Source organism: Lissotriton helveticus, chromosome 6 (assembly GCF_964261635.1).
Source record: "Lissotriton helveticus chromosome 6, aLisHel1.1, whole genome shotgun sequence".
Classification (NCBI taxonomy): Eukaryota; Metazoa; Chordata; class Amphibia; order Caudata; family Salamandridae; genus Lissotriton; species Lissotriton helveticus.
Window position 1 is genome coordinate 1637876406 of NC_136067.1, and position 1153433 is coordinate 1639029838.

Sequence of the window (1153433 nt, forward strand, 5' to 3'; positions counted from 1 at the left end):
CTATCTATCACCCTCCCTCTATCTATCGCCCTCCCTCTATCTATCTATCGCCCTCACTCTATCTATCTATCTATCACACTCACTCTATCTATCGCATCACCACAGCATCACTCAGCACCACCACAGCATCACTAAGGGGCACCACAACATCACTATGCACTACCACAGCATGACTGAACGCCACAGCATCACTCGTCACCACCACAACATCAATCTGTGCAACCATTCAACAATAACTGGTTCAAATATGTTCTCTCAATGTTTCAAGCTTTATTACAAATGTCACAAAAAGAGGTTAATATTTCACTTCTGTTCTTGAGTTTTCGTCACAATAAAATACACTGAACATAATCTTCACAAAAGTTATTTACAAAAGTTTAAGCTATTGCCATTATAAATTACAATAACTTTTATTTAAGTATTATTTATTAAAAAAATTAAAAGCCATTGTAATTTGTAATATCAATACATCTGATTCACGTAAATACAACACATATTGCATTACAAATGCTATAGGCGTCATATTTGCGAAAGTTATAACTATTGGCATTATAAATGACAAAGCTATTATTTTTGCTATTTTCAAAACCAACACATAAATAAAAAAATGTGTCATTTACAATACCAATAGCTCAAACTTTCCTAATGCGAGACCTATTGCATTGCAAATGCTTGTTATAATGGGGGGCCCGGGGCTTTAATCGTACGTATGCGGGGGGCTCACGGCCCCCCCGCAGCCCCGGGGACCGCCACCCCGGGGCTTCTATTATTTTATAATAAAGGGGAGCCCCCAGCCCCGGGGACTGCCACCCCCCGGGGCTTTAACATTATGTGTGGGGGGCTCACGGCCCCCCAGGCCCGGGAACCACCACCCCCGGGGCTTCTAAAATAAATAAAAGAAACCTGTGTGGGGGGCTCAAGCCCCCCACACGCCCCCGGGACCGCCACCTCCCCTGGTCACTACATATTTAAATTGGGGTGTCCGTGACAGACCCTCCAGCCCTGGGGACCACCACCCCCGGGACTTTTAAATGTTGGGAGGGGGGCCGCGCTGCCCCCCTCCTGGAGCCTTGTGGTGGCCCTGGGGACCACCACACCCCAGGGCCAGCTCCTGCAGTGTCCCGGGATGCCCACCACCGGGACACTGCTGTTTGCTATGGTCTCCCGCCCTACCATAGCAAACTGCTATGGTTTTTGGAAGAGAGAGCAGGAAACCTGCTCTCTCTTCCAAAAACCAAAGCCGATTGCTTTTCTACATGGGGAGCAGCATGTTAGCTGCTCCCCATGTAGAAAAGCAATGCCGGCTCCCACAGGATGCGGGGAGCCAGCAGGAACCGTGGGGGGCTTGGGAGGGGACCACGCGCCCCCCCCCCCACCCCAAATAATAATAAAAAAATATTAAAAAAACATGTGGCAGGCTGGCCCCGGAGGATGGGGTCCCCAGGGCCTTAAGTGGCATGAGTACGGGGGCTATGCAGCCCCCCTCCTTAATTTTTTTTAAAAAAAATGTGGCCATGCCCCGGGGGATGGGGTCCCCGGGGCCTGGAATTAGCCACAGGAGGGGGGCCATGCAGCCCGCTTCCCGTTAAAATAATAAAATAATAAATATTTGAGAGTCAGGCCCTGGGGGATGGGTTCAAAAGAAGAAAAAGAAGGGGGGCTACACAGCCCCGCTTCTTAAAAAAACACAAAAAAAACAGGATGGGGAGGAGGCCATGCCCCCTCCCTGCATCACTCTGCAAACGCGCCCCTTGGCGCGTTTGCAGAGGGGGAAGTAATTCCCCTTGAATACTGGGGGTCCCTGGGGGCCAAGTAGCCCACCAGGAACCTCCAGTATGCGCCAGGGGGCTGCGTTGCAGAGAGGTGTAATGAGGCTACGACCCTTTTTACACCTCTCTGCAACGCAGCCCCCTGGCACATACTGAAGGTTTCTGGTGGGCTAGTTGGCGCCCATGGACCCCCAGTATGCAAGGGGATTTAGTTCCCCCTATGGAAACAAGCCAGGGGGCTGTGTTGCAGAGAGGTGTAATGAGGTCACGCCCCTTTTTACACCTCTCTGCAACGTAGCCCCCTGGCGCATATTGGAGGTTCCTGGTGGGCTAGTTGGCCCCCAGGGACCCCCAGTATTCAAGGGGATTTAGTTCCCCCTCTGGAAACGCGCCAGGGGGCAGCGTTGCAGAGAGGAGTAATGAGGTCATGCCCCTTTTTACACCTCTCTGCAACTCAGCCCCCTGGCGCATACTGGAGGTTCCTGGTGGGCTTGTTGGCCCCCAGGGACCCCCAGTATTCAAGGGGATTTAGTTCCCCCTCTGGAAACGCGCCAGGAGGCTGTGTTGCAAAGAGGTGTACTGAGGCCACGCCCCTTTTTACACCTCTCTGCAATGCAGCCCCCTGGAGCATACTGGAGGTTCCTGGTGGGCTAGTTGGCCCCCAGGGACCCCCAGTATTCAAGGGGATTTAGTTCCCTTTCTGAAAACGTGCCAGGGGGCTGCGTTGCAGAGAGGTGTAATGAGGCCACGCCCCTTTTTACACCTCTCTGCAACGCAGCCCCCGCCTCATACTGGAGGTTTCTTGTGGGCTAGTTGGCCCCCAGGGACCCAGTATGCATTCAAGGGGATTTAGTTCCCACTCTGGGAATGCGCCAGGGGGCTGCGTTGCAGAGAGGTGTAATGAGGCCACGCCCCTTTTTACACCACTATGCAACGCAGCCCCTGGCGCATACTGGAGGTTCCTGGTGGGCAAGTTGGCCCCCAGGAACCCCCAGTATGCAAGGGGAGTTAATCCCCCAACTTAGAACGCGCAACGGGCGCATTTGCACAGTGGTGAAGGTAAGGGGCGGGGCTTGATGTGATATGTGTGTAAACATGCCCTGTGGCGCATTTTAAGTTGGGGAATTAATTCCTCTTCAATCCAGAGGTCCCCTAGGAGCCAACTAGCCCAACAGGTACCTCCAGTAAGCGCCACGGAGCTGCGTTGCAGAGTGTTGTAAAAAGGGGGCGTTGCCTCTGAACACCTCTCTGCAACGCAGCTCCCAGGCGCATACTGGAGGTACCTGGTGGGCTAGTTGGCACACAGGGGACCTCAGGATTGCCATAATCCTGAGGTCCCCTCTTTGTAAGTGTAAATTCTTAATAACCGGCAGATTAAATGGAAATAAATATATCAAATTATCACAATAAATCAGTCTTTTTTAATATTGTAAATCAAAACTCAAAAATATATAATGTCCCTTTTTTAGATAGGGCCTAGACAGCGCATGCGCTGTCTGGAAGACATGCTGTATTCAGTATGTGGGCTTTTTTCCCCCCTCACTGCTGAATGGCTAAAGAGAGTTTCACTCGCAAAACCTTGCTTCTGAATGGTCTTTTTGCCTTCTATGTCTGCCCTTCTTGTGTTTTGCTCCTTCCCTGGAGCATTAGCCTATTATGATATCCTTTCACAAAAGGGATATTTCCCTTTATATTTGTGCACTCTTTTAGTTTTGCAACGCCATTTTTTTTTTATGACGAGCGCTTTTCATTCAGCACGCGTGAGCCGGCCTACTACATGCTGCAGGACACAGTCCCACTTACCGCATTCTTCATTGCAATCAACCACTTTGGATGCTGCACTTGTAATGTAGTACAAAAGGGGGTGGTGATGGACGGAGCATCTGAACCAATCAAACGCTCACTAAGCCACTGGAGTCAAGCTATCCTGGCTGAAGACGGCTGATAGCCAGAAACCGGTCCTAGGATGCTTGAATCCGGTCCAGGGAAGACATGGCTTGGCAGTTCGGTCTGGACTGTTCCCATGAGGCACAGGGTCAAGACTGAGTTGCATATGGCCATGTCTGAACTGGGGTGGCTTGGTGAGCAAAATAACGATGGATTAAACCCAGATCTGTGACTGGGGGTGAATGTTTTGCCATTGTGCAACATTCCGTCCATCATCTTGTGTGTTTTGCACTTGTAATGTATGCACATGCTTATGCTATTAAAAAAAGATGTATTTATGCTTATCAGCACACAATATGTTCACTCTCTTCCCAGTGCACCGTGTTCATCAAAGAAAGCTGTGCACCCTCTTACTCGCACACGCCATTATTCCCCCTTTTTGTTTTGCTTGTTTGATTTAAGCTCGCTCGATTTGTCAATATAGAGCTCCGACAGCATGGCATAGGAATCTGTGCCTTTTATTTTCTCAGGATGAGCTGCCCTTCATGTTTTAGCACACTTTTTATTTTATCTGCACTGTATTACAATACTAGAGTTTGCAAACATCTGCCATCACTGTTCCACGATCATCTATTGGATATCATTTACTTGTACAGGTCCTTGTGCTTGATGTAACTATGTTACGTAAACATCGCCAACATGAATATGTGCAGTTCGCGGACATGTTTAAGTAGGGCTGTGATTGTCAGCATCCCAACACCACCCATTCTCCCACTGGACGATGATTTGTTTACATGCAACTAAGGAACACAGCAAGTCGGTAGGATGCCTTTCCAAGTTCAAGTATTATCAATTGTCAAGTTGGGCAAGAGAACTGGGGAAAGTAGAGGAAGGAAGGAGTATGAGATAGAACATCAATTAAGACCCCCTCAAAGGAAGGAAGTTGCAAAATGGTAATGGACGCTGACAGAGGTTGGGGAGAACCCCATTCTATTCTGGGAGAGTTCTGGAAGAGGGACCTGCCAAGCCTAAGATGAAAGACTTATGGCAAGTATCGATGACTACTTTTTGGTCAACCATTAAGGCTGCACCCCTCAGAAGAAATCCTCTCATCACAGTACACAGGATGTACTGGACCCCGAAGAAACTGTCCAAGTTGGGGAGACAAAAGGAGAGAAAATGCCCCAAAGGCAGAAAAGAGAAGGCCGATGATACTCATATGTTTTGACGGTGCCCTCTGATAGTGACCTTATGGGAAGATGTGGGTATGATGGTGTAGGAAAGGAGAATCTGCTTTTATGGTTACCCCCACTTTTTGCCTTGTGCTATGCTGCTTCTGAATAATCTGACTGGCATCTTGCTACCATTATCCCCTAAATTGGTTATGGTAAATACTTAGGTACATCCCAGATTGGATACTGGTTAACCCTTATAAGTCCCTAGAATTTGGTACTGAGGTACCAAGGGCATAGGTTCCCCAGGGGTCCCCCATGGGCTGAAGCATGTATTATGTCACCAATGGGAGACCACTCAAACTGTAACTACAGGCCTGCCATTGCACTATGTGTAAGCTTGTTCTAGCACCACTTACGAAATATATAGGTTTCCCTATATCTAATGTCACTGCACTTAAACCCTATTAGCCACCCCTAAAGCAGGTCTTTCAATCCTGAAGTCAAGGCGCTCGGTTCTAAGTGTGAACAGGAAACCCCTACAACCTTCGGAGTCCATTTTCCCGGGTTGTAAGTGCACCAGTTATTACGATACATAGAGTGTCCATGCGTCATTACGTGATGACTATCTCTAAACTGGCTGTAACGAACCCTGTCATGTTTGGTATCAAACATGTTGGAATCATACCTCCCACACCATAAACGGTGTGGGAGGTATAATTCCATGCACTTTAAAGCTCCTCCGGGAGGCCCTCAGTGCTTCCAGTACCAGTCTCCTAGACCTGGACAGCACAACATGGCTTCTGTCGACCAGAGACACGATTCTGCCCTCCTGCTGCTGAGCCAAACTTGAGCAGGGAAGGATAGAACAATAGGTATATGTGTGTGACCATCTCCCAGACAGGGTTTAGTGTATTGAGGCCGGGTGGGAGCGCTGGCCTGCGCCATTCAGTCTGCTTGACGGGCTCATTTGGTACCCTCCTTGCATAGTCCCGTTCAAACCAGCCGCCCTGGCACGAAACTGTACAGAGAACATGGTAGTATCCTCCCCAATGTCTGACCCCTGCCCTGGGAGAAAACTTGAATCGTCCCAACCCTTTCCTTAGGGTACTTAAGGGCTTACCTGTAGGTGGGTTCCTAGATACGTCATGGGACAAGATTCTTTTCAAAACACCACTTCTTCTTTAACCGTCTGCGGAACTCTAGACTTCGCTCTGGGCATTAAGACTGCAACTGGGAAGACTTCTGGTCTCATCGCCCTGCTCGTCTGCTGCAACGTCCATGCCTGTGCTCCATACAGGAACCTTCCAAGGCCTGTGGACACCCAAGACACCTAAAGGAATCTTCCTTGAAGTAAAGGAGTCACTTCCCTGCATGTGCAGGCACTGCAACAGAGCTGACCGGTATGATGATCCTGGGCTCCGATGGATTCTGAAAGGATCAGGAACACAGGTGATGATTCTTCACATCCTTGAGGTCTGCACTGTCCTCTCACCAAGTTTGAGGCCAGTATCCCACGTTGGAGTCGCTGGAACTGGACCCTTTTGAACCGCATCAACTCGCTGTTGAAAAGGCCTGTTGGAGTCCTTCCTCCAAGATCTTTGGGCTCCAAGTAGCCCCAACCTCAAGCATGTGACCAAGATCTTTGTCCTCACTGTATCACTTGCCTTCTGGGCCTGCATCTTTCGTGTGCTGCTCAAGGTCCTCTTGCGTCTCCAGTGCCTCCGGCCTGTGGGTCCTCTAGAGGATTTCAGCAGGCTCCCTTCATTGCTTGGGCCCTGCTCTGACTCCCCTGCCTGTAGTGAGTCCCCTGGACCTTGCTGGTCCTGACACTGCACCTTCTTCGCTATCCACATTGTTTGCAATTGCTGAGGCTTGTTAGTGCTCCCGACAGACACCGACCCCCCTCAACTCTCGATATCCGACGTGGAACAGCTCGTGAATGGCTTCACAGCATCATCTGGTCAGGACAGCTGCAGCTCCAATGTCACCGTCAACCCTCCTGCAGCACCCGACATCAGTGGATATTTGTCTCCCGTGCCTCCTGGTCACTCCTAAGTGGTATAGACTCTGTTCGCTCTGCTTGCAGGGATTTCTCATGTTGAATCTACCTTTGGGTTCCACCTGACACTTTCACCCTCTCCAGCAGCGACAGCTTCCTGCAGTTCTCCACTGAGTTCGACAACGGTTTACGACGCCACTTTACACATATGCACCCAGCTTCCCTGGTGTAGGTATTCTGGTTCCTAGAGTATCCATGGGTGGGGTGGCTCTCCAACCTTCTGTCTTTCACAGGGTTTCTTCAGGATCAACTGGGAAGGGTCCTTTTTATTTAAAATTGCAACTGTGACTTACCCTGGGTCCGTGTTCCCTCTCTCCACATGGCCCCTGTGGTTTTCCTGGTTACTTACCTCAGGCACTTCTACGTCTTCTGGGTATAGTCTTGACTTGAGTCGTGGTTCACATACCACTATTTTAGTATATGGTTTGGTCTCTCCCTGGCGACCACTGTGTATCTGTGCTACTTAGCTGTTTTTCTTGCAAAGCATTGTGTGCATTGTGTACATCTCTGGGTAGGAGATATCTGTATGTTAGTTAGTGTCTTATAATAAATACATATTTTTATTAATACACTATGTGGTTCTTTTTCACTTAATTTAAACCAATAAGATTATGCTCTGGTAAAATAAGCTGCTTTACACTCCTTCTGGACTAAGCCTGAAGGCTGCTTTCCCCAGCTACCACTTGAAGAGCTCTCTAAGGTTGTCTAAGACCACTAAAATCACCACAAGGGTTGTCTGGATTGGTGCAGGGTGCCCACTTACATAAGTGTGCACCATAAATCAAGCCAGCATCTCACAGATGGTAAATGAGATTATAGATAAAGACATTAAGGTAAGCCTAGCAATGATAATATTTGGGGTTGTACAGGGAAGTCATAAATCAGTGACGTTACTCAAGAAACAAAAACCTTTACTGTTTGTGCTAATGTTGCTGGCAAGAAGGGACATATGCATAAAATAGGAATTGAATACTCCTCCGAAAAAATCGAATGGGAATTATCAATCTGGAGGATAAAATCTCTAGCTCATAACGGTTCACTGGAAAAAAGAGCAAACTTTTGGGAGAAATGGGATATTTGGGAAATGAAAACTAATAAACACGGAGGGTGGAGAAAGTGGGACAAATGAGAAACTGGTCCTATGATTAAGATATCAAAAGCTAAATTTTTGGGAGGAGGAACCTCACCATCAGGATATACAGCTAAAGTGGCTTTGGAGCTGGTTTAGGGTATAACATGGACGATACTCTTGTCCCTTATCTTCTAAGGGAGAAAAAAAACTGAGTTGCCTTCTTGATCTGCCATACGTCTATTGATGTAATGTGAGGACTAAAATAAAGACTACGTTCATTTAGTCTTTCATGGGTGACCGTTGCTTGTACTGAAAAAAAACCGTTCAGAACAGCTTGGCTGCTGGATGACAGGCTTTTACTCTTCCTTGGTTTCTATACTATAAAACCCCAAAGCCTCAGCTTCCACCGGAAGCTTCAACCTGCGCTGCACGCTGGGTCGGGGCAGCCTAGCATTGTGGAGTTGAGCAAATGGTGGGATAAAGCTGACATCGCCGCTGTGTACCTTGAGGCATAATGAGGCTGCAGTGTGAGTTGGGGGTCGTAAGCCATATGCTGCCCACCTTCGGCAGGAGCAACCGAGGCAAAGGCACCTGTGCCGTGCTGTCCATCAGCAGACAGCTGCTCCAGAGCAAGTCCAGGGGCATGAGTGCTGCTGTCTACTTGATGATCTGCACACTTAAAGATAAGGCGGGTTTAAAGACAAAGTAAGGGCTCTCTCCAAGAGGCGTGGGTCAGCTATGCCTCTTTCTTGTCTAATGTCTTCACTTTTAATCTATTCAGTGCTAATAAACCATATACAGGCTTATGCATCAAAGTAAATACCGGTCGCAAATGGGCAGATTCTCAGAATCTGCCCCTTTGCGACCGTTATTTTTGCATTTGGGATGCATCATCCCAAATGTATAAATCGCAATTTAACCCCTTGCACGCTGATGACGAGCTGGGCTCGTCATGAGGTAGCCTCCTGCTACGCTGATGACGAGCCCAGCTCGTCACGCAACATGCGGTTTCGCAAAAGTCAGCGTACGAGCGGAATTTCGCCCGCACGCATGCGGTTAAGAAATCTCTAAATTGAGATTCCTTAAATTGCGATTGCATTTAAGGAATCCCAAATTGAGATTCCTTAAATGCAATGCGTAAAAGTAAAAAAAATAGCAAATTCGCTAATAGGAGTAGCAAATTACCATGAAGTTGAACTTCATGGTAATTTGCTAAAACTTTGAAAAAAGCACTTTTGTGCATTTTTCAAAGTTTCATGTTGTGCACACGCATGCCCTTAGGGCATGTGTGTGTGCAACATATGCGCAGAGATCAATTTCAGGGGGGCAACAGGGTGTCATTTTGACACCCTTGCACCCTTGAAATTGCATGAGCAATTTGGGAGTACCTACTGGTACTCGCAAATTGTTCATGCAATCTCCAATTCATATCCTATGGGCCTGTAGGCCCATAGGAATGAATGGTACAGCATTCCTTAATTGCGACTAGCAATTTGCGAGTTTAAGAATCGCTATTTTAATAGCGATTCCTACATGCAAAGGCTTTTGCTATTCCTAAATAGCGATTCCTTAAAAATCGCTATTTAGGCTACGTTGATGCATCTGCCAGCTTGTTTTTCTTTGTTCTCTACCTCACCCCTTCCCTTCCAACTTTCATCCTGTTACTCTTTCCCTGTTAAACTTTTCTGGTTCCCTTCTAAACCCACTCTTTCATGCCCAGATTAATTTTATTCTTTACGTTTTTTGTTTGTACCATTTTGCTTTCTGTGTTAACTTGCTTGTACTTACGACTTTCTTGACATTTTGTTGCCTGTTCACTAATCCCTTTATGTTTAACTTCTCACATCCCCCATTCATTGATTGTATTCTCTTTTCCTTTTCTCATTTACATTCAGACTACAAAATCCTGCTGAAAATCTTATATATCTAGTTAGTTAACACTCCAAACCAAAACACAAAGGTTTAACACATTGTGATTTACAACGCCAGCAGCTCTTAACTCTCACAAAAGGAAGATCAATTGCATTGCAAATGCTTGTATTCAATGTCCGGTAATTGAAGCAGTATAACCCTGGCCTGTACAGGAAAGCAGTCACTAGCCTGACCTGACTGAAGGGGTTGCCTCCTCACAGTCTCTTGTGAAAAATTGCCTGAGGGAAGCCAAAAGAAACAATTCTTCCAATTCCCCAGGATGCTGCAGTTCAACGTGCGACCACCAGTGAGGAAAGGCTCCCCATCTTCTCTGTGCGGTGGCTGCAGAGTAACACGCCTGAGGGGAAACTCTGAGCGCCCGTGAAGAATAAACGAAGATGTGGCTTCTAACACACGTACTCTCCCTGGGAGGAGCGACAGTAAAAGCAGCTTTAAACAAAATATTAAATTAGAGCTGAAACTAGTGGAAAATTAATCAAAACAATATATGACAAAATAAGACAGACACAAATGTGCACTACTAATCTCTGCTAGGGCATCAAAGAAGAGGGAGCTTGCTGCTCTGCAGAGACGATTATACTGTAATACGTTTGCTGATTGGTGAATGGTGTATGGGGTCACTGGCACTCTGCACTGCTAACCCCTTCGTGGGGCCTCATGTGAACTTTTTCTTCCATATTATATGGATAAAACAAGTTTACTTTGCTGTTAGAGTTAAACCACTAATGAAGATAAGTCATAACCAAGCCTCCGGTCTTGTATTAGAACTACCTGACCCAGTCTTCTAAAGCCTGACGCTGACTGCTCATGATTAAGCAAACCTTAATAGCCCACTCAGGTTCGATGTCTAAGGTAGGAATGCATCTTTCATCTCAGAACCGCTAGCCGACCGTAGAAAGGGGGCATCCAATTTTCAAGGATATATCAGGCATTCCCTAGCCATAACGACTACTGCCACAACACAGTAGTTCTATATTTGAGTTACACACAAAAGTACATGGTGTTTAATTCTTTAAATATAACAGAACGGAAATACATCAAAATAATATATACTAACTGAATTTTCTCTGAGTTACAAAAATACCAGCTCTTAAAAAGAATGGTACAATCAATGGCTCAGGGACTATAGGGAGCAGTACATCTCAGGACTGCCAGTGTGTTGCACTTATTTACCACCACCGTAAGCTACATGTTTGCCAGAGTCACTCTCCTCTCCTGCAGCATCCCCAGTGCAGCTGTGCAAATGTTTTGTGCGTTCAAATCCTGCCCAGGCTCTGGATGCCCGAAAATTGTTCCTCAGGTTCTCTCAACTATTCAACCAATCCCACCAATTCCAGAGAATTGAAAAAGATGATCTTGCCATCACATTTGACTTTGAGGTCCGCTGGCTACACTAGCATAATTTAGGATTATTCTCTGCCAGTTTATGTTTCACTGTGTTGTGTGATTTACCTTGTTGCTATGCTAGTCTGGGAATATCAAAATAGATAGACCTTTCTTTTCTGCTGACTAACCCTTTGTGTGTGCTTCTATTTATATCCATGTTAGGATTTCCCCTAGGGGTGCCACTGGCATTGGAGGGAAGCTCTATGGAAAACAAATTTGGGAGCATTCTGGGATTTCAGGTCTTGAGGAAGAGATCTGCAAAAGGTCCATCTGCTGACTTGGGAAAACCAGAAAAACTGAGGTTATTGCACTGTGTCTTGTCTTCTATATCTTCCATCCTCCTTTCAAGAGTACCTGTGGCTTCCTTCAATTGAGTACATGTATCACACATTTTAGCCTTACTGTTTGTAACAGTTTCAACTGCATCTTTTGTTGCATGCATTCTATCAGCAGTCTTGAGTAGATCTGAACGGATAAAGTTAATTTCTACCAAAAGTGCCAAGTTTGTTTCGTGTGCAGTTTGGACTCTCAACTGGCTTTCAGCAGGTTCGGCAGAGTGGGTTCAACACAGCACCTTATTCTCCTTTGCAAAGTGGGATGGCAGTGCCCCTGGTGACTGCCATGGACTAAACTATGTTGTTGCTCTGTTCAACTCTGGGTGTTTATCTTTGACCAACCTGTGAGCAGAGGACATCTGGTACATCTACCCTGCTAGGAGGGGCTTGTCTACACCGGACAGTAAACACCACATTTAGTGTGGCACAGAATCATTCTATATGCTACTAACACTGCATCTGGAGCCCCATGGAGCGTTCCAATGTGCAAAACAGTGATGCACAAGTTGCACACTGATTAGTTTGTGATTGGGAGTGTGATTTGCCATACAACCAATTTACTAATCAGTGTCACTCTAAACTGTATTTTTGCAGACGGTTACAAAATGACCTGCCTAACAATTAGACAGGTTGCTGATTGCGACCCTCTGCGATTGGCTGCACATGAAGGATTGGAGGTATGTAAGGCCCAGCATTTGCTTTCCCATCCGGGAAACATATTTTCAAAGCAACCTCTGGCCATTAAAAGGACGGGTGTTGCTTTAAAAAGAACATTTTTACCCCTTTTAAAAGACATTGGAGGGAGTACTGCCTGGTTCCCCTAAGCCACAATTCCCAAAAGGAAAGCTATCCACTGGGAAGAGTTTCTCCTTTGCGACTCAGTTATCAGCACATTCTAGGGGTCAGTAACTAATCAATGGTTTGTGACTACAAGTGCGGTCACAAAACATTGATCCATCACTGCTGATTAGAGGGGGAGCATCTTTCATGGCCCTCCTATTTATGATTTGTGAAGGGATGTAAAAGCCGTTTTACCAGTTGGACAGAATATTTTGACTTGTAAAAGAGAGTTTGTACATCCTAAAAGCACTTCTGCTGTTGCCTATGATTTTGCGAACTGCATGGTTTGGATTACTGTGAGGGGTTTCCTTGGAAATTTCAAACACTCCTGTGAATCCATTCATACCCTGGAAATAGATTTACTCCTGTCATTGGCAGGACTACAGGAAAACTACACATGGGCCTGGAAAACTAGACAGGGCTTTAAATTCTCATTTCCTACAATGCCCTGAAATATACAAATATCTTTAGAGGCATCTTGACTATTGGCCTTTTTAGGTCGAGGGACCTATAAGCTGCGCAAAGCGCAGCTTCCGGTCCGGAGATTTAATGTTACTTAGTAGGGCTTTAGAACCTGCCTCCCTGCATTGTCTCTCCTCCATTGGCTGGCTTCCTAAACGGAGGCCAGCCATTGGAGGAGAGAGCCATCCCTCTGTCTTTTTCGGATTCGGGGGCGTAAGTTTTGCTGTTCTTTAGCTCGTGACGTCGTCCGTCACTCAGGACAGCAAAACACGCCCCCGAATCCGAAAAATTTCGGAAGCTTGAGGCCGCCATTTCTGCCCGACCACCAGACGCGACAGACATTGCCAGCCACGGCATGATCGATCGCATCGCGGTGGGCGGGCGGCGCAAAATACTAGTGCAACCGGCTCAGCAATTGCTCTTCTCGTTTTAAGACCTCTCTTGCAATGTCATTTGTTTATGCAGGTACTTCAAGGCGCTGTATTTCAAGCCGGCAACCAGTCCCCGGCTACCACTGTCTCCTTTACCTGTTGCTATGCCGCCCAGTTTATTTGTTAGGGTGCCCGTCGGCATCTGATCCCTAGCGCGGTCCTGTCCTGTGGTCTCTTCACAGGCCGTATCAGATTCGATCTCTGCCGCAATGTAGGAGAGCTTCCTTTGCGGCCTTGCGCCTCTAATCTACGCCGAGATCGCTTTAACCTTGCGTGGCGGCTTAAGTTCCCCAGCTTGGCTCAGAGACCGGATCACTTCCCAGGCAATATTTCTCCTGGATTCTACCACTTTACTGGAGGGTTCTCTTGTTGCCTTGCGTTACTATCGTAACCTGGTGGTTTTATCTCGCTAGGCTTATCCCATCCACAATGGCCTCGGACTTGCGTGACGTTGCCTCTCACGGCATGGTGCAGTGTCAGGGGGACCGAGCCAGTTTTGCGTTTCCGATTCAGTAATTAGTCCGCATTCTCCGAAGTTCAGTCTTTAGTTTTGGGAAGCCTCGATCACCATACATAAGTTGCTGCTGTTATATTTCATCATAGTGAACTCTTTGGGCAGGATTCGAATGGATATTTCTGCCGAGCTGCTGGAGCCTCACGGAAGTGCGGCCCGGCAGCTCGTGCGCCACCTAGCCCCCCGGCAGTTTTAATTTCTTATGTCAGATGCTTTCCTTTATTCAACAGTGGAGGTTTCTCCTTGGTGGTAGCTGAAGCCAGTTATTTTGGAAAGTGTGTGTGATGAGGCACTGTCCCCCTGTCTGGAGCAGACTCCGGAAGGACTCACCTCCACCCATGTCTGCCGCCGCAGCGAAAATGCACATTGCCACCCACCAACGGTGGCTGTAAACTAAACAGGGGGCTCTTTTTTATTTTAATTTTATAAATGTGCTCTTTATGTGTTGGGAAAAGCATGGCACTTCAGAGTGCCAAAACATTAATGCAAGGTATACATAAAAACTCAGTGGTCAGGCCATATCGTGATGGCACGCATTTACAAGTATTTTTTAATGCTTTGTTTTACGCCATTTACTGTACTAACATGTAGGAGAGGGAAAGCAACAAGGGTTGACCGTGGAGCACAATGATGAATTATGTGGCGTGAACTGCAGTTGTGCGCACTGGTTTGAATGGGGGGTTGTTGTTGTTGGTGTGTGTGTGTTAGTGTGTTAGGGGAAGGTGTAGTGATGGGTCTCGTGTAGCCACGAGATATACGGCTCTGTGGTCTGGTTTTGCGAGGCCGCGCATGCCAGTGGTACACATTGTTGTCATTTGAGTGGTGTGCTGTGTTCGTGGAGTGGACGCCGTCCGCGTCGTGCGAGGCTCGCGCGTGGCTCCCGGTCATAGGCGTTTACTTATTGGAATACATCAATCTTGTTGTATCTACCCCAAGCTGCGCCCAGCCTCTTCATTACAGAGGGGAGGGCACACAGTACACCTACCTCGGTGGAGGGCAGAACCTATTCACCAAACCACCCTCTCACCGCCCTCCCAGGCCCCTTGATTTTGAGTTACTGGTAAAGATGGCCGAGGCAGCGCGGGACGGTTCCTTTACTGTTATAAAAGCTTGCACTACAAACTTTATAAGCAAACATGCCCTTTGTCAAATGTACATAGAAGGCGTTATTCAAGCCATACGAGAGAAGAGCATTTCTTAATTTTTTTTAGTAAATAACATCCGCAGCTGGTGGACCGGGAATAAAAACAGAGAGCACACGGGACAGCCTCTAGTAATGCCCCTCTTTCCCCTGCTAGCCGGGGCTGGTCGAGCTCTCCTTTTTGGGTGTCTGGTCAACAGGCACCTGTGGCTCACAGTGTTTAGAGTTAAGGGAGGGGGTGGGGGGGGGAGAGAAAAGAATCCCTGATTTTACCACCTGTAATTACGTCATCCAGCCTTCCAGTCAGGGGAGAGGTGGAGGGGCGTCATTTGTTGACAGTGGGCGGTTGACGCAATCTGTCATCAACATGATTTATGGTCAGTTCGAGGCTGTGGCTGAAGGGTTGTCGCCTCGGGAGTTAGAGATATCTCTCATACTCGTAGGACCAAGGAACCACTCACTCGCCGTGCATGTTTCCAGTATTGGACTTCTGGGGTGTGACGTGCCAGCCCCAGTTAATCTGGAGCAGAACCCATTGTGCCCAGCTTGCCACCAGCTGACGAAGTGACAGTATAAAGATTATTTCTCCGGCACGCACAATCCCGCGTAGTTTAACAGCGCGTGTTTAAGAGTCTATTTAAAGACCCATTCACTCGGAGATCTTGTTTGTGAAAATGATCCCTGCCTGCGAGTGAAACCGTGCGTGCCATGCCCCTTGCCTGGGGCTTTATTTCCAGATACATCTGCGCTCCTGTGTGCACAACATGTCGCATCATGAGACTCCAACGACCATGTTATGCACATCCGTGTCCTTCACGCTGCCTCAAGCGACGTGATGCTAACGTGCCTTTATAAGGACACATATGGCGCGCATCAGTAAAGGAAAAACTGACGGCCCAGCGCATAATTTGTACAACAAGTGTCGGGCCCAACGTTTTCTCACCCCCCCACCAACCAACTGGCAATGCCAAATGTTGGGATTGTCGAATACCCAGGCTGTGTAGTCTCTATTCCAGCTCATGCCTCTCTCTCTCACTACCTCACTCTCTCTCTATTTCACTACCTCACTACCTCACTCTCTCTCTCTATCTCACTACCTCACTCTCTCTCTATCTCACTACCTCACTCTCTCTCTCTGCTAATGCAATAGGTCTTGCATATGCAAGCAATTAAGCTATTGCCAATATAAATGACAATGCCATTTATTTAGGGATACAAAAAAAATAAAAATAATGAGCAATGCCAATAGCTCTACCTATAATATTGCCGAGACCATTGCATAGTAAATGCTTGTTGGAAATGCTATCTTTTGCACATACATCCTGGCCAAACCAATAGAGAGGCACTAGTTTTGATGTTCTGCATCACTTCACTGTGGTCAGATGTGGTCAACCAGCAGACCAAGGCTTGCTGTTAAGCCTCAGGAGGAGGAATAGCAGCCAGGCAGGCCAGGGTTGAAAGTAATGTCCAAGACATCTGATCCTTGCCCAGAAGAGTGAAATTGTTCCACTAATGCCTTCTCCTGGCTTTAAGATCACTGGACAGTGTCAGCCATACCATCTTGCATTGCAGGGCCTCTATAATGTGATATCTGAGCAGTAAGTAATTCTATCTTAGTATCGTTGTAGGTCCTCAGCAATATGAGCTTCATCTGGAAGCATCTTGTCAATGTGATGTGTCCATGCAGTATGATCCTCCTGCATTGCCGTCTTAAAACGTTAATTCACAGCTACTATCAGATTGCGCTAACAGTACCTTTTCAGTGCTAGAAGGCATACTTTTATACTATAATTATTTCATATTTTTTCAATTTTCACTTATCTACTTTTAAACTCTCCAATTTGTATTTTTCATCCTTGATTATAGGTATTTGAAGGCTGCAGTAGGAAGGTGATCAGAATTTTGAGTTGTGTCAGTAATTACGCGTTGAATCTGTCCCTGCCCCAACCGCCCCCACACCAAAAAATGTTTGTGTCTCCCATTCCTGGTGCTCCCCCTCAACCATCTTCATCCTCTGTGATCTGCTCACTTCCTCTTGACAATCTTGAATACCATTAATCAAAGTCCAGACTGAGTACCATTATACAGATAGTCAGTAAACAAAGACAACACTGAGTACCATTAAACAAAGAAACTTTAGCACATGGTCTCTACAACTCTTCATAAATAAGGATCAATATATGACAATCTGTTGACTGACTGAAAACAAACCCGGACTGAATCCAAATAGAGCAGAGCTAACCTGCATAGCATACACACGGCGGGACTCAGCCACTCTGTAAACTCTCACTCGATCAAAACCTACAACTCATCATAGTCACTGCATATGAAACACTGCAACCTGGTTCTCTACTTACCATTATCTACACAATCCATATTTCTCCTAATCATGGTGGTGATGCTCTCTGTACCCACATTATTATTATTATTATTAGCGGGTTTATAGCTAGAATCGACTCCACAAGGGAGTATCTCTGCGCTGTGGAGCATTCATAAGATGGTAGTGGTGGATACGGAAGACCAAGACAAAAAGACAAAAAAGAAATAAAAGGGGGAAAGAGAGAAGTAATCACAAAGGGTCATTGGAACCTAAGGAAATAGAAGACCAAAGAAATTCAGATCAGCCCTGAAACAAAAGAGGTTTCAGTTTACTTCTAAAACTGGAATGGTTCCCACATTGTCTGAGTGAAAGGGGAAGATCATTCCAGAGCGTAGGACCAATGACAGACAGTGCTTTGCCTCCCTGTCTTGCCTTTTTTATCCTAGGCACCTTCAAAAGCAGCTGATTGCTGGATCGTAGACACCTCATAGGAGCATAAGAGACAAATGTATCTGCTAAGTAGGCGGGCCCTAAACCATTGATTCCTTTATGGACAATACAGCAAACCTTAAATTTAATCCTCTGACGAATAGACAGCCAATGAAGCTTGGTCAGAAGGGGCTTTGAAGGAGTTCTGGGAGGAGCATTTAAGACCAATCTAGCAGCAGCGTTCTGAACCACATCTCTTACAAATTGCTTTCCCAAATCAGGCATCAATGCTTTCAAGCACACCTATCCTTCAAATCACTCTAAATATTTAATGAAAAAGATGAAACACAAAATCTTTTCCAGAATACCCTCTTCGCTGACCAGTAACACTGCATGTGGAAAGGAATCCTCAAGACCGACTTCCTCCTGTTCACCGATCACACCAACCTATGGTCTAGCTCTTTCCAAAAAAAGGCCCACATCTCATCACTGTTAATCATTCCCTTTGGACAAAAACTCAAAAGTACATTGCCCGTCCCAGTAACAATGGAAGAATCATGATCCAAGCCAATGAAAAGATCGTGGCCTTAGTTGACAAACTCCTTCACACTCTCAGACCTCTCCTAACTGAATTGCAGTTAACCTCATCTAGTCTTTCTCCAATCCATTCAAAGCATCTGACCTATGGCTAGCCCACCACCAGAGCACCATCCACCAATAACATCCTTACTCAGCCATGCTATCATGAATTCTGCCTTGTCCCCCACCCAACCTCTAGGGGCCGCCCCATATCCTAGCCATTTCGGTGAGACTATCTCCACCACTCAACCATGGACATTTCTCCACAAATGCCTTACAATTCCTAAACCCTCACCCTCGCCGTCTCCCGCTTCCCCCACCATACCCTCACCAACTTTCTTGTTTTATCAAACCATCTTCCAAACATCCTGCCACTATGAACAACCGCCTATCCTCTCTGCTCCAGCACCACAAAATGACCCTTCCACCTCCCCGTTACTTAAAAACCATCTACCCTCACTGTACTCTCTATCCACCTCGCCCACATTTCGTTCTGCATCAGCCCCATCCCAATAATATTTCCCTGTGGCTCTGCAACAACCCTCAAACCTCAGTCCTCCCCATCTACTCCAAATGGCCTATCTGAAACAATAATCCCCTAAACTTCCCACATCTGCCCTATCAGCCTTCCCTCCTCTGAATTTCCCGAAACACAAGCGCCTCCTGAAACATGCTGCAAAAGAACATCACAAGCCCCTACCCTCCCTCTAACATCACTGGCCCTACTTCACCAAACTCCTGTCCTTTCTCTTACAACTTACGAAAAAATAGACATCCTTACCCATATTTTCTCACTGTTCATCAACTCGCTTCATTCTCATAAATGCTTCCCACAACATCCAGTGTACAACAATAGTCCACTTCCAAACAGTACCCCGAGACTTCTTCCCTAGACCCAAACGAGCACACTCTTCTCTCAATTATGTTGATCTACTCAACCTCGTAGAACGCTATAAAAACACCAAACCCTCCAACATTCAGACCACTAGCCAAACACAAATGCGCCTTCCTATCCTGACCATCATCTCAAACTGCAATCCCCTTAACCCATATTACACTTCCCACCAAAACAGCAATTTATCACCCAGTATGATCCACATCCCCACTCTATTTCCAGAACAGCTAGTGCATACACTCACACAATCTTTCCTCATTTGCGTGCTGTACCACTGCCACTCTGCAGTCAACTTCTGCACTGATATCATTGACATTATGGTCTTCACTGACACTTGCCTCAACGATATCACACGTTATAGGAAACAAAGGTGCTTAGCTTATTCAACATAAATACAATACAGTATAGGAACACAATGGAATACTATACGGTTAAGGTTTCCTGACCCAGCCGGGAAAGGAATTTATTTCCAAGACAAATTGTCTAATGTACAATGCAAAATGAAATAACATGACACAAGCCTGTGCCGTACCAAGAAGAAAAAGGAAGAATAGAAGTAGAGTGAAAGGGGTGTTTTCCAGGCAAAGGAAGGGAGCAAGAGCAGGGCACTGTAGACAAATTAAGGATCACTGACAGTGTCACCTGAAGCGGAGCATACACAATTTCATTTGACAATATTGTAAGTGTACCCCCACTTTTGGGTGTCGACGTTTCGATCCCTATTGCTCATTTAATGCATGGGATCATCATCAGGACTTAGAATAAACAAAGCATGCCTGAATGTAATAAAGCCTCTATTTTTCGAGGTAAGAAGCCTCACGTGGGAGGTTTCCTGCACTCCTTGGTTTGTTTGGCGGGAGTTACGATCAATACGCCAAGCAAGGGGTTAAATTAGCACGGAGGTCCTTAATGGGATCCAGTTGCAATGTAGGTTTTTTCGATTGGGAAAACGTGTCCCGTTTTCCGTTTTCGCCGGATAGCCGTACTTTTCCGCTCTATGTGAGGGTAGAGTACGAGGTTTTTAATGTAGGCATCAAATGGCCGTACACGCAGTGCACCCTCGGCGTGGGGCTCAGGCGTCAGTCCGGATAATGACTCGCCTCTGCTGTGGATACTCGGTCAATGCCGGTTCCGCATTGACCGAGTATCCACAGCAGAGGCGAGTCATTATCCGGACTGACGCCTGAGCCCCACGCCGAGGGTGCACTGCGTGTACGGCCATTTGATGCCTACATTAAAAACCTCGTACTCTACCCTCACATAGAGCGGAAAAGTACGGCTATCCGGCGAAAACGGAAAACGGGACACGTTTTCCCAATCGAAAAAACCTACATTGCAACTGGATCCCATTAAGGACCTCCGTGCTAATTTAACCCCTTGCTTGGCGTATTGATCGTAACTCCCGCCAAACAAACCAAGGAGTGCAGGAAACCTCCCACGTGAGGCTTCTTACCTCGAAAAATAGAGGCTTTATTACATTCAGGCATGCTTTGTTTATTCTAAGTCCTGATGATGATCCCATGCATTAAATGAGCAATAGGGATCGAAACGTCGACACCCAAAAGTGGGGGTACACTTACAATATTGTCAAATGAAATTGTGTATGCTCCGCTTCAGGTGACACTGTCAGTGATCCTTAATTTGTCTACAGTGCCCTGCTCTTGCTCCCTTCCTTTGCCTGGAAAACACCCCTTTCACTCTACTTCTATTCTTCCTTTTTCTTCTTGGTACGGCACAGGCTTGTGTCATGTTATTTCATTTTGCATTGTACATTAGACAATTTGTCTTGGAAATAAATTCCTTTCCCGGCTGGGTCAGGAAACCTTAACCGTATAGTATTCCATTGTGTTCCTATACTGTATTGTATTTATGTTGAATAAGCTAAGCACCTTTGTTTCCTATAACGTAGTTATACCCATGGTCCTTAGCTATCGATTGGGTTCCCCTTGTTTCTAAAAAAATCAACGATATCACAAGCAATATCCTGTCCCAACTCCTATATCCTCTTTTCTCCATTTTGAGTTGCAACAGAGAAGATAGACATGGGGAGGTCAGGTGTTCATTCACAGAAAATCCCTAAGCTGCAGGCTGCTACCCCATATCTGTTTTCAATTCTTTGAGTGTTTATAGATGGAAATCTCCTTACATGCTGACCCATACTCAGGAAGAACGTGATTTATCCCCCTCTTGGACAAACCAACATTTCCAGAGAAGAATGAATTATTCACTTCACAATTAAACAACTCAGACAACAATATCTTTCTTGGGGATTTCAACCTTCACTGAGGCTCCAAATGAAATAAACTTCTGGACGACTTTGCCACATTTCTCAACTACAATGACCTCTACCAACACTGCAAAGGCTCTACGCTGGATCTGATCATTGGTGGAACGCCCTAGCTAGTGACCCCATCCCAGTAGATTGGTCTGACTACCTACAGATCCCATCACAATGTCCTTCACACACACACAAATGCCTTGGTCAACCCAAGAACGAAAAAATGTGGTTCAGGGACACTAGTAACATCGACATCGAAGTCCTTGCTAACTTACCTCACATCCCTGTTTGAGAAATGTGCACCCATCAAGAGCAAATGGAGCAGATTCAAGCCTTCTTGACCTTGGTATTTGAGATTTCAATATGAAAAAATAATTGTATTAGAAAGCTTCAGACATAATGGAGACAAGCACCCTCTCAATTCAGTCTAACTAAGTTACGATCTGCGAGGAAAGATTACAAAGATTATATTTTTAAAGCCAATGCATCATATATTAGAACCCTCCTGGACACTGCCAAAAATAGAAAAAAATGACTATTTGAGGTAATCAAACATGCCAACAACCCTTCCCCCAACCTCCACCCAAAACCTTTTTTTTTTAAACTTCTTTTTATTATTTGAATAATGGTATCATACAAAGCAAGTTGTATCTTACACATATAACATATGCAATATAGTTAGCAAGGTTCTTACAATGGCGATTTTATAATCAAGGAGGAATGTTTTTAGTAAACGGTATAACAACTTAGGCTATCGGCAGTGCTTCAAAGAATGAAATATATGAATCACATTGTAAGTAGCAAAAACATGGTACACAAGGCCAGTGCATCAGTGGTCGGGTGATCGGTTTGGTGACAGAAAACCTTGGCATAGTCATATAAGCTCTATTAGATGCCAAGGGGCAGCACATGCATTCCCAAAACAGAGAAAGCGAGGTAATCACAAGCGATGTATTCGACAGGAGAAACATAAAGACGAACAGTGCATTAGAAGTAACAACCTCGCCTTTGTGCCCAGACCGCCACTCCATCCCTTGGCATCCATGCCGTTCTATGATGTGCTAGTGGGCCCAGGAGACAGCAACGCAGCTCTATCTTGCACCCACTGGAGGAATGGTTCCCAGATGTCCCGAGGGCGAGAGGCAGTCGGCATGGATTCCCAATAAGTTCCAAGTTGAGTGTGGCCATAAGTCACGTCTGATAACCAGTCTGCAAATTTGGGAAGGGTTCTGCGCCCCCAGCGAATTGCTACCTGACGCATGGCATATAACAGCAAAAGAGCATGCAGTTTGCGACACTTGGGTTCCGTGTCAGCCACTCACCCCAATAGTCCCAGTAGCGGGGATGGCGTATCCGTTCTCTTGAGAATCTGGTTTATTGCATCGAAGACTGCCGTCCAGTAGTTATGAAGGGATGGGCAGCTCCATGCCACATGGAGGAAGGAGGCGCCTTCTGCACCACATTTCCAGCAGTTATTATCCTCTCTTAGACCCATTCGATGGAGAGAAACAGGGGTGCGATAAAATCTATGTAAGAATTTGAAGTGGATTAACCGGAGTCTATAATTAGGGGAAAGTTCTAACAGTTGCCTACAGCAAAAGGACCATTGGTCTTCGGTCAGTTGCGGGTCGAGTTCAGCATTCCACATGTGAATAGAATTTGGAGTGACAAGGGGAGATTGCTCTTGCATTGCATAGTACAAACGTGATATCAGCTTTTTCGGGGAGGCTCTGGCTAGAATGTTCTGGAGAGCTTGAAGTTGTGGAGGTTCCTCCGGAAAGCGGTCACCGGAGGCTTTACAAGAGGATTTCAGTTTATGATACATGAACCTGTCTGTAAAGGACGGGGCCGGTCCATCTTCCGCCAATTGTATAGCGCGGAACATGCCATTAGGATAAAGATCAGCAAATGTGTGTAATGTCGCTCCTGCCAAGGAGATGTCTCCTCTACTTTCCTCTAGGAATGGTATCATTGGGTTTTGCTTGAGAGGAATTGCTGGCGCGTATAAAAGAGAAAGACCTGCACGCCTTCGCAACTCCTGCCACGCCCAGCACAGCATGCTCGCAGGGTCTATGTCTAGTGATGGTCTCAGAGTTTTGTGATAGAGGGCTACACTGAGTGGAAGCGGAGATACTGAGTCCATTTCCACCGCCACATGCGGTTGATAGGGAGTGGGGTAGGCCCAAAAGTGTGCAAACTGGGCCTGTGCGCACAAGGCATACAGGTGCATGTCAGGCGCACCCATGCCACCCTGTCGTAACAGCAGCTTCAGGAGTGCCCAAGACAGCCTAGCTTGTCCGCCCACCCATACCAGTGTTAGTAGATGGGAGCGCAAACAGGCGAAAAAATGCTTCGTCAAGGGGATCGGGATGTTAACAAAGAAATACAGAAATTTTGGCAAAACCACCATTTTTACAAGGGCAATTCTGCCGGCAAGAGATAGCGGCAGTTTTGTCCATATGGCAATTTTCCCTTCAAGCCAAGCCACAGCTCTGCCAAAATTTGGAGTCCAGATGTCCTGGAGTTTGTGACTTATCCACACTCCCAGATATTTGACTTCATCTGCCTCCCACCGTAAAGGGAATTCAAATTGTACCTCTGGGGTGTTGTCAGTTAGTGGAAAGACGACAGATTTGGCCCAATTAATTGAAATACCTGACAACCCAGCAAATTTTACAAATTCTCGGAGCAGCGGGTTCAGATTTTCAGCCGGATTCGAGACATATAGGGTCACGTCGTCAGAATACAATTAAATCAATAGGCTGCGGGTGCTAAAACTTATCCCCCGCGCAGTGTGGTGTTGTCGAATTCTGGCCGCTAGCGGTTCCATCGCACTGGCAAATAGGAGTGGGTATAAAGGGCAGCCTTGTCTCGTACCCCGGGAAACAGGAAAAGGTGCAGATATTTGGCCATTAACTCTCACCCTCGCCTTAGGTGCCGTGTAGAGTGGATGAATTAGCGCTATAAACATTGGGCTAAACCCCATGCGTTCCAAAATTCAGAAGAGATAGGGCCATGCAAGAGAATCGAAAGCCTTCGTGGCAACTAAAAATACCGCTGCTGCCTGTACATCTGGATGAAGGTAGTGTAGCACTGAGAAAACAGTCCGTAGGTTATGTGAGGTTGCACGGCCCGGTATAAACCCCGACTGGTCGGGGAGGGCTACCATTGGGAGCAGCGGCAGTAAGCGGTCAGCGATGATTTTCGCATATATCTTCACATCAACATTTATAAGAGATAAAGGCCTGTAGGAATCCAGAGATTTGGTATCCTTGTCCGGCTTCAAAAGCGTGACAATAAGGGACTCTCTCTCATAGACTCCAGCAGTATCCCCTCCACTAGGGTCTCGGTAAAAACAGCATGTAGCCTCGGCGCCAGTTCATCTACATATGTTTTATAGAAGGCTGTGGTGAGCCCATCAGGGCCTGGGGCTTTATTCAAGGGCAGACCTTTAATGACCTTAGCAATGTCTTGGACAGTGACCGGAAGGTCCATATATTTGCGATGGGCATCGTTAAACCAGACTAGAGCGATGGAATCTAAATAGGTCTCGAGCAATTCCCGTGTCTGCACATATGTGGATTCATATAGTTTGGAGTAGAACGTGGCGAAAGTCGTGAGAATCTCCTCCTGGCCTATAATCACGTCCCCATCGGGGTCAATGATGGTATGCACGTAGGCGGGCGTCTCAGCAATAGTAATGAGCCTGGCTAGTGTCTTGCTAGGCCTATCCCCTTCACCATATCTTCGCGCCTCCGCCTGTTTGCCTAGGAACTTAAGCTCGCGTTGCGCTTCCTCGGTATAATCTAATAGCTTAGCTTTCATCTGTGTCGCAAGCTCGGGGGTAGGATTGTCACAAAATATTTTCTCAAGGTCTTTGAGGTCTTTTTCCAACGCGCTGAGGGTACCCCTAATAGCCTTAAGAACACCCGCTTGACGTGCTATGCACTGCCCCCTATTTACCACCTTGAATGCATCCCACAATACTGATTCCGTAGAGACAGAACCAACATTATTGTCAAAGTAATTAGCGATATCTGCTCTTATTTCCTCGGTGAAGGCAGCATCGAGCAAGGCGTGTGGTGGCAAGCGCCAGGTAAAGGCGCGAGTGGGGGCATTGGGGATCCTCAGTTCCAACAGGTAAGGGGCGTGGCCGGACAGCGAGCGGGCCAGACCTTCTACATTAACCGTCCAAGCAGCCACATCTGAAGTTACCAGCCAAATGTCCAGTCTAGACCAGGCCCCATGGTGACTGGAAATACATGTGCCTTACTTACCCCATGGGTGCCGCACCCTCCAAATATCTATCAACGAGCCTTCCTTGAGTATGTCATTTAGGGCTGTGCTTGCGTGCGGGTGTAGAGGTCTGGGGGCACCTTTTCGATCTAGGGAATCATTGAGCACCACATTAAAGTCTCCACCCCAAATAACTGTCGAACAATGCATCAATGTAATCTGGGCCCACACCTTCCTGAAAAACTCTGGATCATCTACATTAGGGCTGTAGACAGCCGCCAGCACTATCGGCTTACCCATGAGGGTCCCATGCAACACCACGTACCGCCCATCCGTTTCACAGGACAACGAATGTTCCCTCCAGTCAAGGCCTTTCCTTACCAGTATCGCCACACCTCGGGCATAATTTGAAAATATAGCAGAGTATACGGGGCCCCATCTAGCGTGTTTAAGTCTGTGTGACGGCGAGGTGTTCAGATGTGTTTCCTGTAAAAAGCATATGTCAATGCTGTGCCTTTGCAGATAGCCATGCAGCAGTCTCGCCTTCCTACTGCCTGCAAACCTCGGATGTTCCACGTTAACACCTTAGTCACCCCCATTCGCCCATTCCTGATCCATTGTGTTCACAATCCAGCCTAACCATAGTATGACCATGTAAAACGGCAGTACAGGACTGAGTATTGAAGCACTGACCTTCAACCAAACAACCCATTACCCCACCCCTCCCCCCTCCCACACCAACCCCCCAATCAAGTTGTGATAAATCCCCCCCCAAAACGCACAAGGCGTAAAAACAGCTGAACAAGTAAACAGCGGGAGACACCCCTCGGGGGCTAGGCATCTCGAGCATACAACCCCGTTTGCACAGGGTGACTGCGTGAATTCAAGTAAGACCTAAGGCACTTAACTACAAAAAATATTAAAGTCCACAGTTGCATAGCGGGAGATCCACGCAGCATAAGCACAGTTTATAAGGAAGCCATGGCAGATATAACAGTCTTAACATCAATGTTCCACATCAAAGTGGAGCGAGGCTCACAACGAAATATTACGCCCAATCAATAAACAAAGCCCCTTACACAAGAGTTGCAGCAGCAAGGAACTGTTAATATTCAGTCATTGTCACTCAATCTCGCCTCTGTTTCTCCATCAGGTACAGTCTTCTTCCTCGATCTAGAACCACATATGTGCTTCGCAAATTTAAGGGCGGAGCGGGCATCCCTAAAGAAATTGGTAGTCCCCTCATGAACAACTCGTAGTTTTGCAGGATAGAGGAGGGAATATGGAAGACCTGCCTGCAATAGTAGGCGCTTCGCCGGTACAAATTCTTTCCTAGCCGCCTGCACCAGTGGCGTGAAGTCAGGGTAGAAGGAAAGATTATTACCTTTATGTGTTATTTTACCTTTCTCTCTAGCCAATTCGAGTATGAGATCTCTGTCCTGATAGTTCAGCAGCTTTACGAGGATGGGCCTCGGCGTTTCTCCAACTGGCGGTTTCTTCCCCAGCGCCCTATGTGCACGCTCCACAGTGAACACAGGTGACAGGTTAGGGTTAAATAGTTCATGCAGTAGGTCAGTGATGAAGACCTCCATTTTCCCGATCGGTGTGGTTTCTGGAATCCCTGTGACTCGAACGTTACATCTCCTAGAACGTGCTTTCAGGTCATCGGCTTTGGCGCGCAAGTCCTCAATCTGTTTCTCCATGTTGGTGAATCGCACCTTTGTGTCATGTTGGAATTCACAGCATTCAGTGTTGCGATTTTCTAGGCAGTCCAGCCTAGTCTCGTGCGTGCTGACCTGTGCTCTCACCGGCTCCAGCTGAGTAGTCATTGAGTCCAGCTTCGTATCTATGCTCCGCAAACTAGAACGCACCTCCAATATCAATGTTTTAACATCTATGTCCTGCTCATCATCATGCGCCGCGGATTCTACAGCCCCCGAGTCCAGAGATGTCTGCTTATTTTGGCGCTTTTGTTCGAAGGTGAGGCGCGGCTGTCGGGGGTACCCTTTGCCCATCCTCCCAGCCTGGACAAGGCGCTAACCCCGCGTCTTCAACAGCCTTCATGCAATATCTTGTAGGTACAGACAGGTCAGGTCCAAGATTAGCTGAATACAGGGTTCACAGGCCACATCTCATGAACATGACTTTTGGCAGTGAGGTGGGTGCTTGTAAATATGGGCTTAGCCGTAATCTTTGTCGACCCTTCAACGCCACCAACAATACCACAGCGCTCGAAGGAGAACAGGCGGCACAGTCAGGAGCCAGGCGCTTTCCAGGGCCCCAGAGGGCAGCCCGTGCAGGCACCGGAAACTTACAGGCTCCACTACAGGCCACCGGTACAGGCCTGTGGTTTGGAGGTGAAGCGTGCAATACAGCGTGCGCAGCGCTGTTCACAAGATCCTGCACAGAGTTTGCCAATCAATGCCTGGCGGCCGGTTGCCTCTTCCCGCCTTCAGCAGGTGTCCGCCATCTTGATTCAGAGCAACCAGGGCCGATCTCAGCGCATAATGGCGGTGTCCAGTTATCACCCCGGGAGGTGTGAGTCATTCCAATCTCGCTTGCGCAGATAGTCACAGCGCCTCAGGGCTACTTCGGATAACGGGGCGAGTTTGCAGGCTAACAGTGTGGCAACGTATCCCCCAGTGAGTGAGCCCAGACTTCAGATTCACAGTTCATCCCAATCCAAGATGGCGGCTCCTATAAATTGTCTAGCTCCGATTTTATAAAGTATATCTTCCAAGCATTACACACCTCAGAGCATTGCTTATGTCGGCCAGCAGAACGGTGGTTTCACCTCCGCCCGTCCGGCTCGATTCCGCAGATCTCGCTGAGCCGAGGTGTGGCGCCACCAGCGCGGCTCTCTCGTCCCCGGGCTCAAGTTGTCTCAGGTGCCCAGAAAGGATATCGCCTCAATCGGCTTCCGCCGTCGCTCCGTCCCGGAGCCAGCAGTCGGAGCGCGCGACTCCTGAACTACACACGCTATGGTCTTCAAAGGGTATCTGCGGGTACCTCTCGCCAACCGCAACCGCACCGTGTAAGGAGTTCCGATGTGCCTTACGATCTGGAAGGATTATTGCAGGATTAATATTCAGCGGCCATCTCGCTGCTCGGTCAGCCACGCCCCCCAACCTCCACCCAAAACCTTAGATACACTTTGGAACACCTTTGTGGAGTTCTTCAACAAATAAGTCAAAAGATATAAGCATCTCCCTTCCGAACACCCTCATCAATATAACAGAGGAGAAGCAGCCCTGCAAGACGCTGTAGACATTGTCCTCTTTCTCCCCAATCTTAGAGGCGGATCTTCTACTAATTATCCAGAGGTAAACCCACAAACCATCTCTATGAAGCCATTCCTGGCTCCATCAGTAAGTCCCTAAACAAACTGCTACTCCCCCCATAGACTCCCAAAACCTCCCTTAAACAGAGCTTGTTCCTAGACCTTCTAAAAGTGTATCAATTCTCTCCTCTTCTAAAAAAACAATCATCAGATCCCAGGCACTTTAATAAGAACAAACTTCATCTAGTCTCCATCCTACCATGTAAGGTGATTGAAATTAGTGTAGCCTCTTAAACAGCCTCCTGCCACACTTAAATCCGGTTTCGTCAGTGCCACCACACAGAGATTGCAGTTCTGAAGATTGTTGACGATAATCTCCACATCCTTGATACTGGAAATTTCTGTCTTCTTTTTCTCCTCGACCTCTCTGCTGCATTTTATACAGTCAACCACCAGGCTTTGTTATTTAAACTGATGCAGCGAATGGGATGTTAAGTGTACTACTGAACATGTTCACCTCCAACCTAACAAACCTCTCTCAAATAGTAAAACTGAGTGGCACGGTCTTGAATGCAGTTAGCTTGCCACAAGGTGCTCTCCAGGGATTGATCCTTTCCCCACCCTCTTCATTCTCTATCTCGAAGTCCTCTTTTGATCCTCAGGAACTCTGCGGAATCCTCTTCATCCTGTGAACTGACAACACACAAATCTACCTGAAGGTTCCCCCCCGATTATTTCATCCTCTAATCTAACACAATAATTCAATCATGGTTGACAAATCACTCTCTCAAACTACACCCAATGAAAATAGAAAACTTTTTCTTATAGAGCTCCGAAGAAACATTGGTTCAAAACTGAATGGAACTATTCCCCGCCCTCAAGGGCTGTTCTTCCGTTGTTCAGAATGCCAAGTCACTTGGTTTTACCCTCAACAAACATTTCAACATCCAGAGTCATAGCGACCCATGACCCTGTCTGCAGGTAGGTCACCCCCCACACCGCGCAGCCCCACCTGACTGCGCCCGTGTCTCTGCCCGTGTCTCTGCCCGTGTCTCTGCCCAGCTGCTGCTGCTGCTGAGGGAAACCGAGGCCCGCCTCCACCCGCAGGCTACCACCTGCGCCTCATCCCTGGTGGCCAGTTGTAGGCCGTAGGTTTGCTTTCCTGCTCTAGACTTGCTTCTGTATTGTACTTGTATTGCGCCCCATCTGCTTTGTGACCGTCTTTTATTGTATTTTGTGCCTGTATTTATCTGCTTCTGTGACCGTTCTTCCCGCGTGTGATTGTCTGCCCTCTCTCCCGTCGTTCCAGTCTTGCATTTGTATTGTATTTTGTATTGTGCCCCATTTTCTCCTGTGATAGTCTTTATTGTAGTCTGTATTTATCTGCTTCTGTGACTGTTTCTCCCCGCTTGTCATTCTGTGCCACTTTCCCCGCCTCTGCGTCCCCTGCGCCCCTGCGCCCCCGCCCCCCGCTCGACCATTTGTTGTTGCCCCTTCCCAGCTGCTCCTCCCTCCCACCTCCCCTTCTTATGGCGGCCGCTGGCGCGCCAAAAGCGCGCCTAAGTCAAGCCTGTCTGCGCCCGTCCACGCCTGGACCGCGCCCAGCGCCAGAACCCCTGACCCCCGCGAATACCACAACGCCGGACTCCGCTACGATGCCAGCACCCTCCGCGCACTCAACCCTGGACGAGAACACACCTGCTACCAGGCCACCCTGAAGCCCACCAAGGACCTTCACCTGCCGGAACTGCAGCTTCACCAGAATCCGGCCCAACTAACCACCAACCAAAGAACCCAACTACCTCAGATGCATTCTTCTCAACACCCGCTCCATCCGCAAACATGCTGTTGAACTCTGGGACCTTTTCGACTCTACCTCCCCAGACGTCGCCTTCCTGACGGAGACCTGGCTGAACTCCACCTCAGCTCCCGACATCGCCAAAGCCATCACAGAAGGCTACAAGATCACCCGCAGGGACTGTACCAACGGCGTTGGAGGAGGAATCGCTATTGTCCATAGGAACACCCTCAGAGTCTCGACCAACACCGACGACACCCTCAGCACCGCCAAACACATGCAATTGCAGATCCACACCGACCCCAACACCACCCTCAGAGGAACCCTCATCTACAGACCCCCCCCGACCCCGACCACAGTTCAGCAACTCCATCGCCGACTTGATCAGCACACACGCCCTCGCCTCCACGGACTACATCCTAATCGGGGACCTGAACTTCCACCTCGAGAACAACAACGACACCAACTCCAACACCCTGATCAACAACCTCGGACTCAGACAACTCGTGAAAGCACCCACCTACGCCACTGGGCACACGCTCAACCCCATCTTTAACGCAAGCCCCCACGTCTCCTTCAACCACACCACCGAACCCCACTGGACCAACCACCACTGCATCCACTTCACCTTCAGGCAGCCCACCAAGCACCACCGCACCCAACCGATGCCTCGACGCGGCTGGAGCAAAGTCACCAAAGACCAGCTAACCACCACCGTCGCCCAGGACCTACCCGCTGATTCCACTGACCCAAACACCGCCGCCTGCAACCTCAGACAATGGATCTACAACTGCGCCAACACCCTCGCTCCACTCAAGACACCCCCCAACAGCCACATCAGCAAGAAAGCGACCTGGTTCACCGAAGACCTCCAGGCCTCCAAACGAACATGCTGAAAACTGGAGAAGAACTGGCTCCGCGAACGAACACCGGACAGCTATGCAGCCCACAAGAACGCCACTCGCAGACACCATCAACTCATCAGAACTGCCAAGAGGGCCTCATTCAAAGACCGCCTAGATAACAATGCACACAACAGCAAAGAGCTCTTCAACATCGTGAAAGAACTCTCCAACTCCAGCTCCAACACCAACGACATCCCACCTTGGCAAGACCTGTGCAACTCACTGGCCACCTCCTTCCACTGCAAAATCGCCGACATGCACACCAGCTTCGACGCCAAACCCCCCGACAACCACCACCCCCACGACCACCACCCACACCAACCACCTGCTCTCCTGGACCAGCATCAACGACGAGGACACCAGCGAGATCATGAACACCATCCACTCTGGATCACCGCTAGACCGGTGCCCTCACCACATCTTCAACAAAGCCTGCACAGCCATCACACCCCATCTCAGGAAAGTAATCAACATCAACTTTGAGACAGCAACCTTCCCAGAAAGCTGGAAGCACGCCAAGATCAACGCATTACTCAAGAAACCCAAGGCGGACCCCAAGAACCTCAAGAACTTCCGACCCATCTCCCTGCTCCCGTTCCCGGCAAAGGTCACGGAGAAAATCGTCAACAAACAACTGACCCGCTACCTCGAGGAGAACAGCTTCCTAGACCCGTCCCAGTCCGGGTTCGGCAGCAACCACAGCACCGAAACCGCCCTCATTGCCGTCACCGATGACATCAGGTCCCTGCTTGACAACGGAGAAACAACTGCCCTCATCCTCTTGGACCTGTCAGCCGCATTCAACATGGTCTGCCACCCCACACTACGAACACACCTACACAAGCCGGAATCCAAGAGAAGGCCCTGGACCGGACCACATCCTTCCTCTCCAGCAGAACTCAGAGCATCCGCCTCCCCCCCTTCCGCTCTAGTGCCACCGAGATCATCTGCAGCGTACCTCAGGGCTCTTCCCTCAGCCGACACTGTTCAACATCTACATGGCACCCCTCGCCCATGTTGCCCGACAGCACGACCTCAACATCATCTCCTACGCCGACGTCACCCAGCTGATCCTCTCCCTCACCAAAGACCCTCACACCGCCAAAACCAACCTTCAGGAAGGCATGAAGGCCGTCACAGAATGAATGAGAAACAGCCGACTGAAGCTGAACTCGGACAAGATGGAGGTCCTCATTCTCGACTCCACCCCCTCAGCCTGGGACGACTCCTGTAGGCCGACAACACTAGGAACAGCCCCGATATCCACCGACCACGCACGCAACCTAGGGGTCATCCTCGACTCCACCCTCTCCATGACTAAACAGGTCAACGCCATATCCTCATCCTGCTTCAAGCCTCTCCGAATGCTCCGCAGGATCTTCAAGTGGATCCCCACCAAAACTAGAAGAACAGTCACCCAGGCCCTCGTCACCAGCAGGCTGGACAACGGAAACACCCTTTACGCAGGAAAGTCTGCCAAGCTCCTGGGACGACTGCAACGCATCCAGAATGCCTCGGCGTGTCTGATCCTCGACATCCCCCGCCGCAGCCACATCACACCCCACCTGAGACACCTGCAATGGCTTGCCGTCAACAAGAGGATAACCTTCAAGCTCCTCATCCATGCACAAAAAGCTCATCACAACACCGGCCCAGCATACCTCAACAGGCGTCTCAGCTTCTACACCCCCACCCGCCAGTTCTGCTCCGCCGGCTCGCCCTCGCTACAGGCCCCCGCAACCGAAGAGCGATTGCCGGCGGCAGATCCTTCTCCCACCTCGCTGCCAAGACCTGGAACACCTTCCTCACCAACCTACAGCAGACCCAAGACCTACTGACCTTCAGAAGACTCATCAAGACCTGGCTCTTCAATTAGTAGCAACACCCCCCCCCCCCCACCTCCCCCCCAGCGCCTTGAGACCCTCATGGGTATGTAGTGTGCTTTATAAGTGTCTTGATTGATTGATTGATTGATAGCACAGCTATGGCTAAGAGTGCTTGGTTTCAGCTAAGACTGCCACGAGAAAACAGACACCTCACCTAAGAACAGGACCTAAAATCAGTCGTCAGGTGCTCAGTCTTTCCATACATGACTACAGAATTGCACACCCCTCTGCCATCCCCAAAGTCCATCTAGGGTCTCTCAGAGCAGTCCTAAAGGCTGCAGCCAGCTTTGTGACCAGTCACAAAAGATTTCACCACATTGCTATTATTGTACTTTCCCTTCAATCTCTTCCAATAAAGGCATGAGCCCAATTCAAAACTACCTGCACCAAGCTGAAAGCATATCACTCTTCCTCACCCTCATACACAACTGAGAAACTGAAAATGTCAGGTGTGAAGCAGAAATCAAAAAACGCTCAATTTCTTTTCCTCGAACCACCCTTCTTAGGGGCCTATTACGATTGCGGTTTTTCAGCATCCTCCAGGCCGGCAGAAGCCACCGCCGGCCCGGAGGATGCGGAAAAACCGCAGCGGACCCATCAAAGATCCACCGCCACATTAGGATGGCTGGTGGGTCCTAGTTTCCGTCCGCAGCTTTTGCGCCACTGTTGGCTTACAACCGCGGCGGAAAAGCTCTAATATGGTGACGGTGTCTCTCAGACACCGTCAGCCATATTAGGATGGGCTGTAAAACATGCTTTTCCGCGGTGGGTTTTCCGCCGTGGAAAAGCATGTGTAACTTCACTGCGGGGGCCCGTTGCGGGCCCCCTGGGTGAAGGGGGAGTGGGGGGTGCACATGGGGGGTACCTATGGTACCCCCCTGCATTTGTATGCAGAAATCGGCAGGCACCGCACGTGCCTGCCGCTTTCTGCATACAAATGCAATGTATGCATTTTTACCATTGCGGCGGATGCAGCTTGAAGCCGCACCTGCCGCAATGGTAAAAATAGAGGATGTGACCGCCAGGGTGGCGGTCACATCCTAATTGCACAGGAGGGAACTACGCAGGCCATGCGGAGGTTCCCTCCTACTCTATGGTGGCGGACGGACTCAGGTCCGTCCGCCATCATAATTGGCCCCTAAATTTGGTTGCGCTGTATGAATCAATCCTTTTCTGGAAGCGCCACAAGAATTTGGAACGCCTTCCCCCTCCAACCACGTCCAACCTCTGACCACGTCATGACACCTTAAAAAAAATATTGCAAACTCCTCTTTGAAAGACACACAACTATGGGGCCACACAAAGCCACTTTGCATGGCTTTGAATAGCCTCATGGATATGGAGTAAGCCATGGCAGCGCAAATCACTGTGTTGCCTTACTCTGCACTAGGTAGGCGTTTCATCGGCGTTGCGGTGGGTGTTCCCATGTAGCACCCATGGATTTTGACGCTTCTCCAGATTTATAAGACCATGTAAACCTGGGGATGCGCCAAAACCTTACTACTCCCCAGGGGAGGTGCAACAAGAAGAAAACATTTTATTTCTCTTCGTTTTATTAACTCTTTCTATGCATGCTGCATTCTGCAGCACACAGAGAAAAAGCCTCCTATGAATGTTTTTGTGCAGGAAGGTGCCCCTTCCTGCACAAAAACAATCCTGCCGACAACACAGGCACCCTTGCAACATAGTGCAAGGGTTCCTGCATTGGCACTAGGCTGCTGAAATGGGTCAAGCGCAGGGGGAAATGACAGGAATGCACCTTATTAGATGAATATGGTGCATTCCTGCCCTTTCACTTTGATGTAGTGCAGAGCAGCAAGGTGACTTGCTGCGCTGCCCTACGCCAAATCCCCATAAATCTGCCCCTAAGTGCAGGGCTATAACGTTCCAGCAACGGGCGCTGCTCGCATGCGGGTCCAAAGACACCAACCCCAGCGAGGGCTCCTTTAGCAAAATAAAATAGCTGCCGCCGCGGCTCCAGGAACAAATCAAATAATTAGTCTTTCCGACTATCCAATCAGCTCTGCGCTCATCCGACCAGTTCCCTTTCTTTTTTTTTTTTTATTGAACATTTTGTGTTTTTATACAGGCAAGTAGAAGAAACAAAGCAGTACATTATGCAATAATAGACAGCGAAAGAGTTAAGATATTCACACATTATCAAATAATACAGCATATATAGCTCATCCCATAATTAGGTATAATCAGATACCATAGACTAGCTCATGAATTTTTTACTCTTTAGCCCAGTTCATCAGCGGTGTCCATATTTTCAACCCCATACTCTTTTTCTTCCTCCCCTTGGTCTTATATATAGCCAGCTCAAGGTTATATTTAGCAAGTAATCCTGCCCGCCAGGTCTCAAAGGAAGGGGGAGAGATGCTAATCCATTCCCGAGTAATACAAGAGCGAATAACTGCCATACATATAAATAAAAATTGTTTTCTTTCTATGGGCATTACTTCGGATGTTACCCCAATCAGGACTAATTCCCCCTAATGGAGACTGCCGATTGCAAAACAATAGTCAAAAAATTTTCTATAGAATAAAACAATTCCTTCAATTTTAAACATGAGAAAAACATATGTTTTGCATCTGCGGCGATCCCTCCACATCTACTACAAGAGGTTCCCACCGACGTTTGCCATTTCGAGATTTGACTGGGGGTATAATAAAGATCAAAAATTACCATATAATGTTGTGATCTAGAGCGCCCTGTAATTAGAATTTCATGGGCTAATTTAATTGATTCCGCTAAATTAACAGATTCCAATTCCAAATTTTGAAGCCCACTTTCTTTGAACTATCTCCAAATCATCAAGACAAGTTTCCAGCAACAGTTTATAATATTGGCCAATTGGGGTTTTCTTGTATAGGCTATCCATAATAGGGATTCTATCTAAAGGTGATTTTAATTTATTAATGTAGCTGTGAATTTGCAGGTACTTAAAGTAGTCAGAGCCAGGAATTTTGTATTTCTCCTGTAGGGCCATAAAAGACAATAAAGACCCATTAGAAATTATGTCGCCAAACCAGCAGATACCCTTCAGGCGCCATCTAGACATCACATTATCTCGCCATATTGATGGTAACAAGTGTGAAGCATCAAAAGGTGTGTATAATGTTGCATTCGGTATTCCTATCTGACGTTTAATTAATCTCCACACACCATGTATGCTGATTTTAAAACCTTGAATTTCGTCTTTTTAAAATAACTAGGCTCAATTTTTTTTGTTACAGCAGTTCTGCACTCCTTTCCCAAAGCAAATTCATATATAGAAGGGGAATGGCACGGAGCTAGTCTTGCTTTATCCCCAATCACTAATGGACCCATATATTGAAAAGCCGCAGCCAGGTAGTAATACAAAAAATAGGGAATGCCCCAACCTCCTCTTTCTTTCAACCAATTCCCTTTCAATATAATCGTATTAATATATATTTTCTTATACTATATGGTGTAATCATGGGGGATGCGGTATTAGCGGCCAACTCTCCACCATTTGGGGGAAGCAGGTTAATAAATGATCCTGAAGCCTATGTGCCAAGGCAACGCTGCACTTCTCAAGTGCCCTGTGGCACCCTGCTCAGACAGTGCTCTGCCCGCAGGGTGACACGCCTCTAGGCCCCGCCCTGTGAGCACACACTGCGCTTGACGCGCGTGGTACTCTGACGTCTGGGTCCATGAGCGCCGCGCGCCCGCCTCTCCAGCGCCTCCAGCTCCTCCTCGCGCTGCTCCTCACCTGTCTGGCCATGGCAGGCACAGCGCGCAAGCTCGCCTCGGTAGACTTTGAGGTGTTTGGCCGCGTGCAGGGTAGGTGCTGGTATTGGCCTCTATTGCTATGCGTTGCGTATGTTCGTTCTGCGTTGTTTCAGGAGCTGTCCCCCTTGTAAATGGATATGTGAGCGCTGCATGGTCCAAAAATAGCCGCCAGCTTTTGGCAGCGTTTGGGCATCCTTTTCATTACTGATGGTTACAGAAGTGCTATCCTAGCTGCACAGAACATGAAAAACAGGCGAGGTATAAAAAACTAAATGTACAGTTTTCCGTACATATAGTTAATAACGCGTGTGATTAATGTAGAAATTAAATATTTAATGCACGGTACCGTGCGTTATTTCTCCACGTCAGGCACCCTACTTCAATCGAAGTTCTCTTTGCGCTCGTTTAAGCAATATCTCGAGGTTTGATTTTATCCTAATGAAATGTCACACCCAACATCTTAGGTTTTCCAATTTAATGTGTTAGAAATTCACCCAATTTAAGTTTTGCTCTGCATTTTGGTAGTCGTAGTTACTCCCTGCTTACACCTCACATTGGACATGTTTTCTGTGACACTCGTACAAATGGGTGAGACTGTTGGCACAGCTACACCTGCTTTTCCTCCTGCAAACCAGTTCTGAAAATAAAATGAAATTGGGCATGGAATACAAACTTTTTACACAAAAAACGTACGTACTTGTCAAATAGTTGTGTTTGTATATTGTTATATTTAATAAAGACACAGAACGGCCGAGGTGGGCCCCATTCTCAACGACGTGCTTTAATAAAACATAGAAATCTAGTTGCGTAGGTCCTGTATTGCCGTACATTTTTTAACTGATGGGTATGTATGTTTAGAGTGGAAGTCACAAATACCCCTCAAGCAGTGTGAGTAGTTAGTCTAATCCAGGTGAAGTCATAAATTCAATAAATACACACACGTGCTTTAGGAAGTCTCGGTTAGATACTCCTATATACACATATGTGTTGTCCCTCATTTACATTGCATCTTCGCAATCCCACAAGGTGACATTCTCTCCTCTTTTCCCTACACCGACCTCTGTGAGGAGAGTAACATGCAAGCCGAGCCCATGTTTCATTCCACTGCTGTGAGTCCCCGATCACGGCAGCAGCCTTGACTCATTGGCCCAGCTTGCCTTCTAAGCTGCCCAAGTTGGGGTGAGCCTATGACCTGCTGAAGGTGAGGAGTAGCCAGTCTTGTCTCTCCCTCTTTTCCCACGCAGAGGAACAAGAGTAGAGCAAGATCTTACAGACACTGTGGTTGACAAATACAAAAAGAACAATTGATGGACGGAATGTTGAACAGTGTCAAACATTCACCCCCCGCAGGGATCTTGGCCTACATCAATCATTTGTTTGCTCCCCATGCCATTCCAGTTTAAACCCAGCCACATGCAAATAAGTCTTGACCCTGCTCCTGATGGGAACAGTCCAGCACGAACTGCCAGGCCTGGTCCTATCTGGACTGGAAACAAGCATCCTGGGACCCGTTTTGGGATTTACCCTTGATCAGCCAGGAGGGGTGACTCCAGTGGCATGGACATTACCAGACCCACTGTGGTTGACGGCATGTCATACTTTATTCTTCCCTTTGCGTGCTGAGCTGACCTTGCAGTGGAGCAGGCAGGAGGATGGAAAAGTAAGAGAGAGTAAGGGAGGAAAGAGAAAAATACAGAGGCCTCGCATTTAGAGTTTGGTGAGGCCAATATCCAGACACTGGCGCCTCCAAGCCTGCCAATAACACTGAGAGCAAGGTAAGTGGTGATGTCTGCCAATCCCTGTGCATCTGGCAGCTCAAACAACCACACCAATATTGAGATGTTATTACTCTGGTGGGGACAACAGGAAGCTAGGACCATATGCTGGCCGATCATTCCCAGGCACATGTGCAGTGCATTTTTTGAGTTGGTGGTTTTCCGTGCTGTGCACCAGCACTTAATTGTCAGCACCAGCACTTATGACAGTCTGCCACATGGTGGCGCTGTCTGTCTAATTTAGGTATGAGCAAAACAACAGCTGTTTATTAATTCAATATACATTAACAATGACCTGCCACTGAAGCCATTCTTATAGCAGTACAGGACTACTAGGGCACCACTTTAGGCTACCCCCCCAAAAAAGTCTTGAAGCCTATCAATTAGTCATGCACTTTATTTTCACACATAGGTCCTGAAGAAGTGCCAACCGATTCCTCTAGGAACATTTAGGCAAAAAACATGTTGACCCTACACTAGTGACAGCCTGGTAGGATCATTTTTAGTCCGACAGGGCGTCCAAATTCCTTTTAATTAGGCAGTATCTACCTTACCATTAAATTTATAGAATCTAGGACTGACCCTGACCTATTTTAGACCACTTCACACATGCACCACACCCCACATTGCCCCCTTACCCACACGCACCCAACGGCTTCTCCAAAAAAGATCTCCGACAAAGAGCCCTGGAAACAGTGAGCCCGTCAAGCATTGACGAGGAGCAAGGCCCAATGATGAAGCATGACACCTCTCGGGTGTGTGAGGGCAACATGACAAAAGTTTTGTCTTTTCCCCTTCCCCTTCCTTCCACCCCTTAGGAACTGCACTCCCCTTTTGTCTGATAAGCACTAAGGCATTCCCATTAACTCTCAGAAGGCGACCCCATTGGTAATATGCCCTGTCAAGAATGTAGCTGTCAAATCAGTAACAGAACAGAACAAAACAATAAAAAAGACGTCATCCAGAAGGCCTTCCCAAATGTTGGGTATTGTGGAGTCTCTCTCACGCTTGAATCCGCTCACCTGGCAAGGGTTAAAATCTGTTAATTGTATGAAAAAGCAAACCACTTTGCCAAAGTATGTCAGTAGTTAGCAGCAATTCTATTCACAGCCAAACTATGTATTTTTGGCTCCAGGTGAGTTTGTTAAACATCTTGAAAGTACCTCTGAAGAAAACCAAAGTGATAAAAGAAGAGCACGATATCAGCTGTGGATGACTGCAGGAAAACCAAGCATGGGTACCCGTTGCGATGCAAACTATGACTCCATGGTAGGTGCACTAGCACACTAGTAGACGTAAGTGCTACAATATGCATATTGCATGAAAGGACTACCAGCTGCACCAGTCCCTCTACAAATGACAACATGCACCAAAGTATATACATACTGCAGTATGTCGCCTCTTCCAGTTGCAGGTACCTTTAAGGCAACAGTTGCTCATCTGCAAAAGTCATTTGGAGCAAAAGTCTTCCTCACACACACAAGGCAACACACTGTACTGCAAAACTGGCAGGGCTTAATCTGTAAAAAAAACAAAAAAAAGTACCAAGGCCACTTACAGGAGGCCACCCCAGCTTGCACCACCCACTGCCACTGCTGTCGCTGCCAGTGACAGTACTTACAAAACTACTAATGATTACATAGCTACAAGTGCGACAATTCAGAGTGTTTGAGGCCCCCAAAGCTGTGAGAATGGCTTGAGAGGTAGTTATTAGATGTTCTAATTACCATTTGCCTAATAAACAGCTGGTGTTGTGGGCCTCTCTATATTACACAAACAGCACCACCATGTGGTAGCTGTCATAAGTCCCGGTGTTGTCAATTAGGTGCCGAGCACCGGAAACCACCGGCTCAAATTAAGCGCTGGAAGCTGCTGAATCTCTCCAATGGAAAACGGCCTTAACAACGCGGGCTCAGCTGCTTGTGCCGTTTCCCTGCAAGCTGAACCAAGCTTGCCATAACGACTCATATGCCTTAAGAACGCATATGCGCGGATAAGGCATTGCACGGTCTAGATGCAGAGTGGATGGGCAGGCACAGAAAGACAGGAAGGGGAAGGATAGGAAGAGGACGTAGTGAGGTAAGTGGGGCTGGGGCTGGGTCTTGGGGGATCGTTTTTCGGGTTGAGGATAGTTTTTAGGGCTCTGGGTTGTTTATATGGCAGGGACCTGTGTTAGGTCTCAGGGCAGGGAGGCTGAGTCGGGGTACTTTAGGTGTAGGGGACAGTTTTTAGGACTCAGGGAGGGGTGGCTGGGGTCGGGGTAGGTTTTAGGGTGTGTGGTCAGTTTGTAGGGCGTGGGGGGGGAAGGGACAGTTTTCAGGGTTGGGGGCAGTTAGACCTCAGGGCAGGGGGGTGGGTTGGGGCAGTTTAGAGGGTTAGGGGTCCGTTTTTAGGGCTATGGGTGGGGTGCTGGGGTCATGGTAGTTTTTAGGCTGTGGAAACAGTTTTTGGAGCTTAGTGCAGGGCAGGGGAAAATGTACAGTTTTATGGGCTGGGGGCAGTCTTAGTTCTCAGGGTGTGAGGGGCTGTGTTGGGGTACTTGATGGATGTTGCCAGACAGTTTTTAGGATCAGGGCTGGTGGGCTGGGGTCTGGTCGTTTTTAGGGCATGGGGTTCATTTTTAGGACTCGTGGTGTAGGAAAAGGGACAGTTTTCAGGGCTGGGGTATGATCTTTAGCACACATGTCCCTTTACCAATCATGTCTTTACCATGAAATTGTGTGGTAAAGGCATGCATGCTAAAGACATGGTTGTAGTTAAGACTGCGTGGTCCAGGCATGCGTTGTTCAGGCATGCATTGTTCCATCATACAGCTCTTTTCAACTGATCATGTTTGCATTGGAAAACTTTGTGGACAACAAGAGTCAATATTCCGCTAAGCTGCACAGGAAGCCAACCTGGACAAGCAGTCACCATCCCTGGTTCAATCATGAACTACGTAAGCAAAAAAGCCTAATAGTGCGCGAAATAAGAGCAGTCTCAAACCAGTTAAAAACAGGGGAAAAACCCAACAGAAGCGAGCTTAAAAATTCAGAAAACAATATAAAAAAATGTTGAGTAGCCAAAACCAGATATCGAGACGCAATATGGAATAAACTCCTTCTGGCCAGTAAACAACGGAACGGAAAACACTTCTAGTAGCAGATAAATTTACTGACACTCAAAGAAAATAGACATCAAAACGCAGGGATAAATGAGGAGCATTGGGTAGCTCACATAATAAGTATGTATAAAGAACCAAAGTTCAAATCAACTCCAGTAAGTCAAATAGTAAAAAAGGACAGCAGGAGGCGTGCAGAACAAAAAATGCAGATTGTTCTTGAGGTCATCGATGCGAATAATAAACCCATCGCCCCGAAATGTAAAAACTCCGACAAATTAACAGAAGTAAGTCAATTAATACAAATTATCAAGAAACTAAATTCAGAAGGTGCAGCAGGTCCCAATGGAATCCCCAATGCCCTCTTCAAGGTAGAAGCTTCATATTGGGCCCATTACTTCACCCCACTCTTTAATGAGCTGTTGGATGGGTGCCAAGTAATTTGAATTTTGGGGATATTTTTTTAGTATTGAGGCTGAGACCACTTCTGAAGTGGAATGTGAGAAGTATTTAGCCAGCAGTTCAGGAGGGATGCATTGAGGTTCATTGCCATGAGCTAGCCTATCTGCTTTTGTTGGTGCTTCATTTCCACGTGGTTCAATTTAAAGTAAACTTTTGAAATCCAGGCTTGCTTGGTAGGTAGGCAGTTCTTTGGGTAGTCAATGTTGCTGTCAGATGTCTCCTTCATGTGGAGCTGTAGATATTGATCGATCGTGATGTTCTTACCAGGTAGGAATACACCCAAATATTTCTATATACAGGTTGAATATGATCAGTGACAGGACCTAACCTTGGGTAAACCTTAGTTCCAGGATATGCAGTCACTTCTTCAGTTTTCTATTCAAATATACTAGTACTGGTCGATCAGGTAGGGGGCAATTCACCACAGGACGATATTCAACCACATTTCTGTGTCAGTTGTGCTGAGCATGGTTCGATGCTCCAAATGCTGCAGAGAGTTTGAAGATAAGGTGAACAGGGGTCATGGTTGCTGTCTCTGTGTTGCACAGTTGTCGGAATCTAAACCAGTGGTCCTGGAGCAGGGTGTTGCCACACTTCGGTAGCTGGCTTGTGACTGATTTCTCCAATGACCCTAACCAAGAAGGGGAGGTTGTTAATTAGGCATTAGTAGGCGTGGCATCTGGGGTCATTCGTTGGCTTTCTTTAGCAGCTGAAGGATGTGTCCGGTTTTGACCTAAGGCACCAAGATGGTGTCTTGGGTGAGGGATGTGTTCAGGCTTAGCAGAAGCATGGGTGCTTCACAGATGATTAACTTTATTATTGATAATGGAACAATGACTTGACCTTGAAGGAATCTAAAATTCCCGAGTGGTAGTTAATGTTTAGAGTGTAGTGGTATCACTTTGGTGGTTAAAGAGGGGCATTGGGGTGATGCATTGTTGTCTAGTAGCACTGATGTTTCTTTTTTTCAATTTTCTCCTCAAAGAAGCGTGCATTTTAATAATCCGTGGAGTGTTCTCTCGGTTAGTATAGTATGTTCTTGATACAGTGCTTGATGCCTTTGAAAAGAAATTTCCCGCCTTTGGTGGCTCTATTAATGGTGTTGGCATAATAGTTTCCCCATACCAGTCTTCTAAGATCACCAGTGTTCTACCCTCTCTATAATACACAACACCTCTATTTCACTTGGTTACCAGCATGATATACCTCCTTAAACCACATCCGATAAAGACAACAGTTTTGTGCCCTAATCCACCCCCCCCCCAAACACCTGGTCTCTAAAGTCATCAATATCCTACCTTTATACTTGCACAGCTCCCTGCTAGGAACAGTTTCCCCTGAGCCTACCTTGGTTCTCCGTTGTGCAATGCATGGAAATGTATCACTCTTCATGCGTTGTTATACACCAAACCCTATACAGTTGTGCAAAATAACACTCTTTTCCCTTTTCCTGGGATTTAATGCCCGCATGCTCTCCTTCCTTAAGGGTCAAGTTGCGATGCGTTGTCCCAGGCACATGGCAGCGTCCCAAATTCTGTTAATTCAAAGCTTGTAGCGGATGGCGGCATACAATATATTACATCCTTGTGGTCATTATTGTGAAAATGAAAGGCAATGACTGGGTGTGTTTGCTAAAATCACACAATAGTGCTGCAAATACAGAAATTTCAGCCTCAAGAGCCATTTCTAGGCTGCTTAACCTAAGTGCACCCACTCATGTTTTGGGGTTGGCGTTTGTTGCCCATGAATGACTCTGTGATCACGTCTGTCTTTACATCCCATAATGTACAAAGCTGCCAAACCCTCAAGCATATGTGTCAAGCTGTGGGTGCTTTGTTGACAATGCAGTAGTGGATTATCTCTCTGCCGAGTACTTTTCCTTTCAAATCCTGATTCCTAATGTGCTCAGTTCTGTCACTACATTGTAAGTACATGTTACCGAGTACGGAGTGAAGTGTGTTCATGAGTCATAGGCTGTATGACACAGAAATAGTTATATAGATTTCTACATCAAACATCTTTAACAAGCTATTTTTCATTGTTATATGTTTTTTTAAAATTCATTATAATTCCCATTAATCCTTATTACTCAGCAAGCCAGTGATTAGGCACGTTTTATGGGACATGAGATCTAAAACAGTGGAGCGGAATCTGAAGTTTAAGTATGGAGTCCGTGGGTTAGAGTTCACAATTCACCTTGAAAATAGTTACTTGGAGAGATGGTCGTAAACAGCATTCATAATTTATTTCAATAATATCAGGTTGAATCAAATTTTGCAAGATTGGTTTCCATCCCCTGAGCAGAGCATATTACATTCCACCACTGTGTATATTTCGGGGGATCTGGGTCTTTCCAATGAGTGAGTATCTGTTGCATGGCAGTCGCTCTTAGAAGGCCAGCAAGCAGTTAACGTTGTCAAGAAACTTATTTGGAGACAAGGATACTAACAGAAGACCTTTGAGAGAAATGTAAGTATTTGGGTTTATGATGAAGCTTATCTCATTAGAGATCTTAGATTGAACAGTGAACATTTTGGTGAAATTGGAGGAGCATGTGCGCTATATTGGAATTCAGAGAAATACATTTCCAGCATTGGTCGTCCCTAAGTAAATCGGTTTGGTTTTAATTTATTAGAGGACCAGATTGATCTATGAGATCGAATAATTCCTCTATTCCAAATAATTTCAGTCTTACAGTCGAATGAGGCATAGGGCTCTAAAGAGTCAGGTATGGATAAAATTGCCCAGAAGACTGATCTTATTGTATCCTGAAGAGGCAGATAGGGTAGTTGTGTTTATTGAATAGAAAGCAGTGAGGTTTTGTTATTGTTACTTATTGAGGCTAACATTTTGTTGATGAAAATAGTAATTTTCAGATTGTTTTTTTCTTCATTGACTGGTAGGTCATAGAAAACTATCACAATTGGGAAAGGTATAAGGCAGCCTTCCTCGAAGAGTTGGAAGACAGAAAGCAGTCCTTCATTTATCCATATGTGCCATTGTGAATACATAAAAATGTCACTTCACCCACATCGATGTTCTCGTCAGTTTATTCACACACAGAACGAGACACCCGGCTCCATCACAGCCAGGCACAGCTCCCTCAACGGTTCCGACATTCAAACATGGAACCTTCGTACGTCATAATGAAGTGCTCCTCTGTCACACCAATCTCAGCCTGACGGTGATTTACTAATTACTATATGACAGCCATAATGTTGGGTTATTTGGGAATTGATTGGGGGTTTCTAATTATAAATTGTACAAACCACAGTAAAGCGATGTGTATATTTACATCAAATAAGTAATCCTTGTAAAGCACATAAAAACATCCAGTTTTATCTTCCACCCGCAACATTGTATGTTACTTTGTCAAGGGCATGACTGCCTTAAAGAAGGGCTTGTACTTGCATCAAAGATAAGGATATGAGAAGCCAGAGACGAACGACACATCAACAGCTAGGAGCAAAGGCAACGATTTTGGGAGGCAATGTAGAAATGTAGCCCTCTCTTTCTAGACTAGAATTGTGTGAGGTGCCCTGAAAGCATAAGAGTGAATTTCCAGATGGGAAGATAAAGCAGGCTACCCTCATACTGATCATCTTTAATGCTCCAATATCTCAGTCCTGGAATGACTTCCTTAAAGGTACTTATTAAGGGGACGGGAATGGACAAAGAATGCCAGTTTCCAGTGGCACAGAGCTGGGGTAGGCTGGGCCAGACCGAAGACAGCAAGAAAGGTAAAAGAGACACTTGGAAGCTTAGGGCAGTGAGCCTGAGGACAGTACTTATAAGTAACTGAGGGAGCATGTACCGAAAATCACAGGCGCAAGCAGGTGTGGGAGGATTGCAAGCAGGTGTTCTGAAAGTGAAGTCATCCTAGCTGCAGTGGCCCAACCGTTGAATGCAACCTGTCTCTTTCTCGAGGTAGGTTCTTGATAGCTGCTTATGTACATCATCACGCCGTGTCCAGGACACAGTGTGAAGCACGCCAAACCTTCCACCGCCAGTTTCAGGTGGGACTGTCCTTTCCACGCTTGTTCTACATGCAGTCCTCAACTTTCAGGGGGCTGTTTTCAATCCCACTGAGGATAGGGATTTTATTTACTCTAAATAAGACCCTTATTATAACTGGCCTTTTATTCTCTCCTCGCTCTCTTATTTTTCTCTTGTCAGTTTATCATTAGAGATATTCTTGGATCACGTGGAACAGCCATATATGTTAACTTTAAATAGGAAAGCATTTTATCAATATGTATTTTGCATATACATACTGTGGATATGTGGACGAGAGTAACTACCTTTGGCTGAAAATATTGCAAACATGCCACCCATTACTTTTTGATTTTTCTCAGTGATTCAGCCTTTTATTCATTCGAGGTATTCATACATCAGTATCATTCAATAATATTACATTCTACATTTTGAGGGAATGTTGCTCTTATATTATCCATTCTCCATGACTAAAGGAAACCCTGGAGGTCGATAGTACAGGGGATTAAAGGCAAAATTAACATTAAGCTACCTTTTAACCTTGATGAATGACATCTGAGGTGAATACAACCCAACTGCATTATTTAAGGACCTTGCAAATAGAGAATCCTCGTTGTAGCAAATTTCTGTTTCGCAGTACAAGCATTGTCCACAGGATGGCGCTACATGCTACATCCATTGAAGGATCTGTGGCTGCCTTTTTTTCCACTCAATTGCGGCAGCTGATTTCATTCCCGTGGAATGCTCCCACCGTGACCCGTGTTTTTTTTTTACAATAAATTCATTTGAACTCCAGAAGACACCTCGAACTCCCAATGGGAAAATCCGCTTAAACGACTTATAAATTAGGAAGTTCACGCTGAGCAGCTTGGCAAACGAGTATACTTTTTTTTGTTAACGCCTGAACTTTGATACGTTTAATCAGAACATGCTAAGCTTGCCAGAGGTCCACATCAAAGAATTGTGAAAAACTGCGAAAATATTTATATTACCGCTGTTCGGCTTTCGCATCGACCAGTTAGAGGGGATGCAGTTTACAGCTGTACTTCGGAGATACTTTTCTTGTATTAGTTTCGTCAGTCAAATTGATCTTTATTTCGGTGATGACCATAAAAGATGTTGCATATAAAAACATTATTAAAAAACATTTTATGATTACACACACGATGTGACAGCTCATTATATTAAAAAGAGGGATTGGCAGGAGCTATACAAGGCTATCTGTTTTGTAGCTGAGAGTGTTGGTAGACTTAATGTAAGACCATCGCCTCCGCCATACAGCGTACCAGAAGCGTGATACCGAAAATACTACTGGGATAGAGGTATCAGATTTCAGTACTCTGTAGGCATCCTTGTAGTTTACAAAGCCTAAGTTGCGGCATACTTGTACAAGCCAGCGTTTCCTAATACATTTGTATGTTGGGCAAAATAACAGAACATGGGTTTCGTTTTCAATTGTAACATCACAGGTTGGACATTCAGATGGAGTGTTAAGGGACCATTTTGCAGTCACGGCCCTGAGGGGAAGGGTACCGAGCCTGAATTGGACATAAAGTTTTCTTGCTGCCCATGGTTCAATATAGTCCAAAAAATCCTCAAATTTATACTCCATTTTGATATAAAAAAATTCTGAGGTCAGTCTGCCCATCCCGGTGGTGTGTGTAACAGCAGTCTGTTAGCCCTATACAAGTTAACCCCTTCGATGCGTTGGACGGCCGGCGGCCGTCCGACGTCACGGTGGGCGTGTGCGGAGGACGGCCGTGGGCCGTCCGAACCACGCCCACATCGTAAATCACCCGCACCGCGGTGGAATTTTCGCCGCGGTCAAGGGGTTAACCAGGTCAATACGTGACAGGTTGGAAACAGCTAGTTCTGGGTTATACCAGAAAGCTGGGATACCGAGAATTACACTCATATTTTTTATATGAGCGAACCAAGGCATTCCAGCAGTACCTGGTAGGCCCAATAATGGTTTGACTTCGTTTTTATAGCAGGCCAGCTCCGGAGTTACCCAGAGCCCACGCCAATAAAGTAATGGCCTCAACGCAACTTCGTCTTGTACAGATCTAATGCCAAGATCCATTTTAAGGGGAATTCAGGGAGTACTGGCCAGTAGGGATCTAAAAAATTAGTTTTCGACTGTGGAGATGTCCTTGATCTTAGAATGGCCCCATAGTTCGGCCCCATATAAAATTGCACCCCGAGCTTGAGCTCTATAGATTTTCATGATGGGGGCAATGGGTTTTATGGTAGAGGCCTTAGGGTTCTAAGGATACCACCACATAACAGGGTAAGGCGTAATTTTGCCTTGGCTAGCTGGGGACACCAATCCATATTATCCGGTAGGGTAACCCCTAAATATTCAAAAACGGTTACCCTATCTAGGTTAACACCATTTAAATGGGGACTCAGACAGGAGGATTTTGGAGGGTTGCAAATCATGTATTTAGTCTTTTGTGTGTTGATTTCCAGACCTCTCAGCTGGCAAAATTCAGAAAAGCTATCCAGGGCATGTTGAATTCCCATCGGGGACTTTGACAACAGGAGGGTATCGTCCGCGAACATTAGCACCACCACCTGTTCATTGTTAAGTTTGGAGGCGTCAATGTCTTTGGAACCCCTTAGGTGAGTAATCAGTCCATTTACGTAGAGGGAGAAAAGCGTGGGTGCCAGGACTCACCCCTACCTGACTCCTCTACTGACGGGGAACCTAGGTGTCAAATTGCCCAATTTGCCACTCCTAACTTGAGCAAAATTGTCTAAATGCAGTCTCTGTATGACTCCAAGCAGGGGAGGGGGAAGCCCCATTTCAAGAAGTACCGCCCAAAGAGTCTGTCGAGGTACCAAGTCAAAGGCGTGTTTAAGGTCAACGAAAATTAGGTTGAGGCTGCCACCCTCTACCCTCACGGTTTTCCAATAAAGAAGTAGAAGTCGTAACAATTGGTCCACCGTGGAAGTTTTCTCCCTAAAGCCCGCCTGGTATGGGCTGAGTATCTGTTGATCCTCAATCCATGCCTGTACCCTGACTAAGATGATACGGGCAAAGAGTTTTTGACTGACATCTATCAGACTAATCGGGCGGTAGTTAACTGGGAGAAGTGGGGAGCCCTTTTTAGGGCTCGGCTATAACGCGCTGAAAGCGCTTTCTCGCCGAGAACTATTGTCGGCGTCTCAGCAGTCTGAGACGCCGAAGGGAGACAAGACCTGGCCGCGCGCAGCGTTTCCCCATAGGATAACGTTGTGCGCGCGGCCAGGTCTTGTCTCCACAACATCGCAGGGCAGACATGATCGCGTCGCGCGCCTCTCTGGAATGCAGGGGGAGTCTGCAGAGGGGCACGCGGCGCTGATAATATTTACTGCTGTTTTCACCCGGTTGCTATAGCGTGCTAACGGTAGTGATAGTTGCACACACTGCTGCTGTCTCCAATCACAACTGTCCCCCCTCCCCCTGTGCCCTCATTCATACAGAAAACATATGGGCTGATGTTCCTTCCAACCGTGCTCGTGTGCAGCGTCCGTTACTCACACACAAGCGAACAGAAGCCCGTGTGGGGGAGGTTTCTACCCCCTACCCCCTACCTCTATAGCCTGTTGTACTCAAACATACATGTATTCATTCAGGTAAAAGTACACAGAGATCAGGACTAGTGACGGATTAAGTTTCCATATCAGAACTCTGTATGGTGAACGGATACCTGCATCAGCCAATCAAAATGCTTCTGCGAACAACTCTTTACTGCCTCTTTAAAGTCAATGAGATTGTGAAGCAGGGATATTAATCAGGCATGGGTCGAGGTGAGAGTTATGTTAGTAGCCTTATGGCATTAACGCTGCCGGGCATTAATAGGTGTTAATTGCCCCAGATCATCTTTACATAAAGGTCTCTTTCATCTCAGGCCAGAATTGCAGGATAGGAAATGAATAGTGGTTAGCGTCATCAGTTTCTGTGTTTCTGTGAACGCCCTGCGCAGAGTGCGATAATAATGCACATTCATATGACAACTAATAGTGTGAAGACGTTAGTCTTCTCAGCACTTCCAATCCACAGCTGTGTTTCTGGGGTTTTCAGTTTACAAACTCCCAACACCAAACACGGGCTCTAAAAAGGACAAACCTCTCTGGAGTAAAAGCAAACGTGACGCTGTACCTTAAATTCAAGTTAAAAGTAATAGGTATCAAAATAGTTTGTATCAGGGGCCAACTGGAAACAAATCAATGTTACGTCATAATACTACTACCTAATTTTAAATGTCACATTTAAGGACTCCACGCTCTTTCTCCCCTCCCTCGCCTCCCCAGGCTACTCTACAACAAACAGCAGACTCATGGAAACAACCACATTTCAAAATTGTTGTGGAAAGGGCACGGTCTGAATGTGGGAGCTTAGGTGGAAATCAGGCCATAAAGTTTATGTCAAAAAGCAGGAGATGGTCACATCTGTTTGAAATACACAGACGGATTCACTGGTTAACACGACCAATAAACTCGCAGACTCCAGCATGGATTGAGAAGAGCAGCCACAGATAACCCAGGGTTATCAGTACAAGGCACCGCTCACCTCCGGTCAGACTAGGAGACCAGGTGCTGCACAAGGAGGGCCCGGCGAGCAGGCGTTTTCAGGGGCCATCTTGCATAGGCCTTATGGGAACTGCAGAGGTATCCAGGTCTAGAACATTATGGTACCCACCCTTATGACGCACATGCCTTCTTGCTGGCCGCTGAACTAGAGCAGAAACTAGTTCATTCATAAAGCATCCTACCACGCAACACCAGACCATTCACAAAGAACCCAGACATTCCACACCGGATCAGTCAAAATGAACCCAGCCATGCAACACTAGTAGATTCAAAACGAATTCAGCCATGCAACACCAGTACATTCAAAACAAATCCAGCCACACAACACAAGTCCATTCAAAACGAATCCAGCCATGCAGCACCAGTACATTCAAAACGAATCCAGCCACGCAACACCAGTCCATTCAAAACAAATCCAGCCATGCAACACCAGTCCATTCAAAACGAATCCAGCCACATGACGCCAGTCTATTTAAAACTAATCCAGCCACGTGACGCCAGTCCATTAAAAACTAATCCAGCCACGTGACGCCAGTCCATTCAAAACTAATCCAGCCACGTGACACCAGTCCATTTAAAACTAATCCAGCCACGTGACGGCAGTCCATTCACAACTAATCCAGCCACGTGACGCCAGTCCATTCAAAACTAATCCAGCCACGAGACACCAGTCCATTCAAAAAGAATGCAGCCACGCAACACCTGTGCCTCGGTATGTACCTCGAGGCGCCATACACGAGAGATGTGCACGATGCATGGTCCTTTCAAACCTGGACACAGTTTTTTGCCCGAACTCCAAGCAGTTCTTGGCAGCTTCGGGCATGTCTGGAAGAACAGGTTGGCGGCGCCAACACACAGCGGTATCGCGATATGAATACAGTGTGTGAAAAGCGCAACACACAATGGGAAGGCCTGTCCCGACTAGCGCACATTGTTTCAGTATTTCACCCTTCTGTTTTTAACGACAGGCTGCTCTGGCCCGCATTGTCGCAGCCACCCTGCAGGGTCAATGCAATAGGTCTCATCTTTATTACACTTAAAGCAATTCTGTTTGTAAACAGGTGGCTTTTTAGCTTTACTTTTATTACTGTTTGTAAAACTTTCATGTACATAACATGCATATATATGCATATGTATGTGTGTATATATATATATATATAATATACACATACAGATATAAACATATATAAACATCTGCATATCTATATAAATACCAATATTAATGCATCCATACATATACATACATATGCATGGTATGTACATAAATGTTAAAAACACACTAATAAAAGCAAAGCTAAAAGCTACCTAATTACAAACAGAATTGCTTAAGCTTCACTAAAGCCGAGACCGTTGCATTGCAAATGCTTGTTAAAAATTGGAATTATTTCTGCGCCAGCCCATGTCCCAGGAATGGGGGCGCCGTTAATTATAGCATTAAACAATTGCAGAAAGTAGGGGATCCATATTTCTGGTTGGTCCTTGTAAAGGTCCCCGGGGATTTTATCTAAACCGGGGGCTTTGCCCAGCAGTAGCTTATTTATGGCTGATTCCACCTCGTTATATGTTATAGGAATGATACTCTCCTTTGGATAAATAAAGTCCTGGTTAGGGGAGGTTAGAGGTGCATTGAGTTTCTGATAGTGATCTATCCACTGTTCCGGTGCTATATTAGGATCATCTGCCACTAGGCCCCATTTAGTGTCTGAGCTAACTATAGCCCAAAAAATCCCTCATGTCCCTTTTATTTAGGGCCTCTTTAATACTTTCCCACTTTTCTAATTCCCAGGTTTGTTTTGCCTCCCTTATCACTTCTTTATAGTCAGTTCGCCTAGACTTCACTAAGGCCCTATTGCCACTTTTTAGAGACTCCAAAAGTGCAGATTTGGCCCCCTTGCATTTAGAGTTGAACCATGATAAGGCCTTCTGGGATTTTCTTGAATTAGTTACCACAGGATTAAAGAGATCGGCTAGAGTAGTCACCAAAGTCATATGTACCCGTATGATAGAAATCATCCTCCTTTCTTGGTTCTCAACAAGGGCAAGAGAAAGATCGGAGAGTGCTTTACAGATGGCATCATAAGTAGATGTCATTTTCTCTGGGGATTTACTGATCGTTGGCCATTTTAAGCGTCTCCTATCATTAGTGAGAAGGGGAGGGTTAGGAATTGCCTCATTAGGGTGGCTACAGGAGTTGGATAATGGAAGCCTAAAGAAGAGCGTTAGAGCATTGTGGTCACTGTCTTGACGGACAGTAACCACAAAATCTTCTAGAGAATGCCAAGCTCTTGCCTCGATCAGAATATAGTCGATGCGGGAATTACTACCGGGGCAATTATAAGTAGGGCGCCCAAGTAAGTCGGACTGTGCACGGCCATTACAAGCTCTTAAGGAGTGTGCGAGGGTCAGGGAGTTATTTTGAAATACAAGAGGGGTCCATGCTTTAATCGGTGGAGTTGTGAGATCTGGGATAGACCACTGAGCATCCTCCTCTCTAGAGATACTATCAATTAAACCAGGTAGCGGTTAAAACTGGCAGTTAAAATTGCCGACCACAATCAATGAACCCTTTCCCGCTACTGAGTGTAGAAAATCATCCAGGGCAGCCACTGTGGGTGATTCGCTCCCTAATCTAGTAGGGCGAGAGTAAACATTGACTAGGATCAGGGTAAAATCACTAGGGAACGATAATACTAGACATTGTAAGTCTATTGTAGGGGTGATGATTTGGGAGACTACGCAGCCCAAATGGGACGCGATAAAGATGGATAGACCCCCAAATGGTCTCCCTCTAGGACCAATAAGTGCTAAATTATTCACCGCATGGAACCCCTGCTTAGTTAACTCTTGCTTGCCCATGTCTCTTGTAATAGACAAATATCATATTGATTGATAAATCGATTCCAATCCGGACAATTTACCTTTTTTGAAATACCTGCCACATTCCAATTTTAAAATTAGTTTTACTTTTTCGTTCATGTTCCACCAAAAAACGCCTTCGCAAATTGTTTGAATTTGGCTACCCTCCGTCTACTTGTTATCAAACAAGAACGAAAGTCACGCTTTCGAAGTACGCGCACTGCTTGAGTTCCAGCGATTTTCAGTACTGGTTTTATTCATAGCTTTAAATGTTGTAGATCACTATACCTCTTATTTATTTAGATGCATCATCTGTCAGATTCCGATCAAAACATATTCCATGGCTTGCTAGGTAGGGTGGGATGCTTTGGTTATCATGTTTTAGCAAGTACCTTTTCTTTCTTCTATTCCCCCGCACTGCACTGCTTATGACCTCACATATTACATCACTCATGACATGGTCAGTGACATCACTCATAACATCACTGATGTCACCCCCACCTGGGCCGATTTCGGCCTCAGGGACCCCATCCCCCAAGGTCTGGCCAAAAGATGATGGGGGAGCGGTGCAGCGCAGCCCCCCTCCCTGGGCTGATTTCCCTGGCCCCACCCAGGGCACTCAGTGTGCTTTGATGGGGACCGAGGGGGAGCCTTAATGCCACAGCAGTCCCAGCCGTGTTCCCGGCTCCTGCCGGAACCGGCATTGCTCCCCTGCGCAGGGAGGTGATACATATGCAGCTCTTTGCATGCTGAAGCAATCTTTCATCTGTTTTCTTGCACACGGGCAGGGAAACATATAAAAACTGCACTCTCAGCAAGCGGGAGCAGTTTGACAGCTCCCGCTTTCTGGGAGCAGAGTTAGTGTTGCTCTCGCTTGTCTGGAGCTTTCACAACTCCCGCCAAGCAAAAGCCAACTGCTATCACATGAGTGTGGGCACCTTGGGAGATAGCAGGAGCCGGCCCTAGGGGCGTGGCAGTCCCAGGACCATTAATGGCTCCACAAGGAGGGGGGGGGGGGCGCAGCCCCCTTCTGTAGTATGCACGGGGTGGCCCCGGGAAGGTGGTCGATTTTGGCACCGGAGAGGGCTCCCCACCCAGTTATTAAATTTGTATTGGGTCACGGGGAGGTGGTGGTCACTGGGGCCCAAGGGTCCACACGCCACTGGCATGTTTATTAATTTAGCCCGAGGGAGGTGGTGGACCCCGGGACATTTTGAAGCCTTTTTAAAAAAGAAAGTAACGGGAACGGGGGGATCCCTGGGGCTTCAAAGAGCCAATGGAGGGGGTCCAGCCAGCGCCCTCAAATATTAAAATAAAGCCCGGGGGATGGTGGTCCCCGGGGGCTAAAAAGAGCCCTTGGAGGAGTCAATATATTCCTACCCTGCCCCCTTTTCTTTCTTTTTCTTGTTTTTGGAACTTGGCTGAAGCAGAGTCCTAAAATGGCTGTTAACACCTCCTGGTTAAAGTGTTGGCAGCCAATCAGATCCCTGCACAAGACAGTCATTATATTGCGGCCACTAATATACACTTTTGGATTTTCTTTAATATCTGAAAAACTAATGAACAGATTTACTCCAAAGAACAAAGAGGGCGCTTTCTGGACCAAGAGCTACTTTTCTGCCAAATTTGGTGTAATTCCGTCCAGCGGTTCGGGCTGCAGTAGTGCCTAAAATCTGTACGGGAATTAACATGGGAAACACACTTTTTTTGACCCCTCCCCCTTTTTCTTTACCCCTGCTTGACGGATCACTCCGAAACTTTCCATGTACAATAAGACTCACTGGCGCATTTTGGGGGGGGAACATTAGGGAAGATTTGTCAAACAGCACTAAAGATATAGGCAAGTCTAAAATGGTTTTCCTATAGAAATTAGGTCCTAACTATAACTGCCTACTAGCAACCACCAGTAGGTAAAACCGATAACCCTGGTTCCTATGTGTCTCTGCATTATCTCCTCATACAAGCTAATATACTGATATTTACTGCTGTGCTTCGCTATTCTTTCTGATCTGCACTATGTTTACCTATTATATGGACTCTAGCCTTTTCTTAACTAAGATTCCACTGACTCGGCTGTGAGAGTTAGGAGATACACTAGAGATATACTCTTTTCCTGAGACTGCTTAAGCAAACCCTGGCAGTGGTGGGCCAAGGCTTATTTTCTCTAACACCCTGAACAGGAACGGCCATTCCATCGATTTGAACGCCTTCTTAACATTGAGTGAAAGGATAGCTGCAGGCTCAGAAACCGTCTGAGTAAATTTTACATAATTGTGCAGTCAACTGAGATTTTGTCTTGATCTGTTGGACATAAAGCCTTAATCATCAGTATGCACAAGGCTTATTATCACTGTCAGGCACCTGTTTGTCAACCCCTTGTTATAGGCACCCGGATGACACAAAAAAAGATGACGTACCTAAAGTTCCCCGACAAGACACCGTCGATCCAGCACCTGGGAATGAAAACAACATAGTTAAAAGAGAAAAAGTCAAGGAAGAATAGAAACAGAAAAAGGACTTGTGTTATCCCCGGGAAACGGCCATTACAACGAAGCCTTTACAACGAAATCGTTAACCACGCATGCAGTACAACGCATGCGTGGTTAACACGAAAGCCTTTACCACACATACCTTTACTACGAGGTTTGTAGTAAAGGTATATGTGGTAAAGGTAAAAATTAAAAAAAGGGGGGCTTGGGGGGGTCTCCCCCCCAAAAAAGAAACTCACCTGAAGTCACGTCGGGTATCAGCGTCGTTTAAGCGAAAACGGAAAATAAACTTCCGCTTTCTCTTAACGACGTATGACGTCACCACGCTAGTAATTGTGCTAAATGTTATGCATGGTAAACGAATTCCGTTGTAACGCATGCGTGGTAAAGGCATGCGTTGCAACGGAATTCGTTGTAACGTCATATATTCGTTATCCCCACAGAAGAAAGCAAGGGAAGTGGACAGAGAAGAAAGACCGAGGAAAAAAGAGGTGTAGCCAGGCAGAGAAAAGGACACCAAGGCCGAAGCAAGGCGCGCAGGAGAAGATTGGCGTTAGGAAGGAGAGGACATAAGGAAGGAGACAGCACCTGGAAGCATCCATGGAGCGCGAAACCAGCATCACTCAAGCAGGAGGCCTACACCTTCACCGAAGTGCCTCTTGACGAAGACACCCTCTAGAAATGCCCTCGGCCCTGCCATGCTCCAGGATGAGCATGGCCTGCCCAGGTCGGAGAATGGGTATGGAGTTGGAGTGTGCGGGGAGGGAAGTCAATGCTGGGTACGCGTGGGGAGGACAGTTGAAGCCCAGCTTGATAGCACCAAGGCTAGTAAAAGGAAGAAAAGGAGGAGAGGACCTAGGACAGAGTCTTGTGAGATGCACACCAGAAGTAGGGTGGATATTGATGTTTTTGAGTCCTAGGGATGCACTGCGACATTTTTGGTGTTCTACAAAAAGAAAGCTGCCAAGATCTGAGCAATACACAGGGTTGCAAAGCGCCACAGTTTAAAGTGCATGCATGTCCTCGAGTACATTTTAGAGCAATGTTTTGAATTATTGACACACTGCATGCTTGTCTGAGCCACGGATACTGGCAATGGACTTCCTTGCTAAGTCCTATGTCACTTTCTCCATCGTAGATCTGTCTTAAAGAGGCCGTTTCTCATGCATCCCGGGTTGCCCACTTTCCAGAGGCCCTTAGACATGTTAGAAAACAATGGTGCAGGTGGAATGTAGCGGCCTTAATAGAGCACCGCCTGCTCTGCCTCGTCACTGGTTATGTGTGAAACAGAATAGGAGTCTGTTAAACAGTCCTAATCATGGAACTTAAAATATTTTTTCAGAAAACTGTAGAAAATTTGCCTGGATAACAAAGGGCCACACTATCAACAAAACTCATGCCTCAGAAGTGTAGAGTTGTAAGTGTTTACTTACTACATCGCTAAACCGTGCTGCTAAATAAAAGCGACAGCAATGCTCTCTAGAGCAAATATAACATTGCAAGGCACCATCCATACATTGGCAGGAATAATTTCAAATTCCAACAAACTTCATGTCAAAGGTAAAAATGCCTTGAATTCGAATTTCGAATGGGAACATGAACAATCTTTTCTTTTCTTACCAAGAAGATATCATATTTGAACACCTGAACACGTTTTGCGATCACTCGTGTACAATGTAATAGAGATTCTTTTCTCCACATCAATTTCTCAGTTTACCCCCTAACAGCTCATCCTTCCATTCAGACATGATGTGCATAGCATCCCCATATCCACTTCCTCTTAGCAACCACACTGCAGCTGCAAAGAAAGTCCTTTCTCTGTCAGTCTGACTGTCTTAAACATCTTCTGTTCCGTTCTTGTGTGTTCCCTTCTATCCATTCCGAGTCAGATCTGTCATTTGTAACAAACTCCTTCACCTCGAACTGATCAGGTGAATGTCAGTGGGAAACTACTCATTGGATTTCTTGGGACATTCAGAAATGACCGAAGCAACCAGGTTAAGAATTCTTTAGGTCAGTAGACGATCTAAGAGTGACTGGTAACTTGTTCTGGAGCTGAGCTGCCTTCACCGTAAAGGCTTGTCTGCCTTGTCCAGTCTTATAGAATCTGGTTACACAGAGGAGATTTGCTGATGCTGAACGAGGGCATCTCCCAGCGGTGTATCTCTTTAGACTCCTTTGCATGGGGGGGCGGCTCTAGGCTCATGGCGGCCCTGAGCAGGGAGAGTAGGTAGGGGGCCCCTGAAGAGGAGGTCCGGGCGGGGCAGAGCGCCGTGGCCAGTGAAGAGGGGGAGGGGTCAGGGTGTTTGGAAGTGGAACAGAGCCGGAGGCCACCAACTCCCTGCCAGGGGCCGCCACGCAAATATGTATCCATCCTCAGAGGATTATTATATTAAGGATATATCTTGGCGTGGTGGCCCCTGGGGTTTGGTGGCCCGTGCAGGTGCACAACTTGCACATGCCTAACCCCGCCCCTGGCATGGGCAGAGGGCTCATGCCTTGGAGGGCCTTGAAGAGCATACACATATACTTGAAGGCTATCCTCTGTTTCAGAGGACGCCTGTGCAGTTCCTTCTTCGTATCAGATGCGGATGATCTACAAGGTTTGTTTAATGCCAGCTTGGCAGCTGACGTTTGAACTCTATAAAGTCTGTTAATAAGAGAGTCCGGTGCTCCTACTCTACACTGCTTAGAATTACACTGCGCACGATTTGAGATTTGGCTTAGGCTGGCAGTAGTTGGAATAACTTCCTAAGACCACCAAGAAGTGCAAAGCAAGTACCTGCTACTTTGTTGGCTTTGTTTTCCAGGGATAGTTTCGTATTAAAAATAACTCCAAGGTTGTGGACCGTGTCAGGAAGAGGCAGCCCTTCATCTGCTGGGAGAGGCAGAAGTTAGAAGGGAGTGTCATGGGGACTTTGTTCACAGAACAGCAGAAAAATTCAGTTTTATCCCAGTTAAATTTGAGGGATTTTGTGTTCAGTCAGTTAATAATGTTTGTCATGCAATTCTTGAAAGCATCAACGACATCCTGCTGGTTATTATTGATGGACAAAATCAGCTGAGTGTCAGTGTAGTTAAAAAGCCTGATATTATGGGCTTTGATAAGTGTAATGAGCGGTCTCATGTAAATATTAAAGAGGATAGGGCTGAGTGCCGAACAGAGCGGTAAAGGGGCAAGGCAACTGCCTTGCACCTATCTGAGAGCTAGGAATGTATTCACTTCATTACGGTACCACTAACTTCAATCAAGGCTAATCTAGCCAAGAACGTTTTCTGGTTGACCGTATCAAAGGCAGCCGGCAGATCAAGCAGTATAATGACCGTGAACTGGCCGCTATCCGCCTTCAACCGGCGTTCATCTATGTCCAGGAGTAGGGCCATCTCAGTACCATGCCCTGGCCTGAAACTAAACTTTTCCTGCTGTAAGGGAGAGTGGTCTTCCAGCTATTGGGACAACTTCCTACTAACAAGGAGCTTGAATATTTTGCCAGGAAAGGAAGAAGTGATATCAGCCTGTAATTTCTGAGGACTAGCGGAGCTTTTCTAGAGTTTTTCAGCACGGGGTGACTATGGCCCTCTTCCACATCCGTTGGACAATACCCGACTCCAAAGATGGATAGCATACCTACAATGTACTGGGAATCAAATCATCTGCCATCTCTTTCCATACTCAGTATGGTAGGGGGTCAAGAGGTGAGCTTGACGATGTGGACATAGCAATGGCCAAAAACTGTAATCAGATATTGGATCAACGATTTCCCACCTGTGTGAAAGATTATCTGAAGGATTAGGCTTATCGTATATGTTTCGATGTTGCTTAACGCAGTAACTTCGATATTAGATGGAATTGATGTGACTAATCCTATACTTGCATCTGGATGTGTTTCACCCTGACCAGGCACTATCGGTTCAGGGGGGTGGCTCCAATGGCCTCCAAAATCTTGCTGATCTTCTTCTCAAAGAAATCATCAAGATTGTCACAGAGAATGTGCAAGGTGTTATTTCCTGTTTTTGACGCTTGGGTTGGACAAATCACGTGAAATGTTAAATACCTTATTTGTGTGTTTGGGAGCAGCAATGATAGTAGTGGCATAGTAATCAGCCTTTGCTTTGCATACCTCTCTCTTATATTAATTCAGAACGTTATTTGATCATTTTGTCCTCTTCTGAATAAGACCCACACCACTTCCTTTCAGCTTTTTTTTAAAGGCTTGTTTTAGAGCTTTTAGTGATGTACTATACCACAGGGCAGAGGGTCAATGACGCCTTTATAAATTAGTGAGGGGTGTTTCTGAGTCAAGTGTTGCTAAGATACCCTCTTCGAGAGCTAAACAATTGTCCTGTACTGATTTCTTGGGTTTTAAAGTATTGGAAAGGTTGAATACATGTCCATGTGTTTGCTTGGTGAGCTTGTGCCAGGCCCTGCCTTTCCTCGTTATGGCTGTGACGACTTCTGGGATTAAGGTTCCTTTCGATTGAGAAGGAAGAATATTCGTGCATGGTCAGTCCAGCACAAGGGTAAGATATATTTTACTAAAATGAACCTGTCCGGTGAAAATAAGATCCAGATGTGATTACCCCAGTGGGTAGGGCCTTGCACTAACTGCTGCAGTCCCAGAATTTCGCAGGCACCTTGCAGTTCTTTAATTGGTACTGATAGCTCCTCCCCGGCCCACAGATTAAAAACTCCTAATAGAAAGAAATTAGAATGGGCAAGGACCATATTGGAGATAACCTCCATAAGTGGTTTAACATATGGGCGCCGTGGGCATGGGGCCCTGTAACGTAGAACTCCAGAAAACACAGAGCACCTTTCCAACTTCAAAGTAAATCCCAATAATTCATGGCCTAATATGCTCCCCTTAGGCACGCGGCACGCCATTCGCACACCCACTGCATGTGTTCACTTCCTGGTTCGCATTGGCAGCCCCCAGTGAGACAAGTTCTACTAAGCTACGCACGACGTAGCCAGCAATTTTCCAAGATCCAGCGCACAACGCCCATTTTGAACGGAGGGACCTCTTTCTTCTCCCGGTTACACCTGTAGGCAACCATACATCGTTAATTATAAACCACATGACCTACCTCACGGTAGCTCCATCACGCCACGCCTCTATCGCCTTGAGGGGCCCACTCCCTGTCTGTTGACCTTAGGAGCGTCAAATCATTACAGATTTCAATTACGTGACCCCTCTGATTTACATTGACCTGAGTTCCCGCCATCTCTAGGCTCGCCTTGCATTCTTTCAATACCCTCCGCAGGCCACAGTAGTCTCCTGTTGAAGCTGTATTCATTTACCTGTATGATCTACCGACCATTTCTCTGGCTACTGTACCCATCTATTCAGCCGGATATACTCCTGTGGCACTCCTGAAGAAGGCACGCTCCGTGCCGAAACGCGTGTAGAGAATTGTAACAACTATTATCAACTGCCACAATATGTCCATTGCCCTCATTTCTTCGCTTTTTAATTCATTGTTGTACAAGTATATTTAATATTTAATTGTTGTCTTTTGATGTATGTATGTATTGGGTCGTTTTTGATAAAAGTGCTCACCGCCCGTTACTCATGGTATATACAACACAACTGATGTATAGGCACCTATATCCATATATATGTCTTTTGATTATTGCTTTTTGATGTTTTCAAAAATAATCTTTTTACAAAAAAAACTTTAATAAAAGAATAACTATCATGTTTTAATAGATGTCCATTACTTGCACTGAGCTTGGGTTATCCCCCCACATCATGTTAAACAAATCTATGTAACATACATGTTTGCCACTGCCTAGGAAAGTTCTTTTTGACTATCGGTAACTTACCCTGTCCTAGGAGCTCTAGAGTTTTACAGGGGGTCCTTTTTCCTTACATTTTTCACTTCCCGGTCGCCCCAGCGTTCGTCCTAGTTTTCCCTGCAAAAAGACTTGACCGGCACCCAAAATGGTAACCGGCGTGTCTCCCTGGCAAGGTGAGTAAAGTGCATGCTGTACAAGCGACATTGAACAACAGTAAATAGTTTTAAAAATAGTTTTTTGCAGTTTAAAATGCCCCCAACAGAGGGTGCAAAGAAAGCTTTAACAGCAAAGTCAAGAGTGAACGCATAAAGTTCATGAGATAATTCCCCTTTGACTGTAGTACATGATTTCTGGTGTTTGTATGATGTAATGAGTCACCTTTATTACAGTGTTTTTGAGTGTTGTTTCAGGGGAAGGCACCTGAAAGTACCTAAGCCACAGAGCAGTTCCTATTATCCAGAAGACAGTTTGTCAGATGTTTCTGCACTCACTTGTATAGTAACCTGTCACCTACTATTTGCTTTTATCCTCTGACAATAGTCACTGCAAAATACATATCTGGTAAATAAAATGGATATGTGAAGATTTGTTCACTGGTGAGAATAGCTCCAGGAAAAGGAGAAAGGGTAATGTAGCCCAAACTCTCCAAGCCAGGAAGATAACCTTCCACCACAGACCTCCATTTCTGTAATCTATAACAACTAAGTATATGGTTGTTATTTCATTGGATACCACGTTATGTGACCAATTTATGTTGAGCTGCAGAAGTGAGAAAGCCTGAGAAGTTATGGTAGAAGGATGACCCACCTTTGAATACTTATTGCAGCATTGCAGCAAACAGGGCGGAGCATACCACAGCATGTATAGGAGGAAATCAAAAAAGATAATGAGAAAACTGAATGTGCACATAATTGGAAGTACGAAATTCCAAAACTCAAGAGGAAAGGAGTTGACCCTCAAAGGTCATTGGGGGTGGAGCTAATAATTCTCCAAGACAGTTGCCTCTGAAGCTGTTATTTGCCATAGATGTAGTGTGGAGGGTCTAATACTTGTGTGCCTTGGCCTATGGGTGAGTGGCACACCTGCTAGGTGTTTCTGCAGTGGTGGGAGCAGAGTGGTCCCGATTTCTACACAAGCAATTGCTCCAAATAATGCATAAAAATGGGAGCACCAGCTACATGCCTAGGTGGCTTAGTCCTCAGGTGATTAGGCTGACACAGATGCCCAGAGGAGGGAACTTTGACATCTGGGGTGTCCCCTGGAGGCGAGGACAAGGGTGTCAAAAGAGACCAATGGGAAATGTGGGGAGCAGGAATAACACATAGAGGAGGGCCAGAGAATCTGGTTGCTGACCAGCTTGCACAGTGGCAAACAGCTTTGTATGTGGAAAAGAGGACTTTTTCTGCCCAAATACATGACCTAAAGGGACACTAGAGAGGGTACAGCAGTAGTGTCTGACGGATCTGAAATAAAATATATTCATGCTGAACCCTTGATTATGGAAACTCTTAGGGACATGCAGGAGACCATACAGACGATAGATTCTATAGTCACTGTGTTGGAGTGATCGTTTGATTTGCTGAAAACGCCTTTACACAACACAGAGAGAGTGGTTGGATTCTTGGAACTAAGGGTTCTGGTGGTGGAAGAATTGGCGTTGGATTCAGACGAAGGCACCAAGATGAGTCAGAAATTTGAGGAGGATGCATACTCCATAATTGTCAACTTTGAATCCAACTTCAAGATGTTGGACAATGCTGAAGCTTCGAGGGTCCTAATCCTGGGCACGCCACAACTGCGGCTGCTGATGACTTTAGTGAAGTGCATTCCAAACAGGGAATTACTCAAGGATGACACTAACACAATGATGATAATGGTAAAAGCCTTGTCCATACCTACTCGAATATCACAGGAAAAAGTACTGAATCTGAGCATGATAATGTAAAAGCTAGCTGACCTGAAACAGTGAGTGAAAATAACCCAAGCGTTGGGGGAGGGAGGAGGGGACCAAATCTTACTATGAAAGTCTCCAAGACTCACATTTTTGTAGAACTGAGTCATGTGAGCCTGATGAAACTGGGTCTGCAGGTGATCAAAAAAGATCTGATTTCTATCTGTGTTTCAGACTCTTTGTGGTTGCCTGCGTACAGGTCGAGGTTGAGGGGGGGGGGCTTGACATTTGTGTTCTCTCAACATGAGGCAGCTAGAAAGTGTCTAACTGCTAAAAGAGGGAATGGAGAAGATGCTCTTGAATATGCCCATTGAGCTTGACCCCATCACACTGCGAGGGGGCTGACAAATAGCCTCTTATGTGTGCTGACCAAATACTTTACTCATATAAGGCCTGAGGGGAAAATACTATGCAAGTTTTGATTGAGAAATGTTTTTGCTGAAAAATTATTAGTTGTTGTTGCTCTCTACTGGAGGATGCATTTTGGATATTTCATTTGTTTACCCCACAACCACTCATCCCCCACCCCATTAGTAGGGTATGATCTTGATACTGAGCACATTTCAGCATTTGGGCCAAAGAGACATGAAAATGATACTGTGTTTATATGCTTCCTGAGTTACCATTAAGCGTAACTATAATAATAATATTTGCATTTATAAGGCGCCTGGTTACACTGAATCAGTGTGTCCCCACGCTGAGGTAACAGCTAAAAAGAGAGCAGCATCCCCGGTAACCTGGTAACAAAACAAATTAAACCACTGGAAACAAATAGGACTTCAGCCCTTTCCGAAAGATGGATTCAGAGCACTCCAGCCGGAGACTCTGAGGAAGAGTGTTCCATATCTGGGCCACCAAGTACCGAAAAGAGCGGACGCCCATCCTAGATCTCATGATTTTGGGGATATGCACCTTTCCTTTCCCACTCGATCTAAGCAGTCTGGTCGGTACATAGCGAGTGAGAAGGTCATGCAAATATGACGGCCCCTTCTTGTGTAAAATCCGATGACTCTCACACATGGCCTTAAACTTCACTCTCTCCCTGATCGGAAGCCAGTGCAGGGATGCCAGCGCTCTTTTGGCTGAGGCTCTGTTAGGTAGCATAACAACTAGTCTTGCAGCTGCATTCTGGATACACTGCAATCTCCGTATGCATTTAGCGGTTGCACCCAAATACAGGAGATTGCAGTAATCCAGGCGAGAAGTCACCAAGGCATGCAACATGATCTCCCTAGATGCCATGGAAAGGGTGTCAAGGGTCTTCCATAAACCCCGCAAGATACCGAAACAGGCGCCTGCCACCACGCCTGGTATGGTAATCGAAAGACAACTTATTGTCCACCCATACCCCAAGATTCTTCGCTTGTTCGCACGGTGTGGGGGTAGAGCCCAGAGTCTGGGGCCACCATGCCGATGACCATACTGACGGAGCCTTCCCTATCACCAGTACCTCGGTCTTGCTACCGTTCAGCTTCAGGCAATTGTTTGCCATCCACCCGGCCAGTTCTTGAAGGCAGGGCATAAAGTTGGAGGCAGCGTCAACCCGGGCTTGAGTCATAGACACAACCAGCTGGGTGTCATCAGCGTAGGACAGGGCATGAATCCCAAATTTATCCGAGATTTTTGCTAGGGGGGTGACATAGAGATTGAACAATGTCGGGCTCAGGGTAGAACCTTGAGGCACCCCCTGCGTCAACTTGATTATCCTGGAGTAATGAGTACCTTGCATAACTTGAAAGCTACGCTCGGACAGAAAAGATTCCATCCACTTCAAGGCCCCGCTGATGACACCGCCTCTCTTTAGATCCTGCAACAGGGTATGGTGGGCAACAGTGTCGAAAGCGGCACTAAGATCTAAGAGAATTATGGCTGCTGTTTGCCCTTCGTCCACATACTTCCGAATGGTCTCAGTGGAGTGTAACAGAGCCGATTCGGTGGATTGAAGGGCACGAAAGCCAGACTGAGAGGGGTGGAGAAGGTTATTTTTACAGATATGTGCTGTAAGCCGTATATTCACAATCTTCTCAGAGATTCAATATAGCATTTTTGAAAAATGTGTTAGTTCCTGCTAATAAATAGATTAAGACTAGGCTGGGTGGAGTACACGGAACTCCGCACAGTGACCAAAAACTCCAAAACGCTATGTGGAGTTCCGCAACCGACGGAGTATGTTAGGTTGCGCTGTTCGCACCGATTTTTAGTGCCAGGTGTTTGTCCTGCACTGGAAAATCAGCACGAACAGCGGCATGCACAGCGCAAGAGGGCTCTCCTTCTTTATGCTGCTCAAGTAGACATTCTACTCGAGCTGCAACTTCTTCAATGTGAACGGAAGGTTTCTCAACATGAGCGGAAACAGCCATCTCGGACCGTCCATGTTGAGAAATCTCGCCGGGAGGTGGTCTGGAGTAAGGTTTTCCTTACTCAGGATCGCCAACTTAATGTTGGCGAGCGAGGAAGAAACTCTACTCCTTCGGAATTCTGCACGGTACGTAGAGCGCAGAGTGGGAAAAGCTCCATCAAACTCACAAGCAGAGTGATATTTCATAACCAGGCCTAATTAAGAACACCACAGGTTGGATTTTCAAATGTGGAGTGGTAGGAAATATGGCTAACAGTAAAGATTGTCTTGCTATGAAACAAACATGCAAACTCTGCCTGTAGGGGGTGCATTGTGTGAAGTGTTGTACAGTCAACAGCAAGGAATTATGTGGAAAGACATACATAGAAAAAAGAATGAGAATGTCTTATAAATTGAAAAGGTGAACCATGGTAATGCCCTGGATAACATTCAGTGACTATTGAAGTGGATATATTTTGTGACTCCTATTTCAGATTGACAACTTTTCTCAGGGTCTAGTTGAAAAATCTTGTAGTCTCAATTTCAGATTTAATAAAAAATGGATAAAAAACTTGTGAGCTAAGAGGAAGCCATTAAAATTGTAGTGTATTTTTAAGTGCGAGTGGAGTATAAAGGCTTCCATATAGAGGGAAAAAGGGATACCATTCTATGCCGGCCTCACCAGAAATTGTTAGGAATAAAGTTAGATCCAAATGCTAATTTCCAAGTGAAAATTTATGAGAGAAGATAAATGATGATAAGGTTGCTTTTCGGTCTGAATTTCTAGACATGTTCAATGGAAAATGAGGTTGCTTGAATACCTATAAATATTAAATTTAAAGCAAATTGCAAACCTGTTATTTGTAAAGTAATGTAACATCCAGCACGGACTAGAGATTCAGTATTTTTTTTTTTTAAATCTTTTTATTGTTTTAAAATCAAAAAGAAGAAATATATACATCCGGCGCCATACATTCACACACAATAATGGATTGGATAGTTACTTTGACAGGATAGACTTGGAGCAACAGGAGGATCCCTGATGCGCCTGCGTTGATAAGTTCAAAACAGCTATTGCGACATTACAATCATGAAACAATTTAAGCACAAGCCATCCAATCCCGCCCACATCATATAATCAGGATAATAAAAGAAGCGAGGCCACCGGACATTGGAATTTAAAAATATCAGGATATAGCACCAACTATTCTAAAAAGGGAAAGACCAAGAAAGACGAAGGAAAGAGAAACTAAGAGAAGGACACACAAAGAAAATAATAAACCCATCCCCCCACCCTGCACCCCTGCATATGGCTGTCACCTAACCCCAACTAGCAGCGTGCCTGTCGCCCCAACTAACTAGGTTCCAAAGATGGAAAAGAGAGAAAAACGTGGGGGAGGGCATATCCGTATAGGCTCCCAGCCCCTTCCCCCCTGCTAGAGACCGGCACCCCCTATGATGAAAATACAAGTGTATCAGAGACTATAGTAGAAGAAAATTAGGGGGAGCCATAATACACCGCCCAGCCTCACGTAAGTCCAACAGTTGCAGATCGAACACTCATTTGAACCAAACCAATTGCCCCGGTCAATCGATCTCAGCCTTGACCCCTCCGAACCATCCCGCGAACCCCTCCCAGCAAGACTAATATGCCAACAAGAGAGTCAAAGAGGAAAATGAATCCAACAGAAATCAGTTCATTACTACTCGTAGTCAATGAGTCCACGGGAACTTCAGCAACACAAAAAAGAGCCCTCCTGGAATGATAGTCCCAATGTAGTTTTTCCCGCAATCGTACAGTCGCCAAGGAAGGAAAGGATGAAGTCAAAGTGAAAGGACAGTCAACAACAAAAGTCTCCGGGAGGGGATCGTCAATCGAGACTTCCAGAGTCAGCAATGGTGGAAGGCTTAGCGATATGCTCATGTCCTCGGGAATACAGTTCTCCAGAGCACCAAACGAGGGTTTCGACACTTGTTTCCTCACGGGGTCCTCGCACAGAATCAAAATGGCTGTTGCTTGAATCGCAGCCGGTTGTTGTTCCAGCAGTGGAGCAGGGTCTGGTTCCCCAAACACCATCTCAGATAGGCCCGTATCTATTTTGTGAATCAGGGCATCCATATACGAATGGAACGCCCCGAGCGCTGCCAGTACTGACCTCAGCGATGGCTCATGCTCCGTTCGGTCCGTTATCTCTCGCCCAGTACCAATCATAATCACCTCCCCCGGTGAATCCGGTATCCCCGGGGGAACAAACAGGACCATGAACGGGCAGCGTCGGAGGGTGACTGTTTATTATATGCGGCAGTAATCTGCCCGTTGAACCGCAGGCAAGTCCCCGACCCCCCGAACCCCGGCGGGAGCCAAAACCCGGGTCCGCGGGATGGGGACCACCACCTACAGTCGATATTGTACCAAGTCACTCCTCCCTCGATGTTGAGTAGGCAAATGATCGCCGACAAATCCGGGCGAAAAAGAAACCTCCACTTCGATGGACCGGACCCTGCTTGAATCACTCGGCCGATGTTGTTGAACTGCAACCCGGCTATGCAAATAGTCGAGGCCCCGGCTTCCCCGCTGGACTAGGCCACAAACTTAGACTCAACGCAACTCCGTCAAACAAGCCGATCAAAAGTTCAGGATTACACCATCGGAGTGCGGAACAGTTCATCTACACGGAGGTAGGGCGTTAAAACAGGATAATGGACAGGATCATCTAGCAGGATACGGAGGTCGGCGGAGCCGGGAGCCTAAGCAGCCATCTTGTTTGCCAGCGTAGCTCCTCCTGAGAGAGATTCAGTATTGAAGGAGCTGTTTAACCACTTGGATGCTAATGACAAGGGTAACTCGTCATGGAGTTTCCATTGATTTCAATGGAAATTGCATTAAAGATCTAAAATAGCCTTGGTTAAGTTACATAAACAGGATTTAATGAACCGGTGGAGGCAACTGAATAGTTTCCTCTAGGTGTGGTTGTGTTAAAGTTCTCAGCTCTGACTTTTATTCTACGCATCTGCTTTTGCATCAGGTGTGTCACTTTGGGGATCCCCATCTGAGCCTGGTGTCAGTGAAGGGCATTCATTGACTGTTCCTAGCTCTTCCCCTGGTACTAGTAATCTTGTTTTCTTTGTTCAGACTGGAAACAGATAATTATGTTGATCTCTTCCTTGCCATCATTTGAAATGGCCATAAGTATTGTATCCTGCGCTTGGTCTAGGTCAGGCTTCCTCAGGCATTTTTTGACGTCCAAGTGTAATAACATGCTTACGCATTCACCCCACTTCCGTATCTCAAATCTCCACCTTGCCAGCCAACCACTCCCCGCATCATTGCTGCTTTCTGCATCACTAGAATGAAGGCAAGATTGGCAAATATGCCGGTAGATTTTTATTTTTAGAGTGCGGGAAGAGGCCCAACAGGCAAACCCCAGGTGGCTACTAGATCATCTGCTGGTTGTTTTGAGTAAAAGTTGAACTCTCTCTCATATGGAAAACTTTAGCTTCTGCATTCCTGCATCTCAGGCACAATGCATTTGTCCGCATATTGTAATTAATATTATTTTGGGGAGTAATGTAGTTTGTGCTTATGATGTTAAATTGTATCATTTACAAGCTTTCCCGGAAACTCCTAGAGCGGTGCTCAGTATTTGTCCCCATTTTCCTCTTCAGCTGTTTTACCAATGTCTGCTTCTCCGTTTATCCTTAGTTCATCTAGTGAACATTAAGATAGAGAATCGTCCGACCCAACAGCGGGGTTGCTTTCCTCACTTTACCTAGTGTGCACCCCGTGTGTGTTTTAATTCTGTGATTAGTGAGCCAAACAGTAGGAATTTCCCCGCAGGGTTTTCATTATTTTGAACCATGACGCCAAATTGTTCAAGACTACTACTCTCTTAAAGATTCCCCTTCGATTCTACACCCTTTTCAGCCCACACCATTGCCTATCTTGGGCCTTTTCTGTGAGAGCTCCAGGCAGTCCCATCAGTAGCATGAGGCATTGATGTGTGTGTTCTTTGGAAGCAACATACTCGTCAATACCTAAGGACCTGCGCTATTCATGACCAGGTTTGAGAAGGACACCTGTCGGAATTTTATTTTGCATCTGCATCCTTCTGAATCACCTAAGCAGTAGGCTGGCTGTTGTATCTCACCTCCCTGATAGTATAGCATGTAGTCAGGGGCACCCAGGCCACCCTCTTGCATTGCAAGCGCAGCTTACTTCTTGCTACCTTGCGCCCGGCAGAGCTTTACACAAAATCCAATAGTATGGTATTGAGGTCTTGGCAAAGCCCTTTCAGAATCAGAATTGGAACATTTCCTAAATAATATAGAAGCTGTGAGAAGACCGCCATTTTCCACTGGGGTTTTCTGCCCACCCCTAACAGTAAAAGGACCTCCAGAAAGTGACCCTTCCCCTTTGGCACTGTTATCACAGGTCTAACATTTGCGCCAGATATGGCTGAATCATAGTGGTAGATATGGACCTGCAGATAAAGAGGCGTGGAAGGTTTCCATTCCAAAGTTTGACAAGAGTGATATCTCCTTGTAGTGGGATGTATTCCACTTTACTTTAAACCCAATATTTTATCAAACTCCTCCAATGCTTTAATAGTCTGGTTGGCTTTAGTGTTTACATCACTGAAAAACCGTAACATGTTGTCACTTTAGAGGGCGTGGACTTGCGTCTCCTCCGACCATTATGCTCCAGTTTCTGGCTTCTGCTCCAGTACATTCACAAAGGACTCTATCTCCAAAGCGAATATCAGTGCCATATGCCCCCTTCAACTGCATCATACGAAACTACAGAGCCAGTACAGACTCCTGCTGAGGAGTTAGAGTACAGACATGAAATTCATTTAAGGAAACCAGATCCTAATCCCTTTTTTCAGTACTGCAAGCAAGAACCCTCAATTTAATGTGTTAAATGCCTTTTCTGCATCTGTGAACTCAATCACCTATGGGGGTTAATCCCTTAATTCACCCACCACCTAGAATAGTCACCTAATGTTAAAATATTGTGTACCCGTGGATACACCCACTCTGGTCCAAGTGTATTATCTGGGGTTTTAGTGGAAGAGGCACAATAGCCAAACGCTTACTATCTTTTTATAATCAGCGTTGAGCATTGATAGTGGTCTGTACAATGCCATGTCTGCCACATCCCATCTGGGCGTGGGCAAAGACACAATGAGGGCTTAGTGAGTTGTGTGGGCAGGGAGTGCTCTTGAAGGGCTGCATTGAACATTTCACCCAACAGAGGTGCTAGTAGTTCTATGTATGTGGATCAGAATTCGAAGGCAGCAAAGGTGTGTCTCTACACTCCTACCAGGTCATCAGATCAGATAAATACTTAGCTGAATCTAGAAATGCTGTCTTCACACAGGCACTCGTCTCACAGGGTAACATGCTACCAAAATACTTAACCCCTCCCATGCTGGTGACGAACCCCAGCCGTCACGCCCCGCGGTGGGCGTGTGCTGATGACGGCTGGGGTTCGTCACGGCCCGCCCTGTTCGTTTGTTTACAGCACAGGGGGGAAATCGCGGCTGCAGCGAAGGGGTTAATGGGTCCAACCTGGATGACAAACCAAGAGAGGAAAATAGAAAGGGCCGTCGCAGGAAGGAAAATAACATTTAGAAGGAGGCGGCCGTGCTGAGGAAAATGATGAACACGCACCAAGTGACGCATTAAAGAGGAACATGCTAAAGAGAGAGTAGGCTACTGGGGAGCTGCAAGAAGGTGAATGGGCTGATGCAGGGAAACAGGTAGCAGGAACCAGATATGGGTCCTAAGAAGAATCTGACGTCCGGGGGAAGACTAGGGGCACGGCAATGGGGACACAAGCAATGCCTTTGATGGTTCCCTGGATTATGTGGAGATACCAGCTGCTAATTCGCTGTCCAAGAACAGATCGAACAAAGTGAGTGCCAGAGGGATTTGGATGGGAGTGAGAGAGAAGGTAAACAATATCTAAATACACTGTTTTGAAGTTCTGTTTGTGTGTGTGCTTGTGTGTGTAGGCATGTGTGTGTGTGCGTGTGTGTGCTGGTGTGAGTGTTCTCCTGAGGGGCAAGCTAATTTCTGACATAGTTGAAGACATCAAGCCCGGCCAAACAACAGCCACTGAAAGTCCTAAGAGAAAGACAGGAGGACTGGGCACAACATTGACAATGGAATACATATCAATATTATTGTGACTACTGGGAGAAACTAAAATAAATCTAGATATAAATAAAGAATAATTTGTTGTTTATAGCCTGAAGGTGCTTTTAGTCCACTCATAGGAGGTGTACCCTACTAATTCCATATCTTTTCTCCCAACTGCTGCAGCAAGGATGTTCGGTGCCCACATTAGCCATTGGAAGAATTGTCTAAGGCCTTCTCATACAGTACTGTAAGGCACTGTAGTCTCACAGGATGTAACGCCACTTCATTGTAGGTTTTGTCAGTGCCGGGGGGGTGTAGGGTTCAGCAACTCAGATTGTACTGTAGCAGTAGCAGCCCCCTCATGACGTTGGTTGCAGTGGAGACAGTGATGTCAGCTATTCAACACATCTTACCAGACCCTAGGAATGTTGAAATGCAGGTGCCCTGATCCATCATGCATCTCATAAGTCAAAGCCCAGAGTCTGTGCCAATGTTGTCCATATCTTTCTCCAGGCAGGTAGCCTAGGAGCGGTGTTGCTGTGTCAGGTCACTAGTCCCCCCTCTTTTTTTGTGCTCTTCGCTTGAGCTGCTTGACCTGTTCATTTTGGGCACCACTTCTCTTCTTTTGTCCACAGTGGGCAGCTGTTGGACTCCTTTCAAGTAGCCGTTACTGCCATCTTGGACAGGTACCACAGCTGAGGTCTCCCTCTCCTTAAGACTTTTGCTGGCTCTTGAATTTTACGCAGGTGGTCCATGTAGAAAGCTGACTGTATATATACTATAGCAAAGTAAGGTATAGTGTGCACAGATTCCAGTGGATTCGCAGAGGCTTTACAGAGGCTTAGGGAGATAATACTAATGCTCTCTTTTGTGGTAGTGTGGGCAAGCAGTTTGGCTTATCAGAGGGCAGTGCTAAGCATTTAATGTATACACTCAAGCACAAAATGATTGCACACACTCAAAGACTAAATCCTAGACCAATGGTTTGTAAAAATATTACTTTGGTACTTTCTTACTAAAACCAAAGAAACTTAGTTGCAGCAGGTAAGTACAGTTTTCAAATTTCCTATACTTTTCAATGCAGAAAATGAATAAATAATGCAAGACTTCTGTTCAGCAATGTACGTACAATTTTGGAAATAGCAATGCTTTTCAATGCAGAAAAATATTAACTTGGTGCAATATTTCAATTTGAGCAGTGTTATGAATCAATCAGTGTCTTAAAGAGTACGGTTATTCACCCGTAAGGGACTCAAGACTGTGGGGGGAGAGGGGAGAGCTGCATGTCCGTTGAGGCGCTGGGGTTCAGCCGAAGAGGTAGGTCTTGAGGTCCTTCCTGAATTGAGGCTGTGAAGGCGATTGCCTGAAGTGGATTGGCGAGGTAGGAGAAGGATCTTCCTCCGGGTATGGTCTTGCGGATACGTGAGACGATAGCCAGGGCAGGTTTGGTGGAGCTGAAGTCTCTGGTGGGTACGTGGAATGCGAGGTGGTGGTTGAGGTACGCAGGTTCTGCGTCTTGTAGGGCTATGTAGGCATGTGTGAGGAACTTGTAGGTGCTTCTTTTGTTGACAGGGAGCCAGTGGTGGTCTCTTAGGTGGCTGGTGATGTGGGTGCGGCGGGGGATGTTGAGGAAGAGTCTGACAGCGACGTTTTGAATGTTTTGCAGCTTCTTGAGGAGGTTCCTTAATAATCGCTATTAAGGACTCGCAAAACGGGACTTTGATGAATCTGGGGGTTAGCAACACTGTCGGTTGAGCTCCCCAAGGCCCAGGGGCTTCGGGTGCAGGGATGTCCTTTAGCGTCGGGATTTTCTTATCAAAGCTGGTTGCGGTTGGGGGAGACTTCGTGTTCAGGCTGCAGGCATCGTCTTGGCATCCAGTGGGGGTTAGCCAACAATGAACTCTTTCTCAAGACTGCTGGGGAAACTTTTCAGGACTGGTGCACCACCTGGACTTGGGTTGGAGGCATCTGGTTCAGAGGTGGTCAGGACTCGCGGTTCTGGAGGGCTCAAACGTCCTTTGTCTTGGTTTCTTGGGGACAGGTCCGCTGACCTCGGGAGTTCTGGTCTTTTACAAAGGCAGGCAGTCCTCCCAGGGGTTTTGGAGGTCACCGGCTGCAGGACAGGTGGTTGTTTCTCGCAGGATCTTTGAGGGCTGCAGACAGGCCTGTAAGGCTGGGACCAACTCAGTTGGTGTCTGTAGTCTTTGTGGCTCGGACGACTCAGTGATGTCCTCTTCCTCCTTCTGGGGTCGGGAGGAGCTGAGGACTAAGGTCAGGGGTGTCCCTAAATACTCAATTTAGGGGCATTACATGGATTAAAAGCTAGTAGCCAATGTGCTACTTACCTTTAGGATGACTACACCCTTTGTATGTCCACTCCCTTTGGGGAGGGGGGCATACCCCTAACCATATTGGCTAGAATCCTCCAAAGCAATATGGAGGGTTCTCAAAGGAGGGAGTCAGTTCACCTTAGGGGTGGTCCTGGCTGAGAGGGGACACACCTCTCCTGCTTACTAATTTTCCCACCGACCTTGCTGCCAAAAGTGGGGCTTGATCAGGTGGTCAGGCATCTCCACTAGCTGGAGGGGCCCTGGTCAGCATAACAAAAGATGGGAAGACCACTTGAGTGGATTTATTATGTTGAATTGAACACTGGCATCAGTGTGGGTTTATTAATCTGAGATGTTTGATACCAAGCATCTTGGGATTCGGTGAAGCCATCATGGACTCGTAGTAACAAGCCCCCAACCCATGTGCTCAGTATGGCTTCACTTTGCACTTATAATGTCTACGAATGGACTTAGACATTATAGGGGCATACCTGGGGCATGCCAGGTCGACTCTTCGCTTTTATCTGCACTAAAACGCGCAAGCTGCAGTGGCAGTGTGCATGTATTTAGTGAGGGGTCTCTCAAGGTGGCATAATACATGCTGCAGCTCTTAGAGACCCTCCCTAGTCTTAAGGCCCTTGGTACCACTGGTACCTTTTACAACAGACTTATATGTGAGCCAGAGGTGTGCCAATCGTGGTAACAATTGTACAGTTTAGGGAAAGAGCACTGGTACTGGGAAAGTGGTTAGCAGGGACCCAGCACTCTACAGTCAAAGTTACATTCCAAGCCAGGCAAAATGTGGAGGGTGGGGGTACTGCAACAGAAACCCACTTTCCTACAGACCAGGTTCAGTAGCAGATCATCCTTGCTAGGTCACACTGAGAGGCTCAAATGCATAGTTCTGAAGGATATTGTGTGGATGGGGTGGAAATCAGCAAGAACAGTAAAAGCTGTGTCACGCCATAGGCTGAAATGCCACACCCCCTAATAGGGTCAGTTGATGCTACTATATTGAACTCATTAGGTTATTACAAGTACTGCTGGATTTGTAACTAGTAGTTTTGATCTTGGAAAATACTGATACTGCAGGGCTGAGTATTTCCCCCCGGATGAAACTATGATCCTTTTATAAGTTTTGTAGGTGCGTATGGTGGAATGACTATTTATCTGGTAAAAATTGTTGAGGGTAAAATACAAGGTCTGTGCAAACTTTGAATACAAGTTATATTTCCGAATAGGGCACAAACACCTGTTTGCACCCAGCGGCAGTGACCAGCCCAGTTGTAATTAGGGCTGTAGCACAAAATCCAGGAGTGAGCCAGAAATATACAAGGAGTACTCCTGGCTTACTCCAGGAGTTCATTAGGTAAGCCATCCATTTGTAGCAAAATCTTTTGAACCAGGCTGAGAAAGTATTACAGTACAGGGATTGATACTATGAGGGGTTAATACTATTGGGGAGTCTCCATTTATTGCCAATTTTCTTATTATGTAGGATACAATTTCGTGCAACAGGGCATATGAAGGGAAGAAGCTGTAAAGATTATTTGCATAAAAGAACTAAAACAGTAAATTAGGAGGTGGGCTGAATGAAGGGGGGTGGATATACTAGAGAGAACAACTTTGTGTGCTCCCCTCCATTTTTTTGGGAAACAGACTTTATTAAGTTTTCATATAATGCTCAGTCACATCTCATACATATTCAACCCCCATACAGTGGCCCTTCAACACTGGATCAATAATTATGCCCCCAGCATGACTTTGCCTCTCCTCGCCGAATCTGGTTTAGGCCAGCAGACTGTTCCACACAAGGAGTGAGGCCTTTCCAGCAGTGAAAATGATATCCCAGTTGACCTGAGATACAGTCCTGCAGGGCTGGATTGTGCTGCTCCTTACTTATGCCAGCACTGCCAGCCACTATGCTTCAGCGCAGAAAACAAAAAACATCGTCCCCCCCTCAACTCAACCCCCCCTCCCCCGATACCCCCCTCCTAACCCTACCCCCCTCCCTTCAGACATTTCGCTTTCCCTAACAACGCGTTCAGCTGCTCAGTATATGTTCCACACACTCCATTTGAGTCCTATGTCAGTAGTCCATATCTCCGCTAAGAGGACGCATCCACCTCCATGGCCACCCCTCCCATTCTCTCTGGTGTGCTCCCCTCCATGTTTGCAGTTGAAAATGTTTAGGTTTACGCCTGCTAGGCATTATTAAAAGGATATCTACCATATGTTGGTCAATTTACACCTAGGTAGTTACATGCTTTGACTGCATACATTTATGCAGGTGTAAGACTTGCGTACGGGATGGGAAGGGCGCATTGCAAGGCATGTTTAGTGTTGGAGATTGTGAATGCCCACAAACCTGTGAGTTTGAAAACTCTTGTCTCACCCTTACACAATCTTTAACAAAAAAAGAGGGGCTCAATGTGACCCAAGGGAAAATGGAGCTCCAGTATACTGTTGAGTAAAAAAGTTTTTTTCCGTTGGGAAGACAATACGTCACAGGTTACAGGTTACAAACATTCACTAGACTCTTTCATTTGTTCTTCACACTTATAACCAATATATTGAGGTTTTGGCAAACACTTAACAAGGAAAAAACCACGTGAAGTCAAATAATGTACATTTATTTATAATTAAAACCATGAATCCATTTACAAATACATTACAATTCATTAAAAACACAGAGACATCTAATGTGAAAGGTGGAGAAGAGAAAACGAGACAACACAACCTGAAAATAGTTGCAGATTTGCACCTGCCGAGGTCTAGAACATATCCCTTTCCAGAGTTGGTAGAGGAACAGAACATCCCCAAACTCGCTGTGATTGTGAGAGAACAAGCATTTACAATGCAATGGTTTTGCCTTTGTTAAAGTTTGAGCTATTGGCATTGCTCTTGACAATATTTTTATTTATGTTTTTTTTAACATAAATAAATGGCATTGTCATTTACAATGCCACTAGCTTGATCTCTCGCAAATGACACACACAAACACCCACAGAGAGCCCCCCCAATACACACTCAGAGGCCTCCCCACACACACACCCACACAGAGCCCCCCACACACACACCCACACAGAGCCCCCCCCACAGAGCCTCCCTACACACTGCGAGCCCCCCCCACACACTGCGAGCCCCCCCACACACTGCGAGCCCCCCCACACACTGCAAGCCCCCCCACACACTGCAAGCCCCCCCACACAGTGCAAGCCCCCAACACACTGCAAGCCCCCCAACACACTGCAAGCCCCCCAACACACTGCAAGCCCCCCAACACACTGCAAGCCCCCCAACACACTGCAAGCCCTCACACACTGCGAGCCCCCCCACACACTGCGAGCCCCCCCACACACTGCGAGCCCCCCCACACACTGCGAGCCCCCCAACACACTGCAAGCCCCCCCCACACACTGCGAGCCCCCCCACACACTGCGAGCCCCCCCACACACTGCGAGCCCCCAACACACTGCAAGCCCCCAACACACTGCAAGCCCCCACACACACTGCAAGCCCCCACACACACTGCAAGCCCCCCCACACACTGCAAGCCCCCCCACACACTGCAAGCCCCCCAACACACTGCAAGCCCCCAACACACTGCGAGCCCCCCAACACACTGCGAGCCCCCCCACACACTTCCAGAATTCCTGTATAATCGTGTCTATTCCTCTTAAATAAAATGCACTGAAACGAAACGCAGTTGTATGAAATACTGAATCGCATTTGTTCATGTCATCTGAGTGTCGTTTGAAGCATTGGATTACATGATGCTAAGAGACGTATTAAAGTTGTCATGTGCTAATCAATACATGCATTCACCCTTATAGCAGCACCTCACCCATCTCTGCCTTTATCTCCAGTTCAAGGATGCGACAACTTGACGCTTCTCAGGTCTCACAGGATCCATTCTATTTCGGACATACGAATAATGCAAAACACACCCAAGCAGTCCCAAAGCACCCAGCACAACTATCATATAGGTGCTGCGGCTAATTCCGCGGCTTCCCAGTTATCTAGGTCAATACTTAACACGGACTCTTCACAATACGCCATGTACCTCAATCCTAAAACAACCCACCACTCACGGCTGATCCACTTTCGCCACTTCTACATCAAAGCCCTTCCCATCCCGCGCTCTTTCCTGCTTTAATTCAGGCACACACAGAAGATATAGACGAGCACGGTGAGGATGAGGAAACAAAACACCCCATAAATCCTTACAATGAAAGCTGTGCATTCCCAGGTGGAGTGAAATACTTGTAAAAGCGCAGGTGATTCATCAGGCACTGGGGCTCAAGTGATTGGTCCCGTGGGACTGATGCCAACTCTTCCTTGCTGCTCAGAGTGACTGTCAAGTGCTGTCCGCGGGGAGATGTGCTTCGGAGCGACCAGCCGCGTCCTTTTTGGTCGCCATGGAGACAGACTAACATGCAAGTCCTTCTTCTACTAATGTAGCCTCAAGCTCATATGCTCAGTGTTATTACAACAGCGCCACCATGTTTCACTGCTGCATTGATCGTGGTAGCCAGTTTCTCAATTTTACACAACTAAAGGAGAAAATAAAATGTCAATAAAAAAGCCTTATTCATCAACTACGTTGTTTTCTTTCTACGTGTTTACTTTGAGTACTATCTAAATGTTCTAACCCTTTGAAATATTGTGCTCATAAAAAAGTAGTATAGCTTCCATCCGCTTTAACACTTATTCAGATAGCTTGCTCCTAAAATAAGTATTACAGGAGAGGAGTTATGCAGTCTGTCTCCTTCCTTCCTTTCTTTTTCAGGGCAGAGTGACCAAGTTAAAATGGCCGCTTTTTGCAATCCAAGATACAGTTAATGCAGGGCATTAATTCCCGGTGTTAAAGTCAGGGAGGCAGCTTCAGTGTGCCCCTGACATTTCGAGTGATGCTTTTTATTTTGCCTCACCCGTGTACAAGCATCTATGGGGAAAGCACGCGGGCACACGGGTGTGAGACATGAGAAAACCTATGCGCGTGTGTTTTTAACTCACATCATTGTGGGGACAGGACATGTTTGCACAGCGTGTTGAATCTGATCCAGCCCTGGATAACATCACATAACAAGCGGGAGGGGGCGGGAAAGGGGGGGTGGAGAGACGCAGAAGTGCCGGCAATGCCGGACCAGATTCGGGGGCGTTCCCGGCTTTCGGCTGACGTCGCGTGACGTCGGCAAAAGCCAAAGAATCTCGGGAACGCCCCCGAATCTGGTCCGGCATTGACGGACAGGCCCCTCGTCCAATGGCTAGGCTCCATTTATGGAGCCAGCCAATGAATGGCGAGGGCCGACCCAAAGCCACACTACAGTTCTCATCAGGTTTTCGCCTGCGCGAAAAAGATGCGCAGAGCGCATCTTTTCGCCAGGCAAAACCTAAAAAACGGTATTACACCTAGTCTCTGGCTTTCTCCAGTGCAGACTTTTAATGTGTGTACAATTCCAGGTTGCGAGATTACTTGCCTCAGGAAAAGCCACCTTACTCTCCAAGGAGTGCTTATGAATACTGCCACTGGGGCAGATTTTCAGAGATACTAGTGAGTATGTCTGTGAATTCCAGAAAAGCAAAAAATAGTTCAAACTATGCACTTTTTGTGAATTAGGCTTGCGTTGTTTATTTTAGAGAATTGTAGATAACCGCCGTGGTCTGTGCAGGTAAGAGCGGTGAGTCGGTGGGGCCGGGTGAGGGGGGATTTCGACGGACGATGACGAGGGAGCATTAAATAAATAATTACTTTTCCCTCTTCATCGTCTGTCGAAACCCCCCCCCCCACCAAACCTGGCCCCACTGCCCCACCACTCTTACCTGCATGGGCCGCGGCTGGAAGATAATCCTGTGACAGTATTTTGTTTATTTTGAGGCCAACAAATACAAATTTGAAGAACAATCAATATTTTTTTTAGAAATGTTTTTATTTTTACAACATTTTTGCCCCTGTATGATCCACTCTTTGCCATAGGGTAATTGAAATGTTGGAGCACTGGATGAATCTGCAATCACTCATACAGCTGGCTAGACGTGTGCTAATCAGTCAATCAATCAGTAGATTTGTAGAGTGCTACTTGTCACCCATGAGGGTATCCAGACACTTGCAGGGTCCAGTTGATTAGCTGAATAGCCAGGTCTTCAGTGACTTTCGGAACTCTGGAAGAGATGGGGAGGTCTGCAGGTGAAAGGGTATCTCATTCCATGTCTCCGCTGCTAGGTAGGAGAAGATGCGACATCCGCATCTGCTACGTTGGATGTGGGAGGTGAGGTTAGAGAAAAGGACAAGGAGCTGAGGTGTCTGGTGGGCTGATGGAAGTTCAAGCTCTGGTTTAAGTAGGCAGGTCCACAGTTCTGTAGGGCCTTGTTTGCATGGGCCGGGAGCCTGAACTGGCATCTTTTCCCTGCTGGGAGCCAGTGGAGTTCCCTGCAGAAGGGGGTGATGTGGGTTCGTCTAGGGCACGGGTACTCACAAACTTTCTCTCGGGGGCCAAATTTACAGTGTGGTTTGTGTCGGAGGGCTGCACCTTTGGGGGTGGGGTCAGTGGGCGGAGGGGGCGGGGCTAGGGGAACAAAAAAAACTGACCATGAGGTTGAACACAGGTCCCTGCAGCGGACGCCTTCGTCCACTGAGCCACCAGACCCGGCATACACACATCTCTTTCTCTCTCTCCCTCTCTCTCCCTCTCCCTCCCTCTCTCTCCCTTTACCTCCCTCTCTCTCCCTCTCTATCCCTCTCTCAACCTCTCTCTTCCTCTCCCTCCATCTCTCCCTATTTCTCCCTCGGTCTCACTCAAACTCTCACTCCCTCTCACTCCCTCTCTCTCCCTGACTCCCTCTCTCACTCACTCTGACTGTCTCACTCTCTCTCTCTCTGTCTCCCTCTCTCGCTCTCTGTCTCCCTCTCTCTCTCTGTCTCCCTCTGTCTCTCTCTGTCTCCCTCTCTCTCTCTGTCTCCGTCTGTCTCCCTCCCTTTGTCTGTCTCCGTCTGTCTCCCTCTCCCTTTCTCTGTCTCCCTCTCTCTGTCTCCCTTTTCCTCCCTCGCTCTCCCTCTGTCTGCCTCCCTTTCCCTCCCTTGCTCTTCCTCTGTCTGCCTCCCTTTCCCTCCCTCCTTTCCCTCCCTCCTGTGGTCTCCCTCTGTCTGCCTCCCTTTCCCTCCCTCCCTCGCTCACCCTCCCTTTCCCTCCCTCTCCCTTTCCCTCCCTCACTCTCCCTCTCCCTTTCCCTCCCTCCCTCGCTCTCCCTCTGTCTGCCTCCCTTTCCCTCCCTCCTTTCCCTCCCTCCCTCGCTCTCCCTCTGTCTGCCTCCCTTTCCCTCCCTCTCTCTCTCTCCCTCGCTCTCCCTCCCTTTCCCTCCCTCTCCCTCCCTTTCCCTCCCTCCCCATCCCTCCCTCTACCTCTGTCTGCCTCCCTTTCCCTCGCTCCCTCGCTCTCCCTCTGTCTGCCTCCCTTTCCCTCCCTCCCCGCTCCCCCGCTCTCCCTCCTTCTCCCTCACCCTCCCTCTCTCTGCCTCCCTTTCCCTCCCTCGCTCTCCCTCGCTCTCCCTCCCTTTCCCTCCCTCTCCCTCCCTTTCCCTCCCTCTCCATCCCTCACTCTCCCTCCCTTTCCCTCCCTCCCTCGCTCTCCCTCTGTCTGCGTCCCTTTCCCTCCCTCCCTCGCTCTCCCTCTTTCTGTCTGCGTCCCTTTCCCTCCCTCCCTCGCTCTCCCTCTGTCTGTCTCCCTTTCCCTCCCTCCCTCGCTCTTCCTCCCTTTACCTCCCTCCCTCCCTCTCCCTCCCTTTCACTCCCTCCTTCGCTCTCCCTCTGTCTCCCTCCCTTTCACTCCCTCCCTCTGTCACCCTCTTCATCTCACCCTGCCTGTGTGTGCCTGAGACAGCTTTCGTGCACACACACACACACACAGCCGCACCCAAGCACTTCACAGGTCTTTAAAAGACCATGTATATGTTAATGAGGCTTTTGTATTTCACTTCTTGGCGCCCCTGCAGCTCCACTCTGACTATCACTGGAATGCCCGGGCCCCCACAGAGCAGCAGAGTCTGGGCGCGCAGTGTTTGCGGACACTCTTTAATTTTTTTATGTTCTTTTTAAACACGGGTAAATTGTCTGCAAGGTCCGCGGGCCACCAGGGAAGGCTTGCTGGGCCGCTGGCGGCCTGCGGGTCGTACTATGAGTACCCGTGGTCTAGGGAGATCCAGGACGGGTCTGGCTGTGGAGTTCTGTATGGCCTGTAGTTGGAGGAGGAGGTAAGCTCCGGTTCTTGCGTAGAGAGGTTTGCCGTAGTCCAGTCGGCTGGAGATAAGGGCCTGGGTGACTGAGCGTTTTAATTTTTGTTGGCCAAATGTACTTTGATAAGAAATCTCTACCCCATTAACGATTGTATCTGAAATCTAACAGCTTGAACTAGGCCACGTCAGCACTGAAATGGCACAGTGCTCTCCACATTTGCCACATCTAGGCTGGAGGCGATAGAAGGCAAGGAGCCTTATTAACTTAGTGGGATTGAGCCTCCCTAATACTTAGACCAAAGTGAAATGAAAATGTTGTATCACAGAGGGTCCCTGGAAGCGATGTTTGGTGAGGTTACGTATTAGGAATTGGGTCTGGCTTATGACGGATAGGGCCTACTTCTAAAAAATGTTGACATGCAGGGAATCACGAATGTAGGTATGGAGCTCTGCTGTCCTTGGCAAATCTCTGGCCCTGCATTTATACACATTTGCAGGGGGTCACAACATCTTAGCAATACAGGAGGTTTGTGTGATCTCCTGAAAGGGCATTTTGCAAAGTGATCTTTTAGTACATAAATTACTTCACAAAATGAATGGTAGTTTGCAAAACACTCAGGGCCAGATATAGGTAATTCCGATTTACCTACTCTTAAATACCGAATCATACTGAATCGGTATTTAAGAGTAGGTAAATTGGAAGTAGGCAGATGTAGGTAATTTTTCTTTTGCAATTACCGATTCTGTAAGATTTGGTATTTACCGATTCGGTAAATACCGAATCGGTATTTCCCATTGATTCCTATGGTCCTTGAAGCCCATAGGAATCAATGAGAAATACCGATTCGGTATTTACCGAATCGGTAAATACCGAATCCTGGCAGGGGGAACGGGGTGTCACTTTGACACCCTGTAGCACCCCAATTGCAGGCTTGTGTGCCATGTGGCACACAGACATGCCCTAAGGGCATGTCTGTGTGTCACATGGCATAGGTGTACATGCACAGATGTGCATGTACACTGGAATTCGGTATTTTACCACCCCATAGGATTGGGTGATAAATACCGACTCCTAAAGGGCCTGTGGCACTCTTTGAGGTGCCAGCTACATCTGGATTTACCGAATCGGTACATATACCGATTCGGTATTTTACCGAATCTGTAAATTTACCGAATCGGTAAATTTACTGATTCAGTAAAATTCGGGCCCCCTACATCTCATAAACCAATTACCGGTCGGTAACGGCCGAAATCGGCTGTTACCGACCGGTAATTGGCGACCTACATCTGGCCCTCAGTGTGCAAGAATCAACCTGCTCTCTGTTCTTTAGACCCGTAATCCTGACATGGTCTTAGCTTTTTAGCTAGCATGGTGCAATGCTGAACTTTTTCACTGTCAGTACCTTCTGACTTGTGTATTTGTGTTTTATAATATTGTGCCATGAGATTATTGAACCCCTGCATGCCTTGTCCTTTATGATTTTAAATAATGAAAGTTGCCTTTTTGTATTTTCTTTCAAAGGGTAAGCCATTCATTCTTGTTTTTCTTTGTATCTTATTTCCTACAGGCGTCTGCTTCAGAATGGTAAGACATGAGCCAGTGTTTTATGCCTGTTTTGCTGCACAGATGTTATTTCAGTGAATCACTAATGGCCGGAAGCCCTCTGCTTTAGTATTGAAACCCAGCTTCCAAATCCTGCTGCTTAGAGCTCCAAACTTTATACCACTGAGTTAAGCAAATACATCTGTTTTAAGACGGCTCTCTGTGTTAAAGTACACAAGGCTAACGAAATATATCCTGCCTGCATGATTTTATTGCAATGTTTGACATTCTAATTTGGTAATGGTTAGTGGGGTGCATTCCTTTTGACTGATTCTGCGAGGACGTTTCTTGATATTTGTTATTGTTTTCTCAGTTACATATATTCTATTATAAAGAACTTCCCTAAATGTAAGCTGTCTGGCTTAGAGGCAGATTTAGCTGTTTGTGCGACTCATGTTTTCAAAGAAAATCTTAATAGAATTATATACCTAAATAGATAAATACATAAATGAAATTTCGGTCTCCCCTTTTCATGCCATTGTTCTGTTCTAGAGCCATTCACATTTTGTTTGCTTACTGCAGCATACAGCATGATACCACGACATTTTTCCATATCACAGGTGCAGAGCCGCCTGAAAAAGAGTGCACTTCAGTGACCGAGCAGAAAGGCCTGGACTGCCGAGCCACTCCTATATTTTTATATATTTTTCAAATATTTTGCCCAATGTATTTTGCATAATGCATATTTCTGCAAAGAAAGTGAAAATAAATACACTCGTGTTAAAGCCCGACCAGTTGGCATTGCCAGTGCTTGTATAAGATTGGGTCTTACTTCCAAGAGGGTGCTGTGCAGATTGATTCAGCGCATTAGATCTACAGAGGCCTAGTTCTTCAGCATTGGATCAAAGAGATTCACCGGCATAGTTGAATAGTTATACAATATGTGAGGATCACTGGACATTTGATTGATTACTGAAAACCTTTAGTAGCCGTGCCACATCACTAGTGACAAAGCCTCCAAAGACCCCTCTTTATTGCACAGACAATATAAATAAACACATCAAGAGACTGTAACCCTTGGTGCCTGCCTTCTGGTTATCCTTGGTAGAAATGGCAACCATGAGGCAATGCATAGTTCCTCATGTGAGTCGTTAGAGCAAAGCGTGGCATAGTCTGTCCTAGGTAAGAGGAGTGGTTTACTAGTGCCTGAATTGTGGAACTTTCTGATTTGTGTGGGCCGTGGTGCCTGTGGACCTTTCCCTGTCCTCCAGTGGCCAATACATATATTTTTTACACTGTTCCCACTGTTTTTCTAACAGCAATAAGTGGATACCTACTTATCTTGACATCCATGATACTGACTATGGGGAACTATATAATGGAAAGTCTTCTCATGATGTAAGGGGTCCCTTTTGGCGCCACAAGCCACACTTTAGACCATCCCATCATGATTCAGATCAATCCACATTAACTTAAATTCTGCGAATTATATACTCTGATCTCTCATATAGAACCCAATGGCCTCCTTATTGGGATGTGACAATAGAGACCCTCAGCGCAACCCACCTACCGGGTGTGTGGGACTGTCTTTACTAATCACCATCAGCGCTACTTCTACCGTTCCTTAAAACTCTTCTTAGACAGAAGACCTTTTAATACAGGTCGAAGAAAACTAGTGAAAATCATGGGCCTTGACCTTTGAGTTAACCTGAAGGTTTCCCTCCATCGCTCCCTTCTGAGTAGCCTTTACTTCTGAGACTCTCAACTGAAAGTGCTAAAACTGATTTCATAGTGGGCTGCCATGTGACCCATACTTCATTTAGTGGACTGGTTGGTTTCTCTGATTGGTGCCCTACACACGTTGTCCACAAAATGTCCACCTCCAAGATCCTCCTAAGACATGATCCGCAACAGAGGTACTCATGCTATGGGGAAAATTCAGAGTTGGGCGGAGTGCTAACCCGAATGCAAAGCGACACTGTGTTTCCCAGCGTGTTTCCCCTGCTGGAAGCAGGGAGAATCTGTTCGCAGACACAGGGCTGGGATTAGGAAAAACGCGCATGTATGACAAGAATGGAGAAGGACATGTGGGATTCGAATTCACAGGAATTAGGGTACCACATGTCCTTCTCCATTCTGGGCAGGGAAACTCAGAATAGCATGAGCAGAGGAGGAATTATCAGCCATAGTTAATAATTCTGTCCCAAGTAATCTGGCCGTAGATATTTGTCACTTTACTAATGGCACACACTAAGGGAAGCAACATTGAGACTATTCTACTTTAAAGCTAAGCATGTAAGCACTGACAAGTTCCAGTCCTGATGAAGACTCACCATAGAGCCTTAACCTAGAACTGGAATTCTCCACAGAATAAAACTATATCTTTTCCAGAAAGAAGCTCTAAGATGTCTCATAAACAACTTTCTAACTACCAGCCAAACCAGTTCCGAAGATCCCCATCATGGAGAATACATGTGCCCCTATAACATATTGGATAAAAAAGGACTTTGCTAGTTGGATATGTAATCATCTCAAGTTATATTATTCCTGAGAGTTGTTATTGTGTCTGTAAACACAGATGGTTAAGACAGTGACTGGTCACATTAACATTAATTCTGATGTAAATAATGTACTTAACATAACTGTATATTAATTACAAGCATTATTTGATTTGAAGATGTATATTTATAGTAAATTTTGAAATGCCCCGAAATCATGTTTTGCTTCTATTTGAAAATGCAGGTGTAAAGTACAATAAATGCAATTTATAATACATTTTGGAGCCGGGAATGATCAACAGCCGTTTAGAATTGTGCACGCAAAAATAGTATAGAATATATAACTTCAGTTGTGGACCTTCATGCTACAAAACGTATTACTTAACCTGCTCCCAGCATTACGAAAAGTAAAAAAAGGCCTTTGGTAGGATATTTCCAACTGCAGATTCCTCATCTTGTTTGAATTCTCCAATGTGCTTGATTGGGCCTGGAGATTTTTGTCAGTATTGTTCCTGTTTGCCAGCAGATGGCGTTGTGCAGCTCTGCATTGACTCTGTCCCACTCTGGATGTGATGCTGGAGCCACAGATAAACACCACCCCTGCATGCCGATATTAGTTTCTTTCTTTCCACGCCTTCGTACATGGACCCAGAGCTAGCTCCTTCTCCTCGCCAGATGACAAGCCCTTTTTCTTCAAAAATATTTTCTCCACTGTGCAGAGGAAATGTCACCTCCTAAAACCACAGGATTTAAATCTTATAATGATTTCCCAAACATATGCCTTTGACAGATCCCCATAAGGTGTGCTTCTGGTATCTTGGGTCAGGCCATAGCTCCAAGTCATGCGGGGTGCATGCCATGATGATTCAGAAGGCGATCTGAGTCCACGAAGCCAAACTTTATATCACCAAACATTGTCGTAAATAAACTAAAGGCCTTCCCGTTTGTAGTCATGGGGTCGCACCTGTTCCCGTTTGCGGTCATGCTTGTGCGACAAATGTTTATTGCACTTCATGTTTTAGGGTACATCCAGATCTAAGAAGAAACACAAGAAGGTAAAGCGGGCTTAGTCCCGGCCTCTTCACTCTCCTTAAGAGAAGTCGTAAGGACGTCAAGGTGCCCCATAGTCGAGCTTCCGGTCCCCTGCTGAGGGGCCAATCCCATGGGTAATTCTGATGCAACCCACGTTTTCAGGTCCATTGATGCTGCCACAGTAAAGTGAGGCATTTAAAGATACCATTGCTTGATATCTCCAGCACCTTGCCAGTTTCCTCTGGCACACCTTTGAGCCCACAGATCTGCGAAGCCTCCAGCTGGTGGGTCCGCCCTTGGCACCGGCTATGCCTTCTGAACCGCTTCAGATTCAGCTGTGATTCTGGAGGAGCTGATCCCACACCTTTTACCACGATCCACACCTGTTCCTGCAGGGTTGAGGTCTGCACAGATGCTGCCAGAGAAGGTCTTCAAGCCCATAGTGCTGTATGAAGAATGCCTTGTCAAAAGTCACCCTCCAGCACTCCAACAACTCTTTGGGTTGGATTCTTATCTGAGCTAACCTACATTTGGTGATGCAGGTTATGGTGGGGATGATTTTTCCCTACAATACAATGATGACACTTTCTATATGTACTGGCAAGAGGCCAGTGTGCTAGAAATGTCCCCTGACACAGAGTAGGTGTCCCCTCTTCGGTCCTTCGACAGAAGAGTCAGTGTCACTTGCCATGGTTATTAGAAGAACAGCCGACCTCCTGGACAGGCAACTACCTTCAATCGATTTAAAGATCAGCGTGCTCACAAAGGTCCTACAACCTCTGTACAATCTTCTTCTGAACCTCTACGCTCTTTTAATGAGGGACTTACTGATACCCTTATAGGCATTTGGGCAAAACCTTGTTTGTGCCCACCAGTGAATGGACATGTAGCACATTGTTAAAAGCCAGGCCCTGGTTACTGTTCCTTCCTTATGCAACACCCTATTTTGGAGACCATGATGGTACAGGCCTCCACCAGCACAGTCTACCAGCACAGTCAATTCCAATTCTTTCATCATGATCACGCCAGAGAGGGGCTTGAAGAGAATAGAGGTGTTCGGAAAGAGGATGTTCTCCATGGCCGGTCTGCCCTTAGATATGCCAACACCAGCTGTTTACTAGGATGCTATTCCCATGCATGATGTGGTGCTTTTTGGGGAACGTTCAGGCATCAATAATGGACATGCTTTTGGCGGCACCAGTCACTTTGGAGATATTACAGTCTCTGCCCTGGCGTGCCTCGAGGAAAGCAGGACTGCAGCATGCTCTCTCGGCCTTTATGTGGCCCTTGCATAAATACCCCCAACAGTTTCTTCCCTCTCGAGGCTTTGTAGGGATTTGGTTCACAGACCAAGCCAAGGCCCACCTCCACAGCATCAGACTCCCCAAGTCCTTTTGAGGCCTAGGTCAGCGATTCAGCCAACAATGTTCAAGCTGTCAGAGGCAGTGCACTGCTCATTCCCCCAGCCCTCCTGCCTCCACCACCAAACCCCTTCAGCTTCACATGGCAATTCCATTGAAGGCAACATAATGGGTGGTAGAGCATTACATCCAACAGGTGGGTACTTCAGACTGTCCAGCAAGGATATACCTTACTATTCCTCTCTAGTCCGCTGCATATTCCACTTATACCAGAGCGACTGTTGGTGGACCATTTGTCCAATGGGGGTCCAGACTGTTTTGGACAAAGGAGTCATTAAGAAGTACTGGCATCAGAGCTAGGCACTGGATTTTACTCCCATTATCTCCTGGTGTCAAAGAAGGATGGAGGCCTTCTTCATATTTTACATCTTCACCCCCTCAATTTCTTCTTGAAAAAGAACACACTCAGAATGCTCACAGTGACCCAAGTTTAATCTGCCCTGGATCCAGAAGACATATGGTAGCGCTGGTCCTGCAGGATGCCTATTTTCATATTCCTGTCCTGCAATCTCCTAGGGTGAACAACCTTTACAACGAAACTTTTACAACATACTACCATTACAACGCGGTCATTACAACGCAAACCATTACAACGCATTGCGCTGGGGGGCGCTCTAGGATAGGGAATAGATTTAATTTACTATCCAACACCTTCCCTAGTGTTCACGGGGACTGGAGTTGGAATAGTAAATTAAACTATTCACTATCCAGCACCCCAAAGCGCTATGCGTTGTAATGGATTGCGATGTAAAAACCGCGTTGTAAAGGCAGGGGTTGTAATAGCCTGCGTTGTAACGTCATACATCCATCTCCTAGGCATTACCTGTAGTTCGAGGTGGGCCAGGAGCATGTCCAGTTTTCCATTCTCCTTTTTGGGCATACCACTGCTGGTTGGGTGTCCACGAAAGTGATGGTGGTTGTTTCAACTCACCTTTGTAAGTTGAGGATACCATTCTTCCCTCACCTTATCAACTGGCGGTTGAAGACAGGCTTGCTACAGTCAGTCGTAGACCACCTCCAGACGATGGTGAAACTCTTAACTACTTTGTGGTTCTCAATCAATGTGCTGAAATTACACCTGACTCTGTCACAGAGGCTCCCGTTCATTAGAGCTGTTCTGGACATGGTGCAGTTCTTGCCTTCCCTCTAGTTCAACGAGTCGAGGACATTCAGGCTATGATCCAGATGTTTCAGCCTCGGTCCTGGGTTTCAGTGATGGTGGCTCTGAGACTTCTTGGCCTCTGTATGCTGCTGGTGGACTTCGTCAGTTGACACAAGCAGGCTCTGCAGTGGGATCTGAAGCCTCAGTGGGCACAGCGCCTAGGGAACCTGTCTGATTTCAGTAAGGTCTCAAAGGAGACTGCAAGAAACCTGCAGTGGTGGCTGATCCACTGTAATTGGACAGGTGGCATGATCCTAACCCACCCAGAGCTGACGCTGGTGACAGATGCATTGCTGTTGCTTCTGGGAAGTCCTCTGGGAGCTCAGAGGACACTGGCCTCTGGCAGAGATCCACCTCCACACCAATCTGTTGGAGCTGCAGGCCATTCACTTGGCAATGAAGAAGTTCCTGCCTTCCATCAAAGGGACGCTGGTCGATGTCTTTACACTACTGCTATGTGGTACTACAGCAAGCAATAGGGAGTCCCTGCGTCTCTGGAACTGGTTAAATATGCATGGCATCTCCCCTGTCATGAACCACCAGGACAGTTAAACTCAACTAGCGATACCTAGCGGATCACGAATGGCAGCTACACTCGGAGATAACATAGGGCATCTTCCAGCAATGCTGAGAATGCGCAATGTTAACACATTTGCTAGTTAGATTTCCTAAAAAACATTCTCTCAGAGACCTAGTCTGTCTAGAGTTGAGCTTGGGATTTTTTATGCCTTCTCACCTCTGCCGCTCCTGCCTACAGTTCAGAAGAAATTAGGAACTAATGGGTCCAAGTCAACCTAGTGGCTCCGGATTGGGTTCAGAGAGTGTGGTATTGTAACTTCTGGCCATGAGCATCTGTCCTACGATCAGGCAGCCGCTTCGGGAAGATCTTCTGTTGCAACAGCAGGGCAGAATCCTGAACCCAGGCCTGTACAACCTACACCTTCATGTATGAAGTTTGATTGGCACAGTTGACTACCTTCGATCTGCCTCCTGAAGTAGTAAATGTAATTCTAGCAGCCAGGCATCCATTTATAAAAACTGTTAAGGCCGGATACTGGGATAAGCTTGTGGCCTGGTGCAGCCGCTACGCAGACCTATTATGGGAAAAGTTGCTGGATGTTTTGCTTTTGCGCTGCCTTGAGCCCAACAAGGACTGGCTTGGGGCACTGTTAAAAGTTATTTGTTGGCCCTTGTGGACTTTTTGTGTTTACGGATCAACCATCCTTATTTAAATCACCTGTTGCGATGAGTGTTCTTAAAGATCTGGTTCCTATCTTTACACCTAAACCTTTTGTAATGCCACAGTGGGACCATAATTTGGTTCTCACTTTCCTTATGTATACTTCAATGCACAGCTGTCCTTTGTGTCCAGTCACTCTCAAAACAGTGCTGCTTATAGTGATAACTTCAGCTGAGTGAGGTATAAGTTCTGTCCGATCATCCACCCTATACTACCCTTTTCCCAGACAAAGTGGTGTTACGGACTAGGGCGGCATTCTTGCAGAACGTTGTAATGCCTTTTCATGTCAGACAATCCATCACCTTTCGGCATTCTTTGCTCAACTTCACCCCTCATAAGAGGAGCAGAGTCGAGTCTTCATCGTATGGACCCCAAAACAGGTTTGAGCTTCTACTGCCTCACAGATTGCAGTTACTTTACATATTCATACAACACTCACACTATCCCTAAGGTTTCATCGATATCCTTTTACCTTTTGGACCAATTTAACCTATTGCAGCCTGGTTTGGGGTAAATACATTTTTTTCCAACAAATACGCACACACAAAAAATGGCATGGCATAAAACATATATGTGTGAGGGAAGGGGCATCATGATTCACTCAAGACCGCCTCTTGAATGACAGGGTCCCTCCCCACACTGAACACTGGTAATAAATCGCACATTATACCTTGTACATCTGCATATATACTCTGTCTGTCTGTCTATCTCTATATATGTCTGTCTATCTCTCTGAAGACTGAAAAGGCAGCACTAAATTGAACGTGATGAATATGTGATTTATTAATTTACCATGGCAAAAACAAAGGTCTGTGCCTTTCAGTTTACAACTTGCTCACAGCCTTTGTTTCTTATTTCATCAGGCACCATATGTAAATAGTAAAACATAGCTATGGAAAAATCATAATCCTGTCTGTATTCAAGAAATAATCAAAATAACCAGAAGTGCAAATACTAATCAATTAAAAGGCAAAAAAGCGCACCTAAATATTCCAAAACAAAAAAAGAATGTAAAAAAAAAACGAACTCTGGTATTATTGCCCTTGAATATATAGGAGTTCTCCAATTATTGGTATGCTATTTTCAAGATATATAAAAAATTGCAAATGCCGTTCAAGTAGTGTGATTAATTTGTCCTTTGAAAATATGGCTAGTTTTGTAAAACCATTGTGTTTTATGCATGTCAAGACCAATAATGCCATCTGTATGCCAAGTCTGCTTTCCTAAACCTAGAAAAAATACTGTTTGTCGTGTATTATCTGCTGCGAAATCTAGTCACTAATAAGCAACTCCACCTAATTTCATCTTAAATTAGTATCAAGAGATGTCTCAAATTGAGTCCATTTCAGATATGAGATCCAATCTTTGCAACAGATGAATCTTTTTGAACTGGACTGGTCAAATAATTTGCCGAAATGCCCAAACTGTCAGCGATGTTCAGCATTCAGCCGCTATTGCTTAATTTGAAATCATATTGGAAATACAATTGAACAGACACATCGTTCCTGAGATCCCTCATGATAGTTATTTTAAAATCCATAATCACACTGTTTGGACGGAAAATTCCTCTTCATGGTAATGGATGCACACTCCTGCCCTGGGTGCCCAGCTGTACTGATATCTGGAACCCTAATGCTGATTTTTGTTGTCATAGGCAAACACGGATTATGCTTGTGCACCATTACCTAGGTCTGTCTTATGGGTTGTGGTCTTGTTGGAACGGGAGGGGTGCCTAAAGCGTTACCCTCATAGTGGTGGCAGGGTACTGCCTTCACCAGAGGTTAAGCAGAACCACAAGTGCTGTGGTGGCAGCATACCTAGTAGTAATCAGTTGGAGTGAACAGGTCCTTTTTAACCTGTGTCACTGGAGTGAGGCCCTCAGACTCACTTACTTTTTAAAGTTCCGCTGCTGTGTGCTTAACTCGTCCTTTAGCATACATCAGTTAGATGTGAAGCGCTGCGTAGCTCAGCAGTGGTGACACTGCGATGGATGTACGTGTTCCTTGGAAGGGTACACTACTGGGTCAGGGAAGGTCTGTGTAGTGTGTGCACGATGAGTGCATGCACTGGGTGTATGTGTACCTGTGAGGCGTGCAGTGTGTGCATAGTGTACAGTATAACACACTAGAACAGAGGGGTGAGAGGAACAAGACCCCCTTCGGCCTCCCGCTCAAATCTATATCACAAAAAGGAAGAGGGATAAAGATAAGTAAAAAAGGTTATTTGGTGTAAATGCAGGGAAAAAGCACTGTTTTTTAAAACTGCCCTCACACACAGCAAGCTGTGTCATGCTTCATCATAGGGCCTGCTAACACACCTCCGTGTTCACCCAACACTGGAGGTGGAGCAATAGAGAGGGGAAGATAATACAACATAAAGTGAGTGATTAGTGTAAACCCATAGTGTACAGCACACACATAGACAGTGTGTGTGCTGGGTGTATGTGTGCCTGCAAGTGGCACAATACAGAAAGGCTACAGTGCTGTGCAGTGCATGTTGAGTGACAGTGTGTCCTGATTGTGTGTGTGACGGCACAATACATGGAGGTAACAGTACTGGACAGTGTATGTTGTGTACATGCACCGAGTGCAAATGTGCCTGTAATGATACCTTACATGGAGGACCCTAAGTTCCATTTTGGTAGACCCAGGCCTGCACGGTGAAGACTTGAGGAGGTAGAGCCCCTACACCCCTCTCCCCAGATAGATTAGTGTATCGCTGCAGTCCTGTGAGCTGGTTGGGACACATTAGCCTCCCTCAGCACACTTCAAAGGGTGCTCTTTGATTCAGTGAAAGATCGCAAGGTAGAGGCCTGGATACATCTCAGGAAGGAGATGAAGCTGATAAGGGAATCATAAAAAGTAGGACTCGGAGCTCAAAATGAACCTTTTGATGTACATAACACTGTGGCGAACTCAAATCACTCCCATGGGATGTGTTGTGGGACTATCAGGATCAGAGTCTCTCCTGCTGTGACAGATAGCTTTTCAAGTGGAAGAGGAGATGTGTATATATTTCAAAAGGAGCAGAATCACAACAGAAAACTTCAAAGACCCAGACCCTAAATCACATTTGGTATCTGGAAATGGAATATAAGAAGTGGAGTTCTTTTTGGTCTTTATCTGGCATTCATCCAGACGGGCTGTGGGAGGAAGAGAAGCTCTGCAGGTTCTTCTGCCTGTGACCAGGCCTGGATGCCAAGGCCTCCTAGTGTCCCTGCTGGTTGAGGAGATCTTGTCCTGGGAAACTTGCCCTGGAGCACCAGAGCATGTCTGCTTACCAAAGCCAATGTAACTTGTGAGGAAGAGGAGAACGTTAGAGGGAGCAAGTTCCACTGGGGAGCCCTGTCAAGTGGACTCCCGGAGTGAGGTGTGAGAGAACGGCTGCTGCACCCATGGGAGCTGTTGCCCATGTGCAGAACTGAGTCGATAACCCCTGTATAGCTGAAGAGGGCCGCTGTTTAGACAGCCGTGAAAAAAGATTGTTGGCCGGTTAAGACAGTAACTTAGCACTGTTGCAGCAAACACATATGGCAGGAGGGGCTGCAGTGGTATAAACTGCTGTGCGGTAAGGGCCAAACGTTGCGTGACAAGAGGGTTGCTGGAAGTATTTGAGTCATGTGGATCATGCAGGAGCTTGTACACTGTGAGCAGTGGTAACTCGTAGGTCACCAAAAGCAATGAGGATTGTTACTGATCCAACCACGAAGAGTGAGCAAGAATGCTAGGGGAGCTCCACCTCCCGAGCCGGGCCTCGAGGACAAGAGCATCAGAACACCCCCCCACTCCCTCCTTTGGGAGCATGGAAACTTATCCCGCTGGAAGAGTGTAGGAACACCTCTGATCACTGTGCAATCATCACGAATGGCACCATGTGCAGCGCAAGCAGGTACTGCTTCCTTTCTGCCGCTCGAGTAGATTTTGACTCGAGCTGTAGTTTTCTCAACAGGAACGGACAGTTTTTCAAAGCGATCGGTCACAACCATACGCGATCACTCGCAATGAGAAATCTGACTGCCCACGTTGAGAAATCGCGCCGGAAGTTTGATTTTCCACGCTCGCTCTCGCCAACTTGCCGTTGACAAACGCATGCGAGGAAAAAAACTCTGCTCTGCATAGCGGAGCAGAGTTTTTCAGAACTCCGCGAGCTCCACGTAACACGGAGTGTGGAAATCTCCGCAAACTCTGCGAGCGGAGCGGAGGGTCTGCCCAAACCGAATGAATATCAGTGCGATATGAGAGACTCGGGAACCCTCATCTCATTCTGCAGGGTGGCTGAAACATTCTGTGCCACACCACCAATGTAATATTTTATATGGACGGTTCTTTTCTGAATGGCTCCAGTAATCATCTGTGCAAAGAGCTCTTGTTTGTAAAGTGGTAAGTGGAGAGAGCACTGAGCAGCTCCTCGTTCTAAATTTATAGATTGACAAGAAATGTGCTGTCCTTCCAATGCAGCACAGCAAGCTATGGAGTACCATTTCCATACGCCCGATAAGTGCAGAATCGTCTACGTTCAACAAACACAGTTTATAGGCACCATTTATGGCAGTAATGGTTATAGAAATCCCAGTGAGCGAAGAGAGAAGATAATCATCAAAGATGTAAAATAACGTTGAGGTTAATATAAACTTTTCTTTTTTGTAAACTCCAGTTCTGGGTAACCCAGCATTAACTGTGGCTTGACAGGGAGAGGATTCCACCGATGGTAAGAGATGAGCTTCACCAACTTTGGTGATATGTTTATGAAGCTAACAATTCGGTCATTAGAGAGAGCAGCTTAAGACAAGCGTAGGGCTAGGGGAAGAAAATAGGTATTGAAATGTACAGTAATTAAAACAGCAGCTACCAGGCGGGTCACTCCCTTTGAGAAACTGTTGCGGAGGGTAAATGAAGATTCCCACCTAATCTTGAAAGTAGTTACACTTCTGCAATGGGGGAAAAGGCGAATTAAAGCTGAAGTGGGAAAAATAGTTAGATCAGAAATTCTCACAAGGCTATTGGGCAATGGTCATGAAGAATGCACACAGGGGCATCAATTGTGCCAAGGAGAGGGAAATAGTACCTAACATTCTATTTAGATGGCATCTTCATCTAAATCATCCATTTGTCATTAGTACATCAATTATATCAACCGACAAGGAGGTGTAGAGTCATGCCTCCTATGTTGGGAGGTGAGTCACCTACAGCAGTGGGTGCAGCAATGGAGAATTTTTCCAGTTAGCTGCTTACCTGGCAGACTCCTTCAATGTGAGGATGAATGCTTTTATTTCTCACTGGAGTCAGGGAGAAGCATGGGGATACCACCTGTCCTCAGTAGCGTTTTATGGAGATGAATACCTGCAGTCAAGTTTGAGGGTTCTGAAAAGAGATCTTTTGAATTGGTCAATATAATGATACAAACTACCAAGCAGGTTTTACTGCTACAATGAGGGCCACATTTATCACCACACATACATGACTGATATCATAGACCATGGAATATTTTGGGAATGGAAAATTTAACAAATGACGTTAGGGGATCAAATCATTTGTTTGCAAAACTATTGGTGCACATTTTGGGCTAATATGGTAGACCGCAGGGGGTTTATATGTCCAAGGACACTGAGTACACTACTGATCTTGCCAATCAAAATGGACCATGTAGTCCCATATCTAATCTTGGCCTTGGGACAAGGACTTAATGTCTTTTGTGATCCTTTCTTTCCTTACATGGAATGGATAGAGTATTGTGGATGTGAGGTGAGATGTGAAGTATATTCACTGTTGAATGTTGATGTTTGAGTTTCAGTTGTAGAATCAATGCAGACTCTAGGTCTGAAATGGCCATAAATAGCTTTCGCTTCTTTGACAAAACATATTTTAGAATCGCTGGATTTAGTCTTGATGACTCCTATCGGCGCTCAGGAGCAACTGCTGGAAACAATTTCCAGATCCAGACTGACACCTGGGGAAATTCACAAGTTGAAGCATCTACAGTTGAAGTATCCACCAGAAAGAGCACTACCGGGGGTAAGTAATTTGTTCATCTAGAAGGGAATCTCTGTGTTCTCCCATTGCTACTTTAGAGCGTGCAATTTTCAGATATACAATAGTGATATAGAGCACAGAGTACTAAGGATATGTATTTATTTTATTTTATGGTAATAAGGAAAATTAAATATTTTTGTAAAGACTACCGTGGAGGCATGTTTCAAGAAGAAGGGGATCTTCATCTACTATTACCGTAAGAACTGGCTATTAAGAGCAGGCACACAACTTGGAGTTCACATGCCACTAACAGAAGTGCAGTCAACTTACTGATTCACAGTCAGGTAGGAGAAATCACTTGTTCGAACGAGGACAGTTCTGTTTTTGACGGGAGAATTACATTCAACAAATGCCATGGCAAAGTCTGACAAAGTAAGAACATTAACCCTTCCATAAAAGGGGAAGATGATCATGCGACTCCAACACTGGCCATGAAAACAATACCAGTTTATGCTCCACATTATGTTCTCCAGCCTCTGTCTAATTTCTCTGGGCTGAGTGAACAAGACAATATTGACCTTAAAAACAAAGGAAACAGGCATCAGGCATCCAGAGTGTTGGAATCCACAAGCACTCTCCAATGAAAATACCACTCAAACGGTAAGTGAGCAGACAAAATATGTCTAAAAACTAGAGCACTACAATATCTCTGATCATAGTCATGGATGCATTGCGTCAAGGCTGAGGAACGCATTTATATTTCAAATTGACAAATCAACAGAACTTGGGATATGAAAGAAAACTCCATGTCAAATCTGATTGTGCTCTTAGCAGTCTTTTAGGTGCTCAACACCTTCTGCTGTACAGTACTATTGAAAACCATGTGCTATAGAAGTGGGCACATCTACATCAGATTATGCTGTTGGCACATCTTCCTGGAGCAAAAAAGCAGTTGCAGGCAGTCTCTCAGGGACATGAAGCATTCTCATGAGTATGACTAGATGGAGTAGTTCAAAACAAATCTAAAACATCTGAGTTTCTCATCTCCAACCTTTTGCAACATCAGAAAATACTAAATGCCCAAATTTAACATGCTGGTTTTGAAACAGGCTTCGTGGGTGAAGCATTTTAAACTAGATTATCCAGAGCTTTTCACTGTGCTTTTCTATCTCTTTGTCATATATTTCAAATAGTTTATTACTTCCAGTAAACAAACTGCAGAATGATGCTCCCTGAGGTGTTTGGACTTGATTCACTATGTCAGGCATCTATGTGGTGAAGTGTTGCGTGACAGTTCAGCATCTCTAAGACTAGGACAGGGCCGACCTGGGAAAAAAGCTAAGATTGTCACTATAGACAAATGAAGGGACCTAAGAGCTTATATACGAGTGAGTACAGTACACATCCCTGAATGAATTTTAAATAGTTTTTAATTACTACTGTTAATATTTTGCTTTGCTATTTTTACTCACAATGATATGTACAGCACTCTGTTTCTGCACTGATTGATTGATGTTTTTTAAATTGTATTCATTTGTCTTTTGCTGTTTTTAAACTGTATTCATCTGTACTTTTATGATCTTATACTAGAAGTATTGAATAAAGTAATTGACTGACTGACTGAGTGAATACTGAAAAAGGTCATGAAGGAGATTCTTTCTGTGGTGTTAGAGAATGCTGTCATATGTATTGACAGATATTCCTTATTTGGTTACAGACAAATAACCTACTCTTCATTCTCTGAACTATCTTCTGTCATATAATTTGCATATTCTCGATTCGGCCCGCATTCCATGTCTACCAGACGCCCCTGACGAAAATGGCAAGAAACAAAAAATGTTTTGAAGAACCCTGCATGTTTGTAATAGCAGTAATGAAACAATTGCTGATCTGCTTTCTAGTCTCATCAAATTGTTAGCACCAAATTAGGATCTTAGTTGGTGTTAGCAAGCACAGTGGAAATTCCTTTAGCCCTGGCAAACCTGAGATATTAGATTATTTTCTCAGAACGTTAATTTTATAATGAATATAAGATGTGCCATGAAATTGCAAGAGATTTAGTATTATCCATCCACAAAACTTTTCTACTAGTCCTCAAGTGTGTGCACATGGTAAAAATGGCGGTCAACAGTAAGTAGTTAAAGTTAGGACCTAGTTTCCATAGGCAAAGCATTTTTTTTGTTTTGGTAATAACTTGAGCGGTGTTTGACGAATCTTTGCGAAATTCTCAAAACTAGTACGTTAATCACTTCAGCTTCTGTCTGGAAAGTTATGGGGTGATTTGTCAATTGGAGGTCGAGAAAAATTGGGTCCCAAACGCATTTTCTCCATGCAATTTCCCATTGAGGTTTTGAACATGACTACAGCCCGAACCGTTGAATGGAATTACACCAAAGTTTGCAGAAAGCTAGACCTTGGTCCAGAAAGAGTGCTTTCTGTAATTTAGTGTAAATCTGTCAGTACTTTTGAAGTTATTAAAGAAAAACTATGTATGTAAATTTAGGGACTCACAGCCTCCGCGGATCCAGGAAGTGGTGGCAGCCATTTTGGGACTTGGCGGAGTGCCAAGAAAAATCATAAAAAAAACACAAGGGGGCAGCGTAGGAATAACCTGACACCCCTGGTGGTGGGCTCCCACAGGGAACTTGTGGGGGGGCAAAAACCGCTTAAAAAAAGAAACTTTTCTTGAAACCGCCAAAGATCGTGTGTGGTGTGGAGTTGATTGCAATGTGGGGCGTTGGCTGTGGGCCTGGCCAAAGGTCAGGCCCTGTGGCCAAAACCCGCCATGCACAGCCAAATACAGTCAGCAACATGGGGTTGGCCGCAGGCGGTTGGATTAATGTATGGTAAATAAATATTACTTAATGTAAAAAAAAAAAAAAGAAATTCTCTGAAAAAAACAAAGGTTACAGGGACATTATAGTTAGGAAATAGAATTAAAAAAAACCTTAGACATTAACTGAAAAACCAAAGCTTACAGGGACTTTATAGTTAGGTTTGGTTTTTACACAGAAAACCCATAGACATTCAGCAGATATAGTTAGTTTTCTCAAGTATAACTCATGCCCTAAGGTAACTAGAACTTGCACCCTTGCCATACAGTGCTAATTACCCCCCCATATTACATCACTCATGACATCGTCTATGACATCATTGACAATATTCCTACAATATTTGCTGTAAAATTATTGATGAGAAAACTGTGCATGACGGGCATGAGTTATTGTTACTTGAGAAAACTCAACTATAACTGCTGAATTTCTATGATTTTGTGTGAGTGTGAAATCTGAACCTAACTGTAACATCCCTGTAACCTTTGTTTTTTTAAGTGCATATATATATATAAGCTCCACGTGCTCCCTTTCATCCGCACTCACAGGTGGGTGCTTGCTCCACAAGGATGCTCTCATGCAAATTTCCCAGCTTCATAAACAAAAGTTCAGCACTCACATGGTGGGGCGAGGGGGTACGTGCACCAATTTTTTTATTGGTTTGGAAATACACTCAAACACGTTTTGGCAATCTGCCTTCGTCAGTGTCCACCAAATATCCAACAAAGGACAGAAGAGCACTGATCGGGTTTCAGACACCATGTATTGCACCCAACAGACACGTTTCGGCGATTAGTGCTTTTCTCAATGTTGATTAATAAAGGTTTAGTCAATTTCACATCCATTTCCTTTAAGCTCAGTGCTTTGCTCTTATCGCATGATTCATCTGAGGTATTGCCGAAGGACTGCAGTATTGTCATGAATCGGACGCTCTCACCGTCGCCATCTTAGTGTCTATTAACCACTATATTACAACATAGGAATGTTTCACAAACCGATGCGCGTTCGTCATTAATTGTTATAGTAACAGTATTTATCCTTCAGTAGGAGCAAATCACATGTTATTCTGGCTCTTTAGTTGCATTTTACAGCCATCATCAATTGTCTGCAATGGAATTGACACTCTAATAATGTCTATAACCCTCGCCCGGCCACACATCCCTCATAGTTGAGGCACATACCTGCAACAAAGATTTGAGTAATCAAAAGTTGCCATTTTGTAATGTTCCAATTTCGCATCAGCAAGGATTTTGCTTCACGAGGATTATGGCTGTTCTGATGGTCTCTCCTATTTCTGCCACCAAATGGCACAGAAGAAGAGCACTTCTCGGGCTTCAGACACCATTTGTTGCATCCAGCAGACGCATTTAGGAGATTATTGCCTTTCTCAATGTTGATTCAATAAGGGTTTAGTCAATTTCACATCCAGCAAATTGAGATCTGTGAGGTATTGAAATAAAAACAAGTTTAATTTAAAAAAAAATATATGCTTATGAGAGAAGATGCACCTTTCCGTCAAGAAACGATCTGGCCAACACCAATCAAGCCAAAAGTTTGAATATCTTATCTAAATTTGTCTGTATATAAATAGGCTTTCAATAGCGCACCATGTTAAAAAAAGAGACGTGACAAAGGAGGCAAGTCACATTAGTGAGTTCATAACTTTATTATTCCTAAGCACCTCCTCCATTATTGAGTTACTCCAACCATCCACACTGCTCTACAAAATGCACATTCTCTTTGTCTCAGCCCTCCAACATTCCTGGAATGGACAGGCCCAGTTTCTACTGTCCAAGAATACAATATACCTCCATGTATTTGGCAAATTATGTAATTATATACACTGTGCACTATACAGACACAATCTTGAATTATAAACAAGGAACATGTTAACATTTAACGCTCCGCTGGTTTGCTGATACAGCACTGCTGAGCGCCCACCTGCCATCGTAAAATGCTCCAGCTACGGTCTGATACAGTTTTTCAGGGGGATATTAATTGAGCGACTGTGTCGTTTTCTCTGTTCCACGCCTCCCCCCCTCTCTCCCTCCCCCCTCTTCTCTGGGCTGTTTGCTCCTCCTTCCTCTGCTCTGGTGGAGCTCGCGCACTCACAGTGGATAACTAACCCTACTTGGGGGACGAGATACCGAAGTTATGCTGCAATTCTATCTGATTGTTCTTTGCACAGAATCAGGGCGTTTCCCTGATGGCTTTTCCTTGTGCGGCTATGTGTGTCATTTCATTTGCAAAATGTGAATACAATAAAAAAAACAAATTAATGCTCTTGGTAATCACTGCACTTCTTTGATGTAACTTTTGTTCTGTGCCTGCTCGTTTCTTCTGTCTTGTTTCATTCCTTGTCTCTAATTTCGTTTCTGGTCCTCACGTACGTGTTTGTTTAACTTAGCCCTTCTGCGCTCAAATTCTGTATACATGATATAATAAATTGGGTTATTGGTTGAGGGGATCAAATCCTACTTGAGCAGCAACCACAATTCTTGTCAGGGTGAAGCCACAAGCAAACCCCAGATTAACCTATGCTTGACCCTCTGGTAGCTTGGCACAAAGAAGTCCGGTTTAACTTGGAGGCAATGTGTAAAAAATGCAGCACTTCAAATAGTAACACAGTGAGAACACAACACAAGAAAAAACACATACTAATTTAGAAAAACAGAGTAAAATGTAATGAATTATCTCATACCAGAATGATAAAAATCCAATTAGTAGAACTAGAGATATGCAATTTTAAAGATTTAGATGAACATAGTGCTTAAAAGCACAAAGCGGCAACTGTGGTTATCAACTCCCGCTGGACTGGGAGAAAGTCATAAGTTTAAGCTAACTGCAATGGAGTGTGGGCCAGATCCAGGAACTAAGTTGGGCCCACTGAACAAAGTACCATAATCCTGGGTGCAGAGCTTTTTGAGCTGTTCCAATGAGCTGCGGAGCTGCGATGCGAAGTCCTACGTCAAGGAAGCAGCACATAGCAGCGGTTTTGCAGATCTGCGGGGTCCTGTGTCGGGGATGCGTTGTGCAGTGTCTGTTCTGCCAAACAGACCACATCTAGTCTGGCACATCAACTTCAGGGCTACTTCCAAGGGACCAGGACTGGGGTGGCACCACTTTGATGGCAAGGCTCACAGAAGGCAGAGTCCAAGTGCAAGGTTCAAGGTGGTTGGAGCTTTTCTGTCTCTGAGGCTCTGATCAGGAGGCCAGTCAGCTAGCCCTTGAAGTCACTCTGGTGGTCCTGGGTTCAAGATGCAGGTTCAGTTCTTCCCACTCAGGCAACAGGGCCGTAGAGTAGCAGGCCTTCTTATAGCAGAGCAACGCAGCAGTCCTATTTCTGAGTTGTCCACATGTCCAGCTATGTACTCGAGTTGGATCTGAGGGTCTAATATTTATACTTGGTGCCAGTTTTGAAGTAGGAAAGGTCTTTCGATGCTTCTTCCCCCTGAGATGTCTGAAGCTTCCTCCTTCCCTGTCCTGGCACCAATTTGTCTGGGAACACAAAACACTTGTGAGAAACCCTTGTCAGTGTGCTGGTGCTGAGCCTTTGTGATGTGCAAGTGTGGTTGGTGACAGTTCCTCCCCTCTTCAATTAAGAGATGGCCTACCAATACCTATTCCCACTTTGTTTTACTGTCTGGGAGTAATGCACAAAGACCAACTGCCAGCTACACCTAGTCATGTGACCCAGGATGCAGGCTGCAGGAACCAAATGGCTGACACAAGAAAATGCCATCTTTTTAAAAGGGGTGTTTTCAGAAGTGTGACTTAAAACCTGACTTTACTATTAAAGAGGGTTTAAAATGTCAATTCTTTATACACCAAACACGACATTCCTCCATGCTCCCAAATGAAAGTTATCACTTATTAAATATATTAAGGTAACCCAATTTTAACCTATGGGCGAGGCATGCTTGCTACAGATGTAAGAGTTTTTCACCACCAGGACATGTAAAAGTTAAAAGTACATATCCACCCTTTTAGATACCGTTCACCCTGCCCTATGGGCTGTTTAGGTACTACCCTAGAGATGACTTATATGTATTAAAAAGGAAGATGTAGGCCTGGCAAAATGTTTGTTGTCCAGGTCAAAATGGCAGTTTAAAACTGCATACACAGGCTGCAATGGCACGCCAAAGACATGGTTACAAGGCTACTTAAGGGGATGGCGCAATATGTGCTGGAGACCCACTAGTAGCATTTAATTTATAGACCCTCATTACAGGTAGTACCACTTTACGGAAGACTTACAAGTAAATGAAATGTGCCAGTTGGGTGTAAGCCAGTGCTCCCATGATTCAGGGTGTGAACACACACACTTTAGCATTGGTGAGCAGTCGTAAAGTTTAGAGAGTCTTAAGGCCAAAACGTGATCAACAAAAACTGAGGCGTAAGGCTGAACATTTGGGGGAAGACCACCCTGAGACTGACAGGTATAACACATGAATTCTCTGTTTCAACAGCATTTGTGAGCAGTTTCATCCCTGTAAATGGTTGAAAATGTGGATAATTTCTGGTTACTTCTGACCTTTTTACTTTCACCTTCTCTACGCAAACTTTGGTAACCACATGATTTTGTTTACTCTAAATCGATCCTCTTTTCCATCACCATCCTTCTTGAGATGTTTCCACATTTCTTTCCCTTGGTTCACCCATTCTGGATTCACTAGTATGCTAGATTTTTCACCTCTAAACAGTTCAAGGCAGTGACAGCATGAGGAGGCCTCATGCACACCTCTATTCTCCTGTGCAACACTTTCCTCTAATTTCACCCATTACTTGTTGCCAACTGTTACCCTTACATTATTGCTTTATTCAGTCTCTCACCCATTCCATTTGCCTCTGTTTGATAAAGAGCACTTAGTTTAAGCTTTAAAGAACATAAATCGCTGTTTTTGTCTCTGTAGTTAACAAGCCTATATTCTGGTCACTTAGAATAAATGCTATTTAATACTATTATGAAATCTCCCTGTATAACTTCCAGTAACGATCTTATTATATGTAGAAACATATCATCCCATGTTCTTCCTGGTAAATTACTGCAAGCCATAAGTTGCATGTTGGGCTTGTATTTTTTATAACTTTGATTGTGTTCTACACACTCCTTTACCACTCTTTCTACTGGTTTGTCTATCACTGGCCACCAATTACCCTCCCAGCCTTCATTTACTCTTACTCATGTCCATACGCCCCTAATGAGCTGAATCTACTAATCTGTTCCTGAAGCAGCTTGAGAGATCTAGTCTCTCTCATCTGTACACTTAACCATTCCTTTTTGATTCACCCCATCCACCAAAACCTCTTACTTGCTATTCTATGTTTAACTTTCCCTCTCCACTCCTCTTTTATGTTTTTTGAACACTTCTTGTAAAACTGCCTGCTTACTTGCTTCTTCTTTCTAGTCTTCTTCTAGTATCACCCCAGGGCCTAGTTTTTCTTTTCTTTGTCATCCTTCTCATGCATTTCATTTTTATCTTCACAATCCAATCTGGAAGGACAGTCTGCGATGTGATTTTTAACTCCCAGTAAGTAGCTTAGTACAAACTCCTGTTCCTGCACTGGCAACACACACTTGCAAATATGATTTGATAATACAACCAATCCATTTTTGCGAAATGTTTCTTGAAATGGTTTGTGTTCCAGTTTATTACTGTAAATATTGTTTACCAAACAAACTTGTAAAATTTATCGATAGCTTGATATACTTTCTCTTTCTAATGCCGAATATTTAATTTTTGCCCCTCTAAGAACTCTTGAAGCAAATATTATTGCTGTTTCTTCCCCACTTCTGCCTTACATCAATACTCCTCTTAATGGGTTGTTACTATCACACTGACTTTATTTGGGTCAAAACTTTTTACATTTGCAACTTATAACAAAAAATTTCTGAATATTACAGATTCCTAACCATGTTTCTCTTGCCATTTGAATCTGCCTTCTTCCTGAGCAGATTCCTCGTATTGTGTGTCTTATTTGCAATGAATGGTCCAAACTTACTATAAAAGTCTGCCGTTCCAAAATACGATAATTCTTTTTAATTTGGCGTGCCGGTTCCGCTGCGGGGCCTCTTTCAAATGCAGTGGGGCCTTTGAAAAAGGTACCGCAACGGGACAGCACAACAAGGTTCCTGCACTGCATGGACTCCAACGTCCATGCAGGTCTGAAACTGTTTTGAATGTGCACAGGGGGGCGCATGTTATACCCCCCTGTGTGCATCCACAAGCGTACGAGGCACAGGGGGCCTTGGAGGACCCCTTTGTTTCTTCTCCAGGGTTTACATGAAGTAAGAACCTCCATGTAAACACTGAAAGAGAGTAAACTCATAATATGGTTGGCGGGACTGTGGCGGTTCCGCCAAGCATATTGCAGCCTCCCAACCGCCACACCACCTCCAGAGAATGGCAGTTCCCTGGGGGTGTCGGCAGTCCCAGAGCAAACCCAGTGCAGTCCGACCGGCCAACTCGTAATGGGGTGGTTGGACCGCCGGTGTGGTGGTGGCTGGACCGCCACGCCCCGCAAGCCTGGCTGTACTCTGACCGCCAGACTCGTAATTAGGGTCTAAGCATTATTGGTGGGATAGAGTTCAGCTCTTGTAACACCCATCAATCTTTTTGGTGATGCCAACTTCTAACACAGCCCCCTCTATCTGACTAGCATATCTTCCCAGCAGTATATCTTTTGTACTCTAGGCATCCCTTGAAATATCTTAACACTCTTTTTCGGTTCTCCACCATACCCTCCTTGATTCACATCTGACTTAAATAACTTCACTTTGTCTTTCTCTGACATGTCTCTTTAAATATTAATTTCAGTCAGGCTCTTAAGTTAATCAGCATAATTATTTTTGCACCCTCTATGTAACCATTGTTTTACGGACCATTTTCTTTGTCTCCTGCATGTACTTTTCTTCCCCTTATTCAATTCTCAATTATTTTATTGCCTTTTCTTATATTTTTTTCTTCTCTGAAGCATTTGACACAATGACCTTTTTTGTCTAAAATTACTACAGATCGCTTTTACAGCTGAGGAATCTTTATTGTTGGCTACTTGTCCCTATAAGCCCCATCTGTCAGATTTTCCTTGAAATGCCTTCTTTCTTTGTACCTTCACACCATGAGGATTTTTTTGTGATTGCTCTCCCTTCACATCTTGCCTTATGATTTTTACTTGTATATTTCCTCTCTAACCATTTTTTTTCTTTATCTCCTCAATGCATGCATACATTATGACAGAATTACACCTTCACTAAGTAAAGGATCATCTTTCATCCGTTACCTTACCATTAATACACCCTAACATGAACTAAACCCTGGTACTCTCATCTACTCAATTTCCAAATTGTTTTGTTCTGTTATGCACTCTTAAACTAACCATCTATTCCGTTGTACTCTCTTTCCAAAGGGGAACAGTTCAAGTATAGTTCTCACTTTGGGAAAATAATGCAGGTAGAGTTTTTAGTTATAGGTTTCTTGTACTAATTTAATCCTGCAGCTTCATTACTTAAGTTAGGTAGGTGAGCATATATCTGGCCCGAAACAGTGCACCAATATTAATAGTTTACTTTCTGAGCTTAGGTTACTCCCACACACTCTGGCTTAATGAGCAAATTATTTTTCTCCATTACTCCCACTACAGTACTGGTTCTCCAGGTAGCTAGAGAAAGAACGGTAGAGCTGTTAAATTCTGCATTATGTTTTGATCGTCCACACTTAACACATCACGTGGCCCATTTACTATGGCACACCGCAAAACAGGCAAATGAAGGTTAACACCACAAAATCCAATATGAGGTCCGAGTATTTACTTACATTTCCACTTAAGTGTGCTTACTTTCTCTTTTTTTGTAGTGTTATGTTTTGCGTTCTAATCTTTAATCAGACTGCAAACGCCTAATAGTACTGTCACTTGTAACTCTGCTTTTAAATATCTTTTTCAGCTCTCTTACTTTGTAGCACATCAGTTTCTTGTCACATTCTGCATCTTGTGAGTGTACAGAACAGCCTCCATCCACACTTAATCCTGCTGAATTGAAAGATGTTTGTTTTTGGAACACTTCAATGTTAATAGAGAAAGTTAAACATTTTACCGTACTTTCCTGTTTAACAGCCTAGTGAATTCCCCTATTTATCTGGTTGCAGGATTCACTACGTCTTGTGATATTCATCAATGTCTAGTTCTTTATGCAGCTCTCCTTGCACAACAGGCACAAACCTATATACTCAGTCAGAAATAAGGCTCGCCACTCTACCATGCAGCGTGTTCTCTGAAATAATGTAATTTCAGATATCATAGGTGTTGTTATCAATGCTATAATTTCACATGCTATAGGTCCTGAAATATGCATGGCGATAATGAATACACGGAGAAGGGGCAAGTTACAGTTAATTTAGTGTGACGAATGAGGTGCCAAGACTTTGTACGGAGGTGCGTGACTTGTAGTAAATTGAAGGCAGCGCGTGAGTTAGAAATTTTGGTCATAACTATTACTTTAGAATTTCTAATGTTTGAATAGTTTAAGCAGGGTTTGTATAGAAGGAATAAATAAAAGCTTCCTAACTATAACTCATCCTTATCCTTTAGTTTTTTCATAATGTTGAGTGTCATTTAATTGAGTGTTAAGTGTAGTGTTATAGAGTATAGTGAAGGACAATATCATAGAGTTTATTGTCATAGTGTCTAATGTTGTAGAGTGCAGTAGAGTGGAGTGCCATTGCGTATATGTATGTAAAGTGTTGTACAGAGGAGAGACGTTGTGTGTTGTATAGTGGGGTGGAGTGTCATAGAGTGGGATGTTGTACAGCGGCGTGGGGTGTCTAACAGTACAGTTGAGTGTCGTACAGTGGAGTGTCATTGACTGCAGTGTTTTGCAGTTGAGTGTCAAGTATAGTCTCTTACATTGTCATAGAGTGGTGAAGAGTGTTGTCAAATGTAATGGCATAGAGTGGAGTACAGTTCAGAGTTGTGGAGTGTCGTCCAGTAGAGTGGCAGAGAGTATTGTAGTATTGTACAGTGGAGTGTTGTACAGTGGTGTGTTGTACAGTGGTACAGTGTCGTAGAATATAGGAGAGTGTCGTAGGGTGGAGTGCCGTGTCATAATGGAGTGGAGTGTTGTACAGTGAGGTGGCATTTGCTACAGTGTCATGCAGTGCAGTAGAGTGGGATAGAGTGGTTGAGTATAGAGTGGAGTAAAGTGTCATATAGTGGTTTAGGGTGTAGTAGAGTCCTGTAGAGTGGAGTGGCATAGAGTACAGTAGGGTCTAGCATCGCACAGTGGACCGGCGTAGAGTAGAGTGTCGAACAGTGGCATAGATTGGGCTCAAGTATCATACAGTGGAGTGGAGTTCATTAGAGTCACGTAGCATAGAGTGGAGTAAACTGTAATACAGTGTAGTGTTATGTTGTACAGTATAGCGACGTGGAATGGCTTGGCATATAATACAGTGTAGTAAAGTGTCATAGAGCGGAGTGTTGTATGGTAGAGTGGAGTGGCGTGTTGTAAATTGCTGGAAAGTTTCGTACAGTAGAGTAAAGTGGAGTAGAATGTTCTAGCATTGAGTGGCATACAGTACAGTGTTGTAGAGTGTGGAAGAGTGTGGTGATACAGAGTGCTTTAGAATTGAGTGGAGTGGCGTATAGTCGAGTAGTGGAGTACAGTGGAGTAGTGTGTCATAGAGTACAGTATAGTGGCATTGAGGTAGTTGAGGTCTTAGAGTGAGTAGAGTAGCATGGAGTTAAGTAGAGTTTCTTACAGTGGCATAGTGGAGTAGAGTGTTATACATTTGAGTGTAGGGTTACACAGTGTAGTACAGTGGCATAGAGTGTAGAAGAGTGTTATAGAGTGGATCCGTGTACAGTGGAATAGCTTGGGGTAAACTGTCATACTGCGGAGTGGAGGGGCGTAGCGTAGAGTTGACTAAAGCATCATAGAGTGGAGTGGTGTCTGGTACAGTGATGTGGAGTACACTGTGCTGGCATAGCATAGAGTGGAGTAAAGTGTTAGAGAGGAGTGGTATGCCGTGTCATACAGTGTGACAAACTGTCATAGAGTGGAGTGCATAGAGTGGTCACCAACTCCTAAAAAAGATGAAAAGAAGCACCCTTGCCTACCGCATCGAAGCAAACTCAAACCACGGGAAGGAGCTCTTCAACATCGTCAAAGAGGTCTTCAACCTCCCAGCCACCAGAAACATCATTACCTCCTCACAGGAAATCTGTGACTCCCTGGTAGATTTCTTCCACCACAAGATCTCCACCATCTACAGAAACTTCGATCCCCAAGACACCAACCTCCTCAGCCATCTTGATACCACGAATGAAGAACATGACTACCTACTCACCACCTGGGACCAGCTCACAATGCAAGACACCACAGCCAATCATGACCTCCATCCACTTAGGAGCACCCAAAGAACCGTGCCCCCACTATATCTTCAACCTTGGGAGAAAGACGAATAGGAGTGAGCTCACCTCTATCCTCAACGCATCGATCACCATGGCCACTTTCCCCAAAGAATGGAAGCATGCAGATGTCAGATGCCTACTCAAGAAACCATCCGCCCCCAACGATTTCAGGAACTACAGCCCTATCTCTCTGCTCCCCTTCCCAGCCAAAGTCCTTGAGAAGGCCATCAAACGCCAACTTACAAAACACCTGGAAAACCACGACCTTCTGGACACATCCCAATCTGGATTCTGCACAAACCACAGCATCGAAACCGCCCTGATTGCAGCCACAGATGACCTCAGATCCATCCTCGACCAAGGTAAAGTGGCGGCTCTGATCCTCCTTGCCCTCTCAGCAGTGTTCGACCGAGTATCACACCACACCCTGATCAGAAGGCTCCACAACATGGGAATCCAAGGAGACGCCCTCGAATGGATTGTCTCCTTCCTCGCAGGCAGAACACAGAGAATCTGCCTCCCACCCTACACCTCAGAACCTAAGAACAACATCTGCAGTGTCCCTCAAGGCTCATCCCTCAGCCCGACCCTGTTCAACACCTACATGACTCCCCGGACCAATGTTGTATGATCACATGGACACAACATTGTATCCTACACCGTTGATACACAGCTCATGATCTCCTTATCAGAAGATCCCTCCACAACACTGACAAACTGTAGCAGATGCATGACAAATGTCGCTCAATGGATGGAACAACTGTCTACAACTCAACACAGACAAGACAGTAGTGCTGATCTCTGGAAACACCATCCAATGGAATACCGCTTGGTAGCCCTCAGACTAGGACCCAGACCAACACCGACCACCTACGCCCGCAACCTCAGCATCAATATGGACAGCAAGCTCAACATGAAAAAACAAATCAACTCAGTCTCATCCGCCTGCTTCCTCATACCTCCGCAAGATTTTTAAATGGCTCCCCATCGACAGCAGATGCACCGTCACACAGGCCCTGGTCACCATCCGACTGAACTACGGTAACACACTCAATGCAGGAATCACCTTGCACCTCATCAAGAGACTGAAGATGATTCAGAAGCAGCCGCCAGACTCATCCTAGACCTCCCCAAGCGGACCCACATCACCCCTCACCTCAAGAAGCTCCACAGGCTCCCCATTCAGAAGAGAAGCCCTCCACAACCAAGGACCATAGTACATCAACCACTGACTGAACTTCCGCCATCACTCCAGACACCTGCGCACCGCCTCTCTCGTTATCGCCCACACCCCCACATTCACCACATTCACCACAGCAGCAGTGGAGGACGCTCCTACCTCGTGGCGAAGTCCTGGACTGACCTACCTCTTCACCCACAGACCTCATATTTTCTACTGGAATTCAGAAAAGGACTCAAGACCTGAAAGTTCGACTAAGCATCAGCAGCAGTACTCTCAGCGCCTGGAAACCCCCATGGTTGATTAGCCATGCTTTACAAATCCAGATAAATGTATTGATTGATTGAGTGGAGTACAGTGTTGTTGAGTGTAGTTGAGTAGAGTAGAGTAGAGTGTGGCATAGAGTGTTGTAGAGTCAAGTGGCATTAAGTGCTGTTGAGTGGAAAATGACATGGAGTGGCATAGAGGAGTAGTGGAGTAGAGTCAAGTAAAGTGGAGTAGTGTGGTATAGAGTAAAGTAGACCAAATTCTGGTGGAGTGCCATAGAGGGAGTTGCCTACAGTGTCTTGGAATCGAATGTCTTAGAGTGGAGTGCAGTTTGGTAGAGTTGCATAGGGTGGACTATAGTGTTGTCTGTTGTCATAGACTGGAATATAATGTTGTACAGGGGAGTAATGTACAGCAGAGTAGAGATTTGGTGGAGGGGCGAAGAGTGTCATACAGCGGAGTAGAGATTTGTAGAGTGGAGTAGACTAGAGTGGCATAGACTGGAGTGGTGTAGAGTGGAGTAGCGTAGAGTGGCATACACTGGAATAGCATATAGTGGAGCGGGGCACAGTTGAGCAGCGTACAGTGGAGTGGCACACGGAATAGAATAGAGTGGAGTAACGTCCAATGAAATAGCGTATAATGGAGTGGCATACAGTGAAATAGCGTAGAATGAATAGCATAGAGTGGAGCAGCATAGAGAGGACTGGCGTACAGTGGATTGTTCTAGACTGGAGAGGTATACAGTGCAGCAGGGTAGAGTGGAAAAGCATACAGTGGAGTGGAGTGGAGTACAGCACAGCAGACTAGCGTACAGGAAGGTGCCACACAGTGGAATAGCGTACAGTGGAGTGGCATAGAGTGGAAATGCATAGATTGGAGTGACGTACATTGCATTGGCGCAAAGTGGCATAGCACAGGCTGAAGTAGAATACAGCGGAGTGGCGTACAGTGTAGTTGCATACACTGGAGTGGCATACAGTCGAGTTGCATACACTGGACTGGAGTACAGTGTATAAGTGTACAGTGTAGTGGCGTACAGTGGAATAGCATAGAGTGGGATAGCATACAGTGGAGTGGCTTTAAGTTGAATAACGTACAGTGGGGTGGCATACAGTGGAATGGCGTAGAGGTGCATACAGTGGAGGAGCGTACAGTGGAATTGCATGGAATGGCATACAGTGAAGTAGGTTAGAGTGGAATAGCATATAGTACAGTGACATGGAGTGTAGTAATGTACAGTGGAGTGGTGTACAATGAAGTGGCATAGAGTTGAATAGCGCAGAGTGAGTTGCCGTAAAGTGTATTAGATTACAGTGGAGTGACATCAGTGGAACAGTGTGGAGTTGAGTGGAATAGCATACACTGGTGTGGCATACTATGGAATAGCATAGAGTGTAGTGGCATACAGTGGAAAAATGTCGACTCTGTGGAGTGGGTGTTCATGCTAACTGTCCTTCGCCGGATGGGATTCCCAGAACCCTTCCTGCGATGGAACACTTCCACCCCAATCAACATCAGTCGTGGAACACAGCAAGGGTGCCCGATCTCGCCACTTCTCTTTACGTTAGCGCTAGAGCCCCTGGCCTGTAATATTCGCCAATTACACCCGGAGTCTGCCCTGCAATATTACCTCTGCCCAATCAGCAGATCTCTCTATGCAGATGACATGGTTCTTTACACACGCCACTTGAATCTACACTTAAACTCGCACATCAGGGAATACATTCGATTTGAACAATCCGCGGGACTAGGAATCAATTGGGATAAATAAATGGTTATACCACTCACGCCCGCCACAACCCAACCTGATCTGGAATTTCCACTCCAATAGCATACTGACCCAGTTGAAATATCTTGGTATATGGATACACTGTGATCCCGAAACGGTGATTAGGGAAAACTACGGTAGGGCCATAATGAAACTAGAGGAACAAGTGGACCCCTGGATAAGATTGCCACTATCTCTAGCAGATAGGATCGCTATACAAAAAAATGGTAGTTCTACTAAAATTTCTATATTTATTTATGAATATCCCAATATGGCTTACACAAGCTTTTTTTCCAAATTGAGATCAGCCATGCAACTACTTACATGGGCTGGGAAACAGGCGAGAGTGGGCTGGAAAACTTTCACCAAACCATATCTTCTAGGGGGGTTTGGGGCACCGGATCTCCAATTATATTTTTATTACGCGCAGACTTCCTGCACATGGCATGGTCATGCCCACCACTTCAAGCCTACTGGCAAGAAATTACAAACACTCTCACGACCATGCTCTCTGAACCCATCCCAAATACTCCTCAAATATGCTTACTAGGGAACCACAGGCTGAAACTGGCCAAGAAACGGAAGCTGCTGGCAGTTGCTCTGTTGCTGGCCAAACGCAGGGTAGCAATAAGATGGGGCGACAAGCGCCCACCGCATTTCAAAGATTGGATATCAGACATGACATACTGCAAGGAGACGCTGGAGACATATGCAGAGGAGATACTGCAAGCTTCCTGACCCAGGGACTTCTGGGAACCCTTTGTTCATTATCTCAGTACCCCATCCGATGCTGCTACAGAGTTCCCACAAATGTCTCCTGATACTTATGCATGATCTATGTCAAAGCTATTACTGGATGCTGGAGGGAGGTGGAGTTGAAATGTGGTGATATGGGACAATACATGTTTTTTTTCCTGTCTGTGATGGGTGGGCCACGAAGATGATATACTAATATCAGGTCTGTTATGGGCCCATGTTATGTGACAATATGTGCCTTTGCCAGTGTGTTTCCTTTTTAGGTCGAGGAACGTAGGCTGCGCTTGCGCAGTTCGGTCTGAAGATTTAATGTTTCTTAGTACGGGGCATTTACCCGCCCCTCTTCTCCATTGGCTGGCCTCATAAATACTGGCCAGCCATTGGAGGAGAGGGGCGTCACTCCCTTTAAGCCCTGTCTTTTCCAGATTCGGGTGCATGTTTTTTCGTTTCTTTCTCGCTGTGACGTCATCATGAAAAAACACCCCCCCCCGTCTGAGAAGGATGGGGCTTAAATGCAAATGGCTGGCGCTTCTCTTCACGATTCCTCCCCTGGTGTCCTCCTCCTGCCCCGTCTCTTCCCACCTCTTCTCTTTCCCTCTGGTGCCTCCCCCTTCCTTCCTCCCTCCCCCTCCCCTTGTCGGAGCCTGCCGCAGTCTGGGATCTCCCTGATCGGCGCCTTGCGGGCGCTCCGCAGACCTGGCGATGTCTTGGCACAGGTAGGGGGGCGCTTCACCTCGGTGCTGCTGCTGTATCTGTATTATGTTTATGTGCACCCGTGGCATGTCTCGCGCGCTTTGCCGCGGGCCCTCTTCACTCAGCCTCGCGCCACACTGTGAGCTTTGCAGTTTTACTTTTCCGCCCTTTTAAATATTGATCCGAGCGCGCAGAGCGTCATTTGTCATCGTTGGCTGAGAAATGCGCCACTGGCAAAACTTCTGGGAGCAGCTGTTGTGCTGTCGTTAACACATATTGCAAAACCGCCTTCCATAAAGTAGCAGATTTGCATTTTTATTCCCGGATGTCACTATAATATTCAGTGGCAAGCGCCTGTGGCCGATTTGCGCTTTTCACTCCTTGTTTAGTTTCAGCGCGCGCTACTGGTATTTATTAATGCTAATATGTGTTAATCACTTACAGCTGTAAATACTGCTGTTTGTGCAGAGGGACCTCGGTACACAGTCGTAGCTCCTTCAGATAAGCAGGAGCTGCTTGAACTGAAATGGAGATTGGTCGATATAAAAAATTAATGGATGTATCAGGCTACAGAGAAGTGCTACATAAGGAACAAATGTGATCCCTATGGGGAGGAATCTGCTGTTGTCAGTGGTTGAGGGGGCTAGTTGGATTGTGGACGTTGGGGGAGCGGTTGGGATTTAATAAAGTAATCCGCAGATTGTCAGGGAAATCTCAGCCCTGCCGAGTTTTGACTCTGTGGAGGTGCTGTAGCAGCCTGAGGTCCAACTTTGCAACTTTGTCCACAGTGGAAAGTTGCACTCCCTATTTATAAGATGAAATCACTTTTGGTAAAATGGGCTTCGCAGAGCTTGTGGTGCAAGCCGGGAACTGAAGATGGCATCACAGATTACCAGGCAGGCAACCCTGGTCAAAAGCTAGAGCAGTTTTTGTTGTGTAGAGAGTCTAAAGCTTGCATTGTAGTGGCATATGCCACTCCACTCCATTGGCAGACTGAGAACATATGATGTCTTCCCCCTGAACCATCCCGGTTTTTCTGTGCCTCTGTTCCCCTGTTTTTTCTGTGCCTCTGTTCCCCCGGTTTTTCTGTGCCTCTGTTCCCTGCTTGCTTCCCGGTTTTTCTGTGCCTCTGTTCCCTGCTTGTCATCCCGGATTTTCTGTGCCTCAGTTCCCCCGGTTTTTCTGTGCCTCTGTTCCCTGCTTGTCATCCCGGTTTTTCTGTGCCTCTGTTCCCTGCTTGTCATCCCGGTTTTTCTGTGCCTCTGTTCCCTGCTTGTCATCCCGGATTTTCTGTGCCTCTGTTCCCCCGGTTTTTCGGTGCCTCTGTTCCCTGCTTGTCATCCCGTTTTTTATGTGTCTCTGTTCCCTGCTTGTCATCCCGGTTTTTCTGTGCCTCTGTTCCCTGCTTGTCATCCCGGTTTTTCTGTGCCTCTGTTCCCCCGATTTTTCTGTGCCTCTGTTCCCCCGGTTTTTCTGTGCCTCTGTTCCCTGCTTGTCATCCCGGTTTTTCTGTGCCTCTGTGTGCGTGGCTCTGTCTGTGTGTGCGTGGCCCTGTCTGTGTGTGTGCGTGGCTCTGTCTGTGTGTGTGCGTGGCTCTGTCTGTGTGTGTGCGTGGCTCTGTCTCTGTGTGTGCGTGGCTCTGTCTGTGTGTGTGCGTGGCTCTGTCTGTGTGTGTGTGCGTGGCTCTGTCTGTGTGTGTGTGTATGCGTGGCTCTGTCTGTGTGTGTGTGCACGGCTCTATCTGTGTGTGTGTGTGCGCGGCTCTGTCTGTGTGTGTGGCTCTGTGTCCGCGAATACTCTCTACTACTCTCTAATGGTCACCTATTGCCATTGTAAATGACAATACCATTTATTTATGTTTTTAAAAAAATGAAAAAAATGTCATGAGCAATGCCAATAGCTCTACCTTTAATAATGCCGAGACCATTGCATTGTAAATGCTTGTTTGTTTTTTCTTATGCTGACCAGCAAAAATAAAATAATTAAAACAAAAAAAGTTTACGGAATAACGCATCTCGGCGAATCTCCGGAAAACTTTGCATCAAATGCCAATGTAGAAAAAGGAATAGGTTTGCAAAATTTCGGGGAGATTTGTCAAATAGGGGCAAAGTTATTAGCGACCAAAAGTATGCGGAATTCTTCTCTCTGGGAATACTAACTATAACTACAGATTGGTTACCGCCACGATGTGTGATATAAGTTGTGCTTGATGACTATTGTATGTGTGTTGTTTTGTATTTTAAGTCTATTTTTATTTACGTTTTTTTGTATGTGTGACTAGTGTTGTGCTTTAGCCTAATAATGCAATGTTTAATTTTCTTTATCTGCATATTTCTCATCAATTTCCAATTATTCTGTAGTACACTGAAGATGAAGCTAGAAAACTTGGAGTGGTTGGCTGGGTTAAAAATACAAGACAAGGGACGGTAATCGGCCAAGTACAAGGCCCAGAGGATGAGGTTGAGACCATGTAAGTGCAATAGTGCCTTCACTTCTTAATTTTGATCATCATGGAGTTCATTCAAAGTACTTTCAAATGTATAATTTGCCATGTGTACAAAGAGGCTCGATATGTCATGCATTTATTTTTTATTTCCTAACCGATAAAATTGCAAAACATTATAATGAGGTGTAATGAGTGATCATCATTTTGTTAGTAAATTTGATTGCATCTGTGTGTAAGTCTGATATATTTTGGTGCAAAAGAATGTTTACATCACACACTAATTCTAGCACAGAAATGCCAGCCTTACATGTCGAATGGGCAGCACACAAAGATGATGGCTAGTGTGATATTTATTTGTGAAATTGCAGAAAAGGGGATTTTAGAACAGAGTTGTCTTTAAATGTATAAAGCATATGTTGTGCTTGGCCGTAGTCAGTGCCCTGGCAAAACTTGATAATGTGTCTTATTTTATTGTATGCTTGAACTTTTATGGATGCGTTGGCCGAACAAAGTTTTATGAAATGTGAAAAAAATGTGTCTTCTTATACAAAGTTTGTCTTTACCTTAATCGTGTGCCTTGGTATTTGTCTACACATCCATTTGACAAATAGAACAGATCCCTCAAAGTGTTTGTTAAATGGTTAAATTACTACGATATTGTTGTCTTTTTCACAGATTATTCCTTTACCATTGCTAGTTATGTGGCTTGATAATGGTGTCTAGGATGGTAACCCTGTTAATGGAGTTCATGGAACCTATTCGATCTAAATAGGTTTCTGCATGCTATGAAGTGGAGTTTATAAAACTAATTAGACCCTAATGTTTTAAAAATAGCCTCCAGGTTTAATCAAGATCAGTGGTGGTCTATGGGATTTTTAAAAACTCATACCCCCTTGCTGTTTAGGGAAGGATGTGCATCCTATCAATGTTGAAAGTTAACTCTGAAATTAAAATGTATAGCTTCAGTTCAGTACTAACTGTTATCCATAGATGTGTGTAATTTTTTTCCTGGGCCTAAGTTTTGTTAACACTATTTTTGTCCTACATGCGAGGGCTGTAGCTACCCCAAAATGAGGGGTACTATCTGGGCCATGTGGAAAGATACCTGAGAGTGTTGCATAGGGGTGGTTGCATGGAGCAACTGTTGAATTCTATAAAAGTCTAAGGGAAGGGAGTGGATTATGCGTTAATTGGGGCTTGGGAAACACGGAATACCAGGGAAACGTATGCCAAATGCATTAATTGACAGGCCTCTTCTCATAGAAATGCTCTGTTGTGACTCTTTTTTATGTACTGTGCTGATTCACATAGTGTAATCCAGTTTTATGGTTTGCAAGAAAATCAATAAAATAAAAAAATAGAAAATGTAGGTACTGTGCACTGAGAGCCTGAAAGGCCATGGCCTCCTTTGAACAACATTTTAAGTAAGTAAATAGATTATAAATATCTTTTTTCTTCAGAATCCTTTAAGATTCTCATCAAAAATCTTTAGCACATCTCTTTTTGGACTGCATAAGGAAAAATAGAAAGAGAAATGCTTTGCTGTTCCAGTTGCTATGTTGTTGTTTTTTTAAAATATTATTTTAGTAGCTATTAAATATAATTGCACCAGGCAAATTCCAAATGTCGCCGATGTAAACACAGCTAAACATTCCAGTTAGTGACTGTTTTTTGTTCATATGAAAATTACATGTTTACCTTCTTATAGTGTGAATGTTGCGTGGTTTAACGAACATTATCGTGACTTCGCCTTCCTTTCTTCCAGTATATACATATTTACAATAGTGTATCCTCATTAAGTTCTGGCCTGATTCTGATTTATTTTTGTCTTTATTGAAAATGTTATATCCATCTGGGCACATGACCTTTAGGCTTATTTATTCATAAGCACTCGATATCCATTCAGAATTCATACACCTTTGTCAACTGCGAAAGGATGAAATGTTGAAGCACCCATGGCGAGATTCAGAGTGCAGCTTTGTGATTTCACAGACTCCGTATTAGTGATTTAACTAGCTGAGGTACTTTACCAAGCTGCAGTCCAGTTATTCACTTCTTCCATCTGTTAACTCGGTCTGGTATGAAACACATGAATGGCTCATCCAGGTTCGGTGACTTATTGGGCTAATGGATGGTTAATAATAAAAATCTGTTATGTCAAAATTAGGTTGACCTGGGTGAACATGCCATTTAAAAAATATACGTTATGTTCGCAAGAATTGTGGATAATTAATTATTTAATAATAACTTTCAGACCCAGGACCCACTCCAAGTATGGAACAGACTGGGTCTTTATATTCAGAAAATCAAACCACCCTGAAACATCCCCTCAACAGATACCCCAGCATAGCCACCACGATCTACATAGTACATAATTCACCGATGTACCACAGCTAGCAAACGACGAAGCTTGTGTACTCACACTGTCAGCACCTTCTATACTCCTGCCGCTCAGTCTATTATATTACTCTCATATTCCTTCCTGCCCCCATACCCCTCTGTATAGACCATGGATTTTATTTCTTCCTTGCACACTTCTCTTTTCCCATCTTTTCCCTTCTCATAAGTAATGTTTTAGCCTAATCAGTCGTCTCAGTGGCTTACCTTAAGTTTCTAATATACCACTTCATGTTTCAATTACTTATACCATGATATGGAATTTGTATATTATTTTACGGCATACCCTCAAAATCAATAAAAAGTTTGGACCTTTAAGGTTTAGTGACTAACTTATAAATACTCTTTACAGGGTGGGCCAATAGTCACCTATCTGCCTATGTAAGGCACACAATCATGTAAAAAATAGACTTCCTCTTGCCAGTTATCTTCTAACCATGTTTAAATTGAGATGTAAGGAGTGAACTATACACACAAATAGAAATTTAAATCATACACTAACCAACATGACTAACTTATTCAGATGAAGCAAACAGAGGTAAGCAATTACAATCATTAAATTGCATAAATCTCTCTTATGGTGTTTTTATCTCTGAAAAACAAGTGAAAATGAATTCAGAAACCTTTATAGTTCAGACATATGTGTGATCATGCCATTTTGTTCATCTAAATGTTTTCATACATGTAATGCATTTCTAAAGGCATTGCAACTTTAAACAAGCATTGGCAAATCCAATATGTCTTGCCCATGCGAGAGCTATGGGCTTTAGCAATGTGTTTTAGCAATGCTGTACACAGCGTGGCTTCTCTTCAGTAAGGCTAAATGTTAGTGGCGTGGAGTGTCACAGAGTGGAGTAGGAGGAGTACAATGTTGAAGAGTGGAGTACGGGGAGTAGAGTAGAGTAGGGGGACTAGATTGTTGTAGAGTGGAGTTGTTGGAGTAGAGCGTTTTAGAGTGGAGTATGGGGATTAGAATTTCTTAGAGTGAAGTAGCGGTGATTTAGAGTTCAGTGGTGGAGAATGCCGTAGAGTGGAGTTGGGTGGAGTGAAGTAGAGTGGATTGAGGTAGAGTGGGTTAGATTGGATTGGGGTAGAGTGGGGTGGATTGGATTAGGGTAGAGTGGGGTGGATTGGATTGGGGTAGAGTGGGGTGGATTGGATTGGGGTAGAGTGGGTTGGATTGGGGTAGAGTGGGGTGGATTGGTTTGGGGAGGGGTGGGGTGGGGGGTTTGGAGTGGGGTGGGGGTTTGAAGTGGGATGGAATGGATTGGAGAGCGGTAGGATGGGATGGATTGGAGTGGGGTAGGGTGGGGTGGAGTGGGGGTGTAAAGAATTGGAGTGGGTTGGTTTGGAGTGGGGCAGATTGGATTGGGGTGAGGTGTATTTGATTGGGGTGAGGTGGACTGGATTGAGGTGAGGTGTATTTGATTGGGGTAAAGTGGGCTGGATTGAGGTGAGGTTGATTTGATTGGGGTGGGTGGATTGGGTTGGGATGGATTGAATTGGAGTGGGGTGATTGGATTGGAGTGGTGTGGATAAGATTGGTGTGGCTTGGATTGGAGTGGGGTGGATTGGGGTGGAATGGATTGTGATGGATTGGAGTGGGGTGGATTCAGTGGGAGTAGGGTGGATTGGGTTGGATTGGACTGGAGTGGAATGGGTGGGGTGAATTGGCGTGAGATGGATTGGATTGGGGTGAGTGAATTGGATGGGCATGATTGGTGTGGGGTGGGGTGGGGTGGGGTGCAGGGCCGGACTGACAACCGGGCTGTTTGGAATGCTGCTGAGCTGGGGGCTGATTTCGTTCATGGAGACCTGCGTGTGCTAAACGAAATTCGTTTTGCTGTAATTATTTCGAAGCACACGCAGGTCTCCATGAACAAAATCAGCCCCCACCGCAGTGAAATCAGCCCCCAGCTCGGCAGCATTCCAAACTGCCCGGTAGTCAGTCCGGCCCTGGTGGGGGGTATTGGAGTGGCGTGGATAGGGGTGTACTGCACTATTATGTGTTAAGGCATCATTTCAGAAATTAGACATAAAGAAACAATGTCGCTTTGCAATATTTAGAACAAGATCATTATTGTCATCTATAGAGAACAGCGCCCACCAGCAAAAACAAAACACGAGTCCGAAAAGTGAGAAAAGACTTGGCAAAATGAAAGTTAAGTGTAGAAAATAAAACTTTGCAATTTTGTTTGCCCTGCTAGCCGTGTTTTTCCCAGTCACACTGATCTTCAAAAAATAATCTGCGGTCTGACCTTGAAAATGCTTGAAAGGGCTCAATGACTTGTCAATAATGCTGGCCTCGCGTGAAAAGCGAGTGTACTTTTCCTGAAACAGGGTTAAGTACAGTTCTGTTCCCATACTCATATATCTTCATGATATATGAGTTCACACTGTGGGTGCTGCTGCCTTCTGTTTGCAGGACACTAGAAGTTAAAAAGAACGAAATAGTACCTCAGTCGCATCTGGAGCAGTGGGCGGGCACCGATTAAGTTGAATCAAACCGTGCTAGGTCCATGCTCCACAAAAAGCAACGGAAATTATGCTTCGCCTGCAATGACCAATTATGAGGTTATAAAGAAGAATGCCATGCGAGCCAGCAAATGGTACGAAATGGGGGGGCTCCATGCCCTTTACATTTACATATGTGTCTCACAGCAAGAGTGCATGCTGTAACTCATGGCTTGCGCAGGCTCGACCCTAAAAACATAGCAAGATTATAATTGCTAGTTACGAAAGATGCTCTCAAAGTGAGGCTATAATGCTAGTTTTCTGTAGCTCAAAGTCATTTACATTGAGCAATCAAATTGTTATAATAAAACAATGTCTTTATAATTATTTGATTTTTGTCTAGATATTTCAATAATCATACAAATGTCTCAACAGTCTAGAATGTGCCTTCCTATTAAAAAAGCATTGGCGCGTTTCGGTGGTTGTAATTATTTAAACGCCACCTTCTTCAGGACAAGAGGTGATATCTCCAAAACTTCAAACCGAATCTGTACATAATTTTCAACATAAAAAAGAAATAATAAATAACAGTTAGCCCCTGATAGATATACACAGTGTATACATTCGGGTGATACTCATCACAACTATTTTCCACTTTCATACATGAAACATACTATAGGTAGCAATAGTTAGGGATCTTTACGAAAGCAAAACTTCGGGTCACAGGAGTACCCTTACACTCATCATTTAAGGTATCTGTCTCCCACATATACCTGACGCTACCTGTGTCTTAATATCACAAATACACATATACCTCCACAGTAACATCAACTATTAATTTGGAACCGGCATCCAGATACCTTTTCTGTATCCTAGATGTCTGTCAGATACAAACGATAGGTGAAACCTTATCGCAACACTTTCGGGGATGAAAAAAGTCTCCTTCTCTTTTTCAGTTGGACACACCTTATGTTCTGTGAAATCAATCAGAACAAACTGTATCATCATCTTATTGTAGATACAGTATATCCTCCAAAATAGGCTATTGTTATATAGGGAGAAAGACTCTTTTACCTCCAACCTCTTTATTTCCTAAACCAGATAGTTGGATTAAGGCAGTTATTTGCCTCTGTACTAAAAAAATACAAAAACAGAACATTAATCATTATTCTGTCCTGTTTTTATAACTCAGGTCCATTATGTGGTCTTACTGCTAATATTCCAGCCACCTTATTTACCTTGACACCAACCACAGGTTTTTTTATGTTGAAAATTATGTACAGATTCGGTTTTAAAGTTTGGGAGATATCGTCTCTTGTCCTGAAGAAGGTGGCGTTTAAAAAATTACAACCACCGAAACGCGCCAATGCTTTTTTAATAGGAAGGCCAATTCTAGACTGTTGAGACATTTGTTATGATTATCGAAATATCTAGACAAAAATCAAAAATTTAACAAATGATCTTGGTCTGATGTGTTTGTCTTTTCCATGACTAGAACTATTTGTCTTGCAGGTTCTACCAATTTTGCACTGGATGATTTGGTTTGAATTGTATGTTCAATATCTGTGATATGTGATGTTTTTATTCTGATGAAAAGTAAAATAACTTTTTAATATTTTGTTGCAAATATTTTTATCTGTGACCAGATGTTTGGTTTGATTCTTAATAAAATAAGTGATTTAAAAAAAATGTATTTTCTTAACACTTGGCCTTTTTGATGTGGTGGTGTTATGTTCTGGTGATACAGTTGTATGGTTGGGTGTACATGTTATGATGTTTTAAGTTATCCAAAGGGGATTACTTTTTTGGCTAAAGTCTAATTGGTGCCCTATTCCTTTGGTGTGTAAGGGCCGCTCTCGTTTATTTGAGATTCATAATTATTACCATTGTTTTCATTAATTTCAGAGAAAAGAGGAGTACTAAGTTCCGCCGTAGAACGCACAATATTTAGTACCCTTTTATTATTCTCAAAATAACAAGTTTGAATTCCAAGGGCAATGTTGCGGAATATCTGAGGTAATTTGAAGTGTCTACATCCAGCTTCTTTCTTCTGCAAAGATTTTTATATTTCAACAACCTACGTGAGAAACATAAAAACAACTATGTTTTTTACCAACTTCATTCTAACGGTAGAATTTCTGCTTTATAGTGTAACTTCACATTTGAATGTCAGAAGTAATTTACACCTGGTTTTGTCAGTAAATAACAGTCCATAGGCTACCGTCTTTTACTTGCAATTTTAGCACATTTTCGGCGTGATCACAGGAAATGTGTTTGGTTTAAATATCGAGTTTTCATGGCATTTTATCCCAATTGGTATGGAAATCATTGTTGTGAATTCTGGTTTGCAAACCTTTATTTTGCTATTATGAACAGCAATGTCTTTATTGCCGGGAAATGTGTTTCTTTGCTCACTATACACCAGTGAAAGCTGTTTGAAGTTCAAGACCTATTCGTTATTGGGGGCAAGGATTAGAGGATGGAAGCAATGCAAACAAGTGTTAGTATGTATATAACAGAGAAATGTAAATGGATCTAAGATGTTGTGACAAATAAATAAGAGATAAGCTTCATACATTCATATAATCCACCGGGGTAGTAAATGCATGTCCCAGATCTACATAATGAACCACAAAGAATAAGAGCGTGAGTGGACTGAAAGCTGCAACAGATTTATGAACTTCAACTAGGTATCACCCATTTAGAGCTAGGATCAAATGTAATGCGTTGGTCTTCTCAATATGACCCATTGTCTTCTAACCTGGTCACTTGCACATATGTGCCTGTAAACCAAAACATAATATCACTGATCCATCATCAAAGCAAACTGTTGCAGCCAAATGCATGGCAAACCGCAGCAGTGCTAGTTGTGCAGTGCACATTCTTCCACAGAGGGATACAGGTAGTAATTGGACCTGGGCGGCTAGATCTTTTTTAGATATCAAAACTTGTATTGGTTTATGTGATTGTCTTGATGACTTCTTATGATCCAAATTAGACGAATCCTTTGCAGACTTATGATCCGATTGTTAATGACCTATGTCATTGATTCCTAAAAATTCACCAGTCTGTCCCTGCTGGGCGGGTGGATTTACCACTGACAGATGGTTACTTTTGAAAGTGGTGGGGAATAACAAGAAATTGTTCATGACTGTCACAAAGCCTACAAGCAAGAAAGACGGACCCAAGGGCGTTTCATATGGTTGTGGAGAGGTGGGCACATTTTTGAAACATCTGGCAAGTAAGAAAACAATACATTAGATATATGCCACTGTGGGAAATTACTTTCTTAATGAGACATATGGTCCCTCATTTCAGTTATTTTATTTTTTAATATTAAGTCAATTATGACTTATTTGATTAGCACCAATAGGTGACCCCCAAACCAGCCAATTTTCACCAAACCAAATAGTCAGGGAGGGAACTGATTTCTTATTCCTCCAAATGCTGGAACGGTACAACTCCTTTAGTTGTAGTTGTTGAACTTGTATGCACTGAAGTGAGTTTTGCCTCAGGCAGGCCATAAACACATGCTCAGCGATCCCAGAAACAACAGAGGTGAAACACAACAACAAAGGCTGCTTCTCAGACCTCCACACCCTTACAGGCATGGCTGTCAGTGATGCTGGGCGTGAAGGGAAGGAGCACACAACCAAACCAAGAACCAGACCTGACCATCACTATGTCATTGGGTGACTTCAACATAAAGCCACACAGTGATTGGTCACTTTGAAGTAATCTTTACTGCAGAGGCGATCCCTATCACAAAACGTCTGTCTTGGCGCGCTAGTTTCCATACCTCTACAGCCCTGGCAGCCCATTACAACGCTGCTCTTAGACTCTTTAATACAATACTTAGCATGAGAACAGTGTGACGATTTGCTAGGGAGGCCTACCCAGCATACCATCGAAGTCCGAGGAGCAGTTCTTGGTTCCCTCTCAAATTATGGATAAAGTACGGGTTCCGAGGACTTAGGTACACAAATCGCAATAGGCATCCAGGGTACAGGAGATTAGTCAGCCTAACGTTCCCTCTACAGCATTGTGGTGGGCTGTAGGAGGCCACATTGTCCCTGCTCATCATAATTTCACTTGCAATGATGGGCCACGACCACTATATGATGCCATCTGAGAGCGGCCCTGTCCTACAGTAAAATGGGAATAAATTGTGAGTCAATGGATATGCAAACTAAACGTTGAAAATAATAGAATATTTGTGTGTGGCGGCTCACATGGGATGGGCAACCCCCTCGTCCAACTGCTTCGAGGGTACATGGCTTCCAGAGACTACTGCTTTGCCATATAAGTAAACTTTCTTCATCCTGGGATTGCACACTTCCCTCTCCAACAGGTCCCGTTTAGTCTGCCATACGTAGGCTGCCCTCTGTTTAAGTACAGTCCTTATCTTCAGACAATGATGGTTACCCCAGCATCAAACCTTTGCCTTCAAGGGCTTTGCTTGCTATCCACAACAGGACTCATCCATCTATGCCTGCACAATCCATGTTTTGCTACTATGCAGCAGGCTTCTCAATCTTTCACCTCAGCGTTCATTTTATTCTGAAGAGGAGGGTTCCTCCTAATTTTCTTTGAGTATATTGACATTACTGGATAGTCCATTACCTAACAGTCTCATAAAGATAATTAAATGTTTTGTTATTTCTCCTCAACAGTGCTTAATTTGTGCCAGTGGTTTCCGTTGCTCAGCACAGGCACGTTAATATCAACGCCGGCACTTATGACAGTGTGCCACATGGTGGTGCTGTTGGTCTAATTTAGTGATGAGCACAACAACAGCTGTTTAATATTTCAGTTTACATTAAAATGACTAATACCTGTCGCCCAAGCCATTCTTACAGCTTTGGACGACCTGGAGTAGTCTGAATTGTAGCACTTGTAGAAGTGTGATGGTTAGTAGTTGTGTTAAAACTGTCATTGGCAATGCTGGCAGGGGCATTCGATTGTGCACGTTTGCATCGTCCTCCTAGCAATGGCCCTGGCACCTATATTTTAACAAATTAAGCACGCTCCCCAAAAAACCTCTGGCACTCAAATAAAAGCTCCATTGTTCTTTATAATTTAAGGAATTTCTTTGAAAATCATCTTAGAAGGACCAGAACATTCCACATTAATTATTAAATGAATCCAAGTTGTAAATGGGTCTTAGTTTGTATTGCAGCATTCTTTATTTGATAAACTCAGCCACAGATTACAGGAATGGTTCGGAAGGGTCTCTAAAAGCAGTGCAAGAAAGGCTGTGGAAGCTTTCTTTAGGGACATGTTTTAGTTTATCTAATTAAATCTGTTGTGGCTCAGGATACAGAGGCAATAACTCAATGGGTCCATAATGCATGCCCTTTCATCCATGAGGCAAGCATCGCTTTGTCTCCTGGAAGACCTCCTCCTTCACATTTATTTGATTGTGTCAGTAATAGTGATCAAGCAGTTCTGCCTAGAAGCAGATAGAAACAGAGGGAAAGCTCTGCATTGCCTTTATAAATACTCACTAACCTGACTCAATCTGTTCGCTCCTTCAATGAGCTTGAGAAAGCCAAATCTGCTTTTTGCAGTAAATTTTGTTGGCAGGTTTTTCTCCGGGCCAATGTTGGTGTCATAATCCTGAGCTAGTCGCGTACAAACAATACTGTTGGTATGATGACTTTCCAAGTGGCAGAAGAATTCAATGGCGAATCTTTCAAACGTGCCTTCCCATGCCACTGCTCAGGCCAGTTTCACGCCAGGGATTGTAGCAGATGGGCACCACCGCACTTTCCTTTTTTCTATTGTTCATGTTATACATCTTATGGCACTTCTGCTGTATCTTCCACTGGCAGGTCAATGGAGGTGCTCCCTTCACAACTGGGCCCTTTTCACTTTCGACCTGTAGGGTCTGCTGATGGCGGGAGACTTCAAATTAATTTATGTTGCTCCTTGTTTGGTTTTGATTGCAGAAAAACTCTGGCTCACTCCTATGAATGGGTCCGCAACAAAGACAAGTTGTGCCACCTGGCCCACAAGGGTTTATTTCCAACCATCTGATCATTTACATGGATGAGATTAGGTTTATGAATAAAGACCAGGACCATCTCTCTGCTGATGTTGGTTACACCACTACTATTTGAAAGGACTTTGGGTTATCCAAAAATCGTTCATAATCCACTGTTTTTCACCCACATGGTGGTGTTGCAGATTCTGTCCATGTCTGCCTCCTTAAGCTTATGTTAAGCAAGTGGAGTATACAAAGAAGTTAAAGGTCTCTTCTCCCCTCAAATATCTCTGAGAACCATGGCCCGCATGATCATCAGTCTTTCCAGTTCAGTTTAGAAAATGTTCCCATGCCCACTGTGCATCTGACATTTCCACGATTTTCTGGCAAAAGCATGACGTCTCACCTGTGAAGCTTAAATCCAGTTGAACAGAGAAGATAATATATGATGCGGAGGCTTGGAATGGTCTAGCACAGCGTTTCTTAACCTTTGGTCCAAGGGCACCTGGGAGTCAGCGAAGCCAATTTAGGTGGTCCCCGACTGCTTAGAAAATGAAATAATATCAACAGATTATTAAAGTCTATATAAATATAGAATCGAAATGTACAATTGAATATTTTAAAACGTTTTGTAAATGTGAAGGAATTTAAAATTAGAGGCAAACATTACATTAGTATCCTCCTTGTTTCGAGGGAGCAAAGCAAGTGCATCAAACAGAATATAATAGTATGGACAACGAGTGGCCTTGTTTGAATTTAGAAAAGCTCAACCTTCCTATTGAAATTTACATGTTGATGTAATAATGTTTCATCATTTATTGTTTGTTTGATGGATGCTTGTTTCTACATTTTTTTGTGGATTGTTTTGCGGTTCAAATCATCGGAAATGCTTAGGCAGGGGTCCCCTGCTTTGAGTAATGACTCAGTGGGAGTCCTCAAGGTCTCATGATGATTTATTATTGGTGGTCCCCAGGTTCCTGTAATGACTAAGTGGGGTCCACATAAGTCAGGAGGTTAAGAACTACTGATCTAGCAATATTCAGTTCTGATCCTCCTCACATGATAATAAAATCAGACAGAAGTATCCCCGGGTGGGATGCCTTATTCGAGATGGTCAATCAGAGATATCAGGTCCTATCAAAAATATCAACTGCATAACAATGTCTTGTAGCATCTGAACGTTTTCTTCACCAGTGGTGGTTTAGCGAAGGACAGAATTCAGTTTTCCTTCTTCTTTGGGATGGGCTACCATCTCCCGAGGTACATACTCACATGACACAGACTTTAAGAGTTCAGAACGTGTGCTAGCTATGTGTAATTGTACCCTAATTTATAAGCTCATAAAGGTAAGAACATGCTTTATTTCCACCCATGCCTGTACATGGATTGAAGCTGGTAAAAAAGCAGATTAGATCAATGCATCTGTTGCAGAAAATCTGTCTGCAGACTGCGAGCTGCAGATGTGAAATGCCGAAAAATAAGTTGATGCAACGTTTCATCCTTCAGAGGTCAACAAAATGAATATCGTTGTTTCATCAGTGACTCTGCTCTGTACAGCTCCTCCCAAGTTGTTCTGCTGTGACTAGAAAAAAGTAGCTAAAAGAAACCAGAAATATTTTTATTTTCCCGTTTTCGTACTACACTATTGTGTTTTACAATGCAGTGTTCAGAAACAGTACTTTTATTAATATTAATTGCTCTTATTTAATTAGCTGTTACTGTCTCGCACTCTTTCTGTCAAGACTGGAACAGTCTTGGGGAAGGTCCTGGCACTGTCAAGACTCCATGCACTAAACTACTCCTTCTTTCAAATTATGTAAATTTCAATCAGGACTACTAGCGCCTGCACACCAGGGCTTCATTTAAGGATCAGTTGTCATGGGCTCCAAGGGCCCCTTTCAAGTGACCCGTTTTTAGCTCTCGCCTAAGACAACGCATGTGATGTCTGTTGTGAGGCATTTTGTTTACCCGTGATTTGCCTCATTCTCACTCTCATTTACTTCCTTTTTATTTGGTGGTTTGTGTGGGCTTACTTCCCCCCTTTGAATGTGTCCCTCCCTTGGAGCTTGAACTCATTACTGTCTCCTTACATTGCATGTTTATTTTAGTGATACTTTTTTCCTTTTATTTGAGCACTCTGCCAGAATGCATGTGTTTTCCAGCTGTCTCGTTTGTGTTCTTCTCTCCACGTCTCTGTGCTTCTCTGCCTTTCCATGTGCTTTTCTACCCGTCTCCTTGTTGCTCTATCTCGCCACGCGCTCTGTGCTCCCTGCCATCTCAGTGTTGCTCTGTCTCTGGGGAAACAACCTTTACAACGCAACTTTTACAACGCACTACCATTACAACGAAACTTTTACAACGCAACATCCATTACAACGCATGCATTTACAACGCAACCATTACAACGCATGACACAACAACGCACACCACTACAACGCATGTCATTACAACTCAGTCATTACAACGCATACCATTACAACACTTACCCTTCTGTTGCACCCTCTGGAGTTAGAATAGTAATTTTTACCCCTACACTATCCAACACTTACCCTACTGTTGCACCCCCTGGAGTTAGAATAGTAATTTTTACCCCTACACTATCCAACACTTACCCTACTGTTGCACCCCCTGGAGTTAGAATAGTAAATGTTACCCCTACACTATCCAATACTTACCAAACATGCAATGTAATGTAATGCGTTGTAATGGTATGCGTTGTAAAGGTATTATGCGTTGTAATGGAATGCATTGTAAATGTAGTTTTTAAAATTTTGTTGTAATGGCATGCGTTGTAATGGAATGCGTTGTAATGGATGTTGCGTTGTAAAAATGCGTTGTAAAGGTGTGCGTTGTAAAAGTGTGCGTTGAAACGTCATACATCCCTGTCTTTGTTATCAATAACTCATTGTGTAACTTTATAAGTACTATAAAAAAACAATGAATGAAATATAAACAAGAGGCTGCAAATCTAATTTTTTCCTAGGCTAGTTTGTGGAAAAAGAAAGCTTAATGCACTGCCGTCATTGTAGGGGAGCGGACAGATTGATTTACAAATAGAAACTGAAGTCACCATATGGTGGGAGTGCAGACGAAATTCACTTTGCGTGTGAATGCAAATACCCTAGCACAGAAAAGTAAGCATTATAGGGAAAGGGAGAAAAAGAGCGAGTTGATGGAGAGCCAAAGAGGAAGGGAAACCGTTCTCTGAACGCCAGGATAGGGAAAACATGTTGCTTTTGTTTATTTTTTTGTTTCCATTAATCTTAGCTGGACTCTTGAAACCATAACAAAAATATTTTCAGTCATACTTGAACTAAGAGCTCTTTGGGTGTAACATTTGGGAGGGCTGCTCTATTTCCGCCGCGTTTGGACTCCTGCCATCCTTTCAAAATACTGCCGGTGGACTGAAAAAAAAAGCCTGGAAGTGGAGCAGGGAAGGCGAGTTGCAGTATGTTCAGACACATGTGCCTCGGCTCAACAAACTGACAAAGCCAACAGTACAATGACAAGGTTTTCTATCACTAACTCACAAAAGTGCTGCAGAGTAGTCCTGCAAACCTCCATTATCCATACATTACTAACCCCCACCCTGCCCCTCCCCCTCTCCACGTCACCGCCTGGCAGGTACTCCCCTACCGACCGCGGCTGGTCCTAAGCAATACAAGATTTCCCTAAAAATGAGCAGGAGCTGTGCAAACGTCCGTGACGTATTGCATTGCATTGTATTGTATTGTAATTGCATTTATATAGCGCTTACTACCCAGTGATCAGATCAGATTAGCTTTATTCGATTTTAGTTTAAAAAACCATAAAAGCAACAACAATACATAAATAAATATCTCAACATTTCATTACGAGGTTAATATCGACTATTAAAACAGGATTAAATCAGTGTAACGAATCAACTAATCAATGTTCAATGTTCATGCATATTCAAGGCTGATTAGAGGCCAGGGGGTTAATGGCACAGAGTACACAAAATCCCCTTCTCCAGGAATTATAGTTCATTGTCATTGGTCTTGGTAATGGAAGCTCGGATAGAAATCAAACAAGTCCCGAATGCAAATGGGGCCATCTCCTTCCTTTGGCTTGCAAAATCGTAGGTAGGGGACAGTGTTCCTATTCTTAAATTTGATTAACACCAAGTCCCCCGAGGTGTCTTTGGGCAACGTACCTAGCCACCCCAACCTCCTGACGCTCAGGATTCCACCATCTAGGTCAGGTGGCAGGGGTCTGTTGTGCTTTAGCCAGAAAATGACCTTATTTAGCAGGTCCTGGTGTGTTTCGAGTTTACCCTGGCTAAGTGCAGGGACCCCAGAGAGGACAGTCACGTATGGGGCGGCTTCGGGAGGTAAATTGATGCGATGCCTTCTTTCTAAAGTGGTCCTGGCCGGTATATGAGGTATTAATGCAGAATATGATGTTAGTTTAGGGCCAGTTGGGATAGGTGTAGTAAGAGGCAGTTCTAGCGTTTGGACGTTCCTACATACAGTGGACTTAGACTTTTCGTGGTTGATGGGAGGATTAGGGCAAATAGGTATAACTGATTTGTTGATTGGTAGAGAGTTCCTTTTAAGTGTTTTTTCAATACTGGTCAGCCTGTCCCCTAGATCGTTAATTTTTGTAACCAGGGGTGATATGGCTGATATTAACAATTGCTCAAACTGAGCCAGTAAGGACAATTGGAGGGGCGATAAAGGATCATCTGTTCTATACACAGCCTTATCCACCTTTGATGTAATTGGGTTAGAGGGGGATGGTGTAGAGCTGGTGCACGATTTTTGAACGTTAGATTGGTTCTCATTGTCTTTTTCCTCATCGTGCTTCCTTTTACAATTTGGACCCCGGGGCAGTGTATTGACTTGAGATTGGTCTTTATTAAAAGGTAGAGGTACATCCCGAGGAGTGCCGTTTAGATAGTCAGCGTCTCTACCTATAATAAGGGGTGTTAATACGTCCGGGACATACTTGGTGCCACACAGGGCATTCAGCTCCTCCCAGATGGACATGGTTAATAGAAATGACAAAACTCCAAAAGTCCAAAAGCGACAATAGGCAGTACCGTGCAAAACAGATAAGAAATTAAAACGACTCTATACCTCCTCCTTGGAAAGAATCAAGTGGGGTGGCCCATCCCATCCTCCTCTGGCCTCTGGGGGCCGTAGAGGGCCCGCCCTTTGCCCGGGCTTAGCCCGGCGCCGACCCGCGCGCGTCCCGCGTTGCGGGACACCTGATGTGGCTAAATAGACCCGATGGGGAGGGGGGAGGGGCTGCCGCTCCTGCTCGCGGCTCCGTTCGCTGCTGGGACACCGAGTCCCGATGCCTGCTCCCACTGCAGGTATCCCCAGAGCCTCCTGGTGCCTGCTCCCACTGCAGGTATCCCCAGGGCTGTCCAAAGTTCCCCACGAAGCGTCTCCCGCGAAGCGGGAGGCGCGAGATGCAATTGAAGTCCCGGTGGGGAGGGGGGAGGGGCTGCCGCTCCTGCTCGCGGCTCCGTTCGCTGCTGGGACACCGAGTCCCGATGCCTGCTCCCACTGCAGGTATCCCCAGAGCCTCCTGGTGCCTGCTCCCACTGCAGGTATCCCCAGGGCTGTCCAAAGTTCCCCACGAAGCGTCTCCCGTGAAGCAGGAGGCGCGAGATGCAATTGAAGTCCCGGTGGGGAGGGGGGAGGGGCTGCCGCTCCTGCTCGCGGCTCCGTTCGCTGCTGGGACACCGAGTCCCGATGCCTGCTCCCACTGCAGGTATCCCCAGAGCCTCCTGGTGCCTGCTCCCACTGCAGGTATCCCCAGGGCTGTCCAAAGTTCCCCACGAAGCGTCTCCCCTTGACGAGGGGTCAAATCGCTTTTTCGGAGAGTAGCACGCTACTCCGCGACCCATGGAGGATTAGTGTTGAATTAGTATAGTGAAACATGCAAGTACATTTTAAGTGGTGGATAGGTTAGCCAGTTATTTGGATTCGGAAGGATAGCAGAAGGATAGAAGAGGAAAGAAGGTTTGTATTTATATAGCCAGGGCCGGACTGGCTACCGGGCAGTTGTGTGTGCTGCCGAGCAGGGGGATGATTTCGTTGATGGGGACCTGTGTGTGCAAAACGAAATTCGTTTTGCTTTTTTTTTTCAAAGCGCACGCAGGTCCCCATCAACGAAATACGCCCATACCACGGAGAAATATCCCCCTGCTCGGCAGCACACACAACTGCTCGGTAGCCAGTCCGGCCCTGTATAAAGCGCTTGCTACCCCTGATGAAGCGGTACAGCACAGAAAAGTTGAAGCATCCCTCGCACACTGAGGAGCTAGCTCACACTACTGCAAGCTTGTTTTTCACACAACCCTCCAAACTCCCCCGTGAAGGTTCAGTGTTGGCAGCACCGTGCAAATTGCCTTACACCCCCATAGGACAGGTGCATCACAGGCACCGTAACCTAATTTTGTCTATAAAACATGAAAATACAAAATAAAAATCATGTTATATAGAATACTGTTTAAGAGGAACTCAAAAACGAGCTATCCCTATTGCAATATCTAAAAATGCCTATTGGTAAAAAATACCGCCGAAGGCTTCTGAAAAGTGGAATCATTTATAAACAAACATGCTTTAAAAACTTTCTACCACTCGCTAGGAACAATGGACAACCCACTAGCTAGGAACAATAGACTATCAACTAGCACGTGGGTCACTGGTCATTCATTAATGCATTTACAAAGCTGGATACCTTCTTTTGCCTGAAAATCTGACCAAAAGCCTAGGACACGGAATATTGGACTACATCCTAAACTAGGTTTTAACTCGCGAGGTCGTAATTTACAATCCAATAGGAAAAGGGTGCAAGGAAATACATTTCTTTTCCTTGCGATTTTAAAGTTAGAGTAATTGATGGTTTCTTTGCTAAATGCATTTTATCCTTTATAAGGTAAATACTCAGGGGCAGATTTACAATAACTGGCGCATCCCTGCATATCAGCAGGGATGCGCCAGTTATTGTGCGCCTCAGCTCCGCCACCCTGGATGCGACGCATTTACAATGCGGCGCACTAAGGGGCAAAAACGGCACAGATGCGTCACGCTTCTGTGCCGTAAAAGCGGCGCATTGCTGGAGTTGCGTCACAAGCGCGACGCAGTTGCATCAAGGCTCTGGGGGGCCCTAGCTCCACAATGCTGCGTCAATCTTTATGCCTGCTTCAAGCAGGCACAGGGTTTTGACTCAGCATGGACCCAAAAGTGACTGAGTGAAATCTTGTAGATTTCACTCAGCCACTTTTGGGAGGCGTTCCTGCGCCGGAACCCCCCCCCCCCTGCGATGGAACGCCTCCTTCTGGCGCAGGGCTTTACAACGTGACGCATCTGGGAGATGCGTCACTTTGTAAATATCCCGCACCATGGTGCATCTTTTGCGCCGCCGCTGCGTCACAAATGTGAAGCAACGATGGCGTAAAAGAGGCGCAGGGGGCTTGTAAATCTGCCCCATAAAGTTGATTTATCAAAATTGCTTTGGCACGGAAATGTTCACAAAAAGAAGTATTGTGTAACACAAATGATTATTTTGATATTTACTTATATTTTAATACTGTTTTTGCCCAATTTATCTCACTACATTGTGTCTCTTTTCAACATAGACATTAAGTTTTATTGTGATTTGCACTTCAAACCATTTCTGCCAAGGAGTAGAACATTATTTTACACTGCATTGACCCTGAGGATAAATTTACAATTAGAATCTCTCTAAAGATCCCCCATGGTACTCTAGGGTCAAGACATAGAAGTTTGGAACCTTAAAGTACCAAGGGACGTATTTTACTCATCTAGACTTTGAGTAGAGGGGCACATGGAAAAGTCACCCATATATGTGATTAAAGTTTATTAATGCACTTAAGGAAAGTGATGCTGTAATCTTAAGGGGCTTTTATTGTTCGCCCTATCCTAATTTCCAGATAAAGTGCAAGCCTAGCTACTTATATGAATTTTCCTATATTCCTTAAAAGTATCAAAGCTGGTCACCATGGATTGCTACACTTGGATTTTTTAAGGAAACATGATCGTTTCATCGTAAATGGAAGCCTGGGAAGGTAAATTCCTACTATTTACACCCATTGTTGTAGCACGGGGTTGTTTATAATAGATTATGTAATAACCTCATATTATACCTTTTTGTTTATTGTCAAAAAAGACAGCCGGTGATAACATACATAGTGACTATAAAATAATATCTTCTAGTTGTGACATCTTAGATGAATATTTCTGGAACATGAATGGGAGTACAGTTTATTTTCCAGGAGCCCAAGCACATTGGAATACAAGAAAGTTAACCAATCTAAGTTAAAACCTAAAAATGGCTATTAAGGAAATGGTTCAGTATGAAAAGTATGTGAAATCTTTTTTGTGGAAGAGATCTCAGGTAGCACAGGCATCTAAGGTAAGATTACAGTGAGTAAATTGTCGCTCAAATACAAGCTCACTATGGAAATAAATAGCCTGGTTAGCTTTCTCTTTATATATTTCTCCACAGTGTTGAGTAAGATAATTAGTCTAATGAAAAGGGGAAGAACTAAACATCAAAGCCTTATGAAAAAAGCTACTTCCAGATCAACTATGGATTGACTTGCCAAAGGCTGCAAGTGTAAACAATACTAGGAGAAATTGGAAGTTAATCTCTGAGTTTAAGGGGCATATTTCTGTGTCCAAGCCAGTCCAAGTTAGTGATGGTGAATGGGTCAAATTCTTCACTGAACCATATGGATCAGATTTTATGGATTTGGTAGATACTCTAGTTCTTTCAGATCCTTCTGCTACCTACATTGGAATATAGACCCTGATAGAGCGCCATGTTACTCTGAAATTTGTAGGGGTGCATCATAATCACCGATAGTCAGCACCCGCATATTTAGAGGACTGTTTTAACGTGTGACCTTTAGGAATGTAGCATTAAAATAGCATATATTAGCATGATTAGAAATGTAACCATGTAGTTTATGTAGACCAAAGTAGAGTTTAATCGAAGATGTACTTTAAGTGATGCAGAATGTATTAGTTTATGTATAAAGTAATGAATTAGGATTAAACATGCACCATATTAAAGTCTGCACATGTAGGTTTGCTCATTCATGTAACGAAATGTAATGCTTTAAATGACTATGAAATGTAATGCTTGTAATGTGATTTTAGAATTATATGTTTAATCGTGTAAAGGCCGGTTTGCATATACGTTCAAGAAAAGGCCTATTTGTGATTTTTTATGTTAGCTGAATATTGTAGGCCCGAAAATGTATTTCCTTGGGAAGGCTCTTTTTCTTAGTTGAATGTAGACTGTAGAATTTGTGTGCGTGCAAGGTCGATTTGCTCACAGGCTTTCCTGTTGCAGGTGCAAGGACACACGCCTCGTTTGGCAGAATAACCCTTCTGTTTTAGGAATTAGGATGGTAGGGGCGCTAGGTGGCGCACTGGTGTATGGACGCCTTCTCGTAAGGCTCTCACAGCCTGGCGCAATTGATCCTGTAATTTATCCTTGAACCGAAGTGTGATCGGGTTGATACTGCTACCACCTGCTGAGGAGACTGGTCGGGTGCTCCGGTGAAGTTTTCAGGCCGATTGCTTATACCCCGAGGCTGGGAGAGGCTCCGTTGTGTCCAGCGACCTGGACTGCCGGAGGGCTTGAAGCAGCTGGCTGGCCTGCTAAACAACGCGAGGCCGAGGATCAAGCAACGGCTGCCGGGCCCTGGAAGGCGCGAAACTGACGGAGCGGCGGTGATGAGACGCGCTGTCAGAGCTCCTCTCCTCACAGCGGCGCATTGAAGATCGCGGTGTTGCTGCTCGGCCCCTCTGTCCCCGCAGGTACCCGTTACCGTTTACTAGAACTCCTGTGCAAACTGCATGCTGCTGTATGCGAACATCGGTCTGCTGACGGCGGTCGGTGGCGGAGGCCATCTTAGGGCTGGCTCCTCAGCCTATCCACGAGACCTCCGGGGAATCTGAATTCACCTACCCCCAAAGCGTGGAAGACATCGCAGTGCATGCTGCGCTGGATGCGTATGCCGTAGGCGCCTGGGAGCTACCGGGGACTCGACTGATCTCGGCGATCCATCTTCTGGCTGCCCCTTTGACAGCGGGGTGAGTGGAGCGCTGTGAAGGGTCTGCGGCTGTGGCCATTATTGGGGATCTACTGCTATTCTCCTACTGCTGGCGTTGGCTGGCTTCTAAAGTGAGAACGCACGGCGGTGTGCATGAGGCTAGAGACGCTGGAGGTACTGACCATTTGGGGACGGCTGGGGTTTGCCATGCACTAAGACCTCGACACTTGCTGATCCTTGTTGATTGTACCCACCGCCCCACACCGGCTAATTAACTTCTTGGGAGAGGACGCTGCTCCATGCGGCTGACTGTGCTGCACGTCTGATTCTTGGGCATTGACATTGGTGCACAACCGCCCTGACATCCTGAGTGCAATTGGTGCACAGTGAGACAGCGGTGGGGTGGTCTCACTGGGAGACCCCCAAGTCAGAGTTTGGGGAGCGATTGGAGTACGAAGGAGACGACAGAAACTGGCATTTACCTTGATTTAAACCCCAATCGAGTGCTGATATCTACTGGCGCTTGTTGCGACGGTACAGTAACTGAGTTGATAGAGCTCTCCGAGCTTGCGTACCAGTGGCGAATTAGCTACCCACTTTACTGCGCACTGTGCTGCTTGTGTGTGGTTGGTGGTGAAGATGGGCCGACCTGACGCGCGTCAGCCAAAGCTTACATTTGATGCCGCGAAGAAGTCAACCCGTACCAGTCCGGAGCAACTGCAGCAGACAGACACCAGTAATCCTACTGGTAGTCAGACGACCAACTCCACAGATATCCAGGAAATACTACGCGAGATGCGACAGGGATTCGCAACTATTGCTGATAAGGTGGACAGAATATCGTCCAGGATGGATGCTGTCGTGCACAAGCTGGATGTCCATGAGGGGAGACTGAAGGAGGCGGAACAGCGGATCTCAGACGTTGAAGATACCTCAGGCCAACATTCAACACGACTAACGCGGATGGATGACCTACTGCGCACAATAGCGGCGAAGAATGAGGATTTGGAGGCGAGGAGTCGCCGTAATAACATACGCGTAGTGGGTATTCCGGAGTCCACCAATGTGGGCAAAATGGAGGACTATGTGGAAAAGCTCCTGTTGGCTTCGGTGGGCTCGGAAGCATTCTCCCCCCAGTTCATCGTAGAGAGGGCGCACAGATCCCTGGGACCGGTACCCAAACCGGGCATGAAGCCGAGACCTATCATAGCCCGCTTGTTGAACTATAGGGATAGAGACACAGCGCTACGGGCGGCTCGGACCACCAAAGCACTTAACTATGATGGAAACAGTTTCACAATTTACCCTGACTTCACTCCTATGGTACAGGAAGAACGGCGCAAGTTTCCGGACGTCAAGGCAAAACTTCGTACTCTTCAGGTCGATTACGCACTACTCTATCCGGCTAGACTGCGAATCACATATCAGGGTCGCCAAAAGTTTTTTACGAAACCGCAGCAAGTTGAGGAATTTATAAAACATTTCAAACGCACAGCGCTCCAGAACAGAGATGGAATGGCTGCACCTGACCGCGGAGAAGACCGCATGGAGGAAGAGGAACAGTGACCTCCTGACTCTTGCATTTCAGATATCGCCCTAGATCCTGTTTGTGAGTACTATGGTGTAGACTACTACGCGGCAATAGACATATTCATCGACCACTATATCTCTTGACTCTTTGTGGTGGGTGGGAGCGTTGGCCTGACACACACTGGTCTCGATCCTCATCGCCAGGCACCCCTCCTTCCCCCCGATGGCTATGGGTGTCCTGCTGTGGGAAACTTGTGGAGGGGAGGGGGTGCTGTGCTGCCACCTAGAATGCTACCTAGCGGGTATTACCCATATTGTTACTGTTGTTACAGGGTGTGTTCTCACCCTCGGTTGTTGAAAGACTTGGGGAGGGGAAGGGTGGAAGACTGCACTGGCGAGTTGGGGATGCCTCTGTGGGTGGTGGGTGGGGAATGGGGGATAACATGGGAGTTATATGATCTGGTTGAATGTGAAATACACGGGCAAGATGACGCAGTGATATGCTGGAGGGATGCGAGTGGGACTGTTGAATATGTTGCATTGTGGCTATGGGTGCTCCATTGTATATATATATATGTATATGTAGTTGAGCTTATATAGCGCACAGCTACCCGCAGTGGGTGTCCCGGCGCTTGCTTAGGGAACCCTTCCTGGTATTCCCCTGTGAGATAGCAGGGTATGCACAAGGTGAAAGTCAGGCATCCCGCCGCGAGGGGCCGTTGTGGAGATTAAGCAAGCTATTGCCCAGAGTCGCAGAGTGTGAACCCGTGAGTCGAGGAGGCACCGGTGCGAGAATTATTGAGTCCGTGGAATTTTTTTTAGCCCAAGACCCGCCGAGGCGGGGAATTGAACCCTGGTCCAGGACTGATCTCAGCTTCCGGGTCTGCTGCCTCTAACCCCTGAGCCACACTTCTCCCTACGATCCTAAAGCAGACTGAAATAGGTTACACTGGGCGCAGGAAATATTAATCAATGCACCTTTATATCTTGGAATGTGCGTGGACTGAAGGATGCACGGAAATGTAGGCAACTGTTAGCATATTGGGATAGACATGGTGTGCAGGTGGTCATGCTGCAAAAAACTCACGAACCCCCAGCGGCTGCTTCCACATTCGGCGCGAGATGGGCGGGTGTAAGGGCTTTCTCGAACTACTCCTCTTATTCCAGGGGTACAGCTATTCTTATACACCGAGCCCTCCCCTTTACACTGCAGGGTCAACTGATTGATAAAGAGGGTAGATATGTGATCGTGTGGGGGAGGTTGGGTGGAGAAACGGTTACCATTGCCAACTGTTATGCCCCTAATGTTGATGATCCTCATTTTTTTGCGCAACTCTGGGGAGGTATACTAGATGTGGGTTCCAGGCACCTGATCTGGGGTGGAGACTTCAATGTTGCCCTGCACCCGAGATTGGATAGAGCGGATGGATGTTCATCATACCATACTAAGGCGAGGGATTCCCTTAGGGGGATAGTTGAGGAGGAAGGATTGATTGATAGTTGGAGACGACTGCATCCTGACACATTAGATGGAACGCACTTTACTCCGCACACTGGAACATGGGCCAGACTTGATTATATTTTTGTATCCATAAATCTAGCACCACATATTTTACACTCCAAACATTTGCCCAGGACACATTCTGACCATTGCCCAGTCTTGACGACTCTAGACATGCCTGGATTTAATAAACCACGCCCACCTTGGCGCTTGCACCCTAGTGTACTGGTAGATACCGTCTTCCGCGAAGAACTTAGAACTGACATAGAAGATTTTTTTCTCCGGAATAAAGATACTGTGGATAATGTAGAAACAGTCTGGGAGGCTTTCAAAGTTACGGTGAGGGGATGGTGCATTGCTAAGAGCTCTGGGGTGCTGAGGGACATTCAACGTGCTCTTAGTAGGTTGGAGGAGGACCTCAAAATACTGGAGGATAGCATGGTTCGAGGGGCTACTGGAGACATACAGTGCGAGTTCAGGGCTAAGCTGTCGGAATACGAGGCAGAAGCGCAAAGGGAGGTATTATTCAAGGGAAAGCACTGGCGGGCCCGCGCTTACAACGAGGGAGGGAGACCGGGTAGAGCTCTTTCCATGGCAGTGCGGGTGGCACGGGGTTCAAATACTATCCTAGAACTGACCACAACGGACGGGGAGATACACAGGGATTCTGCTGGGATTCTGAATACACTCCAAACACACTATGAACAACTCTATACCTCACGGGCGCTCGGTGAAGTGGACTTGGATAACTATCTGGGGGATATTGCGCTCTGCTGGATAAGTGACGTCCATAGACAGTTTCTGGGGGCGCCCTTCGAGTTGGACGAGGTGCGGGATGCTATTATGTCCTTAAGCAACGGGAAAGCGCCGGGATATGATGGTTTATCCGCAGAATTTTACAAATGCTATATAGAGGTTATGGCGCCTGTTCTGCGGGAGGTATTTGAAGATGCCTTAGAAGTGGGTGTACTTCCGAGATCTATGCGTGAGGTGATTATCACGTCTCTCCTTAAACCGGGGAAAAATGCAGCATACTGTGACTCGTACCGTCCATTGTCGCTTCTGAATTGTGATGCCAAAATTCTGGCCAAGGTGCTTGCGATGATGTTATCTTTGCTCATGACTACACTCATACTGCCTGATCAGTCGGGATTTGTCCCAACGAGATCGACCTCACATAACCTCCGTACTGTCTTCTCCCTGATCCAAACGGTGCATCCTGAGATCCCTCTAGCCGCAGTTTTTCTTGATGCATCGAAGGCTTTCGATTCGGTGGAATGGGGGTTCCTATTCACGGTCTTGCGAAGGATGGGGTTCCCCCCGATATTTATAAACTGGGTACGGTTGTTATACACGGCTCCAACGGCGAGAGTACTCGCGAATGGCCAACTATCTGACGCTTTTGCAATAACAAGAGGCACCCGCCAGGGATGTCCCCTCTCCCCCTTACTTTTTGCTGTGGCGATAGAGCCATTGGCCTGTCGAATCCGGCAACTTCATAAGGCTAGCGCCTTCAATTACCATCAGCGTCAGCTCTCTGTTTCCTTATATGCTGATGACGTCACTCTTTACGTTAAGGATCCCAACTCTAACTTGAATGCATTATTGCGGGAATTTGTCGCCTTTGGAGGCCTCTCTGGCGTTTCTATTAACTGGGGTAAATCCCTACTCTTCCCTCTGACGCCAGCTATATCGGAATTCCCGCTGGAGTACCCACTTGAGTGGTGCACCTCGGAACTGCGCTACCTGGGAATCCATATATCGAGAGATAGGGGAGATACCTTAAGTGCGAACTACGGAGTAGCTATTACTAAGCTGGCGGATTCAGTGACCAGATGGATTAAATTGCCCTTGTCGATGGCGGCGAGAATCTCCCTCATAAAAATGGTGGTTCTACCGCGCTTCCTATACTTGTTCCTCAACATTCCTTACTACCCAGGCGCATTCTTCTTCAAAACTTTACGCTCCGAGCTTATACGTCTTGTATGGGGGGGTAAGCAGGCACGCCTCCGCTGGGCAGTTATGACACAACCGTATCGTGTGGGAGGATTCGACGTGCCTGATTTTGAGGCATATTACTTGAGTGCTCAGGCACACTTCCTGTATTATTGGCTGAAACCGTCGCCCTACATGCCGCAGGTGGCAGCGGAGGGTTGGATAGCCCATCCGCTGCCGCTGACAGGCGTGGTTCATGCACCCACATCGGAACTGGATATGCATTCTAATACAGTGACCTGTACGATGGATGCATGGCATCGAATAGGGAAAAAATTGCAGGCCCCATTACTATACACGGCTCGGATGCCGTTATCTTATCACCCGCGGATGGCGCTCCTTTGGAGGTGGGATTCCAAAGGCTGTGTCGTCGGCTACACATTCATACATGGGGTGATCTTTTCCGCTCTGGACTATTTCGGTCTCGAGAGGATTTCTTTCAGGAAAAGGAACACACCCCATTGGAATTGTTTTATTATATACGTCTGCGGGAAGGCTTGAGGGTCTTGCTGCCGGAATACCCTCGCGAACCCCCCAGTGTGGCCCCGCTCACGGTAGTACTGAATAGCGCTGATGGTGCGCATTTAGTGTCTAATTTATATAGAAGCCTATGAGTGGAACTGCCTGTTGTGGAGAGTACGGCCAGGGCACATTGGTCATCAGATCTTGGCAGGGAGATAACGGACGAGCAATGGGAGTATAGTTGTGACCTATCATTATAAATTCCTACATAGGTTATACTACACGCCGGCTAGGAAATTTAGATTTGGTCTGATTGACTCGGACAGATGCGAGAGGTGTGGTCAGGAGGGGGCAGATTTCTTTCATTTAGCGTGGAATTGTCCACGAGTGCAGGAATACTGGTCACAGGTGTGTAAAGGACTCTCCCTTATGATAGGAGATGCCTTGACCTTAGATCCACAGCCGTTCCTACTAGGATACACGGCAAAGATTGCACGAACAGTTAGGAAATATACTGATGTGGCAATATTGCTGGCACGAAGACACGTGGCGTGTAGGTGGGGCCGGGGCAGGGCTCCTAAATTCAAAGTTTGGTTGCATGACATGTTATACTGCCAAGAACAGTACGGGATATTCTCAGAATTGCTGCCTCTCAACTCTAGGCCAGCTGACATATGGGGTCCTCTGCAGGCTTATCTTCTTGCAACTACCACACAAGGGGAGGTGGACAGTGCCACTGAGGATATTACGCTAATGACTGAGCCAGTTTGAACCTGCATGACCTGTATTGACCAGGGATGGATGGGGAGAACTATGATATGTCTATGCTGTTTTCGGATTTCTGTCATACGAGAATTGTTTATGCATGTGATAGTGTCAGATATGTAGGTTTATGCCTGACAACTATAGTCTACTGTGACGACCCTTTGTCCGGTCCCCCGATCTGTCGGCTGTATACCCTGGTTAATAGTATCTCAAATGCATCAAGAGCTGGATGAGTACTTTTTCCCCCTCATCTACTGAAGTGTTGACCTGCTGATTGGTTCCGTTGCCCTCAACCCCATTTAGCAATAGCCAAGCGTTTAATTACAGATACCCTAGTGCCAGACCTGTTCTGCTAGGTCTTACATTTGATTATGACTCTGGTGTATACCCATGAACGATCCTTTCCTATATATGGCACTACTCGACAAAGCTCCACTGTGTTAATGTATGTGTATCGCTGCCGGCCATGTATGGTTGTAGGCACACTGCTGTGTCATTATGTTTGTAAGATAATAAAAGTTTATAATAAAAAAAAAAAAAAAAAGGAATTAGGATGGTAGGGGGAGGCGCCATGGGACTATACTGGAATGCAGATATGATACTCTAAGCGGAGAAGGTGCCTGGGACCCAAGGTTAACCTAACGGTTTTTGGATGAAGACCGAGATTCAATGGAAAACTACTGGAAGAAGACCAGTCTGAAGGGGTGTGCGAAGGGCGCGCCCTACTGTTTTAGGATTTTGTATTAGGGACAGTGCCCCGAGGGAGGAGAGGCAGAATAGGAGGGGAAACAGGAAGGAGCATCTTAGAATGAGCTCTTTAGCTTTGGCTACTTACCTATGCAAAGTGAGTGCACTTCTGAGAAAGTCTTCACTGCTGACCCCTTTTTCTCTTGCCTGGGGATGATGCTAAGTAGGGATACCACTTTAGTCTTAGTGTAGGGATATAGATTAATACTCTTTTTTTCTTTTAGGTCAATGCAGTCAAAGATTCAAGTAGGGAATGTCATTCTTTGCCTGATGCTTTTAAAAATAACGCTCATTCTAATTCTGAGTCGGATGAGACTCCTGCGTAGGATTATGTTTGTATTAGTGCCCGTTTACTTTCTTAAACTCTTGCTGAGGTGCTTGTACATTCAGTTGTTTTTGGCTTTGTAATAAATCTTCAAAACTTTATCTTGGTAGTCAGTAGTTCCTTCGAATTAGATTAATCTGGTCATTGATAGAATTGCGAATGAAAGTGTTTCTTCCCTTTACACTTTATAGCAGACAAAAAGGTCAGATGGAAAAAGGATTCTCAAGATTGGTAAGATAAAGCCCAAACTGGAAAAAGAATTCGGCGTCTTCAAACCCTTACCTTATAACAGATTAAATATTGTATTCTAAAAGTCAGACCTTCAGGAGCTATGGGACAAGATCAAATCCCTATTGCCATATTAAAAAGAGGAGCAATCCATGGTCCACTTTTTTACTCCCTCTATTTAACTAATGCTATCAATAGACAAAATGGTAAGTTCATGGCATTGAAGTATTGCTGTTCCTCTATATAAAAATGGATCGCGTAGTCTCCCTGGTAATTATAGGCAGAGAACTCTATTAGATTTAGTGAGTAAGATTTTTGCAAAGAGTATATTGAAACATTTGAATAACTGGGTAACTGATAATACAATATTACATATCATCTATTACGTTTAATACTAGCTTTGCATGCTACAACCTTATGTCATATTTTGATACGTGGCAATCTAGGTCTTTTTTGGAAAATGGTTTAAAACAAGTTTGCCTAATTGCTCCCTTATTATATTCTCTTTACATATATGATTTACCATGTATTGAATGGAGATACCCCTAAGGTAGAAAATTAATATCTATTGTGTTTGCTTTATACAGATTATATAGATATATTAGCTTTAAGAGATTTCAAAAACGTTTAGCTAGCCTTTACTGATAGAGCACAGATCACTACTTTAAGATCAATTTGATGAACAGTAAAGTTTTCATTTTTAAGGGTAAAAGATATAACCAAAATAACAAAGAACAAATGGAACTTAGTGAATGAAACTTTAGAAGCAGTATAAATTAACCTCTATTTTGGGAAAATGTTTTCTTCTACTTTGAATTATAAAGAACATATATTACACTAAACTCGCAGAATAACATCACTTGCAAATAGTCTTAGAATTTTGTATAACGCTCTTGGTAGACATTTATGTATCGTATAAAAATACCCCAATGTTTAATGTATGCCATCAAAACAATTTTTGTGAAATTATCGGACTTTTATGAATGCTTTGGAGTGTCAGACAATGCGTAAACATAGGGCTAGCAGCTGTTTTTACAATGGGGGGATTGACTTCTTCATTGTGAAGAGAACCATTTGCACAATGTATTGTACCATGAAATATTTCAAACAAAAAAGAAATATAGTATATTCCGCAAAAAAAATCTCTATGCATTAGAACTATATGAGCACAACAGAAAGAATTGAATCAACTGACATTCCATGCTGCAGTCGCATTCCCACATTTCCCCATGGGAGCATGTGTTACATGCTCCCATTTGAAATTGTGAGGTTGTGTTAATCCCTGCACCCCATGGCAGGCACCTTAATGTGCCTGCCACAAGGTGGAGGGATAAACAGGAGGGCACCATAGGTGCTGCTCGTCCCCAAACGGAGGCCCCAAGGGAAGGGGCCCTGCTAGGTGCCCTCAAACACGCTTTCTGACAGGGTTTCCACATCGGAAAGACCGGCATGGAAACAGTGCATCGTAATCTTGGACGACGTAAGCCGCCGTCCATATTCCCACGGAGGCTATTATAGGGTCTGAGTCCCTTGCCTTCTCTTTATCTCTGGCGCCGCATCAGTCAGTGAAAGGATTGTTAGTGTACAGACCTCCTGGTCCTGCAGGTACTTTTTTTGAAGAACTTCAGTCTGTTATGTCAATGCTGGCCATGAGAGCGGAGCATTGCATTCTGGCAGGCGACTTCAACTTTCATATGGACGATGCGTTGGACCCGGATGTGATTAAATTATCTGATATCACGGTTCCTTTGGGTCTAGCCCCCTTTCTCTTTGAACCCACGCATGACAAAGGCCATACGTTGGATCAGGTCTTCTCTTCCTCCCTCATTGAGGTGACGGCACTTTTGCCGGTCCTCTGGACGGACCACCGTTTGGTTCATTTTTATATACTGGGCAATAAGAAACCCCGGAGAAGTGCCCCTAGGCAGCTTGGATCAGCGTCAAGGGCATTGCACCGGGTGACTCCAGAACTGCTGTCACAGGCATTGTGTGAACATCCCTGCCCTCTTACGGGGGTTTTGGACAGGGACCTGGAGTCTTTGCAGGCTTGGTTTGTGGATAGGTTAAATGATCTGGCCCCTTTGAGGGCCCCCCGATCACTACCTAAACGGGTTTCCGCTCCGTGGTTCACTGGTGCGCTGCTTGCTTCCCGTAGGCAGTGCAAGGTGGCGGAAAGGACCTGGCGAGCCCAGTACAACCCAGCTGCCAGACTTGAATATAGAACCATGGTTAAAGCTTACCGCCGAGATATCCTCCTCGAGAAGAGGAGCTATTTTGCTAGGAGGATTGAGGATGCCTCGAACTCCTGCAAAGAGATCTTCACGATCGTTAGGGAATATATTGCCCCACGGTCGAATGTGGCCCAGTCTGCTCCAACACAGAAGTGGGCATCGGATCTTGCATTTTTCTTCACTGCAAAGATTAAGTCGATACAGGATTCTTTTCCACCGCGTCCGGCTGGTGCCCTTCTTTGTTCTAAGGCTGGCCCAGCTCCATCGGTCCCCTCAGGGCCAGTCCTGTCAGACTTTCCGCCTATTTCAACTGCCTCGTCCCTGACACTCTTGGCCAATCTTAAATCTGGATCGCCGCTCGACCCATGCCCGGCCAAATTTCTGGCGAAGATGGCGGGGGTGGTAAATCCGCTGGTCAATCCTCTTCTGAATCTTTCCCTGAGACATGGTGAGGTCCCTTCGGTTTGGAAGCAGGCCGTGGTCATTCCCCTCATTAAGAAGCCAGGTCTGGCCCCCGAGGTCTTGGCCAACTACAGGCCTATTTCTCTTCTTCCTGCTCTGGCTAAGACCCTGGAGAAGCACGTGCATAACGTGCCTTCTAATTTTTTGGAATCAAACGATCTGCTTCATCCCAATCTAAGCACGGAGACGGCGCTGCTGGAGGTGTCTGAGGCCATCAAGGAGACGCTAGACTCGGGTGGGAGAGCCATGTTGATCATGCTCGATCTGTCGGCGGCCTTTGACACCGTCCCCCATGAGGGTCTGCTCATCAGACTTCATGAGATCGGTCTGAGGGGGACAGTGTTCAGCTGGTTTACATCTTTTTTGGCTGACCGCCGACAGTCGGTCTGGGCCTCCTCTGGCTCTGCTGAGATGCCGCCATTGGGAGTCGGAGTCCCGCAGGGCTCTGTATTGAGCCCGACTCTTTTTAACATCTTTATGACCCCTCTGGCGGCTCTGGCCGAGTCTTTCGGGGCCCAGATCGTATCCTACGCGGATGACACCCAGTTGCTCTTTACCTGCCGGAAAGGAGAGGATTTTGATGGAGAGAGTATCCGCGAGTGCCTTGGGGCTGTTTTTAAATGGCTCCAACTGAACAGCCTCAAGTGCAACTCAGATAAATCGGAGATACTCTTCTTCGGTTGTCAATCCGATCCGGACTGGCAGGTATGGTGGCCTGCCGATATGTCTCCTCCGAGGCAGTCGTCTCAGTCAGCTAAGAATTTGGGGGTTAAAATTGATAACGGTCTGACTTTAAGATCTCAGATCCTTGCCCTCACTGGCACCTGCTTTGGTCTTCTCCGTATGCTTCGGAAATTTTTTCCTTTGCTCTCGGAAGATCACAGGAGGATTACGGTGCAGGCCTTGATCGGTTCAAGATTGGACTACTCTAACATCTTGTATCTTGGCCTGCCCGAATATCTCCTGCAACGGATGCAGGTGGTCCAGAATGCGGCGGCACGTGCCATTTTTGGTCTGCATAGGCGAGTCAATGTTTCTGGCCTCCTGCAGTCGCTTCATTGGCTGCCCATCCGACAGCGGATAGCTTTTAAAGCTCTAACCCTTGCCCATAAGGCCTTCTACTCCACAGGAGCCAAATACCTGCAGAAGAGGCTCGTTCCTTATCGTCCTTCCCCATCTCTGAGATCAGAGTCGAAGTTTCTTGCTATTGTCCCTCGTGTGAGGAGGGCTCGCATGGGAGGTCGCTCTTTCATGCTCCGGGCCCCTCAGCTTTGGAACTCTTTGCCCCTGTCATTACGTAGCACCCCAAACCTGTTGTCTTTTAGGAAGGGCCTGAAAACTTGGCTTTTTTCTTCTTAGATTCTTATGTTCTCCTAACCCTGCCTCTTTTATTTTGTTGTGTTTGTCTTTTTAGGATGTCAATAAAAGCGCCGGGACACTCTTTTGAGTAGCCGTGCGCTATAAAAGTCACAAAATAACATAACAAAATAACATAACATAACATATGGATTACGAACCGGTTCCGACGGGCTCCTTAAGCCCATCGGATGCCAGCTAGAATGACCAGACGGTTTCAGATCCATCTGGCTATAACGTAATCAGCCGGTCGGAAACGAAACTGATGATGTCAGTCGTACTTTACAACCGACATTGTAATCGGCCCCTTTCTATTGTACTCAGAGGGATAATGTTAGTACTATTATCGCTTCATGTAATGAAGGAAAAACGTGCCGTGTTAGACTTGGATTATGCAACATATCTGATGGTTCTTTTTAAAGTCTAAATTAATATTTTGCAATTAAGAATTATTACTAGAGCCTGGTAAAAAGTGGCTTTTAAAAATGGAGTATGTGATCGGTGTAATAATGGCATTCAAGAATTGGATCACGTCATTTTGATTTGTCCTGCATTACACTTTAGACCCTGTCAATTTTTGGCACCACTTTTTCTTGGATTTAGAGTACGATCTGTGGATGAGGTTTGAGAATTTTTAAGGTTTCCAGAACATGAAATGCCTTGTTTTTTTAAAAAAAATTGCTTTTTAAAGGCTTTTTTTACATTTGTATTGAAGTGATATTACTTATGTATATTTGCAAATGGGTACAATGCGTTACATGTATGTGGATCTCTATGAAGATCCAAATTTCATACAATAAATGACATAAATAAATTAAATACATGCAGTTTAATATTATCTAGCAACCTAGGAGACTATATAAAGTTTGGTTGTTTTTACGAAAAACCATGATTTAGGCTGTCTACATTCACAGTTAGGTAAATGTAGACAGCAGTAGTAGGACAAGGCATCAAGTTTTCCTTGCAGTCCTACAGCATATCTAGTGATATCAGGTCATCCAATTAGAAGTGAATTAATAATTGATAGTAAGCCAACAGGGATCTTGAAGGGACCCAATTTCTCTCAGGAGCATCCTAGATCTACAAATCAAACTCTGTTCTGAAAGCAACAACATGATCTTTGATTCTAATAGAAACTTCTCACCGCAGATTCCTCACCTTAGAATATCCCCCCATGCATCCGACTGGATCTGGAAAACTTCGAAGCAGTATCTTTGTGAGCCTGGAGGCAGCACTTGCTGCTCCGTGCTGACATCATCCGTGTCAGAGGTGACATGCACGGGCCCATCTAGGCACCACACATGCAAGCTGACATCAGTTACTTTTGGAGCTACCTCTAGTCTCTGACCGAGTTCTTCTAACAAATTCTATAACCAGTGTGCAAGGGATGTCTCCCAACAAATCTACAAGGTTTCACCTGTGTGGGGAATGCCATCCATAGATGTCAGTGACTGACTCCCACTTGCTCTGCATGTAGTTGGCCAGCAATTCTGCGGCCTATGGTGACTACCGGGAGTGTGAAGTCCCCATGTCAAAGTTGCGGGGCGGGCTGATCCTGTTCTTGTTACTGTGACAACTCGCTCGAAGACATCCTGGTCACATTCATCCGGTAAATCCAAGAAAAAGAAGAAGAAATCCAGTTGGGTTCTTTCCCGTCACGCCTCCCTAAGCAACAGAAGGGGTTTGTGAACGTCACTTCTCTAGGACTGCTCCCGCCGTTGTTCCGCAGATCTGGCTCTGAATCATGCTCTGTGCCAGCCGAAGTTCCCCTGGCCCTGAGATGCTCCTGCCCTGATCCAGGATCTTTTGCAAGCAATGGTGTGCTTATTTGCGCTGTCGGCTCCCTCTGGTGGGCTTTTGGACCTCATGGCCCTGGGAGTTTCCCCAACAGAACCTTTTCCAGCAGGACCTCCTTCAGTGTTGGTTGGGCCCCCCGGATCCGGTCCAACTGTGTCACGGACTCCGCCCGATCGCCTCCAACCCTAGCCCAGAATCAGCTATTGATGCCCATGGTGACTTTGCGGGCGTCAAACAACCTAGGTCTGCTGGCCTCAAAAAGCCTTATGCCAACCTCGTCCGAATCCTACTTCAGTGCAGCTGTTGACAAATCCTTCTCATTCGGACACTGTTCTCCTGCTCCTAACCAGGGAGCGTGTCCTCCATGACATTTGTGGGAGTGATTCAGACATGTTAGAGGATGATATTGGCCAGTATCAGAAAGATAACTGATATGGAGAGCTGCAAGAGATCAAAACTAATCTCCAGACAAAGGCACCACAGCCTGGTCACACTTCAGCTGAGCCTCTCCTCTCATTTACTGAGGCCTTGATGGATGTTTTGTTAGAGACCTAGGCCAAACCCTGTTCGGGAGCACCTGTTAATCGCTATCTTACCTGATTACATGTTGTCATTGACCTGCACCGGGAGATCCAATCTTTTTATCTGAACACCCGTCCTCTGAGAGGGTGATGGCGCAGGCTGCCACCAGTGAAATTAACCCAAATTAATTCCCTCGGTGCCCCATAGCAGAGAGAGTAGAAATGCATTGATACGTTTAGGCATAGAGTGTTCTTGTCCATTACTCTGGACTCCAATCCGTGAACACTTCCTGACCTTTGGTATATTTTTCCAATGCCCAATGGGTTCTGTGGCCCAAGTCCTGCCCATGGTTTTGGAGGAAGCCAAGACTATTCTGTTCCAGGCCATTCAGGATAGCCATGATGCAGCTAAGTATTCAATCCGCTGTGGGCTGGACACAAAGGATTCTTTGGGCAAGGCATTGGTACCAGCGTGGCCCTCCATCAACATGCATGGATGTGGCCCACTGGGTTCTCTGTATATGTCAATCTACTGCTATGGACATGCCTTTGGATTGGTCCACTTTAACAATGGTGCAACATTGCGCACTATCCAAACGCACTGCTTAGTTGCGCCGAACTCGGCAATTACTTCAAAAACATACTCCATTTACTTTCATCTGTTCGTTCATTTTGGGTCTAAGGTGGACTAGATTTAAGGGTAGTAGGGCTACGGCACACTCTCTTGGATTGTCGGTTGTCCCATTCCAACCTAGCTTCCATTTCCGCTCGCAGGGGATTAAACAGGGGTTTTATTCTCATTACCGGCCACCACCAGCCCAACCATCACCCCAATCCTTTCGGGCCCACAGGCGGGTATCCCATGATTAACATGGGCAACAGGGACAGCGTGCAAGCCAGTCCACCATCCTTTTGGTGCCACTCCTCTTACGCCTCTTTGATGGGTCTTTACCAGTACAGATACGCCCTTTTGGCTGCAGGTTTTGGCACTTACTACCAGGGTGATACAAAAGGGGATGATGGACGGAGCGTTTGAGCAAATCAAACACTCACCCCCAGTCAACTGATCTGGGTTTAATCCATCACCATTCTTTAGCTCACTCGGCCACCCCAGTTCAGACATGGCTATATGCAAATCAGTCTGACCCTGTGCCTCATGGGAACAGTCCAGCCCGAACTGCCAAGCCATGTCTTCCCTGGACCGGAAACAAGCATCCTGGGACCGGTTTCAGATTCATAATCCTCATCAGCCAGGCTATCTTGAATCCAGTGGCCAAGTGAGCAAGGGACTCACGTCTGAGCATACCCTGCCACACTTAGGGCGAACAAAGCTATACAAAAGGGGATGATGGACGGAGCGTTTGAGCAAATCAAACACTCACCCCCAGTCAAGTGATGTGGGTTTAATCCATCACCATTCTTTAGCTCAATCGGCCACCCCAGTTCAGACATGGCTATATGCAAATCAGTCTGACCCTGTGCCTCATAGGAACAGTCCAGCCCGAACTGCCAAGCCATGTCTTCCCTGGACCGGAAACAAGCATCCTGGGACCGGTTTCGGATTCATAATCCTCATCAGCCAGGCTATCTTGAATCCAGTGGCCAAGTGAGCAAGGGACTCACGTCTGAGCATACCCTGCCACACTTAGGGCGAACAAAGTGATACAAAAGGGGATGATGGACGGAGCGTTTGAGCAAATCAAACACTCACCCCCAGTCAACTGATCTGGGTTTAATCCATCACCATTCTTTAGCTCACTCGGCCACCCCAGTTCAGACATGGCTATATGCAAATCAGTCTGACCCTGTGCCTCATAGGAACAGTCCAGCCCGAACTGCCAAGCCATGTCGTCCCTGGACCGGAAACGAGCATCCTGGGACCGGTTTCGGATTCATAATCCTCATCAGCCAGGCTATCTTGAATCCAGTGGCCAAGTGAGCAACGGACTCACGTCTGAGCATACCCTGCCACACTTAGGGCGAACAAAGCGATACAAAAGGGGATGATGGACGGAGCGTTTGAGCAAATCAAACACTCACCCCCAGTCAACTGATCTGGGTTTAATCCATCACCATTCTTTAGCTCACTCGGCCACCCCAGTTCAGACATGGCTATATGCAAATCAGTCTGACCCTGTGCCTCATGGGAACAGTCCAGCCCGAACTGCCAAACCATGTCTTCCCTGGACCGGAAACAAGCATCCTGGGACCGGTTTCGGATTCATAATCCTCATCAGCCAGGCTATCTTGAATCCAGTGGCCAGGTGAGCAAGGGACTCACGTCTGAGCATACCCTGCCACACTTAGGGCGAACAAAGCGATACAAAAGGGGATGATGGACGGAGCGTTTGAGCAAATTAAACACTCACTCCCAGTCAACTGATCTGGGTTTAATCCATCACCATTCTTTAGCTCACACGGCCACCCCAGTTCAGACATGGCTATATGCAAATCAGTCTGACCCTGTGCCTCATGGGAACAGTCCAGCCCGAACTGCCAAGCCATGTCTTCCCTGGACCGGAAACAAGCATCCTGGGACCGGTTTCGGATTCATAATCCTCATCAGCCAGGCGATCTTGAATCCAGTGGCCAAGTGAGCAAGGGACTCACGTCTGAGCATACCCTGCCACACTTAGGGCGAACAAAGCAATACAAAAGGGGATGATGGACGGAGCGTTTGAGCAAATCAAACACTCACCCCCAGCCAACTGATCTGGGTTTAATCCATCACCATTCTTTAGCTCACTCGGCCACCCCAGTTCAGACATGGCTATATGCAAATCAGTCTGACCCTGTGCCTCATGGGAACAGTCCAGCCCGAACTGCCAAGCCATGTCTTCCCTGGACCGGAAACAAGCATCCTGGGACCGGTTTCGGATTCATAATCCTCATCAGCCAGGCTATCTTGAATCCCGTGGCCAAGTGAGCAAGGGACTCACGTCTGAGCATACCCTGCCACACTTAGGGCGAACAAAGCGATACAAAAGGGGATGATGGACGGAGCGTTTGAGCAAATCAAACACTCACCCCCAGTCAACTGATCTGGGTTTAATCCATCACCATTCTTTAGCTCACTCGGCCACCCCAGTTCAGAAATGGCTATATGCAAATCAGTCTGACCCTGTGCCTCATGGGAACAGTCCAGCCCGAACTGCCAAGCCATGTCTTCCCTGGACCGGAAACATGCATCCTGGGACCGGTTTCGGATTCATAATCCTCATCAGCCAGGCTATCTTGAATCCAGTGGCCAAGTGAGCAAGGGACTCACGTCTGAGCATACCCTGCCACACATAGGGCGAACAAAGCGATACAAAAGGGGATGATGGACGGAGCGTTTGAGCAAATCAAACACTTACCCCCAGTCAACTGATCTGGGTTTAATCCATCACCATTCTTTAGCTCACTCAGCCACCCCAGTTTAGACATGGCTATATGCAAATCAGTCTGACCCTGTGCCTCATGGGAACAGTCCAGCCCGAACTGCCAAGCCATGTCTTCCCTGGACCGGAAACAAGCATACTGGGACCGGTTTCGGATTCATAATTCTCATCAGCAGGCTATCTTGAATCCAGTGGCCAAGTGAGCAAGGGACTCACGTCTGAGCATACGCTGCCACACTTAGGGCGAACAAAGCGATACAAAAGGGGATGATGGACGGAGGGTTTGAGCAAATCAAACACTCACCCCCAGTCAACTGATCTGGGTTTAATCCATCATATAGCCATGTCTGAACTGGGGTGGCAGAGTGGGCTAAAGAACGGTGATGGATTAAACCCAGATCTTTTGACTGGGTGTGAGTGTTTGATTGATTCAGATGCTCCGTCCATCACCACCCCCTTTTGTACCGCTTTTGGCCGCCATAAGAGTGGCAGGGTATGCTCAGACGTGAGTCCCTTGCTCACTTTGCCACTGGATTCAAGCAAGCCGGGCTGAAGACGGCTGGAACGCCAGAAACCGGTCCTCGGAAGCTTGTTTCCGGTCCAGGGAAGACATGGCTTGGCAGTTCGGGCTGGACTGTTCCCATGAGGCACAGGGTCAGACTGATTTGCATATAGCCATGTCTGAACTGGGGTGGCAGAGTGGGCTAAAGAACGGTGATGGATAAAACCCAGATCTTTTGACTGGGTGTGAGTGTTTGATTGATTCAGATGCTCCGTCCATCACCACCCCCTTTTGTACCGCTTTTGGCCGCCATAAGTGTGGCAGGGTATGCTCAGACGTGAGTCCCTTGCTCACATTGCCACTGGATTCAAGCAAGCCGGGCTGAAGATGGCTGGAATGCCAGAAACCGGTCCTCGGAAGCTTGTTTCCGGTCTAGGGAAGACATGGCTTGGCAGTTCGGGCTGGACTGTTCCCATGAGGCACAGGGTCAGACTGATCTGCATATAGCCATGTCTGAACTGGGGTGGCAGAGTGGGCTAAAGAACGGTGATGGATTAAACCCAGATCTTTTGACTGGGTGTGAGTGTTTGATTGATTCAGATGCTCCGTCCATCACCACCCCCTTTTGTACCGCTTTTGGCCGCCATAAGTGTGGCAGGGTATGCTCAGACGTGAGTCCCTTGCTCACTTTGCCACTGGATTCAAGCAAGCCGGGCTGAAGACGGCTGGAATGCCAGAAACCGGTCCTCGGAAGCTTGTTTCCGGTCCAGGGAAGACATGGCTTGGCAGTTCGGGCTGGACTGTTCCCATGAGGCACAGGGTCAGACTGATTTGCATATAGCCATGTCTGAACTGGGGTGGCAGAGTGGGCTAAAGAACGGTGATGGATTAAACCCAGATCTTTTGACTGGGCGTGAGTGTTTGATTGATTCAGATGCTCCGTCCATCACCACCCCCTTTTGTACCGCTTTTGGCCGCCATAAGTGTGGCAGGGTATGCTCAGACGTGAGTCCCTTGCTCACTTTGCCACTGGATTCAAGCAAGCCGGGCTGAAGACGGCTGGAATGCCAGAAACCGGTCCTCGGAAGCTTGTTTCCGGTCCAGGGAAGACATGGCTTGGCAGTTCGGGCTGGACTGTTCCCATGACGCACAGGGTCAGACTGATTTGCATATAGCCATGTCTGAACTGGGGTGGCAGAGTGGGCTAAAGAACGGTGATGGATTAAACCCAGATCTTTTGACTGGGTGTGAGTGTTTGATTGATTCAGATGCTCCGTCCATCACCACCCCCTTTTGTACCGCTTTTGGCCGCCATAAGTGTGGCAGGGTATGCTCAGACGTGAGTCCCTTGCTCACTTTGCCACTGGATTCAAGCAAGCCGGGCTGAAGACGGCTGGAATGCCAGAAACCGGTCCTCTGAAGCTTGTTTCCGGTCCAGGGAAGACATGGCTTGGCAGTTCGGGCAGGACTGTTCCCATGAGGCACAGGGTCAGACTGATTTGCATATAGCCATGTCTGAACTGGGGTGGCAGAGTGGGCTAAAGAACGGTGATGGATTAAACCCAGATCTTTTGACTGGGTGTGAGTGTTTGATTGATTCAGATGCTCCGTCCATCACCACTCCCTTTTGTACCGCTTTTGGCCGCCATAAGTGTGGCAGGGTATGCTCAGACGTGAGTCCCTTGCTCACTTTGCCACTGGATTCAAGCAAGCCGGGCTGAAGACGGCTGGAATGCCAGAAACCGGTCCTCGGAAGCTTGCTTCCGGTCCAGGGAAGACATGGCTTGGCAGTTCGGGCTGGACTGTTCCCATGAGGCACAGGGTCAGACTGATTTGCATATAGCCATGTCTGAACTGGGGTGGCAGAGTGGGCTAAAGAACGGTGATGGATTAAACCCAGATCTTTTGACTGGGTGTGAGTGTTTGATTGATTCAGATGCTCCGTCCATCACCACCCCCTTTTGTACCGCTTTTGGCCGCCATAAGTGTGGCAGGGTATGCTCAGACGTGAGTCCCTTGCTCACTTTGCCACTGGATTCAAGCAAGCCGGGCTGAAGACGGCTTGAATGCCAGAAACCGGTCCTCGGAAGCCTGTTTCCGGTCCAGGGAAGACATGGCTTGGCAGTTCGGGCTGGACTGTTCCCATGAGGCACAGGGTCAGACTGATTTGCATATAGCCATGTCTGAACTGGGGTGGCAGAGTGGGCTAAAGAACGGTGATGGATTAAACCCAGATCTTTTGACTGGGTGTGAGTGTTTGATTGATTCAGATGCTCCGTCCATCACCACCCCCTTTTTTACTACCAGGGTGGCAGGCTATCATCTCGGACAAGTGGGTGCTAGATAGTTCTGTGGAGATAAACTCTCTCATTCTTAGACAGCCAGCTGTCAATAGCGGCTGACAGAGTACCGTATGTCCCTTTTGCGTTAGGAAGTGCAGGCTGAAAAGATTTTTAGGTACAGTTAGGTGTCGTCAGCATACATGTGAATGGATGTTGGATGAATTCAGCAGTTCAGTTAAAGGTTCCATGAATAGTTTAAAGAGACTGGATGAGAGCAACGACCCCTGTGGGGCCCCTGGAGTGACCTGTGTGGGGTTGGATAGGGATGTATTGACCTTATTCTTTTTGTTCTGTTGTGGAGAAAAGAAGTGAACCAATTAAGAACGGATCCAGATAACTCCATCCTATGTTCAAGTAGGTCTAAGAGGCTGTCTTGTTTGACTGTATCGAAAGCTGGTGAGAGGTTGCGGAGGGTGATAAGGCAGGATTCGCTCTGATCCAATATGTTGTGTACCCCAAGCTAGGCCTAGGTAACTACACAACCTCTTACCTACATTTACCTACATTTGTCCTGCCTTGATCCGCATAACGTTTCTAGCACTGACCTTTTACCCAGTTATGTGCTGAATAAATGTCGATCGGTTTAATTGAAAATAGCCTAATTTATTATGCATGAGGATTCTTAGAAAAGTCCCTGCACGTGACTAACATACTCTGTATAAAAGTCTTGGCCATCTTCATCCTAGAGCGAAATAATTACATTGTATAATTGCAGGTATTCATTTAGGCTCATTTACATAATCCTACTCACAACATATCAATTGTGTTAGGAACCCCAAGCCTATCTTTATGGTATAAAACAACCATACCAACACTAGATAGACAGAGGAGAAGCTTCCACGTTGACACAAGACTCTGAGGTCCCGGCTTGCAGAATCTACAACATGCAGCAGTCTGACATCCCTTGCGGATTGTTCAACTCAAGACCAAGACGGGGTCCTTTGTTCTCTCTCATCAGGTAATGGGGTTGGCTCTTTCCTAGGGGATTCTTGGCTTTACACCCACTTCCATTCTAGGTACACTTAGGTAGGGTTTGCATCATTGGAGTGCGCTTGATTACCGTCATGTATATATATGCCGGCATATCTTTACTGTTTTAGCACCATGGTAGAATTCTATCTTTTATTTGCTCTGTTGGTGCTTGTAATATTGTACATTTACTTCTGTTTAATGATTGTCACAGCAAACCTGTTTTATACTATAATGATGCTGGTTCAATAAATGCTTATTGAAAACGTCCCCATCATTTTTACTGTGTACCACACTGAGACTAAGTGAGTACGATTGACTGAACGAAACGTACTGCACTGTTTCCACGATCCCTGAAGAATTAAGGGTTGTCATGTTCGATAGTTGCCAGGAACTATTCGCTCCTTAGTAAGGTTAGGGGGCTTTTGGTGGCACTGTGAGCTAGCTGGTCTAAAGGCTAGCATATTCTTTGGGGGTGTCTGGAATCAGTCTGGACACCAATCCCTTAGTTTATGTTCTCTAAATGCACAGATCCTATGTATTTTAAGGACTACACAGCAAAACATTTTAGGGCATTATCAACTATGAGTGAACTGCGATTCAGTACTGTGGCCCTGGTTAGAAGCCAGATTGGCATTGATATAGAAGGCTGAATTGATCGATATGGTTGCACAGTTGTACATGGACACATTTGTCAAGAAGTTTCGCCTGTGTCATCATGTTAGAGATTGGATGGAAATTGCTGGGATCTGTGTGATCCACTGTGGGGTTTTTCAAAATAGGTGTAACCTGCCCAGCTTTAAGGCAGTTAGGAATCGATCCTTTGAGTAGTGAGGCAATGACTATCTTGGTCTAGGGAGGAGTAGGGACATTTTGATCTCCTTAAAGACATTCGCTGGTACGGGGTTGCTAAAGTAGTTTTAGGGTTTTAGTGCTGTTAGTATTTTGAGAATGGTGCTTTCATCAAAGGTTTTGAATGTGCTCCTAGAGGCATTGTTTTTGGGGGTGTGGGCTGAGAAACATAGTGGCTGAGTGATCCCAAACACAGGTGTGCTAATATGAGGTGTGAGAGAGAGGTATTCCCTAACTGTTTGCCAGTCGCCAGTCAATTCAATTCAATTCAATAGAGACTTTATTTCGGATATATTTCAATCCATAAAAGTACACAGGTAAAATACATTTAGACATTTCACAATTAAAATCACTGTTACTAAAAAACATGTTATACATAATCCATAAATGAGTGAGAAGGCAAAATCATAAATAAAGTGCAAATAGTGCTGGATTTACAACAAGATACATATACAATCAGTAGGAAGTTCATCATCCTTCAAAGGTATATAATCACTGGTCTAGGCACTCTCTCAATTTAACAGTCAATTTCAGAAATTCTATCACATAAAGAACACTATCACTGTGCAAAAGCTGCAAATACACAAGTGCTGGTCTTATTTGTTTAAAATTTAATTTCTTTAAAAGGGTGACAAGATAACGTTTTCGAGGGTATTCATAAAACCTACATTAAAATATAAAATGCAGCATATCCTGTGGAGACTTCCCTTCGCAGCCACAGGGAGCAGCAATTTTACTAAAAATGTCCGACTTTGGTCTAATTAAAAGATGATGGAAGATGTTAAACCTGAACCTTGTCAACAAAATTTTTCAGGAGAAGTGAAGGAGCATGTTAGGTACAGTTCCATAGTGTCACAGGTTTTTAACATGATATATTTCCTAACATTAGGTTTCATGAGCTCAACCTCTTCTCTTTGGGCCCTCCTATCCATGTAAAAAGCCCGCTTAATTGCTGCCACATCACCCTTTACTATCCCACTAGGATTTTCATACAAGTTCAAACATCCAAGCCTTAGAAAATGAGATTTCAAGTATTTTAACCAGGGCACACACTTTGAATTATCATGAGATACAAGGTCTTTCACTATCAGGTGGGTTAGCGGAATATCTTGGTTTAACCACAATTTTACCCAACATATCAGTGGTTTTAATGCAAATATATCAGATAGGTACTGACTTCCCAATTCTTCGTGTACCGCTAGGTTCGATGTGCTAGCTGGGACACAGAGAAGACGTTTAAAAAAATTATTTTCAGTAACCTGTAACTGTTCGCCACTTACATAGCCCCATATCTCACTGCCATAAACAGCGGTAGCTATCGATTTAGCGTTGTAGAGTTTCATCATAGCAATATTTGGCTTTTTCCCCAATTTAGTGGCAAAATTAAAGATAGAGGCATTTACCCTTGTCATTTCCCCTTTCTTTCTTGCCAGATGTGGGCCCCAGCTAAGCTTTGTGTCAAATACAACACCAAGGTATGAGAATGTTTGAGTGATGGGGATCAGAACATCATCTAATTTAAAAATAAAGTTCTTTTTCGGTTGACGGCCAACATGCATTATATAAGATTTGGAATTGTTGACCAAAAGGTCTCTATTAATCATAAAGTTATTAAAAGCATTCAGAAGTGCCTGGAGACCCTTTTCCGTTCTAGAAATTAAAACCGCATCATCTGCGTATAAAAGTACAGGAATACCCCGCCTGCCAACTCTGGGGCAGTCTGATTTTACCTCCTGTAGTGCAGCATCTAAGTCATTAATGTAAAAATTGAAAAGGAATGGGGCCAGGATGCAACCTTGACGCACTCCCTTTTTGATGTTAAAATTACCAGTGGTTTCCCCATTAGTTGAAAACCTAACATTAGCTCTGGTATCGCTGTGCAATTCCACCAGAAAATCCACGATCCCTGTGTCCACACCTTTCTCCCTCATGGTCTGCCACAGCCTTCCCCTGTTGACACAGTCGAAGGCCGATGACAGATCCATGAAGGCAAGGTGGACGGCTCCCTTCTGCACAACAGTATATTTGCTCAATATGAGGAACAGGTTAAGTCACTGTGTTATGGTGGAACGGCCTTCACAGAAGCCATATTGGGAAATGGACATAATATTATTGTCAGTTGTCCAGCTTGATAAGCGCTGCTGTAAAATTCTCCCCATAATCTTGACCATAGAGTCTATTAATGAAATTGGGCGATAGCAAAGGGGGCTGCCCTTGTCTCCTTTCTTGAACACAGGGACAATTGTTGACAATCCCCACGACAGGGGACAGCCCGCTATGGTGGCAGCATTAAAAACAGCTACCAAAATTGGTGCCCAAAAACCTGGATCTGATTTATAAAGATCCGGTGGAATTCCATCAGGTCCAGGGGCTTTCCTAGCTGTTAGTCCCTCTATGGCATCCATTACCTCACTCTTATCAAATTTAATTTTTCCTCCCCTGGGATAAGGGAAAGCATCAACTGTTACAGGGTCCGCTGAATAATACAGTTTTTTAAAATGAGTTTCCCACTCCTCCTTAGTTATGCAGCAATCTAGTCCATCACCCCGTTCTTCTACCAAGAACGGTCTTTTTACTAGCGCCCAAAATTTGGTGCTACAAATTAATTGGAGGGGTCAAGTATTTCATCCCAAGCCTCTCTTCTTAAAAACTCCTTACGGGATGCGATGACAGCCTTATATTCTTTTCTATATAGTTTTACACCCTCCCGGTTTCTCGGGGTGACTGACAAAGCAAGCCTAAGATTACGTGCAGCTTTAGTACAGGCGTGGTCAAACTACCTGGGATCCCCTTTCACCATGTTCTTAACGGGGACTGATAGTAATTCTGACACCTTCTCCGATAAGTTTTGATAAGCAGCTAGGACTTGTCTAGGCTCCCCCCCCCCTCAAGGGTACAGTTTTTAATATCCTCAGTGCATTTATCTGCAATGTTTTTATAGAGAAGATCTGGGGTAACCATTGACCATTTAAGTCGCCTCCTCCCATCTGTTGTGCACAGCCTATCTGTGCTACCGATCTGATTTCCCTTTTTAACCCAGGGTCCCTTTAGACAGATTATTAGAGGGTTGTGATCACTAAATTCAGTCAGCTCAATGCTGAATGAATCCAGGAAAATCTGCATCGTCAGAGAGACTAACATATGATCTATAAAGGTGCCCCTGCCATGCCCATTGAAAGTAGGAATATCAAAGCTTTTTAACGGGTCCCTGATTGTCATCGCTGATGAGAGGTCAAAATTATTCATCAGGTCATTACATAGTTCCCCGTCAACAGTATGTTCCATGTGTATGCCTCCCATACGTTCACAATGCAAGTCTGTTAAGCATTTCTTCCATGGATCACCGCAAGGATGTACATTAAAATCCCCCATGATCATAAGGTTATGACCAAGATCTTTCCAAAAGGTGGTGATGAAAGAATTCAATACAAAAATGTGGTTAGAGCCTGCACTAAGCCCATCACTCCGGTGTGCTTTCATCAAAGGTTTTGAATGTGCTCCTAGAGGCATTGTTTTTGGGGGTGTGGGCTGAGAAACCTAGTGGCGGAGTGATCCCAAACACAGGTGTGCTAATATGAGGTGTGAGAGAGCGGTACTCCCTAACTGTTTGCCAGTCGCCAGTCACTTTCGATCTTTCTTGTTTTTTTCCTGAAGAAGGAGGCAAAGTCCCCACAGTCTAGCTGTGGATTAGAGCTTGTAGTGGCAGGGTTGGGTTGTCCGTTGGATTGTAGCTCGATATGTTTGAACACCTTTCTTGGATAATTTCTAGCATTATCGAATTTGTTGTTGAAGAAATTTTCTTTTGAGAGTCTGATCCATTTGTTGTAAGTGCTCTTCAATGATCTCATGTGTGTAAGATGTTCGTGGGAGGGTGTGAATTTTCATGATCATTCAGATAGTCTGAGCTTACGTTTATCTGCATTTAGGATGTCATAGAACCATGGTTTGGATTCTTTGGTGGACATTCTTTCAAATTGTAATGGTGCTATTGTGTCTAGAATGTTCAGAATTGCATTGTTGTAGGGGTCTGTGAGGTCATGAACATCTGCCATATACAAGGGAGATGGCAATATGTTATTGCAGAAGGTTGTCCGATTATTCAGGTCGGTACTTTGCATGCTAGTTTTCCAGATCTTGGGTTTCTTTGGTTGAGTCTTTTTTGTGCTCCAGGATTCTGTGATGAGGAAAGTGATGCGGTGGTGATTTGCCCATTCACAAGAGATGATGGATTCCAGTTGGATGTTATTACTCTTGGCGATAATGAGGTCCAAAGTTGCCCCCAAATTGTGGGTAAGTCTGAAACAAAATTGTGTCAAGTTAAAGTCAGCTAGGAATGATTTATGGCTGATGACTGGTGGGTCATTAGTGTCATTCCAGTGGAGGTTGAAATCTCAGGTGAAGATCTGGGTGCAGTGTTGTTCTGTGTTGGTAGAGATGGTTTCCTTAATTTGTTCCAAGAATGTAATGTTTCTCCTGGTGGATGGTAGATCATGTTTGCACACTGGATTGTTGTTATTCAGATTATCAATGCCTGAGTATTTACATGAGGATAGGGCAATGCGGTGTGAATGTTTCACTGAGAGGTTGTTACGATGTATACAAGCAATACCTCTGCCTGGTCTTCTGGCTCTATCTAATCTAATGATCGTTGGGTAGAACTAGTAAGTCACGGGTTGGTGTGAAGGAGTCATTTAGCTAAGTTTATGTAAGGAGTAGTATGTCCAGCTTGTGTGCAAGGATGAGGTCCGCTATGCCTGCTGCATGTTTCACTGTCAAGCTGCAATTGAATAACATGCATTTCAAGTGTGCTTTGGTGTCCTCAATGGTAATTTGAATGATTGGCACATGCTCGAGTTTTGACTTGTTTAGGGTTCTGTGCTTGAGCCATCGTTCTCTGTGGGGGTTTGTAAAAATTGTTTGTAATTGATCCAAATCTGCTCTGTTACCGGAATCTGTAGAATTATATGAGAGGAGGAGGGTGTGAATTTTACCTTTTGGAGAGAGGATCGTTGAGTCTTGAGGGCCGAGTGGGGTAGGGTCTTGTTCTCCATCTCAGATGGGGAGACACTGAGAGAGTTGGGGTCCTGTTGGCTGTATGGCCTGAAGGTGGTCTAAAACAATATTTAGTGTCTGGAACCTGATTGTGGGTATTCCTAAAGGGAGTTTTGTTGTTCCATCTGTTGTTTGCCAGTTTTGAGGTGATGCTTATTAGATTTTGTTGGTTTGCTTTAAGTAGTTGTAGTTTCTATGTAATTACATGAAGTATGGATTCTAGTGATATGTGAGAGCAAGAGGTTGAGGTTTGGGTCCAAAGCCCCAGAGAAGGGGGTGCTCAAGACTGTTGTGTTATAATTTTGCTGGTCTGGGATAACAAGCTGAGTCTAGGTCGAGGTGTAGATGGGATGCGGCATGAGAAGGGGAGGAGGAGAGCTGGTGATCTGGGCAGGTAGAAGCGTACGTTGCTTGATATTGTTCTGAAGTGGGTAATCTGGCAATGTGGGTGAGATTGTTTGGGCCAAAGGGAGTGCCTTAAGTGTATTCAAAGTATTCACGAGGGAGTATTCAGCCGTTAAGGGAATAGTTGAGGTGATATGGTTATTTCCTTGGCTGTATCCCTGTGCGTGCTATTTTAGCAGGGTAGTAAGTTGGTAGAGAAGGTTTCATCAAAGATTTCTAGGTTCTGGTCTGAAGATTGGACGAGTATGATCCCCTTATTGTGTAGGGAGATGGTTACCTTAGCTCTACCAACGAGTGAGGGGGCTTCAGAGAGTTTGAGCCCATGTGGAATTTTCCTGGATGCAGTGATCTGGAGCCGAGAAAGTGATTGTGCTCTTCTTTTTGGAGTAGAAAATAAGATCACTTACAATATCTTCTTTTTTTCAGCAGAAATACGGGTCGGAAATTAGTGTTTCTTGGTTGGATTTGAGAAATCTTTGTTTCAGGCTCTTGGATCTATTTTCAGTTAGATTAGGGGAATATACAAGTCCAAAGGAATTGCCACCTACCTGTTCCAATATTTTCTTGATCCAATGTCCAATATGATCTCGATCTTTCAGCCTTGGTCCTGGATCTCAGTGAGGCCGACTCTGAGGCTGCTGGGATTCATGGCTTTCTGCATCCTGCTGGTCAAGCACACCAGTTGGCGTATTCAGGCTTTGCAGTGGGTTCTGAGTTCCCCATGGCAACCACATTGAGAGAACCTCTCCGACACTGTCCAGATTTTGGAGGAGATTGCAAAAGGCCTGCAGTTGAGGCTACAGGACCGCTGTTGGGTCAGCGGCCGACTGCTCTCCCCGCCCCCCTCTACCCTCCTGGAGCTGACAGCGGCAGGCAATGCATCGCTTCTGGAATGGGGTGGCCATCTGGAAGAGATGGGGATCAGAGGTCTCTGATCTCCATCTGAGGCTTAGCTCCAAGTTTACCTGTCAGCTATTTTAGTATTTCTAATGTTGCCAGATCAGCCTTCTCTGTTTAAATCACTGGTTGTGATGCAGTTCCTTAAGGGGCTTCAACATTTGTTCCCCCCTTCACATTTGGTATGCCCCAGTGATATTTGAATTAATTTTGACCTTCTTCATGTGTTATTCATTGGAGCCCATGTATAACTGTCCTTCCAGATTGCTCAGACTGAAAACAGTCTTCTTGGTGGTCATAACATTGGCTCGGAGGGTGAGCAAGCTGTCTCTGTGAACTCTCCATACACTTCCATCTATCCGGACATCTTAGTTCTTTAAACTTGTGACTGTTTTTTTGCCTAAGCTAGAGACTCCTTTGCATGTCAAGCAAACTCATCCCTTCTGGCATTCTTCTCTGCACCCCACCTCTTTAAGGAGGAGAAACAACTTCATTGACTGGATACGAAGAGGTTTTTTGTTTGTATAGCCATCTCACCTGACAGCACTGTGTGGATGTTCAGCTCTATATCTGCTTCACAGGAGCGAACAAAGGAAAGGAGGTGTAGAAAAGAACCATTACTCTCTGGATCATACTAAGCACAAAGATCTACTATACACTAGTGAACAAGCAGTGTCCAGTAGGCTTGCAGGCTCATCCAACCGGAGGCAAAGCTGCTAGCACGGCAGTGGCGCGTGGAGGGCCTATTCTGGACATCTGTCAGGCTGCTACGTGGGCATCCCTCCATATGTTCACAAAGCACTACTGTTTGAGGAGCCAGGTCTGGTGCAACAGGCGCTTTGCCCGTTTGGTCTTACAGGACGTTTTGGTGTGGTTTGGTTTTGGTTTGAGCCAGTTCAGTCTCACCTCCTACTAGTTACTGCTCTTTTCTATTCTAAGGTAAATAATCTGTGGTTAGGAGTCTCTATTAGAAGAACTAGTTACTTGTATTTGGTAACACCTTTTCTGACAGAGACTTTAACCACAGATTTCCCACCGCCCATCCCATCCTACCCGTTATGTGATCTGAACTATTTTTATTTGAAAAGATCCTAATCTAGGAATCTGCGCACTGGTCATGACCAATTTGATTTTGGCTCTGCGTCTACAGGCACAGAAGTGTCAGTAAAGCAACTGATGTCAGCGTGCATGGGTGCCACCTTTATGGGCTTGCACATGTCACATCTGGCACGGACGAAACGTCCGTTAAGCTGCGGGTGCCACCTCCCGAAGTACAGACGTATGGCTTTGAAGTTTACTGGATCCAGTCTGACGCTTGTGGGAATATTCTAAGGGGAGGAGTCTGCAATTCGATAGAGTCTCTACCAGAAAAGGTGTTACCGAAGGTATGTAACTTGTTGTTTAGCTCAATTAATTTACGTACAAAGCCCATAAAACAAATCACTAGCCTTTGCAGAGGGGCCTTCCCGAAAACCTCCCTGCTTTATTGGTTGTAAATCATTGTTTTTGATCCACTCCTCCAGATGTGATATAGTTAATTTGGCTGATACCTTTGAAAATACATCTGTGAGACTAATCAATCTATAATTGCTTGGTAAACTTCCATCTCTTTTTAAAAATGAGTTTCTCTACAGTCCCTTTCCAGGACATTGGAATTTTTCCTGTCTGTGCTAGCCATTGAAAAAATGGTGATACTGTTTTGCCCGCCAGTCTGTTTTGATTATTGCTGCTGTACGGTTATCCAGGCCAGCTGGTGGGCTTCATTTCAGCGATAGTTTGATGTTCTTAATCTTTTCACGGGGCAGTATTTTATTATAGGGTCATCAGTTAGATGCATTACAGATAGTACTATCTTTTTTGGAAGCCTGTGTAAGTCATTTAAGTGAATAACCAAATTTTCCTGTTACCATACAAGCAAGTGATGTCTGGTTTGAATTACAATGCCTACTCACTAATTACCAACATGTCCGATTATACCCTTGCTGCAGGACGTCTACCATTGTATACAAATTACTATTAGAGGAAGCCTTCTTATCTTTAAGGAGCCTCTCATATTTTAGATAATTAATTTCGTGGCTAATGACATTTGATAAGCCACAGCTAAAATAATTTTGCATTTATGTATTTTACTTTTCATTTGTTGGCAAGAGACTTCGAACCATTTTGACTCCAGTGAACATGAAATGTGACTGACTGTGCTAGCCTTCGTTCTAATGAAATTTGCAAGCATGCACCCACGTTATCAGTTGCAGTCTTACACCACACAAGTTTATCTCCGCTTGACAGGAAATCTTCTTGCTCTGAAAGGAAGGCTTGATATTCTAATAATCGTTTTAAATGCATGGGATCGAGTCTTCTTTTGATATACTCTACTAGTAAAGGTCATACTTTATCAACAATTATTTCCTCTTCTAAGAAGTGGACGGTAGAGGCTGCACAGTGATCGCTGTCTTCAAAACGAAGTAGCTTGAATTGCTTGAAAAAACTATTCTGCCATACTGGAACAAACATGTAATCAATAGGGCAAATTAGGCAGCCAAAGCGGAAGGCTTTGCCTGCTGGAGTTCTGAAAAACTTTGATGTAGACAGACCATTCCATTTTCAGGCATCTATTGTACATATTTTCAACTTTCATTGGGAATGCCCAAAACGGAAAATTGGCTGAGAGTACATTTTTCAACTCAAAAAGATCGCCCAGAATGTCATAATTTTTTGTAGGTATCAACTTCATATTAAAAACTCCATAAATTATTAAAATCTTATCTGCGAATTCTATAAATAACAGATTCCAACCTTTCCATGAAATAGAAACATTTATCAAGACAAAAGTGGTCGGTTTTATATTTTTCACCTGCAGATTTACCACACGCTATGGACCAGTGACCTTCAAAATCAGTTCTATGTTCATCCTTTGAGACTTTCATTGAGATTAGAGTTAACAGTCCCGTAGATCGTGGTTGACCTCTTTTTGTCTGTACACATACACAAAAGAATAAAAAAAAAACTTTCCATTAGGGTTCTCTTGCACCTCGGTTCTTGCTACATAAGTATTTGGTTTTGTTACAAATTTAGGCTGGGAAGCCCCCAGCCTTTTAAAATTTATTAGCAACCCTGCACATTCCAACTAATATTGAAGTTGTGGCAGATTTCCTTATATTATGTTGGCTGGGCGTTGAACTCTGCTCCGTTCGTGGAGTTTGCAGAGTTTTCCGCACTCTGAGGAGTTCTGAAAAACGCGGAGCAGAGTTTTTTGCTCGCTTGCGCTTGCCAATGTCAAGTTGCGAGAGTGAGTGAGGAAAACCCACCTTCCGGCGATATTTCTCGACGCGGGCGGTCTGATTTCTCAACGTGGGCAGTCGTGGATGGTTGCGACCGCTCGCGTTGAGAAACCTTCCGTTCGCGTTGAGAAAGCTGGCGCTTCTGTAGAAAATCTAATCGAGTGACAAGAAAAGAAACAATGCGGACCAAACACCCGGCGCTGAAAACCAACGCGAGCGGCATGACCAAACGCAGTCCGCACCTTGTGGAATTCCGCGTAGTGCGGAAGAGATTTTTGGTCACTTCGCGGAGTTCTTTTCGAACTCCGCCAAGGCCTAATATTAAGATACATTATCCAAAAATAAGTGGTGATAAGAATTGTTGTATTACAGTAGGATTGTAAAACTATTATGTTACAAATCCAGCTGCAGAGATTTCCCTGTGTTCTCAGAGATCTAATTTGATAAAACAAACTGCAGATTAGCGCAGTCAGTTGTTTGTTGAATCATGTTATTCAGATTGGCATTATTGATGTAGTATTGTACAGATTGACTTCCCTATGTAAGTCTCCTTAACCAGAAAAAAGACCTGCATGGAACTTCTGAATTTGACCCGGAATCTTTCTGCATTCTTTTCCTGAGAACGAACATCAATTTTAGAATTTCCAGTCCTATATCATTCAGGGATTCCTTAGCCTTATATATGGAGTTCTCTATAAAGGGGGCCAATCTTTCTTTTGTTAACATCTCTCCCAACTGTGATTCCACAAAGCCAACTAATTTTAGATTGGATGAGCTTATATCTGTAAGTTGTGGGATTTGTTCAAATAAAGACAATAGTATGCATCTATAGCAAGGGAGATGTCTCTTGGTCTTTTTGGCTTTCCGGCAAATGTCACAGTGGTTAGTATTTGGCATTAGGTATTTCCGTGTTTAGGCTGGATATTTGTGACATCATTTTATCCTCTTAATATTTGTTACCAGAGGGAGCTGTAGTGTAGTGAGACTGTGTGTGCTAGGACCCTTGCGGTTCTGGACGGACTCAGTAGAGGAAGTACCTAATTGGTTGGGAGGTGTTAAGGTGTGGTTTTTAACGGGTATGACGTAATCAGAAGGCTAGTGAGATTGTGTGCAGAGGAATAAAGATGTACCATCCAGAACTCCATGTGCGGTGTATTTATTTGTATGTTCACAGGCTCGGGAGGATGCTACGACTGGCACTGAGTGTGGGATCTGTGCCCTGAAGAAACAAGACTGCTCTCCCTTAAGGTGTGCAAAGATACAGCAAGCTCCTAGGGTGTGCCACATGAGCCTTTTTCGATGAGAAGAAATTCGAAGTTGAGGTGTGTGGAATTGACCCCCCCCCCCCCGCTCCAGCCCACATATTACTCCCGAAAAAGTTGAAGGTCCTGCAGATGAGCATTTTCGAAATCCACTGGTAAGGCCAAAAGAAGAGATACTGCACCACAGCCTAACAAAGAGAGCTATCATTGGTACAAAGCAAATGCTAAAGGCAGTGAAAAACAGATTCGAAAGTACAGATATATTTACCAATATAAGCGAGGGAAGTGCCACATGACCTTGAATCGGGCGTGACGACCAAGGGTGGTTGAGCCTCTGACACTTGCAAAGTGGCAAGTAGCATCCAGTGCACTGAAAACTCCTTCGGAATTGTGATTTATTTCAATGGCTGCTTAAACAAGTTTGAAGTATGATACCGCCACATTTCTGAAACCACCATCACCATTCGACTCCGCCAAGAAGCAGAATATTGGTGCATGGATCGAAACGTTTAATGACTTCATAGATGCTCTAGAAGAGGTAAATTACATGAAAATAATTAAGTACCTAAAGAAATTTGCCAGTGACAGAGTAAAAGAAGTGCTGAAGAAAATTCAGGAGAGGAGATGGCCTAACGGCTAGGGCGCTCGACCTTGGACCTGGGGAACTGGGTTCGAGTCTCGGTAACGACGCCAAAACCTCCTGTGATTCTGGGCAAATCACTTAATCTCCCTGTGCCTAAAAATGAATGCGTGTCCTCATGTAACGTAACTGGTGCTATGTAAAGCGCTCTGATACCCGGTTCGGGTCTAGTTTGCGCTATATAAAACTCTAAAAAAAAAAAAAAAAAAAATAAATATCGCAAGCTGACGAAATAGCATACCGTCAAGTCAAGGAAGCGCTGGAAGCAAAGTTCAATCCGATGCCGAACGTCAAATATAAAAGGTACATTTTTAATCAAGCATGACATCAAACTGGTGAAATGATAGACACGTTTGTTGAAAGACTTGATGTGCTTATCAAACATTGCAAATTTAGTGCATTAATGATGAAGAAACCATATGTCTCCGAGTAATTGATGGCTGTCTTTCAGACTCCTTCAGAAGTCGCATGTTGAGAGAAAGTACTAATGCCCACCAGGGCCGAAGAAAGAGTGGATTGACAAGCAGCTGACATGGAAGCTGGAAAGTCAAAAAATCAATCAGCGTTGGCCATGAAAAGTAAGGACAAATACTGAGTAGCTGCATGCAAAGTCGCCGTCTACAAAGAAAAAAACTGTGTTTCTGCTGTGGGTTTTCATATCCACAGGAGAGATCATCTATCTCTCCTGTTTTGCGGGATTTGCACTGGCTCCGCATTGAAAGCCGTATTAAATTTAAGACCTTGTGTCTTATTTTTAAAATCAATCAAGGGTCTGCCCCTCTCTATCTTAAGGAGATTGTCCACCCCTATATCCCAGCGCGGCCCCTACACTCAGCCACTCAGGGCAACTTGGTAACATCCAGTTGTAGACTATCCAGAATGGGTGGTCATTCCTTTGCGTTCCTCTGCCCCAGATTATGGAATTCTCTTCCCTAGTCTATGAAGCAGGAACCGTGTTATCTTAGGTTCCGGCGAGATCTTAAGTCCTGGCTTTTTTTCTCAGTAATGAGTTATCTACTTATTCAGTTGCAGTAGTCTAACTACCTGCGCCGGGAAACCCTGCCCAGGGTAGCTGTGCGCAATACAACTTTAATTAATAAAATTAAATTAAAATAAATCCACATGAAGACAAATGTCCAGCCATATGCCAAACATGCAAAGGTTGAGCTAAGGACAGCCACTTCATAATGGTTTGCAAAGCGAAAGAGAAGCTGACTGTGCCACAGCGAGAAGAGAAAATGGACGGCAGAAAATTCCAGAAGCCTTCTCGCCATGCCCACAAAACAGAAAGGCGGCATCAGTTAAGACAAGTAGAAACCAGAGGCGTCATTGAGTGCCAGTAAGGAAAATAGATGTGCTTTGATGTCATTGACGAATGAATGATGGCACATGTAGGTCTGGCTGCTTGCAAGAAAAAAAGAGTGACAAAAGCAAATCACCAAACAAAACAACAAAACTCATTTGGATATTGCTCCAAGATTACAATGAAGGTCAACAGGTTGCCCCATAACTTTCATTATAGACAGTGGTGAGTTGATTAACATCATGCCAGTTGAGCAGTTTTACAACTTATCTCCTGTTCCACCTCTCCATCCCTCAAACATGAAAATATATACGTGAGCAGCTTCTAAACCATTGCAGAGTCAAGAGTCATTCATAGTGACTTTGGGACATAAAGCAGTATCACTGTAAGCTCCAATTCATGTTCTACAAGGAGCTTCGTCCAATGCGTGCTTACTCAGTTTTGCCACCGCTGCTGACATGAGACTGATATCATCTATCAATTACAACCTCTTTACTCAATCAGAAGTTGTGAGTCAGTTCCCTTTGTTATTTCACGGTCTGGGAAAGCTCAAGATAATGAAAGTGTGACTTCACATCATTGAGGACGTTCGCCTTGTTGCCCAGTGGCACCACAGAGTTGCTTTCCACTTGCATGAAGCTGTTGAGAAAGAACTAGAAACGCTGTTGAAGCATGACATCATTGAGCGCTCCACTGGTCCTACGCCATGGGTGTCGCCTATGGTGGTGGTGCCAATAATGGACAGTGAGGGTGCTGTGTGCATTTGTATTGATGTGGACCAGGCTAACAAAGCAACTGAGAGAGAAAGGCACCCTGGTCCACACATAGCAGATATGATCATGCAACTGAACGGTGCCAACGTTTTCTCCCATCTTGACCTGATCAAGGGATATCATCAATTCAATTTGGCTGAGAATTGCAGGTACACCACTACTTTTTCAATTCATGTTGGTTTGTTCACACACAAAAGGATGAGTTTTGGGAGTGTCATTAGGTGCAGAACTATTTCAGGATGTATACGTAGAATAATTCAGCCTGCCACAAATGCTTTTATTACTGTGATGACATATTGGTATTTGGAGCGACACAAAAGGAGCACAACAAGGCTCTAACACAAGTGTGCTGATTACTGGCTGATGCAGGTCTCACTTTGAGCGTAGCAAAGTGTGAGTTTCACAGGACCAAACTCAAATTCTTTGGATATGTTTGTACTGATGGGGGAATGACTCCTAACCCTAATAAAGTAAAAGCACTGTCAGAGACTTGACCCTTGCAAGATGTCACCTTGTTACCATCATTTTTAGGTATGGTCAGTTTTTGCTCAAGGTAAATTTGTGATTTTGCTACTGTGAATACTCCATTGAGATAGCTGACAAAACGGAATGTTCTGTTTTAATGGTCTGTTGAATGTGATTAAAGTTTCAAAAGCATAAAACCATCAAATGAGAATGCAACTGAGATGGCCTACTTTGACTCCAAACTACACACTGAGATTGCAGTGGATGCAAGACTGCTGGGGGCAATTCTTGCTCAACATAATGGTTACCCAAATGCTCAAAGACACATTGTGGCTTATGCCAGTTGGAGCCTGTCCGGCACAAAAAATGCATATTGTCAGCCAGAGAAGGAGAGTCTGGCTGTAGTGTGTGTGGGCCTGCAAACATTTTCATGTTTCTCTGTACGGAAAACATTTCACTATTATCATAGACCACCAAGCGTTACTCACCATTTTCGGAAATCCAAAAGTCAAGATGCCCCCTTGCATTGAGGTGAGATCTGAGACTGCAAGAGTCAGATTATGCAATTTTACACAAGCCGGGTAAAGACCAGAGCCCTGCTGATTATTTTTCAAGAGTACCACTAAATCGCCACAGTTTGAGATCCAAGACAGCTGAGGAGTACATCAACTTCATTGTGACGTCCAGTACACCAGCAGCCGTATCAATCGAACAGATTATTGAGGCCACTAATGCTGACAAGAACATGGATATTCTCAAAGACAAAGTGACTCAACATCCACTGACCATGTCTGACCTTCCTACAAAAGCTTGGGAAAGGATTGCAGTTGATTTCTTTGGGTGTCTAGGAAACAGACATCATCTCATGGTAGTTATTGATAAATATTAATGTTTCCCTTTGGCAGAGGACTTATCAACAATCTATGACAAGATCATTGAGCTCCTATAAAACATCTTTGCAGTGTGAGGTATCCTCACCATTCTCAAATCTGACAATGGTCCTTCATTCAACAGTAAAGAGTTCTTAGTCAAAATACATATCAAGCATCAAGAGTACACCTCAGTGGCTCCAAGCATAAGGCATCGTGGAATGATTCATGGGAACCCTCAAAAGGGTTATTCTGCTAGCATCCCTTGAGGGGATTAAACAGAAGCAAGCCCTGTGTCAAGCCCTTTGTGTTTATCTTTCAACTCCTCACTCCACAACGGGTGAAAGCCCCGCCACTTTGTTCTTTGGTAGAGCCATGAGCAGGGCCGGACTGGGAACCCAAAGCAGCCCTGGCAATTTTGTGGGACCAGCCCCCCCTCCCCCTCACCCTCTCCAGGGGAAGCGGGTGGCAGATGGGATGCACGTGTGAAGCACTGTTGCTTTTGTTACTAGGGGCTGATATTGCAATATTACAGCAACGTTGCAAAACCAGCACCCAGTAATAACAAGCATTGGCATTGCCAATAGGTCTTGCTTGTGGGACCTTATAAGTATTTAGTTTTGCAGCACAATATGATGAGTGGCGTTGCGTGTGTGAGTGGCATTGCGTGTGTGAGTGGCGTTGCGTGTGTGAGTGGCGTTGCGTGTGTGAGTGGCGTTGCGTGTGAGTGGCGTTGCGTGTGTGAGTGGCGTTGCGTGTGTGAGTGGCGTTGCGTGTGTGAGTGGCGTTGCGTGTGTGAGTGGTGTTGCGTGTGTGAGTGGCGTTGCGTGTGTGAGTGGCGTTGCGTGTGTGAGTGGCGTTGCGTGTGTGAGTGGCGTTGCGTGTGGGAGTGGCGTTGCGTGGATGAGTGGGGTTGCGTGGATGAGTGGGGTTGCGTGGATGAGTTGCATGTGTGAGTGGCGTTGCGTGTGTGAGTGGCGTTGCGTGTGTGAGTGGCATTGCGTGTGTGGTGGCGTTGCGTGTGTGAGTGGCGTTGTGTGTGTGAGTGGCGTTGCGTGGGTGAGTGGGGTTGCGTGGGTGAGTGAGGTTGCGTGGGTGAGTGGGGTTGCGTGGGTGAGTGGGGTTGCGTGGGTGAGTTGCGTTGCGTGGGTGAGTGGCGTTGCATGTGTGAGTGGTGTTGCGTGTGTGAGTGGCGTTGCGTGTGTGAGTGGTGTTGCGTGTGTGAGTGGCGTTGCGTGTGTGAGTGGTGTTGCGTGTGTGAGTGGCGTTGCGTGTGAGTGGCGTTGCGTGTGTGAGTGGCGTTGCGTGTGTGAGTGGCGTTGCGTGTGTGAGTGGCGTTGCGTGTGTGAGTGGCGTTGCGTGTGTGAGTGGCGTTGCGTGTGTGAGTGGCGTTGCATGTGTGAGTGGCGTTGCGTGTGTGAGTGGTGTTGCGTGTGTGAGTGGCGTTGCGTGTGTGAGTGGCGTTGCGTCGATGAGTGGGGTTGCGTGGATGAGTTGCGTGTGTGAGTGGCGTTGCGTGTGTGAGTGGCGTTGCGTGTCTGAGTGGCGTTGCGTCGATGAGTGGGGTTGCGTGGATGAGTTGCGTGTGTGAGTGGCGTTGCGTGTGTGAGTGGCGTTGCGTGTGTGAGTGGCGTTGCATGTGTGAGTGGCGATGCGTGTGTGAGTGGCGTTGCGTGTGTGAGTGGCGTTGCGTGTGTGAGTGGCCGTGCGTGTGTGAGTGGGGTTGCGTGTGTGAGTGGCGTTGCGTGTGAGTGGCGTTGCGTGTGTGAGTGGCGTTGCGTGTGTGAGTGGCGTTGCGTGTGTGAGTGGCGTTGCGTGTGTGAGTGGCGTTGCGTGTGTGAGTGGTGTTGCGTGTGTGAGTGGCGTTGCGTGTGTGAGTGGCGTTGCGTCGATGAGTGGGGTTGCGTGGATGAGTGGGGTTGCGTGGATGAGTTGTGTTGCGTGTGTGAGTGGCGTTGCTGTGTGTGAATTGCTGGTTGGGGGAGTGGGGGGGGTGGGCGGGGGAGCAGCAGGCAGATGCGAGTGGAGCACGCGCTGGAGAGGGAGCGGGTGGGAGGACTAGGCAGCGGGAGAGAGGGAGAAAGGAGCGCGAGGGAGGCGTTTTTAGATACATGAAGCCAAAATTACAAGTGAGCATGTTACAAAAGCAAACGTTACGTTACATGAGACAATAGTGACAGTTGTGCAAGTATCAAGAGCAACAAAATACAAGAGGTAGCAAACGATATGCAATAGCATATCTGAGGGAACACGGCCTGGAGGTAGCAAACGATATGTCCTTAGAGGAAACAAGCTTCTCGGCATTGCTGGTTGGGGGAGTGGGGGGGGTGGGCGGGGGAGCAGCAGGCAGATGCGAGTGGAGCGCGCGCTGGAGAGGGAGGGGGTGGGAGGACTAGGGAGCGGGAGAGAGGGAGAAAGGAGCGCGAGGGAGGCGTTTTTAGATACATGAAGCCAAAATTACAAGTGAGCATGTTACAAAAGCAAACGTTACGTTACATGAGACAATAGTGACAGTTGTGCAATATCAAGAGCAACAAAATACAAGAGGTAGCAAACGATATGCAATAGCATATCTGAGGGATCACGGCCTGGGGGAAGCTGGCTGGGGAGGGGGAGGAGAAATGAAAGGAAGGCTGTGTTTGCGGGGAGAGAGAGGGGAGGTGCTGGTGTGGGCGGGGGGAGGTGCTGGTGTGGGAGGAGTGCTGCTACGGCAAGGCTGTGTTTGCGGGGAGAGAGAGGGGAGGTGCTGGTGTGGGAGGGGGGAGTTGCTGGTGTGGGAGGAGTGCTGCTAGGGGAGGAGAAGCCCTGGCCGTGAATGCTCGTGCATGTTCACGTGAACTGCAAGAAAACGCCGGGCTGAAACCCCTTAGCTTGAAGAGGATTTTGCCGACATGAATTCGATCCTATCCATTCCTGCAGAATGGGACAGGCTCGACCTAAAAAAAGAGCCCCTACTTGTGCAAAACTGGCCCCCAGCTTTCCAGGAAAACGCCTGATGCCTGCTATGGCCAGTACGGCCCTGTTGATAGGAGCCATTGTCTAGCAGATTGAACAGGATGTCATTTTTCATGTTCGACTAAGGCTGATTTGCATATGGTTGACCTCAGTCTCTAATAGCACATTTGAACTGAAAAAGTGATGAAGCTAAAACGGAAATGAATAAGAGTCACCTTGAGCGGCATGGGCTTGCCCAGGCAGGAACCAGTGCTCGCTGCACCATGTTATGTTTTCAGGTATGCTTATTATAAGTGACACCTTCATTTTGTTCATTTTGAATAATAATGTTGGTCACTCAGTTTCTTTGTTTGGATTCGTATGCCCCATTGCCACTTATTTTGTGGGATTTTTAGCCCAAATCCCAGCATGTACTGAGGATAACAAATGGTGCTGGGAGCTGAGCATCCCACCAGCCAATAAAAAGCAAAATTGGAAGACTACTGGCCTATGACTGTCAGAGCATTTCCCCTGTGTAATTGTGTGCTGTCTCCTCTGTGCAGCCCATAACTCACCTGCGTGGCGACCCAGAATGTTTTTATTTACTCTATCTGCTCCTCCCCCACCATATCCTTGTGTCTGTCACTGCCTGCAAAAAGTAATTTCTTGGCACATTCCTAGGGTCAAAAATGCAGTACCCAGTCTTGACGGACAGCTGGGCTACTTTTCAAGAAGGAACTGAAGTCTTTCTTCTAAAAGAAACACCTATTTCATATCTAAATAGCCGACTAATGTACTCCATTTGGTATCCCCTCTTGTTTTGCCTGTTTCCTATCGTATTCCTCTACTTGTCCTTCCCCCGCCCCCATTATTTTTATTATATAGTGCGAACTCTACTTGAAGGTATTGGTTGGCATTCCATGAGCAACAGTTATGGTACACAAGAACAATTTAATTTTTGGTAGGCATAGGGAGGATTTAGTGACTTGCCCAGAATCACAGAATGTTGAGCCGAGGCTCGAACCTGATTCCTCAGCTCAAATGTCGCCAGCTCTGGCCGTTACGCCATGTGTGCATCTCACTGTTGCGATCATACACACATGCAATATATGCGCCACTAGACAGTGTAATAACAAGTTGGTATTTCTGTCCAGTGACACATAGAGCTGCATAAATAACCCGTGGCTCCCATGAAGCTAAGCAGGGGTGCGTGTTCTTGTTCTCTGGCTGCTGCCACAAACATACATCACAGATTGAAAGTTTTGTCACATGAGAGGAGCAGTGACATTGACACTCAGAGAAATGGATTCCTCAGATATTTTTGCCCCACAGGTAAATGAGACAAGCCTTTCAGAAAGCAAACACCATTGATAAAGCGACCCTCCACAGCTCGGCACCGCCAGCCTAGGGCTGCTATCAAATCCATACCACTGCAGACAGGGATTAGAACAAGGCCGTGGCGGGCCTATACCTCTTGCTTTATTCCCGGCCCGGTCGTGACGCCCGGCCCGCCCAGCCAGTGCCACTGCCCATGGCCTGCCCATGATGATTGCTGAGTGGTCACACTCACAAATCACCTGCTGCAGGTGGCTGACAGGGGCCCACGGGGCTACCCGGGCTAGGATTGAAAAAATGAAATGATCTGGCCTCAACGGTTCCCCTGCTCTCTGTCTCAGTCCGGTCATCTCTGGGATGCAGTCACGCACACTTGTGCGTGCCCCAATGCGCATGCGGCATGACCCACCAACTCCACACTAAGGGAAGAGTGGCACTCAGACGCGGCGCGGAGGAGACATCTCCGTGCTGCGCACCCGGCACTCCTGATTATTACATTCATCACCCCAGGCTGGCTGCACGCACTGGGTCACGGACGGTTCTGTGCACAAATGCAGTTGTGTTTTTTCCCTACGGAGGAGTAGTAGTCTGTCTGATCTCCGTCAGACTGAGACAGACACAGTCAGACAGACTCTTGCGTCACGGACCGAAAACAAAACCGGCCCCCCTGTGGAAAAACCGGCCCCCACCCACTCCAGCCTACCGGGGGATTGCCCGGTGCCCGGAATTACCAGTCCGGGCCTGGCCATGAGAACCAAACTGCCACAATTGACAGCAAAGCGATCCCTGAGGGCTGGCCAAGAGACAGTCTTCATTGAAGGTGACTTAGTCCTGGTTAGGCAGAAGTAAAAGCTCAAAGCAGACACTCCATCTGCTGTAGATCCTCTGAGAGTTGTGACATGCAGAGGACACATGGTGACTGCACAGCGTTCCGGACAGTCCATAACACGGAACTCATCATATTTCAAAATCCTACCCCTGAGATCGTCAGTACCTACACTTACTGATGTGACCCTGCTGCCGGACAGTCCAGATCAAGCATCAGAACCGAAACCATCAGTGCCTTAACAGAATGCACCTCAATCACTCCCTGTCACTCGATCTGGTAGACTAGTGTGAGCGCCACGATGATTCATCGAAGAAATATAATATAGCTGTTGTTTGTATATTTGATTTAACAAAGGGGGTGTCATGAGACTGTGTGTGCTAGGACCCTTGCGGCTTTGGGTGGACTCAGTAGAGGAAGTACATAATTGGTTGGGTGGTGTTAAGGTTTGGTTATTATCAGTTATGACGTAATCAGAAGGAGAGTGAGGTTGTATGCAGAGGGAGAAAGACATACAATCCAGAGCCCTGTGTCTGGCGCATTTACTGGCATGCTCCCAGGCTGGGGAGGATGCTACAAGAGCCTTCTAAATTAATTTTCCACCCATTTGTTTGGTTTGTTATTACCTGTTATTTTGCCCCTTCTTGATGACAGAGGACCTGGATTGATTGCTGAGGGGTGGTTTACGTGCATTTATTAATTAATTAGCTTTCTTATAGGAAACTTTTACATTGAGGTCACTACAAGATTTTCTTTTGCATCTCTTCTTTTTCGATTTTCTCATATTTATTATTGATTTTGACAGGTTAAGATCAGAGAAAAGAACCTTAGCACCCATACATTTTATATATTTCTATGACTAACAAAGACCAGCAAGAAATACAGACAGATGGAGAAGGATCATTCATATAAGCATTGTTAGATTTGGGGGTCTCCAGTTGGCACAGGTAGGTATTTGTGACAAATAGGGGCCCTTGCCTCCAGTCAGAGTAAGGGGGTACACTCCTAAAATAACACCTGCTCACCCCCTTGGTAGCTTGGCACGAGCAGACAGGCTTATCTCAGAGGCAGTGTGTGAAGCATTTGTGAACACATACAGTAATCAAGTGACAACACTACAGATGGACACCACACAGGTTTTATATAAAAAATAAGTATTCTTTATATAGATTTACCACAAGACGACAAATGACAAAAATCCACAATACTGTACTTAAGATGGTAGAATTAGCTTAGTTCTCTGTAGATCTTAAAATGCGACACTTTGAATAAATATACCTTAAGATGTGACACACAGGGCAACGAAAGTGTTGCAAGAAAGGTGATGCGATAGTCCTTTACACGCAAGGACGGTGATGCGCTGAAGATCTGGTGCAAAGAAACAAAGACTGCGCTTTCTCCTTGATGCGACACGTTTCCCGGCGATGCAGCGGCGTCTGCTGCGACGTCGATCCTCTTCTCCAGCGATGCGAGATGCTTGACACGATGCGACCCCTGACAGGCCATGCGACACGCTTCCCGGTGATGCGGTGGCGTCTGCTGCAACGTCGATCCTCTTTCCTGGCTTTGTGAGTGGATTCCACAACGATGCAAGCCGCGGCAGGCCCTGCGACACTCTTTCTGGTGATGCTGCTGCATCTGATGTGACGCCGATCCTCTACTCCTGCGACACGCTTCCCTGTGATGCGGCGGCGTCTGCTGCGACGTCGATCCTCTCCTCCGGCAATGCGAGGCGCTTCGTGTTGTGAAGTGGCAGCAGCAGTTCGGCGACACGCTTCTTGATCTTGAGTCGCGCTTCCAGCTCCTTGCGACACGCAAGTCCCCCTGAGACTTCAGCAGGAGGCAAGCTCTGTTCTCAAGCCCTTGGAGATCCTTACACCGGTTGATGAAAGTACACACAAAGTTCCTCTCTCCTTTCTTTGGCAGTCAGGCAACCACTGCAGGCCAATCCCCCAAGCAGAACTTCAGCTTAGGGATAGTCTCTCCTCAGTCTCTCTGGTTCCATTCCTCAGGAAAGGTTTCTTTTTGTTGTCCCAAAAGTGATCTAAATTCTTGGGATCAGGGTCCCAATCCTTATACCCCAAAATCCTTTGTCCGCTGAGGGCAGAGGGGCCTTTGCCTAGTCCAAACCAGTTCTGGTCAGTCCTGGAGCCCTCTATTTACATGACTTCTTTTTTCCTTTCACAGTGCAGGGCAGAGACATCAGACGCACCACCGGAGGTGGAGCCAGCATTGTGGAGGGAATGCACAGTCCTATTCAGGTCACAGGTGCAACTCCTCCCTCCCATCTAGATGCAGATATCTCTATTCACCACTGGGCTGACTCACCCTGTCTCCTGGAATCCACCAGCCCTGTCACTCAAACTCCAGATAAGGAATACACAGCCTAGCAGAGGTAGGCTTGGATAGTTAGACAAGAAAATACCTACTTTCTAAAAGTGGTATTTTCAAACACAGAAGGTTAAAATCAACTTCACTAAAAGATTTATTTTATCATTCTGAGTTCAGGCATACTAAACTCGAATTTCTACCATGTTCCCTGAGTCAGTTAGGATTAGAAGATGTAATAATCGAACTGCCAATTCTGGCCTATGGAGAACAGGTAGCCTTGCAATAGTGAAAAACGAAAATGGCTGTAATTAACTATTAAGTCATGCCAGACACACCAGGGCTTGTCCTACCTTATACATACAATGCACCCTGCCCTTGGGCCTAACATAGGAGTGTCTGATTTGAAGAAAAGGGAAGGTTTAGGGACTGGCAAGTGGGTGAACGTGCTCAGTCAACATGGCAGTACCAGACTGCACATAGGCTCTGCAATGGCAGGCCTTAGACACACTTTTACAGGCTGCTTCTGTGGGTGGCACAACCAGTGCTGCAAGCCCACCAGCAGTATTTGGTTTACAAGCCCTGGGTACTTCTGGTGCACTGTACTAGGGTCTGACAGGTAAACCAAACCAGCCAATCATGGAATCACAAATTCACACATTAATTTACAATAGGAAGCACTTGCACTGTGGCACAGTGCCCAAAGCATCTAACACCAGCAAAAACACATGAGGCAACAGCAAAAATGGAAGGGAGACCCACACCAATGGTGCCAGGTCTAACAAGCATGTGATGTGTTTTGTAATTTTTAAAAAATTGACAGTTTTCATGGCAGAAATGTGATGTCTGTATGGTTCATTTTGGGGCCAATCATGTCGCGGGTGCTATGCCAAGCAACACAAATGGGCTACTTTTTTTTTAGGAGAAGTGTGGAAACACTGGGTGTCAGACTTTTATGGATTCTCACAGATTCTGGCACTTTTTCCTCACAGAAATGTGAGAAAAATATATGATATTTGCCAAAGTTTGATGTACTCAGGGCAATCTAGGTAAGGAAACATAGTGGGATCCATGCAGGCCACACAAACCTGGATTTGCCTGAATCTCTAAGTTTGATAAATATCTAGGTTTTGTAGGTTCCCTGGTTGCCTACTGACACAGCTCCTGAATAGCGGGGCCATTCAGCATGGCAAGCAGGAGGAAATTGGATGTACCCCCTCAGTGCCGGCCCATATGTTAAAACTATGTCCAAAAGAATCTAAGTTTCCTCTTGCTTGGATGGAAATGTTCTAGGACCAGGAGGGCAGAAGGACTAGTCGCCTTTTAAGGTGGGTGAGTTGCCTGATGCCTGAGCAGGCCACCTACTCTTCTTTTTAAAAAAAAATAATTTACCTGGGGTAAACACCCTTTGTCTGTCAACTGTGGGGGGGAGGAGCAGAAAGAATAATGGGGTAGGGCATGGCCCAATGCCTCATAGGATTGCTGCCATCTCTTCTTTTTTTTAAATCTATTTTCCCTGTAGTCAAATTGGCCTTCACCCTGCCAGTTGGGAAGATAAGGTGTTATTTCAAGAAGACAAGTTTCTGTTTTAGTGTGGTGGACCAGCCATTCACGTACACTGTACTACAGAGGTAATGCATGGTTTGTCTGGTTAATTGGGTAACACATGTAAGCATAAGCAGTCACAAATGTTGTTAACATGAGTTGCATGCAAAAAAACTGAATATTACATGAAATATTACCTTGTTAGTTTTGTCAATGTTGAGCAACAGTAGCAAAAGTATTGCTTTTTAGGTTTCGCCCTGCGAATCGATCGCGAAGCGATCGTCGAAGCGAAACCTATTGTGATCGTTTCTGCTTTCAAGGAGTCAAGGGAGACAGGAGACAAGTGATGTGCATGCGCAACCTTCCGAACTGGGATCAGGTCGCACGCGCTTCCTGTCTCCTATGGCTCCTTGGAAGCAGGCACACACACGCACTCACACACACACATACAGACCCCCCACCGCTGCGCATACACACGGTCACACACACACACACATAGAGATCCCCCCAACCCCCCCGCCCCGCTGCCGCGCATACACACACGCACGCACACACACATAGAGAAACCCCCCCGCCACCGCCGCGCATACACACACGCACACACACACATAGATACAGAACCCTCCGGCGCTCACACACACACATCCCCTACCTCAGCTCGGCGTGTCTTCCGGCGTGTCTTCTCATCATGCGCAGGGACAGCCAACGTGCACGAGCACGGTGACGGCGTCTCCTGCGCTACAACCGTGGTTTCGGTTTCACGTGAAATGAAATGAAAGACTTGAAGCGTGATGCGTGAAGATGCCTCGTGCTGACTTTAATAAATGCCTACATAACGGTAAGGGCGCAAGCAAGTATGACTTTTGAAATGACAAAAGAGTATAATTAATAAAATGCTCACGTTACGACTTGAAAGACTGGTGCTGAATACCTGCGCCTGATACACCGCTGCTGAAATAAATGTTAAACCCTCCTCTTCACGAAACAGAGCAGGTCACAGTCGAGGAGGAGGCAGAAAGCACACACTTGTATTTTGCGTTTTCATTTTAATCTGCACGGTAGCAGTGATCACGGGATGTGCTTATGTTATTGAGTGAGTGCTACAACTAATTTCTATAGGTGCTGGATCGTCGCCGCTCCATTCCCGGGCAGCTGCTGGGCGCGCCATGCTGTACTCTTTGCTGACTTTGTATACACTGCTTCCCTCTCCTCTTCCAGGCAGCCGCTGCCTAAGAGTCCCGCCAGCTGTTGGGCACGCCGTGCAGGCAGACTCGAACCGTTGTACTCTGTGTTTGTAGATTGGTGCATTGACTACATGAGTTACTCACACTTGGGCTTGTGACACGTGAGAGGTCTTTATGTCACCTAGCAAACCCGCCCATATCCATGGAAGCTTCTTCTGCCCAGTGTTGTTTAAGAGCAAGTTTGGTTCGACCGTGTTTTGCCAAGACCCACGGTGAATCTGCCGGTGCTAGAGTTGTAGCAGACATCTTCCTTAAGATTTCCAGCTCTGGTCTCTTTACAAAGGACACAAGTGATGGGCGGGGGAGGGGTTTGCACAATGTCCCTGTAGGGTCTGAGATAACCTCCTTCAATGAATTGGTTCGTGTTTCTGTTTGCTTTGTGTCCTCGTAACATGGGCTGCGGTTTTGTAAACAGACATCCATTCCTTTCATCTTGCAGAGCCCACTGACTTCTAATGTTTGCGATTTATTTATTTATTTACTTATTTATTTAAAGTTTTATAGAGCGCAAACTTGACCCGGGAGGGTATCAGAGCGCTTTACAGGTTGAAGGAGTAACACAGAGAGAATAGCAATAAGTTAGGGGGGTAAATAGCGATGAGGGTCCTATGGTAGGCAGGGAGTCAAAGGGGTATGTACAAGGAAGGAGGGGGTGAAAAGGTACAAGGAGCATTTTACAGAATAAATAATTATATGTTAGGGAGGAAAGTGCAGGGGTGCTTTACGTTAACACAGTGATCAAGGATCATACATACATCATCATACAATAGAACAGGGTATCACAAAGGTGATAAGTCTCTCGGTGCTAGTGGCACGGGTTAGTCAAGGAATTTACCCATGAGGAAGGATTTAGCCTCCTAAGCGATGTTTAGGGTGAGGCGTTTTCACAGTAAATGAATTAACATGAACACATTTATTTACTTTAAAAGCATTTAACTAGGCAGGACACTGTTGTGGTAGCATGGCGACACTGACCTTTTAATCCATGGGCATTTCCCCAGTCGGCAGGAGCCCTTGGAGATTGGTTTTGAAATTAAAAATTCCAATCCTTCGCTTTCCTTTTAAAAATCATTTTTTTCAGGTGTGTCGGCACCTTATTTCATGAAAAGCAAATCAAACTGCCTCTCCAGAGAAGTGGAACTTTTGAAAGAAAATGTGAAGTCTTCCTTAACTAAAATGTTGCAAGATTTCCGTTTTAATGTCTGGTCAGTTTCCATAGGTTAAACAAGTGTTTGCAATGCAATAGGTCTCACATTTATGCGAGTTTAAGCCATTGGCATTGTAAATGACAATGCCTTTTATTTATGTTTTCAAAACAAATACGTAAATAAAAGGCATTGTCATTTACAATGTCAATGGCTCAAATTCTCACAAATGCGAAACCTATTGCATTGTAAATGCTTGTTATATATGATGCATATACCAGATAAGTAACTAAATGTGACAAACAGCGTGGTGAATGACTGTCCTTCTCAGATGTAAGATATTGCAATGTAATGGAAGCACTTCACTGAAGGCTAAATATACACCTAATAGCTCATAGCATGAGGTGAGCAGTATTGATGCTGTGGTGGAGCCACAGCTCATTCTATGTATGTTTTAAAGAATTGGTAACAATACCTCTTGCAGGCAGATGAGCTGTTAAACCAGACCAACTAAGTGATGGTACATATATTATGTATTGAATTTGTTATTGTATGGTTTGTGTGCTACTAACCAGCAACCTCAATAGGAACCTCATCAGTAACCTCTATCCTTGGTTGTTAGGAGGATTGAGCATCCACATCTGCACATGTTACCACTCTCTGTGCCTGACCCCACCACACAGTAGAACTTACCTATTGAGAATGTTTGCACCTCCATAATAGGTTCTCTCTCCTCCTTTTCCACACCTGCAAAAATATCTGGAAGTTGATGTGATGCTAGGCCCTCCACTCTTGACGAATGTATGATATTACAACGCAAGCATTCACAACGCCTGCCTTTACAACACAATTAGTACATCGTAACATCCTTTACAATGCATACATTTACATTGCATAGCACTCCAATAAATTTTTTTAAACTACATTTACAACGCATTCCATTACATCGCATTATACCTTTACAACGCATACCATTACAGCACAGACCATTACATTGCATTTAAGGTAAGTGTTGGATAGTGTAGGGGTAAACATTACTATTCTAACTCCAGGGGGTGCAACAGTAGGGTCAGTGTTGGATAGTGTAGGGGTACTATGCGATGTAATGGATGCGTTGTAGTGACATGCGTTGTAGTGACATGCAATGTAATGGATGCGTTGTAGTGACATGCGTTGTAAAGGATGTTGCGATGGAATGACTGCGTTGTAAATGCAGTGTGATGTAATGACTGCGGTGTGAAGGTTGTTTCCCCTCTTGTCTTCTGCGCATAATGTTTTTTTCGGGGTGTATTCTTGTCCTACCTAAATGCTTGTTATGACATTGAAATGCTCAGTAGCTCTGCCTCTCTCTGTGTGATCATACATGTAGGATTTACCTCTGTTATATATCACTGTCCTTATAACCTCTTTGACACCCTTCTGGATCATGTCGGCACTGTAGAACAAACAATCTAAACACGCATGAATAAATGTCACAAATGTATGCGCTTGGGCAGGGCTTCTAGCTGCGTTAAGGACAATTTAGAGATAAGTATGCTTCCGAGGGAACATGTGCCTAAGTTAAAATGGCCTTTTCTGAATGGGTAGCCTAATTAAACTGATAACCAAACCGCTACAGAAGCAAAATTCACACGCCTGGTATGGATTTGAGAGAGCGCAAACTGATATAAATATATGAGTACATCACACTTACCTATAGAGAGCATAATTCATGAAGAGAAATGCCATGAGTGCTAATAGTATTTGAAATTATATTCTAAATGTATAGCTAATATAGAGATTTAAGTAGAAGTGGAATTAATACAGAAATGTGTGACATTATATGATTTTAGTAGACGTGATTATTTTGAATCTATGTCGTGTAGCTGTTAACATATAAGATGGTCTGTGGTAAAACGCAGAACGTGGTAGGCCTCAGGGCCAGAGCTGGAGCTAAAAGGGAAGGTGTTTCTTTTCACGACACAGATTGTTTAACGTTTTTGGTCATTGCATTAATGGGCCATGATTTAGAGTAATGTTTTCTAAATAATAGAATAAGAGTTTTAACATGCTTTAATTAAATGAAGAAATAGAATGCTATAATCATAATGTGAAATATTGTAGGCCTGAAATGTTTTAGCATTGATTTACACGTACATGTCTGGGCTGAGAAATGTTGCAAGCCTTTTTAGAAGTCTATGAGAGTTGGGTTCTTGGCGGCAGATATCTGTCTGCAACAGGAAAGGGGGGATCCAATTATAAGTGAATGAATAGAGATCTGTTCAGTAGACGGCCCAGACATGGAGGAGGGTTCTGGAATGTTTAAGGGGTATCAGCGGGCCGGAGAAGAGACTGAGAAGCAAGGTCAACTCTAACGTCTGAGGCCCAATACAAAGCATCATGGAAAAAGCCTGAAGTTGCACCACGTGAGAGGCGTTTCGCAAGGGGCGTCTCAAATGTTGTTGACTATTTTGTATTAGGGACAGCACCCCTGGGTGGAGTTAGAGAGAGACCTGAGGACCCTTTAGAGAGCGGATGGGTAGGCAGTGAGGGGTCATGACTGGAGAACTTTAGGTTTTCACCAAGAGACTTAGAGTGGGTGACTTCCCTTGGGGGTCATTCATTGCTGACACCTTTGTTAGGTTGGGATTTGGTTAAGTAGGGATACCATCTAGAACAGGGTAGGGACGCCTAACCTGTGTTTGTTTTCCTCCAACCTAAATGAAGGAGAGATATGCGTCTATGCTGATAGCTTTGCTATTTTTAGAACTTGTGTTAGTGATTTCTGTTGCTCGTCTGAGGGCTTTTCGAGAGCACATGTATGTAATTGGACCTGTGTATCTCGTGAATCTCATTCTGAGATGCTTGTATTTGCAGCTCATTATATCTTTACAATAAACTTTTGAAACCTAGAAGTTGTCCGTGATCTTTGAGAGCAGAGTCCTTTCTTGGGTGAACTAATTTGCAGATAGGTGTACTGTTTCCTTCCAAGACAGGCAATAAAGGTTCAGTCGACCAGATCGAGGTTTGGATCAATAGAGATAAGTTATCGATCAAAATCTCGCCCCTTTCAGTTGGTAGCTATAGAGGATGGTTGCCTTCTTGAGGACGGTGACCTAGGACAGGTTAGCTTACCCCAAGGCCCCTAGAAATCGATGATCGGAAGAACAGCCCGCAGATGAAGATCCGGATGACGTGAGACAGAAAAAGCAGCAGTATCGGTCGAGAGTGAGTATAAAGGGTTATGCGTGTTAGATTGCGGTGTTTTTGTATTGTGTCTATGTTGTAATGTCTGGCGGAGTTGAATGTTTGTAGAGTGACTGTGGAACAGGTTGTGAGCGCGCGCAACCGGTGGAAATCTTAAGTTCAAGGAGAGCTTAAGTGGTTCGGGTGTATCGGACACCCAGAGTAATTGTCAACTAGTGTGAAGGGGGTCATGAGGTACCATTGATCACCCGAGAGACCGAGATAGGGGGAACGTAAGAGTGAGTGCGTGAGTAACGGACGCTGGTCGGAAGTTACTGTGTGTGTAAGTAACCTATCAGAGAGACGATAGACATCTCGTCAGTTGTGTTGACAATTACAGATAGACTGTGGACGTACAGTCGAGAGAAGTGACCGCTTGGTCGGAAGTAGTCATTTTTCAGTGTATGAATGGGACGCATGCATAACCGGGAGACGAGTTGAGAAAGGAGGGGTGCTGCTGCGAAGCGGAGAAAAGAGACGTCAGGTGGTGTCGCGCAGTGATTGGCTGACCGGAGAAAGACCGCGCTGTGATAGGCCAGCTAGCGAACACGTCATACAGGGTCGCGACGTGATTGGCTGACAGGAGAAAGACCGCGCTGTGATAGGCCAAGCTAGCAAAGCCGCGACAGGATTGGTGGATTGTCATCAGGAAGTAAACAGAGTAGCGAGGCTGGATTTTGTGCGCATAATTATGAAGTGTTTTAAATGGTTGAAAGCGCTGTTTAAGAAAGAGAGGCGAGGATCGTATGAAGGGGAAGAAGCCCCGCCGGAGGGTACGCCAGCTCGTTATATGGCAGTAAATGTTGGGTTGCATACGATCCTTTGGATATCAGAGTGGAGTAAGATTACTGAAGGAAACGAGGAACTGACGTTCCCGAAGTACGGGACGTTCAGATTAGAGGTGTTACATCGATTGAAATCAGTCATGACCTCAAAGAGACCCTTGCCTAGACCAACCCAGTTTGAAGCCCTTGAAGCATGGCTTAGGGCAGCGCATGAAAGGAATATGAACAGACGACAAGAAAGGGTGAAACGCTCGGTAAGGGCAGTACAGGATGCCAGGTGGGATGCGGATGCTAAAAGATGGAGAGTGCATAATTTGGAAATAAATAAACTGTACCCAGTGTTAGAGGCGCCAGTAAATAAAAGCCCCCTAGAAGAAGATGATGAGAGCGAAACAGAGGACAGCCTGATAAACAGATTACTGACAGACAGGCCACCCCCGTATAATAGAGCAGGGGGAGAGGTCGAGAATACTGAAGGAGAAAAGGGGGGCAATGCAGGAGAGCATAGACCGCTTCCCAGTTCAGAGTGGGATCCTGAGCCAAAGAAAGAGTTGCTCCAGCCTAGTCAGGTGCAACAGGTAGTCGGTAGGTTTGTGGTACAAAGAGCGCCGGAAACGGAAAGCGCCACATCCTACCCATTACCAGATGCACTACAGGTACCTGTTACCATAGGTCCTATAATATCGATATATGACCAAGAGAGAGCAAAAGGGGAAGAACGGAAACGGAAAGACAGAGAAAGAGCAGAGCAGGCAAGGAGGAACGATACCACTAATTCCCCAAGTCAGATGCCAATACCCAGAGAGTGGAGCACCCCGATGCACACAGCAGGGGACCCAGGAGAAGATCCTGGGGGCCCTAGATGGCCAATGGATCTGAGGGGATCTGGACGAAAATCCTTTCAAGAGCTAAATGAGTACATGAAGCAGTGGGATGAGGCAGTGAAGGCTCAAAAGTGCATCAATGCTGCAGAAGCAGAAAGGGAAAGTCAGGACAGCAGAGCACGAACTCACTGCGGGGCTGGGGAGAGTAGCCCGGAGTGGGACTGTAGAGGGAGTAGGGGAGTCACCCATTGGGCCCGGAGTGGAGGTAGAACAGACCTGGAGAACGGGGGCCCCGGGAGTGGAGGGGTGGCGTGCCCAATACTCAGTGAAGGGGAGAGGAGAGCGCAAGAGTACAGGAACAGCTTTAAGTGTCCACACTGTGTGCCCGGCACCAGAGAACAGAATGGGAGTTGTGAGAGGTCGCACCATAGTCCCTGTGATGACAGAAATGAGCGCAGCCCAGGGAATATGGGGAACCAGGAAGGATCGTATCGGATACTGAGCGATACGAGGCAAAGGGAGTGTAGCGACCAGAGGGAAAATAACAGAGAGATGTGCGGTGAGAGGAGAGAAGAAGACGAGAGTAGGCAGAGAGAGAGTAGGGATAAAAGGCCCGTGTTCCATCACCTTCCAAGATTGGATGGCCGAGCATGGGACCTGGAGAGATGGGAGCAAGGGAGGCCACCCATTAATTCTCCTGAGCCCAAACGCAGAGCTAGAAGTTGGGATGGTAGGGAGACCAGTGAGCCCCCTTCGAAAGACATATTGCGAGCTGAGATAAAAGCCAAGAGACTTGATGTCTCCAGCTTAAGGTCAGATCTGGATGACATGGTAGATGGTACCCTGCCTTTGGAAAGAATGGAAATGTATGAACAGGATGAAATACTGTATATGGCAAAGGACATCACACGAAAGGCGAGAGCAGTCCATGAGAAGTTAGTCGAACTAGCAGGCAAATATATGGTGGACTTGTCAAGAACCAAAGCATTACAGGGTAACCACAGGCTACATTACTCAGATCGAGATCTAGATGAGAGGAGAACGATTGGGCTGAAAACACACATAAGGGAACTGATTACTGGAATAAGGACATGGAGGGCACTAGATAAATGGGAAGAGAGGTGGTCCAAGAAAGGGACCGGCAGAAGAAGCATGATTGGTATAACACCAGGACAGCAGGGAATAGAAGCTTACCCTTTGCGTGAAGTTGCCAATGGGAGCTATGTACATGTCCCTTGGAGTAGGGGAGATTTAGCTGCTTTTACCACATCTTTCCCCAAGTTACGAGAGAGCCCCGTGGAGTGGTACAAGCAAGTCGAGAGGTTTGTAAAGATCTCAAAAGTCCTATGGATAGATCTGAACACGCTGTTTGACATTGTAGTACCAGGAGATCTGTGGACAGCATGCAAGGTTAGCGCTGAGTGGCCCACAACGGAGCCAGAGAGAGATGCTAGGACTAATGGGCCGTCCGAGATCGTGATGGCAAAATTCGAGAGAGTGATGACTTGGCTGAAAGAAAAAGTGCCAATGCAAGACATAGATTGGGTCAGAATAGATAGAACGAGACAGGAACCCAAAGAGACAGTCCATGAATATTACGAGAGATTGCTGAAGGCGTTTAAACAGTATAGCGGCTTGGATGTAATGGATCCAAAGGACATAGGGCAATTCGTGTCCAAGTTCGTCCTGGGACTGAGACCGGATATTAGTTTAATGATTCAGCAACACTCGATTTGTTGGCAAAGTAGACCCCTAGATGAAATACTGAGATATGCTAGGTACTGCTGTGATGAGGTAGACTCCAAGGCTAAGAAACTAAAAGAGAAGCTGATGGTGGTACAATTGCAGACAGCAGGAAAGGGGGGACCGCAACAACAGCAGCAAGGGACAGGTACAGGAGGTAAGAAGCAGTACAGTCAGAACAAGGGTAATGAGGAGAGTACTACCTTTAGACCCAGAGTAGACATAGCTACCTTGAAGAAAACGACTAGGTGCCACCAGTGCAACGAGTTGGGGCATTGGAAACGCGAGTGCCCTTACAATGTAGAGATCGGAGAGCAAGAGATAGAGGAGGAAGAGGTCCAGAGCGCACCTATGAGAGGGGCGACGCCATACCAAGGAAAGGTGCTCAAAGGGGGGGGGGCTCCTCCCCGAGCCCAGTTCCCGCAACCTCCTCGAGTAGGGAGTATGGGTAAGACCTATAGACAAATGCCCCTGTTTGTGGAAGGTGAAGAATGCTATTATGTGGACCCATTAACCGGACAGAGAGTGGAAAGAGAAGACTGCACCCTCGGGGCAGCCTTAGAGGTAGATCAGAGGGGACCCTATGTGGAAGCAGAAGTAGCAGGGTGCCCTACGACATTTCTGGTGGACACAGGAGCCACTAGATCCACGATCAGATCAGCTGCAGTTCCAGACCTGCCCATGTCTGGAGAGACCATACAGGTGGTAGGGGTCGCAAACAGGAGAATAACCAGCCAATTGACAGAACCGGTACAGGTGAAAATAGGGAAGTACAGCGATGAGCACCAATTTGTGGTTTGCGATTCAAGCCCTGTGTGTCTGCTAGGAAGAGACCTGTTGTGCAAATTGAATTGTACTATATATTGTACACCCCAGGGAGTGGAGGTATTGACTAATGATGATGATGCAGATTTCAAAGTTGCAAACTCAAGAATATGTGTGGAGCTGTACCCTACTTTGACAGTAGACGAGCTTCCCTGGGATTTGAGAGAGACAGTGGCATCAGAGGTATGGGATTTCACTGGGGAAGAGATTGGATTGGTCAAAGGGGTGGACCCAGTGAAAATTGTAGTGAAACCGCATGCTGAGTTCCCAAGAACACCCCAGTATAAATTGACTCCAGAAACGATTGCAGGCATAAAACCCGTGATCGAGTCCATGATTAAACAGGGAATACTGAAAGAAATTGTGGGTAGTCCATGCAACTCCCCGATTATGGGTCTGCAGAAACCCAATGGGAAATTTCGGATAGTACAGGACCTGCGAAAGATTAATAACATAGTCGTTTCATGTTGTCCAGTGGTACCGAATCCATCAGTGATACTGTTTCAGATTCCATTCCAAGCTGAGTGGTTCACTGTGATAGATCTTTGTCAGGCTTTCTTTTCGATCCCTTTGGACGAAGATAGCCATTTTCTTTTCGCATTTAAGCTGGAAAATCGCGTCCTAACATGGTGTCGTATCCCTCAGGGGTATACAGAGAGTCCATCGATCTTTAACCAGCTTCTGAAGAAAAATCTTGAAAGTCTAGTGCTGCCCCAGAAGTCAGTTCTGGTCCAGTACATAGACGACCTCCTTGTGGCGTCAGACACAGAAGAAGCTTGCAGGGAAGACTCCATTGCTTTGTTAAATCACCTAGCTGCCAATGGGCATAAGGTATCCCCGGGAAAATTGCAGTACTGCCTGACAGAAGTGCAGTACTTGGGACACAGAATTGAGAAAGGCAAACGAAAGGTGTCACCAGACAGGATAGAGGCGATCATGAAAATGAACGCGCCTCAGACACAGAGAGAGGTCAGGATGTTCCTAGGGATGGTGGGTTATTGCCGACAGTGGATCGTGAACTTTTCACTGAAAGCAAAGCCCTTGCAAAAACTGACGCACAAAGAGGTGAGTGATCCGGTACCATGGGACAAAGACTGTTTGATGGCATTCTTACAGCTGAGAGAGGACCTGTGTCGTGCTCCGGCATTGGGAATGCCTGATTACAATAAACAATTCTTTCTTTATTGTTGTGAGAGAGAAGGTTGTGCGTTGTCTGTGTTGGTCCAAATCCATGGGAATGCCCGTAGACCAGTTGCTTATTTCTCAGCTACTTTAGACCCAGTAGCCGCAGCGTTGCCCGGATGTCTCAAATCCGTTGCTGCAACGGGTGTCAGCATTGAGAGATGTGAAAATATTGTCATGGGGCACCCGTTAGAGGTGTGCGTGCCACATTCTGTTGAACTGTTGATGACCAGGACCAAAACACAGCATCTGACCAACAGCAGGCTCACGCGCTATGAGCAAGTTATTCTTGCTGCAGAGAACGTGACCCTCAAGAGATGCTCTGTTTTGAACCCTGCTACCTTAATGCCACTTCCAAATGATATTGATGATGAGGATGAATATACAGACCATGACTGTCTCGATGTGACTGAACTATGCACCAAACCCAGACCCGACATCGTAGATGAGCCACTGACCGACCCAGACGAAGTTTTCTTTGTCGATGGCTCATGTGTAAGAGACGAAGTTGGGCAGTTGAGAGCAGCTTATGCTGTTTGTACAATTGAAGGAGTTGTGGAAGCAGGGTGCCTGGAAGGAGTAAACTCCGCTCAGGTAGCCGAGATTATTGCCCTAACACGTGCTTGCTTAGCAGGCAATCAAATTCGAGTCACCATCTACACCGACAGCCAATACGGGTTTGGGGTAGTTCATGATTACGGGCAGTTATGGTCTCAAAGAGGGTTCATGACTTCTTCAGGCTCTCCCATTCGCAATGGAGAGTTTGTGCGCCTGTTGTTAGAAGCATTGCAATGTCCAGCAAGTATCGCAGTTGTAAAGTGCATCGCACATACCAAAAATGAGGACTTTGTTTCAAAAGGCAATAGATATGCTGATGAAGTTGCGCGGTATTGCGCAGAACAAGGTTACTCTTTCACAGAGGTGGATGTGGGTGGAATAAATGTAAGAACTGAATTAGCCATGATACTGGAAACTGTTGATACTTGGGATGAACTGTCAACCATGCAAGAAAATGCTCCTGATTCTGAGAAAGAAACATGGGAAAAGGCAGGATGTGTAATGGGTGAGACTCATTTTTGGGTCTCAGCAGACGGCAGAGCAGTGTTGCCCAATGAGATGGTGAGTCCAATGGCTAGACTCATACATGGTCCAGTACACTTAGGGAGAGATGCTATGCTGAGAGTGTTTAGACAGACTTGGTACAATCCTAAGTTTAGAATAGCAGCAGAAGCAGTGTGCCAGCGTTGTGTGACCTGCCAGCAGCTGAATGTAGGGAAAAGAACACCAGTTGCACTAAGTCACATAGGAAGGTCTGGAGGTCCATTCAACAGAATGCAGATAGATTTCATTGAAATGCCAAGATGCAACCGCCTCCGCTATGTCCTGGTGGTTGTTTGTATGTTCTCCAGATGGGTTGAGGCATACCCTACACGTAGGTGCGACACCCTCACAGTGGCTAAGTTACTGCTTAGAGAACTTATCCCTCGTTTCGGGGTGCCGGCCTTTTTGGAATCAGATAGGGGAACACATTTTAACAGCGAGCTTGTGAAGATGATTTGTGTTGCACTGAATATAGACCAAAAGCTCCATTGCAGTTACCGACCAGAAGCCTCAGGAATTGTGGAACAAATTAATGGCACGATCAAGTCCAGAATAGCGAAAGTTTGCTCCTCAACGACCCTGAGTTGGCCTGATGCCCTGCCATTGGTACTCATGAGCCTTCGTAGTACCCCAGACAGAAGAACAGGGTTGTCACCACATGAGGTGTTAATGGGGAGAGCAATGAGACTGCCATCTATTCCAGCTACTGCACTGTTAAATATCACAGATGATATGATCCTGGACTATTGTAAGGGGCTGTCTGACGCCATGCGTTCTGTGTCCCTTCAGGTGCAGGCTGCAGAGGTTCCAGCGTGCCAGGGCCCTTGCCATGACCTGTATCCTGGGGACTGGGTCCTGGTGAAGAAACATGTGAGAAGAAGCTGCTTGGATATTCGTTGGCGTGGGCCCTACCAGGTCATCCTGATCACAAGTACAGCTGTAAAGGTGGGAGGCCTGCCCAACTGGATACACGCGTCGCATACGAAAAGGGTTCCAGCACCTCTGGAAACAGCTCCTCTCTCGGATGGACGTCCAGCTGAGGACCAAGAAGCCATAGAGGGGGCTAGCCAAGCTGTAGAGGTGCCAGTGGAAGCAGGGAACGAGTCTGACCAAGCTGAGGACGGTCAGTACAACAGCGAAACAGAAGACGCTACAGAAGGAGAAGACAGCTGGGAGTACGAGTCTGACCCTGACAGGTCTGAAAGAGAGCGAGAACAGACCAGAAGGAGAAGGAGTAGAAGGGCACGTGGAGAAGCAAATTGGCCGCAAAGAAGAAGTTCTAGCCTGAGGTCAACTCCAGAAGCAACCCTTCCTCCGATATCAGAAGACTCAGACCCAGAAGAAGGTGCTCAGGGCGCTGAGGCACCGAACCGAAGGAGGTCAAGTAGAGTGCGTGTGCCTAACAGAAGATACTCCACACCTGAGTGGACATATCTGGCGACAAATGTCTGTGAAACCGGAGACAGGGAGGATCCGAGCGGTGGTGGTGTCCAGTTCTGAGCCCATTATCACCGTGGAAATACAACTGTTGGTACCCGGTGTCGAACAAGAAGGGTCACTAACATTCGTGCTCCCCAGACCTCCCCGCCTCAGCAAGTTAAAACACATGTTTCTTACAGAATTGAAATTCCCCGACTTTGGTACCACGATAACAGCACATGAAGAGCATACTCTTCGCATGGAAATATTGAACTATGCTATTGAAGCTGCAACCACAAATCTAATAGTCGATTGTTAAAGGACTTTGTAAATAAAGCAAGCAGAAGAAAAGAAGATTACCTAGCGCCCAGGAAGCAGAGAATTTTAGGGAACCCCTTGAGTGGATGGAGAAGGGCTAGGGTTGTCTTTTTGAACTGTGGAAGGACTTTTTGCGAAAAAGGCTGTCAGCCTCCAGCTGTGTGGATTCTAAAGACAAAAAAGGATTGAAAGAGACTGTAAAGGAACGAGAGGAAAAGAACTTTTTTTGCAAAGAGAAAGGGAAAAGCTAGATTGTCTGACGAAATGGAGGCCGGCACCCCGAACCGCAGAGCTAAATGTATAATAGGTACACTAATAGTAGGAGTGATAATATTAATAGCTTTAGTGGTAACAATTTCTTATGTAAAGGGACATGAGGAAGAGGTAAAGGTAACTGATGCGAATTCTGTAGTAACACTTACACCCACTGTTGCAGGTGAGAAAAGGGAAAACACTCAAGAGAAAGCGTTATTGGCTGCAGAAGCCCGCAGGTTACATGTAGACGAGTCCCAAGGAGACTTTAGGTCAAATGCTTATGCTAAACTTTTGTATGAATACGTGGATGCCATGGAGGTTAAGGATTGCTACGTCTGCATGCAGTTGCCTGCGTCTGTAGATGAAGGAATTCGATATCATCACCTCCCTCTGACATATGGCATTACATGTAGCTTATTGCTTAGTATATTTTATGAGAGAGATAGTTTTGAATACTATTTCTCCAATTATGATTCTGTGTTGCCAGAAGTCCCGAATTATAAGCAGATGAATAAATGGGATTACTGGAAGAGTGAAGACAGATTGGCCAAGTTCTTCATTCCTTGGATTACCTTAGATACTTCACATGCCCGTAGAAATAATCTGACATGCAAGGTGTCAGAAGTCGAGAAAAAGTTCATAGGGCAGGTGGATGATCGTTACAGGAGACAAAAGATTTTGAAAAAATCAGGACAAGGGAAATTAGATTGGACCGAGGAAGAGAAGTCACACAAGAGAAAGGGTAGTAGTGGTCCAATAGCTTTAGATAAAGCGCAGAAAGGAAAGTTATGTCTTCACCGAGCCAAAACGTATTATGAAAATGTATACGTGGGTGAAGTTGACTGTGAACATGCTTTTAATTTAGAGTACTACACTAAGGATTTCCTGAAGGGAATGCAAGTAATTCCAAATGTGTATTTTGTATGTGGAAGAAATGCTTACGTGAGACTACCTGACAACTGGTATGGATCATGTTACTTGGCAATTGTCTTCCCCAAAATATATCATGCACAAGACTTATTGATCATTGAGGGCCAGACATCATCGAGGGGAAGGAGAGATTTAGGCGATGCAGAAATGGTTGGAGATGTCTTTGGAGCTATGTTCCCTCTTTTGGGAATAATCCTTAATGATGTTAAAATTAGACGACTGGCAACAGTTGTCGACAGGTTGTCTGCCAGCACTGCTCAGTCCTTAATGCTGGTAGAAGGAGAGATGCAATCGATAAGGGCTATGGTTCTTCAAAATCGGCTTGCATTAGATGTCTTATTAGCAAAAGAGGGCGGAGTCTGTAAGGCTTTGAAGGTTCAGGAATGTTGCACTTACATTCCAGACCTTTCAAAACCCCTTGAGAAAGTTATTAAGAACATAACTAATATACACAAAGAGATCGAAGACTTGAGTAGAGAAAATGTCTGGGAAAAGGTGGGCCACGGAATGAGTACAGTTGGAGGGTGGTTTTCCACCTTAGGCAAAAGCTTTATTTGGTATATCCTAAAGCCTATCATCATAATATTGATCTGTGGGATAATATTGTGGGGATTGGTGAGGGTATTCAAATGGTACAGAGCAAGAAGGTCAGAAAGGGCCCAAAGAGAACAGTTGCAGAGATTGGCTGCCATACAAGATAATCAGTACAGGAGCCTGAGAGCTCTGGAAGCGCAGAGAATGCCAGCAATAACTGCAGTTTAAATGTTAGTGATGACCCCGAGAGGTCATCAAAGGGGGGAACTGAGAGAGCGCAAACTGATATAAATATATGAGTACATCACACTTACCTATAGAGAGCATAATTCATGAAGAGAAATGCCATGAGTGCTAATAGTATTTGAAATTATATTCTAAATGTATAGCTAATATAGAGATTTAAGTAGAAGTGGAATTAATACAGAAATGTGTGACATTATATGATTTTAGTAGACGTGATTATTTTGAATCTATGTCGTGTAGCTGTTAACATATAAGATGGTCTGTGGTAAAACGCAGAACGTGGTAGGCCTCAGGGCCAGAGCTGGAGCTAAAAGGGAAGGTGTTTCTTTTCACGACACAGATTGTTTAACGTTTTTGGTCATTGCATTAATGGGCCATGATTTAGAGTAATGTTTTCTAAATAATAGAATAAGAGTTTTAACATGCTTTAATTAAATGAAGAAATAGAATGCTATAATCATAATGTGAAATATTGTAGGCCTGAAATGTTTTAGCATTGATTTACACGTACATGTCTGGGCTGAGAAATGTTGCAAGCCTTTTTAGAAGTCTATGAGAGTTGGGTTCTTGGCGGCAGATATCTGTCTGCAACAGGAAAGGGGGGATCCAATTATAAGTGAATGAATAGAGATCTGTTCAGTAGACGGCCCAGACATGGAGGAGGGTTCTGGAATGTTTAAGGGGTATCAGCGGGCCGGAGAAGAGACTGAGAAGCAAGGTCAACTCTAACGTCTGAGGCCCAATACAAAGCATCATGGAAAAAGCCTGAAGTTGCACCACGTGAGAGGCGTTTCGCAAGGGGCGTCTCAAATGTTGTTGACTATTTTGTATTAGGGACAGCACCCCTGGGTGGAGTTAGAGAGAGACCTGAGGACCCTTTAGAGAGCGGATGGGTAGGCAGTGAGGGGTCATGACTGGAGAACTTTAGGTTTTCACCAAGAGACTTAGAGTGGGTGACTTCCCTTGGGGGTCATTCATTGCTGACACCTTTGTTAGGTTGGGATTTGGTTAAGTAGGGATACCATCTAGAACAGGGTAGGGACGCCTAACCTGTGTTTGTTTTCCTCCAACCTAAATGAAGGAGAGATATGCGTCTATGCTGATAGCTTTGCTATTTTTAGAACTTGTGTTAGTGATTTCTGTTGCTCGTCTGAGGGCTTTTCGAGAGCACATGTATGTAATTGGACCTGTGTATCTCGTGAATCTCATTCTGAGATGCTTGTATTTGCAGCTCATTATATCTTTACAATAAACTTTTGAAACCTAGAAGTTGTCCGTGATCTTTGAGAGCAGAGTCCTTTCTTGGGTGAACTAATTTGCAGATAGGTGTACTGTTTCCTTCCAAGACAGGCAATAAAGGTTCAGTCGACCAGATCGAGGTTTGGATCAATAGAGATAAGTTATCGATCAAAATCTCGCCCCTTCAGATTTAAAGTAAGCAGGTACACATGTAACTTAAATTCGCTGTTATACTTTGCTAAAATATTGCGGCCTTTGCCAGGGAGCAGTATCAAAAGGAGTAGTACACACCCCAAGCAAGCTACCAATGTGTTCTGGGTATTTTCTCTCTCTCGCATCAGTCGGTAACACTGAACGTATGTTTTTACAGTCCTTCAGTTTTCATTTTTCCTTGCATTTTCCACTCCTGTGCTTGCTGAGTAGTTCAGTGCTCACACGCAGGCATAGTCCTTAGGTACTTTGGTAAGTTGGTCTCAAATTTAATAAGCTAAATATCGGACTTGCAAACTCTTTCTAATGTTCTGTTTGTTTACTCTTAATAGTTATCCATTGATTCACCCCTGCTGACTCCCAGCCTCACCAGGACGACATCTTCTTATAACAGGCGTATTCCTGTTCTTCCAGAAATGTTGAATATGTCCGCTGGTCACGAATATGTCATGTTAATGAAGAAAACGTTCTTAAGTGAGCTCTCATGATGCGCATGGACATAGGTGTGCCAGGGGGTGATTGCATTATTTTCACAGGCCTGCCATACATGTCAAGGTGCACACTTCGACTTTACTTATTGAAATATCTCGAAAAGTCCTCCGACACACACTTTAGAGTGTCTGCACGGCTGATCGAAATGATGGTTTAGGTGACTAGAGTAAAGTATTTCGACCTTGCAACATATACCTATTGCCAGACTTAACCTTCTTTTTTGATACTTATGAGTCACCGCTAAAGGAAAAGGTAGGCCCTAAAAGCTCAAAGGCCAGGTTGCATGGTACCTAAAAAGTAGGGCGTGTGTGCTTATGTTTTACATGTGGAAAAACTCCTAAAGTTGTTTTTCACAGTACTAAGCCTAACCCTCCAATAGACTAACACTGGGTTACCTTATTACACTTAATAAGGGAAAACTTTAGTTTGGAAGCAGAGAGGAAAATACTTCTTCCACTAATTTAAATCATAATTTAAAATTCCCTTTAATCATCGAGTCTGATCTAAAAGTACTATTCTAAAAATTACACTTTTAGAAAGTTTACATTTTTTTGCCTAAACCAAATATGCCTTTTTGCCAGTTGACATCACAGAACTGTTAATGGCTTCCCTGTGGTTTGATATGTATTCCTTCCAGACAGGGTACAAAGGGGCTAGACAAAAAGGGTGATCCCCACACAAAGGCTGGCATGGGTTTTAAAGTGGTGCACTCCAAACCGATCCTCAGAACACTCCTGGACCTAAGAGGATTCAGAAGGACTGACCTGCTGTCTGAAGAAGGAATACTGGACCTGCTTGCCTTGAACTCAGGATCCCAGAAGTGACTCCCAGGGTCAGTTGGCTGACCTCCTGCTTGAGCCACAGGGAGCCTCAATTTTACAGAGGACTTCCCTGCAACTGCCCAGTTGACCAGCACCATATGGACCAGCCCGAGGCCTGCTGCTGACCTCTGCTGGAGTGAGCCCTCATTACCAAAATGTGCCTCCCCAACTCCTGGAACTTTGGCTGGTGTCAGAGTCTACTCCTCCAACCAGCAAATTGCAAAAAACTGGACTCCTTGTGAAGACCCAAAGGTTCTGGGCTCTTCGCATCAAAAAAGAACTGCCCCAATCTTATCGCAAACAGGAGCAGACTTCACCAAAGCTGATAGTGGACCTGCATCCGACTGTCGACTTGCCCTTTCCAGGTATAGACTCCAGACTTCACTTGCTCGGTGCTCTTTGTGTCAACAACAATGGCCCCGCATTTCCTGCCAACACGAAGCTCCAACAGGCACCCAGCTTATCGTGCCAACAATGACCGCATTGCCAACATGAAACTCTGACGGACTCCTCACGTGGAAGCGAGCTAACTTAGAAGGAAAACTTTCCACTGGGATGACCCTGGTCGCTGTATCCAACCTGTGCTCCATCGCGTTTGGCCTGAACATTTGACTTCTACCGTGTCCAGCGTGCACATCACATGAACACAGACATTCTTTGGACAGCTATATGGCTCTTTGTCACACCTGAGTGCCACCGCAAACCATGCATCAATGTACAGGCACACATGAACAGAGCGTAAGGACACTGTAGCCTTCATCTGACTTTATGGTGCAGAACTACGAATCTGAAGGATCTAAATCCACTGACCGTGCCTCAATCTGGTTTGTGCCTCAATTGTCTTGGATGGCTGAGAGCCAGAGTCGTTTGTCATCCAGTGCTCTATCATGCTGCCAGCAATCTCACAAATCTCACCAACCTTTTGCCAGTGTGCTATAAATGTTAAAGTCACAGAGACATTCTAGAATATTGTGCATGCCTGAACACATTTTCCATTACATAAAGTCATGATGGGATAAGGTATGATGTAGGTAGGCTTGAAATACAGTGCACCCGGATGCCACCATTTCCACATGGTTTCATATGAGAGCTAGATATATGTAGATCACGAGAAGCGTGATGACAGTCGGTCAACATGACATCAAGGAAAGTGAGTGACATGTCAATGGCAGCGTCCATTTTGTCCCGGTTTGTACAGTACCTGTCGGCAATCATGCCACAATCCGTATTGCTCAGGAATGCACGGCACCGTTTTCATAACAGAATTCTCATGTTGTGGTTACGTACAACACCATAGTTAGTTCAGAAATCAAATTTCCACGTCATGTAAGGCCTCATTTCTGTTCAAGCACCACTGCTAAAATACCACCCATCCTAACCTCCCAAATGTTATAATAAATATCATCCTTTTTTTTTTTTCAAAACCAATTTTATTATGAGTTCAAGCAAATTTCAGGACAGCCCTCCACAGTCAGGAGGAGACTGTCAACGACAAATAGAAAGAGACACAGCATTAGTACAGCATAGAACTCAGCGTTATAGACTGAAAGATATCGAACTACCCCACCCACCCAACCCCAAAACGCCAACCAACCCCGCCCGCAGCTACCCACCCCTTATCCCACCCTAACCCAGTGCATGTGATCACAGTTCAGCAACAGGAGATGACCTACAAAGGTGGAGCCGGCCAGCAGCCTAGAGTGCGGGATCCACATCCAGCGGTAATGCATCATCAATATCCACGGGGGGGTCAAGGAGCAGGCCCCTGTAATCCGCCCACCGTTTCCAGATTTTGTAATGTTTGCGGGGACATCCCCGGGCTTCGAAAACAGGCTGCTCCAGACCCATGAGGAAGTCCAGGCCCGCCTTCCAGACCCCGAGTGGGGGGGCGCGCTCGCTCTTCCAGGCCTGCGCCAAATCTCTCTTCGCCACCACTAGCCCCAGCAACAACAAATGGCGTTTGTAAAGATTGCCCCCCACGTTTTCCAGAACATGAAGAAGGCCCAGCCTAGGGGTACGGGGCAGGTCCCATCCCAACACCTCAGATAGGCAGTCCCAAACCCCAGCCCAGAATCGAGTCAGTCTCTCACAGGACCACACAGTATGAAAAAGGGTGCCCTCTCCAGAACCACACCTCAGGCACTCCGGAGTCGCGACAAGGCCCGCCCGCCATAGACGGTGTCTAGTATAGTAAGCCCGGTGGAGGTATTTGAACTGGATGAAGCGGAGGCGGATAGCTATAGCAGCACCACGGGGAGATTCAAGGGCCTCGCGCCAGTCGTCGTCATCCAGGGGACCAACATCATCCTCCCAAGAGGCCTTCAGCGCCGAGAGCGAAGGGGAACAGTGAGTGACCAGAGAACGGTATATCTGAGAGACCTTCTTGTCACCCAGGTCTCCCATAAAAAGTTTTGCCTCGATGGGACTAAAGTCAGGGAGCCGCTCCAAGCCCACCAGGCTAGGAGTAAGAGCGTGGCGAAATTGAAGGTAGCGGAAGAACTGGGTCCTGGGCATGCTAAATTCAGAACTGAGGTCCTGAAAGGATTTTAGGGTAGTACCAGAGAGGACATGGCCGAGGGACGAGATCCCGATCGCATCCCAGCCGTCAAACCCGGACAGGGACGCCAACGCCGGTAATAGGCCATTACGCCACAACGGGGTTTCAGCCGTCAGCCGACCCCACCAGCCCATACGGTGCAGGGCCCGCCGCCAGACCGCGAAGACCACCTGGGTGACCTGTGGAAGTAGTCGCCTCCGCCCGGCCGAATACAACAAGGTGTGAAGGGAGGCGCCACCCATCAGAGAATGCTCCAGTGCATAGGCCGGGTCACTACGGTCCCCATACCACCACTCGTTAAGCACAAGGAGATGGGAGGCCTGATAGTAAGACAAAATATCTGCGGTCGCCAAGCCGCCGCAGTATGTAGAGAGGAAGCATGTGCGCAGCGCCACTCTGGAGGCACCTCCAGCCCACAGAAACCGGCCCAGCACAGAGTTAACAGTACGGAACCACTGCGGGTCAACCTGGAAGGGATGATTCTGCAATTGGTAAAGGAGACGGGGCAAGGCCACCATCTTAAAGATGGCCGATCGGCCGTAGATATTAAGAGGCATGCGCGTCCATGTCTTGACATCCAGTTGGACCCGATCCCACACTGGCTGGATGTTCCGGTCCCACGCCACTGCGGGCGAAGCAGAGAGGAAGACACCCAGGTACTTCACACCCTCCACAGCCATCTGAAGGGATGCAGCCCAAGGGCAGGCCACTGTGTCACTCCCCAGCACCCATATGGTCGACTTGCGCGGGTTAAGGAAGAGCCCCGATGCCTGACCAAACTCCTGCATCAGTTCCAGGACACGAGGACCCGTACGCTGCAGGTCGGACATGAAGAATAGCACATCATCCGCATATAAAGCTATCCGGTCCGAATGATCCGCACCCCAGACGAAGCCACGGTAGAGCTCATCGCGGCGCACCCTGGCGGCCAGCGGCTCCATGGCCAGCGCGAAGAGGTAAGGGGAGAGCGGACAACCTTGACGCGTGCCCCTGGACACTGGGAAACGAGCTGATGCCGCCCCTGAGATACGCACCGAGGCTGTGATCTCGGTGTAAAGCAGCCTGACATAGGAGAGGAAGACCGGGCCGAGGTTCAGCAGCGGCAACAGGGTAAAAAGAAAGGTCCAGCTGACCGAATCAAAGGCACTATCGATATCAGCCAGCAGTAGCGCCGCCGGATCCTCCGAAGACTCAATCGCTTGTGTCGCGGCCTGCGCCCGCCGTATATTGTGTCTCGTTGCCCGGCGCGGCATAAAGCCTGCTTGATCTGGGTGGACAAGGGCTGAGATGTGTGGAAGCAAGCGGTTCGCCAGCGCCTTGGCCAGGAGCTTGGCCTCGAAGTTAATGAGGGATATGGGGCGATAAGATTCAAGACGATCAGGGGGCCTACCCGGCTTCAGGAACACCACGATTTCGGCATGGCGCCAATCCGGTGGGAGGCAGCCATGGTCTCGCGCCTGTTCCAGGGCCCGCAAGTAATGCGGCCCGAGTTGCAGATGGAACTTCTTATAGAATTCGCTGGGGAATCCGCTCGGGCCCGGCGCCTTGCCCACATTCAGCTGACCCAGCGCATCACCCAGCTCCTCAGCCGTCAGGGGAAGGTCCAGGGCATCGCGCACCTCATCGGACACAGCAGATGGGGGAACCGACGCAATATAATCTGCAATAGCGGCGGGGGAGAGGGTCTCCAGGGAGGCATATTGATGCCCATAATAGCGCGCAAAACTCGTTGCAAGAGTTGCTGGGTCCGTGATCGCCACTCCTGCACCATCAACAAGGCCCGGCAGGGTAAGAGGCTGCAGGTTCTGTCGGCAAAGCCTATGGAGCATAGTGCAAGACTTGTCACCCCACTGGTAAACTCGGCTACGGGTAGCCAACCACGCCTGACGAGCCTCGTCTAATAAGACCGAGGAGTAAGACTGCTGTGCCTGCAGGAGCAGTCGCAGCGCCATATCATCGGGTGCCTCGCTGTGTCGAGCCTCAAGCTCCTCCACCCGCTCCGCAGCAGCAACAATGTTTTCCAGCCGAGTCCGGCGAGCAGACGCACACCAAGCAATATCTATTCCCCGCAGGGTGGGCTTCATAGCCTCCCAGACGGACACTGCATCCATCCCCCCAGTAAGGTTGTCCTGCCAATAGTGGGCGATCGCGCTACGTAGATGTTGGGAGTAATCAGGGCGCTGCAGATGCCACGCGGACATTCGCCATCTGAAAGGGGGGCGTGTTTTGAAATATCATCCTTTTTAAATTATTCGTATTAACTAATTGCCTTTTTAACTTTTTGTATACAAGAAGTGTTGTTTTTTAATTGTCATGATTTTAATTAAACAAACAATAAAAAAGAAATTGATTGTATGTTTTTCCATTTCGAGCACTGGGGTTGTCTTGGAAAAAACCTTTAAGTGCGACAGTGCTTCTGTAAAGTGATGGGGTATTTATTTGCAGCCAACCCCTCACAATATGGAGCATGAGCAACCAGCTCAGAATGCACTTCCTTGGGTACCTCCAGCGCTTTTGGTACCGGTCCTAAATGTCAGGAAGAGTTTGTCACTGGGTGTGGTTTCCTTCCATGTGTCGGTGTTTAACACAATAGGGCAATTACTGACTCCTAGGAACTTGGCGTTGAGCGCGTAAACCTGGCCAGTTCTCAAGGGCGTGCTCCAGATGGGTCAGAATGTTGCCTTTGTTTGTGGACATGATGTGCTTAACTAAAATGAGTGATGGTCTTCCTCTGTATTTTTGTCTGATTTGTTCATCTGTTTGCTTTCGAAATAAATGTAACAGAGTGGACCCAAATGTTTTCTTTTATTCAACAGTTGTGATCTTTGCTTCAGATAAATGTTAGTTTGAAAATCAATTTGTTGTTACTAAAATGTCACAAATATAAATGTAGCAGACAAGAATCTCATGGTTTCATGTATGTCATCTGATTTCAGATATTTTGTTTGTAAAAGCTTAAGGCACCTTCCCTTTACACAATCAAACAACAGGAGAGTAAGGGTATAAGTGTTCACTCTCTTACCCCTAGTATTAGTATTATTAAACAACAGAAGAGTGAAACAACATTAAGACACCTCAAAAGATCATGTGAGGGACAGACTAGAAAAAATGGTGAAGAGAAACCACACAAAAAATAATAGTTTTAAGAACCCTCACTCACCAACCTAGTGGTGACATGCTTCATCATCGGGTTCCCACTGGAGGGACCTAGCGTCCTTCCAGTGTGCTACAACGCCTGATTACAGCGGAGCTGGTTCTTGTGTGTGTTGAAGTGGTGGAAATAACCCAATTGTGCTAAGTGAGTGCAAAAAAAGGAGGAATTAAAAATGCATAGTTGTGACTGTAACTATTTTATTAATAGTCCAACCAGCACTAGTTAAAAACAGGTGATGAGTGGACTCATAGGTTTAGTCTCATTTATTAGAGACCCCTAGTCCTCAATTTAATCAAATTTGGTCAACATGTTTCTGCTTGGAGAGCCCGAGTCGCTCAGCATTCTTCAGGACCAGTAGTGTGATTCTCCGGCGGTATGCACGCACTAAGATGCACCCGACCGTGAGGATATTAGTGTGAAAAAAGTAAAATTATTACTTGTACTCACGGCGGTCGCCGTTTAGGCACACTCAGCTATTTGCTGAGGCCAGTTACCTGTAAAGAGAAAATGTATCAGGCAAAAACAAAGGATAAATCAATTCAATGATAATGATTAAACCCTTGTGGAAACAGTATCATATTGCTCCTTTCACCAAGTTGCACCAGTCCCAGTGATCTAAATTAAGGAACAGGTGTGTGAAATGCTAAATATGTCAAGCACTTTCTGCTTCTATTTACAGGCAACATATAGCAATATCTGTCACATAAGCCTATTAACATACGGCAGGCGTAATTATCAAATATCCACCAGAGTGATTATCTGTTGAATAGGGTAAAGTTCAATGTATTTCTTATAACCCGAACTTTTAACCAACTTGAAAAAAGAATTAAAGCAAAAAGCACTAATAAAAACGGAACCTCCATTGGACTCCATTAAGTATTTAAAAACATGGAAGATAAAAGGCTTCTCAACTAACTCACAAGAGGCGTTTGTTACCGCACTGCATGGGCGGACACGGCAGGGGGTTATCTTCACGCCGCGTTATCTGCAGTTGTTTGAAGAAATATAATCAGGACACAATCAATGTATTTTTCAAGAATGCCCAGGCGTGAAATAAATTTATGGTTTGTCGGTCTAAGGGTCTATAAACCTATCCGATATACTGTTAAGTTAGGTTAAATCACCACTTACTGACACGCTGACGACTCCCCACGGGCTACCTAGCCTGTCACCGCCGCGGCCTGGATGAACACTGAACCTGGGCGCCGTAGTTGGAAATAGCGTCGCGTCAGAGTCATGTGACTTGGACATGTGATTTGTATTCGATGTTTCTTACGCTAATTCTTAAAGGGGCCGTGTACTTTTTTCATGTCAAAACAAAAAACGCCCGACTTTATTAGCAAATATTACGAGCAGTCTCTAGCCCTCCATATGTGTAATGTATTTAGCCTTAGTTATTCTAACATTAATGTTGAGGTCAGCAAAACAATGCAGATCGAGATTTATAACCTCTTGAAAAGAGCCTCAGCTGGAAAACGCCCCTAAGTGACATTTTTACAATACAGGTGGAGATTTAGAGAAACCCCATTCGAAACAAACCTCAGCTAGAGAACACAGTCAATGCACAACCTTATTCAGCGATGATATAGTGCTCTCCGTGTTGGAAATATAGTATACCTACAAAACCACAGCTTGATTTCAAAATGCAATCCAGATTCAACTGGAACTAAAATCAGAGTACAGTCTTATATTATCTACTGTAGTCTGTTACCTGCATGGACCAAGAGTGATCCCTTATAAAAATTATTTCGGCAGGTTTTTTTATTATTTCGGAAGGTTGACAAAAGAAAACAAACACGCAAAAGACCCTGCATTAGGGCCTGATTACGAGTTTGGCGGTGTGGGAGCGCCCTGCTCCCACACTGCCAAACTCGTCTGCCGCCCGCCCGCCAGTTTAGGAGTTTTCTCCTGGTCTGGCAGGCAGTGCTTTGGCGGTTCCAGGGGTGAGCCTTAGAAAGCACCCCAATGGGAACACCAAAGCAAGTTTCTGCACGGCATGCAGGACCGGACTGGCCATAGCGGGCACCGGGCAATCCCCCGGTCGGCTGCACGGTTGGGAGCTGGTTTTGGGCCCCTGGGGGCCATTTTTGTTACTGGGCCGTTTTTGCAGCATAGCTGTAAAATTGGCCTTGTAACAAAATCGGCCGAAATCCGGCCATGGCAAATAGCTCAGCCGCAGTCCCAACACCCCGAGCACTTTGGCAGGATTGGTTGCCTGACGGCATGGGCTGTAAAGTCCATGCTGTGCAGGAACTGGTGGTGCATGCATACAGGGGGGCACACCATGTGTCCCCCTGCATGCATCCCCATGGACCTGAGGCAACAGGGGCCCTGTAGAGCGCCCTTAGTTTCCTCACTGCCACACTTTTCATGGCAAGCTCACTGCAACAGCACCACCAGCATATTGCGTGCCTCAGACCGCTGCAAGACCACCAGAGATTGTGGATCCCTGGCGGTCGCAGCGGTACTATAGAGGTCCGACCCCCAAACTCGTAATACGGCGGTGATGGTGCGGCAGTGCCTGCACCGTCGTCGTTGCTATGGTGGTGAGGAAAATTGAATTTTGCCCTGTTATGTGTCCCTACGTGTTCCCCAACATGTAATATATGTGCATGAGTAATATGCATTTTCCCTCCATGACCGAATATAAAGACGCATTTACAGTTGCGTCCAACGTTAGTATGTCAGTTACCCAGTCCTCCTGAAAGCAACGTGAATTAGGCTTTTAGGCCTATGTTGCCAACGTCTTTACATTGTGCACGTTAAATCATCGAGTTGCACCCGTTTCTAGGGCTCCACAGGGCCCGGACACGAGATCCAGGCCTCAAGCCTCCTGAATCACTCCGAGAGATGCAGCCCCGCCCGCATCCCTGACCCTTCCCTTACTTCCTGCCAAGCAGCGCGGTGCCCGGCTCGGCCTGGCCTGCCTGCCAAGAATATGTTATGCCCACAGTTATCTGTTCAGCTCCCCGGCTTCACATTCCTAGCTAACGAACTGCATAAACATATCCATCTACAGTCTAGTCTTCCTGTCTCCATGCAAGTGATTTCCTGAATTAGTATCCATAGAAGATCCATAGTTCACGTAATACATGAAGAAATATATGCATACACTAGTTTTAGTGACAAGCAGCCTTTGCCCTGATGACTTTTAGAATCAAGCAACATGTACTTTAAACACAAGATATCAGATACGCTATAGGTACAGGTCGTTCTGACATCCTAGACTTCAGTCTCCTCTACTAGTGCTAGGAGTCAGCGCCCCACAGCTCTCCCCAGTTACACGTCATGACTCGTTTGAGCGCACCAGTAGGTTAAAGGTTCCGGCTGCCCATGAAGCCCCCTCCATGTGTCCACCCACTTATGACACTTCTGTGACGTCTACATCACACACCTCCGTGCACGCCCTGTGCACGCCTTCTTTTCACGCCCATATGTTCTTATCTTCTTCTTTTCACTTGTTACGCCTACTGTATTCAATGCAACTGTATGGTTTTACTATATATACTGTATGATGTTAATAAGAGATTGTCTCTCCCTTCCTGAACCTTAGCAGGTGATGGAACCCGATGTCCATTGGCTCGAGCCACTTAATTAAAGCCCGTATGACTCAGATACCACGGACTCTGCTTCTCATTTATTGAGCTATCCTTTTTCCGTTAATGCATAGAAAAATAGTACCGGTAATATTTATTTATTTACCACATAATGGCGCCCGAATAGGGACGAGCCCCTTCCCCACGCGCCGGCGATGTAACGCAGGCCCCCTGACCCTTCTACAGCCGTGACGGACCCCTACTGCGCACCTACAGGTTTTCCTGTTAAAACTCCCTCAGGCCCACGGAGGAGACGGAGACTGTGGTCCAGCATCCAGACGAGGCGGTGAGGAATGCGGCGAGTCCCGACCAGAGCCCAAGCCGAGAAAGCAAGGTCCGAGGTATCCTGAGGCCCACCTGTTTCCGAAGCCCGAAGCGCATGCGTAGTGCGTAGCAGTAACCAGACGTCGTAGCAGTCCAGTCCAGTCGAGTTTCCGAGGCCTTCAGTTTTGCTTCCCGGTGAGTACCGTTGCTGGGGACGCATCTAGACGGGTTCATTAATTTGTGCCCGGTCCAGACGGATTTGGGTACACAGATCCGGTCCGACGTGTTCACCTAGGTGGATACGGTATGACATGTCTCTTTATGAGACCGGTATGTTCTGTACTGTTTTAGCAGTGCATCCAGTAATTCTGTTTTCTAGTATTGTCTCTCGAGATTTCCAGTATTATGTTCTCAATGTACTAGGTAGTATCTGTTCGAACTGTTTTTAATGTGTTTTGATGTCGTGGTATGAATGATTTGTTTTGCTATTCATTACTGTGTTCATTGTGTATTGTGTTCAAGTTCGAGTACGTTCAAATATGCCTCTGTTTTCAAAGTTACGTCAGATAGGAACCAGAAAGGGATTACTCGAAGAATCAGTTCCTGTCCCACCTAGGGACAGTCCTGGACATTTCATGTATCATAAACATGGCTTAGATGCCATACTGTACTCAGACTTATGGGTAGACTATACCAAGGATCTGGAAGAGAAATATAGATGGCCTGTTTCAGGAACATGGGATGCTGAGTGCATCATGAGAGTAGAGGAAGCATTATGGAAAAAGAAAGCCAGACAATCCCAGAAAGATGCCATAGAATTGTGGCGTAAAGAATCGCACAAAAGAACAGAAAAAGAAATCAGAAAAGCAGAATTAAGTAGAGAATCATCAGAAAAAGCCCAAGAAAGGGAACTACTAGAAGAAGGTGAACGAGTTAGAGCAGAACAGTTAGACAGACAAAGAAATGCCCTTATTAAAGGCATGTATCCCCTTCTCGCCGAGGGTCTGCCTAAGGCGACCCCGGAAGCACCCTGTAATTTACCGCCACCATTGATCCCGACTAAGCTACGTCATAAACCGACCGCAGCTGAAATTTTCCTTTCTTCCTATTTAGACGACACTGTTCCAGAATATGCAAATCCGAATCCTACCCTGTCTGTTCAACCTCACAACCCTGTTGATAACGCAATTACTGTTCCTCCAGCCACTGGTCCCGGGAATCCTTTTAATTCGCCAGTAACCCAGGACCAACCCACATTACGCTTGCCTACTTTACCAGTCGCATTACCAGCAGCAACTGCACATCCAGTGTTAGTTGACGATTCTAGTTCAGGAGGAGCAGGGGGAGGTATCCCTATCACCCCGCCTCAAACAAAACGAATGACGCTAAGAGACATAGCATTACAGCGTACGCCAAAGGTGGCTACTTACGCAGCCCTCAAAAAGTACCTTACTGATTGTAGATATGATCCAGTACCAGGCGAAGAACACATGATATTATATTCAGTACGTCTACGACGAGTTGCAAGCTATTTGACTATCATACCAGAAATGGGGGAACATTTAGACAGAATATATCATTTCATCCGAACAGGGGAAGGACAAGAAAGTATTCACGAGGCTATGGCACACAGGAAAGTCGAGACTCAAAATATGCTCTTGCAGTTTTTGATAAATTATTTAATAAGAGAACAAGACCAGCCTGGTAAAGACAAAGATGAGATGAAAGTCCTGACAAGATGGAGTGACAACATAGCAGACGGAAAACACAGTAAACAAAGTTGTATAGAAACTATGTATAGAAAGATTCGTAAAGAAATTCTAGGCATACACGAAAGGGAGAAAGCAACGAGACAACCCGAGAAAGAGAATGACACTTCAGACGAAGATGTAGATACAGACAGCCCAGATAGAATAGCGTACGTAGGTAGGGCGAGACCTTTTGACAGATCCACACGCCTAGAATGTAAGAAAACTTTTCTTCCTCCCGTACCAGAACAGTGTTCTCTTGAACATTTATTCCAAGCTACCGATAGAGTCCTGAGACAACGTATAGGTTACAGTGAGCTTAGTACCATGCACGAGCAGGAACTAGCCCGATCAGCAGTCCAATGGACTAGTAATTCCAGTGCATTTAAAGACGAAGTAGTGGCCCATATGTTTCTGAATCTTTCACCAGACGAACAGCGACTGGTGGGTATGTATATGATCCAGCATCTCATTACCCTGTATGAAAGTCAGCATTCCGACCCAGGCCCCTTATATAATGTATTGGACGAGTTACTCCTAAACAGATGGAAAGGCCTAGGTACCGATTTGATTAATGTCATTTTAGAACAACGTCACAAATACAGAACGTTCCTGACTCCACATTTCGTTCCTGTTCCACCCCCAGTAAGGAAGACATTTTACATAGATAGACAGAATCCCTTGCGAGAAGTGCATCCTGTTAAGGGAACGGGAGGTACGCTCGAACGAGTATTTGTTTACACCCCTTTAACGAAAATAGAACTACTGGAAATGAAAAAGTTAGTACCCTGTCACGATAAAGATCCAGCAGGGTTCCACCGTGAATTAAAAGATATGCTCCACATGGGAGAATACACGTATCCCGATATCATTAAAATGTTAAAGGTCCTGTTGCCTGCGGGCATGTATGAAAAACTTAAAGAAAAAGAATGGGAGGTGGGAGAGAAAAAGATTGACTGGGCAGAATTAGAGAACGAAGATAATACACGAGTTCCTGGTACTGGTCTCGGGGAAAAAGCCAAAGCATTGCCCGAATTGTTAATACAAGTCTTGCCAAGATTACTAACCACGAAAAAGGAAGACTGGGATGCCATCTCAGCCTGTAAACAGAAACAAGACGAAGACACTAGTGATTTTTATTCCAGATTTGAGAAATGTTTCATTATTAATAGCGGCTTGAAAACAAGTACTGAGTCGTATCCACATCTTTTTGTTACCAAATTAGTAGAGAATTCTTTACCACAAGCTAAAAATTGAGTACTGAAAGTCGAGAGTACCTGGCAAGCTAATACCCCGTCCCTAATGCTACAAATGTTACAGTACCACCAGAACCGAATCAGAGAAGAGCAAGAACACGAAAGGAGACGTATGAAAGACACGAAAATGAAAGTACTAGTTGCACAGTCTGTTCCGGCAGATAGTCAGAAGAGGGGTACGACTCAGACTAGTCATTCTGCAGCTCCCGTTAAAGGGACATGCAATTACTGTAAACAGCCAGGTCACTATATAAACGAATGTGCTGTTCTGAAACACAACATAGCTACTGGTAAGACGAAAGAGAGACCGCGTCCTCCTAGACAGGAACATGTTCCGCAGAACACGCAACCACCGCAGAACGCACAACAGACAGCGACAGTACCGCAGCCTATAGCTGCCACACAACACGTTACACAGCAGATGTACCAGTACGCACAGTCAGATTATCCAGAATATCAGCAGTATTCATGAAACAGCCTAGAGAGGGAGGTTGGCTTGCCTCTCATCGAGGTTCCTGTAGATCAAGAGGGTCCCTATGTACACAGTCAAGTATTAGGGAAAGACAGAAAATTTCTGATTGATACAGGGGCAAGTAGGACTACCATCAGTCATGACTAGGTTCCAGGGGCTCCGCTCTCAGGCTCAAGAAATGTTTCCCTGGGATTTTCAGGAAAGCCTATTGTTAATGAAATATCGAAACCAGTTTCCCTAGAAGTTGGTCCATTGTCCCGAACTACAGGCTTATTACTAACGAAATCATGTCCAGAAAACTTACTAGGTATTAAAACATTGAAAGAATTAGGTGCAGTAATTTGTTGTTCTCCGGAAGGAGTGAGATTGTTTTTACGTGATTTTAAAGGACATTATGTGTTAAGAGATTTTGATCCAAGATTACTGAATGTACCACAGCATTTATGGGCGCAAGGTCCAACTGATGTAGGTTATATGCACATTACACCATACCGTGTCACCCTGAAACAAGGAGTTGTACTACCACGAATCCGACAATACAAGTTACCACCTGAGGCTGTAGCAGCCTTATCTAAAATTATTGACGAGCTTATTGCTCAAGGAGTGGTTGTAGAAACTGACTCCAATGTATGTAATTCTCCGATCATTCCGATTCTTAAACGTACTGACCCAAATGCACCTCCAGTTTATCGACTAGTGATTGACCTTCGAGAACTTAATAAATGTATCATACCCCAGTACCCAGTAGTTCCAGATATTTCTTCCCTATTGACTGCTATTGATTCCAAAGCAGCGTTCTTTACTGTTATTGATCTCAAGAACGCCTTCTTTAGTGTCCCCATCCATCCAGACAGCCAGTTCCTTTTCGGATTCTGTTTAAATGGAAGAAGCTATAAATTCACACGTGCACCTCAAGGGTTCACGGAAAGTCCCAGTATTTACAGTCAAGCACTGAAACGACAACTAGACAGTATTTACATGCCAACTGACACTGCCCTACTCCAGTATGTTGATGATCTATTGATCACAGCCCGTACAGAACGTGACTGCGAACGTGCGTCACTGACAGTCTTGTATTTTCTGGCAGAAATGGGGCACAAGGTGTCCCCTTCGAAACTGCAATTCTGTGTCCAGCAAGTGGTGTACCTTGGACACTTGCTGTCCAAGAGGGGTAGACAGCTGACACCTGACCGTATCCAGTTAATTGCACATCTTCCACAGCCCAAGACACAGAAGGAGGTACGAGCTTTTATCGGCCTCACTTCTTACTGCAGACAATGGATCCCTCAGTACGCATATCTAGCCAAGCCACTGATACAGTTGACAACACAGGAGGCAGCGACATCAACTGTCCTCCCTTGGACCCAGGAACATACACTTGTTTTCAATGAATTAAAGAAAGCTTTATGTCAAGCACCTGTTTTAGCGACACCAAACTACAGTAAACCTTTTACACTTTTTGTCACTGAACGCGATGGTACAGCATTATCAGTTCTCACACAAGATCAAGCAGGACAACACAAGCCTTGTGCTTATTTTTCTAGCACATTAGATCCAGTAGCCCAGGCTTTGCCTGCGTGCCTCAAATCAGTTGCAGCCACAGCTCTAGCTATCAGACAAAGTGATTCCATAGTGTTAGGACACTCTCTGACAGTACAGGTTCCACACTCCGTGGAAGTTCTTTTAAACCGAACACAGACTCAGCACTTGACTATAGCACGATTGACAGGATATGAACTGACACTGTTTCAGCCACACATAGAAATCAGACGCTGCAACATTTTAAATCCTGCTACACTGTTACCCTTGAGTACCTCAAACCCTGCAACACATGACTGTGTGGAAGTTATTAACACCATGACGAAGCCAAGACAAGACTTGACAGACATTGCATTACCTGACCCAGACCTGACACTTTATGTGGATGGTTCATGTATGAGAACAAGTACAGGAGAGTTAGTAGCAGCATATGCAGTGACTACTGAAACTGAAGTTATAGAAACACATCGTATTGACACCCTGTCTGCTCAAGCAGCAGAGCTCGTCGCTCTGACCCAAGCCTGCATACGAGCCAAGAACCTGAAAGTAAACATATATACAGATTCACGTTATGCATTCGGAGTCGTTCACGACTTTGGAGTCCTCTGGCAAGAAAGAGGTTTTATGACATCTCATGGAGCCAAGATTCAACATGGCCCCCTCATTCAAGCTCTGTTAGAAGCAATACATTTACCTACAGCTATAGCCATTATGAAGTGCAAGGCACATACGAAAGTCACTGACACTATTTCCCAGGGTAATGACCTGGCAGATCGAACAGCCAAGCTTACAGCTCAGACTCCCGACATTCCAGCTGACACGACAAAAACAGACGTTCCAGTCCCGACGACTTGCATGACAGTCAAGGATCCTACACAAGACGTACTAGACATACAGACACATGCTACCCCAGACGAAATCAAGAAATGGTCTGAACAAGGAGGGGTCCAGACAGATCAGGGATGGTTGACGAAGGGAAAAGCCACATGGTTTCTCCCCGACTCTATGGTTCAAGTCATCATTAATACAGCACACAGTCCAGCACACTTAGGAGAAAAAGCCATGTTAGACAGCATCCAGAATCTCTGGTTTAACAAGCATTTACGAACAGCAGCGAAGCAGAAAGTGCGTACCTGCATGATCTGTTGTCAGTTCAATCCAGGTAAAGGTGTCCCCGTAGAACGAGGTGGATTCCATCCTCCTGACCACCCTTTTGAAGTCCTCCAGATGGATTATATCCAGATGGATCGATGTCGAGGATTCAAGTATGTCCTCGTAGTTGTCTGCGCTTTGTCCAGATGGACAGAAGCATATCCAGTCCCAGATTATACTGCCGCGACCACTGCCAAGCAGTTGGTTCGTGAGTTCTTCCCTCGCTATGGTTTGCCCCGGGTTGTGTATTCAGATAATGGACAGCCATTCTCGTCCGAACTCATGAAACAGGTATCACTTCTGTTAGGGTACCAGTGGAAATTCCACTGCGTACGACACCCCGAGGCAGCTGGCCTCGTCGAGCGACATAATCAAACTCTGAAAACACGATTAGCGAAGGTTTGTGCCGAAAAAGGTGTAGATTGGATGGTAGCCCTGCCGGTTGCCCTCTTCTATATGCGAATGGTCGCTCACTCCAGATCGGGTTTGTCACCCTATGAAGTAGTCTTCGGTCGTCCCCCGAACATGTAGGGTACACCTATGCCTCGTAAAATCACCGATATTGACAGTAACATGCTGACAGATTACCTAGCTTCCTTGATGTCTGCACTACTCTCTTGTCGTTCACAGGTCGCGGCTGCCTTCCCGGACAACACCCAGGTGAAACCGCACGAGGTCGTTCCTGGTGATCTTGTATTGATTCGGAATTTTGATCGCTCAAGCCCTCTGGAGCCCCGCTGGAAGGAGCCAAAACTCGTTCTGATGACCACAAGGACCGCCGTAAAGCTAGAAGGAAGAAAAGGCTGGCTCCATTCCAGTCACATCAAGCGTTTCCATGGACTGCGTCCAAAGATTTTTTTCAAGGACTGCCCCGATACTGACTCTAAACTTCCCCTGTTAGAGAAAACTCCGCAGCAGGAGTATAAACTTAAATTGAGGTCTAGTAAGTCAGACAGTGTTTAATTGTTTAAGTCCCCCTCGGGTGAAGCGGTTAGACAGGTTCCTGACATGTATGAGATAGACCCCCATAGTGAGAGAGATAGACGAAACTTCAAGAAAATGAAATACTGTAAAAATCTCCGAAGTAGATGCATCGTCACGTTATTGTTTATGTTTTTTCTGAGTCTTACGATCACATGTATAAGTTGTTTATTACATGTATTCTTTCCTCCTCTTGGTTCACATGTACACCTTTCCTCTAATGATACAGTAGAGCACACATTTAGTGAACTACCCCCTCACGAGTTATCTTACCGACTTGCAATGCGCAACAATACTTTTATTCGTATGTTACACTATTCGCACCAGACCAGCAATGCCACTAACTGCTGGGTATGTGGTCGACTCCCCCCTTTTCCGACAGTGAAGGGAGCTCTGCCACTCTTTCCCTATCCGTTTTCACACAATGGTTCGTGTGGAGCATGGTTTACATTAACGTCATCTTTAGACGATAAGTCCCTTCTGAATAGAACCTGTTTTCCAGACAAGGACGGTCTTTCCCATAGGACAGGGTTAGATCTAGAAAATGAAGTATATGATCTAGGTAATTTTTCCTCTAACCTCATGGTTTTGAATGTTCAGTCCGAGACTAATCCAGACTTGCCTTCTATAACAGTTCTACCAGTGAAAGGCGAATTATGTGTTAGAAAGAATGGTTCAGTACATCTAGGACACAGTGATTGTGATACTGTGGTCGAGTACAGTGACAGTGGGAAATCTACTTTCAAAGCCTCACGTCATTCCTATTTTATATGTGGTCAGACCGCATATGTACGTTTGCCCCTAGATTGGGATGGAACATGTTACATTGCATTCCTACTGCCACCAGTTTTCCTAGCCCCATCCGATTATCACCGAAATACACATCTAGTACACGTCAGACACAGAAGGGAGATCGAGTCCCCAATTGTCGATCAGACTGAAACTGCATTGGAACAGTATACGGATTTCAATAAAGGTTTCTTTTTCTTCATAGGTCCCGTCCAGAATAGTAAATTAATACGTAGGTTAACCAGAACCCTTGAAGCAGTAGTGAATGAGACTACTTCCGCTCTAGGTAACTTAACAGAAGAGCAGTCTGTTATGAGATTTGTTGTTCTTCAGAACCGCCTTGTTCTTGACGTCATACTGGCCGATAGGGGCGGAGCTTGTAGAGTCATCGGATCTAGTTGTTGCGTTTTCATTCCTAATAACGCACCGTCTGTGTATTCAGCAATAACTAGACTTCATAAAATAGCACATCAGCTACACCAGAATCCAGGCACCTGGACTTGGTCCGGCTGGCTCTGGAGTGTAATTTCTGCATGGGGATGGAAAGTACTGTCATTCCTAGGAGTAGTAGTAATGATCATATTCAGTTGTTGTCTCTGTCTACAATGTGGCCCAGCGATTTGCGGCTTGTGCGCTACATCTTGTATTCCACGTCCAAAGTCCCATTCCCAAATGATAAAAGACGAGCAGATGATGCTGTATGAACAGATAGATGGTCTCATGAATATTGATGTTTCCTGAAGGGAACGTAGGGAACAAGGAGGGAATGAGGAAAATTGAATTTTGCCCTGTTATGTGTCCCTACGTGTTCCCCAACATGTAATATATGTGCATGAGTAATATGCATTTTCCCTCCATGACCGAATATAAAGACGCATTTACAGTTGCGTCCAACGTTAGTATGTCAGTTACCCAGTCCTCCTGAAAGCAACGTGAATTAGGCTTTTAGGCCTATGTTGCCAACGTCTTTACATTGTGCACGTTAAATCATCGAGTTGCACCCGTTTCTAGGGCTCCACAGGGCCCGGACACGAGATCCAGGCCTCAAGCCTCCTGAATCACTCCGAGAGATGCAGCCCCGCCCGCATCCCTGACCCTTCCCTTACTTCCTGCCAAGCAGCGCGGTGCCCGGCTCGGCCTGGCCTGCCTGCCAAGAATATGTTATGCCCACAGTTATCTGTTCAGCTCCCCGGCTTCACATTCCTAGCTAACGAACTGCATAAACATATCCATCTACAGTCTAGTCTTCCTGTCTCCATGCAAGTGATTTCCTGAATTAGTATCCATAGAAGATCCATAGTTCACGTAATACATGAAGAAATATATGCATACACTAGTTTTAGTGACAAGCAGCCTTTGCCCTGATGACTTTTAGAATCAAGCAACATGTACTTTAAACACAAGATATCAGATACGCTATAGGTACAGGTCGTTCTGACATCCTAGACTTCAGTCTCCTCTACTAGTGCTAGGAGTCAGCGCCCCACAGCTCTCCCCAGTTACACGTCATGACTCGTTTGCGCGCACCAGTAGGTTAAAGGTTCCGGCTGCCCATGAAGCCCCCTCCATGTGTCCACCCACTTATGACACTTCTGTGACGTCTACATCACACACCTCCGTGCACGCCCTGTGCACGCCTTCTTTTCACGCCCATATGTTCTTATCTTCTTCTTTTCACTTGTTACGCCTACTGTATTCAATGCAACTGTATGGTTTTGCTATATATACTGTATGATGTTAATAAGAGATTGTCTGTCCCTTCCTGAACCTTAGCAGGTGATGGAACCCGATGTCCATTGGCTCGAGCCACTTAATTAAAGCCCGTATGACTCAGATACCACGGACTCTGCTTCTCATTTATTGAGCTATCCTTTTTCCGTTAATGCATAGAAAAATAGTACTGGTAATATTTATTTATTTACCACAGTGGTCCATCGGACTGCCGTGGTAATCAAGCCCTAAGTCTGTAAAGGCTCACATAAGGGGCGGTGGAAGGGCGGCCAGGTCCAAGATGGTCTTGATCGCTGAGCTCCAAATTGGTTCCCCATTTGTTCGCCTGAGCTTGCCAGAGTTACAACATATTTTCAGGGTGTTGAGGTATACACTGGGGCTGCAGAAGTGGAGCCAGGGCCTGGCTGGGAATCAAAAGGAGCCCTGGCAAAAATGTACAAACCAGCTTCCTCCTCCCTCCCTTGTCTCTCTTTCTTTCCTGAAGCCCCCACCAGTGCCTGCTATATTTTCCTGGTAAAACTGAAGAAAGTGACAGAGCCTTCAGCAACAACTCCCTGCCTAAAACTGGCCAGCAAAGGCTCCAGCCCACAGGGGAAATACCCAGCGAAAGAAGCTGCAGGGCCATAGGTCTCCAGGGCAGTGGCGTCACTAGGAGGGTGCGGGGGGTGCGGACCGCACCGGGTGACACCCTCACATGGGGGTGACACCATCTGGTTGCGCCCCCCCCCCCAGCAGGCCTCTGTACATGGCACCCCCTGCACCGCACCCGAAGGCCTCGGAGAGACTCGATCCCCTTTAAAAACAAAAGCGAACAGAGATATTTTCTCACCTATTCCAATTAAAATGTTCTCATTAGTTAAAGTTTGAAAAGTGTAGTAATGAGGGGCCCCCGCCATTTATATGGAAAAGACACGGTGCTAAAGAGGGGGGGGCCGGGGAGGTGGGGTATTAACCGCTTGGAAATTAGCTTTTACTTTAGCTGTTTCATATCGTAAAATTCTCACGTCTACAAACTCGCTGGTGCCTTGTACACAGATTTCTTTTTGCATTTTGAAAAGCTTTAAAAGAGAAACCACATGAAAGCGGCAGAGAGTGTAAAAGGGGAGGTCCTGCCCCCACCCTCCCCCCCCCCCCCGGGGTTTAATGTGCGAGAGAGAGGGAGCTAGAGGGAGTAAGAAGACAGAGAGAGAGAGTTAGAGTTAGAAAGACAGAGAGAGAGGGAGCTAGAGTGAGAGACAGAGAGAGAGGGAGCTAGAGGGAGTAAGACAGAGAGAGGGAGACAGAGGTAGCTAGAGGAAGTAAGACAGAGAGAGAGAGAGGGAGCTAGACAGAGAGAGGGAGCTAGGGGGAGTACGATAGAGAGGGAGCTAGAGGGAGCAAGACAGAGAGAGAGGGAGCAAGACAGAGAGAAAGGGAGCTAGAGGGAATAAGAGAGAGGGAGCTAGAGGGAGCAAGACAGAGAGAGAGGGCACTAGATGGAGTAAGACAGAGAGAGAGGGAGCTAGAGGGAGTAAGACAGAGAGGGAGGGAGACAGAGGGAGCTAGAGGGAGTAAGACAGAGAGAGAGGGGGAGCTAGACAAAGACAGAGGGAGCTAGAGGGAGTAAGACAGAGAGAGAGGGAGCTCGAGGGAGCTAGACAGAGAGAGGGAGCTAGAGGGAGTAAGACAGAGAGAGAGGGAGCTAGAGGGAGCTAGACAGAGAGAGGGAGCTAGAGGGAGTAAGACAGAGAGAGAGGGAGTCAGAGGGAGCTAGAGGGATCAAGACAGAGAGAGAGGGAGCTAGACAGAGAGAGCGAGCTAGAGGGAGTAAGATAGAGAGAGAGGGAGCTAAAGGGAGTAAGACAGAGAGAGAGGGAGCTAGAGGGAGTAAGAGAGAGAGAGGGAGCTAGAGGGAGGAAGACAGAGAGAGGAGCTTGAGGGAGTACGACAGAGAGAGGGAGCTAGAGGGAGTAAGACAGAGAGAGAGGGAGCTAGAGGGAGTAAGGCCGAGAGAGGGGGAGACAGAGGGAGCTAGAGGGAGCAAGAGAGAGGGAGCTAGAGGGAGCTAGACAGAGAGAGGGAGCTAGAGGGAGTAAGACAGAGAGAGAGGGAGCTAGAGAGAGTAAGACAGCGAGAGAGGGAACTAGACAGAGAGAGGGAGCTAGAGGGAGTAAGATAGAGAGAGAGGGAGCTACAGGGAGCTAGAGCAAGCAAGACAGAGAGAGAGAGAGTAAGAGAGAGAGAGGGAGCTAGAGGGACCAAGCCGGAGAGAGAGGGAGCTAGAGGGAGTAAGAGAGAGAGAGAGGGAGCTAGGCGGAGCAAGACAGATAGAGAGGGAGCTAGAGGGAGCAAGACAGAGAGGGAGCTAGAGGGAGTAAGAAAGAGGGAGCTAGAGGGTGTAAGACAGAGAGAGAGGGAGCTATAGGGAGTAAGACAGAGAGAGAGGGAGCTAGAGGGAGTAAGACAGAGAGGGAGACAGAGTGAGTAAGACAGGGAGAGAGGGAGCTAGACAGAGAGAGGGAGCTAGAGGCATTAAGATAGAGAGAGAGGGAGCAAGACAGAGGGAGAGGGAGCTAGAGGGAGTAAGAGAGAGAGAGGGAGCTAGACAGAGAGATGGAGCTAGAGGGAGTAAGACAGAGAGAGGGAGACAGAGGGAGCTAGAGGGAGCAAGACAGAGAGAGAGGGAGCTAGACAGAGAGAGGGAGCTAGAGGGCTCTTGACAGAGAGAGGGAGCTAGAGGGAGTAAGAGAGAGAGGGAGCTAGAGGGAGCAAGACAGAGTGAGAGGGAGCTAGAGGGAGTAAGACAGAGAGAGAGAGAGCTAGAGGGAGCAAGACAGAGAGAGAGGGGGTTAGAGGGAGTAAGAGAGAGAGAGGGAGCTAGAGGGAGTAAGAGAGAGGGGGCTAGAGGGAGTAAGACAGAGAGAGAGAGGAAACTAGAGGGAGTAAGACAGAGAGAGGGAGCTAGAGGGAGCAAGACAGAGAGAGAGGGAGCTAGAGGGAGTAAGAGAGAGAGAGGGAGCTAGAGGAAGTAAGAGAGAGAGCGGGAGCTAGAGGGAGTAAGAGAGAGAGTGGGAGCTAGAGAGAGTAAGACAGAGAGAGGGAGCTAGAGGGAGTAAGACAGAGAGAGAGGGAGCTAGAGGGAGTAAGACAGAGAGAGAGGGAGCAAGAGGGAGTAAAACAGAGAGAGAGGGAGCTAGAAGGAGCAAGCCAGAGAGAGGGAGCTAGAGGGAGTAAGACAGAGAGAGAGGGAGCTAGAGGGAGTAAGGCAGAGAGAGAGGGAGCTAGAGGGAGTAAGACAGAGAGAGAGGGAGACAGAGGGAGCTAGAGGGAGTAAGACAGAGAGAGGGAGCTAGACAGAGAGAGGGAGCTAGAGGGAGTAAGACAGAGAGAGAGGGAGCTAGAGGGAGTAAGACAGAGAGGGAGACAGAGGGAGTAAGACAGGGAGAGAGGGAGCTAGACAGAGAGAGGGAGCTAGAGGGATTAAGATAGAGAGAGAGGGAGCATGACAGAGGGAGAGGGAGCTAGAGGGAGTAAGAGAGAGAGAGGGAGCTAGAGGGAGCTAGACAGAGAGATGGAGCTAGAGGGAGTAAGACAGAGAGAGGGAGCTAGAGGGAGTAAGACAGAGAGAGGGAGACGTAGGGAGCTAGAGGGAGCAAGACAGAGAGAGAGGGAGCTAGACAGAGAGAGGGAGTAAGACAGAGAGGGTGTGAGCTAGAGGGCTCTTGACAGAGAGAGGGAGCTAGAGGGAGTAAGACAGAGAGGGAGCTAGAGGGAGCAAGACAGAGTGAGAGGGAGCTAGAGGGAGTAAGACAGAGAGAGAGGGAGCTAGAGGGAGTAAGACAGAGAGAGAGAGAGCTAGAGGGAGCAAGACAGAGAGAGAGGGGGCTAGAGGGAGTAAGAGAGAGAGAGGGAGCTAGAGGGAGTAAGACAGAGAGAGAGGAAGCTAGAGGGAGTAAGACAGAGAGAGGGAGCTAGATGGAGCAAGACAGAGAGAGAGGGAGCTAGAGGGAGTAAGAGAGAGAGAGGGAGCTAGAGGGAGTAAGAGAGAGCGGGAGCTAGAGGGAGTAAGAGAGAGAGTGGGAGCTAGAGAGAGTAAGACAGAGAGAGGGAGCTAGAGGGAGTAAGACAGAGAGAGAGGGAGCAAGAGGGAGTAAGACAGAGAGAGAGGGAGCTAGAATGAGTAAGAGAGGGAGAAAGGGAGCTAGAGGGAGCAAGACAGAGAGAGGGAGCTAGAGGGAGTAAGACAAAGAGAGAGGGAGCTAGAGGGAGTAAGGCAGAGAGAGAGGGAGCTAGAGGGAGTAAGACAGAGAGAGAGGGAGACAGAGGGAGCTAGAGGGAGTAAGACAGAGAGCGGGAGCTAGACAGAGAGAGGGAGCTAGAGGGAGTAAGACAGTACCTAGCACCATACATTTCCGACAGAGGTGGTCCATGCGGTAAGTTGTGAGGGGGTGACACCATGAGTTACCCGCACCGGGTGACACCAACCCCAGTGACGCCACTGCTCCAGGGAGAAAAGTAGGTTACTGAACCAGAGGCGGCTTTGATGAAAGTGTTACTACAAGCCCCTCTACCCCTGGTTTTGACCATGATGCAATAATATAGCATCTACAGAAACACGGATTATTCACTAGAACCGTATATATATATATACAGCACGCATTAGGTGTTCATGGTTTGTGTCCTTATTACAGGATTCACTAGGAGTGGTACACATGGGGCTAGACCCTGTGGAGTCCTGATGAAGAGCTATTACAGGAGCAGCTCGAAACATGTTGACAAAAACACATTACTGAGACAACCAGACTCATTAAGGTCAGGTTTCTTCTCAGTAAACGACCCCTGATTTTTAACCACACCAACTAGGGGCGGGAATAAAAGAGTGGCCAACTAGTTAGGTATTTTTAGATTTTCTTTCCCTTTCCATTCCACATCACTGCACTACACATAGACTACAATAAAAAGTGCTCTACGTCATTTGCAAGCCACATCATGCCTCAATCTGTAGAGGATTGAGGGGAACCCCAATGATGGAGCATGCCACCTAGGGGCAACCCTGGTGGGTGAGGGGTCTCTAGAAAATAATTATTTTTTCTAGACAAGGGATTACAACAAATTCTTGCTGTATTCTATCTAATTCCCCAAGGGCAGGTTTTCTTCAATGTACTCGATTTTTGTCTAACTACAAAAGAAGTGTTTGCCATGGAAATAACACCAACTTCATGACCTCAGAAACCTCAAATAACGCCAACCCATATCCTGCATGTCAATCATGCACAGTTATGTGTATTTGTAAAGTGCACTATCACCCTCGAGAGTATTCTTCTGCACAATTCTACACTGCCTTATTATATTTAAAAAAGAAAGCATGCAGTTTTTAGATTATTTTAATGGGATCACAGGTAAAGCCCTTGGCACGTTATTCATACCATCATGATCTTTTCTTTAAATGATGTACACATAAAGATATACATTTGTACACGTGTTAAAATGGGAAACGTTTTTAGTTTGCCCCCGCTGTTTAAATTGGCCATGGTACCCAGTAATTTTATGAAGCCATACACTTTGCTTTGATAAGCCATGTTATGGATATTGTGTGGGCATCATACACGCCAGGGAATTTCTGAAATCTGTGTTAGTGATTAACATGCTCCATGGCTGTGTATCTGATGCTGAGTGTATAACGTATTTTTTCAAGCTGCAAACTTTTCCCTAAAAAGTTTTGTATAAAACAGCTGTATCAGTAAGATAGCTGACCTAATCAATGGTTACTCATTTGTTGCCTGATGATGGCTCGGGCATAAATTTGGCATCGCTAATCCTGCTAGGATGGGGTTTTCTAGTAGCTGGCTTGTGGATAGACATCTTTTATCTATCTACGAAGGGGTCATTTATAACTGGGGAGTGGCTTAAACTAGGATCCTTGTTGGATCTTAATATTGGCTGTGATGTAGAGGACCGGTTATGAATAACAGTCGAGGATAACTTTAAAACATATTCAATCTTTGTTTTAGAGTAAGTTCCAGAACTGCTGGACATTGTGGTACAGCTTTATTGATACATAGCTTCTTCTGTGGAACAGAGCACTGCGCCTTGCACTTCTAAAGCTATTGAGCTCTACTGCTCGACTGCGGTAAAAGGCTTGAGCAACCTACGATCACTTACTCCTGCACTTTTACATTGTGGGAAAGGAAAAGAGCCCTTCCCCTCTCAACAGCTGTACATTTTGGGGTGATTTTTGGCATTCAGAAGAAAAGGATATTAGGAGTCCTTTCCCAATTAAATTGGGTGTGGATTATTCCCTGAAACTTTGGAAAAGATGGAGGTGAATCTATATGCCAGTTGCTAAACCATGCTGTGGTACACTGCCATCCTCGTGGGAGGATATGGTGGGAAGATCATGGAGTCAAAGAAAAGCAAGGTGTGTCCTCACCAATGCTATTTAATAGGGCGAGGTGTGGACACCTCAGATTTTGGATTTGGAGTGGGACGTGCCAGAACATAGACCGCTAACCAGTCACTCTTGATACTGCCAGGAGTGACAAGGAATCCCACCAGACATATGCTCAACAAGAACGTCCCACAGAATTTCAGCCTGGGTGGCGATGTTGCCAAGCAGGGCGTGGTGGGTCGGGACGGGACGGGACGGGAAAGGGAAATACTGCCACCGCTGGGGCTTCGGACTCGCCCTTAGTGTCTTGCTCAACTGGCAGTTTCGTAAAGGCTTTTTCAAGGAGCATGCATCCAAAGCTCTCAGTAATCTGCTGCAAAAATGGAACAGTGAGTAACGAGCTTCTTTTGTTTAATCTGTTTAACAGTTCACACTTAGGTATTATAGCATCGCCTTGATTGTTTACGCATAACTACACTCATTTCTACTTTTCCATAGTGAAGCCTTGTGTTTGTTCAGTCACTTATGATTAGCTCTGTTAATTCTGTCTTAGAGGTGACTTATCTTTACTTGTTTTGAAAAAAAATTCACTCAGTTAGGTTTTGTCACTATTCCAACACCTTATGAATCTAACACACACATGAGCTGTCTTTTACCTTTAGAATACAAGTCCTAGTCTCTAGTATTAAAATACACACATCTATCTTTTTCACATATTAAAGCATACGTTGCCCTTCTATCGTTGATGCACCAGTTGTCTTTTCTTTTATTGGTTTAGTGATTTGCTAGTAAAGGCTTTAGTCTTTGATCAAACTTTCTTTCTTTTTTCTTACAGGTTTCTTGCCTCGTCACGTATTGCCAGAAGTTCAAAGAACATTGACTGTGAACGAGAATGAAACTGTTGGATTGACAGACGTTAGATTAGTTATTTTTCTCAAAGTACTGAATCATGTTTCCCTTTTAGGATATGAACTATGAACAATGTTCAAAGTGTCACACGGACAGATATCAGATAAGTATCGCTGTCATAACGTTTCTTAAATATACAATGTTGTTCCTACTTAAATGAGGATCTTTTTTTCTGATTTGTTCTTTGTATTTTGTCTTACCACAGGTCCCTGGGTCTTTTCTTCAGCAAGAGTCGGAGTGGGATCTTCAAAGACCGAAGACTAGAAACCACATCTAGGGTTGCTACTCTCAGGTAAACATGAAGCATAGGCTTTTCTGCCATGTTGTCTTTCCTGATAGGAAGATAAAGACGCAGTGTCACATTCTTTGAATTCTCTGTACAACTAGTAGTTGGCTGCGGTTTGGATGTGGCCTTTACACAACGCTTTACTCAAGATGGCCGCTGAGACTTGTGAGCCCTTGCGAGACTGTGCGCAGGTCCTGCAAGATCGCTGCGAGAATGCACCCTGAAGTGAACCATTCTCAGGAGGTGTGTGCTGTGCGTTAGTGACTAAGTGGGCGTTGTGAGTTTTTGCAGAGACTTGAAAGGACATGCACAGCCACCACCGACAAGTGCTCTTGGGATCGTATGGACACTACGGCTCAGAAAATAAAGCTCTGAAGATTGGGTATGGGCAGCCAAAAGGAGACATCCATTGGGATGCGACATCTGTAGGAATTAATGTGGGTTAGGTGAAGGATTTCTGCCAGAAAGGGATAGAAAGTTATCCCAATGGGTGTGTCACTATTTTTACTCTACAGCACTATCATTTGATGGAAGATATGTGTTCCCTGCACTGAAGGGGTTCCATTTTAAAGACATTTCATTTTCTAACCAACAAGTGAAGTAACAAATTTGACAGCAATCGGAGTACAGTTTCTGTATCATAGCTTGAGTAAATGCTAAACATTTCCAAACAGTGTAATTCCATGATATTTATTTTGTGAAACATTTTTAGTTTCAATCATTTCTTTTAGTGTAACAATACAATATCAATCAATCAATCAATCAATCATATCATTTGTAAAGCGCACTACTCACCCGTGAGGGTCTCAAGGCGCTGGGGTGGGGAATGCTGCTACTGCTCAAAAAGCCAGGTCTTGAGGAGTTTTCTGAAGGTCAGCAGGACTTGGGTCTGCCGTAGATGGATAGGGAGGGTGTTCCAGGGCTTGGCGGCGAGGTGGGAGAATGATCTGCCGCCGGAGGTCGCACTTCAGAAGCAGGGGACTATGTCGGCGAGGTCGGCGGAGCGGAGCTGGCGGGTGGGGGTGTAGAAGCTGAGTCGTCTGTTGAGGTACATTGGTCCGGTGTTGTGGAGTGCCTTGTGTGCGTGGGTGAGGAGCTTGAAAGTTATCCTCTTGTTGACCGGGAGCCAGTGCAGGTCTCTCAGGTGGGGTGTGATGTGGCTGCGGTGAGGGATGTCGAGGATCAGGCCTGCAGAGGCGTTCTGGATACATTGGCGCCGTCTCAGGAGTGTGACCGAGGCTCCTGCGTAGAGGACGTTTCCTTAATCCAACCAGCTGCTGACAAGGGCCTAGGTGACCGTTCTTCTCGTTTCAGTGGGGATCCACTTGTAGATCCTGTGGAGCATGCGGAGGGTGTTGAAGCAGGAAGAGGAGACTACGTTGACCTGTTTAGTCATGGAGAGGGTGGAGTCGAGGATGACCCCTAGGTTGCGTGCGTGGTCAGTGGGTGTGGGAGCGGTTCCCAGTGCAGTTGACCACCAGGAGTCGTCCCAGGCCGAAGGGGTGGATCCGAGGATGAGGACCTCCGTCTTGTCCGAGTTCAGCTTCAGTCGGCTGTTCCTCATCCATTCAGCGATGGCCTTCATTCCTTCATGAAGGTTGGTTTTGGCAGTGTGGGGGTTCTTGGTGAGGGAGAGGATCAGCTGAGTGTCATCGGCGTAGAAGATGATGTTGAGGTCGTGCCGACGGGCGACGTGGGCAAATGGTACCATGTAAGGTGCAAATAAGGCGGGCGTACCCATCTGACTTAGCCTCCCCATCGTAGTTCCACTCTTTCTCATCCCATTATCTGTTAAATTGCTTCTGCCCATCCAATAACTTGTCCACATCGATTGGGTGTGCAGGAGCCGGGTTCCCTTTTATAAATATACTCTGGAACCCTCGGCCAATTTACCTTTTTATACCTGCTTAGAAGTATAGAGGGGAGAAACAACTCATTAGGTGTAATTCACAGGCTCAAATAATCATGACTCTGAAGAATCATAGACTCCAGGTTTCCAATTTAGTGGGTTTATTACAAAGCCAAAAATAACTGAACATAGACACCTCAAGACGAGGTTGTAGAAATACATTGGAACTAATACACAGCCAAACCAATGGGTGAAATTGAGCTTCTGGAGCATGAAAAGAATGACAAGTTCCAAAACCAGAACGCAAGCAATAAGTGCCCCTACTTCAAGATCAGACTTCAATAGAGGTTTGTAAGTAAAAAGCATTAGTCTGTCCCTACACTGCCACTAATGTGACATCCCTACTTAGCATTTCCCCAGGCAAGTCAGGAAAAGGTGTCCGCACGTGAAGACTTCCTAAGAAGTGCACTCGCGCTGTATGGGTCAAGTAGCCAAGAGCTACTGAGCTCGTTTTAAGATGCTCCTTCCCTCTTCATCGATCTCCTCTCTTCCCCTAACTCAATTCCTGGGACACTGTCTCTAATTCAAAACACCAAATCATAAACAATCCCATTAGGTATCGTCCGATGGCTTCATCGTGCTGAGCTCCTCCTCATAGGTAGTTTTTCATTTAGTTTTGATACTCCCAGCTCCTGGCTCGATGACCTTGATTCCCAGGCCTTCTCCAGTGAGAAAGAACACTGTCTCACATTATCAGTACTCCTTGTACAAATGTATTCTCTGCTCCCCGAGCCTAACTCCTAACTCAAAAGAGTTATTCTAACAAACAAAGATGAATTCCTCCACCTGCAACAGAAATGTGAGAAAGAAAAGATTTAACATGCACTTGAACATTACGAACAAAGCCCTTACTAAGAGAGCAAGGGAAAATACATTCCAGGCCTACAGGAATTGGCCAATATAAGAGTAAGGCACATTGGCCTTATGAAAATCACGCACAAATGAACATTTTACTAAGCATTTCCAAATCACACGTGACATGAGCACATCAAATACGTAAGAATTGTAAACCTCATACACGAATTCTACAAGTTATTGTATTCTGCTAAGCATGTTTGAATTGCAGCATTAATTTCTTCACGTTTACATGAAAAGTATACATAACACAACATCTTTCACATAATTACAGTGCACATTCTACTGTCTCATGTCAATACGACAAAGGAATAAATGCAGGTGCAAACTGCACATGAATATAATGCACCCCTACAAATGAAAGAGCACAATCGCGCTCTATCAGTCGCTGGTCTGCTTTTATTATTGAGGGTTGCATCCCACTCCACTTTGCTGACAGTCTTCCCCATAACTGCTGTACTTATCACTGTCTAATAGTTCCATCACTCTTCATTTCCTTGGGCAAATGAGGCCTCTGTGGTCCCAGTTGAGGTAGGTAAGCACAAAAGTCCATAGTTTACACAATGTGTATTCGAATCCTGACATACTGTGTGCTAACTTTGATGCCCTACTAACACCCAAATTCTGTGCAGCCAGAGGTCAGTCCCCCATCTTTGCCATTTACCCTTTGAAGATAGAGCCACCTGTTTTGAAGCCAGTAATAGATGAGAAATTGCCTTTTCCCTGGGTGAACACAGAGGATAAATCTTTCCTAGTCACCATGGTGATATCATTCAGGATTTTCCTGTAGAATTGTTTCAACTTTCAAGGTACCTTCTGCATGGAAACATGCAATGATAGTGCCCTTATTAAAAAAGGGGAATGCTGACCCCAATAACCCATCCAATTTCCGCCCCATCTCACTCCTCCCGGTTTTTTAAAAAATTCTGGAAAAACACATTAACACACAACTCACTCAACATGTTGAATCAAGGAACATCCTACATCCATCGCAGTCTGGCTTCAGGTCCGGCTTTTCGACGGAATCTACTCTGTTGGGGGTTTCGGAAACCATTCGATGCCGAGTGAACAAAGGGGAAACCGTGGCAATCATTTTGCTTGATTTAAGTGCTGCATTCGACACGGTTTCCCATCCCATCCTTCTTAACGCTCTTAAGTCATCTGGCATCACTGGCCCAGCCCTCAACTAGCTTGCTAGCTTCCTCTCAGATCGTACTTTTCAGGTTTTCTCCTCCTCATCGACCTCTCAAATCTATAAATCTGTTTACGGTGTCCCTCAGGGCTCCATTCTGAGCCCCTTACTTTTTAACTTATATGTTAGATCATTGGCCACTATTGCGGAGCAAGCTGGGCTCACCATTTACTCATATGCCGATGATACTCAGATCATCTACTCTCTCTCGATGGGACATCACTCCTCCCCATCCTCTCTCTGCATATGGCTTAGTAACATCGCCGCGTGGATGCACGAAAACAAACTAAAACTGAACGGGGGGAAAACAGAGTTCCTTTTGTTTGGACATAATACTACCTTATGGGGGCCTCACCATTGGCCGACGCAAATGGGCACCCTCCCCGTTCCTTCTAGAACAGCACGATATCTTGGCATCATCTTTGATGACCAGTTATCTATGAAGCAACACGTGGTCAAAACCTCCTCTACCTGCATCACTATCATTAAGTGGCTTAGAAAGATAATTTGGATGCTTCCTCAGGAGACCTAGAAAACCGGAGTCCAGGCCTTAATTACCTCTAGACTGGACTACGGCAACGTTCTTCTCCTGGGGGCATGCAAAGAGGTGACTCGCAAACTACAGGTAGTCCAGAACATGGCGGTCCGGCTGCTCTGTAAACTCCCTAATAAATCCTCCACTTCTATTTCTCTACGTAGCCTGCATTGGCTCCATATTGAAAGCCGCACTAAATTCAAGGCCCTCTACTTTATGCACAGAATTAATACAGGTCGGGCCCCACTCTACCTTAGCACTTTAGTTCACCAGTACTATCCACCCCGCACTCTTCGTTCACCCAATCAGCATAGGTTCCAGGTTCCTAGGGTCAAAAGAGCCAGAATGGGTAGTCGCTCCTTCTCTTGTCTGGCCCCCTCTGTCAGGATCGCACTCCGCAGGATCCGCATGCAGAAGAAATGCTCCACCTCCAGACCCCCCGAACACCCCGACTGTATATCACAGGTGTTCAGGTGATACGGTGAGGGAAAAACCCCAAAAGGGGAAAAAACCCAAAAAAAAAGATAGAAGGAAGGGTCAGCGGGGGAAAAGAAGCTGCAAGAGAAATACACACGCATTAATAATGTTCTAAATGCTACTCTCATTACATTCTCACTATATGTAACGCAACCTGATTCACCTGTAAAGATACACGTGTTTGCCCCTTCATACAGCAGTGTCTTCTTTTGTCCCTCCTGCCCCTGCACAACACAAGAAGCACGATTATGAAATAAAGGCAAATGAAACAACGACCTTCCTGTATAATGCTGTCACTCTAGATACATACCCTACAAAATAATTAGGCTAAACTCTTAAATGTGAACACTCCAAAAGGAAACGAAGACTTCAGTAATCAATCCTCAGAAAAAGGAGTGATGATGAAATTCAACTCAAAGTAAACAAGCAGAATCCTCCTCTGCTAGGGAAACGTAAGGTAAGTCCCAGATTTATATTTTAGTATCAAAAATGAACTAAACACGGCATGATGTAGTTAAACGCACTACTAACATCCGCTTTAGTATTTGTAATCCACTATGTTTAAGTCAATATCCTGTACCACGTTTTCGTGCCGGCATTGCGGAGGACTCCCCCCTGCAATCCGTCACTGGATCATACAACCCCCATCCGGAGATTGCTGGCATCTGTTAAGCAAGCCAACTTTATAGTTCCCAAAACAAGAACTGTGAAAGTCCCTCGCAGCCGCGAGGCTCAGAAACGACTCGGGCAGGAATAGTCCCCGATCTGGTACCAGTTAACACAATCAATGCGCTAATAGCGCGAACACATTACCCGACTGTTCTCCCTTCTGTGGGCTCCTGGAACCTCAAAGTTCTCTTGGTTCAACGTTTACAGGGCATTCTGGAAAGTGACGGGAAACAGATGAATCCTCCGGAACAAACAAAATCACGAGCACTGTTCCCTAGTCCCGCCCCGCTATATCCTGTTACCGCAAAGGAGCATGGGACCTGTAGTTCTTGGCCCGTAAGTCATGGGAGTTGTAGTTCAGGTAGGCGCAGTACGGAGCTAGATCCTGACACCCTCCCTCTGGAACTCTCTTCCCTTATCTTTGCGTACTGAACCATGCTATCTCAAGTTTCGCAGAGAGGTTAAAACTTGGTTATTTAACCAATAATCCCTTCCCTGGATTCTTTTCAGCTGGTACACTCCCTTCATTTGGTCCCTAGCGCCGGGAAACCTCCGGGTAGCTGTGCGCTCTATAAACTTAAATATAATAATAATAATAATAACTTGTTACATGACCATAGCATGTGGAAGATAGTGCCTGCCTCTCTATAGACCTTCCAATCATCTTCTGATTTTGTATTGCCTATTTTGTATTACCTATCTGAGGTCTAGTTCCATCTATAAACGATCTTGTATATCGCTTCTTTTATACCGAGGAGTCTCACACATAATTATTTGCTTCTGTAAAGATGTCTTCCCATTGTTCGAGTTCTAATGTGATGTTAAGGTTCTATTCACTTTGTAGATGCTGAGGGTATTTGGTTGGCATCTCTTGAGAATTTATATCTGTGTATATCTTAGAGTCTAAGCTTTTGGTGGAGGAGAGTGCCTGAAGGAGTTGTTAGGAGGACTTGAGTTCTCTCGTTGCTCTACTGTTAGCCTCCGTGGGTAAGGGCCAGTGTCTCAATTGCAAATATCGAAAGCATTAGTCAGGAGAATTTCATATTTTATGTAACAATCTCTTTACTAAACAGACCAGACAGCCTTAAGCACCCTTGATCTACCCTCCCCAAGTAGTGGTAAGGGAGGTGATTAGAAAGTGGCCAATCTTGCTGTACGAGCTAGGAGATCCCACACATATAGACTTTATCTAGTGTAAGTTTTGGTCTTGTTGGTTCATCAGCCCAGGGGACTTCATCCATTGGGTGGCCAAATTCTGATCTGTGAATCATCATAGTTTATCCCACTCACCCTACAACCATTCCACCATATAACTAAGTTGAGAAGCTTGATAATAATGAACAAGGTTAGGCACCACCAAGTTCCCATTGAGCTGGGGGTTTAGTGCACCTTTTCCAGCTTGATCTAGGACTTTCCCCCAACTATATATATGTGTTGAACAACTGTTAGATTTGGGCGTTTTCACTGTTCTTACCGGTTGGGTCAAAGGCCTGGGAACTAAAATAGAATTTTGGGAAGAGTTGTCATTTTGAAGGCAGTTGTGTGTCCCACCCAAGAAAGTGTGTGAGCCCGTCAGGACATGAGCCAAGTTTTAACTGCCCTCAGTGGGGCAGTGAAGTTGACAATCTCACAGAGGTGTAGGTTAGATGAGAGTCTGGTACAGAGTTACTGCCATTAGACCCAGAGTGGCCTGGGCCTCTTTCAGGTTGGTGAAGACGCATTGCAAGCCCTTAATTTTGAAAATAACTTTAAAGGTGTGGTCTCTGTAGAATGTACATCTTTAGACTGTAGGCAGTGGGGGACAGGCCTGAAGGCTTTTCGTTTTGTCACAGTTGTAGAAGGAAGGTCTTGAAAAAGCTCTAACCAAACCCCATTGAAGAAGATCAAGTCCCCTTGTTGCTTCAAACATTATGGCCTCTTTGTCTGCGAAAAGTGTACTCTTAATGGCACAGGGGGAGGGGGCATCTAGTTACAGGGGGCAATCTTGGAGCCCTGTGCATTTTGATCAGTTCTCCTGATCTTTGTAGGATGGCATTTACTAGGATTAACACATATTACTGGAAATCTCTTTTTTTTCTGCTTATGGGCAATATGTTGTTTCTCCTTGTAGATCATATGGATTTGGAGATGTTCACTGTTGTCAACCTGTATGTTAAGGTTTCCTTCGAGGTTGTTCACTCTGTCTCCCAATTTGTTAACATCCTTACTCAATTTCAGGTCGTGTTCTAAGTCCGCCTTGAAAAACATTTATTTCATTCTTGATTTCTTGGAAGTCTTAAAGCTGAATGTTCTTAGTAACTGTCTGGCTCGCCTTACCACTCCATGGTCCATCTTGTATCTCTCCTCTTTCACATCCATTCTTATGAGGGGCTCGTGGTGGCGTAAATTTACCGAGATTGCCTCCTTGGAAGTGGTTCAGGCATCTAGTCTTGCCACTGGGAAGGAGTTTGCTGGACCCACTCCATGGTCTTTATTTTTCAGGTGAGTTGGGTGCTACTGTGTCACTGCTTTCAGTTGCTAAAAGGTTGTTCTTGTTGCTGAGAGAGGTCCCCCCCCTGGGATTCTTCAGTTTCAAGGTCGGCCTCGCCAATCTGAATCATCACCCTCTCTCAAGCCTTCCCCAGCTTGGCGTTGAGGATCAGTCTCTTCTTGTGAGCTCCAGTTGATGTGCATCAGTGGGATGAGAGGCAGCTACACCATGTGGTGGTGTTTCACATGGGGGACCTTCTGCCTCCAATCTTTATCTGTTCATGCTGCAGGGCATAGTGCCTGACCGTGCCAAGTTGGTAGTGTGGGCTCTTACTGTTGTCCCCCTTGTTGTCACTCACAGCCACATCAAACTTATTTCCTAGTCACGTGCCATTTTGGTGTCTTCTTTGGTCTGGGCCGTAGCGGCCAAGGTATGAGCAGGCCCCACAGAGGTCCTTCCTGTGGCTCTGTCGTACCAACACATGCTAGGCTTTTAATGGACTTCATGAGTGTGCCTTGGTGAAAGTGGTCACCCTAGGTTCCCTAGATCCTGTTACCTCCAGGCATCTGCACCCAACCATAAAAAGCTTGTGCCCCCCAGGCTCCAGCACCACTCCAGGGTCTGTTTACCCTGATTCTGCTACTGGCTTCATGTTCGACTTGAGGGGCAAAGACCTAGATCGAGCTCCCTGTCAACAGCAGACGCTCCCCCACCCTGCACACCTTCAGGAAGTACCTCAAGACTTGGCTCTTCGACTGATCCTGATTTCCACCCCCCCCCCTCCAACCCCCCCTAGCGCTTGAGCCCCTCACGGGTGAGTAGCACACTTTATAAACCCCTGATTGATTGATTGATGCGCTGCTTCTGCTTGTGCCTGCTGTACCCTGCCTGAAGCCTGCCCTCGGGACGATGCTGGGCCGAAATTTCTTTTCAGAGCACTGGGGTGATTGCACCTCTTCACTTTAGGCCCTCTCCCTGCCATCAGTGTTGTGAGCATCCTAGGACCCCCGCACACACCCCAGCCCGTAGTGGCAACAGAGGCAGTCATCTATCTTCCAATGATCTATAGTTTTTGGAGGGGGCACCATCTTGAAGTGCCCAGCGTGGTCTCTGTCCTCTGCCTCTGTTCCAGTGAGCACGGGTTCTGTTGGCAAGATCACTTTGTGAGGCAGCTCGGCGTGTCCGCCCTGCCTGCCGCTGTACCTCTGAGTCTCCCTGGAGAGTTTCAGATTACTGGTGGCACGCGATTCTCAAGCGTCAGGCGGAAGCCCCAGTGTCTGCCATCTTGTGTGCCTGAAACCAGGGCCGGCCCTAGGCATGTGCAAAGTGTGCACCTGCACAGGGCCGCCAAACCCCAGGGGCCGCCACGACGAGGATCGGAAGGATCAATGATACATCGTGGCACTGTGTGAAATTGCCTCCTATCTATCAGCAAAGCACCATGGTCCCAGGCCTCGAAAACATCAAAGGGATTGAAATAATGTAATCATTGTGCCTTAAAACGAGACATTGCACGTTTTGAACAACTCTTTTTCATACGCAGTGATTGATAACATGCTCTAAAATTCAAGACCGAATTTGACGTGTAACAGAAAAAAGTAGTGCAACGCGACTGCTGGGACGGCAGGATACAGGGCAACATCCATTGGGTGTGGGGGAACAGCACGTGTTAGGGAGGGGCAAATGGACAGTGTCTTTCGGTCGACAAGAGTTGGAGAGGACCGAAAATGTGAGTCTATTTATTGTTTTTTTTATTTCGTTCTTCGGTCCTTATATGCTCAGCAGCATTTCGAATGAAATAATAAGACTATATCGTGTGATTGTAAAATTAAAAGATGCACACTTTAACAGCAGTAAGGAAACGACTCCAACTGTAAACCTTTTTGCAAAACTGGAGGGGGCTGTTATTCAGTACACATAAAAGTGGAGATCAGCTTTTGTTATTTGCCTGTAATTTCTGCCTCGGCCAGCACATGCTAGGGCACTCGAACCTTTGAATATGAGAAGGTAGGTTGGTAGTTTGTGTGCAGGCGGAGACATTTTATTTGCTTGATGAACTTTGACACACAGTTTAGTTAATGGCTGTTCCCATATAAGTTAGGCTGTGTCGATCACATTGTTACTGCTTTAGGGTGACTGGGATGTGTATTCTTAATCATTTTGCTGTTTACCCTGGCATCAGGGAGTCAATTGGCAGTATGAATTCATTTCCTGTTAGTAGGCCTTAGTGCCATCTTGGTGTCCATCTTTACAGACTCCACGCTGGTTCTCAAACAAAAGGCGCCTTTGTGTCATTCATTGCATTGGAACAGCTGGTCAGATTCACGAATGAATACCCAGGGGCGCAGCCAGTGGAGCACCGGTACCATCTAGTTTTCCTAGCAGTTGTGTGATAGTATGATAGCTCACCTCTCCACGCCTTTCCGTGGACTGTCCTACGAGGCTTCTCATAACAAGACTTGCGGGTTTAGGTGCAGCGACACTGAAGGCACCACCATCCAGTGTCCCTGCACCTAAAACCTCTCATTATAATTTTAAGAGGTAAGAATAGGCAATAAGACCTAGTCTGTTTGTGAATAGATTTTCAAACTCAGCCTCATTAATAGGCCATTCTCGACTAGAATCTAATACCTGTTAGAAGCAGGCGATCAATGGAACCAGAGAAATCTGTGCAGGTTTAGGTGGCGGGCTGGAGGGATTGAAGCAGGCGGTCAATGGAACTAGAGAAATCTGTGCAGGTTTAGGTGGCGGGCACAGGGCCGGCCCTAGGCATGTGCAAAGTGTGCACCTGCACAGGGCCGCCAAACCCCAGGTGCCGCCATGACGAGGATCGGATCGGAAGGATCAATGATACATCGTGGCACTGGCGGCCCCCTGGCAGGATTTGGCGGCCTCCGGCTCCGACCCCGGCTTCCAATACTAAGTTCCGACAGTCACAGTTCCAAGCCCTGACACAGTGCGTCACCCCCCCCCCCCACCCCCTCCTCCCTTTAACTTCCCTGGCCTCTGGCTCCGAGTCCACACCGACATCGTTCCTGATTGGGCAGCAGGGGCGCCGGGGTGTTTCAAATCATCATGACTGTCACCCGGCTGGCTGGCTGGCACAGACGCCAGAAGCCAGGATAGAGTGATCTGCGGCCGCGCGCAGACTCAACCTAACCTGCTGCTTGACTTCCCCGCGTGCGTAACTAACTTGTGGGACTGGTGGCGTATGACTCTCTCTGCACAGCCCAGCCATTTGGTGGTCGTCGAAGTCGGAGTCGGACAAAAGCTGAGCGGCCCCTAAGCTCAGACTGAGAATAAAGTGAAGAAGTGTGAACGCACCTGCCGGGTAAGGGCAGAATAGATCCATTCTCTCAGATGATTGATAATGATATTTCTGCACATTGTTTGTGGCACTGACTGACTATCGCGACGCGTCATCATGGCAAGCAAGCAAGCGAGTCATATGAAGATAGGTAGGTAGCCGGGCGTGAGTGTAGCTGTTAATGCTTGAGGTCGGAGGGGCGAATTTACTGCAGCCGGGAGTTTTGCCGCATCGAGGTAGGCCGCCCGCTGTCTGTCTTCCAGTGGCAGCGCCGGCCACTGATATCCTTTAGGCCCCTCTCCGCCTGTGCCTGCAGGGCCTATAATAAAGGTGGAGTCGGGGGCTGTACTATTTTGCATTAAATTAAGCGGCAGTATATGGTTCCCAGCCAGCGGAACGCCTAATCATTGCCGAGTATTACATTTCGGAATGACTGACACTTTCTCCAAGGGGGGCCCGCCGCATATTCAATTTGCCGGTGCCGCATCCATCGACTCGTAGGCCGCTGTCTGTCTTCCAGTCAGTGGCAGCGGGCGCGGCCTCCCATGTAAACTGGTGGTGATTGATTTCTTTAGGCCCCCTGCTCCGCCTGTGCCAATAAAGGTAGAGAGAAAGGGTATTTCTGCACTATTAAGCGGCAGACAGTTGAAATAGGGCTCCAAGTCCCAGCGGCTCCTGGGGGCCCCGAGAGCTCGGGGGGCAGGGGAGCGACCGGGCCAACCCGAGCGCTTTCAGTTTCACACAGCCAGGCGCGGGGCCCGGTGGAGCGCGGAGAGTACCTATGGTTACTCCAGGGGAAGGAACTCGCTGCTATCTCTCTCTCTAGCAGTCCTGCTGTCCGTTACTGGGACTCACCCAGCTCTGCCAGAGCACCTCACTCCTCAGCTGGGGCGTCCCGTAGACACATGTGAGATACATAGAGAGGGAGGGAGGTTAAAGGTACATGGAGAAGTAGAACTAGAGTCAGGTTAAGAGAGAGGGTGAAGTGAAGTAAGGAAATAAGGAAATCCCATAGAGTATTTTTTAAATTTAATTGCCACCAACTGCCGGAGAGTGCTAGGGTTAAGGCTAGATTGGGCACGCCAGGCATGCACACCAAGGGGCAGATTTTCTTTATCGCAATGCAGCACAGCAACAAAAGTTAACTTACTGACCTGCACAAGGGTGAGATTAAAGCAGCACAGAGCCGTATATATTAGATATGGCCTGCTGCTGCTCACTACTCGTTCGTCACATTACTTGTCCTGAACTGCGTCCCCAGGGCAGCAGTGGGCGTGGCAAAAACAGGGAGGTCAAAATTACTATTCTAACTCCACGTTTTTCATTTGCCTGCATATCCTACAGTCAGTTTTTGCATACATTGTTATGTATCATTTTAGGACCCTAGTGTAATTTTCCCGATTAATGCCCTTTGCCCTTATATAGGTATAGATCTCCATATCCGTATTATTAAAACACCTTCCTGAGCTCCGCCCCGTCCGGACCCCCTCTTCCGGGGCCCCCACCTACGCTCCCTGCACAGGGCCACCATGAGCCTAGAGCCGGCCCTGCGGGCAAACATGTTTTAATAGCTAATGCTACTCCTTAAATACCTAATGCTACTCCTATAATACCTAATGCTACTCCTTTAATAGCTAATGATTCTCCTTTAATAACTGTGCCGCCTATAAAACAATGCACTCACTTTTATTTTTGTTCCATTGAAGGGACAAATACTTCACCCGACAGATGAATTTTCTCGCGGTACTTGAATAATAGGTATCCTGATTACCCAAGCCACTAGTGCTGATTTTATCTACCTTGGGTGGATGAAAGGCGGAGTCACTCTTTCTGGAATACAAACTTGTTACAGATCTCTACATTCAGTGCTAACTTCTGTGAACTATCTCGCATATTGTCGGTATTGCTGTATTTTGTTATTCACTGCCATTGTTTTAAACTAGATGTCCCCTTTTTATACCCAGAGCTTCGAACGCCAGCATAAGGCAGGCGTTCTTGTATCCTTTGTGTTCTGGTGAGTTCACTGCTTCTTACAATGTAATATAACCCTCTCTGGTTTCTCATATGAAAATAGATTCCACCCTATGAAGAAAGAGCTCTTACCCGATTCTTACAGCTGCCGTAGACGGTATGGAATGAAATGCTTTTGGATGTTAAAAATAAGTATTCCGTCTTGCCTTTCAAAGCCTTCTTTCAAAGTATTCTTGTTCTCTCTTCAAAGTCAGGTCTAGAATATAATATACCCTGCAGAGTCCTTCTAGGTTATGGGCTGTAGGTTCTGTGCACCTTCCCATGCCTAATTAGGCGTCCTGGGGCTGCCAGGGGGGATGGAAAGGGATCCTCTTCGGAGGGCCCAGCCCTGTGGTTATCCCTCCTAACTCGGATGGGGTGGAGTCTTCTTTCTTGGTTTTGTGCAGGGTAAATATAGTAGTGCTGAACCAGCTTTTTTTCAAATTGTATTCATAATAATTCTACTGCCTTCAAATAATAGTACGAATGACTGAATATCGTTTATTGTTCAGTTAATTAAAACCTTAACAAAAATACAGACAATCAGTGCAATACAGAAACAAAGAGTTAAAACATGTTGTTTGCAGAAAAATGGTCAACAATACAAAGATAATGAAAAAGTTAAAAACCTCAAGGTCTGTCGAGTGAGGATGTTGATTAACTCACTAGAAGAAAGTGCACAATAACTTAATTGGTTTCAGGAAACTTTAGGAGGAGTGCATTATGACAACAGCCTAGGGCCCAGGATATTGAGGACAGCACTTGGGGTTCATGACTGATTGGGGCAAAGGCCAGCAGCAGGGTACAGGGGAGTCCAGTTGGAACTAGTTAGCTCAGAAAGCAGGAAACGTTCTCTTGCAGTGTGGTGTGTCCCTGTAGCCCAAACATGAGGTCAGCCTTATGACTCTTAGAGCCCACTTCCTTGTCCTGGGTTAAAGAAGGAAAACAGGTCCAATCGGAGCTCTTCCCAGGCTACAAACATCCGGTCCAATCCTCTTCTGTTCCTCCACAGGTCCACAAATTTTTTGAGGATGGTACTGTGGGTGCCATATTTAAGCCTGGCAGGAGGCTGTGGATGGGGAGACTCCTAGCCACTCCCTAACCAAATGAGGTTAAAGGTCCCAGGGGGTGACCCTACCCACTTTTGCAGCACTTTCTGCATGCTGTATTGCAGACAATTCTACAATGCCCATCTCTGCCCAAAATCACTATGGCAGATCCTCCTTTCCCCTATGCAGAGCTCTTGTGCCCACCCTATAGGTGTGGCCAGGGAAATCAGCAACCCCTCAATTGTGGTCACTCAAAGACGGTTCTGGCGTTAACCTTTCTCCCACTGTGCTTGGTGTCTATCTGGCTATAAGTATGAATGCACAGGTGTTAGCTACATTTGCATGTGACAGAGTAGGTGTACACAATTGGGTTATTGGTTGAGGGGGGTGAAAGCCCCATTTAGGCAACAACCACAGTCCTTGTTAGTTTGAACCACAAAAGTCACTAAATTAACCTGTGATCAGCCCTCTGGTAGCTTGGCACAAAAGCAGTCAGTCTTAACTTAAAGGCAAATTGCAAAGTTTTTATGTAGCACACAAATAGTAAGAAAGTGAAAACACAATGCAAAAAAACTCCCAAAACCATTTAGAAAATAGAGTAAATTTTAATAGATAAAATGGTACCAGAACGACAAAAATCATTCGGTAGAACTGGTGAAATGCAGTTTTACAGTTTTTAGTGAAAATAGCGCCTAAAAGCACAAACCAGTCAAGGTCATCTGGTCGCAATAAACTAGGGGAAAGTCAGATGTTTAGGCCACCCGCCATGTCGGATACAGGGACCACGTTAGTGCCACTGAAAAGCTATCTTCTAAGTATGGCGAGAAGAGTTCTGTTTGTGTTGAAGGAGGCTGCGAGGGGGAGGCCAAGCGTCATCAGCAGTTGTTTCTGTAGTGCGAAGAGCTGGTCAAGTGTCGCGGACAGTCGTTGCTGTAGCTTTGTGTTAGTGGTCGTCGTGGGCTGCTGTTGCTGTAGCACCTGGTGCAGGTCTTTTGTTGTTGGGCGTCACTGGTGATCAGCGTGAAGAGTAGGTTTCACTAGACAATTGTGTTGGTGATCGTTGCTGGTGGCAGAGTCCAGTCGCAAGGAGATAAAACTTCAGGATTTTCACAGTTTTCATTGGAGGAGCTCCCTCTGACGCCAGCCAACGGTCCAGGACATGGTGGGGGGTAGCTCTTGGGGATCAGGACTCACTTCAGCAGAGACCACCAGCAGAGCTCAGGCAGGTCCATTTGCAGCAGGTCAGCTGGGCAGTTGCAGGGGGGCTTCCAAAACTTGTTGTGTCCCTGTAGTTCACACAGAAGATCAGCCAACTGACCCTTGGAGTCACTTTGAGTAGCCTGGGATGAGGGCAAACAGGTCCAATCTTACTTCTCAGCAGTCCTTCAAGTATCAGGGCGGTCCTCTGGTAGCAGAGTAATCCTTCTTCTTTGACTTCCACATGTTCAGGAGTGTTCTGATGAGTGGTTCTGGAGGCCCAGTATTTATACCTGGTGCAGCCTTTGTTTGGGGGGATTTCCTCTCCTACCCCCACATCTAGTTCTGTAAAGTTGTTTCCCTTCCCTTGTCAAGACTCCAAACTGTCTGGGATGACAACAGGCAGGACAGGCCTGGTTTCAGGCTCCTTTTTGTGTACAGGAGGCAAAGCTCTTTGAAGTGTTAAGTGGGGTTGGGTACAGCCCCTCACCACTCAGCCTACCAGAAAGGCCTACGCTGTCCACTCCTAGGCCCCCTTTGTGTTCATGTCTGACAGCAATACACAAACTCTAACAGCAGAGCCAATCACAGTCATGCAATCCAGGACACTGTCAGATGCCACAGATGGTTGGGACAAGAAAATGTCAACTTTCTAAAAGAACAATAACTTAAAGTCTGACTTCACCATTAAAGCTTATTTTAAATTACAATTCATTTGAGTGTAAACAGCATATCTCTCTCTGCTACCAAACTAAAGTTAGCCCTTAATAAATGCAATAAGGTAACCCTATGTTAGTCATTGAGAGAGATAGGCCTTGCAACAACGAAAAAATGACTTTAGGAGTTATTGAATGCCAGGACATGTTCTTAAGCACACATGTCCTACTTTTTAAATACAGTGCACTGTGCTCTGTGAGCCTTTAGTCCTAGCTTAGGGGGGCTTAATAAGTATCAAAAAGCACAGTTTAGGCTGGACAAAGTGTATTTTGACACGTCTAAATAGCAGTTTTAAAACTGCACTATAGGCAGCAGTGGCAGACCTGAGACATGTTTCTTAAGGCTTCTAAAGTGAGTGGCACGATGGGTGCTACTCCCCACTCGTAGCATTTAATGTTCAGGTCCTGGGTACATGTAGTACCATATGCATGGGCCTTACATGTACATTAATTGTACCAATCAGGTATACACCAATTGTACTGTGTTTTAGGGAGAGAGTACCAGCACTTTACCACTGGGTAGCAGGGAAACAGTGCACAGAGTCCCAATACCAACCAAAACTGGATTAGCAATAGAAGGCAAAAAATCTGGGGGAGACCCCGTGAAAACGAACAGGTCCAACATTAGTCCTCTTTGGAGTTAATTAAGTTCCTGGGCAGCCCAGATGGTTGGCCTGTCAGAGTGTCAATACACCTCCCCACACCCAAGGCATTTGTCTCAGATCTGGGAGCAAGTTCAAATCTCATCAAAGCCATACCATGAGGGGATCCACTGTCAGAAGAAGCTGATGAGTGCAGGATCACAGTAGATGGTCGTAGAGTACATAGAAACAGGCGCAAGAGTGGCTGTTGCCATAAGATCTCCTAGAGTGGAGACGCAGAAAGACAAGGCCAGTGGCACTTGGAAACTCTTTGTCACTCAGAGAATGTTTGTCCTGAACACTAAAGGCAAAAATACAAGTCTGGTGGTCTGAGGACCGCCAGACTCGTGGTGGCGCGGTGGTGGCGGATCCAGCCACCACCGCACCGGCAGTCTGACTGCCTGATTACAACTCGGGCAGTCAGACCACCCTGGGACCGCCGGCTCCACCAGGGAACTGTTGTTACCGGGCATAGGAGTGCCAGTCAGAGGCCACAATATGCAATCATATTACAAGTTTCCTCTCTGCCAGGATTTTCATGGCGGTTCCAACGCCATGAAAACCCTGGTGGAGAGGAAACAAAGGGGAGGTGCATGCACACCGGGGGCATAGCAGGTGCCCCCCTGTGTGCATACACATAGGTTCTTGCACTGCATGGACTTTCTAGTCACTGCAGTGTAGGAACTGTGTAGTGCTGTCCCATTGCTGTGCCTTTTTTAATGGCACTGCTGCCTTTTAAAGAGGCATCACCATGGGACCGGCACATCGCGCACCTGCCAGACTACTAAAAAGTCATAATCAGGCGTATGGTGTGAACTTTGGCAGAGCGGTGGTACAGCGGTTTGCACTGTTGCTCCACTGCCCCTCCATAAAGTCGCCCATAAAGTCGCAGTAGGCCCCTAAGTGGCCAAAGAGTGAGGAAGTTCACCATATTAAGTTCAAGCGACGGAAAAGTCCAACTGTACATTCCACTGAGAAAGAGAAGAACTAATGGGAGTTATTAAAGGGTTGTAGACTGACAACTGTTTGAGTGGGTGCATGCAATATTACATGTGGACTGAAAGATTATGGAGGACAGGGAGAGCTCTGGGCTGAAATGAAAACGACTTCAGAGATTGACTTTCAGTGGTAGGCAAGGGTAGAGAGGAGTTTTCCTCCTTGATGAGAGAGACGTAAAGGGTTGACTCGTATTTCTTTTACTCTGCAAAGCAGGCCGAAGAGCTTTCTCCTACATCGCAGCAAAGACCTGAAACGAGCTCCCAGTCAACATCAGACACTCCCCCACCCTGCAAACCTTCAGGAAGCACCTCAAGATCTAGCTCTTCGACTGATTTGGAGTTGCAACCCCCCCTCCCCCCTCCCCAGTGCCTTGAGACCCTCACGGGTGAGTAGCGCGCTTTATAAACCCCTGATTGATTGATTGATTGAAAGCAGTTTTATCCCCAAAACATGTTATTCATCGAAATTCTCCTGAGAAGTGAATAAAATAACATCCATGGTAAATGCCAGCTTGGGAAAGGAGACAGTCTGTAAACATGTTTTAGGAAAGAGTAGGGTGTGTGTAATTGAGGGTAATTTAAGAATATAGCAAATTAAATACCTGCAACGGGGGTGCAGATTTGGGAGATAAAAGGATCAAATGAAGCTTTTGTAAGAGGGATTAATCATATTGGTGAGCATAACAGAAGAACTGAAACCATATGCAATTCTCAGAATCTGCAGATAATTCTTGATAGCCTCCAGATTCCTCTCAAATTCTGCTGATCCCAGGCGATCGGTCAGGAGAAAGAGAAAAGGAGAAAGGAACTTGTCGTGTCTGGTAATTGTGGGAGGATGCTTAATGAAGAACAGAACAGCCTTTATTCGGAACTTGCTCTCCAGCTCCACAATTTACAGATTTTAGCAAAACGTTCTGATAGTAATGGAAAGGCAAAATAACATTATAATTCGTGTGCTGAGAGATATGAAGAAAATGCTTGTCAACACACCATAACTGCATAACAATAACGTCAATAACAATATTAATTTACTGCAGGACTCAGATTCATTAAGTGGGCATTCTTTGATAGCGGTGTACAATCTGGGGTTGTGCTTCTGGGCTTAAGTGAGTATTAGCTAATGAAGTAACCACTGGCTCCTTTTCTGAGCCTCTGAATCAGCATCCAGTGTGTTTGAAGGGGGTAAATCCAGTCTGGGTTTGATCTGGAGATTGTAGTGGGGAAGAGAATGATATCAACATATACTACAAGATTAGGCTAGAGTTTGGACATAGATTGAAATGAGCCCCCGGCACCCAGAGAGTGACTTGTCACAATCGTCAAGAAGGCCCACTTGTATGTTTTTGGTTTTGTCCATGCAAGTGCTGGTGTACAGGGTAAGAACTGCCAGGTGTTGCTTGCGCTTTGGGATCACCAAAAATGTTTTGTTGAGGTGGCAAAAAGAACAGGCGAACATACAGCTGTTTAAGTTGACCTTCCTACTTCGTCAGAGACTGAACAGTATGTTTTATATTCCTAGTTGTTTATAAAGGAATGCAGTGTTTAAGTTGAACTACTTGCCAGGAGTGAATTGTTTTCAATATAATAAAAATGTATGCTAAAAATGCAATTTTCTGAACTTTGATGTATCATTTCTTCATAGGATCTACATCATAGGAGAATATTGTGTGACTTTTAACCACACCACGAGAAAAGGCATGGCATAAATGAGTTACCTTTAGCACTATGCCAATAATTAAACTCATGTTATTCAATGTAGTGCATTGTCAATTAGTAATTCCACAAGCATCTGCAATGCAGCCATTTAAAAACACTGCACTTCTTTCAGTGGTTTATTTGTAAACTCATTTCCTGCCTTTGCTGCGCAAGTAGTTCAATCTGCAGCTTTCCCGAAAATAGGAATTTACATTTTTTTTATTGGTCCCTGAAAACCACTAGTGTACTGCAAATTAGCCCTGGGCATAGTTCGCGTAGTAGCGCTACGCGAAGTGCACTTCGCACTACGTGAGCTACGCGAGCTGTGTAGTGCACTTTGCAAAATACTGTTCACACTGATTGCACAGTGCCCGATGCTTGTCCGTACTGTGCAATCAGTGCAAACCGCATCTTGCACAGTGCAAGTGGTCATTTTCTGCCTCTCGAGTAGTTTTCTACTCAAGCGGCAGTTTTCTCAACACTGACTGGTAGTTTCTCCTCGCGAGCGGTCGCGAGCATATGCGACCACTCGCAGTGAGAAACCTGACCTCCCCGCGTTGAGAATCTCACAGGGAGGTTTATTTTCCACGCTCGTGATCGGCAACTTGATGTTGCTGACCTCAAACGAGGAAAAAGTCTCGCCGGGATGCCATTTTGCTCGCTCGCGGTTGCCAACTTGACGTTGAGGACCGCAAGCCAGCAAAAAATGCCCGCTACACTACGCTACTCATCTTTGCACTGTGCTACGTGCAATTCGCGTAGTGCGAAGTAGCACAAACTTCGCAAACTACGCGAGCGTAGCGTAGTACTTCGCCCTGGGTTACTGCAAATGCTGTGACTGGTGGCAGACCTTGCTAGAGTACCAGATGTGGAATATGTATAATAAGTTTGTTTTACCAATAACCTGTATTTTCTATGTCCCTAGTAAACCAGAGAGCATTGACGTTGCAGCCTTATGAATTACTGATTGTAATGCTGCTTTCAGTATGCAACATGTCATATTTTAAATATTTACTGTGAATTTCTATAAACATGTAATTTGATTAAATGCTGAATTGATACACATTAAATGAACACTAGACAGCTGTAAATTGTTTCCCATTCGTAACAACAGTGAAATTTCTGTCTCTGTATGCACAATTTATCTCTCTTTAGAATGAAGGCTTTTTAGGCTTGGAAATGTGCATCCTAAAATTTCAGCCAGGAAACAATTATTCTTATGCCATTGGCACGGCTGGGGCACCACTTTCCTTGTTTTCTGTACATATTTTATTACACTCATAGTGAACTGTATTTTATTATTCACTATTAGTGTAACAAAGAATGGGTTAAAATCAGCTGGAATATGACCCTCCCTGGAAACTGAGGTATGAAAAAATGCTTTTTAATGTATGCTGTTTGTGTGTTTGAGAGTGAGACCATATCTGCGTGAGAGTGAGTGTGTGTGTGTGTTTGAATGTGTGAGCATGCTTGTCAGTTTGAAAGTAAATGTTAAATGGTGTGTGATGTCACTTCCTCTACCTCTGGCATTTTGATGAATTGACATTCATGGTACTTAGGCCTCGCATTAGGTAATTTTAGCAGGGAATGGTGGGCCTCACATGCAAACATACTCACTCACACCCATGCATTCACACGCATCCATTCATAACACTCTCAAATATTCATACATACAGGTATCAAACATTTTTAAAAGAGTACACTTACCTGCTGCAGCTCTCAGGGGTGGAAGCCTTGGATATCCCAGGAGGGTTGGGCCTGCCACCATCTAATGAGGGGAGACAGCAGTCCCTACCTCATCACAGAGTGGGATAGGGTCAGTGAGAGTTACTGGAACCACCCAGTGGTGTAGCTAGATGTAGGCAGCCCCTAAGTTTGCTGTCTGAGTGCAGGTAATAGTGGGGGGTTGCGGCTGACAGACGACTTGGTCGGGGGGGGGGGGTAGTTGACAGACACGACTCCCGCTGTCCCCAAAAATAGTGCCACCTGGGCCCCCCCCCCCTTATCTATGCCACTGCAACCAACCCAATTGGTGATGTGTCAGTGAAGCACCTAGGTTCGAGCTATCAATGATGTTACCCCTCGTTCGGAGGGGAAGGGCCTTGAGGTGCTTTGCTAGGCTGAAGAGGTTATGCCACAAGAAAAATGCCATCTTCAGTTGGCAAAGTGCAACTCAGGCAGCAAGTAGCCTGCACATTTAGCGCATGTCTAGCTCCTGGCTGCCTGGCCTGAACAAGAAGAATATCTGTCAGGCTGTCCTTTGCACAGCCTGGCAGACACTCTTCTTGTCTGAGTAAAAATTTTGGGGGGGGGTGGCCCCTCCACCCGTTCCAATGGGCCGTGACTAAAACTACTCTTGTATTTATACCCTTTACCGCGCCCGACCCCAGGCGTGCATGCTGACATGACAGGCATAGAGTAGAGGTGGCCATCTACATCTAGCTTCTTGAAACGCGCTTTGCCGCCCATTTTGGGTCTTGTCCGCGCTATAAAAACTCATTTAAATAAATAAATGGCATTGAGAATCGGGCTTGTTATTCAATTTTTTAAAAATCGGTGTAATGGAATAATGATCTATCACCATTATCTACAGATTTAGGAGTTGTGCCAAATGTTGGCGAATGTGTAAATAGTGTGAAAGTTTCACATTTAAGTCACTGGGTATAGCAAATGTGAACAAAAAATATGTTTGGGTGTGTTATTGATGTCTCGTGCAGGTTAAGGCTGCGAGAATAATCTACTAACGGAAAGTGCCATTTTTCAGACTGATGTATATGTGTTAGGACAGGTAAAGGACCTGTAGATGGCGCTGTGGTTCCAGACGAGACTGGTGTGAATGTGGTAAAAGGAGCGCCGGCAGATAAAATACAACTGAACTATATTTCTAATGCCTATGTGCATATGATTCTGTTTTGAAAATCTACGTGCAGGATTGTATAAGGGCGTTTCACGATAAACGCACAAGGTTTAGGATGACAAGTCCCGTCTCCAGATGTTCAGCTGCAGAGCTCTGCCCCTCTCGTAGCCTAGGGAACAGCATCTTAAGGTCACTTGAAGTCAAAAATATCCTGTTGCAGCGGACTGCGAGGTAAACTGCGAGACCTGCACAGTTCATTCCTCGTTAATGTTAAAGTGAACTTTCGTATTCATTCAAAAGGTGGAAACATTGAGACCTCTATCTGACCTTGTCGTTTCTTTCCAAAATACGCACTTGTTGGAATATGCAGCCTGCGAGGAGGCCTCCGTGTTTTTCCTCACCGCGCCTCGCCTGCTTCTCCTCTACGGATGGAGCCACAGACGTCACACTCATTCCCATAGTAACAAATTGTGGTGCCAAGAAAAGACATTATTATCTTCTGGGGAATTTGGAGAAGCGTAAATGTAAAAAAATGATAGGCTTTTAAAAAACAAGAATAACAAACCTTCAAACGAGGCTGGGCCTCGACATAACCCGCCGTGGGAGGGTACATTCTGGAAAGGCAAGAAGCAAAGCAAAACAATACTGTTTTTTCTTAATAATTTACAATTTGTAAAACGTGTGTGTTTCAAAGGGGTAATTTAGCAATATTATTAGGTTCAAGCCGTTTTTGCAAAATTGGGTGCCCGGAACTGTCGAACAGTGTAGTGAGGATAAACAATTAACAAACTGGATGATCTGATTATTTGTATTTTAAAATTTAGAAAGAGACGCTGCTGTCCAGACACATGAATGAATGGTAATGTTTCATTTATTTCCATAGAGGACAATTAGGGGTTGCAGCTGCAATGCCTGGCTTGGACAGTCATACCCTTAGCACTGCCCTTGCTTTCCCTGGGCTCAGAAGTCAAAAGGCCATTAGAGGAACCGAAAGTGAAGCGTTGTTGTCTTGTCTCCCTTCTTTGCCGTCTCTCTATCCCGTCGGCAAAGGGTAGGTTGTTGATGGTCTAATGGTTGGACAGGGACTTAACCCTTTGATGTCATAAGGGTCGGTTGACCACTCTTTCTGTCCCTGGCATGTTGGGTGTCGGCCTCCATGTATACATGTCCTTATTAAGTATGTTTCTGAACAATGGCAGCTCACAGAATATTAGTAAAATCACTCTAACATAACATGTGTATTTGTAAAGCGCACATTCACCCCAGGAACGGGGCATCTTGGCGCTGAAATTACAGATGTATATTGTTACCCAACGGTACTCATTTTATCGACCTCAAATGGATGAAAGGCTGATTGGAATCCCCGGGATTTGAAACTGTGACTATGAGGTCGAAAACAGACCCCTGCAGTGGATGCAATAGTCCACTGAGCCACCAGACCCAGATACCAAAGTTTATTCTGTTTAATTGCATGTGTTTTTTTGCAGTTATCAAAGGTAGAAGATATACCCCAGGGCATGTGCCTGTCAGCCCTAATAGTAGCACTGTGGTTAGTGTGCTGAGCAAATAATCGATAGCCGTAGATTTAGGATGATTTACATTTCTTTCACATGTGGTTCGCTCTCGCACTTGGATGAAACCCACAACGAATTATGGAGAGGTTCGGTTCTACATATTCACATTTCTGCTATTTTAAAAGTCAACTATTTGCTCAGTTACACTGGAAATCTCCTGACATCGTTTCATGTTTTTGCCATTATCAAGAAGAATATTGCCTCTAATTTGGGGTGCCTGTATGCTGCTCATATACCTGTCAGGAAGCGCGTGTGATCCACCACAGGGGTGCTAAATTCAGTAGTGTTTTTCCAACTACCTCGTTGTCCAATATTGCTACCAGTCTGAATATTGATCAGAGAGAGGGGACGCTAGGGGTAAACAAGAAGCGGAAGAGAGGCCAGCTTAATGTTATGTTATGTTATGTTATGTTATGTTATTTATTCTTTTGTATAGCGCAACGGTTACTCAAAAAGAGTGTCCCGGCGCTTTGGGTAAGGAGAACTACTTTGCAATAACATAACACAGTAAAAGAAGAAAGAACAAAATAGACAAGAAACAAAGGACTGCAAAAAAGACCTACTGGGTGAACAACCAGGTTTTAAGACCTCGCCTAAAGTCAAGGAGACCAGTGGCCCCCCGAAGTGGGAGCGGAAGCGAGTTCCACATCTGTGGCGCCAGCAAGCCAAAGGAACGGCCGCCCAGGCGCGCTCTCTTCACTCGTGGGACAACCGCCAAAAGTAAAGATTCTGACCTCAGAGAGCGAGCCGGATGGTAAAAGGCCAGTCTCTTTTGGAGGTACTTTGCTCCCACCGCGTGGAGAGCCTTATAGGCCAAGATCATAGCCTTAAAGGCGATCCGTTTGCGGATGGGTAGCCAGTGCAGCGTCCGCAATAGACCAGAAACGCTGGCACGCCTATTTAGACCATAAATGGCCCTGGCCGCCGCATTCTGCGCTACTTGAAGCCGCTGCAACAAGTACTCTGGTAGGCCCAGGTAAAGAATGTTGGCATAGTCTAACCTGGAGCCTATCAGAGCCTGCACAGTCAACTTCCTGTGCTCCTCCGACAACAGAGGTAAGAACCTCCGCAGCATCTTTAATAGACCGAAACAGGTGCCGGTCACCCCAAGGATCTGGGCTTTCATCGTCAGCCCCTTATCCATCTTGACCCCCAAGTTCTTCGCCATAGGGGAAGAGCAAGACGGCGGGAACATACCGATGGGCCACCAGACCTGCCAGCTGGGCTCCGTGTCGCACCCGAAGAAGAGTACCTCGGACTTATCGGAATTGCACTTGAGGCTGTGCAGTTGGAACCATGTGAACACAGCCCCAAGGCAATCCCGGATACTCTCCCCGTCAAAGTCTGCCCCTCTCTTACAAGAAAAGAGGAGCTGGGTGTCGTCGGCATAAGATACGATCCGGGCACCAAACGACTCCGCCACCGCCGCCAAAGGGGTCATGAAGATGTTAAAGAGGGTCGGGCTCAATATAGAGCCCTGAGGGACCCCGACTCCCAGAGGCGGCATTACGGCGGTGTCAGGCGATGTCCAGACCGTTTGCCGGCGGCCAGCTAGAAAGGAAGAAAACCAGCTGAGCACCGTCCCCCGAAGACCAATCTCATAGAGTCTTGCGAGAAGGCCCTCATGGGGGACGGTGTCAAAAGCCGCCGACAAGTCCAACAACACCAGCATGACTTTGCCCCCGGTATCCAACACCCCTTTGATGGTTTCAGAAACCTCAAGGAGCGCGGTCTCGGTGCTGCGATTTGAGCGAAAGCCGGACTGGGTGTCATGCAGGATCTCGTGGGTCTCTAAAAAGTTGGAGAGCACCGACTGAACGTGTTTCTCCAAGATTTTTACGAGAGCCGGCAACAAAGAAATCGGCCTGTAATTGGCTGGGACCTTCGGGTCAAGACCCGGTTTTTTAAGCAGCGGGATGACCATTGCCTGCTTCCAGGCTGGCGGAACCACTCCCTGACTCAACGAAAGATTCAGAAGAGGGTTCGCCAGTGGATTGATCACTTCCGCGATCTTACCCAAGAGCTTGGCTGGGCAAGGGTCAAGTGGCGACCCAGATTTCAAATTGCCCATAAGCACTAAAGAGGCAGGGGCTGGCAAAGGTGGAAACACCGCCAATGTGGCACCATGCGAGGCCAGAGGGAACGTATCAACCTCAGATTTAAACGGCCTTGCAGGTGCACCAGATGGAAAAGAGTCGTGTATAAGTTGTATCTTGCTTGTAAAAAAACAAGCAAGGTCCGCCGCCCAGGATTCTAAGGGCACCTCTTCTGATGTAATGGTCCGAGGAGAAATAAATTCTCTGACTATGGTGAAGATCTCCTTACAGGAGTTGGAGGCCGCATCAATTCTCCCAGCAAGATAGGCTTTTTCTCCAAGGCGAATGTCCCGGTGGTAAGCCTTGACCACTGCCTTGTAGGCCAACCTGTCCACGCTATCATAGTGTGACCGCCAGGCCCTTTCGGCTACCTTACACTGCTGCCGCTTAGCCCACAGTGCCGTGGTAAACCAGGGGGCCGAAACCCGCTTCGATGACACGCGGGGGGGCAACACCGGGGCAAGGTCGTTAAGCCTATCAGAAAGCCATGCTTGCAGGGACTCCAAATCTCTCTCCAACTCACCGGAGAGAAGACAAGGATGCAATGTTTGACTAGTTGGCCTTCAACTCTGGTACGAGTGTTTTGCCTGCGCTCTATCCTGAACCTGTCCTGAATGAGGACAGAGTGAAACCGCGTTAAGCAATAGAAAGCAAACCAGTTACAATCTGGTGGCAGCAGACTACAGTGATTTAAAAAATATATATATATATATTTTATTGAAAAAGTTCAACACAGTACAGTAATGGGCTACGCGCCCCACATTTCCCCTTCAAACCGAATCGCCGCCCCCGTAGGAAACATCATAAGGATATACCTGCCCGTGCGGGCCAGCAAAGTAGCATAATGGCACATGTAGAACAGTTGTCCATACGAAAAGTACTGTGTCCATAGGTCATCAAGCCATCACTTTCAGGGAATATAAAACATACAAAATACCTAAAGAAAAGGAACCAAGAACCCCCCCCACCCCTCTAAGACTCGGTAACACAGAAAGTACAACCTAGTATATCATTGGCCGCAGCCTAACCCTTCTCGTATCGACTATAGCAGTGCACCACATCCGTGGTCAAACCTGTAATTGCTCCTCAATATAACAAACATCCTTCAAACAGAACTCCTGCAGGGGAGCATTCCATAGTGGCATGGCTCTGCGTCCCAGAGGCCTCTGCCGCAACCTTCCAAAAAAACAGAAGGGCACCGAGCATTGAGAGACATAGTCCATATTACCAGGGAGCTGAATTTAGTGAGCCATTAACAAACATAACTCCCCCCCCCCCCCCCCCACCCCAAAATGCGGAACAGTTCACTGGGTTCGAGTCACAGAAAAACTTAGGATCAGAAGACCAAATGCCTTCGTGGCGCACAGAAGTCGGTCCACAACACCACCCCCCACCATGGGCCCCGCCCGCCCCCTTCTTCCCCACCCGTCCCACCATACCCCCACACCCAAGATCTCCAAATCAACCCCCAGGGAGGTCAGCAGGCGTAGCCGGGGCGTCCAACCACAATCCTCTATAATCAGCCCACCTCTTCCATATTTTGTAATGTTTGCGTGGGCAGCCACGGGCCAGGAAGATGGGTTGTTCCAGCCCCATATTAAAGTCACGACCATTTTTCCAGGCCGAGAGCGGCGGAGCCTGGGCGTCCCTCCATCTCCTAGCAATATCGCGCTTTGCCAAGGTAAGCCCCAGGAGCAACAAGTGACGTTTATGGGCATTGCCCCCGACCCCCTCCATGACATGTAGGAGAGCAAGCAGTGGAGTACGCGAGAGCGTCCACCCCAGGACCTCCGAGAGGCACGAAAACACCCCCCGCCAGAAGATGTCCAAGGCGGAGCATGACCATACCGGGGGCAGGAACGTGCCGTCCTCTCGCCCGCACCGTAGACATTCCGGGGAGGCCACCATCCCCGCCCGCCACAGCCGGACCCTCGTGAAATAGACCCGGTGTAAGTATTTAAACTTGATAAGCCGGAGACGCATGGCTATTGCCGCCCCCCGCGGAGCAGCCAGGGCCTCCCTGACTACAGTGATTTTTTTACCTTATTGTTTAGTCCATTAGCTTCAGGTTTTAGTTTTTTTCTAATCAGTGACCTACCTCAGTATTATTTATTTAACTGTGTCGCTACCTCTGTATTTCTAACTATTCTCTTACTGCGCAACCCACCTGTCTACAAAGTGCTGCTATGAAGCTTGGTCCTCTGGAGTTTGTGCCTAATTCCCGGTTTTGTCACAGGTGTAGGGACTTGTTTTGTCCTAGAGTCTGTTGCCCCACGGAGCTGACTTCCTGAGTCAAGGCTCTGGTAATGTTTGGTGTCCTATTTACTGCACAGAAGCCAAATTCCCATCAATTCTCCGATGTCCAGATTCTGAGAACAGTTGGTATCGTGTTTCAGCACAGGAATATATTTACTATAAAGTCCACAAAGCTATTGATTCAATCACTTGAGCAGACTGAATCATCTCTCAACAGTAGCATTTGTAGTTACAATCAATAGGACACCCCACAATACAGATTGTTTTCTTTTTTGCAAATGTACTTGTTCGCGTGTCTTCTGTCAACTTCAGAGGATATGATTACAAGTCTCGAGGTCTGGAGTGATCTCTTACCCTCTTGCTCCGCCTCCTTTTGGAATGGTGTGTTTGTCCTTGATTCGCTGTGGAAATCTCCTGAAGCTGTGACGCAGGTGGGAAGTGTCGTCAGATCTGGGCGCTTGGCTTATGTAGCCTGAGCATCCAACATGGCTGACCTATTGCTAAAAGGGATGGTTCGCAGGAACTCTATCAAGAGCTCATGGTGGAGGAAACTGAGCTTCTATAAAACTCTGATTCCTGTGTTGTGTATGAAAAGCAAAAGGAGTGCAAGGAAGGAGTGTGTCCTGTAGTCACAGAACACACATGTTAAGTCTTGTATACATACCCTAACTGCTCAGTAGGGCACCGACCTATGCACCGACGACAATAATATAACTTGAAAAACAAGAATAAAAACTGTTGAACATTTGAGTGCAATACCAAACCTTGTTAACTTGTCCTGTGTGCTGCCATTGGAGATCTGGTTGGACACCTCTCCTTGCTGCTGCTTCGTCTCTGTTCTGACATTGCTCCATACTTGCCGGAGTCTTTTCTGTCAATTCTGCCAGTTCTCTTATGTTGCTGTCCTTTCTTGCCTTTGGTGCCAAATGTGCTGCAACCCTGGGGTAATTTGTGTACTTGTGCTGAGACGTTGTCCCTCTGTGTTTGTGTAGGATATACAACAGAATTAAGGAAAATGCCATCTTCCCTAGTTTTGTCTTTGTGCTACTTCTAACTTCATACAAATCCTGACCATACCCTTTATGTATAATTTCTTCTATATATAAAGTGTTACATCCCAGCAATGGTAGTCTCAGAGCGCTTAGGGAGGAAGTAAAGGAGAAATATTAAAACTGACACAAGGTGATCAAGTTAGTCAGCACATTGAAAGCACTGATGAAAGGAGCCCATATCCATGGAAGCAGATGAATGATGTTAAAGCCTTGAGGTATGCAGAACATAGACTCGTTAAATTACTCTAAATTGATGAGGTAATGAGGTATCTGATCAGATGAAGTGCAAGTGAGCAATATGAAGTGTAATTAAACAGCTGCAAGCGGTGCCAATCATAAGCATGGATGAAGTGGCACGTTTTCACGGGTTTTCAGAATTTGAGAATATCTTCTGTGAGTCACAGATGCGGTGGTGGAGTATGTTAAAGGGGGCTCCTTGTACTTTGAAGGATCTTCACCAAAGTGTTTGTATCTGGTGTGATGAGTGGTGAGTAGGTTGAGGTTGTCAGACTGTACTCCTCTTGGCTGACTAGGAATAAGCTGCTTGGTGAGGGAGATTGTTGAAAAACCACCAAGAGCTTTGTTGAAGATACAGAAGGTTTTGAATTTGTGATTTCTCTCTCATCAGTGGTGGGACTTCAGTGCAGGCCACGTGTGATCTTGTTGCATCAGGCCAAATCTGAGGAAAGCATTTGATTCTAAGCTCTGAGTTTCCGGCGATATTTATTGGACAGCCGCCTGTAGATGCCATTAGAGTAACCCAGTCTGGACATGACCTCGCCGAGAACCAGTGAGTTTTTTGTGACAGGAGATTGTGAAATAATGATTTTATTCCGCGGTTAATTTGTAAAAACTTAAGTGCCGGGACTCTCGTCCGGAGGCAGCTTGCACCAGCCCATTTCTGCTGTTAGCTCTGCCTAAAATAGGACCAACCACTAACCATGAAAGTGGGGAGAGAATGTGGCGCAATGGCTAGAGCTCTGACTTCGGAGCTGGGAAACCAGGTTTAAGTCTCGGCGTCGGCTCAACATCCTGTGGTTCTGGGCAAACCACTTTATCTCCCCATGCCTACCATAAATGAATGTGTCCTTAACTGGTGCTCAAGAAAAGTGTCGGTGTTGAAGATTAAAGGCTGGTGCCGAGTACATGAAAACACCGGCGTAAATTAAGCACTGATTTTTATTGACCTAAATGTACCTTGATTCAGCCATTTTTAGGTTTCGCCCTGGGCGTTGGCAACTGCGTAGCAGTTGCCCCGCCCACGGCGAAACCTCATGATTCTACATATGTACTTTGGTTCAGCCTCTGTCTACCATTGGCTAGCTCCATAAATGGAGGCTAGCCATTGGGAGACAGAGGCTGCCAATCACGCTTTCTTGTGAAAACGCGATTCGGGGGCGTTTCTGGGACTTTTTTTAAGTCCCGCCCCTTTTTCCCGGGCCGCGCTGTCATTGGCTGCTGGCCCGGGACACCCCCGTGACGTCATCCCCGGGCCGCGCTGTGATTGGCTGGCCGGCCCGGGACCTGACTTGTTTTTTTTTGCAGTTTTATATAGCGCGTACTTGACCCGAAGGTTTTGGAGCGCTTTACATGCACACCAGTTGCATAACACAAGGATATATTAGTTTGTAGGTAAGCACGGGTGGATTTCGTGATTTTCCCAGAACCACAGGATGTCGAGTCGAGGCCGAGACTCGAACCCCGATCCCCAGCTCCAAAGAACACAGCCGCAGGGCTATGTTCTCTGCGCGCCTCCTGTTCGCATGTTTCCTGTGCACTCGCTGTGTCAAGCAGTGATTTAGAGAAAAAAAGCATGCGGTGAACTGTTTGCTCCGAAAATCTTCGATGAAATAGGCCTCGTGTCATGTGCCACTAAGATGCAGGGTTGACTGTATATCGAAAGGGACATTGATACTAGAAGCAAATACCCCCGAAAAACGGCCTGTTTACTAGTTTGACGGGCAGAGGGCTGCAAACAAAGGGTGCATTATCGAATGTGCTCACTTTTTCATTATATGAAAACCAGATCCCCAGAAGCACTATTTAGAGGAAACCCTGCACAATAAAGGTCACCGACCCATCTGGTATTGCTGTGCATAACACAAGGATATATTCGTTTGTAGGTAAGCATGGGTGGATTTAGTGATTTTCCCAGAACCACAGGATGTCGAGTCGAGGCCGAGACTCGAACCCCGATCCCCAGCTCCAAAGACCACAGCCGCAGGGCTATGTTCTCTGCGCGCCTCCTGTTCGCATGTTTCCTGTGCACTCGCTGTGTCAAGCAGTGATTTAGAGAAAAAAAGCATGCGGTGAACTGTTTGTTCCGAAAATCTTCGATGAAATAGGCCTCGTGTCATGTGCCACTAAGATGCAGGGTTGACTGTATATCGAAAGGGACATTGATACTAGAAGCAAATACCCCCGAAAAACGGCCTGTTTACTAGTTTGACGGGCAGAGGGCTGCAAACAAAGGGTGCATTATCGAATGTGCTCACTTTTTCATTGTATGAAAACCAGATCCCCAGAAGCACTATTTAGAGGAAACCCTGCACAATAAAGGTCACCGACCCATCTGGTATTGCTGAGGTGCCACCTCGACGTCACTTCAATAAAGCTGTCAGTGGCCCTTTGTTCCAGCGAGGACACAGGGGCTTGCTTTGAATATGGTGCTGTAAATCTGATATGGGGCACATGCTCCTAGAGGGGCTGCCTCATGCGATGTGCACCCCTCTCCCTCATACCCAGGCCATAAAATAAAGCGAAGCAATTATGCACAGCGAAGGCTACATCTGTGACTTTTAAACAAAAAGGATGTAGAGTAAGGGGCCTTAACAGAAAATATAAATCATGGTGTAGATTAAAATTGTGCATTTATGGGTTAGGGGCTTAAGAAAGGCCTTGTATACCTTACAGTGCTTAATTTGTAAAAGAAAGACATAACATATATATATATATATATATATATATATATATATATATATATATATATATATATATATGTGTGTATATAATATGTATATTTATATATGCATGTATGTATACATATTTGCGTGTATGTGTGTGTATATATATATATATATATGTTCCCAAAAGAACAAAGGAGGTCGCACTCTTGCAGATTAGTTTCTTCACATTGTTAATTTATTCTTAAATCCATTTGGAACAGGGAACAGGCGATTAACCTACGCGTTTCGGTATAACCTTATACCTTGGTCACGATCGATTTTCCCTAGAGGAAGAGCGTTTTTTTGTAATTCATTAGTCATTACATCATTTCCTGTTCAATTTGAAAATCTGTACACATTGAATTATGGGATATGTAGTCCCTTTCTGAAGTAAAACCTGATAAACGCAAGCTTAGATACAATGAATTTTTTGTTACGTCTGTATATGCAAACTAATAACAATTTACCTTTTATGTAATTTCGCCAACCTTTTGGTCTACAATTATTTTACTTTCTCATTGTTATTGGGTCCATTTTTAAAAAAAAGTTTGTATTTGCATAAGTCTTTATTGTCCCATTTATTTCTTTAAACCCTCCAGTGGGGGGCGTTGAATTTGTTGAATTAATGTAGACATTAGTGTTATGTTTTATCCCTCCAGTGGATGGTCCATTTTTTTCTTGTTTTTGCTTTTCTGGTTTTTTGACCCATTTTCCATGGGTACCCATATGCATATTAAGTTGGGGCCCATTTGTTGTTTCCAAATTGCGTGTATTTGGTCGTCATAATTTTGATTATTTAAAATCATGGACCGTTCTCAAAACCGGGAAGATCATAAATGTATATACAACTCTTCTGATTGCTTCCGATCTGAGGCTTGGCTCTCACTCTCATGCTCTTCACTCAGGAATGAGCAGAAGGCTAGTCTGTGTGACTAGGCTAGGTATGTAAGACCAGCAGCAAGAGACTCATCAAGGTAGTGGGCACTTTATTATTGATGTCAGTCCGTTAAATAATTTCCTAACAAAGGCTTATCCAGGTAAGCAAGCATTCATGCCTGTAATGCAATCAAATGGCAATAATGGTAAATTACGAGCAAAATATTTAAGAGCTATAGAAATGTCTCACATTTGCAAGAGATTAAGCTATTGGCATTGTAAATGACAATGCCATTTATTTATCTGTTTTCAAAACCAACACATAAATAAAAAGTTTGTCATTTACAATGCCAATAGCTCTAACTTTTCCGAAGGCGAAACCGTTGCATTGTAAATGCTTGTTTTCTGCTCTTGCTAACAAATGCTTAAAGGAAGTGTCCGCATCTTATCGTTTAAGCCTCTTTCACAGCATGGCGTCCGAAACGAGAAAGTGTTGATTAGCTTGCATAGCCAAAAATGTTTCTATTCTTGTTATAACTAAAGGTTGCCCTCTTCCTTTCTCATTATCTTAGTCCCCGGACACTTGTATGCTTCCCTTGTTTATTGGTAAACATTTGCTTCCATTGCAGAATCACTGCAAAATCCCAATAAATGTGTCTTGCTTATGTGTAAGCAGCGTACCTCGCTTCCAGCTGTCTAGGGTAGACCCTTGTTGGATGGAACTGTGATTCACTTTTAATTATGTTTTTATTATTGTTAATAAACCCTTTCTGACTGCAGTTGGCGAGTGATGAGATTTGTTTTAGCCAGAGGCAGTATTCCTTTAAGAAGACGTAGGTGGTGGAAGATAGTCAACAACAGAATTTGTATGTGGTAGAAATGAGCGTTCACTACAGATCCAAATTCCCAAATGTCGGGCTCCTTCTACGAGCAGTAGAAGTGGTACCCAGTGATTTCAGTCAGGTAACAGAAAGAGGACTGGAATTTGCATAACGAAGGAGCAGGATCTCTGTTTTGTCCCCATTGGAGCATAGCCAGTTTTTTTCTTCCAGAGCTGGACCTTAGATATGCACAGGATTATGCACAGGGCCACATTGCAAAGATCTACAGAATCGTCTTCGAGCTTGAGATGAAAAGGAGTGTCAGTGACATACATTTTGTATCCATAGATATGGGGGTTGAGACAAGTGGCCAGGTATGAAAATTGACTGTGCCAATACTTGAGGTACCAAATGTTTCTCTTTGGCCTTTCTAGAGAGGAAAGGGTTCATTTGGACTTGACCAATGAGATATAGGAGACAATCATCTTAGTGATGTGCCACCAATGTGGTATACCGGTGCTCTCCCAATTTTTTTAGACCCACTACCCAATTTTTAGAACGACAAACTTTCGCAAACCCACCTAGCTTTGATGAACAAGGCAAGGGCGATTTTTAAATGTAATAAGAGCAATTGTTTGTAAATTCCACAACTTTTGCCATGCCCTTTGATATCAGACTATGGGCATGATATTGATCAGCCCATATAAGTGGCAGAGGGTAAATTGCACTGGAGTCTGAAGCTGGAACACTCTTCAGAGTGTGGTGCTGGCCTATGGCATTCGTTCACTAAAATCACAAGGCTTCTGAAAAATCTTGTAATATCAGTGATTTTACCAAATTTGAGAAACCCCTTCTGAACCGTAGTATGGAGTAAAGGCCTCATATCCATTATTGTGTTTAAACAAGGCCCAGTTGTGTATTTTCGGAATAAAAACAACCCACACTCACAACCCTATTCTCTCCCAACAACTCCCCCCCTCCAGGGACATTGTATAGCACTTTTGCACTGGCGGACAAATAGGGGTAAACATTTTAAATTTTACGCACATATAGACCAGGACTTTTGAGACCCACCAAAAATCGTCTCACGCACCACAAGTTGGTCCCAACACACAGTTTGGGAAACACTGCCTTATACCATTGCCAGTCTCTTACATAGTATCTTGTTGTCATTGATGCCAAATATGGCAGAGAGGTCTAAAATAATTAGACCCATCGTTTTTTGATTGCGAGAGACAAGTAATTCTTCTTGGACATTTAAGAGTACTATCAGTGCTCCTCATTGAAGTAAGAAACCAAACTAAAATCCCATTTAGAAGGCGGTTTGAGCCCAGGTGAAGTGAAAGTTGGCAACTGTGTTGAGTGCTTTGTTAGTACAGTGAAGGCCTTACATTAGTATGTATTTAGAAGGATTTTCTGGCTCTTCTGAGGGTTTCCTCAGATGTTAAATGACAGTAGAATGGGTAAGGGCTTGGAGAATGTCTCCTGAGGTAAGGACGGATTTGATTAAGTTTGTGATCCCAATTGAAATGGTATCAAGGCTTAGGTTTATGACTATGGTATTTCATAAACTCAAGAAAGAGTGGGGAGGTTTGGTGGATGCCAGATATCTTTTATTGTCTAATTCATTCACAGTGTGTAACTTGCACAAGGGAGATGAGCAAGTGAGCAATGTGTTGGAGGGGTCGTCACTCAGAGGCGCTCTGATGACAATTTTACAGCAATAAAATCAGACATGAAGCGTGGTGTATCCCACAGGGTCAGATAATAGGAAATTTCTTCCTTCTTATAGGATTTCCCCGCAATAACCTTTTTGCACGCATGTTTGACATATGCACATCACACCCACCAGCCTCATATCTTCACCTGACTTGCTATACCAAACATTGGAAGCTGCAGCACTGAAGAGTATGCAAATAACAACACAGAGCAGCTGACACAGGGATTCCAAAATTAACAGCAAATTCTATATTCTGCATTCCAATAGAACATTGCCTATGTTCTCATCTATCCTACATTAGACACAGATGCACAGTACATAACAACCTTACATCTCACGTAGTGGGGGTGTGCCCTTTTGGAGATTACAGTTGGTACTGGAGATTGAAAGCAATAATGTCCCAGGCTGTCACCAGTGATTTAAAGAACTGTTATTGTCCATCTTTAAAGACCTCCACTTTTGCAGGGAGAATAGCAGCATATATGTAAGCTGATTTTTGCATAGTTCCCTCTTCACTGGCGTGTAGGGTTTTCTCTGTTGCTGCACCAATTGCTCGTGGTTAGGATATATTTGAATGTTCTGACCCTGATAAATGTGCTAAAGTGCTCACACTGGCCTTCTGGAGGATTGCTTTGCTGCCTGGAAGTTTAAGAATCAAGCTATAATTGTCCAGGGGGATGGGGGGCGGGTTGGGGGGGGGGGGGAGTTGGAGGGGAGGGTGCACTTGCAGCCCTTCTCTGTAGAGAAGAGACCCAGGAGTCCTTTGGGCTCCAAAGTGTCCAGTATCCACCCCTCTAGGAAGGGTTTGACAGATCTCCTTTCAGCCTGTTTCGGGAAAACAAGGAGGAAGTGCAGATTGTTCCTCGTCAACCTCCTTTTGACATCTTCCACCCACTCCTTGAGTCGAATTGTTTTGTCCTGGAGCCTAGTGATGGAAGTTCGAATCTCAGCCACATCTTCGGTGATGGTTTCCAGCTACTTGTCCATCTATATCTCAAAAATTACTGAATGGATTGTGACCAGACCCCAAAAAAGTGATATTATGAGTAAAGTTACAGTTTCATGACAAAGTTGGTAGAATTTCACTGAGCAAAAATTCCTATGCAAGCTTAAATAGGAAATGCAACTTTTTGCCCCCCCCCCCTTTTTCAACCCTGATCTCCATGATGTAGCTGCACGAAGCTGCAGTCCATTTGTGCTTTCAGAACCCAGATACATCTCGCCTTACTCGTTGATTGTAGCTCCCTTTGAACCTATACAGTACACCTTTGCCTTTTGGCTTGCTTCACACTGTACAAATACAACAAACATACATGTGAAATATTTGCCTGAGAGTTCAGAGTAAAAAAAAAATCAATATTAATTTTACCTACCCCAAGATTATTCACATTTTTTTTGTTAGGGTTGAGTGTCAGCTCATCAGTAGTGAATTGTCCACTTGTGCTGGGGCCATCTTGGATTATCAGCTGCTGGTCTGCGGGTCCTGCTTCAATGCCTCGGCAACAGTGACGCTGGATGGAGCAGGAGGAGAGCAGTCTGTACAAGTGATATCATCAGCCCAGGGGCCTCACCTAGACCTACGTGGTGCTTAATTTAAGCCGGAGGTTGCCGGTGGGGGCCACTGGCACTCATTTCAAGAGACAATCTCTTATGTTTTCTCATCAGACATTTACCTAGAGGAAGAGAGGGAAACATACACACAAAGAAGAAAGAATGAGGAAGAGAAAGACAGGAAAACTGTGACAAAGGCAGAAAGTTGGACCCTGCAAGATTGATATAAAAGGCAGGGCTTGTATGGTAGTGGATTAAAGAGGCATGAGGCTTATTCAAGACTACGCAGCCTTGGTATTTGGCGTGCCAATATTTAATAGCACCGGCCGCCGGCTTCTAAGCAGAGCTTTGGGCACAGAGACTCATTCTTTTACAAATTAAGCACTGGTTCTAGGTCTGAAGAAACAGAAAACTGATGGCTTGTCTGCTTCTTGCACGAGAGAATTGTGGACCCTCATAAGGAATTACATATATTTAGAACTTGTTGCTTTACAACTCATTTCTTTCTGCACATTTACCACTCCATTAGTTTTCAGCAATTCTACTACGTATTGCTAACAAACCATGTCAAAGACTGGAACAAACCAATCGGTGGCCTTATGCCATTAATTCAAAGTCAAATTGGAAGATCACTATCAGTGAGGGGCATGTTCATTTACTGTAAAAATATGATCAAATTCTGTTATAGCGAATAGAATTAGCACTATCTAAATTCCCAAACAAGATTGAGTATTATTTTTTCTTTCTTATGTTTCATGTTATTGGCATGTGGAAAAACAAGTTGCGCAGAATATATGGAAACATAGAGATTCTGTCTTTCCCATAGTTACCTAAAGCATGTTAAAATTAAAGCATGATGCCATAAATATCTCCTTTTTGCTCATCACTGTCCAACCAGAAAAACAGGCAGAAGAAGAAGCCAGGTTTCGTTTTTTAAGTGCTGCTTTAATTAAGCCCTGTGACCTGTCTTTGCACTCTGGCTGCTGGCAGCAGGCATTGTGACATCATAGCGAAACTGTAATAAGTTATTACAATTGAGCTGCTTTGCCATTTATTACAGGCAGCTAGGCGCGTTCCCATACTTGTCCTAATAAAACCAGTCCCTTCATTGTGTGGTTGAACCCAGTGACCATGACAGGAAAGGTCCCAAAACACAACATGGACAGATTACATTTTTCCAGTCAAAACCAACCCTATTTGTTGTTACGTAAGTAGCTGTGGAGCCTGAGCTTGGGCTCACTGCCACCCAAGGAAACCTACCTAACCCACACTTTTCTGAAAACTAGACAGTAAGGGGCAGATTTACAAACCCCTTGCTCCACTTTTGCATCACTTTCCCCATGTTAAAAGTGACGCAAATGTGGCGCAATTTTGGGGATCTGTACAGATTCCCAAACTGTCCATCACATAAAAATGAGGAAAGGGCTTGTTTTTGGTATAGTTTTAGGATTTGCAAAGCCTTCTGACTAAAAAGTACACTTTGTGGAATCTGTGCAAGTCACACCACCCTGAACTCCCCTGGGTATCCAGTATTCAGAAAGGACTGGGATTGGTTGGTTTCCTCGGAGAACGTCCAATATTCAAGGATAGACTTACATTGGTTGGTTTTAGCACCTCCAGTAGAGCTAGGTTCAAAAAGCAAGTACTAATAGCATTATCAGAATTTTGAACCCTTATCAAGGCAGCAACCACTTTATGGTCCATTCACACACCTTTTATGCCCCACAACAATGACATTTATACAGCCAACCACGGTCCCAACAAACCTCTTACATCAACATACTGCTGTTATTAAAGGACCCATCACATTAATATGACACAGGACTGAAACACCAATCAAATCGTCACTCGCCCAGTCATCAGTCAATTTGCATACAAACATATCACTAACAAACCTCTACACACATACCACCAGCCGTGTTGTTGTTTGGAACCTCAACAAGTTTCCCGACATCCCAATAAAAAGAAACCTAGGCTAAGCTTTTAACACTGTCTATGTCTCCCTCAAAGTCCTGAGTGATACCGAACACACCCCAAGTGCACCCTGCGACCTCCGGTCTTGTAATGAAATTGGGAGGCGTCAGAGTATGTCTTGTGGCCCAGATTCCACGGACTGTGAGCATATCTACCTTTGAAACTAAGATAAACATGCTGGGCTGACTTTCCTAAGTTCCCTAAAGAGCACTTCCATACCAATAAGGCCTTTAGGATTTGAAACATAGAGCACTCTGAGACAGCAGGGCATGTGTCCTATCCACCTTTATGTGCAGTGCTTTCTCTGTAATGCTCTTGTCATACAGCGGATGAAACATCTATCACGTTTTGATGTAGGAGGAACATGACAAGCAGACCTCAAGCAAAACCAATGTGTTTCTATTTACTAGAGTCAGTAAAGATTCAGTGCTACAAAACGTCCTTTCTCAAGGAGTCTCCCAAACATTTTCCATTCTGTGAAACACAATAAAACATTTGTGGTGGCATAGGGCAGGATTTGAGAGACACTGAGGACAGTAGTACCTGGCCTCTTGTCTGATTTCCATTCTGGCACAAACTTGAAATCTCCATACGTTTGGTGTTTCTTCTCTGTTGGAGGAAGATGTTTGGGAAAGTATCACCTATCGGACCTTGAAACCCACTCCAGCTCAGTTGGAACAGCTCCAGTTTCAACTGAAACAAGTTTTCTGATGACTACCTTCTCCAGTCAAGAATGCACATCTTGCATACAGGACCTGCATGGTAATGTAAAACATGTGTGGTATGTTGCCATGTGGATTAGGTGCACAACCAGCTTCTTATACCAGATGCTGCATTGTATGTCTGAAGCCTCTGCTCATGTTTTTCAACCCCACCCATGTATTTATTGTAGTCCAAAATTCAGGTAGGCTTCTGGACTTCAGCCATCTAACCATGCATAGAGACTTTATGAGGTTGTCTCGTCATGTATAGTGGGCAAACGATACACTTGCCTGTGATCTTGGAATTTGAAGGATAGAAGTGTCTCACAGCATAAAGCACTGCACTGCACTTTTGCAAGCTTCCTGTTAACCAATTCGACTCGAAACCCTAGTCTGTTGCTCCAAATTCCACCACAATCAGGTGTGTCCATAGAAAACAACTCCCTGAAAAGTGGAATGTCATTATAGAAATTGTCTAGACACAAGTGGTGCCCCTTGTTCTATAGGGGACATACAAGATCCCAAACTATTTTTCCACTTGTAGCTAATGACTTCATGGCAACCAGGTAATCCTTTACTGTGCACACTCTCAGGCTGTAAGTATATCCAGTAGAGCCTTCGAAAAGAATGTACAGTATAATACCGTACTGAGCACTTGATGTCGATGCTTAAACAGCAGCCGTCCTTTGTAGGCCTCACCCACAGCTATGTTTTATCCCGCTGTATACATTTCTTTGAAATGCCCGGCAAAGTGGTTTAGCATCTGACGAACTTTGAAAAGCCCATCAGGATCTAGATGGTCTCTGGGAAGGGCCTGCTTGTTATCATTGAAATGCACCATGCACTGCAGAAGCCAAAGACTATCTCTACTTATGGCAGCAGAGAACAATAGCGTGCACCACACTGTGTCATGAGATCAGTAAGAGGACGCTGCTGGTTTATAAATAATGTCCATCAAAAGAGTTAAAGACCCCAAATCCTCCTCAGTTCCTCAACATTGATTGGAATTCACAGGTGCCCCCTTGAATGGGACCCTTTGCTGCACCAAATACAGTTCGTTAGAGGTTGTTTTGAACAACTATTTTGCCAAAAAATCCATCATCAATGAAGATGTAAAAATAATCAGTTGGAGTGACATTGCCTCTGTCAACAGAACAACCAGCTAGCCAAATAAAAGGATTCTCTGAACAAACGCCGAGCCCTTCCAAGGCGTCACCTACTTCGTTGAGGAAGTCTGTGGAGTCTGCTGCAGCCGCCACGCCTCGCCGGACCCGCTCCGCGGGTCCCGCTTCGCGGCTTGTAGCGCTTTCCAGGTCCGAGAAGGGGGGCTGACTTGGACTGACCGGCAGGGCTGCGAGCGACAGCGGTGGACTCCGAGGACCAGGAGTCCCCGCGCGCCCTTAGTCCAGCTGGGCTGCTCTCCCTGCCGGCCCCGCCCTCCCGGTAGCTTATTGGACAGCTACATAGAGGACCTACCGTTCCCGCTGCGCGGGAGCGCGCGGGAGGGCGCCGGGAGAAGCCCGGGACAAGGGCGGGACCGTCTGTGGCCGTCCGGGGCCGGGCCGGGCTCACTCTCTTTGCTCTTTGCTCTTGCAGATTGTAAGCTAGACTTCCCGATTTTTGTCATATTCTCCTGGGAGTTGACTTCTTGGTATATTTGTGCTTTTTTAATTTTAGCGTCTTTTTCTTTTCTTTTTGTCTATCAGACTAGTGTTTCCCAATCCTGCCTCCTGCTTTACACGTCCCCATACGTTCTTAGTGATGTCTACCTCTGAGGGTACCCAGGTGCCTGCCACACAAGGGTCCCCCTTGCTTGGACCTCTGGACACATTTTTTGCCAAAATTAAGACGGATGTAGACCGGGAGCTCACTCTGGCAGAGAAACGAGCGGGTCGACGTTTCTCCATTGAAAAATTAAAATTAAGACCTCTTCAGCCCCTGGATACATCCACAATAACTCTATCGTCCCCCATCGATCTTACCACACCAATAGATCCTGTTAATACTTCGCCATCCATAGAAGGTATTCCCCTCATTTTCCAGACTAGTCCTCCTGTACAGAAGGATATTATTACTATTTCTGACTCTAATTATTCCCAGGTACTTGATACCCAGATTATAGACCTAAGTACTCCTTCTGCGGAACCAGCTCTCCTTTATGATATAGGCATACCTTCTCCCGTGTTTACACCAATTGGATTTGACCACCATACCAAGAGTATCCTCGAGGGCCAGCTTCTAACATCACCGCCAAGGGACTCCATTAAGAGTCTCAAAACCCCCTCTGTTAATATCCCCTTTGGCTCTCCTCCAAGGAAGAGAAGAAGCTTATAATTAAAAGGAGATCCGTTCCTCCCATTCAAGTGCCACACACTCCATTCACTATCCCGGATAAGGTAGGGACTGTAGATCCTGCGAAAGAGATGACCGCCAACTCAATCTCGGTACCCAGTTACGCAGGGTTACTGAATGACATTGATCGCCTCATTAAGGCGTTGATCCTTCCCCTTACTGAAAGGATCAAAAGATTAGGGGAGAATGTCGATAAAATCTTAGAACAAAAGGGGATACCTTGCCCTAAATCGAACGTCACGAGAGAGTCACCACAGCTTACTAAAGAATCTAATCCACCCAAGATGGTGACCGGTATCCCTAAGGCAAACGCTCCATCTATAGCTGGGCCATCAAAACCCCCCCAGAATGGGAACCCCAATGCCAAAAATGGTAATAATAGTAATATCAATACCACTGTATTGGATAAATCTTCGACCGCAGGAAAATCTCATACCATTACAAGGCCCCATAGTACGCATTCCAATAAGAGTATTAATTCAAAAACCCCTCTTACTGTAACACACCAATCTAAGAAAAGATCATCGAATATCGCTGATCTACCACCCGAGTGCATAAACTATGTTATAGCACTTACAGGAGTTCCGTCCCCTGCCAGAAGGTAACCCTGAACATCAGGCCAATCTAAAAAACAAGGTCATCTATTGGTTGAGGAGAAACAGACCTCTCCCGCCACATCTAAATGGCGATATCGTCTCGGCCAGGCGATGCAATTGGGTAGGTAGTAGACCCAAGGATATTGATGGTGATGTGATCTTAGTTAATTTCAAAGACCACAGATTGGTCACTTACATCAGTGACTGGTATCCTGGATCAGGAGAGGGGGGAATTTCAACCCACAACCTGAGCTACTTCTATCCCGAGGGTATGCTGAGACAACTACCAGCTCGGTCAAAACCTCACCACTCCGATAGCTATGGTCGCCTAAAAACCCCCGGCGGCCCCAACATCTCTACATCTCATAAACACCATATGGGCCACAACACTCCCTTTCCCTACCCTTTACACACCTCTGCCCTAATCTCGCACAGACTAGTTGCCCCATATAGTATGGATGTTATGCGAACACCAAGGGGCCGGAATCACTACGGTAATACCGATGATTTCTGGTTGCAGCCCAGTCAGGCACCCCCACCACTGAGAAATCTTTATAACCCCAGACGGCAATGGGGCGATCCAAATCATCACAACCCCAAAGATTTCTGGAACATACCCCTGTCTAATTTTTACCAGCCGCTCTCAGGGTTAGACGACAATGAATGACTTCATAAGACGACTTATAAAGTTAAGCCTGCTGTAGGCTCGCAGTACAGTCAGTGCGTATCGGCCCACTTCTTGTCATCTAGCCAGTCTAAAAAGCAGCCTAAGAGCCGTCAGGGTAGTATGGTGGCGGGGATCGATTCTCCTGGTGAACCCTTGCTACCTGGCTCCACCCAATACTTGCCCCAACCGTCCACGCTCAATTGTTCCACTTCTAATCCTCCCATTCTTTCCCTTACCCGTATCACTCCAACTGAGCAAGCAGACATACCTTGTGCGAATGCGGGCTGCCCACATGGGGACATTAGCAATGTACCCGTTTTTAATTCACTTCTCACATGGAATGTTGCGGGGCTAGCCAGTAAAGTTCATAACAAAGCCTGGTTAGATGTTATTCACATTCACGACATCATATGTCTCCAAGAAACTTGGTGTTGTGAAGAAGTCCATCTTCTGGGGTACCAAACTTTTCACTCTTCGGCCACGCTGTCAGCTCAGGGTCATAATAGGGGGGCCTCTGTGTCTATGTCTCAACAACAGCAAATGTTAAGATCTACAAATTCTTTTCCAACACCCACTTTCAAATTTTATCTTTTAAGTGGGGCAAGTCAGAGAATATTGTACTGGTGAACTTTTACAATAATATGTCTGATATTGAACTGGAATCCACCATGTCACACATGTCACGTCTGATTTTGCATTCTGTGGATCGTTTTAAGGGGGCAAAAATAATTTGGGCAGGGGACTTTAACTGTACAATTTGCCCACAGTCCGATTCTCCTTTGTGTGGTTTCGCAGATTATGGTGAGGAAATTCCAACTCATTTTGTTCACTCAAAGAGGGGGATGCTGTTAAATACTTTTGCTTTTAATTTTGATCTTGGTTTTGCCAACCAGATTTGTTCGTCACCTGTGCAGTTTGAGCCAACCTTTTTTGGCAGAGGTTGCAACTCAACCATTGATTTTATACTGATAACCACTGCTAATCTTGGGTTCTTGACCTCGTGGGCGGTTGGCAAGGATGTATTTAGCGACCACTACCCCCTTTCCATTAGTGTAAAAGTAAAGGAGCGAAATGTTAAAAATCCTACCCATTGCATGTATCCCTATAGGGTAGAACTATCTAAAACTAATGGTTACGTGGTGAAATGGGAGAAGATCGCCCCCAGTGTGTTTCTGAAAAAGCTAATCTCCGACTCTGTAAACAATGTTAATGTTTGCCTTGAGGAAGATGCGGACCCCTCCTTAGTCATGTCAGCTTTTGCCAATATACAATATCGGATTAAAAATCTGCTGACCCGGGCAGCTAATAATTACACACCTAGAGAAGGGTGGTTTGATGGGAAGTGCACGAAAGCACTAAAAGCCCTTAAAAAAGTTTTGGCCACTAAACCGAGGGACCCCCACTTAATCCGCAGCGTTAGGCAAGCATATAAGCGTGTATTAAAAGAAAGAACCCTGGCCTTAAAAAAGCAAGCTTGGGCCACACTAAGAGAAGCAGCCTCCCAGAAAAACACCACTAAATTTTGGAGATTGGTCAAATCTTTGTACCAACCGAATCATAGTGGAAATAAAATAGATTTGGCAATAACGGGCGATAGATGGCTCACACATTTCAGGCAATTATATAAACACACAAAGCCTGCTGACGTTACCATCTCGATAGGGCTGACTCCAATATCTCCCCAAAATACAGAAAGTAGGAGGGACACCCATCTCCCAGTCTGCCCATTTCCGATTGATATTATTTTCTCAGTAGGTGAAGTGCAGGATGCAATTAGGGACAGTGCAGCAGGCAAAGCACCAGGGCCAGACTGTACCCCGGTTGACGTGTACAAAGCTGAACCACACTTCTGGGCCCCTCTGCTTACAAATGTGCTGAACAAGGGCAATCAAAAGGGGTTTATTGAAACTTGGTCGGACGCAATAGTGGTCCCCATTTTTAAAAAGGGCAGGCGAGATGACCCGACCTGCTACAGGCCTATATCTTTACTGGATGGCCTCATGAAATTAGCAGGGAGGATTATTTTGAAGAGGCTCCAGGACTGGGAGGAAGAGCACAACATTGTCTCACACTTCCAATATGGATTTAGGAAGGGCCTAGGGACTGCCGAGCAGTGTCTAAACCTGGCGCTTTTATGTGCGAAATACACTCTGGCTAGAGGTGGGTCACTTTTTATAACTTTTGTTGATTTAAGTTGTGCTTTTGACTGCGTGGACCATATCTTTTTATGGTCAACATTGGCCGAGATGGGCATTGATGCACACATAATCACTTTCATCAGAGAGCTGTATCACAACTGCGGGGCAAGAGTAAGATATGGCAAGCAGGGCGAAAGTACCGATAAATTTGTCCTGTCAAGAGGGGTTAGACAGGGGTGTATTTTGGCCCCAAGGCTATTCACTTATTATATAAATTCAGTGGGCAATTACCTCGCTCTTTTTCAAAATGATTACCCTACCGTGAAAGGTTCACCGGCGCCAATTCTCTTGTACGCCGATGACGCGGCAATAATGTCCCAGACTCAAGTGGGACTACAGAGGGCGGTGACTAAATTTGCAGGGTACATGCAGGATAGAGGGCTGAAAGTGAACATTTCAAAAACATATACCATGCCATGTACCAACAAGCGTAGGAGGGCGCCGTGTAATGTCTCCCTGGACAAACAGAATATAGCCACTGTAGATAAGTTCTGCTACTTGGGCATACTGTTTGACAGGCGATGCCGTTGGAAGCAGGCGATTGAAGCGAGGAAACTGGCCTTCATTCGCACCATAGGCGCTTTACGCGCTTTTTCCAACAGAGTGGGTGGTAAACCTATCAAAGAGCTGGTACAGATATACCGGGCGAAGTGTGTGCCCACAGCCACCTATGGGGCGGGACTTTGGGGTATTGAGAAGGATCAATCTTTGCAGGGCTGTGAGAATCATTTCATCAGTTATCTCCTAGGTGTAGCAAAAACCTCATCCTCATTTATGACGCACATAGAGACAGGAGTTAAGTACCTGAGCGACATAATTAAGACGGCCCCAATTCTCTTGTGGCACAAGGTCTGGACCACAAGGGAAGCCAGTTTCAATAGGGACCTCTTAGAGGATTGCCTGGCCCTAGATGGGGTTGCAAGTTTCCGATGGCTGTCGTATGTAAGATCTTTACTTAATGAGCTGGGTCTCCCAGAATACTATGTAAAACCTAGAACCCTGGAGGGAATATCTAGATCAGCTCTCAAAAAAACACTAATCACCCATTTGGAAACTTTGAGATGGAATGCTGAAAAGAATAAACAAACCATCTTACATTTTCAGGAAGTCACCCCCAATGAAGGCATGCAAATGTACCTAATTGTGGACCCCAGCCCGTACCACAGAATGCTTTTGTCCCGTCTTCGCCTTGGGACCTTCTTCCGCATGGTATCTGTACCGGAGATGAATTATTGGTCTACCTCTAAATTGCCCTGCACCTGTGATAATACCGCTCTGCAATCTAATTTGCATATAATGTTCTTTTGCACTTTCTATTCCACCCCCAGAAAACTTTATCTAAAACCTCTTTTAAATCGGTGGGGGGTAAGAAATTGTAGGCTTGCCTTCTTAACACTATTAAAACTTGAAGATGAGCATGTAATTTTTGCGGTATCTTGTTTTTTAAGATCTGTCATGCTGTTACGGAAAATGTGGAAAAGTAAATTTTGCCATGTTCTGTGTCCCTACGCGTCCTCCATCATATGTTATGTGTGCATGATTAAATATGCATATGCATTCCCTATGTTCGATTAATGACGCAATTACAGTTGTGTCCATCTCTAGTATGTCAGTTTCCAGTTCTCGTGAATACTACGAATATCAGGCCTATGTAAAGTTACGTTGCCACGTTTCTCAGTGTGCACGTTATTCCATTGTAAAGTCCCCGTTTCTAGGCCTCAGAAGGGCCTGCACACCAGTTTCAGCTCCTGTCTCCTGTCTCCTGAAGCCTCGCTGAGGAGCGATACAGCCCCCACCTGTATCCTCGACCCTTCACTTACTTCCTGCCTCGCAGTGCCCGGCTCAGCCTGGCTCTGCCTCTGAGTCTGCCAAGAGTATGTTATGATTCCAGTTATCAGTTCAGTCCTCCTTCTCTGCATTCCTAAAGCTACTGAATCGCATCAATAGTTTCCGTCATTGTCTAGCCTTTACGTCTCCATGTTAGAGAAATACTGCATTTAATGGTCATTTCATATTCTTCATCACGCACTACATATAGAATAATGCATGCTCCAGTCTTAGAGTCCGTTAGCCTCTCCCCTCCTGACTCTTAGTTCATATCAACATGTTCTCTAAACATCAGATACTAGATACTGCTTAGGTACATGTCGCCCTGACTCTCCAGACTTTAGTCTCTGCTCCTAGCACAGAGTTCGAAGCCCCCAGCTTCTCCTAGTAATACGTCATTGCCAGTTTGCGCGCACCATCAGGTTAGAGGTCCCGGCTCCTCAGGTAGCCCCCTCCATGGTTTCCGCCCCATTCATGACATATTCTGTTACGTTTGCATCACATGTCTATGTATACGCCTCTGTTACACCCACTTTCACCCTTATCTTTCGCGACTGCTATTGACCACACCCACTGCTCCGCCTATCGTATGTATTGTAATGCAACTGTTTTAGTATATATGATCGTGTATTGTTATTAAATGTGAGCGCGCTCATCCCAGATCCAGCCCCAGCAGCTGCTGGGCCCTGCCATCCTATTCCTATGCAGGTTGTCCTGTTCCTGTCCTTATGCTGTATTAAACCTGCAAAACTCCTACTACCTCGAATCTTGACTCTTATTTATTGAGCTATCTGTTATTCATTTATTCATCCAAAAATAGAGGTATTATTTATTTATTTACCACATAATGGCGCCCGAATAGGGACTTGCCCTTTCCCCACGCGCCGGTGAAGCCACGCCGGCCCCCTGACCCTCTGCAGCCGTGACGGAACCATACCGTGCACGTGCAGATATTTCTGCTTCAAGTATCCCTCAGGCCCACGGAGGAGACGGAGGAGGCGGTCCAGCATCCAGACGAGGCGGTGGAGGAACGCGGCGAGTCCCGACCAGAGCCCAAGCCGAGAGTCCAAGGTCCGAGGTATCCGGAGGCCCACCCGTAACAGAAGCCCGAAGTTCGTCCGTCCGGCGTCCAAGCAGTCCCGTCCAGTCTGAGGCCTTCCGTTCTTGCTGCCCGGTGAGTACCGTTACTGGGGTAGTATCTAGACAGGGTCAATCTGATTGACTCTGGTCCGTGGGTTGGTGGTACACAGACCCACAAACGAAGTGTCCACTTCGGTGGATGCGGGTCCTGACGTGTCTCTGTATGAGACCGGTAAGTTTCGTACTGTTTCAGCAGTGCATCTAGTTTCTGTTCCAGTCAGTTCTGTTCTCGAGAAAATTCATGTATTCTGTGTTCCGTATTCCAGGTAGTATTCTGTTCGAACTGTTATTTTAATGTTCTTCATGTATTTTAATGTCGTGGTATGAATGGGGAATAAGTATCGTGTTCATTGTGTATTGTATTGTGTCTAGATTACAGTCCAGTCATGCCCTTGTTTTCTAAGTTACGTCAGTTAAAAACTAGAAAGGGTCTGCTGGAAGCAGCAGTTCCAGTTCCGCCTAGGGACAGTCCAGGTCATTTTATGTATCAGAAACATGGCATAAGTGCCATATTATATCTAGATTTATGGGTAGAGTATACCAAACAGTTAGAAGAAAAGTATAGATGGCCCGTATCGGGTACATGGGATGCCGAGTGCATCATGCGAGTAGAAGAAGCATTATGGAAAAAGAAAGCCAGACAGTCACAGAAAGATGCCATCGAGTTATGGCGCAAAGAAGCTCATAAAAGAACCGAAAAAGAAATCAGAAAGTCAGAATTAAGTAGAGAATCCTTGGAACGAGCCCAAGAAAGGGAATTAATCGAGATTGGTGAACGAGTTAAAACCGAACAGTCAGACAGACAGAGGCATGCTCTTATTAAGGGTATGTATCCTCTTCTTGCCGAGGGCCTGCCAAAAGCGACCCCGGAGGCATCCAGTAACTTTCCGCCACCATTAGTTCCGACCAAGCTACGTCACAAACCGACCGCAGCTGATATTTTTATTTCGTCCTATTTGGACGACACAGTCCCAGAATATGCAAATCCTGTTCGCGCTCCGCCAGCCCCTGTAAATCAGGCACTTCCCGTTCCTCCAGACACCGGGGTACCCCTTGCAGTACCTGTTACGGTCCCCCCGGTCCAGCCCGCCATACCAGTTCAGCCCGCATTTCAATTTCCTGCCACACTAGTACGAAGAGGATCAGTCGACGATTCTAGTTTAGGGGCCGCAGGAGGAGGTACTCCTCAAACCCCGCCGCCACATAAGCGTTTAACGTCAGCCGAATTACATGCACAAGCGTCACAGCGTACGCCCAGGTATCAGTCTGTTGCAGAAATAAGAAAAGCCCTTACCGAATGTGGCTATGATCCAGTCCCAGGCGAGGATAGTATGGTTTTATATTCATTACGCGTAAGAAAGGTGACCGAGTATCTAGTCACCCTACCAGATATGAAAGAAGATCTAGACAGAATATATCGTTTCATCCGTACAGGGAATGATCCAGAAAGTATTAGTGATGTCATGTGCCAAAGAAAAGCTGAAGTCCAGCTCATGCTATTAAAGTTTTTGATTAATTGTCTAATACGAGAACAAGATTATCCGACCAAAGATCAAGCCGAAATGAGAACCCTGACAAAGTGGAGTGATAATATAGCCGAGGGTAAGCACAAGACTATCGGTGCTATAGAGAGTATGTATAAGAAGATTCGTAAAGAAATAATAAGGATACACGAACAACGTAAAGCAGCACAAGTAAGCGAGAAAGAAAGTAACTCTGATACTGAAGAGGTAGAGGACGAGAATCCCGACAGAATAGCGTATGTAGGAAAATCTAGATTTCCAGATCGCCATTTACGCCTAGAACACAAGTCTATTTTTCATCATCCAGCACCAGAACAAGGTTCTCTAGAACAAGTATTCCAAGCTACCGATCACATTCTGAAATCACGAATCGGTTATAGTGAGTTAAGTACTATGCATGAACAAGAACTGGTCCGATCAGCAGTCCGATGGATTACTGATTCTACCACTTTTCCAGACGAAATAGTGGCACAAATGTTTCTGAAAATGCCCCCAGCCGAGCAACGACTGGCGGGTATGTATATGATCCAGCACCTCATTACATTGTATGAGGGTCAGCACTCTGATCCAGGCCCGTTACATGATATCCTGAATGAGTTACTCCAGTATAAATGGAAAGGTTTAGGTACCGATTTAATTAGTGTCATTCTAGAACAGCGTCACAAATATAGAACGTTTTTGAACCCGTATTTTGTTCATGTCTCACCCCCAGAAAGTAAACCATTTTACATGGACAGACAGAATCCGTTACGAGAAGTCCACCCAGTTAGAGGAACGGGTGGCGAACTAGAACGAGTGTTTGTTTACACTCCGATTACAAAGATGGAACTCCTAGAGATGAAAAAATTAATCCCCTGTCATGATAAAGATCCAGCAGGGTTCCATCGAGAATTAAAAGACATGCTCCGTATGGGAGAATACACGTATCCAGATATAATTAAAATGTTAAAGGTTCTGTTGCCCGCAGGGGTGTATGAAAAACTCAAGGAAAAAGAATGGGAGGTGGGAGAGAAAAAGATCGATTGGGCAGTTCTAGAAGCTGAAGATAAGGCACGAGTACCAGGTACCGGTCTTGGAGCAAAATGTAAAGAATTACCTGAATTATTGATTCAAGTTTTACCCAGATTGTTAACAACGAGAAAGGAAGACTGGGATGCAATCTCAGCCTGTAAACAGAAACAAGACGAAGATATTAGTGATTATTATTCCAGATTTGAGAAATGTTTTACCATAAACAGTGGCCTCAAGACAAGTAGTGAGTCATACCCTCATCTTTTTGTTACTAAATTAGTCGAGAATTCAAGCCCACAAATTAAAAATCGAGTTTTGAAAGTCGAAAGTACCTGGCAAGCTAATACCCCGTCCCAGATGTTACAGATGCTCCAATACCACCAGAATAGAATCAGGGAAAAACAAGAACACGAGAGAAAGCGTATGAAAGACACGAAAATGAAAGTACTAGTTGCACAATCCGTTCCTCAAGACAGTCAGAAGAGGGGTCCGAATCAAGCCAGTCATCCTGCAGCTCCCGTTAAAGGGAACTGCAATTATTGTAAACAGCCAGGTCATTTTATAAACGAGTGTGCAGTTCTGAAACACAACATAGCTACTGGTAAGACTAAAGAAAGACCACGTCCGCCTAGACAAGAACAAGTTTCACAGATTCCTCAGCCACAGAATGCACCACAGACAGTTACAGCTCCGCAGCCTATCGCTGCAACACAGCATGTTACACAGCAGATGTACCAGTATGCACAGTCCGAGTATCCAGAGTATCAGCCATATTCATGAAACAGCCTGGAGAGGGAGGTAGGCTTGCCTCTCATCGAGATACCTGTAGATCAAGAAGGTCCCTATATTCACAGTCAAGTATTAGGGAAAGACAGAAAGTTTTTGATTGATACAGGGGCAAGTAGGACCACAATTAGCCACGCCGAAGTTCCAGGGGCTCCACTCTCAGGCTCAAGAAATGTTTCCCTTGGATTTTCAGGAAAACCTATCGTAAATGAGATATCAAAGCCAGTTACTCTAGAAGTAGGTCCATTGTCCCGCACTACTGATCTGTTACTTACTAAGTCATGTCCAGAAAATCTGTTAGGCATTAAAACACTGAAAGAATTAGGTGCAGTTATATGCTGTTCCCCAGAGGGAATACGATTGTTCCTACGTGACTTCAAGGGTCACTATGTATTACGAGATTTTGATCCCAGATTGTCTAATGTTCCGCAGCATCTATGGGCGCAAGGTCCAACTGATGTTGGTTATATGCAAATCACACCCCATCGTGTGACTCTCAAGCCAGGTGTAGTGTTACCACGAATCAGACAGTACAGATTGCCACCTGAGGCTGTAGCAGCCTTATCCAAAATTATTGACGAGCTCATCGCTCAAGGAGTGGTTGTAGAAACTGACTCCAATGTATGCAATTCTCCGATCATTCCAGTCATGAAACGTACTGATCCAAATGCACCCCCAGTATATCGATTAGTGATTGACCTACGAGAGCTTAATAAATGTATTATTCCTCAGTACCCAGTTGTCCCAGACATCTCTTCCCTATTGACAGCCATCGATTCCGAAGCCACGTTCTTTACTGTAATTGACCTCAAGAACGCGTTTTTCAGTGTTCCCATTCATCCAGACAGCCAGTTTCTTTTCGGATTTTGTTTAAATGGAAGGAGCTATATGTTCACACGAGCTCCTCAAGGTTTCACAGAAAGTCCTAGTATTTACAGTCAAGCACTTAAGAGACAACTAGACAACATTCACATGCCAACTGACACTGCCCTGCTCCAGTATGTCGATGATCTACTGATCACAGCCCGTTCTGAACGTGCTTGCGAGCGAGCATCCCTTACAGTCTTGTATTTCCTAGCCGAGATGGGACACAAGGTGTCCCCTTCGAAGCTTCAATTCTGTGTCCAGCAAGTGGTCTACTTAGGACACTTACTGTCCAAGAGGGGTAGGCAGTTGACACCTGACCGTATTCAATTAATAGCGAGTCTTCCTCAGCCCAAGACCCAGAAGGAGGTACGTGCTTTTATTGGCCTTACTTCTTATTGCAGACAATGGATTCCTCAGTATGCATTTCTAGCCAAGCCACTGATACAGTTAACGACACAGGAGGCAGCCGTATCGACTGTCCTCCCTTGGACATCTGAACATACACTTAGTTTCAATGAGTTAAAGAAAGCCCTATGTCAAGCTCCAGTTCTAGCTACACCAAACTACAGTAAGTCTTTTACACTTTTCGTCACTGAACGCGAAGGTACAGCATTATCTGTTCTCACACAAGATCAAGCAGGACAATACAAGCCATGTGCTTATTTTTCGAGCACATTAGATCCTGTAGCCCAGGCTCTGCCTGTGTGCCTCAAGTCAGTTGCAGCCACAGCACTAGCTATCAGACAAAGTGATTCCATAGTATTAGGACACTCCCTGACAGTACAGGTTCCACACTCCGTGGAAGTTCTTTTAAACCGAACACAGACTCAGCACTTGACAATTGCACGTTTAACAGGTTATGAATTGACACTGTTTCAGCCACACATAGAAATCAGACGCTGCAATATTTTAAATCCTGCTACACTGTTACCATCAGTTACTTCGAATTCTGCCACACACGACTGTGTGGAAATAGTTAACATCATGACAAAGCCAAGACAAGATTTGACAGATATTCCATTTCCAGATCCAGACCTGACACTTTATGTGGATGGTTCATGTATGAGAACAAGTACAGGAGAACTAGTCGCCGCGTATGCAGTGACTACTGACACTGAAGTTATTGAAACACACCGTATTGACACCCTGTCTGCTCAAGCAGCAGAGCTAGTTGCTCTGACACAAGCCTGCATACACGCCAAGAACCGGAAAGTTAATGTTTACACAGATTCACGCTACGCATTTGGAGTTGTACACGACTTTGGAGTGCTCTGGCAGGAGAGAGGTTTCATGACTTCTCATGGAACCAAGATTCAGCATGGTCTCCTTATTCAAGCTCTGTTAGATGCCATACATTTACCGTCGTCCATTGCTATCATGAAATGCAAAGCACATACGAAAGTTACTGACACCATTTCCCAAGGTAATGATCTAGCAGATCGCACAGCCAAGCTTACAGCTCAGACACCAGACATTCCAGTAAATAAGACACCGACACACACTCCAGATCCGACTACATGTATGACAGTTAAAGACCCTACTCAAGATGTTATAGATATCCAGTTACATGCTACTCCCGATGAAATCAAGAAATGGTCTGAACAAGGAGGGGTACAGACAGATCAGGGATGGGTGACGAAGGGAAAAGCTACATGGTTTCTCCCCGACTCTATGGTTCAAGTCATTATTAATACCGCACATAGTCCAGCACATTTAGGAGAAAAAGCTATGATAGACAGTATCCAGAACATTTGGTTCAACAAGCATTTACGAGCTGCAGCCAAGCAGAAAGTCCGTACCTGTATGATATGTTGCCAGTTTAAACCAGGTAAAAGTGTCCCGGTGGAACAAGGGGGATTCCAACCTCCTGACCACCCTTTTGAAGTCCTCCAGATGGATTATATTCAGATGGAGCGATGTCGAGGTTTCAAGTATGTCCTTGTAGTTGTATGCGCTTTGTCCAGGTGGACAGAAGCATATCCGGTCCCAGATTACACAGCCGCGACCACTGCCAAGCAGTTGGTTCGTGAGTTCTTCCCCCGTTATGGACTCCCTAGGGTCGTATATTCTGATAACGGCCAGCCATTCTCCTCAGAGTTAATGAAGCATGTTTCCCTTTTGTTAGGGTACCAGTGGAAGTTCCATTGTGTACGCCATCCTGAAGCAGCCGGTCTCGTAGAGAGACATAACCAGACTTTGAAAATCCGTATCGCAAAAGTTTGTCAAGAGAAAGGTGTAGACTGGCTAGTAGCTCTGCCAGTTGCTCTGTTCTACATGCGCATGGTCGCACATTCCAGATCAGGTCTGTCCCCGTATGAGGTCGTATTCGGCCGCCCCCCTAACATGTGGGGTACTCCTAGACCCCGAAGTATTACCGATGTTTCAAGTAATATGCTGACAGATTACCTAGCTTCCTTGATGTCTGCCCTCAACTCTTGTCGTTCACAGGTTGCCGCCGCATTTCCAGACAATACCGAGGTGGCACCGCATGAAATCGTTCCAGGATCCATGGTCCTGGTTCGCAATTTTGACCGCTCAAGTCCGCTAGAGCCTCGCTGGAAGGAGCCCCGACAGGTCCTCCTCGCCACCCGTACAGCCGTGAAGTTGGAGGGACGCAAAGGCTGGGTGCACCTTTCGCACGTAAAGAAATTTTATGGACTGAAACCCGTCTCAAAGAACATTTCCCAGGATTTGAAGGATTGCCAAAGTACTATTCTCAAGGACTGTCCCGCAAAGAACAATGATACTGCACCCTCCCCGTTAGAGAAAACTCCGCAACAGGAGTATAAGTTGAAACTCCGGTCTAGTAAAATAAGTCAGCCAGTTTGATTGTCTAAGTCCTCCCCTAGGTGAAACGGTTAGACTGTTTCTGACATGTATAAAACAGACCCCCATAGTGAGAGAGTTAGTCAAAACTCAATCCGATGTATCGTTTTTCTATGTTTCATATTATTTCTCAGCATTATGATTTCCTGCACCAGTTATGCATTTTATCTGTATTTTTCAGTTTCTCATGTAAATAAGTCTGCTAATGCTACAGTAGAACACACGTTTAGTGATCTGCCTCCTCATGAACTCTCTTACCGCCTCGCTATGCGAAATAATTCTTTCATCCGCATGTTACATTATTCACACCAGACCAGCAATGCCACTAATTGTTGGGTATGTGGTCGACTCCCCCCTTTCCAGACACCGAAGGGAGTTCTGCCACTCTTTCCTTATCCATTTTCGCATAATGGTTCGTGTGGAGCATGGTCCACGTTAACGTCATCCTCAACAGATATGTCTTTTCTTAACAGTACATGTTTTCCAGACAAGCAAGGTCTTCCCCACAGAACAGGGTTAGATCTAGAAAATGAAGTGTACAATTTAGGTAATTATTCTTCGAATTTCATGGTCCTGAATGTTCAGTCTGATACTACTCCAGACTTACCTGCTATTTCAGTACTACCAGTCAAAGGCGAATTATGTGTTAGAAATAATGGTTCCGTACATGTAGGACATAGCGATTGTACTACTATTGTCAAGTATAGTGACAGTGGGAAATCTATTTTCAAAGCTTCACGCCATTCTTATTTTATTTGTGGTCAAACTGCATATATTCGTCTGCCCCTCGATTGGGAGGGAACCTGTTACATTGCCTTCCTACTGCCACCAGTTTTCCTAGCCCCATCTGATTATCATAGAAATACACATCTAGTACACATTAGACATAGAAGGGAGTCCCCCATTGTCGATTATACTGAAACTGCCCTAGAACAGTATACAGATTTCAACAGAGGTTTCTTTTTCTTTATAGGACCTATCCAGAATAGTAAGCTAATCCGTAGGTTAACCAGAACCCTTGAAGCTGTAGTCAATGAGACTGCCTCTGCTCTAGGTAACTTAACCGAAGAGCAATCTGCTATGAGATTTGTCGTTTTACAGAATCGTCTCGTCCTTGACGTCATACTGGCCGATAGGGGCGGGGCCTGTAGAGTCATCGGATCTAGTTGCTGCATTTTCATTCCAAATAACGCGCCGTCTGTTTATTCAGCTATAACCAGACTCCATAAAATTGCCCATCTGTTACACCAAGATCCAGGCACCTGGACATGGTCCGGTTGGTTCTGGAATATAATTTCCGCCTGGGGATGGAAAGTCTTGTCCTTTCTAGGTATTGCAGTAGCGATCATATTCAGCTGCTGCCTCTGTATACAATGTGGCCCTGCGATTTGTGGCATTTGTGCTACATCATGTATTCCTAGTCCCAAGCCCCGTTCTAGATCCCGTTCCAGGATAATTCGAGACGAGCAAATGATACTGTATGAAATGATAGATGGTATCATGAATATTGATGTTTCCTGATGGAAACGTAGTGACAAGGAGGGAATGTGGAAAAGTAAATTTTGCCATGTTCTGTGTCCCTACGCGTCCTCCATCATATGTTATGTGTGCATGATTAAATATGCATATGCATTCCCTATGTTCGATTAATGACGCAATTACAGTTGTGTCCATCTCTAGTATGTCAGTTTCCAGTTCTCGTGAATACTACGAATATCAGGCCTATGTAAAGTTACGTTGCCACGTTTCTCAGTGTGCACGTTATTCCATTGTAAAGTCCCCGTTTCTAGGCCTCAGAAGGGCCTGGACACCAGATTCAGCTCCTGTCTCCTGTCTCCTGAAGCCTCGCTGAGGAGCGATACAGCCCCCACCTGTATCCTCGACCCTTCACTTACTTCCTGCCTCGCAGTGCCCGGCTCAGCCTGGCTCTGCCTCTGAGTCTGCCAAGAGTATGTTATGATTCCAGTTATCAGTTCAGTCCTCCTTCTCTGCATTCCTAAAGCTACTGAATCGCATCAATAGTTTCCGTCATTGTCTAGCCTTTACGTCTCCATGTAAGAGAAATACTGCATTTAATGGTCATTTCATATTCTTCATCACGCACTACATATAGAATAATGCATGCTCCAGTCTTAGAGTCCGTTAGCCTCTCCCCTCCTGACTCTTAGTTCATATCAACATGTTCTCTAAACATCAGATACTAGATACTGCTTAGGTACATGTCGCCCTGACTCTCCAGACTTTAGTCTCTGCTCCTAGCACAGAGTTCGAAGCCCCCAGCTTCTCCTAGTAATACGTCATTGCCAGTTTGCGCGCACCATCAGGTTAGAGGTCCCGGCTCCTCAGGTAGCCCCCTCCATGGTTTCCGCCCCATTTATGACATATTCTGTTACGTTTGCATCACATGTCTATGTATACGCCTCTGTTACACCCACTTTCACCCTTATCTTTCGCGACTGCTATTGACCACACCCACTGCTCCGCCTATCGTATGTATTGTAATGCAACTGTTTTAGTACATATGATCGTGTATTGTTATTAAATGTGAGCGCGCTCATCCCAGATCCAGCCCCAGCAGCTGCTGGGCCCTGCCATCCTATTCCTATGCAGGTTGTCCTGTTCCTGTCCTTATGCTGTATTAAACCTGCAAAACTCCTACTACCTCGAATCTTGACTCTTATTTATTGAGCTATCTGTTATTCATTTATTCATCCAAAAATAGAGGTATTATTTATTTATTTACCACATAAACCATGTGGTAAAACATTCTTGCCTGGGTCCCTCTATGCTCATTGTGTCAGACAGTACAAATTGCACCTTAAATCATACTGTATTTGCACGAATTTTGTTAATGATTTGATTATTACATTTGCCGTTTTTAACTGTTAACGCATACGTAAACATATATTAATTGTGATTATTTTTCGATGTATGTGTTGTGCTTTTATGATTTTTTATGAAAATCGAATAAAGCTTATATATTATTATTATTATAAAAGGAGTTAGAACTAGTTGGACTCCATCCGGAGCAACCCAGTTCAGCTTCTCCTCTGCCCTTGCTACAGCAGGCACAAGTCGAAGAGATTGTGGGGTAGCTGCAGGAACCATTACCATGGATGTTTCACTTCCTGCTCAATAGTTAAGGGCCTCTCTGATAGAGAAATCACTGGCAGATTCTTTTCCACCATCAGCATCTGGTGTGATGTCAGTCCTTGATTCTTGCATCAGCACTGGTTCTGTACTGGATTCCCGAATCAGCTCCGGTGCTGCAGCAGAAGACATATATTTTGAAGCCATATGTGAAAGATGAGATTTAAAAAAATCTGAATGGAAAAGCCTGAAAAAAAACATAATGAAAAATGAAAATGAGTGAAGTGAAGCTAAGACATCTAATTTCTCCATCAGTAATAGTGAAGAAAAACAGGAATCACACCAACGAAAAGCACACAATACAAATGATTAAAAAAGAGAAATAGAATCTACACAGAAGAAGCAATGAAACAAAGTCAAACTGTAAAAAAAATCCAACAGTTTAACCTATTCTACCAACTATAAAGCTTATAAAAAAGCCATAACCAATAGCAATACTATAGCAAATCACTCTAATGAAACACACAATACAATTGAGCCAAAAGACCTCCAAAATGCAACAAACCACCAACAAAATTTACAATATGCCTTGCTAAAACAATGTATGTATATCATTACTTACAATCAAAGAAACAATAAGAACAGCAGGAATACCATTAACACAAGCAGTATTCTAAACATTCAAGCTAAGCTGCACTATTTCAAAATCTGTGCCTACCTTCACACGCTTTCACACAAAATGGCAATATAATAGGCATATATGCAACCTTTGCTCAGTGTGCTCTGCTTTTGAAGCCAAAAATTGGATAAGCATATAGTCATAAAACATTTATGACACAGTGATAGGCACAGTGAGAACTTGCACTGCCTTTAACCTCAACTTGAAAGCTCTCAAGTGTGCCCCATCATGAGGACCTGAGGAACAAAGCTCACAGTATCCTCAATACATAGGTAATGGTTGGTATAACACAGTACTGCAACACACCATCCAGAAGAGGCAAATGCATTTAGGGGATGCAGAATTATGTTAAGCAAGATACGTGGTGCCACTCAATTCACACTATCCACATTGCAGGGACATGAAACAGTACTTAAAGATGCCATTCGGAAAAGCCAAATTATGAACAACCAACAACCCAGCGACTTCATGCAACTCAGTTCATGGTATCCATTATGAAGGAGTCACATGTTACATGAAACAGTACTGAAACATGCCATTCAGAAAAAGCTTAAACTTTATTGAATGCAGGACCACGCAGAACATGAAATGTTGAGTCCTATCATCAGTACCCGCAGCAATCTGACCACTGCAGGCAACTCAGTTCACAGTACCCACTGTGCAGGGGGGTGGGGGGGTCACACATGGCATATGGGCAAATTTATGAAATCCAGGATGATATAAAGCATTTACTGTTGAGGCCCATCATGAACAGCCACCAACAACCTGACCAGCGCAAGCAACTTAGTTCACAATATCCACTATGGGGGGGGGGGGGTCATATGTGGCATGAAACAGTACTTAAGCACACCATTTACACAAAGCAAACACCAGTGGGACCATAAACGGACTGTATAAAACTTGGCATTGTGTCAACAATAGAAAATAATAACCATCTTCCTTCCAGAAACTTGAAGAATGAAATGAGTTCTTCAGATTTCTTGAACAATAATGTAGCTTCCGATGTCTATATTTTTATTGGTAGAAGCAAGTTCATGCCTCATTTGACGTTCACCACAAATGTGATGAAAGCCATAATCATTGCACGTGGTGATCACATCACAATGGATTTACTGGCTCATCGCAGGCCAGGAAATGAATGACTGGAAAACTGAGTTTCCCAGCTTTCCATTGATAAGTTCCTTTTGTCACAGCTTTCTGTGAGTGCAGAGAGCAGGGCAGTTTTCTTCCATCTCTGCACTTGCAGGGAAACCAGAAAGGCATATGCTGCTGGTCCTGCTTCTGAAAGGGTCTGGGCTCTTATGTTCAGTTCCAGTCCAATGTTGGTCTTTCAATGGTTCTTTTTAGCAGCATGAAAGTGTAGAGGGGAGTAAAATATCGTAAATCAATTGAAATACAGTGTAACACAAAAAGGCTACTTAAGAAACCAAGGGCCAGATGTAGGAGCCTAAATACTGGCAGATTCGGTAATTCAATTACTGATTCTACCTAAATCTCCCTCCTTCATATTTACCGATTCATAAATACCGAATCGGTAAAATTCGGTATTTATGAATCGGTAAATACGATTTTCCTACATCTGGCCCCAAGTCGACAACCAATTGAAGGTTAGTCAATGTTATTATAAATTCAAAAATAGTTGGACATGGACAAATCTTAGCATGAGAATGTAAAGGTACAGGGGAAATAGAAGAAATCCAAATCTTTTGAAGAGGTTCACTCGATGAAGCATAAAAGGAAAAATATGTTCTATGATGATTCTGCAAGAAATTAGAAAGCAAAATGTAAAGTCCCCCTGCATCTTCACTTCTTCAATATATAGTATTTGCTTCTAACTATCCCTACTCTAACTCTCGAAGTGGCATGTCATAAAGATTTTGCAAGAGCAAAAGATATTAGTAGGTACAGCCTTCCTAACAAGTCACTCCACCATAAGATGGGTCTGAGGCATAAAACTGCAACCGAGGAAAGGGAACAAGTTAGCACTCAGGTGCTCTCTGTCAAGATGGCGAACAGGAATGGGGGGTCTGTCCCTCCCTACAATGCATCATATACTCAGTCATAGTCTGCAAATATCCCATTATGCTTTTCTCACACTTACTCTCCAATGGGCTCAGCCACAAGCTTTTCTATGACGTCGACTCCCTTCACGGCCTTCTCCATGTACGCCCTCTGTAGTAGTTCGTCCTTGGTCTTCTCTCCTGTGTGAAAACACTTCCTTCCACCTTTTCTTCCCCAGGCCAGGCTGACTGTAACTCCTTCATTCCGCAACTTTATGTAATACAACAATACCCCTACTCTTCACTAACAAACATTATCCACATGAAATGCAAATATGAGACAGAAAGCATTCTATGAAACTCACATGAGAATGTAAACATCAGTTTCAGAGACAAGGACATTTCAAAATGTTCTGCAGATGTAGGCCTACGACTAAGGCTAAAATAGCGAATTCACTATGCCTGCGTGTTAGTACTTAGACAAACAATTGCGTTCAATAAGAATTGTTCTCTTAACTAGATTAATAAGTGTCTTACATTACATCATTAGCCTAAAGGCATCTAACACAATTAATACATCACTGAATCACTTTCACTAATGAGGCCTATATAAACTAATTACATTGGTTACATTTTCCAGCACAAGTATTATGCGTTAATTATTGAGCTTCACCTTGAAATGCATTAATTTCGTAGGAACAGGTTACTTGATTCATGTTTCTTTTAGCATCTTATTTCTTGCATAACATTGACTAATATGTGAGCGCTTTCTACAAGCGATTACATTGCACTCCTAACGTATACCCCATATAGGATACGAATTATCCACTCTATCGCTACTGATGACGTTGTGTTAGTGACACAATCATCGTAAGCCAGCCTTGTACCCAACTCCACTGAGTAATTTGAGATTTGTAGCCTGACTTTTACCATCATAAGGAGAGGCCACACCAAACCTCTCACACAACAAGAAAACATTCTGTGCAGAGAGTTTGTATCTAAGCTAGAAACCTATTCTGTTCAAGGGATCACAGCTCAACGTGTTAAAGTGGCTCTTCGCCTGGTCGCTGTGTGATGACCAAAGAAACTGTGTGCTACACAACAGCACCATGATGTCATGTCGCCATGCCTGACCTCTGTGTACAGACAGAGCAGGCATACAGGAAGCAGGAAACAGGAACCGGAATGGGAGGGGTTTGTAGTCTGTAAGTCAGTTGAAGGCTGGCAGGGAATAAAGAAAGACGTCCCTAAGCCAGCTCAGGCTCCGGTCTATTATTTGCAAGGGCAGGCGCGACAATGGCGACGAGGATGGGATCTCCACACTCCCACAACTAGAGACGCACCGCCCAGCCGCACATGCCGGCCTGACCAGGGAGCCCGCAGTTGATTCCACCGGCAGCGCGGAAAGGCGCGAAGACCGGCATCGGAAGCTGCCAAAAGCGGGCACAGAAAGAACGGCACTGTCCGCCCGGGAACAGCGACGCATGCAGCAAGTTCATGCCCGATACACGAGTAGACACGAGGGAGCACGAAAAGAGCCTCGGACACCGTGATCATTGCAAGAGACGGGAACGAGAGCCGCCCACCCGCAGAGACGTGGAAGAAGAAAAAAATAAAAATAAATAATAACAATAAAAGCCCAGCAACGCAGGGTGAGTCCCGCTACCACCACCACAGAGAGAGCGAGTGACTGTGGCAGAGCGAATGCATGCACGTGCATAGAGAGCAGCAGCCTCCTGCACGGTGGCCATCTTGAGGTCAGGCGCTGGCCATTGGTTACACCACGATTTACACCCGGTGGCCATCTTGAAGTCAGGCGCCCTCCACCTCAACTCATAACCTGAAGCGCAAAAAGTGCGGGAAAAACACTCATTTGACCTCCTCAAGTCCCCAGCAACAAACAAAGCACTTGCAGCCAACTCCTGAAGCCCGCAAATGTCTGATACTGAACTTGTCAGCACTTCTGGAGGAAACGCTACAGCAGGGCCAGCAGCACCTACTAACGCAGCCAGAATGTCTCACACGCCCATGGGGGCCTCGTTCCTGCGGCAACCAGAGCCGTTGGTGCTGACGTCTGGCAACAGTATGGGGCCCGCGTGGAAGAGCTGGAGTGAAGAATTTGAGGACTACATGACTGGGTCGTCAGTACAAGACCCCAAGCAGAAGCTTGTTGCGTTAAGAAATCTGATAGGTAGAGAAATAGCACAGATCATTAAAGCGCTGCCAAATGCGGAAACGGCGACGTATGAGGAGACAAAAGCTGCCCTCGACAGCCGGTTCCTTCCCAAGCGCAACGTTGATTACGAACGGTACACGTTCAACTTGGCATCCCAAGAAAAGGAAGAGTGCATGAGTGATTTCATCATGCGTATCAAACGGATGGCACGCCACTGCGAGTTTGACAATTTCAAGACAGAGGACGCACTGCGACTCCGTATTATTGATGGATGCCGATCTGAACCCCTACGCCGGCGACTCCTGAAGAAACAATACAAACTAGAAGAAATTGAGGAACTCACAAGAATTAACGACCAGGCGGAAGAACACGCCAAACGGATGGAAACTCACAAGTCCGACCGGAAAGAACATGCCCTCCGGATGCAGGCACACAAAGTCACCAGAAGCCCTCACAGATCGAGCAAACCAACCCACACTTCTCGAAGAGAACCCTCAAGACGAGAATCGAGACGCCACAAGCCTGCCACAGCGGCACCCGCATGCTATAGATGCGGACAGGACTACCCACACTCGGGACAGTGTCCAGCGATCGGCCAGCGATGCCACCGATGCGGAAGGGACAATCACTTCGAGGTAGCTTATCAGTCCAAACAGTCAACGCGCAAGTCATCGCCCTCTCGACACGGCGCACGACACCATGCACGTGCTGTAAAAGGAAGAAACGGACGATCATCCAGCTCGTCAAGATCCAGTGATCACTCAACAAGCTCGTACCGATCACGAGGCCGATCCACGAGCACTCATCACCCCAAACATCACAGCAGAGACCACCAGTCACGTAGACCAACATCTAGTGACTCGTCATCGCAAGTTAGTGATGAGTACATCTGCATGGTGGCGGATCAAGTTAGTGACGAGTATATCTGCATGGTGGCGGATCCTGACCGCCTGAGACGATACCCCAAACTGGACATCATGATAGGAGATCACCCGGCAAAGTTCGTCCTGGATTCAGGAGCTTCACTGAATTACATCTGCGCACTTGAATACTACAACATGAAACAGAGGCCCAAACTAGAACCAGCAGCAGTCCGCATATTCACGTGGATGTCACGTAAGCCCCTACCGTGCTTGGGTCGGTTCCACACGACTCTTGCATTCAAAGGCAGAAAAATCCCGGCCTACATCCATGTTGTAGAAGGACCTGATATAGCTGACTGTTTGCTCAGCCTACCGACGGCGGAAAGACTCAAATTGGTTGAACTCCTATACATGACTGAGGATGCCCCCGACATCGTAGCAAAATTCCCAAACCTTTTCAAGGGCCTGGGAAAACTGAATCATTTCAAGGTGAAACTGCACATTGACGAGAGTGTGACACCTATCGCTCAACACCACAGGAAGGTGCCCTTCCACTTACAACAAGCAGTTGACGATGAGCTCCAGGAACTCCTACAGACGGACATCATCGAACGCACATCAGGACCCACACCATGGGTATCACCAGTCGTGGTGGTCCCCAAGAAGGGGCAGGACAACAAGGTCAGGCTATGTGTGGACATGCGCGCGCCCAACACTGCCATCGAGCGTGAACGTCATCCGGGCCCCCACATAAGCGACATGATCACAAGGCTAAATGGCGCTACCGTGTTCTCCAAACTCGACCTTAATAAAGGTTATCACCAGCTGGATCTCCACGACAAGTCGAGATACATCACGACATTCACCACGCATCAAGGCCTGTTCCGCTACAAGCGTCTGAACTTTGGCATTTCGTCCGCTGCCGAGATTTTCCAGGAGGCCATCCGGCGAGTGATACAAGGCATCCCCAACGCCTTTAACTACAGTGATGACTTGTTAGTCTTCGGGAAAGACCAAACGGAACATGACACTGCCCTGGACAGAGTCTGTCACGCGCTGCTGGATGCCAACCTAACACTCAACGCCGCCAAGTGTGAATTCCACAAAAACAACCTGAAATTCTATGGACACATTTTCTCCAGGGAGGGAATGAAGCCTGACCCAGAGAAGGTAAACGCGCTCGCCGACACACCTACGCCCCAGGACGTGAGTGATCTCCGCTCATTCCTTGGAATGGCGAGCTACTGCGCTCGCTACATCCGCGACTACGCTACCATCAGCTACCCGCTACGAGAACTCACACGCCAGGGCCAGCCCTTTGAGTGGTCCACTGCATGCGAGATGGCGTTCACCGAGATCAAACAGGCTGTCAGCTCAGCCATCAATCTTGCCTACTTCGACACGAAAAAACGAACTGAGATTACAGTCGACGCCAGCCCGGTGGGTCTGGGTGCCATCCTGGCTCAATACCGGGAAGACTCTGACCAGCGCCACATCATTGCGTATGCGAGCCGCAGCCTCACGGATACGGAGAAGGCGTACTCCCAACCGGAGAAGGAAAGCCTGGCCGTGGTATGGGCGTGCGAACATTTCCATTTGTTTGTGTACGGCAAGCATTTCACGATTATCACGGATCACCAGGTGCTCATCACAATTTTCGGCAATCCCAACGCCAAGATGCCGCTACGCATCGAACGGTGGGGTCTCCGCCTCCAGGACTATATATACACCATCATCCACAAGCCAGGCAAAGCTGACAATCCAGCTGAGTACATGTCTCGCCATCCACTGAGTGTCACGTCAGTCACTCACTCCCTGGCCGAAGATTATATCCATTTTGTAATCAACGCAGCTTGCCCCCCTACAGTCCCTATCGAAGCTGTTCAAGAAGCATCGGCACTGGACCCACTTGTGCAAGCTGTCATGACCCGCATTCGCACGAACTCGTGGCGCCACCTGCCACCGACGCCTCACGACTCTGAACACCACCTCCGCGAACTCACTGCCTTCCAACGCGTCCAAGACGAACTCTCCATCAGTGCCAACGGACTTCTCCTGAGAGGGGGGAGGATTGTAATACCGCACAAGTTACGCCAAGGGGTCATCAACCTGGCCCACGAAGGACATAGAGGTGTGAACGCGACGAAAAAGACCTTACGAGAACGTGTCTGGTTCCCTACACTAGACCAGATGGTCGAGTCCACTTTAAAAGACTGCATGACATGCCAGCTGGTAAGCAGAGAAGAACCACCAGCCCCGCTCCAAATGTCCGAACTGCCAGACGGAGTGTGGCAGCAGGTCGCAATCGACTTCTTTGGACCATTGAAATCAGGACAATACATCACAGTCGTCATGGACGAGTATTCACGATTTCCCTTCGCCCATCTGGTGCCATCCACCAGAGCAACCGCGGTCATTCCAATATTGGACGAGATCTTTGCAGCCTGGGGCATTCCACTACGGGTCAAGTCCGATAATGGGCCCCCATTCAACGGCCGCGAGTTCACAGACTTTGCGGAACATCTCAACTTTAAACACCAAAAAATCACACCACTATGGCCACAAGCTAACGGCATGGTGGAACGATTCATGGGGACACTCAAGAAGGCGATCCAGCAAGCGGAATTGACACATCGGGACATCCAGCAGACCCTGAACGAAGTATTGAGAGCATACCGCACCACTCCTCACAACACCACAAACCAGTGCCCGGCCACTGTGATGTTTGGCAGGGCGCCCCGCACTCGACTACCCACGGTGAGCCACACATCTCAACCGCGAACAATTAACATTGATCACAACACACTAGTTGAGATTGATCATGAGAATAAACGCAAGATGAAAGTATACGCTGATCGGCGCAGGCGCGCCAAAGACAGCAACATCCAAGAAGGAGACTGGGTACTTGTCCGTGGCGATCAGCGAACAAAAGCAGCCAGCCGATATCTGTACCATCCTCTACAAGTCAGCAAACGGAAAGGTACCATGATCACGGCGACAGCTGACCACAAGCAGATAACAAGGAATATATCACACTTCAGGAAATGCAATCCCCACAATCATCGCAGAGCCTCCTCCAGCCAAGTTTCGAGTGACTCATCTGTCCACGATGACCAGAACTATCACAGCCCCATGAGAATCTCCAGCGACACAAACAGACGTGTCCAATCACCAGAACGAGACAGCCGCCCGAGGCGCCAGATAAGGAGACCCCGGCGACTCGTTGAAGAGATATGAGAGACGGTGAGATTTTGTACAAAAGGGGGAGATGTCATGTTGCCATGCCTGACCTCTGTGTACAGACAGAGCAGGCATACAGGAAGCAGGAAACAGGAACCGGAATGGGAGGGGTTTGTAGTCTGTAAGTCAGTTGAAGGCTGGCAGGGAATAAAGAAAGACGTCCCTAAGCCAGCTCAGGCTCCGGTCTATTATTTGCAAGGGCAGGCGCGACAATGGCGACGAGGATGGGATCTCCACACTCCCACAACTAGAGACGCACCGCCCAGCCGCACATGCCGGCCTGACCAGGGAGCCCGCAGTTGATTCCACCGGCAGCGCGGAAAGGCGCGAAGACCGGCATCGGAAGCTGCCTAAAGCGGGCACAGAAAGAACGGCACTGTCCGCCCGGGAACAGCGACGCATGCAGCAAGTTCATGCCCGATACACGAGTAGACACGAGGGAGCACGAAAAGAGCCTCGGACACCGTGATCATTGCAAGAGGCGGGAACGAGAGCCGCCCACCCGCAGAGACGTGGAAGAAGAAAAAAATAAAAAAAAATAATAACAATAAAAGCCCAGCAACGCAGGGTGAGTCCCGCGACCACCACCACAGAGAGAGCGAGTGACTGTGGCAGAGCGAATGCATGCACGTGCATAGAGAGCAGCAGCCTCCTGCACGGCGGCCATCTTGAGGTCAGGCGCTGGCCATTGGTTACACCACGATCTACACCCGGTGGCCATCTTGAAGTCAGGCGCCCTCCACCTCAACTCATAACCTGAAGCGCAAAAAGTGCGGGAAAAACACTCATTTGACCTCCTCAAGTCCCCAGCAACAAACAAAGCACTTGCAGCCAACTCCTGAAGCCCGCAAATGTCTGATACTGAACTTGTCAGCACTTCTGGAGGAAACGCTACAGCAGGGCCAGCAGCACCTACTAACGCAGCCATAATGTCTCACACGCCCATGGGGGCCTCGTTCCTGCGGCAACCAGAGCCGTTGGTGCTGACGTCTGGCAACAGTATGGGGCCCGCGTGGAAGAGCTGGAGTGAAGAATTTGAGGACTACATGACTGGGTCGTCAGTACAAGACCCCAAGCAGAAGCTTGTTGCGTTAAGAAATCTGATAGGTAGAGAAATAGCACAGATCATTAAAGCGCTGCCAAATGCGGAAACGGCGACGTATGAGGAGACAAAAGCTGCCCTCGACAGCCGGTTCCTTCCCAAGCGCAACGTTGATTACGAACGGTACACGTTCAACTTGGCATCCCAAGAAAAGGAAGAGTGCATGAGTGATTTCATCATGCGTATCAAACGGATGGCACGCCACTGTGAGTTTGACAATTTCAAGACAGAGGACGCACTGCGACTCCGTATTATTGATGGATGCCGATCTGAACCCCTACGCCGGCGACTCCTGAAGAAACAATACAAACTAGAAGAAATTGAGGAACTCACAAGAATTAACGACCAGGCGGAAGAACACGCCAAACGGATGGAAACTCACAAGTCCGACCGGAAAGAACATGCCCTCCGGATGCAGGCACACAAAGTCACCAGAAGCCCTCACAGATCAAGCAAACCAACCCACACTTCTCGAAGAGAACCCTCAAGACGAGAATCGAGACGCCACAAGCCTGCCACAGCGGCACCCGCATGCTATAGATGCGGACAGGACTACCCACACTCGGGACAGTGTCCAGCGATCGGCCAGCGATGCCACCGATGCGGAAGGGACAATCACTTCGAGGTAGCTTGTCAGTCCAAACAGTCAACGCGCAAGTCATCGCCCTCTCGACACGGCGCACGACACCATGCACGTGCTGTAAAAGGAAGAAACGGACGATCATCCAGCTCGTCAAGATCCAGTGATCACTCAACAAGCTCGTACCGATCACGAGGCCGATCCACGAGCACTCATCACCCCAAACATCACAGCAGAGACCACCAGTCACGTAGACCAACATCTAGTGACTCGTCATCGCAAGTTAGTGACGAGTACATCTGCATGGTGGCGGATCAAGTTAGTGACGAGTATATCTGCATGGTGGCGGATCCCGACCGCCTGAGACGATACCCCAAACTGGACATCATGATAGGAGATCACCCGGCAAAGTTCGTCCTGGATTCAGGAGCTTCACTGAATTACATCTGCGCACTTGAATACTACAACATGAAACAGAGGCCCAAACTAGAACCAGCAGCAGTCCGCATATTCACGTGGATGTCACGTAAGCCCCTACCGTGCTTGGGTCGGTTCCACACGACTCTTGCATTCAAAGGCAGAAAAATCCCGGCCTATATCCATGTTGTAGAAGGACCTGATATAGCTGACTGTTTGCTCAGCCTACCGACGGCGGAAAGACTCAAATTGGTTGAACTCCTATACATGACTGAGGATGCCCCCGACATCGTAGCAAAATTCCCAAACCTTTTCAAGGGCCTGGGAAAACTGAATCATTTCAAGGTGAAACTGCACATTGACGAGAGTGTGACACCTATCGCTCAACACCACAGGAAGGTGCCCTTCCACTTACAACAAGCAGTTGACGATGAGCTCCAGGAACTCCTACAGACGGACATCATCGAACGCACATCAGGACCCACACCATGGGTATCACCAGTCGTGGTGGTCCCCAAGAAGGGGCAGGACAACAAGGTCAGGCTATGTGTGGACATGCGCGCGCCCAACACTGCCATCGAGCGTGAACGTCATCCGGGCCCCCACATAAGCGACATGATCACAAGGCTAAATGGCGCTACCGTGTTCTCCAAACTCGACCTTAATAAAGGTTATCACCAGCTGGAGCTCCACGACAAGTCGAGATACATCACGACATTCACCACGCATCAAGGCCTGTTCCGCTACAAGCGTCTGAACTTTGGCATTTCGTCCGCTGCCGAGATTTTCCAGGAGGCCATCCGGCGAGTGATACAAGGCATCCCCAACGCCTTTAACTACAGTGATGACTTGTTAGTCTTCGGGAAAGACCAAACGGAACATGACACTGCCCTGGACAGAGTCTGTCACGCGCTGCTGGATGCCAACCTAACACTCAACGCCGCCAAGTGTGAATTCCACAAAAACAACCTGAAATTCTATGGACACATTTTCTCCAGGGAGGGAATGAAGCCTGACCCAGAGAAGGTAAACGCGCTCGCCGACACACCTACGCCCCAGGACGTGAGTGATCTCCGCTCATTCCTTGGAATGGCGAGCTACTGCGCTCGCTACATCCGCGACTACGCTACCATCAGCTACCCGCTACGAGAACTCACACGCCAGGGCCAGCCCTTTGAGTGGTCCACTGCATGCGAGATGGCGTTCACCGAGATCAAACAGGCTGTCAGCTCAGCCATCAATCTTGCCTACTTCGACACGAAAAAACGAACTGAGATTACAGTCGACGCCAGCCGGGTGGGTCTGGGTGCCATCCTGGCTCAATACCGGGAAGACTCTGACCAGCGCCACATCATTGCGTATGCGAGCCGCAGCCTCACGGATACGGAGAAGGCGTACTCCCAACCGGAGAAGGAAAGCCTGGCCGTGGTATGGGCGTGCGAACATTTCCATTTGTTTGTGTACGGCAAGCATTTCACGATTATCACGGATCACCAGGCGCTCATCACAATTTTCGGCAATCCCAACGCCAAGATGCCGCCACGCATCGAACGGTGGGGTCTCCGCCTCCAGGACTATATATACACCATCATCCACAAGCCAGGCAAAGCTGACAATCCAGCTGATTACATGTCTCGCCATCCTCTGAGTGTCACGTCAGTCACTCACTCCCTGGCCGAAGATTATATCCATTTTGTAATCGACGCAGCTTGCTCCCCTACAGTCCCTATCGAAGCTGTTCAAGAAGCATCGGCACTGGACCCACTTGTGCAAGCTGTCATGACCCGCATTCGCATGAACTCGTGGCGCCACCTGCCACCGACGCCTCACGACTCTGAACACCACCTCCGCGAACTCACTGCCTTCCAACGCGTCCAAGACGAACTCTCCATCAGTGCCAACGGACTTCTCCTGAGAGGGGGGAGGATTGTAATACCGCACAAGTTGAATGACATGCCAGCTGGTAAGCAGAGAAGAACCACCAGCCCCGCTCCAAATGTCCGAACTGCCAGACGGAGTGTGGCAGCAGGTCGCAATCGACTTCTTTGGACCATTGAAATCAGGACAATACATCACAGTCGTCATGGACGAGTATTCACGATTTCCCTTCGCCCATCTGCTGCCATCCACCAGAGCAACCGCGGTCATTCCAATATTGGACGAGATCTTTGCAGCCTGGGGCATTCCACTACGGGTCAAGTCCGATAATGGGCCCCCATTCAACGGCCGCGAGTTCACAGACATCTCAACTTTAAACACCAAAAAATCACACCACTATGGCCACAAGCTAACGGCATGGTGGAACGATTCATGGGGACACTCAAGAAGGCGATCCAGCAAGCGGAATTGACACATCGGGACATCCAGCAGACCCTGAACGAAGTATTGAGAGCATACCGCACCACTCCTCACAACACCACAAACCAGTGCCCGGCCACTGTGATGTTAGGCAGGGCGCCCCGCACTCGACTACCCACGGTGAGCCACACATCTCAACCACGAACAATTAACATTGATCACAACACACTAGTTGAGATTGATCATGAGAATAAACGCAAGATGAAAGTATACGCTGATCGGCGCAGGCGCGCCAAAGACAGCAACATCCAAGAAGGAGACTGGGTACTTGTCCGTGGCGATCGGCGAACAAAAGCAGCCAGCCGATATCTGTACCATCCTCTACAAGTCAGCAAACGGAAAGGTACCATGATCACGGCGACAGCTGACCACAAGCAGATAACAAGGAATATATCACACTTCAGGAAATGCAATCCCCACAATCATCGCAGAGCCTCCTCCAGCCAAGTTTCGAGTGACTCATCTGTCCACGATGACAGCGGTGACCAGAACTATCACAGCCCCATGAGAATCTCCAGCGACACAAACAGACGTGTCCAATCACCAGAACGAGACGGCCGCCCGAGGCGCCAGATAAGGAGACCCCGGCGACTCGTTGAAGAGATATGAGAGACGGTGAGATTTTGAACAAAAGGGGGAGATGTCATGTCGCCATGCCTGACCTCTGTGTACAGACAGAGCAGGCATACAGGAAGCAGGAAACAGGAACCGGAATGGGAGGGGTTTGTAGTCTGTAAGTCAGTTGAAGGCTGGCAGGGAATAAAGAAAGACGTCCCTAAGCCAGCTCAGGCTCCGGTCTATTATTTGCAAGGGCGGGCGCGACACATGTGAGCTGGCAGGCTCGGGAATCGGTGCTTGCAGGGCCGGCATTTAGCATGTGTGAGCTGGGCCAATGCCCAGGGGGTGCCGACCTTAAGAAGGGCACAGGAGCTACCGACGTGGCTCCAAAGAAAAGTGCATTTAAACACTGTTTTTTGGGTCTGCTGGTACCCATGTCTGCATTTGACTGCTTTTCTTCTCATGGCTTTCCTTTCTCTTGCCCTCCTCTCCACACTCACTTTCCCCATACTCCTCCCATCTTTTTCAACACACAGACAGTGAAAGAGGATGAATGGGGGTGCAAAATTTAGCTTCGCCCAGGGCACTTTCTGAGCAAAGGCCAGCTCGGTGTGCCTGGACACTGAGAGACACACTGGGTATGGATTCGCATCAGTGGGGCGAGGATGTGGTGTAACGGTCAGAGCTGCCAACTTTGGAACTAGGGAACCAGTTTCGAGTCTCGGCGTCAGCTCAACATCCTGTGATTACGGGCAAATCACTTAATCTCCCTGTGCCTACAAAAAATCAGTGTGGCCTTGTTTAATGTAGGTGCTCAGGTGAAGCGCTCCAATACCTTCCGGTCGAGTTTGCGCTATATAAAACTGCAAATAAAATAAAATAAAAACCAGTGCAAGAAACATCGCTGCTCCCGACTTACATGTCTTCAGACAGCCAAATATCATTTGATGCGGGCACACAGCTCCACTCTGCCCCCCATAGTTTTGCACAAAACTCAGCGTGCCAGAGCTTCTCTGGTTGGATCCACTGGGGTCGCACTGGGTTATTGGCTGAGAAGTGACTCGGAAGGCTTCCTCCATTGGGCTGATGCCAACATGAGGCCAAGAATTTGGGACATTGTGTGCAGTGGAAATCTGAAAGAGGCCTTACTAGATGGGGAGAGAAGTCTGCCACGAAGGTCATTGTGAAAGCGACAGAGCTGTTCCCTGGGGCGAGCGTGTCTCCACGGCGGGGCCGTTCTGGGCAGGCTGACCTTTCTTGGAGCAGGATGTTAGCTGCGCCAATCACAGCAGGAGGCACCACTATAATTAGTTTGGCTTCCAGCCTCTCTCTGTTGTGGGCCTCCAGCCTCTCTCTATTGTTGAGACACACCAGAGCCTGAAGACGCTTCGAGACAAAGGTCAGCGTTTGAAGAAGTGACACAGTGGCCTCGGTGGACAGAAGAGGCAGGAAATTCTGTGTGGAGCAAAATATGAGATATTAGCTGTTGTGTAGAGGAAGCACTGTCGCTTCTTGATTTCAGCAGATGAGCAGGCTATGGCAGTGCTCCATTTTCTAAAAGAAACTCGCATGAAAAAAAAAGTCCATCATAACACTTTTCTGGAGGATAATAGCTGAATATTATTGCGAAGATGAATGGAAATTAAATCTATCCACCAGAAAGTTCACTGCGTGCAGATTTTGTGCGTTCATTTAAAGTTACTTTTTATTGAAACGTGGATGCTTAGAACTGAAATATTTTACCTAACCAAAAAGTAGTATGTACATTTTTGGCAGTTGTGTTTGAGCAACTTGAATGCAGGCTGTGTGACAATGTCCATCAATGGATCATTAAACAAAAAATAGGGAATGATTCATACATTTTTGGTACTTCCAAGTTTAATGTAAAATCACAAAAATGTAATCTCTGGGTGTCCTGGTAGATACTGTTCCCCTTATCGCGATACCAGAATATTATCAGACATAAATATCGTGTCATAACTACGTTTGCAAAAATATCACCCCATTGGACTTTAATTAAAATATATACGCCAGATGGGACAATATTTTTGGAAACGATATTTAAGAGACACTAATACTGCCTGTTATATTCTTATATGAAACCTTCCTATTATTCGTATCTTAAGTTATTGATACCCACAATTATAAGTTACACGGAACATATGCAGTTAGGGTCAAAACAGGAAGAACCCCTACATTTAGCCATGGTTTACCCCAAAAAATTCCATAAGATATAGGGCATATGGTGGGAATACTAGGGCATAATGTGTCGCTGATGGTACGGGGTGGGGAGAGGAAGCGTAACGGCATGTTTCGTTTTATTATGATTTCATTATATTAGTGTACTAATTTATTGGAAAATCAATAAAATATGTTAAAAAAAAATATGCAGTTAGGGTATATTTTTGCAGCAGTGGGTGCAGGCCTAGCGAAGGGAACTCTGATGTAGCCAGTGGTCATTGGGAACACATCGAACACCCACAAAGTTATAACTTTGTGGGTATTTGCGCACCTCTTTTTATTAAATCCATATCTTCATATATAAATGTTCTTCCAAATAAATTGGGAGTAAGTGAGTAAATTAGGAGAATATTTTCCTTAGATAGTTTTGTATTTCCAGGGAATTCAAGAGAAGGGATTGCTGCACAGAGGGCAAATACTGTCTTGGTGGAGAAAAGTAGAATATAATGTTTAATGAACGTTCCCACCACAATTAACCACTGGGGTTCGGATAGTTTTTAGAATGAGTGGTGGGCAGGGAAGCCATTTCATTGAAGACCTTTTATTTATTGTTAATAGTTTTAATTACTAGTTATACTGAATTGGAGAACGTAGTGAAATTCCTTCTCTGGATGAGTATAGGGCCTCCCAACACAAGTTTTGATTAATAGCATTGAGTGAGCCATTGTAAGGAAATATAGGGAAATATTTGGCTAAATGTGGTGTAATGTTATATTTATTTTTCTTTAAAAGAGTGTTAAATAGCGTGAACAGGACCCTTTTGGGTGACAGAGTGCTAACAATAATAACAAAAGCAAGTTATGAATCAAACAATATGCTATGTACACATAAGTGGAGTTGGTCATGCTGCAAAAAAGTTACATAAGCAAATAATAAAATCAGAATAAATAGGCACACATAGTCATTTGAAGTGCCGGCATGGGCAGAGTCCCATAAGTGTGAGGCGGTGTGTAGGCAGCCGGGCAAAGGACAAACTGTGTGGATCTCGGAGATGTGGATGGTTGTAATAAATGGAGTCTCGCATCATTTATCACAGGAGAGGAGAGGTAAGGCCTCAATGTGAGATAAATCTGTTGGCTAGTAGGAGTTTAAATTATTTTCTGAAAATGGAGGAGGAGGGGTTGCACCGGGTCTCTGGAGGAAAAGAGTTCTAAATTTTAGGGGCCATTCTGGAAAAGGATCCATTCTAGGTTTTCTTTTTGTTAAATGTTTGTGGCTTAAGTAGTAAGGAGCTTCTGCTTCTGGAAGTTCTGTTTCCACCAGATAGGGTAGCGTCCAATCGTTTATAGAGAGCTCATTCATTAAAATGGAGTCTTAGCGTTACTAAGTCAACAAACGGAAACCACTGTACCATAAACTTGTAATCTTACTTAATAGTTCAAATGTTGCTCAGCTGAGCCTAGGGTGACCACCTCCCTCCAAGTAATGCAGTCTGGGAATTGCAGTCTTATTTTGCTTCCATTGAACTAATTAGGCTAATACACTTTAATGAATGATTGATAAGTGAAAAGCTCAGGACTCGAAGCAAAGTCTGTAATGTCTTGGAGTGAGCTGGTCACCCTAACTAAGCCACACCTGACCTATTGTTCATCATATACTGTGCTGGCAAAATGAATAATACACACATTTCCCTGTACAATCAAACAGTCGCCTCTGAATTATGTGACTTGTGAGAATTATCCTCTAAATAGGAGTCCAGGCGCGCCCACAGTATACAGGGCCCTGTAATGTGGTCTTAGAATCTCAGAACATTGTACAGTAGGATAAAGTGCTTGTGCATGCTATCTGCTGAAATAAGGATACTTTTATGCAGACATTTACTATTAATTTCAACAACTTAACCTTCATACATTAAATAATGTAGATCCCTATTACCTGGGCTTCTTAATACCAATTTGGGTGGAAGCAGGAGTGCCCACCCACATCATTATTATGATGCATGCCGTACTACCATGTAAGGAATTACCATGGACACTTCTTCCAGAACACATCTAGAGGAATCTGTCAGGACAAAAGACCCGGAATTACATGATATAGTGCAGAAATAGGTGTGATAGCTCCAATGTTCACATGCTACAGGGGATTACGTACAGAGCCGTGGTAAGTCTGCTTCACATTATTTTTGATACACTCTGTGTTGATAATACAGGAGCAGTATTTCTGCATCACAGTTAACAAAGTATCTGTAATGAGGCCTTAGAATAATAATAAAGGCTTGCATGTTATGGGAAGATATCTTTTTTTTATTTTTTATTCTTCCTGGTCCTTATATATCAATGTATTCTCAGAACATGCTGCCAGTACTGCAAAGTGAGATGAGAGAGTAAAACATATCAGTCAACAAGCTTTATTCGAATTCAATAAAAAATTCATAAAAGCGTACAAGATAAAAAGCACAGTAAAAGCAGTAAAATATTCGTTACAAGGACACTACATATACAGAATTAACAAAATTTATCAACAGTTCATTATACTAATAAAATCATTTTTACAGTTCGACAAAAGCAGACCCTAGCAGCTTAATTACAGGGCATAGTCATATCATTTTCAATTGAGTCGGTCGCTAGGAAATAGGGTATATTTGCAATTTTATAATGACACATTTAAAAATAAAACAGACAAGAGCCCTTCTATAAACGGATTTGACAAGTCAGGGGACCAGGTCTGAGCCTTAAGAATAATTATAGGCGGATAGTATGTACTTACTAAATCCAGGGCCACTCCTGCCCAAGCCAGGGTTAATTTATTTGTGTGATTTTGCAGGGGGCAGATATGTAGTACTGGGGTAAAAGTCAAACAGTTCCCATGTAACTACATGTGCTATTAATTTCCTCCTGAGGCTTGAGCCGGGAGGCAGCTTTTTAACTGTTTGCCGCATTTGCACTTTTTCCTGTGTGTCCGCTCCCTCCCCCTCGCTCTTGATTTTAAAATCTAAAATTGAAATTGAACTCCCTCTATATTAGCGCTGCTCGCTTACTGCGCTAGGACATTCTTTTGTAGCGAGATTCCTCTCCTCGACTCGGTCGACTGTCAGACCGGCCTCAGAGGGGACATCTGATTATCAGGGAAGTCAGGCAGCGGCCATCTTTGTGAGGGCTCGCGCTGCACGTCGCGCTTCGAGCGCATAAAAACAGGAAACCCGAGCAGGCCCCCTGATTGCTATTAATTTCCTCCTGAGGCTTGAGCCGGGAGGCAGCTTTTTAACTGTTTGCCGCATTTGCACTTTTTCCTGTGTGTCCGCTCCCTCCCCCTCGCTCTTGATTTTAAAATCTAAAATTGAAATTGAACTCCCTCTATATTAGCGCTGCTCGCTTACTGCGCTAGGACATACTTTTGTAGCGAGATTCCTCTCCTCGACTCGGTCGACTGTCAGACCGGCCTCAGAGGGGACATCTGATTATCAGGGAAGTCAGGCAGCGGCCATCTTTGTGAGGGCTCGCGCTGCACGTCGCGCTTCGAGCACATAAAAACATACGTTCATGGCCCCGCGCAGCGGACGCGCATTGCGAGCGCGCCGATCGCGCGCCGGAGTCAAGCCAGAGTCCTGCCCGTCTGCGCCCGTCCGCGACCATACGGGACGCGGGGCAGGGGACTCTGGCCATAGTACCATCACGCTGGCATCCGAGACTGCGCCCTCTACCCAGCAATACCGCTACACTCGTGAGATGTTACTCGAAATCGGTAAGACCCCCACTAAATCATGTTATCACTCCATAAACCCCAATGAACTATCATCTCAATGCAACTCCTGTAACTTTCGTTTTGTTATTGACCCCAACCCTAACCATCCGGCATCCAATCTTAAAATGATGTTACTTAACTGCAGATCCATGGTTAAGCATAAATTGGAACTTCACGATCTTTTATTAAATCATGACTTTGATGTAATATTTTTAACAGAAACCTGGCTAGAAGAATCCTCATCCCCAGAAATACTTGAGACAGTCCCGCAGAATTACAGCTTACTAAGAATTGATAGGCCTATACAGCGCGGTGGAGGTCTTGCTATGATCTTCAAAAAAGAACTGGAATGCACCCTTACTAACAAGGGCATTACCAACAGTGAAAGTGGCACTTTCACCATTAGAGTGACCCCTGGCATGACCATTACGGGGATTCTCATTTACAGGCCGCCTGGCAATGCCACTCCTTTCTGTAACCAACTTATAGAAACGGCGACGCAACTAGCGATCAAATACAACAACTTTATGATACTAGGTGACCTTAATCTTCATTTCGAAGATTTACATGCTAAGGAAGCTCAACTTCTGAAGACTGCCCTACAAGCTCTGGGTATTACCCTGCTATCCGCCTCCCCCACTCATAAACATGGCCATCTTCTCGATCCCATCTTTGCGACCTGGGAAGGTATTGACATACAACCTCCAGTCCCCATTATTTGGTCAGATCACCATATGATCATGTTCAACATACTCAAGACCAGGCCTAAGAATAATGTCCATAAACCCTTGTATGCCAAACGACGCAATTGGAAAAACTATACCCCAGATCGACTGATTGACGAATTAAAAATCCACCTTCCTCCCCAAGGCCAGTCCCTTCAAGAAACCTGGAATTCATACGAACTATGGCTAAGCAAGGCCCTAGATAAAATCGCCCCTTGGACCTGCAAGCCCCCAGCTAGGAGAACAAAATCTGAACCGTGGTTCTCAGAAAAACTAAAGATAGCTAAAGCTCGTTGCAAAGCGATTGAAAGGAAATGGAGAAAGAACTACTCCATGGAACTGAAGGAGACCTACAAACAAGAACTTAGGGCCTACCAGAGACTTGTAAGGGAGGAAAAAAGTCACTTTTTCCAAAACAGAATTGTAGAGGCTAAAAATCCTTCTAAAGAACTGTTTCGGATCTACAAGGAACTAACAGACACGTCAAGCCTGGACATGCAGGACACGTTCTCTAATGAACTATGCGAAGAAATAGCAGACTTCTTTGTCAACAAAGTAGAGAAAATTCACGCCACTTTCTCCACTCCCCCAACATCTGGCACGACAATTCCCCCTCTTTACAAAACTACTTTTACCCATTTTTCCACTCCTGACAAAGAAAAACTGTCCAGCATAATCAACAGTATCCACTCTGGCTCCCCTAATGACGTATGTCCGTTAGATAAATGCAAAGACATTATGGACATTGCCCTCATGAACCAAATAAGCCAACTCATTACCCTTTCTTTCAATGAATGCCATGTCCCGGAGGCTTGGAAAAACGCCCAAGTCATTCCTCTGAAAAAAAAACCTAATGTTCCGATCACTCATTTCCAAAATCTTAGGCCAATATCTCTACTGCCTCAATGCGCCAAAATAATAGAGAAAATTGTTAACATCCAACTTATGGCGTTTTTAGAGGAAGAAAACATTCTTCACCCCACTCAATCCGGTTTTCGACCAAACTACTCAACGGAGACAGCTGTCTTGTACTCCACGGAATATATCCGCAAGATGGTGGACGAGGGTGAAACAGCAGCGTTGGTCATGCTTGACTTAAGCGCAGCTTTCGATACTGTGTTACATGCCACACTGCTGTCCCGTCTTTCAGATATCGGAGTAAAGGACTGCGCATTGGCGTGGATTAAATCTTTTCTGACTAACAGAACTTTCCAGCTTCATTGCCCGCCCTTAAAATCGTCATCTCGGACCGTCAGCCATGGGGTTCCACAGGGCTCTAGTTTGAGCCCTACATTGTTCAACATCTATATGGAACCCCTGGCTCAGATCATAGAGAACTTTGGGGTTGGCATTGTTAGCTACGCCGATGACACTCAGCTGATGTTTAGGCTTACCCCTAACACCGAGGAGTTCGCCTCAAACTTCTCGTAGTGCATGGCTGCTGTGGCCGTGTGGATGGACAGCAATTGCCTCCGTCTTAATGGAGATAAGACGGAGGTGCTAGTGATAGGGAATCAACCCTCCCTATGGTCTCAAGCGTGGTGGCCCACATCTCTCGGCGAATGTCCCCGACCTGTCGAGAAGGTCAAGAACCTTGGGATCATGATCGACTCGGACCTATCAGGAAAATCCCAAGTTAATAAGATCATTGGAAAATGCATCGGCACATTAAGAACTCTCAGAAAAATCATTGACCTGATACCAATCAAAGCCAGGAAAACCATCGTGCACGCTCTTATTACACCTCACCTGGACTACGGGAATGCCCTCCTTCTAGGCATCAACCAAAAACATCTTCACCAGCTGCAATGTGTTCAAAATGCAGCAGCCCGGCTGGTATTAGGCCTTCCCAAAAGAACCTCTGCCAAAACTGCATTATCCAAACTGCACTGGCTCCCCGTTAAGGAGAGAATAAAATTCAAGAGCCTCTGCTATGCCCATAGGATAGCCCACAACAAAGGCCCCACCTACCTTAGGAGTCTCATGACCATTCACCGCCCTACCCGTCATCTGAGGTCCTCAGGAATGTCCCTTTTCAAACTCCCACGCATCCATAGATCAAAAATCGGTGGTCGCTCCTTTCGCTATCTAGGAGTGAAACACTGGAACGCTCTGCCTACTCATTTAAGAATGGAACCATCGGAAACCTTATTCAGAGCTAATCTGAAAACCCACTTGTTTCCTCAATAATCTTTTCTCGCTTTTTTCCTTTGACTTGACTTGACTCTCGGTTGAGATTCTTCAGCAATTAGCGCGGGGACACACAGTCGTGCAGCCATGCGCTTTATAAGTGTTTTATTATTATTATTATTATTATGTTCCAATTGGGCCATCGCCCATTTGTGGCTGCCAACTTCGGAGATGTTGGATAACTCGGGAGTCCCTAAAGTTGACCAAAACCAGGTCTCCCCGTATATTCTTGGGGGTAGATCCCAACCACCCGACCCTTCTAACATTTAGAATCGTTCCATCAATATTGGGTGGTAGGGGTCTATTCTTTGTCAGCCAGAAGGACACCTTATTTAGCAGATTTGCCGGTCTTTCAGTTTTACTGTTAATAAGCTCTGGCACGCCCGATAGGATACACACGAATGGAGCTGCCTCCGGCGGTAGATCTATGTGGTTAGCCCTTCTTTGCGTGTTATTATGGTTGTTGGACTTCCCCTCTTTCGGTGTAAGTGGTTTGATCTGCCTTTCTCTAAGTGCAGGTTTCTGAGTTATTGGGGGGTTTGATATAGCTGATGTATTAGATGTTTTGAGGGCAGGTACGTGAGTTAGTGTGATATTTCTTTGTACAGGGAGGATGGGAATGTCAGCAGTAATTAGGGTCTCATCTTGATTATTTCCTTCTATTCGTTTTGTGAGTGTTATGTTTGCCCTGGTGATTTCCTCTATGGAGCAGAGCCTTTCCCCTAATGCCTCAATTCTTTTTTCCAGTGGGGAAATTAAGGACCTGATCAGGAGTTCAATCTGGGCCAATAGATCAGGTGGAATAATAATTGCGGGCAACTCCAGATTTGAACATACCTCTGGTGTTTTTAGGGTGTTGTTAATCACCGGAGAGAGACCTTGATGCAATCTTTGTTTTTTAGCTGATCTTCCCCTCTGTTTGGGGCCTTCGCGCTTTCTATTAGAATAGGGTACCTGAGCATTTACTGGCAGTTGTATAGTATCATTAGGTGTTAATAGAGGGGGAGAACCAAGATGGCTTGAATTTAGTTGAGGTGTGGCAACAGACTGAGGGCTAGACATTTTCATTGCATGTGCAGAAGCATTTGTTAGGTCATTCCCATTATCAACATTGATGTACCCAGTTTTACAAAGCATATTTAGTTCCTCCAAAAAAGAAATATTTTGAGTTTGGTCTGATAACACCATAGCTGAATGGGTACTGGGTGTAAGATCTGTGGGGAGAATTTTTTCTGCTCTTTCTATGACGGACTCGATTGCCGATGTGGTCCTGATTAGGTAGTTATCCAATGTCCCCTTCCGCTGCCCCCCCTGGAAGGTGTTATTTAGGTAAAGACCTTTGTCAGTCATGATTTGGATAGCTTTTCTAAATAAAAATATATATATGATAAAACAGTGACAAGGGACTAAGCAAAAGCAGACGTGCACTAATTATCTGGCCACAGGAAGGTTAAAGACTAGTTCAGTGGAGGATACCGAATATGGCAGTCACTTTGATGGAATTAGTTAGTGCATGTTACCTCCCTTTTCCAGTGAGCAAAGGGCGAAGATCGAAAGGGGGTGGCCCGTCCCGTCCTCCTCAGACCTCTGAGGGCCACAGAGGGCCCGCCCTTTGCCCGGGCTTCGCCCGGCGTTCGACCCGCGCGCGTCCCGCGACGCGGAGGGAGCCTCCTCTTTTTCAGCGCCTCCGGGCGCGCAGAACCAGGAAGTAGGAAGTGACCCGCTCGGCCTGCTGGGAGCTGTAGTTCTCCTCCCCGGCGGCCGTGCAGGTGGATGACAACGGCGGCGGGGGGAACAGCAGCGTGTGGGCCCCAGCAGCGGTGTGTGGCGTGTGGCAGGTAAGACTGTCCCGAAATGGCCCCCCGCTCCTCAGTGGGAGCCTCCTCTTTTTCAGCGCCTCCGGGCGCAGAACCAGGATGTAGGAAGTGACCCGCTCGGCCTGCTGGGAGCTGTAGTTCTCCTCCCCGGCGGCCGTGCAGGTGGATGACAACGGCGGCGGGGGGAACAGCAGCGTGTGGGCTCCAGCAGCGGCGTGTGGCGTGTGGCAGGTAAGACTGTCCCGAAATGGCATAAACATATCTTTATTTAGACCGTAGTCTTTTAAACAATGATTCTTTAAACAAGATAAAATGCAAATACAAAGACACTCAATAAAACACAGTTTAAAATGTATTTAAAACTCAATTCATGCAACCATTAAAATCTACATTCACTAAAATCATTTTAAACAGTCAAGCGTTAGTTTTCATCTAATTCAATAAGGCTTTTTGTTATTTAACTGTAAAAATGTATCAACAGATAATAAAAATCGACCCTTGGAACATACCACATCAAAAAATCTCATTTCAACCAATCATTTAATAGCCTACTCCCTATGCTTTATGTCATATTATACAAAAAGATGTTTTAAAAAGATTTTCCATTGGGCTAAAAACTGCAAACAATCCACCAAAGAATGGATTAGATCTCCCTTTGCATTGAGGCCACACTTACAAATTCTTCCTTCACCTAGCATAATACTTCCTCTTTCAGACATTAGAATTTGATTTAGCCCGCATCTAAACCTTAGGAGGCTTCTACACATCTTGTTATTTGGGAGACTCTCTAGATAGGGAAAGGTCTTGCCTCCTACCCTCAAGCTTATCAAGTGGGAGACTGAATGTTTCTTCTCCAGATATGGGAGATCCTCCTTCCTGGAGACCTGCTTTGTCATTCTATTCAACTCTTCCTTACTCACTCCTATTGAATTAGTACCATCTGCTAATTCTATTTTTAGTTCCCTACAACAGGTTTCAAGCCTCCCTCTAACTCCTCGGGCCCAGTTTAGCTCACTTTGTAATACCTCCCTTTTACATAACAGGGATATTTTGGGGACTTCCATACTTTCAATTCATATACAAAATGTTATTATCACCGCCTGTGCCAGATATGTCCACACTGGCAAGCTCCTTTCCAACCTGACTGCCTGCACCATAAAGGAAGAGGGGAGAGAAGGTAGTTTTTTCAGACTCCTATCTTCAGGATCCCAACTTTTTTTGTCCCCTACACCTATCACCTCAGCACCAGGCTGAAATTGTGGCCGTATCATGGTCTGATAGGCCACCAGCACCGGTCACATGGAAGGCCCCGTAGCGATAATTACGTTTCTTTAGACCCCCAATCGATTGAAGTGCCTTAGCTTGTGTTGAGGCCAGGTGTTGCAAAGCGAGATGTACTATCCATTTTCGCATGAAATACTATTGTCCTTTACCTTCTTAAATTATAGACAAAGGTATTTGTTTTTGATTATGTTCTGGCACATCTAGTTCTGGAAGAGCCTTCAGTATAGCCGCGGCCCACCTATGGAACAACCTCCCTGCTGATATTAGAAAAACAAATGAGTTGATGACCTTTCGTAAAAAGGTGAAAACATGGCTTTTCCCTAAATAAAAATCTCTCATAAAAAACTCCCGAAATTTTCACCAAAGAAACAAAAATTCCTAATCTGATTAGCACCTTGTTCACCGCCCTCTTCTGTGTCCTTAGGGTTTAGCTATATGTACTCAGCGCCAGGATGCCCGTAGGGTTACAGAGCGCTTTACAAATGCTATAAATAAATAAATAAATAAATTAATTGATAATGCAGGAAGTCATTGTGAGAAGGAAGAACGCATTTGAGACTACCAGACTCATTCAAAGCATTGTCTTAAACCCCAGACTTACTTAGAACTCTGCTGTGAAAACTCATAGCTGTGTTCCCGAATAACACCAAGAATCGCTCTGCTATATCGCATCTATAATCTCCAGTGTCAGTCCTTTCTTTCACAATATGTACTTCTTGCCTGCCATGTTAGGTGAATGGGATGCTCCACTGGGGCTAGGTACACCTCCTGCATCACTTTCTAGCACTTGAAGAACAGGAAAGCCAACGAATGTCCGGTTCTGTATACAGTTTTCTGTAAGCAAACAAGGGCCTTCCTAAACATCAGTGTGTTAGTTGAGTGTAAATATCTAAGACCTGAGATCTGCTGACAGCTTTTGAACCCTGGGCAACCCAACAATGCACACACGTACAGGTTACATAGAAAAAAACATACAGAAAAACAGTGCTACAAGTATACATGGATATATTGATATACACCGGAAACATATATGCAGGCACCCATTGACACGAAGGCAACACGTACATATGGAGAAAACTTACATGTGGTCAGGTCTGCAGGCAGCAGAAAAATTAATCTTCCCCTTCTGTGTTTATTGCCACTCACTCTTCTTCCCCGCCAGCCAACAATAACATGCTTCTGTGAGACCATATGTTCACCAGTCGGAGCTACCTAAAATCAAAATGGAGCCCGCGTTGACACCACTCTGTCCATTGCCGGAAGAGATACATCAAAGATGTTGATGTTCCTGGGCCTTCAGCTTGTCTCTGCAACATCAGGGACCAACCTCTTAGGGTACATGCACCCGGGGAAGAACTAGAGAGAATGCAATGAGACAACAAAGTCAAATGTCAAGGGGACTGAGATATGCAGGATAAATAGTGGGACAATCAGCAAGTTTAGTGCTGATCTTGTTGTTTGGACACATGCCCAATCCCAAACAAACTTCTTACATTGTAGGTGGTGCCATCCTGAGCATTTATGTCTGAAAGACCCCCCTTCAGACCCAGAAGCTCTCAGTAATAGAGGCCATACTGCTCCTGGATCAGACCATACCCCCAGGTGCACCTTTTTTGACTGGGTCCCTAAAGACGTTATTGCCAACTGGGCTCCAAATTCAAGAATTTTTCCTTTCTACCTTTATTTTTATGCTTTGGAATTTTCTAGATTAGTATTCCAGGACGTGACCCGGGATTGGTTTTCCAGATCCCCTGGCAATAAGGGCTTTGTCAATGTACAAACCGGAGACAGAAAGTAAGTTGGACTGCAACCACCCCACAACCCACTAAGCAATATTTGAGTGAGATGCGTTTCAAGTAACAAGTTTGTGAGGTGTCAGAGGAATGATTGGTGGAACCCAAAAGCTCTTTTATAATAGAAAGGCACGCTCAAGAATACTAGCAAACAACCAATATATTTTAAAGATTTATTTTAAAATTAAAATCCTATCCTGTAGCATAGAATACGAATAGTAACTATGATAAAAACAAACAGGTTAGTATCTACAAGATTAACGAGCAGTGTGAAGAGCAGACACTATTGCAACATATTGATTAATGCATGAAGCTTCCTTTAAGTCCATATTTAAAATCCCACCTTCTCTTCTTTGGCTTACTAAACTAATCTTATCACAAAAGAATGAGCCTCATTCGAGTTTGAAATATAGATCACACCTGCATGCCTGTTTTGAATTTGTTTGACAAAAATAGTTTTCAGAAGATATATTAATAAATTTCATAAAACTCTTAGCTCATTGCCACACCAAATCGATGACATTACTGCCTGCAGTCCAAACCTTTTTTTCTATGGAACTGAGCTCCTGATATTACTAATTCTGGATTCATTTCACATGAGAAACAGGACAAGCAGCAGCAGGATCAAGTGAACCTTTGGAACCATTCCAGGCAATTAATACAGGTCTGGCATTCTTACTAACACGATTTGTGGAGGAGTCACTGACTGTTCTGGACGGACATTTGCAGGAATGGAGCTGCACTGCGGCAAGGATTCTAAAAGGATAAACAAAAAGGCTGCAAAACAGAAATGTAAAAATCACAGTTTAGACAGTACATGACACCATTTATGAAATTCCATTTGTAATTGAAGTTATTGCCGCAAATCAGAACAATACAAACATGTTTAGCTGTTGATGGAGGAGAATAAGAGCAACAGTAAAGTATTTATCTGAACAATTTATCAGTTTTTGTCTGGTCCAGGAGCACCAGTTGTGCTAGCAGACGCCGCCCCTGGCTTGCCCTTGCTCTCCTTGTTAGGTCTCGCCTGAGCCAGCGCATGCGCTGCACTGGCGAGACTTTTAGTAAGTGGGCTTTAAAAATCCGACCACATGCTTTTTGTGTGGCCTAGAGTGAGTGGTTACGCGCACAGTTACGCGCACAGGCACCATCTGGCTTTCCTATCTCTTCCTCATTAAGCACATCGCTCAAGCGCATCGCTCGCGGGCACCCTTACAGCGCGCAATCACTTTCACGGCCGTGTTTTTTCACTGACGCACGGTCAATTCTTGTTTTTAGGAGTCATGAAGGCATCCACAGGAACAGAAGGTAACGCGGCTCTGCTATTTCCATGCTTCCCCTTCCCCTTTGACCTTTTGCAGCAAATAGGAGTCTATTGAGGGGCTAAGGTAGATACAAGCAGTTGTCTCTTTGCAAAAAGTCTGCTGTCGCTGGCATTTTGGATGATCAAAGTAAGTTGTTTTCATCATGAGAGTAACAAACACAACAAAAAGACTGTTAAGTTACTTTATGTGGATTTTTAGCACGTGCAAATCACCCTAAAAAGGGTATCCTGGTGCAAGCATATTACTGGTCTGATGGTAGATGTGAAGTAGCTCCATGAGTTAAGAGCTAAGTTTTAAGATTAATTTGAATTCCTTTTAGGAGCTTGCAGATCGTAGAGTGAGTTAATTCCAGCACTTGGGGGCAAAATAAGAGAAGGAGCGTTCGCCATATCTGGAGTTTAATATGCAAGGGATATAGGCCAGGGGGGGTGTGGACCATGTGGGGGCTGGGTAGAGAGAAGATGAATGTAAGAATAAATGGATTGTTTAGAGTACTGCTCAGGTGCAAAGCAGGACCGTACAAAATACATTTTTCTGCGCACTCACGCATAAAAAGGAGGTACAGAACATCTGTTGCTGACCTGTACACCAATCACCGAAAGAAATCATTCTACCCTAAATATCGCCCAGCGATGCCAAAGGCTAAAACTGCCTGGAAAAGTCCTGCCATAGCTCTTACATATCCACTAACAATGTAGTACCTTTTCACCAGCTTGAAAACGTGTCCTAGCCTGGCTGGAGTTCAACATGGTCTTGGTGCAAGGTGTGGAATTTATACAGGGAAACATACATTACAACGCAGTCATTACAACGCACTCCCTTTACAACGCATTCATTACACGCAATTGCCTTTACATCGCATGCCATTAAACCGCATGCCATTACAACACATGTCACTACAACGCATGCCATTAAACGCATACCATTACAATGCATTATAAGGTGCGTAATTGAGATTTTTTTGTTTTTAGGGTGGGTATGGGTTTTGGGGACATGGGAACATGGGAATAGTAATTATTACCCGTACACTATCCAACACTTTCCCTACTGTTGCACTCACTGGAATGGGAATAGTAATTTTAACCGCTACACTATCCAACACTTACCCTACTGTTGCCCTAAAAGTATTATGAATTGTAATGGTATGCATTGTAATGGTATGCGTTGTAATGGAATGCGCTGTAATGGTATTTTTAAAAAAATGCGTTGTAATGGCATGCGTTGTAAAATCATTCGATGTAATGGTAGTTGCGATGTAAAAACTGCATTGAAAGGCATGCTTTGTAATTGTTTGCATTGTAACATCATATATTCCTCATACATCCGAAAGACCTTTCTAAGCTCAGTGTTCTGGTCACTCAGGGTATTCATGATTTGCATATTATTTTGTGTTTGGGGAGGTTTCAGTTCACATATGTCTTTTCCAGCAGTACAGCAATGCTTTTCCCAGCAAAGTTCAGAACCCATCTTATAGCAATAAAGTATATCTTGTTGCATCACCAGATAGCGCAGAGGAAGGGTCCCTCTCTCCCCTTGCATGTACGTGGTAATGGGAGATAGTTCTAGTGCCGAACATTTTCTTACTAGTTGTCAAGAAGCACTAAAGTTCCAGTCCCTGATCTGTAGCTGGATCATGGACACTTCTATATCCAGGTTTCTAAACCTTTCCTCTCACACTTGAGGAAGATATATCTTTACGGATCCACTACACCATTTTCAGAGCGTACTCCTGTGCCTATGAACTGGCATTCATTCCTAAATAAATGTGTTCCGGGAATTCATTAGGTTGGGCTTATGTAATGATTTTGATTTCTATAATTTCCCTCAACCCATTCACATTAAGCGACTTTGACTTCATGGCACTGTTTTTTAAAAATTATTTTTATTTTACAGTGTTTTATATAGCACAAACTTGACCCGAAGGTATCGGGTATTAGAACGCTTTACATAGCACCAGTTGTGTTACATGAGAACACATAATTTTTTTTTTTGGTAGGCACGGGGAGATTAAGTGATTTGCTCAGAATAACAGGATGTTCAGCGTCATTGCAGAGACTCGAACCCAGTTCCCCAGATTCCAAATCCAACCGAGATGAACAAGGCTATCGAGAGGCCCATAGAAGCTACCTAAATAGCTGTAATGCTGCTAGGAGAGCTCATTTAGGCGCTCGCATACTGGAGGCCAGGGACTCCTCGAGGGAGCTTTTAGCTATCTTGAAGGAGTTCTCTAACCCACGGTCGAATAACCCACTCCCGCCTCCCACACAGGAATTATGTGATCTCCTTGCGACCCATTTCACTAACAAAATTGATATAATATATCGTTCTTTCGGGTCTGTGGAGGATGATAATGACAGTGCCCCTTTCCAGGAAACTCCCTGCTCCCAGAGTTTGGACTGTTTTTCCACCATTACCGGTGAGCAGGTGGGTGCCCTATTATTTCAGACTATGGGGCCCATTACGATGGAGGATTTTCCGCATCCTCTGGGCCGGCGGAAGCCACCACCGGCCCGGCGGATGCGGAAAATCCTCCTCGGACCCACCAAAGACCCACCGCCACATTAGGATGGCTGGTGGGTCCTGGTTTAAGTCTGCTGCTTTTCCGCTGCGGTTGGCTTACAACCGCGGCGGGAAAGGCCTAATATGGTGGCGGTGTCTCTCAGACACTGCCAGCCATATTAGGATGTCTGAATTTCAATGCCTTTACACGGCGGCATGTCCGCCATGTAAAGGCATATGGATTCTTGTTTGGGAGCCCGTTGCGGGCCCCCAGGGGTGAAGGGGTGTACACCTGGGCTGCATTTGCGTGCACAGAGCGGCAGGCACCGCGCGGTGCCTGCCGCTTTGTGCATGCAAATGCACAGCTTTCATTTTTACCATTGCGGCGGATGCAGCTTGAAGCCGCACCCGCCGCAATGGTAAAAATAGAGGATGTGACCGCCAGGGTGGCGGTCACATCCTAATTGCACAGGAGGGAACTCCGCAAGCAATGCGGAGGTTCCCTCCTACTCTATGGTGGCGGATGGACTCAGGTCCGACCGCCATCATAATCGGCCCCTAAATTGGGCTCTACCCTGGACCCAGTACCTCCGGCAACTATGTCTGAGCTAACCCCGGTCTTAGAGGATATTCTCGCTGACATCTGTAATATCTCTCTAGCAGCAGCCACATTCCACGGAAATGGAAGACCGCACCTATTAAGCCACTGCTCAAGAAAGCTCTGGCGGATACTTCTGACTTACAGACCTACAGGCCAATCTCTCTTCTCTCCTGCTGTTCTAAGGTGATGGAGACTCTAATCAATCGACAGTTGTCCATCTATTTAGAACAGAATAAGATTTTGGACCCTTCCCAGCCCGGTTTCCGGGCTTTCCATAGCACTGAGGTAGCCCTACTGGAGGCTACTGATACGCGAAGAATGTCACTTGACAGATCTGTCTGCAGCCTTTGACACCATCTCTCACCGTATCCTATTGAAAAGGCTCCGAGAGATTGGTGTCAGCGGTCTGGTGTTTAAATGGATCCAGAATTATCTGTCCGACAGAACACAATGCGTCCAGTTGGACTCTTTTGTGTCTCATACGGCTGCAGTTGACAAGGGGGTTCCACAGGGCTCTATATTGAGTCCAACACTGTTCAAGCTATATGTAGCCCCCTTAACCTCCATCGTCAGAAACCATGGGTTTGAAACCATATCCTATGCTGACGATACGCAGCTGATCATAAACATAGAAAATGACCCTGAAGTGACAAAAGCCAGGTTTCTAAATTGCATTATTGACATTGCAAGTTGGATGAGGAAGAACTTCTTACAACTGAATTCTTCCAAAACCGAGATACTGCTGTTTGGCAAGGCAGACAAATTGTGGACCGTGGAGTGGTGGTCTCCAGAATTAGGAGAAGGACCCTCCCCTAAAGGATGGGCCAAGAACATAGGAGGAAGAATTGACAACAAGCTTTCCATGGAAGAACAGGTGAAAACTCTTACAGGCACCTGCTTTGGGACAATGCAGATGCTGAGAAAGATCTTCCCCATCCCGCTAAACGCTAGAAAGACCCTCATCCAGTCGCTTTTAGTGAGTCGTCTTAACTCTGGAAATGCGTTGTTGGTAGGAAGTAGGGAAGACCTGCTATCTAGAATGCAGGTAGTACAGAATACAGCAGCGCGGCTTACCCTCAATAAGCCAACGTTAACTCCTTCCCTGCCTCTCCTACATCAACTCCATTGGCTCCCTGTCAGGAAACGAGCCCTGTTCAAGCTGCTGTGCATGTTTTTTAAATCCCTACATGGTCTGGGGCCGGTTTACCTGACAAACAAAATAGAAAGCTACCAACCTGGACGGTGTCTGAGATCCAGTAACCAGTGCCTGCTTCGCAGCCAGAAGATCAGGAAAGTCAAAATGGTTGGCCACGCCTTTTCCTATCTGGCCCACAAACACTGGAATGAGCTTCCAGAACAAATCCGTTCCTGCCCCAACCTGCCAAAATTTAAGAAGATGTTTAAGACATGGTTATTCTAAACAAGTCTGTTCCACCTGACCTCCTTTCGGGCGCCAAGAGATCCCCTTGGGGATGATTTGTTTGCCTTACAAATGAGTGCAATAATAATAATAATAATAATAACCCCCCTAGCCGTTAGGCCAACTCCTCTTCACCTCATTATTCCCTTCATCACTTCGGGTTGGTGCTCGCAGCGACCACGCTTTTCCCCCCTTCTCGAATGCTTGACAAACATCAACTGAACATGAACCCTAGGGGTGCCCCCTCCAGTACAAATATCTTAAATTTCAGTACTGCAAGTGTCATATCTACACACCATTATAAGAAGTGCCAGTCACCCCAACAAGCACCTTTAAAATACGAAGCTGTCAAAGTATGACAACAAAATGCAAACATCACATTGTACTCTGAGCATCTCCCAATCTCTCCCATCATCAAAGAGCATCTGAAAGATTCAGAGAACAGTTAAGTCAAAAGTTTGGTTGAGGTCCGAAGATAAGAAGATAAACCGTCTGTGGTCACCCCCCCCCCCCCCCCCCCGGCAGAAAGTACCCTCTGTTGAAATGAAGGGGGGTATTTTACAGGCCTAGTTTACAGCCATGTAAAGTACAGTTATCACCACCATAATGAAGTCCCAACACTCAACATCGTTGCTCACGAGTCTGGGGTGCAATCTCCTGCAGCTTGATAGAATCCATTGTTTCTTCACTGTTGGAGTGCCAAGTGGTGGTCTTCCTCCATGCAAGTAGACGGGTCCCTTATCCCTGCCCTGCTGCAGACCACATTGCCAAAGTTTTCATGCAAGTCATCAACAGACTTCACCTGCTGGTTGTTGCCTTTTGCCCACCCTGTAGTTCTTTGCTCCTCCACCCTTCAGTCAAGTGCAGCATCTTGTCAGCCAAGACTGCTTTGTTCCACAAACGGAATAGAGGCATATAGCTAAGGCATATCCCAAGCAACTTGCTCTTTCACCAAACTCTGTATTATCTTCTGGGGAGATTTTTTTATAGTCTGAAAAAATGAAGGCCTACGTAATGCATGTTGTGTTACTTTTACAGAGATTTCTACAGCTCTGCATTGCCACTAATACGACCTTATGATTATTAACTGTTGTAGAAGTTCATAAGTGTGTAAATTAATGATTTGGGGGGATTGGCACCATCTCTTTCCTTTCCAACCAAAATAATTTGGAGATGCTGGCACTCTTCTGTGCTCCATCATCCCATTTTAAGATGCATTGCCAAAAAACATACATTGTTCTTCCTTGAACTTTGGTGCATGTCCAGGACTTTCTCAGCACGTTGTTTAGCTGATTTTGGAGTGTCTTCGGTTCAGTCAGACAGTGGACCACCACTTCAATTTCGCCCCTTTTGTCGGTCTCCCTATGCAGGCTAGTTATCAAGATAGTCACTTCAGTATTTATAGTGTGTGCTTTATTTTTTAGATCCGTGCTGGACATTAAGCAAATTACATTGGGACGCCTCATGCGCCACCATCAAAGTTGAGGAACCCCTATCCACTCCTTTGTCCACTTTGTCATACATCCTGATGCTAGACATGGTATATTTGTCCATTTTATATTTTATTTCCCTAATGCAGTTTTTTTGTCACATCAACATATGTTTCATTTGGATTCCAGGACTCACATGCTGTTGCCCCCAACACGTAGGTTGTGGCAGTACGATCTTGAGGACCACAGGGCTAGGGGTCCTTATACCAATATAGCCCTATATCGCTACCCTCTGCAACACTTTGTAAAGGATCAGAAACATATCTGAAAGGGACCTCATGTAGCAGACCCTGAGTCAGTAATTCAGCTGGCTCCCCAGTTTGGATACACAGCTCCTCTTCCTCCCACGGGAACCATAGTGTGGCTCCTAAAATGAGGTTACTAACTCTGTTTGACAACTCTGATCCTGAGAACTTTGTAGGCCCATAAAAAACCATGACTGTAATTCAAATCCATTTATATGTATTTACCTTTCCTCTAAGCTCCATGTGCCACCGGTCTCCAGAAGGGGCACCTCAATCTTTCAGACTCAAATCTGTCTCGATCACAAACGCGGGAGATGTTAAAAAAATAGCTTGACTCTTCCATGCCAAGTCTCTAAGCACCACCTCTTACTGCCTGAGCTTTCAGCAATTAGAGATGCATTTGCATGTCATAGCATACAAAGATCTCACTGATTCAAACCTCTTATATGAGAAAGAATCTCCACAGTACCTTTTCCTCAGCCACATCAAACATACTTACAAAGGGCTCAATACGTCTAGACGTTTACACTTAAATTGTTTCAATGATCTCTCCAAACATTTACTAGGGTCTCTCCCTATTGTGAATGTTAGACCTGCCAGCATTGCGGTGGTCTTACCCCAAACCTTTTGCCTTCACTCCTCCTGTTTATCTGAAATTCACTTTTGTTGGCTTTAGGACTCAGTGCTAAACAGTGCTAAAGTGCTTGGTCTGATTCCTTAAAACATGGCACAATTTCCACATATCATTTACTAATAAGTCCCTAGTAAAGTAGTCCAATTTGCACCAAGGGCCTGTAAATGTAATGATAATAGTGGACCTGCAGCACTTATTGTACAACCCACTTAAGTATCCCCTTAAAACGGATCACTGAAATAATATCGAGGGACAGAATATCGACCAACAAAAATATCGTTGACAAAATATCGAGAGACAAAATATCGAGTTTCTATCTACAAACAGGTAAGTACAAAAATATCGAGTTAAAAATATCGTTTACAAAAATATAGTTGTAAAAAATATCGACTTTAATAAAAACAATGTTTAATTACATTAATATAAAAAATTAATTACTAAAATATACTTAACAATACTTAAAATAACTTTTAATAATTAAATAATTAATGAAAGTAAAAAAATAATATTTTTTTAATCATATTTCTTAGAACATGTATATATATAGTAACAAAATGTAATTAAATAATAGCCAATATTATTAACGTACAAATACAAAAGAGTAAAAATTACTATTCCCACTCCAGTGGGTGCAACAGTAGGGAAAGCGTTGGATAGCGTAGGGGTTAAAATTACTATTCCCACTCCAAGGAGTGCAACAGTGGATATATGACGTTACAACGCAACTTTTACAACGCACTACCATTACAACGTAAGTATTGGTAAGTATATAATAATTTTTATAATTTAAATTATTTAAAATTAATTTAATATAATTTAATTTAATTTAATTTCATTAAATTAAATTAATGTAAATTTAATTTTACTTTATTTTTACACTGTACCCCTGTACCCCAAAAACCCAAAACTGACCCTGAACCCTAAAAAAAACCTTCACCCAAAACCCCAAAACTGACCCTGAACCCTAAAAATACCCCTTTACCCAAAAACTAAAAACTGACCCTGAACCCTAAAAATACCCCTTTACCCAAAAACCCAAAACTGACCCTGAACCCTAAAAATACCCCTTAACCCAAAAACTAAAAACTGACCCTGAACCCTAAAAATACCCCTTTACCCAAAAACTAAAAACTGACCCTGAACCCTAAAAATACCCCTTTACCCAAAAACTAAAAACTGACCCTGAACCCTAAAAATACCCCTTTACCCAAAAACTAAAAACTGACCCTGAACCCTAAAAATACCCCTTTACCCAAAAACTAAAAACTGACCCTGAACCCAAAAAATACCCCTTTACCCAAAAACTAAAAACTGACACTGAACCCTAAAAATACCCCTTTACCCAAAAACCAAAAACTGACTCTGAACCCTAAAAATACCCCTTTAATTTAACATAATTAGCAATTAATCAATTAAATTAAATTAATTACCAATTACATTTTAAATAATTAACAAATATTATTTAATTACCAATTAATTAAATATTACTACCAATTAATACATTTACATATTTAATTAATTATAATTAAATTACTTCCCACCCTATTCCCCTATAAACCCACAACCCGCTACAGGAAATAAATTATTTTAATTTACATAATTAGCAATTAATCAATTAAATTAAATTAATTACCAATTAAATTTTAAATAATTAACAAATATTATTTAATTACCAATTAATTAACTATTACTACCAATTAATAAATTTACATATTTAATTAATTATAATTAAATTACTTCCCACCCTATTCCCCTATAAACCCACAACCTGCTACAGAATAAAATTACACAATAATTAAAAAAATCATTAATTAAAAATAATTATAACATAAAATGACACTTTTCACACATATTATAACATAAAAACACTATAAATAATTAAATCTTATTTAAAAAACGATATTTTTTACTATCTAGATTATATACTTGGATATTTTCACTTTCTATATTATTTACAGTCGATATTACTTCACTTACCTTAAAAACGATATTTTGACTGTTGATATTCTGTCCTGTCGATATTTTGTCCAAACGATATTTAAAACTCGATATTCTGTCCAAACGATATTTTGGAGTCGATATTATGTCTGTGCACCCCTTAAAACATGGCTCAGGCCTGCTAGTGCAGCCTGTAGTGCAGTTTTCAACTGCCAATTTGACCTGGCAAATAAACCTTTTGCCAGGGCCAAACCTCCCCTTAGAATACATATATGCCGCCCTTAGGGTAGGCCCTAAACAGCCCTTAGGGCAGGGTGCCTTGTATTTAAACAGTTGGACATGTATTTTTAAGTTTTACATGTCCTGGTAGTGAAAAGCTCCTAAATTTGTTTTTCACTACTATGAGGCCTAATTCTCCCATAGGATAACTTTGGGTTACGTTATTACATTTAATAAAGTGCTAACCTTTGATTGAAAACAGGTAGAAATATCCTTTTTGGCCTCAAATTAAGTGTAATGTAAAATCCTCTTTAATGGATTTTAGATTATGATTTTGGAAAATACGTTTTTAGAAAGTTGCCATTTTCCTGCCCTAAAGTTTCTGAGGGTATGTACAGGGGGGGTTTTACCCAAATTAAGTCACTGGGACCTGGGTCATAGTAGGTACTAGAAGGAGGGGGTCCCAATGTAGAACACAATTATTTAACACACAATTAAATGATAATAACACAAATAAAGAATCCGCAATGTTTAATTCACACAGCAGACACAGTTAGGATATAGTATCCAGCATTTTTCATTATAAAGATGGTTGATTGGTGCCCAGAAAGGGGGGAAGTGGTAAAGTGAGGTAGGTGTAGGTAGGGAAGGTGACCATAAAACAGACAGTAATCTGAAAAAATGTATCCTGATATGGAAAGTACATATGAACACAAATCACATCAAATCAATTAAGTAACACATGCCCCGAGCAGTACATCAATGTTACAATTTGCGGAGATAGGGGCTGGAATCCAAGGGATTGGTTGTCCCAGGGGATTGGTTGTCGACGTTTCGACCCACTATGTGCAGGAATTCGTAGAACCCTTGCGGCGGGGTCTTCATCAGGACGGGAGAGGGGCTATCAACCTAACAGATTGCCGCTCGACATCTTAGTTGAGACAGTAGGCTTGCTGAGGTTGGACATACACATGAGTTGAGGCCAACCGCGTTCAGGCGGGGGTCAGGGGCGGCCCAGGGACGTGGGGCACAAGGAGATTCTTGAAACCAGGGTTGAGGTTGAAATCAATGTCGTCCCATGTGGTTAAGGCGGCGTGGCGCTCGAGTTAGTCGGTGCCCGCTGCACGATACGGGGGTAATGGTTGTAGTCAGTACCGAGACGCCGGGCGGATTCATTTCCCCGCGCGAATTCCGACAAACTCGAGCGGCACGCCGCCTTAACTACAGGGCCGCCCCTGACCCCCGCCTGAACGCGGTTGGCCTCAACTCATGTGTATGTCCAACCTCAGCAAGCCTACTGTCTCAACTAAGATGTAGAGCGGCAATCTGTTAGGTTGATAGCCCCTCTCCCGTCCTGATGAAGACCCCGCCGCAAGGGTTCTACGAATTCCTGCACATAGTGGGTCGAAACGTCGACAACCAATCCCCTGGGACAACCAATCCCTTGGATTCCAGCCCCTATCTCCGCAAATTGTAACATTGATGTACTGCTCGGGGCATGTGTTACTTAATTGATTTGATGTGATTTGTGTTCATATGTACTTTCCATATCAGGATACATTTTTTCAGATTACTGTCTGTTTTATGGTTACCTTCCCTACCTACACCTACCTCACTTTACCACTTCCCCCCCTTTCTGGGCACCAATCAACCGTCTTTATAATGAAAAATGCTGGATACTATATCCTAACTGTGTCTGCTGTGTGAATTAAACATTGCGGATTCTTTATTTGTGTTATTATCATTTAATTGTGTGTTAAGTAATTGTGTTCTACATTGGGACCCCCTCCTAAAGTTTCTGAGGCCTTCAAGGAGTTTCAAGCTGTTTGGGCCTGTTAATTTTTGCCCCTTCAGAGATACGTATTGAGCTCATACAGTGAACAGTAGAACATGGGTGTAACTGGGAGAGGGCCATAGTGTCCGGATGGGAGGGCGTGCGGAGCTGTTTCTGCCCCATTTACATTTCAAAGGAACTGCCTCAGCACACTCACAAAGAACTTGACAACAGGCTTTTATCACCCCAGACATATTGGGACCTGGGCAGGCAGGAAGGAAATTCCAGAACCACCTATGGGGGGAAAACACCAAACATTTCTTAAATAGTGGACCCTCAGACCAACCCTTCAGTACACTCATGGATGTATGGACATTACAGAAGAAGGACTGCCTTGTTCTCCAGAGGACTGCCCTGCTGCTTTAGGCCCGCCTTCTTTTCCAGAGGACTGCCCTGCTGCTTGAGGTCTGCCTTGTTATCCAGAGGAATGCCCTACTGCTACCAGAGGACCCCTGTACTGTTTGAGGCTTGCCTTGCTCTCTGAGAAGGAAGACAGGATTTGCTACCTTCATCCCAGGCTAAGCTGAGTGACTCCAAGGGCCAGTTGACTGACCTCCTCTTTTGAGTTACAGGGACACAACAACCTCCAGAGGCCTCCCTTTAACTGCCCAGGTGACCTGCTGCAACTGGACGTGCAACTGGACCTGCTGAGCCCTGCTGTCCTCTGCTGGATTGAGTCCCTGATTCCCAAGAGGTGCCTCCCCAGGTCCTGGACCCTTGGCTGTCATCACTTGATCTCCTTTGAAGTCCTGAAGTTTTGAACTCTGCACGCCAGACTTTGAGAAAGTAACTTTTTCAGAAGAACTAACCTGTTCCTGTATCCGGCCCACACTCCATTCAGTGGTATGAACTTGTGTGACTGTGTTTTGGTCTAGCACAACCAGATACTCACAGTTAACACTTCCTGCCTCTTGGTGCTATTTTTTTCTTAAACCTTTAAAATTGCACATCTCCAGTTCTGCTGGATTTTTGTCCTTTTGTTCTCATTATTATTTATTGAATTTAACGCTAACTTTCTAAATTAGCGTGGGATATTTCTTGTTTTGTACTTTCACTTTATTACTGTTTGTGTGCTACTTAAGTAGTTTACACAGTGCCTCTAAGTTACGCCTGACTGCTTTTGCGTTAAGCTACCTGAGGGTTAAACACAGGTAAATTTAGTGACTATCGTGATTCACCCTGGCAAGGACGTGGTTGTTGCTTGAGAAGGATTTTCACCACCCTCAATCAAAAACCTAATTTTGTATGGTGAGCAAAGACCTATAATCTTGTGAACTAAATTGGAAGTAAAACACACTTTACCATCACTGTTCGTCTAGAGCATTCCGCCTTCTCAACAACTCTCTCTTTCTTCAGAGGTTTACAAATTATCTCCTTAATGTAACAGGTCACATGTTCTGTTGGCTGCCAGCCCATGACACGCTGATTGCAGGTGGAATTTTGTTGACCACTCTTTTCCTTACGGATCTTTGATAGTCCTTTCGAGAAAGAGCTCTCATTTCCCCCAAGAACTCATTACCCATTGAACCATAAACTATATCATATATGTACTTTTTGAACCCTAAGTTCGCCACATTTCCTTCTATGCAAGCAAAGTCATAATTTTCATCAGGATAAACCTGCTTTTCCTTAAAGCCAGCTTGGGCTCCAGCTCTCAGGGCCACCTTTCCACTATGACCCATATTGCATTATTTTCCTTATTCCAGCATTTTTCCTGTCTTATCACCCACATCCTCACCTTCAGACAAGGACAAAAAATCCTCCTCAGATGTCTCACTTCTTTTCCTCTCACTATTAGCTGTCATACATCTGTCCTTAATTGAAGCCTTAATCCATTTTTTAATCAGTCTTCTTATCACATCTTCCAGAACTGCCTCACCAAGTACCACATCACCATCTGGCTCAAATTCAACCATAAGTTTACAAGAACAAGGTTACCTTTCCTCTAATCAGACTTTTCTCACCTCTGTTTTTATGTGTGTGTGTTTATACATCATCCAGGCTGAAAAATTCCTCTATCAATTCTTTTCTGTCAATAACTCACTTGGCAGCTCAACAGCTGTTACATCACCACTTAGCTGCTCCACACAAATCACGTTATTGTAAACACTGTTTACTACATATTCAGTAGAAAATTCCAAAATTCCCAGAATGACGATGTTGGTGGGTCGCATTATTCTGTAGATGCACACACCTGTTATGCATGCACCTGTACAGAATGATACAGGTGCCATTATCTTTTAAGTTTTATTGACCAATCTAAGGGGGGACGGAATATAGCAGGCGGGAAAGGACACAAGGGAAATCACATGCACTCTCAGGGAGTGCTCAGTCTGAAAGAAAAAGTAGTTCCCTAAAGGTGATTAGTAGAAGAATACAAGTCAGCCAAGCAAAATAATCGTAAAGATCTGTGATTCATGGGAGGGACAAACGCAAGATGGATAAGGAAGACATTGAATAAGAAACAAGCAAATTAGATTGACAGTAAAACCAACCTACGGTGAGCAATGAGCACGGTAAAATCCACTGTAAGTTCTTGGTACGCCCAAAATAAATATTTTTCAACCAGACAGCTTCCACTGGCTTGTGGGGGAAACCTAAAAACTGCACACATTGTGACCAAAACCAATAACACAACTAGTTGGAAAAGAATTAGAGTGTTTCTTATCTGTCGAAGAACAGCTTTCAAAAGAGGTACACACTGGGAAAAAAGGGGGATTTGACAGGAGAAACATTCTAGGGATGGAAGCTTACTTTGGTTTTAAGTTCTATTCTTTAAAGGTGCAGCTGAGGTATGGCATAACAAAGATTTATGCTTTATGCTAGCTTCAGGTTTTACCATAAAATCCAGGACACAGTGCTGAAATAGTTACCCTGTGTTTTATCAGAGTGATCACAAATGATAAAAAGTTGTCTGTCCCAAACACACTTTTTTGTGACAGGCAACAAACTTCAAACTTAAGTGAAAACGATCTTAAACTCTTCAAATCAACCAAGGGACAGAATGTGTACTTTTCTTGCCTACATTCAAAGGCAATTTGGATCCAGAACATATTAAGGAAATAATGGCTGCGGATTTCACGCTTCTTCGCCACCTCACAGTGGTCTCATCTGATTTCTCACTTGTTATGTCTCTCTGTTACTTCACATAAATAGGATCTCAAAAGGAGCAACCTTCAACCTACTGGCTCTTAACTTGGCTATGTGTGCAGTGGGAAATTGCCTCACTGAGAGAAACTGATGTTATATATGGTGTTAGACTGCTTTGGGCTAGCCATTTATATGAAGGTGATCTAACCCCCACCCAGTCCTGTAAATGTATCACTCCTGTCATCTTATTGACCATTACTTGTCATTGCTTCAGTAGAATCCAGAAGCATAATCCTAGACTGTTGCTGTGTCAGAAGAGGTGGTTTGGTTACCTGTACATATTGTACTCATGCATATGTTCAGAATTGACTTTCTGCGTATAATTAATTTGTTTCATGTTTTACTTTTCTTTGGAAGTTATTTAAGGTTTTTAAGCTATCCACCTACTCTCTAAGGTCGATGCTTGTCTGTACTTGTCATCGTGATGTATCGCAAGATAGAATTATAGGAAGTGCAATATTATTTGTGTTCTATAGCAGCGTTTCCAAAACAGTTGGTTGCGACCTGATTTTTGGCTGGTAGGGAAAGTCCATAAATAAACATGCCTTTCAATTCTGTGTTAATTTTGTCACATTTGCTGGTGCTTCAAAACCAGAGGTCAAATGTCCTGCTATATCTTCTGACAAATAGCAGCTTTTAACACAGGGATTGTTGTTTACTTTCCTTTCTCTGACTGTAAAGCGAGAGAGGTTTCTTAATTGAATTATGTGACAAAAATGTACCACTACAGAGAGTGTGATAGGAAAGGCTGTAGCATGTCTTTTTTTGTATCAGATAGCAAAATGTAAATACCTGCAAATTAACTGTATACGTTCAGGAGTTAGGAAAGCATATATGGTGCATATTATTTTGTAATTGTGAGGTGTGCTGAAAACTAATTTTAATAGGATCAAAACAAATCAAGATTACTTGGTGATTTACAAATGAAGCCGTATTTAACACCTTATCATTTGTGTGCTATATAGTTTTATCAGTAAAACTATATGTCTGTGCAAATTTAGTGACCTTTCAATGGGAAATGTGTTGACAGCGTGCTACTACACGATGCTTCATTCACAATAAAAACTCACCCCAATTCATGTCCGTTAAAGGTAGGTGGGTCAATGAGTGGTGGGCACTATGTAAGTGTGCATGAATGTTTGACCAGGCCCTCTGGGGCCGGCCAAACATTCATGCACACTTTGCATGTTCTCCATGCAGAGTATATTACAGCCTGCATGGAGAATATGGCCACCCTCCCATTCCCAGTCTGAGCACCGAACCACTGCTCTCAGGCCAATCATAACACTGCATTGCAGTGTGACTGGCTATCGGGAGACTGGGAGACGGGTGCCTCCTGCTTCCTTTGCCGAGAAGAAGCCCGGAAGAGGACTCAGGAGAGGATGCAGGAGAGACCCTCTGGTCGGCCGGCAGGTAAGTGTTGTTTTTTATTCTTAACCCCCACCTCCTTCCTCTCTTCCCCCCTCCTATCCCCATCCCACTTGCTGATTCCCTGGAGCAGCCACGCCTAGTTCAGCAGGGCTTTGGGTTCACAGTTACCCTGAAATCCTGAAAAGGAACTTATCTTTTAACAATATATAACACAAAACATTTATGTTCATAGCTTCTAGGATATCAGTGTACCTATGTGTGACATTTCAATCCTATGCGTGTAGCACTTTGAGTGACACTACTATCGCAAGTAGAAGACACTTGTGTCCATACAATAACTTTCAAACAGGGTAACTATAGTACAGAATCGATGTTCTAGTAAATGATTTAAACTGAGTCTAAGTCCTTTGCCAATAGTTGTCACTACCTTATCTTATCCTATCTAAACAAGGTTTTATAAAGCGCTCGCACACCCGGAGGTTTCATGGCGCTTACCGACAGATGCTATGGAACTACAGTTTTAGAAGACTTAAAAGAGGGCTAGGCCATGATCTGGACGAACAGCCAAGTTTTGAGATACCTCCTAAACGGAAGAAGAGTAGAACAGGAGCGAATTTCCATGGGGAGGGAATTCCATAATTTGGAAGCAAGGGTAGCGAACCTTCGCCCACCCTTGCGTTGGAGCTTGTAGCGAGGGACAGAAAGGAGGGTTTAAGAGGCAGAGCGTAGGCTACGAGGGGGAATGTATCTGGGCAGGAGGTCTTGGATGAACTTCGGGCTACGAGCATGTAGAGTCTTGAAAGTCATGCAGGCAACTTTAAAAATAGCACGTTGTGTGATAGGGAGCCAATGAAGTTGCCTCATTAAGGGTCTGGCTGACTGCCAGCGCGGAAGTCGATATATGAGTCTAGCTGCCTGATTTTGGACCATCTGCAGACGTCTACTAAGACCCATGGGAAGGCCCAGGTAGATGGCGTTGGCTTAGTCAAGGTGTTACAACACCAAGGCCATCACCACCTGGGTCAAAGCTGACTGTGTGAGCATCCGACTGATCTTTTTTATTTTGCGAAGCTGAAAAAAACAGGCGGACACAACCGAGTTCACTTGAGGCTTTAATAATAGATCTCTATCAATAAGCACCCCCAGACTTTTAACCGAGCTGGATGGGGTCGGAGGGGGGCCGAGTTCAGGTGGCCAGTAGTGAGAGCCCCAGAATAGCTGGCTTTTGCCGAAGAGGACCAGTTCTGTCTTGTCAGGATTTAACTTTAATTGGTTACCATCCATCCAGTGACGTATATGGAGCATGGTGTTCTGAAATTGGTAGATCGAATCTGGGGAATTGTCGATTGTAAAAATAAGTTGCAGATCGTCTGCATAATTAAAAGTGGTAACTTCAAAGGTTTTAAGAGACTGAAGCAAAGGGAGCATATAAATGTTAAATAGAAAAGGGGACAGTGAGGAACCCTGGGGGACCCCACAAGTGGTGTGGAGTTAGGGAGATAAGAAGGGGAGCAAACCAACTGCCTGCGTGCGGTCACTGAGAAATTACCTGATCCAGTCGTGGGCTGAGCCACAGATGCCGGCTAGTCCGACACGGTCGAGAAGGATGTCATGGTCGACCATGTCAAACGCAGCCAACAGATCAAGTAGGACCAAAGCCTGAGGGATTCCCAAATCTGCGTTATGACGCAGGGAGTCCAAGACCGTCGTGATGACTGGGCCGATCGGAATCCGGCTTGATAGGGATCCAGGAAGTTGGTTTGTTTGATGAAACTGGAAAGATGTGATGTTACATGGGCCTCCAATACCTTGGCTAAATAAGGAAGGAGGGAGATTGGCCTATAATTTGATAGGATGGTGGGCTCCGCACCTGTTTTTTTTAGGAGGGGCACCACAACTGCCTCTTTAAAAGAGTTGGGTACCGTACCTTGAGTTAAGGATGTGTTGAGGAGTCCTAAGATAGGAGAGGGACAAGCAGCAAATAAATTTTTTAAAAGCAGTCTCGAGGGGATCCAGACTTTACCCTATTCAAAAGGGTGAGTAGGGACGGGGTATCCAGGAGAGGGAAGTGATCCAGGGAATGGATACTGGTGACGTGTGTCGGGTCAGTAAAGGTGGGAATGGTAACGAAAATGCTAGATTTGATGGTCACGATTTTGTCCAGAAAGTATTGATTGAGAGTATTACAGAAATCCTGAGTGACCGCGGGCTTGGGCTGGGTTCTTCCCGGGTTCGAGAGTTTGTTGACGATGGAAAAAATTTCCTTGGGGTTATTATTTGATTGCTCGATTATATTGGAGAAGAAAGCAGCTTTGGCTAGAAGAATAGCCTTCATGTAGTCAGCGCGAGCGGCCGAATAAAGGGCCTTTTCAAGAGGGGCATAGGTTCTTCTCCATTCTCGCTCCTTTTGGCGGACATTTAGTTTTTTCGCCTTAAGGTCGGGGGAGAACCATTTGTGAGCATCAGATTGACAAATTGTTTTACGTTTTTTCAGCGGGGCGTATATATCACTTGCAGTTGAAAGCCAGTTAGGGATGTCAGCCACGGTCTGGTTGAGGTCGGTGTTATGAGCGGGTATGGAGTTCTCTAGATTTCCCCAAAAAGCTGGAATGTCCAGGGAGCCCCATTTTCTGATGAAGCCCTCCTTGGTGTCTACATTTGTTTTAGGCTCAGGGATGGAGATGTTGAATTGAATCAGAAAATGGTCATACCAGATACAAGGGGAGACGACAAGAGAGGAAATGCTAAGGTTCGTACTCCAAATCTGGTCTAGTATATGCCCTTTAATATGGGTAGCGGTGTTGATATGATGGCTGAAGTTAAGCCCTGTGAGAAGCTCCGTGAGTTCACTCGCCAAAGGGACACCAAGCTCGCTGTTAAACCAGAAATTGAAGTCACCGATTAATAAGATGTTGGTGTAATCGGTGACCATGGTGGCCAATTGATCACACAAAGAAAAAGGAAATAGGGGCATACTCTGGGGGGGTCTATATATCAATACACATAGAAGTGATCCCTACCTAAAGTCGAGCTTGATAACCAGGTTGTCCACTGCAGAGAGGTCAAGAGATGTCATTTTGGAAAATACATAGCTTTTGTTGATAATGGCAGCTACTCCACCCCCTACTTTCCCTAAATCACGGTCTACCTGTAAGATGTAATAATTATCAGGGAGAGCTGCTAAGATGTCTGGGGATGATTCAATATTAAGCCAAGTTTCCGTAAGAAATAAGATGTCAGGTTTTTGGCATGCCAGAAGGAGGAAGATGTCAAGTTGATGTTTTACTAGGGATCTGGTGTTGAGATAAAAGATGTTTAGTCTTTGGATATCGACCAAAACAGGCTTAGGTGGCCCGTGCCGGTAGAGTTCCTGGGGCAGAGGCCTCGGGGGACAGGGGGGAAGTTGAAAGATGCCTAATAATTTTAATGATCAATGGAGGCTGTGCACAGTGAGCAGGCTGAGCTACGAAGATTTGACAAAGTCTCCGTGGCGTATATTAATGAAGGGGCAGGGGAACAGGCTCCTAGGCCCGGTCTGGCGTGGACGGGCGCAAACGGGCTTGCCTTTGGCGCGCCATTGGCGCGCCCGCTGCGCGGCCGGGAAGGGAGACACATTATATATTGGCTGAGATGATAGTGACAGGAAGACTTCAGCGGCAACTAGGGCTACTCCCAAGATGGCGGCTCCCCTCACAGTCCCAGCAGCAAAGCACAGTGAGGAGGAGAGGGAAGGGTAAGTGCGCAACAAATCAATAAGACAAGTTTTAAAATAACATACGAGTTTTAAAATTGCGATTAAATGGTGCTCCCGGCTTTCCGCCTCAGGAGTTCACAAAGCGTCCTATCGGTGCTGCGCGCGAGGCAGAAAACATGTCTTATATGCTGGCTCAGATGGTAGTGACAGGAAGACTGCAGCGGCAACTCGGGCTACTCCCAAGATGGCGGCTCCCCTCACAGTCCCTGTAGCAGCGCCTAATCGGCTGCACGGGCAAAACAAAGCACAGTGAGGAGGAGAGGGAAGGGTAAGTGCGCAACAAATCAAGAAGACAAGTTTTAAAATAACATACAAGTTTTAAAATTGCGATTAAATGGTGCTCCCGGCTTTCCGCCTCAGGAGTTCACAAAGCGTCCTATCTGCTACAAACTTGATGCCGGCAGCAGTATTCACTCATGACAAGGCCTGGGAGTTGCTCTCCAGTATAGTTGCAAAATGTCCTCATGAAGTGAAGTTTTCAGCCTGCACTGACTTTTTAGCTAATATACTGCTAAATTCTGAGAAATGTAGTTTTGCTTGGATTTGTTTCAAATATGGAGATTTGGCTTAAAATCAATGCCTTGCTCAATGTGTCACACATGACAGCTGGATGTGTGTTAAATACTAGGGTTGTTAAAATAAATCAGCAGTATAAATATATGCCTATTGGTATAAACAAACCGGTACCTTTTGTAGCCATGCGTAGAATTGATAATGAAATGTTTCTTCAGAATAGGACCTTTCCGAGGCTGTCGTGCCCAGACCGTGTGTGAGCTGGTGGTCTGTGATAAGCTGTGGGAGCCCATGCATCATTTCGGCCAGTCTCTTCCCACCCTCCCATCTCCTAGGGACACCCACCTTTTGAGACTGCTTATTGTCCTTCGCCCGCAATGAATGAATCAATAATCTTGTTCAAAACTTAAACAATATCATTTACATCTCACTTAAACAGTTTGCGTGTCATTTGGCCTCAAATAAATGGATACAGTTTCTAGTGCCTAGAGGTACATGAATATGCTTCTCTGCAGCTGAAGGCTGACATTTGTCAGCCACTAATTTCTAGACCGTCTTCTGCAGGGTGACCGTGTCCAGCCTGAAAGCTTTACCCTTCACCACGTTTCACTTGATAGGATCAGGCATGCCTGGGCCCTGCAGATATGCGACCAGCACAGGACTTACCCTCAGCCCTGACAGCAGCCATTCTGCATTTGAAAGAAGCACGAGGGCTCTGCTATGGAGTGAGGCATCAGCTTATGCTTTCCATGCGCAGCCACTGGGGCAATAATCAGCGGAGTGCTGGAGAGGGTCTGAGCCTAGGATCCAGGCTTCATGAACAGTAATTGAAGAGTGTGGATGTTGAGGCCAGCCCTGCTGTCTCCTCCTAGAGGTCAACCTAACCCCTTGCTCTGGGACAATGATGTTAACCAAGACCCAGGCGAGGGAGAAGAGGGGTATGGAGGGAGCAGGAGAGAGATACCCCTGCAGGCTGCTGTTTGGTCTTTGGGGCTTATGGGTGAGAGAACATCATTACAAAAGGGTCGCTAAAATAGGATAGGTGTTAGACTTAAAGGTAACAAAGTTCAGTATTTTCCCGGTGCAACAGATAGGATGCTGTAACTGACCCCCTGGCAAACTGCAAAGCCCTCTCAGGAGCTGAAGATTAAATGCCCCCGTTGCAGAGGAGATAGAAGGCATCGGGAGACAAACTTACAAGAGGATAAAAAGGATGGAACAACAAACAGTAGATAAGGGAACTAGAGAACCAAAGGGAACCGAGGAGCAAATGAGAAAACAACAAAGGTGACGGGACAAAATAACCCAAGTATGAAGTGTAGCAAAAAGTGAGGAGTCACAACAATGGGTGTTGCTAGACAAGGCAACTCCATATCGGTGGGTCCGAAATACCTGGTTTGCCACTATTGACAGGGAAGTGTCCCTGATTGTGCTAGTCCTCTAGCGGCTGTGGGTATGTCTGTGAGTCTGGGAAATGTACTTTCTCGGGTACAAGTGAGTATTTTCAACTGTCCTGTGTGCCATGTCTTCCAAGTTTCCAATCTCCTCTGTCCTAACCAAGTCGCGCAGGCTGAGCAGATGGACTCTGAACCAGATGCCTTTCACTGCCGAAGGCCATTGGTGCAAAGGCCAGGTGGGTCGCCTCAGGCTCCTCGATCTTGCACTAATCCTGTGAGTTCCCTGGGTCAGGGTGTCAAGCAGTGCCCATCATGCTGCACTGCAGAGAGTGGAACAGGAAGGGCTGAAATACACCGCATAGGGAGCGTCATGGAGGCTACAATCTGACACTGGAAGGTGGCTCAGGTAAAACCCATCCTCAAAAAGCCCACCAGTGACCCTACCATTGTCTCTAATTATAGGCCTATATCGTTACTGCCCTACTTTGGAAAGGTACAGGAACACCTAGTTAATAAACGCATCTCCAGTTTCGTAGAAACCCATTCACTGTTAGACCCCTCGCAGTCAGGCTTCCGTGCTGCCCATGGCACAGAAACGGCAGTAACGGAAGTGGTGGACAACATCCGTCTCACCCTGGACAGAGGTGATTCTGCATTTTTGATCTTATTAGATCTCTCAGCAGCCTTTGACACCATCTCTCACAGCATTCTCCATCAACGGCTGTGGGAGATTGGTGTCAGAGGCAAGGCTTTGGCCTGGTTCAAGAGTTACCTTACGGACAGGCATACGTATATTAGGGTCAACTCCTTGGAATCTAGCAGGACTCCTCTCTCTGTTGGTGTACCTCAAGGGTCCATTCTGAGTCCCATGTTATTTAACATTTATCTCACCCCTTTGGCCAGAATTATAAAACCTTATGGTTTTACCACAGTATCCTATGCGGATGATACTCAGGTGCTTATCACCTGTAGTTTAGATGTTCTTGACACCCGCACTAGATTTAAGAGGTGTATGATTCAGATTAGCGAATAGATGACTGGAAATAAACTCCAACTTAACTATAGCAAGAGAGAAATTATGCTATTTGGCAAGGCAAAGACACTATGGTCGCATGATTGGTGGCCTCCAGAACTAGGACCATGCCCTGAGCCCAAAGAAGTGGTTCGTGACCTGGGAATAATGATCGAATCTGCCCTTTCTATGAAGGCTCAGGTTACCCAAGTATCAGGCTCCTGTTACGGTATACTGCGAAAACTGCGGAAGATTTTCAGATGGCTACCCATTGAGTCCAGAAAACCTCTGGTTCAAGGACTGGTCGTTAGCCATCTGGATATGGTAACGCAATGTATACCTCCATCAATGAGGGCTTGTTGACTAAGCTTCAAACCCTCCAAAACGCTGCCGCACGCCTGGTGCTAGGCATGCCCCCCAGGTCCCCCTCTCTGCCCTGTCTTAGACAATTGCACTGGCTCCCAGTGCGACAAAGAAGCCAGTTTAAGATCCTTAGTCTTACACATAAACTTCTCCATGGGATAGGACCCTCTTACCTTGCTGAGAAATTGGTCAGGTACAAAGCTTCCAGAACCTTAAGATCTAGCACCAAGTCCCTCCTGGTACAGCCAAGGGCCAGAACATCGAGAATTGGATGTAGAGCTTTTTCTTACATAGCCCCCCAACTTTGGAACAAGCTACCTGCACATCTACTGTCTCTATCCAATCATCAGGCTTTTCGTAGGGGCTTAAAAACTTGCCTCTTTCCCAATTAATACCTCACCAACCCCCCCCTACACTTGGTTGTCGTTTGTTGCTAAGCGCCTCGAGACTTTGGTGAACTGTGCGCTATACAAGAAACTATGACTATGACGACTATGACTATGACGCCCCACCTTACATCCTGAGACTTTCAGCAATAAGAGATGGATTTCCATGTCCAAGCATATAAAAAGCTCTCTGATTCCAACTTCATAAGAGAGACAGATCCTTCAGAGAACCCTTCTACTGGGCCTCCTCAGTCATATCGAAAATTTCTCCAAAGGGCTCACTACATCTAAAAGTTTAGACTTGCGTTGTTTCAAGGATCTCTCCAAACCTAGGGAAATAAGGACCCTCCTATTTTGAACAAAAAACCTATCATCTTGGGAACAAAATTGGGAGTAAAACACAATTCACCATCAGTGTTCGGTTTAGAGCAGTCTGTCTTCATAATGTCTCTCTCTATCTCCAGAGGTTTGCAAATTCTCTCTTTAATGTAACAGGCCACATGCATGAGACCTCTCCTCGTCCCTTAGCTTGGGCATCTAGACTGGTGACAGCTGCTAATGCTGCCCTCTGAGTTTCCGTCAGGGACATTCAGACAGTACAGATGGCAATTATTACCAAGCGCCAAACATGATTAGAGAGACTAAATGTAAGACAACTTAAATTAGTGTGGAAATGCAGTTGAACTAACTAATAAGAGTTAATGTAATGTCTAATGAGTGACACCTAGCAGGGCTGTCTATTTCTTCAACAAAGCAATTTAAAAATACACATAGATAAGCAGAATCAGTAACACGTGTGCCATACTAATAAGCCCTAAAACCTAGTTTGTAAGGTACTGCTTCTTAATCTTGAGTTTTTTTCTGTATGTTCGTGCCATGGACTACCACCACTTCAAAGCCCTACGCAGGATCTGCAGTATCACATGATGATGAAGATCTTGGTTTATTATTTTCCCTGAAAGCATGACAAGGAACAGTTCACCAACCTAGTCACAGAAAATAGTGTAACGTCATCAGCCTCCAACTGCTAAATCCCCCTTCGCTGCTGCTTACATAATGTGTTTTCTATACATTAACATATGTAGAACAGCGTTCTAATTTGTTACATTACAATCAAAACCAGTACTGATAGACTAAAGGAGAGCAAATGCCATATTACATTGATAAACCAAATATGGGCCTATAACAAGGGTGATGGCCTTTTTCAACAGGTATAGCCTGTGGCAGAAGGGCTATAAGGCTTTTAGAACATTCCACCCAGGAACGGTAGAATATTCTAAAATTAAAAGGAAGAAATATGAAGACAAACACTGGAATGTTGGAGCTCTGGCCTTATACCAACCATTATAAGGCCAGACTAATTCCTTTGCCTTAAATGGATCTCCCAACCTTCCAATGTTCTAATTCCTTACACTGTTTGTTACAGAAGCACTTTATTTAGGTCTGATTAAGTTGATTTGCTGTAGCACTTATCAATGTATACACAGCTAATTACAGACGATATATGGGCGTGGTGATCCTGTATCAGCATTGTCCAGCGGTTCTAGGCACCATAGCAGGGCTATGTAATGTGGCTGTTGTCTGGGTGGCCCATATCCCCTACCACTCACTGAAGGGTACGGGTAGCCACCCACATTCAACTTACTGCCCCATCTCTCAGAGCAGGGATATCTATGGTATTTCTCTACAATTAGTCAACTCTTGAAGTAAAGCATCCTAGTTGGAGGTCGTATCCTCCTTCCCCACTCGATTGCCTGGTGCACTAATTGTCTTAGTCGGCTACCCCGCCCCACCCCCATTTAATCACATTTGTTATGTAACATATCAAGCAGGAAGCCTCAGATGACTTCCAAACCATTGCTGTACTCCATTACAAAACAACTGGGCCAGGTGAGTAAATTCAGCTTTTACTTTTTCGGCCTGGTATTACTCCCAAAAGGAAGATCTCCTTTTTTTACAGGTCAGACCTACTGGTTAGTGGTGTCAACTTCTCAATCACACTTTATCAAAAAGGTCCCACAACTGGGCAGTCCTAAACCATTTGATGGAAATTGACGTTTTGCGGCTCCATCTACAACAGTTACTAGGTACACCATTAAAAATTCGACTAAAGTGACGAGGAGGTCAGTTTGGCCATATGTAGGATATTAAATTATAGCAATTTGAAGCAAACATTTCTGGAAACCATATCCGGCATGTAAACCATGTGTGTGCCAATGCTTTTGAGATTTCATCTCCAACAATATCGTGCAGCTTCCTTTACAGTTAGATAGTGCTCTGTATGCTGCAACAAGATTTGGGGGTATTTCATGACTAACTAGACCTAATAATGCTTGTGGACCCTGGTACCTGACCTATTAGAACATCTTCTGAGCAACATTGTCTGCATATTGTACAATAGCCCTCCACTCCTTTTAATTCTAAGCACTACTCTGGACGGGTAGAGCTATTTCCACGTCTCGATCAGATTTTATACAATCATAGAGAAATATGAATGGAATCATTTTTGCCAATCAATAATGCGTGTATAAACAGGAATTGAGTTAAACATTTTTTTAAAACGAACAAAAAATATATATAAATAACTAAAAATAAACATATTGAGATAGTGCCATGAAAGAACAATGTAATTTAAAAACATTTATACAGATGAACTTTTGGTTAATATTTCCTTCTACCAAAATTATCACTAACATTTCTTAATTTGTATACATATGTAAGTAAAACCTCCAGCTTTTTTTTTAACTATGAACACTGCACAAAGACCGTTTTTACAGTTCAGTTTAAAAGTAAATAATCTCTCTGTTGTCCTTAGCAGTGTCTCAAAATATTGTGATTTGAGTTAAGAGCTAACATTGCGGTTGGACCATATGACTTTGGCAGTTTATGCTCCAAATATTAGTAAGTCAAACTACAATCTTACTTATAGTTGCACATAAGTACTGTTATTTGATAAAACATTCATTGAGTTTGGAATGTTTCTGAAAATAATCTCCTACTTCCTATAGCTTCAATCAGTATAATCAGCTTGATACCAAAAATTGGAAAATAAAACAGCCTACTTTCCTGTTTCCTCCAATACGGCGGGGGCATGACTTTGATTTTGAGCAATGGAACAGCTGCGAAGGTTTCCGTGACTTATAAATCTCCTCGACCACTTGCTGAAGCGCTTTCTTCTTCTTCTAGAAAATGTCCTGATGCACGAATTTAAGATCTTAGTTTTTTTCTTTTTGGTCATGAATGAGAGAGGGGCTTCGGGCACCTCCAGTATTATGTGCTTCCTTTTTGCGGCTCTGCCATCTGCTCCCATCCTTCCTCTCTTTAGCAAGGCTAAACTCTTGTGACAAACCAAGGCATCTCTAACACTTGCCTCCAGGAGCGTGGCTGTTTGCCCTACTCACCCCCAGTAACTGGCAGCGATACATATTCTGATTCGGGGAGAGTTGTGCATGCATCTCTCCAAAACAAACCCCTTCCCTCCTCCGAGGCTCTCCTCAGACTTGTCGCTATTTCTATGAAAGCATCCTTTCAACTAATGTGTGTTACATCTCTTGGAAACGTCAAAATCGAAATTGTAATGCAAACAACTGGTGGGGACTTTCTTTTTCTAAACTACTACTAGTGCCAAAGCTTTGCAAATCTACCGGCCTTGAGAAATCCCTATTTAAATCAGATAGATAAAAACATCTCTTCATAGACTGTATTGTGATGCACTTATCTGTTTTGTTCACAAAGCGAGTGTAAAAATATCAGCGGGTACATTTAAAAAATGTTGTGAAACTGCATTTTAGAATGATTTAGCAGGAGATTTTAAAGGCATCAGTAAATGCACAGTGTACTACTTGGTGGGTGTCTTAAAATTTATTGATGAGACAATCTTAACGTAAAGTTATTTAAAATAAACAAGAAGAAAGATGTCCATCATCATAGACATACCATAGAGGCTGATCAGCTAGGAGACGACTTTCAAATTACTGTTGAATTTCAGCCACACAGTCTGTGCTGCCAAACCATAGCTCTTTATGTACAGATAACTCTTTGTTGCCATAATAAATATATTTTAACAGCTGCTTACAAACTGTAGCTCCTCGAAGACCCTACTGACTGAGGATGGATATCTTCAAAAAGAGAGACTGAGTTATATACACCGCTGCAGCAAGCTTCGCGCAATAAACAGACCACGCAGTGTTTAAGTGTAAAAGGCCATTTATTAGACCAGGCTGCGTAATTTTACATAATAATAAACATCAACAAATAAATAACTTCACACCCCAACTCAACACTTCACTTCTCACACGCTTCACCCGTTCCACCTCATCACAACCACTCCAAGCCCCATACCGTACCTCATCCATATCCACCAATCACCTGTCATCCTGCCCGATCCTTGTGTCCTTCCAGTCATGCCTCTGTCAGCTATTCGAACTTCCCCCCAAGGGATGGGTGTGCCCGCTCTTGACCCCCCTATCCCTTCAAAGTACCGCCAACCAGGGAACACCCTGTAGGGCGGTTCCCTGCCCCACCCCCCCACGGGTCCGCTGTCCCCCACGCACACTGCACCCATCCGCACTCACTCCCTGCAACACCAGATCGCCTCATTCCACAACTTGCTCACCACATCTCTCATCTCCATTATGTAATACGCATTCCTCAAACGAGACAGGTGCACTCCGTCGTCCCTGAAAACTAAAGGCTCCTCCAGTCCAATTCCTCCGTGCGAGATCACATTAATGTCCTTGTCACTGCAAAAAGGTCTCATTGCCCTGTTGAGTTTCCTCCGTGCTCTCTCAATTGCCCCGTGCTTCATTGCCCCCTCCATACTTTCCTGGGCACAAGCTCCGTCCAGGCAACGCAAGTCCCTGCAAGCCTTGACTTCAATACCTCCAGATCCCTCTGCATCGTTGCACAAGCGCCAAACCTGACAGCTGCACCACATCGTTCTCTCTCAGATGAATAATCAACAGGTCCGGGCATCCTTTTTGCGGGACCATTTTAGCGAGCCAGGGCAGTAGTGCCCCCATCGCATGCCTCCTTTACCCCACCAGTGTACCTCATGTAAATGTCCTTTCAGTCCCAGGTTACGGCCGTGCACCTGCTGTACAGCGTATTTAGATGCCCAGTCCACGAAGGAGTGCCCCACAATCCAGGTCACCGTCTTTGACCCTGGTCCACCCACGCAACCTACGAAAGAAAAAGACGTTAGCACAGAAACACAAAACACGTCCCAGCCAACCAACTACCTACGACCGCCTCACTTCCTCACATACCGCTCACAACAGCGTGACTTCCATCTTCCAATCCGCCGAATCCTGTCCCAGGACCACCCCAGGCGGGCCACAGCTGTCGCAGCCCCGATACAAAAAGAGTGGGTCCCAAAACCAGAAGCATCCAAACCCAGCCTTCGCAAAGCCATGCGCAACACCGCCAACAACTGGCCAGCAGTCATTCGGGCACCCGATGCATGGCAGAAAATTTCACCTTGCGTCACGCGCGCAGTCCCCAGGAAGGCCCTCCACTCGGCCACCGGGCACACTGCCCCACCATCCGCCTCATTCAGCCGAACCCACTTCCCCCTACCCATCTGGTCAGTCTTCGAGTGCCCCAACCAAATCCCCAGGTGCCCCCCCATCCACACGAATCTCCTCAAACACCCTACCAGCCGTCGTCCTCGTACTCAACAATTCAGACATCCGAAATGCTCCAAAGAACATCCACACAATACACAAACGGAAAATCCTCAATTCAAAAAGATCATAACAACATCCCGGCAACCCCCCAACCAGCCGAACCAACAGCTCAAATTTAACTGCCTCACGCAGTCTGCCCCCCCTGCCCTACATACCGTACCCCATCCTCGGAGCATCCTGCTCACAATCACATCTTTCGTCGGATCAAACCCCAAAAACAAAGTACTATAAAACGAGATCCCCGCCAGTTTACCACAAATTGTAACCGCAGTAAGCCCTTTATCAATGCAACACAGCACAACACTTTTAATACCCTGTTCCACATCGGACCGATCACCCATACTCGATTCCTGACTCCAACCCATGAATGCACCAAACTCTGACCATGCCAGCCGATACATCTTCCTCGTGGTATCTGCAACTGACCGTTCCACCAGGCCAATCATCCTCACTCCCCCAAGGCCCAAATGCCGTTCGGCAGCTCAGTCTTGCACATATCCACTCCCGGTGCCAGTTGCCGGAACCACTGCCACTGCGAACGAGACAAAGCATCCGCAATGTCATTATTCGCCCCAGGGACATGCTTCGTCCGAAACACCACATTCAGCCGCAGGCAAGCCAACATGAATCTCCGTAACAAACGCAGCACTCTCAGGTCCCTGGCCTCTGGCGGTTCACCAGTTCCACCACCGTCATGTTGTCGACGTGGAAGAGCACTGATCTGTTCTGAAACTCACTCCCCCAAATCTCCAGCGCCACCAGCAAAGGAAAGAATTCCAGGAAAGCGATGCTCCTCCCCTGTTTCAACCAGTGAGCAGGCCAACTCTAAGCGCACCACCTCCCGTCCCAGAAAATGCCAAACCCCGCTGACCCAGCTGCATCAGAGAAAATTTGACATTGCCAAACCGCCCTGTCCTCGTCAAAATCCAGTGACACTCCGTTGAAATCAGGCAAAAATGTTATCCAGGTCCTCAAATCAGCCCGCACCCCCATGGAAATCCTGACTCTGTGGTGTGGAAGCACCGCCCCGACATGGCCATGCCGAGCCGCCTACAGAATGTCCGCCCTGCTCCCACCACTCTACACGCAAAGTTCAGGAAACCCAACAGTTTCTGCACCACTCTCAAAGGGATTCGTTTCTCTTCGACCGCCCACTGTAGACATGACAGAATTTCCATCACCTTGGCCTCCGGAAGGCGCGCCAGCCACTGTACCGAGTCCAATTCAATCCCCAGAAACGTCAGGCGACAGCTGGGACCAGCCGTTTTTTCTGGCGCCAAGGGAACACCGAAATGGAAAGCCATCTCCTGGAAACGCGACAGGGCCCTGCCGCAATCACCAGAAGCCGCCCTCCCCAGGAAGAGGAAATCATCCAAATAGTGAGTGACCTCGCGGCACCCACTAATTCTCACCATCGCCCATTGCAGAAAGTTACTAAAGAGTTCAAACAATGCACAAGAGATGGCGCACCCCATGGGCAAAACCTTGTCCACGTAGATGGCCTCCCCAAACTGCGTGCCCAGGAGCGAGAAATCCGCTGGATATATAGGCAGCAGACGGAAAGCCAACTTGATGTCGCATTTCGCCAATTCAGCCCCCGTCCCGCACACCCTCACCAAACGGATTGCGTCATCCACGGAAGCAGAGAGCACCCTCGAATCCTCCTCTGCAATAAAGTCGTTCTCCGGCCACGAGAGATATTGAATCATCCAAAACTCCCCCTCCTCCTTCTTCGGCACCACCCCCAGCGGGGAAACAATCAGATCTTCCAAAGGCCAATCAGTAAACGGGCCAGCTACCCTTCCTTCCTCAACCACTCCTGGCAGTTCCTTCACGGACCGCAAATTGTCCGCCCACCGACGCACTCTGGGACCTTGATAACCTACCCTAAAGCCCTCCGTGAAACTCCAGAAAAGCCGCGACGCCGCCTCCTGATCCGGGTAACATGAGAGCCACGGGGCCATCGCCCCCACCCTAACCGGTGTAGGCGCCCTTCTGTCCAGGGTGGCCCCGCCCCTTGGCGTTCCGCCATTGCTCTGAGGGGGTGACGAGTGTAAGGCACTGAGTGAGGGCGTGTTTCCCGCCGCACTTGGAGCACTCATGTTTAAACTTACAGGGGTATCTCGAGCAGTACCCCCTGTTGTAGCTCCAACAAGCCCCCGTCGAATATCCCCCTGGTTTGGCGGGCTGACCAGAGATGAGGGTATTCGGCACCGCACTTCCCCCCGCCCCGCTGTGGGCGGGACGCGGCGGAAAGGACCGCTACATCACCGGCAACCCGCTGGCCGTGTGTGTGGATGCAGTAGAGTGCATGGACGCCATCCACTGCACCCAGAGTTCCTGGTCCACCTCCTCCCAATTCTTCTCTGGATCCGCACTAACTGTTGCCCTGAATTCCTCATCATAACTCAACCAGACAAAGCCCCCAAACTGCATCTGGGCCTTGCAAATGATGTCCATCTACTTAAACAACGCGATAGCCCGATCCAAATACCTCTCACAATAAATACTGGCATAAATCAAGAATGCCGAAGTCTAGTTCTCCATTGTCACTGGCACCCGGGGCCGCCTCGTCAGCTCCCACTCCTCCTCCTTCGAGCCCTCCTTGGCCTGAACCTCCCTGTGCAGCAACTTAAACACATCCACAAATTCGTGCTTCCAGATCCGTGTCTTGACCTTTTCAGAAAGATGCAACCCCAAGGGCATCGCCAAACCCATATAGGGGAGTTTCATTGGCAGATTCACCCCTTTCTCCTCCTTACCCTCCCCCTTGTCCGTCTGCACCTCGGCCGTAGCCACTGACTTACCGTCCACCTTCTTACCCTCCACAGGTGGACTGCCCGCTGGCGTCTCCGGCTCCCGTATTGACCCGTCCCCCACGCCCACTGACCTACAAGTTCTCTTCCTACCCCCTTTCGAGTCGTCATCCCAAGCCACCCACCAGGATCCCTCACCTGTGACCGCGGGGAGCCGCTCCCGGGTCCGTCCTCTGGGGGTCGAAGTCTTTGCCGCCACCGCCTTGGCCTTGCCCGCTGTCGCCATCGGGGCCTGCAAAACACCAAAGTCGCTGTTGTCCACCACGCCCCGCGGGCCGGCTGAGTCATCCCGCACCTCCCCCTCCTCAAGCTCCTCACTCTCATCGTCATAGTCCAGTTCCAGCACCGGTTCCACTTCCACAGGCACACTCGACATATCCCTCACCGCTCTCTTCACACCTTTCTGCACACCAACCGTCACACGTGACACATTCGACACCCGCGCCGCCGGTGCCCGAGCCCTCGGTGGAGGGCAGCCGCTGCGGACTGCCCTACTGCTTCAGGCGCCCCGCCAGGCACCCCCGGGCTCTGCCGACAGCCGCCGGCTTGGTTCCCCACCCACCCTTCAGGTCGCTCCAGCCTGAGAGGGCCCCAGCACCAACGGGCCTCAAAGCCGTCCTGGCCGTCCCTACCCCTGCCATCCTGCTCTTAGGGTCCTCAACGGACGCCTTCTTGCCCTTCCCGCGCCTTTGCACCTCCTCCAGCTCCGCCGCCCTTTCCTCCTCTGAGGTCGGGGTAGGCGGCCCCTCTATGTCGTTCCCCCACACTGTACCCACCCTGGCCATGGTCTGCTCGGCCCACCTCGCCTCCTGAATCTGCTCCATAATCCTCTGCTCCCGGGCCATGTTCTCCCATGACATGGCCCCCCAAATCGGGGGGGCGGGGCGGGCAGTAGCCCCGAAAACACCCACCCTGCTGCAAAAATCCACCCTGCCCAAGACCCAGGGGCCACCCCCCATGCCCAAGGCCCCAGCCGAATCTGGCTCGCCCAGCCCCCCCTCCGCCGGCACTACCACCTCCCGCCCCGCTGGGGCAGGGGTGTTCGCCCTAGAACTTGTAGACAGATCAAAGGGGCCGTCAGCCCCTTGATCCTCTCCTGCCTCCTCAGTGCCTGCCTCGCCCGAGAGCCCAGCAGCCGGGACCACAGATGTCTCCCCGCCCCCAGACAACAGCACCTCCCGCCCTGCGCCCTCCCCCCACCCCTAACAGACAAGTCACAGGGCCCAGACAATACCTCCACTCCCCCGGGTCGGGAAGCGTCCACCGGCCGCGTGGGGGGAGGTCACCACCCCCAATTGCAGCCCCGGAGGCCCCAGGGTGGAAATGCAGAGGGGGAAGGCACGCGGGGGAAGGCTCTTTCGCTTCCCGCCCCGTGCCGATTCTCAGCCTGCTCCGCCCCCCTCCGCCCTGCCTCCTGTTCATGCTCCGGCAGGGAGTCCTCCTGGCAGGCCAGGACCGCCGCCGCGACCGTGGCCCTCGTGGCCCCCACCCATGCCTGCCCCAACACACCTGGATGGAGAAGGTCCTCCCGGACCGCGCGGGCCAGCAACAACAGGGCCGCCCGAACCTCCTCGGCCGAGACGCCCGACATGCTGCCAAAGTGCACGCTTCAGGCGTAATGAGAAACCGCAACTGCCATTAGACAGCCCCCGACGCCACCAACACTAGCACGGACCCCTAAGCTGACTGACTACCACTACTAAAGATTCCACGACCAACTACGCTACGCTCCTTTTCTTCACCCTCCCGAAGGTGCCAGGCAACAGGAAGAGGAAGTTCCCTTCCTCCCCTGTGCCTTAATACCCCCCCACCTAACTCCTCCCCTTCCCCTGCCTGTCCTATCCCTGCGCGAAAGACTCAAGGGGAAGACTAGTCTGCGACTGTGCTTCCCCTGGGGCCCGGCATTTGAAGGATTTGAGATCTTCAGCCCTCCCCAAAACATCGAGGAGGTTTAATCTAGGAACAAAAAAATGGTACGAGCGAGGAGAGATGTGATCTTCCTTAGGAGGACCTTAACTTTCATGCCTGCAGAGGAGTGGGGCTGCCCGCAGTGTGCCCTCCTAAGAGGGCAGCACCCTAGTGCCGCATTCCGGCACTTCACCCGTGCCCCACTCAGTCGGACCCCCCATGGAAGGCCTCATCCTTCCGGCGCTCTCCCACGCATTTCTGGTCCCTGGGGGCTGTGGCCAGGTACTTAAACCTACCCAACCCAAGTGCCGTTTTTTTGTGCAAGCACTGGACACGATGTCACCCACCCTATCCCGTACCCGGCATGCTGGTAGCTGCGTTTTTGCTTCTTGTAGTAAACGTATTAATTGTTTACATGTGTTGCAGGCGGAGTTGCAGGGAGAGCCGGAGGCAGTTTGGTACATAGGGTAACGGTCTGAGGGAGCACAGCAGGGTTGCTCAATGCCAAACCCCAGAAGTCTTTACGGCAGGATCCTGGAATGTAAGCAACGGCACCCTTTTAGTCCTTTGGGTGGTTGCAAGTCTGAGCAACCGGGGGCTTGCCTTTGTCCGCTCAACCCCTAAAAAGGTGTGAGTAATAATCCAGAACTGGTGGTCATGGATTTAAGAGAGAAAACTTTCCAAATAAAAAATGGTAGCACCGAATGGGTTGGCCCACAGTGCTGTTTTGTTCATTAGGCGGGTGGGCAGCTTAGGTCACTCACAATTGCCTGCCCTTGGTTCGTCGATAAGTTAACCGACAACATTTGCATATTTCACTTACGAAATAAACCTGCAGCAGACTGTCTTCCACCAAACCATGTGTTGTCCGATTTATTTCATTTCTTGTGTGCGAAGCAGCTATTTACAATGCCTGCAGGGGAGGGTTGCCGATATCAGCGCTATGTAGCTTGCACCATAATCCTGAGGAATGGGGAAACCAACACCCTTATAAAGTGTAAAGTGTGTGACGTAGGGGTAGGGGAGTAGATGATGTGTATACCTACAAACCAATGTCTATCCCTCCAAAACACAAACCCTGTGGCATCCCTTCTCCCCCAAAAAATGGATCCGCCGCAGCCCTTACCCGAACCCTATAGAGCAGTGAACTCCTTTGCTATAGATAAGTTTGGAAGTGAGAACAGAGAGGCATCTGATGTATCATTATCATTGCAGTGTGCAGCTTGAATATCTAATACATGAACAAAAAGATCTTCAGGGCAAAGAGAGGAGCCAAATATGTTTATATTTGAAGGGAAAACGTACCTGTTTGCCCAGTATTAACTTACTGTTAAGGAAGAAACTCTGTAATATGTCATGATTTTTTTCTGCACATTGAAGCAATGTGATTGGGTTTTATGAGTGGAATCTTTACCATTCTCCTCTCCTTTCGTGAGGTCAGCCAATTCTTATTCACTTATTATTGTAATCTTTCTGACGGAGGCAACCCCACTGAAACCCTGATTATTTTGTGTTTATGTGTCCATCTGTATATTGATAACGTTTGTAAATTCCCTCTACGACTTCTGTGTCTTCCTTGCGTTTACCCCCTCAACATTCACAGTACAATTGCAAACTGAATTCAAGATGTACCAGCTGCCAATTTACTACTGTGCCAGTGCCCAAATCAAGCATTGTTACTACTTCTCAAAACATTAATATGCACAGTGTGCAGTAAAAAAATGTCTTGGGCAAGTTGCTGATGGACAGGATTCTATGTCAGGAATGGAAGTGAAGATTATGCATCTTCTTTCTGTCCAGGATCTTCATGGGAGTCTTCGGATGCTCAGGAACTTTCCAATAACTACTGATCCTTTTTTGGGTCTCTTTTATTGACTTCAGTAGAACGCAACCATCTGGCCATTGATCTCTAGTAGGAGGGCCACTTTGCCCTCCAAAGAGAGGCCCAGGCACCAATCCCACTGGGGGGAATATACCTCTGTGTCTAAAATCTGCACATGTTGGTATTGTCATTACAGGCGATCTTAGCGGCTTATGGCCAGTCCTCTTAAAGAGTGCCAATAGGGGCATAGTCCTGGCTCCCGTTGCCCCTGTAGTGCAGGGGGGCCCCATTCAGCCCAAGGTCAATTAATATCTGGGAGAGGTGGGAGACTCAGGGGCCCCTCATCACATTCTGCAAGGGGGGGGGGCATCATGCTGCGTTACGACAATGAGTGCATCCTTATCCTATCAAAAGCATCTAGTTGCTCAGATGGGTCACTTTTATTCTTGGTCTTTACAGGTTTAGGTGGCTCTGGAGGCCCCTGGCACTCCAAGACCTCATTGTCTACAGAGTCTTCTTCCCTCCATGGGTAGAGGTTCTGGGTGGCAAGCAGCCATCCCCGAGAGGGATCATGGAGCGCCTCTAAACACTCTTTTAACAGAGAAATCCATGACCTCGGCCAGGGCCGGACTGGCCGTAGCGGGCACCGGGCAATCCCCCGGTGCGCCGCATGGGTGTGGGGGGGGCGGTTTTGGGCCCTTGGGGGCCGATTTTGTTACAGGGCCATTTTTGCAGCTGCAAAATCGGCCCTGTAACAAAATCGGCCGAAAACCGGCCCTGGCAAAGAGCTCTGCGGCACCCACAACCCCCCGGGGGGGAGGGGGAGCATGGGGGTGTTTCCCAGCTGGCATAAACTCCTCCCCATCTACCTTCTTGAAATATTTCCCCAGTTAAATCTGCAATACTAAAATGTAGCTGGGGCCTCGCTGCAAAGTCCACATGACTATAATCCCTCATAGGTGTAAATTAAGATTGACAGGAAATAGTTGAACTGTTTCCCTGATCAAAAAAGACTTTGGTTATACAGCTTTTCACTATCCCCTACCAAGTAACCTTTACATGGCGCAGAAGTGTGAGTGAGGGCAATCAAGGCCCTCAAATAGCTTGTACTAAGAGAAAACCATTGGAATAGTCATCTGGCTGCTACATAGTGAAGAGAGAGGATGTGGAGGGCTCCCTCAATTCTTTTGGTGTTGCTTGTACTGTCTCACTGGCTCTTGGTGCTGTTCAGCTATTTCCCAGGCCTCATGGGAAATGTAGTTCTATTATTGTGATAATGCTAGTGAGAAAATAAAGGGGGCGATGCATAATTCTTGCCTCTGTGTGCTTAATAGAATTGAAACTTTCCGTCAAGATAACTAGGAAATGTTGTATTTCCCAGTGAAGTTGGAGTACATAGACAGCAAATGTGTGTACATTGGTTGTGTTAATCACGTTACGCATGCAGTGGCAGACACTTTTCCTTTTATTGATAGAAAGGCAATGGATCTATTTTTTTTATTTGCAGCATACCTGGAGCAAACATTTCTTTCCTATAATTGTGGTAGAATTAGCTGAGTAAATGTGTGTTTTTGATTTTGTAGGGGCATGTGCTGCTAGTCTAATGGGAGTGTGTAGACTTCCTGTCATAATTTTCAGCCGAAGAACTCAGATGTGCTATAAATAGGAAGTAAGCGCACATGCTGTACTGGGAATAGACTAATGTGTAAGTAAGTGCATTAAATCCATTGCTACAGGAGACCTTGCTCCATATCCGGACCGCAGAGGACCGGTAAGCGGTTTCTGCTTGCTTCTGAGCTGTCCTTCGTTACCTCAGCATTACCCTGTTCTTTGTAGTGAATGTGTGGTGCAGGAAGGCGAACCGGCTTAATAATTACAAGGACAATAGAACAGAAATACATACACAGAAGAAGTGAGAAGCCTTCCTATCATGTTAGTGGGGTCTGGAGTCCTGGGGAGGATATCTAGTGTTTTTATTTGGAAATGAGTGAGTGCCAGCGCCCAAACCTCCGCTCAGAAGCCCATGGACGGTGCAAATAAACGTCAGCAGGTCAAATACTAAAGCTGCGCATTCTTTAATGCAATTCAAGAATCTTCAATCTCCCTTTGTGACAGTATTTCTGCTTCTCTCTACCTACTTCTTTCTGCTTTGTGTGTTTTCGCCTCTCTTGCTATCGGTAAATGTCTAATGCAGAAAAATAAAGTGCTGATCCAGGGATCCACAAAAAAAGTGCTGTGGCCTCAACTGGCAACCACCGGCTCAAGTTAAGCACTGGGTATACTTGAGTCGCTTTAGTCATTCTATACCAAACGCAGACTATCTGATGTTTAGTAATTCTACAGACGTTGATTCACCAAAATACCAAGCATAGCAAAGGCTGTGCTATGTTATCTGTCATTTTGATAGCGTGTAACTGACGCTAGTGTAGCCTGAGCAGTTGCAGGCAGACCTGTGTGAATGTGACCTATGTGGGAAAAGTCGACTGTAAAGGGTGAAGTCTTGATGCGCAGTATGATTGCATTGCAGCAATCTTTACGCTGCTGGTAATCGTGGTCATGTTTAAAGAGATATGTTAGAGAATGGAGCCAGCTTTTGGTTGTATTGTTCTAAGTATTTGATCCATGAGTTGTCATATGTTTGCATTGCTTGACACACTTTTGTAGTCCAACGTACCCTGTTTCTGTGGGTTTTTGCACTGCCATATGCTAATTGCAATGTTATTTGTACCTATGAACCTACTTGGCGCGTGTATATGGACGCCTAACCCATCTTGTCTCCAAAGTCACGCTTTGTTGTACTACAAGCACACCCTCCTTTGGGCGTATGACTTTAATGCATACCTCTCTGTAACACGTCGAAGTATATTGTTTTGTAACCTTTATGCAAAATGCCAATAAAAATAATTTACAAAAAAACCAATGAGTTTTCATATGGTTGGTGTGCTGTACCCTCTTTTGGCGGTGATGGCACGTCCCTGGCAGAAACAAAGGACACCACTGTAATATCTCTGTGCGGGTCCACCTAGAAGTGGTAATGGTGCACAAAGGAAGATCAACAGATACCAACCAAATATGTAAATCCGTATTTGTAAAGCGCAAACTACTCACCCTTAGGGGTCTCAAGGAACTGGGGGCCGTCGTAGAAATTAAACAATTGGCCAGAGTCACATGGTGCTGAGCTGAGCTGCTACTGGAGCCGGATCGAACCGCGAACCCTGTGCTCCAAAGTCAGCTGCCCTGGCGAACCCTGTGCTCCAAAGTCAGCTGCCCTGGCCGCTGCACCACACCTCTCCAATATGTGGGGATGTCCACCCAAAGTGACTTCACTGGCGTACATTGTACCACATTTACTCAAAACTGCTGACAGCAAACAAGACACTGAAATATATCACCCCCTTCTTGGTGTTGCCTTAGTGGGCACCGTCCAGCAAGGGAAGCACCAGCCGAGCAGTGGGCAAGCCCGGAGTACCCCTCACTGATACCCAAGAATGCACCCCGTTTCTGTTGCTCTATGTGCACGGATGTGGCGCCAGAAATGAGCCATTAAGATCTTGTCTTGTATTTGCATTACATCAAATTAGCAACAGGTGTGCTTTTCAATACTTAAGTTGTGTCCACACATAATTCTTTTTGGACTTCATATGTTGTCACTTAAAAAAAAATTGGATCTAGTAGTTGTGCGTCCAAGTTTTTCTTCATTAGACCTACCTCACTTTCTTTGATTTGTAGTACTTGTTTATTTTTATTCCATATTTTGGTTGCATGGCTTGATATTTCACAATCGTCTTTGACCGGATAATCGCTGTCAACTGATGCTTCTGTCAATCTTTTTTTAGATGTTCATTGTTCTCTTTCGGCTGTATCTCGTTTCCTAGCAACTGATGTTTGTATCAGCTGGAACTTGAGCATCCCACAGGCTTGATCAAAACTTCCTGGTTTTGTGTTATTTCCGTTTCTATCGTTCTGCGGATCTAGGGCTCTTATGTAACAACGTAAAACAGAGATCCCTTTGCTACAGCTGTCCTTTGCTCAGGTAATGGCGAAAGAGAGAGTGAATGCATGTTTATTTTTCCATGTAGTGAGTGCGAGTGAAATGGCTGTTCCTTAGGATTTTTTTCTTTTGGGTAGGGGCCTAGACAGATGTATCCATCTGAAACCCAGCGGATTGGCACTAAATTGTCAAAGGACATTTCTAGAAAACATATTGAATGTCCGTCGACCACGTGGTGGTTGCTGAGTGTGGTGTTTACTGTTTTTAACAGTGAATCGGGAGAATGATGCCATCTCCAGTTGTGATTGAAGGGCAAAGGACTGGCTGGTCAGAGGCAAATATCTAAGCCACCTTAAGTGGAAGGGCAAACAGATGGTGTCCTGGACCCGGCAACCATTTGTCCAAGTGTTAAGATATTCATGAATGGAACTTAGTGACTCTCCTTCTAACGCAAAACTCGAAAACAGGAACAGCCATGATTTTCTTCCAAAACACCTAGGATTGCCATCATTACAATGGGTAGTTGTTAATTGTCTCCATAACCGGTAGTAAGTCAACTCCAAATCTCCATATGAAATCTAATTTCAGCTTTTAAAAGGTACTCAAAGCCACCTCTATTTTCTTGGCCATTTGTGACTGTTCTGCTGTCCACTTCCAGAAACAAAGAACTTGGTTTCCTCATGGGGGTGTCTGCTCTATGGCCCAATCCTATAATACATAAGATAATAAACCATTGAGTCCCTTTATTTGGGCCGGGATCCACTCTGTTTAACGTTCTGTGTGCCTTCACTGTGAAATTTATAAGGTATTTCCATGTTCATGGATCCACCTCCTGAGCTTTCGTTGAAGGTTCTAGAACGTCTCTATGGGTAGCTGGTATTACTCGTCTGCGGAAGGAAGAGTTTACCACTTTACAAAGGCGCTCCCAACCATTGATCCAAGAGATTCACGATTTTTAGAAGTGCATGGGTCTAGGAAAAGCAGAGGGACAAAAACCCTTCTTTATCAAAATGTCCAAATGAGCCCAATACAAAAAATATGGATGCAAAAAGACCAACAATGGTGCAGTGGAAGATGCAGCCTGCCTCTGATATTGTGTGCTCCTGAGTAAATGCCTGTGTGGTATGCACTAGGGGCATCCAAGGCAGAATGGAAGATACATCCCATATGGTGGATGACCTCAAATAGAAGCGAACCAAGATTCTCTGTGGGAGAACCCTGAATGTCCCCTAATCCCAGAAAACAGCTGTTTCAGGTGATATTCGAACTTTATCCACCTAAGACCATCAGTCAGTTGTTTACACTCTGACTGGGAAGGACTAGAACATAAATAAAGAATAAGAAAAAAGAGTGAACAGCAACCCGCATTCACCAAAGGAAATGGCATGGAAGCTGGACTTCCATATTGACTCCTGTCTCTTGTTTCAAGAAGTAGCTTCTTCACGATATTGCTTTTGGCAGAGGCTGTCTCCAAAAGAGTTGCTTCAAACGCAAGCCTGACCGTAGCCCTTCTTCTCAGTACTCGCTCAGCACTGCCCACACATATGCAAAGTAGCAGGCTCCTGGTCCAGTCATAGGACCAATCACCTAATTCATTTCAGCTATTCAAGGAGCAGGCATGGTCTCATCTCTGTAAGTCCATAACTGCTGCCTCATGCAGGCGAAGACCATCTAATACTGACCTGAGAACCTTTGCTTGCACTGCTTCATGTGGCATGCAGTTTCTTTATAGGTATGTCTGCGATTGCCTGCTTTGGAGAAATAGTGCTCCTGGGTTCTGTGGCAGACCCTGATGTATTGCAGTATTTCATGAATGACATTTACTCATGGTTGGACGTATCATTAAACCATCAGGGGCAGTGACATCTGGGCTAGGTCTGGGAGAAATTTAAATAACGTTATAGTAATTTCACGTTATGCATGTTGTGTAGAATTCCTCCATTATGCCAGTTTGCCTAATTATGCGGCATACGCGGAACAAATGACTGTGAACCTAATATGAAGTGCCAGACTCTCCCATTGCATAGTCCCATTGCGCAACGTGAGGTTGGTTTGAACATTTTTGACATGACTGCTTTTACTTTCCTCCTGTCCGGCCCAGTTGAAAGTGTAGGAATTTCATAGCTTATAAAAAACTCACAAAAGGTTCCACTTTCTGGGTGTTTACCTCATTTGCATAGCAAATCCATGACCACTCCACAGACACTTCCCAAAGAATGGATACAACCCGTATCCTTACTGTCACAAATGCAAAAATAGTATCATACTTTGATTTATTGATGAGTGGGTTTAGAACAGTGTGCAAATACCCCAAAAGGGTGTCCAAGAGCTAAGCCAGTACCAGGAATGGGAAGATCCAAATAGAAAAAAACTATAGAGACTGTGGAAAAATATGTATTCAGTTTTTTTCTTCAGAATGCAGATCAACTGGTTTGGGTACGAGGAAAGGATGGGAGATCATTCCAAAGTTTAGGTGGCAGGTAAGAGAAGGAAGGACCTCGAACTCTAGACCTCCAGATCTTTGGAACAAAGATCCTATGACAAAAACAGAGGACCATGCAGATAATGCGCCTTTTCCACGGGAAGCCAATAGAGCGTAGTCAGTAAAGAAGATGCAATGGGGAGAGTGAAAGAGCAGATGAACTGCTGCACTGAACTACATGAATGTCCCTGATAAGACTGAGAGGAAATCCAAACTAAATTAACTTCTCGCAGCCCACGTGCAATAAGATGAAGGTGAATCAGCAAGAGAGGGACTAGGGCTTGACAGGTCCAGCATAGGTGCCCCTATGTATGAATGGCGAGAACAAGGGTATGCAGTTCCTAGGGGAAGCAGGGAAGGGGATTCCAAAGGGGGCAAGATGGGGTTATGTACCAGGTACCAGAAGGTTAAAGGATAGAGGGGATAGCTAATTTTAGGAGCAAGGGCCCTCACACATCCCGGAAGGTGTCATGCTTCATCATCGGGCAGCTCCTCATTGAGCCGTCATTGCAGTGCCCAACGGGCCCCACGAGGGGGCTGTTTGCCGGACATCTTTTCTTTTTGCTGATGTGCAGTTTGTGAGGTTGAGGGGCATATGGTGTATGTGCAGTGAAGAGGGTCACTTCACTGCACATACACCAATTTGGGCTCGAGAGGTTGTAATCCCCCCTCTCTAGCCACAACTGTACAGTCCTTGTTTTTACCAAATCAACAAAAGCCCCTGCTCTAGGAAAATATCATACAGGCTCGGTGAGTCCTGGTTATGGTGCAGTAGTGTATTGCGCACATCAATAGTGTTTCAGAGTCAACAGAAAGAAAGTTCAATGAGGTAGAATCCTTGTTATGGAAAACAAATGTATTGTTCCTCTTGTTCTGGCCAACACGTGTTTCATCGCAGGGAAACAGACTGCGAATCTTCAGGGCCTTTTGAGAGAAAAGTCGGAAGTAGTGATGTGGCAACGAGTATTGTTAATGCGCTAGGAAGCGTAGTCAGGTGGTTCCTTAATAAGGTTATAGGAAAACCATGGCCGGGAGGAGAAGAGATTAAAGCTGTTACGCTCGAAATCGGGTAATCAGGCGGGTACACCTGAAAAGATTCGTTCCCCCTCCTGTGGTTCCCGGTGCCGTTGTTTACCATAGCCTAAGAACCCAGGCAATAAAGGAATCCTGTGGGATCCCTATAGCTATTTTTAGCTTGCACTTACGCTTTCCCACCTCTACTCATATTACTCTTTACACAAATGACATTAGCATACAGGGGCTGAATAAATATTCATGTAGCAGGATAGTGCCTAAGTTGTAAGGCTATGTGACACTGTGTGACGCTCTTACTCTTTTTTTTTTCTTTCTTTCTTTTTTTATTAAACTTACAGATGTACATCACTACATCACATTTGAATGACAAACAAATATCGTTTACAGTCTTCGAGGGTTTAGCTGCTAACAACTTCCAATATATGCAGTTCTCGTTGGATCCATATCTCTCAAGTAACATGTATAGCATCTCGCAGTTCCTGTCCCGTTATTCCTCGTATAACTTATTACATTTAACGTTTCAATTCAATTCAACAGCTCCCTCTGACACTCTTATTCTCAATGCTCTGCTTTGCTGAAATTGTAAATCGTTTGCTCTTATACCATGATGAATCTGCAGTTTAAAACCCTCAAATTTGGGTGTGAGCCGAATACTTTTTCGATGCCACTGGGGATGCTGTCCAAATTCTTATTGGTGTTCTGTTCTTTTGGAACTTAAAATTATTCTTGACTTGGTCTGTTATTTTGTATTGCCCTATTTCTGATGATTCTATGCATCTGTGCTTGGAATGTCTGTATTGTATCTTTTGAGTTTTTTCAATCAATCTTTCGAAATTTCCTAATTCAGCCGTAAAACTCACTTATTGAGTCTGTACTTCCTTAATTGACTGTATTTTTGATATGATGATGTGTACCATATCTTGGGGCACATTGCTTCATGAATTAGAGGTATAATACCCTCCCCGATCCAACCGCTCTAGGGCGTGTTTTTGGGGTGGAAGATCTTAGAAGTCACTTGCATCCACAGTGTTACATATAATAAAATGATAGAACAGGTGAACTGTTGGATTTGCCTATCACTGACTATACCAGGCAGGATTCCACTAATGAAAATATCTATGTGTACAGGGTCAGCATAGACTCTATTGGTTCCAGACCATCTTTGCCATGTTTAGTTATTAAACGAGATACTGCCCACCCAATATCCCTCAGTACAAAAGTAGAATTACGTGGAAACAGAACACTAGAGTGATTTTACTCCACAGCCTGCACAAGATAGGCATGGCACAAACTGAATGATATGAGAGGAAGTTATGCGTTTCACTCACCTGCTATACACTGGCAACCTTTGCGGTTGCAGCCTGTGCTGCACTTTTTTGAGGTAGGGTGCCTCACAGAGATGTTGTGAACGTGCCACTTAAATTATGCAAACTTCCGAGAATGGGCTGGAGAAGAGGGGGTGAAATGTCATTATTTTTCTTTTCTCTGTGTCTCTAGAAATAGGCAACTTGATGCATTGTTCAGGTAAATATGTTATTTTAGCAAGCTGGTTTTCTAAGGAGTGTTAATGTTTGCCCATTAACAAGAAACACTGACATTTGCATTTCAAAGGCTCTCTGCCCTTTCACCGACTGGGCTGTTTATCCCATGATTACATACAAGAAAAGAAGGCAGAAAGCCAGGAACACCATTTTATTTGGCATTTTACAACTCAGCGCTTTGGCACTATGAAATGTATTATTACCAACATGTATTTTTCCAGACAACAGCATGTTGCATTGTGGGGCTTGTAGAGAAAAATAATTGCCCAGTGTCACGCTGTTGAGCGGAGCTCAGAAGCTGGGACTAATAAAAATGATATTTTTGTCTAAAATATTATATTTGTTTATCACTATCCCGTTAAAATGTAATAACAACTGGTTCAGTGAAACAGAGGGAGTCACAAACCGTTTTATATGGGCTAAAGGTAGAACACGGCGAGCCTTAACATTTTTGGCACTACCAAGGGAACGAGGGGATCTTGCGGCACCCGACTTCAAGGCTTATTATTGGGCGACTGTCTTGCAATATATCAGAGGGTTAGTGGGCGGGAGTATGGAGGACCGGTGGAGAGCGGGTGAGAGTGTCCCTGATATATACGAGTTATTAATCAAGGATTGCAATAAGTGGCTCCTCTCGTTCAATGAAGGTAGTTACTACAAAAAAGTTAAGTTCAAGACCCTCGGGGCGGCAATATCAATTTGGTCAACTTTCAGGAAGAAAATTAAAATGGGGAGGATGAACTACTATACGCCCTTATTCAAGAATCAGCTGCTACCAGCGATATTCCATGATCAAGTAATGAAGAGGTGGGATACGATGGGGGTACGAACTATTGGGGACCTTATGGATATGACAGGTCTCATGACATTTGATCAAGCACAGCAGCTATATAACTTAGATCGCTGAGATTTTTACAAATATTTACAAATTAAATCAGCATTGGTAAAAAAGCAGAGAGGGGACACTAACTATAAGAGAGAGGAAATCGTGGAATTTCTAAGGGATAAGAAGGGTTGTTCGATATCTCAGGTATACGGGGAATTTAGTCAGTATAAGGAGGATGACTGTGGAAGGGTTGTTGAAAAATGGAATACCAAGCTAAGCCTATCTGATAATGAGGTTGAAAAATCGTTCAAGCTTTTAAACTCAGTGTTAAGAGTGGCCAGCTTACAAGTCCAGCAATAGCAGACCATCTATGAGCTCTATTACACACCACACAGAATCGCTCAATGGGGTGGAACAACGGGGGTAGTCTGTCCTAGATGTCAAGCAACTCAGGCGGATACCATACACATGTTCGCGGCATGTCCAGCCCTGGACTCATTTAAAAGCTCATTAGAGCAATTTTTCGATAGAGCATTAGGGATTAAAATTAGTATAACTAACGAAGTTATGGTTCTAGGGGTAACCAGGGACGGCGCAGAAATGCCTCAATATGAGTTTATATACCTAGCGATGACTTTAAGCCGGCTATGCATCGCAACACTGTGGAAAGATCCAAGTCCGCCAACATTCCAACAATGTCTATCACGGTTATTAGCGGTATATGTACTAGAGAAAGCGCTGTATGATAAAAAGGGCGGGAAGACAAAGCAATTGGGGAAACGGATATGGGCCCCTATAACAGATTGGAAACATAGGCTTGAAAATGGATAAAGGAGTACACCGTCTTCTGTTTTTTTTTCCTTTTTCTCTATTGTTTGGGGGTAATTGGATAGCCCTGCCTGCGACCAATGCATGTTGTCTAATTATGTTGAGATTTATTGTATATTTTCCTCTTTTTTTTCTGCAAGATTGTGTTGTATAAGTCGTTTGAAGTAATGGCATAATGAAATGTATCACTTGATGATGATGAATAAAAAAAAAGAAAAAAAAAAGAAGCTGGGACTAAAACCAGGTTTCCTGATTGATTAGACGTGCAACTAAGATCTTGGTTGGATGCCAAATTCTTTTCCCCCTTCAGCCCCATTGAAAATCTTATTAGTGACCCAAGAGGCAACTGTCTTGTATCTCCTATGCCTTTACTGTTGTCATAGATGGAGTGACATTATGGCTATTAAATCATACACAAGAGAGGTTTTTGTACTGTGTACATCCTGAATTAAATTATGTCAAGATGTCCTCCAATGTGCTGATCACTGAAAAGGAAGTGAAGGGAAGAAAAGTAATTGCACTGGGTCACACAGTTTGGCCCTACTGGGAAGCTGCGATTGAAACCAGAGTCACTGGGTCAGAGCACCACAGCAAGTTTTGCCCTAGGTCTAATAAAAGTTTCTGCTTTGCCTGGGCATGGTATGGAAGGGCATTAAAACTCAGTAGCAGCTGCTACCGAATGGGTGTGGGAGGGGTGAGGAGATGGGGCAGGGGAGAGGGAATTAAAAATTAATTAAAAAGAACCCACTTACCTGGATGCGGCTGGCCGCTTCCTGTCCTTCGTCCTCTCCGTCCTCTTCCTGGCTTCTTTGGAAGCAGGAAGCCCCCAGACTCCAGGCTCCCCTGAGTGAATCACAACGCTGTAATGCAGAATTGTGATTGGTCTGAGCACTGTGGTTTTTCGCTCAGACAGGGAATGGGACCCTGGGCATGTTCTCCACCCAGGCTGTATTGCAGGATGTGTGGAGCACATGCAAAGTATGCATGACATTTTGGCCGGCCCAAGACGGACATCCAGAATGTCATGTGCACTGAGAAGCGTCTACCACTCCTCCCCCAGCCTCTAAAAAGCCCAGCCCACCCCACTCCCAACCAACTGAGCCTGGACATTTAAGTTATTATCATTTTATTTCTCCGTTTTTAATTGCTCACTCAGTGAGCAGTTGGGCAACGCTCCTCCCCTTTAGTCAGACCCTCCAGCTTATCGCGATTTTGCGATTCACGAAAAAATCACGAAATTAGCTGAGAAGCGCGATGGCCGCGATATTTACCATTTCGGCCGCGAAAAAGGTGTCCCAGCTGCAATTTAAAAAAAATGGTGGTTTCTCATTGGATGTACGCAAACACATCACTACGTGTTTCCGTACAGCATTGAGATATGGGCAGAGTGAAAGGTACACAAGAGCAGCAGGCGATTTGGCACATGGGGTCCACAAACATCAATGGAGAAAGGAGGGGAAGTGTAGTCCTGCACAGACTGAAAACAACACGGCGCGCGCTGTGAGCTTGTCTTCGGAGAAAAAGCATTCCCTGAATTACAGTCTCGTTGTAGAAACCTGGCTCGGCTGTAAATTCGCTGCCTACCTGTGTGGTGAAAAACATCCGATTAGTGGCTGAGGATCACAGGTCCCCTGTGAGTGCAACTCGATCACAACTATGTCTCCGGCGTTAGATTACAATGGTTCTCCTGGGAAAAGCGACGTATATTGGAATGGCACAATTGTGTGAGCGGGTGCATATTTTCTTCAACTTTTGCAAAGATTAACATATCTTTTTATTCAACAGTTACAAAATGTAAATTCATGTTAGTTATTTTTTTACCATTGTAAACTATATCAGCAATTTGCTGTGCCTTCATTAGCGAACTCTGAATTGGTGAATTCAAATGCTGTTCAGTATATGTTGTCCAGCATATTATAACTGTGTGCAATCGATGCCAGCGGAAACCCTTCCATACTTTAATTTTGACTCGGTGACTGCGAGAATGAAATGAAAGGTAGCATCTATTGCTGTTTTTAATTTTAATTATCGTTTCTTTTGCCCTCTGCAACTGATCTCTGGCTGTGTGTGTGGCAATCCTGCTAATCAATTAGAAGGCAGGTCAAACATTTTAGGCATGTCACTTTGGCTTTCACTTAAGTGACCTTTGAAATCCCAGGCCCCCTCTCATCCTCTGCTCCTTTTCTGTAGGTAGAGGGGCCAGTGAGGAGAGGTGCTGGAGAGGCGAGGGGAGCTGTGAAGGGAGGTGCAGGAGAGGAGAGCTGGAGAAGAGAGGGGAGCTGTGAATGGAGGTGCTGGAGAGGAGAGGTGGTGAGGGGAGCTGTGAAGACAGTGCCTGGTGTGAGAGGGGAACCAGTAGATAAGGAGGCGAGTGAGAAGGAGAGATGCAATAAAAGGGACTGTGAAATAGAGAGATGCTGCTTCTACAGGAGGGGTGAGGTAGTGAGTGGGGACAGGTGGGGAGCTGAGGTGGAGCAAAGGTGATGGCAGAGGAGGAAGTGGAGGTAGTGCCCAGGGTGACGGAGGAGACGGGGCAGGTAGAAGGTCTGGCAGGTAGATGAGCCTAGTAAAGGGAAAGGTCACCAGGAGAGGCTTTCTACTGCTGGGCGTGAGAGGCACAGCCTGTGCTTCAGATAGTCACTCCGGGCCTTTTTAGTCGCTGACTGCAGTATTTAGGTGCCGAACTGATAGTATTAAGATGACACCTTTGCCTGGAGAGTGTTTAAAATGTAAAAATTACAAAACTACTGTCACAAAATGTCACACATTGCGCCACATATTTTGCTTTTGTTGATGAATAATTTAGACAATGCACCTGCTTAATTTGTGCCTACCTCGCGAATAATTCCAGTGCCCTTGCATAAAATGGACGAGCTACCTCTGTAAACTTTTGAGGTAAATATACACAGTGAGCCTGAAAGTATCTAAGTACTGTATCAAACTGCATTTCGGCAACTTAATGAAGTTGTGCAGGATATGTAAGGCTTACTGAGAGCCGTCCATTCTCCTTCGACTCCTGAGGGCGTTTTCCAAGAAACACCTTCAAACAGTAAGCTATCAAGCCAGGCATGTGCATTTATTATAAGACTATCAAGTGATGGAAAACAGTTTCTACTGTGTTGTTAAAAACCAATTGAGGTATATTTTTTTTAAATAGAAAGTTGGGTACCATCATGTGTAGAAGTGGAATAGTTACCTCCATACACAAAATGAGGGGGCTCTGTATGATTAATTACACAACAATTTAAAAAGCACTTACAAATTATTATATTTTTATTTAATTCTTTAATACCACTATTCTTTCTAACCCTTTACGTGTTCTTGCCATTTTTAATCCACTTACAAATTCGACAGAGTGGGGTAACACAGCCCCCCCCCCACAGTGGGTGGGGGGGCAAGCTCCGGGAGCTAAAGCAAATGGAGAATTGCATTTCCATGGGATAACAGCCTTCACCTGTGGGCTGCTTCCTCTGTTCCATATTCCAGGTTGCCTATTCAAAGTGGAATACTCTGCTAAAACAGTTTCCATTGATTTAAGGCTGAAAATGAATGATTATGAGTAAAATAAAGTGCCGCAAAAATGCCGCTAAATTTCCCTATTTGTGCCGCTAAATTTCCATATTTGTGCCGCTAAATTTGCGAATCCATGCCGCTATATCCTGGGGGGTCTGTGGAGGAGCCGCCACTGTTAAAATGATAATTTCTTTTATTATAAGATAAGGCAACAGCAGTTGAGACATCCCTCTTCATAGAACAGCTACACATTGGACAGAAACAGTGTAAGGATCCCTCCTTCAGAGGACAGTTACACCGAGGGTAGCATCAGCACAAGCAGGAACCAATTGGGTGACAGCAGTGCAAGCTTGAGTTCCTCACAGAATAAAAGCTAGCTTCCCTCTTTTTAAAAAAAATATTTTTTTTATTATTTGAATTGAAAATAAAAATAAAGATTACAGTCTTCAAAAGAAGGAAAACAGTGTATCAAAATACATAGTTTAGAGATTAATGGATATAACAGTAATATTAAACTACAAAGCTATAAAATGTAACCTAATAGTGAAATGTAAAAAGATGAGCAAAATACATGTCTAACTATAATCGATTTTATATTTTATGCAAAAAGGAGGGAATAAAGAGAGAGAGGAGGAATAAAAGAAAAGAAGATAGAAAGAAAAGGTAGAAGAAAGAGGTATAGAAATTAGGATAAAGATGAGTGCAAAGACAACAAAGAAGTGAAAGGTAACCAGAGTTAATCTGATTTCATTTTCAGAGATAACGATGAAGAAGAAACAGGAGATATTCTATGCTCATCACTAATAAGATTCCACCATGTTATCAAACATTTTAAAATGATCTTTCTAACAAGTAAGTATAACTTTAAAAGCAAGCGCAATAAAAAGATCAAATAACATTGGTTTTGGAGAATGGTCATAAAAACAATCAGACATAGTTCCAAGAAAAACATTCTGAGTTGATAGTGAAAAATCACATTGAAATATTGTTGAAAATTTAGACCAAATAGATTTCCAAAAATTAAAAACATTATGACAATAGCATATTAAATGAAGTAACGTACCATTGGAGGAAAGACAGGACCAATATAAAGGTGAAATTGATGAGTCAATGTTATGAATAAAAGTAGGTGTAAAAAGAGTTCTATTATAGCCTTATAGCCCGCCGTAGAGGGCTATACTGGTTATTAAAGGCCCTCTCCAGCGTTAAAGGCCCGAGCCGAAGGCGAGGGCATTTAACAAGGGAGAGGGACTTTAATAGCCGGTATAGCCCAGCTACGAAGGACTATAAGGCTATTAGAACATTCTGCCACTGGAGGGTAGAATGTTCTAACAAAAAAGAACAAAGCCTTATGAGAGCGTGAGGGGATTGGAATCCCCTCAGGCTCCTTGTAGCCTTTGTTCACAGCCAGAGCTGTGAACAAAGAAACTTTGGAATGTTGAAGCTCCAGGCTTATACCAGCCATTATAAGCCCGGAGCACTCCATTGTTTTCAATGGACTTCCCAACATTCCAATGTTCTAATATACAGGAAAACTAAAGATTGAGTAATATTGGCCGCTTTAGAGGTAGTGAAAATTTGATGCCATAATTTATCCCACTGTTGAACAGAAATCAACACAGGAAGGTCTTGCACCCATGTCATTTCAATAGAAGATTTAAGGCTGACGGAAATAGGAGCAGATGAATGCTTATATATGAGGGCTGCTTTAGGATTGGAATCACAAGCAATGTTATATAGAGGTGTCATGGGAATAAACAGAATAGAGTTAGGAGGAAAGTTATTGGTGAGTAAAAAAATGTAAGTACTAGAGAAAGTTGAGAATTTTGGGGTAAGCAAGAGCTAGGTAAAATATAGCATTCTTGTAGAGAACAGAATTTTGGGAGATTAATTGATGAATATATGAGATACCCTTTTCTTTCCAGTGTTTAAAATAGAATGGCTTATGATGAAACTTAATAAATGTATTATACCAAAAAAAGGAGGCAAGAAAAGCTTGATAAAAGTCAGAGCAATGGTTAAACAACGACTGCATTCAATGTTGGGAATATTTTAAAATAGAGTTTTTAGGAATAAATGTATAGTTAGTCATACAAATAACATCATGAAAGGAAAATTAATGTAATAAAGAATGTTCTAAGGTGATCCAACTAGGTATAGGGGAGTCATGATAATTTCTGGTCAAAGCACAAATTTGTCGCATTAAAAAAAGCAGTATGATATAACTTAAAATTAAAGAAGCGTACACCACCTTAATTTTTAGGTCTAGTTAATTTAGCTAAAGTAATACGAGCATTTTTATTATTCTAGAAAATTTAGTACAAAGGGAATTAATTTGGGTAAAGTGATAATTAGGAACTTTACAGGGTAACATAGAAAGTAGAAACAGGATATGAGGTACAATCATCATTTTAATAGTGTCTAATCTACCCCACCAGCATAAATGAAGAGGGAACCAAGTAGATAATCAATTTTGGATTTTAAGTTTAAGAGCATTAAAATTGTGAGAGAGTGTGTGTGAGGTAGTGGGGGAGATCCAGGCACCTAAGTATTTAATCTTAGAAGGACACCACATAAAATTGGTATTATACAATATAAACGGATAGCATAAGGAATTTAATGGCTAAATTCCAGTTTTAGAAAAGTGTAATCTGTAACAAGATATTTTAGAATATGAACCAATCTTGTGCAAAAAGGGAGGTAAGGAGTTCAGAGGATTAGATAAATAAACCAAAGCATCGTCTGCATAAGCAGAGAGTTTGGTTTCAAGAGAGTTATGTTGGAAACCTGATATAGAAGGATTACAACGAATACATTCAAGAACATTTTCTAGACAAAGAATAAATAGTAGCGGTGAAAGGGGACAAACCTGTCTAGTGCCTCTATATAAGGTGAAATAAGAGGAAATTCATCCATTGACAAAAACACAAGCACATGGTTCTGCATATAGTAGTCTGATAAATGAAATACATTGAGGGTCAAAATCAAACCACTGAAGAGTTTTAAACATAAATTGCTAATTTATACGATCAATTGCATTTTCAGCATCAAGAGACAGATAATGCAGCGAGAGGGAAAGGGTCATTTTCCCCCATTGTAAGAATATTAGAGAACATCCAAGCATTATCCGAGGTGAGTCTACCTTTTATAAAACCAGACTGATCAGATTGATTAAGAAGGGGGATAGCATCTTCTAGTCTAGAAGCAAGAATGTTTGCAAAAACCTTACAGTCATAATTGATTAATGAGATTGGACGATACTTTTTTTACAAAGGGTATAATCTTTATCTAGTTTAGGAATGATAATATTAAGAGCATCTTAAAATAGAGCTTTCAGATTTAAATTTTAATAAAAAAGATATTAAGAGTTCCAGTAAATTAGGAGCAAAGATAGATGAAAAATAAGAGAATAGTTTAAATAGAAAGATCATCAGGGTCAGGAGCGTTGGCTTTCTTTAAAGATTGAATAGCATCCAAAATCTCCCAGGAGAGTTATGTAATTTTCAAGGGTAGCCAGAACGTCCAGTATAGAAGGAGGATTAGGAAGACCACTAAAACATGTTTTGCTATTATATTCATAAGAATGAGTTTCTTCTGTATATAATGATTCGTAACAGGATTGAAAGGTGTTAACAATGTCAGTTGGAGTGTAAAATTGTTTTTGTATGGTCATTTCAAATAGGTCCAATATTCTTATTTTGTGATTTAACTTTTAGATAATTAGCCAGCATTTTACTAGCTTTAACTTGACCCCATGATATTTAGATTTAAATTTGAGGAGGATGTTACATGCATCAACAGTAGCCAGTTTATTCAAGGAGGATTTGGCTTTGATAAGATCCGGCAAATGGGAGGGGGATTTAGAAGTTAAGTATGTTCAAGAGTCTTAAAGTGCTGTAGAGTGGAGTGATATTGGGAGTACAATATTTTTTTCTTTTTGGCAGTGTAAGCAATAGTAAAGGCCCTAAATTAATCTTTAAAGGCATCCCAATTATAATGAACCAAAGTGTTAATAGACTTATTAGATTGAAAAAATGCTTTAATATTTGAGGTAGCTTCCAAAATAAAAGTTTGATCGGATAAAAAGGAATTGTTGGATCTCCAACAAGCATGTTTAGTAATCTTTGGCGGATAAGTGAAAAGAGAATAAAACAGGGACATGATCAGAAATGAAAATAGAGCCAATTTTTGATGATTGAATAGAAGGGAGTAAAGATTTAGAGACTAAAATATAATCAATTCTTGACATAGTACGGTGAAAATTTAAAAAAAGTAGATTCATATGTATCAGGGTTACAATTTTTCCATACGTCGTAGAATGGACAAGAGGCAATAGCAGATTGGAAAGCTTTATATGATTTATCAGGTTTAAATTTGCATTTAGATTTCCCATCAGAAAATGGGTCTAACCAATCATTGAAGTCACCTGCAACAATAATATTAGGATTAGTAATGAAAGATAGTTTTAATTTAACATTATGCCAGAAATCATGGTCAGATTTAACAGGGCCATAAATATTGAAAAAAGTGATTTATTTTTTAAAGATAGTGGCATTCAGCAATATCCATCTTCCATTCATATCACACTCAATTGATAAAACTTGGATATTTAATGATTTATTACATAAAATAGCTACACCACCCTTACGACTGACAGCAGGAGAATAGGCAACTTGACCCACGCATTGATGCTTAAGCTTAAGCGATTCAGCATAATTACAGTGAGTTTCTTGTAAAAAAGCAATGCGACAATTAAGTTTTGATAAATGTGAAAGTACCTTTTGACGTTTTGAAGGGGTGACTCAGACCATGAACTTTCCATTAGACAACATTAAACATGTTGTTGGGTAAGGACAAGGGTACAGGAACTGTGATGAGATACTGCAAAAACAATGAAGGAAACAGGAAGACACCATACATCAACAATTGGATAACATAAAGATGCTGCCAAAAAATAGAGAAGAAAAACAAACAAACACTCATACAATTATAGAGAAAGTAGGAAGGAAAAGAAATAAAAAGGAAAGTGAAATAGGATTAAAAAAGAAGAAGAATGGAAAAAGAAGTGTGAGAATAAAAAAAGAATGAAGAGACAGATCAAGAACATACAGCCAGATCTGAAGTAAAAAGGAAGGAAGATGAGGCATGTGAGCACCAAAAGCAAGAATGACAACAGAGAAAAAAAAGAAGGTAAAAATAATTAAGCCATATACATTTTTATTAAAAGGCAGGTAAAAAAGAGAGACCATGCATAACTAACAGTTTAACAGCATTGCGCATTGATAGCCATAGGTTGCTTCATAATACTTTGTAGGAACATTTTTTATTTGACCGTATCTTCAAACGATCAGGAGACTCCCTCGTAGGTAATTTTACAGAGACAAGGATGTAGGGTGCCATAGCGAATGTTCTGATGTCTCAGTTGTGAACGAGAACTAATAATTCTTTATGTCTGGCATTGTTTGCATTGGAGATATCTCGAGAGATGAAGATGTTGTTGCCAGACCATACAAGACGACGTTTTTTCCTGGCGGCTTTCAAGACCCTCATCAAATCAGTAAATTCTAAAAAGAGCATTATGATGCCACGAGGTCTACTATATTGAGGCTGGAGACGGCCCAAAAGGTGTGCTCGCTGAATGTTTAGATGAGAAGAAGACTGAAGGTCTAGAAGATCAGGTAGAAATTTCTTCATGAAGGTTAGAAGGTCAAGGCCCTCAATGTTCTCAGGTAGACCATAAAGCCGAAGATTATTCCTTCTATTGTGGTTCTCAAGATCTCAGTATGTAATTTGAGTTTTTGAATTTTGTGTTCCAACTTGGCGATTTTAGTATCCATATCCTGAAGGTTACCTACACGTTGTTTCATATAGAACATTTTGTCTTCCATAACAATCCAGCAATCTTCAATTTGTTGTGGTTTTTCTTTGCTAATATTTATGAAAGATTTAAGGGCACATACCAGACCCAAGATAGTATCTAAAACAAGATTATGAGTTGACTGGCTCAGAGATGGAGGCTCATTTTTTGCTCTCTTAGGTTTAGTGCTAGAAGACGATGGTTTAGTGGTACTATGGCCAGTTTGATAAAATACACCAAAAGCTGAGTGAGCTTTTGAGAGGATCGAAATCTGCCCTCACCTCATAGTAGTGATAAGTAAAAACAATTGAGGTAGTGAAGAACAAACTTAAAAAATGTAAGCGATGTGCTAAGGAAATGGCGGCCTTTCATGTGTGACTGAAGATCATCTACACATCAGCAGGTTGGAAATACAGGAATTTCAATAGTTCCCACCGGCTTGCGAGGGTGGAAGGAGCAAGGGAACAAAAGACTCCCTGAGGATCTAGTTTACAACTTATAGCTTCATTTATTAAATCACTGCGTCTGCATAGGGAATACAAACCTATTAATCAATTCAATTCAATTCAAATAATCTTTATTTCGATCATAAAAGATCATAAAAGATATACAAATAATTTTTGTCATTAAAACTTATAAAGGTATACTATAAAAGGCTCATAGTTAAAATCCGATTACTAAAAAGTGCATTGTGGTATAGAAAAAGGAAGAAAGGGAGGTGTTTCATGTAGCTTTAGTGTCCCTGATAATTAATGCACGTGATCTCCACATTGCCGTCAAGAATTTTGCCATTATGAACACAGTTGGAGCCGCTAAGTCTGTCTTGAGGACTCTGTAGGCCGGAGCAAAAGTTCGGAAGCCCAAGTTCCTTAAATGAGGGACCAAACAATAACTCCTAATTCTGCTGTAGGCTCTGCAGAACAGGACCACGTGAAGATCGCTTTCCAGTTTGTAGTTACATGCTGGGCACGCCCCTGAGTCCAGATTACCTTCCCAAGATTTAGTAAGGGACCTCAGGGGAAGAGAACCGTACCTCCATTGCATGTAGATCTTCCGTACAGACACAGGTGTCATACCGTCCAGTACATATTCAGGGCTATAAGAATCTTTTATTTTAATGAATATGTCGGTTAGGGATCCTTCCCGGAGAGAAGTCATAGCTTTCTGGAGCATAGCGCTGTAAAATAAATTTGAAAGTTCTTTTCTAGAGAGCCTTACCGACGCTACTTCTGGGTTGGACCATAATTCAGGTACTCCAAGGTAGATACACATGTCCCTAATGTACTTTATCCACGGGATTTTAGTGGCATTGGTTAATCTAAGGAGTTCCTACAGTTCATTTCTGTAGTGTACCAGGTCCTCACTGCTCCACAAACGCCTCCAATAGGTCAGAGGTTTGAGGCCCAATTCCTCCGTGATTGGTCGTAGAGCCAAGTCCATTCTTAGGGGGAGAAGTGGAGTGCTCGGGGGGAGAGCAGCCAGTTGTCTTATAAAGTTGTTTTCTGCGACCTGAACCGTGTGTAAAGGTATATGTCCCCATAACTCACCCCCATAAACAATACCCCCTCTTGCTTGGGTTTTATAAATGTGGATGGCGGGTGTCAATGGGCGTAAAGGTGATTTTTTGGCAATTCTTGTAATGGCACCTGCCCTCTGAGCCAGTTTTGTCGTTGCTTTTGTTTTGTGGGGCAGCCAAGTCAAATTCTGATAAAGGGTTATGCCAAGATATTCTATTACTTGGACTCTTTCTAGGGTTGTAAGTCCCAGGCGAGGATTTGGGCAGCTTTTGGGTTTGGGGCTGAGAATCATAAATGTGGTCTTTGTTGGATTTATTTCTAGACCTCTTTCATTACAAAACCCCAAGAACCCGTTCAGGACCCTCTGAAGCCCCATTGGTGTTTTTGACAGCAGCAGGGTGTCATCTGCAAACATAATTGCAGGCACCATGCTGCCATTCAATTGTGGGGCATCGATGTTAGTGATCCTGTTCAGGTACTCTATCACCCCGTTCACGAATAAGCAAAACAGGGTCGGGGCCAATACACAGCCCTGCCTCACCCCTCTGCGGACTGGGAATCTGTCAGTCAGCCTGCCGCCCTTTCCATATCTGACTCGGGCATAGTTGTTTGAGTGCAGCCTGATTAAGATATGGAGAATGTCTCCCGGGACGCCCAGATCAGCCAGCACCGCCCACAATCTAGCCCGGGGAACTAAATCGAAGGCGGCGCGGAGGTCCACAAATACCGCATATAATGTCCCACCTTCTAAGAGCACCGTCTTCCAATATATAATGCTCAATCTGAGTATTTGGTCTACTGTTGAAACTCCTTTTCTGAATCCCGCCTGGAAAGGGCTTAAAATGTCAGTCTCCTCCATCCAGCTCAACAGCCTGTTAAAAATTAATCTGCCAAACAACTTTTGAGACACATCAATGAGGCTGATTGGGCGATAGTTGGCTGGGAGCAGGGGCGACCCCTTTTTAAATATCGGGACCACCTCCGCTCCCAGCCAAGTATCTGGTATTTTCATTCCCCCCAGCACTGCATTGAATAAAATCATGAGGTAGGGTGCCCAAATTCCCGGTTCGTGCTTGAAGAGGTCGCCCGGCAACCCATTCAAGCCCGGTGCCTTCCCAGAGGATAGCCCAGCTATCGCCATCCTAATGTCTTTTATAGTAAAGGGTTCGGCGGTCTGTCCCTGAGGGGTAATAGGCAATACTGCTTCTGACCCCTCATTCTCCAGGGAGTATAGCTGCTCGAAGTGTTTTTGCCAGACATTTGCAGCAATATTAGGTTCAATAGCCGTGGGAAGATCCCCGCTTCCGTGGTTAATTATTCTCCAGAATCTACGGGAGTCCCTTGTTGCTAGGGACTCCGATAGATTCTCCCAGTGCTGTATGTCCCACTCTATCTTGGCATTAGCTAGAAGTGTTTTGTAGGCCCTCCTTCTAGAGGAGATCTCTTCCCTCGGACCACCTGCTTTTATGATGGATAGGAGTTCACGTTTTGCAGCTCGGCAAGCACTGTTGAACCAAGTGTCTTTATTCAGACCCTGAGTTCTGGGTGGTCTGGTGCTGAACAAGTCTGCTTCCAGCTTCTTAATTAAGTGTTCATGTACCTGCGCAAGGTCCTCACTGATTTCCCTAGTGGAGTCTAAGTTCCATAGATGGAAGGCCTCCTCTAGGGTAGGGATAATTCCTGCGTATAGGGAGGCTAACTTGTCTTCGCTGGATACAAGATTTTCCCATCTTATCCTCCTCTTGTTATTTTCCAGGAGGTGTCCCACTCTTGTCTCTTGCCCACTTAACACACTTTCCTCCAAACAGGGAATGGCAAAATCTAATATTAATGCATTGTGATCACTGTCCTGTCTCGGCGTTACTCTGAAATCCATCACCCTTTTCCAAGCGTGCAACTGTACCAGGAAGTAATCTAATCTGGATTGCCTCCCGGCTTTGTTGAACGTACATTTACTCGGGATATCAGACCTAGTGCGGCCGTTACAAGCTCTCAAACCATAGGTGAGATTTAGTGTGTTTATTTGAACGGCCAGTGGTGTCCATGCTCTAGGAGGTGGGGCCTCTGTGGAGGGAACCTGCCAACTTGAATCCTCCTCTAGGGAGGGTCCATCAAGTAGTCCAGGTAACGGTTCAAAATGTGAGTTAAAATCCCCTCCTATTATGTATGGTATATCCTCTGAGATGGTTTCTAGAAGGCGGGACAGTGCCTCAATGGTTTTGGAGGAGGCAGCTATGAGGACTGGCCTAGAGTAAATATTTATTACAAGTAATTTGTAAAGTCCTGGCCATTCGAGTAGAACGGCCAATATGTCCTCCGATTCCACAGTATATCGGGAAGCTGAGCAACCTAGGTCAGAAGTCACCCAGGTTGCCAGCCCTCCCGATGGTCGGCCTCTTCCTCCCCAGCTAGCTGGTATCGAGAATGTCTGGAAGCGGGTCCGGCGAGGCGCTGAGATATTCCTTGGATGCAGGGAGTCACTGGATAGTAGCAAAGAACCAAGGACCAGGTAAGGGGTATCAGCACAACACCAAATGGTCCCGGTGGGCTGGAGAAAAAGTCTGTATTTCACACCGTTGGCGGGGGGCGTGGCCAGCGGGGAGAGCAGCCCAGGTGTGGTAGATCGGGCGCGCAGGGACTCCTTGACACTGGAGTCCCTGCCTGTATGCTTGCAGCCCCGCCGACACTGTCACCTGCCCCGCGTTCCTCCTAGAAATGCTCCCACACGGCCAGCAGCTTCAGCAATTAAAAGCGCTGCGGGACCCGCGAAGCGGGTCCGGCGAGGCGCTGAGATATTCCTTAGATGCAGGGAGTCACTGGATAGTAGCAAAGAACCAAGGACCAGGTAAGGGGTATCAGCACAACACCAAATGGTCCCCTATTAATCAAGATGAAGAGCAAGATCCTTAAAATCAATAAAACAATGGGTGCCAGCACATGAAATCAAGTAGAGCATGAAATCTTGCCTTAATCTGTACGGTGCTGATGACGGCTCCCGGCCATGATGAGTCAGGGTGGGCGTGTGCTAATGACGGCCGGGAGCTGTCATGACCATGCCCGCGATCGGAATGTGCCGCACAGGCGCGGAATTCCGGCCGCAGCCAGGGGGTTAAGGCTTCTAGAACTTTGTGTCACATCCGTAACACAGCGCCCATACATATAGTTATTTTCTATGCAACATATTCTGCAACAGGGCCCACAATATTAGGGCAGCTTGAAACCAGCACATTCCATCCCAACTTTTAAATTTATTTGGGACAATATTAGATCATGTAGCAGGCATTTCATAAAATATTCAAAGCTTTCAAAGTCTCTAGTTTGAAGATCAAAAAGGTGAGCAGCACGCAGAGAAAATATCGGCCGCCCGCATGTGACAGAGATTTTTGCCGCAGCAGCAGGACAGAAAGGAAGGGTCACCTGAGGTTCCCACCGGCTTGCACGAGTGCAAGCAAGCAAGGGAACAAGAGACCAATTCAGGGCACGCCGAGAATGGCCAGAAAAGTCTAAAAAAAATAAAGCGTTCGCTCCGTGGAGCGACGGAGCTCAGCGGTCCGCCATCATCTTGCTTCAGCACGAAAGCCACGTCTAGCTTCCCTCTTTCACAGACGGCAATAAGTGCAATCATCAATCTCCTCAGATCCAGTAGAGCAGTCCAGTCCAAGGTTTCCTCGCTCACAGCACATGTACAGTTAAGGTACGAGTGGCATGCAGGTTACAGACTGATATCTGGAGCAGGAGCTTAATTCACTGAAAGGAATATATAGGTGGATGAGTGAGTTAATATGTAAGTTCTGACACCATTCTCACTTAAGTGATATTTCATGTCAGCACCCTGAAAATGCTGCTGCTGTCACTCGGAGGACTGTTTTTATTGACTCTTTAATTTTCAGGGTATTTGTACAGACACACAAGTGAGAACCGCTTTGAAAAGGTTCTGAATGCGCGTACATCAAGCTGCGTACAATCCCAGCCTCGGTGCTGCACCTGTTCAAAATGTTGAGGGCCGCCATGGCTGCTAATCTATTTTCAGGTAACCGTTCCCTACTGTTTAAATTGGGACCTAAGACAAAAACACGGTTACTCACCATGGAAGTCGTACATTAGGAGATAATGGTAGAGTTATATCAGTCCAGAAAATCATGAATATCTCACGCCAAACCAGCCGCGGCCGGTAGTGGGAGTACCGGCCGGGCGGTGACATGAGGAGGGGGAGGGGCAGGGTGGGAGGTAGTAATATATGGATTACGGACTTTAAAAGGTAAGTAAACATAAAAATAAATAAAACGAATTTCGTTGCCCACACTGCATCGCATTTGGTGATGCAGTGTGTGCAACGAAATTCGTTTAATTTATTTGTATGTTTATGTACCTTTTGTAGCGCTCTAGTGCTCCGAGGGTCTCCCTTGAGCCCCGGAAGCACTGCCACACTTTGTAACACTTTCTGGCCAGGCGTGGCCAGGAGGAGATAAATAAACGGACAGGAGTGGCACGGCACTTCCTGTCCAGACCAGCACTCTGTTGCACGTGTGTGTTATGTGCATGCCCGGCGGCGCGCGCAGATAGCAGCCCCTATGTCCTAGCGGTCAGCGGTCCCCACACTGGCGACGAGGATGGGATCTGCCTAAATCAGCACACGGACCAGCTGACACGGAGACCAGAGACACCGAGCTCCGGAAGCGGCAACTCCCCACGAACCCAATACCGGAGGCCGTCAAGATCAGCCCAGCGCCAAGGAAGAAGAAAGAAATCACCTACCGGTAAGCAGCGTATGCAAGGAGCTGCATTAGGGACCGGTACCGGCACCACCCAAGCGACGGAGCACACAGCGCCGGAGTAAGGCCCCGCCAGCAGGCCAAGCAGTGCGCGCATGCGCAGATGAGAGAGGCCGACGCCCTCTCAAGGCCTAACGTCGCGTGAGCACGCGAAGAGGAAGGAACGGCGCGCCAGCCCAGCAGCGCAAGGCCAGAGCAGGCCCCGAACACACGGAAAGAAAGAATACTCCGCGCACGGCAGGGAACACGCGCGCAAGGCGGAGCAGAGAAAAATAAAAACAAGCACGAGCCAATCCAAAAAAAAAAAAAAACAAGCACGAGCCAAGACAAAAAAAAAAAAAAATAAGACAGAATTGATAAAGCCACCACTCAAGCGCGCCCAACATACTCAATTATGTCCCAAAATCAAGGAGGAGCCACGGGAGGCACGCCACAAGCAGCAACAGCTCCTGCAGCTCAGCTTCCAATCCCTTCGGCACACTCACAAATACAGGCATTGCCGCCTTTCAGCGAGCTAATTGACCCCGGAACAGCAGCGCCACGATGGGCCGTGTGGCTAGGGCAACTCAATAATTATTTCATAGCTACCAGGGAGAAAGACAACGAAGTAAAGCGATCACTCCTACTTCACTTTGGGGGCACGGAACTCTATAAGCTATTCAGACACCTCCCTAACACGGGAGCCGCCACTGACTTTGATGCTGCAGTCAACGCCCTAAATGCCCATTTCGACCCCCAGCTGAATCCTCACTACGAGAGATTCAAGTTCCGACAATCCAAACAACGAGAAGGTGAGACGATGGACGCGTTCCACGCGCGACTATGAGACCTCATAAGCACGTGCACAGAAGACGACGAAAAGAAGGAAGTCACAGCACAACTCATCCAGGGCTGTCGCAACAAACACTTGAGAACCTTGATCCTGAGACAGCCACGGATATCCCTCGACGAAATCCTGATCCTTGCAAGGTCGCACGAACTATCTGATGCCCGCGCTACCGCAATGGAGGCGGCCCTCAATCCACAACCTGATACGGGAACGGTAATAAAGACAGAACGCGTGGACGCAGTGCGCACTTCAAGCCGAGGAGGCAGAGGACGGGGTCCGACCAGAACACAACGCCGGACGCCATGTGGATACTGTGGCAGGGAGGAGCACAATCAAGATGGCTGCCCAGCACGAGGGAAGACATGCTCAAAATGCGGAATCCCCAACCACTTCGCTAGTGTATGCAGAGGAGGTTCTCGCGGACGGAATGTCTCGGGAAGGAAGACGGCCACTGGAGCAATTAAGCAACTATCGCTAGGTGAAGCCACGCCATCGCGATCAACCAAGTCACAGAGACCACCACAGCCACAATATGATGACTCGTCCACGGAAGACGAAGACGAATGCTATTTCGTATCATTTGTCAGCGAGCTGAAGAAAAGACGACGACCACAACCCAAATGCCAGATAAAAATCCATGGGTCACCAGCGATCGGAGTCATTGACACAGGGGCCACGGTGAATGTGATGGGCATTCAACATTACAAAGCACTAAGCCCGAAACCCAAACTAGTTCCATCCAAAGCAAGAATCTTTACCTACGGCAGTCAGGAAACCCTCCCACTGCGAGGGAAGATGGTGGTGCAGGTCAGAGCAGAAGACCAAGAGGTGCTGACCACGTTCCATGTGATAGACAAGGAGGCAGACCTGTTAGTAGGGAGCAACACGGCAGAAGACCTAGGCCTCATTGCCTTCGCGAATGCGGTAAGGGCGCTGCAGACAGAGGACATTCTACACATGTTCCCCAAGTTGTTCACAGGCCTTTGAACCATCAAGCACCCTCCAATCAAGTTGCACATAGACCCTGCCATACAACCGATTGCGCTACGACACCGAAGAGTCCCATTTCATCTACGTGCAGCAGTCGAGCAAGAACTGAACCAATTAGAATCACAAGGGGTGATTGAAAAAGTGTCTGGACCGACGCCGTGGGTGTCCCCCATGGTGATAGCCGAGAAGACGAGACAACCAGGAAAAATCAGAATATGTATTGACATGAGGATCCCGAACAAAGCCATTCGGCGTGAACGACATCTCACACCTACAGTGGACGACATCCTGACCGACTTAAATGGCGCCCAATGGTTTTCTAAATTAGACCTCAATGCGGGTTATCACCAACTGAGGCTAGCAGAGGAAAGCCGATACATAACAACTTTCTCGACGCACCTTGGATTGAGACGGTACAAGAGGCTAAACTTTGGGATCTCATCTGCAGTCGAGATCTTCCAAAACACAATCAAAGAGATCCTCTCCGGACTCCAAGGAGTGCTGAATGTCAGCGATGACATCTTAATACACGCCAAGACAAGTGAGGAACATCACAACAGACTAAAAGCAACGCTGCAAAGACTTGCACAATATGGTGTGACACTTCACAAAGACAAATGTCAATTTTTCAAGAAGTCCATTGAGTTCTTTGGCTACGTGTTTGGGTCAGAAGGAGTCACCGTGGACCCCCGCAGGTCGCTGGCAATCAAAAACGCCCCTGCACCTACTACAGCCTCAGAAGTGCGGAGGTTCCTAGGAATGGCACAATATTGTGCAAGGTTCATCCCCAACTTAGCCACGATTGCGGAACCACTGAGAAACTTAACAAAGAAAGAGAACTCATGGAAATGGACAGAGACTGAAGCCAAAGCCTTCGACCAAATCAAAGCAGCCTTGTTAGACAGCACCACGATGGCATACTTCAACACTACCAAACCCACCGAAATAGTAGTAGATGCCAGTCCAGTGGGCCTGGGAGCCCTAATCTCACAAGAAACTGAGCCAGGAGTATGGTCGCCCTTGGCATTTGCAAGCAAAGCACTAACAATGACTGAATCGAGATACTCGCAAATCGAGAGAGAAGCCCTCGCAGTGAAATGGGCGTGTGCACACTTCCATCTGTACATCTCCGGACACCCCTTTCGCATGGTGACAGATCACCAACCGCTAATACCCTTATTCAGAGGCACCGCTCCTCACCCGCCACCGAGGATAGAACGTTGGGCAATACAAGTGCAACAGTACCAAATGGACCTCATGTACCGCCCAGGGGCAAAGAACCCCGCAGACTTTCTCTCTAGACACCCTGGCCCGGAAGAATGCCGACCGGCAGAACACGAGACCCAAACCGAAGCGTTCGTAAACATGTTGTCAGTTGCGTCATGTCCCCGAGCTCTCACGGCGGAAACCATCATATCTGAATATGTACACGATGCAGTTATTCAACGAGTAGCAGATTCCATACAGTCAGGCTCCTGGGAAAACTTCCTACGGAATGTCAGCGGGTGGAACGAAGATGACCGGACCCGTTTAACGCAATTCTGGAGAGTGCGACATGACCTGAGCCGGGCAAGCAATTATCTCATTCTCAGAGGCTACCGAGTAGTCATCCCTAAGACTCTACAAGAAAGAGCAACAATCCTAGCGCATGAAGGACACCAGGGCACCCGCCGGATGAAGGCAAGGATGCGGGAAAAGGTTTGGTTCCCCAACCTGGAAGAAACCGTTGACACCGTTGTACGACAATGCCGAGCATGCCAGATAACCAGCTCCTCTGACGCTCCAGCGCCCATAATCACGGAGGAACATGCCCCGTCACCATGGTCATGGCTCAGCTTGGACTTTGGGAGTTTCCCAGACGGGAGAGTCACTGTTGTATTGATTGACAATTACACTAAATACCCAATCGTGGACCTGGCCACCTCCACCAGCTTCGCAAACATTCGCCCCATCCTGAGCAAATCATTTGCCATGTTTGGAGTCCCTCTTGTCATCAAGACAGACAATGGACCCCCATTCCAGAGGAGCGAATTCAAGGAGTTCCTACAAAGTCTGGGCATCCGACACCACCGGATCACACCTCAGTGGCCTCAAGCAAACGGCGAGGTAGAACGTTTTATGAGAACAACCAACAAGATCCTACGAATTGCCACATCAGAAGGAAGAGACCCGGAAGAGGCGCTGCAGGTTTTCCTGCGGGAGTACAGGAGCACACCCCACAGCACCACACAGCAATCACCGTGGGCGCTAATGCTAGCTGGGCCGAGAAGAGACTTGCTCCCAATGGCTGATAACTGGGCGCCAGCGCCATACTCTCCCGGGCGCACCCAAGAAAGGCGAAGGAGAACAAATGAGAAAGCGAGCTACAAAAGACGAGCTCAATCAAGGAATATACAACCAGGAGAGACTGTGCTAATCCGGACCAGAAGACCTGGAGGAAAATTCAACACAGCATTTGAGCCTGAACCATGGATCGTCAAAGAAACACGGGGCACGGCTGTCACAGCTCGCAGGAACGGAGAAGAGGTAACCAGGAACGTCTCCTGGTTCAAACAAATACCACCGACGCAACAGCATCTACCCGGCCAAGAAGAACCTGAGGCAGAGGAGACAGAGATGGGAGCGGGAAGATCCAGCGAGGCGAGCACGCTCTCGAACACCACAGGACAGGACGAAGCAACTCCTCCATCACCAGGACTGGGACCTGGACAGGCACCCACCAGAGGTAGATGGAGGTACAACCTCAGGCCGAACCCTAAGCCGAGCCAGAAACTGTCTGACTTTATGTGCTGAACTTTTATTCACAATTATTTTCAAAAATCCAAGTTGGGAAGGGATGTAGCGCTCTAGTGCTCCGAGGGTCTCCCTTGAGCCCCGGAAGCACTGCCACACTTTGTAACACTTTCTGGCCAGGCGTGGCCAGGAGGAGATAAATAAACGGACAGGAGTGGCACGGCACTTCCTGTCCAGACCAGCACTCTGTTGCACGTGTGTGTTATGTGCATGCCCGGCGGCGCGCGCAGATAGCAGCCCCTATGTCCTAGCGGTCAGCGGTCCCCACACCTTTTAAAGTCCATAATCCATACATTACTACCCCCCACCCTGCCCCTCCCCCTCCCCACGTCACCGCCGGGCTGGTAGTCTCACTACCGGCCGCGGCTGCGCCAAACCCCACTAGATATATTAATTTACGACAGGTTGACAGGTTGTTCATATGCTGTGAGGCCAGGTTTGTGACATTTCCTTCACTGCATTGTTGTGAGAATGTACCAAAGTGCAGCAAGCACACTGAAGACACCACAGGAATTCAGCTGACACTGCAGTTAGATTTGTCATAATGCCAATCATATATGTCTACTCAAATGTGATTAATGCCCTGTGTTCTAATCCTAAGTGTGTTTACCATGTATGCAGTGCATCTATCACTTCTCTCACGTGCTCTCTGGAGACCCACTTTAGCAAATTCTGGTCTGGTATGTGCTCATAATCATTGCATGTATGATGGAGTACTACATACTTTACGCACACGCAGAGCGGAACAGGCAGAGCCGACTTACATGCATGTGTTGTAGTATAGGGAATCAGGTACAGCTAGCGCAATATGTTATTCGTGTTTGTATAGCGCCTTATATCACTAGTATACAACATTTGTGAATTTGCATGCTTTACAACTGTTTTTCAGAGGTGCAGAACTTGAAACCTTGTTGGTAATTGCAAATTTCTTCAATCTAGCACGTGCCTTTTACCTTTCTGATTTCCACATTGACATTGGTCATTTTCACGGATGACAGCTGTGAGGGGAAGGGGTGTTCATTCTGCTAAAATTCCAGCGCCTCGAGAGCCTAAAAATGGGGCCGCTTGATAAACCCATTCTTCAAGCAAAAAGCTGTAAAATGTGTCAGCTGCTACCTAGCGTTAAACGTACCCAAAAACTTTTAAAAGGGACCCAAGGTGTAAAAAGTCTTCTCACAGACAACACCGTGTGGCGCATTTTTTTTTTGGGACGGTCCACTGAAGGCTCATTCTGATGCGAAGTCCGTGTGCTGCCGGCGTGAAGTGTTTTTGTCTGCTTAGCCTTGTTCGGCTGACATCCAATTCGTGGTATTTCGTGCTCGGACTTCGAGGGAAAAAGTTCACAAGAGAGTTTTAGATTCAGGCGGAAGAAAGTGTGTATTACTATGGCTGGCAAGATTTTGGCAGCTGTGCCAAACTTTTTCAATTCTTCTTTAAAGCGCATGCCAAGAAGTTATTTTCTGGCTGAGTTGTGCTGCACAGTGCTGTTACTGTCCGAAAAGTTCAGTCTCGTTCTGTATGTATGCTGCCACTGTTTGCTGATGATAGACCGAAGAACGGCGCCAAAAGTTCATAGCGAAACTACTTGAAGTTCAAAGGATGCTTGATGTTGTCCTGAGATGCAGAAAGTACTGATAATCAAAATCTTGTAATTAAGGTTTTCTTGGTAAGAAGTATTGTGTTGTATTGTAATTGCATTTATATAGCGCTTACTATACCTGATGAGGCGTTGAATTGCTTTTTCGGCTAGTAGCACACTACTCCGGAATCCATAAAGGATTAGTGGTGAATTAGCATAGTGAAAATATGAAAGTAATTTGAGTGGTGGACATGTTAGGCAGTTATTTGGATTGAGCAGAATAGTGGAGGGATAGAAGAGGGAAAAAAGGTTTGCATTTATATAGCGCTTGCTACCCTTGGCAGGTTGTTGAAGCGCTTTTTCGGCGAGTAGCACGCTACTTCGGAACCCAGAAAGCATTAGTGGTGATTTAATATAGTGAAAATATGAAATTAATTTGAGTGGGGGATATGTTAGACAGTTATTTGGATTGAGAAGGATAGTGATTTGTGATGAATTAGTACAGTGAGAATATGAATGTAATTTGAGTGGTAGATATGTTACATTATTTGGATTGAGAAGGATAGTGGAGGGATAGAGAAGGGAAAAAAGGTTTGCATTTGTATAGCGCTTGCTACCCCTGTTGGGGGTTGAAGTATTTTTCCGGCAAGTAGCACGCTACTCTGGAACCCTTACAGTGTTAGTGGTGAATTAGTATAGTGAAATATGAAAGTAGTTTGAGTGTTGGATATGTTAGTCAGTTATTTGGATTGAGAAGGATAGAGAAGGGGTAGAAGAGGTAACAAGCATTTGCAATGCAATAGGTCTCGCATTAGGAAAGTTTGAGCTATTGGTATTGTAAATGACAATTTTTTTTATTTATGTGTTGGTTTTGAAAATAGCGAAATTAATAGCTTTGTCATTTACAATGCCAATAGTTATAACTTTCGCAAATGTGACACCTATAGCATTTGTAATGCAATATGTGTTGTATTTACGTGACTTAGATGTATTGATATTACAAATAACAATGGCTTTTGGTTTTTTAAAAATATTTAATACTTAAAAGTTATTGTAATTTATAATGGCAACAGCTTAAACTTTTGTAAATAACTTTTGTGAAGATTATGTTCAGAGTATTTTATTGTGACGAAAATCCAAGAACAGAAGTGAAATATTAACATTTTTTGTGACATTTGTAATAAAGCTTGAAACATTGAGAGAACATATTTGAACCTGTTGTTGTTGAATGGTGGCACAGATTGATGCTGTGATGGCGCTGAGTGATGTTGTGGTGGCGACGAGTGATGCTGTGGCATTCAGTGATGCTGTGGTAGCGCATAGTGATGTTGTGGTGCCCCTGAGTGATGCTGTGGTGGTGCTGAGTGATGCTGTGGTGATGCGATAGATAGAGTGAGTGCAATAGATAGAGTGAGTGCAATAGATAGATAGAGTGAGGGTGATAGATAGATAGAGGGAGGGAGGGCGATAGATAGATAGAGGGAGGGAGGGCGATAGATAGATAGTGGGAAGGCGATAGATAGAGTGAGGGCGATAGATATATAGATAGAGTAAGGACGATAGATAGACTGAGGGCAATAGATAGATAGAGTGAGGACGATAGAGTGAGTGCAATAGATAGAGAGATAGATGGTTGTGGTTGTGTGTGGTTATGGTTGTGGTTGTGTGTGGTTGTGTGTGGTTGTGTGTGTGGTTGTGTGTGTGGTTATGGTTGTGTGTGTGTGGTTGTGTGAGTGTGGTTGTGTGTGTGGTTGTGTGTGTGGGGTTCTGTGTGTTGTGTTTGGGGTTGTGTGTGTTTGAGTGAGATAGAGTGAGGTCGATAGATAGATAGATAGTTAGATAGATAGATAGAGTGAGGGCGATAGATAGATAGATAGATAGAGTGAGGGCGATAGAGTGAGGGCGATCGAGAGATAGATAGAGTAAGGGCGATAGATAGATAGAGTGAGGGCGATAGATACAATAGATAGATAGAGTGAGGGCGATCGAGAGATAGATAGAGTGAGGGCGATAGATAGATAGAGTGAGGGCAATAGATAGATAGAGTGAGGGTGATAGATAGATAGAGTGAGGGCGATAGATAGATAGCTAGAGTGAGGGCAATAGATAGATAGACTGAGGGCAATAGATAGATAGAGTGAGGACGATAGAGTGAGTGCGATAGATAGAGAGATAGATGGTTGTGTGTGTGGTTGTATGTGGTTGTGTGTGTGGTTGTGTGTGTGATTGTGGTTGTGTGTGTGGTTGTGTGTGTGCGGTTGTGTGAGTGTGGTTGTGTGTGTGGTTGTGTGCGTGTGGTTGTGTGCGTGGGGTTGTGTGTGTTGTGTTTGGGGTTGTGTGTGTTTGAGTGAGGGCGATAGATAGATAGATAGATAGATAGATAGATAGATAGATAGATAGATAGATAGATAGATAGATAGATAGAGTGAGGGCGATAGCTAGATAGATAGATAGATATATAGATGGATAGTGTGAGGGCGATCGAGAGATAGATAGAGTAAGGGCGATAGATAGATAGATAGAGTGAGGGTGATAGATACGATAGATAGATAGAGTGAGGGCGATAGATAGAGTGAGGGCGATAGCTAGATAGAGTGAGGGCGATAGATAGACAGAGTGAGGTCGATAGACAGAGTGAGGGCAATAGATAGACAGAGTGAGGGCGATAGATAGACAGAGTGAGTTGTGTGTGTGGGGGGTTGTGTGTGTGGGGGGTTGTGTGTGGGTGTGTGGGGGGGGTTGTGTATGTGTGTGTGGGGGGGTTGTGTGTGTCTGGGGTTGTGTGTGCGGGGAGTTGTGTGTGTGGGGTTGTGTGTGTATGGGGTTGTGTGTGTTTGGGGTTGTTTGTGTGTGGGGTTGTATGTGTGTAGGGTTGTATGTGTGTGGGGTTGTGTGTGTGGGGTTTGTGTATGGGATTGTGTGGGGTGTGTGTGTGGGGGGGGCTTATGTGTGTGTGGGGGGTTGTGTGTGGGTTTGTGTGTGTGGGTGTGTGTGTGGGGGGTTGTGTGTGGGGGTGTGGTGGAGGTATGTGTGTGAGGGGTTGTGTGTGTGTGAGGGGTTGTGTGTGTGAGGGGTTGTGTGTGTGTGTGAGGGGTTGTGTGTGTGTGAGGGGTTGTGTGTGTGGGGGGGTTTGTGTGTGTGGGGTTGTGTGTGTGTTGGGTTGTATGTGTGGGGGTTTGTGTGTGGGGATGTGTGTGGGGGGTTGTGTGTGGGGAGTGTGTGTGTGTTTGTGGGATGTGTGTGTGTGGGTGTGTGTGTGGTTGTGTGGGGGGAGTTGTGTGTGTGGGGTTGTGTGTGTGTGGGGTTGTGTGTGTGTGTGGGGTTGTGTGTTTGTGGGGTTGTATGTGTGTGGGTTTGTGTGTGTGTGGGGTTGTGTGTGTGGGGTTTGTGTGTATGTGGGGGGTAGTGTGTGTGGGGGTATGGGGGTAGTGTGTGTGTGGGGGGGTTGTGTGTGGGGGGTTGGTATGTGCGGGGTGGTGGTGTGTGTGGGGTTGTGTGTGGGGTTGTGTGTGTGCGTGTGTATTTGTGGGATGTGTGTGTGTGGGGTGTGTGTGTGGGTGTGTGTGTGTGAGGGTTGTGTGTGTGGGGAGTTTTATGTGGGGGAGTTGTGTGTGTGGGGAGTTGTGTGTGTGGGGTTGTATGTGTGTGGGGTTGTGTATGTGTGTGGGTTTGTGGGGTTGTATGTGTGTGGGGTTGTATGTGTGTGGGTTTGTGTGTGTGGGGGGTTGTATGTGTGTGTGGGGTTGTGTGTGTGGGGTTGTGTGTATGTGGGGGGTAGTGTGTGTGGGGGTATGGGGGTAGTGTGTGTGGGGGGGTTGTGTGTGGGGGGTTGGTATGTGCGGGGTGGTGGTGTGTGTGGGGTTGTGTGTGGGGTTGTGTGTGTGTGTGTGGGGGGGGTCTGGGGGTGTGTGGGTGTGTGTGTGGGGGTTGTGTGTGCATGTGGGGTTGTGTGTGTGTGCAATAAAGAAATAAAAACAGAAAGAAGAAAAATACCAGAGGGGTTAGGCGGCGTGCGGGAGACCTCCGAAGAAGGGGTGTATGTGTGAGAGGGGAAGCAGCACGAGCGGGCAGCTCGTGAGGCAGAACGCGAGGCTGGGATGCGGCACGAGGATGGGAAACGCGCGAGGCTAGGAAGCGGCGCGAGGCTGGAGCCCTGGAGCGATGGGTCTTGAGGCCGCGCATGCGGACGAGGCTCGGGGACGGGCAGGAGGCCCTGCGAGATGGCACAGCGGAGCGGGGATAACGGGAGGGAAGGGAGGGCGAGAGAGACGGAGGGAGAGGAGACAGCTGAGGTGTTGCGGTGATTTGGGAGGGAGGCAGGGAGGGGGTGGGTGGAGAGGGCACGGGACTGTAGGGGCGCAGGGGGCAGGTAAAAGAGGCGGAAAAGACGGTTGGGGGCACACGGCCTATTTGCATGTATGTGAGGATAGCGCTGATAAGGGGGGGTGGACGCAGAGGGTCAGAGGAGGAGGGCTCATCCATGGAGTTATGGAGAGGGACACACACCCGGGGGGGCACCCTTGTAATGTAAATACTGAGGGAGAGTTGCGAGAGAGGAGGGAGAGAGTGAGGAGGCTGGAGAGAACGAGAGAGAAGGAGGTAGGGACATGCAGAGGAGGAGGGGGTGGCTAAGGAGGCAGGCAGGGAGAGGACAGGCCTTAGGGACAAGGAGTAGGAAGAGCAGGGCAGTGTGGAAGACCCAGGGGCAGAGACCATAAGGGGGTGGGCGGCCACAGGGCTGTTGGGGTTAGGACTGGCAGAGACATGTAGGAGGTTGGGAAGGAGGGTGTGGGGTGGAAGGTAGGAGCAGTGGTGGCAAAGAGGAGATCTGACAAATGGCGGTTTACATTCTGCTGTTTTGCTTTTTAAGTACAAATGAAAATGTTTTGTAAAAATGTATTTCATGTCGGTACATGGAATGCATTTTTACGAAGCTTTTTCATTAGTACTTAAACAAGTGGGAAAAGAGTGAAACAAAATAATGGGGCGTGGTTTCGGCGCCGACCGGGATGGCTGCGTGAGCGAGTTGCTCCGCGCCGAGTCCCGTCCTTAATCCTGTAATATACTGCCCCGTGTTACCTGGCAGCTGTGACTGAGGTCCTGGGGGGTCGCTGAGGTGGTGGGGAGCGCCTGGCCCCCGTCGGAACCCTGGGCACCGAATAGACCGGACCTGGCGATCGGCCCGGCTTGGCCGGGCGGAGGTGACAAGATGGCGGCGCTGAAGGAGTGAGGCTCCGGGAACGGTGTGGAGAGCGGAGCGGGCCGTCTGAGGGCACCTGGAGGCCCCTTGTGTGGTGGGGAGCCGAGGAGCGGACAGTGGGTGCGGGCCCTGGCTGGCGGCGGAGACCGGCGCGGGGAACAGGAGATAGCGGCGCCCCTCCCCCACCTGCTCCCCCGGCCGGCTGGAGCGCTGGAGCTGAGCTCGGGCAGTGCGGCTGAAGAGACTGCGGGTGTGCGGGTCTGCCCGACCGCCGAGTGCGCTGCAGCGGGGGCCGCTGAAGCACAGCAGTGAGCGGCGAGCCGTCAGGGCGCAGGAGGTGTAGCTGCCCACGGCGCCTGAACGCCCCGGAGAGCGAGCGGACTGGGTTGCTGCTGGAGGATCGGTCGCCGGGGGGGGGCCCGCCCAGTAGCCAGCGAGGGCACACCGGACTGGCACCGGGAGGCGCGCTGTGACTGGGGAGGCCAGTTCCTTCCGGCCCGCTCAGAGACATCTCCATGCACCGCAGGGAGGGCCATCTGCTTGCTTTGGATGCTGGGCACGCTCTCCGACAGTGACTTTTGGGAGTTGCAGGAAAGCCATAGTTAGCCTACCATTTCTACCCTGCACTTGCCGGTTGAGTGTTCTACCTCCTGGCGGAAGCGGCTGCAGGTCCCTGCCGGGTGCATTGTTTCGGCCACCTCCTTCTCCACACTGGGGGTCATATGATGCCCTTCCTGCAACTTGTCGGATTAACCGGTTGACATGAGACCCGTCCCAACACGGCGGAGAAGCTTGATCGCCCTGGCTGGGATACACGGGAACCGGAGCTACTAGGGGCAGGGGGCTTGATCTACCCGGATACCCGGACTCCTGTCTGCACCCCGGCTCGGCAGGGCTTGCCACCTCTGGATCGGAAGCTGGCAGCTGGGTGAGGGCGTGGGACGACTGGCTCCGCATAATCACGCTTGACCTGAAAATAGGAGGACTGCGCTTGTTGGTCTGTCTCGTCGTGGGTGCCGAGCGGGCCCAGGATCGGATCGACTGGAGGAGCTGTCGCCCCTGGCCGACATCGGTGGTGGCGGGCCATGTGGCGGGCGCCCCGCGCTCAAGATGGCCGCGCAGGGGACTGGAGCCGCCGCGACACCGGAGCGAGGAGACGGGAGGTCGGAGGAGGCTGCTGATGGCTCCGCGACGGGGCCCTCGCCGCAGGAACAGAGGCTGAATCTCCGCCTTGATGCAATATTGGCCGCGATTACCGCCACGAAGGACGAACTGCACCAGGACATAGCGCAGGTGGCGACGGGGCTTGGCCTGCTGAGGGCGGACCACGCCAAGCTCTCTGACAGAGTGAAATCCAACGAACAGTTGCTCCAGGAGCTGAAACCGGCCGTGGTCACCGCGGAGCATAACCTGGAGGACGTGGTTCGCCGCCTGGGGATCCTGGAGCGTCGGGCGGAGGACGCGGAAGGACGCAACCGCCGGAACAACGTGCGGGTGGTGGGGCTCCCGGAGAAAATCGAGAAGGGTGACGCAGTGGCCTACATGGAGGACTGGTTTCGGACAGTGGTGGCGCCGGAGGGCCTGTCCCCCTTCTTCTCGCTGGAACGAGCGCACAGGGTGCCCGCCAGGCCGCCCCTGGAGGGTGGACCGACCCGACCGATGGTGGTCAAACTCCTGCACTACAAAGACCGGGATCTGTTGATCCAACAGGCGAGATCCCAGGGGCCGTTCCAGGTGGACAACTGCAAGGTGACGATTTTTCCGGACTACACGCAGGAGGTGCAGCGGAGCAGGACCTCTTTTCTGTCGGTGAAGAAAGAGCTGCGAGAGGAAGGGATTCAATACTCCTTGCTTTTTCCAGCCAAGCTGCGGATCATCGTTGATGACAGGTCTCACTTTTTCCAGACGCCCGATGAGGCATGGTCCTGGCTGGAACTGTATCGTGCCGGGACTGATCGCGCACATAGGCCCGCCAGGGATCGTCATCAACCGGTCAGGGTCAGGAAGTCGCAGCGCATCCGCTCCCGGAACAGGCGCCAACGAGCCGAGCGAGAAGCGCTAATGCTGGCCGATAGACAGAGTGCGTTGGAGGCCACAGCGAGCATCACGGGCTCGCAGCGAGGGGACGCTTCCAGAGGTTCGGCTTCGGACGGTGAAGGGGAGAAGACCGGTGATGAGGACTCAGAGGTGGGGGGAGCGCAGGGGCCGGAAGTCACCCCACAAACATCGGATGGTATATTTAATGGGTGAGGCGCATGGCCGCTGAACCTTTTGTACGGCCTGGACGCTCCTGACCTTCATTGGACTGCCAGGTATGGGGCTGTAGTAGCAGTATGGGGCTGTGGGCGCGGGGTGGTTGCTCTGTCGTCCTGGTTTGGGGCCCCATAGTCCCCATTAGACCCTTAAGGTCTTCTGTGGTGTCGACCACAGATTAGTGTGATGTGTTGGGTGTTTGAGGTTTGGAACGGGGCTGAAGCTGGGTAATTAGGCCCTGTCCTGGGGAGGGGGTGGATGGGAGTTAAGGGGCATGTTTTGAAGGGGTTGCACAATTGCTGCGATGCGGGTCACAATCACTGGCGTGCGCCACTGTTGGGATTGAAGCTCTATGGGGACGTTACCTAACTTGAAATGTGTCACATGGAATGTCCGGGGTATTCGAACTATGGTTAAGCGCCACAAGGTACATGCCTACTTGGTGAGGCGGGGCATTCAGATAGCGATGCTTCAGGAGACTCACTTGACGCAGCAGGAATGTGGGGCACTGCAGAGGAGATGGCGGGGTCAGGTGTTTGGCACGACTTACTCGGCATTTGCGAGAGGGGTGTTAATATGGATTAGAGCGGGCACACCGTTCCAAGTCACGAGTCAGCGAATAGATCCGGAGGGTCGTTACGTGGTGGTGGAGGGGCGGCTGTATGGTAGGGAGGTGGTGCTGTGTAACGTATATGCCCCCAACGCTGATCAAGCACATTTCTTTGAGGGTTTGTCGCGCTCCCTGGCGTATTATTTGGCGGGCCCTATAGTGCTGGCGGGAGATTTTAACTCCATTTCTGATGTGCTGCTGGACAGATCACATCCGCCTTTGGTGGACTCCCCGGTGCGCAGACTTGCGACCCATAGGCGGGACTGGCAGGAGAGGTGGGGCTTGGTGGATGTATGGAGGGCACAACACCCCGAAGCTCGAGATTACTCCTACTTCTCAGCACTGCATGATCTGCATGTTCGACTGGATTCGGTGTTGTGTTGCAAGTCACTAGCGAATGTGGTAACCCACTCTGAGTATTTGTCTAGGACCATTTCGGACCATAACCCCCTGCTGATCACTATGCAATGGCAGCAGGCGAGATCGGCGGTCCCTACATGGAGACTTCGCCCGGAGACGCTGGAAGACCCGGCGTTCTGTGACACGGTCCGACAGGGCATAGACAGCTACTTCACGGTCAATGCTGGATCGACGGCGACTAGAGCGACTGAATGGGATGCGATGAAAGTGGTGGTGAGAGGGGTATGTATGGGACGGTTTCTGACTGTGAGAGGAACAGTGCTGAATGACCTCGCGAAGGCGGAGGAAGTGTTGAGAGGAGTGGAGCAGCGGCGACCCGAGCAGCCGGAGCTGCAAGACAGCTTGTTGCGCGCTAAGGAGGCGGTGGCAACTGAGACGGAGAGATTGCGGTGCTATGATTATAAGTTGTATGCGGTGAAAGTGCATGAGGAGCGAGATAAAGTGGGCACGCTCCTTGCGAAGTTGGCTGATCCGAACCCTAGAGGGTGCCCGGTTATGAGTGTGCGACAGGAGGATGGGGAGGTGGTCTATTCGCAGTCAGCGGTCCTGGGGCGCTTTCAGTCCTACTATGCGGGTCTGTACTCCAGCCACCTTGAGGCGGCGGCCGCGGACATTGGTAACTACTTGGATCAGATCCCTTTGCCGATACTGGATGAGGAGGAGGCCCGGGATCTGGGGGGCCCTGTCAACCTAGCGGAAATCAGAGGGGCGGTTAGTCATATGGCGCGGAACAAAACCCCTGGGGTGGATGGATTGCCGATCGAGTTCTACGTCAAATTTCTGGACGTGTTGGCGCCCAGACTGCAGATTGTGTATGCGGAGGCGAAACAATCGGGGCGGTTGCCTGACTCCATGACAGAGGCGCTGATTGTGCCCTTGCTGAAGCCGGGCCCAGATGCATTGGATGTCGCTTCTTATCGTCCGCTGTCTATGCTAACTGTAGACTACAAGATCTTGAGCCGAATCCTAGCCACCAGGCTCCTCCCACTGATGACCTCTTTAGTGCATAGGGATCAGGCGGGATTCATCCCCTCTCGGAACACTTCGATGAATATCCGTCGGCTGATTGGGGTCATTGATAGTGCCGCCACGGCGGATCCGGGCCCGGTAGTGTTGACAGTTGATATTGAAAAGGCGTTTGATAGCTTGGAATGGGACTTTTTGGATGGCGTGCTGTTGAAGTTCGGGGTAGGGGAAGGGTTCCGGGGTTGGACGAGGGTGCTCTATTCCTCGGCTAAGGCGCGGGTGCGGCTGGGGTCCTTGGTCTCCTCGGTTTACCCGGTCTGTAGGGGCACGAGGCAGGGCTGCTCGCTATCCCCTCTGCTCTTTGCCCTAGCGATGGAACCTCTAGCGGCGCAGGCGAGATCGGGAGTTGTCTTCGACGGAATTGCGCAGGGACTTGACTCGCATTATATTTCGTTATATGCCGATGACTTGTTACTGTACCTGGCGGACCCTGGCAGGTCTCTGGAAGGCGCGGTGGACATGTTGAGCAGGTTCGGGAGGCTCTCAGGCCTCAGGGTGAACTGGACTAAGACTTGTGTGTTTCCGTTGCGAAGGACCACGCTCTGCCCGCAGCTCCCGAGGCCGGTGGTGTGGGAGCCCTCTTGTTTTGTTTACCTGGGAGTGCGCATCTACCATGACGCGGCGGACCTCCTTGAGGGGAATGTGGGGCGTTGCATTCGCGCGCTGAGGGGCAATATGGACTTCTGGGCCTCTCTCCCGCTGTCTGTGCTGGGCCGTGTTGCGCTGCTGAAAATGGTGGCACTCCCGAGGCTCCTCTATTATTTTAGAACGTTGCCAGTGTGGATCCCGCAGGGTATATTTAGAGAGCTGAAGACGTTGGTGACTGGCTTTCTCTGGGGCCACGGTCGCCGACGAGTGGCGTTGGCCACCTTGATGAGACCCAAATGCGAGGGAGGGATGGCAGTCCCCGACTATGAGTTATACTATCAGGCAGCGCAGCTCCAGGTCCTGACGCAGCACGTGGCCAGAGAATTCAGGGGGCCTGAAGACGGCCGGGGGGCCGGCATTCAGAGGCATGTCTTGTCGTCTGTCGTGATGCAACAGAAACTGGCTGGTAGGGACCTCACGATGGAGGAAAGGACACTAAGATTGTGTTGGAACAGAACCCTGAAGAGGGCTGGGAAGCGCCGGCCATACGCACCGGAGATTCCGCTGGGGATGCTCACTGCCTTACCGCACGGAGGTGACTGGTCCCAATTATTGGAGTGGGAGGACCTGGGTTTGCAGATGGTAGGCGACCTCTATGTGGACGGGACACTGGCCCCGTTCCAGACTTTGCAAGAGCAATTCGGCCTGCCGAGTGGCACCTTCCTGCTGCATGCGGCGGTTGTCACGGCGATACAGAGGCATTGGGGGGGCGGATTGGCTGAACCGGAGGTGACGATGGCGTGCCAATATGTGGTGATGGCAGCGGGCACTGTCAAGGCGGTGACCTGCCTCCACAATAGGATGTTGAATGAAGGTCTAGACCCGTTAGCTGAGTTGAAGTCGCGTTGGGAGTCCAGCGTCGGTAAACCAATCCCGGACTCCGTATGGGGTCAGGTGTTACATAGGACCTGGAAAGGGACGAGGAATGCGAGATTCCAACAGGTGCATTTTTTCGTGATCCATAGGGCATATTTGACACCGGAGAGGTTACGTCGACACTTCCAGGTGCTTGATGCCATGTGCCCACGTTGTCTAGAACCTGAGGTGGATTTTGACCACATGCTGTGGGGTTGCCCAAAGTTGGGGGACTACTGGTCTGAGGTAGGGGACCTCTTGAATGCGGTCACGGATCGGGAAGTAGACTTTGACATGGCCGCATGCCTGCTTCTTTGGTTCCCGCACACCAAAAAGACCAAGGTAACGAGCAAATTCATTGGGTTGGGCCTGATACTGGCGCAGCGTGAGATCACTTGGCATTGGAAGTCTAAAGAGGGGCCGTCCGTGCGGAGGTGGAGGAATGAATTGGTGAAGTGGTCGGGATGTGAGTGTGTGTTACGGATGCGCCAGGCGACTAGAACTGGTAACGAGAAGAGTTTAGAACTTGCACGGTCCTGGGAACTGGTAGTACAGGCGCTGAGGGACCACCTGATGGAAGGCGAGGAGACAGAGCAGTTATAAGAAGGAATTCCGTGTGGCTACATGTTTGTCGGAACTTCCTGATAGTTGTCACCCTAGAGCAGGAGGAGGATGGTGGAACCCGCATCAGCAGCAGTTGGGGGGTGGGTAGTGGGAGGGAGTCGTAGGAGGGGGTGGTTTGCCGGCCAGCGGCAACCTCCCGGAACCGGATGGCCCAGGGAGGTAATCGTGATGATTTAGTGACATGACATTGGAGTGGCCTAGGATTAGATGGTGAGGGTGGGATGTTTGTTTTGGGGTAAAAGCAGAAACGAAGTGTTATACTTGACCTATGTCCCGAATAGGGCGCACACCGAGGTACCTCCAGTAAACCGACTCATTGAAGCGCCGCCCAGCCTCCGGGATGTGGGCTAATTGGCTGTGTATTGCATTACTATCGCACTGTATGCTGGGTGCCGTTGGTGTATGGGTTGGCCTGTTGGATATGTTTATTCCTGATTCTGCAATAAAAATATATAAAAAAAATAAAATAAAAAAAAAAGAGTGAAACAAAATAATAACAACGCACCTAAAGTAAACAAGAGACCAGCAGTGATCCTATCTGAATCTACTGGAAAAACTGAAGCATTTCACAATAAAACATGGCCACTAGATGGCAATGAGTATCAACCACATTAAACAAGCATGCAGTCAGGCTGATACAAAGAAGCCTCTCATAGCAGTGAAAATCAAGCTCTCTGCATTGCCGGGGGGGAGGGGGCGGGTGTGCGGAGTGGATTCCTTTGAAGTCTGATGGGGGGCGGTGGAGCGGATTCCTTTGAAGTCTGATGCCAAGCTCACAAGCTGATAACAAATGGTGTGTGATGTGATGTGCACGCGCCTTGCTCACATGAACTGTACCTAATCCGCAGTTTGGGTAGACTTTTAAAAAGCCTTACTATAATCTCGCCAAACAAGCATTGCTAAAGCAATGCTTTCAGCAGGACCTAAAAAATCAAACCAGACAGTGGTATTGAGTAACAATGGCAAAATACTGAAGTATTACTGTCTCAAAATGCTTCGCATTACGCTGCATAATTTGCCTTTTCTTGCCGCATAATTTAGTCAACCCTGCCAAATAATTCGGCCCTCCCCTGCCACAATTCCAGCGGCCCTGCAGATAAATTAACCCACAGTGATAAATCAGTGGCCCGTACTAGACGAAAAAATGCAGTGGACTGTTTTTAGGATCGAAGAAGGTGAGGAACCTTATTGCACTACCACTAATCAGTCAATAGGTGCAGGTGCACTCTGTTGTTCAGAAAAAAGAACGGTGCATTTGCTTGTCATAAGTGCAGGGCAGGCATGAAAGACCCAGAACTACAGGGTACATGTTTGCAGCCTTTTTAAAACTAGCGAGTTAAAGTCTGAATATTCGTCCCTGTGCTAGGATCTTCCACTGAGAACACCAGACGCTAAACATTGCAGTCATCGTACACACATGTGGAGGGAGAAGGAGGACCTTTATGCAAAAGAAGCAATCGGGTGCGGCCTATCAGCCGTAAAAATAAACTACCTTGAGCAGGCTAGTTCTAATCACAAAACACTGCCATGTAATTCTATCCCTTTATGTATTTTGGGCAACTTTCATTTAGGTTAAGGTCTCCCTTTTAAAAGCTGTTGGAATCTCACCCACATTATGCTGTCATCACAGAGCCCACTCCAGTAGACGATGGTCGACTGGAAGCTTCTAAGTTCTGCCTGCTAAGCAGATACCCTTTCTCTACTCTCTGACAGACGCGCTGTTCACCAACAAGTGTCAACTGAACTAAAATACTGCACAAGAAGGTTAAACTTCATGTTTTGTTCTTCTACGAGTTATCACAAGATTAAAAGCGAATGGCGGATGACATTCGTATCTGACACAATGGGGATTCGGCACTGATCCAAGGGCCGTTCTTTCCTGCCTCGGCTCTGGCGTAGCACAGAGGACAAGCAGATAATGGTATGAATGGGGTTCAAAGCGAGGGCAGTGTCTCACCACTCCCAGTGTTTGTAGTTCTATGTCGCAGCTTCCGGTCTCTATCTTAAAATCGCACTATTTTGTACACAATCACTGCCTTGAATTGTTCTGTTTCATCCAACACACACCAATTCTATTTTAGACCTGAACTTCACAATTCCTCAATTTGCACATTTTTAGGTCTGGCTAACAGCGGCTTTATTGGTCTATCCCTGGAATAGCAAAAACGATAATTAAGAGAGGGTCTCTCACCAGCAATTTTAAAGCCGTCACAGAGTGTTTGCATTAGTGGGGTGGCTTAAAAGATAGTCGCTTTCCATAATCCCATTATGGAGCCTCCCTGAAAAACAATGGTTCACCCAATGGGCCCTGTGACCCTGGTAGTCCTTCACAGCATGAGTTACAGCAAGAATCATATTCAGGACCGCAGAAGCAACAAGTCACCGCAGCAATTGCAACCTGATGGGAACAACAGAAACAACCGTCTGGCATCAAAACAGGGACAACATCATTTACAACGAATTCAACAACAAAAGCTACCACCACAGCAAGGACTGCAAAAAGACAACGAACAATAATGCCCATAGTTTTAACCACCGAGAAACAACAACAAGTTACGTGTGCTCCGAACCAGGGGGTGGAGGGGCTGAAACGAGGAGAGGCACCTTGGGCGGCCATTACGAGCATGCAAGCCACACACAAGACAAGCTCTCGGCATTACTGTGGCAGGGGCGGGGGAGTGCATTCCTTTGAAGTTTGATGCCGAGGCTCAGACAAATGGTGGTGTGCGATGTGCGATGTGGCTGGGATGTGCACGCACCTGGCTCACATGAACTGTACCCGATCCGCAGGCAGTTTGGGTAGACTTTTGAAAGCCTTACTATAATCTCGACAAACAAGCATTGCTAAAGCAATGCTGTAGGTCGAGACCTAAAAAGGTTTGCATTTATATGGCGCTTGCTACCCCTGATGAGATGTTGAAGTGCTTTTTCAGCGAGTGGCATGCTACTCCGGAACCCGGATTATAGTTTGAAATACTCCCCTCTTCATGGAATACTGCCTCTTGCACGAGATAAATCACTGCACGTGTGTAGACACCGGACTGATGGCCAGAAGATCTTGGTGTATGTCGTCCCCCCCCCCCACAAGGAAAGCAAAAAAACTGGTGGTACTGCTGGACAATAAGTTCACCATGAGTGACCAAATAAGCATGGTGACCTCAGCCTGTTTTCTAGTCTTGAGGATTATAAGGAAGATTAAGTTCTTCCTGTCCGAAAATAGCCTCAAGACAGTGATTACAGCTCTTATAATGTCGTGTTTGGATTACTGCAATGGTGTTTATCTCAACGCTCAAAAGCAGCACATTAATTGGCTACAACTAGCCCAAAATGGAGAGGCAAGAGTGCTGTCAGGAACTCCTAAATTTGTTCCCGTGAGAAAGGAGCTAAGGCAACTTCACTGGCTCCCGATGAAACAAAGAGTGCGCTTCAAGGCACTCTACAAATGCAAATAATATAACATCACATAACTGCACATGGAAGACTGGCCTTTTGCTCATTTCCAGTCTCTTTGTTCAAATGCACTTAGATCTGACAGCTAAAAAACACAAGCATTGGCAAAGCCAATAGGTCTTGCCAATGAAAGAGTTATTGGCTTTGCCAATGTGTTTCAGCCATGTTGTGCGTGGCTGTTGTTTAGCATGGCTAAAAGTGAGTAGCGTAGAGTGGAGTTGAGGGGCATAGAGAGGAGGGGCATAGAGTGGAGTGGCATAGAGTGGAGTATAGTGCATAGAGTGGGGTGCAGCGAGTATCATAGAGTGAAGTGGCATAGAGTAGCCTACAGTATAGTGGTGTGGAGTTGAGTAGTGTGTTGTTGAGTGGAGTGCCATAGATGGTCGTAGAGTGGAGCTGCATAAAGTGTCGTGGAGTGCCATAGAATGGAGTACAGAGGAGTAGTGTAGAGTGGAGTAATGCAGTAGAGTGGAGTATAGTGTCATAGAGTGGAGTTTATAGAGTGGGGTTGGAGAGAATGAAGTACCACGGAGTGAAGTGCCATAGAGTGGAGTGGTGTAGCATAGAGTGGAGTAAAGTGGCATAAAGTGGAATGGCATGGAGTGGCATAGAGTGGAGTAAAGTGTCATAGAGTAGAGTAAAATGGTGTGGCATAGAGGACAATGCATAGAGTGCAGTGGCATAGAGTGGCATACAGTGGAGTGGTGTGGAGTATTGTAGAGTGGAATAGTGTAGAGTGTTGTAGAGCAGAGTGGAGTGTCATAGAGTGGAGTGGTGTAGAGTGGAGGAGGGTACAGGGAAGGGGCTTAGAGAGGAGGGGCATAGGGTGTCGCAGAGTGGAGTAGCTTGATTGTTGTACAAAGGAGTGGAGTAGAGTGTTTTAGAATGGAGTGGCATGTACTGGAGGTGAGTGGAGTGTTGCAGAGTAGAGTGGTGTAGTGTGGAGTGGCGTAGAGGGAATTGTGTAAAGTGGAGTGTTGCAGAGTGGAGTAGAGTGCTGAGTGGCATAGAGTGGAGTAAAGTATCATAGTGTGTCATAGAGCATTGCATGGAGGGAGTAGAGTAGAGCGGCATAGAATGTGGTGGCTTGGAGTGTGGTAGAGTAGAGGGGCATAGAGTGAAGGGTGTTGAGTGGACGGGCATAGAGTGGAGTAAAGTGTTGTAGCGTGCAGTGGTGTAGAGTAGAGTGTCATGGAGTGGAGTGTTTTGGTGTGGCATTAAGTGGAGTAGAGAGTCATAGAGTAGTGTGGGATAGGGTTCGGTGGAGTAGAGGGGAGTAGATTGTCATAGATTGGAGTGACGTAGAGTTGAGGTGTGTAGAGTGGAGTAAAGTGTCGTAGAAGATAGTGGTATAGAGTGGAGTTAAGTGACGAATAGTGCCATAGAATGAGTGTCGTGGAGTGGACTGTCCTAGAGTGGACTGTCACAGAGTGAAATGGCTTAGAGTGAAGTGTCGTAGAGTGGAGTGGGTGAGAGTGTTGTGGAGTGGTATAGGGTGTCCATGACTGGAGTGGCATAGAGTGGAGTAGAGTAAAGGGGAGTAGAGTGGCATAGATTTGAGTGTCATTGAGTACTGTGGAGTGAAATAGAGTGGAGTTTCTTAGAGTAGAGTGTCATAGAGTAAAGTGTTATAGAGTGCATTGAAGTAAGGTGAAATGGCATAAAATGGTAATTGAATGGTGTGACAGCACGCTACCGTTACATTTTCAACTGAAGTGACCATTATATTTGCACATACACTTTTACTGATAAACCTATGCCACACACAAATAATAATGTGTGGAAATGGCATCATCAAGGATACTGATTTGTTTTGACCATATTAAAATATTTGTTTCCACCACACTTCAAAATTACAAAAAAGCGCTTATTTGTACTTTCCGAATTTTTATATTTTGAAGTTTTTGCCCAGTTCATTTACAGACATTGCATTTTTTTTGTTTGTCACAAACAAAACCTTTCCTTTCCTTCCAAAAGAAAACATCAAGTTCCTTCAGAAGACATAGGCTGACATTTGACGTTTGTCTTTGAAAGCACAGCACATGTGACAAGATAACAACAAAATTTAAAGGCATGTTTACAGAAGCGAGCACTTGTGAAAAATACAAGGAACAATGGTAAACAGGTAAAGACATGCAGGACAGCCTAAACCAAATATAGCCAGCAAATAGAAAGCAAGCAAATATGAGTTACAAACCACAAAGCCAATGGTAAGCAATGGGTGGAATGTATTTCCAGGGAACTTTCAGAATGTTCCTAAGAAGTCTTTTCAGAACCAGACAGTTGTGCTGTCTCGTAGGCTTCAACCTAAAACAAGAAATCACAGTGTGAGAAGTGGGCAGGCCTTGTGCCGCAAACGACCTAAAAGACATTTCTGTTGCCTGTCGCCATAAACCTTTCAAAGCCCAACCCCATACCCCCAAAGAGAGCTTGCCAAAGGCTGATGCCTATGTCTTGGGGTATTTTCATACCCCTTAATGGATATCAGCTGTTCAGAGCATCCAAAAACAAGGTGGAAACCTAGGGGCAGATTTACAAGAAGGTGCCACAGTGTGGCACCGCAAGCCCATTGGTTTCGCCACGCTGCAGCACTTTCAGAGCACAGGAATGCAACATATTTACAATGATATATCACATTCCTGTGCTCTCCCTGTGCTGGTGTGCAAACAGCTGCCATGCGCCTGAGCAGGTACCCTTGCACCATGGTGCAAGGATTCCTGCATCATGGGGAGATTGTTTTTGTGCAGGAAGTTGTCCCTTCCTGCACAAAAACAATCACTACAGGCATTTTCCTCTTTCAATGCGTGCTGTAGAATGCAGCACACATTGAAAGATGAAAAAAACGAAGAGAAAGGACATATTTATCCTCGTTGCGCCTCGCTACACCACCCCTCGAATCCTCATAAATGTGTCTGGTTCCATGGGTGTTGCGTGGGAACAGCCACAGCAACACCCATTGAACGCCCCTTTCACGCAAAATGATGCATGTGAAGGGGCCGTATTTACAAGGACAGGAAAAGCCACGCAGGGTGGCTTTTCCTGTCCTTGTAATTATGGGGCAGTGTAATGCACTGCTGGTGCATCACAAAAAGTGACGTACTGGCAGCGCAAGGGGCTTGTAAATCTTCCCCCTGTTCTGTGCAGGGATTTCCAGCTTGTCTTCCCAGCCACTGTAGGAAATCTGATTCTCACTGGGTGTGAAGGGAGCTCATATCCTATGACACTTTGTGATACTGTGTGAGATGGCAGGTCAGGCACTTGCATATTTTCTTGATTAGCCTGTTATTTGGGGAGATAGTACCACAATTTAAAAATACTGACAAGACAGGGTGCTGTATGTATATTTTATTTTCTGATAACATAGAAATACCTCACATTCTCCCCCGTTTCAAGCTGAAAAATTTAAAATATTGCAGCTTTCCTACATAAATACCCCCAGGTTATACCTGTTAATTTGTTGTGCCTCAAAAAGTACCAAACTTCCAGAGTACATTTTCAAATTAGGGTTACCGACATTCTTGGAATAGGGGTTCTGTGTGTTTTAAATCAAACAGTACGCAATCTCAATTACTTCTTCTGACATGTAATGGTATGGCCTGTATGCATTTTTAAGATGTCATCAATCACACATGAAAATTAGCGTATTAATGAATTTATTTTTCGAATCGGGCTTCTGCTTAAATTATTTAGCAAACATTGATAGGTAGCTAAAAGAGTTGAAATTCAACTAGAATTAGACGGGAACACCCATTCAAAATAAAAAAATCATTAGCATAGCCAATAGGTCTCGCCTTTGGGACATTATAAGTGTTAAGCCATGCAACAGTTGATGTTGCACCAAGGATATTGTGCTGCTTAATTAAATAAGGTCCCAAAGGCGAGACCTGTTGGCTATGCCAATGCTTGTTTTTTGTGTGTTTTTTTTTTGCTAATCGGCCAGCAGGTCCTTGGGTGCATCAAATGCATCTGAGAAGGTGCAATAAGCACAAACATTAAACAAACTTTTTCCTCAGTACTTCTTAGTATGGTTAATTCTGAAGACATACGTAAGAGAATGTTTCCTGGAACATCAACCCTGAAATGTGATGTGGACAAGAAATTGTGCAATTAGTTCTTCAAACCGTTATTGGTTTAAAAACACTGCTGCCTCGCGGGTAATGAGTCCGACTCCCGCTTCCAACCACCCCAAGCTCAGTAAATGAAATACAGTAAATTTGTTAACAGTAACCTCTGTTATTTACAGCTCGGGGTAGGACATTTGTCACCGCGGGTGCTGTCTGCTTATTAACGGTGCCACCCACACTACCGCCAATGACTCCTCCACACACTACTCGGCCCGCCATAAGGACCCACTGGCCCCTTCTCTGACATGACTTTACTAAGCTTTTTCCAGGAAAAAACGCAACAGCCAACGAACTTCATACCTTCTATTTCAACTACTCAGTAGATGGGGGTTCTCAGTATGAGATATGAACAGGTTACACTACCAGCACAAACTGACCTCTCCATCACTTCAAGAGCAGCGTGCGCACGGGCACCCGAGGCGTACGGAGCCCAATATTGTTTGAATCACACAGGTTTCGGACAATTGCCTGGTACTCATGTCATGTAATTGGTACAAAATGAGAACAATGCTAGCCAGAGCTGTCGGTCCCCGCCTGGCTAGGGCATCTCTGAGACAGAAAGCAGGAAGAGGGCAAGCAGTCCCATTCACACCCGAGCTCCGGAGTCCACTTGGGGCAACTCCCAAGTACCAGTGCCCAGTCTGCAGGGCAGCCTGCTCTGGCTCCTGCAGAGGCTGCACGCCGCTACCTTCTGTCAGACTCACGGCTCAGCCAGGGACTGTGGAGCCACATAGCAGTCCCGGGAGCTCAGGAACACTAACTGGCGCTGCCTGCAGCGGGCTTCGGTAGGTTCTGCCGGAGGCAATTCAAGGGGCCGATTCTACTACAGTCCCTCCCCCAGCAAGCAGTGCGCCTTCTTCCCCGAGGCTCAGCTGTGTGTCAGCACCCAGATGCACCCCATAGTGGGTCACTACCTCCAGGGAGGAGTTGGCATGGCAAACGCTCTGCTCTCCCCCAGCATCGGTCACACGCCCTCTGACCATGCCTGAACCAGGTCCCTCCGGCAGAGCCTCGCAGCGTGGCAACCCCGAGCTCACGTGGGCCAGAGCAGCCGCATGAACAAGCACTAGAAAACTACCTGCGAGTGGTGTGCACGCGCGCACGCTAAAAGGGAAAACCAGCGCTGACCGCCATCTGTTTCCAATTGCGATAATAGGAAACAGATGGCTCTACTGCTCTCTCCCAAGCACCCTAGGACACAGTAGACAGTAGTTTGCCTAAGTCCATATTGAGCGATAATGGTCCTCAATTCACAACAGAAAAGTGGCTTAAATACATGGAGAGGAATGGGACCATCACTAAACACACGTCCATATATCACCCCGCGGGAAATGGACAAGTGGAACGATTTAATAGAGTACTAATGGGGTCCATGCAGGCAGCCATCATGATAGGGACAGTAGTGCTGTCTTTTGAAGAAAGACACATGCAAAGGCTAATAGGGGGTGAAACAAAAAACACGCATGAGCGCGTGTTTAGAGCTGAAAAGCCCTTACTTAAAGTCTGGCAGGACAGCGCATGCGCGCTGGCTCAGGCGAGACCTAAAAAGGACCAACCACAGATGTCACCCACTTAGCGCATCATTCTAGGGAGGAGAGAAAGCCCTTTTAAATTTGAGGTAACATGGATGCACAGTGGGCATGCCCATCTCACAGAGGCAGCCTTTCCACCCTTATTAATGTACACTTTGAACAAGAGGGAGGCTTGGGAATAAGACTAGAGGTGCCCTTCCCTTACCCCAAATCGCGAGTTTATATGAATGGCAGTCCCCCTTTAACATGCAATTGAATTGGTAAACCATGTTGGAAATCCCCGTTCTTGAAACAGTTGTGGGATCCCCTCTATCCCTGTTGACAGAGTTTTAAACTGTTTTCACAGTACTGTGGGTGCACTTGCCATCCAGAATCAGGTGAGAATATTATTGGATAAAGCAAGTAAACATTACTTCAAAAATAAGCTTGAACAATGTCTTTTCATACAAGTGGTCAAAGAGGCGTATAAATCTGGGCTACAGGCTGCAGCGCCCTGGCAAGATCTGCAAATTAATAGTGAGCCTCAAGGAATTCAGCACCTATCACAAAGAACAGGATGAATGAACTTAAGCTAAGGGAGTATCCTCAACATTCGATCAGCTGATTTATGCACAGGCAAGGTTGCATGACGGAACCACGCATGCACTAACAACGCATGGCCGAATAACGCGGTGTTAACAACAATCATGTCTTTACCACACATACCTTTAACAAGGATGCCTTTAAAGGCATGATTGGGAAAGGTAAATGAGTGGTAAAGGCACTTAAAACTACCCCGACCCCATCCCTTAAAATACCCAAGTCCCCCTACCCTGACCCTAAAACCGGCCCCAGTCCTAATAAATACCCTGACCCCTGCCCTTTAAACATCCCCGCCCTGAACCCTAAAGCTGGCCCCCAGCCCTAAAAACGACCTAACCCCATGCCCTGAGCCCTCAATCCAAGCCCCGAAAATGACCCGAACCCCGGCCCTGAAACCCGGTCCCCAGCCCTGTAAGATACTGTAGAGTTGGCATTCTAGTGTTCACGCTACGTCACCACGTAGCGTAAACGGCGGCCATTTTGGGTCGCGCGCGAGATCGGGTGCCGGACCGGGAGTGAACGGCAGCTAGCTCGGCGCTCTCTGTAATAGTGCTACTTATTAAATAAATAGCGGTGGAAATCGTCCTGTTGTCCTGTCATCTTTGGGGATATTACAACCTCTACAGTGGCGACGAGGCTGGGGCCCAGGAAAAAAAAACCGAAGATATTGGGAAAAGGTACCCACAGCAGCAACAGGAGAAGACACCCAGACAGCGCTACAAGACTGGCCCACAGGAGGTGGCCAGGCGACCACGGAGAGCGCGGCAGAAGCGGCGGGGCACCAACTCCTATGATAAGGATCAAAGAGTCCAGGTACCAGAGCACCACGCAACCAGAATTAAGAGGGAGGAATAAGCACACCCAGGAAGGGTGAAGCAGTAGGAAGACAGCTAACCCAGTCCCAACCGGCGCCAGGAAGCGCATAGGGGGGCAACACTGCGAGGAAAGAGCCCAATAGAGCAGGAGCACTGGCGGAATCAAGGGGCAGTGATAGAGGAGACGCAGGAAGTCCCCAACTCCACCCAGAATAGGGAGAGGAGAGCAGTGCACCAAGCAGCCCCAAGAGCCTGAATACAGCGCCGGAAAAGCATGACGGCTCCGATACCATTCCTGCCCAAGCCGGGAGAACCCCTGATGAAGTGGGATGATTGGAGAGAGTACATTCTAAATTACATTGAGGTCCTGGAAGACGAAAATGAGGAGGCGTTCACAAGTAAAAGGAAAAGGAGGATTTTACTGCACAACCTAGGCCCGGAAGGGATCAGGATGTTTAAGAACCTAGTACCCAAACCTCGGCAAGATACAGATGACGATGTCTTTGCCCATGCGAATGAAGAACTCTACGAGCACTACCGGCCGGCAGTGTGCGTGTCGATAGACCGCTACAACTTTCAGCAGCGAAAAAAAGAAAATGGAGAATCAATCGACGAGTATGTGGCGGCGTTAAAAAAGTTAGCGACAACATGCAAATACGGCGCACTCCATGATGAGTTCATCAAGGACCAAATTGTGATGCACACGACAAATAAAACGGTGCAAGACAAACTATGGGCGAGCGGAGATGCCTCGTTGAAAGAAGTGATCGCAATAGTGAAAAAGGCGGAATTGGCGCGGAGATGCGCAGACACAGCTAAAAGAGAACCAGCGGTGAGGCCAATGGTAAATAAGATAGACGAAGAAGAACCCAAAGGAGGGAATAAGAACCTGGGTGCGGCTTACAGAGGACCCAACAGGTGGCCGGGGAAGCCGGGACCACAAGGGAAGCAGACGAAAGGAGTTAAGAATCCCTGCTACCGTTGTGGCAGTTCGGCTCATGAAGCACACGACAAGAGATGCCCGGCGTTCCGCGCCAAGTGCATGTTTTGCGGCATACTGGGGCATTACGAAAATGTATGCCGAAGGAAGGCAGGCCGCAACACGGTGAAGTATGTGGACCAAGACCAGGAAGGCATAGAAAGAAGATGTCAAGAGGAAGAGGACGAGGTGCTATGTATAGAGGATCAAGTTCTAAGCGTGGACGCCAGGAGGTCGAACAAACCGTTACTTTACATGCTAATAGGCGGTGTGATGATAAGCATCGTGGCGGACTCAGGATCGCCATACACGATAGTCCAGAGAGCAGTATGGACTGAGAAATTCACGCCTCATTTGGTTCCGCAGTTGGAACCGCCAGACATCAGACCACTTACCTTGGAGATCGCATCCCAATGGTGGGGTTTAGACCATTGAAATTCGAGTTCAGGGGACGCAGTGCCGCTTGTAAATTATATGTAGCAGAAAAGGGCCCGTCGGTTCTAGGCTGGATGGATCTAGGAGACCTGGGCATCAAGCTGGACCCCGGCGGAGCGGTACAGGTGCTGATGTCGGCGCCGGAACAATGGCCGGACCTAGAAAAATGGAAAAGAGACTTCCCAAAGGTGTTCAGCGGAAAGGTCGGGAAGTTGGAAAAATTCTCGCACAAGATCGTCCTCAAGATGGATGCCACGCCGGTATCACACAAAGTGAGGAACGTGATGATCGCAGTGAGGGAAGCAGTGCAACAGGAACTGCGAGAGCTGGAAAGGAATGGGATAATTGAACTCATCACGTGTGCGGAGTGGCTAGCGCCCCTGGTGGTGGTAATGAAGCCCAATGGCAAGGTCCGGTTGTGCGTGGACCTGCGTGAACTAAACAAAAGCATCGTGGTGGAAAAGTTCCCGTTACCCCGCATCGAGGAAATGTTGGCGAAAAATAAGGGAAAAAATGGTACTCCACCATTGATCTGATGTCGGCGTACCACCAGATAGCGTTACACCCGGAGAGTAGGAAGCTGACGTTGTGTATAACTCCCTTCGGGTGTTACCAATTCTTGCCTCAGCAGCGGCTGTCTTCCAGAAACTCATGCACAAGCCTCTTCAAAGACATGGAAGGGATCCAATACTTCCAAGATGATATCCTGGTGATGGGTAGGGACCAACGAGACCACGACACCAAGTTGTCCAGAGTACTGAATGTGCTGGAGGTTAAGGACTGACCACAGAGTGGGAGAAGTGCCGTCTAGGGATGGCCTCTGTCACCTATCTGGGACATGAAATTGGTGAACAGGGTATAACACCAAAGAAGGAGAATGTGAGACCAATATGTGATGCTCCACCCCCCTCCAGCAAGGAAGAAGTTAGGTCCTTTCTAGGGATGGCTGAATATTACAGCAAGTTCGTACAACACTTTGCCACCAAGACCCACCACATGAGGCAGCTCACGAGAGAGAAAACGGCATTCGCATGGACGGAAGAGACGCAGAAGGAGTTTGAATGCATCAAAAGGGATGTTGTCCAGGACATACCCCTCCAGGGGTACGATCCGCAGGGTCAAACGGTGTTGACAACGGATGCCAGCGACAAGGGGCTGGGAGCAGTCCTAATGCAAGACAGGGGCGGAGGAACAATGGAGACATTAAGCTTCGCATCCAGAGCCCTGACAGACACTGAAAAGAAGTTTAGCGTCATCGAAAAGGAAATGCTTGCAGTAGTGTGGGCCATGGGCAGGTTTCTCCAGTTCTTGTGGGGCACGAGGTTCCAACTTAAAACGGACCACAAACCTTTGGTGAGAGTTCTCATGTCTAATGGGCATGCGAGCGCCACTCCCAGAATTGCGAAAATGACCCTCAAACTGTTGGAGTATCGATACGATGTGGAATACATCCCGGGCAGCAGGAACAAGGTGGCTGACTACCTAAGCAGGGCTGCAGCAATGGAAAAAGCCGATGAAGAGAAGGAAGTGAGTGAAGAGATGGTGGCATTGATGGAAGACCCGGAGAAAGTAATAAGCAACCAAGAATGGAAGGATGCGTACAAGGCGGACAGGAACATCCAAGAGGTGATAGAACACATAGTCGGAGGATGGCCCGAGAAAAAGCATTTACATGGAAACCTGAGGAAGTATTACGAAGTAAGAGAGGAACAGTCCCTGGATGACAAAGGTGTGTTTGTATACAGAGGGGATAAGGTGGTACCCCCGGAGGGGCTAATCCCGAGGCTACTGGCAATACTGCATGATGGTCATCTAGGTATTGGAAAAACTAAACTGAGGGCCAAACAAGGATACTGGTGGCCTGGCATGGACATACAAACTGAACGACATGTAAGAGAGTGTGACCAATGTCAGCGTGCAGACAAAACCATGACACCATTGAGGCCGGCCTTAGGAAAATTCGCTGCCCCGAAGAATCCATGGGAGGAACTCTCCATTGACATACTGGGACCAATACTGGACGAACAAGGAACTCCAAAATATCTATGTGTCCTAGTAGACATGTACTCTAAATGGCCTGAAGTTCATGTCCAAGAGGTGATGGATACGGAAACCATACTTAGGTTCCTCACGGCGACCTTTCTCAGAGAAGGCATTCCCAAGTCCATATTGAGCGATAATGGTCCTCAATTCACATCAGAAAAGTGGCTTAAATACATGGAGAGGAATGGGATCATCACTAAACACACGTCCATATATCACCCCGCGGGAAATGGACAAGTGGAACGATTTAATAGAGTACTAATGGGGTCCATCCAGGCAGCCATCATGATAGGGAAGGACTGGGAAAAAGAGATTTTCCACATGATTTGGGCCTACCGCATCACACCCACAAGTACGTGTAACAGCCCCTTCCAGATTCTCAGAAGCAGAGATCCCTTCACTAAAGACAATTTGGCATGGAAGGAAAAGACTGTTACCAGCAAATGGTCTCCTGCTGTAGTACAGAAAAATTTGGAAAAAGCCCAAACCATATATACTGAACATTATAACAAGAGGAAAAATGTAAAGGACATGTCATTGGAAGAAGGAGAATGGGTGAGGGTCAAGCTGGCAGTGTTACAGAAAAAGGGTGACAGCAAATACAGCCGGCCCCTTCAAGTCAAAGAGGTTTATGACCGAGCAGCGTTGCTTAGTGATGGAAATGTGTGGTCCCAGGATCGCATGGCTCGATGCAACAAGATCATACAATGGGCTCCTGAAGATCGGGAACAGGGAGTGACAGATCAGAGCACAACAGAGAATGAGCACACCATACAGGAAGGAGACATGGAAGGTGCAGACCCAGGGTTGGAGCAAGGTGGCAGTGAAACTCCCAGAGCAGAGACACAGAGTCGAGAGAGGAGAGAGTTGTCTTGCAGAGAGAGTCCGTGTACCCAAGAAGAAAGAAGATAGAGAGAGGGGGTCCACGATGGCCAGCGGGAGAGAAGTGACGTCCACCCCGGTAAGATGCACAAGGGGGCGGGGGGCGATTGATTGTGAGACCTTCCAGGTTCCGGGACTATGAGATGGGTGACGGACAGTAACGCCCCCAAGACTGCTTTTATTTATGTGATACAAAAGGGGGAGATATGTAGAGTTGGCATTCTAGTGTTCACGCTACGTCACCACGTAGCGTGAACGGCGGCCATTTTGGGTCACACGCGAGATCGGGTGCCGGAGCAGGAGTGAACGGCAGCTAGCTCGGCGCTCTCTGTAATAGTGCTACTTATTAAATAAATAGCGATGGAAATCGTCCTGTTGTCCTGTCATCTTTGGGGATAATACAACCTCTACAGATACCAGCCGAACCATAAGAAAAAGTACTCACCAAGCCACCGTTTCACTCCAAGCCGCAGGAAGTCTCCAATGCCGCCGCCCACGTACTCCAATGCTAAACTGCTGACTGAACTAACCACACATATGCCTTTTTATCACCTATACAACCAAAATCGTTGTAAAGGAATCTGCATGGTTAAGGCATATGCATGGTTAAGGCAAGCGCTGTTCTGCTTGTGTTGTGTTGTAACAGCATGCATGGTTTAGCCCACATTGTTAATGCCGCTTTCCCTCGAGCAAGTGTTTAAGGATCCATCCAACAGGAAGTTAGACATATAAGCCAGGTATCAAGCAATGGACCAGATAAATGTCTCTTCCTTTGATTTCAGTGGTGCCTGGCGTATAGGCAACTCCTTCCTGTATGTATACAGAACAAATATTGAGTGGTTAGCAGGTGTGCGCAATCAAGAAAGTTAACGAAAGATGTAAAACCCAAAAGGCAAAATAACCTTTGCTGGAGAGACTTGAAGGCTTGAAAAGCTTTGATCTCACCAGGAGACGTTCTGTGGAAAGCCGCAACACAAATACACCCAAAACTGAGCAGAGAAGGATTCAGACGACTTACTGGAGAGTCTTGACACCATAAAAAACAGAGCAGAAAAGAAAAAAATTCAGTGAGACAAAAATCTAGAGTAAGGGGCAATGAACGCAACAAAAAAGTACATTGGCTGTGTTGTGGTTCACTGCTTTTTGAGCTCTGCAGCCTTTTTTACTGGAGAAAGAGGAAATGGCATCAGAGGAAATACAGGAGCCAACTCGGAATAGTATGTCATCATAGGAATCCAAAGCATCTTCCATGTTGTATTGGGAATGTAAATGTATACTAGATCATCGTCTTCCTGAACTCTTGGGGGACAGAGAAGTTAGCTTGGGGTAGGGGAAGGGGTGTCACATGTCGATCCTACAAGGTACGTAAAGGGCTTCTTTAAAGAATAAGGCTTTCCAAACAGATCGGTTTTGCAAAAGCCCTTGGCATGAACCTAGCCTTCTCAGGAAAAAGGTTACACAGATTCTTGGTTCCGCTGAACAGTTCTGCTAACCCGAAGCACCGTTATTGCGTCCTTGCGCCATCATACTACAAGCATATCGAGATAAAGGCTAAGAAGGAACAATAACTTGGAATCTCAGCCTGAGAGGTTTGGAGGGTAATTCAGAATTACATTTGATGATAGTTGACCTATCCAGATCCACCTGGGAGCTCAAATCACAAATTGTTTCTGTGCTAAAATACTCTAGGGTTTTGCAGCTCTTGTCCAGGGTGGGTTATAATGCCAGAGTCATACAGTTCTTGCAGATTTCTTAATATTTATTCTCTCCTGTCAGGATTGGCTTTCTTAAATACTGTATATCAGAATACACAAAGATCACAAGCTCAGGTTAGTAGAGTTTAGAAATTTAGGTCAGGGTGACCATTTCCGCCCAGATTATTGCATTTTCCTTTTCCTGACTGCTTAAAATGAGTTGATGTAGGGCGCACTTTAACAAACTTCCAAGCTTCCACATGAATGTATTTAGTGAGTACTACATGCATATATTTGTTTTATGTTATCACCATTATCATTGTACCAAAGTGCTTCCTAAATCTAGGCAACCATTTCATACGGGTCGGTGATTTCTATCCATCAGTTGTGTATGGCTGTTTGGTTGTGCATGTTGAATAGAGGTTTGTTAAATGTCTAATGATTAATGAGACCGACATTTTCCCCACATGGTGTACAGTCATGTTCCCCTTATTGTCAGTGGCCCACTACGTGTATCTGGTATCCTGTTTTTCTTTTATTTTGGACCTAGCCTCACACTTACCTAAAGTGTGCACAGAGGCCTACTTCTGTCCTCAGACATGGATTAGGTAGTGGACCTGTCCTAAGACATGCAGGGGCACGCCAAGTGTGCCTTCCGTGCACTGATACTGGACTAACTTTCCTGTCATGGGTTTGCATAGAGTGTTGGTGGCAGCGTACTATGAATCTATAGTTGTGACCAAATATTTTATCTGTGTCACTGGGCTGGAGGCCTAACCCAGTTCCTAGCAGTTGCATCCCAAGTGTATATTGTGCCTATTTGTGTATGTGACTGGTGTGGTACATACATCAAGTGTATGAGTGATCAAGAGTAATAGAGGTCTACAGGATTCATTTTGGAATGCCCCTGGCCTGGCCTTGTGTACAAGAGGGAGGTAAGGGTGATTTCCCAGATTGTGAAAGGGTATTGCTGTCATTCCGGAAGCTGGAGTTAGGTAAACAAGGCTCCTTTATTCATTTGAATTGGTCTTTTGCTGAGATACTCTGCTGATTAATCTTCTTGCAGCATGCCATTCAGCAGTCTCTGTTGTTCACGGCGGAAGGGACCCGTTGGGTGAGGCCTGCTTCTTGTCTTTCTTATGATCACTTTTCAATGTGGCTGATGACAGCTAGATGCAGAAAGCTCACACCTTTTTGTTTCTTTGTTGTGGGTGCGCCGGACTTGAGGCTACCCTGCCTTAAGGAGTATCACTCTACCCAAAGGCTGTCTGAGAGCAGTTTCAAGAGCACCCTTGAAATGAGAACCAACCCAAACAGGTTCTGAACATGCAGGCAGTGGATCCACGTCTCCTCTCTGCTTTACAAAAGTGAGACCTACTAACCCACTTATGGTTCTAGTTCCAGGTACTTAAGGACTAAGGAGGGAGTACCGTGCACAGTTGTCAGAGTACTCTATGCTACCAGAGCTGGGGTCTCCCTGATAGCCAGTTTATCAGAGGTGTGAGGACATCACCTCAAGTCTTGCTGTAAGAAGCTGTTCATCTGACCTGAAGTCCCTGGAAGCTAACCTGCCTGCTGAGAGATGGAAGGAACCTGTCAATCTTGCAGTAAGGTTGTCTTTCCAGGAGGAGCCAGGTGCAGCTAGCTGACGGAGCCTGCCAGAGGGAGGAGGAAGGAGGAGAGTGATCAGTGTGCACCAGGTGGCAGAATGTGACTGTCTCTCCTATACATAGTTCCAGTCAGGAACAATCGCAGCTGCCCAGTGCTGTTGTAGTGAGGATTGCCAATGCAGCTGACCTTTGTCATTGTGATCCCAATGATTTGTGGCCATGGCTGACACTGTGTTGCTGTTTCTGGAAGAATTGTTACAGCTGACCTTCAACTCATCGGAAGACTGAGCCTTGCCTGTGTGCTGCCTTGCTCAAGAGACCGAGGCCCGTCCTGCACCGCTTTTGCGAGGAGTCTAGTCTCCTGAAGTGGGCATGTTTAAAGCATAGAACCCAGAAACTGTCCTGAGTGCGGCCGACAAGATCTGCCCATGTGGGGCTACGGCGGTTACCTCTTTTGGCAACTTTGAGGGATCTCTGTCATCTGCTTCCCATGTCACTCTTCAGTTACAACCCAGCTGCCACCAGAGGAGGCCGCATCAGAACGGCTGTATAGGTTTTTGGCACAGTCAACTTTGATATTCTAATTGATCGGCTAAAGAGAGCTGGGGTTGCTGGAAGTGCCATCTCCTGGATCCAATCATTCCTCAATGGCAGAACTTTTCAGGTCTTTGCAGGGGACCATATCTTCAGTCCTCTACCTTTGAACTATGGAGTGCCCCAGGGATCTTCCCTGAGCCCAACGCTGTTTAATGTATATATAAGGCCACTAGCTGAGGTCATCCAGCCGTATGGAATCAGGGTGGTCACCTACGCGGATGACACTCAGCTGGTGATATCTCTAAATCATCCACGCACTGACCCGGCAGACTTAGAACTCTGTCTAGGAAAAGTAGCCTCCTGGATGGAACACTCCTGTCTTAAACTGAACAGAGAGAAAACAGAGATCATGTATGTGGGCAACACTGCCAAGCTAACCCCCACACTGTCATGGCCTTCTTGCATGGGTGCCCCCCCCCCAGTCCTGAAATCCAAGATCAAGAGCCTCCGAGTATGGTTAGATGACTCACTTTAACTTGACCAACAGGCAGTAGCAGTGACGGGGCCTGCCATGGCATTCTCAGAGAGCTACGGAAGGTTCTTCCCCTACTGCCCCCTGCATCCATGAGAATTGTAGTCCAGGCCTTGATTCTTTCGTGGCTGGACTACTGTAATTCATTGTATCTGGGAGCCACCTTAAGGAAACTTCAGGTGGCCCAAAAGTGTGCTGCACGACTTTTGACAGGTTGCGGCAGCATGCAGTCTGCTAGCTCCAGTCTGAAAACCCTCCACTGACTACCAATAAAGGAAAGGATCTCCTTTAAGGCCTTATGCATGGCTCATAAGGCCCTCAGGGGCACAGGCCCCCGAATCAATCAGCCCCTGATTATGGCATATATTCCCAGGAAGTCTCTTCGCTCAGAGAACTAAAATCTAGCCTGCATTCCTAAAATTAATAGGCAGCGGAGCAGAGGCCGTTCCTTTTCATAGAACATAGCGGGACTGTGGAACTCCCTCCCCCTTAACCCCTAGCATGCTCATGACGAGCTCAGCTCGTCATGAAGCACACTGGAGCTGTGCTGATGACAAGGTGAGCTCGTCATGAAATAAAGAATTTTCAGAAATCTCAGCACAGGAGAAAAATACCCTTAGCATTGAAGGTGTTAACCTCCGACACGAAATGGCCCACCTCCCTTTTCAGAAAGGGACTGAAAACACGGCTTTTTCAGAAAAATAACTGCTAGCTCTCCCTCTCAGCCTTAACTGCCGCTAGCGCTGGGATGCCTCAGGGTAGCCATGTGCTTTAGAAATGCTAATTAATAATAATAATAATATTAAGATGCCCTCCCTTCAGGACTTACTGTGGTGATGAACTGTGAAAGACTGATCGCATTCCAATGCTCAAGAGGGGGAGGGGGTAATCTGCAACCAAGCCTAAATTCACACTATTAAAACTATTTGTAGAAAGAGGGGAACTGCCTTGATAAGAATGGAGGGGAACCCATGTGTGAGGAACAGGACAACTCATTGAGGTCCAGGCAGCCCCAGTGCCTTGTTCAGTGAAACTTTACCTCTGGTGTCTTAAATACTTGAGGTCATTTTCAGTAGTGCTTTATATGCAATAAACGTGAATAACCCCGGTCTGATTGAGTGAGAGCTGTAGTAAACAACCCAAAAATGGGGCTCATTTGGTGGTCAGACCAATAAAGGCATAATACCATGAAGGAGTAAAAAAACATTTTAATTGTGTAGAGGACCTCATAGTAGAGGAATGGAAATAGAGCGATCAATCAGCTGGTTTACTGTATGGCATTGAAACTGTAAGTGCTGTAATGCAAGGTTAGAGAAAGGCTTGAAGCCATATATTGGTTTAGAATCCCCGAATAATTCAGGAAGAGAGCTGCAAAGGAGCTCTCTCATGCACTGGCAACCATGGTGATTCCAGCTCTCTCTCATTTTGACCAGGATTATTCATACTTATCTCATGTATGTATCTATATATTATTTGTAAAGCACAGCTATCACTCCAAGGAAGTATCATGGCGCTATGCAGAATCATATTTATTGCTCAGGAGAACTGCAGCCTAGTGCGGAATGATCTGATTAGTGAGTGGCACCCGGAGTCTGAGACTCAAAAGATTCATGTTTTCAGGGATTTCCTGAATCCTAGTTCTGAGTGCATAAGATGGAGATGGCAAAGAAGGGCATTCCATGCTTTTGCCCGAGAACGGCTACCGATTTTATCTGAGGTAACTATTTTGAGGTACTTCTTATTCCTTGATTTTACAAAAAATCACAAATATTTTTATTAGTAATTTTGGGGACAATGTTCTATTTCCATTTTGTTACTTTTCTTGCGTGGAACACTTCTTGCTTTCCAGACTTAGTACTTACCCTTTTTTAGGTCACCCATTTTTAGGTCCTGCCTACTGACTGCTTTTAGCTGTGTGTGGTCGAAAACCTCTTGTAGACCAAACCAAAGCTCAGAGAAGCTTTGGGACCGCACCTTTCTTACCATTATTTGTTCTCCGCATTATTTCATTTGATTGCTTCTTATTTCATGACTTTCTGTTGTCTTCTTGTGTTTTGCCTCCCTTGGAGCATAGCTTCTTTACCATCCTTTTTAATTGGATGACTTGTTTTCTTCCACTGATCACTTTCAGATAACTACTTTTTAGTTCTAGCCTGGGCAGTGCATGCGCATGTGCTGCCCTGCGAGGCATGCTGTATTCAGGTAGGGACTTGAAGCTCCGCCCACTCTCCTCCCATATTTTTATTGGCTTGTGTCATTGTCCGCTGTAAACTCTGGCTGTTTATTTGTCAATAGGCTTAGTAGTCACTCCTTAGTACCACCTTGTCTCATTTTGTAACCTCCCATGAGGACACCCCCTGTTACATGTGTTACTTGGTAGGTTTTAATTACAGCCTCCAAGCACTATTTTCTCAAACAGCTTTGTCCTGCCTGGTGTTGCAGGCAGGGTACGCTCTCCACTAAGGCTTTTTAAAAAGTTTTATAGCACTGGTGCTAAACACATTTGCAATGCAATAGATCTCGCATTTGCGAGAGCTTAAGCAATTGGCATTGTAAATGACTCTGCCTTGTACTTATGTGTTTTAAAAACACATAAATAAAAGGCATTGTCATTTACAATGTCAATAGCTCAAACTCTTGTGAATGTGGGACCTATTGCATTGCAAATGCTTGTTGCTTTTGCTTTTGGCATTCCGTGGGAGTGCATGTTTTTTCTTGTTCTCTCCCTCATATGCTGATTCTTCCCTTAAATACTCACCATGCCCCGCTAACCTCCTCCCAGGCTTTTGGTGGTGAGCTCTGCTCCCCCTCTCCAGCTTGTCCATTGCTCCTCCACCGCTCATTTTTTAACTTTGTACATGGTTTAATTTTTGTTTTCACAATTGTATTTTTTTTCCTCTATTGCTTCGCTGCGCCCACTATTCCGTTGCTCCCATTGTTCTATTGTACTGTTTTCAAATTTTTCCAAAATATTAAAAAAAAATTTTTTTTTTTTGATGGGATCATCAGCTGTTATCTTCTACAAAGCCACCCCTTCCCCTCAAATGTGCCCGTCATCTTGGAATAGTAAATTAAAAAAATAATAATAATAATACAAAGTGGCTAAACGCCATGATGCATTTGTGTCCATGCGTGGTGATGCATGCACACGTATGTCATGGCACTGCAGCTTTCTATGTTTTTTGCTTGTACTGTCCCACATTGGCAAGCAAGCTTATTTTTTGTTTTCGCTGATGTGGAATGGCATCGTTAAAAATGACTGGCATAGTCTATATAGGTCTTGTATGCCTTTAAATGGCAAAGCCTATCTTTGCTTGTAAAACAGAGATGCTTGTCCACAGATTTAGGATTTGCCATCAGAGAGCAATGCCCTCAAGTAGGATGTCTGCCTACCCAGGCGCAGTTTTCAGAAGAAGTGGATCTGTGTTAGGGAATGCTAAGAGAAGAGGTGTTTTAGGGACCACCATGCAAAATCATGTACTGTCTGACAAAGTCAGAACTATGGGCATTTATATAATGTCATGACATTTTCCACCTGGAAAACGCATGGGTGTGTGTTCCTACAGATGGTAGGAAAAAGTGTGCTTTTAGTGTGGGAAACATTTCACAAGGGTTCTCCACAGGATATATCAGAAAAAGTATAAAAAAAGAAAGTTTAGCATGCTCTTCACATCCTTACTGGCGGATTTTGTGCCAATGGATAATCTCCCCAGTGTAGATGTACGGTAGGACAGGTGGCTCCCGCCTGAAAATAGATGAGAAATTCGTGTGCTGCTCGCCAAAAAGCGCTTCAACACTTCATCAGGGGTAACAAGTGCTACATAAATGCAAACCTTTTTCACGCTTCTATCCCTCCGCTATCCTTCTCAATCCAAAAAACTGACTAATATCCACCATTCAAATTACTTTAATATTTCACTATACTAATTCACCACTAATCCTTTCTGGGTTCCGAAGTAGCATGCTACTCACCAAAAAAGTGCCTCAACACCCTATCGGGGGTAATAAGCACTATATAAATGCAAACCTATTTCCCTCTTCTATCCCTCCGCTATCCTTCTGAATCCAAATAACTGACTAACCTATCGACCACTCAAATTACTTTCATATTTCACTGTACTAATTCAACACTAATCAATTATGGGTTCCAGAGTAGCGTGGTACTCGCAAAAAAAAGCGCTTCATCACCCCATCAGGGGTAACAAGCGCTACATAAATACAAACCTTTTTCCCTCTTCTATCCCTCCGCTAGCCTTTTCAATCTAAATAGCTGACTAATATTCACCACTCAAATTACTTTCATATTTCACTATACTAATTCACCACTAATCCTTTATGGGTTTCGGAGTAGCATGATACTCACCAAAAAAGTGCTTCAACACCCCATCGGGGGTAATAAGCACTATATAAATACAAACCTTTTTCCCTCTTCTATCCCTCCGCTAGCCTTTTCAATCTAAATAACTAACTAATATCCACCACTCAAATTACTTTCATATTTCACTATACTAATTCACCACTAATCCTTTATGGGTTCCGGAGTAGCATGATACTCACCAAAAAAGTGCTTCAACACCCCATCGGGGGTAATAAGCACTATATAAATACAAACCTTTTTCCCTCTTCTATCCCTCCGCTAGCCTTTTCAATCTAAATAACTGACTAATATCCACCACTCAAATTACTTTCATATTTCACTATACTAATTCACCACTAATCCTTTATGGGTTCCGGAGTAGCATGATACTCACCAAAAAAGTGCTTCAACACCCCATCGGGGGTAATAAGCACTATATAAATACAAACCTTTTTCCCTCTTCTATCCCTCCGCTAGCCTTTTCAATCTAAATAACTGACTAATATCCACCACTCAAATTACTTTCATATTTCACTATACTAATTCACCACTAATCCTTTATGGGTTCCGGAGTAGCGTGCTAGTTGCTAAAAAAGCGATTCGACGACTCATCAGGGGTAGAAAGGGCTACATAAATGCAATTACAATTAATACATAGGTCGGCCTTCCCAGATTTAGCAAACACTAGTGGGTCCTCAAGTGCAAGAGAACTCTGCAGCGCAGTCCAATGCAAACCACTGAGAACACGCAGGGGTCGTTGATGAGCAACTCATTGCGGCATTGCGGCCAGGACTGGCTGCAGGCCCGATCCATGGCTGATACCTAATCTGCAAAGGATGAACAGAGCTTCTAATTTCATTTCATGTGAAAATAGATAACATCTAGTTAAATCGCATTTGTGTTTCCGGAGATCATTTCCTAACAGAGGCTGAAACAGGGATCATTTGTTTTAACAATATTACTCTTTTAACAATGTTGAAAACAATATCTTACTTATTCATTTGATTTTGATAAACACCAACTCCACCCAGCCTAGATGTGTTAATGTGTTGGAGAATAGTTTTCATAAAGTACTATAGCTGTAATTCGCAAGATCTGTACAGAAATCCATGCATAGATAGAAAAATCAGAGTTAAAAAAATATGACTAGTTAAGACATGAATTATGTACTTTATGTCAAAATATGTGTCAAGACACGTATGCATATATGCTCAACAACAGGCGTATAATGTTAATATCTGAAGCCAATGATATGAACCAATGTGTAGGTCTAAGAAAAAGTGATGGGAGACAGAAAGACAAAATCAGTTTGTGAGTAGTATCCCAGAGTTAAGGTCTGCTTGCGCTGTCTGTGGAGATAGTCGTAGAGATATAGGATAGGAAATTAGCCAGAAAAGTGAAACCACTTCTGCAGGAGTACACTGTTAAGAGGGAGACATCTGTTATATCGCGGTCTTCACACCGCGATACGTTTACAAAGCAGGCATTACAAAGCAAGTCATTACAACGACTTGCGCTGGATGGCGCTATACTCTAAGGAATCGTATGATTTACTATCCCAACACCTTCCCTACTGTTTTGTAGGCTGAAGTTGGAATAGTAAATCATATTATTCCTAAGTCCAGCGCCCTCCAGAGCAAGACGTTGTAAAGACTTGCGTTGTAATGCCTGCGTTGTAAACGTATCGCGGTGAGAAGACTGCGATGTAGTGTCACATATTCTGTTAAGATGTTATTGTGTTTTTCAGTGTTGATGCATTGCCACCATACCTCCTGTTATGATGCAACAGCACTCCATGGAACTTGCAGCTGGTTTGAAGCTAATGTAAAGAAGAGGGGTTTTACCCAAACATAGTCACTGGGACCTGGGTTATATAAGTACTAAGAGGGAGGGGTCCCAGCGTAGTGAAATATTAATTGAACAATATAATCAATTCATCGAACCAATAAATGCATCCACAGTGTTTTATTCACAATGGGATGGGGTATACTCAATATACAGACAATTTTTATCAAAACACAATGGACGGTTGTGCAGTGCCCCAAGGGGAAGGAAGAAGGGGAGGTGATCAAGTGAGGATATAGTGATGGAAGGGAATGAGTGACAGTAAAATCAGCAAATTCACTACACGGTATTGGCAAGATATACTCAAAACCAAACAAAGACCAATGGTTCAAAATTTGAATCAAAGAAACGTTATACTCCAGATAACACAATAAATGTAAATATGATGGCGTGAAGTTAACAGTCAAGCAAGATGTTGTCGACGTTTCGACCCTCTAAGTTTCGCAGGGATTAATTATGCCCTTGCTGTGGGGTCTTCATCAGGACATATTACGGGGCCAGCAACCTAATTTATAAAAATACATAATGGAAAAATTGTAATTCATAATCATGGAATATATCTTATGTTGCATCGTCACAGCACATGAATCTTAGAAAGCACACAAACGGAGCCACTTTGAGAAATTAAGACTCTTACTATCAATAACTAGTCTGGTAACCAAATCCCTTGCATTACTAGGAACATGGGAGTTTCAGAGACCGTTGAGATCTATATATTCACTCAATTCATACGTTTCATATGGAACAAAAACATGAATCAAAACATGACTCAATACTTTTGGAAGGAGTGAAATGGATTAGAAAATGGTCTGGCTGGTAGGTATGGAATAGCAACCTGTATTGCTGATTCTGGCAAGGTCTAAAACAAGATAGGGCGTTGGCAATGAAGTAAAGCATATACCTTAGTTGTAAATTTGATCAGTACTGATGGTCAAGGACGGTGGACAACGAGGAATTCTTGCCATTAAGTGTATCTGCAATAGTACACGAAAACTGAGTAAAAACTGGGGTTCATTGAAGTGGGGCCAGCTAGATTGACTAGAATGGTAGAGTTTGCTTACCTATACGTCATTACATAAGGCATGTATTCATAGCCTTAAGGTACGTCAAATCGTGCCACGTAACCTGCAAATAAATAAATAAATCGCGGAATTGGTCGCATGCCACTGTTGATATCGCCACAACCGCATAAGGTTAACAGGAGAGAGAGAGAGAGGAGAGGAGAGAGCTTACCCACTAATAGACAACTCGTGGCATAGTGGATCAACGGGTGTTAACACTCCGTAACCGCTGTGGAAGAATGAATATACAGATTAGAGCCTTAGCAAAGTATCCCAATGGGCATGGTTATGCATGGATACTAACGGTAAGAATAGAAGTAGAGAGTAAACTCACAGGGCGCCGGATGAATCTCACTCGAGACGCCGTACAAGTGCTCACTAGCGACCCACGTTCACTGAGTCTGCAAGTCAAATGAAATTGAAGGGGACACCGTTAGTTGTACCCGTACTGGTGGATTATACACTTATTAAAAAAGGGGAGGGTGGCAGAATGACCTCCAAAGCACTTACGAGGAGCCGAATGAATCAGGCTGAGAACGCCGCTCTAACCAGCTGGGGCGAGCCGCGTTTCTTGCTTGTAATGTAACTATGGAAACCCTTGCACGTGATTTCGAATTGGCGCATAAAAATAAAAGAAAGACCGTGCTGTTTGTTCGAGGTGTCACACAGTTCTTATTAGAAAAAATTCCGGACGATTAATTTGTAGTCTCGTAATGTGACAAACGTTTGTTAAATGTCAGATACATAACACAATTAAATGGCCATACAGGGCAATCATTTATAGAGTCGTGACAGCTCAGATGGCAATACCAATCACTGTGGATTAATAGGTGACTGAACATTAAATAACATTATCAATAATCAAAACTTGAAATTTGTTACAACAACATGGAAGGTAGCCATAACATTAAAACACATAAAAGGATTCAACCTGATTGTCGAAATGTCTAAATGGCGTACCTCCAACAACGGGGTAAAGGCCAACGTAGTTGGTGATATTAGAGATATTGTCAATTTGTCATGGGTGGCGTGCCTCTCACAAGAAGGTAGAGGCCAATTGAGTGGCGTACCTCCAACACCGGGGTAAAGGCCAATTCAAAAGTTGGTATTACAAATGATGCCGCTATGATATATGGCGTACCTCTCACATGAGGGTAAAGGCCAAGTATCATCACAGTGTGTATTAGAGACACATTCATAATATAGTAGCTAATTGCGAGAACGAGCTGTCATGTTCATTAAGGCCTGTCTCAATGGAATCAAAAAAGTACATCCACTTTAATTCACGTATGTTAAGGATGCTCATGATGTCCCCGCCCCGGGGACCCAGAATAGCTTTCTCAAGTACCACCCACCGAAGACTTTCTGGGGGGTGTCCTGCTGATTTGAAATGGTCAACTAGAGGAGCACCCTGGACCTCGCATCGAATTCTACTCATATGCTGGAGTATTCTTGCTTTTGCTTTTTGTTGTGTTTGCCCAATATAGATCAGTTGACATGGGCAGATTATCGCATAGATGATATTCACGGAATTACAGTTGCTGTGGGACTTTAACACAATTTTCCGTTGACGGTGTTGGAATTCCTTTACTTGGAGCGTCGTTTCGCAGGCCTTGCAGTTACCGCACTTGAAGTGGCCGACTACGGGGGGCAGGTCCCACAAAGACGTGATAGTGGGCTCATCCGGAGAAGTCAAGAATGACCGTACCACATAGTTGCTGATACATTTGGCTTTTCGAAAGGCATGTAGCGGTGTTGTAGATTGATTAACATCATCCGATATTAATTGCCAGTGCCGGTTAATAATGCGTTTGATTTTATTGCTTTTAGTGTTGAATGTTGTGACGCAGACAATTCGATCTTCCTGTTGATGACCTTTTTGTTTTGGCGATAGTAATTCCTCTCTGGGATAGAACCATGCTCGTTTTCGTGCCTGCTTGACCAAACGTCTGGGGTATCCTCGTTGTTGTAGTCGGGTGGCAAGGTCCTCTGATTCCAGGAAATAATGTTCCTTATTTGAGCAATTTCTGCGGATCCTTAGAAATTGCCCAAAGGGCAGATTGTCTCGAAGAGCTCGTGGGTGATGACTTTGGTATTGCAAAAGCGAGTTTCTTTCGGCAGGCTTCCGATATAATGTGGTCAGTAGTTTCCCTGATTGCTCGTAGATGGTGATATCTAGAAAGTTAATGGATTGATGGTCAGATTGAATCGTAAATTTTAAGTGTGGTGATTGATCATTCAGCCATGTAAAAAAAGAGGATAATTCCTCCGAGTTACCATTCCAAATGAGAAGAATATCGTCAATATTACGCACCCAGAGACCCAACTGGTCTCTGAATGGGTTGACCTGATTCAGGACGGTATCTTCCTCAAAAGCCGCCATGTAAAGTATTGCCACATCTGGTGCTAAGGGAGCCCCCATTGCTACTCCAGACGTCTGAAGATAGAATTTAGTTTTAAAAAGAAAGAAATTCTTGGTCATAGCTATTTTAAGCAGAGCCACAATAAATTCAGATGGAACCTGTACTGGGGCTGGTCGTCGTTGGAGACATCGTGTTATCACCGTGAGAGCTTCCTGTTGCGGGATGCTGGTATATAATGATACCACATCGCACGTGGCCAGTCTCTGGTGTTGAGAATCAAAGGATACATTTTCAATGATATTAATCGTGTGCATAGTGTCACGTAGGTAAGATGGACAGTTCTCGGCCAGAGGCTCCAGAAAAAAATCAATATATTTGCCCAGTGGCTCCAGAATAGATCCACACCGGATACAATGGGGCGCCCCGGTGGATTAACCATGTCTTTATGAATTTTCGGAATGGTGTAGATGGTGGCCAAACGAGGGTGTTTAGCATTCAAGAAATGAAACTCATTCTCAGTCAAAAAACCTTGGTCAAGTCCAGCCTGCGTGAGCTCCAAAATTTCAAGGGCAATCGCTTTGGAGGGATCGGCCCGCAACACTTGATAGCTGGTGCCATCGTTGAGTTGGCGGAAAATTTCAGCTTCATAGGTGGACAGATCTTGGACAACAATTGCCCCACCCTTGTCTGCAGGCTTAATCACAACTTGGGTGTTCCTGGCTAGTGTCTGCAATGCCGTCATCTCCAATTTGCTTGTGTTGTATCTAGTATAGGATTTGTCTTGCAAAAGTTCTTGTACGTCCCTCCACACTACAGCTTCGTACGCTAAGATTTTATGAGACATAGTGCTTGCGTACGGAACAAAGGTCGACGGTAATCTCAAGCCTGTCAATGACGAATTGGGTTGTGGTCCCGAATTGCGGAAAAAATATTTAAGCCGGATTTTTCGGAAAAATCTGAAAAGTTCAGTGCGAACAGTGAAGTTGTCAGGTTTGTTGTTTGGGACGTAAGATAACCCCTTGCTCAGCACTTTGAGTTGGTCATTGCTCAAAGTTAGTTGAGATATATTCACAACAGGGTTAGGGGTTTCTATGGTGTCTACCACCGGTAGGTTTTGTTGCGGGTGACTCTCTCTCCGTGTTGCTCTGCCTGGAAACGGACTTGTTTCTGAAGTTGGCCACGCCCTCCATCCCAATTGTTCGGGTTCTGCTGGGGGCCAACGTTGCTGGCCCCTCTGCCAATTGTTGCCTCTGCCGCGAGGGGGGCGCCATGACCCTTGGCGTTGTCCTAAAAAAGGAGCATTGGATTGGTGTTGTTGGTAGCCGTAGTCAGAGTAATTATAAGAGTTACTAGGCCCCGCTTGTTCTTGGTCGCCCTCTGAACTGTAGGATGAGTCAGAGAAGGTTTGATAATTCCGTCTACCCCTGTAGGACCCACGTCCTCTGTTCGTGAAACGGCCCTGACTATCCTGGCGGAAATAATCCTCCTGTAGGTACGGGTACGTTTTTTTCTTATCGTACAACCGTACGTCCCGGGCCAGTTTCTCCAATTTGCGGTTCTGGGTAGTTAAATCGAAGTCCTTAAGGGATGCCTCCAAATTATTTAGTGTTTCTTTAGCACTGGCAAAGTTGCCATCTGCCGATATTTCAGCTTTGAGTGACTTGATTTCCGCAGAGATGAGTAGGACTTGTTCAGCAGCAGTTTCCACACCAAGAACCATCCAATGGCGAGAGCAATTGTTGGAAATGTGGCTAAACCCTTCTTTGAATTTTGGTACTTCCACAAATATGGCCGGCTCTATCTTGATTTGTAAGCCAACTGGTATTATGTTCTCCTTAAGATATCTTGTTAATAGATGGCCATGCCAGCGAGTTCGGACCAGTTTCTTTTCCAAACGCTCCAACCGTGAGATTTTATCCTTAAGGGTGAAGTCGATGGTTGGAATATCAGTGGAAAAGAAAATGTTATCGGGATTTTGCAAAAGTCTATCAATGTAGTCTTCAGAGTAAGAGAGAAGTTCTCTTTCTACCATTGTGTGCTAGGGGAATTGAATTCAATAGGAAAACGAAACCTCGCAGACCAGCGTCTGCACGAAGTAGTGTAAAGAAGAGGGGTTTTACCCAAACATAGTCACTGGGACCTGGGTTATATAAGTACTAAGAGGGAGGGGTCCCAGCGTAGTGAAATATTAATTGAACAATATAATCAATTCATCGAACCAATAAATGCATCCACAGTGTTTTATTCACAATGGGATGGGGTATACTCAATATACAGACAATTTTTATCAAAACACAATGGACGGTTGTGCAGTGCCCCAAGGGGAAGGAAGAAGGGGAGGTGATCAAGTGAGGATATAGTGATGGAAGGGAATGAGTGACAGTAAAATCAGCAAATTCACTACACGGTATTGGCAAGATATACTCAAAACCAAACAAAGACCAATGGTTCAAAATTTGAATCAAAGAAACGTTATACTCCACATACCACAATAAATGTAAATATGATGGCGTGAAGTTAACAGTCAAGCAAGATGTTGTCGACGTTTCGACCCTCTAAGTTTCGCAGGGATTAATTATGCCCTTGCTGTGGGGTCTTCATCAGGACATATTACGGGGCCAGCAACCTAATTTATAAAAATACATAATGGAAAAATTGTAATTCATAATCATGGAATATATCTCATGTTGCATCGTCACAGCACATGAATCTTAGAAAGCACACAAACGGAGCCACTTTGAGAAATTAAGACTCTTACTATCAATAACTAGTCTGGTAACCAAATCCCTTGCATTACTAGGAACATGGGAGTTTCAGAGACCGTTGAGATCTATATATTCACTCAATTCATACGTTTCATATGGAACAAAAACATGAATCAAAACATGAATCAATACTTTTGGAAGGAGTGAAATGGATTAGAAAATGGTCTGGCTGGTAAGTATGGAATAGCAACCTGTATTGCTGATTCTGGCAAGGTCTAAAACAAGATAGGGCGTTGGCAATGAAGTAAAGCATATACCTTAGTTGTAAATTTGATCAGTACTGATGGTCAAGGACGGTGGACAACGAGGAATTCTTGCCATTAAGTGTATCTGCAATAGTACACGAAAACTGAGTAAAAACTGGGGTTCATTGAAGTGGGGCCAGCTAGATTGACTAGAATGGTAGAGTTTGCTTACCTATACGTCATTACATAAGGCATGTATTCATAGCCTTAAGGTACGTCAAATCGTGCCACGTGATCTGCAAATAAATAAATAAATCGCGGAATTGGTCGCATGCCACTGTTGATATCGCCACAACCGCATAAGGTTAACAGGAGAGAGAGAGAGAGGAGAGGAGGGAGCTTACCCACTAATAGACAACTCGTGGCATAGTGGATCAACGGGTGTTAACACTCCGTAACCGCTGTGGAAGAATGTAGAGCCTTAGCAAAGTATCCCAATGGGCATGGTTATGCATGGATACTAACGGTAAGAATAGAAGTAGAGAGTAAACTCACAGGGCGCCGGATGAATCTCACTCGAGACGCCGTACAAGTGCTCACTAGCGACCCACGTTCACTGAGTCTGCAAGTCAAATGAAATTGAAGGGGACACCGTTAGTTGTACCCGTACTGGTGGATTATACACTTAATAAAAAAGGGGAGGGTGGCAGAATGACCTCCAAAGCACTTACGAGGAGCCGAATGAATCAGGCTGAGAACGCCGCTCTAACCAGCTGGGGCGAGCCGCGTTTCCTGCTTGTAATGTAACTATGGAAACCCTTGCACGTGATTTCGAATTGGCGCATAAAAATAAAAGAAAGACCGTGCTGTTTGTTCGAGGTGTCACACAGTTCTTATTAGAAAAAATTCCGGACGATTAATTTGTAGTCTCGTAATGTGACAAACGTTTGTTAAATGTCAGATACATAACACAATTAAATGGCCATACAGGGCAATCATTTATAGAGTCGTGACAGCTCAGATGGCAATACCAATCACTGTGGATTAATAGGTGACTGAACATTAAATAACATTATCAATAATCAAAACTTGAAATTTGTTACAACAACATGGAAGGTAGCCATAACATTAAAACACATAAAATTATTCAACCTGATTGTCGAAATGTCTAAATGGCGTACCTCCAACAACGGGGTAAAGGCCAACGTAGTTGGTGATATTAGAGATATTGTCAATTTGTCATGGGTGGCGTGCCTCTCACAAGAAGGTAGAGGCCAATTGAGTGGCGTACCTCCAACACCGGGGTAAAGGCCAATTCAAAAGTTGGTATTACAAATGATGCCGCTATGATATATGGCGTACCTCTCACATGAGTGTAAAGGCCAAGTATCATCACAGTGTGTATTAGAGACACATTCATAATATAGTAGCTAATTGCGAGAACGAGCTGTCATGTTCATTAAGGCCTGTCTCAATGGAATCAAAAAAGTACATCCACTTTAATTCATGTATGTTAAGGATGCTCATGATGTCCCCGCCCCGGGGACCCAGAATAGCTTTCTCAAGTACCACCCACCGAAGACTTTCTGGGGGGTGTCCTGCTGATTTGAAATGGTCAACTAGAGGAGCACCCTGGACCTCGCATCGAATTCTACTCATATGCTGGAGTATTCTTGCTTTTGCTTTTTGTTGTGTTTGCCCAATATAGATCAGTTGACATGGGCAGATTATCGCATAGATGATATTCACGGAATTACAGTTGCTGTGGGACTTTAACACAATTTTCCGTTGACGGTGTTGGAATTCCTTTACTTGGAGCGTTGTTTCGCAGGCCTTGCAGTTACCACACCTGAAGTGGCCGACTACAGGGGGCAGGTCCCACAAAGACGTGATAGTGGGCTCATCAGGAGAAGTCAAGAATGACCGTACCACATAGTTGCTGATACATTTGGCTTTTCGAAAGGCATGTAGCGGTGTTGTAGATTGATTAACATCATCCGATATTAATTGCCAGTGCCGGTTAATAATGCGTTTGATTTTATTGCTTTTAGTGTTGAATGTTGTGACGCAGACAATTCGATCTTCCTGTTGATGACCTTTTTGTTTTGGCGATAGTAATTCCTCTCTGGGATAGAACCATGCTCGTTTTCGTGCCTGCTTGACCAAACGTCTGGGGTATCCTCGTTGTTGTAGTCGGGTGGCAAGGTCCTCTGATTCCAGGAAATAATGTTCCTTATTTGATCAATTACTGCGGATCCTTAGAAATTGCCCAAAGGGCAGATTGTCTCAAAGAGCTCGTGGGTGATGACTTTGGTATTGCAAAAGCGAGTTTCTTTCGGCAGGCTTCCGATATAATGTGGTCAGTAGTTTCCCTGATTGCTCGTAGATGGTGATATCTAGAAAGTTAATGGATTGATGGTCAGATTGAATCGTAAATTTCAAGTGTGGTGATTGATCATTCAGCCATGTAAAAAAAGAGGATAATTCCTCCGAGTTACCATTCCAAATGAGAAGAATATCGTCAATATAACGCACCCAGAGACCCAACTGGTCTCTGAATGGGTTGACCTGATTCAGGACGGTATCTTCCTCAAAAGCCGCCATGTAAAGTATCGCCACGTCTGGTGCAAAGGGAGCCCCCATTGCTACTCCAGACATCTGAAGATAGAATTTAGTTTTAAAAAGAAAGAAATTCTTGGTCATAGCTATTTTAAGCAGAGCCACAATAAATTCAGATGGAACCTGTACTGGGGCTGGTCGTCGTTGGAGACATCGTGTTATCACCGTGAGAGCTTCCTGTTGGGGGATGCTGGTATATAATGATACCACATCGCACGTGGCCAGTCTCTGGTGTTGAGAATCAAAGGATACATTTTCAATGATATTAATCGTGTGCATAGTGTCACGTAGGTAAGATGGACAGTTCTCGGCCAGAGGCTTCAGAAAAAAATCAATATATTTGCCCAGTGGCTCCAGAATAGATCCACACCCGGATACAAGGGGGCGCCCCGGTGGATTAACCATGTCTTTATGAATTTTCGGAATGGTGTAGATGGTGGCCAAACGAGGGTGTTTAGCATTCAAGAAATGAAACTCATTCTCAGTCAAAAAACCTTGGTCAAGTCCAGCCTGCGTGAGCTCCAAAATTTCAAGGGCAATCGCTTTGGAGGGATCGGCCCGCAACACTTGATAGCTGGTGCCATCGTTGAGTTGGCGGAAAATTTCAGCTTCATAGGTGGACAGACCTTGGACAACAATTGCCCCACCCTTGTCTGCAGGCTTAATCACAACTTGGGTGTTCCTGGCTAGTGTCTGCAATGCCGTCATCTCCAATTGGCTTACAAATCAAGATAGTGCCGGCCATATTTGTGGAAGTACCAAAATTCAAAGAAGGGTTTAGCCACATTTCCAACAATTGCTCTCGCCATTGGATGGTTCTTGGTGTGGAAACTGCTGTTGAACAAGTCCTACTCATCTCTGCGGAAATCAAGTCACTCAAAGCTGAAATATCGGCAGATGCCAACTTTGCCAGTGCTAAAGAAACACTAAATAATTTGTAAGGCATCCCTTAAGGACTTCGATTGAACTACCCAGAGCCGCAAATTGGAGAAACTGGCCCGGGACGTACGGTTGTACGATAAGAAAAAAACTTACCCGTACCTACAGGAGGATTATTTCCGCCAGGATAGTCAGGGCCGTTTCACGAACAGAGGACGTGGGTCCTACAGGGGTAGACGGAATTATCAAACCTTCTCTGACTCATCCTACAGTTCAGAGGGCGACCAGGAACAAGCGGGGCCTAGTAACTCTTATAATTACTCTGACTACGGCTACCAACAACACCAATCCTCCTTTTTTAGGACAACGCCAAGGGTCATGGCGCCCCCCTCGCGGCAGAGGCAACAATTGGCAGAGGGGCCAGCAACGTGGCCCCCAGCAGAACCCGAACAATTGGGATGGAGGACGTGGCCAACTTCAGAAACAAGTCCGTTTCCAGGCGGAGCAACACGGAGAGAGAGTCACCCGCAACAAAACCTACCGGTGGTAGACACCATAGAGACCCCTAACCCTGTTGTGAATATATCTCAACTAACTTTGAGCAATGACCAACTCAAAGTGCTGAGCAAGGGGTTATCTTATATCCCAACCAACAAACCTGACAACTTCACTGTTCGCACTGAACTTTTCAGATTTTTCCGAAAAATCCGGCTTAAATATTTTTTCCGCAATTCGGGACCACAACCCAATTCGTCATTGACAGGCTTGAGATTACCGTCGACCTTTGTTCCGTACGCAAGCACTATGTCTCATAAAATCTTAGCGTACGAAGCTGTAGTGTGGAGGGACGTACAAGAACTTTTGCAAGACAAATCCTATACTAGATACAACACAAGCAAATTGGAGATGACGGCATTGCAGACACTAGCCAGGAACACCCAAGTTGTGATTAAGCCTGCAGACAAGGGTGGGGCAATTGTTGTCCAAGATCTGTCCACCTATGAAGCTGAAATTTTCCGCCAACTCAACGATGGCACCAGCTATCAAGTGTTGCGGGCCGATCCCTCCAAAGCGATTGCCCTTGAAATTTTGGAGCTCACGCAGGCTGGACTTGACCAAGGTTTTTTGACTGAGAATGAGTTTCATTTCTTGAATGCTAAACACCCTCGTTTGGCCACCATCTACACCATGACGAAAATTCATAAAGACATGGTTAATCCACCGGGGCGCCCCATTGTATCCGGGTGTGGATCTATTCTGGAGCCACTGGGCAAATATATTGATATTTTTTTCTGAAGTCTCTGGCCGAGAACTGTCCATCTTACCTACGTGACACTATGCACACGATTAATATCATTGAAAATTTATCCTTTGATTCTCAACACCAGAGACTGGCCACGTGCGATGTGGTATCATTATATACCAGCATCCCGCAACAGGAAGCTCTCACGGTGATAACACGACGTCTCCAACGACGACCAGCCCCAGTACAGGTTCCATCTGAATTTATTGTGGCTCTGCTTAAAATAGCTATGACCAAGAATTTCTTTCTTTTTAAAACTAAATTCTATCTTCAGACGTCTGGAGTAGCAATGGGGGCTCCCTTTGCACCAGACGTGGCGATACTTTACATGGCGGCTTTTGAGGAAGATACCGTCCTGAATCAGGTCAACCCATTCAGAGACCAGTTGGGTCTCTGGGTGCGTTATATTGACGATATTCTTCTCATTTGGAATGGTAACTCTGAGGAATTATCCTCTTTTTTTACATGGCTGAATGATCAATCACCACACTTGAAATTTACGATTCAATCTGACCATCAATCCATTAACTTTCTAGATATCACCATCTACGAGCAATCAGGGAAGCTACTGACCACATTATATCGGAAGCCTGCCGAAAGAAACTCGCTTTTGCAATACCAAATTCATCACCCACGAGCTCTTCGAGACAATCTGCCCTTTGGGCAATTTCTAAGGATCCGCAGAAATTGCTCAAATAAGGAACATTATTTCCTGGAATCAGAGGACCTTGCCACCCGACTACAACAACGAGGATACCCCAGACGTTTGGTCAAGCAGGCACAAAAACAAGCATGGTTCTATCCCAGAGAGGAATTACTATCGCCAAAACAAAAAGGTCATCAACAGGAAGATCGAATTGTCTGCGTCACAACATTCAACACTAAAAGCAATAAAATCAAACGCATTATTAACCGGCACTGGCAATTAATATCGGATGATGTTAATCAATCTACAACACCGCTACATGCCTTTCGAAAAGCCAAATGTATCAGCAACTATGTGGTACGGTCATTCTTGACTTCTCCTGATGAGCCCACTATCACGTCTTTGTGGGACCTGCCCCCTGTAGTCGGCCACTTCAGGTGTGGTAACTGCAAGGCCTGCGAAACGACGCTCCAAGTAAAGGAATTCCAACACCGTCAACGGAAAATTGTGTTAAAGTCCCACAGCAACTGTAATTCCGTGAATATCATCTATGCGATAATCTGCCCATATCAACTGATCTATATTGGGCAAACACAACAAAAATCAAAAGCAAGAATACTCCAGCATATGAGTAGAATTCGATGCGAGGTCCAGGGTGCTCCTCTAGTTGACCATTTCAAATCAGCAGGACACCCCCCAGAAAGTCTTCGGTGGGTGGTACTTGAGAAAGCTATTCTGGGTCCCCCGGGCGGGGACATCATGAGCATCCTTAACATACGTGAATTAAAGTGGATGTTCTTTTTTGATTCCATTGAGACAGGCCTTAATGAACATGACAGCTCGTTCTCGCAATTAGCTACTATATTATGAATGTGTCTCTAATACACACTGTGATGATACTTGGCCTTTACCCTCATGTGAGAGGTACGCCATATATCATAGCGGCATCATTTGTAATACCAACTTTTGAATTGGCCTTTACCCCGGTGTTGGAGGTACGCCACTCAATTGGCCTCTACCTTCTTGTGAGAGGCACGCCACCCATGACAAATTGACAATATCTCTAATATCACCAACTACGTTGGCCTTTACCCCGTTGTTGGAGGTACGCCATTTAGACATTTCGACAATCAGGTTGAATCCTTTTATGTGTTTTAATGTTATGGCTACCTTCCATGTTGTTGTAACAAATTTCAAGTTTTGATTATTGATAATGTTATTTAATGTTCAGTCACCTATTAATCCACAGTGATTGGTATTGCCATCTGACCTGTCACGACTCTATAAATGATTGCCCAGTATGGCCATTTAATTGTGTTATGTATCTGACATTTAACAAACGTTTGTCACATTACGAGACTACAAATTAATCGTCCAGAATTTTTTCTAATAAGAACTGTGTGACACCTCGAACAAACAGCACGGTCTTTCTTTTATTTTTATGCGCCAATTCGAAATCACGTGCAAGGGTTTCCATAGTTACATTACAAGCAGGAAACGCGGCTCGCCCCAGCTGGTTAGAGCGGCGTTCTCAGCCTGATTCATTCGGCTCCTCGTAAGTGCTTTGGAGGTCATTCTGCCACCCTCCCCTTTTTTAATAAGTGTATAATCCACCAGTATGGGTACAACTAACGGTGTCCCCTTCAATTTCATTTGACTTGCAGACTTAGTGAACGTGGGTCGCTAGTGAGCACTTGTACGGCGTCTCGAGTGAGATTCATCCGGCGCCCTGTGAGTTTACTCTCTACTTCTATTCTTACCGTTAGTATCCATGCATAACCATGCCCATTGGGATACTTTGCTAAGGCTCTAATCTGTATATTCATTCTTCCACAGCGGTTACGGAGTGTTAACACCCGTTGATCCACTATGCCACGAGTTGTCTATTAGTGGGTAAGCTCCCTCCTCTCCTCTCTCTCTCTCCTGTTAACCTTATGCGGTTGCGGCGATATCAACAGTGGCATGCGACCAATTCCGCGATTTATTTATTTATTTGCAGATCACGTGGCATGATTTGTCGTACCTTAAGGCTATGAATACAAGCCTTATGTAATGACGTATAGGTAAGCAAACTCTACCATTCTAGTCAATCTAGCTGGCCCCACTTCAATGAACCCCAGTTTTTACTCAGTTTTCGTGTACTATTGCAGATACACTTGATGGCAAGAATTCCTCGTTGTCCACCGTCCTTGACCATCAGTACTGATCAAATTTACAACTAAGGTATATGCTTTACTTCATTGCCAACGCCCTATCTTGTTTTAGACCTTGCCAGAATCAGCAAAACAGGTTGCTATTCCATACTTACCAGCCAGACCATTTTCTAATCCATTTCACTCCTTCCAAAAGTATTGATTCATGTTTTGATTCATGTTTTTGTTCCATATGAAAGGTATGAATTGAGTGAATATATAGATCTCAACGGTCTCTGAAACTCCCATGTTCCTAGTAATGCAAGGGATTTGGTTACCAGACTAGTTATTGATAGTAAGAGTCTTAATTTCTCAAAGTGGCTCCGTTTGTGTGCTTTCTAAGATTCATGTGCTGTGACGATGCAACATGAGATATATTCCATGATTATGAATTACAATTTTTCCATTATGTATTTTTATAAATTAGGTTGCTGGCCCCGTAATATGTCCTGATGAAGACCCCACAGCAAGGGCATAATTAATCCCTGCGAAACTTAGAGGGTCGAAACGTCGACAACATCTTGCTTGACTGTTAACTTCACGCCAACATATTTACATTTATTGTGTTATGTGGAGTATAACGTTTCTTTGATTCAAATTTTGAACCATTGGTCTTTGTTTGGTTTTGAGTATATCTTGTCAATACCGTGTAGTGAATTTGCTGATTTTACTGTCACTCATTCCCTTCCATCACTATATCCTCACTTGATCACCTCCCCTTCTTCCTTCCCCTTGGGGCACTGCACAACCGTCCATTGTGTTTTGATAAAATTTGTCTGTATATTGAGTATACCCCATCCCATTGTGAATAAAACACTGTGGATGCATTTATTGGTTCGATGAATTGATTATATTGTTCAATTAATATTTCACTACGCTGGGACCCCTCCCTCTTGGTTTGAAGCTAATGGTTACTTGCACGGTCATAGAATGGTACACAATTGACATTGGACACAATCCTTGTTGTAGTTCAAGTATTTGATACAACAAGCCCACCAGCCAGCCTCCTCTCATATTCATCTCCCGCACCAACCGTCTCCATGCCAGTTGGCCAATTGAATAATCTCCTACGTAAGATGCTGGAAGGCGGGAAAACTACTGATACAAGAATGATCTACTACACACATTGCGCACATAATATACACAAGTAAAGATGAATTAACAAAGATAACACTACTCCAGGATAAAACATCTCCCTTTCTAAAAACACAAAATGCAAAAGTACCTTAATATAAACTATATGTAAAGGCTAAAGAGAAAGTAATAAAAAGAATAGAAACAAGAAAACAAAAAACAACAAGAAAAAAAATGCAATATACTACTTACAATACTATACAGAAAACAAAGTTCCTTTGTCTTACAACTACATATATTATTGATATCAGTGAATAATTTAAAGTTCTTACATATAATACTCCCGCAAATAACTTGGCGTCTTTGTCATGCGACCACCTCTAGTATTAATGTGTTCTTCACTATCGACTTAATCGTTACATGGAATATCATCTATATTATAAGCATCAGGCAAATGGTTTAACATACTTCTTTGTACAGAAGGATCACACAATTCGTCATACATCACAGGTAACAACAAAGAATCATCATGTCTGTCAATCTCTTAGACATGACAGTTTTTTTAAAGTCCTCAAGAGCAACTACATTCCTTTCTGCCCACCATCTGCTAACATAACAACTTGAAATGGACTATTACATTGAATGTGAAATTTAGACATCTTGGATCTCATTGTTTAAGCATAACCCAACATCCCACATACATGTTTCTCTTCCCCCACATACTTGTCTCCCGTACCAACTGTCTCCGTGGGAAACGGCCTTTACAAAACGGGCAGAGCCACACATGCCGTTCCCCACAAGCGCAACTACGCATGCCTTAACCACGCATAGGCGTACTTAAGGCAGTACGTGGTCTAGATGCGTGTATGGGCAGGCACAGGAAGAGGAAGGATCGGGAGAGAAAGCTGACTGATAAGTAGGGCTAGAGCCAGGTTTTGAGGCGCTGAGGGGTAGTTTTTAAGGGTTTGGGGACGTTTTTAGGGCTGGGGTCGAGGTCGTGTTTAGGGCTCACTGGGTGTCGGGGTAGTGCTAAGGGTTGGGTCATTTTTAGGACTCGGGTGTTGGGGTAGGTTTTAGGGCTCAGTGGCGGGTCGGGGTAGTTTATAGGGCTCAGACGAGTGGGTCGGGTAGTGTTTAGGGCTCAATGGGTGTCGGGGTAGTGCTAAGGGTTGGGTCATTTTTAGGACTCGGATGTTGGGGTAGGTTTTAGGGCTCAGTGGGGGGTCGGGGTAGTTTATAGGGCTCAGAGGAGTGGGTCGAGTAGTGTTTAGGGCTCAGGGGGTCGGGGTAGCAATTGGGTGTTGCGGTAGTGTTTAAGGTTCAGGAAGTTCGGGTAGTGTTTCGGGCTTGGAGGTGGGATAGTTTTTATGGCTCACAGGGTATGGTAGTGTTTAGAGCTCGGGGCAGCTGGGGTCGTTTTAAGGGCTCAGGGGGCAGTCAGGGTTGTTTTTAAGGCTAAGGGAAGGGGGAAGGGGATTACCACTCATCCCCTTATCAGTTATGCCTTTACCATGAAATTGCATGGTAAAGGCATGCGTGGTAAAGGAACACGTTGTTCACACGCATTCATTGTTGGGGCCGCGTAGTAAAGACATGCATGTTTAGCCATGCGTGCCTCTGTCATGCAACCGTTTCTATTCCAGTTGGTCATTCGAATCATCTCCGAGGTGAGATGCTGGAAGGCTGGCAACCTTCTAATACAAGATAGTATTACCTCACAGACCACATAAATAATATACACAAGTAAAGAGGAATTAACAAAGAAAACACTACCCCAGGATACAAAAACTTGCACTTTGGAAAAATTGGAATTGTGCAGAAAAATGTGTGCTATGGCATTCAGAATGGGGCCATTATTAATCTATTAAGCTTTCCTTTCATGGACATTTTGGCAAACATTGCAGCATTTGCATGAATTTCAACACATACATTAAAGAATTATGCCAACTTTTGCTTTCACGGTTCAAAACCATCTACTAAATGACTCTCCGAATGCCTATACAAATAGTCTTTCCCCCAGAGGAACTTCATCTCCCAACTCAGGAAACTTTGGTGCCATCCCCTCTCAGTACACCACCTAATGCTAGAATGAACATTTTACTGACAGTCACACAATATTGCCTTCTCGGTCAGTTGTCCATTGTAGGTTATCCACAATGACTCTAGCCTCCTATTTCTGCATGAAGGAATACTTATCGTCAGGAACCAGGAGCCCCGGTCCTTGTTCTCCTCTCCACCTGTCTGGTAGTTAGACCTTTGTAATGAAAATTAAACAGTGGCATGACTCATTTATAATGATTTGAGAGTTGCTTTGCCCTTGTGTAGAAAATACTGAAATCCATAAGAGTTCTAAAGTGTTTACATGAAATGTTAGGCTTAAAATGTTAAGCTCATGACATGTTGTACTGAATGAACAACTAATCCGTAGTTTTTGTGATTTTACCAAATATAAACAGGCAAGTAAGGGACAGAGGTAGCAATGTTTTTCCACATCCTGTAGCAATGTTGCATTCCAGCTGCATTTTGGGATGCACGTCCTTTGAACAGTGCTTGCCCACTCCCACTGATTTTCCATCTCTTCAGACCATCACTGCCAAACATCAGACAGTAGCTGGATGCTTCACTACTTGATTTAAGAATCACTCATCCTTGTCTTCTTGACTATTACTTGCATATTTCTAGCTCCTTGGTCATTCCTTATTATTAATAAATGTCCTTTTATACATAAAGCACCATATATTTTTCTAGCTTATGTCAAATATATCTATACCCTCTCACCCCCTCATTAGTGGCTATTGTTTGGGTTTGACCATGCAAACCATTTCTGTTTTTTTAAGAGTATAGCTGAAACTGTGTCTGAATGGAGACCATTTTGTCATCTAACTGGATCCCTTGGAGACATTCGGTCCTGTGATTATTCTACAAGGCCTCCGATAATGGATTTGTAAGGCTAGTGATAAAACCACATAGCGAAAGGTTTGCGGTAGAACTTTGCAGTGTATCTGTTCCTTGCAATACCAGTTGTGGACTAATTACTGCTTTACACTGAAGACACCTTACTATTTACATGGTCTTCTCAATTTCTAACATCTTTTTATTTACTAATGTAGTAAAATATGTAGTTTTTACTGGGCTATCTTTTTCCCAAGTGAGTGACCAGATTCGTCCTACTTCTTCTAGTAGTGTCTACGGCAGAATATACCTTCAGCTATTCTCCTCGTGTTCCAAGAAGAAAATATTGTGTGTTTTCTCGGCTTGGGCGTTATCTTGGTAGAATGCTGAATAGAACACAGTGTTGACCTAGGAAAAAGCTAGGGTGAGAATGAGATCTAAAGCTAATATGTCCTCATAGCTTCTGAAGGTGGAAGAAATCACATCAAATTATCCTAATATTTCATTACCATCTATTACCTGGATTTTTCCTGCATCTTAGGAATGGGGGGCTTCCACTGCATAACAATATAGGGAAGTTGGAGGGCTTGAGAGCTGATAAACGCATTTGTACCTTTTGTAAGAAAGGGATTTAGGACATTAGAGAAGTTGTTATAGTGTGCTTTATGCTGCTAACTGCCAAATGTAAGTATTTTAGTGAGATGTTTCTTCGTCACACGTAAGTACACCTTATGAAGCAGTTTTTTTTAAAAGCCTTACTAAATTTATAGTTATTTATTTTGGTTGATTAATTGGTATGGTGTTTTAATGATGCAAATTTGTTGATTGCTTGTTGAAATCAAATTATAAATTAATTGAAATATAAGGACTGCAGAGTCTGTCTTGTGCAGTGACGATCACTGGACTGGGATGCATAATGCAGGAACACTAGGAGAAGGTGACCACAGGATGGAACATCCCACGAGTAATGCAAGTATTCAAGGTGTAATATGGATGTAGTGATAAACCCTGTGTGGCAAGGTCACTCCTTGAGACACACTAGGCTAGAGCATGCTATGACATGCTGTGTGGGGTGGGAAGATTACACAGACAGGTTGTGCCAGGAGGAACATGGAGCTGGGTTGCCATGCAGAGGTGTGACAAGTAGAGTATGTACAAAGAGTAGCAAATTATGGTTGCATCAATGCAGTGAAACTGCTAGACCACTCAGAAATGACTGACTCCATGAATAAAGTTCTCCCACTGAGGGACTTTTGGAAACTGTTCTTAGTTGATTTCGATCATTCTTTTCAGGATGTGTAAAAGCTGCCTCCCTCCTAATGGATTACTCTATTTATTGACCTTTTTGTTGTGCCCTTCAGATGTACTCTTGATTGCTAATACTATTTAGCATAGGGGTCTGCAACGGGTAGCTCTCACGCTACTGGTAGTTCACCAGAATGCAATAAGTAGCTGTCTCTAAAGTGCAGTACAACACAGTATGTAATTCCTGAGGGTCTAGCCACATTGAAGGCAAAACTATACATCTCTGGTCCCTTAAAGTGGCAGCCAACCCAAACAATGACAGGGAAACAAGCTTATCCACAAACACATACTGTGATCGAGTGCGGGACTTGGCCCATGGCCATATATCTTCATTTTCAGTTTAGCACAGTCTCCTGGAGATTTGTCATTTTCCAAGCCCCTCTCAGTAAGTCATACAGTGAAGGTGAAAAAGAGAGGAGATGTTCTTGGAGTGATTTCACCCAAAAAGAAAAGGACATACTGGATAGAAACATTTGTGTTTTTGAGGAAGTGATATGCTGATGTTTCCAAACAAAATGATTAAAAGTGCAAAATATGTTTACATCTACTCTTTGAGTGATAATTCATGGTGTGTTTGGGGGGTTTATAGCTATTAGTGTTTCCTTTGAGCCAATTGGCACTTGCTGTTGTGCCTGTTATTTCATTAGTTATGTAGAGACATTTTATATTGATGAAGCTCTTCCAGAAATTGCTGTTGATAACCACGTCTTATACGTTGCGGTGTTCAGTGGCTTGCCAAAATATTGTATCTAGGAATCGACAACCACAATATATTGTGATAAAAAAAGGTAAGTATAGTTTTATTTACATTCTTAATTCCACTTCTATTTATCTGTCATATATGTCATATCTGTCATATAGATAGACTGGTCCAGTGCTTCCTAAATTGTTAATAAACATATTGTGTCCAGTCAAAATATTCGGTAGGTCACATCTGAGCACGTGCCACTGGAGTGAGGGACGAAGAAGCATTATGTGAGGTGCATCTATCTATCTATCTATCTATCTATCTATCTATCTATCTATCTATCTATCTATCTATCTATCTATCTATCTATCTATCTATCTAGTAGGAATGGAGTTAAGAATGGTAAATCTATTAATACCCGTGTATAAATATCTTCATGATATTATGTAATCAGTATTCTATATATGAAATTACATATTTCTGGGTGGTTACTAGTATAATCCTGCAAGGTATAGTCACCACTGTGGTCGCATCTGATGTGGTCACTACTGCAACAGTGATTAAAGCCATTAGCACCTGGGGGCATTTTTCATTGATCACAAGTATCTGTCATTATAAAAAAAAGGTTGGAGACCCCTGATGTAACATGTATATGTAGTACCTGACTGCACTCATCACATGCTTTAAATCTTGTGTTATTCTTCACTGCCAACTGTCACATTCCTACCATTCCTATCCAGATATCTTGGAAGACGACTTGGGCTTAAATACTTAACCTACACGTACGTTTTGGAAGAGTTTATTGATCCTCCTGCAAGCTATGTTATCACCTTTTGAAGGTCAGTTTTTGGAGGGCAAGCCAGACTTAGGCTCCTTAAAGAGGCAGGATTTTGTCTCTAAAATGTTGGAGATTTTAACACCATTTTAACATCTGTCCCACTTCTTAGTGTTCTTGTTAGTTGCTAAACAACTATTTTTCAATTATCATGAACATAGATAAAATAGAGTCCTTTGAACCGGTTATTGTGTTTACAGGTCACTTTTCCTATGGCAATGGAGTCAATGCCGAAGTTCCCTTCAATGTGAGACATGGTCTTGAGATTTAAGGGTAAAAGATCTTCATATAACTCTTGCTCTCGCTAGTGTGCCTCCAAAGTCCATACAAAACATGCAGGTGCCTCCATGCATCCGTGATAAAGATGTTGAGTTGATGAAACCTATGTGGGGAGAGTGTTGTATCAATTTTCTCCAAATGTGCACCAGTTATGTTCCTGCGGAACATAAAGGTATATTGAGCTGGTTTTGTGGAGGGAAAAGCCTCACGAGACCACACAATGAGAAAGCTTGTCGATGGATTACTGTTGAACTTACATGTGTGTTGGTGCCTTTGAGAAGGAGGTGGATGTGTGGTACAAACAAGTTCTCCAATCATTGTGCAGAGAGCAGTGGACATAGCTAAGTCATTTAGAGTTTACAGTGCATACCTGTATGCTCAATAGCAATCCACTTTGTAGTTCTAAGTGTTTTTCCATGGACCCAGTGTAAACAGATACAGACCTTAGGTTTCAACTCCATTTAGTGGATATGGAGTTGATGGTCACATCACTAGTGCTTTTCAAATGACCAGATGGCCATAATGATTTCTTAGATGAGCATCATATTGGAATTCATTGTAGTACTTCCTAAACCACTTCCCTATCTCTTTCTTTATCTCTTATTTGATGATCCTCCTGTATACATTTCCTCCAGTTTTCTTGAGCTCCTTTGAAAGCGACATTATCTTGGCTCACAACACATACCTCCACTTCATCAAAGTCCCCATCTAACCCTACACCAGATAAAGACATTCTAGAGAGAAAATAAGTTATGTTTTTCCCCCCGGAACATACTGCACCCTTTATTGATACTGCTGCGAGCTGTACTGCCACACTGAAATCCAAGGTGTGGTGCAGTCACCCCCACGTATACTGAAAAGAACTGTAAGGGATTTTTGATCAGTGTGCAGGGTAAATCTTGCAGGCCATACATAGTTTTTATAGTATTGAGCACCCCACAATATATCAAGTGCACCCTCTTCAATTACAGAATATGCGGGATTCACCCCCACATAATGCCCTTGACATACATGCTTCAATTTACTTATTTCCATTCTCCCTCCCCTGTAACAAAATGGCAGACAATCCATCACAACTCGCCTTTGTCATGATAATACTGTCATTTCGTATGCCAAAGGGTATGCCAATGGATTTAGGCCCAGATCTCTGTACTGGGGTGAATGTATGACATTGTTCTGCATTCTGTCTTTCAATTGTTGATTTGCATTTGTCACCCCGAATGGGATGGATATGTTCAGACGTGAGTCCCGTGCTCTCCTTGCCACTGGAATCAAGGTATCCTGGCTGCTGAGGGCTGAAAGCCCGAAACCGGTCCTAGGATGCTTGTTTCCTGTCCAGGGAGGACCTGGCTTGGCAGTTTGGGCTGGACTGTTCCCATGGGGGACAGGGTCAAGACTGATTTGCATATGGCTGGGTTCAAACTGGAATGGCATGGTAAGCGCAAAAATGATGGATTTAGGCCCAGATCTCAGTACTGGGGTGAATGTATGACATTGTTCTGTATTCTGTCCACCAACTGTTGTTTTTGCAAAGGGTTTTGAAGGCTGAACCTTCACTATATCTGTTTTAATTTGCTTAAAAGTGTGCTATCTCTCTTAATTCCACTCAAACCGATTGTTCGTCTGGAGTAGTTTCGGTGTAGCCATGCTTGCAAAATGTGGACCAAGCATGGTGTGAAACTCTGCTAAACCTACGAACAATCTCAATTGATCCTTATTATTTGGGAGAGGAGTTCCTTTAATCAATCTTGCTAATTTTAGTATCAACATTTTTTACTGAAATTTGGAAACACATACCATCACCTACATCCATTGGCCGGCATTAGGCTGTTTACTGCTGTTGAACTCTAGCTAATTTCAATTTGGTATCTATTACAGCTTTTGACACGTAGGGCCCGATTCACAGAATGAACTTAAGACAAAATCCTAAACTTACTACAATTTGGTATTCACAGAATGCACTTACTACAATTTGGTATTCACAGAATGCACTTAGTACTTTCGGGATTCACAGAATAAACTTACTACTTTCGGGATTCACAGAATAAACTTACTACTTTCGGGATTCACAGATTTGATTTAAGACTACTAACTTTACGTCTGCCGCCGGGGAGTAATTTACGGCCCGTAATCGTAATTTACGCCATTGTGGCGTATATTACGATTACGGGGCGTATATTACGATTACGGGGCGTATGTTACGATTACGGGGCGTATTTTACGATTGCGGGGCGTATTTTACGATTGCGGGGCGTATTTTACGATTTTTGGCCGTTGGGCATGTTAGCCAAGGGGAAACACCTGGCCAAGGTCCACCCATCCCCCAACAAGGATCAGCTGACACACAGCAGCCAATCCCTGGCCTGCTGCATGTATGAAAGCAGAGCAGACACTAACAATCCCTTTTCAGGATGTCACTGAACGTGTTTGTAGCACTACCCCTTGCCATGCGGCAAAACTACTTGCGGAGGAGGAGAAGAGCAGAGAGGATCTACAGGCAGAGGGTCAACATATTTGGAATGTCTAGCCAGGATGTAAGGGCCAGGTACCGTTTCCCACCTGAAGTCATCTTGGATATGATATGTGAGTGGGAGCAGGAACTTGACTCTGTGACCTGCTGCTCACATGCAATACCAGCATACCTCAAGATCCTTTCTGCCCTCCACTTCTTTGCTACTGGGTCCTTCCAAAGGGTCACCAGTGACCATGTGGGCATTTCCCAGGCGAGCCAGTCGCGGTGCCTGCATCAGGTACTGAGATGCATCACTGATAGAGCCCCCAACTACATCAAAATGCCATATACTTTGGCCATGAGACAAAGGGCTATATGGAAAACAACAATGGTCCCTGACAACAAGACAAATAATTGCAAATGAATATAGACTCAGTCAGTTCTATATTATGGAAGACATGCCCAGCCGGGTAGAGGTCCTCAAAATTTATATTTAAATCAGAGTTTTACAAAACACAATATCACCTTCAACAATTCACGTGCGTGGGGCACAACCTGTACCCAGCCATAACAATACACGAACAACATACATAAAAGGGCTTGTAAGGCAAAATCAACAAACTCTGAAAAGTTCAAATTTAGACAGAGAATTTCTTATAGGTACCATTACACATTTTTTGTAACAAGTAATATCACAGGTATATGGTACACACTAGGTCGACGACGTTTCGGACCCCTTGCTAAATGATGGGGTCCATCATCAGGACAAAACAATGGTTGCCTTTTTAGTGTAAAAGCCTCTTTTGCCTAAAAAGAAGAAAGAGGGACAGAAAAAATACATTAAGTTTTAACGCACATAATGATAGTGACTATCAGGCCGATTTACCAGCATCCAGGTGGAGACAACGAGTGACATCGATAAACGTGCCCCCAGGTTTGTGACTTAGTGAGGAGGCACATTCTCTGGCGCATAGTAAGGTGAGTAGGAGCAAGTGAGTGATATTAAGACTAAGACTCCGAGTGGCAAGCAGATCAAATAAGGCGCGGTGATACCAAGGAACATCAAGGAAAAAGTGCAACAATATATTTTTTAATTTTTGTGGAGCATGTCAGCAAAAAGGTAAGGAAATAGGAAATGGCGCAGTGATACGAAATGAGTTGTGAAAATGTGGCTACAGCAGGGTAGAGGTAAAGACTTACCAGAGGGGTAAGGAAATGGAGCTCAATTAAACGCGGGATCACGTTAAGTATAATTGATAATCCGCTAGAACTGGTATATCTAGAAGAAGGGAGGGATTAGCGTTTTAGTGCTGTCACCACCCATCTATCAAGGTAAATTCCCGTATAATAGGGGCGTCTTACCAATGATGCAGAATATGGATTATTATTTTAGAATCCAGGGCAATTGATTTAAGAGCTCGCAGGACGCAGACAAGGCCCAAACCGGGAGTTATTATCCACTGGGTCGGATCATCTAAAAGAAAAGGGGTACACACGCTTAAGCAAGGGGACGCAATTTAATCAGGCGATCAAAAGGATCTTTAACCGGCGGCTTACCCGTGGATCAATTACGCTAAGTTGAGGGTCCGGCGGTTGAGGAGTATGATCTTGTATCCACATGTACCTATGTACAAATAATGTTATAAATGTGGATAAAATCAAAGGCGAGCAGTCTGGGCAATTTACTCGTAGAACGAGCAGTGCTTACCTTGTGTGCCGGATAATACCGGGAGCGCCGCGTCGCGCTGGGATCCTGGAACCAGGGGGCCTGCCGGTAAAGGGAAGGGATTAGCGGACAGGGGAATACAAAGGAATAGCGCGGGACTAGCAAGACGACCAGGAGGCATGTCCTATGCTTACCGGATCAGTCGGCAACCTTGATTTCCTGGTTGGGCGGGTCATGTGAGCCCAACAGTTTTATCATAATCAGCCATTGGCTGAATAGTGGGCATAAAAATAAAGAAAGGACCAGGGCTTGGAGGCCATCTTAGGACAGTGAGTGAAAGCCTTAGATAGGTAAGAACAGTCTACAGGGGAAGATAGTGCAACGTGGTGACATGTGTGTGAGAGAAACCAATTGTGACAATTACATTAACATTAAAATTAGAGTACATTATTTACAAACTCTGTAAGGCCAGAAAGTTTCACTTTTCTCTTCTCAATTGGAGTTCATCCTCAGATTAATGTGGTACAGTAACATTAAAATTAGAGTACATTATTTACAGACTCTGAAAGGCCAAAAAGTTCCACTTTTCTCTTTCTCAATTAGAGTTCATACTCAGATTAATGTGGTCCAGTCCTCTTGCTGGTTAAGACCAGAGTTCAGGCTATCTGTCCTTATGATCCATTTTAGCTCCTCTTTATTGAGCAGGAGATTTAGGTCGCCTCCTCTTGATGGTAATGTCACTTGGTTTATGACCGTCCAGCGGATATCATTTTCCGTGTGCTCCTTAAAGGTGAAATGTTCGACCAAAGGGGCGTTGGGTGTCTTACAACGTATTCTGCTCCGATGTTGGGAAATCCGTAACTTGACTTTCTGCTTGGTTTGTCCAACATAAATAAGATCACATGGACATAAGATTGCATATATAACATTAGAACTATTACAGTTTGTAAACGTCTTCAACACATTCTTGGTTTCCTTGTACACAAATTCTTTAGTCTCAACAGTGAAGTCACATACCACACATGTTCCACATTTCGCATGACCCCTAAGTGGTGTCATGGCCCAGTGATCATTGATCGTTCTTTTAAGCGGGGTAGGTGATGGTAAAGCTGCCCTCACTAAATGATCTTTTATATTTTTGCTTTTTCTAAACGCAAACAAAGGGCGTTCCCAGTTCAGTTGCCCCGAATTTAGAATATGCCAATTTTTCTTGATGGATTTCGTGACTTTATGGGAAACGCTGGAAAAGGTGGTGACACACACCAATTTGTCTGTGATAGGTTTGGGTTTGTTGACCAGGAGGCACTCGCGTGGGCAATACCATGCACGCTTCATAGAGGTTTTTATGAGGCGGCGCGGGTAGCCTCTATGTCTCAACTTAGTTGCTAAGAGACTAGCTTCATGGAAGTAGTCCTCTTTGTGGAAATTGTTCCTTCTCAACCGGAGGAACTGTGAATAGGGTAAACTATCTTTTAGGGCCCTAGGGTGGCAACTATTATAGCTTAAGAGCGTGTTTTTCTCTGTAGGTTTATGGTATAAGGAAGTGTACAGTAAGCCATTTTCATGCTGGATGTTTAAGTCCAAGAAAGGAATGGAAGTTTTACTATGAGTAAGTGTAAAGGTGAGTCCACTGCAGTTATTGTTAAGCCAATGGAGTAGTGCTGGGAAGGCTTCGATGTCATTACCCCATATCATGAAGACATCATCTATATAACGTCTCCATGTAAGGATGCCTTGGTGAAATGGGTTACTGTCTACTAGAATTGTGTTGCATTCCAACCAGTCCATATACAGAATGGCTAACGTTGGAGCAAAAATAGCTCCCATGCTGGTTCCACGGACCTGTTGGAAATATTGGTTATCATATGTGAAGAAATTTTGCGTGAGACAAATTTCAAGGAGCTGAATTATGAAAAGTGTAGGAACCCTGTGGGGACGAGTTCTCTGATCAAGGATGGTCTCCATTACCAATAAAGATTCTCTCTGGGGGATGTTCGTATATAACGATTCAACATCCCCACAGGGTTCCTACACTTTTCATAATTCAGCTCCTTGAAATTTGTCTCACGCAAAATTTCTTCACATATGAACCAGCATGGGAGCTATTTTTGCTCCAACGTTAGCCATTCTGTATATGGACTGGTTGGAATGCAACACAATTCTAGTAGACAGTAACCCATTTCACCAAGGCATCCTTACATGGAGACGTTATATAGATGATGTCTTCATGATATGGGGTAATGACATCGAAGCCTTCCCAGCACTACTCCATTGGCTTAACAATAACTGCAGTGGACTCACCTTTACACATAGTAAAACTTCCATTCCTTTCTTGGACTTAAACATCCAGCATGAAAATGGCTTACTGTACACTTCCTTATACCATAAACCTACAGAGAAAAACACGCTCTTAAGCTATAATAGTTGCCACCCTAGGGCCCTAAAAGATAGTTTACCCTATTCACCGTTCCTCCGGTTGAGAAGGAACAATTTCCACAAAGAGGACTACTTCCATGAAGCTAGTCTCTTAGCAACTAAGTTGAGACATAGAGGCTACCCGCGCCGCCTCATAAAAACCTCTATGAAGCGTGCATGGTATTGCCCACGCGAGTGCCTCCTGGTCAACAAACCCAAACCTACCACAGACAAATTGGTGTGTGTCACCACCTTTTCCAGCGTTTCCCATAAAGTCACGAAATCCATCAAGAAAAATTGGCATATTCTAAATTCGGGGCAACTGAACTGGGAACGCCCTTTGTTTGCGTTTAGAAAAAGCAAAAATATAAAAGATCATTTAGTGAGGGCAGCTTTACCATCACCTACCCCGCTTAAAAGAACGATCAATGATCACTGGGCCATGACACCACTTAGGGGTCATGCGAAATGTGGAACATGTGTGGTATGTGACTTCACTGTTGAGACTAAAGAATTTGTGTACAAGGAAACCAAGAATGTGTTGAAGACGTTTACAAACTGTAATAGTTCTAACGTTATATATGCAATCTTATGTCCATGTGATCTTATTTATGTTGGACAAACCAAGCAGAAAGTCAAGTTACGGATTTCCCAACATCGGAGCAGAATACGTTGTAAGACACCCAACGCCCCTTTGGTCGAACATTTCACCTTTAAGGAGCACACGGAAAATGATATCCGCTGGACGGTCATAAACCAAGTGACATTACCATCGAGAGGAGGCGACCTAAATCTCCTGCTCAATAAAGAGGAGCTAAAATGGATCATAAGGACAGATAGCCTGAACTCTGGTCTTAACCAGCAAGAGGACTGGACCACATTAATCTGAGTATGAACTCTAATTGAGAAAGAGAAAAGTGGAACTTTTTGGCCTTTCAGAGTCTGTAAATAATGTACTCTAATTTTAATGTTACTGTACCACATTAATCTGAGGATGAACTCCAATTGAGAAGAGAAAAGTGAAACTTTCTGGCCTTACAGAGTTTGTAAATAATGTACTCTAATTTTAATGTTAATGTAATTGTCACAATTGGTTTCTCTCACACACATGTCACCACGTTGCACTATCTTCCCCTGTAGACTGTTCTTACCTATCTAAGGCTTTCACTCACTGTCCTAAGATGGCCTCCAAGCCCTGGTCCTTTCTTTATTTTTATGCCCACTATTCAGCCAATGGCTGATTATGATAAAACTGTTGGGCTCACATGACCCGCCCAACCAGGAAATCAAGGTTGCCGACTGATCCGGTAAGCATAGGACATGCCTCCTGGTCGTCTTGCTAGTCCCGCGCTATTCCTTTGTATTCCCCTGTCCGCTAATCCCTTCCCTTTACCGGCAGGCCCCCTGGTTCCAGGATCCCAGCGCGACGCGGCGCTCCCGGTATTATCCGGCACACAAGGTAAGCACTGCTCGTTCTACGAGTAAATTGCCCAGACTGCTCGCCTTTGATTTTATCCACATTTATAACATTATTTGTACATAGGTACATGTGGATACAAGATCATACTCCTCAACCGCCGGACCCTCAACTTAGCGTAATTGATCCACGGGTAAGCCGCCGGTTAAAGATCCTTTTGATCGCCTGATTAAATTGCGTCCCCTTGCTTAAGCGTGTGTACCCCTTTTCTTTTAGATGATCCGACCCAGTGGATAATAACTCCCGGTTTGGGCCTTGTCTGCGTCCTGCGAGCTCTTAAATCAATTGCCCTGGATTCTAAAATAATAATCCATATTCTGCATCATTGGTAAGACGCCCCTATTATACGGGAATTTACCTTGATAGAATGGGTGGTGACAGCACTAAAACGCTAATCCCTCCCTTCTTCTAGATATACCAGTTCTAGCGGATTATCAATTATACTTAACGTGATCCCGCGTTTAATTGAGCTCCATTTCCTTACCCCTCTGGTAAGTCTTTACCTCTACCCTGCTGTAGCCACATTTTCACAACTCATTTCGTATCACTGCGCCGTTTCCTATTTCCTTACCTTTTTGCTGACATGCTCCACAAAAATTAAAAAATATATTGTTGCACTTTTTCCTTGATGTTCCTTGGTATCACCGCGCCTTATTTGATCTGCTTGCCACTCGGAGTCTTAGTCTTAATATCACTCACTTGCTCCTACTCACCTTACTATGCGCCAGAGAATGTGCCTCCTCACTAAGTCACAAACCTGGGGGCACGTTTATCGATGTCACTCGTTGTCTCCACCTGGATGCTGGTAAATCGGCCTGATAGTCACTATCATTATGTGCGTTAAAACTTAATGTATTTTTTCTGTCCCTCTTTCTTCTTTTTAGGCAAAAGAGGCTTTTACACTAAAAAGGCAACCATTGTTTTGTCCTGATGATGGACCCCATCATTTAGCAAGGGGTCCGAAACGTCGTCGACCTAGTGTGTACCATATACCTGTGATATTACTTGTTACAAAAAATGTGTAATGGTACCTATAAGAAATTCTCTGTCTAAATTTGAACTTTTCAGAGTTTGTTGATTTTGCCTTACAAGCCCTTTTATGTATGTTGTTCGTGTATTGTTATGGCTGGGTACAGGTTGTGCCCCACGCACGTGAATTGTTGAAGGTGATATTGTGTTTTGTAAAACTCTGATTTAAATATAAATTTTGAGGACCTCTACCCGGCTGGGCATGTCTTCCATAATATAGAACTGACTGAGTCTATATTCATTTGCAATTATTTGTCTTGTTGTCAGGGACCATTGTTGTTTTCCATATAACTTAGCTCCCCGAGGTCCCTCGCTGATACTAATTGGGGTCCCCTTGTTGTTTGAAATAGATGAGACAAAGGGCAGCAAGAGATTTTTATCTCCCTGCACAATTCCCACGTGTGCTGGGTGCAATTGATTGCACCCATGTGGCCCTTCAGCCACCCCGCCACATTGCACACATCTTCTGCAACAGACACAGATGGTATTCCATCAATGTTCAAGCAGTCTGTGATGCCAGTGGAAGGTTCATCAATGTGCATGCAGTGTTCCCAGGCAGTACACATGACAGCTTCATATTCCGCATGTCACCTCTTGCTCGGCGTATGGCTGCTGGAGAATTTGGTAACATGTGGCTACTGGGTAAGTACCAACCAATGAAAATGAGTGATATGCGTCATTGAAATGTCTGAATGCCCCCCAATAGTAATGATTGTACAATAAGATACATGGCCCAACAGACACTGCATGTATGAACGTAGAGATCATGTCCTGTGAAAGTCAAAGAGTGAAATGTTAACAACTGCCCTTTATTCCCTCCTCAGGCGACGCTGGGTATGCACTCTCTCCACATCTCCTCACCCCTTACAGGCGTGCTAACACTGTACCTCAGCGTAGGTACAATAGGGCACACATACGTACTCGAGCCATCATCGAGCGCACTTTTGGACTGTTGAAGTCGCGATTCCGATGTCTCGACCGTACAGGGGGTGTGCTTCTGTACTCCCCAGTAGTCGTGTGCAAGATCATACTAGCCTGTTGTGTTTTGCACAACATTGCTGTAAAGCACGGCTTACACATGCCTCTCGAACCTCGACTAGCTCTGAATGTGGGAGACCGGGCTATTGCACATGACCGACGTCAGGGCATGCAAGTCCGTGATCAGCTTGTTGCCACGTATTTTGCATGAGCAACCTGTAGTGTCACGGCCAACATGTGGTTTGCTGTCTGTTGTCAATGATGAAATGTGGACAGACACAACAGTGTCCATAAATGCCACCCTGAGACGACTTTGCAAACCACACTAACTGCATGCAAATCACAGCTGCTGACAGAAGTCAAAAGGTGGATTGTGCCTCAGGTCATGTGCCCATGTCAGCAAGCAGCGTAGTGGACAGCCCTAAAACAAACTATTCACGCTGATGGCAAACAATACATGTCCTGACAGACATACCTGGACCTCATAAGGATGGGCCACCAATTCACAAAAGGTTTCATACTCAGGCCTATGCCCACTACAGATTTGACTCCCCCACAAACGATGGGCACAGAATGTGAGTGATGATGTCATGGGAGATTCATGCACCATGGGTCAGATTCACAATAACAGTTGCATCTCTGCCTATCAGCAGGGATGCCCCAGTAATTGTGCCTCACAGCAGACATCCCTTGCGCCATAGTGGATGTGCCGCATTTACAAAGCTGTGCGCTGTGGGCCAAGTATAGACAGAAGCGTGAAGCATATGCTGTGGTGAAGCACCACTGGAGTTGGGTCGCAAGCGCAATGCAGCTCCAGCAAGGCAAGCGGCGAGCCGATGCCTAACATGCAGCATCAATTCTTAGGCCTCCTACAAGCAGGCGCAGGGTTGTGACGCAGCATGGCCATGAAAATGACTGAGTGTAAAGTTGTAAATTTCACCCTGCCACTGTTCGGAGGTGTTTGTGTGCTGGAAGGCCCCCCCTGAGCAGGAATGCACAACTGCGGTCCAGGGCCTTACAATATGACACATTTCACAGATGCGTCATGTTGAAGATACCCCACAGCATGGAGGTGGCGTAGCGCTGCTGCGCCACCAAAGTTACACTACTGTGGCGCAATTGGTGCACACAGGGCTCGTATAGCTGCCCCCATATGTATCTGACATATCCACACCAATGTTACATAACACATCATTCAACTCTGATACTGAGTACTCAATATGAACTACATGTCCCATGATGCAAAGTATGAGATTAGGAAAGTGGGATGGATGTTCTCAGCCCCCTACCCCCTGTCACTGCATAAATGACTTGAAATGACCTGTTCCCCCTTTTCATACATATTCATTAAACACACCTGCATTGTCATTTCACTTTCCCCTACATCAGATCAACAGGATGGCAGTGGATTTGTTTACTGAATATGGATGGTCCAGGATGAATACAAAATGGCTGCAATATACTTCCTGTGATGTATTTCCTGTCTCCCACTACCTGTATAACATTTCCTGTATGATATAATGTGTTCCGGGTCATTTTCGTAATTTACGGCACAAAATCGTAGTTTCCGGCGCCGCATCGTAATGCGTGTGCGCGTAAACTACGACCCGGAACCGGAAACTACGATTTCGGGCCGTAAATTACGAAAATAAACTAGAACACATAATTTCATACAGGCAAGGCAATACATGAAGTGGGAGACAGGAAATACATCACAGGAAGTAGTTGGCAGCCATTTTGTGGTCATTCTGAGTCATCCTCTATCACTGATCAGATCCTCAGGCATCCTGCTGCTGTCATCTGACCTAATTCCCTATAATGGCTGAGGAATATGAGGAGAGAGCCCCCCCTTTCACAGACAGGGAATTGGACATCTTGGTGGAGGGAGTGCTGGAGAAATTCCCTCAGCTATATGGGGACCCTGAGCACCAGCTGAGCACTGCAGCCCGGGGCAGGCTATGGGCCAACATCGCCGAGCGCTGCAGTGCAGTGGGAGTGACCAGGAGGAGGCCTATGGCGTGCCGCAAACGCTGGGAGGACCTGAAGCGGTGGGCCCGTACCAAGGCTACCGAGCTGGCTGGCCTGTCCTCCCAGCACCATGTACATCATCCTCGCCTGTCACCACTGTACAGGAGGGTCCTGCGAGCAGCTTGGCCGACCCTCCATGCTCAGCTGGAGGAGTACGAGCAGCATGGACCTAGTAAGTGCGTCATATGCAATATGAGTCTGGGAGTATGATGTGAGTGAAACAGTGCTGTACCATTGTGTGTTCCATGCCTCCATTAGCCAATTGCATGTCCAAGCAGCAGGCACCAGGTTTCAAGAGGCACACTGTACTATACAGGCCAGGGTGCATTTTGGGAGTTGTAGTATTCTCATGACAACTGGGTAAATGAGCCACACTCATGCATCCATATTGAATTCTGCTCTGCCAGCACCACTACAATTGAACCAAGTCAATCATAACAGATGTGTGCATTGGATGAGCGATGGTACAGAGACTGTCCAGTCTGCACATGGCAGGCCATAGGGGATTGGATGTTGTGATTAGCATTGCACCTGTAGCGTTGTGTTCCAATTGAGACAGTTCATCATGTGCTTTGGAGTCATGACAGATTTTGAGATCCTTGCATCACTCACAAGTTTACATAGTTTGGCAAGGTGTGTCCACTGACAGACGTCTCACCCTCAGTGGCCTATATGACTTTCACATGTACAGGTAGCTGTCACAACCGCCCACCACTGTTCAGCGGTGTACTGCACTACCTTGTAAGTCAAGTAAGGCACTATGTGGCACTGGATTGTCCGAAGATGTGTGGGGACATCAAACGGCCAGACACACAATGTAGCTAGAGGAGTACTCCAGACCCCACGTGGATGTGTGACCCACATTTGTCTTGTCCCATACAATGCTACAAAGCAGATGACACTTGTCCAGACGTTAAATAGCTGCTAATCCATATCAATGGCCAATATCTATTATATCTGGACTCTTCATGTTCTCCTCTGGTGGACTTATAGTTGAACTGGCACATGCAGCAATGACACGACACACAGATCACAACAATGCCGAGGTTGAGGTTTGAATAATGCAGTTGCGCAAGCCACAATAATACACATGAGATATCCATGTAAGACTCAATTCAGTATATGACAGTGTGCATACATGTAATGTAAGTGCATGGACAGAATGGGGGTCGGGAGTACACTGCCTCACAGTCCCAGCACGGTTTGTCCCTTTGCATCCTGGTAAATGCAATACACAGTTCAAACTTACTTAGGAATAATCTGGAGCCATACACCATTTTTGCAGCTGACTTTGCTGTATATCTCTAGACACGTGTTCCTGGAATGAGCGCTTCATCAGTAGAGAGCTGCAGTTTCAGAGAGCAAAGTAAATCATCTGGGTTTGCTGTGTGCCTGTGAGTGTTACTGTGATCTGAGAGGAACTTGGCAGCATTCCCTGCAAACACAGATGATTCAGGAGTAAGTTAGTACTGTAAACAGCATTTACCCGGATGCAAAGGGGCAAACTGTGCTGGGACTGTGAGGCAGTGTGCTCCCAACCACCATTGAGTCCATAAGGACTGATGGGCAGATCAACAAGGCACCTGCGCCTCTGTGCACCGCCATAGGGTCACTTTAGTGACGCAGCGGCGGAGCACACAAAGCGCCATGCTGCAGGATTACTACAACGTGACGCATACGGTGCAGGATCGCATCCTAAAAGTGGCTGATTGAAACTACAAGATATCACTCAGTTACTATTATGGCCAAGCAGATTGAAATCTACGCACCTGCTTGAAGCAGGTGTAAGGATTGCCGCAGCATGTCAGCACTCCAGCAAAGCCCGGCTATTCCACCGGGGATGCATCACACATCTGCCACCCAAGCGCTACGCCGTGCCGCTTTGTACATGCGGGCCATCGGGGGTGACGCACGGGTGGGCTGATGGGTAGCAACTCATCAGACACACCTCTGCTGATTAGCGAGATGTGCCAGTAGTTGTAAATCGGCCCCTGATAACTATACAGTGTGATCAGAGGCAAACAAATTCGGACCTAGGCTATTCAATGTATGTGTAGCGTCATGCATGGAACAACCACCACATCAGGATTTTGCTTACACTTCTGCAGGCATGTCTGGTGAGACAGGAGATCCACAGGAACAAGTCCGGAGAAAGAGACCATCAGTTCGGCGGCGGCTAAACCCTCTTTCCACCAGCGATGAGGGAGAGGAGGAGGAAGAGGAGGAGGAGGAGGGGCCCTCAACATCTGCAGGCCAGGGGGTTTCACCCACCCGGGATGAAGAAGAACATGACACTGGTACTATGTCCTGGGTGGAGGCTGTAGACATTGAAGGGGGGGGTGAAGAACCAGACAACTCCGACCATGATGTGGGAGATGGCCACTCAGCCACACATACCTCACCAGTGGGTCAAGAAGAGGTGTACCCGGGGCAGGCTAATGTTCAGCCTGGGCCTGCCATCAGCCCCTCCCTACCTCTAGCGTCCCCCATGCTATCGGGGGCTCCAGCTCAATCCCCTGATACCTGTCCCCCTCCTCATAGCCGCCGAGCCATACCCATCCGCTCCGGACCTGAGGCACCACAGCCCTTCTGTGTCCCCCCCCCCGTGCCGGTGCAGTTCCTCCCATGGCTGTGCCAGGGGACTTGAGTTGGATGGTCGAGGGTGAATCGGACATGTCCGCTCGCATCTTGCTACAGGTGTGTCTGGAGATACGCACGATGCAAGCGCACATAGTCCGATCATTGGACAACCTCACCACCCAAGTCCAGTCCCTGAACACAGCCATTATGTCTTTCATCTCCCAAGTGCCTTCCCATACCACCGTCAATGTGTCCCCCTGTCCGTTGCCCCACACTGTTTCCCCCCATACTCCTCGTTTGTCACGTTCCCGTGTGGTGCCTGGTCCTGCATCAGCCAGCCGTGTGGATGTGTCCGACCCAGAGGATCTAGACATTGTGGTCCTGGAGGATGACCAGAAAGACACTTGACTGTTGGACGGAGACATTGTTTCGGATGGACATTTATTTTTCCCCTTGTGAATAGACTGGTTCCCATGACGCTACCTGACGTATTATATTTGTTTTGCCCCACCCAAATCCAAGTTCCATTCTCCTTCTGCATTAAGATCATCATTTGTTTTCCTTTCTCCCTTCCAAACGGACTGTTTGTTTGTGTTCCTACATAAATAACTTGCAGAATTAGACTTTGTCTGACTAGTTTGACTTCATTTTGAATGTCTATCCCCAAATATAGACACATATTTAGTAAGTCACATTCTATGCACATGACAACGTGTTGCCATGATGTGTTACACTTGTACCTGTCACACACACACACACATGCCTACATTGTCAGAAGGGACATGGTACACAACAGGATATTACTTTGGTAGATATTTATTGTAAAAATACTCCTAAGGAGCCCAAAACAAATTGGCCATGTCAATGGCGGTCATGTTTGCGTTTCCGCAATAGTGGGGGGGAGGAACGCGGTGAGGGGGGAGGTTGAGGTTGTCGCCTTCGTGTCTATGGGTGTTGTCCAGGCTGATCAAGAGGTGGAGGTGCCAATGGTGTCTGCACATTAGGTGTCTGTGGCTGGAAAAGGGCTGGTTGTTCAGGTGGTTGAAGTGACTGTGCAGAGGTTGGTGGTGTTTGGGCAGGTAGTGGGGGTGGTGGGAGTGACTGTGCAGAGGTTTTTGGTGTTTGGGCAGGTAGTGGGGGTGGTGGGAGTGACTGTGCAGAGGTTTGTGGTGTTTGGGCAGGTAGTGGGGGTGGTGGGAGTGACTGTGCAGAGGTTTGTGGTGTTTGGGCAGGTAGTGAGGGTGGTGGGAGTGACTGTGCAGAGGTTTGTGGTGTTTGGGCAGGTAGTGGGGGTGGTGGGAGTGACTGTGCAGGGGTTGGTGGTGTTTGGGCAGGTAGTGGGGGTGGTGGGAGTGACTGTGCAGAGGTTTGTGGTGTTTTGGCAGGTGGTGGGGGTGTTGGGAGTGACAGTGCAGGGTGCGGGTGTGCTTGGGTACCTTGGCTGTGGTGCTGTGCAGTTGGTTTTACAGGTGTGGGGATGTGCTGTCCTACAGGCCGACATGATTGTTCCCCTCCCTGCGTTGGCCGTGAAGGTAGACTTTGGATCACTCTCACCATGCCCTCCATCATCTTCATGGCCAAGGCATGGTGTCTTGCACTGTCTTCCCTTTGGATGGATATCTGGTCTCTCATATTTCTTGAGAGTTCCTGCCAAGTGCTATCCATCCTATCCAAAGCTTGGGTCATCCTGTCCATCACCTGAGGGAATTGGGCCATGTCCTGCAGGGACCCAGAAATGTCGGACAGGGTAGCCCCTATGGCCCGAATGTCCTGCCTCACATCTGCCTGCTGTCGGAAGAAGTCCTGCTCCCACTGACCACCATCGCCACGTGCAGACCCCCTCTGCTGGTGTCTGCCAGGGATGAGATGAGCAGGTCCAACAACAGGGGGGGGGGGCAGGTAGAAGTCTGTGGGCAGGAGTAGTGTGCCCAGGGGATACCAGGTCCACAACAGGGCTGGTACTTCCCACAGTTGTTGGAGACAATGGCTGGGATAAACTGCGTAGGGAAGAGTGGGTAGGGGAACCACCATGTCGGTCACGGACGTGAGGGCTGTGAGTGAGTGATATCTGTGAGTGGATGTGTGGGAGCCGTGGATGGTTTGATGTATGTCGTGTTGTTGATGGTTTGAGAGGAGGCAGACGGGCGTGGCTTGTCAGAGGATGTGAGTCCAGGACGTCAGTATTGTCATCCTCTGAGTCAATAGAAATGTACTCATCATCCTCTAAGTCTACGTCCTCTTGATCTTGGTCATCCTCCTCTTGGGCATGAGTTGCAGCCGACATTGCTGCCTGGAGGATCAGAGGATTCTCCCCTCGGATTGCCCGTCGGCCACCACTGGTTGTCGGGCTGTCTGCCTCTCCCTCAGCATCACCTGAAACACAGAGGTTGCAACTGTATTAGTGATTGTCCAGGTATTACATGTGCTGCAACACTAGGGTTGTATTTACTGCACTTTGCATCAGCAGATGAGGATCATGTGATCATGTTAGGGTACCACCACAAATGGCCGCTCACACCATAGCACTGAGGTGTTGCACGGAGATCTACATGATACTAGCAAACTCACCAGCTCCAGCCCCAACTCTCTGTCCCTTTGCGTTCCCTCCTGGTGTATCCTGCTGCACCTGTCTCATCATAGTTGTAGTTGAAATACCTGTAGAGGGTTGAAACAACATTCTCAACGAACTGCCTCAAAAATGACAGACCTGCATATGTGTCACTCCTGGTCTGTATTTCACTTTGTAATCAACAACTGTTGATTCCATGTAGAAGGGGATCTCGATCTCTGTAATGGCTTTGAAATCTAAGCTGTTGACACTCCTCATGCCCGATTTACCTGAGGGACAGGTGCGCGACGGTTTCACAGCTGCAGCCAGGATGTCATGCAACCCCCGGGATGGTGTCCGTTGCAGTCGTCTCATCCTGTCAGCACCTGTGATGAGAAATACAAGTCCATATTTTAGTACAACAGATTGTGGCTATGAGATCAAATTAAATTCTCATTAGCCATTTGTGGAAAATCAAGGACGATGTGCAGCATGTGTAGCTCATTGACTTAACATGTGGGCACCCGCTCACAAGCAGCATTTGCTAGCTTACAGCCATGCAGCACTGACATCAATAAGATGACACATCAACTGACGAACTTGTATGAGAAGGTTACTGATTTCACCCTTACCATTGTGACAGACTTTTTCCATGGGTGTAATGGTGTCTGTTGACAAGTCAGAAAGGAGTTCATGTGTGAGATTTGCAGTTGTCAGGGTCCTGATGTTGCCCATTTGTGCTTCCCTACCCATGAGGTCACACAGCTTATTTTTGAATGAGCAAAGACAGATTACTAATGTCCATCCTTTGAGTGTTCTCTGTTCCCATGCTCCATTTCCAACATCATGGTACAACTTACATGACAACAGATGGTGTCTTGTGCAGCAGACATCCAAACCTCATATTTCATACACTCACCTATACATTTGAATATGGTAGAAGGGAGGCAAGCAGAAGACAACATTTGGTTTAGATCACTGTTGGACAGGCCCCATGAAGGGCTCGCTCCCTCCCCGCATGACAGGGCCCGGGTCCCGGCCGTCCAGGCACTACCCGCAGAAGCAACCCCCAACCCGTCCCCCATGGGACGTCTGCTCCCGGGAATCCCTGTGTCCCTGGCCTGGGCCACCGTCAGCACCCCTGCCCGGACCAGCCGCCATCTTAGACACTGCGCCACGAGGCCGCGTGGCCGCGGCTCGACCCCAACCCCGGGCCTGGCCAGGTCCCGACATCCCGGCACCACCATCCACCCAGGAGGTGAACGGACCACTTGGCAGGTCAATGGGAGTAAGGAGTGTCGATGGCTCTCTCCCGCCAGGTGCCGATCACCCCCAGCCTCCCCGGGCGCTGGCTCCACCCCCCTGCTGGGTGTCTGGACTCCCTCATCCCGGACCTCCCGACCTCCAAGAGCGAGGGTCCGGACATCAAAGAGCGCCAGACCTATAACTGAGGCAGCCCCAGAACAGGAAGGCAGTTGTATCCTGGAGTCGAGAGACACCGCGACGAACTCATCCTTGACGGACTGCTGGTGCTGCCGCAGCCCTGCCTTGTGAACTATTGTCCTGCCTGCTGGCGCTGCCGCGGCCTTCTGCAACCTTCATCCTCGTGGGACCTGCTGGCGCTGCCGCGGCCCGCTGCAACCTTCATCCTCGTGGGACCTGCTGGCGCTGCCGCGGCCCGCTGCAACCTTCATCCTCGTGGGACCTGCTGGCGCTGCCGCGGCCCGTTGTAACCTTCATCCTCGTGGGGCCTGCTGGCGCTGCCGCGGCCCATTGTAACCCTCATCCTCGTGGGACCTGCTGGCGCTGCCGCGGCCCGTTGTAACCTTCATCCTCGTTGGGACCTGCTGGCGCTGCCGCGGCCCGTTGCCACCTACGACCTCTTCGGGACCTGCTGGCGCTGCCGCGGTCTGACCCGACCGAACCCCGAGCTCGAGGATTGTGAGCTATCACCATTCCCCCGCCGCACCTACGGGTACCAAGACTGTCCCGCTACCCCCTTTTCCTACTAGAGACTAGAACTGAGAGGACCACCGCGTCCTGATCTCCTTGTATCATACTGCCTCATTTCAAGAACTGCCTATAAAAGGTGTTAATCTGATCCTCGTGTGGTGTCCATCTGTGGGGGGGAAGTTACCTGTCTGTGCGATCGTCGGAGACGGTCCTCACTGGAGGCCTCTCCCCTTGTGCTCGGCCGACCCTCCAGGTCCCCGTCTAACATTGGTGGCCAGCGGCGCGATCCGAACCAACGCGTACCGTACAGACAGCAACTCACCCTACGACTAAAACCACAATGACGACCAAAGAGAGCGGATCGGCAGAGAAGTTCCAGATAGAAAAGCTGGAAGAATACAACCACCGAGAGCTCAAACAATTTTGCATGGACTTAGGCATTGCTACCACCGGGCTAAGCACAAAAGAAGACTTCAAAAACGCCCTAGAGGCTTGGACAGAGACGTATACCGCCACCCCCCGGGACCCCGAAGCCCCGGAAGTCAACACCACCCTGACGGAAGAACGGAGAACAGGCCCCTCCCGAGAAGAGATCCAGGAGCGGGAAAAAAATAGACTACACGAGTTAGACTTGGCACGGCTCAAATTAGACGGAGAATTGAAGCTGGCGGAACAAAAAATAAACTTAGAACACTTACGGCTCAGAGAAGAGCGAGAGGAAAAACAGAGACAGAGGGATCTCGAAGAAAAAAGACTGGCATACGAACACGAATGCAAACTAGCAGAGATAGAAATGCGCAAACTGAACAAAAACCTAGGGGTGCCCGAGCCACCGCGCTCCCCGGGTACTACCGAGCAGAAGGTCCACATCCCCAAGGATGTGGTCCGAGAATATCACCGAAACGACGACATACAGCAGTGGTTCAAGGCCTATGAGATCGCCATGACTGCCCACCGGGTCGCTCGAAGTGACTGGGAAGCCGGTCTATGGGGGAGATTCGTCAATGAGGGCCGTGATGCCCTGCTGCCCTCCTCAGTCGATATGGGCTTACGCCCGAAATGTACCGCCAGAGGTTCCGCAACTGCACCCGGATCCCAGGTACAACTTGGTTGGAATACGTGAACTATTTCAGCCGGGCCTTCGAGGGATGGATCAAGGGTAACAACGTAACCACTTACGAACAACTCTTCAATCTCATTGTGTGGGAGCACCTCTCCAACAACTGTTTCGTCGAGCTCAGGCAGCACCTCCTCGACAGTAAATTGACTGAACCACGGCAGCTCGCCACCGAGGCGGATCGGTGGGAGAGCACCCGAGTGGCCCGGAGTGGGCCGAACAAACAGAACAGAACCAACCAAGGTCATCATCGTCCCCGGGGAGGAGGAGGAGGACAGGGCCGGGGCAGAGACGCTGTCCCAGTCGCTCCCGCTACCACCACCCCGCCCCCAGCAGGCCGGGGAAACCCCCCGATGCGCCCGGGGTTCCGAGCCAACATTACGTGTCATCGATGCCAGCGAGTCGGCCACTATGCCAGTGACCCGACCTGCCCGAAGAACCAGGTTCCCGGGCCCCGCCCTAGGAGAAGAACAAGTCTCCGAAGACCCTGAAGCATACGAGTTGGAGCAGTTCGAGTGGGAACCCGCCGCCATGACCCTGGCCTGCCTAGGAGGAAGAGACATGGTCCCGCGGACTCCCCTGCCCGCCAACACTCGGAAGTACAGCCAATGGGTGAGCATAAATGGGCGCAAGGCCGAGGCCCTGCGTGACACCGGGGCCAGTGTGACGGCCGTCCGTTGTCACCTGGTGACCCCAGAACAAATCCTGCCAAACGTGCTTTGCCCCGTCCGATCGGCAGACAATTCGGAGAGCCTGTGTCGGATGGCCTGCGTCCCCTTCGAATGGGGAGGAGTGTCCGGCATGCTTTAAGTAACTGTCCGCGACGATGCCCCCGTGGACTGCCTCCTGGGGAACGACCTCGAGAGCTCCCCGTGGGCAGCTGTTGAAAGAAGAGAGCATCTGGGGATGTTGGGTCTCCCGGACTGGGCGTGCGTGACCACCCGGTCCATGGCCACCCGCACCATCCCCAGACCAGAAGAACCCGAATGGTCAGCACCTCCGCCCTCGATCGCTCCAGAAGAAGACTTCATCCATACCGACCACCCGGAACCCACCACCGAGGGGTCCGCACAGCCCCCCGAACTTCCCGACCTGGCTCAGTGGCGTCAAGAAGGGGGGCCCACCCAAGAACAATTCCGGCAGGAGCAAAAGACCTGCCCCTCCCTCGAGGGACTGCGACAGCAAGCGCTCGCCCAGGGCCAAGGAGACACCACCGGGGCCCACTGGGTTTATTGGGACAATGATCTCTTGTACAGCGAGCAGAGAATCGCAGAGCTGGGGGCCGGTCGAGTGCTGGTGGTGCCCCTCCACTTCAGAGACTTCCTGTTGAACTTGGCCCATGATGTCCCCCTGGCTGGGCACCTGGGGCAAGACAAGACCTACCACCGCCTGGTGACTCATTTTTTTTGGCCCAAAATGAGAAATGACATCTCCAACCACTGCCGATCCTGCCCGACCTGCCAGGCCAGCGGGAAGAGCGGCCGCAAACTCAAGGCACCCCTACAACCATTCCCCGTGGTGACCACCCCGTTCGAAAGGGTGGGAATAGACATTGTGGGGCCCCTGGACCCCCGAACAGCACAAGGGCATCGCTTCATCCTGGTCCTGGTGGACCACGCCACCCGCTATCCTGAGGCGGTCCCCCTTCGTACTATAACAGCCCCAGTAGTGGGTCGAGCCTTAATGGGGATCTTCTCTCGAGTGGGCTTCCCCCGGGGAGTCGTCAGCGACAGGGGTACGAACTTTATTTCAAAGTATATGAAATCCCTCTGGCAGCAGTGCGGGGTCACTTACCGATTCACAACCCCCTATCACCCCCAGGGAAACGGACTGGTCGAGCGGTTCAACCGCACTCTCAAGGGGATGATCATGGGGCTAGAAGAACCCCTACGCCGCCAGTGGGACGTGCTACTACCGTGCCTCCTCTTCGCCTACCGAGAAGTCCCCCAGAAGTCCCTCGGCTTCAGCCCCTTCGAACTCCTGTACGGACACCCCGTTCGCGGGCCTCTTAGCCTAGTGAAGGAGGAATGGGAAATGGCCCCCCTGAAAACCCCTCCAGACGTCTACAAGTACCTCCTGACCCTCCGCAATCAGACCCGGAAATTCAGGGAGATCGCCAAAGCCAATCTTGAGGCCAGTCAAGAGGACATGAAGAAGTGGTACGATCAACATGCCTCCTCCATCGAGTTCGAACCGGGTCAGCAGGTATGGGTGATGTCCCCCATCGAACCGTGTGCCTTGCAGGACAAATGGACAGGGCCCTTCAAGGTGATCGAGCGCAAGAGTCCCGTCACCTACCTCATCGACCTGGAGTCCCCCCGGAACCCCCTCCGGGTTCTCCACGCCAACAGACTCAAACCCCACTTTGTGCGCTCAGATCTCAGCCTACTGATGGCTACCGACAGTGGCGCAGAAGGAGACTCCGAGCCCCTCCCTGACCTACTGAGGACCCGTGAAAGAGATGGTTCGGTGGACGGGGTCCAACTCTCCGAGGCCCTGACCCCAGAGCAGCGTCAAGATTGTCGGGCCCTCCTGCTGCCGTTCGCAAACCTGTTCTCCCTCGCACCCGGAGTCACCTCCTGGTGCCTGCACGACGTGGACACTGGGGACAGTCCTCCTGTCCGACACCGGGCGTACCGAGTACCGGATTGGGTACGTACATGCATCCAAGAAGAAGTCTCCAAGATGCTCGCCCTCGGGGTCATCGAACCTTCGGACAGTCCCTGGGCCAGCCCGGTCGTCCTGGTCCCCAAGGCCGCGGCCCCGGGCACCACACCGGAGCTCCGATTCTGCATCGACTATCGGGGCCTGAACGCGGTCACCCGAACCGACGCTCACCCCATCCCCCGAGCAGATGAACTAGTCGACCGCATGGGGGCAGCTCGCTACCTAAGCATCTTCGACCTGACAGCGGGCTACTGGCAGATCGGCCTCACCCCCAGGGCCCAAGAACGTTCCGCTTTCTCCACCCCGGATGGGCACTACCAATTCAGAGTGATGCCCTTCGGCATGAAGAACGCTCCAGCCACTTTTCAAAGACTGGTGAACCAGGTATTGGCGGGCCTCGAAGAATTCAGCGCCGCCTACCTGGACGACATCGCGGTATACAGCCGCCACTGGACAGACCACCTCCACCACCTCCGAGAGGTCCTGCAGGCCCTCCAACAGGCCGGCCTCACCATAAAGGCCAGCAAGTGCCAAATCGGCCAGGGGTCCGTGACCTACCTCGGACACCAAGTGGGGAGCGGTCTGGTGGCCCCCCTCCAACTCAAGGTAGCTGCCATCCAGTCCTGGCAACCCCCCGAAACACAAACCGAGGTCCGAGCCTTCCTGGGGCTCACCGGATACTACCGGCGGTTCGTGAAGGACTATGGCAGCATTGTGGGGCCCCTCACGGAACTCACGTCTAAGAACCACCCAAAAAGAGTCAACTGGACTCCCGACTGTCAAGCGGCCTTCGAGAAGCTGAAGGCCGCCATGTGCACCGCCCCTGTACTCCAGGCCCCCGACTACAGCTGCGAGTTCATCGTACAGACCGATGCCTCCGACCATGGAATTGGGGCCGTCCTCTCCCAACTGAACCCCGAAGGAGTCGACCAACCAGTGGCCTTCATCAGCAGACGCCTACTGCCCCGAGAGCAGCGCTGGAGCACTATTGAACGGGAGGCCTTCGCTGTAGTGTGGGCCCTCAAGAAGCTCCGGCCGTACCTCTTCGGAACCCATTTCCGGGTACAAACAGATCATCGGCCCCTGCAATGGCTCATGCAAATGCGGGGGAAGAACCCCAAACTGTTGCGTTGGTCCATCTCCCTGCAGGGGATGGACTTCACTGTAGAGCATCGCCCTGGTCAAGACCACGCCAACGCGGACGGCCTGTCCCGCTTTTTCCGCCTCGACGAGGAAAGTCCCCAAGAAGATGGGTGACTCTCCCCGCCTTCAGCTGGGGGGGACGCATGTTGGACAGGCCCCATGAAGGGCTCGCTCCCTCCCCGCATGACAGGGCCCGGGTCCCGGCCGTCCAGGCACTACCCGCAGAAGCAACCCCCAACCCGTCCCCCATGGGACGTCTGCTCCCGGGAATCCCTGTGTCCCTGGCCTGGGCCACCGTCAGCACCCCTGCCCGGACCAGCCGCCATCTTAGACACTGCGCCACGAGGCCGCGTGGCCGCGGCTCGACCCCAACCCCGGGCCTGGCCAGGTCCCGACATCCCGGCACCACCATCCACCCAGGAGGTGAACGGACCACTTGGCAGGTCAATGGGAGTAAGGAGTGTCGATGGCTCTCTCCCGCCAGGTGCCGATCACCCCCAGCCTCCCCGGGCGCTGGCTCCACCCCCCTGCTGGGTGTCTGGACTCCCTCATCCCGGACCTCCCGACCTCCAAGAGCGAGGGTCCGGACATCAAAGAGCGCCAGACCTATAACTGAGGAAGCCCCAGAACAGGAAGGCAGTTGTATCCTGGAGTCGAGAGACACCGCGACAAACTCATCCTTGACGGACTGCTGGCGCTGCCGCAGCCCTGCCTTGTGAACTATTGTCCTGCCTGCTGGCGCTGCCGCGGCCTTCTGCAACCTTCATCCTCGTGGGACCTGCTGGCGCTGCCGCGGCCCGCTGCAACCTTCATCCTCGTGGGACCTGCTGGCGCTGCCGCGGCCCGCTGCAACCTTCATCCTCGTGGGACCTGCTGGCGCTGCCGCGGCCCGTTGTAACCTTCATCCTCGTGGGGCCTGCTGGCGCTGCCGCGGCCCATTGTAACCCTCATCCTCGTGGGACCTGCTGGCGCTGCCGCGGCCCGTTGTAACCTTCATCCTCGTTGGGACCTGCTGGCGCTGCCGCGGCCCGTTGCCACCTACGACCTCTTCGGGACCTGCTGGCGCTGCCGCGGTCTGACCCGACCGAACCCCGAGCTCGAGGATTGTGAGCTATCACCGTTCCACCGCCGCACCTACGGGTACCAAGACTGTCCCGCTACCCCCTTTTCCTACTAGAGACTAGAACAGAGAGGACCACCGCGTCCTGATCTCCTTGTATCATACTGCCTCATTTCAAGAACTGCCTATAAAAGGTGTTAATCTGATCCTCGTGTGGTGTCCATCTGTGGGGGGGAAGTTACCTGTCTGTGCGATCGTCGGAGACGGTCCTCACTGGAGGCCTCTCCCCTTGTGCTCGGCCGACCCTCCAGGTCCCCGTCTAACAATCACACATTGCAGATGAGGTGAGTAGCTTTGAATCTTCCCACCTGCAGAGGATTATCCTGTTGCCCTTCAGCCCAATCATTTAGCAGGTGTAACTGCATGAGGATTCACCTTAGCAGCCCCTACACCCATCTCACAGGTACACAACTGGCACCAGTGTGTGCCTCAGCCATACCAATTTCATGTTGATTTGACCATGTTAAATTTGCTAGGGATTTAGCATATCATTGAATAGCAAGCCTGTTGTGTTGTGGACGTTTCTTATGACACATTGTGCTATTGTATGTCCATCGTGCACACACTTGGCATACATTTTCTGTCAGCATCTCATTTGCCACCAGGGTCTGATTGGCCATGTGTTCAAATGCCCTATGTGAGCATATTGTGATGCAGGATAACAAAGTTGTACAACACATACGGTGGAGGTGAAAGGCACAATTGATAAGCATTCAGCAAGCATGACTTACCGTGGCCCTGCACCGGAGCTGTAGGTGGTCCCTGGACAGATGTCAAGTCCAACCTAGTAGCAGAAGTCAGTGGGCGTCTGGGGTTCTGGGAGGACAACATTGTACCTACAATGATAAGTTTGTTTAGCAACTTTACATTCCTGCTGCCACATGTGATGCATTCAATTTCTGGCACAGGACGGGCACAAGCAGTCATGTTCACCACCGTTGCAGAAGTGTGTCATACATTATGTAATGAGTGATCACACATATAACTTAGATTGGGCCCACTACCTTGATGCTACCTATGTCACAATGACATGCCTACGAATCCATAGGTAAAGTCCACTATCGTGTTTTGTTGATGTCCGGAAATTATCCATCCAATGTACGCAGTACATGATCAGCTGTGTGGACTGTGCTGAATGAAGTATGTATGACAGATTAGAAGTTGGACTGTGTATGCATTGTCAATACTACAGAGACTGGTATCTCACTGTTTGGTCTTCATTTCCGTATCAGAGCAAATGCTATTTCTTGATAAGGTCTACATACACTATTACGATATGGTGTGTACACCCTTTTGACTTGTTGTGGCCCTCGATTACAGGATTGCTTTCCCCGTTCTGGGTTTGTTGGTGTAATACATGTTGGGTACCACATTTACAAAGGTATGATGAGCCTAGACATTTTATGATTTGTCTTTCGCTGTTCACAAATGTCAAATGTTAGAGGTAAATGTCCTTTGACAACTCCAATTGTAATGCAGCAAATGTAGCATAAATGGTTGACTCACATAGCTGGGCACTATTTGTCCCTCTGTCGTCTTCTGACGATATATGCATTTTGACCATCTCCTGTCCACTTTGACTTACCAGTTTGTGTGGTTGACATGCCTTCCTCGGTACGGTGCCGATTCCTCCTATGCGATGCGGTGACCTCTGCTACTGCAGTTGTCTGTGCTCCGGCTGGATGTGTCAATGGGTGAGAAGAGAGAAAAGTTGACAGATGGGAAATGTGCTTGTGTAACGTTTCGGGGATTAGCCCATATCTTCTGTGTGATAACAGTACTGTGCGGAACTGCTGCAGACGGGGCAGGTAGGAGCAGTGGTGTGTTGGGGATGTAATGGCGTGGCAGAGTGGAAATTGGACTACAGGATATGTGTTGGACATATTTACATCAGTGGATACTCTCACCGTCTGCTTTGTGATTTAGGCTGGCACAGGGTGAATTGCTTTTTGGATATTTTGTGGCAGGTTTACGACCCCCTAGAGAAATGATGTACACTGTTGTTGCATCACTTCTGTGACACGACAGTGGTTTACAACAGAAAACACATTTAGGATTATTTGCAACGTGATGCTACTAGGGTGAATCGTCATGTTGTGAGGCCTTGCGCAACGTCAGCTTGGAGGTAGGCAGGGTGTACACTCCTTTGGGATATGCCGCGTCCAAGTGAGTCAGTGTAATCTACGTGATTTCACAGTATCACTTATCAGAGGCCGCTGCGACGCAACCTTACGCCTGCTTGAAGCAGACATAAGGAGTGGCACAGCACGTTAGGTATGGGCATTGCATGGACATTGTTGGAGTTGCAACGCTCTTGCGACACAACTTCAGCAAAGCCCCCCTAGACACCATCAGATTCAACACACATCTCTTTATCCCTGCACCACAGTGCACCACCCTATGTACATGACACATCCGTGTTTGCGCAAGGGTTGAATTGCATGTCACATTGGTACTGGCGCTTCCCTGCTAATGTTTGTCTTTAGCTAATTTATTTATTTAACGTAATTTTAAATTTCCATTTCTCATTGCACATTTTCAGTCAATATGTACAGTTATTGAAATAGCTGGGTTGTGTATGTATGGCATCAGTACTGTGCACAGGTTTTTAATAGGGTGGTGAGTATTAGCCTTTTCTGATACAAAGTTTTCTGGGACTTGTGGTGCTACGTAGTGGGTGACACATGAGTCTCTGACTAACCATATATATTTATGCATTTTGGACAATTACCATGATCACTATGACAGTGTAACACAGACAATCTCTTCATGCACTTTTGCTTTTCATTCCACTTACCTGGTACCACGTAGCGGACGTCACTAACAGGCAGCCCATGGACCAAGTGGGGGTGTATAGTGGTTAGAATATCCTCCTCCAGTGGGGTGAGCTGGATGCGGGGTCCAGGGCATGCAGCAGGGAGGACTCTCCTCAGTTCTATCCGGGAGTACTTTTCCTTTACTCTCTGCTTTTCGTCCTGCCACTTTTTTTTGATGTCTTGTACAGTTCGCCTCTCCACGCCCAGGGCTGAGACAGCAGTGGCTATCTGCTGCCATAGTTGTTGCTTCTGTGCACCACTGGTGCAATATGGTGGTAGCCCATATAGGCGCTTGTGGTGCCTTACGATGTATTCCACGAGCATGGTGGTCTCCTCAGCTGTGAAATTTATTTTCCAGCGCATCTCCATGGTCTCTGGCACTGGAAGCTTTGTCGTAAGTATCTCTGTGGCCAAACCTGTTCCTTCACTGTGTGCTGCTTTTATGTGTGTTGTGGTACTGGTCAATTAGGTTAATTGGCTTTAGCTGGAGTGTGGTGGGGGATGGTAGGCAGTGGCAGCATACACCATGGCAAAATGGAGCTGTTGGCTGGGATTGGCTGCTGTGTGTCAGCTGATCCTTGTTGGGGGATGGGTGGACCTTGGCCAGGTGTTTCCCCTTGGCTAATACCCAACGGCCAAAAATTGTAAAATACGCCCCGCAATCGTAACATACGCCCCTTAATCGTAACATACGCCCCGTAATCGTAATATACGCCCCGTAATCGTAAAATACGCCACAATGGCGTAAATTACGATTACGGGCCGTAAATTACTCCCCGGCGGCGGACGTAAAGTTAGTAGTCTTAAATCAAATCTGTGAATCCCGAAAGTAGTACGTTTATTCTGTGAATCCCGAAAGTAGTAAGTTTATTCTGTGAATCCCGAAAGTACTAAGTGCATTCTGTGAATACCAAATTGTAGTAAGTGCATTCTGTGAATACCAAATTGTAGTAAGTTTAGGATTTTGTCTTAAGTTCATTCTGTGAATCGGGCCCGTTGTGTGTTGCAAGTAATCCACCTCATCTTCCGCAAATTTACGTTTGTCTTTCTTTGAGGTTAAACCAGACTTTTTCAATATTTAAAAACTGTTTTCAAACATTGTGTTGAACTTCATTCTCCCCAAACACCAGAATGTGGTCCTGAAAAGTTGTCCTATCAATGTTCTTCAATAATAATCCCATCACGCGCCGAAATACAGCTGAGTCGTGTGGGAAAAATCTGCATCTAAAGGCCAGTCCTAAATAAGGCGGACCTTCTTGTGACGACAAATTGGTGTTCTGTGGTGAATGGGTAGTTGGCAAAGGTTTTCCTACAGCAGAGCTGGCTAAATCTCCGCTGTCAGAATCTCAACAAGATTGGCTCAGTGGGACATTCGTCAATGTATGTATGGTGGGTGTCTTGCAAGCACCGATCTCATAATGTACCCCACTGGAGTGCCTCATGCCTCTCATGAATTTCCTGGTTTATTTTCTCCACTGCACTGTCCTTAAGCATCGTACACTGTAGTATCAGAAATATATTTACTCAAAAAACACCCTACGGTGTAAATGTGTGGTAAATTTCCTGTTGAATCCCTCAACTGAGTGTTTCCCCCAACACCAGGTTCATATTTTCAAGGGGGTACAAAAGCAGTGTGACCCCTGAACTTCTACCTTGTCCTTAATTTGATCTGCATCTAAGTGGGATTTGTGTTTTTTTGTAAATGAGCCTGGCCCGAGTAACCTTATTGTATCTTTTCACCTGCCTTGTTGCGGTGGTTCCTTTAATGGCACAAATACAATAAGGGGACTTGGACAGGCTTCAAAGCGATATTATTCAGTAGAAAAGGAGCACCGCGGATGCATGTGTTGCTGTTAATAATGGTTGCCGTGCAACGCTAAAAATATATGCAAGTGTGAGGATTCATTTGGCTCAGAAAATAGTATTTCGTCTGCAAAACAGATTGCTATTTCTATGAGAATGTGGTTGGCATTGACATCTTAAAGGCAAACTGTCAACAATCCGCAGGCTGGTTTTGACAGTTTTCTGCTATTTTAGGCTCCTGGAAACGTGCAATGCATATGTACGATTTTAAAGCTTTGCTTTGAAAATCACCGCGGGAGAGTTGTTCGGAATTAATCACATAACGTTATTTATGGTTAGTGCATGCGTTATAGTCAAGGCCACTGGAATTATACGGCAGGGGAGGGCCAAATTATGCAGCAGTGTTGACTAAAATTCTGCTGCAAGAGAGGGCAAATTATGTGGCACAATGCGACACATTTTGTGATAGTATTACTTCATTATTTTCACACTTGTTAACACTGTCCAGGCATGGATTGCAACTCATTATTACCAGTTTAACACCCAGATATAGCAACAAGCAACAGAAAGGTGACCAGTCAACCGTTGCAAAGGGCCTTTCAATGAGGAGCAACACGTTTTGCTGCTTTTTTAGTAACTTTTGAACCGTTTAAGGTAGAAATATATATATATTTATATATGTTTTGTTAAAATCTGCAGATTATGCAGAAGATGATAGATTATGTGAGAAATGGGGCAAATCCATAATTATGTGAACAACAATCACATAATTCCAGTGGCACTGGTTATAGTGGATATGCTTTGAAACTGTAGGTATTTTGCCAGCACCCGTTACCATTCTTTCCTCATGGCAGGCAATGCACATGAATTTAAGGCAAAGGAAGCTTTTCAGCCAACCAAGAAGCCACAGTCCCCTAAACTGCTGGAAATGTCTATTTTTTGTAAAACATGACCATATCTCCTTTCAAGTGAGTGGTCTACAGATCCACGAAAAAAAGACCTTCTTACTTGAGTCTCTCAAAGTTATTGAATCCCTGGTGTGGAACCTTGTTTCTTGGCTACAATCATCTTTATTAGGGTTTTTATATAAAAAAATTAACAAGCATTGGCAAAGTTAATAGGTCTGATGTTGGTCACCTGCCGTTTGACTTTGGAAATTCTTGTTTTGTGCTGTCATGGTTTTTGCAAACCTTTATTGTTGGGGAATCTGCAGGGTTCTCATCACTTCTATGAAAACATTGGTTAAAAAACACACACATTTCCATAGTAGTCCCTGGCACTAAAGGAAACTAAATGCGTATGGAGAGGTCCCTTGTGAATGTGCAGCATGCCGTAACTCACACTGAAGCCAACCAATGGCTGAAGTGGGCTAATCCATTGCCCCATGATCATGCTGGAGTGGGCGGAAGCAAAATGTGAATGACACAACATCTGACTAATAGGTCGTCAGACTGGAGCCCCCTCAATATAAGTAACTTATACACATAATTTTAGTAAAATCAAAAGGTCTCGACTAACACCAGACCTCAAAAAAGCCAATTGGTCTAATGTTGCCTGTCAGCCAATTGCTTTTGCTAATGCTTTTTTCGAATGTTTGTGTAATTTGTTTTACAAACGGAGAAGGTTGAAATGATAGGTACATTGAGAAGGGTGCAAAGACAGATAGATTGGGAGTGTTGAAGAAAATAGAGATCTAGATGGATCATTTGCAACAATAGATGGATAGTGCTGCATAGAAAGATAGATTAATTTGCAAAGACATATAGGGTTGCAAAGATAGATATACCTAGATATAGTTGCAAATATAGATAGATTGACAGACAGACAGACAGACTGACTGTCAGATAGAGTTCCAAAATTCGATAGATATACAGGTGGATAGATAGACACATAGATAAACAGGATGATAGGTAGACAAGTAGATAGATAGTTGACAGACAGACAGATAGGTAGCTAGAGAGACATATAGTCAGACAAGGTTGCAAAGATAGATGTATACATAGATATAGATAAGGAAATTGGAATGAGTGGCACACCTTCAAACAGTAATATAATAATTACATGTCTATATAAGCACAACATGCAAGAGCACAGAAAGCAAACTAGACAGCCATACTTGCAGGGCATACATACTAAATTGGTTTGTAAGTATACCTGTAGTCCTCAATTAAAATACATATGAGCATGACATACAAGAGTTCAGTTATAAATGCACTTCAGTATGTGCATACTAAAAAGAAGATAATTCTATAAAAAACTGTTTTAAATAGATGCAATCTGGTATGCTGTGAAAAAGCAGGCCTCAGATAAACAAAGCAAAAGACACACTGATGATGAATGAATGCAGAATAAATCAAACATTCACCCCCGGTCAATAGATCTGGGTTAAATCCATCGTTCTTTTGCTCCCTATGCCACCCCAGCTTAGACCCAGCCATATGCAAATCAGTCTTGACCCTCTGCCTCATGGGAACAGTCCAGACGGAACTGCCAAGCCAGGTCCTCCCTAGACCAGAAAAAAGCATCTTGGGGCAGTTTCGGGGCATCATCCCTCATCAGCCAGGCTAGCTTGAATCCAATGGCACTTTGAGCCCGGGACCCACGTATGGGCATACCTGGTTCACTTAGGGCGAGAAAGCAAAAGACACACAGATGATGGGCGGAATACAGAACAAATCAAACATTCACCCCTAGTCTTCCTTGGACCGGAAACAAGCCTCCTGGGAGCGGTTTCGGGGCATCACCCCTCATCAGCCATTCTAGCTTGAATCCAGTGGCACAGTGAGCCCGGGGCCGACGTCTGGGCATACACAGCTCACTTAGGGCGAGAAAGCATTAGACACACAGATGATGGATGGAATGCAGAACAAATCACTCACTATGCCACCCCAGTTTAGACCCAGCCATATGTAAATCAGTCTTAACCCTGTGCCTCATGGGAACAGTCCAGACTGAAGTGCCAAGACAGGTCAGATAAAACAAGCACTGGCATAGCCAATAGGTCTCGCCTTTGGGACCTCATAAGTGTTTAGTTATCCAGCACAATATCCTTGGTGCAACAACATCAAGTGTTGCATGGCTAAACACTTATAAGGTCCCAAAGGCGAGACCTATTGGCTATGCCAATGCTTGTTTTGAGTGAGTGGCTCGTGCAGGTATGCCACTGTGGGGTAGAGATGCTGCAGGTGCTTTTACAGGAGCCCCTGTGACATTGATCCTCTTCAAAATGGATCTTGGGTCTGGTATAATACTCATACAGGTACATGCATCATTGAAATGTTTTGCGATTCTTTATTTGCGATTTTTAAGGAATCGCAAATAAGGAATCGCAAAACGGTATGCATCATAAAAATTGCGATTTATTAAGGAATCAGTAAAATTCGCAGTTAATATTGCGATTCCTTGTATTTGCGAACTCGCAAATTGCGAAATCGCAATTTGCGATTTCGCAAAATGCGAGGTCGCACATTGATGCATGTTGATGACATCAGAACCAGGAAATGTGCTGTCCAAGCCTCATTTTCATTGTTCAAGCCTCATTTCCATGCTGAGGCTCAGGGGGAGAGGGAGCTGCCTCTGGGAGCAGAGGAGAGTGAGAGGGAGAGAGACTGAGTACACCTGGAAAGAACACCAAAATGGAACCTGATAAACAAGCACAGGACAGCCAAAGTTCAAGGAAGAGAAAACTTAAATTATCTGAAAAAGAATTAGAAACTTTAATTGAGGGTGTAGTGCACAGCAATGACAAGCTATTTGGGAAAGCCTCACTGAAGGTACCTGGGCAGGAAAAAAGGAAAATATGGATCAGGATCCAGAACCAAGTGAATGCCATTGGGGTGACCCACACGTTCTAAAGATGAACTGAAAAAAAGATGGTACGATTTGCGCAGTCGTGCCAAGGCTTGCATTGCAGAACGTTTGAAGGAGGCACAGAAGACAAGATGGGGCACACCACCAGACACAGGAATCACTCCCATAGAGGAATTGGTGGAGTCAACCATCCAGCCTGAAGCTGTTGTTGGAGTCACGCAGCTGGACACCTCCGGAGCTGCACACACGTCTCAAGGTAAGAGAAATGCATGTTTAAATTGCCCCAAGTACATAAGTCTGGATGTCTGCTGAGCACAGCATAAGCACACACTGTAAAGCTTGTACTACTATTACATTACTAAGGGAAGTGCATCATGGGAGTTGTAGTCAGGCCAAGTACTTACAATGACACACACACACAGACATGCCAAAAAAGGTTTGAAATAGTGTTGCAGATGTCCAAAAGTAAATGAAATGTATTAATTGTGTACTGTGACTTAACCTCACAAGCATACATTGATGCAGTTTTGCACTGTTTAACCTCACAGATGCAGAACGTAATGAGGCCGGGGACAGTGATGGTCTGGAAATGCACCACAGCAGCGCATCAGAACATGAGGACACACCAGCTCTGCCAACTACCCAGTCACGTGTGCCTCATTCACGTAGTTCACCTGTCCCAACACTGCGTCCCATGGCGTCCGATGATGAGGTCAGTGCTGCACCTGCAGTCAGTGTACGCCAAACATCCATCGCAACACCCACAACAACACAGATCCGGAGACGCAATTGTAGAGCGCAAAGGAGAAGACGCAGAGCACGCAGACCACAGCCGGTGGAGGCGACAAATCCAGTCTGGGGTGGCTTGGAGGGACAGATGCTCCGTTCACATCGCCTGCAGAGCAAGAACACTCGGTTAGTGAAGGAGGAAATTGCTAAGATGTCAGGCAACATTGCAGTACTGGCCAGTAGTGTCCAGGAACTCACAAAGGTCATGCAGGAGGAGCATGCATCGCACAACAGACAGCACCGCCAACTGATGCAGCAACTCAAACATCAAGGAAAGACCAACAATAGGCTAGCCACAGCCACAACACTGCTGGTGCGTAGATCAGTGACTATGCAGACGGAAATTTGTCATTGGAGTGGAGATGTTGCCAAAGCACTACATCAAGTGACAAATGCCGTAGACATGATGAATGCATCTGGTAGTCGAGTGAACATGACTGCACTGGATGAAAGTAGCGAGTGTGCCTCAAGCCTGAGCAGTACAACAGTGCCTGTGGCAAGTGCAGCGAGACGCAATACTCGCAGCACCACCCCATCCACTACCAACGAAAGGCAAGAAGATGCTGCGGCAGACAGACGTCTGGGTGTTCGAGGGAAAAAACGCTAGGCTCCCATCCAGACATTAGCCTTGAAATGGTGACTTAACCATTGACACGCTGTGACCTAATCACTGACTCTCAAGTACATTTCAATGTGTCTTGTGACATTAGTCACTTTGGCAGTTTGCTTATGTTCCCTGGTCACAATTCATTTACATAAAGTTTACTTTGCATTGCATTTAATGTGTTTGTGTCTTCATGTCTCACCTCAGAAGTAATTCTGTGTAATCTCCAATCTGCACCTGCGCCCTTCTGCTGCGCCTGTGCCTTGTTGGGCAGGGTGGTGTGGCACTGGTTGGTTTCCATCCTCCGAGTCACTGTCAGACATCTCCATTTCCAAACCTCCCTTTGTCGCTATGTTGTGCAGCATGGCACATGCTGCCACTATCTTGCAGCATTTGACGGGACTGTATTTCATTGCGCCTCTGGTCTTCACCACCCCCTTTTCTGTATCGTTTTTGGCCACTATAGGTGTGGCAGGGTATACTCAGACATGAGTCCCTTTCTCACTGCTCCATCAGGATTCAAGCAAGCCGGGCCGAAGAGGCTGAAATGCCAGAAACCGGTCCCCGGTAGCTTGTCTCCTTTCTGGTGAAGAATTGGCTTGGTAGTTTGGTCTGCCCTGTTCCCATGATGCACTGGGCCAGGGACAGACTATTTTGCATATAGCCAGGTTCTGAGCTGGGATGGGGCAGTGAGATAAATAACGGTGATGGATCAAGCCCTGATCTTTGGACTGGGTAAGAGTGGTCTGCTTAATTCAGACACTCTGTTCATCACCACCCCCTTTTCTGTATCGTTTTTGGCCACTATAGGTGTGGCAGGGTATACTCAGACATGAGTCCCTTTCTCACTGCTCCATCAGGATTCAAGCAAGCCGGGCCGAAGAGGCTGAAATGCCAGAAACCGGTCCCCGGTAGCTTGTCTCCTTTCTGGTGAAGAATTGGCTTGGTAGTTTGGTCTGCCCTGTTCCCATGATGCACTGGGCCAGGGACAGACTATTTTGCATATAGCCAGGTTCTGAGCTGGGATGGGACAGTGAGATAAATAACGGTGATGGATCAAGCCCTGATCTTTGGACTGGGTAAGAGTGGTCTGCTTAATTCAGACACTCTGTTCATCACCACCCCCTTTTCTGTATCGTTTTTGGCCACTATAGGTGTGGCAGGGTATACTCAGACATGAGTCCCTTTCTCACTGCTCCATCAGGATTCAAGCAAGCCGGGCCGAAGAGGCTGAAATGCCAGAAACCGGTCCCCGGTAGCTTGTCTCCTTTCTGGTGAAGAATTGGCTTGGTAGTTTGGTCTGCCCTGTTCCCATGATGCACTGGGCCAGGGACAGACTATTTTGCATATAGCCAGGTTCTGAGCTGGGATGGGGCAGTGAGATAAATAACGGTGATGGATCAAGCCCTGATCTTTGGACTGGGTAAGAGTGGTCTGCTTAATTCAGACACTCTGTTCATCACCACCCCCTTTTCTGTATCGTTTTTGGCCACTATAGGTGTGGCAGGGTATACTCAGACATGAGTCCCTTTCTCACTGCTCCATCAGGATTCAAGCAAGCCGGGCCGAAGAGGCTGAAATGCCAGAAACCGGTCCCCGGTAGCTTGTCTCCTTTCTGGTGAAGAATTGGCTTGGTAGTTTGGTCTGCCCTGTTCCCATGATGCACTGGGCCAGGGACAGACTATTTTGCATATAGCCAGGTTCTGAGCTGGGATGGAGCAGTGAGCTAAATAATGGTGATGGATCAAGCCCTGATCTTTGGACTGGGTAAGAGTGGTCTGCTTAATTCAGACATTCTGTTCATCACCACCCCCTTTTCTGTATCATCCGGTCTTATGGAGGCGTCTAAATCAGCTCTTGAGCAGGCCAAATGTTCGCTCTATCACGTTCCGTGTAGAGATATGTGCTGCATTGTATCTCCTTTGTGCGGCTGTGGATGGATTGAGATATGGTGTCAGCAGGTAATTTCGCAAGGCGTATGCGCTGTCACCTACATGTGAGGCATGAAAGGCTGTCAGTGTTTGATTAAGTTTAACATTTGTACATGGAATGGTATGATGTATTACACATAATTACCTAGCAAATGTCCCTCTCCAAACTCTCCCCTTGCTAGACGGGTCTGAATGCCACTTTGCCTGAAGATATACGAATCATGTGCACTGCCAGGAAATTGTGACACAATGTCCGTTATTATGTTCTTTGCGTTACACACAACCTGAATGTTCAGGGAATGATAACTTTTCCTATTGCGATACATATATTCATGAGCTGCAGGGGGACATATCGCCACATGCATGCAATCAATACAACCCAGTACTTGGGGGAAGCCAGCAATTTGATAAAACTCCTTCTTGGTCTTAGCTATTTCATGGGCTGTGGTAGGGAAACTTATGTGTGTGTGTATCCGGACCATCATTGCATCAAGGAAATCTGCCAATATTCGTGACATTGCACTTTGAGACACACCTCTTGCTACTGCAATGACTCCCTGAAACGTGCCTGACGCCAGTAGATGTAGGCAACATAATACCTGGACATGCGTTCGAATTGCATTGGTCCTATGAGTCTGTCGTTGCAGGATGGGGTCCAATTCATGGATTAAATCAATTATCATTTGTCCATTCAGCCTATACTTATCATATATTTCGTCATCCTCCTGTCCAAGCAAAGTTACGCGGAGTCTGAAAATGAGCTCATTAATTTGCCTCCCTCTCTGTTGAGCAGCTTGCAGCCTCATCCTCCTCGCCATCAGGTACAGACCAGCCATTTTGAAAACTGGGACCTCATTGTGGGTGTTTTTATATTAGTTTCTGTTGGTCTTCAGCTGTTCCTGATTTGCACTCATTTTTACCACCTGGTTGTGTCCCTTCTTAAATTGCGATAGCAAATTTGCGATTTTACAGAAAATCGCTAATTGCGATTTTTCATGCATATGTATTGCGATTCCTTATTTGCGATTCTTTGATTGCGAATCGCAAACGAGAAATCGCAATGGTTTTCGCAGAATATTTTTCCGATTCCTTAATTTAGCGAAATTTGAGGTTGATGCATTTCTACACTTCAAATTGCGATCGCAATTGCGATATTTTTGCGAATCGCAATTTTAGCGACTTCTAAAACGCTTGAATCATGTGCCTGTTAGCCCCTATTCCTGTCTTCTCGCACCCAAAGCTCTAGGCCTGACACACCTTTGGAATACCTCAACGGCTCACTGTGTGTTCAAAAAACTAGTCACAAAGTCAACAAGACTTAAATCTACTGTAGAGGATTAGGAAGCATTGTTGAAGCGAGCACATGGCTGGGTAGTGCTCAACAATTACAAAGCCTGCAAACCCCAACCCTACCTTAATGCAGGAATAAAGATAACAACTAAAGAACATTTTTTAAAACTTTGCCTGGGAGTTGGTTCAATTAACCCATTCTTACCACTTTGGAAAAGCAGAGGAGGATACCAGCTATGCAGGCTTTGTGCCCGTGGAGTCGAGAACCTCATCCACATCATTGTATTTGCGACAAATTAAAAGACAGAAGGAAAACTTTATTAAAACCATCTTTTAACCAGCATGGCATCAGGTCTTGCAGACAGGCGGTAATCCATTGCTTTAATCCAACCTTAGCACAGTTGAATTGCCGCCTAATAAAATTGGTCTCACTGATCAGAGATTGAAAAACACATCTTTGAAGGCAACGATCTAGCTCCACAATTTGAGCTACAAGGGGATCCCATGGAGAAAAACATCAACCCACGGAATAAAAACTTTGCTAAAGGACGCGAAGGACTGATTGCTTAATAAGGCAAACCACATGAGATAGACTTTTTACCAGATTAAAATATTAATAGCGTTTTATACAGTTTTATGTAAATTACAACATGGATTACTTTAATACTGGTTAATCCTTTATTTATAGGGAATTATTTGAAAACTGATTGACTCTTGTGTAATAGTGTTTTTTGATTTTAAAGATCATTTAATGTGTGCAACCTGCCCTTCAGTGACACTTTACCCGTCACGGGTGGTGGTGGTGGACGTGGTGGTGGTGGACATGGTGGTGGTGGACGTGGTGATGGTGGATATAGTGGTGGTGGACGTGGTGGTGGTGGTGGATATGGTGGTGGTGGATATGGTGGTGGTGGACGTGGTGGTGGATGTGGCGGTGGATGTGGTGGTGGTGGTGGTGGACGTGGTGGTGGTGGTGGACATGGTGGTTAAGGTGGTGGATGTGGTGGTGGTGGTGGTGGACATGGTAGTGGTGGACGTGGTGGTGGTGGACGTGTTGGATGTGGTGGTGGTGGATGGGTGGTGGTGGACGTGTTGGTGGTGGATGTGGTGGTGGTGGAGGACGTGGTGGTGGAGGACGTGGTGGTGGTGGACATGGTGTTGGTGGACATGGTGGTGGTGGACATGGTGGTGGTGGACGTGGTGGTGGTGGATGTGGTGGACATCGTGGTGGACTTGGTGGTGGACGTGGTGGTGGTGGTGGATGTGGTGATGGTGGACATGGTGGTGGACATGGTGGTGGTGGACATGGTGCTGGACATTGTGGACATGGTGATGGTGGACATGGTGGTGGACATGGTGATGGTGGTGGACGTGGTGGTGGACGTGGTGGTGGACGTGGTGGTGGTGGACTTGATAGTGGTGGATGTGGTGGTGGACGTGGTGGTGGTGGAGGTGGTGGACATGGTGCTGGTGGATATGGTGGTGGACGTGGTGGTGGACATGGTGGATGTGGTGGTGGTGGTGGACGTGATCGTGGAGGACATGGTGGTGGTGGATGTGGTGGTGGTGGAGGACGTGGTGGTGGACGTGGTGGTGGTGGTGGACGTGGTTGTGCTGGTAGTGGTGGAAGACTATTGGGTAGGAGGGTGCTGGCAGAATGTGGAAGGAGAGGAGGATCTCGAAGGGGGCATTTGGTAGAGCAGAAAGAGGCTGAATATTAGAAACAAAGAACGGCGAGTAGAAAGAACCCGAAACCGATTTAACTGGCTGGTCCCTTCTTATAGCGCATGTGAATATTCCTTAGCACCCCGTTTTTAGTAAACAGGGGGACCATGGGGAGATTGATTAATCACGCATGATGATCGCGTGCGATTAATTGATTAATTGATTATTCACGCATGATGATCGCCTGCGGAAGCTGGTGTTGTTCGAGTCACGGCGTTGCCTTACCAATATGTGATTCTGGGCAAATTTGTTAATCTCCCGTGCCTTCTAAAAGGCAATGTGTTACTGTGTGAATGTGCTCTTGTGTAATGTAACTGGGTGTCTTGTAAAGGTCTCTACTACTCGAGTTCAGTTTGCACTGTATGAATTTGCTAAACAAACAGCCAGCAGACCTTGAAGAGCAAGAGCCTATTATATCCGTTCATGTAGCTCCCGCACAGCAATGAGGGCTCTGTACAGCCCAGTACTGCACACTACACAACAAACAAATATCCGTTCATGTGGGGCACGCACAGCAATGAGGGCTCTGTACAGCCCATTACTGAATTTAAAATGTAAAGCGCATTAAAGCGCAATGCTCCGTTAATAAAAAAAAATACGTTGTGCCTGCAGTGAGAGTGGCTCACAAAGAAAAGAAAAAAGTGCTTAGCGGCTGGGCGGGGCCAAAAGTGAACAGGGTGGTAATCAGGAGGGACTAAAAAGCCTCCTTGACAATCGTAACACCCGGTCTCGCATAATTGGTGACGCAAAATGACACGCACCAATGCAAAACACAGGCGGAGCAGAAAGCGAGCTTCTGGAATCGTATTGATTCCAAGAAGCCCTCGTATGGCGAGAGCAGAGCTTGCATGCTGCTAATGGCAGGCGAGACCTAAAAAGGCCACTCCAAAAGGAACAGCATTAGCAGGAGACAGGAACTGATAAAGCTGGAATATGCCCTGTGCTCACATCAAAATCAAGAGCTGGTTGAAAGTGTTCTGCTAACACATCAGGCTCTTAACACATAGGCAGCACTAAAGCAATAAAGTAAAAACACTGGCTGTGAAGGGAATTATTTCTGTGCGGATGTGCACCTAGTGAAAGGACAAAATGAAGTCACTTAAAGTTAAGTTAGTCAGTGGCTGAAATAGGTTGGCCCACTGCCCCATGGTGGTTCAGTAGTGGGCAGAAGCAAAATGTGAATGACACAACAACAGACTAATGGATGAAGAGTGGTGGCTGAAAACCCTTTTTGGGAAGTATATTGTACATATAATTTTGGTAAAATCAAAAGGTCTCCACCAATGTCTCACCTAAAAAGAAACACAGCAGGACAATCTTCAATACATTGCCATATACAGGAGCATTTTGTGTAGACATTCATCACAGCATGCTGCAAGCAAGTGGATATGTAGTTATGGTGTTTATTTCAATAGTTATAATAATGGACATTGCCCAATTATACTGTAACATAGAAAAACTGTTAACAAAAGCATAGGTGCCCTCATGAAGCATATGTGCAAGACTTCCCAATCTGGGGTCTATTCAATGTTTGGGCAAGGTCAGAATGCACAGTTTAGCCATTTGCAAATAATGCATATACCAAGGCGATAGTTGAGGTAATGGGTTTATAAAAGCAGGAAAGGAACGTTGCAGCAATATAATATCCTTATTTACAGCGAATTCACCCTCTTTATAGTTGAATCCTAACATAATGAGGATCATGATGGGGTCTGTCCCCCAGATAAGTAATTTAGAAGAGGTTTGTGGTCTCGGGGAGGGTTTAGTGTTATCTCTAATCTTGCTCTTGACAACTAGGGGAATGTCATCCGATTATCTTGCTCTGAGGTGTTTCCTAAGGCTGCTAGCTTCATCCATCTGAAGGGCTATGCTTTCCGCCTCCATCCATTGCAGGACTGAATTAAGAATTTGTTTGACCCTGGGGGATTAGCAGATTTCAAGTTAGATGTAATAGCTCTCTTAGCAAGGAGCAATGATAGGTCCATAAATATGGATTCTGCTCAGTTGTGTTTTGTGCATTTAAAGAGGCCTATAAGACAGCACTAGAGGTTTGGCGCATTTCTTTCTGTCCTGATATGATCGAGGGAGTGGTGCAGACCTTACTCAAAAAGCCACTATGTAATGAAGGTCCCAAAGTCTGTTTTTTAATCCTATATTGGTTTTGTAACAACAGCAATCAGAGTTGGCGTTCGGGAAGATTTGTGTAGAGAATTAGAGGTCAAATATGCCCTATGGAAGCATTACATTGGCTATACTAAAATCTCTCATTGCAAGATATTTTGTGTAAGTATTCAAGGAGTGCTTGAATTAAATCCCTCGAGAGAAACTGAAGTGGGTGAACAGGATCACCTTCTTTGCCATTTTTTCCAAGGACATACGCCGTCTGGGATCATTTTAATTTTCACCTTTAGATAAACAATCGGAACCGACTTTTTTACATACTCATTAAAGTGTGACACTGCTTATTAAATACATTAAGCTTAGCCATCTAGCGGTACTCAATTTATCAGAGACTGACACACGGGACATCAAATGTGTGACATTTTTTTTAATCCAGGATGGGGAGAGATAGGCCCGATGCAGAATAAAAAATGTAATTAATTGAAAACCTCAGTTCTGTGAGATTGTGCATGGGTTTTGAGGGCTCTAGCTCATCCTATTTCTCCCGAAGTCATTGCAGGGGAACATGCAGAGGAAAGCACTTCAACAGCCAAGCCACACAGTGTCTACTGATACCCATGTAAAGGGTATAGATTGGCTGATGAATAGTTGGTTCCTCATCCGTGACCACCCAAGTGGCACAGAGTGTGTGTTTGAGTAGACCATGTGTAAGAAATTGTCCCTAATGCAGAGAGAGATTGTCTCTAACATCCTGAAATGATTGAAGACGATTATTATTGAATAAATATCCTATGGTGTCAAGCCCCGCTTTAAACCAAGGCACAAAGCGCAGGGCATCTAGAAAAGAGAATTGGTCGGGTAAACCCTGTAGTGGGATATTGGGGGCGTAATGAGTCTTACACCCGATGACAGCATGAAGCCTGACCAGGGAGCCCAACACCACTTCTACCAGCCTGGGCAACCCTCAGGGGATCGGTGTCGTGGGAAGAGCTTGGTTGTTCACCTCAGTTAGGGTCAGGGGTGGAGAAGTCTTCTGGGTGGGCTCCAATGCCAGTCCTGCCAGCCATCTAGACAGCCATTGTGTTTGGGCTTTTAGGTAATATTCTCCAAAGTGTGAGGCTCCCAGCCCACCCTGGGCGACTGGAAGCTGTAACACCAATAAAGACACACTGCGGCAGCCAGATAAGCTTGCCCAATATTGAGTCTGGAAAAAGCAACGTATAGAAACTAGAGGGAGGTTGAGAAAGTAATACAGGAGTTGCGGGACTATTACTATTTTAGAAATGGCAATATGATCCATGATTGAGAATATGAGCATCCTCCAGAAAGTTGCCTGGCCCCTCAGGGAGGTCTCTGCCCTAGTGAGGTTACCATCTTGGAGGTCTTCGTCTTCATGAAAAATGTTAATGCCCAGGTATCAGAAAGTGAAGCTTTCCCATCGAAGTTGGTCGGTTCCCAGGGAGAGTACTAATGAGGGAGTATTCCGACATAAGGGATCACAGGTTGTTTTTTTGGCGCACTCCTGTGGTTGATGCTGACGTTGTATTGGTGGTACGGCGCTCCGGGGTATCACTCTCTGATAGGGAGTGTAGAACGTAACTGCTAAGGGTTGCACCCCCACTGATGTGGGATGTGTCCCCCGGGCTCCGGTATTTGTCCTTCTACTTGGAAGGTTTCTTCAGGATAATCAATGATACAAACAAAGTTATTCTGATGAGATTCTTAGTTTTTAATTCATCTTGTTATCTTCACAAGGGTGATATGTTCATGTATTACGGTTCATCGTTACGTTCAAATGTCATACATTTTACATTCCCAATACATTTCGGCAAAGAATTGCCTTCTTCCAGGGGATGTCTCGTATGAATCTGCTTGCTCACGTCTCGTACGTGAACCGGAGAACATGCTAGACTTGCCCCTATTAACCTGGAGGCTGGGAGTTTTTCCTTAAGGCCTCCAGCACTGGAGCTATTGACTCAATCCCATCTCTGGCAACTCAGATGTATAACAGAATGTTGTCAGCATATAGGGAGATGATCTATAGGCTATTTGAGAGTGGAATACCCAGGCTCTGGCCTCCTGCCACAGTAGAGACTTTGCCCTCAAGCCTGATCTTTGCCACGGGGCCATATAAAAAAGATGGACCATTTGGACAAATCTAGACCTGAACCTTTGGAGCACTTGTTTTTCAAGGTTGAGAATCAGTGCAGCTGAAATGGACCAATGTCTCTGTACTGCCCTTATGATCCTAAACAATCTCTTGCTATTAAGAGAGGTTGATCTAGTCAGTATGAAGCCTTTTTGGTCCAGATCAACCAGGCATGAAATGACCCCATAGAGCCAGTCAGCTAAGATTTTACTGAGTATCTTGTAGTCAGTGTTTAATTACGCTATCAGTCTATAAAGGGCAAGATCAAGGGGGTCATTAAGGGGCTTTAGGATTGTTTTGGAAGTTGGATTATTATGTGATGGGGCTGGTTAGACTTCACCATGTAATTTGTCACAAACCCCACAGTGTGTCTTTGGATTCACGCTAATAAATCCTTAGCTTAGTCCTGGTAGAGTGCCAAAGAGCAGTCAAGCTTTCCTAGAGGAACATGTGTTAAGCATTTCAGAGTACCAACATGGACGATAATTAATGGACATGAATCGAAAGAAACCCGACAACAATTTATTAAATAATCAGATTTTATCTTAATTTAGACACCCAAACGAACTTGGTCAGATACATATCACTGGAGTTATGGATTTTAGAAGCAATATAAAATTAGTGCAAAATAATCCAGTGAAACTTTATTATTGTGGGCAATGGGAAAAACCACGAGTGACAATCGGTCGCTTGCAGGTCGAGTTGTGTGGAACCCTTGCAGGGTAAAGGTAATGCGGGTCCCAGGGCCAAGCCATGACAGTCTGTTCAATTTTCCCATGAAGCCTGGATGCTGAATTGTCATGGCTATCCCTGGTGCTGAATGAGAGCCCCAAGAGAGGTGCTATTACAACTAAAATGGAGCTGTGGGGGTAAAATATGCAAAAAAACAACAACAGGACCGCTGATGATGTTGGATGTATGTCAGAAGGAATTCCCTCTAGGTGCAGCTTCAAATACAGGGGTCAGTTGCCGGACTGGCAGCCAACAAGCCTTGGCTGTGGTAAGTGGAGTAGATGGATAGTTCGTCGTCCAGTGGCCTCCGGAAATGCTGTAGCACCCTAAAACTTTGTGGAAAGCAGGACTACCTTTCTCACAATGCACTAGACCATCTGGATTTGGGCAATCCATCATAAGGCCCGATGGCCATCGATTCTTCGGATCCGAAGCGTTGTTTTACCTGCAGTTTGCACGGGACTAGTGCCACTAGTCCAGAGGAGTCTGGCTCTTTCAGGTGTCCCTCTGTCTGAGGGAACCGACCTTTAGCCTAGGACGAGTCTCGATAGAGCAGTTTGAGGAGTGCTGCCACAGGTGCAGAGTTTCCCTCTTTTGCTTTGTGCAAAGTCCTGTTGTCGTCTTCTCGAGTCCCTTCATTGTCCTCTTTGATGTAGGCTGTTCAGAACTGAGGTTCTGGTGTCAGGAGGGTCCCTTAAATCCTCGATTGATGGGAGTTTAGGGGTGTGGGTGCAAGTGGTCAATGGGCTACTAGCCCCAGCGGCTAATACGCCCCTGAAGTGACCACATCAGGTGGATGTAGGTCACTATTCTACCCAGACCTCACTATTCCCACCACTTCTAAAAATGGCAGAAGTCTTCCTCGGATGGACAGACCTGGTAGTCCACCCTAGAGTTGTGGCTAGCCTCCTGGGGGTGTACAGCTCCTGACTATCTAATGTTCCCACCTGTCTCGGTGCAAATGTGCCCGGGGGCAGGGGGATGGCTGTTCTTTCTGTGGGGAGCCAACCTGGATGCATATCAGAGGTAGTGTAGCCTTTTGAAGCTCACCGCCTTGATGTGCCACTTCACTAGCTAGCCTGGGAGGGAGGAAGTGTGCCCTCTTTCCTGCCCAGACTGTTGTTCCTGACTCCAGGGAGTGTTCACACTGCCCGGCAGGAGGTCAAAATCCTATCTTGGTGGCAGCAAGTGTGGGTTGTCAGCCAGAGCACAGGGAAGACTGGGGCAACCAGGTAGGCATTCTCTTATGTGCCACTTGGGTGCATGCCACATCGCTCTGTGTACCACTGGTACTATGTAATAGGTACTTATAAAGGGGGATTAAAGTCCTTGCCAGTTTAGATTACAAATTCACATTTACCATTTTTAAGGAGAGAGCACTGGCATTGGGGCCTGAGAAGCAGGCTCCAGTGCACTTACAGAATCCTAACCATCAGTACTGGAGCAAAAAGTAGGGGTGATTATCCCAAAAGGGCACTTTTCTACATATTAGAACTAGGGCATCCTTTCTCAATTTTGGGGGGAGTGTTCCTGAATCCAAGGCTTTCTTATATATCTGGGACAGCTTGAGGGCAAGAGCTGTGGAATAGGGTTTGTAGAATTTGATAGGTAGGTCATCTAGACCACAGGTCTTGCCCAAAGCGAAGCTTTGGTGTGCTGTTTTAATTTCTTGTGATGTTAATAGGGCCTTCCATCTCTTCACAGAGGTTGGCTGGCTCTCTAGGAAGTTCAATCTCCGCCAGGAAATGTTGGATCTGTGCAGAGTTCACAACGACAGAGCCTCTATAAAGAAGATGGTAAAATTACAATCATGTTTGACAGATTTCCTGTTGGGAATATATAAGATCATGCGCGTATCAAGAGAGAGAGAGAGGACTAGAAAGCTAGTCCGAGTCCCCGTAGTTTATATGTGTTATCAAAAGAGACTAGCTTAAATATGACCAATATTGTTAGGACTCTGATTAGATATGCCATGGGCACCTCGTTGGTGAGTTCATGAAGCCCTCACCCACCAACCTGGTTGGTGGCATGCTTCATCATCAGGCCCACCCAGTGACACCTAATGTGTCCCGGCTGTGCTGCGACGCCTGATTACAGCGGAGCTGGTATTTTACTGAGAGTGCAGTGTGAGGTGTAAAATGAAGTGTGAGATAAAACGGCTTTGCGAGGGTCCCAGTACCCGAGGGTAAATTACATTTTAATAACTGGGCCCCCGTCAGCGGTTAAAATAAGGCTTGGGGATGTTTAAGGGAGGCGAGTTAATACCTCCTACATCCATCAGTTGGTCGACATGTTTCAGCCAGTGCCTTAAACTAAATCTGGCTTTCCTCAGGACCTTTTTAAATAGAGTGTGGTGCAGGTTAAAAAGGAGTGTAATCCAGGCTATGTGTTACACTCACTAAGGTGTTTCTCCAAGTGTGAGAGGGGGGATTCCCTTCTCATATATGCCTGTACCGACAACATTGAAGACATAGACAAAACATGTAAGAAGAGGAGAGTCAAATAGGCGTCTTCGCCACATAGTCATATACATAGAATGCCAAATCTACAGTGCTCAGTGGGTAGACTACAGTCGGCAAAAGTGTAATGGCACTGGTGGTACCATTATTGTGATTATCGCAAATAATTGGGGGTGGTGTCGCTAAAACACGGGTATCACACATATGCATGAGATACAAAGTGTGATGGGGCGTAAGTAAACACTCTTACGCGTAGATTTTGCAGCCAATGCTTCCAGGAGTGAAGCGGTAAGGGGTTGACCCTGTAGGGAAATAATGTTGGCCACTGGGAGTTAGAGACCTGTAAGGAGGGAAAAGCGCTTACCCAGAGATTGTTGCTTGGAGGTTGTCATACTCACAGCTTTTCTGGTCAGAGCCTGCCTTGTACCTGTTGCACCGTCCTCGTACTCCGGTAGAAAGAGCTGGAGTTTCTTGTTCGTTTTTATATGCTTGCTAATTGGATTAACTATCTGCACCTGTAGCTGGGAGTAAGAGTAGAAAGACTACCCCGGGTGTGTTCCTAGCTGTCTGCTCATGGGCGGTGGAAAGACACTAGTCTCTAGCACATGCGCGGTGCTGCTTGTGTCTATTGCGCATGAGCGGGGGTGAGACACTAGTTGGTGGAAAGACACTAGTCTCTAGCACATTCGCGGTGCTGCTTGTGTCTATTGCGCATGAGCGGGGGTGAGACACTAGTTATTAGTGCAGGTGCGCGGTAGAGTATGTGTTGTGTTGAAGTATGCAATCTGCAACTATCAATAGTGCGGGCATGGAATTTCAAGGAGGTGCATTTAGCTTGGGCATAGTGTAATGAATCATCACAGGTTGCTGTAGGAGTAGGAGGCTATGGCTGGGTATGGCAACTAGTCACAACCCGATATGGGTTTGGCACGATTAGGGGTGGTAGCCTCAGTTGAGTGGGAGTTCATAGGTCAACTGGGTTGAATGGGTACTAGTAAAGATCTCTGTATAGAGGTTTACGTCAGCATGTGACTGAGTTCCAAGGGATCGCATTGTTCAGGCCATTGATGTGTGAGGAAAGGTGATAGATCCAACGCTGTTCTTTGCTCATCAGTCTTCTTTCATTGTCTAATGCCTGCTCAGGGATTTGTTCGATGACTGTCCATGTGAGGTCATTGGGGGTATGGCCATGGGTGATGAAGTGGTTGGTTAATTTACTGATGTTTTTCTTACACCTAATGGTGCTTCTGTGCTCAGTGACCCTAGTGCGTATTTTGCAGGTGGTCATGCCGATATAGCGGAGACCACAGGACCAGGTGAGAAGGTAAATCACATTACGTGAATTACAGTTGGTGTGGCTGCGTTGTGTCCACACCTTGTTAGGTTCTAGGGTTAGAGTTTTGGTGTGGGTGGTTAAGTGACACACACTGCAATCATTGCAGGGGTAGTGTCCAGTTACTTTTGGTAGGCCCCATGCATTCAGAATGGTGTTCGGTTCTTGTGTGTTATGCGTTTTGGGACGGGTGTTAACTAGTTGGTCCTTCAAGTTATTGCTTCTCTTGTAAGCAAAACGCGGTATGTCCCACTGCCTCTGGTCAGAATTCAAGATCTTCCAGTTCTTCTTAATGAGTTTGGCTACCTCATTGGAGGCTGTGTTGTACGTAGTGACGCAGGTGATAGGTTGTTCCTGCTCCTCTTTAGCTGTGGTTTCAAGGAGGGCCTCTCTATTCTGGTTCCTGGCCCTCTTCCTGGTTTTGGAGATGATGGCTGGTGGGTAGCCCCGTTCCTCCAGTTTCTTGGATAGTTACGCGGACTGTTTTTTATAGTCTGCTATATCACTGCAATTCCTGCGTTTACGTAAGAATTGCCCGAAGGGAAGGTTCTCCCTTAGCGGGCGTGGGTGGAAGCTTGTGAAGTGGAGTAAAGAGTTTCTGGCCGTGGGTTTATAGTAGGTTGTCGTGGTGAGTCTGCCATCTTTGACTGTTATATTTAGGTCCAGGAAAGCAAGTTGGTTTGCACTGATAGTGCTGGTGAACTTCAAGTATGGGTCCCTGCCGTTGAGCCAGATGAGGAATTGATCCAGGGTTGTTTGTGGACCCTCCCATATCACAAGGATGTCGTCAATATAACGGCGCCATGCGAGGATGTGGTTGGCATAGGGGTTTGTGCTGTCAGCAATGTGAGTGCGTTTGAATTGGTGGACGTAAAGACCTGCTACGCTTGGGGCAAAAACGCTGCCCATGGATGTTCCATTGGTCTGGAGGTACAGGGCTCCCTCATATTCAAAGTAATTTTCCTTTAGTGCCAGTGTGGCGCATTGGAGGATGAAGTGCAAACCAACTTGCTTTCCTGGACCTAAATATAACAGTCAAAGATGGCAGACTCACCACGACAACCTACTATAAACCCACGGCCAGAAACTCTTTACTCCACTTCCCAAGCTTCCACCCACGCCCGCTAAGGGAGAACCTTCCCTTCGGGCAATTCTTACGTATACGCAGGAATTGCAGTGATATAGCAGACTATAAAAAACAGTCCGCGTAACTATCCAAGAAACTGGAGGCCCGGGGCTACCCACCAGCCATCATCTCCAAAACCAGGAAGAGGGCCAGGAACCAGAATAGAGAGGCTCTCCTTGAAACCACAGCTAAAGAGGAGCAGGCATAACCTATCACTTGCGTCACTACGTACAACACAGCCTCCAATGAGGTAGCCAAACTCATTAAGAAGAACTGGAAGATCTTGAATTCTGGCCAGAGGCAGTGGGACATACCGCGTTTTGATTCCAAGAGAAGCAATAACTTGAAGGACCAACTAGTTAACACCCGTCCAAAACGCATAACACACAAGAACCGAACACCATTCTGAATGCATGGGGCCTACCAAAAGTAACTGGACACTACCCCTCCAATGATTGCAGTGTGTGTCACTTAACCACCCACACCAAAACTCTAACCCTAGAACCTAACAAGGTGTGGACACAACGCAGCCACACCAACTGTAATTCACGTAATGTGATTTACCTTCTCACCTGCTCCTGTGGTCTCCGCTATATCGGCGTGACCACCCGCAAAATACGCACTAGGGTCACTGAGCACAGAAGCACCATTAGGTGTAAGGAAAACATCAGTAAATTAACCAACCACTTCATCACCCATGGCCATACCCCCAATGACCTCACATGGACAGTCATCGAACAAATCCCTGAGCAGGCATTAGACAATGAAAGAAGACTGATGAGCAAAGAACAGCGTTGGATCTATCGCCTTTCCTCACACATCAATGGCCTGAACGATGCGATCCCTTGGAACTCAGTCACATGCTGACATAAACCTCTATACAGAGGTCTTTACTAGTACCCATTCAACCCAGTTGACCTATGAACTCCCACTCAACTGAGGCTACCACCCCTAATCGTGCCTAACCCATATCGGGTTGTGACTAGTTGCCATACCCAGCCATAGCCTCCCGCTCCTACAGCAACCTGTGATGATTCATTACACTATGCCCGAACTAAATGCACCTCCTTGAAATTCCATGCCCGCACTATTGATAGTGACAGATTGCATACTTCAACACAACACATACTCTACCGCGCACCTGCACTAATAACTAGTGTCTCACCCCCGCTCATGCGCAATAGACACAAGCAGCACCGCGCATGTGCTAGAGACTAGTGTCTTTCCACCAACTAGTGTCTCACCCCCGCTCATGCGCAATAGACACAAGCAGCACCGCGCATGTGCTAGAGACTAGTGTCTTTCCACCGCCCATGAGCAGACAGCTAGGAACACACCCGGGGTAGTCTTTCTACTCTTACTCCCAGCTACAGGTGCAGATAGTTAATCCAATTAGCAAGCATATAAAAACGAACAAGAAACTCCAGCTCTTTCTACCGGAGTACGAGGACGGTGCAACAGGTACAAGGCAGGCTCTGACCAGAAAAGCTGTGAGTATGACAACCTCCAAGCAACAATCTCTGGGTAAGCTCTTTTCCCTCCTTACAGGTCTCTAACTCCCAGTGGCCAACATTATTTCCCTACAGGGTCAACCCCTTACCGCTTCACTCCTGGAAGCATTGGCTGCAAAATCTAAGCGTAAGAGTGTTTACTTACGCCCCATCACACTTTGTATCTCATGCATATGGTCGATACCCGTGTTTTAGCGACACCACCCCCAATTATTTGCGATAATCACAATAATGGTACCACCAGTGCCATTACACTTTTGCCGACTGTAGTCTACCCACTGAGCACTGTAGATTCGGCATTCTATGTATATGACTATGTGGCGAAGACGCCTATTTGACTCTCCTCTTCTTACATGTTTTGTCTATGTCTTCAATGTTGTTGGTACAGGCATATATGAGAAGGGAATCCCCCCTCTCACACTTAGAGAAACACCTTAGTGAGTGTAACACATAGCCTGGATTACACTCCTTTTTAACCTGCACTACACTCTATTTAAAAAAGTCCTGAGGAAAGCCAGATTTAGTTTAAGGCACTGGCTGAAACATGTCGACCAACTGATGGATGTAGGAGGTAGTAACTCGCCTCCCTTAAACATCCCCAAGCCTTATTTTAACCGCTGACGGGGGCCCAGTTATTAAAATTTAATTTACTCTCGGGTACTGGGACCCTCGCCAAGCCGTTTTAACTCACACTTCATTTTACACCTCACACTGAACTCTCAGTAAAATACCAGCTCCGCTGTAATCAGGCGTCGCAGCACACCCGGGACACATTAGGTGTCACTGGGTGGGCCCGATGATGAAGCATGCCACCAACCAGGTTGGTGGGTGAGGGCTTCATGAACTCACGAACGAGGTGCCCATGACAAATCTAATCAGAGTCCTAACAATATTGGTCATATTTAAGCTAGTCTCTTTTGACAATATACAAGGTCACCCATCTCGCCCTGAAGTGCCAGGATGGGACGCCGACTCCAATCCTCCAAGAGGATCCAGGACTGAAATCTGCCTGATTTGTCTGCCTCTGAGTGGGTTCTGGCATTATAAGCTGACCAGTGTAAACATCAATGTTTTTCTGTCAAGACCACCTCTTCTTTGTAGATGCCACGAGGTCTGCCCTTCCTGCAGGATCTGCTCTCTGTTCAGCATCTATTTATGCTTGCTCATTCTGAGCAGTTCTTGCTCCAAGGATCTATGTTTACCTAGCCATTATTGGATACAATGGCCACTGACCACCACTTTCATCACCTCTCATTCAAAGGCTCTTGAGAAGGCGTTATTCTCATTCTGGTCAAAGTATTCTATCTTTCAGGTGGACAGGGTCTCTAGAAGGAGCCTGTCCTCAAATAGCAGCGGAGAGTCACCAGATTGGAAAGGCTGGCCTACGCCTCTCCTACTCCAGTTCAGAATCAGTGGACTATGGTGTGAGATGCCACGCCCCACATATTCCATCTGCTTGATGCCGGTGCATAGTGTGGAGGAGCATACCACCCTACCCAACCTTACATAGAGACTGTAGGCCAAGGAATAATAAATAGTAAAGCCCAAGGGTCGGATTTTGCACCTTCCATACATCTGAAAGAGACCAGTGTTGTAACTATGACTGCAGCATTTCAGTGTTTGAAGTCCCCTGTGTACTAGGGAGAGAAGCGTGGGACCTATCATGGCCAAATAGCCAAAGCATAGTTAAAATCACCCCAAAGTACCACTGGACAGTTGCCCAATCCTCCAGATAAGTGGGTAATGTAGCAAGGATGATTGTTAACGGGCATGTGGTGCGTAAATATTACCGATAACAATAGGGATTCCGTCTAGTCTGGCTTCTAGAAACACGAAGCTGCCCTCTGGGTTGAGAGCAGATCTGTTAATTCTGAATTGGACTGAGTATTTTTAGAGTTCAAGGCTAGGTTTGGGTTTTGGGGTACAGGGGTATTTTTAGTGTTCAGAACTAGGTTTGGGTTTTGGGGTACAGGGGTATTTTAGGGTTCAGAGGTAGGTTTGGGTTTTGGGGTACATGGGTATTTTTAGGGTTCAGGGGTAGGTGTGTGTTTTGGGGTACATGTGTGTTGGAACCTGGGATGTCAGGTCACCTAGGGTAGCCTGGCCTAGGGGTAAGACAAGCAATTCTAGAGGCACAAGTGTGAAGGTTGCAGACCACCCAGCAGTAAATCCACGCAATAACACTTAAAAAGGACACTACACCAATCTGTTAGGAAAATATGTACTGGTTTATAAAAATAATATACTCTGTTCTTCGGTTTCAAAATATACAGCTTAGGACATTTCAGTTTATCTTAGAAATAGCAATTATACCTTTTAAACTGCTAAGCAAATTATCAATTAGCTTCTTCAGTACATTACATTTAGATGTCTTCAAGTTAGTAGTTCCACTTCCAGAGAGGTTAACCTGTTTCAATAATTATTATCAATAACACATTGAATCAGACACCAACATTAATATTCTACATTCAATCTGTAAATACTACTGAAATGTGTAATTGGACGCCAGCATTAATTAACTTTAGCTTCCATAAGGTGCCCTTAATCTTCCTCCCACAGTTCCTCTCACCCTCCTAACAACTAAGCAGTCACTGTGAGGGTTCAGATCCACAAGAATTTCACATGGGCTTTAGCAGTCTCTAAGAGGAACTGTTATCTTTATTTACTCAGCAGGCCCCCCCTCTTCTACACAGCGGAGGGCAATGACCAGAGTTAAAGCTACCCCCACGTTCTCCTTACTGTAGCGTGGAGACGATGCTTTCCCAGTCTCCACGCGTCGCTGCTGCTCTGGGGTTCCTCAATAGCTCAAATTGCCAAGTTCACAACTCCACGCCCAGCAAGCTGCTTACTCGGCGCTGGCGTGGGGAAAACGTTAATTCCCAATTTTCCCCGGTCTAAGGACGTCTCCGCGGCTGGCGCCTAGCCCCCGTACACACCCTCGTGGTTGATTCAGCCGAGGCTGAGCTGCGCAGGCAAGCGCTGGTTCCGCTCACGCCTCCTCCGCCGGCTCCGCCTCACAAAGCCCGGCGGCTCCACTAGGCATGCGCGGAGAGCGAGTGTCTCCCCGCCGGAGACCGCGCTGCTTAAGAGACACCTCTCCTCGTCTCCGCCCACCCGGAAACAGACCGGGGTCTCCACAGATCCGCTCCTCACCTCAGGATTTTCAGCCTCTGCTCCGCCACGGCGCCGCTCACCTCGCGCCGGTAATGGGGCAGAACGGCCTGACAACTCGCCACCTCCGCTCCCTCAGCACGCACACGCCGGCTCCAGAGCAGAGCAGCTCCTCGACCCACTACCTCCACTGCAACAGGTAGGAAGAAGGGCACGGTGGGGATGTAGCGCAAAGGGGGGGGTTCCCAGCAGGCAGTCAACACCCCATTAACGAACTGGGCAAGGGGGGGGGGGCACCAGGTTTAGCCCTCCTCTGCTTGAAGGAATCACAGCAGTAGTCTGTTTACTGGGCAGAGGACTGCACCCCGCAGCGCTGCAGTCTCCTTCTCCTGTAGACTCCCCCTGTATAATTTAGACAAGGGGCAAGCTAGGCGCCCAGGGTCTCCAGTAACCCTCAACAGCGGGGCCAGGACAAGTAACCCAAAGGGGGCAGTGTGGTAAATCAGTAAGGCAGCTTCCCAGTCCAGGAGGTCAACCCTATGTCTAGCCTCTTCCCACCCTTAGCTACAGCCTGTCCTCCAGCTGACTCTCTCAGGTAGACAAAATGGCTGCCCCGCATTCAGGCTTATATAGGCTGACCCTCAGTGGTCCAGAATGGACCAGAAGGTTCTGGAACGCCCTATACTGGTCTATGGGCAAGTTCTGGGTCTGGCAGTTAAGGCAGTTGGTAGCCACCATTTTGTGTGGTTCCAACTTTTCCTGTCAAAACAGGCCTCTGGGCCTGAGGTGAAAAACTATGAGGGGGAAAAAGAACACCTATCCCCTTGACCAACACCTAAAAAGTTAGTGGACAATAATTATCAAGGGTATGAGGGGCAAAAAGGGGACAAAATAAATAATAAATTGGAGGGACTACGCAAAAAGCCAGACAGGTCTAACACGCGTCCCCCCCAGCTGAAAGTGGGGAGAACTACCCAACCCCTTGGGAGTCCTCATCACTAAGGCGGAAATACCTGGAGAGACCGTCTGCATTGGCGTGGTCCACTCCAGGCCGATGTTCCACCCGGAAGTCCATTCCCTGTAGGGAGATGGACCACCTCAACAGCTTGGGATTTTCCCCCTTCATTTGCATCAGCCAACGAAGGGGTCGGTGGTCAGTCTGAACCAGGAAGTGCGAGCCAAACAGGTATGGCCGCAGCTTCTTCAGAGCCCACACCACCGCAAAAGCTTCCCTCTCAATTGCACTCCACTTCTGTTCCCGGGGAAGCAGTCTTCTGGATAAGAAGACCACAGGCTGATCCAGGCCCTCTTCATTTAGTTGCGATAACACTGCCCCAATGCCATGTTCTGATGCATCTGTCTGGACAATGAACTCCTTGGAGAAGTCTGGGGCCCTCAGGACCGGTGCTACACACATTGCCTGCTTCAACTTTTCAAAGGCTTGCTGACAAGCCTTCGTCCAAACTACCCGTCGAGGTTGTTTCTTGGAGGTGAGCTCCGTGAGGGGCGCTACTATAGTGCCATACCCCTTCACAAAGCGACGGTAGTAGCCTGTGAGGCCCAGGAAAGCTCGGACCTCAGTCTGTGTCTTGGGGGGTTCCCAGGCCATGATTGCCTCAATCTTTGCCTGCAGGGGCTGCACTGACCCCCTACCCACCAAGTGTCCAAGGTACACAACCGACCCTTGCCCAATCTGGCATTTGCTGGCTTTGATGGTCAATCCAGCTTGTTTCAGGGCCTGGAGAACTGCTTGCAAATGTTGCAAATGGTCCTCCCAGCTGCTACTGAAGACAGCAATGTCATCCAGGTAGGCAGCAGAGAAACTCTCCATTCCAGAGAGGACCTGATTCACCAGCCGCTGAAATGTGGCAGGGGCATTTTTGAGCCCAAAGGGCATCACACAAAATTGGAAGTGTCCCTCAGGCGTGGAGAAGGCTGACCTTTCCTTTGCTCCATCTGTCAAGGAGATCTGCCAGTACCCTGAAGTGAGGTCAAAGGTACTTAGGTATTGGGCAGCTCCTAGCCGGTCAATTAACTCATCCGCCCTAGGGATCGGATGAGCATCAGTCTTTGTAACTGAGTTCAGTCCTCGGTAATCCACACAGAACCTCAGTTCTGGTGTGGTGCCTGGTGGGGCGGCTTTTGGCACTAGCACCACCGGACTGGACCAAGGGCTGTTGGAAGGTTCTATCACTCCTAGCTCTAGCATCTTGGCAACCTCTCCATGGATGCTAGCCTTCACCTTGTCTGACAGCCTGTAGGTCTTTGACTTCACTGGGGGTCTGTCTCCTGTGTCCACATCATGGGTACACAGGTGGGTTCTTCCCGGGACAAGGGAGAACAACGAAGAGTACTGCTCCAATACCTGGCGGCAGTCCTCTTGTTGCTCAGGAGTTAGGGATGGGGAGAGAATCACTCCCTCCACCGACCCATCCTTCTCTTGGGATGAAAAGAGATCAGGGAGAGGCTCGCTTTCTGCTTCCTCGGCACCATCCTTCACCATCATCAGGATGACCTCTGGCCTCTCATGGTGGGGTTTGAGGCAATTGGCATGCAGCACCCGTAGGGGCTGTCGCGGGGTCTTGAGATCCACCAAGTAAGTGGCCTTACCCTTCTTTTCCAACACCTCAAATGGGCCTGTCCAACGATCTTGAAGGGCACTTAGCTCTCCAGGTTCCATCACCCACACTTTTTGGCCAGGCTCCAACTCCACCGGGTGAGCATTTTGGTCGTACCATTCCTTCATTACTGCCTGGCTGGCCTCCAAGTTATCAGAAGCCTGCTTCCACAACTTGGCCATCTGGCTCCTAAAGGCCAGCATGTAGCTCACCACATCCTGAGGAGGCTTCCTGGGAGACTTTTCCCATCCATCCTTCACCAGGCTGAGAGGTCCACGCACATGGTGCCCGTACAACAGTTCAAAAGGGCTGAAGCCTGTGGAAAAGTAAATTTTACCATGTTCTGTGTCCCTACGTGTTCCCCCATCTTATGTTATATGTGCATGATTAATATGCATATGTATTCCCCATGTTTGATTAAAGACGCAATTACAGTTGTGTCCATCTCTAGTATGCCAGTTCCCAGTTCTCGTGAATACTACGAATATCAGGCCTATGTAAAGTTACGTTGCCACGTTTCCCAGTGTGCACGTTATTTCATTGTAAAGTCCCCGTTTCTAGGCCTCAAAAGGGCCCGGACACCAGATTCAGCTCCTGTCTCCTGAACCCTCACTGAGGAGCGATACAGCCCCCACCTGTATCCTCGACCCTTTACTTACTTCCTGCCCCACAGTGCCCGGCTCGGCCTGGCTCTGCCCACGAGTCTGCCAAGAGTATGTTATGATTCTAGTTATCAGTCCAACCCTCCTTCTCTGCATTCCTAAGCTACTGAATCGCATCAATAGTTTCCGTCATTGTCTAGCCTTTACGTCTCCATGTAAGAGAAATACTGCATTTAATGGTCATTTAATATTCTTCATCACGCACTACATGTAGAATAATGCATGCACCAGTCTTAGAGTCTGTTAGCCTTTACCCCGATAACTTTTGGATTCTATCAACATGTTCTCTAAACATCAGATACTAGATAGTGTTTAGGTACATGTCGCCCTGACTCTCCAGACTTCAGTCTCTGCTCCTAGCGCAGAAGTCATAGCCCCCAGCTTCTCCTAGTAACACGTCATTGTCAGTTTGCGCGCACCATTAGGTTAGAGGTCCCGGCTCCTTAGGTAGCCCCCTCCATGTTTCCGCCCCATTTATGACATATTCTGTTACGTTTACATCACATGTCTATGTATACGCCTCTTGTTACACCCACTTTCACCCTTATCTTTCGCGACTGCTATTGACCACACCCACTGCTCCGCCTATCATATGTATTGCAATGCAACTGTTTTAGTATATATGCTTGTGTACTGTTATTAAATGTTACCCATTCCCTTACGCCGATCCTGATCCTGCCCCCGGCAGCGCTGCCATCCCATTCCTGTGCAGGGTGTCCTGTTCCTGTCCTTATGCTGTATTAAACCTGCAAACTCCTACTACCTCGAATCTTGACTCTTATTTATTGAGCTATCTGTTATTGCTATGTCCAGTAAAACCTAGATCCGGTATTATTTATTTATATACCACATAATGGTGCCCGAATAGGGACTTGCCCTTTCCCCACGCGCCGGTGAAGCCACGCCGGCCCCCTGACCCTCTGCAGCCGTGACGGAACCATACCGTGCACGTGCAGATATTTCTGCTTCAAGTATCCCTCAGGCCCACGGAGGAGACGGAGGTGGCGGTCCAGCATCCAGACGAGGCGGTGGAGGAACGCGGCGAGTCCCGACCAGAGCCCAAGCCGAGAGTCCAAGGTCCGAGGTATCCGGAGGCCCACCCGTAACTGAAGTCCGAAGTTCGTCCGTCCGGCGTCGAAGCAGTCCAGTCCAGTCCGAGGCCTTCCGTTCTTGCTGCCCGGTGAGTACCGTTGCTGGGGTAGTATCTAGACAGGGTCAATCTAATTGTCTCTGGTCCGTGGGGTTTGGTGGTACACAGACCCAAAACGAAGTGTCCACTCCGGTGGATGCGGGTCCTGACGTGTCTCTTTATGAGACCGGTAAGTTTCGTACTGTTTCAGCAGTGCATCTAGTTTCTGTTCTAGTCAGTTCTGTTCTCGAGCAAATTCATGTATTCTGTTTTCCGTATTCCAGGTAGTATTCTGTTTGAACTGTTATTTTAAGTATTCTTCATGTATTTTAATGTCGTGGTATGAGAGTGGTGTAATTATCGTGTTCATTGTGTATTGTATTGTGTCCAGATTACAGTTCAGTCATGCCGTTATTTTCCAGACTACGTCAGTTAAGAACTAGAAAAGGTCTGTTAGAAGAAGCAGTTCCTGTCCCGCCTAGGGACAGTCCAGGTCATTTTATGTATCAGAAGCATGGCATAAGTGCCATATTGTATCTAGATTTATGGGTAGAGTATACCAAACAGTTAGAAGAAAAGTATAGATGGCCCGTATCGGGTACATGGGATGCCGAGTGCATCATGCGAGTAGAAGAAGCATTATGGAAAAAGAAAGCCAGACAGTCACAGAAAGATGCCATCGAGTTATGGCGCAAAGAATCTCATAAAAGAACCGAAAAAGAAATCAGAAAGTCAGGATTAAGTAGAGAATCCTTAGAACGAGCCCACGAAAGGGAATTAATCGAGATAGGTGAACGAGTCAAAACCGAACAGTCAGACAGACAGAGGCATGCCCTCATTAAGGGTATGTATCCTCTTCTTGCCGAGGGCTTGCCAAAAGCAACCCAGGAGGCATCCAGTAATTTTCCGCCACCATTAGTTCCGACCAAGCTACGTCACAAACCGACCGCAGCTGATATTTTCATCTCGTCCTACTTGGACAACACAGTCCCAGAATATGCAAATCCTGTTCCGCCAGTCCCTGTAAATCATGCCATTCCTGCTCCTCCAGACACCGGAGTACCTGCTACGGTACCTCCGGTCCAGCCTACATTACAATTTCCCACTCTGCCAGCACGAAGAGTATCAGTCGACGATTCCAGTATAGGGGCCGCAGGAGGAGGTCCTCCTGGTACCCCGCCACCACACCAACGTTTAACGTTAGTCGAGTTACATGAATGTGCGTTACAGCGTACGCCCAAATATAAGTCCGTTGCAGATATCCGACGAGCTCTTACTGAATGCCGCTATGATCCAGTTGCAGGTGATGATAGCACAGTTATATATTCCATCCGTGTAAGACGGGTGACCGGGTATTTGGACACCCTACCGAATATGAAAGAAGATCTAGACAGAATATATCGTTTCATCCGTACAGGGGATGATCCAGAAAGTATTGGCGAAGCCATGTCCCAAAGGAAAGCTGAGATCCAGCTCATGCTATTAAAGTTTCTGATTAATTGTTTAATAAGAGAACAAGATTATCCGACCAAAGATCCGGCCGAAATGAGAATCCTGACAAGGTGGAGTGATAATATAGCCGAGGGTAAACACAGAACTATCAGTAGTATAGAGAGTATGTACAAGAGAATTCGTAAGGAAATAATAAAGTTACACGAACAACGTAAAGCAGCACAAGTAAGCGAGAAAGAGAATGACTCTTCTACAGAAGAGGTAGAGGACGAGAATCCCGCCAGAATAGCGTATGTAGGTACATCTAGATTTCCAGACCGCCATTTACGCCTAGAACACAAGTCAGTTTTTCATCACCCAGCACCAGAACAAGGTTCTCTAGAACAAGTATTTCAAGCTACCGATCATATTCTGAAATCACGAATCGGTTATAGTGAGTTGAGTACTATGCATGAACAAGAACTAGTCCGATCAGCAGTCCGATGGATTACTGATTCTACCACTTTTCCAGACGAAATAGTGGCACACATGTTTCTGAAATTGCCCCCAGCCGAGCAACGACTGGTGGGTATGTATATGATCCAACACCTCATTACTCTGTATGAAGGTCAACATTCTGATCCAGGTCCGTTACACGATGTCCTGAACGAGTTACTCCAGTATAGATGGAAAGGTCTAGGTACCGATTTAATTAGTGTCATTCTAGAACAGCGCCACAAATATAGAACGTTCCTGAACCCGCATTTTGTTCATGTCTCACCTCCAGAAAGTAAACCGTTTTACATAGATAGACAGAATCCGTTACGAGAAGTACACCCAGTCAGGACAACGGATGGTGAAATGCAACGAGTGTTTGTTTACACTCCGATTACAAAGATGGAACTCTTAGAGATGAAGAAACTAATTCCCTGTCATGACAAAGATCCAGCAGGGTTCCACCGAGAATTAAAGGACATGCTCCGTATGGGAGAATACACGTATCCAGATATAATTAAAATGCTAAAGGTCCTGTTGCCCGCAGGGGTATACGAGAAACTCAAGGAAAAAGAATGGGAGGTGGGAGAGAAAAAGATCGATTGGGCAGTTCTAGAAGCTGAAGATAAGATACGAGTACCAGGTACCGGTCTTGGAGAGAAATGTAAAGAATTACCTGAACTGTTAATACAAGTTTTGCCAAGATTATTAGCAACTAAAAAGGAAGACTGGGATGCAATCTCAGCCTGTAAACAGAAACCAGACGAAGACACTAGTGATTTTTATTCTAGATTTGAGAAATGCTTTAGTATAAACAGTGGCCTCAAGACGAGTAGCGAGTCATACCCTCATCTTTTTGTTACTAAATTAGTCGAGAATTCAAGTCCACAAGTTAAGAATCGAGTTTTGAAAGTCGAAAGTACCTGGCAAGCTAGTACCCCGTCCCAGATGTTACAGATGCTCCAATATCACCAGAATAGAATCAGAGAAGAGCAAGATCATGAAAGGAAACGTATGAAAGACACGAAAATGAAAGTACTAGTTGCACAATCTGTTCCTCAAGACAGTCAGAAGAGGGGTACGAATCAGGCCAGTCATCCTGCAGCTCCCGTTAAAGGGACATGCAATTATTGTAAACAGCCAGGTCATTTTATAAACGAGTGTGTAGTTCTGAAACACAATATAGCTACTGGTAAGACTAACGAAAGACCACGTCCGCCTAGACAAGAACAAGTTTCACAGACTTCTCAGCCACAGAATGCACAACAGACAGTTCCAGCACCGCAGCCTATTGCTGCAACACAGCATGTTACACAGCAGATGTACCAGTATGCACAGTCTGAGTATCCAGAGTATCAGCCATATTCATGAAACAGCCTAGAGAGGGAGGTAGGCTTGCCTCTCATCGAGATTCCTGTAGATCAAGAAGGTCCCTATGTTCATAGTCAGGTACTAGGGAAAGACAGAAAGTTTCTGATTGATACAGGGGCAAGTAGGACCACCATTAGTCACGCCGAAGTTCCAGGGGCTCCGCTCTCAGGCTCTAGAAATGTTTCCCTTGGATTTTCAGGAAAGCCTATTGTAAACGAGATATCTAAGCCAGTTACTCTAGAAGTAGGTCCATTGTCCCGCACTACTGATCTGTTACTTACGAAGTCATGTCCAGAAAATTTGTTAGGCATTAAGACACTGAAAGAATTAGGTGCAGTCATATGCTGTTCCCCCGAGGGAATACGCCTGTTTCTACGTGACTTCAAGGGTCACTATGTATTACGAGATTTTGATCCAAGATTGTCTAATGTTCCGCAGCATCTATGGGCGCAAGGTCCAACTGATGTAGGTTATATGCAAATCACACCCCATCGTGTGACTCTCAAACCAGGTGTAGTGTTACCACGAATCAGACAGTACAGATTGCCACCTGAGGCTGTAGCAGACTTATCCAAAATTATTGACGAGCTCATCGCTCAAGGAGTAGTTGTAGAAACTGACTCCAATGTATGTAATTCTCTGATCATTCCAGTCATGAAACGTACTGATCCAAATGCACCCCCAGTATATCGATTAGTGATTGACCTTCGAGAACTTAATAAATGTATTATTCCCCAGTACCCAGTTGTCCCAGATATCTCTTCCCTATTGACAGCCATTGATTCCGAAGCCTCATTTTTTACAGTCATAGACCTCAAGAACGCGTTTTTCAGTGTCCCCATTCATCCAGACAGCCAGTTTCTTTTCGGATTTTGTTTAAATGGAAGGAGCTATATGTTTACACGAGCTCCTCAAGGTTTCACAGAAAGTCCTAGTATTTACAGTCAAGCACTTAAGAGACAACTAGACAACATTCACATGCCAACAGACACTGCCCTGCTCCAGTATGTCGATGATCTACTGATCACAGCCCGTTCTGAACGTGCTTGCGAGCAAGCATCACTTACAGTCTTGTATTTCCTTGCCGAGATGGGGCACAAGGTGTCCCCTTCAAAGCTTCAATTCTGTGTCCAGCAAGTGATCTATTTAGGCCACTTACTGTCCAAGAGGGGTAGGCAGTTGACACCCGACCGTATCCAGTTAATAGCGAGTCTTCCTCAGCCCAAGACCCAGAAGGAGGTACGTGCTTTTATCGGCCTTACTTCTTACTGTAGACAATGGATTCCTCAGTATGCATTTCTAGCTAAGCCACTGATACAGTTAACGACACAGGAGGCAGCCGTATCGACTGTCCTCCCTTGGACATCTGAACATACACTTAGTTTCAATGAGTTGAAGAAAGCTCTATGCCAAGCTCCAGTTCTAGCTACACCGAACTACAGTAAGCCTTTTACACTTTTCGTCACTGAACGTGAAGGTACAGCATTATCTGTTCTCACACAAGACCAAGCAGGACAATACAAGCCCTGTGCTTATTTTTCGAGCACATTAGATCCAGTAGCCCAGGCTCTGCCTGCGTGCCTCAAGTCAGTTGCAGCCACAGCTCTAGCTATCAGACAAAGTGATTCCATAGTATTAGGACATTCCTTGACAGTACAAGTTCCACACTCCGTGGAAGTTCTTTTAAACCGAACACAGACTCAACACTTGACAATTGCACGTTTAACAGGTTATGAATTGACACTGTTCCAGCCACACATAGAAATCAGACGCTGCAACGTTCTAAATCCTGCTACACTGTTACCGTCAGTTATTTCGAATCCTGCCACACACGACTGTGTGGAAGTAGTTAACACTATGACTAAGCCAAGACAAGATCTGACAGATATTCCATTACCAGATCCCGACCTGACACTTTATGTGGATGGTTCATGTATGAGAACAAGTACAGGAGAACTAGTAGCCGCGTATGCAGTGACTACTGACACTGAAGTTATAGAAACACACCGTATTGACACCCTGTCTGCTCAAGCAGCAGAGCTAGTTGCTCTGACCCAAGCCTGCATACACGCCAAGAACCTGAAAGTTAATGTTTACACAGATTCACGTTACGCATTCGGAGTTGTACACGACTTCGGAGTGCTCTGGCAGGAGAGAGGTTTCATGACTTCTCATGGAACCAAGATTCAGCATGGTCTCCTTATTCAAGCTCTGTTAGATGCCATACATTTACCGACAGCTATCGCTATCATGAAGTGCAAAGCACATACGAAAGTTACTGACATTATTTCTCAAGGTAATGATCTAGCAGATCGCACAGCCAAACTTACAGCACAGACTCCAGACATTCCAGTTAATCCAACACAGACACATACTCCAGATCCGACTACTTGTATGACAGTTAAGGACCCTACTCAAGATGTCATAGATATCCAGTTACATGCTACTCCCGATGAAATCAAGAAATGGTCCGAACAAGGAGGGGTCCAGACAGATCAGGGATGGGTAACGAAGGGAAAAGCCACATGGTTTCTCCCCGACTCAATGGTTCAAGTCATTATCAATACCGCACATAGTCCAGCACATTTAGGAGAAAAAGCTATGTTAGACAGTATCCAGAACATTTGGTTCAACAAGCATTTACGAGCTGCAGCCAAGCAGAAAGTCCGTACCTGTATGATATGTTGCCAGTTTAATCCAGGTAAAAGTGTCCCGGTGGAACAAGGTGGATTCCAGCCCCCTGACCACCCTTTTGAAGTCCTCCAGATGGATTATATTCAAATGGAGCGATGTCGAGGTTTCAAGTATGTCCTTGTAGTTGTATGCGCTTTGTCCAGATGGACAGAGGCATACCCAGTTCCCGATTACACAGCCGCGACCACTGCCAAGCAGTTGGTTCGTGAATTCTTCCCCCGCTACGGACTCCCTAGAGTCGTATATTCTGACAACGGCCAGCCATTCTCATCTGAACTCATGAAACATGTTTCCCTGTTGTTAGGGTACCAGTGGAAGTTCCATTGTGTACGCCATCCTGAAGCAGCCGGTCTAGTAGAGAGACATAATCAGACCCTGAAAATCCGCATTGCCAAAATATGTAAAGAGAAAGGTGTGGACTGGCTAGTAGCTCTGCCAGTCGCTTTGTTTTACATGCGCATGGTCGCACATTCCAGATCAGGTCTGTCCCCGTATGAGGTCGTATTCGGCCGCCCCCCTAATATGTGGGGTACACCTAGACCTCGAAGTATTACCGATGTTTCAAGTAATATGCTGACAGATTACCTAGCTTCCTTGATGTCTGCCCTACACTCTTGTCGTTCACAGGTTGCCGCCGCATTTCCAGACAATACCGAGGTGGCACCGCATGAAATCGTTCCCGGATGCATGGTTCTTGTCCGGAATTTTGATCGTTCAAGTCCGCTGGAGCCTCGCTGGAAGGTCCTCCTGGCCACCCGTACTGCCGTCAAGCTGGAAGGCAGGAAGGGCTGGGTCCACCTGTCACATGTGAAGAGGTTTTATGGATTGAAGCCTGTTTCAAAGAACATTTCCGAGGATTTTAAAGACTGCCAAAGTACTATTCTTAAGGACTGTCCCGCAAAAGACAATGATACTAAACCCTCCCTGTTAGAGAAAACTCCGCAACAGGAGTATAAGAAGAAATTAAGGTCTAGTAAAATAAGTCAGCCAGTTTGATTGTCTAAGTCCTCCCCTAGGTGAAACGGTTAGGCCGGTTTCTGACATGTATAAAATAGACCCTCATAGTGAGAGAGTTAGTCAAAACTCAATCCGATGTATCGTTTTTCTAAGTTTCATATTGTTTTTCAGCCTCATGATTACCTGCACAGGTTATGCATTTTATTTGTGTTTTCCAGTTTCTCATGAAAATAAGTCTTCTATTGCTACAGTAGAGCACACGTTTAGTGATCTGCCTTCTCATGAACTATCTTATCGTCTTGCTATGCGTAATAATTCCTTTATCCGCATGTTACATTATTCACACCAGACCAGCAATGCCACTAATTGTTGGGTGTGTGGTCGACTCCCCCCTTTCCAGACACCGAAGGGAGTTCTGCCACTCTTTCCTTATCCATTTTCACATAACGGTTCGTGTGGAGCATGGTCCACGTTAACGTCATCCTCAACAGATATGTCTTTTCTTAACAGTACATGTTTCCCAGACAAGCAAGGTCTCCCCCACAGAACAGGGTTAGATCTAGAAAATGAAGTTTATAATTTAGGTAATTATTCTTCGAATTTCATGGTCCTGAATGTTCAGTCTGATACTACTCCAGACTTACCTGCTATGTCAGTACTACCAGTTAAAGGCGAATTATGTGTCCGAAAGAATGGTTCCGTACATGTAGGCCATAGTGATTGTACTACTATTGTCAAGTATAGTGACAGTGGGAAATCTATTTTCAAAGCTTCACGTCATTCTTATTTTGTTTGTGGTCAGACCGCATATGTTCGTCTGCCCCTCGATTGGGAGGGAACCTGTTACATTGCCTTCCTACTGCCACCAGTTTTTCTAGCCCCACCTGACTATCATAGGAATTCCCACATAGTACATACTAGACACAAAAGAGACCTCCCGATTGTCGATTATACTGAAACTGCTCTAGAACAATATATAGATATCAATAAAGGTGTCTTTCCCTATTTAGGTACTGTCGTGAATAGTAAACTGATACGTAGATTAACGAGAACCCTTGAAGCAGTAGTGATTGAGACTACTTCTGCTCTAGGTAACTTAACCGAAGAGCAATCCTTTATGAGAATTGTCGTGCTCCAGAATCGTCTCGTCCTTGACGTCATACTGGCCGATAGGGGCGGGGCATGTAGAGTCATCGGATCTAGTTGCTGCATTTTCATTCCTAATAACGCGCCGTCTGTTTATTCAGCTATAACCAGACTCCATAAAATTGCCCATATGTTACACCAAGATCCAGGCACCTGGACATGGTCCGGTTGGTTCTGGAATATAATTTCCGCCTGGGGATGGAAAGTATTGTCATTTCTAGGTATTGCAGTAGCGATCATATTCAGTTGCTGCCTCTGTATACAATGTGGCCCTGCGATTTGTGGCATTTGTGCTACCTCTTGTATTCCTAGTCCTAAGTCCCGTCCTAAATCCCGTTCCAAGAAAATTCGAGACGAGCAAATGATACTGTATGAAATGATAGATGGTATCATGAATATTGATGTTTCCTGATGGAAACGTAGTGACAAGGAGGGAATGTGGAAAAGTAAATTTTACCATGTTCTGTGTCCCTACGTGTTCCCCCATCTTATGTTATATGTGCATGATTAATATGCATATGTATTCCCCATGTTTGATTAAAGACGCAATTACAGTTGTGTCCATCTCTAGTATGCCAGTTCCCAGTTCTCGTGAATACTACGAATATCAGGCCTATGTAAAGTTACGTTGCCACGTTTCCCAGTGTGCACGTTATTTCATTGTAAAGTCCCCGTTTCTAGGCCTCAAAAGGGCCCGGACACCAGATTCAGCTCCTGTCTCCTGAACCCTCACTGAGGAGCGATACAGCCCCCACCTGTATCCTCGACCCTTTACTTACTTCCTGCCCCACAGTGCCCGGCTCGGCCTGGCTCTGCCCACGAGTCTGCCAAGAGTATGTTATGATTCTAGTTATCAGTCCAACCCTCCTTCTCTGCATTCCTAAGCTACTGAATCGCATCAATAGTTTCCGTCATTGTCTAGCCTTTACGTCTCCATGTAAGAGAAATACTGCATTTAATGGTCATTTAATATTCTTCATCACGCACTACATGTAGAATAATGCATGCACCAGTCTTAGAGTCTGTTAGCCTTTACCCCGATAACTTTTGGATTCTATCAACATGTTCTCTAAACATCAGATACTAGATAGTGTTTAGGTACATGTCGCCCTGACTCTCCAGACTTCAGTCTCTGCTCCTAGCGCAGAAGTCATAGCCCCCAGCTTCTCCTAGTAACACGTCATTGTCAGTTTGCGCGCACCATTAGGTTAGAGGTCCCGGCTCCTTAGGTAGCCCCCTCCATGTTTCCGCCCCATTTATGACATATTCTGTTACGTTTATGTTATGTTATGTTATGTTATGTTATGTTATGTTATGTTATGTTATGTTATGTTATGTTAGGGTGATTTATTGTGCGCACAGATACTCCAGCCAAGGAGCGTCCCGGCGCAAAGACAAGGCAGAACATAACACAACAGAAGGTAAAAACAACACAGCTAAAACAAAAAAGTTTTTATCGCCCTCCGGAAGGTCAAGAGGTCCTCCATCAGACGGATTTCCACAGGGAGGGAGTTCCATGCTGACGCGGCCATGACCCTAAACGAGCGGCCTCCCATGCGACTGAGCCTGAATCTGGGGACCACCGCAAGGGCCAAACCCTGGGAACGGAGGCTGCGGGTGGGGACATAAAAGGAGAGACAGCTCGACAGGATTTCCGGGCCTTACATCACATGTCTATGTATACGCCTCTTGTTACACCCACTTTCACCCTTATCTTTCGCGACTGCTATTGACCACACCCACTGCTCCGCCTATCATATGTATTGCAATGCAACTGTTTTAGTATATATGCTTGTGTACTGTTATTAAATGTTACCCATTCCCTTACGCCGATCCTGATCCTGCCCCCGGCAGCGCTGCCATCCCATTCCTGTGCAGGTTGTCCTGTTCCTGTCCTTATGCTGTATTAAACCTGCAAACTCCTACTACCTCGAATCTTGACTCTTATTTATTGAGCTATCTGTTATTGCTATGTCCAGTAAAACCTAGATCCGGTATTATTTATTTATATACCACAAGCCCACTCCCTTCTGCGGCACCTCTCTGTAGGAGAACAACAAGCAAGGCAGGAGGACGTCCCATTTCCTTCGTAGGCTCTCCGGCAGACTTCTTATCATGCCCTTCAGGGTCTTATTGAACCTCTCTACCAATCCATTCGACTGGCGGTGATAAGGAGTGGTGAACCGGTAAGTCACTCCACACTCCTTCCACATCGTCCGCATGTAAGCTGACAGAAAGTTGGTCCCCCTGTCGGACACAACTTCCTTAGGGAATCCTACTCGGGTAAAGATTCCCATCAGGGCCCTAGCCACCACAGGTGCAGTAACAGTCCTCAGAGGAATGGCCTCTGGATAACGTGTGGCATGATCCACCAGAACCAGGATAAACCTGTGACCAGCTGTTGTTGGTGGATCCAATGGCCCTACAATGTCGATGCCCACCCTTTCAAAGGGGGTGCTAACGACTGGAAGTGGTTCCAGGGGAGCTTTCAGCTTCACTTCTGTTTTCCCACTGGCCTGGCAGGATACACATGTCCGACAGTAAGTGTTGGACGCCACTTTCATCTGAGGCCAGTAAAAGTGGAGGACAAGCCGAGCAAAGGTCTTGTCCTGGCCTAAGTGTCCTGCCAAGGGTATTGCATGAGCCAATTCCAGCAGAAAGGCTCGGTATTGCTGCGGGACCACCAAGGCCCTTGATGAGCCAGGTAGGGGTACCTTGGGTTCACTGTAGAGGAGTCCATCCTCCCAGTAAATATGGTGGTGTCCCGTAGCATCACCTGCTGCCTGGGCTTCAGCCTGACGCCTCAGTCCCTCAAGGGTAGGGCACTCCCTCTGCCCCTTACAGAATTCCTCTCTGGTAGGTCCTCCCTCCACATGCCACTCAGCAGGGATGGGTAAATCCTCCAGAGAGTCTACTTCCCCCTCCATGGACTCCTGGCCCACCACCGCAGGTGGCCGATCTGTCACATGGGGCGTGGAAGCCGAAGCAGGCTCTTCCTGTCTCCGGGTCTGTCCCTTTTTGGCAGCGGGTTGGGCCATTGTTCCAGGCTCCAACCCAGGCGAACTCCCTCTCCGGGCAGTCGCAGACCTTGTGCTCACACAGGCCCAGTCAGGTGTACCCAGCATCGCAGAGTGCGTCCGGTATTCCACCTCTCTCCAAGTGTTGTGTTCCATATCATTCCACAGCAGACAATCAACTGGCACGGCAGGGCTTACGGCAACTCGAAGTGAACCTGCAACCCCTTCCCACTCAAAGGGAACCTCAGCCACTGGATAATGGCCCATTCTGCCGTCAGCCATCGCGGCGGGGTGGAGTACATTAGGAACCACCTGCTCTGGAGACACCAGTTGACTTCTCACCATAGTCATACTGGCTCCTGTATCTCTCAGAGCCTCCCCTCTCTGGCCATTGATGGTGACCCATTGCCCATACTTGGTAGTATTTGGGGGCACCTGGATCTTTGGAACCATCTCCCGCTCTCCCAGGGACACTAAGGTGACACCCGCCCACTCACCCCCCTTATCTAAGGGCAACTCCTCCCCGAGCGCTACACTAGCTACTCCCGGTGACTTTCCTCCGGTGGGAGGGGGTGGTCTCTTTGGGCATCTGACATCTTCCTTATAATGTCCAACACCACCACACTCAAAACAGTGGAGAACCCTTGGCTGCTGGCTTTGGCCAGGATTAGGGTTTCTGGGCGGGATTGCCTTAGGGGTGAAACCTGTTCCCTTCCCTTGGAAACTGTTTTGGGGACCTTTAGAGAACTCCCTCTTTTTGTCTCCCCCCTCCTTCTTCTGAGGGGCGCCCTGTCCGGCCTTCTGGGAATCCCCTCCAGTCCCCTTTGAGGACACCCGGGTACTTGCCCAGATGTCCGCCTCCTCTGCAAGCTTCCGGGGATTGGTCAGCTTGCTGTCCACCAGGTGTTGGCGCAGCTCGGGAAAACATTTCTCGAGGAGGTGCTCTTTCAAAAATAGATCATACAACCCCTCATAGTCCTTCACCTCGCTGCCCTTGACCCAGCCCTCTAATGCCTTACGTGCGTAGTCAAGGAAGTCCACCCAGTTCTGGGTGCTTAACTTGTGGCTCCCCCTGAACTTCTGGCGATACCTTTTCGGGGTAAGCCCAAACTTCTTTACTAATGCTAGCTTCATGATGGGGTAGTTGGTTTGTTCCCCTGGTTCCAGGGCCAGCAAGGTGTCCCGACCAGTAGGAGGCATGTACCTATATAAACCACCCCCCCCAGTGCTTCTCCTGCACCCCATGGGCTCTTAAGGAGACCTCATAGGCAGCCAACCACTTGGCTATGTCATCTCCCTGACTAAAGCTAGTGATAAGGTCTTTTGGCAAATAGGGTCTGGACTCCCTGGCTGTCTCTTTGGATTCGCTGCCACCACTTATTACAGGAGAAGGCCCCCGTTGCAGGGCCTGGAGTTCCAACTCTTTCAACCTGAACTCATGAACCATCCTCTTCTCTTCCTTCTCCTGCTCCAGCTTAGCCAACTCCCATTTTAATTGCCTCTTTTCCCTCCTGTCAGCGAGCTCTGCTTCGGTTAAGCTTCCCCCGGAGACACTACTGCCTTTCCTGGAGTAGGACCCTGGTCCTGGGAGTAGGTTTTCCCCCTCTGGGTGGAATAATCCATTTATCTCCACAACCGGGTCCCGGTCTGCCCCTTCATCCTCCTCCTTCCCTTCTTTGTGTGCCTCCACCCAAGCCCTTAGACTGGTCTGGAGTTCCCCCTTCTTGGCACCATGCTTAAAAAATACCCCCATTTTCTGGCAGAAATCTTTCAGCTGAGCCACAGAATAGGTATCTAGGTTTTCTAATGCAAACTCCATTTTGAAATAGGCAAAACCAGATTATACACACCAGGAAATTAGAGTTGCAAGGGCAACCTAAAGCTACCTCCACCCACCACCAGGAACAAATTTGGAAAAAGAAAAGGACAAATTAGGAGGGCCGCTAGGAGAAAACTCCTGGTGTAGGCTTAGTGTATTACGTTCAATTACTACTGAGTAGCTGCAACCACAGTCAGGATCCCACCGCTAGACACCAAATGTTGGAACCTGGGATGTCAGGTCACCTAGGGTAGCCTGGCCTAGGGGTAAGACAAGCAATTCTAGAGGCACAAGTGTGAAGGTTGCAGACCACCCAGCAGTAAATCCACGCAATAACACTTAAAAAGGACACTACACCAATCTGTTAGGAAAATATGTACTGGTTTATAAAAATAATATACTCTGTTCTTCGGTTTCAAAATATACAGCTTAGGACATTTCAGTTTATCTTAGAAATAGCAATTATACCTTTTAAACTGCTAGGCAAATTATCAATTAGCTTCTTCAGTACATTACATTTAGATGTCTTCAAGTCAGTAGTTCCACTTCCAGAGAGGTTAACCTGTTTCAATAATTATTATCAATAACACATTGAATCAGACACCAACATTAATATTCTACATTCAATCTGTAAATACTACTGAAATGTGTAATTGGACTCCAGCATTAATTAACTTTAGCTTCCATAAGGTGCCCTTAATCTTCCTCCCACAGTTCCTCTCACCCTCCTAACAACTAAGCAGTCACTGTGAGGGTTCAGATCCACAAGAATTTCACATGGGCTTTAGCAGTCTCTAAGAGGAACTGTTATCTTTATTTACTCAGCAGGCCCCACCTCTTCTACACAGCTGAGGGCAATGACCAGAGTTAAAGCTACCCCCACGCTCTCCTTACTGTAGCGTGGAGACGATGCTTTCCCAGTCTCCACGCGTCGCTGCTGCTCTGGGGTTCCTCAATAGCTCAAATTGCCAAGTTCACAACTCCACGCCCAGCAAGCTGCTTACTCGGCGCTGGCATGGGGAAAACGTTAATTCCCAATTTCTCCCGGTCTAAGGACGTCTCCGCGGCTGGCGCCTAGCCCCCGTACACACCCTCGTGGTTGATTCAGCCGAGGCTGAGCTGCGCAGGCAAGCGCTGGTTCCGCTCACGCCTCCTCCGCCGGCTCCGCCTCACAAAGCCCGGCGGCTCCACTAGGCATGCGCGGAGAGCGAGTGTCTCCCCGCCGGAGACCGCGCTGCTTAAGAGACACCTCTCCTCGTCTCCGCCCACCCGGAAACAGACCGGGGTCTCCACAGATCCGCTCCTCACCTCAGGATTTTCAGCCTCTGCTCCGCCACGGCGCCGCTCACCTCGCGCCGGTAATGGGGCAGAACGGCCTGACAACTCGCCACCTCCGCTCCCTCAGCACGCACACGCCGGCTCCAGAGCAGAGCAGCTCCTCGACCCACTACCTCCACTGCAACAGGTAGGAAGAAGGGCACGGTGGGGATGTAGCGCAAAGGGGGGGGTTCCCAGCAGGCAGTCAACACCCCATTAACGAACTGGGCAAGGGGGGGGGGCACCAGGTTTAGCCCTCCTCCGCTTGAAGGAATCACAGCAGAAGTCTGTTTACTGGGCAGAGGACTGCACCCCGCAGCGCTGCAGTCTCCTTCTCCTGCAGACTCCCCCTGTATAATTTAGACAAGGGGCAAGCTAGGCGCCCAGGGTCTCCAGTAACCCTCAACAGCGGGGCCAGGACAAGTAACCCAAAGGGGGCAGTGTGGTAAATCAGTAAGGCAGCTTCCCAGTCCAGGAGGTCAACCCTATGTCTAGCCTCTTCCCACCCTTAGCTACAGCCTGTCCTCCAGCTGACTCTCTCAGGTAGACAAAATGGCTGCCCCGCATTCCGCCTTATATAGGCTGACCCTCAGTGGTCCAGAATGGACCAGAAGGTTCTGGAACGCCCTATACTGGCCTATGGGCAAGTTCTGGGTCTGGCAGTTAAGGCAGTTGGTAGCCACCATTTTGTGTGGTTCCAACTTTTCCTGTCAAAACAGGCCTCTGGGCCTGAGGTGAAAAACTATGAGGGGGAAAAAGAACACCTATCCCCTTGACCAACACCTAAAAAGTTAGTGGACAAAAATTATCAAGGGTATGAGGGGCAAAAAGGGGACAAAATAAATAATAAATTGGAGGGACTACGCAAAAAGCCAGACAGGTCTAACAATGGGTATTTTTAGGGTTCAGGGGTAGGTTTGTGTTTTGGGGTACAGGGGTATTTTAAGGGTTCAGGGCTAGGTTTGGGTTTTGGGGTAGGGGGTTATTTTAGGGTTCAGGGGTAGGTTTGGGTTTTGGGGTACAGGGGTATTTTTAGGGTTCAGGGCTAGGTTTGGGTTTTGGGGTACAGGGGTATTTTTAGGGTTCAGGGGTAGGTTTGGGTTTTGAGGTACAGGGGTATTTTTAGGGTTTAGGGATAGGTTTGGGTTTTGAGGTACAGGGTATATTTATAGGGTTAAGATGTTAGTGTTTAAGGGTGTTGGGGTATTTTAAGGAGTAAGGGTGAGTTATGATTATGGGGTGCAGGGGTATTTAAAGGGAGCAGGGTGGACACCCGGAGCTGGAATGTACAGAATCTGGGAAGAAAAAACAATGAAATATTGGGCACAACGCTCGCTTTTTTTTCCGTAATCCCGCGCCCCGCACACGCCCCCAGCACACGATATGAGACATGGCATGAAGGGCGGAACGTACCACACGCCCCCAGCGTTTGTCACGCCCCCAGCACACGCCCACAGCACAACGCAGACACGCCCACAAGGGACTACTTTGCTGGCACGGTTCTTTTACCTTTTAAATGTATATGGTGGGCGTATACATAGCCTATGTCCTTCTGCTGCAACTGCCCTTTCCAACGCTGTATTGGGTGTTGGGATTGGTGCTGTGGTTCCTGCGATTACCCGCCTCAAAGGTTTGGGCTCTCTCTTTATTATATTAGTATAGATATATATCCTTGCTTGGATTTATTTCCGGCATCACACACCGAACCACAGGTTACCTGCTAATATATATATATATATATATAGAGAGAGAGAGAGATATGTAGAAATATAGATTTATACACATATATATAAATGTATTACCCTTACTGCCCAGATCCCAAACCCACCTTAAAAATTCCCTTACCATCCAAAAACCCATACCCACCATAAACCCTAGAAATACCCTTGCCATCCAAAAACCTATACCCACCCTAAAGCCTAAACCATTCCTTATCACCCAAACTCACCCTAATAGCTCCCTTGCCACCCGAAAACCTTTACCCACCATGAACCCTAAAATTACCCTTTCCACCCTAAAACCCATACCCACCCTAAAATTACCCTTGCCACCCAAAAGCCCATACCTCTCCTAAACTGTAAATATTCCCTTACCCTTAAAAAACCCTAAAATTACCCTTTCCTCCCTAAAACGCATACCCACCCTAAACCCTAAAATTATCCTTGCCACCGAAAAACCCTAACCCCACTCTAAACCCTAAAAATTCCTACAACCCAAAAATCCATATACTCTTACCCACCCTAAACCCTAAAAAACTTTCCATATATTTTTATATATCATTGTAAAAAACACTTAACACTTAAAATATTTAAATGTACTTACCTTTAAAACTTTAACAACAAATATACCTTTACCATTCATGCCTTTACAACGAAATTCGTTTTAATGGAATACATGGTAAAGGCATATGTGTGGTTAAGACTTGTGGGGTAGAGCCGCATGCATGGGAAAGCCTGCGTGTAAAGGCAAGCGTGATTCCGGCTTTGTTGTAAAGGTTGTTTCCCGGCTCTGGCTAAGGAATATAAACAAATATTCTCAAACAACTGAAAGAAGCCCTGTTAAAACATTAAAAATGAATCGGGGAAGTCTGCAACCAATAGGCCACCCAAGGGAAACCAGTATCATCATGGATGTTCCGTTGAGGGTAGTTTAGGCTCAGCACCAAGTAATGCTGGCACTCGTAACAATGTAGAGAATAAATTGTCGGAACAAGAAGGGATATCAGGATCTGTGCATCTAAGGAGCGGGTGGCCCTAAGCCCGAGCTACTCCATGGCACCCTATTGGTCAGTAGGGTTCCAAACTGGGGCTCGACTGAACCTAAGTAGAGGAGATGGGACCAGTGTCTCAATTACACCATCTACGATGATGAAGGATGATCGCTGATGATGTGAAGTGGTCCACTGTGACTCCTTGGAGGGCTGGCAGGTCAGGGAGGCAATTCGATGTGTAGCAGAGGGTCAGTGTAATTATTGTGGCTGATCCACTAATTTGTCAGACGTCTTGGGGGGTTACACTCATTTGGGGGGGGGTCTCCAGCGAGTCACAGCGAAAGGATGGGATCTGCGTGAGATCTTTGTGATCCATTCCTTATTCCAAGCTTACTAGTATTTACTCTGTGAAGGAACAAAATATCTAATGCTTTCAGACTTGGTGTTTAAAATGGCGGGCAGACAAAATATCGATTTTTTAATATCGACCTACCATAATATCGATGTTTTAATATCGAAGGGACAGAATATAGAAGGTAAGTAATATCGATTTTTTTAATATGGAAGCCACAGAATTTCGGAGGTAAGTAATATCGATTTTGTTAATATCGATGTAAGTAATATCGATATTAATAATATCGATTTTTATATGATTTTTATGTATGTTATTATGTATTTAATATGTTTTATTTTTTTTTAATGTAATTTAAGTAAATGTTGTATTTTAGTACCGTAGCGGGTTGTGTATTTATAGGGTAGGAAGCAATTTAATTATACTAAATTATTTTTTAATTTTTTAGGAATTATAAATTAATTTTAATTAATTGGTAATTAGTTTTTATTAATTGGTAATTTATTTTAATTAATTGATTAATTGATAATTATGTTCTGTAGCGGGTTGTGGGTTTATAGGGGAATAGGGTGGGAAGTAATTTAATAATACTAAATTATTTTTTAATTTTTATGAATTATAAATTAATTTTAATTAATTGGTAATTATTTTTTATTAATTGGTAATTTATTTTAAATAATTGATTAATTGATAATTATGTTCTGTAGCGGGTTGTGGGTTTATAGGGGAATAGGGTGGGAAGTAATTTAATAATACTAAATTATTTTTTAATTTTTATGAATTATAAATTAATTTTAATTAATTGGTAATTATTTTTTATTAATTGGTAATTTATTTTAAATAATTGATTAATTGATAATTATGTTCTGTAGTGGGTTGTGGGTTTATAGGGGAATAGGGTGGGAAGTAATATAAATGTAATTAAGTAATAATTTATTTGTATTAATCGTTTTTGCTAATTATATTGTTGTTAATTAATTATTAATTGGTAATTCATTTTTATTAATTGGTAATTCATTTTAATTAATTGATTAATTGATAATTATGTTAAGTGTATTTTATTATTGGTGTTGTGCGTTTATAGTGTGTAAAGTAATTGATATATAATTAGGTAGGTATTACATTTATAGTTGGGTATTGATAATCAATTTATTGTATATTAATTATTAATTGGTAGTTATTTTTTTAATAATTATTTATTGGTATTTGTAAATAGTTTAGATTAATTTAATAAATATTTTTTTAATATTTTAAAATATTAGTTTATTTATAAGTATGTTATTTTTAACTTCTATGCTATCCAACACTTTCCCTACTGTTGCACTCTCTGGAGTGGGAATAGTCATTTTTACCCCTACGCTATTCAACACTTTCCCTACTGTTGCACTCTCTGGAGTGGGAATAGTAATTTTTACCCCTACGGTATCCAACACATTCCCTACTGTTGCACTCTCTGGAGTTGGAATAGTAATTTTTACCCCTACGCTATCCAACACTTTCCCTACTGTTGCACTCTCTGGAGTTGGAATAGTAATTTTTACCCCTATGCTATCCAACACTTTCCCTACTGTTGCACTAACTGGAGTTGGAATAGTAATTTTTACCCTTTTGCTATCCAACACTTTCCCTACTGTTGCACTAACTGGAGTTGGAATAGTAATTTTTACCCCTACGCTATCCAACACTTTCCCTACTGTTGCACTCTCAGGAGTGAGAATAGTAATTTTTACCCCTACGCTATCCAACACTTTCCCTACTGCTGCACTTTCTGGAGTGGGAATAGTAATTTTTACCCCTACGCTATCCAACACTTTCCCTACTGTTGCACTCTCTGGAGTGAGAATAGTAATTTTTACCCCTACGCTGACCAACATTTTCCTTACTGTTGTTTTTTGGGGAGTTGGAATAGTATTTTATTCCCTCTGTTACTTAATATTTTTTGTATTGTTTTAGTTAATGTAGTATATAATTAATTAAAAAAATATTTAAAAAAAAAAAAAAAAATTTGTTTTGCATAATTATGTAATTTTTATTTATGTTATTATTTAATGTGTAGAGATGAATTTGTAATATATCATATTTTTAATTATTTATAAGTTATTACAATAAATATTACAACTGATTATTAAGTATATATATTATATATTATATGTATGTTTAATTATTTTTTTATTACACTATGTGTATTACTTATTAATTTTAAATAATATAATATATTTTGTACTATGTTTATTATATTTTTAAGTATTTTTTAATTAATTTTAACGAATTCTTTTTATTAAAAAAACGATATTTTTTTTAAAAACGATATTTTTTTTAAAAACAATATTTTTGACATCGATATTTTTCCCCCGATACTTTTATACTAACCTTTTTGTAGATAGAATGTCGATATTGTTAACATCGATATTATTGCTCTGATATTTTTGTAGGTCGATATTTTGCCTTTCTATATTTTGTCATAGATCCGTTTAAAATAGTCTAAAACTCTGTTTTACTTTTACATGACACCTATAAAATTTTTACAGGTTGGGGGATGTTGCATGCCTCTGCCCAGGTGCCAATATTCACTTATAGAACAGGTTCTTGTTTATTATTGGTCACGGTCTTGAGAGAGTATGGGTACCTCATCTTTTCCACTCTTAGCTTGGTCACCAGCATGCAAGTGAACTTCTGTCTGCCCACTTACAATTCTCTTGTTCCCTGGTGTGGGCATGGACTGAAAAGCATGCCCTTTTATGCCCCGATAACTGCAATATGGGCCCTGTCATACTGGTTGTTGTCTGTAACTGTATTTCTCAATAAAAAAGAAGTAGGAAAGAACTAACCAATACAACTGCTCATGCTGCATTCGGGCCAATCTGCAGAAGTAGACATGCTTGGCTATAAGGGAATTTGGATCAGTGCATAACAAGATATTGTTTTAGACATTTGATGAGATGTTGGCAAAATGTAGGTCTCCAGATGTGACTACAAGTCTCTGAGCACCACTTCTTTAGCTCTTTTAGGTCGTCTAGTTAAGTGAGCTTAAGGACTATAATGCTTTTAATACCAGGCAGATTCCTAAACCTAGACCAGCAGGCCCTAATGAGAAAAGGAAGGTTTGTTCAAAGCCCTATCTATACCCCTGGTCACAGCACCTCCGAGATGTTGTTTAGCTCATATGCCTAATACTATTAAGGGGTCGCAGAATGATCATCCAATTGTATCCATCACTGCATGGAAGTGGCTCAAAATTAAATCAAGGTAATGTACACCATGACATGGAACCCCTCAAGGAACAATCCAGTAAGAACAATTGGTGAACATGAAGAATATGCAGCAGATTCATTTTTTAAGACAGTTAAAGACAATTGGACATTTTGCAGTGTAAAAAATATGGTTTGAGTTTGGGTATTGGTTGGCATGAGAGTAAGATTAGGGTTCTCATTAAGGTTCTGTTTAGCTTTAGGTTACTGTTTACTGTCACAGATGTGAATTAGAGAGGACAGAGCTTTTTTACTTCGTTTTCTTAATAGTCCTTTTTTCCTAATAGGCAAATCTGAAGGTCTGAGAAACATAAATGCCTGTGAGAACTCTAGCTCCGGTTATTACAGCTTTGTAGATAGGATATTGTGTTTTTATAGACCTTGACCTTGCATGCTTCTATGTCCTGATGCAGACAAATCACATGAGTTAACTAATGCTTGCAGGAGGATAATGAAATTACAAATATGCAGGAATGCTGGCAGTATTAGCTAACACACAAGCGTATGTCTTGTTTGAAAATGCTCTAAAACAGCTAGGATATTTTATTTTTGGTTTAAATGGACTGTGTAGTTTACCCCAACCACCCTGATCCAGGGTGCATAATTCGAAAGAAAGAAGAGGTGCCAAAACACTCTGCATTCCTCATCACAAAAACAATAGTGATAATAATAATACCTTTCTTATTATATAGTGTCAGTCAGTAAGAAAACTTTATTTGGTTAATTACAACCATAAAAGTATACCCTGTACATAAAATTACTGTCAAAATATAAACATAAACAAGATCATATTAAAAACATGGCATATGTATATCACATAAATAACATTATATAGTGGTTTATACCATACTTCTTTGGTATTATGTTATTCTTTCGTACCTACGATTCCTGGGTAGATTGATATCCAGTTCACTTTATTTCTAGTTAACAATTATGTTTACGTTTCCAGTGCTGTGGAAGGTCAGCCTTGTTCTAAAGACAAAGCAGTTTTCTTTCTATTACCTTACTTACAATGAGCAGCAAAGTACGCGAAGAGTACTGTAGAACGAGCAGTTAAAAATAGATTTAAATGTAATTTAAGTCATTTATATCAAAGCTATCCCAGAATGTAACTATGGTAACCTACGTTCATTCATCTTTCAGAAAAGCATTTTTAAATACAAAAGAGACCATGTACGTGATATCCTTCTTCCGTGTCTTTGCAGACTAATATCCTTGTATATAACACAGCATATGCAGGAAAATACCTAAAAAAAAGCCATATAATTAGAAATGTGTGCCCTTTTAGCATGGCGCAATCTCTAGGTAGGGATATTTCTAAAGCAGCCGGCTAAAGGTAGCCCTGTTAAAATGACAGATGATATGACTGATGGTTGCTTTGATCCCTGAGACTGTGCTGACATGCTGTCTAACACTGGGATGTCCTCAGTTGTACTTTGGTCAATTTAACAAATGTGTTGGAATGTTCCATGAACCTTTTGGTAGCTCGCTGGCTGTCACACCTCGAATATACTCATATGCTCTCCCGCCAAGTGAGGTGTTTGGAGCTCCTGACCTTACCTTGGCTTTGTCAGTCTCATTCATTCACATCCTGGTCAGATAGGTGTGTGTCACTTTCTCTGAAATTTCAAAGATGTTTTTACTTATTGTCATCAGCAACAGGTGTATAGTATAGAAATCTAATTACAATCCAAAATTAGCATTTATTACATAATAAACAGTTAAAACAGCCATAAACGGCCCCACTCGCCCAATTTAAATATCCACATCTTTTACCGCCTTTACTATCATAACCAGTTATTCATTTGGGTGGGTGAACCTTTGCCTAATGTATATTTATTGGCAATAAATGCCTAATTATTTCCTTTTAATCAAGAATTACCTTTTACACGCGTTCCTTGAGATACTTTTCATGCGTTCATACATGTCAACCAGTAGAATACCAGGTTTAACTAAACTTAGCACCCCAAGGTTTTGATTTGCAGTGGCGGTTCCTCCACTAAGGCAGAGGAGCGTCGCCCCACTGCTCTGTGAGCAGTTTTAAAAGAAAAAAAAATGATACTAACCTAATGTTATTTTAATTTTCTGTTCCTGCTTGACGGGGGAAGGGGGTGAAGGGCCTGGCCAGAGCAGGGGCCAAGGGGAGGAGTGGTAAGCACACTCGAAGTGCTCATGACGGTTTGGCCGGCCGTCTTGGACCACGGAAACAGTCATGTGCACTTTGATTGTTCTCCACCGGCTGTGTTGCACAGCCTTGGTGGAGAACATGCACAGCCTCCCAGTCCCTCTCTCAGTGGCGAACCATGGCCTCGAACCAATCACAACACTGCTTTAATGCAGGGTCGTGATTGGCTAGGGGAGTCTTGGAGCCTGTGTGCTTTCTGGTTCCTGCTCCTGGAGTTGACCGAGGAACCGAAGAGGACTGAGAGGCGACGACCGGCCTGCAGGCAGGCGCGCAACACCTATTGGGCTCACGGGTCTTCAGCCCCCCCCGTCATGTGTGTCAGCCCGGGCTGACACGTCTTCGCGGGCTGGCGAGCATCTCATTGCAGCCGCACCCGAGTACTTAACAGGTCTTTAAAAGACCATTTACTTGCAAATTAGGCTTTTGTTGTGTGTTGACCCCTTCTTACAGCCACTCTGTCCGTGGTTGGAAGAATTAGCCCCCCCCCCGAAATATTTGTCCCCCCCCCCCCGAAATTTGGCTCTAGTTGCCCGCCTGCCTGCAGGTATGTCATTTTAAAATTATTTTATTTCATTTACCCACCCACCCATCCATCCTCCCCTGCCACCCCTGTTAAATAGTGGCTGCCACTGTAGGTTTGCTCCCATACTGCCCATAAATAGGAATATACAGGGCCAAAAAATTATCAATTAATCTGACCTGAAGCATCGAGTCAGAGCCTCTGATCCAGACACAGAGCCATATAAACCTAATAGGGGAGACAGCTATTGTCTACGACCTCTATCAAACATTATGAAGAATAGCAGAAGGTGCTTAATACTATCTTTACCACCAGGGATACAGGCACAATAATCATCACCTCCTTGGCACTTACCACATTTTACTGGTATTCCCTAGTTGGAGAGGTCCTCAATCCGAACCTTTTATATAGTGGACGTTTTAGTTCTAGGTACAATGCATCCCAGTAGTTTTCGGTCCCAAATTCCATTGTGTTTGAGGTACTGTGCCAGTAAAACACCTCCCGTTACTTTTGCCATGATTACTCTTGCTGTGAAGATGTTAGGAGGTTCTTGATACATGCAGTGCTTAATTTGTAAACAAATAAGTGCTGCAGCCATTGTCAGGAGGCCACCGAGATTTGCATCACACGTTGCCACATACACAACAACAGTAGTTACACAACAATTACACTGAAGTGTGACATTTCAGACTGTTAGAGGTCGCCAAAGCTTTAAGAATGGACTGGGTGGCAGATATTTATTGTTTTTAAGGTATATTGCATTAACAAACAACCGATTTTCTGCTCATCTTTATATTCCACAGCAGCGCCACCATGTGGCAGCTGACATAAGTGCATGTACATGCAATTAAGTGCCGGTGCTGAGCACCGGAAACCACTGGCTCAAATTAAGCACTGTATGCAACCAGCTGCTGCTATTGCTGCCTCCATATGCAGCCATTTCGAAGATTTTATATAAACTGCTGCACACTGTGCAAACTGACTTAATATAACAAAAGCTTCAGCATGGCCTGATCGGCTCTACTTGACATACCAAGCTCATGGTGCACAGGCTGTGTCGGAGGAGCAGCACCCCACTGCGTTGCAGCAGTGAAATAAAGGAAAAATAAAATAATAATAACTCAATGTTATCATTTTATTTTGTCCTGCTGCGGCAGAATTGCAGGGCGGGGTGGGACTGCTCTGATGACAGTAGCACAGGGAGTGATAAGCACACTTCCATGACTGTTTGACTGTTTGGATAAACAATCATACGCACTTCGAAAGTTCTCCACCCAGGCTGCATTACAGCCAGGGTGGAGCACATGTCCAGGCTTCCAGCCCCTGGCTAAGTGTGGTTCAGCATTGCAGCGTTGTGATTGGCTTAGGGGAGCTTGGATGTGCTTCCTGTTCGAGCGGTGCGGAGGGACGAGGAGGAGAGACAGAGGAGAGACGCAGCAGTAAGGTAAGTTTCTTTTTCATATTATTTTAGATCCCCTTAGCCTGCCCTACCCCCCAATCCGTGCCGGCCACCACTGTACAGTATCAATATTCAAAATCGTCCTTGAAATGCCCAAAGCCCGTGCACAGTTCTTTATTAATGCAAGTGTGGTAAATAAATAAATAATACCCTATTTTTGACTAGGCATATATCATAACAGATAGCTCAATAAATAAGAGTCAAGATTCGAGGTAGTAGGAGTTTCTGCAGGTTTATTACAGCATTAGGACAGGATCAGGACAACCTGCATAGGAACAGAATGGCAGGGCTAGAGTGGCCCGGCAGCTGCCGGGGCTGGGTCTGGGATGAGCGCGCTAACTTTTAATAACAATGCATGAACTTATATACATAACGCAAACACATAGCATTACATTGCAGTAGGCGTAGCAGTGGGTGGAGCAGAAGGCGTGACGCGTAGCAGTCGCGAAAGATAACAGTAAAAGTAGGTGTAACTGGGCGTATACATAGACATGTGGTGCAGACGTAACAGAATATGTCATGAAATGGGCGGAAACATTGGAGGGGGCTACCTAAGGAGCCGGGACCTCTAACCTGGTGGTGCGCGCAAACTGGCAATGACGTATCACTAGGAGAAGCTGGGGGCTATGAACTCTGTGCTAGGAGCAGAGACTAAAGTCTGGAGGGTCGGAGCGACATGTACCTAAACCCTATCTAGTATCTGATGTTTAGGGAACATGTTGATATAAACTAGAAGTCATGAGGGGAAAAGCTAACTTGATTTTAAGACTGGACCATGCATTATTCTACATGTAGTGCGTGATGAAGAATATTAAATGACCATTAAATACAGTATTTCTCTAACGTGGAGCCGAATAGGCTAGACAATGACGGAAACTATTGATGCAGTTCAGTAGCTTAGGAATGCAGAGAAGGAGGACTAAACTGATAGCTGGACTTTTGGCAGACTCAGAGGCAGAGCCAAGCTGCACCGGGCACTGCGAGGCAGGAAGTAAGTGAAAGGTCGAGGATACAGGTGGGGGCTGTATCGCTCCTTAGCGAGGCTTCAGGAGACAGGAGCTGAATCTGATGTCCGGGCCCTGTTGAGGCCTGGAAACGGGGACTTTATAATGAAATAACGTGCACACTGAGAAACGTGGCAACGTATCTTTACATAGGCCTGATATTCGTAGTATTCACGAGGACTGGAAAATGACATACTAGAGGTGGACACAACTGTAATTGCGTCATTAATCGGACATGGGGAATAACATATGCATATTGGTCATGCACACATAACATATGATGGATGAGGCGTAGGGACACAGAACATGGCAAAATTTACTTTTCCACATTCCCTCCTTGTCACTACGTTTCCATCAGGAAACATCAATATTCATGATACCATCTATCATTTCATACAGTACCATTTGTTCGTCTCGAATTGTCTTGGAACGGGATTTAGAACGGGGCTTGGGACTAGGAATACAAGAGGTAGCACAAATGCCGCAAATCGCAGGGCCACATTGTATACAGAGGCAGCAGCTTAATATGATCGCTACTGCAATACCTAGAAAGGACAGGACTTTCCATCCCCAGGCGGAAATTATATTCCAGAACCAACCGGACCATGTCCAGGTGCCTGGATCTTGGTGTAACAGATGGGCAATTTTATGAAGTCTGGTTATAGCTGAATAAACAGACGGTGCGTTATTAGGAATGAAAATGCAGCAACTAGATCCGAGAACTCTACAGGCCCCGCCCCTATCGGCCAGTATGACGTCAAGGACGAGACGGTTCTGGAGCACGACAATTCTCATAAAGGATTGCTCTTCGGTTAAGTTACTTAGAGCGGAGGCAGTCTCATCTACTACTGCTTCAAGGGTTCTTGTTAACCTACGGATTAACTTACTGTTTACAACTGTACCTAAATAAGGGAACACACCTTTATCTATATCAATGAATTGCTCTGCGGCAGTTTCAGTATAATCGACAATCGGGAGGTTTCTCTTGTGTCTAGTATGTACTAGGAAGGAATTCCTATGGTAGTCAGGTGGGGCTAGAAAAACAGGTGGCAGTAGGAAGGCAATGTAACAGGTTCCCTCCCAATCGAGGGGCAGACGAACATATGCGGTTTGACCACAAACAAAATAAGAATGACGTGAAGCTTTAAAATTAGATTTCCCACTGTCACTATACTGGATAATAGTAGTACAATCACTATGTCCTACGTGTATGGAACCATGACTACGGACACATAATTCGCCTTTGACTGGTAGTACTGAAATAGCAGGTGAGTCTGGAGTAGTATCAGACTGAACATTCAGGACCATGAAATTCGACGAATAATTACCTAAATTATACACTTCATTTTCTAGATCTAAACCTGTTCTGTGGGGAAGACCTTGCTTGTCTGGGAAACATGTACTGTTAAGAAAAGACATATCTGTTGAGGATGACGTTAACGTGGACCATGCTCCACACGAACCATTATGTGAAAATGGATAAGGAAAAAGTGGCAGAACTCCCTTCGGGGTCTGGAAAGGGGGGAGTCGACCACACACCCAACAATTAGTGGCATTGCTGGTCTGGTGTGAGTAATGTAACATACGGATAAATGAATTGTTACGCATAGCGAGGCGGTAAGCATATTCGTGAGGAGGCAGATCACTAAACGTGTGCTCTACTGTAACATTAGCAGACTTATTTACATGAGGAACTGAAAAATACAGGAAAAATGCATAGCTGATGCAAGAAATCATAATGCTGATGAATAATATGAAGCTTGGAAAAATGATACATTGAATTGAGCTTTGACTGACTCTCTCACTATGGGGGTCTATTTTATACATGTCAGAAACAGCCTAACCGTTTCACCTAGGGGAGGACTTATACAATCAAACTGACTGACTTATTTTACTAGACCGTAGTTTTTGCTTATACTCCTGCTGCGGAGTTTTCTCTAACAGGGAAGGGGTTGTGTCAATGTCTTTTGCGGGACAGTCCTTAGGAGCAATATTTCGGCAGTCTTTAAAATCCTGGGAATCCTTGGAAATATTTTTAGAAACGGGTTTCAATCCATTGAAAAGTTTTACATGAGAAAGGTGTATCCACCCCTTCCTGCCTTCCAGCTTGACGGCAGTACGGGTGGTCAGGAGGACCTGACGTGGCTCCTTCCAACGAGGTTCCAGCGGACTTGATCTGTCAAAGTTTCGGATCATCACCAGCGAACCTGGAACGATTTCATGCGGTGCCACCTCGGTATTGTCTGGAAATGCGGCAGCAACCTGTGAACGACATGAGTTGAGGGCAGACATCAAGGAAGCTAGGTAATCTGTCAGCATATTACATGAAACATCGGTAATACTTCGGGGTCTAGGAGTACCCCACATGTTAGGGGGGCGGCCGAATACGACCTCATACGGGGACAGACCTGATCTGGAATGTGCGACCATGCGCATATAAAATAAAGCGACTGGCAGAGCTACTAGCCAGTCCACACCCTTTTCTTTACAAACTTTGGCAATGCGGATTTTCAGAGTTTGATTATGTCTCTCGACTAGACCGGCTGCTTCGGGATGGCGTACACAATGGAACTTCCACTGGTACCCTAACAAAAGGGAAACGTGCTTCATGAGTTCAGATGAGAATGGCTGACCGTTATCAGAATATACGACTCTAGGGAGTCCATATCGAGGGAAGAACTCACGAACCAACTGCTTGGCAGTGGTCGCGGCTGTGTAATCTGGGACTGGATATGCTTCTGTCCATCTGGACAAAGCGCATACAACTACAAGGACATACTTGAAACCTCGACATCGCTCCATCTGAATATAATCCATCTGGAGGACCTCAAAAGGGTGGTCAGGGGGCTGGAAACCACCTTGTTCCACCGGGACACTTTTACCTGGATTAAACTGACAACATATCATACAGGTACGGACTTTCTGCTTGGCTGCAGCTCGTAAATGCTTGTTGAACCAAATGTTCTGGATACTGTCTAACATAGCTTTTTCTCCTAAATGTGCTGGACTATGTGCGGTATTAACAATGACTTGAACCATAGAGTCGGGGAGAAACCATGTGGCTCTACCCTTTGTTAACCATCCTTGATCTGTCTGGACCCCTCCTTGTTCAGACCATTTCTTGATTTCATCGGGAGTAGCATGTAACTGGATATCTATGACATCTTGTGTAGGGTCCTTAATTGTCATACATGTAGTCAGATCTGGAGTATGTGTCATGTTAACTGGACTGTCTGGAGTCTGTGCTGTAAGCTTGGCTGTGCGATCCGCTAGATCGTTACCTTGGGAAATAATGTCAGTGACTTTCGTATGTGCTTTGCATTTCATGATAGCAATGGATGTCGGTAAATGTATGGCATCTAACAGAGCTTGAATAAGGAGACCATGCTGAATCTTGGTTCCATGAGAAGTCATGAAACCTCTCTCTTGCCAGAGCACTCCGAAGTCGTGTACAACTCCGAATGCATAACGTGAATCTGTGTAAACATTAACTTTCTGGTTCTCGGCGTGTATACAGGCTTGTGTCAGAGCAACTAGCTCTGCTGCTTGAGCGGACAGAGTGTCAATGCGGTGTGTCTTAATAACTTCAGTGTCAGTAGTCACTGCATACGCGGCGACTAGTTCTCCTGTACTAGTTCTCATACATGAACCATCCACATAAAGTGTCAGGTCGGGATCTGGTAATGGAATATCTGTCAGGTCTTGTCTTGGCTTTGTCGTAATGTTAACTACTTCCACACAGTCATGTGTGTCAGGATTTGAATTAACTGATGGTAACAGTGTAGCAGGATTCAGGATGTTGCAGCGTCTGATTTCTATGTGTGGCTGAAACAGTGTCAATTCATAACCTGTTAAACGTGCAATTGTCAAGTGCTGTGTTTGTGTTCGGTTTAAAAGAACTTCTACGGAGTGTGGGACTTGTACTGTCAGGGAGTGTCCTAAAACTATGGAATCACTTTGTCTGATAGCTAGTGCTGTGGCTGCAACTGACTTGAGGCACGCAGGCAACGCCTGGGCGACTGGATCTAATGTGCTCGAAAAATAAGCACAGGGCTTGTATTGACCTGCTTGATCTTGTGTGAGAACAGATAATGCTGTACCTTCACGTTCTGTGACGAAAAGTGTAAAAGGCTTACTGTAGTTCGGTGTAGCTAGAACTGGAGCTTGGCATAAAGCTGTCTTTAACTCATTGAAACTAAGTGTATGTTCAGATGTCCAAGGGAGGACAGTCGATACGGCTGCCTCCTGTGTCGTTAACTGTATCAGTGGCTTGGCTAGAAATGCATACTGGGGAATCCATTGTCTGCAATAAGAAGTAAGGCCGATAAAGGCACGTACCTCCTTCTGGGTTCTGGGCTGGGGAAGACTCGCTATTAACTGGATACGGTCTGGTGTCAACTGCCTACCCCTCTTGGACAGTAAGTGTCCTAAGTAGACCACTTGCTGGACACAGAATTGAAGCTTCGAAGGGGACACCTTGTGCCCCATCTCGGCTAGGAAATACAGTACTGTAAGTGACGCTCGCTCGCAATCACGTTCAGAACGGGCTGTGATCAGTAGATCATCGACATACTGGAGCAGGGCAGTGTCAGTTGGCATGTGAATATTGTCTAGTTGTCTCTTCAGTGCTTGACTGTAAATACTAGGGCTTTCTGTGAAACCTTGAGGAGCGCGTGTGAACATATAGCTCCTTCCATTTAAACAAAATCCGAAAAGAAACTGGCTGTCTGGATGAATGGGAACACTAAAAAATGCGTTCTTGAGGTCTATGACAGTGAAGAACATGGCTTCGGAATCAATAGCTGTTAACAGGGAAGAGATATCTGGGACAACTGGGTACTGCGGAATAATACATTTATTAAGCTCTCGTAAATCAATCACTAATCGATATACTGGAGGTGCATTTGGATCAGTGCGTTTCATGACTGGAATGATCGGAGAATTACATACATTGGAGTCAGTTTCTACAACTACTCCTTGAGCCATGAGCTCGTCTATAATTTTGGATAAGGCTGCTACAGCCTCAGGTGGCAATCTATACTGTCGGATTCGTGGTAACACTACACCTGGTTTGAGAGTCACACGATGGGGTGTGATTTGCATGTAACCTACATCAGTTGGACCTTGCGCCCATAAATGCTGCGGAACTTTAGACAGTCTGGAATCAAAATCTCGTAATACATAGTGACCCTTAAAGTCACGTAGGAACAATCGTATTCCCTCTGGGGAACAGCAAATAACTGCACCTAATTCTTTCAGTGTTTTAATGCCTAACAGATTTTCTGGACATGACTTAGTAAGTAACAGATCAGTGGTACGGGACAATGGACCTACTTCTAGAGTGACTGGCTTTGAAATCTCATTAACGATCGGCTTTCCTGAAAATCCAAGGGAAACATTTCTTGAGCCTGAGAGCGGAGCCCCTGGAACTTCGGCATGACTAATTGTGGTCCTACTTGCCCCTGTATCAATCAAAAACTTTCTGTCTTTCCCTAGTACTTGACTGTGAACATAGGGACCTTCTTGATCTACAGGTATCTCGATGAGAGGCAAGCCTACCTCCCTCTCTAGGCTGTTTCATGAATATGGCTGGTACTCTGGATACTCAGACTGTGCATACTGGTACATCTGTGATGTGACATGCTGTGTTGCAGCAATAGGCTGCGGTGCTGTAACTGTCTGTTGTGCATTCTGTGGCTGAGGAATCTGTGAAACTTGTTCTTGTCTAGGCGGACGTGGTCTTTCTTTAGTCTTACCAGTAGCTATGTTGTGTTTCAGAACTGCACACTCGTTTATAAAATGACCTGGCTGTTTACAGTAATTGCAGTTCCCTTTAACGGGAGCTGCAGGATGACTGGCTTGATTCGGACCCCTCTTCTGGCTGTCTTGAGGAACAGATTGTGCAACTAGCACTTTCATTTTCGTGTCTTTCATACGTTTTCTCTCGTGTTCTTGCTCTTCCCTGATTCTATTCTGGTGATACTGAAGCATCTGGAGCATCTGGGACGGAGTATTTGCTTGCCAGGTGCTTTCGACTTTCAGAACTCGATTTTTAATTTGTGGGCTTGAATTCTCGACTAATTTGGTAACGAAAAGGTGAGGGTATGACTCACTACTTGTCTTGAGACCACTGTTAATACTAAAACATTTTTCAAATCTAGAATAAAAATCACTAATATCTTCATCTTGCTTCTGTTTACAGGCTGAGATTGCATCCCAGTCTTCTTTTCTCGTTGTCAATAATCTGGGTAAAACTTGAATTAATAATTCTGGTAATTCTTTACATTTATCTCCAAGACCGGTACCTGGTACTCGTGCCTTGTCTTCAGCTTCTAGAACTGTCCAATCGATCTTTTTCTCTCCCACCTCCCATTCTTTTTCCTTTAGTTTTTCATACACCCCTGCGGGTAGCAGAACTTTTAACATTTTAATGATATCTGGGTAAGTGTATTCTCCCATACGGAGCATGTCTTTTAATTCTCTATGGAACCCTGCTGGATCTTTGTCATGACAGGGAATTAATTTCTTCATTTCAAGGAGTTCCATCTTTGTGATTGGAGTGTATACAAACACTCGTTGCATTTCGCCACCCGTTCCTTTGACTGGGTGGACTTCTCGTAACGGATTCTGTCTGTCTATGTAAAACGGTTTACTTTCTGGGGGTGAGACATGAACAAAATGCGGGTTCAAGAACGTTCTATATTTGTGACGCTGTTCTAGAATGACACTAATTAAATCGGTACCTAGACCTCTCCATTTGTACTGGAGTAACTCGTTCAGGACATCATGTAACGGACCTGGATCAGAATGTTGACCCTCATACAGAGTAATGAGGTGCTGGATCATATACATACCCACCAGTCGTTGCTCGGCTGGGGGCAGTTTCAGGAACATTTGTGCCACTATTTCGTCTGGAAAAGTGGTAGAATCAGTAATCCATCGGACTGCTGATCGGACTAGTTCCTGTTCATGCATATTACTTAACTCACTGTAACCGATTCGTGATTTCAGAATGTGATCGGTAGCTTGAAATACTTGTTCTAGGGAACCTTGTTCTGGTGCTGAATGATGGAAAATAGACTTGGGTTCTAGACGTAAATGGCGATCTGGAAATCTAGGTTTTCCTACATACGCTATTCTGGCAGTATTCTCATCGTCTTCCTCTTCAGGATCGGAGATACTTTCTTTCTCGCTTACTTGTGCTGCTTTACGCTGTTCGTGTATCTTTATTATTTCTTTACGGATTTTCTTGTACATACTTTCCATGGCACCGACGGTCTTGTGCTTACCCTCGGCTATATTATCACTCCACCTTGTCAGGATTCTCATTTCGGCAGAATCTTTAGACGGGTAATCTTGTTCTCTTATTAGACAATTAATCAGAAACTTTAATATCATGAGCTGGATCTCGGCTTTCCTTTGAGACATGGCTTCGTGAATACTTTCTGGATCATCCCCTGTACGGATGAAACGATATATTCTGTCTAGATCTTCTTTCATATTCGGTAAGGTGACTAGATACTCGGCCACCTTTCTTACACGGAACGAATATAAAACCATATTATCCTCGCCTGGGACTGGATCATAGACACATTCGGCAAGGGATTTTCTTATTTCTGCTACAGTCTGATGTCTAGGCGTACGCTGTGACGCTTGTGCATGTAATTCGGCTAACGTTAAACGCTTGTGTGGCGGCGGGGTTTGAGGAGGACCTCCTCCTGCGGCCCCTAAACTAGAATCATCGACGGACATTCTTCGTGGCGGAGCGGGAAGTTGAAATGCTGGCTGGACCGGGGGTACCGTAGCAGGTACTCCGGTGTCTGGAAGAGCGGGAAGTGCCTGATTTACAGGGACTGGCGGAGCGCGAACAGGATTTGCATATTCTGGGACTGTGTCGTCCAAATAGGACGAAATAAAAATATCAGCTGCGGTCTGTTTGTGACGTAGCTTGGTCGGAACTAATGGTGGCGGGAAATTACTGGATGCCTCTGGGGTCGCTTTTGGCGAGCCCTCGGCAAGAAGAGGATACATACCCTTAATAAGGGCATGCCTCTGTCTGTCTGACTGTTCGGCTTTGACTTGTTCACCTATCTCGATTAATTCTCTTTCTTGAGCTCGTTCTTGGGATTCTCTACTTAACTCTGACTTTCTGACTTCCTTTTCGGTTCTTCTATGCGCTTCTTTACGCCATAACTCGATGGCATCTTTCTGTGACTGTCTGGCTTTCTTTTTCCATAATGCTTCTTCTACTCGCATGATACATTCGGCATCCCATGTACCCGATACAGGCCATCTATACTTTTCTTCTAACTGTTTGGTATACTCTACCCATAAATCTAGATACAATATGGCACTTATGCCATGTTTCTGATACATAAAATGACCTGGACTGTCCCTCGGCGGAACAGGAACTGCTTCTTCTAATAAACCCTTTCTAGTTTTTAACTGACGTAACTTGGAAAAGAGCGGCATTGTAAACTTGAATCGGAACACAATACAATACACAAAGAACAATAACAATTGGGAAAACAATTCAGGCATACCACGACATTGAAAATACATTAAACAATATCATAACATAACAGTTCGAACAGAATATTACCTGGAATACTGAGAACAGAAATACAAGAATTTTCTCGAGAACGGAACAGACTAGAGTTACTGGATGCACTGCTGTAACAGTACGGAACATACCGGTCCCATAAAGGGACGCATCAAGACCCGTATCCACCTAGGTGAACACTTCGTTTGTGAGTCTGGGTACCACCAACCCACGGACCAGGAGTCAATTTAGATTGGTCCTGTCTAGATACTACCCCAGCGATGGTACTCACCGGGCAGCACGGAACGGAAGGCCTCGGACTGGACTGGACTGATGACGACGAACTTCGGACTTCGGACTTCAGTTACGGGTGGGCCTCCGGATACCTCGGACCTTGGACTCTCGGCTTGGGCTCTGGTCGGGACTCGCCGCGTTCCTCCACCGTCTCGTTTGGATGCTGGACCGCCTCCTCCGTCTCCTCCGTGGGCCTGAGGGATACTTGAAGCAGAAATATCTGCACTTGGCCAGTATGGTTCCGTCACGACTGCAGAGGGTCAGGGGGTCGGCGTGGCTTCACCGACGCGTGGGGAAAGGGCAAGTCCCTGTTCGGGCGCCATTATGTGGTAAATAAATAAATAATACCCTATTTTTGACTAGGCATATATCATAACAGATAGCTCAATAAATAAGAGTCAAGATTCGAGGTAGTAGGAGTTTCTGCAGGTTTATTACAGCATTAGGACAGGATCAGGACAACCTGCATAGGAACAGAATGGCAGGGCTAGAGTGGCCCGGCAGCTGCCGGGGCTGGGTCTGGGATGAGCGCGCTAACTTTTAATAACAATGCATGAACTTATATACATAACGCAAACACATAGCATTACATTGCAGTAGGCGTAGCAGTGGGTGGAGCAGAAGGCGTGACGCGTAGCAGTCGCGAAAGATAACAGTAAAAGTAGGTGTAACTGGGCGTATACATAGACATGTGGTGCAGACGTAACAGAATATGTCATGAAATGGGCGGAAACATTGGAGGGGGCTACCTAAGGAGCCGGGACCTCTAACCTGGTGGTGCGCGCAAACTGGCAATGACGTATCACTAGGAGAAGCTGGGGGATATGAACTCTGTGCTAGGAGCAGAGACTAAAGTCTGGAGGGTCGGAGCGACATGTACCTAAACCCTATCTAGTATCTGATGTTTAGGGAACATGTTGATATAAACTAGAAGTCATGAGGGGAAAAGCTAACTTGATTTTAAGACTGGACCATGCATTATTCTACATGTAGTGCGTGATGAAGAATATTAAATGACCATTAAATACAGTATTTCTCTAACGTGGAGCCGAATAGGCTAGACAATGACGGAAACTATTGATGCAGTTCAGTAGCTTAGGAATGCAGAGAAGGAGGACTAAACTGATAGCTGGACTTTTGGCAGACTCAGAGGCAGAGCCAAGCTGCACCGGGCACTGCGAGGCAGGAAGTAAGTGAAAGGTCGAGGATACAGGTGGGGGCTGTATCGCTCCTTAGCGAGGCTTCAGGAGACAGGAGCTGAATCTGATGTCCGGGCCCTGTTGAGGCCTGGAAACGGGGACTTTATAATGAAATAACGTGCACACTGAGAAACGTGGCAACGTATCTTTACATAGGCCTGATATTCGTAGTATTCACGAGGACTGGAAAATGACATACTAGAGGTGGACACAACTGTAATTGCGTCATTAATCGGACATGGGGAATAACATATGCATATTGGTCATGCACACATAACATATGATGGATGAGGCGTAGGGACACAGAACATGGCAAAATTTACTTTTCCACACAAGACCTGGCAGAAGTTGAAGTTCTTTACCTAAATTGAAGGACAAAAGGCTGCCTACAAGGCCAGACCAAAAGCCAGGCTATGTCTTCAGCCCCAGGCGCCTAGAGCCAAAGGCCATGTTATAGTTGGCTGTGTCCATATAAGGGCTACTCCCTCCTGTGCATAGCTGAAGACAGGCCACAGTGGTTTATATCAACAGAAGGGCTAAACCCAACCCTTTCCTGAGCACGGTCCATGGCTGAGTACAGTCCGGCATGTCCACATGGGGCTTGGGTGCATAGCACAGAGCTTGCTGCACGTGGCCAAAGACCAAGCAGAGCTCCTTTGAGTGAATCAGGGCTTGCATTCCTTCCTCGCTTCAGACATCTGTTATGTCCGAATGACGGCCAAGCCCTCTTGTGCACGGCTATCAGGCATGTGGTGTGGATTATGTCCACGAGGGTGGTGTGTGTGCGTTCGAGCGGTCGCTGTGTTCAGCCAAAGGCCAGGCTCAGCTGGCTTGGTGCAGACATGACTCAAAGCTGCTGTGCTTGGCCTTTCGCTGTGTGCAGCTGGTTTGTGTGAGATGGATGCTAGGTGCACTGCTGGCCACGGTCGGGGAATGGGGGGGGGGAGGCTCTGGGCCCGGTCATAGGTTAGGATCTGCACCCAAAGCCTGCTGTGCAGAGCCAAAGGCCACAGCAACCTAGATTGGATGGAATGTGGCTGTGTACAGTATGTTATTTAAGAAATACCTGAAAAAACGATATCAAAAGTATGGAATGGTTAGCTTTTCACAGATTAAATGAACAGCTCTTTATAAAAAAAACTAAAAAACTCAGGTATTCATAAAACATAACATTCCACAGTTATAGTACGCTACACAAAGCATAACTGAGGCCCTCGCCATGTACTGCTCGGCGCCTCACCCTTATTAATTATAATACTTAGAAACAGCAGAAGAGTGGTATAAAGTGCCATATAAAGGCAGGTTAATTGTATGTTTACATTATTCAGGGTCGTTGGTCAGGTGAGGTGGTGCCCTTTGTCAAAGCACGGGGTATGAATTTATTAACTTCCCAAGCTAGTAGGCAAAACATGGGCAATCTGTGATTAGCCCCCTGGTTTTTCCCAGACCAGGGGCCTTATTTATGAAGGACTTGCGCCGACGGTGCGTCACTTTTAACATGGGAAAAAGTGACGCACCCGTGGCGCAAGGCTTTCATAAATGAGGCCCCAGGTGCGTTGTGGTGAAAAGCCTCTGTTTTTCTCCTCGCTACAGCCTGTTAGTAGGCCATGGAGAGAGTAGGCAGCTTAACCGCCCACTTATGAATGTTGCAGCATTAGCTCTCCCGCTGTACTGTTTCTTTCTTTACTTTTTATCTAAAATAGTACTATGCAGCTGGCTTTGAATGTGCACTTTGTTCATGTTGTCTGGGACCAATGAGGTTATGGGCAATTTGAAAAATGTCCATATAGTGCACTGGGCGCTGGCATTTTGCCTCATATCTCCAAAACGGTTAAACGGATTTTCACCAAACTAAGACAAGGCACCGAAAGGACAATATGCTGCCCTTCCATAACAACTTGGCGACCATCTGTTCAGCCGTTTCAGAGTTACCTGCGAAGGAAAAAAATCCCCTGGTAAATCCCCCTATAAAGGAAACTGAGATAGGATTTTGGGCCTTCTTTCAACTTTTGAACCATTTGGTCGATGTTCACTACGTTTGGACCATTGCAAGATATTCTTCTATATGTTACAAAACTGTAAAAGTCATTAAATGTACAAAAACCCGATTTCCTTTGAAGTGTGGTGCCTGTCTTAACTACAGTGGTGCATATATATTCTCCCGCACATTCAGACGCACATTCAGATGTGACTGATTCATGAGCCCCAAATACTCATAATTTCTTATGTTAAAAGGATACATATACCTCAGCACTTCTTCCCACTTCAGGCTCCCGCCAGCCAAATGTAAACAAATGGGACTACAGGGGCACAACGTGAAAAATTCCATTTCCTTTTCCCACGCATTTTTTCTTCTCTAACTTTCCCACCCTTTTCCCAGATCGACCGGTTTAATTGACTAAAACCAGACATTAAGAATGTGTGTTTACATGTTTCCATTTGTGTCATGTAATATGCAGCTGGAAACGATAAACAGCTGGAACCCTCCATCTGAGGATGTTTATGGGAAAGCAGCGTTGTTATCCGTTCCTAGCATGATTGTGCATTATCTCTCAACCATGTGTTCAACTTAATTTCAGAAGGAGTGTTTTGGGCATGTTTTAGTGATTCGTTTTTCAATTCACAAAAACCAGAAGCTTAAATATGAGGCTGGAAAAGTATTTAAGCTAAAGTGCTAGATCCTGGAAGTGAGGTACTATATATATCCACCAAGCTGGTCTATAGCTCTTGGTACGCCCTTTCCTGTTGATGTTCGCGTCAGGATCAGCCACATCCGAGCATTCACCTTTGTACAAAGGCATGTAGCACTCCAGGGGTGAAAAATCGTTTTTTTTTTCTATATTTACAGCTAGATACATCAAGCGAAATACCGTTCGCAAAGGGGCAGATTCTCAGAATCTGCCCCTCTGCGACCGATATTTATGCATTTGGGATGCATCATCCCAAATGCATAAATCGCTATTTGCGATTGCATTTAAGGAATCTCAAATTGAGATTCCTTAAATGCAATGCATGAATGTAAAATAGCTAGCGATTTCGCTGATAGGGGTCGCTATTTACCGTGAAATCAAACTTAATAGCGAAAACTGTGAAAAATGCACTAAAGTGCATCTTTCAAAGTTGTATGTTACACACACATGTCCTTGGGACATGTGTGTGCGCAATACCAGTGTCCAGGTCAATTTAAAAGGTGCAACAGGGTGTCCTTTGGAGACCCATCACCCTTGAAATCGCATTCTCAAATTGCGATTAGCTAATTGCTAATCGCAAATTGAGAATTCCTCCCCATTCATTCCTATGCAGGGCCGGACTGGCTACCGGGCAGTTAGGAATGCTGCCGAGCTGCTGCCTGATTTTACTGCAGTGGAGGCTGATTTCGTCCATGGAGACCTGCGTGTGCTGCGAAATACTGAAAGCAAAACGAATTTCGTTTAGCTCACGCAGGTCCCCATTAACGAAATCACCCCCCAGCTCAGCAGCATTCCTAACTGCCCGGTAGCCAGTCCGGCCCTGTTCCTATGGGCCTCTTGGCCCATAGGAATCAATGAGATGTCATTCCTTATTTGCGAATCACACTCTGCGAGTCGCAGATAAGGAATATTTAGGAATTGCTAATATTTTAGCAAATCCTACATGCATCTGATTTTGCGAGTCCCTAAATGCGAATCCTTAAACTTCGCAATTAAGGACTCGTGAAATCGAACTTTGATGCATCTAGCAGATAGTTTTTAAGAGCAAGCCAAAGCATTTCGACCCTATGATCTTTGGCACGGCTAGTGCAGCCCCTCTTTAGTGACCGTTTATATTCTCCTAAATTAGCTAGTTATGATGCATGTTGGGATATGTAGCCCACATTTGATAAGATTTTTTTTTTTAAGTTTTCAAAACAGATACCCACATGTCACCGTGAGTAGATATTGTCGCTCCACCATATATTGTTATGAGTGTGCCAATATTTTGTTTTAACAATCAGAGTGTATTTGTTGCCACCTTGTGTCCTTCAAATTGCCTTTTACTTATCACCTTAGTGGTGTTTTGTAGACACTATTCCACCCAATTGTAATTGGCTTTTTACATATTTTCACCTAAGTGGCATAATTAATGTCATAGTTTGAGCTTGAAATAATCAGTGGGGTAGTTCTGCTATCTCAAAAGGACTCTTTCTTGTGACCATCTTCCATCGTTTTCTTAGCAGTTTATCACTCTGCATATGACAACTGGAGATGGCTAAATATGTACATTTAGCTCCTCATCGTTTTTCAATCCACATGGCTGTTGTGATTTCAACCATATCATGTATTTTGATTCTAATTGTTGCAATTTAAATGTTTTCTCCTCTCATTTTTGTCACCATGTCTGTTGCATAGTTTCTCATTGTTTCCCAGTTTTCCTGTTGTTGATTCATGTAGTGCTTGACTATTGTATGTGAAAGATTCTTATTTCGTACAACTCTGATGTGCTCTAAGGTTATTTTTCATATTGGACATATGGTGCTTCCAATGTGTTTGAGGCCTCATTTACATTTGGGGACATATTGATATATGTCATAATGTTATTCACAGTACATTTTCTTGTTAATTTTGATTAATTTACCATCCTGATCTTGAAATGAAGTTACATTTTTTTCCAATTTAACAAGCCTTACAAGATTTGCATTTAGTAAAGGCAGTTTGTGACTCCTCCAGCCAACTGTGTTCCTTTTTGGGTCTCGCTGGAAAAGCATCCGTAAGGATGCATCCAGCTAGAGACCAGTAGCGATCACTGTGGGAGGAATGACGGACCAGAGGGTGCCCGAGCATTTTCTCTCCTGGATTCGTGTGCGCGAACGCGCACGTCGCGTCCGCGTCCCGCGCCGTACACATCGACTCGCTCACACACACACCCCCTCCCCCACAGTCACACACACGCACGCACTCCAAGACACATACACACACACACACACACGCACACACACGCACACACACACACACACACATACACAGGCCGCCCCCCCGCGCGCGCGCGTGTACATGCTTCCCCCCCCCCCCCCCCCCCCGCCCGCCCGCCCGCAGCTCAGCAACGCACTCACCGGCTCTCCTCAGCTGCAGGGCCCGGCAGCAGGACTCTTCTTCCCTCGTTAGGCACCGGGGCGCAGGGTAGGCTCCTGCCTGCTCCGGTGCACGGCTCCAATCGCGGCTCTTCCGTGGGAGGCGGGGTAGGCTCCCGCCCTCCTACTTCCTGTTTCCTGTTGTCGCGCCGGCCTGCCTGACTTCCTGGTCGCAGGCCGGCAGAGTAACGATGATGTTTTGCGGTATTTATTTTTTATTTAATTAAAAATAATTGTCAAAGCTTATATATCTTGAGTAGCCGAGACCTTTTGGCTTTGCCAGTGCTAGTTTGCTATCGGAGTACAGCAGGAACACAAATATTCTCATTTTGTCTGCCATACCATCAGTAAAGCATTATTCTAGCTGAGATATGAGGAAAGCTGAAATGCAGCATTTAGGATTTGTGTGTAGCCTACAAGCCTTTGAAGGCCTCGGATAGCTATGATCAGATGACGTCGGTATGGCGCACCCAACGTAAGTGTGCTGATCGGAAGGCCAGCGCTATAAAAGGTGTAAAGGCCCGTTGAGTCAAGGGACGCTACTGTGTATCTACAACATCTACAGAGACCGTTCATGTAAAGAACAAAGGACCAGGGACAGAGAATCCAAAAATCGTTCAATCATCAAGAGTATGCAGTGTGCAGGCTGGAGAGTTCAGAGACTGCGAGGGGAAACACCACATAGGAGCAGACCAGAGACAGGTGGGCTAGCAGAGTTGTAATCTCGCCCTTAGATTGGCTCACGTTTGTATTAGGGTTTTGAAAACAATTGTGCAACAGATGAGGTTCACGAAACGGCCCTAGGTTGCATAACCATTAATCTTGAGCCACTTGCTTCAGCGAAGGTCAAAGAAATCCGGGGTTAGAGGAGTCTCGTGAGCCCTACATGCTTTGAAGGCTGCGAGGACTTATGCAAAGGAAAAGGGAGAGGATATGGCCGAACGGCTAGAGCGGTCGACTTCGAAGCTGGGGAACCGATTACAGTCTCGACAGGGACGCTCAACATCCTGTGATTCTGGGCAAATCACTTCATCTCCCAGTACCTAGCAAAACATAATAAATATGTCCATCTGTAACGCAACTGGTGCTTATGTAAAGCGCTCTGATCCCTTCGGCTATGTGAAACGCACCCCAAAAAAGACACCACGCCGAAGGTGTGGTGAACTCAGCACTAATACCTTGTACAAGAGAGAAGTTAGTAAGACAAAGGAGAGATGCAAACCGGAGGCGCACAAGATATCTATGGGCCATCTGCTGAACGGTAGCCAGGCCACAGACCCAGGGACAAGAATGACATCTTCAACGGGTCATTTACATGCACATTGTGCAGTGACGTAAGTGTAAGCGAAAAATAAAATGCTTTTAATGTATTTGTACTCAGGAACTTCCGGAGTCTCGTGTAGATCTTCTGTGAACGGCGACGCTGGTACCCCCTATGGGTATTCTCAGGACGCCCATGCAGCTTGGCGCTATACCCGTTCCTTAACATCTAGCCCTCTCGATAAGGAGGTCATCCTGCACCATTGGTGGCTGTGCAAGGCTGCAGGAGGTCAGGATTTACAATGGAGTTGAAGAGAGCCCTGCCAGGGAAACCGAATATTGCATTAACCAAGGAGCTGCAGAATACGAACCCCATCATAAACACATGTGCACATCCATGGATCTACAGGCTGTCTGGTTTATGTAGACTTGCACCTGCAGCCTGTCTCGAGTCCACACCCTTAGCACGGCTAGGAAACGCATCCAGGTGATGAGTTCCCATACAAAATGGAACTGCTGCATGCACAGCACACTCAGCAGCATTCCCATCTCATCTTCATCCATCAGGGCACCGAGCCCACAGAGAGTAAAGCCACGGGCACCATGGTGTGGGCACCAGGCTTCAGTAATCTGTCCCAACCCTGCCAGCCAGCTGGGTAGCCGATCATTTCTGCGAAGGGAAATGCAGCCCACTCCATTCAGCGCAATGTATAGAGCAGTATGAAATCCAACTGGCATGCTGACGGGCAGGGAGAGAGAAGCAAGCAAACCTTTCTACATGCAATGGGTAAGCTCCTAAAAGAACCGTATTTGGAGGACCTCAGAGAGGCAAACTCGCATGTATGACCCCCCCCCCCCTCACCCCCAAGCTTAAGGCTTACTTTCACAAGATGAAACGGTGAGGGGCAACAGCTATAGAAACCAAGAACTGATAAATGCCCAGACCAAGGTTTCAATTCATCAAACTATATTAAATAGTAACCAATGTGAATTATTCCTAATGAAAGTAAATGGAGCAATCATTAATAACATGGAGTCAATAGCGGCCAAGATGAATCTATTTTAAAGGGTAACATTGTAGGTTAAAATGTTGATTGAAGGCGAATCATAGGGTAAGCTTAGGTGGGCTGAACTAGCCATTGGGCTGGCCTGCCTGACACGCACACTTTAAACCTCTCCACCCAGCTGTCTTGCACAGCTGGGTGGAGAGCAGGGACAGGCTCCAACCAATCCTGGCACTGGTCTCATCCTGTTTAACATTATCAGCAGCATGAGCAATGCGTCTGGATTGGCTAGAGGAATTGGTTCAGACCAGCACCGACCGGCTGAAAGCACGAGGAACGGAGGAGGCGAGCCAGTGCACTGCAGTGCCAGTACATATTTCATTTTTGGGTCTCGCTGGAAAAGCATCCGTAAGGATGCATCCAGCTAGAGACCAGTAGCGATCACTGTGGGAGGAATGACGGACCAGAGGGTGCCCGAGCATTTTCTCTCCTGGATTCGTGTGCGCGAACGCGCACGTCGCGTCCGCGTCCCGCGCCGTGCACATCGACTCGCTCACACACACACCCCCTCCCCCACAGTCACACACACACACTCCAAGACACATACACACACACACGCACACACACACACGCACACACACACACACACACACACATACACAGGCCGCCCCCCCCCGCGCGCGCGCGTGCGTGTACATGCTTCCCATCCCCCCCGCCCGCCCGCAGCTCAGCAACGCACTCACCGGCTCTCCTCAGCTGCAGGGCCCGGCAGCAGGACTCTTCTTCCCTCGTTAGGCACCGGGGCGCAGGGTAGGCTCCTGCCTGCTCCGGTGCACGGCTCCAATCGCGGCTCTTCCGTGGGAGGCGGGGTAGGCTCCCGCCCTCCTACTTCCTGTTTCCTGTTGTCGCGCCGGCCTGCCTGACTTCCTGGTCGCAGGCCGGCAGAGTAACGAGGATGTTTTGCGGTATTTATTTTTTATTTAATTATGCATTTTTATATAGCGCAGACTTTACCCGAAGGCGGTATTTATTTATTCATATATTTATGCATTTTTATATAGCGCGGACTTTACCCGAAGGCGGTATTTATTTATTCATGTATTTATGCATTTTTATAAAGCGCGGACTTTACCCGAAGGCGTCGGAGGCTTCACAACAGGAACAGAAATGAAACATAATAAGAAACATTACAAAAGAACAGGTTGCAAAAACATACGTTACTTACATAAGGTAATAGTGACAATTGTGAGCAAACAAAATACATGAGGTAGTCAAAAGTGCACCAGAGGAAATGAAAGTGACAAGTGTGCAGTTATAAGAGAAAACAGAGTATGATTAGAGGTATAGTCCTGCAATAAGTGCTAGACACTCAGGCTCAGGAACAAGCGTTACATGGGCAAGGTGGCACTTGTGCAAGTATCAAAGGTAGCCCGGAATACAGTACCACTGTGATCACAAAATTCTTAAGCACCCTGCAACACTGGGGATTTACAGGAATCCAAACACCAGCGTAAAGTACTCGAACAACAATAACGTCTGTCTTATAAATGTCACAAAAAAATGTTAATATTTCACTTCTGTTCTTGGATTTCCGTGAAAATACAACACATATTGCATTGCAAATTCTATAGGTGTCACATTTGTGAAAGTTAAAACTATTGGCATTGTAAATGACAAAGCTATTACTTTAGCTATTACTATAGCTATGTTCACAACCAACACATAAATAAAAAAAAATTTCATTCGCAATACCAATGGCTCAAACTTTCCTAATGCGAGACCTATTGCATTGCAAATGCTTGTTAGGTACAAGGTTTGCTAAATACATCTTGGGGACCTTCAGAAAGCTTCCCTGGAAATGCATTCCGTCCATTGCTTAACACTGGATTTGCGGTTTGTAACTCACACTTGCTTGCTTCTTATTTGATGGTTCTAATTGTTTTAGGCTGTCCAGCTTGCATTCACCCCGTCCCTCGCCCCAAAGCCTATTTATTTTATTGTTCCAGCAGTACTGGAGTTCTGTAAACGGGCTTTAAATCTTGTTCTCTATGTTGCAATCATGATGGCTGCTGGGTGATTGTTTGAGGAAGGCTGTACAATAATATTTTATTCTCTCTAGCACACAACAACATTTAAATGTTTGTATATGAACTGTGCAGATATTTCAGAATATATCAACATTAGAAAAGCACAAATGAAGCAAACCTTTTGCTAATTCTGAAGTGTGGTGGAAACAAATATATTAACATGATCAAAACAAATCAATACACAAGCTGGTGACAGTTCCACACATTATTGTTTGTGCGCTGCATTCTTTTATCAGTAAAACTGTATGTCTGTGTAAATGTAATGGTAATTTCAAATGAAGATGTGTTGTCTGTAATGGCAGTGTGCTACCATACCCTGCATATTCCACTCTACGCCACTCCACTTTACTCTACTTTGCACCACTCCACACTACGAAACTCCGTAATGCGTCACTGAATCCTACTCTGCACCACTCCAATCTATGCCACTCTCCTCTACACCAATCTACTCTATGTCAATGAACTCTACCCCACACTACTCCACTATGCACCACTCCACTCTGTGTGACTCCACTTTGTGGCACTCCATTCTATGCCACTGCACTCTACCCCTATGACTCGGCTCTGGCCCACTCGACTCTATGCCAGTGTATTCTATGCCAGTTCACTCTACACCACTCTAATTTACTCTGCACTCTACTCCACTCTATGCCACTGTACTCTCCCATGCACCACTCCACTCTTCTCTGAAACAATCTACTCTGTGCTACTGTATTCAGTGCCACTGCACTCGGCACAGCTGCACTCAACATCACTCCACTCTACTATGCGTCACTGCACTATAATCTGCATCACTGCCCTCTACGCCAATGCACTCTACACGACTTTACTGAAAGGCAATGCACTCTACGCTACTCTACACTGTACTCTATGCCACTATTTTCACACTTTATGCCACTGCACTCTACGTCATTGTACTCTGTCACTGCACTCTACGCCACTCCATTCTAATCTGCACTACTGTACTCTACACCACTCTAATATACACCCCTGGACTTTGACAGTCTACTGTGCAACACTGCACTCTCTGCCACAGACCTCTACACTGATCCACTCTACACCAATCTACTCTATTCTGCACCACTTTACTCAAAACCACTGCAGTGTGCGCCACTACACGCATGTCACTGCATGCTAAGCCACTCTATTTTGTTCTGCACCAGTGTACTCTATGCCACTGCTCTCTATGCCACTGCACTTTAGGAAACTGCACTCTATAACACTGCTCTCTACAATGCTCTACTCTGCAAGACTGCACTCTTCACCACTGAACTCAAAGGCACTTTACTCTGCACCACTAAATTCGAAGCCACTGCACGCCATGCCACGCTACACCATTGAGCTCTATGTCACTGCACTCTACCCCACTCTTTTCTACTCAGCACCTCTGTACTCTATGCCACTGCTTTCTGCACCACTCTACTCTGTGCCACTCTACGCCACTGCACTCTATGTGACTGTACCCGGCAAAACACCACTCTGCTCTGTGCCACTGCATTCTGTTCTGCATCATTCAACTTTACGCCACTCTACTGCACTCTATACCAATATATCACATTACTCCATGCCACTTTAATCTATTCTGCACCACTGCACTACTCGCCACTGCACCCTGCACCACTTTACCTTGCCACTGCACATTACACCACTCTACTCTACACCTCTGCACGCTATCCTGCACCCCTCCACTCTACCCTGAACCGCTCCATTCTACGCCACTTCACTCTACTCTGAAACAATCTACTCTACTCCACTGCGCTCTACGTCACAGAAATCTACTCTGCACCACTCTACTCTTTGCCACTGCACTCTACTTTACTCTACTCTACTTCACTGCACTCTATGACAATGACCTCTACACCACTTTACTCTAAACCAATGCACTCTAGACACTGCACTCTATGCCAGTCTTCTCTACAACACTGTACTTTACATCACTTCACTCTAGGCCACTCTATGGCATTACTCCATAATACTCCATTCAATGACACTCTACTCCATGAGACTCTACTCTGTGCCATTCTACAACTCTACTCCACTCTACAGCACTCCCTCTATGCCACACCATACCACTTTACTCCACTCTATTCTACGGCACACTACTCAACTCCACTCTACTCCACTCTATGCCACTTCACTCTGATACTCTTTGCCACTCCACTCTACGCCACTCTATGCAACACCCTTTGTGCCTCTCCATTCTGCTCTACACCATGCCACAATACTCTATCCCAATCCACTCCACGACACTCAACTCTACTCCACTCTACAGCCTTCTGCTTTACCACAGTCTACTCCCTCCATAACAGTCCACGCCACTCCATGACACTACACTTCACTCTATTCCACTCTTCGCTACTCCAAGGTACTCCATAACACTTCAGTCTACTCCACTTTACACCACTGCACTTCACACCACTTTCCTTTGCCCCGCTAACCTTTAGCCATGCCAAACAGCAGCCAATCTGGTGTACAACATGGCTACAACATATTGGCATGTCAACAGCTCTTGTATAGGTAATATTTGACTAATAGCATTTGATTTGTTGCTGTAGATCAATATTGGTCTTATTTGATCATTCGTCGGATTGGCCTCTTGGCTTCTGGTGGTAACTAAGGTCTCTGATCTTGTTTTACTTCTTGATCTTTCTAGACTTTTTGTAATATCATTACTCCGGTATTCCCTCTACAAAAATAGTTTCTTTACATGTTCAATTTTTCTGTTCCATATCTTCTTCTTTTGAACAATTTCTCTTCATTCTGAGGAATTTGTCATTCTTAATAGATTATTATATCTAGGAAATTCATTTTTTGAATGTGGAATGTGCTTGTGAACTTTAGACCTACTTCCATGTTGTTAAGGGCTGCAAATACTGTTTGACATCCATCTGTGAACCATTCCCAAAAATAGTCATCATTATATCTGGTCCATAAAATTATGTTTTCCAAGAATTGTTTGTTTTCTTCACCCCAAACTAATATCATCTCCCACCAGCCCATGGTTAGATTAAATTAACTTCGTGAGAATGACATTCCCATTTCACTTCCACATATTTGTTTATAGTTGTCATGATGAAATATGAGTATGTTGTTGTTTAGACATATTTCAATCACTTCCGTGAGAATTTGTGTATGTTCTAGCGCCTCTATACTGTGTTAGTTTAAGAAGTAATCACCTGCTTTGCAGCCAATGTCTTGTCTCATTAATGTGTATAAAGACACTGCATCAATTGTGATTATAAGATACTCTTGCTGCCAGATTATGCAGGATAGACTGCACACTAAAACTCCTGTATCTCTTGTATAGGCCGTGGTGGTTGGTAATATGTGAAAGTGCTGGTACATAAAAGATGGGTATGACTTTTATGTATTGAATGATGCAAGCAATCTTAATGGACAAATGTGGGGTGTAGGATGGGTCCTCCTCCCGTGAAAAAAATGAAAAAAGATTCAAATGGTTCATTTTAAAGCAAATAAATTTGGTGATAAAACAAGGCTTACAAAGCAGAGGGAATGTATAGCTTTGAAATATTAAATACATTAAAAACTGCCCCATATCTTCTTGCATTCATATATTTCACAGTTATTGTAATGTGGAAATTGTACAGCATGACAACTTCAGTCCTTAAAAGTGTGTGCTTGCCCAGTATCTTGCAAATCATTGTTGTGTGGCGTTTAGAGCTCCGAGTGAATTTTCCAGATTAATGCCCTTATATAGGTACAATTCACATTGCCCTTATATAGGCATAGAAATCAATCCCTTATTTAGGCATAGCCCATGCTACCCAAATACAGGCATGGCTACTTCCACCCGTACCAAACGTCACAACGATTTCTTGGAAAATCGGCTTAAGCAGTTAGGGAACTTCCCCTTGCTTGAATATTGATGTGTCCAAGAACTCAGTTACTTTACAAAGAGCAACTAGTCCCTAGGGGTTCTTTCCTGACGTTCATATGCCCGACTATGGCATTCCTTTACACCTTCAAGGTATACATATACCTTCACTTGCTCTAGCAAGACACAGTGGTTCGGAGCAGTTCGACTATCTACTTGCCCGGCGTAGCTCGCTACAGCAAGTGCCGAAGGAAGCCGATCTCCAGCTGATGCACTGATCAAGAAGCTGCCCTTCTCCTGCCGAGAATCCAGCTCCAGTGTTTCCAAGCTCCCCTTGCAGGGTGTTGGGAAATCGAGTCCCGAGACTGAGATACCAGACCTCCTTCATTCTAACTAAGGTATGGAGCTGATTAGAACCTAGAGAAACCTTTGGTAGATTCTTGGCAAAGAAAACTAAAACGTATGTTACACAATACTTACTTCTTCCCGCGTACTAGACTTAGGTTAGGTACATTGGGGTAGGCGTATTTTAGAAGCACCAGTTGAGTATTTTAGCCTGTGTATTTATGTATGTATTTTTATATGGCTTAGAAACCATACAATGCTTTTACAGTATTATTTTATAATACTATTCTCGCTGTACGCATTATACTTTGCAGTCTGCATAACAATTGTAGCAGTTCACTTCTCTTGTATGAGAAAGACGACTGTTCAATAAACCATTTTATTGAAAACGCCCGTCTCTCTATTTCTCTACAACTCTGTTGAAACGTAGCATGTACGATTGACTGAGTGAAATACTTATCTATTGTTTTCGCGACTCTGAGAGATATATTTCTTATTCTTGGGAAACAAAGTTGTCATGTTTATGCAGTTGTCAGAAAGTTTCTAATGACCTCTGAGCTAGCTGGCACTCACTATTAAGTTTAGTATATTCGATAGCGACCTAGTCGACCTCAGTCCTACGTCTAATCTATTGGATATAATATTCCAATGAGCAGAGCATATTGGGAATATAGGAACTACACTACATCATGTGGCATTTACTTTGGAAGAAAATGCTCTAACCAGGCTTTGGGAAGCACCCACAGCTGCTGGGTGCAACCAGTCATCTAGACATATGTGTAGATAGGTCTTTAAGTGGGATGAAAAAGGAGGGGGCTCTTCTTAAAAGGAAACATGTAGTAACAATAATGATTTGTTATAAATAATTAACATTGGAAATGTTTAAATTCTGAAATTATTTGAATTTAATAGTATTAAGGCCTGTGGAAGTTTTGGCCTTCAGTTATGTGCACTTTATGTTAAACTAGCAGCCCGTCCCGACCTTGTCCGGGTGCAACAGGCTTCCCCGACCCCCGCCCGCCCCGCCAGCAGCCCAGGCCCCCGCCCGGCCTATCCCCCGCCTGCCCTGACCCCCACCTGCCCCGACATGGGTCCCCTTACCTGAGCCGCCGCTCCTCCCGCCTGTCCGCTGCTCGCACCGCCGCTGACCTGCCCGCTGTGTCCGCTGCTCACACCGCCGCTGGCCTGTCCGCTGCTCCTCGTGTCACCGCTCCTCCCCCACACCATGTCCGCCACTCCTCGTCGCGCTCCTGGACGCCGCTCCTCCCCGCGCTCCTGACGTGAGCACGTACGTCGCGGCCGGCGCTACTTCGGAGGGACTACTTTTTTATTTACTGTATATTTTTTAAATAACGTTTTTTTTTTATTTATATAGCCTATAACCATCTACACACCCTGATGATTCCAACGGTGTATCGGGTGTGTGGATTGGCACTGTGGTTCCCGAGTTTACCCGCCTCAAAGGCTGAAAGTTCTTCCTTTATTATAGTAGTATAGATATATATATGCCCTTTTTCTCTGCATATCTTGTCCATCTGCACATCTTCAACTGCCTCTCTTTCCTCTGCAGCTCTCTCTTTTCACTCTTCCCCGAATGTACTTATGCACATCTCCCTCACTTCACCACTTCCAAACATACACTGTACTCACTCTTATTTAGGCAATGTATTTCTTTTTGCTTTTGCCTTGTAATTATTTTGACATCTGTGTACCTTTTTCACACACATTTGAACAGAATTTTAGTTGCAAGTGGAAGGCATGACCATTGTTCTGTATGCTCTGCAGCGAGGCCAAATCCCTGAAAAGGACTTTGCTTTGGCTTCAGCCTAAAACCTAAGCATGGGCTGAAAATTAGTTCTGCTTGTGGAATTTGTGAAATTTTGGCAATTTCGCGATCTGCGTATCGTTCAAAATTGCCAAACAATTTGCACTTTGCGAGTTGGCGAATTTTTTTTGCTTGTTCGCGCTTTTAACAATACAATCTTGCGCGCGCTGCGTTGATTTACCGTGAATCTGAGTTCGCCGAGTTGTTTTCCTCCCGGTTTGCGTGCGCTGAGACATTTTGGATCTGGCTGTGTGATCTCGCGAGACTTTTCGACCGTGAGTATGTCATGGAGTCCCGCCATCTTGCACTGCGAGACTTTGAGATCGCGAATACGTCATAAGGGCCCGCGATCACATATCGTGAGAGTAAACAATCACGAATACGTAGATGCGACGTGCAGCTGACATCCGGTGGGAGATTTCAACAGCTCGCTTTCCGGAACTCGCAAAAATAAAAAATCCGCAATCTCGCAAAAGTTCGCTTTTTTTTGTGAACCGCAAGTACGCTTTCGCGCGTACCGCAAATTCGCAAAACTCACCCATACCTACTAAGACCTCAGAGTTCTCAATCAAAGCCCCTCAAAACACCTGGCACGAGTCAAAGAATGCATTAACCAAGAGTAATAAGATGCACAGAAAAATACAGAAACACAACATGATAAAATAGCTAACTCTCTTGAGGAATGCAATATTAAGTAAAATGTGAAATAAGAGGCAAACTAGATCGCTGACATGCATTGTCTTTACATTTTTAACATTCATTGTTTGTAAACTAATCCATGTATTTGGCAGTAATGTTAAGGCATGAAGATAGGACCAGTGTTGTCGCTATACAGCAGATAGCAGTCTTTATTATAAGCACATATTTGTCCCTTTGCGCTCGACTCAAATATTCGGATCAACTTCCTAAGGGAAGAAAAACATTGCTCGTCTTTAGGATCAATAATGTGGGGAAACAAATACAGCAGTTCTAATTCTAAAGGGGCCAGTAAAGTGCAGCTAGGCCTAGGAATGTCATTGTGAGGGAGGTTAATGTTACCAGGGGTCTCTGAGCACATTATACATAACACAAGATCAGCATTATAACACTTACCATTACCGAGGCCAAGGCACCAAATCACACTTACTTGCCAATACTCCTACATGTGACGAAGGGGAAGGGGTGGGATCTATGCCTGTGCGTGACGAATGGCTGCCATCTCACAAGGACGGAGACTCCTATGCCCGAAACTGTGATGCTGTAAAGGCCACTGGCCTACAGTAAATTCTACCATAGACAGCAATGGCAAGGAAGGGCTTTAGAACGGTAGGCCCTGGGTCACACAGGGCCTACCTAACTGACGCAGTTCAGAAAGGTGACTTACTGCCTGGGTTCCGTCTCCTGCTTTAGAGCTAGGCGGGGGCAGGCAGGCTGTGACAGAACGTTCAGACTTAAATACATTGATTTGTTCAGAATCACAATCGTATCTCTAAATACATCGATCTATTTAATTTTTGGTGCAGGAATGTATAGGAATTTCAGTGGGCGCAGTCCCAGAGCCCTAATGGAGAAACAGCCCCTGTATATAGAACTCAAGCTCTTCACTATTGGTGCCTAATAGTAATCAAGATACTTTGAAAGATTCACATGCCGACTCAATGGGCCTCCATGAAGAATCTATTAGACATTTTATATTTAAAAAAATATATCTTACATTTGTTTTTTTTTAGCATTTCAATAATAATGCGGCAGACATCGCATTGAGGCATAGAGCATGCACCAAACAAGAACTACTCAACCAATCTATCATACTTTAGTGCACTTTTGGTAAGAGATATGTTCTCAGCATAACCTGATTCTCAATTCTCGAAAATCTATATTCATCATTGTTAATTAACACCTTTGGCGCTCATGAGGCACAGTGGAGCTGTGCTCATGACGAGCTGAGCTCGTCATAACGGCAGTGGAACGCCCAAGCGGGGATAATTCCCCTCCTGTGCGGGGCGTTCTATTAAGTGGGCGGAGTCGTGACGAGCTCAGCTCATCATGAGCACAGATCTACTGTGCTGCTTGACGAGCTAAGCTCGTCAAGAGCACCGCGGCGCCACGCACGGCCCCCCACCCCCCGCGCTGCTGGAGAATTAGCCCCGCGGCGAAGGGGTTAATGATTTCTCTTCTCAATCCTGTAATGTTTTCACTCCGACTCCCATTTCATTTGTTCTATTGGGTTATGTTTTTTATCTTGACATCATTTGTTACATCTTTTAGTTGCCGGTGTGCTTCTTTAACATAGCCTTGAGGGTTCATGACGCTTGGTTGCCGCCTTTGTCAGCTGCTTCAATTTTGATGGATTTATTGATATGTAGACTCTTTAAGACGTACCTCTTCTTTTCAGTTAAGCTCTCCCTCTTTTGGTTGTTTTTTACTTAATTGATATTTTTCCAAACATGCAACACTAAATCATGAAAGATATCAATCTTGCAAGAGATGTTTGCAATGAAGAAAGGAAAAACTTCAAGACACAGAGACAGTACCCGGAAGGAAAAAACTGCAGGATTAACGATTGAACAAATTCCTGATACGGTTACCTTATATGAACTTGCAATTTAGCCAAATGTTCAAATCACAGAAAGTCAAATCTTTAAAAAATGTGAGGTAATTACAAACCAACATAAATACATGTATTTCAAATACAAATTGAAAATCTATCCAACTTTATCACCTGACAATAAGATTGAAATCCTTCTTGATTGAGTGTCAAATGATTTGGAAAATAAGAAGTGGACCTGCGGCCCCCTACCCCAAGCTGTTGAACTGGCCCCAGGGATCCTATCCCCAGTGGCTTGACATCATTGCAATGTGGGCAATACCCTGCCTGCATTTTCACGGCGAGGGGACACAACTTGGCTCCGGCCTAGGATGGAAGCAATTAAAACATTTGCTCCTACCCAGGTGGGAGCAAAGTTACTGAGTCAGCTCCTGCTAGCAGCACAACGAGTGCTAGGTGGGGAGCTGGTTCAAGTAGGGGTACCACCAGGGATTTTATTTACTGGTGTGGGGCACTGCAGTGAGTGCAGCAGCCCCCAACATCATTAAAAGAAAACACAGCAAGCATCCTGAGTCATTGAAACCATAACTCCAGGAGAGCTTACCAAATATGTTTTAACACTTTCTTTATGAATGTTTGGTTTGTATGAGTAAGTAAGTAAGTAAGTAAGTATATTTTATTTGCATAGTTAATAAAAACCGTTGCAATTTCTCCATTAAAAAAAATATATTTATACATACTGTACATTATCACCATAGTCTTAATATTACATGTAAAATTGTGTAATTCCTTTTTTTTAAATCATGAAAATACAGATTGACTTCTTTGTAAGCTTTAATAGAGAAGGTTGAGTCCCGGCAGCCTCCTTTCTCCACCATCATAGATTTAGTAATATTGACAATCATTTTAAGTATAGGTCAGCTTGTTCAAGTGACTACAACTGAGTTAAGTATCAAGTTTCTGCATCTTTTTCTCCACCTCCTTCATAAACTTCACCAAACTGCAGTTCAACTGCGGGTCGTCGGGTGCGAAGCAGGCAAGAACTGCATGCCTTCGAGTACGTATTCCTTGTTGGTTGAACTGTAGTTTCAACATGCGTTTCCTTTCCTCTAGCAGTTTGTCGCAGGAACACAACAAGTGTGCTATATCCTCGATTGCCTTGCCACATAGACGACAGAGGATGCCCACTTTATTCTTCAGCCAGTGTGGGAGATGGGTTATGCAAGGTAAGAGTCCCAGTCTGAATTTTAAAAACTTCAATTTTGTAGTTCTTGATTAAGCCAGGTCAAGGTAACTCTGTTGACCTTGTTTAGAGTAGGAGTTTAAAATAAACCATCCATGTGACCTCTTGGTTTGTATGAGTAATGCAATACAAACTCTACTGAGAACAGAAATTACACACATTCTTGTTGCAACATAATTCCACATTCCAATAAGTAAGTTATAACCTGAAAACCCCTTTGCCCTTAAAGTTCACATATTCTAAACACAAAGTGTATTAGTTCTGGTGGGCAAGTGGTTAGTGAGTCAAAAGATCAATCTCTTGTCATATAAGGTTTAAATGCTTTCCAGGCCGTATCAAATTTGACTTGCTTATTGTGTATGATGGAAGTCAGTTTTTCTATGGCAAATACGTTCCAAACCATACTCTACCAGAGGTGGCTGGGAGGTGTAATGTGATGTTTCCAAACTTGTGCCAGGGCCATCGCGCTTCGATCAGGAGGTGGGAAATTAACTTGCCTGCTGGAGTTGTTAAAAGGAATTCAGCGTTTTCACCTGGATCGTCCACAAGTATCACTAGGGGGTCGAGGAGCAAGTTGCTGCTGGTTATGTGGTGGCTGTAAGATAGAATGTCCTTCCAATATGTCTGAATGTGAGTGCATGACCACCAAATGTGCAAAAAATACCTTTCTCCCCAACTCCTTTCCAACACAGCTCCAAGCTCACAGTAATAGTGTGTAGCGGGCGGGAGATGAGTACCAGCGTTTCAATACATGTTGTGCTCTTTCCTTATAACGTACGGTAATTGATGCTTTGCACCTCTATTGAAGATTTTGACCCATGTCTCTGCTGTGATTTCAGTCCCCAGATCGCATTCCCAATGTAAGATATATTTGTGTTTGGGTTTCATTTGTAGGTGCAGGAAAAGGTCCTTGGAGCCAGGTTATGCCTTTAGGTGATGTATTTACAAATATACCGTCTAGGGATGTTTTGTCCCGGTTGACCTGTGGATCTACCTCTCAGGAGCCGGCCCAATGTAAGAGCTGCATTATACGGTAGTGGTCCAATTTAACCAGGGCCCACCTCTCCACAAGGTCCTCTCAAGTGATAATCCTCCCATCCGTGTATAACTCGCCTAGAGTACGGGGTTTATCCACTTCCTTCACTTTAAATTTGGGGACATGGAACCCTGGTGGGAAGTCTGGGTTGTGCGTGATGGGGACATTGGGGAAGGGCAATGTAGTTGAGCCTTCTCTATGGACAACTCCTTCTCAGTATCATCGGCAAGTCAATGTTAGGGGCATTCCCCAAGAGAGATGGCATGAGCAAGTAGGTATGTATTAATGGCATGGCAGAGTAGGAGTGGGTCAGCGGAAGCCACCTCCGGCCCGGAGGAGGCGTAAAATCCTCTGCGGAGTCACCAAAGACCCACCGCCGCATTACGATGGCTGGTGGGTCTTGGTTTCTGTCCGCTGCTTTCCCGCCGCGGTCGGATTACAACCGCGGCGGAAAAGCTCTCATTTGGCTGACAGTGTCTATCAGACACCGCCAGCCAAATTAGGAAACATTTGTAAACATGCTTTTCCGCGGCGGTTTTTCCGCCGTGGAAAAGCATGTGTACTTTTGATTTTGGGGGCCCGTTGCGGGCCCCCAGGGTGTGGACGGGTGGGGGGTGCACATGGGGGGTACCTATGGTACCCCCCAGCATTTACATGCACAAAGCGGCAGGCACCGCGCGGTGCCTGCCGCTTTTTGCATGTAAATGTAAAGCATGCACTTTTAACATTGCGGCGGGTGCTGCTTGAAGCAGCACCCGCCGCAATGTTAAATATCCAGGATGTGACCGCCAGGGTGCGGTCACATCCTAATTTGCACGGAGGGAACGCCACAGCCCATGCGGACGGTCCCTCCACCTCTGGGATGGCGGACGGACGCAAGTCCGTCCGCCATCCTAACCGGCCCCTTATGCAGAGCTTCGGAGTGAAAGTATTGCAGTACATTCGGGGTGTCCTTGGTCATCACATCCTCATTCTGCTTTTTCCTTTCTTCTCTCTCTCTCTCTCTTGATCAAAGTTTGATGATGAAAAATTTGCCTTGTTCCCAAAAATGAGAGCCGATGCACGCCCCCTGCACTCACCTCTACTATTAAGCACTGTCATGGTGTTTAAAGCCCCCAGGCATGTCAGAAGATTTTGCAGGGCCTGGGTGAAAATGTTCATGCAGGCTCCACTTAGCATGAGAATCGGTTTCTAAGGTAACATAAATATCCTCAACACAAGGCAAGAGAAGACACAGCAGCTCCAGCATCATGTGCCATCGAGTAGTATATCCATGCTGCCTGCCTCATCATTAATAAAGAGGGCAGGATTGCCTCAAAACCAATAAATACATTTTGTGGCATGAGAGTGGGGCCCTGAAATGATGTAGGACTTGAGTAACAATACACCGATGCCCTGCTCTTCTAATAGCCTTGACAAACCACAAATCCAACGTTAGTACTTGCTTCACTTTTTGTGCTAGAGAGAATGTATAAGCCTAAGTAATTATATCTCCAGATTGGCCATATAAAATTGGTAAACCTTCAAATGCTGAAACTACTGCGAGAGCCACAGCATGCTCAAAATTAAACCAAAAACGATGATCTCTTCAGTTCAGCAGCAGTACAATCGACATTTTGTAGAAGGACTTTTGAGCCTGTCCACACTCGGACATGTAGGCATATTTGCTGCTTTTTAAGATAGTTCCTCTTCGATAATAAGTATGAGAAAAAAGTTATGCTTAACATCAGAACAAAATAGTTGAAATAAGACTTCCACTGATGGGAAAGGAAATGGTAGAAGTTCAAATCCTTGGAGTATTACAGGATCCTAAAAAAAAGACCATGGGAAACTCTTCCAGGAAGTTGTATCAGGTGCAGTATGCACAAATATGAAGCTATTTTTATATTATGTTTTAGGACAGAAGAGTCCCCTGCATGGTGACGGATGTGCACCCCTGCCCCAGAGTTCCCAGCTGCATGGATATCAGTATCCCTGGTAATGATTTTTAGTCAAACATGGATCATGTGTTCGCGCCATGACGTAGGCCTGTCTCATGGTAGTGCACTATTGTTGGACCGGGAGGAGAGCACCAAGCAGCATCTTCGTGATGGTAGAGGACTATTTGCCCATACCTGGAGATAAGTGACATGACCACGGTGGTGACAGAATTCCTGTTTTGTGCTTCATAGTAATCAGTAGTGTGAGTTTTGGAGAATGGCGGCAGATAGGCTAGTGGACACGACAGAACGTGACAGCGCTGACACCGGGGTGTTGCCTCCTACACTGGTTCCCTCATACTGCCAAGAGTAAAGTTACAAGCAAATTTATAGACCTGGGGTTGGTATTGGCCAAAAGGGAACTTACTAGCCATTGGAAGGTGAAAACTGCCCCGAGCGTGTTGAGGTGGACGAGGGAGCTTATAAGATGGGCGGACTGCGAAGGGATCTTTAGGCTACAGATGGCCCAGAGAACTGGGTGTGAAAAGTCACTGGAGGCAGCGAGAGCATGAGTGGCATTGGTGGAGGTACTGAAACAGCTGAGGGACGACACCGACATTCCCCTTGACGGAGTGGACCCAGCTGTGGGAAATTGAGTGCTTGATATCCTGGCTGGCCCTGATAGCTACCCGGGTGGTCACGGTATTGGATGAGCTTACTGGTGGGAGAGGGCCACACCTGGGGAAATACAACATCTGGAATAGCACACCTGATGCCCTGAAGAGCTGATTAACATCAATAAGCAGGGAACCAAATGTGTAAGCGACATGCCTGGGGGATGGGGAGGGTGGTCACCATGCAGGAGGTGGGGGATGAGTACTTTCACTGTTGATTTGCTTGGGGTTGATTGTGGAGCTGAATATAGAGTTGATGTATGTCTGGAGATGATAGAACTGGAACCGGCAAGCCCGAAGGCCTATAATTGTATTAGATATCTGAGTTTTTCCTTGTGTTGGCACAAGGTCAATTTCTTATGTATGGCGGGACGGTAACCTGCGATTAATATGTATGACTGTAAAACCGAACGCTGGATCCGAACTGCAATAATAGCATTATTGTTATGATGTCACTAATCACCTTATTATCATTTAATACAAAAATCTGTTTACAAAAAAAAAGTCAGTAGTGTGAAAAGACGTTTTTACCTTTTACTGGAGTGGGGACTACAGGCCCTCAAATGTAAACTGCTAACCAGAAATAAACAGTCACTTTTACTGACTGCATAATATATATTTATTCCTGTTGTATGTCTTGAAGTGAATTTGCCTGGATTTAGAACTTAAAACACAGCTCAGGTTGTATGTCAGAATTTGAGGGAAAAACGATCATGCAGCTTAAATATTGTAGACAACATGCCTAACAGAGACGTACATCATCAAGGTACATATATGTGGAGTTATGTAGAGTGTACCAATACTTACCTTTACATTCTTACCTGTAGACTATTCTGGTAGGTGATATTTCTGCCAAAACATTTTGGTAGGTTGATATTAAATTTTGATATTGGTAGTAAACTACAGTTTGCAATTTTTGTCAGGAGATAATTATGTGAGTCAAGATTTTGGCAGTCTTGGTCGCTGTGAGGGTAAATGGTAGGCTGTCCCCCGACTTCCGTATTATAAGAGGAACCCAACGGGGTTGTCCCCTTTCCCCACTTTTTTTTGCCCTAACTTTAGAGCCTTTAGCATGTCTGATCCTTTTCCATCCTGAGATCAAGGGGTTCCAAATTGAGGGCTCTCCTATCTCAGAGGAAAAGATTTCCTTATATGCTGACGACATCCTGCTCTTTCTCCACCTAAAGACTCGATCCCAGAAGTCCTCCACACCTTTGAACGTTAGTGAACTTACTCTGGGTATACAATAATTTGGGAGAATTTCCCGTTAGAGGGCACTTTCATCCGATTGGCCTCCCCCGACAGCTTAAAATACCCAGAGAGTGCTTCCAATACCTGGGAAGTTATGCCACAACAGATTCTGACTGATGCATTACTCAAAACGTTCAGATAATACTAACTGACTTCCAAGCAGATGCTAGCTGCCGAAAAAGACTCCCCATAACACTTTGGGGAAAGGCGGCATTATTTAAGATGATTACCCTCCTAAAATCTTTATATGTTTTACAGAATACATATTACAGGCTCCTTGATGACATTTTCATTCAAATTGAGGGCGAACATAGAAAATTACTTTCGAAACAAAGGCCTTCCTAGGATAGCCCTTTGTAAATTACAATGTAATCCCTACAACAGAGGCATAGGTCTCCCAGATCTCCAGGCCCATTACTGGGTATGCCACCTAATAGATATCAATGACTCATCCACATCAACACTTCCTTAATGATGGTAAGGGAAGACGTGATCTCTTACCAGCTACCCAAATAACCTTGGAGACATGGGATAAGGCAAACTCCTTCATAGGCTGGCAGCAAAAAATCACCCGGGAAACTCCATTATGGATGAGTAGAAACTTGAAAGAAATAACCAAATTAAAAAGGTTTTACCCCCTGGGATCGAATAGGTATTTCTAGAGTAGGCGACTTACTAGAAGAGGGAGCTTTAATGTCTTTTTCCTCCCTGTAGAGGAAATTCCAGCTTCATGACCGTCATTACTATAAATACTTGCAACTCACACACCCTTGGAAAGCCAAAAATATTACCCCAGACTTCCCTGAATTTGTGCCTTTAGAAGGCAGGCTCTTAAGGGATGTTTTATGAGAAAAGGCAGTATCCTACACTTACAAAACTATTATTAATAACATGCCTGATACCCTCTTAAAATTGAGGGCAGCGTGGGAGTTCGATGTTGGTACATTTGAGAATCTTGACTGGAAGGGGGCCTTGATGTTCATGAGAGAATTGGCTATTAGAGCCAGATTTGAATAGGATTTACTACCACAGTGCCCAAATGTATAAAATAGAGGAAACTCGATGGACTGTTCAGGCAGTGGGAGGAAACAATAATACTTCATCAATATATTATGGTCATGCTGGGTCATACAGATATACTGGTGCCAAGTGCTGTCAGAACTCGGTGCAATCCTAGAGCTGCTGATATCTGAAGACCCCAAATATGTCCTTTCAGGGATACCCAATGGTTTTGATGTGTCATGGATGAAACTCTTATTGTCCATTTTCGGTTTGGGTGTGGCCAAACAAGACATGGCCTGGCGATGAGAAGCTTCTGAAGTGCCCAATCTTGCTGAGTGGAGGAGGGGTATGGAGTAATTTATGGCTTCCGAAAGAGTAACTTATAAAAGTAGGTGGTGTTCTCGCAAATTTGGTAAAATATGGGGGGGTGGATTGAATATTACGGACTTGATGATGAGGTTGACATTCCTGCAAGGACCTCTTTGTGATTACTTTGTTTCATTTATGACAACCCTCTTTTTTGTTGTGATGATTGTGATTGTGTTAATGTCTCCTCCCTTGCTCGAGTTGTCCAATAATATTGGACTTCTACTGTATTGTTGTCCTATCGCAATGTTTGCATGTTTCACGGGTGTACCTACCAGTACCCCTTTGTTATTTTTCCATAAAAATCTAAATAAGAACATTTTTTTTAAAATAATTTTTGCAGTCTTTATTTTTTAGTCTGTTTTTACAAAAAAAAGGCCAGATTTAGAGTTTGGCGGGCAGTGTACTCCATTGCAAATGTGACGGAGTACCCTGCCTGTCATACTCTTAGTCGGCCTGCCTCATTTAGAGTTGTGCAGATCTTAAATACCTATTGGCAGAGCCCCCAGTGGCTCAGTTTAAGGAAAACTTCCTCCAACTGCCTGAGTAGGGGGGTCATCAGAGAAATTACATTACACCGCCTTCCCTATTTAAAGTGGACTGCAAAATGTATTTTTCCTGTTCTTCACCCCCAAGAAAAACCTGGCGATGAAGAACAGGAAAAAACACATAATGATCCCCACTCTTGGTGGATTGCCATTAAAACAGACGGCAGACAACCACCAGACTTTTAAGTAAATCGAAAAGAACCACCATGCCAACTGTTTCTTTCAATGTGCAGAGATGACCGCTGGGCTGGCGGTCATCTCTAAATTTGACAGACATAGTCTGTCAGGGTGGTGAAAGTAATTTCCTCCACATTGCTGGATTGTACTTCATTCGCCACACCATAAATAAGGCCCTGTGTTTTCACATTGTATGCTTTTACATAGAAGTGTATTGTCATCCATTTTTTGAAATAAATAATACTATTTGATATTAATTCAGTGATATATGCGATCACATCTGAAGGTAATTATGTAAAGAGTTCCTCTGTTATCTAAGAAACATAACAGTATTTCATTCTCACAACATCTGAGCGTGCTGTTAGGTATGTGGAGGAAGTGTCCAGGAATTTAACACAACCCAACTAAGGGATCCGAACGGAAAATAATTCTTGTTGAGACTTTCCTTGATATTTGGCCGACAGGTTTTAATTTGTGTCCAACATTCTAGACTTTTCCCTAAAAGTAGGAGTGTCAAATAGCCATTAAAACTAGATAGTAAATTATGGTTGTGATTCAGTGCAAAAACACTGTTAGGCACACTACTGTATTGTTTCCAAAAATTGTTCGAGCTCTACTAACATGCAAGGACAAGCATTAGAAATGCAATCGGGCTCGGATTTATTTGAGTTTGAGCTAATGGCATTGTAAATGCCAATGAATTGTTGCTATGTGTTATGGAGTGTGTTCATGTGGTGTGTACTGCCAGTGATCTCCTTGTGAGTGTGAGAATATTGCACCGTTACTGCCTGTGATGTCCTTTTGTGAGTGTGAGAAGCTTGCACCTCTGCTGCCTGTGGTCTCCTTGTGAGTGTAAGAAGCTTGCACTGCTGCTGCCTGTGATGTCGTTCTTGTGAGTGTGAGAAGCTTGCACCGCTGCTGCTTGTGATGTCCTTCTTGTGAGTGGGAGAAGCTTGCACCTCAGCTGCCTGTGGTCTCCTTGTGAGTGTAAGAAGCTTGCACAGCTGCTGCCTGTGATGTCCTTCGTGTGAGTGTGAGAAGCTTGCACCGCTGCTGCCTGTGAGTATGAGAAGATTGCATTGTGCATCTCTGTGCTGTGCCTGTTCTTTGTAAGGGACTCTTGCTCTGTTGCTGCTGCTGCCTTGGCACAGTACCTGCTGTGAGTGTGTAAAGGAAGCTTGCACCACTGCTGCTTGTGATGTCCTTCTTGCAGGTGTGAGAAGCTTGCACCTCTGCTGCCTGTGGTCTCCTTGTGAATGTAAGAAGATTGCACTGCTGCTGCCTGTGATGTCGTTCTTGTGAGTGTGAGAAGCTTGCACCGCTGCTGCTTGTGATGTCCTTCTTGTGAGTGGGAAAAGCTTGCACCTCAGCTGCCTGTGGTCTTCTTGTGAGTGTAAGAAGCTTGCACAGCTGCTGCCTGTGATGTCCTACTCACTACTCTACTCTACTCACTACTGTACTCACTACTCTACTCACTACTCTAAACTCACTACTCACTACTCTACTCACTACTCTACTCACTACTCTGCACTCACTACTCACTACTCTACTCACTACTCTACTCACTACTCACTACTCTGCACTCACTACTCTACTCACTACTCTACTCACTACTCTACTCACTACTCCCTACTCTACTCACTACTCACTACTCACTACTATACTCACTACTCTACTCACTACTCACTACTCTGCACTTACTACTCCCTACTCTGCTCACTACTCACTACTCTCCACTCACTACTCTACTCACTACTCACTACTCTACTCACTACTTTCTACTCACTACTCACTACTCGACTCACTACTCACTACTCTACTTACTACTCACTACTCTACTCACTACTCTGCACTCACTACTTTACTCACTACTCTACTCTACTCACCTCACTACTCTACTCACTACTCACTACTCTACTCACTACTCACTACTCTGCACTCACTACTCACCTCACTACTCTACTCACTACTCACTACTCTGCACTCACTACTCACTACTCTGCACTCACTACTCACTACTCTGCACTCACTACTCACTACTCTACTCACTACTCACTACTCTACTCACTACTCTACTCACTACTCACTACTCTACTCACTACTTTACTCACTACTCTACTCTACTCACCTCACTACTCTACTCTACTCACCTCACTACTCTACTCACTACTCACTACTCTACTCACTACTCACTACTCTGCACTCACTACTCACTTCACTACTCTACTCACTACTCACTACTCTACTCACTACTCACTACTCTGCACTCACTACCCACTACTCTGTACTCACTACTCACTACTCTGCACTCACTACTCTACTCACTACTCACTACTCTACTCACTACTCTACTCACTACTCACTACTCTACAGGCTCTTAAGGGATGTTTTATGAGAAAAGGCAGTATCCTACACTTACAAAACTATTATTAATAACATGCCTGATACCCTCTTAAAATTGAGGGCAGCGTGGGAGTTCGATGTTGGTACATTTGAGAATCTTGACTGGAAGGGGGCCTTGATGTTCACGAGAGAATTGGCTATTAGAGCCAGATTTGAATAGGATTTACTACCACAGTGCCCAAATGTATAAAATATGCACCGCTGCTGCTTGTGATGTCCTTCTTGTGAGTGGGAAAAGCTTGCACCTCAGCTGCCTGTGGTCTTCTTGTGAGTGTAAGAAGCTTGCACAGCTGCTGCCTGTGATGTCCTACTCACTACTCTACTCTACTCACTACTGTACTCACTACTCTACTCACTACTCTAAACTCACTACTCACTACTCTACTCACTACTCACTACTCTGCACTCACTACTCACCTCACTACTCTACTCACTACTCACTACTCTGCACTCACTACTCACTACTCTGCACTCACTACTCACTACTCTGCACTCACTACTCACTACTCTACTCACTACTCACTACTCTACTCACTACTCTACTCACTACTCACTACTCTACTCACTACTTTACTCACTACTCTACTCTACTCACCTCACTACTCTACTCTACTCACCTCACTACTCTACTCACTACTCACTACTCTACTCACTACTCACTACTCTGCACTCACTACTCACTTCACTACTCTACTCACTACTCACTACTCTACTCACTACTCACTACTCTGCACTCACTACCCACTACTCTGTACTCACTACTCACTACTCTGCACTCACTACTCTACTCACTACTCACTACTCTACTCACTACTCTACTCACTACTCACTACTCTACTCACTACTCACTACTCTACTCACTACTCTACTCACTACTCACTACTCTGCAGTCACTACTCACTACTCTACTCACTACTCTACTCACTACTCACTACTCTACTCACTACTCTGCACTCACTACTCTGCACTCACTACTCACTACTCACCACTCTACTCACTACTCTACTCACTACTGCACTCACTACTCTGCACTCACTACTCTACTCACTACTCTACTCACTACTCTACTCCCTACTATGCACTCACTACTTTGCACTCACTACTCTGCACTCACTACTCTGCACTCACTACTCTGCACTCACTACTCCCCTGCACTCTCTATGCACTCTGCACTCCCTATGCACTCTAAACTCTGCACTCCCTATGCACTCCTTATGCACTCTGCACTCTGCACTCCCTAAGCACTCTGCACTCCCTATGCACTCTGCACTCCCTATGCACTCTGCACTCCCTATGCACTCTGCACTCTCTATGCACTCTGCACTCTGCGCTCCCTAGGCACTCTGCGCTCCCTATGCACTCTGCGCTCCCTATGCACTCTGCGCTCCCTATGCACTCTGCGCTCCCTATGCACTCCCTATGCACTCTGCACTCCCTATGCACTCTGCGCTTCCTATGCACTCTGCGCTCCCTATGCACTCTGCACTCCCTATGCACTCTGCACTCCCTATGCAATCCGTATGCATTCTGCACTCCCTATGCACTCTGCGCTCCCTATGCACTCTGCACTCCCTATGCACTCTGCACTCCCTATGCACTGTGCACTCTGCACTCCCTATGCACTGTGCACTCTTCACTCCCTATGCACTCTTCACTCCCTGCGCACTCTTCACTCCCTATGCACTCTTCACTCCCTATGCACTCCATATGCACTATGCACTCCCTATGCACTATGCACTCCCTATGCACTCTGCACTCCCTATGCACTCTGCACTCCCTATGCACTCTGCACTCCCTATGCACTATGCACTCCCTATGCACTATGCACTCCCTATGCACTATGCACTCCCTATGCACTCTGCGCTCCCTATGTACTCTGCACTCTGCACTCCCTATGCACTCTGCGCTCCCTATGCACTCTGCGCTCCCTATGCACTCTGCACTCTGCGCTCCCTATGCACTCTGCACTCCCTATGCACTCTGCACTCCCTATGCACTCTGCACTCCCTATGCCCTATGCACTCTGCACTCCCTATGCACTCTGCACTCCCTATGCACTCCCTATGCACTCTGCACTCCCTATGCACTCTGCACTCCCTATGCACTCTGCACTCTGCACTCTCAATCTGCACTCTGCACTCTCAATCTGCACTCTGCACTCTGCACTCTCAATCTGCACTCTGCACTCTCAATCTGCACTCTGCACTCTGCACTCTCAATCTGCACTCTGCACTCTCAAACTGCACTCTGCACTCTGCACTCTCAATCTGCACTCTCATTCTGCACTCTGCACTCTCAAACTGCACTCTCAAAGTGCACTCTTCACTCTGCACTCTCAATCTGCACTCTCAATCTGCACTCTGCACTCTCAATCTGCACTCTGCACTCTCAAACTGCACTCTCAAACTGCACTCTCAAACTGCACTCTCAATCTGCACTCTCAAACTGCACTCTCAAACTGCACTCTGAAACTGCTCAATCTGCACTCTCATTGTTTTTTGCCTCTTAAGCCTGACGTGAACGTAGTCACTGCCCAGCAAAACTAGAAACAGGGGGGAACAAGGCTTTATTGAAGTCTCAGGGTACTTTGCCAGGAGGCGGAGGGCTGCAAACAGCCTTATGCAGTGACTGGCCTTGAAGCTACAGGAAACTTCTCGCTTTTTCACTTTTTTTTTTAAAAAAGTTTTACACTTTGCTTTGATGCGGACGCTTTCTTACACTGTGGCATGGAGTCATCCTGCTCAGCTCTCGGCCTCGCGCGCGCGCCACTGCAGGCATATGTTTTCAATTATCTCCGCCGTGATGGCGAGATAATTGAAGATATATGGCCTTCTGCTCTTAAGACCATGCCTTTCACGTCTTCCCTACACGGAAAGAAAACACAGGAAAAGCACGAACGCCGCCATTCACAGCAGACTGGTGAACGCGCCCACAACATCTGCATTACATTATCGCGGCACCCTGACAGCTCCTAATTGAAATTAATGGACTCCTGTGCGCGTAACCACACAGAAAATGCCAAAATGGCGCACGCAAAATTACATATAGCCTATCGTGTCAAGGCTACTAAAAAGACAGCACAGCGAAGACGAATCACTATGCTGATGCCATAAAAAAAGCACGTGCACTAAGGAATGTTGCTTCCCCGAGCCCTAAAGAAACCTTTTTTTTTTCTTTAACATTAGGAGCTCGGAGCTCCGCCCCACTTCGTGGTGACGTAGGCCGAGCCCTAAAAAATTGACTCGTGTAAAAAGCAGGTTTCTAGATCATGAACTTTTTTTAAAGCGTGATCCAAAAACTACTGCTGTAAAGAATAAAGAATAAAGGAAATGTAGACATATGACTCCAGATACAAGGGTCGTGGTACTATCTTGTATTACTGTTAAATTAGAAGCACTTGTTAGTTACAGTACTTAAAAATATTGAAATTGGCAAAACGTTTTCATTTTTTCAGACACTTTAATATTGTTTTATTATTGTCATGGTTTTTTACTCTAAAACACATTAGCCTACGTAACTGCATTAACGACCTGTGTGGATTAAGAAAAGGTTTCAGCGTCGCATATCCTTCACCAGATATTTTGGCTCGAACAAATACATGGCATTTGCTCACTTATTTCTGAACATCCGTCAAACAAGTAGAATTAGGAGTTTAACTTTTACTTTAGGCAACTCCCATTAAAATGCTTCTTTTGTTTGCCAGAATAATATCAGATGAACTCCTGGAAAAATCTAGAAATTACGATTTCTGCAGTTTAGCAGATGTTTCACAGGCAATTCCTACCTACCTAATGCGTTTATCAGATTTTAGGTCTAATTCATGTTTACTCTTGAGGCAGAGTTGTAGGAGTCATTCACCCATGAAACCATAAGGGTTATTACTCTTAAGGGAACTGAACGAGAAGAAGAAAATGCCAGGGGCATAAAACAACAGCACTAACCCTTATAACTATGAGGAGGTGGAAGGCAGGGACGGTGTGAAAGGTGCATGAAGGTGTTGTTTGTAAGTTACTACTGATTTTGCCATGTCAGAAGGACTAGCCTGGTGATGGTCTCCGAAGGTGAAAGATGAAGTCTCTGGTTTTCAGATAGGTCCAGTTTGTGGATCCCTATTAGGGCACAGGGTGCTGCAATTTGTGTTCTAAATTTCCACCAGTGCCTTGGAAGGTAGGAGATGAAAAGGTCGAGTTTGGGAGCATAACTGTAGGAAATTAAGGGTGCCTCATGGTGAATGCCTTGAGGAACCTGGTATTTGGGGTTCCATGGAATTAATGGTATTCTTAGGTTCTACTGGACATTAGGCGACTGACCTTCACCTTTCAGTTAGGGAACAATAGAGCACAATACATCACTAAATATAGGGAGAGGATTTTACATATTGTGCCTCAGTGGGATGACAAGTTTGATTTCATTCTAGTTGGGTTAGAGGAGGGAGTGGCGAGGCTTCCTATAGGTACAGGATTAGATGTCCCTTTAAGAAATGTGCCTTCAGTTCATTTTTGTACCTCAGGGACATTGTGGTTACCCTTACCAGCAAACCGATGTTGTTCCAGATTCTGGATGCTTGGTTCAAATACCTGATTCTAAGTTTTTCGATTTTTCCTTTTTTTTACTTGATTTTGGCAGTGTCCTATTCCTTGTTATATAATTGGCCGACATAGATGTATATTTCTCCACCTCTTGGGGATGATCAATGTTTTGTATGTTGGACTGGCACTATTTTCTGTCTAGCTCCTTTGGGGTAGGAGTGATGTGATCATACACGGTCCTCAATGAGTTTTGTGCTGGCACAGAGGATACTTTTCAGTAGATCCAGGTGATGTACATAATCCTGGCAAGCAGAGCATTGCTATCCTCTGGGTGGGAGAGAACCAAGTATGTGATATTGTTCTGTTGTTTAAGTCTTGCCTGAGACAGCCATGCACTGTTGCTTGTCAGACATTTTAATAGCTTGCAGGGGCTGAGAGCCCACCCATTGCTTACCATTATTCGGCTTCATCTCCACTCTCATTTACTGGTTTGTCTTTAGTCAGCACACTCTGGCTATACTTCCTCTTAGTGTGTTTGGCCTAAGTACCGCTTCCTTCGCCACAGTGTGTATCCTTCCACTACTCGCAAGCTTTTTGAGGTACTTTTTTCTTCTTTTTCGGGTTTCTGGCTTTGTCATCATTGCTCTTTCTGTTGCTGTTGTGCACTCCATAGTTGCTTGCCCCTTTATCATTACTTACCCCACCCTTCTCTCAGATTGTTGACCGTCTCTCCCGCCCTCCTCCCACATTGTGATGCACCCTTCTCCCGCGTTGTGTTGGTCTCCCCATCCCCCAGCCCCTCCCAAATAGTGTGGCATGCCCCGTCCTCCACACCCCACTCCTGTGTTCTGTGCAAGTGTGATCTCCTTGCTAGGGATATTAGCCACATATACAAGATAACACCATTAAGCAGTCGTAGAGGATTTAGGAGCGCCGGGTAATCTTTTGCTAACCACAGCCTCCCCTGCCTACACTACTACAAACAGAAGGAGGCCATTCTGTTGGAGGTGCACGACAAACCAACTGTTGACTTTGAAGGCTTCAAGGTAAGGGTTATATCAAGATTTTTCTCTGATGATTTTGCAACATCGCCTTTCCCTCCATCCTGTGACAGACATCCTCCATGAAGAGGGTGTTAGATATGAGAGGGGACACCTCTTCCATCCTCAATTTGTGTGGAATAATAAAACTCAGAGTCTCCGAACTCTGGACGAGGCCAAGTCATTGGTAGATATGCCAGGGTTCCATGAGACCCCTTCTGACTTGCACTTTGCACAAGGGCGGACCACCCGTCAGTAGGCCCTCTCTACTCCACTCGACCGAGGAAAGGTAAAATTTGCAAATCTTCCAAAACTGAGCCAGAAGGAACGAGGCGCGTTGACACATCAGTTACAACATCAGGTCGGTGCTTCAAAGGCAGACAGTGTCCATTGATATTGAGGCAGCCTCTGCCTCCCTTGCGGTGGCACGATTGCTACACATGTTTTACATACTAGAGACCCTAAGAATTCTACTTCACAGAAGGCTTTATGTCTCAGATGCCAGTCCGCATACCGTATGGACTTCTTTGGCGGCATAGCTCCTCTTGATTCGCCATGATGGAAGAAGAGACACTGCGGCTCGACAACATGGACCCTCAAAGCTTGAATGTTTTTGTACCCAGGCCAGGAACTGTTCTGTTTCAATGTTTTTTGTTTCCTTTTCTCTCTTTCCTTTCGACATCTTCTATAGGCTCTCTCCCTTTGCAGACACCACTTACTGACAATTTTTATGGGGACTCTTTACATAGCTGTGGGCCCACTTGATTTTCATTAGAATACACTCTATGTTCAAGCAATGGTTAAAATACTTAGCCTCACTGTCAGGGGTTTCAGTGCCCGTGTGAAACGATTGGCTCTCCTCTCTCTTATCAGGGAGGCCTACTGTGATATTTGTCTTCTGCTGGAGACACATCTGCTTAAGACTGACTAGAAGCTGCTACGAGCCAGGTGGTTCGACTGCTAATACTTCTCTATTCTACATGGCAAGAAAACTGGGGTGGCAATCCTATTGGCAACACACTTCCCTGGCCGGGTGACCCAGACACACATGGAGATACCGGGCAGACTGCTATCCCTACATATTGACATAAAAGGACATCAGTTTACACTGGCCAACCTTTATGGCACCAATCACCACAAAGAATCCTTTCTTAAAGAGGCACTTGGGGGGTGTTCTTACCACCCCCGATGTGGATGTCATTGTGGGAGGGGACTTTAACATAGTTGTAGACACACAATTGGTCAGGTCCACCCAGAGGCAGAGGGGCAGGCGGTGGCATTATCTCCAGCTTTCAAACACTGGTTGGCCGAGGTGTGATTGGCAGATATATGGTGACAGACACACCTGACTGCACAAGACTTCACCTTCTTTTCCACAGTGCATAAAACATATACCAGCATTGATTTCTTTCTTACTTCCCCACGCATTACAAAGGCTATATCAATGGTAGTCATAGGGGTGGCTGCTTTGTTGGATCACTCTCCTATCACTCTGCAGTTCACACAACTTAACCCTACTTCATTTGTCCGCACTTTGCATCCAAACGCTAAGCTCCTCACCTACGGTAGTACAGTCATGGAGATCAAAGACACCATTGTTGCCTTTCTAGCCACGAATGACGCTCCGGCCACCTTTATTGTGCTACTATGGGACGCAATAAAGGCTGTAGTGAGGGGTCAGTTTATACCCATAGCAGCACGCATTAACATGGATAGGCGCACTAAACGAACACAGTTAGAGACCACGGCCAAGGAGCTCGAGGCTACCCACGACCGGATGTATGACGGTACCACGCGTACTTTCACAACGCGTACCGTTACCACGCTACTTTTACCACGCAAGTCGTTACAACGACTTGCGTGGAGGGGCGCTGGATAGTAAATTATTTAATTTACTATTCCAACTCCAGTCCCCGTGGACTCTAGGGAAAGGAGTTGGATAGTAAATTAAAGTATTTACTATCCTGGAGCGCCCCCCAGCGCATGTCGTTGTAACGACATGCGTGGTAAAAGTAGCGTGGTAACGGTACCGCGTTGTAAAAAATGCGTTGTTACCGATGTATACCCCCACGACCGTATAGGTTCTCTGGCAGACCGGTGCCAACTTACTGTGGCCCGTAAACATCTGAAAACCATACACGTGGACAAGGCAGAGTATTCCTTGTTGCGTGTAAAACAAAAATACTACCCTGGAGGGAATAAAGCAGGATGTCTCCTGGCCCACCAGCTCTGCTTTCAGGTGATAAATTGTATAGTTGGGCTGTTGAAATCCAATGGTGCCCTGATCCTTTAGGAAGAGCTGATCACTCGGTATTTTGAATCCTTTTATGCCAACCTGTACACCGCAGAATTACTTGACCCTGACGTTATTGAGGCATACCTGGAGCCTACTCCTTTAGCCTGCATCCCCTCCCATGGAAGTCCCCAGTTTAGACCGGGACATTACTCCCAATGAGGTCCTCATGGCTATACAGCGCCTCCTACCCAGTAAAGCACCAGTTCATGATGGGTACAGCGTCAAATTTTATACAGCATTTGGAACACTCTTGGCCCCCATATTGGCAAGGTTATAGAACGATTTTAGCACCACCTTTTCCCTCACACCCATGATGCAACTGGCCACGATACAGTCAACCCTAAGCCTGGGAAAGACCTCAGGTATTGCTCCTCATACTGCCCCATTTCCTTGCTGAATGTAGATGCCAAGATCTTGCATAAAAGAGGAGGAAGGTACCCCTATGATTTACACAGGGACGGGGTATACATGTAAGATAGAAAGACTCAGAACCCTGTAGTGTGGTGTCTAAAAAAAGGGGGCGGGTCCCTTTCTAAACACAACAACTAAGGTAGTGTTCTCTCTTGTTCCAATGTCAGTTACCCGGACACTATTTATTTCTAAAACACATTCAAAAATGCTGAATGCTTCCTGGTAACCCGTTGGAGCAGAGAGGCCGCTGTTCCCCGCACAGGTTTCATGTTTGATTTATAATCAGTGCATACTTCTGGCACGGACCACAAAAAGAATTTACTTAACTGTGCAAATTATAAAATGCAGTGCAAGTGCATGGAAGTTATATGCAGCTCATTCATATGAAAGGAAACTGCTCTTAATAAGATAACTTTTAATCCTCCTCCGCACCCAATAATACTAGACGGTGGCTCCAACTAGCATAAGAACAGGACTTATTATAAAAGTAAAGGGCCCTACCAACGAGTTAGAAATGGTGGTGAAATAATTGAACCCCCAAAGATTATGTAATTGATTAAACCAAATCCACCAAAGTATTATGATTTTAAGAAAAATTTCGGTCCTGATGAAGGTGAAAATATAGATCTATCACCGAAACGCTGCGTCGACTTTTGTTTTTAACTTGCTTTGTAAAGTTTTTATATCCATATGATTAGATTGTAACCCGATAGGGAGGAATATTAATAAGGATATGTGTACAAATACGTAATGTAGTTTTATTGAATAAATTCATCTTTTTTACATACCTGCAACTGTAGAGGAGAGTTTTTGAGAAACTGTATGCTGTACTGTGATACAAGATATGGTGGTAAGATATATGTGTTTTAGAAATAAATAGTGTCAGGGTAATTGACATTGCAACAAGAGAGAACGCTACATTAGTTGTTGTGTTTAGAAAGGGATCCCCCCTTTTTTTAGGCACCACACTACAGGGTTCTGAGTCTTTCTAGCTTAGATGCCAAGATCTTTACAGATATTCTGGCCCCTAGGCTAGCTCCTAACATGCCAGGTTTGGTGGATCCAGATCAGACAAGACTTATACCCAAGCGAAGTTTCAGGGACAACGCCAAGCGCAGATGCCAAGATCTTTACAGATATTCTGGCCCCTAGGCTAGATCCTAACATGCCAGGTTTCGTGGATCCAGATCAGACAAGACTTATACCCAAGCGAAGTTTCAGGGACAACGCCAAGCGCAGCTGTCACCTCCTTGATAAGAAGTTCCTCTGGGATGGGAATAAAGCGAGGATGGCAAAGGCATACCTGCCTCAGGCGGTAGGGAGCCTTGGGGTCACAACTGTGATACATGGTGGAGTTGTCCCACCCTTTCACAGAAAAACATTGGTGTTTCATGGGTCGGGCAGTGGCAGGCATGCATATATGAAAAGTGCTGTGGTTACCAAGGGCACACGACCGCCCAGGGTATATGTCTCACCAATTCTCCATGCCACCATGAATGTATATGGGGCAGGGTACAACTTCAGAATGGCCCATTCACTCCTATTTCCACCCACCTATATTTGGAACCAGCTTTCCCACCTGCACTGCATGGTTCACTATATAATGTGTTGCAAGAGGCTAACTGTAAGAGAGTGGGAAATCTTTTTGATGCTGGTGGTTTTATGGACTTTTTCCAACTTCAAATGGTTTATGGCCTCTTTTCAAAGGCCCATTGGCAATATATAATCCTGCGTAACTGGGTGTCTCCACCCGCGATCCGTTCCCATGCAGCAGACCTCTCACACCGTTCGAGAGGTGGCTCCTTACATGCTCCTCGACAAACGCTTGCTATCTGATATCTATGCTTTCCTCGTTCCTTCAAAGATGCTGCCTAAAACATCTGCACAGCGTAAATGGGAGGGGGATGTGAGTGCAACTTTATCAATAGGGAACGGCGAGATATTATTCATTGGGCCCACTCCACTGCACACAGTACATCTAGTAAAGAAAAGTTCCTCAAAACAGCACATTATTGGTATTACACCCCAGCGCGTATCACACACCAGATGAGTGGTAGAGACGGTGCATGTTGGTGGCAGAGCGGGCAGTTAGGCACCCTGGCTCATAATTTATGGCAGTGTCCAAAAATAAGCTCCTTTTGGCAGGAGATTCTTGATGCTGTGGATGACATATAGGACACTGTTATTCCCCTCTTCCACAGTTATGTCCTGCTTCGATTCCCAAATCCATTGACATATCCATAAGGAACACCTTAAGGGCAAACTATCACCCTAGCATTGGGAGCCGCTCAGCAGCTCTTACTAGCTCGTTGGGTAAAGCACATCATCCTGACTTTTAGGGACTGGCTTTACAAAATCTGGGAATTTCTGGGAATGAAAAAAACTGACAGCAATACCGACACATGCGCTACCATCATTTGATAAGACATGGGGACCATGTATTCGCTACCTCTCAGATGAACTCTGAGAATTTACATGTCCACATACCTTCGAATCCTGCGCCTAACCCACACCGACAGTGATCTTACTTAGCTGAACTATGACCCCTCCCCCATGCTCTCATAGTACGCCTTGGATGTCTTATTTGCTCCAATAGCCATCACCACATACCTCGTTCTTCTTTATCCCCCCCTCCACCATTTTTCCTTCAGGTCACAGTTAATTAGTGATATCCTGCCATCCGTTGGATGTAGGTGGGATGATTGTTGTCACTGCTGAATATATTTCTGTTAATAATAAAAGAGATCTTAAACCTAAATGTATATGTCCTCATAATGCTTAACATCGGGATACATCATCAGAGCACCGCAGCTGCTCGTGATGTTCACCGTGTGCGTACCAGTGTTGGTCCTTGCACTGATAGACATTGTTAACCTCAAGCTGCAGGGTAAAAATATTCAAAAATGCTGAACAGTGAGGGTACTCGGCAACGTTTCCGAATCCGACGTGGTGTTAGTATGTGTTAAAAGAGAAAAAAAATATGCAAATTATGAGAGGTGTTAAATAAAAATTTGGATTAGCAGAAGAATCGCAGCTGAGGAACGCAAGGGGGAAAGAAAATTAAAGGGTGTCTTTGTGACAATTATAGTTATCTGTGCAGATGCTGGAGGGAGTGCTGCCGGGCAGTGACGCAGGGCGGGGGAGGGGCAGGGTGGGGGTGGTAGTAAACTCCGTAGTGTGGCCTAACGGAGGTAAATATACAAATAAATAAATACAACGAATTTCATTGCGCGCGTTGCATCGCATTTGGCGGCTTCTGCTCAGCATTTATGAAATTCAGGGGTATATTAACAAGGGCTTTATCTCCGCTTTTTTGGCTTAAAAAGCCAAAAAGCGGAGATGAAACTATCGCCCTATTTACATGATTATGCATGTTAGCACCCTTTTTCCAGACGCCCCCCTTTGCATCTCTAATGAGATGCAAAGTGGGCGTCACTGGGTGTACCCCAATGGACTACATTGTAAAATAGCTCTGATGTTCACATCGCAATATTTACAAGGCAGCCCACAGGATTTCAGCAGACGTTAGATTTTGGCGAAAACAGTGGTTTTGCCAAAATCTAACGTCTGCTAAAATCCTGACTTAGCTATCCCTAACATAGGGGGTGGATTATGCTGATACAACCACAGGATAGTATCAGTAAGGTTATCGCCGTTTTGCAGGGAACATCGCTGGAAAACCAGCGATGTTCCCTGCAAAACAGCGTTTTCACAGCTATCGCAGGAATTTTTATCTCCTTGGAGATACGCGTTGCTAATAACGCTATATCTTCGCGATAAAAACCTGTGGTACCCGGCGTTAAAAAAAAATTGTGCTAAGCGTTGCTAATATGCCCCATCATATCCATAGCAGAGGGGATATTCTACATGTCATGTAGCATATAGTCACACAAGTTACATAATATCGATACGAGTACACTCCTCATGCTTAATATCCATACACATTGTCAGCGGATGATGTATGTCAGCCCTGCTGTGGTACCCACATAGGCATAACAAATCTTCAGCAAAAACGTCTATAACTCCCCTAAGACCCCCACTCCTACTCCCTCACCCCAGTAGCCTCCACATGTTTAGACAGCACCCAATGTATAATCTGCAGCATAAACCAATCGGGTTTTCCGCGAGGCCACATCTTAAGTGGAGCACATCCTTAACCATCACACATGTCTCAATACCCTCAGAGTAAGGGCCACCTCACGACCCACTCTCTGCAGCTTCCTCCTCTGACAAGGCAGCTAGTGCCCCTGTCATCATTCCTCATGTTAGCAAATCTTCTAACAATTTATCATCCCTCCGTGTGCGCCGCATATGCTCCTCTTCAGTGCCCACCTATACAATCATATCCCCCCTCCAGTTCTGTATGCGGGGGGCGGTGGATTAGTTGAGAGTAAACCCAATAGACATTGTTGAATTGTGTTTGAAACCTCCTATCCAACTGCAAATTTGATGTAGGATAACACCTCTGTCCATTATACTGCAATGACAGTGCATCGCCACACCATGTGTATGAAGACAGACCCATTCTGACCACATCTGGGGCACTTGGAGGTCCTGGTAGGATAAATGGTGTGGAGACGTTGAGGAGACAAGTAAGATAAGTGTACATAATTATATTGCACTGGTTTAAATTGAGAGTTTATAGACAGTGCCCTGACCACCTTGTGTTTTTTAGCCCAATCCCTAGAAATCAAGGACGCATCACACTGCCCCTGCCAAGTTTCTTTCAACTTGAGTGTCCTCACCTGACGGTCTGCTCGTAGTGCGTGGTATATGTGTGTTATGTGTCGTCGGCCTCCAGCCTTGGACAGGATAGTGACCAGGGTGGATGTGGGTGTAGAGGCCTCCGGGTCTTGTCGGCCATAGTTGTTGAGCTGTTGGCGCTATCCAGATATATATCCACAATCATAATACAGCCGCATTCCCTCCACCTGTCCGTGGACATTGTCTGTGGTGTTTGGGCAAAGGGGTGCACCATCCACAAATCTAAATCAGGGGCATATAGGACACGTCGCAGCACCCCCCACATCGTCTGCTCCCAGAGCCGACACAAGAGTCGAACAAAATAGGGTAATGACTCCGGAATAGTTTTCCCTCTCAGTAACAGCTCACCTAGCCGATGTCCCCCATGTGTTCCCGCCAATAGTGGTCTTTCCCATTATCTTCTATATCAAACCAACGGACAGCATGCTGGAGCTGGGCCTCCAAGTAATACAACTGCAGATCTGGGACCCCCAGACCTCCCCGTCCCCACTCCTGTTTCAGGGCTGCCTATCCAATTTTGCGGCGTTTCCCTGTCCATAGTAACGGATTTCTATTGTTTGTTGCATGCTGCACAGCTCATGGCCACATCTTGAATAATCTTTGTTTTAACTTTTTGAAAAACTTTGTGTTGTTCTACTTAGTGAGATAAGCTCTGGGTGTTTTTGTATAGATAATGTTCATTAAGTATTGAACGTGGGCACTATCGCAGCTGTTAGGAGCTACTCAAAATATGATAGCGAGTAGCCTGGTCGCCTAATACTATTTCCCAAAGTCCGGCGAGCCTATCCTGCTTTGTCTAAATCCTGCTCTAACTTAGTGTGGGCAATTTTAGGTATTTAATTATCCAGGATGAATTTAGTAACACAGCTTTCTTATTTATCAAAGAAGCTCTTCGGTAAGTAAACAGTAGGTTGTTGAAGGAGTTATAATTAGTTCAGAATAATTGTCACCTTAATATAAGTAAGTCATCTAATCAGTTATAGTGGGAACTTTTGATTTTGATCCAAAATGAATTTTGGACCACTTTGAGTTACAGCCTCTTCTGACTCCTTTGGGAATATTGTTCCTAAGTATTTTTTAACTTTTTTCTCTGATTAACAATTCTGCACACACAGGATAATGTTCTGTAGCATAAACTCTGTTTTATCAACATTTACCTCATAGCCTGACGCCTTGTCAAACTAAATGAGAAACAACTTTTTGTTTTGATAATATCCTGTATTCTTATATTTTGGTTTTAGGCGTTTCAGGTTAAATGATGTGAACAAAAGTAGAAAAAAAAACGAACTAACTAAATAGATATAAAGTACATTCTTCTGTTTCACAGTTGTGCAACGGGACCCTAATTGTGGTGACTTGAAACAAAATATGGTATTGCTGACAGCACTGAGTACTATGTGAAAAATGCAGTTTCCTCAGACTCAGGTGCAGTGAGCACACACTCACTCACTCTGAAAGTCCAAGTCACAATTTATTATGCACTAATTGGCACATATTTATTGCTAGCCTCACTAACCTCAGAGACCATGAACCTCATAAATGCTTGATGTGCAAAAGCTTTTTGTGATTGCAAATCACAGGTTTTGCTACTGCAAATAGCTTTGTCACAATGTATTAAAGTTAGTTTGAGAGTTGGAACAGTATTTTGGCTTGCAAACTAAAGTTTCTTGGCTCTTTCCTAATCATAAATAAGAGGGGACAGGAAACGAACATCCCTCTCCGATTTGCCAGTCACAATTTAATGCCTAAGTGGTTTGAGACAGCAGTTGCTATTGCAAACAAATAATCAGTTACCAGCACCTGACATGGTAACTAATTCCAAGGGGGAAGCTGTTCCAAAGGACGCTGCTTCCCCTCTAGGAATTGTGGCAAGTGGAATCGGGAGAGCAAACAGTAGTTTCTAGACAGTTGCATGTTCTCCCTGATGTCATTCCGTACAAATGAGCACTTCACATTTTCTTTTAAAAAAAAATAAAAACAGCCTGTCACTCTTAAGGACAAGGGCTACTTAAAAAAACAATAATTATCAAAGCCATTAAGTATGGGCATTAATATCCAGCTGCAAAGCAAGTGAGTTTGTCAATCAATGCTTGTTTGCTTTGGCATAGTTTATTATCAAAAAATGTGTTTTATAATTCTTTTCTGTTCAAGTTGTGCAGGCACTTTTAGAAGCAACTTGTTGACCATGTTGAAATGGTAAAGAATGATGAAAGGGGCTTAAAATGTTCCAAAATGACCACCCACACGGGCAGCCATCCTTGACTGACTATTGTTATACTTTATGGCAAAATACATTCAAAGATAGCTGCCATGCGGGCACACAACTATGCGCTAACCGGCGACCATCGTGTTGTGGCTTTTTTTGCACCATGAGACCTCACGGTGAGTTGCGCGCTATACAAGAACGTTTGACATTTGACATTTTGCCATTAAGTATAATAAAAACATGTCAAAATCACCATGCCATATCGGAATGATTTGTTAAATACTTTTTGGCAAAAACCATTACAAGATGGCTGCCTGTCTAGGCACTTGCATGGGCTGCCTTCTTTGAGTGTTTATTTAAATACTGTTTTATTAATATAAATTGAAATATCCAGTTATAGAGGGTTGCCACATGCATTGCCTGCACACAACGCAGCCAACTTCAAATGACAGCCATTGCCTTGTGGCAGTCTGGGAAGCTGCTGTCCCATTGGAAGAGAGACACAAAAAAAGAAAACATGTTTAAAAGGAAAAAATAAAAGTGTATTTAAAAATAAAGTACGTTTCCCACTAGCCCTTGCACTGAGAGAGACCATTTCTATGTTTAATATGCTCATTGTGCAGTGTCAAAATACTGCCACTTAGGCAGAGGGGATCCAGTGAGCTGACTTTGGTCCAATGCTTTATGTGGTTGTGGTTGGAAGCAAAATGTGAATGGCAGTTTAACAGACCAATAGATAAAGACATCTGATCAAAAGTACCTGGTAACTGGACATAATATCGACTACATAATATCGAATGGACAAAATATCGACGGAAAAATATCGACATAAACAAAATATCGACTATAGGAATATCGTTGAAAAAAATATCGACTGCAAAAATGACCCAAAAATATCGAATACAAAAATATCGACTTAAAAATATCGACTAGACAAAATATCGAAATATAGTGAAAGTAAAAAATATCGAGAAAATGTTAGAAAATATTGATTTTATAAAATAATATATATATAATATATAAATAAATAGTACCAAATGTTTAGGAGCGGGTTGTGGGTTTATAGGGGAATAGGGTGGGAAGTAATTTAATAATAATTAATTAGTTAATATATGTGTGTGAATTGTTTTTATTAGATTTTAATTGGTTATTAATTAATATTAATTAGTTAATTGTTTAATTGATTAATTAGCATATAATTTAATTGATTAATTGATTAATTGATTATTAATAATTAATATTTTTTAAAAAAATTTGTATATGATTTTCATTGATACATTGGTTATTAATTAAGATTAATTAGTTATTTATTAGATTAAGAATTAGTATATTATTTACATTTATTAATTGCTAACACATTAATTATAATTAGTTAATGATGTAATTAATATATAGCATATCATTTAAATAAATTAATTGGTAATTAATTTATAATAATGACTTTATTACATTAATTATATACATTTAAATGTAATGTGTTAATTAATGTTGATGTTAATTAATTAATTGGAATTAAACAATATTAATTAATCTAAATTATTATTATAGCTAATGTGATAATATATTTTATAATAGTTTTTTGAACAATATTTGTTTTTTGTATATATTTATGTTTAATGTTGTGTTCATTATTATTTATAGTGTTCTGGCTTAGTTTCATAGTTTTTGTTATAGGTTAATTGTTTAGGGTTCAGGGTAATTTTGGTAGTTGTGAGTGAAGGTGTATTTAGTGGGATTTGGGAAGTTTTTAAGTTTGTGGGTAAATGGGTATTTTTGAGGTTGAGGGTCAGTTTTCTGTACTTGTGTAAAGGGCTATTTGTAGAGTTCAGGGTCAGTTTTAAGTTTGTAGGTAAAGGGGTATTTGTAGGGGTCAGGGTCAGTTTTCAGTTTGTGGGTAAAGGAGTTTTTTGGAAGTTCAGGGTTAGTTTTCAGGTTGTGGGTGTAGGGGTATTTGTAGGGTTCAGGGTCAGTTTTCAGTTTGTTGGGAAAGGAGTATTTGTAGGGTTCAGGGTCAGTTTGTAGTTTGTGGGTAAAGGGGTATTTGTAGGGTTCAGGGTCAGTTTTCAGTTTGTTGGGAAAGGAGTATTTGTAGGGTTCAGGGTCAGTTTTCAGTTTGTGGGTGTAGGGGTATTTGTAGGGTTCAGGGTCAGTTTTCAGTTTGTTGGGAAAGGAGTATTTGTAGGGTTCAGGGTCAGTTTTCAGTTTGTTGGGAAAGGAGTATTTGTAGGGTTCAGGGTCAGTTTGTAGTTTGTGGGTAAAGGGGTATTTGTAGGGTTCAGGGTCAGTTTTCAGTTTGTTGGGAAAGGAGTATTTGTAGGGTTCAGGGTCAGTTTTCAGTTTGTGGGTGTAGGGGTATTTGTAGGGTTCAGGGTCAGTTTTCAGTTTGTTGGGAAAGGAGTATTTGTAGGGTTCAGGGTCAGTTTTCAGTTTGTTGGGAAAGGAGTATTTGTAGGGTTCAGGGTCAGTTTGTAGTTTGTGGGTAAAGGGGTATTTGTAGGGTTCAGAGTCAGTTTTCAGTTTGTTGGGAAAGGAGTATTTGTAAGGTTCAGGGTCAGTTTTCAGTTTGTTGGGAAAGGAGTATTTGTAGGGTTCAGGGTCAGTTTTCAGTTTGTGGGTGTAGGGGTATTTGTAGGGTTCAGGGTCAGTTTTCAGTTTGTTGGGAAAGGAGTATTTGTAGTGTTCATGGTCAGTTTTCAGTTTGTGGTTGTAGGGGTATTTGTAGGGTTCAGGGTCAGTTTTCAGTTTGTGGGTAAAGGGGTATTTGTAGAGTTCAGGGTCAGTTTTCAGTTTGTTGGGAAAGGAGTATTTGTAGGGTTCAGGGTCAGTTTTCAGTTTGTTGGGAAAGGAGTATTTGTAGGGTTCAGGGTCAGTTTTTGGTTTGTGGGTAAAGGGGTATTTGTAGGGTTCAGGGTCAGTTTTCAGTTTGTGGGTAAAGGAGTATTTGTAGGGTTCTGGGTCAGTTTTTAGTTTGTGGGTAAAGGGGTATTTGTAGGGTTCAGGGTCAGTTTTCAGTTTGTTGATAAAGGGGTATTTGTAGTGTTCTGGGTCAGTTTTGGCCTTTAGGGTCAAGGGGTCTTTTTAGTGTTTTGGGACAATTTTGGATATTTTAGAGTGCTGATGTATAGTTTAACTTAACAGTGATACATTAAATTTATTACACGAAAATAGATATTATTATAACTTTACATTAGTATACTTTATTTACATAAAAACAATTTATGTATTAGCATCTTTCCAGACAGTAGCTAGAGTGGAGTTGGAATTCTAATTATTAATTGGTTGGTGTCCAGCAACATCAGTAATATTACCAACACTGGAGTTGGATTAATAAAAATACATTGGTTAGTCTCCACCACATTTTATGGTATTACCTTGAGTGTAGTAGGAATAGTAAAATATTTTTTGCTAGTGTCCTGCAGCTTCTATGATTTTAGATTGACTGGAGTAGTAACAATACATATAAAATTGGTCAGTGTGCAGCACATTTGTATAAATTTGTTCATTACTGTATTTTAATAATAAATAATTATGCAACATAGATGTTTTCAAATTAGTTTATTAAACAATTTTTAATTTTTTTATTGTGTACTACAATAAAATCAAAAACAAATATAACATCACATTTTTTTTTACTTTTATTATTCACACAATAACATATTTACATTTATATACATGTGGTAAATGTAAACAATAATTTGGATTACTAGATTCTTTCTGTAAATTTTACATATTCCCATCAGTCATTTACAATTTAAAGTATTTATATAGAAATAAATTAAACAATGATTTGTTATATATTTCTTACATTAATATTTAATAATGTTAATATTAAATATTAATATAATAAAATATATCATACATATTTCTTTTTAACAAGTAACATGACTATTATTACATTTCTTAGGATAAATTGAAAAAGCAAAATACATTTTCTTGGTGTATATTTTACACAATGTTGTTTTTACATAAAACATATAAATTGCTTTGGTTATAAAGTTTATAATTGTATAGGGAAACAATATGTTTAATTATAATATCTGGTATTTATCAAATATTAGTAAAGCAATTATATAATTTTGTTATAATTAGAAATAATTATATAATATTTTTTTAATAATTAATAAAAATAATAATTATTTTAATAATTATTATTATTATTAATTAATAAACATAAACATTCTTTGATTATTAACAAAAATATATATATTCAAAGATAAAATAGAGACTTTTTTCAGGGCATTCTTTATGTACTAAATGGTTCTACTTGTTATATTAATAATAATAAATAAGTTATATTATTTATCATTATTAATAATTCCCATAAACATTTATAATGTTTTATAAAAATTATACACAAAATTATTCATATAAATATACAGAATAACTAAATATTTACATCTTTTATTCAAAGTTTTACATAATTATTTTATATTATTAATATATAATACATATTATATATTAATTTATATTAAATATAGTATTTTTTGTTAATAAAGGAAAATTGTCATGAGTATAGTGTATTCATTTGTTACATTATAAATGTGTATGTATTATATATTTTTTATTTCACATTGTTTATTCTATTATCCTTTTACACAAATGGGTTAAGGGGACTACTTTTTTACCGCGTAAGGTTATTGCGCTCCATTCAGGACTGGAGAAGCTCGCGGTTGGGAGTTGCTTCGCGTGGAGAGAGGTAAGGTTATTTTTTATTACAAATTATAAGTAAGTGGTCATGTTTGAGGGTGTAATCAAAGTCTGTAGTGTTTTTTGGTGTATGTATTATTAGTTTAAGTAGCGTTTGGGTGAAAAGTCTGCGTTATAGATGTGTCGTGCTTTTTTTCCTTCAAGTGTAATTTTAAGTGTTCGGAAATGTCTTCTTACATAGTTAATGTTAATTGTTAGTATATTTACAAATGTGAAGGGGGTATTTGTGGGTGGCTTTCGTTATGTATGTTATTTTACAGGTTTCGGTTCCTCGCATGAAAACTACATGGAAGGAAGCGTGTTTTTTAACGGAGAAACAAATGTTTAAGTTATTATGCTTAAATTTTGACTTTTATCTCCTATTTTTCGGGTTTGCCTGGAGCGGTTTTTTCACTTTTAAAATCTTTTTCGGGTTTTTTGGAGGGTTTCGAATCGGATTGATACTTTGATATGCGTGACCGTTTTTTTAAAATTGTGTGTATATAACTTTAAATCCTAACGTGTACACACTACTGTTTTCGGGATTTCCTGGAGCGTTTTTTTACGTTTTATAATTTATTTTCGGGTTTTTGAGGGTTTCCCATATTGGAATAGTAAGATATTGGATTGGATTGTATGGATTGATTTTTCCTTGATTGCGTCTCTCAATTCCAAAAATTGTAAGTATTTATTTTACAATTTTGATTGGGTGGGAAATGTCTATTTCTAATGTTATGTGTATGTTATAAAAAATTATTAACATTGCATATTTGTTACGATTTTTTTTATCATATTTTTAAAATTTTTGTCAAACAAATATGTTTTATTTATAATTCTTTATATATGTTTATGACATGTTATTTTTATTAGTATTGTAAGAAGACATTCGTATATTTACTTGACATTTTTATAGAAGACTTTTTGCTATTATTGCCAGGTATTCTAAACCTCTAGTTGTAGGGTATAATGTGACTTGACTTTGAAGCAGTCGGAACATTTGTTGGGTTTGTTTAGTGAGTTTGGGCCCTATTTGTGACACTGATTGTTCCATTCTTAGTTCCTGATAGCTTTGTTCTTTTTTCAAAGCTTCAAGAAGGTTGTGGAATGTGGGTTTGCCTTTCTTTGTAGTTGCTTGGAAAGCATTATGCCACCCTTCAACACTGTTGTTTGTTTTCGCCTCCTGGTTTAAAGTACTGAGATAGACATTCCACCAAGGGATTTGGAATTTGGGCTGGCGTCGATGTCCTGATCTGTGCAACCTTCCCACCCAAGTGTCTTCAAAATAGTCTAGCAATGGTGTTAGCTTATCCTCATTCCTCTTATAATATGCGCTGTCAATTAATAAATTGTAATGTTCTGCAACATCTGTAACAGGGACGTAGGCCAGGGCTATTAACTTTTTAACTTGATAGGCAAAGGTGCTATCTGTAGAGTATAGTACACTTAAAGTAGATTTTTGGAGATGTCTCCATATACTCTGATTAAAATGATAATAGCAACCCTGGATTGCTGTGTGGGGAAATGTTCTCAAAATGCTATTTATCATAGCTAATTCGAAATCAATAATGATTTTTTCGGGAAAATAATTATTGATTTCCGTTTTGAGAACATTTAAAATTTCGGTGTATGTTGTTTGCTGTTTGTTGGGTAGCAAACAGTAAATGAAAGGTATGTTAGAATGATGGTATAAACCGTGGATGGAATACAGTTGGTAAAAAGGTTTTGGGCAGGGTTTAAATGTTCCGTCCATCATCCATTGGGGACACTGTTGGATTTTTCGTAAATTACTTGCAGTTGCAAACATAATTATTCTGTTTGTACTGCTTTCATTATCAAAAAGAATAAATTTATCTTTATTGTGTGTGATGGACATTTCGGGTGAAATAATAATTTCTTCAAAACAAGTTGGGTTGGGTTGGGTTGTGCTAGTGAGTCGTTTGGTGCGTGCAATTGTGCGTTTCAGGGAATCAATAGAGGGTAGTTGACCTGAAGCATGGTGAGGTATTTTTACCAGTTCTTCTTTAAGTATTTGGGTGGTGGGTTTGTCACTTTGTGTGCTAGCACTTTTAATACTTTCTAAGGCATCTCTAATTTCAATTTCGGTGACATTTGGGGGATGATTATGTTCTCTAGTAAATAGCACATTAGTTTCCTTGGTAGTGGCCCTCCCATAACATTTGTTGGAGTAATATTGTGTACACTTCCAAAAAACCTTTCTACCACTTTGTCTCTCCTGATTATACACATAACCCATGTAGCATAATAGCAATTTATTTTTCTGAGACATGACAAATTCTGCACCTTCAGTCATTTTGATTTACTTGTTCTAGGAAAGAGTAGAAAGAAACAAAATCAGTACACAATTTTTTACTTATGTGGTCCTAACATCATTAGTGATGCATTTATACTTACAGTTAATCAAAGTAGTAGTCACAGAAGCAGAAGTGTCTTTTGAATGATGTTCTTGTATGTATGTCTTTATTTGCTGTTGGTATGAAAATATAGAAAAACAACGTTAATGTTTATATATAACAAATGTATTTCCTACTCAAAAGCAGTTGTCATTTTTGTCTACTAGTGCATTTGATGTAAACATTACATATACTTACTTGTTTAAATAGTAGAATAGTAGTAATTGCTGGAGTTCATCAATTTAGTACAGGTATGATCTGTAGAGTAGATAGAAGAAATAAAAGCAAAATATTATAATTTTAATACTGAAGCGTTTGGAAATGTAACAGATTTAAACGTATACTAACTTCTAAATATGTCGTTTTCTTTGTTGTAGGTAGAATAGCTGTATGATGTATTCAGAATATCTGTAGAGGAAATATAAAATAGATAAGATGTTGTTAAGAACATAGACTGTGTTATTTTAGGCAGTTTTAGAGAAATGATAAATATACTTACATTTTTTAAAAGGCGATTCTTCTATATTGGTATATTTTGTGTACGATGTTTTCATATGATATGTAGAATAGATGTATGATGTTTTCTGAATATCTGTAGAGGCAATTTAAAATAAATAACATGGTGTTAAGAATATAGTTAGCGTTTTTTGTGCCAACATTTTTGCAAATAACAATTATACTTACATTTTTCTGAAGGGTATTTTTGTGTTTTGTTATAGTTGATTTTGGATTTTTCAAATGATCTATAGGGAAGATGTAAAAAGCAAGATATGTTGTTTAAAAATGTGCATTAATGAAATTGGCCGTTTTATAACAAACACATCTATACTTACATGTGTAATTAGGTTAATTTTATCGTTTTTGCTGTAGAAATAGCACCATTTCTGTATATCTGTAAATATAATGTCAATTAAAAATAAATACTCTTGTAAATTAGTGTTTAAACAAAGCAGTTGGTGTGTAACAGAGAATTATTATATACTTACTATCTGATTTTGCACATGAAGAAATATGACCATGTAATAGGAATTGTGTTGGAGCAGTTTCTATCAGAAAAGTAGGAAGACATGAAAATAAAATAAGTCTAAGAGTTAGGATATGTAAGGAAAATAGTGCACTTCTAATGTAGTTTTCTACTAAAATGCTGTGTTACTTACTTTATTAATTAGCTAGTAAGCTGGATCTTTAAAGATGTTTATTCTGCAGCAAAATCTTCAAAGTGTTGGCATCTACTTTCCAGATAGGTAGCAGCAACAAATGGTAGAATGCATGTAGCCCTTTTATAGTATATGTGTTATGTGTGCTTTGATTTGATTGGTTTTAGGATGTAAGGAAGCATAGTATAGGCTAGTTTAAATTTTTTTAAGTTAATTGGAGTGTTTGTTGATGTGAGAATGGTGGTATGTGGTTGTTCCCGCATTAAAGCAGGTTCGTGTTTAAATGAAATATATTTATATGTGAAAATAAGTAATGAAAATGTTAGTTAAATGCAAATAATAATAGAAAATGATAAAATGCATGTAATAGAATGTATAGTAAATGTGGATTAATAGTAATTTTATGTAAGAAACAGGTATTATATGTGAAATTTTTTTTTTACTGAGAAATGACTTTTATTGATGATAAAGATGGTATTTTAGAAAGAAAAGTGTGCAAAAATGAACTCGATATTATTTTTTTAACGATATTGTGGTAGTCTATATTTTTGTAGTCGATATTTTTGTAGTGTTAGGGCTAATTTCATGTGCAACGATATAATTGTAGTCGATATTTTTTTAAGCGATATTTCTGTATTCGATATAGTTAGTACTCGATATTTTTTACTCGATATTTTTGTAGTTTGTGTAATAATTATAGTAAGTCGATATTTTTGTTGTCGATAATTTGTCAACGATATTTTGGTAAGTCGATAATGTGTCCGTCGATAATATTTCAGTGATCCAAAGTACCTATATGCATGTATATCATATTTAAAATGAAAGAAAAATAGTAGTCTGATTAATAACTAAAGCTGTCTCAAACTCCAGACATAAAACTTTTCATATGGAAGGAATTCAAATGGAGGAATGGAGGTCTGCTTTCCGTTGCAATCCTCTGTTCCTGTGGTTGTTGACATATAAAGGGGAGTTCCAAAATGTCCCTTGATGTATTAATATTCATGAAACATGCTGTTTTGCAATCCCCTGCAAATGTTCATTTAGTATTGCAAGTGATCAGTACATCAATCGCCTTGAAAATGAAGCCCAGTCTGTAAACCTCTTGGTGTACATTTACCACTTACTGGTTTGTGAACATGATTTAGCACATTAGGCCCCTTTATTTTTCTCCATTTTAGGAGTCCTAAAATTCGGTCTGAAGGCACAATACGGTGTGGGAGAGGTTTGTCTGTCCCTATTCTGTGGATTTGCTCAAATATGTGTATGTGTGTGCACATAATGTGTGAGATAATATAAACATAAAAACCCTCACATTCAATTGCTTTCATCTTTTGCACGTCGTAGATGTTTATATGCCTCGGAAACATTAATAAAAATAGATTTTTAACTTTTCTTTGCCTTATTTGTTTTTTAAACATGTAGAGTACAATTGAATCGAATTATTTTCAGATCTTTAAAAGGTCTCTCAGTTTAATGTCCTGCCTCCGGGCCTCTGACTCATACAGTGGAATCATTAACACTAGGGATTAGGATTCATTTGTAAACTCGCGAAGCTTCCACACAGTTTGGTGCTCGTTTTCTCAACCTGAAGTAGGAGACATAATAAAGAGAGCAGAGACCGAAATAGATGTCACAAAGATAGCGCTAGGATAAATTCAGACCTCAAGTTTGTGATAACACTGCTGCCCTGACCTGCAGGATGTCTACATCTCTGCCAGATTCATGGCAAGGTTCATTTCACGACTTACTGAATCGTTTATTGCCTATTAATCGCTCTGTGTTAAACTTCGCATTGCAATATGTATTGTGTACAGGGCTCGAGTTGGGGTACCATGCGGGTGGACGGCGTCTCCCCACCTATTTTACCGGGTGGACGCCGTCCCCCCTGCCAAACAGCTGGACTTCACTCTTTGGCCTCTCTGGGACGAGATCGGAGTGCACCTTTCGTGACGTCACTTCTGGTCGTGACGTCAGTTCCGGTGACAGCGTCCCCCCACTTCTCTTTTTAGGACTCGTGCCCTGATTGTGTACATTGCACTATCGCAGTAGAGATCCTCTGTCAGGTATCTTTGAGTAGATCTTGTTTTGGTCCTCATTATTTATTGTAATATCGCACTCATTCACTCTTTCTTAAGAATAGTACTACATATGGTGATGTGCAGTGGGCTGGAGCATCACTCGGTCCTTTTATCCTCATGAATGTCCCTGGCACCAGTAGCACAATGTGGACAGGTCTTAGTCTACACCAATAAGGACTTACACACATGTTGCTTGTTTATCTGATTCAGAAGGTTTTTTTTAAACCATCTTTATTGAATTTTTAAGCAGTCGTCGAACAGCATTACAGTGTAACCTCACAGTGCGTCATTGACAATCCAGGTAAGTGAATAGGTAGTGAGTAGCGTTCAAATGGAGCATACTGGAATACAAACTCTTTATGATTCAAAATAGTGGAAAGAGAAAAAGTGAAGTAAAGGTAACCAACAGCAACTAAGAGCCTAGCCCCAAATCCTGTGAGTTTCAGAGTTCTTGGTGTAGTGTCTGCACAATGCACAGCAAATATCCCCCGATGTTGCCCCAGTGAAAGGGAAGCGGCTGCGGAAAAAAGGGCGGGTCAATACAAAATGTATTTCCCCTATTAAACACGACTACAGTCCGAACTGCGAAACGGAATTACACTAAATTTGGCAAAAAGGTTGGTCGTAGTTTAGAAAACGACCTTCTGTTTTTTGGTGTAAATCCGTTCAGTAGATTTTGAAATATTGAAGGAAAAAGGAATTTGAATATCTGGGTAGAGCCTAAGCACATATCTCATGGTGAGATCTGATTGACTGTTAGCACTTCAACCCACAAGTGTTGGCAGCCATCTTGGGACCAATATACGTGATAGCACTCCTTTGAAATGCATTCTAGTGAATTGTAGTGAATGGCAGGTTTTGAGGCTCACAAAAAGGAGAACGTAAAAAGGATGATAACATATAAATCATTTGTTGATGGTAACATACTAATTTTAGGAATTGTAGTGTGTTCTAAGGTGGTTTTACCCCGTGAAAAAGTCTTCTACTGGGATTTCATGAATCATGTTTGAGGGAAAACTGTTTTACCATGATTTTCCCATAGAGGTTGGAAGGTGCTCCAGAAGCTGAAATAAGAGCATATTTTCTATGAAGACACACTATCTTTCTCATCCTATGAGAATGAAGTTTGTTATTCTCAGAAAAATATGTACTTCCAACAGGAGCAGTCTGTCAGTTGGTTCCCTTACGTTGTGTCTAAAGAACTACTAGAGCGCTAACTGTTTTACTTATGACAAAAGTATAGCACACCTGAAGCCATCTTCATTGAATCAAACCGGTACAACTTAAAACATTTTATTTAAGAAAGGAAAAACCAATGAGGGGGTTTATTTGCAATAGAAATTATGTTGAGTTCTCAAATATCTTCCTCTTCTATTTCATTAAAACATTCTGACATGCAGACTGAAACATGCGCTTTCAACACCAGCAGCAGACTGCCAGTTAACTCCCTGGTGATCATCAGCTTTACTACAGTGTTCTAATGAGCAACTAGAGTACTAACATTCTGAAATTATGCCAAAAGTGTTGTACATCAGAATGTCATCTTGATGGAATCGAAGTGGAAAACTGAAAGCATTCTCTACTGAGGATACTACAGTAAATGAGTAAATTAGGGTCCTTCATAACAAATAAGTATCCCAAGATTTCCACCAGAGAAAAAGAGTCCAAATGTAGCACAAATATCACCCAAAGGAAGCCCAAGTATGGCCCAATGAAAGACGTGTGTAAAACACTTTTTTTTTGCAGTGTTATATAGGGCGGACTTGACCCGATTGTATTGGAGTGCTTTAAATGAGCATCAGTTACATTACACAAGTACAAATTCATTTGGTTTTAGGCATGGGAGATTTTCCCAGAATCACAGGATGTCGAGCTAATGCCGAAACTCAAACCTGGTTCCCCAGTTGCAAAGTCTGCAGATCTGGCCGTAACTCCACATCCTTTCCCCTGATTGTAACATATAATCAAGGGATCAACTGGATAAAAAAAATACAGACAAAAATAATTTTAAAGTGCTTTGTCGCAGTTTGAGAACTCATTTTAGTTTTTAGAGTACTAACCATAATTTCTATGGGAATAAGACCTAATTTTCATAATCTCTAAGGGAAATGCTTTAGGTATCACAGTTTTGATTTCATCAAGATGACATTAGGCATGCCACACTTTTGTAATAAATATAAAATGTTAGCAATCTAGTTGTTCCTTAGAATACTGTTGGGAGTCAGAGGTCAAGGGCACGGACACAGATAATTGAGGCAGGGAGGAGGGTGCAGAGGCAACACATTAACCATGCTGGGCAGGCGGGTGAGGCAGTGGCAGCAAAACAAACCATGGAGGGCAGGGGTAAGGGGGGGCAGGGGCAACAAACCAACCATGCAGGACAGGTAAGAGAGAGAGAAGCTATGGCACTATAACAGACCATTGAGGCCTGAAGGAAGAGGCAGTGCCAGTACAACAATACATGCGAACAGACCCCATTCAGGCAGGAGACTCACGATGATTTTAAGCCCAAAAGGCCTTTATCTTTTAAAATCTGTCACCTGCCTAAAATCTCCTCTTTTTTAATGTAAGTCAATGTGGAAAATCAATTCCCAGTTTTTTTTCTCCAAAATGTCCCTCTTACCAAGTTCAAAACATTGGCAAGTACGGTACATTGGATCACGGAGGGCAGGAGGAATGGGGTAGGGACATGGACTCAGATAACAGAGGGCAGGAGGGAGTTACGCAGGGGCATCAACTTGACCTTGCAGGGCAGGAGTCTGGTTTGCGGCAGCACAATACACCACACAGGACAAGTGGGATGGCAGTGCAGCACGATGGACCATGGAAAGCAAAAGGGAGGGTAGGGGCGGGCCATGCACATGGACAACAGAGAGCAGAGGGGAAGAGGCAAGGGCAGCAAGCTGACCATACCAGGCAGGCAGGAGGGACAGAAGAAGCACAACAGACCATGAAGGGCAGGAGGGAGGGGGCAGGGGCACAACAATGGATCAGGAAAGGTAGGAATTATGGGATAGGGGATCTGCTCATAGACAACAGAGGGCAGGGGCCAATAGGGCAGGAGCAGCAAGCTGACCATGGAGGGCTGGCGGGATGTGCACTGGAAGCAAAACACTCCATGGAGGGCAAAAGTGAGACTATAATGGCATACACACAGACAATGGAGGGAAGGTGGGAGGGGCTCTGGGGCAGCAAGCTGACCACACAGTGCTGGTGAGAGGGGCACTCGCAGCAGATAAGACTATGCATGGCAAGCAGGAGGGTTAGTGGCAGCACAACAGCCATAGTAGGCAAGAGGGAGGGGGCAGGGGCATGCACAAAGGACCATGATGGACAGAAGGGAGGGGTAGGGTCTGGACACAGACAAGAGAGGGCAGGGGAAGAGGCTTCACAACAGACCATGCAGGGCAGGATGGAGGATAAGTTGCAGTACAACAGAGATTGGAGGGCAGAAGCGACTGGCAGCAAAATGGACCATGGAGGACAGGAGGGAGGGAATAGGGGCATGGGACTCAGACAGGCAGGGTGGCGGTGACAGATACAGCCGGCAGCCATCAGACCATGCTAGGCAGCTAGGACGGGCAGTAGTAGCTCAACAGAACACTCAGAGTAGATAAGAGTGGGGCAGGTCCATGGAATATGGTGGGCAGAAAGGAGGAAGCAGGGGCATGCACACAGACATAGGAGGGCAGGGGAAAGGAGAGTCGGGACAGCAAGCTAAGCACAGAGGCTAAGCAGGAGGGCAATGATGGGACATAGAATTTGGTTACAGAGGGCAGAAGGAGTGGGTAGGGACATCAAGCTAAATTGAGGGCTGTGGCAGCAGAGCAGGAGCAAGAGCAGGAGCAAGAGCGGAGCAGAGCAGGAGCAAACCAGGAGCAGAAGCAGAGCAAAGCTGTAGCAGGGCAGGAATTGAAGGAAGACAGGAGCAAAAAACACCCAACAGCAGGTGGAACCTCGAGTTGAAACACATTGTAGATTGATAATAGGCTCAACGTGTTTTCACTATGTGAGTTTAATGGGATAGTACATTAACTTATTTACAGGAGAGCAATTGCTTTAAAGAGCAATAGTTACAACTATTTGCAGGCCTGTAATATTTTTAATGGGACAATAACAGTGTTTCTCTAAAGGCTGTCTGACGTACTCTTTGTAGGACCACGCACAGCATTTCTCTACAAGTTTGCTAACCTTTAAATTGGACAGTTCTGTCACTTTTCTCCAGGAATCAAACATTTAGTAACTAGGGGCAGGTCTCAAATCGTGGGTGCAAATAATGCACAGACTTTTTTGCAATCTCGCCAGTATTTTGAATTTTCACTGATGTACTGTTCTGTTGCATAGCAAAATAAATGTTTCCTGCCTTACTGTGGCGGGATGCAATTTGCAAACCTCTATGAATGGCTATGAATACAGGAAAGGACAGGGGACAAAATACCTCAGTTCCTGGTTTCACATTCAGACACAAAAATATTTTTTAAAGGGACAGGTGCTGCATTTATGTGTCTTTTTTTAAGCTGTTGCGTCAGGAATTACATTGGGCAAGACTTTAATTGGGATGAAAAGGGGGGGTGGGCAACTCCCTGAAAGGGGCAGGCCTATAGAATTAAAGGGCGTGACTTAAAACATATCAACTACAATTCCCATAGAGTGCCACCCACACATTTGCATAGATTCACAGCTGCAACTAGCCTATGTGAGCATTGCAGAGTGGCCAAAGATTGGAAGGCCAAGTAATCTGAACATCTTTTTGACCCACTGACGGGCACTGAGAGAAGCTAGCACTGCATTCAGCCACAACTCAATTGTGCCCAGGTATAAACACCTGGGTGTGACTCAGTTCAAATAATGCACTGTTCAAGAGTTATATGTTGCCTGAAAAAAAACACCCCAACAAAAAGCAAACATGCACGTGGAATGCAAAACTAAGAAAAACATGTGCAATATAAGCAGGAACCGCATGGGGTACTTTACGTTTTTTTCAAACATTGTTCAGAAATCAATCAGTGTCTTGCCTGAAAAGTTAACAACATGAGTACAGAGCCCGAATAGGACCCGGTTAATTTTTTTGTCTTTTTTGCAGATTTATGTAGTGCGGCCCAAAGCGCGGATAAGATATCTTCAGCCGATATATCAGAAATGCAACATTACTTCAGTAAATAGTTTATTATCATTATGTAAACAACCGACAGATGAATGGGTTTGTTATAATTTCTATAAATTTTTAAAATCTTTTTTAATACTATATTGATGTGTATGTTTATTTTTCTGTAAATGTTTTCAAATTTGTGGTCCTCAGTAGAGTACCAAAGCAAATAAAAAACTTTTTGACTAGTGCGGCCCAAAGGTATTGGAGCGGTTTACATGAGCATCAGTTAGGTAACACAAGGACACATTCATTTTCTTTTGGTAGGCCTGGGTAGATTAAGTGATTTGCCCAGAATCACAGGATGCTGAGCTGACACCAAGACTTGAAATGGGTTCCCAAGCTCCAAGTTGGCAGCTCTGGCCGTAAGGCCACATCCTCTCCCCTGTTGTCTCCTCATTGTCCGTTTTTTAACTACTACAGGGTCTGAGACCGGGAGTGCCACAACCCATTTAAAACCCTGACATTGGGAGGGCATGAACTGGTACTATGTACCACTGTCTACTTTGACAAGAACGTCAGTCGCAATTCCAACCCTTGGGGAACAGCGCATTCATGAAACTAGACAGGCGCGGATGGCACAGGTAACGGCGGTGGGGTAGGGGTGCCAACTGGGCATGCTGCGAGCGCAAGGTAAGGGTTTTTATTTATTTTTTACTTTACTTTTACTATCCCGTTGTCTGTCCACTCCCCCCACCCTCCTCACCCCGCCCCACTGCGGTTACCTGTGCCGGCCGCGTCTGAAACTAAAGCGTGATGTACTGGCCTAAGTCTCTTCTGCCTGCTACTTGAGTGAGTGAAAGGACAAATGGTTGGGTGTGTGAAAAGGTGGACAAATAGATGGATGGATGAATGGTTGAATGAGAGAAAGGGTAGATGTAAGGATGGATAAGTGAAAGAATGGATGGATAAGTCAAAGGGATGGTGGAAGGATGAGTGACACAATGAATGAATGAGTGAGAAGGAGGGAGGGTAGATGGGGTGGATGAAAGGGCGAATGGATGAGCCAAAGGATGGATAGATGATGAGAGAAAGGATGACTCGAAGAGTGAGTGAGTATGGATGGCTAAGTTAAAGGGAGGGTGGATGATGAGAGGATGAATGGATAGATGGCTGAGTGAAAGGATGGATGGCTGAGCGAAAGGGAGGGGGAATAAATGGATGAGATGCATGAAATGGAGAATGGATGGATAGAGTGAAAGGATGTCTGTATGGAGTGGAAGGGTGTATAGATGGATGCGTGAAAGGATGGGTGGATGAGAGAACAGGAAGGTGGATGGATAGAGGAATTAAGGTGTGGATGAATGGATGAGTGAAAGAGAGGGTGGATAAATGGATCAGTGAAAGAATGGATGAGTGAAAGAGGATGGATGAGTGAAAGGTGGATGAATAAACCGGTAGATGTGTGAAAGCTTGTGATGGGGCGAGGGGAAGGGCGGGAGAGTTCCAAAAGCACTGGTGCATGGTCAGATAACGTATGGGGAAGATGAGACACACCAGCCATCCACATGCAGAGAGAGCAGCAAGTAATCTACTATCGACCAGGCATTAAGTGCCGATGTTATACATGTACCCTCCTTAAGGTCGCTGCTCAGGTTGTGCTAGGTATGTAGTAGGCATCACTGAACAGTGTGTGCAGCTGTGCATCTACGCTGGGGTGGGGCGACCAGAGGTGTCCACACGGTCTGGGGTGGGGTCCAACCCTACATTGTGTCCTCCCGATATGACGGCACCAGGTCCTAAACTGACTATCTGTCACCACACTTCAGAGAAAAATCCCCGGGAGTCGATATTTGGGCCATAAATGGATGCTAGATTTACCAGGTGGCAGCACAGAGGGCCCGCGAATAGGACGTATCGTCCCTCCGCGTCACATTTTACGTGAGTGAAATGTCAGTGTGTGCCATTCTCAATTAGTATGGCAGTCCCACAGGCGTAGTTGGAATAGAAGGATGCGTGTACTTCAGAACACCACCGTGCTCGAAGTCAGGGTGCAGAGGTTTTGGTAAGGTGGAGTTCCTGTAAAAAACTAATATCGAAGTGATGCCGGGTGAGATATGTGTGTACTAGTCTAGTCTTGCATTGTCATTCAGGCCACTGATATTCCAGGTTAGACACTTATGGATCAGAATAGTGGCCGTGGGAGAGAGTTGTGGTGTGCGGATCAGCATGAGGGTGCAAGCAGGCACTGAATGGTATACGAAGGGAGGCAGGAGATTTGTGTGTAGTCTGTCCACAATGACATTTGCAAATACTGTAAGAACTAGCCAAGTATGATTCTGCCATTGAAATGCAAACACAACAATCAGAACATGCAGTGAAACAAACCCAATCCCACCTCCACTCACACCAACCCAAGAAAGAAGTTGAGACCGCCCCCCACTGCCCAACCCCGAAAGACAGCAGTGCATGAGGGATACATCCCTGGAGGCGAGCAAAAGCCAGGCGTACTCCCCCAGTTAAGGGCGACTGGGTAGCTGTAGTGGTCAACAACCTGTCAAGCTTGTGGAAGTTTGAGGGACTGTCCTGAGGACTGATGTGGGGAATGATCTCATGCTGGGATCTCCCATACGTCCAGTCTTGCCTGGAGATGCTGATCTTGGTCCTTGCCTGCAAGGCGTGGTGAGATATAATCTGAGACCTCACCCCGCCTTACAAAGCTGAAGGATTTTATTCGTAATTGAGGGCGTGGTAATGTCCTTGTGTGCGGCTGTATTGTTGTGTTTTTCTTTCTTCCTGTGATGCTGAGTCTGGTGAAGATGTGCATTGATACTTGGTATTTGCAACTGTTTGAGCTGGCTGCTGTTTGTTGAGTCAGTTTTCAGTTGATGTTTGTTTTTATTTTTGCCTTGTTTTGCTTTGTTATTTGGGTTAAGGAGGAATGTTGTGTTTTGCGAGGGGTTCCTAGGGAGCAATCCCGTTACGTAGGGCCATGCCGGTAATGGCCGCAGAGCAGGGCACGAGTTGGGTGTCCACGAAGGTGGACGGTGTCCCCCCACTTCTTTCACAGGGTGGATGCCGTCCACCCTGCTAAGAAGTTTGGCCCCACTAAAAAAGATGCTGAATTCGTCCCGGTGTAATTTTCAAAGACCGGAACACATTCAGCAGTGCCTGCACGTTGTTGTCTGCTTTCGATCACAATAACGCCCAGGCGGGGACGGGCTCTCTTATTTCTGACTCCTGCTGGGATACTCGGCCATAACAAAGGCCGAGTCTCAGGGGTCATCAAGCCTCCTTTTGTTGGAGTTTCCTGGCTGGCAGCAGTCAGGAGCCTCACACCTGATGCAACTGCAGCAGAGGGGAAACAAACGCTTGCACCATGTTAGCACTTCACACATACTTAGGAGAGGCAGCGTTTCACCTTGTTCAGGCTCTGTTTAGGAGATCTGCATGCACTGTTAAAACGTCAGATGTGTTGATCTTTTCCAGTATTTGTACAAAATAAATTGCATTTATATACACTTATTACCCTCGAGGAGGCGTTGTAATAATTTAAATATCACTATTTATTTTAAAGCACTATGGCTATAGAAAGCTTAACGCTGACAAAAGGTAACATTTTTTTTTATGTAGCGTAGAAAAGTGTGAATCTTCTGCCTAAATCAGGAGGGTTTGCAAGTACACTCGAAATGTGCTCAAATGTACTCATGATACACCTGCTAAACTTATATGTGAGGGCTTAAGATCTGATATCACGTCTTGTGATGCCAGTTCCTGTGATGTCACGCGCCATGATGTCACGCGCCGTGATGTCACACGCTGCGATGCCACGCACTGCGATGCCACTTGCAAACTGATTAACTAGGTTAGTCCCCCCACTTCTTTTTTTAGGACTTCTGCCCTGCCGCACAGCACTCCGACAACGACGCAAGGGGGAGAGATAATAAATGGCCCGAAGCACGTACCTCGAGGCTGAAAACGTACCACTATGGCGGGGTCTCATTACTTTGCTACTTGGAAGCAGGCCACGTTCCTGGGCCCCGACAGCGTGCCCTCCTCTGAGACTGTGTAACTGCAGACCAGAGTCAGTGGGAAAAACCCACTCCGGATGCTTTTAGGCAGGACTTTCAAGTATTATGCGCTTTCAGCCATTATTGACCGGCTGAGCTCAGACCTATTTTCGTCCCACAAGTCCAAGTGATGGAGTCCGCTGCTTCCATGGCACTCAAGAAGGATACAGAAGAGGACCGGAGACAGGAGGCAGCCTGGAGGCGCGTACCAGCAGCTGTGCTCGCCCTGCCACCCGTGCTCGCTGCTCCGACAAGGGAAAATTGTTTTATCTTCCATCCTTGTTTACCCATTCATGCAAATTCAGAAGGCTGCCTGTAATGGAACTTACACCAGCACGTGCAGCCCACTTCCTTTTATCTCGTTGTGAAGCGTGCAGCTTGGTAGGGGGAATTAATAAGCCTGTGTCTGAATGATTTATCAATTGTATATGTAAACTGCTAAGTCTTGCTTTACTTCAGACGGGCCTGAGTCAGGGCAGCACTGACTGAAAAGGATGGGGGTTAAATGCACATCTCCCTTCTTCAGATCTATAATTCGTAGAATGTATTATCTTTCAGGAAGGCAGGCAAAGATCCCTGGGACTGGCCCATGCCTCTTTCCGTCTGCCTCCCTGGTGCTGATGCAACGGGCCTGCAGTGTTTGCAGCTGATTATCGTGGTTGCTGTAAAACAGTGCTTGCATGCATCCGGGTTTCCATCTGTTATTGGGGCTTGATGTATTAAAGGGTATTCCCCATTCTATGTCTGTGGTAAAATACGTGAGACTACATATGGTAGTACATATGGGGCCAGATGTATGACCCTTCCAATTTGTGATTTGCAAATCGTGTCGTTTTGTGACTCGCAATTAGCGACTTGCAAATTGGAATTTACAAAAGTGTCGCAGACACTGTTAGCGATTCCTAATGGGGCTGCAAATTGCCTGCCTCATTAATATTCGTGAGGTAGGTGCAATTTCGCATGGTTGGTGGCCTGCTGAGGTCAGCAGACCACCATGTCTGTGACTGCTTTTGAAGCAAAGCAGGGTTTGTTTTTTTAAATGCAGCCCGTTTTAGGAAAACGGGTGCATTTAGAAAAGAAAAATAAAAGGTTTCTGTTTCATTTTTTAAGAGTCAGCAGTGGTATTTTTGTATCCATTTCCAAAGGGGAAGAGGTCCCCTTGCGGACTACTTCCTGTTTGAGAGCGGATTACCACCTACTTCTAGTAGGTGGTAAATTGTGAGTGTTTTGTGACCGCAATTGGGTATGGGACATACCACTGGGACTTGCTATTAGGAAGGGACACCCTTGGCATGCCCCTTCCTAATAGCGAGTCGGAAACCCAATTTGCGAGTGGGTAATAGGTTACAACTTGCCAAATAGGGTTTGTACACAGGGCAGACCGATTTTGTGGTCGCAAACGGCCCGATTCCCGGGTTGCGACCGCAAAAATCGTTCATACATCTGGCATATGGTTAGCACTTTGGGTGTTGCATACATGATTTCCTCTAGGTCCAATGAGGAAGGACATGCCCACATAAACAGGATGTAGGGGGAATACCATGACATAAAGCCGGTCATAAAGTGTTTTCTGCATGTTATCCCACATTTCATGGGGCACAGATTTGAATCTGGTGCAACAACCGATCGGATAACATGCATATTTTGCACAAAAGTTCTCAGGTACTCATAGAATGTGGTTGATACTGTTTTTTTATTTTTGCACCTGTCCCTGGACTTTTTTAATTTTATTTACAGGTTGAGTGCGTCTACATTAGGTAAGCCAAAAGGCTGTTCTAGGCAGTCCCTACTTTCTGTCTTTACCCTAGATCCTGCTGCTGTAGAGTCTAGTCTCACGCTAACTCTTATTTCAGGAGTGCACTCCAATTGAACAATACTTGACTCTTGTGTTTATTCGTGGGAATGTTTGTATTGTATTCCTCCACCATTAATGTCCTTTATAGTACCATGTCTAAATGTTTTACATACATGTCAATAGACCTTTTCAGGCAGGAGACCATGATTTTTTAAGCCAAAAAATTGCTTCATTTTGTCCGTCTCCCGCCTGAAATTCGATCCGCTTCAATAGAAGTCAATGAGCGAACTAAATTCTCCCGGTTACGTTTTTTTATTTTTAATCTCCCACTTTGCTCTTCTTACATGTTGGCATGCATGGTTCAGTCTCTCCGCATATGACTTTTGAGTGTAATCAAGAATGCTGTGGATTGGACTGGATTGGATGTGGATGGACGATAGTCAGTTAGAACAAATTGCTGATTTCCGTCATCTGAGACTAGGGATGGGTAGCAGTGGTGAGGAAGCACTGATGTTACTCAACTTATCGACTGCTTTGGACACTGTTGGGCTTGTCCTCTTCATCCAGACACTTCAAGATATTGGTTTACACAGATGGTTGTTATCGGCACTTTGCAATTTCTAATGCAAAGTATTTCCTGTGGAGTACTACGGGACACTGCTCCGACAGCTGCACTTTTTAACAAATACCCCCACCCCTTTACTAATACCCTGCTTTAAAGTTACTTTAAAAAGCTATGCTGAACATGTGATTCAAAACCTTCCCATCAAACAAGGAGGATCATAATAATTTCCTTGCCTGTCTGTTGACAATCACCAAATAGATGGATCCTATCTATCTCACGATTAACTCAGTTAAGACAAAGATCATGGTGCTTGGACCCCCTTTTGACCTCTGGCTGCCTTAAATCTGCCTCACCCAGCTCAGGGCACTCTTTCCCAGTCCAAGTGGTAAGAAACCTAGGAATTGTTAGGGGTGCATAGCTGACTCTGGATCCTAAGGTCTCAAATGCTGCGAGAGCACATTTTCTTACTCCTAGCAGAGTACAAGTAGCACTCATACTCTCTAACTTGGACTTTTCCAACAGTGCACATTTAGCACTTTCCTTAAGTCTGCTATCAGCCCTGAAAGTGCTCCAGATCGGACAGTCAGACTTCACTGTGAAGGTTAAGGTTTTGGCCCTAGTCCATCTCCATTTACACAACCTAGGTCCTGGCCAAACAATTCAACTGCAAATCACCTAAGACCCTCTGGTCAATCTCTTTACATCAGCTGCCCTCTCCTAGGATCAGGAAGTTATGTTTCAGATGCTGAGGATTTCCTTTCACACTTTGCAGACACACTGCAGACACAGTCTATGCAGACTACAGCACACACTACAACCAATCACTCTGTCAACACACACACACACACACACACACACACGCGCACATCCTAAAGACACACATATACTATAGTTTACACACTTCCCCCAGGAAAAGCATAGCCCTAGCAGCAATACCATCTGCACTGCTACTCTGCTGCTTGGATCGGGGATCACAAGAGGCAGGCGCAGGGACTAACAGTCAGACTGCAAGTGGACTTGCCAGCAGGATTGTAGATTATATGGAGCTTTATGCCCCCAATTACAGCAACGGTCTGAGCATTAACTTAATTTAAGTGAAGTTGGACCAGTCAGTCATCTGCTGCTTTAGCGTGGTGCCCTGCTGTTTTATTGCCATTTCAGTCCATGTTTTTGCAGGACTTAGCCTCTGTATTCTCCACCCAGGCTGAAATGAAACTTGGGTACTGAACATGCAAAGTGCACTTTAATGTTAGGCTGTCACAAAAATATAATAATAATAATCTCGCCGTAATATTTTATTTTTCCTTTTTTGCAGTGCTGAAAGGCAGTGGGGCGAAGCTCCTCTGCCTTAGCGGATATACTGCCCCTGCACATCACTGATAGACTTGGACCTGGGTGCCTCAGTTTTAAGCCCTAAAATGGCTAGTGCTGACTGTCATTCAGTGATACCTCGTCACAGAGTGGAGTGGGGTGAGCAACTCTCACTGACCCCATTCCACTCTGTGACTACTGGGGGAAGGTCCTCCCTCATTTGTTGAGCCTGACAAGGTCAGACTATCAGAGGCAGCAACAGGCTCTTCTTTTCCTTTCCCAAAATGTCTGTAGCTTATTCTCTTGCCCGGGAACATGCAACAGACAATGCGGAGAAGTGTGGCTCAATGGTTAGAGCGGCAGACCCTGATGCAGAGATCTGGCCCGGGACCAGGGTTCAATTCCCACCTCGGTGGGTCTCGGGCTCAATTTCCTCGGACCTGATAATTCTCGCCTCGGTGCCTCTTCTAACCATGGGTCCCATGCTGCGACTCTGGGCAATAGCTTGCTTAATCTCCACAACGGCCCCAACAGTGCTGGGATGCCTGGCTTCACCTTGGGGGTGCCCAGGAGTGGGCATTTCACAGGGAAAAGCCAGGAAGGGTTCCACAGCGGTATGCGTATAGCATCAAGACACTCATGAGTATAAGTGCGCTTTACAAGTACGAATCATTTCCTTTCATTTTCATTTCATGCCACACACGGAGCTCTGGTTTGCACGTCTTTATTCTTCAGTATGCGACGATTAACTAAACACAGTGCGTCACAGACTTTAATAACCACACCCACTCACACCCACCAAATTATGTAATACTTGTAAGGAGTCTGCCGGGGACCACTATTACCCTTCTACACAATCACAGAACACAGCAACATCCAGCTCCATTCCAGGGCCTTCTGCTTCCCCTCCCGCTGGACATGCCATCACCACAGCAGCCAAGTAAGTACCTTTTTTGATGTTTGGGTGCATGCATACATGGCTGAATGTATGTGCATTTGCCAAACCGTTTTGTAAATGTGTGTGTATGTGCTTGATAATGATGGTTGTGTGTATGCTTGTGAAAGTATGGGTGTGAGTGAGTGCGAATGTGGATGGGAGAGTGTGAGTATGTGTATGCGCGTGTGGCCTGACCCACTACTCAGCCTCATTATCATGGGCTGCCATTGGCCATTAGAACTTCTTGTCCTCTAAAGCAAGCAACACGTCTCAGGTGACTGTTGTTCACGGCCCCTGCATTGCACACAGTGGAAGGTCAGGCCCTGAAGTGTGGTCAGTCATGCAGACGCATGACTGTAAAGGTATATGGAGGGGATTCACATACGCTGTTGCCTCTGAAAGTCTAGTAGTGCTGATAGAGTGGGTCACACATCAACCACAAGACAGGTCACTACCTCTGTGAGAAGCGTGGTCAGTGCATTCAGAACTTGTCATACATAGTAGTAAGGTGACTTCCTGGCCATCCCATACCTGTTAGGCTTCTACAAGTTAAGGCAGGTCTTTTACCAAGGAGCCGTCCAGAGCCATGGCCTTTTGATTCATATTACTTGACTAACATCCAAGACAATCTTTTAAATTAAGAAACAAGCTTGGAATCTTTAATTTGCTAATCACATTTTTATGAAACTGTGGTTTCGTTGTGTAATGTCTCATCTGGGTCATAATAAGTTGCCATACTTTAATGAAATCCTAGTCAGTGGCGTAGCAAGGGGGGGGGCAGCCTGCTGCGAGCAGCATGAGTTTTGGGGGCAGCACCCCCCCACTGCACTTACCTGCGGCCGCGTGGGGGCTCAAACGTAGGATTCGTTTGCCAGCGCACCCCCACCCACACACTCTTAAGGCTGGGACCACCAATGGCGGCAAAAGGCCTAGCTACACCATTGATCCTAGTCTCAATGGTATGCAGTTTATTTGAGGGTAGTGATGTAAATGAAGAGCTAGCCAATGTAATAAATTGACGAGAAGGTTTAATCGATCCTTCACACAACTCCAGGTCGCAGTCCAACTGCTGTAACTGATGCTCTCTTAGACAACATTCCAAGCAGAATGTACCAAGGGTGATAGGGTGAGGGCGGGGCCGGGAAGGAGCATACCAAATGAAACAAGGTGAAGGAAATAACAAGGAGAGGCTATGAATACAGAAATAATCTGCCAGAGACAATTAATAATAAAAACCTTAATTGGTAATAAGTCATTACAACAGGTATATTCTACAATATTGAATAGCCCTCTCATTACTTACAAATATATGTAAACGAGTAGTCCTTCTATTGGTTCACTGCATTTATCATTCGGATTTTAACCTAAAGGATAAATGTGATTAAAAGATACTTGTAAATGTCTGTGTTTTGTCATACACATGTTGATCTTGGTTTCCAGCTGTGTGTTTTGTTTTGGGGAGCTCTGAGATGCCCTGTAGGCAGGAGTGCTGTTCCCTCGTCGGTTATAGATTGAAGTCACGTTGCAGTGCACTTGCTCAGTTAGGTTTTTTCGTCAAATGCGCACAATAAGTGTTATTTATGTTGTCTTTCTTTGCAGCACATCTGATTCTTTTGTGAAATAGTGGCAACCAACTGCGCCTTTCGCATGTCTCGCAGCAAAGCTTTTGCCAATGAGGGTTACATTAACTGGTGACACGCATGCGCACAGTATGTTTTATCGATTTACCAAGCCAGAGATTTCTTTCAGAAAAAGGTCTTGACACAAGGATGAAGGCCTTTCACAGCGGCCATTGAAGCTATAAAACGTAATTAACCACTACATTTCTCAAACTTCCTTGGCACATCTACTGCATAACATCCTGTGATCCCTTGCAGCATGCAAGGGCCCCCTCGGAATGTATAGTCCAACCAGTCAACATTTTTTTTTCATTTTGTGGTTCAACTCCATCAAAGTGCTGTTTTCTTCATTTTTATAATGCATGTTGTTTGAGGGCTATTTGATAACGTTTGGGTTTGTAAGAGCATTGGTCGAAGTCAGAAGTTTTGGACAGAGCGCTGCCAGCTTGAGTGAGAGGGGCAATAACTCTGAGGACCTTGACTGCTCCGTCATAGACCCCTACCCATGCTCCTTCCACTCCTCAGGGATATCTCATTCTCAGCAGGGCATTTCAAGCCTGGCACCACCTCCCTTGTCTCCAGGTTTTCTATCTCTCGGCCACTCAGACCACTGTTGCTGCACCAGGAACGAGAAACGGCCAGGGCTGGACTTCCCATTTATTCCATCGGGCATTTCCCCGGCAGGCTGGAGCACTGAAGGCAGGCTTTTGAAGGCAGAGGGCCACTGCCAAGCTCTATGTAACTTTCTTTTTTTTCATTTCAAAATTTTTTATTGAAAGAATATTTGTATGACATAGCATTTCGATGTAGTAAAAATGCAATCCTAATTAAAGGGGTTCTTGCCTAAATACTGGACCCTGTACCAGGTCCGCTGCCCAATTGCTGCATTTCAATTGATGCTCACTTGCCCTCTGTTCGCATCGTCGTTATTTGACTTAAGTCTCTTTGTACTCCGTGCCGGTTGTTCTCTGCTTGTGTCAATTTGACTTTGCACCTGTTACTCTTTTGCCTTTGTCATTTGTGGTTCGTGCCCGGTATCTTGTGGCCTGTGATTTTTTAGCACCTGTTATTTTTGTTTTGTTACTCGTACCCAGCAGCACCCACTGCTCGCCCTCTCATTTTACCACTCTCCCACCGCTCACTCCTCCCGCTTCCCACCTCCCAGCGCCCCTCCCGGGACCTACTTAATGGAGGCTGCAGTACTACCCCATAGAGCAGGTCCCTGTACCAGGTCCCCTCGCTGCCCAATTACCTACTTTTCAATTGATGCTCACTTGCCCTCTGTTCACATTGTTATTCTTTACCTTCAGTCTCTTTGTCCTCTGTGCCTGTTGTTCTCTACTTGTATCAATTTGACTTTGTACCTGTTATTCTTTTGCATTTGTCACTTGTAGTTCTTTTTTTCTTTTTACAGAGTTTCATATAGCGCAAACTTGACCCAAAGGTATCGGGTATCAGAGCACTTTACACGAGCACCAGGTGCGTTACATGAGGATACATACATTTTTTGTTATGCACGAGGAGATTAAGTGATTTGCCCAGAATCAGAGGATGTTGCACGTCCTTCCCGAGACTCGAACCTGGTTTCCCAGATTTGAGGTTGACCGCCCTTGCCGTTAGGCCAACTCTTTCCCCTAAGGTTTTTGCCTGGTATTTTGTGACCTGTGCTTTTTTGCCTTTTTCTGTTGGTTACTTTTGTTTTGTTACTTGAGCCCAGCGGTGCCCGCAGCTCTCCCTCCTATTTTTGCATTCTCCCGACTTACCTCCACTCCTACCTACCTAATGTAGGTCACAGTGCAGTCGCGCTCAACGGGCGCATTATCAGCACCCCAAAGGTAAGCTCGTCCTTGCCCGTCCATGCCTGAATTGTGGCTGACACCAGGAACCCGGGCCCTCTGGACACCCACAGCAGATACTCCCCTGCAGTACTCTGAATTCAGGACCCCGGACGCTACAACAACTGCTGCCTCGCATCTCACCATGAAACGCCAGATCAATGCAGTCACCTCTGCTTGCTTCCTCACCCTTCGCTTGCTCCGAAAGATCTTCAAATGGCTCCCCATCAACACCAGAAAAACCTTCAGCCAAGCCCTAGTCACCAGCCGACTCAACTATGGCAATGCACTTTGCGCAAGAATTACCACCTAAATTCTGAGTAGACTCCAGGCGATATAGAATTCAGCTACCAGACTCATCCTCCACCTCCCCAAATGGACCCACATCACCCACAACCTTAAGAATCTCCACTGCTCCCCATGCATAAAGGATGCAATTCAAATTATTGCTACAAGCTCCTCAATGACCAAGGACCAGCCTGCATCAGCCACCACCTAAACAACCACCATCCCTCCAGACACCTGTACCTGCCTCCCTCACTCACACTCTCCACATTCGTCAAAGCCACAGCGGAGGACGTTCCTTTTCCTACCTCAGCACCAAATCCTGGAACACCCGGCCCTTCCACACTCAACAGCACCCTCCCTATCGGAATTCGGAAAGGGACTCAAGACATGGCTCTTTGACTGATTGCAGTATGATCCTAGCGCCTGGATACTCTCACAGGTGATTAGCAGCGCTCTACAAATCCCAATTGATTGATTGAAAGATATGATTTGACATACTACTAAATTGATGCATCTTGAAATAAAAATGACAATATTATGAGCACTGAGAACAGTACCCTAAAATGATGTGTAGAAAAATAAAAATTATGTCAATGAGAGTACAAAGATTCGATGGCTTGTGCAATGATAACAGCGCTATATTTCGGATTGCAATCATTCTAACAACTAACTACAATTTTAATAATGAGAAAAAGAAAAAAAAAGAACTGTAAAGGGATCAGGAGGGAAAAAGGGAGACATATCTGATTAATTCAAGACAGCATAATGTCCAAGTAGAAGGAAAGTGCACTGTGCAGAACATCGTACCAGGTTACCACCTTCCAATGTTCCATGTTTGTAGTCGTCACAACATATAAAAATGTTAATGAAGGAAATTAACGGGGTTTATTATTTTGTAAATAATTATCTAAGGCATCCCATAGTTTCCTGGATGATAAGACATGAACTTTTTTGAAACAGGAATTACCTGCAATTCTGATAAAACAAACCCAAGACCACCATGTATGCGAGGAAATGTTGGAGTAAGTTTTCCATTCTGAAAGAATCTACTTAGTACCAACTGCCAGTATAAATCAATGAGTTGGGAATCGGGGCAGAGAAACTGTCAGGCAGAGAGGAGGCATGTATACCCAGTATTGCTTTAGCGACATCTATGCAGAACTGGAGATTAAAAATCTTTTGAATCATGGTTTCAATGTGTTGCCAAAGGGGGTGGACATGATTACAATAGTAAAAAGTGTGAGTGGAGTCACCCTTTTACAATTACAACATTAATTTGATTCTGGTAGCCCCAATCTATGAAGTTTAAATGATGTCCAATAGACGTTGTGTATGATCCATAACCTCATTTGTGAAAGGCCAGGTGTGATCTTCCTTACAAAAAGAGAACTCCATATTTTTGTCCATGTAGAGGGGGGTATAACCATGTCAGACTCTAACTGGAAAGTCAAACTCCAGTTATTGGGGTTCACATTTGTCACTCGAGTGTTGGGGACCTTGAGAAGATGATATATTTTAGAAGCTATATGTTCTATCTTAGTGAAATTGCCTAAGATTTGTGGATAAGTAGGTTGATGGGTGGTGCCTAACGTCCGGATAGCAGATTTTACCTTTAAGAAAGTCTAAAAATCTAGGTGAAACAGTTTGTGCTTGTCTGGTAAAACCACAAAAGAAACAAGATCTGTATCTGTACCATGATCTTTGAGGAGGGAAATACCTTTCAGTGCCCATTCCATCCACAAATCATGTTGACCATCTATTTCGATATGTTTATTGAACCACAAGGAAGCTAGTTCTGATTTAGCGAGTCTTTGCAATAGTTTTCTATTGACGGATCATAGGGAGTCAATGGTATCCCATATCATGAGAAGTGAATAAGGTATGTTAGCACAATATGTATTGTGTATCGTTAGAAGAGCACAAAATGGAAGGGAGCGGTCAAGTCCATTTCTATAGAAAGCCAAGTGGGGATATTAGCGATGGCCTTAGAAAACCACCAGGCACCTTGCCTTCCCGAGAATACCCATTGATATCTAAGAAAGTATGAGAATTTAACTCCCCCTTCCACCTTGTCCATTCTCAGTTTCTTAATGAGATGATTATCCTTTTCGTGTTTAGCAAACATAAGGTTAATCATGCTTCCTCTTACAATAGCTTTAAGCGAGTCCCAGAATATTTCAAGAGGGGTCGCATCTAAGTTATTTTCGTTTAATAAATTTGTAATGTGTTCTTGGATGGAGGAGTTATTTACTTCACCATCTATGATTACCTTACTAGTTTTCCACTGTTTAGAAATTGGGGGAAGAGTCGGGTATAATTCCAGAGAGATGCATGCGTGGTCTGAGACCACAATCGGTCCTATTTTAGGAGAGGACAAGTGCTAAAGAAGTTAGTAATTTACTTAAAAGTAATCAATCCTTAAAAAGGAATCATGAGAGTGTGAGTAAAATGTATATATTCACTGCCTTTAGGGTTGTGGATCTTCCATATGTCAATTAAATTATTTGTGGTGCATAAATGATGTGTAAGTGTAAGACCGACATGAATAGAGGAAGTAACTCCTATGATGCGTTAACGAAGATACACAGCAACTGCCTGCACCGAGACACCATTGCGGCAGCGTCAAACTGCCCATTGCATTGCATGAAGGATGGCGGTCCCCTAAAATGTGAAAGTACACCACGGAAGTGCTCGTTTTTAAAGCCTATACCATTGTTGAGGCGCACAAGGACAACACAATTCAACCGTTTGGGTCCTCAAGAAATTTACATGGTACACAAGTCCTCTTTTGAAAACCTACCATCCCTGACGAAGACCTTCGTATAAAGAAGTGCCATTCAGAAGGTAGAAACGCATTGGCCCCACCTGAGAGAGGTTCCAACAGAACCAAGTTTAAACTAGGTCCCGAAATTGGACTAAATAGAACCCATGAAACAGGGCTCTACCCTTGAGTTCTGAGTACCACCCCTGACCTCTCCCCTGGCTATAAAAGTATCACAGCTTGAAGACAGGAAAAATGGTAACCTGCCTTTGCTTTATTCCATGGTGACAGAATCTAGTAGGACTATTCTTTACCTGATGTAATGTTTAGGATGCTATATGTACCTTAGAATCACTGTTTGATATATTCTTCATTGAATAATGCACTGTATATTTAAGTTTTTTGCACTGTATATAATTGTTGGGCACATTGTTTTTTGAAAACAAGTCTTTTTTGTTTATTGATGTGTACATACAGATAAGAGAAGGCAAGAGAGTTTTGGTCTAGTTTGCCCAGTGATAGGCATGAATGCTTTGTAAAACAAATGTGAAAAAATAAGACAATATAAATGAATATATCCAAGGATAATTAAAAGATCGTTTCGGAAAGAATTATGTTTTTTTGATCTATGGTGTCAGAGGCAATTTGTTTTTCGTATATATACTTAGAAAACCACCAGGCACCTTGCCTTCCCGAGAATACCCATTGATATCTAAGAAAGTATGAGAATTTAACTCCCCCTTCCACCTTGCCCATTCTCAGTTTCTTAATGAAATGATTATCCTTTTCGTGTTTAGCCAACACAAGGTTAATCATGCTTCCTCTTATAATAGCTTTAAGCGAGTCCCAGAATATTTCAAGAGGGGTCTCATCTATATTATTTTCATTTAATAAATTTGTAATGTGTTATTGGATAGAGGAGTTATTTACTTCATCATCTATGATTAACTTATTAGTTCTCCACTGTTTAGAAATTGGGGGGAGAGTCAGGTATAATTCCAGAGAGATGCATGCATGCATGCATGGTCTGAGACCACAATCGGTTCTATCTTAGGAGAGGACAAGTGCTAAAGAAGTTAGTAATTTACTTAAAAGTAATCAATCCTTGAAAAGGAATCATGAGAGTGTGAGTACAATGTATATATTCACCGCCTTTAGGGTTGTGGATCTTCCAAATGTCAATGAAATTATTTGTGGTGCATAAATGATGTGTAAGTTGGGCATGGGATTGGTTGGATCGAAACTTGACTTGAGATAAGCAGTCAAGTGAACCATCCAAGGGAAGATTAAAATCTTTCCCCACATTATATCATCACATTGTGGGAGATCGGTAATTGTTCTATTGAGAGAAGACCAGATTTCAGGATCATCCACAATGGGGGCATAAACATTGATGATAAAGAATTCAAAGCCTCTTTTTTTTAGCTAAATCGATCCATCAGCCTTCTTCGTCATATTTTGGTAAAGTGGCTGAAATATTAGAGTTTTACGAAATAAGGGTTACAACTGAATTTTTCTTACGCTGTGCAGATGAGTCAGAACAATCATTTATCCAGTGATATTCGAGTTGCAGTATTCCGTATGTTCTGATTTTGACTCCTGCAGAAGTATGATGCCACTCTTGAGCTCATGGCAATAATCAGCTATTATCTTTCTTTTAACCTGATGGTTAAGGCCCTTGGTATTAAGGGAGAGTTTTTTTAAGTGAGTGTATGTTGGAAGTGCAAATACTGTTAGCAACAAGGCTACGGTATAGAGTATTGTTTAAGGTATCCTTTTGGAACCTTACATAATGCAGTGGAATGGACTGTCATGAAATAAATGTGGTACCCATATGAAACATTTAATGGAAATAAAGGCCAATAAATTCTTATTAAAGAATCTGCTTGAAGATAGACTAGCAACATGATTAACCAGATATTAGGGAGTTGGTTGTTATGGGGAGGAAAAAAAGAAAAGAGAAACGTGCAGAAATAAACAAGAGCCCACCTACTCCACCCCAAAGGAGCTCTAAGGCTCAGAAACCCATCCAATATTTTCAACAAATAGGAGGAGAATGGGGGAGGGGAGCTACGAGGAGGCCTGCAATCAAGATAAAGATACCAATTGTGGAGAAATAAATGATAAACAATCTATAGCAGCATGTGTGGGGCATAATGAAAGCAAATAATGAGTTCAAAGTCAGGCATATCTTAAGTATCTTAGGTAAAGAAGTAAAGTTGAACTTGCATAACATTGCCAAAAAGCAAGAGATCAGTATTGCCTTTGTTCTGAAAAGACAATGGGGCATATGTATGAAAATCCCCGTTTGCGATTCTCAAATAGCGATTTTTTGAGAATCGCTATTTGAGAATTGCAAAATGGGATGTATGTAAAAAAATCGCAATTTTTTAGCGATTTCTTAGTATTCCTTAATTGCGATTAGCATATTGAGAAATCGCAATTAAGGAATAACTTCCCATTCATTCCTATGGGCCAGGGGGCCCATAGGAATGAATGTGAAGTCAATCTCAATTTGCGATTCGCAATTTGAGAATCACAAATTGAGAATAATTTCAAGGGTGCAACAGTGTCATAGGGACACCCTGATGCACCCCTGAAATGAACATGTGTGCGCATATGGCACACATACATGCCCTAAGGGCATGTATGTGAGCCATATGGCACCTCCACAAATGCCAAAAAGTGCATTTGTGAAAGTAATCGCTAATTACCACCAACTTGAAGTTGGTGGTAATTTGCGATTTCTTAAGGAGAAATCGCAAAAATTGAATGCTTGTTAAATAGCATTTAAGGAATCGCAATTTGCGATTCCTTAAATGCTTATGCAAAATTAAGGAATCACAAATTCCTTAATTTTGCGATGCGATTTCATTAGTACATATAGTTTTGCGAATTTTTAGTCGCACTCGCGGCTTTTTTGCGAATCGCAGCGTTTGGGACTAAAAATTGCATTGATACATCTGCCCCTATATTGCGGTAGATTGTCGCTGCTATAGACAACATAGATTAAAACACAGAGGCACATCGTATCAGTAAACCAATATTGATCCCATATTTGTAGGAAGCAAAAAGAGATAGATTAATCTGTGTTAACTAGACAATAGACTAGGCATAAAGTTCAGAGACGAATGAACATAAAATGACATCACAACTGGTATAGCTTACTGCTGCATATCAGAATGTTTGATGTCCTGTAGGACCCTTTGGAGACCAGCAGGATCCGAAAAGAGTCTGGATTTATCATTGAAGATGGTTTTGAAGCGAGGAGGACCCACAAACAAATATTGTATGGAGAGAGATCTAAGTTGGTGTCTGAGGGCTAGAAAACCATTCCTATGAATTATGGTGTATTTCACGTAATCCTGAGCAATACCAATTCTTACTCCTTCTCAAGATGTTTTTTCATAATTTTCAGAATCTCCTCCATGTGTTGACATCAGAGAGGATTAAAACTCATGGTCCTCAGTTGTTGTTTGCTCTTAGAGGAGTCAAGTGTGGATCTGCCGGAGGGGATCCTCTGAGCTCTCTCAATGTCAAAGCTTTTAGAGAAGGCAATATTCAGAGTACAGGGATCTATATCTCAAGGAATTTCCTCTATGGTTCTGATTTTCTGTAACTTCCAATGTCAATTTAGAGCACATTGATTTGGAAAGTTTATGAGAGCTCTTTCTTTTGTCTTCCAGGTAGTTTATACGAGATTCAGCCTCCATGATCCTGTTAGCAAGACTTTTGAAATAATTCCTTAGACGCTGAAGGTCATATTGCATCAGATCTGTATTAGTTTTTGTGCTTTGTGAAAGATCGTGAAGGCCAGTGAGCTGTTGAAGAAAAAGACCCAATTTAGTCTATTGATCTGACTTTGGACTGATTTAGATCTTGGCTGACGGGTTACTCCATCACAATGGTGACGAATATCCAGTCCGCTGAGATCTATATCAGGCCCTTAGATTTTAATGATCAGTCTGCTAACGGTGGCGCAGATTAAAGTCTTTTCTGGCCCATTTTGAGCTCTTTAAAATCTTTCAGTCCTCTGTCCCTACCTTCAGCCACACTTACATGGATAGTGGTATATATCACCAATGAAAAACCTCGGATAGATGTTAGCATAAGGTAGAGGTTTGAAGCAATGACTATCCAGCGTATAGAAGTTTATGACCAAGAGAAATGCTAGAAAGTACAGTAATGAATTATGCGTAGGTCTGACCTCCAATCGTAAAGGATAGCCACAATCACAAAGAGTCACATTGCTAACATAACCAGAGACAATTATGGATCCAGGTTCGCCTTGTTTAGGAATCAGGAGCACCCAGTGAAATAGAAAACGTGATTTAGTCATTTTGAAGCAAAAAATGTAACTGGTATCCATGGTGGGCATTTTGTCTTTGGAGATGATGCCTTACTTTCAGATTATAGGGCACAGATAACGATGTATAAACCCCAGAGTCTTTCCAGAAATCATTGGGTATAATGTGGAAGAAGAAGTGGGTGAACCCACTTTCCAAAATTATGGTGATTCACCCTTACAATTTTGAGAAATGCAGGAAAAGCATGGCAGTGGCCATTTTGTTGCCTGACCTTTGCAACAGCCGTATCAGTACTCCGGTGTTCACAATACGGCTTAGATGGGGGAAACAGTCACAAGAGCTGCAGCAGTGGTATTGCAGGCAAACGACGTCAAGGCCCGTCTCTCATCATGCCATCTGATCCCCGTATTTGGCAGACAGCACTCTCGATCGACTGGAGAGAGCGCTCAGGCAGCCATCTTGGTCACGCGCAAGCCTTTCCCCCTGCTAGCCACGCCCCGCTAGCCACAACCACCCCCCAATATCTGCCACTTTCAACAACTACTTGAGAAAAATAATGGGGCAGCCCGGTGTCCCTCAGAACCTGGGTATACGTATTATAATAAAACAATTGGTTCTGTCAGGGTATTGTTCAATTACTTAGAATACAATAGTAGCAACAGATTACTAATGATTTGAGAAAAAAGGAAAAAATGCATAACACACACACCAAAAATAGTATTCAATAATATATTCAGAAATAGATATCAAATATTCATGGCTGTCACAATTTACTAATTTAATTGCAATAGTGGTGACTGTGGTGAAAAGGTGACATGTGGTGACTGGTGACATTGACTGTGCACTATATACAAGATAAATAAATAAACGTGCATTCAGGAGAGGGGAGAACATTTTCAGTTTGTCCTTATTATTTTAGCACATATGCTCCAGGATCCATTGGTGAGTTTAAAATGTGATCATGAGCCACGCCCCCGCTAGCCACAACCACCCCCCAATCTCTGCCACTTTCAACAACTGCCCAGGTAATTACAGAGGGTTCAGCTGCTGCTTTTGTCGAGCGAGAGAAAAAAGAGAGAAAACAGGGTTGGTGGGAGAGGACGAAGGGAGCAAGCTGGTTTGAACATTTTTGCCAGGGCTGCTTTTGATTCCCAGTCCGACCCTGGAGAACATCCCCCTGCCCCTCCCTCCAGCTCCCTCCAACAGACCAATCGGCTAAACAGCTCCGCCATGGGGCAGTTGCTGCAAGTCGTGGCACCTGCATATGATGACTGGAAAGTAGTATAAGATATGTGCTGCATATAGGAGAGATCAGAGTAAGTTCACTGTGCATGTCCATTGAGATGGTCAGTGAGCCAGTCTGTACTCTGACCAGTGCTTTGAATGGGCCGGTACTGTCCGGTACTGAGTACCGGCACTGTTTTATTTTGAAATGGAGTGTACCGGCACTTCTCAAGAAAAACGTAATACTTTTAATTGGAGAGTACCGGCACTTCTCAGAAACTGGTACAGAGTATCTGCACTTCTGTTTTTCCATTTCAAGCACTGACTCTGAACATATGCAGACGGCAACGCAGTCTGCCCCGAGACCACTCCAGCACCCATCAATAGACCAACCTGATAAGCAGTACCACAGCGGGGCGAATGCAAGTCGTGGCACCTGCAGGCGATGACTGGATCGTGGTGTAGGATCGGTGCTGAAGATAGGATGGGGCAGAGTTAGCCCTCTGCATGTCCAGGGCGGAGGCAGGGGCGGCTCTAGGCTCATGGTGGCCCTGGGCAGGGAGTGTAGGTAGGGGGCCCCAGAAGAGGGGGTCCGGGCGGGGCAGAGCGCGGAGGTCAGTGAATAGGGGGGTCAGGGTGTTTGGAAGTGGAACAGAGCCGGAGGCCACCAAATCCCTGCCAGGGGCCGCCACGCAAATATGTATCCATCCTCAGAGGATTATTATATTAAGGATATATATTGGCGTGGTGGCCCCTGGGGTTTGGTGGCCCTGTGCAGGTGCACAGCTTGCACATGCCTAAGGCCGCCCCTGGCGGAGGGCAGTGAGCCAGTCTGTACTCCGACTGTTTGCGGGAGGGACGCAGGTAACAAAGGAGGTTGCCTCAGCAAGAACCTTTGACAGCAGTTAGGGAAGTAAAATTCTGTAGCTAATGATTGTTGTAAATCTAACTACGTTTGGCTAACCTTGTAACAGAAATGCTAATGTATCTGCTTAAAAAAATTAATAAAAATACTTTGTAAACAAAAAAAAATTACAACTTTCCTACATGCTAGTGGTGACACGCATTCTCAGTAACCACATGAACGCAAAGGAATGATTTTTAAATAGCTGATAATGTGCCCGCTTTAATATGCAAATCGTTATCACAGTTGTTAGCAGTGTCAGGAAAGCGTCTGCTCCAATCCAATTAATCCTGCTTATTACTACTGATATTGGTTACAAATGAAACGATTGGTTGGGCAAAAAAAAAAAAAAAATGAAAGCTGTTTCCTGAAATATGTGTTTATAAAAAAAAAAACTAGAAGAAAAGATATATAAACAGGAATTAATGTATATGGCGTGCGTTGATGTTCAACTTTTAGCCATAAAGTGTGGAAGGGGAAACGTGTTTGTCGTTTGTCTTTGTGTTAACAGTACCTTCTGCTGGCCTTTCATAAATGGAGAATGTCTGATGCGTGGGCCATAGCACTCTTACAGTAGATTCCATTGAACGTGAAGGAGTATTTTTAGGTGCTGCTATTTTCTCGACACCAGTGCTGTTTCTATGGTGACCACAAGGTGCTACATCTTGCCACGCATGCGCTTGTATAATAGAATGAGTGAGGTATGTTCAACCACAGCAGCCATGGGGTGTGCTGTATGTCTGCACAATGCACAGCTTTACCTTTCAATGTATAGCAAAGTCTTATTAAGCGCCTGAGATCTGTATAGGTGCGCATCACTTGTACTGTAATGTATTTTAGTAGGCATGCAGGTGAATTATTGCATTTCGGGTCTCATGTATTAAGGATTGTGAATCAAGCTTTGTGACCGAAAAACACCTTTTCACAATGTATAAAACCCGTTTTACGAGTTTGAAAAGTCTATCTGATTCATAAAACGGGGGTTGCAACCCTTTCCAAATCCGCAGGATCAGGAAGGAAACGTTTCTCTCATCTTGGCAAGTTGCAAAGGTGCATCAATGGCATGTGACCTGAATTGCAGCTAACAACATTGAAAGCTTACCGCCTTGCAAGTTGAGGAGGTAACCCCAGGCATCATGGGGGGGATAGGGGCAGGGGGGGTACATGGGGTGGTGGGGTAATAAAAAAATTAAAAAATGTACTTTCCTTGAGACCAGGTCCTGCGTCTCTGCTCCTGCCTCTGACTCTGGGAACAGGAATCAGGCAGCCAGGCTGCGTCCCCTAAGCCAAATACAACGCTGCAATGCAACTGGAAGGGCGAGATTTTGATCGATACCTTATCACTATTGATCTAAACCTCGATCTGGTCGACTGAACCTTTGTTGCCTGTCATTGAGGGAAGAAAGTGCATCTCTTACCAAGTTAGTTCACCCAATAAAGGACCTCGCTCCAAAAGATCACAAACAACTTCTAGCTTTCAAAAGTTTATTGTAAGGTTAGGATAAGCTGCAAATACAGGCATCTCAGAATGAGATTCACGAGATACACAGGTCCAACTACATACATGTGCTCTCTGAAAGCCCTCAGACGAGCAACGGAAATTACCAGCACAAGTTCTAAGAATAATAAAGCTATCAGCATTGACGCATATTGAGATCTCTCCTTCATTTAAGTTGGAGGAAAACACACAGGTTAGGCTGTCCCTACCCTGCTCTAGATGGTATCCCTACTTAACCAAGTCTCAACCTAACAAAAGGTGTCAGCAGTGAATGACCCCCAAGGGAAGTCACTCACTCTTAGTCTCTTGGTGAAAACCTATAGTTCTCCAGTCATGACCCCTCTCTGCCTACCCATCCGCTCTCTAAAGGGTCCTCAGGCATCTGCTCTAACTCCACCCAGGGGTGCTGTCCCTAATACAAAACAGTCAACAACATTTGAGACGCCCCTCGTGAGACGCCCCTCACGTGGTGTAGCTTCTGGCTTTTTCCATGCTGCTTTGTATTGGGCCTCATACGTTGGAGTTGACCTTGCTTCTCAGACTCTTCTCCGGCCCGCTGATACCCCTTAAACATTCCGGAACCCTCCTCCATGTCTGGGCCGTCTACTGAACAGACCTCTATTCATATTATTTATAATCGGATCCTCCCTTCTCTCTTGCAGACAGACATCTGCAGCCAAGAACCCAACTCTCATAGACTTCCAAAAAGGTTCGCAACATTTCTCGGCCCAGACCAATACGTGTAAATCAATGTTAAAACATTTCAGGCCTACAACATTTCTCATAATGATTATAGCATTCAACTTCTTCATTAATCAAAGCATGTTAATACTCTTATTCTATTATTCAGTAAACACATCTATAAATCATGGCCCATTAATGCAATGACCAAAACATTAGTTCAATCTATGTCGTGGAAAGAAACACCTTCCCCTTCCCTTCTAGCTCTGGCCCTGAGGCCTACCACGTTCTGCGTTTAACCACATGCCATCTTACATTTTAGCAGCTACACGACATGGATTCAGGAATAATCACATCTAATAAAATCATATAGTGTCACACATTTCTGTATTAGTTCCACTTCTACTTAAATCTCTACATTAGCTATACATTCAGAATATAATTGCAGATACTACTAGCACTCATGGCATTTCTCCTCATGATTTGTGCTTACTACGGGTAAGTGTGATGCACTCATACATTTAGGTCAGTTTGCGCTCTCTCAGTTCCCCCCTTTGATGACCTCTCGGGGTCATCACTAACATTTAAACTGCAGTTATTGCTAGCATAACTTGTCTCTGCGTTTCCAGAGCCCTCAGACTCCTGTACTGATTATCTTGTATGGCAGCCAATCTCTGCAGCTGCTCTCTTTGGGCCCTTTCTGACCTTCTTGCTCTGTACCATTTGAATACCCTCACTAATCCCCACAATATGATCCCACAGATCAATATTATGATGATAGGTTTTAGTATATACCACACAAAGCTTTTGCCTAAGGTGGAGATCCACCCTCCAACTTCACTCATTCCGTGGCCCACCTTTTCCCAGACATTTTCTCTACTCAAGTCTTCGATCTCCTTGTGAATATCAGTTATGTTCCTAATAACTTTCTCAAGGGGCTTTGAATTGTCTGGAATGTAGGTACAACATTCCTGGACCTTCAAAGCCTTACAGACCCCTCCCTCTTTTGCTAGTAGGACGTCTAACGCAAGACGGTTCTGAAGAACCATAGCCCTTATCGATTGCATCTCTCCTTCTACCAGCATTAAGGACTGAGCAGTGCTGGTAGACAACCTGTCGACGACTGTTGCCAGTCGTCTAATTTTAACATCATTAAGGATTAGTCCCAAAAGAGGGAACATAGCTCCAAAGACATCTCCAACCATTTCTGCATCTCCTATATCTCTCCTTCCCCTCGATGATGTCTTGCCCTCGATGATCTCTAAGTCTTGTGCATGATATATTTTGGGGAAAACAATTGCTAGGTAACATGATCCATACCAGTTGTCAGGTAGTCTCACGTAGGCATTTCTTCCACATACAAAATACACATTTGGAATCACTTGCATTCCCTTCAGGAAATCTTTAGTATAGTACTCTATATTGAAAGCATGTTCACAGCTGACTTCTCCCACGTATACATTTTCGTAATACGTTTTGGCTCGGTGAAGACATAGCTTTCCTTTCTGCGTCTTATCTAAAGCTATTGGACCACTACTACCCTTTCTCTTGTGTGCCTTCTCTTCCTCGGTCCAATCTGTTTTCCATTGTCCTGATTTTTTCAAAATCTTTTGTCTCCTGTAACGATCATCCACCTGCCCTATGAACTTCTTCTCGACTTCTGACACTTTGCATGTCAGGTTATTTCTACGGGCATGTGAAGTATCTAAGGTAATCCAAGGAATGAAGAACTTGGCCAGTCTGTCTTCACTCTTCCAGTAGTCCCATTTGTTCATCTGCTTATAATTTGGGACTTCTGGCAACACTGAATCATAGTTGGAGAAATAGTATTCAAAACTATCTCTCCCATAAAATATACTAAGCAGTAAGCTACATGTAATGCCATATGTCAGCGGGAGGTGATGATATCTAATGCCTTCATCTACAGACGCCGGCAACTGCATGCAGACGTAACAGTCCTTAACCTCCATGGCATCCACGTATTCATATAAGAGTTTAGCATAAGCATTTGACCTAAAGTCTCCTTGGGACTCATCTACGTGTAACCTGCGGGCTTCTGCAGCTAATAACGCTTTCTCTTGAGTGTTTTCCCTTTTCTCACCAGCAACAGTGGGTGTAAGCGTTTCTACAGATTTCACATCAGTTACCTTCGCCTCTTCCTCATGTCCCTTTACATAAGAAATTGTTACCACTAAAGCTATTAATATTATCACTCCTACTATTAGTGTACCTATTATACATTTAGCTCTGCGGTTCTGGGTGCCGGCTTCCATTTCGTCAGACAATATAGCTCTCTCTTATCTTGGCACAAGTTCCTTTCTTCTCGTCCCTTTACAGTCTCTTTTTACTCCTTTTGTCTTTAGAATCCACACAACTGGAAGCTGACAACCTTCTTCGCAAAAAGTCCTTTAACAGTTCAATAAAGACAACCCTAGCCCTTCTCCATCAACTCAAGGGAAGTTCCCTAATATTCTCTGCTTCCTGGGCGCTAGGTAATCTTCTTTTTCTGCTCGCTTTATTTACAAAGTCCTTTAAGCATCTACTATCAGGTTTGTGCCTGCAGCTTCGATAGCAAAGTTCAGTATTTCCAAACGAAGATTGTGCTCTTCATGGGCTGTTATCGTTGTACCAAAGTCGGGGAATTGCAATTCTGAGAGAAACATGTGTTTTAACTTGCTGAGGCGGGGAGGTCTGGGGAGCATGAATGTTAGTGACCCTTCTTGTTCGACTCCGGGTACCAACAGTCGTATTTCCACGGTGACGATGGGCTCAGAACTGGACACCACCACCGCTCGAATCCTCCCTGTCTCCTGTTTCAAAGACATTTGTCGCCAGATATGTCCACTCAGGGGTGGAGTATCTTCTGCTTGGCACACGCACTCTTCTTGACCTTCTTCGGTCCGGTGCTTCAGCGCCCTGAGCACCTTCTTCCGGGTCTGAATCTTCTGATATTGGAGGAAGGGTTATCTCTGGAGTTGACCTCAGGCTAGAGCTCCTTCTTTGCGGCCAATTAGCTTCTCCACGTGCCCTTCTACTCCTTCTCCTTCTTGTCTGTTCTCGCTCTCTGTCAGACCTGTCAGTGTCTGACTCGTACTCCCAGCTACTTTCTCCTTCTGTAGCGTCGTCTGTTTCGCTGTTGTACTGACCGTCCTCAGCTTGGTCAGACTCGTTCCCTGCTTCCGCTGGCACCTCTTCAGCTTGGCCAGCCCCCTCTATGGCTTCTCGGTCCTCTGCTGGACGTCTATCCGAGAGAGGAGCTGTTTCTTCCCGAGGTGCTGGAACCCTTCGCGTATGTGACGCGTGGATCCAATTGGGCAGGCCTCCCACCTTCACAGCCGTATTCGCGATCAGGATGATCTGGAAGGGCCCACGCCAACGAACATCCAAGCAGCTTCTTCTCACATGTTTTTTCACCAGGACCCAGTCCCCAGGGTACAGGTCATGGCACGGGCCCTGGCACGATGGAACCTCGGCAGCCTGCACCTGAAGGGACACAGAATGAATGGCGTCAGACAGCCCCTTACAATAGTCCAGGATCATATCATCTGTGATATTTAACAGTGCAGTAGTTGGGACAGATGGCAGCCTCATTGCTCTCCCCATTAACACCTCATGTGGTGACAACCCCGTTCTTCTGTCTGGGGTACTACGAAGGCTCATGAGGACCAATGGCAGGGCGTCAGGCCAACTCAGGGTCGTTGAGGAACACACTTTTGCAATTCTGGCTTTGATCGTGCCATTGATCTGCTCCACAATTCCTGAGGCTTCTGGTCGGTAACTGCAATGCAATTTCTGATCTATGTTCAGAGCCGCACAAATCATCTTCACAAGCTCGCTGTTGAAATGCGTTCCCCTATCTGATTCCAAAGAGGCCGGCACCCCGAAGCGCGGAATGAGTTCCCTAAGCAGTAACTTGGCCACTGTGAGGGTGTCGCACCTACGTGTAGGGTATGCCTCAACCCATCTGGAGAATACACAAACAACCACCAGGACATAGCGGAGGCGGTTGCACCTCGGCATTTCAATGAAATCTATCTGCATTCGATTGAATGGACCTCCAGACCTTCCTATGTGGCTCAGTGCAACTGGTGTTCTTTTCCCTACGTTCAACTGCTGACAGGTCACACAACGCTGGCACACTGCTTCTGCTGCTATTCTAAACTTAGGATTGTACCAGGTCTGTCTAAACACTCTCAGCATAGCGTCTCTCCCTAGGTGTACGGGACCATGTATGTGTCTGGCCATTGGGCTCACCATCTCATTGGGCAACACTGCTCTGCCGTCTGCTGAGACCCAAAAATGGGACTCACCCACTACACATCCCGCCTTTTCCCATGTTTCTTTTTCAAAATCAGGAGCATTTTCTTGCATGTTTGCCAGTTCGTCCCAAGTATCAACAGTTTCCAATATCATGGCTAATTCAGTCCTTACATTTATTCCACCCACTTCCACCTCTGTGAAAGAGTACCCTTGTTCTGCGCAATACCGCGCGACTTCGTCGGCATATCTATTGCCTTTCGAGACGAAGTCCTCATTTCTGGTATGTGCGGTGCACTTTACAACTGCGATACCTGCTGGACATTGCAACGCCTCTAACAACAGGCGCACAAACTCTCCATTGCGAATGGGAGAGCCTGAAGAGGTCATGAACCCTCTTTGAGACCATAACTGCCCGTAATCATGAACCACCCCATAACCATATTGGCTGTCGGTGTATATGGTGACTCGAATTTGATTGCTTGCCAAGCAAGCACGTGTCAAGGCAATAATCTCGGCTACCTGAGCGGAGTGTACTCCTTCCAGGCACCCAGCTTCCACAACTCCAGTAATTGTACAAACAGCGTAAGCTGCTCTCAACTGCCCAACTTCGTCTCTTACACATGAGCCATCGACAAAGAAAATTTCGTCTGGGTCGGTCAGTGGCTCATCTACGATGTCGGGTCTGGGTTTGGTGCATAGTTCAGTCACATCGAGGCAGTCATGGTCTGTACATTCATCATCATCCTCGATATCATTTGGGAGTGGCATCAAGGTGGCAGGGTTCAAAACAGAGCATCTCCTGAGGGTCACATTCTCTGCAGCAAGAATAACTTGCTCATAGCGCGTGAGCCTGCTGTTGGTCAGATGCTGTGTTTTGGTCCTGGTCATCAACAGTTCAACAGAATGGGGCACGCACACCTCTAACGGGTGCCCCATGACGATATTTTCACATCTCTCAATGCTGACACCCGTTGCAGCAACGGATTTGAGACATCCGGGCAACGCTGCGGCTACTGGGTCTAAAGTAGCCGAGAAATAAGCAACTGGTCTACGGGCATTCCCATGGATTTGGACTAACACAGACAACGCGCAACCTTCTCTCTCACAACAGTAAAGCAAAAATGGTTTATTGTAATCAGGCATTCCCAATGCCGGAGCACGACACAGGTCCTCTCGCAGCTGTAGGAATGCCATCAAACAGTCTTTGTCCCATGGTACCGGATCGCTCACCTCCTTATGCGTCAGTTTTTGCAAGGGCTTTGCTTTCAGTGAAAAGTTCGCGATCCACTGTCGGCAATAACCCACCATCCCTAGGAACATCCTGACCTCTCTCTGTGTCTTAGGCGCATTCATTTTCATGATCGCCTCTATCCTGTCTGGTGACACCTTTCGTTTGCCTTTCTCTATTCTGTGTCCCAAGTACTGCACTTCTGTCAGGCAGTACTGCAACTTTCCCGGGGACACCTTGTGCCCATTGGCAGCTAGGTGATTTAACAAAGCAATGGAGTCCTCCCTGCAAGCTTCTTCTGTTTCTGACGCCACGAGGAGGTCGTCTATGTACTGGACCAGAACTGACTTCTGGGGCAGCACTAGACTTTCAAGATTTTTCTTCAAAAGCTGGTTAAAGATCGATGGGCTCTCTGTATACCCCTGAGGAATACGACACCATGTTAGGACGCGACCTTCCAGCTTAAATGCGAAAAGAAAATGGCTTTCTTCGTCCAGAGGGATCGAAAAGAAAGCCTGACAAAGATCAATCACAGTGAACCACTCAGCTTGGAATGGAATCTGAAACAGTATCACTGATGGATTCGGTACCACTGGACAACACGAAACGACTATGTTATTAATCTTTCGAAGGTCCTGTACTATCCGGAATTTCCCATTTGGTTTCTGCAGACCCATAATCGGGGAGTTGCATGGACTACCCACGATTTCTTTCAGTATTCCCTGTTTAATCATGGACTCGATCACGGGTTTTATGCCTGCAATCGTTTCTGGAGTTAATTTATATTGGGGTGTTCTTGGGAACTCAGCATGCGGTTTCACTACAATTTTCACTGGGTCCACCCCTTTGACCAATCCAATCTCTTCCCCAGTGAAGTCCCATACTTCTGGTGCCACTGTCTCTCTCAAGTCCCAGGGGAGCTCATCTACTGTCAAAGTAGGGTACAGCTCCACGCATATTCTTGAGTTTGCAACTTTGAAGTCTGCGTCATCATCATTGGTCAATACCTCCACTCCCTGAGGTGTACAGTATATTGTACAATTCAATTTACACAACAGGTCTCTGCCTAGCAGACACACAGGACTTGAATCGCAAACCACAAACTGGTGCTCATCGCTGTACTTCCCTATTTTCACCTGTACCGGTTCTGTCAATTGGCTGGTTATTCTCCTGTTTGCGACCCCCACCACTTGTATGGTCTCTCCAGACATGGGCAGGTCTGGAACTGCAGCTGATCTGATCGTGGACCTAGTGGCTCCTGTGTCCACCAGAAATGTCGTGGGGCACCCTGCTACTTCTGCTTCGACATAGGGTCCCCTCTGGTCCACCTCCAAGGCTGCCCCGAGGGTGCAGTCTTCTCTTTCCACTCTCTGTCCGGTTAATGGGTCCACATAATAGCACTCTTCTCCTTCTACAAACAGGGGCATCTGTCTATAGGTCTTACCCATATTCCCTACTCGGGGAGGTTGCGGGAACTGGGCTCGGGGAGGAGCCCCCCCCCCTTTGAGCACCTTTCCCTGGTATGGCGTCACCCCTCTCGTAGGCGCGCTCTGGACCTCTTCCTCCTCTTCCTCTTGTTCTCCTATCTCTACATTGTAGGGACACTCGCGTTTCCAATGCCCCACCTCGTTACACTGGTGGCACCTAGTCGTTTTCTTCAAGGCAGCTATGTCTATTCTGGGTCTAAAGGTGGAACTCTCCTCATTGCCCTTGTTCTGACTATACTGCTTCTTTCCTCCTGTACCTGTTCCTTGCTGCTGTTGCTGCTGTCCCCCCTTCCCTGCTGCCTGCATCTGTACCACCATCAATTTTTCTTTTAGTTTCTTAGCCTTGGAGTCTATCTCATCACAGCAGTACCTGGCATATCTCAGTATTTCGTCTAGGGGTCTATTTTGCCAACAAATCAAGTGTTGCTGAATCATTAAACTAATATCCGGTCTCAGTCCCAGGACGAACTTGGACACAAATTGCCCTATGTCTTTTGGATCCATTACATCCAAGCCGCTATACTGTTTAAACGCCTTCAGCAATCTCTCATAATATTCGTGGACTGTCTCTTTGGGTTCCTGTCTGGTTCGGTCTATTTTGACCCAATCTATGTCTTGCATTGGCACTTTCTCTTTCAGCCAAGTCATCACTCTCTCGAATTTTGCCATCACAATCTCGGACGGCCCATTAGTCTTAGCATCTCTCTCCGGCTCCGTTGTGGGCCACTCAGCGCTAACCTTGCATGCTGTCCACAGATCTCCTGGTACTACAATGTCAAACAGCGTGTTCAGATCTATCCATAGGACCTTTGAGATTTTTACAAATCTCTCAACTTGCTTGTACCACTCCACTGGGCTTTCCCGCAATTTGGGGAAGGAGGTGGTAAAAGCAGCTAAATCTCCCCTACTCCAAGGGACATGTACATAATTCCCATTTGCGACTTCACGCAAAGGGTATGCTTCTATTCCCTGCAGCCTTCCTGGTGTCGTACCAAGCGTGCTTCTCCTGACGGTCCCTTTCTTGGACCACCTCTCTTCCCACTTATCTAGTGCCCTCCATGTCCTTATTCCAGTGATCAGTTCCCTTATGTGCGTTTTCAGCCCGATCGTTCTCCTCTCATCTAGGTCTCGATCTGTATAATGTAGCCTGTGGTTACCCTGTAATGCTTTGGTTCTTGACAGGTCCACCATATATTTGCCTGCTAGTTCGACTAACTTCTCATGGATTGCTCTCGCTTTTCGAGTGATGTCCTTTGCCATATACAGTATTTCATCCTGCTCATACATTTCCATTCTTTCTAAAGGCAGGGTACCATCTACCATGTCATCCAGGTCTGACCTTAAGCTGGCGACATCGAGTCTCTTGGCTTTTATCTCAGCTCGCAATATGTCTTTCGAAGGGGGCTCACTGGTCTCCCTACCATCCCAACTCCGAGCTCTACGTTTGGGCTCGGGAGAGTTAATGAGTGCTCTCCCTTGCTCCCATCTCTCCAGGTCCCATGCTCGGCCATCCGATCTCGGAAGGTGATGGAACACGGGCCTGTTACCCCCACTCTTGCTCTGCCCACTCTCTCCTGCTTCTCTCCTTTCACCGTACTCCTCGCTGTTATTTTCCCTCTGGTCGCTACTCTCCCTTTGCCTAGTATCGCTCAGTATCCGATACGATCCTTCCTGGTTCCCCATATTCCCTGGGCTGCGCTCGTTTCCGTCATCACAGGGACTATGGTGCGACCTCTCACAACTCCCATTCAGTTCTCTGGTGCCGGGCACACAGTGGGTACACTTAAAGCTGTTTCTGTACTCTTGCGTTCTCCTCTCCCCTTCACTGAGTATTGGGCGCGCCACCCCTCCACTCCCGGGGCCCCCGTTTTCCAGGTCCGTTCTATCTCCACTCCGGGCCCAATGGGTGACTCCCCTACTATCTCTCTCTCTCCAGTCCCACTCCGGGCTGCTCTCCCCAGCCCCGCAGTGAGTCCGAGCTCTGCTGTCTTGACTTTCCCTTTCAGCTTCTGCAGCTATGATGCTCTTGTGAGCCTCCACTGCCTCATCCCACTTCTTCATGTACTCATTTAGCTCTTGAAAGGATTTTCGTCCAGATCCCCTCAGATCCACTGGCCATCTAGGGCCCCCAGGATCCCCTCCTGGATCCCCTGCTGTGTGCATCGGGGTGCTCCACTCTCTGGGTATCGGCATCTGACTTGGGGAATTGATCGTATCGTTCCTCCTTGCCGTCTCTGCTCTTTCTCCGTCCTTCCGTACCCGTTCTTCCCCTCTTGCTCTCTCTGGGTCATATATCGATACTATAGGCCCTATGGTAACAGGTACCTGTAGTGCAGCTGGTAATCCGTAGGAGGTGGCGCACTCCGTTTCCGGCGCTCTTTGTACCACAAACCTCCCGACTACCTGTTGCACCTGACTAGGCTGGGACAGCTCTTTCTTTGCCTCAGGATCCCACTCTGAACTGGGAAGCGGTCCATGCTCTCCTGCATTGCCCCCCTTTCCTCTTTCACTATGCTCGACCTCTCCCCCTGCTCTATTATACGGGGGTGGCCTGTCTGTCAATAATCTGTTTATCAGGCTGTCCTCTGTTTCGCTCTCATCATCCTCTTCTAGGGGGCTTTTATTTCCGGGCACCTCTAACACTGGGTACAGTTTATTTACTTCCATGTTATGCACTCTCCATCTTTTAGCATCCGCATCCCACCTGGCATCCTGCACTGCCCTTACCGATCGTTTCACCCTTTCTTGTCGTCTGTTCATATTTTTTTCATGCGCTGCCCTAATCCATGCATCAAGGGCTTCAAACTGGGTCGGTCTAGGCAAGGGTCTCATTGAGGTCATGACTGATTTTAATCGATGTAACACCTCTAATCTGAACGTCCCGTACTTCGGGAACGTCAGTTCCTCATTTCCTTCCGTAATCTTACTCCACTCTGATATCCAAAGGATCGTATGCAGCCCAACATTCACTGCCATGTAACGAGCCGGCGTACCCTCCGGCGGGGCTTCTTCCCCTTCATCCGATCCCCGCTTCTCTTTTTTAAACGCCGCTCTCAGCCATTTAAAACACTTCATAATTATGCGCACAATATCCAGCCTCGCTACTCTGTTTACTTCCTGATGACAATCCACCAATCCTAACGCGGCTTTGCTAACTTGGCCTATCGCAGCGCGGTCTTTCTCCGGTCGGCCAATCCCAGCTCGACACTTTCTGACGTCTTTGCTAGCTGGCCTATCACAGCGCGGTCTTTCTCCGGTCAGCCAATCACTGCGCGACACTTCCTGACGTCACTTTTCTCCGCTTCGCAGCAGCACCCCTCCTTTCTCAACTCGTCTCCCGGTCATGCATGCGTCTCATTCATACACCGAAAAATGACTACTTCCGACCAAGCGGTCACTTCCCTCGACTGTACGTCCACAGTCTATATGTAATTGTCAACACAACTGACGAAATGTCTATCGTCTCTCTGATAGGTTGCTTACACACACAGTAACCTCCGACCAGCGTCCGTTACTCACGCACTCACTCTTACGTTCCCCCTATCTCGGTCTTTCGGGTGATCAATGGTACCTCATGACCCCCTTCACACTATTTGACAATTACTCTGGGTGTCCGATACACCCGAACCACTTAAGCTCTCCTTGCACTTAAGATTTCCACCGGTTGCGCGCGCTCACAACCTGTTCCACAGTCACTCTACAGACATTCAACTCCGCCAGACATTACAACATAGATACAATACAAAAACACCGCAATCTAACACGCATGACCCTTTATACTCACTCTCGACCGATACTGCTGCTTTTTCTGTCTCACGTCATCCGGATCTTCTTCGGCGGGCGGTTCTTCCGATCATCGATCTCTAGGGGCCTTGGGGTAAGCTAACCTGGCCTAGGTCACCGTCCTCAAGAAGGCAACCATCCTCTATAGCTACCAACTGGAAGGGCGAGATTTTGATCGATACCTTATCACTATTGATCTAAACCTCGATCTGGTCGACTGAACCTTTGTTGCCTGTCATTGAGGGAAGAAAGTGCATCTCTTACCAAGTTAGTTCACCCAATAAAGGACCTCGCTCCAAAAGATCACAAACAACTTCTAGCTTTCAAAAGTTTATTGTAAGGTTAGGATAAGCTGCAAATACAGGCATCTCAGAATGAGATTCACGAGATACACAGGTCCAACTACATACATGTGCTCTCTGAAAGCCCTCAGACGAGCAACGGAAATTACCAGCACAAGTTCTAAGAATAATAAAGCTATCAGCATTGACGCATATTGAGATCTCTCCTTCATTTAAGTTGGAGGAAAACACACAGGTTAGGCTGTCCCTACCCTGCTCTAGATGGTATCCCTACTTAACCAAGTCTCAACCTAACAAAAGGTGTCAGCAGTGAATGACCCCCAAGGGAAGTCACTCACTCTTAGTCTCTTGGTGAAAACCTATAGTTCTCCAGTCATGACCCCTCTCTGCCTACCCATCCGCTCTCTAAAGGGTCCTCAGGCATCTGCTCTAACTCCACCCAGGGGTGCTGTCCCTAATACAAAACAGTCAACAACATTTGAGACGCCCCTCGTGAGACGCCCCTCACGTGGTGTAGCTTCTGGCTTTTTCCATGCTGCTTTGTATTGGGCCTCATACGTTGGAGTTGACCTTGCTTCTCAGACTCTTCTCCGGCCCGCTGATACCCCTTAAACATTCCGGAACCCTCCTCCATGTCTGGGCCGTCTACTGAACAGACCTCTATTCATATTATTTATAATCGGATCCTCCCTTCTCTCTTGCAGACAGACATCTGCAGCCAAGAACCCAACTCTCATAGACTTCCAAAAAGGTTCGCAACATTTCTCGGCCCAGACCAATACGTGTAAATCAATGTTAAAACATTTCAGGCCTACAACATTTCTCATAATGATTATAGCATTCAACTTCTTCATTAATCAAAGCATGTTAATACTCTTATTCTATTATTCAGTAAACACATCTATAAATCATGGCCCATTAATGCAATGACCAAAACATTAGTTCAATCTATGTCGTGGAAAGAAACACCTTCCCCTTCCCTTCTAGCTCTGGCCCTGAGGCCTACCACGTTCTGCGTTTAACCACATGCCATCTTACATTTTAGCAGCTACACGACATGGATTCAGGAATAATCACATCTAATAAAATCATATAGTGTCACACATTTCTGTATTAGTTCCACTTCTACTTAAATCTCTACATTAGCTATACATTCAGAATATAATTGCAGATACTACTAGCACTCATGGCATTTCTCCTCATGATTTGTGCTTACTACGGGTAAGTGTGATGCACTCATACATTTAGGTCAGTTTGCGCTCTCTCACAACGTTGTGATTGGTCTGAGCACTGTGACACGGCGCTCAGCCAGAGGCTGGAGGGGGAGGTATGTAATGCAGCCTGCATGGAGACAAGGAAAGTGCGCATGACTGTTTTGGGCGGCCCAAGAGCAGAGCAGCGACCCGCAAAGCTGCAGGATACGAAGCCTAAAATGATAACTCTAAGTTATTATCATTTTAAGTTTCTACTTGGCACTGCTTAAAAGAAGTGGGGCGACGCTCCTCCGCCATAGTGGATCAGCCGCCGCTGCAATGAACTTGAAACTCCACAAGCCAAAGTGGAATGGTATATTTCACAACGCGATCTGAGGTCAGGGAACCTGCACTCGCCAAGGGCAAGAGGATAAAACAAGCCAGAATCCTTGGCCGGGCATTTTCACATCTAGATCTTCCTCTTACTATAAATCATTTCTGGTTCAGAAAGAAACTGAAAACATGTCTTTTTACAGGTTAATGCATTCTCTTTAAACGATCAAAGATGTTAATCCAGTTCTGATAGTTGAAAGGAAATGATGGGGAGCCTACTAGGTCTGTAATATCCCCTTGGAGATGAATGTTGCACTCTATAAATACATTTGCAGACGTGAAGCAATCTCCTCGGGGCAATTTACTCTTTGGGAATCTTGCTGGAGGACCGCAGGGGGTGCAGGCAGTGTTCCTCCTTGGCTCCATTTTGCCAACTTTTTTGGAGTCCAGCCGGCCCTGTTCATTGTGAAAAGATGATTTCTATTAATTGGTCGGTGGACTGACAGTGAAATACAATAAATCAAAAGTTACTTGCCACAGATCTTCCAAGTTCTCCTCCGGAAAGCATCGGCTCCAGCTATGATGCGAAGGGGTGTGTCTGTTGTCTTCTCTGCACATTAGCCTGTACCATTTTGAGATCTCATTTTTTCCACTGTAGTTGCATGCATCTCTCTTTCAATAGAACGAAGTGGTTTTAAAATCCCTCTCCCAGCTCATCGATGAGTACCAGAAGAAAGCTGAATATATTTGAATTATGAGAAGCCACTGGAGGTTCTTACTAATAATTCAGGCCCTTGTCATCTATGAGTTCCCCCATTTAGCGAATCTGACTATCTTAAGAGGGATACTTAAGGCATCTTTTAAACATTCTGTAATTCCTGGTGAATCCCAAATAGGTGTGTTTGTACTATAGTATGAGATAACCCAACTATGGCTAAGCTTGTACCGAAATAGAGCTCTCACCTTCAGCACCTTTAGTTCGCCCTTCTTGAAGTGTTTGAGGACACAAATTTAAGTGGAAAACCGTTGGACGCTATAACTTTATCAGCCATTGCCAAAAGTATTTAACCTTGGTGAGTATCACCCAGTGGCCCAAGAAGCATCCTAAAGGTTTTCAACTGGAAAGCCCAACAGTACAACTGAGTTGGGGCCCACCCTTTTTTAAACTTCTCCCTATTTTTTTTAATGAGATTCTCACTCTCTTATTACCCCCAAATCTGCTTTGGAAACTTGTCTATACAATGTAAGATATCAATTCACAGGTATCTCATTCAACTACAGTATAGAATCTTAGTGCTCTTTACATTCCAGGACATAATCTCGGCTTTGTCTTCATTTATAGAATACCCAAACATATCTTCAAATTTGTGTCTAGCTTTGAAAACTAGAATTGCCTAATCGTGTTGACTCATAAAACCGATTAAATGTCAGCTTACTGCACAATTTGTTTTTACTATATCCCTGTACAGGAAAGGGGACACTACCTTTCTCTGATATTATCTATTGAGCTAAAGGCTCTAAAAAAAGTTCACAACGCAGAGGGGAAATGGGGCAGCACTGTCATGCTCCTCTATTAATGGGAACTTCAACAATTAATGAGTTATTTATTAGAATCCTGACTGAAGAGTTAGTGTACACACCTTTAATCTCTTCAATGGAGTTCAAAGGACAGCCAAAACACTTTAGCCATTCCCTCAAATACTTCCAATTCACCTGGCCAAACGCTTCAGCTGCACCCTTAGTGAATAAGGCCAATAGGGGTTGGTATGATGTGGCCAGGTCTGTTGCTTCTATCACCTGGTAGACTAGTTCTGAACTTCTTTAAACAACTTCCCTCCCACCTTTGTTAGTCTGTTTGCCAATATCACTGCAAAGATTTAATAAACATTATTCAATAAAGAATTTGAGAGATATTATTCACTCCTTATTGGAGGTTTGTTTGTTTTCCGAATTACAGCAAAAATGGCTTCACTCCAAGTAGGTGGTGGTTCTTGCCCATCTATCAGAAAACGATTGAATATTTCTAACAAGAATGGAACCAACTAATTAGCTACGTTTTTAACTAGTTCACCATGGATGCTGAAGGTCTTTCAGCTTTCCCCTTCTTTATTTTAGTGATTACTGCCCTTATTTCTTCCTCTGTGATTTCTTATGTTAATTTGTGTTGGTCCTGAGAGAACAGTGTCTGAAAGTTGAGAGACTCAAGCCAGGTCTTAATCTGCTGAATCTCGGGCATGTCTGCTCAATATATAAGGCTTGATAAAAGTGCTGGAAGGATTCTTCCAGTTTTCCCTTCTCAGTGGTTACTGCTCTATCTAGAGAACTATAGATAGATGTTACAACATTTCTAATATTTAGGGCCAGATGTAGGTTGCCAATTACCGGTCCGTAACGGCCGAATTCGACCGTTACCGACCGGTAATTGGATTTTGAGATGTAGGGCATGCATTTACAGAATCGGTATTTTACCGATTCTGTATTTACAGATTCGGTAAAATTACCGAATCGGTAAATACAGACTCGGTAAAATACCGATTCTGTAAATGCAGATGTAGCTGGCACATGTCAGAGTGCCACAGGGCTCTAAGAATCGGTATTTTACCACCCAATCCAATTGGGTGGTAAAATACCGAATCCAGGTGTGCATGCACATGTGTGCATGCACACCTGTGCCATGTGACACACAGACATGCCCCTAGGGCATGTCTGTGTGCCACATGGCGCACATGCCTATTTTTGGGGTGCCAGAGGGTGTCAAAGTAACACCCCCTGCACCCTTGCTAAAATCGGTATTTACCGATTCTGCAATTACAGAATCGGTATTGCCCATTGATTTCTATGGGCTGCAAGGCCCATAGGAATCAATGGGCAATACCAAATCGGTATTTACAGAATCGGTAAATACCGAATCTTAACGATTCGGTATTTACCGATTCTGAAATACCTACATCTCCCCCCCTCTATTTTACCACCTCTTAAATACCGATTCGGTATGAATCGGTATTTAAGAGGTGGTAAATTAAAAATACCAACATCTGGCCCTAAGTGTTTTAACCTTCCATGCCAAGATTTTCCACTTTTTTCACCAAATTCAAAACCCTGCAGAAATGTTGCTTCCAATTTATCATGAACCTTTTGCTCTAAGAGAGACCTACTCTTTTGTTTACAAGTATCCAAGTCAGCTTTAATTCTTTGGTGCTTTAGTTAAAAATTGGGTCAAGAATTTTCATCTCCAACTTCTCCATTATCCCTGTCAGTCTTTGTTCCTCTGTATTTTCTATGTTTTTTTTGCGACTACAGACCATTTACCCATTACCCCCAAAGGAAAGCCTTGTATGAGTCCCAAACTATATTTTTTGAGGCGTTACCCCGATTTGTTTCTTTAAAAAAAAGTAGGGTTGAACTGTAGTTGCTGAGTTAGAGAGAGGTTAGAAAGAAATCTTCTTTCCATACACATGTGGCATCATTTACAGTTTGGCAAACCGACCGCCTAACCCTCTTTGCGCCAGATCCAGTTTGTGCTGCCACATTGGCAGGAATTCTGCATCTGCGGGAGGCATACATGGAAAATGGTGCCGGTCATAAAAAAAATATTTGGCTTCATCACCCCTACCCTCGTTACACCTCCCTGCCCCTGACGTACCCCTGGCTCCTCCCCTTTAACACCCCCGCTCGCCTGTGACTCTGGCCATGTAACCACATATTTCATCCTCTGTGACACCACCCCTTTTTTCTGTTGGGCTTCAGACTACCTAGGGTCCTGGATGTGTTCTCCAGTTTCCTAGACCCAGGTTTGACATTTTTAGCAGTTCCTGTGCGAAACAGTAATGGTTCATGTGGTCATTTAGCACAGAAGTGATGTGGTCAGAGGGAGTGGGTGGCAGGCTGACTCAACATTGTTTCAGCCGGCATAGAGGTGCACTTATGGCCACCTCGTAGCTGAGCCAGTAGTGGTTTTGCATTGAGTACACTTTCCACAGCCACCTAAATTAGACTGTGGAATGAACATTGACAGATGTCAGTTTATCCTACATCTCTCAATCAGGCCCATTGTGCTTTCCAGCATGGCCACAAATGAAATACACCACACATTCTGAAACTGCAATCTGAAATTGACAACCCGGAAAACAAAGTTTGCAGTGGATTAAGCATATTTTCTAAGAAAAGAGAAATTGCTCATTCATTTTAATGATCCCGAGAAGCATCGGTGCAAAGGCTTTTTTCTCACTTGATTTTAGTCTAATATCCTCTAAATGAATCTCTTGAGACGACTACGTGGTGTTGTGGGTTTGAGGTAATGCTGCCCGAGTAAACAAGTGCTCCACTGGTTCAAGTCATCAAACAGAAACACTTTTAGATGGCTGCACTTTACCAGTATCATTGTCCTACTTGATTGCTTTGAAGAATTTAGATTGAAACCAGATGTTAGTTCTTCCCATAACTGAACCTTTAAAAGGCACTTGGTTTTGGGGTGGGAGACAGTTATGGGTCCCTGGATTTCTGTATTTTACCCACCACAGATGCTTCGACTAGAAGCATCTGAGACAATTTTTCGGAAAAAGCTGAAGACTTGGCTCTTTCCATCGAATAATTCCATTGTCTGATCCCTCCCCTGTTCCTCCTTTTTCCCTTGGTATGGGACCTTGTCGCAGCGTGGGGACGCACGGGTTTGTGCAACCAGGCGCTTTATCAGTTTAAATTGATTGACAGATGTACCTCAGATGTCCCTGTTTTGACAAGACAGAGAGCCATAAGCAATCTGACTACTCCTTCCTCTTTAGTGCTGTCATGTTACCAACCTTAGCAAAGGGCCACCCTTGCAGGAACCCCCAGTTTAAAGCTGATGCTTTTAATGTGTTGTAGGAGAATCTGCCAAGTGTTTTACATTGGTGGTCTTTTTGGCAACATAGTTTTTTGATATCTAATAGGGTGTGGTTTGCGCGCTCACCTATAGCAACAGACCGCCCACAATGCATTATGGTCAATGCAGTTCAATTTACTAATCAGTTATTTTTACAGTTTGGTTCTGTCACATTTCATATATTTTAGCAGTTACGTGCTAGTCCGTACTGGAAATCTTCTGACAGTGTTTCTGTGTTTTTTACCATTCATCAGAGAAGAGCATTCCTTCCATTTGGGTGTGTCTGTACCTGCTTACTTATTACTGTAGTGGTATATCAAACAAAGTATGGCGCATCCCACTGACTCAGATAAACCGAACTTGCCCTCCGTAAGTGCGAACCACACTCTGGGGTATGGTTTTCTCTTATCCATTCTCTTCCTGCCGCAGAGGTAAACACTACAGAGGCCTCTGTGGTTAACATTACCCCGTTCTCGACATCAGCTGTTGTCCGGGTGACCATTAGGTGTCACTGCTGTACTAATGTATATCTACTTCCTCTCGTTTGGGATGAATGTGGCAAGCATAATTAGCGCCCATCATATATAGTAACCCCGTCAAAGACCGAGTTTAACATGTAAGCAGGTCAGCTTGACACTGGCATTAGACAAATGCTTGCCCAGCTCTCAGGATCCAAGATTCTTTGGCCCCGTCTCTGCGAGGAGGGCAATTTTCAAAGCATATTGCAAAATTATGTTTGTCAAAGTCATCCTTGATTTAAAAAAAAAAAAAAAAGGAGGGACTAAGTGTCAGCAGTTATTACTACTGGGAAGAAGAGACGAACACTAATTGTGACACAGATCGAAACATAACATATATATATAATAACAATTCAGTGGCCCGCACAACGATCGCATACGAGGAAGGCAGAGCAGAGGGACTAACAACACCCAACCCTGCTCACTACATGTAGAGAAACTATGTTCACATGGAATGCAAACAAAGTACAATAACACAAAGTATAATAATGCAACAACATGTCTGCCAAGCGAAGAAAGCATTCCCAACTAAATGTCTCTTAAAGTGCTCTAGAGAATAAGGTTACATTCAAGTGTGCTCTCTGTACCCATTAGATGAACATTATACTCTGACCTTGCAAGATGGCCACCACGTTGCGCCTACATGCAATGTGATGAGCATCTTGAAGGCATCGAATATCAAAATCCAAGATGGCCAGCTGCCAAGGTTGGCTCTTCCAGCTTAAGTGGGATACAAAAAGTGGAATGAGGGGGGTCTCTAAATAGGGCGTGGCCTGTGCAATTACAGGCTTGGCTTAAACATTTAAATTACATTTCAATGGTTCATATGGTGTGACACCCAACCGGTGCCTCTCTGAGCTTTCTGTTTTTGCATCCAGATGTGTAACAAAATAACTGACACACCTAAACACGACAGAATTATTGGCTCTAGTCAGTCAATCAAAGATACTTTATTTCGCTATGTTTCAATAGCATATAAAGTACATGAAATACACACTTTATTGCACATTATATATTAACTGACATAAATAATCCATAGTAAAATTATTAAAATCATAAAATATTACAAATACATTAAAAGAATGTATTAAAAATCTGATATGAAATAACAAAACATTATGAAAGTGCAAGTGCAAAGTACCATTACAATAAAATTGCTGATCGCATATGATCAAAGTTACATCTCATTTAGGTTTCCACCCTTACTCTTTGGGCTCTCCTACTCTTCAAAGATGACCAGAAGAAGGTCGCTAATGAATGACAAACAAAAGGGTCAGCATGCTTTTGAATGAAATATAAAGCTGGGTGACATTGTCTAAAACTGTATTTGTGTAAAAGCGGAAGAATGTATCTTTTCGTTTGGGGACTATAAAAATGACAAACAAATATAAGATGTAAATCTGTTTGAGGTGATCACAGAGGCAAACAGGAAGGTCACCTAAAGAATGAGTATAAGTGGGATAACCCAACATCAACGGATATAGTTTAAACGGTACCTCACTAAGATGTTGCGATGTTGGAGGTTCGGCTAAATAAAAGTATTCATAATTTTTAATAGTATGACCCATCTGATATAGCTTCACCGTTAATTTATTATGATTTATGTCCATTCTCTTTCTAGCAGCCTTTGTTAAGAAAATCTCCTTAATTCTTGCCTTAGATACCGATACACAGGTGTGTAGGTTCTCACATATCCCCTGCATACCCAAAAACCTTTGAGAACTCTACATATTGCAGCCATGAACTCTTGTGCACGAGATCTAAATTTAGGCAGTCCCTTAGAATACAGAACCCATCCTCTATTCGCTGCAAGGAATGCTATCAATCACGACAGACACAGAATGTGTTTCATTGAGGAGCTTTATTTCTGCATCTGGTCTCGACCCTGTCCCTACTCTAACTCCCCTTTACTGTCGCCGCTCCTCCTCTTCCTGTGTCCCCTTAACTCCACCCACCAACAACTAGACTGCACACATTCTTACATCTCCCCCTTTGTTAACAAAAGTGAAAAACAAAAGTCTGACTTGGTTATAGTTCTTCGATCAGCCGCACAGGTCGTCGAATATCTAGTCTGGGTCGTAGGACCACACCTCCCTCTTCAGGTTCAGTTTCTGCCTGATTCTCAAGTCTCTGTACTACAGCTGCCCTGCCAGATCTCTCTGTGCCCAGTCGTTCAGTCATTTTGTTGAGGGCATCCTTGACAGTCGGGGTGCACCGTTGAAAGTGCGAAACATTCCTGGTGATTCTCCTGTTCTCCGACTCAGCTGTTATCATTGTACCCTTCTGTTGAGTGATCATTAGAGGTTCAGCTCTAAACTTGCAATCTGTCTTTTTCTGCTGTTCCTGCTTGACCAATACACAGTCCCCTTCATGCAGAGATGGAGATCTGGCTCTCCTCCGAGTGTCAGCGTAGGACTTCATTTTGTTCTTGCGCTCGCGGTCAGCCACCACTAGCTCATTATGTGCTCTTGTAGGTGACACCGGTCGCAGGGACCCTTCCCACATAGGTATCCGCGTTCTGATTGGTCATCCTAACATGAGAGTGGCAGGACATTTTCCAGTAGTGGCATGGGGTGTCATTCGATATGCTCTCAGAACTTCATTGAGAGCCACCTGTAAGTCCTTCTTGTCAATGGTGGCCTGCTGGAATGTCTTCTTAAAAGTTGCCATAAATCGCTCTACCATCCCATTGGCCTGAGGCCATAGGGGAGTGATCTTGCGATGCCTGAAATTGAGGTGTTTCGCAAATTCTCCAAATTCGTGCCCATTGAAGGGGGGGCCGTTATCCGTCTTGAGTTCTTTAGGAACACCCCAGGCAGCAAACACTTCATCTAACACAGCAATGGTGCTGGTGGCACTGGTGGATGATACAAACTGTGCTATCGGAAATCTGGAGTACTCGTCCATTATCACTAGGACATATTTGCCCGACTGAAGGGGTCCATAAAAGTCCATGACGAGCTCTTGCCATACACCACTAGGTAGCTTTGACTTCTGTAGTGGTGCTGGAGGATCTCCTTGATTGACCAGTTGGCACTGGGGGCAATCTTTTAGAGTGAGCTCCACCATCTGATCAAGTAGCGGGAACCATACTCGCTCTCTGAGCGCTCTTTTTATAGCGACCACTCCACGGTGGCCCTCATGGGCTAAATTGATGACACCCTGGCGGAGTTGCATAGGGATGACGATCCGTTGATCCCTCAGTAGGAGCCACTCTGAGGTGGCAGATAGTTCTTCACTCACATGCCTGAAAGTCTGCATCTCTTGGCGGATGTGCGGATGGCACCCTTCCTCCTCACTGTCATGGCGCCATCGATTAGTCCGCAATCGGCGCATCACTTTTTGAAGGATGTCACCTTGAGCTGTGGCTTCACATATTGCCTCCAAGGGAACCGCCGGTGGTCTGGCTTGGTCCACTACGAAGTGTATGTACTCTTCGGCCACAGATGGGCTTGACGCCTGTGATGCTTGAGGGTGTCTCGACATGTAATCAGCCGGATTCGCTGATTTTCCTGGTTTGTGCACTATTGTATAAGTGTACTCTTGTAGACGCAAACCCCAGCGCTCAATTCGAGGTGGCATTTTGGCTCTGGGGTTTCCGAAAATGGTAACTAGCGACTGATGTTCGGTCACTAGCGTGAAGTGCTTGCCGTATATAAAAATGTGAAAGTGCTCGCACGCCCACACAACAGCAAGGCTTTCCTTTTCCGGTTGGGAATAGGCCTTCTCAGTGTCCGCTAAGCTTCGGCTTTTTGTATCGGTTATTTTTAATTGGAATTTAAATTTTATAAAATTACTCTCGCTTTTTATGTAATGGATTGTTCAAATAACCAACTAATACTGATTTACTTGATTGTTTTTATATTATAGGTTCCTATGTACTGGGGCATTTCTCGTATTATCTGTATACTATCCTGTTATTGATGTAACATTGATGTCCGACTTTCTTTGTTGTAATTTTATGCTTATCTTTTATGGCAATCGCCGAAATAAAGATTAATGTAAAAGCTTCGGCTGGCATAGGCCACGATGTGCCTCTGGTCTGTCTCATTGATAAATTGAGCCAATATTGCACCCAGTCCCACTGGGCTAGCGTCAACGGTGATCTCAGTGTGTCTCTTGGGGCTGAAGTATGCCAGGTTGTCCGCTGACTCAACGGCACATTTGATTTCCTGGAACGCCTGCTCACATTGGGGAGTCCAGATGAAAGGCTGCCCTTGTTTGGTAAGGGCACGTAACGGGTGACTGATGGTGGCATAGTCCTTTATGTATCTGGCACAATAGCTTGCCATGCCCCGAAAAGATCGAATGTCACTCACGTCTTGTGGACTTTTGGTATCGTTTAGGGCTATCACCTTCTCAGGATCAGGCTTCATCCCGGCTCCAGAAAACACGTGTCCAAAGAATTTAAGAGTGGACTGATGGAACTCACACTTGTCTTTGTTAAGGGTGAGGTTGACCTCCAGGAGAGCATGGCACACCCGGTCTAGCGCCTTGTCATGTTCCTGGACATTCGAACCGTATACTAGAATATCATCACTATAGTTTAGTGTATTTGGTATGTGATGTAAGGTCTGGCGGATGGCTTCCTGAAAAATCTCCGCAGCCGATGAAATTCCAAAACTAAGTAGTTTGTAACGGAACAGCCCTAGATTAGTGGCAAATGTTGTTATATAGCGCAACTTCTCATGTAGTTCCAACTGGTGGTATCCTTTATTCAAATCCAGTTTGGAGAAGACTCTTGCACCATTTAGAGATGCAATCATGTCACTTAAATGGGGTCCTGGATGACGCTCCCTTTCAATGGCCGTGTTGGGAAGCCTCATGTCCACACACAGGCGCACCTTTTCGGGTGTGCCCTTCTTTGGCACAATGACCACTGGTGACACCCAGGGTGTTGGCCCTTCTGTCCGCTCGATAATGTCCATTCGTAATAACTCTTGAATCTCATCTTCCAAAGCTTTTTGAAGGTGGAAAGGTACTCGCCTGTGATGTTGTGCGACGGGACGTATTCATTCATTGATGTGCAACCGGATCTGGCACTTGTTCATTTTTCCGAGTCCGGTGAACAGTTTAGGTAACTTGTGTATGATGTCCGGATCATCGCTTACCCTGTACAAAATTACGACCAGTCGAAGACGCTCCGCGGTGGGCAAACTGAGGAGACAGTCGGCTTCCAGACCTTCAATTACATGTATATATGCCGGCACAGAGGTGGTTTTGTGCTTGAGCGTAGTTGCGAATTTCCCCAGGCAAGGGAGAGGTTTCTTCGACATCCACGTGAACACTCTGACATAGGTTTGGCTCAAGGTGGGTGGCGGTTTCATTTTATTGTATTCAGGTTTACACTGTATAAAATTCATCATCTTCAGGAATGGAAGAATAAACCTTTTCCTGGCATCTTGGTACAATGGACAAAAGATCATAAAGTGCATAGTGTCTTGCGGGGAAAAATCATCGCATTTGCAAGGCGCAACATCTTCAGGTCTACTCCACCCCTCCAAATCCCAGAGTACTGTGTAATTTTGGTTAAACCGAAGTTTCGTCAGTAACCATCTATGAAAAGAATTTGTCACGATGGCCAAATAAGGTGACATTGTTGTTGATTTGGTAACCAAAACGTGTTCCCTAACCAAAGGTTTACACAGTTCTGCGCCTTCCCGTTCTGCCTCCCTTAACTTAATAAAGTTAATTTTTACCCACTCAAGGTCTGCCTTACAAAGAGATTCTGGTTTGAAAAAGATCTCAGGTCGCCCCATATACGTTGCTACCGTTTTTATGTACGACAACCAATGGATTTTGTACATATTATCAAGCATAATGCAGTCCTTTAAGATCTTGTGATTTAGGGAGAGGTTCGGATTTAACCAAGTTTTAATCCATAGCAGCATTGGGGCAATTTTAATTGTATCTGCTAGATAACCAATCCCCAATTCTAGGTGTACAGAGTGGGTGGCAGTAGATTGAGGGAGGCCAAGGAGGGACCTTAAGAATTTGTTTTCTTCAATTTGGATGGCGTCGGGTTTAGTGTAACCCCAAATTGAGGCCCCATACGCTGCGATGGAAATAGTCTTGGCTTTGTAGATTGTTAGAATTGCCTCACAAGGTTTCCCCCCCAGCCTTTTAGCAAAGCCTAACACTGCAGCTGAAGAATTTCTCACCGAATTTACCTTAATTGAGAGTTGGGGGACCAAGAACCCTTGTCATCAAAAACTACTCCCAGGTAGGTAAATACCTTCACTCTGGTGATTTCTTCACTACCACAAGAAAAGGTCTTAACTTTGTTTTTTGAAGGCCCCAGGGACATCACATGCGATTTGCCGTTATTGACTACCAAATCCAGGCTTTTCATAAAAGCCCCAAACAAGCCAGCAATCTTTGCAGGCCCAGTGGGGTCCTAGCCAACAAGACAGTGTCATCGGCGTATAGGAGTACCGGAACCGGTGTACCTCCCATACGCGGAATATCTGGGGTCGCTGTTAACAGGTTTACCTCCAATGAATTTTACATATAGCGTAAATAACATAGGGGCCAAGATGCACCCCTGGAGCACCCCTCTGCCGGATGTAAAACTGGACGTGCATTTCCCCTCATTTGTCATCCTGATTGAGGCGTTCAATTCCTTGTGCAACTCAGCCAGAAAATACACAAGGGGCCGATCAAGTCCCAGTTCCAGGAGCATGGTCCACAGCTTTGACCTATTGACTAGATCAAAAGCTGTGGACAAGTCCATAAAACCCAGATAAATGGAGCCCCTAGCAGCCTTGGTGTACTTAGCTGTTATTAAGTGTAAATTCAAACATTGGTCCTCTGTGCTCCTCCCGGCTCTAAAACCATATTGGGCATCAGACAGAATGTTATTGTCTGAGGCCCACCCTGTTATCCTTGCTAGGATTACCTTCCCCAGAATTTTGATTGAGAAATCTAGCAAGGATATGGGCCTGTAACATCTAGGGTCAGCCCTTTGGCCCTTCTTAAAGACCGGGATTATTGTTGATCGGGACCAAGATTTAGGGAATCCAGCACAGGCCGAGGTATTAAAAACGTTAGTCAGGATGTTAGCCCAGTACAGTGGGTTTGCCTTATATATGTCTGTGGGAACCCCATCTGGCCCTGGAGCTTTTCGTCCTGCAGAATCTTCAATTGCTTTTAGAACTTCCTCCAGATGAAACCTTACTGGCAAGACAGAAGGATCTGAGACTGGGGCCACAAAAATTTCTAACTCCAGATGACTACCATAAATTTGTTCAAAATGGCTCAACCAGTCCTCCTCTGCAATGTTTACTTCTAAAACTTTGTTTTTGCTATTTGAGAACAGGGGCGTGTTAATAATGGACCAAAATTTTGCACTATCTTTTAAGGTTGCTTTATCCATAAGCTCCACCCACGCATCATGTTTGATTTTATTTTTCCTTTCCTGTACTGCTCTAGAGTACTCACTTCTGAGCTGGGCAACCAAAGCTTTATTCCTTGGTCGCTCCTGGAGAGCTTTTTTCAGACAGTTATGGGATTTAGTGCATATGTGGTCAAACCAGCCCGCAACCTCCTTATTTTTAGCTGGACGACTATTGGACGTGAGTTCTTTGGCCACTTGGGAGCAAATGGCTTCATAGGAGGATATTATTAGCTCCCCGGATGAGTCGGGATCTCCACAGATATTTAAATCCTGAGCGGCCTTGGCGGTAATGATATTAAAGAACTCCTCAGGCACCACCTTACTCCAATTTAACCTCCTACCCTGGTCTTTTACTTGTACTTCAGCTACCACCGAAGTTGGGGTGGTTGTGTTAAAAAGCGAAAAAACTTTTATCAATTCAATTGCCACAGGGTTATGATCATTAAAACAGGAGGGTATAGCATTATAAGAAACAACATATTTTAAAAGTCCAGAAGAATGAAATATGTAGTCGATTATGGTTTCACAATCCCTCCCTGTATATGTGGGGACACAAGAACTTTTATCAAAAAACTCAGCTTCCAAACAAATCATTGTTAGATAAGAGTTTCTCCAATGCTTCCCCCTTACTAGAATGCTCAAAATGTTTCGGGGATGTGAAATCTGGCCCATCAATATCAGTTAATAAAATATTTTGACTACATAAGTGGACATTAAAATCACCCAACAAGATAAGTTGGCATAAAGTGGTTTGCTTTGCAATATAGATGTTTAAAAAATCTGATAACCACAACAAGTGTACATTTGGGGAGTCCCCGTGCTGAGAATTGTAACAATTTACTAGAATTAATTTGGTGTTTTTAGTGAGTTTCAATTCCAGAATTAAAAAATTATTAGAGGCACATTCTACCCTGCTAACTGGCCCTCTTACATTCACAGAGACCAGTAGCACAAGTCCCCCTTTATCTCTCCCCGCCGTCGATTTTACTGCAGGGACAAAATAAGAGGTGAAGCCATCCAACCAGAAGTCACAGTCTCTGTCCCAGGTTTCTTGAAGAGCCACAATATCATATTGTTTCACTTGATTTAACCAGTTGATATCATCTCTTTTGGAACGCAGGCCAGCGACGTTCCAACTTACCATCTTAACCATTACCCCCTTAGCATTACACAGAATTACAGGGTTACAGAGGGTAGCGGGAGGGGTCAAACCAGAGTGGTCCTGTACCAGAGGGACAGGGGCTAGTTGTGATTCTTCCGGAATTCCCTTTTTAACCTCCCGTCAATCGCACAGCTCCAGGGTAGAGAGCACATCAAATCTATTGTGGGTAGGAATGTTGGGCCCAAAGTTAAAATAATTCTCTCCACCATGTCCCTGAAATAAAGCCGGCGTCTGAGCCATAGCGGGAGAACAGGGTCTCCTTCTCATACCAGTATTAAAAAAGTTCTCTCCACAAGGTCCCGGGAATGAATTCGGTGTCTGAACCATAACGGGAGTGTAGGGTCTCCTACTCACACTAGATAGGGGCTTCCCAGCTAAATGATTATAAAAAAAAACGAGAGGACGCACCCAGATAATGTTGCCATCGTGCGTCAATGAGGCAGCCCTTAACAGGACTGTGGCTGCATGTTGTGGATGTCTGAAATTAATAATTATACACTCCCCTTTACAGGTCTTTTTAGAAGACCCAATCCAGTTGGCCCTTCTAGTAGATATAATATCAGGGGCAAATTTTGTAAGGAAACCACAGTTCCTGCTTAACCATGACACGGTCTTGTTTTTGAGGGCCTTGTGCGATTCCTCATATGACTGGGCTGATTTCGTTTCTAATGGCGGGACATTTGTTAAAACAACAACATAGGGGGAACATGCTGGGGGTAGGTTCATAGATCTACTTCTCCTAACCAGATTATTACTACTGGGTGAACTAGCAGGCCCTATTGTTATTTGTGCAGCTTCGCTCGCTGCAGTGGTAGGAACTGTTATGGTGGGGACAATATTTTTTAAATGCTCGGTGTCTTGCTGCTGGATTACCACTCTAGCTACCTGCTCTGAACCTCCTGTAACCATCCCCACCTCCTTGGGACTGTCAACCGTTGTTAAATGCTTAGTAAGCAACCCTCCTAACCTCTTAACTTCAGCGGTAACACTATCGAGTTTCCGCACAAGGGGTTGGACGAACTGATCTATTTTAGCTTCGAACATTGCTTCCAGGGAGTGAAGTAGATGTGATAATTGGTCGGGACTTAGGGTGCTTTAGACGCAGTGCTATCCAACTGTACATTAATATGCTCATCTGAGTTGGTCTGCGTTTGTGGGGGGATATCTACCCTTTTTTTTTAATGCTTCCCTCCCCTTTTGGTTAGGTGTTTCCTGCAGTTTCTTACCGGTCTGGCAACAGGCGGTGCTTCCTCACTATCTTCACTTACACTGTGTCTTTCAACATCTGGTGGCACCACATGAACCTGAGCAGTAACCGTAGTAAGCACTATATGATCCGAATCAAGGGTGACAGACTCTAGAAGGCTCTCCACGGGGATTAGGGGGACTAGTGTACTGTTAGAGAGAGTGTCCCTCCCCAGGGAGGCCCTTCTATCACTATTGATTTTGATTACCATTTTTACCAGGTAATTGTCAATAGGCCCTGACCCAGATACAAATTTCTCTTTAGAACTTGGCATGGTCAGTCCTGAGCCTTAGAATAATGCACTAGGATGAAGATTAAGCCACAAAAACCAGTATAATGCAACCTGGAATATAGTTCAAACAACCAGGGAACACTTTACCAGCTTTGATAATCCATTAAAGTCCGGGAGAACCAGTGCAGAAATGGCCAGGGAATATGGCCCAGCCCTGCCTCTTCCTGTCTAGGACTGTCATAGACTGTCCTGCCCTTGTCCCGGGCTTCTCCCGGGCAGCTCCCGCACGCTCCCGCGACGCGGGGGGAAGCGCTGAACTTTATGCGCCTCCTGGCGCGGTTTCACACAGCGCGGCTTCCGGCCGCTGAGGCTGCTGGGCAATGGAGTCCCCCGGGCTCTGCCTTCCTCTGCCTTCCTCTGAGCGGCGCTCGGCCGGCAGGAGATGCGGCGGCAAGCTGCGGCAGGCTACCAACTGCGGCGGCAGTGGTCTCGAGTAGCTAGGTGAGGGCGCTACAAACACCCCCCAAGTTTGGATCTTTCTCCCCCGCTCTGCCGGGGGAAGCGCTGAACTTTATGCGCATCCTGGCGCGGTTTCACACAGCGCGGTTTCCGGCCGCTGAGGCTGCTGGGCAATGGAGTCCCCCGGGCTCTGCCTTCCTCTGCCTTCCTCTGAGCGGCGCTCAGCCGGCAGGAGATGCGGCGGCAAGCTGCGGCAGGCTACCAACTGTGGCGGCGGCGGTCTCGAGTAGCAAGGTGAGGGCGCTACAAACACCCCCAAGTTTGGACCTTCTCTCCCATTGGGACCTGCGAGATTCTCTGCTGGAGTGTGAGGAAACAGAGGACGACTTCGGCCGATCCTGGACTGCCTTCGCATGATGCCGCCTTATGCCAGGGCGAGACGATCTCGTCTCTTTCATCCTTTCTTTGCGATATTCTCCACACATAGCCTCGAAGTGATTTTCTCTTCCGCATTTTCGACACTGCTGACCAAGTGCTGGACAAGCATCAGTGTGCGGAAAGTCATATCCACACCGATAACACTTTCGTGGGCGATCTCGTTTCTTGTCTCCACGGCCAGACTCATGGCGTCTGCGCCCTGTGTAATGTTGACGGGACGCCGGCCTGGATGTCCGCCGTCGGTCTCGAGAGTGTCTGCGAGTGTCCTTAGCTTTTACGCGATATGCTTGTTCCCGCCTCTCACCATGCCCCGTCTCCATTCTTCTAGCATGTTCCTCTGCTTGATCATGTGTCCGGGTCATCTCTTCAATCTCGTCAAGATTATGACTTTTCCGTAGTAGCCGCCTTCTGAGAGTTTCCGATCGGCAAGCCTCAAATATTCGCAATCTTATGGCGTCTTCCGTGGAAAATGTATGAAACTCACAATACCAAGACAGTCGTCGTAGTCTCATTATAAACGTACTCATCAATTCCTCCTTTTCTTGACGGGCTTGGTGAAACATGTACCTTTCATAATCCACATTTCTTTTATTTAAAAATCTTTTATTTAAAGCATCTCGCACCTTGACATATGATCCGGTTTCAGCAGTTGGCAATTCCTTGATTACCTTACTGACTTCTTTCCCAACCAGATTGCGTAATGCAATTAACTTTTCTTCCTCGTCCGTGACTTTTGATCCTTTCATGTAGTCCTCAAAGTCCTCAAACCACTCCTGCCATCTGGGCCCCATGCCCCCTATAGCTATTAAGGCCAGTGGTTCTGGAGGACGCAGATATGAGACACCGGTTGTGATTGGCGTGGTCGCCGCTGTGCCCGCCGCGTTCCGATTCGGTGACGATGACATCTTTGATTTAAATTCTGGTCCCTCTGCCTTTGCTCGTGCGTCACTCTGATGTTTGCTTGTGCTTGTTTTCTATTGCTCCTTTGCGTTTGCTTGTGCTTGTTTTCTTTTGCTGTTGCCTTTACTTGTGCTTGTTTCTGTTTCTTCCTTTGCCTTTGCTTGTGCTTGTTTTCTATTTCCTTTGCGTTTGCTTGTGCTTGATTTCTTTTGCTGTTGCCTTTGCTTGTGCTTGTTTTCCGTTTCTTCCTTTGTATTTGCTTGTGCTTGTTTTCTTTTGCTGTTGCTTTTACTTGTGCTTGTTTCTGTTTCTCCCTTTGCATTTGCTTGTTTTCTATTTCTCTTTGTGTTTGCTTGTGCTTGATTTCTTTTGCCTGCTGCCTGACTTTAAAATGGCCGCTCACAGACTTCACATAGAGAATGTCTATAGCTGCCTGACTTTAAGATGGCCGCCGCTGTGAGATCTCGTCTTTCACGAGATTTGGCTCTTTCTTCACTGTTGCAGTCACTCGGCCCCACTCGCAACACTCACCGGGTGCAGGGGCTCTTTCCTGGACGCAGAGGCTGCCACTGTTCCTCCACCAGCAGCGAATGGCACGGGGATGACCGGGGTGGGCTCCCGACGTCACGTCCCCCATCTCAAGACTCACGCTTCGGGGTGAGCTTCTGGTTCTTTTGCGCGTGATCGCGCTTGCCGCTTACTTTAGGCACTGGATTACTGCATACCACGCTCCACGCAGCCTTCACAGCCACGGAGCTTCGGGACAGGCAATACTTCTGGCAGCTCAATCTTCGCCACGGCGCTCGCTTTGATCGCGGTGGTCGCGAGGGCAAACTTCTCATTCGCGCCACCGGGGACAGGGTCATGCAGCGTCACGGGATCAACGCCCAGTGCACAGTGCGCCCGATCCCACCCTCGTCGCCAGCTGTAGCGTCATGCTATCAATCACGACAGACACAGAATGTGTTTCATTGAGGAACTTTATTTCTGCATCTGGTCTCGACCCTGTCCCTACTCTAACTCCCCTTTCCTGTCGCCACTCTCCTCTTCCTGTGTCCCCTTAACTCCACCCACCAACAACTAGACGGCACACATTGTTACACCCTGCCTCGTAAGTAGCAACAGATACAGCTTTAGCCATATATAACTTTATTATTGCCTCTTTGGGCTTAGACCCAAGCTTCTTGATAAAACTGAAGATGGCCAAAATTCTATTTTTCAGCAGAAGAGCTCCATTAGCTACCATATTATTCCATGTGTTCTTCTATCAAATAAAACTCCTATATAAGAAAATGCGTTCACCACCTCCACCCATTGGCTATCTATGTGGAATGATGGGAGTTTCTTTAGTCGCGCCCCCGCACAAGTATAAAGGATTTCACCTTGTTCACGCGAAGATCCAGGCTTTTCATGCATTTTGTATACTCTGAGTTTCTGCAGCGCATTCCCTGTTCTGGCTATTAGCACTGCATCATCTGCATAGAGAAGTATTGGGACAGGTACTGAATTAACAGAGGAGACTTCTGTGGTAGATCTGAACAGGGCAACTGCCACTCGATTGGCATAAATAAATTGAAAACAAGAAAGGGGCTTTGTTAATGATTGTTATTTGATTGAGGTAAATGTGTAACAGCAATGATTTTGGTTTAAGTAATTGCTATTGAAATTCAATTCTGAACTTGTGAGATTGTGAGTTAAACATTATTTAGGTGGCTGAAGGGACTGTATGGGGTCGTACTCGTCAGAGTGTCTCAGTCACTCCTGTTATGTTCTCTCTATGTTAGACATGTACGTCCTTTTTCTCGCTGTATGTAATCCATATGCATATCTTACAACTCATCTATTTCCGCTTCAGCATCCTCTTTTCACTTTGTCTTGAATGCACTTCCTCGCATTTACTTCACCTAACTACCCCCCAAACACACAAGGCACCCAGTCATCTGTAAGCACTGCATTTTCTTTTACTTTCACATTGTGTATATTTTGACAACTGTGTAACTCCTTCACACACATTTGCACGGAATCACAATTGCAACTGGAATACGTGACCATTGTTCCATGTGCTGTACTGAGAGGCCAAGGATTGAATGATCATGATTTCTGAACACCTTTTTGACTCACTGACTTGCACTGTGAGAAACTCGCACTGTCTTCAGCCTCAACTACAGACCTCCGGGCCTTCAGGTGATTTTAACGGGCCACAGCTGAGAATATTATGCTATAGGAATCAAAAATACAGAAGCACAACTTTTTGGAAATTGCCAACACTGTTAGGGAACGCAATATTAGCCAAAACCTGAGAAATATAATCAGAAACTAAATAGCTGAGATCGGTTACTTTTTCTTTTTGTTCATTGTTTGTTCAGAAATCGATCAGTGTTTTATCAGTAAAGTTAAAGACAATGATCCGATAAGGACCCCTCTCTATTTCCGTTTTCAATTACTACTGGGTCTGAGACCTGACCCACTTAAGGGCCTGGACTTTGCCAATGCCTGCACACTTTTACAGGCACTGGCAACGCCAATTGCTGCGACAACAAGCTTTGGCAATGCGAGACCGATTGGCTTTGCTAATTTTCCTTGAACCAATCTTTCTCTTGCACACTCTGAGGCTGGAACTCTCTCCTGCTATCTGCACCATTACCACTTTACTTATACTCAAAGGAAAATTAACAATTCCTTCGAATTTTCACTTTTCCCCTGTCTCTTTAGCTACTTTCCTTTTTTTCTTTGGTGACAGGAGTGTGATATCCTTTGGGAGGCCAATTTGGGATTCCTTTGGAGTGTGCATGTAATTTCTCCTTTATTCTGCGTATTGTATTCTAAATATCTTTTACACCATTGAATACTGTATATGTCTTATGCACCACTGAATGGACTATTCATCTTGACGAAATAGTTTTGAGTTTGAATTTTGTATTTAGATCTGGAGTTCTTTACTGTTCATATTATTTTGTGTTTTGGTACCTTTGTTTTATTCTCTGTACAGAATACTATATATGTGCTCTGATGCCCTTGTGACTGGAACAGAGTAATAAATTCCACCTGGGTAGGCTATAAAGATGAATATGTTATGGGTGTGGTAACATTAGACATGAAGTATACATCTTTATCTACAGGATAATATAAAGTGAAACATTCCATATTTACAATTAATTTAGGGTATCTAAACATATAACTTACTGAACAGAAAGGGGTGATAGAGTTCTGTGTTATAAGGACATCAGCAGTAAGAGAGATCTTTCCAAAAAGTTAGTGATGGCTACCAATATGGTGGGTAGGTTGTTGGGCGCATTTCCATAAATCATAACCACTAGAGTTTGAAACATTATTGGAAAACTAGGATTTTCAGTAAATTTTTAGGATAAAATATTTGTATTGAAGCTAATCACAGTTACTGCGCCTACAATCCAACCGGGCCAGGAAGAATGAAAGCCCGGATTCATTTCCAAAAAATAAAATTAATTCTAAATATACCTCTGAGACATCAATACATCCCGTTATGCCAAGGGCAAAGATGGAGGAGGAGAAAGGAAGGCATCAGGGGTAACTTGGTATTGCCATAACAGTGTACCATTTTTGGGAAATAACAAAGTTGAACTCTGCAGCATCGTTCTGGAAATAAGGACAGACACTCTGTATTCTATTAGGAGAGACTTTAATCTTGCTGCCACTCCTGACCACGTCCCTACTCTTGTTGCCCCTTTCCTGTCCTTCCATCCTCCTCTTCCTGTACCTCCCCTAACTCCACCCACCAAAGATTAGACCACATACACATCATTACATCTTCCCCCTTGTTAACAAACTGAAATGAGTAATAAAGTCTGACTTGATTATAGGTCTTCAATTAGCCGTGTAGGTCGGCGAATGGTTCGTCTGGGCCGTAGAAACACACATCCAGTGTCCAGCTCAGCTTCTGTCTGATTCTCAGGTGTCTGTGCTGCAGAGACAGAGTCATGCCTTTCTGTGATCAGCCTCTCAGTCGATCGGTTGAGGATATCTTTAACTGCTGGAGAGCACCTTTGAAAATGTGAGACATTCCGTGTAATTTTCTTGTTCTCCGACTCAGCGGTTATCATTGTGCCCTTTTGTTGCGTAACTACTAGAGGTCCAGCTTTAAATTTACAGTCTGTTTTCTTCTTTTGCTCCTGCTTGACCAGCACCCAGTCTCCTTCGTGAAGGGAGGGGGATCTTGCTCTCCGCCGTTCGTCAGCGTAAGACTTCCTTTTGCTTTTGCGTTCATGGTCAGCAACCACAACTATCTTATGTACATCCTTGGACGACACCGGAGTGAGGGCACCTTCCCACGTAGGTATCCGTGTCCTGATCGGTCGCCCCAACATGAGTGTGGCAGGACACTTCCCGGTAGTGGCATGGGGAGTTGTCCGATATGCTCTCAGAACCTCGTTGAGAGCCGCTTGTAAGCCTTTCTTGTCAAGGGTAGCCTGCTGAAATGTCCTTTTTAACGTAGCCATGAACCTCTCCACCATTCCGATGCCTGAAGTTCAGGTGTTTCGCAAATTCTCCAAAGTCAAGTCCATTGAATGGTGGTCCATTGTCGGTCTTGATTTCTTCCGGAACGCCCCAGGCAGCGAATACTTCATCTAGGACGGCAATGGTGTTGGCGGCATTCGTGGAGGATACGAACTGTGTTATGGGAAATCGGGAATACTCATCCATTATCACTAGCACATATTTCCCCGACTGAAGGGGTCCATAGAAGTCCAGGGCTAGTTCTTGCCATACACCGCTGGGCAGCTTTGACATTTGGAGAGGAGCTGGGGAGTCTCCTTGACTCACGAGTTGGCACTGAGGACAATCTTTCAGCGTGAGTTTGACCATCTGGTCGAGTAACGGAAACCATACTCTTTCTCTGAGCGCCCTTTTTGTAGCCACCACTCCACGATGACCCTCATGTGCCAGATTGATGACACCCTGCCGGAGACACATGGGAATAACAATCCGTTGATCCCTCAGTAGGAGCCCCTCTGAGGTGGCTGATAGTTCCTCACTCACGTGTCTGAACGCCTGCATTTCTTGTCTGGTGTGGGAATCGTCCCCGTCTTCCTCATTGTCGTGGCGCCACCGGTTGGTCTGCAGTCGGCGCATGACCTTTTGGAGGACATCATCTGGAGCCGTGGCCTCACATATATCCTCAAGGGGGACCGCCGGTGGTCTGGCTTGATCCACTGCAAAGTGAATGTATTCTTCAGCTATGGATGGGTTAGACACCTGTGACACTTGAGGGTGTCTCGACATGTAATCAGCTGGATTGGCTGACTTACCAGGCTTGTGTACTATGGTGTAGGTGTACTCCTGCAGACGCAAACCCCAGCGCTCAATTCGAGGTGGCATTTTGGCCCTCGGGTTTCCGAAAATGGTAACCAACGCTTGGTGATCGGTCACTAGCGTAAAGTGCTTGCCGTATATGAAAATATGAAAATGTTCACAAGCCCACACCACAGCAAGACTTTCTTTTTCTGGTTGAGAATAGGCCTTCTCAGTGTCCGTCAGGCTTCTGCTGGCGTAGGCCACAATGTGTCTCTGATCTGTGTCGTTGTCAAACTGAGCCAGTATGGCACCTAGGCCCCCCAGACAGGCATCAACAGTGATTTCAGTGTTTCTCTTGGGGCTGAAGTAGGCCAGATTGTCAGCGGACTCAACCGCTCGTTTAATGTCTTGGAACGCTTGCTCGCATTGGGAAGTCCAGGTGAATGGTTGCCCTTGTTTGGTAAGAGCATGAAGCGGGTGGCTGATGGTAGCATAGTCTTTGATATACCTGGCGCAGTAGCTCCCCATTCCCAAAAAAGATCTAATGTCACTCACATCTTGTGGACTTTTAGTGTCATTTAAGGCTATTACCTTCTCGGGATCAGTGCTTGAGCGTGGTTGCAAACTTTCCCAGACACGGGAGAGGTTTCTTCGACATCCATGTGTACACTCTGACATATGCCGGGCTCAGGTTGGGTTGCGGCCGCATTTTGTTGTACTCAGTTACAGGGATGTAGTTCAGTGAGGCCCCACTGTCCAGTACAAACTTAGTTGCATGGCTACCCACACATATCTCCAATTTGGGATACTTCTTTAGTTGGTCTGGGTCAGCTACCATGCAGGCATATTCATCAGTGTACAACGATGTTGGAGATGCTGACCTGGATTCTCTGGACAAAGATCTTCTTCTCCATTGTGACTTGCGAGACTCTCTGCGCGAGTGAGAGGAGGTTGAGGATGACTCTGGTCGCTCTTGAGCAGCCTTTGCATGATGTCGCTGCTTTGTGACCGAGCGAGAAGATCTCGCAGTCTCTTTCGATCTGTCCTTACGATACTCCCCACAAACAACCTTAAAGTGATTCTCTCTTCCACACTTTCGACATTGCTGTCCAAGCGCTGGACACGCATCTGTGTGTGGAAAGTCATATCCGCACCTGTAACACTTCAAGGGCCGATCTTGTTTCTTGTCTCTGCGGCCAGACTCATGGCATCTGCTCCCAGCATAGCGTTGGCGGGAAGAAGGTCTGGATGTCCGCCGTCGATCTCGGGAGTATTTGCGAGTGTTGCTGCTTTGTAGGCGGTAGGCTTGCTCCCGCCTCTCGACACGTCCCGCCTCCATTTTCTTGGCATGCTCCTCTGCTTGGTCATATACTCGGGTCTTTTCTTCAATTTCGTCTAGATCGTGACTCTTTCGTAGGAGCCGCCTCCTGAGGGTCTCTGATTGGCATCCTTCAATGAATCGCAATCTAATAGCATTGTCCGTAGAAAAATTATCAAACTCACAATAACGAGACAGTCGTCGAAGTCTTGTTATAAACGTACTCATTAGTTCTTCTTTTTCCTGACAGGCTAGATTAAATGTGTACCTCTCATAATCCACGTTTCTCTTGTGTAAAAACTTCCTTTTTAAAGCATCTCGCACCTTGGTGTATGATCCTGATTCCTCTGTCGGCAGTTCCTTGATTAATTTACCAACCTCTTTTCCGACCAGATTGCGCAGCGCAATCAACTTCTCATCTTCATCAGTGACTTTGGATCCCTTCATAAAATCTTTGAAGTCCTCGAACCACTCTTGCCACCTGAGGCCCATGCCACCACCAGCTATGAGGGCCAGAGGTTCTGGGGCGCGCAGATATGAGACACCTGCTGCATTCGCCGTGGGTGCCGCGGGACCCGTGACATTTCGTTGTGGTGACGTCATTTCGGTTTATTTCTTTGTCCGTCTGTCTTTGCTCGTGTTCCTTTGTCTTACTTCTATCACTGTCTTTGCCTGTGCTTGTGCTTGTTTCCTTATTGCAGCTCTTGCATTTGCATGTGCTTGTTGGTCTTTACTGTTGCCTTTGCTTATGCTTGTTTCCTTATTTCACCTCTTGTATTTGCTCGTGCTTGTTTCCTTTACAGTTGTCTTTGCTTGTGCTTGCTGCTCAATACCCGATTGCCTGACTTCAAATTGGCCGCCCTATGTTTTTGATAGGGACTGGAACTCTCCGCCTGACTTCAAAATGGCCGCCGCTATTGAAATCTCGGTTCCCACGAGATTTTGGGCTCATTCAGTCTCGGTTCACTTCTAATCAACCGGCACTCACCGGCGGCCGGTCCCGCAGCAGGCAGCACCTTCACACACTCCCAGGGCACACGAGGACAGGTAAGATCGGGGTGGGATCCCGATCTTCGTTTTCTTCACCGCACGTGACCTCACGCATTCGGGGTGAGCACCCGATCACAAACGCTCGACAGCGTTTCTTCAGCAGGAAGTTTTCAGCGCTCGACGGCGCTTTACCGGCTGGGCTCCACGCGACGAGCTGGTCGCGGAGCGGGGCATTTACCGCTGGCCGTTTAGCTCTCGGCGGCGGTCTTTGCAGGGCACACGTGTCGCAACGGCGACTTCCCTTCGTGTGCTGGACGTGGTCACTCGTCTTCAGGGGTCCAGGGGTGACATACTGCACCATCCCACCCTCGTCGCCAGCTGTAGCATTGTTCTGGAAATAAGGACAGACACTCTGTATTCTATTAGGAGAGCCTTTAATCTTGCTGCCACTCCTGACCACGTCCCTACTCTAACTGCCCCTTTCCTGTCCTTCCCTCCTCCTCTTCCTGTACCTCCCCTAACTCCACTCACCAAAGACTAGACCACATACACATCATTACAAACTCGTAGATTCATGCGTTAATTGGAGCAGTGTTATAACGTGCCCTTTAATGGTGCACCTGTGAGAATGTTAGGTGCATCACCAGAACCTTAGGGGGACCTGGCAAATGGTCAGAGTTGTGAGAACTAGCTGGCTGTTGGAGAAGCCCCTTGGTGGGTGCAAATAAACACTAAAGTTACACAAGAAACAAGACTTTTACATCGTTTTATTACTGGCGACGACCTGCAGACACAGACAGCACCCATCAGAGAACTCGGCATGCGGAGCACGGGATGTTTGTGTTGCCATTTTATTAGAGCAACGCATTTTTAGAAAGGTTAGTGTTGGCCTCATTCTTGGGGACGGAACGGGAGACGTTCCTATGCTTTATACTGCATGGGTAAAAGGGTTTGTGCAGCTAAACACTAAATTAATAGATACTTGCCTGCAGTGAACGGTTGAGGCACGAGCAAGCTTACTCAGCATGTTATTATTTGAAGGTGACTGCATGCGGCATTGCGAGGAGGCGTGACAACGTCGTGAAGAGAAGTGAACTCGTATCTGTTCAAGAGACTAGAATGCTGGGAGAAGTTTCGTGGTGGCGGCGCCAGTTACTTCCGACGTGTTCAGCAAGCAGAAAGGATTCCTTTAACCCCTACGTGCTCCCGTCGCACTACCTCGCTAGTGCTGCCGACGGAGCCCCACCCACCTAATAGAACGCCCGCACAGGGGCGGAAAAACCGCCGATGTTAAGGCGTTAAGCAGTGACAGCGAGGGGCATTGTGCGTCACGGTGAGAGAAGAGATGACGCTTGGACCACAAGGAGACTGCTTACATTGTTTACGGTGGAGTCAGCGACATTGTACTGTACTGTAATGAGCATAACTCGTATATTAAGAGTCTGATGGCTAGAAGATGTTTTGTGAAGTTTAGGAAATTGTTATGATGAAATACAGTCAAAGCAAAGTAACCACAGCAGTTACGTTCCAGTGTGAAGAAGAAATCAGTAGTAAGGCTGTATTTATTTTAATGCCTTAATTTATTCTTTTATGTTAGATTATTATTTTGTAGTTATTGTGTTAATCTTTTTTCTTAGCTTGTTTTGTTAGCTCGTTTAGTTAACTTATTTTACAGGATGTCATCAAGTGGAATGAGTCAACCACCTCAATTCCTATCGGAACGTGCTGAACCAGCACTTCCTTGGAAAAAAAATTGAAACCATTATTTAACAGCATTGGTGGGGAGAAGTGTTCAGCTGCAAGGAAGGAAGCGGTCTTGCTTTACAACCTTAGAATTGAAGGACGAAACATTTACGACAGTTTGGATCCAATACCATTTGGAAGAGGGGTTGGTGAGCCTGGTGATGTGTATGAAATGACTGTCTTAATGTGAGTGCAAGCTAAAGGAGACCGAGGTGTTAATTATGTATCACCTCTTAAGTCACTAACACAATCATCCAAATTTGAGCAGCTAACAGATTCACTCATATGAGATCAATTAGTGCGTTGCACGAATGACACCAAGATTCAGGAGAAGTTATTGGTAAAAAATCTCAGTCTAAAGGAAGTGATAGCTATTGTGGAGAGTAGAGACAACACGTCAAATTAGGTGAAGGAAATGCTGTTGCGCCACTTGAGGGTGTTGCAGTAGTAAAAAGTGGTGAGTCAGAATGTATAGAGCAAAGTGCACAGCAAACAGTAATCCAGAAGATAACTGGGAATCCAGGGAAATTTGAAAAGCAAAAATGGAATACCAATTCAGGTAAAGATACTAAACTGAGGTGTTCAAAGTGTGGAAGTCAGAGTCATGGCCCAAATTATCCTAACTGTTTTGCAAGAGGCGAGAATTGTAGGAATTGTGGCAAAAAGGGACATTATGCTTGGGTTTGCTGAAATGCCAAAGTAAATCTTGAGGTGACATACCCCCAGCAAACCATTCTTCACATAACAGAAGCTGAGGGGTGTGTGGTACAAGATTTGAAAGGTGTAGACTCTGAAGTCGTAACACTGCTGAAGTGTGACATTTACATTGGAGCCAAGTCTGTTTCAGTCTTGGCAGACTCAGGATCCCCATACACTCTGATAAGTGATAAGAACTCGGTTTCCATTTTTGGGAAGAAGAACATTGTACTGCAGCCACAGATATCAATCCTGTAGGTTATGGAGGGCAAGGTATTGATTTGGTCGGGTACACAGTTCAAACAATTGTGTTCAAAGGGAGAGAGGCTGTTGGGAAAGTATACGTTGGCAGGAGAGGTGACCATCTCCTGGGATGGAGCCACTAGAGAGATCTTGGAATCATCCTGAATCCCAACGCATCAGATCAAGTAATGCTGGGTATGGGACAGAGTGATAACATGGCCGTCACAGAAAGATATCCAGGGGTTTTCAGTGACAGCTTAGGCATTTTCAAAGGATTTAAACACAAAATCATTTTGAAAGCACGAGCACAACTTTATGTCCCATTATCACCTGGTGGTTAGTGGTTCTGGGTCTGCCAGTTTTTTGGATGTGGTGTTGCGTTCTGTGCAAGGGGTGTAACTTTGCTGCTTGTTGTTCTAATAAAGTCTGTTTGCAGCTCTATTGTTGATGCCGATTGTTGCTTGGGTATCTGCTCATGTGTGTAAGGACTGTAGCAGGGAGTTCTGACGAGGAGGTAATGACCGGTTACTTACCGGTAATATTCATTACTCTAAGTCTTAGACATCCCCGTCACAGTCCTAGTTCCCATCCCTCCCTCCCTGTTTCAGCCTCTTGTGCTTGGTGATACAGGATGTTGGAAGGTAAGGTCGGGGATATGTGCCACAGGATGTGGGCGTGGCCTGGAGGGTAGGGATGGAAGCAAGAGAGTTTTAACTTAGAATGTCTGCAGGGAGGAGCTATTGCTCATGCGTGTAAGGACTGTGATGGGGAGGTCTGACGAAGTGGTAATGCCTATACTTCTGAATCCTGGAATTGCCATGCCCACCAGTATTGGTAATGCTGGGTATGACATTACCATACTGGTGAACAATGTTAAAAGGCCTAAAGAGAAAACAAACTTTACATCATACAAGGTAATTCCAAAGTGCAGTTCCAGCAGCAAAGAATTTTGATCAAGCAGCATTAGTTTTGTCTCTCTTCCCTCTCAGCGTGGTAAAAAGTAGTCTACAGTTTTTCTTTATTTGTAATTCTTGCATAGTAAAATTTTTGGCATATGGTTCGTTCTTTTTGAGCTCTGGTGGGTAAATTATTGTTCTTTGCATCAATTTGCTGGCTGTGTTTGGGAACTTTACTTTTTTTAGTTCCTTCTTTTGTTACATATCTTTGCGCACAGGTTGGAAACAATTGATTTTGCACAATATGGAAATTGATTTCTACTGGGCATTTTTCCATTAAAAAATGCTCACAGGGAAGTATGCTTTCTATTTACGGTGTGCAAATGTACAAAACTGTGGTAGCAAAACTGTGACTATTCAAAAACAGCATTTTAGGTAAGTCTACAAATATCAACCAGTTTGTATATGTAGACAAGAAATGAGTAGTTTCATTGCATACCATAGTCATTGATTAAAGCACAGCAATGGAGCTGCTTCACATCTCTCATGCACTTGAAATAAAGGTCACTTGCAGATTGATACAGTACATGTATTACAATATGCAGGGCATATACAGTGGCCAGTTTTAAACTTTGTGTTCTATTCCTTGCCACTGCGTTTTGCACTCAGTGAGTACAATAACAACCCTAAAATGTTTGTTTTCATCCCTTCCTTTTTATGGTCTAGCTTGACAGCGCAGATGTCGCCAGACAATTATGTGAGCATCACTAGAGAGGGATTTGGCACCGCCCACATGTTGGGGGTCAGGAGTACATATTTAGGTCTCGCCTATGCAGCGTGCATGCGCTACTTAGGCAAAAAGACCTTTTGGAATGGCTTCGGCTTTTCAGCCAAAAATGGGCACGCCTTCCATTGCCTTCAATGGCAATGCGTGCACGTGTGGCGATTCACTTGCGGGAGCGCGCGGCGCCATATGGTAGCAATTATCGCTCCTGGTGCTGCTCGCTCTCGCAAGTGAAACTCTTTCATTTTATTTTAATTTACTTTTAGCGTCCCACCCGTGTTGTTGTTTCTCCCGTATTTGCACGTTTTTCCACATTGCACAACTCGTTTTAAAATGCAGTAATAGTCTAGACAACATTAAACTTATTTTGACATGCTTACATTCTGAATTTGTTCCTTTCAGTTGGTATTTCAAATGGAAAAAATATAGGATTTAAAGGGGGCAGGGCTGCCCTGGTGCTACTTGATCTTGGCCTTCGATACCGTGCATCACAGTGGACTTCTATGAAGGTTCCAAGAGGGTGGTATATATTCTCAAGCACACAAACACGAAGGGGGATGTCAAATATTTGAATGGTTTGCTTGGTTTTGGAGAACATGGGGTTTATTTAAGCTTTTTTCAGGGACGTTTTTATGTTAAATATGACATTTATAAAGATACAGAATACTGAAAATGTTTAAGATAGAATTTTTTACTTATTTGTAAAGCATGCTCAGCAGAAAGTAATAGAGCCTCGGGACTGCATCAGTGGGTGCCTCATGGTTACAGTGATTTGCTGATGCTGTGCTTGCAGTTTTATTCCATATGAAACAAGCAGTGGCTTAGCCAATGGGTCTCGTCTATGGGACCTTAGAAGTGTTTAGCCATGCAACAGTTGATTTTGTTGCACCAATGATATTGTGCTGCATAACTAAATACTTATAAGGTCCCAAAGGCGAGGCCAATTGGCTATGCTCATGCTTGTTTTATTTGGTAGATGTTGTATGCTTCCACAAAAAGTGCGTGCCCTCCACTCAGCTATGGCCATTTTTTTTTATTTATCAAGCTGCCTGAACATGAGCTTTCAGTGCTACACACATGATATTGTAAATCTAATACAGTGTCATAGATAACTAGATAATTTAAGATGGTTTTCTCTGGCAGCAGCACAGATTGGAGAACGAGTAGGCATTAACTTACATAGATTTTAGGTATGGCATGACAGTGCAAATGTCAGCTGACCATTTAACCTACACCAATATTATTCTGCAGTTCTTTGCTTCCACACAAATACATATCCATTACCATGCTATCTACTGTAATGCTTCACATTATGAAACAGCATTCCCTTACAGTCAGACCTATTGACGTTGATAGGGCTTGTTATGCACTGTCTTTACAGTGCAGCAGTCCCCAGACAATTATGTGAGAATTACCAGGAGATGGGCTTGGCTCTGCCCACATGTTGGTAGCCAGGAGTACATGTTTTGATGGGGCAGAAGTTGCATGCTTCCACAAAAAGTGGCTGCCCTCCACACAGTATCATTTTGTTTATTTATCCAACTTCCTACGGATGAACTTTCAGGGGCACACGCATGACATTGTAATGCCATTAAAGTGTCTTGGATAACTAGATAGTTTATGGTGGTATTCTTTAACAGCAGCACGGATGGGAGGAGGGCAGTCATTAACCTACTTGGATGCTTAGGTCTAGCTTGACAGTACAACTGTCACCTGAACATTTAACCAATTTTTTTCTCCAGCTCTTTGCTACCACACAAAAGCATACCAATTCCCAATCTATCTACTTGCAATGATTCATATTAATATACAACATACTTTTAGAGACAGACCTATTGACATTGCTGGTGCTTGTTTAATATTTTGTTTATGAACACAGCAAAACACACATGTAAATATATTGTAAATGCATTCAATACCAATACCATCATCATACAGAAGTACTAATTAAATAAACCTCTGAAATAAACAATGTACCATCTGAAGTGAGCGTAAAATCCTTATTTAGAGTTTGATGGGCAGGATACTCTGTCACAAATTTGGTAGACGTTTCATCCACCGCATTACAAGTACATTACAATCTAAGTGTTTTGGAGTGAACTTTAAATATTGGCCTCTCTGCCACTCTTCCCCCCAAACCATATTCCATGCCCACCAACCAAACAATTGACCGCAGCTATCCAACGAAGCTAAGCAAAATATGAACATCATTTTTTATGCACATCCTCAGACACAGTAGAACTTTAGATATGATCAAACATGCATGGAGTCGTGGCAATGTGTTGCCTTTTACATGCAGGCCAATTTGTTTCTGATCTGTCATTCATTTGCAAAGGGTAAAAATAATAAGGATCCTATTCACAAAGGCATTTTGGCGAATGTAAACTAGTACTCCTGTAGAACAGTTATATGCACTCTTACATGCCTTTGTGAATTGTCCCTCAAATATCTAAAATGGGAACAAAATGGATATATTGGTCCTATATAATTCATATTCATATAATTCATTCAAATTGAAAGGAATGTGCCTATTTTCTCTTCTGTTAAAAGGGAGTTGGATGTATCGGTCCGATTCACGAAGGTACATAAGAGTACATAAGAGTTTTACTTCCCTACTCATAAATGCCTTTGTGAATCAGGCACATCAGTGCTTGTTTTGAGCTGGCGGTTTCCGGTGCTCGACACTGCCATTTTATTGTCAACACCGGCTATTATGACAGCCTGCCACAAGGTGGCGCTGTTTCTCTTATTTTTTTGAAGAGCACAGCAGCTGTTGTTTAATAATTAAATATACATTAAAATCACTAAAACCTGCCACTCAAAGCTATAACAGAAGCTTGGGTGGCTTGTATTAGTCCTTTTAATGTATATTTAAAGTCTGAATTGTCACATTTGTATGAGTGCGATAGAACTGCCATTGGCAGCGCTAGTGGGAGCAATGGATGCTGCAAGCTGAAGTGACCTCTGACCAAGACCCTGGCACTTTTTTTTATTTTTTTTTAACAAATTAAGCACTGCTCGCCCGCCTTGTATTTTTCAAAACCTGTGCATTCCGTAGGACAGATCCTTTAGGACCAGTGTAGCAGTCTCAGGCTTTACCCTACATGGCCTGAGGTCAGATTCCCATAAAGGCACCCGTCCTTGCACCATTGGATGAGAGCGATGCCAAGTGAGATGTAGGAACAGGGCGCGAGCCCAGATCTTTCTTATGGTTCAGAAGGCAGGCTCTGCCCGGAGCCTACTATCTCTAAATGCGGGAATGACATCTCAGAAGAGAGGAGGCAATGAGCCGGTCCAGCATCTTTCATAAATGCTCATAAATGTCAATCCCTCATGGGCTGTGTTTTCTACTGAGACGTGGTAAATTGTGAAAGATTGATGCGTCTTCCCAGCCAGTTGCTGGAAGCAAAGGGCCGTGTCACACACCATAAGCTGAAGCCTGCCAGTATCACTGGGCATCCTGACACTGCTCGACAGATGAGGGATTTTCTTAAGCGCAGTAAATGAAGGCAAATAACAAACATAACAAAGCTCGTACCTTCAGACTTTACAGGCATCAGATTCACTGCACAGGAGTATTATTATAGGACACATCAAACTGCTGATTTATGGAAGTGGGCTACGCTTCTTCGGACTGTTTGTAGTGATTGCTTCTGCATTAAAAGCACTGCAAGAGACTGCAGCTACGCGCATTAGTAATGCAAAATCAATCAGGGAAAAAACTACAGGGGCACATTTTTGCAATTTATTTGCTGATGATGGCTTCTGTTTATCGAATAAATTGTGTATTCTATCTTGACTAGGGCAATATAGAATATTAAAAGTATCTCTTTAACGTCCAATGGTTTCTACATTTAGTGTATGGTTTCATTTCCATGAAAGATGCACATTTAATTCTGCTGACTGCTTGTCACCATGTGAAACAAGCATTGGAAATGCAATCGGGCTCGGATTTATTTGAGTTTGAGCTAATGGCATTGTAAATGGCAATGTCTTTTCGCCATGTGTTATGGAGTGTATGCATGTGGTGTGTAGTGGAATTATGTGGGTTAGATTTGAATTGTAGCAATGGTGGCATGCTCTGCTTTACATGAATATGTTTAAAAGTAAAGTGTACCATACTGAGATTGCTACAATAGTTAATTGTGGATGCGTTAACAATTGATGCGTGCACTGATGGCTGGTGGTGTGTGTGACTATATCACACTGGTGCCACGGCACCTGCTGCACAATGGTAGCTACGCCACACTGGTGGTACTACACCTGCTGCGCAATCATAGGTAAGTAACACTGATAACACCTCACCTGCTCCACGAATGGTAACTACGCCATACACTGGTGCCACTGCACCTGCTGCACAATAATAGCTAAGCAACACTACCACTGCAACTGCTCCATCTATGGTGCTATGCCACACTGGTGCCACTGCACCTACTGCACAATGGTAGCTACGCCACACTGGTGGTACTACACCTGCTGCGCAATCATAGCTAAGTAACACTGATAACACCTCACCTGCTCCACAAATGGTAACTACGCCACACACTGGTGCCACTGCACCTGCTGCACAATCATAGCTAAGCAACACTACCACTGCACCAGCTCCACCAATGGTAGATACCACTCACCGGTACCACTGCACATGCTGCACCAATGATAGCTACACCACACTGGTGCCACTGCACCTGCTGCACAATCATAGCTAAGTAACACTGATAACACCTCACCTGCTCCACGAATGGTAACTACGCCACACACTGGTGCCACTGCACCTGCTGCACAATCATAGCTAAGCAACACTACCACTGCACCAGCTCCACCAATGGTGGCTACCACTCACCGGTACCACTGCACATGCTGCACCAATGATAGCTACGCCACACTGGTGCCACTGCACCTGCTGCACAATAATAGCTAAGCAACACTACCACTGCACCAGCTCCACCAATGGTAGCTACCACTCACCGGTACCACTGCACATGCTGCACCAATGCTACGCCACACTGGTGCCACTGCACCTGCTGTACAATCATAGCTAAGTAACACTGATAACACTACACCTGCTACACAACGCCATCTACCACACACTGGTGCCACTGCACCTGATGCACAATAATAGCTAAGCAACACTACCACTGCAACTGCTCCACCTATGGTGCTATGCCACACTGGTGCCACTGCACCTACTGCACAATGGTAGCTACGCCACACTGGTGGTACTTCACCTGCTGCGCAATCATAGCTAAGTAACACTGATAACACCTCACCTGCTCCACGAATGGTAACTATGCCACACACTGGTGCCACTGCACCTGCTGCACAATCATAGCTAAGCAACACTACCACTGCACCTGCTCCACCAATGGTAGCTACCACTCACTGGTACCACTGCACATGCTGCACCAATGATAGCTACGCCACACTGGTGCCACTGCACCTGCTGCGCATTCATAGCTAAGTAACACTGATAGCACCTCACCTGCTCCACGAATGGTAACTACGCCACACACTGGTGCCACTGCACCTGCTGCACATTACTAGCTAAGCAACACTACCACTGCAACTGCTCCACCTATGGTGCTATGCCACACTGGTGCCACTGCACCTACTGCACAATGATAGCTACGCCACACTGGTGGTACTACACCTGCTGCGCAATCATAGGTAAGTAACACTGATAACACCTCACCTGCTCCACGAATGGTAACTACGCCACACACTGGTGCCACTGCACCTGCTGCACAATCATAGCTAAGCAACACTACCACTGCACCAGCTCCACCAATGGTAGCTACCACTCACCGGTACCACTGCACCAATGATAGCTACGCCACACTGGTGCCACTGCACCTGTTGCACAATCATAGCTAAGCAACACTACCACTGCACCAGCTCCACCAATGGTAGCTACCACTCACCGGTACCACTGCACATGCTGCACCAATGATAGCTACGCCACACTGGTGCCACTGCACCTGCTGCGCATTCATAGCTGAGTAACACTGATAACACCTCTCCTGCTCCACGAATGGTAACTACGCCACACACTGGTGCCACTGCACCTGCTGCACAATAATAGCTAAGCAACACTACCACTGCAACTGCTCCACCTATGGTGCTATGCCACACTGGTGCCACTGCACCTACTGCACAATGGTAGCTACGCCACACTGGTGGTACTACACCTGCTGCGCAATCATAGCTAAGTAACACTGATAACACCTCACCTGCTCCACGAATGGTAACTACACCACACACTGGTGCCACTGCACCTGCTGCACAATCATAGCTAAGCAACACTACCACTGCACCAGCTCCACCAATGGTAGCTGCCACTCACCGGTACCACTGCACATGCTGCACCAATGATAGCTACGCCACACTGGTGCCACTGCACCTGCTGCGCATTCATAGCTAAGTAACACTGATAACACCTCACCTGCTCCACTAATGGTAACTACGCCACACACTGGTGCCACTGCACCTGCTGCACAATAATAGCTAAGCAACACTACCACTGCACCTGCTCCACCAATGGTAGCTACCACTCACCGGTACCACTGCACATGCTGCACCAATGATAGCTACGCCACACTGGTGCCACTGCACCTGCTGCGCATTCATAGCTAAGTAACACTGATAACACCTCACCTGCTCCTCAAATGGTAACTACGCCACACACTGGTGCCACTGCACCTGCTGCACAATACTAGCTAAGCAACACTACCACTGCAACTGCTCCACCTATGGTGCTATGCCACACTGGTGCCACTGCGCCTACTGCACAATGGTAGCTACGCCACACTGGTGGTACTACACCTGCTGCGCAATCATAGGTAAGTAACACTGATAACACCTCTCCTGCTCCACGAATGGTAACTACGCCACACTCTGGTGCCACTGCATCTGCTGCACAATCATAGCTAAGCAACACTACCACTGCACCAGCCCCACCAATGGTAGCTACCACTCACCGATACCACTGCACATACTGCACCAATGATAGCTACGCCACACTGGTGCCACTGCACCTGCTGCATAATCATAGCTAAGCAACACTACCACTGCACCAGCTCCACCAATGGTAGCTCCACTCACCGGTACCACTGCACATGCTGCACCAATGCTACGCCACACTGGTGCCACTGCAGCTGCTGCACAATCATAGCTAAGTAACACTGATAACACCTCACCGGCTCCACGAATGGTAACTACGCCACACACTGGTGCCACTGCACCTGCTGCACAATACTAGCTAAGCAACACTACCACTGCAACTGCTCCACCTATGGTGCTATGCCACACTGGTGCCACTGCGCCTACTGCACAATGGTAGCTACGCCACACTGGTGGTACTACACCTGCTGCGCAATCATAGGTAAGTAACACTGATAACACCTCTCCTGCTCCACGAATGGTAACTACGCCACACTCTGGTGCCACTGCATCTGCTGCACAATCATAGCTAAGCAACACTACCACTGCACCAGCTCCACCAATGGCAGCTACCACTCACCGGTACCACTGCACATGCTGCACCAATGCTACGCCACACTGGTGCCACTGCACCTGCTGCACAATCATAGCTAAGTAACACTGATAACACTACACCTGCTACACAACGCCATCTACCACACACTGGTGCCACTGCACCTGCTGCACAATAATAGCTAAGCAACACTACCACTGCAACTGCTCCACCTATGGTGCTATGCCACACTGGTGCCACTGCACCTACTGCACAATGGTAGCTACGCCACACTGGTGGTACTACACCTGCTGCGCAATCATAGCTAAGTAACACTGATAACACCTCACCTGCTCCACGAATGGTAACTACGCCACACACTGGTGCCACTGCACCTGCTGCACAATGATAGCTAAGCAACACTACCACTGCACCAGCTCCACCAATGGTAGCTACCACTCACCGGTACCACAGCACATGATGCACCAATGATACCTACGCCACACTGGTGCAACTGCACCTGCTGCACAATCATAGCTAAGCAACACTACCACTGCACCAGCTCCACCAATGGTAGCTACCACTCACCGGTACCACTGCACATGCTGCACCAATGATAGCTACGCCACACTGGTGCCACTGCACCTGCTGCGCATTCATAGCTGAGTAACACTGATAAGACCTCACCTGCTCCACGAATGGTAACTACGCCACACACTGGTGCCACTGCACCTGCTGCACAATAATAGCTAAGCAACACTACCACTGCAACTGCTCCAACTATGGTGCTATGCCACACTGGTGCCACTGCACCTACTGCACAATGGTAGCTACGCCACACTGGTGGTACTACACCTGCTGCGCAATCATAGCTAAGTAACACTGATAACACCTCACCTGTGAGCTCCCGGCCTGTCGATTCCAGTGGTGGGGGCTGCAGTGAGGAGCGGTGGGGTCTGAAAGGACGAGCAGGCTGGGAGAGGCGATATAGACGCTTCTGTGAGCTCCCAGCCTGTCGTTTCCAGTGGTGGGGGCTGCAGTAAGGAGTGGTGGGGGCTTAAAGGCCGAGCAGGCTGGGAGAGGCGATGTCACAGGCTTCTGTGAGCTCCTAGCCTGTCGTTTCCAGTGGTGGGGGCTGCAGTGAGGAGCTGTGGGGGCTGAATGGACGAGCAGGCTGGGAGAGGAGATATAGAGGCTTCTGTGAGCTCCCAGCCTGTCGTTTCCAGTGGTGGGGGCTGCAGTAAGGAGCAGGCAGGGAGAGGCAATATCAGACGCCTCTGCGAGCCGGCATCTGGCAAAAGGCCAACACTTAAACATGAAAGGAGGCAAAGGGACGCGCGCACGCTAAACTCACGGCAGACTGGTGAACGCGTCCAGACCATCTGGATTCTATTACCGCAGCTCCCTGACAGCTCTAATTGTTATTTATTGCACTGCCGTGCGCATAACCACTCAGGATATGGCGGAAGTGCTGAAGCAGAAAAACATATGGCCTATTACGTGCAGGCTACTAAAAATAGGGCACCGCGAGGACCAATTACCATTCACATGGCAATTTCAACGACTGAAAAATCTCGCGCACTGAGGAATTTTTCCTGCACTATCCAGAACCCCTAACATAAGGAGCTCGGAGCTCCGCCTCCCCTGCTGACGCAGGGTAGACGTAGGCCGAGCCCTAAAAACTAGTATTGTATAATGAAGGAAAATGCCACATTTTTTTACTCCAGGAAGACAGTTTGCTTCTTGGCTCAGTTCATCAACAGATATTAGCACCCTGTAGGTAATGGTGAGCCTGTCTGAGCCAGTCAGAATGCTTTAACAATGGAACTAACTGTTGTTGTTTGTCTGCATTCTAAATTCTAAAGTGTGGATAAGGAGCAGGAAGGATTTGTAATAGTATTATTGCCCACCTGTTGTTTTCAGGCATTAACAGTTCTTAGTCGTCCTTGTTGTTTTCTTTCTTTTCCTTCCCTTTAACATGACAAAAAAAGTCTTCCTGTACAAATTGTCCTTGATGTACCATTATCCGTGTTTCTTCGGTAAATATTAATATCTACCTTGGTATTTGAATATATTGATTTGGCAGCCCTGAGGAAGCCCCAGGCTGATAGGCCAATAATAGGGGGTGAAACACGTGTTGATGTGCCAGAAACTTTTCGGTTCCTGTTCTATTGTTTCCTGAATGACTCTGAGAGTCAAAGAGTCTCCTTTCAAATAAATACTGGATTCAATACAAGGGTTTTTCCTAATGATTACGAATGCTGTTATTTGTCCTGGCACCCTCTCAATTACTAAATTAATGGGGAAGGGGTTTCCCATTGCCGAGGACAAGCAGTCTTATAAATATCCTGATTAATATGCAGAAGCACATAATATCAGGACCCATTACCCCTTCAATCTCCTTAATTGTACTTACCCTCATGATGCATCCTTAACGTTGTCTTGGGACCAGAAAAAGTGGGGTTTACAGTTAACATTGGTTAACGCCCTGAAGGGAAAGGGCCATGTGTAGCAGGTATTTCCTGGTGACACATACATGTTACATGCAAACCAGGCCTAATTGTATGCCAGCTTGAAGGACACTAACTTTTTATTGTGTATATGTTTAAAGCTCATGGCCTAGATAGGGAACTAATATTCTGAATGGTGATGCTGGCTAACTTGTGTGAGATCACCATATTATTTTAGCTGCAGGTTGACCTTCGGCACACAAACAAAAATAACACAAACACAGCAGAAAGGAATGTTCCATTCTTCATTTCGGAGGACTGCATGTGGTGATTAGCCCTGCAAGGTCACCCAGCTATACATGGAAAAAACTAGGAAGGAAGGATGGCAGGAGGAAGCAAAAATAGTTACCATTGCTTGCCTTTTGAGCATGTCTCTAACAGAAGCATTGTTCATGGTTTGGAGTGCATACACTAGTGGCTTCACAAGAGCTCCCACTCACTTCTCTGCACAGACAGTCAATGGGGGGAAAGGTATAAAGAGGCCTGGGAATTTGGGAGGGGCAAATACAGAGGTCAATTGTTAGGCGGGACATGTTGGAGCGCCATTATCTGTGTCATAGTGATTTATGGTGATTTATTGTGAATATGACTGGTAATGAAGAAATGTTTTGGCTCAGTTTGGGCCTTGATTACTTACACAGTGATGGGTCCGTGAACTATTTCAGTGCTCTTCAAGTAAACAAAAGTGAAACAAGCATTTGCAATGCAATAGGTCTCGCATTTGCTAGAGTTTGAGCTATTGGCATTTTAAATAACATTGCCTTTTATTTATATATTTTAAAACTCTGCAAGCGGTGCATAAACATGCAGTTTGTACTTCTAGTCGTTGTATATAAGAAGCAAGGCTGGCAGTAAAAGAGGCACAGTTATTGCCAGCTTTGCTTCTTGTAAGCAATGACCATAAGTAGGTAGTGTGTGTTTGAAAACCTACAAGCAGTGCGCAAACACAAAATTAAAAGGCATTGTAATTTACAATGCTAATAGCTCAAAACCTCGCAAATGCCAGACCTAGGGCATTACAAATGCTTGTTTACTTTGTTCCCATTCTTAAATTCAACAGGTGAAAAACCTTTCCAAACGAGGAAGTGGACGACTTTAAATAAGGGATTTCTGAAGTTAGGAACAGCAGAGCCCGGTCGAGAAGAGCCCGGTTGCATGCGACCCCGGCGAGGAGGTGAAGGCAGAATAGGCAGCGGCAGAGGCCTCCAATTACAAGGTGACCTCCAATTGACTACTTCATCCGAGTTGGTTTCTTTAATTGCCAGCCGAAGCCACCCAGTTTGTTGTGACTAAGATTTCTGGGGTGTAAAAGTGCTTTCTTACTCGCTGAGGCGCTGTTCGACCCCTAAAAGTGCTTTTCCTTAGACGGGCTGGGTGCAGTTGGTCCGTTCTGATCTGAGGGCACGTAGAAAGTGTGTCCCTGCAGTAAAGACTGGTAACTCGACACCTGCTGAGTGAAAACAAAGGAAGATCAAGGCTCACCGGCGCTTCTCTGCCCGGAGACATCTTGTTTTTGCATACATAGCGCTTGCTGCCAACGGCATGCTGCTTTGGAGAAGTGTTAATAAAAAGTAATTACCTTTTTATTGACTCTAGTTTCTAGCAACTAAGAGGTCCGTCATTGCGCTGCTATTGATTTTATATGTTGTTATTCCCCAAGTCAGTGAAACTTGTTTTACTGACCTTAAAAGGAGAAAATGCGGAGCCATTCTTTGTACTCCTATTAAGAACACGTTGTGGCAAGGCTAGTGAAAGCAAGGTCGTTTATTATACCGCTAGACAGCACTACTCTCTTTACTGTCTATAGAAGAAGGGCCTCGGAAGGATAAAAGGCAGAGTCAGTCCATAGCAGGACCTGTGAAAGGCAGATTTCAAATGTTTCCAACAATGATGTAAGTCGCCAAATTCTCTTATTCAAAACAGGCCCTACTAACATTCACAATGGGGATTTCCTATATAATTAATTGTTAGTGCTCTGTAGAGCACCACAGCGCTGCACACATAACATGTAGAGTATGTGTCTCCCCACAATGCGTCTAAGGCAAGCACTACTGAAAGGTAAAGACGTACATTGAAGCAAATGCCAATGGTGTTGACGTCAGCTATAGGTGGATGACACGCTGAGGACCTGCTAAAATTCTAGCTGATAAGTATTGGATTCAGACACAAGTATCAGCAGTAGGAGCATTAATCAACTGATCTACCACGCTCAAGGGTGGGGAGGAGACCAGACGCAAACTTTACAATGCCAGTATGTGTGACTGGACCAGAAGATACATCTATCTAAATAGCGTTTGGAACAATACCTTTAAGCCAGCTACAGTGTGTCTTATTAGTAGCTCTTGCATAGTGCTTGTTACCCTGTGTGAGCCACCGAAACGCTTAATGCTAGCTCAGTTTGCCCAGTAAAGATTACACTGAGCAAACCAGGCACACCCCAAATACAACACGTGTTGCCTGGTGTGTAAAATTTCAACCAAATATGTTTTTAAGCACGGCGTGGGGAACCAGGGCAATTACACCCTGAACACATTTGCACTGGGGGGTGAACCCCAGCGGTTTTCTGTAAACCCAGCTCTCATTGCATAAACATTCAAGGGGAGTATTCAGCAAGTGTGAAAAATAGCAGTGGGTTGCGAATACCCGACCCGGCTTGGAAAGATAAGCCCCGTAACTGAGCAGCCGCACCTCCATGGCCGCCACAAACAGCAACACAACGGACAGCGGGAGGAGGAGGGCGGGGACAAACAGAGCGGGAAAAAAAAAAAAGAAGAATGAAACTCACCCCTGAGCAGTCGCACCACCACAAGCCTCAAGACAACAGACAGCGGGAGGGGGGCGGGAACGAGAGGGGGACTGCCATGTGTCACTGAAGGAGGGGCCACCTCCGGAGCAGGTTTAAACTACATACACTGGGCATGGGCCCTGGAAGTAGGAGTGCAGCAGCATATTAACTAAATATTTAAAATTAAAGCGCGATGTTTCAGTGCTTTTAAAACAAGCTCTCGGCATTGCGTGTTGGGGGCGGGGGAGCCGCATTGCGTGGTGGGGCGGCTTCCATTGAAGCTCTCGGCATTGCGTGGCGGGGGGAGCGGACTCCTTTGAAGTCTGATGCGGGGGGCGTGGGAGCGGAGCCTGTGAGATCAAAGGAAAGGCACGCGAGCATATGGAGAGTGAGGGGGTGTGCAGTCTGGTGAGCTGAAGTGGCAGCAGAGGCGGAGAGTGGCGGGTACACACAAGCACGTGGTTGTGGTCACATGAACTGTACCTGATCCGCAGTTTGGGTAGACTTTTTGAAAGCCTTACTATAATCTCGCCCACCATCCCTACGGGATGGCATAGGCTAGACCTAAAAAGGGCTTTGGAGTTGCAGTGGATATATACCAGGCTTCTCCAACAAGTTGCTCGTAAGCTAGTGGTAGCTCTCCAGGTACCTGTAAGTATCTCTCCTGTGTGCCAGAACAGGGGCGTAGCTAGAGCTTGTGGCGCCCGGGACTAGCCCTCGGATTGCCGCCCCTTGGGGGGGAGGGGGGTGCTGGGGAAAAAGGACGAGGAGCACTTGAAAGATGTCCGAGAGACACGTAGTATTGCTGCTAATAGTAGTTACCTCGATCATGCAATTTACATGCACATACATGACACGATCAAAGGCTACACAGTCGAATACACCGTTGACTGGCAGTACAAAAGAAAACACACAGACTGCATGATCTATCTGGGGACTCAGAAAAACCGCATGTGACATCCATCAGAGAGCTCTGTGAACAATTACCCCTCAGCACAATGCAAACATGCACATACATGACACTGTTCAGGGATCCATCATCTACAGCGGACATTAAATGACCATACATCATAGTCCCCCCATTAAAGCAGTGGGGACCTGCACAAACGTGATGTGCTCTGGGGACCCAAAACCAACTTAACAGTGTCGAAGCCTGTGATTCTTTACCTTTCAAAAACAGCAAATTAATTATTCACAGGGAATAACTCACTGTGTGCCTTTAGAACTAAGCACAGCACAAAGGGGTCAGTCAGTCAGCTCCTCCCTTGCCAACACAGGCTGGATACAGTGACAGCCCACTCTGGTGGCCCAAAGGCAACAACCAGGGGTCGCGCCCTGTCATTACTTCTAAGCAGTAGCAACCAACTACCTGGGAATGAAAAGACGTGTGCTCTTGGGACACAAAACCAGCTTGTAATAGTGCATCTCTCCTTCAGAGCAGCCTCAGCACAAACAACACTAAGGTTAATATGACTTTATTGTTAGGTCTGACTTGTAATAATATAATAAATACATCCAAATTCTCCACTGTGCACTAAATGCAGATTCAGAAATGTTTATAATGTCCATCAGAAGTGAGACCAGTTGCATCCCTGGACAGCCAACACTTGAATGTCGCTATAACAGCAGAAATCCTTTCTAAGGATAACATTAAGCCATAGCAGATGTAAATAACCATTAGACACACTGTGCAATAAAAAAGTACCTACAATGAACACTGGGCTCGGCTCCCTTTTAAAATAATCCCCTAGAGCAGTGCAAACATTCACCCCCAAGTCACAAGGATCTGGGTTTAATCCATCATTCTTTTGCTCACTGCACCAACCCAGTTTGGACCCAGCCATATGCAAATCTTGAGCCTGTTCATTATGGGAACAGTCCACCCGAACTGCCAAGCCAGGGGGTGAATGTATGACAGTGTTCTGCATTCTGTCCATCAATTGTTCTTTTTACATATACAAGGCACTTACTACTGGGGAACTTCCTGCATCCCACCGGGAGTCCCTCCTCATATCCCTACTCAAACTGGACAGGGACCCTACCCACCTGTCCTCTTATCGGCCTATAGCCATTCTGGGCACTGACATTACTGTGCTCGTTACAGTTCGTTTTACACGCTAACCCTTGTCAGTGTTGTTTCGATTGTGCTTTAGCACTCTGCGTTTCGAGAGAAGCTTCACTCCCACCCTCTGCAGCCTCGCAGTAGAGCTACTACCTTGGAATCGCGGTCTGCAGTGCTAATTTAATTCCTGGAGTCTCGCTGTTACTCGAGGCATGGAGAACAAACCTACTGTCTGCATGCATTTACGCTGTGATACCCCACCATTCAATATTTTTGGGGGCAACTGTCCCCAGGGTATTTGGGTATTTCATTTGCCTGGTTTTCAATGTTTTAGTGCTGTCAGTTGCATAATTTAGCGATGGGCTCCTATCCTATCATAGTGTAGACCCAAGGAGAGGATGTATCTTAATGGTCGGAGCTGCTGACATTTGAATGTAAGAGCTGGGTTCTAAACTCTGTGTTGGCTCTGGTGATTCGGGGCAAATAATGCAATCTCTCCATGCATACCGAAAATGAATGTGTCCTTGTGTAATATGACTACTGCACATATAAAGTGCTCCAATACATTTGGGTCGAGTTCGCGCTATATAAAACTTCAAACAAAAGCTACGTTTTATTGCCTTCTGTTATTCACCGAGGAGAGGAGGTGTTGGGTGGGGGCCTGTATTCATGTCTGGGCTGCGCCCCCCCGTTGCTCGCACCGAGGGCTGCCTGGCGGTGCTGCGGGTGAGGGAGGCGGGCTGGCAGTGAAGGAAGGCAGCAGAGGGATAGTATGCCTGCAGGCGTGCCCCCACCAACAGTACGAGGTTGATAGATGGTGGTGCAAGGTTGACGGCAATGTGCAGCGTGCAGGGCAGGATAAAGTCAGGGGCCACTCACAGATACGTCGACCCACAGGGGCCCAAAGGAAACGACCCAACTGCGACATCTGGTGTGCAGGACCCCAGGGGGCAAAGCTGTAGTTATGTGCGATCAGTAAGCACCCAGATGCACCCTCAATGTAAGTAACCTCTCCCGCTGCCGAACCCGGCACCCATTGCCCCTTTTACATGTGTCTTTACTTTGGGGTTTGTTTATCGTGTCTTCGGCGCAGTATTTTATTTTTTATCCCTTCAATGGTACGGCGACAATTTGTGCAGAGCCTCTTCGTCAGTAACGCATTGTATTTTGTTCCATTCACCCTTACAGGTGGAGGTAATTGCATCCTCTGTTAGTTTGGTATTGCTCAAGTCAAGAAATACAAAATTATATTAAATTATAAGGAACTCAAACACTAAAAAGGTGAGAAGTTCCTCACAGTAAGTGGCGCTCACTTGTGTGATTTAATGTCAAATCAGGCCTGCTCTCCTTCTTAGTAAAATGATACATTCCTTGCAAAATAATAAACGATTCTTTTGTCGAATAATTGTATTCAACTTTCCCATGAAATTATCCCACTTTCTATTGTAAATGTGCATTTTAAAATTATAAACATCAAAAAGAGTCCTATTTCAATTCTTGTAACCTCCATTACAGGTTATTGCGGCCCCAATCTTCTAATGAAGATATGTTGTCTCTTACTAAGCAAGCATTCAGAATAATAGTTACGTCATAGAGTAGACTAATAAACCAGTGTGTGGCAGTATGAGATGAACATGTTAGGGTGTTCGGGCAGCTAGATTAGGTGCTTGATGCTCTCAAATAGTGGTATTATTACAATAGGGTTCCGGTTTCCAGATGACCTCTAACGTCACAATGCACCATGTAAGTAGGTAATTAAATTCGCTCACCTCTTCTTTCAATTCAAGACTAAGTATAATTAAAAGCGCTCAGCACTGCCCGCCATTGACTCTCCTCCTCCTCACGACAGTGATGCTAACGCGGGATTACTGGTTACTAATTATCTTACCAAATCCCATTTCCTGTCGACTGAATCGTTGGTACCTGTCTTGAGTAAAAGGTAATCTCGCAATAAACAATCAATTTAAGAACTTACACCACTCTAAATGACCACTGACCAAAATAAAGTTTTAAAGATTTAATATAAAGTCAAAGATAACTGAAGATACAAACTTCTCAAAATGAGATTCAAGAGGTAGATCGGAATCACTATGAACATGAACTTTTTGAATAGTCTGAGTCTGAAGAACAAGATAATAAGTACAACTTCTAATAACATGAGCGTTGCCAAAATGAATACAAGTTGCAACCTCAAAGTCATTACAGAAAGAAAAATTAAGGTTAGTCTGTCCCTACACTACACTAAATGACATCCCTACTTAACAAGATCTTTACCCTCTAGGTGTCAGCCGTGGTGATTTCCTAAGAAGATCACGCACTTCTCTTTGTCTCCTCTCTGATAATGGGTCTCTCCTGATCGGTCTATCTGCCTACCCATCCGCTTCCTTAGGCTCCCAAAATCATCTGCTCTGCTCTCCTCCCGGGTCACTTTCCCTAATACCAAATCACATTTCCAATAGAAACGCCCCTTGGGACGCCCCTCACGTGGTACATCTTTCCGCGGCAAACTCCATGATGGTACTCTTGAAGACCCTCGTTATAGTTGACCTTGGTTCCCAGGCGGCTTCTTCAGTGCGCTGATACCCCCTGAAATTCCTGGAAACTCCTACAGGCCTGCGCAAGGCGCCACTGAACAAAGTCCCTTTCATTCGAGCTGATTAGGACCCTCGCACCTGCATACAGCTCGTCCTGCAGTGGGCCTCAAATTCCAGACTTCACCATATCTTAGGCCATAAAACACTCTCAGAACTCCATACTGGACACCTCACGACCTCTCCTCTAACGAGCACATGACGATTTAAACTACATGACATTATCTGTTCTGGCCTACTTGATTTACATGCAGCAGGTTCCTGCACTCTTAAAACGTTAACTTGATTTAAACAGCAAACATTCTTAACTAGCATACGTTTCTAAAATAACACATCTATAAAGCATATACTTTTAACCCTAAGTTCAATAGTACATTTTGAAAGAACCATGTCAACTTTATCTCACATTATTTTAGCAGCACGTTCAGGTTTGCTGTGAATTGCCCTAAGGCCTACACAAAATACTGGAATCCAAGTTACATTTAATTCGGACATGACTCTTTTAACATGAGAGAACCATGAGGTTTTCACATATACTCCAACATTTCTACATTTAATCTCACACCGTTATAATTATGGTTACTCTACTTAACATTCTATACATTTCGCTATTGAATATAAAACACTCGTGTGCAAAACATGTTTAAACTAACTACGTGCTTGTAAATATGGCGTACTTATACATTTTTTTCAAACTTGTGCTCTCTCAGTCCCCCCTTTGATGACCTTTAGGGGTCATCATTACCAAGACATCAAAAATGTAGAACCTTTAAAGTGAAGACAGGGCAGTACCACTTCTTTTCATACTCTCTAATGCTTTCAGACTCTTATATTGAGCGTCCTGCATCGCTGTCAACTCTTCTTCCTGTTTCTTCATAGCTCTCTGTAACCTATTTGCTCTATACCATTGATACAAACGCACCAATCCCCACAAAGTGATTACACAAATCACTACTATGATGATGGGTTTCAATATGTACCAAACGATACCCTTTCCTAAGTTGGCAAACCAACTTCCAACTTTACCCATTCCATGACCTACTTTTTCCCACACATTTACCTTCGCCAGGTCCTCAATTTCGTAGTGTATGGCAGTGATGTTTTGTATATACTTCTCTAGAGGCTTTGAATTGTCTGGAATGTAAGTACAGCATTCCTGTACCTTCAAGGCCCTACAGACTCCTCCCTATTTTGCTAACAGAACATCTAAAGCAAGTCGGTTCTGAAGAACCATTGCCCTAATCGATTGCATCTCCCCCTCTATCAGCATCAAGGATCTTGCAGTACTGGCAGACAGTCTATCTACGACTGTAGCTAACCTCCTGATCTTAATGTCATTCATTATCAATCCTAAGAAAGGGAATGCAGCACCTATTACATCTCCAACTACTTCTGCTGCACCCAGCCCTCGCTTCCATCTAGTTGATATTTCTTTCTTAGGCGTGTCTAAATTCTCAACATGATATATTTTAGGGAAGACAACAGCCAGATAGCATGATCCGTACCAATTATCTGGTAACTTCACATAGGCATATCTTCCACATACAAAATATACATTTGGTATTGCTTGCATCCCTTTCATGAAGTTCTTAGAGTAATACTCCAATTGAAAGGCATGTTCACAATTTACTTGTCCTACATAAACGTTTTCATAATAGGAGTAACTCCTGTGAATGCACAGTTTCCCCCGTTTCTCCTTATCCAAAGCAATTGGACCAATACTACCTTTTCGTTGTTGTGCCCTTTCCTCCTTGGTCCAATCTGTTTCCCCTTGTCCTGATGCCTTCAATACCTTCTGCTTCCTGTATCTAGTATCTACCTGTGCTATAAACTTTTTCTCAACTTCTGATATTTGACAAGTCAAATTGTTGATTCGAGCATGTGAAGTATCTAACGTTCTCCATGGAATAAACCATTTGTGTAACCTGTCTTCGCTTTTGTAGTAGTCCCATTTGTTCAAATGCTTGAAATTCGGAACCTCTGGCAATGTCGAGTCGAAATTCGAGAAGTAATACTCAAATCCGTCTCGTCCATAAAACATACTTAACAATAAACTGCACGTTATCCCATATGTCAACGGGAGATGATGGTATTTGATACCCTCCTCCACCGAAATTGGTAATTGCATACAGACATAGCAGTCCTTTACCTCCATGGCATCAACATATTCATAAAGCAACTTAGCATAAGCATTTGACTTGTAATTCCCCTGTGACTCATCCATGTGTAACCTTTTTACTTCTGCATCTAACAACGCTTTGTCTTTCTCATTGATGTTTCCCTTCTCCTTAATAATGGTAGTTCTCGGTGTTGACACTCCCTTATCCTCCTTAACTGTGGTTCCATCCCCTTCGTGTCCCGCTAGGAATGAAACAGTTACCACTAAAATTATAAGAGAAACCACTACTCCTAGAAATGTAACAGCTATACATTTTGCCCTGCGGTTCGGGTTGCCAGCCTCCATGTTCTCAAACAGTGTAGTTTTCTTTCTTCTAGCATTCACTTCCTCTTCTTTTCAAACAAAGTCTTTCTCTCTTGCAATGTCTTTCTCGAAACACTTGGAAGCTTGACAATTTATTTCCGCAAAACAATTCAAAGTCCAGTAGAAAATAGACAACCCTAGCCCTTCTCCATCCACTAAAATGAAACCCCTATCACTTTTCTTCTTCCACTCGGCGCTAGGTTATCTTGCAACAAGTTTTTACAATTTCTTTTCAACAGTCTTATTTTCGTCTGAAGTTATGTATGGTTCAAGGAGTGACACTACATCCTCATAGATGTCCATACGAAGAAACATTCCCTCGAGTTCTGGGCAATTCTTGCAACAACACGGGAATTCAACTGTCTCTAGGATTATTCTCCTTATTTCACTCTGGACCAGGGGACGAACAAAATGAAGAGTTAATGTCTTTTCAATCTCCACTCCTGGTACTATCAGTTCTACATCCACAGTTACAAAGGGGTCCGTTCTAATCAAGATCACTTTCTTCACCTTTCCAGTTCTGCGCCCCTTTGAAGACATTCACAATATGGTATTAGTCCACAACAATAAGCGCTCCTAGCATTTCTACTACTCGCTCAAGCATTTCCAAACGAAGAAGAGTTCCCTCCAATATTGGATATCGTGAACAGCAAACTGGAAACTCAACTGTCTCTAAAAGCAATTTTCTTATTCCACTCAGGAGAGCAGGATGAACGATGTTGAGTGTCAGCAACCTTTCGGTCTCCGCTCCTGGCAGTAGAAACTTTATTTGCACTGTGATGATCGGGTCAGTTCTGATCAGTTCCACTTCCCTGATCCTCCCTGTTCTGTATCTCCCAGACATCTGCAACAAGGTAGGTCCAGTCGGGAGTAGAGTATCTTCTGCTAGGCACTCGCACCCTACTTGATCTTCTAAGACCCTCCTCGGCTTGATCCTGGATATCTTCTTCTGGATCTGAGTCTTCGGATATAGGAGTAAGCGTTTCTTCCTGGGCCGACCTCAAACTTAGCCTTCTTCTTCTTGCTGGCCAAGTGGCAGCTCCAAGCCTTATTCTCCTATTCCTTGTCCTCCCACTTGGTTCTTGATCGCTCCGATACGGATCTGAGTCTGAGTCGTATTCACTTCTGCTCTCTCCTTCGGTTGCGTCTTCTGTCTCACTGCCGTCCTGCCTTCGCTCTTCTTCTGAATCCGATGCGTTCCCAACTTCTTCCGACACCTCCTCAGCTGCCTCAATCCCTTCCTGCGACTCTTCTTCCACTTCCGGGCTTTCGTCTGGGATGGGAGCTGTTCCTTCTAGAGGTGCTGGAACTCTTCTAGTATGGGATGCATGGATCCAATTTGGCAGCCCCCCGCACTTCACCGCGGTGTTCGTTATCAGGATTACCTGAAAGGGCCCACGCCAGCGAACATCTAGGCAGTTCTTCCGGACGTGCTTTTTAACCAAGACCCAGTCCCCTGGGTTCAGGTCATGACACAGGTTCCTCGCTGCTGGAACTTCAGCCGCATGCACCTGAAGGGACACAGAATGGATGGCGTCAGACAGTCCTTTACAATAATCCAAGATCAGATCATCTGTAATATTCAATAGAGCAGTAGTTGGAACTGTAGGAAGTCTCATGGCCCTCCCCATCAGGATCTCGTGGGGAGAGAGACCTGTCCTCCTATCAGGTGTGCTGCGCATGCTCATGAGCACCAATGGAAGAGCATCTGGCCAACTCAAGGATGTGGATGCCACTACTTTAGCCAATCTATTCTTCAAAGTGCCATTCACTTGTTCCACAATTCCTGAAGCTTCTGGTCGATAACTACAATGCAGCTTTTGATCGATATTCAGTGTGGAGCACAACATCTTCACTATTTCGCTGTTAAAATGTTTTCCTCTGTCCGATTCCAAAGAGGCAGGCACCCCGAAGCGCGGTATCAACTCCCTGAGCAACAATTTAGCCACTGTGAGTGTATCGCACCTACGTGTAGGGTACGCTTCAACCCATCTGGAAAATACGCATACAATCACCAACACATACCGAAGGCGATTGACTCTTGGCATTTCAATGAAATCTAGTTGCATTCTATTGAAAGGCCCCCCCGACCTCCCAATGTGACTCAGTGTGACTGGTGTTCGTTTGCCTACGTTCAGTTGTTGGCAGGTAACACATCGCTTACATACTGATTCTGCCGCTATTCTGAATTTCGGGCAATACCAAGTCTGCCTAAAAACTCTCATCATAGCATCCCTTCCTAGATGTACTGGACCATGTATTTCTCTCGCCATGGGATTAGCTAATTCTTCAGGTAACACAGCTCTCCCATCTGCTGAAACCCAAAAATCCATTTCACTTCGCACACAGCCTGCTATTTCCCATGCCTTTTTCTCTGTTTCAGGTGCGTTCTCCTGCATTATCCTTAAATCCTCCCAAGTGTCTACAGTTTCTAACATCATACTTAATTCAGTCTTTTCTTCTGCACCTTCTATTTCCACCTTTGAGAAAGAATAACTTTGTTCCGCACAATAGCGTGCGACTTCATCAGCATATCTATTACCTTGTGACACAAAATCTGTATTCTTAGTATGAGCTACACACTTCACTACTGCAATGTCAACAGGACCTTGTAATGCTTCTATCAGCAATCGCACAAATTCTCCATTTCGAATGGGCGAACCAGAGGAAGTCATGTAACCCCTCTGAGACCACAACTGCCCGAAATCATGAACCACACCGAAACCATATTGGCTGTCCGTGTAGATGGTGACTCTCTTTCCATTTCCTGCTATGCAGGCACGAGTTAGGGCAATAATCTCTGCTACCTGTGCGGAATGTACTCCTTCCAGGCAAGCGGCTTCCACAACTCCAGTAATGGTACAAACAGCATAAGCTGCTCTCAACCGACCAGTATCGTCTCTTAAACATGAGCCATCAACAAAGTAAATTTCATCGGGGTCAGACAATGGCTCATCCACTATATCTGGTCTGGGTTTCGTGCATAGTTCAGTCACATCAAGGCAATCGTGGTCTTCACATCCTTCGCCTTCTATTACAGTAGGTAATGGCATCAAAGTAGCAGGATTCAAGACAGAGCATCTCCTGAGAGTCACGTTTTCTGCGGCAAGTATAACTTGCTCATAACGCGTGAGCCTGCTATTGGTCAGATGCTGCGTCTTCGTCCTGGTCATTAACAATTCAACTGAATGCGGTACATACACCACCACTGGATGTCCCATTACAATACTTTCGCTCCTTTCAATGCTGACACCCGTTGCGGCAACGGATTTGAGACATCCGGGCAACGCTGCGGCTACTGGATCTAATGTAGCCGAAAAATATGCAACTGGTCTACGGGCATTACCGTGGGTCTGTGCCAAGACTGACAAAGCACATCCCTCTCTCTCACAGCAATAGAGTGAAAATGACTTTTCGTAATCTGGCATTCCCAGAGCCGGAGCACGACATAAATCGTCTCTCAGCTGTAAAAACGCCACCAGACATTCTTCATCCCATGGTACCGGATCACTCACCTCCTTGTGCGTCAGTTTCTGTAAGGGCTTTGCTTTCAGTGAAAAGTTAACTATCCACTGTCGGCAGTAACCCACCATTCCTAGGAACATTCTAACTTCTCTCTGTGTTGTAGGCGCATTCATTTTCATTATCGCCTCAATCCTCTCTGGGGACACCTTACGTTTCCCTTTTTCTAACCTGTGCCCTAGATACTGTACTTCTGTCAGACAATACTGTAACTTGCTCGGAGATACCTTATGTCCATTCTCAGCTAAATGATTCAGTAAGGCAATTGAATCTACTTTACAAGCTTCCTCTGTTTCTGACGCAACAAGTAGGTCATCTATGTACTGTACCAGAACCGAGTTCTGTGGCAGTACTAGATTTTCAAGATTCTTCTTCAACAACTGGTTGAAGATGGATGGACTGTCTGTGAATCCTTGTGGGATTCGACACCATGTTAAAACGCGATCTTCCATTTTAAACGCAAAAAGGTACCTGCTCTCTTCATCCAATGGGATTGAAAAGAAAGCCTGGCAAAGATCTATCACTGTGAACCATTCTGCTTGACATGGTATTTGAAACAATATCACTGATGGATTCGGTACCACGGGACAACATGAAACGACTATGTTGTTAATCTTTCGTAAATCCTGAACTATCCTAAACTTCCCACTAGGTTTCTGCAAACCCATAATCGGGGAGTTACAAGGACTGCCCACGATTTCTTTCAGTATTCCCTGCTGTATCATTGACTCGATCACAGGCTTTATTCCTGCAATCGTTTCCTGGGACAATTTGTATTGAGGCGTTCTTGGAAACTCAACATTTGGTTTTACCAGAATTTTTACCGGTTCTACCCCTTTAATCAATCCTATATCTTCTCCTGTGAAATCCCACACCTCTGACGCCACTGCATCTCTTAAGTCTTGTGGAAGATCTTCTACAGTCAGAGTAGGATATAGTTCTACACAGAATTTTGAATTGGCCACCTTAAAGGTAGCATCATCGTCGGTAGTCTGTACCTCCACTCCTTGCGGGGTGCAGTATATGGTGCAGTTCAATTTGCACAACAAATCCCTTCCTAACAGACATACCGGACTCGAGTCACAAACCACAAACTGATGTTCGTTCATATGATTGCCTATCTTCACAGATACTGGTTCTGTCAATGGACTAGTCATTCTCTTATTTGCGACTCCTACCACCTGAATTGTTTCCCCTGACATCGGCAAGTCTGGAACCACCGCTGATCTCAGAGTCGAACGAGTAGCCCCAGTATCCACTAAGAACGTAGTGGGACACCCTGCCACTTCTGCCTCAACAAATGGCCCTCTCTGATCCACTTCTAGAACTGCCCCGAGGGTACAGTCCTCTTCACTGCTCACCCGTTGTCCTGTCAATGGATCAATGTAATAACATTTTTCTTCCTCGATAAACAGAGGCATTTGTTTAAAGACCTTTCCTCCAGCTGCTATCTTCGGTGGCTGTGGGAATTGGGCCCGTGGAGCCGAAGTCCCCCCTTTGGCCACCTTATTACTTGGGACTGTCACCTTTTGCACTGGGTCTTCTTGGACCTGTTCTTCTACTTCTAGCTCTCCGTTTTCAGGGTTAAAGGGACACTCGCGTCGCCAATGCCCCACCTGATGACACAGATGACACTTTGTCGTTTTCTTTAAAGTGGCAAAGTCTATCCTAGGTCTCTGCCCTTCTTCATTATCTTTGTTCTGACCATTTGGTTTTCGTCCCATCCCCTGCTTCTGCTGGCCACCCTTCCCAGCGGACTGCATTTGCACCACCATCAATTTCTCCTTTAGATTCTTGGCTTTAGAATCTATCTCGTCACTGCAGTACCTCGCATATCGTAAAATCTCATCTAGTGGTTTGTTCTGCCAACAGATTAAATGTTGCTGTATCATCAAACAAATATCAGGTCTCAACCCCAAGACAAACTTTGACACGAACTGCCCTATATCTTTGGGATCCATTACATCTAGTCCACTGTATTGCTTGAATGTTTTCAGCAATCTTTCATAAAACTCGTGAACTGTCTCCTTGGGTTCCTGCCTTGTTCGGTCTATTTTTACCCAATCTATGTCCTGTGGTGGTACCTTATCTTTCAGCCATGCTATTACCCTTTCATACTTTCGCATGACAATCTCAGATGGTCCATTTGTTCGAGCATCCCTCAATGGTTCAGCATTTGGCCATTCGACACTAGTCTTGCACGGGGTCCATAGATCAGATGGGACCACGATGTCAAACAACGTGTTCAAATCTATCCATAATACTTTCGAAATTTTAACAAACCTCTCTACCTGCTTATACCACTCGACTGGATTGTCCCGCAACTTCGGAAATGAGTTGGTAAATGCGGCTAAGTCTCCTCTACTCCAGGGCACATGTACATAATTTCCATTTGATATTTCTCGCAAAGGGAATGCCTCCATATGCATTGCCCTTCCCTCAGGAGTCAATACATTTGTACTTCTCCTAACCGTGCCCTTTTTCGACCACCTTTCTTCCCATTTATCCAGTTCTCTCCACACTCTTATCCCTGTCACCAGCTCTCTTATGTGTGTTTTTAATCCAGTAGTTCTCTTCTCATCTAGATCTTGGTCTGCGTACTGTAATCTGTGGTTGCTCTGCAATGCCCGTGTCCTAGACAAATCCACGGCATACTTGTCTGCCAAATCAGTCAGTTTTTCATGAAACGCTCTAGCTTTCCTAGTAATATCCTTTGCCATGAACAATAACTCATCCTGTTCATACAATTCTATCCTTTCCAAAGGCAATGTTCCATCTATTATCTCATCAACATCTGATTTTAAACTGGTAACATCAAGCCTTTTTGCCTTTATTTCAGCTTTCAAGACACTCAATTTAGCTCCTCCATCCGCATCTCTCCCATCCCAGCTCCGAGATCTACGTTTAGGTATTGGTGAATTATAGGGAGTCCTCCCCTGTTCCCATCTCTCTAAGTCCCATGCCTTTCCGTCTTCTCGGGGTGGGTGGTGAAACACTCCTTCATGCCTCATAGCCCCTCTCTCCCCCTCCGGGCTAGTTTCACGGGATGCAGGGTAAGATGTTCCATTACTCCCTCTTTCTTCCCTACTTCCCTGTGGTTCCTGATTATTCGAGGCGTGGCGGGACCTATCGCTGTTCTCCTTTCTCCAATGTTGAACGTCTTCCCCGAGTGTATGATGAAGGCACCTAAACCTATTCTGAAAAGCCCGTACCGCCTCATCTCCTCCGTTCCCCCAGAGACGGGACATTTCCTCACATTCTACAATCCTAGTATTTTGTTCCGGTTGTTCTCTCTGATTTGTAGGACATGCATCCCCTCTATTCTCTTGACTTTGGCCTTCCCGGCCCTGACTACTCTCGCTGGCCCCACAATGAGATACAGTTCCGTTACCCCTGCTTTCCCACTCTGGTTCCGTTCTTGTCCTGTTACTCGGAGATACTATGGACCCGTCCCATTCCCTCAAATCAGCTCTTAACTCTGAAAAAGATCTTGGCCGCGGTCCCCTTAGATCCATTGGTCCTCTCGGACCTCCCTGTTCTGAATTGGGACCGACAGTTGTGTCTAATGGGGTGTTCCACGTTACCGAACCTGGTAATTGTTTCCATGCATTCGTCACATTATTCCTCCTTTCCATCTCAATCCTTTCCCTATCCAATTGCCTTTGTTGTTCCCCTCTATCTCTCTCAGAATTATAGATCGAAACTATGGGTCCTATGGTAACAGGCACTTGAAGAGCGTCTGGCAATCCCACAGACTCAACCCTTTCTGTGGTTGGCGTTTTCTGCACCACAAACCTTCCCACTACACTCTGTACAGTGTTGTTTGGAGGTGTTTCTCCGCCTTTGTTAGGTGTCCATTCCGATATAGGGAGTGGTGTATATCCCTCTATCTCATTCCCATCTTCCCTTGCGAGCCCTCTATCTTCTATCAATCCCACTCTCGGAGGTGGTCTATCCATTAACAATCTGTTTATCAGATTGTCCTCCGACTCGCTTTTCTCGTCTTCTTCCATGAGGTTTCCTCCTCCTGACACCTCCCTCATCGGATACATTTTCTCCACCTCAATGGTCTGTACCCTCCAACGCTTTTCCTCCTCATCCCATTTGGAATCTCGCACTGCCCTTACCGATCGCGTCAGCCTTTGTTGACGCCTGTTCAAATTTCGGTCGTGTGCAGCCTTAATCCATGCATTAAGTGCCTCAAACTGTGTTGGTCTAGGTGAGGGTTTCAATGAGGACATGGTTGCTTTTAGCCGATGTAACACCTCTAATTTAAACGTTCCATACTTCGGGAACTGCATTTCCTCATTTCCTTCCGTAAGCTTATTCCAAGCCCCAATCCACAATATCGTATGCAGCCCAACATTCGTTGCCATATAATGAGCTGGCGTACCCTCTGGGGGAGCCTCTTCCCCGTAATAATGTTCACTTCGTTTACGTTTAAAAATCCCTTTCAAACACTTAAAACACTTCATGATTTCTCTTTTCTCCGCGTTTGTTTACTTCCTGATGATATTCCACCAATCTCGGCGCCGTTCTCACTAACTGGCCTATCCGTACGCGGCTTTCCTCCGACGTCACTCTAGCCGCCCAACCAGAGCGCGGCTCTAGCTAACGTCACACCAACCGCTCAATCAGAGCGCGGCTCTAGCCGACGTCACCCGTCCCCCTTCGCAGCAGTTCCCCTCCTTTCTCAGCTCGTCTCCTCGGTCATGCACGCATCCCATTCATACTCTGAAAAATGATTACTTCCGTCCAAGCGATCACCTTTCTTTGACTGTACGCCCACAGTCTTTCTGTAGTTGTCACCTTAACTTGGCGAAATGTCTTTCCGATTACTTCCAGACAATCGCCTTCTCCGATAGGTTACTCACACGCAGTAACTTTCGACCAGCGTCCGTTACTCATACACTCACTCTTACACTCCCCCTATCTTGGATCCACGGCGGTCAATGGTACCTCGTGACCTCCGTACTATGGTCGACAACTACCCTGGATGTTCGATACACCCAAAACCACTTAAGCTCTGGCCTGAACTTAAGATTTCACCAGTACACCCGTTTACCAGGTTACCAGTTTACCAGGTTGCGCGCGCTCACAACCTTCTCTCTTTCACACTACAGGCATTCAACTCCGCAAGACATTACAATACAAATACAACACAAAACACCGCAATCTGTTCACGCATGACCCTTTTTATACTCACTCTCCGATACTGCTGCTTTTCTCGCACCGTCTGCACCTTTCGGCACACGATTCTTCCGCTGCTCGTCTCTCGACGTCTCGGGCCTTGGGGTAAACTAACCTCTCTAGATTACCTTCCTCAAGAAGATAACCATCCTCACTCTGCTACCAACTGCTAACGCGGGATTACTGGTTACTAATTATCTTACCAAATCCCATTTCCTGTCGACTGAATCGTTGGTACCTGTCTTGAGTAAAAGGTAATCTCGCAATAAACAATCAATTTAAGAACTTACACCACTCTAAATGACCACTGACCAAAATAAAGTTTTAAAGATTTAATATAAAGTCAAAGATAACTGAAGATACAAACTTCTCAAAATGAGATTCAAGAGGTAGATCGGAATCACTATGAACATGAACTTTTTGAATAGTCTGAGTCTGAAGAACAAGATAATAAGTACAACTTCTAATAACATGAGCGTTGCCAAAATGAATACAAGTTGCAACCTCAAAGTCATTACAGAAAGAAAAATTAAGGTTAGTCTGTCCCTACACTACACTAAATGACATCCCTACTTAACAAGATCTTTACCCTCTAGGTGTCAGCCGTGGTGATTTCCTAAGAAGATCACGCACTTCTCTTTGTCTCCTCTCTGATAATGGGTCTCTCCTGATCGGTCTATCTGCCTACCCATCCGCTTCCTTAGGCTCCCAAAATCATCTGCTCTGCTCTCCTCCCGGGTCACTTTCCCTAATACCAAATCACATTTCCAATAGAAACGCCCCTTGGGACGCCCCTCACGTGGTACATCTTTCCGCGGCAAACTCCATGATGGTACTCTTGAAGACCCTCGTTATAGTTGACCTTGGTTCCCAGGCGGCTTCTTCAGTGCGCTGATACCCCCTGAAATTCCTGGAAACTCCTACAGGCCTGCGCAAGGCGCCACTGAACAAAGTCCCTTTCATTCGAGCTGATTAGGACCCTCGCACCTGCATACAGCTCGTCCTGCAGTGGGCCTCAAATTCCAGACTTCACCATATCTTAGGCCATAAAACACTCTCAGAACTCCATACTGGACACCTCACGACCTCTCCTCTAACGAGCACATGACGATTTAAACTACATGACATTATCTGTTCTGGCCTACTTGATTTACATGCAGCAGGTTCCTGCACTCTTAAAACGTTAACTTGATTTAAACAGCAAACATTCTTAACTAGCATACGTTTCTAAAATAACACATCTATAAAGCATATACTTTTAACCCTAAGTTCAATAGTACATTTTGAAAGAACCATGTCAACTTTATCTCACATTATTTTAGCAGCACGTTCAGGTTTGCTGTGAATTGCCCTAAGGCCTACACAAAATACTGGAATCCAAGTTACATTTAATTCGGACATGACTCTTTTAACATGAGAGAACCATGAGGTTTTCACATATACTCCAACATTTCTACATTTAATCTCACACCGTTATAATTATGGTTACTCTACTTAACATTCTATACATTTCGCTATTGAATATAAAACACTCGTGTGCAAAACATGTTTAAACTAACTACGTGCTTGTAAATATGGCGTACTTATACATTTTTTTCAAACTTGTGCTCTCTCAGTGACGACGAGAGCCGGGAGCGTAGTGGTGAGCGCGTAATGCGTCACCTATCGCGATGCGAGGCCCGAGGCGAGGGATGGCCAAATGTCCATTGCAGGGCTGTCATTTGTAGCGCTAGCGCGCGCCTCGCACGCTACAACTGATTGACGGCCCTGGCATTGGCTGGACTGTTCGAGGCGGGGGCGGGGGCGGGGACGGAGGGGAAGGGGAGCCTTAAATTACGGACCGTTGCCGACCGTTGGATGTCAGGTTGACATGGGGATAATGCAATGCAACTGTGGGAGGCAGGGGACAGCTTCACTGACTTTCAGCATCCTTGCTAGAGTGGCAATAAAAACGAGTAACTTAGACCGTGGTGAATAGGCGCACGCGCACTACGGCACTGGAGGCCCGTTGCGGCCGCCTCAAAAATGGTGCCGCCTGGGGCGGACCGCCCCCCCCCAGCTACGCTGCTGTGCCAGAACACTAAATTAGAAGCTTTTACTTGGTCGAAATATGCATACCAACATTTAGATTGTATAGTTAAGACAAAAATGTGTTCATATTCAGGACTCATCGATTGATATTTGGAGACAAATGGCTGAATTTTGAAGATATATTGAATGCTGATATTTTAATAATAAATCATGTGGCTTTGGGAACATGTTCTACAAATGTTATTACCTTGGTCCCAGAGGCATTTGCTGTTATGTAAACCAATGTAAAGGCATTATATATTGCCAACGCTTTTTAGGGCTCGCACTGCGACGCAATCGCGTAGCGATTGTCGCTGTGGAGCCCTATTGTAATCATGTTAGCTTTCAAGGAGTTCAAGGGGAGACAAGAGACTGTCACGCGCAGCCTGCCGGAATCGGATCAGGTCGTGCGCATGAACACGCGCTCCGATTCCGGCAGGCTGATCCCCGTCACAATGGAGCGCGCACGTAGACAGACACACACGCGGGCACACACACACACACAGACGCACGAGCGCACACACGCCGCCGCCCCCCCCGCGCGCACACAGACACACACACACAGACACACGAGCGCACACACACGCCGCTGCCCCCCCCCCGCGCGCGTGCACACACACACACATGAGCACACAGAAAGTGCCGATCTTACCTTGTTTTCTTTTGAAAATTTCTCAGCTCTGGAATCTGTTTTGGGGATGTTTATCCGAGTTATTATGCAATGACTGGGGACGTTTTGTTTCAGAGCTCCGAACTGTCTCTCCCTCAACAGATGCTGGAATTTCTGTCCAGAAAATGCTGGAAAAGGTGTGCCAGGGCCTGCGGTTCTCGAAAAATGCTTTAAGCGGTGCCTCGATCGCTGCACTTCTGTCTCTCTGCTCAGAGAGGCCTCGAAGCTGCGTACGAAAGACCCGGTTCTCCCGCCTGCGCTTTTATCAGCTCCGCCTATGCACACACACCACCCTCGAAGCGTGTATTTATAACAACAAATCCGCCCACATACTGGAAGTAGCCACGTGCTACCCCACGCCACGCCCCGTAGCCAATCATAATCCTCAAGTCGCTTCGTTTCGAGACTTTTCCAGATGTTTCAATGCTCAGCGTCTAATCAGAAGAGCTATTTGCCGTCCAACCCGAGGAGCTTCTGGAAACCTCTTGTCTATTCCTAACTAAGCGGCCAATCGGAGCGCAAGTTTCAGAGAAGCTTCGGGAGACGCCCCGAACCTGGTGAGCCTGGTATTAACCCAGCCAATAGAAAAGAGGAGCCGGCATCTTCGGGATTTTCACTTGTTCACGATGCGATGAATTTCAGGAAAGTTCTGATTGTCACTGGAAATGTTTCTCCTGTGTACCCGCCACAGACTGGGCAACCGCCACTTCAATCTTCGTTTTATGAACAGAAACTGGACGGACACGTGTAAGAAGACTCCGGGTGGTTTTTTGAAACTTGATATAATAGATTTATGTATTACATGTTTATGATTATCTCTTGATATTGCTATCAAAATGTTGCGCACCTTATTTACACACTACTTTTTTAACCATGTGACTTAAAATGTATCTTAATGTACGTATTAATCGAGCTGCCAGCGTTGTACATCAGAGGAAAGTTGGCATTCATTTGATAGCTTTACTGTGAGATGGCAGATAAAGTCATCTGATTGGTTAAAGACGTTGTCCGTCTGCACAAGCCCTGCCTTTTCCTGCTTTGTTTATGTTGAGGGGGTGCGTCACGTAGAGCTGGTGTCTTCTCCTCAGCAGGTGCTGGCGAGAGGACCCCAGGCATGAGGGGAAGAGCCCAGGACATTCACTTTCTGGCAGAGGAAAGCCAGCAACGCGTGGGCACAAAACACTGAGGAGGACGGGTGCTCTTCTGCACTAGCATCCGATGAAGCGCTGTATCATTACATGTTGAATAACTTCGTCGCTGAAGAGGGGGAAACATGATATACAAGCATTTGCAATGCAATAGGTCTCGCAGTTGTTAGAGTTTGAGCCATTGGCATTGTAAATGGCAATGTCTTTTATTTATGTGTTGGTTTTTAAAACGTTAAATAAAAGGCATTGCCATTTACAATTCCAATAGGTTAAACTCTCGCAATTGCGAGACCTATTGCATTGAAAATGCTTGTTATATGTTGGAGCTTGCAACCATGCCTGATGGACTGAGGGTATTGCTGGTAGTATTCTCGAATATGGTGGCCACTTATGTAATCTTGTCTGATGTGTTCACTATTATAACACTAATAATATTAGTAGCTCTCAAGGAGTTTCATTGAACATAAGCAGCTCTTATTACAGAAAAGGTTGGAGACCCCTGATATAGACACAAAAGACATACTATGTTTAAGCGTCACACTAGATAATTGTCTCTAAATATGATAAATCAATGTGGCCAAATGGTATTAAATGTTATTTGATTGCTTTGGGATGCTTCATTTAAAAATATAACCATCATAGAAACCCAATGGACACCCTTCTATAAATAATCATATCTTAGAGCTTGTGATCATTTTCGGATATTGTTTTCTTAGTCAGGCATGTGTCATTAGATTGCAGTTCATCAGTGACAACCCAGTGGGCTTAGGTAAAAGCAAATTGACACCATTAACTACATTATCCAGCCCCAATGGGTCACCAAAGTAAGTATATGATGGTGTTGAAATTAATGTCATCCCTTTAGCAGTCCTACTTCTCGATCCTAAGAGGTCGATCAAATGTATAGTATGTCAGAAAAGTAAATTAGGTACTTGTATTCCGTCATCCCTTATTCTAAGTAAATAATGTTTATGTTGTTCTCCATCTCCTATAATAGAAAAGTTACATTATCTATAGCTAAAAAGAAATTCATATCAGAAAAACTACAGTAACTGTCAAACTGAGGTTGTCTAAATGTGTACCGCTAATTCTTTATCAATAAGAGATCCTCTGGGAATTGGTTTGTAGATTTATTGTATAGCTTGATTCCACAACCTCTCGAGCTGTAATCCTGGCTCCACCTCTGCAGGTATGTTTTATTGTATCTATGCAGAAGAAATGTAATAATTCACTGTTTCTACATTTTTTTAATGTGTTGTCCTTTAGTGTATGTGGGTTCTTGTTTCTGTATAGTTCGCTTGTGTTTCAGTATTCTGTTTTTCACAGGTTGGATAATGCGTCCAACACAATAGAATCCATTTTAATACTCTATAGGCAGTTGTCTTCTTTTATCAGTGACACAGTGAGTTGTGTCTGTTCTTGTATTATTTTGCCTAATATTGCATTGGTTTTGAGAATGTTAAAGTTCATTCTCATGGAATTCTTAAGTCATGTGGGATCAGCGCTGAAAGGTGTAATGAACCGGACTACTTCCTGTTGTGGATTCAGATTTATTTTGATAGTTTTCAATAGGTCATCTTTTGTCATGTTGGCTACAATGTGTATTACTGTGTCAAAATTCTGTGTTTAGTAACCTCTTAATTTAAAACTGATAATCATCTCATCCTTGACCCTGCGATAACTCTCCTGGGTACCAGAATTTCTTTTAGCTCGAAGGGGCTCCTTGTAGGTAATGCTCCATTTGAACGTTTTTGATACACACTACTCCCATGTAAGATACAGTCGCCCGCCAGGAATGGGTTTCTGAAAGAGATAGATGTTAAGACTATTGTCACCTGTTTATATTGTAACCTCTGAATACTCTACCCTCCCTTTGCCCAGTGTAACAATGGGTTTGAAGTTTAAATTGATCTGATTCCATTAATGAACAAACTCAAAAGCATTTTTTAATCTATTTTGTTCTTTTTATTCATCTCTGTGACCCCTCCACCACCACACTCAACATCACAGTTGCCATAATTTTTAAATGCACTTCAAATGCTGCATGTAAAAGATGATAGCTTCTAAATGCGACAAATAAACAAAGTCGGGCTTCCAGGCTACCTTCATTTACAAGTACTTGCTGAGGCATTTGCACTTCGTCGGAACACAGCTACGGCTGCTGAAGGGGAGGCGTGTGACATAGTTTGAAGACCTCTGATCTTACCTAAGATTCCTTACCTTTAGAATATCCTCGGGCACCAGCAGGGCCGGACTGAGGGGGGGGGGGGGGGGAGTTGGAGGTTGGGGGTGCAAAAATGGCACCAGATTGGATCCAGAGATTCTGAAGCAATGTTCTCAGGCGCCGACAAGTGCCACCTTGTAACTGCATGGTTATTCCATACCACCCTGGGAGTGATGTAGCAGAGCCATGCATAAGGGCACCACCGTTTTGTCATCTTTATTCTTCTGCACCCTCAGACAAATTGTAGGTGATAGTGTGCCAAAATCTATCTTAGCACCTTATTAGGATGATCAGAGTCCAATTCACAGTATTGGGAGGTGGAAGGGCAGTGAGAAATCTGCATTTGGATGTAATATCCACCAGATAGAGCTTTACTGAAGGAAGTAACTTCTGATGGATTCTTCTAGCCACAGATTCCTCACCTGTAAATAGCTACAACAGCAACACCTCCCAAAGGTGGAGGATCAGAGGAGTGGACTCCAGTTAAGAATTCTTCCAGATCCGAGCAGGCAAAGTGGTCCATGATCAGGCCGGACTGTCAAGGCAGTAGTGTTTCATGAACGTGTGCAATGATGTCCCTGTTTTAGCCTGGCAGGTGTACAGAACCAGAACCAACACCCCACGTGCCTTGGCACTAGTGTAATGAGCCTGTAGGCCTTTGGGTTGCTTATTGGCCAGCACATAGCAGATTTTGACGCATCTAAACAGGGTCCTTTTCTGTACTAACCACTTTTTCTTTGCTCCAGATAATCGTACAAAGAGCAGATCATCCGCTTGATGGTCTTTTGTGCAGTCAATGTGAAACTCAAAGAACTTTTAGGGTCGAGCCGATTGAACTACTCCTACTGTTTTGAAGAGAGAGGTGGAGCAAAAAATATTGGCTGAATGATAGGTTGTCCAAATTGAAAAGATTTCACAACTTTGGGACAGAAGTCTGCATGGGTCCACAGCACCAGTTTGTCTAAGGAGAAGGTGGTGTAGAGGGTTGCATCAATAGCGCCTGCAGTTCTTTCACATTTTAAGCATCAGTAGTCAGAGCTGTGTATCGGCTGAATAGGCATGCATATGAAATGTCAACAGGCTTAGCGAATAGTTTCAAGGGACACGTGAGTCAGAACCTTGACAAAACATATAACAAGGTGCTATTTACATAAAAAGGGTTGATCCTGTCAGCACAAAAAAGCCAAAAGGGACAACAGTGCCCACTGCAAGGTCTTGCTGGGCCAATGATAGAGAAAACAATAATATGTGTAAAATCTTGATCTGCTGGGGTGGTATTGTGAGCACTACTCAAGGCAACAAAGTTCTTCTGGCGCCCGGTATAGATGTAGTTATTTGAAGGGCGTTGGGCTACAAGAATGACATTGACTACTGTGGCTACCAGCTTAAACGGATTTAACTGTTGCAGACCAATCTCCACACATGCAGGTGTATATTGCGGAGATTCTGGTGCAAGATCCCCCCCTGTTGCCAAGGTGGTAGCCAGATTGAAGGGCAAATGCTCGTACTCAGGAATTCTTGATACTATACTCTGCCGGCCCAGTCTGAGGCAATTAAAATGACTCAGCCTGGTCTGTCTTTATTTTCCTCAGAACTTGAGGCAGGAGAAGTAGCGATGGGAATGTGTACCAGAGGCCCGTGCCCCATCGCAGTCGGTACGAGTCTCCCAGTGACTTTCCTGGAGGAAACTCCAGTGCACGTGATCTTCGCCACCTCGGGATGGAGATGTCACTTTTGATCCATCAGCTAATGTCTAAACAGCTTATCTTCTCTGGTATTTAGAGATCCCATATGATGATTTTATAATAGAAAGAGTTTCTGCTGGCCCGGCCACTTTCAGAGACAAAAAGCATTGTGGCACGGATCCAGAACCCCACTCCGCCCTGCTTGTTGCTGTACCACATATCAGTCGTGTTGTCAGTGAGGACCTGCACCAGCCTCCCTTTGATGAATGGAACAAAGGCTTTCATGGCCTGATGGATCGCCCAAAGCACCAGAGGACTGATGTGGAGCTAGATCTCCGACAGAGACCATTCACCTCTTATCATCAGTTTAGACAGTTGACCCCGCCAACCCAACAGTAGTGTATCTGTCATAATTGTGAAATCTGAGTGGGAAAGCGAGAGTGGCCTGACTTAAGTCATGTTGTTGCTTCTCTACCACCAAAGAAGATACTGAACTGTCTCCTGTGAGAGATCTGGACAGAGTCAGAGAGGCAGCTTTGATGCTGGGCCCACTGAACCTGAGGTTCTACTGCCGGGCCTGCATATACCAATCTAGTTGAGGGCGATGCATGACGCTGCGAGTCCAAGAAGCCTCATAACCATGTTTGCAACACTGAGCCTGAAACATTGGGATCCTTTTCTGAATTTTCTGAATTTTCTGGACTTGCTGCGGCGTTGGAAAAGCTCTGAATGGCACGGTGTCCAGGATGGCCTCTGTAATGGAGAATCCTATATGTGGGATCAGTTGGGACTTGTTCATGGAAAACTGGAAAGATTCAAGAGTTCAGAGGGAGGTGGCCTATGATGGACTGCAGAAGGCCTGCCTTGAGCAGCCAGTTGTCAAGGCACAGGAACACATGCACTTCCAGAAGTGGTCAGCGGCCATCTACTTCACTTTTGTGAGCACCCGAGGGCCTGACGTAAGGATGAAGGGGAGTAAGGCAAACTGGAAGCATTCCAGTCCCACAGTGACTGCAAGTAATAGTTGTGGATGTGTATGACAGGCATATGGAAAGACTATTACTTCAATACAAGGGCCACCCACCCAGTCTCCTGGGTCCAGAGCAAAAAGAATCTAAGACAAGGTGAGCCTTTTGAATTTCTCTTTCATCAAAAAAGTAATTCAGTAGGTTCGGTTCAGGCCTGAGGCCTCAGTCCTCTTAAGTACCAGAAAGCAGCATGATAGCATGAGCCTCCTTTCACTCAATTCAGTGCCCTCTCCATGGCGCGTTTTGCCAGTAGAAAGTTGATTTTCGCAACAAGTTTGCAGAATGGTCTGCTGATAATTGCTCCGATGGTGGGACAAAATTAGGGCATGGAGGACATGAAAGGCAGTGTGTAGCCCATTTGAATGATTTGAAGGACCCATCTGTGCGGCATGATCTTGTGCGTGAGTGGGATTCTGCAAAAACATTTTTGTTTCTGTTTTAATAAGCACAGTCTGATGTCCATATCAACTCTGTTTTGATGTGAGTACTTGTAGTGGAAGTTGGAGGTAGACAGGCAGTTTTGGATGCTGGGATTTAGAGATCCACACTAGTTTATCTTTCTCAGCATTTAGCCATAGGATGTTCATTGTAGTCAGTTCTACCAATGCTGCAACAGACTGTAATGTGGTAATCAGTTTTGTGCCACCTCTCCTGAGAGTTATATGCAAATCTGGATATCATCAGCACATTGCTTTTATAAACACTATTATTATTTTATTAATGTACTTACAGTCCCCGTAAAATGTTACAGAGAGTAATAAAGAGGGAGAATCCATTGAAGAATATGCAAGTGGAAATACTGTACAATTAAAACATCAGAATCCAAAAATATTGCTTAGTTGCATGGTGCACGCCTTGGAGCTCCTTGGAGGCCTTTCCTGTCAAGCCTTTGTTAATGATTATCAAACCCATTTGTGAGTCGGTAGTGCACATCGAGATTTCTTGTGAAACTGAATGGATACAAAACAGATGTTCTGCTCCTGGCATACATGGCACATGACAAAATCTTTCTTATTTTGCCCTTTCTTTGGAAATAAAGCACCATTCGCCAAAGACACCAAAACATCAATGTTTACCTACTTAAGAAAATTCAAGTTCTTCCTCTAGGGCAACTCTGATCAATTTTCCTGTGCGGCCCTGTCTGGCCAACTTGGGTAGCCATATAAATGCAATGCTCAGGAATGCTAAACTTTGCGCCAAACATACACAAGGCAGTTTTGCTTCCTCAAGAAGCCTTCACTTTTTCTTCACAATAACTGTCCAGCTATACCTTATGGCAATCCCTGTATACCACATACTCTGTTGTTGCAGATTACTATATGACTTCCTAGGGCTCAAGAGATAATCTCTTTAACTAATGTATGGAATAACCTAAATGGCAGCACACATTCTTACATGTATAACTGCCTTCAGCAAGTTACAAATCACAGAATAAAAATGAAGTCTGTGATCTTAATGATTCTCAATACATATAGTTCATCAGCCGAAACATAATGGATACGAATTTGTAATGCACTTTCACTCAGGGCAATACACATTCAGTTACCACCACTGAAAATACCTTAATGCCACACGTGATTCAAGTAATGTAAACAAAGTCTGTACAGTGTAGAGGATTCACTAGCTCCTCTCCTGAATAGTAGAAAGGATACCTCCAGTGTATGGAGTTTGTAATTCTTGAAACAATAACCCTAATACTAAATTACAAAGTCAAAGTCTAAGGGCCATATGTATCATCATACCGTTTAGCGATTCCTAAATAGCGATTTTTAAGGAATCGCTATTTAGAAATCGCAAAACGGTATGTATGTAGGAAATCGCTTATATTTAGCAATTCCTACACATTCCTAAATTGCGATTAGCAAATTGCTAATCGCAATTTACCCATTCATTTCTATGGGACAGGTGGCCCATAGGAATGAAGGGGATATTTGTGATTAGCAATTTGCTAATCGCAAATTGCGATTATTTTCAAGGGTGCAGGGGTGTCACAAGAACACCCTGCTGCACCCCCTGAAATTGACATGTGTGAGCATATGGCGCACATACATGCCCTAAGGGCATGTATGAGCGTCATATGGCACCTTTGGAATTTAAATAAATTGCTTATTTAAAAGAATTCGCAATTTACCACCAACTTGAAGTTGGTGGTAATCTGCGAATCCTTATGGGCATTTTTGCATGAATATTTCCTTGATACATTGCATTTAAGGAATCGCAGATTTTGCGATTCCTTAAGTGCAATCACAAAATAAGGAATTGCAAAATGTGTGATTCCTTATTTTGCTTGGAAAATGTTTCATACATACCATTTAGCTAATTAGCATTCGCAAAGGCCGAAATTCGCAGAATTTCGGCCTTTGCGAATGCTAATTAGCTTGATACATATGGCCCTAAATCCTTGATCGCTAATGTTTGGAGCTGGAGAAGCTGGCTGCTGTGCAGTGGTTTGTTCATTCGAACAGCCAGGTCTTGAGTTCGTTCCAGAATTGCTGGATCGATGAGGCACTCCTAAGGTGTAGGGGGAGTTTGATCCATGCCTTGACCGCCAGGTGCGAGAAGCAACGTCCTCCGCTGTTGGTCCTGCGGATCCAGTGGGTGTCTACGAGGAAGAGGTTATCGGATCATAGGTTCTCAGAACAAAGTCCTTGACAACTCTCGATGAAAGTCTGATGAATTCCAATCTCTTTCCAAAACGTTTCCAGTTACAATCTCTATCAAGAGTGCCTGAACCACAAGGAATCTATACTCAATGGATCTACGGTGGCTGCCATCTCTGCCGGTCTCGAGAAAGTCCTGTGGTTCTCTGGGAAATGTAGTTTGTTTTGATTCTACTTGCAAGTTTTACCTTGGGTACCCGTTGCAGCCGCGAAGCCTCACACCAAGCATCACAGAAGCTCTGGATGTACCACTGACCTCCTCTGCAGCAGAACACTCAAGCAGCATTAAAGTTCGTAGGAGCGCATTTCTGTGTCTGTCCACACATAAGTTCCAAACCTGAGCTTCCTGTGAGTTCTACGATGTCTTTCTGGAAAGTTGGGTTTGGGGCTCATTTCTTCTTCTGAAAATAGTACACAATGTTAACCTTGATTAGGAACTAGTAAGTCCTGCCCCTTTTGTCGCTCATAATTCTACTTTACTGATGTGACCTTGCACAATCTCCTTTTTGTGTTAGGTATATTTTATTTTCCATCTATTGTAACCATCTGCAGGTTTTTTTGCTGGGTTTGTAATCGCCCAGTAACCTTTCCGGAGAGTTAATGTGCTTATCAAAATGTGTAACAATATTGCGTGTAGCCTGCACACATCTTTGTGGGTGTTGTAATAAGTAAGGTCATCAATGGAGTAATTGGTGATGTCATTTGTGATGTAATGAACAGTTTTAGTACTATGTTTGTTATTAACAGGTATTTATAAAGTGTAAACTATTACCCAACTGGTATCTTTGCGCTGCAAAACGACTGTCATGTGGATATGAGCTAATTGTTAACCCTTATTTACCATGCCCCTTCTACCTTGGAAATAGCCACGTTTTTAAGTTCTTTCTAAACTCAATAGCATTAAGTTATTCCTAAGCTTTAGTGGCAAGCTATTCCACATTTGAGCCACTTTTACTTGGAAAGGGTTGCCCCCCTGTCTTGTTTGTTTTAACTGGGGGACTACTATCAGATGGTGTCAGATGACTTAAGTTTCCGCGTTGGTTTATAGGGCATAACTTTCTGCTGTAAGGCCTTTAGTCCAGTGTTGTGTAGCGCCATGTGAAGTATATACAGGGCCTTAAATAAGCACCACTCTTTAACTGGTAGCCAGTGAAGTTACTGTAGTGCTTTGGTTGCAGAGTCCTTTATCCCTTTGTTTAGTGCCAGTTTAGAGGTCAGCACCTGGATCCTTTTAAGTCTTTTGGGCAGTATGTGCAACCTTGAAGTAGTGCATTGCAGTAGTCCAATCTACTAATTATGGAGGCCTGGCCCACCAGTCTCCTGTAGGGTTGTGGTAGTGGTGGGACGATTTTCTTTTGGCTTCTCAGTATTCCGTAGCATATGAATACTTTATTTACATGAGTTTCCATTGAGAGCCTGTCATCAAAATGAGCGTCTAAGTTCCGTATCGATTGTGAATGATCTGTAACTGAATTCATTGGCCAAGACCAAAAATTGGAGGGGAGTTTTCCTGTAAACCTCCTGGGGAGCAGCAGATAAATTCTATCTTATCCCTGTTGAATTTCAGCATGTTCTGGCCCAGACATTGAGCCATCTACTTCAGGCAGGCATATAGATTATTAATCAGATTTGTATCCGATGTATCTAATAGATAATCAATTGGGTGTCATCTGCATAGTTTATGAACTTTACCCCAAAAGATTTAATCAGGGTTAGCAGCAGTCTTAGGTATATATTAAAAAGAATAGGGCTCAGGGTTGAGCCCTATGGAACTCCATGTTCCATCCTTTTGTACTCGGATGTGAAAGATGGTAGGTTTATTGCTTGCCATTTGTCTGAGAGGTAGGATGTGAACCAATTGAGCAACACCCCTTTGATTCCGATTTCCTCAAGACGTGATAGCAGGATTTCATGATTAACGTGACAAATACCACCGTTAGGTCCAGTAGGACCAAGATTGTCGTTTGACCTCTGTCTAGTTGCACCCTTAGTTCATTAGATGCTATAATTAGTGCAGATTCAGTTCCATGTGCAGGTCTAAAGCTTATCTGTTCTGGTTCTAGTAAGTCGTTGTTTTCTAGAAAGCAGGCTAAGATATTTCTCCAATATTTTGATTGGGAAAGGGAGTCTCGATATGGGGCGGTAATTATTGGGCTCTTGAATATCTGCCAGGAGGGGGGGTTAGTAGGGAGGTAACCAGTGTCCAGGTGGCCAGGGATTGGTTACATTTCGATCTGAGTGTTGGGAGGAGTTAATCCGACCTCTCCTTCCATATTTTAGGGGGAGTTACTAAGGAATTTAAGATTGTAGTTCAAACTTAACTGTAAAAAATCACTAGTATTTAGGATTATTTACTCTGTAACCTTAACTCTCCTTCGAATTACATAATTTTCTGTTGAATTGTTTTTATGTGTACATTTATTGTGAATCGGACATAAACTGCCAGTAGGCAACCTGACACCAGCAAAAGACAACCATGTCAATTTCCCTACCTATTCTAGTACACACAGTGCTTAGTCCAGCTCACGAGTCCTCTTCATGTTTTCTGAACACTCCCAGAGTGAATGAACATATTGACAAACAGCAACACACCAGGTTACTGCCTCAAATCATATCTGGGATGTAACATTGAAAAACTAAGGGTGGGGTGGAAACTGGTGGAATCCCCTCTGCCTGGGAATAATACTTGCCAGGCGTGTCCCTGACCACGCTTTCCTACCCAACTCGAAAATGTTAACATTAAAAAAAGTCAGGGTTTTAATAGAACAACTAGATCAACCGCACTTTATCTGTTGACAAATTTGCAGCTCCAGGAAGTCAGAAATGCAAGAATCTTGTAGCAACAGTCAGCCGCTGATCTAAGCAAAAACATGGAAGTTGCAACAATCACCTCTGATTGAGATTTCACTGATGAAATGGACTAATGCTGGCCTCATTTTACAACCATATTTTATTCTCCCACTCTTGTCTCTGCTTTCCAGGATGCGTACAGCACAAGCAACAGTAGGGTAACAGCACTGCAATCGCCTGCACCGCCAGGGCCTGGCTACTGCACAAGGTCTTAACTGAAATGGCATAAATCATTCAAAAGGTGATGGGTGGAATGTTTGTAATTTGTCTAACTATTGTCAATCACTAGGGGTAGCATTCCAACCCATCATTCTTCTTCCCACCATGCCACCTCAGCTTGTACCCAGTCATATACCAATCCGTCTTGACCCTACTTCCATAGGAGGAGTTAGCCTGAACAGCCATTCCTGGTCCGACCTGAACCGAAACACAAGAAACCGATGAGCAGTTTTGTCCTGATTGGGGCTCGTCAGTCGGGTGTAACCTGGTTCCAGTGACTCGGTGAGATCGGGACCCATGTCTGGACATACCTTTGCCACTTAGGGTGGTATATCAAACACACAAAATGTGGTGAAAGGAATGCTTGCAATTTGTCTAACCATTGGCAATCACTCTGAACAGCATTTCAAGCCATCATTCGTTCACCCACCTAACTGACATTGCGCAAAACTCATTCTCCCCGTTACAGTACATTCTGTATGAGACAAGAGAACTTGCTACACACTCTGAGTCTTTTTCCTGCTTAATGCAGTACTGATGGGGAAATACTGGCACCCTCCCAGGATCAAATTAATGAAACTCACCAGACATAGCAGGTTTGCTCATAAACAGAGTGAAATGTATTTATTGGTACCAAAAGCATGCATCATTGCTAATTGGCAAGGAAGAAGTCAGATCGGCCACCTTAGGGGCTCTCAGACCGCTTCTTCCCAGAGTGACAAGTTTCTAGGTGTTATATACTGTATGAAATGCCATGTCAGCAGAACTAGAATAAGGCACCAAGCCAAATATGGCTGACATGGATGTGCAATGTCTGCACCATGCAAAGCGGTCAGATATGGGCAGACCAGAAAGGCAGGCTCTGCACTGCGTAACACTTGCACAACCAGAATAAGAAATATCATGTAGTCAAGACAAGCAAGGTGACCTGTAAGGGGGTACAGAATAGCTTGTTGAAGCTTGTCCAGTCAAGGTCAGATAGGAAGCTGTTTTGAGCTCCAGGCCTCTTGTTAATGTGATCTTATATACGAATGATATCTTTGAAGTGCATACACATGAATTAATATGGATATTCTGTCTTCTCGGCAGCGAGAATATGCACTTGATCAATGGCGTGGCAGATAAGGAACAGGATTTTGTTGTCCACGCTGCTGCAAATGGTATCTTGGTGTTTCGCTCTAGCGAGCACTATTGGACCAACCCTTACCCCGGATCATGTGCTGAACTGGGACATGGGGAGAAAGTGACAAGCAGTCCAGTGAAGCCATTCTCTACCCTTCAAGCGGGAGAGCTGTACATTGGCTGTTGCCATCCTGCAGAAGCGAGGTACAGCTAATGAGGGCTGAGCACCAGAGGGGTTCTATAGGGAATACATTCTTGTGAGATGAGATTGTTTTGCTCTACAAACCCCTCTAAGAGAAAACCACTGCTTTGAGTGTGGTGGATTGGTTGTAAGCACTGGCCATGGAGCCCTCTCAGTGTCCACAAAAAGAACACCATCTTGAGGAGGAGAATGTAGTTGCCGTATCAAGAACTGACCTACAAAGTTTATTACAAGAGCTTTTCTCTACTGCACTAAGTGAACCTGCTACCCAAAAGCAGTTAATGGACTGCTCTAATGACGAGGAACAGGAGGTGGGACCTAAAGGAAAGTGTGCACATGGGGGCACATTTGTAACAAATGTTGGTAGAAATAAGGGAGGTATTGTGATCTAAGCCTTCTTCACAAACGTCTGAGGAGGGCATTTATTCCCATTTGAAGAACAAAGCTCAGATCAACTTACCTTTCATGACATAATGTATGACATAATGCTTCACAGCAAAAGGAACAAATGATGGGCGGAATGCTGAACAATGCAAACATTCACCCCCATTCACAAAGATCTGGGTTTAATCCATTGTTCTTTTGCTCCCCACCCCAATCCAGTTTGGACACAGCCATATGCAAATCAGTCTTGACCCTGTTCTTCATGGGAACAGTCCAGCCTGAACTGCCAAGCCAGGTCCTCCCGGGACCAGAAACAAGCATCCTGGGACCAGTTTTGGGGCATCACCATTAATGCATCACAGACCTTGTTAAAGTATAATCAGTCATTAGTTGAGTGTCTCCAGGAAGAGGAAGACCCTATGGCAATTTCCTGGAATATGGAATTGTGGTAAAAGAATGTAATCAGATACAACTTCTGACTCTATTCACACTTCTGTTCTTCATCAACAGTAGCAGGAGCGTCAGTGGCAGCCAGGACTTTGTTGTGGCTGAAAATGTGCAAATTGGTCCCTGATTCACAAACTTACTTTTCCATGTCAGAAACTGTTTGGTGCTGAATTGTATTATTCAATCCAAAAAAGGAGAAAAGGATTCTCCAATCTTTCCGAACCTTTTTCAGCAAAGAAGTTGTTCTTTCAAAAGAAGATGCCACAATCTGCGTGACAGGCTCTCACCTATTTTGAGCCAGAGGTCAGGGGCTATGGGGGAGGGGTATGGGCCAAATCCCAACCACAGTTGCGTGAGTCGCAAATTCCAAAGTCATGATTATCATGGTCGAGTGATTGGTGCAAGACTTCTCAACCACCACATAACATGGAAACTGCTAATCAGAGACAGGTGGGTACTTACAGTATTAAGACATTTTTTTTATAGAACAAAAGGAAAGACCATAACTTTGGTTTGAGAGTCGCCTATCCTAGCAGATACCCTTAAAGACTATGTTTTGAAAAGTGTTGCAAACCTACTGGCAAAATGGGCAATAGTGGAGGTTCCTTTTCCACAAAGAAATCAAGGCGACTACTTGACTTTGTTCTTGGTTCCCAAAACAGTACAGTGCATTCCAATCAGTAATGGACTTTAACTAGCTAAATGAGTTTGTTTAAGATGTTCCTTTCAGAATGATAACTCTGAATAGGTGATTCCAGTGCTTATAAAAGGAGATTAAATGTTGGCCTTTGATTCCCATGTTGCTTATTTTCATGTACTCTTCCATGGGAAGAGCCAGTCTTTGTGGCGGTTTGCAGTAGGGGACATCCTTTCTTGTTCAAAGCTCTTCCCTTTGGTCTGTTGGCATTGTTGAGAATATTTTACAAAGGAACCAGCTCCAGTGATGGTGCTTTTACGTTTAGAAGGTATTCAAGTGATGCCATACCCTGATGACCGGTTCATTTTCTTTCCTTCTCTTCCCGAGACATTAAATGACATAAAGAGAGTCTTTGAGTGTTTCATCAGCCTTGTGTTTGTCTTAAAGCTAAAGAAATAAAATCTGGTACAATGTCAAATGAGTTAGAGATCTGTTCGACACAACAAAGGCTCAAGTGTTCTTACCAAAAGCAAGAGCTTAGACGTTTGCAAAGAACCTTAAGACTCTTTCTGTCTTCTCAGAAAGCTCCTGCCAGAATGTTCTTGAAGGTGTGGGGGTTAATGGTAGAAAAAATGGCAGTTGTTCCTTGGGCTCCTCTCCATCTGCTCCATCAGACTCCTCACCATCTTCTTCCCCGTTGGTCCCCGGTCTCACAGAATTACAAGACCATGGTGCTTTTTGTCTCAGTTCCTAATTCAGCATCTCAGTTGGTGGTTGAACAGGGAGAATCTTCTCCATGGGGTATCCCTGAATCCCCCATTCTACTTGTATTAACCACTGATGCAATTCCAATTCAGTGGGATTAGGGAGCAACATTAATAGACGTGCAAGTAAAAGACGATTGGTCCCCAACAGAAGCTCATTATTCCTGGTATTGGAGGGAGTTGCCATCAACAAGGAGAGCCCTGGAAACATTTACTCCCCTCATTCAAGGAAAGGCACTGATAGTCAGCACAGACAGTCAGGTAGCCAAAAGCTGTATGAATCAACAGGTTGGAACCAGAATAAAAGCGTTTCTAGAGTTGGCACAGACAATATGTCTCTGGGCAGAGATTCGCTTACTTTCTCTTTCAGTGATGTATATCCCAGGCAAGGACAATTTTCCAGGTGGACTGCCTAAGCAGAAATGTTCCATCGTCACTACACTTCCATCTGCGAAGGGAAGCATTCCAACAAATAGTGGAGATGTTTGGTCACCCATGGTTATATCTTTTTGCCTCTCCAACCAATGCTCTTTTGAAGCATTATTACACAAAAACAAAGGAAAATAGAGTTTGGGAAGAGGATGCTCTGTCCTTGAAGTTGGCAACAAGCCCTCCTTTACGCCTTTCCTCCCATTCCCCTGCTCCACAGGGTGCGTCAGAAGATTCAGAAGGAGAGGGTGATAGTGATTCTGGTGGCACTGTTTTGGCCCAGAAGGACATGATTTCCAACACTGATGCAATTGGCAGATCAACAGTATATTAACTTTACACTACCTCCCACACTGATCACATTTCCTCATCTGTCTCATAAGGCCATGTGTTTATCTTCTTGGAGGTTGAAAGGAGGAGGTTGTTTTTGGTACAGGACCATCTCCATTCAGGAGTCCAGATAACCATCTACTTTAGCAGCCTACTCGAAACAATGGGGTCATTTTGAAAGCTGAAGATTGTTGAATATCTTAGGGGCTGCATTGTGGAATGCCTTTAAGATTTTAGAGTTTTTGAAAGAAGGGTTTCGAAAAGGTTTATCTCCCTCAACTCTTTCTTCACAATGGGCAGCCTTTAGGGGTTTCAATGAATCCCTAGTAGACTTTTCCAAAGGTGTTCCTCTTGTTAAGAAGTTGCTTAAAACGTTTAGGATTAGGAGAACTTTCTGGCCTTCGTTGGTCTCACCTTGGGATTTACCTCTTTGTTGGATAAACTCTTCAAGGCCTACCGTTTGCCCCTTTAGAATCAGCACCCTTGCAGTGGTTGACAACCAAAACAGTAATCACATTGGCCAAGAGGTTAGGGAAGTTAGGAGTCCAATTAGCTTTTTGCCCTTACATCAGATTCTGATTCTTTCTTGAAATAGTTATTCTCAAATTAGACCCATGATTTAAACCCAAAATGCAGTCTCAGTTCCATATGGGTCGGGAAGTGAATCTTTCAGTGCATCAGTCAGGGACAGGGATGAGGTGCCATCATTATTGTTTGTACAAAAAACAAAAGCTGACCTAATATTAATTTGGACAGAACAAGGGATTTCAAAAAGTCCAGTTCTCTTTTTGCTTCTTTGGTCCAGCAAATATGGGGAAAACCCATGACCCTTGGCAGATAGGTTCGGCAGGCAATTTAAAAAGCCTACTCCTCAAGGCATCTACATGCTCCAGGGTGTACACAGGAAAGGCCAATAGGGCAGTTTGCAGAAACCTAGGCAGAAGCAAATGGTGCTCCCATAATGGAAATCCGCAGTGCGGCAACATGGGTATCCGCAGTCAGTTTTGAAAAACATTATCTGCCTTTCATCTGACCTGCCTCCCTTTCTCAGTGACACCCACACTATGGACGGCAAATGCACCTACTCCATCACATACCCTCCGCGCCTCTCAAAAAAAGCAGCCAAGGACTTCAAACACAACTTATTAAAGTCTCATCCGGAAACCCCTATCACTAACCCTTACTTTTCAATGAACAATGGGCTCATTAAGAACGACATCATATTCTACACTAAATGAAGAGCTCAATGGAGAAAAGCCTTTCTCGCTCTCTTTAAGATCTCTAACATGAAAAAACAGTGCACGGATTCGCTATATCTATCCTCCCCTCCCTATTCTTCAACGCTGCTGCCCCGTGAATATCTATCATAATGGTATCATCCTAATTCAATCCAACAACCACAATCTCAACTTGATTGATCAAATTTTTCCGCTCATTAAAGAGAGTCACTCTAACACGCCCCTCCTCCCCGTCCTTGCTCGCTGATATCTGCAACTCACATCCTGATCCCGAAATCAATTTGAACTCCCAGACCCCTTCCCCCTCAACAACACCTTCAGACCTAGTCTGCAAACCACCGAACAACCCTCTCCTCCTCACAACCCTCTCACTCAGTCACATTATCAATTCTCCCATTTTCCCTCCCCACCTGGCACATTCACCACCCCACCCCCCCTCCTCTACTCTCAGTACCCCCTGCCTACTCATCAGCCCCGCCAACTCCACACTAGATCTTACCTTCCCTCCTCACCTTACACTTTCGCCACCTCCTTCTCTCCTTACCTCCACCTTTCCTCCTCACCATACACTTTCTCCCCCTCCTTCTCTCCTTACCTCTACCTTATCTACCAGCCCCTCCCATCAGCTTAACCCCCCCCTCTAATTCCCCTCTGGATGCCTGCAGGAACACCACCCAAACCACTCATCCTGCTCCGCATATATAACCCCCCCCCCCCCAAACACAGCTCTTCCCTCTGGCCCCACAGCCCCACCCTTATCACCACTGCTCTAGACACTCCCGTATCCACAGAAAGCTCTACAGAGTCTACTCCCCCTGTCCACCCTTTCAATATTGAAACTATCTCGCCTGACTTCAAACTTGACCAGACCCCCACTCTGGACATTCCAGTATCCATAGAAGCCACTACTCAGTCCACTCCATCCGTCCACCCTTCTAATAATGAAACTATCATGCCCGATATCAACCTTGACTTGATATTATCATCCCTTCAACAAGTCAAATCGGACATCCGAACCCTTCACAATCTCATCTTACAACACACAAAGTCCACATGCATGAAACATGAACACTATCCGTTCCCTTCCCCTAAGATCTATAGTCGCATCCATCGTCTTCCTGCAATCTCCCAAGCTCAGGGCTCTCCACGTTGGAGCACAATCCCTTTCCCTAACGCCACTTCCTGCCCTATTAGGGGGTCAAACCCTCTATCTGAATCAGATCTAGGGGCCCTCCTCTGCTCTTACGAGCAACCTCACCCTCCTCAGAGCGCGGGACTTTTAATCAGTCCAGTTAGCCCGCCTACAGACCCCAGAATACCCACCATTCTGCTCAACACTCGTAGAGCCTCCAGACTCATACCCAGAGGCATTGTAGAAAATAACCTCACTAGAATCCCCATCACTGCTGAACCCACCACAATCATCTCCCAACCTCAGATAAGCTGTATCCTCCTAAACTGCAGGTCCGCCTCCAGACATGCAGCCGATATAGCTGACCTACTTATTACAAACAAACCAGACATTATGATCCTAACAGAAACCTGGCTAAAGGAAACTTCTACTCCTATCATGGACATCTTGCTACCCCTTAACTATAACATAACCAGACTCGTCAGAGCTGACAGGCTTGGCGGTGGGATAGCCTGCATACACCAGATCGGCCTAACAGCGACCAATGCCAATGCCTCTGCTATATCATCGTGCGAATACCTATGCTTAAACATCGCCAACAACAACAAACAAATCTGTTCTCTTCACACCTTCCACCATCCTCCGGGAGATAACCTCACTTTCATAGAACACTTCCTGGACATTCTAGCTTCAAATGACAACCAACAATCTAAGCAAATTTTCTTGGGGGATTTCAACCTTCACTGGAATGACCACAACGACCCAGGTGTAAACAGCCTCAAAGCCTTCCTCACAGACCTCAATCTCACCCAACTATGTAACATCCCAACACACGACAAGGGTGCAACTCTTGACCTAATAATATCCAAAGCTGAATCTACCCAGCTCCAGTCGATACTCCCATGTGACTGGTCTGACCATCATATCATTACATTCCAAACCTCGGAAACCATTACTCGATTCCCTACTCAACCCCTGAGAACCAAAATCTGGAAGAGAAACCTTAACAACGTAGGATCTGACCTCACAGCCCTAGATAACTCAAACCCTCCTAGTCCCCGGAAGACCTAGCTGATGTTCAGGAGCTGACAAATCACTACTTTCACTCCATGAACAACCTCCTAGACAAAATTGCCCCATAGCAACTGAAGAGAACCTCCTCTAAAGATTCCCAACCATGGTACGATGGGAGGCTAAATGATGACAGACGCTCTCTTAATAATCGAACGACGCTGGAGAGCGTCGTTCCCTCAACTGACCTCCTTAAACTTCTCAGGACCTCCAGGAACACTTACTTTAGAAAAATCAGAAAATCTAAAACCGATTTCTTCAGGTCTCAACTTGACCTAGCTAAGAACCTCCCCAAAAAACTCTTCGATCTTACTCCTCTCGCTACTCCCACTTGTGATGAATTTGCCTCCTTCTTCGCTTCTAAGACAGAATCCATTAAATCAGATCTACTCAAGGACCTTATATCCATCTAGGGCCTGAAAGAGAGCCCATCTCCGTCCCTTGCTGCTGCCCCAGCTAATGATCTCCCACTATTCAAACTAAAAAACAATGCATCATGGTCCCACTTTAACATTTACAGTGAAGATACCATATTAAAAACGCTAAACACGTTGAAGCCATCCAATCACTTCTCTATGACCCGCTCCCGGCAAACTACATAAAAGACTTCACTCCTCTCCTACTACCCCTCTGGACCAAGATCATTAATACTTCCCTTCTGCAAGGATCCATTCCAGACACCCTGAAAACGGGGCAGGTATCGCCTATCCTTAAGAAACCCACAGCGGACCCCACGGACCCTAATAACTATTGCCCGATCTCCAACATCCCTATGTAAGCCTGGAAAAATGTGTTAACATACAACTGAACTGTCACATTGATCGTTTCAACCTGCTGAACCAATTTCAATCCGGTTTCAGAGCAGGTCACAGCACAGAGTCAGCCATGACACATGTATTAGATGACGCTCTAAAAATCCTCGACCAAAATGAAGCTTATCTGTTAATCCTACTCGACCTGTCATCAGCATTTGACACCGTCAAACACGACAACCTGCTGAATCTCTTGAAACACAGAATGGGTTTATCTGGAAGTGTATTTAACTGGTTCGCCTCTTTCCTCCAAAACAGATCCGAAAGATTCAAGGTCAACCAATCCCTGTCCTTCCCCACGTCTGTCACGCTGGGAGTTCCTCAAGGCTCCTCCCTCTCTCCCACCCTTTTCAACCTCTTCATGGAACCCCTCACCGATCTTCTCAGCCTCTCCAAGATACAATTCCACATGTATGCTGACGATACCCAAATCTACATCAAAATCCACTCACTGGAAGACATCAAATCACTCAACTCCACTCTACAAAAAACCCAAATCTGGCTGGCCGAAAACCACTTGAAACTTAACTCCCTCAAAACGGAATTCCTTGTAATCACCCCCCCTAACAAAACTCAAACTATCACAGACTGGATGAAGCATCTAACAGCTCTCAATGGACAACCGCGCATAGTCAGCAAAATCTCTTAGGGTAACGCTGGACAATAACCTCAAAATGCTGAAACACATCAATGCCTCAACAAAGGGAGCCAACTTCCACCTAAAGACCCTACGAAAACTGAAACCTTATCTGCCAGCCTTCGATTTCAAACAAGCTGTTCAAGCCTTAGTTATCCCTCGCTTGGAATACGTAGCAGTAACCTTATGCGGACTCCCGAGGTCTTCGACTGCCCCGCTAAGAGCCACGTTCAAATCAGCTGCGAGATTCATTACAGGCTCTAAGAGAAACGCCCACATTTCCCCAGACCTGAGAGCCCTCAACTGGCTACCGTTTGAAGCCAGAATTCATTTAAAAATCCCTTGTATGACACACAAGGCTCTCTACCACAACACCCCACAATACCTAGCTCAGAAACTGGTGCTCTCAGCGGGCAGCAGAGCTTCCAGGAGTGCCAAGACTCTTCTCCTACAACCTCAACGATTTGCCAAGAAAATAACGTATATCCGGTCCTTCTCCGGTATGGCTCCAAGGATATGGAACGCTCTGCCCAGTGAAACTAGAATGAACCCTTCCCCGGCTTCCTTCAAAAGAGAAGTGAAAGCTATCCTCATTGCTCAATCCACGTGAACTCTTTGTTCTATTCGCTGTACTTTATTACTTGCTTTTCCTCGCTTATATTCGTCCTTCGGTTTTATCTTTGCCATTTTGCACTAGCATCGCACTGCCTTGTCTTGTTCTAGATGTATCTAGTACTTACTTATTGAGTGACTCACTATATCGTAATATATTCTGTATATATTTCTACTTGTCATGTAAAGCGCTCTGATACTCGCAAGAGTCTGATTCGCGCTATATAAAACCTTCACAATAAAAATAAAATAAATTTAGAATTGGGAGCTGCTGTCAGAGTTCTGAAAGCTTTAGTGGAGTAAATAACAGATTGTCCTTATCGAATAGTTTTCTCTGCAGTAGCACTTTCTTGTGTTATAGTCACATCATTGAGGAGATGCATAAATAATCCTGTGCGTGTCCTCATAGACTGTGATGCAGAGGATGGGTTTTGGGGTAATGAATATATTACTTAATGGTGATCTACATTACCCAAAACCATAGGCCTCCCCGTCACAGTCAAAATTACTGTCCTCCCTCCTTAGGTTCTTCATTCCTCAAGGCAACTTTCTACTGAAGTAGGGTAACAAGGGAGGAGAGTATATTTCTAGGAAACCGGAGGGTGTACTGCAGAAAAAAAAGACTCTGAGTGTGTAGAGTGTTTTGTCGCGGATGTGGCTGCTTCAAAGTATGTACTGTGACAGGGAGGACAATGGTTTTGGGTAATGATGAAGACCAACGGTGAGTAATATATTCAGTACAGCATCGTGGTGAAACAATTTGAAGGGAGAAACATTCATACCACACAAATTGTCTGGCTAAATGTTAATCACTGTATTTGTACAGGTGTGCATCTCACTTGATTACAAGGAAGGGTAAGCAGGGTAACTGGAACACAAAATTTAGATTAGGGTAGGCGTAACTCGTGTGAACCAGTGTAGCGTAGAAATGCGGAATTAGCTGAGAATTCCGCACGATTGCGTATAATTACACAAGAAGAGTAATTCTTATTTATTTATTTATTTATTTATTTATTCATCACATTTGTAAAGCGCTCTGTTACCCGGAGGTGTCCTGGCGCTAGCGTGATTGGACCAGTGTGTGCGGGTGTCAGAGAGCTTAATGAGTAAAGAGCCAGGTCTTAAGCTCTCTCCTAAAAGCCATAAGGTCCGAGGATTGTCTGAGGTTGAGTGGCAGTTTGTTCCATGCCTCTGCCGCACCGAGGGAAAAACTCCTGCCGCCCCAGCGTGCTTTCTTAACTCTGGGGACTGTTACCAGCGCCAGCTCCCCAGATCTCAGGGTTCTTGCTGGTTTATGCCAGTGGAAGAGCAGTTTCATGCACCTAGGACCCGTATCATGCAGGGCCTTGAAGACCATGCAGAGTGCTTTAAAAACAATTCTCTTGCGAATTGGTAACCAGTGAAGGTTTACCAAGTCCTGAGCTACCGAGGCAAATTTAGGAGTGTCGGTGATCAGACGGGCGGCTGCATTTTGCAGTAGCTGGAGTTTATTAAGTACCCCCTGCTGGGCGTTTAACATCAGGCTGTTACAGTAGTCCAAACGTGAGAGGACTAGGCCCGTTACAATCGTTTTCCGATGCTCCCTCTCCAAATAAGGCAGGACTTTCCTTATTGTTTTGAGGATGTAGTGAGTAGAGGAGGACAGTGCATTAATCTGTGGTATGAAGGACAGAGAATCGTCCACCAGTATACCCAGATTTTTTACTTTTTCCACCGGGGAGGGGTCCCAACTCATCTGGCCACCATCTAGGGGACCAGAAATTGTCCCTAGAACCAAAGCGCAACACTTCTGTCTTTGTGGAATTCAATTTAAGACAGTTTTGGGCCATCCAGCAGCCCACCTCATGCATACATCCTCTAAACCTGTCTGCTGTACTATCAGTGTTGCCCGGTAGTAGTGACACCACTATTTGTGTGTCGTCTGCGTATGCTGTGAGGTGAAAGCCGAACGATCGAATCACCGGGGCTAGTGTCGCAACATAAACATTAAAAAGGGTGGGACTGAGCGAGGACCCCTGGGGAACTCCACAAGGGAGCACAAACGAATGTGATTCCAATTCTCCCTGGGCTACTAACTGAGTTCTGTTGGAAAATTCTGCATTTAGCTTCATGTCCTAGTGCAAAAATGCCCCATTGCACACAAAATGAATGTGAGAAGGCATATTGCGCTAAAATATAGTGCTAAATTGTGAGTGCGCGCTCACAAAATGTGCTCTTGCTGTAGAATTATTTCCTTCCCAAATTACTCATAATTACGCAAACATGACTAATCGCGTAATTTTTGGTAATTTTGCATCAAAGAGTAACGCAGAATTATCGAAATTACTTGTATTACTCCAGCGTAATTTAAATTACACCTGAGCCTAATTTAGATGCCTTGCCACCATCCCAATCAGGAACAAAACATAATAAATCGGAGACAGTTCTTTTGTTGGACTCCGTTGAAAGAGGGTGGGATAATTGATCTAAAAAAAAGTCATATTTTTGTTGTTGAATAGTCCAAGTTAAAGTAGTGCGTCTACTGAAGGTTCTGGCTGATGCCGGTTTAATAAAGCTTTACATTTTATAGTTCACATCTTGCATTTGTCATGCATGAACGGATTACTTCTTTTTGGTCACTACTTGAAAGTGATGTAAGCCTCGTAATTACACATTTGTCATAGGCACCTACAGGCTAAATAGTTCCAAGAGATCTCACACAGACACGATTTATTAACACATATGGCGATTCTAATCGCCAACGAAGGCAATCATGTGTGTGCACCTTGGGAAGCCCACCGAGTACTGTCATTTACACGGACATTAACACGATTAAACAGGAACACTTTTGATCCGCACAAAAAAGCCGAATCCCTGACCTACCTAAGCCAACTACAAAAGTGAAAACTACTGAAATTTTAAACATTTTAATTGGGACCCTGCAGAGCCTTTTTTTCAAGCTACGTGTTTTAAGTAAGACGTCAAACGCCAGGCTTGTGGTTTCCATGGAAACGGGTAGGGTTGAGCAGCTGGGAGAGAAAGGGGCCAGGCAGGTTCCTTTTCCTTTGAATTCCTCGCAATCGCTCGTCATCCAACGGCCAGAGGTGGCGCGTGTGCAGTTAGTTTGTAAAACACTGTTTCCACTGATCTTTGTGCGCACGCATATATATAAAAGTATGGAAACGCAATTGAAAAGAAATGTTTGGCCGAGAAAAAGAAGCGTAGTGTTGAGGACCGGTTTACAATAAAAGAGGTCTGGGGGGGATGCAGGTATTTCTCTGTGCTACTACCCATTTATTTATTTATTTATGCGATTTTATATAGCGCGAACTTTACCCGAAGGTGTCAGAGCGCTTTACATAGGACCCAGTTACAACCATAAGGACTGAAGGTTACATTCGGAAAAACAAAATTGCAAATTTTTGACTTACATAAGAACCAGTTGAAAACATACGGATTTAGGATTACATGCGTTATAAAAAGGTACAAACAGAAAAAAATTGCAAATGTACAAGAGATAAAGTCACACAAAGAGGAGATACAAATGGAAAAACTCTAGGCATATACTAGTGATATCTCTATCTACTTAGGGAGGGGAAACACATGGATATACTCTAAGAGTCACATAGGAATGGTAGAGAGCAAAGCGGACTCCTGCATAAACTAGTGATTAGAGTTATCTCTATATACATAGGGAAGGGGTAAGACTGGATATACTCTAAAAGTCACATAGGAATGGAAGAGAGCAAAGCGGACTACTGCATGTTCCAGTGATTAGAGTTATCTCTATATACATAGGGAAGGGATACACATGGATATACTCTAAAAGTCACATAGGAGACTAGTCATTAGAGTTATCTCTATATGCATAGGAAGGGATAAGACCGGATATACTCTAATGGTCACATAGGAATGGTAGAGAGTACAAAGGTCTACTGCATACACTAGTGATTAGAGTTATCTCTATATACATAGGGAGGGGATATGACTGGAAAAATTCTAAGAGTCACATAGGAATGGTATATGGTGCAAGGTCTAAAGCAAATACCATTGATTAGAGTTATTACAGTAAGTCAAAGAGCAGAGTTCCATAAGTGTGGATGCAGTCACAGCACAAAGGGAGGGTGGGAGGGATGGAAGGGTATGGAGAGAAGGGGAAGCAGAAAAGGGAGGAAACATTTGAGGATCATCCATGGGGAAAAGGGTAAAAGGACGAGGGAATGGGAGGAGGGCTAGAGTCCAGAGAAACTGTCCGAAAACAGCAACAAAGTGTCGGTCAGGACAAAGCAAAAGTCAAGAAGTCCAGGAGTGAATGTGGGAGATGAAGCTGGAGGCCAGCCGCAGGCGCGTCACCATCTTGGAGTCACCATCATGGGTGCGCCTCTCACCCAGTGTAAATATGTTTGGAATTCCCCTCCCTTGCTTGAGACAGCTGCTTTGCTAAAGATGTATTGGGTCAGATTTTGCTCCGTGGACTGCTTTTCAAAAACCCATTGCAATATTATTTATGAATAAAAACATCAGTGTGCCTTCCTGTGGCGACATCCCAGACTTTGCTGCTGGTTGTCCAGTTCTAGAAAGAATGACCAACCATCATTTCTTGAACACATGACGCTTAAAAAAGTGACGTATATCAAGCTGTTGAAGTGCATTAAAAGGTATGGAAACTGTGGTCCAGGCTGCAATGGAGGCGGGGGCAGGGAGTGCAAGAGCGGGGTCAAAGAGGGGGGCTAAAAAGAACAAAATATTCCGAAACTATTTTTGGTCTTTCATCTTCAGGTAATTGCATATAAAATAACACACACCTAAAATGAAAAATAAATACAAATTAAACTGATCAGTGGGAAAGCACTGTTTTACGATATGACACCTCTATTGGTTAATGCAATCACTGTAGAGGTCTTTATGAGTAACCAGAAAGTCACAGAATTGAATCCTTGTTGATGCAATGGCGAATATTGCTACAAGGTCCTAGCCTGTGAAAGAAAGCAGTGTGAATTTGAAAGATATTATTTAAAATTGCATTACAAGTAGTGTAAGATAGGCTGCCCCAAAATGCACAAAAAGATTTAGGTTTAAGATTTTTTTTTAAATGTGCTTCCAAAATATAGATTTTAGTCAGCTGCAGACTGTACTTAATGCAAACCTTTCTTATAAAAGGCCATTAAAAGCAGGCCCTCCACATCTCACCCTAACAATACCCCTAGAAAAGAAAAAGTTAGCAGTACATTGCAGTGAGAAATCCCATAACATACACCACAGACGCAGCTCAAAAACAAAGTTTCGACTCAAAAAAAGAAGCTGATTTTCTCTGGACCCCAGAAGTACACCTCAAGGATTATTATCCACATTGCATACATACATTCCTGAGGTTGCGCTACAGCCCCCAAATGTGTCCATGATTGTTGGCACCGCCCCTAGCCCCATCAACAGTTTCCTCTGCAGAGGAACAGTGGTCCATGCCCCAAATCCATTCTGCTCTGGGGGAAGCATGCACATCCCTAGCCTTCTTGCAATGTCCCTCTTTGCAACGAGTCCCCCTCAGCCCCCTCACAGTCCTCCATGATTCCCAGAAAGGCGGGCTTGGTGTCTAGGCGAACATTACAGCCATCCATCCGACGGTGTATCATGCAACAGCATACATGCCAATATTTAAGGACAGAGTCTTAGGAGATTTAAAATAAGAAATCGGGAGAATTAATATTCCCCATTGGCTTCTATTGTAGAAAATGCAATTTCAGGCGGGAGACAGCTAAAAGAAATCAATTTTTGACTTGAAAAATCGGTAGTCTCCCACCTGAATCAGGTCTTTTGGCATGTATGTGCAACTGTACACGCTAATTTCGTTATTCTCCCATATCATGAGACTAAATGTGGCCTCCTGATTGCCACATCCAAGGTATGTTGGACTCAAGTCATGCCCCATCCTCCAGAGTTGTGCACACCATGTATAGGTAGTTAAACTGCATAGAAAAGAGTCTGCTCGAGATTGCCAAGGCCAGCGGGGACATTTTCGCTAAGATCCCCTCATCATCTTCCAGCTTCCCCACATGCCTCTTCCAGCTCGAACGAATGGCATCCAATACAGAATGTTCACAATTAGCAATTTATACGGCCCCCCGCGGCGGGATGCCTGGCTTTCACCTTGGGGATGCCCAGTAGGTTATCTCACAGGGTAAAAAGCCAGGACGGGTTCCCAAAGCAAGCGCCTTGAGACCTTTCAGTGATAAGGCGCTATATAAGAACCTTTGACATTTGACATTTGACATACATTCTCTCTATCCCTTTTTTACTGAGTGGTTCAATTGTAAATTTGGCTTCGAGGGGACTAAAATATGGCAACTGGACTACCTGGCCCACGTAGGCGCCCAGAGCATGGCAGATCTTTAAGTCACTCTGGGCCAGATGCATGTAACTCGCATTTTGCTATTCCCTAATTGCGAATCACAAGGATTCGAAATTAAGAAATAGTAAAATGCAATGTATGAATGTGTATAGTACACCTTTTGCAATTCCTAAGGGGTCGCAAATGACCTACCTCATGAATATTAATGAGGTAGGTCGCAATATGCGACCCCCTAGGAATCGCAAAAATCACGGGGGATGGTGGCCTGCTGAGATCAGCAGACCACCATGTCTGTGATTGCTTTTCAATAAAGCAATTTTTTTTTGTAAAGCAGCCCATTTCCTGAAAGGAAAACGAGATGCTTTACAAAAACGAAAAATGAAAAGTTTGCTTTTCATTTTTTAAGAGCAGGCAGTGGTCCGTGGGACCACTGCCTGCTCTTAAAAATAGTTTTACAAACATTCACAAAGGGGAAGGGGTTCCTTGGGGACCCCTTCCCATTTGCGAATGGGTTACCACCAACTTGAAGTAGGTGGTAAAATGTGAATGTTTTGCGACCCCAATTGCGGTCACAAAACATTCATAGATACCGAAGCGTTCGGTATTAGGAAGAGACGCCCTAAACACGCCCCTTCCTAATACCGAATCGCAAACTCATTTGCGATTCTTGCGATTCGGTAACAGGTTACCGAATCACAAAATTGGGTTTTCTGCATCGGAAAAGCTATTTTTGAGTTTGTAAACGGGCATATTCTGCAAATCTGCCCTTTTGCGAGCTAAAAAATGCTTGCTACATCTGCCCCTATATAACTGGGAATTCAAGAGGTAACATTTTCTCGAAAACTGCTGGGAAGTTTTAATGCAGTTCGAGTCCCAGATATCCCCCAGCTTGGACAGACCAGTTGGATCCCAAACCTGAAATCCCTCTAAATGTGACACCTGTGGCAAATATATGACTTACCAGAGGGTGGTGCATTTGGCTGGATTTAGTTAAGTTTACTCACACATATATTTTTGCAGTCAAATAAGTAAAAAAATATATATATATTAGATTTTTAGCAAATAAAATAAACATTTTGCACCAGTGCATTTATAGCAAATCAGCAGCATCTATGTTTTTCTTGCAAGACAACATTAGGCGCAATCTCAAACAGAATGAAACAAAGCAGTAACATTATCGTAGTAGTAATATGAACTTAGTCCGATAGACAAGTCCTGCACTCCCCCTTATATATTTGTTTTTTCTTAATCTCCTTTTCTCCCCCATCTATTTAATGTGTAGCATTTCACCCAACCAATTATACACTATCAAGAGTTTAATGTTCTTAGTTGCCTATTTTAATTTTTTTCAGTGTGTGCATACAGTTAGCCCGTAGGCTGTGCAAGCCTTATCAATCATGCATACATTGTATCATATTGTGCATTAAACTAACTCCTCACTTTATGATGCAGTCACTCTATCCAAGGGCCCTCTAAATTTGGGTTCAGCGTCCTTGGTCCATGAAATGTTTTCCTAATATTCCCTTTAACCACCTACAATTATGGTGGCAATCCTTATTTTTGTTCATGGAGGTTTGGTTCCCAGGGGGTCAGAAAGAGTGCGGATCTTTTCAGCCTATTCCATCAGGTCTTCAGCTAGTTTGTCGTCCCTTCTTACTTTCTTCATCTGGGTTTCCTCTGCTGTGGCCCTTATCCAAACCCATATATCAACAGACAAGGTTCCACCAATGTATAGCAATCCTTCTCTTGGCTAATTCTGTTTGTGATATATAAAACATCCTCCACATGCGGTCTTCTATCTTTTTTTACATTATTTCCAGAAAACACTGTTTCTTTGTAGGTTGTTGCATGCTACATATGCAGTTTTAATATGTGTCCATATGGATAGCCCATAGGTTGTGCGAGGTCTCACCAATAAGGCATACATTATATCACACTGTGCATTGTTCTAACTCTTCGCTTGATGAGGCAGCCACTCTCTTCAAGAGCTCTCCCAATTTTGGATTCAGTGTCCTCGATCCATGACATGTTTCCTTAGTACTCCCTTTAACTGCCTACGATTATGGTGGCAATTCCCATTTTTAATCATGAGTTTGGTTCCTGGAGGGTAAGAAAGAGATCAGATTAACTCAGCCAATTCCATCAGGTCTTCAGTAAATTTAGCATCTCTTATTTCTTTCTTCATCTGGGATTACTCTGTCATGGTCCATTCCATCATATCCAAACCCAGCTATCAACAGACAGGGATCTAGGGTTCAACAAGTGTACGGCAATCCTTCTCTTGGTTAATTCTGTTCCTATTATAAAAACCCCTACCCATGCAGCCTGTTTTTCTTTTTTGGTATTATTCCTAGCAAACATTGTTTCATTTTAGGTTGTCACATGTTACCTATGCAGCCTCCAAGTCTGCGGGTAACCTCTATCCAAAAGCTATGTATCAGTGGGCATTCCGAGGTGATGTAAAAAAAATCAGCTCCTTCAGCTTGACATCTGGTGCATCTAGAGGACCTTCCTTGTTAAATTGCTCTGAGTTTGGCTGGGGCCAGGTACATCATATGGACAAAATTATACTGAATTAACTTAAATTATGCGTTCCTTGAGGCAGCCTTCATTCCCTGACACACTGCCATAATTTGTCAGTGAGACCCTCATCTAAGTGTGTCTGCCATTTTCCCTGACCCATAGGGTCACTGGGGCAGTCTGCCTTTAATCCTCTGTAAATATTAGAAAAAAAATCAACATTGTGGCAAGGCAAGCAGCATCACTATAATGTATGTAGGCTCAGATGCCTCTAGGAACGTGGTCTAGAAACTGACCTCTTCTCACCTCAAGACTCTATAACACTCATTTAAATGCCACAAGCCTGTTCTCGGGGTACAGGTCAGATACTGTTAAAATACTGTCAAACAGCCCACCTTTTCCAGCTTTTATTTGGGCTATTTGTTAAAAGGATGAACACTGCCTACTGACATATTTGCGGAAACAGCTGGCGTTTGAAAATTGCCTTAACCGCTCTGTTCCAGACCATGCAGATCTGTCTAATTGCATGAGGCAGATGGGTGCACATTTCAAGGTGGTGAACTTAACCCTGTTCCACCTACCTGCCTAGATCAGTTCCACCAGTAATATGTCCAACACCATTCGTTGAATGACAGGTAATAACTCCTTGCAGCACTTATAAATACCATGACAGAAACACCAATTTTGCCAGAGCAACTCTGCTCATGACTGACGGGTGCAGTGTTTTCCAGAATTTAATTGAGGATCAAAGTTCAGCTATCACCATTCCCATATTCAGCCTATGGTTGTCGGCTTCATTCATGATGATTCAGATAGCTAGCTACCTAAAGTCTGTGGTTACCCAAGTAACACCAACCCTTGGCAGGAAGTCAGCTGTAAACTCCCTCAGGCCTCAGTAATACGGGGGTAGAACGGAGACTGTAGCTTTTTGCACTTGTCAGTCATGTACAGTACGTTCATTACTGCAGTGGAAAAGGGAAAACAAGTGGTAAGTGTGAACTCATTGATGGATGCTTGGTGCATGGAGCAACTTTTTTTAGTGTCATAGGTCCCCATTTAAAACCTACAGATGTGAATCTTGAAAGTATTACAGGTGAAAAAATCGATGTTTGGATTTAGATTACTTGTTTTTGAGTTCAAAGGCAGGATCGCTACTTGCAAATTGTATGTAACAGCTGATAGTCTGCCGGTTTTAGTTTGGAAAGACCAAAGGGGATTACAAATTGCTGTTGACCCTAAAAGTCCAGAGCATGTGTTGTGTGCTTGTGATGGAGAAGAAACAAAAAATTTGGTTTTTTAGGAGTTTTCTGAAGTGTTTAATGGCAAAATCGGGAAACTCAAATGCTTTACTCACAAAATCAGAGTAAAAACCTCTGCATTCCCCAAAATTAATAAAGTACTCAATATACCCATAATTTTTCAGCGAAGAGGTTAAGATAGAGCTTAAGAAACTACAAGATGCTAACATCATAGAGCCTGTGGAAGCCTCCTAGTGGATTTCACCAATGGTCGTCGTAAGACAAGCCAATGGTAAAATCGGGCTATGTGTTGATCTTAGGTACTTAAATGACAACATACTTGTAGATCAATTTCCACTACAGAGAATTAATGAAATTCTTTCTTTAACTAAGAATACCCGGTGGTTCTCCACTATAGACCTCTCTACACCATATCACCAAATTTCTCTGCATTATTCTAATACAGGTGTGACAGCATTCTGTACACCATTTGGTTGTTATTTTCAGTTCCGCTGTATGCCTTTTGGACTAGCGTCAGCAGCTGCTGTGTTCCAGAAACGTAGGAAGGAACTATTTGGTGATATGCCAGGAGTTGAGTTTTCACAGGACGATATCCTAGTCATGGGTTGCAACAAAAATGTCCATGATGACCGATTGAGGAAGGTGCTGAATGTGCCATTAAAAAAAAGGATGGGCAGCTGAAATCTCGAAATATAAATTTGCTGAGAAGAAGGCCGCATACTTAGGTCATGAAGTTAGTTCTATTGGAAGTAGACCTAAAGAGAAATTAGTGAAAGCCACTGTGAGTGCATCTTCACACAAGACAAAGACGACCATTGGTCATACTTGGGGATAGCTGAGATTTATGCAACATATGTAGACAGAGTTTCAGAAATAACTCATGCAATGCGGTCTTGCTAAAAAACAAGGCACACTTTGATTGGAATAGTGTGTGTCAACAGTCTTTTGATGAAATCAAAAACGCTATTAGCAAAGTGTCAAATTTACAAGGGCTTGATCCCAATGCAAGTGCAATTGTTATCACTGATGCAAGCGTCAGGGGGTTGACCGGTGTCCTTACCCAAGTTGTTGCAACTGGTAACAAAGTAGTGATTGTTTTCACATCACACTCGCTCACCCCCACTGAGGAAAGCTACTCAGTCATTGAACGAGAAACTTTAGCATGTGTTTGGGCATTAGAGCATTTTTAGATTTTTTTTTGGTGAAGAAATTTCCCACTATGATGCGAACACAAACCTTTGACATAACTGTTGACAACTGAGGGACTTTTAAGGACTACAGCTAGATTAGGAAGATTGTCAATTTGGTGAGAGAATAATAGGTATGCCATCCAATTATGTGTGTGGTGCAAAGAATTTTACAGCAGATTATTTAATTAGAATGACGTTACCTTTGACAGATATTGATAGAAATCCACAGAAAGAATTTTCAGTGGCCAACATCCCGCAAATTAATATGCCCCAAGACAGCTTTGTCCGAGATGACTGGTTAGTAGCTGAGAGCAAGGATGACATTTTAAGAGAAGTGAAACAGAAAATAGCGAATGGGTGGGGTGAGTTGGATAAAAAATGTCTAAAAGATGAACACAGATGATTTTGGGAAGTCCGAGATGAGTTGAGTGTGAATGATTCTTTGGTATTACATGGGGAGAAAAAGTAATGCCACCCAAAGATTTGCAAAACAAATCATCAATCTATGCCATGAAGGTCATTCTGGTATCACATGTACAAAACAGAGATTGAAAGATTTGTATTAGTGGCCCAGAGTGGATATGGATCTTGAAAGGTTAGTCAGATTATGTGCAAAATGTGAAGTGGCTGACTAAACTCAGAAAAACTTCAATCCACCTTAAGGTTCCTTTGGATGTCCAAAATTACCCTGGGAAGAGGTAGCTTTGGATATAATGGGACCAATTAATTGGCAGGCTGGTACATGCAAAAACATTTTAGTCTTGGTGGATGTGTTCTCACGTTAGTTGGATGTGCTGAGGAACCACAGGAGATTCAGGAGGCTGACACGATTGCTAAAGTGCCTCGTGAGAAATATTTCATCCAGAGAGGCACTCGTCCCAACCACTCTCCTCGAGGACCATGGTTGCACAGGTTAATGCTTTATTACACGGGTGGGGGGTGCAAGATGGGGAGGGGAGCAAGCAACCCTCTCGGGATAATAGCTAACTTAAAGAATGGAAAGAACATTTACCAAAGAGAAGCTCTTAGGTGATTTTGCTATGTGTTTTTGTACCAGTCCTGAGGCATTTTTGTAGTTGATATAGAGGTTCAGAATAGTTGGGCAAGAGTCCTCAGAAGCTATGAGAAACCTATTAAAACTTGAAATAAAGGTTTAAAGTTTTTTTTTCTATTTTATTTAATTTCCTTTGCTTGAAATAGGGTCATTGCTCTGCGATAGACAGGAATATTTTGATGCTCAACTCAACAAATGTAAAGGGCAGAAAGTGAGCGAGAGACATTTGAGAGTAAAGAACCAAACCTACCCTGAAGAAGCTGGAAATAGAAGGGAACAAAGAGGATTTAAACATATATAGAAACTCAAAAGAAGTAGTGAGAAAAAGTAATTTCTGGAAATAGAAACTACGTAGTACACCTCCTTGTGCTTTGTATTTTCAGAGGAACTCCGGTTCTGGAAATACCTGCACCTAAAAGAAGAAAGGAAACTGAAACCCGGGAAAAGATCAAGTCCGGAGAAACAGAAGTGGAAATATCAAAACCCTGCTAATTAATTGGGTCACAATTGTTGTTTCCACATTATTTTTTGTTTTTTTCTGCTTACCAACGGGCTAAAGTTTGGAATAAAAACAAGCAAAAGAGTGACAAACCCCACCTGGGTCTCGTCTTTCGCTAAACAAACTGAAACCGCTGTCTACATCCTCCCATTGGGTACAGCTTAGAATTATTGCAACTATTATGTAGCATCAACACCTCCTCATATTCACATAACGCATGTAGTAAAATCAGGGCAAAATATTCTGGTTAACTAAGATAAACGAATGTATCATCTGAATATAATGACACTCATGAGTGGTAGCTTCCACCTGTATTCCTCAGTGTCGCAGCATCTCCCGTAGCCTACAGGCCAATAGTTTCTGTACCAGTTCAAACAGGAGCGGGGACAGAGAGCAACCCTGTCTTGTACTTGGTTCCATTCTACATCGCTTTCAAAATAAAGTACCCGTACACACACTCGCCACAGGCCTGCTTTACAACAATTTGGCCCATCTAATATACTCAAGCCTCAGTCCCATGACACACAGTATCTCCCACATGTAAGACCAACTGATAGAATCAAACACTTGTTCAGCATCTAGCAAGGGTAACGTATATTCCTCCTCCTCTGTACCCACCATATGGAGAATATTTGACAGTCTACACAGGTTACACAATGTGTTTCTTTGTGACACAAATCTGCATTGATTCTCGTTGATCAAATATGAGATCACCTCAGTTATTCTGTTGACCAGTGCTTCGCTTAATACTTTAGCATCACCATACAATATTGACAGTGGATGGTACGCCAATAGTTTTTCTGAGTTACTGTCAGGCTTAGGAATGAGGACTATCTGGGCTTCCCTCATTGAGTTGAGTAGCACTTCTGTGTCACATGCTTCACTATAAACCTCAAGCAGTTTCTCTGTTATTTGCCCTGCATAGGTTAGATAGAAGTCTATCGGTATACCATCACCCCCTGCGGCCTTGGCTTTGTGCATGTCCTTGATTTCCACTACAGTAAACATATAGTGGGAGACACCCTTTTTATAGAAAAAGGGAACCTATATTATACCAGAATATAGGTTTTGAGCCTTTTGTATATGTTCATCAATATGTCTATAAATATTTTATATTGATAATGTGATGTATGAGTAATAGATCTTGTAATCTGAAAAATCTTGAATTTAGTAAAATGAGTTTTTTGATATAAAAACATGAAGAGTAATGAACAAAATATGGGAACAGAGGATCACTAGTTGCATTATTGTTAACAATAAGATGATATAGATAAATTGTGTAGATGGATTCACTCTGAGGAATGTCTTTTAATGATTTTTTTTATATATCTTTCAATTAGATTGTTTTTAATATAAGAAAGTATTGTCCTGAAGAAGGTGACCAACGTTTTCACCGAAACGCCGCGTCGACAGTTTCTTTTCTTTCAATTGTTTTTACAAAATGTATTGCAATGTTTTAATAAATTCTATGATGTTTTTAATGGAATAATGATGAAAAATAGATCAGATCCTTTTGATAATAACATTTAATATAAAAACTCAAATTTTTCTTAATCCTGCTCTGTCCACTTTTGAGATATAGCTCATATTGTCAAGATCATCAGTACTTATGATTCAGATGTGAACCTGGTAATACTCACGATACATATGTAAATTTGTTAATTTGTTTTGGACTCCAAAGCTGACCAAACATACTGGTCACCAAAAAAAAGAAGGTGAAACAGGGAGACTGCTCATCGAAGTCTCACCTGTTAGTCAAAACCAGGAAAAGGGATTTTTTATATTTGTCGGGCTTGATTTCCACTACCACTTCTTCCTGACTGAGTGTGCTGCATGCATCTCCCTTTGTTCTGGAGCAACTTTTTTTGAGGGGAAGTGTTGCATTGTAGGCTTTGATCTGTTGTTGATCAGCTGCCTGAGGTTGACTATATACGTTTTTCATGTGCTGAAAAAAGAGCATATACATACTTTCCTGGCTGTGTGCCACATGACCCTGTTTATCCCTTACCTGTAATATCTACATTTACGGGAGCTCTCTTTTAAGTAGCCATGCGAGTAGTCTACCTGACTTATCTCCCTCCCTATATAGTCTCTGCCTGTATGTCATGTTGGTGTGTTTTTTCAAAGCTATCCCAGGTATCAGTAATTGTGGCTTTTAAGGCACCCCATTCTGTCATCCTTTGTAGGTGCCAGGATAAGTCCTTCGCCACTGCCTTCAGACGATTATCTTGTATTCTAAATGAGTTCTCCAAGTGCTTCCTAAACCCATATGTTTTAGAATTAATTCTCCCCTAATTACCACAGTCAGTGCCTCCCTCCCACTGTTTCTCTCGTCTGTTACAACCCAATTATTAATAAAATATTGTGTTATGTCGTCCGCTAGTCATTCCAAAAAGATCACATCCAACCAGGCTTCTGTTTTAAGTCGGCACAATGGAACCCACTGCAAATTTGTGGTGAGCAGTGGAGAATGGTCTGATAAGTGTCTAGCTAAATATGTTTGCAGGCAAATACTTGTTCAGTTATTTTGAAGATTCCCTGACACATGTTGCATTGTTTTTATCATTATTCAGAGGTGAACGTTCCTTTCATTTGGCGGTTCTTACATGCTACTTATAGTAGATTACTCTGGTAAAATAACAAAGCATGGTGTGTGATTCTAGATCAATGTGCTGAAGGGTGTTGCATTACTATTGATTGCTATTGTGGGCACCACAAAAGCTCTTTAAAGGCAAACTTTTCCTTTTTTGGCTGCCTAATATATGGTCTGTCCAGAGAGTCCAGATGGTTAATTCTGTGTAGCAGTGGAAATCATACCAGCCTTACAAATGAAGTTGAAAAGAACACAGAACATTTATTTAGTTGCAAGAACTACCCCCCTACCCCTTTTGAATAACGAAGGGCAGAAAACCTGGGGCCTGATTCAGAAAGGTACACTTACACTTTTGTGTAAACTTACTATTGTTTGATATTCACAAAGGTATTTAAGAGTAGAATATTTTCAAGTACGGAATCTCTGCACATAAAATGTTCACACTGCGCTTCTTTACTCTATGCCACTTCATTCTATGTCACTCCACTCTACAACCCTCTACTCAATTGCACTCCACTCTAAGACAGTCCACTCTATCACAATCCACTCTACAACACTCCACTCTATGACAGTTAACTCTACGCCTCTCTACAACACTGCACTCTACGCCTCTCTACTCTACGCCACTCTACAACCCTCCATTCTACAACACTCTAAGCCACTCTATAACATTCTATGCCACTCCACTGTACAGCATTCCACGCCACTTTACTCCACTCTACGACACGCCACAATACTTTATGCCGCTCTCACACTCCACTCTACGCCATGCCACTCTACACCACTCCACTCTAAGCCATTGCACTCTATGCCACTGCACTCTGCGCTACTTCACTCTACACCACTCCGCTCTATGTTACTCCACTTTATGCCACTCCACTCTGCCACTGCATGTCATTTCACTCTACAACACTTTATGCTGCTCTATGATACTCCACTCTACAACACTCTATTCCACTCTACTATACTCCACCACACTTTACTTCACTCTGCAGCACTCCACGCTGTGCTACTCCGCGACACTTTACTCCACTCTGTACCACTCTACACTACTCCACTCTATGACACTCTGTTGGTCCCTTTACTTAGATAGTTGCCCAAAAGTCATTTATTGGAATTTATCTTTAAAAGATAACAGGGTCTGACTTTTTGTATTATCTACTCCCCTCCCTGTGAAAATCACCAGGGGATCCTTCCACAAACCTTATTGTTCCACTCTACACTACTCCACTCTATGACACTCTACACCACTTCACTCTACGACCTTCCACTCTGATGCCCCACTCTGTGACACTCCACTCTACAACCCTCCACTCTACAACACTCCTCTCCACTTCATGACAAGCCACTCTATCCCATGCCACTCAACGCCACTCCTCTCCAGTGTACGCCACTCCACTCCCCTCTGATGGTAGCGCATATTTGTCCTAAGTACTTTCTGCTGTATCTCTCAAAAATTCCAGGAGGGATTGCGCACTATGAAATATATTCTTTTCTATAACATAATGAAATATTTTCTTCTGTAATCTGGTTTCTGCTCTGGACATTCTAAATAAACTGCTGTTTTCGCTCTCTCTGGCTTTATTCTTCAATCTCCCAAGCATCTCAAACTGCTTGTTACTTACTTTATAATTCTGATCACAATACTTTTCATGTTCTCTTTCTGTGTTTAGTCTTTCTGGGCAGCTTTGAAATGTTTCTGTTTTTAACAACCTGAGTGCACTTTTTTTTTAAGTCTTGGAAAAGTTCACTGTAATCAACTACATTTAAGTATGTAGTAGTATTAACTTTATTTCAGCATGCATGCCATTAAAGTTATCACATCTTCATTAATAACAATAAATAAAAGCACATATCCATAAATACACAACATGTAAAAAAACATGTATTAAAATGCCAAAGGCCATTTAAGTATGTATATATGTACGTATGTATTTACAGTGGAAATCCAGCCTGGGAATAACGGGCCATCATACAAAGTAGATACAGCCGGATTTAAGACTGTGTGTAATCAAAAGGGGCTAAGGATGAATCAAGATTGTATACATCAATACTGAGCGGGTCCTCTTTATTGTTTCTGTTCAATATGTTAATTTTTCAACTTTATTCTACTTATTTATCATTCTGTTAACTTCTGCAGTTCCTTGTTTTGGCATCAATACTTATTTTTATGTTGATGACTAAGAAATTGGACGTATTAGTTGAGGGGGTTAAGTACCCACCTCAAGTAATAATCATAGCCATTGTCAGGGTGAAGGCTCAAAGTCACTAAATTACTCTGAGCTCAACTCCTTGTTATCTATGGCACAGAGTAGACATGCTCAACTTACGGCAATGTGTAAAGTACAATATTAAAGTAAAAATTGCAAAACAATACAAATCCCAAAACAAATTCGGAAAATAGAGTAAAATCTACTAAACAAAATGAAAACAAAATGACAGAATTTCTAATATGGGGAACTATAGATATTAATTTTTTAAGTTTTAAGTAGGAATTGGTTCAAGAAGCACAAAGTGCCAATGATAGTCAATGGGCACAATCGACCGGAACCCAGGCACAATTTGACATTGACTGCAATGGAGCGTGGGTTGGATACACTAACCAAGTTTTTCGTGGTCAAAGATTTTACCTTCTGACTTTTGTCCTTTAAGACCCAATCCACCATAGGAGTACGCTTCTAAAGACCCCCTCGGACCTCAAACGAGGCACTCACAGGGGTCAGGCGGAGTCCAATCCATGTCCAGTTGCCACCAAACAGCTGGACAGTTGAAAGAAAGGCCTCTTGTAGGTACAAAAGGGAGAGTAGGTCCTGCCTTCTAGGCTCTTTGCATGTCTCAGACAGCAGGATTCTACAGGGGAGTACTATAGTAATCACCAGTGTCTTCCCACACCTAACACTAAATACAGGTTGAGGCAGCACTAGAATTCTAAGTAAACCCAGAGACAGTAGGACCAAAGCTGAGCCCTCCAGCAACCAGACAGTGATCCACAACATCTGTCTTGGCATCCTGTTCTCTCCCCTTTCAGCTGTAACCCAGGGGTTCTATGTACACCCAGCAGACCTAGGCAAGCATGAATTGACACTGTAGTGTCAAAAGGGATGCCTACAGCCCCACCCTGCATATACAGCAGAGTTCAGAGGAGTCACCTCTACCCATTCAGGCCAGCCAGTTGTTTGCTCTTGGGAGGCATTTCACACCTATCCAAGGCTAATTACTGGCTGGAAGAAGCCGAAGGAATAAATGCAGATTAGTCTCCAGGAAATTCAGCAGGGAAAAGGTAACTTTCTAAAAGTTACTTTTCCTTAATATTTAATACAAATCTGTCATCAGTATTGATTTGGATTTTTATTAAGTTATTGAAATAGTTATTCAATTATTTTTGTAGCCGTTCCCGTTCTAGAGATAACAGTATTAGTATTTTAATCTATACTCCAGTTTTCTACGTATAATTTCTAGGCCTGTCATAGTGAAAATAGACTTTGGCTGCTAGTCACTATAGGCATATGTTATCATAAAATTTCTACATGCTGTACTTTTAAACACCATGCACAATAGATTATACAGTCCACTAAAGGCATTTAACTTACAGGCCCTAAGTACACTTGGTACCAAAACCTAGGGACTTATAATCAAGGTAAATATGCAAATTAGGAGTGTGCCAATTCAATCAATTCCATGTTTAAAGGGGCATCATAGACACTATACTACTAGTTAGCAGGGTTAATTTCCAGAGTTATTAAGCCAGTAAAAGTATATGGTCTAGCAAAGGTGAAAATGTGGGGGACAATGCAGTAAAGGCAGATTTCCTACAGGCACCAAAACTAAATTAGAAAAGTAAAGTAGACATATCAATAGCCCATAAGAACCCTAAGATTTGCATAAAAACTTTCTGTTATGTTAAAACACTAGCTTTTTTCAAAAGCAGAACTTTTCTGCATGAACATCGGAATGGTAAAAGGACAGGTTTGAACTCATGCTCTGCAGGTTCCACCAAATGTCAGCTGTGAGCGTTCAATTTGCAAAGTCATTTGACTTTTAAACAAGAAGCACCTTCCAATGCGTATTACTCTAATAGCCTAGGTACCAACCAGTATCAGAGTGTACGAGTGTCCAGAATGCAAAAAAGAGACATTGAGACTGTCTGTATTCTGTCCTCTTTCCAGACCACGTGGTGTTATAGAAACTTCAGTGCCAGTAACATACACTGTCCCTTCCAGCCCCTGCATCTTGCCATAGGAAACCTTGTACAAGAAATTTGTAACACAAACTTGGTTAAAATGTTTGATATAGTGATGAGGAAAAGAAGGTTTAGACATGTAATAAGACACAACCCTTAATTCTTGTATTGGCCTCCGGAAAAAGTGCAACCTTCAACGCATGGGGGGAGTACAAGAGTAATAAAAATACCACAAACACACATACAGATATGTGCAGACAACCACAAACAGACACATCTACATTGACCACAAACATTCACCACAGACGGTAGAGCAAGAATATTTATTTGATCTACAAAGAATAGGTTGACTAATCTTTAAATCTCTCCATGGCAAAAGCCCTGCTTTCCTACTTTCCAAAGTTCAGCGCTACATCCCTCACCGCCAGCTCAGATTAGCACATATACATCTACAGTTTTTTTTTCCTAGAAGCAAAAGAAGTAGAGACAGGGGAGCCAGGTTTTCTGTGTCCACGTCCTTCGCTTGGAAAACTTTCTCCCTTGAAAGAAGATCATCTGTGAACTACGAGTAATTCAGAAAAAAAAACTTGAAAACTTGGCTGTTCAGACAAGCTTATGAATTACTGACAGCAGTAGCCTCCTTCTACCTCAGCGCCAAGAGACCTTTTAGGTGGACGTGCGCTTAACAAGTAATCTTTAACATAACATAACATAGCATCTAGAACATAGGGCAACATAAGACTCAAAACAACTTGTTCTAAAAGTTGTATTGTTTTCTGTTTTTTTCAGCACAGGCTAGAAAGCATAAATGGTTATAAAGAGAAGCCAAGCATTTAAAATGAAAACTTGAAAAACAATATTCACTGCCTTCAAATACTGCTAGATACTCACGCTGGTGCTCCGGATATCCCACTGGAAAGCTTTAGGGTTGGTAAACTAGAATACAGGAATAAGGTGTATTTATTTGTGATTAGAACTGTGGTCATCCACTTGCGGGAGCCCCAATTCTCTATAGCCAGATGTATGGCCTAATGTGTTGAATTCAGTATATACAAAACAGAGATATTTCTTAGCTTTGAAGTTAATTGGGCCCATGTACGAGTAACTCATCCATCCCAATATTTTACATTGCATTGTTTGCCTTGCAGTTAGTTTGTACCCATATGCTTTTAGCACTCCAAGTAACAGAATACAACATAAATGTGGGACTTTAAGATATGCGCGATTGTTGTGAGATCACACAATTCCTTTTGAAAGTCTGTGTTAAAACATTCTTTAGGGACTCACCCAGAACTCTCCATGAGGACACACATGAACCCGAAAAAAAAGTCCTCCTCGAACCCTCCATCTACTACCCTGCCTACCAAGGTAATATCATTTGATCAATCGGTCACAATGGACATCGAAGCTCTAAACACCAAAAAATACATTACCTCAACCTCCCCTCAAAGGAACAAACAGCACTCAAAAACTGTGAGATGGGGGAAGACATTGTTATAAAACCAGATGTTAAGGGCGACACAGTAGTGATACAGACCATAGAAAATTACCAAGTAGTCTGTACCAGTCTCCTGAATGACAAAAGAAATTATAAAATCCTAGCATTTAACCCAACAAAGAAATGGGGGGTAAAAATTCAAAATCTAGTTACTATAGCAAAGGAACAGGGGATCACCAAAAAAGAGGTGTAGTTCATCATAAATAAAGACCCCAAGTACCATATCTCTGTGTAGATTCTCCATAATGCACAAACAGCTGGATCCTGTACCAGAACACTGCATTGTGTCAGGAATAGGATGTATCTTAGAACCTCTGTCAACAATTTCTGACTGGTCCCTACGACCCCTAGTAATGGAAAGGCCGTCATATGTTAAGGAGACATACCATCATTTGAACACCCTAGAAGGGATAGGATTTGATCCAGAAACAGAGTACATGATTGGGCTTAACGTGGAAGCCCTCTATACAAGCATTCCACAAGATGAGTGCCTAAAAGACATAGAACTCTTGCAACAGAGGCAATGGAATTGGAAGAATCACATTGCATTTATTGTGACACATGCTAAACTTGCGCTTGAGAAATCTATTTTGAGTTTGAGGGCAAAATATATGAACCACTGCACAGGACTTTCATGTGCAGTACCTCTGCCCTTTGTCTTGCTTGTTTGTCACTGGATTCAAGCTAGCCTGGCTGATGAAGGTTGTTACCAAGAAACCAGTCCCAGGAGGCTTGTTTCCGGTTCAGGGAAGACCGGGCTTTGCAGTTTGGCTGGACTGTTCCCATGAGGCACAGGATCAAGACTGATTTGCATATAGCTGAGTCTAAACTGAAGTGATGAAGTGAGCTAAATAATGATGATGGATTCAGCCCAGATCTGTGACTGGGGTGAGTGTCTGAAAAGTTTCAGCACTCCGTCTATCATCTCCTTGTGTTTGCTTTGTTTCTTACCAGTGGGACAGTCCCTTAGCATGAGGCGCAACTGCTCCGACCTCACAGATTATAAAGCAGCGCCAAGAAACTGAGAAACTAAACTCTAGGGGTTACTCCAGATGAGTAATAGAGAAGAGATCATATAAGAGTCCATCAAGCACTCAGTTTCAAATTAAATCCAAAACTTCTTCAGTTATTGATTGTGCATCTCCCACCAAGTGCTTTGTCTTGGAACACTATATCACAATGTGTACATTTGGAGACAGTGGAAACTACCACTGGCTGATGGTGGTGTGCACTATTGTACTCGAACCACATTGGTTCTAATCTCAAGTTGCATAGAAAAAATCCTTTTCTCAGAACTCATCTCAATTTTCAATCTTTGATTTTAATTAATTTCCTCATTGTTTGTACTTCATCATAAATGTAACTTCATTACTGTGGCGACTTCAAATGTTTACATTATACATCTACCCGATGCATTTCGGGTCCAGAATGACCCTTCCTCAGAGGTCTATATAGGAAAGAACCAAGGAAATACAGTCAGCCTCATATTTATACAGACATCATGTTATAAGCTAAAATCATGCAGTTTCATTCTAAACGCTACTGATGTAACACAACTGTCTTACTTATAGTTCCATCAACAATATCTGAAACGAACTCTAATCATTAAAACACCCTTCTCGTCTGGCATGACGACTTATCATTTAATGACCTTGAACGTTTAGCTTTTTTGCTCAAATTATCGACTCTGTTCGTGGCTCGTGCATTCTAACACATAATGTGACTTCCTAACTTCAAAATACTAGCGTGTTCACGATCAGCTCAAAACATTATTCGGAAACTTACAGAAAATGTAAAGCCTTCCACGCCTCAGGTTGTCTGCCACTCATTTTTTTCGAAAACACGCTACGTTGATCTCCTTTGAGTTATAAACAATCTGATTGGGTTATATGGCGATCACGTGATCGCGGTGTAGTACGGTAAACTGTTACCCAAAACAAACTTTATTGACAATGATTCTGTCTGCAGATAATACATTTCAATACTCATCTGTTTTTAAATTAATTAATATGTTTTCTTACTCTATATCCGTGCTGTCAACAATGCAACATAGAATACGGTAAACGAATTAAATAAATTAAATAACCAACCTGATTAGATGTTATTATCCAAATAACGTTCAGTGTAAGAGTCACTAAAACATGATGTGCAAAAATCAAGCACTAATGTCCATTAAATGTTCTTATTCTTGGGCTGAAATCAAAACGTGTCGGCCATTTTGAGTTGGGATTGTTTGTTCACATGATTGCAGGCAGGAATCTCTTTCAGACTTTCCCAAATTATGTTCATAAAAAGCAGGATAATTCTATCCTGTCATTCAGTCCATTCGGTTGAAGACTCCCCCTTTTTTTAATCCAAAAAATCCTCAGATCTTAATCTTAATTTATGAATGTCTTTTTCTGGATGTTGTTTTATCGCCTCAAGTATAGTAAACCGTAGTTGTGCAATATTGTGTCCTGTTTCTAACCAGTGTGTTGTTATTGTGGATTTCAAATTCTTTTGACGAATGTTGCTCTTGTGTTCTGTAATTCTTATTTTGATTTTCCGCTCAGTTTGACCTATGTACAATTTTCCACAAGGACATTTGATGCCATAAATCACATTTTTAGTATCGCAGGTGCTGGAATGTAACAATGCAATCTTCTTTCCAGTCATTGGGTGTGTAAACGTTTGACCCACCATCACGTTATTGCAATGTGTGCAATTTTCGCATCTTTGCATTCCTTTATAACTTGTTTCTTTTTGCTTGTTTTGTCTTTTTAGCAGTTCTTTAATGTTCTTCGATCTGTTATAAGCAAAAGTTATTTGGTTGGCAAACAGTGGTTGAAGATCAGGTTCTTGTGTGATGAGCGTCCAATGTTTCTTCATGATCTTAGCAATTCGTGCAGACTGTGTTGAATGTTTCAAGACACACACTGTTAGTTTAGTTTCAGTTTTGTCTTTAGTCTTGAGTAGAAGTTCTCTGTTCATATTCATAACTTTTGTTTTGGATTCCTCAAGTAAGGTTTTTGGGTAACCCCGTTGTAGATATTTGTGGCTCTGTTTGTCGAAAGTGGTGAGTACATTGTTTGGGTCAGACGTTATCCTTTTTTGTCGGATAAGTTGGGACAGCTGTAGATGTTTCTTGAGGGAATAGTGGTGAAAGCTCTTATAATGTAACCCACTGTTCCTGTCCGTCTCTTTAGTGTGCACACTAGTGTTTATTCTGCCATGCTCAATGTGGATTTTGACATCAAGAAATGCCAGTTCATTTTGATCCATTTGATATGTGAATTTGATACGCTCATATATTGAGTTCAAACTTTGAATATTCTTTATTAGCTTTTCTTGTTCTCCCTTCCATATTAAAACGATATCGTCAATGTATCTTTTGAATACCATCAAGCCATTTGTCCAATTGGGATCATGAATTATGTGATCGTTTTCAAACTTAGCCATGAAGGTGTTTGCGTAGGACGGCGCCCCCGTAATCTGATCAGGTTGGTTATTTAATTTATTTAATTCGTTTACCGTATTCTATGTTGCATTGTTGACAGCACGGATATAGAGTAAGAAAACATATTAATTAATTTAAAAACAGATGAGTATTTAAATATATTATCTGCAGACAGAATGATTGTCAATAAAGTTTGTTTTGGGTAACAGTTTACCGTACTACACCGCGATCACGTGATCGCCATATAACCCAATCAGATTGTTTATAACTCAAAGGAGATCAACATAGCGTGTTTTCGAAAAAAATGAGTGGCAGACAACCTGAGGCGTGGAAGGCTTTACATTTTCTGTAAGTTTCCGAATAATGTTTTGAGCTGATCGTGAACACGCTAGTATTTTGAAGTTAGGAAGTCACATTATGCGTTAGAATGCACGAGCCACGAACAGAGTCGATAATTTGAGCAAAAAAGCTAAACGTTCAAGGTCATTAAATGATAAGTCGTCATGCCAGATGAGAAGGGTGTTTTAATGATTAGAGTTCGTTTCAGATATTGTTGATGGAACTATAAGTTAGACAGTTGTGTTACATCAGTAGCGTTTAGAATGAAACTGCATGATTTTCGCTTATAACATGGTGTCTGTATAAATATGAGGCTGACTATATTTCCTTGGTTCTTTCCTATATAGACCCCTGAGGAAGGGTCATTCTGGACCCGAAATGCATCGGGTAGATGTATAATGTAAACATTTGAAGTCGCCACAGTAATGAAGTTACATTTATGATGAAGTACAAACAATGAGGAAATTAATTAAAATCAATGATTGAAAATTGAGATGAGTTCTGAGAAAAGGATTTTTTCTATGCAACTTGAGATTAGAACCAATGTGGTTCGAGTACAATAGTGCACACCACCATCAGCCAGTAATAGAGAAGAGAGCCAGATTCAGTCACAGAGAAAATCTACTATCTGACTAATAAAACATAACCAGGGCAATTGATTTGTGTAATCACACCGACCAACACTTCAAATAAAGTAAAGATAATGGACAGACAAGAAACTAATACACTATAGTGTCTACCACATAAAAAAGGGTCACTTCTTATGTGACCATTGTACAGTGTGTGTGTACTTGCTTCACACACAAAAAGCATTGAGTTAGGACTTGAGCATCCCTGGGAACAGAGGTGCTACACAAGCTGTCCCCAAGGCTACACATACACACGCACATGTTCAGGAGGAGAGGCACTAGGAAGTGCAAGACTGCGTGGGGGACTCCGAATTTAAAACAACAGGCCTGCACTATTGATCCAGTACAAGTGGAACAGAGCAGAGCATGAATAAGTGAAACGGAGGTACAGTTCCCTTTGAGTGGTAACTGGACTATAGGACATTATATTAGATGTAAAACTGAGGACCTTGGCCTCTGTAAAAGACATGTATTACAGTTTTTCAATTCATTTTGATGAATCTCCTTACAGAGTGTGACTCTAAGGGCATGGCCTCTGGCCTGACATTTTTATAGGGAGGGATATAAGTTTATACCACCTGAGGTAAGCATACCTCTATGTTGTGGCACTTTACACGATTGCAGTGCTTTTACAGATTTGTAATGAACCACCTGTTGTGTTCGCCATTTGTGTTTCTACTGATGAACTATGGCACCGTAGCATCAGGTTGCATGCTAGTGTGCATTGTTTTTATTTGGCAAGTACCTTTGTGGTCGACTGCTTACGTTTGTGTTTTGTGTCTTATGTACCAACCTCTGAATGATCTGTTTCCACTTGTACAACAGGCATTCAGATATTCTCCAACAGCAGGCAAATAAGACTGTATTACCAATGTTTAGGTCTTGCCTAGGCAGCACTTGTGCTGTCTTTTCGAGGAATGCTGTATTCAGGATATGGACATTAAGCTCCGCCCACTTCCCCGCCCATAATTTTAATTGGCTCCTAAAACTGCCCTTTGTGGCTTTTCATTGGTTAATAGGAGTTGTAGTTCCTCCTTAGTACACCATTTTCACTTTTTGTAACCTCCCATGAGGACTTCCCCTGTTACATGTGTTGTTACGCTACATGTTTTAATTATAGCCTCTAAGCACTATTTTCTTTAATCACATTGTCCTGCCTGCAATAACTCCCCCAATGCATTTATTTGTTAATCAACGCAGCCGTGTGAGTATGCGCAGATTGCTAAACTCTTTGCTGCTTCCTTGTATTGTGTTTTACTAACTAAGCATGGTGCCCGCTTTACGAACGTTGCGCAATAACTTATGCTCCGCCTCCCTCGCTGTACGGGCGCTGGGCTTCATGGTTTCTGAAGCGACCGCCGTGTTGATTAAAGAAATCTGCAGAAGTGTCCTCCATACGCCATTGTTCCACCTCCCTCTCCCATGTTGCCCAGTTACCTGCTTCCCTACAGCCTCTCAACCAAATATTTCAATGGGGTGGCATTTTGCATAGGCACTTACATCCAATCCAGTTGCTTGGCCCAACTCTCCTGATTTATTTCTTAGGTCGACCACCTCCGTCAACAAGTAGGCTCAGCTCAAGAGAGCCGCCTTCCAATGGATTTTAAAAAAGTACATTCACAGTTACACACGCAGTTCAGCTCTGTACTTCTAACAATTTGCAATTCACCAATACAGGGTTTCCATTCAGCAGCCAATGGACACTATTTAATAAAAGTGTTGCCAGGTGGCAATCTCAGACTTGTACTTCTTCCGCCTATTTTTCTATTCTGTTTACTCAGTGTATGAGGTTGAGCCTCAGGCGCCGTGCTGCGCTGCTTACGGAAAACGTATAATACAGCAGCTTGCTGTACTGCACCATGAAGTGCTGGTTCCTGGCTCAATATGGCCCGCACGTAGCAGCTTGCGGTACTGCACCAAGTCATGCAGTGCTGGTGCCTAGCTCAGTAGAGACCTCTAGTAGAAGCTTGCTGTGCTGACCCGAGATACATGCAGTGCAGGTGCTTTGGTCTCCGGGTCTTGGTTCAAAACCTGTCATAGAGGAACTTAATAACCATGTAGAGCACTAAGTGAAAATAATTAAATTGTGCTGCACAAGCTGTGACAATACCTGTATGTTTAGTAGTGCCCATAAAGCAGGTTCCTTGATATGACGTTCTGTAATAGTTTCTGGTACGCCCCACGCTGATCTTTAACTTCGCAGGGACCTCTAGTAACGACGTGTGGCACTGCACTCTGCTAGACAGTGCTAACATTCTATGTAAATCATTGTTTGCTCGACATGCAAGAATTACAGTTACAAGATTTGCTAGAGTGGATACCTTGGGTACAGGAATTCTAAATATGACATTTTTGAACCATTCGTTACAGTGTTTTTCCCTTTTGGAATGCCATTTTTGATACTAGTATTTTCTTCTATGCTTTGTTTCTTCTGGTAACATTTGGGTCATATGAGCTCCTTCTGACCCTCAAGATATGCATTCTTATGGACTCTAAGATAAAAGCCTTTATATGGGGTTCGGCCAAACCTCGTTTAGCTATAGCAAAATTAAAAGCTCACCACTTTTATGGCTGCATGAGTCTTCCGTCAATTGAACATTACACTCTTGCATTACAAATCTCTCAATTATCGTATATGCTGCTGGGGATTTCTGATGTTCCACAATGGGTTCATATAGAACGTCACCTCGTATCTTCAGATTCTGGTCTCAGGGACTAGTTGGCAGAATCCCAAGAATCCAATTCTATTAGCTATGCGCAAATCCCGGCAACAGGCACACCGCCTATTAGACTTAAGTCCAAACATTCATGAAAAAGCGTCACTATGGGATAACACCGGTGTTCGCATCAATAGAAAAACATTATCCTGGCCCCTATGGAAGTCAGCAGGCATTCAAACCCTCGACGAAATATTTCATAACGGTGATTTTAAACCGTTTTCACAACTAAGAGAGGAATTCAGTCTTCCATTGCATCAATCCATTAAATATGTCCAGCTCCAACAATGCTTGAAAACTCAACTAGGTTCATCTCCATGGGTACTTCAAAACTCACCAATAGTATCATATTTGAGTACACTGGTCTATATAAAACTCTTCAATCACACCTTTATTCTTAACCACTCTCTCAGACACTTCACTCCAAACGGCAAACCAGACTTTCAATATTGTACACTAAAGAGGAATGGGAAGAGCTGGTGGAGGAATTAGACAAGGGAACTCGGGAAAAATGTTCCTGTTCAAAATTTTACATGATTGGCATTGGTCTCCAGTGAAATTGCAGATAGCCGGATTGCTTTCCCATTCTAAATGTTGGAGATGTTCTAATACTAATTGTGACACAACCCATATTGTGTGTGAGTGTCCATTGATACAGCCTTTCTGGATTTATGTGGGTAAAACCTTACACTCCACTCTGCCTTTACACCTTCCACTAACTTCTGCCAATATTCTACTACATTCTTATGACATAAGACTTTCTCCAAAGTTATCTGAACCGCAATAACGTCTATTTCATACAGCAAGGGCCACAGCAAAAATATGCATATTAAGATAGTGGAAATCTTCATCCCCCTCCTTCACAAGAAGAATGTTTAACAACGATGATACATACAGCTTCACATGACAGAATAAATAATATATAATCTTCAAAAACAGACTGACATGTTTCTTAAGGTTTGGTAACCTTCCTTGAATATGCAATAGTGATACTGATAACAATATTTCCACACCATACACCCCTATCCCTTAGTCTGGCATTATTCTCTTTAGTACTTTTTGAATGTCCCTTCCCTCCTCATCCCTCCCTGGCTCTATTTACTTTAACTTTGTCATATTTTATCTCAATATCCTTTCTAATATTTTACTCTTTGGTATTTCATTCTATTTTACAATACTATATACATAAACTGTTTTCCTATAATTTATTAATTTAATAACTTTGATTTACTTTATTTCAATTCTCATTACAATGTAGTCATCCATGAATTCTGATGTGTCTTACCATATTATTAATTGATTATAGTTGTAATGATTTAATCCATAAAATCTTAAATCATATTATGATTTGTTTTTATAAATATGCAATTGTTACCCCTTCCGTCTTTTCTTTTCTTCTCAAAATTGGATTATTCAACTACTTAATTATTCAACTATTTATGTATTTATACATTCTATATAGTAACAAACTATAGGCCATATTACCAAGATGTGCGTTAAAAAACGCACAACGCACATTTCCCTATCGCCGGCTATCGCCGGATTTTATCGCTGTGTTAGTGCGTCATTATCAACGCGCAACATTAGGCGATATTAAATCCGGCGATAGCCGGCGATAGGGAACATTAGCGCGTGAAAACAAGCGTTGTTGTCACGCGCTAATCTGTGCCTTGATAATATGGGGGGTGGATTCAGCTTTATGATCCACACCCCCATGTTATCAATGCCTAACACCTGATCAGAGCAGGCGTTGGGAGACCTGCGATAAACGAGTTTATCGCAGGTCTCCTTCCCCCAACGCCTGCCTTGGTAATAGGGTGTTACCACCTCCAACCACATTTTACATGTGGTTGGACGTGGGAACGCCCACTTTGCATGTCATTAGCGATGTTTCTCGCTGACATGCAAAGTGGGCTTGGGGCGGGCGTTAGCATGCCCTTGTTAATAGGGCGCTAGAAGTATCGCCGCTTTCTCGGCACAATTCGCCGAAAAAGCGGCTATACTTCACCTTGGTAATATGGCCCCATATCTGTTGCATATACCTTTTTTTTAGGTTTCGCCCTGGGCGTTGCAACTGCGTAGCAGTTGCCCCGCCCACGGCGAAACGTCATGATCCTACATATGGACTTTCGTTCCGCCTCTGTCTCTCATTGGCTAGCTCCATAAATGGAGGCTAGCCATTGGGAGACAGAGGCTGTCAATCACGCTTTCCCCTGAAAACGCGATTCGGGGGCGTTTCTCTGACTTTTTTTAAGTCCCGCCCCTTTGTCCTGGGCCGCGCTGTGATTGGCTGCCGGCCCGGGACCCCCGTGACGTCATTCCCCGGGCCACGCTGTGATTGGCTGGCTGGCCCGGGACCTGACTGCCTCTGCAATTTGTGGCTTCAAAAATCGGGAGATTGGCAGTAGCTTTTATTATTGTCCGCATTTGCAAAGCCAGTATTGGCGACAGGCATTTTGAAGTTTTGCTTCTGCGCTTCATTTCACTTACATAAACAAATGTGGAGCTATCTCGGCGCCCTTCTACTCTGGCGCTGCCTTTGTGCTTTAAGGATAACACTGGCCCAACGTTAACAAGGATGTAATCACGTCCGGTGGCGCTTCCACGCACTCACATAAAAATGTTGCTCTGACGAGTGTTCACACTCCCAAGGAAACTATCTCCCTTCATTTTTTCCACAATCCAGTGTGTGCCCTTGATTTCAGTTCTATAAACGGCAGTCACTTTCACGATTCAGCCGCCCATGTGTTGTCATTGCAGCCGTGCTTAATTTTGGCATGAAGCAGAGGCAGCTGACAGCGTCAAGGCTTTGAGGCGCTGCACTCTTACACACACATTCACAAACGTGTTTTGAATGATGGCATAACAAAGCTGGCATGACATAATGGCCGGCTTCTGAAACCCTGACGCTGCAGAGGAGGTAATTGTTTTAAAATCTGCCTTACTGTAAAAATTGCAAAGTAAAACGTTTTTTTGGGTTGCATTTATTTACTTTATTAGTAGCTGTAAAGTCATCCGCCCACATTTTTTTGTATTCATTTGTTTTCTTAGCATTTGTGTCTTGCCACGCTTTAGTCTCACTGGTTTAAATCTAAAGTGTGGCATGCCGCGATAGCTGCAAAATTAAATAAAGAGCAAATCAGGCGCCGCCGCATTTCTTTTCAGTTTATTTACTTTTGTAGCAATCACGGCACTTTACCCTGAAGCTTTAAACATCTATAGCTAAAGCAGGCTGTGATGCGATTTCTACAAAAGTAAATAAATAGGAAAACCATGTGGAGGATGCCTTCCCCTTTTTTTTTTTTAACAAATATTTAATTTTGTAGCAATTTTTTGCCAACAGATCACCTCACACACTTCATGTGTTAACATGCTGGCCGCGCTGCTGTTATTATATTGTTTTTCAACAAAGAGCCAAATGAGCTTCATGTTTTAACATGGCAGCCGACAACCAACGGTGTACAGATGGTTGGCTCTACGCTCACCACAATCTCGTTATATGGTAGATAAAATGTCTATTGAAAGCAACTAAAAGTTGGCTGTATGTGGCAAGTTGAATCACAGTCTGTTAAGAAAGCTTGCACGGAAATAACGCAGCTAAAATTGCTTTTTTAAACTGCATTCTATTCCTTGAAAAGCAGCAAAAGCAAACCTGTCAGCACCCGGGAAAAGCTTTGAGTACGCACGGTCTGAGACTTAAGGTGTTTGTAAAACAACTCGCACAGTTTAGAAACTCATTTTCCTGCGTGGGACAAGAAACCAAGTTTTTTACCTTTCAATTTAATGGTGATACGGGGAGCTCAAGTTAAGTGTTTTTAAAATTTAAATATTGCCTATCCCGTCGTCTGTTGAATTCCAACAACCCGACTTCACCCCACCCGTCTCCCTGCCCTGATGCTCTTTACCTCTGCAGACTGCCACTTTGCCTGTGTGTGTGTGCGCCTGTGTGTATGAGTCTGTACGTACGCTTGTGTATGCCTGTGTTTGTGTATGTGCTTGTATGTGTATCCGTGTGTGCTTTTGTGTCCCTGTGTCTGCTTGTGTGTGTGCTCCTCTGTGTTTGTGTATGTGCTTGTATGTGTATCCGTGTGTGCTTGTGTGTGTCCCTGTGTCTGCTTGTGTGTGCTCCTCTGTGTTTGTGTATGTGCTTGTATGTGTATCCGTGTGTGCTTGTGTGTCCCTGTGTCTGCTTGTGTGTGTGCTCCTCTGTGTTTGTGTATGTGCTTGTATGTGTATCCGTGTGTGCTTGTGTGTCCCTGTGTCTGCTTGTGTGTGTGCTCCTCTGTGTTTGTGTATGTGCTTGTATGTGTATCCGTGTGTGCTTGTGTGTCCCTGTGTCTGCTTGTGTGTGTGCTCCTCTGTGTTTGTGTATGTGCTTGTATGTGTATCCGTCTGTGCTTTTGTGTCCCTGTGTCTGCTTGTGTGTGTGCTCCTCTGTGTTTGTGTATGTGCTTGTATGTGTATCCGTGTGTGCTTGTGTGTCCCTGTGTCTGCTTGTGTGTGTGCTCCTCTGTGTTTGTGTATGTGCTTGTATGTGTATCCATGTGTGCTTGTGTGTCCCTGTGTCTGCTTGTGTGTGTGCTCCTCTGTGTTTGTGTATGTGCTTGTATGTGTATCCGTGTGTGCTTGTGTGTGTCCCTGTGTCTGCTTGTGTGTGTGCTCCTCTGTTTATGTGTGGGTGTGCTTGTGTTTGTGCCAGTGTGTCTGTTCCACATCATTGACTCCATCCTTGACAGGAGTTTGTATTATAGGCGTGCATGGTTTGATTGCTGTATGTGTGTGCTTCGGTGAAGTATTCCTGTAATTGTGTTTTGGGCTCGCACGTCCTTTTGAGTGCGTGTACTTTGAGTGTGCGTGTTTGCGTGAATGTTGGGTGTTCATGCTGGTGTTGTGCTGTTTGAGCGCCTTGCTTCTGTGGCCCTGTTTGTGTGTGCGTGTATGTGGCAGAGAAAGTGACGCTGGAGCAGGGATGAGGTGTGCCTCGTGTGGAAAAGTAAATTTTGCCATGTTATATGTGCCTACGTGTTCCTCATCTTATGTTATATGTGCATGATCGATTTGCATGTATCCCCCTATGTTCGATTAAAGACGCAATTATAGTTGTGTCCAGCTCTAGTATGCCAGTTTCCAGTTCTCGTGAAAACAACGAGTATTAGGCCTATGTTGCCACGTTTCACAGTGTGCACGTTAATTCAGTAAATGTCCCCGTTTCTAGGCCTCAAAAGGGCCCGGACACCAGATTCAAGCTCCTGTCTCCTGAACCCTCTCCGAGGAGCGATACAGCCCCCACCTGCATCCCTGACCCTTCACTTCCTTTCGCGCAGCACAGTGCCCGGCCCGGCCTGGCTCTGCCTGCCTGTCTGCCAAGAGTATGTTATGATTCTAGTTATCAGTCCAGCCCTCCTTCTCTGCATTCCTAAGCTACTGAATCGCATCAATAGTTTCAGCTATGGTCTAGTCTTTCTGTCTCCATGTAAGAGAAATACTGTATTAATATTCATAGAATATTCCTAGCACACGTAATACATGAAGAATAATGCATGCACCAGCCTTAGTGTCAAGTAGCCTTTGCCCCGATAACTTTTGGATTCTATCAACATGTACTCCAAACACCAGATACCAGATATGCCTTAGGTACATGTCGTCTTGACTCCGCAGACTTTAGTCTCCTCTTCTAGCGCAGAAGTCATAGCCCCCAGTTCTCCCTGGTAACACGTCATTGCCCGTTTGCGCGCACCACTAGGTTAAAGGTCCCAGCTGCTCGAGTAGCCCCCTCCATGTTTCCGCCCCATTCATGACACTTCTGTGACGTTCATACCACATGTCTATGTATACGCCCTGTACACGCCTTCTTGTTACACCCATTTCACTCTTATCTTTCGCGACTGTTACGAGTTACGCCTACTGCTACGCCTACTGTATTGAATGTAATGTAATTGTTTTAGTATATATACTGTATACTGTTAATGTGATGTATCCTCTCTATTCTCCGATTCCATCCCCACTTCCCCGGCAGCTGCCTTCTTGCCTTCCCTCCTATTTTATTTCAGGCTGTCCCGTTCCAGTCCCTTCCTTTTTGCCTGAATAAAATCCTTCTGACTCGGATACATCGGATCCTGCCTCTTATTTATTGAGCTATCTGTTATTTGTATATCTTGTCAAAAATAGTACCGGTAATTAATTATTTATTTACCACATAATGGCGCCCGAATAGGGACTTGCCCTTTCCCCACGCGCCGGCGATGCCACGCAGGCCCCCTGACCCTCTGCAGCCGTGACGGAACCATACCGTGCACGTGCAGATATTTCTGCTTCAAGTATCCCTCAGGCCCACGGAGGAGACGGAGGTTGCGGTCCAGCATCCAGACGAGGCGGTGAGGAACGCGGCGAGTCCCGACCAGAGCCCAAGCCGAGAGTGCAAGGTCCGAAGAATCTGGAGGCCCACCTGTAACCGAAGTTTCCGAAGTTCCCGAAGTTCGTAGTCCGACGTCGTAGTGGTCCAGTCCAGTCCAGTCCGAGGCCTTCCAGTTTCTGCTTTCCCGGTGAGTACCGTCACAGGGGGGTATCTAGACAGGAGCATTAGTTTGCTCCTGGTCCGATGGGTTTGGGTACGCAGATCCAGCACGAAGTATCCACCTAGGTGGGTACGGGTCCAGACGTGTCTCTTTATGGGACCGGTATGTTCTGTACTGTTTTAGCAGTGCATCCAGTATTTCTAGTAAGTTCAGTTCTCGAGAAATTCATGCTTTCTGTTTCCAGTATATCAGGTAGTACTCTGTTCGAACTGTTATTCATGTATTTTTATGTCGTGGTATGAAAGTTTTGTCTGCTATGTTATTATTGTGACTATTGTATATTGTATTTTCAAGGGTATTCCCGTAATGCCTCTGTTTTCCAAGTTACGTCAGTTAAAGACCAGAAAAGGGCTGCTTGAAGAAGCAGTCCCTGTCCCTCCTAGGGACAGTCCAGGACATTTTATGTATCACAAGCATGGCTTAGATGCCATAATATATCTAGACTTGTGGTCTGATTACACCAAAGATCTTGAAGAGAAATATAGATGGCCCGTATCGGGTACATGGGATGCCGAGTGCATCATGCGAGTAGAAGAAGCATTATGGAAAAAGAAAGCCAGACAGTCCCAGAAAGATGCCATCGAGTTATGGCGCAAAGAATCTCATAAAAGAACCGAAAAAGAATTCAGAAAAACAGAATTAAGTAGGGAATCCTCAGAGAGAGCCCAAGAAAGGGAATTAATCGAAGAAGGTGAACGAGTTAGAGCAGAACAGTCAGACAGACAGAGAAATGCCCTTATTAAGGGTATGTATCCTCTTCTTGCCGAGGGCTTGCCAAAAGCAACCCCGGAAGCATCCTGTAATTTTCCACCGCCATTGGTCCCGATTAAGCTACGTCATAAACCGACCGCAGCTGATATTTTTCTTTCGTCCCATTTGGACGACACAGTACCAGCATATGCAAATCCTGTCCCGCCTGTTCCTGTTAATAATGTAGTTCCTGTTCCTCCAGTCACTGGCTCCGGGGACCAAGTTAATGTACCAGTACCCCCGGACCAGTCCGCACCACGTGTGATGCCGGTTGCTTTACCAGCACACCCAGCATTAGTAGATAATTCTAGTTCAGGAGGAGCGGTAGGAGGTGCTCCTATCACCCCGCCTCAAACAAAACGAATGACGCTGAGAGAAGCAGCGTTACAACGTACGCCAAAAGTGACTACATACGCAGATCTCAAGCGAAACATTACTGATTGCGCATATGATCCGGTACCAGGTGAGGATCACATGCTCCTGTATTCAATACGTTTAAGACGAGTTGCCAACTTTTTAGTCACCCTGCCCGACATGAAAGAACATCTAGACAGAATATATCGTTTTATCCGTACAGGGGAGAATCCAGGAAGTATTCACGAAGCTATGGCACACAGAAAGGTCGATATTCAAAGTATGATTCTGCAATTCATGATTAACTGTTTAATAAGAGAACAAGATTATCCTGATAAAGACAAGGAAGAAATGAAAGTCCTGACTAGGTGGAGTGACAATATAGCCGAGGGAAAACACAAGACACAAGGTTGTATAGAAAGTATGTATAGGAAAATACGTAAAGAAATTGTAAGTATACACGAGAAAGAGAGAGTAAGTAGAGCAACCGAGAAAGAGAATGACTCTTCCAGTGAAGAGGTAGACAGCGAGAATCCTGCCAGAATAGCGTATGTAGGTAGAACTAGACTTACCGACCGACATTCACGCCTAGACTACAAGAAAGTTTTTCCCTCTCCAGTACCAGAACAGTGTTCTCTAGAACAAGTATTCCAGGCTACAGATAAAATTCTGAAATCACGAATAGGTTATAGCGAGCTTAGTACCATGCATGAACAAGAACTAGCCCGATCAGCGGTCCGGTGGACTACTGATTCCGCCACGTTTCCTGACGAAATAGTGGCTCAAACGTTTCTGAAACTGCCCCCAGCCGAGCAGCGACTGGTGGGTATGTATATGATCCAGCACCTCATCACGCTGTATGAGGATCAGCATTCCGATCCAGGTCCATTACATGATGTATTAAACGAGTTACTCCAGTACAGATGGAAAGGTCTAGGTACCGATTTAATTAATGTCATTCTAGAACAGCGCCACAAATACCGAACGTTTCTGAACCCACATTTTGTTCACGCCCCACCCCCAGAAAGTAAATCATTCTACATAGACAGACAGAATCCGTTACGAGAAGTACATCCAGTCAAGAAAGAGGGTGGTGGTCTAGAACGAGTATTTGTTTACACCCCTATTACAAAGATGGAACTCTTAGAAATGAAAAAGTTAATTCCCTGTCATGACAAAGATCCAGCAGGGTTCCACCGTGAATTGAAGGACATGCTCCGTATGGGAGAATACACGTATCCAGATATCATTAAAATGTTAAAGGTCCTGTTGCCTGCGGGCATATATGAAAAACTCAAAGAAAAAGAATGGGAGGTGGGAGAGAAAAAGATAGATTGGACAGCTCTAGAAGCTGAAGATAATACACGAGTACCAGGTACCGGTCTTGGGGATAAAGCTAAAGAATTGCCTGAGTTATTGATACAAGTTTTGCCAAGATTATTAGCCACGAAAAAGGAAGACTGGGATGCCATCTCAGCCTGCAAACAGAAACAAGACGAAGATACTAGTGATTTTTATTCTAGATTTGAGAAATGTTTTATTATTAATAGTGGTCTGAAAACAAGTAGTGAATCATACCCTCATCTTTTTGTCACTAAACTAGTCGAGAATTCAAGTCCACAAGTTAAAAATCGAGTACTGAAAGTCGAAAGTACCTGGCAAGCTAATACTCCGTCACAGATGCTTCAAATGCTCCAGTACCACCAGAACAGAATCAGGGAAGAGCAAGAACACGAAAGGAGACGTATGAAAGACACGAAAATGAAAGTATTAGTTGCACAATCTGTTCCCCAAGACAGTCAGAAGAGGGGTACGAATCAAGTCAGTCATCCTGCAGTTCCTGTAAAAGGGACCTGCAATTATTGCAAACAGCCCGGTCATTTTATAAGTGAATGTGCAGTTCTGAAACACAACATAGCTACTGGTAAGACTAAAGAAAGACCACGTCCGCCTAGACAAGAACAAGTTTCACAAACTTCTCAGCCACCACAGAATGCACAACAGACAGTTACAGTACCGCAGCCTATAGCTGCAACACAGCACGTTACACAACAGATGTACCAGTATGCACAGTCCGAGTATCCAGATTATCAGCCGTATTCATGAAACAGCCTAGAGAGGGAGGTAGGCTTGCCTCTCATCGAGATACCTGTAGATCAAGAGGGTCCCTATGTAAACAGTCAAGTATTAGGGAAAGACAGAAAGTTTCTGATTGATACAGGGGCAAGTAGGACTACCATCAGTCATGACGAGGTTCCAGGGGCTCCGCTCTCAGGCTCTAGAAATGTTTCCCTTGGATTTTCAGGAAAGCCCATTGTTAATGAAATATCGAAACCAGTTTCCCTAGAAGTTGGTCCATTGTCTCGAACTACAGATTTGTTACTTACGAAATCTTGTCCAGAAAACTTGTTAGGCATTAAGACATTGAAAGAGTTAGGAGCAGTTATATGCTGCTCCCCAGAAGGAGTACGTCTGTTTTTGAGAGACTTCAAGGGTCATTATGTATTACGTGATTTTGATCCAAGATTATTGAATGTACCACAGCATTTATGGGCGCAAGGTCCAACTGATGTAGGTTGTATGCATATCACACCCCATCGTGTGACTCTGAAACAAGGTGTAGTATTACCACGAATCCGACAGTACAAATTGCCACCTGAGGCTGTAGCAGCCTTATCCAAAATTGTTGACGAACTCATTGCTCAAGGAGTGGTTGTAGAAACTGACTCCAATGTATGCAATTCTCCTATCATTCCAATTCTGAAACGTACTGATCCAAATGTACCTCCAGTTTATCGATTAGTGATTGACCTTCGAGAACTTAATAAATGTATCATTCCCCAGTATCCAGTAGTCCCAGATATTTCTTCTCTATTGACAGCCATTGATTCTGAAGCTACGTTCTTTACAGTTATTGATCTCAAGAACGCATTTTTCAGTGTTCCCATTCATCCAGACAGCCAGTTCCTTTTCGGATTCTGTTTAAATGGAAGGAGCTATAAATTTACACGAGCTCCTCAAGGTTTCACAGAAAGTCCTAGCATTTACAGTCAAGCACTTAAGAGACAACTAGACAATATTCACATGCCAACTGACACTGCCCTGCTCCAGTATGTCGATGATCTATTGATCACAGCCCGTTGTGAACGTGACTGCGAACGTGCGTCACTTAAAGTCCTGTATTTTCTGGCCGAGATGGGGCACAAGGTGTCCCCTTCCAAATTACAATTCTGTGTCCAGCAAGTGGTCTACTTAGGACACTTACTGTCCAAGAGGGGTAGGCAGTTGACACCTGACCGTATCCAGTTAATAGCTCATCTTCCACAGCCCAAGACCCAGAAGGAGGTACAAGCTTTTATCGGCCTCACTTCTTACTGCAGACAATGGATTCCTCAGTATGCATTTCTAGCCAAGCCACTGATACAGTTAACGACACAGGAGGCAGCCGTATCGACTGTCCTCCCTTGGACCCAGGAACATACACTTGTTTTTAACGAGTTAAAGAAAGCTTTATGTAATGCACCTGTTCTAGCAACACCGAACTACAGTAAGCCTTTTACACTTTTTGTTACTGAACGTGATGGTACTGCATTATCTGTTCTCACACAAGATCAAGCAGGACAATACAAGCCCTGTGCTTATTTTTCTAGCACATTAGATCCTGTAGCCCAGGCTCTGCCTGTGTGCCTCAAGTCAGTTGCAGCCACAGCACTAGCTATCAGACAAAGTGATTCCATAGTGTTAGGACATTCCCTGACAGTACAAGTTCCACACTCTGTGGAAGTTCTTTTAAACAGAACCCAGACTCAGCACTTGACAATTGCACGTTTAACAGGTTATGAACTGACACTGTTCCAGCCACACATAGAAATCAGACGCTGCAACACTTTAAATCCAGCTACACTGTTACCGTCAGTTACTTCAAATCCTGCCACACATGACTGTGTGGAAGTTGTTAACACCATGACAAAGCCAAGACAAGACTTGTCAGATATTGCATTACCTGATCCCGATCTGACACTTTATGTGGATGGTTCATGTATGAGAACAAGTACCGGAGAACTAGTAGCCGCGTATGCAGTGACTACTGAAACCGAAGTTATAGAAACACAACGTATTGACACCCTGTCCGCTCAAGCAGCAGAGCTAGTCGCTCTGACCCAAGCCTGCATACGTGCCAAGAACCTGAAAGTTAACATATACACAGATTCACGTTACGCATTCGGAGTCGTACACGACTTTGGAGTGCTCTGGCAAGAAAGAGGTTTCATGACTTCTCATGGAACCAAGATTCAGCATGGTCTCCTCATTCAAGCTCTGTTAGATGCAATACATTTACCGACAGCTATCGCTATCATGAAGTGCAAAGCACATACGAGAGTCACTGACATCATTTCCCAAGGTAACGATCTAGCAGATCGAACAGCTAAGCTCACAGCTCAGACTCCAGACATTCCAGTTAACACGACACTGACACACGCTCCAGAACAGACAACTTGAATGACAGTTAAGGACCCTACACAAGATGTCATAGACATACAGTTACATGCTACTCCCGATGAAATCAAGAAATGGTCCGAACAAGGAGGGGTCCAGACAGATCAAGGATGGTTGACGAAGGGAAAAGCCACATGGTTTCTCCCCGACTCTATGGTTCAAGTCATTATTAACACCGCACATAGTCCTGCACATTTAGGAGAAAAAGCCATGTTAGACAGTATCCAGAACCTTTGGTTCAACAAGCATTTACGAGCGGCAGCCAAGCAGAAAGTCCGTACCTGTATGATATGTTGTCAGTTCAATCCAGGTAAAAGTGTCCCGGTGGAACAAGGTGGTTTCCATCCTCCTGACCACCCTTTTGAAGTCCTCCAGATGGATTATATTCAGATGAAGCGATGTCGAGGTTTCAAGTATGTCCTCGTAGTTGTATGCGCTTTGTCCAGGTGGACAGAGGCATATCGAGGCCCAGATTACACAGCTGCGACCACTGCCAGACAGTTGGTCCGTGAGTATTTCCCCCGCTATGGTTTACCTAGGGTCGTGTATTCAGATAACGGCCAGCAATTCTCATCTGAGCTCATGAAACAAGTATCCCTTCTGTTAGGGTACCAGTGGAAGTTCCATTGTGTACGCCATCCCGAAGCAGCCGGTCTCGTAGAGAGACATAACCAGACTTTGAAAATCCGCATAGCCAAAGTATGTGCAGAGAAAGGTGTAGATTGGATAGTAGCCCTGCCAGTTGCCCTTTTCTTCATGAGAATGGTCGCTCATTCCAGATCAGGTCTGTCCCCGTACGAGGTCGTATTCGGCCGCCCTCCAAACATGTGGGGTACACCTAGACCCCGTAAGATTACAGATATTAACAGTAATATGCTGACAGATTACTTGGCTTCCTTGATGTCTGCACTACAATCTTGTCGTTCACAGGTTGCCGCTACATTTCCAGACAACACTGAGGTGAAACCGCATGAGGTCGTTCCAGGTGATATGGTCTTCGTAAGAAATTTTGATCGTTCAAGTCCGCTGAAGCCCCGTTGGAAGGAACCCCGACTCGTCCTTCTTACCACCATGACCGCCGTCAAGCTCGAGAACCGCAAGGGCTGGCTACACTCCAGCCATGTGAAGAAGTTTCACGGACTTAAGCCAAAGACATTTTTCAAGGACTGCCCAAACACAGACTCTGAGCCGAAAATTCCCCTGTTAGAGAAAACTCCGCAGCAGGAGTATAAACAAAAATTGAGGTCTAGTAAAATAAGTCAGCCAGTTTAATTGTCTAAGTCCCTCTCGGGTGAAACGGTTAGACAGGTTCCTGACATGTATGAGACAGACCCACACAGTGAGAGAGTTAGTCAAAACTCTAAGAGATGCACTATCGTTCTATTCTTTTTATTGTTTTTGAGTCTTATGGTTACCTGCATAAGTTATGCCTTACATTTATGTTTTCCGATGTCACATATACATATGTTTTCTAATGTTACAGTAGAGCACACATTTAGTGACCTGCCTCCTCACGAGTTATCCTATCGTCTTGCTATGCGTAACAATAGCTTTATCCGAATGTTGCATTATTCACACCAGACCAGCAATGCCACTAATTGTTGGGTATGTGGTCGGCTTCCCCCTTTCCAGACGCCGAAGGGAGTTCTGCCACTCTTTCCTTATCCGTTTTCACATAATGGTTCGTGTGGAGCATGGTCCACGTTAACGTCATCCTCAACTGATATGTCCCTTCTTAATAGAACATGTTTCCCAGACAAGCAAGGTCTTTCCCATAGAACAGGTTTAGATCTAGAAAATGAAGTATATGATTTAGGTAATTATTCCTCGAATTTCATGGTTCTGAATGTTCAATCCGATACTACTCCAGATCTGCCTGCTATTTCAGTTCTACCAGTCAAAGGCGAATTATGTGTCAGAAAGAATGGTTCCGCACATGTAGGACATAGTGATTGTACTACTATTGTCGAGTATAGTGACAGTGGGAAATCTATTTTCAAAGCCTCACGTCATTCTTATTTTGTTTGTGGTCAGACCGCATATGTTCGTCTGCCCCTCGATTGGGATGGAACATGTTACATTGCCTTCCTACTGCCACCAGTTTTTCTAGCCCCATCTGATTATCACAGAAACACACACCTAGTACACGTTAGACATAGAAGGGAGATCGAGTCCCCAATTGTCGATCAAACTGAAACTACTCTAGAACAGTATCAAGATTTCAATAAAGGTTTCTTCTTCTTTATAGGCCCTGTCCAGAATAGTAAGCTAATACGTAGGTTAACCAGAACCTGTCCCCGTACGAGGTCGTATTCGACCGCCCTCCAAACATGTGGGGTACACCTAGACCCCGTAAGATTACAGATATTAACAGTAATATGCTGACAGATTACTTGGCTTCCTTGATGTCTGCACTACAATCTTGTCGTTCACAGGTTGCCGCTACATTTCCAGACAACACTGAGGTGAAACCGCATGAGGTCGTTCCAGGTGATATGGTCTTCGTAAGAAATTTTGATCGTTCAAGTCCGCTGGAGCCCCGTTGGAAGGAACCCCGACTCGTCCTTCTTACCACCAGGACCGCCATCAAGCTCGAGAACCGCAAGGGCTGGCTACACTCCAGCCATGTGAAGAAGTTTCACGGACTTAAGCCAAAGACATTTTTCAAGGACTGCCCAAACACAGACTCTGAGCCGAAAATTCCCCTGTGAGAGAAAACTCCGCAGCAGGAGTATAAACAAAAATTGAGGTCTAGTAAAATAAGTCAGCCAGTTTAATTGTCTAAGTCCCTCTCGGGTGAAACGGTTAGACAGGTTCCTGACATGTATGAGACAGACCCACACAGTGAGAGAGTTAGTCAAAACTCTAAGAGATGCACTATCGTTCTATTCTTTTTATTGTTTTTGAGTCTTATGGTTACCTGCATAAGTTATGCCTTACATTTATGTTTTCCGATGTCACATATACATATGTTTTCTAATGTTACAGTAGAGCACACATTTAGTGACCTGCCTCCTCACGAGTTATCCTATCGTCTTGCTATGCGTAACAATAGCTTTATCCGAATGTTGCATTATTCACACCAGACCAGCAATGCCACTAATTGTTGGGTATGTGGTCGGCTTCCCCCTTTCCAGACGCCGAAGGGAGTTCTGCCACTCTTTCCTTATCCGTTTTCACATAATGGTTCGTGTGGAGCATGGTCCACGTTAACGTCATCCTCAACTGATATGTCCCTTCTTAATAGAACATGTTTCCCAGACAAGCAAGGTCTTTCCCATAGAACAGGTTTAGATCTAGAAAATGAAGTATATGATTTAGGTAATTATTCCTCGAATTTCATGGTTCTGAATGTTCAATCCGATACTACTCCAGATCTGCCTGCTATTTCAGTTCTACCAGTCAAAGGCGAATTATGTGTCAGAAAGAATGGTTCCGCACATGTAGGACATAGTGATTGTACTACTATTGTCGAGTATAGTGACAGTGGGAAATCTATTTTCAAAGCCTCACGTCATTCTTATTTTGTTTGTGGTCAGACCGCATATGTTCGTCTGCCCCTCGATTGGGATGGAACATGTTACATTGCCTTCCTACTGCCACCAGTTTTTCTAGCCCCATCTGATTATCACAGAAACACACACCTAGTACACGTTAGACATAGAAGGGAGATCGAGTCCCCAATTGTCGATCAAACTGAAACTACTCTAGAACAGTATCAAGATTTCAATAAAGGTTTCTTCTTCTTTATAGGCCCTTTTCAGAATAGTAAGCTAATACGTAGGTTAACCAGAACCCTTGAAGCAGTAGTGAATGACACTACTTCTGCTCTAGGTAACTTAACTGAAGAACAATCTGCTATGAGATTTGTCGTGCTCCAAAATCGTCTCGTTCTTGACGTCATACTGGCCGATAGAGGAGGAGCTTGTAGAGTCATCGGATCTAGTTGCTGCATTTTCATTCCTAATAACGCGCCGTCTGTTTATTCAGCTATAACCAGACTTCATAAAATTGCCCATCAGTTACACCAGGATCCAGGCACCTGGACATGGTCCGGTTGGCTCTGGAGTATAATTTCTGCCTGGGGATGGAAAATATTGTCATTCCTAGGTATAGCAGTAATGATCATATTCAGTTGCTGCCTCTGTTTACAATGTGGCCCTGCGATTTGCGGCATGTGTGCTACCTCTTGTATTCCTAGTCCTAAATCCCGTTCCAAGACAATTCGAGACGAGCAAATGATGCTATATGAAATGATAGATGGTATCATGAATATAGATGTTTCCTGATGGAAACGTAGGGCACAAGGAGGGAATGTGGAAAAGTAAATTTTGCCATGTTATATGTGCCTACGTGTTCCTCATCTTATGTTATATGTGCATGATCGATATGCATGTATCCCCCTATGTTCGATTAAAGACGCAATTATAGTTGTGTCCAGCTCTAGTATGCCAGTTTCCAGTTCTCGTGAAAACAACGAGTATTAGGCCTATGTTGCCACGTTTCACAGTGTGCACGTTAATTCAGTAAATGTCCCCGTTTCTAGGCCTCAAAAGGGCCCGGACACCAGATTCAAGCTCCTGTCTCCTGAACCCTCTCCGAGGAGCGATACAGCCCCCACCTGCATCCCTGACCCTTCACTTCCTTTCGCGCAGCACAGTGGCCGGCCCGGCCTGGCTCTGCCTGCCTGTCTGCCAAGAGTATGTTATGATTCTAGTTATCAGTCCAGCCCTCCTTCTCGGCATTCCTAAGCTACTGAATCGCATCAATAGTTTCAGCTATGGTCTAGTCTTTCTGTCTCCATGTAAGAGAAATACTGTATTAATATTCATAGAATATTCCTAGCACACGTAATACATGAAGAATAATGCATGCACCAGCCTTAGTGTCAAGTAGCCTTTGCCCCGATAACTTTTGGATTCTATCAACATGTACTCCAAACACCAGATACCAGATATGCCTTAGGTACATGTCGTCTTGACTCCGCAGACTTTAGTCTCCTCTTCTAGCGCAGAAGTCATAGCCCCCAGTTCTCCCTGGTAACACGTCATTGCCCGTTTGCGCGCACCACTAGGTTAAAGGTCCCAGCTGCTCGAGTAGCCCCCTCCATGTTTCCGCCCCATTCATGACACTTCTGTGACGTTCATACCACATGTCTATGTATACGCCCTGTACACGCCTTCTTGTTACACCCATTTCACTCTTATCTTTCGCGACTGTTACGAGTTACGCCTACTGCTACGCCTACTGTATTGAATGTAATGTAATTGGTTTAGTATATATACTGTATACTGTTAATGTGATGTATCCTCTCTATTCTCCGATTCCATCCCCACTTCCCCGGCAGCTGCCTTCTTGCCTTCCCTCCTATTTTATTTCAGGCTGTCCCGTTCCAGTCCCTTCCTTTTTGCCTGAATAAAATCCTTCTGACTCGGATACATCGGATCCTGCCTCTTATTTATTGAGCTATCTGTTATTTGTATATCTTGTCAAAAATAGTACCGGTAATTAATTATTTATTTACCACACTCGGCCCAGGGGCAGCAGAGCTAGCCTTGTTTCTGGCCCTGCAGTCCCCTCGACACCACCCCAGAGCTGACATTACCGCAGGCATTATCTGTGTAATTGGGTTTGCTCGGTCCATCTCAATGGGGTTAAGGAAACGCGATAACAAGGACACAATGGATTGCTTATGGAGTGGACCTGGGAACCTTAAGATTAGGGACAGGGGTAATAGGCATCACGATTTGATTTCATTCCCCTGCAGGCAATGACACTTTGGGAGCTCGGGGTTGACTCCCATGTGGTAATTTTCTTCACACCTCTTATTTTCGCAAAGGAAACAGACCCTACAGCTCACACACAAGATTTGGTTTAGTTTATGTTTGCTTCAGTGAGTATGTTAATGGGAGGCCGAATATGCCAGACCACCTAGCTAGAGTGGTGTACGCATTATTCACACATTCAAACTCTAATACACTTGTGCATTCTTCCACAAATGCGCACAGACACACACTTACACGAGTGCACATGCACGAACACACACGTACATTTTGGATTATGATAGCATAGATGAGCAGGAGAATGAGTTGCTGACATTTGTTGCATATTGACACCAGCCCTTCAAGGCCTTTTGCACACTATCTCTCTCTTTCACACACTTACCCTCACACATGCACGCACCACTTTCAACACATTGCCACAGATACAGACATATGCATTCTGACATTCACTTGCTTTCACTCACACATGCAGTAAACATTGTTTCTGGTCCATGATTGCCTCAGAGGGCATGATGAAAAATCCTTGCAGACCAACGAACTAGAGTCGCACATACATTTTCATGCCTTGTGGATCCATGCATATGCACACTCACTCACATGCGCTCATTCATACACACTCGTGAACGTTCATTCACACAATGATCATGCACACACACCCGTGCACATGTGCATACTCACGTGCACACACACCTACAAACACACACCTTCACTCAGGGAGCTCCTAATTGAATGTGAGCATTGCATGTCAGCAATACACATGTGCACACACACACACACACACACACCTACAAAACACACACCATCACTCAGGGAGCTCCTAATTGTCAGCAAGCTCTTTAATGACTGCAACTTAAGGCAGGGTTTTTGGTCCTTTGATAAGAAGGTTAGTTATTAATCATTTTTACTATTTGCGAGAGATTAAGCTATTGGCATTGTAAAGGCAATGCCATTTATTTATCTGTTTTCAAAACCAACACATAAATAAAAAATTTGTCATTTACAATGCCAATAGCTCTAACTTTTACAAAGGCGAAACCGTTGCATTGTAAATGCTTGTTCTTTCAATGAACTTATTTATCTATTATGAAATATTAGTTGTTATTGCTAATATTGTTCTTGTAATGACATTTTGCAAAATGTTAATAAAACTTATAACACAAAGATATGTATCCTATGTCATAGAAGAAGACTGTTTACATTGTTTGTATTTTTATGCAGTGCTACCATTTTTGTCTTTTATGTGTTGCATTTGGTGCCCTTTTTTGGTGGATTCTAAAATAACCAGATTGTATGCATACAGCAAACATTTTTCAGCAACTGGCCAGCTTTCCGAACTTTTCTAAGTGTTGTTCTTTGTTCATTTACATGAATGCTGAACAAAAGGCAGAATATTCGGTGGCTCCACAGGGACATCCAGTAACAAACAGTGTTGCAAATAATAATGCAACACCAATAGCTCAAACTTTCAGTGATAGGAGACCTATTGCATTGCAAATGCTTGTTTCTATATGCTGTTTGGGTGATCTTGACTGATAGGACCAAGGACAACGAGACATGGAGACTAGTAGAAACAGAGGTAACATTACTTGTCCTGACGAAAGCCCCGGACCCTCAGGCACCAGTGAGAGTGGGCTGAAACATGTCAATGAAAAACATTATATCCCTTTCAGAATACTCTCCTACACCACTTTTTAATTCAACCGGAAACACCAACATTAAAGGGCTAGCAAGGTGCCTACTAGATATTTTTATCTCTTAATAAGCAGACCCCTCATCATAGAAAACATCAAAAGTGCTCCCTACAAACGGGTGAGCACATTCTGGTTAATAAGTACTAGGATGAGACATGATGGTGAAGTATGACACCGATAGGGTGTATGAGGGTCACAAAAATAATCAAGTTGGGGAGCTGCACTTTACTTCATGAGTACACCAGGACTTTAGGAGATACCAGACCTGAGAAACCTGCAAACTCTATTATCTGTTAACTTAAGAATGCAGACCCACCACTTAAAATGGAGAAACTTTATGGGCTTTTAGAGACAATGCACACAATAGTTCTATCTCCCAAGAAGCAGCACAGACCAGAAGTAAAGGAGGAGCACTGGAGCTGTGGCTTGGGTAGCAGCTCCTGGTTCAGGCAGCAAGGCTCCTCAAGCAAGGCTTGGTTGCACATCTATGTAACCCTCCCTCCCTCCCTGCCAGGTCAGGTTCTTGGTCTTCAGTTATCCTTGTTGCTGCTAGTCGGATGATTCAGTGACTCGAGCATTGCTTCAAACGTACATCGCCATCTACAAGTGAATGTGTCAAACCCTAGCACGGCCAACAAACCACGCTCACTTCAAGAGTCAGTACATTCACTGCCATCGAATTAGAAACCATTGACTCCTGATGCAGCGCTGTGATATAGGCAGCAGCAGCAATCCATACTTCAAATGTTTGTCTCTACTCTTGGATATGACCCTTATGCTAACTTTAATTTGCTACCTTGAAATCCAGACAATGCCCTCGTATATCACAACCAGGCAGCTTGACCCCTCTGCAGGCCACACAACGCTTCCCAGACCCCTAAACTATTGACTGTATTACACTAATGGTAAAATGTTACATTGCTGCACATCACCACTTGAGGGCTGGACCCACTGGCTTTATTAATTTTTTTTTTTACTAAGGATATAAACAGGTTAATTGGGCATCAGTTTGTATTGTTAGTGAGGGTTTTTAAGTCCTGCCACAATGTCCCACAGACCGCCAGGCAGTGCTTTGCAAACCCCCCAACTATGGGCACCCCAGCCTGGCTGGTCACAGCGCAGTGACTTTGGGGCCTGATTGCTTGTTCTTTGGAAAACTGAACCCAGCCCATGTCTTGCGGATGTAAAAGCCGCTCAGTGTCAGGACGCATTCATTGTGGTTGCCACAAGTTCTGCAGTGGGTGAAACCTCGCTCAATGAAGTGTATTCTGCAGAGCAGAAGCCTGGGGCTGTGCATTACCCAGGGGTCTTAACAAGCATTTGGTAATGAAAATTCCTGCAGAAATAAGTACCTCGCAGAAGGTCAGAAATGCACTTCACGAAGCATTGACATTGGAGAACGAGTGTTATGAAAGGTTTAGAAAGTGTACCTTGTTAATAATTAACAGCAATGCTATTTCTTGTGACTGAGGCTGACGGCTCCTTGCATAACCTTTCCTGGTAATGTGCTTGAAGCACAGTGAATGGAGCATGTGAAATATATCTGCACCTTTTCATTCCTAAATGTTGGACAAGAAAAAATTGCAGCGGGTATTCATGGAGGGCCGTGGGAACCGCGCGGCGCCTCTTCGTGCCAACCCAGAGGCCTTTTGTTATTTCCTCTCGGCGGCCAGCCTTTTCCGAATGCCTTGCTGTTTCTAGCGTCTGTTTGCCTCTTTTGTTCTATGCAGTAGTTTCCGTTTTAGATTTCTGTCCTTGCTGTGGTGGGAGCCGGTCACAAACCCTCCTCCTGGCGTGTAAGTGCTGTAAGTGAGCAAAAAGTTGACTTTACATTTGTAGAAAAGTCCGTCTCATTGTCTGCGTTAGGAGAGGGAAGGGGGGTAAAGGAGGTGGTAGCTGTTGGGAAGGCAATTCAACATCTTGAGAAACCCCACGAAATTGCCACTTATTCGGTATTCACAAATGTTTCCTACGTAGTTTCCTACTGTGAGAGCACATGGGGAAACGGTGCTTTCAAAAGACACGAGTAAACTGTTACTACGCGGGAATTTAATGGAGCATCCTCGAGTGGTTGTCGATGAGGTTGTTTATTCGTAAATACAAGTATTTTATTTTAGGCGGAAAAAGTCTATTACAGAAAACACAAAACAAAGGCCCAGCACGCTCTTCTGGAAATTATGAGTGTATACATTTCTTAAGTGCAACCTACTGGGTCCTTTGAATTCATTGTATTTAAGGTTTTTTTTTGCATTCAGCCACCTTGCTTTTATGTTACAAAAATGTGGAATGGAAAACACAGATTTACTCTTTTTTTTTTTGTTAATACCTAAGACAGTCCATGCGCTGTCCCTTTCGAGAGATGTTGTTTTCTATACAGTGGACTAAGAGCCTGCTTCTTGTTTACCATTGGTTAGTTTCACTGTCACTCTCACTTGCTTGCTTCTTATTGGTCAGCTGCGATAGGCTTTCTTTCTCTTCGAGCTTGTCCCTCCCCTGAAACAGGGACGCAATACTTGTGTCCTTCCACTGCGCATTTTGTTAGGTGCTACTTTTTTCTTTATGTTTAAACACTGTACCAGTGTGCGTCTTTTTCAGCTGGCCCACTTGTGTACTTCTCCCCCTCTGTGTTCCTGGCATGCTCCCTCGTACGTGTTGTCGCTTGCTCCCCATCCTCAATCCCTCCCTCTCTCTGCCATATTGCTGCTTGCCCCACCTTTACTCCCTCCATCGCTCCCTTGTCTGTGTTATTGCTTGACCCCACACCCTCCCTCCAACCATCCTCCATGTTGCTGCATGCCCCCAAACCTCCTACTCTCTCTCATCCATGTTGCTGCTTGTCCAACCACACACCCTCCCTCCACAATCAATCGGCCTCCCTCCTCAATCACTCCATAAACACCCTTCCTCACTCCAAAATTATATTCCCTCCCTTGCCCGGTGTGCTGCTTGCCCCCAATATACCTCCATAACAAAAAGAAGCGCTATGACACAGACACTATTGACCATGTCATAGAGATTTTTCAAAAACTTTTAGCCATGCTGCATGTCATTCGCGCCTCTGTACAACATAACTATACATTGACAAAGCTAGTAGCTTTCATCTCGTGGGCTCGACCTATTAGTTTTTCCAGTGTTAGTTTTTCTGAGGTCTGAGAGATAGAAGTGAGTGATGCTTTTTTATCCCTAATCACATGTACACATTCGCCTAAAAATAAGTAGACTTTACTGATGTGGCGGATGAGCTAACTATGTCCTTTTCCAATGCTTTTTTCATGGGATTCATGATCTTTTTTAAAAAAAAGAAAAAAATTATCCTTGTTTGTTTGAACTGTATCTGTGGGGTACAGTAATTCAAAGGCAATTGTACATTTTATTTGCGCCAGTACAAATTAAAGTTTCCAAAGATATATAATAATACTAACATTGATTTGTGTACCTATTGCTAAGAATCATCCTTGCCATTCTATTAAATTTATTATCTAGGGTCGAGCCTGCAAGAGCATGCGCTAGCGCATGGGTCTCACTTGTGAGACACTGTTGAACACAGAAAAAGGGCCTGTTGCTTACCATTTGTTAGCTTGCGTGGCACTCTTCTTTACAGCCTCGTAATTCATCAAGGCAGGCCTAACATAATTTCCGTTCCTCTCTGTGGAGCACGGACCAAGCACTGATCGATTCAATCAGTGCTATCTGCTGATGTGATTGAGGTACTATTTTGTTCTTTTACATTTTTAGTGCCCTGCAAACATAAGGCATGTGGCTGGCAAAAACGTGACCAGCTGCACAAACAAAACTGCAAAGATTTTTTTTTCTATAGTTAACTTTCTTTTGTTTTGCCAAGTCTTCTTTTCTCACTTTGCACTCATCTTCTCTTTTCTTTTCGCTCGGGGATGCTGCTCTCAAAAGATGAGGAATATTTTGTTGCAAAGCTACATTGTTTTTTATATGTAATTTCTGAAATGATGCTTTAACACATAATCGTGCAGTACACCCCAATCCACCCCACTTCGCCCCACTCCAATTCATGCCAATCCAATCCACCTCATCCCACACCAACCGCCCCACTCAATCTAATCCACCCTAGACAATCAATCCTCCCCACTCCAGTCCAAACTACTCACTCCAATCCACTCCAATCCACTACACTCCAATACTCCCAATTTACCCCACTCCAGTCTGCCCCACTACATTCTGCCCACGCCAATCCGAAACAATCTAGCCCACTTCAATCCAAAACAGTCTGCCCCACTCCAATCCAAAACAATCTGCCCCACTCTGATCTACCTCACTGCAATCCAAAACAATTGTCCTGACTCCAATCCTCTCCAATCTGCCTCACTCCAATCCACCCCACCGCAGTCAAAAACAATCTGCCCCACTCTAATCCATCCCTCTCCAATCTGTCCCACTCCAATCCAAAACTATCTGCCCCACTCCAAACCATCCCACTCCAATCTGCCCCACTCACTTCCAAAACAATCTTCCCCACTCTAATCTGCCCCTCTTCATTCTACCCCACTCCAATTCAAAACCATCTGCTCACTCCAGTCCGCCCACTCCAATCGGCCCTACTCCAATCCATCACACTCCAATCTTCCCCACTCCAATCCAGAACAATCTGCCCCACGCCAACCCACCCCACCCCATTCCACCTCACAGCAATTTACCCCACCACACTCCAATCCAATCCACCTCACACAATCCAATCCACCCCACTCCAGTCCAATCCACCACAGTTCACCCCATTCCAATCCTAAACAATCTGCCCACTCCAATCCAAAACAATCTGCCCCAATCCAATCCCAAACAATCTTCCCCACTCAAATCCAAAACAATCTGCCCCACTCCAATTTGAAAAATTCTGCCCGACTCCAATCGACCCCATTCTAATCCAAAACAATCTACCCCACTAAAATATGCTTCAACACAATCTGCCCCAATCAATCCAAAATAATCTGCCCCATTGTAATCCAAAATAATCTGCCCCACTCCAATTCAAAACAATCTGCCCCACTCCAATCCAAAACTATCTACACCACTCCAATCCAAAAACAAACTACCCCGCTCCAATCACAAATAATCGTCCCCACTCCAATCCAAAACAGTGCGCCATACTCCAATCCAAAACAATCTGCCCCAATCCAAAACAATTCCCCTACTCCAATCCGCCTCATTCAAATCCACCTCACCTCACCCATATCCAGTCGACCCCTCTCCAATCAAATCCGGCCAAATTCAGTCTACCCCACCCTAATCCAATCCATCTCAATCCAATCCACCCCACCCCTATCCAATCTACTCCACTCCGATCCACCCCACCCCAAGCCAGTCCAATCCACCTCACTCCAATTCACCCCACTGCATTCCACCCCACTCCAGTCAATTCCACTTTAGACCACCCACTCCAATCTGCCCCACTCCAATCTACCCACCCCAATTCAATCCACCCACTCTATCCCAATTCACCCCTTCAAATCCTCCACAATTCACACCACCTCAATTCAATCCAATCCAGCTCAATCCAATCTACCCCACTCCAATCCAAAATAACCTGCCCCAATCCATTACAAAACAATCTGCCCCACTCCATCCAAAACAATCTGCCCTACTCCAATCCAAAACAATCTGCCCCACTCCAATCTGTCCCACTCCAATTCAAAATAATCTGCCCCACTCCAATCCAAAATAATCTGCCCCACTCCAACCCAAAACAATGTGCCCCACTCCAATTCAAAACAATCTGTCCCACTCCAATCAGCCCCACTCCAACCCAAAACAATCTGTCCCAATCCAAAACAATCCCCCCACTCCAATCCACCTCATTCCAATCCACCTCGCCTCACCCCAATCCAGTCCACCCAACTCCAATCTACCCCACCCCAATCAATTCACCTCAATCAAATCCACCCCACCCCAATCCAACATACTCCACTCTAGTCCACACCACCCCAATTCACCCCACTGCAATCCACCCTACTCCATTCCACCCTACTTTAGTCCACCCCACTCCAATCCACCTCACTTCAATTCATCCCACTCCAATCTAATCCACCCCATCCAGTCCACCTTACTCCAATCCAACCCACTCCGCTGCAGTCCAATCCACACCACTCTACCCCAATCTAATCCACTCCACCCTAGTTCAGTCCACCCACTCAATCCAATACATCCAGCCGACCACACTGTAATCCACCCCACTCCAATCCACACCACCCCACCCACTCCACTCCAGTACAGTCCACCCCACTCCAATCCACCCCCCTCCTAACTGGGAAGTGGAGACCAGCTCCCACAACAAAGGCAAAAATGCAAATGTTTCTGTTCTACAGGCGGGTTTTAGTATTGAACACATGCCTAGATAGTCACCAAAAGTGGTGCCCTGCTGGGTGACCTCTCTGAGGGCAGAGGGATTTGTGCTGTCCGCCTCGGCTCCCCGCAGCTGTGTTGTTGCCCAGTATTATAGCTGCTTCTGCTTGAGCACTGGTTTGTTATGTGGACTGTCACACTCACTATTGTTGTGACTCTGTGGGACCTGTGCCTTACAGGCGGCCTGGATATTTTTAGTGCTGTGGCATTGTGTATAGCAGCGCAGGCGGTGTGGCTGGCCTCTTCGCGAGGCAATAGAAATTGTGTCATAAAATACCAGCGGTGGATTGGTAGGGGTGACCGGCGGCGGCAGGAGGCCCAGAGATGCTGTGAATCTGCACCCACTGATGAGTGATGCTCCCGAACTAGATCTTTCAAAGGTGGGGAACTTCTGCGCCGTCAGGGACTATATCACCACGATTGAGAAATCTTTTGCCTGACTCATCTGACGTTGTTGTGCTGCCGGGAACGATCGGAGGGGACCGCGACGCTCTTCTTTGCCTTCTTTGCCTTCACGCTGCCCGTACGCTGCTCCCGCCCCCGTCCTTCATTTTTCGGCGTTCCTTGAGTGGCGCGTTCCTTCTGTATCACAGGGGAGCACCAGGAGGCGCCTCATAACCGCCTCATAGCCGCGAAGGGCCAAGCCAAGTCCGGGCCAAGCCCGCGACCGGAAGAGGCCGGGTTGGGTTTCCTCCCCGACATTGACTTTGGTACACTACGTAAACCTGTGCTAATGGTTTTGTATTGAAGGGGGGTTTATTATTTTGCTCAAAGATCTGCATTTTCTGTAAATAAGTAGATCCTACTTATTTAATTGGTTGCAGCTAATTAGTCTGGGCATGAGTAAGACCACGCGAAAAGGGGGGGCGGGAGTGGTAGGGACTTTGGATGCCTTCCACAGTCGGGCGGAATCTGTGTTAATACACGAAATAAAGTTAACTGAAAGGAGGCTCTCACTGGACCCTTTATGTTTACCTACAGGACAAACTACCTCACACGATCCAATTGTCGGTCAAACTTTATGTCCTCAACCGTTGATAATGACAACAGGTAGCCCCCAGTTAGGCTCCTCAAATTTTAATACTGGGGACAGCATATTTTCCTCCCCCGCAGTCACTCCCACTAATGTCCTCAACAGGCAGCAAAAGCTAGCAGCTGCCCCCCGAAGTAATGCCCAAACTAAGAAAAGGAAAGCTCGTAGCGCCCCTAAAACCAGCCTACAGGTCTCAAAGCAGGCCAAAAATAAGAGTGCAGCACCAGGGAGGGAAGGGACCATAGTTCCACCCGTTGAGCATGAACGCATCGGGGTGGGCGTAGCAAGTACAGATCCTAATCTACTGGGGCCACACTACTCAGATCCTTTAGAGGCCCAAGATGTTTTCTTAAAACAGATGGAAACCAAACTGTTAGCTCTAATTGATCCTCTTGTGCTTAGATTAGTTGCAATAGATCAGAGATTAGCTAACATAGAGGACCATATAACTAAATTCCCATCTATCCAACTAGAGAGTAGCCACTTAGAGGCTATGGGGCCTTGTCAGGCGGGAAATATCTCTGGCCACAACGACAAGCAGCGGCTCGCCCACACCCTCCCACTCTCCCCTCAGTGTGTCTTTTGAATCTGCCTGTCCCACGTATATCAGTACCTAATGGCCTACATATACGCAAGGAAGGGCCAATTGGCCCTGTGGGGAGATCACAGGGTGAGGGAGGAATAACATGATGAATGTTTTCCTTGATCTTTCGCCCGAGGCTACGCCCCACACGATAGTGTTGGCCAATGTCCCGAGATTGAAATCACGTGAGGAAGAACACTGGTCTTCACTAAAGAACAAGGCCCTTCATTTTCAGAATTTAGAAACTGGGCTTGGAAGTCATCTGTTTGCTGAATTTATGATGGTTACAAGGGTTGCCTGGGTAGGCAAATCCGAAAAGGGTTTGGCTGGGAACAGTGTTGTTCTAAGTTTTAGGTCACCGAATATGGTTCGGTGCATCCTGGAACTGGCAGCTTCTTTTGCAATACGCAAAGACGCTATCAACGTCCTACCACTGGGGTTTTTTATCAATCAATTATACACTTTAGAGGGGCTATTCACAGGACATCAGCATACTCGCTAGGCCCCTCTAATCACGTAGTCCCGACCTACAACAGATATGAGGCACTGAGCTCACTGGAGGAAAATGACTGACTGGGTACTACATCCAAATACCTCGCCTCTGTATATCCAGTCATAAGGGACGAGGGAGAGCCTGGTCGAAATCAAAACTGCAAGAATGTAGGCGGTCCCCCTTTTGCGACAAATATCCCATCGGAAGGACTTAATATTAGAATAAATACTTTTGAGTTAGGTGAAAGCACTATTAAGCTACACCATGAAGAAATGAGCCCATTGACTGATGAAACTGATACATGTGCAGCAATTGGGGAAAATCCAGTTAGCATCACCACTCACTTATCATCAGAGAGTATTTCTCCACCAACGGACGTCATGATGCAGGGTGCCTTGGAACCAGTCGTGGAATCCACTGATATTGTGTCCCTGGACAGCCATGCCTAATTTCTGTCACCCATACCGGAGGGGATCACTTGTCAAAAGAATATGACCGCCTATGGCAGTTTATTTTAAAATATTGCAGGTCTGTCGTGTAAACTGGAAACTAGAGAGTGGGCTGATTTTGTTCGAAATTATAGTATAATATGTTTACATGGAAGCAAGATATTGTACATATAAATGGTTTTTTCTCAATCCATACACCAGCAAACGCTTCCTTAGGTGGCCATGCCAAGGGAGGATTACTGACCTTGGTTTCTACAACATTGAACGGTAGGCTGGGAAAGATCAGGACTGACTCGCTGCATTTCCAGATTTTTAACATTTCTCTCAGAAAAAACTTTACATTGGTTTTTGTAAATTTCTATTACAACAACTTTAATGGGACAAATGTTAGCATCGCCCAAGAGCTGGACAATGTCCTGTCAAGCCATATTGAAGATCTGAGAACAGATTTTGAAGTCCTTTTGGGAGGCGGCTAACTGTAAACGTTGCCCTTTGTCTAAACAGGCCGCATGTCACTTGGTGGATGGGGCGACGGATGGCAGTTGCCATTTTAATCATAATCCCTGTCGGAATATTTTTAACTCACTTTTGTCTAAATTTTCCTTATTCCTTACTGTGGATCTCATAATCACTGCTAGTACGGATCTTATTACATATATAGGGCAAGGACAAGGCACCCTAATTGATTTTATTGCTTTCTCAGGGTATTTTTAACCTCATTCCCTGACTTTTAAAATTCATAAAATGTGTTACAGTGATCACTACCCTATGTCGTTAGAACGGACTCATAATCCTATGAACAAATTGATTTAGTCAGATCTGGTCCATTATCCAAAGTTAAAAATAAGGGGCTGCTTCGGAAGTGGTTTTCTATAAATCCCGATTTGGTTCTATCCAAAATTATAACGACTAATCTGACCCAATTTTTAGTCTGCCTAAAAGACACCATAAACCCTCCAGTTATGGCGACATCATTTGACTCAATAAAAGAGACAATAAATGTTATACTGACCAAAAAAACAAAGTCAAGTACTCAAAGTAATAAGAGGTGGTTTGACAGTGATTGCACTTGTTTTCATAACAAACTAATTAAGGCATTGAAATCAACAACCCAAAATATACTTGATGTGAAGCAGTCGTGCAACAGATATAAGCAGGCAATAGAAAAACGCAAGCTAGGGATCAGACATGAGACTTGGGAGAAACTCCACGTAGCCTGCCAAAGCAGGGATTCCAAACTGTTATGGCAAACTGTCAACCAGGACTATTTCAATGGGAATAGCAACAGAAAGATTGACACGACAATTATGCATGAGACATGGGTCAACCACTTTTCAATTCTTTATAAAACTGGTAGTGAACTAGATCTTTCTAGCAATTTTAACTATGTGGCCTCAACCTTGGCATTTCCAACATTAGATGAAGTGAACAGGGCTTTAAGAAAGACTGTGAGGAATAAGGCCTCTGGCCCTGATGGTGTCCCCGCGGATTTGTTTTTAGCTAATACTCCCCTGTGGCTCCCACTGCTTACAAACATATTATGCTGCTACACGGTGCTAGGTCCCCCTGACTCTTGGAGAACTGTGATAATAGTCCCCATCTTTAAAAAGGGTGATAGGGCGGATCCCAAATGTTATCGCCCAATATCCCTAATTGACTGTACCTGTAAAATCATGGGTAGAGGCCTTCTAGAAAGGCTGGAGGACTGGGTATTGGAAACTGGAAAATTTTCTGACATCCAATATGGTTTCAGGAGAGGCTTGGGCACCGTCGAACAGTGCCTCAACCTGCACCTAGTCATAGGTAAATCCACCGTAGCCAAGCCTGGATCCCTTTATCTAGGGTTTATGGACCTGACGTCCGCCTTTGATTGGATGCACTGAGGAGGGCTCTGGGAGTAGATGTTGCAAATGGGCATTGAACCGCCCATTGTACACTTCCTAGCAGCAATGCATTGGGATGTTACAGGGAGGGTACGCTATGGAGCAGATGGGGAACTTTCAGCCTCAATTAAGATGAACCGCGGGGTACGCCAGGGTTGCATGCTCACTCCTTTTTTATTCTGTCAGTATATAAACAACCTAGAGAGCCTTATTAAAACTGGGAACGTGCTTGTCCCCCAAATAGGTGGCAGGTTGTTACCAGCCCTACTATATGCAGACGACTGCGTCTTAATGTCTAGAACGGGAGTGGGGTTGCAGAGGCTTTTAACCAGTTTTAACAATTTCATGGATGACCTTGGCCTGAAGACAAACGTAACTAAATCCAATATCATGGTGGTGGGTAAACCCCCTGCAACGTTAAAGACATGTCTTATAAATAATGAGAAATTGTGTTATGTGCCCACTTTTTCCTACCTGGGAATAATTTTTTAATCAAATAACACCTGGTCCCACCTATTAGAGGATTATCGGTTTTAATCAAAGCTTGGAGGCTATTTTTAGGTTTACAAAAAAACTAGGCTCTCGACCTATTAAGGTAATGACTGAAATTTATAAAGCACGTACGTGTGCTGTCACCATGTATGGTGCTGGAGGTTGGGGCTCTTGTAAAGTTGAATGCCAGCAGGGAGCCGAGAATAGGTTTATGAAACGATTACTGAGCGTCCCTAAATCCACCACTGCTACCATCTGTCATAGCGAGCTTGGGGTGATTCCTCTGTCCTTTCGTATACATTTGGCTCCTTTGTTGTTGTGGCATAACATTTGGGCAAAGGAAGCGGCAGTCGTAAATCTTGACATCATCACAGACTGCTTAAAATTGGATTGGATGAGTAAAATCCCATGGTTCTCTTATGTTAGGGAGCAACTGGAGACTCTGGGATTGTTGGATTGTTTTGAGAATCCCGGGAATATTGCCAAAATATCAAGGGCAAAGTTGAAAAGGGATTTTTTAACTAATTCATATTGTTTGAGAGACAGACAGGAAACAGCAAAGAAAAGGGTTGTAGACAATTCACTTCTAGTCTGCTCTCCAGGTATGGAGTATTATTTATCCCTTCACCTTAGTCACTCCAAATTGTATTATCTCATTAGGTTCAGGTTTGGAATCTCCCATCTGTTGGTTTCATATCCCCGAGATGTATATTCTGATGCCGATTTGGACTTATGCCAGTGTGACTCAGAATCAGCACAGAGCACATTGCACGTTATGTTTATTTGTAATCTGTATATTAATGAAAGACGTGCCTTTCTAAAACCACTGTTAAAATTTCTAGATATTAGAAAATTTCGGGCTGCCCTGAGTCATCTTCAGCTTTTAAATGATGAGTACACCTGTTTAATGGTTTATAAATATATTTCTTCCGCAGTTCAGACACAAAATATCATTGGAAAATGACTTTTTATCCTATTTATTTTTCCCACAGTGATTATTTTTTAAACGTACTCATTAATTGTGCTACTGATGTGTGTTACGTTTATAGTCGTCTCCTTGCTCATGGCATTTATATTGTATTCTTGTACTGTGTTTTATTATTATGTAATGATGTGTTCTTTTATGGCTGGCCACAGCCGAATAAAGATTTTATGATGATGATGAGTCACCAAAAGTATAGGGGTTTCTTGAGACATAGTAAATGGCATTCACAAGTATCAATATTATAAACAGGTTGGGGTGAGCGAGCTGGTTTGTATAAATCTAAGTTTCGAGTGCCAAGGAGCAGATCACTTTACATAGCTGCACATCCGATGAGCAGAGTTAGCAGAACAAGAAATAATGGTACTTAAGGGTTACTGTAGTCAGGTATCAACTGTTTTAATTTCACGGAGCTTAAGCTCACTATGTTATTTAAATTCGCCTTACATACTACCAGCTGTTCTGAAGTGTTCCCTTACAAACGTATCTGTACTCTGCCCTTTTTATGAATTAAATCATAAAAATAAATATATATAGAGATGTTGTTACTGCTCTTACTGTTCTTCTGTGACTGCTGCTACTGTAATCCACAATAGAAGGGACGAGAATAGTTAAATATAAATTGATGACGGGACTTTTGCTCACATGCATCAAGGGTTTTTGCATTCGCAAACGGTGCGAAACACACAATTCGGCCGTTTGCGAATGCAAATCCGGTTTTTGGGATGCATGAAGCTTTTTGCTATTTTCGCAATTTAAGAAATCGCAATTTTTTTGAGATTTCTCAAATTGCGATTGCATTTAAGAAATCGCAATTTTGCGATTTCTTAAATGCAATGCATGATTTTTAAAAAATTGCGAATTCGCAAATTAGAACTGGTAAATTAACATGAAGTTAACCTTCATGGTAATTTCAGAAAACTTTCAAAAATGCACTAAAGTGCATTTTTGAAAGTTTCATTTTAAACACACACATGCATGTGTGTGAAAAAATCACTTTCAGGTACATTTCAGGGGTGCAGGGGGGGTCCTTTGGACCCCCCTGCACCCTTGAAATTGCATTCTCATTTTGCGATTCCTTAATTGCGAATCGCAAAATGAGAATGCCTTCCAATTGATTCCTATGGGCCTCTAGGCCCATAGGAATCAATGTAAAGGGATTCCTTATTTGCGATTCGCAAAATTGGGAATCGCAAATAAGGAAAAATAAGGAATCGCAAAAAGAATTGCGAATTTTTAATGTATAGGTATTTGCGATTCCTAAATTGCGATTCCTTAATTTTCGCAATTTAGGAATCGCAAATACCAACAATGATGCATGTGGGGGTATGTGATAAGGAGTGCTAGGGAGGATGCTGCCCTGTGGTGCCTTTAGAACTCTGCTTTAAGGGAGTGGCTCTTCCGCTTAGGTTTTGTTCATTCATATAAAGAACACTCTTCCGTTTTTGTTGCAAACAAGAATGCGGGTCTAATTGATGATGGTACTCCGTTCTTAGGGATGCAGGTAAGTGAGCAACACTGCTAGCTTCTTGCTCTGCGTCCTCTTCAACCATCTTCCTCCTACTGCCTCTGCACATTCCATTCCTGCATCCGATTACACACCTATCATTCAATCTCGATCCATTCCACCCTGACAAGTTCAACCCATGCAGCACAAGACAGCTCCTACTACACTTTTGTCTGAGCCATTTGCAATAGAACTTGAGGGCTTACTGAATGTTCCGAGCCACAAAGCAGAAAATTACTGGCATCTCTGCTTCCAGAGGGCTTCCAGGTAGCTTCCATGTCCACTGGGTTCTAAATACAGCAGTCAAGCAAAATTAGGAAAACTCTGGGAATTTCTTATTACCATGCTTGAATGTGTGTTAGCGGCAGAGAACATTATTCCTTCATTTCTTTCCAGGCAGGATTTTGTGCCTCCCTGGGTTTAGATGCGACAGCTAGGTTAGTGCACATGACTGTGGCTTAATTTGACAAGTTACTTACATTCAGTAACACCTTATCTGGTAGAGACTGTATATAGCCACAGATTCCTTACCGTAGGATATTCCCCAGGCATCAGATTCATCCCCACCAGAAGTGAGTGATGAGTGCGGTGCCTTTATAGGCTCTACCACAGCGTTCTCATGTCAGCTTTTCTTCACGAATTTCTACGCCAGAAGCCCAGAGCCAAGAAGAATGCTGAAACACTGATGTGGATTGCAAAGGCCATTAGAATGGCAACCCTACGAATCAGTTCGCAAAGTGAGGGGAATGGGAGGGTCAGTAAGGAATCTGCGGCTAGATAGTCTCTAACAGATAACGCGTTACCGAAGATAAGTAACTTGTTCATCTGATAGAGAATTCTAGCCACAGATTCCTTACCTTAGAATAGATACCAAAGCAATAGCTACCCGGAGGTGGGCCTGCGATACAGATTAAAGCAAAATGTCTTGCAAGTCCAAATGTGCAAAGTGCCCTTCATGTAGGACTTGACCATCTAGACAGTAATGCTTTGTGAAGATGTGTACAAACATAAAAACAAGGAAAACCCAAAGGTCGAAAAGGGACGAAGGGTAGTATTAATTGTAAGAGGCAGCGGTCCCTTTAAGTTTGAAAATCAGAACAATTGTAGCCAAATGATCACAATAGAGATTGGCTCTGTTTATGTCTTCATTGACAATATCAAGATATTTATTCACATATAATGAAACACAAAGCAAAATGTACAAAGTGAGTGAGCTAGACGTGACAGGGTAATGGGAAATCAGCCGATTTCCTTACCACAGGCAAGCGTCTTTAAAAGTTACTTTTATGAAGAAACAATGTAAATATGCAAAAGTCACAATGAGAAATGCATCTTGTACTCCACATAAATAATGAATTAAGGTATAGAGTTAAGATGCAGGTGTCGACAACGTTTCGATCCCAAGGGAAATTCTGGGATCATCAGCAGGACTAAATATAGAACAGATGCCTGGGAAGTTGCCTGGGTAGGTGAGAAAAAAAGGAGAAGGAGAAAATAAGGAGGAGGGAGTTAAAAATAATAAAGGTATGTTCACTACCATCAGTTTGGAGACTTGAGAATCTCACACTTAAAGCTACATAGAACCCTACATACACACGCTTATAGGAATGAGAATAGGGTGGGAGGAAAAAATGAAGAAGGGGAAATTACTGAAGAATTTCCAAAGTTGAAGGTTTGAGTTAATTACGTGGTGTAACCAGCTAAGAGTCAGAATTGCTGTTCGCATATAAAACCAAGAGAGCAGTAATCTCCAATCTGCGTGATGATGATATGTAAAGCGTGATAGAGTGGAGGCAGCGCGCGCGAGGAAAATTAGTCAGAACAAATTGAGGAGAAATACAGAGGGGGTACTAAGGTTGAGGCTTACCCACGGTTGGAAGCAGCGTGCTTGCAGGGGTCAATCTCAATGACCAGGAATCAGGCAGCCTAAAAGCACGGGGAGGGAGGTGAGTGTGCAGGGATCGGCGGGGGTCTGGGGTGAACGCATGAGGTAAATTACCAGCACTTACCGGTGATTGGATCGTGATGGAACAAAGGTAACGATGAAAATCGGAGTCCAATCAAGCCAATGATCCGGCGTACTATGGTGACTGGATATCACGTCCGGCAACGGGCTTGGTCGGTGTATTGAGGGAAGACAACCGGAGTTCCAGATGAAATTGGAGGGGAACCTGCGGGTACAGAGGAAAGACCGGGGTGAGTAGGAGCGGTGAGCGGGTGATAAAAGCATGTGTGGCGGTCTCGTATTCAAGGCTTACCGGAATAGGGCTGATGACAAGCAGCGAGTCTGTGCAGGGGAGCAGGAGTCCTGGCAATGTGCCTCTGCGAATAGCGCTCAGTGACAGAGAATCAGTTCCGGTGGGAACTCTAACATCACCAACATCCTCAACAAAGAGGAACTCATACTTCCCAAATGGGCTCCCAGTAAGTATAACATTCTTCCAACCGAGCACTCTCCGGCAACAGAGTATTAAGTGCTGTATAAAAACAATCATAGTACAGTACACCATGATGGTTTGCAGCACTTTTAGTGCTATCATTAGAATCCTTCATGTGCAGTTCATCAGCAGGAGTTGAACCTCTTTTTGTCCCTCAACCGCCCCCTAGCCCCCCCCCCCCCCGGTTTTCTGATCACTCATTCCATACTGCTAACAAATTCTCCTCTGGAATTGATGGTGGAATCCCCATGACCTGTACCCTGGACCTTCTTCTCAGATTCTTTTGCCACTCTAACTTGACTTTCCTGTTTAGTACACTCATTCTGGTACACCTTTTAAACCCTTTCTTACCCATTGGGGCGTTTCATGTCACCCTTAAATTCTTCCAAAACACCCAAGTTCACACTTCCACTTAACCCATTGTCTAGTCTTCATTCTTCACATCCACCACTACCTAGCACCGCTTTCACCACTTTTCCAATATTCCTTTTTTCAGGCTTAAGCGCAATGGAGCGCTGAGATGGGTTTCAGCAGAACCTCCATTATTTCTGGTAGACTCGGAATGCTGGCAGGACTCTCCGGTTGTTCACATTGCTTCCTCCTCAGCCTCTCCACCCCTCGTGCAGGATGTTTTTTCCACCCCGAGCCTCATTTACATTCTGGGCCCTTGACTTCAGTTACTTTTTTACTCTAACTCCCCCTTCACCATCAAACGACAAATGAATGCTACACTGCTTTATTATCTTTTATTTTGCTTATTGTAACACTAATCTTCTTGCACTTCCTGCTTCTCCTTCATATTCCCTCCAAACCTTTGGAATTCCACTGCTCCTTGACACTTTAGTAAAAGTTAATCACAGAAAAGATGCAATCATTACATTTCATGTCTTGTCATCAACAATAAAATGTAAAACAATTGAAAAACACTAAAGTATTTTATTTGGAAGTTTTGACTTTGCATTTAAGAAGTAGCTGGCCAAATAATTTAGCTCTAGCTTCAAACAGGGCTGGAAACACAAATAGAACATGATTTGTGTAAGGCGTGCCATGCTCATAGGGCTGAAAGGGCTTCACCCCCCCCAACCCCCCCCCCCCCCCCGTCGTTTGTCTCAGCCCGGGTGCTACTGCAACTCCAACTGCTGTGGGCTCGGCTGGGCAGTGTCTGGAGTCTTATCTCGGGCATGCCCGAGTTTTTCACAGGCCTTTAAACTGGTTACTGAGGCTTATTTTTTTTTTCTGGTTCGAGTACCCCCTGGGCCCTCACTCTTCCTATTCCTTACATTTGTATTTAACTTATACTGCCGTAGTGTGAGAATGCATTTCATGAAAAGGAATATAAAGTAGGGTTGGCAAAAGAAAAATACCAGCCATTTGTTGTGTAAAGAGCCTGCAAAGGCATCCGCTTGACAATGATAGGGATATAAACAAAATAGTATGCATTCATTTGTAATGTCACTTTTCTGTCTTTGTTCCCTTTAATTATCAGTCATAGCTCATTCAGGCAGCCCTAGAACACAATTAAAAATGTTTTCTATTTATGTTTGCAGCCCCGCCCTGCCCCACCACTGACTTCAATAGGGAAAATAAAATGATAATAACAATGCGCTATTATCATTTTATTTTTCCTGTCAAGCATATGGGTGACGTTCATCCACCTTAGCGGAGGAGCCGCCACTGCTGCACTCATGTGACACTTTACTCACCTTTCCCCCTCGCTGCTCACTGCTCACTATGAAACCGAACTCAAACTAGCCCACCACTAACCATGCATTCATTTGTCCCACTCTGCACTTACATCCGCACCCATATTCATATGGTCACCTCACTCACCCTGCAGTCACTCCTCTCACCCTGCTCTCACACTGTTATATCACCGTGCACTCACATGGGCACTCCTGTCACCTACACAGTGCAGAGGGTTAATGCGCCTGCTACAAAGAATGTGTACCATGCGGATGTATGACGTTACAACACATGCTTTTACCACGCATGCTGTTACAACGCAGTTTTTACAACGCAAACCTTTACTACGCATAGCGCTTTGGGGTGCTGGATAGTGAATAGTTTAATTTACTATTCCAACTCCAGTCCCCGTGGACACTAGGGAAGGTGTTGGATAGTAAATTAAATCTATTCCCTATCCTAGAGCGCCCCCCAGCGCAATGCATTGTAATGGTTTGGGTTGTAAAAGTTGCGATGTAAAAGCAATGCGTGGTAAAAGTTGCGTTGTAAAGGATGTTTCCCGTACCATGCGGATCACAGAACTGAGTATTAGTAAACTACGAGGAGCCCTATAAAAAAATTACATGTTTGTCAGAAATCGGCTATAGGGAAATGAGGTGCATTGTTGGTAAGTGGCAGTTAGGGAATTCATGAAGAAGGAGGAAATGGGGGAGGGGCACCAAAAAAAGACTGACTGTGCGCCACCAGTGCTAGGGCCAGCTCTGGCTGGGATTCTTAGCCCCCTCCCGAAGTTTGGGTCTAGTTATGCCCCTGATTTGTGTAGTATGTAGTGAAGTCACATAAATGACAAACACATTCTTTAACAAGCATTTGCAATGCAATAGGTCTCGAATTTATGCAAGTTTGAGCTATTGGCATTGTAAATGAGAATGCCTTTTTTTATGTTTTGGTTTTTAAAGCAAAAAATAAAAGGCATTGCCATTTACAATGCCAATAGCTTAAACTCACGTAAATGCGAGACCTACTGTATTGCAAATGCTTGTCTCAGTGTGGACCTTCTATTTGTTTCCCAAACAGCAGGCACCGTTGTTAGTCCGGGAAACATGAAAAGATTCCGGGAAAGAACATGGTCTGTGGCATATGATGGGTGCTTACTGCAGAAATGTGTATGTTGGAGACAAACAATCGGCGAGACAACAAGCTAAAATCATGAAAACATAGTGCAAATGCACACAAGGACGTCTACAGCAAGGCCTCCGGAGCCGTGCACACACGCGGATCAGCGTAGTGTCAACTGAACATACAGAGAACAAGCTGGCATTTTTCTGGATCAAAATGTCAAACACTGCTAGAAAACCTTTACTGACTAATGCCTGAGTTCAACTGAAACAGGAACCACTTCTGCAGGACAGCATTTGCTCGGACTCTAGAATGCGTCAAAAGAAGAACAGACACCCAGCACTTGAGCAGAATAACTGTGTGGCAAGACCCACCACCCAAGTGCCCTTGGTAATGCCCCAATCATGCGTATTTCAATTATAACGATACATTACAATATTCGAGAATTCCGGGCAAAGAATGTCTTCAAACTTCGTCACAGAGGAACATTGACAAGCCAGATCAAATAAATAAGATCCAACCCTGCACTCCCCCTACCCCCCCCCCCCTCGACAGCAGTAAAAGACAGCAGTGTTAAAGGACTATGTGCAGATCTGAGGCAGAGGTGCTTACTATGTCTGGGGGCACAGAGGCGTTGGACATCTTGATGGCGAGATCCTAGCTAAGAGCTTCGGCTACACGATGACCAGGCGAGTTTCAAAAGAAAAAAAACACGTCTTTGTGTTTTCTCTTTTATGTGTTGCAGATGTCGAATCTGAGTGTAATGATCTTCAAGGTGGCAGCCGAGAGGCTCTTTTTGTCAGCAGCTCTTAGATCAGGTAACACTCGGCATTAAATGTTTCCTTGCTGCCACTCCTCTGGAAGGGAAGCCCTGTGTTTCTTTGACTACTGTTTTGGAAACGACTTTCCTCACGACAAACTCCAATGAGAGGACCACCACAAAAACAAGCCTGGGAGTGGTGCGCGCGCTAAAAGGAATTTTTAAAAATGCCCGCAAAGGGAGCGCGCACACGTACTGCAAAGAATTTAAGGAATGCTGCAGGCACAGTGCGGGCGGCTTCTCTCTCCCGAGCTCCCTAGGCCAGGGGAGAGAGAAGGCGAGACATGCACTCGCCTTTGGCCAATTGCGTGCTGTCTTTCTTGGAAAAACACACGCAAAGGCCAATAGCGTGTGGTCCGAGTTGGAAGTACTTACTAGAAGCCTCGTAGACAGCGCATGCACACTGGCTCAGGCGAGACCTAAAAAGCAAACGTTTCCATTTTCCAAGGACTGATCTGACCAGCTGTTCTCAATAGAAAAAAAAATCTTCTTATCTTATGTTCCTGCATAAACTATAAATGTAACTAAGGTTTAAGGTTTGGTAATGTGTCCTGCTGGGCTCAGCAGACCTCCATGTCTGGGACCGCTGTTAAATAAAGCAGTTTTTTTTAAATGCAGCCTGTTTTTCTTAAAGGAATATGGAATGCATTTAAAAAAAGAAAAATGAAACGTTTTGGTTTAATTTTTTACGTGCAGGTAGTGGTCCCTTGGACCACTGCCTGCCCCTAAAAAATATTTTCCTCTGCATTCACAAAGGGGAAGGGGTCTCTCTTGAAGAGGACGATAAATTGGAAGTGTTTTGCGACCGCAATTGCCGTCGCAAAACATTCTTACATAGGGTAGCGAGTCGCTATTAGGAAGGGACGCCCTTGGAACGCCCCTTCCTAATAGTAAGTCACAAATCCTATTTAGCGGGTCGTAAATAAATTCTGAATTCCTAAATAGGGTTTGTACATAGCCCATTGGTATTTTTGCATGCGCAAACGGGTCGCAAAATGGGTCATACGTCTGGCTCCTAGTATTAGGACAGTGGAATTCCAAAACTGTTTCCCCTTAGGCAATTAGTTTGGATGATATTTTCACATATGCCGTAGTTATGTTGGATACTAGGTACTAGAAGGCAACATAGCAAAGTTCAGGAGAGTTTCAGATATAATTTCACCGGTACCCTGATTAAGACTATATCTTTCTCTGAAGGGGCTCCCCCAGGCAGAACAGGAGTCCAGATGGGGGTAGATATGGAAAATAAAGCATAGCAACTCAAAGGGAGTAGGAACACCCCTAAGGAAGACTTCAATTTGGAGCCCCTTTAAAACCACACTCGGCATTAACCCCACTGTCAGTTGCTGTGTAAGATCTCTAAAATATCAGACTCCTGCAGGGAAATTGAGATTGAGTAAGGAGGTTTTCAGTCTAGTAAGAAACCCACATGACAGGAATTTCAAAGGTAGTTACAAATTCGAGGAAAATGTGCTTATACTGGTCTAAAGTGATGCAGAGCACAGATAGAAATGGATTTGTGTGAGTCTGGGCAGAACAATTAAACAACAACCACACAACTTTCATGAATCGAGTTCCTTTTGGGTTTCTATATGTTTTTATTGGTCTTTTAGTATCAACAAAACACAATATCTTTTCACTTATACAATGTACCACATTCTCTTCCCTCCCACATTACTTGCAAAGTTATTTGCTCTTCCTAATATATCTCCCTATTGTTTTCTGTCTGGTTTTATCCCGAGTTGTTCTCCAATGCCATTTGATAAAGAAATGTCATCTGTCATCTGTCATTGGAGCATTGAAGAACCATGGTGGCCTTCTTTGTCATAGCTCAGTAAAAATATCTAAAAAGAGGGAGGTTTCGTAACTGTCTGTAGTATCCAGTATCCGACTCGTAGATAAAACGGTTCTCTTCTGGCAGCCCAAACTCTTTCTTAAGTAGGTCCCACATTTTTTTTTAATAACAAACTTTATTGAATTTCCAGCAAGCAAAGCTGGCCAAGGTGAACACATGGCTCACACCATGGCTCACACATAGCAGAAAATGTTATATACACCACTCTGGACGGAAACATCTCATAAGTATCTCGCAATACACATGGAGAATGACTACAAGTACAGATTCATATGCAGTTAAACAAGCTGACCCATTCACTTTCCCCACACCAGCCCATGTTCCTGATGGCAGCCGAAGGCTTCAAAAACCACTTGCACTTGCTGTGCACACTAGTTAGTGCTCTGTATCCACTTTAACAGGATAGGAGGCTCAGGGGACAACCATTGCGCTGCGATGTCCTGTTTCGCCACCCGGAGGGCTAGACCCAGGAGCGCTCTTTCCTCCATTGTACCCCCAGATCCCTTGAACACCCCCAAGGCAATCAACAGGGGGAGAGGGGAAGTTCCCATCCCAGCACCCCGACATTTCATGTGTCACCTTGGTCCAGTACTAAAGTATCATTGCATATGACCATACCGTGTGGTAGAAATCTGCTTGGTGGATTCAGTACCGAGGGCATGCAGGGGTGTGGCGCAAGCCAGCTCAGCATAAGCGAGTTGGGGAGAGATATGCAAAGTAAATGTAATGAGATTGAACAAGTCACAGTCTGGAGGAGGTGGTAAGTTTGCGGGGGCCATCAGGGCGTCTCACCAGTCTTTATCCTCTACAGGTCCCACCCATCTCTCCTAACGGGTTCTGAGGTAGTCAAGTGAACCAGGGAAATTGATTACAAGTGTGTGGTAGATCTGGGATATTCTGCCACGCCCTAGGCTGCCTATGAGTAGCTTGGCTTCCAAGGGACAGAACTCTGGGAGTGTATCTGTGGGCAGGGAATGCGCTTGGAGAGCATGTCTGAGTTAGAGATATTTGTAAAATTGGCTACGTGTAAAGTTGTAGTTCTGTAAAAGGTCTTGTAAGGAGTGCATGTGCATCCAAGGTTGTAGCTCTGACAAAGGTCTTGAAAGAAGTGCAACTGCCTCCCCGACCATACATCCCCCCAAGTCGTGTGATACCAATAAGATCCCAAGAGTGGAAGCCGCGGAGTAAGGCTATTTCTTTCCACCAGGTGTCATGCCAGAGCGGTGTGTGTTGAGTAAGCCTGGCTTCCCATCGTAAATGCCATAACGCAGAATGCCATGCATGGAACACCACCGAGTTACCAGGGGCAGGGGGCGAGACACCAGAGACCCATAGAGAATAGCCTGTAGCTGAGGGAAACCCATTAATGAGAGTTCCAAGCTGTCGGCGAGATCAGACCATCCCCCATTGAACCAATAATTGAGGACAAGGACATGGAAAGATAAATAATAGAGGTGGAGAATAGTCATCCCTAACCTACCATCATAGGGTCCCTGTTGACAGTGTGTAAAGGTTATTAGATGCCACAGGAAGTCTTGATAGTCTAGAGCAGAAAACCACTTTCGAGGCAAGTGAAGAGGTAGTTTCTAAAAGACATAGAGAAAACGTGGAGGATCATCATCATCATCTTGAAGAGGGCAATACGTCCCAGGACATTGAGGTGAGGGAACCACTTGACAAGTTCCGATTTCTCTTTCTTGACCAGGGGTTGGAGGTTGAGGGCCCAAGTGAGCACCGTGTGTAGAGCAACCCACATGCCCAAAACAGAGGTGGCAGAGAGGGATGGCCATCTGCCGGTCAAAGCGTTCTCTGGACAGCCCCAGAGAGACCAATACTGACTTAGAAGGGTTCATCCGTAGGCCTGATGCTCTTTTGAAGAGTTCCATTATCTGGAGACATCTGGGCCAACTCACAGCTGGGCGCGCAAGATAGAGCAGTACATCGTCTGTGTATAGTGCGATACGACCTTCATGTCCCCCCTCCAGGCCCAACCCGCATATTGTGGGTCTATTTGTATATGTTGGGCCAGGGGCTCAATCACCAAGGCACAGAGGAGGAGAGACAGGGGGCAGCCCTGCTGAATCCCTCGCTCTATGGCAAAGGCGTCAGAGATGATCCTGTTAACCCTGACCCGAACGGTGAGGTTGGAGTAGAAAGCTCGGACCATGCTCTGAAACTTCGGCCCGAGGCCAGTATGAGTCAGCACCAACTGGAGGTAATCCCAGTCCACTGTATCGAAAGCCTTCTCAAAGTTGATAAGAAACAGGGCAAGATCTGATGGCAGCCGATGATGGTGGGCCAGGGCCACGAGGAGCCGATGGACACAGTGTCTCGTGCTCCGGGATGGCATAAAGCCACATTGGTCTGGTTACATCAACTCATATAGGACAAGTTGAGCCTGTTAGCTAATATGGACGGAAAAATGTTAACCTTGCAGTTAAGGAGCAAGATTGGCTGATAGGCTACTCATGACATGGATGGAGGTTGCATCTTGGGTATTACTACTATGGTGGCCGAAGCCAGCTCCAACGGGAAAACCCTGGTGTGGCAAACCTCTTTGTATAGCAACAGAATGTAAGGGATAAGGGTCTCTTGAAATGCAGTGTAATATTTCATGGGAAAGCCATCCGGGCTCGGGCTTTATCTGGTGTCATACCAGAAAATGCCTCTCCAATTTACTCCACCGCAAGAGGCTTGTCTTGCAGACGGCCTCTGATATAGGCAACCTGGGAAGGGAGACCGAGTCAAGGAACAATCTAGGCACAGCCATGTTCCTGTCTGCTGGTCTAAATACAGTGTGTAATAATAGTGAGCAAAGACTGGGGCTATCTCAACGAAGGTCTGCTTGGGACGGCCAGCCCCATACAAGGCCTCGGGAACAATCCTGTTGGCCTGTTGACGGGAGACCAACCAGTAGAGTAATTTCCTGTTTTTGTTCTCCCAGCCGTATATCCGAGCTGTCGTGGCTCACCAGAGGTGCTTGGCTGCCTCGAGAGAGTGCAGTGAATGTCCTTGTGGATGAGACCTAACTTTTGAGTGATATGCGCACTTGCGGCGCATAGGGTGCCCGTGTGTGTAACCGAGCCCTCGTTATTGCGGAAATAATTACCGGTGTTCGGACCCAAGGAAGAGGACAAATTTCTTGTCCTGGAACAACCAGGCATTCAAACTCCACATGGAAAGCTGTCCCGGAAGCGGGTGCACAAGATGGAGAAACAAAGAGGAATAGTCTGAAATTCCGTGGGTCAGAATCTGGGTCAATAACTGACAATCCAGGGCATGTAGTAAAACGAGATTTATTCAAGAGTGGGCGTGGTGGGCCACCGATGTGTGTGTGAAGTGCCGCTGCAGAGGATGCCAGGATCTCCACAAGTCGCAGAGACCCAGGGCTTTGGTCCAGTTAGTGAGACAATGGGCGTTAGCCCGTCTGAATGCCAAGGGGGTACTAGTGCTATCCTGGTCTGACTAAGCCATGGCATTGAAAGCGCCTCCTATTATCGTTAGCCCCTGTGGAAGGCCCAAGAGATTGGCTCGAGAAGTCCCTGAGCCCAGAGAACAAAGAGGCAGGGAGCACATAAAACAATGAGAAACATAACCTCGTGAGCATCGTAAGAGAGGTAAGAGACAAGAGGGAAAGAAAAAACAAGCATTTACAATGCAATGGTCTCTGCATTATTAAAGGTAGAGCTATTGGCATTGCTCATGACATTTTTTTCATTTAAAAAAAAAAACATAAATAAATGGTATTGTCATTTACAATGGCAATAGGTGAGCATTAGAGAGTAGTAGAGAGTATTCGCGGACACAGAGCCACACACACAGAGAGCCACACACAGAGAGCCACACACACACACAGCGAGCCCCCCACACACACACAGCGAGCCACACACACACACAGCGAGCCACACACACACACACACAGCGAGCCACACACACACAGCGAGCCACATACACACAGCGAGCCACACACATACACACAGAGCACCCCACACAGAGCCACCCACACAAAGCCACCCACACACACACACAGAGCCACCCACACAGAGTCATTCACATAGAGCCACCCAAACACACACAGAGCGACCCTCACACAGACCCACCTACACACAGAGCCACCCACACAAAGCCACCCACACACACACACACAGAGCCACCCACACAGAGCCACCCACACAGAGCCACCCACACAGAGTCATTCACATAGAGCCACCCACACACACACATACACACAAGCCACACACATGCATACACAAAGACCCACCTACACACGATGCGTACAGTCCAGAACGTGGCATGCGAAGACTTGCTGTAAACAGTCAGCATCTCGACCAAACTAACTCGCTACAGATTTAGACCTGCCCTCAAAATGGCTAGAGCCCAGTGCCAAACTAGCTTAGACATGACTGGGTGAATTCAAGCTACAATTCTATAATGCGATATGGTTAACTCAAGATGTCAGCCTGTATTTTTGAAAATATGTTTTATTTTTTTTAAGTCTTTGTTACATGAACAATTCAGAAAGCGTTTGTTGTCAAGGAAGAGTTACTGTTCACGCCCACGTGTTATATACAACGCGAGCGAGCACAAATGAGCCTAAATATTTACATCCAGTACAATGAATCAGTGTCGGGGGTAGTAAGTGCTATATGAATACAATTGCAATGTTCTCACAATTTTAACATGCAACTAGATTTCTGGTCCAGGCTTTATTGCGTGCCTTCTAGAGCAAGTAGTTTTTGCTTTTCATTATGCACGCAGCACTACAGTTCCCACAATACAATGTGCAAAGCAGACATGGATACTCTAGTCATGCCTGACACGCAATTACCTGAGATTTGTTTCCCATTACAAGTAGGGCCTTGAGAACCGCGGGGCTGACTGAGTGTGCCAGACAGACACATGCCCTTTAATAACACGAGGCAGTCTGGGCAGGAGCAAAACAGATTGTTCATCCTCTGGCTCTGTAGCTATTCAACCAACAGAAACGCTCTGCTTCTTTTTGCTGTAATAAGTGATCCAGATTTACATTTTAACCTGGGGTACTCTGTTTTTTTCGGAACAGAACCTATCGCCAGAGCCGGATTTATTTTATTTGCAAATGCCGAACTCATTTTTTTTTTTTTTTGATATATCATCTGATTTGGTATGTGCACACTGGAAGGAATCGCAGATGTTTACGTTAGCCCGGAGCAGAATCAACAGAAAGAAGCCGTACTCGGATAGCTGCAGATGTCGCGAGCTGCTTGATGATGTCTTCCTGCGCAGACTTCCCCCCGCCCGCGCTCCCAGCTCTGGTAATTCAGTCAGATAATACATACCTTGTTCAGCAGATTGATACCATGACTGATAGCACGTGGTGTTTCCTGTTCCACAAACGCATACTTAAAGCAGCAATGAATTTGAAGAGAACCGGATGCCCCCGGCAAGCCCAACAATTCCAAAGCCGTAAAAATGTGAAAACCAATCAGGCTGCACAAGTGTTCCCTGATTTGCTAGTTTAAAGGCTTTTGCGCGGGGGCTCTGCACCTGACCGAGTGCGGCTCACAATGGGCTTCTGTGTGCTAGGGAGTGTTGTAAAATTACATGCATTGAACAGTTTGTAAGAATTTCTTGTCTGCACCGTGTGCCAACTCGTCTGACGGGTTACGGGGGTCACATGAGGAGCGTAATCTGCTACGGAGGATTCAGAAACGGGGGCGTTGTGGGAAGTCTGGGAATTCGACACGCAATAGGCACTATCTAGTGAAAGTAATAATGCTGTGATATACAGTGCCCCACGCCGGACTGTTTTTTCCACTTCTAAACGCTGTAAATAAGAGTTGATACCTTCGGGTCGAGTTCGCACAATATAAAACAGCAAAAAAAGGCTGAGCCGATGTTGTTGAGAATCGAACCGTGCTCATTTGTCCTCATACATCGACATATGACCCCCGTTCCTGTCAGTGTTAAAAGAGCCAGTCTGTGTGACCAGTGCGGAGCTCACGTCCCGTGCATGGTTATTCGTGGATAATACGCGCGCTCTTGTAAGTCTGGATGGGTGGCCTGCTTGGAACGAAGCCGGACGCATACCGAAGGTCTGGCGGGGACATGCATGGAGTCTACCGGATACAAATCCGCTGCTCCTGTTCGTGTGTATAAAACCTGGACGCCAGGAAAGGGTGACTTCTGGTGCCCAGTAGCGCGAGTGCCGGAGTGGTCAGGCCACTTTTAGATAAATGCTCCTATAGGTGACAGAAGGCGCGTGTGTAAAGCCACCCCTCCCCCGAAGACTTTGAAGTCTCGCGCAGTCTTTCTCTACACCCAAGCCATTGTGTGATCCTCTGCTTTTTTTTTCTTAAAAGGAAAAGCACTAAATGAATTGTTTACCTTTTAGAGATGTTTTCGTGACTACGCAAATAGATTTTAAAAGGTATGCCTATTTGTTTCATCTCATGCCGGCATCCACCATGATTATGTTAACAAGAAAAAAATAAAAACTTACCTGGAATAGCAGCGGGGCTGTTTCTGACGACAACAACAACAAAAAAATATGGCTGCCGCAAAGGTCCGAAATTTTCGGAATCGGGGCGTGTTTTTTGCTGAGTGACGGATGACGTCACAGATAGAAAGAACGCAAAAAACACACCCCCGAATCCGAAAAAGACGGGGCTTGAACCGAGTGACGCCCCTCTCCTCCAATGCCTGGCCAGCATTTACTAGGTCAGCCAATGGAGAAGAGGGGCGGGTTCCAAGCCCCCTTTAAGAAACATAAAATCTTCGGCTCCGCCCACTGCTACACAGTGCGACGGTCCTCGACCTAAAAAGGGAACAAACACCATCATTCCAAGAGAAATCGTTAAATCAGAGCAAGACATGAGCCACTATCACATAAGCAGGTATGAGGCCCCTGAGTATAAAGCAGGCACAAGAGGTAAAGTAATAATTAGGTGAAACGAGGGTAAGCAGCGGACAAAACAACAGCATGAACCAAGAGTAGTGCAAGTAGTAGAGTCAAGCTTTATCCAGTTGCGGAGTTGTGGAGCGGCTAGAAGAGTGCGCAGTCAATAGATGTCGACCTCGGTGAGATGGTGAGACAAGTCAGTGGGGAGAATGGTCGGATTAGGGAGTGCAGCGATTTGGTCATAAGTCCCTCCATCCCTCACCATCTTCTGCGGATCTCAGGCCAAGGCCTCCAGCAGGGAGGGCGCTCTCACTCTCATTGCTGTTTACATACTACAGTCCAAACTGGTCTACGGGTTCAGTGCTCAGAGATGTTTAGCGCCTTTGTACAACATCATCAAGTACTGGTGAATTTTATTAAAGTGGACAGCTCCTTTTCCCAACATCTTGTGTTGTAGAACGAACAGCTATCTGGGTTGGACTGGAAGCTTGGAGCAGCTATAAAAATGTTTTTTTATTAGCTCCATGTTGCCGAGAACCAATGCTGTTATGTGCAGGGTTGGGCTTTTCCAAGAATTGTTTTTTAACAAAAAATGTTTTAATTTTAGGTCACAACATTCCAAGTATGGGGGCTAAAAAGCCAATTGTCTCTCGACTGCAGTTCTAGAGAAACTTGTGCGATATCCCCATATGTAGGGCCGGGCACCGTGCCCAAGGGCATTATTTCTTAGTAGTAGTAGCAATTCATGCACGTGTACTCACAACAGTACTCCCGCAGCTCGCGGTTTCAGGTTCAGAAGCCGAAAGAAAGCATTGAGCATTTCATGTTCTTCCATTATAGTTACATCGTTAACTCCGTTCAGAAAGCCATCATTATTGTGTACATACTACCGTATGCTTCTCAACATGTGTTCACTTCATAGGCAGTATGGTGGTACACTATATCACTGTGTTAAATTACTTATAATCTGCATAACTATTAACTAACTTCAAATGGCTTGAAGTATGCTCAAAGTGTTTTTGCTACTCTGTACCTGCTATGGTTTGGAAAGGCTGAATTCTATTTCTAGGTTACTGAAAGATATGTAATTCTTACCATCATGGTCGGTTTCGGTTGATAGAATTTAATATAAATGTGATTGGTTTTTTTGCAGGAAGGCCTGGCTGCGGAAGGTGGGGAGCCCAAGTTCCCGAATTGACCGGACCGAGTTCTCGCAAGAGAAAGACATCACCAAACTTGAGTTCAAAGGCTTCGGCACCAGATACTGAGAGGAAAGGTCCTCAGCACAATGAAAGAATGCCCCATCTCTGCGTCGCACTACTTTATCAAGCTTTATCGAATAGCATAGTAAAGCAGCGCCCATCCACTGTAACTGGAAAACCGCAGCATTACGTGTTGGTGCTTTTAAACATGAAGGGTCTCATTCCAATATTACCGAATTACAGTGCGGTGATACCCCAGGGGAAATAGGGATACCACACCCTGCAGTATTCTACAGCCATGTCCGAATCCCAGTACCAGCAGTCAGAATGAGGAATAACCAACCAGTGGAATAAGTTTATAGGCTCCACGTTTTCTATCTTTTTTTATTCACACACAAATTAATTAAGAAAAAAGCTTGGTTGGGTTTGTGCGAGGTATGAGCACGTATTAATTTTATCTCAACTCGGATTCCTAAATTTTTGCACCGATTTACGATTGACCTCTAAGATTCGAATTGTGCCTAAATGTGCTGGCAGTAACCGCATTGGTCGTTTAATATTTTATGTACATCCGGGGTGGGTCTCGTAGGTCCAGAAGGGGTAGAGCCATTCCAGATGTTCAGGAAAGATATCCCTGTAAGAAAGAATGACACACAATGAATGAAAATGGAAATTATTGATATAGACCGTGATTACCCTGAAAAGCTGCCATGATCAACAGGCACATTGGGACCTGCCCTGGACACCCCTGTTGGAAAAAATGTTCACATAGCCATGTTTCTGCCTGTTTTGCTCTGTTTTGTTATCTAAGTTACACTTATTATGGCATGAACTTGTGAAAGCAAATTATAAAATACTGGCGTGGCAGCTTCCCCTCCTGAATTCTCAAACCACTTTAACATTGGCATCCTCTGGGAATTGCAGTGTTGCCTGTCATTATTTTTTTTTATTATTGTTATCTGTTTTCCCAACAGATTTCAATAATTGACAAACGTTACGTTTGCAACAAAAAAATGTTAATATCATGTCAAGAATTACAAACCTTTCAGCAGTGAAGCCTTTTTCTTTCCATTTTTAAATTGCTCACTTTTACAGTTAAAATAGTCATGTGTCAGTTCTAAAGAGCTGTTGCTAGCCAATATTCCCTCTTTTACTGAGAGCATACAGTATTATATCTCAGGCATTTTAAATTGGGCTTTGTTTCACCAACATGCTAGGGTGACAAAAGTGACATCACACACCCTTTGACCTCAGTGGCATCACGGGAGTGATGTAGTGCCATTTGACCGTGAATCTTCCCAGGATATGATGGCACATGACTTCATGACAATAATTGACATAGGTAAAGTTCCATTACTGCATAATTAATATAGCAACATAACACAGATAAATCTCCCTTTTTGATACCACCTATATTTTAAGTAAGCTGCCGACAATGTATGTCAATAGAATATTATCAATATCTCTTTGCCTCACATGAAAAAATATATGTTTTTTGAAGACGAGTTTCAGGGCTATAAAACACAGAACAATGCTGGGAATCTAAATTATTTCTGTCACCCACTTTCATGATTTAATGGTTGTCCAGTTTACACCTCAATTTGGTAATGCAATGATAAATCATAGGGAGAGTCAAAAAAAGAGATTTTTTTAAAAAGTACTTATTTGAACCTATAAAAATTGACATGAACCACTGAGCCTATTTACATTAGAAAATACACATGTGACGATACAGCAGAGGGACTCTTGGCAGATGTAAGCGCTTTGATAGGTGCGAGATCTCAGCACCTGTAAATCCCACTGGGTGTTGGGTTGGCGTCAATCCTTGGCGTTACAAGATGTGGTTTGCTTTAAAGTGTGTTAAAGCCCACAAACTAGTACGTTTGTGGGCATTCACCAACTTCTATTATTCTCTTTTTCAGCCTGGAAAGAGTCATATTTTTACTCCAGCCAAAAGCTGGTGCAAGTCGTTTAATGTGTGAATGGGAAGTTGGTATAGGGGAATGGGTTTTTCTATGGGTAAGACTATTAGAGTTTTCTGCCAAGAAGACAACTGTACAGTGGGAATGAGTTTCATGATTACCTAAGGCATCTGCAAGGAAACTTGCACCAGGTGTAGCTCTCCACGTTGATTCTAATCGGAATGTATGAATTCCAAAAAGTAGTAAATCTGTACTTGGCAATAGATTCTAAAAATCACAGTGTAGTTTACTAAATGTTTTTGTGAATCAGCCCCCCATAAGCTGAATGTAAATTATACTGTTTAAATTATTCATTATTGTCAATAACATTTGATTAATGCTCCGTTGTGACACACTAGCACAGAGGAAGCGGAAAGGGGAATATTGTGTTTCAACATATACATTTCATGTAGCCTTAATAAATGCCTTGTCTATAAATAGAAAATGTTTTTTCACTTGTTTCCAATTTTATTTAATAATAGAAGTGTGAATTGCACTATTGAGTTTGCTTGACATATCAGAAAATTCACTGTCCTAGCTCCCAGCTGCTGCAGAAAGTAAACAATACTCATCAGAACAAATACATTCTGCTCTTGGCACTGCCTTTACAACGTGTTCTCGAAGGCAGTACCATGGGTTAGGAGGAGCAGCTGCGACCCCTAAATGACGTTTTAAGACATCACATGATGGCTTTTCCATTTAAAAAAGTGAAATATGCAAAATTGGAATATGTTTGATTTACACTGCATTGCAAACATTTTGACTGATGAGACTTTTGACTGCTATGGCAACAAATGAAAGTGCCATTAGACAAGTGTTTTAGAATAAATGCATTCATCAAACAAAATAAAGTGAGTAAAAGTCTATTTATCCATTAATGCATCTCATGTCTGGCTTCCATACTGCTGAATGGTGCTATCAGAGCCCTCATGATTTGCAATAGCTTCAAATGTCATCAGCTTTCGCCACATAGCCACACACCCTTGTACTTGCAACCATGGCTGCAAAAGGATCAGTTCAATGTACTACTGTTTTCATGAGTTGGCCTTGAGCGCAGCAAGACCATGACTTATTACAATTGTGTTTTGGGTGTATCAAGTTTGTGCTTGACATGTCTAGCCATTTTGAGTTTTGCCTTTGGTCGGGGGGGGGGGGGGACACAACCAGCAGTTGCTGTTCGGTATCCTCAATGGGTACTTTAGTTATCTGTCACCGGTGTCAAGTAGCCTCGGGCACGGCCTATTACACTCCAGTTGGCTAAACCTTTGTACATTTGACTCTCAAAAAGTAACAAGGTCGACCAGTAAACGTTTTAGTCCATGAAGTACCAGAGGTATTGGAATGCTGATATATATTACACAAGCAAATGTACAAAATAAACAAAAAACGTTCGAACCTTCAGTACGTCTTGTCTGGTAGAGACTCTTTCTAGCCGCAGATTCCTTACCTTTGATTATTCCCCAGACATCAGACTGGATCCAGAACTTTTCAAGCAGTACCCCTGTGCGCCATTAGGTGGTGTCGTTCGACTCCTGGTTGGCATCATCAGCACCCGAAGTGATGTGCACAGTGCCTACATAGGTGCCACCCCACCATGCTGATGCAGTTTATTTTCACAACTTTCTACACCAGAAGCATAGAGCCACAAAGAATGCGGACACACTGATGTGTATTGCTAAGGCTCCTAGAAGGGTGAACCTATGAATTAGTGCTTAGAGCAAGGAGGGTCGGTAAAGAATTTCCGGCTAGATAGTGTCTTTACCAGATAAGACATTACCAAAGGTGAGTAACTTGGTCATCTGATGAGACTTCTTTCCGCAGATTCCTTACCTTAGAATAGATACCCAAGCATTACCTCCCTAGAGGTGGGTCTCCAAAACCGATTAAACAAAGTCACAGCAGACCTAACCATCGAGGCAGTAATAGTTGGCAAATGTGTGCAAAGATGCCCAATTTGGTGTGTAACAGATGGTCCGGACAGGCAATCAGCATGCTAATGCAATGATCGCAGCCTTGGCTCTGGTAGAGTAAGCACACAAGCTCTCAGGGTGTTGCTTTTTGGTCAACGCATAACAGATTTTTATGTAGCGAACTATCCATCATTCGATGACCCTTTTCTGCACAGTCTTCTCTCTCAAAGCCCAGACATACCCTACAAAGAGTCCATCATCCACTAGGAACTCTTCTGTGCTATCTATATCCTCTTCTTTAGAAGGGTGAGGCGGAGCAAAGAAGGTAGGCAAGGTGATGTTTTGATCTACATAAAAAGGTGTCACAAACTTTAGGAGAAAGTAAGCATGGGTCCTCAGAAACTGCTTGTCTGGGTAAAAGGTAAAAAGGTGGTTTGAGGAGGGTGCACAGAGAGTGCATGCATTGTACTGACCCTCCTGGCTGATGTCCTGTCCACTAGAAAAGCAGTCTTTATCGTAAGCAGGAGAAGTGGGCAATTGTGCAAAGCCTCAAAATGTGTGCACATAAGAAAAGTCAGGACCAGGTTAAGATTCTATGGGGGCATGATGAATGGCCTGGGAGAAATGTATTGGAGAGCTTTGAGGAATTTAGTCACAACAGATGACTGGAAAAAAGAAAGTTAATTCTGCAACTGCAAGAACGCTGAAATAACACACAAGTAACCTTTAACAGTGCGCAGAGCAGAGCCATGCTGCGCCAGAGAAAGAACAAACAATAGAATCTGGGACATGAGTGCAGAAAGAGGATCAATATCCTTGGATGCACACCATGCCACAAAGTTGTTCCAACAGCAGGCATATATAGGATCTTGGTGGAGGGACGCCTGGCTGCTCGAATAACATCACAGCCTTCGGAAATCAGGTCGAAAGCTGTCAGCTGTCGCTGCTTGAACTCCACGCGCAAAGGCGGAGCGTGCACGGGTTCTGGTGAAAGACTCTTCTTTGGGTTTTTTTTTAACACAGAGTTGTATTAGTTTTTTAGGTTTGCTACAATTTGTGTTACCAAAACAACACCACTGGGTCTGGGCTCCCAATAGCACAGCTTAGCCACAAATTACTAATAAACAACAGAAGATGCTTGTGCTAGTCAATTAAACGAAAAAACCTTTTTTCTCCAAAACATTGGAATCAAACCTAATGTTTTTTGTTTTTATTTTATTTTTGTTCATTTATTTTTGCTCAGTGTTTCTTTTCCACATATTATTGTTTTACATTTCGCAAACTTTTCAATTTTTCGGACCTTATGTACAAAACCTAACCATTAATATTTACAAAACAAATTACCAACAAAATCATTCAGACTTTCAAACATACTCCACTCATACCATTACAGATAAAAATACAACTGGAATTATAATATTCACAGCAAAGCCATATAACATCTGTTATCTCAAAAGAGAAAATTCAATCTATGATTTAATCCTTTAGTTTGTTCAGTCTTTTTTCAATGGCTATTAACAGACAGACTGTTAATAGCCATTGAAAAAAGACTGATTCCAATGTTTTGGATAAAAAGGGTTTTTTCGTTTAATTGACTAGCACAAGCATCTTCTGTTGTTTATTAACAATTTGTGGTACAGCATTATGAGTCTCAGAGCATTCTGTGGAATCAAAATCAGTATATATGAACGTCGTAATAACTTGGGCACATGGGCATATGGGCAAATCCTTAGAATACGTAGGAATTGTAGCAACCTGAATGATTACCGAGACCAAGCAAGAGACCTCACTTCGAAATTAGAGTCTAGAGGTTACCCAAAAAGGATTCTGAACCAAAGCCAGAAAAGAGCCAGAAACCAGCAGCGAGAGGTACTTCTGGAAGATGTCACAAAGACCAACAATCAAATTCCACTGACCTGTGTGACCACTTACAGCCCGGCATCAAACAATGTGACCAAAACCATCCAGAAACAATGGAAGATACTCAACACGGTCAATCTAAAATGGGAGAAACCCCTTTTTTCTTTCAAACGGGCCAGGAACATAAAGGACGCGGTCGTTAATACTAGACCAAAAAATCTGGGTACACCATCTCCCACAGTCCTCAATGTGTGGGGCCTCCCTAACATCACCGGGCACTACAAGTGCGGCAACTGCAGCGTGTGCCACCTGACGGAGAACACAAAAACTCTTTCGATGGAACCAGGGAAAATCTGGACCATCAGGTCCCACAGCAACTGCAACAGCACAAATGTTGTGTACCTTATCATCTGTCCGTGTAACCTTCGCTACGTAGGCATGACCAGCAGGAAGGTCAAGCAAAGAATTGGCGAGCACAGAAGCACCATCCGGTGCAAGAAATCTATGACCAAACTGACTGAGCACTACCTTTCCATGAACCATACGCCCAACGATATGACATGGACTGTCATAGAACAACTAACACCGGGCGACAAACTATCCCAACGACTCTATGAAAAAGAGCAACGTTGGATATATAGATTGTCCACCCAAAGTATAGGTCTCAACGACAATATTCCGTGGAATTCAGTGCTCACTAGTTAATATCACTGATCTGACCTCCTTTAAGTCCATGTAATAATTGTTCTGTTACCAGGTTTAGCCCCCTGGACCGTCAAATGATCGCCCCTGTCTGATAACTCGAGTTCCCATTACTATGTTGTATCCATCACTACGCTGACGAGCGTCCCCTTCCACACTTTCATTCTATTTAAATCACGAGTTTTCGACGCCTTCTGGCAGCGCAACCATCTGCGACTGCGCCAATTTAGCCTCTGACTCAAGCTTTAGTCTCCCTGGCAACGGGGCCCCACGTGACTATGCCCCGCCCCGCCCGGTCGGCAAACACGGAAGTCAATTTCTAGCTGCACTCCAGAACCCGCACCTCACTCCCACAGAGCTCCCGACGGAATCACTGCTAGGTTAATCAGCCTGATTTCCAGAAGCCACAAGTAAGTCCTGATATAGCCCAATCCGATGGGTCGTGGTTCGACGGAACCTTTACGGTCCTCTCACTCCCTCACCACTTTCCATTTCTAGATGGTGGTTGTACGAAAAAGCAGGGTCGGGGAGCTCATGAAGCCCTAAATCAGCGTGCTTCGCGTAAGAATATTCTGTCAATCTGCTCGTATGAGAATGACTGCTTGTGCTGCCTGTATGCGTGTGTGGGTGGTTTTTAATGAGATCTATAATTATCAGCACTTTAGATCTCTTTTTGCGCCGCATCACTTTACTCAATTATTATTCGAGCACGGCATGCTCCATCACTGGAGCTTAGACACTGCTACTTTCACGTGAGTCATACTCACTCCTTTCTTTGGCACTCACTGGTACAGCGGCAATTGTATTTTTACATTGTGACGATACATCACAGTTCAGAATGTAACGCAACACCCTGATGGCAGTGAACGCGTGCGGTTTTTCACAAACAGCACGTAAGTCTGCTCAAGTTACGATTGTTCGAGCCCGAGAACGGGCACATCCCCACATAGTGCACCATTCACATATTATCTGTATGCTTGCACTGGATTAACATGCCCTCACCACATCCCTTCTCCCCGTTCTTTCCACAGGTTTTTAATCCAAACAACACGGAGAACAACACTTTTTAGAATTCACCTGTTTGTGATTTCACCTACACTATTAGGCGAGGGCAGGATACACCTTAGCGTGTGTAGACCACCCAGCCTAAGATACACTGGTCCTGATGAAAACCTCCATAATTACACATAGGTTGAAACATGTAGACCTCCCCTTTTAATTTTCTCTACGTCTTTTCGACACCGCAGCCTACCTAATAAGGCAAAGGTGACCCATGTAAATACTATTGTATATAATTTTAATAGTTGTCCAACCACTCCAGAATAAAGTCTTCGAGTGGGTAGTGTTGAGACAACTTTTAAACACATTTTTCTACCTTTATCACATATAAAAAAGAATAACCCGCTTCACTGTAATCAGGTGTCGCAGCACACCTGGATGGCATTCGGCCGTCCGGGTGGGACCCCGATGATGAAGCATGTCACCAACTAGGTTGGTGAGTGAGGGGTCTTCTAAGGACAAAGGATTGTCCCAGACTGGGTCGCAGGGCATGCACCCCAAATACCGTATTAACTATACAGGTATTTAGTACCCTTAGTGGTTACTCCTCCATTTGTTTAATTACTATACCCAAGGGGACCAGGAGTTCCTACTTGACCTGAAGGTCGAACCACCCTTTCTCTCTCCATTGTTTATAAGACGTGTCCAGTCCCAGCCACACTCCTAGCACCTTGACAAGGGATCTGCTATATGCACCAGGAGGTCCAATTCTGTTGTGATCTTCCCGCAGGGGTCAGGACGCTCAGGGCCTGAGTCCGCAGCCAAAGTTCAGTGTGCTGTCCCAGTCAGGATGCTGACAGGGGAGAGCAGCCATCCTGTGGTAGCACCATCGGTCCTACCCGCACTCCAGGACAATTGCACAACAGTTCACGTGCAATAAAGGATGTCGTCGATAAGAGTTCAGTCAGAGTAGTCTCCCAAACCCGCAGTCCCAGGCAATCCTGGTGGCCGTCCCCAGCCACCGAACCCAACGCTGCAGCACCAGGCGGCCAGGTAACGCAGAGCCCCCTCCAGCTACGTAACGGTCCCTGTGCGGCTGAATCTTGGCTCTGCAATGCTGCGCTCAGTCAGGGGAAAAGGGGGAGAAAGATTCCAGGTATCAAGGAATGGAAGCATCTCAGGTCCCCCAAACTCCAAACAGGGTTGAACCAGGTCCACAATAGTCCAGCGCTGGGCCACCCGCAGGAGAGCGCGGATCCGGTGCGGCCAGTACACCCCCATACACCCCCGATGGCTAGCCAGTTCAGGGGGAGGGGGCACTCACCGCAAGTCAATGAAGCCCTTGGGGGGGCTCAAGCGTCCCTTCATCGCACACAGGCACATTCGGTGGAATCTGTCCCCGGTGCAGTCACCCAAGGTCCGACAAAGGAAGGTCAGCAGAGGCAAAAGGGGGGCCAAAATAACCCATGTGTCATCGGAGGACCTTCCTTTCAGCCTCTCATCTGCTATAATGCACCACAGCTCCGCCACCGGATGCCTCATGTATATTCATGCCCTGCCAGGTACCTCCATCTCTGCCGTGGCACTCAGCTCTCTAGGCCTGAATCAGGGTGTCGCGTACGGAAGCCCACCGCCTTCGGGTACCAGTCGGCCTGGCGGATTGCACTGCAGCCTGGTGCCCCAGAGGCCTTTCCCACGTCGCAGGCCTGCCACGTAGCTGGAAACCGTAGCGGGCAATACTCAGCGTGCGTGGCACCTCCGCCCTTCCGGACCACAGTATAGTTGTTCCAGCACCATCAGCCGTGTCTTGCAGAGTCACCAGTAGGTATGCCCCTAGCAGTTAGAAGGAGAATTTACGGATTCTAACACTCCTGGCCTGGAGCTCGTGGCTTAGGCGACTTCCATCTTGGGCTGCAAGGACTCTGCCCTGTTGTTGCGGTAGAATATTCTCCCAAAGGGGCATGAAGGGGCAGCTTGAATGGAGGACTGATGGTTATGCTCAGGAGCTTGAGATACCTGACTATCCTTGCCAATCCACAGCCACAAGATTGACTCAGTCATTCCTGATCTTCTTGAGATCACTGGGCAGGAGTGTTATTGGAGCAAGAGAACCCTTGGAAAATCCAACGTGCAAAAATACTGACATTGCACATTCTCGGTGGTGGTGAACAGATTTAACCAAGGATCTCCCCACTCTTGAAAGATATCTTGCACATCCTCCAGATGGGGAAGGCACTCGTGATCCATTAGTCATCGACAACTGAGTTTCTCTGGCCTGGCATTCAGAGAGCCCTCCAGGTGTTAAACCACGAGGGAAATGCCCTGACATTCTAGCCATGTCCTGAGACACAGGGCCTCATGACTCAGGGTCCACAACCCCAGTTATCCTATTTACTGCAGCACCACATGGCAGTGTTGTTTTCCATGAAGACTTAATCTAGCCATCCCTTGATCGAAGGAAGAAAGGCTTTCACTGCCAACCGGATCAGCCGGAGCTCCAATGGGTTTATGTGAAGGCCGGACTCCACTGGAGACCAGAGTCCTCTGATCTCCACCTCTCTCAAATGGCCTTCCCAGCCCAGGAGAGATGCATCTCTCAACACAGTTAACTCTGGTTTGGGAAGGGAGAGGAGTCTGCCGCTGACCCAATCATTGTTTGTCTGCCACCACTACAGGTCTATTGCAGTTCTCTTCAAGATATGGACCATGTCGGAGAGGGTCTCCTTATGCTGTGCCCACTGGGTCTTTAGATCCCCCTGCAGATCCTTTGTATCCCAATGGGCATGTGTCACTAGAAGGATGCAGGAGGCCCAGCAGCCTCAGAGTCAGTCTCACTGAAATCCAGGATAGAGGCTGAAGCATCAATATCAAAGACGGTATATCCGGACTCTCCATTCAGAGGATAGGCCTGAAACTGCACTGTGTCCAGAATGGCCTCAATGAAAGGGAGCGTCTGAGAGTAAGTCAGGTGTGACTTCAGCACATGCAGGAAGTCCGCTGTAGTCAGGAGGTGGGAGACGAGAGCCTTGTTGGAGCACATCTTCAACAGCCAATCATCCAGGTAGGGGAAGACTGGAACCCCTGACCTCCGCAGATGTGCTGCCACCACTGCCATCACCTTAGTGAACACCTGAGGGGTGCTGGTGAGATCAAAGGGGAACACAGCCAACTGAAAGTGCTCTTGGCCCACTGTGAAATGAGGTAGTGCCTGTGGGTATGCAGGACAGGGATGTGGAAATATGCTTCCTTCAAGTCCAATGCTACCATTCAGTCTTCCGGGTCCAGGTCAGACCGGACCTGAGCTTAGATGAGCATTATGAACTTCTCCTTTTTCAGGAAGAAGTTGAGAAGGCAGAGGTCTAGGGTAGGACTGAAGTGTCCATCCTTTTTGGGCAACAGAAAGTAGCAGGAATAGAGACCACAACCTACTTGCTGGCACCCTCTCTGTGGCTCCTTTGGCCTAAAGGGCCGACACTTCCTGGTGGAGCAAAGAGAGATAGTCCTCAGTCACTCAGTCATAGGTGGGTGGCATGGGTGAGGGGTCTTCAAAAGGGGATGGAGTAGCCCCTCTGGAAACTTTCGTTAAACCCACTTGTCCAATGTTATGGACTGCCAGTGGGGTGAGTGATGGAAGATCCTTCCTCCCATTAGGTGTTCGTGCTGGTATATGGGCAAACTAAGGAGGTTTGAAGGCTGGAGGGTAGGGGGTGGAGTACTGACTGACCTGTAACAGGTGGTCCAACGTGGCTTGTGGGAACTGTGTCCGTGGCCACAAAAAGGCTGGGAATCCCGTTGGCCTTGGTTCTGGGCAGGAAGGGATGTTAGTAGCCCCTACCAGAGCCAAATAAGGGGCTAAAGGCAGACTGGGGTTGGCGTAGGGCCTTGAATAGGCTAAAGGACCTAGCCGTAGCTCTGCTGTCTTTAAAGTGCGTCAGTGCTAAGTCTCTCTGCTCACGAAAGAGGCAGGAGCCATCAAAGGGCATGTCCACAAGTGAAGCTTGGACATCCACCGAAAATCCAGGGGTTCTCAGTCAAACATGGTGTCTAAGTGCCACTGGTGATTAAATTGCACTGCCCAGCAAGTCAGTTATGTCAAGTCCTTGACATCCTTGACTTGTCACTTACCAGAGACAGTTAGTTTAGGACGAACAGCATATCAACTTACTAGCAACAGGGTTCAAAGAGAAAGGGTAGAGGCCTGCTGGCACTCTATCAGTGCAGATGGCAAAGACCCCACTTTACCAGTTGCCAACTCCTTCCTTCCACTAAGAGATTACCCTGCCCTAGGGTAAAGCCACTGTTAATTTCCCTTGGACTACTTCTGATTTAATGAGCATTAAAAAACAATTCCCCAAGAGTAGAGAAACCCCTACCCAGTTCTGTGAAGAATTGGAAAGTGTGTTTGATGTGTCCAGACGTAATTGGGCTGATGTAAATCATTCATTGCAACTGGTGGTGCCAAGTAAAGTGAGAGATCGATTAGTTAAGAAGTCTCGGTCGCGAAATAGGGCCCCAGAAACGATGGGGCCCTGAACATGGCAAAGAATGCAAAGGATGCTTGTTGAATACAGTTTCAGGTGTGTTCCCAGTGAAAACACATTGGACTAAGATTTTGAATTGTAAGTAGAAGAAGAATTGACAGAATTAGTTTGAAATGTATTCACGCATTGTGTGATGACGATGGCTGAGGAAGTTGTAGATACCGCTTTTTCGCAGGGGTTGTTACAAAATTTGCAAAATCAATTGAAGTCTATTTGTACTGGATGGCAATCTAAAATGCTTGCTGAATTAATAAAGGTAGCAAACCATTGGTGGCATAACAAGAATGAAAGAACAAATCTGTTGATTCTTAACTGGTTTCTTTGAAACTGCAGAAATGCAATAGAATATGAAGGGTAGAGGACATAGAGCCCCACAGCAGGCAACAAGGAGGGGGCTAGAGTGCAGGCAGATAAGGGGATGAAACGGGAAAGGCAGAGGAGAAGCCTGCGGTGCCGAAGGACCATGTTTTGCCTGCGGGCAATTGACACACTGGAAGAGAGATAGCCCTAATGCAGTATCAAATGCATTTCGTCTCAATGACACACCCAAATTTATTGAGGTTACACAAAATCCATATCCTGAATACCAGAACAGCCTAGAGGTGCCGACTGTAGTTTGAACAGCCTTATTTCCTCAGATCAGAAAGGTTCTTATTTTGATAGTATGATAAACAGAAAGCCCATCCTTTGCCTTATTGATCCTGATGCAAGTCGTTTTGCCCTGAAAACTCCTAAGTTCCCCTCACTACCTCTCTTGGGCTTGGCCATAGACACAGCTTGTATTTCAAATCAACGTTTTTCACATCACATTTCTAAATGCTGCTTCTATATCCTCTGGTCAAGCTTGCTTTCTTTTTAAGTCCTACCTCACTATCTCATCTAAGGGGTCATGATATTGTGTGTAAATTGAACCATACTGTTTTCAGTACACCCAAAGAAGTCTACCACAATGTGCCGCAGACAGGGGCAAAATTGGTTCCCTGCCTGCTGATACAACTCTCAGCCTCTGGCTCTTCTTGGGATATCTTATGGCTGTTAAATGGGGAGTTCACTGCAAAACAAACTGTACTGCACCTATCCTTGACAGGAGCTGCCATTCTGTGTATGGCAACACCTCCTACTTGCTGTTGTCTTGAGAAATATTTCTATGCAGTAAATCTTTCTTCCTTCTTGATTTGCCTCACTTGCCCACTGACATCTTGAAGTAGCGGGGTGCCTTTGAGTGGAGTGCCTCTCAGCAAAAATGAAAATTGCCTTGATCTATTCTGCCATGTGAACCATCTGCCTAAATATGCATGTTCCTCTTCTGAATCTCAACTGGATCTAGAAGATTTAACAACCATGCCAGCTTGTCTGGCTTTCCACATCTTGCTTACTCAGAATGGATAGAGTTTTGTAAACAGCAGGCGACTACTGGAGCATATTTGTTGGCCAAAGCCAGTGCAAAACTCAATTCTTCTCCATTTTGTTTCCCAACTATGGGGTAGGGCAAACCATTAGAAAACTAGACACAATGGCAAAATAATAGAAGTAGCCAATGCCATTTTGTGAGGCATGATAACGGACCAGCTAGATACTTAGAAATCCATGCTTTTGAAGAATAGAATTACACTTGATTATGTCCTTACAACCAAAGGGGTAGAGGTGTGTGCCATAAGAGGGTCAGAATGTTTCCCTCACATCCCTAACACCTGTGTTAGGGCCATATGTATCAACCTAATTTTTACTCGCAAACACAGCGATTCGCAAAAAACAGCGTTTGCGATTAAAAATTCACTATTTCCTATGTATGATGCACAATCGCATTGCAAAATGAGAAATCGCAAATATAGCGATTCCTTACGTTGCGAGATCCAGAATTCTGCGAATTCCCTAGCGATTTCTTAGTTTGCGATTTTCTCAGTTTGCAAAATCACAAAGGGGATATTGCAAATTAAGAAATCGCTATGCAATGCATGAAAAAATCGCAAATAGCAAATTCACGAAATTCGCAATTTAGAGAATCGCAATTAACACCAAGTATGAGCAGGTGGTAACCAGGTGCAAACTAATTAAGGAGTCCCACAATGCAACATACTTTTTCCACAATGGCTGGGCTGTACGTGATAGCCAGGAGGCTGCGACTCAGAGCTGCTGCACAGAGGAGGATATTCCGTACGCGCATTACCCTGTTCCAGTGGACTGAGGAGGACATCCATACACAATTCAGGCTGGATGATGAGAGCGTCCTTGATTTAATTGAGGAACTCAAACCCATTTTTGAACACCCCACATGCAGGCCACACTCCATCCCCACCCACATCCAGGTCCTGTGCTCACTGCACTTCTTGGCGTCACGTAGTTTCCAGGGGGTGATAGCCTCAGCAGGAGGGGTGTCACAGAGTGCATTGTTGCGCTTTTTCCAGGCGTTACTTGATGCCATGGTATCATCACATTCACTTCCCAAGCACCCCACAGGCACTAGACCAGACCAAGCAGGAGTTCTATCAAATAGCCCGATTTCCCCATGTCATTGGATGCATAGATGGGACACATGTCGCAATATCCCCCCCTCCCAGAATGAGTACGTGTTCAGGAATCGCAAATCCTACCATTCCCTGAACATACAGGTTCTGTGTGATGCCAAACACATCATCACCCTGTAGTGCACCGGGTATCCCCCAGATAGATATCTGGGTTTTTCCTACAGTATAACACATCATCACCGACATTGTCGCAAAATACCCAGGCAGCATGCACAACGCTTTCATCTTCTGCCAAAGTGGGATACACCGTGACTCACAAGTGGGGAGTTTGGTGAGGGATATCTACTAGGTAAATGCATTTGTACAGAGGCCACACTAGTTAAGGATAGCATGTGCAGGACAGTGTTTAACCATATTCCTCCCATCCCACAGGTGACAGTGCGTATGCGGTCCATGAGTTCATACTGACTCCCTACCTGAATCCAGCCAACGCTGGGGAGCGGCAGCACAACGGCGCCCACATAGTAACCAGAGGCACCATTGAGCAGACCTTCGGGATACTCAAGAGCAAATTCAGATGTCTACATAAGACTGGAGGGGCACTACAATACAGCCCCCAGACCTGTTGCAAGATAGTGGTAGCATGTGCCATGCTGCACAACATCGCCACCGGTGGAGCTCAGTGAATCGGATTCATCAGATGTGGAGGGGCCAGCTCCAGGACGCATGCCAGCCGGTGTAGTTGGTGCAGCTGCTGGGCGTCAGAGGCGAGATGAGATTACACGCAACTATTACTAGGTAAGAAAATATGAGACTGTGTTTTATTTCCTTAACATCAGGACGAATGACGACACACAGCCTGAGTGACAGACAATGTATCTCCCAATGTCCAACACATGTTACTGTCACAGTGCAATTGTTTCATCAGGAGCAAGTGTCCATGTAAAGTGAGTAGCTGCACCCATCCAGTGGTCCTATTTAGTGCACCTCAAATGCGGCGCTGTCGAGATGAAGCCCCTGTTTGGGGTTGCATAGTGCCCTCTTCACTTGGCCCACTATGCCTACTGGTACGCCCACTACGGCGCCTATCCATGGGGGTAGGGGGGGTGATGCTGCTTCTTCCTGATTGTGCGTCCTCATCTGTGGGTGTTAGGACTCCTGGCCCAGTAGTGCGAGCTGCCCACAGCTCATCAACAGCAGATGTGACTTGTACTAGGGCCCTTGCAACGTCCTGGCTTTTGTGTGCCACCTTACGCTGCATACAGATGCTGCACCTTGATAGCACATTTGTAGCAGAGGAGAGGCGGTTCACCGTGCGTGTGCACAGATCTAGGCGCTGCATTTCCCTGCGCCTAGCAGCACGGTGGGTTTAAGTTTCGCACAGAGTACCTCCAGGGCACCCGGCATGCCCCTGAAGCCTACCCTGACTTCCCTCTGTAATAATTTAATGTTTTTGGCCTGCAGGCGCTGCACTTGCAACATGTGCATCTCCAGTCCGCCGAACACTGTGTCATCTCCTGGCTCAGCAGCACTGCTGGATGCACTGGACCTGGGCCTGGTTGGAACTGTTGGTATCAGATCAGCACGTGGCTCTGGCTGTGTTGGCACAGGTTGGACATCGCCATCGGTGTCCTGGCCCTCGTCCTCCAATGGGGGCAGTGGTGGAACTACATTCCTCCTGCGGCGCTTTGGAGGGTTTACTGAGATGTCCTCCTCCTCTGTTTCCTCCTCTTGCCCTGCTGCTTGTGTGTTAGGGGAATCGTCCTGTCTTCCACTGCCCGTTGCCTGTGTTCCAGATGGTGCTGTGGACGTAAAAGCACACATTTATTTACTGTTCTTACTTGCACTTGTCATGTAATAAATTTCACTGTTTGGGATTACATGTGTCTTGTATTTGCCTTTCCTGCTGTGCACATGCTATTGAGGACTGGCTGGGTTTAAATGCACCACTGTAATGTGCATGTGACTACATCTCCCATAATGCATTGCTGTGTGTGCTTGTGCACCTGCACTGGACTTCTAGTATTGTCCTGCCCCAGGGTCGCTGCTGGGAGTGTGGGGGTAGTTGGGGGGTGTCAGGGGTGTGATGGCATGCTTCTTACCTTGTCCTGGTACCGGGGGTCGGAGCTGTCAAGGTCAGCCACGCCCATTACACTTTCTGGAAGCAGGGTCCCCTCAACCAGTTCCTCTAGAGGTCAGTGGCAGTGGAGGTCCCTCCACCAGTCTTCCTGGCCTGCTCCAACCTGGCAGCCACCTTCTCCTTGGAGCGCTGGCGCATATCATACCCGCGCTTTCTTAAAACTCCTGTGTGTGACACCAACAGCGTTCACTTTGCGCTGGATTTCAGACCATATACGCCGCTTGCGTGTCTCAGGCACCCGGAGTGATTTCTTCCCAAAGTTGTGCTCATGCCTTATCACCATTTCTTGTATCAGGACCTCCAACTCAGCTTCAGAGAACTTTTGCTTTCTTTTCCTCTGTGTTTCACCCTGCTGCGGCAGCTGTGTGTCCTGGCTGACCATGTCTCCTGTGTCTTCCATTGTTTGCAGCACTGCAGAGTTCCCTCTCCACCACTCCTTCTCTCTGACTGTGCTTCAGAAACTCAGGTGCAGCATGGGTAGTCACACTTCCTGGTTGTGATGTCATCAAGCTGCACCTGAGTTTCCGATTCTCAGATTTGCGAAATTCGCACAATTGCGATTTTTTCCGTTAAGGAATCGCAATTTGGGGTGTCGCAATGAAAATAGCGATTTTAACACAATCGCTATTTTTTTGCGATTTTTTACATACATAACGTTTTGCGATTCTCAAATTGCGATTCGCGAAAAATCGCAAATTGAGAATCGCAAAAGGGGAGCTTGATACATATGGCCCTTAGTATCCACAAACAGACAGATCAAGAACAGCATAAGAAAATTGCATGAGATTAAAAAGGGCTAAGACTTAAACGGGTGCTCATCTGGTCTTGGATAACTTAATTATTTGGGAAATAGGGAATGGCACTTTTTGAAATAGTAATAGCAGTGTCTACTCAGCGGATTTAGTAACATTTGTAAATTCAGATTTATATCTACTTAAAAATCGATGAGAACCTTAACATTATTGCACAGTTATACATATTTTAAATGCCCTTCCATCTTGTTATCCGGTGTTCTACATTGCATATTTAGTCTGACTTTTCAAAAAAGTATAGCTTCATTCTGAAATTAGCACAACGAAGCGAGAACTGCAGATTTAGAGAAGGCAGTCTTTTAGCATTGCTTGTTGTATCCTTTTTTCAAGGCCTTCTCACACACTTTCAACGAGAAGAGCCTGGAGCCTGCTCGTTAGTGTATCTGGGGTTTCTGTTTAACCACATGCTTCCCTCTGCTTATTGCATTGAGAACAATTGTATGTAAGTAATGTAAAAATGTATACAAATTAGCATTATCCATGCTCTGACTAATCAGATGGTGGAGTGATGGTCCGTTGAATGGCCAACTGCACTTAGAATATTTTTGATGCTTGGAGGATAGTTTTTCCACTAAACGTTTTAGATTTCTACGAGTTTTCATGAGTGTGTGTTTCCTTTCACACAGTTTTTGGGTACAATGTTGTTTTGGAGTAGTAGATAAGAGTGTGTGGGTGACTGTGGGCCAAGTAGAATCACTTTTCCTTATTTTAAATTCATCGCAGGGTCATAGTAATGGTATGGGTGTATTTTTTCCGCTTCATTTACATAAGAGTTCAGCATAGTAGTACTACTTCGGCCACTTCAAGGCTCTTCTCTTTTTTGAAGAGCATTTGCATCAACATTGGAAAGCACAACCTTATTCCTTCACAAAGTTTGAGGTTAGAAGGGCATTGTGAGAAAGAAAATTTTGAGGGATCCATGCAAGGCACACCACCTCTACTCCTCTTGGTGTTTAGTTTTCAAAATTGTCTAGATTTCGTAGGGTTCCCTGGGTGGTGGCCGAGCATGGGTCAAAATACTGCAGTGACACTATTGCTGATGCCTCCACGTTGCATTGTGGGGAGTTCTGTGTTATTACGGGTGCTTAGACGAGTCACACAAGTGGGGTAGTGTTGTTATTCAATAAAGTATGGGAAAGCAGGGTTGTAGGAATGTTGTGGATCCCCACAGCTTTAGGAAGTTTAGGTCACAGTTTGTGTGTAAAATGTGTGATTTTAGGCAAGATTTGAGGTTTGCCATGCATTATGGAAAAGGAACTTCCATGGAATCCACATAAATTACCCCACAATGGCCACCCCTGAAGTTTCTGAGAATAGAAGATTTCCCTTGGTGGCGGCCAAGCACAGCATCACATAATGCAGCCATTTAGCATAGCAAGTAAGAGGAAATATGGATGTACACCCTCTCTTCTGGTTGATATGTCACAGATATGCCCAAAAGAATCCAAATATTCTCTTGCTTGCTATTTCGATTCTCTGCTCCCCAGACAGGCAGAAAGTCTGTTGGTGCTTCAGAGGTGGGGAATAGGTACACATCCCATATTTGTTTTCGAAAAGAAACAAAAAAAATCCCAAGTTGTTTTTTTTGCTACTGAGGAGTGGGCAGATTGGAGAGTAAACTCTGCCACTTTGCCCACAGGGTTATAGAAAGACTGATGGGCCTGTTGTGGGGTGGGAGCAGAGGTCAATGTGTGTGGGGGCCACCCACACCCCTAATTTCTGCCTTTTGTCCCCAGTACTTAGTGGGCTTTCTGCCCCTCATTGAGGGTAAACGCTCTTATCTTCCCCACCCGGGAAAGCAGAACGATTGGCGTTTCCATGATAAGGGGGAACACAGGTTGAGGCTTAGATGGGCCATCCCCCACCTACAAAATACACACACAACTTTCCCTGGTACGTAGTGGGCTTTGTAAACACCCCTAGCTGCACCACAGAGGCAGAAAGTTTGTCTTGCACAGTTGAGGGGATCCACAGGCCAATGTCCTTGTGGGGGACGCTCTCTTCAAACCACCAGTAAAACAATACTAATGTCTAGCAGGCTACGTGCCCCCCCACACCCCTGAGGGAGCAGAGAAAGTTAAAACCTCCCCTATCTTCCCCCCAGGAGCAGCATAAAGACAGTTGTGCCCATGGTAAGGGGGGTAGTACAGGCCCATGCTCAAGGTGGGGGCCACTCCCACCTCCAAAAAAACAAGCACACACAACTTTCTATTGCACCTTGTGGGATTTCAGAATTAGTTAAGAAACCAAGAATGACAGCATCAGGTGATGATAACTCCCCTGCCTCTGCCCAATCACAATCCATGATTCACGAATACTTGCAACTTCTGACGGTGGGACATGCAGAATTGAAGGGTATAACTTGAATGACTTAAGGTTAGGGAGTAGTAGAAGACGACATCAATGCTGACTGAGGAGTGGGCGAGAGCTGCTGCTGGAAAAGAACATACTGGGAAGATTCAATTCTGAGAGACAGCCTGATTAGATTGAAGATTTGCGGAAGAATATCGAGGAGGGAGAGAGTGTAAGAGAGGGATGCGCTCCGGTGCGTCAGGTTCTAGAGAAGTGTAGTAAGTATAATCCTATCCTGCACCTGTCCTATAGTATTTGTCTCCTGACTCTTTATCAGGGGACCTCCACCAATCCTTTTGGCCAGGGGTTGGGTTTCCCCATTTCACCAGTAGGTAATTATATTTCTGTCTTGAATGTGCATACCTTTTGCAAAATACGATTTATTGTGTCTATTGTTTGTTCATCTATCACTCTTAATGCATTGAAGTTGTTGAATGTGTCTGTGTATCCAAATGCAATTTGATAAATGAATTTTTCTCTCCCATGAAAGATGCTGGAGTTTGCACTGTGAATCTGTACAAATGAGTGTTCATTTTGAATGAATTATTAGATCAAATCTATTGGATCTTACTTGGAGTCTGTGATTAATGTATTGAAAGAGTTAAGATAGGTTAATACATTTGTTACTATCACCATCAACTACTCGACTAATGGTCCATTGACCAAAGGAAGAGTGTTGATCTGGTAAGATTAGTTAGACATTTGACTAATTCAGATCAAAGTGAAATAAAACTTGACCCCCAGTGAAACAATCAGGAAACCTGAATATGAATATGGGCCCATTGTGAATAATATATTGATTGTTAAATGTTTATCCTGGCCTTTCACTGGATTAGCTTTCTGGTTGCAGAGGATGGTTATTATTGATTCGTTTGGTTATTATTGATCATTGATTATTGACTAATGTTCCAACTAATTGACTAGATGTTTATCACAAAGAGTTAGTGTTGCGTTTTATGTTGTCTGGAAGCACAGGTACAGCGATACCTGGGAATCCCAGGAACGGATTTTAGAAGAGTGTGGTGAATGGAAATCTCACTGCAGAAGGTTACTTGTCAGTTGTTATAATACTGAGAAGCTACGCAGGGCTGGCAGTATTATATTAGGGACTATATTGTATAAGAGTAGAGTGTGAATGATAGCAGAGGGCCCACCTTTGACACTTTGGCCTTACCCAAAGCAGGAGTATAACTAGAGGAGTAGCAGGTCCTCCCCGAGCTTAAGTGAAGGGTAAACAGTGTTTTTTACTCGCAGTGACAGGAAGGAATTTTCTCTTTGAAGCGCGTGGAGAAACTATTTTTGGTTTAGTGGAGCAGACAGAGAAGCGCTGTGTTTAAGTTGTTACTAACAAGAGTTTTATAATGAAAGACGGAAAATACATTGCTGTATTACCTTGTAAAGGGAGGGTCAGTAGCAGGAGTAATACTGACATCACAGAGAGCCGCGCTGGTATTGGTTGAAGCAGCGGGCGTGAGAAAACTGCAGATTGTAAAGGGAGGGTCAGTAGAAGGAGTAATACTGACGTCAAAAGAACCGCGCTGGCATTGGTCAGACAAGTAGGTGTGTTGAAAGGTCTGATTGGTCAATAGATTGGTAGTGTGCTGTTATTGGGTGGAGGAGAAAATACGTAGTTAGGTCTAATTGGTTTGTTAGTGTGAGTCGCGCAGGCATTGGACGAGTGTTGAATGATAGGTTTAGTGAAAACAGAAGAGTTTTGGATTTTGTCGAGTGAATTAAATAAGAGAACAATAACAAATTAATGATGTTAATTAATAAGATCAAGAATTTCTTTAAGAAGGACAAGCGCATAATAACTAGGGAGGGAATTCTTATGCCACCTCCTAATACACCGGCTTCCTATATGATGATTCAAAGGTGATATCATACGTGTGTATGGTTGGAAAATTGGGTGGAGTATACAAGAGATGATGGTGTCTTAGCTTTCCCATAACATGGTACATTTAATGTAACAGGATGAATACATTAGAACCAAATCCCAGGTTAACACATTATGAGGCTTTGGAAGAATGGGAAGTTGAGGCATTTGAGCGTGAGAAATACAGAGGAGGTATGAGAATTACTAGAGGATTTTTTCCCAAGATACCCATATGACACTGGAGGAGATCAAATGAAAAGATGGAGAAGGGCTGTAGTAACAGAGGGTTTGTATCCAGTGTTGTTGGCTGATGATCCAGAAGGGAGCAAATGTAAGGAGAAAACAAAACACATAGGTGCGACAGGGATAGGGTGTAATGAATCTGATGATGAATTGTTAGAAGACATTTTGATAAAGAGACCTCTGCCTTACCAGGAAAATGCTAGAGATACAACTCCAAGTGCCCCCATAATGGGAACTCCATTGGTTCCACAAGTTCTATATGATCCAAAAGTAATTCGAGCATCACAGGAAAAAGAAAGGGATGCATTTAACAAAACCAAAGAAGAGATAATTCAGAAAATAAATCACTTAGGCTTAAATGCGGAAGCACTGACAGTACCTGTAACGATTGGTCCTGTTATTCCATTGTATGGTGATAAACGAGGTACACCAAAGCCCCAAAATGTGGCAGCTTCACAGAGTAGAGCTAGAAAGGAGAAAGCCATGGTAGAGGATCAAGTTAGTGAGTGTGAGTCGAATGGATCTCCCAAATATTGAGGCTGTGAATGAAACCCCAAAGAGAATTTCGCCCATAATTGTGAGAAGAAAAGTACCAGCTGTCACTCCAGTGGCAGGAGGTTCTGCTGGATTGTCTCCGGAATGGACAAAAAGATTAGAAAAGAAGAAACCCAAAACTATAGATGTAAGCAAGTTAAGGGTGGATTTAGAAGAAATGATCATTGGTACAGTAAGTCTTGATAGACTAGGTTCATATGAAGATGAAGAATTGTTGTTTCTGTGCAGAAGTATAACCTGGAGGACAAAGAATTTGCATGAGGAAATAGCGGAAGTAGCATTAGAATTTGGAATAGATACAGAAGGGTCAAAAGTGTTACAAAAACACTATAGAGCAGAATTTTCTGAAAAATACTTAGAAAGTTTGAATGCGTAAGAAAGGAGAGTGCAAATAAAGGTATTGATACACCTTTTGAAGAAATGGGGAGATGTAGATCAATGGAGAAGTAGATGGACTAAGAAAAGAGAGGAGGCAGTTGCCAAAGAGTTATCTGCATTTCCGTTGAGAGAAGTGGAAAAGGTTAAAAGGATGTGTCCGATGGGAGAAGTTCCAGGTGGTGGATATGTTCGTGTTCCATAGAGCAGACTAGATATTTTGTCTTTTACAAATGACTTCCCAAAGTTGAGAGAGAAACCCATTGAATGGTACAAGCAGGTGGAGAGATTTGTCAAGGTCTCAAAGGTTTTGTTGAAATATTTGGATGGTCTGTTTGATATAGTGGTACCAACGTATTTATGGACAGAATGTAAAATTACAGTTGATTGGCCAAAGAATATCCTAGAGATGCAAGAACAGGTGCACCTCCAGAGGAGGTAATAAAGAACTATAATCAGGTGATTACTTTTCTGAAAGGGAAAATTCCCCCTAAAGAAACTGATTGGGTTAAACTAGATAGAACAACTCAAGAACCTAAGGAGTCAGTGCATGCATATTACGAAAGGTTACTACAAGTGTTTAAACAGTATAGTGGATTTGAAAACATTGGTGATAAAGATATGGGACATTTTGTATATAGATGTGATATGGGTTAAGATCAGAGATTAGCCAGATGATTCAGCAGCATATGCTTTGTTAGCAAAGCAAGCCGAACAATGACATTCTGAAGTATGCAAAATACTGCAGTGATGACATTGATGCAAAGCATAAAAAGTTAAAAGAGAAAATGATGTGGGCACAAGTGAAGATAGCAGAACTCCAAGAAGCAAATTTAGGTTCTGAAATTGATAATCTGATGAAAGGACAGAATCAGAATGGTCAAGTTTTGAATGAAAGTAAAGGAAAAGGAAGAATGAGTAGAGAAGAAGCAAGAAAGAAATATCCTTGTCATGGGTGTGGAAAGTTTGGACATTGGAAGAATGAGTGTAGAAACATTCAACAGATTAATGGGGAAAATCCCATTTTAAATCCACAGATGCAGAATGGGGTAGTTGTGAATCAACAGCAACAGCAGAAGATAGTTACTCCTCAGTCACAGGTGCCTCAAGCCCCTTTACAATGTGAATGCTCAGGTGCAGCGATACAGTGTGAACACCTGATTCCGAGGAGAAAGTGGTAAGAATGCACAGACTGTTCAACAATATTGGATGCAGAGGGATGCGGATGAATTGAGGATGTCGCAATGACGGTGCATGAGGGGAGAGAAGGAGTGCGTACTTCGCACATTCTTGGCAGTAGATCAGGCAGGTCCATGTATTGATGGGAAGGTTGAGAGCAATGATAATACTTTCCTAGTGGATACTGGTGCTACCCGTTCTACTGTAAGAACAGCAGAAATCCCAAACCTACCCCTCTCGGGAGAAACTATCCAAGTTGTAGGAGTCTCAAATAAGCAGATTAGGACCCCGATCACAAAACCAATAGAAGTGAATATTGGAAATTTCAGAGATATGCATAGATTTGTGGTATGCGACTCGAGTCCAGTAAACCTATTAGGTAGGGACTTGTTGTGCAAGATGAATTGCACCATCTTTTGTACGCCTCATGGTGTGGCTTTCCAAACTCCGGATGAAGATGTAGCTTTCAAAATGTTACTAGCTAAGCAGGGAACAGAAGTGGATGAGATGCTTTCACTCCTTACTGAAAATTACTTGCCTGATGAATTAAGAGATACATTAAGGTCAGATGTGCAGAATTTTACAGGAAAAGAAGTTGGCCTAATGGCAAAGGTAGACCCCATCAAAGTTATGGTAACGGAAGGTGCAATGTACCCAAATACTCCACAATACAGAATGAGCCCTGAAGTAAATACATGAGCTTCCCTAGTAATTGACCAAATGATTGAACAAGGAATTTTAAAGGAAATATTGGGTAGTCCTTGTAATTCGCCAATCATGGGACTTAAGAAGCCTAGTGGAAAATATAGAATAGTGCAAGATTTGAGGAAAATCAATAAAATAGTAGAACCCTGTTGTCCTGTAGTATCAAACCCTGCAGTAATTCTTTATCAGATTCCATGGGATGCTCATTGGCATACTGTGATTGATTTGTGCCAAGCATTCTTTTCAATCCCACTACATACGGATAGTCAATATCTTTTTGCTTTCCGGTTTGGAGACCGTGTTTTGGCATGGTGCAGAGTTCCTCAAGGGTACACAGAAATGCTGTTGATATTCAATCAGATTTTGAAAACATGTTTAGAGACATTGGTAATGCCAGGAAACTCAGTCTTGGTTCAGTACATTGATGACCTATTGGTGGCATCAAAGACAAGAGAAGCTTCTGTCACCGACACAATCGCTTTACTGAACCATTTGGCTGAAGGAGAACACAAGGTGTCCCCAGAGAAATTGCAATTTTGTAAACAGGAAGTTCAATATCTTGGACAAAAGATAGAGAAAGGAGTCAGAAAGGTGACACCAGAAAGAATAAAGGTGATTTGACAAATGAGTAAGCCTAAGACTAAAAAGGAAGTGGGAATGTTTTTGGGAGTGGTTGGATATTGTCGTCAATGGATACGTGGATTTTCACTGTTGGCCAAACCTTTAAAAAGATTAACACGAAAAAAACAACAGATCCGTTTGAGTGGGATGATTAAAGTGAGGATAAGATAGGTTAATACATTTGTTAATATCATCATCAACTACTCGACTAATGGTCCATTGACCAAAGGAATAGTGTTGATCTGTGAAGATTAGTTAGACATTTGACTAATTAAGAATTAAGCGAAACAGTCAGGAAACCTGAATATGCATATGGGCCCATTATGAATAATATATTGATTGTGAAATGTTTATCCTGGCCTTTCGCTGGATCAGTCTAATGGAGTGGATCCCTACTTGGGGATTGTGTCCCCAGTGAAATTCATAAGCAGAAACCTCTAGGGAGAAAATGCTGGAAAGGGAACATTCTCCCATTTCCGGCATGCCTCTCCCACAGAGATCAGTGCTTGGGGTGCGGAGTTATGCAAAAGTGAAAGCAGACTGCATCTTTAGCGTGGTTCAATTTCACATCAGTGTTACTGTGACATTAAAGAGTCATGCAAAAAAATTAACTCTGGATAAGAAGGAAGCAGTTCCCTCATGTCTCCACTTGGATTTTGAAAAAGAAAATTCTCCTGCTTTATAAAAGAGAAGCATTTTCTTTTTTCAGTGCCGGGATGACCTGTTGACATTTTTTGCATTACAGAGGTAGTCCTTGGTTTGTCCTTCACACTAAAGAGGCTAACGTTGCACTCTACTTGTTTTGTCTAGAAATTCAACTTTACAGAGAGTCTGACAAAAACTTTGGAAACCAAGTTTATATCTTCAAATTCCTAAAAAACTAAATTGAAATTCAAACAGTGTTTTCGTTGTTTTGGAAATTATCTTATAGCTATTCATTATAAAAAAAAACTTTCTGTGGAGAGTAAGAAAGGTCTAATATTTAGCCTTGTGGGTACATCCTAGTACAATGTTATTTTGCACCCCATAGCACATCAGTTTGGCCCCAGCCATATTCAAATCGGTCTTGTTCCTGTTCCAATAGGAACAGTTCATTTCAAACTGCTGAGCCTGGTCCTCCATGAACCAGAACACAAGCACCCCACGACCAGTTTCGCCCTGATTAGGGCTATTCAGTTGGGTACAGCTCTGTTCCAGTGGCACAATGTCCAGGGAACCCATATCTAGGCATACCTATCACACTTAGGGCTTCGCACTGAAGCATATTTTGTGATGTTGGCTAGAAACATTTTGATAACTTACCTGGAGTTAATACTCCTGCCAGACAATTTGTTCTATGGGATGAATTTAAAGATGTTGTTCCACTATTAGAAAATTGTTTCACAGGAGAGGCAAGTGTCATATTGAAGCGACATAATAAAACAAGCATTTACAATGCAACGGTTTCGCCTTTGCAAAAGTTAGAGCTATTGGCATGTAAATGACAAACATTTTATTTATGTGTTGTTTTTGAAAACAGATAAATAAATGGCAGTCATTTACAATGCCAATAGCTTAATCTCTCGCAAATGCGTGACCTATTGCATTTGCACCCACACACAGAGCCACACACACCCACACACACACACAGAGCCACACGCACCCACCCACCACACAGACCCCCTGCTTTTAAATGATATCGACCCCCACTAACATGCTGGACTTGCACCTCAGTTACTGCTGTGACCCGAGGGTTTGCCCATACAGTGCATTGTCCAAGTAAACAGAACTTAAGCTCTCCTTTATAAAGCGCTTGGTAACTAAAAGTGCATCACGTCGGTGAGGCGATTCTATAAGGGGCTTACGGAGTGAGATAGAGAAGGAATAATATCAACGTAAAAAGCGTCTAACAAACAGAAGGTACGAGGTGAGTGGCAACATAACTCGTCACAGGAGTTACACAATAGCTGCTTTCACCCGCTTTTGCCCTTTTGGCATAATTTCAACCTCGCCAATATGCAACAGGCTTTTCGGTGCGCAAGGTGTAACTGGTCCTGGTTGCCCTCAAACTACATTTTCACTCTATCAATTACATGAATCAATGCGGAAAAAATGCGAAAGTATTGTAGCGTTTTCTCAGTTATCTTGTCTCTTATGCAGCTGTAAAGTTGATCTCACCGACACCTCTGTTTTATTGTGGGAGCCCGTAAGGACCGGTTCTGGTAATGCTTTGCCGCAAAATACCAACATGGTGAGGACTGGGCTGTTGGACTATTATGGACACTGCGTGCACAATGATCTATATTGCCCATGCATTACAATACAACGTCTCTTCAAGTTACACGGTTACAGGTACCTGCTACCAAAATGGCCCCTGCGTCAGTACGGACGGATAGTTGTCAAATTTCAGCCGCACAACATTATACTCCAGTGGTCGCTGATGATTTGGTTATGTGAACAACTGGCACAGGGAGTCATGGTCGCCTATCATGAAAAAGGCCACGAGGGACAAAGCTAATTTACTAGATTAAAATGGAGCAAAATGAACCCGATCTCAATATGCAAAAGTAAGTCTGAACAAATGTAACTGAGTCATGTAAAGAGGACACTTGGTAGTGTTTTCTGACAGAGATTAGAAAATCTGCTTGAATCACTTATACTTACGCCTTCTAGGCATCGTGAGATACATTCAGAGTAAAGTGTATTGAAGGTGGATAGAGTTTCTAGAAGCTTGTGCAGCAACACCTTGACATTACATCATGAATGGCTCCCTCCCATCTAGAGAGCCTCGCAGCACAGCTTTGATAACACGTGGGGGGAGGGGCACAGAGTTTTCATACCTAACTGAAGAACACAACCGTTCAACATGAGATAGTGCTTAATTTATGCCGGTGCTTTCATATGGTGGGCACCGGCACTCATTTTAGGGAACAGAGACGTATTTTTCATCATCAGTCTTTGACGCAGAGCAAGTGAGAAGGAGGCATCAAGGCATACGTTCATATAAAACATTATACACATTCAAATTACAAGGATGATATTAAAAGGTTTTCACAATTAATTTAGTAAGGGTATATTTGGGATTCTCGCACGCAGTGTATCAAAATTAATATATTTTAGGATTGTTTCCCACAACAAAAAAAATATACATGGTGATTTATTTTTTGGGGGGACGTGACAGGAGGTTCGAACATTAGTTCCCAGCACCAAAGTTGGCAGCGTTGCCCTCAGACCACATAGTTTTCCGTTATGTGGTCGTGAATCATTTCTAGTATTTGGGGCCCTCGCACATGAATATGACATCGTTTCTGAGATAAATTTTTTTTAATTTCCGTAAGTTTACTTTCCGTTTTGTTGAATAGGTTTCTGAGATCCTTTTTAGTTTAATTTCCGTTTTGTTGTGCACTGTCGATATTACATCCCTTATGAATATTCCACCGTTTCTGGAATATATGGTGAGCGTTTGTTATTATATCGTGCATTTTTCCTATTATATCGTGCATTTTACTTTCTGATTGGTTTAATATGATATCTTGCATTTTACTTTCGTGATCGTGCACTTTTGCACTGTCATGCGTTGCGTGCATTTTCCCGTGTGGTGAAACAGCACTTTTGCACTGTAATGCAATGTAATGGCTTTTGTACTGTAATGCGATGTAATGGCTTTTGTACTGTAATGCGATGTAATGGCTTTTGTACTGTAATGCGATGTAATGGCTAGCGCTGTCATTGCGACGTCTTAGTATTTATTCATTAATTTGTCATTTTTGCACTTGTTAACACAGTCCATGCATAGGTTGCAACTCATTTGTACAAGTTCAGCAACCAAATATAGGAATAAGCGAAATAAAGGTGAACAGTCAACCTTCACAAAGAGCCTTCCAAAGGCAGCCTCAAGTTGCTGCATGTTTAGTTTCTTTTGAACCGTTTCGGTTGAAAACAATATTTCTGTTAAAATCTGCCGATTATGCGCAGAGGATGGATTAAGTGGCATGTGCGGCTGATTCATAATTAACGCATCAGCAGCACAATTGTATAATGCACAAATGGCATCCACCTCAGAGTGTGTGGATGTCTGTAAGCTGTTATTTCGCTATTCAGCAGTTAGTAAGCGCTCATTAGGGGGTCTGCCAGGATGAGATGCCAAAGTTGGGAAGATACCCTCCCCACTTTTCCAAATGGCATGCCATACCTTACGCATTAGCCTTGTCCGGAACATGATTGCTTAAGGCAGCAATTTCTAAACATCATTTCATGTTCTCTTACAACTCCCCCTCCCTCCCCTCCACCGCCGCACACACACACAGGCCCCAGGCGATATATATATATATTTTTAAACCTCTTGAATATAAAGGAGATACATTTATCAGAATGGAAGTTGTTTTGGTAAAATGTAGGCTGGTCGAAACATACATTTTACCAAAACAACTTCCATTCTGATAACTGAATCTCCTTTATATTGAAGAGGTTTTAAAAAAATATATTTATATATAGCAAAATTCTAGCCTTCCAACTCCATTTGTTTAGGGCTCCATGCGTCTTAAAAAGAGGATAGAGGCAGATAGAGAGGGAGAACTTGCCTCGGTGCCTAGAGGCACTTCGTTTGAACAATTGAGGCAGCTCAGCTGTGACTGTGGCACAATCTTTCTGGTACTACAGATGGCAACATGGTCAACGAATCCCACCCCGCTTTAGAATCTCACATATGGTTCAACCAGTTCAGCCAGCCTATTACTGTCACATCCAACATGAGACGAGCAATTTTGACGTCATCCAGAACGTGCCTTCTTTATCCCACTTTAAAACAACTGTGGCCTCTGCTTTATACGTCACATCGTGTATTTATTTCCCAGTTAACCCAACACAGAGTGTTTCACAGAAGGAAGTCTTGCTGGTAAAACCTTAACTGGGAAAGAATAAAATTCATGACGTGACGTGGATAGCCGAGTATGGTTCACACTGCTTTGACAGCTGTCCACTTAAAACGGAGTAGATCTGCAAAGTGGGTCATTTGACAGAGACTCTCGCACAAAGACCGGCAATTGCAAATCAAACGACTGGCATTGTGGCGCTAGTAGCCTGAGAGAGGACAACAGTCAGTATACCAAATCTTTGGTATCCCGTTTCTCTGGTGAAACTGTCACATTCCTTATGAGTCGCTCATCCGGCACCGGCACTCATTTTAGGGAACAGAGACGTATTTTTCATCATCAGTCTTCACGCAGAGCAAGTGAGAACGAGGCATATGTAGAGGAGAAAGAATCAAAAACAGAAGATCAAAAGAAGGCGGCATGGATGGAAAATAACCTGCTAGAGCCAAGAACTGTATAACGGTGCGGAAAAGGAAGTATGAGACAGAAGACTCGACAGCCTGGAGGTTCGTAGCACCTGGGACAGGCTCATAGGGATAGCGCTGAGGCCCTACGTGCAGTATTATTATCACAAATTAAACATTGCATGAGAGGCCGTGGCAACCGCAGCTGCCCTCAACGCTTTGTGAGGCACCTTACAAATGCTCACAGCGAGCTGCAAGTGGCCTTCTCACGCAGCACTGCTGAGGTGTTACTGAGTGCCAGGAAGCAGTAAGGCGGTCCCTTGGTGGCGGCCATGCCCGAGCCCCACAGACATCCGAGGGCAAAGCCACCGTTTCCACTCTTTGAAATGTGACAAACGCTTGATCTATCAGTCATTTGTGCGCGAATTTTATTAATCGGATTTGCGTTTCTTTTTGCGGGAAAATGGGTGATCCGAGGCTCTTACTTTGCCTCTCGCAAAACTGAAAGTGAGTCATTATTTCAAAAACAAGTGGTGACGTTAGTTACATGTCCGCGGATCCGCGCTGCTGCTTTCAATGCTAGTCACACAATGCAGCAGCAGGTAGTGCCACGCGTTAGGGGCGGGGGTGCAGACCACAGTGTAAGAGAATAGTCACGGCCAACCAACCCCATCCCTCGCAGGCATGGTCTCTCCTCCCTTAACAATTTTGCACGAATTCCACACCAGGCTGGCTCCGGATCCAGGTTAGCAGCGAAGGCCCGCTGCCATGCACAGCTCCGCTCGCAGGCTGCGCCGGTGCCCGGTCTGCAGGCGGTGGACACTGCGCCAGCGTCACTTGAAGCTGCTGGAGCGGGGGACAGATAGGAGGGGGGGGGGGGGCAGATAGGAGGGGGGGGGGCAGATAGGAGCGGGATGCAGGGGGCGGCGGAGGTAGAGGCGACCACTGGAGCTCAGGGCACAGAGAGGACCTGGGCGGCTTCCCGCACGGGTCAGAACGTCTCGCAGCATCGGGCAGTTACACTAATCGGCGTGGGGGGCAGATAGGAGGGGGGGCAGATAGGAGCGGGATGCAGGGGGCGGCGGAGGTAGAGGCGACCACTGGAGCTCAGGGCACAGAGAGGACCCGGGCGGCTTCCCGCACGGGTCAGAACGTCTCGCAGCATCGGGCAGTTACACTAATCGGCGTGGGGGGCAGATAGGAGGGGGGGGTAGATAGGAGCAGGATGCAGGGGGCGGCGGAGGTAGAGGCGACCACTGGCAGGTAGTGCCACGCGTTAGGGGCGGGGGTGCAGACCACAGTGTAAGAGAATAGTCACGGCCAACCAACCCCATCCCTCGCAGGCATGGTCTCTCCTCCCTTAACAATTTTGCACGAATTCCACACCAGGCTGGCTCCGGATCCAGGTTAGCAGCGAAGGCCCGCTGCCATGCACAGCTCCGCTCGCAGGCTGCGCCGGTGCCCGGTCTGCGGCGGTGGACACTGCGCCAGCGTCACTTGAAGCTGCTGGAGCGGGGGACAGATAGGAGGGGGGGGGCAGATAGGAGGGGGGGGGGCAGATAGGAGCGGGATGCAGGGGGCGGCGGAGGTAGAGGCGACCACTGGAGCTCAGGGCACAGAGAGGACCTGGGCGGCTTCCCGCACGGGTCAGAACGTCTCGCAGCATCGGGCAGTTACACTAATCGGCGTGGGGGGCAGATAGGAGGGGGGGGCAGATAGGAGCGGGATGCAGGGGGCGGCGGAGGTAGAGGCGACCACTGGAGCTCAGGGCACAGAGAGGACCCGGGCGGCTTCCCGCACGGGTCAGAACGTCTCGCAGCATCGGGCAGTTACACTAATCGGCGTGGGGGGCAGATAGGAGGGGGGGGTAGATAGGAGCAGGATGCAGGGGGCGGCGGAGGTAGAGGCGACCACTAGAGCTCAGGGCACAGAGAGGACCCGGGCGGCTTCCCGCACGGGTCAGAACGTCTCGCAGCATCGGGCAGTTACACTAATCCCTGGCAGAAAACAACCGGCTGCAAAAGTCACAGACCAGCCCTTTGCTCACAGATGGGACGGCGGCTGGCTCCTTCTCCTCCGCAGAGGGACTTCCGGCTTGCTTGTAGGCCGGCCTCCGTCCTCTCTCCGCTTGCCTGTCTAGCAGCACGGCCCCGAGCAGGAAGGCGGGTGCAGCGTGTGGGAATCCCGGGCCCGGCGGTGAAGTCTTTGGCAATGCCGGGTGGGCACCGGCCTTAAATTAAACAGCGAAGTCCCTGGCAGGGTGGGCACCTGCCAGGGGACCCGAAAATCGCCAAGGAGCGGGGCAAATGCACGGCACAAACGCAGCCTTTTAGGCCTTCTACCTAAAAACAAGTCAGGTCCCGGGCCGCGCTGTGATTGGCTGACGTCACGGGGGTGTCCCGGGCCGGCAGCCAATCACAGCGCGGCCCGGGAATGACGTCACGGGGGTGTCCCGGGCCGGCAGCCAATGGCAGCGCGGCCCGGGACAAAGGGGCGGGGCTTAAAAAAAGCACCAGAAACGCCCCCGAATCGCGTTTTCGAGAGAAAGCGCGATTGACAGCCTCTGCCTCCCAATGGCTAGCCTCCATTTATGGAGCTAGCCAATGATAGGCAGAGGCGGGTCATCACCCCACATAGAAATCAAGAGGTTTTGCTAGCGCATGCGTACTTCGTACGCATGGCTAAGGCAAAACCTAAAAATGAAATAACACAGAAAACGTTTAAGGAATAGATTTCTTATCTAGGATTTTAGCGACTGAATGTGAATTTGGCGACAGTGCAGGCACCTTTCTGAGCGATCAATTTGTGTTTAAATGTGCATTGAAGAAGATACAGGAGTGTCCTTTAGCTTGCAGCAATTCAAAGATTGAAGCACAAAGGGAATGAACATAGCAAAGAGACTTGAACGTTGTACACTATCAACTAAAGTACTTGTACCTTTTTTACATCAGAAAGAAAGACAGAACCATTAAAGGTGTGCAGCAAGATAGAACATTGTTTGTTTTAGATGTGTCTGTAGAGTCATGTATGTATTAAGGTAATCATAAAATCTGAAAAAATAGAAAGCAGAATGGTCTCAATTTTCCGTTCTATATACATAGATTCCACGGAACAGGGAATCTACCCCAGGGAGTGTCTCTATGAAGTTAGACATTGCACAGCTACAAAGGGTCAATATCATGAGCATTGCCCCTATACTCAATATGTGATTAAAATGTTCAAATGAATTGGTAACAATGAAAAATATATGTTGTACATATATGTTTGTTTGATTGATATTATATGTATATAGAACGGAAAATTGAGACCATTCTGCTTTCTATTTTTTCAGATTTTATGATTGTGTCCCTCCCAGTACACTGCCCCTAGCCCTGACGAAGGTGTGGCCCTATCGGCCTGTCACCGAAACGCGCGTCGGCTCATGTTTCCAGGAAGACGGTTCTGTGTCCTAAATACATCAGGAACCGCAGTAAAAGTCATCTGCCTGGAATAACATCCCGATTCATGCAACATATTGATATTCTATGTGTTGCACACGCCAGGATTAGAAGAATGAATGGAAGAATGAAAGTTGAATGGTAGAATGAGATAGAGTGAGAATATATATAAGTAAGTGTGGTTGTGTGGTTGAAGTGTGGTTGATACTGGGTAGGTCTTAATGTAGTAGTATTATTTTCCAAAAATTTCATTGTGGTTTTCATATCAGTCTTTGTCTTTTTTATGCTCTAAATATATCATGTAAAACTAAAGTACAATTTACTTTTTACCCCAAAAAATTTTTTGATACTTTAATTCTAAGAAAAATAAAAACATATATATTTCTAATATGTTTTGTAGAGTCTACTTGGATTGACCTTGTGTTTGTTGTGTGCAGTGTCAGCTTCTGGTTTAATCACCCCGTTTTATATACCTTTTGGACCCTCTAGCAAGGGCTACTATATCCCTAGGCAGGGTGTTTTCTTTTGTTCTATTCACAGTTTTTTCCCCCCTATGGCCTGCCTACATCTTTAAGTAACCCACGGGGAACCCCCTTCTTTTGTATATCTCCATATCTACTCTTCTATCCTGTTAAACATTCTGATCCTTTACTTTGGAAACAAGTAAAGACATCTTTATAACACAGGCATCAACCTCACAATAAACAACTGAGAACCATTTCTAGCTGGTTTCTTCCACCATTAGTCAACCATCTACTTAAGTCATCCAAGCTGCAATTAGATACAAGCCTTGATAAAGTCCTAACATGAGTTGGCTTCACTCCACATGGCTGTTCTGTGGTATCAAGAACTAATAATGCATTAAATCACAATGGAATACTGATTTCTTTGCACTCTCCTTCTGACTTACATACTGTTTTTATTATTGTTTAGTTTGATCTCATATCACCCATTTCTGATGTTTGGATTTGTAGTACTCCCCACCAAGTTAAGAACTTGCAGTCCTTCCATTATCCCTAGCATCTGTATGTAGTGAATTCACCTTTTCTGCATGTTTACCACCACTTTTTTTATGTCCTATATCGTCTCAATCTGTTCTAAACTCGCACAAGTAGCAGCAACTGTTTCCAAACATACTGGTAAAGCTGCAGCCACTGAATCTAGTGCTGTAGAGAAATATGCCACTAGACGACTTGCCGTTCCACGTATTTGCGTTAGAACTGAAAGTGCACAACTGTCTCTTTCACAGCAGAATAAAGCAAAATCCTTGTTGTAACCTGGCATTCCTAATGCGGGTGCTCAACATAGGCTGTCTCTCAATTCCACAATTGCCTTCATGCACTCCTGATTCAATTGAATTGGATCGATCGCCATCTTTATGTGTCAATCTTTGTAATGGCTTGGCCTTTAGTGAAAAAACACTGATCCATTGTCTGCAGTATCCAACCATTCCCAAAAACATTCTGACTTCTTTCTATGTTTTGGGTGGAATCATTTACAAGATTGCAGGTATTCGATCTTGTGATACTTTTCTGACTCCTTTCTCAATTTTGTGTCCCAAATATAGAACTTCTTTTTGATAAAATTGCAGTTTTGCTGGTGACACTTTATGCGCACTGTTATAAATATGTACTCCACACTGTTATCTTTTAACTTTAATGGTAATTCAGTTTCCCCCCTTGCTACCTTTTTATGCAAATTGTATGCTCTTCCCCTAGTTTCTTGGACCATGGTTCCACCCTGGAACACTTGGGAGTGCATGATAGAATATTGGGTTCAAAAGCTGAGGAGCGTTAGACTGGCAGTTGGGAAACCTCTCTTATGCAATAAACCCAACTTACCTTCCATACATCCTGCGTTGTGGATTTATTTAATTCATTTTGGCGAGGAGTTCTTACTGCTGTGTTGGGGGCAGCTGAGGTTTCCACCCCTGTTTCCTGCTTCTGTGCATCCGGAGTCTCAAGTCCTTATGGCTTTTACCACTCCTTTCGGTACTTGGTTTGGCTTCAGCTGCTTCAGCTTTCCAGAGAATTATGCAGCATGTGCTGGGAGGAGTGGAAAAAACTAATTGTTTTCAGGATTATATTCTCATTTATGGTTCAGATGAAGAAGATCACAACAAAAATTTTAGGTAAGTTTGTGCGAAACTCAGAGAAGCTGGTTTTACTATTAGGAAAGAAAAATGTAAAATTGGTTTGGCCTCTGTGGCCTATCTAGGCCACACTTTATCCAGTGAAGGCATGAAACCTAAACTGAACCTGATAGAATCAGTTTTGGAAGCCCCAACAACAAAGAAGAAGTGAAATCCTTTTTGGGTTTAACAGAGTATATGTTGAAATTCATTAAAAAAAATCAGAAGTTGTACAACCCATAAGAGATCTCTTAAAAAAAGGGTCTGACTTTAGTTGGTCACCTGTCCACAATCATGCGTTCAGGGATATAAAAAAGCCATTGCTTCGGCTCTGTGCATTGGAAATTTTGATAGCACTATGGACAGATGCCAGCAATAAGGGCATTGGAGCAACCCTTCCTCAAATACAAGGGGGCAAAGAAAAAGAAATAGCTTTTGCCTCTAGAACTTTGAAAGAAGCCGAAATCAGCTATTCCACTATTGAGAAAGAGGCTCTGTCATATTTTTGGGCCACTAACCACTTCAAGTACTTTTTGTGGGGAATACCTTTTGTTCTCAAAATGGATCATAAACCATTAGTTCCCTTGTTTACCTCAAAAGACATTGAAAAAACTACGCCCAGAATCAGCAAGTGGTTGGTGTCTTTACAGTGCTTCAACTTTAAAATGGAATATGTACCTGGTGTTAAGAATCAAGTAGCAGATTTCCTTTCTCGGCTTCCTGTAAATAAGCAGGAGGAGGATACTGTTGAAGATTTTGAAGTGTTACAGGTTACCATCTTTGCCATTTTAAAAGAAGATTGGGAAAGCCACATGTCAGGGGATGCCACATTAAGAGTGGTTACTGAATTTATAAGAAAAGGATGGCCCAAGAAATGTGGTGATCTTCCTTGTGAAATACAGCCATTTTGGAATGTAAGGGAGGAACTGTCCATTGTTGGGATCAATGTATATAAGTCTGACAAGATCATTCCCCCAGAGAATCTCAAAGGGCACATTTCTGATATAGCTCATGGGGGTCATCTTGGAAGAAACCTTACTAAAAGCAAGTTACGTTCTGGTTATTGGTTCCCCTATATCAGGGGTACTCAGAGTACGGCCCGTGGGCCGGTGGCGGCCCGGCAAGCCTTCCCTGGCGACCCGCGGACCTTGCAGACATCGTACCCGATTTTTAATTTTTTTTTATTAAGAGTGTCTGCAACCAGGGCGCGACTCAGACTCTGCTGTTCTGCGGGGATGGGCGATTTCCGCCATAGTCAGAGTGGGGCTGCAGGTGCGCTGAGAGGTAAACAAAGCCTCATTAACATGCCAATGGTCTTTTAAAGACCTGTGAAGTGCTTGGGTGCGGCTGTGTGTGCGTCTGGAAGCTGTCACAGGCAGGGTGAGGAGGGAGAGTGAGGGAGGGAGGGCAAGCGAGGGAGGGAGAGCAAGCGAGGGAGAGTGAGGGAGGGAGAGGGAGCGAGGGAGAGCGAGGGAGGGAGGGAGGGAGAGCAAGCGAGGGAGGGAGGGAGAGCAAGCGAGGGAGAGCAAGGGAGGGAGAGCGAGGGAGGGAGAGAGAGGGAGGGTGGGAGGGAGAGCGAGGGAGAGCGAGGGAGGTAGAGCAAGCGAGGGAGGGAGGGAGAGCGAGGGCAAGCAAGCGAGGGAGGGAGAGCAAGCGAAGGAGCAAGCAAGGGAGAGAGAGCAAGCAAGGGAGAGCAAGCGAGGGAGAGCAAGCGAGGGAGGGAGAGCAAGCGAGGGAGAGCGAGGGAGGGAGAGCGAGGGAGGGAGAGCAAGCGAGGGAGGGAGAGAGAGCGAGGGAGGGAGAGCAAGCGAGGGAGGGAGGGAGAGCAAGGGAGGGAGAGGGAGGGAGGGAGAGCGAGCGAGGGAGAGCGAGCGACGGAGAGTGAGGGAGACGAAGGGAGAGAGAGGGAGGAATGGAGAGCAAGGGAGGGAGAGCAAGGGAGGGAGGGAGAGGGAGCACGAGGAAGGGAGCACGAGGGAGGGAGAGCAAGGGAGGGAGGGAAAGCAAGTGAGGGAGCGAGGGAGAGCGAGAGAGAGGGAGCGAGGGAGGGAGGGAGAGCGAGGGAGAGAGGGAGAGAGGGAGAGCGAGGGAGGGAGGGAGAGCGAGGGAGGGAGAGCGAGGGAGAGCGAGGGAGGGAGAGCAAGAGAGGGGGGAGAGGGAGGGGGCAGAGGGAGGGAGGGAGTATGAGGGAGGGAGAGCGAGGGAGGGAGGGAGGGAGGGAGAGCGAGGGTGGGACACAGAGCGAGGGAGACAGAGCGAGGGTGACAGAGCGAGGGAGACAGAGCGAGGGAGACAGAAGGAGAGAGAGGGAGACCTCAGAGAGAGGGAGACCTCAGAGTGAGGGAGACCTCAGAGTGAGGGGGAGGAACGAGAGAGAGGGAGACCTCAGAGTGAGGGAGACAGAGGGAAGGAGAGAGAGGGAGGGAGACAGAGGGAGGGAGACAGAGTGAGGGAGAGTGAAGGAGAGAGAGGGAGACCTCAGAGAGAGGGAGACCTCAGAGTCAGGGGGAGGGAACGAGAGAGAGGGAGACCTCAGAGTGAGGGAGACAGAGGGAGGAAGACAGAGGGGGGAGACCTCAGAGTGAGGGAGAGGGAAGGAGAGAGAGGGAGACCTCAGAGAGAGGGAGAGCTCAGAGTGAGGTGGAGGGAAGGAGAGAGTGGGAGAACTCAGAGTGAGGGAGAGGGAAGGAGAGAGAGGGAGACCTCAGAGTGAGGGAGACCTCAAAGTGAGGGAGAGGGAAGGAGAGAGAGTGAGACAGAGGGAAGGAGAGAGAGTGAGACAGAGGGAAGGAGAGAGAGGGAAATAGAGTGACGGAGAGGGAAATAGAGTGAGGGAGAAGGAAACAGAGAGAGAGGGAGACAGAGAGAGAGAGAGAGAGAGAGTGAGACAGTCAGGGTGAGTGAGACAGAGGAAGAGAGGGAGTGAGACAGTCAGAGTGAATGAGACAGAGGGAGAGATGGAGAGAGGGAGTGAGAGAGTCAGAGTGAGTGAGACAGAGGGAGACAGAGAGACAGAGACAGAGAGGGAGAGAGAGGGAGGGAGAGAGAGGGAGAGAGAGGGAGGGAGAGAGAGGGAGGGAGAGGGAGAAAGAGAGGGAGGGAGAGGGAGAAAAAGAGAGAGAGAGAGAGATAGAGAGAGAGAGAGAGAGAGAGAGAGAGAGAGAGATGTGTGTATGCCGGGTCTGGTGGCTCAGTGGACAAAGGCGTCCGCTGCAGGGACCTGTGATCAACCTCATGGTCACATGTTTTTTTTGCTCTAGCCCCGCCCCCTTCCCCACTGACCCCGCCCCCACCGGTGCGGCCCTCGGACACAAACCACACTGTAAATTTGGCTCCCGAGAGAAAGTTTGTGAATAGCCATGCCCTATATGGACACAATGACTGAGGAATTAGTAAAAAATTGTCCGAAAGCACTAGAAAGGTTCCTCTTGAACTGGTGCAGATTCCTATTAAAGCCTGGGAAAAACTAGGATTTGCCATTACTGGTCCCCTACAAATCTCAGATCTACAGGAAAGATTCATTTTAGTTTTGGTGGACACTTTTTCCAAATGGATTACCATTAAGTTTGTTAATAAAGTAGACACTAAAAGTATAATTTGTTTTCTGTCTGAGGTGTTTGCCAACAGAGGTATACCCCACACTCTTATAACTGACAATGGTGTCCAATTATTGTCAGAGGAAATGAAGGAATTCCTTACCAGTCTGGCCATCAGACATATTTCCACTCCCTTATATTGCCCAATTGCAAATGGGTTGGTGGAACACTGTAATAGACTTATCAAAGATGCTTTGCAATTAGCAAAGGTAGCTCAGAAGCCCATTGTTCAGTCTATTAAGGACATGTTATCACCATATCATATTACTCCAAACAGTGTGACCAATTATTCTCCTTTTTGTTTATTGAGAGGGCGCAAACCTGGCTCTAAACTTACACCAGCTGGTTATTTGAAAACAACTCTTTTGTTTTAGATGAACAAGTGGTCAAGAAGAAAATATAGTGTCATCAAAAGAAATACAAACAAAGCTACAACAACAAATGGGGTGCCATTCATCGCAGTGGGACAATGCGTCTGGATCAAGAAACCTGGCCTTAGCCAAAACAGGTATAATAAATACTTTGGTCCAGAAAGAATACAAGAAATAAAGAAACATGTTGTTGTCATGGCAGATGGGCACATGTGGAGCATGGATGGGTTGTTTCCATGTTTAGTGCAAGACGATGATATCAGGAATAATGATTGTGCAAAGGAAACATGTACCACGGCAAAAATCAATAGCAGTCGAAGAAAACTTTATGTACCCAAATGGCAAGGGGATTAAGTTATGAAATAACTCTGTTCTTTCAGGCTACCCTTTTGTGCTGTTTTTCTCCCTTTCATCCCTTGTCCTCCATTCTTTTGCACTTCTTTTCTTTCCTTCCTTCTCTCCTGCCTTTTTCTCATTCCACTCTTCCTTCTCTCTTATTTTCTTCCACTTCCTCCTCACTTCATCCTGCATCCCACTCTACTTCCTTTTTTTCCAGCTTTTGTGACAAGGGAGGTGTGTTATAAATATATACTCCACACTGTTATCTTTTAACTTTTATGGTAATTCAGTTTTCCCCCCTTGTTACCTTTTTATGCAACTGGTATGCTCCTCCCCTAGTTTCTTGGGCCATGGTTCCACCCTGGAACCCTTGAGGGTGCATGATAGAATGTTGGGTTCAGAAGCTGAGGAGCGTTAGTTGGGAAACCTCTATTATGCAATAAACCCAACTTACCTTCCATAAATCCTGCGTTGTGGATTTATTTACTTCATTTTGGTGAGGAGTTCTTACTGCTGTGTAGGGGGCAGCTGAGGTTTCCACCCCTGTGTCCTGCTTCTGTGCCAGTCTACCAGTCTACCGTCCTGCGTTGTGGATTTATTTACTTCACCCACCTACTGCCAAATGGTTCAGTAAAGCAATAGTATCTGTCATACATGCTTCCCTAGTCTGTGATGCCACAAGCAAATCGTGAATATATTGCACCAAAACTGAGTCTTCTGGCATTATCAATTACTCTAAACCCTCTTCAAAATCTGATTGATGATTGACGGACTCTCTGTATACCCTTGAGGAACTCGGTACCATGCCAAAACATGGTCTCCGAACCGGAACGCAAACAAACTTTGGCTATCCGGATGCAAGGGTATTGAGAAAAATGCTTGGCATAAATCAATCACTGTAAACCACTCCGCATCACGTGGAATTTGGTAAAGAATCACTGTGGGGTTTGGCACTATTGGAAAACAGGGTACTACTATCTTATTAATCTACCTCAAATAGTGAACTATTCTGTACTTACCGCTTGCTTTCTTAATCCCCATAATAGATGAACTACAAGAACTCCCTAGTATCAGTCTCTGAATACCCTGTTCAATTATCAATTCGGTTACAGGTGTCACTCCTGCAATGGTCTTAGGACTCATTTTGTATTGTGGTGTTTTAGGAAATTCTTCACCTTGTTTGACTGAAATCTGATTAGGATCAACTCCTTTCATTTGTCCAATGTCTTTCCTTGAAAAATCCCACACATCAGTCAACACTGTGTCTCTCAGCTCATCAGGCAAATCCTTTGCTGTAAATAAACAATACAAATTCTTCACCTCTGTCCATGGCCATCATCATTTTGAACACCACATCCTCATCCTGCGTATGAAATGCTATTCCATCCAGTGTACAACAGATGGTGCAATTCATCTTGCATAGTAAATCTCTCCCTAGCAGGTTAACTAGACTTGTATCACACACCACAAAACGATGCAAGTCTTGAAAATCTCCAGTTTGTACCTTCATTGGTTTTTGTCCCTGGAGTTTTGATCAATTGACTTGCAACACCTATGACTTGGATAGTATCACCCGAGAGGGGTAGGTTAGGGATTTTCACAGTTCTCACAGTGGAACAGGTAGCACCACAGTCTACAAGGAATGTAATCACATTACCTTCTACATATGCATCCACAAAGGGACCACACTGATTTACCTTTAGAGATGCGCCAAGCAAGCACTCTTCCTCCCCCCTCAGGCACCGTCATTGAGATGTATCTGAATCACTTTCCTGCCACTTCAACCAATATTGTGAAACCATTTGTAAATGTTTATTAACTGATTCACCCGTAGTAAAACCCACATTTGCACTGTATCTTTGCACCTGAGCATTCACATTTTCATTTGGCATCAGGCCTTGTGGTATTTGAACCTGTGTTATCACTGGTTGTTGTTAATTCTTATTCATTTCGACCTGCATCTGTTGATAGTTCTGAATCATCTCATTATTCCCTAAAAAGGTCTACACTCGCGCTTCCAGTGTCCCAACTTGCCGCACGCATAACATGATATTTGTTTTTCATATCCTCCTTATTACCTCTGTCTCTTCCCTTTCTTTGTGTAAGCACACCATCATTCACCATGAAACCTCCCATGGCAGTAATCTGACCATCTTGAACATTCTGATTCGGACTGTTTTCTTTAAAACCTGTTTGAGATAAATCTACAAAATTACTAACTTTCTGTGCCGCTTACATCTGAGCCCACATTAATTTATCTTTCAACTTTTTGTGTCTTGTCTCGATATCATCACTACAATATTTTGCATACTGCAGTATCTCGTCTACACTTTTATTTTGCCAACAAAATCAAATGCTGTTGAATCATATTACTAATCTCCGGTTTTAATCCAAACACAAACCTATATACAAAATGTCCTATACCTTTATCAGTAATGTTCTCAAAACACTGTACTATTTAAACACTTGTAAAAGTCTTTCATAATAAGCATCCAGTGTTTCTTTTGTTTCCTGAGTTGTTCTATCTTGTTTTACCCAATCGTTTCCTTTGGTGAAATCTTTCCCTTTAAATAGGTAACGACCTGATTATATTTTTTCATCACTCCTCTGATTGTTCTCCAATCTTTGCATCTCTGGGATATTCTTCTTTTAGCCAATCTACAGCAATCTTACACTCAACCCACAAATCAGCTGGAACCACAATATAAAAAAAACATCTAAATCGTTCCCCACACCTCTGAAACCTTTACTAACCTCTCTACTTGTTTATACTACTCAACTGGTTTTTCTCTCAATCTGGGGAACACATTCATAAAAGACAGTATATCGTGCTTTGACCAAGGGACATGAACGTATCCAACTCCTGGCACCTCTCTCATTGGATATATCATTTCAGTCATTGTCTCTATACCTGTCTCTCTTACCAGAAACACTGATGAAGCCCCTTGATTTGCAATCATTTCTTCTTTCTTTTTAGTCCATATACCTTTCCAATGTTCCAATTCACCCCGTCGTCTCAATGTATTAATCAGCTCCTTAATTTGCAGTCACTTTCCTGAAGCATTCAAACTCTCCAAATCCTTATCACTAAAATCCAATCTATATGTTCTCTGTAAAGCTTTTGATTTTTTTATGTCAGCACCATACGTCTGTGTAACTTCAGCAAATCTCTCATGAAGACTCTTCGCTCTCATTATAATATTCTTACACAAAAATAACTCTTCCTCCTGATATTTACTCTAAATCTGCTTTTAATCTACTCACATTCATGCTCATATCGACTTTCGAACTGTTTAAAGTCAGTGACAGAATCCTAACCATATGAGGACCAGAACAAGAAATAATTCAAACACTATAATCAAAAGGATATTAATAATGACAAAATCTGGTTACTTATCAACTTGCTTTTATCTAATTCTTAAGAAAATTGTGAATGCTCATCAAGTACATTACAGCTAGAATCATAGATCACCACACAGGAGAAACATTAATCCGGTAATTCATAATAACATCTCACAATGAGCCATGAGTGAGTGGATAGGTGAAGAGATAAAAGAGCATTTGTAAATAAGATCAATGCTGGGGACCTGAATGGAGAGTGATCTGGTGCTTAAAAGCCTGCCCTGAAGAGTAGGGGGCAGTAGTACTGATTAGAAGGAACTTTCTCAGTAGTTAGAGAAAAGTGGGACTTAATTATTTTCCAACTTTAGAGGACCGGACAAGGTGCTGAGGCTTGCCCAGGAAGCTTGCATAAAGGCAACCAAGAGCTTTTTGCTGTGGTGAAAACTTGTCAGTATAGGTGTCCAGCCTCGAGGAGTCCTGCCTTGCCACCGCTTCCAGTTTTGCCCTAATTGGGGACTTTGACTTTGAAAAGAGGGACCAAGTCCAACGGTAAAACCTAGGCCCAGGGCAAGGTAGCAAATCCATTTCACAATCTATGCACCCTCCGCAGCCCAAAAATTTGATTTATTCCTCTTCTGAGAACAAATAGCACGAAACAGCCGCGCCACACCGAGTAGCCTTACTCGGGTGCCGCCATACTCCTTGGGTGTCAAGCCACGCCCCCTGTTTTTTTTTTTCAAGTTTCATTTTTTTACATTTATTGTTGTATACAAAAAGGTGAGGGAAAGGTGAATCGAGTTCGCTAATGCAGGAACTGGCGTGCAACGTTAAATGTTCATGTAAGTGTAGTGTTAGGCATTTTTCTCATGTAAGACAAAGAATTAACATTGTAATTGTACGTGTTTGGATGAAATATTAAATGCATAAAATGTAAATTCATCACTAATGAACGTTTTCAATATTAATGCTCTTAAATAAATGTAATATTTAATGTAACATAACATTACCATGCCCTTTATATGAACACTTCCTGCGGGAAGAGGGCATAACCCTGTCCCAGTTTTGTAAATTCTGCCATCACCAAAACGACAGAGTTTTCCTAGAGTGAAGCATATCAGCGGCTTACCTTAGGGGTGTGACACCTCCTGCCAAGCAGGCATTGTAGTTGGCCTCTGAGAGTGGGACTTTCACATCTTAGGGGGTCAGAAATGTGTCTGTGGCCACTAGTAGACTAGTAGGTTTCAGGAGGTACCTCTAAGGTACCCTCTAGGTGCATGTATAACTAATGCCATTACTTGATTCATTCTGTGTTTACTAATGAGACGTTTGATGCCAAATGTCTTTAGTTTCAGTGAAGCCATCATGTAACTAGGGAACTCATAATCACCAGCACCCAGTACATATACTCAAGATGGCTTCCCTGTTCACTGTCAATGTCCAAGAATCGACTAGGACGTCACAGGGGCATATCTGCTCATGCAGATATGTCCTCACATGTAATATAATGCACCCTGCCTCAGGGCTGTAAGGCCTGCTGTAGGGGTTACTTACATATATTGCATGTAGTGTTTACAAACATGGCACACAAGAGGTGTGCCATGTTGTGTCTTCACTTTTGTCTGCACCATGTCACGCAGCCTGAAATTGCAGTTTGCATGAGGGTGGTGAAGGGTTCCTTAGGGTGGCACAAAACATGCTGCAGCCCTGAGGTACCCTCTTTAGTGCCCATGTACTACTTACCAGGGTTACCATTTACTAGGAACTTACAAGGGTGATAAAGATATTGCCAAATGGGGAAACAATTACCCAGTTTTAGGGAAAGAGATCAGGCACTGGAGACCTGGATAACAGGAACCCAGTGCACGTCTGTCAAAATTGCATAAATTACTAGGCAAAAAGTGGGGGTGACCATGTCAAAAAGGGGCACTTTCCTTTACTGACTGACCCAGAACAAAACTCATAGGAGGGACCAGAGTTCACACCTAGATGTCAGCCACAGTGATATGTGCATCAAAAGGTTAACCCCAGGCTCCCAGCCCTACTCTTCATGATTCCTTATCAGCCCCATCTCCTGTCCTGAGATGAGCCCATGCTTGTGATCTATCACAGAATCAAAGAGCAGCCCTTTTGAAGCGTAAGGGTGGTTGTGGGGGTGGGTTTCCCTTACTCCAGTGTGTCCCACCCAACTCACAGGAATGCACCAATACACATATCTGTCTGAGGGGATTCCAGCACTCTTCATGTCTTCACCAGGCAGGCCTAAACTTCCCAAACTGAAGCCCAGAGTCCTCCATGTACGGGGTCACTGCAGGCACACACACTTGGGGTGCTATCACAGCACACTTCCTGTCCAGAACTGTTTCTTCCATGCATTGTACCATTACAAGTAAACATACATTTAGTGCGCACATTCAGTCTGCGTGTACTGTTCAGCACTGAATCTTGAAGAAATTGTACCTGGGTGTGTTAGCTATAAACACACTCACACACTGCGAGCACACACTCACACACTGTACAACACTTCACCCTTTGTGTATTGTACCTAACACAGGCACACATACACCCTGCACATGCTTCCATGCACCTACTGCACAGCACTACATCTTTCATGTAATGTATTCCTCGCAGGCAAGCCACATGTTTTACACAGCATTGTTCTATCCTTATACTGCACCCTTCCCTGTCACTCATACATCCAGGACAGAGTTAGTACTCCTGTGCTGCACAGCACTCCATATCTACCTGATGTAGACCAAGAGAAAGTTAAGCACACAGAAACTGAACTTTTTAAAAGGTGAGTGAGCTTGTAGGCCTCACTCTAGTGACACAGGGTAAAAAGGACCTGTTCACAACTACTGATCACAACACCGTATGCTGCCACCCCCACACGTGTGCTACTTAACTCCTGGTGAAGGCAGAAGCCTTCTTATATGAAGAGGGTAGAGCTTTGGATGCCCCTCCCGGTCCAACAAGACCACAATCCGTGGAACAAGCCTTTGTCATGGTGCACACGCATGATCCATGTTTACCTATGACAAAAAATCTGCATCAGGACCCAGTCCAGTTGGGAACTCAGGAAAGGGGTACATGCCCATCCCAAGAGATGCCAATTTTTTTTTGTTCCTGAATTAAGACATGTATAAAATGTTAAGAATGCCCTCTCTAATAAGGGCTGTGTTAGCAAAACGAAATTATTTATTTAACAAACAAGCTGCGAGTGTTCTCTGTCATCCATGAAATTAGCCTTTGTAGACTTGGCAGCCATTACTTGGACAATGGACAGTGCAAAGCAAAGCAGAATACCTACAAGGCTTATTCAACTCGGTGACTAATGCAACTAAGTTTTACATCCCTGAAAATGGCGGCCCAGAGGCTTACAAAGTGCCGCCCAATAGGCCGCTACTGCTTTGGAATCAGCCAGAAGGATGCGTTGTCGTGGCAACAGCACGAGCTCCGGCTTACACGGAGCTGTTCCGCAAAAGACTGGCTTGAGTTCACTTTTGGGACAATGTAGGCGCATGTCCCATGCATGGCCGCACATACTATTCGAAGCTGGAAACAGGGCCAGCATCTTTCTTTCAAAAGTGGAAATGCCAAACACTAAAACCAAACATGAACTGCAAGATAGTTTTTAACAACGAATCACGTGTTCAGAATGAATACTTTTATTGTCTATAACTTTTGGCTCTTCAAAAAGAACAAGGTGATGACAACACGCAGCATTTTTAACAAATGTGTTTAGGAATTTCTATGGGGCGCACAATGTTTACGGGCAACCCATCCGGAGAAAGTGGGCAGAAACCATTCTTTATTAGAGGCAACTTAGATGAGCATTGGGAATGACAAAATCACTTTCAACAATAGTAACAAATCCGTTTCACAGGCGGAGGAGCAGCGTTAGTTCCTACATGCGGTTGCCTCGCGTGCAATGGGTCCCAACCTCAGTTGAACGTTACCATTCTGCCTGATAAATCGCCGCTAAAAGAGGAATCCTGGTTTTATCGGACTTAAAAAAACCACAACAGAGATGTATGGTACCAGAATATCAATGCCCAAATATGGCTGACCAAAGTATTGTGTCTCAAATCGCTCAATTGGAGGTAATACGAGATAGGCTATAATCAGGGCTTTAAGTGGGCCGGGTCCCGCTGGTGCTGAGCACCGGCAGTTCTTAAATGCAGGTGCAGAGAGGAGTCCCAATCGGGCACTCCATTTCTGCCCTCACCCTCACGTTGGAGAAGAAAATCTTAACTCTGCAGTAGTGCCACTGCTCAAAGATTTCGATGTAACTTCAATAGAGACTCTTTCACAGTCTCATCATTTCAGAACTGAAGCATTTTCAATATTATATACAACAAAGCCATAGTCCTTGCTTATTTATTATATGCAACTAACACCTATTGACAAAGCCAATAGCCCTGGCTTGCTGTAGTGTAATGTTACTTGTATTTATCTGGATGCAATGACGGAAGCAGAAAAATACCAGTTGGGCGGCACACGATGCTAAGGCACAGATTTTGTACTTACCTGTTTTTAAGCCACGCCCTAAGTTACATCGGCCACGCCCCTTTGAGATACCCCCCCCCCCCCCCCAGTTTTTTCATCCCACTGAAAGCCCTGGCTATAATATTTATATCAGTCAGTATTTTTTTCGTTGCTATTCTGGCATAGTGTACACCAAAGCGGAGTTTGTCTGTTGTTTATTAATGTTGAGAGAAACTTGAGGGTCTCCCTGCTCTGGAACAAATGTTACCCCACGACTCATCAGGAATTTCTTTGGGTAATTTTGCCACCTAATTTCTCCTGTAATCATGTGCTGTTGTGGGTCACTCTTGCATGTACGGTGTTGAAGGAGGCGGAGGTAGGCATCAGACAAATTTCTGTGTTAAGATATGTTCAGTGCAGGCAAGACCTCATGGCTTCCGAACCAACCAGTGTCACAGCTGGATATATTAATATCTATCACTTTTGGTCAAGTCAAAGCATCACAAAGCTTCAAGGGAAACATAGGCAGAGTCAAACAGCAGTGGACAGGTGAGCTAACATACACACAGAGCACACAAAAATAAACACAGACCTGCAGATGCTCGTTCAAGCAGAGCCCTGTGCACATAGGCTGTGATGTCCACAGAAACGTGAGGTACAAGCACCTGCTGACACAGAAAAGCATGTATTGGCACCCGTGAACACTGACAGAATTTAACCAGGTATCCATGCACAAGTACCATTTCATCTAGGCTCACCATGCACCCAAAACAAGACACAACTGCCCCTGTTCACACAGACCAGTAGACATACACTAGCCCTGCGCAGAGAAGAGCACATGGCCATGTGCATTTAAACACAGTTGTGAGGTGTGGGTTGAAAAGGAGAAGGAGCACACACGAGGATGTGCAGCAGGGAAGAAAAGGCTTGAGTGAAGCAGGTTAACACCTGGTGATGTGCACCAGAAAAACACATGGGGGGATATTCTCAAGAACGTGTGATAATTATCGCAAAATTAGCTTAACGCAACTCCTCACATCGCAGTCCATCGCGAGAAAATAACGCCATGTTAACGTGGTATTCTCAACATGACGGTATCATGTGATAGTCTCATGATAACACGTCAAATAACATTGTGTTAAAATCAACGCAACGCTGCAAAAACGCAAAACACGAATGCCAAAAATCGTAGCGATGTCCCAAACCACAATACAAAAATCTGCGAAAATCAGCGACAGGCCTGCAGTTCCCACGCGTCATGCGGGAAAATGCACCCGAAAAGTGCAGAAAAAAAGGGAGAAAAAAAGCAACCGCTTACACCATGGATGCACTCGGACCGAGTGCAGAGGCCAACGCGAACCCCACAAGCCCCACAAGCCCCACAGACCACCAGCAAGGTACCCCGAGGTCGGGGAAGGCCAAGGAGAAGAGGAACGCGGGGTGCAGTATGCAGGAGAACCAGATATTTGTCACGGAGGAGATAGAACACTAACAACAACTGTTCGTCACCTCCACTGTGTTATTGGCAACACAAACGGAAACATGCCAGTCCATCGTGAACAACGTGAATGCAGTCGGACTGCTGAGGAGGTCAAGAGGCGCTGGCATGATGTGAAAAGCCAAACCAAGCAGAAACCCCCTGCCAACAGGAAGGCAGCCACGGCGACTGGAGGTGGGAGTCCTGCGCCACAGGAGGAGCTGGAGGAAATGGTGGTCACAGTCATCAGTGGGGAGACGGTGCAAGGAGTTGGGAGTCTGGACACAGCTCTATATGACCTGACACAACATCAACAGGGTGAGTAATGACCATGGACTGGGGGGACGGGGGGAAAAGGGCACAATGGCACACATGCATGATCATGTGTAGCACACTGCACACCCACAATGACCCTGGATCATGTCCCTGATCCACGTGGCACACTGCAGCACACATACAAACACCAAGTAGGCCCTCGTCCACCATGTGCCCAAAGGGGTCCCACCCCACACATCACCAATCTCACAACCAACACATGCACACGTGTGAAACACAGCAAAGATGCGTATTTGTGAGCCACACTGACAATGCAAGTGACACTACATGACGATCAGCATGGCTGCGATACAATCATCATGACATGGTGCACGCCACAACACTGAGGTGGCTGAGTGTGGACCACATCCGGAAAGGAGCAGGTCACACTCTGACACATCCTCATGCACAAACAACCCCTGATGTCAACAATACATCTGCAGACAATGCACAGGAAAACAAAATCCGTCCAAGAGCACAAATTACCCAAATTGCCAACATCTCAGCACAGTAAAAGCACAAAAGTCAAAGACACACCTCCTGGAAGGGATAATGGGCAGCAAAATCACTGCTGCAGGGGCAAATCCTCCACAATGCAGCACACACACATAGCAATAACAGCACATCAACATTGATGACAATGTGGTACAAAGTGCAACACATACACTGCAGAACAGAGGACACAACTGGGTCCGCTTGTGCGTTGAAACTGGCCAATCACACCTGACATAGCAGGAAACTGTGAGATGAAAATGTACTTGTACAACCTCACATGCATGATGTAGTCCAAATATCCATGTGTCCCACATCACATAGTCCCCTCCTCCCAAACAGTCACAATGTACATTGTCAAGCAGTCCGTATGTAAGCATGACCAATGCGTCAACATACATGTCAACACAATGTCAAAATGCATCTCTCCTACACATTGCAGAGGGACAAACAATACCTCAAGCAGAGCCGACCAGACAAATCATCTGTAATGCTGAAGAGGACCTGCACACCCTCAACACCGACGCCCTACAACAGTTCATGGACATCTTAGGCAATCCACCTCCAGGAGCAGGGCAGTCCAGCTGCATCGAGGAAACCCCACCCCCTGCACAGACCACACAGCTGGAAGCACCCACCACCACGGCTGGCTCCCAGCACCCCACCGAAGCACATATCCCATTCCAAGGCCAGGTGTCAGACTGCCAGAAGGAGGTGGCCGAACAGGTGGGGGTGGGGTTCGACCTCATGGAACCCAAACTAGATCCCATAGGTTGGTGTGTAAGTCCCGTCAGGGACCACTTACACTCCCCAACGGAGACGCCCAGAGCCCTGGGATAATCATTCACACCCCCATGCTGGACTTACGTATGCCGGCCCAGTCCACTCCTCTTACGTACTGATTGGGGAAGACAAAGCTACATGTCCAAGGTCTTACTCACTGCCTGCGGTGACATGTTTTCGTCCACTGTACACAGAACAATGTAATGTTGTAGGGCGCGGGGCCCTCATGCATACATTCTGACCACACGGACACACTCAGATAGTTAGTGGAACTGGCTACTGGCACGTGCGCCTGGCACCTTTATTGCCAGGGTAACATGTACAGTGACGCCTGTGCTGAATGTGTGTTGGGTGAGTGTAAGCCAGCCCTCATGGAGTAGTTGGTGCTGGCAACAACTTGAACAGTGATCACAATTAAAGCGGAAACCGAAAACAGCAGCATAACAGAAACAACTGCGAAGCATCATGGTGGTACCCAGAGCAAGTACAGAGGTCACCCATTATGCAATCAGAAGGGTCCGTGAGCTGCAGTGCACTGAGGTTGGGACACCAGAGCTGAGCGTGCGCTTGTGACCAAATTGTCTAGCATTGTGTCCTTTCGGGATATTCCTGCTGCAGTGGGGTGTGTTATACCGGCATAATCTACCTCATAATCGTCCCAGGTCTTCCACACTGCCTGAGGGTGACATTGTTGCGTGAGCTGTCCACAGCACAGAACTCAACTTGAAATGGACCATGAGCTGTGGTGCACTGAGTTAATGGCACCTGAAGAGCTGAGCAGGGTATCAAGGTGATGATGGCACTCATGACAGGTGCGAGGAACTCTGATAGTCTGGCAGTAAGACACTTCCGACTCTGGCACCTGTTGTTTGGTGTTGGTCCTGGCGGTGGTGGCGTGTGCATCCTGCGGTAATGTGACGTCTGGGCAGGTCAGGACTCGATTTGATGTGTGAGCTCAGGTGGACCGCAGTTGAGGCCGGAGGCAGCGGACAGCGCAGGACCACAGACATAGGACGTTGATGACACCCAGTCCATCGAGCCAGAGGCCATCCAATATTCTATCAGACAGGGTCCATGACTTGAGCAGCACAGGATTAGTGGCCCCGGATGCACTGCGGCCGGCACAGGCACACCGCCACGGGTGGTGACATGCGGTGCACTGAGGTAGGGCCACGCGAGCTGAGTGGGTCCCCGTCGATGTCGAAATGAATGTAGTGGAGGGTTGCGGGGGATAATAGAAGGTGTCCTCCAGGGCATGTGCAGAGGGCAGAAGCCAGCAGGAAGCGGAAAATAAAGGAGTGGAATGCTCAGCCTTGTTTTTACCACCAAGTCAGTGTTAGCTACATGATAATGAAGACAACCCCCAGTCCATAGACTCATTTGCCACCCAAGTTCAACCAGAACGTGTCCATGAATGTCAGGGCACAGCCTTAGTGGCACCGGAGCTGAAAGGGGCTGCAGTCTGTGATGAGGCCTGTACAATGATATAAACTCTGCCATAATAAATCAAGACTGAGTCCTAAATGTGTGACCTACTCGACCGCAGTGTAGGCCTGAGGCAGCAGTCAGCAAGGGCCCACAGCCACCTGTCGTTGGCTCACGATGCACAGAGTTAGTGGCACCAGAGCAGTTGTTGCCAGTGTTTGATCACCTCCGTAACGATGATCCTTTTTTCCTCCAGACTCAAACGCGTCTTCCTCTAACACCTCTCCTTGCGTGCAATGATATGAACTTGGCCATCAGGATATCAAGACTCAGTTCCAAATGTGTGACCTATTCGACCGTGTTGTAAGCCGGAGGCAGTGGTGGAGTACGTCAACGAGACTGGAGTACTGCAGGCCTGTGTCGCGGAGGCAGTGATGGTCGGAGGCGGCTGCCAAGGTCGCAGGCCTAAGGCTTGGAGCTTACATGACACGTGGTGTGCCCTCTTGGAGACACGCCGCTGTCGCAGGTGAGCAGTGAGGCCTCGGTGCGCAGGGGCGGGCAAGACGGGTTCGGGGACCAGCGGCCCAGGGTGCAGAAGGCGCACAGGATCGCAGGCAACACCGCTCACGGTGACGGTGTCGGGCTCATGGGATGAGAGGCGCGCCCTGGCAGACATGTTGGACATTCCGGAAGAGAACCACGCCCAGAGCTACATGCTTTTTATTCACGCCCCTACGCTAGCCTGGTGTACGCCACGCCAGCCAACTCCGCTCATGCTTACAGGGGGGTACGTCACAAGCCAGATTTCCACAGTCTTCCGCACTGGCTGGGATGACATGTTTGTATCCACTGTTTACTACATTCCAAACAGCAGCAGTGTATGTTGACATGGATATGTCTGTGGTCTGCATACTGCAGTCTGTCTAGCACATCCACACCTCACTTGGCATTGTGTACCTTCTCATTCATGGGTCACTTGCCTCTTTCGCACATGCCTGGTTCCCACCTCTCCCCACATTCTACTATTGTGTGGCTGAGGTGCCATGCCGTTGATGGCTCATGTGCATGGCTAGCCCACGTTGCCAAAGTAAGTTGTGCTGTCATGTCTGGTGGGTGGCCATTTTGTTTGGCATGCTGTGTATGAGTTTGTAATGTGTGCTTTCCCAGAGTTGTGAGTTGCATGATTGTGGAGTTGGGGTGTGTGGTGTGTTCATTTGGTACTTACCAAAAAGCATAGCATTTCCATAGGTGCCTTCCGGGAAGCCCTGGTTGATGTTGGACTCTATTGGAAGATGTAGGTATCATGCACACTGCCTGGGTTGTTGGCGACAACATTGGTGAAGAGTCCCCGGTGGTCCACAATTGCCTGCACATTGATGGAATCTGTGTTCTTCCTGTTGCGGGAATTGTATACAGTGTCGCAGGAGGCACAAGTAGGACATGCGTGCAGTCAATTGCCCCTAACACGTGTGGGAAGCCAGCTATGGCGTAGTTGCCTTGCTTGGTCTCCAGCTGTTCCTGCGCAGTGTGGGGGAAGTAAAGATGCTGGGGTATGAAGCTGCTGATGGCATCCAAGACAGTTGTGATGAACTTTGATAGGGCTGGCTGTGAGACACCTCTGACTCTGGCAGTTGTTGGTTGGAAGGTACCTGAGGTCAACAGATGCAGCACAGCCAGCTGCTTTGTCTGCGGAGGGATGTTGGTTGTCCACTGTGTGGGTACCGTCAGCCTGTGGGCTATGATGTTCAGGATGCAGAGGATGGTTGTCCTTTTGAGCAAGTAGTGGGCAATGACATCCTTTGTGTTGGGTCTGTGAGGCTGGTGCGTTTTCTGAAGGTCCATTGTCTTGGTCTGCAATGCCTCTATGGTAGTCTGGAAGGGGTGCGGGGAGGGTCTGAGGGTGGGCAGCCTGGGTGTGGTGGTGGTGGGTGTTGTGGCCCTCTTGGGGCTCCAGGCTGCATGGCCAGTAGCTCCATGGCATCTGTTGTTCCTCAGGTGTGGCTCTGGTCTGGGCTCCCTTTTCTGGTGCAGGTTGTCGTCCGACTTTACACCAGGTCAGAGCAGGTGTTAATTTTCTGCTGCTAATGCGCCTTTTCGCCTGTTTTGGGATCTTATCGCCGATCTGGCTGGTCATTGAGAATGTTTCAGAGTAATGTTGTCGTGGCTTTTTGCACGGGAACGCCTACTCTGCATCTCATTAGAGATAGTTGCCGGGGTCATCCCTGGCGATGTTTTTGGCGGCTGCTATCGCAGGTAAACTGGTGATATCGGCTGTTTGCACCAGCTTGTGAATGGGGGGGATAAATGTATTGCCACTTTTGCTTTGATAAAGTGCCGATAACTTGGCGATAAATCCTTGAGAATATGCCTCATGGCGCACTAGATGGTGTGCATCAAGGGAATCATGGGGGATTTGCATGAGGGGAGGACAGTGTGCCTCGCCGAACAGTGTGTGATGCACAATAGGGGGAGGGGAATAGGGCATCGAGTCAAAGCGTCAAGAGTTATAAGACTAGGTAAACAAATATGGCAGACTCTGACCTTATATATGACTGCTGCACTCTTACAGAAATGTTTTGGATCCAGCCTGTCCGTCCTTTCTTTGACTCAGGCACCACCTTGGAAATGAATGACAACCATGCGAGCGGGGATGGTGGGAGGAGAATAGGATAGAGCAGGCTTCTTCCAAAGTATATTTAAGGTTGATATTTTAGTAATAAACCATGTTACATTGGGAAAACGTTTTAGAAATGTTATTACCTTGGTACCCAAGGCATTGCAGTTATAGCTGTTATGTATACCCATGTAAAGGTATTATATACTGATAAAGCTTTTTATACTTTGCAGTTTGCAACCATGCCTGATGGACTGAGGTGATCGCTGGCAGTAATCTTCAATATCGTGCCCACTAATGTAATCTTGACTGATGTGGTCACTATTTTAATGCTACTAATAATAGTAGCTCAATGAGTTTCATTGAACATAAGTAGCTCTTATTACAGAAAAGGTTGGAGACCCCTGGGATATAGAGACGGAAAGCCTCTTAACCACTAGTTGCTTATCTGTTTAGGTCGTATTTGGCGTGTCTGGTCTCCCGCTGCTCTCAGGTTTCCTATGGAGAGAGAAGCAACATTTATTCGGTATTTCACTTCTTCCCCATAGTCTAATCACATTCTCAATTAACCCTACTTTTACTACCTTAATTATAAAACTGTATTTACTTTCTCTGTGAACTCTTCTTTCTGAGATTGTAGACAACATCGAAAAGAATGAGTATTCTATTCACTACATCGTGTAAACTGTGGGCCCGATTCACAGAACTAACTTAAGACTAAATCCTAAACTTACTACTTTTGGTATTCACAAAAGTTAGGATTTTGTCTTAAGTTTGTCTTAAGACAGACTTAAGACAGACTTAAGACAAAATCCTAACTTAAGTCTGTCTTAAGACAAACTTAAGACAAAATCCTAACTTCTGTGAATACCAAAAGTAGTAAGTTTAGGATTTTGTCTTAAGTTAGTTCTGTGAATAGGGCCCTGTATCTCTACAAAAAACATGCTCAGAAAAATAAGAATCTACCTTTTTTTCCAGAAGACATCTCTACGGAGTATCTGTCTCTTCATTAAAAAGTAAATATAAATGTCTGTAGAAGACTGTCTCCTAGACTTGTTACCACACAGCAGAAGGCCAATAAAGGAAATTAATATTCCTTGCTGAGCTAGCTAATAGTTTAAAGATAATAAACACAGAGAACAGCAAGAATAGGAATCATTTCATGATAAGAAGCCACTTATGGGTTACTTCGTGCGATGGGTACTCGGGACAGTACCTCTCTCAGAAGAAACTAGCGGCAACATGTACAAAGCTTTTTTTTAATCACAAATGGAAATGGCCCCGTTCGCAGAATCGGACCATTTGCAAACGAAAAAAGGCATTTTTCAATTTACAAAGGGTAATTTGCGATTCGGTAACCTATTACCAAATCTCAAATTGGGTTTGCGATTTAGAATTAGGCAGGGGCGGGTTTAGGGCATCCCTTCTTAATACCGAATCACAGTGGCATGTGTGCATGTTTTGCATCCGAAATGCAGTCTCAAAACATTTGCGTTTTGCCACCTACTTCAAGTAGGTGATAACCCATTCATAAATGGAAGGGGTCCTCTTTGTGAATGTTTGAGAATAAATTTTTTTGAGAGCAGGCAGAGGTTCCACTGACCACTGCCTGCTCTTAAAAAATGGAAAGAAAACTTTTCATTTTTCTTTTTAAAACACATTCCATTTCCTTTAAGGGAAACAGGCTGCATTTTTTGTACAAAAACATTGGTGCTTGCGATTACCAAATAGTGGATCACAAACATTTGCTATTTGCAATCGCAAATGATTACCAACGTACATCTGGCCTTACTTTTAGTAATACCGGTTATACGAATGTTGGATGGCAAGTAGGATATCATATGTTGCTTTAAAAAGAAAATCAAATTCACACCTACTGTGACAAGCCACTATAGCAAGAGTTGTGTCAACATCTCATCAGGGGCGGCTTTAGGCTCATAGTGGCCCTGGGCAGGGAGTGTAGGTAGGGGGCCCCAGAAGAGGGAGTCCGGGCGGGACGGAGCACGGAGGCCAGTGAAGAGGGGGGGTCAGGATGTTTGGAAGTGGAACAGAGCCGGAGGCCACCAAATCCCTGCCAGGGGACGCCACGCAAATATGTATCCATCCTCAGAGGATTAATATATTAAGGATATATATTGGCGTTGTGGCCTCTGGGGTTTGGTGGCCCTGTGCAGGTGCACAGCTTGCACATGCCTAAGGCCGCCCCATATCTCATGCAGGGTCAGATTGGCCTATGAGGCAATCGGTATTGCCCAACGGACTGGTCTGACTGGTCTGTGTGTGGGCTGTTTTTAGGTCGCCGGTAATCAAGACCTTTTGATTTTATTAAAATATGTATACCATACTTGGACAAAGGGCTTTCCGCCACCTCTATTCATCCATTGGTCTGTTGTTGTGTCATTCACATTCTGTTTTTGCCCACTACGGCATATATCATGGGGAAGTGGGTCATTCTACTTAAGCCACTGGTTAACTTTACTTTGAGTGACTGCTTTTTGCTCTCTCACAAGGAGCACATCCACACACAAGCTATTCCCCTTCACTACCAGTTTTTTATTTTCACTTCATAATTATGTTAGTGCTGTCTTTGTGTTTAGAGTGTGATGTGATAGCAGGAGGCTTCTGATACACATTCCATCTTTATAAGATCCCATCTCCAGCCAATGCTGTTGTGAATTCTTTTAAGAGTGTTTTGCTTTTCTGACTGCTGCTATTTCACAGCACACCAGGTTGTGTCCATTTGAAACTGTTCTGTAATAAGTTATCTTTTTCTTTCCTACTTTCTTTCTTTCTTTCTTTCTTTCTTTCTTTCTTTCTTTCTTTCTTTCTTTCTTTCTTTCTTTCTTTCTTTCTTTCTTTCTCAAAGGTACAAAGCTTGCAGCCAATGCCAGATTGCTTGACTTTTTTTAGGTCTGTGTTAGCCAAGACCTTTTGATTTTACAAAAATTATGTGTAAAACATAGCTACTAAGAGGGGTTTCAGCCAGACTTCATCCATTAGTATGTGGGTAGCATCTTTCAAATTTTTCTTCCACCTACTTTAAGGGGCAATGTATCAGTTCACTTCAGCCATTTCATTTCAGCCATTGGCTGACTTCACTATAAGTTACGCCATGCCGTCCTTACACAAGGAACACATCCACACACAAAGTAGTTCCCTTGAGTGCCAGGGAGTACTATGGTAATATTTGGGTTTTTTGAGACCACAAAGTAATGTTTTGCCTGCAGCAAATACTTTTCTTGTAGGTTGGTGAGGGCCCAGCATATTCACAAACAATAAAACTTAAGTTCTGTTAAAACCATGGCAAAAAAAGTGCTAGAAGGATGTGTGCCAGCGCCAGACCTATTAACTTTGCCAAGGTTTGTTTCACTGTTTGTGGTCTGTTTGGTCGGTTTTGACTGTTAATTTCTTTGATATTAAAACAAACATGACCAGCAGCAAGTTCAAATCCATGCAGTCTTCCATGCCTTGCAAATCACTTATGTATCCTGTCTTTACTTGTTCAAAATCGCCTCAATTTGCAAACATGGGTCATTTTTTTTAACTAACTTCAAGTAGCCTATTTTCTGTCTATTAGACCCTGGTCTCATGAAGGCAAAAATACTCCCCAAAACCTTTACTGGAGTTACTAATGAAAACTACATCAGTGTAAGCCAAGAAAAAGTTCATTCAGACAGGGATGCGGTGAATGAAAGAATTCAACCCCGCCAGTGCTGAAATACTGCAACCTTCTGCTGGGACAGGAAGCAGCTTGAATTACTGAGAAGGGGATGCTTCAAGTCTTGAAAATCCTAGTAAAACAGCAGGCAAATGCCAAAGATAAGCAACCATCTTACTCGCCAGGGTTGTGTAATGGAAGCCGTTCTCATGAGACTAGCTTGTAAGAAGAAATACTACACCAGCTTCCTCTAAACATCTAGAGCGTACAAGGCAATTTATAGCGAGGTATTACATGAACTTAATGTATACAAGGCCTGACACACAGGCTGATGTGTGAATATGTGTGAGCATGGTGATGCAAGACTTAAGTAGCTTATTCAGTCCAGTTTGTACTTGTACTCGGCTACTTGGTAGTACTTCTCCCTTCTAAATGTAGGGATACTAGTACCAGAATGCAAAAAGAAACGGGACCAGATAAACGTTTCGCTTGAGAACAGTTTGGAAGCCAAAGAAGGGCATTTTCAGCCGTTACCTGTAATGCTTTTGTTGTGATTTCTTCAGAGGGGTTGGAAGTTATGTGCAGAGGGATACCACATTCAAAATGAGTTTTTATTGGAAGATGGCAGCACTTTCTTTTTTACCTCTGCCGCTTTGGCTACACCATCACAGCGGATGCCAGATGCTGCAGCCATAACATAGTAACCTGAAAAAAACAGTTGTTTACAAGTGGAAAGTCCACTTTCAACTTTAGCTAAGACATCACATTACCTTCTACATATCCATCCACAAAGGGACCACACTGATTTACCTTTAGAGATGCGCCAAGCAAGCACTCTTCCTCCCCCCTCAGGCACCGTCATTGAGATGTATCTGAATCACTTTCCTGCCACTTCAACCAATATTGTGAAACCATTTGTAAATGTTTATTAACTGATTCACCCGTAGTAAAACCCACATTTGCACTGTATCTTTGCACCTGAGCATTCACATTTTCATTTGGCATCAGGCCTTGTGGTATTTGAACCTGTGTTATCACTGGTTGTTGTTAATTCTTATTCATTTCGACCTGCATCTGTTGATAGTTCTGAATCATCTCATTATTCCCTAAAAAGGCCTACACTCGCGCTTCCAGTGTCCCAACTTGCTGCACGCATAACATGATATTTGTTTTTCATATCCTCCTTATTACCTCTGTCTCTTCCCTTTCTTTGTGTAAGCACACCATCATTCACCATGAAACCTCCCATGGCAGTAATCTGACCATCTTGAACATTCTGATTCGGACTGTTTTCTTTAAAACCTGTTTGAGATAAATCTACAAAATTACTAACTTTCTGTGCCGCTTACATCTGAGCCCACATTAATTTATCTTTCAACTTTTTGTGTCTTGTCTCGATATCATCACTACAATATTTTGCATACTGCAGTATCTCGTCTACACTTTTATTTTGCCAACAAAATCAAATGCTGTTGAATCATATTACTAATCTCCGGTTTTAATCCAAACACAAACCTGTATACAAAATGTCCTATACCTTTATCAGTAATGTTCTCAAAACACTGTACTATTTAAACACTTGTAAAAGTCTTTCATAATAAGCATCCAGTGTTTCTTTTGTTTCCTGAGTTGTTCTATCTTGTTTTACCCAATCGTTTCCTTTGGTGAAATCTTTCCCTTTAAATAGGTAACGACCTGAGTATATTTTTTCATCACTCCTCTGATTGTTCTCCAATCTTTGCATCTCTGGGATATTCTTCTTTTAGCCAATCTACAGCAATCTTACACTCAACCCACAAATCAGCTGGAACCACAATATAAAAAAAACATCTAAATCGTTCCCCACACCTCTGAAACCTTTACTAACCTCTCTACTTGTTTATACTACTCAACTGGTTTTTCTCTCAATCTGGGGAACACATTCATAAAAGACAGTATATCGTGCTTTGACCAAGGGACATGAACGTATCCAACTCCTGGCACCTCTCTCATTGGATATATCATTTCAGTCATTGTCTCTGTACCTGTCTCTCTTACCAGAAACACTGATGAAGCCCCTTGATTTGCAATCATTTCTTCTTTCTTTTTAGTCCATATACCTTTCCAATGTTCCAATGCACCCCGTCGTCTCAATGTATTAATCAGCTCCTTAATTTGCAGTCACTTTCCTGAAGCATTCAAACTCTCCAAATCCTTATCACTAAAATCCAATCTATATGTTCTCTGTAAAGCTTTTGATTTTTTTATGTCAGCACCATACGTCTGTGTAACTTCAGCAAATCTCTCATGAAGACTCTTCGCTCTCATTATAATATTCTTACACAAAAATAACTCTTCCTCCTGATATTTACTCTAAATCTGCTTTTAATCTACTCACATTCATGCTCATATCGACTTTCGAACTGTTTAAAGTCAGTGACAGAATCCTAACCATATGAGGACCAGAACAAGAAATAATTCAAACACTATAATCAAAAGGATATTAATAATGACAAAATCTGGTTACTTATCAACTTGCTTTTATCTAATTCTTAAGAAAATTGTGAATGCTCATCAAGTACAATACAGCTAGAATCATAGATCACCACACAGGAGAAACATTAATCCAGTAATTCATAATAACATCTCACAATGAGCCATGAGTGAGTGGATAGGTGAAGAGATAAAAGAGCATTTGTAAATAAGATCAATGCTGGGGACCTGAATGGAGAGTGATCTGGTGCTTAAAAGCCTGCCCTGAAGAGTAGGGGGCAGTAGTACTGATTAGAAGGAACTTTCTCAGTAGTTAGAGAAAAGTGGGACTTAATTATTTTCCAACTTTAGAGGACCGGACAAGGTGCTGAGGCTTGACCAGGAAGCTTGCATAAAGGCAACCAAGAGCTTTTTGCTGTGGTGAAAACTTGTCAGTATAGGTGTCCAGCCTCGAGGAGTCCTGCCTTGCCACCGCTTCCAGTTTTGCCCTAATTGGGGACTTTGACTTTGAAAAGAGGGACCAAGTCCAACGGTAAAACCTAGGCCCAGGGCAAGGTAGCAAATCCATTTCACAATCTATGCACCCTCCGCAGCCCAAAAATTTGATTTATTCCTCTTCTGAGAACAAATAGCACGAAACAGCCGCGCCACACCGAGTAGCCTTACTCGGGTGCCGCCATACTCCTTGGGTGTCAAGCCACGCCCCCTGTTTTTTTTTTTAAGTTTCATTTTTTTACATTTATTGTTGTATACAAAAAGGTGAGGGAAAGGTGAATCGAGTTCGCTAATGCAGGAACTGGCGTGCAACGTTAAATGTTCATGTAAGTGTAGTGTTAGGCATTTTTCTCATGTAAGACAAAGAATTAACATTGTAATTGTACGTGTTTGGATGAAATATTAAATGCATAAAATGTAAATTCATCACTAATGAACGTTTTCAATATTAATGCTCTTAAATAAATGTAATATTTAATGTAACATAACATTACCATGCCCTTTATATGAACACTTCCTGCGGGAAGAGGGCATAACCCTGTCCCAGTTTTGTAAATTCTGCCATCACCAAAACGACAGAGTTTTCCTAGAGTGAAGCATATCAGCGGCTTACCTTAGGGGTGTGACACCTCCTGCCAAGCAGGCATTGTAGTTGGCCTCTGAGAGTGGGACTTTCACATCTTAGGGGGTCAGAAATGTGTCTGTGGCCACTAGTGGACTAGTAGGTTTCAGGAGGTACCTCTAAGGTACCCTCTAGGTGCATGTATAACTAATGCCATTACTTGATTCAGTCTGTGTTTACTAATGAGACGTTTGATGCCAAATGTCTTTAGTTTCAGTGAAGCCATCATGTAACTAGGGAACTCATAATCACCAGCACCCAGTACATATACTCAAGATGGCTTCCCTGTTCACTGTCAATGTCCAAGAATCGACTAGGACGTCACAGGGGCATATCTGCTCATGCAGATATGTCCTCACATGTAATATAATGCACCCTGCCTCAGGGCTGTAAGGACTGCTGTAGGGGTTACTTACATATATTGCATGTAGTGTTTACAAACATGGCACACAAGAGGTGTGTCATGTTGTGTCTTCACTTTTGTCTGCACCATGTCACGCAGCCTGAAATTGCAGTTTGCATGAGGGTGGTGAAGGGTTCCTTAGGGTGGCACAAAACATGCTGCAGCCCTGAGGTACCCTCTTTAGTGCCCATGTACTACTTACCAGGGCTACCATTTACTAGGAACTTACAAGGGTGATAAAGATATTGCCAAATGGGGAAACAATTACCCAGTTTTAGGGAAAGAGATCAGGCACTGGAGACCTGGATAACAGGAACCCAGTGCACGTCTGTCAAAATTGCATAAATTACTAGGCAAAAAGTGGGGGTGACCATGTCAAAAAGAAGCACTTTCCTTCACTGACTGACCCAGAACAAAACTCATAGGAGGGACCAGAGTTCACACCTAGATGTCAGCCACAGTGATATGTGCATCAAAAGGTTAACCCCAGGCTCCCAGCCCTACTCTTCATGATTCCTTATCAGCCCCATCTCCTGTCCTGAGATGAGCCCATGCTTGTGATCTATCACAGAATCAAAGAGCAGCCCTTTTGAAGCGTAAGGGTGGTGGTGGGGGGGGTCCCTTCCTCCAGTGTGTCCCACCCAACTCACAGGAATGCACCAATACACATATCTGTCTGAGGGGATTCCAGCACTCTTCATGTCTTCACCAGGCAGGCCTAAACTTCCCAAACTGAAGCCCAGAGTCCTCCATGTACGGGGTCACTGCAGGCACACACACTTGGGGTGCTATCACAGCACACTTCCTGTCCAGAACTGTTTCTTCCATGCATTGTACCATTACAAGTAAACATACATTTAGTGCGCACATTCAGTCTGCGTGTACTGTTCAGCACTGAATCTTGTATATATTGTACCTGGGTGTGTTAGCTATAAACACACTCACACACTGCGAGAACACACTCACACGCTGTACAACACTTCACCCTTTGTGTATTGTACCTAACACAGGCACACATACACCCTGCACATGCTTCCATGCACCTACTGCACAGTACTACATCTTTCATGTAATGTATTCCTCGCAGGCAAGCCACATGTTTTACACAGCATTATTCTATCCTTATACTGCACCCTTCCCTGTCACTCATACATCCAGGACAGAGTTAGTACTCCTGTGCTGCACAGCACTCCATATCTACCTGATGTAGACCAAGAGAAAGTTAAGCACACAGAAACTGAACTTTTTAAAAGGTGAGTGAGCTTGTAGGCCTCACTCTAGTGACACAGGGTAAAAAGGACCTGTTCACAACTACTGATCACAACACCGTATGCTGCCACCCCCACACGTGTGCTACTTAACTCCTGGTGAAGGCAGAAGCCTTCTTATATGAAGAGGGTAGAGCTTTGGATGCCCCTCCCGGTCCAACAAGACCACAATCCGTGGAACAAGCCTTTGTCATGGTGCACACGCATGATCCATGTTTACCTATGACAAAAAATCTGCATCAGGACCCAGTCCAGTTGGGAACTCAGGAAAGGGGTACATGCCCATCCCAAGAGATGCCAATTTTTTTTTGTTCCTGAATTAAGACATGTATAAAATGTTAAGAATGCCCTCTCTAATAAGGGCTGTGTTAGCAAAACGAAATTATTTATTTAACAAACAAGCTGCGAGTGTTCTCTGTCATCCATGAAATTAGCCTTTGTAGACTTGGCAGCCATTACTTGGACAATGTATGTATGTATGTATGTATAAACCATTTTATAGCGCGCTCCATTACTGGTGAGTATCCTGGTGCGGTGTGGGAAAGACAAAGAACAGAAATCAGCCAAAGAACACTCTAAATAGTACTCGAAAAAAGATGTGTTTTTAAATTTTTCTTAAATAAGGCCACAGTGTGCATAGAGCGCAGGTCGAAAGGAAGGGCATTCCAAGCTCGGGCTACAGTCACCGAAATTGATTGTCCACCAAGCCTTGCTCATTTAAAACGTGGGAGAGTCAGTTTAAACATAGCAGCTGACCTGAGGTTACGTGAAGGGGTATAACAGATAAACCTTTTCCGTAAGTAGTGAGGACCTTGATCGTGGATGGCTCTAAAAGCCAGCACCAGGGATTTGAACAGAATGCGCTGCGCAACAGGAAGCCAATGGAGGGTGCGCATTTCAGTGCGCACACTCTTCCATCTCGGGATACTGAATATCAAGCGGGCAGTCGCATTCTGGATGATTTGCAGGCGCTTCACCAAATAGGCCGGAATGCCACTAAACAGTGCATTCGCGTAATCTAGCTTTGCCAGTATGAGAGCCCGAGCAACTGTCTCCTTTGCCACCCTAGGGAGCAGTGGAAAAAATTTGCGGAGCATTCTCAATGTGGCAAAGGAGGTGCCGGTCAATTTTTTTATGTGATCTTCGAATCTAAGATCCTCTGAAAACCAGATGCCAAGGTTTTTTGCTGGTCTCCCCATCTCTCCTGGGCTAGGAATGTTGGGGGGCCACAGTGTGTTTTTAAACGAGGAGGGAAAGGAACCGTAAAAAAGCACCTCAGATTTGTCCTCATTGCACTTCAGCTGGGCCCGTGTGAGCCAGCGAAATACAGAGGACAAACATAGATGCACTGCCGACACATCCAGATTACTGTCGGGCCATGTGAACAGCAGCTGGGTGTCATCGGCATACCCTATAATCTTAGCCCCACACCGTTCCGCTAGATAAACCAAAGGAGTGATGTAAATATTGAACAGTATGGGACTAAGAGTAGAGCCCTGGGGAACCCCTGTAGCAAGTGGCTTAGGTTCGGATGCATATGGGGGGATCCAGACCTGCTGGGACCTGTCAGAGAGAAAAGAAGACAGCCAGGCTAGCACAACTCCCCCAATACCAATAGCAGACAGCCTGGCAAGGAGAAGATCGTGGGGAACCGTATCGAACGCGGCAGAGAGGTCCAATAAAATGAGGACCGCTCTGCCGCCTCCGTCTAAACAGTCCCGGATTGCCTCGGTCATCTCCACCAGTGCTGTCTCAGTGCTATATGCAGCCCTAAAGCCTGATTGGGCAGTATGAAGGGCACTGGAGGTTTCAACAAAGTGCTCCAACTGTTGGAAGGCCACCTTCTCGCAAATTTTCGAAAGTGCTGGCAAGAGCGATATAGGACGGTAGTTCCCAAGGGCCATAGCGTCCAATCCCGGCTTTTTCAAAAGCGGCAGAAGTTTTGCTCGTTTCCAGCCTATGGGCACCTTGCCCGAGGCCAGAGAGAGATTAACAATCTGCGTGATCTCGGTGCAGATTGTATCTGCCACTTCTGAAAGCACACGGGCCGGGCACGGGTCGGCGGGGGAACCAGATTTCAATGATTGGAGGAGAGGCAGGATAGCACCTTCCTCAACTCGCACAAAGTTCAACAACTGTTGTCCGGAACCGGGACTAAGTGTGAAACACACCTCAGCCGCGGAATCATCAGCGGGCAAAGCCGCTAACAGGTCCTGCTGAATCCTCGTTATCTTACAATGGACAGTGCAAAGCAAAGCAGAATACCTACAAGGCTTATTCAACTCGGTGACTAATGCAACTAAGTTTTACATCCCTGAAAATGGCGGCCCAGAGGCTTACAAAGTGCCGCCCAATAGGCCGCTACTGCTTTGGAATCAGCCAGAAGGATGCGTTGTCGTGGCAACAGCACGAGCTCCGGCTTACACGGAGCTGTTCCGCAAAAGACTGGCTTGAGTTCACTTTTGGGACAATGTAGGCGCATGTCCCATGCATGACCGCACATACTATTCGAAGCTGGAAACAGGGCCAGCATCTTTCTTTCAAAAGTGGAAATGCCAAACACTAAAACCAAACATGAACTGCAAGATAGTTTTTAACAACGAATCACGTGTTCAGAATGAATACTTTTATTGTCTATAACTTTTGGCTCTTCAAAAAGAACAAGGTGATGACAACACGCAGCATTTTTAACAAATGTGTTTAGGAATTTCTATGGGGCGCACAATGTTTACGGGCAACCCATCCGGAGAAAGTGGGCAGAAACCATTCTTTATTAGAGGCAACTTAAATGAGCATTGGGAATGACAAAATCACTTTCAACAATAGTAACAAATCCGTTTCACAGGCGGAGGAGCAGCGTTAGTTCCTACATGCGGTTGCCTCGCGTGCAATGGGTCCCAACCTCAGTTGAACGTTACCATTCTGCCTGATAAATCGCCGCTAAAAAAGGAATCCTGGTTTTATCGGACTTAAAAAAACCACAACAGAGATGTATGGTACCAGAATATCAATGCCCAAATATGGCTGACCAAAGTATTGTGTCTCAAATCGCTCAATTGGAGGTAATACGAGATAGGCTATAATCAGGGCTTTAAGTGGGCCGGGTCCCGCTGGTGCTGAGCACCGGCAGTTCTTAAATGCAGGTGCAGAGAGGAGTCCCAATCGGGCACTCCATTTCTGCCCTCACCCTCACGTTGGAGAAGAAAATCTTAACTCTGCAGTAGTGCCACTGCTCAAAGATTTCGATGTAACTTCAATAGAGACTCTTTCACAGTCTCATCATTTCAGAACTGAAGCATTTTCAATATTATATACAACAAAGCCATAGTCCTTGCTTATTTATTATATGCAACTAACACCTATTGACAAAGCCAATAGCCCTGGCTTGCTGTAGTGTAATGTTACTTGTATTTATCTGGATGCAATGACGGAAGCAGAAAAATACCAGTTGGGCGGCACACGATGCTAAGGCACAGATTTTGTACTTACCTGTTTTTAAGCCACGCCCTAAGTTACATCGGCCACGCCCCTTTGAGATACCCCCCCCCAGTTTTTTTCATCCCCTGGCTTATAATATTTATATCAGTCAGTATTTTTTTCATTGCTATTCTGGCATAGTGTACACCAAAGCGGAGTTTGTCTATTGTTTATTAATGTTGAGAGAAACTTGAGGGTCTCCCTGCTCTGGAACAAATGTTACCCCACGACTCATCAGGAATTTCTTTGGGTAATTTTGCCACCTAATTTGTCCTGTATCCATGTGCTGTTGTGGGTCACTCTTGCATGTACGGTGTTGAAGGAGGCGGAGGTAGGCATCAGACAAATTTCTGTGTTAAGATATGTTCAGTGCAGGCAAGACCTCATGGCTTCCGAACCAACCAGTGTCACAGCTGGATATATTAATATCTATCACTTTTGGTCAAGTCAAAGCATCACAAAGCTTCAAGGGAAACATAGGCAGAGTCAAACAGCAGTGGACAGGTGAGCTAACATACACACAGAGCACACAAAAATAAACACAGACCTGCAGATGCTCGTTCAAGCAGAGCCCTGTGCACATAGGCTGTGATGTCCACAGAAACGTGAGGTACAAGCACCTGCTGACACAGAAAAGCATGTATTGGCACCCGTGAACACTGACAGAATTTAACCAGGTATCCATGCACAAGTACCATTTCATCTAGGCTCACCATGCACCCAAAACAAGACACAACTGCCCCTGTTCACACAGACCAGTAGACATACACTAGCCCTGCGCAGAGAAGAGCACATGGCCATGTGCATTTAAACACAGTTGTGAGGTGTGGGTTGAAAAGGAGAAGGAGCACACACGAGGATGTGCAGCAGGGAAGAAAAGGCTTGAGTGAAGCAGGTTAACACCTGGTGATGTGCACCAGAAAAACACATGGGGGGATATTCTCAAGAACGTGTGATAATTATCGCAAAATTAGCTTAACGCAACTCCTCACATCGCAGTCCATCGCGAGAAAATAACGCCATGTTAACGTGGTATTCTCAACATGACGGTATCATGTGATAGTCTCATGATAACACGTCAAATAACATTGTGTTAAAATCAACGCAACGCTGCAAAAACGCAAAACACGAATGCCAAAAATCGTAGCGATGTCCCAAACCACAATACAAAAATCTGCGAAAACCAGCGACAGGCCTGCAGTTCCCACGCGTCATGCGGGAAAATGCACCCGAAAAGTGCAGAAAAAAAGGGAGAAAAAAAGCAACCGCTTACACCATGGATGCACTCGGACCGAGTGCAGAGGCCAACGCGAACCCCACAAGCCCCACAAGCCCCACAGACCACCAGCAAGGTACCCCGAGGTCGGGGAAGGCCAAGGAGAAGAGGAACGCGGGGTGCAGTATGCAGGAGAACCAGATATTTGTCACGGAGGAGATAGAACACTAACAACAACTGTTCGTCACCTCCACTGTGTTATTGGCAACACAAACGGAAACATGCCAGTCCATCGTGAACAACGTGAATGCAGTCGGACTGCTGAGGAGGTCAAGAGGCGCTGGCATGATGTGAAAAGCCAAACCAAGCAGAAACCCCCTGCCAACAGGAAGGCAGCCACGGCGACTGGAGGTGGGAGTCCTGCGCCACAGGAGGAGCTGGAGGAAATGGTGGTCACAGTCATCAGTGGGGAGACGGTGCAAGGAGTTGGGAGTCTGGACACAGCTCTATATGACCTGACACAACATCAACAGGGTGAGTAATGACCATGGACTGGGGGGACGGGGGGAAAAGGGCACAATGGCACACATGCATGATCATGTGTAGCACACTGCACACCCACAATGACCCTGGATCATGTCCCTGATCCACGTGGCACACTGCAGCACACATACAAACACCAAGTAGGCCCTCGTCCACCATGTGCCCAAAGGGGTCCCACCCCACACATCACCAATCTCACAACCAACACATGCACACGTGCGAAACACAGCAAAGATGTGTATTTGTGAGCCACACTGACAATGCAAGTGACACTACATGACGATCAGCATGGCTGCGATACAATCATCATGACATGGTGCACGCCACAACACTGAGGTGGCTGAGTGTGGACCACATCCGGAAAGGAGCAGGTCACACTCTGACACATCCTCATGCACAAACAACCCCTGATGTCAACAATACATCTGCAGACAATGCACAGGAAAACAAAATCCGTCCAAGAGCACAAATTACCCAAATTGCCAACATCTCAGCACAGTAAAAGCACAAAAGTCAAAGACACACCTCCTGAAAGGGATAATGGGCAGCAAAATCACTGCTGCAGGGGCGAATCCTCCACAATGCAGCACACACACATAGCAATAACAGCACATCAACATTGATGACAATGTGGTACAAAGTGCAACACATACACTGCAGAACAGAGGACACAACTGGGTCCGCTTGTGCGTTGAAACTGGCCAATCACACCTGACATAGCAGGAAACTGTGAGATGAAAATGTACTTGTACAACTTCACATGCGTGATGTAGTCCAAATATCCATGTGTCCCACATCACATAGTCCCCTCCTCCCAAACAGTCACAATGTACATTGTCATGCAGTCCGTATGTAAGCATGAACAATGCGTCAACATACATGTCAACACAATGTCAAAATGCATCTCTCCTACACATTGCAGAGGGACAAACAATACCTCAAGCAGAGCCGACCAGACAAATCATCTGTAATGCTGAAGAGGACCTGCACACCCTCAACACCGACGCCCTACAACAGTTCATGGACATCTTAGGCAATCCACCTCCAGGAGCAGGGCAGTCCAGCTGCATCGAGGAAACCCCACCCCCTGCACAGACCACACAGCTGGAAGCACCCACCTCCACGGCTGGCTCCCAGCACCCCACCGAAGCACACATCCCATTCCAAGGCCAGGTGTCAGACTGCCAGAAGGAGGTGGCTGAACAGGTGGGGGTGGGGTTCGACCTCATGGAACCCGAACTAGATCCCATAGGTTGGTGTGTAAGTCCCATCAGGGACCACTTACACTCCCCAACGGAGACGCCCAGAGCCCTGGGATAATCATTCACACCCCCATGCTGGACTTAAGTATGCCGGCCCAGTCCACTCCTCTTACGTACTGATTGGGGAAGACAAAGCTACATGTCCAAGGTCTTACTCACTGCCTGCGGTGACATGTTTTCGTCCACTGTACACAGAACAATGTAATGTTGTAGGGCGCAGGGCCCTCATGCATACATTCTGACCACACGGACACACTCAGATAGTTAGTGGAACTGGCTACTGGCACGTGCGCCTGGCACCTCTATTGCCAGGGTAACATGTACAGTGACGCCTGTGCTGAATGTGTGTTGGGTGAGTGTAAGCCAGCCCTCATGGAGTAGTTGGTGCTGGCAACAACTTGAACAGTGATCACAATTAAAGCGGAAACCGAAAACAGCAGCATAACAGAAACAACTGCGAAGCATCATGGTGGTACCCAGAGCAAGTACAGAGGTCACCCATTATGCAATCAGAAGGGTCCGTGAGCTGCAGTGCACTGAGGTTGGGACACCAGAGCTGAGCGTGCGCTTGTGACCAAATTGTCTAGCATTGTGTCCTTTCGGGATATTCCTGCTGCAGTGGGGTGTGTTACACCGGCATCATCTACCTCATAATCGTCCCAGGTCTTCCACACTGCCTGAGGGTGACATTGTTGTGTGAGCTGTCCACAGCACAGAACTCAACTTGAAATGGACCATGAGCTGTGGTGCACTGAGTTAATGGCACCTGAAGAGCTGAGCAGGGTATCAAGGTGATGATGGCACTCATGACAGGTGCGAGGAACTCTGAAAGTCTGGCAGTAAGACACTTCCGACTCTGGCACCTGTTGTTTGGAGTTGGTCCTGGCGGTGGTGGCGTGTGCATCCTGCGGTAATGTGACGTCTGGGCAGGTCAGGACTCGATTTGATGTGTGAAAAAAATTTCAAAAAGGGGGTGGTGATGGACAGAGTATCTGAGTTAATCAGAACACTCCTACCCAGTCAACAGATCAGGGCTTGATCCATCACCGTTTTTTAGCTCACTGCACCATCCCAGTTCAGAACCTGGCTATACGCAAATTAGTCTGTCCCTGGCCCAGTGCATCATGGGAACAGGGCAGACCAAACTACCAAGCCAATTCTTCACTGGAAAGGAAACAAGCTTCCGGGGACCGGTTTCTGGCATTACAGCCGTCTTCGGCCCGGCTTGCTTGAATCCTGATGGTGCAATGAGCAAGGGACTCATGTCTGAGCATACCCTTCCACACTCATGGTGGCCAAAATAATTTCAAAAAGGGGGTGGTGATGGACAGAGTATCTGAGTTAATCAGAACACTCCTACCCAGTCAACAGATCAGGGCTTGATCCATCACCGTTTTTTAGCTCACTGCACCATCCCAGTTCAGAACCTGGCTATACGCAAATTAGTCTGTCCCTGGCCCAGTGCATCATGGGAACAGGGCAGACCAAACTGCCAAGCCAATTCTTCACTGGAAAGGAAACAAGCTTCCGGGGACCGGTTTCTGGCATTACAGCCGTCTTCGGCCCGGCTTGCTTGAATCCTGATGGTGCAATGAGCAAGGGACTCATGTCTGAGCATACCCTTCCACACTCATGGTGGCCAAAATAATTTCAAAAAGGGGGTGGTGATGGACAGAGTATCTGAGTTAATCAGAACACTCCTACCCAGTCAACAGATCAGGGCTTGATCCATCACCGTTTTTTAGCTCACTGCACCATCCCAGTTCAGAACCTGGCTATACGCAAATTAGTCTGTCCCTGGCCCAGTGCATCATGGGAACAGGGCAGACCAAACTACCAAGCCAATTCTTCACTGGAAAGGAAACAAGCTTCCGGGGACCGGTTTCTGGCATTACAGCCGTCTTCGGCCCGGCTTGCTTGAATCCTGATGGTGCAATGAGCAAGGGACTCATGTCTGAGCATACCCTTCCACACTCATGGTGGCCAAAATAATTTCAAAAAGGGGGTGGTGATGGACAGAGTATCTGAGTTAATCAGAACACTCCTACCCAGTCAACAGATCAGGGCTTGATCCATCACCGTTTTTTAGCTCACTGCACCATCCCAGTTCAGAACCTGGCTATACGCAAATTAGTCTGTCCCTGGCCCAGTGCATCATGGGAACAGGGCAGACCAAACTACCAAGCCAATTCTTCACTGGAAAGGAAACAAGCTTCCGGGGACCGGTTTCTGGCATTACAGCCGTCTTCGGCCCGGCTTGCTTGAATCCTGATGGTGCAATGAGCAAGGGACTCATGTCTGAGCATACCCTTCCACACTCATGGTGGCCAAAATAATTTCAAAAAGGGGGTGGTGATGGACAGAGTATCTGAGTTAATCAGAACACTCCTACCCAGTCAACAGATCAGGGCTTGATCCATCACCGTTTTTTAGCTCACTGCACCATCCCAGTTCAGAACCTGGCTATACGCAAATTAGTCTGTCCCTGGCCCAGTGCATCATGGGAACAGGGCAGACCAAACTACCAAGCCAATTCTTCACTGGAAAGGAAACAAGCTTCCGGGGACCGGTTTCTGGCATTACAGCCGTCTTCGGCCCGGCTTGCTTGAATCCTGATGGTGCAATGAGCAAGGGACTCATGTCTGAGCATACCCTTCCACACTCATGGTGGCCAAAATAATTTCAAAAAGGGGGTGGTGATGGACAGAGTATCTGAGTTAATCAGAACACTCCTACCCAGTCAACAGATCAGGGCTTGATCCATCACCGTTTTTTAGCTCACTGCACATCCCAGTTCAGAACCTGGCTATACGCAAATTAGTCTGTCCCTGGCCCAGTGCATCATGGGAACAGGGCAGACCAAACTACCAAGCCAATTCTTCACTGGAAAGGAAACAAGCTTCCGGGGACCGGTTTCTGGCATTACAGCCGTCTTCGGCCCGGCTTGCTTGAATCCTGATGGTGCAATGAGCAAGGGACTCATGTCTGAGCATACCCTTCCACACTCATGGTGGCCAAAATAATTTCAAAAAGGGGGTGGTGATGGACAGAGTATCTGAGTTAATCAGAACACTCCTACCCAGTCAACAGATCAGGGCTTGATCCATCACCGTTTTTTAGCTCACTGCACCATCCCAGTTCAGAACCTGGCTATACGCAAATTAGTCTGTCCCTGGCCCAGTGCATCATGGGAACAGGGCAGACCAAACTACCAAGCCAATTCTTCACTGGAAAGGAAACAAGCTTCCGGGGACCGGTTTCTGGCATTACAGCCGTCTTCGGCCCGGCTTGCTTGAATCCTGATGGTGCAATGAGCAAGGGACTCATGTCTGAGCATACCCTTCCACACTCATGGTGGCCAAAATAATTTCAAAAAGGGGGTGGTGATGGACAGAGTATCTGAGTTAATCAGAACACTCCTACCCAGTCAACAGATCAGGGCTTGATCCATCACCGTTTTTTAGCTCACTGCACCATCCCAGTTCAGAACCTGGCTATACGCAAATTAGTCTGTCCCTGGCCCAGTGCATCATGGGAACAGGGCAGACCAAACTACCAAGCCAATTCTTCACTGGAAAGGAAACAAGCTTCCGGGGACCGGTTTCTGGCATTACAGCCGTCTTCGGCCCGGCTTGCTTGAATCCTGATGGTGCAATGAGCAAGGGACTCATGTCTGAGCATACCCTTCCACACTCATGGTGGCCAAAATAATTTCAAAAAGGGGGTGGTGATGGACAGAGTATCTGAGTTAATCAGAACACTCCTACCCAGTCAACAGATCAGGGCTTGATCCATCACCGTTTTTTAGCTCACTGCACCATCCCAGTTCAGAACCTGGCTATACGCAAATTAGTCTGTCCCTGGCCCAGTGCATCATGGGAACAGGGCAGACCAAACTACCAAGCCAATTCTTCACTGGAAAGGAAACAAGCTTCCGGGGACCGGTTTCTGGCATTACAGCCGTCTTCGGCCCGGCTTGCTTGAATCCTGATGGTGCAATGAGCAAGGGACTCATGTCTGAGCATACCCTTCCACACTCATGGTGGCCAAAATAATTTCAAAAAGGGGGTGGTGATGGACAGAGTATCTGAGTTAATCAGAACACTCGATTTGATGTGTGAGCTCAGGTGGACCGCAGTTGAGGCCGGAGGCAGCGGACAGCGCAGGACCACAGACACAGGACGTTGATGACACCCAGTCCATCGAGCCAGAGGCCATCCAATATTCTATCAGACAGGGTCCATGACTTGAGCAGCACAGGATTAGTGGCCCCGGATGCACTGCGGCCGGCACAGGCACACCGCCACGGGTGGTGACATGCGGTGCACTGAGGTAGGGCCACGCGAGCTGAGTGGGTCCCCGTCGATGTCGAGATGAATGTAGTGGAGGGTTGCGGGGGATAATAGAAGGTGTCCTCCAGGGCATGTGCAGAGGGCAGAAGCCAGCAGGAAGCGGAAAATAAAGGAGTGGAATGCTCAGCCTTGTTTTTACCACCAAGTCAGTGTTAGCTACATGATAATGAAGACAACCCCCAGTCCATAGACTCATTTGCCACCCAAGTTCAACCAGAACGTGTCCATGAATGTCAGGGCACAGCCTTAGTGGCACCGGAGCTGAAAGGGGCTGCAGTCTGTGATGAGGCCTGTACAATGATATAAACTCTGCCATAATAAATCAAGACTGAGTCCTAAATGTGTGACCTACTCGACCGCAGTGTAGGCCTGAGGCAGCAGTCAGCAAGGGCCCACAGCCACGTGTCGTTGGCTCACGATGCACAGAGTTAGTGGCACCAGAGCAGTTGTTGCCAGTGTTTGATCACCTCCGTAACGATGATCCTTTTTTCCTCCAGACTCCAACGCGTCTTCCTCTTACACCTCTCCTTGCGTGCAATGATATGAACTTGGCCATCAGGATATCAAGACTCAGTTCCAAATGTGTGACCTATTCGACCGTGTTGTAAGCCGGAGGCAGTGGTGGAGTACGTCAACGAGACTGGAGTACTGCAGGCCTGTGTCGCGGAGGCAGTGATGGTCGGAGGCGGCTGCCAAGGTCGCAGGCCTAAGGCTTGGAGCTTACATGACACGTGGTGTGCCCTCTTGGAGACACGCCGCTGTCGCAGGTGAGCAGTGAGGCCTCGGTGCGCAGGGGCGGGCAAGACGGGTTCGGGGACCAGCGGCCCAGGGTGCAGAAGGCGCACAGGATCGCAGGCAACACCGCTCACGGTGACGGTGTCGGTCTCATGGTGGGATGAGAGGCGCGCCCTGGCAGACACGTTGGGCATTCCGGAAGAGAACCACGCCCAGAGCTACATGCTTTTTATTCACGCCCCTACGCTAGCCTGGTGTACGCCGCGCCAGCCAACTCCGCTCATGCTTACAGGGGGGTACGTCACAAGCCAGATTTAAACAGTCTTCCGCACTGGCTGGGATGACATGTTTGTATCCACTGTTCACTACATTCCAAACAGCAGCAGTGTATGTTGACATGGATATGTCTGTGGTCTGCATACTGCAGTCTGTCTAGCACATCCACACCTCACTTGGCATTGTGTACCTTCTCATTCATGGGTCACTTGCCTCTTTCGCACATGCCTGGTTCCCACCTCTCCCCACATGTGGAAAAATCTAACTGGGGGGCACTACCAATCAGAATATAAGATCCTTAATTATTGCCCGGCGGTGTCGCCTCTTGAACCCACAAAGAAGTTAAACTATTGAAGAGGCAGGCGCTGGAGACTGGAAGGCAGGAAACAAGGTTTTTATTCGCTCCGGAGGAGAACACAACGAAAACGGACAGAAGGTATCGTTCTGAGGTGCTCTAACTGCATCCCCGAGGCCTGGCCTCTTATACACAAGTTTATCTCTTTATTACATGTAACACATTCTCGTTGATACTTTGATGTACGGAAAGACATCCTCAGAATCCTCCCTTCCCAGCCCGTTCCCACGCAAGGTTACAGTGGAAGTCCCCGCCCCGTTCACAAAAGGTGATGATCATCGCACAGCTGGGTATTCCGCCGATTCACGGAGTGTGCGGGTTTCGATCGGATCTCGTGGGATGGGGGGCTTTGATCATCTCGGGGGTCCTTTGAGGAGGGAAGCTTTCTATTGTATGGGGAGGGGCAAGGGGTTGGTATCGGCAGAGCTAGGTGTCGGCCTGGGAACGGGGAAGACAATCGGGCACTCGGGGAAAAGGGGTTTTCGTCAAAGGGCCGGAGATCATGAAAGGGAGGCAGGGAGGTGTCGCGTTGGGAACAGGATGAGGGCCTGGGAGAGAGCAGCGCCGAAGAGGGGTTTATGACTCAAGGCAGGTGCAAGCAGGGGGTTGCCAGTGAAGCTAGGAGGGATGCCGGCGAAGTTAGGAATGGGAGAGAGGCGCGCTGGCTCTCGGCGGGAGCAGGGAAGCCATGGTGTTCAAAAATGGCGGCTGTTTTACGCGCACAAAAAGGTTAAGGAGAGCAAGAGGGCGCCGATAATGTTGACGGTTTCAGCCTAACTTTCAACAGTCCTCCCTTTTCAACATATCTAGCCAACTTGCTTACTCAATGTCAATTTTCATCAAATTCCTAACTTCGGTATCATACAATGCTCTCATATGTTCGCTTCCAATGTCCACAGTTTTGGGAAAAATGCAACTCGCACATAAAGAACACATAGGTGGCAAACATTGAATTCCTAAGCATAGGCCACATATTACAACTACGGGAATCAGGATAATGGTGAGCAGTCTCCAGCCCCAGCTTTTGACGGTGTCCCAGAACCAACCACCAAGCGACCATTCTTCTTGCTCTTGGTGAACTTCCGATGAGAGTCTGTGAAGATGTTCGATGGCTTTGTACACTGAGGGTGAGTTGTCCGGTATGTATGTACAACAGCTGGCCCCAATAATGCGGCATGCTCCTCCACGGTCCGCCAGAACCACATCTAGAATGAGGCGGTTCTGCAGAGCCACCAAACGGACCGCTTGGAGCTCGGCAGTGTTGTTGGCAAAGATGCCCGCTGTGATGTTCATGGTTGTCTCGACTGCCTGAGTCAAATGTCGGATGGCACGGCTGTTTGCCATCGGGCCCCAGAGGGGGACGAGTCCTTTCATAGCATCGAGGAACTGTGCCCCTGTTGAGTCGGCTTGCTCAACGTCTTTGGCTCGTTTTTGCCTGTGGTGATTCGCTGGAGCCACATAAGTTGGAGGAAGGACGAAGGAGATGTAGCAAGTGCCCCCCCAGCCTTTGGGGAGCCAGGTGTAGGCCTTCGTGCCGCAGATGAAATACATGTTTGGAGATGACACAAAGGAAGGCGGATCCGTGGAATCCAGAGTGCTGGTAAAGCGGCAAGCGCTGCGACCCACCAGCTGTGTCCCAAGTCCTTCTACACACATGTGGCCTGTGACGTTGATGACCGTCAGGGCCACAGTCAGAGTGGCAGCCGTTCGTTTCCGCAGATAGGAGAAGGTGGGTCTGGTCGGATTGTTGAACACCTGCATTTCGATTCGTTCTTTGGCCGGGATGTCCATTTGGATCGAGTCGCTGGGGGTCAGCGGGCAGAAGTGTGTCTTTGTCTTGTTTCGCCCGGCCCCATGAGAAGAATGTGCTGCAGTTCTGCTGGAGGTGGCATTTCCCGTATAGCTCTCTTGCAGGAGGATCAGCCAGGCAAGGCAGGAGCCGTGGACGGAGAAGGGTGAAGGGATGAATGGTATTGAATGTCCAGTGGCATGGGGTAGCAACCCACAGATCCAACAGTTGGTGGCGTTGGTGGCAAGATTGTGCTGGTGAAGTAGCTGCACGAAGGAGTTGTTCCAAAACTCCTTTCGCCTCTCTCTTAGTTGGGGAGAGAGCGAAATTAGATAATGTTCCTTCATGGTGGTAGGCTGAGCAGTGGTTAGGAATGTTTCGTGAGCAGGTGCGTGTTCTTCCATAATCCAGAGCGTAGTCATGAGGAGAAAACAGAGGAGGATTACGATGAAGAGTGCAATTGTCTTTGAGCTATGGAGTCTGTCTGTTCTCGGATTTCTGTAGTGGGTATTTCCTGTTGTCTCAGTCGGCTTCTTGTTTGGCGCTTCCATCATCTTCTTATCTGGCGCTTCCATCATCTTCGTCTTCAAGGTGCTCGGTAGTGGGCAGGACCACAGACTTAGTTTCAGCCTCTCTCCAGGTAACCCTTGGTAGTTTGGGTCACCGTTCTGAGATCCTTTAACCTAGTCCGTGGCCTACTTAGCCGAAGCTCCCTCCTTTCGACGCAGGAAATACCCTTCTCGAGATGGCACAGTGGGGTCAGGATGTTTTGAAAGTTCAAGTGTCTCTGTGTCAGGATAGCAGTTCAACGATGGTCGGTCCTGGTTCAGGAGCTCTTCTTGGGTGTTGACGGTGTCTGTCGTGGCCAGGGTTGGAGAGACCTTTTTGCAGTGATGGGCGTGCAGCCAATGTTTCTTCCCCTCCACTCGAAGTGCGGTCCGAGTGGTGATCAGCACTTGCCAGGGGCCCGTCCACCGGGGTTCCAAACTCTTTGATCGCTGAAAATTTCGGATCAGCACGAAGTCCCCCGGCTGGATGGCGTGGCCCGGACCCCTGGAAGCATCGGGGATGGCCTGCTGCACCTGCTGATGAAGGACAGACAAAGTTTCAGTCAATTTGTACAGATAATCAGACATTAGGACATCCGGAACGTCATGAATGGAAGTTGGTTTCGGGGCAGACCAGACGCTCATGGGTCGGCCGAAGACAACTTCATAAGGGGTTAAGTGATGTCGGGTGGGGGTGGAGCGCATCGATAGCAATGCCAGTGGGAGGGCGTCTGGCCATTTCAGGCCCGTCGTAGCCACTATTTTGGCCAGTTTAAGCTTGAGTGTGGCATTGTGTCGTTCGACAAGCCCAGCAGATTGAGGGTGGAAGACTGCGTGGAATTTCTGTTTAATACCCAGCCCATTTAGGATGAGCTGGATAACGTTGGCTACAAAGTGGGGGCCATTATCACTCCATAAAACACGACAGAGGCCATAACGGGGGAAAAACTCCTTTAACAGGACCTTTGCAGTGGCCATAGCGGTGTTGTCACGGGTTGGATATGCTTCCACCCATTTGCTAAATGCGCACACCACGACAAGTACATATTTCAGGCCTTGGCATCTGTCTAGCTGGATGTAGTCCATCTGCAGGACTTCAAATGGGTGGTTTGGGACCCCAAATCCCCCCCGGGGTACTACAGTTCCTTTCCCGGGGTTGTGTTGCAGGCATATTAAGCATTGTTGGACCAGGCGTTTGGCGGAATCTGGGATCTTGTCATTGTGCCAAACCCTGGAGACAAGTTCAATCATGGGGGCTGATCCTATGTGGGCAGGGGAGTGTGCCATGGTTAATATGGGAATCAAGTACGAATCAGGTAGCAACCATCTGTTCGTGTCTTTTGTCCGCCAGCAGCCTTCATCGTCTTTCAATCCTACCCGTGTCCATTCAGTCAATTCGTGTTGTGTGCTAGTCGTTTGTATGTCTCTAATTGTGTCCTTGGCGTCAGTCCAGTTTTCTGCTTGTGACCTGGTCACGTACATATGTGTTGTTGTTCTATTTTCAGCTGTCGTTCGGGCGGTGATGTCAGCTAGTGCATTTCCCTGTCCAATAATGTCTGTCACTTTCTTGTGTGCCTGGCATTTGATAACGGCAAGTCTGTTGGGGAGGAGGACAGCTTCGATTAAGGCGGAGACTAAATCTCCGTGCAAAATGGGTGTGCCATGTGAGGTCAAGTATCCTCTCTCCCTCCAGAGGAGCCCAAAATGGTGAACCACCCCGAAGGCATACTGGCTGTCGGTGTAAATGTTCGCTGTGGTTCCTGTTGCCAGGATGCAGGCTCGCGTCAAAGCAATCAGTTCCGCTGCCTGGGCAGATCGCTGGGTGATGCGGGCTGTTTCTACTACAGTTCGAGCCGTGGTGACTGCATAGGCAGCGGAAGTGGTACCATCGGAGAGTTTGATGCAAGAACCGTCCACCCACAACTCCCCGTCGGGGTCAGGGAAAGCTGTGTCTCTGAGATCGACCCTACTCCTGGTCTGTTCGTCCGTAAGAGTCACGCAGTCATGTACGGGGTGCACATTGGGATCGTTCTCTGGCAAGGGTAACAGAGTTGCTGGGTTCAGTGTGGTGCATCTTTTCAGGGTGATATGGGGGGCAAGCAAGGTTAGTTCGTATCCAGTCAGTCGTGCACTCGTCAGATGTTGCGTCTTGGTTTGGTTCAGGAGGGTGTCGACTGCATGGGGTACCAGTACCGTGAGGGAATTCGAGAGTACAATCCCCTCACTCTGTCGGATAGAGACTGCAGCAGCAGCTACAGCTCGAAGGCAGGCAGGCAAGGCTCTGGCGACAGGGTCAAGAGTGGCAGAGAAGTAAGCGCACGGTCGTTGCTTAGGACCGATGGCCTGGGTCAGGACAGATAAAGCGCACCCCTCCCTTTCGTGAGTGTAAAGGGAGAAGGGCTTTCTGTAATCAGGGGTACCCAGGACAGGGGCTGAGCAAAGGGCATCTCGTAGTTCTGTGAAGGAAGTTTGACACTCAGGAGTCCAAGGGAGTGGGAAAGGGACGTCTTTGTTTAGCAGAGAAAGCAGTGGTTTTACAACGAGGCTGAAGTTTGGCAACCATTGTCGGCAGAAGGAGGTGAGGCCCAATAGGGAGCGAACCTGCTTCTGGGTTTTAGGGACAGGGGTATCTAGAATGGTTTGGATTCGATCAGGGGTGAGTTTCCTTCCATCTTTGGACAGAAGGTGGCCCAGGTAAGTGACCTGGGGTAGGCAGAATTGCAACTTCTTCTTGGAGACCTTGTGGCCATTTTCCGCAAGGAAGTGCAAGAGTTGAATGGTGGCGGTAACCGCTAGAGGGGTGGTGTCGGCTGCCAAAAGGATGTCATCGACATATTGTACCAACACCACCCCGTCGGGTAACCGGACTTGGTCTAGTTGTCTTTTGAGGGCCTGGCTGTAGATGCTAGGGCTCTCCGTGTAGCCTTGAGGAGCTCGGCAAAACCTATATGAGCGGGATTTTAGGGTAAAGCCGAAGAGATACCGGCTGTCTGGGTGGATGGGGATGGAGAAGAATGCGTTCTTGAGGTCGATGACGGAAAAGGTGGTGGCAGTGGATGGAATCAAGGTCAGGATGGTGGTGATGTCTGAGACCACAGGGTACTGGGGTACCACCACTTTGTTGATCTCTCGGAGGTCGATGATGAAACGGTATGCTTTCTCATCTCCCTCTCCCTGCTTCTTGATAATGGGCAAGATAGGGCTGTTGCAAACGTTGCTAACCACTTCCTCTACCACTCCTGCGTCTATCAGTGACTGGATAATCATTACCAATGCCTTCTCGCCCTCTGGCGATATCCGATATTGTGGGAGTTTTGGGAGTGTTGCGTCTGGTCGGACAGTAATGTGCACTGGGTCAATTAACATACGCCCTACGTCCGAATCCGCTTTGGCCCACAGATACGGAGGTAGAGTGTCAAGCAGGGACGCGTCAACGTCGGTGATGGAAAACATGTGCCGGGGGGAACAATGTCTAAGCAGAACGGGGTTGTCGTAAAGAAACACTCGAACTCCATCTTGAGAACACCTAATCGTCGCTCGGAAGTGTTTCAGTAAGTCAAGTCCCATAATGGCGTCAGGGCTATTGGAGGAAAGCAAGAACGTGGTGTCGGTGGTGTTGTTTTCTACGTCAAAGAGAATCGGGGCAGACAAAGGGTTGGTGGAGGGCGTTCCATCGAAACCTGTCGATGTTATGAGTGAGCCAGACAAGGGTGCCCTTGGAATCAGTCGTTTAGATAACGCACTACGTGTTGCGCCAGTGTCTACCAGAAATGGAGACTTGGTACCCAGGACCTTAGCGGTGACATAAGGGCCCTGCTGGTCAACATAGAGCTCGACTGGATCCCTCCCTCGCCCTTGGCTGTCCTATGCAAAGGTGTGAGTGTCGTCATAGTCAGATTGTTGATATTGGTTCTGTCTGGGTCGATCGAACGTATTTGGTCTGCTTGATCTGTCATTAGTCGCGTCATTTGGGGGCCCTCGTTGTTGTCCCCTAGGTCTCTGTCCGTTTGTCACATCCCTGGGGTCTTTGCTTCTGGTCATTTCCAGAAGAACTGGGCACTGGGATTTCCAATGGCCAGTCCCTTTGCAGAAAGCGCACTGGTCTTCTCTAAGGTCTGTGCGTCCACTGTAGGGAGTCAGAGTGCGGTCCTGGGGAAATGTAGTCTTAGGGACGTTTGTCTGGTAGTTTCCCCGGTATTGGTCTCGTCCTATAGTCACCCCTTGCAGTTTGGCAATCATCACCCTCTCTTTTAAGTCTTTCTTCTTTCTCTCTGTCGCCCTATCGTTTTCATTTTTCTGATGCTCATAATATTGGGCCATTTGGAGAATCGCTGTAGGTTTGGAGGCTGCCCAACTACTCTCGCTGGCCTGTAGTTTCTGGGAGATTTCCAATGATAGGCCCTTAACATAATTCTGGACAAACAGATGGTGTCCGGTTGCAGTGGTCATGTCCTGGCCGCTGTAATCGGAGAACACCGTTTCAAACCGGGAGAAGTACTCCGATACGTCCTCCTGGGGTTTTTGGCGACAGGCTGTTACTATCGACCAGTCCACTTTCTTTTCTGGGATTTGGGTTTTTAATTTCTCTACGATTTTATCTGGGAGGTCTAGAATGGATTTCAACGGCTTTTGTCCTGGTCCCCGTTGTTTGTCCAGTTCATCGAGTTGTGACCAGGTATGTCCGAACAGCTCAAGGTGGTCGACTTTCCGGATTTGCTTCCACACATCAGCTGGTAGACATAACCCGAAGAACAAGTCGATGTCAGCCAGGGTCATGATAGTTGAACCCAGGGCTGTACCCAATTCAGTATAGAAGGCAGTGGGGTTTTTACGTAGGTCGGGTAGAGATTTCCGGAATGTCAGTATCTCTTGCCGGTCCCATGGCTGGTAGACCCAGTTGTATACTACCCTTCCCTTCGCATCTTGGTTGTTTGCATCATCGTGAGTCCCTGTACCCCGAGGAGGAACCCAGTAAGGGGCAGCCTCACGTATCGGCATCATGGTGTTAGATTGCTCGGTTGGTGGTTCGGTCACTACGGGGGCTGCGGATTTAGCTCCCGGCTTTCGTTCAGTGAGGTGGCGGAAAACCTCAAGCATACGCGTAAGGAGGTCCGACACATCACACTCGCCCTCATCCCCGATATCGACCTTCCGGTACAGAGTCCTTAGGCTCTCGGGACCTTTGTCTCGATATCGGTCCTCGTATGCATTCAAGACATGATAACACAGTCGTACGGTAAAATGTCGTCTGTGACTCCCTGTATACGAGCTGAACATATCTGTGATGTACTCTTCATCATCCTTCCTTTCTACCAGTGTCCTTGCTATTTTGTCGATCCCCGCTCGCTCATCTTTGTCTAGCCTGTTTGTTCTTGCAGGGCCAGTCCCTCGAGTCTCATGGTCGTCTAACGTCGTTGTTGATGCGGGTTTTAATATAAGGGGTTCGGCCGGCACAGAGGCCATTGGGGCCGACGCTGTGGCGGTACCTTTGTTTGTACCTGGGGGTGGCGCGTGCTGCGCCAAGGGTTGAGAAGGGGCATATGGAGGGGGCATGTAGATGATAGGAGGACCTAACAGCAGGTCCTCATTGGCTTGTCGTTTCGAGGGTAAATCAGGGTAGAGCATGGAGGGGGTTCTAACCGGACACTGGCTTGGCGTTTCCCTTTCTAGTTTCTGTTTAGCTTTCTCTCTTTCCTCTATCTCCTTTTTTAGTTTCTGAGCAGCTAGGTGGGCTGCTTTTTGCAGCTCTTTTTCCAACCTACTCTCAGTTTTCTTTTTACGCTGTTCAGTTTCTTTTCGCCACATGCCGAAGCTATCAAGCATAGTAGGTGTTGTCTTGTTTTTACCCAGGGCAGTTTCTAGCGTTTTTATTTTATCATCATCGAAGGATCCTATCAGGGGCCATTGACTTTCTTGACCCTGTTTTGTATATTTATGCCATAGTTTACTATAGGCAATAGCGGTCAATCCATGCACCATGAACATGTCCTTATTAGGGGTGCCTTCCAGTGGGGCTGGATGGTCCATCTCTAATAAGCGGTCCGGGCTAAACAGGCTACTAATCAGTGGGGAGAAGACAGACATGACGGCTCGTAACGAGGGACTAAAAAGTCAGCACTGCCTATCTTATCACTAGGTGCAAAGACTGGACAGAATATTTCTATTCTACGTTGTTTGCAGGCAGTGAATACCTCATGGATCAAAAAACCAAAGACCAATAAATAACAATGGGGAGAATGAGCAGGTCCGCAAAGATTTGCGTTACCTACCCTTTTCACTATCTGCAAAAAGGGTGGTCTCTTCCCTGTTTGCAGACAGGGAATCTCCAGGAAACAATAGTTTGCGAACAACAGTTCAATTTCAAGAGATTATTGAGTGGGAGGGAAAAAATAAGCACGGCTGCTGCCCTACCTATCCTCCACTGTTTGCAAAGAGAGAGCCCGTTGTTTCTCCGTTTGCAGACAGTGAATCCCTCATAGATCAAGATAACAAAAGACCGATAAATAACAATGGGGAGAATGAGTAGGTCCGCAAAGATCTGCGTTACCTACCTTTTTCACTATCTGCAAAAAGGGTGGTCTCTTCCCTGTTTGCAGACAGGGAATCTCCAGGAAACAATAGTTTGTGAACAACAGTTCAGTTTCAAGTGATTATTGAGTGGGGGAGAAAATAAGCACGGCTGCTGCCCTACCTATCCTCCACTGCTTGCAAAGAGAGAGACCGTTGCTTCTCCGTTTGCAGACAGTGAATCTCCAAATAAACAAAAAGAGCAATACTAGTATTTTTTTAAACAAACAGGCAATCAAACAATTATTTCGTGACTTGTCGTGGTTACACGACCTTACCCGGACCGCATGGACAGTTTCCTGTCTTCCGAATCCAGCGCCCGATCGTCCTCTCTTCTCCGTTATCCTCGCGGCACTCCTGATGGTTCCCAGTCAGGACCGTAGATCACTCGAGAGAGGTCTGTTCGGAACCAGTGAAGTTCGGATGATCGGCTGTCAGACGAGGGTCTATCGGACAGACGCGTTCCCGATCGTTGCAGTCGTTCACTTTGTCGTCAGGACCTCTCCCACTGGATCCATGGGTCGCTGATGGGCCCCACGCTTGGGACGCCAATTGTGGAAAAATCTAACTGGGGGGCACTACCAATCAGAATATAAGATCCTTAATTATTGCCCGGCGGTGTCGCCTCTTGAACCCACAAAGAAGTTAAACTATTGAAGAGGCAGGCGCTGGAGACTGGAAGGCAGGAAACAAGGTTTTTATTCGCTCCGGAGGAGAACACAACGAAAACGGACAGAAGGTATCGTTCTGAGGTGCTCTAACTGCATCCCCGAGGCCTGGCCTCTTATACACAAGTTTATCTCTTTATTACATGTAACACATTCTCGTTGATACTTTGATGTACGGAAAGACATCCTCAGAATCCTCCCTTCCCAGCCCGTTCCCACGCAAGGTTACAGTGGAAGTCCCCGCCCCGTTCACAAAAGGTGATGATCATCGCACAGCTGGGTATTCCGCCGATTCACGGAGTGTGCGGGTTTCGATCGGATCTCGTGGGATGGGGGGCTTTGATCATCTCGGGGGTCCTTTGAGGAGGGAAGCTTTCTATTGTATGGGGAGGGGCAAGGGGTTGGTATCGGCAGAGCTAGGTGTCGGCCTGGGAACGGGGAAGACAATCGGGCACTCGGGGAAAAGGGGTTTTCGTCAAAGGGCCGGAGATCATGAAAGGGAGGCAGGGAGGTGTCGCGTTGGGAACAGGATGAGGGCCTGGGAGAGAGCAGCGCCGAAGAGGGGTTTATGACTCAAGGCAGGTGCAAGCAGGGGGTTGCCAGTGAAGCTAGGAGGGATGCCGGCGAAGTTAGGAATGGGAGAGAGGCGCGCTGGCTCTCGGCGGGAGCAGGGAAGCCATGGTGTTCAAAAATGGCGGCTGTTTTACGCGCACAAAAAGGTTAAGGAGAGCAAGAGGGCGCCGATAATGTTGACGGTTTCAGCCTAACTTTCAACACACATTCTACTATTGTGTGGCTGAGGTGCCATGCCGTTGATGGCTCATGTGCATGGCTAGCCCACGTTGCCAAAGTAAGTTGTGCTGTCATGTCTGGTGGGTGGCCATTTTGTTTGGCATGCTGTGTATGAGTTTGTAATGTGTGCTTTCCCAGAGTTGTGAGTTGCATGATTGTGGAGTTGGGGTGTGTGGTGTGTTCATTTGGTACTTACCAAAAAGCATAGCATTTCCATAGGTGCCATCCGGGAAGCCCTGGTTGATGTTGGACTCTATTGGAAGATGTAGGTATCATGCACACTGCCTGGGTTGTTGGCGACAACATTGGTGAAGAGTCCCCGGTGGTCCACAATTGCCTGCACATTGATGGAATCTGTGTTCTTCCTGTTGCGGGAATTGTATACAGTGTTGCAGGAGGCACAAGTAGGACATGCGTGCAGTCAATTGCCCCTAACACGTGTGGGAAGCCAGCTATGGCGTAGTTGCCTTGCTTGGTCTCCAGCTGTTCCTGCGCAGTGTGGGGGAAGTGAAGATGCTGGGGTATGAAGCTGCTGATGGCATCCAAGACAGTTGTGATGAACTTTGATAGGGCTGGCTGTGAGACACCTCTGACTCTGGCAGTTGTTGGTTGGAAGGTACCTGAGGTCAACAGATGCAGCACAGCCAGCTGCTTTGTCTGCGGAGGGATGTTGGTTGTCCACTGTGTGGGTACCGTCAGCCTGTGGGCTATGATGTTCAGGATGCAGAGGATGGTTGTCCTTTTGAGCAAGTAGTGGGCAATGACATCCTTTGTGTTGGGTCTGTGAGGCTGGTGCGTTTTCTGAAGGTCCATTGTCTTGGTCTGCAATGCCTCTATGGTAGTCTGGAAGGGGTGCGGGGAGGGTCTGAGGGTGGGCAGCCTGGGTGTGGTGGTGGTGGGTGTTGTGGCCCTCTTGGGGCTCCAGGCTGCATGGCCAGTAGCTCCATGGCATCTGTTGTTCCTCAGGTGTGACTCTGGTCTGGGCTCCCTTTTCTGGTGCAGGTTGTCGTCCGACTTTACACCAGGTCAGAGCAGGTGTTAATTTTCTGCTGCTAACGCGCCTTTTCGCCTGTTTTGGGATCTTATCGCCGATCTGGCTGGTCATTGAGAATGTTTCAGAGTAGTGTTGTCGTGGCTTTTTGCACGGGAACGCCTACTCTGCATCTCATTAGAGATAGTTGCCGGGGTCATCCCTGGCGATGTTTTTGGCGGCTGCTATCGCAGGTAAACTGGTGATATCGGCTGTTTGCACCAGCTTGTGAATGGGGGGGGATAAATGTATTGCCACTTTTGCTTTGATAAAGTGCCGATAACTTGGCGATAAATCCTTGAGAATATGCCTCATGGCGCACTAGATGGTGTGCATCAAGGGAATCATGGGGGATTTGCATGAGGGGAGGACAGTGTGCCTCGCCGAACAGTGTGTGATGCACAATAGGGGGAGGGGAATAGGGCATCGAGTCAAAGCGTCAAGAGTTATAAGACTAGGTAAACAAATATGGCAGACTCTGACCTTATATATGACTGCTGCACTCTTACAGAAATGTTTTGGATCCAGCCTGTCCGTCCTTTCTTTGACTCAGGCACCACCTTGGAAATGAATGACAACCATGCGAGCGGGGATGGTGGGAGGAGAATAGGATAGAGCAGGCTTCTTCCAAAGTATATTTAAGGTTGATATTTTAGTAATAAACCATGTTACATTGGGAAAACGTTTTAGAAATGTTATTACCTTGGTACCCAAGGCATTGCAGTTATAGCTGTTATGTATACCCATGTAAAGGTATTATATACTGATAAAGCTTTTTATACTTTGCAGTTTGCAACCATGCCTGATGGACTGAGGTGATCGCTGGCAGTAATCTTCAATATCGTGCCCACTAATGTAATCTTGACTGATGTGGTCACTATTTTAATACTACTAATAATAGTAGCTCAATGAGTTTCATTGAACATAAGTAGCTCTTATTACAGAAAAGGTTGGTGACCCCTGGGATATAGAGACGGAAAGCCTCTTAACCACTAGTTGCTTATCTGTTTAGGTCGTATTTGGCGTGTCTGGTCTCCCGCTGCTCTCAGGTTTCCTATGGAGAGAGAAGCAACATTTATTCGGTATTTCACTTCTTCCCCATAGTCTAATCACATTCTCAATTAACCCTACTTTTACTACCTTAATTATAAAACTGTATTTACTTTCTCTGTGAACTCTTCTTTCTGAGATTGTAGACAACATCGAAAAGAATGAGTATTCTATTCACTACATCGTGTAAACTGTGGGCCCGATTCACAGAACTAACTTAAGACTAAATCCTAAACTTACTACTTTTGGTATTCACAAAAGTTAGGATTTTGTCTTAAGTTTGTCTTAAGACAGACTTAAGACAGACTTAAGACAAAATCCTAACTTAAGTCTGTCTTAAGTCTGTCTTAAGACAAACTTAAGACAAAATCCTAACTTCTGTGAATACCAAAAGTAGTAAGTTTAGGATTTTGTCTTAAGTTAGTTCTGTGAATAGGGCCCTGTATCTCTACAAAAAACATGCTCAGAAAAATAAGAATCTACCTTTTTTTCCAGAAGACATCTCTACGGAGTATCTGTCTCTTCATTAAAAAGTAAATATAAATGTCTGTAGAAGACTGTCTCCTAGACTTGTTACCACACAGCAGAAGGCCAATAAAGGAAATTAATATTCCTTGCTGAGCTAGCTAATAGTTTAAAGATAATAAACACAGAGAACAGCAAGAATAGGAATCATTTCATGATAAGAAGCCACTTATGGGTTACTTCGTGCGATGGGTACTCGGGACAGTACCTCTCTCAGAAGAAACTAGCGGCAACATGTACAAAGCTTTTTTTTAATCACAAATGGAAATGGCCCAGTTCGCAGAATCGGACCATTTGCAAACGAAAAAAGGCATTTTTCAATTTACAAAGGGTAATTTGCGATTCGGTAACCTATTACCAAATCTCAAATTGGGTTTGCGATTTAGAATTAGGCAGGGGCGGGTTTAGGGCATCCCTTCTTAATACCGAATCACAGTGGCATGTGTGCATGTTTTGCATCCGAAATGCAGTCTCAAAACATTTGCGTTTTGCCACCTACTTCAAGTAGGTGATAACCCATTCATAAATGGAAGGGGTCCTCTTTGTGAATGTTTGAGAATAAATTTTTTTGAGGGCAGGCAGAGGTTCCACTGACCACTGCCTGCTCTTAAAAAATGGAAAGAAAACTTTTCATTTTTCTTTTTGAAACACATTCCATTTCCTTTAAGGGAAACAGGCTGCATTTTTTGTACAAAAACATTGGTGCTTGCGATTACCAAATAGTGGATCACAAACATTTGCTATTTGCAATCGCAAATGATTACCAACGTACATCTGGCCTTACTTTTAGTAATACCGGTTATACGAATGTTGGATGGCAAGTAGGATATCATATGTTGCTTTAAAAAGAAAATCAAATTCACACCTACTGTGACAAGCCACTATAGCAAGAGTTGTGTCAACATCTCATCAGGGGCGGCTTTAGGCTCATAGTGGCCCTGGGCAGGGAGTGTAGGTAGGGGGCCCCAGAAGAGGGAGTCCGGGCGGGACGGAGCACGGAGGCCAGTGAAGAGGGGGGTCAGGATGTTTGGAAGTGGAACAGAGCCGGAGGCCACCAAATCCCTGCCAGGGGACGCCACGCAAATATGTATCCATCCTCAGAGGATTAATATATTAAGGATATATATTGGCGTTGTGGCCTCTGGGGTTTGGTGGCCCTGTGCAGGTGCACAGCTTGCACATGCCTAAGGCCGCCCCATATCTCATGCAGGGTCAGATTGGCCTATGAGGCAATCGGTATTGCCCAACGGACTGGTCTGACTGGTCTGTGTGTGGGCTGTTTTTAGGTCGCCGGTAATCAAGACCTTTTGATTTTATTAAAATATGTATACCATACTTAGACAAAGGGCTTTCCGCCACCTCTATTCATCCATTGGTCTGTTGTTGTGTCATTCACATTTTGTTTTTGCCCACTACGGCATATATCATGGGGAAGTGGGTCATTCTACTTAAGCCACTGGTTAACTTTCCTTTGAGTGACTGCTTTTTGCTCTCTCACAAGGAGCACATCCACACACAAGCTAGTCCCCTTCACTACCAGTTTTTTATTTTCACTTCATAATTATGTTAGTGCTGTCTTTGTGTTTAGAGTGTGATGTGATAGCAGGAGGCTTCTGATACACATTCCATCTTTATAAGATCCCATCTCCAGCCAATGCTGTTGTGAATTCTTTTAAGAGTGTTTTGCTTTTCTGACTGCTGCTATTTCACAGCACACCAGGTTGTGTCCATTTGAAACTGTTCTGTAATAAGTTATCTTTTTCTTTCCTACTTTCTTTCTTTCTTTCTTTCTTTCTTTCTCAAAGGTACAAAGCTTGCAGCCAATGCCAGATTGCTTGACTTTTTTAGGTCTGTGTTAGCCAACACCTTTTGATTTTACAAAAATGATGTGTAAAACATAGCTACTAAGAGGGGTTTCAGCCAGACTTCATCCATTAGTATGTGGGTAGCATCTTTCAAATTTTTCTTCCACCTACTTTAAGGGGCAATGTATCAGTTCACTTCAGCCATTTCATTTCAGCCATTGGCTGACTTCACTATAAGTTACGCCATGCCGTCCTTACACAAGGAACACATCCACACACAAAGTAGTTCCCTTGAGTGCCAGGGAGTACTATGGTAATGTTTGGGTTTTTTGAGACCACAAAGTAATGTTTTGCCTGCAGCAAATACTTTTCTTGTAGGTTGGTGAGGGCCCAGCATATTCACAAACAATAAAAATTAAGTTCTGTTAAAACCATGGCAAAAAAAGTGCTAGAAGGATGTGTGCCAGCGCCAGACCTATTAACTTTGCCAAGGTTTGTTTCACTGTTTGTGGTCTGTTTGGTCGGTTTTGACTGTTAATTTCTTTGATATTAAAACAAACATTACCAGCAGCAAGTTCAAATCCATGCAGTCTTCCATGCCTTGCAAATCACTTATGTATCCTGTCTTTACTCGTTCAAAATCGCCTCAATTTGCAAACATGGGTCATTTTTTTTTAACTAACTTCAAGTAGCCTATTTTCTGTCTATTAGACCCTGGTCTCATGAAGGCAAAAATACTCCCCAAAACCTTTACTGGAGTTACTAATGAAAACTACATCAGTGTAAGCCAAGAAAAAGTTCATTCAGACAGGGATGCGGTGAATGAAAGAATTCAACCCCGCCAGTGCTGAAATACTGCAACCTTCTGCTGGGACAGGAAGCAGCTTGAATTACTGAGAAGGGGATGCTTCAAGTCTTGAAAATCCTAGTAAAACAGCAGGCAAATGCCAAAGATAAGCAACCATCTTACTCGCCAGGGTTGTGTAATGGAAGCCGTTCTCATGAGACTAGCTTGTAAGAAGAAATACTACACCAGCTTCCTCTAAACATCTAGAGCGTACAAGGCAATTTATAGCGAGGTATTACATGAACTTAATGTATACAAGGCCTGACACACAGGCTGATGTGTGAATATGTGTGAGCATGGTGATGCAAGACTTAAGTAGCTTATTCAGTCCAGTTTGTACTTGTACTCGGCTACTTGGTAGTACTTCTCCCTTCTAAATGTAGGGATACTAGTACCAGAATGCAAAAAGAAACGGGACCAGATAAACGTTTCGCTTGAGAACAGTTTGGAAGCCAAAGAAGGGCATTTTCAGCCGTTACCTGTAATGCTTTTGTTGTGATTTCTTCAGAGGGGTTGGAAGTTATGTGCAGAGGGATACCACATTCAAAATGAGTTTTTATTGGAAGATGGCAGCACTTTTTTTTTTACCTCTGCCGCTTTGGCTACACCATCACAGCGGATGCCAGATGCTGCAGCCATAACATAGTAACCTGAGAAAAACAGTTGTTTACAAGTGGAAAGTCCACTTTCAACTTTAGCTAAGACATTCCGTGCCTGCGGTGACTAGATTAAAAATGCACTTTCACTGCACAGGCTCTGGTACCATATCCCTATTGTAAATGCCCACTTGAACTTTTTCTTAGGCTAACTTAGGGAGCAGCTACAGAAGCCATCTGAACACCGTTAGAATATTTATCAAAAAGCTGATTCAATTGTGAATATAAATTTTGTGAGTATACTCCAAGGATAGGTTTATAAAAAGTGCTAATTTCTACCTAAATCCTGTACAATGAAGAAACCTTTTCTTCTTGACCCCTGTCGTTAACCTGGGAGTCCCACTGTCTCATTACAGTAGCTGTCTTACGTTGAGTAACCTATTCCAATCATATAAGAAAACCAAACTCCAACCAATGAGGTGTGCACTGTTTGAATTTCACATCCTGCACAGGGTACCATTCCTCATAGTTAAACCACACATCATGTGTGAAGGGGGTCCAAAGGAGCTCTGCTCACATTTTCTTAGATACAGATCAATGGCTTATTTATAATTGGAGATTTGATTTAAATTGACTTTCAACAATGTCTGAATCTTCTTCTCGTGGTTCCTGTGGGAAGACTTGTTGTGATGAACCTCACAAATGATGCATCTATTGTTTATACTCTGCATATGACGAAGGGCTGAAAGATTTACACTGAATATTCCACTACAGAACTCTCAAGGACATGGAAGGGAGACTGTTTCTATGGCTACAAAAGTCAAAAGTCAAGATCACTACTGCCTCAGACAATGAATCTAAACTCCTCCACTAGACCCAGAAAAAAGCCTAATGCTGGAGAAAAATAAGTCCCTGAAACAGTTTTGGACGAGGCGGTTCCATCAACTTTATGAGAACCACCAATAAAGCAGTCAAAGAAAATATAAAAGTGACCTGTCAGACAGCGGGGTTCATGCCCAGAGGCAAGTCATGAGGCAATAAAGGCGTGACAGCAGTTGACAATAACAACTCCTCCAACGAAGTCAGATTTCCAATCTCGGCCTCCTCCTCATCATTCTGAGACACAGAAACTACCTTTCTCTCCTTCAGCCTTCCTATCATTCGCGGTTACGTTATCTTCATCGACAAAGGACTCGTCAATAACAAAACCAATTGCTCAGGACCCTTTGCCTACCGCAAAGATACCGTTGACGATGGCGTCTATAGTACTTCTGTTTCAGTTTTATTTATTTGTGCATGAGTTAATGAAAACCATTAGATATTAAATCTATATGAAAGTTCTAATATCAAAGAGTGAGTGAATAAGTTAAATAATTAACTATATATTTGCACCAAAGTATTCAGCTTTTACTTTCTAATAAAACATTCCAATAAAACTATATTTGTCACAAAACATACAGCTTATAAACAACTACCAGTGTAAATCTGTGTAAAATATGTATAAATGTATCTGTATATAGACATCTGTTATCCAAGTGTTTGTTACAGTATTCTAACATACAAGCAGACACATACTTCATATGCTTTTTCAATTTATATAAGTTCCTATCACTTTTGTGCGTCTATATGTTTCAATACAATAGCAAACAGGCCGACTCAGACTCCAAAAATTTGACAAAATTGCATGATAGTTGTGGGAAAGGCCCACTAAAACATTCAACCAATACTACACTACATTTGCAATGTGTTAATGTACTTACACAAAAAGTGTCCATGTTTTTCAGTCAACTTTGGGCAAACACACAGAATGTGTATTAAAGATTCTTGTTTATTCCCACATAGGAGAAAGGTTTGTGGTGGCCACAAATGCTTCCAGTAAGATGTCAAGTCTTTTGTGGGTAAGCAACCCATTCTTAACCTCATGAACTTTAAATCATGAATAAGAAGTATTCAAAAATAGCTGTGGGTTTGGGCAGTCATAAGAATTTATAACCATCCATGAGTGAGCTTTCTTTGCAAATTGGTTCTTGTCCTTCAAATGGGAAGAAAGTCTTCCTGACTAAAAAGTAAGAACCTGAGACGTCACAGGCCCAAAGGGAAAAGGCCCTGCACAGAGCGGGGCATAGATTATCTCCCCCACAGATAAGGTTTTTTACCACTTCCAATTTCAAACCATAAGAGAGAGGCTAAGGAAGGTTTGCCTGCTTGATGAAGTTTTTTGCAAAATTTAATAAAAGTGCCTTGTCTCGTCAAAACTTCTTTCACTGGGTTAAATTCCAGGCAAACCTGTGCCAGGGAGGTGTTGGGCTGTAGTCTGAATTGACGTCTATAAATGTAGGCTGGGTGTGTCTCTAGCAACTTTAAATCCCACCTTCGCATTATTTCTGATACTCAGATAAGAGATTGTATACATTTAGCCTCAATTGTGTTGAGAATGGGAAGCAATGATGGGCTTCTCAGCTTAGTCTGCAACGATTTACATGCAGATAAAAGCGAATTTGCTTTTTGTTTTAAGACTTGGGAATGTAGCTTAAAGTTAAGTCGCTAATCAAAAGTAATTCCTAGGTACGTATGCGTCTTGGTTATTTCAAATTTTCCATTCAAGTGCCAGGCAAAGTCTTGTTTCCTCTGCTGGCTTCCAAAAACCATAACTTTTGTTTTCTTGATGTTAATTTCCTGCCCATTCCTTCTGGTATATGCCATAAGAGCGGTTATTAATCGCTGTAGTCCAATAGGTGTCTTAGTAATTGGGTCTTTGTCATCCACATATTGAAGTCTAACCAGAGGATTCTGGGGTAACCACGGTGCTTCAGTGTTTATCATACTGAGACTACAATTAAGGTCTGAGATAAATACATTAAATAAAAAAGGGACATGGACGCGGTCCTTTTTTAGACAGTCACTTGTATAAATCATTTTTGTAGTAGTTGAGCCATCTCCCAGTTTTACTTTCACCCATGTATTATATTAAAAAAGCTGAATGAGATGAAGCAAAACGGGGGTTTACCCATTGAGTTAATTTTGTCTATAAAACCTTGCATGGGGTCTTATCAAAGGCAGAATTCAGATCTACAAAACAGGAATTGATAGAGGATTTGCTTCTAAAAGAGCCCTCAATAACTACTGGGAGGACCATAAGGTTTATTACAGTATCGGTACTCTTTTCGAAAGCCTATTTCATTTAATGGCATTAGGGACTTTAGGGCAGGCCAGTTCTCAAGATCTTTTAGATCTTCTAGAAAAAAACGTTGCCTCAATATCAATTAAGGCAATTTGCCTGTATTTTGTTGGCTCATCTCTTTTGCCGCTCTTTTAAATAGGATGAAGTGCGGTGTATCTCTAAGACTCTGGAATTACCGTACCAGCCAGAAAGTTATTGAATAAAATACTTAAGCTGTTTGAGCAGATTAGAACTCAGACCCAGCTTTGAATACTGCAGATGGAAGGCCGTTTGGGCCAGAAGCCCATCTGTTTTGACCTATTCAATGACTTCTTCAGTTGAGTTGAGCTAAGATGTTTGACATTAAGCATTACTTTGAATTGTCTGGCAGTCGATCCGATGAAGTGTTAGTAACATATAATTTTACTATGTGTTTGAGCAGGACCAATTCAGGAATATTCACAACATATGCATTGTGCTCCCCATAAATCAGATTATTAATATACTGCCAGAAAGGTTTTGTCTCCCTTCCTGAAAATGTGTTGTATTGTTATCCAGTTGTGGCTTATATAGTCTGATTCAGCTTTTAAAATTGCTTTCTTGTAGGATGACCTGATTATCCTTATTTTATGGAGTTAGGATTGTCTTGTAGCTATTGGAAGTTTCCTAAAGGCTCATATTTCTTTATTTACTTTACACTTTTCTCCAATTAATGCTTTGGTGAACCCATCATTTGTTTTCACTTGAGGTTGCAGACTTTTCGTCTTAAGAATAGATAGCACTGTAAACGTTTCCAGTAATTTTGAAATAAATATGATCCAGTCGTTTACCAAAGATCAATGGGGAATCCTTCCTTGTTGTCCAAGTCTGTATAAGTTGTGTTTAATAAGGCCCAGAAATAATTTTTAGAAGAGTTCTTGAACATGTTTCTATTAGGTTTTTTAATTACAGTACACATATTTACTGATATATAGCAATCATTACGCGGTACAGATGATACATCAAGTGCGTTGCTGCAGGATATTGTTACTTATACAAAATGAATATAAAGTTACACGTACGGCATGATAGTTCAGGTGACTATAAATCCGATGACAGTAACAATATGTGGTGCAAATACAGTGCTAAAAGCTCAATAAACTGACTGGAAACAAAAAATGAAGGCAAACTCTGTTGTCCTACGTGTAATAGGGGGACATGGTGTTGCTAGTAACCGTGCACCAAAAATATAAAGATCTATAAATCAGGTAAAAAAGTGAGGGGCGAGGGGGAGAAAGGGGTGGGGAGAGAGGAGAAAAGGGTGGGGAGGGGGAGAAGGTGGGAGTGTGCTAAGTGTGCTCAATGCTACGGCAATATCAATGATAGTGGGGGGAATCTGTGTCCAATGAAGACCCATTGGAACAGGAGGGTTCGGTGCCCTGGGAATCGTTGCTCACCGATAGTAGGTAGGAGCGAAGATGTTGCCAGATATCCTTTGGTCTGGAAGATGGGGGTTGGATAGCATCACAATAAACCAAACTAGTGAGCCATTGTTTGATGGTGGGGATATGTCCTCTTCCACAATGCAATGCCACCTCACGCTTGCCCAGAAGGAGGGCCATCGCTGTGAAGCATCAAACACCCTTCAGAAGATCCTACACATGACCTAGCAATGCCATCAGTGGATCTGGGTCGGTTTCAATTATTTGGGCCAGTCAGAAGAATACCTCTCTCCTAAATGGCACTATGTGGCTGCAGGTCCATACCATATGCTGGAAATCTGCCCCGGAGGTATGGCATTTGGGAAACTCAGGAGATCTCGTAGGGTCATATTTGTGCTGATCCTTGGGAGTAACACAACTAAAATGGATTCGTTTGTGACAGTGTTTAGGTGGTATTGAATGTGTCTGTGTGCAGCAGGCAGCCCACAGACTCGTCGGCTGGCGTCCTAGATCTTTTACCCAAGCGTCTCAAAAATGTGAATCATGGGCAGGTAGTAAGGCCACACTGGCGTAGTACAGCTTCAACACTAGTTGTGGGCCGCTGTCGTTGTTAATCACCAGTGTCAGAGAAGCACTAACGGGTACTAACAGGTATGTCAGAAGTTGTGCCCGAAGTGCACTGTACAAATGGTAGGTTAGGTACAAAAGGGGGTGGTGATGGACAGGGCATCTGAACCAATCAAACACTCACACCCAGTCAAAAGATCTGGGTTTAATCCATCACCGTTCTTTAGCCCACTCTGCCACCCCAGTTCAGACATGGCTATATGCAAATCAGTCTGACCCTGTGCCTCATGGGAACAGTCCGCCCGAACTGCCACGCCATGTCTTCCCTGGACCGGAAACAAGCTCCGTCCATCACCGCCTGTGATGGATTAAACCCAGATCTTTTGACTGGGTGTGAGTGTTTGATTGGTTCAGATGCTCCGTCCATCACCACCCCCTTTTGTACCACTTAGGCCGCCATAAGTGTGGCAGGGTATGCTCAGGCGTGAGTCCCTTGCTCACTTTGCCACTGGATTCAAGCAAGCCGGGCTGAAGAAGGCTGTAATGCCAGAAACCGGTCCTCTGAAGCTTGTTTCCGGTCCAGGGAAGGCATGGCTTGGCAGTTCGGGCTGGACTGTTCCCATGCGGCACAGGGTCAGACTGATTTGCATATAGCCATGTCTGAACTGGGGTGGCAGAGTGGGCTAAAGAACGGTGATGGATTAAACCCAGATCTTTTGACTGGGTGTGAGTGTTTGATTGGTTCAGATGCTCCGTCCATCACCACCCCCTTTTGTACCGTGCAAATGGTAGAGCACAAAGCGGTCAATGACAGAAGCTATTTATAGGTAAGGAGATCACGCTCCTCCCCATGTGTGACCTAGGTCAACAGTTAGATATTTTGTTATCCTCCAGCACACGCTAATATCCACATATAGTTATTTGACAGTAATGTAACAAGATTCCACAAATTCTTTTGTTCATCTGTTCATTATTTTCTGTTAGGTTAGCCAAGACGTGTTTTGTCGCCTCTGGGATTCAATTTTGTGACTTCATCAGGGTTTTAAAACCGGAGCGTACACGCGAGCAGCGGGAGGATAGCAGTGGCGTTTACTGCGGACACGCAGGGAGTACGTAATACAGGGCCTCATGAGAAGTGACGCATTGCTGCGTGAAAGCAGCGATGCGTCACTTCTCAGTGCGCCCTACTTGCGTCATGATTGATGCGTCATATTTATAATATGACGCATCATGTCGCAAGGAGTTACAGATACGTCAGTATTTCTGACGTATCTGTATGGCGCAAAAGTGACGCATTGCTGGAGTGTGTCACAAAAGTGATGCAACTCCAGCAATGTGTCCTTTCACATGGGGCAAGCCCCATGTGAAAGGGCCTGCGTCAGTCTTACGCCTGCTGTGAGGCAGGCGTAAGATATTGACGCATTTGCGTCCTAGAAGTGACGCAGTGAAATCTCATAGATTTCGCTGCGTCACTTTTACAACCCTTTCTTGCGTCAATACGCCCCCCTTGCATACATTATACCTGGCGCAGGTATAATGTGGTGCAAGGGTTTACAAAGTGACGCATCTACCTAGATGCGTCACTTTATAAATATGGCGCAACAAGGCACATTTTTTACGCCACTGGTGCGTCACAAAAAGTGACGCACCGGCAGCGTAAAAGTGACGCACAGCCTCATAAATGAAGCCCACAGTTCTTAAACTAACAATGAAAGCATGAATTTTACCTACTTCTTAAGGAGATACATATAAATAGAGGCCGGGACGGAAGTATATCCGGCGATAAGATAAGATAAACCGAGATAGATATCTACAGCTCTGATGAAGTTGCGGGATTGATTCCCAGAGGCGACGAAATGTGTTGGCTAAGAACCTAACAGAAAATAAAGAACAGATGAACAAAAGTATTTGTGGAATCTTGTGACAGCGTGTGCTGGAGGGTAAAAAGTATTTAACGGTCCATGGTAGAGGCCGTGGTGAATCGAGGGCCTGTGGAATGTGATATCATGTGTCCATCTGGAAATAAGTCTCTGAATGCTTGAAGGCCATATTGTGGCAGGGTGCGCTTGACCAGGTTCTCGCAGGTGAGGGGGATCCCTGGGTTTTCCAATAAAATCAGTGAGGGTGAGTCAAGTGATGAATCTCCCAGCATCCATTGAAGTTTACACAAGGCCCATCACATGGTAGATAGTGTCTGAATGTCATTGGGACCCTATGGGATCCCTTTCGGTAGGATAGAAATCAGTGGTATTGGCTCACCCTGATTCAGTTCAAGTGTGGTGTATGGGAGCCAGGCATTTGAATGAAACAAGTGATGTGCAAACTGGCATTCACTGCCAGATAAAACAAATTGAAAGAGGTACCTTGAACCCATCTCTTCCATATGGGAGAACTAATATGTCCCAACTGACTTGGGGGTGCTTACTGGACCAAATGAGTTTCAGGAGAAAGCTGCATAGTGTGATGAAGAAATAGTTGGTGAGTGGGATGAGGATATTTTGAAAAAGGTATGAGAACTGGGGGAGAACCACCATTTCAATTATTGGAATGCGCCCCACCTTTGATAGTGGTAGCTGGGTCCATCGCTCCTTCTGTCGGGTCAGTAAATCAATGACTGGGCCGTAGCTCAATCTTATTACCTGTTCTGCATCCCGGTGCAAATAGATACCCGGGTATTTGGTCGGACCATCATACCAGGCCAGTGGGAATTTACAAGTAAAAGGGGTAGTAGACTCCATGAGGGGGACAATTTCTGATTCATACCAGTTAATCATGAGACCAGAATGGCCGCCAAAACGGACCACCTCACGAAGGAACGGGCGAGATTTTCCTCTGGTCACCATACGAACAGAAGAACATAATCGGCATAGAGAGACACAAGGATGGGCTCTGGTTTGAAATGAAGTCCTTGATGTAAGTGATCTTTCTGGAGATGTCTAACCAATGGGTCCATGGCTATTATAAATAGCAATAGGGACAAGGTACAACCCTGCTGGGTGCACGAGTAACTGAGAAGGGTTTGATAAGAGACAAATTAGCCCTAATGCGTGCCATTGGGTTTGGTATATAACAAATTGATCAGGGATTAGAAGCCATCGGGGACACCTAATTTGCACAGAGTGGGATGAGGGAAAGGCCACTAAATGGTGTCAAAGGTCTTCTGTCTGCATCGAGCAGGGCCACTGTGGTTGGGACATCGGGGACTCTCCTGTTAAGGACCGAGAATACTATTCACCAATTTAAAGATGTGGATCAGGTTGGAGATATTATTTGTTCCATCAAGAGGACCAGAGGGTTAGAGAATACCTTGGCCAGGTTGTTATATTGAAATTTAAAAGTGACAGCTGTTTCTCCCAGTGAAGGGTGGAGAATACCGGTATCAAGCGATCCCACATGTATGGGCAGAAGATGTGGCGCTAGAATGTGTTGGAAGTGTCTTAAAAACTCCCTGATGAGCCTGTCCAAGCCAAGGGCCTTGGAACCATCCAGGGAGTCTATGGTCTGTACAATCTCCTCAGTGGTGATGGGCTCACTGAGGAATTGATGTTGGGCTGTGGTGAGCCACACCATGGAGATCTCCCCTAGATATTCAGTCTGGGCTGTGGCTTCACCAGAGAGTCTAGTGGTGTATAGACTTGTGTAATAATGAAGGAGGGTCACCAGAACATCTGTGTTGGAGGTTGTCTTGGACCCCCCAATAAAGTAGGAGCCCCTAGGGGGGCAGAGGAGCCTGGCTAATGTAGTACCCGGGCATTCTCCCTCCCCATATCTGTGCTCTCTGGCATATTTCTTCAAAAATAACAACTTACGATCTGCAAGGTCACAGCAGTCTACCAGAAGTGCAGCCCTCTTAAGTGAATGCATATTTTCATGTTACTGAGGGGTAACCAAATCATTTGCAGTCCAACTGTCTTCAATGTGTGTGAGACCTATACAGATGTCTAGTAGTACACCAGAGTGCGTAGCAATACATATACCCTGATGTACACTTTGAATGCATTCCACAGAGTGGATTGAGTATTCACCGATCCAACATTAAGCTGGAAATACTCCACAACTGCTTGGTGCAGTTCAAGGCAAAAGAGTGTCTCCTGCAGTGCCAAAGGGGGTAATCACCATATTCTCTCCTGGGGGCCTCCAAGCGGTAAGCAAAATGTGGTGCATACTGGCATGTGGTCCGAAAGCGTGCGTGGTAGGCACTGGACCATGTCAAGCTATGGGCCCAGGGTCATACAAATGAAATAATAGTCAATGCAAGCCCAGGAGTTGTGGGGAGCTGAGTAATGGGTGTAAGCCAGTGGAGTGGAGCCTCTTATACACCAGGCATATTTAAATGCATTGGCATTGATAATATCTCGCAGGATGCAGTGAGATCTGGTTTTGCTAGCTGCGGAGCCTGCCGTTGTGTCTCAGGACGTATCCATGAGTAGATTGAGGTCTACCCTAGAATTATGTGGTCGAAGTCGAGTCGCTGAATCTGGAAATGCAGAGTTCGAAACCAATTTGTGGGTCTCCACATTAGGGGGCATAGACAATGACCAGCAAAATGAGGTGGAAGAGGTGTGGCAATAGCTCGCTTAATCTTTCCGACAGCCCCCAGCGCCTTGACACCTTCGGGTAATTGTTCGCGCTTTACAAATACTGGACATTTACAGGTGTCCTGCCAGGATCCCCATCACAAGTGCATATCTTCCACCAGCATCAAACATAGAGGCTGTGGGGCACAGTGGCACATTTTTGTGGATTAGTATGCAGACCCCCCTTGAGTACATACTGTAGCTTGAGTAATAGTGGTGGTGAGACCCCCAGGTAAAAGCGAACATGTGTGGTCTTCCCAATGGGAGGTGCGTCTCTTGTAGAAATGCAATTTGGGTGCCATGCTGTGCAAGGTATTGCAGTACCTGCTTACCTTTGCGCGGGTTGTTAAGGCCTCTTATGTTCCATGACATTATCGTGGTCTCAACTGAGCATGACTTAGGAGGGTGTGTTGGTGCCATCATGGAAGGTGTGGAAATCAATATGGCTAAGTGTGTATAGGACAGAGGTGCGGAGCAGCATGTGTGTGAGGGCAACAATAACAAACATAAAGGTCTGAAACCCAAAACACCCTCCCACCGCACACACTAGGCAACAGAAAGCGAAGTGACTCCCTAAATACTCAATCCCATGAATGCAAAAAGAAGACACAATCAACATTACTGTGTATACTACTTGGGGGCTGGCAACACTATGGCGGCAGCCCATCTGAAGCTGCATTAAGTCTGGTAAGTAGTGAAAAGAGGCAGTGTTTTGAAGAAGAATAACAGATTTGGGTTACGGAGATTACAGTGCAGACCAGGACTATGAGAAAAGAAACGTCGCTGTCTACTTCGTCAGTGAGTATGATCATAGTCACGGGGGCCAATAGTCATCATCCAGAAAGGAAGAAGTCAGCGCTGGCATTGGAGTGAATCTCTGGTGAAAACTGTCAGGAGTGGAGTGCCACAAGGTGTTGGCTTTTGAGCATTGTTTACAAAAGTTCTGTGTGGCTGTCGGGGTTTATTTCCCACGTCCACTCTGAGATGCACGGGGTCCAGCATGCTGTAGAGGAGGCCCATCTTGCGATGGGTGGCCTTGACATCATTGACTTTACGACAAACCTCTTGCACTGCTATGGTAAAGGCAGGAAATAGAGACATCTTCAATTCTAGGCATTGTAACAGGTCAGTTTCCTGTGCCAGTCTGAGAGCTGTGCCACAATCCCAAAAGTTTAGCAGCCTGGTGATGATCGGTGTGGGGAGCACCCAGGATTGGGGCGAGGGCCCAGAGAAAGATGGGCGTTTTCCACAACAAATGTAGACATGACATTTTGCTGGCCGAGCACATTTGCAAAAACTGCTCAAAAACGAGATACATGTGGCCAGTGTTGGTGGATTCCGCCACTCCAAGAATGCGTAGATGTTTGTGCCTACCTCTGGCCTCCAGGTCTTCATTCTTCATAGCCATGGACTTTAACAATTTTTCCAGCGTTTCTAGGCAGTTCGTGGTTTGTGCCGCCCCGTCCTCGAGACCCGCTCCTCCGTGGTGCCAAGTCTGGCGGTATGTCTGTTCAAGAGCTCACCCATGGTGTCAAGGTGTCCCACAAGGGCACTGAACCTGCCATCAATAGCTTTGAAACCAGCTACAAGCTCTGCCATTATGCGTCTGTGCCAGTCAACTGACCGGGTGTCGGGTCCTTTGTGGCTCCCCCGTCCGGAAGAGGTGCTGGGTATATAGGGTCCGCTTGTATGTGTTCATCGAATGCAAGTTTTCTCTGTTTGGGATCCCCACGTAACATTGCTGAGGCCTGACGGGGGGAACACATTGTGGTATGGGGTGTCCCACTGAAGGCACCCCAGTGGATGCGTGAGCACAGCTTAGTGGGAGGGAGCAGGTGGGCATCGGCAAAGGCAGGGAGCATTTAAGCAGCACGCTGCAGCAGCCAGCCGCCGCAGCGATATTGTGTAATTCATGATGGACGTTCGGGAGGGTGTAAAGGGGCCCACAGAGTCAACAGGGCAGCGCCCAGTAGGTGTGCAGTACTCGGGTATATCCTGCAGCCACCACCAAGACGTAAATCCGCAGTGCCAAGGATGAAGGCAGGCCTGCGTGGTTCAGGAGGTGAGGGTGCTCAATACAGTGGCAATAGAAGGGCGCATCAGGCAGAGGTATTTAGATGGTGGCTGTGTGTAGACCCTCCACAGGGCCCCTGCCATCTTACAGAGTCCCCAGTGGTTCTCCAAATCTTCGATCAGGGGCAGGCCCTGGCACCAAGCACCCACCCCCGAGCGCCACAAAGGATGATCACCCGCTGCCTTGTCACTGATCGCCCTCCCTGGCACAAACAAAAGACTCCACTCTCCAAGTCAAACTGGGCCCACGCAGGGGTCGCAAGGCGTGTGGGTAGGCCCGGTGGTGAGTGGCACTGGTGACGACCCGGCGGGCGTTGCAGCAGTCAACGATGAAGGTAGGAGGGAGGGTGCGATCGATGCACGCCTCCATCAAGGGGCAGGCACCATGGATCATGCCAGGAGGGGAGTAGCTGGGCCAGGTTGCGAGGGAGGCCGCGGCAGGCAGTGTGTGCCAGCGCAGTGGGGCAAGAGCCATAGTATCTGGTGGCAGCAAGCGGGTGGCGTGTGGACCGGGAAAACAAGCAGGGTCCTTCTGGCGGTTTGCGGGACTGGCAAGAATCCAGCGAGGCACGGTGGCCTTTATACGTCAGGCTATCCTTCGGCCGCTCCCGCAGGGCCTCTGAGGTAGGGCTGTGCCAAACGCAGAGCGGTACTCTCAGTCCCATCAGCTTCAGGGGATCGCGGCTGGAAGCATGTAAATGCCCAATCAAAAAGGATGGGACTTAGGGCTCATTTCTGCCATTTTTTGGGTGGTGTCCCCGGAGTTTCAGAGTCATGTGGCCATCTTGGTCACTTGCAAGGCCTTACTCCAATATGGCCCAGATTTAATTCTTTCCACCTTAGTTTAAGGAATAGGCATACGCTTGAGTTACAGGAGCCTTCTCATGAATCTTAGTGCTACTGTGTACCAATAGATCAGTAGCGGCTGCTACCAGTGAATACTGATGAGGTGGGGGGCGGGGTGTTTAAAAAAAGAAAAGAGGGGGAAAAAATCAAAGAAAAATGCACTCACCTTCCCGGCGGCGGGCTCTCCTCCGTACTCTTCATCCATGTCCAGGAACCGTAAGCCCCCAGGCTCCCCAAGACAATCACAACGCTGTCTTATAGCCGTGTTGTGATTAGTCTGCGTGCCTAGGTTCAGCACTCAGACGGGGACTGGGAGCCCGGGCATGTTCCCCACCAGGCTGTGTAATGCAGGCTGATGGGGAAATTGCAAAGTGCGCATGACTGTTAGGCCTGCCCAAGACGACCGGATAAACAGTCATGCACACTTTAGAGTGTGCTCTGCACTCTTTCCCCTGCTCTGCGCCCAGCACAGTCCCCCCTGCCCACACCTTTACAGCACCAGACAATAGTGAAAAATAAAATGTAAATAACAGTGTTATTATCATTTTATTTTTCCTGTGGGGCAACGCTCCTCCGCCTTAGCAGAGGAGCCACCACTGCAATAGATTAATTATCTGCAGAAAGTAGTGCTTCTCTGGCCTTGGATCAATTTAAAAGCTGGTTACTGTATGAACGATGCTCAGATTTACAAGAATATAATCCAATAATAAATGCAATTTAAACGTAATTCTAGTGAGAGCTGCTGGATAATATCTTTTTGGCCCCTTGTTCAGTATGCGCAAGTCAAATTGATGCAAAATGTCCTACAAGGACTCTTTAAACTTGTTTTCTTTTTTACAATGTGCATCTAATTGTGGAGGAATTTTCCATAGAACATTCGAAATATTAACTTGTTCTGAATATGGGTACAGAAAGAATAAACTGGTGTTAAAGTCATCAGAAAGCAGCTAGCTGGCACTAGCATGCATAGTTATCAACTCCCAAACAATGTATTCAAATTGCTATATCATAACCTTTTTTTAGCTTTTTTTCTGGGCTTATATAAATATTAAGGACAGTAAGTGAATCTGCTTTCTGGCTTTCTCAGTTATAAATAAATATTCCATTTAAGCAGATTTGCTTCAAATGCAGCAGTGCAGTGCTAAGATTTGTGCTTACTGCAACATAAAGAGATCATTCTCCCTTGGTCCTTCCTTTTGCAAATGATCTTGTAGCTAATTGATGATGCTCAATAAAACATATAAGTGCAAATGCCCCTTCACATTATGGTTCTTGAAAAACAACATCTAAGGATTTATACAATTTTACAGCTCCCACATCTCTTGGCATATTCACCAGACCGTTCACTTTCCAGGAATAAATGTTAAGAGCAGCAAAACCTTTTTTGCTCAGTATTATCCATTATTTACTCAAGCTGATGCTATCCAAGTACAGTCTCACTCCTCTTCCACACCGTCAGCTACTCTACAGCTTCTGCCTGTGTCACGTGAAAGACATATGTTTAAATCCAAGTTTTGACTTTCTTCATATGGTTTGTCAATCGCACCAACAGCACTTTTTAATGCCCCCACAGTTGCTGGGCATGATTCATTCTTAAACCACCAATCGTTGTGATAGACCCAATAGAGCTGTCGGAATGTGGTGGTATTAAAATACCTGGGACTGGTAAGGAACCGAGTATCCAGCAGACACTATAGTCCTCTATCTGGTAAATTATTGTTTTTCTTTCATAACCAGTTGGGCGGTTCCAATAGAGTCCCGGGTGATCAGCGTAGTTTCATTTTCATGGCTTTGATCGCGTGGGATAAACTACATTTCTGAAATATTTGCTGATGTTAGCTGTTCTAACTTTTCAAGCGACCACAGTAGTTTGAGAATGTTTCCACTGTCCAGTATATCAAATGTCCCTTCAGATTTATTCAATTGGTAAAAAGATAACTTTTTAGATATTGTTTTATCGTTGTTACCAGAATTCGGTGGGTACGGCCTCTCCAATTGGTAATTCTTAACATCCGGTTAACTGGTGCGACAATGGAGCCTGTGAAGCTGTGGTATCAGGATTTTAGAAAGACTTTTTATTATCACCGACATAGTGGCTTTCGGTTGTGCAGATTGCAAGGTTCCTTGACAAAGTATTGGTTGATTAAAGCTTGATTTTGATAACAAGATTTACTGGAATGGTCTACTCTGCAGAGTAATAACCTGTTTTAACTTGAGGTTACCTTGAGTAATTCCTTTATGTGATATGATAGTAGTCTGAAAATCCTTCCAGTTTGCTGTTGGTGGTTATGTCAGAGTGGATTATAATTTTGATTCTGCTGGAATAACTTCCGGCATGAAGCTAGCCGAGATCACTGTATTTTTTCCTACTCTTTCCAAGATGGGACGCATTTTAACCATATCTTTAGTCTTTCTTTGGGCTTGATTTTTATTACCTGGAAGGTTGTTTTTAGCCTTTCTCAATGTTATTCTTTCTCGTTTAGAGAAAGGTTTGTGATTTAAATCTTTGATGATTCTGGCCTTTTGATGTAACTGATTATCCTGTTTGAGACGTATTTATTTCGTTTGGAGTTTTTATAAGGGAGAGTTTCTCATTTTCTGCTGAATTGTGGACAAGAACAATATGAGTTTAGGCTTCTCAATAGTTGTTAAAGATAATCGCAAAGTTGGGCCAAATTTGTCAACCTTTTTTGTTTAAGTCTGCTTACAGCTTGCCAAGTGAAAGTTGTAAAATCCGTTCTCCCAATTCTTTGCTTGCTGCTGGAAGACAATGAGGCTCACACTGAGGTTTTAATGATTTGAGTTCCTTAGCCAATTCGTTTAAAAGGTTAGCGAGCGATTCCAGCCTATTTGCAAGCGGAGAGCACGGGCACATTTTGGGTAAATTAGAAGCCACTGCTTTTGTATTGGGGAGTAACTTGTTTAGCCGTCTCGCTTTATTTCAATGCCCGCAATAGGAGTGGCAATAGTAGACAGGGAATCAGTCTGTACTTGAAGCTTGTCTGATTGAAAGTTTAAAGAGCTTTAAGAATCTTAGGCGATAATGTAGGTCCCCCTCGCACATCTATTATGTGTGCATTGTCTAAGATATTGTTAGTGTTTTCTAGAGAAACATGTTTCTTTGGTGACAAGCTACTCTATTGTATTAAAAGATAAATGTTCCTGAAAGGCTATAAGGATTGAGTTATCGGTGACAAGAAAGCTTTCATCAATATCCGCTTGTGAGTTCTTGAGTTACAGTCAATTCTTGCAAGGCCTTCCTTAATAAGGGTCTTCAGGAGAGTCCTTTATACAATACTCGTAGGTACACTTATGACCCTGGAAGACTTTGTCCTCCAGGACTTTGTTAAATTCTTAGTTAGATTGCTGCCAATTTTAGGTACTACTGTCAACGACAAAGAAACAGTTCAGGACTTAAATAATGGAGGCATCCTTAACAAGTAAGGTACCATTGAGAACAGGAAAGACAGCAGTGCCTGGACATCCATTGATGATTGGATCACCATCGATGAGGTCAACGTTAATGACTATTTAACTCGCCAACAACACCCTCAATGAGGTTATTGACGACAAGGAAAATACAGTTAACAATACAAATAAATGTAATAACGGAAACTGGAGTTCCATCAAATGTTGTCTATGAACATACATTGCCGAATATGGTCCATTTTAAACCACCAGCAAGAATATTACATACTGAGGGATCTGAAGACAAAGGCCAGGAATGCAGACCTACACAACTTAAGGTAAAATAGCAGGAATACAATATAACAAGGAATTTCACATTACAGTGCCTATGCATCAGCTACTTGAAAAAGGTGAGCATACTAGGTCCTACGTGCTGTTCTATTAAGATCCAGAATCTGCTCAGTGGCACTTATAATACGTCTTATGAGCTATGTTAGTGAGAGGAGCAATGGAACGGTCAATCAATTATACAGATCCCTAAAGCATTGGTCAGGGATCTGAAAATGATGATCTTTGACTATTATAAATTATTCCCTGAGAAACAAAGAAAGTTAACAATGCCAAGACCACCAACACTAGAACAAACACCAACTGCTGCGTCACTGGAGGTATTACCTTTGCAAACACACTCTCCAGCAGTGTTTGCAATAAATGTATCAACACATACACATCCTGCACTTTTGTCTCCTTGTTGGAATGGATACATTACAGATGATAACCAGGAGAATAGGAAAAGCCCAAAAGATGCTTTTCACCCCAGAAAGTGCTGAATGGGATGATTAAATTGCACCATTGTCTAATTCTCCTATTTGAACTTCTTCTAATTCTACTGTGAATGACCTTCCACAATGACAAGGCTGGGGGACTGCAATCATTCACGAAAATTCCAGTGGACAGTCTCACATTCTGTGAATACATGGGTGCTGAAATCCTCACAGCAGGCAGACCCCTAGCTGAACTACACCTCATTTACCACCCCCTAGGAGACAACCAGCTATTCATTGAACAAATAATAGAAACAATTAAAGTACACTCCATCAGCGGCAGCTCCTCTGCTATGGCGGAGGAACGCCCCCTCAAAAAACACGACACTCGTTATATTTCTCCTTTCCTTCCGAGTCTTGGGGGCGGGGCCTATGGGGTGACGGCACTGAGGGAAGTGGTAGTGCACTCCCTTCTCTTTGCATGATGCTTTGGCCGGCCGTCTCAGGCCTGCCAAACCATCATGCGCAGTGGACCTCTCTCCAACCCCAGCTGCATTGTTGAGATTCAAGAGAGCAGGCACAGACTCACAGTCTGTCCTGGAGCATCAATCGAGGGTGCTCAGGCCAATTCTGAAGCGGCTCTCATTTGAAAGCAGCTTCAGGATTGGCCGCAGGGCACTCTGGGAGCCTGTGCCTGAAGCAGAGGAGTAGAGGAGCATGACGCAGCCGGTAAAATGTACGTTTAAAAAAAATGATTACTTTTTATGTTGCCCCCCTCCCTTCGCGACCCCTATGTCCCCCTCACCTCTAACTGATTTCCCGCGCACCCTGCCACTCGTCCCAAACACAGGCCGCTGCTGCACTCCATGCTACATCCCAATGCCATCTTTCAAAGAGATTTTAATATACAATGGAATGAAGAGAATAACACACTGGACTCACTCTAAAACACTCGCAGATCAAAACCTGTCCCAATCCTGCACAAACTCGACACATACCAAAAGACCAAAGCTCAACCTAATCATATCCAAAGAAGGAGCCCTGACAAATGACTCAGTCACGCCGAACGACTGTTCTGATAATCACTCAATCTTATTTCACCTAACTGCACACATTCCGAGAACTAAAGGGCAAGAAATCAAACTAAGCACGGTGGTAGAAGATACAAGAAACATGAACAGGGAGGAGCTGGCCACTCATTGCCTGAGAAACCTCACCCCCCTAACTGAAATGAGGAATGTTCCCAACTTTACGGAGCATTGTATCCAAACAGTGATAAACATAATGCAGACTCTTTGTACAATCAAAACCTAAACGATTAAAGGAGTCTTAGACGTGCTACGCGTAGATGGAAACATGAACCCTAGACATTCTATCTAATCAAACTATGTGAATGATGGGATAGCTACAAACGCCATATTTGGAACACAAAAGCAGCATACATTAGAACCCAACTCAACAACACAAGACACTGACCAGGTAAACCTTTTGAAATTGTCAAAAACAAACAGGGAGAAACTATGCAACCAGGATTATCAGCAACTAAAAGAAGAACTGTGAAGCTCTCAAACTTTTTCGTAGAAAAAGTTTTAGTGTTAGAAATTGAAAAAGCATCACTAGTGATGGAGAAAGTTTACACGCCACTATCGGCAACAATCATATTTCCAAAGGTGAATATCCATCCCCAGAGGAGGACCAAATTACAAACCATCCACCAAAGACTAAAAACCATGCAACCTTGAGCAAGTTCAAAATACTAAATGAAGATGAAGTCTGCAAGATCTAATTATCCCTGAAACCAGCTACACATTTCAATGATCCAAACCTCTACACAATAGTAAAGGAACTCAGCCTTTCTCCCCCCTGTTGATGATGATTGTAAGCTCATCTATAAGACAAGGTATAATCCTGGACTGCCTAAATATAGGGCAAATGACACCTTCCGTGAAAAAAGCTTGTGTGGACCCAACAGCTCTGAAAAATGTTCATCCAGTGTCAAACACCCCCTTTCTCACCATATTGTTGGAAACATTAGTACACAACCAACGGTGTCCGCACACTGAACAGTTGCATTTACCCAACACATTTCAAACAGGATTCAGACCAGGACACAGCACCGAAAGAGTCATTAGACACATCATGAACGACGCCCTCAAGGTGCTAGACTGCAATGATTCCTGCTTAATCATCCTTCTAGACCTCTTATCAGCATTTGATATGGTCAATTACAACAGCCTGTTAGTACTACTGGAAAGCAGAATGGGGCTATCAGGTAACGTACTCAACTGGTTTACATCTTTCTTACAGAACCACACACAACTAATCAAATAAGGTAAATCATTATCAAATGCTTCCCCAGTGAGACGCGGAGTCCTTCAAGAGTTGACCATCTCCCCAATGCTCTTCAACCTCTATATGAAACTCCTGACAGAAATCCTCAAACAATCAAACCTTGCATACCACATGTATACGGATGATGCACAACTATACTTAAAGATATCCTCCATGGAAGATGTCATCAGACCCACCTACACTCTATTAAAACCCAACATGGCTGTCTCCAAACAACCTCAAGCTGAACTCTCTGAAAACAGAATTCCTACTCATCTTCCCTCATAAAAGCTCTCCACCCATCAAAGAATGGATTAACCACATAGACGCCCTCATGAGCAAACTTTCCAATATAGAATCAACTAAGTTCCTCGGAATAACACTGGATAAAAATCTTTAACATGCAAGCACTCACCAGTGCAAACATGTGCAGCGCATCTTTCCAACTCAACCTTCTGAAGATATCAACCATTCCTGCTACCACCAGACTTCAAGTTAGCAGTAAAATCACTAGACAGAATTATTGCTGTTTGGTCAAAGCATATCATGCCTATAATCAGTCTGGCTGCTGCGTTGACGGTCGCCTTGAGCGGAGCCGTTCTCAACTTGGGAAGACCTTTAAGGGTCACACAGCCGTATTCCAGTCCAGAGACCACACTCAAAGAACAGTCATCTATGATGCTTTACAAAAGGATACAATTTTTTGGATCAGTTCTTGACACAGGGCTAGGAAAGCATTTCATTTCCATGAAGCCAGTTGTCTACAAAACGAAATTGTAGTGACAGTTCATCAGTTCAAATGCCTGTTAGGAATGATGTCCTCATGTATTTCTTGATATAATTGTATCGATTGCACTTGAGACCACTACAAGAATAATTAGATAGCCAATGGACCCGAGCAACAGGGAGATGTGAGGCCAAATGAGAATAACATCAAGAATGAACGAAGCACTGCCTTGGTGGACACAAAGTCACAACATAAATATAGAACTCCAGTATCATCTCGATCAGACAAATTTCATAATGGCAACAGCTGCATTAAATGCGGGATGGGGAGAGCATTTCGATGAATTAACTATTAATGACAAGTGGTCCAAAAAAGAACAGCACTGCACACAAATACATTAGCGCTTTGAGCAGTGCGACTGGGATTGCAATCCTTTCTCCCAAGAATAAACCCATCAATACGTGTTCATACCAATAGCAACATTTTAATGAACAAAAAGGGAGGGACAAGATCAAGACTTTTATAAAAAAAGAGGCACAGAATGTATAAAATAGGTCCATTCAGCACCAAGTGGAACACGTGCGACAGAAAGGCAAGGACTGGACAGACAAGTTCAGCAGTTGCGTGTAAAACGGTCACAAATGGGAGTTGAACCAACACTACCGTGACAAGGTTTTTAAAGATGGACCAAGCTAAAGTTCCATCTCTTTGCTATGAACATAAACGGGATTATGTGGGAATGTGTCTTCAATAGCATTATCAAGGGCCTTTGCTTATGCATTTCAACTGCTTTCCCTCATCCAAGAGTTCTGACCAAGATAGAGAGAACTTGATTGGCCCAGACTGTTCAGTTCATGGAACTTTTACTTCTATTGGAAATCGCATCAATACATATAACACCATCAGTGCATCTACTATCCTGATCCAAAGGCCAGATTCTTCATCATATCCAGCATCAAGGAAATTGTATGCATGGCTCCTGAATACAGTGAACACTACAATTGAAAGATTTTGGATGAGTGTAGAGCAACATTTGCACTAGCTAGAGCTTTATCAGCTAATAAAATATGCAGTGCAAAGTGAAAGAGATTCTGTATATGTTGTAGAGAACATGATGTTCACCCACTATTGATATTCACACAGCTTACTATTCCATATCCATTGAATTTAGCAGAGAGAGTACCTTCCCATGTGTCAATCAAAGTTAATTTTGCTGAGGTTTCTCGTTTTAGAAGAGAATCAAATAAACCACCACTCCACATTGACAAGAGAATATATTAAGGTTTCTTTAGAGCTTTTCCACCAATAAGGCGACTCCCAGTTCTATGGCAACTAAATACAATTGTCTCGCACCTAACAAGAAGCCTATTTGAACAAATTCATAAGACAGAAATTAAATATTGGTCTTGGAAAGTTGGATTTCTTTTAGCATTGACATCTAAAAGAAGGGTCAGCGAAATCCAAGATTTTGCAGTTAAGGAATCCATCCTCCAGTTTTGCTAGAACAAGGTTACTTTAAGAATAACTCTTATTTTATCCTCAGAGTTCCTAGAGACTTGCATCTTAATAACCGGCAGTATTGAAGACATTCTTTCAAAATCCTTCAAATGTGGCAGAAAGAGCAGTGCATAATTTGGATATCAAAAGTTGCCTTAAGTTCTACCATTAAAGAACCAGAGACTTTATAAAGTCTGATCATTTCCTGGTGGCATTTGGAAATCTGCAGAATCCATTTCTAAACAGCGTATAGCATGCTGGGTCGCAGCAGCAGTAACTTACTGTAATCCAAAAACAGTAGACCGAGTCAAAGGCCTATTATAGCACACTTCACAAGAAGGGTCTCAACCGCCCTGTTTTCTGGAGTATTATTGGTGGACATATGCAGTCAACTTCTCAACACTTTGCTTGAGTCATCCATAGTCCCTTCCTGCTGGAAAAGGGCCACAGGCATCGCTCGTCTAAAAAAATCATCTTCTAGTCCATCTATTTTGTGTAACTTCCGCCCAATTTCATTGTCTTAGCTAAAATGCTGGAAACACTGGTTAATACCCAGTTGTCCACCAATTTGGATGAATCCAATACACTCTACTGCATCGTACTCAGTGGGGCTTTGTCTACAGCATAGCAGAGAAACAGCCCTTTTTGAGATTGTAGGGTGTTTCATTTTGCTTTTAAAGCTTGTAAAAGTGACACTTTTATTCTGTTGGATCAGTCTGTGGCGAATATACAATTTGTTCACGCTTTCTTTTTCCCCGCAGGGAAATACAACGCGGTCGTTACAAAGACTGCGTTGTAACCACGCATACCATTACCTGCAAGTCGTGACAATGACTTGCGGAGGGGGGGGCGCTGGATGTTGGAATAGTACAATTTACTATTCCAACTCCAGTCTGTGCAACAGTAGGGAAGGTGTTGGATTTCAAATCCAACACCTTCTGCCCCCAACGACTTGCGGAGTAATGGTATGCGTGGTTACAAAGCGGTCTTTGTAACAACCGCGTTGTAATTCCCTGCAGGGAAAGGTTTTCGCGTTAAACAATGTTTACCGTCTGTGGTATTTGATACTTTTGTCATTTTGCTCCAGCGCATGTCAGAGTTAGGCATAGGAGGCACTGCTTGGTGCTGGTTGAAATCCTTTTTGGAGGGGAGAGAGCAAGACATTGGGCTTGATCCCCATTTTTCATCCAGCAAGTGGCTAGGTTTTGGGGTGCCGCGGGGCTTCTTCCTCACCCCAAAGTTATTTAATATGTACATAACCCCCTTAGCTAACTTAATTGAATCCTGTGGTTCGGGGACCATCTCTTATGCCGATGATAACCAGTCGCTTCTTACTTTTGACCCATTTCCATCGGTATGTCTGTTGGATGTCTTGTATTGGTTGAGCACAAGAGATCTGCAATGCAATGCAGACAAAACGGAAATGACCCTGTTTGGGCAAGGGACTGAACACTTGTCATCCTTCTGCTGGCTACCAGGTCTACTCCCTCCACCCCAGAGATGTGGTTAACACAGCACCAATCACTAGTTAGTGACCACAAAAAAATGGCTTCCGACGACTAGTACACAACATGACCTGGAAAGGAACAGAGGAAAACGAACCAAATGTATTTTTTATATTTTTTCAAGAATTCCTAATTCCTCATTCACTTGTGCACATTTTCTCATTTTGATCTTGATTTAATCATTACATTATGTTTTATTTTACGAAATTGGCTTAGGAATATTACTAACTGGTTTCTTGATTTCACTGTTGCTTTGATGCTGCATAAATATTGAACCCACATTCTCTGTGGACGAGTCTCCTGCTTGTGCAGTGCTACCAGCGGTAGGCCACGGTTTTCTCATTGACACTGTATTTTACCTAACAAGGCACTAAATGACTGCATGGAAGAGATTCTTCTAAAGAACGAATCTTGTCTCTTATAATAAGAAAGATGAAAAAGTTGCACTGGTGGGGTTGGTGGTAGTGCACTGCTGCAAATCTACTCAAACAGAAGGAACAAATGAATGAACTATGCACATAAAAAAAGAAAATGTTCTTTCCTGTGAGAGCAAACGCGACAAGTCGGAATGAAAAGAGGAGCAAGTTGCCATTCTACTTACCTGGAAAGAGAAACTGCAAATGATAAAGACCATGGGATAGAACAACATTGTCGGAGAGCTCTTAAGAACAGCAATTCATTAAAAAAGAGGGCAAGACTGAAAATTGACATGAACTATAATTATAATAAATGATAGAAACAACTTCTTTCTTATCTTGACATACTTGTCTTCTGTATACAAATATGTTCTAAAATAGCTTACAGGTTTCAGCCAAAAATAGGTAAATACATTAAATCTCTGTGAGAGGTTATTACTTTTTGGAAAACTAAGGGAATGTGCCTCAAAAGTCTGGTGTACCACAGAACAGAAATCAGTCTCTGTTCCAAAACTAAATTAAAAAAACTATGCATGTCCTGTCCCTGCCATCTCCTCTTACACACTAGGACTCACACATATAGAAGAATACGACCTAACTATTTTACTTTGAATGCTACCAAAATATTAATCACTAAATATTATGAAGGTATTATGTAAGGTAACTGTAGGTGTACTATATTTAACTCCAGATGTATGTACCCTGACTATACATGTATTGTCATAATACATAGATATGGAGTTAAGACTCGTAGATCTATATTTATCCATAATTATTTCCCTTCACAATATTTTGGCAGTCGATATTTAGGCTACCATATTATGGTAGCACAATAACCGTCTGCTCGATAGTCTGCCATACAGCTCATGCAGAAGAGTGTCATTTCAACTGGGAGTACTTTGTGAATGTAGATTGACAGGATATTGTTTTATTATTGCTAAATTTCCATAGGGTTGAATATTTGCTTCTGTATCTGAATATGGACAAACATTTATTTGCAAAACTATCCTCCTAACATCTGACAAGCAGGTGGTGGCTTGCTCCAGAATGAAATATTTTACACATCTAAAAGACATTATTTCCAAGGTTTCTTAATTATTTATGTCTTGCCATTCTTAATGAATACTTCCACTAAGGAAACTATTGTAAAATGTCCTGGCTTTCGCAAAGGAAAGTTTCAATTGTATTAAAGATGCAAAGGCAAAGATTATGCTCAACATTTCTTAACTTTATTTATCGCTAACAGACTTCAACATTTACTAAAGCACCTTTCCCATGAAACCTCAGGAATGGAACAGAAAAACTCAGTCAATCAGCAAGTCCCATATAGTTCCATGTCTTCGTCTAAGCCCCTCCTTCTTTGTGTGACAGTGGCCAAAGACTCCAGTTCTTCACTGTTGCTTTGAATTCTCCTTCCCTAGAACAAAAACTGCATATCAATATCTTATCCTACCCAATTATTTTAATATCGAACTCCAAAGCTGATCAAGTGTCAGTTTTTAACACAACAACTGAAAATCAACATTCTATTTAGTCATGAAAAACAAAATATGATAATTATACCATACAGAATTCCTGCCCATGTGTGCTATATGTGTATTGCCCCTAGTCAGCCTGAGATCCAGGAAAGGGAGCGGTCCCTCAGATTGTCAGGTGAGAAAAACCCTGGCCTCTGCTCCCCTAATAGCATTGGAACATTCTGTTACAAATAGAATTTTACTTTCTATGTCAGGACCAGAGGCTTGTTCAAAGCTTGTCCACCATCAATTATGCCATATCTAAGACTGGCTTAAAGTAAAATCTATGAAATATAGAATCTGAGGACCAGGCCACTGTGTTAATTATATCCTCTAGCCTCGCTCCCAGGGATAAAGCTTTGGAAGCCATCTCTTCACGGTTGGAGTCGGCACCAAACCGTGAAATATTAATGCCAGCATCCTGCATGTCCAACGCACCCCCCCACCTGGCTGTGGTTGGAGAGAACACCACCTTGAAGGGCTTTCCTAGGAGGAATTAGGAATTGCCTTTCTCCTGGCGGCCTAAACCTCTCCATCATATTTTTATAGGCCCTAAGGCTTCGGACGGCATACAATTTGGGTGTATTGTCCAAAGCTGAGTATGAAACCACTTCAGAGTTGCATAACATACTCCTGTAAATATGGAATCTCAGCCTGTCCGGATAACTACTCCACCTGTTATGTCTGGAACTTGAACATAGGATACTCTTCTACATGAAACCAAGCACAAAACATGGGTACCTTGTACACAATAGGAAGAGATTCAGTACCCTATTAAAATCCCACAAGGAGGAGTACTATGACTCCAGAAGCAACGACAATCGAATATCCCTCATCAGTTTACTTACCAAGAGGTGTTCACCGATGAAGTATCCATCCATTGGGAAGTGGCACACCGAAATGGCTGAGCTGGTGGGGTGATTGATGAAGGTCCCTGCAAGGGTCCCGGAGAAAAAGATGTGATAGGGGTAGATCGATTGGAAAATTCAGAAAAGTTCCATTAGAACTGGGAACCAAATTTATGATCTTCATATCTTCGCAACCAACACTAGGGTTGCCAACTGTCTCTACACTTGTGCCAACAACCGCATGATTATTGCAAACGGGGGGAGGCATAATCCTGTAGGAAGGTGTCCATCGTCGCTGCTTGTGGATCGGGTTTCCAGCTGAAGTGCTGTTTTACTTGATGACCCAGCCTCGATGCAAAAAGATCCACTATGAATGGCACCCATCTGTTCTCTATTGCTGAGATGACCGCTGGGTCCAGGTTCCAGAGGCTCATGTCTTGCCATTCCCTGGAGCACCAGTCTACTACTCTTTAGTTTTGCCTGGAAGGTATTCCGCCATAACCGACCCATTGTTCACCAAACAGAACATCCAAAAATCTCTGGGCAGGTCTGCTAGGATCATCAATCTCAATCCTACTGAATGCTTGATGTCAAGTAACTGCAGAGATATTGTACATCTTTAACAGGACGCAACATTGAACCTTATCCTTGGTCCAGCCTTGTACGGTGAAGGAGCCGGCCATCAGCTCCAATCAGTTTATATGTAGTTGTTGTTCTTGAGCTGACCATTTTCCTCCTGTATAGGATTCCCCATATTGCGCTCCTAAGCCGGTTTGACTGGATTTGGATTCTATTATGATGTCCGGATACAAACCGAAGATCTCTCTCCCGTTCAATGCCCCTATATGCTCGAGCCACCATCTCATCTCTTCTTTCACCTCTTCTATTAGAGGTACCATCTCTAGGTACTTCAGACCTCTGCATAGATTATAGGCCCTGAGTCTGTACAGGGCCCTGTAATGAAGCAGGCCTGAAAAGTTTTCTTATATTGAGGAGGATAGAAGACTGACTATGCAGTCAATCTATCTCAAGGACGTGGATTGCTTCAAGAACGTTTTGCACAATTCCTGTCAAATATATGCTACCTTCGGCAAGGTAAGGCTCACCATCTTTATCCTGGAGTTGAAAACAAAACCTAGGAACATAGTATGTTGAACCGGAGTTAGAAGGGACTTCTTCTCGTTGATGGCAAACCCCAAGTTCTCCAGCAGGTTTACTGCTATTCAAAGTTGTTTGATAGTCTTCTGGGACATTGATCCATCCGCTATATGCTGTACAGGTGTATGATTAGGAAAAGCCCCATAACACTTAGAAACTTTACAACTTGTTTCAGAACCTTCTTGAAAAACCATGGTGCCAAGAACAGGCTGACTTGAGCCCTCCAACAGAATTGCTGAAATTTGCGGGGGCAAGTAAATGGAGACCATAGGGTACGCATCCTAGTGGTCTTGTCGAGTCATCCAGGCATCGAGCGAGAGCAGGTGTCAGGATTCACCGAGTAGCCACTGTAACTACCTCAAGACTGTTGGTCAGCTCCCTGTCCTGGCCCCGTTCAGCACGATCTAATGTGTGGTTTCCTTGTTCCTCTGGCAGACTGAGAGATTCCAGAGGTAATCCGAGTCATTGAACGAAAGTACTGTTAAGACTGTATATATTTCCCCTCCCTAAGATGGCCGCTCAATGTTCCATTTACTGTATTCGATAGATGCGCCCTCTAGTGGACGTCTGGAAGGCGCGCGCTCCTAACTGCGCACTTCAACTAAGATTCCGTTCGAGAAGCTTGTTCCGGTTGCTGCTCCGCGTCAACAATTCATGACGGGAGAATAACAACAATTATCAAAGGCGTTCTAAGTATCATAGTATTAGAGTTTTCAGAGCCTTTCATGAGAGTAATCCTTGTCGTGCGCTCTCACTGCTCAGAGAGGCACCTTGGTCTGACGAAGTTCCCAGTCGCTGTCTCAGGGCTGTGACAGCTGTCATCCCAATACCCTGTGGTTCTTCAGGAGAAGGCGAGTGTTGAGGAGGATTTGATCAGACACGACGTAGTGGAGTATTCAGCTGAAGAGAAACTTAAACTCTACAAGTAAGGTGTTACATCTTCTCGTCAAATCAGCAAATATCCAAACTGTATTGCTTCCACTCGCATTTCCCCGCAGGACATTCCCCCTTGCGCTTCTCCTTGCCTTTCCTTCCCCTTGTACCTTCCTTTATCCTTTTTGCGTGCTTCAGAGATTCTGTGAACTTTGTTGGCACCTTTGACCAGAGGATATCTTGCACAGAACCCCCAAGACAAAGCCTGACGAAGAACTTCCCAGGTACAATTCAGGTTGATAGAGAGAGTGAGTGCGAGTGTAGAAATAATCTGGGTAGAAACACTAATGTTCGTATATGTCTTCACTGCAGGAAGTTCAGTCAGATAACATTCCTAAATATAGAAGAGAGGCAAATACCTGGGCAGAAACTGGTAGGACAAGTTTCTTTTATCATTTACGAAAAGTCAGCACAGTATAAGAAGGTTGTGGTATATTCTCTCTCTTTTCCCCTTCTTTGTATTAGGCACCTACAGAAATGGCAGCGTGAGGAATAGCAGTCACTAGAAGTAGGGTGCCAGTCGAAGTACAGGTATTCTCTTCTCTGTCCACTTCCCCTTCCCCTACTGCTGGTGGACTTGCTCTTGAAGCGAGGGTACCGGTGGAGGGGTGATCGGGACATTCGTCAGTACTGCCTCTGCGAAGCGTTGGAGCACCTGGATGTCGTGACAGTTGGAAGTGCCCACGTATTTTACCTTCGCCCGGGCAGTATGGCTGAGGGGATGGACTTGAAGGAATTAGGCGCAATCTTAGTAGGGATTCAGAGAGATTTGGGAGCCGTTCGAGATGAAAACCAAAGTTTAAGGTCAGAGTTAGTGGCTTCCCGTCAAGAGGCTAGGTTGTTAGCACAAAAGGTAGATGGGTTCGTTATGGGGAATCCTGTACAGAGTTCAACGGTACCAGTCACTAGTGGTGCCGCTGTGGATCCAAAGTCTGTAGCTCAGGTAATTCATTCGGTATCCCCGTTGATCCCATTGGCAACTCCTGAAAGGTTTTCGGGAGATCCTCAAAAGGCTCAATATTTTTTGACCCAATGTTCCCTTCATTTCATGTGCCGACCCACATTGTTCCCAGACGCCCAATCTCGAGTAGCATTTATCCTGTCATATTTAAGTGGAGATGCTGCCAATTGGGCCATGCCTTTAGTTAGTGAGGATGATCCTTTGCTTAGTGATTTCACTAAATTCAAGGCTGAGTTTCTTAGAATTTTTGATCGGAGAAGGATATCTCAGGCCACCGATAACGAATTATTGGAGCTGCGTCAAGGATCTAAAGATTTGATTACTTACCTCACACAGTTTAATAAACTGATTTTGGAGACTAGCTGGCCAGAAGAAAAGAGAGCTGCCTTGTTTTATCGGGGTTTAAGAGATGAAATCAAGGACACCCTGGCTCAGATTCCCAATCGACCCACCGGGTTGCCTGCTTTGGTAGATTTGGTTTTGGAATTGGATTTTCGGAACTCAGAGCGCAAAGGTGAGAAGAAGAAAGATTGGAAGATAAATTTCCCGCGCTTTGACAGAGCGAAGAGCGAAAAAGGACCCGGAGGGAATTCAGAGTCGGAACCCATGCAAATTGGGACAGTTCGAGGCCCTTTAAGCAACGAAGAAAAAGAACAACGGAGACAAAAGAAGTTATGTTTGTATTGTGGTACTGCCGGCCATTTTGTAAAAGATTGTTTGAAGCGTCCCAAGACTCCGTTTAAGGGAAACGAGGTGAACCGCCAGTAGCCGGGGTCGCTCTGGTGGTAAAAGAAGATAAGACGACTCCAAAGTCCCATTTGATTTTAAATACGCTGCAGACCATGACTCCTCATGTAATCCTTCATGTAACCATGCAATTCCGTGAACATCAGATTGGTGGAGTGGCCATTATGCTCGATTCCGGTGCTACTGGAAACTTCTGTGATATCCGCTATGCTAAACAGATGGGAATTAAGGCAATCGCAAAAAATCATCCCGAACCTGTACGTGCCGTAGATGGGACCAATTTGACCTCCGGACCAATTACTAGTCATACCGAAGAATTGGAAATTACTCAGGGAGAGGGACATCGAGAAGTGTTGCAGTTCAATTTAATCGATGCCCCCCAATTTGAACTGATCCTGGGACTGCCCTGGTTAACCCTCCACAACCCGACTATAGATTGGGAAAACCGGACAGTCAGTCTGCATTCAGAGTTTTGCCAGTCCCACTGTTATGGTACTAAGAATATTGAGAAGGAACCTACGCCCTCCATGTTGTTGTCGTTTGGCGGACAGTCCATTGGAGCGATAGTGACGGAAGAAATTCCTCCGGAGTACCGAGATCTCAAGACGGTGTTCAGTGAACAGGAAGCTGAAGTATTGCCTCCCCACCGTGCTTATGATTGCACCATCGACTTGGAACCGGGAGCCGCTCTTCCTTGTAGTCGAATTTATGCGTTGACTGAAGCTGAAAATGTGCATTTAAAAGCATACCTGGATCGTTATCTGGCGAATGGATTTATCCGGCCATCGCAGTCCCCAGTTTCTTCACCTCTGTTCTTCATACCGAAGAAGCAAGAAGGTAGTCTCAGAACTTGCATAGACTATCGTGCTTTAAATCAGGTCACCACAAAAAATAGGTATCCATTGCCGTTGATTTCTGTTCTTTTGGATCAGATTAAAGAAGCACAAATTTTCACCAAACTGGATTTACGAGGAGCGTATCACTTGGTTCGAATGAAAGAAGGGCATGAGTGGAAGACCGCCTTTCGAACCAAGTTTGGTCTTTTCGAGTATTGTGTCATGCCATTCGGTCTTTGTAATGCTCCTGCAGTGTTTCAACACTTTATCAACGACATAATGAGCGAATTAATGGATAAGATCGCCATCATCTACCTGGATGATATTTTGATTTACTCGCAGAATCCTCAGGAACACACCCAACATGTACGTTTGGTCCTAGAACGATTGCAAGCAAACCAGCTATTTGTTAAATTGGAAAAGTGTGTTTTTCATGTGTCACAAGTGGAATTTTTGGGATTCGTTATTTCACCTCAAGGAGTGACCATGGACCCAGGAAAAGTGCAAGCAGTGGAAGATTGGCCAGCCCCCAAGAATGTGAAAGAAATTCAAAGATTTCTGGGGTTTGCCAATTTCTATCGGCGATTTATTCAAGGATTTTCACAATTGATAACTCCCATCACAGGTCTCTTGAAGAAAGGAGTAAAGTTTGAGTGGACAGATGAGTCAAACTCCGCTTTCTTGAATCTGAAGAAACAATTCACCTCGGCCCCCATCTTACTGCATGCGGATCCTGCCGAACCGTTTTACGTGGAAGCTGATGCTTCAGATCAGGCCATCGGTGGAGTTCTCTCTCAACGCCATCCAAAGACTGGACAGTTGCATCCTGTGGCGTACCGCTCCAGAAAATTGAACGCTGCTGAAATAAATTATACCATCACAGAGAAAGAGCTATTGGCAGTAAAGGATGCTTTTGAGAACTGGAGGCACTATCTGTTGGGGGCACGACACACAGTCACCGTCTATTCTGATCACAAGAATCTGCAGTTTTTGAAGACGGCTAAGACCTTGACTCCTCGTCAGTTGCGCTGGTCCCTTTACTTTGCTGACTTCGACTTCGTGATTACATACCGACCTGGCCCCAAGAACGGGAAAGCAGATGCGCTGTCTCGATTACAGACCGAAGAATCTGAGCACATCGTAGAAGCGAAACCAATCATTCCAGAGACAAAGATCGTGGGGGCGCTTACATTGGACAATTTCAAAGATGAGGTCCGTAAGAGTTTAACCTCAGAAGAAATTCAACAGTGGGTGCTACTAGGAGAAGAGCGTCAGTGTCGACAGCAGTTACCATATGTCAACGAAGCCTTATACCTTCCAACCCTTGAGCTTCAGGAGAAGGCTTTGCGAAACTGTCATGACCATCCTCTAGCCGGTCACAAAGGAATAGCCAAGACTCAAGAATTGGTGCAACGTTATTTTTGGTGGCCTGGAATGTCCGATCAGATCAAAAAGTATGTTCAGTCTTGCGAGTCTTGTGCTCGGAGTAAACCCACTAGACAGGCTCCCCAAGGCTTGTTACAGCCTTTGCCCACTCCCCCTTCTCCTTGGCATACCATCTCCTTAGATCTCATCGTAGACCTACCATTGAGCAAGGGATTTGATACCATCTTGGTGGTGGTAGATACATTCACGAAGATGAGTCATTTCGTCCCGTTGTCAGGAATTCCCACGGCAGTCCAATTAGCTAGAGTATTCAGCGAAAATATTGTCAAAATTCATGGTATCCCTAAGATAGTGGTCTCAGACCGAGGTCCCCAATTTATTTCCCACTTCTGGAAGGCCTTCCTAAAGGGAATGGGGATAGAGGGGAGACTGTCCACTAGTTACCACCCAGAATCCGATGGGCAGACAGAGAGGACCAATCAAGAATTAGAACAGTACTTGAGGTTATTCCTATTGGAGCAGGGTGGGGAATGGTCCGAAAAGTTGTGGATGGCTGAGTTCGCTTGCAATAATGCGAAGAGTGCATCTACTGGTTACTCTCCGTTTTATTTGAACCTTGGTAGACATGCTAACTTTATGGTGTTACAAGAGGAGTTAGATGTCCCCGCAGCCAAGAGGGCCCTTTTAGATCTGAGTTCTTTGCATCAATCAGCTAAAAAGAATCTAGAGAAAGCTAAGGCGTCCTATAAAAAGTTTGCAGATTCACATAGGAAAAAGCCCCCACAGTATCAAGCAGGAGATCAGGTGTGGTTGTCCACTAAAAATTTACATTTGAAGGGAAACAGAAAGTTCCAACCCAGATTTGTGGGTCCCTATACTATCGAAAAGGTGTTAGGACCAGTTACTGTAAGACTGAAACTCCCGGCCAAGATAGGTGTACATCCAGTTTTCCATGTATCCTTGCTAAAAAAGGTTCAATCGCCTATACGGCTTACAAATCCTCCAGATCCACTTAATGTTCAAGGGCATCCTGAATATGAGGTTAAGGATATTTTAGATTCTAAGTATGTAAAAGGGAAATTGAAGTATTTAGTGGATTGGAAAGGGTTTGGCCCAGAAGAAAGGTCTTGGGAACCGGTTAGCAACCTTCACGCTCCACAACTGTTGAAACGTTTTCACTCCAGATTTCCACACAAACCAGGACCGATGAATCGGTCCTTGAGAGGGGGTACTGTCAGGATTCACCGAGTAGCCACTGTAACTACCTCAAGACTGTTGGTCAGCTCCCTGTCCTGGCCCCGTTCAGCACGATCTAATGTGTGGTTTCCTTGTTCCTCTGGCAGACTGAGAGATTCCAGAGGTAATCCGAGTCATTGAACGAAAGTACTGTTAAGACTGTATATATTTCCCCTCCCTAAGATGGCCGCTCAATGTTCCATTTACTGTATTCGATAGATGCGCCCTCTAGTGGACGTCTGGAAGGCGCGCGCTCCTAACTGCGCACTTCAACTAAGATTCCGTTCGAGAAGCTTGTTCCGGTTGCTGCTCCGCGTCAACAATTCATGACGGGAGAATAACAACAATTATCAAAGGCGTTCTAAGTATCATAGTATTAGAGTTTTCAGAGCCTTTCATGAGAGTAATCCTTGTCGTGCGCTCTCACTGCTCAGAGAGGCACCTTGGTCTGACGAAGTTCCCAGTCGCTGTCTCAGGGCTGTGACAGCTGTCATCCCAATACCCTGTGGTTCTTCAGGAGAAGGCGAGTGTTGAGGAGGATTTGATCAGACACGACGTAGTGGAGTATTCAGCTGAAGAGAAACTTAAACTCTACAAGTAAGGTGTTACATCTTCTCGTCAAATCAGCAAATATCCAAACTGTATTGCTTCCACTCGCATTTCCCCGCAGGACATTCCCCCTTGCGCTTCTCCTTGCCTTTCCTTCCCCTTGTACCTTCCTTTATCCTTTTTGCGTGCTTCAGAGATTCTGTGAACTTTGTTGGCACCTTTGACCAGAGGATATCTTGCACAGAACCCCCAAGACAAAGCCTGACGAAGAACTTCCCAGGTACAATTCAGGTTGATAGAGAGAGTGAGTGCGAGTGTAGAAATAATCTGGGTAGAAACACTAATGTTCGTATATGTCTTCACTGCAGGAAGTTCAGTCAGATAACATTCCTAAATATAGAAGAGAGGCAAATACCTGGGCAGAAACTGGTAGGACAAGTTTCTTTTATCATTTACGAAAAGTCAGCACAGTATAAGAAGGTTGTGGTATATTCTCTCTCTTTTCCCCTTCTTTGTATTAGGCACCTACAGAAATGGCAGCGTGAGGAATAGCAGTCACTAGAAGTAGGGTGCCAGTCGAAGTACAGGTATTCTCTTCTCTGTCCACTTCCCCTTCCCCTACTGCTGGTGGACTTGCTCTTGAAGCGAGGGTACCGGTGGAGGGGTGATCGGGACATTCGTCAGTACTGCCTCTGCGAAGCGTTGGAGCACCTGGATGTCGTGACAGCAGGTCTTTCAGGAGATGAATGCCCTACATTTTGAAGTGGCAATAAATCAACTACTCGTTGAATTATCAAAGGATTATAATCAGTCTCTGACTCACATCTCTCTCTTGTCTACCAGATAGAAGTTGCGCAGGAAATCAAAGGAATGGATTTTGGTCGGAGAGATCACACCTTTCACTAAAAGGCCTGACACCACCTGGTCTATGAGGATAGCGTCTCTTTCTAAGAGTAAAAGAGGCCACGGGCAGCAAGGCTGAAACAGGGTACTATAGACTGCTATGTGGAATCGCTGTATCATCTGCAGGACCCATATGTCTGAGGTCACAGCCCTCCAGTTGTGAAGGAAGAGTGCCAAGCAACCCCCCACCCCTTGTTGGGAAGAAGGGAGAACTCTCATCTGAATTAGTTTAATGGATTTGTTCCAGTGGACAGTGTGACTTCTGAAATTCTCTGGATGGAAAAAATACGCCAAACCTGATTGGGTCATGATCTCTTTGCAGGGCTTGAGAGAGGAAGCGACCGGTTGAGCAGCACCCCCTACCATGCTGGCCCCAGCCAAAACCTTAGGGTTGAATAACGTCTTCATAGAGGCCTGCTCCTTTTCAAAGGATGTAAATACGGACACGAATTAAATACGCTCTTCAATTAACTGGCCACCAAACATCCCTCCTTGCGGTATTTGCCCGCTTCAGAAATCTCCACATCTCTTAATTTAGGATCCGCCTTTATGAGGTGAGAATGACGGGGCTCAATAGATAGGGCACAATAGCGTTCCCCGAAAAAGGTTGGCCCTCTGCGCCCCCCTCAATAGTTTACCCATCAGAATGAGGGAGCCAGATTGTTTAGCCTCCTTGGCTATGTCAAAGATTTTTGTGAGCAAGGCTGGATTGTCCATACGGGGCATGGGGCATTTCCCCAGGAGGCTGGAAGGGTGAGGGACGGTTTTGTTAGTGGGGTCAGTTTTGTAGCATTGTAGCACTTTTAATAGCACTACAAATTTCCTGTATATACAGTAGTTTTTGGGTAACAATAAAAGTATCAAGATAACTCTGGTGATTAATATACCTTCTGGAGAGAGATAGAAGTTTTGTCTAGTGGCAGTTTTGACTCATCTAAGGTAGTGCAGAGGGTTAATATGCCTGCTGCACAGAACATGTACCATGCAGATCAAAGAGCAGTATTTTCTGTGCAAAGCTCAGTGGATTATGGCTTTTGTCACAGAGATTCTTTTGCTACTGTGCAGTGTATAACTTACAATTGTAATATAGCACAGTGAGCTATGAACTGCCATCAAAGAGCTGCATGCAAACTGCATGGTACAGATTAGGAAGTTATGGTTTTTTCCCAGTCTTTCATTATCCCGATGTTGCTAAAAAAGGTTTGTTTGGCTAAAATACATTCTATGCCAGGACTGGAGGCGATGATTATGCCTTCTCTCTTCACTTTATTCAACAGCAGCCAATATTAACAAGAAACAAACTACTACACGAACCCTTGGGAAAACTGTAGTATAAATACATTTATTACATTGAGATGAACAAGAAAATGGGCCTTCGAAGTGAGAGGTAATGTCAAATATCAGATTGGATGTACATCCGCGTGAGCATGAAGGAAGATTAGTGCAAATCTTTAAACAGACGTCAGACCAAAGAACAGTTAAATATCTACTGTTGACAATCAGACCTTAAAAAAAGAGCCATCAACTTTACAGTATCTCTATTGCCAGGTCCAAATCGAATAACCTATATGTAAACATGTAAACAGGGGTCCACCTTGCATGATGTAACAGAAAACGTTGGCATGTGATATAGAGACGGGACTACACTAGCGTTAAAAAAACTTCCCAATAATATCAGTAAAATTTGCATTATGGTAAATTGAAGGTCGGTTGAAATATACCCCACAACTACTGGCAAACTTTTTATTTCTAAAACAATTGTACACGTGTTAAGTTATGTGATCAGTAAAACCAAAGGAAGATATCTTCTTAACTGATGGCAGGGAAAGTGAAAATCTCAAAGAATTTGGGAAGAATGTAGAAGCCAACGATTTAATCTGTAAAAAGATGATGTCATTCTTTTTGCTACCCACTATTGGCTGCACCTCAGAGCCCACCAATGACAGCTCCAAATACTGTCTATCTGTGCAGGCTCCTCCCTGTCCAGGCCACCAGTGCTAACTATTCACCCTGCTCGAGAGTCGGTGCTAGATCACCAGTACCACTGCCCACAAGTGTCAACCCCTCACACTGCTCTCGTGTGTGCATCACATCTGCCCAAGAGGCTTGTTCTTTGTTTAGGTTTTTGTTTAAGTTACGTTTTCCAGTTGCTTATTCCCAGTGCTAATGAAAGCGAAATAACTATATCACATCTCCACCATGAAAGAGATGAATGTATGACGTTACAACGCATACATTTATAACGCATGTCTTTACAACGCAGTTTTTATACCGCAAGATCCTTTACAACGTATTCTTTTACATCGCATGCCATTACATCGCATTTTTAGAAACTACCTTTACAACGGATTCCATTACATCACATTATACCATTATAACACATACCATTACAACGCATACCATTACATCCCATTTAAGGTAAACGTTGGATAGTGTAGGGGTAAAAATTACTATTCTAACTCCAGTGAGTACAACAGTAGGGTAAGTGTCGGATAGTGTAAGGGTACTATGCGTTGTAATGGTATGCGTTGTACTAACTTGCGATATAATGCCTGCGTTGTAGTGACATGCGTTGTAATGACATGCGTTGTAGTGACATGCGATGTAATGGCTGCATTGTAATGACATGCGATGTAAAGGATGTTGCGATGTAAGGACTGCATTGAAAAGGTAGTGCGATGTAATGACTGCGTTGTAAAGGTTGTTTCCCAAAAGAGATGAGTAACAAAAGTGATGTACACATGTTTATGCTTAATTGTTAAGTAAACTGTACTCTTGATGAAATGTGCATAATTGGAAACTCAATAAAAAATTGTAAAGTGAAAAGTGAAAAGAACAAACTGCTGTGGAGGTTGATGGGGGGAGTTTAACCTTAATAAGTCCCTGCCCTCATCATTGAGCAAATTAAAACAAAACTCTGATGGATGGAATGCTTGAATGTATCTCAGTCACTGGTTATTATATGGTTGCATCAGGTCTTTAAGTAAGATAATATAAACTGGGAGTGGGGTGCCCCAAAAGGGCATGGGCTTATAATTAAGGGTGTGGCTTTAACACATAAGCTAAATATCTGTGCTGAGCATATAGTGCTGCTTGAGTGGTATTTCGCTGCCTCTTTCTGTTGTTGCATCCAGATACAATACAGCATCTGACATTACACTTAAAACAAGCCAGGACTATTGGCTTGGTCTATGGTTGTTAGTTGCATAGGATAAATAAGTAGCAGCAATGAATTTGTTACATATAATGTTGAAACTGCTTCAATTCTGAAATGATGAGATCTAAAATAACTATACCGAGTCTCTTTGAAGTAACTTTAAAGCCAAGTGAAGGGTGGTACTGCTGCAGAGTTGAGCTTTTTTTCACTTTGAGGGTGAGGATAAATATAGAGAGTCCGAGAGGGACCAGTCTCAGAACCTGGTTTTTAGACCTGCCACCGGCCCACTTAAAGCCTTGGGCTGCATGCTGTGTTCCCCATGGCCCATGCTAAGGGCATGATTTAGACTTTGGAGTACGGAATATCATTCCGCTGTCACAGAGGAATTGATATATCAGTCAGGCTGTTGGAATATCCTCCTCCATATTCAAATGTGTGATGAAGGACGGTCGTCCGTCATATTGGAGTAGGGTACATCACCTGGTATTCAGTACTCTGTTGGTTTCCCAGTCCACTGTCAACAGATACCACTCCATAAATGTTGGTAGGCCGTCAGTAGCGGCCCGCCCCCTGCCAAAGTGGCGGGGTGGGCCGGGCCGGGGGAGAAAGGTGGGGCGGAGGGACAAAAATAAATAAATTAAAAAACCTTACCTTAACGCTGCCGCCATTTCCTGCTGCATCGCGCTCTTCCTGATTCTGGGCACAGGCTCCCAGAATGCACTGCGGCCAATCCTGACGCTGCATGAAAGCAGCTTCGGGATTGGGTTGAGCATCGGCAACTTGAGCTCCCAGGCAGACTGGGAGCCTGTACCTGTTCTCTCCAGCCCCAGTAACGCAGATGGGGCTGGAGAGAACTTCACTGCGCATGAGGGTTTGGCCAGCCTGAGACGGCCGGTCAAACACCTCATGTGCAGTGAAGGGAGTGCCCACCCCTCCCCACTAGCAGTGTCATCCCCTGGACCAGCCCTCAAAACTCGTCAGTGTCCTGGGGCGGGTCCAGGGGACTAAAATAAAACAGGTTTAAAACCCATTTTATTGTCGCAGCGCTCCTCCGCTCTAATGGAGCAGCCGCTGCTGTATGGCGTACATCCGTCCACTATATTTACAGTTGTCTGCCTTCAGAGTGGGATGGGCGAACATCATGATGGAGTAGAACAATGTCAGACATGTTTTCAGACTGCGGATGCATCCGTTGGCACACTCAGCTATTCAATATCCACTTATCTGTTTATTTATTTACTCAGGTTCAATGATCCATCAAGATGATACAAAGAAACAAATATAATGTATACAACCATTTTTTTTAAACATACAATCTTTATAATTATGCCTTCAACAAAGCTATACTAATTTCATTTACAATGCACACAAATAATCCTTACAATGCAGACACCCTTCCACCATGGTGCAAGGGTGCCTGCATTGGCACTGGACAGCACATTGTGCGCCAGCACAGGTAAAAGACAGGAATGCACAGTATAATGTTAAGTATGCCACGTTTCTGCCCTTACCCTATCACGCAGCACAGTGCTGCAAGGTTTTGATAAATGTGTCCCTTTGTTTCCTCACAATCATATGCTTCTTGACAACAGCAATTACTGTCTCCTGCATTCCCAATCTCTGATTCATCATCCACCACACAATGCTTCTAATCAGGCTCATCACAAAGCAAACCAAGTGTCATACTCGTCATCTATGCAGCACAGCTCTTTTCAAATTTGGAACTACTTTCACTACAAACAATACCAACCCCTCTTTTGCACAGAACAACACGTCCCTTATGTTAAATCTTACTATCTTCCAGCTTTGCTGATTTACACAATACCCCAAGGAGCCTTAAAGACACTGAAAACTAGATATCACCTTTCATCATCTTTACACTATTTCTTACCCTTGCTGTCTGTCCACTCTCATGATAAACCTTGTGACAATCCTCTGCACATATTGTTTTGTTCTTGACAACATCCTGAGACCAGTGTACAACTTTAGAGTGGCTCATCCACCCTGGCATCACTTTGGAATAGGGTGTTCTATCTCTCATTACACTAAATGGACTATACCGTGTTTTTTAATTAAGTTACCCTATGCGGCCACAATGTTGTTTGACATTCTGCCTACCAATTCAAGTTGCATTAGATCGCAATATGAGCAGTATCATATCAGTAACAGAACATCGGAAACACAAATATGGCGTGGAGAGAATATTGTGTCACAAATATTGAGGACAAGAATATTTAGAAGGTAAGTGCAAATAGGTAAGTATACATTTACTATTCTTAACTCCAGATCTATGTACTTTGAAGATATACATACCGTCAAGGTACATATATGTGGAGTTATATAGTGTCAAACTTTACTGAGAGGGCGCACGGCAAGATGGCCGCACCTATGTGAGGGTCCGCCGGACCGAGCTAAAATCCGCTTAATATCTGCTACATCCAGCGTCTGCTACAGCATTTAATGGTGGTACCGAGTGTCCCGCACTCTGTGGAGTAGAATTGAGCCGTTCTCGAGTGGCTGTGGCCTCCGGATTCGTGCGCAGGAGTCCCGACTGTCTGACGGTAACGGACACCGCATGGTGGCTGGCGCGGCCTGCGGCGACCGGAGCACACTGGGAGCCTGGTGGACTAAGAGCGGCCCTCGTGGGGCGGGGCTGCACGTTGAACAGCGGTGATTGTCGGAGCAGGGGACTGCACACGGCGATACTGTGGACGTCTGCCCGGGATTCCAGGAAGGCATCGGCTACCAGCGGGGGTCTCCGACTCTGCCTGAGCTGGCTGCGGTGAGTGGGGCTGTGGCCTAGGCTGCGGAGGTGGCGTACGGACTCGCTGGACCCGGCTGTGCGCTCTGAGGCAGGCGAGGGTAGGGGGGCCCGGAGAGATTGATTGAGCTAGCGGACCCTGGAGGGTATAGTGTGCAGGCGGGCAGCGGGACTCGTGACTTGGATCGCTCCCGGAAAGTATTGGAGAGTCTGGATCAGCTTGGGCCTGTTGCCGACTGCCGGGTGGCTGGGGACGGCAGAGATCGAGGAGGCCTGATAGTTACGGCCTTATACAACGTGGATCGGCAGAGGCTCTGCGAGTGGTGACTGCCCCTGGTGATAGGACATACACTGCCCTGGTCTCTGGCCTGAGGCTGCTGGATCGGGTGGAACGACGCTGCGGCCTTAGGAAGAGCTTTATTGCTGAGAGTGCTGCTGGGGATAGGGAGCCAGGCCTGGGTGACGAGCTGTACCCTCTCCCTCTGGACTGATCGTCTGCTGCTGCGGACCCCGGGGATTTGTGGTGTGCTGGTGCACGGGAGCCGCAGGCATTGGCATTTGCTGAGGTACGCTGTCGGGCTACTGGGGTCAGCGTGGTGTGTGACGGCCTGCTCCCATACTGACTTTCCACATCGTGGGAGCGCAGGAGCTTGGGTGAGTGACGTGGATTCCTGAAGCCGGATCATAGCCTGCCGATATATCTGGCGTGCTGGGCCTGGCATTGGCGGTAAGCCATAGTGTGCTTTTGCGGAGCTGCGCTGCTGTGTGTGCTGTTGGGTGCTGCCTGGCCTGGACTTCGGCTGCACCCTTGGGCTCTGCCCTGCACACTCTCGGACCATGCACCAGTGCATATGGAAATGTGGTTGCCATCGCATGTACCTGCACCTTTTACGTGGCGCCTACCGCCTGGGGCTTTGCTGGATCAGGTGACGCGTGACAGTTTGCGAGAGGTGGTTGAGGACTATTTTGTCAGGAATGTGGGGTCAGTGGATTATATGTGTGTTGTATCGGAAGCCTTCAAGGTGACGATACGCGGGGCGTGTATTGGTATGCAGGCTGGCGTACTCAAGTCACTGAGGGGCTCCATGGACAAGTTGGAGCGGGAGATATTGGGTCTGGAACGTCAATATGATCAACAACCGGTGGACTCCCTGTTAGCTGACATACGCTTGAAAGTTTCAGAATATAATGAATTGGTGGAGCAGGAGGTCAAATTTCTATCTAAACGCTCTAGAGCGCGGTACTATGGGGAGGGCAGACGACCGGGGCGCGGGCTTGCAGACAGAATCAAAACCCCGTGGGCCAGACATTGCGGTGTGCAAGAAATTAAGGATGGGGATGGTGTAGTGACTGACGCGGATGGTATATTAAACTGTTTTGTACAATATTATGCACAAATGTATGAGCACAGGGACACGGCGGGTGAAGGCAATATTTGGACGATATAGCGTTAGTTTGGCTCTCGAAGGGGCAACAGGATTTTTTAATGCATCATATAACAGAGGGGGAACTCAGGGAGGCGATTGCGGCTTTGCCTAACGGTAATGTGGAAAATTAGTACGGTTTGGTGAACATTATCTGCGCCATCTTGCCTTTTCCCCTGATGCCACACTTTTGTCGTGCGCGCCCGCCATTTTAGGTGCCTCGATCAGGACCATCCCTTTTGCATGCCACTGGCCCCCGACATAGCCCTTCGCCCTCACCAAGCCTGCACGCTGACCAACCCCCCCTCGCTCGCACATGCTTTTGAGTCATAAACCCCTCTTCAGCGCAGCTCTGCCTCAAAGCCCCATCCTGTTCCCAGCGCGACCCCTCCCTTCATTCTTTTTATAGTCCCCGGCCCTTTGATACAAAACCCCCCCCCCTTTTCCTGTGCCCGTTTGTCTTCCTTGCTCCCAGGCCAACACCTAGCTCTGCCGATACTATTCCTCGCCCCTCTCCGTACAGTAGGAAGCTTCCCTCATCAAAGGACCCCCGAGTTGATCAAAGCCCCCACCCCTCGAGATCCAATCGAACCTCCCACATTCCATGAATCGGCGGAATATCCAGCTGCGCGATAACCATCACCTGTTGTGACCGGGGTGGGGACTTCTACTGTAAATGTGTGTGGGAACGGGCCCGAAGGGGAGATCCCGGGAATGTCTTTCCGTACATCAAAGCATTGCCATGAATATGTAAACTGTCATAAAAGCCATGAAACCTGTATATAAGGGGCCAGGCCTCAGAGGGAAGTTAGAGCACCTCATGACGATACCTGCTGTCTGTTTTGTTGTGTTCTCCTCCGGAGAGAATAAAACCTTGTTTCCTGCTTTCCAGTCTCCAGCGCCTGCCTCTTTATTGATTAATAATTCGTGGGTTACAGAGGCAATACCGCCGGGCAAATATCGATTGTCCCCGACCCTAGGTTTTACAATTGGCGTCCCAAGCGTGGGGCCCATCAGCGACTCGTGGATCCAGTGGGAGAGGTCCCGACGACAGAGTGAACGACTGCAACGATCGGGAGAGCTCTTGCCCAATAGACCCTCGTCTGGCAGCCGATCATCCGAACTTCACTAGTTCCGAACAGACCTCTCTCGAGTGATCTACGGTCCTGACTGGGAACCATTAGGAGTGCCGTGAGAAATACGAGAAGAAGAGGACGAACGGGCGCTGGATTCGGAAGACAAGAAACTGTCCATACGGTCCGGGTAAGGTCGTGTAAGCACGACAAACTGCAAAATAATTGATTGATCGTTCGGAAAATACTAGTATTACTCTTTGTTAACTTATTTGGAGATTCACTGTCTGCACGCGGAGAAACAGTAGGCTCTTTCCCTTTTGCAAACAGTGAAGGATAGGTAACGCAGCCGTCGTGCCTATTTTTCTCCCCCACTGATTCTATTATTTATTAACGGTTTTCAGGAGATTCCCTCTCCCACACTGATTAACTGGGTTCTTTGACCCCGAACTACTGTTCACGGATTGTCTTCTGGAGATTCTCTGTCTGCAAACAGGAAATAACAGATTCCTCTTTACGGATAGTGAAAGGGTAGAGGACGCAGACTTTTGCGCCCCTGCTTACTCTCCCCATTGATTATATTCTAGTTATTTATTATTGGTTATTCTTTATTATTGATTGTTCTTTATTATTGGTTGTTCTTTATTATTGGTTGTTCTTTGTTATTGGTTATTCTTTGTTATTGGTTCATGAGGTATTCACTGCCTGCAAACAACGAAGAATAGAAATATTCTGTCTAGTCTTTGCACACAGTGATAAGATAGGCAGTGCTGACTTTTTGTCCCTCGTTGCGAGCCGTCATGTCTGTCTTCTCCCCACTGATTGATAATTGGTTCAGCCCGGACCGTTTATTAGAGGTGGATCATCTAGCTCCGCTGGAAGGTACCCCTAATAAGGACATGTTCATAAACTATGGATTAGTCACCATAGCCTATAATAAATTGTGGCACAGGTATACCAAGGAAAGTCAAGACAAACAGTGGCCACTGGTAGGATCCTTCGACCTTGATAAAATAGAAACGTTAGAAATAGCCCTTCGTAATAATAAGACAACGCCTATTATGCTCGACAGTCTCGGTATGTGGCGAAAAGAGGCAATGCAACGACAGAAAAAAGACGAGGACAGAGCAGGTAGAGAAACATATCAACAGGACAACCCCTGGACACCACGACCCGAAGGTTATCCCCCGACACTACGCACAGGACGGCCAGACTTAGGGCCAGACCAATGTGCTTTTTGTAGATATGTCGGACACTGGAAAGCCCAATGCCCGACTCTACTGAGCGTGAGTAGGGGCAGAGGGCCGATAGGAGTAACAGGCCGACAGAAAGGGAAAAGGCGCGAGACAAAGAAGAATCAGACTCACATGGACAGACCAGATAGAACCACCACGTTCGATTATGCCCGATGGCACAGATTTCGCCAGAACAATTTCAGCGACATGTTCGAGTTTTCCTAGGTCGGACAATGTAAAGACGGGAACCCAGCCTAGCTCTAAATTAACAGACGGAAAAAGATAATTATGGCCAATAACTGTTTTTATGCTTGTCTTTGGATCTTGTATGTCATACTTTTACTGTCTCCCCGTCTGAGTTTGTGTGTACGTAATGTATGAATCTGCGTCATCCCTCTGCACGTGCTTCCGTGTTACATAAACTCTGTTAACAGAAATTTTAGCCTGAAACAACCTGGAAAGAAAGGAATGGGAAACGAAATCAGTAAGCCACTGATGAACACAAACTTTTATTTTAACATAACAAGCAAGAAACAATAACGCTAGAAACAAGAACGGTAAACTGTAGAAAATGAAAGTCAACAGAACATTCGCCCCCCCCACATTCTGGAACCTTCCAAAGTAGGGCAGGGTTACGGCTACGCCCAACCGGCGGCAACCCATATAAGGCGGGCCCCGCTGCCAACACTCGGTCAGGAAATCTTAACATATGGGGGAGCCGGAGGAGAGGCAGGGGCCAGCGGAGTCCGGCCGCAGCGGCCCTGGGTAGCTGCAGGCAGTCCCGCCACATGCCTCCCTGGCCCAGCCACAGCGGCCCTGGATAGTTGCAGGCAGTCCCGCCACATGTCCCCCCCCCCGGTCCGACCACCCATGGCCAGGGACCGGGGCCAGCTGGATCCGGCTGCAGCCGATAACCTAAGGAAGCCCGGCCCAGAGAAGGACGAGACACCTCTTCCTTTTCTCCTCCGTTGTGGCAGCAGCAACACGCCGGGCGCCACTTCTGTTATGAACCATGGCCGCGGCAACTCTGGACGGCGGGATGTCCTGTTCGTACCTCCATGGAATTTAGTCCAAGTTGGGCTGGGAGGGAGAGGCGACGCGGACGAGCCTCTCCCACCTCCATAGATAGGAGGTCTCCCAGCCCCCGGCCCAACGCCGAACTCCCCCAGCCAGGCGGCGGTGCCAATACCTGCGTAGCACCGAACATACCATGGTGGCGCCCCAGTACTTGCGCAGCACCGAACATGCAACGGTGCCCATATTTTCGGAGCACCGAATATGCAATGACTGCACCGATACTTGCGCAGCACCGAATGTGAGCCGCAGGTGGCCATACCTCCGTAGCACTGGGCATGGGCCTTGTGGAGCACAGGGTGTGGAGAGACCATCGTGCATGCCCATGAAAGAGAACGGCCTGGAGTGCACCGGGAGAAGGAGACGGCGCGAACGAGTCTCCCTCGCCCCCCAAGTGGGGGCATCACAGCTGCACCCCAGCCGAACATCCCGCTTCCACGACACAGAGTTCCGTTCCCTATTTTGTCCTCAGGAAGGTCTCTTCCACTCTTGCAGACTCGACGAGAGGGGACTACTGCAGGGCCTCAAAATGGCGTCTGGGTCCGCTAGAAGGCGGGCCTCGGCCGCTAGAGTAACTTTGAACGGCAATGTAACTCGGTCGCTTGCCCACCGGAGCACGAGCTCCCACCTCCGACAGCATCTCCACAGCCTTGAAGAGTCTACGAAGGTCCCCGACGGAGCCCTCGGCCCCTGCAGGCTTCCGGTAAGGGACAACTGCCTTGATCACCAGCGAAATAAACATGACATTGCCACTCCTTCTGTTAGCATGAATTCTAGAACTGCCGAAAAGGACTCTGGTCCAACCGCCGGTTGTAGGAAACTTTTTCCTGATGCTACTTCCGGACTGACCCGGCCCCGGCCAAATGGCGCCGGTATCAATAGGAACTTACGAACACCTCGTGGTGTTTCTTTTTGCTAAATAAAAAAACTTGATGTTCTGAGACATGTATATGATCCTTTGTACACTTGACGAGAAAGGAGGAGAGTTCACTCGACGAACATGTAAAAGGACCCCGTTAAAAATGTTGATTACAAATGTACGATGTATTATATTTTTATAGCTGATGTATAACCTCGCTTATGACGCACGCACACGGTATGCATATAAGAAATCTGATTGCCACTAGTCTGACTATTATGAAATAAAATGCCCCCGATCCCCCAACCACTTGATAGAATGTTTTTATTGCTGCAAAACAACACCCCCACTGTACGCACTTTAGCCATTGCCGTGTCCGGCCAAATACGATTGCACCCTCATAAATCCACGTGCTGAAATGATTTTGCAAAATAAAGGTTTTCGAAATTATGAACGGGTACTGCATGCTTTATTTAAAAATGTGGGATCGGCGGGAGAGTTCTTTTCTGTGCACCCTACTCTGCTCTCTCTTTAAGGTTATTAGAAGATGGTTGCCCAGCCCCGGAGGAAGGATCGGATCTACGACACGATACTCTGCCTTCAAGGTACGCGACTGACTCATGAACTCTCGCGTGGAGAAAGACCTCGACTTCTGAGGATGGGTAAAACGAAACGGTATAAATGATGGAATGTAAAAGAAGGGTAAAATAAAACGATGTAAATGTTATAAAGTACGACGCTCAAAGGTATTAGGGAACAGAGCTGACCAAAGAACTGAAGAACCTTAGAACGTCACAGCATTGAAGGAGATCTAAGGACCCCGATAGTGAGATACATCTACGAACTAGATACCTCGCACTAGGTACCTCTGGTTTCCTTTTTACGTTTCCCTGCACACGACCTATAAGGACACACTGGCCCCCCCCCCCCGACTCCAGAAACCATACCCCAGGGATTCTACCCCGAGGAGGAAAGACGAGTATGAGGTAAGTAAAGGACTCTCGAATACATGCATTTGATATGCGCGAATGTTGTCCCCCTCCATTCCCCTCTTTTCCCTCCCTCTACAGGTTACATCAGGGGCTGCAACCGAGGTATGGCGAGGATCTGAAGCCTCGCCCCGTCCGATACGCGAAGCGGACCAACGCTGCAAGGTGGCGCCTAAGCACGCCCACAAACTACTCACGTAGCTAACGAGCCCATAAATTTAGTATGATCTGATGAAAAATGATCACCCTTAACCCATGCTGCACGAATGAACCCATGTCACGTATGTTCGAAACTATGAGAGAATGTGTGTGTGTGACTGAAGCGTTGACTCAACTGGTCGAAGGACCAAGAATGCAAGAAAATGCGACACAGTGGTACCCTTTTTTCCTCTTTCTCAAAGCATGTCCCCTCTACCCTGTCTAATGCTCGTCCGCCTCAAACTGCATGCTTTCAAGATTCTAACGCAGACCCGTAAATGCCCTTTGCTGTGTAATGCATTAAATAGCCTTTCTTAAATACACTGCCACTTTCCATGTCGCACGTGTACTATTTAGCCTGCTGTTGCTCTCTCTCTCTCTCTCTCTCTCTCTCTCTCTCTCTCTCTCTCTCTCTCTCTCTCTCTCTCCTTCACACTCCCACTCTTCCGAGCGATTAGCTCCGAAATTGGCGTACTGCCACCCCTAGCGCACCACCCAATTGGCTCCAAATACCGCCAGTATTTGCACAAAACTTGTCTGTAATAAAATCACCATGAGACCGTGTCACTACCTCTCCTTTCTGCTAAATTGACGAAACCAAGAATTGACCATAAGGGAAAGGACAGGTAAGACGACTGAGGTTCCCTAATCTGACCCGTAATAAGGGAACTACATGTCAGCGGCTCCCCTGATGGAATAGAGTGCCCCAGATAACGCGACCTTCCCCGTTCTGAATTGTTGCAATCCCCAAACCGTAAAGGTAATCGAAACCTTCCCATCTTCCCAGGACGCACCCAGTTTTGTATCAGCTGCCCTAGATGAGATTTTTACTGTCCCTCACCCCCGGTTGTAAGAGATGGGTCAATTTACGACTAACGCAGGCCAGCCATTGTTCCTAGGAATAATTTGTTGATGAGCGAACTACAGAGTTGGGAATTCGAAAAATATCACTGAACGCTTACCAACCGAACTGTGGCCTTCTGCTAAATAATGCCCTCATAACACAAAGCAAGATGATAGTCCCTCACTGCAGTTTTCTATGCCCCTAGTTGTTCTTCCCATGAGACCCCCGTCTTTTCTAATTTAGTAATCAGGCCGTGAGAGGCTGCATAGGAACCAGAATGATGTTTTACAAAGTTAAAGACTAGACCTAAGCGAAGAAGACCATTACAATGAACCTTGTTGAAAAGCGAAAATGTTTAGTTAAAAGGCAGGATGCATTGATAAGATGAAAGATGTTTAGCCTATGTTCGTCCCTCAGCGAGATACCTATTAGTACCATGTTGATAGCTCGCAACACCCTTTGTAAATATAAACCCCTAGAGAATGGTATAGCTTTGTCAGGCTTGTATTACGAAGGTGGGTCTCCATCAGATGAACTGTTGTGACTGTAATAAATAGTTGTGAAGGAAAGTCGTAGTAAATCCAGCAGGCCCACCATCGATCATTTATATGTCAGTTGTGAACCCTAATATAATGGACGTTTCTATTCTCATTTACCTGGAGCTGGGAGAGAAATAGACTTATGTGATTACCTTCCTCTGCCAATTCTCTAAAGACTGTCTTTTCGAACTCATTTAAGGGTACGACTGTCGGAGGAAAGAAGGACCGGATGTGGGAGCACGTGGCCTGACTACAGATCTTGGAACACCTGCGACGTTGGCCGAGGCGAGACCGCGACAGAAAGGAGCTGCAGGACGAGGCACTATTTCCGACAAAGTGAGAGGAAAGGGCTAACCTGATGCCCCTGCCTAATGTTCAAATGTGTGCCGAAAGGTACCCGCTCCCTAAACTCGGTCATGAGCCCGCCAACCTGAAATTTTCCGTTCCCCTAGTCTGTTCTCGGTCTGGCCTTTGCTCCATCCCCCTTTTTCTCCGACCTACCCTATGGACTATTTTTACACTCTTCTTCCATCTGAACTTTTTGACTATCGACTCCAAAGGACACAGGGCGAAAAGGACCTTTTTGACCAGAAATGAGAGGAAAAGGTCGTGCCCTGCAACACGGGACCTAGAATAGAGCTGGACCTTTAGCTCCACCGCCGGTGCTCCACAGCGCCAACAAAGGACGACAAACAGTACTGAGAACTCATTAACTTCGAACATTGACACCCTCAATCATCGTTTTTGCTACGTCTCGTTTCTCTCCCAGCCACCATTGTATTGATTATGCTCCAACCAAAGATATATAGAGCCCGTATATAATAACCTGTATGCAATGTACTCACTGCCCGCTACAGAATCATTTTTTGTATTACTTTCCTGCTAACAAGTTTATCAAAGTTTTTCAATAGACCCGCCTCCTAAAAAAAAAACTAGAGATCTTAAATGTAATGTTTACGACTCCTTCACCTGGGTTCCTACTGCTTTTTCTTATGCCCACCATAATAGACTTGAATAGGAAATAGATCAGCAAGATGTCTTGAATATGTTAAAGGGAGGACTGTGGAAAATTAGTACGGTTTGGTGAACATTATCTGCGCCATCTTGCCTTTTCCCCTGATGCCACACTTTTGTCGTGCGCGCCCGCCATTTTAGGTGCCTCGATCAGGACCATCCCTTTTGCATGCCACTGGCCCCCGACATAGCCCTTCGCCCTCACCAAGCCTGCACGCTGACCAACCCCCCCTCGCTCGCACATGCTTTTGAGTCATAAACCCCTCTTCAGCGCAGCTCTGCCTCAAAGCCCCATCCTGTTCCCAGCGCGACCCCTCCCTTCATTCTTTTTATAGTCCCCGGCCCTTTGATACAAACCCCCCCCCCCCTTTTCCTGTGCCCGTTTGTCTTCCTTGCTCCCAGGCCAACACCTAGCTCTGCCGATACTATTCCTCGCCCCTCTCCGTACAGTAGGAAGCTTCCCTCATCAAAGGACCCCCGAGTTGATCAAAGCCCCCACCCCTCGAGATCCAATCGAACCTCCCACATTCCATGAATCGGCGGAATATCCAGCTGCGCGATAACCATCACCTGTTGTGACCGGGGTGGGGACTTCTACTGTAAATGTGTGTGGGAACGGGCCCGAAGGGGAGATCCCGGGAATGTCTTTCCGTACATCAAAGCATTGCCATGAATATGTAAACTGTCATAAAAGCCATGAAACCTGTATATAAGGGGCCAGGCCTCAGAGGGAAGTTAGAGCACCTCATGACGATACCTGCTGTCTGTTTTGTTGTGTTCTCCTCCGGAGAGAATAAAACCTTGTTTCCTGCTTTCCAGTCTCCAGCGCCTGCCTCTTCATTGATTAATAATTCGTGGGTTACAGAGGCAATACCGCCGGGCAAATATCGATTGTCCCCGACCCTAGGTTTTACAGTAAGGCGGCAGGCACTGATGGATTGCCGTCTGAATTTTATAAAGAGTATGTGGACTTGCTTCTGCCTCATCTGGCTACAGTGTGGGAGGAGGCACTAGATCAGGGGAAACTTCCAGCGACAATGAGAGAGGCCCTCCTGATGGCCCTTCCAAAACCCGGTAAGCCTCAGGACCGGTGTGAGTCGTATCGTCCCTTATCTCTGATGAATACCGATGTAAAGATCTTCGCCAAAGTATTGGCTACGCGCCTGCGATTGTTATTGCCGGTTATGATATTACCAGACCAATCGGGCTTTGTGCCCATGCGTTCCACGACACATAACTTGAGGACCTTGTTTGCGGTACTTCATCTTTTAAAGCCAGAACTTGCTGCGGTGGCGGTCCTTCTGGACGCTGCCAAAGCGTTTGATTCTGTAGCCTGGCGATATATGATAGCAGTATTACATCGCATGGGGGTGCCTTATATTTATACATCCTGGATTTCCTTACTTTATACTGAGCCAATGGCGCGAGTGCGGTGAATGGTTGAGTGTCGGCAACTTTTTCTATAAGGAGAGGTACGAGGCAGGGGTGCCCCCTCTCACCCTTACTTTTTACCATCGTGTTAGAGCCCTTGGCCTGTATCTTGAGACAACGTCACGTGGCATCGGCATTACGGTTTCATCTCCAATCGCTTGCGGTATCCATGTATGCCGATGACATGGTGTTGTATGTGCGGGAGCCTGATAGATATCTGGATGGGGTGATTCGAGAGTATATAAGGTTTGAGCGCTTCTCTGGTTTAGCGATAAACTGGGATAAATCCATAGTGTTGCCTCTGACTGACATTACACGGCCGTTTCAGTTAGAATTCCCCTTGGAGTGGGCCACTGACCCTGTTCGGTACTTGGGGATCTGGGTGCATAGGGACACCCATGAAGTGATCCGTGCTAATTACGGAGTGGCGATTTCAAAGCTGGAAGACCAGGTGGGTCGTTGGATACGTCTCCCCCTCTCATTTGCTGATAGGGTTGCAATAATCAAGATGGTGGTACTCCCTAAATTCCTATATTATTTTGTTAACATCCCCATTGTCTTGAAATCGCATTTTTTTGCCACGCTCCAATCTCTTTTAATCACCCTGGTGTGGGGGGAAAGAAGCCACGTGTGAAGTGGGACACACTGACCAAGCCTTATGAGTTGGGAGGGTTTGCAGTAACGGGCATGCGTTTGTACTTCCTATGCGCCCAGGCACACTTTGCCTCCTACTGGATTACAGCGCCGCTATACAGTCCTCACGTGGCAGTTGAGGCTGGAGCGGTGTTTCCGCTACCCTTACAGGCGATGGTGGTGAACCCTCATTCGGTGTATGAACAAGATAAGGTGGATACGGTGCAACGTACTGCTACAGCTTGGAAGGAATTGGGGAGGCGCTCCGACAGACTGCCACTATATGCCCCAGCCCTACCTTTATTGCATCATGCTAACGTCTCGGTGTCGTCTGAGGTGGGAGCTTTACAGGTGCTGAGAGACGCTGGGATACTAACTATGGGCGCTGTGTTCCCGGCGGGCCACTTTATTGCATTACAGACCTTACTGGATAGTGCGTCTAACAGTACTATGGCTACTTTTATTTATGCTAGACTGCGTGCGGCGATACGCGACCTCTATCTCTCTTATCCCCTTGAACCACCTGTGCTGAGAGCTCTACAGTTGATGTATACGGCGACGTCTCGAGTGAAGTTGATCTCGTGGTTATACCACGCATCGCAGGAAGATGAGGGAGGTCAGAGTGGGGTAGCGAGAGCCCGTTGGGATGCGTGTCTGCTGGACCCACTGACGGATGATGAATGGAATGAGTGCTGTACTATGACTGGCAATTTTACGGTGAACGGTAACTTTAGACTCATACACTACAAATTCTTGCACCAGTGGTACTATACACCGGTGCAACTTACGAAATATGGTCTTCGAGAATCGGATGCTTGCCTGCGGTGTGGACTGGATGGGGCTGACTTTATGCATCTGTCCTGGGGGTGCCCTCGGCTGTTTGAGTTTTGGACAACGGTGACATCGGTATTGTCTGAAATGACGTCGGTGGACATTGCTGCTGACCCGCGTGTGTGTTTGCTTGGGATTGTTTCTGGAGTGCCGGTTGGAGTGCGGCTCTTAGTAGTAATAGCCTTACAACTAGCCAAGCGAAGGGTGGCAGTCTGCTGGGGGGGAGACATGCTCCAGCTGCTAAAGCCTGGTTATAGGGGCTAGCGTACTGTCGTGATCAGTTGACCTGCTATTATGAAGAATTACCTGTTGCCTCGCGCCCGAGGGATATTTGGGGCCCATATACGACTTACATGCTGTCCAAACTCCCTGATGACTAGTGTTTAGCGCTACTTATGCCAGTATTGCCCTGTCTTTAGTCTCTGCCTACTGTTGCATTGGAATTTACTGGACACATCCTGTTGGAGTGGTCTTACCCAAGTATCTGCAGGACTGCGGTTGGTGCTTGGTCCTGGGGCGGCGAGTAGAGCTGCTCCTGGTCCTCAGATGTCTGTCGATGCCACTTCATTGCACCTATACTCCATCTTTTCTTGTTGAATGCTGGTTTGTATATGAACAGCATGATTGCGCTGTTCTGGCTCTACCTGGAACTGAGTGGATAATATGCTTTGCTTGACAGTGGTACTTGGTACTATTTGCGCTTGGGAGTCGCCATGCTAGGATCCTGGGGTTTCTAGGGGAAGGGGGGGAGGTATTTGGGTATACGTTGTTTTTTTTTGCTGTATGTAAAATGAAGGGCTGGCATTGTCTCCGCATGCATGTTACAGAATCTGAGCACGCTCCATCTTTGCCGCTACGCCGCCGGACCATTGGTTGTCGGCTGAAGGGCTGTGTCATGGTGACTGGTATACCGAGTAGTTGTGAACTTCGCGGCCGGCCCCTTTGGGTTGTAGGCATTATGCTGTGTTCTTGCTGCAGTGTGCAATAAAGGTCTTTTAAAAAAAAAAAAATAGTGTCCAACTTTACTAACCCATAGGAAATTACCTACACGATATACTTGTCCTCAATATTTTTGATAGGATAGTCTGCCCCACAATATTTCTGTTTCGATATTTTGTCCAAGTACTGCAGTATCTTTAATAACCCTGTCCAATCGCTCAACGCCTCCATTGCACTTGAGTGGTGCACTGATGTACACTTATATTCCAACACCCAACTACTTCAGCCACGACTCAACCTTTCCTGACTTGAATTTTACGCCATTATGACTCAATAAAATAGCCGGTGCACTCTCTCTTGAAAACTGCTTTTAACACACTCAAAACCATATCTACACACACATTGTTCACAATTTCCAATTTTGGCCATTTCAAAAAATAATCCAAGAGTACCACAGTCCATCATTCTACCACTCTGAGTAGGTCCCATATATCAATGCAGTGGCCTCTACACTTTCCAACCGTTAACAGTGTTTCCACATGCCACACAGTTCCTAACTAACATCTCAACCGCAGTATTCACACTTGGCCACCACAAAACTGTCCTTCACCCTTCTTCTAGTACAAACAATACCTGGATGTCCATCATGACATATCATAACAATGTGTTGTATTTTTACCTTTAATGGTGTACATTCCTTGCTAGGAATGTAACTAGGTCATGGGTTGGAATGTGATGTTTTGAGGGTTTGTCACTTGTAACATGGACCTGGCACTGAACGACTTGCCTCCCTGTTGGGCATGATTAAACTACCTATTTATCTCTATGATGGTGTGTTAATCTTTACATTACAATGTGCCTCCTCAAACTCTTTGGATGAATTGTTTTATCTTTACATACAAGGAAAATACATTCCACTGTTAATTCATACCTCAATTTATTTCCAGAATGTCTTAACTCCTGGCTCAAGCATATTCTTCCTTGGCCAGCCATTATGAACAAAGATCCTCAGATTCCCCAACAAAGCATCATCCTCACTGCCCCTCTGCTAGTCCTCCTTGCATAGAGCCACACTGCTGTTAACCCACAATACTTGCAACTGCATAATCATTCCAGTCACCACCCTCATTCTCTTCCAAAGGAACCAAGCATCCTAAATAGGAAGTCAGCAATTAGATGCTTTATACCTTGCATCCTACACTATATTGTATGACTATTACTGTAATTTTAACAACAGTCATCCAATTCTTCCAAATGCTTAAATGCTTAATACAAGCCTTCTGTTGTTAGCAGTCATGTTTGGAGTTTATGAACACTTCTTAGTTTGCTAGTCTCCCATACGTACTGTTTGAACTGACTTACACCCTATACACAGCAAGTTTTCTCTCTCTATACCAGATTACCAATCCTGCGCCAGGGATAAAGACTGATAAGCAATCTCAACCACACACCCATAACCTGAGTTACAATTGCTCCTACTCACTTTCACTTGCATCAGTAGTGACGATGCTATCTTCCTTAGGCTCAAACCCCTGTAAAGCAGGCAAACAAAACATTGCAGATTTCATGCACTGTAAGACTTGCTCACATGCATCACCCCACACTAATCTGTCTTTCTTCCTAATAAGATTTCTCAATGGAAATGCTACACTTGAAATATGTAGCACAAACTGAGTAGAATGTAGATTCCCCAAATAAGCGTAAAGGGAGAATCTGGATTTCATGACAGACATGGAGGCTACCATTACGCATATAACCTTTTATTGCTACGCCAATGCAGGAATCGCAAGCAATAATGAGACTCCATACCCTAGAATTAAAATAAACAACATGCCCATATTAGCACTTGGACAGCAGTCATCTTTCTCCTTGTCTGCTTCGAGACTCTTATCCCATTATCAACATGAGACCAAACAGCGTGGTCTTTAAAAGCCCAATATTCCAATCCTAGACAGCAAAATAACATCAATGATTTTCTGCCAAACAAGAAAGAGAAAAACAAATCAATATAACAATATTGTAGGCTCTTTAAAAATATAGCTGACAAAAACTAAAGAACTACATTTTACTGTTAACAAACTCAACTGTATGAGCATTAAGAATTCCACAAAACAGCTATCCCAGGATATGGAGTGATGGGAGGGATAATGCTAGCCTCTGCATCTTTAATGAAATCCAGATTCTCTCTTTAAACTTATTTGGAGAATCAACATTTCATGTCTAGGCTGAAGACTATCATTCTGCATATTCAAATCTTCTCAAAGCCACAGCTGACATGTTTCTGAGACAAAATCCAGCATTATACAACAAATTACTAGTCCATAAAAGGCATCTAAATTCTGTAGCCACCAGGTTAGCTTCTCTCTTTCTTCCTCTGAGAGATATGTTGGCTACCCATACCACAATTCGTTCCTCAGATATGTTGCTTTTCAACTCTGAAGTGCCCTGTAATGAAGAGGACCTGGAAAAACTGTGTGAATGCAGATCAAAAAGGCCAATGATTTGTGCATGAGACCTCAACATCAAACTGCCTTCTTCAAAATACCTCTCCCCTCTGCCTTTGTCGTTTTGACCTTTCTTATCGGCAGATGTAGAATGCACTTCAAGGTATCCAATTGATATAGCAGAAATGCATCTCCTTCTTTGGTACCCAAACTGACTTCTCTCTGTTTAGTAGGAACCCAACACTCTCCCAAAAACTCATCAACTGTCAATAATTGGGTTTCCAACTCTGTACGACTCTGTGACCTAAACAAAGAAGTCATCAAGGTACATAATCATATAAAACCCACTCTCTTTGAAACGCTGCAATTGGCCTTGACACTTTTGCAGATGCCGAACCCAATGGAAGGCACACAAACTAGTAGAGACCTCCCAAGCGCCTGAATTGTGGAAATTTCCGACTCATATTTTTTCTATTCAATTATCCAACGCTTTCTTTTGTCTAGTTAAACCCAACAAACAAAATCCCATAAATTGGAAATGCACAATCAGGCAACCAATCAAATAAACACAATGCATTAAAGCTTAAACAGCCAAAGAAGAGAAAATGGATTACTTATCTGTTTAGGAGCAGCAATGAAAAAAGGAAGATCACTGCTGTTCAAGGGCTAACATGGGTTTTTGTTCATTCTAGTTCCAGAACCTTAAGTCTGTTTATTGTTTAGTTAAAAGTACTGCATTGGAGCAGCTGCCAGGAAAAACTCAACACATGCCACTTCCAACTAATCCCCAATTCCAGAACATGCTTAGAAGTTCTACATTCAGATTCAAATACCAGGAATAAACAATAAAACATCAAAAAGACAGCATACTAAACACTACCATAAAACAGATAATATATTGAAATTATGCCGACAGCAATGAAAAATGAAAAATACATTATGTGGTGTACACTGGTGCTAAGAACTAGCACAGTGTGATTTACTGCTGATAAATTACTGCTGACAGCTTTCACTGCAATACTGTTGCCACTCATATGCGGTATAACCTGATGTATACCACTAAACTCTTCCTTTCCATTGCAATGGCCCTTCGTTGGCAGGCACTCTCCCTCTGTTTCTGCCCTAGTCCCATAGGAGGCTGCATTTTTTTTTATATAAGATCGCTCTATTATGGTTTGGCCAAATACCTGAAAAAACAAAGAATTCAAGTATTTTTTCTTTTTTGGCTTGGCTGCAGAAACCACAAAATGCAGGGCGGTGGTGAAAAGATAATATTTGCTTTAAGTCAAGGCTTTCCCCCACTTGCCTGGAGATGTGAATAATGCCAGGGTGATTAGCACCAACAGGTCTCAGAATAAAATGACAGGCCTGTCGGCCCTGAAAGGTTTCCTGGCATAGGGCTATTCTTGTGATTGGCAGGACATTTTGAAAGATTAGGCACTGTTAAATCACTTAATTTTAAACAGTATGTTATGCAGGTTGTAATTTGTGTTTCTCTTTTATAAAGTTAGATGGGGCTCACTACATGCTGGCCAGTATGACTTATTGCAGGCAGGGGCTTCAGTGTAGTTAATGTGTAGGGGAACCATACGTTGTCTGCCGTAGTATCCGGCAATGCAGATTCCCCATCCATCATACAGAGGTGGGTAAATTCAGTACCATTAAATAGAGTCATAGGGCCATATGTATCATACAAATTCGCATTCGCAATGCGAATTTGCTAAATGGGATGTATGAATGAAAATCCGGTGCAAAATAAGGAATTGCAAAATTTGCGATTCCTTATTTTGCAATACATTTAAGGAATCGCAAATTTTGCGATTCCTTTAATGCAATGTATGGAAATAAAAAGAATTGCTAATTGTCCCTAAGGAATCGCAAATTACCACCAACTTCAAGTTGGTGGTAATTTGCGAATTTCCTGAAAAATGCCCATTTTTGCATTTTTCAATGTCCCTTGTGACGCACCACATGTGCACCCATGCTTATTTCAAGGGTGCAACAGGGTGTCCTTTGGACACCTCTGCACCCTTGAAATTATTCTCAATTTGCGATTAGCAAATTGCGAATCGCAAATTGAGAATAAATTCCCATTCCTTCCTATGGGCCTCCCGGGAAAGTATTCCTTAATTGCGAATTCGAAGGAATATCAAGAAATCGCTAAAAAATTGCAATTTTCTTGATACATACCAATTAGCGATTCTGAAATAGCGATTTCTTAAAAATCGCTATTACAGAATCGCTAATTGGTACCTTGATACATATGGCCCATAGTAACATCTGTTGTTTACAGCCATTCGAAAAGCAGAAGTGTTGTAAAAAGCACTACTTTGAAAACAAGTTATTATTAAAAAATGGTTCTGAAAAATAAGGTCTATCCGATTATATAGTTAATGAAGTGCAAACATCCCTTCATTTAGGAGTGCAAATTACCACTCAAGAATGCTTTATATGTGCTCTAGTAGATCGGATTAACCACACAGAAATTTCCGTCACTCTGGTGGCATGTACACCAACCAACGTGCATAACGTTTTTTAAACGTGCATGCAATTTCTAATTCTACTGGATAAACTGGATAAAATCATATAACTTCTCAAATAAAGAATGCCTCTAAATCAGGCGTCTCAAACCTTCTCTGTAATAAGAGCCACATATTTTCAATGAAAATCATCCGAGCTCCTAATGTTATAAGTATTGCAATAATGACCACATTAGATAATATTAGTCACCAGCATATGTAAGATTACCAGCAGTGATCACCTTGGTGCATCAGGCACGGTTGCCAGCAGTAATGTATGACAAAAGGAAATAATATTAGTATTAAGTCTTTCCAACACCGTATGGTTTATCACTGAAATATCAGCTGCAATATATATTTTTAATTCAGACATTTTTCTCCAAACATCACCTCAGGATATGTGAAAAAACACACATTTTCATCTCACATACATAATTTTCAGTGTTGATATACATTTATTAATACATATATTGATTCCAACCAATCAAAAGCTTCTAATTTAGTAGGCTGGCTGCACACAGGGGAGCTACTAACAGGTAGCTGGAGAGCTCACAAGCTAATCATTTGAGAAGCCTGCTTTCAATGATGTATACTAATCTTTGTGCCTATAATACCTAAATAAAAAATGTGTCAGCTCCTGCGTGGTTCACCTTTCAATCAATATGTAAATATAAATATATTTTTGCTATGCCGTTAATAGGTAGCATTAGTAATGATTCAGTTCTTAGTTGTTTACTGTGTTCTGTGGCATTGCTGGAGCTTAGTGGTGATTGCACAGTGAGAAGACGACCAGCTGAGGCACAATCAGAAAGCAACCTGGCGGCTGGGGCACAATGTGAACAAGGTCACACTAGGGATTTGCCTGCCCTTAGTGGCTGGGGCACAGAGTGTGAGAATACTCTAGAACCTTTGGGCTATATAACAATGCAAGTGAGGAGATACAGGTGCATACCACGATAGGCCTGTTGAAGGGCTACCAGTCGCTGTGTTCCCTTACTTGTTGCCCTGCCTGTACTTTTGTTGTGTTTCCCCCATGATTCGGTGGGATTAAACTGTAGAGAGACTTTTTTCTTTTAATGTTTTTATTGAGTCTCACCAAAACACAGCAATGTGAGTACAACTTCTGGGTGTTTTTTGGATTTGCAGGATATTGTTCAATAGGAACTCCACTTCTCTCGTCTTCCCATCTGACAATAGTCATAATCCATTTTAAACATAGGCCTTCTCCCCCCTTGAACATTCAAGGAATTTGGGCATAGGCGATAACAGCCCCCTACAGTGTCAGTTTTATGCACTGTACATCATGTTGTTTCTTGCACCACATTTCTAAGTGCCCTCCAGGAGGACCAAATGTTCTTGAATTTCTTTGGGGCACCTCCTGCCTTAAATATTGTTTCTTTGGCCCGCGTGTACCAGTCATAATTTCTTTTCCAGTGCAGTCCCACTGCCCCATAGTTGGACTATGTCCCGTCTGGCCACCTCAAGGACCAGGTTGTAAAACATTTGAGTGTATTTTGATATTGCCACCAGACTTTCCCTCAATCCCAGCAGTGCCAGGATAGTACCAAGATCAGGCTCCTCTGCGGTATGTTCGCAATTCATTGGCGTACATCCCACCAAAATGGCTGTCGATACAGACAACCCAATGGATATTTGGAAGTAAGTAACCTCCTGTCCTCATTTCCTCAAGCATCTGTCATTGCACATCAATCCGATTTTCTCCAAAGGGAAGTGTGTGCAGTCATCTATGAAGAAGTTTAGGCTGGACAAGCTTAAAACTAGCTTTTATCGCCACCGCCCAAGGATACCCATATTCCTCCTCTCAGTCTGCCTCCTCCATTAGTCCTAATCTTCCCATCTCACAGGAGTGATCTGGTAATTTCACCAACCTTCTTAAAGGAGTCGAAGATTGCTTATTAATTTAGAGAATTTAAGGAAGATATCATCTTGTTAGACGGTAGCTCTGCTGCAGATCGAGAGTGAGAGCCCCCTCCACTGTGCTGTGTCTTTTTTTCAGGTGTCTACCAGGAACATGAGATTTTGTGGGATAAACTCATCTGGGTCCTTTGTTATTAAGGCCCCTTGTTTTCCGTTTTTACTGATTTTTACAGATAAATACAGACAGAAAAACATATATTTTCCTGTCTGTATTTATTTTTAAATGTGGATAAAAATGGAAATTGGGTGCTTTGTGAGTGATTCTAAATATACTTTGCCATGACTACCTGGCAAATAACTCTGTGGATTGATAAGTAAGGGGGTTAAAAAAAGATAGAAATTTTAGTAAAGAGGCTTAAACAGCAGTAGATATGCACAAGGCTGATACTGGAAGGTGCATAGTTTCATATAAATGCATTGATTTATCTTCTGTGGGTGTTCATATCACTGAAACCTGGCAGGCATTCAAGCATGACTGCCATATTTATTGGTTAAATAAATGTGGAAATATACCAGTTTCAGCTCTGCCTTATACCCTTCCCAACTGAGAATGGGTCTGATAGGGAGCGATTTACCCTTAACCTAACCACTGGGTCATCCAAGACCTGAATTCCAGGCTGGATCCTATCTTTCATAAGATGCACAGTAGGAAAGGCCAGTCCACTGCACCAAATGCTTTTTTCAGCGTCTAGGGCTAGTAGTACTGACAGCCCCCGAATCATGAGGCTCCTCACTTGGCATCCCTAGAGGTGTCTTTGGTTGTGCCTACTTGCCCTCTGATGCATTAAGCACAGTTAGTCTGCATGGATCAATTAGTGCATCACAGGATACAGCTGATTTGCCAAGACTTTTGCTTGTAATTTTGTTTCAATATTTAAGATGGAAATTTGGCTTAAAGAGGTGCAATCCTCAGCAGCTTTACCCGTTTATATGTATCATCACTATTTCCACCCTCTAAAGGTCCAACGGGAGTCTGCCTCCATCCTAGTTGTGTAAAACATGTGCCTATTATGTATCAAACACTTCAGTCTTTAAAAACATTTGGCTGCAAGTCCGTCACATCCAAGGGAACTTCTGGTTTTAAGTTGACTTATCCCTCTGAGAGTTCCTCAACACTATTCTCCTAATCTAGTTGCTCACTCCCATCTGGAGCAAGGTGTGGTGTTGGGATATCAATAATGACATTTTCGAGCTCACAATTTGGTAAACAAACCCTAGACGTATACAATAATGCCAGATGACGTGCAAATGCAGAGGCTATTTTGTTCCCCTCCTCTATACCCTTCTTTCATGTGGATGGCACCCACCCACCTCTGAATCTCATCTCGTTTGGCCAGCCATGCAATTGTCTTCCTGCCTTGTTCCCTACTTTGTACAAATGGTACTGTCACAGCCCATACTCCAGCCTTGCCTCTCACACTATCAGGTATTTATATTTCCTTTAAAGCTAGTCAACGTGGTGGTCTGTATCCTCTGTGGGGTTTGCCCGGTGCTCCCCTTCCCGATCCAATTATGTATTTTCTAGATCCCTCACTGCTTGTTTCCCCTTTTTTGACATCCTGCTACAGCTGAAGTGGCTTGACCCCTAATGAAAGGTTTGTAGGCCTCCCACAGGGTGACGTCAAAATTCACTGAAAGAATTGTGGTGGCTTTACTATTCCATCTCCCTTCCCCACTCCAGCATAGTATTCGTTCAGGTCAGTCCATGTGTGCCCCACTACCAGTGGAAGGGTCCCACATGCCATGGATCCCATGCCACAGGGAGCCCATTGTCAACACCGAATGGATGGACTATATCTGCTCCTGTCTAGAAATTCCCATATATTACCCTTTAAATGGATCTCCTAGAGAAGTACCAGGTCTAGTCCATGTCTGGCCATGAATTGGGCCACCCCTCCCTGCTTGAACGTATTAACCAGGCCGTTTTTGTTCCAGGCCATGACTGTAAGGCCCTCTCTTGCTGCATTGGTCAGCAATGAAATGGCTATTCTGATGTCCATTCCTTACATGTCGGGGTTTTCCAACTCCAACATCTATTACCACCCAAACTATCTCACGTAACCTGTATTACTTCCCTGCCCTTCCCAACCCCCTCCGTATGACCTCGAGTGATGAGACCATAACAACACGCCTCCTAATGCTTGAGGCACCTGTAGTCTCCTCCACCCAGCCAACAATTAACTCAATATCTTTCATGGTATTACCACTGTTAATTCCGTTCTCCTCAACCCTAGCTCTAGTAAGACAGTGATCAGTAGAATATGAGAAGAAAAAAGTGAAGGGGGGGGGGGGAAAGGGGTGTGTCCTCCTCTCTCACATCCCCCTTTGCTGAGTTCATCCTGTCCATTTGTTTTGTAGATCTTGCCCTTTAGACTGATTAGTCCCATTTTTAACACTGGTACATTCAGCACTTCATATGGTTAGCTTTCCTCTGTTATGTTCTCTGACACAGTCTGAGGGCCTTCTCTAGTGGATCGTTTTGACAGGTTCTGTTTCCATTTGCCAGCCTTTATCCGAGCGTCTAGGTAGTCCCAAGCATCCTCCAGTTTTCAAACAGCCAGGTCTTGCCGTCTGACACAACTCGTAGCCACGCAGGAAAGCGCATTATGTATTTACTGCCACTCTTACGAAGTTCTGCTTTAACTTTATCAAAGGACCTCCCTTCAGCCTGCACCTCCCGGGTGTAATCCAGGACTACTTCAATGTTTGTGGTATGAAAACAGTGAAGGCCCTTCAGTCTGGCTAGTTTTAGAATCGAGATCGGTCCTGGTAGTTCAGGATTCTTGCTATGATTCATCTTGAATTTGCTCCTGGCTTTAGGGGTCATCCTGGAATCCGGTGAGTTCATCCCATCACAAATATGGCTGACAAGTCATCCGGCCACACAGATTATTTGATCAAGGCCTCCACAAACGATTCTGGTGAGGCACCTTCCGCTCTCTCAAAGTACCTGATCCGGTGAATGTTGTTCATCTGTATCTCCCCTCAGTGTCATCAGCTCTGGAAAGATAGTGGTAAGGTGGCTAATTTCCACCTTCATTTCAATGATCCATGTAGAGTGGTCTACTATTGTTTGAAATGCTAATACTGTTTTCTGAGCAATTGTTTTCATGTCAATGTATACTAAGTCAATATCTATGACTACTGAATCTATCTTCTGTTCTAGTGCTGAATGGGGACACCCGGGCTGCCACCAGCATCTTTTGCAATGACGGCTCACCCAACTCCCCTTTAGGGTCAGTTAGGAGTGCCTCAGTGTTGTCATACTGTCAGTCGTATTTCCACTACTAAATGAATATTTCTCCAGTTCATTAGAAATTGCTGACTTGCCTCCTTTATCTTGCAATTGAGTGACTTATGTATGTGATGAGTTGTAGCTTACCCTAGCACCAGGTATACAACTCCTTAGAGCTTGTGCCTGCCTGCTGTTCATCTCTTAATCTACTTTAGTGTCCTGGGCAGCGTCAGTGCCCCCCCCCCCTCAGTCCAAGTTAACCTTGTCTGTGTGACAAGTGGCTGTGCAGGTGTCAGCACATATGTGAGTTTGGTCCTCCTTACAATTCCCCTTCATTAATAATCTCCTTATGTAAGCAAAGTACAGAGGGGCGCCCCCCGTCCAATATCTTGTATGTGGCCAACAGTTTCTAGTGATTTTCACTACCATTTATAGCCCAGGTGAGTCTGATTGTCTCTTGTTTGTGGGTAGGGCTCATGATAGGGGGAGAGGTCAGCTCCAATACTACAATTGCTTGGTGTACCATGGCCTACCTCTGGTCTCACTTGGACCGAAGGCACCTATTACTGACCGGCAGCTTATGCATCCGGCCGACTACAGCCCGCCTCTCGGCCTCTCTTACCGGGCGAGGTTACCTCCTTCTCTAAGCTGACCTGCCCGCCTCCTCAGGAGCCACAGTGTCTCTTCTCCTCTGATCCGTTCCCCGCGTCTGCCTGCATTGTGTGCTGGTGCCAGGTTGCTGGCTTGTTCTAGCCCAACGGATCTCAGATGCTCATGGCATGGGGAACTCTAACTTCTTGGGCTTTCATGGGGCCATGGAAAAATGCAACAGGTCCCACGTGTCACACTCTGTCTCTGTCGCTGAGGCTGATGTGGATATGAGTTATTTTTATGCCTCAAATCAGGCCAGAATAAGTCAGTGTCAGTGGGAGCTCTCTCTTAGACCACCATCTTGCTTTGGCACTCATACCATGCCTGAGCCTCTAGAGGGACTAAATAATCTATTTACCAGTTATCTACCCTCTACTATACTTAGGGGCTGATTAGGATGGCGGACGGACCTGCATCCGTTCGCCACCCCAGAGGAGGAGGGACCGTCCGCAGGGGCAGCGGTGGTCCCTCCGTGCTAATTAGGATGTGACCGCCACCCTGGCGGTCACACCTTGTATTTTTAACATTGCGGCGGGTGCTGCTTGAAGCAGCACACGCCGCAATGTTAAAAAAAACATGTTTTCCTTTGCGTGCACGAAGCTGCAGGCACCGCGTGGTGCCTGCCACTTCGTGCACGCAAAGGTAGGGGGGTCCCCCCATGTGCAACCCCCACCCCCCCTTCACCCCTGGGGGCCTGCAACGGGCCCCCAAAGAAAAGACCATATGCCTTTCCACGGCGGAAATGCCGCTGTGGAAAGGCATAGGACCGCCAACATCCTAATGTGCCTGGCGGTGTCTGATAGACACCGCCAGCCATGTTAGAGCTTTTCCGCCGCGGTCGGATGGCGACCGTGGCGGAAAAGCTGCGGACTGAAAAAATATCCCCCAGCCATCCTAATCTGGTGGGGGGTCTTTTTCCAGTCCGCAGCGGATACTCCGCATCCTCCGGGCCGGCGGTGGCTTCCGCCGGCCTGGAGGATGCGGATTATCCACAATCCTAATGAGCCCCTTAGTTAGTTATACCTTATTTCATTGTTCAACACCACAGTGCTTGTTCTTTTCCTGAGCTGATGGACTGATTCCTGATGGTCCTGAGATTCAACAGCGCATTTTTTACTGAAAGGTTGTTAAACTTGGTGACTGGGGTGCTTAATTATGGTACATGTGGTGTGCATTTTTCGTATGAACACTTACATATGGTACTTTCTCCAGACATTCTTACTTTGACAGTAAGAACACATCAAGAGGGACTGTTGGTTCAGACACAGAACAAGAGAAGATACTACAATACACTAAGACGATCACAAGAAACCCACGCTTTAAGTACACACAGTTCAATTATTTACACCAGGCATATTTGTCTCCTGAAAGACTATTGCAGATTTTTCGAGGCTCTACAGATAGGTGTCCCAGATTCTGAGAACCCTGTGCGAATTTCATGCACATTTTTCTTTTAATCTCTTTTTATTGGTTTACAGATGGAAAGAAAACACACTGTGAGATAAGTCTTCACATAACATTGTAAAACAACCACATGCCACATATGCAGAATATCACACGAGGAATGACCAGTAGTTGACCATTACATTATGAGTGCCCAATCGCAATGAGTTAACACAGTACTGCACTCCCAATAAACTGAAAGTGCCCAGAGACTATGTGCGCCTCCCTCAGGGTCCCACAATCAATTACTACCAGTTTCAGTTGTCTCTGCCTCAACAGCTTCTAATTGCGCCAGTAGGTACTGTTGTAAGGGACTCCAGATGTCTCGTGGGCGAGACGATGGCGGCATAAGCTCGGCATATGTGTTCAGTTGTACTTGGCAAAATGTGAGGTCCTGCAACCATTCTTTAAATTTGGGCGCCCTTACTCTCCCCCATCTTCATGCCACTCTGCGTGTGGCTATCAGACAGGAGCTCCATTTATATATGCTATATGCCTCCTGTAGCGGACGTCTAGCTCCTTGGTGTAGCCTAATATTGTGACTAGCAGGTGTCTGGGATGTGCAGGCCAGTCATCTGGTGAAGCACCTCTAGTATTTCTGTCCAGTATTGTCGAACAGGGGCGCAGTCCCAGGCCAGGAGTTGAAAGTACGCCCCCTTCTTCCCACATCTATCGCAACAGTCTGTGTCTCTAAGGTGAAAGCGCATGAGTTTCGCGGGTGAATAGTAGAGGCGGTGCAAATATTTGTAGTGGATAATTCGCAATTTGCTACTAGCAGATATGTTCCCTGTCTGCTGGCAGCAGTAGGTCCATTGGTCATCTGTTAAAGAGAAGCCTGGATTTCATGCGCATTATGTGGGGAAGTACAAAAATTGCACAATACTGGGCCCAGATTGTATCAATCTTATCAAAGGTATCTGATAAAGAAATACCCTAAACCACACTGACCTGTATTTTGGGCCAGATACATAGCCCAAAGGCACACAGACACACAACTAGATTTATCGATTTAGGACTGATACTTGCCAAATGGGCCGTAGCTATGGCATAGAAGTCCAGGCACCCACCAGAAACCAGATCTGCAGAGGTGAACCAGAGCTGAGATACCAGTTTCTAATAAAGACTTCTAACCATATTCTCCAGGTATCAGATTGGATCCAGAACATTTTGAGCAGACCATCTGCGCACCGTTAGGTGGCGCTGCATGGCTGTCCACTGACATCTGCTCTGGATGTGACGTGCGCGGTACATGTATAGGCGCTACCCCGACATCGGCACTGACTAGCCCAAGCCAAAGGTCTGGTTTGGACACATTGTCTCTGTCCTTTGATAGACCCAGTAGACATTGTGATTTTGGAGGTGGTGATTATGACGCGGCTACAGGTTTCTGGACCCAGTTGATGAACTAGCCTAATCCTACCATGAGGACATCTGGTATGAGGAGCTAGATGATGCCAGTGACTGGACATACCTCCAGATTCTGGCTTGGTCTCTCCTCTGTGACCTGCCAATTAGGAAAAATGCAAAAACAACAGTTGATGGACAGAATGCAGAACAATGTCATACAATCACCACAGTACAGAGATCTGGGCCTAAATCCATCGTTTTTTTGCTCACCATGCCATTCCAGTTTGAACCCAGCCATATGCAAATCAGTCTTGACCCTGTGCCCCATTGGTTTCGCTTTGTTCGCCCTAAGTTGGCAGGGTATGCCCAGACGTGGGTCCCTTGCTCACTTTGCCACTGTAGTCAAGCTAGCCTGGTTGTTGACAGCTGATTAGCCAGAAACCGGTCCCAGGATGCTTGTTTCCAGTCCAGGGAAGACATGGCTTGGCAGTTCGGGCTGGACTGTTCCCATGAGGCACAGGGTCAGACTGATTTGCATATGGCCATGTCTGAACTGGAGTGGCGGCGTGAGCTAAAGAATGACGATGGATTTAACCCAGGTCAGTTGATTGGGGGTGAGTGCTTGCAATGTTTAACACTCCATCCATCATCCCCTTTGGTTTCGCTCTGCCAATTAGGAAGGCACATCCTTCGCCATGGCGGTGAGAAGGGCAGTGGAGGTTCTCAACCTGCAGCTTCCCTCTATTGAGGACTAACCTCATGACAGAGGTGCTTCAACCGGGACTAATGTGCTACACAAACAAATGATGGACGGAATGCTGAATAAATCATACATTCACCCACAGTCAAGAGATCTGGGTTAAATCCATTGTTCTTTTGCCTACCATGCCACCCCAGTTTAGACCAAGCCATGTGCAAATCAGTCTTGACCCTGTGCCTCAGGGGAACAGTTCAGACCGAACTGCGAAGCCAGGTCCCCCCTGGACCAGAAACAGGCCTCCTGGGACCATTTTCAGGGTAACACCCCTCAACAGCCAGGCTAGCTTGAATCCAGTAGCAAAGTGAGCAAGGGACCCACGTCTGGGCATACCCTGCCAAATTAGGGCGAACAAAGGAGATGACGGAGCACTGAAATTTTTCAGACACTCAACCCCAGTCACACATCTGAGTTGAATCCATCATCGTTCTTTAGCTCAATTCGCCAACCCAGTTCAGACCCAGTCATATGCAAATTAGCCGTGACCCTGTGCCTCATGAGAACAGTCCACACTGAGCTGCCAAGCCAAATCTTCCTTAGACCGGAAACAAGCATCCCGGGACCGGTTTCGGGGTAACACACCTCATCAGCTAGGCTAGCTTGAATCCAGTGGCAAAGTGAGCAAGGGACCCCCGTCTGGGCATACCCTGCCAACTTAGGGCAAACAAAGCAAACACAAGGAGTCTGGTACTTCAGGCTGGACTATTCCCATTGGGTGCATGGTCAAGACTGATTTACATATGGCTGGGTTCAAACTGGAATGGCATGTGGAGCAAAAAAACTATGGATTTAGGCCCAGATCTCTGTACTGGGGGGATATATGACGTTACCACGCGTTCTTTTACCACGCAGACCATTACCACGCATTTTTTACAACGCAGGACCCTTTACCACGAATACCTTTACAACGCAATACACTACAACGCAGGTACTATTACAACGCATACCATTACAACGTAAGTATAGGTAAGTAAATAATATGGTAAAATAATGTAATTATTAATAATATTTTTTTTAATTAATAAATTATTATTTTAATATTTAATATTTTAATTATTTATATTAATATTTATTTATTAATTTTTAAATATATATGTTAAAAATACCCCTGTACCCCAAAACCCAAACCCAGCCCTGAAACCTAAAAATACCCCTGAACCCCAAAACCCAAACCCAGCCCTGAAACCTAAAAATACCCCTGTACCCCAAAACCCAAACCCAACCCTGAAACCTAAAAATACCCCTGTACCCCAAAACCCAAACCCAGCCCTGAACCCTAAAAATACCCCTGTACCCCAAAAACTGAAAACTGACCCTGAACCTTAAAAATACCCCTTTACCCAAAAACTGAAAACTGACCCTGAACCCTAAAAATACCCCTTTACCCAAAACTGAAAACTGACCCTGAACCCTAAAAATACCCCTTTACCCAAAAACTGAAAACTGACCCTGAACCCTAAAAATACCCCTGTACCCCAAAAACTGAAAACTGACCCTGAACCCTAAAAATACCCCTTTACCCAAAAACTGAAAACTGACCCTGAACCTTAAAAATACCCATTTACCCAAAACCCAAACCTAAAATATTTTAAATAAAATAATATACTTACCAATACTTACGTTGTAATGGTATGCGTTGTAAAGGTATCTGCATTGTAAATACCTGCATTGTAATGGTATGCGTGGTAAAGGGTCCTGCGTTGTAAAAGTTGCGTGGTAAAGGTAGGTCGTGGTAAAAGTTGCGTGGTAAAGGTTGTATACCGTACTGGGGTGAATGTATGACATTGTTCTGCATTCTGTCCATCAATTGGTCTTTTTGCATCAACCAGGACTAAGCTCTGTGGAGCCCCTCCTCCCCATTAATAAAGCCATCACCAAATCCTGCACAGGGGTGCTCATACCCAGGCCTGCCACCACTTCCTGCACACCTGGAGGCCCAGCCATCCTCTCCCAGCACCCCTCCCCTGAGAGACTAGTGATGCACGCCTCGACTGCTAAAGTCCACCCTAGTGTGTTCACTACCGCACTACTGTAGAATGAATCCAAGAGGCTGAACACTTTCGAGAAGAGGATTTTTTCTTTCACCAGTCTAGCACTGTGGTCTGTGAACACGACATGCCTCTTAGGCCTGCATACCCACATGCCGAGGGACTTAGTTTTAAAAGTGCTGACCATGGTCCCAAGTCATTTTGAACCAGGTGATACTGGATGACTGGTGTGGACTGGACACCACTGAGTTGCTGTGTAGGGCAATTGCCTCCAGGGTAGCACTTCACCATCATGCCTGGTTCAGATCAACTGATTTCCCTGGAGATGTCCAGTAGTTTCTGATGGACATGCCTTTCGATGGTTCCCGCCTTTTCGTCAGCTAGGCAGATACATTGCTTGAGTACTTCAAGAAGAATTTGGTCACCGCCATGTCATTGGGTCGCTCCTGGCCCCCATGCCAATCACACTCCTCCTTTCATCCTTTCTTTTTTAAGTTCAAGAAAAATTTTCATTGATATAAGAGGAAAACAAGGTGTCAATACAAAATACAAAAAAAAAAAAAGTATAAAATATTCAAAACAGTGGTAAACAATGCGAGCAATAAAGTTATAAATAATAAGAAGAAGAAAATCCGGGCAATAATGCTAAAGAAAGGAAAAGAAAAACATTAGTTATATAAACATGGAAGTACACAGGAAGAGTATGAAAGTGGTAAAATAATGAAAAGAAGGAATGTAATGAGCATTTAAGGGGGTTTAGGGACTTCTTGCTGCGAGGGCAGCGGGTGAAACAAGCGATTAGCACAAACATCAAAGTAAAGCGTGACAGGAAACCATAAGTCCATACGTTTTGCAGCCATGTGAGCTGGGAAAACAAAAGCAGTATCAAGTCTGTGATTATGGCAAACGTTATACCACCACGCCTTAAAGGAAATATTGGAAAAGTTCTTCGAATTGGCTGTGATCTGTTGAAATGCAGCAGCTAGCAATAAATCAATAATCTGAGGTTTTAGTTCAACATCTTCCCAACAAGGGGAAAGACTTCCTAGAAAAACGTTAGTATGAGAAAAAGGAATACAAGTATGAAAAATTACATTAATTTGAGCCCAAACCTGCAACCAGAAATCATGAACAGATTTACATAAGAACAACATATGAAACAAAGTCGCCTGTGGGGAGGAGCAAGACCAGCATGTATGAGGAGTGTTATGAAGGTCAGAGGGTGTAAAAAGAAGCCTGTTGTAGATGAAGAACAGGGACTGTGTTAAGGTCGCCGCTCTTGAGGATTTGCGGATCTTAGTCCAATTCTTGTCCCATAAAGAAATTGGCCAGGATGTGGTGAAATCATGTTCCCAACACTCCTCCACTTTAGATTTGGGCCTAACGGAGTCATTAGTATGAAGATATTTGTAATGGAGGAAGCCCTGGGAGTAGTGCGTAAAAAGAAGTGGAGTGATGAGGTAGGGGTGGGAGAGATAGGAGAGAAATGCATCTGAGAAAGGCGAATGTAAGTTGTCAGTGCGGCTTCCTTAAGTAAGAGGTAATTACGGGTAAAGGAAGTAGGTAGACCATACAGGGAGCGAAGAGTAGTGAAAGGTATGAAGGAAGATTGGGAGAAAAGTTGGGAAATCCATATCAGCCCCCTTCGGTGCCATGTCTTCCAAAAGAAGGGTTTGTTACGAATAAGGAGGGCGGTATTATGCCAAATGATAGAGGAGAGAAAATCAGCAACAGTCGTAGGGGAGGTGGGAGAAAAAGATAAGAGCAATTTAGTAGTGAATTTGTGAATGGGAGTAGGAATGGAAGAGGGTTTACGTGAGAAAGAAAGATATTCAGCAAAAGAAAAAGGAGAGAGAAGAAGGCGCTCAAATTTAGCCCATAAAGGATAAGGAGAGCTGGGATCTTGCTACCAGAAGGAAGCTTGTCGTAACAGGAACGCTTTGTGGTAGGCAGGGAAATCTGGGAAATTGACCCGGCCTTCTGATTTGGGGCGAATCAATCGTGCGAGGGATATTCTAGATTTTTTGTTATTCCAAAGAAAGGACATCAAAATGGAGTTAATCTTTTTGAAAAATTTAGAAGGAATGGATATTGGAATGTTAGAGATAGTATAGAGGACAATGGGGGACAACATCATTTTAATAGTGTCGAGGCGACCCCACCAGGATAAGTAAAGAGGGTGCCACCTGGACGTTAAGTCCAACAATTTTTGAGTACATTTAGATAAACAAAGGGAAACAGTGTCTGAAATAGAAGGGGTAACATGCAGACCAAGATATTTAATATGTGAGGAGCTCCATGTGAAATTAGAAGCAGTAAAATCAGGTTTAAATGTGAACTTCGTCAAGGGTAAGATCTCACACTTATCATTATTAAGTTTGTAGCCAGATATTTGGGAATAATCACTCACTTCAGCAAGGAAGGCGGGTATAGATTCAGTGGGATTAGAGATAAAGAGTAGGATATCGTCCGCATAAGCGGCCAGCTTAATTTGGGAATCTGATATTTGAAAGCCATGAATATTAGGATTTTGACGGAGTTTAGATAAAAAGGGTTCTAAAGCCAAATTAAAAAGAAAAGGAGATAAGGGACAACCTTGACGGACCCCTCTCCCCAAAGTGAAAAAGGAGGAAACTTGGTCATGAGAACACAAACCGCTGCACGGGGATTAGAATATAGTAAAGAAATTAAAGAAATAAATTTAGAACCAAAACCAAACCATTTAAGGGTATGAAAAAGATAAGTCCATTCAACCCTATCAAATGCTTTCTCAGCGTCTAAGGCAATCGCTGCAAGGGGATGGGGTAAGGGATGAGATTTGGATAAAACATTAAATAAAAGTCTGGTGTTGTCAGTGATAAATCGACCCTTGACGAAACCTGATTATTCCTCACCCAGAAGGTCTGGGAGAAGAAGGTCAAGGCGTGCTGCAAGAGATTTAGCAAATATTTTATAGTCAATATTGACCAAAGAGATTGGTCTATAATTTTTGCAATATTGAGCGTCTTTCCCTTCCTTAGGTATCAGACAAATGTGCGTGTCAGAGAAAGAACCTAAGGAGGCACCTAAAGTGAGAAATGTATCTATGAGGGAGTGTAGTTTTGGGATGAGAAGCTTCGAAAAATGAACGAAGAATTCAACAGTAAAGCCATCTGGCCCAGGGGCTTTATCTTTTTTGAGATTTTGGAGTGCTGTAAGTAATTCTTTTTTTTTTTTTTTTTTAAGAACCTTTATTTGCTTAGCACGGAAATACATACATGGGCCTACAACCAATCTGGCCAGCCGCTATTCAAATCGGGTAAAGAGTAACGAAGTGTAAAAAATATACAGCGGTCCGGAATTCAAAGGCTGATTAGCATCCAGGATATGACATACATTGAAATTACCATGCAATAATAAGGATCTGAGACGGTTCATTTTACAAGAACGAAAAATAAAGTAAAAATCAATGTCGCACAGCCACACACGCCCCTATTCCAGCTAACTAAAAGCAAAAAGTTGTACGCCAGTGATGTACATAGATTATGAGTGACGGGAGAAGGGGTACAAGAGTCAGGATAGATGCAATAAGCACATAGCAATCATGGCGAACTAGCCCCACCCCTCGAGGCGAAACACACTATAGGAGACATGGAAGACGACGACATCGAAAAGGAAAAAGGGCAAAGGGCCATAGAAACAAAGAGAGAACAAAATAACAGACCCATCCCCCAACCCCCAACCCTGCACCCCTGCAGAAGGCTACGGCCTACCCCCCCAGCAGCGTGCCTGTCGCCCTAAATAAGAGACCCGAAATACAGAGAAGAAAAAGAGAAAAAGAAAGAGAAAAAATACAGGAGGAGGGCCCTCGATCTGGTTATCCGGCCCCTCCCACCTCCACGTGCAAAAAACGTCAAAACAGCAACGGTAAAAGGAGTACAAATAACAGCAATCACGTACAACGCAATCAATTACATCCCCGCTAAGCACCCCTTAAATCACCATTAACCATCTATGAGTCCCTCCATGCCCCAAGCGAATTCACCCCTGGCCTCTTCTGTCAATAGTACCAACGTTGAACCATCCCTCAGACGGGATACAAGGTAGCACAAAGGGTCCGATTGCACCGGGAGGATCAGGCAATGTCTTCGTTACATAGAGTCCCAGCCACCGAAATCTCGCCGACGATGCACGGCGGAGGTTTAAGCGTGACAATAGCACCACCGCCAACAGTCTCGAGTCCGAACACAGTCCCCCCTGACATGGAAAAGGAATCATACGATGCGGGAAGCGCCGAAACCCTGTCGGGCCGCCCAAACCGTGGATCGATGCAGTTCCCCCACTCGCCGATCAGAGAAAGGCTCCGGTGAGACAATCACATGTGCAACAGGTGTATCTTCAGCAAGCCCACGAACCAGAGCCATCCGCGTCACCAAAAAAGTAGACTCAGCCGGGGAATATGTCAATGAATCAGAGGCGGACACATCGGCGCCTCCTTGAGGGCGATACATGCCGTTACAAAATGGCGGGTCAACAATGGCGGCCATCCTTTTCCCCAGTTCTCGGCCTCCCGGATCAGGGTAGTCTGCAGGGTTGTTAGTGCAGCCAGTACATTTCTGGGTGTGGGTGTTTTCTCGCGGAGCCAAACCCCGGGACTCTCTTGTGCACCAGTTTCTCTGCCCGGATGAGGGGCGCGCAAGAAGGCAGCATCTGCCATTTCAGCCGTCACGGTCTCTTTCTCCTCCACCGCGCCTCAGGATCGAGTCCAACCTCCAGAATCAGCAGGATTCACAGCGGGATCTCAATAGTCGGGGCAGGCAACAAAAAGGAGAGTCACCAAAAGGCTAAACAAGCTCCCTGCTGCTCCCCGGGAGGCACCCACCGGTTCCCGGAGGGGACTGTTAACACGGCCGGGTAGCACACCGAAGGGGAACTGGGCACCATGGACTCTCTCCGGCCCAGCTATATCGCACCTCCCACAGGGCAGCCCACTATTGGGAGTGGGTTGGCAACATCTCTTCCGGCTCTCAGCTCACAGGTTCTCTCCGTACGGCTTCCCAGCGCAACCAAAGGCCATCGGTGTTGCAGTCACGGCCGGACACTCTCTGCACTCGAGATCCCGGTCTCAGCACCTCGAAGGCCGCCAAACAATCGGGGACATTTCTTCGGGTCTACTGCACGGTGGAGCCTCAGAAGTAGACGGTAAGTGAATGCTTCCCTCCACCTACTTAGATCAGCAAATACTGTTCAGGTTAATCGCCAGGATATATGTGCGGGGCGGGAGGGCTCACGGAGCCAAGCGTTTATGCAGCCATCCCGATCGCCATCTTGGCTCCTCCTCCCTGTAAGTAATTCTTGTTGAGAAATATCAAGCTCTAAGTGAGAGAGGTCAAGAGGGAAGTGGGCAGGGAGAAAAAGCAGTCTAGGGACTGAGGAGGGTTGGGTTTCGGAGGAGTACAAGGTTTTGTAGAAAGCAGAGAATTCAGTGAGAATGTCCGTATCCTTATGTTTAAGAACAGAGTGTGTATCAAAGATGGATTTATTTTTATTTATTTTATTTATTATTAAATTTATATTGCGCACAGCTACCCGTAATGGGTTTCCCGGCGCCAGGGACAGACTAAAGAAGAAAAGACAGGTGATTGCTGAATAAAGAATACACAGAGCCGTGATCAGTTAAACAACAAAGTTTTCAGTTTTTTGCGAAAAACAAAAAGATTAGTCTCCATTTTTAGCGCCAGCGGAAGAGCATTCCACATCTTCGGCCCCAATATTTAATTTGTTATCCTTGACTTTCAAATAATTAGCTAATACCTTCCCAGCCTTATTTTTGCCTCCATAAAACTTTGCACTCGATTTTAATAAATATAGGGAAGCATCTTCTGTAGATTTCTTGTTAAATGTCATTTTGGCATTAATCAGGGCTGTTAAACTGTCTTGCGAATGAGAGGTGAAATAAGAGTGCTCCAATTTCTTAATATCAAGGAGAAGATCGGCCGTGAATTTGCGGGCAGTTTTCCGTTTCTTAGCCACATAACCAATTATGAAATCTCTCGCCGCAGCTTTGAAAGCATCCCAAATGGTATGCTTGGGGATAGAAGGGGTATCATTGAACAAAAAATACAGTAAAGGAGGTAGTAAACTTGGGATCCAAGAGAAGGGTGTTATCAAAGCGCCAACGCTTGGGTCCAGCTGATTTAGGAAGGATGTCAAGTTGAACTGAAGTGAGGGCGTGATCTGAGAGTAGAATCGAGCCAATCTCGGCATGAACAAGGGTCTGGGCAATATTATGAGTAACAAAAATGTAATCAATCCGGGATTGGGAATGGTGGCATGGAGAATAAAAAGTAAATTCTCGTGCATCCGGATTGCACAAGCGCCAAGCATCGGTGAGCTTATGTTGGGAAATGGCTTGGGAGAAAAGTTTATGGGACTTGTTTGGAACATAATGGACTTTGGAGTGTCTATCAAGGAAGGGATCAAGGGGCTGATTGCAATCCCCCGCTAGGATGAAGTTATCATCAATAAATCTGGTGATATGATGGGAGAATGTATGCCAAAAAGCGGGGTCACCACCAGTGGGGGCATAAACATTAAGAAAGGAAATTGGAACATCCTTAAGAGACAGTTTAACATACGTCCAACGACCTTCAGCATCCGACTCCTGAGCAAGCAAAGAGTGGGATAAAGTTTTGCGACATAAAATAGCCACTCCATTACGCTTACCATCGCCTTGGGAATAGTAAACTTCACCCACCCATCCTTTTTTTAGTTTAGCAGATTCTACATCAGACAAATGAGTTTCTTTAAAAAATGCAACATCATCATTTAAACGAGCAAGGTGAGACAAAATTCTCTGTCTTTTGATTGGAGAATTAATGCCCTTAACATTCCATGTAACTATTTTTAACGACATAATATAAAAGGTAGATTGAGAGTAGCAAAAAAAGAAAGTCAAAAAAAGAGCCCAGAGGAGAAAACAAGCAAGAGAGAGAATAATGGTCTTGAGATAAGAGGATAAAGAATATGATATGAGGTAGAAAAATAGAGAAGAGGAATTGCGAGTGAGGTAGCGAGATAAGTAGTGAAAGTGTAAGAAAAAATGAAGAAAGGTGATCTAAAATAAAAGAGATCAAAGTCCAGAACAGATGTAAATCAATAAATAAAAAAACATAGGAAAAAGGAGGAGGGAAAAAGGAGAGAAAGGAATATAAGGAGAAGGAGAAAGTGTAGGTAAAAAAGATGATAGAGAAAATCATTAGAATAAGTAGACAAAGGAGACAAATGCAAGTGACAGATAAAGAGACATAAAAAGAGAAAGGGCAAAAAGGTTGATGAAAGCAGGGAAAAGGAGACACCTTTGAACAAAGTTGAAATTGGAAAAGAAGCAGGAAAAGGGGAAAAAAGGGGAAGGCAAACATTAAAGGGAGGAAGGAGAACGTACTTACGAGGGGTGGAACCAGGGGAGGACAATCAAGATGGAGAACAAACGAGAAAACTGAGGGGGGTAGCGCCAACTGGAGGAGGCAAGACATCAAGTGCGAGCGGACCATCAGGCCGGGGGGAACAGCACGCAATGAAAAGTGGATTCTGTGAAAAAAAAAAAAAACATGAGGAGAGGGGAACATCAAGAGACGAATCAACGGAAACATAGTACCAAACAAGGGTGAAAAACGTATGAACAGGTCATATAAATATGAGGGAACAAAAAACAAGGGAATTCATATAAGGAGAAAGTTAGCGTGACAAGCATGACAAAGTCAACATGAACTGTGTGAACCAAATAAAAAGCAATAGCAACTCAGGAAAGTCATGGAGGGAAAGCAGATGAGGAGCCGGAAAGGTCCATGTCAGATGTTTGACAAGAATTTAGGAAGCTCCGAAGGCGAACAGGATCATCGTAGGTCGTCGTCTTGTTGTTATGAGTGACTCTGAAGAGGCAAGGATGGAAAAGGCCATATCTGGCGCCAATGGAACTAAGTTCTGGCCTCATATCCAAAAAAGCTTTACGACGGTTGGCTGTAGCTCTAGCATAATCCTGCGCGAAGAACAAGGTGGAACCTGACCATGTGAGGCGAGGAGAGGCCCTGGCTGCTGAGAGGAATTTAAGAAGATCAGTATATTCCAGGAAATACATGATGACGCCTCTTGGTCTTGAAGAGGTGGAGGCAGATGAAGAGATGCGACCAAGCCTATGTGCCCGTTGGATGTTAAGCACGGTACTTTCTGGTAAGTGAAGGAGCTTAGGAAGGAAGGATTTGAAGAAAGCAATGGGGTCACTCCCCTCACAATTCTCGGCCAGGCCGTAAATGCGTAGGTTGTTGCGTCGATTACGATTTTCGGGCTCCTCGACCTGCTTCTGGAGAGAAGAAATCTGCGACTGCATGTGCGTAACCTTGGAGGATGATTCCTGGAGAGAGGAAACACTTCGCTCCATCGTCGTGACTCTTGCATCCATCTGTGACCAATTATCAGTTAAAACCTATAACTTGGTATTGGTTTCCTCCATGAAGGGCCGAAGGGCGCGTATCTCTTCCAACAATAGCTCCAAAGATACAGCTGAGGAAGAGCCCGTCGGTGATGGAGGATCCTTTTTGAGGCGTTTCGTTGTAGCCTTCCCTGAGGGTTGAACTGAATGTTCCGCATTGGACTGCGACATGGGGACAACAGACGCCTGAGAGGCTTCCAAATGAGCCAGCGCAGAAAACACTTTTGAATTTTTAATGAAGATGCGTCGTGGAGTCTTAGAAGCACGACCTGTTGCACCCCTATCCATAAGATGAGTATCATCTCCAAAGAAAAAAGCTAGCACTTGGAGTGCTCCATTCTTGTGAAAATCAACAGATGGACGGAAGGACAGCAGAGCCTGCAGGAGCACGCAGGAGGAAAGTTGAGATATCTAAAGAAAGACACTTCAGAGTGGCATGAGAATAACAAGAATTCACACAAGGTCGCAGAGAAATGTCCAGCTGGTCAAGCTATGAAGCCCTCATATAAGGATGCAAAGCACAAAGTGGCCGTTGAGATGAGGAATAGCAAATTGGCAAACAGCAGAAGAGGAAACATCCAATGGAGGAAAAAGAAAAGTCACGGCAGCATAGTCATTGAAGGCATCCTGGGGTAAATGCGCACCAAAGAAAAGGCCCATGTGGTGTGAGGAACTGCAGGTATAAAGGTAATCCAGTAATCAGAGAGTGCAGTAGAGCTAAATAAAGTGTAGCGAAAAGCCTGCATGAGTTGCTGCCACGAGTGACACAGGTGAAGGTAAAATGGCCGCTAAAGTCGGAACAGCTGAGGGCGACACTCATGAAAAGCTGAAAAAACAGGTCTAATGGCAGCAGCAGCCAAAATAATCAAATATTAGCTCACCATGAGCATTCTGAGAGGCCAGAATCAGCGCAGGAGGCCGGCAGGACCAAGAGAAGGCAGCGCGCTGGACGCGCGTCAGGAGCACAAAATGGCGGTTGCGGCCGTCATGAAGCCGCGGCCGCTGAGTCCCGCGTCGGAAAAGCGGTCAAAATTGCCGAAAGAAGCCTGAAATCAATTCTGCGATGCTCCCTCCACTCTCCGGTAATTCATTCTGCTCTGTTAGAGCACCTGTGAAAGACGAGAGCTGGTAAATCCCCCGGCCGGCACGGAGCGCTCATGTCGGAGCTGCCATCCACACCGGGCGCCAAGCCACGCCCCCCTCCTTTCATCCTTTCTGTGCCTATGGTTGGGACTTCCAGCTGCGTTCGCAGTACTAACCTTACCTTCAAACCCACGTGCTTCCCAGCCCTTTTGTGACTGATATCACAGGGGCTGAGGGACCCAAAGCCAGTGGGCTGTCCTGTCCCCTGCCCCTCTGGCTGCCGCAGCCTCCATACCTTTTAGCATGCCCTCAACGTAGCCCACCTACCCCGTTGGCAGCAGGATAAGGCATCACCTGCCTAAATGACAAGTAATATCCTCGACAAGTGGGTACTCCAAATCGTCCAACAGGGTTATGTCCTTCTATTCCTTGAAAACCTGCTGCCCATGCTGCAGTCATCATATCAGCTGACAGAGGACTACCTCTCCTTACTACACAAGCAGCCTCAGGGGCAAAGGCTCTTTTAGACAAAGGAGCCATCAAGAGGGTGCCAGCACCAGAAGTAGTATGTGGTTGCTATTCCCACTACTTTCTGGTGCTGAAAACGGATGGAGGTCTGTCCCCTATCCTAGATCTTTGCCCTCTCAAGGCCTTGCTTTATTAGAAGAAATTTAAAAGGTTAACCTGGCACACGTCTGGTCTTCCTTGAAATGGATGGTGCAAAAAGAACAATTGATGGACAAAGTGGGAAGGGCATGCCCAGACATGGGTCTCGTGCTCACTGCGCCACTGGATTCAAGCTAGCCTGGCTGATGAAGGGTAATGCCCCGAAACCGGTCCTAAGATGCTTGTTTCCTGTCCAGGGAGGACCTGGCTTGGAAGTTCGGGATGGACTGTTTCCATGAGGAACAGGGTCAAGACTGATTTGCATATGGCTGGGTTCAAAGTGGAGTCGAGGTGTGAGTAAAAGAACAATGAATTAAACCCAGATCTTTGTGACTTGGGATGAATGTTTTCCTATCCTGCAGGACCGGAAGTGTTATCTGCGGTTCACAGTGGACCAGGAGCATTTTCAGTTTGATGTGCTCCCATTTGGCCTCACCAGTGTCCCTTGGGTGTACCAAAAGTGAAGGAGGTGGTTGCAGTACATCTTTGGAGGTCAGGGTTTTCGGTCTTCCCCTTCCTTTATGACTGGCTGCTGAAAGCAGGCTTGCCACAGACAGTCATCACCCAACACCAGACTAGGGCAAATCTCCTGCATTCAGTGAGGTTCACTGTCAACATGCCAAAGTCACATCTGACTCAGACAGTCAAATCACTTTATTCGATTCTTACATGTTTTAGGATCATAAAAGTAAAAAATGCACAATATATAGTTAAAAAGAATAAAAATACAGCTTTTGCGGTAAAAGTAGTAACAGTAATTTGATGACAGACATTACATTTAAAAACAGGATTAAAATACACATTTAGTAATTCATGAACAGAGTGGTCCAGCCTCCTAGTCTTCCATGAAAGAAGTAGATATAAAGCCACAGTATAACATACTAATTCATTGGGTAGTGATTGTAAAAAATACAGAGCTGGACGACATTGAGTAAAATAATATTTACGTATTAGCGGCCAGATAAATCTTTGGCGGTGAGCTTTATAAAATTTACAGAAGAATATGATATGTAAATTTGATTGGGTGGAGGAACCATCATACGAACAGGGCGGCAGGTCGACTAAGGAATAGGTGCCAGCTGGATAGGAAAACATGGAATGAATTAGGTTAAGATGAAACCGTACCAAAATTAATCAATGGCGCACGTTAGTCACAAGGAATAACTATCCTGGGGCGCCATCCTGTTCAATAGTTGTTTCCCTAAGGAGTTAGGTCCTTATCAGGGATTGAGACTAGACCTTATACTTATGTGAACAACAAAAATGTCCCAACCCCAATTACTTCAAATCAGCTTGAATGGATGGAAAAATAACTATTCATTCCAAACCAGGCAAATCTTTTATTGCCATTTACTTCATACTTGTTAAACAATTTTTAAGTTATACTAGCAAAAAACAAACACTGTACATTCAATATTCACTATTTACAAACATCACACAAAATTATGAATAAATTGAGACAGCATCAAAGCAAGCTACAGAAAATACAAAAAATTACAACAAATACATATAAACACCAACAAAGGAATTCTCAAAAATGTGCGTGGAACTTGTGCCAAATAAATGGCAAATACTACAAATCGCTGAACTGATAGTTCTAGTTGTTGTTACAAATCAATATATTCCATCAAACACAAAGCCGACGCGTTTCAAGGCCAGGACAATTGTCCCTGGTCTCTCATCAGGGCTTTAATTCTTTATTATCTGTAGGGTATAAAGAAAAAAGACCATTTACTGGACTTGAAATAAATAGATTGCTTCTCCTAGTTTCTCCGGGTGTAGTTACCGACTATACATACCGGGATTGTGGTCATGTACCAAGGGCGTCGCGTTCTTTATAACTCTGAGACACCGAGGGCTTTATTAAGAGGAGGGGTAACTGATAACAGCAAAAAGAAGCGCATGTAACTATTGCGCCCAAAACAAAACGTGCTAAATAAAAGCTAAAACAGATGGAACTGACCTTAACTGTGCCGTCTCCCGGCCAAACTGCAAATAAATTGTCACCATGTGCCGTTGTTCTATATAAAAAACATTTGGAAAATTAAGTAAGTCTTAGTTCACACGCCGCTGTTCGTCCAAATAAAAGAACGAAAAACGGGCGCCTACCTGTCTTTGTAACTTCACTGGCCCGAAAACTTTCAATAATTACTGCGCACGCCTGGACCTGACGGGATGCAAAAAGGAAACCATTTCTAGTTAGCTTCTGGCCAACTTGTAGCCGTATTATTCACCGGTAACGCGCGAGGGGGAAACCGCTTACCGTTTTGCTCCGTGACCTCTCCAACCCGTGGGAATTCACAAATGATTCAAAGATGGCCGGCGGGCTCTCTGTGATTGGATATACTACTTCCAGAACCAGTGCATTCTGGACTTGGTAGTTTTTAGAAAATAAGCGAGCATGAAAATTACATACACAATGTTTGAAAGTTGTGCAGGTGACGCATTGGTAGTCTCTTAACTGGCTAGCACATGGTTGAATTTACAAACCATAAAGGATATAAAAATTCTAAATAAAATAGGGGGAATTTTAAATGATTATATTGGACCCACAGCCCTCAGGGTGTCATTTTATTCAAAAGAATATGAGGAAACAGGCACTTAGACCACCCACGGGTGCCACATGAAAACACCAAGTCACTCATTACAATGCTATTATTACAGGCGTGTGATCTCAGACAAGTTGTTTAATCCACTCTGGGCACTATTAAATTTCAAAATTAAGTATGCTTCTTTTTGAAGCAAGACACAATCAATGTCTTGGAGATTCTTGTTAGAATTAACTACGTGCAGCACGGACCATCTGAAGTCTTGCTCAGTATGGCCCTTTTCTAGGAAGTGTTGCACCATGGGTGCCACCGTCACTTTCTTTTTGATTCGAGAACGATGTTGACTGATTCGATGGTTGATCTGTTGGTTCGTCTTGCCGACGTAAATCTTTGAACAAGGACACTGTATTACGTATACAACATTCTTTGTGCGACAATTGGAAAAATCCTTATGCGACCATTTGGAACCTTGGTGAATGAATTCTTTACCCTCAATCATGTTGGAACAAGCGACACAGTTTCCACACTTGTGGTGACCCTCAATCGGTTTGAGTTTCCACTGAGCCATCAAGTCACTTCTGGGTTTTGGAAGAGCAACATCCGCTCGAACCAGCTGTTGGCCAATGCTTCGGTTTTTTTTGTATGCAAAAATGGGCATCGGAAAAGGACATTCAAGTCCTTCCAGAAGGTGCCAATTTTTAAGTACAGCCTGCCGGAGTTTGTGCGTGTCAGGGCAAAATGTCGTGACACAGACAAGCCTAACCAGTGGGGGACGTTGTTTAACTTGCAATAAGCATTCTCGAGGTGTGTATTTTGCTCTCTTAAAGGAATGCTTAAGAAGTTTTTTAGGGTACCCCCGTTGGCGCATGTCAGAGCAGAAATGCTGACCATGTTTATCGTAATCGTTCATTTCGGAGCAATTACGTCGAATTCGAAGCAGTTGGCCAAAGGGCAAATTGGCTTTCAGATTTCTTGGATGGGCACTATTATGATGTAAAATAGTGTTCCTATAAGTAGGTTTTTTAAAAAGGGAAACTTTCAGTTGTCCTTGGGCACATGTGAGTTCTACATCCAAGAATGTCTTTCGATTGGTACTATGTTCGATGGAAAACTGTATGTCGCTATGTCTGGAATTTAGCCAAGAGTGGAACAGCATTAAATCGGTCTGGCTCCCCTGCCACAGGAGCCAGACGTCATCAATGTACCTGTACCACTGTTTGATGTGGTCCTTAAAAGGGTTATTCACCTCCACAAATTTTTCTTCATATTGTGCCATATAGAGGACTGCCATTTCTGGGGCATAAGGACACCCCATGGCAGTCCCCTTGATCTGCATGAAGAATTCACCATTGAAGGTGAAATAGTTCTTTTTCAACGCTATTGTCGCTAATTCAAGAATAAACGACGTGGGAACCCGGTGGGGTCTTGGTCTCTTATCAAGGTAAATGTGCATCACCTCCAGAGCCTCTTCCTGAGGGATCTGGGTGTAGAGGGACGTGACGTCCATGGTTACCATTATTTGGCATTGTACATCAAATGGAGTACCTTCCACTTTAAGAAGGAAGTCTGTTGTATCCCTGAGGTAAGATCTTACTTCTCTTATAAAAGGTTTAAGAAAGAAATCCACGTAACGTGCAATTGGTTCTAAACAAGAGTCGCAGCCCGAGACTATCGGGCGACCCGGTGGGTCATGCAGGCGCTTGTGAATCTTCGGGAGAAGATAAAGAACCGGGGTCCTAGGAAATTTCTTAAGCAAATAGTCATGTTCTTTGGTGCCCAAAAAGCCACTTTGTTTACCAATTTCCAAGACTTGGGAGATTAATCCCTGAATCTGCTTGACCGGATCTTCTGAAAGTGCACGGTACCAAGTGGTATTTCTAATGTGTTTCTCTCCTTCAGATAAATACATAGGGCGGGGCCAGATGACTACCGCCCCGCCTTTATCTGCTTGTTTTATGACAATAGACGGATCGTCTTTGAGGGATCTGATTGCCTCACGTTGATGAAGGCTAATATTTTGATGAGTAAATCTTCTGTTCTTTTCTAGTTTGCTGATAGAGGATAGCAAAACCTCCTCGAACGCTATGACCTGTTTGGGAATGTTGTTATAAGGTGTAAAGCTAGACTTATTACGCAAGCCTGTCGGCTCATTATTCTCAATTGTTGGTGTGTTAGAAAAAAAGGCTTTGAGCCTTACTTTCCAACAGAACTCCATAGCTTCCATTTTAAGCTTGGTATAATCGAATGAATAGTTATTTTTCCATCCATTCAAGCTGATTTGAAGTAATTGGGGTTGGGACATTTTTGTTGTTCACATAAGTATAAGGTCTAGTCTCAATCCCTGGTAAGGACCTAACTCCTTAGGGAAACAACGTTTGGGCTGGTTTTCACCAGCGAGAGTAATAGGACAAAACAAAGAAGTCCTCGATTAGATACACAAGTAAGAGGTAGAGAGATCTTTTTGGGTCTCTCTGAGTTATGGCAGAAAACGACACTTTGTCTTTCTCTGAAAGCCACATACAGGACTTGATTGCCTCTTCTCCTTTCTCCACTGTTGCACTTAGCACTAGTGCTAAGCAACAAAATGAGTCTGACAAATTAATCAGACTTCGTAAAAAGCACGTAAGAACCGAATTGCATGGTTATTTCCTCTTGAAGCACTTGAAGGGAGGTACAATTCCCTGGGGTCTCCAGGTAAAAAATATTCCCGTCATTTTCACTGAAGACCAAGAATACAGGAAAGGCTTCAGTTTTATAAATACCAAGTGTAGTCGGGACCTTATGGTCCACACAATGGAGACTGCACAGAGGTTATGTAAAAAAGAGGAAGAAGAAATTGAGGATTTAATTAAGGCCTTAGAGACCAGCCAGGTGGTCACGGATGCCAAGTCACTCTTAGAAAAGATCGAAAAAGAGATACAGGCATTTAAGGATTACACGATTAATGATAAAACTAACAAATACGAAAGGTATATTAAGGCTTTTAAAATAGACCAAGTCTATCCCTTTCTACGAGACGAATACTACTTGCAGCCAGATTCACGACAGGCTCTGTCGAATTTCCAAGGAAGATCCAGAACTAGGTTTACAACGTTCTCCAGTACATCATCGTCTGATTCTTCTGGCCCAGACAATAGAAATAAGAAGAAGGGGGTGTCTTTTTTAGAACAGGGCAAACAATCCAAACCCAGGTACAAGGTACCATGGGAAATGAGAACACGAAGCAGCCACTACAAATCATAGGCGGCCCCAGTACAGTTGTCAATTTGTCATCTAGACAATTATCTGCTGATGAAGAGGCAGTCCTTGATTTAGGTCTCAAATTTGTTCCCAGCTTGAGAACAGATTATACCAAGCTTAAAATGGAAGCTATGGAGTTCTGTCGGAAAGTAAGGCTCAAAGCCTTTTTTTCTAACACACCAACAATTGAGAATAATGAGCCGACAGGCTTGCGTAATAAGTCTAGCTTTACACCTTATAACAACATTCCCAAACAGATCATAGCGTTCGAGCAGGTTTTGCTATCCTCTATCATCAAACTAGAAAAGAACAGAAGATTTACTCATCAAAATATTAGCCTTCATCAACGTGAGGCAATCAGATCCCTCAAAGACGATCCGTCTATTGTCATAAAACAAGCAGATAAAGGCGGGGCGGTAGTCATCTGGCCCCGCCCTATGTATTTATCTGAAGGAGAGAAACACATTAGAAATACCACTTGGTACCGTGCACTTTCAGAAGATCCGGTCAAGCAGATTCAGGGATTAATCTCCCAAGTCTTGGAAATTGGTAAACAAAGTGGCTTTTTGGGCACCAAAGAACATGACTATTTGCTTAAGAAATTTCCTAGGACCCCGGTTCTTTATCTTCTCCCGAAGATTCACAAGCGCCTGCATGACCCACCGGGTCGCCCGATAGTCTCGGGCTGCGACTCTTGTTTAGAACCAATTGCACGTTACGTGGATTTCTTTCTTAAACCTTTTATAAGAGAAGTAAGATCTTACCTCAGGGATACGACAGACTTCCTTCTTAAAGTGGAAGGTACTCCATTTGATGTACAATGCCAAATAATGGTAACCATGGACGTCACGTCCCTCTACACCCAGATCCCTCAGGAAGAGGCTCTGGAGGTGATGCAAATTTACCTTGATAAGAGACCAAGACCCCACCGGGTTCCCACTTTGATTATTCTTGAATTAGCGACAATAGCGTTGAAAAAGAACTATTTCACCTTCAATGGTGAATTCTTCATGCAGATCAAGGGGACTGCCATGGGGTGTCCTTATGCCCCAGAAATGGCAGTCCTCTATATGGCACAATATGAAGAAAAATTTGTGGAGGTGAATAACCCTTTTAAGGACCACATCAAACAGTGGTACAGGTACATTGATGACGTCTGGCTCCTGTGGCAGGGGAGCCAGACCGATTTAATGCTGTTCCACTCTAGGCTAAATTCCAGACATAGCGACATACAGTTTTCCATCGAACATAGTACCAATCGAATGACATTCTTGGATGTAGAACTCACATGTGCCCAAGGACAACTGAAAGTTTCCCTTTTTAAAAAACCTACTGATAGGAACACTATTTTACATCATAATAGTGCCCATCCAAGAAATCTGAAAGCCAATTTGCCCTTTGGCCAACTGCTTCGAATTCGACGTAATTGCTCCGAAATGAACGATTACGGTAAACATGGTCAGCATTTCTGCTCTGACATGCGCCAACGGGGGTACCCTAAAAAACTTCTTAAGCATTCCTTTAAGAGAGCAAAATACACACCTCGAGAATGCTTATTGCAAGTTAAACAACGTCCCCCACTGGATAGGCTTGTCTGTGTCACGACATTTTGCCCTGACACGCACAAACTCCGGCAGGCTGTACTTAAAAATTGGCACCTTCTGGAAGGACTTGAATGTCCTTTTCCGAAGCCCATTTTTGCATACAAAAAAAACCGAAGCATTGGCCAACAGCTGGTTCGAGCGGATGTTGCTCTTCCAAAACCCAGAAGTGACTTGATGGCTCAGTGGAAACTCAAACCGATTGAGGGTCACCACAAGTGTGGAAACTGTGTAGCTTGTTCCAACACGATTGAGGGTAAAGAATTCATTCACCAAGGTTCCAAATGGTCGCATAAGGATTTTTCCAATTGTCGCACAAAGATTGTTGTATACGTAATACAGTGTCCTTGTTCAAAGATTTACGTCGGCAAGACGAACCAACAGATCAACCATCGAATCAGTCAACATCGTTCTCGAATCAAAAAGAAAGTGACGGTGGCACCCATGGTGCAACACTTCCTAGAAAAGGGCCATACTGAGCAAGACTTCAGATGGTCCGTGCTGCACGTAGTTAATTCTAACAAGAATCTCCAAGACATTGATCGTGTCTTGCTTCAAAAAGAAGCATACTTAATTTTGAAATTTAATAGTGCCCAGAGTGGATTAAACAACTTGTCTGAGATCACACGCTTGTAATAATAGCATTGTAATGAGTGACTTGGTGTTTTCATGTGGCACCCGTGGGTGGTCTAAGTGCCTGTTTCCTCATATTCTTTTGAATAAAATGACACCCTGAGGGCTGTGGGTCCAATATAATCATTTAAAATTCCCCCTATTTTATTTAGAATTTTTATATCCTTTATGGTTTGTAAATTCAACCATGTGCTAGCCAGTTAAGAGACTACCAATGCGTCACCTGCACAACTTTCAAACATTGTGTATGTAATTTTCATCCTCGCTTATTTTCTAAAAACTACCAAGTCCAGAATGCACTGGTTCTGGAAGTAGTATATCCAATCACAGAGAGCCCGCCGGCCATCTTTGAATCATTTGTGAATTCCCACGGGTTGGAGAGGTCACGGAGCAAAACGGTAAGCGGTTTCCCCCTCACGCATTACCGGTGAATAATACGGCTACAAGTTGGCCAGAAGCTAACTAGAAATGGTTTCCTTTTTGCATCCCGTCAGGTCCAGGCGTGCGCAGTAATTATTGAAAGTTTTCGGGCCAGTGAAGTTACAAAGACAGGTAGGCGCCCGTTTTTCGTTCTTTTATTTGGACGAACAGCGGCGTGTGAACTAAGACTTACTTAATTTTCCAAATGTTTTTTATATAGAACAACGGCACATGGTGACAATTTATTTGCAGTTTGGCCGGGAGACGGCACAGTTAAGGTCAGTTCCATCTGTTTTAGCTTTTATTTAGCACGTTTTGTTTTGGGCGCAATAGTTACATGCGCTTCTTTTTGGTGTTATCAGGTACCCCTCCTCTTAATAAAGCCCTCGGTGTCTCAGAGTTATAAAGAACGCGACGCCCTTGGTACATGACCACAATCCCGGTATGTATAGTCGGTAACTACACCCGGAGAAACTAGGAGAAGCAATCTATTTATTTCAAGTCCAGTAAATGGTCTTTTTTCTTTATACCCTACAGATAATAAAGAATTAAAGCCCTGATGAGAGACCAGGGACAATCGTCCTGGCCTTGAAACGCGTCGGCTTTGTGTTTGATGGAATATATTGATTTGTAACAACAACTAGAACTATCAGTTCAGCGATTTGTAGTATTTGCCATTTATTTGGCACAAGTTCCACGCACATTTTTGAGAATTCCTTTGTTGGTGTTTATATGTATTTGTTGTCATTTTTTGTATTTTCTGTAGCTTGCTTTGATGCTGTCTCAATTTATTCATAATTTTGTGTGATGTTTGTAAATAGTGAATATTGAATGTACAGTGTTTGTTTTTTGCTAGTATAACTTAAACATTGTTTAAAAAGTATGAAGTAAATGGCAATAAAAGATTTGCCTGGTTTGGAATGAATAGTTATTTTTCCATCCATTCAAGCTGATTTGAAGTAATTGGGGTTGGGACATTTTTGTTGTTCACATCCTGTTCAATAGGGCACTCTAGATATAGTTTTACAGATGCTTTCGAGGAATTTAGTTAAGAACGCTCCAAAGCCCTTTGGTTAAAAAATAATATTTTTATTTCTTTTTTTGATACTGTAGTGCAGTTAAAAGGAGATGTAAATAACCGACCTAAACCAAGGGAGGTGAGACTGTTTTTAATGTATAATAACCATGGGTTTCTTAGGACGTGTTCATGACAAATATACACAAGAGGGTCCCTGTAGAGCGAATATGAAGGGGAAAACCAGGGAAAAACAACCAAATATACAGCGCTAAACCCCTTATAACATATTCACATCATATATATATATATATATATATATATATATATATATATATATATATATATATATATATATATATATATATATATATATATATATATATATTACCTACTGGCGGTAATGATTAAAAGGGGGCAGGGTAGACACCCACTGACCCCCTAGGTTTTCTGAGGGGAGCCTAGAAGGACCATTAAGGTCAAAAAAACGTTTTGTTTTTTTTAATTTTCGTGGGGTAAGCGCTGGGTGCGTTCCCATGTACGCTTACAGGTACGCGTACCCTGAGCACACCACGGGGAAAAACAGTGTAAAAAATTAGAGTAAAAAAATGATTTAGAGTGCTTAGAGGTAGGGTTGCTCTGAAAAGAGCTGTTGTGTTATGTGGGTGTTTTTTGTACCTACAAGTAGGTACCGATGCAGAGTCTCAAGTTCAAGAGGAAGACTCTATTCCCCTCATCTGTAAAATGTACACCATCTCTCCTATAGATGCCTTGCATGTTGTAACACAAGTTGTTGTGGTATATGGAACCCATACCATAGTCTCTGAGGAAAGCAGAAACAGATTTATTTACATGTTTCCTTGCTTTCTCAATCTGTGGACAAAATTGGTTGGACCAGTTCCATTTTTGCCTTTGGCATATATTAGAAAATACCAAGGCAGTTTTTAGAAAAAATGACATCAATTGGCCAAAGATGTCCTTTAAAAGCATTTCCAGACCTACCCCAGTCAAAGTGCCCAGGTCATTGCCACCACAGTGCACAATTATGAGGTCAGGGTGTGGTAGATGCATAAAGGATTTTACCAATGGTATCAATTGGTGACTTCTCAATCCTCTCTGTCCAATCCACACAATTTCCACATTTGGTAAATCAAGGTTGGAAATACCTCTGTTACTAGCATATTTTTCACTCCAGTAAACAAAGCTATGACCCACAAACCAGACTTTTGGCATCTTGAAGGTAGATGTGCTTGTATTCAGATGAGTTGTGGAAATGAAATGGCAGTTTGAAAGTAGGAGTTATGAAAAAAAAGTGGATGAGATTCAGTGCACTTGAAAAACAAGAAATGATTGGTGGTTTCTTAAAATTCACCACTGAAAATTAGGGTGCATGCTTTTTTTTTAAAGAAGTCATTTTAGTCGTTGAGAAAAAGTCATTGAAAGAAACATTGCACATGATTAGCTACTACATTGAGAGGTCAAACACCCTTGCTGGATTCTTTTGCAACATAGTAAGATGAACTTTTCAACTGTGTGCTGAGTTAGGTGGGAGTTACCATGGTAACAGGGTGAATGAGCACTGGGAGGATGGGTGAATATTATGTGAGTTTCAAAGTGTTGAAATGTAGAACCAATTAAAATGTTAGTTTGGTTTTGAAATAGTGTGGGAAGAATTTTAATTGGTTAAGTCCAGGGATATGTGTGAAGAATTACAGGGAATCAGGGCCATTTGTGGTTGCAGTGTTTCAGGAGCACTTCAGAGATTCTGCTTAAGAAAATCTGGTGTGTGTGACTGACACTGTTCTAAATCTTCCAAAGCACTTTTAAAGATGAGTTATGATTTTTTAAAATAAAGATAGACTGCTGTATGCACTATGGGGAAGATTAAGAAGCATATTGTGCTTCTTTATTCTTGCATTGTGTGTCATTTTTTTTGTAATGCTGTTAAAAAATTTAAAGGTGCATATTTGAAATGTATTTTGGAAATGAGTTAGGTTTCTGCCTTGTTTTGTAGTGGTCATTTAAACGGGCTGTGCTTTGTGTCAAAAACGATTTACTATGGAAAATGTTTTCTGGTAAAATGTCTGGCTTTTACATTTTGGTCAAGGATTACACTGAGTGTCTGTGTGAAATAAGGAACTATATTTTCACATTTTTCAATAATGTCACCTGTGTCTGCTGACAGTTTGCCTCTCTTAGCTTAAAGGGTATTCTGTGCCTCTGTCTCATGTCACTTTGTACCTGCCCAAGCTCTCTCTTTCTGTGTGTCATTTCTCTCTTTGTGTGTGTGTCATGACATGTGTCTCATGTGCCTAAGATCACACTGTGAGTCAAGCTTGATTTTAAATGGATCTGGGTGAATAATTTGATTAGTTGATGTGTTTAAAAATATGAGAATACATGTATTCTTGAAGTCAGTTAGGCTTTAGGATATGTACTAGTAGGGCACCTTAGGCAGCATGTCTGTTAGGCCTCTTTCCTTCAGTACCTCTATCCCCTCACTTCCTCACTCCCTTTGTCTTACCCTTACTCACTTTTATCCACCCTCTTTCATCCCTCTTTACTCATGCTCTCTGCCGTTCTTTCACTCCCGTTCTCTTAGTCTGGTTCCCTCACTACCCCTCATTCCCTATCTTTCTCTCCTTTTCCCTTTACTTTCATCCCCCTCTCACCTTCTCTCAGTACCTATGCTTCAGTCCTCTTCCCCTTTATTCCCTTCCTTCGCTCACTCACTCATTGCCCTTTCCTCACTCACCTTACTCCACTTCACTCACTCTTTCTCTCACTACCTCTGTCCTGTCACATCTTCATTCTCCTTCCCTCACTCCCTCTCTCTTAGCTTCACTACCTCTGTCCCCTCACTCTCTCACTCCTCTTCCGTCACGCTTACTCCCTATAACTCACCTACACTTTCTCACTTATCTTTCTATGCTCCCTCACTCAGTCCTCTTCTCTCACTCTTTCCTTCACTCCCTCTGTCTCCTCACTCCCTCACTCCCCTTGTCTCACGCTCACTTGCCTTTATCCACCCTCTATCACCACTCTTTCCTCAACCTCACTTCTCTTACCCTTCCTCACCCCCCTTCCTTTACTCCGCTTTCCTCACTTATCCTCATTCCCAAAGTTCACTCCCCTTCCCCTCACTCACCTCCCACACTCACCTTCTTTCAGTCCCCCTACTTCACTTCCCTTCCCCTCTCGCCCCTTACTTTGCTCCCTCACTCATTTTCCTTTCCTCTCTGACTGTACTCCACTTCACTCACTCCTTTAGAATATGTAAAGAGTATAGCTCTTTTTGGAGAATTGGAGGTAGTTCTAAAAAGAACTGTTTTTTTTCTTCTTTTTTATTTTTTATTTTTTTTTGTACTTTTTCCGAACGTTTTTAATTTTTTTGGGTATTTTTTTCAGAACAAAAACAAAACTAGGGAATGCCAAACTGCTCAACAGGAGCAAAAAAAAGGGGAAAAATTAGGGATGAACGAACAATTAGTAGAATACTCTGCTCCCCATAACAAAGCAGTTTGTCACACTGCTTACAACGAATTGTTATGTCCGAAAAAACAGGCTGAATTTCACAGAAAAAACCATAGGTTTGACACTCGTTATAGTTCGGAATTAGCATTTAAAAAACCTTTGAAATTCACTGAAAAAACCATAGGTTTCACACCAGTTATAGTTAGCTGAACATTTTACTCATACAAAACCATTGAAATTCCTACGTTATAGTTAGTTGGACTCACTATAACTCGCGCGCCCGCAATCCACTGCTGATGATGTCACATATTACATCATTCATGGCATGGTCAGTGACATCACTGATGACATCTCAAATGACATCACTGATGACATCTCAAATGACATCACTGATGACATCATCCATGTGATAAAACGATGCACCTCCTCACACTCTAATCTAACCTTTGATACACCCAGTGTTAAATACAAACTACCATTCCTGAAATTATTGACACACCAATACCAGTTGCTACATACGCACTCACTGATTCCTAGGTCTACACACACATTCACTCATTCACCCATACAATCACTCATACATACAGACACTCATCAATACAACACTATCATATGCACTTATACACCTATACAGACACTCACACACTGCCACTCATCCATGGAGTTACTCACACACCTAGTCAGTCATGCAAAGAATCAATCACACTCCCTTTTCCTCATCTATACAGTTATACAGACAGCACCTCAAATATACAAACATATACTAACACATACTTACTCTCTTTTACAATCACTGATACAAGTACACATTGATCCATACAGCCACTTACGCAATCACAGGCTCTCATGTATAGTCATTTATATATGCCAACTCTCACATGCACTGTGTTTTACATATGTACTTACTTGGACATGTAGCACTGAGATATCCATTCATACACCAACACACCCATGCACACAGTCAACCGCCAATACAGTTGTTTCCTCATGCACTCTTCAACCCATACACCAAGTGAAGCAACTGCTCACACATCTATGCACAGAGTCACACAACTCCCAGCCACCAACACACACACTCAGCCTCACATACAAATACAAGGGCAACCAATCAATAACCCATATAGCCACTAATATAGGTACTGATCAACACATGCAGCAGCTTACACAACAACAGACATAATGATGCACACATTCAGACAATTTACTCACTAATCCATGCATTCAGTAAGAAACATTTAATAACTCACTCATACAGTCAGTCACGCACCTACTAAATCCTTCATCCAGACACTTATACATCCACTCATTCTTCAATATGTAAAACATATTTAAACTTTACAGAAACACACAGTCACTGGATGATGTCATCAGTGATGTCATCAGTGATGTCATTTGAGATGTCATCGGTGATGTCATCAGTGATGTCATTTGAGATGTCATCAGTGATGTCACTGACCATGTCATGAATAATGTAATATGTGACATCATCAGCAGTGGATTGCGGGCGCGCGAGTTATAGTGAGTCCAACTAACTATAACGTGGGAATTTCAATGGTTTTGTATGAGTAAAATGTTCAGCTAACTATAACTGGTGTGAAACCTATGTTTTTTTCAGTGAATATATATATATATATATATATATATATATATATATATATATATATATATATATATATATATATATATATATATATATATAACTCAAAACTGTCCAACAAAGAAAGTAACACATTTTCATAGAAATATAAAATTGTTTTGTTTTTATTATCAAAATACTCATCTATTTCATTCAATTACTATTCAGTTACTTTTCAATAAATACATATACACTCAATTCTGTGTGACTCCAAAATTCATTTGATACAGGGGAGCCCCAAGTATGGACGAAGCAATCTGCTTAATCAAGGTACATGTCTCAACAAAAAAATATACAGGCAAAGACAACAAGAAAAAATTAGCAAAAAGAAAATATACGTTCTACAAAATCACAATTTAACAAAGACAATACATAACATTTATGAACATAGTAGACAATTTAAACAACACTGTTTAGAAAGGAGAGACGGTAGTGACTATAGCAGCTCCCGATCTTGCCCCTTATTTTTCCTTCCCCCGTTTGCATCGCGTTGACCCTAGTGTCCGAAATAGAAGTCGGACCTTCCCTTTTCCTTTCCCCTTATTTTTTCTCCCATACCGAATTTCCCAGTCAGAGTTAGTGCGACAATATTAAAGAAAAGGAGCAATCGGAGTATCAACGTACCTCGCATATTCGGAGAGTCTAGTAGTCGGAATTCGGAGGCATCTACAGAGTCGGAGAGAAAAGAAAGAAAAACGAACAGATAAGTGATTCCTGCGCATTCGAGAAGACGAGAGCATGTTATGATAGAACTGTAAAATAGACTATGTTCATTAACTAATAAGGAATTATACAGATACAGTTAGTGAATTTGTCGATAATACTTACCCAGTCAGTTTCCACAGAACGTCAGTTTGAGAGAACAAAAACCTGAAAGACAAAAGAAGTTAGAATAAATATTAAGTGCAACTAGTAAAACACCACCAAGGCCAGAAGATTTCGCAAGAGGAATTCTTAGTAAAGAGTGACCAATTCCTAGAGAAGGTAAGAGTAGAGAAAAGAAAAGGGAGAGCATTGTAGAATCAGAGTAGATATAGTCTAACCTATATGTAATTACAGGTATAATCTCTGGAAGTAAGGTCCCTAAAGAAAAACAAAGATATAAGATGAAGAGTAGCACTAGTCTCAGGAATAATAGGTAAGAATAAATACCACCAATAAAGATAGGTTAGAGACTAGAGAGAAAAGAAAGGGACGTTAATCAATCTATTTCTCTTGGTGTATTAGGACTTCAAGGCTTCAATCATTCAACAGAAAAGACAAGAGAAGCAGAAAGAATAGTTCTTGAGCAGTCTCTTCTTGTTTATTATTTTATCCAATTCCCCCCTTCCCCTCTTAGAGTCCTTGAGGGTCAAGTTACCAATAGTTGACCCTGAGTATTCTTGAGGTGGAGTCGGGAAACCAGCAACTAGCTGCTCCTGTGCAAGCCGTGGTAAGAGTTCACTTTTAGTCTTTGACAGTCGGCATCGAAGAAGCTGCTGGTGCTTGCAAGGACTTGTGATGAGATGCATTGGTATCAAGGACGGTCTGTGTCGCGGTGGGCTGAAATCGATGGCGGGCTGCATTGTGCTGAGTTAAAATGTGTGTAAATGCATCAACAATGAAAAAGCCTGTTATGTCCCTGTGGCTTTGAACAGGGGGCCAGCCAGCTGACCCTTGGAGATGTACTGGAGTTCTTGGTACACAAGCAAGCTAGATTCAGCAAGGCAGCTCACAGCATAGAAGAGTCCTGGTACAGCAACAGCGGTCCTTAGTCGACAAGCAGGTCCCCATGGCGGCTTTCACAGCTGGGCAGTCCTTCTTCCTGGCAAAGTCCATAGGTCCAAAAGTGATCTGAAGAGTTGGGTCTGAGGGTCTACTATTTATACCTGGTACCAGCATTGAAGTAGAAGGTTTTCAAGGTTTCCACCCCCAGAGGTGTTTGGAATTTCCTGCCTCCCTGCGCAGGCCCCGCCCAGACTAGGGCACAAAAGCCTAGTGTGAATCCCTTTGTGAGTGTGCTGAGGCAGAAGCTTTGTGATATGCAAATGTGGTAGATGACAGCTGCTCCCCCATTTCAAGTTATAGATGGCCCATCCTGCATACACCTATTCCCCTTTTGTCTCACTGTCCGGGAGCAATACACAAAGACCAACTGCCAACTACACTTGGTTGTGTGACCCAAGATACAGGCACCATACGGTTGGGAAAAAATATGCCAACTTTCTAAAATTGTCATTTTCGGAATTGTCACTTAAAACCTGACTTTACCATTAAAGAGGGGTTTAAAGTATAACTCTTTAGACATCAAACTCAGTATTCCTACCTACTCCTATTAAGGTAGCCCAATGTTATCCTTTGAGAGAGGTAGGCCTCAGGAGACGCCAGAGGAACCGACGGAGAGGGCGGGTTCTCATATACCTGAGTGGCTACCAGGTGAGGTGAGGCTTGTACCTCATACAAGACAGGTGTGAAGACCACTCGGCTTGTATTGAGGTATTATGTCCAATGTTGTATTTATTTAACAACTATAAGCATATTTGTATGAATTTAAGAATGCAGTAGCTATCTAAAGCTTAGGTCCGGAAGAAAACCTGGGCAAGTGGCCCACCAGGCTGAAACTAGTCGACCATTTTGGAAAGTGGCCTATTTGTTAAAAGCCGCGTCTGCATTATTTTAATAGGATTGGGAGAGATATTGTAATAAAAGTCGTTTTTTCTTCCATATCCTTTTTAGTCCTCACTCACTTGCACTGCACAAATATTATGCATCACCCAATCAAATAGATTTCCTATGTTTACATCTTTGAAATAAGTGACTAAGCTGGTCATTCTTTTCACCCATTTTCTATACTTCCTCTTGTTGAGATTTCAGTGATCTGTACGAAATCTGAACCACATGATTCCCCTCTGTGATCAAGAGGTGCTGTGGCAGGAAGGAAGGATATCCAAGTGATGACACTGGCCTCTCTTGGCAGTTTATGGAAATCCGACTATTTGGTAAAGGTCGCTTTCTCATATGTTGTTGTGTGGTAAAACAGTGCAAGGTACGCCCTATGCATGATGTAGTTCTGTATTAGCCAGAAACACATGTTCCTAGGAACGTACGTTGGGCTCTCCTGCACAGCCTCCCACTCCTTGTCTGTAGTCTTCCTCAGTTATTTGCCTTGATTTTAATCTCTGCCCTCTCACCTGCATCCTAATTGTTAACCACCGCTATTCGAGCGGGTCCGGTTCCCGGGGTGGGCTCTTTCAGCAGCAGACATCTCGGAGTGGGGTAGTTGGTGTTTGTCTGCTCGGGCGCCATCTTCAGGGAGCGCTTTAGTGCGCAGAAGCACACAGGGGATGCCTATTTAAAGCTCCCTGCCTAGCGCAGCGGGATCGCGCAGCGGGATCGCCTCTCGCGTAGCCTGAGTCATGCCAGAGTCCTGCCCGTCTGCGCCCGTCCGCGTCAGACCGGGCCAGACTGCGCTTAGGGACTCTGATTTACAGCTATGCCTACTCCTGCACCTCAGGCTGTACCTATGATGTCCTATACGGGTGAGTTTTTGCGATCACTACGCCCTCCTTCTAATTTATCCTGCTCTTGTTGTTCCTTACCGACCCATAATTTCAACTGTGGAGGTTGTACTTTTCGTACGGGTAAAATGTCTACCTGTAAGGCCATGAAACCGGTCCATTCGCGTGGTCGCAGAAGGACAAAGGTACCTCCTGCTAAACATCCTATTCTCCAGTTCTGGAATATTAATTGCCGGTCGCTACCTAAACATAAATCAAATATTTTTGATTTTTTGGTCGCTGAGAAACCTGATGCTCTGTTCCTAACGGAAACCTGGCTTCATGGTAGTTCCGGCCCGGATATTGCGTGTGCCGTCCCTAGCAATTATGTCATATTGAGACAGGACAGAGACTCTGGGAAAGGAGGAGGTATTGCTATAATTTTCAAGTCTTGTTACCTTTGCAAACTTGAAACTTTCCCTCTTCCTGGTTGTGAGGCAGCGCTTTTTAAACTTGCTATTAACCCACAATTTACTTTATCTGGCCTTTTGATATATCGCCCTCCCGGCAATGCCCATACCTGGATATCCGTGCTCACCAACTCTATAGCTCCTCTACTTCTTAAAGCCGCAAATTTTACTATTCTTGGCGATTTAAATTTACATCTTGATGACACTTCTTGCGCCTTAAGTAAGAGTTTTTTAAGTGATTTAGAGGTATTGAGCCTGATGTTGTGCAATTCGGGTCCCACTCACTCGGCGGGGCATCAATTGGATCCAATTCTTTCCAATCTTTCCTTTGACTGCTCACAGAGTGCTCGTCCTTTGGACTGGACTGATCATTTCGCAGTCCACTTCGCCCTATCTGACATCAAACTGCCTATTTTGAATAGACAGGGCAAGGGCGAACTAGTCCATAGATGGGGTAAACTAGATATTTCGAAGTTTAACCAACATCTCTTTGATACTCGTCCTTTAAATGACGAAGCCCCTCTTAAAGACCTGAATTTGGCAGTTACATCTTGGCTCACGAATGCTGTAAACATCGTGCTTCCCCCTACTCCGAGACTTTCCAAACTCCATCGATGTCCGGCCCCATGGTTCTCGCCCGATTTAAAGGTTCAGAGAACTAATTGTAAGGCCTTGGAAAGGAAATGGAGGCGCACTTACTCTGCTTCTCGAAAGATCGCTTACAAAGAAGCATTGAAGGGTTACCATTCTAGGTGTAAAGAGGCAAGAGCTACATACACGACAAATATAGTGTCGCAAGCTCAGAATTGCCCTCGCACTCTATTTGCAGTGGTTAAAAAATTGACTGGTGCTGATACTTTACCGACCCCCCCAGTCTTGGAAGAAGCCCAATGTAATTCCATTGCGGAATTTTTTATCGCCAAAGTTGAGCGTATTAACAACTCCATGAGTGCCTCTAACACAGCAACTCAGTCTCAACTGGGGTGTGCGACTATGACTGTACCTCTGTCTCTAGGGGCAAAGATAACTAACTGGCTTCTGTTTGATGATGACTCGTTCCTCGCCTGCCTGAACAGTGTAAGATCTGGTTCACCGCGTGATCCGGTGCCTGCTAAAATCCTTTAGTTGCTCGATTTTGAGTGTCGGCGCCCTCTTATGAGACTTCTTAATACCTCCCTTAGTGAGTCTCGTGTGCCACAGGACTGGAAGCATGCGATGGTGGTCCCACTTCTGAAAAAGGCTGGTGCGGACACATCAAACCTTGCCAACTTCAGACCTATTTCTTTGCTGCCTATCTTCTCAAAGATACTGGAGAGGCATGTTAACACGCAGCTTTCTCTTTTTATTGAAAATCAGGGCCTTTTACATCCATCCCAGTCCGGTTTTCGAGCTCACTATTCTACTGAGACTGCATTACTAGGGGTAACGGAGAGACTTCGGCACGGTATCGATCGCGGTGAAACTTCTGCTCTCATCCTTCTGGATCTGAGCGCAGCGTTCGATACCGTGTCCCATTCCATCTTATTAAATTCTCTCCGTTCCCTTGGAATAGATGGCCCCGCACTTGCTTGGTTTGCCTCCTTTTTAAGTGAGCGCACATTCCAAGTTTTCTCTCAGAAAGCTGCATCCACGATATGTTCATCGGCGTATGGTGTCCCTCAGGGGTCTATTCTCAGCCCGCTGCTATTTAATATCTACATCAAACCTCTCGCTACCATCGCAGAGGAAGCCGGGCTGACTATTTTTTCATACGCCGATGACACGCAAATCGTTTTTTCCCTCTCCAGCACTGAAGATAACAGCGTGTCTGGTTTGAAAATTGGTTTGTCACTTGTGGCTGAGTGGATGCAGAGGCATCTCCTCAAGCTTAACGGTGATAAAACCGAGATCATTATTTTGGGGAAACAGAAAGATCTCTGGGGCCCTCAACACTGGCCCAGCACTATGGGTCCTACCCCTCTACCAGTCCAGGTGGTACGTAACCTGGGTTTTCTCATAGATGATAGACTGTCTATGAGGCAACAAGCCACCAAGGTGGCGGCCATCTGTTTTACTACCTTACGATGGCTCCCAAAAATTCTCTGGATGTTGCCTCATGCCGCTAGGAGAACCGTAGTCCAGGCGTTAGTAACATCTCGCCTGGACTACGGTAATGTTCTCTATCTTGGCGCAGATGCCGCGACTGTCAAAAAATTACAGGTCGTACAAAATTCATCAGCTCGTCTCCTTTGTAATATTCCGAGGAGGTCTTCGGCTGTGCAGGCTCTTCGCGATCTCCATTGGCTCAAGATCTCGAGTCGAATTAAATTCAAAGCCTTATGCTATCTTTTTAAAATCAAACAGGGTTCTGCCCCATTGTATCTACAAAGTTTAGTCCAACCCTATAGGCCCCAGCGTACTTTGAGATCATCGGCCAATTGTGATTATGTTATCCCCAGATTTAAGCTAGTGAAGATGGGTGGAAGATCCTTCTCCCATCTTGGCCCCAAGTATTGGAATGCCCTGCCCGTTGCCCTGAAGACCGAGACCAACATGCTCTGTTTTCGAAAAAAACTGAAGACCCTACTCTTTTAAACTAATTCCCTGTAGCTCTTGTTGCTAAATTCAGCTGTGTCTGATGTCAGTTTTCTTCTTCAGTCTATCCCTTGCGCCGGGAAACCCACTGCGGGTAGCTGTTGCGCATTATAAATTTTAAATAAATAAATAAAATAAATAAATAGTCTGTCCAGGCCTTCTTCCCACCGCTGTCTCAGTGATGATAACACTATTGAGGTGTAGTGTCTAAGTGAGGCTGCAAACCACTTCGTAAGATGCTTGCCCTGCCCCATAACATACAAGTATTGGATTGTTAGGTGTGTAGGAGGCTCAGTTGTCATGTCGTCCCATTAGCTAGTTAAAACTGCCAGTGTTGAGCGAGGTAACAGAAATTGTCCTGGGAACTCTTCTTCAGCCATCAGTGGGGCATACGGTATTAGGTGTCCTCCCTGTATAAGTCCTCCATGTCAAGGGTCCCCACTGCCCCCATGGGTGTAATTCCGTCACTGTTGTGACTGCGCCTTTTCTGGCTTGCCCAGTAACGGCAGAAAAGGCGCATATGGCCTTGCAATTTGGGTAATATACAGTACCTACGGAAGCAGTGATATGCCTTGTCAAGCAGTATGGGAGCCAGAGGTTTACCCTATACACCGGGATGGAATAACTTGCTGATGATGTTCAGGGACCAAGGCGGGGTGATAGTGGGCGTGTCAGATAGGTTGTGGCTTGCCAGCCAGCGGGCCACCCATTGCAGCTGCACAGCAAGATAATATTGTTGCATGTTAGATAATGCCAGGCGACGCCGGTTGGAGTGTAGGTATAGCTTTTTGCCAGCTACTCAGCAGTGAGAATTCCCCCATAGGAATTCCCTGATGGTGCTCTCCAGGACACAGAAGAAGGGAGAGGGGTGTGTAAGGGCAAATTAGTGAAGTAATACAGAAGTCTTGGCCCATGATCGTCAGCAGGAGCGTGCTCCAAAAAGACATCTGGTACCTGATAGATGTCACTGCCCTGTCTAGGTTGCTTTCCACGAGGTCCGCTTGTTGGTGATAAATGCACCCCTAGATAGTAGAAAGCATATACTCGCCACTCAATACGAATTCGGTAAGTCCATATAGGGGGTTCCGAGTACGTACGATGAAAGGGGTAGAGGCAGGATTTCGCTGCTTTCACGTTCAGCCCTGACAGGGCAGCGAACTGTCCTGGGTGTGTGCCAGAGAAGGAGGATCTTCCCTGATGTTCCTGATATATATGAGCAGGTCATCTGCGTACAATGAGATTGTGTGCACCCCATCCCCAACTGAATGCCCACTTCCATTCCCCTCTGTCTGATAGCCTCCACCAGCGGTTCCATAGCCAATGAGAATAGTAATGAGGATAATGGGCATCCCTGCCGGGTTCCTTGCCCCACTTTTATCGGAGCAGAGATGCAAGGTCCTATCCGCACTTACGCTGTTGATTCCCTGTATAGTAGTTTAACGATGCAAGTGAAGGTCCTTCCGAACCCATATCATGGCAGTGTGGCAAATAAATATCCCCAGTCCAGAGAGTCGAAGGCCTTCTCGAGATCCAGTATCAAGCACCCGAGTAAGGCCACTGATCTGTCAAGTACCTGGGTACTCTGAAAAAGTGCCTCAAGTTTAGTGAGGTGCTGCTCGCAGGCACAAATCTGTTTTGATCGGTATGGACCAGGGCTGGTATCAGAGGTGCCAGTCGATCAGCTAGGATTTTCACTAGAGTTTTGTAACCGACATTTAGTAGCACCAGAGACCGATACAACACTAATTCAGTGGGATCGCTATCTTGTTTCGGTACTGAGACCAGGCACACTTCGTGGAGCGACGGGGGAGGGTTGATTCTTCCAGGGCCACAGTGTATAAAATGTGCAGCCGTAGGGCCAAAGTTGCGGCATACGCCATGTAGTATTCAGTAGGTAGCCCATAGGGTCCGGGGATCTTGCCTGTTGCTAGTGCCGTGATGGCTGCACAGACCTCCTCAAGGGCAATCCATGCATTGAGCTCCTCTCGCTGTTCAAAGGTGATCACAGGCAGTCTTATTGTGTTCAGGAAGGTATCTAGTCGCGTTGGATCATGCTGGACTGTGGGCTCATATAGCACTGCATAATGGCATAATGTCACATCATCTTCATATGGATTTCATGCTGGGTGTATACCATAAGTCCCGTGTTCGTATGCAGAGTGTGTATGGGGTGCCGAGGCTGCACCTGACGCAGCAGCTATGCCAATCACTGACCAGTTCTGCCTGACGTTGCATGTGCATGCGCAGAGTGTGTTGCATAGTTCAGACATCAAAGTCTCTCTAGTAGTTTGATGTGCTTGCTGCGTGCTGTATCTAGTTGTTGCATGCCACCAGTACTTGCCACCGCATCTGTCTCATGATGTAAGAGCTTGCGTTTGACCCTGCTAACGGTGTCCTTTAATGGTTTGCGAATATTCCATGTGAGTCCAAGATTATGTCCTCTGATGATGACTTTAAAGGCGTCCCACTCTGTTAAGGTGCTTTTAGTGGAACCTTCGTTAGTTTCAAAATACTCCACTACTGCTACCCCCCAGTGATGAATGAAAAGCTGAGTCCTCCATGCTGCTGGTTGGAGGCGCCAAGTGGGAATATGTGGCGGGTTTGAGCTGCATTTGAGCTACATGTACTGTGGGTTGTGTTCCGAGTGTGTGCACCCTAAGTTTTCGATGAACCCAATCAAGGGAAGTAGCAATGGCGACCCCACCATACGATCTAATCTGACGTGTAGTCTATGTACCAGGGAGTAAAATTAGTATATCTGTGTTTCAGGGTTACGGGCATGCTATATGTCTGTCAGTGACCAATAGGCTGACCAGGTAGTCAATGTCTATGTGTTCGACAATGCTGTAGTGCATGTCAGAGGTGGGAATGATCTATCCAGAGTAACGTCAAGTACCAAGTTGAAGTTACCTTCTATTAACCAAGGGATCCCGCTCCATTGGGACAGAACATTGGTCAGCTTGCGCAGAAATGAGGCTTGATCAGTGTTAGGGGCATAACCCGGCCCAGAAGGATGTTACAACCGTTGAATCTACCCTTCGTGAACACATATCGACCCCCTCATCTACCTGCACCTCCTCTACTATGTATGGGGTCCCTGTTTTTACCCACATCAGCACTCCCCGTGCCAGGGTTGAGTAGTTAGTGCTAAACACTTGCCCTTCCCAGCACCTTTGGCGGCATTCAGCCTCCACATGCTTTAAATGAGTTTCTTGAAGGCGCGCTATATTGGTGGATCTGCGCTGCAGATATGAGTATATGAAATATATGGAATAGCGGCATGCCGGTGTATGTATGCCTCTCACATTCCATGTTATAGTGTCAATACGTGCCATGGTGAAAGATTTTCAATGCGTGTGGTGTTCCCAAAGAATGCGCTTTCAGAGCGTGTATTAATGCATCAGCGCTGGCTTGTGATAAGGTATCCGGTGCTCAACAGTCGCTCCAAAGATTTAAAAAGAAAATAGGAACTGGGGTCCTGAACTGGAACATATATAACATCATGAGAGTTGATCCATACCGTGGGTCTGTCCATATTATATCGCGTAACTGTGGCAACTGCCAAGTGTACTAGTGTCAGGTCCAGGGTTGCATGCGATGAGGTTTTAGCCCCTGATCACCCCTATGGTGTCTCGTGTACTATGCTAACTGTGCCTTTTTAAATGTAATGTTGTTATGCGGGTTGTGATGACATGACTATGTGGCCCCTCGTAGGCTTCACGGCTTAGTACGCACAATGATTCTTCTATGATCTCTTTAATAGAGGAGCTAGGCTCAGCTATAATGGGATCATCCGTCATCTTTCTAAGTGGTTGTGTAAGGCAGCTGGTTGGGCTCATATCTCCCCACGTTCAATCATATGATATAATCATATGGGTCTGCGGCGTGACAATGGGCAGACCCGGCGAGGTTGGTCGTCTGGTTCATACATGAATGTAGTTTTCTTCATGTTGAGACTGGGTGGACTCCACATCTTGGTCAGAGATCTGATTTAGGTCTCAGTTTGCTGCTGCTACATGGAGAGCTTCTCTCCTTTCCATGATGATTTGCTCTAGGTTTGGAACAGCAGATGGTGGACTAGAGTGGCCTGCTCCCCTTTTTCTGCTCCGGCATTGATTTTTCTTCTCACGGCTTGTTTTTGACTTGCTCCTTGGTGGCGTGTGCCCTTCTGCGGGACCAGCACTTTACAGCCAATCCCATGCATGATGGTGAGTGAAAGAAATGGGCGATGCCCTATGCCACTCGCCGTAGCTGGGCTGGGAACAGCAGAGAATAGTACAAGTCTATTTCTCAGAAATGGCGCTTCACGGCTTGGAAGGAGCTCCATCGTCCCTATACTTGCACCTTGTAATCAGGTAAGAGCATGATTTGAGCATTTTGGACCTTGAATTCATTCAGCTTGCGAGCTTCTCTCAGTACGGTATCCCTGTCCCTATAGTTCAATTACTGGAACAACAATGGTCTGGAATTCACGCCCGGAAACGGGTTGCGAGCTGGAACTCTGTACGCGTGTTCTACTACGAATTGGGGTGACAGCACATTTTCAGGCAACAGGTCTCTTATCCAATGTTCAACAAAAGCCACCCAGTCCTGGCATTCCTCCCCTTCCGAAAGGACCACCACTGTTAAATTGTTCTGATGGATATGCCCTTCTGTGTCTTCTAGTACAGAAAAAAAGTTGGTCCTGGACTAATTCAGCATGGTCATAGGTCCAAAAAATGATTTTTCGATTTAAAACATGAAAACACTTTTAGATGTGCACCTTCAAACAGAAAACACTATACATAAACCCATCGATTCTTCAAGCAACTGTTTTATTCACAGAAACATATTCAGAAAAGAAAGTGAAAAGAGTGGTGCACATCTAAAAGTGTTTTTATGTATTTGGTACACTGGGCTGACTTCATGCAAGCCTAGATTATTACAAATTGAAAGATCATTTTTTTGACCTATGAACATGCTGAATTAGTCCAGGACCAATGTTTATCTGTACTATATAATACCCAGGTCCACAGACAGTGATTGGGTTACCCCATTAGTTTATAATGGCTTTATAATGGCTTCTGCATCTTCTAGAGTGTTCACCTTATCTAGCAGATTCTGCAGTGCAGTTGTGTTTGCATGTGTTGTTGGCTGTTGCTCAGCTAAAGTGTTCTCATTGGTGCAGACTTTGTCTGCCAACTTGTGGTGTTCCACGGGGGGGCGCTAGAGGGCGCACTACAGTATGGCCGCCTAACGGTGAGGCTCCTGTAGCCTGGGACGTAATCCTTCAATTATCCTTCTTCACCACCGTCGAAAAGCGCTGAAACTGGGAGAGAGTGTGGCTCAATATCATATCTGCCCTCGGTGAAAGTTTGGAGTGCTTATCACTTGGTGGCGAGAAGTTACAGCTATCGATAGACTCCATCGGGAACTGTGCCGGAGAGTCGCGGCGCGCTGATCCGGGTGCAGTGACTGGGAAACACCGTGGCTGCACACGAGGCGCACGGGCCCAAGGACTGTGAGCCGAGAGACTGCACCTTGCCTCGGCGGGAACCCTGCTGTCTGGTGAGACGCCCGATGAAACTCGAAGGATATCGGCAGAGCTAAGTCCGACCTCTGGTGATTGCAGGCGGGAACGAGTGTCGGGGCATCTCATTACTTAGTGCCGGAGAAGCTCATAGCCGGCGGCCGATTGCCAGTACGTGAGACAGGGCTTCAGGGCTGTGGAAGACGTAGCGCAGCTACAATTTACTGAGGGAACAGTACGATTGACTGCAGCGGGGCGAGTCGCTCGATTGCTGGTGATTAGTGGCGAGAGGAGGTGCACGGATGCCACGCGTGAGAGGAAGGCTGACTGCTGAGAGATTGCTGGAGATCTAATGAAGAAGGGGTTAATGGCAGACGCCGTCCCTTTGTATTCTGTACGTCCGTCGATATTGTGAAACGAACATTTGAGGGAGGCCTGATCTCTGTCAGTCAGCGGGGCTTTGCTCGCTGGGATCTTGGAAGCAGGAAGGCAAGCGCGTGGAGCAGTGCGAGTAAAGTGAGCAAAGACTGAGAATATAGCAAAACGGTATTATCGCAAGGCACGGTGTAATGCAAAGCTGATTTTGGTGCGCCGCTGTCGCAGTGGACATATAGAGCGGCCCTGCATTGATGTTGCTGATGTCCTGCAAAGCCCCTATTGCGAAGTTGCGGGTTCGTTTGGAACAGGAGTGAGGATTCATCACAGCCGCCATTTTGTGACCTGACGACGAGTTCATTGAAGAGTTGTGCAGTACAGGGAAATACGTGGCAGACACAAAAGAGTAGGTCTTAATTACTACTTCGTTGCTGGCTAAATCCTGGTAGAAGATAATTAAGGAGTGGCATTCAACCATATGTATGTTGGCTGAGAACGAGCATTGGGGATGGACTGGTGACACAAGGGCATAGCTGGAGTCTGTGGTGCAGAGGTGTGCAGGCACAGAGGACACGTGTGTTCGCGTTGCGGCCTAGTGCTGGTGGCTGCGACTGAGGTAAGAAGAGATAACAGAATTCGAAGTTGATCCAACAAGACAACGAGGGTGGCATGATGGGCCGACCGGATGCACGACAGCCGAAAATAACATTTGATAACTCGAAAAAAGGTTCAAATGCCAGTCAGGATAAGAACCTATCGCAGGGTGGTGATTGAATGTCTGGGGAACCATCCACTGTAGACATGAATACACAAAGTCTTCGACAAGAGATCAGACAAGGGTTCGCAACTGTTGTGGAGAAAGTGGATAGGATGTCGTCTCGTATGAATGCCATAGTCCACAAGATGGATCAACATGAAGAGCGCATTGTCGAAACGGAGCGGCGCATCTCGGACAATGTTGATGTTACTGCAGGGCATACAACGCACCTAACCAGAATGGAAAACCTCCTGCGGATCATAGCAGCCAAAAATGAGGACTTAGAAGCCCGCAGTAGGCGAAATAACATACGTATCACAGCTGTGCCGGAATCCACCAATACGGGTCGTATGGAGGAGTATGTTGAAAAAATGCTCACATCTGCAATCGGTGCTGATGCATTCTCTACCCAATTTATAGTTGAAAGGGCTCACAGATCACTTGGGCCGGTACCGAAGCCAGGCACCCCTCCGAGGCCAATAATAGCGAGATTGCTCAACTATAGGGACAGGGATGTGGCGCTTCGAGTAGCTCGCACCAAACAAACGCTGAACTATGATGGTATAGCCTTTTCAATGTACCCGGATTTTACACCGATGGTCCAAGAGGAAAGGCGTAAGTTTATCGCGGTAAAAAAGAAGATGAGGGCTGCTCAGATAGACTATGCTTTGTTGTATCCGGCTAAACTCTGGGTGACTCATCAAGGAAAGCAGAAATTCTTCAATAATCCGCAACAAGCTGAGGACTATTTGAAATCGCTGCGGCTGGATCACAGAGGACAGAGCGGTGAAGGACCGGCGGAAAGAGCAAGGACACCAGATCCGGAGGATGAATCCTGAGCATGCACTGAACATGCGCACAACGGGACTACTTGGAGTTGGGAGGTTTGCTGAATGGAGCGCTACAGGCCCACTGAGCTGAGGGCGAAGGACAATTGGCACTTGGACAGCGCTGTACTTCGATGGTTCCGGTGGTAAAGTAATCCCCCCCCCCCCCCCCCCCCCCTGTCACAGCCCAGAGGAACACATGGTCGACGGGCTGGGGGGGGGAGGTGGCAGTGTGACCCACTTGATGGTTCCCTCAACTGGTATTCCCCCTGGTATCGAACTATTGACTTATTTTTGTCGATTTTGGTTATTGCACTGTGGGTTGTTACTTTGCAGGGTGGGTGGGTTGACCGTGGCACTGGCAAGTTGGGGATGCTGCAGGGTGGGTGTGCTGGGTGGGGGTAGGCCATATGCAGGTTGTAATAACCTTGATAATTGTGGGGTGGAGGTTGTTATGGGTATGTGTTACTGTAAGTGCTGGGAGGAGGGGGGGAATGGGGAATGTCTGACATGGTTGGGGGATGTCAGTGGGTGGGGGAGGGGATGGGGAGTGTGGTTACAGTGGAATATGGTTACGAATGAGGTTGCAAATTCATTGGAAGTTTTGCTATGGTGCAGATGAGCGATGGTCGGTGCAGGTAGAAACAGCTATTTGCAAGGGCAACACTAGGAAAAATGGCTGATGGAGTGGTGAGTAAACTATCAATAATGTCCTGGAATGTACGAGGTCTCAATGATGCCAGAAAGGGTAGGAGTGTGGTTGCATACTTGGATAGGCACAATGTGCATATAGCCTTATTACAGGAGACACATATACACCCACGATCTGACCCCAAGTTTGCGAGTAAATGGGCGACGATTAGGAAATTTTCATCATATTCCTCGTATGCTAGAGGGGCTGCAGTGTTGATCAAGAAATCACTTACATTTCAGGAGCTAGGGGAGATCCTGGACCCTAACGGGCGCTATGTGATATTGTGGGGCAGGCTAGGCACTGATGTTGTTGTGATAGTGAGTTGTTATGCTCCTAATGTGGATACTCCGGACTTCTTCACGACACTTTGGGGGCATGTGCTGGGAGTGGGAGCTACCCATATCATTTGGGGGGGGGGTGATTTTAATGTTGCATTGGTTCCTGTAGCGGACAGATCAGATGGAAGTGGACAATATAACAGACAAGCGAGAGATGTACTAATGGGCATAATAGAGGAAGCTGGGTTGGTAGACAGTTGGAGATTCACTCACCCTGCACATAGGGAGGGAACGCATTTTACCACACATGCCAACACATGGGCTCGTCTTGACTACTGCTTCGTATCCCGAGGACTTAGTACAGGCATGGGAAAGGTGGCACATCTGCCCAGGACATATTCAGATCACTGCCCAGTGTTGGTACAACTGGCTGTACCGGGACATGATAGAATGCGACCACCATGGAGATTGTTCCCCTCCATATTACTAGATACGGTGTTCACGGCGGAGTTGGGAGAAGAAATAGAGGCGTTTTTCCCCAGGAACAAAGTTTCGGTGGCCAGTGTGGAAGCGGTGTGGGAAGCATTTAAGGTCACGATTAGAGGGTTCTGCATATCCAAGAGCTGAGGGGTGTTGCGAGACATTAAAAGGACAATCGGGAAGTTAGAGCAGGAACTGAGAGAGCTTGAAACTGCAATGACAAGGGGGAATGATCCAGGAGTACATAAGAATTTTAGGGACAAGCTTTCGCAGTATGAGGAAGAGGCAGCGAGGGAAGTGAAATATAGGGGGAAATACTGGACTGCGCGGAGGTACTGCGAAGGGGAACGGCCGGGTAAAGTACTTGCAGTTATAACAAGGAAGCCGCGTTTCAGTACTAATACACTGGAGATTGTCACACGAGAGGGCACGTGCTGTCAGAATACACAGAGGTTTCAGAAGGAGTTTCTGGCAAACTATGGGCAGTTGTATACATCGCAACAAACGGACGTAGTGGATATGGGGAACTTCCTGGATGATATTGCGCTTTGCTGGTTAAGTGATGTACACAGGTTGTTTCTTGGTGCTCCACTAGAGCTTGATGAGATAAAAGAGGCAATTATGACACTTGCTAATGGCAAGGCGGCGGGCCTAGATGGACTGCCCGCAGAGTTTTATAAGTGTCATGTAGATACTATGGCGCCGGTCCTGAAGGAAGTTTATGAAGAATCATTGGAAGTCGGGGAATTGCCGGGATCGATGAGGGAGGTAGTGATAACTTTCCTGTTGAAACCGGGCAAGGACCTGCTGGACACTGATTCATACAGGCCGCTATCTCTCATCAATTGCGATGCAAAGATCCTTGCTAAGGTACTCGCAACGCGCCTATCACTAATTATGACTAGGATAGTGTTGCCGGATCAGGCTGGCTTTGTGCCAGGACGTGCCACTATTCATAATCTTCGCACACTGTTTTCCTTGATACCAACTATCGCACCGGAGCTCCCAGTCGCTGCCATATACCTCGATGCAACTAAAGCGATTCGGTTGAATGGAAATACCTTTTTGCTATATTGCATAGGATGGGTTTTACGAAATTGTTTATGGCATGGATAGAGCTGCTTTATACCAGACCAGTTGCTAGAGTGGTTGTTAATGGCGTGCTATCGTCTCAGATGCCAATAACAAGGGGCACCAGACAGGGATGCCCTCTTTCCCCTTTACTTTTTGCGATAGCGATAGAACCGCTGGCATGTCGTATTCGTCAATTGCACAGGGCAAGTGCCGTCAGCTGTTTTCAGTGCCAGATAGGGGAGTCATTATATGCAGATGACATAACGTTATATGTGAAGGATCTTCAGGTCAACCTTAATCCTATTTTGCGTGAGTTCCTGGTCTTTGGGAGTATTTCGGGTGTGCAGATCAACTGGAAAAAATCAAAATTTTTCCCGCTCACATGTGCGGTGATGAAATTCCAGCTGGATTACCCACTTGACTGGTGCGACACAGATCTTCGCTACCTGGGTATTGTGATAACCCTGAATAAGGAAGAGACACTCAGACTTAATTATGGTGTGGCCATCACGAAGCTAGCTGACAATGTCACACGCTGGATGTCGTTGCCGTTGTCAATGGCAGGTAGGGCATCACTTATAAAGATGGTGGTGCTGCCGCGGTTTCTGTATCTATTTCAAAATGTTCCTTATTATCCTGGCACTTATTTTTTTAAACGTTTGACATCGGAGCGTCTTCGCCTCTTTTGGGGGGGCAGACAGCCGCGGTTGAGGTGGTCAATTTTAACTCAGCCTTATGAGAAGGGAGGATTTGATGTTCCGGACTTCGAACTGTATTATATCAGTGCCCAGGCGCAATATGCATACCATTGGATAAATCCTACACCTTTTATGCCGCAAATTGTGGCAGAGGATTGGATTGCACGACCTCTTTCCCTCAGTGGCATGATACAGGGCACGGTGGGAGATATAGATACACCGTCCACCATGGTAACGTGTACTGTCGACGCGTGGCGTCGACTGGCGAAAGTTCTAAAGGCTCCACAGTTATATTCCCCCATAATGCCACTCACATACCACCCCTGTTTATCCCTCTTGCATGAGACGGGATTCCAGTTAATGTGCAAACGTATTAAGATTGCCACGTGGGGTGACCTGTTCCTTAATGGGCAATTTCGTACCAGGGAGCAGCTGTTTCAGGGAGTGCAGCCTACTCCACTGGAGGTGTTTTATTATATCAGACTGAGGCAGGGGTTGAGGGACGTACTGATACGCTTCCCGGATGAACCAGAGGTAGTTTTACCATTGCATGCCATGCTGCTGTCGGATGGCCGCCACCTTGTATCTAGACTGTATAATAACATCAGATTGCAGCGTGTGAGATTTGAGAGTCTGGCACGCCGGTTGTGGAGTGCAGATATGGGCCACGAAATTACTGAAGAGCAATGGAACTATTGTTGTGCCATCACGGCTAATATATCTTCTAGCAGTAGGCTAAAAATCATTCACTTCAAATTCTTACAACGATTTTATTACACGCCCGCTCGCAAGTTGCGTTTTCGTCTGGCAGATAACGATAGATGTGTTCGATGTCACGCGGAGGGTGCGGGATTCATCCCACCCGTGTAGCTAGGGGGGGCGAGGGGGGCGGTCTGCCCCAGGCGGCACAATTTTGGAGGCGGCAGGCACATGTGTGGTGGTTGTTGCTGAGCAGCCAGTGCTCGCACGTGTTTTTGAAAATAAAATGCAACTAAAACCTGCACCACCTAGCTTAGTGGTGATGGGGCGCCGGTGCGCCGTAAGCCGTACTGCTTATGTGGTTCCCAGGGCCGTCAATCTTGCAGCGCAAAATCATTACCAATGACGGCCCTGGGGATCTTTGTTTGGCCAGCCCACGCGCTACTACAGTGACTCCTCGAGTCGACTCGAGAGTCACTGCTTTCACTTTCGTTCCTTCCGACAGCAGCTGAACTCGGAAATGGCTCACTGCATTACATGCGCCCGATGACCCAGCCTGTCCCACCACCATGATGACCCGTGCAAATGAGCCTGCCAGCTAGAGCGAGCCTGATGTGGGCAGCCGGATACTACAGGGAGAGAGAGGCAAGCCAGGTGGTCGGCATCTCGTGAAATGGAGCTGCTCTCGAGATGGCCACAGCTACAATTTTCTTCAAGTAAGTGTGTGCTTGAAGTCTAGTTCACCTAGCATTTTTTAATTGAGTGGTTCCTAATGTATGGCATTACATTTGCATTTTATATTTGACATTCAGAACGAGGTTGAGATACGGTAGTTGCATGTAAAGTCACGATATGTTTAATAAAGCATTGCGAAGTTACATTGAGATGAAATATTGCATTATGGGAACTGTAGTAGTTTAGAATTAAGGGAAGGGTTCGCAGTGAGAGAGGGTCACGAGGGCGGTTGATTAGTCATCAGCAAAGAGGGAGTGTTTTGAACACAGGTGTGGGGTTTAAATAACGGTGGGTAAAAGTAACGTGAAATCCTTTTGTGGAAGAGGGTTCATGATGGATGGTTTTTAGCAGGTATGTGAGCCAGGGTTTGTAAACAACTAGCAGCGTAGTTAATGTTGGAATTGGGGTGAATAGAAGTGAGGATGGGATAAGAATAAGGTGGCTGGCACTGCAGCAGCGTGTGATAGACAGTGGCTGTTTAAAAGAGAAATAAGTAGCGGCCAGCAGGAAGATGGATAATGTGCAGCGCGGTGCGCACAAGTTTAGATAAGTTCAACGAAGGTATGTGTCGGAGGTCAAGGAAAGGTGGGATAGAGTGAGGAGGGAGAGATGAAAATGTTTACATGCGAGGCGAGAGTTTTGAGGGTATTTTTGCGCTGAATAGGAGGTTTAACAGACATAGGAAAGGATGATGGTACAATTTGGGAGGAGGAGTGTGTGTTAAGGCCAATGTTGATTTAAAGTGGGAGTTATTGGGAGGGTAACGAGAATATTTAATAGATGCAAAGAAGTGAGATTGTACTTTGACAGAGGTTTTTGCTGCTGCATAACGGGGTGTAACTATAGTGCCAATGGTATTATTAGTATTGTTATGAAGAAATATGACTAATTAATTAGACGCTAAATTTTTATATAAATGTTTCTAGTTCAATTGCATAATACATTTTGGTTAATGGATCTGTAATGCATGTTTTATCGTTATTTGTAGTTACCCCTGACGAAGGGCCCCAGCAGCCCGAAATGCATTGTGTTTTTTGTGTTGAAATTGTTTATTAAGAAAATTTCAAATAAGTCACAAATGCAGATATGTATGCAGAGGAAGAAATGGAACACAGTATAAATGAGGAAGTTATTCATAAAATATAACAAAGGAGGCATAAAACAACACATCCTCTAGTATTCATAAGGCGAAATTCTGAGTAAAAAAGAAAAGAAAAGAGGAAAAGGAAAGAAAAAGAAAGAGAAAGGAAGCCCCAGAGTAACAAACTAGTTGTGAAGAGAGATGTAAGCAGGAAAAATAATAAGAAGCGGGAGAGAGAGAAGGAAGAGAAAATAAGCATGTTACAAGGAAGGTGAAGTTAAGAAGGAAGAGTAGTCGCAGAAGAAGGAGTAGAGACAGAAGCATTATCCACTGTGGTTTCCAGGAATGGGGACCATACTTGAAGAAAAATGGAAGCTTGGTCCTGTAGACTGTAAATTATACGTTCATAAGAGGCTGTTTGTATCATTGCCACCAACCATTCCTCCTGAGAAGGAGGTAAGGAAGATTTCCAATGACGCAATATACAAATTTTTGCCGTGGCTAAAGCAGTATGGAGGAGACGGATCTGTGGTTTAGTAAACTTGGAAAGGCCACGAAAGTCATGTAGAATTATGTTTGCAGAGGTAAAGGGTAAGGGCAATGACATAGAATGAGCCAAAGTGTTTCGTACAAAAAGCCAAAATGATCTGGTACGAGGGCACTCACATATAATGTGCGTTATGTCACAGCCGGAAGCAGAACATCTCCAACACAAGGAATGCAAGAGTAACTTAGCATGGTGTAATTTGACCGGAGACCAGTGCCATTCATGAAGAATTTTAAAAATACAAAATTTAAGGCGAGCTTCACGAACACCCTTATGTAATCCTTCCAAAATGAGATCCCATTGAGTATCTGAGCATGTCACCGAGAGGCGTGTTTGCCATTTCAATTGAAGAGCTTTCGAAAGGGGATGCGAAAATAGAGGGTGCAGAAAAGTCTTATAAAGACCAGAAGTGACACCCTTAAAAGTTCCCCATAAATTCAGGTAAGACAAAATAGGAGAAGTAGACAACAATTCAGGTGGGGAACTTAGATGTTTTGTGAGAGCTTGCTGAAGATGAGAATATTTACAGGATTGAGTGGGCGGTAGATGATATTCCTCATGTAATTGGGAAAAGGATTTAAAATTGTCACCATGAAACAGTTGTTCCAGGGAATGAATACCAGCTTCCTGCCATAAAGGCCAGGATATAGTTCGACCTCGAACTCGAATAGCCGAATCAGACCATATAGGAGCATTAAAGTGAAGCAGCGAATTAGATTTAAGGAGACGGTGACTTCTTTGCCAAGACTTAAACATGGCAGATAAGATAGGATTTTTGGGGTCAAGAGAACTGGAACCTTTGCCATATAAAAGGGACAAACCAGGGCCAGAAGCCAATAAATGGCGTTCAAGTGGCACCCACTGAGGGATGTCTTTAGACTTAGGTAAAAAGAAAGAAAGATGGGAAAGATGAAGGGCGAGGGAGTAGTGCTCAATAGAGGGAAGACCCAACCCTCCCTGCAATTGGTGGGATTTTAATTTTGCAAAGGTGAGACGCGGTTTAACTGTACCCCATATAAAAAGTTTAATTTTGGAATCAATGGACCGAAGAGTAGCCAAAGGAATAGTCAAAGGGAGCATACCCAGAACATAAAGAAAACGCGGTAAGGTGACCATCTTAATCGCCTGAACCCGTCCCCAAAGGGATAAGCCCAGGGCCTTCCATTTATCGAAGTCCCTTTGCATTTGTGCAATCAAGGGAGTTAAATTGTCTGTGACAACGTTATCCAACCCCCTATTGAGGAGTATTCCTAAGTACTTAAGCCGATAAGGTTGCCAGTGAAATGGAAAACCAGAGATTGCATCCTTTGTAGTACCAAGGGACATAGGTAAGGCTTCGCTTTTGTCCGAGTTTATCTTATAAACAAAACAAGAGTATTCCAAGGAAGGATAGGAGACCATCAATATGGAGCAAGGAACGACTTCGGGGTCCAGCAGAGGGTCGCCTTAGGTATACTGAGGGTGCCGAGCGTTGAGGGCGGTGTGCCGATTACGCCTCCACCCCCCTCCTGTGACCCATGGTGTGCATTTATCACCCTATCAAAGTGCAGAAACCGTAAAATCGGAAACCTCCTAAACCAGGAGTTATTAGAAAGACAGTTTTTCTTTCTAATTTTTTGCACTTTTTCATTAATTATTTTCACTTTCACGTCCCTAGGTTAGGGTGGACCTTAGCGAGCCCATGCCGCCAGGGTTTATTCACACAAAGTCCTGAAGAATGCCAGGTAAATTCACACCGTTTTCGTGGCTGAAACATGTCGACTGACTTAAGGAAACTACCACTTGAATAATTGTGGACGCATTTCCGACACATCATTTTATTGATAAGTCCTTAGTGATCCTAATAAAATTGTTTTGATACACTACAGACTGATTTTAAACCTCACATCACTCACTTAATATTCTTTGCACATCACTGTCCTTACCCACTACCCGCTCCGCAGTAGTTCTGGCGTTGCAGCACACAGAGGGGATGCTAGATTCCCTCTGTGGGGCCCGATGATGAAGCATGTCATCACTAGGTGGTGAGTGAGGGCTTTCTTTCAAAAAAACACCTTAAGTGAAGTCGTTCCTTGCTCCATATTGATGGTCTCCTATCCTTCCTTGGAATACTCTTGTTTTGTTTATGAGATTGACACTGGGGTGCGAGAGTATCCCACTACCCTGTCTCTCTTTTTGTTGTGATACGAGTTTATCTTATAGCCAGAAAAAGAAGAAAAATCATCAATGACACGGAGGAGAGCAGGGAGTGATCGCGGAAGATTAGTAAGTGTAAGGAGAATATCGTCCGCATATAAATAGATTTTTGAATGACCAATTGGAAGAGGAACACCCACCACAGCATCCGACTGACGAATGGCAGCAGCCAGAGATTCCATAGCCAAAAGGAAAAGAAGAGGGGAGAGTGGACAACCTTGACGGGTACCCCGCCGAATAGGAAATGGAGTAGAGAGAAAACCTCCACAGTTAACTTGGGCAGATGGGCTATCGTAAAGTAGTCGTACTTTGGCTATGAACTGATCACCTAATCCAAATTTTTGCATTATAGTAAAAAGGTATTCCCACTCAATGCGATCGAATGCTTTTTCAGCATCTAAAGAAAGAAGGAGGGCATCATCTGCAAGATTTTTAGCGGACCATAGGGCATGGGAGAGAGTACGTAAATGATTGCGGGAGGAGCGACCGGGAACAAAACCTACTTGGGAATTATGTATTAAAGAAGGCAAAACTTTGCGGAGTCGTGATGCTAGAATGCTGGCAAGAATCTTAACATCAGAATTTAAAAGAGATATAGGACGATAACTACCACACAATAGAGGATCCTTGCCAGGTTTTGGCAAGACTGCTATGATGGCTTTGTTAGACATAGATCCAAGAGAAGACTCCTCCACGGCTTCCTCAAAGGCAGCATGAAGAGTATCAAGCATACTCTGACCAGTCCATTTAAAAAATTCAGGAGGGAAACCATCATCTCCCGGAGCTTTATGCTACGGTAAGGAAGAGATAGCTGAAGAAATTTCCTCCTTCGTGATATTTCCCTCAAGTAAAGCCCTGCCATCATCGGAGAGCCGCGGAAGATGAACTTCATCCAGAAATCTAGACATCACTATCTTATCTACCTGAGTGCCTGGGGAGTATAAAGATCTATAAAATGAGGCGAATTCCTCAACTATCTCTTGTGGTCGAGTAAGGATATCACCACCACTTGATCTTATTGCTGGAATCGCCATAGCGGCCTCTCTTTGGCGCAACTGCGCAGCCAATAACCGACCAGCTTTTTCTCCTTGTTCATAATGACGGCCTTTCATTTTTTGTAAGGCATATTCCGCCTTAGAAGTAAAAAGAGTATTGAGAGACATACCCGCCTGTTCCAATAACTTTCGGGTTTGGAGAGATGGTTGCGAAATGTATAATTGAGAGAGTCGGTGAATATCCTTTTCCAATTCAGCCTGCTTGGCAGCATTCTTTTTATTATAAAGAGCAGCGTCCTGCATAACTTGGCCTCTAATGGTTGCCTTAGCAGCTGCCCAAACCGTTCGTTTAGAAGAAACCGAATCTGCATTATTGAGAAGATAATCACGTAAGTGGGATTGCAAAAGAAGTTTACCCGATGGCGTTTTATATTTGTTGATATTCAAACGCCACGATTTGCGCCCCGGATTCATAAGACCCAAATCTAGAGACAGAAGGACAGGAGAATGATCAGAAATAGCTGCTTCTAAAATCTTAGAATCGGTAACAAGTCGGACAGCATCTTGCGACAGAAGAAAGTAATCAAGGCGCGAAAACGTACTGTGAGTAGAGGAAAAAAATGTATATTCTTTATCCTGTGGATGACTTAGTCTCCAGTGGTCAATCAGACCAGTGTCAGCAAGGATGTCACCTAAAATGGCTCGGTCAGAAGCGTTGATAGTGTCAATGCAACCCGTTCTGTCAAGAGCAGGATCCAGTGTTAAATTCCAATCACCACCAATGAGAAATTGAGAAGCATTTATTTCCGTAAGAAGACGATTTAGTCGAAGGAAAAATTGTTTTTTGGAACCAAGCAGAGCGTATACAGAACCAAGACAAAGGAAGGAATTGCCAAGCTTCAATTTAACAAAAACATACCGACCTTCCGGATCCGACCATGTCTTTAAAATTGTGAAAGGAAGAGACTTCCGAAAAAGAATGGCGACTCCGCATTTACGAATAGGATTAGGATTGGTGGGATCAGGTTCAGAGACTGAACTATGAATGACTTTACCAACCCAATCTCTGCTGAGCTTACTAGACTCAATATCATCCAAATGAGTCTCCTGTAATAGAGCCACATCCACATGCTTAGAATGTAAATAGGAAAGAACTTTCTTACGTTTTATGTAATGGGTGAGACCATGAACATTCCAAGAAACCACAGACAACGGATGGATAGAAGGCATGATAATAGGAGTAAGTTAATAATAAGTGAGGAAAAGCACAGAGAAAAAGGAGAAATGTTACTCTGGGAGGGAAAAAGGAGAAGAAAAGAAGGAAAAAGAAAAGGAAAAATAAGTAAGAACAGTAGGAGAAAAGAGGAACCTGGACTGTTAACTACGGGTCTGGGTGCACTTACTTAGAGCAACGCCAGGGGGAACCGGACCCCCTTCGAGTAAAGAAGAATGGGGATTTAGAGGATAGATTGTAACATAAAATACATAAAGCCTAAGAGAATAAAATATCATCATAAAAGTCTGGACCAACTGCTGAACGTCTCCACAGGAGTCCGTCACGAAATGTAATAAGAAGAATAACCAACACATCAAAACCCCCATCATCCTAAAGATTACATGGGAAGAACATGAAAATAGTAAAAAGAAGCAAAAAGGATAGAGCAAAGGGGAGATAAGATACAAACAGGAATGAGGGACATACCAACATTGTCACGAAAAAGGAGGGAAAGAGATAGAGAGTAGAAGAAAAGGAGGAGAAACCCCCATAAAGTCCTACAACAGAGAAGAAACAAGGAAAAGTGATCAAGCACAAGTTTAAACCAAGAAAATAGTAAAACAAAGAACAGCAAATAAAACCGGAATAATGTATACATGAAACAAATGATGATAGGCATGGCAACAATAACAACACCATAGCTAGGGGAGTGAACAGGAGGAGAGAAAGATCTCTTGTGGAATGGGAACAGTCTTCTAGTATATAATAAGCAAAACCTGAAATAATTAAATAACTGTAAACTGTAAATCACATATTATCAATAAATACAGAAGAACAATAGTGTATAAAATACTATATAGGACACTAAGGAGAGTGAATCTAATTATACCATGCATTAAAATGTGTAACGAGTAGAAAATAACAATAGAGCATGAAGCAACATTTAAGAAAAACACCATGCAGTAAAATCTCAGTGAGCTAAGCGAGCAACAAAAGCATTGAGAACAACAAACACTGCAATAAGCTTATAAAATAAGAAAAGTAATAAATAAAGCATTAAAGCATTAAGAGAATGCAGTCAGCATCAAATGGCGTCTTAAGAGGCGATCTAGACACATCATGCAGTGCTAGGGAGTGTCAGTGGACAAATCAAGTAGCAGAGCAGTATCAACAACATGAGCGGCCATCAACTCATGGAAAAACAAAATCAGTAGAACACAAAAAGGAATTCAGTCAGCATCAGAGGGATTTTTAAGAGGCGATCTGGATTTGTCTCTGTGCTGCGTGTTAGTAAGAGATGAGACGGAATGTACAACTGAGTCCCTCTCTTCTTGAGAGCGAGGCAAACGGGTGATATCCCTACCACGCTGCCTGAAGTCAGGAGAGGCGTTCAAGTGAGATGGTGGCAAGTTTGTAGAGGAAGCCTTGGATGCAGAAGATTGAGTGTAGGAAGAAGATTGAGTTTCCATGTCAGTGGACTTGATATCATCCAGGAACTGATGAAGCAGAGCAGGATCATAAAAGTCTTTAGATTCCCCATTCCAGGTAATCCGAAAGCGCGCAGGTTCAAATAGACCGTACTTGATATCCAGTTGGCGGAGTCTCGGCCGCAGAGAAAGAAATGCCTTCCTCCGGTCATTAGTCTCTTTAGAAAAATCTGCAGCCATATGAATGGTATGACCTTGGAAGATAAAGGAACCATGTGAGCGAGCCATTGATAAAATCTGTCTGGTCTGCTCATGCCGAAGAAAACAGGCAATAATTGGTCTGGATCTCGCAGACGCTCCAGAACGTGGTGGACCAAGTCTGTGAGCACGCTGAATCTCAAGAGGAGGGGTAAAAGAAAGCCCAGTCAAAGTGGGGAGAGCGTCGCACAAAAATTTCTTCACGTCCTGCTTTTCAATATTTTCCGGAAATCCGAAAAAACGTATATTGTCTCTACGACTACGATCCTCCAAATCAATGATTTTACTGTGGAGAAAGAGTAAATCCTGATCCGAGCCTCTAGCAGAGTCCAACCGCCCCTCCATCTCCAACATTTTAGAGTCAATGGCATCAATCCTAGAAAGAAAAGTAGTAAGTTCAGCCCGAATGGACTTAGTTTCCGCAGCCAATGACGTCATGGTAATATCCAAACCTTCCAAGCGACGGTTAACTCCAGAAAGTTCTTGTAGAATACGTTGCATAGTATCAGACAGAGTCTGGTTACTCTGAAGTGAGGAAGCCGGTGAGGAGGAAGATGACGCAGATCCATTACCTTTGTTTGTCGAAGTAGAAGGTTGCTTTACTACCTCAGTAAAAAGTGGCTGTTTAGGGCCGCGACCTTCATTCTTATTATTGGACATGATATTGCGTCGTTGAGAAGATGACCTACAATAGCGAATTGACTTAACAGCAGAACAGGAGGCAATAATGGAACCAACCATGTAGTAAATGACAGAAGAGGCAGGGAGGCAAATGGAGGAAATAAATGACTGACCAACACATGCAGCATGCAATTAACACTGGAGAATGATAAGCATTATAACATAGATAAGTAAGCGCCAAGTACTGCTACACCAAACCAGTATAATATGATATGAATTAAACATATGCGTCAAAACTATCTCAGAGAGAAAGCATGTATATGCATGAAAGGAAAATAACAATAGACCAATAAGGCCATGATAATAAGGTGGTGCGCTTGCAAAAGGTACAGTAAGTGCACAGAAGGTAGTATAATAAAGAACAGAGTCATGAGGTATTGCAGAAAATGGAGTAACAAAATCCGATTGAGGAGAAAATGTTACCAGCTGGTAGGCAGAGGCAGGGTAATGAGAGACATTGAGATCCTGTGAGAAAATGAAGAAGCGGTAACAAACTGAGACAAAATAGAGACTCCTGTCCAAAATACTACATAAGCCTCCAAAATATAAAAGGTACCATGAAAAATGTAAGGTCCAAGGTGTTCCTTAGTATTTTTTTATTCCATTCTTTTGGGGGGGTATTACTGCATAACTTCAACCTTTTGACCAGACTCTTTCACCACTTAATTCTCAGAAAAAAACTCTGAAATGGCTTTTGAATAATGTTCCATGTTTTAAGAATAGCCTCAATGTTAGTCACAGCATTGTAAGAGTTAATAGGGCTCAGGCTCGAAGTTTGAAGAGGCGCAGCCCAAGGCGGGAGGAAGCCCGGCCCTGGAGTTGTTGAGGGCGCGGCTTACCCTGACAGGAAGCGCTGCGTCATGAACACGCACATCTCGGTGCACTCGTCTGGGCGGCCAGTCAGGACTTCAAATCGCTATAAATCAGCGAAATTCAGCGCTGCTCTGCAAAGAGGACCGTCGCTGCATGCCGTGAGTTCACCGCTGCCAAAGCAACATGAAGAGCGGGATCCCGGTGGGCAGGTAAGGCAGGAAAGCTCGTCAGGGGTCCGTCCCTCGGCAGAGCTCTCCCCTCAGGCGGCCATCTTCCTGCGTGGCCAGACCACGCCACCTGCATTGTGTTTTTAATAAAAACTGCTTTGGATGAACAACGCGCTTGTGTGTATTCTTGAAGAAGAGGTCCGGATGGGCACATCTTGAATATGAGAAACTTTTGAAAATAGCATTTTCCTGTGTGTGGAATATATTGGATTAAAGTGAAAAACAGAGTGAAACAACAGATTAATTGGAGTAAAATGGGTTAAAAAGACGGTATAATATTTGAAGAAATCACAACAAGGCTGTGCCATTGGGTTGGGGTGTAATGTCACCCCAGCAATTATGATGAAGTTAAAGAGGGGCATAAAATAAGAGTCCTTGCTGGCAATAATGCACAGCTGCCAAGGTTTCAGATTTCTTTTGTTTAACATTTTAATAATTTTAGTGTAATTATGAGCGGCATTCAATGACTATGAGTGACGCTTTCTCACGAGGGAAAAATCAAGCAAAGACTTCAGGGGAAACATACCAATATCAGAATTAACACCCATTTGAGCAATAGGTCTAATAATATCTTACAACTGCTGCACAGCACCAGAATTCAATGCCAAAAAATGTAGCCCATATAGTGAACCTGTCACACCTACACTTCAGGGTGTGTACTGGAAGACAGCGTCCATATGTGATTTTACTGCAGGAAAGGTTTATGGTAATATAAGAAAAATCAAGAGTACAACCCAGTGCAGCAAATCCAACACACCCACAAAAAAGCCCAAAACAATCAGCCCAAAACATGTCACTTCATGGGTTGCATTGGAAGCGGGCATGAAACTTTTTAATAAAATTATAAACACTACAGTGCCCTACCTGCTGGCTATGCCTTAGACTTGGACTTATCTGTCTCTCAGCCTGAGGCTTAATGCATTTCTAGTGCTTTGCAGCGTTTTTACGATTTTCTTGTTGCTCTAATTTAATTTAATATATTTCCCTCTTCTTTGCTGGATTTTGCTCGGGAGAAAGTGTCACTCCTAGTCCTTGAAATGTCACTCATTATTACACTGAAATTCTGATAATGTCACACGTAGCAATCTGAAACCTTGGAAGCTATGACACTGACAGCCTAAATAAGGTAAGTGAAAATAAATTACAATTTAATTCTTATTCCTCTGTTCTATACAGCAGCAGTAGGAACATAAGGGCGGCTGTCAGTTTAAGGTATCACTGGATATGGGTGACACTGACAGTTGGAAGGATCTCTAGTTTTGACCTGGGGGCCACAGGTGGGTCGGTGGTGGTGCTTTTCAAAGGAGTCTCGAATGACTGCTGGACTGCAGTGCTGGCTGACACCACATGAAGTTACCCAGAGGCAAGGGCGCGGGGCAGGCCTTTTTGGAATGCATGTCAGGTGGATGAGAAAACATGAAACTGCCTGCACTGTGGGGAAAAATATGTAAATTGTATTTTTTTACGCTATGGACTTTCTTACAGCTCATTATGTGGGGGGGACTAACCTAGTTAGTCAGTTTGCAAGTAACATCATAGTCTGTGCCATCACAGCCTGTGATGTCAGAATGCATGACCTCACACGTGGCATTACAGTAAGTGACATCACATATCATGAGGGCATTTGAGCGCATTATGAGATTTAACAAATTAGGTTTCGCTTTGGGGTTGTACTAAAAAAAAAGTGGCGCAATCCTGATGCCTCAACTAATTTTACAAATTTTCTAAAAGCCTGCCTCAAAGAAATTGGCAGCAAGGAGAAGCATGTTGGTAGATCTTTTATGTTGAATTGTTTGCAAAGTCTGCGTTTTCTAATATTTTTAGGGGGAAAGACATCTGCTGCAGAGGTGCCCAGCATATATCATGGAAAAATAATTGGTGAGATAACCCAGGTGGTTAAAGTATTTCTTGGAGAGATTTCTGTTTTGTGTAGTCCCAGATCTGACTCGAAGTAGTATAGAAGGTTAATGTGGTTGCAAAGCACATCATGTAATATGCAAGTGATAGAATGTTTTTATTATGTAGCAAGATATGTGGGTTACTGCCTTGAACACAGATCCTTTCGTTCCTTGCAGCTCATAAATTGTAAGCCTTTTACTATTGCACAGTGAGCTATGTAGGATATGTGACTGCTGCACCTTTTAACCCTCACTGACTCATGCAATACATCTTGTACACTGATTTACACACTTGCATGAAAATAGTGCTATTTAAATTGTGTGTAAATACTGGGACAGACCAACACATATGCCATTCTTACAGTTCATGCACTTACATAACGGGTCCTAATAAAGTCAAACACATGCCTCTCTTAAGCACCTGTGAAGATATAACAAGCTGTGTGCTTTTGTTTCCCTCTGTTGCATTTACATAGTGTAAGGTTCCAGGCCACTCCATCAAAAGGAGGCCTAATGGCCCCTTAACTCGACCTTTATCTCTGGCCCAGCTGGAGGTGAACATAAAAAAGCCCCCCTCGCTTCCAGCACGTTGCTGATGGGAATGAAAAGCAGACAATGTGCAGGTGCTGCTGAACGTGTCCAGGAGTCTGAAAATGACACCGGGACACGTTCAGCATATTTCTGTGTGGTCCAACTTCTTGGCAGGGTGGACTGCGTTCACACTGTGAAAATTGTGGGTGGACCCACACAGCACCTCCACTCCGACCTTTGCTTTCACCTGCAGTGGAGTAGGGAGTAGCGTAACTTGAACCCTGCCAATCCACCCAGCTGCTCGCTGTCCTTTTTCCCCAGCCCCCCGTCCAGGGTCGGCAATCTGAGGGATAGCCCCGGGCGCCGGAAGCTCTAGCTACGCCCCTGGTGGGTCTGGCCCACCCAGCCCACCCTCTAGAATTGGGCCTGCTGGTGAATTGGAGACGATCCAGCTCAGTCCATGGATACTGCATTCTGGGCGCCCGCTGTTCGTGGCCTGACCTGCTTCTCGCTGCGTTCTTGGGATAAGGCTTCGTTTGCTTGGGTGCGCTGCTATCTTGTCTGCACACCGAGGGCGTGCAAGTTCTGTTGCGCTTTGAGACCTCACTCTTACAGTTCACCGCAGTTCCTGTGTGCTGAGTAAACCAGGATTCAGGTGTCTCTTACATGTTCCATTATGTGCTTTGCGTGACAGTCATTGCAGTATCCGATGAGGGCAGGCGAGCCCAACCCAGCCACTCTCAGCCGCCGTCTGGTGGACTCAATACCACTGCTTAATCACCCGTGTTGGCCACTACTGTGTCGGACAAGGTGTGCCTGGGCCTGGGCCCAATCCGGACCTTGGACCCTTTTCAGCGTCCCCTGATCCCAGGTAGGTCAGCACGCACGTGGGGCTCATCTTCCTCTCCCGGTCTCACCTCAGGTCTTCAGCGTCAAAGTGCTCTCTTGTTGCCAGCACGTCATTGTCCTCCAGTTCACAGCCTCCGCAGCCATGCATACTGGCCAAGGTCAGTACGTGGGCTTTGAGTTCTGGATGCCTGCTGTTCGTGGCTTGGCCTGCCTCTTGCCGCGTCCTTGGGCTAGGGCTTCATTTTGGCATTTCCGCTCGGGTGCGTTGCTTCCCTGTCTGCACACCGAGGGCGTGCGATTTCTGCTGTGTATTAGAGTCTTGTGTTCAAAAGCGACATGCAGTTTACGCGTGTTGTGTTGGGTGCACCAGGTTTCAGGTGTCTCTTACATGCCCTCTGGCGTGCTTGGCTTTGCAGTCATTGCAGTGTCTGAGAAGAGCGTGTGAGCACGACTCGCCCACTCACGGGCACCTTCTGGTGCACTCAACACCACCACTTGTACGCTCATGCCGGCCACCACTGTGTTGGAGACGCGGCGTACCTGGGCCTAGGCCCGATCGGGCCCCCAAACCCTATTCAGCACCCACCAACTCCAGATAGCTCAACACGCACCTTTGGGCTCGCCTTTCTCTCCTGGTATCACCTCAAGTCTGCGGTGGTGTAGTGATGCCTCTGTCAGTAGTCGTTGTCTTCCAGCTCACAGCTCCTGCAGCAATTGTGTATGCCACAATCCAAGACTGCCAACGTCTCCTTCCATTTTTAATAATGTGAGGATATTGTTGAGTCTCTGACACCTAGGCTCGTCACAGTTACAGGTTTGCACACTGTTGTCTCACCCACAGCTCGGGTCAATGCTGCTCCTGCTCCCAGCGCACCCGAGGACTCGCAGTGTGTGGGCTGGCCCCCAGGCTAGGCCGCGTGCCCCGGAAGCCCGTGCACAGCCAGACCCAGGTCAGTCCACCACCCTGTTCAGTTCTCCACACTCTGTGTCAGTGGCTGGAAGCCTGTTTCCTTCTCCCTTTTATGCTGTTCAGTCGCATCTGTCGCCTCTCAACTCCAACTGCTACTTTCCTTGTTTACGGCCTCAGCACCGCCGCATCGGGCGCAAACGCTCCCCCAGTTCCTGCACAGGCAGTCCACCCAGCACTATCTCACACACTGGTTTCATAGGTATTCGTAGTGGGGACCGCTGCCGCTCATGATGGTGGCCAGATTGGTAGCAATTACCGAGGATTGTGCAGGATTATAGGGGTGAAGTGCGGGCAGCTTTAGGATGCGTCCACCATCTTGGCTGGCTAGCCCTTGAAGGCCTTCTCATAGGGAAAAAAAACTTAACAATTTCATCCCCTCCCAGACAACTGGGCTCCAGATGGTTAGCTATGTTGACTCTCATGTTCCCCTCAGACATTGCAGGTATGCTGCCACCATTGTTGCTGGATTTCACTTGTCTGGCTGTGATGTCTAGCTGATTGAGACTTGACTCATGGACCATTCTCCTTTCCTCCATGGCCAATTTCTTTTCCTCCACTCTATTTGCTTTGTCTGCAGTACAGCCAAAAATAGATAAAAACCCCCTTAGATATTTCAGGAAGGTGACCTGGTACATAGGTACTCCCACACGGGATGTACTGTTGTCCCAGTGTTGTTTGTATTTGTGATTGCGGTTGATGTACCTAAGACCTCCCACATGTATTGAGATGATAACTGTGTAAGGCATGTCTTCTTCGAAATAGGCAGCATATGTATGTGATTAACTCCTGCGCTTTTGTCCCCACAACCTTGCTGCTAGCGTGAGGTTTTGCTAGATTGTTACATACACATCCGCGTGCTCCACTTGGGTAAGAAAGTTAATTATCCGTTCACTTTTTCATTGTATTTTACAGAAATCACAAACAGAATGAAATAATCACGATTGGTGAAAGTTGACCACATTCGTTAACAAGAGAATGTAAAAGGTTAAATTGTAGTTTAGCATCCATTCAGCTTGATATTGCAGTTAAAAAAATTTGTATCTGTTTTTGAATATAAGGTGTCAATAAAGATATTATTTTTAAAAAGAGTTCAGATTTTCTGACCAATCTGAAGCTCACCTGTACTCCGACTCCTTGTACACCATTAGCTTTCCCGTTTCTCCTATGGAATGCCAAGTTAGTGTTCAACCACTGACAGGAACTTCATTAATAGAAGATCTGGGATTAACATCTGAACACATCCTGTATCCTTCTCTAGATTCTAATACACAGACTCTTGTTATTCACAAAAGCTCCAGCAGCAACTCTTTCAACTTCAGTGCTTCCTATTTGAGACACAAAAAACTTCTTTCACACTGCTTTGCATGAAAAGTTATTCTTGACTGCTGCTTTTATATTTCTGTCTCTTTATTTTTTCACTGCGAGCACACCTGTTCTAAACTCTGCTGAACTTCATCCATCCTTTTGCTCTCCAGGGATTCAAAATGTCTCATGTGAAGCGTTTCCCTGACTACCAATAATCTTCACAGTACAAACAGCCTCTGATTGTATTCTCATGCTCTCAGTTTGACTAGGCCTGACTTTACTCCTAACCATTCGAATTTTAACGAATAAGCCTGCAGCCTATTATACATTTTGATAGTGATTTTATAGTGCACTCATGGCCAACGACTGATACTGCAACACCCTCTCATTGAATATAATGGAGGTGGGGCTTAAAATAAAACTCCAAAGAAACTAATATTAAGTTAAATTAAATATTTTAAAATATGAATACATTTAGTTTCATGTTGAGGAATTAATAAAGAACACGTATTTATGTTTTATTACAAAGAATGTCATTACTTTCAATTAATTCTATACATCACTTTAATCACTTTCCACACATAATAAAAACTATATTTTTGTACTTTAGGTGGGAATGTTTTTTAAACTTCAGAAAAAGTTTTTTAGTTTAATGTAATATATTCTAAAAAAAAGTAATTTATAGTTTTAAAGTGTTATTAATGTTGTAATATTTATTCTTTTGTTCTACATTTAACACAAAGATATAAAAGTATTTATCATTAATATCGAGTAAACGTTTTTTTCTTTGAAATTAATTAAACATTAACACTTTTAACTATACTTTACCATAGAGTGAGCTCTGTCCCGACTCTGGAGCCTGACTCTGGAGCCTGACTCTGGAGCCTTTGCCAAGCCTTCGCATCAACATCAAACACAGTTGTAAAGTCACTACTAGAAATAACTTTGCTGTTTATATATGATGTTTTTAGCTAATCCATCCCCTATTTTGGGGGGTGGGGTAGGTAAGTCTACACTTTTGATTAAGTTTACACTCATTAATGGTGAATAGCCTAAAGTAGTAAAGTTACTCAAAAGTGTAAGATTGAATGTACTTGTAGTAAATCGAAACATGAATATTTACCTATGTGAACAGGCCCTTGTGTCTTTGTACCTCAATGTCTCCCAAGTTATCTAAAGTTGGGGGGCACTGACAGGGAACCAGTGATGAATCAATAGCAAGGTTTGGTTGAAATTCTGTTACCTTTCCTAAAGTGGATGTGGAGGGCAAACATTATGAAATTGGTCACAACTGACCGGATGGGTATTGGAACCAATCATTTATAAAACAAAAGGTGTTTCTAGAGGCGCTACCAGACTCACCTGAAGAATGCTGCATTCGTGAACAGTTCTTGTGTGGAGAATCGCCAGGTTGTGAAAGTGGCCTGGACCGCACAGAAGCACTCACACACACAGGTACCACACAGACATCATTCACTGAAGTAATGAACCCCAACTATGGGAGCACTGATCATACTTTGCAGAGAAGACTGCTAAACTCGTCTCCCAGTGGTGCAGGTACAGAGGTTTTTACCCAGGGCTGTGTAATTACTGCTAACAACGTCTTAGGCAAGGACGCTGTATCTTTCTTGATTATTGGTAGGAACATAATTTGCATACACCACTGCTCAGAAGAGGCAAGTACCTTGTCCGGGAAATAAAAAACAACTTTGGTGGCGTCCAACAGTGTATTTGTTGATGCAAGGCCAATTAAGAGAAATACAGAGCAGAACTCAGAACTGTACAAAAATGGGCCTTGGTAATATGGCTGACAGTACTCACAGCGGCTTTCTTTCTTCTTTTCTTCTTCTAGAGAGAGAGAGAGAAAGAGAGAGAGAGAAAGAGAGAGCGAGAGAGAGAGAAGATGTGAGAGATGCCAATATCCCCATGGTTTCTGTTAGCCTTTCAAAGACACTACATATTCATGGAAATCTTGAAGAGGCCTGTGCTCCTCAGTGTCTCAAAGTTGTTTGTGCTCCTTATGTCAATGTCAGCATAATAAACCCCATCATTGACCTTCCAGCTATGGTCATATACGCTTCCTGTATTCAATGTCATTTTTAAAAAATATGGCAGATGCTTTTCTTATACTTCCATTATCCGTGACTTGGCAAGATAGTATTGCATTTAAGAAGCTCTTCTTTGAGATGTATTTCATCACACAGCGTATTTTGACATATCTTACATTTTTTATGTCACTGGTTCCAATTTTAAAATAATTTTTGCGTTTATTGTTCATCACAAGTGGACGGTTTCGCTTTGGCAGACTTCAGTGACTTTCTTTGATTGTTTTTTCCATATTTATACCAGTGAAACTTCTATTTTTAACTAATGTTTCTTAGCTCTCAGGCTTCGAGCCACGGGGGACTGTTGTTTCATACGCTGTGCATTCCATGGAATGCTTCTGTTTAATTCACCACTGAACAATTACACTCTGTAGTGCTGCACTCCAGTGTTTTCAGCTCAGAGTGCATTAGATTTATGTAATGAGGGACGAAGATCCGTGAGGAGTTTTCTATTTTTCCAACTGGATTTTTACATGATTGAGAATGAATAGGCTAAATAAAGCATTTACGGCCAGATTCATGGAACGAAAATCGGCTCGCAAAGGGCCAGATTCTGAGAATCTGACCCTATTCCGAGCGCTATTATTGCATTTGGGATTCATCATCCCAAATGCAATAATCGCTATTATAGAATTCGCTATTGTGCGAGGAATTGCATTTAAGGAATCTCTATTTGAGATTCCTTAAATGCAATTCATCAACCAATCTTAAATTGCGAATTCGCAATATTTGGCCGCTATTTACCACGAAGTCTGACTTTGTGGTAAATAGCGAAAACATAGATTAAAGCACTTTAGTGCATTTTTTTCTTTTGCATGTTACACACACATGTCCTTTGGACATGTGTGTGCGCAACACCTGTGTAATGTTGCATTTCAGGGGTGCTACAGGGTGTCCTTTGGAAACCCCTGGCACCCTTGAAATCGCATACTTATTTGCGATTAGCAATTTGCTAATCGCAAATAAGGATTGTGTAGGAATCACAATTTATTTAGCAATTCCTACATGAATCCCGTTTTGCAAGTCCTTAATAGCGATTCCTTATGAATCGCTATTAAAGACTCGCAAAACGGCCCTTTCATGAATCTAGCTGTTAGCAAAGTTCCTTTTCCTGAAGAAGCTATTATGGTGCATATGTTTCAATACCCCCGGTCCTGGGCTATAAACAACTAGTTCGACACGTATTAGCTTTTAAAACTGTTGTTTGTATTTATGTACTTGTCAATTTTAAAGCGACATTTTAAAATTATTATGTATTAACTAATATTGATTACTTCTTTATTGTATGTATTTGCTTGAAAGGTTTTAAAACTATTTATGACTTGAATTTATGTATGTGTCAATTTTTAAGCTGCATTTTAAAATTATTAAGTATCATCTATTAAATATATTATTGAAACGTAATTTTTAAATTTGTATGTTATGCTTGGCAGCCGTTCTATATTTCCTGTGCACTTGCAGCTTTTGTTTTATGTTCAAAATTGAATATAATAAAATGATTTAAAAAATAAATAAACTAGTTCGACAAACCTAGACCCTGGAAACAGCATTTCCTCAAAACTTACCTGTCTTTTCGAAAACACTGTAAGGATGTCTCTGTCCCTTTTACCAAGGCTCCTGCCAATCACAGCCCACCCAGCAACACATGTGTAAAACAGTCATTGGCAAACATTATTGAACCTTTGAGGCATCTCTTAGCTGCAGTGCAAGTGCCCAGTTAATGCCACACACTATAATCAAAATAATAAACCATGGAGAGTTCCTACCTGGGATGACACCTGAGCTTGTTCACTAACCCATCATGTAATATCAAGGTTAGGTAATTTCTACTTAGGCGTGGGACAGTCATGGGAAATCTGTTCTTGGCGTCTGATCCGACCCATGTACAAAGCATAAAATAAAAAGTTTATTTGAAATTAATTGAGGCAATATCAATGCCATTTCAGTTGCACTCGCATAAAAAAAATAACCATGTGTTACAGATGGTACATAGACCACACATTTTGGCCCTAACTAATAATTGCTTTGAAAAGCAAACATTAATTACATGCATCTACATCAAACATTCCGTTAGCAGAACATAAAGACTCAGGCCGTCATTATGTGTGGAGTTACCCTACCAGGAGCGCTAACTCTGGAGGAAGAGTGGTGTACTCCAAGAATTGAGGTAAAACACACAGGGGCAGATTGACGAGAAAGTGGCGCATCTGTAGAGATGCGTCACTTTCCATGCACCACCTTGAGAAACACTTGCGCCACCATGGATGCGCAGTATTGTAAATACGGCGCACCATGGCACAAGGATTGGCAGATGGGTCAGAACTTCTGATGCATCTGTTCAGGCAAAAGTCAAGCATTGCTGGAGTCGTGTCGCAAGCACGACGCAACTCCAGCAATGCATTTTGAGGCCTATTTCCACTACCCTGCGTCAATCCTTACGCCTGCTTCAAGCAGGCGTAAGGATTTGATGCAGTGGCGTCCTACAAATGATGCAGTGAGATCTTCTAGATTTCACTGGGCCACTTTTACGAGGCTTTCCTGCGTGGGAACGCCCACCCTGCATACGTTATACCTGACGCAGGTATAATGTGACGCAGGGCTTTACAACGTGACGCATCTCCCTGGATGCGTCATAGTGTAAATTGGCCGCAATTATTAGTCCGTCACTGCGTCACAAAAGTGACGCAATAGTGGCGCAAAAGTGTCGCAAGGGGCTTGTAAATCTGCCCCACAGAATTTGGTCCAGTATTCCTGGATCCATGTGGTCGGTCCAGATTCCAGGAAATAGACTGTTACACCCCTGGGTATATCAAATACCGGACAGCAAGGTCAATCCTACCATCTCCCATTGGAAGTATATCTACTTCCGGTAAAGACTCCGGGAAAGTGAAGGAAACATTATCAGTAGGGGAGAAGGAAGTGTGAGAGAAAGAAATACCTGCTATTATGGTTCGATAGTCGAAGATTTGGACTAATGTATTTAGTTTACTGGATAGCACGATGGTAGACGGAGATCAATGGATGAAGCACAACTTAGCCCGTGCAGTGAGGAATCACTCTAACTAGCCCCCAGGCAATTCTGGAGACTTGTAGGAGAACTGAAGAAAGTAATAGCTCCACAGCACCAGTAAAGCCAAGTAACACCTACATCCCAGGAGGAACACATGAGCAAAAGCAAGCAGTTGGGAGCAAAGGAAGGAAACCAATAGGGTAAAAACAATAACAGTGCAGGAAACAATATTAGATGCAAACTAATATGAAAGCAAGAGGCATAACAATCACAAGTGTCAGACGCAAGCTTTCAGATCAGAAAGGTTGTTATAGGCCTCTGCCTAACTCGACCTGGAAATCTCCTTGTCAAACACTGGCATTGTAGTGGCTGGTGTACAGTGTTGCTGATTTAATGCTGGATACTCTGTCCTGCATGATTGCTGTTTCCTTTGTCCCATTCTCCATATTCTCCTCATGTGCTGTTTCATAACCCTTTTCTTATGTGTTAATCTCAGAAACCATCCTCCTAGTGCCCCCTTTCTTTTGGGCTTGGGTTTAATAGGAAACAGCTTGTGAAATGCTATTACTAATCTTGGGGCATGGTCAGAAGATGCTTGCTCCCAGGAGTTATCAGATACATCATATCTGTTCAAGCCACCAAGTATTGTAGTTGACCTCTAATGCATAGAAAATCCACAATCTTTTCTACTTGGTACTCAGTTGTTCTGTCAACTAGAGCAGAGGATGAATGACTGAAGTACAGGAGACAGCCTGTTTGAGCTTAGAGACATAGAATACAGGTTGAATTCCCAAATGACAGGATAGTTTCAACTCTAGTGCAGAATGTTGTAACAAGCTTGAGATGGGAAATCGACCAACATACATGAAGAACACGTATGGCGAGACCCAGGAAAGCCTATAAATAAGTGGAGATCCAGGCCGTTTTTTTCTCACCTTGAACATCTAAAGTATTGTTTGAGTGTCTAGCTGAGCCTTTCAGTCTATCCGTTTTCTAGGGATGGTAGTTCATGGCCAACAAATTTACAACCCTAAGTTGCTTGAGCAAAGCCTTTCAAAATCTAGCTGTGAGACCCATGATGTGTGATAATGAAAATGTAGGAACTCGTGTAAAATAACAATTTGTTTGAGGAACAAAGCAGCTAGTAAAGGGATCTGTTGGAATAATTTTCTAAAAAAATGAAATGTGCTGCGTTAGTCTTTCACCACTTACAATAAAGTCCTCCCTTCTGATAGTGGTAGATCCGTTCTAAAATCCCAAAACTGACTAAGGTTATTGAGGCGTGCACAAGGGTTATAATAATTGACTGGCTTCTTCCAGGGTACCTTGACCTACACATAGATGAGACACTATTGTACATATTTTTGTGATCTCTCCCCTTATTCCGACCGCCATAATTGTTGAGTTATTAGTTTTCTTGTCTTCTGTATTCCTGGATGCCCTGCAATTGAAGATTCATGCCCAATTTTTATGATTAGTTTTTGTAACAGTGGATTAGAAATAAAGGGCCTGAATCACAAATGTCCTCTGCACTCATGGCGGAGGTCCTTCAGTCATGAGGGTGTCTCCGCTCTCAGGAGGAATCGCCGCAATGAGAATTCCCATTGCAGAGATTCCGCCCAAGTGCGGAGATTCCCCCAAAAATGCGGGCACTCTGTCACGAGTGCGAAGGCCCTTTGTGAATCAGAACCAAAGACTTTATTCTTGTGCCAAAGGAAATCCTTTTCTAGTTTTCTTTGAGTAGGATCTTTTGCAAACCAATCTGAGGGACTGATTGATAATATTCTCTTAACCTTAGCAAGAAAGTTTCTTCATCTTATAGACTTCTTCTTCCATGAGAGAGGACAGATGACAGGTTCTTGTTTCTCTCCCTGTTATGACAAAGTATCTGCCTTCCAGTGCCTGTTTCCTGGCTTGTTTGTGATCTCATAGATGAAATTAGAAAAGAAAAGGGCTCAACTTGCATGTCTAGGGTTCATACATTTCACGGACTTACGTAACATAAGTTCTTGTGGTCTATCTAACTAGTGAAGTGATGTTGGGCTCTCGCCAGGTATTGTCACCACTACAGCAATTATTTTCTAATGGCAAGGAGTTTCCGATCATAAATAATTTAATTGACCTCCAAAAATGTTAAAGTCAATGAGAAGTAGGTTCTTGGATGCACCACCCCGGTATCAAGTTCTTCTTGTGAGAGGCTGTCTCCATTGGCAGATGAAGAGGCGCCCATCTCCACAAAAAATGGCAAATCACTATTAGGATGTTTCAAAATGGCAGTTGTTGTAAATGCTTCCTTTAGTTTCTGAAATGCCATTTTGTGTTCTGCACCCCACAGAAATGGCACTATTTTTTGGGTGAGTCTGAATATGGGAGGCACTATGTCTGAAAAGTCTTGTACAAAATGGCAGTGGAAGATGACAAAACCTAAAACAAATTGAATATTTTTCACTGACTTGAGCCAGTCGTGAACAGGTTTGACCTTATCTTGGTCTTTCTGAAGCCCTTGACCTGATATTAGAAAGCCGCAAAAAGTAAGTTGGAGGCGTAAAAAATGCACTTCTCAAACTTTGCAAACAAAAAGTGTTTTTGTACCCTTTCGAGTATTTCTCACATGTTCTTTTCATTCTCCCAATGACCCAGAAAATACCCAAATATCATCCAGGTGGCTGACAACATATACATCTAAAATATCTCTAAAATACCATTGACAACATGTTAAATGTGGCAAATGCAGAGACCGAAAGCCATTACTAGATATTGAAAATGACAGTATTTTGTATTCAATGGTTCTTCCATTCGTTACTCTGACAGAGCTGAACTAAATTACATGCATTTCTTAAGTCCAGTTTTCATAATATTTTTGCTGTCTTTTTCTGGTTCAATAGTACAGAGATGAGTGAAAAGAATATATGTTATTATTTGTGACAGCATTTAATTCTCTGTAGTTAATACATGGAAGGTATTGTCCACCTGGTTTTGGAATGATAATAATGTGGGGCACTTGCTGGTGGCAGAATGAAACATGAATCCTTTCTATAGAATTTCTTGTAGACAGATGGGAATCACCTTATCCTCTTTCGCTGTGAATTGATACATTCGATAATGGTGAATCTTGGCCCCAGTGATGAGGCTAATCGTACAATCATAATGCTGGTGTAGTGGTAACTACTCAGCCCCTTTCTTACTAATGACATCTTTGAAATCCTTGTATGGTTCATGGTTTAGGCCGGCACGGATAGGGGGTGGCGCGGCGCTGGGGGTGGGGATGGGGGGGCTAAGAGTGGTGTAAAAAAAGTACCCCCTCACTGTGCCGCGCCTCTCCTCCATCATTTGCCCGTCTTTTCTCCCTGCCGGTGTTCCAGGAACAGAAAGCCCCCAGGCTAAGGCTTCCCTGAGTCAATCACACTGCTGCAATGCAGCGTTGTGAGTGGTCTGAGCGCTGTGGTTCGGCGCTCAGCCAAGGAATGGGAGTCTGGGCATGTTCTCCACCCAGGCTGTAATGCAGCCTGTGTGGAGAACATGCAAAGGGCGCATGACTGTTTGGCTGGCCCAATATGGCTGGCCACTCATGCGCACTTAGGGTTGCAAACCACTTCTCCCCAGCTCTGTCAAGCCTGGCCCCGCCTGCAAAGCTGCCGTAGCAGGGAAAAAATGATATGATGATAACCTCAAGTTATTATCATTTTATTTTTCCTTTATTTCACTGCTGCAAAGCAGTGGGGTGCTGCCACTGATGATTCAAGTATCTCAACTGGAGTGGATTCTGCCTGCAGAGCACAAATGTTATGGGGAAGGCCTTGATTCAGTGCTTTAGAAGTGCAAGTAAAGGAGCATGAACCACTGTTTTAGTATGCTTGCGCCCCAAAATAGCTAGGAGCTGTTGCACATTGAAACATTAGAAAGCCATGGGTTCTGGTTTAGTACCAACAGAATGGTCCATCTGAAAGCATCTTTGCTAAGATATGAAATATTAGCTGCAAGAAGGGGGAGCATGACGGCCGGAAGCTAGCGGCCATAACGGAGCTCCACCCCTTGTGTGCAGTTTGTGTGCAGTTTGAGCTCGCAGGTTCGTAGGTTCGCTAGAAGTATGCCAGAGCCGGAGCGGCAGTGAGGCCACTTATGCATTTCCTGGGCTTCATATTTACCACGGTTCGTTAGAAGCATCCTAGAGCCGGAGCAGCAGTGAGTTTACCTACGCACTTTTTTGGGGCTTTGTATTTACCGTGGTTCCTCGTTTGGCCGCAGCGGAGGTAGCCTCTCCATAACTTTCCCTCTGATTTGGACCTGGGTTTCCTGTTCGAAAACGCGGGGCACGAAACGAGGAACGCGGATGGTTGGGGAGAATTCAGCGTGGGTCCAAGGGATCGGTGCAGGCAGGGAGTGGCGGAGAGATCCGAGGCGGGTCTCTCTCACTGGATGGGAGACACAACTGACACGGTCCCACAGTGAGGCGATAAGGCGTTTGCCCGGTAAGATCGGACATACTACGTCAATAGTGGGATACTATCTCTGGCGTGGTGGGGGCGGAGACTTACAGATCACGGCATGGGAATGCAATAAAGACACAAAGAACGGGGGAAACATTGTTACCGCCGCAGATAGCAAAGGACAAACAGGGGAACGAGCTGCTTTTAAAGATTACTCAGAGTGTGAGGGGGTTACCAGCCTGGTGACTGTGAGCACGCCACCCGGTGGAGCACAGGTTCATGCAGCAGGAAGCAGGAGCAGTTTTGGGAATCTTGTATGGAGGAGAGGGGTATCAACGACGCTAGTTTAAATGCAAGTAATGCCTGCCCCCCCTGAAAATACCTGTTGCTAAAGCAGGAGTAAGTCGCTACACCTTACGAAATCGAGCTGCTAGTATAGCACCGGCCCCCCAGAAGCTATTGGCTACCCCATCTGTAATATAAATTCTCCCTACACCTCGGGCAGGAAGAACAAACCATAAAACCAGTCATAGTCCTTCGGTGAAAGCGAGAGGGAAAAAGAAAGAGATGAAAAATACTGCATCGGCAGCTTCTAAGGTCACTCCCTCTCTGAAATCATTTTATAAAGTTCTTTCATTGTCAACTGCGCACAAAGCGCGGAAGATGGCTTCCAGTAGTACTCCAACTAGTATACCACCAAGTATCGGTGTTGATAATGCGATTGTCCCTTCCCCTTCCCTGCCAGACCCATCACCCCAGCACTCAATGTCTCTGGCGGACGATAGGGTTCATCCCTCAATAGAACTCTGAAACAGCTTCTCCACTTTGGAGATACAAGACTCTATACAAGATCTTGCACAGGATGATGCGAATAAGGAGGAGGTCGATGGTTCTCAAAAAAACAGGGAAGGGGCATACACAATCACAAATACCATTCCACCATCAACAACTAACCCCATCTCTTTGGCAGATATTCTGCTGGGGATAAAGGACGACATGGGGAAGAGATTCGAAGAAATGGGGAAAAGATTCACAATTTCAGAGTCCAATCAGGTCGCTATTCAGGCTTCCTGCGAGGTGCTGGCTAAGAAGGTGGAGGAGGTCTCACTACGGACAGAGGCATTAGAAGCAGAGATGCCCAGAATCAAGGAGGCACTTAGTACAACCTCTGCCCGTATGAATAAACTGGCGCAGCAAAATCAGGAAATGAAAGACGATATCGAGAGGCTTGAAAATCATGCCAGAAAGAATAACCTAAGACTCTTGAATGTCCCCGAGGATATGGAAGGTGGTGATATTAAGAAATTCGTGGTGGCATTACTTAAAACTACAATCTTGAAGGACTCCACTGATGAAGATGCAGCCCTCTTAGCGGATATACAGAGAGCCCACCGGGATCCATATAGACGGAATCCAGAGAGAGAGCGTCCCAGAAAGATTCTGGTGAACTTTCTGACATACTCCATTAAAGAAAGGATCCTGTCCGCAGCACTAAAAACCGGGCCCATGAAGTCAACCTCGTTCTCCAGAATTTATTCCTTTACAATCTGATCGGATATCTCACACACAACTGCCACCAAGCAATGGGAGATGGGCAAGAGGCTTGCAACATTCAATTCTTTGGGAGCCCGTGCTCAGATGAAGTTTCCTTCAACTCGCCGCATAATGTGGAACAACCACATGTACAATATACGACAGATCGAAGAGGCAGACTCCCTTATAGAACAGATCAGGATGGATGATAAAGGGGGAGGAGGAGAGGGTGCAGGCTGAGCTTGGTAGAAAATTGTCAAGAGGGAAAGGCTCAGAGGAAAGGACTTAGCAAATAAAAAGTACTTGAGACTGCACATATATTAGGTAGAAAAGCAGAGTTCACTGCCCTAAGGCAAACTTAGCTTGAATCTTTATTCTTTTGAATTTACCATAAGCCTTTTACATAGACACACGGGGGGGCATCCGTTTAAGGGCACATACCCAAGAAGAAAAGGAGGGCTCCCCAAGGAGGGCGGGAGAAGATAAGGGCAGGGGTAAGGGGTAGGGAGGACAGCACGGGAGGGGTTGCAGGGGGAAAAAAGGAAAAAAATAGTTCTCATTCCATCTTAATTTCTAGAGACTTTCAGATGTGCAGATGGAGGCACAGGGGGATAGGAATAAGGGGGGGCAGAGACACTATAAATGGCCCATAATAAAATATCTTACATTTCATGGAATGTAAATGGGCTCCGGTGTCTTAGGAGAAGGAGACTGATATTGTGTTTTTTGGAGCAATCACCGGCCAAAGTTATTCTCCTCCAGGAGACACACCTAAGCGCCATTGAAAGCAAAGAGATATTTGGGAAAATAAAATGGATAGGCGCATTTAGTTGTTCTGGGCAGGCGGGAATAAATAAGGGTGTTGCAGTTCTGATCAAGGCTGAACCAGGGGGATTATAAAATCAACATCTACAGACCAGTCAGGGATATGGGTTTTAATACAAGTCGATTTTAGTGGCTTCAAACAGACTATTGTTTCGTATTATGGCCCAAATATAGATGATCCCACCTGGCTACTTATAGTTCAGTCTAACTTAATAGAGAATACCTCCCCATGATCATAGGAGGGGATTTTAACGTACTTCTTGATCCTCGGAAGGATCGTTCCAATTATACCAAAACAATAGAGGAAGTGAAGAGGTATTGACAGAATCACCCTCCAATTCGATATGCATAAACAAAGAGATTCTATCAATGTGTGGTGATTTACATTTTTTATATTTATTTTTGTGGGTGATGAAAAAAATTAACTCTCTCTTCGGGTGGTAAAGATGAGAGCACAATGTGCTTGTTAAAATACCCCTCACACACTAAAAAAATCCTTTAGTGTCATGCTTCATCATTGGGGTCTTCCCGTCCCTCTACTGGGCGGGGCGTGCTACGACCTGACGAACTACGCGGGAGCACTTGTAAGGTGACAAAGGCTATTTGACAGTGCAAGGTGAGTGGTGTCAGTGAAGTGTAGGGACCTATTAATGTGTGGGAATTAAAAAGCTAAAAATCCTCTGGCTAGTGGAAAAAAACAATTTATTCACTTCCCTAGCTGGGGACGTTAAGAAGGGGGTTTTGAGGTAGAGCAATTAGCTGCTACCTGGTCTACATGTTTCGTAAGCAGTCCCCTACTGCTTACTCATCAGGACCTTCTAATGGCCCCTACTAGAAAATGCTCAGTTTCTAAGTACGATATGCCTATGATCGTAAAAACTAGCAGTAAAAATCCACTGGTAGTTTTAGCTTCAGGGCATGAGCTGGCCCAAGGGAAGCAAGATAAAATGTATCAAAAAAGATGACCTAAATGTGGTCTCTGTAAAGAAAATGGGAAAAAAAGGGGGAAGAGAGAAAAGCACAAATGTATACAATTGTAACTGTAATTTGTCTTTAGGCACAGCTTATTATTAGCGCCACAAGTCCCACTTATCATTCATATTCGCCCGACTGATAAAGAATATACTTAAGACTTTATGGACAGAGAGATGGTTCAATCTGCCATCCCCTGAATGTTCGTTTCTTCTGCCCGAACATTGTGTAGCCCCATGCAATTAGGGCTGGTTTCATCTCAACACACGCACACTCATAACTCGATGCACACATAGGCACCACACAAGGATAAAAACGAGGGACCCGATTTTTGCGTATTTCAATTCCAGTAATAGTATTAGAAACACTCATTAAAATCCCCACTAGGCACACCCAGGTTTATGATAGATTGCGATACATACTGCTGTGGCGCATGTTGTATGCCCCATGAGCTGACAGTTGGTAGGTATTCACCGCGGTAATCTGTAAGAGAGAAACCACGCCCTTAGCATCAAACGAACACATACATCATTGCCCCTGTCTCGTGGGCCAATTATAGCCAGCATGTCACTACCCCACGCTCTAGACGAACCATGGTTAACATGATGCACGAGGTAGGCCTTATGGATCTTTGGAGAATGAAGGGGGGGGAGGCGAGATCTGGTTTTACGTATTTTAGTAAAAAACATGGACACGCCTCAAGACTAGATTACGTATTGGTGGATAGACAGGGATTGGAAGCTATCTCTGACATCAAATTGCTACCCACCATCCTTTCAGTTCATGCCCCCATTATGTTCACATCCTCGATCCAGAGTACAAGTCATATTCCTGTTCCTAGATGGACTTTAAAAAGGGCGGCACTGCACAACCAAGACATAGTCGATGCAGTTATCAACGCAACTAATAACTATTTTACAGATAATGTCGTCTCCGCCGCCATAGAATTTGTATGGGACGCATATAAGGCCTATATTAGAGGACAGATCCACAGCCTTATTAGTTCCAATAACAAAGAGGAAGCTTTGAAATTTAAAAACCTGGAAGGTAAAATCTCTGTGTTGGAGAATAGAAGGCACATAGTAAACACTGATAGCCTGCCACAGGTTTTAGAAGACTTAGAATGCCTGCAGCTTGAATATCGTGGGCTGTTGGACTCAAAAGTGAAGGCACTATGAGCTGTTCATGCAATGGACAACTATGAATACGGAGAGGAGGCTGGGGCTATACTGGCCAGTAAAATCAGAGCGAACCGGGTCAGGAATAATATAAATAGTTTAGTCATTGACGATCAGGGAACAACATCTTGCCAACAGGAGGACATGGAAAGACACCTACTCTCACTATTCTCTGAATTATATGACGAGGAAGACCCCACACCTGATTCAGGCAACACCTTACAGTGGCTAGAGAACAAGGCACTTCCCAGACTAACGGACCAAGGTCTAGATATCCTCAACAGTCCATTCACTGAGGAAGAAATCGGCATTTATATTAAAAAAATAAAGAACACTAAAGCCGTCGGTCCCGATGCCCTCTCCGGGGAGCTCTATAAAACATTACAGGACACTCTGGTGTCACGACTTTGTCAATTGTTCAACTATATATTCAGCCCGGAGGGGAGGATACCTCCCTCCTGGAAGGAGTCCACAATTGTGTTAATTTTAAAACCGGGGAAGGACCCCTTAAAGGCTGATTCCTTCAGGCCTATCTCCCTGCTAAACGCGGACTATAAGATCTTCACTAGCGTTTTGGCAGAGAGATTGGCAAAGCTAATCCCACAGCTTATCAACTCTGATCAAAAAGGTTTTGTGCCAGGAAGACACATACACGACTTAACCCTCCAGTTGTTTGAAAGCATAGACTTAGCAAAGACGCGGTCGGAACCCTTGGTAGTGGCGGCGTATGACGCGGCGAAGGCTTTCGACCGCGTCACCTGGGGCTTTATGTGGGATGTGCTGAGCACGATGGGCTTCAACGCAATTTTCATACAGACATTGAGGGGATGTGCATCCGCCGCAATATTACTGAATGGCAGGTTGACATCACGCTTCAGCGCAAAGAGAGGAACCAGGCAGGGGTGCCCTATTTCGCCCCTCCTATTCGATCTCTACATCGAGCCTCTGGCACAAGCGCTGCGGTTAGACGAACAGGTTACACCCTTCACCGCCGGAAGTTTCAGCTGCAAGGTGGCGTTATATGCAGACGACTTGCTAATCTACGCAAGCAATCCGGCTGAGGTCTTCCCTAGAGTGGAAGAGATAATGAAAGACTTCGGTAAACACTCTGGGTATTTGATAAATAACCAAAAAACTGAAATAATGTGCTGGGGCGTAGACAATTGGGGGGGAGTCCGTAACACTCAGTTTAGATACTTAGGCATAATAATAACACCAGACCTTAATACTTTAGCATTGATCAATATAAAAAAAGTGGCCAAGGATATCGACCACCTTTTTCTGAGGTGGCAAAACCTCCAGCTTACAATCTATGGTCGAAATGGTGATTTTACCGAAACTAACATACCTTTTTAATATGATACCATTGACTTTTCCACAAAAGGTCTTAGCCAAAATCCAAGGGAAAATTGGTAGCTTCATATGGGCAAATAAAAACTCAAGGATCTCTTGGAAAAAGCTGAAAAGAAGATTGCTGAAGGGAGGTCTTGCGCTCCCTGACATTCTTTGGTATGCTTTTTCCTTCCAACTGAAAAACATTAGATGCCTCCTTACTAGCCCTGATGATTCCAACTGGGGGCGGATACTGAACACAATGGTGGCCCAAGAGGGGGGCGGACCCGGCTTCATTTATAAATTTGGCGCACCAAAATGTTATAAAAAGGTACGTCTCAAGATCCTGGAACATGCACTTTTTGTATGGACCAGAGTCAAAGGGAGATGGTGCATAAAGTACTACTCAGATCTTGCCCCAATTTGGGACTCCCCGGGCCTGCCGACATGCTTGAAGGACAGTCTTTCTCTTCCCATCAGGAGAGCAGGTATAATGGTATGGGCAGATATAGTAACATCAGAGGGAGTTCTCCCATGGGAGGTCCTGAGAACGAAAATAGGGGATTCTTTCTCTAGATTTAAGTATATTCAGATCTGTTCTTGGTTTGCCGCTGAGAGAGAGAACATCGGTGGGAATTGGGATATCGAGTCTGTACTTCAATCCCCTTGCCCAATGAAGAAGGAAGTGGGAATGTGATATGGGAAAATGTTGCAGGAGGAGGAAACAGCGTCCCCTCCAATGTATCAAATCTGGAATGCCTCGGGGCTGGAGGAGACATCGGTTGCTCTCTACGATAGATCTCTCAAAACCTTGTATAAATATGTCAGATCAGCCTCCCTGAAGAAGAACCACTACCACCCAAAAAAATTGCAAAGTTTGTGACTCACCCTCTATCGTGTCCAAGATGTGGGTTAGTGGAAGCAGATGACATACATCTTTTTTATGACTGTCCTTCTTTGGGTTCCTTTTGGTCTATGGTTGAGAAGGCCTTAGATGGCATTTTTAAACAAAAGGGTCCTTGACATTATATTTAGTTAGAGTAATTTTTGGGATGGATATTCAGCTTCTTAGTTTATTAAGGGGGGCACAAGTGGCTTTATTTTTTAATCTTATCATAGTAGCGCGTAGGGAGATTTGGAAACTCTGGAAAGACACCAACCCCCCTACTTCTGAAAACTGGTTACGGGCGGCTTTCAGCACTGCACGGTTAGAATTTAGTTTGGCACAAAGAGTAAATAGCACGATATGGGATCCTTTATTAGACTGGGGAAGACTAATGAGGCTGGTCTAAGGCCTGGCTCTCCTATGATTACATCAGGCTTCGGTATAAAGAGGCAGGGCGGGCATGCCCAGGCTATTGCAAGAACGCAACCCAGGGTGCCCACGACGACGGAATGGGTTGAGAAAGTTTATTTGCACAGCTTTTGGTGGAATGAGGACAAAAAAAAAAAAAGATATGAAATATTAAAGGTGACCGTAGCCTAGTCTGTGACAAGTTGTTGGGGGTTATCCAAAAATAGCAGTTTGCATTGTGCCATTAACAATTGAAACTAACAGGAGTCATTTTTTGTAAAATCCTTCCAGTGGCGCAATTCCTGTGGTAGCCAATTGGTGACAGAAAACTCCTGACATGTGGTTACTCTTTCCGGTGTCCAAAGTACCAGCAGTACTGCTAGGCATGTTAGCTGGGAAAAGCTTCAAAAGTGCTTGAAATATATACCCTACTGCCTACGTTTTTCCATTGCTTTCAGCAGACCGAGGACAGAGGAGAGGTGTGCGGTGGCCAAGAGGTGCATGGCGGTGTGGGGTGAAGGTACTTTTTTTTTAATCCATCCCGCCCCCCGCCCCACCACCCCCATTCCGAGGCAGCTGCCACTGCCTTTGTATCCTTTGTAATTGGTCTGGCAATATGTCATGATTCTTGGATATATAGAGTACTGGACAGCGAGGCCAATCCAGCCATCTCTCCTTTGAGGTTTGGAAACTTCCTATGACGACTCAAGGAAAGTGAAGAAAACTTAATAATTAAGGGAAAAAGGCGTGTAGGAGAGAGAAAGAAAAACGTATAGAAGATCTGACTTGATTCTCTGGTTTGCAAGATGGCACAGTGTCAGAGATTACAAGGGCAAGGCACAACTTATCCAGTGCAGCAAGGGATCCCACTTTAACTAGCCCCCAGCTTAGGGTAGTCTTCCCCCCAACTTTTTGCCTACCTCCTCAAGCTTTTCTGACCTCATTTTTGCTGGCTTTAGAACTCTGTGCAATTTACCACTGCTAACCAGTGCTAAAGTGCTTGTGCTCTCTCTCCTAAACATGGTAACATTGGTTCATCTCCAATAGGCATATTTAATTTGCTTATAAGTCCCTAGTAAAGTGGTAGCCCCTGTCCCGGGGCGAGTAAATTAAATGCTACTGGTGGGCCTGCAGCACTGATTTTGCCACCCACTGAAGTAGCCCTTTAACCATGTCTCGGGCCTGCCGCTGCAGAGCCTGTGTATGCAGTTTTACATTGCCATGTCGACCTGGCAAAATAAACCTTTTGCCAGGCCCACAACTTCCCTTTATATATATAAGTTACCCCTTAGGAAGGCCCTGGAGGGCAGTGTGCAATGTATATCAGAGGCAGGGCATGCACTTTTAAGATCTACATGTACTGGTAGTGAAAAACTCCCTAAGTCGTTTTCAGTACTGCAAAGATTATCTCTCTCATAAGATAACAGTGGGATTACCTTATTTTGTGAGTCATTTTTAATTGGCGAAGAGATACGATCCTCAAGACTGGTGTCTCTGGAATCCTAATTTACAATCCTAACTCCCTATAGGGAGTCTGGAGCCATGTCAGGAAGGGAGGACCTCTGTACACTTCAAATCCCTGTCTTTGAAGTCTCCCCTACTTGAAAGGCTCAGCTGGGTATAAGTACTGGACCTCTGACTCCAGCACTTCAGTACACTTCTGGACCTGTGAAGACTCTGGCAGGAAGAAGGACTGCTTTGCTGCTGAAGGACTGCCACTCGGTTGGACTGCTGCGTTGTTGGACTCTTGCCTTCTTGTGCTGCCCTGCTGCCTGCTTTTCTCTTGCCTGGATGAGAAGGATTCCAAGGGCTAGCTGGCTGGCCTCCTGATCTGAACTCTCAGGGACATAAAGGACTTTCAACCAACCTGCTTCTGCACTGGGACTCTACCATCTGTGAGTCTGCCCTGCCAAGTGGTACCACTCTAGTCTTGGACTCTTGGAAATGGCCCTATGGTGCTTGCTCCAGCAAAACCCACACATCCTCTGTTGAACCAGCGCATCGCCACTGTAATGTGGATCAGAACAGGCACATTGTCGCTGTTGAATGGATCACAACAGGCGCATCGCTCCTGCTGCATGGATCTGAACTGCTGCATTGCTCCTGTTGTGTGGACAAGAACTGGTGCATAGTCTCTGCTGCGTCGATTGGCAACGACGCATCACCTTTCGAACCACACTTGTGCAACTCTCTTCATGGTGCAAGGTATTCACATTCCAGTCGACGGCATCCTCATTGATGAAGCCAAATCTTCACATCGCAGCTCTTCGCACATTGGAGCTGACACATCGCCGCTGCTGCACGAATCAGGACTGACACATCGCCACCACTGAGTGGATTGGCACCAACGCATCCCTTCGGCTGCACCCTACATCTTCACCGTAGATGCAGCCAGGATTAAGGTACTTTTGTACAGTGGATCTCACTGGGTCCCTGTATCCAGCCCATGCTCCATCACAGTCAGCCTGAGCTTCTGACTTTGTCCCAGTCCGACGCGACCAGAGATCTCAAGTAAGTGCATATTGCTTTTAAGAGGAAATTTACAGTTTATTCTTTATAAATTCATATCTCTAGGTCTTCCTATTGGATTTTTGTCGTTTTGGTCTTGTTTTATTTATTAAATTAAGTTCTATAGTTCGGACCTGGTGTGGAATCTTTTTTATGGTGTTTTCACTGTTTTACTGTTTGAAGTGTTGAACAAATACTTTACACATTGCCTCTAAGTTAAGCCTGATTGCCCCATACCAAGCTACCAGATGGTGAGCACAGGTTCATTTAGGGTGTGCCTGCTTCTTACTCTGACTAGGATTGTGGCTCCTGCTTGACTAGGGATCATACCCCAGTCAGCCTACAACCCAAGTTCTAACACCAGGGAAACATGAACATTTGCTCAATAGCCTAAAAAAGGATAAATTCTTCTGCAAGGGTGAAGCTGAGGTATACACCTTCATCCCAGGAGGAACACAAGAGCAAAGGCAGGGAGGTGGGATTAATGGGAGGGACCAAGGGAAATGTAAAATAGACAAAACAATAACAGTGGTGTAACAATGTCAAATGCAAACTACTATGAAAGAGTAGGAGTCATAACAACTGCTGCTTCCAGATAACAACTTTCAGATTAGAGAGGTCTTTATAGAGCCCTACCTAATTTGAACTAGAAGTGCCCTCGTCAGATACCTATTATATTTTTGTCCACCCTAAGCGTGGAAGGGTATACTCAGACATGAGTCCCTTGCTCATTGCACCATCAGGATTCAAGCAAGCCGGGCCGAAGACGGCTGTAATGCCAGAAACCGGTCCCCGGAAGCTTGTTTCCTTCCCAGTGTAAGAATTGGCTTTTGTAGTCTGGTCTGCCCTGTTCCCATGATGCACTGGGCCAGGGACAGACTAATTTGCATACAGCCAGGTTCTGAAACTGGGATGGTGCAATGAGCTAAAAAACGGTGTTGGATCTAGCCCTGATCTCTTGACTGGGTGAGAGTATTCTGCTTAATTCAGAGACTCTGTCCCTCACCACCCCTTGTTGTAAATATATACTCGTCAGATACCAGCACTGTACAGTCTGGTGTACCTTGTTCCTAAAATGACCCTGGAGGTGTATGTGCAATTAGGTACCATAGAAGGGCCCTTCCCCCTCTAATGTGCAGTGCGTAATTTGAGCCAGTGGTTACTGGTGTTCGGCACTGGCATTTAATTGTCAGCACCGGCTCTTGTGACAGTCCACCACATGGAGGCGCAGTCTGAGATGAGCACAACTGCTGTGTATATTAAGTCAAATGGCGCTGAAAAGGTTTAATAGCAGCCTCTAACACCAATATTATAGCTTTGTGTGGCCTGAAATTGTGTGAATTGTCACACATGTAGGAGTGCGATAGCTGGGTGTTATGTTGGTACTGTCATTGGCAGCACGGCAGGGGCAGTGCATGGTGCAGGCTGCAGTGGCCAATGAGAAGGGCCCTGGCACTTAATTGTTCTATAAATTAAGCACTGCTTATATGATGTGTAAAATGCAGGTGTTTTTGCAGAGCCTGTGCATTGGATGGGCCAATCCCCATAGAAATTACGGAAATCACTTTGCACAAATACATTTTTCAATATACAACATAAACGAGGGCACAGAAACACCCAATGAAAGGGCTGTGTGTATGTCGCCAGTGGTGTAGGAAAGGTGCCTTCTGTGGAGAGAACGAGACATCTTGGGTTGGCAGAGTTGGGCACTATGGGCCAGATGATCAAAGAGTTTTGCCCATTCTGTGTCTATGGGAAAATGTGTTCATGCATATGGCCCTATGTCTGATACTGATCAGCGTGGACTCTAGTAGGGGTACTTACACTCTTCTTTGCCGGAAATTACCCCCAGGCGTTACTCAAGGGGCAGGAGCTCCCAAAACATCATCTAAAACTGCAGGGAAAGACTGTTTTTTTTTTGTTTGAATATATTTTATTGGTTTAGGTATGTAGTTGGTTGATACACAGTAATACAATGCCAATATAAAAAGACAGGAAGCTTTTTACGTACAGTTGCATAAAAAGGTGGTACAGTGATGTAATGCAGTGGCAGCACTCATCAAAACAGTTGACATACATATCTATTCGCGTATTAGAGAGGCTGTGACAACATTTATAGATATCCTGTCTGCAGTGGGCGTAATAGCATTCTACTTGCAGGGCAATGTATCTTCAGGGTGTCATCGAGCAAAGTTTAGTGGGAGGTGGCATGTACTTGTGGCTTTGTTCCATGTGTACCTGAGTCCTGGCTCCCAGCGTATGGTAGCACCAGGTGCGGTGTGTAATTTGGTGTACCGAATATCGGGCGTGGCCAGTCCTCCAATTCAACATATCCAATAATTTAACAAATATGGCAGTTAAGGCTGCCATAGTAACTCCCAAACAAGACCCCTTTGAGGACAAGAGGTCAAACAGGGCAAAAACAGGGAAAAAAAGGATAGGGTCTCCGGTACCATGAAGTGATCGTTGAGTGGAGTGGAAAGAAAAAATGGGGGGGATAGGTCGTGTCATTAGATATACAGTGGCGTGATGTGGGTCTACATGCAGCCGTGGAGGCGAGTGTCCGGGTCAGTGATTAGTATGCTGAGAGTGTTGTAGTCATTACTCAATGGGTCAGGGGAGGCTGGTCTGTCACTAACCAGGAGGTGTTGTGGTGTTAAGTCTTGGGGCTCGTAGGAGCCAGGGGGGCAGCGCGGTCTAGCTATATGGCAGTATCTCATCCCATAGGTGTTCGTCCTTTATGGTATGCCATCTCCTAAGTGAGCCCTTCAGCCAAGCTAGCCTGTTGGAAGGATCTCAAGGTATCATCCCAAAGTTGTGCAATTGGAAACTTCCTTAGCCCTGCAGTTTCTTCTCGGTGTAGTGTGATGCTTTCCGGTCTCGCCCAGTTAGTGAAGGAAGTGCACCAATATTTAGTGAGCGGGGGTTCACCCTTCTTCCAATGTTTGGTGAGCATGCGTTTGGCAGCGATGAGCCCTAAGTCCCAGAATCTGGCCGGTACTTTATTCAATGTAGTCCTTTTATACAACCCCAGAATGCATGCTTCCCATGTGTGGGGTAAGCCTGCGCCAGCACTTTGCGTTAACAGGGTCGTCACCTCATTCCAATATGTAGTTAGAGTGGGGCAATTCCAGAGCATATGTAGAATGTCTGCGCCAGCCAGGGTGCATCGGGGGCAGCTAGCGGTGGTAGTCGCGAAATACTTATTAATCTTATCTGGTGACAAATATGCTTGGTGTAGGATATAAAACTGTATTATTTTGAAGCGTGCGATGCGAGGGATGCTTACAGGGCTGGCCAATACCATTGTCCACTCCTTGTCGGTCCATCCCCTCCCTCGGTAAGCCGCCCATTTATCCCGTAGTGGCTGTGTGGATCGTTGTGTGTGTACGAGAAGGGCCTGTGCTAGCCAATGTATAATGTGGGAGCCATTACCCATTACATGTAGGTACTGTATGAGATGAAACTGCAGGGAAAGACTGTTACCATATGAAAGTGCACCAGGAGCTCAGCTGTGCATGGTCACACTGTTATATATTGTGTTATAAAGTATCCCACTATGATGTGCAATGGTGCAAGAGAACTGCCCTTAATCTCTCCTTCACATTTGATTAAGGCACATATGACACAATCTAGCCTCAAAACGTGCATCTATGTGCCTGTCTGGATGGCGGGGACAACTGGTACACTTGCCATCAAATTCCAGACTGAACATCTTTAATTTGCTTACAACAGCTTTATCCATCATATAAGTAGTAACATAATTTCTACAGCTAGGTAACGAAGTAAATTTAAAATGTTGTCCCATGAAACAAAGCGGTACAAAAGGGGGTGGTGATGGACGGAGCATCTGAGCCAATCAAACACTCACACCCAGTCAAAAGATCTGGGTTGAATCCATCACCGTTCTTTAGCCCACTCTGCCACCCCAGTTCAGACATGGCTATATGCAAATCAGTCTGACCCTGTGCCTCATGAACGGTGATGGGTCAAACCCAGATCTTTTGACTGGGTGTGAGTGTTTGATAGGTTCAGATGCTTCGTCCATCACCACCCTCTTTTGTACCGCTTTTGGCCGCCATAAGTGTGGCAGGGTATGCTCAGACGTGAGTCCCTTGCTCACTTTGCCACTGGATTCAAGCAAGCCGGGCTGAAGACGGCTGTAATGCCAGAAACCGGTCCTCGGAAGCTTGTTTCCGGTCCAGGGAAGACATGGCTTGGCAGTTCGGGCTGGACTGTTCCCATGAGGCACAGGGTCAGACTGATTTGCATATAGCCATGTCTGAACTGGGCTGGCAGAGTGGGCTAAAGAACGGTGATGGGTCAAACCCAGATCTTTTGACTGGGTGTGAGTGTTTGATTGGTTCAGATGCTCCGTCCATCACCACCCCCTTTTGTACCGTCCCATGAAACAAAGGCATAACTATCCTTAGAGCAACAGATGAAGTGGCCCGATGGTGTGAGGGTCCCACTACACCCAATTACGGCTAGCTTTTACAACACACCTGAGAGGCGCAAGTGCCCATTTTCTTGCTTGCATTAGGTTCAAGGGCATCCTTGCTCCACCAGTGCCACCAAATAATGTATCTGAAAATTTTCAAAATAGAAACTTCTACCAAATTGAAATTCTATTTACTGCTGGGCCTGGGTTTCTTCCTGATTCTGTGTCCTCATGCTGTGACACTCTCCTACTTTCAAACAGATTTTCGTTCATCTAAAATCAGTTTTGGGACTGCAGAGTGTTACTTTTGGAACATGAAGTATCAAAATACGAAGATATTTATTTCCAGTTCTTACAAAAGTCGAAAACATATTTATACTGAGCCTTTTTACAATAGTCTTGGTTATTAAATCTAACCAAAAAAAGAAAAGTTGTTTGAAAATGGATAATCTCGTGTCACAATGAGCACATTTTAAATGCCATTTTTAAACTTTATTCAGTCAGCTGACAAACTTCAACATAACTGCGATTTCTTAGTGTTGGAATTCCTGCAGCTCCAACCTGCCTTCTGGAACTGTGCGACACAGCGTGATCTAATGAATTTAATAGTATTTTTCGGCTGGATGTGCAATCTATTTGAGAAATGTATTAAGTGGCATGCACTGCAAACCTACAGGTAGTATTTATAAAACTTTCAGATTTATTACAAGTACCATCTCTGCCATGGATGACTGGTAGAGCAATGGATCACAATGGCTTCACCACTTGCATTTTGTACCCCTATCATGAACTGGAACAGACGCTCCAAGCATTAATTGTCTACTGTGGACACTGGCACTAGTCCCTGGTTGGCCGCGAACATCTCCAGCCAGGAACTATTCTCCAGATGCAAACAAGGGAGCATGCACACCATTATTATCAGAAGAAGATGGAGATAGATAGGACACACCATCAGAAGAGAACAAGACTCCATCACAAGAACAGTTCTACACTGAACCTACCACATGTAAATGGAAGAGAGGCAGGCCAAATTACACCTGGAGGCGAACAGTGGAAACAGAAATGAAGACCCTGAACCACAGCCGGAGCGCCGTACAGAAACGTACTCAAAACAAACAGAAGTGGAGGTCCTTCGTTGCTGCCCTACATGCCAGCCGACATGACGGGCAAAAGAAAAAGTAGTATGGGCCCAGCGATTATGTCTATACATTAAAGACAATGATAGATATCTACAACGTTTGCACAACAAAGTACTCCTTTATTTATTAGGCCCACTAAGAAAAAATTTACTGGTCTTTAATATATAAAAACTTTATAAATAATAAAATAAATAAATAAATAAATAACTAAAATAATTTTTGGAAGATGTTGCAATGTATTGATGATGGTGAATAAACAAAAAATTGTGAAGGTTTTTTAAATCTTATACATCCATATATACTGTAAAAAAAATAGTTGTATTGAATAGAACACATAAAAAGAAAGGTTTGCTATTCAAACGTTTGCTGTGGGATACATTTGATGGTTAAATTATAGGTTTTAATTAAGATGCTATGCGGTACGGAGGTTGTCCGCTATTGTAGAGGCTCAGGTAGTGACTTGAGAAACAGGTGTGAAGAAGGCAGGAAAATTCGGATCTAGGAATCTCGTTGTAATAATCGCCCTGTTCAAAGTAATTTCACATTAAACCCGGCTTTGCAAATGTTGAATACAAAGCTAGTTGCTTATGGAGATTTAAAGTTAGCCCAACACCACAGGACTGAATCCTTCTTTCTAATACAGTTATTATTCCAGAGAAGCTGTTACATTATCTCCCCCCCTTAATTGTTCATTTGTCACATTTTTTGTCTCTCTGCCAATTCCCAGCAAAGCTCAGCATTCCTAGTTATATGATTACTGTATTTTGCTTTGCCCTGAATATCTGAACATAAACTATAAAAGACGTTTACTATTTTTGCTTAAAGTACACAGACCAAATCATTAAAAAAAAAAAAAAAAGTCTGTGAATTGTCAAGATGATAAGCCCCGCACCGCTGCACTGGTGTAGGGAGTAGTGTGTGATTATCACTAGCACGCCTCATTATAAAATTACAGCCTGTCAGACCTGGCAGGGTCCCTGGCTGGCGCTGCTCTGTGACGCCATCTCCCAAAATACGCCCTTACCCAGCTGCCTCCTCGCCCAAGACATTCGGAATACTTACAGGCAGACAAATCTTTCACTTTTTTAGCTCTTTTCATGGTTATATTTTTACAACCATAAGAGCCAATTCCTAATAATAACACAGTGATTGAAAGGCGTATTCAGTGCTATATTAGTCAGTCCTAGCACGTGCACGCACTTAGGCATTACCAGTGGGTGGGGCTTGTGGAGATATCACCACCCAACACTATGGGGCTTATTTACGAGCATCCTGCGCCGCCGAACTGTTGATTTTTGTGATGCTCCGACAGCGCAGATTACAAACTCATATCTATGAGGCCATGCAAAATCACTATATATGGCTTTGAACGGTCTCATAGAGAAGGACTAAGGCAAGGCAGACGCTGTGTTGCCTTACTCTGCGCTTGGGAAGCGTTCCATGGGCGTTTCAGTGGATTTCCCCACGCAACACCCATGGATTTTGACGCTGCTCCAGATCTACAAGAGCATGTAAACCTGGCGAAACGCCAATCCTCACGCCTCCCGAGGTGAGGCATAACAAGGAGAAATGTATTTATTTGTCCTGGTTATTTTCTCTTTCTGTGTGTGCTGCATTCTACATTTCTATGTGTGCCTCTTCCTCCACAAAAAAAATCCTGCCAACATGGTGCAAGGGAGCCTGTGTTGGCGCTAGGCCGCCGAAACAGCGCCCTCGCAGGGAGAAAGATCAGGAATGCTCCATATTGCATAAATACAGTGCATTCTTGCTCTTTCACTTTGGCATAGGGCAGCGCAGAAAGGTGACTTGCTGCGCTGCCCTATGTCAAATGCCAGTAAATAAGGGCCTATGTATTTACAATTGTATTGTCAGATGCAGCAGCCTCGCATAAGGTCGTAGGATGGCCATTCAGAGCTGAGGAGGAGCACACACCTGACCGGTGTATCGGGATAGCATGATGGTGTGAGGCTGGGCACAGAGGGGTTTTCTATAGCAGACGAAGTCTCGCAAGAAGGTACCTGGGTACTATAGAACCCCCCTCTAATCAGGAAGTGCACTGCTGGGTGAGGGCTATGGAACACTCCAAGTTTACTCAAAAAAGGTCTAATGATGATGAGGAGAAGTAGGAAGTAATTACCTGAATCATTATCAATGATTCAGGTGGATGTCGTTTCAGCCTTGAATGGGCAAGCAATCAAAACACAGTTAATGGACTGTACAAATGAGGAGGAACAGGAAACTGTTGAAAGTAGGTTAGGTAGGCAGCAGGACACATCTTCAGATTATTAAGTTAGATTTATTAAGATACACAGCAGACACCAAGTAGTCATATTGAAGTAAGTATAAATATACAACAGAAACTTGCCCTAACGGGAAATATATGCAGGGGTGCCATTTGCAGCCAATGATGGTGCATGTTAGTGAAGTTCCAGGGTGTCAGCTTGTTCCTCAGGAGTCAGAAGAGGTGTTATTTTCCCTGTATGAAAGTCAGGAATTAGACCATGTTTTGAAAAGCATAGCGCTGAAAGAAAGGAGTAAGTTAAACCAGTAGGGGGAAGATTCAACATTAATCCTAGGGAACATGGAACTGCTGGCAACGTTTTTGTTGTATATTACTTTTGACTCTTGATTGTCCTCATCCACTCATGCAGAGGCCTCTATAGCACCAATGAAAGTGTGATGGCTCAAGATGTGGAAACTGGATTCTGCGCAACAAGCCCTGATTCACTATCTTCCTTTTTTGAGTCAAAAGCGTTTTTTTGCAGAGCTTAATGACTTGGTCAAGAAGACAGTAGAGAAGAAGACGAGTATCCAGTCTTTTGAGCTTTTTCAGCAGAAAATAGTGTTATGCAAAGGAAGTTAGGGAAATTCTTTTAGCAGTCAAAATATCCCTTTTGAGGCAGGCCCCGGGTCGGGAGGCTGCACTGTAAGATTAATCTCAACCTCAGGCCCTTCAATCTCAACCTCCTAAATCCTGACCTTTAAGGGGAGATTAGCAGGAGCTAACCATTACGAGGCATGAAGTCCAATGATCAGGGACAAATGGATGCTTGCAGTATTAAAAATAGTATTCTCTAGAGTTAAAGGAGCATCGGCAGCCATGGTTTCATGAGACTCCCTTACCTGTCAATCCCCTGAAAAAAGAGTGCTTTATTGACGGGTATTTCAAATCTAATAGCAAAACTGGTGATCCAGGTACCTCATCCACAAAGAAAGCAGGAAGTTTATTCAATACTATTCCGGGTTCCAAAATCAGACCGATCCTTTCATTCAGTTTTGGACTTGAAATGGTTAAACCAGTTCATCCAGTACATTCCCTTCAGGATGACAACACTTCAGGAGGTCATTCAAAGTGATTGGAGAGGGAGATTTCTCGATGACTCTGGATCTCCAGTGGGCCTACTTCCATGTGTTGATTCACTGGAAGAGCCAGAACCTGTTCGGATTAGTGGTGGGAGGTCAGCATTTCTTATTCAAAGCCCTGCCCTTCGGAGACTTTTCACAAAGGTACTGGTGCCTGTAGTGGTCCTATTACTATTGGAGGGTGTTCAAATAATGTCTTATCTAGATGATTGGTTAATTGTTTCTCCTTCACTTTCTAAGGTTCATTCATATGGGGCAAGAGTATCAGAGGGTCTTTCGATTTACGATTCATTCTGAACTTAAAGAAGTCACATCTAATTCCATCCCAGCAAAGACTCTTTATTTGAGTTCTTTTCAATAAAGCGAGAGCTTGAGGGTTTTTTTTTACCAGAAACAAGTGTCCAGACGTTACAAGAAACTTTGAGGGATCTGGTGTCAAGTGACCAATCACCAGTGAGACTGTTTTTGAGGGTACAGGGTCTAATGGCAGTCACCACTGCTGAAATTCCTTGGACTCACCTCCATCTCACACCTGTGTTCTTCCACTTACTAGCACACTGGTCTCAAAACTTAATGAATTTCAAAACAATGATATCAGTCTCCTAGGTGTTGTTCCGAGACCTCAGTTGGTGGCTGAACCCAGATAGTTTTCTAAGTGTCCCTGGTGCCACCAATCCCATTTGTAACAACATCAGAGAGAAGCCAATGGGGTTGGAAGGCAACTTTAGGGAGATGGAGGTGATGGACAATTGGTTCCAAAAAGAGGTCACTCATTCTTTGAATTGGAGAGAACTATCAGCAATATGGAAGACCTTTAATCATTTGCTGGTCTTATCGAAGGGAAAGCAGTATTCATTGGAAAGACAATGAAGTAGCTAAAGGCTAACAGGCGAGGGAACAGTTTGGAGTCTCTAGTAGCCTGAGTTCAGACAATATGTGTTTGAGCAGAGGTATATCTACTCTTCTTGTTGGTTATGTATATACCAGGTCAGAACAACCACTAGGTGGACAAACTAAGCTGAAATATTCCTTCCATGATGATCTTTCATCTGGACAAGGAGAGGATGACTTTAAGGGTAATGAACATAGTATTTACCTTTGATCTTCACTACCCTGGGTCTTAGTCCTCCCCTTCACAGTCCTACTTCCCCCCCTCCCTGGTGGCTAGTCATTTTCATTATTCCTCAAATTAGCTTTGGTATGAAGCAGTATGATGAAACAGAGGACTAGCTCTATGGAAGAAAGTGTGGAACGATGGTGGGAACACTGAGGAAAGTCTTCTATTTTTCTTTAGCATGAGAGGATTGAGAGCTGTCTCCGGAGGCGGGGGACTCCCCCTGGGTGTTAACTGTGGCAGTGAAGACTAAGGTTTTCACTATTTTCTCTGGCAAAAGCTGTCTCCGGAAATAAAACGTTTCTTGCAATCCAAATTCAGACATAAAAGTCAGTAATTCCCGAATTTAGATTACCAAGAACCCCTCAAAGAGGGCCATTGTGTTTATACTATTGCTCAGACCACAGCGATGACTTTTAATAGCGCACATATAATAAATAATAAATGACATGTTCAGGACCAGACTGGGAACCACAACCGGTCCTGGCAAAGTGCTCAGCCGCCCCCCCCCCTCTCCACTTGGGGGGTTTGGAGATGCCGCCGAGCACTTTGCCGGGGCCGGTTTTCGGCCGATTTTGGTACAGGGCCAATTGTGCAGCTATGCTGCAAAAACGGCCCTGTAATAAAAACGGAGCCCAGGGGCCCAAAACCGTCCCCCACCCTTGCGGCGCACCGGGGGATTGCCCAGTGCCCCCAACGGCCAGTCCGGGCCTGGACGTGTTCAGAAACAAAAATGCAAACTTCCTCATTCTAAATTCAGGCCAAAATAATTTCTGCAAGAAGAGCTCTCCATGTGTTCTCATGGTCTTAAATCAGATTTGATGCAGAAGATTTCTCTGACATACATCAATGCATTGGTAGTTGTATAGCACTTTTCTACCCTTGGAGGCCCTAAGTGTTGCTGCATGGATAAGTAAGAAACTACTCTGTTTGTTTTGTATTGTTGCAAGGGTGTTGATTGTGGTGCTGCCTACGGAGTAGCATCTCTTGCTGTTATGCGTGAGGATTGGCTGGTTCCTCCAGTCGTGTTGCAGTGGCAACAAAGCAGTACATGAGGAATGTACTGAACGGTTGTGAGAGAATCACAGCAAGCATAAACCAACCAGAACTTCTTGTATATTCAGTCTAGTTCTCATTATGTTTCAAGCAACAGCCAGGTCTTTAGGGCCCTTCTGAAGTCTAAGCAACTACTGGTTATTTTAATTTTCTTCAGGAGCGTGTTTCAGAACTTGTTATGTTATGCGGTTTTATATAGCGCACAGCTGCCCTGGCAAAGGGGCGTCCCAGCGCTGAAGCAGAAAACTGCAGAACAATAGACAACAGAAGCAGCTTACAGTGGAGGAAAGAGGTGCGTTTTGATAGCTTTACGGTAAGCCAGGTTGTTTTTCATACTGCGAATGGGGATGGGGAGCATATTCCAAAGTTTGGCTGCCAATACACAGAAGAAGCATCCACCAGCACAAGCACTCCTCACCCACGGAACAACCCCTGGCCCATAGACCAGAGTTGGCGGGAGGGGGTGTATAGTGTAAGCAGATTGGCCAAGATGTCTTGAGAGGAGAGATTTAAAATATTCTGTTGCAGGGCTGCACAGGTAATAAATGCCCGCCCTATAAATTCCTTCATATGGGTGGATAACCAGGTCAGAGACAATCCGGGTCTGTGGTTACTGTGTGATTGTAGAAGTATGGGTCCTGTCCTGTGGATTGCTGGATAGGCGATACAGAGAGCTGTGAAAAGGATCTCTCAAGCACCAGGAAACAAGTGGAGCACCTTGAGGGCAAGGGTGATGTGGTTGCAATGACTAAGGTTTGGCACTTGTCTACCTGTTGTATTTTAGATCTATCATGTGTTGTCATGGTGTCTCAGGAGCCCAGTTTAAAGCCCATTGACATAGTTGAAGTCTGGCAATGCTAGGGTTCCCAGTGGTACTTGAAAATGTTCAGAATACGGGAGTTAGCACAAGATGTTGGCTCATTATCAGGACTTGGGTTTTAGTAAATAATGATGGCACTCAAGCAGAGAATACAATGAACAAGTAAGCATGGGCCAAAAATCTGTTACGCTTGCGGAATTTGCGGATTTTCGGCAAATTTCCTGATCCTTGAATCTCGTGAAATTGCCGAAAATTCACAAATTCACGAGCGGGCGGATTGTTTTTTATTTTTATGGCCAGCTCACTCAAGGGACCCTTGCGCCCTTCAGCGCGATGGCATAGTAACACATACATGGTCACTGGAGACAACTCTTCTGGCACTTTACGCAGCTGAAGTGTAGGAAAAGCACTATACATTTACCCAACGGGGTAGCACTTACTGATTAGCCAGTAGAAAGTACTCCAGTTGAGTAGAGGTATCGCACAAAACAATGGCGTCTTCTTGGATAAATATGAAGGGCAGGGTTCATTCTGGCACGATGCTACTGTCACAAAAATTAAACCTCAACAGGAAGCACTTACAGATATAAATAAAGCAGGTGCCCGAGTTGAAGCTCAAGTTCAGTAACGCATTCATCAGCCCAAAAACAATCGTGAGCTTTGTCGAAGCTGGACAGGTGTGCTTTCTCCCCATATCTACCGTTGAAAATTAGCTTCTTTCTCCTCATCTGCTGCTCTGATCGGTCTCCGACCTTTTTTACACACAAGAGGCATGTGAACTCGCATACAAGCCCGCTGTGATGCTGGATAGAGGCCTCTGCATCCTTCACTTTCACGAGCGCAATCCCCGTGCAGTACCTGTGTCCAGGAGCTTCTTTCTCCTCATCTGCTGCTCTGATCGGACTCCGACCTTTTTTACACACAAGAGGCATGTGAACTCGCATGGAAGCCCCGCTCTTTGGCCCCACCCACACACTAGTGGTGTGCACCGTTTTCCCGCCCTGACCCACTATGATGGACAGCTCACTCAAGGGACCCCGGCGCTGGGCAGGTGTGCTATCCTTTCTCCCCATATCTACCGTCGAAAATTAGCTGTGATGCTGGATAGAGGCCTCTGCATCCTTCACTTTCACGAGTGGAATCCCCGTGCAGTTCCTGTGTCCAGGAGCTTCTTTCTCCTCATCTGCTGCTCTGATCGGTCTCCGACCTTTTTTACACACAAGAGACATGTGAACTCGCATACAAGCCCGCTGTGATGCTGGATAGAGGCCTCTGCATCCTTCACTTTCACGAGTGCAATCCCCGTGCAGTTCCTGTGTCCAGGAGCTTCTTTCTCCTCATCTGCTGCTCTGATCGGTCTCTGACCTTTTTTACACACAAGAGGCATGTGAACTCTAATAGAAGCCCACCCGTTTGGCCCCGCACACACACTAGCTGTGTGAACCGTCTTCCCGCCATCTACCCACTATGATGGACAGCTCACTCAAGGGACCCCTGCGCCCTTCGGCGCGATGGCATAGTAACACACACGATCACTGGAGAAAACTCTTCTGGCACTTTACGCAGCTGTAGTGTAGGAAAAGCACTATACATTTACCCAACGAGGTAGCACTTACTGATTAGCCAGTAGAAAGTACTCTACTCTACTCTACTCTAAAAATCCGCGAGTTTGCGGATTTTTCGGCAAACTCGTGGATTTTTTTGCCGATTTCGCGCGAATTTGCGGATCACAGATCCGCAAAATTCGCCCATACTTATGAACAAGTCATATTCGTTTAGTGGGTGGGCATAGGGTTACTCAACATATTATTGACAAAATAGCACCCAGTGGTGCATTGTTAAGTACATATTGACAAATACATGAGTAAATGCAATAAGGTCGTATCAGGTCAGTTATGGTGAACACATTTCCCTTTGGAATTGAGTTTTTGTGTTAAGATGTGAACACAAGAAACCACTGTGAAACCTGCTCAGAGTCTTACTTCACAGCCAAAACGTCGATCTGAAATGAAAATATTGAGCCACAGTTGAACTACTGCCCATTATTAATATGGTGCACGCAGAAATACTGTGCTGGAAAAAGCAATATTAATACCCCAATAGTGCTATGCAGTAGAACAATGCCCACCAGAAGACTATGCTATGGAAAAGTGATCCTCAAAATGTTGGGCCCAGGACATATCCACAGAGTACTGGGCTGGCATATTAATAAAGATTTTGTAGAGAAGCAGAACTTTCTGTCCAAATCAGTGTTATGAGGAATGCAACTGAGACCCATCCAGAATTACCAGGAACAATCCTTTGGGTCCAATTTGGAAGAGTTTGGAAGTACAAAAAAATCGTAATTATAGAATAACAGGAAAATTGTCAGGGAAACACCAATTTCTGCATGGCAGGCCACATTCTATAAATAGTCTAGTGGGGATTACTTTTAATCCTACTGTAATTGTGCATCCTGTTATTACTAATAACCACAGTATGAGTATCACCCAGTGCAGAAATTCCACACTGCAATTACTGCGGTGTCTGTAAAGGAGAACTATGGGGTTTATTTACACGCTCCTTGCGCTGCTGGAACGTCACTTTTTCCCATATTAAAAGTGACTCACCGGCAGCGCAAAAGTCTTGTAAAGAAGCGCCTAAGTGTTATAATAAAGACCAGCAAATTCAGTGAACATATTAAAAAAACAGGGGCTTATTTACAAGCCCCTTGTGCCGCCGGTGCGTCTCTTTTTCCCATATTAAAAGTGACGCACCAGTGGCGCAAGACTTGTAAATAAGCTCCACAGTGTTTTGAGGTCTTTCCTGTTTGTTATATCACCGTAGGGTCAGTCTCTGCAACGCTATTACTCCTAAATAGCTCTGCCCTTGATAATGCGGAGTCAATTGGAGCTTTGCTCTTGTATACCCAGAATCCTCCAGAGATTTTATCTTAATACCCAGACTGACTTAGAAGCCCACTGTGAATATTCAGTCATTCAGATCTGTGCTCCAGATAATACCACAATTCACTATGATCTCCGAGTGATAATATACAGAGTCAGTTATAGCTCTGCTTTTGATAAAATGAGGAGTCACCGACACACTCGCTTTACAGCAGACCTCTGCTGTCCATGTGGGCAGAGAGAGGCTAGTTGTGATTGAGCAACATTTATGTCCGAAAGTATTTCTCGCATTAGTACTACTCGCAGAAGCAGATTAACCCACGGGCCTCTTTCATGAAAGCATTTTGTCCAGGTGTTATGAATTATATCTACATAGTCTACTCAGCTGCCTGCTAGTGCCTTTCATACTGGCTCGAGGATCACACCCCTGCAAAGTGACCTCGGACCTGGCTTTTCCCAAACTACTCCAGCGACCTTAGCCAGGTTTGGGAAATTTGTCAATATTATCCATGCAGAACTCCACTCTTCGCAATCTGGTTCCAACGACCAAGAAACCATTGGATTACTGTGTCTCTCTTCCAGCAGGTCATCAATACCTACTCTCAATAAACCAACAGAGATGCCCCTCAAGCACCTCTCCTGACTGTTTTTCTTTTTTTTCTTCTCAAAATACTTTATTGATTTTCACAAGGTATACAGATAGCATTTATTCGGTTAAGCGAGGATGTCCAAATTTACATGTGCGTATAAAGCATTTGGGTAATGCACCTTTATGGACACCATGAGCCCAATCAGGCGTCCATTGGTAGAAGAGAAAAAGACAGGCTAAGGAAGAGAAAAAGGAAAGAAAAAGGATTAGAGAAGAGAGGGAGGGGGCACAGATAGACGATACATATTTTGGCACATGGGAGTATTATTGGCAACTTTACATATTTTGACGCTCTAGTATGCATAATAAAGAAGATTTCACTTACATACAATAATTCAGGTGCAGCGGCAGTGAGGTCACCGATTATGTTTCTGTTGGGAGGGCTTTGTTCATGGGGGTTCATAAGAGTCTAGAAAAGTGTCCGCCCCTCTGCGATGGATGATCCAGTTTATCCAGCTAATGTATGCAGTCTTACTCGTATCCTTCCAATTGGCAAGAACCATTTTCACTTACGAAGTTAGTAGCAGGTCAAGTAGGTCTTTGTCAAAATAATTTCTCAAGTTTGTGTTTATGCATGCCGTGGGCAAGTTGAAGGAGTCTCTGACCATAGTACACCATTTATGAGGGCAAAGACTTTGTCCCAAACGATTTAAGTACAGAACACGGAAAGATAAGGTGGGCTAAATCCCCTGTCTCCGATTACAGTTCCAGCATGTTGCATCCTTTCTAAGCCCTAGTGCAAATAACCAGGCCGGGTTCCAAAATGCCTTGTGTCGTATCCAGTATTTGGTTTGGGAGAGAACTGGGGAGATCTTGTTACGTGAGACGGATCTCCATATTGAGGGCCAGTCCTGTTCTTTTGGTGGCTCTAGGTGCAGTAGCCCCCAGAAAGCTATAAGCTTACCATTAAGTCTAGAAGACTTTAGACGGAGGAGTTTGTATATCTGCGAGACTTGGTGGCCCAGTTTGTTAATATTTTTCACAAATAAGGAAAGTGACGGTTGGGCGGTAGATAGTTTGGCTTTTGTGAGGGCCTATCTAATTTTTAAGAAGTTGTAGAAGTCAATGTCCGCTTGGCCATAACTCGCCTGGAGGGCTGAGCATGTAATTGGGTATGTGTTGTTTTCTAGTTGATGGGGGAAGAGTATTCCTTACTTAATCCATGTGTCTAGGGTTAGGCTTTTGCCTTTGTACATTATCTTGCTATTGGCCCAGAGTGATCCCAGTTTAGACTCCAGCTTTTTATCATCCTTAACCCCTTCCATGCTCATGACGGAACGGTTCCGTCATCAGCGTCGGTGCTCCGGTGCTGATGACGGAACATTTCCGTCATGAGCCAATATGATTTATTACCCTTCAGCACTGCAGCGAAATTCGCGCAGCACTGAAGAGGTTAAGTAGTTCCACTTTTGTGTTTTTAAAAATGAACTTGTAGATAAGTGGGTAAAATCTATTTGTTAGAAGTGCTAGGGGGCTTAGATTATTAAGAATGGCCCTCTCAACCTCTAACCATGCCGGGGTGTAACCGGCAGGTGGAGTAATCCAGTACGAGCCTTGTTTCGCCAGGAAAGCCATCTGATATAGTCTGAAATCTGCTAAGTTCACACCTCCTAGTGTTTTCTCTAGTCTTAGTTTTTTGATACTGATCCTTGCTTTTTTCCTGCGCCAAAGGAATTGGACCCAGATAGCAATGTGGGGGTCCATGAGGAATAGAACTGTTGCATCTACCACAGAACATCCCACCAGGTGGCCCGCAATAACGCACTCACCCTGGCAACTGACCGCAACATAGTGTCCCCAAACGTTAAAGGTCTTAACCACCCAATCAAACGCCGGAAAATTCTAGACTACCTAGCCAAAACAAAAGGGGATATAATCCTACTACAGGAAACGAAGCCGTCTGGGAAAGATGCAAAACTCATTAGAGGTAACTGGATCTCACAGATGGCTTGCTCGCCTGCTGTTAAAAAGAAACGGGGGGTAATTACCCTGATATCGAAAAGCTTCAACATCTCACTAGACTCACCGACCCACGACAATGAGGGCATACTCCTGGTCACACACCTGAGAAGGGGAGAAGTCAATTCACGTAGAAAACATATACGGCCCTAACACGGACAATCCAGCCTTCTGGTCAATGGTGTCCAGCACGTTGGAAAGGTTCCCCCAAAACGACCTCATGGTGAAAGCAGGGGATTTCAACATCCCTTCAGACCACATAACAGATAGACAATCCACCTGCCAATACCACCCCACAAGCTTGTTGCTGTACTTAAAAACATATGCTCGAAATATAACCTCAAGGACGCGTGGTGCACCAGAGACTACACCTTTTACTCTAACCCACACAACTCATACACCAGGATAGATTATATCCTCATTTCCAGCTCACACACACGACTAATCGAACACACAGACACAGCCCAAGGCTGGTGTCGGACCACTCGTGTATTAGTCTAAAACTGGCTGGGTGTTATAATGAGGTTGTTCCAAAGAAATGGCGCTTCAACAGCGATGTACTTTCAGACCCTGCAGATAAACAAAAGATCGAGGAGGCTATAATAGACTACCTTAAACACAGTGACACTCCGGACACTAGCACTAATACGCTCGGGGACGCACTGAAAGCTACCATCAGAGGTACATTAATTGGAATAAAGACAAAAATCAACAAGAGTTCCAACCTGAGAGTAAACCAGCTAGAACAGGAGATTAAAAGTTTGGAGCAGTCCCACGCTACTTCTCTACAGAATAGCGAGCTCCTCGCATAGCTAACACAAAAAAAATATGAGTACAACAAAATCCTAAGTGAGAGGGCAGGACTATGGATTAATACATTTAGAGCTCTTACTCTATGTGAAGCTAACAACGTGGGGAAATTGCTCGCTTCCTATCTCAAACACAAACGCAACCAGTTTGTTATCTCATCCATTAAAGAGCCTAACAACAGAACACATACCAAACACAAAGATATCCTTAGAACCTTCAAAGAGTTCTATCAGGAACTCTATAAGAATGAACAGCCCCTGAACTTAGAAGAATGTACCAAATACCTCGAAAAACTCGACTGCAGCTAAACAGAGAAGAGAAAACTCAGCTAGGACAGGAAATTAGTTACACAGAGATTGAAATGGCAGTCAGATCCCTAAAAGACAACAAGGACCCTGGCCCGTACGGGTTTACAGCCTCTTTTTACAAAACCTTCCTAGAACAACTAAAATCAACCATGAAACAAGTTTTTTACCCCACACCTGCTAAAGGGTCCACGCCACAAACTATGACGGAAGCTAACATAATAGTCATTCGGAAGGAGGGGAAGGACCATCTCTCAACGAAAAACTATAGGCCTATATCCCTGATTAACGTAGACTGCAAAATATATGCTAAGAAGCTAGCGGTCAGACTCAACTCGGTTCTTCCAAAACTAATAAGTAACTCCCAAGTAGGCTTCCTCCGTACTCGCATGTCTAACGATAACACCCGCCTATTTTGCCACATCATAGAGCACGCCGCAGTTAAGGCTGAACCAGTAGTAGAAATCACCTTAGATGCTGAGAAGCCCTTCGATAGGGTTTCCTGGGCTTTCTTGGAACACTGCATGCAATCTTTCAACCTGGGAAAGGACCATATATGTATGGTTATGGCCCTCTATAGAAATCCATCTGCCCGTATTGTCGTTAATGGGTCGCTCTCTGAGCCTTTCACGCTACAACAAGGTACCCGACAGGGTTGCCCACTATCGCCATCCTTATTCTTGCTAGCATTAGAACATCAAAGCAGACACTAACATTAAGGGGGTGGATATCAATGGCGTCCAAATAAAACTTGCCACCTACGCAGACGACATACTAATTGTAAAAGAACAACCAATGGCATCAATTGATGCCCTGATGGACACAATAACTAGATACTCCAGCCTCTCAGGGTACAAACTCAGCATAGAGAAATGAGAACTCAAACCATTAAACAGCTACTGCACCAGAGATATCCTGGGAGAGTCGGGGCAAACATGGCAAACAGGATACATCAAATACTTAGGCATTGAATTTGGTAACAACATGATAGATACACTACAGGAGAATAAGAAAACACTACTAGGGAATATAAAGAACCTCCTGGAATCATGGTCACCAAAATTCATTACATGGTGGTGCAGAATCGAGACTATCAAAATGATGATCACCCTGATGGTTAACTACCTCATCCGTATGCTCCCGCTTCTCCCTACAGACGACTTCCACCGACTGTTTTTCAACCCTGAGTACTTTTCACCTTTGCAAAGCAACCTCGGACAGTTGTAGCCCGTCTGGATGATGCACTTGACCTCAGTATTCATAGATGCATTCCACCAAGTATTTTAAACTACATAGGGTAGCGCTTTAAAAAGAGTCAGTTAATTCATCAAATCCTGAGGTAGGTCAAAGCACTCAGACCTTTTTGGCGTTGCAGTTTTGCACATACTCTAATTGATTTATTAAGAAACACTGGTTTAATTACTCTCTCTTACAATTTTAACAACTTTTATTTGTCTGTTCTTATCATGGAACGGTTTTAAGTAATTAAACATGAATAACAAATTTACTTTACTTAAATAGTCTACTCATGCGTAGATTAATCAGTCAGTTTTCATTCTAGCTTACATGAGTGAGCATTCCTGTTGTTCTGCCACAGGAGTGGCCTCGATAATCCCAAGCAAATGTTAAATAACACCCACGTGTGTATAAATGTGTCCAGCACATACAAAAATATACCTTACTGAGCCAGGCATAACATTGGAGGAATGTGTATGAAAGCACATCAGATATCCCCGTTTTTTTTACAATGGTTGTCTAGGAAAAAGAGGCTTATTATGGAAGCAAAGAAGACATCGAGTTAAAATAAAATAAAAATGTGCATTAAAACAAAAGAATGTAAGTTTTCTAACACTCATTGCTCATACTGCATGAAGGGCACAGACTAGGTACCTTATTCTATTATGCCATTTTCTTTCAACAAGCCCAAGTTATGCCTGGAAACTGGAAGATGTTGTGATTTCTCCAGACAGGTGTAACATATGAACATGTAGAGGTCTAGCCTACGCATTGAGAAAGTCAGACTAACTTTTATGAATTCCAATTCTATCAACTCAGTCCATCTGAAAAGAGTGGGGGCCATTTCTGGTAGTGTGCTTAATATTAGCGCAGTTACTCAATCTGTAAGCATATTGGTGAGGACTGGTAGACCAAGAGGAAATTATCAAAAATCAGCAGAGTGCCAACTAATGGAATGATAGGTTAGTATCTCAATGTGCCAGCTGCAGAGACTAGGCAATGCCTCCCATACAGCTAACGATCAATACTAGAGGTGAAGGACTCCAGTAATGACATGTCATGAAAAGACACAGCACAAAAACCACACCAGGGTGCAGAAAAATTGATATTTCAAGACATAAAATGTTGACAAACAGATCTCTAAGATTAAAGATAATTGATAACCATGCCAATAATGCAATAGATTTGTCTACAGCATCTAACCATGTACTTATTTTTTGGACAGGCAATTGTGTCGATTTCAATCATAAAGGGATATACACAAACAATAACAATTCAAAATCATAGTGGTTATAGTCGTGTGTGCATCACACGATGATCATATTTTTTCTCATCGTAGACCTGCAAATATAAATACTATGCTTCATTTGCAGATTCAATGATGGAGCATTGAAAATAGTTTAAAACTTTTGAAAGGGCGCCCAGTGAGGAATTTTTGCTTCCTTGTGGGCCATTGAACATTAACCATAGGTTTTCTCTTCCCGACTACCCCAGTATAAAGTTCATGTTACAAATGGCGATGGCATTTCAGTCTTACAAGTGTAAATGTATGTCTCCTGAAAAAAGACAGTGATTTGTAAAATGCACTTGCTCGCTGGACTGTGCTAACTTACAATTAACTCGACTCTCTTAACAAATACTGCACCAAAAAGTCGGTTAAAAGAACATTGTTATTGTTCACCCTCATGCTGCACTTCCCTCAGGTCACCTGGAAGTGGTGCAGCATCGTTACTTAGGTGCCACCTCCTGATTTAGACACCTGGGTGTTGTGGGGCCCACTGTGAGGGGGAACAACTGTATTGAAACAACATTTTTTGCAGGTATGTCATGCCTTTGTTGCAGTATGTCTTGAGTGTAATACAGAGTAGCTGTGTTTGATCCTGACATCAGTAGAAGCCATAGGAGTGATTTCAGGACTGGTTTGGCATGGTCAAACCTTTGTAAGGCACATATTGTTGCATGATTTTGGAGGCCCTGGCCTGAAGATTATGGGAAACATCCTTTACAACGAAACTTTTACAACGCAGTGCTTTTACAACGCAGGTTTTACAACGAAAACCATTACAACGCATTGTGCTGGGGGGCGCTCTAGGATAGGGAATAGATTTAATTTACTATCCAACACCTTCCCTAGTGTCCACGGGGACTGGAGTTGGAATAGTAAATTAAACTATTCACTATTCAGCACCCCAAAGCGCTATGCGTTGTAAAGGTTTGCGTTGTAAAAACTGTGTTGTAACAGCATGCGTGGTAAAAGCATGCGTTGTAACGTCATACATCCGAAGATTATTAATCAGCTTCTTTTGGGAGGTCAGTGAAGATCACATTTCAATAGTCTATGCGTTCCATGACCAGGTATCTTGCAAGCTCAAACCAATGGGCATTTAATGGAGAAGGAAAAGTATTTGTAAACACAAAGGTCTGTAGTGTAGTTTCTATATTCCCAATAGGCTCTGCGCATTGGAATAAAATAAACGATAGTTTAGACGTAGGACTGAGGTCGACTAGGTCTCTACTGAATATGTTAGACTTAATTATGAATGCCAGCTAGCTCAGAGGTCACTAGAAACTTTCTCAAATGAACAGGAAGGAGATAACTTTCCTGATTAGACAAGAAGGGATTAGTTTCTGACAACCGCATAAACATGACAACTTTGCTCCCTCCAGAACAAGGAATATATCTCCAGAGTCGTGTGAAAACAATAGACAGCTATTTCACTCAGTCAATTGTGCATGCTTAGTTTCACCAGAGTGCAGAGAAATAGAGAGATGGGCGTTTTCAATAAAAGGTGTTATTTATTGAGCAGTCCTCTTTCTCATGCAAGAGAAGTGAATTGCCACAATTGCAATACTTATCATGAAGTAAAGTGCGTACAGTAAAAGGAGTATTATGAAATAATACTGTAAAAGCATTTATATGGTTTCTAAGCCATAAGATACTTAAAACGGATAAAATATATACATACATAAAATCATTGACTAAACGTACTCAACTGGTGCTTCTAAGATACGCCTACCCCGGTGTACCTAACCTAAGCCTAGTACGTGGGAAGGAGTAAGTGAGCTGCAGTTTAAGTTAAGTTAGTTTTGCCAAGAATCTGAATCAAGAATTCTCTAAGGATCTAATCAGCTCCGTACCTTGGTTATAGAATGAAGGAGGTCTTGTATCTCTTTCTCAGGACTCGATCTCCCAGCAACCCGCATGGGTGACTGGAAACACTGGAGCTGGAATTTCTCGGCAGAGAAAAGACAGCGTCTCTCTCAGTGCGTCAATGGGAGGGTCGGCTTCTTTCGGCTCTCGTTACAGCTGGGCTTCGGGTAAGTAGATAGCCGATCTGCTCCAAACCACCATGTGTTTGCTTAAGGCAGATGCTGGTATATTTATACCTGGAAGGTGCCGGGTTTGACGGAAGGTTGGACATAAGACGTCACTAAGAACTTACAGTTCTTTCTGGACTTCAGGAGTTCTTGTTCAAATCAAAACAAAAGCAGGGGGAATTCCCGGGCTGCTGGAGGCTTGGTTTGTTTAAAGAACGCGTTGTACTTTCTAGGAGTCTATGGGAGTAGCCTTGCCGTATTTGGACTGCATTGGCTATGACTAAATATGGATTCTTATGCCTTTATAAGGATATGTTTTGTTATAACCACATAAGGGCATGAATTGGGAATATTTAAATAGGGTCCTAGATACGTTTACAACAGGTCCAGCTCTACGTACCTTTAGAAAAACCATTCCCAAATAGGGATTTTTTCCGAATCGCTATTTGGTAATATGAATTCTAAATGTATGAAATGGGATGGTGGCCTGCTAAGGTCAGCAAGCCATCATGTTTGTGATTGTTTTTTAATACAGCAATCTTTTTTGATAAATGTAAATATGGTGATTCCATAGAGTCAGCATTCTTTTCAGGATTCGACAGCCCCAATTCATTCCAGGTCATTGAAATGTTAAGTCCTCCATCAATGTTGATAGTCTATTTGTTCTTGGAACATAGCTGGAATCAATAGGCATTACAAACAAAGCAGAGATGATCTGATAAACCTTCTACGTACACTCCAAGTGGTCTGCTTGCAGGAAACGTGGCACAAGAAACCTTTTAATCTTCCAATGTTTTTTTCATATGAAATTTTAACAAAACAGAAATTCTTGGGATATCTGGATGGGGGGGTGGGGTTGCACATATTAATTCACAGCAGTGTAAATGTAAAACGTTCCATCGTGAAGTCTAAATCAGAGAACACGCTAGTAACTGTTTAGGCTCTAAAAGACAAAAAACACGTTTTAATAATTAATGTTTACTTTCCTCTGTCATTAGTAGAGCCGGGATTCAACTGTTGCTTGATAAACTGGAATCTATTGTGGACCATATCTCCTCCAGTGTAATTATCCTTACTGGACATTTTTATAGTAATTTACTACTTAATCATTTGTCAAATAGATGATTTCCCAGATTCATGTTGGAATATTTCTCCCTCTCTCACCGCCAATTGGTGGGTGAATACTAAGCCTAAAAGTTAATATATGTGGAAGCTACTTTTCGATCTTGGCTTCATTGCACTGAATGGGAGATTCCTTTCGACTAACTGGCAAGTCCGACTTTTATTCCTGCTAAATCAGCATTATCGATTTTACCTTGTTTTTTGTGCCTCCTTTTCCCTATGTAAAGATTATCAAATTGTATAAAGGAAGTAAAGTGATCACAATCCACAACAAATAACAATGTTTAAGAATGATAATTTATGGAGAACTGTAGAAGGTGCTCTACATTCAACAAATCCAAGAAAATTGAAGTGGAATGCCAAAATTGTCCTTAATTAACAAACACAATTCTATTATTTCCTATTTCGATTTTCACTTCTCTTCTACTAAGAGGTGTAGCGACTGGGAAAAGGTTCTTCAGAAATTATTTTTCTTTATTTCCACACTCTCGATTAACATATCGATCACTTACTTCAAACATAGGGACCATTAATTAAGTACAGTAAAAAGGAGACATTGAAAACAGTTGAGATTACTTTTAGGGAATCAAAGTTCCGCAAAGAGAGATGCAATGATAAAGAACAAAATTCAAGATATTCGTTGTCGGACACAAGATGCATCTTGTGCAAAATTGCACGTCTCAATTAAAACACGTAACTCTAAGCTGTTTTTGTTCCCTAGTTTGTTGGTGCACAGGATCCCACGGATTACAAATGACTACTTTATATCATATGAGACTAGGAAATCATAAGTAGATAATGTTTATGCCAGCAGCAGATTGATCTCATTTGAAACTTCATATTGTTCAAATATTGATCTACGTATTTCGAGAAAGAAACCCGAGCTGTTAACAAAAAAGTATCACTCTTCAAAAGCTGCTGACCCTAGTGGCATTCTGATCAACGTGATTAAAGCTGACCTTGACTTATGGAGCAATTCACTTTACAATTTATTTATACACATTTTAGAATCAGGCATTATTCAATTTTCATGGAAAGGGGTTGTTATTCATCCTATGCATAAAAAACGTTTGAAGAGGGATCCAAGCAATTATTGCCTGACTGCTCTTCTTGGTGTTGAGGGAAAAACCTAGGCAAAATGTATTTCAGATAATTTGTATACATGGGCGCTGAACTCTAAATTAATTCATCTTAATCAATTTGGTTTTAGACCTGTGTGCATAACAGTTGACAACATCATAGCCTTAAAACCTTTAGTAAATAAAACATTAAAGAGAAATCTTACCTTGTATGCATGTTACATAGAATATTCTTCGGCATTTGATAAAGTTAATCCTTAGCCAAGATACCGATAGCAAATGGCCTCAAACAGGGCTGTATCTTAGACCCACTTCTTATTTTTACTGTACATAGCAGATATGTGGATATTCTTAAACTGTAGGAATGCTTTCTCTCAAAAGGTAGAAGGTACAACAGTCAGTTACTTGGCTTATGCAGATGATATTACTATTTTCTCTCAGACTCTGTCAGGGCTGCAATCACTATTAGCCAATTTGTAGAAATGTAATTTGGCAAACGATCTTTAAGTCAATCCTGGAAAGATGAAAATCATGTTTTTTGGTAAATGTTGGAATCATTTTAAAATTGATAATAACATTTTTGCAAGAAGTTGCAAATTATATTTATTTGAGCTTAACTGTAGATTATAAGCTTACATGGTCAAACCACATTTTAGATACCAAAATTAAGGTTCAAGTTATTGCAAAGTCAGTTAAAATATTCTTAAATGTCTATGGAGGACCCGCTTTTTGTCAATCTTTGAAGGCGATCGAGGCAAAATGAGTTCCTTCTTTACTATACCGATCAATAGTCTTCCATGAAAAGATCATCAGAGAGTTGACTAAAATATATGTTAAAGAAATCAGATTTAAAAAAATATATATATATATTGACAATTTATTATGAATCAACAGTTATATAATACAGCAATGAATATTCGTTCGTGGGCATCAACATCAATCTAGATTCATTCAAGCGTGGCACAACATTGTACATGAGAATATAAACTTCATAAACCCCTCCTTGTCCCTCTGATGGAATGTGCTGTGGCAAAGACCCTGCCATGTCATTATGCCTACATTAGTCACTGTCGTCCGATAGCGGCTCTGCTGGGGAAGAAATCAGATTTATAATCACTCATCTGTTCTGCATAGCAAACTAAGATTGGAATCATGTTTGTTGTTACTACTTCCTTCGAGCAGTGAATATTTAGTGGTTTACACTCTGACTTATCATTATTCAGTTTGTACCCTGATAGTTCGGCATATTCACTGATTGTTGACATGAGTGCTTCTATTGAGGTCTTTGGTTGTTGTGTCATTATCAGTATGTCATCGGCATAAGCCGCTACCTTCACTTTTAGAGCAAGCTCTAATTGAGAACTAGGGCAAGCTGATGCACAGCTCGGTCTCGGCTCAGGCACACTGTGTCACGATTCGCTCCCTATGTTCTCATGTCCACCACCAGGGGGCTGAACTGTGGGACTCTCCAGTGTTCTAATATGCTTCCTGACACTCCCCTGCATGCATATCTTGACTTCCAGCCATTTGGACACTATTTGGGAATTGACATCCATTCCCAATCCATGTCGGGTTTTATGAAAGCCAGCCTGTTTAGACTTAAAGCCAGCCTACTCATGCCTGAAACTCCATTACCCAGAATTCCCTGCTCACTGCTTTGTCTCCACCCCTGCAGGCCAAGGATGGGAGGAGGAATTCAGCTCACCTGTGGCTAGCTGCTGCTAGCCTGCTCACACCAGCTGCATGTGATTACTGTGAGCTCTTTTAAGCCCCAGCTCCCTTCAGGCAAAGGTTGGTCATTGTAACTGTTTACTGGTGAGACCAATCCTTGTTTCCAGAGTTCCCTGAGCTTTTGCTATTCTTGTTTCCAGTATTTCCTGAGCTTTAATTATGCCTTGTTCCTGACCTGCTGCTGTTTTCAATATTCCTGAATTAGCACTGCCTGCAGTGCTAACCTGACCCCATAGCCTTAGTATTCCTTGTTCCTGAACTGCAGCAGTTTCCCTTCTCCTGAATTAGCACTGCTTGCAGTGCTACCTTGTTTCCTGAGTTCCTGAGCAATAGCTATTCCCTGTACCCGAATTAGCACTGCCTGCAGAGCTACCTTGTTTCACGAGTTCCTGAGCTATAGTTATTCTTTTTTCCTGGGCTTAGCTATTTCTTGTTCCTGATTTGCACTGCTTGCAGTGCTACCTTGACTCCTGAGCTCTAGTATTTTCCCTGTTCCTGAACTAGCACTGCCTGCAGTGCTACCTTGACTCCTGAAGCTTTGGTAGTTCCCTCTTCCTGAACCAGCCCTGTCTGTAGTGCTGCCTTGACTCCTGAGCCTTAGCCCACTTCTTGTTCCTGCCCCAGCACTGCCTTCTATGCTACTTTGTTTTCTTGATTCCTTAACCTGCACTATTCTAGTATACCCTTGTAGCCTCCCCTTCGTATATCCCTTTCCAGTCCCTGCTTGCTTCCCATTTCCTTGGTTCCAGTTCTAGTTTGCTGCCTTTCTATTCTGCTGTCTTACTTCTGTTACCTTGTATGTTTGTTACCTGCTTTCTGCCAAGTGTGCCCTGTCATTTCCTTCCTTTCCTTTTAAGCACTCCTCCTTGCTAGCTCCTTGTCTATTGTGCTTGTGTTTAGTTCTACCCCTTTGCTGTTACTGCCTTGCGCCTTCCTGTTTGATCGCCAGGATCCGTGGGCTCCGCTGACTACCTAGGTGGTGTTTCTTGTTAACTGTGAGTTTTGACTTTGAGTTACATTTATAACATCACTATAGGTATAAGCTCCACAGACCCTGCCTTTGCATGCATACCCTACATGTGGGTATTTGTAGTCAGTATCTGTAACAGCAATTGCGGGTAAGAAACTTACTGAGCTTCAGTCTTACCATGTGGAGCTCCTGAGTGCTTTACCCCACATCCCCCTTTATTGTTAATGTTTTATTATATATATGTCTTGCACGTCCGTCCTGGGTGTAGTTAGTCTGAATGCCTTGTGAGTGCCCTTCCTTTCTGAGTCTTACCCATCTTGTTCACTTGCACAGGCTTCCCCTTTGGATCCTTCTTTCTCCTCTGACTCCCTGTATGATCCTGGGCAGCGCTGTACTCCTCTTCCTGTGTACGTTTTCTACCCAGTGCCCAGTCCTTGCCTAAGTCCCTGACTGTGTTTCCCACATAGTCCCGGACAGTCCCTGACACACTGCCCACAGCATCGTTTTGTCTTCAGAACTAGAATAGTCTACAGTGCTGAAGATAGTGTTACCTGAAACTTGTATTTCTTTAAAATTAGTCCCTATGTTTGTAGCTGTGTGTAAAGCTTCATACAGAGTATCTGTATAAGGAAGCATGTTCAGAAATTTAAGTGCAAGACTGTCTGCAGAAGACTTCACTTCGATGGGTATTCCCAGATGTGTATGCCTTGCACTCTTGTTGCACTCGGCGAACCTTATGTATCGTGTCTTCATCAGTTTCGGCAACATGTGCAGCCTCGGCCAGGGGCAATCCCGCTCTAGAGTTTCAATCTGATGTTGCCGTGACTAGTGAGATAGCCTGTCCGTGTATTACTGTTTTGTAGGCCTCCCACAATGTTGTCAGGGATGGGACTGAGTGCTGGTTTTCCGCAAAAAGTTTTGTCGTTTTGAGGAGTTCTTTACTATTCTTGTGGTGTTTAAGGTAACCGGGGTGTAAAGGAAACAGCCTGCTCCGTCTCGGGGTGGAGGCTTTATATGTAATGAGCACTGGAGAGTGATCCGATATACCCCTGGACAGGCGTGTGATCTCAGTCACCCCTGTCTGTCCCGTTGCTAATGTAAAAATGTAATCTAGTCTGGAAAGGCTATTATGCACTCCTGAATGAAATGTGTATTGTTGCACTGTCGGGTACCTGATTCCCCATATGTCGATTAGGCCGTGAGCCTCAGCGAACTCCACCAGTTTGAGGTTTGCGCTGCTAGGATCTCTAGGGTTTCCTGTCTTTGCCTGTGTGTGCTTGTAAGTCAGTGTATGCCTGTGTGCGTGCGCTTGTAAGTCAGTCTACAATGCCCATTAGATTCCCCATGTTAGACTAATGTTCTGATTTGTTACCTTTGCCTCAAATTGTAAAGCGCTCTGATATCCTTCGGGATCAAGTTCGCGCTATATAAAACTTTATAAATGAAATAAAAAGAAATTTGGGAACCATGTTGAATTATATCTGCGATTGCATGAAGGCTGATGAGGTTCTTTAAGACATCTGACATACAAGAAAATAATGAATGTATGTGATTACTCATCTGGACTGAGTCTTGCACTTGTTAACATGGCATTTACTGAAAATAACTTATCTCTTTTAGCATACCTTATATCATTGCCTTGGTTTGAGCATAAGAGTTTAATAAAACAATTTATGAGTGTGGTATTGGGTTTTGCCAGGTCTACATACTCTGCAAAAACTCTCGAACACCATAAAATAGAAGTTGGCACGGAAACTGGAAAATGCAAAAGACAAGTTTATTAAGACCCCATGGGGTGGTGGTACATTCCTACAGCACCCTTCGGCAATGCAAGAAGTATCACACAGAACATCGGTGCGCGACCTCTTTTATACAAGTTTAACAGTAATAAAAAGGTAGGCGGTATACGTTTGAACAGTTTTAGGTACATATAAGGGCATTTTTGGAACACAGCCAACTCGTGGGAGGAGTTTAGTACCACTGGTCAGTTTCGGCGAACATTCCTAAGAGGTGACCACTCATTAATCCAAATGTTCGAGTACGCATGCGTGAGCTTGACCAGTGCTAAAAATAGCCTGTTACCGGGCAAGGTAAATGGTCATTGGCATGGAGGAAGGACAAAAGGGCATGCCGACCACGAGGCCGCATGTTCATTCAAAATGGAAGCCGACAAATACAAAATGGCCCCCGCACGTTTGGTCAAGTTAATGTTGAAAGTTCGTATAGCTGAGCTAAATGCTAACTCAGGTGCTGCCAAATTACGACAGACGGCCCTTTTAGCATTTAGCTGAAGCTACCTCATAATGGAAATAGTCAGGATGTTCATCATCAATATCGATCATCATTATCTTCATCACTTCAACATTATTCAGTTGTTCATTTTTAGCAATAGCTCGTTTGGATGGGATACAGGCTGTAATTAAGCATGGGCGTAAAATCCGCTCCGCTCGCGGATTTTTCGGATTTTCGGCAAATCCGCAATCCGCGAACGCTCGCGAATTTGTCGAAAATCCGTGAATCCGCTCGCGGCGGATTTTTTGCTTGGTTGCGGCGCGCGGCGTGGTGCACGGCGTTCACTTTCCGTCATTTAGCGTTTGCCGAGTTGTTTTTCTTTGCGAGTGACGCGCCATTTTAGATCTTGCTGCGTATTCCCGCGGAAGTTTGGCGCCCGCGAATACGTACTCGCGGCTTGCCACCTTGCACAGCACACCTCGCGAGAGTTCGCAATTGCGAACACGTAGTTGCGGCGGAAAGGAACAATCTCGCACTTGCGAAATAGAGATTTTGCAATTTCGCACAAGAAAATCACCAGCAAACAGGATAAACCTTCAGAAAATTATGATTTTTATCAGAATCACTCCTCAGGTTGACATTTGCATGGCCTTTTTTTTGCAAGGAGTCCATTTTGGGGGGGGGGGGAGGAAGGAAGTGCCCCACAGTCTCCAACTTCCTGTTCCTGTCCAGCAGGCTCCTCCCAGTGCTTTGTCCATCTCCTGGTCACTTTCATTTGGATCTGGAGCTGGAAGGATTACTTTTTGTGGGTGCTGCTGGATATTTGGATTTGAGGCCTTTTTGACTGTCTTTGGAGCACTTTTGGATTAGAAATCAACTTTCACAAGTAAGTTTGTTTGGGGCATTACAGTTGCTGCAAGTAAAATTTTGGAACTTTTTCAGAACATTAAATAAATTATATTGTGGGTAGCCACAGTATCCAGTAGGACCAGGGTTGGTTAGGGGTGCATGATACAACTGTTTTGTTGAATTTAAACACCATTTAGGCCATGGATGGGCTGGGATTGTGCTGATTTTTGTCCTTTTTTTGGGCCTGCTGGTGGGGCCCTTTGCCCAGGGGTGGTGAGTGTTGCATGGGCCTAGTCTTTCTGTGGGGTGTCTTCTTAAATTTAAACATAATTGAGGCCATGGATGGGCTGGGATTGTGCTTATTTTATTGTTTTTTGTCGTTTTTGGGGGGCTGCTGGTGTGGCCTTTTGCCCAGGGGTGGTGGTGCATGGACTGAGTGTGCCTGTGGTGTGGTCTCACTCTCTTTAATGTAAACATCATGGATGGCATTGGATTGTGGTGATTTCTGGCTGTTTTTCTGTTTTTTGGGGGTGTACTGTTGATGTGGACTGGCCATGTGGGTGGTGGTGGTGGCCATCTTGAGTGCTGGCTGGTACAGGCAACATGTGCCTGGGGTGTAAGGGGCCATTTTGAGGAGAGGCAGTGTCTGAGGCCTGCACTTATTTTGCCTACTTTTCATCCATTATGCCCAGGGGTAGTGAGTGTTGCATGGGCCTAGTGTTTCTGAGGGGTGTCTTCTTGAATTTAAACACCATTGAGGCCATGGATGGGCTGGGATTGTGCTGATTTTATTGTTTTTGTCGTTTTTTTGGGCCTGCTGGTGGGGCCCTTTGCCCAGGGGTGGTGAGTGTTGCATGGGCCTAGTCTTTCTGTGGGGTGTCTTCTTGAATTTAAACATAATAGAGGCCATGGATGGGCTGGGATTGTGCTTATTTTATTGTTTTTTGTCGTTTTTGGGGGGCTGCTGGTGTGGCCTTTTGCCCAGGGGTGGTGGGTGGTGCATGGACTGAGTGTGCCTGTGGTGTGGTCTCACTCTCTTTAATGTAAACATCATGGATGGCATTGGATTGTGGTGATTTCTGGCTGTTTTTCTGTTTTTTGGGGGTGTACTGTTGATGTGGACTGGTCATGTGGGTGGTGGTGGTGGCCATCTTGAGTGCTGGCTGCTACAGGCAACATGTGCTTGGGGTGTAAGGGGCCATTTTGAGGAGAGGCAGTGTCTGAGGCCTGCACTTATTTTGCCTACTTTTCATCCATTATGCCCAGGGGTAGTGAGTGTTGCATGGGCCTAGTGTGTTTCTGAGGGGTGTCTTCTTGAATTTAAACACCATTGAGGCCATGGATGGGCTGGGATTGTGCTGATTTTATTGTTTTTTGTCGTTTTTTTGGGCCTGCTGGTGGGGCACTTTGCCCAGGGGTGGTGAGTGTTGCATGGGCCTAGTCTTTCTGTGGGGTGTCTTCTTGAATTTAAACATAATAGAGGCCATGGATGGGCTGGGATTGTGCTTATTTTATTGTTTTTTGTCGTTTTTGGGGGGCTGCTGGTGTGGCCTTTTGCCCAGGGGTGGTGGGTGGTGCATGGACTGAGTGTGCCTGTGGTGTGGTCTCACTCTCTTTAATGTAAACATCATGGATGGCGTTGGATTGTGGTGATTTCTGGCTGTTTTTCTGTTTTTTGGGGGTGTACTGTTGATGTGGACTGGCCATGTGGGTGGTGGTGGTGGCCATCTTGAGTGCTGGCTGGTACAGGCAACATGTGCCTGGGGTGTAAGGGGCCATTTTGAGGAGAGGCAGTGTCTGAGGCCTGCACTTATTTTGCCTACTTTTCATCCATTATGCCCAGGGGTAGTGAGTGTTGCATGGGCCTAGTGTTTCTGAGGGGTGTCTTCTTGAATTTAAACACCATTGAGGCCATGGATGGGCTGGGATTGTGCTGATTTTATTGTTTTTGTCGTTTTTTTGGGCCTGCTGGTGGGGCCCTTTGCCCAGGGGTGGTGAGTGTTGCATGGGCCTAGTCTTTCTGTGGGGTGTCTTCTTGAATTTAAACATAATTGAGGCCATGGATGGGCTGGGATTGGGCTTATTTTATTGTTTTTTGTCGTTTTTGGGGGGCTGCTGGTGTGGCCTTTTGCCCAGGGGTGGTGGGTGGTGCATGGACTGAGTGTGCCTGTGGTGTGGTCTCACTCTCTTTAATGTAAACATCATGGATGGCGTTGGATTGTGGTGATTTCTGGCTGTTTTTCTGTTTTTTGGGGGTGTACTGTTGATGTGGACTGGCCATGTGGGTGGTGGTGGTGGCCATCTTGAGTGCTGGCTGGTACAGGCAACATGTGCCTGGGGTGTAAGGGGCCATTTTGAGGAGAGGCAGTGTCTGAGGCCTGCACTTATTTTGCCTACTTTTCATCCATTATGCCCAGGGGTAGTGAGTGTTGCATACTTGCATGTCCGTAGTCTTTCTGTGGGGTGTCTTCAATGTAAACATCAAGGATGGCATGGGATTGTGCTCATTTTTCTGTGTTTTGTCGAATTTTTGGGGTGTATAACTGAACTGATGTTCCTCTGTCTTCCATTGCTTTTAGGTGCACAAGAAGACTCAAGAGAACCACCAGTGCCAGGAAGAAGTCCTGCAGCGGTGTGTGCAGCATAACGTCACGCGACGTCACGTCTGGACACAGAACCCTCTGCAACTCGTGCAACTGCTGCCTGATGACCTGCTCTGAAGAGGATGGCCCCAAAAAAAGTAACCCGTAGCTCCTCTAGCAAGAAAGGTGCCAGTAAGGAGCAGAAGAAGCAAGTTACCAAGGAGACTGGTGTGCCGCCCGCCCCTTTTTTTGGGAGTAAAAAAAAAAGTATGCCTGCAGCAGCAGCAGCGGGATCTGCTGGGGACCAAGCTGGCAGCACCCCCCCCCGCTCCATTGGGCTCAGTGCCACCACCACCACCACGCCAACTTAAGTCCAAGCCCTTGAGTGCTGCAGAGGCAGCCAGTATAGTTCTTCAATCACCATCGACCAGTGATGTTGGCTCATCGCAAGAAAGCAGCAGCAATGTCCCTCAATCAACACAGGTTGTTGTAGCTCATCTGACGAGTGTTGAACAACCACAGCCGCAACAACAATCACATGTGCAAGTACAAGCCCAAGTACATGTGGAAGGAGAGGCAGCGCAAGGAGATGCGCAAGCAGAGGTGCATGGAGGGTCACAAGTGCCCACAATAGTTGTTCCTCCCGAAGTAGGGGCACATCAGGAAATCGACAATCAAGGCGAGGTATCATTTGAGGAAGCCACTCCTCCTGATGATCCTTCATTGTCTTCCACAACCCTAGCAAGGAAGAGATCAAGGGTGGTGTCTACATCCTCTTCAAGCACACCTCCTTCTGATGATACGGATCAAACTTGGGAACCAGCACCACAGCCGTCTGAGAGTGAGGCACACCATGATCCAACAAAGGTACTTAAGCGTAAAAGGAAGCTCGTCCAAAGTCTCAGACTTATGGAGTGTGATGAGGCTCAACAAGAAGTGGCGGATACTGCTGCTGATGAAGACTCTGCCAACGACGACCCAGTCATCATAAAGGTCACTGCAGCCCCAGCGGGCATGCAGCAAACAGACATTTTGACCCTAGCCCGAAGAGCTGCTGCGCGTGATGATGATGATGATGATGTTGTCGATGAGGAGGCAGTGGAAACACCACAATCATTGGAGTTAAGTAGTACACCAACTCGTCCCGCTTCCATATTTCTTTCTGGCAAGAAGAGACCTCCGTCAACCTCGACCTTAATTAGTGGCGGTGAAAGTGGAAAACGTACAAAAGTTGGGCAATCCAGATCCTCCACTTCATCTGGCATTAGCTTCATGACCACCACCACCAGTATCGCCGCCTCCTCCAGGTCCCACAGACACTTCAAGTCCCCAGTTTGGGACTTCTTTACTGTTTGTCCCAAAAATCCAAAGTTTGCCATTTGTACCCTTTGTAAGCTTGCAGTTAGTCGTGGTAAGTCAGGTACCAACTATGGTACCGGCGGCCAGAGTGGTCATCTTGAGAGAAAGCACGCTGTCAAATGGTTTGCGCACCTAGCTGCGATCAAGAAAGGCCAAAATCAAGGAAACGTTGATGTTTCATCTGATGTTGACGAGCAGGAAGAAGACGTGTCAAACACTTCCCTTACACCCAGTACCCCTGTCAGCAGCACACCCAATGTGAGGCACACTAAGAGTGTTGGAGCGAGTGAGACACCAACGCACAAAAGTTCACCAGCGAGCAAAATTGGGTCAACGAAGTCATTATCAGCCCGTAAATGCTTGGTCCAGGGCAACATTAGAACAATGCTTACTTCAGACGTGCCATATGAACGCAACCACCCACTGACGCGTCTGTATAACACTAAGCTGGCTAAAATGCTAGCTGTGGACCTTCTACCTTTTTCTTTTGTAGAAGCGGTAGGTTTTCTTGAATTAGTTGCAACGCTCTGCCCTAAATGGAAGGTTCCGAGCCGGTTCTATTTTGCCAGAGTTGCGGTTCCAGCACTACATGAAGATGTGCTGCAGGCGATTGGGGCAGCTTTGCAGAAGAGTGCTGTTCACACAATACATCTGACAACAGACATGTGGACCAGTGGCCCAGGCGATGATTACATGTGCATCACTGCACACTGGGTCTCTTTTTCAGGTGTTAAAGCAAAGCTAAACGCAGGTGTTGACCCGGACCAAGTTTTCAAAGCTGCTCGGAAACATGCAACACTAGCCATGTTTGGCTTGGAGAAAAGTCACACAGCAGAAAACCTTTTGGAAGAGTTTGACAAAAAGGTCTTGACAATGCTATCCCCCCTAAAACGCAAGATTGGTTATGTTTCCACGGATAATGGCGCCAATGTAGTTAAGGCCATGTTCATTGGTGACCATGTTAGAGTGCCGTGTTTGGCGCACTGTATCAACCTGGTAGTTAAAAAATTCTTGAGTGATAAAGAGAGTCCAGCGTTCGAGGTAATGGCCACCTGCCGCAAAATGTGCAACCATTTCAGCCATTCTTTTAAGGCCCGGAAGCATCTGCGGAGACTGCTACTTCAACGTGGAATGCCAGTGAAAGCACTCATCCAGGAGGTGGCAACACGTTGGAACTCAACCTTCTACATGCTTGAGCGTCTGTATGAGCAGTATACGGTACTCGATCACTATTTCTTGACAGAGGCTACATCTCAGAAGGAGGACCTGCGGATGAGTAAGGCGCAATGGGCCATAGTTAAAAGCCTGACAGACATGCTTCGTCCTTTTGAGTTCTTCACGCGTGCAGTCAGCCAGGAGGACTGTAATTTGGGAAAAGCTATCCCATTGTTGTGCATACTGGAGCACCAACTGATGGCGGTTTCTTCTGAGTTTGAAAAAGATGAAAAAAAAAAAAAACATTTCATTTTGTCTGAGAAATTATTACATCGCCTACGTGGTGATGAACGTCTTCAAAACATCAACTCAGATCAGCATTACATTTGTGCTACTATTCTGGATCCACGCTACAAAAAGGCGCTGGCAGACAACGCATTCTTTCCTTTCGCTGATGCAGATGTTCAAAAGTACAAACATTGGTTAGCCTGGTCAGCCAAGAGGTTTGAAAAAGAACGGCAGGTTATTGAAGGAGAAGCCAGTACATCAGCATCAGCATCAGCAGGCCATCCGCAGTCACAAGAATCCACTTCTGCACCTGTGGCTGGGGCACAAGTGACCTCTCAGCCGTTAAAGACACCGGCAACTGGATCATCTGCACCACACACAATGACAACACTAACAGTGGCTGGGGAGGAGGATTGGCTAAGTTTGATGGGGTATGGTTCTCGAAAAAATGTCACAGGCACAGCAAAAAGTAAGCAAAGTGGAGGAACAGTTGATGACCTTGAGTCGATGGTGCAGGACTATCTGAATGACTCAACAGAGGTCTTCCTTAATGATGAGCCATTGCAGTATTGGCATGGCAAAAAACAATTGTGGCCACAGCTCTTCAACCTGGCTATAAACTATTTGTCTTGCCCACTCGCAAGTGTGTCTTCTGAACGTGTTTTCAGTGCTGCTGGTGGCATTGTAACTCCCAAACGGAGCCGCCTCTCGCCCAAAAATGTGGAGCGGCTGACAATGATCAAGATGAATCAGCACCTCATACCACCAGATTACAAAGTACGAGAAAGCACGCCGCATGAAGACGAGGAGGACAGCAACGTAGATGAGGGGATTTTTTCTCTGTTCGGTGCCACTGACCTCATCCAGCCTGAATTCGCAGAGTATGATGACGAAATCTTGTTCTTATTCCCTGACACCGAGCCCTGAAAATGAGACAATCAATCAAGAACTTTCTTTTTCGTCCTTATTCACTTTTATTCCTGTGTGCTTTGTGTCTCTCTTTCTTTGTTTTGCACAGTTAATTTAATTCAAACTTTAATCACCTAATCCCAAAAACAAGACCATCATCAGAACTGTCTTCACTTGTTTGCTTATTGATTTGAAGGTGCCGCAGTCTACATTCCTCAGGTTCACAAGTTCTGAAGAACATGCTCCTCTATCCTCCTCCTCCAGACTGCGATTTCCCTCCAAGCAGAGTGCTGGATTACGCACAATGAAGAAAGACTCAGCACTTGTGGGGGTGTTGTACTTCTTTGCGGGTGAGTTGACGGATTTGGGCCCATTGCTGTGAAGCTCTAATAATGGACAAAAGTGTTTTGGACCAAATATGAGGTGGAAATTTCTTGCCGTTTTTGCTGACTTGCTTGCCTTTGAGGTGCTCTTTGGCGGGGTTCCGGGGGTTTGTGTGTAATTTTTGGTGTCTGTCGAAGCACTGCTGCGACAGTCTAATCTTGATTGCATTTGCTTTTCAGGAAATCCGTGGTGGAAAACAGGAGTTATGATGATTGATGATGATGACCTAGCTGAACAGCGCCGCATTTGGAACGAAGGCCGAGAGATATTGTAAGTATGAGATTTAGCTTTTTCGCTGTTTGGGGGTGTTGTCGGGTGGTTTTTTGCGGGTGGGTTGGCGCCGGCGGGTCTTGCCTGGGGCATTCCTGGGAAGGTCTAATACCGGATAGAAGTGTTTTGGACAAAATCCATAAGGAACAGCCTTTTTTTTGCCATTTCTTCAGACATCTTGCTCAATGTAGCGTTTTGGGGGGCTTCCTGCTGTTCGTGGGTGGGTTGCGGCCGGGGTCTCTGTCGAAGCACTGCTGCGACAGTCTAATCTTGATTGCATTTGCTTTTCAGGAAATCCGTGGTGGAAAACAGGAGTTATGATGATTGATGATGATGACGACCTAGCTGCACAGCGCCGCGTTTGGACCGAAGGCCGAGAGACATTGTAAGTATGAGATTTAGCTTTTTCGCTGTTTGGGGGTGTTGTGTCGGGTGTTTTTTTGCGGGTGGGTTGGCGGGTCTTGCCTGGGGCATTCCTGGGAAGGTCTAATACCGGATACAAGTGTTTTGGACAAAATCCATAAGGAACAGCCTTTTTTTTGCCATTTCTTCAGACATCTTGCTCAATGTAGCGTTTTGGGGGGCTTCCTGCTGTTCGTGGGTGGGTTGCGGCCGGGGTCTCTGTCGAAGCACTGCTGCGACAGTCTAATCTTGATTGCATTTGCTTTTCAGGAAATCCGTGGTGGAAAACAGGAGTTATGATGATTGATGATGATGACGACCTAGCTGCACAGCGCCGCGTTTGGACCGAAGGCCGAGAGACATTGTAAGTATGAGATTTAGCTTCTTCGCTGTTTGGGGGTGTTGTGTCGGGTGTTTTTTTGCGGGTGGGTTGGCGGGTCTTGCCTGGGGCATTCCTGGGAAGGTCTAATACCGGATACAAGTGTTTTGGACAAAATCCATAAGGAACAGCCTTTTTTTTGCCATTTCTTCAGACATCTTGCTCAATGTAGCGTTATGGGGGCTTCCTGCTGTTCGTGGGTGGGTTGCGGCCGGGGTCTCTGTCGAAGCACTGCTGCGACAGTCTAATCTTGATTGCATTTGCTTTTCAGGAAATCCGTGGTGGAAAACAGGAGTTATGATGATTGATGATGATGACGACCTAGCTGCACAGCGCCGCGTTTGGACCGAAGGCCGAGAGACATTGTAAGTATGAGATTTAGCTTCTTCGCTGTTTGGGGGTGTTGTGTCGGGTGTTTTTTTGCGGGTGGGTTGGCGGGTCTTGCCTGGGGCATTCCTGGGAAGGTCTAATACCGGATACAAGTGTTTTGGACAAAATCCATAAGGAACAGCCTTTTTTTTGCCATTTCTTCAGACATCTTGCTCAATGTAGCGTTATGGGGGGCTTCCTGCTGTTCGTGGGTGGGTTGCGGCCGGGGTCTCTGTCGAAGCACTGCTGCGACAGTCTAATCTTGATTGCATTTGCTTTTCAGGAAATCCGTGGTGGAAAACAGGAGTTATGATGATTGATGATGATGACGACCTAGCTGCACAGCGCCGCGTTTGGACCGAAGGCCGAGAGACATTGTAAGTATGAGATTTAGCTTTTTCGCTGTTTGGTGGTGTTGTGTCGGGTGTTTTTTTGCGGGTGGGTTGGCGGGTCTTGCCTGGGGCATTCCTGGGAAGGTCTAATACCGGCTAGAAGTTTGTTGGACAAAATCCATAAGGAAACACCAGTTTTGGCACTTTTTAGGTTTTGCCTAGCGAAAGCTGCGCTCTGCGCAGCTTTTTCGCGCAGGCGAAATCCTGTTGAGAACTGTAGGGTGCTTTGGGTCGGCCCTCGTCATTGATTGGCTGGCTCCGTAAACGGAGCCTTGCCATTGGACGAGGGGCCTGTCCGTCAATGCCGGACCAGACACGGGGGCGTTCCTGACATTCTTTGCCTTTTGCCGACGTCACGGGACGCCGGGAACGCCCCCGTGTCTGGTCCGGCATTGCCGGCACTTCTGCGTCTCTCCTAACCCCGTGACTGGCCGGCCGGCCAATCCTAGCGCGGCCGGCCGGAAGTGCCCGCCCCCCGCAGCCCGGGGAAGAAGGAGAGGAAGACGGCAAGCACTATGGCGGCGCCCGCGGGGAGACCGGAGAAGTGCCTCTCCAACCTGCCGCTCTGTCTGGGCTGCCCAGCCTGTCGCTGCTCGCCTCCCAGACCGATCGAGAAGTGCCGCCGTCGCAAGGTGCAGGTGAGTCGATTTATTTGTTTGTTTTTTTCCCTCCTCCCCTACCCTCCGAGCCCCTGCCCCAACCTGTCTTCCTCCTCGTGGCCGGGGCTATGTTTAGGGGCGCTAGGCCGCCCGCATGGCCGGGCTTTGTGTGCCGGTTACGGGATGCCTGGGAGATCCACGGAGGCTCTTGAGCCCCTGCGGGGGGATACAGGGGGTCCGCTTTGTGTCCCACCGCTGGCTGCAGTCTGCTCGAATGTTTTTATTGCTGCCCGCATTGCCCCTGCAGCTTTCTGCTGATGTGTTGGCTTTGTGTGCCGGTTACGGGATGCCTGGGAGATCCACGGAGGCTCTTGAGCCCCTGCGGGGGGATACAGGGGATCCGCTTTGTGTCCCACCGCTGGCTGCAGTCTGCTCGAATGTTTTTATTGCTGCCCGCATTGCCCCTGCAGCTTTCTGCTGATGTGTTTTACAGCTGGGAACCGGCGCTCGCTGGTCACATACCGAAGAGGGGGTCCGCTTTGTGTCCCACCGCTGGCTGGTGCAATAACACTAAATTGCTGAAAGCTCATTTGTACTGCTGACGCGGCCATCATTTTGTTTTCATGTAACCTCGGTGCCCGGTAATGGCCCATAAATAAAGCTTTGACATCCCAGGTGACGCATGCCTCGATTCCGGGTGGCTCCGTCTCCGCCGTGTGCCTTCATGTGGAATTTTCAAAGACGGGTCATCTTTGGGTGTAAGCCGACCTGCTCTCCTCTGTTGTGTTAAGGGGCACCTTGTGTGTGTGATTGTAGCTGCCGGGGCACTCTCTGTGCAGGAGGGAACTTCGAAAATCACCCTGCCTGGCTCCAGTCGAGCAGCCCTGTCCTTCAGCAGATAGAATGATTGCTTTCAGTGCTAATGACAGGTTGGTGTTATTAACTGTTCCATTTGTTAACTGTATCGAGCCCGGGTAACATTCCGGCATTTTTAAATATTTATCGCGCTGCCTGTGCCTTGGTACTGCACAGAAACGTGCAATAACACTAAATTGCAGAAAGCTCATTTGTACTGCTGACGCGGCCATCATTTTGTTTTCATGTAACCTCGGTGCCCGGTAATGGCCCATAAATAAAGCTTTGACATCCCAGGTGACGCATGCCTCGATTCCGGGTGGCTCCGTCTCCGCCGTGTGCCTTCATGTGGAATTTTCAAAGACAGGTCATCTTTGGGTGTAAGCCGACCTGCTCTCCTCTGTTGTGTTAAGGGGCACCTTGTGTGTGTGATTGTAGCTGCCGGGGCACTCTCTGTGCAGGAGGGAACTTCGAAAATCACCCTGCCTGGCTCCAGTCGAGCAGCCCTGTCCTTCAGCAGATAGAATGATTGCTTTCAGTGAAAATTGGTATTCTGTTGCCCTTTGTACATCTGTTAATCCTTATCGTCATGACAAGGGGAGGGAACGGTGTATCATCTATTAATAAGCGATCTGGAAATTAATGTCTGTGCTCATATTTTACTACACGTTTAAATATGCCTATATATCACCGTATTTATATTTTTTATATAAATGTATGTGCATTTTCTTGTATATATACACATATACCCCCCCCCCCACACACACACACATACATATATCTATATCTTATATATGTACACACACGTGGTATGTATGGCAGGTGTATGTAACATTTATCATCCCGTATGATCGTCAGTTTCCTAATAAATGTAACCCACTTCTCTTGACGTTAAAAATATCGTTACTAAGGTTGACGAGTTAAATTAATCCAGTTGATAACTGGTTTAACGAAGGGAAAGCTTTGTGAGTATACCTTCAGTGAATATTCATTTTCTACATTTTATAGTGCTTCTTAGACTGCTTTGGAGATTACGAAGGGAGGAGCTTTATTCTAAAAATCAATATGCATCATATTCAGGCTGCAACTTTATTGCAGAATTTTGACGTGATAGACCGATACATTTTGCCAACGTCACCGAGGGGCAGCGTTTTAAGGAAATCATTTTCCAGAATGGATGTGAGCAGAAAAAGCCCGTGTGTGGTCAATGAAATCGGAAACACAGCGATGTAATTGTTCTGTTCTCGCCGAGAACGAGAATTACTCTTCATTTTGCTGTGCCAAGGACTTTTTAAAGCGTTAACCTGATGACTTGTTACCGTTGCCATAGAATCAAAAGATGGATGTATTTTGAGAATGATCTGTAGACTGAGTAATCTCCAAGCAGCGATCACCCTCGAACAGGGAAGGACGACCATGCTTCCCAGTAAATTGGACCTTTACCACAGAGGTTAATAGAAAATAAATTACTTTCCCTGTTGGTGCAAACTTTATGTACGCGGTGAAATACATATTCATCACGGGGGAAGAGATGGCCTCCTACCATCCAGGTGAGAGGCAGGCAGGCTGTGGGAGCACAGTAAGGTCCTGTTTGTTGCAATAACATCTGTAGCACATTAGAACAGAACCTGATGTCTCGGAAGATCAGCAGACTCCTCACGAGAGAAGCACTAATACAGGCTGTCTTAGCCATGGTGATCTCTCATTTAGACTGTGCCAATTCTCTATACTTTGGCATACCACTGTATCTCACCAGAAGACTGCAGCTAGTACAGAACCAGGCTGCTAGGTTGATCTTTTGGCAACCCAGATCCCTCTGATGTGCCGTTCCAGTCTTTCTGTTCTACACTACAAAGTTTGGTTGGTCAGTTTCTTCCTTCCTCTCGTTTTTATCCTTTATTTCAGCATTGCGAAGATTTGGTTGACTTTGGGCGGCACATCTTTACTTTGTTTGTGGAAAAGAGCGATATTTATTAATTTGTTGACTGCTGTGCCCAGAGTCGATGACTTTTCTCACAGTGCATGTTGTACATTATTTTGAGAGAAAACATTGTTCATGAAGTTTTGGGATCCCACCCCTGCTCAGAGCGTTGTTTGTTGTCAGGTGTTCACAGCTTAGCAAATTTAGGAATTTAATTGGTCTCATGTCCTGATAGGGGTAATAATACTGGGGGTGTGCTACCGCGCTATCCAACCACCGTACGTCCTTTGTTCTGCAGTGAGGAGCAGTGAAGAATTTCGGGGTCCAGAACGTAATATAATGTTTCTACACTCCGTGTGCCCCTGTTGCCTGCTTGTGCTGTGTGGGTGTGTGTGGAGGGCTCTGTGTAGCTGTGTGTGTGGGAAGCTTTGTGTGGCTGTGTGTGTGGGGGGCTGTGTGGGTGTGTGTGGGGGGGCTCTGTATGGGTGTGTGTGTGGGGGGGCTCTGTGTGTGTTTGTGTGTGTCATTTGCGAGAGATAAAGCTAGTGGCATTGTAAATGGCAATGCCATTTATTTATGTTAAAAAAACATAAATAAATATAATGTCAAGAGCAATGCCAATAGCTCTAACTTTAACAAAGGCAAAACCATTGCATTGTAAATGCTTGTTGTAAGTTAGGGTTCGTTAGGGTTAGCCCTAGCAGCAGGATTGCATGTGTTTAGGGGGGTTCTATTGCAACGCGGTTCTGTTGTTGTAGAGCACTGTTGGAGCGATGCTGGCTATGGATACTTTTGCTTGCTTGCAAGTGGTTTGAATACAATCCACGGTCTGTATTTGGGCCTACTGTTACTTTCAAAGTACGTTTTGTAACCATTTTTCTGCTAGGCATCGTTTTTGGAGATATGATTGGGGTTCTTCTACATTTTTGCGACTGGCTTTAGTAAGGGTCTTGGTGGGAGCATTGCTGGGAAGGTCAAATTTTGTTCTAAAACACAGTAGTACACCCACCTTGAGGGGAAAGATCCGCTATAATATTTTGGCCATACTTATTGATCCTTAAAAAGGTGACTCAGACAGAGCACGCAATTTCAAAAATATTGTACTGTCTATTAGGGAAATCAAAGTGTCACTTTTTGAACCACACAGCGTACATACCTTTTATTTATTTATCAGTGGTATTGTAATAGCACTTCCTGTTTTCCGTTCAATAATTACAGGCCGGGTTTCAGTCAACATCCGCCAGGCAGGCAGTGGACAGGGTGTCTCTTCTGTCAGTGGTCACCACCACATTGATGGACGAAGCGTCAGCTGGAATGGAGGAGTGCCGCCAATAAGAGGAATTGTTTGCTGCATGCAACTTACTTACCAATTTCAACAGGACAACTCCAACAACATACGCAATACAGATACAGTATCCATTGTTGTCTTTTATTCTATGAATGTGACTGCATGTGCTTACCTTTAGTTTGTAACCAAAGATTGTCTGTAAACTCTGTATCTTCAATTATTGTTTGTCCATGCTCTGCTTTTTTTTTCTTCTCTCAACAAAACCTACCCAAAAAGAAACCCCCATTCCCATCCATTTTACAAACCCTAACCCTCTTCCCCCGGGCTGTGTTGTTTTGCTTGATGTCTGACTAAAATGACATCAATAATTCCACACACTTGCTGGGGAGGATAAGGTGATAGCAGCAACAGGCTGGTGAAGGAATACGAGGATATCTTCTAGACTTACTCAGCTTCAGTACTATATCTTCTAGTAGTAGTAGCCAATGTCAAATAAATTCAACGCAAGTACTAGTTATACTTGCAAGCAAATACTTTACCATTTGTTAGGCTACATTATGGCACTGTTCTAGTGTACTGTCACCTGCTATTTTCTCGATCGTACCGTAACCGTTGTAATGCTACAGTAAGGAGGACAAACAAGGTTTCGTTTTCTTTTTTTCCATAGGCATGCAACTGCCACTGTGTCACACCACTAGTACCACCGCAATGAGGAAATGTCACCCGCCCAGGATTGACAACGTTAATCCCCATTTCACCTGGAGCCAGCCCTGGGCCTAGCCCTAATTTCTAACACAAATTACAGGTAAGATAAGCGTTTGGTGGGAGGTAGTATAATGGAGTATTATTTCGGAGTAGACAAGAGATTGACGGTTGTACTACTAAAGTCCTACGACTGTTCAGGAAAACAAAGTTACTGTTACACCCCCGCCCCCCACCCACCAGACTGAAAAGCAGTAAAAAACAGGTATGGTCAGATAAAGTTGAAAAATATATTTATTTAGCCCTAACAAAATAATCTCCCTCACCCACCCTAACCCCAACGATTGTCTCTGAAACGTCCCAAAACGATCCCAACTCCCAAATCCCACCCCCCAAAAGTCTATAAAAAAAGGGCAAGGGACACTCCACTACTGGAGGGTGCTGGTGCTGGTGCATGATGCGGCATGGGCATCATACTCCTTGCGGAGGGTGGCAAGCTCGGAGCGGAGGCCCTTAACCAAGTTCTTATACCTCAGGACCTCCTGCTCCAGGTTGGACATGCGGACTCGTAGGCGGCGTTGGCGTTCCTTGCACCTCCTATGGGGGGCAGCTGGTATTTCGGTTGCTTGGCGGTGGCGGTCGGCTTTCTTAGCCCGGCTCGGTCCCGCTGGCTTAGTCACGGAGGAGGATGCAGTGGTCACAGTCGAGGATGTTGCCCCGCTCGACTGCGTGTCCTCCTCCTCCTCCAGGGCCACCAGCCGCCGATACTCGGCGACTGTGGCCTCCAGCCTCCGTTGCCGGGCCAATCTAGCCTGCTCCCTCCTTGTTGTTGATTTGGAAGGAGCAACTATATGAAGAAAGAAAGACATAGTCTGTAACCAATGCTCCTTATTAATAACACAAAGTGATTGAGCCGAAAGTTGGGTCACAGAGTACAAGTAGCAAATTGAAAGCACAGTACATAACTCTTGAGGACAGTATCTATGTAACCTCCCACTTCTGCATCCTTGCTCTAACAGTAGTGGTAGTTTAATGAACTAATTCTACGACCACTATGGACTTCCATTACAGTCGACTATGACAGTACACCAGTCTTATTCTTCTTCTTCTCTCTTGTTTAGGGAAATGGGTACGTTATCTTATGCAAGCCGGCAGAATGACATGGACACAGCACAGTGAAGTTGCACCCGAGAAAAAAAGTTGCACACCATGATGATTGAGACAGACTTGCGTTACTGTACCGGTCCAGTACATGCAGGTGGTGAAGCTATTACTTTTCTATTACGGGTGGCACTGAGAATACTCTGTTACAAGGGCTACTGCTTAATTAATTTACCTTTCACCCTACAGTGCAAATGAGTACTAGAAAAGGAAACTGAAGAAGCTAACTAATTTGATTATCTATCACTTCACATGGGACGTATTTAATGACAGATGAGATGACTTTAGTTGCTTTGCTTAATATTGAGTGAACAGTGATACACCCACACATGAATGACGTACTACAAGTAAACTAAAGTTATTAAGAGAGGTACGGAGTGTCCACCGTAATAACCAGATATATGCTGTGAATGCAAACGCAATACAAAGTACTGCTACTATTCATGGTAGTATTGGACACATTTACAATTTCTTTTCCTTGCCTTCCCTGCACTGGGACGGACGTGCGGGTGCGGTGGTACATGCTCTTCAAGGTAACACTTACTTCACCTGGCGACCATCTACTCTCTCTAGATACACATGTGCTATGTAAGAGTCAGAGAATACCATGCTCCAGGCATCCATTCAGTCAAAGTATACGCACACATACAGTTTCTGTTTCACCCACCCAGGCTGCTGTCCTTCCACCCATCCTTGCTACATCATTGACCCAGCCATGCACCATACCATATTCTTTCCTTCCCAGCCACCTCTGGGTCCAAGCAAACACATATCGTTCTTCTTTGCCAGCCATCATACAAGTTCGCGTCCCACTTACTTACACCCTTCTTTCGCTTTTCGTTCATCCCATCCATCACGTTCGTCTAAGAACTTATTGGGATTCTTCTCACCAAAAACTTCACAGCTAAGTCGAAGTACATTTCGAGGAGGCTACTACCTGGTTGATTTGTAATTGTAATACACCCGTGCAGAAAGCACACTATGCAGTCTTCAATCTCAATAAGTAAGGAATATATAGCTTACCTGTTTCCGCCACCACCGTTTGATCCCCCACAGGAACGGCCACCAGCTCTTCTACCGCCGCCTCCTCCCCAGAGGCCTCCGAGTCCTGGTCCAACACAGCCACCTCCGCGCTGGCCCCGTCACCAGATGTTACACCTACAAAGTACATTTAAGAATGTTAGAATACACCACTCACTACTATATAATATTTGGTCTAGGAGAAATGTTAAAAAAACAGAATACAATGTAATAATTTGTGACTGTCTACTCCATAGTAAAAATGTCCCATTTTCCAGGGAAGGCTGTTGTCTTGCTGCACTTTTATGCACAACTGATGAATGCTTGCTTTTGATTTTTAACACGCACCACTTTTTCTCCTAACAGACAGAAGCTTGACTCCTGAGTCCTAAGAACACGACCAGGATCAAGTTCAAACTAAGTGAGAGTTCGGCTCGACCACAAGAAATGTGTCCAATTAATCGTCAGCACTAACCACTTTTCCGTTTACAGTTAAATAGTTTTATGACAAAGTAGATTTTAATAAATGTGTTTACTTTTAATAAAGCTTTTAAACTTAAATAGACTCTGTGGTTTTTGTTCCTCTAGACTAGAGTGGATGAGCTAAAGGTTTTGGAATTTTTGCAAGCATGAGTGCCTCTGACACTTCTTGACTGTGCTGTCACTCCGTACTACTCTCTTGTCCTGCGTACGATAATCTAGAGATCATTGGGGATCTATAATCGGTGACTTCGGGAGCTGAATGACTCTGCCACACTATCTAGTCAGTAAGGAGACAGTGCATAGAGGTATTGCTGAATATAATGGGAGTCCAATGGAATTGCCAAATGTCCAATCTTAGTTAGCTACACAGACAGACTAATAAGAATAGTCTAGTAATACCACAGGGAGTCATATTCGAGGCAGGATAAGAATTTATATCCAGTCTACAAGAAGATCAAAGACGATTTAGAAAAAATCGAATGAGGAACGCTAGGAAAAAATAGGTACTGTTTATTAAAATGTAAACTTACTGGGGCCAGCAAAGGAGCCCTCGCCTGCCCGATCCTGGCCTGCATCCTCAGCACCCTCCTCCTGTGTCCTCTTGCCCTTGGGGGGAGCTGATGTACAACATGAAAGAAAGAAAAACCAGAAAACATGGATGAGATTTTTCAACCAAATCAAACATTTCAAAAGAACAATAACAACATATTTTGGAAAAATAGCAAATAGATAGACAACTATTCCACGGGATCTATCTCATGTGGTATACTACGTTATTCGTATTGCCTGATTTGCGGAACGTTGACTTAGAAAGTTCCTATGTAACTCAATAAACAGACTACTAAAGAGGTTTGCCTAGGCCTGGCACTGCAGGCAGCAGTGCGCAACACGTGACAGACAAAGTCCATCCTGCTTGCAGATCAGTGAATACTCAAACTATCAATCCACCCGCCACCACCGCCACTATTTCTTCTTATAGCCATGTGACTGTCTAAAGGAAGGACTGGACTTCAGTCTGTTGGGGCTGATTTATAAGTCCCTTGCGGAAGTTGCGGCTGATTTTCCTCCATTGTTGCGTGCCTTTTCTGACGCAGCGGCAGAACAAAAGACTCGCCATGGTGTTGGTGCGGCGTATATATTAAAAAAAAAAACACATATGGGCATATGGGCGATGCATCACGTTGTAAAGCCCTGCGCCATCAGGGGGCGTTCCGGCGCAAGGGAGGGCGTACCTGCGCAGGAACGAATCCTAAAAGTGGCTGAGGGAAATCTACAAGATGTCAATCAGTCACTTTTAGGACAATGATGCATGACTCAAACCCTGCGCGCTTGAAGCCGACGTACGGCTTGATGCAGCATTGGGGAGATAGGGTACCCCAGAGCATTGCTGGAGCTGCGCCATCGTTGGCACGCAACTCCAGCAATGCGCTGCCTTTACGGCACAGATGCGTAAGGCTTCTGTGACGTTTTGGGCCAATGGGTGGTGGTGGCATGGCACACAATTACTGCCGCATCCCTGCTACTTTGCAGGGATGCGCCGGTAATTGAAAATATGACCCTTACTGTCTAGCATTACGCAGTTCTTTTCTTTACAGTACACTCATACATAATTTCTCAGGCCAATGAAATGCTTCTGAACACAACATACAAAACAAAGAAGCATAGTAGCAAGCAAGGCTACTGAGAAGGAGAGCAGTGCACCTGAAATGCATAGAAGATTTTGAAATATAATTTACCTCAATGTAATCGGCAGCATTATTGCTCTTGGTAAAGAACAAAGATTTGCAAATAACAGAGCAGGATAAAACAGAGTAGTAAATGTACTACTACTACTACTCACCAAGCCCGGGGACCTCTACGCCGAGCGCGCCCAGCAAGTCCCGCTCCCGGTCCATGACATCGGTCCAGCGGTGGGTGGCCTGGTTATATGTGCGCCGGACCCCAGAGATCTTGTACATGGCCCGGCACACCTTCTCCCACCGCTTGCGACGCTCCCGGATGCCATAGCCGGTCGCGATCTTGCCGCCTCCCAGGATCGTCTTGGGGAGGCGGCGCTGGACGTGGAAGATCAGTGCCGCCACTTCCTCCGCGCTGAAGATCTCCCTCGGGACCACTTGCTCCCCCCTTAAACGCCCGCACGGGAGCCGGGCACGGGGTGCGGGACCCTTCCCCTTCTCAGGGTGCTTCCCGGCTCCCTTTACCATGGTCTGGGCAGAAATAAACTTAAATGATAAAGAAGAAATAGAATAGTGAAGAAGAAAAGAAAAGAGTTTAAAAAAGTAGTTTAAAAGTAACTAAAAGCTGCAGAAAACACAAAAATATAGAGCTAGAAAAATAGAGGGTTAGATAATAAGTAAAATTAGATCAAAAAAACTTCAAACAAGCAAAGGATGGCAGAGATTGAGAGAGGATAGAGAAAGCATGCCCAGAACCATAGCAATGAATGAGAAACAAGATGGCCGCGCCCGTTCACGACCGCGTGGGTAAGTTCGCGCGAGATTTTCCTTGCGAGTACGCGCGAAATTGTACTAGCGAGCAGCACACTTTGCGAGATTACACATAGCGGGCGGAAACGGAATTACGTCACGCCAACAAGATGGCCGCGCCCGTGTACGACCGATAGGGTAACTTGGCAAACGTATAGCTAGAAGCGCCTCGCGAACACGCGCAAGATCACGCGAACATACACGTCGCAACAAAAACAATTTTGTATTCGCACGTATTCGCGGCTTCCGAAATCGATCTCGCACGGATTCGCGCCCCAAAAAACGCGCGAAATTGCAGAAAAAACGATTTTAGCTAAACTGAAAGCAATGAGCAGGTGCAAAAGTTCAAACTTAACATTAGTAACATTCAAGGTAGTGCTTCCTGATGGGCCCCTCCAGAGTTTGCAACTATTCTATGACCCTGCTATGACCCAAACAGCAGGCTCATAGAATAGCACCATAAAGGTCCTGTGAAAAAAAAATTTCACTGCAACAAAAAGCAAATTACAGATAAGGAAGGAAGCAGGTGCCAGCCAGACTGGAACTTTCAAAATTACTGACACATTAATGAAACACAAATTAATTGATGGCAGTTGAAGAAGGGCAGGTGTGCTTGCTTTTTTCAACCACCATAATCTACAGTGATAAATAAACCTAATAGGTGCCAGTGAGGATGTACTAGAGGGTGGCATGGGTGTCCCAGAGGGTGGCAGTGGTGAAACAGAGGGTGCTGTGAACCTGTGATAAACCAGACGTAGAAACAACATAGTCGCGGCCGTTGCAAGCCGAAAAGTAAGTTCGCAATTGCGAACTTGTCCCAAAATCGGCGCGAACACGCGCCAACACAAAAAACGGAAAAATCCGCAAATCCGCTAGAGTTCGCGGATCTTCGCGGATTGCGAATCCGTAAATACGCAAGTTCGCGGATTGCCAATCCGCAAAATCCGCCCATGCTTAGCTGTAATACATACAGAGCATAAAGTAGGGCCACATTGGATACATAAACAAAGGAAAAAGAGTACTCCAATAAACATACAAAGAATAGTCAATAATTTCCAACCCCAGGTGCTAAGCAAAGTCCAGAACCAATTAGAGAATGTCCATGTGCCATTTTCGGGGTGAATTTCAGCAGCAATTTTGTGCAATTTGGAAATAGCATCATACACAGAAGGCGATTTATCGGGAACATAAACACAACAACTACTTCCGATAATGCGGCAGGCACCCCCACGATCAGCCAATACTACATCAAGAACCATTCGGTTCTGAAGCGTTACAATTCTCGTAATCTGGAGTTCCTCAGTTAAGTTCCCTAGAGCAGAGGCAGTTTCATTAGCAACAGCTTCCACAACACGTGTTAACCGTCTTATTTTCCTGCTGTTTAAGGCAGCACCAACAAAGGAAAACAGGCCTAAATTAAAATCTACATATTGTTGTAAGGAGGTGTCTGTTTGGTCCACATTTTCAATCACTAATGTTCTCTTAACCCTATTTAATATAAAATCATGGCATAGTACAAAATCATTATGGTACATAGGCGGGGCAATAAATACAGGGGGTAGTACAAAAGATATATAGCAGGTTCCTAGCCATCCAAGAGGTAGACAATGATATCCTTTATTACCACAGATAAAATAAGTGTTTCGTGAGGCTACAAAAGCAATACCATTTGGTGTATCAAATGTAAGAGTAGTATTACATTCACTTCTCCCTACCGGAATTGTTCCTTTATTTCTTATACAAAGATAAGTTCAAGTTCAGGTTCAAGAATTTATATAGCGCGCTACTCACCCGGAGAGTCTCAAGGCGCTTAGGGAGGGGGTTCATTATTTATCGAATAGCCAGGTTTTAAGTTCTTTTCTGAAGGAGATGTGGTTATGTGTAAGGCGGAGGTGAGTGGGGAGTGAGTTCCAGGTCTTGGCCGCCAAGTAGGAGAAGGATCTACCTCCCATGGTGGATCTTTGGATACGCGGACCTGCGGCGAGGCCTTGATTGGAGGATCTTAGTTGGCGGGTGGGAGTGTAGAAGGATAGTCGAGTGTTGAGGCATTCGGGCCCTAGTTTGTAGAGGGCCTTGTGGGCGTGGGTGAGGAGACGGAATGTTATTCTCTTGTTGACGGGAAGCCAGTGGAGGTCTTTCAGGTGGCCGGTAATGTGATCTTGGCGAGGGATGTCCAATATAAGTCTAGCTGAAGCGTTTTGGATGCGTTGGAGTTTTTTCTGTAATTTGGCTGTTGTTCCGGCGTAGAGGGTGTTTCCATAGTCCAGTCGGCTAGTGACCAGTGCGTGGGTGACAGTCTTTCTTGTCTCGGCGGGGATCCAATGGAAGATTTTTCTGAGCATACGAAGTACGTTGAAGCAGGAGGATGAGACGGCGTTGACTTGTTTGGTCATCGAGAGTGAGGAGTCTAGGATGAAGCCAAGGTTACGTGCGTGGTCTGTGGGTATGGGTGCTGATCCCAGATCCGAAGGCCACCATGAGTCGTCCCAGGCAGAGGGGGATGATCCTAGGATGAGCACTTCCGTTTTGTCTGAGTTAAGTTTAAGGCGGCTGTTTTTCATCCATACGGCTACTTCTTTCATGCCTTCGTGAAGATTGGTTTTGGCGGTGTTGGGGTCTTTGGTGAGGGAAAGGATCAGCTGGGTGTCGTCGGCGTAGGAGATGATGTTAAGGGTGTGTTGATGCGTGATGGAAGCGAGTGGACTCATGTAGACGTTGAAGAGGGTGGGGCTGAGTGATGATCCTTGTGGTACACCGCAGATGACTTCGGTGGCCTCTGATTTGAATGGGGGGAGTCGGACTCTCTGAGTTCTCCCAGCTAGGAACGAGATGATCCAATCCAAGGCTTTTCCTTTTATGCCGATGTTGCTGAGGCATTGTATGAGGGTGTTGTGACAGACAGTGTCGAAGGCGGCGGAGAGGTCGAGTAGAATGAGGGCCACTGTTTCTCCGTTGTCCAGTAGTGTTCGGATGTCGTCTGTTGCTGCGATGAGGGCGGTTTCGGTGCTGTATTTAGCTCGAAAGCCGGACTGTGAGGGATCGAGGGAGTTGTTGGATTCGAGGAAGGCGGCGAGTTGGCTATTGATGGCTTTCTCAATGACTTTGGCCGGGAAAGGGAGGAGGGATATGGAGCGGTAGTTTTTAAGTTCAGAGGGGTCTGCTGTGGGTTTCTTCAGGAGGGCGCTGACTTCGGCATGTTTCCAGCTTTCTGGGAAGGTAGCAGAGACAAAGGAGCAGTTGATGACATCACGGAGATGGGGTGCGATGATGGAGTCTGCTTTGTTGAAGATTTGGTGGGGAAATGGGTCGGTTGGCGAGCCAGAGTGGATGGAATTCATTAGGCGGATGGTGTCTTCAGTGGTGACAGGGTTCCAGGTGCTGAGGTTGTTAGAGGGCGGCTTAGGTTCTGGGGGGGGTGGGGAGGATTGTTTGTTGGAACTGTTTTCGAAGCTGTTATGTATGTCGGCAATTTTGTTGTAGAAGAAGGAGGATAACGAATCGCAGAGGTCTGGGAGGGGGTGATGTCGTTTGAGGCTGCGGTGGGGTTGGTGAATTCTTTGACGATGTTGAATAGTTCCTTGCTGTTATGGGCGTTGTTGTCGAGACGAATCTTGAATGATGATTTCTTGGTAGATCGAATCAACTGATGGTGTTTGCGGGTGGCTGCCTTGAAGGTGGTCATGTTGTCGGTGGTTGGGTTTTTTCTCCATGTTTTCTCGAGAGTACGGCATATCTTTTTGGATTTCTTAAGGTCATCGTTGAACCAGGGGGCCTTTTTGCTGTCTTGTTTGGTGTGATGGTTTTTCAAGGGTGCTAATTCGTCAGCGCTGTGAGTGATCCATTGTTTGAATTTGATGGCAGCTTGGTTTGGGTCCGATGAGAGGGCGGGTGGGTTTTGGTTGAGTGATGTGAGGAGTTGGTCGGTGGTTATTTTGTTCCATTTTCTTCGGGGGATAGGTTGTGGGGGGTTGTGGGTCGGGGTGGTTTTGTAGCTGAAGCGAACACAACTGTGGTCCGTCCAGTGGAGAGCTGTGGTGCGATCGAAGGAGATGTGTTTGCTGGAGGTGAAGATTGGGTCGAGCGTATGTCCGGCTACATGGGTGGGGGTGTCAACAAGTTGTTTGAGGCCGAGATTGGCCAGGTTGTCAAGAAGGGTGGTGGTGTTGCTGTCGTTTTTCTTTTCCAGGTGGAAGTTGAGGTCTCCTAGTAGAATGTAGTTCTCGGAGGCGAGGGCATGTGGACTGATGAAGTCAGTGATGTCTTCACTGAATTGTTTACAGGTTCCTGGAGGCCTGTAGATGAGGGTGCCTCTGAGTGTGGTCCTAGGGTCGGTATGGATCTGGAAGTGGAGGTGTTCGGCTGTTGCGAGGATATCGTCGGAGCTGGTCGTGATTTTGATGGTGTTCTTGTGGACGATGGCGATGCCTCCTCCTGTTTGGACGGTGCGGTCTTTACGGATGATCTTATAATTGTCCGGGATGGCTATGGCGATGTCGGGTGTTGATGATGCGTTCATCCATGTTTCAGTAAGGAAGGCGACGTCCGGTGATGTAGTGTCGAGTAGATCCCAGAGTTCGGTAGCGTGTCTGTGGATCGAGCGGGTGTTCAGCAGGATGCACTTCAGGTGGTTAGAGTCGGAGCTGTGTTTGGGGTTACTGGATGTGGTATGGGTCTTGATGCTGGTGAATTTGCAGGAGTGGCAGGCGAAGGGGCCGTGGGTACGTCCTGGGGCAGCTTCGTAGCATTGTGGTGTGCGTCCGGGGTTAAGGGCTAGGAGGGTGGCGGAGTCATACGTTATGCGGGAGGAGTGCGGTAAGCGGGGGCCAGGGGGTCTGGCACTGGGCGCGGTCCAGGCGTGGACGGGCGTAGATGGGCTTACCTTTGGTGCGCCTTTGGCGCGCATGGGGCGCGTCCGCTGCGCGCAATTGCTTCAGTCATAAGTGGAGGAGTGGAGGGGGAGGGGCGAGGGAGGGTCAGCTGGGAGGCGGGTGCGAGGTGTAGGGGACGGTCTTCAAGGCAAAACAACAACAAAATGGCCGTAGCAGCCACAAAAACGAAACTAGAGAGAGGCTGGGCTACAATCAAGCAGCTTCTACGATTATTCTACAAAGCGCTGCAAATCTCCAAAGCACAATTCTGTAAAGCGCTACAAATATTCACAGCACGAACTTATGGCTACGAGCAACACAGCGAGCGCAGACAATATGAATATAAATGCAGTTTGGCAGGGCTTGTCGCAAAATAGCGCGAGTGTACACGGCAGTCAGCACAGCTATACTTATCAAATGATGGCAATGCGCGCAGCCTAGCGATCTCAGGAGTGAGTCAGGGAGCCGAACGATGCCAGGATCAGAGCAGGGAGCCTGGGGAGCGACCGCTACTGAGAGCGTCAGGGCGGTCAGCTTTAGTATCAATAACCGTAATCACATGTAGACTAGACATATTTATAAGTCTTTGATTAGTGAAAACACGAGGTGTAGATACATTATCCGTTCGATATTCTTCCCACTCAAATTTAGTTCCTTCTGCTTGTGGATAACCATCTCTATCATTGTAACAGACTTTATTCAATCGAAAGAGTAGTCCACCTTTTGTTGGCCATCTTAGGGTAAAAAGAAGAGTGTACCAAGCATTACAAGAACCATTATGTGAGAACGGAAGAGGAATAAGCGGAGTTCCTCCTCTCTTTTGATGTGTTCGTCATGTTGTGGGTGTAATGCAGAATTTGAATGAAGCTGTTATTCAAGTAAGTCTGTCTATGTCTCTCTTCATGATAAGGCAGAGTAAAATGGAAATGTTCAGATGGAATTGGAGTAGTAGGCAGTAAATATTTTCGTGCAGGAAGCAGTCGTTCTATAGTCCAAGCTATTACTGCTATTACCACTATAGTTGTAACAAAAAGAACTGCACCCAAAACTCTTCTATTTCTCAGTGTCGTAGGTGCCATAGTACAAAGAACAAAGTTTCAAAAATCAAACTAAAAAATAAAAATTGAGTGCTGAGAACCGAGGCTGCCGCTGGTTTCTTCTCCGAGATTCAAGACGGGTGTCGCTACACTGGCCAGAACTGTTCATTGGCCTTCCAAACACCACTTCATAGGGTGTGAGGCCAGATCGGGAATGTGGTACTGATCTAATAGACAGTAATTCCAAAGGCAAAGCATCCGGCCATTTCAAAGACCTGGATGCCACGATCTTTGCTAGCTTCAGCTTTAGAGTTGCATTATACCTTTCCACTAGACCTGCTGACTGCGGTGCGGGTGGAATACAGCGTGGAACCTCTGTTTAATTCCCAATCCTTTCAGGACATGCTCCACTACTTTCCCAACAAAATGAGGACCATTGTCATTCCACAAAAATTTACAAACACCAAAGCGCGGGAAGTACTCTTTGAGTAACACCTTAGCTGTTGTCAATGCTGTATTATCCTTCGTGGGGTAAGCCTCAATCCATTTACTGAAGGCACACACCACCACTAGGACATATTTGAAGTTATTACATCGCTCAAGCTGGATGTAATCCATTTGCAGTACTTCGAATGGTGCAGTAGGTGGAACGAACCCTCCTTTAGGAGTATAAGTCCCTTTAGCAGGATTGTACTGTAGGCATATCAGACAGGTCTGCACTACTCTCTTGGCCGTGCTGGCAATCTCAGGATGCTCCCAAACTTGTGTAAGCAATTTAGTGATTGCAAGAGCTCCAACATGTGCCAGCCCATGTGTCATTTGGACCATTGCTTGCAAATAGGCGGCAGGCAATTTCCATCTCTCCATATCTTTGCTACGCCAACAACCCTCATCATCCAACACTCCCTCTGTTGCCCATGTTGCAAGTTCTGCTTCAGATGCTGACTTCTGAATGTCCAATATTTCCTCTCTAGCATCATGCCATCGCTCAGCCTGTGACCTCACCACATACATAGGAGAGACATTTTGTAACATGGCAGTCTCTCTCGCTATGCGATCTGCAAAAGCGTTTCCTTGTCCTATTTTGTCTGTCACCTTCTTGTGTGCACTACATTTAATTATCGCTACCTTCTTTGGACATAATAATGCATTCAAGAGATCACGTACCAACTCTCCATGCATGATGTGTGCTCCATGTGAGGTCAGAAACCCTCGTTCTTTCCAGAGTAGGCCAAAATCATGCACTACTCCGAAAGCGTAACGGCTATCAGTGTAGATATTCACACATAATCCAGCACTTAACTCACATGCTTTCGTTAAGGCTATCAATTCAGCCGCTTGGGCCGATTTCTGCGGTATTCGTGCTGTTTCTACCACTGTTTTAAGTGTTGTGATCGCATAGGCTGCGGAAGTTGTACCATCTGGCAACTTTAAACACGATCCATCAATCCACAGTTCCCCATCTACATCTAGAAGCGGCGTATCCTGTAAATCGATACAACCCTTTGTTTGTTCTTCAGTCAGAAAAACACAAACATGTTGTTCTTCCTTCTGGGTCTCAGTAACAGGATATGGCAATAAAGTAGCAGGGTTCAGAGTGGCGCACCTCTTCAGTGTAATATGTGGCGCCAACAGTGTTAACTCGTATCCTGTTAAACGGGCACTGGTTAGATGCTGTGTTTTCGTTTGGTTCAATAAAGCATCTACCGCATGGGGAACTAACACCAACAATTTGTGTGACAGAACTATTCCCTCACTCTGTCGTATAGCCACTGCTGTTGCTGCAACTGCCCGAAAACATCCAGGCAGTCCTCGGGCCACAGGATCGAGTACTGCCGAAAAATAAGCGCAAGGTCTCTGTTTATCTCCGTGTAACTGCACTAAGACTGACAATGCGCACCCATCCTTCTCATGTACATATAATGTAAAGAGCTTTGCATAATCTGGTGTACCTAATACTGGTGCAGAACAAAGAGCTTGTCTCAATTGTTCAAAAGCGTTCTGACATTCATCTGTCCATTCAAGGGAGATTGGTGCAGTTTTGGACAACAACGCTAACAAAGGTTTTACAATGTGCGAAAATCCTAATATCCATTGCCTACAAAAGGACGTCAAACCTATGAAGGCACGAACATCCTTCTGAGTGCAAGGGACTGGTGTATCTAATATTGCTTGAATTCGGTCTGATGTCAATGCACGCCCCTCCTTAGACAAAAGATGACCGAGGTAGGTCACCTTTGGTCTACAACATTACAACTTCTTCCGTGAAACCTTGTGATTGTTTTTAGCAAGAAAAGAAAGTAGGGAGAGAGTACTCTCCTCACATTGCTCCTGCGTGTCTGCTGCAAGCAAAATGTCGTCAACATATTGAATAAGAGCCACCCCAGACCGTAAGTCAAAAGAATCAAGCTGTCTTTTCAAAGCCTGGCTATAAATACTAGGGCTTTCTTTGTAACCTTGAGGAACTCGACAAAATCTATATGATTTGTTATTTAATGTGAAGCCGAACAAATATCGGCTGTCCGGGTGAATGGGAATCGAGAAGAAAGCGTTTTTCAAGTCGATTACCGTGAAGGTAGTAGATGTGGGTGGAATCAAAGTGAGTAAAGTGGTAATATCAGACACCACCGGATACTGGGGTACAACAATCTTATTAATTTCTCTCAAATCAATAATGAAACGATAGATCTTAGTGTCTGTGTCGTTCTTTAGGATCGGAAGAATTGGGCTGTTACAAACATTATAGGGAACTTCCTCCACCACCCCTGCCATTATCAAATCATTCACAATGTATGTCAAAGCTATTTCGCCTTCTCTGGAGATCTTGTACTGTGGGACACGAGGCAAAGACAATCCCTCCGTAACAGTAATACGTACAGGAGGAATAATCATTTGTCCCACATCAGTATCAGAAGTGGCCCATAAAGTACTTGGAAGAGAAGCTAACGCATCGGCCTCCTGCATGAGACACGATCTCTCAACCTCTGGGTAGTTCTCATTCAAAATACCCCTCACCCCTTCGGGGGCACAACGTATGGTTTCTCGAAAGTGTTTCACCATGTCAAGTCCCACAATATTATCTGGTGTGTTTGGAGATAACAGAAACGGACATGGGGCAGTGAAATTATCAATGTGAAATAGAAGGGGTTGAGACAATGGGCTTAGAGAAGGTGTTCCATCGAACCCTATTGCAGTAATTGTTTCGCCAGACAGGGGAGCCCTTGGAACCAAGTGTTTGGACAGAGCGCTACGAGTAGCTCCTGTATCGACCAGAAACTGATCAGTAGATCCCAAAACATGTGCTGATATATATGGACCCCTTTGATCGACTGGTACTTCAACCGATTCCACACCCCATACTACGCAATCCTATGCATAATTATTATCCTGAGACTCAGTACTCTCTCCTTCAGCTATCTGATACTGATTCCGTCGATCAAAAGTATTATAATCAGTCTGACCACGACCTCTTGCTTCAAACCTACCACGATCATTCGCTCCACCCCTCGGTCCTGAATAACTATTCCGCGACCTTCCACTTCCTCGACCACGCTGATTACGCTGTTCTCGAAGCACCGGACAATCCGAAGCCCAATGTCCAAACTGCTTACAGTATGCACACTGATCCTCGGAAATATCAGAACGGGGGGAGACGTAACATACAATCCTCGTCTACCCCTATCATTTCCTCTCGACTGCGTAGCATAAACCTGAGCCAACATCACCTTCGTCTTTAAGTCCTTCGCTTTCTTATCACTACTTTCTTTAGCCTCCAATTCCTGTCGTTCGTAATACTGAGCCATAGTTAATAAAGAAGCAGGGGTTGCAGTGGTCCACGAACTCTCACTAGTCTTTAAACGTTTTGCAATCTCCGGTAGGAGATTAGCCACATATTTATCAAAGAACAAATGCCTGCCTGTATCTTCTGTTAATGATTGCCCACTGTAATCATGGAATGCTTCCTCGAATCGGGAAAAGAAATCAGAGACCGATTCGTCCGGCTTCTGTTTACAAGACGCCAACATTGTCCAATCAATTTTCTTAGGGGGAACAAGCGTTTTTAATTTATTCAATACAGCCTCTGGGAGGTCTAAAATTAACTGGCATGGTTTACACGCGGGTTCCCTATCTAGATCAGCTCGAGCTATATCCTTCCAATCTGCACCTAGAATCGTTCGATCATCAAACTTACGAATCGCCCTCCACATATCAGGAGGCAGTATCAACCCAAAGAAAAGATCAATATCAACTAATGTCATAACGCACGAAGAAATAGCGCCTTCCACTCCTTCATAGAAAGCTGCTGGATTTTTACGGGGGTCAGGCAAAGCATTCTTGAGTGCCATAACATCTGCTCTATTCCATGGCGTATAAACCCAATTATATACAAAATAACCCTTCGCATCTTTAGACATCTTATCATCGTCCGTGCCTTGCCCTTCAGGAGGGACATACAAAGGCGCAGCTTCTCGCATAGGCATAACATTAACTGCAGCGCTCTTATCTGTTCCAAAGATAGGGCACTCATTGGATACTTCCGTCGATCCAGATGCTGGCGGACCCGATGCCTTTTTCGCCGCTCGCAGCCGTGTCGCCTCATCCCGTAGCTGAACCAAACGCTGGAAAAACTCATCCGCATCTGCAAGAACAAAAAGACCTTTACGAAAAGTCTCACGACCAACTGATATAACTTTGGGTTCCAACTCAGGAGAATACCGCCTAAACCGCTCAACAACTTCATCTGCAAAATGATCTAGAAAATACAATCGTTCCTTTTCAGACCACTTACTCATAAGATCATCGATCTCTGAAACATTTATAGAATTTGTATTAAGTTTACGAGCAAACGAGCGCAATTCTGTAGCTCGCTCAGCAGTTAACCTGGTACGCTGATTATCCTGATCATCCTCGCTCGAGTCCTCATTCGGGGCCGTAGGCGGAACATACGGAGGTGGGCAACGATCTAGCAATGAAAAATCATCTGACTCATTAGTAAGGACAGGATAAAGAGGACGTCGAATAGGAAACTGACCCTTAACTTGCAAATTATGTTCTCGAATCTCCCTCTCTTTCTGTTCCTGCAATTCTTTTTCCTGCAACTGTAAAGCTTTATCACGAGCAGCCTTTCGCTGCTCCTTGTCCGCCAAGGCTTGTTCACGCTTCATTCGTTCACGCACCGCTTTCTCCCACATACGCACACAATCAAACATATCCTGTCTAGACCTACGCTGAAACAAACACTGCTCCACATACTGAACCTTTCGCAGATCAAACGACCCATGTAGTGGCCATTGCAATTCACGATCGGTTTTTGTATATTTGTGCCATAATGTACTATACATAATGGGAGGAAGGCCAAATTTTATGTACATTTCGCGATTAGGAGTTCCCTCTGGGGGAGCCGGCTGAGATTCATTTAATCGATAATTGGTACCATTTCCAAAACAGCACATTCCTCGAAGTGTGCTTAGAACAGGCATGTCAAAATATCACGAAAACGCGATATTACAAAAATGGCACTTAAATATGTTTAACACACGGTGTGCCGTTCAAACAAATACAAAGTCCGAGAAATATCTCTACATGCCCGTCTATGTGAGGTGCACTCCACATATAACTCAAATCATAGGTCCAAACGTTAGCTAACTCAAACAAATTCAAAGAGCCACAGTAAGCGTCAATAGACTACCTTACCAATCACAGGCTTACCAAATATTTCCAAACGTCCAGGTTCCAACTGCCAAGTTCCGTAGTCGAATCAGCCAAACAGGCACTGCACGACAACCCAACCGATCAGGATCTCAGTCGAGGACCGGCGCCACCTGGAAGGTCGAGTCAGAAGGAAAGGAAGAAACACCGCGGATGCCAAGACTCGGGTCACTCAGTGGCAGCGTACGCGTCCATGGCGAGTTTCCAAACCTTCGTCACGACCTCTCCTTTGGGCATCCGAGTCGCCGATGAGTCCCTTCGTGGTCGCCAATTTGTGGTATTGGGTTTCGTCAGGTCTAGATACTCTGCAAAAACTCTCGAACACCATAAAATAGAAGTTGGCACGGAAACTGGAAAATGCAAAAGACAATTTTATTAAGACCCCATGGGGTGGTGGTACATTCCTACAGCACCCTTCGGCAATGCAAGAAGTATCACACCGAACATCGGTGCGCGACCTCTTTTATACAAGTTTAACAGTAATAAAAAGGTAGGCGGTATACGTTTGAACAGTTTTAGGTACATATAAGGGCATTTTTGGAACACAGCCAACTCGTGGGAGGAGTTTAGTACCACTGGTCAGTTTCGGAGAACATTCCTAAGAGGTAACCACTCATTAATCCAAATGTTCGAGTACGCATGCGTGAGCTTGACCAGTGCTAAAAATAGCCTGTTACCGGGCAAGGTAAATGGTCATTGGCATGGAGGAAGGACAAAAGGGCATGCTGACCACAAGGCCGCATGTTCATTCAAAATGGAAGACGACAAATACAAAATGGCCCCCGCACGTTTGGTCAAGTTAATGTTGAAAGTTCGTGTAGCTGAGCTAAATGCTAACTCAGGTGCTGCCAAATTACGACATGAGGAATAATGATAAAGTAGTTGATCTGATAACATTAGAAAAATATAGATATGCATATTACACACTAGACTCATAATCCAAGATCAAACAGGATTGCTTAACTTGTAAATTGGTACCTGCATGTAAACTTAAGTATTTAAGATTTTGTCTTATGCTTATTCCATTGTCAGTTTGAAGATTCTTTGACTTTGAATTGCTTACAGCTAAAATCTGCAATGTATGTGGCTATAATGAGGAATCTATTGATCATTTTATATGTCTGTGTCCTGCATTACTTGACATGAGGTAAACATATTTGAAGTCTGCATCTGTTACTTCTAGTAGTAGTCCTATCAGGAATGCTATTGTTTATTGTTTCTCTTCAAATGACAGTCAATGTATTTGAAAATTGACTAAATTTTTAGACCTTTCCTACTATTGACTCAAGGAAACGTGATTCAGTGAAAATATTTTAGGATTTTTAACTGTAGTTTGACATTTAGTATATGTATTCTTAACATTATTTTATTGTGATGGATACTTTAATATTTGTTTACAATAAAGGATTCATTCACCCTCAAAAATAACCATGCTTGTCACATTTGCTGTGCTTTCAAAGACAGAGGTCAAATGTTCGGCTCTGTCTTCCCAGGGAGTTTGGGGTTTACTGTTCTTTCTCTGACTCCAAAGTGAGAGGATTTATGTGACAATCTTGCTGTGTACTCGGGATGAGAAAGGAAACACTGTGGAATGCTCTTTTTTTCTAGCACACAACAAAATGTAAATGCCAATAAATGAACTGTACAAATCTTTCAGAATTTATAAAAATAAAAAAAGCACACATGAAGCACATTTTAGTGAAATTCTCTAGTGTGGTAAAAACAAATAATTTAATATGATCAAAACAAATTAATACACTAGGTGATTTCCACACATCATCGAATATGTGATGAATAGGTTTATCAGTAAAACTGTATGTCTGTGCAAATGTAATGTTAATCTCAGTTGAAAATGTGTTCTCTGTAATCGCAGTGCACTACCAGACCATGCATACTCCACTCTATGGGGTCTACTATGATGTCGGGCGGATAGCCACCGCCCGCATAGCGGTGGCGATCCGCTCTACATCATCCCCTTCTGCCTCCCATTTCCCCCGACATGTTATGATGGTGGGGGTACCTCGGCAGACGGGAAGACTGTCCGCCGCTTTTCCACCCGGTCAATGAGTCGACCGAGCGTAAAGTGATTGAATATGGTGGCGGTTATGATGACAGCGGGAAGCAGCCTTTCCGTGGCGGCATTGCCGACATGGAAAGGCATGCGATTTCCTCATTTGGGGGCCCGTTACGGGCCCCTAGGAGGTTGAGAGGGTGGAGCGGGGCACATGGGGGGGTACCTATGGTACCCCTCTGCATTTGCATGGACGATGTGGCAGGTACTGCACGGTGCCTGCCACGTTGTGCATGCAAATGCACACATGCCTTTTTTGTATTGCGGCAGATGCTGCTGACAGCACCGCCCGCCTCAATGCAAGAATGTGGGATGCGCCCACCAGTGTGGCGGGTCATCCTAATTGCCCATGCGGGACCGCCGCACCCTTAACGGGCGGTCTCATTTCCCCGGGCGATGGGGGGCGGACAAAGTCCGCCCGCCATCATAATAGACCCCTATGTCACTGCACTCTACTCCACTCCACTCTACAACACACTACTCCAAACTATGGCAGGCACTTTGTGCCCCTCCAGTCTATGCCACTACAGTCTATGCCACTCCATGACACCTTACTCTACCCCATTATGCTCTACGACACTACTCTCTATTCTACGCCACTCCACAACACTCCACTCTACTCAGGTCACTCTACTTCACTCTATGCAACTCCATGACATTATTCCATTCTACGCCACCCAAATCTATAAACCTCTACAAATTACTCCACTCTATGACACTCTATGCCACTTCAGTCTTCACCAAACTACTCCACTCAGTGCCCCTCTACGCCCCTCCACTCTACGACACTCTATACGTTTCAGGATTGCAGATCATTAATGATCCGTATCAACATCTATTTCCTAGCACATCCACTCCTTTACTGACGACCCGACATCAGTCCTTGTTGAAGGGCGAAACGCTTTGGCTGGGCTAGATGTTTCTATTCTGTGAAGAATAAGAAAGAATTGAAGACTCACCTCTATGTCTTCATGTGTGTTTATGGACAAATGGAAGAATTTCTTGACCTTTCTGGGTGGACTTTGTTATGACTGAACTGTGTTTATGCTCTTAATATGCATATTATTATAATACCCCAGTGATAATTTTGGTTGTGTTCCCTAGTGTAATGTTTGTTTTACAGTGCAAGGCTTGTGAGCAGCTGGGCCTTTTTTGGGTGCAGCTCGGAATAGGAAAATTTGAGTATTAACACTTGTGTCATTCCCATGTTTTATGGCCTGGGTGCTTTTGTGTGACATTTGCATGCTTACTGGCCTGGGTGCTTATGTGTGACATGCCCATGTTTTCGGGCATGGGTGCTTATGTGTGACATTTCCATGCTTTCTGGCCTGTGTGCTTTTGTCTGACATGTCCATGGTTTATGGCCTGGGTGCTTATGTGTGACATTTCCATGCTTTCGGGCCTGAGGGCTTATGTGTGGCATTTCCATGCGTTCTAGCTTGGGTGCTTATGTCTGACATTTCCACAGTTTATGGCATGGGTGCTTAGTTGTGACATTCCCATGCTTTCTGGCCTGGGTGCTTATGTCAGGTCATCATTTAGGACCTCATTTATGAAAACTGTTGCATCACTGCAACAAAACAGCAATGCAACAGTTTTCACTGAGCTCTCCTTGCGACACCATGGATGCACCGTATTTAATATACAGCTCTCTATGTCGCAAGGAAAGACAGCTACATCAGGAATCGTGACGTCTCTGTCGGCGCTAAAGACACGTATTGCTGGAGTTGTGTCGCAGGGATGATGCAACTCCAGCAATGCGTGGGGTAGGCCTATCCTTAATACAGTGCATCACCCTTACGCCTGCAGGCATATGGTTTTGACGCAATGGCGTCCTAGAAGTTGCGCATTTCAATGCACCACTTCTACAAGGCTTTGATGCGGGGGAACGCCCACCCTGCAAACATTACACCTGGCAGAGGTATAATGTGTCACAAGGGTTTACAAAGTGAAGCATCCGCCTAGATGCGTCACTTTGTAAATGGCGCGTAATAGAGCACATTTTTTACACCGCCGGTGTGTCACAAAAAGTGGCGCACCGGCAGCATTAAAGGGTTGAAATGGCTCATAAATATGGCCCTTACTAATTACTATGCTTTGAAAGTTAATACAGTTAAATATGTAATGACAAATGTGTTGTGAAATGCACAGTTTTGGTCTTTCTTTTTACAAATCTTTCTTGGACGAAGAGCTCCCCAATCCCCACTAGCAGCTGTCAGGCTAGCTCATCTCGCTCTCTAGCCACACAGGGGCTGGTCTGGCAAAATTTGCCAGGACTGTATTCAGTTCCCAGTTCGGCCCTGATTGCACCTGATACAACCTGACAATCCTGTGGTCAGAGACTAGTGTGTGGAATAAATACAACCTGTTGTGAGTTTTGGAGGGGTCACATGCAGATTTTTGTGCTTACCAAGCATTGTTTCTGATTTTAAATTCCTAGAGAGTTGACCTGAAGAAATTTAACTCCAGGGTTGGACTTTGTCTCACCTGGTAATTACTGGGTGTGAGAAAGTTTGCTTAACTTACAAATCCAAAGCTGCGAGAACAGTGGTCTGTGAAGGTTTGTGAAGGTGTGTGGTTTTAGAAGTTTAGGGGCCTCTCATAATCAGGGCCTACTATGGTGGTAAACTACGCTGCTCCAACCCCTCAGCTAAAATTAAGCCGTCAGAGACTGTCTAAAATTAGAACTTCCAGGGCTTACTTCATACGATAAAGCCTGATAAGTTTTGAAAAAAATAAGAGAGCGCTGGAAAAAGTAATCCCTCGTTCTAATTTGATATAAATGGCCTGTACTAAGAGGATTTGATTTAACAGATTTATGTGGTGTGTTTACAAGAAATGTGATGCTTTAAATCCTTCTTTGTTAGCTCTTTGGAACGATGGAATAAGTGACTGGCTGCTCACAGGCACATTACTGAATGCCGGCCTCTGCTGCTTGCATAATGCATTCAGAGGTTCAGCATTAATGCATACAGAGCCCGGCTTAACGAAGATCAATGGTGTCTTTGCTGCCATTCATCTGCGATATCACGCATTGTTTGCAGCACACATTAGCCCGTAGTCATCACTTTGTTTGAAAAGTGTCAGCGTATTCTGATAAGGGGCCGTGATTTTTTGTTATTTGTTACATGGTGGCCTGCTTGGTTTTTACCCTGGCTGCAGAATTCTACCCTGATTGCTTTCACGCTGGCCTTAGCAAAACAGGAAAATAAATACAATGTAAAACAATGCGAGTTTTGTCTGCATTTCTGCCTGTAGAGTATTACAAGAGTGCGATTTCCAAGAGTGAAATACCGACCATTGTTGTCACAAGAGTCTGCAAAGGCCTAAACATGATTCTAAACAGAACTGTAAGCAAAAACGTATTTATTCTAATGTGACATGAATTTTCTGTCTTCGCTTACTTTAATTGGAAATCGTGGATCATTAATGCAGCTCTAGAACACATTTGAACTTGCTTTGTATTTATTTTTGCTTTTTGAAGTATGTACAGATAAAGGCTAAAAAATCCCTGCTTGCTGTGATTTTGCTTATTTTTGTACCAGTGGGGACATCAAAATACAGGTGGTGTGGGCAGCGGCAGCCAGCACAGGTAAACGCAGTGGGGCCGGGGGAGACCGACAGACGACGGAATAGGTATTATTTGTTTTTTTAAATATACCTATTCCGTCATGTGTCGACTTCACCCCTCTACACCCAGCCCCACCTCACTGCGCTTACCTGTGAGGGCCACCGCTGGGTGTGGGTATAAAACCGGTCAGGTGGCAACCTTACTTATGGTGCATGACTCCTCCGCTAAGGATAAAATGATAATAACGGAATATTATTATCATTTTATTTTTTCCTTCTGCTGCGGCAGGGCATGAGGGGGTGGGGTGGAGCTGCAGGGGAGGAGTGATAGAGCACTCCTGTGTGCAATGAATACTTAGTCGGCCCTCTCGGGTCACCCAAAACAGTCATGCGCACTCCCCTGTTCTTCATTCAGGCTGCATTACAGCCTGCATGGAGAATATGTCTACCCCTACAGCCCCTGGCTGAGTGCCTTGTCACAGCGCTCAGACCAATCACAACGCTGCATTGCAACATTGTGATTGGCTTAGGGCTGGGAGACTAGCTGCCTGTTTCCTATTCTGACCTGGAGTCTGACACAGGCGAGCAGGAGAGAAGACGCGGGACCCGGCGGTGGCGGCAGCAAGGTAAGTTTTATTTTATATTATTTATTTTTTAAAGCAGCCTGCGTCCCCCACACCTCCCCCTGCGCCCGCCCCCCCCACCCCCGCGATCAATCCCGACCACCCCTGATTATTTCCTCGTATGGTGGGAAGAATGGGTCAATTTCTTCTGTTTCACCTTTTCTAGGTCTGGCAAGGACAGGCTTTGGCTCTTTCTGAATGTACCAGGAAGCACTATACTGCTCAATGTTATTGGTGAGATTCAATGTCGCACTGTAGGTGTATTTACAGGTAGTGACTGAACAAGGCTGCTGCAATTCTGGGATTAGCCCTCGCACTCCCGAGAGACTGATTCACCCTTTATTTAGATCTGAATTGACAGTGCAACTCACTGCAAGTCAATTTGTTACCAATTCTTTAAAATATACAAAGTTAGAACTTAGGGTCTACTCAGAGGAGTATCACTTTCTAACCTCACCACATGCTGTTGGCTATTTTGGGTATCAATTGTGCTTCTATTGGCATGCTTGAGAGACTGTTGCCTCCGTGAAAAGTACACTCAATCATCACGCTGTGATCACACTAAATTAATTATCTACTATGTGAATTCTGTACAGTAAGCAATCATTTTTTTGCTACCTATCCCAACAATTGTAAAGTCAGTAGAAACAGGCTTTAATGTGATAAACAGCCTGTGTAAACACCTGTGTTTATTGTAATTTTAATAGAATTTATATAGTGCTTACTACCCCTGACGAGGCGTTGAATCACTTTTTCGGCGAGTAGCAGGCACACCGGAACCCAAAACGGATTAGTGGTGAAATAGTATCGGGAAATATAAAATTAATTTGAGCGGTGCAATGTTAGTCTGTTGTTTGGTTTAAAAAGGATAGTGGAGGGATAGACAAAAAAGCTAACACTACTGGCTTTGCCAATGCTTGTTTGTTTTCAAAGTCCTAACCATGCTTGGAAGGCAGGTGCAACCGTAACAGATTCTATGTAGGACAGCATTGCAGTCAGCAGGGATACACAGTGTGGGACAAAATCTATCGCTGTCATTTCGCTAACAATTAGAACATTGGAATTTTGGGAGCTCCATTGAAAACAATGGAGTGCTCCAGGCTTATAATGGCTGGTATAAGCCTGGAGCTCCAACATTCCAATGTTTCTTTGTTGACAGCTTGGCTGTCAACAAAGGCTTCAGGGAACCTGAGGGGATATCAATCCCCTCACGCTCCCATAAGGCTTTGTTTTTTTTTGTTGGAACATTCTGCCCTCTAGTGGAAGAATGTTCTAATAGCCTTATAGCCCTTCGTAGCTGGGCTATACCGGCTATTAAAGTCCCTCTCCCTTGTTAAAGGCCTTCGCCAAAGTGGCTCTGACCATGTCTTTCCTTTGGTGTCCAGCAAGAAAGAGTTGCCTTTACACAGGTTCTCAGCTTCTGAAGTTTCTGTTCCATCCATCCGCTGCCAGACTCACACTCAACCTCCCCCCACAAGCACACTTCTCTGAACACCTCAGAGACCTCAATTGGCTCCTTCAGAAACGTGGCACCTTCAAACTACCCTCCCTCACCTACAAATGACTACACAACTTAGGTCTAATAATAGTGACAACTTCAGACATGTTTACATTACTGGTCATCTGTGCATAGATCACTTGTTGCCTATAGTAATGTAAAACTGGCTTTATCAATTTTGAGTGCCTCTCCATGGGTATGACAGCCATCGATTCCCTGCATCTCCGCAGTGCCACATGATGTATCACTCAAATAGCAATTTAAAAATATCAAAACATGTGCATATGTAAAACATCTGTTCACCCTGAAAGGTATCTTGGAGCTGAAATAACGTTAAGTGTTACCCACTTCTATAGTTGGAATGGTTGAATTGGAAATGCAAATAGAAGTTCATATGAAAATTCAACATTTTCTCCAAACATTAGCCTATCAGATTTGAAAATGCGCAAATTTTTGTCTCGAAGACACGCTTGTCAATTTTGATATACATATATTAATTCAACCAAGCAAAAGCCTCTAATTTAGTAGGCTGGACTGCAAATACAAGTGCTACTTAAAGGTAGCTGGAAAGCACCTCAGCACTATATTCATTGGCAGAGCTCTGAAGTTGAGACACTGCACCGTGGGTGTGAAATGCATGAAAGCTTGAAGTGAGCTATGTTGCTGATGACTGAACAACAATCAGATATAGCTGAAATCTAACTTCCACTATGTTAGATGACTTTTACAGGTGTACAGCCAAATGTGTGGAGGTTTTTTGTTAATCTTTTGCCGACCACATCAAAATCCAACCCCAACCTCTAGGAGTGATATTTACCCAGGTAGAACACCTTCTCTTTTCGGTAGCCCCCTTAATTCTCCTCTTTGCTTTGTTGACAGATTACTTGATTCTTTGTTAAGTTTCTTTGGCTGCATTCTTTTCTCGACAAATTAATGAACATCTTGAGTATTCCTCAATGATGACAAATAGATATTACCCTTAGTCCACTGATAGAGACAAATCATTTGGTGAGTTCACAGGTAGCTCAGACATGTTGAGCTGTTTTGGGCACATTGCCTTGCTTGTGCATTGACAGAAATGGAATGCTTTGATGATGCTGTTGACCATGATTCCTAGCCTTGGGTACCAAATCTTTTCTCTGAGATATTTCGGATTGCAAGAACACCTCTACAGCTTTCATACCCAAACATCAATGACATTGTTCCTTAGAGTTGATGGTATAGTTCTTCTTTTACAAGTTTTGAACGCAATTGGTTCTTTGCCACTGGTTTTGGTCTAACGTCTTCCTTTAAATGAATGAATGCCTCCCTCAATGTTGCACGAACACTTGTGCATATGTCTAAGTAAGGATAATGCCTGACTTTTTTCCCTCTCAGGCAGGGTGGGATTGGGATTTAAAATCGGCCAGGGCACGCTAAAAAAAAGTGGTCCACATTTGCATATTGCCTTTCCTCAAAACACTTCTTCGGCCAAATTTTATTTAAAAAAAGAGGGGGGGGGGATAAAAAAATGCATTGATTAGTTTACACCCGTGAAACACACCTGAAAACAAGTGAGGCCACTTCTGCTCAGGCTCCCTGCCCCGCAAGGTATGCATACATTAAGGGGCCGGCCCTGCAAGAGAAAGGGAGTGACACTTCCGCCTGTTGCTTAACGGGAGGTAATGAGTGCCCATCTGCCTCCAGAAAGGCCACTCAGGCACCCACTGGGCCGCTGGCTGTATCCGAACAACAGCGACACCCCCTAAATCTCCCCCCCCCTCCCACCTCCCGATGGCTCAAAAAAGCAGCCCACGGCTGGGACTCGGACACCTGCCCCTCGGGCATTGCCCGAGTGCCCGCATTACCAATCCGACGCTGCTCCCAGGCTGTGAACAATTCTGAATTCATAACTGTATTCCCCATTGGTTAATTCTGTGTGACATTTTTGCTTTAGAATTGCGATATATTAGAAGCAGGAAGTGAGGATTACACACATTGGTGAATGCTTTTCCTCCTGTGACATATGCCAATGGTCACACAAGAGCCAGACCTTCTTTTAATGGCTGCAGGTAAGGACTTTTGCTATATGCCAAACTTCTGCTGGCAAATTAATTACTTTCCTTGTAGTTTGCCATGCATGTGCTGTGTTAAAAAAGTTAGCTTCTAGTCCTAGCAGACTAAGTTCAGTAGACAGCTTGGAGGAGTTATGTTATGTTATGTTATGTTATGTGAAGTGGCAACAATCATGGAGTAGCAGCAGATCAGAATAACCACGTTTTTAGATATTTTTAAAGCCAGTGGAGTCAGTGCATTTATGAATATACAAGGGGAACCTGGACCAATGCCAGGGAGCAAGATGAGAAAAGGCCCAGGGTCCATATTATGACTTGTGGATGCATCGAGGACATAAAAGAAGTTGTTTTTTTTCAATCTTAGATTTCTGTCAGGGTGGTAGAGATAGAGTTTCTCCTGTAAGTATTTAAAGCCTTTACCTATCAGGGCGTTGTGAGTCAGACAGAGTAGTTTTTAACAGTGCTCTTTTGCTAATGAGGAGCCAGTGAAAGGCTCTGAGTGAGGGGGCAGATGGCGCACCTGGTGGCAGTTTGTTGGCCAGGCTGGCTGCAGTGTTTTGAGCCACCTGCATTTTGGAACGAAGAGATTCATTGGATGCTAACATAAGAGCATTTCAATAATCAAGGCAGCTGATTATCAATGCTTGAATGACAGTCTTTCTTGAACTCAAAGAAAGCCACTGAAAAATCCTCCCAAGGAGGCGCATTGCTACAAAACAGGTACCGCATGTGGATGTAACCTGGTCCTTCATCTATAAGTTGTCATCCAGAATTATATCCAAGTTTCTAGCTGCTTTGCTGGGAGACAGAGCTTGGCCAAGCTCAGCAGACCGCTAGTCATCCCCTCAGTGGAGCTGAACTTTGCCAAACAGAAGGATGTCAGTTTTGTCCCAGTTTAACTGAAGACAGTTAAGGGATATACATAGTAATCAGATGATGCAGTGTCACTGTTTAGCTTTCTAAATACTGCTGATGTATGGTGGGGCAATCAAACTCTCTTCCTTGCTTTATGAGATGCCTGAGGGGAATACTCATGGTGGCAAAAACTTTAACTTAATGACAGCAGTAGCAGGCCACACCCATAAATTATCTGATGTTTCGTACATTCACAGGAAAGAGCATATTAATGTGCACCCTTAACATATCCAGAATTGGATGCCCCCATTTTCGGAAAGATCTGTCTGAAGGACTTTCATTTCCTTTTATCTCACTCGATGTGTTTGGTTCACTGTAAATCCAATGCATTCCACTTCTGTGAAAACTTCATTCAATGCATGATCATGAACTTTTGGTTTTCGGTCAAAGAACAGATTATCATTGACACAGTTTAACAAATTCTTTATTGGTCTTAACATCCTTCTGATCCTCTTAGGGAAGATCTTGTCTAACGATGAAATTTCAAAGTTAAAGCACTTTAAGTGACCACCCCTACGTGAGTTGAGCATATTGTTACACCTCACTTCCAATGGCCAGGATGGCTTCATTAAATCGTTTTTGTCCAAGTATGTACATTCGCCCAAGTTGAACTTAGCTTTGCAACAGCTTTCAACTTAATTATGGATAGGTCCAGGACGGAAAATGATGGCTCCTCCGTCATTATAGTAAGGCTTCCCTTGCTTTCAATGAGTTGTGTCTATATGACTGCCGGGGAAATATGAACCCAGCAGTCAAAGACTTCATATTTATAGTCTTAAACCCATGCATCCCATGCAATTGACTTTGTCTTTGCAGACAGAAACTCCAACCCTAAGGTTTGGTATGTATTTGAGGGTTTTCAGATCACTCCACAGTGATTCTTGGCCTGGCAATAGTAATAAGGGAAGAAGAATGCCTCAGAACTACAGAGGTGAAGCTGAAACTCAGATACAATCAGAGGCACGATGCCAAGCGGCCTGGCACTAGGACTGCCCCTCACATATTGTAATATTCAGCAGTGAATGTGACTCTCTGACTTGTAGATAACTCGAGCTCAGGTGCAGCTCAGCTGGGGCTTGATACTACTAATCCTGACTTCAGGCAACGCCCGCGACTCACTGCAATCTCAGTGGGGTGCACATGCAGGTGCCATCTTCCTTATGGGGCAAAGACACACAGAAAGCACCCACACAGCCCTAGGGGAGAAATAGCACTCATCCTACAGGATCCGACACACAGGAGATGGGGCCAACTAGAACCTAGAATCTCACTGCATGTGATGGTTTCCGCGTTTTGGGCCGGGGGGAACTGTGAACCTGATAGGGAGACACGGAATGCCTTGCACACTTACTTGGGGTTGCCGGACTCCTGAATGGATGTAGTTGTGTATGACCTCGGAAAGGAGTTGGGTGCAGGAGCATGAGGGGTTTATGCCAATCCATAGGAGGGATAGTTGAAGGCACACTGACATGGGGGTGGGAGTAGAGGGGGAAGTGGGAGGGGGACTCCGATAGGGATGTGGGGTACGGAATAATGTTGATTTGCATCCTGAAAACGGACCCATTGCAATGATGGTCCAACTGTACCGAATGTTTGTAGGATGATTGAAGAAAAGTTAATAAAAATCTGTTACAAAAAAATAAAAAATCCTACAGGATCCGAGTCATCTCCTGAAGATGATTTCCACAACCCCAATTTTCACAAAGCATCATCTGACACTCCCCCAATTTACTTGTTATGACATAACAATATTACCAACTTTTACATGCATTGTACCTCCTCTGTCAGCAATCAACAGGTGGAAAGCCAATCACGACCCAACTGGACACTACAGAAGAAGAGGCCACAAAAGAGGACAAAACAAACAAATAGGCATAAACAACAGAAAGCATTTTGTGGCAACCAAACCGGATGACTCAGCTGCTATCTCCCACCTGCCCCGCATCAAGAAAAGAAAGAACGTTTCCCCACCACTCCCCCAATAAGAGACTGCTAAAATACCTTGAATGTAAAATCTCCATCGTCAGGTAGGCTGCCTCCTCCACAAGCTCTCTACCAAGATATTAGCTGCTCCTTCCTCTGTGAATACACATTGTTTACCTAGACGAAGAACCTTAAGCTTGGCTGGGAACTGAATCATGGTCTGCAACCTTTTTTTGTTTATAAACATTGCAACGGATAATTGGTTACATTATTTTTGGAGACTTCTATTAGTCCTTTATGTTAGGTTTCAGACTTCAAAAATTATTAAATCAGGTAAAATAAATTAATACTCCAGTCTGCCTAATTTCTAACAAAGTAATCATGGTGCTCACTTCAAGTAAAGAAACTTACTAAACAATAAATATTCTTTTATCTGAAGTACCTTTTTGTTTCTGTAAATTTCGATATGTTCATCTCTTCATCAAGTATGTAACATCCTGAAACAAAACATGAAGATGAACCATAGCAGTGTGGTCTCTCACTCTAACCAGGCATACTCATTAGAGGATTGCAGTAATCCTGCAAGCCTGCAAGAAGACCATCAGAAATCAATAGGCATCAGGTGACTGACAGCTGACACAGGTTAAGTATAGTACTACACACTGTACACTTTAAAAAACACTCGAGGAAGGTAAGTAGGTCAGTATACCCACATGGACCATCTCAGTGGGAATGATCTATATCATCCAACCGACTAGCCACACTGAACATGTTTCGGGAACAAAAACCCCACATGGAGAACTTGCAATGAGAAGAATAAAAACCATGGACCTGTAGTGTAGTTCCAATATTCCCACTAGGCTCTGCGCATTGGAATAATATATCCTATAGATTTGACGTAGGATTGAGGTCTACTAGGTCTCTATCGAATATACTAGACTTAATTGTGAGTGCCAGCTAGCTCAGAGATCACTAGAAACGTTCTCGAATACACAAGAAGGCATTAGTTTCTGATAACCGCATAAACATGACAACTTTGTTTCCCAAGAATAAGAAATGTATCTCTAGAGTCGCAGAAAGAATAGATAGTTTTTTCACTCAGTCAATCGTGCATGCTTCGTTTCACCAGAGGTGCAGAGAAATAGAGAGACAGGCGTTTTCAATAAAAAGTATTTATTGGAACAGTCTTCTTTCTCATGCAGAGGAAATGACCTGCTACAATCTTAATACTGGTTGCAAAGTACAATGCGTACAGTACGAAGAGTATTATAAAATAATACTGTAAAAGCATGATATGGTTTCTAAGCCATAAAATACATAGACTACATACATTAATAAATAAAGACTAAAGGTACTCAACTGGTGCTTCTAAAATAAGCCTACCCCGGTGTACCTAACCTAGGTCTAGTACAAGGGAAGAAGTAGGTGAGGTGTAGCTTAGTTTTAGTATTCTTTGCCAAGAATCTATCCAAGAATTCTCTAAGGGTCTAATCAGCTCCGTACCTTGGTTTAGAATGAAGGAGGTCTGGTATCTCTCTCTCAGGACTCGATTTCCCAACAACCCGCAAGAGTAGCTTGGAAACACTGGAGCTGGATTTCTCGGCAAGAGAAAAGACAGCGTCTCTCTCAGTGCGTCTGCTGGAGGATCGGCTTCCTTTGGCACTTGCTGTAGCAGGGCGTCAGGCAAGTAGATAGTCGAACTGCTCCAAACCACCGTGTGTTTGACTGGGCAAGTGTGGGCATATTTATACCTTGAAGGCCATCAAAGACTCAGTTCTTTGAAAACTCCATGAGTTCTTGGATAAATCGATATTCAAGCAAGGGGAAGTCCCTGACTGCTGAAGGCGGGTTTTTCCAAGAAATCGTTGTGGATTTTCGGAACTAATGGAAGTAGCCATGCCGTATTTGGTCTGCATAGGCTAAGTCTAAATATGGTTATGATTTCTATGCCTATATAAGGATAGGGTGATTTATACCTATATATGGGCATGAATCGGGAAAATTACACTAGGGTCCTAAATTCATATACAACAGACCGAAGCCTGCTCTAAGAGGTCAACTAATTGGCAAATTACGATACACATGTCTAATGATGTTTCATGAATTAGGGGCCAATAACGATGTTGTTCGGAAAGGCTCTGAATGGGATTCAGATTCTCCGAATCTGATGCAGAACCTATGTTTCCGACCGAATCGGATACATTTCCTAGTGACCGATTATGATGCAGGGAAACGGTTAGGGTTGTCCGAATCAGTTCCAAATTGCATTTGGACAGCCCGTTCAGAGCCCAATCGTACAGTTCTATGGACACGGTTTCCGACCAAGGGCCAGATGTAGGAGCCCAAATACCGGTCGGTAACGGCCGAATTCGGCCGTTACTGACCGGTATTTGGTGATTGAGATGTAGGAGCATCATTTTACAGATTCGGTAAATTTACCGAATCGGTAAATTTACCGAATCTGTAAAATACCGAATCGGTATTTTTACCGATTCGGTAATTTCCAGATGTAGGTGGGACTCTTCTGAGTCCCAAAGGCCTTTCAGAATCGGTATTTTACCACCCAATCCAATTGGGTGGTAAAATACCGAATCCAGGTGTGCATGCACATGTGTGCATGCACACCTACGCCATGTGACAGACAGACATGCCCTTAGGGCATGTCTGTGTGCCACATGGCACACATGCCTGTATTTGGGGTGCTAGAGGGTGTCAAAGTGACACCCCCTGCACCCTTGCTGTAATCGGTATTTACCGATTCTGTAAATACCGATTCGGTAATGCCCATTGATTCCTATGGGCTTCAATGCCCATAGGAATCAATGGGCATTACCGAATCGGTATTTACAGAATCGGTAAATACCGAATCTTAACGATTTGGTATTTACCGAGTCTGTATTACCTACACCCCCCCCCCTCTATTTTACCACTTCTTAAATACCGAATCGGTATGATTCGGTATTTAAGAAGTGGTAAAATAGAATTACCTACATCTGGCCCCAAGTGATTAATATGGTCAATTCTGACAGCCGTTCTGAATCGGTTTGCCCAACACGAAAAGGCTGTCGGAAACTGACTTTGGGGGCCTGTAGCAGGCTCCCCTTCACCTTGAGGTCTACAGTTGGGGCCCGTGGGGGTACCCATGGGACCCCTCCTTACAACCATGCACAGTGTGGCAGGCACCAAGGGGTAAACATAGCCTTACCCTCAACCTCCCCCGATGATTTTTTGGTTATATTTTGTGTAGAGAAAAGTTTTTTTATTTTCTTTGACCCAAAGGATTTAGGGAGACAAATTACCCCTTGAGACTTGGCATGATGACTTCCTGAATCACTATCTTACTTTTTTGTTGAATTTAACTTAAAGATTCAGCACCATGATTGTTTTTTCTCCATCAAGCTAAGAGTTACATATACATTCTGATAACGCTAGTGCTTGTTAGGCATGTCCTTTTGATAAGGCTTATGGAATAATATTATGAAAAGAGCTTTCCTGCAGCCAACAAACTGGTAGTTCTGTTATGTATTTTGGAGTATTCAGAACATTTTTGTTAAGCCCACACTTATATATATTATATATAAAATCTCCCAAGAGGTCGGTAAAAAGTCTTGGCTTCATTATATGTAAATGTAAATGTACAGGAATTTATATAGCGCAAATCACCAAGCGGTTTCTAAGCGCTTGCTTAGGGAACCCATCCTGGTATTCCCCTGTGAGATAACCCCGGCAGGGAATCCGCAAGGTGAAAGCCAGGCATCCCGCCGCGAGGGGCCGTTGTGGAGATTAAGCAAGCTATTGCCCAGAGTCGCAGAGTGTGAACCCGTGAATCGAGTAGGCACCGGAGCAAGAATTGTCGAGTCCATGGACATTTTAGGACTCAAGACCCCGCCGAGCCGGGAATTGAACCCTGGTCCCGGGCTGATCTCTGCTTCCAGGTCTGCCTCCTCTAACCAGTGAGCCACACTTCTCCAATGATAAGCTATCTTTAAAACAGCAGATTGGGTCAGCTGCTTCTTCCAACTACGCAGAATTAAGAAAAAAAGATTAAGAAATGTCTTACTTGAGTGGTAGTCTCTCAAACCGTTTAACTTCACCCCTCCTGTTTACTGAATTAGTTTGTGATGACTTTAGGACTCTGTGCACTTTATCGCTGCTATCCAGGGCTAAAGTGCTTGTGCTCTCTCCCTCAAACATGGGACAATTGACCTACACCTAAGTGGCACCTTTAGTTTACTTGCAGTTCCCTAGCACACAGTACTACTTGTACTCAGGGCCTGTAAACTAAATGCTACTAGTGGTCGAAGTACTCATTGTGCCACCCACTATCTCAGGCCTGCCACTTCAGGCTATGGTCCAGTTTTAAACTCCCCAAGTTTTAGATTTAACTCCAAGGACCCCACAGTTTTACATCACAATAATGTTATGGTCTCACCTATGAGACCGCATTTAGTTGCCTATAGGTAAACACCTATTATGGACTAAATTGCTTGGATGGATTTCAAAGGGGGAGTGGCCTACGTAAATAAGGGGGTGGCTTAAAACATGCAGCCTAACCATCATTAAGGTACCTTGTATTGATTTTTCTGCGATTACGTCACACAACAACAAATGTATGGCTAAAATAAGCCAGAATTATACTCTTTTGTGAGTGCTTCCTATTCAGTTTGACATAAATGGGTAACAACAATGATTTTCTTGTAAATATTTAGAATTCGGAATCACAAATGGTACAGATGTGCAGTTACTATGTGCGCACTGTAAAGAGGCCACGGTTTGGATGGGCATGTAATCTGAACACTGTCATGGCCCGCTGACTCACATTGCATTCAGCCTCAGCTCCAGAGCACTCAATCGTGTCCCATTATGAACACCCTTCCCACAACCAGAACTCATCTAGAGACCTAAATGCGATTCAGCTCACATGTACCACACAAGCATTGGAAAACAATTTCTCGGCATTTCAGAGCTGAGACGTTTTGGCTTTGTCAATACATAGTGAATTGCAATAAGAATGCAAAAGTGCACTAAAGCAAAGATAGTTAACACATGTTAACGGATTCAAAGTCTTTATGTACGTCAAATATGGAATGTATATGCAGCATCATATTGCTTAAACCATTGGCAAAGCCAATAGGGCCCAAAAAGCGAGACCTTTTGGCTTTGCTAATGCTTGTTTTCTTGAAGTGCTGTCAAAGGTGATGTTATCCAGTCCTACCTCGTCAGATACGTGCATTCTAGTTTTTTTACCAGAATTATATACGCCTTCGTTTAACAGCAGACAACGTATGGCTGAGCAATGCAAATCTATTGGGTGATGTTAAATCTGTGATTTCGGCCTGTCATGTTATGCAGAAGAGCGCGTGGCAGTGGACGGGATATAACGAGAACCCCGGGAGATGTCAGGAAGGGAAGCAATTACCGCTGAAGCAGGCCCATGCCGCCTTAAAGGAGCCGCCGACAGAGAACATTCCGCTGACTGCCACATCTTACATTCATGCGCCTGCCCGAGGCCACGCAGTGGCCATCAGGAGGGCGGGCTCCTAGTCACGGAGGGCTGCCCCCGCCCACCTTGTGGCCAGCCACTCCTCACCTGGGCAGGTATCGCCCAGTAGAGGTAGGCGGGTCGCTGACGCACATCCGGGGCGGCTGGGAGGAGCCTCAGGGGGTTTATCACTCCCTTGCACCATCGAGGGCACTATACGATTTGAATGGGGGTCAGCCGTGCGGGGTATACAACCTTTACCACGCAACTTTTACAACGACCTACCATTACCACGCATTTTTTACAATGCAGGATCCATTACAACGCATACCATTACCACGCATGTATTTACAACGCAGGTACCTTTACAACGCATACCATTACAACGTAAGTATTGGTAAGTATATCATTTTATTACAAATATTATACGTTTAAGTTTTTGGGTAAAGGGGTATTTTTAGGGTTAAGGGTCAGTTTTGGGTTTTTGGATAAAAGGGTATTTTTAGGGTTCAGGGTCAGTTTGGGGTTTTTGGGTAAAGGGGTATTTTTAGGGTTCAGGGTCAGTTTTGGGTTTTTGGGCAAAGGGGTATTTTTAGGGTTCAGGCTAAGTTTTGGGTTTTTGGGTAAAGGGGTATTTTTAGGGTTCAGGGTCAGTTTTCAGTTTTTGGGTAAAGGGGTATTTTTAGGGTTTAGGGTCAGTTTTCAGTTTTTGGGTAAAGGGGTATTTTTAGGGTTTAGGGTCAGTTTTGGGTTTTTGGGTAAAGGGGTATTTTTAGGGTTTAGGGTCAGTTTTCAGTTTTTGGGTAAAGGGGTATTTTTAGGGTTCAGGGTCAGTTTTCAGTTTTTGGGTAAAGGGGTATTTTTAGGGTTCAGGGTCAGTTTTCAGTTTTTGGGTAAAGGGGTATTTTTAGGGTTGAGGGTCAGTTTTCAGTTTTTGGGTAAAGGGGTATTTTTAGGGTTCAGGGTCAGTTTTCAGTTTTTGGGTAAAGGGGTATTTTTAGGGTTCAGGGTCAGTTTTGGGTTTTTGGGTAAAGGGGTATTTTTAGGGTTCAGGGTCAGTTTTGGGTTTTTGGGTAAAGGGGTATTTTTAGGGTTTAGGGTCAGTTTTGGGTTTTTTGGTAAAGGGGTATTTTTAGGGTTCAGGGTCAGTTTTGGGTTTTTGGGTAAAGGGGTATTTTTAGGGTTCAGGGTCAGTTTTGGGTTTTTGGGTAAAAGGGTACAGGGTAAAAATTAAATATAATTAAATTTAAATTACATTAAATTAAATTGATTAAATTAAATTAAATTAAATTAAATTAATTAAATTAAATTAAATTAAATTACATTATATTAATTTTAATTAAATTAAATTGTAAAAAATATTATATACTTACCAATACTTACGTTGTAATTGTATGCGTTGTAAAGGTATATGCGTTGTAAATACATGCGTGGTAATGGTACTTCGTTGTAATGGATCCTGCGTTGTAAAAATTGCGTGGTAATGGTAGGCGTGGTAAAAGTATGCGTTGTAACATCATACATCCGCCGTGCGGTGCTAACCCTTAATTCATGTTACTTCATTATAAATTCACCCGCATCGGTTGTGCCTTCCCTACAAGTCTCTATGAACAGGTGCGAGTGCACAAGCCTTATACGTCACCAGTTGTTCATTTTGTAGGATGTTATGAATATTTCAAATTCATGGTCCCCCTGTACGCCAATTTGGTCCGGTTTGGGAGCCCGGCATAGGGGGAAGTCTATGTTAATGCGCAAACATCCTGTCCCAATGGTATCTTGCTATAAGTTGTCCAACCATTCCATTACAATGCCTGCCATTTAGGTGGCAAATGACATGCCCACGATCATATTACCCAAGATAAATATTGGTTATTCTGCCAGCGTCATCAGGAGTTTAGCAGGACAGTTTCACTGGCGATGGAGGGTGCGAGTGGGTCATTATAGGCTTTTGAAAACGATCCTTCCTTCTATCCCTGCTTCTTTTTCTACTGATACATTACCTTTAGTCCCATGTATGACAGAGAATAGTGTTGTATTCTTCTGCTATTATCAGGAATAAAAATGGCAAGTAACCCTCTAACCATAAGGGAACTGGGTAAGTCACAATATTTGAACAAAGTGTTCCCTGGTGGGTCCGTATTTACCTGCTCTGAAAATATTTTACTTGACCCAATCATTTTCACTCCACATACCAGCGTCTCTTATTCAGACCTTATGCTCATCATACTTGGACTTTACACCCCCCCTTGGTATAAGTAGAACCACCTATTTTCTAAATACTTTCTGCTACTATCGCCTGTCCTATCCTTTGTAGTAGGGAAGGTTTCCCTGCTGCAGCAATGTGCAAAAGTCTTGGTTTGCCTTTGCTAAGAAAATACTCTAGTGCCCTTATCATCCCAGTGTTTTATGACACTAAGACCAGAGACATTAAATGGTACCCATCTTTCCATTCAAAGTTGTTCATCTTGTCAAAAAGTTGCTGGTGTCTCTAATTTAAGTTAACTGTTTTGTGCAGAAAGTATTGGACGGCCAGGTGGGTTTACAATCTTGGTGGGGGCTCCTCGCTGTCCCCCTCACTATCATAAACCAACAGTGCAGTGCCTCTCACCTTTCCATAGCCCTTCCCTCAAATGTATTTATTTGTTTGATGGTTCCTCTCATACATGTGTAGGGTGTCGGGGCACTTTCCTCCACAGGCGGGGGTAGGCACTGCCAAACTGCGTTCTGTACAGTCACTTGATGTTCGGATACCCTGCTCCCACTTTCTAAAGTCCACCAGGTTGGGCCGCTGTGTCGAGCTAGGTACAGACCTGTTTCCCTGAGCATACATCAGGAGTGAGTTTATGGGCCCTTACAGGAGGAAAGGGTCTGGTATGCATGCTGCATGAGCACACTATGCGCAGGTAGTGGGGTGTTCTAAGAGAGAAGTGAAGTGCGCAGTTCCAGTAGTGGCCCAAGCTCAGAGAGAAGGTAACATGCTGCTTAACAGGCTGCTGGGGCAGACTTCCATACCAACTGAACTCCCTGGGAGGACCTTCCTGAGCCAGGGAAATGTAATATCCTATATTAAGAGGCTCCTTACAACAATAGCAAGGGCATGTCTATTCAGATGGAAAGTAACAGTGCAGCAGTCATCCTGACTTGCTCTTAGAATAAGTAATTTAGTTTCCACGTGTCCCGCTTATTTGTGAAAGTAGGTGGTCTTTTAGTCACTGTCATCAGACTTGACCTTGGTTGTGTGAATCAGTGTGCAAAAGGTGTTAATTTACAGTCACTTTTCAGGTATTTGACGTCTTTGGGTCGGTTCTAATACAGTAGAATAGGCACTGCATAGAATCACACGTCATGTGACCCCCTTTATTGGCTGTGTGGAAATTTGGGTTGGCACCTTATTATTCATACACTTTACAGTTTTGCTGCTGTGCTTGCTCCTGTGGCGCTCTATTGGGAAGGGCCCTCACATCTGTGTTTCTATCTGACTGTTTGTCATGGCAAGGTCTGGCTGTCTGCTAGACAGTCGAGGATGTGCCATAGTAGGATTATTGGCAAGTTCTAGGCCCAGCCCTAAACTAATGGGAATATCCCCTGGTGCTATCATCTCCTGGGGCCTTAGCCAAGAGGTATAGCTAGTCCTGTTATCTGTACATCCTGGGACCGGTACTGGGTTTATTTACCTTTGAGTAGGAAAGGTCACAGGTCAATAGCCATTTCGCCCCTTCCATAATTCTGCTGTTGTCTGTCTGTTCATCCAAGGTTCGGGTATCCGCAGGCAGCCCACCCGCTGCGCCTCCAGTTCGGGAGCTCCTGCTGCCTCTCAGTAGAATGGGGGGGTCTGCAGCCTGCAGTGTAACACCCATTTCATGTATAAGTGGAGCAACGGTGGCAACCACAGCCTGTGCCTGGATTGCCAATAACCCCCCTAAGTAGTGGGCCCCGGGAAGACTTATTTAGAACGCTCTATCTGGTATCTTCCCCCCCCTTGGCCCGTTTTCTCTTTTATGGGTGGTGGTTGTCACGTTGGGCTCCTTTCAGGGTGGACACACGGCTACTCTACCTGAGTAACCTTCAAATTTTCGTTATGTCCCTCCCATAGTGAAAAGCTGGCCTGACGTTTGATGTCGCCAACCTTGCCCCCCCCCCTTTGGTACAGTTTATCATATCCCTTAGGGGGGTCGTATGTCAACCTTAAAGACAAGCTATCCTCGTGGTAGCATAGAACTTGCAGCCTGCAGGCCAAACTAGGGGGCATGTGATTCCGGCTGTTACCTTGGTATTCCTGTATATCACATGTAAGTCCACCTCGCAAGTTTATACCAATATATGCATTTGCGCACTGCGGTAGACTTCGGTATTCTTTGTGAGTTTAGTGCACAAGCGTAAACATTGCAGTTAGAGTCGAATTTAGAGATCTGCGCTTCGGCTGAAGTCTTACTGCATTGGGTGTAGTTTTCCGATGCTTTGTGTGAAGGTGTGTGGTGTGTCTCAGTGACATGCGCTGGTTCCCCTCTGTACGATTGGGGAGGGATATCAGCAGGGGAGGCCCCCTCATCACCTGGTCTCTTGCCAGGGGCATGACCTCACGTACCTGGGATAGTCTACACCATTGCTGTAGAGGGATTGTTCCCGGGGTGGATATGCTGATTAGTGTCAGAGTGGCATTGGTTTCTACAGGCGTGCCTTTATGCAGGTCAGGAGCTTAAGGGGCTCTTGGTTAGTCACAGCTATCCCTTGGTGGTGGTCGTAAGTCAACCTACAGACTAGCTAACTTAGTGGTAGCATGGCCTAAGCTGCTTCCAGACTAAAACCCAAGAGGGCAGGTGATGCCTGTTGTAATTCCTGTTAAATCCTGTATTTAGCATACGATGGGACTTCGCCCAAGGTATATAGTCTATATATTTATCCCTCCAATCCCCCTGTGCTCTTTTGAGGTTTGCAGCACAGGCGTTTATGTAAGCACACTTTCTTGATTTGGTTAAGGATCCGGGGGGGGATCTGCAGATTTTGGCAGAGGGGCCTGTTTCTCCTTCTGGCATGTAAGGTTCATGTCAGGAGATTTGGTCTCTTTATGGGAGAAAGGGTCCCCGCACCTGTCGTTGGGTCTTGTCTTTGGACTGACGAGAAGCTCTGCTGAGCTAAGGTTGGGGGTCAGGGGTTTGTTTATGGCAGATGGTGTTCATCTCACGCCTCCAGACTTAGACCTGGTCCTCCTCTATCTGAAGGAAGCACTTCTGAGCAAAGGTTGCAGGTAAAGAGTAGTAGCAGAGGTGGGGGGCCCGTGCGGCAGCGGGAACCACCGCACGGGCTGTGGCGGAGTTACTGGGCGATCCGGAAGAAGAGAGGTGCAAAAACTGTACTTCGGCGGGCACATAGGGGTGCCAGAGCCTAACCTCAGAGCCTAACCTGTAACCTCATGGGAGGTGCAGGAACTCGTGTCGGCGCCCCAGTAGTCCTTCGGGCGGTTGTGGGCCTGTGCAGCCGGGGGTTTGCCTAGTCACGCCCTGCAAGGGGCGTGTGTAGTATAATTATAATAATTATAATAATTGTGCAGCAGTTGGGTGGTTCGCCACTGTGCTGATTGGCTCAACAGGCGGGCAGGTGGCGAGAATGCGGCCTGCCCTTGGATCGCCCGTAAGTTAACCCACCATCATTACATATGTTGTATGTAATAAACCTGCAGCAAATTTTCCCAAACTTAACACTTGTGTCTGTGTGTTATTTGCGGGTTTGGGCATCACGGGGGCGGGGGGTCCTGTGGCCCTGATGTGACTATGCGCCTGCCCGAGGCCACGCAGTGGCCATCAGGAGGGCGGGCTCCTAGTCACGGAGGGCTGCCCCCGCCCACCTTGTGGCCAGCCACTCCTCACCTGGGCAGGTATCGCCCAGTAGAGGTAGGCGGGTTGCTGACGCACATCCGGGGCGGCTGGGAGGAGCCTCAGGGGGTTTATCACTCCCTTGCACCATCATGGAGGCCTCTTTGCCGCTCCGGACGTCGCGCTACAGCTTTGGGACACTCTTTTCCCCGCCCTTCCTCGAACCCAGAGTGTCTGCTTGAGGGGGGCTTCGGGGGAGCTTTAATGTGTTCCTTTTTTCGTTGCAGGCGGAGTTACTGGGCGATCCGGAAGAAGAGAGGTGCAAAAACTGTACTTCGGCGGGCACATAGGGGTGCCAGAGCCTAACCTCAGAGCCTAACCTGTAACCTCATGGGAGGTGCAGGAACTCGTGTCGGCGCCCCAGTAGTCCTTCGGGCGGTTGTGGGCCTGTGCAGCCGGGGGTTTGCCTAGTCACGCCCTGCAAGGGGCGTGTGTAGTATAATTATAATAATTATAATAATTGTGCAGCAGTTGGGTGGTTCGCCACTGTGCTGATTGGCTCAACAGGCGGGCAGGTGGCGAGAATACGGCCTGCCCTTGGATCGCCCGTAAGTTAACCCACCATCATTACATATGTTGTATGTAATAAACCTGCAGCAAATTTTCCCAAACTTAACACTTGTGTCTGTGTGTTATTTGCGGGTTTGGGCATCACGGGGGCGGGGGTCCTGTGGCCCTGATGTGACTATGAGGATAACACTTGAGATCTACCTGTACACTTCATGTCAAAGTAGATCATTCTCGTCAGAGATCTGCAGCGGTTTCCATCCGCCTCTTGGTGGAATGAATTCCCTTCCTTCTTCACAATCCAGGACAGTCCGGCAGTAAATACCTGCCTTCTTGAAGGGCCGGCTAAAGGCGAATTATGTAGCACTGTATGCACTTTGCGGCCTGGAAGCCAAACCAGTCTAAGGAATAAATTGCCAAATAAAAACAGATCCATCAAAAATCATTTGCAATTCCGAAAAAAATAGTCCTGGCTCTTCCTTTAGTCTAAGACACAGGTACATCCAGGCCTAGTCTGTATATGCCGCTTGCTAGTTTATGCTCACACGTCTTTCCTTTCTGTTAAGTGCGTAAAATGCAACTACGCGTTGTTGTGTCAAGTTTGGAGCGCATATTTGGAGCATCAGGCAAACACACATCTGTAATCGCTGGCACGGCTTCCACCACCCTTGTCTCATGCATGCACCTAAAGATCAGAACCTCTGGCCCTGGCCTGCAAAGCACCCTGGGACGTCGACAAGAGGTATGAGGAAAGCGGTATAGAAATGATGCAACGCAACACGAGATCACATTCTGTTGTTTGTACGGAGGAGTTTATTGACATGGAAGATAGAGAGAGCCCGGGAGCTGGGCGGTGCCACTTGAGTGATTTCGGTTTGATATTGGGCGCCTCCGCGTCTCGTGCTCACGGTGAGCTCACAGCGCATCTATTCTGCCTATTACAGAAAGGAGCGTCTCGTCTGTTTCACGGGCACGTGCCCAGAGATCTGCCAATGATCAGGGCGCTGTTATCAGCACCGCAGATGGAGCGCACGTTAATAGATATGATCATGTCCTTCGATGACTCTTTCTGGTCCTCACGTGTCATTTCCGCTGCCACGAGGAGTACTCAAACAAGGAAATCTGCAGTTCAATGCAAAAGTATGCATCCTTAATGCGATGATTGTAATTCTTTCCTTTATTCTGTTCTCTGCTCCTCTCGGCTGTAAGGTGTGCCGTGCCCCCCATAGCAGCCTGTCCTTTACCTGTTAATTTTATTACTCGTTGTGTTCCATTTGTCTGTGATTATTGGGACTATAACTGTTTGGTATTTTTACTTGATATCGTTACTGGAGTTTCATTCTCCCTTTCATCCATGTGTAAAGCGCTCTGATATCCCTTGGGATCTTGTTTGCGCTATATAAAACTTTATAAATACAATTAAAAAAAAATAAGATGATGGTCCATTGAATTGAGCTTTGATGCAGGCCATTAAGAGAAGAAATCCCTAGATAATATTTCTCTAACTAGTCATTGTGCTCAAACCCCCTTTCAGTTGTAAGCCTTGGCTGGTTTCCTCACTGCCCCAGAAACATAGAATCCAAAGAGCAGCCATTTGGACATTTTCTCAGCTCCCAGTATTACCTGGCTCCTGTGTTTCCAAGAATAACTGCAAAGCTTGTGATAACTATTGCCTAGCTGCCATTGACTCACACAGGCTTTGGAGAGCGGGACTAGCACATAATGTTTAGTGGAATTCATTTTTGGCTAGGGGTTTCTCTGCATTGTTGCCATGGCTATCTGATGCATGTTGGATGTACACGATGCAGCAATTTCAGAATCTGGGATGGAAGAGGCACAACTTGCTTGGAACAGATACTTAAGAGGTTTAAAGATTGTGTCAGCCCTAGATCTGGCACGTGGCCAGCGGTGTGTATGTGGCCTTAAACAACCTAGTCGCATTATTTTGCTCCCATGTTGTCTGTGAAGTCTGAAATCTGTTTGTCCTCTGGAATGTCCACCCATAAGGAAAGTTCCGGTAATAGCATGTTACTGCTATAACCATGAACTGGTTTCATTTGATATGGTCATGAGCAAACACACACCCAAAAGACTAATTTGTTGGGATTGTGATTTTAGAGCATGTCAATTCAATTCAAAATCTTTATTCGATTGTAAATTTTACAATCATAAAAGTTCATTTTAAAAAACACACAATTAAAAACGGTTACACACAATTCATTTTCAAAGGCAAAAAATGACACAGTAAACAGTACAATATATCAGGCAATAAAAGCATGGGCAATATATGGTTAAAAATATAAATAACTGTAAACTTAAAAAGCATCAGCACAATTTTACAGCATGGTTAGCCATCCATGCTTTTCCTAAAGCAGATGGCTTTTTTTTAAAAATTACAAATAAACAAAGTACAGTCAATATTCAGTAGTTGTAAGTAATAGAGTGCGGGTTTAATTTGTGTGAAGCTCATTTTTTTAAGGCACGGTTTAAGGTATAATTTCCGTGGAGTGGAGTAATAAGGGCAAATAAAAAGGAAGTGTGCCAGATCTTGAGGAGACTTTCCGTCGCAGCCACAAGCTGGCAACACTTCGCCCCGCTGAGCGCCACTTGGGAATGCCAATAGGAGGTGATAGAGGTCAAAGCGGAACCTTGTTAGCAGAAACCGATCATAGCTGGACATAGGCCATGTCAGGTAAGGTTCTATTTGCAAGCATGTTTTTAACAATAGATGTTTCCTAATACTGACCTTCTGTATCTCAGCCTCTTCTCTATCGGTACATCTTAACAAAACTAAGGCATTCTTAACCAGGTTCACATCAGATTTTCTAATTGTATTTGGGGCATAAAACAGATCATGTCGGCCAATTGCCGTTAAGCTGTCCTTTATGTACTTTACCCACGGTACCTTAAATCTCCCATCTAGCTGTAAAGCTTCTTTCAGTAGGGCATGTGTTAATGGAATTTCATTGTTTAGCCAACATTTCAGCCAACATGTGATTGGGCTTACTGCTATTCTGTCACCTAGATAGGGGACCCCCAGCTCCTCATGTACTGAGTAATTCCCAATACTCCTAGGTAGTCTTAGGATCTTTTTTAGGAAGTTATTTTCTGCGACCTCTAGGTCTTTAGCCTTGCGATAGCCCCAGAGCTCGCTCCCATAACAGGCAACAGCAACGCTTTTTGCCTGGTACAATTTAAGCGATGCGGCCAACGGGCAATTGCCGATTTTTTTTGCAAAGCCAAGGATGGCCGCATTGACCCTTGTAGTTTCTCCCTTCTTTTTGGAGACTGCTGGGCCCCATGATAACTTATGGTCTATCAGGACCCCGAGGTAAGAGAAGGAGTTGGTTGATGGAATTTTTTCCCCATTTATACTGAAATGGCCAGGTTTCAGAATGCCCTTACCTGCCTTCATGACGAAGGACTTGGAGTTATTTATACTTAAACCACGTGACTCCATAAATTTGTGGAAGGAATTTAATAGTTTCTGGAGACCGATTGCTGTTCTGGAAATAAGAACAGCGTCATCGGCGTAGAGTAATACAGGTACCCCTTTGCGCTCAACTAAGGGGTAATCTGCTTCTACAAGTAAGAGAGATTCCTCCAGTTCATTAATATACAGGTTAAATAAAAAAGGGGCCAAGATACAACCTTGTCGGACACCCCGATTTATTTTAAATTCATCCGTTACATTAAGGTCTTGAGAGTAACGGACATTCGCCCTTGTGTCTGTATGCAGATCAGCGAGAAAATTAACAAGGTTCCTCTCTACGCCCATTCTCAGCAAAGTGGCCCATAATAGGCTTCTGTCTACGCAGTCGAAAGCGGACGACAGATCCATAAAGGCCATGTAGACAGTGCCTTGTCTCGCCAATGTATACTTACTTAGAATAAGGTATAGGTTCAGACACTGCGTAATGGTCGAGTGATCTGGTCTAAACCCGTATTGTATGGGTGAAAGGATTTTATTTTCTTTAGCCCAGATAGATAACCTGTTAAGAATTACACCCCCTACCACTTTAACTACTGAATTCAGTAAAGAAATTGGCCTGTAACATAACGGGCTACTGCGATCGCCCTTCTTAAAAATGGGGACTATAGTCGAGAGACCCCAAGTTCTTGGGCAACCAGTTGTCACCGCTGCATTTATTACAGTCGTGAGAACCGGGGCCCAAAACGGGATACTAGACTTAAACAGGTCCGGCGGCAATCCATCCGGACCCGGGGCCTTGTTGGTGGTTAGACCCTGTATTCCCCTAACGGTCTCTTGTACTGTGAAACACAGTGGAATCGCAGTTGGAATTAAAAGGTCGGAGACTTCCCGTTGCTCATTGCTCTTAAAAATTGTACTGAAATGGGACACCCACTCCCCCTCTGGGATGTTTGTTCCAATAGCTGTGTCATTTGGGTTTTCAAACATAGGTTTATTAATTATTTGCCAAAACTTACTGCTATTCCCCAACACGGATGGGTCTAAGAGGGATTCAATAACGTTTGCCTTAATTTCCTTTTTTCTAGTGGCTATTACTTTCCTGTAGGCCATGCGAAGATTTTTTATCAGTTCACGATCTCTTGGTTTGGTTTTTAATGCAAGTTTCAGATCCCTGCTTGCCTTTGAGCAGTTATGATCAAACCATTTAGAATTATTCTCACTATGTCCCTTTGTTGGCGCTGTGAGCATGGAACCAATTTTAGCGACCAGCCCCTGGAACCTAAACAAAATGTTCGAGGGGATTGAGTCAGATGAAAGACAAACGGACAGCTCCGCTTCACATGCGCTGGTTATATTAGTATACAAGGTGTCTTGATTTACCATTGACCATTTAATGCGACGCCTGCCATTTACGCACCTTAACGTGCCATGATCGAAACGTGACTGACGTTTAGCAATAAATGGTCCACCCAAGTTTATAACAAGGGGATTATGATCGCTGTATATACTAGTGAGAATAGAAAAATGCAAGACCCATTGAACAGCATCTGAAGATATTAATATGTGATCAATAAAGGAACCCTGCCCATGCCCTTTAAAGGTTGGGGTGTCAAAGATTTTTATATCGGGGACCAACGACATAGCTACAATCAAATTGTGCTCGTTCGTTAGATCGTTTAGGTTCTTACCCCCCCTACCATGGGAGAAGTCAAAACCTTCCTCATTATGACACCCTAAAGACCCCATTGGCGTGCTAGCTGGGTTACCACATGGTTGAACATTAAAATCACCTGCTATCAACAAATGCCGTGATACATTGTAAACATTTTTGCTCAGAATATCATTTAAAGAGGCAATATTGCAAGTTTCATTATTACTGTTAGCATTGTAAAAATTAACCAGTGTCATCACAATCTTCCCATTTTTTAAATCAATCTTCTGTAAATTCAGATTTACACTATGGTAGTTGCTTATGTTACATTGCAGATCTTGGCTAATGAAGATGGCCAAGCCACCCTTGGCTCTACCCCTGGTCGAGGCAACTGCTGGGGTAATGAAGCTTAAGAAACCCTCCATATGAACATTATTTTCCTCTATCCAGGTCTCTTGGAGACACACAATACTAAATTTTCTGATAAATGATAGCCATACTGGGTCTCGTAGCTTATTTGCCAAACCTGCAATGTTCCAGGAAATTAATTTTGCACTGTCATTGAGGGCAGGACAAGTAACAGACTCTCTAATTAATTGTGAGGATGTTGAAATAGGCGACATTGCGCCTGCCACCACCGGGCCCACAGTACACTCTGCATCTGACTCCCGAAGCTCAGATGTATCACTAGTAACTAGCCTTATATCTGATGGGGGTGTGAAGGGCACCTCATTTTCCCCTGGGAACACTATGGGTAGTGCTTTAGGGGGACTACTGTTTTTAACAGCGGCGGTTTGGACACTATGTGAATTTTTATCATGACAGCGACCCCCTAGCTTCTCAGGTGACCTTAAATTACATGAAGCACTTACCCCATCCCCCGTAGCTTCTGCATTCCTTAACCATCAATCGCAGTCCTCTAGGCTGCTAAAGGCCATAAACCTGTTGGAGAGCTCTAGAGGCGTAAATGGTAACAGGTTTGACATGTTCCCATTGAAACCAGTTTTATGATTAAAGGGTATGGTATTCCACCCGTGTGTGGCTGGTGGTGGAGCCAGTTGGTGCATGTATACGGGGTTCAGAGCCTCGATGTTAGGGAACTGAGAAGAGAAGAAGGTATTGTTGGTATAGTGTTGTGGAGGGAAGACAGTGGATCTGGGGTAAAAATATGTCAGGGGGCGTGGTACTATGCAGTTCTTTTCATTTCCGTAAGGCCAGTTCAGGATATGTTGTACGGCTCTCCTGTCTCTAAAGTTTATTACCACAACATCGCCACCAATGTCCTTTGCTCTGCCCCCCAGCCAGGACAGGCGCCGGACATGGACTATCTCACCGTTAATCGCAATGGGTTTGGGTCTATAAAGAGAAAGCCAGTGCGTTATTTTATTTTTTAACTGTGAGTATCCCTCTCTTTTACCAATGGGCAATTCTGGGACCCCGGTGAGTATGACCACAAACGGTAATGCTTCTGGGGGAAGTTCTGTTGGTGGTGCCCTAGACAGGCCCCCTCTTCCCCAGTTATTCTCCTTCCCTTCAGGTTTAGGGGATCTTCCCGGGAGAGTACTAGGTTCCCTGGATGGAATATTTGCGGAAGTAGTTGGTAATGAGATGGTAGGTTTACCCTGTATATCAGTTGAAGCTGTTGTTAAAAAGTTTTTACAGGTATTACCGCCATATGCTTTCGGTGCCACATTTAGGGAATTAGGGGTGGCTGAAGTTGCTACAACAGCCTGGCTATTACTTGTACTAGGTTTAGACGGTGTGCGACCCACAGTATTTTTTAAGAGGGGTTGGGTTAATGTGGTGACTTGTTGGTGCTGTACTTTGGGCTGACCTTGTAAACGTACAAAATTCCCTAACACAGTCAGATCCCCCTCAATTTTACCTAGACGTGCCTCCATCCCCCTAAATCTGTCTGACAGAGCAAGCATGTAACTACGTATGATCAACTCAATATTGTCCAGAAGCGACTTGGGGGTGGCGGGTTGCAAGTCCTCCTCCATCTGGATAAGGGTAGTATCAGAGTCTGTAGGTGCTTGGGGTAAAGGTAACGGTAAAGTGGGGCTAACTGTTATAGTTTGGTTTGTATCAGAAGATCCCATTAAAGGTAGTGTAGCAGTGTTCTTCTTTTTACCAAACTCAGTGTGACTTGTTTTGGGCTTGTTAGCTGTTAAAGTTTTCCTTCTTCTTTTAGGTGGAGGTGGCCCATGCGTTTTATCAGTCACTGGCCTCGGGCTTTTACCTCGTACAACTTTACCAGGCCTTATTGTGGGGGATATTAGGATCTTAGAAATGTTATTATGTTCAATGGTCACTGTAGGGGTGGTTTCTTGAGAATGGGTAGGTGACAATGCCGGAGCTAAACATTCTTGGAGGAGCAAGGGTACGCTGCAAGTCAGTAAGGTGTTATCTACTGGGGTGCTAATCAGATCGTCGTCTAAAGAAACAGACATTATAGGTTCAGAGAATGTTCTGTTTTTTATTCGCTCGATGGAACGACGGCGGTCTGCCCTCCTCTCGGCTAACAAAAGCTCCTTGTTGCCATCTATGGCTGGTTTAAGGAAATAATCATCCAGTGTTCGGTTGGTGATATTTTTGTCCGACCCCACTAATGCAGGGCTTGTAGCCGCAGCGGCCATTCAATGGTGAGGAGTGTTCACGAGGTGGGCACACAACAGAGACAGTTACTTACGTAAACCTTGTGCCAGGATCTCTGGCCCAGCCCAGCCTCTTCTAGCCGATGAGGGCCGTAGAGGGCCCGCCCTTTGCCCGGGCTTCGCCCCGGGCGTCCCGCTCGCGTCCCGCGTTGCGGGCGTGGGGCCGCTTTGTAGCGCCGCCTGGCGCAAGATGATGACGCGCTCCTATGCGCGATAGCGGTGCCCCCTGGGAATGCTAGTTCCTGCTACCTGCGGCGCTGTTGCTTCTCGCGTCCCGGCAGGGAGGAACCAGCGGTGTGAGGCGGTCAGGTGCGTGGGCGTCCCAGTCAGCAGGCAAACGTTCTCCCTCCTCAAACGAGCCTCCTCGGACCCGTCTGTGTAATTTAGCAGTTCGCCCCTCTGGTCGGGCGTGGGGCCGCTTTGTAGCGCCGCCTGGCGCAAGATGATGACGCGCTCCTATGCGCGATAGCGGTGCCCCCTGGGAATGCTAGTTCCTGCTACCTGCGGCGCTGTTGCTTCTCGCGTCCCGGCAGGGAGGAACCAGCGGTGTGAGGCGGTCAGGTGCGTGGGCGTCCCAGTCAGCAGGCAAACGTTCTCCCTCCTCAAACGAGCCTCCTCGGACCCGTCTGTGTAATTGAGCATGTCAAATTCTGGGCTCATGCAATTAACAATCTAGTCACTTTCTCTGCTTTACAATTTTAAGTTTTGCTGCCAGAAAGCTTTGACTGTGTGTTCCCCATAGACTTATTGTAGATGATGCTAATAGTTATGGTGGGCTTTCAGTCAGTCTATTGTTTATCATTGGCTGGCTTTCTTGTCAAACTAATTTTCTTGCTTCTTATTCAATAGTTTTCTATCCTTTTCTTGTGATTGCCCTTCTCCTGTAACAAGGGTTCTTTACCATCCTTTTGATTTGCTGACTTGTATCCTTCCACTTCTTACGTGTAGGTAACTACCCTTTTCCTTTCAGATTTAGTTCACCATGGAATGGCACATGCTTTTTTGCTCTCTCTCTCTCTCTCTCTCCCACCAGTGTGCTGCTTCCCCCCTTCTCCCTGCACTGTGGCCCAGCTTTACAAATTCTTTGTGTCAGGTTTGCTTTAATTTGTTAGTGCAAATCCGACACAAAGTGCAGTGGTGGGATTTAAACTGCAACGCAAATCGTGTTACTTTGTTTCAAGGGAGCTTTCCATGGGTGGGGCATAGGTGTTCCTAAGGAATCACTCATGAGTTCTGAGGTGAATTCCAATCTACAAAGAATTGTAGACAGGGGTGTGCCCCAAAATCCTGTGGTTCCTTGAGGCAGGCACAGCAAGGAAAAATGCTTTCTTTTATGCTTGTTTTTCCCTCTTTGCATGTGTGCCACATTCTACAGCACACATAAAAAGTGGGAAACGCTTAAAGCATGGCATTTGTCCTGGAAGGGACCCTTTCCTGTACAAAAAGTCTACTTACCGCAACACAGGCACCCTTGCAGTATGGCAGAAGGTTGTCTGTGTTGGTGCATTGTAGCCAAAAGTGTACACGCACAGGGAGAGAGCAGAACAGCACCACATGTTAGCAATTCTGGCACAATTCTGCTCTATCCTGCCCATGCAATGCAACACAGCATCTTTATTTGATGCGCGGCGTTGTGTGATTTTTCAGTAAATCCTGGCCTCTTTGTGACTCTTTGATCCCCCAACTCATCTGTTGCTTCCCCTGCCCTTCCTCATCCTGCCCAGCTTTTATTTTTAGTGAACTCTCACCCTCTGATGAGTGCCCACTCCTGCCTACTCACTGCCACCACTGCACGCTGGTAGCTATTAACTTGATATACCCCTTGGCTCCCTTCCTCTCTTGCTCCCCTGCCCCCCGATTTTGGACTTTTATTTTTCTTCAATGGCCCAACAGCACCAATCTGCTACATAGCCCATGCTCTGCGAAAGTACATATACAAGCACATTTAAAACCAAATTAGCCCTCTGACATAGGCATCTGCCACCTTGGAATGGTTGCTATGTTATGAAGTATGCGCCCATATAAGTGATAATGCATACACACAAATTCCTCATCACTAAATAGTGCCATAGTGTCATGATGCCAATGTTCATATACATATAAAAATGCTCCAACCTGAAACCAGTGAGCTTCAACGATTGAGCTGCAACCTCACAGGCCACATATGATTCTTGGAAGGAGCAGGTGAGGACCTTAAAGTTAGAGCACAGCATAATAATATTAGAATATGAGGAAGGCTGGAAAGGACAGAAGGCATGGATGCCTTGACATTCTTGAAAAAATGCTCCTCTGACTTTGCGGCTCCACAGAGCTTGTCATCCTTCTTTTAAAAAAGAGTGCATACATTGATGGTGCTTCACTCACGCTGGGTGTCAAGGTGGCAACGCTGATGCTCTTAAAGAACAGCAACGCTATCCTGCAGGCAGCCATAAATGCTGGCCCCTAGGAAGTATTGGATACAAAGGCACTTATTTTTCCAGACTAAGCCCTGGCAGTACAGCACCAAAGAACTGTATTCACAGAGGTCAAGCGAATGCTTAGAGAAATGGGCCTCAGTTACACACTGCTGTACCCAGCCAAACTGAGAAGAGCAGCTGGGCAGAACTCTTTATTTTTTATGGAACCTGATCCACAAGGTACTGGGTTAAACAATATGGCACATTGAACTAGGAGGGAACACAATCACAGCGGGAGGCCCAATCAAGGAAACAACTGCACAGGTACTGCAGCTCAATAACATCTTCTTACCCGCTGACCTCATCCACTTCCACTCAAAAAAAGGATTGTAAATCCAGTGCTAGTGACTGCAGATACATTCAGAGGTCCAAGTAGCTGACAAATGAATTGACTCCTCTGCACATGACGCTGAAACAGTTCTATCCACAGATCTGATGCTTTCACAGCTCTATTCACATTGATTTTGAATCTACAGAAATTCCCAAAATAATAATGAAAACCCAGATTTTTTCATATTGAAAACCTTTTGCAACTCCTTGTAGTGTACACAGTGGTGTTCATCGACCTGGACTGCTGTGTTAAAGTGGGGTCTGGAGGGTAGGGGAGAAGAAAAGAGTATTAGAGGATAACTATGAGTCTATCATCACCGCATCTCCCAGCCTGAGCCATAGGCGCGGTTGGGCAGATCGGGATATCACATGCATCACCTGAAGCAATTATTTGTAAAATAATCTTGAGATATTATGCTAAGTAAGTTGCTTTTGTGAAAAAGCTGTCCTAGACAGGCACAGACACAACTCTGATGCAGGCATTATTGGCCAACACGGATCGACAAACTCATGGGCATAGGGGACTGAGTGCACTTTAATTGGAGACTAATTTTAACTGAACCCCCCTTGATTTGTCCTATCGTCTTCTCACAGCACTGTTCTTTTGCAGTATGTGTTCTAGAAGACATTCAGCCCTAGCCGTGAAGAACTTGATAGTGTTAGCTAATTTCCTGTTAAATAGCAGCATGAGGCATCAATCATACAACCTAGCTCACAACAGTCTAATGAAACATACCAGCAGTTGTATTTTTCTTCAGGCCATGTAGTGAACCAGGCATTCCTTAGACCCTTTCCAAACATTTGTAGAAAAAGGCAGACAGACATACGTAATACACCAATTTTACTTATTGCCACAATACGTCAGAACAAAATGATTACCTGGAATGTCCAGGGATTAGGACATCAAGCTAAAAGATACCAGCTGCACTGATTTTTAAAGAGCTGCTTAGCACATTGTGTACTTCTCCAGGAGACACACCTCTCTAAAACTAAGCTTGAACCTTAAAATGTTCTGTAAATGCCAGGGAATTTGAAACTAGAGTCTACAAATGAGGTTGGTGTCCTCAGATTTATTTGTGAGATCAGTATAAGTGGATGTATGACGTTACAACGCATACTTTTACAACGCCTACCTTTACAACGCATTTTTTACACCGCAACATCCATCACAACGCACACCATTACAACGCATACCATTACAATGAATACTTTAAAACTACCTTTACAACGCATTCCACTACAACGCATAGTACATTTACAACGCATACCATTACAACGCATTACACTACATTGCATATAAGGTAACTGTTGGATAGTGTAGGGGTTTAAATTACTATTCTAACTCCAGGGGGTGCAACAGTAGGGTAAGTGTTGGATAGTGTAGGGGTTAAAATTACTATTCTAACTCCAGGGGGTGCAACAGTAGGGTAAGTGTTGGATAGTAAGTTATGCGTTGTAATGGTATGCGTTGTAATGACTGCGCTGTAATGGTATGCGTTGTAGTGGTGTGCGTTGTAGTGTCATGCGTTGTAATGACTGCGTTGTAAATGCATGCGTTGTAATGGATTTTGCGTTGTAAAAGTTTCGTTGTAATGGTAGTCCGTTGTAAAAATTGCGTTGTAAACGTTGTATACCGTATAAGTGCACCAAACAGAATATAGTATGAATGATGGCTGGTGTGAACTGAATTTAGAAAAGCTTCAATCTTCCAACTAAAATTCAAATGTTGATTTCTTAAAATATTTGCTTGGGAAAGAAATAAAATATTTCATTACTTATGTATTTGTTTGATGAATACTTGCTGCTATATTTTGTGCATAGTTTAGCAGTTAAAATTAAACTGCATAAGCTGAGGTCCCCAGCTTCCAGTAATGTCTGAGCGGGGTCCCTGGATTCCAATAATGATTCTGTGGGGTTCATAGGATTCCAGTAATGATTAAGTGGGGGTCCAAAGAAATCAAAAGGCTAAGAACCACCGTTTTAAGCTTTACATGCAGGATATCTGCATCAACACCTCTACTTAGGTACAGGTAGCACTGCATAAACAACTATGTATGCTAGAGACCCAGATGCACTTTCTGGAAATAGGTCCCCCAAAAAATGAATATAAATCCCTATGCATTGCTCACAGATGAAAATATTCTCTAGTTGCACGTAGCCTTCAGCATTGCATTACTTCACATACAGCGCCCAAAGCATTGAGTTCAAATGAACTCCCCTTCTTGATGTTCCTAGAATCAAGAGAGCAAGGGGAGGAGGCCGCTGGTTTGCTTACCTTGTCGCCAAGTTGTGGAACTCTCTTCCTGCTCAACTCAGGCTGAACAACAATCTGTTGAGGTTTAGGAAACAACTTAAGACTCACCTTTTCACATTATGATTTACTCATTAGTTGATTTTATTTCTCAGTTAATTCCTGTTATCAGCGCCAGAAGGGTAGCTGTTATGCTTTATAAGAATGTCTAACATAGCAACTAAGTCTCAAAGGCTGATCTTTCTGCCCTTCAGCAAAATAAGACAATTACACAGTGTGGTGCAGGTCAAGCTGAGCTCTCACTATTACATGGGTGAAACTGGTCTGAAACACTCAGGTAGCTAGGTTGCTTCAACCCTAAGTGCCTTAAGTGACCATCTCTGCCATCAAACACTAAGATGGCCTCATCTTTCACAACTATTCAAACATAAATGTGGTATTCATTCATACTATAAGCAATTATATACCTAGTAGCCAGCAATGGCCCAGGTTATACTAGACAAGTACATACAAGGTCCTACACTGCCCCACATGTCACCAGGCCATATAGCTGAGCTTGATGCTCCATTCATGATAGGAGAGGTACATTTGGCCATAGATGAGCTGGTGGTTCCATGTTTTGGATTGGGCCCTGCCCGATTCGCCCAATGCAACAGTAATTTCAATAGACATGGAAAAACCATGTAATATGCTCTGCTTGAGTTATTTATGTCTTGAGGTTTTTAGGATTCAGCAAGGAATTTTCTTGTGGATCCTATTCTTGTAAGCATGTGCCACTGAAAGTAATATCAGAGCAGAAACATATACAAAGGGGTGCGAGGCAGTATTTCCCCATTCGCCCTTATTCTTTCCCATGGCAATGGAACCCTTTTCAAATTACATGCGTTAAAAAGGGGATGTATCATGAGCGTGCAGCTGCAGGGCCAAAAACATATTATCTTGCTCTATGCAGGTGATATATAATTATATTTAAATTATGCCCTCAGAAGCCTCCAAATGGCTTTCCCGTACTTAGAAGTATTATGTAAGATCTTGGGTCTCAACCGCAACAGAAATAAGTTGCATATCTTGCCCATAACCGATGTGTGTGCCCGAAATCTCACCAACTCAGACACACAATGCATTGAACTAGCAACACATTTATTCAAGTATTTGATTTTGAGCATGTATAATGGAATGGAGGATGTCACAGTAGGTAATTGCAACAGAGCCTTAGCTTCAGCAAGGGCATCAGTTGCCTTTTGGAAGAAACTCCAGCCTGCCGTGGGGCAGAGTAGCCCAAGTAAAGATTGTAATCTTAGTGTTTTTGCATTATTATTTATTCACTATCCCTGACCCCCAGCTCTGATCCTGGGTCCCCCTAGGGCCGTGCAGGAAAAAAAATGTTTTTGTATTTTTCAACGTTAGTCGCACTAAATCTACGGCTCTCACCAATTTCTTTTTTAAAGAGGCACTAGCTCCCGCGCTTCTCTACTGTTTAGCCCCCTGGTTGGGCAGGACCCAGGAGCATGCAGGATTAAAAAAAGAAGGGTGTGCACGGAGCCCCCCTCCTGAAGCTCAGTTAAAAGTCCCAGGGACCACCACCTTCCGGTGCTTTTATAATATAATTGAGTAGGGCCATGTGGCACCCCCATGGGCTCTTTTAAGCCCCAGGGCCCACCACCTCCGCGGGCCTTTTATAATATAATGGAGGGGGGCCATGCGGAACCCCCTCCATGGGCTCTTTTGAGCCCCGGGTACCACATCCCCAGGTCCAAATTAAAAGTAATTGGGGTTCAGCGTGGACCACCCCCCGGCCGGCTGACCACTACATCCCCGGGGCCTATAATATAATAAAAACGGAGAGGGGGAACAGCGCGACCCCCTCCCAGGCAATATACGACCCTGTGTACCATCATTTCCCTGGGGTCGGCCCATGAAAATCAAAGGAAGCGAGCCATGGTACCCCCCTCCCCCCTTCCTGGAGCCATATATGGCCCTGAGGACCTCCACCCCCCAGGGCCAGCTCCTGCTATGTCACCCGGGAAATAGCTGTTTGCTTTTGTTTAGTGGGAGCTTTGACAGCTCCTGCCAAGGAAAAACAAACACTCCAGTAGCGGGCGGGAGCCATCAAAGTGCTCCCGCCCACTGGAAGTGGAGGTTTCATCTCTTTCCCTGCCCGCAGACATGTGGGCAGGGAAAGAGATAAAGCTATTGCTCCTGCACGGAGGGAGCTGTCTTTCCAGCAGCTCCCTCCGTGCAGGAGCAATGCTGGCTCCCGCAGGAGGTGGGGAGCCGGCTGGGAGCACAGGGGTTTTAAGGCTCCCCCCGCAGTCCAGAGAAAAAAAACTGCAGAAAGAGGCAAAATAAAAGACAGAAATAAGCAGAAAGAGGCAGAATAAAGGTCAGAAACAACAGAAAGAGGCAGAATAAAGGTCAGCAACGAGCAGCAAAAGGCAAAATAAAAGTGAGAAACAAGGAAAAATAGGCAAAATGAAGGTATAAAACGAGCAGAAAGAGGCAAAATTGAGGGCAAGAGGGCAGAAAAATTAACAGGAAAAGCAAAACAGAAGCAGAAAAACGAGCAGGAAAGACAAAACAAAGAGTAGAAAAACAAGCAGAAATTGTGAAACAGCAGAAAAGGGCAAAACAGAGAGCACTCAGAAACTCACACACCGACTCACAGACCCATTCAGTGACTCACATGCCCACTCACAGACTAACTGAGACACTTACACACTCACTCACACACTCACTGTCAAAGGTTAGTGGTTATGTTTACTTAAAAAAAACAAAGGTTACAGGGACGTTATAGTTAGGCTCAGATTTCACTCGTACAAAACCAGTCAGATTCAGCAGTTATAGTTAGCTAAGCTATCTATAACGTACGTCCCCGCAATGCACTGCTTATGACCTCACATATTACATCACTCATGACATGGTCAGTGACATCACTGACAACATCACTATTCCCACAGTGTTGATGCGGAATATTCATAGGATGGGTGAGCCATCTCCAGCAGCAACCAGGCCAGCAGCGAGCATCAAGTTCTGGGCAAAGTAAGAGTAGTGCGATCTGCGCTCAGGTAGGAGTTAGTTAAATCTCCTTTCAAATTCTGGGTGGTTGGTTGCTATAGGCCAGGGATTACAATTGATTGTAGCCAGAGCTTCAGAGACAGACCCATCCAAATGACCATTTTGTTCAGAAATGGTCAATATGATTTTATTCTCTCAGCACTGTGACAGCTTAAGACTAAAATAAGAACCTCATTCAAGGAATTTCAGTCAAAACAAAATTAGTCCACTGCATTGCAATTGCTAAATGCATAAAACCCTGGACATGGCTCACTGTGTTTCGAGACACCTTACCACAAGAGCCATGTAAAATCAGAGGAAGCTCATCATATTGATGCCCTCCCACACATCAGGGATGCCTCGACCCTGCTCCAATTTAGGAAAGAGCTGGAAACTCACCTCTTTAAACAGCATTACATCTTGATGCAGTAACAGTCCACTAACCACCTGCCTGTATTTTTATGGGCAATGTGGAAAGATTTTGTCTCTAGGGTGAGCAGTTCTCCAACAACACTAAACATATGAACTTTAAGAGTCGCTACATATACATTCTCTGTATATAAAGCAAACACAAGGAGATGATGGAAGAAGTGCTGAAACTTTTCAAGCACTCACCCCCGGTCACAGATCTGGGTTGAATCCATCATCATTCTTTAGCTCACATTGCCACCCCAGTTCAGACACAGCTATATTCAAATCAGTCTTGACCCTGTGCCTCATGGGAACAGCCCAGCCTGAACTGCCAAGCCATGTCTTCCCTGGACCGAAAACAAGCATCCTGGGACCGGTTTCGGGCTAACAGCCCTCATCCCCCAGGCTAGCTTGAATCCAGTGGCAAAGTGAGCAAGGGACCCGTGTCTGGGCATACCCTGCCAACTTAGGGTGAACTAAGCAAACACAAGGAGATGATGGACAGAGTGCTGAAACTTTTCAAACACTCACCCCCAGTCACAGATCTGGGTTGAATCCATCATCATTCTTTAGCTCACATTGCCACCCCAGTTCAGACACAGTTATATGCAAATCAGTCTTGACCATTTGCCTCATGGGAACAGTCCAGCCCGAACTGCCAAGACATGTCTTCCCTAGTACGGAAAAAAGCATCCTGGGACCAGCTGCGGGCTAACAGCCCTCATCAGCCAGGCTAGCTTGAATCCAATGGCAAAGTGAGCAAGAGACCGACGTCTGGGCATACACTGCCAACTTAGGGCTAACAAAGCAAACATAAGGAGATGATGGACGGAGTGCTGAAACTTTTCAAACACTCACCCCCAGTCACAGATCTGGGTTGAATCCATCATCATTCTTTAGCTCACATTGCCACCCCAGTTCAGACACAGATATATGCAAATCAGTCTTGACCCTGTGCCTCATGGGCACAGTCCAGCCGGAACTGCCAAGCCATGTGTTTCCTGGACCAGAAACATGTATATAGCAAGGAGACGTTGACCTACTCAAGACCTTCCTGGGCAAACTCGATCACAATGTTTTGGAATATAAAAGCCACTTCCAACTTCTCCAAAAAAGAAATTGATTTTATTGATTTAACAATCTACATACACAATAATCATACATAATAATCAAATCCAAATTAAATGTTTCTGGAAAGAAACTGCTGTAAATTCATTCTTATATGCTGACAGTTACCATCCGAAATGCATCCCCATATGTGACTTACTGTGAGTCAAACACAATTGCAGTGAAGAAGAATTCTACCTACAGAATGGACAGGAACTACTAACCAGACAAAAATATAGAGGGTACCACCTCACACACCTGAAGAAAATTATGAATGAGGTTTCGAGCGCCAGCCGAAGAGGGACCCTCCAACCAAAAATCAATGCCTCTCAAGATGTCATGGAGTCCTTGCGCTTCATAACAGATTACCACAAAGGACAACATAAAATAAGGACATAGGCATCTCCTGCTGAATAATCCATGCCTCTCTGACAGTTTCAAAGAAACTCCCAAAATTGGTTTCTGCCAAGCACAGAACCTAAAACAAATATTGTGCAAATCGGAATTTGTGGACAAACGGAATACAAAAACAATTTTTGGGGCGTGACAACAAGCGGGTTTACACACATGCCACAATAGCAATATTTGTAAATTGGGACTAAACAAAGTACAAGAAGTTATAGTGAACTCTGGACAGAGTATTCAAATCTCTGAATGGATCGTCTTCAAGAGTAAATTTGTCATATACATCATCTTCTGTCCCTGCAATGAACCATAAATTGGAAGTACCATGAGGCCCCTACGTATCAAAATACAGGAACACTACTGCAATATAAAACATTTTCAACAGGACGGCCATTGATGGAACACCTTCCTACCTCACATCCACACAAAAAAATCTTTCCCTTTGCAGGCATTGAATTGTACACAAAATCCCACGAGGCGGAAATAGAGAACTGAAACTATGTAGAAAAGAAAGTTAACTCATTCTGAAATATCACACTGTTAAGAATGGCCTCAGTAAAGACACAGAAATGCACTACTGGTTGCATGACGATTAGCCTACCTTTGACAATGAAACTGTGACATGTTGACCAACAAAAGTTCCAGTATGGGGACCTATGGAAGAAGGCCACTACAGACAATATTCAGCCTTCTGACATACTCCAACATACGAAGACCCTCACATACACAGGCCATCCAACAGGCTACTGAACATCCCAATATACCATATCAGAACAAAAACTCTTACAGTGCAACCATGACAGAGTGATAGGTTTGGCCTTCTTTTGGATATCACTTGGCCCACCATACACAGAAAAGAGGACCCGGACTGGAACAATTAAAAAAAAATCCCAAAAATGTCAGCTGAAGTGCTTCCTTCTTTGTGGCTCCTCTCATTGTTGGGATTAGTACTCGGTACGTGATAATGCATCTGATTTGGAGCAACCATCATGTCAATAGCCTTATTATCCCTGCTAGGTTTCCCCTCTGAAAAATCCATCAGGGACACAGATCACCCATAGAAATCTACGATGGATCGCACACCGCTAGCCTCTCCTCCGGATCGCCCCTAAGCACTCTGGTATGTGAAGTGCGTGTAGTTTGAAGAGTTGAAACAAAGTTCGTAAGTTGTTCACCAAAGTTGGTGCAAGTAAGTACTTGTTGTTCCCAAGATCTCTAGACCCGAGACATGGCCCGGGTTTTGTACAGTTTCCCTCATCAGTAGAGAAAGTATTTGGGGTGGATTAGAAGGCCGCCAAGTAACCGTCACAGGCCTCGATGCCTCTTCGGCGCGCAGTTGCGTCTCCAAAAGCTCGTCAGTTGATGAGCTCATGGTTGCGACTATATGGATTGTTGTTTATTTAGGCTCCCTTGAGCCGGTCGAGCTGACGAGCTCATGGTTACGCACCTGCGTGCCGCGAGAGGTATCAAGACCTGAGAACACTTTTGGCAGCCTACGCAGCAGCCCCATACACACGCCTATTCCCTGCTGATGAGAGGTAACGACCTCGAAACACGTGTCCCGGGATGGCCAGCACAACGGTGAATATACTCGACATTTTTTCAGAAGCGCACACGCTGGAACGAGCTGCATTTACCATAATGCCCAGGGGTCAACTCGCTGGTAGGAGGAGCAGTGTGCGACCATATGGATTGTTGTTTATTTAGGCTCCCTTGAGCCGGTCGAGCTGACGAGCTCATGGTTATGCACCTTTGAGCCGCGAGAGGTATCAAGACCTGAGAACACTTTTGGCAGCCTACGCAGCAGCCCCATACACCCACCTATTCCCTGCCGATGAGAGGTAACGACCTTGAAACACATGTCCAGGGATGGCCAGCACAACGGTGAATATACTCGACATTTTTTCAGAAGTGCACACGCTGGAACTAACTGCATTTACCATAATGCCCAGGGGTCAACTCGCTGGTAGGAGGAGCAGTGTGCAACCATATGGATTGTTGTTTATTTAGACTCCCTTGAGCCGGTCGAGCTGACGAGCTCTTGGTTACGCACCTGCGCGCCGCGAGAGGTATCAAGACCTGAGAACACTTTTGGCAGCCTACGCAGCAGCCCCATACACACGCCTATTCCCTGCTGATGAGAGGTAACGACCTCGAAACACGTGTCCAGGGATGGCCAGCACAACGGTGAATATACTCGACATTTTTTCAGAAGCGCACACGCTGGAACGAACTGCATTTACCATAATGCCCAGGGGTCAACTCGCTGGCAGGAGGAGCAGTATGCGACCATACGGATTGTTGTTTATTTAGGCTCCCTTGAGCCGGTCGAGCTGACGAGCTCATGGTTACGCACCTGCGCGCCGCGAGAGGTATCAAGACCTGAGAACACTTTTGGCAGCCTATGCAGCAGCCCCATACACATGCCTATTCCCTGCTGATGAGAGGTAACGACCTCGAAACACGTGTCCAGGGATGGCCAGCACAATGGTGAATATACTCGACTTTTTTCAGAAGCGCACACGCTGGAATGAACTGCATTTACCATAATGATCCTTCCATCAGTTGTCCAACAAACACCCTCCTCTCCCTTCTACCATAATAACACTAACACACAACACACACACTGCACCCCACCACACTTTGTAACTCTAAACAAACCAGTCTAAGATAAACACTCTCACCTCTACTTCATTCCCTCCTACACACAACATACACTCTACTCATAAACACATCACCACCTCCTCTACGTCACAACCTCGTCTCACAAACAATACTACACAACCAAATCAGGTGCATGAAACATATACATCAGCACCCCTTTTCACCACACCTCAAAAGCAAAACATATCCCACACACCAGCACAACAAGATCTTTGAGCGCAACACCTCATAATACTTACCATCACAAAATACATACATATAACCACCTTTCAAAGCACACAAAGGAACAAACTCCAATGCCAAGCTTTCACTCTTCCACCACACCTAACACAGATCCAGCAATACAGCACCTCTCTTCTAACCGCCTCTCATCCATTGGACAATTTAGAACATTACGACATGACCCACATGCTGCACCACCTCCCCTGACTCATACACCTTCCGCCTTAAACACACGCAAAAAATATAAGCAACATGCCACACCTCACAACTTTGCTTCCCCAAGTCTACCTCACAACAATGTTACACCACAAAAGCAACACAGCACTCCAACTCATTCTTAAACACCATCTCCAACACATACACATGCAGACCCATCAAAATGTCTTCTTAACATGCTGGATGAGGAACACGATAAAGAACAGCTACACGATTGCTATCCTAATACAGCTAATACCAGCACTAAAAGCACACCTGCTACACGCCCACACAATACTGATCACTCCTACAAAACAAAGTCCCACTTTCACCAAAGCCCACTCTCTACACTGTCTACTAATAAATGCTCGATCCGTCTCTAAAAACAAGCATCACATCTACAACCTTCTCACTGATGCAAAATGTCCAAGTGGATAAACTAGCAAGATCAAGCTTTGCTACTATAAAAACGCTGCGACGAATTTTCCCTCATTTGGGATGTCCACACAAGGTCCAAGCTACCATCTCCCTTGTTCTATCCAAACTCGATTACGCCAATAGCCTCTACCACGGATCATCTTTAACAACCATGAAAAGACTACAACAGATTCAGAACTCGGCTGACAGACTACTCTTGCATATCAAACCACGAGACCACATCTCCCCTGCCTTGAAAGCCCTGCATCGGTTACCGGTTGCCAGAAGATCCACGTTCAAGCTGCTTTGAATTACCCACAATGCAATACATGGAATAGGACCACTCTTCATCAGGAATAAAATCACCAAACACATTCAACAAAGGAACCTCCGCTCTAAAGGAGCATCTCGCCCCAATATCCCACCATACAAGAAAAAAACCATGGGTGGCACATCCTTCTCTGTTCAAGCAGCCAAACTATGGAACTCTTTACTCCCCAACATAAGATCCACCGACAACCACCTTATCTTCAGAAAACTACTCAAGTTCTGGCTCTTCCCCACATAAGCACCATATGGAAACAGAAATTTACAGCATATCCCTCTGTATATAAACATTTGTTTTCACTATAGATATGTACCTATCTTTGTGTATTACTTTATAAAACATGTAAAATAATTATGTTGTTAAGAGAATATATATATTTTTTTAAATAATAATATTCATCAATAAATAAAAATCATCTTTGGTCTACATGTATATACTTCCATTGTGCATCTATGTACCTTCCATGTACTTGGATCTGTGTGTCTCTTACTTTTCTCCTGAAAAAGCATATCCAATGCACTACCCTATTTCTCATCCTGTGCCTCTATCAATATATTTTTTCTAAATATACTTACTTCCTTTATGTATCTATATACTTTCAATGTACTTATGGATCTATATATTTATCACTTTCTTCTAATTTAGCATTTCCAATGCACTAGCCTATTTCTCAGCCTATACTTCGCTCAATATATCTTCTAGCCCAACCTTCTGACTCATCTCAAACTTCTTTCTACTACTCTTCTAATGCACTACCCTATCTCTCATCCTACACATCTATCAATATATCTCCTACATCCACTCTCTCATTTATCCCAAACCCCATACCACTACTCTGATCGCCAAAATAACCCTTTCTAGACTCTCTCCTGCTCTACCCCTCCTTGCATCATCTGACACCTCTTTTTACTACACCGATCCCCTAAAACAAACCTTTCTAAACTCTCCCCTCTGACTCCTTCCCTCCAAAACGCCTTTTTACTCATCCAAAAGCCTCTTCCTACTGCTAAGACCTAAAAATAAAAAAATAATCCTTTACTCTTTTATCCCTCCTCTATCCTTTTTCAATAAAAATTAACAGACTAACATGTTCACTTCTCAAATTCCATATTCAACTATACTAATATACTGCCCAAATAACTGAATAACATATCTACTACTCAAATTACTTCATATTTATACCATACTAATTTTCAACACTAATCCTTTATGGGTTCCGGAGTGGCGTGCTACTCGCCAGAAAAGCGCTTCAACACCCATCTGGGGTAACAAGTGCTGTATGAATGCAAATCTTTCTTCCCCTTTTATCCATCCGCTATCCTTCTCACTCCAAGTAACAGACTAATATCCACCACTGAAATTACCTCATATTGCACCATATTAATTCACCACTAATCCTTTATAGGCTTCCTGGATAGCATGCGACAACAAGCGAGCGAAAAATAAATACAAACCTTTGTCCTCCTCTATCCTTCTGCTATCATTCCAAATCCAAATAACTGACTAACCTATCCACCACTTAAAATGTACTTGCATGTTTCACTATACTAATTCAACACTAATGGCTCTATGGGTTCCGGAGTAGAGTGCTACCCGCCGAAAAAGCGCTTTGACGCCTCGTCAGGGGTAGTAAGCGCTATATAAATGCAATTACAATACAATACAATACAATAATGCCCAGGGGTCAACTCGCTGGTAGGAGGAGCAGTGTGCGACCATATGGATTGTTGTTTATTTAGGCTCCCTTGAGCCGGTCGAGCTGACGAGCTCATGGTTACACACCTGCGCGCCGCGAGAGGTATCAAGACCTGAGAACACTTTTGGCAGCCTACGCAGCAGCCCCATACACTCGACTATTCCCTGCTGATGAGAGGTAACGACCTCGAAACACGTTTCCAGGGATGGACAGCACAACAGTGAATATACTCGACTTTTTTTCAGAAGCGCACACGCTGGAACGAACTGCATTTACCATAATGCCCAGGGGTCAACTCGCTGGTAGGAGGAGCAGTGTGCGACCATATGGATTGTTGTTTATTTAGGCTCCCTTGAGCCGGTCGAGCTGACGAGCTCAGGGTTACGCACCTGCGCGCCGCGAGAGGTATCAAGACCTGAGAACACTTTTGGCAGCCTACGCAGCAGCCCCATACACACGCCTATTCCCTGCTGATGAGAGGTAACGACCTCGAAACACGTGTCCAGGGATGGCTAGCACAACGGTGAATATACTCAACATTTTTTCAGAAGCGCACACGCTGGAACGAACTGCATTTACCATAATGCCCAGGGGTCAACTCGCTGGAAGGAGGAGCAGTGTGCGACCATATGGATTGTTAAAAATCACCCATAGGTTTTTCATTTGGCACACGCTATTATAAAGTCCTTCTCTATGAACACAGGTATCGTAGGCGCTATATATTGTATGGCCCTCTAACCGGCTTATTGCCCGCCTCTTCTAACAGAATGGGACACTTCCATTCTCACATGAGCCTTATAGAGCTTGCTCTGCACATCATGTTTGTCATGCCATAATTCTATAATGAGACAGCACATATGACACCCCATTTTCCTCCTTATCCCCCATTTCCTTTCCTCGCGGTGCAATACAACATGTAGGGTGCACTCCCCAGACGTTTTCCAAGTCCGCTTGCCATCCTCAACATTTCACACTCAATATAGTTCGGATGCAGTCCTACCCAACACATTCTATCATGTCAGCGGCACTTTGCCGAGTCCGCTTTCAGTAGTGCATATCATTCCTCATTCCGAAAGTGCATTGACTTTAATTTTCGAGGCACTACCACCTCACTGACTTTTGGATTATCACAGGACTATATCCTAGCTTCTAATCTACTCGTACCACGTTGGGCTATTTCAGAACAACCACAAGAGATAACGTCTTTCACCCTGGAAACATGCACAACTGTCATTAGGACCTTTCAGAGTGCGAATTACATAATTTTATTTCTGCCTGTTTTTAGACTATTTTGCACCCTATGTATGTCAGTTCCTTACACCGGACGGCTCTGAATAGAGATGTGACCACTCTGCCAAGCACAGGTAATCCTGGCCACACAACCTGTCGTCGGGCATGCCATTTATGTAGGAATTTACCTCTGAGAAATACCTCCCAGTTAATCTACTCTTTTACCCTTACTCCACTTCAGCATTTGCTCATGACATAGCCCTACCAGCAGAGACACACTTGCTTCTATTTTTATTGGTAAGATCTTGGTAGCCCCTATCACTGTATGATCTACTTCCTAATCTTTGCTCTCTGAGTTGGGGACACCCCTGCCTGACCGTCATATATAAATTCTTTGCACTCTTAATACCTTCAGCTCAGGTGCTTTTATGTCACCAGCACCTATACACTTTGTCTCAATTGTATCTTCCTTGTTTACCTGAGCATGCAACTATCTTACATCAGGTATCTCTTCACCAATCTCCTCAAGCTTAATGGGTGTGGCATGGGTACAATCGCAGGTGGTTACTGGTACAACTCCCTAATGAATTCTCATATGTTTTCCCCTGACTATGACATGGACCATTCTGGACTTACATATTGATCGTCGACCACCTTCCGGAAATCCGTATGTACTTTTCCCTATTAGCTGATATATTCACTACATATATCTTACCTTAACTTACATCTGGCTTGTACATTGCATACAATTGCCAAATTGCATAAATGTAATGAATTAATTCCATTTAATGTTTAAAACATTGGGTGCGACTACGATGAATTTTGACATATGCCATATTGTATATCGTGATTTGGGTTTGCAACTTAGGTATTTTTCTTGTTATTATCCCTCTCCTTCCCCAATCTTCCCTCACACTGTACTTTTATTACCACACACTTGGGGTAATTTGGGGTTATTGATGGTCCCACAATATAATGTAATCAACATTTTATACATCTCACACTTCGCTCTCACTATCAGTCTTGAGAAAGCCCCAGGCCTGCATGGCAAGAAGGGGGCGAAACACATGTTGGCTGTTTTGCAGAATTTGTGATTCTTACTATAAGAATCCCATTGAATTGAAAAAAAGAAAAGAAGAAAAAAAAGAGAAATCAAAATAAAGGAATTTGATGGACTCATGCAGGACTACAGACTCCTCCAATAAATTGGAACATAAACAACGTACTATATACTAATTCAGTTCTGTCCTTCTTCCTTCCCACTGACCACTACCCCTACTATCACACATTGCCTGTGTCTTTGCCTTTTACCCTGCACAGCACTCAGCTGCCTTTCAGCTAGATTAGTGCTATAAAAAGACCACATACATGAATACTAAATCGTAACTGGTGTGCCATTTCATATTTGCCACTGACACATGAAATCCCAAGGAATATATGAGTCACTGGTGGCAAGCCTAACAACGTATTGATGTTTGCATGATGGGTAGTCCTCAATTCAGTGGTTCATTACAAGTCCCAACATGGCGGCTAAGGCTTTCCATGCATAAATCACGGATAACCATGGTTTGCCCAGGAACATAAAGACGGGGGTCTCTTCACCCGATTGAGAGCTCTCTATCAATAAAACGTTGCCTATTTTCTATTGACGACGTAGAGAAATATTACAGCAAACCCCCACATGTAAAGTAACTAATGTAGCAGTGATTTCAGTTTTTTTTAAACTCCCTAATCTTTGTATTGCATGCGTGAAGTAAACGCACATTAAGGCAAACCTCAAGCTCCAGGTGACGGATTCAGGTCATTAAAGCCTCTCTAAAAAGTCAATCCACCGAGGGATCAATAGTGAGCTGTGGTGCTTACTCTGTGAGGCAGCCTTCCAGCTGTTGACTAATTATTTTTTATTTAGTGTGTGCTGCGTGTTTTAAATTTGTGAGAAAACGGGTTACTGCACCTACAATACAAAGCAGGGATATCACCAGCGCCAAAGAAGCTACAAGGACAAACTGCATACAAGGGCGTGACTCGCACAGAAATTAGATACGGTCACTTTATGGAACTATGGCTACGTCAGTAAATGGGCACATGTACCGGGTCCAGTACTGGCAACATCAATAACTTTGGTTGCACTGCGCTTTTTTAAGTTAAAGTGCGTATCATCCAAGTGTGTAGGTTCGTGTTGTGGTTTGCGGATTACCCTTGTAAAAATAATTTGGAAAGTTCTCAGTAAGAGTCTGTTGAGCATGTCACTATTGTATAACCATATATTTTAAATGTTGTTATTTCAAGTTTTCCTAACTCGCAGCATTATCTGGAAAAACGCATTGTACCCAGCTCGTGACCTTCAACGTTGTTTCAGCAGAAACAGCATGGGAAGGATTGTTTTGCGGCGCCTTTTGTGTGACGGTTGTTCAGTCCTGTTTAGGCCCTCCATGGTGCACAACATTAGGCTGTTGCCATGCTGTGCCTGATAAAAGGCCGGACCCTGGAATACAAAATACACTTCACAAGGTATCGTAACACAAAGAGATGGACTTTTTTTATAGCAATGTCTTTTGTTTGTTTTCGCAACAGAAAACAATGTTTAATAGTAGGTATCAGCCTTTTCTTAAAGGCTACCACATAGCGTCATGGAAAGATCTTGTACGAGCATAGGTACGCAAAGGCAGCGTACATAGTCTATCTAGGTCTTGCTTTGCATCGCTGCTGTCTGTAACACTTATTGGGGCATATGTAGGTAATTTCCATTTTGCGAATCCCAAATAGCGATTTTTAAGGAATCGCTATTTGAGAATAGCAAAATGGAATGTAGGTAAAAATTAGCAATTTTTTTTGCGAATCTCTAACATTCCTTAATTGCGATTAGCAAATTGCGAATCGCAATTAAGGAATGAGTGTCCCATTCATTCCTATGGGCGAAGAGGCCCATAGGAATGAATGGGGATACATTCTCAAATTGCGATTTTTATGAGAAAATCGCAATTTGAGAATCGCAATTCCAAGGGTGCCAGGGTGGCCAAAGGACACCTGTTGCACCCCTGGAATATGCCTCTAAGTACATGTGGCGCACATACATGCCTAAGGGCATGTCTGTGCGCCACAAGGCACTTTGAAGTTTTAAAAAAAATGCATTTTGAAAGGAATCACAGAATACCATCTACTTGGAGTAGGTAGTATTTTGCGATTCCTTAAGCCAAAATCGCATTTTTAAATTCACTCCTACATAGCATTTAAGGAATCGCAAAATTGTGATTCCTTAAACGCTTGAGCAAAATAAGGAATCGCAATTTTTGCGATTCCTTATTTTGCTAATGTGCACCTACATACCAAAGCACCGTTTGCGATTCGCAAATGCCGAAATTCGCTGAATACCTACATATGCCCCATTGTTACCAATTCTATAAAATATTGGGCGGCGTGCCAACGAACATAGCCACACGGACGTAACTCTGCACTGCTCTGCTTTGAGCCTAGGAGATTTGACCACCGCAATGCCCGAAAAGCGATCTAAACCGCACAGCCCGATGGTGTAAGATGTGCGGCACTAGGAGGGCACGGTGACGCTTGGGAAAGACAGACCCGCAACATGGAGCGGCTCCCAAGATGGCGGCCGCCGAGGTTGCAAAGTAAGAAGGACCTCGAGCACGGCGCATTCGGCTCCGCGGTTGTGGCACACAGCAGCACACAGAACACATCTCTCCTCCACCCGGCTACAGTAAAGAAAATGAGCAGCGCGGAGAGACGTGTTCTAATACGGACTCACCCGTGAAGGAGAGCAGCTCCCAAGATGGCGGCTGCTGCGGCTGCAGAGTAAGGAGAAACGTGAGTACAGTGCGCCCGGCGCCGCGGTTCCGGCCATGGCACGCCGCAGCACACAGAGCACATCTCCCCTTCACCTGGCCACAGCAGAGGAAAATAGCAGGGCGGAGACACGTTCTGACATGCTTCCCCCTAATGCAAAAACAAACACGGAGGACCCACTGGCATTGTGGCACTGGGGTAGGGGGCCTACGTTACAGCAGATGAAAGCAAGAAAGAAGCAAGGGAGAAGCCTGAAGCCCCCCCAAGGAAAACCACTTTAGCACCGACAGAGCTTGGGCGTGGGTCCTGCTAAGCTACCTGACCTCAATGGCGCCCAACAAACCCTAATGCTAACAAGGGACACTGACTGGAACTGATGAGTAGAGAGCACAAGGGCCATGATGAGACACCCTGGAAGAATCAAGTCAAACAATAGTGGAGACTGCAAAGAAGTGGGACCGGGAGGGGAGAGATAGACCTCCACCCTGATGCAAGCAGCCAGGGGCGAACACTGGGGTCCAGTGAACCAGAACCATATTGACGCTCACGTGACGACCCGCAGCACATTGGTGGGCCCCTTGCTGAACCCGCGCTTATCTGAGCAGTTCCGAAGATGCGGTCTAAGGACCACATCCCTATGCCTCCAAAGAAAGCTCAAGGCAATAGGGTCTCGAATTACTTCGCCCCACCGGATGCCCACGAGGAAAAAGAGAACGATGAACGAACAGGGAGTGCAATGGCTCTCACTGTAGAAGAGCTAATGGCGTTGCTGAGAGATTTTTAGAAAGAACTTCAGGAGGACATCAAGTCTGACAGAAATGCCTCATTTGACGCATTCAGAATGGCGATGAGCACGAGATTGGTGGCACTACAAGGTGATGTGGACTCGGTGGGAACTCACACTCTTGACCTAGAAACGAAGTGCCGAGAACTAGAGGAGCGAATGTTCCCCTCGAAGATCTGTTACCTTGCACAACCGACTCCGCACCACCACCCGAAATGCAAAGACCTCAAGAACTGCTCCCGTAGAGACAACATAAGGGTGAGAGGCCTGGAGGAGGAAGGTGAAGGACCCGATTTAGAAGCATTCATGGTGGGACCCTTCTCCACGCTACAGGGTGATGGAAGCCCAGAGGTCCGGCTGGAACGGGTCCACCGGGTTAGCCCACGACTAAAGGGTGACAACAAGCGACCTAGAGACATTCTTGCCAAGTTTAGCTCCTTTAAAGTCAAAGAACTGGTCTTTCAAAAGGCTAGAAGCAGTGACAAGGTCGCCTTTCAGGGCGCGACGTGCTCTCTCTTCCAAGACGGGGCCCATTCAACACTGGCCCGAAGACAACAATTTCGCCCGGTCACAGATGCTCTAAGGGAATGCCAAATTAAATACAGATGGACTTACCCCTTTGGCATAGCCTTTCGGTTCAATAACAAGCAACTTCACTTTACGGATCTGGAAGAGGCGGCGGACCTGCTTGGCCTTAAGAATACTTCAGCACGATATGCAACTGGGACGGCCCTGTAGCTGCCCATCCTGCGCAGAGCCACTGGGTATCACACGGGAAATGGTGGTTAATTATGTCTTGGAATGTAAGGGCTCCTAACTCCCCCAATAAGAGGCAACGCCTGTGGAAATTTTTGGGAAATCATCATATTGGGATAGTAGCGCTGCAAGAAACTCACCCGAGAAAAAGCAATGACCTTTGCCTGAAACACCAAACGTATCCCTTAATATTTCGCTCCGCAACTACCATGAAATAGAATGGGGTTGCCCTTCTCTTCCACAACTCGGTTCACTTTCACCCCTATGGCACTAAGACTGACAGGGCAGGGAGGTTTGTTACGGTCAGGGGCGACTTGAGGGGTCGACCATGCACAATAGGTACGGTATATCCGCCCAACACAGGACAGCTGGAATCCCTATATAGCGACACCGAGGGATTCGCCAGAGGGGACAGGGGATTTTAACCTTATATGGGATCCATCTGTGGATACGACTCACCCCCACAGTTCAGCTGGAGGGGCCTTCAGTAAATCATTAAAAGCCTCCCTGCTACGCATGGGCCTGGTAGACACGTGGAGGACCCAAAATCCCTCAGCCCGCGATTACTAATTTTTCTCTCACACCATAGAACATAATCCAGCATAGATCATATCTTCAGTAGTCAGGCACTCTCCCAAGTGCTTCTAGGAACCTGCTTCCACCAGATATGCCTTCCGTACCATGCCCCATTGGAGATATCACTTAACTAGCCGGCCTGCACACAAAAAACACAAAATGGTACTTCTCCAACTCCCTTAGCAGAGATAGGATAATTCGGGACGAACTACGGGGTGTGATCGAAGAATTCTTTACCATAAACGACCACATAGATACCTCCCATGCAAACAATTGTAACGCCTTTAAGGCACTTATAAGGGGGACATGCATAGCCCTAGCCACCTCACTAAAGAAACAGCAAACTGAAGAGAGACTGATCTTATAGGGGGAAGGACAAATGGAAGAAAAGGCACATAAAAACACCCCATCGGCACAGACTTGGCAGTTCGGGCTGGACTGTTCCCATGAGGCACAGGGTCAGACTGATTTGCATATAGCCATGTCTGAACTGGGGTGGCAGAGTGGGCTAAAGAACGGTGATGGATCAAACCCTGATCTTTTGACTGGGTGTGAGTGTTTGATTGGTTCAGATGCTCCGTCCATCACCACCCCCTTTTGTTCCGCTTTGGCCGCCATAAGTGTGGCAGGGTATGCTCAGACATGAGTCCCTTGCTCACTTTGCCACTGTATTCAAGCAAGCTGGGCTGAAGACGGCTGTGATACCAGAAACCGGTCCTCGGAAGCTTGTTTCCGTTCCAGGGAAGGCATGGCTTGGCAGTTTGGGCTGGACTGTTCCCATGAGGCACAGGGTCAGACTGATTTGCATATAGCCATGTCTGAACTGGGGTGGCAGAGTGGGCTAAAGAACGGTGATGGATCAAACCCTGATCTTTTGACTGGGTGTGAGTGTTTGATTGGTTCAGATGCTCCGTCCATGACCACCCCCTTTTGTTCTGTGGAAAATAACGGCATTAAGCGGGAAGTTACTGGCTATTTACACCAACAGAACTGAAAAAAACATCCTGCCTCACCAAACCTAAGGAAATGAGGAGGAAAACAAAATAGGTCAGCTCCTGGCACTCCAGCTTAGAGCAAAGCATGAGAAAGAGTACAATAAACAAATTATTGATGACGCTGGTGTCACACACATTAGCAAAAGTGGGAAAATGAGAACCTTCAGTGACTTTTACAGCTCACTTTACACTGCGGATTCCCTACTAGAAAAAGATCAAATTACTTATTTAGGCCCTCTAGAGCTGCCGCAGGTGTCTCACGCCACCAACATTGAACTCAGAAAACCGATCTCTACTGAGGAGGTCCAAAAAGCATTAGACGCCTTTAAACTTCAGAAAGCCCCAGGGCCCGACGGGCTGAACACTCCCTTCTATCGAACATTTGTGACTGAACTAAACTCCCACTTAGCAAACCTCTTTAATGATACAATTGCAATGCGTCGGGTAGCTTCCACCATGGGGGAAGGCTTTAATTACCATAATACCCAAAGCAGGGAAGGATCCCCAACGATGCGCCTCATATCGGCCAATAGTCCTCTTGAATCTAGACGCCAAACTTTACTACAAAATATTGGCTAATCACCTGGAAAACATATTACCCACACTAATCCATCCTGAATCATCGGCTTCATCAAAGGTTGACAGACCCATGATAATCTCTACAGGACACTTCACCTAAAAGAGAAAGCACAGAAAAAACACATCCCGGTGGCCCTTCTTTCCTTAGACGCGGAGGCCTTCAACTGCATTGACTGGGCCTTCTTATATCTCACCCTACATCGATTCGGCTTTAGTGACTCTTTTATAGGTATGGGACAGGCCAACTATTACACCCCCAGATTTTGAATCCTGGTGAATGGGGAGATTTCAGACTCCTTTCAGCTCGATCGGGGGACGAGACAGGGCTGCCCCCTCTCAGATATGCTCTTCGCCCTGTGCATTGAGACGTTGGCAGCGAGACTTCAGACGGACCTCAACATTCGGGGGATCAGGTTCGGCCAAAATGTGCAAAAAATTTCGCTCTTCGCTGATGACGTCCTCACTGATCTGTTGACTTCTCTTCTGGCCATACAAACTGAACTCACTCTCTTCAAACCGGCAGCTGGATTCAAAGTGAATCTATCTGAATCCTTCCTCCTCAAATTAACGCTA

At 45.2% G+C, this 1153433-nt stretch overlaps 1 protein-coding gene and 1 long non-coding RNA gene across 3 annotated transcripts; one reads left to right on the forward strand and one right to left on the reverse strand.

Moving 5' to 3' along the window:
• Positions 1–37270: 37270 nt before the first annotated feature.
• On the forward strand, positions 37271–797547 carry ACYP2 (acylphosphatase 2). Of its 2 annotated transcripts, none has more exons than XM_078649480.1 (4): positions 37271–37420; positions 84986–85002; positions 118548–118657; positions 794600–794852. In XM_078649480.1, exons 1-4 carry the CDS (start codon positions 37291–37293, stop codon positions 794712–794714), a joined length of 372 nt encoding a protein of 123 aa, XP_078505606.1. In that variant the 5' UTR covers positions 37271–37290; the 3' UTR covers positions 794715–794852. The 2 variants fall into 2 exon arrangements, with proteins under 2 accessions (XP_078505606.1, XP_078505605.1); XM_078649479.1 differs by lacking the exons at positions 37271–37420; positions 84986–85002 and adding exons at positions 98184–98324; positions 558290–558402 and having other exon boundaries at positions 794600–797547.
• A 114334-nt stretch (positions 797548–911881) lies between these two features.
• Positions 911882–982496, reverse strand: LOC144761847 (uncharacterized). The gene is made up of 3 exons (XR_013595917.1): positions 982454–982496; positions 964473–964614; positions 911882–912065 (listed from the first exon to the last, which is right to left on the reverse strand). It is a non-coding gene; the product is annotated as an uncharacterized LOC144761847 (long non-coding RNA).
• Between the last annotated feature and the right edge of the window lie 170937 nt (positions 982497–1153433).

Bases quoted from the DNA above. Each gene is read 5' to 3' on its own strand.
- ACYP2 (XM_078649479.1), top strand. From the start codon at position 98,199: ATGACTCCTATCGGCGCTCAGGAGCAACTGCTGGAAACAATTTCCAGA. The intron at 98,325-118,547 runs GTAAGTAATTTG...ATTATTCTGTAG, and splicing joins CAGAAAGAGCACTACCGGGG to TACACTGAAGATGAAGCTAG. The intron at 558,403-794,599 runs GTAAGAGTCCCA...GTTTTTTTGCAG, and splicing joins TGGGAGATGGGTTATGCAAG to GAAGGCCTGGCTGCGGAAGG.